Source organism: Pelophylax lessonae (genome assembly GCF_965119305.1).
Source record: "Pelophylax lessonae genome assembly, chromosome: 5".
NCBI lineage: Eukaryota > Metazoa > Chordata > Amphibia > Anura > Ranidae > Pelophylax > Pelophylax lessonae.
The window spans coordinates 513,838,113-514,991,545 of record NC_138772.1 but is presented as its reverse complement, the minus strand read 5'-3'; the positions used below and the strand labels follow the sequence as shown (position 1 = coordinate 514,991,545).

General features: G+C 44.1%; 5 protein-coding genes across 5 annotated transcripts in view; 2 read left to right on the top strand and 3 right to left on the bottom strand.

Moving 5' to 3' along the window:
- COL14A1 (collagen type XIV alpha 1 chain) overlaps positions 1-190,341 on the top strand; it is a 278,477-nt gene extending 88,136 nt beyond the window's left edge. Inside the window, exons 7-49 of the mRNA XM_082259358.1 lie at positions 25,687-25,842; positions 29,074-29,193; positions 31,189-31,353; positions 45,224-45,385; positions 50,906-51,057; positions 54,072-54,201; positions 54,928-55,073; positions 58,123-58,252; positions 59,631-59,770; positions 62,941-63,067; positions 66,340-66,479; positions 66,607-66,739; positions 67,231-67,278; positions 68,272-68,411; positions 70,168-70,297; positions 71,229-71,351; positions 77,067-77,216; positions 81,986-82,102; positions 96,908-97,054; positions 97,143-97,211; positions 98,167-98,306; positions 100,457-100,580; positions 102,366-102,509; positions 108,198-108,362; positions 114,692-114,730; positions 117,297-117,435; positions 121,585-121,727; positions 128,540-128,649; positions 130,069-130,227; positions 132,110-132,187; positions 138,225-138,311; positions 143,998-144,051; positions 144,192-144,287; positions 146,995-147,048; positions 149,561-149,614; positions 164,211-164,264; positions 164,617-164,688; positions 177,483-177,518; positions 180,271-180,337; positions 181,343-181,531; positions 182,712-182,789; positions 183,642-183,788; positions 189,681-190,341. Of these exons, the coding sequence (XP_082115484.1) occupies positions 25,687-25,842; positions 29,074-29,193; positions 31,189-31,353; positions 45,224-45,385; positions 50,906-51,057; positions 54,072-54,201; positions 54,928-55,073; positions 58,123-58,252; positions 59,631-59,770; positions 62,941-63,067; positions 66,340-66,479; positions 66,607-66,739; positions 67,231-67,278; positions 68,272-68,411; positions 70,168-70,297; positions 71,229-71,351; positions 77,067-77,216; positions 81,986-82,102; positions 96,908-97,054; positions 97,143-97,211; positions 98,167-98,306; positions 100,457-100,580; positions 102,366-102,509; positions 108,198-108,362; positions 114,692-114,730; positions 117,297-117,435; positions 121,585-121,727; positions 128,540-128,649; positions 130,069-130,227; positions 132,110-132,187; positions 138,225-138,311; positions 143,998-144,051; positions 144,192-144,287; positions 146,995-147,048; positions 149,561-149,614; positions 164,211-164,264; positions 164,617-164,688; positions 177,483-177,518; positions 180,271-180,337; positions 181,343-181,531; positions 182,712-182,789; positions 183,642-183,788; positions 189,681-189,946 (5,120 nt within the window). The 3' untranslated portion in view covers positions 189,947-190,341. The remainder of the gene's footprint in view (positions 1-25,686; positions 25,843-29,073; positions 29,194-31,188; positions 31,354-45,223; positions 45,386-50,905; positions 51,058-54,071; positions 54,202-54,927; positions 55,074-58,122; positions 58,253-59,630; positions 59,771-62,940; positions 63,068-66,339; positions 66,480-66,606; positions 66,740-67,230; positions 67,279-68,271; positions 68,412-70,167; positions 70,298-71,228; positions 71,352-77,066; positions 77,217-81,985; positions 82,103-96,907; positions 97,055-97,142; positions 97,212-98,166; positions 98,307-100,456; positions 100,581-102,365; positions 102,510-108,197; positions 108,363-114,691; positions 114,731-117,296; positions 117,436-121,584; positions 121,728-128,539; positions 128,650-130,068; positions 130,228-132,109; positions 132,188-138,224; positions 138,312-143,997; positions 144,052-144,191; positions 144,288-146,994; positions 147,049-149,560; positions 149,615-164,210; positions 164,265-164,616; positions 164,689-177,482; positions 177,519-180,270; positions 180,338-181,342; positions 181,532-182,711; positions 182,790-183,641; positions 183,789-189,680) is intronic.
- A 29,537-nt stretch (positions 190,342-219,878) lies between these two features.
- On the bottom strand, positions 219,879-341,755 carry MRPL13 (mitochondrial ribosomal protein L13). The gene is made up of 7 exons (XM_082257932.1): positions 341,621-341,755; positions 336,245-336,368; positions 304,790-304,883; positions 301,769-301,829; positions 275,168-275,254; positions 267,116-267,237; positions 219,879-220,062 (listed from the first exon to the last, which is right to left on the bottom strand). Exons 1-7 carry the CDS (start codon positions 341,645-341,647, stop codon positions 220,038-220,040), a joined length of 540 nt encoding a protein of 179 aa, XP_082114058.1. The 5' UTR covers positions 341,648-341,755; the 3' UTR covers positions 219,879-220,037.
- A 473-nt stretch (positions 341,756-342,228) lies between these two features.
- MTBP (MDM2 binding protein) lies at positions 342,229-489,045 on the top strand. Its single transcript, XM_082257933.1, has 22 exons — positions 342,229-342,380; positions 345,223-345,294; positions 351,047-351,120; positions 354,648-354,799; positions 359,612-359,670; positions 360,984-361,122; positions 368,419-368,533; positions 369,446-369,568; positions 377,191-377,285; positions 383,892-383,964; positions 385,209-385,326; positions 391,728-391,901; positions 392,838-392,942; positions 393,034-393,198; positions 396,300-396,393; positions 398,770-398,925; positions 432,858-432,953; positions 440,057-440,308; positions 444,640-444,877; positions 470,593-470,706; positions 472,455-472,520; positions 488,930-489,045. The coding sequence occupies exons 1-22, from the start codon at positions 342,302-342,304 to the stop codon at positions 488,963-488,965; spliced, it is 2,595 nt and encodes an 864-aa protein (XP_082114059.1). The 5' UTR covers positions 342,229-342,301; the 3' UTR covers positions 488,966-489,045.
- Positions 489,046-507,580: 18,535 nt separating this feature from the next.
- Positions 507,581-794,388, bottom strand: SNTB1 (syntrophin beta 1). Its single transcript, XM_082257931.1, has 7 exons — positions 793,856-794,388; positions 652,475-652,691; positions 597,844-598,051; positions 535,055-535,194; positions 532,347-532,540; positions 517,604-517,794; positions 507,581-507,994 (listed from the first exon to the last, which is right to left on the bottom strand). Exons 1-7 carry the CDS (start codon positions 794,298-794,300, stop codon positions 507,902-507,904), a joined length of 1,488 nt encoding a protein of 495 aa, XP_082114057.1. The 5' UTR covers positions 794,301-794,388; the 3' UTR covers positions 507,581-507,901.
- An 85,699-nt stretch (positions 794,389-880,087) lies between these two features.
- Positions 880,088-882,358, bottom strand: LOC309556570 (uncharacterized protein; the record flags this gene model as incomplete). The annotated part of the gene is made up of 5 exons (XM_082259014.1): positions 880,088-880,243; positions 880,368-880,496; positions 880,618-881,172; positions 881,261-881,462; positions 882,285-882,358. The coding sequence occupies 5 exons, from the start codon at positions 882,356-882,358 to the stop codon at positions 880,088-880,090; spliced, it is 1,116 nt and encodes a 371-aa protein (XP_082115140.1).
- Between the last annotated feature and the right edge of the window lie 271,075 nt (positions 882,359-1,153,433).

Below are 1,153,433 nucleotides of genomic sequence, written 5' to 3'. Positions count from 1 at the left end.
TCAGCATAAATGGGACTGCATTCCAACAACACATGTATGGTGAGCTACTGTGCATTATGTCAGTTGATGGTAATGATGGGGCCCATACAGCTTGTTGGCTTTCGAGAGTAGAGAAACCTGTCCCCTGCTGACATTATTGAAAGGACTCTTATAACGTTGATTTTTAAACTAAAGTTGCAATTATCCTTTTAAGGTGACTTATACGTACAGGTAAGCCATATTTTATCTTCAGTACCTTCAGCATGAATACACTTTGCAGCTTTAATCACATAAAATTTGAGACTTTTTAAATACAGACAATTTTGACTTTCCACGTTGCTTGTAGAATTCTTTTTAAATGCGGAAATTCTTTGCAGTGAAATTTTGGATGTAATATCCGAGTGTTGCCAGTATTTCCAGTTTTGGCCGAGATGTTGATATAAACTCCATGTGGCACTCCCATTTCTCCTGATCCTAATGAGACTCACATCTGTCATCTGGCTGCCGATCATAGTGTGAAGCATGCCACTACCACTTTGAACTGGCTTACTAGTTTTACAGTAGTTCATTTTTGAGACTGTAGCCAAAATCTCAAATAGCTGACTTCATTCTATGGATGTTTTTTTCATTTAAAGTGAAGTTTTAAAGTTAGCCTGTTACCTTATATTTCTAATTTTAGTTTAATCAAATTTAAGATATTACAATTAAATACATTTGAAAAGAAAATACATTAGTCTGATCTGACTTTTGAGGTTTTATTTATTATCATTGACAAATATTCCCAAGTGCTATCTTCTATCTTTATGGCTTAAGCCAGCCATAGATGGCTCAAGTCTGGGCCGGTTCAGCAAGGACTGATTCAAACCAATTATGGGCATGCTGATTTTACCAAAATTGATCCATCGATCAACTTGGGTACAACCAGCATGTCAGATTTTAAGCATGCAATCATTGCCAGTAGCTATAGCCGCTAGCAATAATTATTGTATTCTCCTGGCAGGGACGACTCTCCACGCCCCTCTGCTGGGTGAACACAATAGCTCAGAGGAGAGAAATTCTTCCATCAACATGACTGCGTTGATTGGGCAATCAAGCGATTTTCTTTTGAAAATTGCATCATCTATGGCCTGCTTAGTTAGGGAAATAATATGAGGGGTGGTGAAAACCATGATTTTTTTAGGAGCTATTGGTAGTTCTTCTATATAGCCCAATTCACTGATATGGGTGTAGCGCTACCCCTGTAAGAGCCACTGGTAAATATGGTTATCTCCCACCCTGTATAGCAAGGCACATGAATTTTCCATTCACTCTCTAGACAAGAAACAGTCCTTGCAGCTTTGTTTTGTTTTGTTTTTTACTTAGGGGTATTAAACTTAGATGGGGGTAAGGGTTCTTATGAGATGCCCACTTGATCAGTAAGAAACTCTTAAGAGATGCAAACTATATACATCCAGTATATACACACTTTTCCTCTGCTACCTTCAGCTCAGACTTGCTTGTAGAACTACAACTCCCAGGACTAGCTAGCACTGACTGTTTGATCCAACACAATCTCAGTTAGATCCTTGTGAATGCCCTTTACAGGCCCCCTTTAGTGGTGCAGCAAAAATAGAGGTCTTTGGTGCTAGCTGTCCTTTTCTGTTGCTACTGCTTCCAGTACCACCTCTTCAGGCACTGCCAGCCCGCCTGGCTGCAGCTGCCTCTTTCACTAGCCCTCCTTGCTACTTCTCTACAGTCCTCCCAGACTGACTCTGCATCCATCCCAGACTGCTTTCACTCAGTCCCTTCAGGCATGCCTCTCAGTGTTCTTATTGTAACACTCACCAGCCCTCTTGGCTGTCTTCCTCCCTGGAGATTTGCCTGGCAGTGTTCTCCTGCTGTCCTCTCCTTGCTTCCATGGCTCCTGGTCAGGATCCCCCTGTGTGTCATGAAGAGAGGTCCCTTCTGCACCTGACCCAACTGAGCCAAGCCAGAGGTAAACCCCCAGACTAGGGGCTACTCTTTAAAGGCCTCCGACAGCCTAATACTCCATCTCCATCTTCCACCCGAACTCACACTGCCTCAGCTGGGCTGACCCTGAGTATTTGAGGGGGCCTGCCCCCTGCCAACCCATCTCTTGGGGATCGGTCAGGGGCCACAGAACACTCTAGCTAGCTCCTCCTAAACCCCTCCCAACTGCTTCTGGAATCTTCTACAAGTTTCCAGAAAGCAAGGAGGAGTCACCAGAGATGCTGCTGCTGAGTCATCCAGCCTACCTGACTCACTCAAACCCTGGCCCAGAAAAACACACAGGCTTGGCTGCGCGCCGAGCCTGACAATTTACCTACACTAAACAACAATCCCGTCCTTAGCACTCTAGCCATGTTAGGGGGTGCTACATGGGGTTGCCTCCAAGGAGCCAAAGCACTATGGTACAGTTGGAAATAAAACAAAGGACACGGTGAGAAAAATGGTGACCTTGCTGTTTTTTTTTTTCTGTACACTCATCCTCCCCACTGCCCATTTCGCCAGTCTTTATGCAGTTGATACATACATACCACCTAATGAATCTTCTGTATCTGACACTTCCAGGAGTGTCAGATGTCTGGTCTCCAGCTGCTTGCTGTGGTTTCTTTGGTTGGCCCCTCTGCCTCTACTATGTCCTCTAGTGATGTGGGGGTTGGCAGCCGACCATACAAGAGGAGGACCATGCAGTCAACACTTCTAGAAAGTTCAGATGCAGAAGATTCTTCAGGTTGCGCAATGTCTTCAACAGAGTTAAGATTGGCACCGATTTATTAATTTGTATAACACAGTTACAGAGTCACTTTAAGACCCTATAAAGAGATTTTGTCACCAACTGAAAAAAACCTGCAGGTAAAATCACAAAACAATCAACCTCAAATACCTGTGTGTTTTTTCACTTTCATAAATTGCTTTTTTTTTATTCACTTTGGATTGTGCCATTAAACTTGCTAGAAAATATGAATCCTTCAAGAGAGTAATCTCCCTAGTACAGCTTCCTACCTCCTCACATGTCATACGAGCCCCCTACCTCCTCACACGTTGTACGAGCCCCCTACCTCTTCACCCGTCTTACGTAGCCCTCTTCTCTTCTGTAAGAGTCTAATTACTGCCTGTGCTGGCCCAGCCCCTCCACCCCTCCCCTTACCTCCCTTTTATGCAGCTGCCAGGGGAGGAGCAAAGGGGAATTATAAAATGAGAAAGTGACACTTGAGTGACAGCTCTGACTCTGCTGGGGCCGCAGACATCACATCCAAGATGACAGAACCCAGCAGCAGTCGCAGGGCTTTTGGATGTCTACACAGATCTTATACAGATAAATACCAGGTATAAAATATAGTAAATGACCCTATAATCATATGAGGGAAGATTTTGGTTGAAATAAATGGTCTAGTGCCAGGTTCTGTAAAAGTTTTTACCACTGGGTCTCGCTTTATATGAAAGCTTGCTTCTCAGTGGTTTTAAAAAAGAAATCTCTGTTGTAATTACCAGTGTTCTTAAAGCACTATTAAACCCAAAACCAAAAATGTAATATATTGCGGCATGCCAATCATTAGATGTGATGGCTGCATTAGCTTACGTTTTTAGACTTTTTTCTCTTTGTTTTCACCTGGTGATCTGGCCAGTAACACACCTCCTGTATTAGAGTGCCCCTACTCTGGAGGAAGGAGCACAAGAGGCACCTTTGGATTGCAGCATTATCAGTCTAGGAGAGAGTGGAGTGTTAGACGTTACAGCACACTAGTCTCTGTTTCCATATCCTGGAGGAGAGGGGAGTCATAAGCGGGACTTGAAATGTGCCAAAAGGAGGACATACACTGACATTTTTCATTAAAACATCTTTATTACATAAGTAAAACATCATAAAAGTAAAAAAAATATATAGCTGCTTTATGTGATCATGATAATTTGGTTCATAGGTTAAGCTTCCAAAATGACGTAGTGGATCAACGCGTTTCACAGTATAATTGCTTCTACCGGATCCACGCCTTATGAATGCTACCGATTTTTATCTAAGAGAGTAACAGAAATACATCAATGTACAACATGACTTATGTAATGTAAGCAACAAACCATAATATTATACTACAATCAACATAATAGCAGCTAAGCAGCTGAGAAAAGGAGAGGAAAACAAAAAGGGGGGGGGGAGTGTTAGATGTACTAGCAGGTTTAGATACATTAACAAATTGAAACCAAACTCCAGCTAACACTGCAGTTACATAATCAATTACAGCAATTCATTGAGGTTTTTTAATGAATAAACAAAAGCTAATCATTGTAAGCACGCCTGTCAATGGAAAAAAGTTTGTCCCAACCCTCCAACTGCTACATTTGCAGTAGAGCTTCTTCTGTTGAAAAACAACAGACTTACTGGCCATATCACCAGGTAAAAATACAGGAAAGAAAGCCTAAAATGAAAATGAATGCAGCCATCACATCTAAGAATTGGTCAGCTGCAAAATGTTTGCTTTTGGATTTAATACTGCTATCAGTAAAACTAAAGGCAAAGCTTTTTTTTTTTTTTCTTTTTCAGTTTGGATAGAGTAAAGGAGGGTTATAACCTCTGTCGGGTTTTTTTTTTGCCATCTGTGGCCCATTGGGGAGATTTCCCTTTACTTCCTGTCTCAGAGCAAAAACAGGACGTTAGAGGAAATCCTTCCATGGGTGTCACCAGAACTAGTGCCCCCAGTGAAAGATTTCTTCTCTATCCCTGTTCTGGTGACAACACAAAATTTGGGATTTTCTTACACTTTTGGTCATTACAGTACACAGAAAATAGAAAGAGTGAATCTCGCAAAGGGGGGCACAGACAGGAATAAAAACCTGACAGGTGTACTCAGGATCGGTGCAAGGATTTTTGCCGCCCTATGCAAAATAAAAATTGCCGCCCCCCCATATGCTCTACCACCCCCCATCCCAAGTTGCTGAAGGAGTTAAAACCAGTGGCAGCTGGTGCTCCATCGGTCGGGGGGGGCAGCAGACGGACCTGGCCACGAACCCCCCTCACTCCACAGTCCAGTCCATACCATATCCCCCCCCCCTCAGGGGCCAGTTCACTTACCTTGTTCCTCCAGACTGACAGGCGGCGACGGTTTCCCCCTCAGTCTCCTCCATGTCCCCTCTCAGCGGCCGTCTACTCCCTCCTCCTCCTCCGCCAATAGGATGCCTTCTCCTTTGGCCAATTGGGAAACAGGTCTCATGACCCACTTCCTGTTTGGGCGGGAGGAGAATCAGTGTGGCGATAGCAAATATTCATTCGCTATTGTCACACAACTGGGTGGGCTCAGGGCGCAGTGCTCTGCTCCCCAAGCCCACCCTTTTTTGAAGCCTATTAGAGCATCTGGCTCTAATCACGTGCTTAAAAAAAAACCCTCATTGGAATCCATGCATCCGGCGCCCTGCATGTAGATTAGGGGGGCGGATGCATGGATAGGGGGGCGGCTTCCCTGCGCCCCCAATGGATGGGGCGCCACTGGACTTACCTCAGCGCAGGGTCAAGCTCCACCTGCGCTCCCTGCTAAGTTGCGCCCTAGGCGGCTGCCTAGGTCGCCTGACAGTTGGTGCCGGCCCTGGGTGTACTCATCCCTCTCCACTCTATCCAAAACTAATAAAAAGGTTTGTCCTTTAGTTATACTTTAAAGTAGAAGTTCACCCAAAACCTAACTGTCTCTAAACCTACTAGTGGCCACATTCTAAAGCTAATCTATCTAGCCCAGAGAAGAAGAATTTGTCAGACATACTTTTTTTGAAGCTGATCCGATCCGGTCTCCAGCGGCGGATGCTGTGTGCAGGAGAAAACCGACAACTGCTGGGAAATGCCTGGGAAGTGGCGTCATTCATAGAGTTACTATGGGGCTTCCATTGTTGGCTGTCTCTCCTGCACACTGAGAAGCCTCCACTGACAGCTCAGCGTGGAACCAGACCGGAGCAGCTTCAGAACAGGTAAGTATGGTGATTGTTTTATTACAGGGTTAGATAGATTAGGTTTAGAATGTGGTTGCCAGTAGGTTTAGAGTTAGTTCGGTGCTAACTGAACTTCTACTTTTTTTTTGCTGTAACTTCTTTTTATTGTTTTATACAAGTACAAAACAGAGAAACAGTCAACAATGTTCAGCACTACAATGCATCAGCACGAGTAAGCAATGCAGCTCCTAATTACATGTGCATCTCATATCTCATAAAATTAGAATAACATCAAAAAGTTCATTTATTTCAGTAATTCAATTCAAAAGGTGAAACTCAAATATTTTATATTGATGCGTTACACACAGAGTGGTATATTTCAAACATTTCTTTCTTTTAATTTTGATGATTAATGGCTTACAGCTAGTGACAACCCAAAATTCAGTATTTCAGAAAATTTGAATATTACATAAGACCAATAAAAAAAAAAGATTTTTAATACAGAAATATTGGCTTACTGAAACGTATGTCCATGTACAGTATATAATGCACTCAATACTTGGTCGGAGCTCCTTTTGCATGAATTACTGCATCAATGCTGCGTGGCATGGAGGCGATCAGCCTGTGGCAATGCTGAGGTGTTATGGAGCCCAGGTTTCTTTAGAAGCAGCTTTCAGCTCATCTGCATTGTTGGGTCTGGTGTCTCTCATCTTCCTCTTGACAATACCCCACAGATTCTCTATGGGGTTTAGGTCAGGCGAATCTGCGGTCCAATTAAGCAACATGATTCCATGATCATTAAACCAGGTATTGGTACTTTTGGCAGTGTGGGCAGGTGTCAAGTCCTGCTGGAAAATGAAATCAGCATCTCCATAAAGCTGGTCAGCTGGTCAGTTGTTTTGGATAGAGTAGTGAAGGATTAGAACCCCTGTCAAGTTCCCATTGCTGTCTGTGTTCCCACTGATGAGATTCAACCAGAACATGTCATGTTGCATCTGATGTGACAATAAGCAAATGAAAACCTTAAAAAAATTAACAAAAATAAAATTACATGTTTAAACCTTCCTTACACTTTCAAAAAAAAAAACATATATACATATATATATATATATATACACAGGGCTTTTTTTAACCACCCCCCAATACTGCCCTTTAAGGCAATGCAGATCAAAGTATCATTTTGTGGTGTTAAGTAACTTGTATAGAATTTGGGAATGATAACAAGAAAAGCAGTGAAATAAATCCCCTGCAGTCAGCAACAATAGATCCCTCTAACAACAATGGACCACCCGCAACAAAATTTCCACCTCAGCAACAATAGACTCCAGCAGCAACAACAACAGATCTCCCTATAGCCAGCATCAATAGGCCCCTCCCTCTACAGTGGATCTCTCCCAGCAACAACTGACCCCCCCTGCAACATAAGACCCACCCCCAATAGATTCCCAACCAGCAACAATAGACCTCAGTAACAACAGACCCCCCTGCAAAAATATATCCCCTCCAGTTAGAATAGATCCCCCAGCAGAGTATCAATAGACCCAGCAGCATACCCCAGCACCCTTTGCCATTACATACAGTCAGTCCTAGAGGTGCCGGAACTGCGTTCCCCCGCGTTCCCGCTAAAAAAAAGCCCTGTATATACAGGTGCATCTCATAAAATTAGAATAAATAAATAAAGCTGGTAAGCAGTGTTAATTTCGTCGACTAAAACCGACTAAAACGTTTTAGTCGACTAACACAATTCAGATGACTAAAATACGACTAAAACTAAAATGGCATTTTAGTCTTAAGACTAAAATACGACTAAAACTAAAATGGCATTTTAGTCAAAAGACTATAACTAAAACGAAATCGAAATTTGCTGCCAAAAATTAACACTGGTGCATGCTCAAAGCATAAATAATAACATATTAGATTTTTCACTCCAGGACCAGCAGTATTATATAATGAGTTTGGAAATTGTAGAGAAATGCTTAAATAATGCATTACAAATTACAATTGAACTACACCCATTTGATTATAGATGACTAAAATGAGTTTTAGTCGACTAAAATGTAGGGCGTTTTAGTCGACTAAAATATACTGGAGTTTTAGTCGACTAAATACGACTAAAACGCTTGCAGAAGACTAAAATAGGACTAAAACTAAAATGCCATTTTAGTCCTAAGACTAAGACTAAAACTAAATTGAAATTTGCTGCCAAAATTAACACTGCTGGTAAGCAGAGAGAAGCAAGTACTCTAGAATTTCCTGGTAGAGGGCTGCGCTGACTTTGGACTTGACAAAACACAGTGGACCAACACTAGCAGATGGCATGGCTCCCCAAATCATCACGCACTGTGGAAAACCTTGCATTTCATTTGGAAATCAAGGTCCCAGAGTCTGAAGGAAGAGTGGAGAGGCACAGAATCCAAGTTGCATTAGGTCCAGTGTGAAGTTTCCAAAGTTGGTGATGATTTGGGGAGCCATGTCGTCTGCTGGTGTTGGTCAATCAAGCCCAAAGTCAGCGCAGTACCTATAAATACAGGGACATACCGGTTCAAGAAAACAACACAATATGTTATAGACTGCTGTAACTCCAATAGACGATCATATTCAAGGACGGAGCACAATATGGCCACGTGGTTCCTTAGAAGCCAGTATATGCCCCCTCTGAGTGATCAAAACAGTATACAGATTTTCAATCAGATATAGGGGGTTTATCATTTATCCAGCCTCCCCACACCTTCTCAAATTTAGCTGGTACTCCTCTTTTGGCATATTTAGCCTTTTACAAAGGTAACGCTTTATTTATCAATGGCTTCCAGGCCAGTACAGGCATGGACTACAGGATTTTTCCATGAAAGAATAATAATTTTGTGTGCATAGTAAAAAAGTAAGTAGCCTGCGGTTCACCTTTGTAGGGGCTAACAGGTCAATCGGGACCAATAAACAGGTTTCAACTGAAGGACTAATACTGATAGTCGTGAACAACCTTAAACATTGTACAACCTCTAACCAGAATTGTTGAATGGCCAGTCAATGTCAGAATATATGCATAAAATCCACATCCCCAACAGTTTGATGATTGTGTGAGAAAAATTCTCACCAATTTAGCAGGGGTAAAATAAATTCTATGGAGAAATGTGTTTTGTATGAGGTGATCTCGTGCTAACACAAATTTCAAAAAGGGGCTCCCCAAAGGTCATCCCAGTCATCAACGTCTAATTATGGCAAATCAGTCAACCATGCACTGCGGCAAGATGAAAAAACCTTAAGTGTATCTATAAACAACTGTTTATAAATAGTGGATAGGACTTTAGTTAGATCACCTTCTCTGAGTAAAGATTCCAGGTTACTAACCTTCACGTTTAGACTATAGGAGCCAAACTGGGTATAAAAGGCATGTTTAAACTGGAGTTATCTAATTAAGTGAGAATTAGGGAGCTAATATTGAAGTTTTAATACATCAAATGGTAGGAGCGCCACATTCTCCACTACTGATCCAACTGTCTAGATCCCAAACTTTATCCAGATGATGGGGATGATGGGGATTTCTAACAATAGAAATGGGGCAGCTGGGGATTTTTCCAAAGTGGCATGTAGGGGGACCCCACCCTGTCATTTTTAATTTTAGCCCCCCCCCCCCCGGTCACTTCCCATGCCCTGACAGCAGATCGCATAGACACTGTGGGGGAGTAAGGTGCTCTGCACCCACGAAATACCAAGTGAATGCCTCATAGGATCCCACAACTGCTGCCTCCAGCAATACAGCTGCATCATCCTCTGGCTGTGTTAGCCACCTGTGTACAAAGACCAAACTATCCCACTAAAAAGTAGCCAGAAAAGTTGGATACTGCTAGCCCCCTTCCATCCAAGGTTGTTGCAGCCCCTGTAATCTGATACGAGGTGCAGCCCACGCCAGAGAAAATCAGATACCAGTCTATCTCTAGTCTGAAATCCAGATGGGTGAGTATCTAAAAATGTATAAAAAGACAAGGAGAACTTTCATTTTTAGCAAATAATTGTTCCGATCAAAGAAAGTGGAATCCGAGACAGAATTTGATAAGGTTAAATCCAGGTTTTTCACCCTATCAACCCACTGTAGTGGGCAGGCATCTGGGGATCTTGTAGTCAGGGAGGGAATCCACAGTGGTAAAATTTGAGACTTACCCCAATTACCTTTGAGGCCAGAGAATTTGGCAAATGTATCTAGTATGGACAAAACCGTAGACAATGTAGAGTCAGAATCATGAAAAAAAAAGGACCTTGTCTTCGGCATACAAAGCCGTCTTTTCCTCCAACGCGCCCACCTGGATTCCCTTCACCCCAGAGGATGCTCGCAAAACCACAGCCAGCTGTTCTGTTGCTTGGGCAAATAGACTTGGTGATATAGGACATCCCTAAAGGGTAACCCTAGCTACCTAAGAAACATTTCCATTAAGTTTAACCATGGCTACAGGAGTTCTATAGAGTAACTAAATCCATTTTTGGAAAATTGGGCCAAAGCCAAACCCAGGCCTCCTACATGTACTGCCAATCAACCGAATCAAAGGTCTTTTTTAGGTCTAAAAGCACAAGGATTCCCCCATTTGAAATCTCTGAGCCCAGTTGTATATGGATGTAAACCCTCCTAAGAATAATATCAGTGGCCTTACCAGGCATAAAACCTGTTAAATCTGGAGAGATTAGGTGATACAGGACCGGCATAAGCCTGTTAGCTAATACTTTGGTATATACATTGAAGAGGGCCTTTGTCTGACTTAGCTATGAGAACAATGTGGGCCTTGTAAAAGGAGGGTGGAGAGATAGCCCAGGCTAAAACAATCCTGATATAGTGTCAGAAGACATGGGGAGAGTATTTCTACATGGTGTCTATACCAGTCAATTGGAAGCTCCTCAGGACCAGGTGCTTTCCAATTCGGGAATGAGCTAATCGCTGTAGCAATCTCCTCTACTTAAAAAGGGGCATCTAACAGGTCATGGGTCACCACAGGCAGTAGGGAGAGGTGGAGTGGCTCTAGCAACGCTACCAGATCCCCTTTAAATAGGATGGTATAGGAGAATACAAGGCAGTGTAAAAGAATTAAGGATCTCCTTGCAGGAGGTTACTAATGAACCAGAAAGAGAGGAAATATAGGGAATAACAGTTAAGGGTCAAGCGCCAGTGGGCAGGCAATCATTTTTGTCTTCTTTTTCAAACATTTGCTCTACCATATGGGTCATAGATTGGTGTGTAAAATCTTTATAATGCAAATATAGATCCCTTCTTGGAGAAGGTGAATCAGCATAGGCCTGGACACAAGCTTTCTCCTTGTTCTGTAACAAAACCGTGGTATTATTTTGCTGAGTCCTAGTTGCCCTAATGTCCAGGTACTCTTCTTTTGTGGTTGCCTTAAAGGCATCTCAGGTCATCTGTGGGCTGGAAGAGCCCTCATTTAGATGCCAGTAAATTGCATATAGGGTTGGATGACCCCATCAACCAACAACTCACTTACCCACCCATGTGAAAGACGCCAAGACCCAGGAGGTCTATGGTCCACTAAATGGAGGACAACTTAGAGAGGAGATTGGTCGAACAAGCCCCCTGAGAGATATGAGACATCCTTTACTATTGGTAACAAAGTAGGAGGAAAAAAAAGCTAAATCAATTCTGGAGGAGGAAGCATGTACTAAAGATAGGTGAGAGTAGCTTTAAAAAAAATGAATGCTTCCAGCACCAGATTTCAGTCAAGTCGATAGGACCCACTGGACCAACTCAAGATTATGTGTGTGTTGCAGATTAGATATATCTAATGTATAATCCAGGATATTGCTGAAATCCCCTGGAAATAGCACTTTCAGGAGAATATTGTGCCAATTTGACTAACTCATACAAAATAGCACTGGAAAACGGAGAGAAGATATACACGTTAACTAGTGCTATACAATCAGAATGAAAAACCCCAGGATCCGTAAGGCCCACTTCTATATTACAAGGTATGAATTTGTGCAATAGGATAACTACCCCTCTGGAATTTGAGGAATAGGTAGCATGTATGGCTCTTTGAATCCAACTGAATTTCTACTTTAACAGTTTTAAAATCTTCAGTATTTATATTCTGAGGAAAGACACTGACTCAGGAGAAGTAAACTTTCTAGAATTTAGCAAATATTTCTTTCTGGCCAAGATATAAAGAATCAGAGCCGTGCTTCTCTCAGCTTCACCTTTTTTTAAGTGTACATTTGTTAGCTTTGCCTGGAAAGTCATGAAGGGAATTCTGTTGATCTACTAAGGATTGACATCTGTGCCTTCTGAGTGAGAACATCACGAGAGGGGATTATTGTAGAAGATTCAGAGCTAATGGATATTGTACAGCCCAGACTAGAGGTTCATAACCCCTGTAGAAGGACATCAAAGGAGGGGCACAATAGGAGTATTTTATGAAAGACTAGGCAAAAAAAGGAATAAAGAAGGTGGAAGGTCTACTTTTCTCTCTGCAGCTTCCATTTGCTTCTAAGCAGCTTTTTAGGATTACAGTGAAGCTGTGACAGCAAAATTCCACTGTATTATTGTATTGTTCTATTGTCTTCTGGTAATAAATGACTATGAATGCCCAATACGCTGCCCTGTGCATCCAGTCAACCCTAATATATATAAAAAAAACAATGTCATTATTCTCCAAAAAATAATCTATACACTTCCAGTGGTTCTAAAGCCAGGACATTTTTTTTTTTACCTTAACGACTTAAGCCCCGGAAGATTTTACCCCCTTCCTGACTTTAACAGACAATTGCGCGGTCGTGTGACGCTGTACCCAAACAACGTCTTTTTTCCCCACAAACAGAGCTTTCTTTTGGTGGTATTTGATCACCTGTGCGATTTTTTTGATCATGCGCTATAAACAAAAAAAGAGCGACAATTTTGCAAAAATAACAATATTTTTCACATTTTTTTATATGAAATTCCCCCAAAAAAAATGTAAAAATCAAATTTTTTAAAATTTTTTGGCCAATTTGTTTTCTGCTACCTATGTTTGGTAAAAAAAAATCACAATAAGCGTATTTTGAATGGTTTGCGCAAAAGTTATTGCGTTTACTAACTAAGGGAAAGATTTCTGTCGTTTTTGGTGTTTTTTTTTTTTTAACGAGTAATGGCGGCGATCTGCTATTTTTTTGCGGGACTGCGACATTGTGGCGGACAGATCGGACCCTTGACTAACATTTTTGACACTTTTGGGGGTACCAGTGACATTACTACAGTAATCAGTGCTATAAATATGCACTGTTACTGTAAAAATGACACTGGCAAGGAAGGGGTTAATTTTATTGGAGAGGGAGGGGTTAATGTATGCCTGGTGCTTACTGACATGTGTGGGGGGAGGTGACTGAGTGACACAGGGACAGATCGCAGGTTCAGCTATGCTGAACCCTGCAATCTGTCACTGTCTGTCACTTAGGAGATCCGCCTGCTCTGTTTACACAAGCGGGCGGATCTCCACACTCGATTCCCCGACGATCGGGGAAGAGCGGCGGTGATTACTGACGCTCCTCCCCTGGCCCGACTCCCACTGTGACTGAATACAGCAGGAGCGAGCCTCCGGCGGCGCATGCGCGCTGCCGAGAGAAGGGAATGTCTGGCGACGTAGGTCTACGTCGCCAGACGTTATCGACCCACTTTGCCGCAGTAGAGCTCTAGTGAGCAGCGGTAAAATGGTTAAAGTAGAACGTTGGGCAAACTTTTTTTTTTTTTTTTTATTTTGGATAAAAGAAGGGAGGGTTATACCCCAGTCAGTTTTTTTTCCGCCATCTGTGTCCCATTGTAGAGATTTTCCTGTACTTCCTGTCCCATGGCCAAACAGGAAGAGAGGAAATCCCTGCAAATTAAGGAAATTTCTTGAGGACCCCCAGGTCACCAGAACTAGTGTCCCTTTTGGAAGATTTCCCCTCTATTACTTTCCTGGGGATAACCCAAAATTTGGCATTTTCTTTTACTTTTACTTTTACTTTTAATGATAATGGTAAACAGGACAAATAGAGAGGGAGAATCTCCCTAACGGGACCACAGACAGCATCAAAAACTGGCAGGTGTTCTAATCCTGCTCCACTCTTTCCGAAACTAAAAAAAAAGTTTTGCCTTTAGTTATACTTTAAAGCAGTATTTAACACAAAACCAAAAATGTGTAATATTGCAGCTTACCAATCATTAGATGTGGTGGCTGCATTCGTTTTCTTTTCTTTGGTGTTTTTCACTCTGTTTTTACCTGGTGATCTGACCAGTAAACACACTTCTTGTGAAACACAACTCTGGTTGAATGAGCACAGGAGACAGGGCAGGCAACAGCATTGTCAGTCTGGGGAGGGGGGGAGGTAGTGGGAGGTAGTGGTAAACGTATTAGCAGATTTAAATACACAAACAAATTGAAGCCAATTACCAACTTTCACTTTATAATTAGTTACAGCATAACCTTTTGGAATAAAGGTTTTACACAAATAATTAAGCTGATCATTGTAAGAACCCCTGCCAATGTTAAGTGGTTTTTCATATCCATGTAAACTGATACATTGTGCTGGAGAGCTTGAACTTGTGAAGAACAACAGACTTACTGGCTGGATCACCAGATGAAAACAAAAGAAATTAAGCCTAAAAGAGGAATGCAGCCATCACATCTAAGAATTGGTAGTATAATGTTTGCTTCGGGGTTTATTACTGCTTTAATGCTTTCCCTGCATTAAGATTAAAAATGCACCAGTGTGTGTATCGCCCCCTCACCTCCCTTTACACTTACCTGAATCTTATCTCGATCCAGCGCTGTGTCCGTCTGCAGAGGCTGCATTCCCAGTTATGCCACTTGTCTCTAGTAAATGGATAGGCTGCATTCCCAATTTTGTTGCTGGCCTCTAGTCAATGGATAGCATTCCCAGTTATGTCACTGGTAACTGGTGAATGGATAGACTGCATTCTCAGTTTTGCCACTGGTCTCTAGTGAATGGATAGACTGCTTTCCCAGTTATGTCGCTGGTTTCTAGTGAATGGATAGACTGCTTTCCCAGTTATGTTGCTGGTCTCTAGTGAATGTATATGCTGCATTCCCAGTTATGTCGCTGGTCTCTAGTGAATGGATAGACTGCTTTCCCGGTTATATTGCTTGTCTCTAGTGAATGTATGGGCTACATTCCCAATTATGTTGCTGGTCTCTAGTGAATGGATAGACTGCTTTCCCGGTTATATTGCTTGTCTCAAGTGAATGCATGGGATACATTCCCAATTATGTTGCTGGTCTCTAGTGAATGGATAGACTGCTTTCCCGGTTATATTGCTTGTCTCAAGTGAATGTATGGGATACATTCCCAATTATGTTGCTGGTCTCTAGTGAATGTATGGGCTACATTCCCAGTTATGTTGCTGGTCTCTAGTGAATGGATAGACTGCTTTCCCGGTTATATTGCTTGTCTCAAGTGAATGTATGGGATACATTCCCAATTATGTTGCTGGTCTCTAGTGAATGGATAGACTGCTTTCCCGGTTATATTGCTTGTCTCTAGTGAATGTATGGGCTACATTTCCCAGTTACGTCGCTGATCTCTAAGGAATGGATAGACTGCATTCCCAGTTATGTCTCTGGTCTCTAGTGAATGGATAGACTGCTTTCCCGGTTATATTGCTTGTCTCTAGTGAATGTATGGGCTACATTCCCAGTTATGTCGCTGGTCTCTAGTGAATGGATAGACTGCATTCCCAGTTATGTCGCTGGTCTCTCGTGAATGGATAGACTGCTTTCCCGGTTATAATGCTTGTCTCAAGTGAATGTATGGGATACATTCCAAATTATGTCGCTGGTCTCTAGTGAATGGATAGACTGCATTCCCAGTTATGTCGCTGGTCTCTAGTGAATGGATAGACTGCATTCCCAGTTATGTCTCTGGTCTCTAGTGAATGGATAGATGGCTTTCCCAGTTATGTTGCTTGTCTCTAGTGAATGGAAATGCTGCATTCCCAGGTAAAGAGGAGCTCCAGTCTCCAGTAAAAAAATAAAAGTCAGCAGCTATGAAAACTGTAGCTGCTGACTTTTAAAAAACAGCCACTAGCCTGCTGATCAAATACCACCAAAATAAAACTCTATTTGTGGGGAAAAAAGGACATCAATTTTATGTGGGTACAGTGTTGCACGACCGCTTAACTGTCAGTTAAAGTACCGCAGTGCTGAATCACAAAAAATGGCCTGGCCATTAAGGGGTAAAACCTTCTTGTCCTTAAGTGATTATAGTGAAATAATAATTATATATCATTGTGAGGTTGATGTCCGGTTTATGGGAGAAATGGCCTCAAGTATCCGTTTTGTAGTTTGTATAATCTTTCTAGACCAATAAATATTCCATGGGCAGTCTACATGGAAGTAACTGTTTCTGGTTGTAGTTATGGGACTAAAGCCAAGGCAAGTTAATGACAGATTTCCTGCTAGTGGACTGTAATCAGCAGAATCTCAGCCCAGTGCATACTGGGACAATGCTTCCCACCCAGTAATGTGAAATTGTATCACACTTCAGTCATTTCCACTTTGTAGGCTGACCAGGAAACCCCATAGAATATAAAGTTTGTGATATTATTTGACTTTGTGTACTGTCTGGGAATTTGCATTATCAGTCATTATAGCCAATTGTTGACCATCTTTCCTATACATTACGATAATGCATTGCATTCCTAGTATCATCCTTATGAATAATGTCCAGACTGGACTGCATTTCTAAAGCTGGCGATTTAATCAGCCAGCAGGCTAATTAAAAAAAGATGAACGGATTTCCCCATCCACACAAGTGAGGTGGATGGAGGTAACCCCCTTGCTGAGACATTGTACTCTGACAGCGGGACTCCTCCACTGTCAGTATAGGCTGTTTAGCAGATGCAGCCACTGATGGAGGAAAAGTTTTCCAGCATTAGTTTTTCGCTCTAATGATTAATTTCCTTTGAACAGGGATGGCCACACATGGATCAAAATTCAGGAGTCCCAGGTGAATTTTCGATCCATTGATGGCCAGCTTTACAGTGGTCAGTTAAATATGCTCTCTGTTTTCAGAGATGTCATCAATATCTAGCGAATGGATAGGCTCCATTCTCAGTGATATCACTGGTCTTTAGTAAATCGATAGGCTGCATTTCCAATTATGTTACTGGTCTCTAGTGAATGGATAGGGTGCATTCCCAGTTATGCCACTTGTCTCTAGTAAATGGATAGGCTGTATTCTCAGCGATATCACTGGTCTCTAGTAAATAGATAGGCTTCATTCTCAATTATGTTACTGGTCTCTAGTGAATGGATAGGCTGCATTCCCAGTTATGTCACTGGTATCTGGTGAACTGATAGACTGCGTTCTCAGTTATGTCGCTGGTCTCTAGTGAATGGATAGGCTGCATTCCCAGTTATGTCACTTGTCTCTAGTAAATGGAAAGGCTGCATTCCCAATTATGTCACTGGTATCTGGTGAATGAATAGATTGCGTTCTCAGTTATGTCACTGGTCTCTAGTGAATGAATAGGCTGCTTTCCCAATTATGTTGCTGGTCACTAGTGAATGAATAGGCTGCTTTCCCAATTATGTCACTGGTCTGTAGTGAATGAATAGGCTGCATTCATAGTTATGCCACTTGTCTCTAGTAAATGGATAGACTGCATTTCCAATCATGTCGCTAGTCTCTAGTCAATGGATAGCATTCCCAGTTATGTCACTGGTATCTGGTGAATAGATAGACTGCATTCTCAGTTTTGTCACTGGTCTCTAGTGAATGGATAGACCACTTTCCCAGTTATGTTGCTTGTCTCTAGTGAATGGATAGACTACTTTCCCAGTTATGTCGCTGGTCTCTAGTGAATGGATATGCTGCATTCCCAGTTAAAGAGGAGCTCCAGTCTCCTGTGAAAAAAAATAAAAGTCAGCAGCTACAAAAACTGTAGCTGCTGACTTTTAAAAAACAGCTCCTAGCAACAGAGCGGAAATGCGAGCGGTCGGTATCCAGTGACGTGGGTGGATGGGCGGTTACATGTTTCAGAGCATGCGCGGCTCCTTTGCATGCTCCGAAACATGCAACTGCTCTGTTGCTAGGAGCTCGACGCCTCACACATTTCAGAGGATGCCCATACATGAAGCGGAGCTCCGGATGTCCGCACCATAGTGCAGTGGCCCCCAAGATACCGGACAGATCTTGGACTACTACAGCTCTGTGTTGCACATGTCTCATCTTGCTTATTGTGAGTGCTTTTAACCCTTTATTTTAATACTACTGAAGTTACTGCACTTAGAGGTGCCTTGCTCTTTTTTCAAATTATAGGTCCCCTCTGCCCATTTACACAATGTGATGTATAATGGGATTGTAGTAAGATGAGTTCTGTAAATGGCAGAAGAGGGTAGAAGGATGGTGGGCAGCACAACCTTTCAGTGTAGCTAAGGCTGCCACTGAGGACAGTATCTGGTGGCTGTGGTAAGGCACAGTTGGGAAGATTTGTTGTAGAAGCAGAGACCTGCAGATAATGGGATACACACCATTAGACATAACTAATGTATGATTCTGTGTCTCAAAATCGATTTATTGATTACACTAGACTACACTATATAAAACTATACACTATATTGTCCAAAATAGTGGAACGCCTTTACACGCACATGAACTTTAATGGCATCCCAGTCTTAGTCATAGGGTTCAATATTGAGTTGGCCCACCCTTTGCAGCGATAACAGCTTCAACTCTTCTGGGACGGCTGTTCACAAAGTTTAGGAGTGTATCTATGGAAATGTTTGACCATTCTTCCAGAAGTGCATTTGTGAGGTCAGACACTGATGGTGAACAAGAAGGCCTGGCTTGAGTCTCCACTCTAATTCCTCCCAAAGGGGTTCTATCAGGTTGAGGTCAGGACTCGGTGCAGGCCAGTCAAGTTCCTCCACCCCAAACTGGCTCATCTATGTTTTCATGGACCTTGCTTTGTGCACTGGTGCGCAGTCATGTTGGAACACGAAGGGGCCAACCCCAAACTGTTCCCATAAAGTTGGGAGCATGAAATTGTCTTAAATGTCTTGGTATGCCAACGCCTTAAGAGTTCCCTTCACTGGAACTAAGGGGCCAAGCCCAACCCCTAAAAAACATCCCCACACCATAATCCCTCCTCCACCAAATGATTTGGACCAGTGCACAAAGCAAGGCCTATAAAGACATGGTTGAGCGAGTTTGGGATGTTTTTCAGGGGTTTGGATTGCCCCCCTAGTTCCAGTGAAGGGAACTCTTAAGGCGTCAGCATACCAAGACATTTTGGACAATTTCATGCTCTCAACTTTGTGAGAACATGTTTTGGAGATGGTCCCTTCCTATTCCAATATGACTGCACTCCAGTGCACAAAGCAAGTTCCATAAAGACATGGATGAGTGAGCTTGGGGTAAAGAAACTTGACTGGCCTGCATCTCAACCTGATAGAACACCTTTGGGATGAATTAGACCGGAAACTGTGAGCCAGGCCTTCTTATCCAACATCAGTGCCTGACCTCACAAACGCCCTTCAGGAAGAATGGTCAAGCATTCCCATAGACACACTCCTAAACCAACTCAATATTGAACCCTATGGACCAAGACTGGGATGCCATTAAAGTTCATGTGTATGTAAAGGCAGGCGTCCCAACACTTTTGACAATATAGTGTATGTAACCACTTACACGTATGTTCTCTTTAGCTATCTGTAAGGAGGGCATTTTTCCCTTTGATCACTAAGACAAGGAGCATCTTTCCAACTTACCACCACACTAAGGTAAGATGGACTGTAGATATAGTTATTATTAGTAGGTGTTCCCTGAGACTGGAAAGTATTTAAAGGGTTCCTCCAGGTTAAAAAGTTTGAGAAAGGTTGCTCTGGATGTTCTACCAGTCTTTTGCCCATATTCCAGCAGGTTGAAAACAATGGGTTTATGGAGCCTTAATAACAATACTTTCTGTCTTTTCTAGTATGATCTTTCCACTGCGGAGCTTCAGCCTAATCCATATACTAGACATGGATTTCCCTCTAGACATTTAAAAAAAATAGACGTTTCCAGGCTGTCTCGATGGAAATCACTTCTTAAAATCATAAAAGTCATACAACAGATGGATGTGCTTAGAGATGAAATGGATGAATATGAGAAATCATATTGCCATTTTATTCCACTAGTTTTCCCTATTGAATTTTGAATAATTGTATTTCTGTGGATCAGAAGTAGCTGTTATTAAAGTGTTTGTATATATATATATATAGAGTATATATAGAGAGTAGTGAAGGATTAGAACCCCTGTCAAGTTCCCATTGCTGTCTGTCTTCCCACTGGTGAGATTCAACCAGAACAGGAAACAACTGAGAATCCAGAATTTTGAGCAGTCAGCAGAACAGGAATAGAGGGAAAATCTTTGGGGACACTTGTTTCAGTTACAACTGTCTAAGTGGGAAATTCTCCTTAGGACTCTTTCACACGGAGCGGACAGCATTGCGATCCGCTCCGGCACTTTTTTTTTTTCACGGACACGGATGACACTTGTGTCATCCGGTCCGTATGTCCGCATATCATCCCATCCGTTTGCGGATGATATACGGACATAATGTAAGTCTATGGCATTGCAGATGTCAGCGGATGACACCGCTGACATCCGATTTTGCTTCCTTTCCGTTTTTTGAACGGAGGAAAAATAGGGTTCTGTTCCATTCCAAAAAACGAAACAGAACTGAAAGGAAGAAAATCGGATGTCAGCGGATGGTATTCCGCTGACATTCGCAATGCCATAGACTTACATTATGTCCGTAAATCATCCGCAAAAAAATAGGATGATTTGCGGACATACGGAGCGCCCGTGAAAGGGCCCTTACTGTGTAGAATTTTTCTCTCATGTCATGTTGCATCTGATGTGACAATAAGCAAATGAAAACCTTACAAAAATTAACAAAAATAAAATGACATGTTTAAACCTTCCTTACACTTTCCAAAAACAAAAAAAAAACACACACACACACACACATATAGGCTGCATTCACAAGTCAGCGTATTGATCGCGGGCAGAATCGCCGCGATTCCTCCCGCGATTCGGAAATCATTGCAAATCGTGGGACGCCTGTGCGTTGCCCGTGATTTGCAATAGCACCCCAAATGCTGTGCGATGTTGCAGCGATTTCCGCCTGCCGAATCGCGGTAACATCGCGCAAAAATAATCGCGGGACGCATTACGCTCCAAAGAAGCTCTTGTACATGCAGCCTTATATATATATATATATATATATATATATATATACATAGGTGCATCTCATAAAATTAGAATAATTAAATAAAGCTGGTCAGCAGAGGGAAGCATGAAGTGCTCTAGAATTTCCTGGTAGAGGGCTGCACTGACTTTGGACTTGATAAAACACAGTGGACCAACACCATTCATGGCCATGGCTCCCCAAATCATCATGGACTATGGAAAATTTTGCATTTCATTTGGAAATCAAAGTCCCAGAGTCTGGAGGAAGAGTGGAGAGACACAGAATCCAAATTGAATGAGCTCCAGTGTAACGTTTCCACAGTTCATGATAATTTGGAGAGCCGCGTCATCTGCTGGTGTTGGTCCACTGTGTTTTATCAAGATGCTCAACTACACTGCAGCATGCATAAGCATCATGGGAAATGTAGTTCCAAAACATCTGGGGTGCCAAGGTTCGCCATCACTGCCATAGAGAATCTGTGAGGTATTGTCAAGAGGAAGATGAGAGACACCAGACCCAAAAATGCAGACAACCTGAAGGCTGCTATCAAAGCAGCCTGGGCTTCCATAACATCTCAGCAGTGCCACAGGGTGATCGCCTCCATGCCACGCCGCATTGCTGCAGTAATTCATGCAAAAGGAGCCCCGACCAAGTATTGAGTGCATACTATACAGTACATGGACAGACTTTTCAGTAAGCCACAATTTCTGTATTAAAAATCCTTTATTTTATTGGTTTTATGTAATATTCTAATTTTCTGAGATACTGAATGTTGGGTTTTCACTAGCTGTAAGCCTAAATTATCAAAATTAAAAGAATGAAATTCTTAAAATATATCACTCTGTGTGTAACGCATCTACATAAAATATGTGTTTCACTTTTTGAATATACCGGTAATTACTGAAATAAATTAACTTTTTGATGATATTCTAATTTTATGAGATGCACCTGTGTGTATATACAGTGTATATATATATATATATATATATATATATATATATATATATATATATATATATATATATAACCCCTACTGTTCTGTTGGGATGCGACTTTGTAAAATGTATGTAAAGCCAATATTTTTTTCTGTTTTGGATAGAGTAGGGAATGGTTAGAATTTTTTACATTTGACTGCCTTTTGTGTCCCTTATGGAAAGTTGAACCCTCTCTGGTGATCCTATATTTATCAGCGCACACGAACAGAGTGCATGGGTGTGAACTGAAGCAAAAAAACATAAGGCAAATTGCCTTGTTCTTGCTTTGGAATGGCTTTAGGTAATGCTACCCATTGCAGCCCAACAGCACTGGTGCGAACAAGTCCTTAGACAGTTGTCACTGGGACAAGTTTATCCTTTACAAGATTTTCCCTCACCTTCTGTTCCCATGACAGCTCAACATTTTGGGATTTTCCATCACTTTCCGAGTGACTGATGTAGATAGTTTACGTTTTGACATGTCTGCAATGCATAGAATTAACATCAGGCATGTTTATGTGAATATCTGTGGAAGGAACTTAGCAAAGTTTGGTCTGTGTGACTGCATATTTGACCATTCTGTGGCATATAGTATTACTTTTAAAATGTAAACTAAATTGAACAGAGTTCTCTTCTCTTCCTGGGCCATATTTCTTCAGGTTTTTTAGGTTTTTTTGAACTGCAACAATTTACTCTAATAGAATTAAGTACAGACTTAGAAGCTGTCAGCTATAGTCCCTGACCAAATGAATACAAAAAAACCTGCATCACTACAGTCCTTATGACTATATATCAAAATACTAAACGCTACTGTGTTTAAAACAGAAACTGTTACCCAATGTGCATATTTTTCCAACATTAAAAATATGCAAATAAATTATTAAATAAAATGCTGTGTTTTCACAGTGCTAAAGATGTCTCCTATACACATATAAATAATTAAATAAAATATCAACAAGTATAATGCAATCATTTTGCAAAAAGGTGTTTGAAAACAGTCTTACGCAGAGACGGTAATACCCAATGTGCATATTTTTCCAAAATTAAAAATATGCAAATAAATGAATATATAATTTGTAAACAAATATTAACAAATAAAGTGCAATAGTTTCACAATTTAAACTGTCATCCCCATACATACACCTGGAAGAGACAAGTTAAACCCGGCAGTCCTGGGAAAAAAGCTGAGCTGGCACCTAAGTAGGTGGGGGTCAGTGTCTTATACAGTTTATACGTGTCATTGCTTTAATTTTTTTTTTTATCAGAAATAAAAGTTTATTAAGATTAACATCCACTACAAATCAAAAATAACAGGTGGTACATGCACCACCCTTCAACAGTGTGCATACATACCTTAGATTGTAAGCTCCTTGAGGACAGGGACTGATGTGAATGTGCAATGTATATGTAAAGCGCTGCATAAATTGACAGCGCTATATAAGTACCTGAAATAAAAATAAATAAATACAGAGACAAGCAACAGTGCAAAGCGAGTAACATTTACCGTGTATAATGCCACCATTCCAACCAGGCTGATATCACTTTTACTGTACATCTGAGCATCAAGTTAAATTGCAGATACACAGAGCGCATAGTGGAAGGAGGGTACACTTATTTATTTTTCTAAGTTGTCAGAATACGGTTCAGGACTAGTTCTGTTGGAGACAGACCCAGGGTATCTAACCAAGGGTGCCATCGTTTCTCAAATGTGGCAGCCGTTGCTGCCAAATATGTTTTTCTAGCCGCAGAGTGCCACCCATCTGTTTTATCCATTCCTGCACCGTAGGAGGATTAGAGGAGATCCAGTGTCTTAGGATCAATTTGCGAGCCTGAAACAGTGCTCTCCCCACTGCCTTCACTATGCATTACTTAGGGTCTTCTTTTAGAGATATCTGGAAAACTCTGTTAACGGTGTCTATAACTGCCCGCCAGTATAGGTGGAGCTTCGGGCATCTCCACACCATGTGAAAGAGGGCCCCGTGATCCCGGCAACACCTAGAGCACATGGGGGTATCCCTTATGCCCATTTTAAACAGTTTGGCAGGGGTATAGTGCACACTAAGGAGCAGATACAGTTGGGACAAACGTGGTGCTACGCTAAGTGAACTTCGTTGAACAGTCAGCAGGGCTTCCTCCCACTGTTCGTCCTCAAAGGAGCCCACATCTCTCTCCCACCGGGTAGCAGCCGTATTCAGATGACCCCCAAGAAACACCATCAGTAGCATGTGATAGCATTCGGAGATAAATCCTTTATATGAAGTAACTTCGCTAACATAATTAAAGATGGGGGTAGGAGAAACGTGCCACAAGTCCGTCCCCTGCTGTGCCCTTACAGCATGTTGCAACTGGTAGTAGTAAAATTGCATAGAGTCTGGCAGGCGGAACAGCGAGCTAAGCTCCTCTCCTGTGTTTGCGTCCTCCATCCATATGATTGTCCAAGGCCGCAATGATGTCACTCCATTCCTTCAGAGCGCATACGCCAGTGATGTCACTGGCTGCATGCAAAGTAAATATCTCCTAAATGGTGCATGTTTAGGAGATATTTACCGTACATATAGGTAAGCCTTATCGTAGGGTACAAGTTACAGACCAAGCTTTACTTCCTCTTTAAGGACCGGTATCTATTCAGGTCCATTGTTTTCTTTGGTCCATTGTTTTCTTCTCTGGTTGACTGCTTTCTCGTATCCAAAACCTTCAGGATTATCTCATCTATTATCCATTTTCAGAAATGCAATGGGAAAAATCTAGATACATTTCTAAAAATATTTATTACACCGTTGACCGTTGACCTATTATAACGTTGACCTTTGTTTCACAGCTTTTTACACTGATGTTAATGTATTTTGTTTATTCCATTTTAGGCTGACCTGAAATGCTGCTTAAAATCAACTAAAAGAAGCAATCTAAAGCACATTAATATGAATTATCAATATATTTAACACCCACAAAGATACTGACCACAACAGATGCTTCGAATGGAGAACTGCCTAAATTATCACTTATTTATATGAATAATGTATATGTATATTTTTTTTTGAAGCACTAAACATAAAATCATTTTTTACAGTTTTCTCACTTCATACAGCAATGCACCCTGTTGCTTTTTTTTTTATATACAAGATTTCATTGTAAAATGTCTATTTAACTTCTATACATATATATTCAAAAACATGATTGCATGTCAGTTTAATAAATGGAGTACAAAATGTAGGTTTGAGTTAAAAACTTTAGAATGCTTTTAATTTAGTTTTGCCGTCAGATATTTGTTTCTAAATTATGTACATTTTACTAATTGTCAGAAACATTTACCATTTGCGAATATTCATTTACTAAATTTCTAAATTCGTGCTAAATAATACGTAGAAAAAGTTAATGAAAATCTACATTTTGACCAAAAATACTCTTTTATAGTGTAACATTGTCATTTATGAAAATAACAACTTTACACTTATTATTTTAAGCCTTTTAACTTAACTAATTTTTATTTCATCTGCACACCAGATAATATTAGGAAATGCCTTGTACTGATTATGTCATTGTCTTCTAACGTCAAACATCCAAATTTTTTCTTAATGCTGAACAACTAATCCTGATGAAATTCTCTGCCTTTCAATTTGTAGACTCAAAGTTTGCATGCAAGTCCCCAGCCAACGCAGATATTGTAATCCTGGTCGATGGATCCTGGAGTATTGGAAGAGTTAATTTTAGACTTGTGAGAAGCTTCATAGAGAATTTAGTTGGAGCTTTTAATGTTGGTACAGATAAAACAAGAATAGGTAAAGTTGTGTGCCTTTTTTAATCTAAATATTGCATTATTAATATTAATTTATTGTATGAAATATATGATGTTTTAGGGAAAATTATACTATTTCCCCAAGGACATATTGTGTATTCACCAACTAAACTAGAATTATTAGGGTAAGACTAATTTTTTGTTTTTGGTAAGCAGAATTTTTACCAAAAAAAGGAACACATATCCCCATATTTCACCATGCTGCACCATGCTGCTATTAATACCTTTTTTTCATTTAATACACATGCCATTTTCAACCTTCAATTAAATTGATGAAATAAAATTGAACGCTAAATCAATAAAAATGTATAAACCCATAAAGTAATTAAATTAAGATTTAATGGAAAAATACATTTTGCAGAAAGCCCTTTGCTTCTATGATTAGAAATGACTGGATCTCACCCAGTTTATCCAATTGGTGGATCCAATGCAAAGGTCTAGTGCAATGACATGCATTGTGTATAATGCCTTGTAATGTCATACTATATGTAACAACACTTTCAATATGCATTGTTTGCTTGTCCTATCATGCCTTCTTTGTGAGGTATTTTTATGTCCTTTTTATCTTTCATTATGTTACCTGTCTTCTCTTTTCTTTGACATCTTTCTACTTGTTAGTTCTTTTCTTCAAACTATTTCTTTCATTGTGCATTGTCTCTCTTTTGCATGTCTTCTTTAAACTACGGTTACAATGTGTCGCTCTTTGTCTTTTTCTGTTTTTTGTCCTCAGTCTTGCGCTTTTTTTTTCTCATTTTTACATTGTCTTTTTTTATTTCTTTTCCTTTTCACCAAAATACATTTCTATTTCCCCTTATCATCTTTATCATATGGGTTTTTCTTTTAGTCTGTTTTATTTCTCTTCCTCCAACTTTTTTACTGTATTTCTTATTGCATTCATCATATCCTACCAAAGAAATTCTTTTCTCTGTTCAAAAAAGTTAAAATGTACATATCATAAAAACTTTATTTTTCTTTTTAAGTTTTGGATAGAGTAGGGAAGGTTTAAATAGGAATTAGTATAGTAATTCTATACTATTCTTTTCCAATGATTTTCTTTAAGGTTATAAACAGCACAAATATAAGACCGTACAATACAAAATAGAAACGTATCGGTACATTAAACCATTAGTAATATACACCAGTGGTCGCTAAAGAACTGGAATTGCGATATTTTGGGCTATGACCAGGATTCTTAAGAGCAGAGAAGACATCCTTCAAAGAGGAGCTGCATGAACGGAGGACCCCCTCATCGTAGACAAGGGGTCACCACCACAGCCATGAAGTCTATCACAGTAGGCTGATACTAGTGGCCTTTGTGTTTGCATACACAGCCCTCAAACTAGGAGTGGGACCATTGGCGACTGACCAGCGACCCCACACCGCTTCCCAAACTATTCAAAGGGGTAGTAAGTTGGAAGAAAAGTAATAGGGAAGAAAAGGATGAGGAGTGAAGAAAGGGGGAAAAAAAGGGGGGGGTGAGTTTTTCCTAAGGCACTATGATGCTAGCCTCAGATCTGATGAGGCCATCCCCGTCAGATAGGTGATCCAGGGGTCCCAAGTTTTTTTTAATCGGGAAGCTTGTCCTGCAGATTGGCAGAGAGGTGTTTGTTTACCATTTTCCAGGACAATTAGTAATTCTATACTATTCTTTTACCTATATAGTAATTGCCATTGTAATTTGTTTCTCTATTCAAAAAGTTAAAATTTAAAAGTTTTGGATAGAGTGGGGAAGGGTTAAATACCATATGAATTTATTATTTGTTGTCCTACCAGGGAGAGTTACCTTCATATTTTGTCCCAGAGATAGGGAAGGAAGTAAAAGGAAATTTCTACAAGGTGAAGAGTATTCCCCTCTTAGATGTCATTGGAACTGATTTTCCCATTATAGAATTCCCCTTCCCACCCACTTCTAGCCTCTTGTACTGACAACTATAAAATGTTGGCATATCTATCACTTTCTGACTCAGTGAAAATGGTATCCAGAACATATAAGGAGGGTTAATCTACCTAGACTCAGACAGCAACAAAAGTTTACCATATAACTGAAGGCAACTTTTTTTTAAATTTGGATAGAGTGGAAAGGGAATAGAACACCTGTCAGGTTTTTATTGCTGTCTGTGCCCCTGTTAGGGAGATTCACCCTCTCTATTTGTCTGGTGACCATTATCACCAAAAGTGAAAGTAAAAGAAAATCCCAAATTTGGGGCTGTCACCAGAACAGTAATAGAGAGGAAATCTTCCAATGTGGACCCTGGGGTCAACCAAGGATTTCCTCTCACTTCCTGTTGAGCTATAGGACAGGAAGTGAAGGGAAATCTCCCCACTGGGGCACAGATAGCAAAAAGAAAACTGACAGGGGTTAAAACCTTCCCTAACTATCTAAAATGAAAAAAAAAAAAAAAAAAAAAAAAGTTTTTCCGTTAGTTTTACTTCAACAAGGGTTCTAACAGTCCCGGCCCCTCGATTGGGGGCGCAGGGGCGCCTCCCCCCTATCCATGCCTCCGGCCCCCTAATCTACATGCAGGGCGCTGGACGCATGGATTCCAATTTTTTTTTTTTTGAAACACGTGATTAGAGCCAGAGGCTCTAATAGGCTTAAAAAAAAGGGTGGGCTCGGGGCGCAGAGCACTGCGCCCTGAGCCAACCCAGTTGTGTGACAATAGCGAATGAATATTTGCTATTATCACCCTGATTCTCCTCCCAGCCAATCAGGAAGCGGGTCCTGAGACCCATTTCCCGATTGGCCGAAAGGAGAAGCCATGCTATTGGCCAAGGAGGAGGGAGGAGATGCAGGGGAAGCTGCCACCGCTGCTGGGGGAAGCCGCCATCGCCATTTCTGCCTGCCCTCCACGTCAGTCCAGGGTGAGTGAGCCAGTGACAGGGGGGTTGGGACGTGGTATGGCGTTCGGGCTGGAGCTGGTGTGCTCCGGGAGGGGGGGTATGGTGTGGTCTGTCTGCCACCCCCCCCCCCGACCAGTGGAGCACCAGCCGCCACTGGGTTCTAACTCTTTATTACTCTATCCAAAGCAAAATAAAATCATTCTTTAGATCACAATGATAAACGTGTACATATTTTAAGTTGTGATATTTTATTGTTTAAGAACAGTGGATTCGTCTTTTTAAGATTTATATATTGGCAAATGCTATCTAGACTACCTACATCCCCAAGATGTGTTTTAGCAGCTGGTTTACTATGTTTCTGTTATTCCCTAAGGTTTGGCACAGTACAGTGGTGACCCAAGAATAGAATGGAATCTAAATACATATGACACCAAGGATACCGTGCTTGATGCTGTCCGAAACCTGCCTTACAAAGGTGGAAACACGCTTACAGGTATGTTCTTTGTCATATCTATTTTAATATACCAAATTATTATTTGCCAGAGGTAAAAAAAAAAAAATGGATACTACTCCAAAATCCCGTGATTATTTTGTGAGTCGCCTTCTCATACACTTTTCAAACCCTGCTGCCCTAGCAATGGCCAATGAGTGCAAGCGTAGTAAAGGAAGCCTTGCTGACAATTTTTACAATTGATCCATTTATAAGTGGCCATTGAAATACAAAGTATGTCTACACAAAGTATCTTGGAAATTCGACAAACATAAACACTTCACTCTGCTGAGCATTTAAGTGTGCGGGCAGAAGCTTCGGGAACTGGTTTATCTCTGGGGCACCAATATTGATCTAAGTTGCCCCAATAACGAATGAATGTTTCACAGTCAATCACACCTTCAGTTTTGTAACGCCACTGAAACTTGCATCATGTGCATAACATAGTGGTCACTGAATTACTTAGGAGTTTAAATGCTGGGGAATTTACTGAAGTCAGTTGAACTGAAGAAGCCAATTGGATGAGTGGTAACATGTTTTCAGTCCTAAGAGATCTTGCCTGATCTATGAAGAAAAAAATAATAAAGGGATGTACTGAAAGTGGAAAGTTTCATTGAACTAAAGATGAACACCAGGTAAACCGCAAAAAACGCAAATATACAGTAACCCCTAAATGAAAGCTATGTAATATGCCAAAGGATTTGTATTTTTGTCTATCCTGAGATTTACACAGCCCTACCTAGCAGAGGAGGGAATCTACTCTTGCTCTGCTGCAGATTGACTTTTACTTACAGGTCCCCTTGAATCTCTATCCTGCTACTGTACAGTGGAAAAAGAAGCAGCACGCTGATGAGCTTATCTTTCTGTCACTCTGCTCTCTTCTCCTGTCAGCAAGCTCTTTCCACTGCAGCACACCTGACTTGTGGCTTTGTGTGCTGTTTCTCCTTCCCCTTCTCTGGACTCTTCTGTACAGACTAGTTAACTGTAAATGCTGATACTGTTTAAAATTCAAGTACTTATACTCAGGGCCACTGATAAGGCAGTACAGCCAGCCCTCCTGTACTGTGCCCAGACCCCATCAGTTCAAAAGGGGGTCCGGGCACCTGCTGAGCAGGAGGTCCAACTGTACTGTCTTATTGCAGACACTGATCCTCTTCTGCCTCCCCTTGCAGCGCTGCCAGCTTATCCTCTTCTTACTCCTTCCAGCTTCACCAAAGGGGGATTGGTTCTAGCACATGCACCCCCTCCATCTTTCCCCCTGTAGTGCTGCCGACTTTCCACCTCTCCGCTCTGCTGTGGGCACACAGGGGGATGTTTCAGGATAGAGAGCTGAAAAAGGGGCAGGTAAATATGTAATTTACTGGTTCCTTCTATTCCTGAATGAACACAGTGACCAATCGGTACCAGTCACTGCTGTGTCCATTTGTCACTGATGCATAGTAAACTGTGTTTACTATGCTTCGGTTAGTAATGGAGCAGAGAACCTCAGAGCACTTCCTATTCATTCATCTGTCCAGCTGAGGCTACAGAGAAAGGGACTGATAAATCTGTCACTTTTGGCCGGGGAAGGGGGGGGGAGGCCCTGTCAGGTAAGCTGTATGGGGGCCCCGTGATTTCTAACAGCAGCCCTGCTTATACTGCTTGCATTTAAAAAAAAAAAGTTACATGCATACTACAGCTCTTGAAGTGAGATTCCCTAATACCAAAACCAATAAACATATCTACAGTGTCCTAAAACAACATCATCAATTAAAAAAATACAGTTAATGATTACAGAGTCTTGTATATCTGTTTGCAGTTCAGCTTTCAGTTTAATGCCAGACTGCCCCGCTAGTCTTACCTTTCCCTGACACAAGTTAGTTTCCTTTACAAATAGCACTGATATCTTACATTTCACATTGAAAGATCAGCAGGTATATTATCTATGGCTATGATGTACTTTTTTTATTAATACCATAGTAGTTCTATTGACATGACGTGACCCTATATTTATTGTAGGTCTTGCCTTGACATTCATTCTGGAAAACAGTTTTAAACCAGAAGCAGGAGCCAGGCCAGATCTTCCAAAGATCGGTATCTTGATTACAGATGGAAAATCCCAAGATGATGTTATCCCACCTGCCAAAAGTCTGAAGGATGCTGGGATTGAACTTTTTGCTATTGGTAAACTATGTTATTTTTATATTTATTCTTTTTATCATTTATATAATCAAAAAGTGATGAGAAAACACATTTTGGCACGTTTAACCACTTAAGCCCCGGAAGATTTTACCCCCTTCCTGACCAGGGCCTATTTTGCGATTCGGCACTGCGTGACTTTAACGGACAATTGCGCGGTCGTGCGACGCTGTACCTAAACGAATTTGACATCCTTTTTTTCCTACAAACAGAGCTTTCTTTTGGTGGTATTTGATCACCTGTGCGATTTTTTGATCATTCGCTATAAACAAAAAAATAGCGTAAATTTTGCAAAAATAACAATATTTTTCACATTTTTTCATATGAAATTCCCCAAAAAAATTTAAAAATCTAAATTGTTTAACATTTTCGGCCAATTTGTTTTATGCTACATAGGTTTGGTAAAAAAAAATCGCAAAAAGCGTATTTTGATTGGTTTGCGCAAAAGTTATCGTGTTTACTAACAAAGGGAAAGATTTTTGTCATTTTTGATTTTTTTTTAACGCGTAATGGCGGCGATCTGCGATTTTTTTGCGGTACTGCGACATTGCGGCGGACAGATCGGACCCTTGACTGACATTTTTGACACTTTTGGGGTTACCAGTGACATTACTACAGTAATCAGTGCTATACATATGCACTGTTAATGTAAAATTACACTGGCAGTGAAGAGGTTAACTTTTTTTGAGAGGGAGGGGTTATGTGTGTCCCTAGGGGCGTGATTCTAACTGTGATTGGCTGAGGCTTGAGGTGTAGGAACAGTGATCAACGGTCCTACATAGTAGAACCGTATGATCACTATTCCTACACAGGGGAGACTGACAGGTGGCTTGTTTACATTAGCCGACTGCCTTTCTCCCTCTCCACCCGACGATTGCGAGTGACCAGCGGACGATCGGGTCCGCCGGTCACACGCGCGGGGGGGGGCCGTGACCGCGTGGGAGTGGGAGCGCGCCTCCGGCGGCGCGCGCTCGTCCCGAGGCCCTCACAGGCTAGCGACGTAGTACTACGTCGCTTTGCCTGTGAGGGGCTGACCGCCGCAGTAATTAGTCGTGCGGCGGTCGGCAAGCGGTTAAAGAATGTATTTTAGGTATCGTTGCCTTAGTCTTCCAAGGTTTACTTCCCCTCCCAGTGAATGAACCCAGATCCCAAGTTTAGTACAGTATTTTACAGTATGCAGCTACCATTCTCCACTTAACCACCCTGATAATGGCCATACTACCCAGACTAAAGCTGGTCATAAACATATAGATTTTTATTTTTTTTTCAATTGAAAATATTTTATTAGAGAAATAAACAGAGGTACACAAGATGAGTAACATCATAACATAAAAAGCGTTTACATACATCAGAGTATTAACAATGTGCAATAGCACAGCAAATATATTATCAACAGTAAATTCAAAACAAAGTTAAAAGGATGAAGGAATCATAGGTACTAAAGGAGAAGGAGAATGGTCTTGGTACAGATTGATCAGAAAATGGCCAGAGCAAGTGTTATTAGGGACGCCATGAGAAAGGACTAGTGAAAGGTGTAGTGCAACCCAGATCCTGGATACATTGAGTTAGTGACCAATTGGGATTAAGATATGGAATAACGGAAAACCAACCAGGGAGACCATAACTTATTGAACTTGTCAATGGAATCTCTGGAGATAGCCGCTAACTATTCCATGTTATAAATTTCCTCGACTACGGCGAGCCATTCAACTATGGTAGGAGAGTGCGTGGATTTCCAATGTCTAAGGATGAGGAGTTTGGCCGAAGTTAAAAGGTGGCCAATGAGAGAACGTTTGGGCAATCTTGTTTGGCATTTAGAAACATGCAGTAGGCAAAAGGCTGCTGAGAAAGTCTTATCAGTTCCAGTAATGCTCAACATATAGATTTTTCCTGTTCAGCCTACAGGCTGAAAGTAAAATCTAACAGATTCCCCCATCTAGTCTAAATAACGTGGGTGGACAAATCTGAAACTGCGGCTTTTATATTTTGACAGCTGGCCCTGTCAACTGTCAAAACACCCAACCAATGCCTGCATCTTATTGTATGCAGGTGCTGTTTGGTCAACGATTTTTCACCTAGATACTTTGATTTTTCACTGGGAAACATTGAGCGGGAGGCAGCCAACAGGGACACCCACTGGGTGAATATCAGCTGGTCCATCAGGACAGCTTTGGAGAGAGTGCTGACCCACCAAATTCATCATCAGTTACAAATAAAAGAAAATCTTTGTACTAGTATAACTCAAATCATTGCCACTTCAGTAGCTTACTATTGGGGTGATATAGACATAAGAACCCCAAAGGAAGGGATAATCTGAGTCAAATTAATGTGTAATGCTGGTAAAACAACAATATCTCAGCACTTGCTAAATACAACTTAGTCATGAAAATTGGGTCGAATGGAAAGTTCACTTAGCTAAGGGGAAAGGGAAATTTTACTAAGCTAAGGGGAAATTCTTTAGAAAAATGCAAAATTTCCAGTTTATTTGGCTTTGATTAGTCAATCAACTGTATAGTCTCTTGTGACTAAACAATACACTCATGTGCCTGGTTTGCTGACAGTACTAGCAGTCTACTAGTAGCATTTCAGCCCAGCCATTCCCAACCAGGGTCATCTGGAACCCTAGGTATCCTCCAGAGGTTGCTAGGGGTTCCTTGAGCTTTTCACCTGATGATGCCTATATAAGTCCCAGTCCAGTGCCACTTGGCAGAGTCAGCAGAATGACACCAATGCTCTTTTTAGCTGTCTGTAAGGGTTGCATTCTAATCCTCACTGCGGGGGGAATATTTTTCCCACTGATCAGGGACATTCTTTCCTATGATCCCCATTAACCACTTAAGCCCCAGAAGATTTTACCCCCTTCCTAACCAGGGCCTAATTTGCGATTCGGCACTGCGTGAGTTTAACGGACAATTGCGCGGTCGTGCGACGCTGTACCCAAATGAAATTGACGTCCTTTTTTCCCACAAACAGAGCTTTCTTTTGGTGGTATTTGATCACCTGTGCGATTTTTTGATCATGCGCTATAAACAAAAAATTAGCGACAATTTAGCAAAAATAACAATATTTTTCACATTTTTTTATATGAAATTCCCCCCCCCCCCCCCCAAAAAAATGAAAAAATCTAAATTTTTTAACATTTTTGGCCAATTTGTTTTCTGCTACATATGTTTGGTAAAAAAAATCGCAAAAAGCGTATTTTGATTGGTTTGCGCAAAAGTTATTGGGTTTACTAACTAAGGGAAAGATTTCTGTCATTTTTATTGTTTTTTTTTTTTAACGAGTAATGGCGGCGATCTGCAATTTTGTTTGCGGTACTGCTACATTGTGGCGGACAGATCGGACCCTTGACTGACATTTTTGACACTTTTGGGGGTACCAGTGACATTACTACAGTAATCAGTGCTATAAATATGCACTGTTACTGTAAAAATGACACTGGCAGGGAAGGGGTTAACTTTATTGGAGAGGGAGGGGTTAAGTGTGTACCTAGGGGCGTGTTTCTTACTGTGATTGGATGTGGCTTTGTGTGTAACAGCACAGATCAACGGTCCTACATAGCAGGACCGAGTGATCTGTGCTTTTACACAGGGGAGAGTGACAGGCGGCTTTGTTTACATTAGCCTCCTGCCTTTTTCCCTCTCTACCCGACGATCGCGAGTGACCTGCGGACATCAGGTCCGCTGGTCACACTCGCCAGCTTCTTCGGGTACGAGCGGAGGAGGGAGCGCGCCTCCAGCGGTGCGCGCTCGTCCCCTATTCGCTCCCAGGCTAGTGACGTACCGGTACGTCACTTTGCCGGGGAGGGGCTGACCGCCGCCGTATATAGTCGGGCGGCGGTCGGCAAGTGGTTAAGGAGTTCTAGCTGAGGTATCCTAAAAAGGGTTCCCCTGGGATAAAATAGTTGAGAAACGCTGGCCCAAATATTTAGTCACTACTAAGGCCTAGACTTGGAGAACATCTGGCTCCTAGGACAAGCCATTCTTGGTATAGTGGTAGTATGTTATTTTATGTTGCACTGTCATTTACACTGTCATTTTAGTTTTTTTATAGTAAGAAAATAATGTGAGTAAATTCCAGTTTAACATGGCAGGTCTGTTTGGTGACTGCCTCATCCATTGGACTTTAAAGTATTACATGGCCTTTATTTGAAGCAGAAAACTGTCCCATGGATGGCGCTTTTTCAGTCTCTGGGCCTCCTCTAAGGGGCTGGGTCTTCTTTAAGCACACGAAATGTCCCAAAAATGACTTGTCTGAAGTACAGGGGCTTCAAACAATGATTTTTGGGAAATCTATGCAAACAATCTTATTGAAGAGGAAAACAGGATTAGGAAAATGCTGTTTATACATTGGTAATTAAAACATCACAAGGACTTTGCTAAACCTTTTCTCAAGAGCTATGTGCAATAATAAATATGTACAAAAAAAGGGAGGATTGCCTGAAGTCTCCTTACCTGCCCTTTACACTCCAGTAAAGATATGCACAATGAAAGAAGCGTAGTGTTTTTAATATACGTAAAGCAATAACCTATGCAGACTTTAAGACATACAGTAATAAAATACAACAAAGGCTTAAACTTTGAAAAGTCAGGGTTGAGTTCATTGTCATTAAATGACTCGTGTTATTAGGGGCTTTGAAGAGGCACGCAACAAATTTCCTGCCTGGAGTAGTTGCTTTGAAGTGTGACACCTTTCAGGCACTGAAAAAGTAATACAATTTTCCAGTGAACACACCAGTTAAGATGATGATATAGCCACAAAAGACCAATGACAGTCAAAACACATCAACACAAAGTGCTGAAAATTTATTTAGTAGTACAGACATACTGAATACAGTAGAATGCAGGCTTTGTACATTGGCTGCAATTCAATGGCATTTAATTACGACAAAATTGTTGCAATGCTGCTTTAATGAAAAATATCAACATACCTATACAAACACCTTGGGACAATCTGTGTGAGAGCCAATTCACAGTTAAATATTAAAAAAATCAGCACAAGGGGAGGTAATTACATTTAATGAGAAGTGACTCTTGTTCTGGTGGCTGCTGTCTTAGTTAGAAAATTCTGTCACTTGCTCCCTCATAACCCCCCAGCTGTAATCTGCTGGTGCTGCAGGGGTTAATATAGCTGCTGAATTGGTCCAAGGCACTTGTCATTACTGTTAACTATGCCCACCCTTTGCTGTCCCCGTCTTCCATTCGTAGAAGCAGTACCATAGCTTCCTTCAATGAAAACCACTCAATGACTGGAGGACGGGCAGATAAATGAAAGGTCACTTTTTATTAAAGGAGAAGTATAGCCAAAGCTAGTTTAGCTGTGCTTCTCCTATGGATCACAGGAGTGCAAGCTGCTGAGAGCCTGAGCCAGCCTCTCCCCCGTCCATCCACAGCCCAGCGCTCCAATGAATGAGGAGGGGGCAGAGCAGAGAGCTGTGACTGACAGTCAGCAGCTCTCTGCTCGGGAAGCTGTCAGAACCAACTAATCAGCGGTGTTCAATTGCTCAGTTCTCAGTGCAGAGGTGCAGGAGGACAGACGCAGCATCGGACCAATGCTGCATCGACCAAGGTAAGTATAAATGCGGGAAAACATTAAAACCCGTACTTCTCTTTTAAAAAAATAGTTTCTCTAGCGCTCATCGACAGACGTAGTCCTCGGTGATACACCACCTTCGGGTTATGTTACCTCCGCAGGAGCAGGACTAGACAGGAAATTAAAAAGCTCTGGCCACACCCTAGGGGCAGTCCCAGAGGGTATATCCTCTCTCTCTCTGCCTCAGCAAATCAGTTATTTTCTGTCTAGTTAGGAGTAAGGACCTAGACACCTTGCTGGGATCTTAGGTCCTGGCAAGAATTTTTTCTTAAAGGATTTTTTTAGACAGCTTTTTCTCCAGTGTTCCTGTGAGATCTTCAAGCAAGAAAGCTGAACTGGGCGACGGGCTGGATGTTGAGATCCGGTGGTCACCCCAGTTCAGCCTACGAGCACGTGCAGGCCATAGCTCCGCGCTGGGTCGGCCGCGACAAAGTCCCATTAAAAGGACTGAACCCGCGAGTTAAACGTCTCGCTGAAACGCCAAAGACCATGAGTCACGGCGTTCGTATCGGTCGACAGCCCTCCCGCCCCGGTGGAGAGGGGTACTGTCAGGAGTTGGTGCCCGCCTGGTTCCGGTATGGTGAGTAGTATGTTCCCCCTTTCCCTCTGACGGGTTTTGTGGTGAACGCGGGCCCCTCTCGGTATGGTAAGAAAGAGTCCTTTCTATCCTATAACATGTCACAGATCCTCCTACTTTGAGTGTGATTTTTTGTGTACAAAAAGCCAGGAGGCTTGGTTTGGGAGCTAACAATCTATTGTATACATGTTTAAAAGATGTAATCTGTGGCATTCTGGGAATCTTATGGGTTAAGTATAAGCTACCTACCAGTCAGAAGCCACGGACATGTAGACTGCCTTCCAAATCAGATCTCCAGCTATTAGCAGGCCTCCCGAACGGCCATGCGGTGCGCCAGGGGCCGATACCGCCAACCACGCCATATCCCCAGGCAGAGACAGTGTTGTGTGCAGCACACCGACATTCAGCAGGCCGCCGCCATTTTTTCTTGCAGGATCGCACGAGTCGCCATTTTGGCGTAGCCTCGTGTCTCCAGCATGGGGGCGGCCATGTTTGAGGTGATCCTACACCTCGTGGAGCTTGGGGGAGGCGCCGGAAGGCGTGCAGAGGGGCGGAGCCGCCTCCTTTCTTCCTGGGCAGCCAGCCAAAAGACTTCCTGTTTGTCAAGACAGCGCTGTAAGCTGTTGCAGTTTAACTCTGAGCATCAAGGGTGAGCCTGGGGGTCTATCTCTCTCTCTCTCGATCGATAGGGATCCCTAAGCAGGTAACACTAAGGGGCTTTTTTGTGGCGCTGGGGGTCAGAAAAGAAAAAAAAAAAAAAAAAAAGTTTTTTTCTTTACTTTTGAATTATATTATCCAGGAAGTAACTGGAGTTATTATGGACCCTGCCACACATATTCCCCCACCTGTTTCCCTCGAGGGGTCCTCGGGACCCGCCGGTGCACAGAGTATAGAGTCATTTACAGCAATTTTGGAGTCTATGGTGGCTCGGGTGGAGGCGGCCTGTCAGGGACGGGGGTCAAGGAAGCGACCCCCGCCTACCCCTATATTATCTGACACCTCTGACTCAGATTCAGAGATGGTCACGGCAGTTGCAGGTTCCTCTGCAAGGGCTGTTATCCCAGGTAAAGCCCCCTCAGACAGTGAGGAGGACGCTTCTTCTCTTGCTATAATTCAGGAAGAAGCATTGGTGGACGCACTAGTTGTGGCAGTGCAAGAAACCTTAAAACTTGAGGCTTTACCGGCAGAGGCAACTGAAACAGAGAGGCCTTTTGGGACTAATAAGCCCATCAAGACGGCGAAGGCTTTTCCTGTACCTAAATGTTTTGGTAATCAGATTAAAGGAGAATGGGAGCATTCTAAACGTACCTTTACTATTTCCAAGCGTATTGCTAGACGCTATCCGTTTGAGGAATCCATCATTAAGAAATGGACGGTACCACCAGTCGTGGATCCGCCTATTTCCAGGCTGAATAAAGCCACGGTTATTCCAGTGGAGGACACTTCGTCCTTTAAGGATCCGGTGGATCGAAAGATAGAAGCAGAGTCCCGCACTATCTTTTCTCTGATAGGGTCAGCATTTAGACCAGTAATCGTTATTGGTCTAGTTTCCCAGACACTTACGGAATGGGCGAAGATGGTACGCCAAGATCTTAGGGGAAAAGATATTCCCCAGGAGACATCTGATTTGATGGAACAAATCATACAAGGGCTACGGTTTATCTGTGACGCAGCCTTGGACACTACTCCCCTATTAGGGCATGCATCTAAGTTAGCAGTGATCCTCAGACGTGTGCTGTGGTTAAAATGCTGGTCAGCTGACCTAGGTTCCAAAAAGACCTTGACCAATCTCCCCTTTCAGGGGAATCGTCTATTTGGAGCCAACCTAGATGAAATCATTAAGGATGCCACTGGGGGCAAGAGCACCTTTTTGCCACAGGCTGCAAAAGCTAAGGGACCTCGCAACAAGCGAGGACCTTTCTTTACCGCCCATAAAGGGCGCCCGGCTGGTACTAGCGGGAAAGGCAAGACTCCTCCAGGAGGGTTCAAGAAGGGGACCAACCCAGCCAAACCCGAAGCAAAGGAGTACACAGCCTGAAGGTGCGCCCCCACCCGGTTTCAGGGTGGGGGGACGTTTTCACCGGTATTCAGGACATTAGATCGAGCATCAACCACTACTACCGGTGCGATTCTTCCCTTCCAACATTTAAGTACCACAGGAAGCGGTAGTTACCGTTCCCTGAAAAGATCTTTTCCTTTACCTTTTCCTAAGATTAGTCCCGATACCTCACAGGAATCGGATCTGGTTGACCAGATAGGCCAAGCAGCCTCTAGTCGGGTGACTTCGGTCCCTGAGGTTCAACCAGAAAAGATCACTTTTCCTGATAACTATCAGGTATCTGATAAATGTGTGGGAACAGAAAACGACCAGACTTTCTCGGATGGTCGGGGCCAGATAGCTCTAGGGACGCCTGGTTCAGATCCAATCAGCGCCAGTGGTCCTAGAAATTCTAGGCTGGCCTCCTCAAGCCGGCCTGGCCGACTTGGACATGTTAGTCGCAGACGTTCCGTGGGAACTTCGTCTCAGGGAGTGTCTGTGGTCTCAAGGACCAATTTACCTTCGTGCTTTACAGTCGCTGGTTTTAATGGCCTGGCCATTGAGACCCAAGTACTGAAGGACAGAGGTTTGTCTACTTCAGTCATTCCTACCCTTATTAAAGCAAGGAAAGCGACTTCCAGCAAAGTCTATTATCACACATGGAAGACTTATATTGCGTGGTGCGAATCTTTAGGATTTCCTCCACGTACCTATTCGGTGACTCGAATATTGGCTTTTTTGCAACAAGGGGTTGAGCAGAAGCTAGCCTTGAGCACCATCAAGGGTCAAGTTTCAGCATTAGCAATCTTCTTTCAGAAGCCTTTAGCTACCAAATCCTTGGTGCGGAATTTCATCCAGGGGGTGCGGCACCTGGCTCCTCCAGTCCGCGCGCCCTTACCGCCCTGGGATCTTAATTTGGTTTTGTCGGTTCTACAGAAACCTCCTTTTGAAAACATCAGGGAGATTCCCTTGCTTACTCTATCCCAGAAGGTGGCCTTCTTGGTGGCTATTACTTCTGCTCGCAGGGTGTCAGAACTGGCTGCATTATCATGCCAGTCACCATACCTAGTGATTCATAGGGATAAGGTAGTACTTCATCCTAAGCCATCTTTTCTTCCCAAGGTGGTTTCAGATTTTCATCTGAATGAAGATATTGTACTACCTTCCTTGTGTCCTCAGCCCAAGCATCATCGGGAACATGCGTTGCATTCCTTAGATGTGGTTCGGGCAATCAGGGTATACCTGAAAGCTACGGAATCATTCCGTAAGACGGATTCACTTTTTGTGATCACGGATGGCCCCAGAAAGGGTTTGCCTGCATCTGCCGCGACCATTGCCAAATGGATTAGACAAACGGTGGTACAGGCTTATTCTATTAAGGGTCAGAGTCCTCCGTTCCCTGTTAGGGCGCACTCCACTCGAGCGCTCAGTACTTCCTGGGCCTTTCGCCATCAGGCGTCAGTGGTCCAGGTATGTAAGGCGGCCACCTGGTCGTCGGTACATACCTTTACAAAATTCTATAAAATTGATGTGACGGCATCGGCGGATGCCTCATTTGGCCGCAAGGTTTTGCAGGCCGCAATTTGAGGAGACCGGTGGTCTACCTCGAGGGTTTTTTTCTGTTTGAAAAAAAAAAAAAAAATTGTTTTCTCTTTTTTTTGGTTGAGTCTCATCATTAAGGATGAGCATTGTAAACTTCTAGTTGGCACCGGTTGGGCCTTCTAGATTGGGATTTGATTTCCATTTTCCCACCCCTCAGTTGTGATACTGCTCTGGGACGTCCCGAAGGTGGTGTATCACCGAGGACTACGTCTGTCGATGAGCGCTAGAGAAAAATGGATTTTTGTAAAATCTTACCGTAAAATCCTTTTCTCTTAGCTCATCGACAGACGTAGTCCCCGCCCCTCTGTTTTGGAGTTGGGTTGGGTTAAATTCTCTAAGCACTGCTTTTTCACATAACTGATTTGCTGAGGCAGAGAGAGAGAGGATATACCCTCTGGGACTGCCCCTAGGGTGTGGCCAGAGCTTTTTAATTTCCTGTCTAGTCCTGCTCCTGCGGAGGTAACATAACCCGAAGGTGGTGTATCACCGAGGACTACGTCTGTCGATGAGCTAAGAGAAAAGGATTTTACGGTAAGATTTTACAAAAATCCATTTTTTCCCATGCAGTGGGGCTGTGCTGCACACGTCAATTGCTCATTTTTTCTCACCTAATCCTTTGTTCCACTGGAAAATGTCACTCTCCCCCGCGGTCCAGTGGTGGACTGTTTCTAGTCTAGGAAGCCTGCTCTGGGCTTGATCATGTCAGGAACATTCCACAACTCAAGACCGCTGGAGCGTGGGGGCGCCAGACCACTCTTGTGCTGGGAGGATAGGAGGGTTAGGTAAGTAAATCTCCTTTTTTCTCTCCACAAGACAAAGACAAGGAGATAACCCGTGTAGTGCAGGCACAGTTCTACTACATGGGAAAACTTTTTTGTTGCCCCGAGATGAACTTTAAACAAATGGAAAATGAAACAATTAGGCACTTTGTGCAAAATGTGTCAAGGTTATGTTGTTGTGTTGTTTACTTGTGCAAAAGTTTTTTTTTTTTATAATAAACCTTCAGTTGACCAACAGAATGAATTGGTTTTATTATACCAACATTTTGGTGGAGAAGTCAGGACCAAGTAAGGTCTGAAAGCTGCAATTCCTTAGGTGCTGCGGAATATGGAGCTGGCTTCATTGTGGCAGAAAAATTTCAAAGTGGAAATGTAAAAGTTAAAGGTCAACTTCAGCCATTTTTTCATTTGTTTTGGCAAAAGCAGCCATTCTTAACCTAGGGCTCCTCCAGAGGTTGATAGGGGTTCCTTGAGCTGTGGCTGATTGACCTCCCATTTGTTGGTGCCTGGTTAGTTCTTTGTTCAGCAATACTTGGAAATGCCAGCAGCATGATGGCAACACTTTTTCTAGCGAAGGATGGGGGGAGAAATTGGGACTTTAAATTAGGTGTTTGACACACAGATTGTAAAATTGCCACATTTATTCATTCATAAAGGTACACATGAAAAAAATAGTAGATACAGAAATGAGAGCAAACCATGAGAGACCATCGTCTTCACCAAGAGTGCTATATATACCCCAATGGCTGGCACGCAAGACACTCCCAGGATCATCCTGGCGTGCTTAGGAAGGGAGGCATCCTCCCCTGGGCGGTTGATGCCACACGGCAAACAGCGCTCAAGAGAATACCTCAAACATGCTAATGAAGAAAAAAGTGCAGCTGGCGTTTTGGCGCCAAAAAAAAAAAATATTTTCATTCACACTATCACGTGTTTATATCCAGATTATATATGATTTTTATGGAATTTTGGTTAATTGCGAATTTACAATTTAATGTCAATGTATGCATTAGCTCTCATTTAATACTTTTTTATTTCTGTACCTACTATGTTTTTTTTTTGTGTACCTTCATGAATGAATAAATGTGCCATTGTGCATCAATTTCACCATCTGTATGTCACACGCCTCATTTAAAGTCCCAATTTCTCCCCCTTTCTTTTAATATAACAGGGATGGAGGCACATGTTCTGGTTGATCATGTGCTTTATATAAAGTCCCACAAAATCTCTTTTTTACTTTTACAATTTTTCTAGCAGTTTGTAAGAGTGGCATCCTGATCGCCCCAGTAAAAAAGTAATTTTATCAGAGAATCCCTGAGACCTAAAAATTATTTCAAGGGTTCCTCTGGGGTAAAAAGGTTGAAAAAGGCTGGGTTAGAGTATGAAGGTGTTAAAACCGCTGTCAAAATTTCTCCTTACTACCTGTCTGTTTGAGAAGTGTCAGACAGAACAAGAAGTGATTGAAAATTTTCCCAGTTCCTGTCTATTTCATGAGTGTTAGACAGAATAAGAAGTGAATGAGAATTCCGCTCTTCCTGTCTATTTGATGGGTGTTAGGCAGAACAGGAAATGAAGGAGAATTTTCCCAATTCTTGTCTATTTGATGGGTGTCAGGCAGAACAGGAAGTGAGGGGAAATCTCAGGATGAACACGTGAAGCAACAAGGACAACTTTTCTATCACAATGAGGAAGGTTTAGCACCTCTTTCACCCCTGCAAGGGTTAGTTTCCTTCACCTACTATCCAGGTGGTTAGAGTCAGAACAGGAAGAGAAGAAAAATTTCCCCCATGGCAAAACAGATGATATTTAAACCTTGACAGTAATTCTAGCCCTTTCCAGCTCCATATGAAACCTAAAAAAAAACATTTTGGATGAAGACGGGCTTTTGAAAGTCAGAATTAGGCAATGCCATTGTTTATATAGGAATCTCCCTCATCTGAAACCAAATCTCTCTGTCCCTCTTTCCTCCCCAGTTGTCTCTCTTTCTGGTCTGATGTACAGACCTCCAATAAAAAATGTATTATTAAGCTACCAAATGTGTTATGCTACATTAACCTTTTTAAGCAATACCAAATTACATTAATTGTTATTTTAAAAAGCCAGTATAAAGGAAATTAAGTGGTCAAAAAAAAAGTCAAGAGTGTTTAGGCAAGGCCTACTCGCTTTGCATGTGGGGGTATCTTCTCCCGAGTGCGAGTTCACCAATGCCTGGGACCAGGTGGTTGATGTGAAGTTAAACATTATGGTACTACTCCAGGCTTAGAAATAAACCATACACTATGTGCAGTAATTATTTTACAGCGTCCCGCTGTAAAATGTGTTTTCCTATGTTACTACACTGCTTCCTTGTGTATGTTGCATTTAGAAGGGATACTGCTGAGCCTGTACCATTTCCACCAGTCCAGCGTACCTCTGCCACCTCACTCCCAGTGACAGAATGTGGTCCTGCTGAGCACCAGGGCAGACCTCATGTGTGCTCAATAGTAACTCCTTCGCTCTCCCATATAATGCAGCTAGGTCCATGGGGTCTCCACACCAAGGTTTTGGGGGAACTGACCTCTAGGGAGGGAGCCAGATCTCCGACCTCTTCACTGCCGGAGGACCTGTTACCCATGCCAGGCACCATACTTTATGACTGGCTGCTATACCTTTCCCACCAGTTCTTGTGGCAACTTCTCTCTGACTCCAACTCTTCTGCCGAGTTAACCTTTTGTAGTGGCCTCGCTCCATACCTCCTGTGTGCTTTACAGGCCCTGTTCCTTTAATATGCCATGTACCACCATGCACCTCTTCGAATAACTTCAGACCAGGCTTAGAACAGTTAACAGCTTTACTGAAGATTCAGCAAATCAGTTCAACAGCACACTGTACATGTAACAGTGTCAAGCCCCAAATAACGAATGTAAGCTGCCAGGTTCATACCTTCCGGAGAAGCAAACTCCATTCAGCAAAAGTCCAAGCATGGTAGGTTCCTAGTCCAGGGAGAATCCCAGCAGGGTTACCCGGAAGGGGGGGGGGCACATGCTGCAGCAGGTCTAAAACTAAGCATCATATCCATTCATACACCATGTCTTTATCAGGAAGGACTATGGTCAGTGCAGACCTGGTCTTATGCATGTTGAACCACATGGAACACAATTAGGCTTCCATAGTTTTAGGTGGATTTGCCCTTTAAATATTTTGTTAACATAATGTTGGAGTGTTTTTCTTTATTTGTATTGATTATAACAAACTCACTACTGACATTCTAAATGATTGACATTTAAGGTGTGAAAAACGCTGACCTTAATGAATTGAAGGAGATAGCCTCAGAACCACACACTGACCATGTTTACAACGTAGCTGACTTCAACATCATGGACTCCATTGTTGGATCACTTACAAAAACCGTGTGCGAGAGAGTGGAAGATATCGATATTAATATTAAAGGTACATTAACTTAAAAAATACTCTTTTATTTATTTTAATTTTATTGTGGACTTCCCGGCAGAAAATAAAATGTGAAAGTAAATGCAGTTATACATTTATATAAAGTGTACGAGTAAATGCAGTTCCCAAAATCTTGAAATCTGTTTCCTATAATTCACTGCAGCACTCTGACTGGGAGAAGGAAGGGACAACACCGTGAGCCAATCAGGTTCTGCTGCAGTCCACATGTACTGACAGAGACTATAGTGAGGAGAAAATAGAATGAGAATATTTACAACTCTGTGATACTCCTTTATTGCCCAATTATCAAGATTGGGGCATGGCTTTGACTAAACTGTGCTTCTGCTGCTCCATAAGTGGTCAAAGGACTAGGCTGTGATGTCTACCCGGGAAGTTTGGACCACAAGATTAGATATGCAGAATTACACATTTTTTAGTAGGTTAAAATCTTCATATATGTTTATGGTATCTGTGAACTGTGCTGTATGCCTTGAGTTTAGATTTAAGACATACTGTAAGTGTTGTAAGGGTCTATGGCCAAATTTACTCATATCAACTATATAACAGGCTTCTTTCAATGTAATTTCAAAGCCCGAAGGCTTTAGATAGTCTATATATACAGTATGTGTAATTCTGAAAACTTTCCAAAAAAAGTTAAATATCACTCTGTAAGTCGCTGTAATACTTAAGACCATGTTTTTTAAATCCAAAAAGAACTTTATTAAAGAATTGCGCAACATTACATTGCCAGACATTACCATACGACACATTACCTATTGTGAATACATTCGATAGGAGGGATATAGACATTTAAGAAAAACTAAAAGCATTTATCCTTTTAGACATTAACCCCAAATACCTAACATTTGGCCAGAGCTGATACAAAGACAAGGAAATAACAAATACAGCACCAACAGGCATTGAATATGCAACCTCAGCCGGCATTAAGTATACGTAATCTGTTCATGATCAGATCCACCAGGGCAAGCCCAGGAACATCCAACTAGGGAATCCACAATTTTTCATATTTAAGCATGCATCCCCGGTGCTGGTATATACATTTCTCCATCCTCAGCATGTCACCTACATTCTTAATCCATTCCCCAACCATAGGAGGATCCTCAGACTTCCAGTGCAGCATAAATAATTTATGCCCCTGAAACGGGGCTCTTCCTATGGCCTTTCTAGTATGGGTAGAACAGTCAAATTCCTCCAGTATGCCTAGTAGGCAGAATTTTGGGTCAACTGGAAAAGACACTTGGAGTTTAATTTATGCACCACTCCTGCCCAATAAGGGTGGAGTTTTGGACACCTCCACAAAAGATGGATAGATGGATAAGGTCACCATGGTCACACCTACTTAAGACCATGTTTAGACATCATACTGCTCCAATCTGATCATGCTGCCTTTACTACAATCTCCAAAGTGACTTTTGTGGTGAAAACTGTCATAATATACTGTATACTTTACAGGTGTGTTATTGCAAAGGCAATGAGAAGAGAAATCAGAGATGGTTTGTTGAACTATAGGGATTTCCCTGACTTCTCTCAACATTCCTCGTACAAGCTTCCCCCTACAGTTCTCTTGCTGAGTTTGGCTATTCATTTCCTAGGGGTGACAGAAGAAGAAGCAAAATAATGATAAATAACTCCGTTTGTTAATATTGAAGCTTGTTTTTTCCCCCTCTAGCCTTGCCATCCTAGGTATCAGTCTGAGAGTGCCTTTGTGGTAAATAAAGCCCCTGTAAAAATGCCAGTTTTCAGGTTGGAACTTTTATGCCCTTTGTTGCATGTCTTTATTTCTCCTGTCCTTTATCTCCAGTTAGACTGGGAGGCAGTCTCTGTCATAACCTGTTTCCACCCAGGTATGAATATGTGTGGTGGCAAAGAGGGTGGGTGTCATGGTCAGTGGTCTGGCTCAGAGACCAGTAGTTATAGCAACAGAGAAGCTCCAACCTACCAGCAGAATAGGTATACAAGCAGGTCACTCTTGTGGATGACGCAGGCTCATCCGAAGTGATGGGGTCTAAGTTCTAGCTGGTATTCACCAGAGCTCCTGATGGTGGGGATGAGTTTTGCTGCATTTTATTACCAGGTTGTGGTCCTCAGGATCACTCCACCAGTAGGTGAGCAAACTGGAGTCCAGTAGCAGATATAACAGGTAGGGATCAAGCAATAGTGTAGTCAGTAAACAACCTAAAGGTTGGTAACAAGTGGGTGCAGATTAGGATCAAGCAGAAGCATAGTCGAGGAACAAGTCAAAGATCGGTAATGAATGGTAGCAAAAATACAGATGGCAACAGCAGTGACCAGAGTGAAATATTGGGTGGAGAGAGTGCAATAATCTGGCAAGCAGGAAGTGAAAATGCAGGCTTAAATAGAAAGTTAATGGGGAAAGCAAAGGGTTCAAGTTTGAACAGAAGCAAGACACAAGGTAAGGTTGTCTAAGGCAGTGGTCCTCAACTCCGGTCCTCAGGGCCCACTAACAGGCCAGATTTTAAGTATTACCTTGGGGAGATGAAGACTAGAGTACTGCAATCACTGAGCAGCAAATTATATCACCTGTGATGTATTTCAGTTATCTTGCAAACCTGGCCTGTTAGTGGGCCCCCGAGGACCAGGGTTCAGGACCACTGGTCTAAGGAATCAGGCAGGGAGCTGTCCAGCATCTCAGGTGGCTCAGCAAGAAAAGATACTGCCAGACACAGCAGAGATTGCAGGTACAGATGTAGGTCCTGATGGTTGGCTCCACATACTGAGCACATATGTGTTCAAGTGTGGCAGGCACTCACTGCGCACTCCCACCACAGTGACAAGCTGTCATAGACAGTTCCTGGTCTGTAGCGAGCAATGATCAGGATGCAGCAGGATAGGCTCCCTATCATGTGACCACTTTGACAGCCAGTCACAGTGTCATGTGATTGGGCAGACCTTCCTGTCCTCCGGGATAAGGACCCTGTTAAGGAGATGCTGGGGCTAGGTGGAAAGGGGTTAAGCTAGACACTACTCATTATAAGCCAGGACAACAAATTGAATGCCAGCCTGTTTCCCAACTGCAGAGGAGGAACCAGCTCTGGAACAAAATCCAGCGACCATGTGGTGTACATGATACAGCAAAGACGTGCAGATGAGCTGGCTCAAAAACTGATGCTTGCTGAGATGAGATTTTTGAGCTTTTTTCTTTTGCATACAGGTAGTAACTTTTTGAAGCCTTGAACTGTACTTATCATTTGAACCCGAAGTTGACTTTCACTTTTAATCAACTAAATGCATTCCGGTGTATCGAAAAAATCAATTTACAACATCCTAAAGTTCAATTTCTTTAGAAAACAGCCACGGCTTGAGTAGAAAAGCATGTCCCTTGCCAGCATGCTGCAGTGAAGGATCCTTGGTCCCTGTGTGGAAGCAGTGGTCCCTCTGCAGAGGTCAGGCATACCAACTGCTGCATTAGACTTCTAGCTCTCTAATTAGTTCTAGCTCTGACTCAGCTGGGGGTTTGTCCTACCTCCGCAGAGAGATCACTGCTTCCAGTTTCCTTTTTTACTCTGTAATACTTTGCACAACTTTTCTTTTGATGCAACTGGGATTTATTTAGCTGATTTAAACTAAAACATTAATTGGGCTTGAAAAGGGTCAAATATGGTTTGCATTTAAAGACAACATGATAATGTAATATGGTGCAGGTTACATTTGAGAAATACTTTATATAGCTTTGAGGTGTGATACCTTGAGACTGAAGGGTTTCTGTGCGCACATGTCAGAGATCCCCAGGCAATAAGACATCCTTTAAATATCTTTGTTTATTTGATGGTCATAATATGACATGCCACCGAAAAAGGTTGTCATTATTTTTTATTAAAGATTAGTGGCAAAGAACATATTTTCTAGCTATAAATCAGCATTAACCAGCGTGGTGACTCATTAGTCAGTGGGTTTAGAAAATACATCATGGCTTCTACTACCCCTCAGGATAATAAATATATAGGAAATGCAATTACTGAGTTTGAAGGACACTAATTGTTATTATATGGCTATAATTACATGGACAAGGTCAAGGTTTAATTACTGTGCCCTATAAGTCACTGTTTTCTCCCCTATGACCACAGATATTTATGACCACACAGTTTGTATGCCTTAAATAACATTCCTTATTTTAAAAAAATTGAAATATTAATTTGCGATTATTATTTTGTTGATGGTTTAGCAAAGAAAGCATTAAAAAAAAAAAAGTTTTTATGCTCTTAAATATAAAACAAGAGTTTTCTTGCTCTTAAAATTGTTGAGGTTGTCCTGAGCACTTAAGATTTGGTGCAATAATTTGGCCATACACGTTTTTAGAATCAATAACTATTACTTAACAGCTAAATACACATTTGAAATCCACTGTATATAGGTGGACTGTCCTGTCTGAGGAAGGTTTTGTAATTCTTTCCAGCCATTTTTTATGTTTCATACACCTCTGCCAGTCAGCGCATTCAAGAATTGGACACCGCTTTTTCTGTGAAAGCAAAGTTGGCCTAGCACTGATTTAAATTTGGCCGGTCCTTACTGGACTGGACAAATGTCAAACAATGTGTGGCATTTTAACATCAGTAGATTTTTGTAATCGTCTTCTGTCAAAGGGACACGTTGGAAAATTTTTGGATGATCAGCTCAAACTAAAAAAAAACACAAAGGCATTTTAAAACCATGAAGAAAGTTGATGCTGGTAGTCTTCCTACTGCAAGAGGCTGTAAGTCTGAACAGGAAGTGAGTAGCCATATTATAACCAGCATGTATCATTGATTTTGGGTCCTGCTATGATTGAGAGATCTAAATGGCGGTGTATATCCACTCATAGCAATCAGCCCAGCATATATTATGAGGTTCTGGGAGTAATGCCTCGTACACACGCAACGATTATCGGCCGACCGATCGGCTGGCTTTTGTCCAGTGTTGTTGTGTTGGTTGAAATGTGCTCTAGACTGCACACGAATTTTCTCGGCCAACAAAAACCAACTTCAGAAGTGATGTCATGTGCTGGTCTACTTTTCGTGTGTTTTTTCTTCTCTGAGCATGCCCAGTCTTGCTCATAAGATTTTTGTCTGCCGAAATCTGTACTGACTGATGGAAAATCGGCCGTTGTGTTGACAGCCAACAAAAATTTTATAGCCTGCACACCAGATTTTGTTCGGCCGAAAAGTCAGAGTCGGTTGTCGAAAGCATCATACTAACAAGCCGAAAATCGGCCGATCGGACGTTGGCCGAAAATTCACGGCCAACTATCAATGCGTGTGTACGAGGCTTAAGGCAGTGACCTGTTCCTTGGTCATCATGGTCACCATGTACGCCCATTCGTTTTATCACTGATGGCTCAAGAATGTATTTACACTAAAATGTCCTTGTTATTTGAGGGCCTCCAACAGAAGCCTGTCCTGGAAAAATTAACTAAATACATTTGAGGGAAACTTACGACATAGCAGAAGAAATCCAATGTAGACAGTCCAATACAGAATAAACTCTGGAATGTTCCATTTACAGGGGAGGGAGCTGAAGTGGTTGGATCTCCCTCTGAATTGGTCACATCGGAAGTAACGGCCAGAAGTTTCCGAGTTAGCTGGACACATGCACCAGGAAATGTGGAAAAATACAGAGTGGTCTATTATCCCACCAAAGGCGGACAACCGGAAGAGGTAAGAGGCGGGAGCATTAAGACCAGTTGTTCATAGTAGTATTATCATCATCAGGGCCTATTTATATCTCATACCCAGTGGCGTATTTAGGTTTTGTGCTGCCCTAGGCCTGACTAAACTTGTGCACCCCCTAATTTAAATATGACCCACCCCTTCTTGTAAAGACCACACCCCTTCCTGTTTCTGACCCGTTCTGTCATCTGTAAACCACAGACCACAACCACAGTGTATCAGTGCCGTAGCCTCTCCAGTGCAGCCTTATCATTGCCGCCTCATTACTGCCCATCAGTGCAGCCTCATCAGTGCAGCATATCAGTGTAGCCTCATTAGTGGCCATCAGTACAGCCCCATCAGTGGCCACCAGTGCAGCCTATCAGTGCCCATTAGTGCAGCCTAAGATATTTGGACTTGTGTTTGCTGCCACTGATTGTAATTATAGGAATATTTCACTTATTTGTATAATGACTAGGACGTCCATAGTCATTATACAAATAAGTGAAATAATCAGTGGCAGCAAACACAAGTCCAAATATCTTATAAGATTGGAGTAACCTTACTAATCCAGTGACATATTGCGATAGGACATATGAGGTAAGCAGGTCCAAAATATTATTGCTATCATATACAATTAAAAGTCTTAATTGTATATGTCAAGGACAAGGATGTTTAAAGAAATGAAATTATATTATTGACAGGATGCCTGCCCTACCTGGGGGCAGAGGATGGTAGGCGGAGCATTAGGCTGCAGCGCCACACTTATTAGCATGTTTTTTTTTTTGTGCGGGGTGCAGCTTTTATGCTGCCCCCCTGCAAAGTGCCGCCCTAGGCCTGGGCCTTGTTGGACCATGGTACACAACATCTTTTGATGGCCTAAAGCAATTATGTAAACAATGTAATTGAGGCAACTCAAATATCCAAAATCACATAGAGTTGAATGAAAGAAAACTGACAGCTCAGGTTGTAGCCACTATACTAACTCTCTGATATTTGTATAGTGATCTCCCCTGCTGTGCTATAGTGTTCTGACCGGGGGGCGGCCCCCCTGTCAGAAAACTTCTGTCAGACCAGCTACCGTATACACAGGCCGAATGTTGGCCAGTTTCTATTTAACTGGCCGATGCCGCCCGACATTCGGCTCATTTGTACTATGCTTAAGTGCTTGATGCATGCAGGTGAAGTGTCTTTTACCCTTTGAAAAATTCTCCTGATCTTCTGCATGTGATTTTATGAACCAGTCTTCCTTAATCAATATCGAAAGCATTATTTTTTTAAAGTGAATCTGTAGGTAGGTTTTTATGTTCCCATAATGTGGCCAAAGCTGGTCACCAAAATGTACGTATCTTCCATCAACAGCTAGAGTGGTGGGACAATGAGAAGTGTGCAGGGCCGGATTAAGAGCATCATGGGCTTGGTGCTGAGGATTTTGAAGGGCCTTAAGGGCCGTGCCTTGGCATGCACCCAGAGGAGGAAGGGTGCAGCCATGCATGCCTAATTCCACATGGGATGCTGTCTCTGAAGCCCATAAACACATCCATGCATCGGCAACTGTCCCTCCTTGTCCGGCCTTCGTGCTGTGTGGGGAGGTTCTGAGGGAGCTGCCTGGGGAAGCGAGCATAGAAGCCAGACTTCTGTGTTTACAAGTGACAGAAGAGCGGTAACAGTGAATATGGCCAACCCGGGCCTATATAAAGGTAGGGGCCTGGAGCTGCAGCTCCAATAGCCCCTACGTTAATCTGGCCCTGGAAGTGTGGACCTACTTGTTCAGCCTGCTTTTAATGTGGTTTGTACATAGTAACATAATATTGATTTTTCAGCAGAACTTCACTCTCTCAATCAACATTGACTACTTTTAATCATTGTGCAGCTAGCAATAGTAAATAGATAGGAAAGTATATAATATTTACTTGATTTAAACCTATTTTTACATTTTTTTCAGTTACTTCCTGGTTTCTAGGCCTAGGCAAATGGTGCCATCCATCCTAGGAGTCTTCAAGAGGGGAAGAGGGGTTAGTTCAACTAAGCACGCCATTCTGCCTGCATGCATGAGCTAAGGGCAGATGGATCCATGAAGTAAATGCTACAGGAATCATCAGCCCTTACTTAAAGTGGAGTTCCACCCATTTTTAATAAATTGGATTACATAGATGTATGTAATCCCCTTTAAAACGACTTTTACCAATGGGAAGTTTTTTATTTATTTTTTGTTGCTAGTAAATACCTCATTTTCTGCTTTATTTATCCTCTTCTCACTTCCGGGTCCGGTCGGCGATTACGTCATTCGGCGATTCGCAGTGTGTGCTGGGATGTATATCAGGGCATGAAATCTCGCATTATTACACAGGAGATGAGCTGCACTGCGTGCTCTGCCCCGCCTCCGCCCCACCTCCTCTCAGTGAGCTGCATGTATGTATTGTATTGAGGCCGTGCTCCGCCCCGCCTCCTCTCAGTGAGCTCAGTGAGGATATAATGCTTTCAGTCCTCGCTCACTGAGAGGAGGCGGGGCGGAGCACGTCCTCAATACAATACATACAAACAGCTCACTGAGAGGAGGCGGGGCGGAGGCGGGGCAGAGCACGCAGTACAGCTCATCTCCTGTGTAATAATGGGAGATTTCATGCCCTGAGATACATCCCAGCACACACTGCGAATCGCCGACCGAACTCGGATGTGAGAAGAGGATAGATAAAGCAGAAAATAAGGTATTTACTAGCAACAAAAAAAAAAAACTTTCCATTGGTAAAAGTCATTTTAAAGGGGATTACATACATCTAAAGTCACTAAAATGGGTGGAACTCCACTTTAAGTTGGCCATGGCCAGAAATGCTAGGGGGTGCTTTTTGAAGTATTTTCTCTGTAAAATAAAGCACGGAGACTTGGATGGATGTGCGAGTTTGCTTTTCATAATAAAATTGAATTAAATCGTTTTTTTAGTTTGTCGTGCTGAGACGGAGTGTAGTTCTGCTTTAATTACGTTTTTGTTTGTGGTTGAGCTTAGAACTTGTCTTTTGTTGTAGGTGATAGTGGATGGCAGTGTGTCCACTACAGTGCTGAAGAACCTAATGTCTCTAACAGAATACCAGATAGCAGTGTTTGCTGTTTACTCCAGGTCTACAACAGAAGGACTGCGGGGCAGTGAAACCACCTGTAAGTCATGGAAATATGTTTTAAATTAACTATCTTCTCACTATACTTAAACCATCTACATCAGCCAGGCTCAGCCAGCATAGAGCCCCCCCCCCCATAAAAATCTATGTTCTGCATGTGTACAGCCCATTGAAGCACAGGCAATATGATGGATCAGTACATAAAGTGCATGAATATTCCAAACATTTTTCAGTTTTGTGATAAACTAGGGTAGTTCTGGTAAGAAGGTAGGGTAAAAAATATTTTTTGACCTCTAGCACTATTAAGATATTCTGCCCCCGTTTTGGTGCCCCAATGGGGACGTACGTGCTTGTACACTTGTAATTAAACTACCTAATTAGTCGAAGGGTACATTTTGCAACCTTACTACATATCGCATCGTTGTTATGTTCGTATACGAAATGTTATTTTTTCATGTTTCCACTGATGTGTTATCTCAAACATGTAATATTGTTATTGCCATGAACATTCGTATTTGTACACGGTTTGGCATACGAGTACTACTTGTTTTATTTGATTGAAAAACCAATAAAAATTATCTTTAAAAAAAAAAAAAAACAAAAAAAAAGAAATTGTGCACTGGGTACTTTTTAAGCATATGGAAAAGAAGCTGTGACTTCTTTTGTTTAATTAAGTTGTAGAATAAATATTGAGAGCTCTATAATGTTGGTTTTTAAGTCCACTATATATAACTCACAATACTTCTTGCTTTGTGTCATTTCTCAGTGGCATTACCAATGGCCACCGATCTTGAATTGTATGATGTCACCCACCGAAGCATGAGAGCACAATGGGGTGGAGTTGCAGGAGCCACTGGTTACATGATCCTGTATGCACCCCTCACTGAGGGATTAGCTGCAGATGAGAAAGAGGTAAGTTTCAATACACAGAAATTAGGTTGACCATAAACTGGGTAATTTTCTTAAAATGTGCCAAAATTTGAAGTAAACATTCTAGGTACCAAACCAATTGCTATCCACCAGCAGGTAGGAAAAAATAACACAATGATATTGTAACGTGTTGGAAAACGGCCATGTGCTGGCTATTGTTATCATAGAATGTTTTAATTGATAATGTGTGCGTCATTTTGCATCTGTGCTCACATAGTAGCACTTGTTTATAATGCCCTTCACTGCATGCATTTTTACATGCACATGCATGTCTCTTCATCAAGATGCAAGTTCGATTTTCTTTTGGTGGGATGCTCCTAAAGGGAAATCTCATTTAAGGTGATGCAGTCCCTGCCACTTTCCTCATTTGAGCCATGCAGGTGCAGCAGCTGATTTATAATTATAAAACCTCTCCCATACAGATTGCATACACATGGACACAGACAAACAAACAGCTATACCTTTAGATTAACAAAAGGTAGGATTCTGAAACAAAGTTTGTTAAAATCCTTGCAATGTACATTGATCACCCAGAGAGAAATGTTTTTTTCTCTTTAAGGCAAATGTAAATTGGATAAAAAAAAAAAAAAAAAACTCCTGGTGTAAAACCTGTTACTGATGAGTCTAGAAGGACCAACAAATTGCTGACAGTGAGAGATTTTTAAGGGTCAGTCCACTCCGAACTAATATTCCAGCTTTTAGTACATGCTAAATAGTTAAACCACTTGGCATGTTCTTATGCTATAGCCCTCAATTTGTAAGGTTTCTATGCTAAGTTCCCAGGTCTGCAGACCTGTTGTGGCCATTATAATGGGCTCCCACCCTCCCCGTATATCTTTATTTCATTTGATAACATGTCGTATTATGGGAAACAAAAAAAGAAGCTGAAACACAAAGTTTGGGTGAAAACTCCCAAATCTCCCAGATGGACTGCATCAGAAGTGGGAATTAGTAGAGATCTCACTGCTGAAGAATCCAAGGCAAAAAATAAGCCATGGGCTGAATCAATCCACAAGGCTGCATATGTAACTAAAATATTACTTCTAAACAGATTGGATCTTTAATTATTTGTTCATGTCTATATGCTAAATGAATTACTTATATGAAGTCTAAATTAGATTATAAGTGACTTTACATGCATCTGACATCTACACTAAATGTTGTAGGTCAGCATTTTGTGGACTAGGACATTGCAACTTCACCAGCGACTTACCATAAAGATCTGCCAAATTTGGGTTAACCCCTTGAAATTGTTACATACTTGTATCTGTACTTCGAAGCCTCCGTATCAATTGCAAGAAATTCCCCTGAATTTAATTTGAATCTAGGAACCTGGATTTATTTTATAAGCTCCCTGTTGCTAATTATTTTTTGAGGGACATTATTATTTTCCTCTGGTTTGTCTTAGAACAGTGATGGAACAGACTGCTGAATGAGAGCGCAAAACAACCGTCCCCGCTTTGTGTAGTGACATACTCTGAACTGATATTCCAGCTTTTAGTACATGCAAGATAGTTAAACCACTTGGAATTTTCTTATGCTATAGCCCTCAATTTGTAAGGTTTCTATGCTAAGTTCCCAGGTCTACAGACCTGTTGTGGCCATTATAATGGGCTCCCACCCTCCCCGTATATCTTTATTTCATTTGATAACATGTCGTATTATGGGAAACAAAAAAAGAAGCTGAAACACAAAGTTTGGGTGAAAACTCCCAAATCTCCCAGATGGACTGCATCAGAAGTGGGAATTAGTAGAGATCTCACTGCTGAAGAATCCAAGGCAAAAAATAAGCCATGGGCTGAATCAATCCACAAGGCTGCATATGTAACTAAAATATTACTTCTAAACAGATTGGATCTTTAATTATTTGTTCATGTCTATATGCTAAATGAATTACTTATATGAAGTCTAAATTAGATTATAAGTGGCTTTACATGCATCTGACATCTACACTAAATGTTGTAGGTCAGCATTTTGTGGACTAGGACATTGCAACTTCACCAGCGACTTACCATAAAGATCTGCCAAATTTGGGTTAACCCCTTGAAATTGTTACATACTTGTATCTGTACTTCGAAGCCTCCGTATCAATTGCAAGAAATTCCCCTGAATTTAATTTGAATCTAGGAACCTGGATTTATTTTATAAGCTCCCTGTTGCTAATTATTTTTTGAGGGACATTATTATTTTCCTCTGGTTTGTCTTAGAACAGTGATGGAACAGAATGCTGGATGAGAGCGCAAAACAACCGTCCCCGCTTTGTGTAGTGACATACTCTGAACTGATATTCCAGCTTTTAGTACATGCAAGATAGTTAAACCACTTGGAATTTTCTTATGCTATAGCCCTCAATTTGTAAGGTTTCTATGCTAAGTTCCCAGGTCTACAGACCTGTTGTGGCCATTATAAGGGGCTCCCACTCTCCCTGTATATCTTTATTTCATTATAATTTGTCTGGTTTGTCTTAGAACAGTGATGGAACAGACTGCTGGATGAAAGTGCAAAACAACGTTCTCCGCTTTGTGTAGTGACATATATTTAGCACTGGCAGCTATTAAATTGATTGTATCTCTTTGACTCTTCTGTTCATATCTTTCCATATTGCGGTTGTTACCATTACTCATGACACCCACTAAGCTTATGTGTTCATATGGGGATTCGCTGGGGGGACGTTTGTACCCTGGGGGTGCCTGGGGTGGGGCCGGGGGTTGCGGGGGGCGGGTCCGGGCACAGTGTTGTCCCCAGTGGGGTGGCTGGGCTTGCGGTCCCGTTTCTCCGGCACCGCCTGGGCGCCCTCATTGGTTGGGTGCGGACTGTCCCTTGGGCAAATCGCCACTTGTAGTTGGGTGTATTGTGTGTGTATTGTGTGTGGGTGTATTGTGTGTTTGTGCATTGATGTATGCTTTATCACTTCTAATGTACAGCCTCTTTGTGGTTGCTGTAAACGTTAACTTTGTTTACTGTTATCTTAAAAAATTCTTAATAAAAACTATTGAAAAGTAAATTGAATGTATCTCATACTTTTTTTCAGATGAAGGTTCCTGCATCCATTACTGATGTTCAATTGGACGAACTGACTCCCAGTACAGAATACACAGTGACAGTCTATGCAATGTTTGGAGAAGAGGCCAGTGATCCACTCACAGGACAGGAAACAACATGTATGTAAGAGGCAGATGCCATTAACTTACTAGAAGGGGCTTCAAGGGTACAAAGCAAAGCTTTTTCCCTCTATTTTTGTATATAACTATTCTATCTTAACCCACAGGGTTATATTTTTAATGGATCAAGTATCAGACTCATTCAAGATTAGCTCTACACCCACCAACAAATTATAGCACATTCAGTATCGTTATTCACCCACTTCAAAAAACAATATCTTGGGCAAAAATGTTTGCAGGTTTAGTTGTTTGAGCAGCAAAAAGCAACTAATAAACCAGTGACTGGAGCAGGCTTCAAGCTTTCTGCAGAAATATTTGCTTAGGAGATATCTTTTTTAATGTTCAGATCTTCTCTATTTCAAATTTTTCAAGACCTGATGAAGGAAGACCTTTAGCACTCATGAAATGCATTGGCTGCTTTACAGACACTACCAAAATCTAAATTAGGACTTCCAAAATCTGTGTGGCACTCTTTTTTCTGCATATCCAATATATTTTCCTAAGAGCTTCAAGTGGCGCTGGTATACCAGAGAGCAGTCTACCCACTCCTGTAACAGCAGAAAATACACCTGACCAGAAAACAAATTAATATTAGGAAATATAGCACTACCAAAACCCACTTCCCTAGGCAATAGAAACATGACAAATGATGTAAACCTTCCTTATTCTAAAGAAAAACAAAAAGATTTGGCATGAGTTGGACTTTGAAGTATATGTGTAGCCCCGATTTTTTATTTATTTATTTTTTTTAAATCTCCCAAAGTGAGAGGAATTCCATATTAGACAGATGTCCTTATTGAAAATTTCCCCATTTCCACCTACCTCTTGTTTTGGGGACAACACTAAAGTTTTTGACTTCCCCTCACTTTTTTTCCATGTGGCATTGGTCGACAGCACAAGATTAATTTCACCAATGGTGACTTACACATTACAGGGTCCAACCCTTCTCCACTCTATCCAAATCTAAAAAAAATTTGGCCTAGCGATACCCTTTAAACGACCTATATTCATGGGATGACAACTGCCTAGATGTATTGTTCCTTCCAGATTGGGTGAAATTTTACATCTACTGCAGGCCCCAGACCCTTCCAGCCAGTTGCTGTCTGTGGCAATAGTAAATTGGGCAGGTTACAAAATTTGTTCTGATCTCTTTTGCATCCCCTATAATAAGCAGCTCTGGTAGTGTCAACCAGCTACACACTTCTAATGCTTTCCACATTAACATAAACATCAATGTTCAGTCGAATGCTCTTATTTATGTACCTGCCTGTCAATGTGGATGAGCAGTGGTAAGATTGCGCATGGATTTCCAACCATACTTCCATCCACCCATTCATCAGTCATCATGTTCCAGTCACTGCCTTCTCTTTGTCTACAGTGCCGTTAACTCCTCCCAGAGACCTCAGATTTTCAAACATTGAGCACAGCTCAGCCACCGTCTCCTGGGACCACTCGCACAAGAATGTTAATGGTTACCGGATTATGTACGTGAAAACAGGAGATTCAGACATCAACGATGTGAGTAACCCAAACATTTTTATTATTATACAGGATTTATATAGTGCCAAAAGTTTACGAGAACTTTACAATATAAAGGGGGACAGCACCATTACAATAGAGTTCAAATACAGAAGGAATAGGAGGGCCGTGCTCATGGAGCTTACAATCCAAAGGGAAGGGAAGGTGGTACAAAAGGTAATAGCTGAGGAGGAGGATCTGGTGGAGGTGACTCAGGTAGAGTTCCTAGGTGGAGGTGGGGTAGGCTCCCCTGAATAAATGAGTTTTCAAGAAATGCCTAAAGGCGGATAGGGTAGTAGCTAGCCGGACATACTGGGGAAGGGAGTTCCAGAGGATAGGAGAGGCTCTGGAGAAGTCCTGGAGGAGAGCTTGGGAGGAGGTAACAAGGGAGCTAGAGAGCAAGAGGTCTTCGGAGGAGCAAAGAGGACAATTTGGGTGATATCTGCAGATGAGGTTGGTGATGTAGCTGGGGGTGATGTAGCTGGAGGTTGTGTTGTGGATGGCCTTGTATGTTGTGGTTAGTATTTTAAATTTTATACGATGGGGTAGGGGAAGCCAGTGAAGGGATTGGCAGGGAGAAGCAGCAGTCACAGATCAGTTAGTAAGGTGTTTTAGTCTAACAGCAGCATTCATAATAGACTGAAGGGGGATAGCCTGTGTACAGGTAGCCCAGTAAGGAGGGAGTTGCAGTAGTCAATTTGGGAAATAACCAAGGAGTGAATAAGTTGTTTTGTGGTGTTGTTAGTCAGGAAGGGGCGAATTCTGGAAATATTGCGAAGGTTAAGACGGCAAGATTTAATCAGTGATTGGATGTGGGGGCTGAAGGAGAGGTCAGAGTCTAGGATTACACCCACCACCCTGGCATGTATGGAGGGACCAATGGTTGTGGCGCTGATCTGAAAACTATTTCCACTGTCCTATTATAATGATTTATTTTCCCTCTGAATAATACTAAACCTACCTACAGGCTCATCTTGAATATTATTGTTCTTCATTGTGTTTGTTTTAATACCAGTGACACTCTTTCTTAGCATTTTTTCTATGGTTTTTTTGCTTCCTATTTTTTAAGACAATACGGACAACATGTGGGGGTTTGCTATCAATGACCCTGAAAATATTTGTTGCCTAGGCATTGCTATGCTGGCTCACTGGCTTCATCACTTTCAGTATAAAATATCCAGCCTGATAGTGGGAGTGCCTGCATTAGCTGCTAAAATGCACATTCCTTTACCTGCAGATGTAACTGGATTTCAAGCACAGAGCTGGGAAGGTGCATAGTGAGCTTAAAGTTCAGACAAAGGTTAGAATGTTTCATAAGGTCTACTTACAACCTCAAAGAAAAATAATTGTATATATATATATATATATATATATATATATATACAATCAGTTAGGTGTCATTTTCCAACAGCCTCAGTTCATTTTTAATCCCATAAGCATCTACTGTATATAAATCAAGGGTACCTACCACCAAAGAATATCTATCAACACAATCAGAGCTGTTGGTTGGCTTGATTAGATCTTCTTTGTAATTAGAAAGTGGTTGGTTAAATGTGGGTGAAAAGCTTTATGTTTAGTATTAACATTACAATCTGACTGTACAATAGATCTACCAACAACTATGTAGTACAAGGGTCCGTCTAATGGGATACAAGTTGATTGAATGTTTTAGGTAGGCCCATATATTACAAAGTTTTGGTAAATAAAAGGTAGGTCATATAAAGATCGGAGATTATGAAAAGTTTTTGTGAAGAGAAAAATATCTCACTACCCATAGCTTTAAGCAGCCACACAAAAAAAAACTACGGATTGCCCATAGGAAAAGATTTTTCTATACTTGTAGTGTTTTAAAAGGGAACAAAATCCATTGATTTAGGGTTTCAAAAAACAGTTAAGGCCCGTACACACGATAAGAAAATCTGAAGGGAAATTTCGTCCGACGAACGATCTGCCGATTTTCGGATTGTTAGTACGGTGCTTTCGACAGCCGACTCCGACTTTTCGGCCGACAAAATCCTGATGTGCAGGCTATAAAATTTTTCGTCCGTCAACATAATGTCCGATTTTCGTCTCATTAGTACAGTTTTTGATGGAAATAAATCTTAAGAGCAAGACTAGGCATGCTCAGAGATGAAAGAACACATACAAATCAATCCACACATGACATCACTTCTGAAGTAGAATTCTGTCGTACGGGAAAATTCGTATGAAAATAACTTCTTCACTTTCCACATCAGACTAGCATGCCACAAAAAACGGACGACAGATCATTCGATAATCTGATCGTGTGTACGGGGCTTAACATTCCCAGCATGCCAGGAATGCTAACTGGCACATCTGCTTGTGCTCTCAACCAAACTGTAAAACCATTAAAGGGCTGATGTCATAATTGATCACATGGGCAGCACCATGGCTGTTGCAGATCAAACAGAGGCTAAGATGGCAGCTTCCTTGGCTGAAAAGGATAGGAGGGTTTAGTTCCACTTTACCTAGACAGAACATAAGGAAATGTACATGTAATGCAGAGATTTACTGGATATGTTTTCTTGTTCTGAATTTAACCCCTTGATGCCGGCTGCATGCATATATGTGGGCACTTGGCGGATGGGCCTTAACGCAGAGAGGCCACTTATATATGGCCCTGTTAAAACAATGTACTGCGCTCACCAGCGAATACTGGAAAGCTTCCGATGCATACTAGCGATTGGGAGCTTTCCGATCATTTGATCGCTGTGACTGCCAATCACAGCGGTCACATGATCCGAACACCCACCTCCGCCTCCCAGCTTTTAGAACCCTTAAAGGGCCGAGAGGTGGTTGATGGGAAAGGGTTATTTAATGACTGTTATAACCATCAGAAAAATAGGTTTTCCACTAACAGCACTTTGTTTCTTTAAATATTATTTTAAATTGATACGTTCTGTATTTTTTGCCTGCATAACAAATTCACCTTTTTAGTATTAACCCCTCTGACTATGCTATCTTCCTCTTTCTCTCTGTTCTCTATGTTAATAGCACCTTTATGAACCCATTAACATTACTGGTACCATCTTGGCCTGTGCATGATGTTGAGTGGTTATCTAAACAAGGTATTGGCTGAGCTCTTCACCTTAGTTTCATAGTAATCCTACAGAAGGTAATATAACATTGGTAATGTCTTCATTTTACAGGTGGAAGTTGGTCGAATTTCATCCTACAATTTAAAGAAACTGGCATCTCTCACAGAGTACACGGTGGCCATTTTCTCTGTTTTTGACGAGGGACAATCTGAGGCCCTCACAGGCACTTTTACTACAAGTAAGTCAGAGTCATTAGGTAAATGTGGGCAGCTTAAACCTCCTTTACTCTCGGGCTAATGGGCATTTTTTAAATTTAGATACTCAGTATCCTGTAGTGTAAAGGCTTCCATAGGCATTAAAGGTCAGTCAAACATATGACCATGTTCCATCAGCCTTAAGGAATTAATGCTGACCCCAGGTCCCAAAGACTTGTGGTGTTTAGTAGATGGTTAGCCTATGAAGAGAGGTAGAAAAGGTGTATTGCAAACACATCTATTACCAGATTACTTGCCTACAAAAACTTGAATCTGTCAGGGAGGACATGGGTAGAGTTTTCTCTGTTGCTGCTGACAGTTTATACATTTTTTGTACATAAGGGTCCTGCAGTGTATGGATCAACTACTTTTGCATGCAGACAGTGAGGTGAAATTATTGATTCTGGAGGTTGTCACCACCCGCTGTTGGTGGGAGAGAAGCACAGGAACTTAGAGTACATTCATGGATATATCCAAGGAGCAAGGTTTTCCAGCAAATTCAATTACTTCTCCCTCCAAGAAGCTTCAGGCTGTGTTATCTGCTAGTGCCCTATAAACATGATGCTGTCTCTTGTTCAAACCGTTTTACACTGTTATCCAATGTCAGTAGGACATTGCTGGGTGATTGTTAGGAGATCTTGTGAGATGAACCCTTCAGACATATGATCAGTGGTGTATTTAGGTTTTGTGCTGCCCTAGGCCTGACTAAACTTGTGCACCCCCTAATTTAAATATGACCCACCCCTTCCTGTAAAGGCTACACCCCTTCCTGTTTATGACCCACCCTGTCATCTGTAAACCACAGACCACAACCACAGTCTATCAGTGCCCATCAGCATAACTTCATCAGTTCCCATAAGTTCAGCCTCATCGTTGCAGCCTTATCAGTGCCACCTCTTTACTGCCCATCAGTGCAGCATATCAGTGTGGCCTCATCAGTGGTCACCAGTGCAGCCCCATCAGTGCCCATTAGTACAGCCTTATGTCATGGGATTAGTAACATTACTCTTTTAAGATATTTGGACTTGTGTTTGCTGCCACTGATTGTAATTATAGGATTATTTCACTTATTTGTATAATAAATAGGAAGTCCATAGTCATTATACAAATAATTAAATATTTTTTCTGCTGCCCCCCTGCAAAGTGCCGCCCTGGGCCTGGGCCTTGTTGGCCTAGACCAGGATACAGCACTGCATATGATTGAATAGGAGAAATAGTCCATTAGTGGCCACCTATTATGCAATTGCAGCTCAATTTATAAAGCACTGGACATGAAAACAAAAACATCATTCATGTATGAAGTATAATGAAGTGTTTTACAAATGTGCACTCAGGATTCCAATGCAGGTGGAGCGCAATTCAAAGGAATGGAAAGAAGCAGATGAGGGGAGGAGAGCCCAGTTGCCTCCTTCATCCCTTAACTCCACTGTGTGCAGACCATATTGGAAGGTCCCAATTTCCTGAAACAACATCAATAACTGAATCTCTCATTGCTTCAATCATATGTAATTCGGTCTCAGCTAAAGGGGAAAGTAATTGCTTGACTGATAGGAAGAGGGAACTATAAAAAACACCTAAAAACAAGTAAATGGAAAATAAAATTATTATTGCTTAAAAGCAATATTTAAATATAATATAAAAGTTGTATTAGCTCTTGTACACACATGCGTTGAGTTATGCAACAGCAGTGTGTACAGTAAGGCTGGCCATACACTATACAATTTTCTTATTCAATTTCCTTTAGATTTACCTTAAACTATGTAGTGCAAGGGCCTGCCTGACTGCATATAAATTGAAAGTGTTTAGGTTTGACCCTATATTACATGGTTTTGGTAAATCTAAAGGAAAGTTGAACAAGAAAATTGTATAGTGTATGGCCAGCCTAAGCTTCAAACAACTTCAAAGAGCTTTTTAAAGCCTTCAAACTTCAACTTCATTTTGGAAATTTTTAAAGTGTATGTATAGCCTGTTTTTTTAGTTTTTGATAGAGTGGATAAGGGTTAAAACTTCTGTCCATTTTTTTTTTTGTTGTCTATGTACAATTGAGGGAAATTCCCCTTCACTTCCCATCTACAGATACAACAGATAGTCTCCCAAAGTGTGGGAAATTCCCTACTTAGTTGTCCCTGGAACACCTGTCTTCATAGGAGAAAATCCTGACCTAAGAACAGCCCTGAAACTTTAAATTTTCTGGATCTTTCTCCAAATAGAGGGGTGAATCTTTCCAATGAGGACACAGACATGAATAAAAACGTGACTATCCCTTCTCAACTCTGTCCGAAACTAAAGAAAATGTTTTTGTCTGGAGATACACTTTGACAAAGATCATAACTTGACTTTTAGCAAACTTCAGAAACTTGGTAAAAGCCTACTGAAACTTTCTAGCCGCTTAACATTGCCAGTGGTGCACAGAAACTGAAAATTCAGGATGCACTTGGCTAAAAACTAAAACCAAAATAGACAATTCTTAAAAAAAATATATATATATATTTTTTTTATATATATATATATATAAATGATATATATTTGACTTTTTAATTAATATCATGAATTTAAATTAATATGAATCTATTTTTGACCATCAGCAGCACCTTTTCGGCCGATAGGCTGCCTTCATATTTTGCGTAAAAAAAAGTGCAAGAAAAGCTCAAGTAAAATGCATCCCTTTAAATTCTATGTATGTTTTCACACTGGTTCTTTGCGCTTCTGTTGCAGTGTTAAAAATCCTGCTTGATACATTTGTGGTGCATATTTGGTCAGTTAAAAAAAAACTCACCACAAACGCACCTCCCCATTGAAATGCATTGAAAATGCAGCAAAACATAAAAAACATACCTGTGTTGCGTTTTTTATGCTATTTTTGAGTCACGTGACCTATGAATAATGCACTGTAAATACAATAAAATCATGGCAAAATCACATGCTTTTTTTCAGCTGACATTATTGCATCTTTTTTTCTATCTGCAAAACACTGATAACCCTATTTTTGGCCGTTAAGTTTTGGCGCCCAATATATCACTGCATCCCTAGTGCTTACCATCCCCAAACTGGAGCTATAGGTAGGGCTCTCATCTATTGTATCTTGTTATGGCTTTCTATTACTGTACACCTGTGTACACCTGGAGCTTTCAGCAATATAATAATTGTACTACTCACAACTGTGATATCTATCACTTTGTAGAGGGCCTTGGAAGATATAGGTGCCATAGAGTTCAATAATAATAAAAGCTTCCATTTTAATGTTGTTCTTTCACAGAGCCGGTACCATCTCCTCGTGATCTGAAAGTCAGGGATATCACCTCGCACAGTTTTGTGGCTTATTGGACACATTTTGCGCCAGATATAACTATGTACAAACTGCAGTGGACACCCCGGAGAGGCGGCACAACCCAAGAGGTAAACTAGCTACTGATTTGTTGTTATAGGCATCTTTAGAGACAAGGTTAAACTCTACAACTACTCTATGTTAAGCAAATGGGACTAAATGTGTAGATTGATACTACAATATGTTTGTTTTGTCTAGGCTATAATTAAAGGGAACATCAACTCTTATCTTATTGACGGATTGACACATAGCACAGAGTATGAAGTCTCTCTGTCAGCCATCTTTGAGGATGAATCTGAAAGCGATGCCCTATCAGCCTTGGCTACTACATGTAAGAAGTATATCTATCTATCTATCTATCTATCTATCTATCTATCTATCTATCTATCTATCTATCTATCTATCTATCTATCTATCTCTAAATTTTAGCGCCAAATTAGTTTCCATGCCTCCCCTCTGAATGTTGTAAGAATTTAGTGCAAATTTATTTTGCTAAATCCTAACTGACATATCAATTGTTGGGGTACCTTTTAGGGCTTAGTGTAAAGATCTCAAGAGTAATCCAGCCGTAACTATTCAATCTTTATGCTGGCTTTTTATGGTCAAATATTTAAAGTATGAGATCTGCTGTGTATACTAACACATTGCAATTGTTAACTGGGTGTGTTATGTAAATGAAACACATAAGCTGTCCAGAATGGACCTTAAAATGTTGGAATTTGAATAAATAATTTAGATATAAGGGGGTGTGCTAGGGCTTTTGGTAATAATAATCAACTGTTGATACATCACAATGCATTTATGTATTTCTTATGTTTACAGTGATGCGGACCACTCAGGCTCCAACTACTGCCAGACCGACAACAGCAGGTAACAATCTTTTTTATGATGACCGTGTCATACTATGACCTCCAGGAACATTCCACTGTTGTGTAAATGGTAAATTTGCACGGGTAGAGTTTTTGTTCTTATTGACATTTTTTAACATTTTTCCAAAATTAAAGTTAACTGAGCTTTTGAGGTTTATAAATGGGGAATTAAGTTGATGTAGCCATGCAGGAGGGAGCGGCATGATAGTGCGAATTAGCAGTTAGGGGGTCCCTTTTCAGAAAAACTGTCACTTTTCCCTGCAATAGCAAGATGATAGTATCTCTTTAATAAGGGTCTGTTTGTGTCATCCATTTGTTTCCGTTGTTGCTCTAGCTAATGGCTAGACACCAGCCTAGAACTAGATAAGTGTGCTCTTGGGTTATTGAAAAAAAATTACAAAATGTAAAAGTAAGCAGTCATGATGTTTCAGCAGCCTTCATCCTCCTGCTAGGTAGTCATGCGACCACATAGGGACAGCTTCTTGTTTGTATTATAGGTAATTATAAGAAAAGGTACAGAGCTAACTGCATTTTTTCGCTTGCCATGTCATGTCACTACACAGTCTCAGCCTCAAGTTTTCTTAAAACAGGAAATTACTAGAAAGAATGTGGGAATAACAGTCATTATGGTTCGGAAGGTTTTATAGTCTTACAGAATGTTGATGCCACTATACAGCTATGACTTCCTGCCTATAGGAGCCAGAAGATCTGTTCTTAAAAAAATAAATTGTAGGCAATGTTATGAAATGGCCTAAATTTCCCACAATACCAATTAGGCATTATATACAGTATATGTAAGTAGTATAGAAGCCTAATTATTGTCACTTGCCAATTATTGATATCTTTACCAAAGTGCAGAATGAAATGGAGCGCTCTCATTCTTTTAGTTCCAGTCTTTCTTTGTAAAACTAAGAGAGGCCTGATAAGATGATTGTTCCGTTGACCAGAAGATTAAAGAATCATGTTAAATCCATGTTCTCATGTGTCTTTGCAGTTGTCCGTTTCGGAATCAGAAACCTCATAATAGATGATGAAACGACATCTAGTCTTCATGTATCATGGCTTATGAGTGATGCTAACATTCGTCAGTACATTGTATCCTACATCACTGCTTATGGAGATCGGGAAGAAGTGGTAAGCTTGAAATTAAAAAGATAAAAATAGTGTAACAATAAAAGTGTATGGTGTCAATTGCCACAATGAAATGTCCTCCTATCAACCCAAATAATTTGCATTTAGCCTCATGTATGAAAGAGTTGGATCTTGAAACTTGGACATGCAGCAGGCAGAAGCAAATGAATAGGGCCTTATGACATCCTTTATACAATACCATTGCACAACACCTCTACAGCACCCTCATCTGTCATAATGGACCGGGCAGTAATAGGAGGATTTCTGACCTTTCATAAGTGTGTTTAATGTTAAGTCCTGACTTCTTGGTACTGCTTAACACACCCATACCAGTTATATTATGGCTGGTTTAGAACGTTGCATCTTCCCTCCAAACAGCAAGTGCATGTGTTTAGATTGAATGTGTATGGATCTTCTCAGAAGACCATGACCAAATGACCAGAATTAAATGACCAGCCCAAATTAAAAGGGGACCTGTATTATAAGGATATGGAGACTGCCTTTTAAATCTCTTCTTTTGAAATTACGAGTTGAATGACTGTCTATATCAGGGATCCTCAAACTACGGCCCTCCATGTGTTGTGGAACTATGCATCCCATGAGGCATTGTAAAACTCTGACATTCACAGACATGACTAGGCATGATGGAAATTGTAGTTCCTGAACAACTGGAGGGCCAGAGTTTGGAGACCCCTGGTCTATAATAGTATAATCTATACTTTCTATACTCTATACCAGTGATGGCAAAACCTGGCACCCCAGATGTTTTGGAACTACATTTCCCATGATGCTCATCCACTCTGCAGTGTAGTTGAGCATCATGGGAAATATAGTTCCAAAACATCTGGGGTGCCAAGGTTCGCCATCACTGCTCTATACCTTCTGGGAGACTGTCCGGGGACAAGTATGTAGGTTATGAATTCTGACCTTTGACTAGCATTCTTTTAAGCAGGTATAATGATTGCAATGATAGCCCACATAGTTACCTTCATAAATTTTTCCTTTAACTAAACTTGTAGTTAGCAGCCTGGGAAGATACAAGAATAATTTGGTGTGTACACTCCCTTTCAATGATAGTGTACTGTGCCCTTCGACTTAATGATTGGTGAAGGGTGGCAAGGACTTGTCAAATTAGTGGCAACATTTTGATGTTTGTTGGCAGTCAGTGGTTGGCTGCGTATATTAGCCCTAACTAAACTAAGGTACCATACACAAATTCTGTCACCAGCATTGGCAAACTTTCCCTGAAAGGGGGAACAGGTCTCATCCATTCGGCTCACTTTTCAACTTCCTTCAAGACCACTTGTCTGCTGGCATAAGGGTGACACGGAACCATAAACTGCCTAAAGATTTCAGACAGCAGATAGGATGCCATGTACTGTAGGTTTTATGACTGTTTATGGGAAAGATTGTCTTCCATTTACATTCACATTTTATAAGAATCTATATGCGGCCCTTGAGGTTGGGAAAAGGGAGCATTTGGATATTGCTTTATTTTGGATTGGAAAAAATGTCAGCCAGCTGGGAAAAATTTAGCCTAGCCAATGGATGTCTGCCAGCGTTCTGGTAGGCCTACTGATATGGGATAATTTTCTGATCTATCTGTAGCTGAAGGGAACTAGGGAATGTTCCCCTTTTAGCAAAGGGAAAGGGGGTAATAGGGTCCGTGAAACAGGGGTTGTGTCAATTGTCAATACACCATGTCCACTTCTTGCTGTAATCCTAATATTCTACTTCTTTCCATTGTATCTTTCACCAGAAAGTCGTAGCAGGTCGAGAAAATGACATTGTGCTGCAATCTCTGCTGTCTGATACCGAATACAAAGTTACTGTGACTCCTGTTTACTTCAATGGAGAAGGGAACCCTGTGTCTGCCTCTGGAAGAACACGTATGTATGGGTTGTGTCTGTGGGTCAAAGTGCAAAGACATAAACTTTTATTACCTCCTGTGCAATCCAATACAGGTCAGATCTAGCTACCAGCCTTTACTTACTAAATAAAGAGCAGTTTACCAACTGCCTAAGCATCAAACATCCCCAATTTTTTACTTTAATTTACTTGAGTTGTAGATCTGAAATGTGGTTGGTTACTGCATGCTAATATACATAGCTCTTTGCACTCCTACCACGTTTGTTAACATTCCAGAAACAGAAATTGTGATGCTGAGCACCTTGCTCCTGCGCTCAGAACTAGGTCCTCAGGCTGCCTCTATCCCGGAACTCACACTTGGCATCCACTATGGCTAAGCTTTGCTGCCCTCTACGACTGGGGTGGTCAACAAAACACTGCAAATAAAAACAAAGAAAGGGCGCACCAGCCTAGCGCATTATCCTCAGTGGGCTTTTTATGTTTGCAGTGCATCATGGGGAATGGAAAAGAGAAGCTGCAATAGAAGCTTCCCTTTCTTAATCTTTTTCCTCCAATTTCCCTTCTTTATCTGCTTTTTAATCCTTTTTTTTAATTCTTGTAAATTATTATTATCTGTGTCAGCTGTACCACCAGGCACAGTAGGCATGGTGCCTATAGGCAGCAGAGGCAAAGTGGCAGTTTTGTAAAATACAGTTATTGTCTGCGAATTTTTTTTTAATCACCAGAATAGTAATTTATTATAAATGTATTAATACAATATTAATATTTAATATTACATTATTACAATAGTTTAAGCCATGATAAGACTAGAAAAAGAAGGAAATGTTTTGTGCATATATGTTTTTTCTAGTAGAGCGGTGTGCTACCAATCACTGACAATTATTCAATCATTTGTAATATTTGGTACATGTTACAGCTTTTGTGATCTGGTTTCCGATTATATTCCCACAGTGCCGCTCTCTGCACCAAGGAACCTGCGAGTTTCTGATGAATGGTATAACAAACTGAGGATAACATGGGACCCTCCTCCTTCACCAACCATGGGCTACAGGATAGTGTACAGGCCTACAAGCGGTGAGGGACATTCATTCTGTGGATGACATATACATATGTATTAAGTTTCTGACATAGCCATCTGCCACAGGCAGGAGAAAGGGAACAAGGTACCTGTGACAGGGCTGCTGTTCGAAATCATGGAGCCCCATACAGCCTAGCTGACAGGAACAGTGAACCAAGCCTAACAGGTGGCTCCAGCTGCATGAAAAAAACACTCCTTCGTGCAACCAGAATACCTCTAAGAACAAGCCCTTAACTATGTTTTTTTAGTATTTTTTACATTCTTTTTTTTTTTTTTACGTATTTTGAACAGCCCTGTGGGGTTGGTGAAATATCAGGGGACTAAACAGACAACCAACAGAAAGAGAAAGAGATTTAGGACACAGATTTCTCAATTGTTTCTCTGCAGCCTCAGCTGCAGAGTAATTGAACAGGAAGCGCACTGTGCAGAGGTTCCCTGTTCATTCATGTAGCACTACCCTGGTAGGAGTCGCTAGTGTCCCGGGTCCCCACTGCTGCATAGCCAGTCACATAGCATTTCCTTCACACACTCCAAGGCAGAAAACAAGTGTTTGGCTTGTTTTTGATGTTTTATTAGGGGTTGATAAATTGGATCGGGTAGGGAATTATGGGATGCCCAACTTGAAAATGTCCAGAACTATGAACAAAGGGACACTTCCTCCCTATTTACAAAAGGTCCTCTTGCTTCCTCCTGCACAAACTTGGTTTTCTCAGCACAGCACCTGCTGCTCACTCTTGTGGGAACTAGTAGAATATAGCTAATTTAGCTAAGGCCCATTAAAAGCAGGAACTCTTAGTCCCTTGACAAAGTAGTGCAATGTGAGTGAACAGCATGACATTCTTCCTTTTGCTTCTCTGTGGCCACTGATCCCAGCTCCACTTGTTTGCAGAAAATGCTAGCCCACCTAGCTATCACCAGCCATGCCTGGCTGATCTTCCTCCCAGTTCTCCTGACAGACTTTCTACCCCAGTCTTGCCCAAATGGCACACTTCCCCGGTCCTGTCTGACTGACACACTTCCCCAGTTCTCCTCAACTGGAACACTTCCATGGAGATCCCCCAGGGCAAGAATGAAGACTAAGCCCACTGCTGTCTTCAGAGAGCACTGTTACAGCTAAGAGTCTCTACCCTTGTGTCGTCCTTCACAGTGCTGATCTCTACTCACTGTCTGCCTTAGCTCGGTCCCTCTGCCTCTCCTGAAGATTCTCCTCCAACTGCCTCCTGTAGGGGGATTCTTCTAGGGCAGCTATCCCGAGCCTCTGGCCTGAGGTACCACCCCTCCCCAATAGGGGTTTCCTCAAGGGCAACCGACAGCCTTTGCCAATCACTCCATCTCCATCTTCCACCCGACTACCATTCTGGATTGGACCATGTCTAATTATGGGGTTGTCTAATTTCCCTGCCAGCCAACTTCTGGGGATTGGCTTAGTCCCCATAAATATTCTCGACAGCTCCTTCTAACCCCCGCCATCTAGTTCTAGAAGATTATCCAACCTTCCAGACACCAGTGAGAGACACCAGAGACTGCCCTGGCCTCTAGTAACCCTGACCCAATTCAATGACTCCTGGCCAGAAATATGTTTTACCTACACTCAACTCTAGTAGCACACACTAGAGGATGCTACACTTACAAACGGCAGCATTGTAAACACAGGGGGATTGGCTCCAGTAACTGTGCCCACTCCTGCTGCTCTAGGCCTCCCTGTTGAACTGATGGGACTTGGGCCCCGTACAGGAGTGCAAGTGTTACCCCCTTATCAGCTGACCTGGCTTCCGAGCTGGCCACATCTACTAATCAGGTGTCACCTCTGAGTTATGATGTGTTAAAAAGTAAATCTCAGGGTCCTTCCACACCAGCAGTATTGGGCTGCATTGTCATAGCCTCCAACAAGGAGAACAATCAGTTTCACAGTACTGACATCACCAAATCTTTATCCAAACCTCCTAAGACTAGCAGTCAAAATTAACAGTGCCTTAGATTTCACATTGTAGCTGATGTAGGGGTGCCTCGGCATGGGCTCACATATCAGTAAGTACACTTTACTTTAGGAGGAATTTCAGATAGATCTTTCAAGGCTCTGCTTAGGCAAAATTAACATTTCTAGATATTCACTTTATTACCAGTTTTATTCTCTTTTATTAGTTGCTAAAACCCTAAAAAGTTCTTCATCTTAGTCAGAAATTTCCCTTGTCAGTGTCTATGGGGCACATGTACCACATGCTGAGAGAAAGTGTACGGGAAATATGACAAATGTTTTTCCTTGGAGATGCTTAGCATACACTGACAGTATGAAGGACGTTATTTAATCTATTCTAATGTTTTCCTGGACAGCAAGGCCACATTTTTCTTGTTAGAAATGTCACTGGAAAGCATAAGATCCTGAATATTCACATTTTAACACTGTATGAAAAGAAAAGTGTGACTTAAGGCCCTGGCACAAAAAAAAAAAATCATGTTAAGTGTGGCTATCCAGTATTGCGTCCAATAAATTCCATATCCACCAGCCAACTGTTAGAAGCTTGGACTTCAGTTCCCGGAGAGTTGACTGGAAAAGGTTCTTGGACAAAACAACATAATCCATTTAACTGTCTGCAAAAGAACCAGCAGTAAAATCACTTATAGAGCTCAAAGGGCCAATCTACAAAAAAAGTGATATTTGAGTATTGGGTTCAAATTGGTTGCTTGCCTCTAACTGGTTGATTTCAAAATCAAGATCTCTCGTTTATAGTTCCTGCCTGTCTTCTCACCCATTTTCACATATTCCTTCCCCTCCTGCTACATTTGGGGAGTCTGCAGATGTTTCCACCCTCATTTTTAAGAGTAATATAGATACATTATAAATTCAAAATTAGGAATAGGAACTTCTTCTTGTTGTCATGGTAGGTGTGCAGACTTGGAAATCAAGGACAAGGATCTCCATGATACACTTAAAGCTGGATACACACTATACAACTTTTGTGGTTAGATTTCCTTTAGATTTACCTTCAACTATGTAGTGCAGGGGCCTGTCTGGTTGCATACACATTGAAAGTGTTTAGATCTGACCTCATATTATATGGTTTTGGTAAATCTAAAGGAAAAAATCTAAAAACAATTGTATAGTGTGTATGGCCCATTAGAAACCATTTAGTGATTAAACACCTAAAACCATAATACACCAAACACTGAATTCAGATTCATAATATTTTATTAATCTCAAAGGGAAATTATTAAGATACAGTTATATTCAACAAAGACAACACAAAATCACAAAATAACATATGGAAACAAGACAGAATAACCACAATAAAATTACCAATAACAGCAATTATTGGCAAATAAAACTAAATGAATACTATACTGTAATAAACCATACCATCCTATTAAAATACTACATTGAATAAATAACAATGAAATAAATAGCAGAAAATCAAGCTACCAAAACCAAAAAATCATTACACATAGAAAACCTAATACCAACTTAATAAAAAAAACTACATACTAATCTGGATCATAAACCAGATTCAAATATCAGTTTTAAAGTGGAGTTCCGGCCACAAAAAAAAATTTCAATGAACATACCCCTGGGACAGTCAGGGCTAGTACATTCCACAATGGCTAACCTCTGATCTGTCCCGGTTCGCACTTACCTGCAAGAAGAAATACTTACTTATAACATTTCTTCCACAGCGTTAGCATCTCTCTTGTGGGCAGCTGAAGCCAGCGCGATCCTCTTCTGCGTCCTCTTCCGTGTCTTCTTCTCCCAGAATGCGCCTGCACCGGCCCCTCTCGTCACTTCCGGTGCGGCACCGCATTCCTCCACAGCTTCTGGGCATGCCCAGAAGCTGTTTAGCAGGGAATGCGGCGTCGCACCGGAAGTGACGAGCAGGACCGGTGCCGTCGCATTGATTCCTGGGAACGATGACGTTCAGCTCCCAGGAATCATTGCAAACCGGAAGTGACGGCGCGGGCCGCGGCCGCCGAGGGAGGAAGTGGAAGAAAGGTGAGTATTTCTTTCTACAATAACAAGGTAAGTAAAAAAAATCCTAGCTATCCATTTCCTTTTCAGGTAAAAAAGCAAGCGGATGGCCACAAAATCGATTATGTCGATTTTGGGGCCGGAACTACGCTTTAAGTGAGCTTGTCCTGTAAATGCACTACTTGAAATGGGATTGATAAAGCTGATCAGTGGAAAATTATAAAATGTGTACCCAGTTGGCAAAAATTTATGGTGTACAATATTCCTTATTAACAAATCAGCTTTCAACTTTCCTCAGTAACAACCAAGATGCTTTTTTTCTTCTCAAATTAAATCCAGAAAGATGCAAATATGGGAAAACATTAGAAAAGTTTTAAAAACATTTGAAAATATTCTTACCTTACCCCTGGCTTACACCGGTGGCACCTAGGCGAGCGTAACATCACAATCCTTCCGGTAGGATCCTGGGATTTGCAAAGATCACATATCTCACAAGAAGAGTATTTTGCATTTATCGCTGGAAGGATCATGATGTGATGCTCTTCAGTGCAGAAGGTGGTTAAAGATAAGGGCTGATGTGATAAGCAGACCTTGCTTTTAGGTGCAAAGTCTGCTTTAACCCAGTAACCAAGCCATTTAGAGTGAACTTGTAATTAGAGAAATATGAAGGCTGCCATATTCTTCTGAAAGGGCTACTTCCCTGCTTGTCTCCGACTTTATTAATTTCAGAGTCAGAGAAAATTTGATCTGCAGAAAGTACTGAAACCCCTTGATCAGCATGATAGCCAGGAAACCAACTATGTTTAGAAAGAAGAGACAGCCTCCATATCATTCACAATGAATAGCACCATAGCACACCAACCCACGTACGTTAGTGTAACAGGATTGATGTGAATGGGCCCTGGTTGAATTTCAAATCTTAATGCAGGACAACAAGTTAGCCCAAACCCACAAGGATTCAGTGAATACAACACCCTGATGGCTTGCTCTGTAATACGTTTATTGGTATTCAGCATCCTAATTGCATTTTTTTTATGTAAAGGCATACATTAGAAGGAAAATCTACTAGTGCACAAATGCCTATATGAAAAAGTAGCACAACAGCTTATGAAGAAGTGAATGTAGTATGGAAGAATTTATAACAGTGAAATATTATGGCAAGCTTAACAAAAATGGCAAGCAACCCAATTTATAAATAGTGCACATAGACAGGCCTTGGATAGAGCAAACAAAACATATTTTTTCCCAGCACACCTACTAGCTAGCCAGCAAATCTTTTTTTACAGTAACTGAATATTTAATGACTGAGGCTACATTGTGGTTTCCTTTAACTGCGTCTTTTAATCTATATTAAACTCCCCATAGGCTACCTATAGAATTTAGACCTTACCAACATAAATACAAATTCACATAAACTCTGATCCTTTCATGTTTTATAGGTTACTTAACCTTTCAAGAAACCTTGAGATTCATTAGATGTGTGTGTGATTTGGAACAGGTCTGTTTAGGAACACTTGACTATAGCAGCAAGCTATATTTCCCCAGTTTTACAATGTAAAAATATTTGCAAGCCAACATAATCCAAGACTAACACATGGGCACTCCAGGAATACGCAGCACCGGTGAATAGTATGTGTTGTATGTGTTATGACATTGCCATAGGCAGGTTCTAAAATTAAATATATGTTTTCCAACAGAAGCAAAGGCTCTGCCATAGTCTGGTGTTAATTTTGGTCTCTGGGCTTTGTTTCAGGCACGGGTCCAGCTCTGGAGACATTTGTGGGCGATGATGTGAACACCATATTGATTCTCAATCTTCTCAGTGGTACGGAATACAATCTGAAGGTTTTAGCATCATATTCCACCGGATTCAGTGATGCATTGACTGGAGTGGGCAAAACATGTAAGTAGCTCCGTTCCTCTTTCTATAGTGAGCTTTGCTCTGCTCAGGGGGGCTTTTCTTTTCTCAGAAAATAGGTGAAGGAACTCAACCACGACCTTCCAACCCCCACACATACACACACTCACACACAAACTCTACAGACCACATCAAATAATGGGTGTGGTCAAATTTCACTAACAGTAGGAGGGTCTTAAAGGGGCAAAAATACCAGGGGTGAACTTCGTACATAGTGCAGTGTTCAGGGGTGCGCTGCATACAGAGTGCAGAGTTCAGCCTTCTTCCAGAGTTGCTTACCCCTGCATCCCCATCCACATTTCATTTTTACATCTTTTTAGTTCTGACTTCTGCATGCAACTCCCCCCCCCCCCTCCTCACTGCCCCTATCTCCCTCCCCCTCCTTAAAAGCTATGCCATCTTCCACATCTCTTACTTTTATTGCTGTATTAAGCTGAAGCACCCAGCCAGCTCTAGTACCTCCCTGCACACTATAGGTGGCTCCAACTCTCTGCAGAGAGATCATCCAGTGGGGTGTCGGCATCTGCACAGCACCTGCATCCCCCTTGTCCCCATCCTGCACTCAGTAAGATCCGTTAAGGAGATCGGATCTATGGGAGCCATTGGGAACAAGGTGTCACTTGTAAACCCAGACACCAGACTTATGTGTTTACAAGTGATAGTGGTGAGCAGAGAGCATAGGGCCTGAACCAGAGGTGGTGGAACTACCTATGGAGTTCTACCAAGTTCCAGCTGAAAAAAGCCCTGACTCTGCTTAAGAAAAATCCCCAAAAATATTGCTTGAACATGCAGCTGTGTATTAAAGTGGATGTAAACTCTCACATATACCCAGTGAAGTGAACAGCCTCAGATGATACACAGAGATGAAGCCAATCTCCCTACATAGGTTTTTCATGCATATCTGCTGTCTTCAGCTTCCTATATTCTTTAGAATTCTAATATCAGGTTAGAGTTTTTACTTTCTCATTCGGAAGTAGGAGACAGCTGAGGAAAGGCACTGCCCCCCCCCCCCCTCCACATAGGTAGAGGAAGGAAGGAATGTGCAGAGCTGTGCTGTGATAAGACAAGCTCTCTGCTAATCTGTATATAGCAACCTCCCACGACACAAATTTCAGGCTGGTTTTATCTTGGTTGACGGAGAACTTGTCAGAATTTATTATGCTAATAATAGAGCAGCCAAACAGCAGAAAGACAGGGGACTTAGTGCTTTCGAGGGAGATAAGAAAACACTTCAGATATATGTGCCCAGGTCAAATTTCATGAATTGGGTTTACATCCACCTTAATTTAATGCTGTAACATTTTTCCCCATGTCTGTCAATGTTCAGGTTATTGTTACAATTAGAGATGACCTTAGACGGGTTTGGACATCTATCCCACCAGGAAGATATCAATGTCGACAGCCAATCATAGGTAGTGGAGCCACTCCCCACCTCGCAACTGCACATATATATGCCCCTTGCATTTGTACAGCTGCAAGGAGGGGAATGCCTCCATATCCTAACTCTCTTGAGCTCATTCCTATTACAATTTTATACAAACTTTTTTTGGATGGTATAATTCTGGGAAATTATGAGTAACTTTTTTCATTGCCACATAAGTCTATGGGAATGCAAAACCCACTTAAAGCAAGTCAAATGCAGGTCAGGAGGAGATCATCTTCAGGTCAAGTGCCCCTGTCATTGGAATCGGAATGTTCTCAGAAGTATCCCAGACTGCTATCATCAACATAGGCCTAGAACAACGGCCCTTAATCTTCCAATATAGACAACTGTTCTGGTGACAGTTCTCTAGGATGGGGATTCCTCTGATTTCCCGTTGTGTGCCCAGGACAAGAAATTAGTGTAGATCTTAACATTGGCACATAGACAGCAAAACATATCCTTTTGGGGACCTAAACCCTTCTGTTATATCCAAAGCTAAACAAATGTGTTTTTGCAGATTGCAAAAGTTTGGATTTGTTTTGATGTGATCTGCAGAAAATACTGAAGCTGCTGGATCAGCATGATCAGTATGATAGCCATGCAACTACCTTTTTAGGTTTTAGGAGGGGCAGGCCTCCAAACTCTCTCAGTATTTTCTTCATATTCATACTTTGCTTGAGTGTTCTAAACAGAGCGTATTGTATTTTTTATGTAAATACAAAGGAATTGAGCCTTTCAACCTTTCACCACAATATAGTTTTGCTAGTGATTGCTTTTAGCCTCTTTACAGCAGTGGATATATGCTCATAATACAGCGGTGGGTGGATGGACCCCAATGCCCAGCCACCGCATATATGCATTGCTGTGTTGTTCTGGGGAATGCTCCATTGACATGCCCAGAACTGTAACCAAACTGTCACTGATAGCTCAAGGTCAACAATCAGGAACTTGTAAGTTGGGCTCCCAATGACATCAGCAGCACTGACCATAAGCCACACGATTGAGAGCCCTGCTGGCCTCAGGTATCATGGCCTATTTAAAGCACAGACAAAAAAGGTTTAAACAAGCGTTCTGTTATGAGGTTTCTCAATGGACACTAGATAATATGTGTATGACACACAACACACACCTAGCGTCACCCTGTACAGAGATTTTTCTGCTCTTCGACAATGTTCCAAGCTCCAGGAGATTAAGAGTGATCATCACAAGAACAGCTTAAAGGAGCAGTTAACTTATTTACACATACAGTACGCACACAGCAACTGTCATTACAGAGACACGCACCATCCACTGTTGCAAATTTTACCTATCGCTCACTGCCATGCCCAGACATGAATGTAACAGAAATTAACAAAGAGACAAAGTCTCTTTACTTTTATTACAAATAAAGAATTCAGAGATTCGTTTTAATGATTAATGATAATTTTTATATATTTTTTTTTTTTTGTGAAAAAAAAGAAAGAAAAATTATGCTAGAACTGTCTGTGGAAAAGATATTACAGAAACCAGATAAAGCAACTGTAAAATAAAAGAGTTATAAAGTAAAAAAATACTTAAAGTGGAGTTCCACCCATTTTTAATAAATTGGATTACATAGATGTATGTAATCCCCTTTAAAACGACTTTTACCAATGGAAAGTTTTTTTTTTTTTTTTTTGCTAGTAAATACCTTATTTTCTGCTTTATTTATCCTCTTCTCACTTCCGGGTCCGGTCGGCGATTTCGTCATTCGGCGATTAGCAGTGTGTGCTGGGATGTATATCAGGGCATGAAATCTTGCATTATTACACAGGAGATGAGCTGCACTGTGTGCTCTGCCCAGCCTCCGCCCGCCTCCTCTCAGTGAGCTGTATGTATGTATGTATTGTATTGAGGCCGTGCTCCGCCCCGCCTCCTCTCAGTGAGCTCAGTGAGTATATAATGCTTTCAGTCCTCGCTCACTGAGAGGAGGCGGGGCGGAGCACGGCCTCAATACAATACATACATACATACAGCTCACTGAGAGGAGGCGGGGCGGAGGCGGGGCAGAGCACGCAGTACAGCTCATCTACTGTGTAATAATGCAAGATTTCATGCCCTGAGATACATCCCAGCACACACTGCGAATCGCCGAATGACGAAATCGCTGACCGGAACCGGAAGTGAGAAGAGGATAAATAAAGCAGAAAATAAGGTATTTACTAGCAAAAAAAAAAACTTTCCATTGGTAAAAGTCGTTTTAAAGGGGATTACATACATCTAAAGTCACTAAAATGGGTGGAACTCCACTTTAAGTAGTATCCTCCTAAACTTTGTTCAGTACATAATTCGGAATGCTTGCAGAGTAAAGCTTACCATATAAGGCTTACATTTTGCCCAATTCCTGTGAATCTGCTCAAATGTGAACCTTGGATGGCCCTGCTGACACCAACCGGCTTGATGGAAAAAAGCGAAGGAGCTGTGCTGAAAACAGTTGGGCAAACAGTGACTGCAGCCAATTAGCTCCAGTCACTGTTCTAATATTCTGTCAGGATACAAGGGCCCGCAGCAGAGATTCATTCACACAGTCTAATTCAGATGGGGGAATCTGTAGATTTATCTTATTCAGGTCATTGCAGCAGCTTTTTGTCATCCTCGGAGAGAGTGCCGCAGATCAAATTTTACACAATATAAGGGTCATAGGGGTAGATGGTAAGTGTGCCAGAGATAATTTTTGTTTTTTTTATATATAATCTGACAACATATTGTATAGCATAATGTAATTATGATTTGTTAGACACCAAACATGATATACATTGGATGCATCATTCTCCTAGGAGGTCTAATGTGTCTTTATTAGCCTTCTAGACCTTTAGTGTAACCTCTGTTTATGACGGTAACTCAATTACAGTAGGAATTATGGAGATTGTAGGAAACCTAATCTTTGTACAGTATAGCTATAGATCTGCACAGGTCACTACACCCAATCAGACAGATGAGTATTCTGTAAACTGCTCTCAAACTGTTTTTACCGCTACCATTTACTCATTAGAAAGTCTTTTACAGACTCTCGCTAGTGGAGGTTTATGATACCTTTGCGTTTTGTTAAATGTATTTAGGCTGGACTGTGGTTTGTCAATTGTGCCAGCTTCCCTGGATGACTAGCACAGACATGAGATATACATCTGACCATTTTTGTTACCAACTTGTGCATTCTAGAAAAAATGAGAGTGGCACAGTGTTCTTTACTACGCCCCTATCTTATCCACACAGTTTAGGATTTATCAGACCTCCCTATCATTACAGTGTACAGGCTGCTTTCAGCATTATAGCATGAGCCACGGACTAATCGCTTGTGTTTGTTCTCTTACAGTATATCTCGGAGTGTCAAATCTGAGTGCTTATCAAGTGAAGATGACCAGTATCTGCTCCCAATGGCAGCTTCACAGACATGCAACCTCATACAGGATCATCATCGAGTCACTGCAGGGTATGTTGGAAAATTCCTCCTCTGTTATTCGGTAAAATCTGTTTCCATGAGCTACAGTATATCAACTGAAAAACTCTGGACCTCCCACAATTAATGTTATCTAAATCAGCTGCTTCCTCAGGCAGAATAGATATGACACCAACACTAAAACATTTTGTAGAATGTAATGTGAACCTGTGGCCAGGATATGGTCATTCAAGCAGTAAATGAGATTTAAAACAAGTCTTCACTGACTTAAAAAAAATGGTGCCCACGAAGTCGTGCACACAGACACCGACTTCCTGTTACATAAATATGAATATGATGAGAAAAAGATGACTTTAGCTCCTATTTTCCACCTGTAGAGAATTCCTCAGATATCTTTCGCCTTTTTTGGGGCTTAATCATAGAGTTTTAACTGACCTCTGTAGCTGTAGCCACAGTGAAGCAATTTATCCTCAAATTTCACACCAGAAACACTAAAATCCTTATCTGAGCTAATTCAGCCCCCGTTGCTTCTCCTCTCAGTAGTGACTGAGCAGTCCTCCAAACTTCTAATCTCTAATGTACACATTGAAATGGAAATCTGGGAGAGGGGAGCAGGATGAGCTGCTGTGCCAAGTTACTGCTGGGAGTGGTGCAGTGGATGTTGATCTGCTGAGGTACTGCTGGGAGAGGGGAGCAAGATGAGCTAAACTGTGGGGCCCCTGCTGGGAGGGGATGGCAGGGGGAGCCGTGTTACTGCTTGAAAGTCATCACAATGAGCTAAACTGACAAGTCACTAGTGGGAGGAGGAGCTGGGCTGCTGAGTGATAGCTGAGATAAGAAAGCAGGATGAACTGAGCTATCATTTCATTGCCGGCAGGGGCAACTATTCCCTTGACATCTCAAGCATTTAGAATTTCCCTTCATTTTCTGTATTAGTTACAATGGTCACCAGGACCAATAGAGTGGGTGAATTTCCCCAGCAGGGACACAGAAAGAAGCAAACCTTACGGGTGTACCAACCATTTAATCTTGTATCCAAAACTTAAATATTGTTTTGGCCCTAAGATACACGAATATCTTGAGCCTGGTTCTCATAACAAGGGAATAAAATACCTCCATGTGTTAAACAATCACAACAGTAAAGAAAAAAAAGGTTCAAAGAGTCTAAAGTATTAAATCAAAGTCCTTCTGTGGGATTACTTTCCAATTGTTTACGAAAAAAAAAAAAAGAACGTGATTTAAATCAGAAAATATTTGGGTTTCTAAATGGGGCATGACAGTGCTGGAAAATTAATTTTCTTTCTCTATAGACAAAATATTTTTGATGCTGATGTGTCTGCAGTGGTCAGTCCTTCCAATTCGTACAGATGTTCACTGTTGTATTTTTATGATAGATTTTCAGTATCCTTGTGGCTTTGGCTTCTGTATTGTGCACTGGATTAATAAGTAAATGCATATTAAATACCTAATGGGCATTCGAAAAAAAAATACTAATAATAATACATTGCAAATCATGGTAGATATTCACAATAACATAAACACATTAAATTATACGTTTAATATCCTGGGACTTCATTGGCAAAATATCTCTTGAATCTCAGCTTTACCCAAGTGTCATGACAAATGCAAAGCCAAAAAATAAATATTTTCCTAAAGGATCTGAGCAAGGAGAGCCTGACCCCATCATTGTTGCACTACAGGGTGAAATAAATCATGAATGCCTATCCAAGCTGAGATATTAGTTTTGTGTGTAGTTGACCTTGAATTATAATGTTTTAAGTGAATCTGTCAGAAAATTATATTGCCCAAAGAAGTGGACTCTGGAAGGTAAAAGGGGTAGAGGGGGAGCATGGGGAAAGGAAAACGGCTACAGTACAAGGGGAGGTCTACCAGGAGAACCTGTTAAAGCATGGGTGTCCAACCTTTTGGCTTCTCTGGGCCACATTGGGTGTAGAGAAATTTTCTCGGGCCACATATTAAATATATACTATAGTTAAAGTATATAAGTAATAAAATGCTGCTGCGCCCCCCGCACTAATTTAACACAACTAGAGGATGATCAAATGAAATGGAATCAGTATACAGAGGTTTACTTCTATTGAGTGATAATAAAGGAACACTCTAACCACCATGACCACTTCAGTGATTTGAAGTGGTCATGGTGGTAGGAGTCAGAAACACTGCACATGTTCCCCTCCCCCCTCTGAGGCAGCCTCTGCCTACCGTTAGTTGGAAGCTGCTGTGGCCATGCCCCTGACCTGACTTCCTTCCTCCCCAGAAAAAAAAAATTGTCAGGGGGCAGTGGGCCACATTGCCTGAGGTTCTGGGGCGCATGCGGCCCTCGGGCCGCAAGTTGGACATGCCTGTGTTAAAGGATAAAAGGGAGGTACAGTTATGAACATAAACATGCATTTGGTGCAAGTGAAAAGGGTAAAGGGAGAGCATTAGGTAAGGAAGTGTTTGTGGGGTGGTTGCCCCTAAGGTATGCACCAGAAAAAAATAAGAGGCAGGAGAGCCATTATAATTTAGTAATTAGACAGTGTTACTTGTTAAATCGATTGTTTAGGAAGATTTAAAAGGATCAAGTGCACTTGTGAAGAATACACCAGTCTCCATGCAGGAAGAGGTCGGTTGCTCCATGCTTCGGGAATCCCACTCCTAGGTCCTCAAAGGGGACATCGGGAGGAAATTAATTTGTTTGTAGAGAAGAAAAAGCCCATTGAGTGCTCAAGTGGCAGAAAAGCCAGTTGTGGCATATACTACTGTTTTGGAATAGGTCAAACTTGTTGTATTTTATACAGACCTGATGTCTCTATGATAACTGATATTCCTAGATGGTAGCATACGCTACAATGGGTGCCTCTGGCATTCATGCACTTGAGGAGCTTTTTCTTCTCTACAAACAAATTGGGGAAGAAAACTGCCTACAGTGCAAGTGGAGGTCTAGGTCTACAAGAGAACCTGTTACTTTACCCAGAAATCACAATTTACAAGTTTGTGCAAAGGTAGGGGAGGTATAACTCATTATAACCAGTCAACAAGGTTAAAAAAGAAACATGCATTTGGTTGGTAAGAACAACACCATGAATCGTCCTTGCTGTATCCTTATTAATAATACAACTAAATTATAACCCAGATCTAAAAAATATAAATAAAATTATTTTCTAATCAGGTTTATATAGGAATGAGAGTATCTGTACTGGCTTCTGAGATGGGAAAGGAAGCAGAGAGCAGGGTGACACATTCTCTGAGGGTGTTCTGCACAACTCTAATTCAGAGATTAAAGGCCACACCCAAGGTTAAGAATCCAGAATGAAGTTTATTCAAAGTATTAAATTAGGTAAAGCAGCCAAACCAGCAACTGCACAGCACTACCGGGCACAAACACACTAGCTAACTAAATTTTCTTGATTCCCAGATTGTCAACCCCCTGATGAAGCGGGTGATGTCAACCCCAGAAATGCATTGCCTGCTATACCCCATTACCCCATTAATTCCTAGAATAAACTTAATTCTGGATTCTTTTTTTTTTTTTGTATAATCTTTATTTATGTATGCATAACATGTAAGTAAGACAAACAAGTATACAGATATAAGAGTAGCATGAAAATGGGTTGATCGCGTTGCAAAATACGGGGTCTGATTGACCGCCCAACATAAGAGGAGCAAGAGCATAGAAAAAACAGGTCCTTCATTAAGTAAAACAGATGAAACAACATTGCATGGCCCAAGGTCTCCCTATGCATCACTGGCTCCACAGAAATCAGATATCAAGTACCCAACTGTGGACACAAGTAGGGACAAGGAAACTTATCCTAAGAACTGAGGGGGAGGGGGAGGGGCAAAAAGGAAAATATGCAAACATTTACAAATATGTTTGTAAGTAAAAGAAAAGAGGGAAAAACAATATGGCACTATAAAGCTTTCAAGCGTTTTGCGTTGTTGCTGGCTGTGAGTCTGGTAGGGACCCACCAATATAATAAATCCATATTGCCCATATAGCATAGAGCTTATCATGTCGACCCTTACAGATCGCCATCCATTCCTCCTCAGCCGTAATTTCATTCACCAGGTGGATCCAGTCTGTGCGGTCTTGCACTTGGGTCTTTTACCAGTAAATAGGGATCAATCGCCTGGCAGCATTTAACCACTTAAGGACCGGGCCTATTTCTGACACTTGTTGTTTACAAGTTAAAATTATTATTTTTTTTCTATAAAATTACTTAGAACCCCCAACAGAGACCCTAGAGATTAAAATGGAGATCGTTGCAATATTTTTTATCACACCGTATTTGCACAGTGGTCTTCCAATTTTTTGGGAAAAAAATTCCCTTTTTTTTAAATTAAAAAATAAGAAAACAGTAAAGTTAGCCCATTTTTTTTCTATAATGTGAAAGATAATGTTACGCCGAGTAAATAGATACCCAACATGTCATGCTTCAAAATTGCGCACGCACGTGGAATGGCGACAAACATTGGTACTTAAAAATCACCATAGGCGACACTTTAAAAATTTCTACAGGTTACCAGCTTAGAGTTACTGAGGAGGTCTAGGGCTTAAATTATTGCTCTCTCTCTAACGATTGCGGCGATACCTCACATGTGTGGTTTGAACACTGTTTACATATGTGGGCGGGACTTGCGTATGCGTTCGCTTCTGCGCGCAAGCTAACGGGGACAGGGCACTTTAAATTTTTTTCCTATTTATTTTATCTATTATTTTTTATTTTTACACAGTTTTTTTTTTTATCATTTTTATTCCTATTACAAGGAATGTAAACATCGCTTGTAATAGAAATAAGCATAACAGGACCTCCTTTATTGTGAGATCTGGGGTCAGAAAGACCTAAGACCTCACATCTACACTAAAAAAATTCAAGCCATGATGTTAGGGAGCGATATCAAGGGGTCCACTACATAGAACAAAAACATCATCTTCGTAAGCAGATAACTTATGTTCCCTCGTTCCTACACAGAGACCACAAATGTCAGCATTCAGTCGTATCCTGTTGAGCAGTGGTTTAAGAGAGAAAATGAGGAGGGATAGCGGGCATCCCTGTCTGGTTGCAATACAAATTGGAAACGTGTCTGAAAGGGTACAGTTTACATTTACTCAAGCTTCCAAAGAGTCATATAATGACGCTATCCAGGAAAGTATGTTAGGGCCAAGGCCTAGATTTGTCAGCACCATTCGAAGATACAATCAGTCCACCCTGTCGAATGCCTCTTTGGCATCTGTGGAAAGAAGGAGACAGGGCGGGTGGTTAGTCTGCGACTGTGCCCAGTAAATTAACTGGATCGCCCGATTGGAATTGTCCCGGGCTTCTCTCCCAGCTATAAACCCTGCTTGGTTAGGATGAATCACTGTTGGCAGGATGGATTTGAGGCAGATGGCCAGGACCTTTGCTAATATTTTTATATCTGTGTTTAATAGCAAAATCGGTCTAAAGGCTGCTAGGGATGGTGTGATCTTTCCTGTCTTTAGGGATAACTGTGACGTGGGCGAGCAGAAGGAAGGCCGAGGTTCTTCAAGAACTGGGGTAGATCATCTTTGTTCCGTAGGGTAAATTGTTTACCATCCTTGGTGACCGAGAGGTTAAAGGGAAAACCCCACCGGTAAATCAACTTTGCATCCTGCAGGGCCTCAAGTAGTGGTTTGAGAGCACGGCATTGCATCAGGGATAATTTAACTCCATCAAAGTCCACATAGCGAACCTCCCTGATGTGGAACATAATGCATTCTTTCAGTGAATATTTGTGCAATTTACATATGTCTCATGGCTTATCTGGATCTTCAGAAGGTGGGTGAAGCTCTCTATGAGCGCGGTCTATCTCAATGTGGTCAGGTGCCTCGCGACCGAGAATGCAGCAGGAGGTTGCTCACCCGGCTCCATCTTGAAATTGCCTGCTGAGCCTGAAGGGCCGCGGTGTGTGTCTGAGAAGAAGACATCCAGGAATCCGGATCGGCTCTGAGGGACCTCTGTGGCTGCGGGGATGTCTGCCGTTTGGGAGGCATGATGTGGGGCAGAACACTTAAATTTTTTTTTGTGTTTCGATGTCTTTAAATACATGTTCCTCCTAAGTGAGAACGTCAAACACCCCTATATTTACCCCTAAGTTGCTGACAGGAGTGTGTTGTCTATTTCCCACAATGCTGAGCTGCTCCAAGGTTCAGAAGGCATATTATGAGGTTCAAAAGAAGACAAGCAACATTGGAGTACCAAGTAGCTTTGGTGCTATTTGGCTGTTTTTTGAGTCAGGTCTATGAGTAGGACAAGGGGGGCCCCTTTAATTTAAATTTAAATTATTATTAATGTCCCCATTAAAATGACTGTACACATAGAGGGGGTAGAATGCCAATATCAAGAGTGCCTGGCACACTGCACATTACAGCTGTTCAGCAGTTATACCAATCATTTTTATTTATGGGGCTCAGCTGGAATATTTGTGGTTATTGTTGGCAAACCCCTAGCTATTAGAGTTCCATGTAAAGCAAGTCTCTATTTTTGCGGTAAAACATTGTAAAATATACCCTGCCCACAAAGTGAGAAGGCTTAAAGATAATAGTAGGCTCAATAGTCTGGGGTGGGACATCGAAACGGTATAATGAAGCACAACTTCAGTAAATTAATGAGCACCATTATAACTTAAAAAAAAAAAATAATGATTGGATTATTAAAAGAAGCATCAGGGAATTGCTAATGCTTTCCAGGAAAGATCGGAATTGTGCTTTACAGTATATTATCCTTTGTGACCATATTAAGTAGACTTTCTGGTTAAATCTAGCTTCACATAATCCTCTTCTCAGAGAACTGCAGAACCAGTGAACATTCAGGTTTTGAGTTTTACAGTCTGAAGGCTATAGCCATGGGTGTTCAAACTACAGCCTATGGGCCAAATATGGGCTGTTGCAAGATTGGATCTGATGTAAGGGAGAACTCTGATGGGGACCCTTGTATTAGGGGGGGCTGTAATGGGGATTGTTATGTAAGAGGGACACTGAAGTAAAGGGAACTTTGATGGGGACTTAGATGTAAGGGGGACCACATTTTTATTGGATTTTTCTTGGCTTTGGTAAACTGAAAACCCTCGTACTGAAAGGTTTGGAGACCCCTGCTGTAAACTAAAACCTAAATTTGCAGGCAAGTCTAAAAAAACATGCATATTGGGTTTGAGTGGAAAAACCCTCCAAGAGACCTCCAACTTCCCATAAAGTCAACAAAGTCAGGAGATAATCAGCAACTGTTTGCCTGTGTTTTCCACTCAAACACAGCCCATGTACATTGGTATTCCTACTATTCCTTCATTTTTTTTTATTAGACTAGCACATATTTTTTGTTTCTCACCTAGTCCAAAAGGTTAGGGTGAGGGTTTAATTGGTCCGATTTGAAAATTAAATGAAATAAACAATGAAAATCCACCATCCACAAGCCCAGCATCCTAAACCAACCTAGTTGATTGTATCCTTTGGTAGAATTGCCATGATAGAGTTAAAAGTGTATCTAAACCAAAAAACAAAAAGGTAACATATTGCATTATTTCAGTACTTGGATGTGGTGGCTGCAATAATTGTTTTAGGCTTTCTTTCTTTTTTTTATGTGGTGATCTTGTCATTAAACAACTTCCTACCATAGGTTTATAACTCCATCTACTTTAATTGTATCTGGAGTGTTCTCACCTTAGGCTGCATTCCTGATTTTGACTAGAAACACTATCCCCAGTCCTAATTTCCAGAACATAGAGGGTAGTTGTTTTGCAGGTCACAGAAGATAGACAGGAAAGCTGATAATTGTATTTCAGATTTTAGTTCATAGCACAGGAAGCTGTGTTGTACAATGGCACTGGATTTTTGACAGGATCAACAGGTGTTTTCTGTACTTGTAGAAAACATAGTCTAAAAAAAGTGAATGCAACCATCAGATCTAAGGGATTGTTTGCTGCAACAATGTATATTTTTATTTTGGGGTTCGGATACACCTTGCAGATTAATAGAGGCTCTGTTTTCTGTATCTCCTCATCATTGTAGTATTTTGTTGTTGGCTAGTATGACTACCTATTTTGACTTTAAAGTGGTTGTAAAGGCAATTTTTTAAAATTAAAATAATAAACATCTTATTGTACAGAGCATTCCCTTACCTCCTCTTCTGGGGTCCCCCCACCACGTCTATCTGCTCCTCCTCTTGTGCGTGTGCCTCCTAAGCAAGCAGTGTGCCTTAAGGGCACATGTAAGGGCATGCTTCTGAGTTGAGATGTGTGCGTCCATAGACACACACAGCGTGTTTCGCCTCCATACCCTGCTCCCTTCTCACAAGATTTGACTGAGAGCAGCAGTAGCCAATGGCTCCTGGGTGCTTTCAGAGCCTCCTGTGAAAGCAAGAAGTGAATAGAGAAGAGCTTCAGCTGGTCACAGCAGAGGATCGATAGAGTAATAAGGTTAGTGTTTAGGGAGGGGGACTCAGCAAATGGTAAAATATTTTTTACCTCAATGCGAGGAATGCAATAAGGTAAAAAATATTTTAACTTTAGAACCACTTTAATGCTGGCTGTATCTCCCATGTCTGGCATTGGCTAATCTTTGGATTATGAGTTCGGACTTAAATAGAATTATTGGATGGACACAGATCTATATAATTCAGGTGTCATTCTTCCAGGTTAATTTCCTAGGGGGCATCTAGGAGCAAGTGACAGCATTACATCTATGGGAAAGGTGGCTGTTGTAGGTGAAGCCACAATTGGAGTTAAACAAATACCCAAGTCAACAGGCTTCCTGATTTCCATCTGTATGGAAACCTTTAGAGCACAAGCTCAAAAGAACTAAAAGCTTTCATTACACTGAGAAGAAAAAAGTTGGAACAAGGTCCAACGTTATCATCTGGAGGTTATCTATATTCTCAATATGTAATTCTTCTGAGCTATGCTGGCTTGAACCAATCTAAATTTCCTTCTAATCTGGAGCAATATGGTGCTCCATTGTTAGCTTTCCCTGACAAAGAATATTTAAAAGGATGTTCTATTTAAAGCTGAACTCCATCAATTCAGCCAATTTGGCAAATGTTCTGGATTACTAGGGGTTAAACTTCACCCGCCTCTACTATATTTGGAACATATTTCTTTTTTTTTTTATGGGGGGGGGGGGGGGGTACCTAGTTTTGATCGGGCTTGGATAGTGCTGAATCCCTAGACTGGTAAGAGTGTGTTTATTAAAAGTCAGCAAGGACAGTTTTTGGATCTGCTGACTTTTTATTTTTGCAGAACTGACTGAAGAACCGCTTTAAGTCCAACGAGTTGTATGCCACCTGGTGGACTTATCCCTTTGATTTACAATTTACATTTTTATGGAGTGCTGGGAGCACAGCTATAGCTATACTTCTGGCGCTCTGACACTGGACCTTCAGGTCTCAGATCCAGCAACTGCAGAGTTGCATGCAGCCAATGTGCCCTCTCCTCCCCTCCTCCTCCCCGATCACAGAGCACTTTGTGTTATGTGAACTCATTCCCAAATTAGAAAAGCTCCTGTGAATAAGCAGCTGATAGGAGAGATGGGCAGAGATGCTGTGTGCGAGAAGACAGCATCTTTTCTGTGAAAATTTCGGATTTGTAGCCATAACCGTACTCCCGGAACGCCATAAAACCATCAGATGTGAATTAACGAGATAAGTTCACAAGGTGTCATGCAGTAGTATGCCAGCATGTTTTACAGACTGGATAATCCCTCAAGTTCAACTTTCATCAGAGATGTATAGTAACTAAGTAGAACTACTTCACTACTGTACTTAAGTACTGAAAGGGTATCTGTACTTTCCTAGAGTAGAATTTTTTTCTCCTACTTCCACTTTTACTTCATTACATTTTTTCGATGATTTTAATACTTCTACTCCGATATTTTTTTTTTGTGCTGCATAGTTACTCGTTACTATTATAAAAATGACCACTGCCAGAACAGTAGATGGCAGGTTTCATGAAGCTCAAAACGTGTGTATTATCAGCGCATACGAAAATAAATGCTACTGTATGTATAAATAAAAGCTGCATTTGAAATAATAAAAAACAATATGATGTTCAAACTTTTGACTTCTTTTTTTAATAACTACATAACACAGTACTTGTACTTTTACTTTCAGTACTTGAGTAGCAATTCTTTTTTCAAAACTACTGGTACTTTTACTTTCAGTACTTGAGTAGCAAAATTAAAAAAAAAAAACTACTTACAATACTTAAGTACAAAAAATGTTGAATACTTTAGTACTTCTACTCAAGTCACTTTTTGATCGAGCACTTCCACTTCTACTCAAGTCACTTTTTGATCGAGCACTTGTACTTTTACTCAAGTATGGGTTTCGAGTACTTTATACAACTCTGACTTTAATTATTGTCATTATTTACTGTATACAGATGTGTTTTCATAGTAATTTACAGGAGACACTGAACCATTTACAAAAGTCCTTCAGAACTTCTATTGGAGTGCTGACATCATCTATTTTCCCCACAGTGCTGCAAAACAAGAGTACTAAACTCTCAGCTTTCATGATACCAATTTTCTAAAGGAACTTTGAAGCAAAACTATTGGATATGTTCTTTTAATTTTAGAGTAAATAAATGATAATTTGCTTTTAAATGTAGCTTTCAGAGGCCCAGGCAAAGCCATTCCTATCACGAGGCAAGTGAGAATCTTCCATAGAGGCAATGTGATGCAAAATGGTAAAAGCACCCTCTGTCCATGGGCTTCAGTTCTTAATCCTTATGCCCCATACACACGTGCAGATTATCTGCAGACTTTTGTCTGCAGACTTACCTTTTCTATGTAGTGCAAGGGCCTGCCGGATTGCATACAAATTGAAAGTGTTTAGGTTTGACCTCATATTATATGGTTTTGGTAAGTCTGCAGACAAAAGTCTTCAGATAATCTGCACGTGTGTATGGGGCATTAGAGAAGCCATTCTCAACCTTTTTAACATGGAAGAACCCTTCAAATATTATTTTTCTGGTCTTAGGGAACTCCTACTAATTATTATTATTTTTCATAGCTTACGGTATATCAGCATGATGGTCATTGGGAAGAATGCTCCTAAGGGTTTTTAGACAGGCCTTATCCACTCTGTTCACCCGAGGATCCATGAACAGCTCTGATGCTGAGTAGAATGGGATGGATGTCACTTTTACGACACCTGGGCTCATTCAGTTCTTGTCCGCATTTGACAACGGACCTTTTGAGGAACCTTGTTGGATCCATGGGCAGCCAGATGAGAACTGTACTGAACCCAGACCCGGAGATGAAAACGGGTTTGCCTTACATCAAGCTACCTTTGATCTGTCATATCTGGACAAAAATAGAAAAGGATGAAGTACTTTTCCATTTTTTTTCTTGGACCATTTAAACCTGCCTACATATAGATTTGCATGAATCTTCTGATCGGGTCCGCCTTAAAAACTAACAGGCAGACCTGGGCAGAAAGCGTGTGTGTAAGAAACCCCACATTTGTGGCCAGTGGGAAGAAATCCCCCTTACAAATAGCTTTGAAAAAATAGCTTTCAGCATGTGGGTTAGGTGCAGCATTGTGCAGCAGGCAGAAAATACACAAGTCCAAGTTCGGCAGTAGCAGGATATTGTAGAACAGATCAGCAAGAGCAACAGACCCAGCAGGGAGCACACCCTGAGACAGCGGTGTTCCCATAAGATGCAGAATGAAGATGCCGACAGTGTCTGCTACGGAGAAGCCAAATGCGGCCTGGCTGGTCCACACCCAAAGGGCAAGGCTTCCTGGAGGGTAGACACTGTCCCTTCTCCTGTGGAACCTTTCACAATCTCTAGTACTGTCCCTGACAGATGGGGTTTCTTTCCTTATGCTAGCGACTTGCAAAATAAAGTGTGCCAAGCCCAGGATCCAGAGTCTTAAAGTGGAAGTAAACCCAAGGATCTAATAGTTTAAAAAAAACAGTTACATTCCCGGCATGCCGGAAATGCTAACTGTCACATTGGATGTGCTCTCAACCAAACTGTCAAACCATCCAATGGTCGGTGTCATAACTGATCACATGTGGAGCATCATGGCAGTTGAAAATTAAACGGAGGCAAAGATGGCAGCTCCCTTTGCTGAAAATGATAGAAGGGTTTACTTCCACTTTAAATAGACACTGCCTGACCCAAGATGGCCACCAGAGTCACATGGGGTATTGGCATCCAATTGGATAGCTGCCTCCCTATGACCAAGGAAATCATATAGGAATCAAGTTCCTACCAACTTGCAGTGGGGAATACAGACTGCACCTGGCTATAAGCGGTTACTTATCTGAAAGGCAGAAACTGTTCATTGATCAAGGAACTTCTAACAGCTTCTAGAGGAACCCTAGGGTTCCATGGATCCCTGGTTTGAGGGGGTCAGCTGACTAGCATATTATTATCCTTTTGAATTTCACAAATTTTGGCAAAATTGTTTTATAGAGGAATTTAAAGGGCAACTATGGTCAATCATCTATTCATTTTGACATTATATGCCAATTATTTCTAGCCTGCTTCACATTTCATAGAGCTTGCCTTCTGAACTACAAAGGCGTCGAGAGGAGGAGTATCAGGGGGCATAGTCGGTACAGGAATCATAGCTTGTAGGCCGCCAGGTGCCATGGGATATGTATTCCTTAGAAATTTAGGAGAAGCTACTAAGCATGCAGGGAATCCAGGAAGTTGTGAAAAAACAATGGTCTGGGGACAGGCAGCACTCACAACATGAAAGGATATTCCTTAAGTAAGCTTACTTTGTTTTTTCGAAAAGAACTATTGTTTGTAATGTTATTACAATGTTGATGTTATAAAATAAAAGTGTATGCTGTCACTATAGATTTTATATAAAGCCTAATTCCAGGCAGATTTTTTTTTAAAAAAAAAAGATACGCATTAATGCAGCTCAGTATTAATAAATACACCATTTAATGATAGCATTTTATGTACCTGAATCCGACTTGTCATTCTTTTCCAATTTATGGTACAGCAGAGTTCCCACTGGGAGTGGTATGTAGCACTAACCCCACAGGGGCTGTTGGTAACTGGCTCCCCTATTCCTGCACAGCCAGGCAACAAGTATTTTTCACTCACATCCAGACACAAGAAATCAGTCTCTGAACTTGGTTTTGTTGTTTTAATTGGGGTAACAACGTGGATAGGGTAGAGGGGCTATGGGATGCCCAACTTGACTGAAACAATGAAAGGGGACAGCTTCCTATGTACAAAGAAAAGATCCCAGACTGTTCTTTTTCCTTGACACCATCAGTCTTTAAGGATCAACAGCAAAGGTCTAGGAGCTCTTAGTCCCCTTAGAAAAATAGCACAGTGTGCAGTAGACTACATGCAGGAGTATCTCCTTTGTAGAACTGCTCCTCGCTCCACTACCTGCAGGAACTACCAGCCCTTCTGGCAGCTTGTCTGCCAGCCCACCTGACTGCTCTGAAGATCTCCCAGGGCAAGGGATAGGAAGGGTTAAAGGGATTGTAAAAGGCATTAAGATATAAAAAAGAACCTTCTGTGTGCAGCAGTTCCCTTCAGCCCCCCTAATACTTACCTGAGACCCATTTTTATCCAGCGATGTTGCAGGAGTTTCTCAGCTGTCTGGGACTTCCCTCCTCATTGGCTGAGGCAGCAGCGTGCCGCGATTGGCTTCCGCTGCTGTCAATCAAAGTCAGTCAGCCACTCAGGAGAGAGAGAGAGAGGGGGTGGGGCCAAGTCACGGCTCTGTGTCTGAATGGACACAGGTAGCTGTGACTCAGCTCGGGTGTCCCCATAGCAAGCTGCTTGCTGTGGGGGCACCCAACAGGAGGCAGGGGCCAGGAGCACAGAAGAGAGACCTGAGAAGAGGAGGATCTGGGCTGCTCTGTGCTCTGTGCAAAACCAGTGCACAGAGCAGGTAAGTATAACATGTTTGTTATTTAAAAAAAAAAAAGATTTTACAATCACTTTAAGCACAGCGCTGCCCCCCTAAAAGCTTGCAACATGTGGCAATCTTATGAATCCCTGGGTGTGCTGATGTCCTCTGTGCTCCCTGCTGCTCTTTAGGCAAGATTCCTCCTCAAATCGTAATGCTGATAGGATCTTCCTAAGGCAGCCCGAGACCAGCCTGGAGGCAGAACCCCCTCCCCCCCAACCCAGGGGTCCCTCCTAGGCCACCGACAGCCTCCTCTGCAATCTTGCACCTGACTCCCCTGCTGGCATAGCTCCACCATATTTAGGAGATGACCTAGCCACCCTGCCAGGGCATTCAGCCTGGGGATTGGCCAAGTTCCCTCAAGTATGCTGATCAGTACCTCCTCGCCTCTGCCCACTAACTTTTGGAATTTTGTCCAAACTTCTAGTTCTGGGGGGGGGGGGGGGGGTATCAGATACCTGCCTCTGTGGAGCCATCCAGTCTGACCTGCAGTAACCCTGACCCAATTTCTGACAAACTTACCATGAGTCATAAACTTAAATTTGTCTGCAATAACACTATTAGCACACTAGAGGGTGCTACAGGTAGCAGCAGTACAGGTAGCCAATCACTTGTGCTGCAGTGCACGGAACATGCTGACAGGAGGAGAGTGCAGAATGACAAAAAGATAAGCATGTTAGTCTGCTGCTTGTACTGTGCTTTCCAATGAAATGCTGGGGGAGGGACAAGACCTAGCTGTATTATGCAACTTCAGCAGAGAAGGTCCTCTGCTAGCCAGGGATAGGCTGAGTGGTAGATCTGTGTAATCTCAGAACTGGAGAACTGGATGGACATAAATACTACTACTTTGGCAGGTACAATAGCTACCATATATGTATCTGGGTATATAGCTGATTGTCTAGAGTTCAACTTTATTATTTCATTGCAGATGGCTCCAAGCAAGAAGCTGTCCTGGCTAGTGGAACATCTCGTCACTGTTTCAACGAACTTATGCCCAACTCCAGATACAGGATCACCCTCTATGCACAGATGCAGGAGGCCGAAGGACCCGGCGTCAGCATTGTGGAAACAACCTGTGAGTTAATGTCTTGTATCACAGTATGATACATGTTCTGAAAATTATTTTTTCAGAGTAAATAACTTCATTATTTCTTTTTCCTCAGTGCCAGTTCCAACAGCAGCACCAACCAGACCTCCAACTCCACCACCAACCATTCCTGCAGCTCGAGAAGGTAACAAACACCTCCATCAGCAGCATTTGTTGTGTTGCCAATTAGGGATCAGCAGAGTGGTTTTGGCAGATTGGTTATAGGCAAAAAGTAACTGAACTGGGAACTCTTGGCTTGGCTCACACCTACAGATGCGACCATGCTTAGGCATGTTCCTTCGCGTCTTGTGTAGGGAGACCATTCATTTTAGTGGGGCTTCCTGACACGTGAGAAACACGGAAAAGAAGTCCCACACTTTTTTCCGAAAATGTGCACCGCAGGGTCTGGCATGCACAAAAATGCAGCACATTTGCAGATGCTTGAGGGTGCTTGGGGAATTCCTCCAGTGACTTTGTCTGTGTGGATGGAGATTACAAAAAAAAAAAGATCCATCAATAGATTTAGTGTTTAGCTTTAGTGTTTTTTTGTGTTATTTTTTGTGTATTTGATTATTTTTGTTTTTATTTTGTTTTCTTTATTGTTTTTCTCTAAAAAAAAAATATATATATATATATATATATATATATATACAAGAATAAGTCCAAGGTAGTTGAAAGGAATGCCTGTAACCCTCCGGAGCCATTTAAAGCCCTTTGCATCCTTACAAAACCACCATAATTTTACCGTCCTCATGGACTCCAATGTATTTTACCATACTTTTGACACAATTGGGGAAAATTGAAACTTTTAATTTTGATACTCCTTGTTGTCAAAATATGATAGGGCTTAATATAGTGTATATTTGAACCAAATTAAGAATATGTTATCCAAAGCAGATTGCCAGATTAGTAAACATAATTTTGAGCTGCCTGTCTGGGATGTGTAGGGAAGGGTACGGGGGATGTATGTACTATGGTGTCTGCTCTGATGCTCTGCCTGATGTTGGAACATAGGAGTGCAAGTTAGCTTTGTAAATTTGCTCACATCATTTGTCAGTCATCAGAAATATTTCAGCTTCTCTGTGTTCTCCAAATGTCAGTGTGTAAATCTGCCAGAGCGGACCTTGTATTCCTGGTGGATGGATCCTGGAGTATCGGAGATGACAACTTTCACAAAGTCACCCGCTTTCTGTACAGCACAGCTGGAGCCATGGCCGAGATTGGCCCTGAGGGGACACAGGTAAGACTAGTCCAACATTTAAATGAACCTGTCAGCCTTGTGAAAGTATCTCTACATCCTTTACAGGGACCTGGCACACTAATGAAATGTCACTTATTTCATATGTGCTTAGGTTTGCAGCTTTATTACATAGCCAAGAGTTGCCTCAGTGAAATTGACATTAGCATCTATTTTTTCATGCTAGATGCATGTATGTAATGTGTATGTGTAATCACTAGGGAAGCAGAGATTGAGGTAATGCTTCCTTCTCCCCTCAGCCTAGACCAAGTCTCTAACCGGAGCTGAAGGAGTGCTTCAAAAACTATACCGATGCTGTATTTCGTAACATGTCTGAACTATATTCATGAAGACTAAAGCTAATGAAAATTTACATTTAAAGCCCAGCTGAACTAAAATAAAAAGTGTGCAAATTACTATACCTTTTTTTTCTTTAGAAAGCAGCTACATCCTAAGTAAAATAGCCTCTTCTCTACCAGCATGCTGCAGAAAAGCATTAAGCTGAAGATATAGTCAGCAATCCGGTGTGCAAACAGCATAAGAATCTGTTGTTGGGTACTTCGGGGGTTTCCATTGTGTAATCCTGGAACAGGAGTAATTTAATGTTGTCTTCCACTCAAACATCCCTCTGGACCCGGCATAGGTGGCACACGGTGAGCCTGCTCCACCGTGATGTATGGGGAGAGCTGGGCCGCATGCACCAGGGATGGCATCAGTTCTTCAGTAAATACAGTGGTTGAGGTTCTTACCCTCTAGGCCTTTGGGAAACCCCACGATCTGAAGAATTTTTCTGCAGCTGCGATTCTCTGGGTCCTCCAGTCTAACCTCTGATCTTTGTTTGCAGGGCACGAATGTTCCATTACAGTATCCTCTACATGGCCAACTCGCTGCTTAGTGGTGGTAAGCCTTGAGGGGATCTTGTTCAGATCCTGGCAAATCAGACTGATGTCCAGTTGGACTGCATCTATCTTGGACGCTAGCTTAGTCTGGCAGGTGGTGATAGCTGCCATCACCTTAGGAATGCCTGGTGGCGAAGGGCCACCATCTTGGTCATGCCCAGAGTACTTTGGGTAATAAGTTCCAGGATATATAGAAAACACTATTGCGTTTCTGTCCCAGGGGGCTTTAGTCACTTGACTAAGACCCCCAGGGGCAAAAAGAAATCAGTGTTTTCTATGTATCTTGGAACTTTGTAACTCTGAAGTACTCAATAAAGGATTCTGTTTGCACACAGGATTGCCAACTATATCTTCAGTTTAATGGTACTTATAAGCAGCTGGTGGAGTTTGAAGTCGGACAACAGATATATATTTACCTCTTTGGTTTTGGACTTAAGGTAGTAGCACCTTACATGTTGCAATGTTTTCTCTCATGCCACAGAGAAAGACCACTGATCTCTGTTTAGAAGCAGAGGTCCGACACCCCGCCACCCCCTTCCCACCCCGTTGAGTCAGAGCTGGACATACCCAATCTGCTGCTTGCAGAGACACCACTGCTTCCACAACAAGAAACTACTGCTTTCACACAAAGATCAAAGAAACTTCTATGCTGCATGTTGGCTTCCAAGTTATAGGCTTTTTTACTCAGGCTGTGGCTGCTTTTTGAAGAATGCACTTAAAATGTATTTAGCCTATTTAATGAAAGTTCTGTTTCAATATATTTATTGAAAGTTTTTTTTCCAAAGAGGATACAAATTGTAGGCAAAGAATGACATCAGAAATAAGGTCCACAACGCAGGTGGAACATATCAAAACATTAAGAACAAATATAAAAAGGATCCAAATAGTATACCACCAGTCATTTTCAACATAAAGGGTTCCCATATAAAGTAGAAGTTCAACGTAAAGATAAAAGTTCTTGTAAAGCATACAACAATCCTACTCAGAAAACCCCCTAGGGGAAACATTAGAACCTATACTTCGCCACCACCCACTGGCTAGCCAGTATGGGCCATGAGTATAATAATTGCAATTTAAAAAAAGCTTAATTGGCTTTAAGGCTTTCCTATTTTAAGTGAAGTATATCTGAAGTTCAGTCTAAAAATTATTAATTCAGAACAGTTGGGTAAGCTGCATGTCCTTCTCTCTGCTAAGCTGCATACTACATTTATTAAATTAAATCAAGGCTTTACCATTGTACCTCTTCCCATTCAGGTTGGAGTCGCTCAGTACAGTGATGATGCAAGGACAGAATTTAAGCTGAACTCACATAAAGATAAAAAATCTCTTCTGGCTGGCATAAATGCCATTTCTTACAAAGGCGGGAACACGAAAACAGGTACGTGGGGTCTGTTGCAACTTCCAACATCCCCCCTTTAGTACTGTCTACTGCTGATAGGGAAATCTTGTGAGGTCCGATAAATTTATCCTGGCACTTAATAAAATAGATTGCTGTTTGTTTTATTTCCCCACCCCGAGTAGTGTGTACATTGGCTCAAGCTGCATTGTCACAGATTTACTGTATTTTTAATAATAATATCAAATTAACAGTGTTCAGTGGATATTGTATCAACACTTGCTGAGCTGTTTATTTAAACTGATATGTGAAATCTGTTCACCGGTAATGTAACAAGCACTGATAGGTCTATTGTGATGAAATAGACATTAAAGTAATAATAAACCCTTAATGTTTTTTTAGCTCAGCACATTAAACACAATAAAATTAACATTTCCCAGTAAACTATTTGTTAAAATTCTTAACCCAGCACTTGCAGTTTACAACTTTCAATGCATCTGGCTCCTGCTCAGTGCTGCTTTCCTGAAAGTCCAGTTTAACCATGAAAGTGTTAACAGTGGACAGTGCAGTCTCCAGCCTGAAGTAGGGAAAGGAGAGGGGAGGGAGGAGTAGGGGAGGGCCTTGCCATTCTAGACTATGAGGCTGTGTCCTTCTATTGATGCACACAGTGTTTGGAGATGCAGACAGTTCTGATCCTTTCATGCAAGGGGGGCTGCATAGAATGCTGCATGAGAAAGGAAAGTATCATACTTAATCCCTATGGGACTTTTAAAGCAAATAAGACAAATTTGTATATTTCCATAAAAGGCTAGTATGCCAAATTTACTGCAAAAGATCCACAAAGTATACAGTTACATTACTGTACATGCAACAAAAAAAAAAAAAAAACGATATCCTTGTTATTGTGTGAACATGGCTAAAAAGTTTTTCAAAACCCCAAAAAATCATAGAATGCCCATATCATGGCTTAAATTTTATAAGAGACATCAGGACAGAACCCGTGCATTTTGGAAAGACACCTTATACAGGGATAGAGCAGGGGAATGTAATGTATACTACAAATGATAGTTAAGTAGAGATGGTTGCAGAAACAGGGCTGCCAGCACCCTGCCTGTCTACCCTGGACCCAGGGGCGTAACTACAGGGGTTGCAGGGGTTGCAATTGCAACCGGGCCCCATGCGCCGGGGGGCCTGTGTGGCTCCCCTGTACACCTGGATAGGATGGGCGGTGGGGGCAGCATGTAGAGAAATCACTGTCCTCCTTTTTCCTCCTGTAGCTGCAGGAGGAAAATGGAGGAGATTGGTTTCTCTGTATGCTGCCCCCGCCACTCCTCCTATCCAGTTCACTTGTGTTCTGCTGTCTCTGGGCCCCTGTGTGCTCCCCTGGTCCCCCCCCCCCCACTGTGCTCCCCCCAGGCTTGAAGGGAAGGGCCCCAGCCAGGGATCTGGGGGGCCCCTCATGGTTTCTTGCACCGGGGCCCTGAAGGTTCTAGTTACGCGTCAGCCTGGACCTGGGCGGGAATGCATCCCAAGGGTCAACGCACATCCACTGGGGCCACCATGTGTAAAAAATAGCAGCCATCTGCTCCCACCTTGATGTCAGCCAAGAGAAAGGAGCCATCCTGAAACAGGAAACCTGGAGCAGTGGTTGTGGTACTAACTTATACTGCAACATAGGCAAGGAATAAAAGGTAAAAAAGCTGCATGCTCAGTAAGTGATTAAATCAGCTGCTGACACTGCTTAGAAAACGAAGGCCAGCTTTAGTAGACTAGTCATTCTGGTTAAAGGTTTTCCAGAAGTAATAATTTTTTTCCCTTGTTATGCAGGAAGAGCAATTAAGCACGTTCGAGAAGATATTTTTACTGCGGAATCTGGCATGAGAAAAGGTGTGCCCAGGGTTTTGGTGGTGATTACCGACGGGCGCTCTCAAGATGAAACTGTAACGTTTGCCAGCCAGATGCATTTGGAAGGTATGGTCATAGATGGATATAGAAGTTTCTTGCCTTCTATCTTTCTGCATTGTCATTTGGAATTAGGCTTGGTTCACACCTACAGATGCAATCAAGTGGCAGCCTTGTGTTTTTTTCATGTTCCTGCATGTCGGTTTGTAGGGCATTACATGTAGTTCAATGGGCTGCTGCTTACACAAGAAACTCGAAAAAGAAGTCCCTGATTCTTTTCCAAAAACCACCACACCGAACCACATGGTTTGCAGATGCATGGGGTTGCCACTAACAATTTAGTTAACTGTCGTGCGTCTGCTAAAGGGCATCACGTTTCTGTGTGTTTCTGGAAAGCATGTGATTTTAGGTGCCTTTTTGACATGCATAGATGTGAGCGCTGTGCAGCGCTTTACAAAATAAAGGTTGACGGTACAGTTACAATACAATTCATGACAAGAGGATCAGGAGGGCCTGCTTGCAAGAGCTTACAATCAAAAGTGAAGGGCAAGTGATACAACAATGTAATAACTCTGTAGGGCTAAGCCAATAGAGAAAGTAAAATTCAATTGTTAGTTGGACTAGGCTTCCATGAAGTATTGAGTTTTTAGGGATCACCTAAAGGTGGACAGAGTAAGAGATAGCCGAGCAGATTGGAGTAGGGAGTTCCACAAGGAAAGGCTTTGGGGAAGTATTGGAAGTGAGCATGGGTGAAGATGATAAGGGAGCTAGAGAGCAGGAAGTCTTAGGTACAGCAAAGAGGATGGTTTGATTTGGTTTACATCTTGAGAAAAAATTGGTAGCTGGGGGGCAGATTTGTGGAAGGATTTTCAGTTGCAATATTTTGACTTTTATATGCTGGGCAAATGGATTCCTGTGGAGAGATTGGCAGAGAAGGGCAGTTGGTAAAGTGGATTAGTCTGCCAGTAGCGTTCATGATAGACTAAAGTGGGGATAGCCTGTGTGGAGGCCAATGAATAGAGAGTTGCAGTAGTCAAGGTGAGAGACAGCCTGGGAATTTTGGTGGTTTCGGTGGTTAAAAAGGGACATCATGTTTCAAAGGTGAAGTCTACAAGATTTGGACAGTGATTGAATGTGGGGCTCAAAGAACAGGTCAGGGTCCAGGATTACACCTATCTTTGTGCTATGAGAAGAGAGATTGATAGTTGCTCTAATAATCTTGGCCGAAAATGATTAGCACAATTACTAGTCCCTCCCCTCATGGGGCACAGGGGGAATTGGAAATGATATGAGCTCAATTTTTAAATGTAGCACCCTCCTAGATAGGTGCTACAAAGAGAGAGTAGTTTGCTCTGCTTGCTTAACAGGAGAGTAGCAGGTAAAACTTAGTCTGCTCCATCTGCTTAACAGGGCAGCCTGTTTAATAGTTAGGTCTGTTGAATGTGTCCAGTGTGTGATTCATCTGGGCTGAGGGAGTGTCCCCACTGTATCCAATAGGGGAGCCTGTTGGACAGTGGAGGAAACCCAGCCAGTGACACACAGGCTTTGTAACTATCCCAGTGGGTTGGCACAAACAGTGGTGCATCCTGGGATATGTTATAAAAGCCAAGGGCACATGTGGCAGGGTGTCTTTGGGCGCGAAGCCAGGTCCCAGGAGGAGGGTGACGGCTGTCTCTCCTCCTGTCTGTTGTGGAAGGTGGTCACAGGCGATCGGCCTAGTGAGCCAAGAGTGTGGTGCTGAACCAGGAGGTCAAGGAGACTGACAAGTGGACTTGGAGGCAGAGCAACCTTGGGAAAAACAGTGTCCGTGAGTACCGGGAAGCTTGCCAGGGGTCTGCCAAGGAAGGGGACTGCTCCAGTGGAGAGTCAGTGGACAGGAGTCAGTGCACACAGCAAGTGAGAAAGGAGGCCAAGCTAGAACCCTGAAGAATCATTCAAATAGGAGCACATTATCTATCTTCACTTCTGTGGCAAGGTGAAGCAGCGGCCTTGCCGCATACTACAGCTAGTTGTCCTCAGAATTGTGTATAGTTCATAGTTGGAGTATCCCACTCATCCCTTCTCCTATCCCAGTTCCAAATAAAACACAAAAAACAAATCCCCTGGACTGTTCATTGTCTGAGCCAAGCATTTAAAGTGATACGTTTCCACAGACTAGTGCTATGGGTAACCCAGGGGAATCTAGAAAGTGCAATTCTCAGCAGTCCTCTAGGGGGCAGTGCTACATGAAAGATTGAGATTTAGGAAGTGGTTTGACACGCATACTGATATTTGTCCCACATGAACGGACTAGTGACTTGTAGATCACAGAAAGTGTTTTTTTGAGAGTGTCATCCCGGAGGAGAACCTCCAAATCGTCTTGCTCCAATCTAAACAAAGAGCCAAATTGCGCTGCATAGGCATGTCGGAGTTGCAGGAATCAGAAGAAGAACGCATTAGGCAGTGTAAATTTATCTTTCAACCTATCAAACGTAAAAAGTGCACTCTCATCACAAATATCTGAAAGGTATCTGATTCCTTTAGCAGCCCAAAGACTGGGGTCTGGTAAGGAATGAAATTCTGGTAGCATGGGATTAAACCAAAGCGGAGTTGATGGGGACCTTTTACCAGTGCTTTAAGTGGGCCGGTATGCACTGGTACTCAGTATCGCCACTTTCAAATATGGCTCTTGAGCATACCGCCACCTCTCTGTGCGCATTAGTGTACCAGTACGCTCATTTTGGACATCTGCACCCTCAATTGCCCCCCCCCCCCAAGAATATTTCCCACTCCAGAGCCAGACCAGTCACCACCAGTGAGTCCCCCTGCTCCGGAGTCCCAGCCCAGGCCAGGGGGGGTGCTCTGTGGGGACCCTGGTGTGGGGTGGGGGGGGGGTGAAAACATTTATAGGCTATAATAGAGTACCGGCACCTCTTTTGGGCCACTTAAAGCACTGCCTTTTACCCCTCATTATATTGGGTTTAGTAATGACAGCATGCTAGGCCTTAAAGCGGTAGTATCCCGCTTTTTTCACTTTTAACTACAGGTAAGCCTATAATAAGGCTTACCTGTAGTTACAATTAATATCTCCTAAACCGGCACGGTTTAGGAGATATTACCACTGCATGAAGCCGCTGATGAGTGCGGCGCATGCGATCTGAAGGTCCCCCCGGACCTTCAGAGTTCCTTGCCGGGAATTGCCGGAATATCACTCACGCATGCGCGGGAGTGACGTCATCGCGGCTCCGGCCAATCACAGCGCCGGAGCCGCCGAACCCGGAAGAGACGTCGAGGGATCATGTCAGCGCCCACAGCGATGTCCGGGGGTCCGTGTCGGGGCTTCGTTCTAAGGTAAGTGTTTCATAATGAGCTAGTATGCGATGCATACTAGCTCATTATGCCTTTGTCTTGCAGGTTTTTGGTTTTTTTTCTTGGATGAGTTTACTACCGCTTTAATAACTAACCTCATAGCGACTGTAAGGGGCGGTTAAGAGACTCTCAGACCCCTGTAGGAGGATCCTGAATGCGCAGCTTCCTATACTACTGAGGCATTTGTGTCATCAGAGATACAGTAAACCATATATGAGCGTGGGTAAGCATGGCCGCCAAAAAGTAGGTATGAAAGTCTGGGATAGTCAAGCCCCCTTGCGTCCAAGGTCTGCATAAAACTTTCCTGCTAAATCTAGCTGGTTGGGATTGCCATAAGAAGGAGCCTATAAGTGAATCTAATTGTTTAAATTAGGATTTTGGTAGCCACTCTGGGGCGTGCCTAAAGCTGTATAATAGAACTGGAAGGATTTTCATTGTAATTAAATTAATTCTAAAACATGCAATTATTATTATAATTCATGGACTGAGGATGGAGTGTGGAATGGACACGCTGGTGTCAGTGATGCCAACCCCACCGCAGGAGGTTCATGTACCTGTAACCAATATTTGTTATGTGGAGAAGTCCTGAAGTTCTGCAGAGTATCTACAAGACTTTATGAATTTCACTGAACTTGTCTGCCTGTCTATCTATGCCTCCCTCCTTCCCTTCCTTGTTGCCAATCTCTCTTAGCAAATTATCTCTGTATTAGTTAACAGCTTAGGTTAGGAATGACATTGGCTTCTATTAAAGCGGTCAGGCCCTGTGCTTCTGATGAATGGCAGTATTATGAGGCTTAGAATCAACAGACACTGGGACCTCAGAAGAAATTGTACATTCCAAAGTGAGAAGGGTTTTAATAAAATTCAGACTACACTGGCAGATTATGATTGATAGTCCCGAGGAGGTCTAATAACCCTAGATGAAATGACTTAGCGGTAAATGGCTGCTCTGTATGAGCCGTGAAAGTGCATTATTGAACAATAACACATGTTAAAAGCCAAGAGTTTCTTTACACATGCAGCAGTCTTGCTGCCCCTCTGAGAAGGGATACGAGCTGGATCCTCTTCTTGTTGGGTTCCTGGCTGGAGCTCCTGGCCCCTCCCTCCTGTTGAGTGCCCCCACAGCAAGCAGCTTGATATGGGGGCACCCGAGCTGAGCTGCAGCTCCAGGTATCTATTTAGACATAATTCTGCCCCCACCCCCTACCTCACCTCTCTCTTCTGATTGATTAACGGAGTTTGATTGACAGCAGCGAGAGCCAATAGCGCCACAGCTGTGTCTCAGCCAATCAGGAGGGAGAGTCCCGGACAGCAGAGGCGCTTGTGGACATAACTGGATAGAGAGGGGGCTCAGATAAGTTTGAGGGGGGCTACTGCAACACAGAGAGTTTTTTTATCTCAATGCATAGAATGCATTAAGATAAAAAAATCTTTGGACTTTACATCTCCTTTAAGGAGCGGGTGGCTGCCCCGTCCTTAACAACTGATAAATCATTAGCTGTCAGCGGGGTTCCCCATTGATAGCTGAATGTTAAAAAAAGAATTGTCAGAAATAAAAAAAATCGGGACAGAAATGGCGTGGGGTCCCCCTCTATTCCGTAACACACCTTTCGGGTCTGGTATGAATTTTGGGGGTACCCCACGCCAAAATGTTTAAAAAATATTGTGGGGTTCCCCCCAAAATCCATACCAGACCCGAAGGGCCTGTTATGGATTGGAGGGGGACCCCACGCCATTTTTTTCCCAAATTTTTGTATTGCCAGTAATTATTTTTTTTACATTTAGCTGTCACCCTGCTGAAACCCCACTGACAGCTGATGACTCATTGGTTATGGAGGACGTGGCGGCCATCTGCTCCTTAACAACCAGCTATTCCCAGTTATGTTATGGAGAAAAAAAAATGCAAAATGTCTGTAAAAACGCATTTAAACACAACACTTGCTTTTTTAGTGTGGGTCCATTGAAGTCTCTTACACGCAAAAAGCAATCTGCTGCGCAAAAAAAAGTCCCTCCCCCTTCCAAAAATGCATAGCTGTGAACGTGTACCATAGGAAACCATGGTAAATGGATTATAGTGCATTTTGCAGTTTGCATGGGTGTGAACCGTGCCTAAATGTAGACTAAAAACCATGGATGTTAGAAAATGTCACAATTACACCAAATTGCTTGGTGGATAACATATTTCTAAAGGGAGAAGTCCTTAGAGGTTTAAATGGACAGCAGTGTCCTCTTTGATACATGTCCAGTCAATGGTCCTATAATTAGATAGTAAAATAAACTCGATGGTTCTCCTCCCTGCTGCACCTATAATACCCAGCAGGGGATTGGCTGATGCTATTAGCAGACATCAATCTCACTAGAGATGAAAGTTGGATTACTTACCCGATGTTTGTTTTTTCCTCCTTCCAGGCTTCAACATTTTTGCGATTGGCGTGGCGGATGCAGACTACAACGAGTTAGTGAACATTGGCAGCAAGCCCAGCGAGAGACACGTCTTCTTCGTCGATGACTTTGATGGGTTCAAGAAAATAGAAGATGAGCTGGTCACTTTTATTTGCGAGACGGCATCAGCAAGTTGGTGCCAATTTATGTCTTCTGTTTTATATCCAGAGCGAATCCTAGATTGTTTGTGAATACATTTATAGCTTAACCCCCAACTGATTCATTATGTCTGACAGATTTCATATGGTCAGGCAGGAAAAAAAATAAGGATTGTGGGAAAATGAATGGAGCAGCTCTGAATGATACAAGTGTCATAGAGCAGTGGTCTCCAAACTGCGGCCCATGAGACAGATGTGGCCCTTTGCTTGCCTTAATGTGGCCCCTGGGGCACTGTTCCTCCCACTGAAAACAGTGATGAGGCACCATTCCTTCCACTGACACCCACAGTGGGGCATAATACTTCTCACTGACACCAATGCTGAGAAACGATTCCTTCCACTGACACCCACAGTGGGGCATAATACTTCTCACTGACACCATTGCTGAGAAACGATTCCTTCCACTGACACCCACAGTGGGGCATAATACTTCTCACTGACACCATTGCTGAGAAACGATTCCTTCCACTGACACCCACAGTGGGGCATGATACCTCCCACTGACACCAATTACCATTCCTTCCACTGACACCCACAGTGGGGCATAATACCTCCCACTGACAACAATTACCATTCCTTCCACTGACACACACAGTGGGGCATGATATCTCCCACTGACACCAATTACCATTCCTTCCACTGACACCCACAGTGGGGCATAATACCTCCCACTGACACCAATTACCATTCCTTCCACTGACACCCACAGTGGGGCATGATATCTCCCACTGACACCAATTACCATTCCTTCCACTGACACCCACAGTGGGGCATAATACCTCCCACTGACACCAATTACCATTCCTTCCACTGACACCCACAGTGGGGCATGATATCTCCCACTGACACCAATTACCATTCCTTCCACTGACACCCACAGTGGGGGATAATACCACTTACTGACACCAATGCTGAGAAACCATTCCTTCCACTGACACCCACAGTGGGGCATGATATCTCCCACTGACACCAATTACCATTCCTTCCACTGACACCCACATTGAGGCATAATATCACTTACTGACACCAATGCTGAGAAACCATTCCTTCTACTGACACCCACAGTGGGGCATAATACCTCTCACTGACACCAATTATGAGGAACCATTCCTTCCACTGACACACACAGTGGGGCATAATACCTCCCACTGACACCAATTACCATTCCTTCCACTGACACACACAGTGGGGCATAATACCTCCCACTGACACCAATTACCATTCCTTCCACTGACACCCACAGTGGGGCATAATACCTCCCACTGACACCAATTACCATTCCTTCCACTGACACACACAGTGGGGCATAATACCTCCCACTGACACCATTACCATTCCTTCCACTGACACCCACAGTGGGGGATAATACCACTTACTGACACCAATGCTGAGAAACCATTCCTTCCACTGACACCCACAGTGGGGCATGATATCTCCCACTGACACCAATTACCATTCCTTCCACTGACACCCACAGTGGGGGATAATACCACTTACTGACACCAATGCTGAGAAACCATTCCTTCTACTGACACCCACAGTGGGGCATAATACCTCTCACTGACACCAATTATGAGGAACCATTCCTTCCACTGACACTTACAGTGGGGCATAATACCTCTCACCATGGGTGTCTGCAGAACCTTTTTCAGGGAGGGGCAGTATTTATTTTTAAGGGGGAAATGGCAGAATTTATTTTTACAGCGTTTGTTAACCCAAAAAAAAAAATATATATTGATCCTGTTCCCTTAACCACTTAAGCCCCGGAGGATTTGGCTGCTAAAGGACCAGGGGTTTTTTTGCGCTTTTTTACTGCGTGACTTTAACGGACAATTGCGCGGTCGTGCGACGCTGTACCTAAACGAATTTGACGTCCTTTTTTTCCCACAAACAGAGCTTTCTTTTGGTGGTATTTGATCACCTGTGCGATTTTTTGATCACGCGCTATAAACAAAAAAAGAGCGTAAATTTTGCAAAAATAACAATATTTTTCACATTTTTTTATATGAAATTCCCCAAAAAAAAAGTAAAAATCAAAATTTTTTAACATTTTTTGGCCAATTTGTTTTATGCTACCTATGTTTGGTAAAAAAAATCGCAAAAAGCGTATTTTGATTGGTTTGCGCAAAAGTTATCGCGTTTACTAACAAAGGGAAAGATTTTGTCATTTTTGTTTTTTTTTTTTTTAACGCGTAATGGCGGCGATCTGCGATTTTTTTTTCGGTACTGCGACATTGCGGCGGACAGATCGGACCCTTGACTGACATTTTTGACACTTTTGGGGTTACCAGTGACATTACTGCAGTAATCAGTGCTATACATATGCACTGTTACTGCAAAAATGACACTGGCAGGGAAGGGGTTAACTTTATTGGACAGGGAGGGGTTAAGTGTGTCCTAGGGGCGTGATTCTAACTGTGTAGGGACATTCCTATTGGTGTAAAAGCAAAGATCAACCGTTCTACATAGTAGAACGGACAGATCTTCACTTTTACACAGGGAGAACTGACAGGCAGCTTGTTTACACAAGCTGCTCTGTCTTTCTCCCTTCACAGGAGCGATCGCAGTGTGACTGGCGGACATCGAGTCCGCCGGTCACACGCACTGACTTGCCTGTGAACGAGCCGCGGCGGGCGCGCGCCTCGGCGGGCGCGCGCCCGCCCGCGATAGGCTCGCAAGTCAGTGACAGGCGAGTGACGTACCGATACGTCACTCTGCCTGGCCGGGGCTGACCGCCGCAGTATATAGTCGTGCGGCGGTCGGCAACCGGTTAAAGCATGTTATACAGCACAGTGCTTGTGCTGTGTAATTTGCCCCCCCCCCCCCCCGTATCACCTGAAATACCTGGCTGATCTTGGCTGACTATGTCCTCCCCTCTGTAAACTGACCACGGTATACCATGACTGCTGAGCCCTGACACCGTGGTCAGTCTATGTGTCTCCATCATCCACAGCTCTCCTGTCCTCTCTCCCCCCTCCCTCCCTGCCTGTCTGCTCCTATATCAGTGCCCCGCCTCCTCCCCTCCTCCCCTCCTGCTGCTGTAGTTTCATTGAAAGTTTCACATCCTGTCTACAGTCTGTTTAATAATCCTGTGTGTCCCTGTGTCTGTGTTTTATAAAAATAAGTTGTTCTTTACCAGTTTTCAGAGTGCCAATCGCCGCTTACGTGACCCGTCACCTCTCTCCTCCTCCCCTCCTTACTGATGTCAGTGGGGGAATCCTTGGCCCCGCCCACTGCAGGCAGCTGTCAGTTGGGGATAGGAGAGACCCAGTGGGTCACGTGAGTGGCAATCGGCACCCTGAAAACTGGTAAAGAAAGGCAAATTTTTTTAAAACACATACACAGACACAGGGACACGGACACAGGATTATTAAATACACCAGACAGGATGGTATTAAGTGGCTTAACAACCACTTTAAAGGAGAAGTTGAGATTCTGGGGGGGGGGGACTTGCCCCCCCTTGCGGATGCCCATGCCTCCCACTGACACCAATTATGAGGAACCATTCCTTTCACTGACACCCACAGTGGGGCATAATACCTCTCACTGACACCAATGATGAGGAACTATTGCTTCCACCGTCACCCTCAGTGGAGCATAATACCTCCTACTGACACCAATGACAGGGCACTGTTTTCTCATTGATACTAACAAAGTGGAACCATTCCTTCCCCTGACACCACCAATAGGGCACTATTCCTACCACTGATACCAACAGTGGGGCACTATTTCTTCCACTGACACCAACAATGTGGCATTATTTCTTCCACTGAAACTCACAATGGGGCCCTTTGCAGGTCAGAAAAAAAAAAAATGGCGCTTTGCTTCCTCTTTAAGCTTAAATATGGATATATTTGCATAGTGACATTGGATCAGCTTGTACCAATGTAAGTATGTAGATGCCACACCTGGTCGATCCCCATGAAAGCTGGAAATCACTATAGTGGGCACTGCTTGTTTCCTCAGTACTGGCACCGTTCAGAGACCACTTTGCATTCCAAAACATAAACAAAAAAGGGCACACCAGCCTTGTGCAATATCCCATGATAACGCTTTATTAAGGAATAATCATAAAATATACTCCCAAATGTATCAAGAGAAAAACGCTCCTCGATCTACTCCTCCGTAGCTGAACAGTTATGGGCCTACTGCACTCCAGAATACAGGGGGACCCTATCAGGGGCCTATCTGGCTGACACATTTGGAAGGTTGCACCTTTTTCATCAAAGCCAAACCACGGTGATGATTTTGCTCTGATGAGGAAGGTGTGACCTTTGAAACGCGTCAGCCAGATTGGACCCTGGTAGGGTCCCCCTGTCTCTGGAGTGCACTGTGTCCATAACTGTTCGGTTTGGCTCTGATGAGGAAGGCGTAACCTTTGAAACGCATCAGCCAGATTGGACCCCGGTAGGGTCTCCCTGTACTCTGGAGTGCACTGTGTCCATAACTGTTCAGCTATGGAGGAGTAGCTTGGTGAGCATGTTTTTATCCATACATTTTTGAGTATATTTTATGACTATCCCTTAATAAAGCGTTATTGTGGAATATTGAACTAGGCTGGTGCACCCTTTTCTGTTTATCTATTGTAGAGACTTCAGGACACCCCAGTCCTAAAGGACAGCAAAGCTTGAAGTGTATCCCTGTGAAGTGAATTTATCTCCAATACATGTACCAGGCTACCACATTCATGCACAGGAGGCATTTTCTTTGACTGTTTGAATACTTTGCATTCTCTCAATGAATGCAAAGCATTCTCTGATTGGACTAGATGGAGTGGTAGGGCAGTGATGTCATGCTTTGTATCCATTATGAAAAAGTGAAAATTGGCCGTTGTTGCAGCCCACTAATGGTGCGAAATTTGAACAAAAAAAACTCTTTCAAAATTCGTCCAATGCAGTGTTAATTTTGGCAGCAAATTTCAATTTAGTTTTAGTCTTAGTCTTAGGACTAAAATGGCATTTTAGTTTTAGTCCCATTTTAGGCTTCTGCAAGTGTGTTAGTTTTAGTCGTATTTAGTCGACTAAAACTCCAGTACATTTTAGTCGACTAAAACATCTTACATTTTAGTCGACTAAAACTAATTTTAGTCATCTATAATCGAATGGGTGTAGTTCAATTGTAATTTGTAATGCATTATTTAAGCATTTCTCTACAATTTCCAAACTCATTATATACTACTGCTGGTCCTGGAGTGAAAAATCGAATATGTTATTATTTATGGTATTAGGCTTTGAGCATGCACTAGCACAGCACTACACCAGTGTTAATTTTGGCAGCAAATTTCAATTTAGTTTTAGTTATAGTCTTATGACTAAAATGCCATTTTAGTTTTAGTCGTATTTTAGTCTTAAGGCTAAAATGCCATTTTAGTTTTAGTCGTATTTTAGTCATCTGAATTGTTTTAGTTTTAGTCTTATTTTAGTCGACTAAAATTTTGTTCATTTAGTCGACGAAAATGTTTTAGTCAGTTTTAGTCGACGAAATTAACACTGGTCCAATGTATGGTCAGCCTTAGGAGATATTTACAGAACCTAAAGGTAATGTGGGGTACACAATATAAGAAAATTGGGCGAACGATCGCCCAATTTTCCTCGTTTTACAGCAAATCAGAACCGATGAACCAAAATTCTCGTTCGACAAAGGTTTTTTTTTTTGTTGTTTATTGTTTCTGATCATGCGCAGTCTTCCTTTTCCGCTTTCTCTTGGATGAAAATCAGACAAAAGTGGTACACACTAAAAGAAAATCATTCGTTCTGTTCCCGTACCAGAAACATTTTGGAGTTTGTCCCTTCAGGAATTTTCGTAGGAAAAGTCGGAATTGGCTATCAAATGTTGTGTACACACTATTCGAAAGTAGTGCCAAAGTTCTTTGGGCGAAAATTCTCACCCAATTTTCTTATAGTGTGTACGTGCCTTAATATAGGCTTACCTATAGGCATAAACAATGAATGGAAGTTTAATTCCACTTTAAGCTTTTTATATCCATCTCTGTTGATCATTTTGATACAAGGGTATCACTAAAGGTAACGTTTGCTTATGTATGTTTTCATCACTTTGAATTGCTCAGGTTTATTCCACCTCAATACCTTGTGCTCCTATAAAACAGACCGCAAAGGTCCAAAGTTGGCAGTAGTGGCACCACAGAATTATTATGGCTCCGCCATTCTGTGAAAAAATTGGTCACATGCAAAAATTCAGTGTTTTTATATATTAGAGTCCTGCTTCGATTTTCCTTGAATTTCACATTATTTCAGCGTATGCATACATACAGTTGGTAATTTTTAAACATCTTTCTTTTTATAGCTTGTCCATGGGCCTACATCCAAGGTACCAGCGTGTCAGGTAAAATATATATATCTGCTTCCATTATATCTCATGTATTGACCAATCACAAGTCAGTGTTCAGGATTACTTCACTTTGCTTTTTATTTTTGTGTAAAACGAGGCAAAAGTTGTTGTGTCATTGCTGTGACAACGTATTTGTCCCTCATTTGCCTTTTTAGATGCTTTATTCGTCATTGGTAAGATAAATCCAGTGTGCTCATTGACAAACATAAAAATAATTAATCATGCTAATCTAAGTTGTAATTTACTATTACATACTTACTAAAATATTACTAAATTTAAAACACTTGGACACAGATCAATTAATACAGTAATGGATGGTACAATCTGGCACTTGCGTCTCAGTGGTAGATATACTGATATAGAGGCAGGCAGAGGAGGTAGACGCTGTACTATAGACATGTCCAGCAATTAAGATTTTGTCAGCGCAAACAAATTGGGCTATGGATTTTTTAAAATGTAATGTTTATGACAGTTTCCTCTTTGGGGACTCAGCATTAAGTACCAGTTCACACCGGTGCCGCTTGTCATGCGACAGGTCCAAATTAGGGATCGACCGATTATGGGCAAAGCCGATATATCGAGGGCCAATATGCACTTTCCCCGATATATCGGAATCGGCCCCTGAGGTTACCGATATTGCCGATATTTCGGGAAAGTGTTTGGCCGGTACCGGCGTCCATAGCCAACGGTCGGCTGTCTTGTAATGACAACGGCTGTGGCTGAGAAGCCGCTCGGCTGTCATTACTAGGAGCGGGAGGAGATATCCCCCCCCTCCTGCCTCCTTCTGCGGCTCGCCCGGCTCTCCCGTCCCACCGGGAGACCCGGGCAAGCAGCCTGCACGGCCGCTGAAGACCCGAATTCGGCATTGATCGGGTCTCCATGTAAAACCCAGAAAAGATGTCATGACATAATTTCTGGGTAGTCGGCGCCAGGTTAAAAAAAATGACAGCATTCAAAACATGAATGCTTTTAAGTGCAAAGGAGGGGTTTGGGGTCTTTTAGACCCCCAGATCCCTCCACAACAGTACCTGTCAAGTGCTAAAAATAAAAAATAATTTTATTTTTAAATGTACGAAAATATCAGCCAATATCGGCCGATACCAATATTCAATGGCCAAAATATCGGTATTGGTATCGGCAACGAAAAACCGATATCGGTCGATCACTAGTCCAAATCACATGACAGGTTGCACCATATTGTCGACAATGGAACTGTTCAAATCAGTGCAATGTCGACTTTGTGGTACTGCACCAATTTGAAAAAAAAAAAGTTCCTGCACTATTTTTGGCAATTTCAGGTGTGACTTGCATAGACATCTGTGCATGAAGTCACACTGACATGTGGCTTTGAAATTGTGCGATTTTAGGTGAAGATGCACGATTTAAAAGTCGGATTCTGCAGTGTGAATGGGGGCTTATTTGCAATTGGGGTGGCCATTTTAGGCACACTCAATAGAATATCACCAATGACCAATTAACCTACCAGCATGTCTTTTGATTGTGGAAGGAAATCCACACAGTCATTGGAGCAATATGCAAACTCTATGCAGACACTGTCCTTGTTGGGAATCAAACCAAGGGCCACTGGGTTGCAAGGCAGAAGTACTAACCACTAAGCCATTGTACTGATAAGGTCAACTGTCATCTTGAAAATTCTTTCTGACCTAATCCCACAAAGCTACCAAGGCAAGCGGCTAGGCCACACAAGCATGGGTCCAAGTTGATGTGGAGATGAGATGTAATGTCAAAGCTCCCAGCTGTCCCCGATGGTCGATCCACTGGACAAGAGCACTTGTACTTACGTATTCACCATTTGTATTATTATATCCCTCTTGTCTGTGGCCGAAATGTAGGGTACACACATACAACATTGTAATAGGGAGGACATTCCTTTCCTTTTGTTTTTCCCCTTTGGATTGGGTCAGGCTTTGGCCATAGGACCCACCCTTTTAACATTTCATGTTTTATATTAATTGTTCTAATATATTTAAATTTTATTGAAACCATTTTTGTACATATGTCTCATGTTGTGCCTTTAAAGTACACTCTATGCATAGGTGCCTCTATATGAGAACACCTATTCTTTTCTTTTTGTACATTTTTATCAACTTTTGAACCCGGTCCCAAAATGTAACCATATTTAATTATGGTTAAATACAACTAGCCTATGTCTAGTTGTATTTAACCATAATTTTGAAAATACATGTTGCTGCAAAAGTTGGCATGGATTCCTTTGTCACTCCAAAACTGCAAAGGAAGCCTGTAACCTTTGATTAGAGGAAAAAGATGGTGGCTGTAGATGATGCATGTAGCCAGATGCAATCAACCAAGAGGGGAGCATAGTTGGGTTTGGCATGAGGGATGGATTACCCAAGGAGTGTCTGAAATGTACTGGTAAACAATGTATTGATAATAAGCCCAACTTGTTTTTAATGTAACATCTGAATGCCTTGGTTTGGCTTAAATTCTTAAAAATATTTAAATATTAACTGAATGGTTTAATTCTATAGGTTTATTAGATAAAATAAGGAAATAATACTTTTTCTATGTTTGTGTCTAGGTTTTAAAATGATGGAAATGTTTGGGTTGGTGCAGAAGGAATATGCCACCTTGGATGGTGTCTCCATGGAGCCTGGAACTTTTAATAACTTTCCTTGCTACAGGATACACAAAGACGCTCTGGTCTCCCAGCCCACCAAGTAAATGCAAATCTAAGACTTTTATTTAAAAGATAAGTACTGTATAAAGAGAAAAAAAAAACATTTCCTGACAGACTCCATGGCAGCATACGTATGGATTATAAAAAGAATTGCAGCGCTCATATAAAGTGAATCATAAGATAAAGTCCAATAAAATATTAGTCCTAGAAATCCAAGTTAGTATCTGTAAAACCTGGCATGTAGGATATATCAAAGTTCATACAGTTCCTCAATACTGGATACATAAAAATAGAAGAATATATATCTCATGGTGAAGTACTTTAGAGGGGTGGAGAAACGCGATGGATTTGGTGCCATGTGGAGTCTCTAGCAGTCCCCAGCTATTAGCGGGGTGGAGAAGGGCGATGGATGTGGTGTCATGAAGAACTTAAGCTTGACCATTGGCAGGCAAAGCAGCAGTACAGCCTATGAGCCTTGCTATTGGCAGGTGGCCATAAATGCCCTGGGCCTGTGCAGCAGCATCTTCTGGATCCAGGCATGGTTGTGGGGGATGCCGTGTGCGGTGATGTATACTTTTATATTGCATATTCCATGGCAGCAGTTTCTTCAGGTCCTGGTCATCCTGGGGTTTCTACGAAAACTCTGAACAGAAGTTGTGGAGGTAGTGGGAGTGATGCCTTATTGGCCAACTAAGCCATGGTTCCCCTTGCTAGCACTGTTCAGCTACCAGAACCCAGTGCCCCTTCTCATCAGGCCAGACCTTCTGTCACCGGGTGCTTTTCTACATCCTTGTCCAGCACGGTTATGTCTGACGGTCAGGTTCTTGAGATTGGAGGTCCTCGGGTGCTGGGAAGTCATCGCCTCTCTTGAATGCTAAGAGAGTGAACACAATAAAATGTATGGGAGAATCTGGTCAAAGTCTGTGCAATACATGTCTGCTGCTTATGGATCATGTTCTAATCTAGAAATTCTAAATATTCTGGGCTTCCTCCAGTGGGATTTAGATCTGGCTATATCGATCAGCTCCCTCAAATTACAAGTGTCAGCTTTATTGAGGTTCACAGGTGTTTCCAGGTCTAGGCATCTTTTGCTGTCCAACAATTTTTCAAGGGAACAACTAGGCTCAGACCTCAGAGTAAGCGGAGGCTTTCCAAATGGAGTCTTCCTCTTGTTCTCAACTCCCTCTCGGGAGTTGGAGCAGTTTGTTCTAGGGCTGTCTCCGTTAAAGGCCTCTCTGTCATGTTCGCCTTTCTCCTGGCTTTCACATCGACATAAAAGCATCAGAGATTGATTCACCGTTCATGGAGAACTTTTCTTAACGTTCTTCCAATTCAAGCGGTACTTTTACCTATGCTTTACTCAATTCCCAAGGGTACATCAGTCTTTTATGGGAACCAAGTAATTGTTCCGTCAAACTTCGGAGTACTAACTTGCATCCTTTAGACGTGGGAGAGGTCGCGATGTGGCTTAGTTGGTTAAGCGCATGCCTAGTAAACAGGGAATCCTAGGTTTGACTCTCAGCAGTGCCTTCCTCTGGTTCTAGGAATCTCGCAGACATTGTGAAATTATATATCTATGAGCTACAGCTTCCTTCAGGCTTCAGAACGCCTGTTAATTATTTTTGCCAGAAAGGACAAAGGAAAACTTGACTCATCTAGGAGGATTGTGGCATGGATTGTCTGGGCCATCCGACAGGCTCACAGAGCAGGGGGCTTGGCTCCTTCGGGGATAGTGACAGCTCACTCGACCAGGAGTGCGTCTACATCCTGGGCGGCTTTGCAGCATGTGGTTCCCAAAGTAATCAGTAGGGCGGCCTTGTGGTCCCCGATCAATACATTTATGGCTCATTATTGTGTAGAACCGGCCTCTTTATCTCCTGTTAATTTTTGGTTTACAAATCCTGTCAGTTGACGGTGTCAATTAAACCTTTTTCTTTTGTTTTTCAATTGCCCCCCTGGGTGTGTATGGCTAGGTATTTCCCATACATATGCTGCCATGGAGTTCGTCAGGAAAACTGAAAATTTCCTTTCAAATAATTACCGTCATTTTCCTTTCCTGATGGACTCTATGGCAGCAGGAGTTCCCACCCAGTGTCATGAGTATGCTAGTTACGGAACACGGCCTCTGGCTCAGAGAAAAGATTTATGGGAGTGGGATCCTATAGGGGAGGAGTGGAGGCAGGGTTAACTCATACGTATGCTGCCATGGAGTCCATTAGGAAAGGAAAATTACTGTAAGTATTTGATTGGAAATTTTCAGTTTTATGCTCACCTAGGTAAAGGCTGCATTGATCCGATGCTGCATCTGTCCCCTGCCGACTCTGCACTGAAAGCTGAGCGATCAACGACCGCTGATTACTCAGTTCTAAGCATTCTGTGAGCAGAGAGCGGGGGACTGTTAGTCTCCAGCTCTCTGCTCTGCTACAAATGGATGACAGGAGTGCAGAACAAACTATGATACTTCTCCTTTAAAAATAGACCACATTGAGATTCAGTAATTATTGATAGTATTGTTTAGTCCTCTAAGAATATAGAAGTGCAAACCTAAAAACTCATAATATCTTGAATCCTAGTAGAAGAAATAAAGGTTTAAATGGTTCACATGAAATATACTCCAAAATTATCAGTTTAAAAATAGCAAATTTTCTTTAAAATTTCTGTATCAAAAATATATACTGTATACACAGCCTTAAGCTTGATGTACATCACATTCCAAAACCAAGAGCAGTATTTGCCAGTGGTCCTCCCCTTTGTTACCATAACAGGTGCTAATCTTCTTGTAAGACTTTCCACAAGATTATGGACTGTGTCTGCGGGAATAAGTGCCCATTGGGCTAAAAGAGAATTTGAAAAGGCAGGTACTGATGTTGAGCTACACAAAATGGCCACCATTATGTGGACAGTTTTCCAAAACATTGAGTTAAGATGTTTCCAGTGAAGGATATTGTTAATATAAGGAGATTATAGACAATTGCATGCTTCCATCTTTGTGGCGACAGTCTTGGGGAAGGCTCCTTTCTGTTTTAGCTGGGTTGTGCACAAAGCCAGGCCCATAAAAGAATGGATTGATGCGTATGGATGGGCGCAAATTCCCACAAAAACACTCCAAAAAATGCCATCCAAGATTGGAGGCTGGTAAAGCCACAAATATGGGGCAACTTTATATTTATCAATATAAAAGACAGTGTTGTCCATTAAAAACACATACACACAATTTCACATCCACATGAATCAGACTCCAAACTTATCTGATATAATATACAATGTAGTGCACTCTGTAATACCCAAAAGATATCAACCAGACCACTAGATTCCATGGTGTGCATCTGTTTAATAAAAGAGCCAATGGTGATGAGTATGTAGGAGGTAATTCACATAAGCCAAGGTGACATTTAAACAACCTGGCTGCCCTCTTTAATTATATTTCACAACAACCTATAGGAGAGAACCCTAGATGACACATATACACAATCCAAACTCTGTCAACCAATGACATTTTCTATTGTTGTATTTTTGGTGTTAGATCCACAGCCTGGATATACTGAATATAAAATAATACGCTACCTTATTTTTAAAGTAGCCAGTTCTTGTAATTCACATGTGTGTGTTTTACAAAACGTTATCACATTTTCATATTTACTTGTATTTTATTAAAAATTATCACATTATCAATTTGAAGAACAAGCTCTCCTCACTTTCAGCTTGGGCATAGCATAGACTAAAATTCATAAATAATATAAGCAAGGTTAGGAGGTGTTTGTATATCAAACAACCATATTTAAAATCTTAGTTTCAGATTTTATATGTTACTGTTGGCAAGTTAACTTCCCTGGGTGTAGTCTGCTACCGATCTCAGGTAACCCATATAAAGCAATATTTTTTGGTGCTTGCTGAGTTATCTTGAATCTTACTCAAGATTACTCAGCAAGTCCAATTGCTTTTGACTTGTTACTACTAGCTATGCTGAGAATTGGATGACTGTCCCTTCATTTTAGGTGTTATACATGAGCTGTCTAGTGCCCTCCAGCAATGGAAGAAGGACATTCTCTGCCAGCTGGCTTGCAGGATATTCTGGGATTTAGCATTCTTCACCACCTGGTTATATCGACTGCCAACTCTGCAAAAAGAGCTAGAAGTTCCATCTACAGTAAAAAGTAAAATTTTTAATATTGTCCTTTTTTGTTATCAGACATATCCATCCAGAGGGCCTCCCTTCAGATTATACCATTACCTTCCTTTTCCGAATACTTCCCGATACACCGAAGGAACCATTTGCACTGTGGGAAATCTTAAACAAAGACTACGAGCCATTGGTTGGCGTAATACTTGACAGTATGTTCATTTATTTGAAGATATTTATATAATGCTTTATTAAGATGATCTTGTTCCAAAAGACAACAGTGTCAATGTCATGTTATATTAATGTATAATTCAATGCTGCACTCATCTCAAATTCTTCCACAGCTAGGACCTTTTTCCTGCTTCATCTGCTTTAACCACTTAAGCCCCGGAAGATTTTACCCCCTTCCTGACCAGGGCTTTTTTTGCGATTCGGCACTGCGTGACTTTAACGGACAATTGCGCGGTCGTGCGACGCTGTACCTAAACAAATTTGATGTCCTTTTTTTCCCACAAACAGAGCTTTCTTTTGGTGGTATTTGATCACCTGCGCGATTTTTACTTTTTGCGCTATAAACAAAAAAAGAGCGTACATTTTGCAAAAATAACTATTTTTCACATTTTTTTATATGAAATTCCCCCCAAAAAAAATGTAAAAATCAAAATGTTTTTAACGTTTTTGGCCAATTTGTTTTCTGCTACCTATGTTTGGTAAAAAAAATTGCAAAAAGCGTATTTTGATTGGTTTGCGCAAAAGTTATCGCGTTTACTAACTAAGGGAAAGATTTTTGTCATTTTTGGTGTTTTTTTTTTAACGCGTAATGGCGGTGATCTGCGATTTTTTTTTTTTTGCGGTACTGCGACATTGCGGCGGACAGATCGGACCCTTGACTGACATTTTTGACACTTTTGGGGTTACCAGTGACATTACTGCAGTAATCAGTGCTATACATATGCACTGTTACTGCAAAATGGCACAGGCAGGGAAGGGGTTAACTTTGGGGAAGGAGGGGTTAAGTGTGTCTCTAGGGGCGTGCTTTTTACTGTGAATTGACATGGCTACTAGTGTAGGAACAGTGATCAACGGTCCTACATAGTAGAACCGTATGATCACCATTCCTACACAGGGGAGAATGACAGGCGGCTTGTTTACATCAGCCGCCTGCATTTCTCCCTCCACGGAGGACGATCGCGAGTGACCGGCGGACATCGGGTCCGCCGGTCACACGCACGCACTTCCCAGGGAACGAGCCGGGGCGGGCGCGCGCCTCTGCCCGCTTTTGGCTCACAAGGAAGTGACAGGCTAGTGACGTATATATATGTCACTTTGCCTGGCCGGGGCTGACCGCCGCCGTATATAGTCGTGCGGCGGTCGGCAACCGGTTAAAGTATCCTTGTGAAATGATATAAGTGCAGTAGTACAAGCATTGTTTTCATTGCTCTGTTAACCAGCTTGCATCATATTTTCTTCAATTTGTTCCCCTATCTTCTTTGTTGTGCTGTTGGAAGCCGAAGACATTTCCTGAGCCAACTGAGTCATAGGTAAAGCCGGCCATACATGGATGGAAATTTGGCCGGCTCAGCAAGGCCAGCCAAATGTATATCCATGTATGGGCAGGGTGGTTATACAGAAGTCAATCTACCAGTAATACTGATGAGTGCATTCTGATGGCAGGGGAATGTTCCCGCTGTCAGAATACAATAGCACAGCTGTGAGGATTCCTCCATCTACCTTCCACTCAATTACTATTGAGTCATTTCTTTCATTCAACCTGCTGGTTGAACAAAAAAAAAAAAAGATTTGCCAGCCTTAATCAGGGCTATGTGACAGCACTGACTGTTGTTTAACTGTCACAAAAAGCAAGTCACATGCTCCTCCATATTCGTAAATACCGTGTATTGCCTTCAGCTCTTGGTGACTATGTCATAGGGGAGAAAATATAAGCCACCACATATAAGAATGTGGTTGGCTATACACTTTATGCTGGGCATGGGTGGATTAAGATTATCTAAACACATACTATATACAGTATATCTGTATCACATATAGAACAGGTTTCTGGAGAGACTCAGGCAAATCTAGTCTTTTTTTGGCTCCTCTGTAAACATTGGAGCAGTGTGGGATTATTTTTACTGTTCTGGGTCTCACAGGCTGCAGTCTCAAATGTTTCTCCCAGCCTTTTAGTGGATTCTAGAATGTAGTTGGCTTAAAGAGGCTGACCCTTGGCCTGAATATTTATGCAGTCTCAGCCAGTCCTTGGGAGGGAAGAGTGCCCAGTATGTAGCTGAGGAGGACATAAAAAGTTTGGGGTCTTAAACAGCAGGGTTCATGCGTGGAAGGAGAAGATTGCAGCCTGAAGGGCTGTATAGCTGAAGCTTGCAGGAGTTCATTGTGGTCCCAGCTCAGTGAGAGCTGGGGGGGTCCTGTTGTCAGGAGTCCATCAAGGTCCCAGCTCAGTGGGACCTGGGGGGCCTATTGTCCAGAATCATTGAGGGCAGTGGGAGCTGGGGGCCTATTTTCTGGAAGCATTTGGAGCCAAATCAAGGGGGTTTACTGAGGATTTAGCCTGGAGGTTCACAAGAGAAGTGTCTTCACGATACTGGACAGGAGGCATAGGCGTGTGCACAGCGTGCGCGGGATGTGCCTGGGCACACCCTAATCACCCCATGAGCATTAGCAATATCGCTCTGTGTGCTGGCAGGAAGATGGGAAAGATCTCACTCTTACCGGTTCTGCCATAAGAGAAGTGTTTACGCACTTCTCTTTCACTGTGCCTGGTAGGGAGATCATTGTGCCGTGGTCATATATACAGTATGTAGACACACACACACGTGTTTTAGCTTTAGGGTGCACACCCTAATGCTATAGGCTGCGCACACCTATGACTGGAGATATCCAAGTATCCGGGGTTCGGGGACTCCGTGAGTAGAGTCCTGGAAGTAGGATCCTTTTAACTGTCTGCTGTTTAAGCCCTTGGTGTGACTGCATCATGTTGCTGAATTGGGACTTGCCCTGTTGAGAGTCCCAGGATTGCTTGTGTTTCTAGTCTCTGCCAAGAGGGAGATTTCCCTGAAGAGAGTAGACAGAACAGAGAGTTTCCTTTAGTTACTTTGTGCACTAAATTTGGAGTATCCCAATGCTTCCCTGCACCCCAACCAAATTCAATAATATTAAAACATAAAAAGATACTCCTTGCCTAATCATTGAGTAGTGAGATTTTCCGTGTGGTTGTGTGCCTGGCTGTCTGTACACCTGAACAGAAAGAGAACCTGGGACAAATCAGCGAGACCTGTCAGGGGTTTGTGCTACATATGGATGAGCAATGTTGTCACTCCTGGATAGGAAGCTAGGACTAAAAAACACCTCCATTACTCTTCCCTAAATCATAACGAGGAGGCATTCTATAGTCCACAGAGATAGATGAAAACAGTGCTAACTGATAATAATGCAGCATGGGCATAGAGTACAGGAAGGTATTGACTTACAAGAACTCTAGTGGAATCAGCAGGTCATTTTTTGCACTTATTTAACATAAATAACAATGTTGAGGGGTTTATTTAACCACTTCCGCACTGCTCACTAGAGCTGTACAGCGGCAAAGTGGCTCGATAACGTCTGGCGACATAGACCTACGTCACCAGACATTCCCCCTTCTCGGCGGCGCGCGCGTGCCGCCGGAGGCTCGCTCCCGCTGTATTCAGTCACAGCGGGAGTCGGGCCAGGGGAGGAGCGGCGGCGATCGCCGCTGCTCTTCCCCGATCGTCGGGGAATCGAGTGTGGAGATCCGCCCGCCTGTGTAAACAAAGCGGGCGGATCTCCTAAGTGACAGGCAGGGTCAGATTGCAGGGTTCAGCATAGCTGAACCTGCGATCTGTCCTTCTGTCACATAGTCCCCTCCCCCCACACACGTCAGTAAGCACCAGGCATACATTAACCCCTTGATCACCAATAAAAATTAACCCCTTCCCTGCCAGTGTCATTTTTACAGTAACAGTGCATATTTATAGCACTGATTACTGTAGTAATGTCACTGGTACCCCCAAAAGTGTCAAAAATGTCAGTCAAGGGTCCGATCTGTCCGCCGCAATGTCGCAGTCCCGCAAAACAAAATCGCAGATCGCCACCATTACTCGTTAAAAAAAAAAAAACACCAAAAATGACATAAATCTTTCCCTTAGTTAGTAAACGGAATAACTTTTGCGCAAACCAATCAAAATACGCTTATTGCGATTTTTTTTACCAAACATAGGTAGCAGAAAACAAATTGGCCAAAAATGTAAAAAAATTTAGATTTTTTCATTTTTTTGGGGGGGGATTTCATATAAAAAATTTGAAAAATATTGTTATTTTTTCAAAATGTAAGCTCTTTTTTTGTTTATAGCGCAAAAAGTAAAAATCGCACAGGTGATCAAATACCACCAAAAGAAAGCTCTGTTTGTGGGAAAAAAAGAACATAACTTTTGTTTGGGTACGGCATCGCACGTCCGCGCAATTGGCAGTTAAAGCAGCACAGTGCCGAATTGCAAAAAGTGGCCCAGACGTAAGACAGCAAAATCCTACGGTGGTAAAGTGGTTAACAGACCAAAATTTGGGAAATAAGAAAAGTTAATTGTTAGGGTATACATATACTTTAAATTTGCCCTGAGTGGGCAAAGCCTCCTTTTGTTTTAGGCAAACAATGCAGTAGACAATTGTTGTCCATATCAGGTCTTGTATTTTTAATCTAAATATTCAATTATGATGTACAGTATATGTCAAATACACACATTGCCTGAGATGCAAAGAAGATTGCTGGAATGTATTTGAGGACTGGCTGATCTTATTCCCATCTTGGTGTGATGTATATTTCTGTAGTGACTCCATATCTTGAATTTGTTATCCACTTGAATAGTGATTGAGGGTAATGGAAACCATGGACATCCAGTCATGTCACCTACAAATACGTATATGCAATCCTTCTGTGGTTTTTCATTGTCCATGCTCAATCCTGAAGATGTAAGAATAGTCTGAATCTCTTATATTTGCTATATGGACAAACCTTTTCAGATCACACGGTCAGCTTCCTAAAGGTTTTCGGTACGTGGTGTCTTCTGGGTTGCTTTTTATGGGGCAGAAGCAAACAGAAGCACCAGAGGTGTAACTAGAACCTTCAGGGCCCTGGTGCAAGAAACCATGAAAGGACCCCTGGCCAGGACCCTTCCCTTCAAGCCTGGGGCTCTTCCCACTGACCCTGGGGCCCTTTACTCTCATTGCAGGGCCCTTTAGTACAATGCCACAGCGGGACACTTTCACAAGTTCTGCAGTGAGCCCCCTTCCTGCCATCTTGGGGCCTCCCCACGGTGGTGGAATGCCAGGGCCCGGTTGCAAGTGTGGCCTTTGCGATCCTGGAAGTTCACCCACTGGTGTCAGTAGTTTTTATTTTTTGGTGTTTTATTGTATTATTTTTTATCATTTTATTTTATTTTTTACAATGTCACTGACTATGACTGTCCATTCAGAAAAGGAAGGAGCTGGTAAATTACATATTTACCGACCCCTTCCTGGTTCTCTATTGTGACACATCCCGTACAGCAGCCGGCAGGAGAGGGGAGGGAACACAGAGGGGGGGGGCAGCACAGTGGGGGGGGACCAGGGGAGCACAATGGGGGGGACCAGGGGAGCACACAGGGGCCCAGAGACAGCAGAACACAAGTGAACTGGATAAGAGGAATGGCGGGGGTAGCATTTAGAGGAACCAATCTCCTCCATTTTCCTCCTGCAGCTACAGGAGGAAAAAGGAGGACAGTGATTTCTCTACATGCTGCCCCCGCCGCCCCTCCTATCCAGGTGTACATTGGAGCAGCACAAGCCCCCTGGAGCATGGGGCCTGGTTGCAATTGCAACCCCTGCAACCCCTGTAGTTACACCCCTGAGAAGCACAAATCAATTACACTGGGTTGCACAACTGCTAAATCTACAGCCACGTTTATAAAGATTGTCAGAGACAGGTTTGAGTGTGGCTAATATTGACTAATGGCTAATATTACAGTGTTCATGTGACTAAACCAAAAGAAAGCTCATTAGAGCAAGTTTACTGGTCTTGCCTGTGTAGAACAGAGCTTGTAGCCAACAATTAACTGATCATAAAACAAATCTTTTTTAGCCTGAATTCTGATCTGTTGATATGGTCAGTTGGCTTAATCTTTCCTGTCTTTTGATAAGCCTGTTTTTAAGGGGATGTTCTTAATACATTGGTATTTAATTTAGGAGTGCAAAGAGTTAGTCTGCTTCAACAGTTTGCTAAGACTTTGTAGGTCCTGGTATGGAAATGATTTTGTCCTTTTGAGGGTATTGCCATCAGTGGGTTTCCCTATACATTACAAGGAACAGATTTATCTGTTATATACAGCACCTAGATGAAAATGAGATTCCGTAATGGCTGACAGCATGGGTGTTAAAGCTGTTGCCCTCCAGCTCTTGCGAAACTACAAGTCCCATCATGCCTCTGCCTTTGTGAGTCATGCTTCTAACTGTCAACCCTGCAATGCCTCATTGGATTTGTAGTCCTGCAACAAATGGGGGGCCACAGTTTGAGCACCCATGGCTTACAGATTGATCTTCTTCTTCTGTCGTGTCTGAACATATCTTTGGTAGCCTCCAAAACCATGCTACTACAGCCATTCTGATGGACCCAATGGTTTTGATTAGCAAAGATCTGGCACATGAGTTTCTTGGCCATTGAGCCAACCCATATTAGCAAAGGCCAGTAAGAATATGTGTGGCTTGTGCGAGGAAGCAGCAAGCTCCAGCAGTGCCAGAATTTTGCTAATAAGAATGTGTTTTGGCTGGGTCATAGAACTGCTGAAAGTATTTGCAGGCAGAGTCACTTTAAGGTGCTTAAAGAAGTGACAGCTGGACAGCAGCATATAGTTTTATACACTAAACCTGACAGCTGAATTTTACATCACCTTAGCCTCTTGTATGTCTTATATAGTTTTATATAAAGTGTTATCTCCTAAAACATATATATTTTTTTTCCACACAGATAACGGTAAAACACTAACTTATTTCAATTATGACAATAAGGCACAGTTTCAGACTATTACCTTTGAAGGACCTGAGGTCATAAAAATATTCCATGGCAGCTTTCATAAGGTGAGTTATGTAATGTTCATAGCCATGCAAATCAATGAATTTCACACTATAAATTATTACTGGTTGTGGGGGTAGAAGTAAAACTTGGGAGTGCAGTGTTATCACTGTTTAGCGTGAACCCTATTGGTCTCTTCTGGCCGTGTAGAGATATACATTGCTCTACCTATGTAGAACAATGGTGGGAGTACCAAGCGTTCACATCATGTCAAGGGAGTTGGTGAGCATCTTATCATTTAGAAACATTTTTTATAATATATGCACTGCAGTAATGGCTACATGGTATGTCTCAGGTCTGGTCTCCTGATGTGACAACTGTAGGCCATGCTGTACAATGCACAAAGGTACATCCGCTTATATTCTCTATTCTATATACTGTATATATAATTTATTTATTATAATTATATAATAAAAAATAAATATAATTATAAACAGTATAAAATATATTTATGATATATACTGTATAAATTATATTGTGACAGTGCGAAGCCCTGCCACTGTGTAAATGTAGGGAAAAGGGACACAGGGTTCACATGAATGCAAAGTGCGGGACACTAGAATATCAGTTTTGAGTGGAGATAACTGTTTTTACAGCTTTCCTGGGGTTTTGTTATTCTGGATTTAAGTTTCGGAGTTTGGGGATTTCTAAGAGTTTTGGGAGTGAAGAAATCTCCAGCATAGTGTCCAGGTCTTGCAGAAGTACGACAGGCTGTGAGTTCAGGTGCACACAGCTCTTATAATGAAGGACTAGGCTAGGGCATAGTTCAGAGCTCCCGTTAGGAGACAGGTGTGCTTCAATCAAGAGACAGCACTCCATGCTGGAGAAGAGATTCCATGTCCATCGGCTGCGAGGGTTGAGGCAGCTAACCGGGTCTGGGAGACTAAGAGAGCCGGGATGACTAGGTGAGTCCAGGGGACTAGGGGAATTTGGAGGTCTCAGAGTGAGAGAGCCTGGGGTGTCAGGAGAATCATTATCAAGAGGCCAAGGAGTGGGCCTGTGCAGCAGTATTTTGTATCTGAATTACCTGGGGAATCCAGTTGTGTTAAGAGAGCTGGAAGAGCTGGGAAGGCTGAACAAACACAAAGGTACTGTGTAAGACGGTCTCTGAGTGACCATTCAAAAGCTAAGGTTAAGTCCTGAAGAGGGAAACAGGTGGCTCAGTATTTTCTTTACCTGTTTTGATTATGGAAATCCCCTGCGTGGGCTACTGTTTTTTTGGAACTTTAATTTTGTTCAATAAAAGTGGACCAACAAGCCCTAAAACCACAGTTTTGACTAGCATGGACTCACCAGAATTGCTTGTACCATTGAGCTAAACAACCCCCAATATCACAATATATACTGTTAGTGTCTACCTATTTAAGTAACATAAACCTAGTTTAATATCTCTTTAAATTATGTTTTTCTTTTCTCTGTGCCAGATGCATATTATAGTTACCAAAACTAATGCTAAGCTAATCATCGACTGCAAACAAGTTGGGGAAAAGCCAATAAACACTGCCGGAAATATCACAGTAGATGGTCTAGAAGTCCTAGGGCGGATGGTGAGATCCCGAGGACCCAGAGACAATTCTGCTCCAGTAAGTACAAAACAGGGCCCTACTTTGTTAATGCTTCCCAAAAAGTAGATATACCCAGTAACTAACTGGGAGTACAATCGGCCATTCATTGGTGAACCCACTCAGCACATTCCTGCGGTACGACTTACCCCGTTAGGCAATAAATTTACATTTATTACATTTTCTATTATCCTACCACAGAATGGAGAGCAAGTGTTAATGCAAATACTCCTTACATATATGGGTGGATAAAAATAATTGATTATCGGAGGCCCAGGAACAAAAAGAGCTTTCTACATATATTGTAATAAGGACAAGGAAAGGGGTTATAGAGACAAAGTGTGTGGCGTCTGTCCAATAACAGTCAACAGAATCAACACAATGAAGAATTTGTATTAAAGGGTTCTATTGTTTGTAGTGGGAAAGGAAGTTTTGTGTTTGTGTGACAGTCTTACAAGAATTATTGGTTTACTAAGTTGCCTACGTACTGAAAAATGCTCTTCAAGTGAAACTAACTGAAGGATTGATGTTAGGAGCCGTGTAATAAATGTTTATTAAAGCAGCAAATCATATAATTGGTTTTATTGCACGAGAGGAAATTACATTACAGGGGCTCTTGAGTTGATTTTTTTTTTTTCGAGGCTAAACATATTTTGTTATCATGTGACTACAGTTACGTGATAAATTCTTAAAGCAGGATTAAATGTAAAAAAACAAAACTTGTCAACAGGCAGGCTTTTTATTGCAGAAGAGAAATGCAATATCTCTTTAGCAAATAAATACATTTACCCACCTATTCGCAATTCTCTGCAAACATACACTGTACTGCACAGCTCAGTTTACATTCCAGCACACAGCAAGTGTACCGGTGGAGACGTCATCCGGCGCTGGCCAATCAAATCAGCTGAAGACTGGAACCCAGAAGGACCAGGGGAGAGGATGCTGGCACCAGCGAGGGAACTCGCAGGCTTTGGACCATTGGAACTAGGGCAAATATTTGGGCCTTTAGTTCCGCTTTAACTTTTTCAGGACCATAGGTCACTGAAGCCTAAATGCTCTGGATAAATTTACAGTATATGCTTAGATTTGAGTTATGCTGGTTTCACGGTGGCCACATTTGTGCCTGCACAGCAGCCTATTCATTTGAGTCTGTAAATCGCTACAGGACATGGTAGTTACAGGGTTGGCAGAAGTATCCGTAGCTTTTTTTTTTAGGTGACCTACTATGTATTTCAAGTAGAGAATGGAGTGGTAGGGGAGTGCTGGGAATGTATAAATAGGGTGGGTAGTGGGCTTCAAGAGACTTCATCACTTTCCCCCGAATGAGCAAAGAGAGAGTCCTTTTTTTAAGTTGATCAGTTAGGCCCTCACACCTCTCCTGCAGCTGCAGAAGAGCTCTAGCCCCCCTCTGGTCCTCCTCTAGATCCTGTACATTCTGCTTTCCAGCATTGCCTCCAGCTTCTTCCCAGCAGCAGCACAAGGCAATGGGGGTGCACTGTGATGTAAGGGAGGGTGGGGGACTCAACTTCTGATGGTGGAGAGGCTCTTGATGTCTTATGTAAGGGTAGGGAATGCTCTGGACATCTAGTCCTATAGATACAACTGGCCCTTTTCAGGGCAATCATAATGCGTGTTAGGCTATACATTTAAATTTATTGATAAATGTTCACATTTGTCTCAAGTGTACTTTTAAATAATGAAATCCTGTTATTGTAAGTATTTTCCCGCTGTTAGCTTGCTGCATACAATACCTCTACTATCCAGAGAATCCTGGGAGCTATGATAACATCCCTAAGAATTCCATTAAGCCTAAAGGCAGTTCAACTGAGCAACCTTCAACCTGTATTTCTCAGGTACTAACCGATATTTAATTTCTAATTTGCATTTCCTGTTTTTATCTTAGTTCCAGCTGCAGATGTTTGACATTGTGTGTACATCAACCTGGGCCAATCGTGACAAGTGCTGCGAACTTCCGGCATTGGTAAGCATATATAACCTCTTCTTTTCCTCTAAATATGGGCAGATTGTACTGTCCATCCCTGCTTACTATTGTTAGGTGGTTTACCTTTTCCATTCTGGTAGATCAATATCAATACCTCTATTTATTGGCCTCACGTGTCATGGGTAGACAGTATACAGGTGGATTTCCAGCAGACAAGGTCTACAATGATGTTGATTTTCTGTCATCCAGTTCATGTATTGGGCGCCACCAACAAAGGTCTAGGTATTCACTGACATTCAAGATGTTCCCCAGAATCTGAATTCAGTAATAAACTGTATTTGTTTGTGAAGCTCCTTCGGCCAATACGTTTTTGTCATAACTGTTGGGTGTGTTCACGTGGTTTTCTGGCATTTAGGGTTAGCTCACATGGCTGTAAATATAGGAAACCATCCATCATCCATGTTGCTTCAACCATTACGTACCAAATTATAATTGTCAAAGCTATGGATGGTGCTGTTGAGGGGTTCCAGCAGAGATGGTCTACAATGATCTTGAGATGGTCTACAATGATCTTGATTTGCCATCGTCCAGTACACATATGGGCACCACCAACAGTTCTAGGTATTAAGTAAAATTCAGGATTTTCTCCAGAATCAGAATTCAGTAATAAATTGTATTGTGTATAAAGCCCCTTTAGTCAAAAAGTTTTTTTATATGTCGGGTGTGAACACGTGGTTTTCTGGCATTTATGGTTAGCTCACATATGCTGTAAATACAGGAAATCATCCAGCATCAATGTTCCTTTAACCATGACATGAAAAATAGTAATTGTCGAAGATATGGAGGTTGCTGTTCAGGGCCCTTGGGAGAGCTTGAAAACACCCACCAAGCTCCTGTTTTGATACTTCTGTGTGCTAGGCCTTACCAGAAAGCTTCTGATGCATTAATTTCACAGAGAATGATGTGGAGATAGGTAGTTGCTTTTTACCAATCTCTCCATCCAACGCTAGTGTGCTTGTGAATTATGTGGCTTTTTGCCTTCTCCTTAGGCTTCCCTGTCTGCTGCTGCTGCCAGGATAAATGATTTGTTTCTTTTAGTTTGGCTGTCAACCAGCTTGGGGGATTGCCAAAAAGTGCAGAGACAAAGCTGCTGGTGCTCTCCAAAGAGCTGAATTAGCATTAAGCAAGTATACTAATTGTGAGCTAGCGTGTTAAATCACCTAATCTATAGTTAGTGGGTCATTAGTTAAAGCTGAACCTCAGTTAAGTATACAAAAAAAAAACAAACAAACAATGAATGCAATTCTGCATGTAACATACACATTTTTATTTTAAATACCACTAATGTAAACGCTCACATTTGTCTTGGTATCAGCCTCTTGTAATTCCCTGTTCAACAGTATTTGGACTGGGAAATTGAAGGACAGCAATAGGAGCCAATCAGGTGCCCCATATCTACATGTGCTGATAAGGAACATGCTGACAGATAGAGGGAGCAGAGAGATGACCTCATCAATCTGTTGCTGGTCCTTCTTTATGCAATCACAGGCAGCGACAGAGAGCTGCCCTAGCAGTGTTGCTAAACTGTAGCAGAGATTCCATTAAGCTGGCTAGGCTGTCTATCAGAGCTGTGTAAAGTTTCAGGGCTGGATGGAGGAAAGTACAAATTCTGTGGCAGGTAAAACATGTCCCATATACAGTATGTACAGCATGTCAATGGTGTATTTAGCTGCCCTGCTAAAGTTTGTCTTTATACATACTTGTACCAGCTGGGTGCAATACTAGGTGGTGTAAACCCCACCTTGCAATGGGGCCATAGGTTTTGTAAAAGTTGGATCAAGGTATTTCCAGATCCCGGGGTGCCTTCATTGTCCACTGCTTTACAGAGTTCTCACTCTCAAGTGTAATGGATACTGGAACTCTGCCTTCCTTCCCCAGCCACAATTCCAAAGATCCAAGCTGGAAATTCACTATTTGCATATTCTTACCTTTTGCTTTTTGCAGAAATTAATTTAATTTTTTTAACATGGGTTCCCATGGAACACACATTTTTCGAAAGGGTCAGGGATTTTTTTCCCTGCAAAATGCAACGTTTTTCATGTAATAGACTTCAATGGATCTGCATCCAAAATGCAAGTACTGCTTTTTTACCACAATTTTGCCAAGATTTGCGTTTTGCGATTTGTGTGTTTATTTTTTTGGGGCTTTACATTGACTGTACATAACTGGTTACTAAGGAGCGGGCCAGGAAGCTGGCAACCGTGTCCCTACCAATCGATGAGTCATCAGCTGCCAGCGGGTTCCCACTGACAGCTAAACGTAAAAAAAAAAATGATTGAAAAACATTTAAAAAAAAAAAACAAGTTTGGACTCGTCCCCAGGTCCTTCAGGTCTGGTATGGATTTGGAGGGGACATCCCCCACGCCGAAATAAAAAAAAACCCAAGCACCTTGTTGATGGGGACAAGGGCCTCTTCCCAACAACCAAGCCCCCCCTATGTGAATGAGTATGGGGGTACATTGTACCCCTACCCATTCACCAAAAAAGTAGTGTAGTGTGACAAAAGACAATAGACAGTTTTTGACAAGTCCTTTATTAAAATTGTCTTCTTCCTCCTGCTTCTTTTTCTGGTCTTCTTCTTCTTCTTTCTCTGGTCTTCTTCTTCTTTCTCCAGTCTTCTTCTTCCTCCACCACCGCCGTTCTCGCCACCGACCCGCTAAAAATAAAAAAAGACACTGCGCCCGCCGGTCTGACCACATCGGTGTCACCCATGTCATATATAACAATGGGACGTGGCCATCAGATTGCATCATCCAGAGACCCCACCCCTTGTGACATCACAGACCCATCATGACCTGGGCAGGGATGTTCACAAGGGGGCAGGGTATAGGAATTACATTGTCTGCAGCATCAGAGGAGGTTCGTTTTTTAATTTTTTTGGCTGCGGGAGCGGCGGCGGAGGAAGAAGAACACCACAGAAAGAAGAAGAATGGAGGAAAAAGTAGGGGGAAAAGAAAAAGGAGGAAAAAGAAGAGGACCGGAGGAAGAAGAAGACTGGAGGAAGAAGTAGACATTTTTAAATTTAAAAACTGTCTATTGTCTTTTGTCGCACTACACTATTTTTTTGGTGAATGGGTAGGGGTACCCCATACTCATTCACATAAGCGGGGGGGGCCCAGATCTTTCCCAGATAAGCCCCCCACCCACAGATCCCGAAAACCACCAGCCAGATCCCCTTCAACATTGGGTCAAGGTGCTTCGGGGTGGGGGGGAAAGCACCGCACCCCCCCATGTTGAGGGTATTTGGCCTGGTATGATTCACAAGGGGGGGCGCTCACTCGTACCCTCCCTTTCCTGACCTGCCAGGCTGTATGCTCGGATAAGGGTCTGGCATGGATTTTGGGGGGGACCCCACACCATTTATTTATTTATTTTTTGGCGTGGGGGTGTCCCCTTCAAATCCATACCAGGCCCAAAGGGGAGGACTCTACGCCATTTTTTTTTTTTTCAAAATTTTTTTTTTCCTGCAATTCTTTTTTTTTTACATTCAGCTGTCAGTGGAGACCCGCTGACAGCTGATGACTCATCAGTTGTTAGGGACATGGCGGCCAGCTTCCTGGCCCACTTCTTAGCAACCGGGTATATACAGTGAATGTAAAAAAAAAGAGCAAAATGCAATTCGCTGCAAAATTGCGGTAAAAACGCAGAAAGCACAGCAAAAAGCACTGCTGAATTACTCAAAAGCAACATGCATAGATGTGAATCGAGCCCAAGTGAAGGCTTGTTTATTCTGGGGCAAGAAGACATTAAAATATGTGAATGGCAGTGAAGGTGCTAGCATCTGGTCTGCTGCACTGCTCAGGTTTATGTGTGCGTGTCAGTTCGTATATCCAAGCCATGAGAAATTCCATCTGACAGAATGGAAATTTTCTACGCATAGTCGACACTTGATGCATTCTCAGTGTACACCCATTCCTAAATGTATTTTCACCTTTGCTACAGTCACAATTATATCGGAGCTCCCTCATCCCCACTCCTACTCTTGGACTGCAAATACACCAGTAGAATTTATTTCATATAGAAATCCAGAAAAATAAGTTGTCAGAGCATTCAATTGTACCATTATGAATTTGACAAACTTTGAAAGCCCTGAAACATGTTGTTCCATTGCCATGCCAATCTTTTAAACTCGACATTTAATTTCAAGATACACATTCATATTACAATATCGTAAGTACAATTGTTCCCAAATAAAAGCTACATTTACAGTTACAATTTTTGTTACTTCAAGGAAAAATTTCCAGCCTACTCCTTTGATTTTCATTGCACTACCTTGAAAATGATCATCAATCCAATCCTCAGTTCGACCCCTTTAATTAAAAAAATGTAAATGTTCCAAAAACGAATTTTTCCAAATGAAATTCTCCTGGTTTATGGCTAGCTTCAATACTCTCCTGTCTAATATAAAACTACATAGTGCTGGCTAGATCGTCCAGCCGCTTGTCTTCCTGGCCATTTCCATGCATGCTCTTTGCAATCCTATTCATTCCTATAGAGAATAATGGGCCATACACACTATAAGATTTTCTGAAGACTTTTTCCTTTAGACTTACCAAAACCATATAATAAGAGGTCAAACCTAAACACTTTCAATTTGTATGCAATCTGGCAGGCCCTTGCACTACATAGAAAAGGTAAATGTGAAGGAAAAAGTCTTCAGAAAATCTTATGGTGTGTATGGCCCTTTAGTCTGGAGTTTGAACTCTGCCAGAAAGACTTCTGACACCTGAGCAATCTATTCGTTCAGGGATCAGGGACAAGTGAGTACTGGGAGGGTTGGGATGCTCAAATATAAGTGTAACTGTACTCAAGGTTACAATTTGTAGGGCATTGGCCTGTGCTGTGGGAAATGTGGGTGCTACCATTGTTTACCTTCTGAAAATAGAAGTTGCCTGGTTGTGTCTGGATTTGATACTTACTGAAGTGCTGACCTGGAACAAACATGCAGATCAGGAAAGTCAAAGTTTCAGAACTCCATATTTGAATACTTGTCCAAAGTGACTCCGAAAGTGTTTAGGCCATTGGGTTAGTATAAGAGCTAGACAACTAGAAGTTTTAGATTATTCCCTAATCCTAGTCATAGGGCTTGCTATGAGTGGAGAAGGTCACCCCTCCTGTAACTAGATTATACCACTAATGCTAGTCGAAGGGCTTGGTCTGAAGGGAGAGCTCAACCCTCCTGTAAATAGACCATACCACTAATGCTAGTCAGAGGGCTTGGTGTGAGTTTGGGAGCTCAACACTCCTTTAAATAGACATTACTGCTTAGTCACAGGAGCTTGGCATGAGTGAAGAAGCTTACCCTACCTGTCAATGAAATGTACCACTAACATATATTAATAGGGCTTGGTCCGAAAGAACTCGCCTATCTGTGACTGGACTATACCATCAACAATGTTGAGGAGGGGTGTTTTAGGGCAAGAAGGTGGGGCTAGTCACAGGCTTTTGTCTTAGTAAGGGTGCCCAACCAATCGGTGTCTAGATTGTACCACCAACATTACAGGTGTCATAGGGCAGGTCAAGAACATAGAGCTAGTCAAAGAACTTAGTCTGAACAAGATTCACAGAAAGGTAACATTGGGCAGATTTGCCTAGGTGAGTTTTTCTGTGATTGGATTGCACCATCAGTGGTAGCCAAAAGGTTTGGTCTCAGTGAGGGAGCTCACTATACCTTTGAAAAGGCTATACTACCAACACTAATCACAAGACTTGAGAGGAAGAGTTCACCCATCCGTGGCTGGACTATAGTATCCACAATTAGGGGGTGAGTTGTTTAAGACCAAGAAAATGGGGCTAGTTACCAGGCCTAGTCTAAAGGTGGGAGCTTACTTGTCAATGGACTTTATGTAGGAGAAGAGTGTTGTTGGTCTTGGGATACATCACAGGACAGAGAAATACCATAGTCATCTTTTGTATATTACCTACAATATTATGTAATTTAGCTGTTTCTATATTACAATTTCCCAATTGTATCTATGTACATGCTTACGGGTTCGTTTTCTGTTTTCTCTTACAGCGAGATGAAGCCACCTGTCCCCCACTTCCAAATTCCTGCTCCTGCGCCCAAGAGAACAAAGGATTACCCGGGCCCCCAGGACCTCCGGTATGATGTGTCACTGACTGTGCTCAGACATGCAAATGCTTGTAGCGCTGGGACTTGTTCTAGTGCTTCAGTTACAATTCAATATATATAAGACATGGCAGGTTCCATTGTCTATGTAACACTGTGTAGCCGGCTGTGTTTAATACACCTGGACTCTAGACTTGCTACATGTTTAGAATCTGCCTCTACTCTTGTCTGTATATTGACTTGCCAAACTAAATAACAGATGATGAGGAACTTGGAAACTCTTCTGACATCTTTACTGTGTTACAAATGCAAATACACAACTTTCACAAAATAAACCAAGCAAGCAGGGAACAGATCCAACCATTACTAGGCCTGAGTGATCTTTGAAGTGAGGGCCAGAACTGAAAGTGGAAGGTTCTGTAAAGCGGTCCACAGACACACAAGTGAGGCTGCATAGTGCAATTTGTGCAGAAAGATCTGCAGCAGATTTGTCCCTTCATAGTGATAACCAAAAAAGTGCTGTACCTACCTTATCACTTGGGTGTTAAGCAGCCAGAGAACCACATATATAAAGGCTTTTCATGTCTTCTGGTTGAACTTGATGGACATTCCTTTATCAGCCTGACTAACCGACCATAAGCCAGTGATGCCTTTATATGACTGCATTTTACATCCTGCCTTTCGATTCACAGGCAGATATCTGTTGGATATGAAAGTCTACACACCAGCAGATTATTAGAAGAGATGTCTGTATATTAGTACATTATAGTGCCACAGGACATTATACAGGCATACCCTGTTTTAAGTACACTCACTTTACATACACTCGCGAGTATAGACACAGCCTGGTCAGCTTGGCATGGCACTACTCCCGGTTTTTAACTTTGGCGTCTATGGGAAATCTTGGTCAGCTTGACATTGCACTGCTCCCAAACCATAAGTGACAGGGATACCAAACTTAGGGAGCATCGAGAGGGGGCCCAGGACTACAACATATCCTATTTGTGGCCGGCCAGCTTGCCAATGTAATCTACCATGTCATAGTCCTGTATCCCCTTAACATACTCCCCAAGCTTGGTGTCCTTGTCACTTATGGTTTGGGAGTCAAGCTGACCAAGATTTCCTATGGAGCTAGTGTATTTACATGTATTGAGAAATGAAAAAAGGTATTGCTTCACTTTAAGTACATTTTCGTTTTACATACATGCTCTGGTCCCATTGTGTATTTAAAAGTAGTGTATGCCTGTAAGTAGATACTGTTAGATTTGACCTTTCTGGCGGGAGACTAAATTTGGGGAAATATCTAATAGGCTGGTCACCAGCTAAGCAAAAAAAAATGTAGGTACCTCAAGCTACCAAATGTTCAAAAAATAAAGTAAGGCACTGTACATACAATGCAAAAAAGTAAAACAAAAAGCACTTACAACTCAACAAAAGCAATACCTTTACATTGAGCCCCCCCCTGCTCTTCAGGATAAATGGTCAATAAAGTGATTGTAAAGTTTTTTTTATTAAAATAAATGTTATACTTACCTGCTCTGTGCAATGGTATTGCACAAAGTCATCCCTTACCAGCTCTTCTGGAGTCCCCCACTGGTGCTGTCTACTCCTTCCATCTCGAGTCGGCTGCTAGGGGAGCCCCCCTGCACGCCTGCTGAGCCGCCTGTGCACATCCATTAACACGCATGGCTTGGCCACGCCCCCCGCTCCCACTTAACAGGATTTGGAGTTTGAAGTGGACCACTCCACTTCTAAGGGTGCATGTAGAAGTTGGAATATTTACCTTAATCCTCCCTCCAGTAGGGACCCATCAGCTGTACGACCAGTCCTACGAAGCGTCCTCTGTTAGTGCTTCCAGCTGTAGCCAGACTCCTTCCTCCTCTATATACAATATACTGTAGGCTTTCCAAATGTTGAGCAACAAACTCATTGAGCCTCTTCCACTAGACTGTTAGTATTTGCTTGGCTTAAGTGCACCTGGGCAGTCCTTGTTCCTATGTGAGTGTGGTGTCTACCTTTGGACTATCTACACTGCAGAGACAATAGCCTGCACTGTATGTAATGATGAAGGAACTACCCACAGAATACAGTTTTGGGAGAAGAGGACATCACCAGAGCCTGCCAGATTGGGTGTTAGGGTAAGTAATTCTGCCTGTTCCTCTACCCCTTAGACCAGTGATGGTGAACCTTGGCACCCCAGATGTTTTGGAACTACATTTCCCATGATGCTCATGCAGTCTGCAGTGTAGTTTAGCATCATGGGGAATGTAATTCCAAAACATCTGGGGTGCCAAGGTTCGCCGTCACTGCCCTAGACAAAACAAACATTTACTCATTGCAGTGCAGAAAGGGGCCCACTACAATGATACATTGCTGGAATTGGGGATGGCCTATAAACTTTGTTGTCTTTACTCTTCGCAACCAAATTTCATCATGTTTTGTTATACTGTATATAGTTGAAAATTGGAAACAAGCTGCTGCTAATTCTTCTCCCTTTCCCTGCTGCTTAAACCGGGACCTGGGCTTTTGAGGCTATGGATGGGCACATAGTTACATAGTTAATCAAGTTGAAAAAAGACACAAGTCCATCTGGCTCAACCAATAAAAAAAAAAACAGTAATGAAATCCCAACCATATAATCCCATATACACAATCCTTTACCCGCAGTTGATCCAGAGGAAGGCGAAAAAACCCCAGCAAAGCATGATCCAATTTACTACAGCAAGATAAAATAAATTCCTTCCTGATCCCCAGGAAGCAATCTGATATTCCCTGGATCAACTTTACCTATAAATATTAGTACCCAGTTATATTAAGTCCACCCAGGAAAGAATCCAGGCCTTTTTTAATGCAATCTAGTGAGCTAGCCAGAACCATCTCTGGAGGGAGTCTATTCCACATTTTCACAGCTCTTATGGTGAAGAAAGCTTTCCGTATTTGGAGACAAAATCTGTTTTCCTCTAGACGTAAAGAGTTCCCCCTTGTCCTCTGTGTTGACCTTATAGTGAACAACTCAACACCAAGTTCACTATATGGACCCCTTATGTATTTATACATGTTGTTCATATTCCCCCTTAATCTCCTCTTCTCAAGAGAGAATAAATTCAGTTCCTCTAATCTTTCCTCATAGCTGAGCTCCTCCATGCCTCTTATCAGTTTGGTTGCTCTTCTCTGCACTTTCTCCAATTCCCCCATATGCTTTTTAAGAACTGGTGCCTAAAACTGAACTGCATATTCCAGATGGGGTCTTACTAATGATTTGTACAGGGGTAAAATTATATATCTCTCTGGAGTCTATGCCTCTGTTAATACAAGAAAGGACTTTGCTTGCTTTGGAAACCACAGCTTGGCATTGCATGCTATTATTAAGCTTATGATTTACCAGAACACCCAGTTCCTTCTCCACTATGGATTCCCCCAGTTTTACTCCCCCTAGTATGTATGCTGCATGCATATTCTTAGCCCCCAAGTGCATAACTTTACATTTATCAACATTAAACTTCATGATAATCACTGTACTAACACTTGGTTTTGGTGAGGGAGCCTTGATTAATGGATTAAAAAAAAAAGGACAGGACTGGTCTTTAAAACGAGGGATTGCTAAGAGAAGGCTATGATCAGGACGCTCAGGGTAGTCTTTAAAGGGTTAAGGAAGAGCTCAAAGTATATCTAAAGCCATTTTTTTGAATTTCGAAAAGAATGGGGAAGAGTTTGAAGCTTTGTCAGGTTTTTATTGCATTCTGTGCCCCCATTAAAGAGATTCAACCTTTCTCTTTGTCCTGGTGACCACTTTCCTCACAGAATATGAAGGAAAATCCAAAATGTTGTCACCGGATCAATAATAGAGGGGAATCTTCTAATGTGGACACTTGTTCTGGCAACAGCTGGCTGGAAAGAATTTCCTTACTATGCATAGGTTTATTTACCTGAGACAGAAAGTGAAGGAAAATATCCCCCCAATTAGACACAGAGAGGGCCGCTGATAGGGGGGGGGGGGACCACCAGCCCTCTTGTAGGGGGCCTGAGCACACAGGGGGGCCCACACAGAGAGGGGGATTAGTGATGGACAACAAATACAGAAATCTTCCTCCAGCACCTGAATCTGATCTGTCCCTCTCCCTGCTATCAGCTTTTATATGCTGAGAAAGAGACAGTCGTCCCTCATTAATCCCCCTCCCTGTGTGGGCCCCCCTCCCAGCACTGGCTCTAATGTTATCTCTGCTCAGGGGTTTATTTGTAACTTTGTTTCTCTCTCTCTGTCTCTCTGATCACTGAGCTCCAACTGTCCAGCCTGTATATTTTCTCATCTCATCTTCTTTTTTATTTAACATAGTTTTTTTTTTTTTTTTTTTTTTTAGATTTAGCAGGAATTATGTGAGTTATGCTATATTTGTCAATTTTGTTGTAATTTTAGATAATTATATCTTTAATATTTTCTTGGGGGGGGCCCTGCCAGGTAGTCTGTACGGGGCCCCACGATTTCTAACAGCAGCCCTGGACACAGAAAGCAAAACAAAAAATGTTCCATACCATCTCCAAAAAAAATATTAATTTAACCACTTTACCACCGGAGGATTTTCCTGCTAAAAGACCAGGGGTTATTTTGCGATTTTTTACTGCGTGACTTTAACGGACAATCGCGCGGTCGTGCGACGCTGTACCTAAACGAATTTCACGTCCTTTTTTTCCCACAAACAGAGCTTTCTTTTGGTGGTATTTGATCACCTGTGCGATTTTTTGATCACGCGCTATAAACAAAAAAAGAGCGTAATTTTTGCAAAAACAACAATATTTTTCACTTTTTTTTATATGAAATTCCCCCAAAAAAAAATGTAAAAATCAAAATTTTTTAAAATTTTCGGCCAATTTGTTTTACGCTACCTATGTTTGGTAAAAAAAATCGCAAAAAGCGTATTTTGATTGGTTTGCGCAAAAGTTATCGCGTTTACTAACAAAGGGAAAGATTTTTGTCATTTTTGGTGTTTTTTTTTTTAACGAGTAATGGCGGCGATCTGCGATTTTTTTTGCGGTACTGCGACATTGCGGCGGACAGATCGGACCCTTGACTGACATTTTTGACACTTTTGGGGGTACCAGTGACATTACTGCAGTAATCAGTGCTATATATATGCACTGTTACTGCAAAAATGACACTGGCAGGGAAGGGGTTAACAGTATTGGACAGGGAGGGGTTAAGTGTGTCCTAGGGGCGTGATTCTAACTGTGCAGGGACAGGTCTACTAGTGTAAAAACAAAGATCAACAGTTCTACATAGTAGAACTGTTTGATCTTCACTTTTACACAGGGAGAACTGACAGGTGGCTTGTTTACACAAGCCGCTCTGTCTTTCTCCCGCTGTAGCGGCGATCGTAGTGTGACCGGCGGACATCGGGTCCGCCAGTCACACTCCCGCACTCCTCCGTGAACGAGCCGAGGCGGGCGCGCGCCTCGGCGGGCGCGCGCCCGCCCGCTATTGGCTCTGGAAGGAGTGACAGGCGAGCGACGTAGACCTACGTCACTCTGCCTGGCCGGGGCCGACTGCCGCAGTAAATATACTGTGCGCAGTCGGCAAGCGGTTAAAGGTTTGCCTGTTTGACTTTTACAGTGTTGGAAGAGGTAGACTTCTTCAATTAGAGAAACCAGTGAATGAGCTTAATGATATTTCACCTTTATCTATTTCTTCTGGTAACTCTCTTTTATTGTTTCTAACTCTTTTTAGGGTGGTTCTGGTATGAGGGGACCCAAAGGATCACAGGGGGAAAAAGGGCCACAGGTAAGTGTTTTTTTTTTTTTTTTTTTTAGGTTCATTTAAAGTCCTATGATAACAGTAATTCATATTTCTATGATTATTTTTCCTCCTTAAGTTATTCTTGTAGAAAATGAAAAAATTTTAATATTTATTATATTTTTTAGGGGTCAGATGGCCTGCAAGGCCCATCAGGCCCACCAGGAGTTCAAGGACCACCCGGACCACAGGGACCAAGTGGACATTCTATTCAGGGACCACCTGTAAGATTATTTCTGTCTTCTTTATTGAGCTAAGCTTCTGTTGAATGTTAATGAGCATGTGCACAAAGAACCAGCGAAGTCCTGTGTTGCAGAGGACAGAGTCTTGTAGTTGGGTTTGTTACGGAATAGAGCAAAAATCAGTCAAATACGATTACTATCTTAACACAATGTGTTACTGGCCTTCTGAAATTGACCCTGTCACTAAAGTACATATTTTAACATACCTGAAATAGAAGTCAGCAAGTACTACCTTTTCTGCTGCCTGTGCTGCAGATTTCTGAACATTTTTATCTGAAGTGCAAAGGGAAACCAACACTTCCAGGGACATTGATCCCCCAGGTTCACCCACAGTTCTCACTGGTTCCTCCTGCTGACATCCACCTCACTGTTGAGTCTTATTTAATGTTTAAGGGTCACATGGAGAAACTAGCAAGAACTGGGACAACTAGGGGACCCAGAAGACTGGCAAAAGTGAAGATTTCTCAGCATTGGAGCAGAGTTTAGCCATGAGAGCAGTAGAAACATTGTGTATTTACTGGCTTAAACAAGCATGCCTTCATTTAAAATCTGTACTAAAATAACAGGGGTGCTTTAGAAAGACCAATAATACTGTATTTTATTATAGCAATGTCAATGGTTGTGGCTGGGCCCTCTGGACATCCACCAAGCCCTAGGTTCATGCCTGCCAGATTTTATTTCCTGCCGTTTATGTCTCACTGGGATGATTTTCCTTCACTTTTTCTGTCCCACTGCAAGTTTTCTCTTCTATTGCTGTTCTTAAGAGACCTCAAAATGCTGTATTTCTTGTCCCTTTCTGCCCAAGTGACAGTGCTCACAAGGACAAATAGCGAGAGTATATCTCCCTAGTGGGGACATAGATAGCAATAAAACATGACATGTAATCTATTCCTCGTCATGGTCTTTACTGTTATGTATGTTGCCTAGTATGAAGTATTTCTAACCTAAGGCTTAAAAGAGTGTAGCATGGTAGAGCCTTCTTAGAATAGGTTTTCACATATCTAATTTCATCCCAAAAATATTAGGATTATTCTTCATTTCAGGATAGTGAGCTAATCATGCAAATCATACCTTTATGCCCAAGTAGACAATTGCATATCCATTACTGCTGGCATATAGCATGGATACAGCCTATTATAGAACCATTTGTTTCAAACTGCGTATTTCAGTATTTTTGGGCATCATCAGTATAGTTTATGGAAAATCATTCCTTCTATGGAGCAGGGCTTGGGATGGGAAAGTATAACCCTATGGTAGGAAGGGACTAAAGGAATAAAATAGCCCTAAAAATGAATCGGTGTGTAGCCTTCCTAAAAACCCAGTAGTCTTCCTAAAACAAAAGGTATTCACAAGCCTCAATTCATTACATATTCCAGAAATAGGAGGAATATTCCCCATTTCAGGATAGTGAGTGGAGCCAGGCCAATCATTTCTTTATGTCCTAATGCCCAACTGCTCTTTAACCACTTTACCACCGGAGGATTTTGCTGTCTTACGTCCAGGCCACTTTTTGCGATTCGGCACTGTGCGAATTTAACTGACAATTGCGCGGTCGTGCGACGCCGTACCCAAACAAAATTTACGTCCTTTTTTTCCCACAAACAGAGCTTTCTTTTGGTGGTATTTGATCACCTGTGCGATTTTTTGATCATGCGCTATAAACAAAAAAAGAGCGTTTATTTTGAAAAAATAACAATATTTTTAACATTTTTTTATATGAAATTCCCCCCCAAAAAAATGTAAAAATCAATTTTTTTTTGTAATTTTTGGCCAATTTGTTTTCTGCTACCTATGTTTGGTAAAAAAAAATCACGATAAGCATATTTTGATTGGTTTGCGCAAAAGTTATTGCGTTTACTAACAAAGGGAAAGATTTCTGTCATTTTTGGTGTTTTTTTTTTTAACGCGTAATGGCGGCGATCTGCGATTTTTTTTGCGGGACTGCGACATTGCGGCGGACAGATTGGACCCTTGACTGACATTTTTGACACTTTTGGGGGTACCAGTGACATTACTGCAGTAATCAGTGCTATATATATGCACTGTTACTGTAAAAATGACACTGGCAGGGAAGGGGTTAATTTTATTGGAGAGGGAGGGGTTAATGTATGCTGGTGCTTACTAACGTGTGGGGGGGGAGGTGACTGTGTGACACAGGGACAGATCGCAGGTTCAGCTATGCTGAACACTCCGATCTGTCCCTGCCTGTCACTTAGGAGATCCGCCCGCTCTGTTTACACAAGCGGGCAGATCTCCTCACTCGATTCCCCAACGATCGGGGAAGAGCGGCGGCGATCGCCGCCGCTCCTCCCCTGGCCTGACTCCCGCTGTGACTGAAAACAGCGGGAGCGCGCCTCCGGCGGCGCGCGAGCGCCGCCTACAGGGGGAGTAGTCCAGCGACGTAGGTCTACATCGCTGGACGATAACGAGCCACATTGCTGCAGTAGCAGCAATGTGAGCAGTGGGAAAGTGGTTACATTTATTCTGAGCCATCATATTGAAATTATTGTAAAAGAAGCAGAGTGTGAGTTAAATTCATAAGAAAACAAATTCCTATTTAGATGTGCTGGATCACTAAAGTTCCTCAGCACAGTGTCACCAATGAACTTAGAGGTTTACCATACTGTTATAACCCCTTTGAATTTAATGCTTTATAACCACTAACAAAATTCTCTCTATTTTTTTTTAGGGTCCTACTGGTTCAAAAGGAGATAAAGGAGAGGCTGGGCTTCAAGGAAATCAGGTAACCTGCTATGATCATTTACAGTGGGTACGGAAAGTATTCAGACCCCCTTAAATTTTTCACTCTTTGTTATATTGCAGCCATTTGCTTAAATCATTTAAGTTCATTCTTCTTCCTCATGAATGTACACACAGCTCCCCATATTGATGGAAAAACACAGAATTGTTGACATTGTTGCAGATTTATTAAAAAAGAAAAACTGAAATATCACATGGTCCTAAGTATTCAGACCCTTTGCTGTGACATTCATATATTTAACTCAGGTGCTTTCCATTTCTTCTGATCATCCTTGAGATGGTTCTACGCCTTCATTTGAGTCCAGCTGTGTTTGATTATACTGATTGGACTTGATTAGGAAAGCCACACACCTGTCTATATAAGACCTTTCAGATCACAATGCATGTCAGAGCAAATGAGAATCATGAGGTCAAAGGAACTGCCTGAAGAGCTCAGAGACAGAATTGTGGCAAGGCACAGATCTGGCCAAGGTTACAAAAAGATTTCTGCTGCACTTAAGGTTCCTAAGAGCACAGTGGCCTCCATAATCCTCAAATGGAAGACGTTTGGGACGACCAGAACCCTTCCTAGAGCTGGCCGTCCGGCCAAACTGAGCTATCGGGGGAGAAGAGCCTTGGTGAGAGAGGTAAAGAAGAACCCAAAGATCACTGTGGCTGAGCTCCAGAGATGCAGTCAGGAGATGGGAGAAAGTTGTAGAAAGTCAACCATCACTGCAGCCCTCCACCAGTCGGGGCTTTATGGCAGAGTGGCCAGACGGAAGCCTCTCCTCAGTGTAAGACACATGAAAACCCGCATGGAGTTTGCTAAAAAACACCTGAAGGACTCCAAGATGGTGAGAAATGAGATTCTCTGGTCTGATGAGACCAAAATAGAACTTTTTGGCCTTAATTCTAAGCGGTATGTGTGGAGAAAACCAGGCACTGCTCATCACCTGTCCAATACAGTCCCAACAGTGAAGCATGGTGGTGGCAGCATCATGCTGTGGGGGTGTTTTTCAGCTGCAGGGACAGGACGACTGGTTGCAATCGAGGGAAAGATGAATGCGGCCAAGTACAGGGATATCCTGGACAAAAACCTTCTCCAGAGTGCTCTGGACCTCAGACTGGGCCAAAGGTTTACCTTCCAACAAGACAATAACCCTAAGCACACAGCTAAAATAACGAAGGAGTGGCTTCACAACAACTCCGTGACTGTTCTTGAATGGCCCAGCCAGAGCCCTGACTTAAACCCAATTGAGCATCCCTGGAGAGACCTAAAAATGGCTCTCCACCAACATTTACCATCCAACCTGACAGAACTGGAGAGGATCTGCAAGGAGGAATGGCAGAGGATCCCCAAATCCAGGTGTGAAAGACTTGTTGCATCTTTCCCAAAAAGACTCCTGGCTGTATTAGATCAAAAGGGGGCTTCTACTAAATACTGAGCAAAGGGTCTGAATACTTAGGACCATGTGATATTTCAGTTTTTCTTTTTTAATAAATCTGCAACAATGTCAACAATTCTGTGTTTTTCTGTCAGTATGGGGTGCTATGTGTACATTCATGAGGAAGAAGAATGAACCTAAATGATTTTAGCAAATGGCTGCAATATAACAAAGAGTGAAAAATGTAAGGGGGTCTGAATACTTTCTGTACCCACTGTATAATATAAATGCATTATTACTCTTAGTTCTTTTGGTTCCAGTGAATGGTACTGTTAAATGCTACAATATAGAAAGACATTTTAGACAATAATGCTCTTCCACCCTTGGGGCAACAGTTTGGGGAAGGCCCTGTTCTGTTCCATCGTGTCCCTGTGTACCAAATCAACTTTATGAAGACATGGTTTGTTGGGTTTGGTGTGGAGGAACTCAAGTGGCCTACCCAGAGCCCTGGCCTCAACCCTACTCAACTTTGGCATGAACTGGTACGCTGATTGAGAACTAGGTCTTTTCATCCAACATCAGTACCTGACCTCCCAAATTGCCATAGGCACACTCCAAAATCTTGTGGAAAGCCTCCGCAGAAGCGTGCACGCTAATATAGTGCCAAAAGAAGAAGGTTGGGGCAACTCCACATTAATACCTATGGTTTTAGAATGAGGTGTCCAGAAAGCTCATGAAGATGTGATGGTCAGCTGTCCACAAACTGCTGTCCATATAACATAAGTAATAATAGTGCAGCTAACTCCTTCTCTTCCCCATGCACTTGGCAGAATCTGTCAAGGCATGCTGGGGACTTTTAATTTTGCTAAGGTTGAAAGCAGGGCTGTTTAACAAAGCTGCATATTGATAGAGTAATCATACTGAAGAGGATGTAACGTTCGCTCAAAATGTAAGTGATAGTGACTTGGTATGAAGTAATCTTGTGATTTTAACTGTGACAAGCTGGGGTGCTGTTAGGGCTTGCTGTTTGGATTTTCTAAGCATTCATTGATATCAGTTTATTGCCTAACAAGCTTAAAATTGTATGTATAAATGTCAAAACATTCACCTATTATGTTTTATTTTTTGTAGGGAGTTCCTGGCCCAACAGGGGCTCCTGGAATGGAAGGACCTGCGGGACAAAGGGTGAGCTATTGCATGAACAAACATGAATACTTTATTAATTACAGTGTAGTGAATTTATCACATGTAAAGTAATATAATAGATGTAAAATTGTAAAAAGGGAGACAATGTAGATACTGTTTTACTTTTTGTAAATTCATAATGATGTTGCAGAGCAAACTAGCAGTTTCGTCACCTTCTATTGAAGTCTGCTGTCCTGATTTTTCTGTTTCTGTATGCCAAGATAAAGTGTGTCTCTATTTTTTTTTTGCCTTGCAGAGAGTGAAAAAAAGGTTAGAACATATCAGTTTTTAGGCCTCAATCACACAAGCTTACCTATCCGTACACCAGCACAAAGGGCTATCTTTGCCCACACAGGATGCACAGGTGTTCCATGCATCCACATGCAGGCAGTCCCATTCATATCTAATAAGATTCAGCAGCTACACGGACACCTTTCCTAGTTTGACAGCTTTGCTGGTGCAGATGCTTGTCCCCGAGCACACATTCCCCCCCCCCCTCCCCCTCCACGGTTGTCAATTTGGGACCCTCGGCTATGTCTGTGGAGCCATTGCATCCCAACAGATATAGACACCAGTCCATCCAGATCAACCTGTGTGGGTGTGGATGTGTGCATGTGTTTATGTCAATAATAATTCCCATATCCCTGTATACTGCATTCTCTAAGATGCCCATCTAACAGTTTTTTAAAACTATCAACATTCCCTACTTTCACCACTGCTTGTGGAAGAGAGTTCCACATCCTTACCTCTGAGAGTAAAGAACTCTCTACACAGTTTAAGGTTAAACCGCTTCTCCTCCAATTTTAATGAGTGGCCACTTGTATTTTTTAAGCTCCCTGAAACAAAATAGTTTCCTCCCTATTCTAGAATCACCAGTGAGGTAATTGTATATACAATATTTATTTTCCTCCATATACCTACTTGACCATCACGGAATGATTATGAGGAATTGACCTTTCCCCTTGGAGCTATTGAGGTTCATGTGAAACATCCCTTTGCTTGGTGAGGCTTTCTCATTCATTTGAGTATCCATGGCGCTTTGGTAAGCTGCTCCCCATACTTGTGCACTGTGGTGTCCCCATTCTACACACTTCCCTAGGTGTCACAAGAAGGATCGTTTTTCATGTTATTTCAGCTTGGATTTTCTTTGGACTTTCATTATTTTCATTTGCTCTTTGGGACTTTATTCACTATATTTTCCTTTGGCATTTTTTTCATCCCTTGGATGATGATTTATTGCATTGTATTATTCACTCATGTTTATGATTAGCGCTACACTTTTTTATTACTATTGCATTATTGATCACTGTCTGTAGATCTTGTGTTAGCTGCTTTTCGTTTGAAAAAAAACCCCTATTTTTTTCCATCATACATTGATTATCACTTTATAGCGCAGATACACCCCTTTTTTATTTCAATTGTATATCTCTATCATATCTCCTCTCAAGCGTCTCTTCTCCAGGGTGAATATGTTTAAAGTTTGTAATAGTTTCTTGTTACTGAGGTAGTTCGGCCCACTTACTAGCTTTGTTGCTCTTCCCTGGACACTCTTCAGTTCCAACCCATCCTTCCTGAGGAGTGGTGACCAGAACTGGATGGCAAACTCAAGATACGACCGGACCAGAGTTTTGTAAATTGGTAGAATTATAGATTTATCCCTGGAGTAAATACCCTTTTTAATGCATGCTAATAGTCTGCTTGCATTGCTTGGCATTGCATGATATTGCTGGATTTGTGATCTACTAAGACCCCCGATCTTTTTTCCATCCTGGAGTTCCCCAGAGTTTCTCCCCCTAGCAAGTAACTTACGTTCATATTTTTAGCCACCAAATGCATTACATTTTTTAATTTGCCATGTAGTTGTCCACCCCTTTATTTTATTGAGATCTTCTTGCAAGGTTTCTATATCCTGCTGTGAAGATCAATTATTTCCCTGCTTAGCTTTGTATTTTCAGCAAACACTGAGAGAGTAGTGGATGCATGGAATAACCTTCCTGCAGAAGTGGTAGCTGCAAACACAGTGAAGGAGTTTAAGCATGCATGGGATAGGCATAAGGCTATCCTTCATATAAGATAGGGCCAGGGACTATTCATAGGATTCAGATATATTGGGCAGACTAGATGGGCCAAATGGTTCTTATCTGCCGACACATTCTATGTTTCTATGAACGGGACAGCTTGCAAAGTTCACTTTGTGTCCCTGTTCCAGAAAATGCCCAATTTAGTTTCCCTTTATTTCCTTGTTAACATTGTTACCTGGACAGGAAGTCAAGGTAAATCCCCAACAGGGACACAGATGGTAGTAGAAGCACCTTTTTTCTGTTTACAAACTTTTACTAAGGTGAGATACAAATTTCATCACAAGTAAAATAGATAACATCCGTAGCAAAATAAAGATTCAAAACGGATCTGTAAAAAGAAACATTGAAAATTATCGTATAAACGTATAGGACATAAAGGTATCCATCATATAGGCAAGAAAAGTAACAAAACAAAGAAAAAAAAAAGTGTACCAATGAGACAGGGCACTTTTAGGGTATGAATAAAAGTACAGTTTCAGCATCTCAAAGTACATTCATTTCAAGGAAAAAGCGTACAGTCACTAAACTCTTATAAATAGCTAAGGTTATTGGATCAATTTAGGCTATTGATCATAGGAAAGCTGAGATAGGCAATATAAAAACCAAGGATCCCATTTGCCATCAAACCGAGTTTTAGAGTCATAAGTTGTGTGTAATATCTGTTCCATAAGCATAATGGCATCCATTCTAGAGACTATCTGAGTGAAAGGCACTGTTGTAGATTTCCTATGAAATGCAATTGTCCAGTGCATGGATACACACAGGGTATGGAGCAATCTCTCTAGAGGGTGGGGAAGGTCTGGGATGGAGAAGATTTTCACTTTCTGTACTGGTAATGAGAAATCTCCCCAACAAGGTATACAATACAGTAAAAGCCTTTTAGGCATTTCAATGTTTAAATTCAAAAATTGCATTGTTACCCAAATTCTGCTCAAAGTAATAGATGTGACTAATGTGCACTTTATATATATATATATATATATATATATATATATATATATATATATATATATTAGGGATCGACCGATTATCGGGCAAAGCTGATATATCAAGGGCCGATCTGCACTTTCCCCGATATATCGGAATCGGCCCCGGAGGTTACCGATATTGCCAATATTTCAGGAAAGTGCTGTACCGGAGTGATGCCTTCAGCTAGAGGCATCACCCCGGGTACCGGCGTTTATAGCCGACGGTTGGCTGTCTTGTAATGTAGCAGCTGAGAAGCCGCTCGGCTGTCATTACAAGGAGCGGAAGGGGACGTTCCCCCCCCCCTCCCGCCACCTTCCGCGGCTCTCCCAGGTCTCCCGTCCCACCAGGAGACCCGGGCATCCTACCTGCACGGCCGCCGAAGAGAAGACCCGATCAATGCCGCTTTCGGCTCTGATCGGGTCTCCATGTAAAAACCCACTTCCGGGTACTTGGCGCCAAATTTTAAAAAATGACAGCATTCAAAACAGCCAAACTTGGCGTTTTGAATGCTTTTAAGTTCAAAGGAGGGGTTTGGGGGTCTTTTAGACCCCCAGATCCCTCCACAAGAGTACCTGTAAAAAAAATAAAATAAATAAAAAAACTATTTTTTTTTAAATGTCCGAAAATATCGGCAGATATCGGCCGATACCGATATGCGATGACCAAAATATCGGTATCGGCAATAAAAAACCGATATCGGTCGATCACTAATATATATATATATATATATATACAGTATTTACACAGTATATAGTATTTACATCTCTGTTGGTGCGAAAACACAGCACAATAGGCAATAGCTATATGTCACCCAATGCAGTACAGCATCAATTGTGTTTTCTCACCATCACCTGTGCACCTCAAAATGTTTCATTATATGGATAAGCCAATTACTTCATCAGTCTTATTTAGAATATATGTGATATCAGAGGGTTAATATTTGTTTATTTAAAAAAAAAACTGAAAAGCCTTAGGAATTGCTTAGTTATTTTGTTTAGGGAGTTTTCTAAACACTTCTAGTTCAGCATTTCAGATTACTAAACCCGTGCCAAGCTGACATCGGGGCCAAGCCAGAATATGTACTCATAATGTAAATGTTGCTTTCTACATTATAAATGCTGTGATAGGAAAAATGACTTAAAGCTGAACTCCCGGCAGATAAAAAAGAAACACGTTATTGCAGCTCTATTCATTAATAAATCATGGGGATATGAAGTCAAGTTCTGGTACTTAATCAGTTCGCATTAAAAAAAGTATATAAAATATATATACATACAGTGCTTTGAGAAAGTATTCGGCCCCCTTGAACTTTTCGCCCTTTTGCCACATTTCAGGCTTCAAACATAAAGATATAAAACTGTAATTTTTTTGTGAAGAATCAACAACAAGTGGGACACAGTCATGAAGTGGAACGAAATTTATTGAATATTTCAAACTTTTTTTAACAAATAAAAAACTGAAAAATTGGGCGTGCAAAATTATTCAGCCCCCTTAAGTTAATACTTTGTAGCGCCACCTTTTGCTGTGATTATAGCTGTAAGTCGCTTGGGGTATGTCTCTATCAGTTTTGCACATCGAGAGACTGAAATCTTTGCCCATTCCTCCTTGCAAAACAGCTCGAGCTCAGTGAGGTTGGATGGAGAACGTTTGTGAACAGCAGTTTTCAGTTCTTTCCACAGATTCTCGATTGGATTCAGGTCTGGACTTTGACTTGACCATTCTAACACCTGGATATGTTTATCTTGTTGGAAGACAAATCTCCGTCCCAGTCTCAGGTTTTTTGAAGGCTCCATCCATCTTCCATCAATTTTAACCATCTTCCCTGTCCCTGCTGAAGAAAAGCAGGCCCAAACCATGATGCTGCCACCACCATGTTTGACAGTGGGGATGGTGTGTTCAGGGTGATGAGCTGTGTTGCTTTTACGCCAAACATAACGTTTGCATTGTTGCCAAAAAGTTTGATTTTGGTTTCATCTGACCAGAGCACCTTCTTCCACATGTTTGGTGTGTCTCCCAGGTGGCTTGTGGCAAACTTTAAACGATACTTTTTATGGATATCTTTAAGAAATGGCTTTCTTATTGCCACTCTTCCATAAAGATCAGATTTGTGCAGTATACGACTGATTGTTGTCCTATGGACCGAGTCTCCCACCTCAGCTGTAGATCTCTGCAGTTCATCCAGAGTGATCATGGGCCTCTTGGCTGCATCTCTGATCAGTCTTCTCCTTGTATGAGCTGAAAGTTTAGAGGGACGGCCAGGTCTTCGTAGATTTGCAGTGGTCTGATACTCCTTCCATTTCAATATTATCGCTTGTGCAGTGCTCCTTGGGATGTTTAAAGCTTGGGAAATCTTTTTGTATCCAAATCCGGCTTTAAACTTCTTTACAACAGTATCTCGGACCTGCCTGGTGTGTTCCTTGTTCTTCATGATGCTCTCTGCGCTTTAAACGGACCTCTGAGACTATCACAGTGCAGGTGCATTTATACGGAGACTTGATTACACACAGGTGGATTCTATTTATCATCATTAGTCATTTAGGTCAACATTGGATCATTCAGAGATCCTCACTGAACTTCTGGAAAGAGTTTGCTGCACTGAAAGTAAAGGGGCTGAATAATTTTGCACGCCCAATTTTTCAGTTTTTTATTTGTTAACAAAGTTTGAAATATCCAATAAATTTCGTTCCACTTCATGATTGTGTCCCACTTGTTGTTGATTCTTCACAAAAAATTACAGTTTTATATCTTTATGTTTGAAGCCTGAAATGTGGCAAAAGGTCGCAAAGTTCAAGGGGGCCGAATACTTTTGCAAGGCACTGTATATATATGTACATCTCAAAAAAAATTGAATATCATCAAAAAGGTCATTTATTTTAGTAATTTAGTTCAAAAAGTAAAACTCAGTTATTATGTAGATTCATTACACACAGAGTGATATATTTCTGGCATTTCTTTCTTTTCATTTTGATGATTATGGCTTACAGCTAGAGACAACCCAAAATTCTGTATCTCACAAAATTAGAATATTACATAAGACCAATATAAATAAAGAATTTTTAAAACAGAAAAGTTGTCGTACTGAAAAGTATGTCCATGTACAGTTTAGTATGCACTCAAAACTTGGTCAAGACTCCTTTTGCATGAATTACTGCATCAATACGGCGTGGCACGGAGGCGATCAGCCTGTGGCACTGCTGAGGTGTTATGGAAGCCCCGGTTTCTTTTATAGCGACCTTCAGCTTGTCTGCATTGTTGGGTCTGGTGTCTCTCATCTTCCTCCTGGCAAGACCCCACAGATTCTCTATGGGGTTTAGGTCAAGCAAGCTTGCTGGCCAATCAAGCACAGTGATACCTTGTTCATGAAACCAGGTATTGGTACATTTGGCAGTGTGGACGGTGCCAAGTCCTGCTGGAAAATGAAATTAGCATCTCCATAAAGCTGGTCAGCAGAGGGAAGCATGAAGTACTCTAGAATTTCCTGGCAGAGGGCTGCACTGACTTTGGACTTGATAAAACACAGTGGACCAACACCAGCAGATGACATGGCTCCCCAAATCATCACTGACTGTGGAAACTTCACACTGGACCTCATGGGTCCATGACTTGGATTCTGTACCTCTCCACTCTTCCTCCAGACTCTGGGACCTTGATTTCCAAATGAAATTCAAAATTTTCTTTCATCCAAAAAGAGGACTTTGGAACACTGAGCAACAATCCAGTCCTTTTTCTCCTTGCCCAGGTAAGACGCTTCTGACTCTGTTTTTGGTTCAGGAGTAGCTTGATACAAGGAATGCGACAGTTCTAGCCCAAGTCCTAGAAAAGTCTTTGTGTGGTCATAGAAATCAAAAGCCGGCACACGATCGCTCCTTCTTATGAAATTTTATTATGCACTGAAGCAGTTACAACATCTTGGAAATTCTAACGCATTTTGGCCTAAGCCTTCCTATCATGCTATTTCCAAGATGTTGTAACTGCTTCAGTGCAAAATAAAATTTCATAAGAAGTAGCAATCGTGTGCCAGCTTTTGATTTCTATAGATTCATGTTGGTCGGGATAGCCAGAGTACCGACACACAGCCCATCATCCTTTTATTGTGGTAGAGCTTGGGTCAGTTCTTATACGTCTTTGGGTGGTGGCTCTTGAAGCACTGAAACCAGCCATAGTCCACTCCTTGTGAATCTCCCCCACATTCTTGAATGGTCTTTGCTTCACAATTCTCTCAAGGATGCGGTTATTCCTATTGCTTGTGCACATTATCTACCACACTTTTTCCTTCCACTCAACTTTCCATTAATATGCTTGGATACGGCACTCTGTGAACAGCCAGCTTCGTTAGCAATTACCTTTTGTGACTTACCCTCCTTGTGGAGGGTATTAATGACTGTCTTCTGGACAACTATTAGGTCAGCAGTCATTCCCATTATTGTGTAACCTACTGAACCAGACTGAGAGACTATTTAAAGGCACAGGAATCCTTTATAGGTGTTTTGAGTTATTTAGCTGATTAAAGTGTGACAGCACGAGTCTACAATATTGAACTTTATCACAATGTTCTAATTTTCTGAGATACTGAATTTTGGGTTTTCACTAGCTGTAAGTCATAATCATCAAAATTAACCACTTCTGGACCAGAAGGATTTGCCCCCTTAATGAGCAGGCCATTGCGTTTTAGCACTGCATTACTTTAACGGACAATTGCACGGTCGTGCGACGCAGTATCCAAATAAAATTTATGTCCTTTTTTTTCCACAAATAGAGTTTCTTTTGGTAGTATTTGATCACCTGTTTTTTTTTTTTTTTTGCGCTATAAACAAAAAACAAGCGACAATTCTGAAAAAAAAAAAAAAAAACTATATTTTTCACATTCTGCTATATAACATTCCTAAAAATAAAATGTAAAAATCAAAAATTTTCATCCTTTTAGGCCAAATTTTTATTCTGCTACATATTTTTGGTAAAAAGAAAAACGCAAAAAGCGTATTTTGATTGGTTTGCGCAAAAGTTATTGCGTCTACAAACTAGGGGAAATATTAATGTAATTTTTTTTTTTTTTTTTGCTAGTAATGGTGGCGATTTGCGATTTTTAGCAGGACTGTGACATTGCGGTGGACAGATTGGACCCCTAGCTGACATTTTTTACACTTTTGGGGGGACAAGTGACATTACTACAGTAATCAGTGCTAAAAATATGCACTGTCACTGTAATAATGACACTGGCAGGAGACATTCCGGACTTGACTGAGGATGACTGGGAGGACTGTGTTAGTACATATATCCCTTCTATGATATCGGCCAGGGATAGGTTCATACAACTGAAATTCTTGCACAGAGTATACTATATGCCCCAAAGACTTGCTAGCATATACCCCCCCGAGTGATCCTAGCTGCACCCGTTGTGGTCGTGACATCGGCACCTTTCTTCATGTGGTCTGGTCCTGTCCTACGCTCGCCTCCTTTTGGCGGGCGGTGACCGACGCGCTGGGCGAAGTCCTCGACACCACTGTTCCTCTGGAACTGGCAGTGACTCTACTCAATAACCTGGAGGAAGTGGTGGGCGATAAATATGCTAAATTGTGTATTACATATGCCTTGTTTTATGCCAGGAGGGAAATACATTTGAAATGGAAGTTGCCTGACTCCCCGACTCCCTGGATAGCTGCCATCGCTAGGACCCTTCCACTCTATCTGCTTACCTATGAGAGCAGGAACTGTCCTAGGAAATTTGATAAAATCTGGTCTGCATGGATTGATGCTGTGGGTGTGCCAGTGCCCCCAGTTCTTGCTGCTGTGGGTTAGGATTGGCATCAGGGTTGAGATTGCTATCTCCAATGGTATTACTTTTCCCTTCTTCTTTCCCTTCCCCCCTCTCCCTTCCTTCCCCCCTTAATGCTGCCTCCTTCCCCCCCCCCCCCCCCACTTACCCTGTCTCCAAGAGAACATCTTGTCTCAATTTGTACAACATGTGTCTGGGTTGATTGCACATACAGACTAGTCATGTTTAATTGTGACGTATTCCTTTTTAGTTCTCTTGTTTCTTTTATGTATTTTCTCTGCAACTGGAACCCTCTGCGTAGGGTGTTTGTGCCTTAATATTTGTTGCTTTGTTGTGGTTAATAAAGTTTACTGTTAAAAATAATGACACTGGCAGGGAAGGGAATCACACACAGTGGTGATCAAAGGGTTAAGTATGAGCCTAGGGGAGTGTTTTCTAACTGTATGGGGGATGGAATTGTGAAATGACCACAGAGAACTGTGATCCTATATAGAAGGATCACAGGCGCTCTGTGATCATTTCAGAGAGAACAACCGTCAGTTTTGTTTACAACAGCTGACCATCCTTCTCTCTCAGCGGGGAGCAATCGCGGGTGCCTGGCGGCCCACGCTCGCCCCCAGCACTGCTCCCACTAACCAACATACCCATATGTCGATTCGCGCAGCCGAGCCAGCTTGCCGCAGTATATATGCAGCGGGTGGTCAGCAAGCGGTTAAAAGAAAGAATTGCTTGAAATGTATCTCTCTTTGTGTAATTAATCTATATAATATATGAGTTACACTTTTTGAATTTAATTACTGAAATAAATTAACTTTTTGATGATATTCTAATTTTTTGAGAGGCACCTGTATATAATGATGTATTTGGTATCAGCCTTTTGTACAGCAGAGCTCAGAGAGGGGGAATCATTTGTCCTGTATTGCTCATGTTCTAGAGCAGTGATGGCGAACCTTGGCACCCCAGATGTTTTAGGACTACATTTCCCATGATGCTAAACTACACTGCAGATTGCAGGAGCATCATGGGAAATGTAGTTCTAAAACATCTGGAGTGCCAAGGTTCGCCATCACTGTTCTAGAGCATAGGTGTCCAACCTTTTGGCTTCTCTGGGCCACACTGAGTGTAGAGAAATTTTCTCGGGCCGCATATAAAATATATACTATAGTTAAGGTATATAAGTAATAAAATGCTGCCGCACCCCCTGTACTAATTTAACACAGTTAGAGGATGATCAAATGAAATGGAATCAGTATACAGAGGTTTACTTCTTCTGAGAGATATTAAAGGAACACTCTAACCACCATGATCACTTCAGTGATTTGAAGTGGTCATGGTGGTAGGAGTCAGAAACACTGCACATGCTCACTCCCCCCCCCCCCCCTCCCCTTCGAGGCAGCCTCTGCCTACCCTTAGTTGTAAGCTGCTGTGGCCATGACCCCGACCCGACTTCCTTCCTCCCTAGCAAAAAAAAAAATTGTCAGGGGGCAATGGGCCGCATAGCCTGGGGTTCCGGGCCGCATGTGGCCCCCGGGCCGCAGGTTGGACATGCCTGTTCTAGAGCAAAGGTCTTCAAACTATGACCCTCCAGTTGTTCGGGAACTACAATTCCCATCATGCCTAGTCATGTCTGTGAATGTCAGAGTTTTACAACGCCTCATGGGATGTGTAATTCCGCAACAGCTGGAGGGCCGTAGTTTGAGGATCCCTGTTATAGAGAGTGAGCAAAGCAATGGACAGATGAGCTTACAAGTGTGTTGCTTCTCCTTTCACTCCTCCTGAATTTACTTTTAAGTCCAACTGCTACAGACATTACAAAGTCAAATGAAGGTGTCACGCTCTGGCGATGGAATCCGAATAATGCATACTAAACAAATAATTGGGAGAATTAGAAGTGAGGCAAAGAGAGCAGCACCTATTACTACAAAATATCTTTATTGGAATTATACAAGAATCAAATGGTTGATTAATACCACTTGCTTGCAGTATCAGTTTTCAGCTGAGTTTATATATAAAGAGAACTGGTCACAATCGAGTGTAGGCACACATATCAACTTTGTTTAATTATTATAATTGTTGGCGTTCATGAATAATTAGTATGTCCCCTTATTTACCTTATTTACCTGATTCTTGGTTTTGGGGGGGGCTCCATCTAAAGTCTAACAATTGCTGCCTGACCAGATGCTTTACCTTTCGTACTGCAAACTCACAGGCTGGCAGACAGTATGTACGGTAAGGCAGTTAACAGACAGCAGCTGTCAAACTTCCACTGACCTTTTACCCCTTGAAACAGGCAGAAGCATCAGACTCCTTCATAAGTAAGTTTGCAGTGATGTAATCCAGAGGCGTAACTAGAACCTTCAGTACCCTAGTGCAAGAAACCATGAAGGGCCCCCCCGGGCGCCTGGCCGGGGCCATTCCCTTCAAGCCTGGGGCTCGTCCCACTGATTCTGGGGCCCTTTACTCTCGTTGCGGGGCCCTTTATTACGCTCCCGCAGTGGGACCCTCTCACAAGTTCTGCAGTGGGCCCCCTTCCTGCCATGCGGCTTTCCCATGGTGGTGGAATGCCAGGGCCCCAGTCACAAGTGTGACCTTTGCGATCCTGGAAGTTCACCCACTGGTGTCAGTAGTTTTTATTTTTGGTATTTTAATTGTATTATTTTTTTACAATGTCACTGACTATGACTCTGTCCATTCAGAATAGGAAGGAGCTAGTAAATTACATATTTACCGACCCCTTCCTGGTTCTCTATTGTGACACATCCCCTGCAACAGCTGGCAGGAGAGGGAACGGAGCACAGAGTGGGGGGGGGGGAGCAGCACAGTAGGGGGGGACCAGTGGAGCACACAGGGGCCCAGAGACGGCAGAACACAAGTGAACTGGATAGGCGGAGTGGCGGGGGCAGCATACAGATGAACCAATTTCTTCCATTTTCCTCCTGCAGCTACAGGAGGAAAAAGGAGGACAGTGATTTCTCTACATGCTGCCCCCGCCCCCTCCCTCCTATCCAGGTGTACAGGGTAGCCGCACAGGCCCTCTGGAGCATGGGGCCCGGTTGCAGTTGTAGTTACACCCCTCATGTAATCGAAGACAGAATAGTCAGATAGTTGCAATAGTCCAGATTTGACTGGTTCTCTTTAAATAGGATTACATTAGCCAGTTTAGTAACATACCCATTATCTGCATCCAGTTGAGATTCACATATGTCTGTGATTAAAAAGAATGCTTTTGAATTATAAGAATATGAATTTTGATCACGTTTAATGAATTGCATATTATGTCCTCAGTCCACCTCAATGCAAACCTGCTTTTTTGTAAACAAAATCAGCAACCACATCCCAGTGATTCCTTACTGGAAGACAGTCCCAATATCCAAAAAACAAATCCAATGCAAAAAATCAAATGGAAAAATCACATACAAAAAAAGTCAGTACATATGGTCACCCTGGAATTTGGGATTTCACCACTAGGAGGCCACACAGGTGAGATCTGTGACAAAACATGCAGTTTCCTCAGGAGTTTACATTTCCAAGGTACTTTTACAAAGGGATTCCTTTTAAAGCAAGTCTAATAGTGATCTCTTTTGTTTTCAAAATTCATTGGCAGTATCTAATGATTGAAATTCGGTAGATTTGGAGATTTTTTTATTTTATAATCTTCAATTATACCTGAAGCTGCATAGAGACAAGATTTCACAGCACTGCTCACTGCCTGGACACTGCAGATAATTTGATGATGTGGCTGCGGCCATAGTGAATTTAGTATTACATTCCCACATTCCGCACTTTGACAGAAATATATTACATTATGTCACATCACACATACTGTATGTTACATCATATGTTACTTCATTCCCAGCAGCCAATACTGGGAATAATAATTTGCAATGATTAGCTCTCGTGCATAGCTATTTTAAAACTATATGTATGTTACCTTTGTATTATTTTTGGGTATTTTTTTCACCAAAAAGTTTTATCAAAAATATATTTTAGTAGGTTTTTATATTGCCCTTATAGTGTTTAGCCGCTATATTTTTAAATGGTTATATTTTATAGCCATTATACTTTGTATAACGATTACATTTCTAGTTCTAAAAATAATGTTTTTATCAAATATTACCCTAGGTTAGCAATGGTTCACAGATTTCACTGATGATAGTGACCTCTAAGCTATAAAATGTTTATATATACCTAGGTATATAGTTTATTGATGCTGATAATGATACATTGGTATCTTTTATTATTTTTCCCTGAAGAAAAAGGGACCCCACCAAAATGCATTGACTTTTTTTTTTAATCTAATTAAAGAACTACTGTAACATACCTGATCGTCTTCTTGATACAAGGGCTGTACCGAAAGTAATGAAAAAATGGGCAAAGATTTTTAATAAAGTGATTGTAAAATCTTGTTTTTCCAGTGTGGCCCGGATCCTCCTCTTCTCGGGTCCCTCTTCTGTGCTCTAGGCCCCTTCCTCCTGTTTAGTGCCCCCACAGCAAGCAGCTTGCTATGGGGGCATCTGAGCCGAGTCACAGCTTCCTGTGTCCATTCAGACATAGAGCCGTGACCCGGCCCCACCCCCTCCTTCTCCTGATTGGCTGACCTACTTTGATTGACAGCAGCAGCGGGAGCTGTCTCAGCCAGTCAGGAGGGGAGTCCCGGACAGCTGAGAAACTCCTGCAACATTGCTGGATAGAGATGGACTTAGGTAAGTATTGGGGGGCTGAGGGGGGGCTGCTGCACACAGAAGGTTTTATTATCTTAATGCTAGAATGCATCCCTTTAACTTAGATCATTCAAATTTCATATGTTGGTAGAGTAATTTTTCCTCCATAGTAACTCTTATTATTCTTCTTTTTCATTGCATGTAAATATTGGATTCCAAGCAGAAGTAATGTATGTCAATGAGGTCTTGACAGAGGAGGGGTGCAGGCTGTCTGGCATCCACAGAAAACGACAGAATGTTTACTGAGATTACACCATTGACAAGAATAATGGTGTTAGTGGTGTACTCCCTGTAAACATTCTGTAGCCTTCTGTGTATGTCAGACAACCTGTATCTCCCTTCATCAAGAACTCAATGGCAGCAATTTGCTTCTGCGTGGAATCTAATATTTACCTGCCAACATACCCTATGAAATTTGAATGACCTATGTAAGTTATTAAAAAAGATATGCAATACTTTCGGCACAGCCCTTGTACATTGTGTTGGTGCTCCATTGCCTATTGAACTTCGTTTTCATTCAGAGTGTTTCAGTAGTTGGCAGTTACCTATGGTCCAAGGAACAGTCTAATAACGTCTCTACAGGGAGAACTGGCATCAAAGTTGCTTCAGATTCAGCACCATTTCCAACCCAATTTTCTGAATATTGGGAATAGTAGCATTGATATGTATAGGGAATGTAAAAGCTGTTGTCTCTAGCAATCTCATGTAACATGTCCCCAGTCTCGAAATATCTCCTGCAGAATGCCCCCAGTCTACATCTCTTGAATTTCCCCAGACTTTGACCATTTGTTTAGGCGTTTCATATAAAAATGATAGATATGTGCACCCCCTGAGGATATAAGGGGCTGCAATTTAGGCCCTTTATATTGAGTAAATTGGCCACCACTGGTTTAAAAAAATATGTTCGGTAACTGTTTAAATGAGCTCCTAGCAGTCGTCCAATTTCATTTGCAATCATAGAAATCCTAATTCCCTATAAACTTTTATTACTTAGCCTATGTGGCGATGAAAGAATTGGTATTGTTTATCCTCCAACCTACTTTTTTTTTCAGGGAGTGCCAGGAAAAGATGGCTCATCCGGACCCGCTGGACCCCCCGGACCAATGGTAACATTTCCTCTTTTCCAATACTCAGGAATTTCATTATACAAAGTGAATTATGTTATGTTTGCAATTCGATACTCTGGATTGGGCCATATTTGACCTTCAGTTAAAATAAAAATATATTTTCTGAAACTGGCATGGTGTACTCTACTACACTCTTCTACATTTAACCCCATAGAGGTTCCACTTTGTTTCCTTATTTTCAGCTTTCTACATTTTCAATTAACATCTAACATTCTTTATACTTAGTTTATCTAGTATTTACTTAAAATGTGTATACATCTAAGTAATGTATTTGGAAGCAAAGAAGTTGAAATCCCCTTTTGTATATAACTTGCACTGTCTCCTATCACAGGGTGGCCCAGGTAATCCAGGATCTCCAGGCTCTCCAGGAGGCCCAGGACGTCAGGGTGAGAGCGGACCACCGGTAAGTAGAGTAATCAGTGAACTGATTCATGTGCTGATATATGTAGTATTGATAAGGTACAGAACTATTTATTCAGTAGGTAGGAGACACAGCCCTTGACTTTTTTGCAGTTCAACTTATTGGTTATGTAAGATTGCATGTGCACTTCTAAGTAACGCATATCAGTGTAAAAATCCCAATACTATAAAATATATGGCTGAAATATGTTGACTTATGCAGATGAAAGGGAACATATATCTCCTAATGAAGCTTCCTGGAATTTTTATCTTAGAAAATATTAGTGATGGCATGGCAAGGTGTAGCATTAAAGTATATGTAACTAACAAAAAAAAGTATATCCTAAGCCGGAGTCTAAGCAAACCATTTTAGTGAATCTGTAAAAGGGTGTATACTATGTGTTAGAACATATAGCTCCCACTATACCGACACACTAGCAGCGCTAAAAAAGTCCACAGCATATATGAACTGCAAATCAATAAATATATATAAACAGAGTTGTATAAAGTACTCGAAACCCATACTTGAGTAAAAGTACAAGTGCTCGATCAAAAAGTGACTTGAGTAGAAGTGGAAGTTCTCAATCAAAAAGTGACTTGAGTAGAAGTACTAAAGTATTCAACATTTTTTGTACTTAAGTATTGCAAGTCGTTTTTTTTTTAAATTTTGCTACTCAAGTACTGAAAGTAAAAGTACCAGTAGTTTTGAAAAAAAAATTGCTACTCAAGTACTGAAAGTAAAAGTACAAGTACTGTGTTATGTAGTTATTAAAGAAAGAAGTCAAAAGTTTGAACATCATATTGTTTTTTATTATTTCAAATGCAGCTTTTATTTATACATACAGTAGCTTTTATTTTCGTATGCGCTGATAATACACATGTTTTGAGCTTCATGAAACCTGCCATCTACTGTTCTGGCAGTGGTAATTTTTATAATAGTAATGAGTAAACTATGCAGCACAAAAAAAAATATTGGAGTAGAAGTATTGAAATCATTGAAAAAATGTAGTGAAGTAAAAGTGGAAGTAGGAGAAAAAAATTCTACTCAAGGAAAGTACAGATACCGCCTTTCGGTACTTAAGTACAGTAGTGAAGTAGTTCTACTTAGTTACTATACATCTCTGTATATAAATATATGTATGTGCAGGAGAAACCATAAAGTTCATGAATAAAGTCCCAGTGTTATCCAAAGGATGCAGATCCCAAGACTGTGAATCCTCAAAAACTCGTCACCAACCGAGTGTACAGGAGACCTCCACCTCACCACCGTGTGCACCCTTAAGATTGGGAACTCACCAGATACAAACTGTAAATGCGCCAAATCAAATGGTACATTAGACCTCCCGACCTCCTCCAAAAGCAGGATAGTTCACCAGGGTCAGGACAAGTTAGGTATCTGCCAACCGATGATCTCCTCAGCATAGCACCCGTAATGCTTGTAAAGTAACGAGGTCACATAGCGTAATCCTGTATAACGAACTTTATTTCCCCACACATAAAGATCCCTCACACATTGCACTTACAAACGTATATACATATCAGCGTAGAACGCACAGCGCGGAGACAGAGCTGCCATCCTCTTGCTTAGCGTGGGATCGGCGGATCGATCCCCGCTGAGAAAAATGGAGTCTGCCTGACGGACTCTCTGTGTGAAAGGGGCCTTATACTTGCTTGTTGGGATCCAAGCCCTACTCCGTAGAAGCCACGGTTTCCATACACTGCAGTGATGATGGATAAAAATCCTGAAACAGCTGTATGCAGTCTGAAATAAATGACACTATATTTTTTAAATATATTTGCACTATACAGCAGCAGTTCTGGCTATGAGTTTGCCCGTTGGGGCGTTAAGGAATAATTTGTTAGAATTCATCCACTCTCCTAAAATGAGGAATAATCTTCTTATTTTTGGGATATGGAATGAGATATGTGAATACAATATTTTCCTTGGAAGGCTCTATTGTGCTACACTATAAAAAATATCACATACACAGACATTCAGTTGACATATCACTTTTCAAGGGTAGAAAAAGCCAAACAAAAAATTTCAAATTGTGCTTCTTACATTTCACACTTTTTAGGGAGCTTTTTCTATTAATATAATACTGATTTATAGAAATGGGATTATAGCAAAATGACTTTTTCCCTTTAGGACCCTCTCACATCCTTTATTTCAATTTCTACTCTGTATTAGAAAAATTACATTTGGAATGTAACTGCTATTATGAAAAACACAACTTCTTTCACTCAATTGTATTTATTTTTTAAAGTAGCCCCACTGTACAAAGGAGATAGGTATGGGCCAGCTCAACACACCAATTAGAAATTTAAATTTTTCCATTTTTACAAATTAAAGGTTTTGATTTGGCTGTGTAGTCTTTGTGAAGGAAAGCTGATATAGGACTGGTGAGTCAGGAAGCAATGATGCAATTCGGCCCATTTATAGAGAGTGATTCCGTAGTTTGGGACCATCAATTCAGTGACTTACAAGGCAGCCCTGGACCTTGCACCTTCAAAATCAAAAGAAGATTGGCAGCTCAGCAAGGGCCACTAACCAATGCCAATGCTTTTTAAAATGTAACCTTATGTTTGATGAGAAAAAACAAAAAAAAAAAAAAAAAACAATTTCCGCTGAGTGTTCTACATTTATTGCAAAGGTTTTAATAAACTTTGTGGCAGATTCCTAGCTTTTCTGTTATTCAGTCTGATTCTTGATTAGGAGGGTCTTTGTTCGTTTTACCCATAAACAAAAAAGAAGTCCAAACCGCAGCAGCAGTCCCCACTATATAGGTAAGACCAAAAGGAGAACTGCCCATTGGACTTTTCTGAGTGGTGCTTAAGACGCGTTCAAAACATAGTATTTTAAGCGTACAAAACGTATTACAATATATTAAAAAACTATAGTATCATTCAATCAGATGATAACACTAATACCTACACCTCAGACATGCATATAAATCATATTACCCATCAATACTGAGACATGTAATTATTCAATTCATGAAGGCTTACCAGCTTTCTACGCGTTTCATGGGGCAACGTCCACTTCTTCAGGAGACAACCTGTATATATGTGGAGAAACCATGTCATAAAAAAACAACAAATTTATTAATTTAGTAATTTAAACTGGTGCATTTAAATTGAAGACAAACAGAAAAAAATATATATACTGTATATCTATATCTATATATATATATCTATATATATATATAGATATATATATATAACGGTTCCAAAATGGTAACTTCCACCTTTGCAATGTCGGTGTGAGTTTACTCCATATATATTTTGGAACCATTATACATATGTTTTTATGTATTTTTTTTATTTAAATGCACCAATTTAAATGATTAAATTCATTGTTTTTTATGACATGGTTTTAGACACTTCTTAAGCACCACTCATGAACGTCCCATGAGCATTTCTCCTTTTGGTCTTGGTTCGTTTTACCTACCTGGCGCACTTTAAGTGTTCTCATGGGGGAAGTTGCAGGGTCTGCATATTTTAGAATTAGTTAACCCTTAGGGAATATTTTACTAAAAATGTAATTCCTATTTCAAGGGATGTCTACAATTTTGTAGGTTTTTCAGTGCAGACATCTGAGAAAATCAGTGAACTAATCTCACAAGCCAGAAATTAAATTTCAAAGAGAATTCTGTACGTTAACAGTTATACAGAATGGCCCCAGGATGCCATATTGCATTACATTATTTTAAACAATTTTGGAAAATTACAGCAGCTACTGACTGAAATGTAAAGGTCATTTTTTTTATAACAATAAAGAAGAATTCCAGATATGGATATTTTATACATATTAACATTGGTCCAGCTTGTAACCATTTATATACCCTACCCTGTAAATGCTCCTGCAAAATCACTGAAGTAGACACTGATACTGCTTCTGGGTCCGGTGCCAATTGGCTGCCCTGCTGTATGCTGAACACAGGAGGTTATTCACTAAGCACCAGCACTATTCTGAGAATGCATTGCATTTTTTGAGGGAATGCAAAGCATTCTCTGATTGGATGAGGTGGAGAGTATGATGTTACCACCCTGCCACTCCACCTCATCCAATCTGAGAATTCTTTGCATTTGTTCAGAAAACAAAAATCATTCTCTGAATGGTTCCCATGCAAGTGGAGCTCACTGGAGTAGTGGTGTCTACTTCAGTGATTCACAGCTTCCAGGGGCATAGGCCAGGTATTATCTAAGCTGGACCAATATAACTACTGTATGTATAAAATATCTACTGTATACCTGTAATTCCTCTTTAACTAGTTAAACACTTTGGACATACTACATATGTCCTAAAAGTGAGGGGTTAAAGTGGTGGTAAAGGTAAAAAAAAAACCTTCAGTGTGCAACAACCCCCCCCCCCCACACCACCCCCTTAATACTTACCTGAACCCAAATGCAATCCAGTGATGTGCACGAGAGCAGTGGCTTTCCCAGGTCTCTCCCTCTTCATTGGCTGAGACACAGCAGCGGGCGACATTGGCTCCCACTGCTGTCAATCACAGCAAGTTAAGGGGAAGCGGGGGGAGCAGAACTCCACCCCGTTCTGTGTGTACTCAGAGCAAGCAGCTTGCTATGCGAGACCTTGGTAAGAAGGAGAGGCCAGAAGTGCCAACGGGGACCCAACAAGTGGAGGATACCGGCTGCTCCGTGCAAAACTCTGTGCAAAACACAGAGCAGGTAAGTATGATGTGTTTATTATTTAAAGACAAAGAAATCAAACCTTTAGGACCCGTTCACATCTATGTGTTTTTGGGCAATTTTTTGCTGTAAGCCTCAGCTCTGAAAACTCCCAACTCCCATTAGTTTCAATGACCCCTGTTCACATCTGAGCATCCTGTCACCTTAAGCAAAAGGCCTGTCACTCAAAAAAGTACATGAGCTACTTTTTTGGCAGATTACAGGCATTTTACTGCTTTTCATTCGTCACTTGTCAACTCAAAACGCCTGCACAAAACCGTTGCAAAAACGCCCTAAAAACCACCTAAAAATCGCCTGTGAAAATAGCAATGTCTAGATGTGAATGAAGCCTAGGAACCACTTTAAGCACAAGCTGATGGACACAATAGCAGCCATCAGCTTGTGCTTGTTTTTCAGCTAGCGCCTAGCTTTAATGTGAAAGTGATCCTGCGGCTTTATATAAAGTGATTTTAAACCCGTGCTTAACTAAAAAAGGTGTAGTGATAAATAAATAAGTGAATGTTGCAGCTGCTGCTCACCAAGAAAAAAACTTAGAAAACATCTATAACCAAATTAACACAGCCCTTGCAGAAAAACATGATAAATCTACTCGGAATAAAGGGTTGACTGTCTATGATAACACCCAAGTGGGAGGGCGAAGCGCGTCAACGTATTTCTGGTACGGCACCTTGGATTCGTCACTTCCGGTTCACTTCCTGGCTGGCCGTGGAACGCACGCTGATAGCGGCGTTCCCGGAAGCATCTGCAGATTGTCTCGTGTTTTATTATACCACGTTTGTGAGTATATCTTTTTGGCTTATATAATTAAATCTTTTCAAACGGGCTTCACTATTCCTGGTCTCTTTTTGGTATTTATCCTCTGGAGCTATTCAGGACCACCATTTGTCAAGAATATCCATCTAGCCTTTCTCTTAAGGAGAAGATCTGGTGCATAATAACATCCACTTTTACACAGGCTTTCTTGCCCCTAGTTAGGGTCCATTCGTTTTGGTGAGTAGGGTTCCTGGATGGGTCACAGTCACCTGGAGCACAAATGTTTTATGTCTGCACTGGAGCACCTTGCACTTTACTGATTGATTACTTATTTGGACACTATAATGAAATATATTTTGCTGAACTTTTTGGACACTAATTTATTTTATATATATTTTCTGCGGCTTTATAACCACTGATCCATTTCACAGTGCTTGACACAACCTTATCTGTTAAATTTTACCAAAAAAAAAAATGGGTATTATATTGTATGTGTTTGCACTAAAAATCAAAAATTTGTTCTACAGGTCCTCTGCTTTCAGAAAATATATCATGTTCTGGGGGTTTTAGATCATTTTATATCCGTAATTAGCCACAGATTTTTACACGTATGCAAAAAAATGAAAAGAAATTGCTCTAGTGCTGAATCGGCAAATGGCACTTGTAGCAGGTTTACATGCTCTATTATTTTTTTTCAGCCAATGTGGAGTTTCCCTTCAAGTCCTTTATTGGATTTATATAGAAAAGTTATACAAGTTATTCTTAATTGCAATCAATTTTTATTAGGTTTTTCAGAAATGAACAACAGAGAAATAAAAAAAGAAGAAAACAAACAGTAGCAAAGATATACTCAACAGTTCAACATTTGGTCATTGGATAAGCTAATTTGTTGCCATTATATATAAATTATTCTTATTCGTTACCTTTTTACCTTTGTTAGAATCCATTTTTTTTAAATAATGGACACAGCTGTGGTATGGGCACAGAATCCCCTTTATATTAATTCAATCTAGCCCTTACAGGAAAAAAAAGCTAAATAAATAGAAGTGTGTTTTACCAGCTTTCCCAGGACTTATGCAAAGCCTGTAAAAATATGAAATACCTGGAGCAATGCAAGGGGGCAGGAAGTGGCCCCAGACTGGGAAGCTGGGGGGTTGTACAGGGAGCCCATACATTGGAGGGGGGGGGATCTGTACAATGTCCCACCACTCAGCTGTCAGAGCAACGCTCACAATCTTCCATTGTTTCAGCGGCACCTGGTGCAGCGCCTGTAATGGGTGCCTTGCAGGATAATTACACCACGATATTTTTTTTTCAAAGTGAAGTAACAAAATGTAGAATTCTATGGCATCCTGTATGTTGGTTATTGTTAGTTTGGGTGGGTTAGTTTCAGTAATAACAGCAAAGGATTAATTATTTGACAATGACTTTGACAAGCCATAAAATACGTCGCGTGCAAAGAGTGTTAGGAATTCATAGACTCTCTCTATAGGGAGCGACCTGTCATTTAAACTGCAAACATGTTAAGGATGCTAACAAGCAAATGCAGCACCTATTCCCTGCGCTCTGAGTTGTGCAATCCTCTTATCCAACCTGACTGTAGGCTTGTAGATGAGAACAGATGACAAGGCAACTTGATAATACTTCAGCCTTGCAGCCCCTCGCTGGACCAGGCTGGTCCGGAAAACACTATAAACGACAACAAACACAAGGGCGCACCGGCCTAGTGCATTATCTCTTAGACAGGTTTATTAAAATAATAGATTAAAAATACTCACAAATGAGTTTCTTGATAAAAAGCACATCAAATAGATATAAAATCCTCAGCAACAAGATCGGGTTTGAATCGTCCCCTGAAGCTGTGCAGGCTTACGCGTTTCGAGGCAGCGCCTCTTCAGAGCCCTTAAGAACTTGATGTTAAGGATGCTGTCTGGCTTTACAGTTATACAATCCCTTCTTAAATCTTAAACAATTAAAACATAAAATTTCCATTTTTCAAATAGCTAGGTCGCAAAATCTAAAAATAATAAAGATAAAAAGGGGGATATCTATCCCTGGAGAGACAACATAGCTCCCAACTGTCCCTGATTTCGAGGCACTGTGCCTGATTTTGAGCAAAGTCCCTCTGTCCCTCTTTCTTCCTTATTTGTCCCTCATTTTTGTCTGATCTTATATACCGTATTTTCCGGCGTATAAGACGACTGGGCGTATATGAAGACCCCCCTAATTTTCAAGTTAAAACATAGGTTTTGGGCTGTACTCGCCGTATAAGACTACCCCCCTTCTGAAGCAAGGCAACACCATTGAAAAACATCAGATTTCTCATAGATCTCCAAGGTACCCCAAGTACTGTAATACATGTAATCTCTCATAATATCTCCAAGGTGCCCTAAGTATAAGTGTTACCGGTAGATTTAATCTCAAGGCGCTGGCTGAGTGGGAATCCTGTACTGCTATACCGTATGTACCATAGCTTCGGCTACATACAGTATACCGCGCTGAGCCAATCACAGTGAGCGATTGCCAATCCGAGCAGGCTTTGCATTCAATAATAGGATACAATCGCTCTCCCTGATTGGCTCAGCGCGGTACACTTATGTAGCCGAAGCTACGGTACATCCGGTATACCGGTACAGGATTCCCGCACAGCCAGCGTCTTGAGATTACATCTAGTGGTAATACTTTATACTTAGGTTACCTTGGAGATATTATACTCGGCGTATAAGACGACCCCCCTTTTTTGGGGATTTTTTTGAGGTTCAAAAAGTAGTCTTATACGCCAGAAAATACAGTAGGTGTATATAAAATGCATTATAGATTTTCCAAAAATTGCTTGCCAGTGCTAAACCTTATATCCAATTTCCAAATTGCTGAATTGGTAAATTTTAAAAGCCATGATAATGTAACAGTAATGATTAAAAAAATAAAATAAAAAAAGGACTTGTGGGTTTAGCTAATCATTTTATTTTTTATATAAATCTTCTTTGAGGGGGTGTGGCAAGTGGTGTGTCCTATAGCTACATAATTTTGCTAATAGGCGTCCCTCGTTCCCATCTTATAAAGTTGGGAGGTATGAGACAATGGAAAGTCCAAAAAGGGACAGAGGGGAATTGGGACTATGCAATACCAAGTGAAGAAAAATGTAATGAAAAATAAAAATATATAATTTTTTAGGTGATATTCTAAAAAATAATTTTATTGATACAGAAAACAGTAAAATACCTTTGTTTGGTAGGTAGTAAAAAACCATGAAAGCTTACAGATAGACATAAATATACATATACGGGGAAACCCCTGATGTACATACAAATATAGATGTCGAAAGTAGTGGACACAGAAGCCCTGGGACACAGAAGCCCTAACGTTCCTAGGAATATTTGTATGAACGTTTGTACGAAAATTCTCCTCAGTACATTTGATGATGTGATAAATGTCATCTCCTAATATTTTACCTTCTTTGGTTCTTCTGTTCCCTCCTCATCAACATTCTAATGACATTTTTAAATAAAACCTTTCCATGTTCTTTATATACTTTATTTTAGGCCCATCACGAGGTCTCTGTGCATTTCTATGCATTGCAGTCAGATAATAGTTGGGGGGGAGGGGCTGGCAGACTGCTGTATATAACTGCCTGGAAACAGGTGGTTGTGGAAAAAATGTAGTAGGAATGGGCCCAATTTCCATCCATATATGGCCACGCCGGGTTCAACCGAAGTCATCTGCCGCTGATCAGTGTTTTCTGACAGTGGAGAGTCCCTCTGTCAGAATATAAGGTCCCGGTGGGGATGATTCCTCTACCCACCTTGTTTGTGTGGACAGAAGCCTCAGTTTTTCTTTTTGGGCTGAACGGAAAAAACAAATCATCTACAGCAGGGGTGTCAAACTCATTTTCATTGTGGGCCATATCTGTAAGCCTATATACATTTATCCAGGATTTTTTTCTTATAGAATAAGTGCAGGAAAGAGCCCAACCATGCCCCCCTCCGCCGTCCAACAAATCCCATTGAAGGGTGGGTGTGGGGAGGATCTTAAAGGGGCAATAAATATCAAGATTGCATTATGTGTGGAGTTCAGGGTTGCAATACACACAGAGTACAGAGTTCAGGGGGGCACTATGTACATGGTGCAGAGTTCTGGGTGTGCTACATACTGAGTACAGGGTTCAGGGTTGCACTATGTACAGAGTGTAGAGGTCAGAAGTGTACAGAGTGCAGGATTGAGGAGTTCGCTTCATACAGAATACAGGGTTTAGGGTTGTGTACAGTGTGCAGATTCAGCCCTCTATCACAATCTGTCCACATCTCACTTCCACCCCATCTGGGCTCTGACCTCTGGACCACTCTTCCCCATCCCCCACCTCTGCCCTCATCTCCCTCCACAGTCCGCACCCCCCAAAAAAAGCTTCCTTGCATCTCACCTGCCCATCCCAACTCTAGTACCTCATTTAATTTAATTCATGTTAGTTATTTAATTCCTATCTGGCTGGTTCACATCTACAGTATGTGGGGAGGTGTAGCGTGGTACGGCGGCAGTAAACAAACAGAGTCCAATTGCAGAGAAATTAATTTGTATTAATACAGAATTCCGTGATTCACAACAAACCTAGCGGGAAGGCACCCGACCGGGAACACTCACACCCTGTAACAACAATGTGATGCACAGCAGGTTTTAGATGTACCGACAGCATCTATCTTGAGGGGTAGAATGTGGCCTGGCCAGTCCGTACCCCAAATGGGGAGATCTCCAGAAGGATGGCTTTCTCTTCTTGTATGGAACCTCTCCCTGCCACTAATCACTGTCCCTATCAGATAGGTGACCTGTCCCTACACTACCCACATGTTAAATGAGTGCCAAGACTAGGAGCCAAATAGGCTCTGTCTAACCCAAGATGGCTGCTAGGGTCACATGAGGCAGCAGCATCCAGTCGGATAGCTTCCCCAGTGACCCTGGAAATCATAGGGGAACCATGTTGCTCTTGATTTCCTCTCCACCTGCAGCGCAGTTGTGTTTGAGCACCACCTGCAGTGGAGAAAGTGGACTGCACCTGCCTGCAAGTATATGCCACAAATAAGTGTCTTTGTAAAGGGAAATGCTTTGGGTTTCACTCATAATTTCCATGAATTATGCAATGCTACACATAGATGTTAGTTGGTTCTTGCTGTTTGCTGTGGGCTATGACACTTTCTGTGTGTCTTTGCACTACATACTGAGTAATACAAATGACCACATATTCTCCTGTAATTGTGGTTCCCAAGTTTACAGGTTGATCATCAAACCGGGCTGCTTTTTAAGGGCTTTTCACTCAAACACTTCATAGATTTGAATGCAGCATACCTGTACTGCTGAAACAGAGTCCCATTTAAAGTCTAAGCATTGTACTCAATTAGTTGTTAAATGCAGTCAACAACTGGGTGGGAGAATTCAGGCTTGGGATAGCTTAGGGAGATAGGGAAGGGGGCTTATGTACATTAAAATCGTAGTTATAAAACAAATTTAGGGCTATTGCTTACTTCTCTTTATCATTCTAAAAAAAAAAAATCAGAAGATTGATCCTTTTTAACCTGTATGGTTTACCCCGATTACCCTGTGTAGTACAAACCCTAGCTCCTTATGATATGATGAGATGACCTCAGATATTCCTGTGTACTTCACATAAAATACATATTTGCCATAACAGACTTGAGAAAAAACAGCTGCCCCACTTGTGTTATTTGTGGCAAATGGAAAACTCCATTGGTCCTTCCAATAACATCTTGTCAGTGTAATTTATTCTAATGCACACATTCCAGAAAATGATAACCGTGACGTGAAGCAACTGCTGGGGGAGCCATGATGTTTGGATATAAAATTGAGACAAAGACATATTTCATGATTGAGAAGACACATACCCCGGGTCCTGATTAATCATCGTTGGCAACACTGGTATTTTAGGAGAATCCTTTGAGGATGCCGTCACTGAGCATCATTATCAAGTCAAAACTAGTTTTACTTCATATTAAAAAACATATACAGGAATAACCTTGTTTTTAAGTCTTGTATTTTGTCTGGTATTGTTATTGTTACTTATATGGCACTAGGATAATAGGTAACACTGAAAAGTGACAACCTGCAGTGCAATTTTTTTATAATGCAAACACAGCAAATACAAGAATCAACACTTATGAACAAAAGAGCTTACAATGCAAAATAAACTGACGCGGAGGGGATTAAGGTTATACACCCTTCCCCCTTCCTGTTCCATATGTCCATCTTGGCCATGATCGCACTTTATGTTCATCAGCAAAATACCTTGGAAAAACTCAGTACATCTAAGTATGGCGGAACATGTGACCATCCCTTCTTCCACTCAGGATACAGTGCTTAGGCATGAGTGCCCAAACACTGCCATATGGGGGGAAAGAAACCCTGTGTAAGCTCCAACACTGACAGCGTGCACATTTGCAGAATTTCAAAAAGCATATCATTGCAGTACTAGCAGTATTACTACTAGTAGTAAAAAGTTCAAAGTAAAAAAAGTCAAACAGCTCATTAACTTATTGTTGCTGTATAACCGCCATTCTCAAGTAGGGTTCCTCCAGAGGTTGCTAGGGATTCCTTGAGCTTTGGATCAACCTCCCATCTGATGGTACCTCTATAGTTTCAGGTTCAATGCCACTTGGTAGAGCCAGCTAAGTGGTGTTGTCTCCATCAACGATCCTTTGAGCTGACTCTAAAGTTGGCATTCTATTTACGCACACCAAGGCTGTCCTACAAAATATAATAAGATCTGGGATAGGTGGGTCCAGGCCCCAGAGACGTGTGTCTAAATTGCCTAAGATATGTGTTCTATGTGTTTTGGATCCACTGCCGCTTGTCATCTGTTACTTTACCTTGGGACCCCTGTTATCACGGACTATCTATGGCCCTGTGCTGGAGACGGTCCCTGTTCATGGACATTTGGAGCTCGAATCTTCTGCCTACATGCTGCGGACATGTCGTTATGCCGTGCCCCACTGCTGCAGTTGCCGGTTTCATTTTGATGTATTCTAGAGATATGTTGTATTTTGTACAGTATTTTTCTATAAGCACTCACGTTCCTTGTACAGGTGTTCAATACTTTTTTTTAATAGAGACTACTGTTTAATTGAAAAAAAAGTTGGCATTCTGAACATCACTGTAATGGGTTTCCGAATGTTTTCCCAATGACCCCTGATGGACTAAACTCAGAAGGGGTTCGCTGAGATCTGAGAATTATTTCAAGCATTACTTTGGGATAAAAATAGTGAGAAAGATTGGTGTATAATGTCCGTGGTGATGATTCTGGTGATTATAATAATGTCTTTGGCCTTTCAGGGTCCTCCTGGTATAAAAGGAGAAAGAGGAGAAAGAGTAAGTATTTTATTGATACAATACCCAAGAGAAGCTTTACCTTACCTTGATGTGTTGTTAATAGTAAATGACTGTTCCTAGCCTATGTGGTATAGGACCCATAGCTTCTGGTTACCAATCATTACTGTCAAGATTTTGTTGTTTTCAATGAGTTGGAATAAATAGACCTAAAAAGGGTTGCCTCTATGTACACTGATCATTACAAACAATACATTGAAACAAGTTTTTTTTTAAAAAAACGACTCCATCATTTAAAAAAAAAAAAAAAATGTACCCTTGCATTGGGTGCTTACTTTATGCACTTAAGCCTAGGGCAGTGGTCCCCAAACTGTGGCCTGCGGGCCGGACTTGGCCCTTTGCTAACCTTTATTTGGCCCCTGGGGCACTATTCTTCTAAATGACACAAACAATGAGGCATAGTTCCTATCCCCTGATGCCAATAATAGGGCAGTAATCCTCCTACTGATTGCAACTATGAGGCACTATTTCACTAATACCAATGATTAGGTACAATTTATCCCACTAATACCAATGATGGGGTACAATTCAACCCACTGATACCCATGATGGGGGACTATTTCTCCCACTGTCTGATACCAATAATGGGGCACTATTCCTCCTATTGATAGAAATGATGGGGCAATATTCCTCCCCCACTGATGCCAATTATGAGACATTATCCTCCTCCTACTGACCAAAGGCACTATGTAATATTTTTACTCCCACCAAGCCTGAGGCATTGTTTATTCCTACTGGCTACAATCCAGCCCCCCTAAAGTCTGAGGGACAGTAAACTGGCCCTTTGTTTAGAAAATTTGGAGACCCCTGGTCTCTTCTTACCCTATTCCTAACTGCGGCAGGTCTCCACCATGCTGTGTGACCCATCCTCTTAGAGTCTTTTCTTCAGTGCTTTGGCCAGTGGTTGAACACTGACATCATCAAGTACAATGCAGGAGCAAGAGTTCTGCACTGTACATGAGGCCGGTGAGAGCCAATCCACAACTCAGAGCATCAATAAGGTAAATATTACTTCTTGTTCCTCTACTCCTAGACATGAATATTTACCCTTGCAATGTATGGGGACCCCACTGTAAGGTTGTTTTATTTTTATTTTTTTCACAAATCCCTGAGTTCAAACTTAACACATTAACACAGATAAAAAAGATTGTTTTGGTTAGCCTACTGTGTTCACATGTATGTCTAAAAAAACGAAATAGTTTATAGATCCCCTTTAAGTAATAAGCTGCCATAAGGACAGATGTAGGATAGAAGTATAGAGGGTACAGATGAGATGACTGCACTGGTCCTATGAGAGTCAGGGGGCCAGGCCACTGCTTCTACCCTTTATTTACCATCCATGTGTTCACATTATTTTCTATGTGGAACAAACTTGAATTCCCATTTCCTCCACATTTTTCCATTCTTTCTTCTGATATATGACCCAATAAAATGCTTATAAGCAAATTGGAAAAAGCTGTAGCTTGCTTGGTTTTATAAAAGAGCCACAAGGCTTTTAACAAACCTTCCTGGTTTAGATGTGACTATAGAATCTGTAGACACATCTAGAGGGGAGGTGTGAAGACCTATGAGCTTGGGCAACACTGCTCTGCTGGTGCACCCAACTTGTTTTTAGGGCTTCCAGATTGTCCTATTTGTATAGGAAGTTATACTGTGAATTGCATGTTAAATAATTTTAGAACAATGTAAAACAACTTCATACATACAGGATTTTACATTAATGAAAATTAGAAAGGACTTCAATATTGGAAGGTTGGAATATCACTGTAATTGATATAGTCTCCCCAAAGCTGATTAATCTTACACTGAATATTGTACAGAATTAGGGTGATGTTCCACTTTCATTATAGCAGGTGGAGTCTCCCTCCAATCCTTCACTCCAATGACCAACCTTAAGTCTCGTACACACTATAAGAAAATTGGATGAAAATATCTGTTAATTGGAACAATCGTTCGATTTTCTGTTCTTTAGTAGACTTCTTTTGAGAGTCGATGCAATGCCGACTGTTCAGTTAAAAAATTTCTGAAGCAACATGTTGGAAAATGTTCCTGTATCTTTCTAAAATTAGTACAGTATTCGTATTAAAAATCAAATCAGCAAGACTATGCTTGATAGGAAACAAAGTTCAAACCGGAAGAAGGTGCAAGGAAAATAAATTTTGTGAACATGAAAGTATTATCGTTTACAGGACAGAAATATCTGTGATCGTGACAATTGAATAGAAGTATGCAGCTACTGGTATATAGATTACTTCCGATTCCACGCTAGAATGTAGCTATGTACACGGGAAGTTGTACTTTATCCTATGAGAATTTTCCATATAATGGCATTCTCATTTTTATTATGGAACTAGCAAAAAAACAGACGATTGTTTGTCCGATTTTCTTGTAGTGTGTACTCCGCTTTATATGAATTTTATCAAGGAAGGACTGTAAAACACCGGACACAGTGTGAAAACAGCTGGAAAGTTTCCTAGGGACTCATTGTTGACTGATGATACTATATGAGATGTACAAGTAAGATATAAGGTACAACCCCACAGGCAGTGCAAGGGGTGCCTGCTTAATAGGCTGGAGATGAAACCCCCCTTAACACACAGTGATCAAGTTCTAGCAATTCTTTCTTCCATTATTTAATATGGTCCTTTCTACATTATTATTATTATTATACATTATTAGATATATATTATTATATATATCTACATCAAAGTGATTTTGTTCCCTTTAATTGCAGGGGGACACCCAGTCACAGAACATGGTGCGTGCAATCGCTCGCCAAGTGTGTGAACAAATCATACAGAGTAAGTATATCACACATATTCGCATCCTTTACTTATCAACAGGGAAGAATTAAAGCCTCATTCAGGTTTTTCTTGCTGGGGAGATTTTTTCCTAAGCGCTGGAAATTGACATTTTTAGGATTAGAACTTCTGACAAGGTTTTTGTGGTTGTCTTTAGCTTTCTGTCATGATGACAACCCCTATTACTTTTCCTGATATCAAAGGTGCAGGAAGTGATGTCCCTAATTGGGTCACATACAGAAATAAAACCCTGGCAGGTATTTGAACTCTTCCCTTCTCTATCCAAACCTGAAAAAAAAAACATTGGCAAGAAATAGTCTTGTACAAGGTGTTTGGCTGTAGGAGATCTACCAAGGCTATGCCTGCAGAACCTTGGGTGAAGTATGGTGAACCTATCACAACACATAGTCAGAACTTCAATTCCTAACTTCCAATACCACATTGGTGTACACAATTAGGTAGTGCCCTAACTTTGTCTATATTGCTGTGTTTTGTTTTGCTTTGTTTTTATAAACGGTTGGGTCAACAGAGACCAGGCCCCCCTGTGGATATCTAGGGATGTCTTTTTCTCCTATTCCTCTTGGGGTACTTACCCATGGCTCTTTGGTAGCACCACTGGAACACATGAAACTGTCACCTGCTCCGGAAGTTTTACTGAAATTCCTAAAACAGGGATACATCATGATATGTGGATCAAGCTTGTAGTTAACAGTGGCAACTTATTTTTTTTTTTTATGACTGTTTCTTTTTAAAGCAATGTTGGTTCTGCTGTATTTCATAGATCTCTAGCACTTAGCATTGGTTTAGGAAAAACTAATGAACCCATGTTGTTTTTATTTTGAAAGATTTCAGCTAAGGCACAGGTGCATGCTCAGTATGTGAAGAACAAAAAGCAATAGAATTGAGCTGCAAAGCTTGCTCACATCCTTGCAATCCATAGCTGACTTGCAAATACTTTTTTTTATCAAGTCTGATTGCTTTTGATGTCATTATTTTTTTTTCTAGGTCATATGGCCAGGTTTAATTCACTCCTGAACCAAGTACCAAGTCAGGCTATATCAGTCAGAAGTATCCCTGGGCCCCCGGGACAGCCAGGTTCACAGGGCCCACAAGGTCCACCTGGAGAACAAGGATCTTCTGGAAGACCAGGATTCCCTGGCAACCCTGGCTCACCAGGAACACCTGGAGAAAGAGGTAAGTGATGGTCTGACATTTTTTTGTAAAGTGGAGAGATAACTAAACTCCAGTGTTGAATAAATTACATTGCCTCATGTAAAAATGAAGTACCATTTATACTTTATAGTATCCTGAGACTCCTAGCGTGCCTATAGGCATTAGAAGGTTGTACATGATGGCACCATTTGACCTCATGCAGAGCCTTGTAGAGCCCCCCATAAACTTGCAAGGTCATCTCTGCTGACCAATATATTGTATTGTATTGTTAGAGCGGAGGAAGAAGAAACAGAGAGGTAGAAACTTATCTTGGGTTTTCTATACATGGCTGTTCAGTGTTACTACTGCAATCTCTCAGCTAGTGGGCATCTACCTGGTCTGTCCAAAAATGGCCTAAAGATACCCAATATAAATATACCCAATCATCTCTGTCTCAAAGTGACAAAGTCTGTTTAAGGCCTACCAACTAAACACCTTAGCTCGCCCTCATAACATTTTCCCACTGCTTCTTCTGTCACCATAAAATACTTTGTGCTTCTGGCTATCGGGGAGCATGTGATCTTCTTTTTTGATACAGCACTTGGTCTAGCAGCCAAAGGCTGGACATGAACATGTTACATGATGCACAAAGTGACATCACTGCTCTTTATAGACTCCAATAGGCAGGGAAATACTGTGAAAGCGACTATAAATCAGGGGGTGGGCAAGGTGACAGTGTCTCTTTAAATGGGTGACTGTCATGTTGCCTACTGGCTGCCGGCACCATTGCATGTGTAGACGCCAATATTCTCTCTTAGAAAATGGAAAACCCAAATTGTGAACAGTGTATGGAAAGATGTCTATAAATGCCAGTCCTGTTGGCCATTTTATTCAGAGTCGTCATCCTAAGCTGATGCCATTGTTTCTTTGATATAGGCTGTGGGCAAATATGTGCGTGGTGGGTAACGTATCACTTTTGACATATGACAACTAGAGAACTGTTGGCCAATGTCATGAAAAAGCAATAAACAGGGTCAGGTTGGTCCTATAAAGAACTACCACCCCTTTTGCTCTGCAAAGAAATAAATCTGACTCGATGCATGAATGACTCAATAATTGGAATGAATGAGCCAATATTTTAATAAATGAACCAATAATTGACTGAATTAACCAATAACAAATGAATGGTCAGTTGTTCAAATAACATCTTCTTATATAACAGGTTTACCTGGTGAAAAGGGAGAGAGAGGAAACTCTGGAGTAGGAACACAAGGACCCAGGGGTCCCCCGGGACCTCCAGGTAAGAAAACAATATGGAGCAAACTCCTTATACAGGGAGCATGAATACATTCAGGTGATGCCAAATTCTCATAAAGCCAGGGGCAAAATAATATACAGGTTCCATTTAACTGATCCTAGCAGAGGTTAAAAATCCCCTTTGTTTGCTTTAGACCTCTGAGCCTTCAAAAGATCAAACGATATATAAAGCTTATGATTAATTCATTTTTTTTGGAATGTCATGTTTAAAAAAGACTTTTGAAAAATACCTACATACATAAAAAACCACAATATAACGAAAAGAACTGAATAAAAATGGCACATCAAAAAGCCAGAAAAAAAAGTATTAGTAATAAAAATATATATATTTTATTTTAAAATGCAAAACGGTATAGCCAGTGATTTCACAATTACTGCAATGTAAGGTTTTCACATTTAACATTCTGTACTATATTTCCATCGTTGTATTATGTATATTAAATTACCCCCCTCTAATGGCAAGATGTACGTCATACAAAGCAATCAGCATTCTTGCTGGATGCCATTTCTAATAAAGTAATTGATGTGCCCTTTTTTGTAGTTGTAAATAAAGCGGTGAGAGGTTAGAACCCCTGTCGACCTTTTATTTTTGTGAACTTTATTCTCTCAATTTGTCCTGATCATCATTGTCACTTAATATGGGAGTTGAGGGTAAATTCAAAATTTTGAATTGCCCCCAAAAGAGGATTTTTTTTTCTGACAAGAGGAGCATTTCCTCCCCCATTTGAAAATACCCTGTCACTTCCTGTTGTGTCCACAGGACAGGAAGTGAAGGAAAATCTCCCCAATGAGATACATTGGCTTTAGATAAACTTTAACATGTTTTTATGTCCAGGATCCCCGGGTGAAGGTCGTACTGGAAGCCAAGGTCCAGTTGGGGTTCCTGGCCAGCGTGGCCTCCCAGGTCCACCAGGAAATTCTGGTTCTATGGGGCCTCCTGGTCCTCAAGGTTATTGTGATGCTGCCTCATGTGCTGGATATGGTAAGTGCTGGTCCTTTGTTATTAATATTGGTTGTTTCTTAGCTCCCTATGTAAGCACGGATTGACTGTGACAGTAGGCAGTAAGATTCCGTTTTCCCATATCTTGTTTACATTCAGTCATCACACTTTATTTCTCATGCTGACATTTTTGTCATATTTTCTCACATTCACTTCTCACACCCCTTTATATTTAGTTATTGTAAGTGCCTTTTTCATACCTATTTATGGCACACGCCCTTCATCTTGATTGACTGCTTCAAACCTCCTCTAGTGTAGCTTCTCTATCATTTGACCACTGTGATTGGATCTCGAAGCAGTCACATGATCAGGAGTCTGTCCTTCTGGCTCACAATCTTCAAGAGCTGTCAAGCACAGCTTGGTCAGTGTGCTGGGTGAGTTGGCACACAGCCTGAAGCCACCATTGGTGCATATGTGTGGCAGCTGGAAGTTAAAGCCTGTTTTTCCTACCGCCTCATATTTCCATTGAATGGTTGGCAAGAGGTTATTCATAAGTCCCTTGATTCTCTACAGCACCCTGTCTGCAAAAACCTTTTTTAATAAGGGCCTTCAGTTTATTTATTAAGGTCATATTTGGACTCCATGGGCATGGATATTTACAAGCTCTTGAGTCTTGCAACGCAAAATATCCGTCACTTTCCGGCACCCGGGGAGCCACAGTGATGCATACAGCCACTAATACAAGTGAATGGGGCTGTACAGGCCTGACTGCATGTAGATGCAATGGCTTCTGAATCACCTTTTACTGTACATGTGTACTTTTGCCTGCTGTACTTCCCTGGATGCCCCACTTTTTGAGTTTTTGACTATATACACTTATGTTAAATACTGATGCAAAAGCCATCGGCGTTGACAAGCAACCAGCCATGTACGGCTATTGGCTTTTACTGGCAACTCTACGCATCTCCTTGGCTCCTCAGGTGCAGGAATGTGCCGGACATTTTATGCTTTAAGACTCAGAAGCGTGTAAATGTCTGTGTGCACGAGACCCTAAAAAGTAGCTTTTTGCACATAAATGTCATACCAACCAAAGGGCCCTTGTGCAAGAACAATTTTTGGGCCCCCCATTTGTTGGGGAAATTTCTCCTCTTTGTTTTTCCCTGGTGATTATCGTCACCGGGAGTTAAAATGACGGAAAATCCAGATTTTTGAGTTGCTAGAACAGGAATAGAGAGGAAGAGCTTTCTTCCCTCATTTTGGAAAGATCTCCTCTCACATCCGAAGAGGAAAAGAAGTGGAGGAAAATCTTCTCAATTGGACATAGACAGCAATAAGACAGACAGGGCTTTTATCCCTTTAGGTCTCATGCACATGGCCACTGGGAACGGGGGCTGTATAATGTGAGCGTATTTCCCTGCCCAGAAGCTCCAGGTGCTGCCTACAGCCATACGTAGAAATTAGTGTCTGTATGCGGATATATGCTGGTACTTGCATAAACACACATGCATACATATGTGCAACCCTGAACGTAGACAGTCTGACTAGAGTTGCATTTCTGTACGCATACACATATTACTGCAAGAATTGTTGCATACTTGCGTACAATTGTGTACAGCCATTGCTTAATATATGGGTGGTAAAATATGGGTGCATTTTACATCTTATGGACTTAAGTGGCCATGTGCATGATGCCTTACTCAATTCAAGACTAAAACAAAATGCTTGGCTTTAGATCCACTTTAGGGTATCAAGAAGAATGCTTTCTGCTTCTCACCTGTAGTAAATTATAGGTTTGAACCTAATCAAAATTTTTGGCTTACATTTTGAAATTTACAGAGCAATTATGTTTAAAATGAAAATCCCCACATTCTCTATTGATATTCATCTGTGACTCATTAACACTATAGGACACTGCAAACGTGGTTTGCATGTCGGTGTGTTTGTGTGTGTTTTGTCTACATGGTTTGCAATGTTGGTGAATGTTTTGCTGTTTTTCCACATCAGTGAGATTCTTATTTTTTAAAATAGGGTTTGGAGCAGTGACATTTGCCTTTTTTTTTACAAAATGCTTTCAATGGTATATTTAACAGAACAAAAGAAAGCAAATAAGAGACAATCATTGTTAGTGTTTACTTTCAGGAAGAATTCCAGACATGGGAATTTTATACAAAGTTACATTGGACGAGGTGGGGCTGTGGCATCTTTCTTTCTACCTTGTTCAATCCGAGAATGCTTTGCATTGAAAGCTTTCTCTGAATGGCACCCATGCCAAGTGTCTGACCTCCTGTGTTCAGAATGCAGCAGGGCAGCCACTTAGCGTGGGACTGGCAAGCAAGTGGAGATCACAGGAGTAGTGGTGTCTACTTCAGTGATTTCCAGCTTCCAGGGGGATTGGCCAGGTATGGTTTATACATAGTAACATTGATCCAAGCTGGAGCAAAGTAGTTATATATAATATATATATATACATACCTGGAATTCTTCTTTGAAGGTTACTGAATTCCTTCCTGGATGTTTCTATATTGATTACCTCTTCTTACTAAGGAAACACACAGCAATAGGCTGAAAGAGAATAAGGGACATGATGCTCAAGTTTCCAACAACATCTGAGGATATCACTACCGGGGAAAACAATCTATTGCACTATACAAATAGTAGGCAGACACTGATAGTATAAAAGATGGGGCTGAAAATGAATATTTTAGGAAAAAAAATATTCGGGCTGACTTGGTTTGACAGGTGCAAATTCCAGGGTTGTCAACCTTTCTGATTTCATCAATTTTGTTGGTGACAGACTCTAGGGTCCAAGCTCACAAACCAATGTTGAATGTTTGGATTTGGGACAGTGACCCATTAGGTAGATGCAGCATGCCAACCCTGGAACTTGTAAAAATAAGTCACCAGTGGCAGCCCTAATATTTCTGTTTTCAATTGTTTTCATTAAGTTTTTCTTTCCAAAATTTAAAAGGAATACAAAATATAGCAACAACAGTAAGTTTCTAAGGTAACATACACAGCAGTATTGGTACACATAATGCAACAAGGAACAAAGGTATACTGCTCGACATTTCAATTAAAAGTCTAGGTAGTTCTTGTGGGCTGACTCACAGCTGTTCTATGATGTGAATGTCTCTGATTGGAAGGAAAACAGTGCCTTTCCAAGTAGGAAACGCAAAAGCCGTTATAACCTAGGGTATCATAAAAACCAATCAGCTATGAAAACTATATAACGACAATACTTCCATCTTATAACCAGTATTCTCCAAGGGCCAGGTCCAAACATCTGTTTGACCATGTATTTGGATCCAAGAACCCCTCTACCAATGCCAAGAGGGCCACATACTGTACATATTAAAAGAAATTGAGAAATAAAAGAGAAGAGATGTACTGAGGGAGTATAGAAGAAAGAATAGTAGGTCTTAGAGGAGAAAGCAAATAAAGAAAGTGGTTTCGCCTGGGGGGGTCAAGCTCTCTCGAGCCTGGGGGTCAATGCCACGTGTCCGGTACCTGCAAATAGGTTAGCCAGGGAGACCACGTCTTTTCAAAGCACGATTGCTTGTCCTGTAAGACACTTATAATCTTTTTGTTCAGCATGATCCAGGTGGCAGCCCCTAATATTTCAGCCCACTCAGACTTCCTTTAAAGCGACCATATTGGTCACTTGAGAAAATCCTAAATTATTAGATTTACCTCTCTAGAGTCCTGTGTCTCCTACCATTGCTCCTTTTCAATGCTTCATCCTGGATCACACTCTTGAACATTCAGCACTTCCAGGAGTGTGGGATGCCCATGTTCCCCACTGCCTGCTCTGGTTTTATCCCCTCATGCCTACTTCACTGCTGGACACAACAAGGATGTGGAGTTTGGAGGATAGAACCACAATGCATGGCCAGGGGTACAGGCACCCAACCCTCCCAGAATTGCTGAGGAGAGCGACTGAAGCTGCAGAGTTGCAATGGCACATTGGTGGCATACATGGGCTGCTGGAGAGGCGAGTATATTACCTTATCGCATCATTATTTGAAAACATCCTAAAGCATTAATATTCAAGGCCTACTCACCCTACTGTGGAGCATATTGTTTGCTCCATCACTACAGGTGCACCTAAACAGGACTTTTGATTTGAAAATTTGTAAAAGGCACTCCGATTGACATCTGGCATTGGCTGTAGCAAAGTCTTTTATTTGGTTGTTCGTTTGTGTGTGCTCAACTATATAATGTGTAACCTGAAGACACATTAATGTTGAATATTTATGAAAAGTGCTGCCTAGGTAACTGTGCAAAGGTTTTTTTCTCAAGATAAAATTTTCTGAATTTTATTTTGTGGTATACAGCAACATATCACGCCCAGTTACTTCTGCACCAGCTTTCATAAATGGATAGATTGTTATTCTAGCGTACAATTTCTGTAAGTTTTGTGTTTTTATTCTTCTGTTGGTGCCATGGTATTTTTGTACTGACTTTTGTGTTTTTTCTTTCTCGTCCATCATCCTTCTGATCGTCTCATCCCATTCACTTTCTGTTCATTTCCAATGAGAAGGCTTAATACCTTACAATGACTACGAACGTTGAAGAGCAAGACCAGTTTTGATACAATCTACTTTGCCTTATTGGCTCAAACCCACCAATGGAAAATAGGTTGACCAATACATTAAAGACTGTAAAGAGACTTTGCTATGTGACTTTAGTTGAGGATTTCCAATGAAAGGATCTTGTTTTCCGCTACTCCCATTATTCTGTATATTAAAACAGGCTGATCATTTTCACTTAGGAAGTGGAAAAACCCATTGCCACCCATTTCTGTTGACTAATGTCTTCTTCATATCCCCCCACCAACTGTCTGTTTAAAAGGCATCGCTATACCATAGTATACAATTGTAGCCACTTGACTTTTTCCAAGGGCTGGTCTCAAAAACCCTTTGACTTTCAGTTTGTTTCCATGGCTAAATCTCTTTGTGTTGAGAAAAATCAAGAAGGTCAAGTAGGTGTAACTTCAGGATTGCTCAGTGGTGCTTCTTAAGCAGTTGATTGGCAGGGGGTGAATGATGCAATAGCGAGGCATGGCAATGGGATTTTCTCCTTCTAAATAAAGTACATTTAGGGACAACTCCAAAATGTATATTGTTAAGCATTTATAACAATCACTACTTACATGTAGCATCTTTTCCTTTTTTGGTGCAGCTAGTCTTTGGTTCTCTTAATGTCCCCAGTGGCTGCTTTACTCTAAAAAGTACAACCAGTTTTCTTGGAAGGCATTTATTACTCATCACGATTCTAAAACCTGACACACCTCCAACTTGCTCAGTGCCTAAAATGTTCATAGCTGCAGATGGCGGAATCTGTGGTTGCTTTTATTGTAGTAAGTCAGTGATTTTGGCAGCCACATTAGCTCACAATCTCCTTTCCTAATTCAAAAACCATTACTGGCAAACCCAATTTCAAATTTTCACTTGGTGAGCAGTTAATGATGGGTATTTAATCAGCAGAAGCATAAATAGGTGATTACAAATTGTCAAAATGTAATTACCATAGCAATTTGGAGTTCCTTTTTAAAACAGAGAACATTATACAGTTTATTCTGGAAAGATATGGAAAGGCATATAAGTACCTAAGCCAATGACCATTTATTTGGGAAACCTGATTAACTTAACTTGGCAGGTTGGCGTAGAGCTGAGAGAAACCAAGACACTGTGACCCATCAGTCATTTTCCGATGTAAATGTCCTTGAATTTCATGTCCTGGTGACGGTTGTCTAGTCTTCGACTATGTTTTTGTTGACCTGTCTTATTTGTATTAATCGTTGAGTGTTGTAAATTAAAGTACATTATTTAAAAATATGTACATTATTTAGAAGTTGTTTTCATGTTTTAGTATTTTTTATATGCTCTGCCATGTATGTATTTAATCCTTTATACGTGGTGGTGGGGGGTGAAGGTGGATATGGGGGACAACCTGATCAAGGTTCTCCTGAAAGCTATGGCCCAGCAAGCCCTTACGATGATGATGATGACGAAGAACCAGATCCCTATGGACAATACCATAATGCCTACCCTGAGTCCTATGGACATGGTGGTTACATGCAACCAGAGTTCACCCAAGTACATGAGGAGGACGACTCTATGGAGGTGAGGTCACCTGGAATCAGTCGCATGTCCCGTAGCATTGGAAAAAGATCATCCAAGTCTCTGAAACAAGCTTAAGAGGGCTGAACAGACTCTTTAAAGTAGCTACACTTCCTTCCATTGTGGGACTGCCACCACGCATTGTATACAGTACATTGTACATAAGTAACTTTTTTATGTTTTTGGAAATTGTTTACATAAATTAGAGTCTCAAAGTAGATATAGATCTTCAAAAACATGTACTGTGTGGACAGAACAAATACTGATTTAATGCTGGGGGTTTGCATGAGCCCTGTAGAACTTCACAATTATTCCTAATAACAATTTGGTTGCATCTGTGATAGTTAATTAGATTTATCACTGACTGTAGACAAATTATGCCTCTAGTGGTAAAGAATGGTTGATCACACCTTCTGCCAAATGGTATTTTCTGTATCAGTTCTTTACCTTATAACTTTCATTTAAAATTAGATGAATAAAGACTAAAAAGAGAAACCCTACAGCGTCAAAAACTGAATCATATTTATAAGAAACACCACGTCTTACATAAAAAGTCCAATTACCTCTAGATAATTTTAATTGTGCTACCCTACAGTTCTTTCACCTTCACTGGGTATAAAATGGTTGTTAACTTGGCGCATGCACTGAACACTCCCTCATTTGGCTATGCAAGAGTTGCTGCTTTTCTTGGCTTCATAAGATTGCCTACGAAAGTCAGTGGAGTTGATTTACTAAAGGCAAAATCGACTGTGCACTTTGCAAAATGCAGTTGCACTCTGCAAAGTGCAGTTGCTCCAGAGCTTAGTTAATGAGATAAAGCATTACTTTGCAAAATGTACCCAATCACATGCAAGGAAAAATAAATAAATTTTTCAAGCATTTTTTGATTGCACCTGATTGAATGATGGTAGCCAGCAGAGCTTCTGATCGTTTACTAAACTCTGGAGCAACTCTACTTTGCAAAGTGTACAGTTTATTTGCCTTTAGTAAATCAACCCTGATGTGTCCAACTTCAAATTTTGAGATGCAGCAGTTGTACCAATCAGCTAGAGGAGGAGATCAACAGAAGGTCACAGGAATCGCCAATGCCAACCTCTTTCAAAGGTTGCTATGCTCTCGTACTTATGGTGGGATTCCAGTGCATGCTTGCAAGCTTTTGGAACTTTAGACCTGCATGCTTTCTTGGCTCATTAACTGTCTGTGGCATCAGTGAATATTAAAGGTTTGTACACGCTATAAGAAAACCGGGCGAACATTTTCGTCCAAAGAATTTTCGTACGATTTTCGTATAGTGTGTACAGAACTTTCTACAGACGATTCGGAATTTACGTACGAAAATTCTCCAAGAGACAAACTCCAAAATTTTTCTCGTACGGGAAAAAACAAACGATTTTCGTTTTAATGTGTACCATTTTCGTAGAAGAAAAATCAGAAAAGAAAGACTGTGTATGATCAGAAACAGTAAACAACAAAAAAAAGCCTTTGTTGTACGAGAATTTTCGTACGGAAATTCGTATGAAAATTCTTTAATCGGTTCTGATTTGCTGTGAAACAATGAGGAAAATCGCACAATCGTTTGCCCGATTTTCCTATAGTGTGTACCCCACTTTAGTCATGAGGGCTAGGGAGCTAGTGAAAGCTAAAAGAAGATAGCATTGTTTGTCTTTTCCTTTTGACAGGATCATTTAGATCTTGATTGCAAAGATAAGCATTCTTTGACAGCTAGACTACTCCCTTCATCCAAAATACAGTATATACGTTAAAGTGAGACTTTCTTTAACCTCCCTGGCAATATTCCTGTGTGTGGCTCGGGGTTAATTTTCAGTACCAAAAGCGGTAACCCCGAGCCACACTCAGGATTACCCCGCAATGTTACTCCCCTTCCCTGCGATGCCCCGCCGTCCTCCCCGGCATCCTCACACTCTCTCCCCGCTCTGTGCACGGCTGATTGCCGGCACTTGCCTTCCGGTTCCCTCCCTGCGAGCGTTGCGACTCATGGGGGGTGGAACCGGTGGCAAATTCAAAAGTTTAAATACACTAAATGACATGATACAAAGCTGTGATCCTAACGGATTACACTGTATCATGCCATTTCACCACAGGATTTCACCTGGTGACATTTCTAGTGTCCTGCCTGTGCTTTTCCAGTTCTTTGTGCCTGGAAAATTGAGAACGACCATGGCGTCCAAAAAGCGTTTTTTTTGCACAAAAAGGACAAACTGGAAAACAGCGACAATGAAGAACTTGAAGAACTGAGCGATAGCGATTCGTGGGAAAATTCGACATCAAGTACGGAAAGTGACGACAGCGACGATTTTGATGTCTCTTTCTGGCACATCGTTTGTGGAATTTGGGAATTATATCAAATGATTCTTCAGAATATCCAACGGAGCGATGTGCCAGAAAGAGACATCAGAATCGTCACGGTCGTCACTTTCCGTACCTAATGACGAATTTTCCCATGAATCGCTATCGCTCAGTTCTTCAAGTAACTCAGTTTCGCTGTCGCTGGTTTCCAGTTCGTCTAAAAGCGATTTTGCGAGAAAAGAACGCTTTTTGGACGCCATGGTCGTTCTTAATTTTCCAGGAACAAAGAACTGGAAAAGCACAGGCAGGGCACTGGAAATGTCACCAGGTGAAATCCTGTGGTGAAATGGCATGATACAGTGTAATCCGTTAGGATCACAGCTTTGTATCATGTCATTTGGTTTATTTACATTTTTTAAATTGCCGCCGGTTCTACCACCCTGCGTCACAACGCTCGCAGGGAAGGGAACCCGAAGACAGGTGCTGGCATCGGCCGAGCACAGAGGGGAGAACAGTGGGTGGACGGCGGGGGATCGCAGGGGAAGGTGAGTTTTAAAATGTAAAACAACAGATTTCCGTGCAAAACAATGTACCGCTTTTAGCACAGAAATCCTGACATAATCAGACCAAGGAGGTTAGGAAAACCTTTCCTAAGACAAACGTGGTTGCTAGTTGCCTGGTTGACATGCTGACCATCTTGCGTCAGCACTTTGAGTCACTAACCTTGAACAAGTATACATATAAGGACTTTTGTCTTAATTCTGTTTTTCCTGATCTGTATACTTTTTCCAGGTAAATATAACACTGAGGCCCCGTTCACATACAGGCGATGCTACTTCCAGGGGCGACCTCCGAGGTCGCGGTGCGAGCAGCGCGCCGCGACCTCGGAGCGGCCGGCACGGACGTCATAACATTGAAGTCTATGGCGGTCGCCTCCTGGTTGCCCCCAAAGAAGCTCCGGACCCTTTTTCTAAGTCGGAGCGACTTGTGTCGCTCCTATTAGAACGGGTCCTCAGGTTCCCTATGGAAGGCGACCAGGTCGCCTCACAGGTCGCCTTAGTGTGAACGGGGACTGAAGCAAGTGATCAACATAATTACAGGTAACTAGCATTTTTGGAAAGAGGGCAGCTCCCATATTTTACCTAGGCCAAATTAACTTTAATTCACAAGTGCGTCTTCCCACATAATGCATAGTTTAATTCAGGTTTAGCTTTAGTAAGTTTATTGGCAGTCAGTTCTATATCAGGCTTATTCACTAGATTAAGAAAGAAACATTTTAATCTAAAAGTTAATCTCTGTATTAATTAAAAAAAATGTTTTACATCCTTCTGCTGCAATGGCATTTTGTAAAAAATTAAAAAAATTAAAAGGTTGAGGACAGCAGTCCAGTCTTTAACCTTAGAATCTTGGTGCAAGAGGTAAAATCAGTATGTGTCTCTTCTATTTGATGAACTGAACATTCTCTGTGATCTCATATAATATGTACATTTTATTTTTATCTTTGAAAAGAAGCAAAATTGACTATTAGAATTAAACATGCGGGTAATTTATTGTAAACAAATTTCCACTGTTTTTTGTAAAGACAAATAAAGATTGTTTAATGTTTTATACTGTTTGTTGCTCCATTTATTTAACCCCCAAATCCTGCCAATATATATATTTTTTTCAGTTTTGCATAGAGTGGAGTGGGAACTTCTGTTGGGATTTCAGGGTTGTATTGCTGTCTTTGTCTCTGTTGTGTAGATTTTTAAAATTTGAAGTGGAATTTTATTATTCTTGTACTTTTATACCCTTCTTCCATTGTGTTTAAATTTTTTTTTTAAAAATGTCAAGTTCCACTTACCTACTCAGTCATGCTATTCTGCCCATTTCCATCATCATGCAGGCTTAGCTCATAGTAAATACTTCAGTACTGAGTGCCGCTCACTACAAAAAAAAGAGGAAGACGCTACTGTGACATCACCAGACTGGTTAGAAAAGGTTAAAATGTTTTTTTTTTTTTAATGAAAAAAAAATTGATGGGATGGGCAGAGGCAGTTCCACTTGAAATTTGTATTATTTAACAACATATTAAAAATACAAATGAAAAACATTGTGGCATTAAACAATAAAAATGTAAATTGAATGTTGCTACAAATATTGAGAGAATAAAGTATAATATAAAATGGGAAGGGGGTTGAGGAATAAATAACTAATACGTAGCAATCCAAGGGAAAGGGGTAAATTAAAAATGGAAAGTGATCTAAAAGAATTTCATCCATAATTGGAAGATGGGAATTTGTTTTAGAAACTGGATTTATTTGTAAGATTTGAAATAATCATAGAAGATTTTTACTTACTTTTTGTTCTTTAGGACACACAGGAAGTAAAAAGAATATTCTCTCATGGGAACACAGATAGCACAAAAAAAAAAAAAAAATCAAACTGGTTCTAGACATTCTTCATTTTTTTTACATTAAATTTTTATTGAAATTTTCAAGAACAAAGTTATACAGGGAACAATGCAGAACATGGAGATGACATTGACAGTGAGTGAGAAAGCACATCACTCTAATATGTTTGATACATTGGTGCAGAAAATAAGTAATGGGACATCAACAAACTTACATTCATTATCAAAGCTGGCAGACTTCAAGGGGAGGGGGGGGGTAAGAGAGAGAGGGGGGGAAAGGTAGAGGAGGGTCAGGGGGAAAAGAGGGGGGATAGAAGAGAGTGAAGGTAGATGAAAGGGAGGAAGAGGTATTGAAGAGAAAAGGAGAAGTGGTGAAAGCGGGGTAGGGGAAGAGGGAGGGAGGAAGGAGATTGAATGGTGAGAGGTAGGGGGGGGGGGGGGAGAAGTGAGAGAGGGAAGAAGATGAAGGAGGAGGAGGAGGAAGGAGATGAGGTATAGGAGGATGTGGGGGGGAGTAGTTGGACAGGTAAGTAGGAAGAGAGAGAGGTGGGGGGGGGAGAGGGACGGGAGAGGAGGGGGGGTGGAGGGGAGGGGGAATGGAAGCAGATGAGGGGAAGAAGGGGGAGGGCTAAGACTGGTCGAGGCAGGACAGGAAGAGGTGAAAGGGAGGAAGGAAGGGGGGGGGGAAGGGACTTTTAGCCATGCTATTCAAATATCTTCAGTAAACATGTTTCACATATCATTCAACTTTGAGTCTGCAACTTTTATAACAAACTTAGTACAACAGAGGTATTCATTTAGAAACCAGAATAGAAGGGTAGTAGGGGGGTGGTCAGCTCAAATTGAGCTTTAGATACACATTTCAATTTGTAGAAATCCAAGAGTGCCACAACTTCCATTTTTCATCAAACTCTTTCCCTCAGCCCGCCTTATGTGCCAGTATACTTTCATACATCTGGTTGGTCTTGACCATGTCTAAGACCGCAGATACGCTAGGCGTCTCAACCTCTTTCCATTTACGAGCAATTAAGCCTCTAGCAGCTAAGAGGATATGTGAAACTACACACCTACAATCTTTGGGGAAACTGTCTATGCCCACGTTTAGAATAGCTAGTGCTGGGGAAGGTCGGGTGAGGACACCTGTTATATCCGAGATAATTGAAAATAGCGTGTTCCAAAAGCTGGTTAAGTTCTTGCAAGACCAAAATACATGTTTAAGGGGAGCCACCTCCCCACATTCCCGCCAGCATAGAGGAGAGTGGTCTGGTATGAACTTGGAGAGTCGGTAAGGTGTGAGGTACCAACGTAGGTTGATTTTTTGCGAAAGCTCCCAATGGTTTACACAAGAAGAAGCGGATCTGATGGAGCGAAACGCACTACGCCATTGTTCTGCAGTAAATTCCTCTCCCAGATCAACTTCCCATTTAACCAGCGGTGTTGTCTTGCGAAACACCGTTTTCTGTTGCAGACAATTATAAAAGAGAGATGTGCCCTTTGCCGCACGTGAGGTGCCCAGCAAAAACATCCAGCCTGCAGACGGGAGATATAAATGTGGGGATGATAGAGATTGGAGCAAATGGGATATGCTCATATATGTGAAGAAGTCATTGTGGGGGAGGCCATATGTGGTCTGCAGTTGGGAAAACGGCTTCAAGGCGTCGCCGTTCAGTAAGTTATCAACCGTGGAAATACCCCTCGCAACCCAATGTCTAAGAGATATGTGGGGCATAACTAGTTCCAAGCCATGCATGGGCACGGGCACTTTTACAAGCATAGAGGGGTCTGATGTGGACGAGGCAAACTCTCTCCAAGCTAGGAGAGAAGCCTGAATCGATAACGGCATATCCTTCAGTGACATAGGGCGCCATCTGTCGGCCAGGAGCACCGACCGCAGGGAAGAAGAGGCACAGAACTCAGTTTCCATAGCACTCCAAGTGGTCCCATGCGCAGGTGAAACCCATGCGCGCAGTTGGGCCAAGTGTGATGCCAGTAAATAGTCCTTAACGTCTACCATGCCCATTCCTCCCGCCGACCAATGCTTGACCAGGAGAGTATGCCTACTCCTAGGACGTTTTCCCCCCCACACCAGCCCCCTCAGGGCAGCTTGCAATTGTATAAGAAACTTACGTGGGATAGGGACCACTAACGTTCTAAATATGTAAAGGATTTGTGGCAGGAGGATCATCTTAAATTAAGCAAGACGGCCCGACCACGTAAGTTCTGTTTTGGAGATGCGAGTACATTCGGCAGCTATTCTAGCTATTAGAGGGGGTAGATTGGCCTCTACCAATTGGGAGGGCTTCGGGGTTAGTTGGATACCCAAGTAGGGAATGCTATGTGTTTTCCACGTATAAGGGTATTGTGCGTTCAGGGAGCGACACTGCTGCGGGGGGATGGCTATCGGGAGAATCAACGACTTTGTAAAGTTCACCTTATAGTATGACACCAGATGAAATCTTTGCAATATGTCATGGGTTGCGGCCAGGGATCGAACAGGATCCGTCAGGAATATGATAACGTCATCCGCGAATAAATTCACCACATGATGTCTAGATCCTATACGGATGCCGCTGATGTCTCCCGAGGACCGGACTGCCTCCGCTAGTGGCTCAATTAACAAATTAAAAATAGAAGGGGACAGCGGGCAGCCCTGTCTGGTGCCATGCATAATGGAAAAAGGTTGAGAAAGCATATTGGAGGTATAGACCCTAGCAGACGGGTTCGAATACAATGCAAGGATTGCCGAAATGATGGGGCCTCTGAAACCAAACTTCAACAATACTTGAGACATATATGCCCAATGTACCCGGTCGAATGCCTTCTCCGCATCCAAGGACAGCAGCAGAGAAGGCATCCGACCAGAGTTCGCTTTTTCAATAAGGCCAATCACCCTTCTCGTTGCGTCTGAGGTCTGACGACCCCGCACGAACCCAGCCTGGTCCGCTTGGACCAGGTCAGGCAAGACAGGATGCAGCCGCAGCGCAATGACCTTAGCGTACAGTTTCACATCGGTATTTAATAAGGATATCGGCCTAAAATTCAGGGGAGACATAGGGTCTTTCCCCGGTTTAGGCAATGTCACAATGTAGGCCTGTAGCATTTCTCGCGGTAATGAGGCAGAGGATACAGCATTCTCGAATACCAAAGATAGGTGTGGGCTGAGCGTATCACTAAATGTCTTATAATAGAGGTTGGGCAAGCCATCAGGGCCAGGTGATTTCCCACTCGGCAACGTGCGGATAGCCTTTGCTATTTCTAGGGGTGATATGGGAGCATTTAGAGCCTGTAGTTGCTCAGGAGAAAGGCGAGGCAGGTTTATGGAGGACAGAAAGTCCGAAATGGATTGATCTGTAGGTTGCGGGGTAGAGGGATCATCCTTCAGATTGTACAAAGAGCTGTAATAGCTTGCGAAGGAATCAGCAATCGCCTGAGGATCCATGAGCTTCGCTTTGGTAGCGGGATCTAGCAAATATGCGATTCTATTTTTAACCTGCCTCGCTTTTAGTCGATTGGCTAATACCTTGCCCGCCTTGTTTCCCTGTGAATAGTGGGAAAGTTTTAGAGCTCTGAAGAGTCTATCCTGGTTCGCAACCAGCAATTGTCGGAGATCCATCCTAAGCCGGGAGAAATTTTGGGCTAATGTTTGTGAGGGGGAAGCCTTATTCAAAGATTCTAGCGTTTGATCTCGTCTAGAATGTGGTCGAGTTGCTGACTCCTCTGCCTCTTAAGTTTAGAACAAAGCTGTATCAGGATGCCCAGTATGAAGGCTTTGTGTGCGCACCATACAGTTGCAGGATCCGCCACAGAGCCAGCATTATCACAAAAATACTCATTTAAACATTTAGCAATATATTGGGCATGATGAGGAGATTCCAGAACCTGGCTATTGGCTCTCCACAGATATGCAGGGCCAGGCGCCCCGGACTCACGTATTACTACGGAGACCGGGGGGTGGTCCCACCAGGTAATGGCGTGTATCTTTGCAGACACCGTCATCTGAAGCAAGTATTTGTCAACTAAGATCATGTCTATTCGTGAATAGGAATTATGGCATTGGGAGTGGTAAGAGTAGTCTCTTTCACCCGGGTGCAAACATCTCCACGAGTCAAACATTTCCATAGAGTGTAATAAAGGCTGCAAGGCTGGAGGAGCACGCCGGGGAGATGAGGTAGTATCAATTTGTGGGTCGGCTGTGATGTTGAAGTCCCCACAGATTACAACAGAACCGCGTTTCAGGTTAGTGGCCATACGCAGAATCTTCCTCCAGAAACGGAGTTGATGTGTATTGGGGGAGTATGCATTAATCAGCGTGAGCGGCATGTTGTTCACTTCACAAATAACTATGGCATACCGCCCATTAGGATCCGTTATAAGGTCCACTTTTGAAAACGCCACAGAGTCCCTGACCGCAATCAGTACTCCTTTTCTCTTTTGGGGAGCAGATGCCTGAAAGATATGCGGAAAGTTCTTGTGGGCTATGGTGGGAGCAGAGGTCTGCTGCAGGTGGGTTTCCTGTATACACAGTACATCGCTCTGGAGCTTCATCGCCTCAGACCACAAAGATGACCTCTTGGCCGGATGGTTCAGGCCCCGGACATTAAAGGATGTTCTTTTAATGGGCATATAATAAAAGCAATAGAGGGGCGAGAGTACCTGTTGCTAGTTGCATCAGAGGAACTTCAGAGTGGAGACCAACAGTGTTGCTGAGATACACATCGAGACCACGGCTGACGATTGATTCTAGAGGCGTAGACGATCCAGGTTTCCATTCGGTGAGCTGACCATGCAGGTGTACTGTAGGGGTGCACTTATAGGGAGAGAAAACAGAAGGAATAAACACAAAAACAGTCAATAAAAAGGTGAGAGTGTTCTCGAATGCAGTCTTGCTGCACAACATAGCGGAGGGGAAGAATACTAGTGGCCTGAGCAGCCGTATGCCCAGGGACAGTTAGGTGCGGGTATTTTGAGGCGGCGTTCCCTTGGAGGATTTTTTCCCCTTCTTCCCATATGTGACCGTCTGCCAATCTTCCGGGAGAGGAGACACTCTATTGGAGGGTGCAGGGGGATCCGTTCCATGAGTAGGGAGAATTCCCCATGATTGCAATAAATCCAGGCCAGCTTGCAGAGATGTAATAGTGTGGGCTTTGTTATTGTATGTCACAGTCAGTTTGACCGAAAACCCCCATTTATAAATGATCGCATGATTTCTTAACGCTTTGGTAAGCGGTTGGAGGTTTCTCCTTTTCTGGAGAGTATGTTGGGATAAGTCAGCAAACAGCTGAATCCTGGCATATTTATGTGGAACAGGAGTCATTTTGCGGAATTCTGACATTAGGCGGTCTTTTATATGAAAAAAGTGAATCCTCATGATGACATCCCTAGGAATGTCCTCAGAGATATGGGAAGGTTTATGGAGACGATGTATGCGGTCGATCACCAGTTCAGAAGAGGGTGTGGATGGAAGGACTGCATGTATCAGATCCCTGGCATATCGCTCCAGATCGCTGGGCTTCACTGATTCGGGGACCCCCCAGATCTTGACGTTGTTACGCCGTGATCTGTCCTCCATATCTGCAATTTTACTTTTTAGCTTGTCTATTTCTTCCTCATGACTGTAGTGGGAGTCTATTAACTCGTTATGGGATGCAGCAAATTCCCCCATCTTGTCCTCTACTTTGTCCATGCGTCCCCCTAAGGCCTTGACCTCCCCCTTGAACGATTTAACACAGTCCATCAAGTCAGCATGCATTGAAGCTCTGAGAGACATCATCAGGTCTCTCAGTTTCACCTCCGAGACCGGCTGGTCACTGACAGGGAAGGAGTCTATATTGGAAGCAAGCTCTCTTGTAGAGTTCAAGGGGGAGACCTCCCCTTGGCTTACCTCCCCAGATGGCGACTCGGCGAGTCCTCTAGCAGCCTTGACCTGCTCTTTGCCGGGCTCCCGGTGAGCGGCGTCGAGGCCGATGGGGATCGAGGCTGCCCTGCTTTCTGGCATTGCGGAGGTGTAGGGCTGGGATGTGCCGGAGAGGTCCCGCTCGAGGAGGCCGGGGAGCTGCTGCCGGCGCCATCTTGGCTCCGTTGTTGGCTCTGTGGCATGAAGAAGTGTTGAAGTTGGCGGGGTTGCCCACCGTCCTTCTTCTTCCTGGCCATATCGACAGCTGCGGGAGGCTCTGGGGATGTCGATGAGGGTTTGGACAAGGCGATTGGTGATGTATGGGCGCCGATGTTGCTGGATTTTGTCCCTGTGCCGGCGGAGCAGCGAACTCACACATCCATACGGCTACGCGGCGGCCACACCCCCCGACATTCTTAATTTTAACAAAAAAATATTTTGTTGCCGCTTTGTCTCCTCACTTCCTCTTCCATCTTTTCATGTATTCAATAAGAATAACAATAGATGTAATGGTGTCCTGTGGAAAAGTAAGTACACCCTCTGCATAAAAATATATATGGGAATCAAATTAGGGCTTTGACTAGGGCAGTCCATAACCCTCCATTTCATGTTTTAAGCCATAATTTGGTGAATTTGCTAGTGTGCTTTGGATCATTATCATGTTGAAGTACCAATTTATATTTTAACTTCACATTTTAGACAGAAGGCTTCACATTCCAATAAAGCACACTTGAAATTAAGCAGAATGTGAAGTTGATGACTGTGAGCTGCCCAGGCTGTGGGGCATCAAAGCAACCCCAAGCTTAAACCGCATACCAACTGTGTACAATGGTGGTGGAAATGTTAATCTCCCTAAAATTCTGTCTTTTGTTTGACACAAACATGTCTACTGTTCTGTGGCCATCAACTCTGTGATTAATCAGTCTTCAGCACATTGCTCCACAAGGCGTGGCCTTCGCCTATATGGCAAACGGTAATCTTGCTATAATATTATTTTTGGACAGCAAGTGATTTTCCTTATTATTAATATTATACAGGATTTATATAGCGCCAATGGTTAACAAAATGAAAGCAGACATTACAGTTACAATACAATTTGGTACAAAAGGAATCAGAGGGCCCTGCTCATTAGAGCTTACAATCTAAAAAGGAGGGTCAATTGATATAAAAGGCAATAGCTGTGGGGGATGAGCTGATGGGGAAAGTGAAACAGTGTATTAGTTAGTTAGCTGGATAGGCTTCTTTAAAGAGAAGGGTTTTCAGGGATCGTCCAAAGATGGATAGATTAGGGGACAGATTGGGGTAGAGAGTTCCAAAGAATGTCAGAAGCTCTGGAGGCGCGCATTGGAGGAGGTGACAAGGGAGCCCAAAGAGCAGGAGGTCTTGGGAGGACCGAAGAGAGCGGCTTGGTTGATATTTTGAGATCAGGTTAGTGATGTAGCTGGGGGCAGAGTTGTGGATGGCTTTGTAATCTATTGTTAGCACTTTGAAGTTTATTCGTTGGGTGAGTGGAAGCCAGTGAAGGGATTGGCAGAGAGGAGTGGAGGACACTGAACGGTTGGTAAGATGGATGAGTCTTGCAGCAGCATTCATTATGGACTGAAGTGGGGATAGTCTATGTAAAGGTGAACACCTTAAAACACCTTTGATGCAGATTGAATTATTGCAATCTCTTTCTGATTGTAGATGCTTGCACTTTTATCCCAGCTGTGGAAAGGATTACCTAACCACTTCCAGCTCGCATGATGTCATATGATGTCGCAGACTTTGAGTGTGGATATCTGAATCATGCCTGCAGTTACAGACATCATTCAGATACCTTCTTTTAGAGCCGCTGATTTCCTGCACTGTAAAAATAATCGAAGCAGGTGTTCAGACAACCCCCCTCCCACCGCCCTCCAATGCTTCTACTAGCTCGCCCGTGCGATCTGCGAGCCGGAGAAGGAATCCACTGCCCCTGGAAGTTGATCATAGAGAATACCGTGGCCCAGATGGTCCTCGGCAGTCTCTATGACCTTTCACAGGCCAGGCGCGATATTATGATGTCACGCCCGGCCTCTGCAGTTACTATCACTGCCGTTGCCTCGGCTGGAAAGCAGAGATCATTTTCTTTGTTTTGTTTTGATCTCAGGCTTTCCAGCCTAGACGCGAGATCTTGGGACTTATAGACCCCAGATCTCGCTGTAAAGAGGACCTGTCTGTCCTATTCCTACTACAAGGGATGTTTACATTACTTGTAATAGGAATAAAAGTGATTAAAAAAAAATGTAAACGGAAAGTGTAAAAAAAACAATAAAAAAAAGAAATGCAAGTGCCCTCGTCCCCACTCGCGGAAGCGAAATTTAGGTTCACACTTGTATGGCTTGTGCAGAACACATTTGCATGTGCTGTACCTGTGTGACTGGCAGAAAAATGTCCCTAACCCTTTTTTTTTTGTTAAAAACAAGGCTGCATGGAGCTGCATGCAAATTGAAGACTTCAGATGAGTTTCTGCACCAAATCCAACAAGCAAAAAACCACAAATCAGATTACAACTACTTTTTACCACTTGCCTACAGGGCACTTTTACCCCCTTCCTGCCCAGGACAATTTTCAGCTTTCAGCGCTGTCACACTTTGAATGACAATTGTGCAGTCATGCAACATTTCACCCATATGACATTTTAATCACTTTTGGTGGTATTTATTAACCACTGGGTTTTTATTTTTTGCTAAACAAACAAAAAAAGACCGAAATTTTTTGAAAGAAAAAACGTTTTTTCATAGTTTGTTAAAAAATTTTGCAAACAGGTAATTTTTCTCCTTCACTGATGTGCGCTGATGAGGCTGCACTGAAGAGCACTGATAGGTGGTAATGATAGGCAGCACTGATAGGTGACACTGATGGGCACCAATTGGCAGCACTGGTGGGCACTGTCGGGACTGCACTGATAATCAGGACACTAATAATTAATGCCCTGATTATCAGTGTAGAGGTCCCTTTAACACAAGCCGGTTATTGGCTCTCTTCTCTCCTCACGCTGTCAAAGCAAGGAAACGAATGCCAATAACCAACTTGTGTTTATAACGTGATCACCTGTCATTGGACACAGCTTATCACATGGTAAAGGGCTGCTGTGATTGGCCCTTTACCCCGATCTGTGATCAGCTGTGTCTGAAAGATGCAGCAATCACAGAGTACACCGCCTGCTCGCGACATGGGGTGCTCGGGCAGCATGATCACGGAAGGATGTCCATGGACGCCCTCCCGGCAAATAAGCCTGTGCTGTAGCCGTATTTCGGCTATAGTGCAGGCGGGAGCTGGTTAAAGTAAAGTGCACATGGGCAAGGATGATTACAAAAAAAAAAATCAACATCAAAAACAAAAAATCCCAGCAATCTTACCAACTAGCCAGATAAAAAAAATCAAAGTCTAAACTACTTAAACAATTTAGGGCTTATTTCACATAGCTAACACCACCAGGATAGGAATCCTTATCTTAACCACTTTACCACCGGAGGATTTTGCTGTCTTACGACCAGGCCACTTTTTGCGATTCGGCACTGTGCGACTTTAACTGACAATTGCGCGGTCGTGCGACGCTATACCCAAATGACATTTACGTCCTTTTTTTCCCACAAACAGAGCTTTCTTTTGGTGGTATTTGATCACCTGTGCGATTTTTACTTTTTGCACTACAAACAAAAAAAGAGAGCGTAAATTTTGAAAAAATAACAATATTTTTCACATTTTTTTATATGAAATCCCCCCCCCCAAAAATGTAAAAATCTAAATTTTTTTAAATTTTTGGCAAATTTGTTTTCTGCTACCTATGTTTGGTGAAAAAAAATCACAATAAGCGTATTTTGATTGGTTTGCGCAAAAGTTATTGCGTTTACTAACTAAGGGAAAGATTTCTGTAATTTTTGGTGTTTTTTTTTGTAACGAGTAATGGCGGCGATCTGCGATTTTTTTTAGCGGGACTGCGACATTGCGGCGGACAGATCGGACCCTTGACTGACATTTTTGACACTTTTGGGGGTACCAGTGACATTACTACAGTAATCAGTGCTTTAAATATGCACTGTTACTGTAAAAATGACACTGGCAGGGAAGGGGTTAACCCTGTGGGTGATCAAGGGGTTAAATGTGAGCCTAGGGAAGTGATTCTAACTGTGGGGGGGTGGCTTGTGGAATGACCATAGAGACCCGTGATCCTATATAGAAGGATCAAATGAGCTCTGTGATCATTCCAGGGAGAAGAATGGTCAGCTGTGTTTACAACTGACCGTCCTCTCTCAACGGGGAACGATCGCGGGTGTCAGGCGGCAATCGGAGCCACCTGACCCGTGCATCGGCTTCCCCGCTGCCGAGTGAGGCAGGAGCGCGCCGGTGCACACACGCCCCCTAGCTTCCCGCGCACGCCCGACGTAGGTCTACGTCGGTTTGTGCAGGAGAGCCACCCTGCCGCAGTAAAAAGGCGGCGGGTGGTCGGGAAGTGGGTAATGCCTGTCTAAAATAGCAATTTAAAGCGGTTGTAAACTCAATTAAAAAAAAAAAAAAAAAAACCTGCAAGACAAAGGCATAATGGGCTAGTATGCATCGCATACTAGCCCATTATGTGTAACTTACCTTAAAACGAAGCCCCAACACGGACCCCCGGACATCGCTGCGGGCGCTGCCATGGTCCCTCGTCGTCTCTTCCGGGTTCGGCTGCTCCGGCGCGCTGATTGGCCCGAAGAGACGGCTCCGGCGCGCTGATTGGCCGGAAGAGACGGCTCCGGCGCGATGATTGGCCGGAGCCGCGATGACGTCACTCCCGCGCATGCGCGCGGGAGCGATTTTTCCGGCAAACTCCGGCAAACTAATTGAAGGTCCCCCCCGGACCTTCAGAGCGCATGCGCCGCTCGCGCGAGCGGCTGCATGCACTGTAAATATCTCCTAAACCATGCCGGTTTAGGAGATATTATTTGTACCTACAGGTAAGCCTTATTATAGGCTTACCTGTAGGTCAAAGTGTCAAAAAGCGGGATACTACCGCTTTAACAGCCACCCTGATGAAAATTGTACCGAATCTCAAGTCCTAAGCTCATAGTTTTACTGCTTGGAATAGCAGAGATTTTACAAAGGTAAAAATTCCTTTTGCAGAAAGCCAATATGTAGTATAGAACAGAAGAGGAGATCCCTCCATCATGTGTATATATATATATATAGTTATGTGTTTGAATTACAGTTTATGGAATGTAAAGATTTGCCAAGACAAGTATGAAGACAGCTGTTAGGAATATAAAATACTAGAAACTAGGTTAATGCTTTCCCCTCTCCCCTCAGTATAAAACTTGCCATGACTTCTGTTACTTTTTTAAGTTTGCTAGTGCTGATCTCTATCTGAAAATGCTAGTTGCCTGGCTTCAGCACCTTGAGATGCTGACCTGAAGCAAGCAATCAGATAAAAAAAAAAAAAAAAAAGCTCAAACTTGATCTGTATAGTTGGTCTGAGTTAATGATTTTGAAAGCAATAAAGCTCCAGGCAGATTAAAAAAAAAAAAAAAAAACACATTATTGCCTCTCTCTATACATATACAGGTGCATCCCAGAAAAAAAAAATTGAATATCATTAAAATGTTAATTTATTTCAGTAATTCAATTCAAAAAGTGAGACTCCTATAATTTATATAGATGTGTTACACACAGAGTGATATATTTCATGTATTTCTTTCTTTTAATTTTGATGACTATGACTTACAGCTAGTGACAACCCAAAATTCAGTATCTCAGAAATATATATAATATTGCATAAGACTGTGGAAAATTTTGCATTTCGTTTGGAAATCAAAGTCCCAGAGTTTGAGGACAAGTGGAGAATTTAATTTCTGAAATAAATTAACTTTTTGCTGATATTCTAATTTTATGAGATGCACCCGTATATACAGTATCTCACAAAAGTGAGTACACCCTTCACAAATATTAAATAAATATTTTATTCTATCTTTTCATGTGACAACACTAAAGAAATAACACTTTGCTACAATGTAAAGTAGTGAGTGTACAGCTTGTATAACAGTGTAAATTTGCTGTCCCCTCAAAATAACTCAACACAGCCATTAATGTCTAAACCGCTGGCAACAAAAGTACACCCCTAATCGACAATTTTCAAATTGGGCCCAAAGTGTCAAAATTTTGTGTGGCCACCATTATTTTCCATATATATATATATATATATATATTCCATATTACATCATTAAATGTATTTTTAAAAGACAAGCAATGCCCTGGTGTTTTCAGTCTCTGTACAGCAGAGTTCAGATTAGGAGGACAGCAGCACAAGGAGCCAGTCAAATGTGCTACAACAAAGACAAGAAAGACTCACTGCTCCAGGTGAATCAAGAAGCCTGATGATGTACAGGTGCACGCCTTGGCTCGCCTCCGCAGACAATCCATATAGAAGAAATGGCTGCACTCCAGGTATCATCAAAATTCTGATTTATTAACCGAACATCCCAATGTGGCAAACAACAGGTAGACGCGTTTCACACACTAGCAAGTGTGCTTAATCATTACAAAAAATTACATCTTTTTGTAATGATGAAGCACACTTGCTAGTGTGTGAAACGCGTCTACCTGTTGTTTGCTACATTGGGATGTACGGTTAATAAACCAGAATTTTGATGATACCTGGAGTGCAGCCTTTTCTTCTATATTAATTGTGCTACATCGCTCAAGATCTAACAAGGCGCATGCTGATAAGAGGAGCGTACAAAATGACAGGGCGATGAGCTTATTAGTCTGCTGCTTCTTTTTTCACCATCCAGTTACAGGCAGGGGGAGGGACAAGACCTGGAAGCACTATTGAATTGCAGCAGAGAAAAAATAGGTCTCCTCCCTTGCTCCCTCCCCTACATACATTTCCTGACTGGTAAAAAAAAAAAAAAAGTCTCCTGTGTATTTTATCTGTTTATTTAACGGTTTGCCCAATTCAGCACTTGGATCAACTAGGGAGGTAGTATTTTAAAGCAAAGATCAGCAAAAAATGTTTTTATCTTTTTTGTATCTATTTGGCTGATTACATGAGCTCAATTTAATATTATTTATAATATTAAATAAGGCTCGTGTGATCTGCCAAACAGATACAAATAAAGAGTCTAAAATATACACTGCTCAAAAAAAATAAAAGTAACGCTTTGAAAACACATCAGATCTCAATGGGGTAAAATATCATGCTGGATATCTATACTGATATGGACTGGGTAATGTGTTAGAAATGAAAGGATGCCACATTGTTTGATGGAAATGAAAATTATCACCCTACAGAGGGCTGAATTCAAAGACCCCCCCGAAAATCAAAGTGAAAAAATGATGCAGCAGGCTAGTCCATTTTGCTGAAATTTCATTGCAGCAACTCAAAATGGTACTCAGTAGTTTGTATGGCCCCCATGTGCTTGTATGCATGCCTGGCAACGTCGGGGCATGTTCCTAATGAGACGATGGATGGTGTCCTGGGGTACTTCCTCCCAGATCTGGACCAGGGCATCACTGAGCTCCTGAACACACTGAGGTGAGGTGTAATCTGGCAGTGTCGGATGGACCGAAACATAATGTCCCAGAGGTGTCCTACTGGATTTAGGTCAGGCGAGCGTGGGGGCCATTCAATGTTATCAACTTCTTCATCCTCCAGGAACTGGCTACATACTCTCGCCACACGAGGCCGGGCATTGTCAAGCACCAGGAGGAACCTAGCACCAGCATAGGGTCTGTCAATGGGTCCTAGGATTTCATCCCGATACCGAATGGCAGTCAGGGAGCCATTATCTAGCCTGTAGAGGTCTTTGCGTCCGTTCATGGATAGGACTCTTCAAACCATCACTGACCCACCACCAAACCGATCATGCTGAACTAAGTTAAAGGCAGCATAACGTTCTCTGCAGCTTCACCAGACCCTTTTATTTCTGTCACATGTGCTCAGGGTGAACCTGCTCTCTCATCTGTGAAAAGCACAGGGCGCCAGTGGTGAGCCTCCCAATTCTGGTGTTCAAAGTCAAATGCCAATCGAGCTCCACGGTGCCGGGCAGTGAGCACAGGGCCCACTAGAGGATGTCGGACCCTCAGGCCACCCTCATGAATTCCATTTGATTGTTTGGTCAGAGACATTCACACCAGCGGTCAGCTGGAGGTCATTTTGTAGCACTATGGCAGTGCTCATCCTGTTCCACCTTGCACAAAAGAGCAGATGCCAGTCCTGCTGATGGGTTAAGGACCTTCTACAGCCCTGTCCAGCTCTCCATAGGACTCCGTGGATGTGTGGCACCAAGGATCTTTCCGCTCTTCTTTCCTGTGCCGAGCGGCTGGCCTGCTGGCATTGTGAAAACAAGAAAATTAGCCACTCCGCACTGGCACCAATCAGAGAATGCCTTGCATTGCCTAAATGAATACAAAGCATTCTGGGATTGGATGCAGTGGAGAGGCGAGGAGGTGACATCATGATCTCTCCACCTTGTCCAATCAAGGAATGCTTTGAACAAGGTTCATCAAGTATAATTGTTCCCTGGCGTTGTTTAATGCAGATCAACTCAGCTTAATGACCTGGTATGAATAAGACCTTACAGCTCTGCAATCAGCACAAATCCTGAGCTTTGCCGCTTACAAACATGACCCCAGATGCCCTCATACAGTAGTAATTACAGCTACTTGCAAGTGCCAAGCTATCTACTAAAGAATGTCACATCATTAGCACATACATCCGTGAATTGGAAAAATACTTTCCCAGAGCAGGAATAATTCCTACAACATTCCTTTAAACTGTTATAAAAACCTTGTCTGGTCTTGTCATTTAAGAAAGTTAGTGACTTGAAAAGCACCGCTTGGCTGTGTTGCTTCTGTACCATACACTCACAGTGTAAATGTGGAGAGATATAAAAATATCTTAGTTTAATCTAGTTATGATTTATTTAAATACTATTTCTCTGTCGCTCATTGACAGACGCAGTCCTCTTGATTAATATCAAATTGGGTTATACTGCCCTCTACAGGAGTAGGACTAGGCAGAAGGAAAATGTTCTGGCCACACCCTAGGGGCAGTCCCAGAGGGTATAGCCTCTCCCTCTCTGCTACAGTTGTTTTTTCTGTCTAGTCAGGAGTAAGGACCTAAGTTCCTTGCTGGGATCTTTGGTCCTGGCAAGATTTTTTAGAAAAATTTTTTTAGGCAGCTTTTTTCTCCAGTTGTTCCTGTGAGATCTTCAAGCAAGTATGCTGAAACTGGGCTACGGGCTGGATGTTGAGATCCAGTGGTCACCCCAGTCAGCCTACGAGCGCGTGCAGGCCCTAGCTCCGCGTTGGGTCGGCCGCGACATAGTCCCACTGGACGGGGACTGACCCTGCGAGTTAAATGTCTCGCCGGGACGCCGACGACCAGTTGGAAACTGAGTCACGGCATCCGTATTGGTCGACAGCCCCCCCACCTCGGTGGAGAGGGGTTCTGTCAGGAGTTGGCGCCCGCCTGTTCCGGTATGGTGAGTAAAATGTTCCCCCTCTCCCCCTGACGGGTTTGTGGGTGGACGCGGGCCCCTCCCTGGGATGATCGGACCCTCATGATCCTGGATCCCCCCTCTATCCTATAACAGGTGTCACAGATCCCCCTCTTAAGGGTGATTTAGTAAATAAGAACCAGAAGGCTTGGTTTGGGAGCTGACTATCGGAAGTCACTGTATGAGGGGCACTATAAAGGGACCATGACTGAAGTCAGTGGCTGGCAATGTAAGAAGGTGATAGCATCCTACCTTACACATAGGGTTGCAATACAGGCCGTTGCCTGTGCCTGGACTACCTCCATCCGCAGGCCGCCATCCTCCCGCAGGCCGCCATCCTCCCGCAGGCCGCCATCCTCCCACAGGCCGCACACCTCCCGCAGGCCGCACACCTCCTGCAGGCCGCACACCTCCTGCAGGCCGCACAGACCGATAAACTACCTTCCGCAGGCCGCTGCCATCTTTCCACAGGAGCCGCAGGTCGCGCGGGCTGCCATCTTGGCGTAGCCTCGTGTCTCCAGCATGGGGGCGGCCATTTTGGAAGTGACCAGCTACCTTGAGGAGTAGCATGGGAGGCGCCGGAAAAAGGATCCAAAGGACTTCCTGTCTGTAAGAGACAGCGCTGAGAGCAGGTTGATAGAAACTTCTGTGCATCAGGTGGTGAGCCTTGGGGTCTCTCTCTCTCTCTGTGGGGTCCAAAGCAGGTAACACTGAGGGGCGCTGTTGTGCTGGGGGATTACAAAAGGTAAAAAAAAAAAAAAGTTTTTTTCTTTACAATTATTTTTTGTTTGCTGGCAAGTGTCTGGGATTAATCGCGGACCCTGCCACACATGTATCCCCACCTGATCCCCTCGAGGTGGCCGCAGGACCCTCCAGTGCCCCACTTGTGATTGATGCATTATCAGCAGTTTTGGAGTCTTTGGTATCCCGGGTGGACGTAGCCTGTCAGGGACGGGGGGCAAGAAAGCGACCCCCGCCTACCCCTATTTCATCCGACACTTCAGATACAGATTCTGAGCTTGTCACTGCAGCTGCAGGCCCCTCTTCTGGCGCTGCTGTCTCGTGTACGGTCTCCTCAGATAGTGAGGAGGACGTTTCTGCCTCCGCCATAGCGCAAGAAAAAGCGTTGGTGGACGCACTGGTCATGTCTGTCCGGGAAACCTTAAGCCTTGAGGTTACACCGACAGAGGTAGCTGACACTGAAATTCCTTTTGGTACCAGCAAGCCTACCAAAATGGCGAAGGTTTTTCCCTTGCCCAAATGTTTTGGTAATCTAATTAAAGAAGAATGGGATCGTCCGAAACGAACCCCTGCTATTTCCAAACGCTTTGCTAGGCGCTATCCGTTTGAGGAATCCCTCCTTAAAAAATGGACGGTACCACCAGTGGTGGACCCACCGATTTCCAGACTAAACAAAGCCACTGTTATCCCATTGGAGGACACTCTGTCCTTTAGGGATCTGGTGGATCGAAAAGTGGAAGCGGAATCCCGCTCCATTTTTTCCCTGATAGGGTCAACAGTTAGGCCAGTGGTGGCCATTGGTTTCGTCTCACAAACATTGACAGAATGGACCAAATTGTTATGCCGTGACATAAAGGGGAGAAGTATCCCCCCGGCAGTATCAGATTTGCTGGAGCAGATTATACAAGGGCTACAGTTCATCTGTGACGCCGCCCTGGACGCCACTCCCTTGCTAGGGCGTGCATCTGTTTCAGCAGTGGTCCTCAGATGCGTGTTGTGGTTAAAGTGCTGGTCGGCGGATCAAGGTTCCAAAAAAGCTTTGGCAAATCTCCCTTTTCAAGGGGTTCGCCTGTTTGGGGCCACCTTGGATGAGATTATAAAGGATCTCACTGGGGGCAAGAGCACTTTTTTTACCACAGACTGCTAAGGGTAAAAGGACCTCGTAACAGGCGAGGACCTTCCTTTTCCGCTCATAAAAAGTTTGTTTGTTCCGCTGGTGCGGGCGATAAGGCAAAGCCCTCCAAAGCCCCTGCAGGGGGTTTCAAAGGGCGCTGGTCGGGTAAACAAGGGTCCGGCTCAGCCAAACCTGAAGATAAGACCAATATAGCCTGAAGGTGCGCCCCCACCCATCTCTGGGGTGGGGGGACGTCTTCACCGGTTTCCGGATCCATGGCTTTCCAGAATCCCGGAGGGGTTCGCGAGGTCATAAGGTCGGGATACAAGATCGAGTTTCGATCACTTCCACCGGTGCGATTCTTCCCTTCAAACATTCGACTATCCCCGGATCGCTTAAAAGCTTTGCAGGGGGCAGTAATGGAGTTGATGCAACAGGGAGCGGTAGTTCCCGTTCCTTGAGCAGAACGTTTTCTTCACTTTTCCCACAGATCATTCCTAGTTCCTACCAGGAGCTGGAAGATTCAGTGAACGATTCGGATGTTACTATCTGTCAACTGGTCTTCCCTTCAGACTTGCATGAGGATCCTGGGACTGATGGTGGCCTTCTTAGAAGCAGCACCGAATGCCCAGTCTCATGCCCGAACTCTCCGAAAGGAGATTCTTTTCTAATGGAATCGGAATCCCGATTCTCTGGACAATAAGATCCGGTTGAGCGAGCGGACCAGGGAGTCTCTGGTCTGGTGGCTTCGGGCTCCGATACTCAACTAGGGGAAATCATTTCTTCTGATAGAATCCAGGTTACAGACAAATGTATTGGAACTGAGAACGATCAGACTTTGTCTGATTTTCTGGACCGAGCAGCTTCAGGGCAGCCCGGTTTGGATCCAGTCAGACAAGGCCACAGCCGTGGCTCATGTCAATCACCAAGGGGACACCAAGAGTGGCCTTCATTGGGGCACCCCGGAGGCGGATCTGTTGTCAGCTCGGCTCAACAGGAAGGTGCGGAGGTTTGTAGCCCGCTCCCGAGATCCTCGAGCGGACGCAGCAGACGCGCTGGTCGCCCCGTGGGGACAGTATCAGCTACTGTATGTCTTCCCTCCTCTCAAGTTGCTGCCGAAACTTCTGCGCAGGATAGAGGTGGAGGGAATTCCAGTTATCCTGGTAGCTCCGGAATGACCTAGTCGACCCGGATACGCCAAATTGGTCAGGCTGGTCGCGGACGCTCCTTGGAGACTTCCTCTCAGGGAGGATCTGCGGTCTCAGGGACCGATCATCCATCTTGCTTTACAATCGCTGGCTTTAACGGCCTGGCTATTGAGACTCAGGTGCTGAAGGACAAGGGATTGTCAACTTCAGTTATTCCTACTTTAATTAAAGCAAGGAAAGCGACTTCCAGAAAAGTCTATCATCGCACATGGAGGTCTTATATTGCGTGGTGTGAATCCTTTGGATTTCCTCCACGTACCTATTCGGTGACCCGAATCTTGGCTTTTCTGCAACAGGGGGTTGAGCAGAAGCTGGCCTTGAGTACTGTCAAGGGTCAGGTTTCAGCGTTAGCAATTTTCTTTCAGAAACCTTTGGCTACCCATTCCTTGGTGCGGAATTTCATCCAGGGGGTGCAGCGTCTGGCTCCGCCAGTGCGCACGCCCTTACCGCCCTGGGATCTTAATTTGGTGTTGTGGGTTCTTCAGAAACCTCCCTTTGAAAATATCAGGGAGATTCCCTTGCTTACATTATCCCAGAAGGTGGCCTTCTTGGTGGCCATTACTTCTGCACGCAGGGTGTCAGAACTGGCCGCATTATCCTGTCGTTCCCCATATCTGGTGGTTCATAGGGATAAGGTAGTTCTTCGTCCGAATCCATCCTTCCTTCCTAAGGTGGTTTCAGAGTTTCATCTGAATGAAGATATTGTGCTACCTTCCTTGTGTCCTAGGCCCAGTCATCCTCGGGAGTGTGCGTTACACTCCTTGGATGTGGTTCGGGCAATCAGGGTATACCTGAAGACTACGGACTCGTTTCGTATAACGGATTCACTTTTTGTGATCACGGATGGCTGGGTTGCCTGCATCTGCCACGACTATCTCCAAATGGATCAGACAGACGGTGGTACAGGCTTATTCTATTAAGGGTAGGGTTCCTCCGTTCCCTGTTAAGGCGCACTCCACTCGGGCGCTTAGTGCTTCCTGGGCCTTCCGCCATCAGGCGTCAGTGGTCCAGGTTTGCAAGGCGGCTACCTGGTCGTCGGTTCATACCTTTACAAAATTTTATAAAGTTGATGTGATGGCATCGTCGGATGCCTCTTTTGGCCACAAGGTTTTGCAGGCCGCAATTTGAGGAGACCGTTGGTCCACCTCGAGGGTTTTTTTCTGTTGGATTTTCGGTTGAGTCTCATCCTTTTGTCTGATGAGCCTTTAAAACTTCTAGTTGGCACCGGTTGGGCTTTCTAGATTGGATTTTGATTTCTGTTATCCCACCCCTCATTTGTGGCACTGCTTTGGGACGTCACAATTTGATATTAATCAAGAGGACTGCGTCTGTCAATGAGCGACAGAGAAAAATTGATTTTTGTAAAATCTTACCGTAAAATCCTTTTCTCTTAAGCTCATTGACAGACGCAGTACCCGCCCCTCTACTTTTGAGTTGGGTTGGGTTAAATTCTCTGACACTGCTTTGTGACATAACTAACATTCTGTAGCAGAGAGAGAGAGGATATACCCTCTGGGACTGCCCCTAGGGTGTGGCCAGAACGTTTTCCTTCTGCCTAGTCCTACTCCTGTAGAGGGCAGTATAACCCAATTTGATATTAATCAAGAGGACTGCGTCTGTCAATGAGCTTAAGAGAAAAGGATTCTACGGTAAGATTTTACAAAAATCCATTTATATTTAAATAGGACCTTAGTTTATCCTTGTACTTGCCTCCTCTAACCTCACATGCATACAGACACAGAGAAAAACGGGAAACATAGTAAACCAGTTGGCTTTGCTAGATTCACAGCACTGTGCTGCAAATGAAGCTTACCAATTGGTGGAGAGAACATATTGCTAGTATTGGTGAGCTTTTTCTGTACTATACTCCTAGGGGTCTACGTATAAAAGATTTGCCATGTGGATCGCACAGGCACAGCAAATGATCATCACATTGTTTTTTATATTATTATCTCCTATGACCATCAGCTCTATCTAGTGGCCATAATGTGGTATTTTATAATTGAGGCATTTCAGAAAAAAAAAATGCATTATGGCCACCAGGTGGAGCTGACAATCATAGGAAATATTACAAGCAATATGGCGATCATTTGATGTGCTTGTACAAATGCTCAAGACATCGCACTGCAAATTTTTTTATACATAGTCCCCTTAGAGTCTTGGTCAAGCTGTACTGCTTCAAGGGCACTTAAAGTGGTTGTAAACCCACCTTTATAACTTGTACCTATAGGTAAGCCTATAATAAGGCTTACCTATAGGTACTGTAAATATCTGTTAAACTTGCACCGTTTAGGAGATATTAACATTGCATGCAGCTGATGACGTCATCGGCGCATGCGCTCTGATGGAATGGCTGCCCGTGAAGTTTCTTCAGAGCCCAGTGCCGTGATCAGCTGCTCCCGCGCGGGAGTGACGTCATGCGGCTCTGGCCAGTAATACAGTCGGAAATCCACAGACCCAGAAGGAAGACGGGCGAAGATGGATGCGGCCACCTAGCGGGGACAACGCGGGCTTCGTTTGCAGGTAAGTGTCACATAATGTGCTAGTATGCATTGCATACAAGCAAAAAAAAAAAAAAAAAAAACGGAAGACTTTGCTGTCTCTTTAAGAAAGGTAAATGGTCAGGACATACCAGGATCGGGATTAGAAAACTGGCTGAAAAGAATCACAATTTTAAACCAGTTCACTCATATGAGGTGTATGAAAAAAGTTTGGTGAATGGTAAACAAAACAGAAGATACAAACAAATTACCTTTATTGGCCTTCAAAATAATCGCCATCCTTCGCAACACACTTTTGGCAACATTCATAAAGTTTCTGGAAACTTTCAGCAAAGGCCTCTTAAGGAACCGATCGCAGAACCACTGTCATGCATTTCTTGGATTCCCTTATGGATGATGCCATCATTGTCGAAGAAGGCGATCCACATTCTCTTGACCTTGGACTTTTGCAGGCAACTCTTTTTGGGTCGCGGGGAAGATGATGAACGCCATTCCATCAATTGTTGTTTGAATTCCGGATCAAACTGGTAGCACCAGGTCTCATCCCCTGTGACAATGGTTCACAAAAAGGATAGATCGTGGTCATACATGGTAATAAAATGTCCAGAGGTTTCCATCAGTTTTGCTTTCTGTTCCTCTGTCAGCTTGTGCGGCACATACCGGGAACAGATCTTCTGCTTACGCAAATTTTCATGGATGATGGTGCGCACCATGTCCTTGCCAATGCCCAATTCCTCTGCCATCAATCATACAGTCAGTCATCGATCTCGTGCCAGCATTAGTCGAAATCGCTCGATCATGTCTGGGATTCTGCTTGTTGATGGCCAACCTGAACGTGGCTCATCCTACTTCGTTTCCTTCTCGTCGCGAAAGCATTGGAACCAGTCGTAAACAGATTTTCTGCTCACAGTTTCCGTCCTGTACACTTGCACCAACATTTCATGGGTCTCCTCTGTTTTCCCCAATTTGAAGCCAAACTTGATGTCCACTCGTTGTGAACCTACCTCTCATGCTGACTACGTTTGACTGCCCATAGTGGGTTTATCCTGACGGTCACATATACTCTATGCTAGGTGGCGCTTCTTGACTTGTATCGGGATAACCATATGCATACGCACGCACCTGGCCCATGTTGCCGTTGAGCTAAAGGACCATTCACCAAACTTTTTAGACACAACTAGTAGGTGTATGTATTTTAGATGTTTATTTAAACCTACACTTTAAACATTTTCTCTCAATAAGCTATTAAACTGCACCATCAGGATAAGGGCATCAAAAGGTGGCTGATGGAACCTTTAGGTCTCTTGATTCACCTGTCATAATTGTGAGTTGCAGTAGTTGCTATGCAAATACTTAATGTTTCTGTTGGTTGGCATTTGCATAGGTTTAGGCATGCCTCTACCCCTTTACCTATAGCACACTACTCAGAACTTGCGATAGGTCACTTGGGAACAGGCACTTGGGAACAGGCAGAGGTCATGCCTTCTTCCCCAGAAGCCTGGGATTTTTAGTCGACTTCTGCAATGCTAGAAGGAGGAAGACACAGAACGGCCCTGTGACAGACCCAACCGGGACAGGGGGTTTTGGAGGGGACTAGGGGCTTTACAAATACTCTATTGTCCATAAACAGGGCACAGGTGCATTTAAAAAAAATCTAATAATATTTTGTCAATTGCAGAAACCCAGTTGCCGTCTACTAACATCATAATCATAATAACCTTTATATCCACTCAACCATCAATAATACTAAAGCTGTCTGTATTGCCTATAATATTGTTTCTCATCGTGATCTTCAAACCCTACCGAGAGGCATATTTAGCAGGTCTCCTTATACACTGCTCAAAAAAATTAAAGGAACACTTTTTAATCAGAGTATAGCATCAAGTCAATTAGACTCCTTGGATATTGATCTGGTCAGTTAAGTAGCAGAGGGATTGTTAATCAGTTTCAGCTGCTTTGGTCTTAATGAAATGAACAACAGGGTCACTAGATGGGCAACAATTCGAACACCTCCAAAACAGAATGGTTTTACAGGTGGAGGCCACTGAAATTGTTTTCCCCTACTCATCTTTTCTGATTGTTTTTCACTAGTTTTGCATTTGGCTAGGGTCAGTGTCACTACTGATACTATGAGGCGATACCTGGACTCTATAGAGGTTGCACAGGCAGTCCAACTCCTCCAGGATGGCACATCAACACGTGCCATTGCCAGGTTTGCGGTGTCTCCCAGCACAGTCTCAATAGCATAGAGGAGTATCCAGGAGACAGGCAGTTACTCTAGGATAGCCAGACAGGGCCGTAGAAAGTTCTTATGCCATCAGCGGGACCGGTATCTGCTCCTCTGTGCAAGGAGGAACAGGATGAGCACTGCCAGAGCCCTACACAATGATCTCCAGCAGGCCACTGGTGTGAATGTCTCTGACTAAACAAATCAGACTCATGAGGGCCCCACTAGAGACATCCTCTAGTGGGCCCTGTACTCACTGCCGGATACTATGGAACTCAATTGGCATTTGCCATTGAACACCAGAACTGGCAGGTCCACCACTGGTGCCCAATGCTTTTCATAGATGAGAACAGGTTCACCCTGAGCACGTGATAGACGTGAAAGGGTCTGGAGAAGCTGTGGAGAACGTTATGCTGCCTGTAACATCTTTCAGCATGACCAGCTTGGTGGTGGGTCAGTGATGATCTGAGGGGGCATATCCATGGAGGGACGCACAAACCTCTACAGGCTGGACAATGGCACCCTGACTGCCATTAGGTATCAGGATGAAATCCTTGGACCTTTTGTCAAACCTTCCGCTGGTGCAGGGGGTCCTGGGTTCCTCCTGGTGCCCGACAATGCCTGGCCTCAGAGTATGCAGCCAGTTCCTGGAGGATGAAGAAATTGATACCATTGAATGACTCCGACACTCGCCTGACCTAAACTCAAGAGAATACCTCTGGGACGTTATGTTTTGGTCCATCTGATGCCACCAGGTTGCACCAGTCTGTTCAGGAGCTCAGTGATGCCCTGGTCCAGATCTGGGAGGAAATACCCCAGGACACTATCCATCATCTCAAAAGGAGAATGCCCCAATGTTGTCAGGTATGCATACAAGCACGTGGGGGCCATACAAATTAATGAGTACCATTTTGAGTTGCTGCAAATAAATTTCAGCAAATGGACTAGCCTGCTGCATCATTTTTTCATTCTGATTTTCGGGGTGTCTTTGAATTGAGCCCTCTGTAGGGGGATAATTTTAATTTCCACTAAACGAGATTTTTCCCTATTGAGAGCTGTTGTGTTTTCAAAATGCTCCTTTCATTTTTTTTTACGAGCAGTATATATACAGTATATGCACAAGTGGAGTTATTACCATCACGTATTTTAACTACCTGGGTGGATAGCGCTTAAAAACGAAATGATGATGTGGCCAAACCGATTCTGTCTTGCAATTACAATGTATATAATAGTAAAAAGGAGTGCTGGGGCATGTATAAGACAAGAAGGCTAAAGTGTAGGATGGTTTCCTCTCCTGCTACTGTCTGATTGGTCTGTCACTTGCTTGCAATAGACTCCAGATGCCTCTTTCCAAAGTTTCAATTTAATAGGGAGGTTGAAAAGAGAAACTATCCTTTATAAAACATCCTTTACATCAACAGTGGTTGAAGGAGAAAAAAGTAAATGTCCTTGCATGGCCTAATCAGAGCCCAGACTTAAACCCCATTGAAAATCTGTGGAATGACTTTTGAGTAACCATCAAATTGGTGAGTGAGCAAATATTGCAAAGTCTAGATGTGAAAAGTTATTAGAGACATATCCCAACAGACTACAGGCTGTAATTAAAGCAAAAGGTGGTTAAACAAAATACTGATACAGGGAGGTGATCCTTTTTCCAACTCAGTTCTGTTTTTGAATTTTTTTTTTCTGACATGTTGATGTATTTTTAACTTGGATGTTATAAGTTGCAAGAGTAAATACAGCTGGATAAAACAAAAACTTTGTCTGTCTTCATTTCAGGCTGCAAAGCAACACAATGTGATTATTCTAAAGGGGGCAATTCTTTTCTATAGCCACTGTATGCTGCACCTGTGTGTGTGTGTTAGGAAGCTCTTTCTCTCCAGCTGTGTTCCCAAATCATGATCGCTAGTGCAGAAGAAAGCAATAAGAACAGTGCCTCTATTGTGAACCTGAAGAGGAATTTCTCCACAATGCCTAAAGTTACAGAGAGAAATATTGCTTTTACTGGCTGGTCAGAATATGTAACTACATTATTGTGCAAAGTCTGGGCACAGGTTCACTTTAAATGGAATTCTAGGAGCATCACTATCTTATGCTGTGATATCAGAAACACAAACAGGAAGAGAAAACAGTAACTGAAACGTATTTATTGAAAACAAAGACATATTAACATAAAAAAGAATATATTTCCATTTCTGGCCTCTGTGTTACACCAATTGATCTCTGCCATTGCAATTAAACAGAAATAAATCCAAGATAGTGGTGACGATGGCAGTGATGTCCAAGTTATTTTGGTAAGTAGTCGGGACTCCTGCAAATAAAGAATAAAATATAATCTTCAATAAATAAAAGAGGTAAATATATACAGTATAACTGAAGAACAACAGACAGGCAATAATGCAATAAAGAACAACTCTGCCCAGCACTATTCCTTAAGGGCTCGTTTACACTTGCTTCAACTTTAACACACATTAAACTACTTACTGCTTCAACATGCTTTTTTTTTAATGTGTTTTTGTTGCTTCAGCGATGCTTCAAGAATGCTTTTTTTTTTTAAAGAAGCTTGGCAAAGCCCTCTGTGTTGATTTTCTGTTTGTGTTAAGTGGTTGTAACCCCAAAAAAAAAAAAAAAACGAAGATCCTTTTCCTTTAAGGCATGCTGTATAACACTGTGCTTGTGCCATGTCATTTTTCCCTTCCTATCCTGTAAAAATCTGGTCGATCCTGCCAGTTCCTGTGTCCCCCTGTCTGTGCTGACCACGGTAATCATAGTTGCTGATCCATGATTACCGTGGTCAGGTTACGTGCCTTCATCAACCACTGCTCTGTTCCGACAGTCTCTACCCCTCCCTTCCGGTCAGCATGAGAGTGGCTCTCCTGCCTGCCCCTCCCACTGCTATTCAGCTGCATAATGCAGCAAATATACAAGTATCAACTTCCGATTATTCTGATATTCACAACATTGTATTTGTTTTTTTTTTTAAATTAAAAGGCTAAATACCTTTTCTAACTGCCGTTGTGTGGTCAGGTGATCCCACTGTGCTGGCCGACTGATGTCACAGAGGAATCTCAGCTCCTCCCACTTCTCTCCATAGATTGGGACCGGCCAGCACAGGGGGATCACCTGACCACACTGCTGCGGTGTGAGAAAAGGCATTTAGCCTTTTCATTTAAAAAAAAAATAAAAAATACACTGCGGTAATGGCAGGATACCTGGAGGAAATACATGTAAAGTCTTTACAGTCCCTTTAAAGGGCTCAGTAGAAGCCCATTTCATTAGTACTCCCATTCAGCAGATTCCCCATCTCTTTAGCTGCCCTGTTCAGCAAGTCCCCCAGCTTACTAGTATCCTCATGCAGCAGATCTCCAGCTTATTAGTACCCTCGTTCAGCAGATCCCCTGCTTATTAGTAGCCCTGTTCAGCAAGTCCCCCAGCTTATTAGAATCTTCATTCAGCAAATCCCCACCTTATAAGTACCCTCATTAGGCAGATCCCCAGGTCATTAGTAGCCCTGTTCAGCAAGTCCCCAGCTTATTAGTGTTTTTATTCAGCAGATCCCCAGCTTATTCGTACCCTTGTTCAGCAGATCACCTGCTCATTAGTAGCCCTGTACAGAAAGTCCCCCAGTGTATTAGTATCTTCAATCATCAGATCCTCAGCTTATAAGTACCCTCATTCAGCAGATCTCCAGCTCATCAGTAGCCCTGTTCAGCAAGCTACCCAGCTTATTAGTCATTTTCATTCAGCAGATCCCCAGCTTATTAGAACCCTCTTTCAGCAGATACCCTGCTCATTAGTAGCCCTGTTCAGCAAGTCCCCCACCTTATTAGTATCTTCATTCAGCAGATCCCCTGCTCATTAGTAGCCCTGTTCAGCAAGTCCCCCACCTTATTAGTATCTTTATTCAGCAGATCCCCAGCTTATTAGTACCCCTGTTCAGCAGAACCCCAGCTCACTAGTAGCCCTGTTCAGCACGTCCCCCAGCTTATTTGGATCTTCATTCAGCAGATCCCCAGCTTATAAGTACCCTCGTTCAGCAGATCCCCAGCTCATCAGTAGCTTTGTAAAGCAAGTCCCCCAGCTTGGTAGTATTTCCATTCAGCAGATCCCCTGCTCATTAGAACCCTCTTTCAGCAGATCCCCTGCTCATTAGTAGCCCTGTTCAGCAAGTCCCGTGCCCTATTAGTATCTTCATTCAGAACATCCCCAGCTTATTAGTACCCTCGTTCAGCAGAACCCCAGCTCATTAGTAGCCCTGTTCAGCAAATCCCCCAGCATATTAGTATCTTGATTCAGCAGATCCCCAGCTTATAAGCACCCTTGTTTAGCAGATCCCAAACTCATTAGTAGCCCTGTTCTGCAAGTCCCACAGCATATTAGTATCTTCATTTAGCAGATTCCCAGCTTATTAGTACCCTCGTTCAGCAGGTCCCCAGCTCATTAGTAGCCCTGTTCAGCAGGTCACCCAGCTTATTAGTATGATTTTTCAGAAGATCCCCTGCTCAGTAGTACCCCAAGCTTTGCTGATGCCCCACTCAGTAGTAACCCCAAGCACTGCTGATCCTCTGGTTTTCAGATCCTCCTCTCTCTCTGGTTCTGCTCACCTCACGCTATATTGCTCCTGAACTGCTCACCATCTATGACAACTGCTAGTTTCTCCTGCTCTGGTCCCCGAGCTCTGCTGATCCTCTGCCGCTCAGCCTTCTCTCTCTGGTCCCTTCTCACCTTCTACTATAGCATTCCCATGTCGCACACTGGTGTTTGGTAGTTGCTCCACTCCAGTTAGGACCCTGCTTACCTTCCTGCTGCTCTACGCTGCACAATAGATGAGACATCGGCACCAGACACTTCCAGATTATATACACATGTACCGGAAGTGACTGGTGAGGACGACTTTCTGATTCGCTTTTTGGTTTCCCAGTGCATCCTGGAATATCTCATACCTACAATACCTCCAAAACAAATTGAAGCTAAATCTGAATAAAAGCCTCTCAAAAGCCGCAGGTGCTGTAAGCAAGCATTGTCATAGATGTCTATGGAGGCTTTGGAGATGCTTCAAAGCACTAAGAAAGTCACATGGGGTATATTTTTGAAGCAAAGCGAAGCAAACACCACGTGTGGACAGGACTGTAAGGTAACCATTTTATTTAGTGACAGGTGCTTTGATTGGCATTCAGAGTCCTTTAAAAAAAAAAAAAAAAAAAGCGTCTCCAATGCCACATTTTGAAGCAAGTGTAAACAAGCCCAAAATCTTGTCCCAGAGTGTGGTCACTGCTCCTCAGAATGAAAACTTCCCATTATGCAACAGTAGCTAGAGATGATTTCTGAGTGACCACCCATATGTGCGCCAGCAGTTTGTGAAGCAATTTATAAAATAAAGGAGGACAGAGCAGTTACAATACAAAACAATACCAAAGGTTTAGAAGGCCCTGCTCAAAAGTGTATTTCATTTGTGTATTTAGCAGTTTGCCTGGAGTTCAGTTTTCAATTCAGAAGAGTAAGCTATTCCAGAATCAGTCATGGTATGCCAACTTCTACGTACACACTTCTGCACACACCTTCTGACATCTTTGGTAAATCCCGTTAAAGTCAACTGATCAAGAACACCAGTTCTGCTACATTTCAGGGGGTATTTAAACTGGAGTGACAGCTCTCTGTCAACAGCAGCCAACGTGTAACAATAACCACATGGAAAAGCTTTCCATTGCCTTATTGACATATCATATGAGATGGCTTAGGTCTGCTACTTCTCTGCAGGAAGCAGAACCAAGTACTTTACACTAATAATGCAAGGAATTCTCCACGATTCTGCATAATGACTACCTGATGTTTGGGATATTATGTCCTCCCAGGCTCCTGCTGTGACCATCTGTATACAACTTATATGTGCAAGCCAGGTGGTCAGCATGACCATCTTTTCGAACATAAAGGGAATATACCTATAGGTAAAATCCCATATCAGTCAGTGCCAGAAGTGCGTATAATTCAATCTAAGAAAATGTATGTAAAGGTATTCTTCACCTATCCCTCTTTCTTGAAGGCCCTGTAAACACCTGTGCATTTTGTCCGTCTTAGGTTCAGTGCTTCAACAAAATGGTGGCCTTCTGCACACAGACACTGACTCGCTGTTGCATAAATGTAAATTAAGTGGATAAAATATGGCTTTAGCTCCTGTTCTCAACCTGTAGAGAGCTCCTCAGACGTGTTTCCCCCTATAGGGGGCTTAATTGTGGAGGGATCCACGATTAAGCCCCCAAAAGGGGGAAAACGCTTCTGAAGAGTTCTCTACAGGTGGAGAACAGAAGCTGAAGCCATACTTTTTCTACTTCATTCATATTTATGCAACAGGGAGTTTGTTGGTGTCTGCATGCAGAAGGCCACCATTTTGTTGAAGTCCACTAGAATCTGACAAGTCGATCCTGTCTGTCTTGCACCAGTCTTTTCACATCCTGATCCAAATGATACAAGTTTGGGGGGCATTAGAGCAGCACTACAAATAAATATAAAAAATAGAGGGCTGCTAGGGCAGCGGTGGGAGTCCATATTTATAGCTAAACAGCCCTATTACTGGGAGGTCACCAACCCACAAAGACAAAACAGCAACAAGGGGAAGGAAAAAGGGTGATCTAGCATTAGAAAAAAATTAACCGAACACTAATAAAGATCTTAAAAACTTGACATATAAAGTTTTATTACAAAGATTAAAAACAAAGGTGCATAGAGTCAAGCATTACATATATATGAAAACAAAGAATTTTTACAGTCAGTGATGAGTTTCACAGTTATTGTGACTTCTTAGGGTCCATTCACACTAGCGTGACTTGTCAGGCGACTTGGTCGCCTGACAAGTCGCCTGCCATTGATTAACACAGGACCCGTTCTAATAGGAGCGACACAAGTCGCTCCGACTTGAAAAAGGGTCCTGTACTACTTTGGGGCGACCTGGAGGCGACTTGCATTGACTTCAATGATATGAAGTCCGTGCATGTCGCGCCGAGGTCGCGGTGCACGCTGTGCACCGCGACTTCACAGGTCGCCCCAGCAAGTCGTGTCGCCCCTGTCTGAATGGGCTCTTAAAGACATTATATTATTGTATATGACAGATATCCAAAATAGAGAGCCTTTTATATAAAAACCACCAAATATGTGCCGAGAGGTGATCACATCTTCCCAGGCTAAAGGGAAGTTTAGAAAGGGACCAACAATGGGGGGGTTAAGTGGGCCCAACCACACTGTCCTATATGATATGAAAGAGCCCCTGGTATGTATGATTGTAAAGGATGATAGCACGGAGGACAATAGGGATTAAAGAATCTTGGTTCCGCTTCCGTGTTCTTAGACAATATATCTGCAAGATATGAGGGACTAGTGTGAGTCAAAGTAACCAAGTCTCTTCTCACGACGACAGACAAAACAGGGTTTTGAACTTTTTGGATTGGATCTCGCCGACTGGTCATTTTGGGTTGGATACTAAGGATTTACACTAACTCCTGGGACCTCTTCTTGGTTACTTTCACTCCCTGGGAAAATTTCAGATTTGCAACATTGATTTTTCACTGGTAGCAAAAATGGGAGGTTCTAACCCTTCAACACTACATCCAAAAAAAAAAAACCCAAAAAACTTTTTTTTGATTTACATGCCCTTTAAACTACAGATAGAACAATAGATTTTACAGGAATAGTACAACTGGTAAAAAAATATTTATTTGAATAAATTTTGCACATATCTTTAAAAGAAAAACTTGAATGCTCCAGGATTTTTTAGCGCACTGAAAATAAGAAAACTCCCTTAATATTTCTCTCCAACAAGAACAATTGGAGCTACAATTACCAAAGGAAATGTGTTTTCTGCCAAGGTAAATCCACTAGCTACTTAATACACTTCAGATTAAATCATGTTAATTATTTTTGGAATTTAGAAAACCTCTCTGGGGGAATGAGATATGAAAAAGCCAAATTTATTGCCGGGGTTGGTGTTAGTAACAAAAGGGTGATTGAAAGGTAAAATTATCTGCTTCCATCTTCTGTACCAGAACAGCGCTTGATGTTTATTACATATGAAAATTTATTTGAACTGCTTCTGGAAATGTATGAATGCCACTGTAATTCAAGTTATATATATTAGGAAAAACTTCCCCAAGCAGTGTTCATCCAAATTTGGTTTTGCTCTATTAGGCTTGCATAGGACAGGGTTTTGAAACTTTGTAGACAAAGGGCCAGTTCATGGTCCTAAAAAGGGTTTGGGGCCAGACTATGGCGAGCGGTCAGTGGGAGTCAAAAATGCCCTGGCATCTGTGGGAGTTAAAAAATTCACTGTACTGGTGCTCAACGTAAGGAAAAAGGCCCAACTTTGCTGGTCAGTGGGAAGAGGAACAGCACGCCATCAGTGAGATTTGGAAAGCTACCTAGCATTAGCTTTCAGTGGCAATTACCTATGTGTAGGCTCCGTGCCCCATGCTGCTGTTTCTCTGCTGGTGGGATGACATCATGGCAAAACTATGCAGGTACTGTGTAGTTTACTTTTCCTTGAGAGAAGGATTTTAAGGGGGAATATAATCATTGTGTATAAATAATAAACAGTACATCTAGTGACTTGGTACAAAGTCATTTATTTTAACATAATTTCAAAGGCCAAAAGATATAAGCTTTGCATCTGAAGGAATGAATATGTTAAGGCTTCTTCACAGCAAGAGCTGTGAAAATGAGGAATGGACTCCCTAAGGAACTAGCTCAACTATTTGTTTTAAAAAAAGATGAATGCATTTGCAAATGCACAGAATACTGGCTACTAAAGCTGAACTCCGGGCATTTTTTCCCCCATGCAAGAGTTAACTGCTCATTTTTGTTCTAGGGGAGAGCAGATATATACTAATGTAATCCTCCTATCCTCCCAGCACAAGACTGGTCCAGTATCCCTGCCCTCCAGCATTCTTGAATAGTGGACTGTCCCTGACGTCATCATGCCCAAAGCAGGCTCCAAAGACCAGGAACAGTCCACTGCTGAACCAATGGGGAGTGCTATTTTCTGGAGGATTGAAGAATTGGGCAAAGATAAGCTTTCTGCTCACCCCTAAACAAAACGAGCAGTTATTCTGTGCAGTGCTGGCACAGCCCCACTACATGGGAAAAACTGAATTTTTGTAAAATCTTACCTGTAAAATTCCTTTCTCTGAGTCCTCCGATAGTCGCCGCCTCTCCATATTCGTCACAATGGGGTAATTGACCTTTGCTCCGTAGGAGTAGCTAGGCAACAGAATATGTCAATATTAAAGCTTTTAGCATATCCCACCCCCAGGGGGTGGTCCCCTCAGTCAATACCCTCCTGCTTCCTGTATCCATACCTCAGTTTCAGTAGAATAGCAGTAGAGTACATAAACAAACCCCAAAAGAGGGGCGGGGGCGGCGACTGTCGGAGGACTCAGAGAAAGGAATTTTACAGGTAAGATTTTACAAAAATTCAGTTTTCTCTTACGTCCTCCGACAGTCGCCGCCTCTCCATATTCGTCACTCACAATGGGGACGTCCCAAAGCAGTGCATACATGAGGGGTGGGAAACGCAGCCGCGCCTAAGGCAACACCGGACCCACATCAGAGAAAGTAACCTTACCAAAGGAAGGAAACCAGCTGGGCAGCAAGAAAAAAACTTTGCTCAACAGGAGCAACAACCCAGGAAGAACAAATAACCCAGGGATAAAAACATCCCAAACAGCCAAGGGCCCAAAAACAAAGGGACCCTAAGGTACTGCCGCACTAAGAACCTTGCGGCCAAAGGAAGCATCTGCCGATGCCTGAACATCCACTTTGTAGAACTTTGAGAAGGTGTGAACGGACGACCAAGTCGCCGCCTTACACACCTGGGCCACAGAAGCCCGATGATGACAGGCCCAAGACGTACTCAGAGATCTGGTAGAGTGCGCCTTCACAGGCATAGGGGGAACTTTTCCCTTCAAAGCATAGGCCTGCTCAATGGTCTGTCTGATCCATTTGGCGATGGTAGAAGCCGACGCCGCCATGCCCTTCCGAGGTCCCTCAGGAAGGACAAAGAGAGAATCCGTCTTGCGAAAGGATTTTGTCAATGACAGGTAAACCCTGATCGCCCGAACAACATCCAAGGAATGTAAGGCCACCTCCTTCGGATGCTTAGGCTTCGCGCAAAGTGAAGGCAAGGCAATGTCCTCATTGAGGTGAAATTCCGAGATCCTTTTCGGAAGAAAAGAAGGATTAGGTCGCAAGACCACCTTATCTAAGTGAAGCACCAGATACGGAGACCTGCAGGACAAAGCTGCCAGCTCCGACACTCTGCGAGCCGAAGTGATCGCCACCAAAAAGGCGACCTTCTTAGACAACAGAGGCAATGAGATCTCCCTGATCTTCTCAAAGGGAGCATATTGTAAAACGGACAGAACAAGGTTCAAGTCCCACGGAGGCAAAGGCTCCCTCCGAGGAGGGACCAGGTGTCGCACCCCTTGGACAACCAGAGAATTAGACGCCACAGGGCGTTGAAAGAGAACGGCCAGTGCAGAAATCTGACCCTTAATCGTGGCCAACGCCAAACGCTGGTCCACACCCGTTTGAAGGAAAGACAACACCCGAGACACCGAGTATGAGCGGGGGGAAAACCCCCTGGACTCACACCAGGCAAAATAGGCCTTCCAAGTACGGTAGTAAATCTTCCCCGAAGAGGCCTTTCTAGCATTGATCAAAGTATGAATGACCTCCGGGGAGAGACCCCTATCCTTCAGGACCTCGGTTTCAACAGCCAGGCCGTCAAAGCCAGCGACTGTAAAGCAGGATGGAATATCGGTCCTTGAGACAGAAGATCTTCCCGAAGAGGCAGCCGCCATGGAGCGTCGACCGCCAGATTCACGAGGTCTGCGTACCAAGACCGGCGGGGCCAGTCTGGCGCCACCAGAATCACCGTGAGCGGTTCCGAGGACAACCTGCGAAGGAACCGGGATAGCAACTGAATCGGTGGGAATGCATACATCAGTCGATACTGATGCCACGGAGCCACTAACGCGTCTGACGCGTCTGCCCGAGGATTGCGCGTCCTTGCCACGAACCTTTCCACCTTGTGGTTCAGACGAGACGCGAACAGGTCCACATCTGGGAGACCCCACTTCGCGCACAACATCTGGAAGACATCCGGGTGGAGCGACCATTCCCCCTGGTCCAGAGACTGGCGACTCAGATAATCCGCTTGCCAGTTCTCCACCCCCGGAATGTGAACCGTCGTGATCGCCGGGACGTGCGTCTCGGCCCAGGACAGAATATCGGCCACTTCCCGAGCCGCTCGGGCACTCCTGGTGCCCCCTTGGTGGTTGATGTAGGCCACCGCTGTGGCATTGTCCGTCTGCACCCGAACCGGACGGCCCTGAAGCCTGTCCGTCCAACGTCGAAGGCAGAGAGTTATCGCCCGCAATTCCAGAATGTTGATCGGAAGGGAGGATTCCCCTTCCGACCAAGTACCCTGGGCGGACAGAACGCCCAGAACACCACCCCAGCCTGACAGGCTGGTATCCGTGGTGATCACCGTCCATGAAAGCGGACGAAAAGACTTGCCCCCCGACACCGCCGGGGACTGGAGCCACCACAGAAGATCCCTTCTGGTGCGAGGACTCAACGAGATCTGAAGATCCAGAGATTGTGGTCGCCCGTCCCACCTGGACAGGATCTCCGCCTGGAGACCCCTCGTGTGAAACTGGGCAAAGGGAATCGCCTCGAAAGCCGAGACCATCAAACCTAGACACCGCATGCCCGTCCGGAGGGATGAGCACGGAACGTCCCGAAGGGACCTGACTTCGTCCTGAAGTGTCCTGAGCTTGTCCTCCGGAAGGAAGACCTTCGCCTGAACAGAGTCCAGGATCATTCCCAGATAGGGAAGACGAACCGACGGGCACAGCGTCGATTTTGGGAAGTTTATCGTCCAACCAAACTCCTGCAGAGTCTGCATCGTGACGGACAGGTCCTTCACCAGACCCTGACTGGTCGCAGACCGAACCAGAATGTCGTCCAGATTCCCTGGGCTCTCAATAAGGCCAGAACCGGTGCAAGCACCTTGGTGAACACCCGCGGAGCCGAAGCGAGACCGAAGGGTAATGCCACGAATTGGTAATGATCCTCCGCAATGGCGAATCGAAGGTACCTCTGGTGACCCTCGAAAATGGGGATGTGAAGATACGCATCCTTCAAGTCGATGGATGCCATGAATTCTCCCGGAACTAGAGCAGCCACCACCGAGCGCAGGGATTCCATGCGGAACTTGCGAACCCGCACAAAGCGGTTCAGAGCTTTCAAGTCCAGAATCGGACGTACCTTGCCCTCCTTCCTGGGCACAGTGAACAGATTTGAATAAAACCCCCGAAATCTGTCCCGATGAGGCACCGGAACCACCACTCCCTGAGTCCGCAGGTCCCGCACCGCCAGGTGCAGATCCCGCAAACGCTCCAGAGACAGTTGAAGATTTGAGGGAAAAAACCTGTTCCCCGGCCGAGACAGGAACTCGATCTTGTACCCGGACCGAACGATCTCCTGAACCCACCTGTCCCGAATGCAGGCCAGCCAGGGTTGAAGAAAACCGAGCAAACGTCCCCCCACCCCAGAACTGGGTGAGAGCGCCCCTTCAGGCCACGTTGTTATGGTCAGCGGACCCGGACTGGCCAGACTTCTGCTTACCTGCCCACGGTTTCTTTTGGGAGCCTTGACCCTTGAAGGGCTTGCCCTTATAGTGCGACCGAAAGGCACGAAAGGACCCCTGAGAGGGCCTAAACGAAGCATGCTTCTTACCTTGAGCACCCTTAGCCTTGTGAGATTGGGGCAAGAGCGTGCTCTTACCCCCAGAGATCCCCTTAATCAGCGTATCCAGTGAGTCGCCAAAAAGGCGAGATCCCGTATAGGGCAAATTAGCCAAAGTCTTGCGAGAAGATTGGTCCACAGACCAACATTTCAGCCAAATCAAATGGCGTGTCAACACCGCCACGCTGTGCACACGTGCAGCCAAAGGAATTACATCTAATTCCGCATCACACAAATACATGACACCCTGATGAATTTGATCCACCATAGCCAATGTTGTCGGCGGGGCAGAATCAGCCACCAGGACGCGCCTGAGTACCTGCGTCCAATCCGCAACAGCCTGAGCTGCCATAAGGGAAGCAAAAATAGCTTTCAGCATGGAACCGGTAACCGAGTAAGTATGGCGGGCAAGAGACTCCAGTCTCCTGTCCGTAGGGTCCCGGAACACCGGGGTATCCTCTGCCGGAATCGCAGTGGATTTATGCAAAACCGCCACCGCGTGATCCACCGGAGGTGGTACACACCAGCGTTCATCAGTGGTGGGCGTGAAAGGATAACGCAGCTTGAACCTACTTGGCACAGCAAAAGGCTTTTTTAGATTGCGCCATTGTTCACTAACAGCGCGCTGAAAATCCTCAGTGCAAGGAAAAACCTGCGATGTTTTGCGTCTCTGCTGTGTCCCATAAGAAGCCAGAACGGCAGGCGGACACGGTTCATCCTGTAAATGCAGCGTTTGTTTGCTAGAAGCAACCAATTCATCCATGATTGCAAGCTCTTCAGACGAGCCAGGGGGGCGAATCATCAACCCCTTCAACCTCTGCCTCCCCTGCAAAGTCCAGGGATGAACGGGACCCCGATAAGGGGACCCCAGCCATAGCAGCCCCATCACCATCGCCCTCTGAATCAGAGGAGATTGAAACTCTGGGCCGTTTTGTGGACTGAGCAGCCACAAGCATCTGTACCTGAGCAGCCAGGTTAGCCACAACGGTGGCCAAATCGCCCCCCTCAGGGGAAACAGCAGCAGCCCCTTGGCCTCCCAGTAAAGTGGGAGGAAATTTGCTTTCCTGAGAATCCATGCCCCCCAAAAGATTGCAGGATAAAAAAGGGTAACTGCCCCTTTAAACGCGCGGTGAGCGCAGCCCACCGCACACACACACCAGCACAAGCCGACCCCCACAGGGAAAAGTACAAATTCAGGCAAGGAATACAGGAATAAAGAGGGTAAAAACCTGGAGAGATCACTGCTGCTGCTGTATCGATCGGTGTGCCCAGGGAAAAGGAAGTGATGCAATCAAGGCCGCTCCTATAAAGCCTATGGAAGGCTACAAAAAAAATGGCCGCCGGAGGAGAAAGTAAAGGCAGAGATCCTGCAGTGCTTATCATGAGGCTGGAGCGATCGCCGCCAAAATGGCGGCGCTTGGCGCCAAAAACGCCGCTTCCCGCACACAGTAAAACACCATCACACGCCTGCAGTATAATAAAAAATGGCGGACCGCAGCAGCGGCCGCCGCATGTATGCACAAACACGATCAAATCATGCCCCGCAGCATACAGCCTGTCACACAGTAATAAAAGCACACAGTCTTAACACAGAAACAGTGCAGTATGGCCCCCCTCCTTGCAGTCCACAGAATGCAGCCAAAACAGATAGGGAGTCCAATAGTGTGTACAGAAACAGGGTTACACAGTCCCAGACTGACACCCTCTAAACAGACAGGTCCCCACACAGATACACTTACCTTCTAAATGGCGTGGGGAGCCCGCCCAAGCGATCAAGCCGCTGCACAGAAGACAGGGAGAGTCGCAGCCAGGACGCAGCAAAACTGCGGTGCGAAACCGCATGGCGTCCAGTGAGGTAGCCACCTCACCGCAGCGAACAGGGATGGGTCGTTCACACATGCCAGGAAAAAACCTGACTGAACGCTCGATGGCCGGCTGGGAAGCCACTGACCCACAACCTGCGACCAGGGGGGCCAGCCCGAGACCCAGCCCGCATGATCCTCTTCATCAGAAGAACTAACTAAAGCTGAAGAAATAAACAGCTAAGTAAAGAGAGAGAAAAAACACTCAAATAAAATCAAAAAGAAGATAAAGGCCGAGACAAGAAGCCCCAGCACAGAAACAGCCTGCTAACTCCTGAAAGCTAGACAATGAAACTGAGGTATGGATACAGGAAGCAGGAGGGTATTGACTGAGGGGACCACCCCCTGGGGGTGGGATATGCTAAAAGCTTTAATATTGACATATTCTGTTGCCTAGCTACTCCTACGGAGCAAAGGTCAATTACCCCATTGTGACGAATATGGAGAGGCGGCGACTGTCGGAGGACGTAAGAGAAACATTTTTTGACCCGGAGTTCAACTTTAACATTTATATGCAATAATACCAAAGATTGTTGATCCAGGGAATATCCCATTGGTTAAAGGGTTTAGGAAATATTTTTTTCCTCTGCTGGAGCAAATTGAACCACTTTCAATGATTTTTTATTGCCTTCCTCTGGATTAACTGTGGGTAAACAGTTCTGTATATGCAAGTTTTCATTGTATGTCTTAATGATTTTTTTCTTTTAGTCAAGATCGATGTATTTGTTTTCAGCACTATAACTAACTGTAACTAGGTAGGTCAGTAACAGTAACAGTAGTATAACAGTAGGTCATGCCACCAACAACAGCTGTCTATAGCAATAACCTAGAATTCAGTTCCTTTGGCATTAAAAATACTGACTTTAGCATAAAAAATTAATCTGTACCGTCCCCCCCCCCCCTAAACTTGTATGAAATTAGCAGAATTTTCAAGAGACAGAGGGGTGGGGGAGAAAGCAGTGCTGAATTATCAGCCGGAGGAACAGCAGTGATTGGGAAGAGTAAAACAGATTATTCTTAGTGTTTTCATTTTTTTGCTTTTCTGAAAGAGGCACTTCCAAGTGCCTGCATTTAACAGCCAGATCTTACATATAGCTCTGTGAGTTGCCCAAACAAAAGGTCCTCTGGTATGCAATTTTGTCTTTGCTACTAGCCACCCATCATAGAGGTGGGCCAATAGCAAACAACAGGAGTTGGAAGGGGACAGGGCCATATTTTTAAACCGGAAACCCGTTTGAAAATTAGATGTCAGAGTAACCTTGGAATTAGTGAACCTGGAACACGCTATGAGAAATAGGGAAAGTGCAGGATGGGGCAGGCCACAGCTTGACCTTCTAGGCCGAAGCTCATTCACTTGTGGGGAGTCCTAATTTTTCTTAATATCTGGATGTAATCTGAGAAATCCATACCAAGTGTTAGCTAATTCTGAGCCCTTCTTTCTGTAGATCTCAGAGAAGGACTGCACGGCACAGAATTTTGTGACATGAGAAGTTCACAAACATTCAACTTTTCAGATGGATGGAAATCCATGGAGATGGATTTCAGGTGGATGCTGCTTCGGTCTCTAAGACTGAGAACCAAGCAATCGAACACAGCAGATCGCTCTGGTATTAGGGCTCCCTGAGCAGAGAGCTGGTGACTGTCAGTCAGCGGCTCTCTGCTCTGCCCCCCCCCCCCTCGCTCACTGGAGCGCTGGGCTATGAAAGAGGTAGACAGGTCAGGCTCTCAGCGACTCACTGAGAGGCTGATTTAGGTGGCAGGCCAGACATGTGAGGGGATCCAAACTTCATTGTCGCAATCTTGCAAGGGCCTGGACCGGCTCTTTGATGTCAGCCGACAACTTCTGCCCACTGTCTGCTGAAAACGGGTTACAGGCATGCAGAACGAACTGTACTCCTGTAATCCACTGAAAAATTACAGCCAAAGGAGCTTTGGCTGTACTTCTCCTTCAAAACCAAGCGGCTAGTGCGGGTACTAAAGCTTTAATGCATTAAGGCATCTGGACTTTCAAAGTCTGCTAAACAATAGTTACAGTGAAAAAGTGCATCACAGCTGGATCATCAAAGCACACATGATAAAGTCTATAAGGGGAAGGACAGACAAATATGACCAAACACCTTTGGAAATCAAGAACTGGGCAAGAAATCCAAACTCCTAATCATTAATTATCCCAAGAATGCTCATCCATGGAATAGACTGGATTTGTCAAGGATCATCTTATGTTTAAAGGTCCCTTAGGTTTCTGCCCTAAAGATCCCTCTATGAATCCTTTAATGAAGGGCATGACATTCCATCATCACATTCATTCAACTGCTGAAAAAGCCTACAGCGGGAAAAAAAAGAAGGAATACAAAGGCACCAAAAACAAACAAAACACTAATCAAATAATCAACTTCATCAATGGTGAAGACATTGGGACCACCTAACCACTTGTACTTAGAGTAAACACACCTGATATAAAAACAAACGCAGTGCTGCCAAGTAGAGCCAGCTTCCGCCTAAGTACTTCTATACCTAAAGAGTACTACTTTGCAGGGTGAAGCAGACTGCTGATAGATCCATATTCTATACAAAGACCAGCCACAATGGATACGTGCCTAATGCTGCAAATCCCACAAGGTGCTTAAGGCGAGTTCTGGTTGTCAGGCTCCCTAATTGCAATGCACACACACCTTATTTATAGCAGACTGACAAACTAATCCCTGAGATGGAACTTTAGATTTAGAAGTTTTAAAATTAGTCTTCAGTTGCAGAAATTTTAGATGTTTAAATTAAAAGACAAAATTTCTCTTCCACTAAAGTGAACAATATTCTACGAGTGGGTCCATGCTGGAATATTTAGTACCAATTTTTTCTCAAGTGCACAATAGACAAAACTAACCCAGCAGATCTTTTTCCAGCTAGAGGTCTATGGGTGTTCATTGCTATGCAACTGACCCTCATACCTCTAAACTTGGTGTGATGTTCAAAAAAGCATCTGCAAATGCTAGCTGACCATTGCCCTGGGAAATAATCTGCTCTATTACAGCATGATGGAAACCACTTAGCTATCCACTAACCATTAAGTATTCCAAAGGAGAAAAAAGTCTAAATTTCCCCAGCTGACTAATATGCTGTCCAGACACCAAGATGGCAATGTTAAAACGGAGTTCCGGCCAAATTTTTTTTTTTTTTAACCTAAAAATACCCCTAGAATAGTCAGGGCTAGGGTATTTAAACAAGGATATCCTCTAAACTGTCCCCTGTTTAGTGTACCTGCAAGATGAATTACTTACCTTGTGAAGTTCTTGTCCAGAGCGGCCATATGCGGTGTGGGCAGCTGTGTCCCTCTTCCTGGATTTTGAGAGTCCCAGAATGCTATACCCTCGTCACTTCCGCAAGCGCATCATCCCACACCTCATTGCGCATGCCCAGAAGCTGTTCTCCATTCATCGGCAGAGAAGGACACGCCTGCACCGGAAGTGACGAGGGACACCGATGCAGGCGCATTGACTCCTGGGATTGATGACACTCATCTCCCAGGAGTCAATGCAAAGTAGGAAATGATGCCGGCGGCCGCATAAGAGGGAAGTTGGAAGAAATTATGTTATTTTTAATTAAAAATAAGGTAAGGGAACCAAAAAAAACAATAGCCAAATTGAATTTAGAAAGGTATATAGCTATGCACAAAGTAAAGTTTAAAATTAGGGTGGAACTCCGCTTTAAGGACATTTTCCACCATATCAAGCAAAAAAATCTACATTGTAAAAGTTTAAAGTGCTGGGGATAGCCTATTTCATTCATTTCATGGGGTTTTTATTTTGTTATTGAAAGCGGATTGAAATTGCTTGTATGTTGCTATTGTGTGGGCAGCAGTATTGTTCTCTTTATTTAAGTGTGGTGTGGTGTGCACAAAAGTATGTTTATCTGAAGAAAAAAAAAAAAACAGTTTGGCAATCAGAAAGCAAAATCAGAATTAACTACCATCTTACAGGTACAGCCAACTTAAACTATATGCATAATTTCATTAAAAAAAAATTGTATTACTGAAAAAGGCAGACAACGCACTCAACTGTTACCCCTTCCTGTCTGCCTTCCTTAACGTTTCCCAGCGTGATACCTTGTGCTGGGGATATATTTTAGCAGTTATAAACTGCCCTGTTTTCTGAGGTGTTTTGTGGCTGGTGGCTCTCAATCCTGGCTGATGGTGACATCTCTAGTCCACAACGACAATCAGAAACCAGTCAAAATCATTCCAGAACATGTGATCACTATGCCAGCTATGACAGTGATTACACATAAAATAAAGTATTCAGCCTGCACATGTCACTGAAGCATAAAAGGAGCAGTGTTCATTTTTTTTTTTACGGTAATTGCCAGATACAATTACAGTTTTAAAAATTAATATAACAATTTAAAATTAGAAAATAAAATGCAAATTAGTTTTAGAGGCATGAATGCAAAAGCTTTCTCCTCTGTTTCAATAATCGTTATAGGTTTTCCACCCAGGGCTTGTACCCACGTTTTGATAAACATTTACACAGCACGTCCCTCATTTTTTTTGTTACTTCAAAGTATAGGTTGTGATGTTCTATGCTCTCTACGCATGTACGATAAATCCACATTTAATTTGATTACATTTAACGCTGGTAAAATTGCAAAACAGGTCCTATTTATCAATGTTTTCACCCAAGATTAATCTACCTTTTTGCAATTAAAACTTGTGTGAATAATGTGTGAATCTTGGGAGAAAACTTTGATGAACAGATCCCAAACAGTTATTGTCAAGTTAACTGTTGAATGTTGAAGCTACTTCATTTAGCCTGAGCAACTTGTCTTAAATTATGACTGATTGGGAAAGTGTTCAAAATATAACAGATTTTTTTTTTTTTTTAAGAAAGTATGGTTTGAATTGATTGGTGTGTCTGGGTGTGATGCCGTTTTTAAATATTCCAGATCTCTGTGTATAGTTGGTGGAGGTTAAGCTAGCCATACACTAGCAGGATTTAATTGGAATTTTTTCATTTTACGAACATTTGTTTGATTTTCTAATCAAATGGACATTTGCTTTTGACAGCAGTGATGGGAAAATTCAAAGGAGCAGGATTAAAAAAAATTCTTGAAGGAACAAATTTCTAACAGTGTATGTGGTATTTGTTCTGGAAAGTCTATTTTCTACAAAATTGAATGTTAAAGTCAAATGACATTTTAAAGTACTTCTGATCAAAATTAGTCAGTCACATGAACTGAGAATTTTTGTACAAACATTCGTTAGAAAATCTACTGATGGCCAAATTTAGAGTAAGATGGGAGGAGGAGGATCTGTGTCAGGCTGGATATTTAATTATTTACCATCAGATAGCTGAAGTTCTTCACACTTCAAAAGTTTTTGTCCAAATTTTTATTTGCAAGGGGTATTAAGAGAAATCTTTGGAAGAATCTCACCCAAACTAACAGGCCAGGTTGGCAAGAAAACTGAAATACATCCCAGGTGATACCATTTGTTGCTCAGTGATTGCAGTATTCTAGTCTGCATCTCCCCAAGGTAATACTTAAAATATGGCCTGTTAGTGTGTGAGGACCGGAGTTGAGAAACACTGTTGTAGGGAATGCCTAAAATCTGCCTTCTATCTTAATATAGATTTCTTGGAAAATCAGTAAGCCAATCATACAAGCAGGAAAATTACAATTCTGGGGGTTGCCATATTGCATTTAATTTTACAGAAAACTACAGCGCTGCAGACTGAAAAGGAAAGGTCATTATTTTTAATAACGTTCTATTACAATATAGCGTGTGTTGCAATTGTATATGCTATTTTTTTAATGTAAATTATATATTTTTTTCCCCCATGAGAGTGGAGTAACTCTTAAAAGAACAGGAGCTACCTAAAATTAATATTTCAGTTTTGAAAAACTGATGGATATTCATATCTAAATATGCTCCAGGCCTGATCAGTCCTTTCATCCTATAATGCCTTAGCGATTGAGTTTCTCTCCTTCACTAGACAATCTCCCAGATGGGGAGCACAGTGCAGTCGAGCTGTTGGCAGCTACTGAATTTCAGCCAAGGCTTATTTAGGTATTATGTTCCAGTCTCCAAATGAAAGAACGGAGAGCACTCTACTTCAATAATAAAAAGCATATGGTTTATAGATTTAGGAATTTTCGCAGAGGAGATGGAGATGGCTTCACTTCTAGTAGTCGTAACACCTGGCCCGCATATAAATGTGGTAACACAATTAGGCTGAAAACAAAAAGATGACCAACTTAAAGGGAATGTATAGTATTTTTTCAGTTACATTTTGAGCCATTATGCAATATTTACCTAAAAGAGACTCCATCACTGGGGGAAAGGAGTAATAACTGTTGTAGGTATAAAGTGCAGGCATCCAGAGGTGCACATAACTGCAGCAACCTCCCAAACCCTCCTGTTATGGCCCAATGACAGACAAAGCTCCAACAATTCCAGATAGTGTTAAGGACTGTAGCTAAGCCTTGTTCTCATACACTATAACTGGCTAAAATGTAGATGGGCAACCTCATTGGCTACTGGGCAGTGCTGACATCTGGCTATGATAGAAGGGTTTAGGGGGCTACTGCAGTAATGTGCATCTTTAGGAATCTGCACTGTATACCCATAGCATTTTGGGTCCCTTCCCAAGTGACATGGGCTTTCCTTCCTCATGTCTAAGCATCCAGCAAGGAAAACAGTGAGAAGGAAAGTAGTGACATAAATCTCACCACAAATCTCCTGAGGCAGCTTTTAAGTTCAGTTTTACTTTAACCACTTGCCGACCGGTCACGTTGACCGTACTGCGGCAAAGTGGCTCGATATCGTCCAGCGACGTACACCTACGTCGCTGGACTCCCCCCCCCCCCCTTGTGGGTGGTGCGCGCGCGCCGCCGGAGGCTCGCTCCTGCTGTATTCGCTCTTCCCCGATCGTCGGGGATCGAGTGTGGAGATCCGCCCGCTTGTGTAAACAAAGCGGGCGGATCTCCTAAGTGACAGTGACAGATTGCAGGATTCAGCATAGCTGAACCTGCGATCTGTGCCTGTGTCACACAATTCCCCTCCCCCCACACACGTTAGTAAGCACCAGGCATACATTAACCCCTCCCTCTCCAAGTTAACCCCTTCCCTGCCAGTGTCATTTTTACAGTAACAGTGCATATTTATAGCACTGATTACTGTAGTAATGTCACTGGTACCCCCAAAAGTGTCAAAAATGTCAGTCAAGGGTCCGATCTGTCCGCCGCAATGTCTCAGGCCCGCAAAAAAAAAAAAAAAAAAAAAAATCACAGATCGCCACCATTATTAGTTAAAAAAACAATAAAAATAACATAAATTTCCCGTAGTTAGTAGCTGCGATAACTTTTGCGCAAACCAATCAAAATTATTGCGATTTTTTTTACCAAAAATATGTAGCAGAAAACAAATTGGCCTACAATGTTAAAAAATTTAGATTTTTACATTTGGGGGGGGGGGGGGGGGGGGATTTCATATAAAAAAATTTGAAAAATATTGTTATTTTTTCAAAATTGTCGCTCTTTTTTTGTTTATAGCGCAAAAAGTAAAAATCGCACAGGGGATCAAATACCGCCAAAAGAAAGCTCTATTTGTGGGGAAAAAAAGACATAAATGTAATTTGGGTACAGCATCGTACGACCGTGCAATTGTGCGTTAAAGTAACGCAGTGCCGAATCGCAAAATATGGCCTGGTCAGGAATGGGGTAAAATCTTCCGGTCTTAAAGCGATTAAAAATATGCTCATTGAGAATTTTTTTGTCAAAGACATGTAGCTAAATACATTTTGGCCTAAATATATGACAAAAATTGAATATATTGGATATTTTTTAACTGTCAAAGTAGAAAAATATTGTTATTTTTTTAAAATTTTCGCATTTTTTTATTAATATCGCAAAAAATGAAAAATCGCACAAGTGATCAAATACCACCAAAAGAAAGCTCTGTTTGTGGAAAAAAAAAGGACATCAATTTCGTTTGGGTACGGCGTTGCATGACCAAGCAATTGTCAGTTAAAGTCGCACAGTGCCGAATCGCAAAAAGTGGCCTGGACGTAGGACAGAGTTACCCAAGCCATGCTACAGTACATGCTAAAACGGAAGCAATTTTGTTGGATAAACTGACCCCCTATGAACGGCTCTGGCAGCCCTGGATTGACCATTGCCTACCACCAGGCCTTGACGACAGCCTTGTACTCACCTGATTGGGAAGTCCTCCTTACCGGCCCTCTTTCCCCACTTGGGCCCCTGGGGGGTTCGAGGCTTCCTCCGGTTACCTGCTGTTACTTCCCCCCCCATGACCCTCTCCTACCTACCCTGATTTCATCCCAACCCTGCCTACCCAGCCCCCCCTCCCCACTCGGCCCCTGGCATATCTCATTAAGTGTTATACCTTTGTTTTGGTCGAGACCCCTTCTATGAGGGGGCCCATCCACGCATCGTGACCTCGGCCACACCTACAGTTTGTACGTGCCCTTACTGCTTCTCAGTCGGGACGCCGGGTCGATCCCTTATGTGCATCACATTGTTACCTGTTACTTGAATGTTATATGCTGTAGTTTTATATTTTACTGTGACTTGTTATATCACGGCATGTACCTAATCTTTCTACTGCATGTTAATGTACCATGTTTCTTTTGCCTTCAATAAAAACCGTTTAAAAAGAAAAAGAACAGTTTCTCAAAGGTCCTAGCCACTGGACTGATACACAGATGTGCCTTGAAACAAAAATGTATTCCCCGTGACTGATCAAGCCAATTGACCAACAATGTGTTTATAGAACTCATAAACCATACCGTCTAAGTGGGAGCTTTTCCAAAACACACAAAAACTGGGATGAAGTTTAGAGAACTAAAGTGTGATTTTCAAGATCGCAAATGTTATTTGGAAACTTCCTCAACCCGACAGTAAAGAATTTAGTTTATTGTTATTCAAACTATAAGACTACTGGAAGAAACAAAGAACATGTCAGGAATAAGGTGTCATTAACCTTTCCTTGGCTGGAACCCAGTTAACATAATATAGCGTAAAAATCCTTAATAACAATTTTACATCTGGTTAAAGTGTCAGTCCACCAAGAACTGGTAATTCAGTCTCTGGTAGATGCTGGAGTGATAAACCACCTAACAGCTTCTTAGTGTTCTGCAGCAATCATTTATTAACCGCTTGCCGACCGCCGCAGACTATTTACTGCGGCGGACAGCCCCTCACAGGCAAAGCGACGTAGTACTACGTCGCTAGCCTGTGAGGGTCTCGGAAGCGAGCGCGCGCCGCCGGAGGCGCGCTCCCGCGCGGTCGCGGTCTCCCCCGCGCGTGTGACCGGCGGACCCGATGTCCGCCGGTAACTCGCGATCGTTGGGTGGACAGGGAGAAAGGCAGGCGGCTAATGTAAACAAGCCGCCTGTCATTCTCCCCTGTGTAGGAATAGTGATCACACGGTTCTACTATGTAGGACCGTTGATCACTGTTCCTACACCTCAAGCCACAGCCAATCACAGTTAGAATCACGCCCCTAGGGACACACATAACCCCACCCTCTCAAAAAAAGTTAACCCCTTCCCTGCCAGTGTAATTTTACAGTAACCGTGCATATGTATAGCACTGATTACTGTAGTAATGTCACTGGTAACCCCAAAAGTGTCAAAAATGTCAGTCAAGGGTCCGATCTGTCCGCCGCAATGTCGCAGTACCGCAAAAAAAAAAAATCACAGATCGCCGCCATTACGCGTTAAAAAAAAAATAGACAAAAATCTTTCCCTTTGTTAATAAACGCAATAACTTTTGCGCAAACCAATCAAAATACGATTTTTGCGATTTTTTTTTACCAAACATATGTAGCATAAAACAAATTGGCCGAAAATGTTAAAAAATTTTGATTTTTACATTTTTTGGGGGGGGGGGGGGGAATTTCATATAAAAAAATGTGAAAAATATTGTTATTTTTGCAAAATTGACGCTTTTTTTTGTTTATAGCGCATGATCAAAAAAATCGCAAAGGTGATCAAATACCACCAAAAGAAAGATCTGTTTGTGGGAAAAAAAGGATGTCAAATTCGTTTAGGTACAGCGTTGCACGACCGCGCAATTGTCCGTTACATTCACGCAGTGCCGAATCGCAAAATAGGCCCTGGTCAGGAAGGGGGTAAAATCTTCCGGGGCTTAAGTGGTTAAAACATTTGCTCTTGAATCTTTGGATCTGCACAAATGTTGTGGTCATAGAGAGGGACTCCTGTTCTCCCTGCTGGATTATTTCATCAATATTTATAGTGTGGAGAATATAATGGGAGGTCCATGACCATGCAAAGGTGGACAGGAAACCCCCAAAATGAATCAGGAATTCGGACAGGGAGGTCTATTGCACTGAGCATTTCACGCTAGGTGAGATCTTTCACTGTATGCTGGGGGATTTTTCATGTAATTACAGTATGGTATGAAGACCCTCAACATACAAAGCTCAGCTTTGCAGGTGTACTGGAAGGGCCTATGTTACTATATACAAAACAAAAGAATCTGCAATGAAGTATACTAAGCGCCGGTTCACATAGGAGCGACGCTACTTTCAGGGGCGACCTCCGAGATCGCGGTGCGAGCAGCGCGCCGCGACCTCGGAGCGGCCGCCACGGACTTCATAACATTGAAGTCTATGGCGGTCGCCTCCTGGTCGCCCCAAAGAAGCTCCGGACCCTTTTTCTAGGTCGGAGCGACTTGTGTCGCTCCTATTAGAACGGGTCTGCAGCTTTCCTATGGGAGGCGACCTGCGGCGACCTGTGAGGCGACCAGGTCGCCTCACAGGTCGCCCTAGTGTGAACCGGGGCTAATGACGTGGAGCTAATGTTTTATTGCCAAACAAAACTACAATTTACCATGTATAGTCAATAAAATGTTCTGGAGATGTGTTCCTCTGTCCCTTTTGATGCCTGTAGTGTTTTACTTATCTGGCCCCAGGGATATCATAGAAGCACAGAAAAACGACAGCAGAAAAAAGACCAAGTGGCCCAATAAGTCTGCCTTTTATTTTTTTTTTAATTTATACATGTTTATTTTTTTATTTTTTGTTCAATTTTTATAGAAAAAGTAAATTGGATACATTTAGGTTTATTGCAAGCATGTTGCTTCCACTGCTGGAAGTTTATTCCAAGCATCAACTACCCTTTCCTCCAGTCAGTTTGAGGTCATGTCCTTGTGTTCTTGATTCTGGTTTCATATTGAACATCCTGCCCTCCTGAACCTTATTCACCCGCTTGATATATTTAAAGGTTTCAATCATGTCTTCCTTTTTTTCCTCCAGACTGTACATATTAAGTTCCTGAAGTCTCTCTAGAGACTTTTTTTTATCCCCCCCAGACCTTTCAGCATTAGTGTTATCCGTCTCTGGACTTCTATCTTATCAGTTTCTTTTTGTGAGGTCTCCAGAACTGGACACAGTATTCTAAATGTGGTCTCACTAAAGTTCTAAATAGGGGAATCAGCACCTCCTCCCTCCTGCTGGTGATCCCTCCAGTGATATCAAAATATCTATATAGAGGAATCAGGATCTCCTTCCTTCTGCTGGAGACCCCTCTAGCGATATAAAGATCTATATACAGGAATCAGGACCTCCTTCCTCCTGCTTGTGATCTGTCTAGTGATATAAAGATCTACAGTGCATTGCAAAAGTATTCAGCCCCCTTGAACTTTTGGACCCTTTGCCACATTTCAGGCTTCAACATAAAGATATAAAACTGTTATTTTTTTTTGAAGAATCAACAACAAGTGGGACACAATCATGAAGTGGAATGAAATTTATTGGATATTTCAAACTTTGTTAACAAATAAAAAAACTGAAAAATTGGGCGTGCAAAATTATTCAGGCCCTTTACTTTCAGTGCAGCACACTCTCTCCAGAAGTTCAGTGAGGATCTCTGAACGATCCAATGTTGACCTAAATGACTAATGATGATAAATAGAACCCACCTGTGTGTAATCAAGTCTCTGTATAAATGCACCTGCACTGTGATAGTCTCAGAGGTCCGTTTAAAGCGCAGAGAGCATCATGAAGAACAAGGAACACACCAGGCAGGTCCGAGATACTGTTGTGGAGAAGTTTAAAGCCGGATTTGGATACAAAAAGATTTCCCAAGCTTTAAACATCCCAAGGAGCACTGTGCAAGCGATAATATTGAAATAGAAGGAGTATCAGACCACTGCAAATCTACGAAGACCTGGCCGTCCCTCTAAACTTTCAGCTCATACAAGGAGAAGACTGATCAGAGATGCAGCCAAGAGGCCCATGATCACTCTGGATGAACTGCAGAGATCTACAGCTGAGGTGGGAGACTCTGTCCATAGGACAACAATCAGTCGTATACTGCACAAATCTGGCCTTTATGGAAGAGGGTCAAGAAGAAAGACATTTCTTAAAGATATCCATAAAAAGTGTTGTTTAAAGTTTGCCACAAGCCACCTGGGAGACACACCAAACATGTGGAAGAAGGTGCTCTGGTCAGATGAAACCAAAATCGAACTTTTTGGCAACAATGCAAAACGTTATGTTTGGCGAAAAAGCAACACAGCTCATCACCCTGAACACACCATCCCCACTGTAAAAACATGGTGGTGGCAGCATCATGGTTTGGGCCTGCTTTTCTTCAGCAGGGACAGGGAAGATGGTTAAAATTGATGGGAAGATGGATGGAGCCAAATACAGGACCATTCTGGAAGAAAACCTGATGGAGTCTGCAAAAGACCTGAGACTGGGACGGAGATTTGTCTTCCAACAAGACAATGATCCAAAACATAAAGCAAGATCTACAATGGAATGGTTCACAAATAAACATATCCAGGTGTTAGAATGGCCAAATCAAAGTCCAGACCTGAATCAAATCGAGAATCTGTGGAAAGAACTGAAAACTGCTGTTCACAAACGCTCTCCATCCAACCTCACTGAGCTCGAGCTGTTTTGCAAGGAGGAATGGGCAAAATTTTCAGTCTCTCGATGTGCAAAACTGATAGAGACATACCCCAAGCGACTTACAGCTGTAATCGCAGCCATGGGTGGCGCTAAAAAGTATTAACTTAAGGGGGCTGAATAATTTTGCACGCCCAATTTTTCAGTTTTTTATTTGTTAAAAAAGTTTGAAATATCCAATAAATTTCGTTCCACTTCATGATTGTGTCTCACTTGTTGATTTTTCAAAAAAAATTACAGTTTTATATCTTTATGTTTGAAGCCTGAAATGTGGCAAAAGGTCGAAAAGTTCAAGGGGCCGAATACTTTCGCAATGCACTGTACAGCTGATGAAAAAAAAGTATTTATCAGTTTATAATTACTAAAATAATTTCACTTCCATGTTCTGTGTACTGTAGGAGACCAGATACAGTGAATACAGGCTCCTGGGTTTAGGAACACTTTAAGCTTTAAGAAAAAACCTAGAAGCGGTTTGGTTTCTATGCAGAGCTGCACCAGAATTTGCACTCTCCAGTCTTAGTAAATCAACACCATTACAAACCATCTTCAAGACAAAAGTAAACGCCAATTTTTTTAACTTCACAGGATAAGCCGGAAGATACCAAGTGCTGCTGAGAAGAAATACGGCTTGTCAGAGTGACACAGAGCTGCCGCTACTCAACTGTGACAAGAAAAAAAAAAAAAAAGAGGATGGTGTTTCACTGCTTTTTTCATCAAAGGTTCCATTAGAAAGTTCTGTCAAAACACGGACCTTTGTGTTTCTTGGAATGTAAATTAATAATTAGCGGAAAGCACACATTTCAGATTATAGTTACAGTGTTGTTATTAAGGCTGACTATATACTGTACTAGAAGTATTTCGTTTAATTTCAAGAATGCTTGTTTGATTTTTGAATCATTACTTGGGGTCAAACCGACCTTCTAACAATGATGGTGGTGAACTCAAGTGGCCTGACCTCAACCCTACTGAACACCTTTGGGATGAAGTGAGTCAGGTCTTCTCATTTAACATCTGACCTGATAAATGCTCTTTGAGTTGAATGGACACAAATTTCCAAAGACGCACTCCAAGATCTCTTGGACAGCCGTCCCAGAAGAGTGGAGGCTGTTCTAGCCAATTCCATAACAATGCCCATAGTTTTGTAATGGGATATCCAACAACCTATATAGTAAATATAAAAATTGACTGCAAACGATTACAGTTTTCTGTTAAAGGGAAATACAGTAGAAGGCATTAAAAGAGAATTTGAGAGTTTTTGGTTGAGAAATCATACTTACCTAGGTCCGATGCTGCATCTGTCCCTCACCGGCTCTAACACTGAGAACCGAGCAATCAAACACAGCAGATTGCTCAGTTCCCAGTGCTCTGTGAGCAGAGAGCTGGGGACTGTCAGTCACTGGCCTTCCCCCCCCCCCCCCCCTCCTCGCTTGCTGGAGCACAGGGCTGTGGAGCAGGTGGAAGAGACTCGCTGAGAGGCTGAACCAGGTGCCGATTCAGGGTTGTGGGCAGATTCTGACAATATGGTTGCAATCTTTCCCCAATCTGTACCGGCTTTGTGATGTCAGCCGACAGTGGGCTTCAGTCCGCTGTCTGCTGAAAACAGGTCACAGGAGTGCAGAACAAACTGCACCCCTGTGATCCACAGGAGAAGTGCACCCAAACGAGCTTTGGCTGTCCTTCTCCTTTAACCACTTCAGCTCCGGAAAGTTTTACCCCCTTAAAGCAGAGTTCCGGGCACAGAAACATTTTTTTAATAAACATACCCCCGGGACAGTCAGGGCTAGTACATTCCACAATGGCTAGCCTCTGATCTGTCCCGGTTCGCACTTACCTGCAAGAAGAAATACTCACTTATAAAATTTCTTCTCCAGCGTTGCCATCTCTCTTGTGGGCCGCTGAAGCCGGCGCGATCCTCTTCCGCGTCCTCTTCCGTGTCTTCTTCTCCCAGAATGCACCTGCACCGGCCCCTCTCGTCACTTCCGGTGCGGCGCCGCATTCCTCCACAGCTTCTGGGCATGCCCAGAAGCTGTTTAGCAGGGGATGCGGCGTCGCCCCGGAAGTGACGAGCGGGGTCGGTGCCGTCGCATTGATTCCTGGGAGCGATGACGTTCAGCTCCCAGGAATCATCGCAAGACAGGAAGTGACGGCGGAGCCGCGGCGCAGAGGGAGGAAGTGAAGAATAGGTGAGTATATTCTATCTAAAATTACAAGGTGAGTGTAAAAAAAAAAAAAAAAAAACCTAACTATCCAATTCCTTTTCAGGTTATGAAGACCAAGCGGACGGGCACAAAAAAAAAAAGGTTGTTTTTGTGCCCGGAACTCCGCTTTAATGACCAGACCATTTTTTGCGCTTCGGCGCTTCGGTACTTTAACAAATAATTGCGTGGTTGTGCGACGCTGTACCCAAATACAATTGATGTCCTTTTTTCCCCACAAATAGAGCTTTCTTTTGGTGATATTTGATTGCCTCTGCGGCTTTTAGATTTTACGCTATAAACAAAAAAAGAGCGACAATTTTGAAAAAAAAAAAAATTTTTTTCCCTTTTTGCTATAAAACATTCCCAATAAAAAAAAATGTAAAAAAATCTAAATGTTTTTATCAGTTTAGGCCAATTTGTATTCTGCTACATAGTTTTGGTAAAAAAAATCCCAAAAAGCGTATTTTAAATTGGTTTGCGCAAAAGTTATCGCGTTTACAAACTATAGAATCGATTTTTGAAATTTTTATTTTTATTAGTAATGGCGGCGATCTGCGATTTTTAGCGGGACTGTGACATTGCGGCGGACAGATCGGACTTCTAACTGACATTTTAGACACTTTTTGGGGACCAGTGACATTACTACAGTAATCAGTGCTAAATAATATGCACTGTTACTGTCTAAATGACACTGACAGGGAAGGGGTTAACACTGGGGGTGATCAAAGGGGTTAATGTATGCCTAAATATGCTTACTGTGTGGGGGAAAGGTTCTGTGACAGATACAGAGAGATCGGGGTTTCAGCTTAGCTGATATTTTCAAATGGAGGCTTCTGTAGAGCTGAAAGCACCAAATTAAGATCCCAAGGAGGCAATGAAGCACTGAAGGAACCAAATGTTGGACACCCTGAAGAAAGGTACGCACCAGAGAGTGTGTGGCCAAAAGGTCATTGGAAGAAGACTGCCAAAGCTGACACCTGGCCATTGACAGTACTCAAGGCCAATTTTCTGTTCAACTCCATCCCCATTCAAGAAAGGTCAAGATCTGAGAAGGAGCGAGGAAGAACCCCCAAGAGACTCACACCACACAATGTACATCTTCCTCGTACAAATGTAGATCTTCCTAGAGGTAGATTTCCTAGCTTTCAACAGTGTAGAAATCACCAACTCAGATAAACCCCTATCCTTCAGCAACTGGTGTTCAACAACAGCAAAGCCGTCAAAGCCAGTGACTGTAAAGCAGGATGGAAAATCAGTCCTTGGGACAGCAGATCCTACCTGAGAGGAAGCTGCAAAGGAACGCCGGAGACCAGGTGCACCAGGTTAACGTACCAAGCCTGGCGAGGCCAGTCCGGAGCCACTAGGATGAATAAAACCCTTCTGCCTCGATCCTGCGTAAAAGTCTTGGCAGAAGCTTGAGAGGAGGGAAGACATAAATCAGATGATACTGACCCCATGGGGCAACCAGCTCGTCTGATCCCTTGACCGAGCTCCAAACCTCTGCACCTTCTGTTGAGCCAAGACATCGACAGATCCACCTCAGGAGTGCCCCACTGGAGACCCAGATGATGAAAAAGCACTGGATGAAGGGACCACTCCCCTTGGTCCAACACCTGCCCACTAGGTAATCTGCCTGCCAATTTTCCACCCCTGGAATGTGTACGGCAGAGAGGGCTGGAACGAACCGATCTGCCTACCTTAGAATGCCGGCTACCTCCAGAGCTGCCAGGACACTAATTGTGCCCCCTAGGTGATTGACATGAGTCACGGCCGTGGCATTGTCCAATTGAATGCGCACTGGACAACCCTGAAGACAATCCGTCCAATGATCCATTCCAGACACAGTCTGATCGCTCGGTGTTCAGGAGTCTGGACTCTTCCAGCGTCCAGATCCCCCTGAGAAGAATGCTTGCCGAGGACGCCTCCCCAGCCGGACAGGCTGGCATACGTAGTGACCACTATCCAAGAGGAGGAAGGAATTTCCCAGCCAAAGCATACAGAGAATGAAGCAACCATATCAGGGACTCCTTCATGTCCCGACTCAGCTGGATCTGATTGTCCAGAGACTGAGGAGTCTTGTCCCATTTTGTCAGAGTTTCCCTTTACAGGAACCTCGTATGGAACTGTGCAAACGGAACCGCCTCAAAAGGTAGACATCATCAGGCCCAGCACCATTTGCTGGACAGCAGGAGGCGAGTCCAGAGTCAGGCCCAGATAGTCAAGCTTTGTGGAGGGAACCAGAGCAGACTTCTGAAAATTCAGAACCCAGCCGAACTCCCGCAGAGTTCGTATTGTGATCTCCAGGTTCTCCACCAGAGCAGAGGGAGACTCCACTCGCAGAAAAAGATCGTCCAAGTAGCCCAGTACAGGGATCCCCCGTTGGCGTAACAAAGCTAGCACTGGTGCTAACACTTTTGTGAAGACCCGAGGAGCAGATGCGACACTAGGGCAATGGTGAACACCGGCCTCATTGCCGAACCAGCAAGAGTGTACATAAGTGCAGGCCACAGCCTCCGCCTTTCGGTCAGCCGGATCCTTAAATGCCGGGGACTCTTCAACCGGAATCATGGTTGCCTTGTTTAATATGGAAATCCAGGGGGTCCACCACTGGTGGCACAGTCCACTTCTTAAGGAGAGAATCCTTCTAGGGGTAACGCCTAGTAAAGCGCTTAGGGACCCCACTGGGACGCTTTGGTCGTCCCCACTTTTTAGTGACAATTCTCAAAATAGGCAGGGAAAGGAAACACCTTTGCTGCTTTGGATGGCTTGTGAGTGACAAGGGGCACCTGCGCCTCTGTCGTTGTCTCATGCACAGATACAATCAGTGCATCCACCAATGCCTTTTCATGAGCAGTCGCAGATGTGGAGGAATCATCCTCACCATCAGAGGATTCCAGGCGCGTGGTTGCAGACCCAGCAGGGTGACCCAAGTCCACAGCGGCCAAATCAGATTCAGGATCTCAGGAGATAGATGAGGCAGAAGAAGGCAGGGGGTGCTTTTGTTAGCCCGTTGCCTGCAAGCCATCTCCACCCAGGACACAAGGGACTCCAGGACACAAGGGACTCCAGGACCGCCGTCAGAGAGGAGATCAGTTGGGGAAAAGTGCTCCAAAGACTCCATGAGTCACCAGGGGGACCCCACAAAAAGTGTAAAACACTAAGGGACAACCCCCACCGTGCTGGCAGCACCACCCGGTCGCCAGGCACAAAGCACCAAGCAATCCTCAGCAAAAAGGAGAGGACCCCACCAAACTCACCACACACGGAAAACAGCCACCTACAGCCACCACGAGAATCTGCACTACACGTGCGGCGATCAGGAAGTAAAATGATCCAGAAGTACCAGAGGATGAGGAGGGGCTCCCACCGCCAAAATAACGGCCCACAGGGCTCCACTGTCATGGCCTTCACTATTTCCAATGCCAAACCACAAGAAAATGGCCACCGGACTACACAAACATGGCCGCCTTGTAAAGAAACACACAGGTTACAACAAACTAGTGGCCCTGCAAGGCACCACCAGGCTTATAGGGACCCAGGAGGGAGACCTGGCCTCATGGACAGATCCAGGCAGGACGGGGGGCCCTGGCAGGAGCCCCCACCAGGTACAACCCCCCATCCACAAAATCGATCGTCCAGTCGCCGGCGCACCCCCCAGCCCCTGTCGGCAGTTAGCGCTTTTCCCCCATCCCAGGAAAGTGGCCAGACCACCCAAATAGCACCAGCGTGGAGGGGGGGCAGGATGAGGGTATTGGCAAGGGGTGGGTGCCTGAGGGAAGGAGGAGAACCCAGGGGTCCGACCGTTCCAAGGAGGGGCCCCCGTTCAGCCTAAAACCCTCAAGAGGGAGAGGGAGGGCAGCTACTCATCATACCAGGAAGCAGGCGGGCACTGCTCTAGACAGAACCCCTCTCTCCATCGAAATGGGGGAGCTGTCAGATAGGAGGAACATTCCGATTTGGGCTGAGACCCAGTCATATGCAACCTTGCAAGGCGTAACTCGCAGACCAGCCCCCGTCCAGTGGGGCTATGTCGCAGCCGACAGAGCAGAGCTGAGGTCTGCGCATGCTCCCAGGCCAGGCTGGGGTGACCACTGGATCTAGATTATCCAGCCAGTCGCCCAGTCCGGCAGCGAATTGTAGATCTCACAGGAAAAAATCCAGGAGAAAAAAATGTTCTATCTAAAAAATTTTGCTAGGACCAAAGATCCCAGCAAGGAAATTGGTCCTTACTCCTGACTAGGCAGAAAAAAACTGAGTGGCTATAGCAGAGAGAGGGAGTATACAATCTGGGACTGCCCATGGGTGTAGCCAGAATTTTTTTCTGCCTAGTGTCCTACTCCTGTAGGGGGCAGTATAACCCAATGGTTATGAATATCAGGAGCGGTGTCCGTCAATGAACGAAAGAGAAAAGGAAAGAAAACCTAAAAAAGAAAACAAATGCAGTGATCACATCTAAGAATTGGTAAGCTTTAGTATAATAAAGATTTTCTTTTAGGGTAAATACCACTTTAACCTTAGCTTTAAAGAACATTTATAACACAACGTAACAGACTTGTATCCAAGTGTGATTACTAATTATTAGGTATAATATTATTACAAAGTCACAAGTTTGTACATTAATTCAATTAACCACTTCCAGTCCAGTCTATTGTCAATTGACAACTGGGCGGGACATTCATCGTTCCGGGTGGATGTCATATGATGTCCTTATGGAACGCGACACCCTGCGGCGCAATCTGTCATCCAGCTGTGTCCATCAGACACAGACAATGACTGATTAGTGTACCGGCTCGCTGCCAGTAACACGTGATCGCTGTAACCAATCACAGCAGATCGCATGACAATTGTAAACAATGGATGGCTTCCTTTCATGTCATCTTTTGTGTACAATTGTGTAGCTGTGTTTGGTCATAGTGATCACATGGCATAGACAGGGCCAATCACAGCCCATCTGTACCGTGTGATTAGCTGTGGCCAATTACAGCTAATCACAACAAACACTGACTGAATCAGTTTCATTTCAGTAAACAAGGTTGCTTATACCGATGAAATTCACTGGTATAAGCAATCGTAATGTGTAAAGAAAAAAAATCCTAATCACTTCCCCAGAATAGTACAGTGTTACACTGTATTGCTCTGGTCTCAGTGTGTTTTTTATTTTATTTTTTTACATACTGTCACCAGTCAGTGACCCAGATCACCACCACACCAGTTATACAATGGCGCTGTACTGCACTGATGATAGTATAAAAAAAAAAAAAAAAATTGTGAAAATACAATTTTTTTTAAATTTCTTTTTTTCCAAAAAATTGTGACAAAAATGTAACAAAAAATTACAACTTCAAAAGACTTGCCATGGCTCTTACTAAATACCTTAGACTGTCTACTTTCTTAAAGGGGTAATTTGGGGAATGATTGTACTGTCCTCACGTTTTCGGGCCTCAAGAACTGAGAGGCAATAAGTATATCAGAAACAATCAATTTTTAGATTTATATCATAGTTTGTGGACTCTATAACTTTCCTACAGACTAAATAATAAACACTGATTCGGGTTATTTTCCCCAAAGAAATTGTAGCAGAATTTTTTTTGGATCTTTTTTCTTTAGTTTAGCAAAATAAAAAAAAAAAACAGTAGTGATTAAAAATACACCAAAAGAAAGCTCTCTTTGTGTGAAAAATAAAATGATAAAAATTCCATATAGGTAGTTTCATAGCGTTGCATGACCGCGCAACTGTCAATCAAAGAGCGACAGCCCTGAAAGCTGAAAATCGGACTGATCAGGAAGGGGGTGAAAGTCCCCGGTATTGAAGTGGTTAAATCCTTCGATCCTTGGACGAGGTCAAAAGTAGACTTTATTTATTTGGAACATGACAGCCACGCAGCTATCACTTTTCATTAGCAGATCAGCAGTGCAATTTACTTTCATTACAAGTTTCCGTTAATGGCAATTAAGAAACCGAAGAATGCACAGAAGTTATGTCACAGGTAACGGTGAAAAGGGTGAAGTAGCTGCTTTGAAAGGCTGCATGTGTTGGCTTGCCCTGTGGTTTTTGGGCTTCCAAACAATGGCTGGTACTAGAAGACAGCTGTAAAAGCTCAAAGCTTAAGTAGTTGAGGATTATTACCTAGAAGCCTTACAGGAAATATTCAGAGTTTACTCAGACTACTGACCCATCATCAACTTTCGGCTTATAAGTAAGAGAGTTGTGGCTTACCCTATAATCAAGAGCTGTAAAAACATTTGTGAGTGGAAATAAGATAATTAGAGGTGGTTTCTCCAAAGATTTACAAATTACAGACGAGGAACATAACTGGGAACCCCTCTACACTCTCCCACATGCCTTTCGTTCTTACCACATATTTTACGTACATGGTTATTACCCATCCTTTAATCCAGCCTCATTATCCAGGTAAGAAGCTTGGCTGACCTAAGAACACGTAACGGATTAGACACAGAAGCCAATTAGGACATGTGAAGAAATACTAAAAAGAAAAGTTGAAAGCAGATGGCTGGAACATGAAATCGCTTTATTAGAGGGGCTAAATGCCCTCCAGGAATATCATGTTCAGGGTCAAAACAAGGGTGGAATGCGTCAGTAGTTTCAGACCTACCTCAGTATTATCTGTAATCACTTTTATATGTGCACATATAATATATTTATCTGCTGCTTTAAAGATGAATTCCAGGCATGGTGTATTTTTATAGAGTTACAGTACTCCATCTTGGACCACTGTAACTACTGTGACAATGAGAGGCCTTGCCACTATATAAATGGGTTTAAAAAGGACACAGGCCTCTCAAAGAGTCAGGTTGAGAAGTACTAGCAGATCTTTAGTGAGCAGAGAAAACGGTCTTACATTTTCTCTGGATTTGGTCACTCTAGATCGGGGCTGAACGTTTAAAGGTTCCAAAGTGTGTTGGGGAGGGAAGGAGCCTTCAGTCTTGTTTCAGGGTTTAGGCTAGTTGCCTACAGCCTGTGTCACACAGGTGGCCAGACTGTTCTAAGTAGAGATCGACCGATTATCGGCAACACCAATATATCGGGGGCCGATATATCGGAATGGGCCCCTGAGGTTACCGATATTGCCGATACTTAGGCAAAGTGCACGTCCTGGGGTGATGCCTGCAGCTAGAGGCATCACCCCGGTACCGGTGTCCATAGCCGACGGTCAGCTGACTTGTAATGACAACCGATGCGGCTGAGAAGCCGCACGGCTGTCATTACAAGCGGGAGGGGACGCTGCCACACCCTTAAACCAAAGTGCTGACTGCCATGAACTCGCTGTCAAAATGCATCTACCACTAAGATAAACATCCCTCATATCACACTATGTACATACTATATCTGGCCGATGCCCCAGAATATGGAAATCACTGAAGTGGCATCACACATTGAATTCCTCTAGAAAAGTGTTTTACAACCTTTTTTTCTGTCAAGGCACCCTTAAAAACTCTGCACAATCTTGAGGCACCCAGTTATAAAAAAAAGTAAAAGACGAAACTACTAGTTTTGCATAACACAGCAACATCCACATATGTGGGACAACCAAAGTTAGGGGTGATTTATTCTTCCAAGCAAATACACCTTTGTACATTGATACTGACTAGTATTCCAATGTTTCTCCTCTCCTTCAGTTTCTCTCCCTCCCTCAGCTAATGTGACCATAGTGCTGATGGAGAGGTGCAGGGAAAGGGGCAAAAAAGGATGCTGTGTAAGTGCCCAATGTCATCCTTATCAACTAATGACCCCATTGGTTGTTACAATGCCAGCGACTAGAAGGTTGTAATGGTGCACAATGAAAACCTGAGGATTGTGTACCTATAAGAGGCAGGCTTTATCCACCTGCTGGCTTGTATACAATTTTTGGGCAATTTTTAGGCATTGTGCCAAGGCACCCCTTAATACACATGGAGGCACCCTGATTAATAACCACTTTACCACCGGAGGATTTTGCTGTCTTACGTCTGAGCCACTTTTTGCGATTCGGCACTGTGCGACTTTAACTGACAATTGCGGGGTCATGCAACGCCGTACCCAAACAAAATTTACGTCCTTTTTTTCCCACAAACAGAGCTTTCTTTTGGTGGTATTTGATCACCTGTGCGATTTTTACTTTTTGTGCGATAAACAAAAAAAAAAAGAGCATAAATTTTGAAAAAATAATATTTTTCACATTTTTTTATATGAAATTCCCACCGAAAAAAAATGTAAAAATCAATTTTTTTTTTAATTTTTGGCCAATTTGTTTTCTGCTACCTATGTTTGGTAAAAAAAATCCCAATAAGTGTATTTTGATTGGTTTGCGCAAAAGTTATTGCGTTTACTAACTAAGGGAAAGATTTCTGTCATTTTTGGTATTTTTTTTTTTTTAACGAGTAATGGCGGCGATCTACGATTTTTTATGCGGGACTGCGACATTGCGGCGGACAGATCGGATCCTTGACTGACATTTTTGACACTTTTGGTGGTACCAGTGACATTACTGCAGTAATCAGTGCTATAAATATGCACTGTTACTGTAAAAATGACACTGGCAGGGAAGGGTTTTAATTTTATTGGAGAGGGAGGGGTTAATGTATGCCTGGTGCTTACTAACGTGTGTGGGGGGAGGTGACTGAGTGACACAGGGACAGATCCAGGGTTCAGCTATGCTGAACCCTGCAATCTGACCCTGCCTGTCACTTAGCGGGCGGATCTCCACACTAGATTCCCTGACGATCAGGGAAGAGCAGCGGCCATCGCCACTGCTCCTCCCCTGGCCCGACTCCCGCTGTGACTGAAAGGGGAAAGAGCGCCGCAGAGAAAGGGGAATGTCTGCTGACATAGTACTACGTCGCCAGACGTTATCGAGCCACTTTGCCGCAGTACTGCTCTAGTGAGCAGTCGGCAAGTGGTTAAAAAAAGGCTGCTCTAGCAAATGTTCTCTGAATTGCGCCCATGCTGAGTGGCCAAACCTTATATTCACAATGCAGCCACTCATCATAGAACCTGGAAGAAAGTGGAGATTACTGGAGTAGCAGTGTCTATTTCAGTGATTTCCAGCTTCCAGGAGCATGGGCCAGGTATGGTATATATATTGTTACATTGGTCCAAGCTAGACTATATAAAAATATACCATACCTGGAATTCTTCCTTAAAGCCCAATTGAACGTTCAGTTAAAAGCAACTAAACACATTGCAGATGTAAGAAAAAAAAAAAAAAAAAAAAGTGTGCAAATGCTGTGTTCTTTAAAAAAGCTTGTCCCTGGCAAGTATGCTGCAGAAGAACCTTTGCTCTCTGCATGGAAGCAACAGCCCATCGGCAGAGATCTTACACCCCTGCCAAGTCAGAGTGAGAGCTCTACAATCAGCCAAAACATGTGTGCTAATTGCAGAGCTATAGGTCCGGCTCAGCAGTGGTTGGGTCAGACTTCTGCAGATAGACCATTGCTTCCACAGGGAGCAAGGATCTTTCTCTGCAGCATGCTGACAGAGGACAGGCATTTCTACTGAAGTTGCAGCTGCTTGAGAAAAAAAAACAAATATGGAATACATTTAGCGGATTCAAAATGAAAGTTTAAATGGTCTTTAACCACTTAAGCCCCGGAAGATTTTATCCCCTTCCTGACCAGGAGGTATTTTGCGATTCGGCACTGCGTGACTTTAACGGACAATTGCGCGGTCATGCGACGCTGTACCTAAACGAATTTGACGTCCTTTTTTTCCCACAAACAGAGCTTTCTTTTGGTGGTAATTGATCACCTGTGCGATTTTTTGATCATGCGCTATAAACAAAAAAAGAGCGTCAATTTTGCAAAAATAACAATATTTTTCACATTTTTTATATGAAATTCCCAAAAAAAATGTAAAAATCAAAATTTTTTAACATTTTCGTCCAATTTGTTTTATGCTACATATGTTTGGTAAAAAAAAAAAAAAATCGCAAATCACTGTTTCTACACAGGGGAGAATGACAGGCGGCTTGTTTACATCAGCCACCTACCTTTCTCCCGCTGTCACGGACGATCGTGAGTGAGCGGCGGACATTGGGGGGGGGGGGGTCCGTGACCGCGCGGGAGCGCGCCTCCGGTGGCGCACGCTCGCTCCCCAGAGCCTCACAGGCTAGTGACGTACCGGTACGTCACTTTGCCTGTGAGGGGCTGACCGCCGCAGTATATGTACTTGCGGCGGTTGGCAAGTGGTTAAAGTGTATTGAATGTATAGGAGGATAGAGTGGGAAATGGTTGATACCCCTGTCAAGTGGTCTTTCCTTTGTCTTGTTAGCAAGAACCCCCTTTTCACTTCCTATACTGGAGACACAACAGGAAGTAAGGGGAAACCTCTTGAAAGTCTTGGATCTCTGTGGAATCAGCTGAAATTTGCTCAATGGGTGGCCCTGTTCAAGAGCCAAAGGAGCCAGGAAGAAAATTGTTGGTTAAAAAGCATTTGCAGCCACTGTTCAGGTATTCTGACAGCTGACAGAGCCAGCTGTCAAATTACAATAGACAAATCATGGGGACTCCATCAGCGCTGTACATTATGGATGGAGGAATAGGTCAGTGCATGCTCAGCTTTAGATAGCTGCCACAATACCGAGTATCTGCTGATAATTGAACCACTCTCCAGCCCTTTGTGAACAAATTGCCTTTTGTCACAGCAAAGTTTTCGATTTTGACCAGCTGCCATTTTTCTGCACCCCAGTTCCTATGTTTTTTGTGCTTAGGACATGGAAACCAGGCTAAGAGATTCAACTACACATGGAAAACACAGGAACTGGGATGCAGAAAAATATCAGCAGGTGCTCTGGGCTGGTGAGTCAAAATCTGAAACATTTGGCTGTAGCAGGAGGCAGTTTGCTGGTGAAGGGTTGGAGAGCGATATTGTAATGAGTGTCTGCAGGCAACAGTGAAGCATGGTGGAGGTTCCTTGCAAGTTTGGGGCTGCATTTTGGCAAATGGAGTTGGGGATTTGGTCAGGATCAATGGTGTCCTCAATGCTGAGAAATACAGGCAGGTACGTATCCATCATGCCATACCATCAGGGAGGTGTGTGATTGGCCCCAAGTTTATTCTACATTAGGACAACAACCCCAAAAATACATCCAATGTCATTAGGAACTATCTTCAATGTAAAGAAGAAAAAGGAGTCCTGGAAGTGATGATTTGACCCCCCCAGACCCCTGATCTCAACATCATCAAGTCTGTCTGGGAAGAGACAGAAGGATTTGAGGCAGCTTATATCCACAGAAGATCTGTGATTAGTTCTCCAAGATGTTTGGAACAACCTACCTGCCGAGTTCCTTCAAAAACCTATACCCAGAAGAATTGTTGCCATTTTGAAGGCAAAGGGTGGTCACACCAAATATTGATTTGATTTTCTCTTCTGTTCATTTACTTGCCATTTTGTTATTTGATAAAAAAACTATCAACACGCCAATTTCTGAAAATATTCTTCATTAACAGCATTTTTTTTCCACACCTGCCTAAGACTTTTGCACAGTACTGTGCACTTGAATAAAGTCTGGTCTCATACTGTCTTTTCAATAAAACAAAAATTAGGAAATTAAACCACTTGCCGACCAGTCACTGGGACTGTACTGCGGCAAAGTGGCTCGATTCCGTCCAGCGACGTAGACCTATGTCGCTGGACTCCTCCCCCTGTAGGCCGCGCTCGCGCGCCCCCGGAGGCGCGCTCCCGCTGTTTTCAGTCACAGCGGGAGTCGGGCCAGGGGAGGAGCGGCGGCGATCGCCGCTGCTCTTCCGCGATCGTCGGGGAATCGAGTTTGGAGATCCGCCCGCTTGTGTAAACAGAGCGGGCGGATCTCCTAAGTGACAAACAGTGACAGATTGCAGGGTTCAGCATAGCTGAACCTGCGATCTGTCCCTGTGTCACTCAGTCACCTCCCCTCACACACGTTAGTAAGCACCAGGCATACATTAACCCCTCCCTCTCCAATAAAATTAACCCCTTCCCTGCCAGTGTCATTTTTACAGTAACAGTGCATATTTATAGCACTGATTACTGTAGTAATGTCACTAGTACACCCAAAAGTATCAAAAATGTCAGTCAAGGGTCCGATCTGTCCGCCGCAATGTCGCAGTCCCACAAAAAAAAAAAAAAAAAAAAAAAAAAAAAAAAAAAAAATCGCAGATCGCCGCCATTACTAGTTAAAAAACAAAAACACCAAAAATGACAGAAATCTTTCCCTTAGTTAGTAAACGCAATAACTTTTGCGCAAACCAATCAAAATACGCTTATTGTGATTTTTTTACCAAACATAGGTAGCAGAAAACAAATTGGCCAAAAATTTAAAAAAGTTTTGATTTTTACATTTTTGGGGGGGGGGGGGAATTTCATATAAAAAAATGTTAAAAATAGTTATTTTTTCAAAATAAACGCTATTTTTTTGTTTATAGTGCAAAAAGTAAAAATCACACAGGTGATCAAATACCACCAAAAGAAAGCTCTGTTTGTGGGAAAAAAAGGATGTAAATTTTGTTTGGGTACGGCGTCGCACGACCGCGCAATTGTCAGTTAAAGTCGCACAGCGCCGAATCGCAAAAAGTGGCCTGGACATAAGACAGCAAAATCCTCCGGTGGTAAAGTGGTTAAAAAATAAAATGTAATTTTTTTTTTTATATATAAAATTTCACATACGTTTACGTTCACATAAAAAATAAAATTGCACATCTGTTTTTTGAATAACGTTTTTGACCAATATCACACAGACAAGTAGGACTCTCACAATACGTGCTAGCCCAGCTTCAGCGACAAATTAAAGACCTAATTGCATTTTCTTTCTTGTAGTTTCAAAAAACTAGGATTATTACAGTAGAATCTCATTGCAAAGAAATGTGGTTTGTTAATGCAAAAATGTAAAAAACTCACAAATTGAAAAAGGACTTCTTTTAGGCCAAGACTACGTAAAACAAACAAAGATAGAATTTTATTCACTAATAAACTATTGTGTGCATTTCTGGTAGATCTGAATACATGTCAAGCTTGGCTGCCCGTCACCAACAGACAGACAATAGTTTCTACTTATAAAAGGACCGACCAGCGTGCCTTCAGCCGTCGAGTCTAGAGAAGGCGTGACCGAGCGTCCAACTAAATACGAAGACTCCCGGTCAGTTCCATCACACATCAAAGCATTCTTTCACCATTGCTTAGCCCCTTCTGAGTAAACTGAAGGTTCTGGAAATGAATCAAGCAATCCATTTCTATAGATCGAATAAAGTCTTGTGCGCAACATTCTCTTTTTATACTAGGACAGCTGACTTAAAACAAAATAGCTGGTAGGAACACATGGGGAACAATCTAAAGAGATCTTTACACCATGAGCACATTTAAGAGAGGAAAGTGTCGGCAAGAAGGCACAATAGGAGTTTAGTATGCGATAAGAGGGAGAAAAAGGCATAAAAAGCATTAAATACAGCGGATTAACTTCACAATGTGATCCTTGCTCAGCTCTCAGAGAGGCAGCGTTTCAAATGTCAGAGATTTTTCATACTAGGAGGGTTTAATACCTTGGAGATCATTAGCAGCGTGCAGGCACAAAACATAAAAGAGAGGGGCTTAGAGAAGAAAATTTGGATTCACTCATCTGGAGCTGTATGCATATTCTGAATGCCAGAGCTACTAAAAAAGTTTGATTACAAAATGTTAGCGAGAGGAGGGATGCAGTCAGTGTACTCCTTTACATGCTTTACTGCCAACACAAACTGTTAAAAAGCAACTCCATCCAAAGATATCTTCTGTGTTGCAGGTGCAGTAGAGGCAACATTGGTTTCCCCAATTTGTTTTTTCTTGTGTTTCTGGAACACAAGGGAATATCTGCCCCTACCCCTTGCACAACCATAACAACTGAGCATGGAATTTTGGAGAAGCTACTGCTGGCACCGATAACTTTGGTGCATAATCTTAAAAAAAGAACTCCAGGTATGGATATTTTTAGACAGATACATTGGTCCAGCTTTGACCAATGTAACTATGCAGATACCATACCTGCAGGATCCTTCTTGAATTGGGAAATCACCGTAGTAGACAGCACTACTCCAGTGGTTCTCCACTAGCTCCTGGGTCACACTCCACTGGGCACAGGCAGGTGCCATTCAGAGAATGCTTTGCATTTTCTCAATTAATACAGAGCATTCTCTGAATGGACGAGGTGGAGAGCATGAGGTCATCGCACAGCCTTACCACCTCATCCAAACAAAAAAGAAACAGGCGAATCGCCTCTAAGTGCAGTACGTTTATTACGATAAAAGGCACACAAGTAGTGGCAACTCACATAATAGTGAATGAAAATAGGCTCAATCTGGAGTCAGTCGGTGAACATGCAGTCCAAATCCCAAGTCCGGGAGAGAAGGAGAGATGACCTTGCCGGTAGATGGAGGTGGAGGACAGGATAAGCCGGCTGCTGTCTTCCGGGACCGGCTAATCTCCTTGTATCGGGCTGGAGCGCAGCGTCTGCCGCGTGACGTCAACAGGGAAATGATAAACACTTGAAAAAAGAGCGCGCATGCTCCCCACGAGCTTGGCGCATGCTCTGAAACGCGTTGTGTACCCTCCTTAACCCTGTTGACATCACGCGGCAGATGCTGCGCTCCAGCCCGATACGAGGAGATTAGCCGGTCCCAGAAGACAGCAGCCGGCTTATCCTTTCCTCCACCTCCATCTACCAGCAAGGTCATCTCTCCTTCTCTCCTGGACTTGGGATTTGGACTGCACGTTCACCGACTTGACTCCAGATTGAGCCTACTTTCATTCACTATTATGTGAGTTGCCACTACTTGTGTGCCTTTTATCGTAATAAACGTACTGCACTTAGAGGCGCTTCGTTTCTTTTTTTGTATTGTCCACAGAATGGTTCTTCCTGTGTGGTGGAGCTGGCCCTTTGTTTGCAGATCAAGACTCATCTTTCATTCCTATTATCTTCAGTGTCCCCTCACCTGATGGACTCACATATGCCCTTTTTCTATGCATTTTAGGTTATCTGTGTCTATCTTGTTTATTCCCTGTACCCTTAATTTGTTATACCCTCACATCGACTCTACTACACCAGACCACATCCATTTTTACCTCATCCAAAACAAGAGAATGCTTTGCAATTATTGAGATAGTGAAAAGCATTCTATGAATGATGCCCAAGCGGAGGGGCTGACCTTCAGTGTTCAGAATGCAGCAGGGCAGCCGTTTAGCACAAGACCCAGAAGCTTGAGGTATCACTGGAGTAGCGGTGTCTACTACAGTGGTTTCCAGTTTTTATAGGGATCCCACAGGTATGGTATATACATAGCTATACTGTTTAAAGAAAAAAGTAAAGCTAAAGCTCCTTTGACGCTACTTCTCCTGTGGGTCACAGGAGTTCACTTTGCTCTGCACTCCTGTGACCCAAATTCAGATGACAGCGGGCTAAATTCAGCTGTGGGCTGATATCAACAGCCAACCGTTCCTGTCCCCCTGCACAGCCTGACACTTCACTGAGCTTACTGGAGGGGAAGAGCAGAGTGCTGGTGACTTAAAGTCACATGGTACAGACAGGGCTAATCACAGCCCATCTTTACCATGTGATTAGCTATGACCAATCACAGCTAATCACAATAGATCACAGATAAACTGCAGCCCCTGGACCAGCTGGTCCACCATCACTATCAGAGGATTCCAGGAGCGTGGTTGCAGACCCAGCCAGGTGACCCACATTCGCGGTGGCCAAATAAAATTTAGGACCTGATGAGGCAGAGGAAGGCGGGGGGCGCTTTTGCTAGCCCGTCACCTGCAAGCCACCTCCACCCAGGACACAAGGGACTCCAGGACCGCCGTCAGTGCATGAATGGATGTTTGGGACATGGAGGACTCCACAGCCTCAGAGAGGGGATCAGGCGGGGAAATGTGCTCCAAAACTCCATTAGTCACCACAAAAAGTGTAAAACACTGCCAAGGGACAACCCCAACACGCTGGCAGCACCACCCAGTCACCAGGCACAAAGCACCAAGCGATCCTCAGCAGAGAGGGAGAGGACCAGACTCACCACCCACAGAAAACAGGCACCTACAGACACCACGAGAATCTGCACTACACGTGCGGCGATCTGGAAGTAAAATGATCCAAGAATCAGCACCAGGGGATGAGGAAGGGCTCCCACCGCCGAAATCCCCGCCCACAGGGCTCCACTGTCATGGCCGCCGCTATTTCCAATGGCAAACCACAAAAAATGGATGCCGGACTACACAAACATGGCCGCCGTTGAAAACGACCCAAGGAGGAGACCAGGCCTCCTGGACAGGGGGCCCAGGCAGGAGCCCCCACCAGGTACAATCCCCCCTCCGCACAATAGATTGTCCGGTCACCGGTGGCGCTCCCCCCCCCCAGCCCCCATCGTCTGCATAGCTCCCTGCCCCCATCCAAGGAGGTGGACCAGACCACCAAAAAAGTCCCAACATATTTGGAGGGGGGGTAGGATGGGGGACAGATGAAAAAGAGGGGGGGGCCTGACGGGAAGGAGGTGAACACTAGGGTCCAACAGTCCTAAGGAGGGGCCCACGTCCACCCCAAAACCCTCCAGGGAGAGAGGGGGGACGGCTCCTCACCATACCAGGAACCAAGTGGGCACTGCTCCAGACAGAACCCCTCTCCATCGAAATGGGGGGCTGTCAGCCAGGAGGAACGCTGCGACTCGGGCCGAGATCCGGTCGTATGCGACCTCGCGAGGCGTTTAACTCGCAGGCCAGCCCCCGTTCAGTGGGACTATGTTGTGGTCGACCTAGAGCGGAGCTGAGGTCCGCGCACGCTCGCTGGCCAGGCTGGGATGACCACTGAATCTAGATTATCCAGCCCATCGCCCAGTCGAGCAGTTGATTGTAGATCTCACAGTAAAAAAAAAAAAAAAAAACAGAAAAAATATGCCAGGGCCAGAAATCCCAGCAAGGAACTAGGTCCTTACTCCTGTCTAGGCAGAAAAAAAAAAACTGAGTGCCTATAGCAGAGAGAGCGAGAGAGCAAGAGAGCGAGCGAGAATATACCCCCTGGGACTGCCCATGGGCTTAGCCAGCCTTTTATCTTCCTAGTGTCCTAGGAGGCAGTATAACCCAGCGGTTATGGAGATCAGAAGCTGTGTCCGTCAATGAACGAAAGAAAACACTTTTTTTTTTCAAACTTTTTGGGCTTTTTTTTGTTAATTTTGCAAAGGGAAAAAAAAAAACAGCAGTAATTTAACACCACTGAAAGAAAGCTCTATTAATGTGAAGGAAATGATAAAAAAAAAATGTCATATGGGTACAGTGTTGCATGACCGCGCAATTGTCATTCAAAATGTTACAGCGCTGAAAGATGAAAATTAGCTGGGGGCAGGAGGGGGGGGGGGGGTGTCCTGTATTGAAGCACTTAAACTATTGAATTCTGCCCATTTGCTTTATCATCACAGCATAGGGACTAATTGTTTTGTAGCCCAAGAAAAGAACTGTGAAGACTCCATGAGATAACGAAGGACATTTCTGGTCAATAGGTTTTTTTATGGCACTTAATGAACATATGTTAGAAAATAGTTTTAATTATATATTTAAGAGACCAAAAGGGAGCAAATTAGAGGTTCATATTCAGGGTAATGTACACTTGTACAAATGTACAGGATAAGTTCACCTTTTATAAAAAAAAAAAAAAAAATTATATTATATATATATATATATATATATATATATATATATATATATTAATAATAATAATTGCACATCTTTTTGATGGTAAAAAAATGTGAATTATTTATTTATTTATTTTTACAGTGGAGCTTGTAAAGCATTGCATCTGTGATCAGCTGATCGTGGGTGCAAAGCCAGGATCCTGCAGACTCTCAGTACACTCACTGCCTTATACAGGTAGGCAGTTACTGAATTGCAGGAAGAATCAATGAACTACGAGAGCACTCATCAGCGCCCTCACAGTTCACTGAGAACTACAATCCATTGGTCGTAGTGGATGATGGTACTTGTAGCTCATTCATTCACAGAACTCTGCATGGCTGCCATGTTTTTAAATTGGGACATCGGGTGCGGGGAAAAGATCCCCCACATGCGGTCACAAGGACATGTCACATGTTCCACCCTAAATACGGATGGAACATGTAGCATGTTTTAAAAGTGAACTAAGCTTTTAGGGATCAACATGTTTTACAAAATATATACACTAGATTACCAAAAGTATTGGGACGCCTGCCTTTACACATGAACTTTAATGGCATCCCAGTCTTAGTCCGTAGGGTTCAATATTGAGTTGGCCCACCCTGTGCAGCTATAACAGCTTCAACTCTTCTGGGAAGGCTGTCCACAAGGATTAGGAGTGTGTCTATGGGAATGTTTGACCATTCTTCCAGAAGCGCATTAGTGAGGTCAGGCACTGATCCAAAAAAGACATGGGTGAGTGAGTTTGGGGTGGAGGAACTTGACTAGCCTGCACAGAGTCCTGATCTTAACCCGGTAGAACACCTTTGGGATGAATTAAAGCGGAGACTGCAAGCCAGGCCTTCCCATCCAACATAAGTGCCTGACCTCACAAATGCGCTTTTGGAAGAATGGTCAAAAATTCCCATAGACACACTCCTAAACCTTGTGGACAGCCTTCCCAGAAGAGTTGAAGCTGTTATAGATGCAAAGAGTGGGCCAACTCAATATTGAACCCTACAGACTAAGACTGGGATTCCATTAAAGTTCATATGTATGTAAAAGTAGGCGTCACAATACTCTATATTACCAAAAGTATTTCTTTGCCAGGTCAGAATTAAGTGTTTTATAGGAAGATTTTATTATGTATCACTTTCTAAAGACTTAATTTTGTTGAGAAAAAAATTCTCAGAGGAGGGACACTCTGCTCCACTCCTAGCAGAGATAGAAGGTATTCCTCAGAGGAGGGACACTCTGCTCCACTCCTAGCAGAGATAGAAGGTATTCCTCAGAGGAGGGACACTCTGCTCCACTCCTAGCAGAGATAGAAGGTATTCCTCAGAGGAGGGACACTCTGCTCCACTCCTAGCAGAGATAGAAGGTATTCCTCAGAGAAGGGACACTCTGCTCCACTCCTAGCAGAGATAGAAGGTATTCCTCAGAGGAGGGACACTCTGCTCCACTCCTAGCAGAGATAGAAGGTATTCCTCAGAAGAGGGACACTCTGCTCTACTCCTAGCAGCGATAGAAGGTATTCCTCAGAGGAGGGACACTCTGCTCCACTCCTAGCAGAGATAGAAGGTTTTCCTCAGAGGGACACTCTGCTCCACTCCTAGCAGAGATAGAAGGTATTCCTCAGAGGAGGGACACTCTGCTCCACTCCTAGCAGAGATGGAAGGTATTCCTCAGAGGAGGGACACTCTGCTCCACTCCTAGCAGGGATAGAATGTGTTTATGAATCAGTTACTCACAGCCTAACAACAAGTGGTCTGGCAGTGCTGGGCTTTCCTACAAGAAAGCTCAGCATCTTTTACATGCTATAAAATGTTTGTGTTTTATTTCACCGCCCTACTTAACATTTGATAAAAGGCGCAGGTTTTGCATTTGAAACCAAAAGGAAAATCATGAAAACGAAATATACATACGGAATCCAGAGCTTTGGATAGGCTTCAATCTCCTCCTCGGTGTACTCATCCAGCCTTCGGGGAATGGCTCTGGGTTGCTTCATTTCACCAACGAGATTCCTCAAGATGTCTTCAGGAATATCCTACAATAACGGCACAAAATCACCAAGACATACCTTCTCTGTACATGGAAATAATTCAGCAAAAGAAGAATTTAGGCAATCTTGATTCTTAGAGCAAAACTTTATTTTTATTTAGTGCAAAAATGTAAAACACCCCTTAGAGATAATGGGAACAAATAACACACTTGACATAGCAGACACTGCTTTCAAAAAGCAGTTCAGATACCGCCGCCAAAAACTGTTCACGTCACAATAGCGGTGGACTGAACGCAAGTAAAGCCATGTCGCACCCAACCACACTTAATGTCCCCGGATCGTCACTTCCGGTATTGCGTAATATAACACTTCCGGTTGCCGTACAGCCACGTTCCGACGCGTTTCGTCATACCGACTTCATCCTGGGATTGGCAACACAGCACGGCAGCCTCCTATATATGCAATTTAATATGCTAATGCGTTACCATCAGCCAATGAGATCTCCTGTGTCTCCGCAACCACGATATGCACAGTTAACACTCCGCATACCAAAACAACACAGGTTAAAAATTCATAATAAAAAAAAATTCATATGTATAAACATCACTATGTAAATGATACATGCAGAAGCTGTTTAAACCTGTCATCACCCAACCATGATCAACCCTGTATTAAGCCTCAAATAGAGTGTCAGATATTAAAAATTGTTATCTACAAAAGGTGACTATCATGTCATTTAAATATAATAATTGAAAATTAATAATGACTGATAAAACAATTAAGATCTGGTTCAATATTTAACCCCCTTGGCACTAAACTTTTTAATAGAAAAATCCACTTTGTTTCTCTTTGCGATACATCTCTAACCTTATTTGAACCCCTCCAAAAGGGATATACACAGTCATAGTTACATAGTAGGTGAGGTTGAATAAAGACAATAGTCCATCCAGTTCAACCTGTGTAGGTGTGTGTGGCTGTAATCATCTCACATAGCCCTTAACGTCCTGATCCTTGAGATGTAAGTCTAAGAGTCTTTTGAAAGCCACCATACTTCCCGCAGAAACCACCTCTTGTGGTAGAGAATTCCACAATCTTGTAGCCCTAACAGTAAAGAACCCCCCACGTTGCCTGAGGTTAAAACGCTTCTCCTCTAATCGCATTGTATGCCCTCTTGTCCTCATGTAATCCCTTCGAATGAACAGCTTTTTTTCTAAGCGGAGATCCCCATTGAGATATTTATAAATTGCTATTATGTCCCCCCTCAGGCGTCTCTTCTCCAGGGAGAATAAATCGAGCAATTGCAGCCGCTCTTCATAGTTAAGGTCCTCCAATCCCCTAATCAGTTTAGTTGCCCTTCTCTGGACTCTCTGAGGACTGGCGACCAGAACTGGACAGAATACTCCAGATGCGGTCGGACCAGAGTTTTATAAAGTGGAATGATTATAGTCTTATCTCTGGAATACATCCCTTTCTTTATGCATGATAATATTCTGCTGGCTTTGGCAGCTGCCGCTTGACATTGCATGCTGTTGCCTAGTCTATCTTCAACCAAGACTCCCAGATCCTTCTCCATTTTTGATTCCCCCAAGGGTTCCCCTCCTAACGTGTATTGTGTTTTTATGTCAATGCCACAAAACTGCAAGAGTGTGGGATCTCTGTCGTGTTTTTCTCTAAAATGATAGACACTGTGCTTCTTAAAACCTTTTTTTTAATACTGGCTATATTTTCAGCTATACAAATTCAAAGAAGTCTTTTTGTTCTCCCCACATAGTAAAAGACCACATGGACACCATAATAAATAAACCATGTTGTATTACATGTGACAAATTCATCTATGGTAAAAGAATTTGTTATTTACATTAGTAATTGATGTTCTACCCCTATTGCTAATCTGTACCTAAAACCTTTTTTTTATCAAAATGAGTTTTTTGTTGGCCAGGTAGATGCAACATTTTTTTTTTTTACTACCAGGTCTCCATAATTCAGGCCTTTCCTATAGATGAACCCGGGACTGTCCGGAAGAACTGGTACCAAATCATTATCCATGCCAAAAATGTACCAATGTTTTTTAAAAATATTATATTGATAATGTTATTTAGAGATAAAGCTCCACTGATGTTGGTCTGATTTTGATTTTAATTTCTGGTCCCTATTCACCAGACATTGAGTCCTGGGTAACTTTGCTACCTCATTGTCTTATCTAAAAACTCCTCATTATAAAACTTTTTGCGAAAATGAATCCTTTAAGACCATCGCTTGTCTAAGGTAATTCTCAGGTTTTCTGAAATTCCGTTTAACTTGCAGCATGTCCCTTTGGGACATTCCTAATCCATGCTGGATAACGTCTACTCTTAATCGACAGGTAGCTACTTCTGTCTGTTGGCTTAACCACTTTACCACTGGAGGATTTTGCTGTCTTACGTCCAGGCCACTTTTTGCGATTCGGCACTGTGCAACTTTAACTGACAATTGCGCGGTCATGCAACGCCGTACCCAAACGAAATTTATGTCCTTTTTTTCCCACAAACAGAGCTTTCTTTTGGTGGTATTTGATCCCCTGTGCGATTTTTACTTTTTCCGCTATAAACAAAAAAATAGCGAAAACTTTGATGAAAACACAACAATATTATTCACATTTTTTTATATGAAATTTCCCCCCCCAAAAAAATGTAAAAATCAAAAATTTTTATCATTTTTGGCCAACTTGTTTTCTGCTACATATTTTTGGTAAAAAAAAAAAAAAATTGGTGTTTTTTTTTTAAACGAGTAATGGCGGCGATCTGCGATTTTTGTGCAGGACTGCGACATTGCGTCGGACAGATCGGACCCCTGACTGACATTTTTGACACTTTTGGGGGTACCAGTGACATTACTACAGTAATCAGTGCTATAAATATGCACTGTTACTGTAAAAATGACACTGGCAGGGAAGGGGTTAATTTTATTGGAGAGGGAGGGGTTAATGTATGCCTGGTGCTTACCGAAATGTGTGGGGGGAGGTGACTGAGTGACACAGGGACAGATCGCATGTTCAGCTATGCTGAACCCTGCAATCTGTCACTGTCTGTCACTTAGGAGATCTCCACACTCGATTCCCCGACGATCGGGGAAGAGCAGCGGTCCTGCCCCTGGCCCGACTCCTGCTGTGACTGAAAACAGCGGGAGCGAGCCTCCGGCGGCACGCGCGCGCCGCCCACAGGCGGAGGAGTCCAGCGACCTACGTCGCTGAACGATGACGAGCCCCATTGCCGCAGTAGCAGCAATGTGAGCGGTCGTTATGTGGTTAAAATAGACCTTAGTGGACAATTCATTACCACTCCTCTCAATCATAACATCCAAAAAATGGAAAGCAGATTTGCTTACTTGCTAATCTAATTTGAGGTAATTCTCATTATGATTCAAGTGGGATAAAAACTCATACACATATTGCTCCTATCCCTCCCAAATTATCAGGAGGTCATGTATATATCTCCGATAGAATTTTGTTAAACACATGCCTATCCTCGCATTCAGCCATAAACAGGTTGGCGAGGCTGGGCATGAATTTCGCTCCCATAGCCACGCCAACCTGTTGAGAATAGAAATGGCCATGGTACCAGAAATAATGTGAAATACAAAGTCCAACACGTTACCCAAAAAACATTTTTGGGGGTGTGGGATATCATCGTGTCTGCTCAAGGCCAAGTTCAATGCAAAGCATCTTCATGCTGGATGATAGTATAAAGTGAAGAGACATCTGCAGTCACCAGAAAGGTAGACACATCAGAATTTAAACATATCCCCTCCAGTGACTGCAGTAATTCAGTGGTGTCCTTCAAATACACTCTAGTTACATGAACACTGGATTGAAGGAAATTGTCCAAATATTCACTCAACCTGGATGTGACAGATCCGATTCCATTAACAATTGGTCGTGCAGGCGGTCAACGCGTCAGGACTTGGCTGTACGGAAGTGACATATTAAGCCAGACCCAAAATGACGATCTGGGGGACATCGAGTGTGTTTGGGTGAGACACGGCTTTACATGAGTTTGGTCCGCCGGGACCAAGATATGCCAGTTGTTCTGAGTTGACATATGAAGGGGAGTGGTGTCACCTATGCACATGGTGTGGTGGGCAGTTGCTGGAGGAAACTGAATTATCATGGACACTTTCTAAGTTTTTGATTAAGGATTTTTAATTTTATTATCATTTTTACTGGACTTTTATGCACTTGCTCTATTCACGGGTGTTAAATTTGTAGCACCACTATCTACTATATCTATATATCTGCACTCTGGTAGATATTTCATTATTTCTTTCATGTTAAAGAGGCAGCTGCTCACAGACATATATTTATAAGACCATATTGCATGGCACAGTGGTAGGATCTTTTTATAGGAGTGCTTTGATCTTGGATCCTGTGGTTGTATACATTTTATTTTTTTGTACGTAGAGTTGGGCTTCAGCACAAAGATAAGAATCTTTATTTTAACATGTGACTGTAATTTTTGAGTCGAATTAGATTGTTAGCTTTTATAAATTGCCCCAGCATTCAGTTAATTTATATTGAGTGGAATGTTAACACTTCAAGCCACTCCAACAGGAAAAGAGCTTTGAACTGCAATTAAGTGCCATCAGGAAAATTAAACACAGACTCCGTTTATACGACCAGGAAATGAAATAATTTCTGAGAAGCATACAGTCAGCATTACAGATGTTTTATAGGGGGGAGTCAATTTTCCTGTTTCCTAAGTCACCTAATTAGAGAGTTTCAGCCAGTTATTTAAAATGGGAACTTCCTCCTAAAGTTAGGACGGGGACACGTGTTCATATTTGTACCAGAGGGTCAAACGATGAAAAAAAAGGAAGGCCAATATTCCTTGCATGGGATCCTTAAAGCTGATCTCCAGGATAAACAAATATCTTATAAATATAAATATGTTCATCATATTCTCCCTTGAATCTCGGTGTGCGTTGTGTATTTCTCTCAGATCTGTGCAGTAATCCGGTGTGAGACTTATCCTTTGTGCAGGAGCTTCCTGTAATAAAGACCGGTCAATGCTGCTCTCTCTCCTTGTGCAGGATGACTGGTCTGGTCTCCACCCCCTCCTGTGATTTTCTGCAGGCAGCCTGTGTGGGTGGAGCCTGCTGAGTTCCTCCCACAGCTCTGCTCTCTGCACAAGTTATGAATAGCACAGTGACAATTTCACTACTACTATTATATAGTAATATCTGGGTTTGAAAAGGTGTTCTTTGGCACACATCAGATTTATATCTTCTCTGGCTATTGAGGAATATATTTAGCTGAATGTTTTTGTGCCCAGCAGTCAGCTTTGCTTAAGCAAGTAAAGCAACAGGTTTGCTTTAAGTTTTTGTTTCACATTACATTTTTGCATCATGTAGTAAGTGGATATAGGACATGTTATATCTGTCATACTGGAGCCTTTAGATGTAATTTAACAGGAAAAAAAATATATATTTGATGCAAGGTTTAATTTATCCAGTTACAGAGGTCACATGCTATACACCCATGTGTTATTAAATTATTTATGTTCTAATTTCATGTTCAGATTTACACCCTCTAAAAGTCTTTTGGTACAAGCCTTGCCTCTTGTGTTGTGTGACTATTTTAGTAAAAAGCAATGCTACAATGTGCTTTTGGAAGTACTGTTGGTCTACCTTATATATAGGTCTAATTTTTAACTGTGCATCAAAGAAGAGAAATTCGAGATGCCTTCAGATCTCCTGAACTATAGGAGCCTTTTGACTCCTCTCAAGATGCCATGTAAGCCCTACAGTTCTCTTGCTGAATTTAGCCACAAATGCCAGGAGATGGCCAGAAGAGGAAAACAAAACTAAGAAAAAAAAGTGACTACAAAATGTATATTTTGAGGCTTGGTGCTGCTCCATCTAATCCTGCTGTCCTAAGCACTGACTCATGAATGCTATCATGGTAAATATAGCCTGGTCCTAGCGATACTCACCAGAGATAATGACCCTCAAATTAATGAGTTGGTATTTGCTCAATCATTTCACAGATCCGTCTCTGAAGACATTATGACGAAAAGCGTAGGGTGGGACTTGCTCAGCGTCATTGCAGCCAGTGTGGAGGCTGGAGTCGGCACAGTTTAAAGAGATGTGATTATCCTGTTTCGCGTATGACTTTTAATACACGTGAGTGCGTTACTTTGTTTTGTATGAGTTTTAATAAATAAGCAGTTTCATGCTGAGGGTCATTATCCCTGTGATATAGTTACATAGTTAGATTTAAAAAAAAAGACACAAGTCCATCTGGCTCAACCAATAAAAAACAAAAAAACAAAAAACTAACAGTTACATAGTTACATAGTAGGTGAGGTTGAATAAAGACAATAGTCCATCCAGTTCAACCTGTGTAGGTGTGTGTGGCTGTAATCATCTCACATAGCCCTTAATGTCCTGATCCTTGAGATGTACGTCTAAGAGTCTTTTGAAAGCCACCATACTTCCCACAGAAACCACCTCTTGTGGTAGACAATTCCACAATCTTGTAGCCCTAACAGTAAAGAACCCCCTGCATTGCCTGAGGTTAAAACGCTTCTCCTCTAATCGCATTGTATGCCTTCTTGTCCTCATGCAATCCCTTCGAATGAACAGCTTTTTTTCTAAGCTGGGATCCCCATTGAGATATTTATAAATTGCTATCATGTCCCCCCTCAGGCGTCTCTTCTCCAGGGAGAATAAATCGAGCGATTGCAGCTGCTCTTCATAGTTAAGGTCCTCCAATCCCCTAATCAGTTTAGTTGCCCTTCTCTGGACTCTCTCCAGCTCAAACACATCCCTCCTGAGGACTGGCGACCAGAACTGGACAGAATACTCCTGATGCGGTCGGACCAGAGTTTTATAAAGTGGAAGGATTATAGTCTTATCTCTGGAATACATCCCTTTATTTATGCATGCTAATATTCTGCTGGCTTTGGCAGCTGCCGCTTGACATTGCATGCTGTTGCCTAATCTATCATCAACCAAGACTCCCAGATCCTTCTCCATTTTTGATTCCCCCAAGGGGTCCCCTCCGAACGTGTATTGTGTTTTTACAAACAGTAATGAAAACCCAACCATACAATCCCATATACACAATCCTATACCCACAGTTGATCCAGAGGAAGACATAAAAACAGAAAAGCATGATCCAATGTGCAACAGCAGAGGAAAAAAATGATTTCCTGATCCCCGAGAGGCAATCGGATATTCCCTGGATAAACTTTACAAATAAATATTAGTACCCACTTATACCAATCACTTAAGGACCCGGCCTATTTCTGACACTTGTTGTATACAAGTTAAAATCAGTTTTTATATAGTATTAGTGGAGGTTTCACTGCTGGAATTTTCATGTTGGAACCAATACATACAGGAAAGATTTTGTGATATATAAAGATTTTATTTTTATTTTTGAATATTGTACATTCTCTTAGTTTTTGCACTGGGCACTTTGGAGCACTGAACATTTTGTTTAAACAAGAGCTACACAAATAATCTGAGAAATGTATTACACTTCGGCACTCTTACATTGCATGTTATTCATTGATATGGTTCAGATTTTATTGCATATTTATTATTTACGATATTTTTTGTTGCCGTGCAGATTTTATTATGTATGAAATTTATGAATTATTGCACTGAATTTTAGATATTAATTTGGTAATTTAACAGGGCATTTTTGAGTCACTTTACTTTTTGGCTAGCACTGTTCTACATCTCAATCATATCATTATTGAGTGACTGTTGTAACATCATGGTGGTCAGTGGCACTCCCACAGCTTTCATAGTAATCTCTCCATGCAGAAGGCTAAAACCAACTTGGCAATGAATCAGAAGCAGTCAGGTACCTCTGCTGTACAGTGTGGCACAACATGGATATAGACTTGGCAAGTATAGCAATAACGGTTTACATAGAGTGATAAAGAAAACACAGATCTGATGTTCTGTCTACTGTATGTGCAGCACTTACCTCTTCAGAGAATAAGTGCAGTCTCTGCATCAAGGTCCTCCTGTGCAGGTTTTTCGGCAACATCCCATAAACTGCCAGTTTAATAATCTGCAAAACAAAAAACAGGAGTTAAAGGGAAACTATAATGGTTTTTGGTAAGCTTTTCTTAATTTATAAAATATATGTTTTGAAGTTGCATTCATTTTATCTTTGTTATAGATTTTTTTTTTTTATGACAAAAGGTTTTCTAGAGCAGTATGGGTTAGCAAAGAAGAAGACACATCAATAGAGATTTCCTTTGATCCACAGCTAACTTGCACTGAAACCTCAGAATTTTTCAGTTCTGCCAATGTACTTGTAGATGTGTCTTTTTATGAAATGGACATACTGTAGGAAGGCTTATCGTAAAAGTGCTTTCTCTGTATACCGATGTGTGGTGGTGGGGGCGGGTTGGAGCACACAAAGAGAGCTCAAAATGGGAGTCATAAATACAGTACTGACAGGCCAGTGGGGGTGTGCAAGCGAAAAAGTCAAGTGTGAAGCTGTCTGGAATATTGATGAGGTTGAAAAGGGTGGTCATCTTCTTTATAGAGCCATTGGTTCAAATCCCAACCATGGCACTACCTGCCTGGAGTTTGCATGTCCTCCATGTGCCTACATGGGTTTCCTCTAGGTACTCCAGTTTCCTCCCACACTCCAAAAACATGCTGGTACGTTAATTGGCTCCTGTCTAAATTGGCTTTAGTCTGTGTATGTATGAATGTAAGTTAGAAGTTAGGGACATAGGCTTGTATGTCCTCATTCCTTTTCTCAAAAGTGAGACATCAAGGATCTGCTTAGACCTTTAGGATTTCACCAAAGCCCCCCAACGGGGCTCCAAATAATTGTAAAAAAAAAAAAAAAAATTATTATTATAGTAAACAAATAGTTAAAAAAACAAAAAAAAAAAACCTACTGACATCAATCTCTGCTGTACTGACACCTCCCACTGCTCTGGGGTACACACCCTAATGCAATAGGTTGTGAACACCAATGGTTAGGGACCTTAGATTGTAAGCTCCTTCGCTCCTTAAGGGCAGGGACTGATGTGAATATGCAACATAGTGTATGCAAAGGGTTGCATAAATTGACGGCGCTATACAAGTACCTGTAACAATTTATACTCTGCAGCTAATCTGCACAGCTACTTGCTGGGAGCTGTCCATTACCTACTTAACCTCCCTGGCGGTATGATTCTTTTGGATTTTAGGTGCTGAAAGCGGTACCATTATTTTGCATGTAATTCTTGTGAATGAGCAGCCCAAACCAACTGTATATATATGTATACAGTTGGTTTGGGCTGCTCATTCAGAAGAATTACACATATATATATATATATATATATATATATATATATATATATATATATATATATATATATATATATATATATATATACACACACACACACACACACATATACACACACATACATAAAAAGTACAGTAAAACTGCAGGAAAGGGCACTGGGGGGGAAAACTAATGTGATTTTTTTTATTTTGAATGGTATCAGTGTGTTTGGTGTGTTTTTACATTTGAATTTGCCGCAGGTTCCACCCCCCAGCGAACGTCACGTCGCAGGAGACGGAAGCCGGGGCACGGAGACGATCGGAAGGAAGATCGGCCGCTAGACACCGCCGGGATACATCGCTGGATCCCGGTGACAAGGTAAGTAACCTCTTTTACAGGATCCAGCAATGCTTCTGGCGGTACCCCGAGTGTGGCTCGCGGTTACCGCTTTTGGCTCTGAAATTTAACCCCGAGCCACGTTCGGGAATACCGCTAAGAAGGTTAAACAAGCAATGACTCCACAAATTACAATCTCCTGCCATTTAAACGTAGCGTGCAGACCAAGCCTGACATTTTCAAGATTGAGAAAAGTCCCTTGTTTATGAATGCTGGCTCACTACACAACAAAATCCCCTATTATTCCAGAACTCCATGATTTGTGGGTTGGATCTAGGCAAGTGTATTGATAGTAATTATATTTTGTTTTTGAACTCCAGATCTGCAGATGTTTGGCTGCCAACAGCTGGTCCTGGCACACTTCCAGCCGCCGAATCTTTTCCTGCAATCTCCCCGGGCTTCAGGGAAACCCCCACTGACGTCTATGGCTTGACAGCTAGTACAGGGTTTAATAAAGCAGCCCAAAGTGTATCAGCAACCTCAACAAAACTTTCTATATTTACCCCACAGAACACGGCCCAATATAAGGCCATCAGCTGCCATTTCAGGCTTCACAATTGGTTCTTTATTAAAGTGGGAGCAAACTCTCTTGGTTGATTTTTACCTATAGGTAAGCTTTATTATACACTTACCTATAGGTACAGTAAATATCTTTTAAACATGCACCGTTTAGGAAATATTTACTTGTGAAGCTGCCGGTGATGACACAGGTACATGTGCTCTGAAGGTACAGGAAAACCCGTGCCGTTCCTTCAGAGCCCTGTGCCGTGAACACGTGACATCATTGCGGGTCGTCTAATCAAAGGACCAGAGCTTACCGACCCAGAAGGAAGACCGGGTGAAGATGGAAGCCATGTCAGCGGTGACAGCGCGCTGCTGGAAGGCTTCGTTTTAAGGCAAGTTTCACATATGCGATACATAATAGCACATTATAACATTGCCTGAAAGGAGGACATTTTTTTTTCTTTACCGAGTTTACCACCGCTTTAATAACCGGGACCAGTGAACCCCTTCTGATCTGGGTCCTTCTGAGAGGACTCCAGATTTGGTCATTCTTCTAGGTATGGGTGGCCCTACACACAGCTATGCTTCTTCTCATGTAGCGTTGATGATCATGGGACCACGCAAGATTTTCCTGAGGTTGGGTTCACACTGATGCGAATTGGATGCCAGTTTACCCACATCCAATTCACATGACAGGAGAGTGTGACCGGCTCTCAATGGAGCCGGTTCACACAGTTCCAGGGTGGACTCGGAGCACACTGGAAAAGGGTCCTGTGCGTCTTTAGCTCAGTTTCAGGTCCGAATACAGGCAAAAATTCGGACCTGACTAGCACCTGAAAGGCTGAACAGGGATGCACTGAACCCCAGGCACGAACCAGTGGCCGCAACAGTGTGAACCCAGCCTTATACCTGCATGTGTTTGCAGACAGTTTCCTATTTTAATTAACTAACTTATCTCATTTTCACACCTGAAGCAGAAAAAAAACCTTAGAGCCAGTTCACACTAGAACGCAATGTGGGAAACCGGCGTTTCATGCAGGTTTCCCGGACCATGTTAAAAATGCACTGCCAATTGCACAGGAATTCAGGGTGTGAACAGGCCCTAAGTCTAAATAAACTACTTCTTAAAAATAAATAAAAGGGAGCAAGAAAAGGAAACGTGGACAAAGGAGGGACTAAAACCTTGCTCACCCGATGCTTAATCCATAAATATCATAAAACTGACATAATTAAATACCATCAATAAATGTAAAAGCAGCTGCTATAAAATGAACAGAATGTATATAGGTGCATACACTAGTTGAACAAGTTAAAACCACAACATAAATGACGCACTAGCAGCGCTAAATCGTATGTCCCAACATACAATTAAAAATCAGTATATGGGAAATAAAGTCAATAAGTAAAGTTCATGCACTGTGCCCGAATATCCTCTAGAGATGACAGTCCAAATAAAGGTCGAGATCCTCACACACAGGATACAAGGACCCTTCACCTCACCACGGTGCACACCCCTATAGTAATGAAGTCACCAAATATAGGTAAATGTAAGCTCAGAAACCTTGCCGTTAGCAGGCCGATATCGGACCATCCGACCACCACAGAATCCTGGATGATAACCCAGACTCCACCAGAAAGAACCCTGGTTTGACTCAGACAGCCTAACGACCGTTGCATAGGAAGATCTCACAAGGGGGCAATCAATAAATCGGAGTGCATGCAAAAATAACAAGGTCTCATAGCGTAATATTGTTAAGTGAAACCTCTTTATTTTCCCAACCAAACAATACCCCTGAAGCAATTGCACTTACAAAGAAAATCTATAAATCAAGCATATCAAGCATGAATTATGAAAGGAGGGTCAACCTGCGTGCTGCAGCCGGTCCCCGTGCTGTTTGTTCGGCGCTTGGTACCTAGCTGACACGAACATCCGGGTCCGGCGTCTGACGTAGGCGTCCCTCGTGACCGCGTGTCACGAGGGACGCCTACGTCAGACGCCGGACCCGGATATCGATTGGCCCCTTGTGAGATCTTCCTATGCAACGGTCGTTAGGCTGTCTGAGTCAAACCAGGGTTCTTTCTGGTGGAGTCTGGGTCCTCATCCAGGATTCTGTGGTGGTCGGATGGTCCGATATCGGCCTGCTAACGGCAAGGTTTCTGAGCTTATATTTACCTATATTTGGTGAGTTCATTACTATAGGGGTGTGCACGGTGGTGAGGTGAAGGGTCCTTGTATCCTGTGTGTGACGATCTTGTGAGGATCTCGACCTTTATTTGGACTGTCATCTCTAGAGGATATTCGGGCACAGTGCATGAACTTTACTTATTGACTTTATTTCCCATATACTGATTTTTAATTGTATGTTGGGACATACGATTTAGCGCTGCTAGTGCGTCATTTATGTTGTGGTTTTAACTTGTTCAACTAGTGTATGCACCTATATACATACTTCTTAAAAATGTTCCCTCTCTCCTTTTACATATTCTGACTAACCCGTAAATAGTAAAAAAAAAAAAAAAAAACAGTCTAGTCAAGTGATCCTGCAGTTCTGGTTTTGGGAGCTCTTGACAATGGCTGGGAATATTAAAAACCCTAATGTCAGCCACAGGTTTCTATAGCTCAACTGTTGTTGGCACTCCCTCCTCTCCCCTGCAGCAGCCAATGACTGACACAGAGAAGCTGTAGCTGCAAGGTGACATGACCAGACTGGAGTGGATTAAAAATAGGTAACAGACTTAGGCTGGCCAAAGATGGTTCGAATCTCAGCTTGTTCCTGGTGAACCAGCCGAGATTTAAACTGTGTGTGTGGGTAGGCTGAATGTACCAAATTGATCGATCGATCAATTAACCTGGGTACAAGCAGCCTGCCGATTCCCTTGTGACATTACTCACAGTCTTCTCCCGGGCCGGGGGGGGGGGGGGGGGGACGGCTTTCCCTGCTGGGAGTAGACAATGTCTTGGCAGAAGGAATTCCCCTGTCAGCACTGTCTGTGTTGATGGGGATATCGTGGAAATTTGTTTACTGCAACCAATGCGCACAGTCTATGGCCTGCTTTAGGCCGGCGGCAATCATTGTATTCTGATGGCGGGGAAACCTCCCGCTGTCAGAACAAATTAGCGAAGCGGAAAGGATTCCCCCAGCAACACTGACAGTGCTGATGCAGAAATCAAGCAATTTTCTTTTTTCCGTGGTCTAGGCTTGCTTCACACTGATGCGGTGCGAATCGATGCAATTTCACAGTGCGATTTGTGTTTTGACAGGTGGAAATTTAATGTGATTTCTGAGGGGACTGGGCATAGCTAGAGATTATATTTGCACCGCAACCACACTTAACTCGCACAGGACCCTTCTTTAACTGGATCAAAATCGCACTGCATCAATGTGAATGGCCTTCAAAGAATGCCTTCGAAGACAATGCATTTTCAAATAACAAGCGAACCTAAAATCATTTTGGATTACATCAGATTCGCATCAATGGGAACCGGCTTTGTAAGTAAGAAAATGGTATAATGTATGGCTTGCTTTAGGGTCCTTTCATACAGGTGGTCCAATCAGATCCGCCTGTCAGTTTTTTGGGTGGACCTGATCTGACCCTCCATTCACCCCTATGGAGTGGCGGATGCCAGCTGTGACATATCCTCTGATACCCGCCACTATCCGATCCTGTTTGCCAAATCCAGATGGATTGTGACCCTATTTTCTGGCAGATCAGATGAAAACGGACAGGCCAACTGTTTTCATGTGATATCCCCATGGGGAGAGCAGGACTTTGTCCGCCTCTGCTCTGCACAGCACAGTGATCGGAGATGAACCCGTAATCTGCCTGCCCAGCGGGGATCAGCTGAGCAATACCTTGCTGAGCAAAGCGGAGTCCGCTGAGCAGACCTGCCCGTGTGAAGGGACCCTTAGGCTTTTCTTTCACTTTGAGTAGTAGTGTGTTGGCAAACATTTGAATTCCCTGACAGCTTTCATGCAAGTTCTGAAAATGTATTACCCATTAGAAGTTCAGCTTACCTTTCCAGAAACGTGTATGTGGCAGTCAGAGAATAGTATTTTTAATTAGAGGTTTTAAGACAAGCATTTTCATTATTAAAATAATTACATTTCCATTTATAGCTAATTTAAAGTGAAACTGCAGTGAGGAATTTATACATTATATAATAATACATATATTTGTTGTCCTTCCATTTACACATACATACATATATATTTCATACAGGCTGCACCCATTACACTGTATTTGTGAAGTATGCTGTATTCTTTACACAGAGCACATCAGGAGCCAAAGTCACAGCTGCCAAGACTTACTCAGCTGTGTGTGCATTCTGAGCTTTAGCCATTCAGCACCAGAAACACCTTTGTTTGCATCAAACAGTTGTAGCACCCTACAAGGTAGGTGCTAGGTAAAGCATAATGGGCCTTGGCTGCCCAACAGCAGGGCCATGATTTTCAGCTGGACAGTCATGTCTCCCAGGTGTGGCTGCTGAGAGGGAAGTCTCCCCACTGGCTCCATGAGAGGATTCTCATTGGGCAGTGGAGGAACATTCAGGCCTGTCTCTACCCCCAGAAGGCAGATTCTGCCGCAGAGGATTCTGGGAGCGGGTATAAGTTTGAGGGGAGTGCATGACACAGAGTCTTTGGCGGGAAGCAGAGTCCCAGGAGGAAGAGTACGGCTGTCTCTCCTCCTGTCAGAAGGATCGGGTGGCTGCCTGAGAGTACAGAGCGAGCTGAGCTGAGCTGCAGAGAGGATCCGGTGTGCCGAGGACCAGCGGAGAAAGAGGGTTTCAGTTCCAGGAAAGCATTCCAAGTTCGTGAGTACTGTGAACTACCACTGGGGGTCTGCCTAGCTTAAAAGGGGACCACTCCGGAAAAGGTCCCTGGAATCCAGGAGCTAGCTAGCGGTAAAGGGGTTGCCTAGTCAGAGAACCCTGAAGTGTAGAGGGGGTGCCTAGTCAGAGGACCCTGAAGTGCAGAGGGGGCGCCAGTGGTTGGGCCCTGAAGAGTTAAGTGTACAGCGTGCAGTGTGCAGGAGCACAAGCGGTTACAAGGAGCTACCTCAGTCAGTGAAGGGCTGGAGGGAGCTGTTCACCGGACTTTTGAGCTAAACAGAGTGTCAAGAGTCAAGTGTTATTACAGTCCTGGATCTTCTGAGTTAACCAGAGTGTTAAAGTCAAAGTTCTAGCACAGTTCAGCAAAGCAGTATCTTCAAGCGCCAGGAAGCATTGGTCGGCATTCAGCTGGCTTCAAGACAGCGCTAACAGGCTAAGAGTCCCAGTTAAACCTAGTTGAGCCAGAGGAGTATCCCACTCATTCCCTTCTCCCATCCCCATTACAAAATAAACAAAACAAACCAAAGATGCCGGAATGGTCATTGTCTCCAATCTCACACTTGGGTATTCAACTTAAATGTGTTGGAAGTATTACCGGTAACAATGGCAGACCCACATCAGGCCCAATGCCTGGAAATATTGCTACACAGTTAAAGTGATATATACTTTTTTTTAAATTAAAATAACAAACCTATTATACTTACTATACTTTTGCACAGAGCAGCCTTGATCCTCTTCTTCTGGGGTCCCCCACCAGCGCTCTAAGCCCCTTCTCTTCAGCGAGTGCCCCCACAGAAACTGGCTATCCATGGGGGCACCCATGCGTTGCTCGCTTCCGAGCCACTCTGTCTGTGTCATTGACACAGAGCGGTCGGCTCAGCCCCACCCCCTTCCTCACAACATTTGATTGACAGCAGACTGCTATCAATCTGCCCAATGAGGAGGGAGACAGCAACGAGAACTGCTGTTCTCATGCACATCACTGGATCAAAGTGGGCTCAAGCAAGAAAAAGAGGGGGAGCTGGGGTAGATTCTGCAGAACAGAAGCTTTTTTACCTTAATGCATAGAATGCACCTATGTCTTTATAACCACTAGAACTACCTCCAGCCCGTCATTTTACTATACTATACTCTCGTTCTGGGACAATATTATATGATGTCGCCCCAGTGTCACCGTTCTTGTGTGCCCACGGAGGGTGGGGGCACAGCGTGGCAATGATGGGCGTGCCGTGTCCCTGGGACAGGCTGCATTCCCGATCTCAGTAAAGAGCTGATGACGTGGCTCTTTACCTGCTGTGTGACCGTTCACATGTAAACACGGAAGAGCCATTTATTGGCTCTCCTTGCCTCACACTGACAGAGCCGATCAGCAGCATCTCCTCGCAGGGGAGACATGTACAGGTAATCAGGGCACTAATCATCAGGGCCCTGATTACAGTGGAACCCCCCAACAGTGCCCCGCAAGTGATGCCAGTCTGTGCCCATCAGTGACACCAATCAGTGCTTGCTCATCAGTGCCGCTTACCAGTACAACCTATCAGTGCCGCATATTAGTGCCTCCATATCAGCGCAGCCTATCAGTCCCGCCTCATCAGTGAAGGAGAAAAATTACTTCTTTACAAAATTTTCTGACAAAAACTAAGAAAAACTTTTTTTTTTTTAGCAAAAAAATAAAAAAACCAGCAGTGATTAAATACCATCAAAATAAAGCTCTAATTGTGTGAAAAAAAATTATAAACATTTCATTTGGGTACAGCCTTGCTTAACAAGCAATTGTCATTCAAAGTGTGACAGTGGTGAAAGCTGAAAATTGGCCTGGGCAGGAAGGGGGTGAAAGCGCCCGGTATTGAAGCGGTTATTAAGGTACTAAAGGCTCAAACTTTCTAATAAAAGCAAGTTGCTAGAGACACATGCATAACCAATCAAAGCTTTTCTTTTACAAAAGGACATAAAGGCACACACTGCTACCTATTTATAATCACATCTTCTCTTTGTCACTTACCAAATCTCCGGCTGGGAGATCACCGAGTCATTGTGCTACCGCCAATGCGTGCCTCTCTGGACAGGTGGCTAATAAGACAACACAAAGTTCACCTCCCAAAAAAAAAGGTAACAGCTTTGGGATGGAGCTGCTGTCAATTACTTTCTCATGGAGGTGAAGCCTGTAGCGGGGATCCTGTATGATTAGATCTCAGGCTGTCTGTGCATTATGGTGCAGGCAGCGTCCTTATGAAGGGATGTAGTCCTAATGCAGGAGCGACACATCATAGGGTGGCTCCATAGGTCACTATAAGAGAAAGGAGCCACCCTCTAACAGAGGACGCCGTTACTGGACGGCGAAACGCGCCTAGCGATTGGCTGAGCGGACCCGACGTCATTTCCGGCCGGTGAGGCGCATGCTGCGGTAGCAGCAACCACCGAGCCGAGACCCATATGCCGATTGATTTTTAAAAGTTTGTAAGTAGTTTATTTTATGGATACAATAAATTTCATTTAACATACTTCACTATGGATGACCTTTTCTTTCCCACGAGGGGACTCTGGATGTGAAAAGACCACCATTAAGGAGCTCTCCACACGATTGAGGATACCAGGCCAGCAGAAAGGTGGTGACCGCACTGCAGAAATATCTCCTGAATGCTTGATACCGAGTGTGTTGTGGTAAGTAGACAGTCACTAGGGGGTCATCCCCACATTTGCACACAGCGAAGCACAGAAGCACCTTGTCTTGCACTTGATGGACACTATATGGACTTTTAATTTATGATTTTTTATTTATGAATTTATGAAGATTGATTGATTAATTATTTATTGTGTGATTTTGCGAGATTTTGCACAGTTTGCACAAGGACACATAGTGATTTTTTTTTTTAAAGCCCGTGGTGTGTGAAACACACTCAAAAGACTTAACACCCGGTGCATAAAAAAGTGCACACACGCAAACGTGGACACACAAAAAAGTGCACAAGGCGTACACACATGGCCCTCCTCCGAAGAGGAAGGGCCCTGACCCTGATCCCCCGGGGCGCGAAGCTCCTGACAGGGACTGAGGTACTCACTTAGGTCCACCCAGCCGAAACCGGGCGGACCCCATTCTTCAGGGGGACTGCCGAAACAGCCCACCCCGAGTACTAGGTAGGGCTCCCCCGAAGGGAGACCCCATGGGAGAGGGCGAACTAAGCCAAAAGGCCATATCCGCCCCCTCCCAAGACTTACAGGGCAGGCCCGAGGACCTACGCCATCAAAGTCGTGCAAGTGCTCAACCAACAAAAAAAGGGACAAACGTGACACACAACAAAGAAAAACAGAGTGGGGAAAGGGAAAGTGGAGAAGTGCAGGGTAGTGCCAAAGTGAAAAACCTTGGCAGGCCCCCCGGCCAGGAATAAAAAATTCCTCTGGTGTTGGCCAAAAGGCCCACCCCAAGAGGCAGGTGCTTGAAAAAGTGTGATGGTGCAGTGACCAAGGTGCCACAAAACTCAGGTGAGCTGCCCCTCACCAGTGAGATTGAGGCACCCCTGGGCTGCCACCCCAGGGGCACGTACACCACGGGCTTTTTCGGTCTCAGCCCCCGGCCAGACCCAGTGTAGCCCTATCCCATCAGGAGGCATCAGAATTTTAGACAGCTTAGGGAGAACCTGCCTTCAACTGGGGACAAGCCTTTTGCAAGGCCAGATTCAACCCAGGAGGAAAGGTTCCCCCACCACCATCCGCCATTCCTTACCAATCACATCCAGGAGCAGTACTAACCGGAAAATTGGCGAAACCGGCTTTCCCGCTCCCTTCAAACTGACAGGGGCGGACCCATTCAAATCAGAAGGCAACAGACCCATCCGGCTTTCTCTGACAGTGCCTACTTCCCGGTCCCCCAGTGACGTCTGGAGCGCCCCGGTTCATTTCAGCCCCTGCCGATACTAACCCTCAGGGTCCATACCAACTGATAAGAACAGATACTACACTTGATCTTAGCCAAAAGGCCGAGAAGCGATAGTGATATTGATGTTTTATTTATTTATATGCCTATTTATGTATTAGCAGCGCTGCAATATTTGGTTTATTATGATTTAAAGGCACTAGCACTTTAACTTGCAGCAAGCAGCTTATTAATGCACAGTCACTTTTTTCTATATATATATATAATTTTTTGCACTATACCATAAGCGCGAGGTTATACTGCTATAAACCCTCTAACAGGAAACAGGGGTCAGTACTGGGTGTACAGTATAGACAAAATTTGACTTTGTATAAAGGAGTGCTGCTCTGATCGCTTTTATGTGTTTTTTATGTCTTGTATTGAATTGCATGAGGTTATCAGTTTTTTGTAGTATGCTAATATCTAGTGGTGGTTTTGGGTCACTGAAACTTGTTTACCAATGTGATTGTTATTTTCCTCTGTCCTCCCCTATTTAGTGCCAGTTAGTTTAGTCTCACCTAGACCTTCCCCACTTCTTGAGTAGGGCCACATTTGCAAAGAAATAGAGACAGGGTCCAGGAAAGTCATTTGGGAAGAGTTACTAAAACTGGTACACCCAGAATCCGGTACAGCTGTGCATAGTAGCCAACTAGGGGTGCGCTGAAAAATATAGGGCGAAAATGGCTTTACGCTGAGAGCTTATTTCCTCATTATGAGCTAATAACCTACATAGAATACTTTTCCTGAGTGATCTCTGGAATCTGTAGATTGCCATTTCTAGACTCGTGTGCACTGATTTATAATCAACATTGAGCTCTGGTGAGTTACCTAGTACTCACAGTAGTGGAGAGAACCTTTGGTGGATATTTAAGAATTTAAGAAGCACTTATTCACAATGGATATTGTGGGACATATTAATATGAACTTTGCATAATCCTTATGAAATTTATATTTTTATTAGAGAATCATACAGGTGGATTTATTGATTTAGGCACGATTCTTGCATATTCACTTATTAATGATTTTTTTTGGTTTTTGAAAAATTTGTATTTATGATTCTTGTAGTGCACTTTGCACTTTTTGTTTACACTGCCAGCGTTTGTGTGCACATTGATATTTGTTGGTTTAGTAGGAGATGGAGGTTAACCACTTTACCACCGGAGGATTTTGCTGTCTTACGTCCAGGCCACTTTTTGCAATTCGGCACTCTGCGACTTTAACTGACAATTGCGCGGTCATGCAAAGCCATACCCAAACAAAATTTACGTCCTTTTTTCCCCACAAACAGAGCTTTCTTTTGGTGGTATTTGATCACCTGTGCGATTTTTACTTTTTGCGCTATAAACATAAAAAGAGCGACAATTTTGAAAAAATAACAATATTTTTCACATTTTTTTTATATGAAATCCCCCCCCCCCCCCCAAAAAATGTAAAGATCAACATTTTTTATCATTTAAGGCCAATTTGTTTTCTGCTACATATTTTTGGTAAAAAAAAACAAAAAAACGCAATAAGCGTATTTTGATTGGGTTGCGCAAAAGTTATTGCGTTTACTAACTAAGGGAAAGATTTCTGTCGTTTTTGGTGTTTTTTTTTTACGAGTAATGGCGGCGGTCTGCGATTTGATTGCGGGACTGCGACATTGCGGCGGACAGATCTGACCCTTGACTGACATTTTTGACACTTGACATTACTACAGTAATCAGTGCTATAAATATGCACTGTTACTGTAAAAATGACACTGGCAGGGAAGGGGTTAATTGTTATTGGTGATCAAGGGGTTAATGTATGCCTGGTGCTTACTAACGTGTGTGGGGGGAGGGGACTGAGTGACACAGGGACAGATCGCAGGTTCAGCTATGCTGAATCCTGCAATCTGACCCTGCCTGTCACACTCGATTCCCCGACGATCGGGGAAGAGCAGCGGTGATCGCTGCCGCTCCTCCCCTGGCCCGACTCCCGCTGTAACTGAATACAGCGGGAGCGAGGGGGGGGGGGGGTTTCTGGCGACGTAGGTCTACGTCGCCAGACGTTATTGAGCCACTTTGCCGCTGTAGAGCTCTAGTGAGCAGCAGTAAAGTGGTTAATCAACGTCATTTTGCACTTTAGTATATATTTTTCTTTAATAGCACTGTCCCATTAAAGTGTTACTAAACCCACAGCAGTAAAATCAGTCTGTATATGCAGTAAAGCATGCTTGTTATACTCACTGTGGAACTGGGTTAATCCTTTACATTGTGTATAAAGGCTGTTTGATCCTCCTCTTCTTTCACGGTCTCCAAAAAATAACCTGATATTTACAGAGCTAGGGGACGGAATGCACATGCTCAGTTTGGGGTGTACTGCTAGAAAGTTTTTTTTTTTTTTCTTGGGAGTGTGCATGTGATCAGCACAGGACCAATCAGCACTATCCAGACAGAGGATCAGGGGAGAATGACAACTGATACAAGTCACAAGACTGCTAAATATTGCTGATGAGAAAAGATATTTATCCATTTATATTTAATAAAATAATTGCATTTCCATGTTCGGTGTACTGTGGGAGACCAGATATAGTGAATGCAGGATCTGGGTTTAGGAACACTTTAAAACTTATATACTTTAGTTATATACTGTATATATCATTTGAATAGTTGCTGATTCCTGCTTTAGAGACTGTGGCGCAGTTGAAATATATTCTCTTAATATACACCATGTCACATCACAAGCCCCGCCCTACGCGTTTTATTACCTGACGTCCTTCAGGGGCAAGTCCGTGTTCACCTGCCAGTGCATAGAGATACATGGACCATCCAATCAGGTCTGCCTAAAAAAATGACAGGTGGATCTGATCGAATTGCCCGTATAAAAGGGGCCTAACTAAAGCAATGCAAATACTGTAAATAAATTAAAAACACTACACGTTGCCTTTAATCCCATTGGCTGTCTGCGACAATGCTGAAACTGTAATTAACAAAATAGAGCAACGTCAGAACCCTCTGAAGTCCTACTAATCCTGATAACAAGTGTCATAGGTGAGCCCTGGCTAACACCCTGAGAGTGAGGAGAACAGAGTTTACATGGATAAATCCTGAAGAGCTGAGGACAGTCTGTCAGGAGAATCAATAAACCTACCTGGAAGGCAGGAACGTGAGCTGTAACCAAGACAGATCTCACCGATACTGGGAGCTTTAGGTGGTTCTTAAAGGAATGTGTGCCCCGGGCAATGGATTCTCTCTCATACCTCATAGAGGAATGCCAGGCGTCTTCTCATCTTTGTAAACAGAGATAGTTCCACAGTCTACGAGTTAGAGTTTACCATCTCCAGCCTCTTCCTATACTGCAAACCTCAGCAAATTGTACTGAAGGACAAAAAAAACGAATGGCAATGGTAGCTCTAAAAACATATAGATTAAGCACGTCATAAAGGCCAAATAAACTTTAGTTTTCTTAGTCAAAGTCTCAGAGCTCATTCACACCAAAAGGCTTGATTCATATCTGCAGGTGTGATCAAGCGTGGGCTACCCGAAATGTGAGAAATGCAAAAAAAAGTCCCAGATTCTTCTCCAAAAACACGATGCATAAACCGCATGGTGCTATGCAACGCGGTTTGGCGAGAGTGAAAACGCAGCCCATTTGCAGATTGGTAGAGGTGCCATTACAATGAATGTCACTGCTGCACGTCTGCTAAATGGAAGAGTTTCTCTGCGTGTCGGGACAGCGTGAACTTATGTGTGCTTTTCTGACAAGTAAAGGTCTGAACCTAGGCTAAGGTGCATCCAAGCACAGGCTTATTTTGAGCGTTTCAGTGTGAGGTGTTAAGGTAGCCCATTCATTTTAACCACTTAAGCCCCGGAAGATTTTACCCCCTTCCTGACCAGGGCCTATTTTGCGATTCGGCACTGCATGACTTTAACGGACAATTGCGCGGTCGTGCGACGCTGTACCTAAACAAATTTGACGTCCTTTTTTTCCCACAAACAGAGCTTTCTTTTGGTGGTATTTGATCACCTGTGCGATTTTTTGATCATGAGCTATAAACAAAAAAAGAGCGTAAATTTTGCAAAAATAACAATATTTTTCAGATTTTTTTATATGAAATTCCCCCAAAAAAATAATGTAAAAATCAAAATTCTTTAACATTTTCGGCCAATTTGTTTTATGCTACATAAAAAAAAAAATCGCAAAAAGCGTATTTTGATTGGTTTGCGCAAAAGTTATTGCGTTTACTAACTAAGGGAAAGATTTTTGTCATTTTTGTTGTTTTTTTTTTTTAACGCGTAATGGCGGCGATCTGCGATTTTTTTTGCGGTACTGCGACATTGCGGCGGACAGATCGGACCCTTGACTGACATTTTTGACACTTTTGGGGTTACCAGTGACATTTCTACAGTAATCAGTGCTATACATATGCACTGTTACTGTAAAATTACACAGGCAGTGAAGGGGTTAACTTTTTTTGAGAGGGAGGGGTTATGTGTGTCCCTAGGGGCGTGATTCTAACTGTCATTGGCTGTGGCTTGAGGTGTAGGAACAGTGATCAACGGTCCTACATAGTGATCAACCGTTCCTGTACCACACAATGGACCGCAACGATGCGCGACTTGTCAGGCTGACCAAGTCGCCTGAAAAGTCGTACTAGTGTGAACCGGCACCAAGTGTGTAAAAAGCACAAAAAGCATGCAGGAACAGTTCTTAAAAACGCGCCGAACAAAGTGCATGGTACTGCGGTAACATGCATTTTGGTGAGTGCAAACGCACGCGTGTTTGCTAGATGCGTAGGGGTGCCATTAAGAATTGATGGCAACAGTGCATGTCTGCAGAATGCAGCACTTTTTCATGCGGCGTGGGGAAATGCACAATTTCATACGCGTTCCTGCACTGCACCTGGTGTAAACAAGCCCTTACAGTTTTCTCATTTTAGAAAACGTTTTATAAAAAAAAAAACAAGAAGGAGAGATCATGGCTTCCAGACCTTGCCTGTTCCTGGTATATTCAACTAAATTCCAGAAAAAAAATTGCTTTGTCCTGTTTATCTTGCTTGATTGTAAGATATATTGTAATGATATACAGACATGCACAAATAGACACTAGAGAAGAAACCCTAATGCGTTTTGCCTAAAGTACCTCATTGTAGAGAATTAACATCTTATGCCAAACGCATCAAGGTTTACTTTTTGGTTTCTGTTTATCTGTGCGTGTCGGTTCATAGTTACAATGAATCTTAGGCTTCTTTTGCATTAGCAGTACTGCTTACCGCCCACTGAAAAGTGGTATGCGGTGGATATCTTTCTTTTCAGAGGGTCGTTTAGCAGCTGCAGACAGTTCAGGACTTCTTGAATGGCCCCTCCATTTTTTTTTTTTATTTCTATTTTTAAATTGGGGAATTTAACATTGCGGGGTTGCATCACAATTGCGAGTCAAGCCTTTGACTCGTGGTGTAGCCCCACTGAACTCAATGGGCAAATGCTGCCTGTCAAACTCTGCAACCAGAGATTAAAAAATGCCGCTAAACATGGTATCATGACCAGGGCATGGCTTTATAATTAGGTGGGTGGCTAGAGGGGCAATAAAACTGTGGCTTAGCCGCCTATTTCTTACTGCTTCCCAGCCACCTGCTTGCAAGAGCCCTTAAGTTCAAGCAAGACAAGAGAATTTTAGAGTTTTTTATTTTAATGGAATTTTGTTGAATATACTAGAAACAAGCAAGGTCTGGAAGTTGTGACCCTGGAAGCGTGTGGTACTGTAAAGCTGGCACCCATTTGCCAGCAAAGTTTATAAATATATAAAACCAGAGGTCTCAGTTGCATATATGGAAGTAGCATTAAAGGGTTGCCATGGGAAGTTTAGATCTATTCTAATCTATGAAACAGACATATGACCACCCACCATAATGTGTTGAAGCATGGACTCTACTAGACCTCTGAAGGTATGCTGTGCTGGGTCCTCAATGTATTGGACTTGTTTTTCCAGCACATCCCACAGAACCTCAATTGGACGAAGATCTGGAGAATTTGGGAGGTCCCGTCAACACCTCAAACTCGTTGTGTTCCCCAAACCACCATTCTTGAATTCATCAGATCAGGCCACCTTCTTCCATTGCTCTGTAGTCCAGTTCTGATGCTCATGTGCCCATTGTAGGCGCATTTGACCGTGGACAGGGGTCAGCATGGGCAGGACCAGTCTGTGGCTACGCAGCCTCATAGAACACACAGTGCATAGCAGTTTGTTGTGTGACACTTTTCTATCAGAACCAGCATTACCTTTTTCAGCAATTTTAACTCCAGTAGCTTTTCTATTGGATTGGACTACACAGGTCAGACTTTGTTCCTCACGTGCATCAATGTGCCTTGGCTGCCCATGACCCCCCTCAACAGTTTTCCTTCCTTGGACTACTTTTGGGAGGTCCTGACCTATGCAGACCAGGAACATCCCACAAAAGCTGCAATTTTGCAGTTGCTATAACCCAGTTGTCTAGACATTACAATTTGGCCCTTGTCAAAGTCACGCAAATCGTTACACTTGCTATTTTTTCTTCTTTTAACACATCAACTTCAGGGATGACATGTCCACTTGCTGCCCAATATATCCTCCCTACTTTGTAATGAGAAAATCAATGTTATTCACTTTGTCAGTGGTCACAATGTTATGGCTGGCCAGTGTATACATCCCCATATTGTGGCTGCTTTAGATACCTTTTATTTTGATGCCCCCGGAACTCACTTAGCAATTTTAAACTGCAAGTTAAATTGGGTTTTATGATCTACCATTGAAATTTTGTTGTATACCTTTGGGTTGGAATCACATCCCCTCGCAGAGGTTGGAATCGCATCCCCTCGCAGAGGTTGGGATCACATCCCCTCGCAGAGGTTGGGATCACATCCCCTCGCAGAGGTTGGGATCACATCCCCTCGCAGAGGTTGGGATCACATCCCCTCGCAGAGGTTGGGATCACATCCCCTCGCAGAGGTTGGGATCACATCCCCTCGCAGAGGTTGGGATCACATCCCCTCGCAGAGGTTGGAATCCCATCCCTTTGCCGAGGCTGGAATCGCATCCCCTCGCCGAGGTTGGAATCGCATCCCCTCGGGTTGGAATCGCATCCCCTCGCCGAGGTTGGAATCACATCCCCTCGCCGAGGTTGGAATCCCATCCCCTCGCAGAGGTTGGAATCCCATCCCCTCGCAGAGGTTGGAATCCCATCCCCTCGCAGAGGTTGGAATCCCATCCCCTCGCAGAGGTTGGAATCCCATCCCCTCTCAGAGGTTGGAATCCCATCCCCTCTCAGAGGTTGGAATCACATCCCCCCGCAGAGGTTGGAATCACATCCCCCCGCAGAGGTTGGGATCACATCCCCTCGCCGAGGTTGGAATCACATCCCCTCGCCGAGGTTGGAATCACATCCCCTCGCCGAGGTTGGAATCACATCCCCTCGCCGAGGTTGGAATCACATCCCCTCGCCGAGGTTGGAATCACATCCCCTCGCCGAGGTTGGAATCACATCCCCTCGCCGAGGTTGGAATCACATCCCCTCGCAGAGGTTGGAATCCCATCCCCTCGCAGAGGTTGGAATCCCATCCCCTCGCAGAGGTTGGAATCCCATCCCCTCGCAGAGGTTGGAATCCCATCCCCTCGCAGAGGTTGGAATCCCATCCCCTCGCAGAGGTTGGAATCCCATCCCCTCTCAGAGGTTGGAATCCCATCCCCTCTCAGAGGTTGGAATCACATCCCCCCGCAGAGGTTGGAATCACATCCCCCCGCAGAGGTTGGAATCACATCCCCTCGCAGAGGTTGGGATCACATCCCCTCGCCGAGGTTGGAATCACATCCCCTCGCAGAGGTTGGAATCACATCCCCTCGCAGAGGTTGGAATCACATCCCCTCGCCGAGGTTGGAATCACATCCCCTTTTTCTGGCCAGCAGGCCTGAGCTCTGATGAAATTTGTTCTGAGCACTCACTACAGTCCTTAAAGAAGCGATGTGCACAAGTGCCTCCTGATTAGTTGAGACACAGCAGCGGCGCCATTGGCTCCCGCTGCTGTCAAAGTCAATTAGCCAAACAAGAGAGAGAGGGGGCAGGGCCGAACCGCGGCTCCATGTCTGAATGGACACACAGAGCATCGGCTCAGGTCGGGTGCCCCCATAGCAAGCTGCTTGTATGGGGGCACTCAGGAGGGAGGGGCCAGGAGCGCCAACGGGGTCCTGAGAAGAGGATGATCGGGACTGCTTTCTACTAAACCACTGCACAGAGCAGGTAAGTATACAGTAAACCCCCCTCCATCGCGGGGGTTACGTTCCAGACCCACCCGCAATAAGTGAAAATCCACGAAATAGAAAGACCCTATTTAAATATACCCTAGGCATGTTTTTATAACTTTCACTGTACTTTTAAAAGCATTTTAATGTCTTTAAACACACTTTTAAAACAATAGAAACACATTTAAACACAAACGATACTGAGAGACAGAGCAAGAGCAATGGAAAACACAAAAATAATTAACAATGACCTTAGATTGTAAGCATCTGGAGGGTAGGGACTGATGTGAATGTGCAATGTATATGTAAAGCGCTGCGTAAATTGACAGCGCTATATAAGTACCGGAAATAATAATAATAATTTAATAAAACAATATTAAAAGGTCTTACAGAAAATAAAACGCAAAATACCGGGACCGCGAAAAATGAACCGCGATATAACGGGGGTTTACTGTAATATGTTTCTTAAATTTAAAAAAAAGAGACTTTACAATAACTTTAACTCTGCTCCCCCTAAGAATGTGTGCATTCACCTCCATTATTATTAACCATCACCTTTCATGACAATCAAAAAAAAAAATATTGCGGCAGATCTGAATAAATAAAAAAAATAAAAAAATAATAATCGTAATAATAACAAAAAAAGGAAGTAGAAAAGAAAATTATGTACTTATATAAATATAAAATCAGCGAGGCTTTACCATTTTCAAGTAATCTTCAACGTTAAACTACAGTATATGGATAATTTTATTCTTTTATTACTATGCAGTGTGTTTCACATTAGATAAGTTGCTACAGTGGGTTAAACTGCTAAGCAGTTTGAGATTGCAATCACTGAATATAGTTTAGGGCTAAAAGTAAGAATAATTAACAGATGTCAAACACATCAAGTACAGCCAGAGACCTTCTAAAATGTTAAATTCTGCTGCCACCTAGTGTTTACATTCTAAACAACCAAGAAAAAAAAGTGCCTTCCGGGGCAACCTTGACATCTTTCATATACATGTTAAAATTACCATTTTTTGCTAAAAAAATTACTTAGATTCCACAAAGATTATATATTTTCTGAAAGCAATAAAATGGTCATTGCTGAAATGTTTTACGTTGCATGATATCTGCGCAGCTGTTTATCAAATGCAAATTATCATGAAAAATACACTTAAAGCGGAGTTCCACCCTGGGAAAGCTTTTTTTAATAAAAATACCCCTGGGACAGTCAGGGCTAGTACAATCCACAATGGATAGCCTCTGATCTGTCCCGGGTTGCACTTACCTGCAAGAAGAAATACTTACCTTGAAAATGTCTTGTCCAGCGCTGCCATCTCAGGTGTGGGCAGCTTGAAGCCAGCGCGATCCTCTTCTGCGTCTTCCGTCTTCTTCGGTCCCACGATGCACTGCGCCGGCCCCGCCGTCACTTCCGGTCCCGCAGCGTCATCCCTGCACAGCTTCTGGGCATGCCCAGAAGCTGTTTAGCAAGGTATGACGGCGCCTGCACCGGAACTGACGTCGGGGCCAGTGCAGGCGCATTGATTCCTGGGAGCGATGACATTCAGCTCCCAGGAATTATTGCAAGCCAGGAAGTGACGAATCGCCGTGGCCGCCGAGGGGAGGAAGAGGAAGTAAGGTAAGTATATTATCTTCTAAACCAGGTAAGTAAAAAAAAAAAATGCGATTATCCGTTTGTTTTTCAGGTGACCCCCGGGCATGAAGATGGAGGTAAGTTTAATTTTAGGGTGGAATTCCACTTTAAATTCCTTTTAGTGCACACAAAAATAATACCAGATTTTTGGTATAATATAAAAGATGATGTTGCGCCAAGTAAAAGGATGCCAAACGCGTCGAGATTAAAAATTGCGCATGCCTCTAAAAATAGTGAAAAACTAGAGGTGCACCGAATGGAAATTTTGGAGGTCACAGCGACCTGGAGGTCACAGCGATGTGTTCAGTCACAGCGGGAGTCGGGCCAGGGGAGGAGCGGCGGCGATCGCCGCTGCTCTTCCCCGATCGTCGGGGAATCAAGTGTGGAGATCCGCCCGCTTGTGTAAACAAAGCAGGCGGATCTCCTAAGTGACAGATTGCAGGGTTCAGCATAGCTGAACATGCGATCTGTCCCTGTGTCACATAGTCCCCTCCCCCCACACATGTCAGTAAGCACCAGGCATACATTAACCCCTCCCTCTCCAATAAAATTAACCCCTTCCCTGCCAGTGTCATTTTTACTGTAACAGTGCACATTTATAGCACTGATTACTGCAGTAATGTCACTGGTAACCCCAAAAGTGTCAAAAATGTCAGTCAAGGGTCCGATCTGTCCGCCGCAATCCCGCAAAAAAAAAATTGCAGATCGCCGCCATTACTCGTTAAAAAAAAAAAAAAAAAAAAAAAAAAAACACACACCAAAAATGACAGAAATCTTTCCCTTAGTTAGTAAACGCAATAACTTTTGCGCAAACCAATCAAAATACACTTACTGCGATTTTTTTTACCAAAAATATGTAGCAGAAAACAAATTGGCCAAAAATGTTAAAAAAAATTTTGATTTTTACATTTTTTTGGGGGGGAATTTCATATAAAAAAAAAAAAAACGTGAAAAATATTGTTATTTTTTTTCAAAATTTACACTCTTTTTTTGTTTATAGCGCAAAAAGTAAAAAAAAATCGCACAGGTGATCAAATACCACCAAAAGAAAGCTCTGTTTGTGCGGAAAAAAAAGGACGTAAATTTCGTTTGGGTACGGCGTTGCATGACCGCGCAATTGTCAGTTAAATTCGCACAGTGCCGAATCGCAAAAAGGGGCCTGGACGTAAGACAGCAAAATCCTCCGGTGGTAAAGTGGTTAAAGGGGCTGGGTTTGTTTGCTCGTTTTGGTTTCTTCCTAAAGAATGGCTGTAAATATCAATCAGTGCTTTTAAAAATATTTAAAATTATTAAAAATAGATAAATAAAAAATTCCCCCAACTCTAGTGGAATGTCTAGTCTGCCATCATGTGCTTTGGCTTGACGTTTCTCAGAAAGAAGCCTCTACTAGACTTCTATTTCAGAGTGTGAAAAGCCCAATAAAAGGCATTTATTTCACTGAGCCGCAGCAGGTGAAATCTTAACTGTTAAGATCTTAACATCTTCTCCCTCTGGCTGCAGAAGGAAAAAAATATTACCATCCCTAAATGATTTATTGAACTTGTGGATGTAGCCCGGGGTACGAGGCTGTGTGGAAAAAAAACCTCTACAATGTGGAACAAGAGTGACAGGTAGACAGAGTGTGCCTCTAGACTTTGATCAACGAGGCTCTGCGCAAAACACACGTGTCCTATCTCGACCATCGCTCGTGAGGGTTGCAGCATACTCAAAATTTTTTTTGCGTGAAAAAATTACCTTCAGACGCGAAGATATGAAATAAATGTTAATGCCTTTAAAGTTAGACTGTCACCAGTAATAGATTTACAAGCTCTTTTCAGTCATTGTATCCTCCAACAGGCTATAGTAGATGACAGGTAGTTTTTGATATATTTATCATATCTGTCTGTCTGACTGTCTTAGATGCTTATCCCTTTAAAACGACGATTCGGAAACCGCGGCCTGTGAACAGGGGTCCCCCTTATCTATACTTCTTTGCCATGTCAAAATAATTCTCCCCAGCAGGAACTTCAAAAACCCCATTAATGAACCAATACATGGTCACAGCTGATTTTTTAGGTATAGGAATGGTCTCTCATGGGCACACAGGCTGTGACTATGCTTTTTATTCATAAAGATGACTTTAAGTGCCGGTTCACACTAGGTCGCTCCCACTTAGGGGGCGACCTGTGAAGTCGCGTGCATCGCGACTTCGGCGCGACTTGCACGGACTTCATAAAATTAATGTCAATGCAAGTCGCCTCCAGGTCGTCCCGAAGTAGTACAGGACCCTTTTTCTAAGTCGGAGCGGCTTAAGTCGCTCCTATTATAACAGGTCCTGTACTACTCAATGACCGTGACGGTGCGCGACTTGCCAGGCTGACCAAGTCGCCTGACAAGTCATATTAGTGTGAACCGGCACTTAGCCCCTTGGTGATTGTCAGATTTTGCATCATCTTCTGCTTTCACACAATCACCCGAAACCGGATTGAGAACATTATCAAGTGTCTCTTCCACACCGCTACTGACTCAATGGCTTTACTGCCAGCAGTCAAATAAGAGGATTTCAATGCTGCACAGCAATTCTGTAATATCTGGAGAATCAGATTACAAACTCTAGCTTAGTCAAGACCTGACCATCTCCCATCCTCTGTCATTCCACACAACTACTTAGAGCTGAACCCCCGGGCAGAAATATTATACAATTTATTAAAACTTCAATTCTTACCTTTGTGCATCATGCTTACATTTTCAAAAAAAAAAAAAAAAAAATGGAGGCCTTTGTGATTAAGACCTGAAAAGGAGAAAATGCATCTGAAGCATTCTCTACAGGTTGAGAACGGGGGCTGAAGTCATCTTTTACTCACTTTCACGCAACGGAGTTGGTGTCTGTGTGCAGACAGCCGCCATTTTGTTGAAGTCTACGACAGCCAGAAAAGTTGATCCTGTCTGTCTTGCACCAGTCTATTCACATTCTGATCCAACTGATACAGGTTGGAGGGGAATTCAAGCAAGACCATGATTATTGTTTTGATGAGGTAAGCACCAATAGAGTAATTCCAAAGTGAATGTTTAGTGATCAGGTACCAGTCCCCTCTATTTCTTTTTAGTATGACCGGAGAAGTGTGACAGCCTGTGACTGGCAGAAATCCGCCCACACCATGTTATTGTCAAAAGTAAGAAGGATCTGATTTCGAATATACAGTAAAACCTTGGATTGCGAGCATAATTCGTTCCGGAAGCATGCTTGTAATCCAAAGCACTCTTATATCAAAGCAAATTTCCCCATAAGAAATCATGGAAACTCAGATGATTCGTTCCACAACCATTTATTCACAAATCCTTCAATTTATAGTCCATATAAAAAGATTATGGACACAGCGATAGGTTGTGTTACCATACAATGTCCATCCACAAATAGCCGCTTCCACAAGGGGATTGGAAGCAAAATCCAGCAGGAGCTACAGGGTAGCAATATGGTTCCATTTAATGAAGGTACAACATTTAGCAACTCACATGGTTGATGAATAAAACAGGCACATCTAAGTATGCAGGCATCCGGGGTAAAGCTGTTCACATAGACTATCTTCTGCACCGCCGGCTGCCAGTCTGTAATCCTGCCCGGGAAGACCACCCTGCAGTAAAGCGATCTGAAAGCGAGGGGCAGCATGGAAAGGATGACGTAGATGATGGTGCGGAGGATAGTCCTATGTGGACAGCTTTACCCCTGATGCCTACATCCTTAGATGTGCCTGTTCCAATCATCAGCTGTGACTTGAGGCTACTTGTATATCAAGACATCGCTTGTATATCAAGTCAAAATTTATTTGAATATTTTGCTTGTCTTGCAAAGCGCTCTTAAACCAAGTTAATCTCAAACCAAGGTTTTACTGTATATTTTTAGGACAAGTTTATTAATATTATTTATTTTTCTGTTTTTTTTTTTGCACATGTTGCCAGCAGCAGAGGACCAGAAACTAGTGATCGACCAATTACCGGCAAAGCCGATATATCGAGGGCTGATATGCACTTTCCCCAATATATAGGAATCGGCCCCGGAGGTTACCGATATTTCGGAAAGTGCTGTACCGGAGTGATGCCTGCAGCTAGAGGCATCACCCCGGGACCGGCGTTCATAGCCGACGGTCGGCTGTCTTGTAATGACAACCGACGCGGCTGAGAAGCCGCTCAGCTGTCATTACAAGGAGCAGGAGGGGATGTCCCCCCCCATCCCGCCGCCTTCCGCGGCTCGTCCGGGTCTCCCGTCCCACCGGGAGACCCGGGCAACCAGCCTGCATGGCCACCGAAGACCCGATCAAAGCCGCATTCGGGTCTCCATTCAAAAACCCAGAAGTGATGTCATGACATCACTTCCGGGTACTGGTGCCAGAATTAAAAAAATGACAGCATTCAAAACAGCCAAACTTGGAGTTTTGAAGGCTTTTAAGTGCAGAGGAGGGGTTTGGGGGGTCTTTTGGACCCCCAGATCCATCGACAAGATTACCTGTGAAGTAAAAAAAGAAAACATTTTTAAATGTATGAAAATATCGGCCCATATCAACCGATACCGATACGCGATGACCAAAATATTGGTATCAGCAATGAAAAAAAGATAATCGGTCCACAACTACCAGAAACTCCTCCTGCTTATGTTTCCCTTCAGACAGGCTGGGGAAGAGGTAGGTCATGTGACAGCTATATATTGATTAGGATAAAGGTACTTACATCATCCACATACAGAAGGAGAAGGGACAATGAAAATTGAACATTGTGTATTTAATATCACTTTAATATCATGCATTTTAAAAGTACAGACATCCTTTATTGTTGATTGCACAGGAAATGTCACATTTTTTGAGATGCTTGCAAAGAGTCCAATATGTCTAAAGGGAGTGTGAAGGTGTAATGTTTCCTACTAGAGTACCAAACCAGATTATATGATTATATTAAAGTTGGAGCCATTTTGCATCCATTCTGGAATATTCCGCCAAGCTCACTGGAACTGGCTCTCATTTCTTCATGTACATTAGATATTTTATGGCTGGTTTAGCAGACTGATTTTAAAGGGATTGTAAAAGCAGGTTTTTTTTTTTTTTTTTTCTTATCTTAATGCATTAAGATAAAAAAAAAAAACCTGTGTGCAGCAGCCCCCCTAATACTTACCTGAGCCCCAGCAATGTTGCAAGAGTGTCTAAGCTGCCAGGGACTTCTCATTGGCTGAGACAGCAGTGAGGCGCGATTTGCTCCCTCTGCAGTCATTTAAAAATCATTTAGCCAATCAGGAGAGAGAGAGGGGATGGGGCCGGGCCACGGCTCTGTGTCTGAATGGACAGAGGGAGCTGTAAATCAGCTCAGGTGCCCCCATAGCAAGCTGCTTGCAGTGGGGGCACTCAACAGGAGGGAGGAGCCAGGATCACAGAAGAGGGAGCCGAGAAGAGGAGGATTCGGGTTGCTCCGTGCAAAACCAACTGCACAGAGCAGGTAAGCATAACATGTTTGTTGTTATAAAAAAAAAAAAAAGAGACTTTACAATCACTTTAATAAAAGGATACAAACAAATGGGGTTTATTTACTAAAGCTGGAGAGTGCAAAATCAGGCTCACTTCTGCATAGAAACCAATTTGCTTCCAGGGTTTATTGCCAAAGCTTAATTGGAACAAGCTGAGGTTAGAAGCTGATTGACTACCATGCACAATTGCACCAGATTGAGTGCACCAGCTTTAGTAAATCGACCTCAGAGTGTGCATTCTTGTGTGTGATCAGTGCAATTTGCAATCAATGTAACGTCCAGTTTATACTCACAGCGGTCGGGTCCTTCTGATGAAGTGCAGCTGCAGTGACTTGTTTGAAACCTCCAGGATAACTGGATAGAAAAAAGAATGTTATAAATGTGTCCCCTGCAAGCATTCCATTTCTAGGCAGGAATGGATCACATTTACATAAATAACATACTTTCTTTATGGCTGGATATTTTTGCAATTGCATGTTTTATTATATGTTTTCACATTGCTAAAGCACGAGTAGTTAAAGTGTTACTAAACCCAGGACTCTGCAGTCACTATATCTGGTCTCATACAGTACACAGAACATAGAAATGCAATTGTTTTAGTAAATATAAACTGCTAAATAAGAGAAGGATCCGCGCTCAGGATAAGAATCTTAATCAAGAATTTCAAAGATTGGCTGCAGCCTACCTCTTAACTGTTCACAAATGTGTTCAGTAGAGATAAAGGGGTGGCAAGGAGGTAAGTGGCGCTGGCAAAAATAGGTATAAAGGGACAGAAGAAAATATGTGCCTATGTGTCCACAGTGTAAGAACATATTCACAGATATGTGTACAAATAATAGGTAAACATCAGGTGAAATATGATGGTAAATACATCAGAAAATTGACATAAATAAATAATCAACTGAATTAATATTCAAATAAGTGACTGGTATCAACAAAAGATACACTTGTGGAAATAAAGTGCATATAGATAAGGGGACTAAGATAAAGTGTATTTTTTTGGAATTTTCCACCTCTTCTGCCACATATGCGATTTGGAATCGCATTTTATTTCACCATTAACTGTCATTTTCATTAAACACAGTTATTTTTCCTTGGGTACTGATTAGTATACATTTGTACCTGCAACTTCTTTGTGGGGCTTGCCCTGTATGGAGTATACGCACATATAGTCACTGTAGCACTTTACATTTGCACCTTTCTTTGGCTTATCAATTATTTTTTATATACTGAATTATTTATATCACTGTGGCACTTAGGCTCCATGTACACGGGACGTTGTTAAAAGTCCCTTTGAATGCTGGAATTTTTAGGACGTTTGAAACGTCCGTTCGGTCGCGTTTGTACCCGCGTTTAGCAGCGTTTGCGGGCGTTTGCGTTTAGAAGCGTTCCTAGAGGTCAAAAAAATTATTCCCCTTTAAAATGGAAAAACGCGAACGCTAAACGCGGGTCATCGCGTTCAGACGCGTTCGGACGCGTTTGTGCGCTTGAAACGCCGGGAAACACACGTTCGAACGCAAATAATTGCGTTCTAAAAACAGTCCCTGAACGTAACTGCCTGCAAATGACTGTAAACGACCTGGTGTACATGGACAGATAAGATAACATGGAGGTGGGTTCAGGGGCTTCTGAAAAAAACGCCCAACTGCTCCTAAACGGCCATTTACAGCGTCCCGTGTACATGGAGCCTTAGTCACCTTATCTATATGCACTTTATTTCAACAAGTGTTTCTTTTGTTGGTACCAGTCACTTAGTGTGAACCGGCACTTAACCATCATATTTCACCTGATGTTTACCTATTATTTGTACACATATCTGTGAATAAGTTCTTACACTGTGGACACATAGGCACATATTTTCTTCTGTCCCTTTAAACCTAAGCGCCACTTACCTCCTTGCCACCCCTTCATAAACTGCTAAATACCGTTTCTCATCAGCAGTATATGATAGTCTTGTGACTTCTATCAGTTTCTGGTTATATCTTGTAGGAGGAGTTTTTATCCTCCTCTGACTGTCCTATGAGGCTGCATGACCCTTGATCCTCTGTCTGGACAGTGCTGATTGGCCCTCAGCTTATCACCGGCACCCTCCCAAGAAAAAAAAAAAAACTCTAGCAATACACATCAAACTGAGCATGTGCAGAGTGCCCTCAAGGCTCTGTCCTATGAGGAGATGGATTGGGGAAAGTGGAAGTGGAGGATAAAAAAAAAAAAAACAGGATCACACAGCCTTTTACAGAATGCAGAGGATTAACCCCTTAGGTTCCACAGTGAGTATAACAAGCATGCTTTACTGCATATACAGGCTGATTTCACTGTTGTAGGTTTAGTAACCGTTTAGGTAGCCTCTTGAAAAAGCTACAGTTGTACCCTGATCTCTTTTGTTTGCCCGCTGAAAAAGGCATCTGCTTCTTAAGTTGGCCATACACAGTTAGATTTTTTTTGTTCAGCCTGCGGGCCAAAAAACAATCGAACAGATTCCTCCATTCATGCAATACAGCAAAGATGAATGATTTGTCATTGTAGCTGTTGTATTCTAAGGATGGCCATACACAAGTCATTTTTTTTCATTCAACCAGCGAGCTGAATAAAATAAAAAGGACTTAAATTCCCCCATCCACACACACCATGTGGATGGGGGAATCCCTCCTACGTAGTTATGGCATTCTGGCAGCAGAGAGGCTTCCCCCACCGTCAGAATACACTGATCAGCACCACCGGCTATAGCTGGCGGTCCTGATTGAGAGAAAAATTTCCAACAGGCTGGTTGTACACAAGTCAATCAAAAGATCAACTTGTGTACAACCAGCCTGCCCATACATGGACTGAAATTCAACCGGTCCCTGCTGAACCCCCTGAATTTAGATCAATGTATGGCCGGCTTTACGGCTGAAGGTGGCAGCTGTCAGAATACCCAAACAACGTCTGCATCCAATTGGGTTACAATTTTCCATTCAGCTCCTTTCATTTTTCAGTCGAGGGTTGTTGTGCGTAAAGGTGGCATCAAGGTTGCCCATTTGACAAACTTTGGTCAAGCAGTCAAAATTTGTATAGTGTACGATCAGCTTTTCTGATTTGTGACCAACTATCAACAGAAACAGCCAATCACAAAACAACGAGGAGAGGATTGTCTTTTACTGTTGTCTAAGGATTGGCAAGGCTGGATTTTGGACAGCCAACCAAATGTCTGGTCCTGTGTGACAGGTACCCTTTAATTACTACATCCTATCCCATAATAATTCTACAACTGAAACTTTAATATACTGTTGTAGGTGGTCTTGGAAAGGCATGTTGATTGAAATGGTGACACGTACCCTGTGTGTGAGGAGTAAACTTTCTGTTCCCACTTGTTTCCAGAGAAGGCGATATGCCGGGTGTTCTTCACTACCACATGGTCTCCGCAGTCACCTGCACAAAACACAAATCACAAAAACTGTTACAATAAATAGAAGGCCAATGAGAATATATATTTTTTTTTTTTCAGAAAGTTTTGACTTTAAAAACTTTATTGGTCAAACTCTGGATGCTTTGCTCCCCCCTCCCCTTTCCCTCCAGTAGCCTCCTTGAGACCCCCTCTGGCAGGGTTTACTGCTCCTATTTTGTAATAGTTACATTTTCCAGACATCTTCTGAGCAATCACATAACTCCCGGGGTCCTCTTCCTCCTTAGTCTTAAGCAAGGTATGCATGCAGTTTAACCAACGGCTTGATTGGAAAAAAAACAGGATTCTGGGGATTCTCGGAGGGGGAACTCCCGCAGAGCTAATGTACTGTGACAGCAGAGACCCCCTCCCCATGAGAATACACAGATCAGTGTCGCAGCCATTGAAGAAGCACTGATTTAATGCTGGTTTTCCAGTGAGACCATTGAAGAAGCACTGATTTAATGCTGGTTTTCCAGTGAGACCATTGAAGAAGCACTGATCGAATGCTGGTTTTCCAGTGAAACCATTGAAGAAGCACTGATCGAATGCTGGTTTTCCAGTGAAACCATTGAAGAAGCACTGATCGAATGCTGGTTTTCCAGTGAAACCATTGAAGAAGCACTGATCGAATGCTGGTTTTCCAGTGAAACCATTGAAGAAGCACTGAACGAATGCTGGTTTTCCAGTGAAACCATTGAAGAAGCACTGAACGAATGCTGGTTTTCCAGTGAGACCATTGAAGAAGCACTGATCAAATGCTGGTTTTCCAGTGAGACCATTGAAGAAGCACTGATCGAATGCTGGTTTTCCAGTAGGACCATTCAACAGAAGCCTTTTGTTGAACAGAGAGGAGAACACACATCAAAATCCATCCGATTCCTGTTGAACTGACCAAATTTCTGTGCGCATATACCCTTCTTTATTCCTGCGGTGGGTGGTCTTTGGTGATGCACAGAATGGCGTTGATGTAATGAAGTCACGCTCTGCATCAATACACTGAGCATAGCGTGCCATGATCAGGAGTGACCTGTGATACCGCACACTCAGGGCCCATTCACACTTCACCATTTGGAATTAAAATGGCAATCGCAGCACAACTTGTGGTGGACATTTAGGTGCCATTATCCTTCAATAATACCCCAAACATGATGCCATTCTGACGCGATTGTAGTGCGACAGGATCCTACGGCAAACCGTCAGCCATCTGCCTTTCTCCCTCTCCAGCGGGTGATCGCAAGTGACCGGCGGACATCGGAGCCGCCGGTCAGTAGCGCGGGGATGTCGGGAAACGAGCGGGGGCGGGAGCACCCCCTAGAGGCTCATGAGCAAGTGACATACCGGTACGTCACTTTGCCCAGGAGGGGCTGACCGCCGCCGTATATAGTCGTGTGGCGGTCGGCAAGTGGTTAATGGCATCCCAGTCTTAGTCCGTAGGGTATATCCAATATTGAGTTGCCCCACCCTTTGCAGCTATAACAGCTTCAACTCATCTGGAAAGGCTGTCTGCAAGGTTTAGGATTGTGTCTATGGGAATGTTTGACCATTCTTCCAAAAGCAAAAAAACATTTGTGAGGTCAGGCGCTGATGTTGGACAAAAAGGCCTGGCTCACAGTCTCCGCTCTAATTCATCCCAAAGGTGTTCTATCGTGTTGAGATCAGGACTCTGTGCAGGCCAGTCAAGTTCCTCCACACCAAACTCGCTCATCCATGTCTTTATGGACCTTGCTTTGGGGTGCAGGAACTTGACTAACCTGCATTGGTCAAGTAAAAAGAATGGAAAGGTAAGCAGCCACTTAACCAACTAGGATACCAGCTGTAAAGGATCAATTAAAAATAAGAAGCGGCACTTAATCCTAATAGTGCAACCATGAATATGTATGTATGTATGTATGCATCTGACCTGCCCCTGGGAAGACGTCACTAATGAAGAAACGCATTGGGGTTGGCTGTTACTGAAGACATCACACTTAGGGCTCTTTCACACGGTCCGCCTCCGTAGGCGGATCCATGCTGCTCAGCGGGGATCGATCCGCGATCCCCGCTGAGCCGGCGGATGACAGCTCTGTCTCCGCTTGCAGTGCGGAGAGGGAGGTGTCAAAGCCCCCGCTGCTCTCTATGGGGGATCGGATGAGAGCGGACCGCCTGTCTGCTCTCATCCGATCCGATCCCCAGGACGGATGGAAAATAGGGTTTCCATCCGTCCAGATTTCACGGACAGGATCAGATGCGGATGGCAGCGGGTGTCAGCGGAGACACCTCCGCGGACATCCGCTGCTCCATAGGGCTGAATGGGGCATCCGATCAGATCCACCTAAAAAACTGACAGGTGGATCTGATCGGACCGCCCGTGTGAAAGAACCCTTACTTAGTCGTTACTCATGGCATTCCTTTCTCATGAGCTGACAGTCTACTAGTTTTTACCTCCTTTGTGCCTGTTCACAACTTATTGAAGGTACTTCTTATATATTTTAAATAAAAGGACTTAAATGTTAGCAGGCTTCACTAGGCTTGATCATTCTTTTTTATTCCCCATCCATTTGGAGCTGCTGCTGAGCAGCCACCGCCTATCTCGGATGCCGGGTTAGCAATCCTATCGGGTTTGGTCCAATGGCGGGTATACCAGGTTCGGCTGAAGCTTTTGTGATTAATGCTAATCGTTTGATTATCCATTTGTCTTGCATGTTGAAATAAATTCATCAATGGTAAAGCACGAGGGGCTTGCGCCCTCCTGTGTTTTTTTTTTTTTTTCTTACACACGGCTCATGTATTTAGACAATATTTGATTATTCAGAGTTCAGCTTTAAACCCCTTTGGCAGTGAGCAGAGTACAAGAACTAGAAAGCATAAAACATGACGAACGGCGATTTGTATTACCCCGAGACAAGCTGAACAGATCTGCCTGATAGCGATCTCCATTCTTATCATACCAGTAACAAGACCGGGGAGGACTCCGAGTTTAACCCTCCGCCGTACAAATTGGCCAATATTCTGATCCCACCACCCAACGCAGTCCTGTGTACCTGCAAAACTCCCAGGCGCAGACCACATAGGGCGAGAGATGTGTATCTATGGAAGATGAGCACCTACTAAATACCTATTATGTTCCTGGAGTGAGAACACACATCACTTGCTGCAGGGAAAATAGAAATGGTTTAAAAGGGAACCTGTCCTGGGAGCAACATACAGGCTGTTACTGCTGAATGTTTCTTTAAAAGTGCTGTCTGCAGGATTGTCACTTTAACCCTCTGGCCTTATTATACAGACAATATGCAAATAGGGATTCTGATTTTACCTGCATTCTCCTTATCTGTACACTTGCTCTGTGACTATTGAAGCCAGAAACAGTCAGGCAAGGAGCATCTTCAGAAAAAAAGGCCAGTAATGTAACAACTCAAGCCTAAACCTTTTTGGTTTTATACAGAGTGAGAAAAGCGGTGTCAGTTTTTTATTGCCATTTGTGTCTCAGTTGAGGAGCTTTACCCTTTATAATGGTGTCACAATAGGAAGTGATAAGATATTGCTCTAAAGGAGACAACCACTCCTCCTCAATGCTTGTCCTGGTGTCACCAGGGCAGGAAGTCAGAGGAAATCTTTTCATGAAGGCACATACTTAAAACTTGACAAACTATCAGGGGTCAGACTGAAATTGGTTAATCCTCATCTACAGATAACTTTTTGGCATTTATTAACCACTTGCCGACTGCCTAATGACGATTTACGTCGGCAGTCAGCCCCTCACAGGCAAAGTGACGTAGTACTACGTCGCTAGCCTGTGAGGCTCTAGGGAGCAAGCGTGCGCCGCTGGAAACGCGTTCCCGCTCGCTCACTGACCCCCCCCCCCCCGCCCGAGTGACCGGCAGACCCGATGTCCGCCGGTCACTCGCGATCGCCGGTTACACCGGGAGAAAGGAAGGCGGCTAATGTAAACAAAGCCGCCTGTCTTTCTCCCATGTAACAGCAGAGATCACACGGTCCTGCTATGTAGGACCGTAGATCTCTGCTGTTACACACACACCCACATCCATTACATTTGGGTACAGCGTCGCACGACCGCGCAATTGTCCGTTAAAGTCACGCAGTGCCGAATCGCAAAATAGGCCCTAGTCAGGAAGGGGGTAAAATCTTCCGGGGCTTAAGTGGTTAAAGTCATTCATGTCTAATCAATAAAACAATGCAAAGAGTAAAGCCCTTAAACTGGCCTTACAGGTAAAGATTTCTCTATCCACATTACCAGTACAGTTTGATGAATCCCCCCTGCTGGGTTATTGTATTCTGACAGCCAGCACCACCAGCTGTCAGAATACCTTAACAGTGCCTGCCTCTGATTGGTTGCAGGTGGTGTTAGGCCGAAACATTTTCTGACTGGTTCTATCCACAAAAAAGTTGATTAAGGGCTCTTTCACACGGGCGATCCGATCAGATCCGCCTGTCAGTTTTTTAGGCGGATCTGATCGGATCCTCCATGCAGCTCTATGGGGCAGCGGATGTTAGCGGAGACACCTCCGCTGACACCCGCTGCCATCCACATCCGATCCGGTCCGTGAAATCCGGACGGATGGAAACCCTATTTTTCCATCCGTCCAGGGATCGGATCGGATGAGAGCGGACAGGTGGTCCGCTCTCATCCGATCCCCCATAGAGAGCAGCGGGGGCTGTGACACCTCCCTCTCCGCACTGCAAGCGGAGACGGAGCTGTCATCCGCCGGCTCAGCGGGGATCGGCGGATCGATCCCCGCTGAGCAGCACGGATCCGCCTACGGAGGCGGACCGTGTGAAAGAGCCCTACAGAGGTTGTAAACCCCTTTTGTTTACATTTACCTATAGGTGCTATAAATATCTCCTAAACTTGCACCGTCTAGGAGATATTTACAGTGCATGCAGCCGATGACATAATCGGCGCATGCGCTCTGAAGGAACGGCCACCCGTGCCGTTCCTTCAGATCCCAGTGCCGTGAATGGCGGCTCCTGCGTGCATGCGCAGGAGTGATGTAATCGCCCCCCCCCCCAGCCAATCAGATGGCCGGAGGAAGAGATCCAGGAAGCAGGACCGCCGGACATGTCGGCCGTCCTGTCGGCACTGAGGGGGGCTTCGTTTTTAGGTAAGTACTTCATAATGAGCTAGTATGCGATGCAGGGGATGCCAGAAATCTGACTTGTATCTTAGTGCAGACGTCTAGGAAAATCAGTGAGCCAATCACACAAGCAGGAAATGATGTTTCTGGGGTGTGGTCAGTATACATTCTGTATACAGAACAGCTCCAGGTAGCCATATTGCATTTTCAGAAAATTAAAACCACTGAAGATTGAAAAGGAAAGGTCATTTTCAAAAACATTCAATTACTAATGACTTGTGTCGCAATTGTATACGCTATATTGTTTTTTTATTTGCTATTTTTTTCCCCCACGAAAGTGGAGTTACCCTTTAAGGCTCCATTCATATCTGGTGTCTTGGGATCTCGGGCAGAATAGTTGGGATTCTGACTGCGATCTCAAATCAGACTGCAAATGCAAAATCCAGGCTCGGGTGCCATTCATTTCTAATGGCACCTAAAACGTGGTGTGGTTTTGCCGTGCTGAAATGTTCTACAATTGCGGCAAACTGCAACACGCAAAGCTCGTCACCCAAAAGAATCTTGTGCTCCTTTTTAGGTGACAAGCTGTGCGCGTTGCGGTTTGTTTATGCTTTATCGCGCAATAATTACGGCAAAATCGCACCAAAAACCTCATTGCAAAACACAGGTTTGGGTGCTACTCAGTTTCAATGACACCTAAATAGTTTTAGGTGCCATTAAAAGTGAGTAGCACCCAAATCTGTGTTTTGCGGTGCAATTTGAGATTGTGGGCTGATTCCAAAATGCCAAATTTGAATGCAGCCTAAAAGTGTACGATCACGGTTTCACAAATAATGAAAAGATGAACTAACATTGTAGTACACTTTCCTTAGAACCCGGTTCTGGCTGTTCTTTCCTCCGGGGCTGATGAGCTGTCACTACCCACACAGCTGGTGCAGTCATCTGTGGATTTGAAAGCCCCAGGACAGATCAGAGTGATTCTGATTGGTTAATGTGGTCATGTGCCATCACATGACCAACGAGAATTGCTCTGATCTTTCCTGAAAGCCCCATGGAAGGAAGGGGGAATAAGAATGAGGCTTTCAAATCCCAGGGCCGCTGCACTGGCTGCGTAAACTTATCACTCACGATGGTTGGTGCAGCAGGGACTGGGGGGGGGGGGGGGTCAGAAAGGTGTAGGGCATGGGTGTCCAACCTGCAGCCCCCCAGCTGTTGTGGAACTACAAGTCCCATCATGCCTTTGCGAGCCAAGTCCCTTCATGCCTTTGCCTTTGGGAGCCAAGTTCCATCATGCCTCTGCCTTTGGGAGTCGTGCTTGCAACTGTGAGCCTTGCATTGCCTCATGGGACTTTCCTTGCAATGCCTCATGGTTCCTGTAGTTTTGCAAATGCTTGAGGGCTGCATGTTGGACACACATGGTGTAGGGCAGGCGTCTTCAAACTTTGGCCCTCCAGTTGTTCAGGAACTACAATTCCCATCATGCCTAGCCATGTCTGTGAATGTCGGAGTTTTACAATGCCTCATGGGATGTGTAGTTCTGCAACAGCTGGAGGGCCGTAGTTTGGAGACCCCTTGTGTAGGGTGTTCGTTCACTTTTTCTTTTTTGTGAAAAGGTAAGCTTACATTTTAAGGCGCAGTGCCCTTAGTACCCAATCAAAATTCATTTAATGATGATCTGACATTAGTAAAGTCAATGCTTATCAGATGCATCAATCACATCAGCACTTGTACTGCCCATGCAAGTGACAGGTTTTAGGCAAATTTCAACCATGATATAATTGCAGAACACTTTAATAGATCAAGGAAAATTTAAGGTTTGCTCCTTGCACTATTAAAGCAAAATTCCAGACAAACATTTGTTTAAAATCTGCTTTGAAAAAAGTTATGGACAATAAAAGCTTGGAAAAAAAAACACCAAGTGTGGATTACCTCATAACTTGTGTCTTCAAAACCATATATGTTCTTAGCAATGTGGTGTGCCTTGTAGGATAAAAGGATATAATGTGGAACGTACTACAGATCCAAGTAGTGATTCAACAAGACATGTATACCCAGGAACCAGTATGCAAAGGTACAGGGAACCCTTGCGTCAAGAACCTGGATTCTTGCAGATTCCAGGCTTCACCCATCATGGTTGGCATACCCCCCAAAGCCACAGACTTGGACCTGTGTAGCACTCCCTGGCTAACTCATTTGTTGCACCATGTGCCAAGGTGAACGTCTAATGAAGGATGTAGCGGAGTTCCGGCCACTAAATCTTTTTTTCAATGAAAATACCCCCGGGACAGTCAGGGCTAGTACATTCCACAATGGATAGCCTCTGTACTGTCCCAGGTCGCACTTACCTTTTAGAAGAAATACTTACCTTGAAAATTTCTTCTCCAGCGCTGCCATCTCAGGTGTGGACAGCTGAAGCCAGCGCGTCCTCTTCTGCATCCTCTTCCGTGTCCTCTTCTCCCAGAATGCGCCTGCACCAGTCCCTCTCGTCACTTCCGGTGCCAGCGCGTCATCCCTGCACAGCTTCTGGGCATGCCCAGAAGCTGTTTAGCAGGGAATGAGGCGCCGCACCGGAAGTGGCGAGCGGGGCCGGTGCCGGCGCATTGATTCCTGGGAGTGATGACGTTCAGCTCCCAGGAATCAATGCAAAGAGGAACTGACGTCGGGGCCGGTGCAGGTGCATTGATTCCTGGGAGCGATGACGTTCAGCTCCCAGGAGTCAATGCAAAGAGGAAGTGACGGCGCGGGCTGCGGCCGCAGAGGGAGGAAGTGGAAGAAAGGGGAGTATATTTTTCTTCAATAACAAGGTAAGTAAACAAAAAAAAAAAAAAATCTTAACCATCCATTTCTTTTTCAGGTGACCAATAGCGGATGGCCCAAAATCGATTATGTCGATTTTGTGGCTGGAACTCCGCTTTAAGTTCCTGAAGTAGATATTACAGGTAGGCCTAGCTGCTGTTGGGTCCAGGTAGGGTTCAGAGAGAACTGATCTGGAACCTGCTAGTGAGTCATAAGGCAATAGGCAGTCATATCTTGATAAAAGTGTAAGTTGAGAGAAGAAAACTGGTGAAAACCAGAAGTTTTTCCCCAACAGGAGAAGGGGTCCATCACTTAAACCCTTACATATACCCAGTGAAATGACTGGCCTCAGGTAATACACGGAGATGAAACAAATCCTACATAAGTCTGGCCATATATTGTACAATTTTCTTATTCAATTTCCTTTAGATTTACCTTCAACTATGTAGTGCAAGGGCCTGCCTGATTCCATACAAATAAAAAGTGTTTAGGTTTGACCTCAAATTATATGGTTTTGGTAAATCTAAAGGAAAGTTGTACAAGAACATTGTATAATGTATGGGCAGCCTAAGTTGTACCTGTATAACTGCAGTCTTCTCTTCAACTGTTCAAAGTGCTGCATTTTAAAGCTCGTCTAAGAGTTCATAAAAAAGGGGGTGGAGAGTTGAAGTTACACTCTGCAGAACTCAGTGAGGCGAGCTCTGAGAGCTGATTGGAGGGAAGGGACAGTCCCCCCTTCACACAGCACACAGAGCTGAGGCTGTCAATCATCTGGAGATTCCACCTGTCACCTTTTTTTCTCTTGGTGTCAGGAAAACTTGTCAGAAGTGACTCCAAGAAAGGACGCTGCGGCTTCATGCACATTGGGCTTAAAAAAAATTGCCAGTTCCCTTGGCAGAAAAAAAAAACCGCTCATATAGAGTGTTATTGTACGCAGTTTGGGAGAGTTTAGAATTTTTTCTGCCAGAAAGCTCTAATCAGAAAACGCAAACCAGAAGGGTTTTTTTTTTTTTTTCCTGCCTCAAAATATGCCTGTATTTCTCCTAATGTGCATGGACACAAAGGATAACATTGAGCTGCTTCTACAGGCAAAACCCCAAACTCCTGTAGAAGCAGCGATTTTTAAGCCAGTGTGCATGGACCCTAAGTGCTCTGAATTGAGACAAGAACACACTATAGAGCACATGTGTAAAACACAAGACCCGTGGGCCAAATCCACCCCTCAAGTCCATCTCATGTGGCCCTTGCACCTCTCCTGCTGTACCCCCCTTATGCAGCTGTGATGAGGTTCATCTCTGCCCTCTTGTCTCAGCAGTCAGCAGCAGAGAGGACAGAACTCCTCCTACAGATCCTGTGCCTCTCTGTGCAGCCACAGCACCCCTTGGTCTCCGTCTCCCCTGGTCTCAGCATTCAGCAGACTTCAGTCCTCTTCTGGTCCTCCTCCAAACCCTGCACTTTCTGCTTCCCAGATTTCACTCAACTTCTTCCCAGCAGCAGCACAAGGTAAGGGGGGTGCACTGTGCTGTAAGGGAGGGTTGGGACTCTTGACTTCTGATGGTGGGGGGCTCTTGATATCTGATGTAGGGTGAAGTGCTCTGAACATCTAGTCTTACAAACACAACCGGACCTTTGAAGGCATCCATAATATGGATGTGGCCCACAGAGCAATTGAGTTTGACACCCCTGCTATAGAGGGATATGCTTTATTCATATTTCATGTCTGAGGTGTACAACTACTTTAAAGGACACTAGCAAAAAACTGGAGCCTCATGGAGTGAGTGAGGTTTTATGACTACACTGGGGGTGGGAGGGGGGTATCCTCCCAGGAAAGGTTTTGCCAGTGTCCAATCACCTGAAGGAAAAAACAACCAAAATATTGGTATCGGCGTTAAAAAAAAAAATCGATATCGGTCGATCAATAGTATGGTCTACAAGATGAAAATCAAGTTAAAACATTCATCATCAGCCATGAGTTGGAGGACACCAAGTACCGCATAGAAACCCACTCTGCCGTAGGAGTTGCTTATATATACTATAGATAGATGTTTAAACTTAATTTTCATCTTGTAGACCACATGTGTCAAACACAAGGCCCGTGGGCCGAATCTGGCCCTCCAGGCCATTTCATATGGCCGTTTCACCTCTCTTGCAGCTGCTGCACCTCCCTCATCTCTGCCCCAACCTTCAATCAGCAGATGACAGCAAAGAGGACAGAATTCGTCTGCCAGATACTGTGCAGCCACAGAGAGGCCCGTCTCTGCCACCCCCCCCCCCCCCATCTCAGCAGCTGGCAGCAGAGAGGACAAAACTCCTCCTACAGATCCTGCACTTCTCTGTGCAGCTGTAGCACCCCCCGTCTCTGCCTCCCCTGGTCCAAGCATTCAGCAGACTCCAGCCCTCCTCTGGTCCACCTCCAAACTCTGCAGTTTCTGCTTCCCAGCTCCACCCCCAGCAGCAGCATATGGTAAGGGGGATGCACTGTGATATAAGGGAAGGTGGGGGACTCTTGACTTCTGATGGTGGTGGGCTACAGAAAGAACTGGCCCTCTAAGGGTGACCATAATGCTGATGTGGCCCGCAATGAAATGGAGTTTGACACCCCAGTTGTAGACCATACCTACACGAGCTGCAAAACTTTCACCGAGGAAGGAGCCAAGTTATTCCGAAACACGTCGGATATGTTCATGCAACTCTTCCTATAGATATCAGACAGTTTTTCTATGCAAAATTCATGGTGTGGTAATATGTACCTCATGTGTACTATATATTTCATAACCATATATTTTTCTATTTTTTTGTAAACCTACCTGGATAATAACATTTCAAATTTTAAACGAAAACACTGTATACTCTCTTATACCTTTAAAGTACTATTATAGAGGGGGGATTTTGTTTTGCCATATATCCTAGGAATTTGGCTATATAAGGCAGATATTCGAACCTCAACTTTTTTCTAATCGCCTAAAGGAAGTGGCGAGTAATCCATGGTCTAAGAATCAGCGGTTTTCGATCATTGCGTTCTCGGTCTTAGAGGCGGCGGGGGCCAGCTGCAGCTGGAAATCGGTGCTGCAGTCGGGAATCGGTGCTGCAGCCGGGAATCGGTGCTGCAGCTGGAAATTGGTGCTGCAGCCGGGAATCGGCACTGCAGCCGGGAATCGGCGCTGCAGCCGGGAAATCGGCGCTGCAGCCGGGAAATCGGCGCTGCAGCCGGGAAATCGGCGCTGCAGCCGGGAAATCGGCGCTGCAGCCGGGAAATCGGCGCTGCAGCCGGGAAATCGGCGCTGCAGCCATCTATGCGAGTATAATATTTTTTTAAAAGCCATACTTCTATTTTAACTGAATGTTTCCTTTGCAGAAATGGTGGAGGGGAAGGAGACAACCATTTTTGGGCCACCAGCCTGCATGCTAAAAATAGTAAATGTAGCACTTATAATTTTGGCACTTTTCCACTGCAAGTACCGGCTCGGCTCTACTCGGCCCGGTTTGCTTTTCCACTGCTGGTACCGCATGGTACGGTGTCGGAACGGTTCGGTACGGTACGGTATAGGTTTGCTTTTCCACTAAAGTAGTACTAAAGTTAAGTGGGTGGGATAACAACGGGGTGAGTGGGATTCTCTGACCAATCAGTGGCTAGTAGTGACTGCATGCAAAGGATTGTGGGATATGGTACCAGTTTGGTACCTGTTGGAACCACAATCGAGTAGGTACTGTTTTTTGAGAGCCATACCGTACCGTTCGGTTCCATGCAGTGGAAAAGCAAACCTATACCGTACCGTACCGAACCGTTCCGACCCTATACCATGCGGTACCGGCAGTGGAAAAGCACAAAAGCGCGCCGTTCCATGCAGTGGAAAAGCGCCATTTGAGTGTCAGAGGTAAATAACCCTTCTGTGATGATCCACAAAAATGCAATTTTAGGATCCATTGACAGACTGGAAGGACAGAGAGCATTGTCTGAAAAATAGATGACCAATACCTAAAAAGTTTAGGACACAAAAACTTTTAAATCAAAGTACCAGTAATGCCCACACCTAGGACAGTTAGAGGATATTTTCCACCCACATGAACACAATTTGTGTGGGATATGATGGGTCCAGTAAATGATAAACAATTGTGTAAGTTTTTGAGTTAGAAATTGAGAAACTATGGAAATAGTTTCCAGGCCTCAGTCCACTGCTCAACACCAATGTGTCACAGTGTAGATATTTGCCAGTACACCACGGATCTTCAGGTTGAAGAAGGGATCATGCATGACTTGGAAAGGTTACACTTTTGTTTGTGATGTGATCATACTTAAAAAAAAAAAAAAAAAGTTTCTTCAAATATCGACACTGTGTCATGCACGATCCAGTATCCAGCTGGTAGTCGCTGCAGCACCCAATATCCTAGAGCTGCACGATTCTGGATGAAATTAGACTTTTTTGCTTAGAATAAAGATCACGATTCTCCACGTAACATCATCTTTCACATAGTACAAAAAAATTGGGCAAACTTTACTGTTTTGTTTTTTTAAATTCAATAAAGTGTATTTTTTCCCCAAGAAACTGTTTGAAAGACCACTGCACAAATACATAAAAGATTGCAACGATCGCCATTTTTTTCTCTATGGTCTCTGCTAAAAAAAACAAACAAAAAAAAAAAAAAAAAAAACATTCATTATATTAATTATATTAATATATATATATATATATATATATATATATATATATATATAATGTTTGGGGGGTTCTAAGTAATTTTCTAGCAAAAATACTGATTTTAACTTGTAAGCAACAAATGTCAGAAAAAGGCTTAGGCCCCTTTCCACACAGGGGAGCCCGTCGGCGGAGTCCATTTTTCTCAGTGGGGGATCGATTTCGCTGATCCCCCCGCTGAGCAGGCGGATGGCAGACGTCTCTGCGCTGTGTGCAGAGACAGAGCTGTCAGGTCCCTGCTGTTCTCTATGGGGGAATCGGATGAGAACGGACCGTCTGTCTGTTCTCATCCGATCCCATTCGATCCGCTGGACGGATGGAAAATAGGGTTTCCATCCGTCCGGATTTGACGGACCGGATCGGATGTCAGCAGACATCTGATGCCCCACAGAGATGCATGGGGCATCCGTTCAGATCTGCCAAAAAAAACTGACAGGCGGATCTGAACAGTCCGCAAGTGTGAAAGGGGCCTTAGTCTTTAAGAGATTAAACTGTCCTCCTTTAGCTCAAAGGAATGAACTTCCATCTGTAAAGAACAAAATGATACATTGTAAAACATCTGGTTTATAGTTATCTCGCAGCCTTAATGTTGATAAACATTTGAGGCTCTTTTTTTTTTTTTTGACAGCTGTGAGTGAGCAGAGAACAGGTCTGTATGAATCAAGAAAATGTTGTTTTAAGATCGTGAGGGGGGTTATTCGAGATCGCAATTTTTTAACAATTATTAGTGCACTTCTACTAGAGCCTTTTCCAGTAGCGTGTATGATGGGAATATTGATGGTCAGGCTCGGAGACTAGTAGCTATAGCAGAAGAGAGGCTCACACCAACTAGCAGGATAGGTATACAAGTAGGTCATCCTGGCAGATAACATGGGCTCACCAGAGCACCTGATGGTGGAGATGGGTTTTGATACATGTTAGTACCAGGTCATGGCCCCAGGAACACCCCTCCTGGAGGTAAGTAAGCCGGGGCACAGTAGCAGATATAACAGGTAGGGATCAAGCAGAAGCATAGCCCAGGAACAAGCCAAAGGTTGGTAGTGAGTGTTCGCGAAGATACAGTCAACAGCAGGAGTGACAAGAGCGAGATACTGGCCGGAGAGAGCACAATAATCTGGCAAACAGGAAGTGCAAAGGCATGGCTTAAATAGGAAGTTCATGGGAGTTTATGGTTCACCAAAAACAAGGTTCAAGGTAAGACTGTCTAAGGAATTATCCAGGGAGCTGTCCAGCATTTTAAGTGGCTCAGCAAGAGGACGTACTGGAAGAAACAGCAGAGGTCACAGGTTCAGACCTGGGTTCTGACACAATGTCTTCTAGATTTTTGTCTCCAACTCTTGCCACAACACAGTTGAATCTTAGAACAGGATGTTATTGGTAGAGTAAAGATCACCTGTCAATCCCTTTTTTGGCAGGTTTGCAGAGGCCACCATGGTTAAAATGCATAATGAATAACACATTAAATGGGGCAGTACAAGATTGTATCTACAAGGCATGTCAGAGTTGCAAGTACTGGAAAAAAAGAGTGTTTAGACAAGTGATTTTGCTCCAACAAGGATTGTAAAGGTAGAACGTTATTATGATATAAAGGTTGAAAGATATGTAATTTTTATTAGATGTTTTTCCGCATACAAATACACTTTAATTCAACCCCAATGATTCTCCCTTGAAGGATTCATTCAACCTTGAACAAAAAATTGCAGAGTTGCAGATGGTGTACAGTAAGGGCAACTCAGACAGAGATCTGCGGCGGTGACCCTGACCCCAGGAATACGGAGTCACGCTACACCTCAAGCACCGCACTTCATAAGTTTCAGCAGCTGCCACTCAAATATTCAGCACTGACAGCTACACCGCAGAGGTCAGCCAGTCTTTCAGAATACAAGTCCAAACTCTTTCTACCAATCCTTCAAACTCCAAGACCCGAAGCATCAAACACATACATAGTGTGAGCATTTCCACACTTCTACATAGAAACGCAACACAGAATTGTACGTCAATGATTCACCTGCGCAATCCATCAGCAGCAAAAATGTCAGTTGTTTATAGACGCTGTAACAAGTACCCTACCGCCCAGGCCTTGCGGTTAGTCATCGCCTTATATAGGCGACCACAAATTAAAGCCGACATTAGCTTGGAGATTTTTAAAATAACTGCATGTTGTATCCTCTTATCGCGGTTGTCATCGGAAGCGATGTCTACAAACGATGTAGTGATGATTAATGCTGGTCTTTTGGTAATCTGTCATATATACTATGATGGAAGGGGGGGCCACCAGTCTAAAGTGTGACCCCCTGCTGCAAGTTTGAATAGAAAATAAAACTTTAAGGGCCATTTTGCTTATTACGATGCATTAAAGTGTGTTATGTTGCGTGTTAAACGCTGTTGCGTTAAGACAACCCATTGAAATGAATGCACTACCCACACATTAAGACGTCCCGATAAGTCAGGGGTGGGGAACCTACTGTCCGAGGGCCGTATGCGGCCCGCAAAGTTATCTGGTCTGGCCCCCCATGCAGCTGAGTCTGTGTCTCAGCTGATCTGTCAGAATGGAGCCGATGCTTTCTGTATAGTTCCGGCTCCGTTCTGACAGCCTGAGTGAGTCACAGGCGGAGTGATATCAAATGCATTCCACTTGTGACCAATACAGGAAACATCGCCTCTTCCTCCAGCGCGACGCCGCTGCACGCTACACTTCTCCTAGCCAGTATTTCCCGCCAGCAGCACACACACAGCAGTACCAGCCAGAGCCAGCTGTACCCACCAGCAGTACCAGCCAGCTGTACCTACCAGCAGTACCAGCCAGCTGTACCCACCAGCAGTACCTACCGGCAGTACCAGCCAGCTGTACCCACCAGCAGTACCAGCCAGCAGTACCCATCAGCAGTACCAACCAGCAGTACCCATCAGCAGTACCAACCAGCAGTACCCATCAGCAGTTCTTTTCAAAACTTACCACCACAAAGAGTCGACTGCGCTCCAGACTGACCGACGCAAACCTGGAAAACCAGTTGCACGTAGCAACATCATCAATACCGGCACATCTCACACCTCACCAAACAGAAGCAGTTGCAGCCATCACATTAGGGGTGAGTTAATTAAATGTTTGACCAAATATAACAGGCACATTTTAAAGTCGATAATTTTGTACGGCCCCCGAAGGATTTTATAAATACCCAAATGGCCCTTGGCAGAAAAAAGTTTCCCCACGACTGCGATAAGTGGACCCTATGGTGCATTGCGGTGCACTGCAAAGTATGTGTTGCTTTAGTGTGTTGGATGCCATTCACAATGAATGGCACTCTAGTGAACGTAATGCGTATTGCCACGTGCTGTGCCAACGCACACATTAGTACAACAAAGATATACATCAGCCCCAAAGGAAACCTGCAATGAGTACGTATGGTTGCTGGCTCTTATTCTGGGAATGTCAATTCCTTGCCTGGCAGATCTACATTACAGCGAATCTACACTCTGTTTACAGAAAACTATATTCCAAGTAACAAACTGAAAAAAACTTTACCCACACTCGACTGGTCTGTTACCACATAGATTGCTGAGGGCCGGTGCTCATAGCTGGAGATCCCAGTCTTAGTCTATAGGGTTCAATATTGAGTTGGCCCACTCTTTGCAGCTATAACAACTTCAACTCTTCTGGGAAGGCTGTCCACAAGGTTTAGGAGTGTGTCTACCCACGGCGTGCTGACGTCACCCACGTGACCCAAAAGGACGGGCGGACATACTAGCCGGCCGGCTTGTTTTGCTTTTAGCGCATTAACTCTGCTCAAATGTAAGGGTCTCGCTTAATTTTAATAAAAGGTTATATACGGTTTTACACTATGGAGCCCCCATTGTTTCGCTTTCCATGATGGCTGCTTCATTCATCCGTGGATATTGAGTTTGGGATAAGTGCTGTCACAGTGGTGACACATACGGCCTGCTCCTCTCCTGTTGCGGACACCCCTCCAGGTTATTCTTGGCCCATTGAAGTCCTGCTGTCTCTGGATATCCATTTGCCTTTGTTTTTTTTTCAGGCCTCATTACACGTGCTTTCTGGTAAGCAGACTTGCATGTGGTGGTGGATCCAAGCACTTGCAGTGGAGGAATCTTTCAGCACCCCATTTAATATCAGTATTATTTAATTTCACTGTGTCACATCATCTTATTTGGGACTTTTGGATTATCACTATTGACACTATCATTCATTTATTTGCACAAACTTTGTTATTCAACTGGCAATGATAGGCAGCACTGACTTGCATTCATTGATAGGCCCAGAATGGCCTCACTGATGGGCACAAATTAGCATCACTGATGGGCACAGATTGGGCTCACTGAAGGGCACAGACTGGTAGCACTGGCGAGTACTGTAGGGGCTGCACTCTATCAGTGTAAAGCAAAGAGAGCCGATTAACGGCACTTCTGTGTTTACATATGATGCTGTAATTTGACACAGCCGATCACATGGGTTAACCGAGAGCGGGGTTGTGGCAAGAACCAGGGACACAGCATGTCCGCTGAGCGCCCCTGGGGGCACACGATCACGGTTAGATTGGGTGACGTCATATGATGTCAGCCCATAAAGAGAGTGCATCCTTTCCGCCCGTTGTCATTTGTCTATACAGCGGGTGGGAGGCGGTTAAAGCGGAGTTCCACCCTGGGAAAGTTTTTTTTTTAATAAAAATACCCCCGGGACAGTCAGGGCTAGTTCATTCCACAATGGATAGCCTCTGATCTGTCCCGGGTTGCACTTACCTGCAAGAAGAAATACTTACCTTGAAAATGTCTTGTCCAGCGCTGCCATCTCAGGTGTGGGCAGCTTGAAGCCAGCGCGATCCTCTTCTGCGTCCTCTTCCGTCTTCTTCGGTCCCACGATGCACTGCGCCGGCCCCGCCGTCACTTCCGGGGCTGCAGCTTCATCCCTGCACAGCTTCTGGACATGCCCAGAAGCGGTTTAGCAAGGTATGACGGCGCCTACACCGGAACTGACGTCGGGGCCGGTGCAGGCGCATTGATTCCTGGGATCGATGACGTTCAGCTCCCAGGAATCATTGCAAGCCAGGAAGTGACGAATCGCCGTGGCCGCCGAGGGGAGGAAGAGGAAGTAAGGTAAGTATATTTTCGTCTAAACCAGGTAAGTAAAAAAAAAAAAAAAAAAAAATTGCGATTATCCATTTGTTTTTCAGGTGACCCCGGGCATGAAGATGGAGGTAAGTTTAATTTTAGGGTGGAACTCCACTTTAACATCATCTTGGAAAGCACCCAAACCCTAGGACCAACAACACCAGCAAAATACAATGGGGTTGATTGACTAAAGGCAAATAGACTGTGCACTTTCATCATCCAATCACGTGCAAGCAAAAATTTGCTTTTTTTTTTCCTTTGCATTGGATTAGGTATTCTATGCAATGTGCAGCTTCACCTCATTTACTAAGCGCTGGAGCAAATGAACTTGCAAAGTACACAGTCTATTTGCCTTTAGTAAATTAACCCCAATATGTCCACATTAAAAAAAAAAAACCGGCAAACGGCCCCAGAAGCCTCGAAACTCAGGGCGATTTGTTATGCTATGACTAAGGCTCTCGCTGAAACGCGTCAGCTTTGTGTTTTATTATCACTCCTATGTAGAAATTAAAAATGCACTACTTGGAATATAGAGTTGTAAAAGTCCTGATCGCCTTCTTTGTGCAAGAGCCGAGACTACACACAAGCAGTACAATCTGCCAGACACAATGCTGTTACAGTGGGTATAGAAAAGAATCAGCACACTTCAACCACTCACTGCCCAGGCCAATTTTCAGCTTTTAGCGCTGTCATACTTTGAATGACAATTAGGCGGTCATACAGCACTGTACCCATATTAAATTTTCATCTTTTTTTCACACAGATAGAGCTTACTTCCGGTGGTATTTATTCACAGTGGGTTTTTTTTTTTTAAACAAATAAAAAAATACAGAAAATAAAAAAAAAAAAATACAAAAATATTTTTCATAGTTTGTTGTAAAATTTTTCAAATATGTAATTTTCTCCTTCGTTGATGTGCGCTGATGAGGCTGCACTGATGGGCACTGATCAGTAAAACTGATGAGGAGGCTCTGAAGGGCACTGATAGGTGGCACTGGTGGGCATTTATTAGCAGCACTGGTGGGCAAATGTCGGGACCGATGTCCCTTTTACAGAAGCCGGTTATCGGCTTTAAACTTTTCTATCCACGCTGTCAAGTGAGAAAAAAAAAAAAAAGATAATTGGCTCATGTTTACATTGTGTGATCAGCTGTCATTGGCTGACAGCTGATCATGTGGTAAAGGGTAGCCGTGATTGGCTCTTAACCCAGATCTGTGATTAGCTAAGTCCGAGCAAGGGAGGACATCAATGGACACCCTCCTGGTCTTTCGGCTATAGCACGGGCGGGAACAGGTTAAATCAATCACATTTTGTTGCTTTGCGGACTAAAATGAAGACAGACACAGTTTTTGTCTTATCCAGCTGTATTTACTCATATTATTTACTCAACATATAACATCCAAATGAAAACAGAAATCACTGAGTTGGAAAAAAGGATCATCGCCTCCGAAAAAGGACTTGTAAACTCAATCATCTCTAGCTAACCACCTTTTTAATGGCAAACAAAGGCATTTGACTTTCAACTGTGATCAGCTGTGGTCTTTTTGATTAGCTCAGCATGAAAAGAGCTTTCCTGGAGCATTTCAATCACTGATAGTGCAACTGAAGCAAACAAGTAACTATGGGTGGCAAGGCACTGTCATTGGGTTCTCCAGGCTAAAGTTGAGGCCAGGTACAAGTCAGGAGATGGATACAAAAAAGTTAAAGGCTTTGTTATTGCCTAGATCAGTGATGGCAAACCTTGGCAACCCCAGATGTTTTGGAACTACATTTCCCATGATGCTCCACTACATTGCAGAGTGCATGAGCATCATGGGAAATTTAGTTTTAAAACATCTGGGGTGCCAAGGTTCACCATCACTGGCCTAGAAGCCCAGTGAAGTCTATTATCAAGAAATGGAAGGTATTTAGTACAACACCAACCCTCCCTGGATCAGGACGTTGCTCCAAACTGGATGAAAGAGCCAGGAGGAAACTGGTCAGAGAGACCTGTGTTCAGACGTGGTCATTTTGACGCACGAAAAGAGCTTTCCTGAAACATTTCAGTCCCTGGTAGTGCAACCGAAGAAAACAATCAACCAATGGTGGCAAGGCACTGTCAAAAAAATCTCTGAGATAAAGTCAGGAGATGTATACAAACATTGACAGTGAAGTCACAGTCACCAAATTTAACTGAACTTGAGCAGTTCTGCAAAGAAGAGTGGGCAAATACTGCAAAATATAGATGTGCAAAGTTAGTAGAGACAAATCCCAACAGAACTAAGGCTACGTTCACATGTGGGCGTAGAGGATCACGGGCAGAATCACCGCGATTCTGCCCGCCATCCGGAATCATAGCAAATCGCGGGACGCCTGTGCGATTCCGTGATTTGCAATGGCACCCCAAACGCTGTGCGATGTTGCCGCAATTTCTGCCTGCCGAATCGCAGTAACATCGCGCAAACAGAATCGCGGGACGTACGACGCCCAAAAGAAGCTCTTGTACCTTTTTTGGCATCATGCGTCCCGCGATTCTGTTTGCGCGATGTTACCGCGATTCGGCAGGCGGAAATTGCGGCAACATCGCACAGCATTTGGGGTGCCATTGCAAATCACGGGCATCGCACAAGCGTTACACGATTTGCAATGATTCCAGATTGCGGGCAGAATTGCGGCGATTCTGCCGGTGATCCGCTACGCCCACATGTGAACGTAGCCTTAAGCAAAAGGTGGTTCAACAAAATATTGACACAAGGGGGTGATCCTTTTTCCAACTCAGAGATTCCGTTTAACCACTTGCCGACCACTCATTGGAGCTCTACTGCGGCAAAATGGTTAGTTCCCATCCAGCGACGTAGACCTACGTCGCTGGACTCCTCCCCTTGTGGCCGGAGGCTCGCTCCCGCTGTATTCATTCACAGCAGGAGTCGGGCCAGGGGAGGAGCGGCGGCGATCGCCGCTGCTCTTCCCCCGATCGTCGGGGAATCGAGTCTGGAGATCCGCCCGCTTGTGTAAACAAAGCGGGCGGACCTCCCAAGTGACAGACAGTGACAGATTGCAGGGTTCAGCATAGCTGAACCTGCGATCTGTGCCTGTGTCCCTCAGTCACCTCCCCCCACACACGTTAGTAAGCACCAGGCATACATTAACCCCTTCCCTGCCAGTGTAATTTTTACAGTAACAGTGCATATATATAGCACTGATTACTGTAGTTATGTCACTGGTACCCAAAAGTGTCAAAAATGTCAGTCAGGGTTCCGATCTGTCTGCCGCAATGTCGCAGTCCCGCAAAAAAAAAAAAACGCAGATCGCCGCCATTACTCGTTAAAAAAAAAAAAAAAAAAAAAACAGCAAAAATGACAGAAATCTTTCCCTTAGTTAGTAAACGCAATACTTTTACGCAAACCAATCAAAAAACGCTTATTGTGATTTTTTTACCAAACATATGTAGCAGAAAACAAATTGGCCAAAAATTTAAAAAAAATTTGATTTTTACATTTTTTTGGGGGGGGGGGGGGGGGAATTTCATATAAAAAAATGTGAAAAATATTGTTATTTTTTCAAAATTTACGCTCTTTTTTTGTTTATAGCGCAAAAAGTAAAAATCGCACAGGTGATCAAATACCACCAAAAGAAAGCTCTGTTTATAAGAAAAAAAGGACGTAAATTTTGTTTGGGAACGGCGTTGCACGACCGCGCAATTGTCAGTTAAAGTCGCACAGTGCCGAATCGCAAAAAGTGGCCTGGATGTAAGACAGCAAAATCCTCCGGTGGTAAAGTGGTTAAAAAAATAAAAATAAATAAATTCTGACATGTTGATGTTATATCTTTCACTTGGATGTTATAAATTGCACAGCCGGAGAAAACAAAAACTGTCTGTCTTCATTTCAAGCTGCAAAGTGTGATTATTTTAAAGGGAGGAGTGATTCTTTTCTATACCCACTGTATATTGCTTGAAGACAACAGGGTGCAAGCTGCAACTCCCATGGACAACTTCAGGTCTGGATGGCCTCATTATTTTACCACATCTGACCAATCAGGTCAATGAGCAGAGCTCACACACACACTGATCAGTCAACCCAGATCTAGATTTAAGGCTTTGTCCATGGAAAACCGGTTTGCTGCCTCCTTAAAACTGATTTGTAATGCTGCTATGTAACTGCGGGGCATGTGGCGCCTGTCCAGGAACGATGATGAGGTTCTGCCATTATCCAGCAGGCCAGGTGGAGGCTCCTGGCTCACAGAGGCATTATTAACATCTCCTGTATGTCCTTACATGTTTCAGACGTAACTGTAAAATCTTCTGTTTAAAAATTAAAGATCCCAGACATTCCAGAGCAAAGGCCGATCAGTAACTATGTTACCTGCAGTGATTGTGATGAGGGATCAGCCTCAGCATACAGTGCGGCAACTGGTAAGCGGATGGGACTTGGTATAGGACATGTCCATCAGAGACGCTGGACAAATGATAGGAGACGGGCACACAATGCACCTAATAAACACAGCTGCCACCTTTATCTATGGCTGTCACAGCTTTATAATGGGGATTTCCAGAGAAACTGGGATGGTATGTGCAAGGACTGATATGTGTATTAGTAATGTGGAGGAGCCCTCCCAGGGACCATGATCACATAGGGATTAATAGGACAATACTACGGAGCGGACAAGAAAAAAAAAAACATCACATTGAGATGGTGCCGAGTGTGGGACAGTTAGGGGCTCCAGCGCACGGGTGCCAAAAATGGAACTTATTTAGGCGGTCAGGCATTTATTATTTTTTTTACTGATCTCATTGTTTTCATTGGACCATATTTAGAATTGAAAAAAAATAAAAAAAAAAATCTGCATTACTGGTCAGTATTTTACATGCAGAGTATGCATCTACATCACACCTCGCCCTAGATCTAAAGAGTAACTCCACTTTCATGGAAAAAAATTGCAAATACAAAAACAAAATAAATATAGCATATACAATTGCTGCAAAAGTCATGTTGTAACTGAGGCTGCATTCACATGTCAGCGTATGGATTGCGGGCAGAATCGCCGCGATTCCGCCCGCGATCCAGAAATCATTGCAAATCGCGGGACGCCTGTGCGTTGCCCGTTGATTTGCAATAGCACCCCAAATGCTGAGCGATGTTGCCGCGATTTCCACCTGCCGAATCACGGTAACATCGCGCAAAAAAAAAAAAACCGCGGGACGCATAACGCCCAAAAAAGTACAAGAGCTTCTTTAGAGCGTATTGCGTCCCGCGATTTTTTTTGCGCGATGTTACCGCGATTCGGCAGGTGGAAATCGCGGCAACATCGCTCAGCGTTTGGGGTGCTATTGCAAATCACGGGAAACGCACAGGACGTCCCGCGATTTGCAATGATTTCTGGATCACAGGCGGAATCGCGGCGATTCTGCCCGCGATCCATACGCTGACATGTGAATGCAGCCTTAATGTTATTAAAAATTACCTTTCCTTTTCAATCTGTAATTTTCTGTAAAATGGCAATGGGGCAGAGATTACACTGCAATGGTTAATTGCTTGTCTAGGGGACACAGAAAGGAAGATTTACCCAATCCTCTGCACTGCAGCCTCTTCTCCACCATCCTCCAGCAGTCTTAAGGTCCTTTTAAGATCAATGCAGCGCCCATAGCCCTGCACTGGACGTGAGGATACTGAGGCACAGTCCACTGTTAAACCATAAGGGAATGCCACCTGTCTGGGAGTAAAAGCGCTTCTCTTCTCCTCTAGACCAGGGGTATCCAAACTACAGCCCTCCAGCTGTTGAACTGCAAGTTCCATTAGGCATTACAAGACTCAGAGAGCCACAGGCATGACTCCTAGATGCAGAGCAATGATGGGACTTGTAGTTCACCAACAGCTGGAGGGCAATAGTTTGGAGACCCCTGCCCTAGACAAAGCAAGCACTTAACCCTTCCAGTAAAGGCACAACTTTACTGCAAGGGACAATTTTAACATTTCCCAGGGCTGGGCTTTAAATAAATGCATACCTAGTCATCCTTCTATGAAGGTCATTCTGCAGTCACTTCCTGTAATAGGGTGACAACACTGTCTTCTTGTCTACAAACTGTTCTCTTGCGTTGTCACCATATCACACATTCTCCTAATAGAGTCTATATGTGGCTGCTCCAACATTCATTGTGCAGGCATGCCCCACTGTTGTCACCATTAGGAAAACAACCTGAGAAGTGCCATGCAGCAATTGCTGGAGTGCATGCACACAGAAAGTGGCTGCAAAGAAGCTGCAAGAGTTTAGCAGCACCGAAATGCAAAAAATAATGAAAAAAGGTGACAGCTATTTGATGAAAATAGTAATTCTTTATAATAAACAGTGCTTTAGCTTACTAAATGTTATTCAGTTAGAGTTGACATCGACATTTGAGTGTAGACTTTGTAATTCACCAGTATGGCCCCCTTGTCCCATAGCAAATGTACTTGGTGAGAATGTAACTACTAGAGGAAAATTTCCGGATTCCTGAGACAGCAGTGCCCTCTGCTGGTAAAATATGGTACAACATAAAATCAATCCGGATGGGATCACAGTGTTCGAAGTACTGGTCTTGAACCCTTAAACGAGCGGAAAGTTGTATACAATAGTATTTAGTGTTACAGATCATATCATCACATCTTCATGTTGCAATTTAGCTACGGTTTCCCCCATGCGCATCTTCAACAGAAATAATGGTATTGTATATTACTTGCAAAAAGGGACATCCATCACCTAATGTTCAGCCCACTTACCAGATGACCCCTTGGGGTCTAGTGTGGGTAAATGGTCCCTTTTGTGTGGCTCCCGGTATTCCTCAATAGGAACTGTATCCTCTCACTGGGATGGGGATGTTGCCTGGGAGTTCGCTCCACTGTATAGGGAAGGGCTGTAAAGGATTCCACTGTGTGTCTCGTCGGTGTGGTGGTCTCAATATGCGGCAAGGGAAGTGGGAAAACTCATAGTGTAGTATGTATAGGTATTATTTATTGAATAAAGTAGTCACTTACATTGAAATTCCATAAGAACAGCCAGATCATGGAGCCGCAATGGTGGTGCCGGTTTGCGCTCCAGATGCGTTCCAAATAACCGGAAGTAACGTAGGCAGTGTATGCCCTTTTTTTTTTCTTTTTTAACTTTGCTACAACATCAAATTGTAATTTCACACAGCTCTATTTGTGGTGACATCGGGTGAGCTCTGGTGGGTGGCAGAAAAATGCATCTGAACTGCATTTTTCCACAACGCACTGCAACCCGTCTGATGGCAGCGTTGCAGGGTGAACGGGGCACATAGGAATGTTTTCTATGCACCTCTGCAGTGACTGGCATCTATCCAATGCACAAAGACACAATGGCGTTGGTCTACTAAAACTGGAGAGCACAAAATCTGGTGCAGCTCTGCATAGAAACCAATCAGCTTCCAGGTTTTTGTCAAAGCTTAATTGAACAAAATTAAGTCAGAATCTGATTGGCTACCATACACAGATGCACCAGATTTTGCACTCTCCAGTTTCAGTAAGGCTTATTTCACACGGCCGCTCAATTTCGTCCGCTGCGGCACTTTTTTTTTTTTTTTTTTACGGACATGGATGACACTTGTGTCATCCGGTCCGTATGTCCGCATATCATCCCATCCGTTTGCGGATGATATACGGACATAATGTAGGTCTATGGGATTGCGGATGTCAGCGGATGACACCGCTGACATCAGATTTTGCGCCCTTTCCGTTTTTTTAAAACGGAAGAAAAATAGAGTTCTGTTCCGTTCCAAAAAACGGAACAGAACTGAAAGGACGCAAATCGGATGTCAGTGGATGGTCATCCGCTGACATCAGCAATCCCATTGACAAGCATTATGTCCGTATATCACCCGCAAACGGATATGGTTATATACGGACATACGGAACGCCCGTGTGAAAGAGGCCAAAAACAGCCAGATCGCTATTTACAGTACACATAGTTCTCTGTGTTTGTAATACACAGAACTCTGTGGGTGATTGGCCACAGCCGATCAACTGACTTCAGCTGTCAAATTTGTGCTGTGTTTAATCACAGCATGGGTCGGCAGAGGCCGCACGCAAGCCCCTAACCTAGAAGCAAGCCGGCAACGTACCAATTTGTTGTCTAACCTGCCTGTACCGCTTGCCCATAATAAATCTATCGTGAGCGGGCAGTAAGCAGTTTAAAATAAGGTGTTCAAAGTTCCACAGTTGGCTTTCTTTGGAAAGCAGCCACATCTTGGGTAGAAAAGCCTGTCCCCTGCCAGCAGCTGCAGGGCAGGACACTTGCTCTCTGTAGGAAAGCAGTGGGCTCTCTGCAGAGCTCAAACACACCCCCTGCGGAATGAAAGCTACAGCTATCTAATCATACAGAGTTACATTGATCCAGCCTGAATACAGTGTAGGACATAGATAGATAGAATAGAGAATAGGAAAGAGAAGAGAAGAGGAAAAAGAAAAGAGAAGAGAAGAGAAAAGAGAAGAGGAAAGAGAAAAGAGAACAGAGAATAAAATAGACAAGAAAATAAAATAAGATAGAGAAGAGAAGAGGATAAAGAGAAGAGAAGAGGATAAAGAGAAGAGAAGAGGATAAAGAGAAGAGAAGAGGATAAAGAGAAGAGAAGAGGATAAAGAGAAGAGAAGAGGATAAAGAGAAGAGAAGAGGATAAAGAGAAGAGAAGAGGATAAAGAGAAGAGAAGAGGATAAAGAGAAGAGAAGAGGATAAAGAGAAGAGAAGAGGATAAAGAGAAGAGAATAGAATAGGATAGAGAATAGGAATAAGATAGATAGATAGATAGATAGATAGATAGATAGATAGATAGATAGATAGATAGATAGATAGATAGATAGATAGATAGATAGATAGATAGATAGATAGATAGATAGATAGATAGATAGATAGATAGATAGATAGATAGATAGATAGATAGAAAATAATTGGAAAAAGGATCTCTCCCTTGTGCCAGTATTTTGTTGAGCCACATTTGGCTTTAATTACAGCCTTTAGTCTGTTGGGATATGTCTCTACTAACATTGCACATCTAGACTTTGCAATATTTGCCCACTCTTCTTTGCAGAACTGCTCAAGTTTTAGTTAAATTTGATGATGGCCGTTTGTAGACTGCAGTCTTCAAGTAATTCCACAGATTTTCAGTTGGGTTTAGGTCTGGGCTCTTACTAGGCCATGCAAGGACGACATTCACCCTTTTTCTCCTTCAAGTACTGTGTGGTAATTTTTGCTGTGTGCTTTGGGTCATCGTCATGTTGGAAGGAAAACTTGCTTCCCATTGACAACTTTCTGGCAGAGGGCAGCAGAGTTTCCTAAGAGAATTTAATGATATTTTACCCCATCCATTTTTCCTTCTATCCTGACAAGTGCTCCAGTCCCTGCTGGTGGATGGTGAGCTGTATTGGATTTCTGCCAGACATATCGTTTGGTGTTGAGGCAAAATGATTAAATTTTAGTCTCATTCAACCATAACATCCTTTTTCCATGTGTCCTCAGAATCTTCAAGGTGCATTTTGGCTCAGTCGTGACTGTATGTGGTCTTTTTGCGGAATGGCTTTTTTCTTGCACCCCTCCCATACAAGACACATTTGTGGAGAATTTATAATATTGTAGTAACATGCACACAATGACCATTCTTTTCCATAAATTCCTACAACTGCTTCAGAATTGCTGTAGGCCTCTTGGTAGCCTCTCTGACCAGTTTCCTCCTGGCTCCTTCATGCAGTTTGGAGCAACATCCTGATCCAAAAGGTACCAAATACCTTCGACTTCTTAATATTATAGACTTCACTGTGCTTCTAGGCATTAAAAAGGCTTTGACATTTTTTTGTATCCATGTCCTGACTTGTGCCTGGTCACAACTTTAACCCAGAGATCCTGGGGACAGTGCCTTGCCACTCATAGTTAATTGTTTGCTTCAGTTGCACTATCAGGGACTGAAATGCTCCAGGAAAGCTTTTGTCATGCTGAGCTAATCAAAATGACCACAGCTGATCACAATTTAACCACGTTAAGACCGGAAGATTTTGCTGCTCAATGACCAGGCCACTTTTTTCAACTTGGCACTGCGCGACTTTAACTGACAATTGCACGGTCATGCAATGCTATACCCAAACTAAATTTATGTCCTTTATTTCCCACAAACAGAGCTTTCTTTTGGTGGTATTTGATCACCTCTGTGCTTTTTATTTTTTGCGATATTAATAAAAAAAAAAACAAAAAAAATGATATTTTCTACTTTGACTGTTAAAAAATATCCAATATATTCAATTTTTGTCATATATTTAGGCCAAAATGTATTTAGCTACATGTCTTTGCCAAAAAAATTCTCAATGAGCGTATTTTTATCCACTTTAAGATCGGAAGATTTTACCCCCTTCCAGGGTAGGCCATATTTTGCAATTCGGCACTGCGTTATTTTAACGGACAATTGCATGGTCATGCGACGCTGTACCCAAACGAAATGTAGGTCCTTTTTTTCCCACAAATAGAGCTTTCTTTTGGTGGTATTTGATCACCTGTGCGATTTTTAATTTTTGAAAAAAAGAACAATATTTTTCACATTCTGATATATAACATTCCCCCCCCCCCCCCAAAAAAAAGTAAACATTTTTTTTTTAACATTCTAGGCCAATTTGTTTTCTGCTACATATTTTTGAAAAAAAAATTTGCAATAAGCGTATTTTGATTGGTTTGCGCAAAAGTGATCGCATCTACAAACTAGGGGAAAAATTTCTGTCATTTTTATTGGTTTTTTTTTTTTACTAGTAATGGCGGCGATCTGCGATTTTTTGCGGGACTGTGACATTGCGGCGGACAGAGCGGACCCCTAACTGACATTTTTGACACTTTTGGGGGTACCAGTGATATTACTACAGTAATCAGTGCTATAAATATGCACTGTTACTGTAAAAATGACACTGGCAGGGAAGGGGTTAACACTGTTGGTGATCAAGGGGTTAAATGTATGCCTCATGCTTACTGACGTGTGTGGGGGGAGGGGGTTCTGTGACACAGACACAGATCGCAGGTTCAGCTATGCTGAATCCTGTGATCTCTCCCTGTGTGTCACAGAGAAGATCCGCCTGCTCTGTCCTCTTCTCAAAAGCTCACACAACTATTTATTCTACACCGCACGTATAGGACCCCACAGCGCTTGCATAGCTGTACAGAGGAGGGACTCTCCCCTCTGCCCCCGTTGCAAGGTTCACACGGGCACTCTCCTGCACATGCTTTGGAGGTGCCCGAAACTGCATCGCTATTGGCACACAGTTCTACAATCCGTTAACACGATCTGGAAATTAACTTTACCCTTGGACCCGAAGTTGTGCGCCCTGGGTTGGTTGGATGAGGAACAGTACCCCTCTGAGGTTCACACGGCGGTCCTTAGGGTCCTGTTTCTAGCCAGGAAATGGATCTTCCCACTTGCACCTACTCACACTGAACGGACGGAGGAAGTTAAAGCGCTACTGGTCAGAGAAAATCTCACCTATAGACATAGAGGGACTGCTCTGTTTGACCGTATATAGGGCCCATGGCTGGATGTTCCCGGCCTGGCTCCCCTTCATTTAGTCACAAACAGGATTATGGGTGGGGTCTCCACATCAACATAGCGCTGCTCCATCGGTTGGGTTATGCTCTACAGTTACCTGGGCGGGCAGGGGTTAACCTCGCTTACTAGACAGTTATTAGTATTGGCTTCACCAGGCTGGCACCTCTCTTGAGGCGCTGCTGCTGGGCAGTTCACCAGATTTCCCTCTCCCCACTCCCCCATTTCCCCCGTTTTTTTTTTCCTTCTTTGAGCGATAGACTTCTCTCATGTTTGCTAGGACTCGGGGAGGCTTCCCCTGAGTGTGGAATCCCGATTTATCTTCTATTCTGGGGCACTCTGGTGACACCTCAGGGTTTTTTTTAATTCTTCCTATGGCACAGGGATACTACCAGCAGCCGTTGAGCACTAGCATTGTTAACGTTGTTGCTTATATTCGATTCATGTATTTTAACAGCTGTGCATACATATATATTGGTATACTGGTACATGTATTATGGGGATGATGCTCTATCGCTAGTTTATTGTTCAGTGTTGTCTTGTAATGTGAAAAAATAATTCAATAAAAAATTATCTGATTAAAAAAAAAAAAGTCAAATATCTTTGTGTGCCATTAAAAAGGCATTTAGCTACACCTGATTGAGTTTACAAGTCATTTTTAGGAGGGGGGAGAACCTTTTTCTAACCCAATGATTCTGTTTTTGATTTTTTATGACATGTTGATGTTATATCTTTCATTTGGACTTTACAAGTAGCACTGAGTAAACACAGCTGGATAAAACAAATACCGTATCTGTCTTCATTTCAGGCTGCAAAAGCAACAAAATGTGATTATTTTAAAGAGGGTGATTCTTTTCTATACCCGCTGTAGAGATTTACACACACGCGCATGCATGCACGCACGCACGCACACACGCACGCACACCATTCCTAGCCTATCCCCCTTGAAGCTGGAAATCACTGAAATACACGCTGCTACTCCAGTGGTTTCCACTTGCTTTGGGGTTCCTCGCTGAGCAGTCGGCCTGCTGCTTTCTAAACACAGGTGGTCAGCCGCCATTCGAAAACAGCTGTCAGGTCCCGCTGTTCTCTATGGGGGAATCGATAGGAACAGACTAGTGATTGGCCGATACCGATTTTTTTGGTCATCGGAATCGGCTGATATTTTCGGACATTACAATTTTTTTTTTTTTTTTTAATATCTACAGGTACTGTGGTGGAGGGATCTGGGGGTCTAAAAGACCCCAAACCCCTCCTCTGCACTTGAAGCATTTAAAACACCAAGTTTGGCTGTTTTGAATGCTGTAAGTTTTTGAATTTGGCCCCGCCAGTACCCGGACGTGAGGTCATGTCATGGAAGGCAGTTGGGGGGGGACATCCCCTCCCGCTCCTTGGAATGACAGCCGAGCGGCTTCTCAGCCGCATCGGTTGTCATTACAAGACAGCCGACCGTCGGCTATGGACACCGGTACCGGGGTGATGCCTGCAGCTAGAGGTACAGCACTTTCCCCAAATATCTGCAATATCGGTAAATCAAAAGGCCGATTCCGATATATCAGGGAAAGTGCATATCGGCCCTCGATATATTGGCTTTGCCGATAATCGGTCGATCTCCAGAACAGACCGTCGGTCCGTTCTCATCCGATCCCATCCGCTGGACGGATGGAAAATAGGGTTTCCATCCGTCCAGATTTGACGGATCGGATCGGATGTCAGAGGACATGTCTCCGCTGACATCCGATGCCCCATAGAGATGCATGGGGCATCCGTTCAGATCCCCAAAAAAAACTGACAGGTGGATCTGAACGTTCCGCCTGTGTGAAAGGGGCCTTATAGTTTGTGGAATGCTTACATATTGATTACATTACATACACCTTCATTCTAACAGCGCAGCGCCAACACTGTACTATAGACATAGTTATATTGGTCCAAGCTGCACCAATGTACTGTAAAATTATACTATCCTAGGATTTTATCTTCAAGAGTCCACAGGGAATAAATGGTCTGCAGCACAAAGCCCAGCAATGCCCCCCTAGACGCTGAAAGAACAATGTGATTGGGCCCACATCCAGGTCACATTACTGATGACAACATCCACTATTTTATATTGCAGTAGACTCACTCAGAGAATGGTAGACCGGCTTGTGTATCCCCTGCAGGTGGGTGGAGCACAGTGATGCGATCTTCCCTGGCGGCTGCATCCTGGCATCAATAATATGCCATACCCGGGAGAATGTGGCCCATTGCTAGACACAAGAGAAACAATATATTAAAATACAGCTCCAGGAAACAAATCGATTAGTGACTTCATATTACAATCCATGACAATGGGCTAAAATCAGAGAGATCAAGTTTAAATGTGACACTAAACTCTGGATTAAAAAAAAAAAATCTAATCAAGCATGTATTCTTAAAGTGGTTGTAAACTCTTCCAAATACCCAGTGAAGTGACTGGCCTCAGCTGATACACAGAGACAAAAAACCTCCTATATAAGTTGTACCTGTTTATCTGACGTCTTCTCTCCTCTACATCCTCTGTATGGTGATAATTTTCATTTCCATCAAACACTGTGGCATCCTTTCCTTCCTACCATATTACCCAGTTCATAGCAGTATAGATCCTAACGCATTACCCAGTCCATACCAGTATAGATCCTAACGCATTACCCAGTCCATACCAGTATAGATCCTAACACATTACCCAGTCCATATCAGTATAGATCCTAACACATTACCCAGTCCATACCAGTATAGCTTCTAACACATTACCCAGTCCATACCAGTATAGATCCTAACGCATTACCCAGTCCATACCAGCACAGATCCTAACGCATTACCCAGTCCATACCAGCACAGATCCTACCACATTACCCAGTCCATACCAGTATAGATCCTACGCATTACCCAGTCCATACCAGTATAGATCCTAACACATTACCCAGTCCATACCAGTATAGATCCTACGCATTACCCAGTCCATTCCAGTATAGATCCTAACGCATTACCCAGTCCATACCAGTATAGATCCTACGCATTACCCAGTCCATTCCAGTATAGATCCTAACGCATTACCCAGTCCATACCAGTATAGATCCTACGCATTACCCAGTCCATTCCAGTATAGATCCTAACGCATTACCCAGTCCATACCAGTATAGATCCTACGCATTACCCAGTCCATTCCAGTATAGATCCTAACGCATTACCCAGTCCATACCAGTATAGATCCTACGCATTACCCAGTCCATTCCAGTATAGATCCTAACGCATTACCCAGTCCATACCAGTATAGATCCTACGCATTACCCAGTCCATTCCAGTATAGATCCTAACGCATTACCCAGTCCATACCAGTATAGATCCTACGCATTACCCAGTCCATTCCAGTATAGATCCTAACGCATTACCCAGTCCATACCAGTATAGATCCTACGCATTACCCAGTTCATACCAGTATAGATATCCAGCATGAGATTTTTCCCTATTGAGATTTGATGTGTTTTCAAAGTGTTCCTTTAATTTTTATTGAGCAGTTTATTTTGGATAGGGGGATGTTACAGCTTCTGTGGGGTTTGTATTTTCCTTCTGTGTCCCATTGGGAAAATTTCCAAAACAGGAAGTGAGAGAAAATCCCTCCAAAGTGAGGGAATAACATGTCATCACCAGAACGAATGTCTCCATTGGAAGATTTCTCCTCTATTTCTGTTCTGGCGACAACCGAATATTCATCATTTTCTTTTGCTTTCAGTGATAATGGTAAGCAGGACAAATAGAGAGGGGGAATCTCCCTAAAGGGACACAAACAACAATACAAACTGACCAATGTTCTAATCCCTCTCCACTCTATTCAAAACCAGGGTGGATAAAAATTGATGACTTTTTTTTTTCTTTTTAATTAAAAAAAAATCTGATTTTTTTTTTTTTTTTAATTTAAATCTGATTTTTTTTTTTCTTTTTGTCAAATTTATTTGAATAAAATGCTTTTGGAGCAAAAATGTCTCTAAAGATAGTTTTCTATTTAAGATACATTAATAATTTAGTTTATTCAGCATGAAATGGCGCTTAGTTATGTAGCATGAGGCTGTTTATTCTGCAATATTTACAGTATTGGTAAACTCATTCAATGAATCTAAGCTCTGGAAGCTGAGATAACATGCACTGCATTGATGCAGTCACACAATTACACACTAACTACCAGCAAGAACGAGTCTTTACATTTAAAGAGCACCTGTTATTTCATATCCATCATGGCAGCGGCTGTCAGCGGGCATCCACTCACCTGCTGCCACCATGTCCCTCACCTTGTTGTTGAATGTTAGGGATGCACCGAATAATCGGCGGCCGAATTATTATTCGGCCGAAAATAGAAAAAATAGCACTTTCGGTGTTCCGCCGAATAAGTCAAAAGGCCGAATAATTTGTTGCCGAATAATAGGGCTGAACGATAGTCGATATGATATTGACTATCGTTCTGTGGCCGTAGGCGATATTTACAGGGGGAAGGGACTCGGAGGAGGACAGGAGGACTCACAGACTTCCGTGTTAGGCAGGGGAAGCCGGGACACTTCAGCGGTGAGCATACATACATTACTCACTCGTGCACTGCAGCCCGCCCCACACATTCAGTGAGTCTTAAGGCCCGTACACACGTACCGATCGTCGTCATACAAACGTCGGCGGACGAAAGATCTGCCGATTGTATGCGTGTTAGTATGGTGCCTCCGACAGATGTCTGCACACAATCCGCGGACAAAAGTCTTTCTTGCAAACATGAAAATTTTTGTCTGCGGACACCAGAACGGACGATTGTTCGCCTGTCAGTACAGAATTCGGCCGACAGACCGCAGATTTGCAAGACTGGGCATGCTCAGAAAATAAAAAACACAGGGAAAGTTAACCATTACATGACATCACTTCTGCAGTCAGCTGAAGTCTGCAGACAAAATTCTTGTGCTGTCCTTGTGCTGTCTTTGCACTTTTCAACAGACACCGACATCCCGGGGAGAAAAGAGGAACATTTGTATGACGACGATCTGCGTGTGTGTACGGGGCTTTACTCTCCTCCCTAGTTTTTTCAATGGCACATTCAGGAAGCCAATCACGCCGTGATTAGCTGCACAGCGAACAAATCACACGTGCCTGCACACCTGATTGGTTCCGCTGTGCCGAGTAATGTATGTATGCGGCTGTGCTCCTTTCCAGGCTACTACTAGTCCACCTCCAGCCTCCTACTACCACCACTATGAGAGACTGTCTGTCACGGTATAATCTGATCGAGTCCACACTGACACTGACTGACTGTCACTGAGTAATTGATGTTACCACATTAACCCTGACCTGCCCAGTGCCCTGTATCTGCAATTAAAATTTACAAGGCTGCCTGCATGCTTCCTGATTTCCATTCCCAGCATCCTTCCCAATCCCTACAGTGTCACTAACATTAACCCTATGGTACAAGGCTGCAGTGTGCACTGAATCCCATTCCCTACAGTAACATTTAGCGAGAGAGAGAGACATGAGAGGACAAGAGAGAGAGAGAGTGAGAGAGAGAGACATGAGAGGACAAGAGAGAGAGAGAGAGAGAGAGAGAGAGACATGAGAGGACAAGAGAGAGAGAGAGAGAGACACGAGAGGACAAGAGAGAGGACAAAAAATTGGCAAAATAAATGGAAAAAATGCAAAACACCGCGTTCGGTATTCGGCCAAACATTTTATTATTATTCGGCTTCGGCTTCGGCCAAGAATTTCATTTCGGTGCATCCCTATTGAATGTGATTATGGTAAGTCAACAGCGGGTCAGAGGAAGAGCCGCTGCGGGTCAGAGGAAGAGCCGCTGCGGGACAGAGGAAGAGCCGCTGCGGGACAGAGGAAGAGCCGCTGCGGGACAGAGGAAGAGCCGCTGCGGGACAGAGGAAGAGCCGCTGCGGGACAGAGGAAGAGCCGCTGCGGGACAGAGAAGGAGCCGCTGCGGGACAGAAGAGGAGCCGCTGCGGGACAGAAGAGGAGCCGCTGCGGGACAGAAGAGGAGCCGCTGCGGGACAGAAGAGGAGCCGCTGCGGGACAGAGGAGGAGCCGCTGCGGGACAGAGGAGGAGCCGCTGCGGGACAGAGGAGGAGCCGCTGCGGGACAGAAGAGGAGCCGCTGCGGGACAGAAGAGGAGCCGCTGCGGGACAGAAGAGGAGCCGCTGCGGGAAAGAAGAGGAGCCGCTGCGGGACAGAAGAGGAGCCGCTGCGGGAAAGAAGAGGAGCCGCTGCGGGAAAGAAGAGGAGCCGCTGCGGGAAAGAAGAGGAGCCGCTGCGGGACAGAAGAGGAGCCGCTGCGGGACAGAAGAGGAGCCGCTGCGGGACAGAAGAGGAGCCGCTGCGGGAAAGAGGAGGAGCCGCTGCGGGACAGAGGAGGAGCCGCTGCGGGACAGAGGAGGAGCCGCTGCGGGACAGAGAAGCCGCTGCGGGACAGAGGAGAAGCCGCTGCTGGACAGAGAAGGGGCCGCTGCGGGACAGAAGAGAAGCCGCTGCGGGACAGAAGAGAAGCCGCTGCGGGACAGAAGAGAAGCCGTTGCGGGACAGAGGAAGAGCCGCTGCGGGACAGGAGAGAAGCCGCTGCGGGAAAGAGGAAGAGCCGCTGCGGGACAGAGGAGAAGCCGCTGCGGGACAGAGGAGAAGCCGCTGCGGGACAGAGGAGAAGCCGCTGCGGGACAGAGGAGAAGCCGCTGCGGGACAGAAGAAGAGGCGCTGCGAGACAGAGGAGGACCCGCTGCGGGACAGAAGAGAAGCCGCTGCGGGACAGAAGAGAAGCCGCTGCGGGACAGAGGAGGAGCTGCTGCGGGACAGAATAAGAGCCGCTGCGGGACAGAATAAGAGCCGCTGCGAGACAGAAGAGGACCCGCTGCGGGACAGAGGAGCCACTGTGGGGCAGAAGAGAAGCCGCCGCTGCGGGACAGAGATGACAGTTGCTCTTAAAAAAATGATGGTTTAAATGAAGCCTTTTTCCTAGTGATTTAAATGAAATCCCCCCCGGTCCAAAACTTGGTCCCTGTGCACACACATATGCGCACTGCGGCAGATATGTCCCGGTCGTCAGCGACCAGCAGGGCCCACTCAGGCCTCATGGCCATAGCTGGGGTCGTAGAACATAACATTCAGTGTATTTCCCCTTGGTGGAGACACCCCTCCCCCCCCCCCCCCCCATAGAAATCATGGGCTGCCTCCCCCCAGGGCCGCACATAGTGGGTTTACACACGACCTGCATCCAGCCATTGCTTCCTATTGTATGCAGGGCCTGTGGCTCGCAGGGAGGGGAATACACCCCCATTTTTTATACAGTCTGTTTGGTGGATCTAAAGGAGATTGTACAATCAGATTGTATGATGTATGGGACAGACTTAGCCCATTGCTTTGGCCTAATTGTGGCTGGAAATCCGGCCTTGTGTATGTCCAGCATTATGCAGCCATGAGAGAACGCCTTTCCGGGGCTCCGATCTCTGACAGACATCATTACCTGGGCAGCTCTGCTGTAACTCGCCATCACATGGAGGTCACCATGACACACACAGCCAGACAGAATACTGTATTCACCAGAGGTCCACCCCTAGTATTTTATGTCTCCTTCTTCGCAGCCATGTTTGGTAAGTCTATTTCCTAGACGTCGGTACCATACGGTCTACGACAAAATGGTTCCCGCCATTCGTTAAAACACGCATAACACGAGACCTGTCAGGAGTATTTTCTCGCTGATGTATTTGTGTATCCAGTAGCGGAGACATTTTTCCTGCGTTTATTGCTTAACATTCAACAGTATTTGGTCTTTGACAAAATGGCGTTCACTGTTAATTTCAACGAGAGAATAACGGGACACTTTATGTGAAGCTTAGTAATGCATTTTTCCTCAAATCGAACTCCCAGCTACCAGTCTGTTTTGACTGAAAAAAAGTATTTGCTACATTGTATTAGGTAGGGGAACATTGTAACCTTCAACTAAATTCTAGTGACTACATTGCTGTGACAGTGTGCTGCAGGAACCTTCTGTCCGGGAACATGTTTCCGGGGGAAAGTCTTAGGTGGTGACAGCCGGGCGGAAGTACGTAACTGGCGCGGCGATTTGATTCTGGGCTGTGTGTGCGTACCATAAAGGGGGAAGTTCCGGTTCCCGGTGTGGTGAAGAGGAGCTGTCCGGGTGTATATGGAGCGCTATGTGCTGCTCGTCAGCTGGCAGAGAAAGCCGGAGGGAGCTCGGGACCAGCAGCAGGCCCTCCCCGCAGGTACCACAAACCTCATTGCTTTTATATGGGGGTGCTGCTACTGCAAGCATCTTCTACTGAAAATGCCAGCTGCCTGGCTGCTAAGCTAAGTCAGCCTGAACACACTGGTGCAGAGTCCTGACTTCAATTGCTGCATGCTTGTTCCTCTGCAGCCAGGCAACCTGCATTTTCAGGGGGGTGTAAACCCCTGCAACCTACACTTCATTGGTGGCCCCTGCAGTGCCGACCGCTCAGCGATAGAACGGACGACATGTCCGGCCGTCCTGCTTCCTCATTCGCATCCTCCGGCCATCTGATTGGCTGGGGGCGCAATTACATCATATGCATGCGCGCGGGAGATGCTGTTCACGGCATAGGGCTCTGTAGGAACGGCGCGGGTGGTCCTTCCTTCAGAGTGCATTCGCTGATGACATCATCGGCTGCATGCACTGTAAATATCTCCTAAAAAGTGCAAGTTTAGGAGATATTTATAGCACCTATTGGTAAACCTTATCATAGGCTTATCTATAGGTTAAGGACTTTAAGGTGAGTTTACAACCTCTTTAACCACCTCCTACCCGGGCCATTGTACATATACGGCCGGGTGGGAGTCTCGTCCTTCTGATCGGACGTTCCGGAACGTCCTTCAGAAGGAGAGAGATCGCGCCGCCGCGGGCACGCGCAGCGGCGCGATCTCGATGTGCCTGTGTCCCTAGGACACAGAGCAACAAAACTCGGCAGGAGGGCCCTGTGATTGGCCCTCCTGATCACATGACGGCTGTGTCCAATCACAGCCGTCATGTAATGTAAATAGAGCCGTTGTAATGGCTTTGATCTCTTCTCCTCCTGACAGATCCTGTCAGTGAGGAGAAGATCAGAGGATCGGTGCTGCTGCGGGGGTGATCAGTGAGTATTTCCAATTACTCACTGATCACAGGGGGGGTCTGTGCTGGTAATCAGATGATTGATTACCAGTGCAGCCCTGGGGGGGGGGGGGGTGCTACTAGAGCCACCAGGGATGCCCACCCATGACCACCAGGGATGCCCACCAGGGATGGCAAACAGGGCTCAGAGAGCCTGCCAGTGGTGCCCCCTATCAGTGCTGCCCACCAATGCCATCTATCAGTGCTGCCCACCAGTGCCCGTTATTGCCATCTATCAGTGCCACCTGTCAGTCCCCATCAGTGCTGCCGATCAGTCCCCATCAGCGCTGCCTATCAGTGCCCACCAATGCTCCCCATCAGTGCCACCTGCCAGTCCCCATCAGTGCCACCTGTCAGTCCCCATCAGTGCCGCCGATCAGTCCCCATCAGCGCTGCCTATCAGTGCCCACCAATGCTGCATATCAGTGCCACCTGTCAGTCCCCATCAGTGCCACCTGTCAGTCCCCATCAGTGCCGCCGATCAGTCCCCATCAGCGCTCCCTATCAGTGCCCACCAATGCTGCATATCAGTGCCACCCCATCAGTGTCACCCCATCAGTGCTCATCAGTGCAGGAAAAAACGTATCTATTTACAAAATTTTATAACCTAAACAAAAAAACTTTTTCTTTTTTTTTTTTTTTCAAACTTTTCGGTATTTTTTTATTTGTGCACCAAAAAAGAAAAAACCTGGCGATGATCAAATACCACCAAAAGAAAGCTCTATTTGTGGGGAAAAAAATGACACAAATTTGGTTTAGGTGCAGTGTTGCATGACCGCGCAATTGTCATTCAAAATGCACCAGCGCTAAAAGCTGAAAATTGGTCTGGGAAGGAAGGGGGTTTAAGTGCCCAGTATTGAGGTGGTTAAACAAATCCCAATAAGCGTATATTGATTGGCTTGTGCAAAAGTTATCGCGTCTACAAACTATGGGATAGATATTTTTTTTTTTTTTTTTTTTTTTTTTTTTTTACTAGTTTGGATGGCGATCAGCAATTTTTAGTGGGACTGCGACATTGCAGCGGACAAATGTGACACTCTTTGGACACCAGTGACACCAATACAGTCATTAGTGCAAAAAAAAAAAATGCACTGTTACTGTATAAACTACACTGGCAGGGAAGGGGTTAACATCAGAGGTGATCAATGGGTTAAGTGTACTCCTCCTAGGGAGTGATTTCTAACTGTGGGGGGGAGGGTGCTTTGGCTGGAGGCAAGCAGAGATCCGGACACGGCAGCGGAGTCATTGGCTGCTGTCAATCAAAATCAGCTACCCAATCAGGAGAGGGAGTGAGGATCCATGTCTGAATGGACACAGGAAGCCGTGACTCGGCTTGGGTGCTCCTATAGTAAGCTGATTGCTGTGGGGGCCCTCAAAAAGAGGGAGGAGCACCGAAGAGGGACCCAAGAAGAGGAGGATCGGGGCTGCTCTGTGCAAAACCAACTGCACAGAGCAGGTAAGTATAACATGTTTGTTATTTTTATAGGAAAAGAAAAACAAGACTTTACAATCACTTGAAGATCAGTTTCAAAGGTAACTTGGCTTTGATGACCCCTGCTATTACCGTGTGCCTGGCTGCTCTATGCTTGTAGTACTTTCTAAAGGCACTGATGAAACCAGTAAAGGGAAACCCTCGAGCTTTACACTTCTCTCAGCTACTCAGAAATGAGTGAAGCAATGGGTCTCCCTGACAACCCATAATTCCGGGTGATGAGATTAGTAACCATAGTCTACATCAGGGATCTCCAAACTACGGCCCTCCAGCTGTTGTGGAACTACATGTCCCATGAGGCATTGTAAAACTCTGACATTCACAGACATGACTAGGCATGATGGGAATTGTAGTTCCTGAACTACTGGAGGGCCGTAGTTTGGAGAACCCTGGTATAAATGTTCCTCTGATTTCTAGTTTTATTCTCATTCTATTTCCTCCTTTGCAGGGTTATCAGACGTTCAGGATGTTTATAGTCAGCTGAAGGATTACTCCACCAAACACACAGACACCTTCCCAGGTAAGTCGCTTTCCTTCACACCTCTTCAACGTTTTTTAGTATTGTTTAGTGTTCTTGATGTGCATTCAACAGAAAACACTTCTTGTTACTTCTTGAAGCAGGTAAGTTGTCCCTGTGCTGGCTTTTCTGAAGATTCCATGGATGTCTCCCCTACTTTCTGTGGCTGGTTCAGGTGTTAAGTGCATGACATAAAGAGTCACAGATCGGTCTCATTAGGACATGTGGCGCAGTTTTTGACAGACAAGGAGGAGGTAATATACTGCCTCCTCACTGCTTGATTTAACCCTTTAAAGTATAACTAAAGACCAAACTTTTTTTTAGTTTTGGATAGAGTGGAGAGGATTAGAACCCATATTAGATCCAAGCTCAACAATACCACGGCGACCAGAAACCGCGTCCCGATACTTAGGCTCCAGCCAGTCCACCCACCCGATCTTCTCCCCCAATCCCTGCACTCTGGGTGAGGGCAAGGGTCAGGGGAAAGGAGAAGTGTCAGCGGCAGAGAGGAGAGAGTTGGGAGGAGGTGCGGGCTCTCTGTGCTCTTTCCCATCCTGTCAGTGGAACGCTCCTTCGTACAGCGGATTACACAGGCTCGCTCGCTTGGTCTTGGCTTAAACTGTACATGGTTTAATTACCCGCCCCCACCCACATTTCTGGGAGATGAGCAGTCTTCGGAGGAGATTGAGGGAGGGTAATCAAGCCGTGTACCGTCCAATGTAAGAGCGATCCTGTGTAATTTGGAGGGCTGTTATGACAGCAGGGGGGAAAGCACAGAGTGTCTGTCTGCACCTTTTTTTTTTTAACAGAAACGTTTTATTGATTTAAAACAAATAATAAAGTAACAGTGCCAACAAGGTATGGATACACAGGAAATAAAAAAGAAACCCAATCAATCCAAAGAGAGCAAATGCACATCAGCGATAAATAAAGCAAGTAAACAGACATAAGGAATGGCTTTCATCTCAATATACAGAAGTAACATCAGGGCCGCAATAGCCCACAGTCCCCCCAGACCCCTGGTCCCCTGGGAGGGGGAGGCGCCGAGGGGAGCTCCAGGAGGCCGAACCGCAGGGGAGCAGAGACACAGAAGCGCCTCCACAGCACCCCACGGCCCATAACCACACAGCAGCAGCCTTGCCACCAGGGCCCCAAAAGCAATAAACAACACAACGTGATCAGATCTGCAGAGGTCTAGCTGCGATCCAGGCATCCCACACCTTCCCAAATTTTTGGGGGCATTGACGCCCCATATAGGTCAGCTTGTAGAGGGGCAGAGCAGCATCCACCAACGCCCTCCATTGTGCAACCGTGGGGGGGTCAGCACCCTTCCACTTCATCAATAATGCCTTTCGGGCATAGAAGCAGAGAAAGAATAAGAGGAGCTTAGAGTACTTCGCCTGAGTCACCAGTTCCCCCATCCCCAAGAGGAGGACCCTAGGGTCCAAGGGCACCGGCACCTGCAGCACTGCGCTGAGCTCACATACAACGCCCCTCCAGTAGTCCTGGAGGAGCCGGCATTCCCAGGTAACATGGAGAAAAGTACCTACCGCCTGCTGGCATTTAGTGCATACGTCAGAGTGGGTGCTGTATATTCTAGCCAATCGTTGCGGGGTGTAGTATGCCCTATGCAAAAATTTCAATTGAATAAATCTATCTCTGGCCGAGATTACCGTGGGGATATAATGAGGGATACAATGATCCCAATCATCCTCGACCAGCGCAGGGATATCTTGCCGCCACAGCTGGAGCAGATGAGGTTCTTGTGCCTGCCGACCACACGTAAGTCTAAGATAGATAGAAGACAGAAGTTTGTCAGCATTGCGTGTGGTCAAAAATCGCTCCACCCCATGGGGAGCAAGCGTAGGGGGTGTTGGAAACTGAGCCTGGGCTGCATGGCGAAGTTGCAAAAACCGAAACAACATACGCGACGGGAGGTGAAATTTATCCCGCAGGGCCTGGAAGGTCAGCAGAGAGCCCGAGGGCATTATATGTTGTATCATAGTCACTCCATGCCGCGCCCATATGGCTGGATCAGGAATGGAGCGAAAATGAGGCAACCGAGGGTTACCCCACAGAGGAGTATAAGGTGAGACCGTGCCAGCCTCCCCCGTGGCACCCAGCATCTGCTCCCACACCCGTACCACCGTCCGCATAGGAGTAGTCACCTGAGGGGCAGCCCCCGCCCCCCTGTACACTAGGTTAGTCAACGCCGCATAGGAGCCCAGAATCGCCGCTTCGAGATTGACCGCCGGATTGGACCTGGATTGAGCGAACCACCAGCGGACAGAGACCAACACCGCCGCCCAGTAGTACTTCCGAAAACAAGGCAGGGCCAGTCCCCCGGAGGAAAGGGGCATCTGCAATTTCCGCAGAGAAATACGCGGAGCCGACCCCGCCCAGATGAAGGAGGAGACAACACTGTCCAGGCGACGAAAAAAGGACGCCGGGATGGGTACAGGGGTGTTTCTAAAAACATACAAAAATTTGGGGAGAAATGTCATTTTCAATAGGTTGATACGTCCCACAGGGGTCAAGGGGAGCGACCGCCACACCTGACACCTAGCGACCAGCTGTCGAAACACCGGCTCCAGATTGTCCGCCAGGTAGCAAGAGAGGTCAAGCCTCACGACGACCCCCAAGTAACGGAAATGAGAGACCCATTCCAGCGGAGCCACAGGGGGGGAAGGAGGAAGCGCCGCAGCATCAATAGGGAGCAGGCTCGACTTGGACCAGTTGATCCGCACTCCAGAGTAGTCGCCATGGCGATCAATTATACCCAATGCCGCCACCAGTCTGTCTGCACCTTCTCACTACTCCTGAAGTTCCCGCCTGTGTGATCGGAATGGGGGGGGGGGGGGGCTTTTGTTCTGGGAAGGGTAAAGGTGGGCTTGTGGAGGAGGGGGGAATTTCTGCCGGAAAGTGTAATTTGAAGAGGATTGTGCTTAAAAGGGGATTTGTATTAGGATTGGGGGGGGGGGGGAATTTGTGCTGGGATTGGGGATTTGGGAGGAGGATTTTTACTAGAAGGGGGAATGAGGAAGATTTGTACTAGGAGGGGGATTTGTTGGAGAGGATTTGTGCTTGGAGGAGAGACTTGTACTTGAATGGGGGATGGGGGGATTTATGATAGATGGGGGGGGGGGGGGGGGGATTTGAGAGCTGGGGGGTTTGCACTGGAAGGGAGGATTTGTGGAAGTGGATTTGCGCTGTAAGGGGGGATTTGAGGGGGATAGAGGATTTGCGCTGGAAGGGGGGATTTGAGGGGGATAGAGGATTTGCGCTGGAAGGGGGGATTTGAGGGGGGTAGAGGATTTGCGCTGGAAGGGGGGATTTGAGGGGGGTAGAGGATTTGCGCTGGGAGGGGGGGTAGAGGATTTGCGCTGGGAGGGGGGATTGGGGGGGGGGGGAGAGGATTTGCGCTGGGAGGGGGGATTTGGGGGGGGGGGGAGAGGATTTGCGCTGGGAGGGGGGATTTGGGGGGGGGAGAGGATTTGCGCTGGGAGGGGGGGTAGAGGATTTGCGCTGGGAGGGGGGATTTAGGGGGGAGAGGATTTGCGCTGGGAGGGGGGATTTGGGGGAGAGAGGATTTGCGCTGGGAGGGGGGATTTTGGGGGGGGATTTGCGCTGGGAGGGGGGATTTTGGGGGGGGGGAGGATTTGCGCTGGGAGGGGGGATTGGGGGGGGGATTTGCGTTGGGGGGGGGGGGGAGAGGATTTGCGCTGGGAGGGGGGATTTGGGGGGGGGGAGAGGATTTGCGCTGGGAGGGGGGATTTGGGGGGGGAGAGGATTTGCGCTGGGAGGGGGGATTTGGGGGGAGAGGATTTGCGCTGGGAGGGGGGATTTGGGGGGGGGGTGAGGATTTGCGCTGGGAGGGGGGATTTGGGGGGGGTGAGGATTTGCGCTGGGAGGGGGGATTTGGGGGGGTGAGGATTTGCGCTGGGAGGGGGGATTTGGGGGGGGAGAGGATTTGCACTGGGAGGGGGGATTTGGGGGGGAGGATTTGCACTGGGAGGGGGGATTTGGGGGGGGGGGGGAGGATTTGCGCTGGGAGGAGGGATTTGGGGGGGAGGATTTGCGCTGGGAGGGGGGATTTTGGGGGGGGGGAGAGGATTTGCGCTGGGAGGGGGGATTCGGGGGGGAGAGGATTTGCACTTGGAATGGGGGGGGGGAGAGGATTTGCGCTGGGAGGGGGGATTTGGGGGGGGGGGGAGAGGATTTGCATTGGGGGGGGGGAGGATTTGCGCTTGGAGGGGGGATTTGGGGGGGGAGGATTTGCACTGGGAGGGGGGATTTGGGGGGGGGGAAAGGATATGCGCTGGGAGGGGGGATTCGGGGGGGAGAGGATTTGCGATGGGAGGGGGGATTTGGGGTGGGGGAGAGGATTTGCGCTGGGAGGGGGGATTTGGGGGGGGGGGTGAGAGGATTTGCGCTGGGAGGGGGGATTTGGGGGGGGAGGATTTGCGCTGGGAGGGGGGATTTGGGGGGGAGAGGATTTGCGCTGGGAGGGGGGATTTGGGGGGGAGAGGATTTGCGCTGGGAGGGGGGATTGGGGGGGGGGGAGAGGATTTGCGCTGGGAGGGGGGATTTGGGGGGGGGGGGGAGAGGATTTGCGCTGGGAGGGGGGATTTGGGGGGGGGGGAGAGGATTTGCGCTGGGAGGGGGGATTTGGGGGGGGGGGGAGAGGATTTGCGCTGGGAGGGGGGATTTGGGGGGGGGGGGAGAGGATTTGCGCTGGGAGGGGGGATTTGGGGGGGGGGGGAGGATTTGCGCTGGGAGGGGGGATTTGGGGGGGGGGGAGAGGATTTGCGCTGGGAGGGGGGATTTGGGGGGGGGAGAGGATTTGCGCTGGGAGGGGGGATTTGGGGGGGGGGAGAGGATTTGCGCTGGGAGGGGGGATTTGGGGGGGAAAGTAATAGAGGGGAAAAGTAATAGAGGGGAAATCTTCCAATGGAGACACTATTTCCGGTGACTCGGGGTTCCCTAAGGAATACCATTAATTTTTAATTTTCAGGGATTTCCTCATACTTCCTGTTTGGCTATGGTACAGGAAGTGAAGGAAAATCTCTGCAATGGGAAACAGATGTAAAAAAAATAGGTTAAATGACAGAGCTATCGCAGTTGCAGCCAGTGAGGAGGGGGCAGGGCTCTGGAGCGACCACGCACAAGTGACTCCAGAGCAAGCGGCCTGCAATGGGAGGACCCTGCAGGAGGGAAGAGCCAGGAGCACCACCAGGGGACCTGAGAAGAGGAGGATCAGGGCTGATCTGTTAACCATCACACAGTGCAGGTAAGTATAACAGGTTTGTGAATTGTGATTATTCATTTTTTTATTTTTTTTTATTTGAATGTTTATTTTAAGACGCACACTCTAAGCGGGGTGGCAAAATTGCCAACGCTTCTTGCAGCACCGACACTACAGCCCAGAGAGATGGAGATTCTGTTTACAGAAGTATAGCACATATTGGTTAGGTGTGAGGGAACAAAAACCAATCTGCTGAGCCCTCCACTTATCTGAATTGTATTTATTGTGATTGGACGCTGTACAAACTGTGATTGTGTAGTGGAATTGTATGTGATTGTGGCCTTTACAATGTAAAACCAAATATTGAATTGTAGATTCTGCCATTTTTCACACCCAAATATAATTCACCATTTCTACCTGCAGTGAGGATTTATATCCCCAATGATTGGAACAGATACAATATATTTACAGTAAGCTTGGACTTTTCCAACCTCTCATTGTACTTTTCAGCTTGTTCCCTTTCCGGAGATCCAGGAATAAGAAAATGGTTCTTTGCTCTCCAGGTTGCCTTTGGATCCTTCCAGGTAAGAAATGTCTGTGTTATCGACTCTATAAAAGTAGAATACAGTTGACCTTATGGATGAAAGATCCTAGGAGAACATGGGGGGAAAGCGAACTCCAGCTAAATACAAATCTCCCCTGAGGTTGCCGGAGTTTACATGTTGTGGGGAAGCATTAGGTACTTCTCTCCATATGTTCTAGGGATGTCCAGGAGTGGCCGGCTTCTGGAGAGAGGTGGTTGAACTCCTAAGTCATCGTCTTCAGCTGGATCTCCTAATCACTCCTGAGCTGCCATTGCTAGGTATCCAGGATGAGGAGCAGAGGCCTAGATGCACAAAGATACTAATTTCTTACCTGTTCTATTATGCTAAAAGAGAAAATATTCCTATAGTTAAGTGGAATTCCTGTTCCCCTCCCTCCGTAGCTTCCTGGGAAAAATCGATTAACGCTGCTCTTCCATATATAAATTAACCTATATCTGCAGGAACTGTCCTAAAAAGTTAGAGAGGGTATGGAAGCCATGGACTGCATAGGCGTAATCTACTCCTCCCCACATCCCTTTACGTTTCTGTCAACAGATGTTGTTTTTGACTTCTTACTACATTGTATCTAGTTATTCCTGTTTTGTGGAATATGCTTATTTTCCCATTGTCAAAGTATATCCTGCTCTGCTTTTTTCCATGTTATTGAATGGGAACCATGCCTTGATTCATTAAAGTTGCACGATTTAATCGTTATAAAAATTGCCATCTCTATTCAACCCCCCCCTCACAATCTTAATCCGGCATTTCCATGACTGATGTTAAACAAGTGCAGAGCCTTTGTCTGCTCAGAGCTGTCGAAAATAAAATAGAAGCCAACAAATGTTTATCAACATTGCTCAACACTGAGCGGTAAAGAGAAACCTTGTATCATTTGGTTCTTTCGGATCAAAAGAATGAACTTCTGTCATGAGGTCAATTTAACCGCTTAACCACTTGCCTACAGTGCACTTAAACCCCCTTCCCATCCAGACCAATTTTTAGCTTTCAGCGCTGTCACAGTTTGAATGACAATGTCATGCTACACTGTACCCATATGAATTTTTTTTCACACAAATGGAGCTTTCTTTTGGTGGTATTTAATCATCTCTGGGTTTTTTTTTTTTTTTTTACAAAAAAAAAAAGAAAAAAGACAGAAAATTTTGAAAAAAAAAAAAAAGTTTTTCTTATTTTCTGCAAGTAAATTTTGAAAATAAATAAATTTTTCTCCTTCACTGATGTGCGCTGATGAGGCGGCACTGATGGGCACTGATGAGGTGGCACTGATGAGGAGGTACTAATATGCCGCACTGAGGTGGCACTGCTGGGGACTGAGAGGTGGCACTGATGGGCAGCACCATCAGTGTCCACACTCAGTGCCCATAGTGCTGCCAGTCAGTGCTCATCATTGCCTAGATGAGCAGGCACTGATGGGCACTGACTGGCAGCACTATGGGCAATGATGGCGGGCACTGTGGGCACTGATGGTGGGCACTTTGTGTATGTTTTTTACCTTGTGTAATCAGGGCACTGGTGATCAGTGCCCTGATTACATTCTTCTGTGTCCCCGGCGGCTGATCGGCTCTCCTCCTTCCTCACACTGCAGTCTCCGTGTGAGGAAGGAGCGTTGGCGATGAGAGATGATCTCATATGTTTACATATGAGATCATCTCTCATTGGACGGTCCGATCACGTGGTAAATGGCCGCTGTGATTGGCCATTTACCACGATTTGTGATTGGCTGTGTCCAAGGGACACGGCCGACACAGATTTTCCCTGATGCGCGCTCGCGGGAGCGCGCGGGGAGCCTGTCTCTGGGAGGCCGTTTAAAGACGGCCTCCCGAAAATTAGAGTCCGCGCTGCAGCCGTCTTTCGGCTATAGCGTGGACCGGAAGTAGTTAAAGACCAGACCTTTTTCTGACACTTGTTGCTTTACAAGTTTAACCACTTCAGCCCCGTAAGATTTGGCTGCTCAAAGACCAGGCCCTATTTTGCGATTCGGCACTGCGTGACTGTAACGGACAATTGCGCGGTAGTGCGACGCTGTACCCAAATGAAATTGTCGTCCTTTTTTCCCCACAAACAGAGCTTTCTTTTGGTGGCATTTGATCACCTGTGCAATTTTTTTTTTTTTTGATGGACGGCAGCGGACGATTGGACCCCTGACTGACATTTTTGACACTTTTGGAGGTACCAGTGACATTACTACAGTAATCAGTGCTATAAATATGCACTGTTACTGTAATGACACTGGCAGGGAAGGGGTTAACTTTATTGGTGATCATGGGGTTAAGTGTGTCCCTAGGGGTGTGATTCTAACTGTGAGGGGGCGTGGCTAGTGAAGTAACCACAGAGACATACAGTCCTATATAGCGGGATCGCATAGCCTCTGTGCCTACTTCAGTGAGAATGACAGACGGCTGTGTTTACATCAGAGCCGCCGGTCACACGCGCTGGCTAGGCAGGGAACAAGCGGGGGCGTGGCGGCGCACGCTCTCGCCCCCTACAGGCTCTTTAGCAAGCGACGTAGGTCTATGTCACTTTGCCTGTAAGCGGCTGAGTGCTGCATTAAATATTTAGTCGTTAGGCGGTCGGGAAGTGGTTAAAATCAGTAATTTTTGCTAGAAAATTACTTAGAACCCCAAACATATAATTTTTAGCAGAGATCCTAGGGAATAAAATCGCAGTCTTTTGCAATATTTTATGTCACATTGTATTTGCGCAGCGGTCTTTCAAGCACAACGTTTTGGGGAAAAAATACACTTCAATGAATTAGAAAACAAACCGTGAAGTTAGCCCAATTTTTTTGTATAATGTTAAAGATGTTACGCCGAGAATTGTGATCTTTATTGTAAGAAAAAAAACTGTGATTCTCATTTTATCCAGTAGAGACAAAAGCGATGACCACCTACATCTAGGTATTGCATGATGGTGGTAAACCTTGTTCTCATTTTATCCAGAATTGTGCAATTGTCCTAGAAATGGGCCCCTGCAGCCTTATGCCATAATGTGCTATTATGCCTCTCATACCCATACATTATGACACTTATTTGTCGAAGGATGACCTTCAGTGGTGCGCTCCCAGTGCTTGGGCACTTCTGTCTTCTGGGTGGGTTAGCTTCACTGGCCAGGCTATGATGATGTCACTCCCAAGTATGTCACTTCATCGCGGCACAGAGCAGGGCTGCGAAGCTTGGTGTATATTACTGCTGACAGGCAACAGGATGCATTCACGACCAAAGAGCCGGTTAGGGGTGATTATAGCAGGTTCACTAAATTCTCATTTCAAAGCTGAATTCTAAGAGTGTTTGAAAACTACCCTTGCTGTGGGCCTAACCATCCCTTTCCTCCCCCCCCCCCCCCCTCCAAAACTGCAAGGTTTTTTTTTTTTTAAACAAAGGCAATGTTTAGTGCTTTGTGTATATCATTTCTTATATTATTGTCAGGACTAGTGTCAAATATATATATATATATATATATATATATATATTTTTTTTTTTTTTATCCTCATGTTGTAAAAATCTCTTCAGTTCTCAAGTTCGGATTGGGAAGATCTGAGCCTGGTGACATCCCCTGATGATGGATCACAACCTCCTCCATGCGCTCTTGATGAATGTGTTTGCGCTCTGCAAAACTCAGAGGAAGATGATGAAGACAGCAGGGACTCTGTGTCCCAAACCAGGTATGTTATCTCACCACATGTGGAAGGTAATAAAATTGCTCAATTCCTCCATCACAATCCAATGTTGATGGGGAAATTCCTCCCGTTGCACTATTGTATTCTGCCAGTGGGGATCGCAGAGAGCCTTCCTGCCAGCATAACGCAATGTAGACTTGGGGAAGCAGTAAGGAAATAGCATCAGATTTGAAAGCCGGTTAAAAGGTAGTTTTTTTTTTTTTTTTTTGTTTTAATTTTTCATCAAAGCATGTACATACTATTTCATGATGAGAATTCCATGTTCTTCTTGCATACACCATTCACTAAAACTTAATACAGTTACCAATGCTTCTCAGAGGTTAAGTCCCATCTATCCTTTATTTCCTTCTAAATATTAAATTTATCGTTCCTGTTCTATCGAAAGTCAAGGGAATGGACGCCACCTATCCCATATTTTATAATCCTTTCTGGGTACTCCTCTGTGTTCATACAAAATGTTCTCATAGGGTATTACCTGATTAACGGCTTTAAGCCATTGATTTCTAGTTGATACCAGTGGATGCATCCATCTCCAATGATATTTGTTTACGTGCCAGAAAAAATGTTTCTTATAACATAATTTTATTATATTCCGACCACTCCTCCACCTCCATTAATCCCATGAAACAAACTCCCGCTGTATAGGGTACTTTTCTACCAGTAATATTGGATAATATTCTTTCTACCAGTAATATTGGATAATATTCCTATCACTTGTTTACAATAATCAATAATTTTCATTGCATGACCACATCAGATGTATAAAATCTGCCTCGGGATAATGACACCTAAAGTGGGGTATACACTAGTAGAGAATCTGCTGAAAATTCCCATCCGGGATAAAATCCTACGATTTTCGGCTAGTGTGTACACAACTTTCAGCAGCCGATGCCGACATTTTCAACGAAGAAAAAACGGAGGGACAAACGCCAACATTTTTTATCGTCCGTCCCCAGACGACCAATTTTCGTTCAATGTGTATGCAATACATCCGTGAAAAATCAGATATGAAAGACCGCGCATGATCTGAAGTTGCTGATGACCCGGAAGTCTAGGAACAAATGTCCCAAAAAAAATTGGACGAGAAATTTTGTGAACATTATGCACTGTCAACTAAAAACGGTTAGGACCGCTGAGCATGAGAGCGAAAAATCTGAGGATTTTTTGTCCAATTTTTGTCAAGTGTGTACGAACCTTTACACATTCCGATGAGGTCATTTGTCCCCATTTTATACAGTCTCTTTGAGGAGTAAGCTATGTTTGGTGTATGATATATAGCTGAATCAGCCTATTAATAATGGTGGGAGAGGCTCTCAGATGTGAGGTAAAGATTTTACACAATTTCTCCTCTGTCATATCCGGGATAGCATCTCGCCATTTATCATTAATTGAGCACCACATATCTTAGCCCTCAATAACTGGGAATAAAGTACAGATTTTAAACCTTTTCGGTGATCGTAATATTCCTATTAATGGATACTTAGATATTTTTGGATCCTGTCTCCCAAACCGAGCATGGGCCATATATCTTGACTGCAAATATTTATAAAAACAACTTATGGGATAGATCGTATTTGTCTTAAATAATCAAATGTTTGCAGTGTCCCATGGTCATATATCTGACTCAATGGAATTATCCCTCTTGCTTTCAAAAACTTGCTATCAGGGGATATCTTCATGTGTTGGAAGGATGGATTATTCCACATTGGGATCTCTGGGAGGATATCTCTGAAGCTCATTCATTCATTTTTTTTTTTTTTTTTTACCTGCTCTCCATACTGCTCTAGCTAATGTCACCATAGGTAGATATTTACCCTTCGCTTCTAGTCCGCTCATTGGGTCCTCCACCTGCAATATTCACACTTTTTCCCATATTTGAACTTGGGGATCCATATAGTATTTTTATCCATTTCCTAAACACCTCTCCAAATCTCCTCCAAAACAGTCTGCAAGAATGGCCACTCTACTGAGTCAAATGCCCAGTGATGCCAGGGCACTCGACCCAGGAACAAACTCCCTCAGTTGTACCATTTTAACGATGGTCTTCTGATTGTTAATTTAAGTTGATTTCCCTGGCATAAAGCCAGTCTGGTCATTGGGTATAATAGATAATATTGTCTTCAGTCTTTCTGTTAAGATTTTTCCCAAAATTTTAAAAGCAAGATGGGCCTGTATGACCACTCCTTGCGATCTTTTCCTGGTTTTAAAATTACGACTATTGTTGCTTCATCTATGGATTTTGGCATCTCCCCTTGTACAAAGTCACTGGAATACACCGCTGTGAACACCGGTTCTATTATATCAAGATATATTTTTTTAAACATCCAGTGTATTCCATCCAGGCCGGGGGATTTGCCTTTCGCCAAGGATGATATTGCATTGCTAACCTCCCCTTCTGTTATCTCCCTGTCCATCCTCATTCGTTCATCTGTGATTTCTGGACACTCAAGTCCCGCAGATATTCCTCTATTTCTAGATCTGTACTATTAAGCGAAGAGGTGTACATTTTCACATAATTTTATATAAAAGCAAGCCATTATCTCTTCTATACCACTCCACCATTTCTCCCTCCTCATTCCTCACTTTTTGGATTGTTAAGGTGGATAGTTTTTTGGCTATAAAAGCCAACAACTCCCTTGGTGTTGGTTACCCTGCTCATAGTGCTGCTGACTACGGATTACATTTTTGCGCTTTGCATTTCGCTGCTCTTTACATGAACCGCGGACAACCTTCCCATACCTTCTGTGTATTAGTTGTGGGATTTTCTATATATTCCTTTTTCTGCCTGGGCACATTTTCTCGTCATCATTATCATCATCCCTATCATCATCATCATCATCATCATCATCATCATCATCCCTATCATCATCATCATCATCATCCCTATCATCATCATCATCATCATCCCTATCATCATCATCATCATCATCATCATCCCTATCATCATCATCATCATCATCATCATCCCTATCATCATCATCATCATCATCATCCCTATCATCATCATCATCCCTATCATCATCATCATCCCTATCATCATTATCATCCCTATCATCATTATCATCCCTATCATCATCATCATTCATCAATCATCATTCTTCATCATCCAATCATCATTCTTCATCATCCAATCATCATCCATTCATCATCCCTCCTGGCTATTCTCATGTGCTCCCAAAAACATTTCTAATTGGTCAGGGATATGATCATTGCAGCCAAAAGGACTGTATCCTCCCAACCTGTCGCCTTCCCCTCGGGTAGAGTAAAATTCCATACAGCAGTGGTGAATAGTCCGAAATTCCATGTGCTAAATATTCTCCTATATTAATTAGTGGAACTACTTTGTCATTACCCAGAAGATCTATGCATGATAAGAACCCTCTTCCGTTCACAGACCAGGAATAAATTCTTGTAAATGGGTTTCTAATTCTCCAGATATCTATTCAACCAATCGTTTTAATGTGCCTTTCCCCATTATCCGCGTCTGGGCAAACATCCCATGTCTGTCCAGAGTGTGTCCAGTAGCCACAATATCCCTTCTGAGTCCCTTTTTGACCCGGATACATTCCCATTGAATGGATTATTGTATTAGAAGCAAGAGACCTCTCAAATATGAAGTATAGCATGAGTGAGCTTCCCACTGAACCCAGGTTGTCTTTAGATACCCAAAATGATCCCTAGTTAAATGGGTTTATTGTAGATGTCTTATTTGTTGTAGAAAATACTTGAATGTTTTACTACGGTTCCTAGGCCTCTAACATTCCTTTTCTTCTAAACTCATTAGCTTTTATGTACTCGTCAGTATTATGAATAAATACTTTTTAACCTACTTTTAAATCTGTATTCTTTTGGACACCAGGCGCTACTTCCTTCCTACTTCTCCGAGTCTACAGGTGGAAACTACCATAAGGCTGTACCATCAAGGCAGCAGCCCAAACCCTAAGAGGTTTCATTACCATCCCTTAAAACTGGGAATGACCTACAGGAGGAATTCCCTTCTATTTTGCCCACACAGCCACCCACTTATGACTAGTGACTGATCCAGTCAGTCCAGTGTCTCCAGCACAAACAAGGCAGAACACATTGGTCACTGCTGGCACCTATATCCGCTGGCAGTGATTGCATGAAAAAAAAATCCAACATGCTGGTTGTACTGAAGTCCATCGATGCATTAACCAGCCTGCACATTGATTGAATCTTGGCCGGTACAGAAAGGAGCGGCAGAGGTTTGATCCAACTATGGCTGGCTTTAGATTTACCAGCAGCTATGTAGTTATCTACATAATCTAAAAATCTATCATTACCTTATCAGTTGGCAAATCTAAAGGTGAGTGTACAATCAGATGTGTGCACACAACCTTTCCATAAATTTAATGCAACTCTGTTATTCATGAATAAACTTGTATTCATTTTCAAAATGCAACTATTGCGTGTCCCTGATTTTGGTTTGCAATTCCCTGTACAGCAGAGCTTCGACTGTTAAAGTTAGCTCAAACTGGTTTCGGAGCATGCTTGAGGGGGTCTGAAGGAGTGGTTCACGCATGCTCCGAAACCGGTTACATTGTAGATCCATAGATGCAATTTCCTTTTGATACCTGTATTCACATATCTCTTAGATATATGGTGCTGTCCCAGGGTTGGGGGGGCTCATTTGATGGAATGGCAGATCTGGTAGCTGTGTCCAATCCTTTTTCATAGCTAATTAAATGTGTGGGGATTTTCACAAAATTGTAGCATCTTGCATAAATGTTCTTGCTGTTCTACCCCTCTCAACCTATTCCCTCTTATTTCTGTCAGCTTGTATGAAGAATGTGCCGAGTTACTCCACCAGTTGGCTGACAAGCTTCCAGCACCAGGTAATGTTTTTACCTCTTCACCCTTTTTATTTATATGCAAGCTAGACTTCTGATTTGGAGGTAGTTTTTTTCATGATGAATTGGGATGGTGGATCCCAACATTTAAAGGATAAGTTCAGTTTTAAAAAAAAAAAAAAAAAAAAAAAAAAAAAAAAAATGTGTAAATTTTTTTTTTTTAAATTTTTTTTTTATTTTTTTTATTCTTTGGAGCCTGGAAAGCAATGCACTCATGAGCAGCATATTGTGGGTGATATGTGGAGATCTTGCAGACTGTGTAAGCTGTATGCTTGTACCTCGTACGAACATTCAGTAACACTGACAAACTTTCAATAAACTACCACAGCGTTTAAGAGTGCCATGGTGGTTAATTGAGAACTGCACCCAGACAGCCAAATGCAGTCAGTAGTTGTATTTCCCCATTCACAAAACTCTGACTTTTTTGAATTGTGGAAGCAGACATGGGGTGAAGATCCCTGGTCTGCTGTCACATCAGGGATCTGTGGTGGCAGCTGTAGCCCAACATGTTACACCCTGAATACTGGTGAACATGTTACAAAAGGTTACATAGTTGCATAGTTACATAGTTGGTGAGGTTGAAAAAAAGACATCAGTCCATCCAGGTGATGGACTGGTGAACATATCTTTTAAATCTCTCCAGAGCCTGCACTGGCTGAGTTGGCTGAAAACTGGTCACAGGAGTGCTGAACGAACTGGGTCACTTTTATGACGCACTGGAGAAGCAGCGCCAAAAGCGATTTGTCCCTACTTTTTTCCTTTTTTAGATAGCTGTGAAAACCAATCTCCAGAATCCAACATCCTCCTTGAGTGCCAGTTCACATTTGTGCAATCACAGAGATTGCATGTAATTCGGAGCGCACTGCTCCTAAAATGACATGTGATCTCTGTGCGGTGCAAATTCAGCCATACAGTTTGTATGGCTGAATTTGCACCGAAATCACACTGAAACACGCACAGGACCCTTTTTTTGGTCCGCAGCAGAATCGGATAGCATGGTGGTTTACACTATTGCGATCCGATTCTGTGCGAACTTTCAGATCGCAATGCAATCTGATCTGGGGGTGTCGTTAACTTTTAATTGACACCCCCAGCGCATCGCATATGGCAGTGTGAACTGCCAGGGGTGCGGATGCGATGCGGAAATACGCTGTATATTCGCAGCGTTCCTGCATCGCAGAAACGTGTACCGGCACTAAATCGGTCTGGTGGCCCCCCATTGGCTGTCGCTTCACTACAGCATAAACAAATGAATGTTTGTTTATCTTTAAAGTTGTGTTGTATATTCTGGTTTACAGGGAAAGCATTGGTGGACATCCTACTGATCTCCCCGGATGTTCCAAAGTTGAAGGAGTGTTTACTTGCACTGGGGGCAATCAAACACCTGAGAGAATGGCATGCGGCGAAGATAACTATTGTGACAAGAGAAAATAAAGGGTAAGGCTGAAACTAGGATCCGATCTTTTTCCCTTTTTGGCGGTACTTCCCTTATCTTCACTATATAAAAATGCTGCATAACAGCATTCACACCATTTATGGAAAACACAATGGTTTTTGATCAGGTTCACTTTAGTTTTAGGGCTCGTGTACACTACAGCTTGTAAATTTTTTTTTTTTTTAGGAGCTTTTGCCTTGGTTTTTTTGTTTTGTTTATTTTTTTGGCAAAGCTTCTAAACTCCACTCCTTAAAACTGTGTGTCCATGTACACGTAGGCTTTTATAAGATTTTAGGAGCTGCTGCAGTTAGGCATTCAGGATAGGAACATTTTGACCGCCGGCTGCAAAATGCAATAAACGCTGCGCGATTTAGCATTTTCCCATGGGCAGTGGTCAACCTAGTGGATGTGTACATTAGCTGTTGGGTGTGTAGGTGTGTGTGTGTGTGTGTGTGTGTGTGTGTGTGTGTGTGTGTGTGGGGGGGGGCGGTTCACACCAGTGCGGCTTTAAAATCCCGCTACTTCAGTGTACTTTCAAAGCTGCAGATCAGTGCGATTTGGATGTACGATGTAATTGTTGCTTGCAACTTCATTTAGCAGATGTCAATGCAAGTTGCAGTGAAATTGCAGAAAAGTATTGCAGGAACATTTTTACAGTCGCAACGATTTGAACGGTTCAATTACTGCAAACAGGTTGCGACTTGTGTGTGTGTGTGTGTGTGTGTGGTGTTTTTTTTTTTTCCTCTCTCTATCTCTCTCTCTCTCTCTCTCTCTCTCTCTCTCCTGGGAAGGCTGTCCACAAGGTTTAGTAGTGTGTCAATGGGAATGTTTGACCTTTCTTCCAGAACATAATTTTGTGAGGTCAGGCACTGATGTTGGATGAGTAGGCCTGGCTTGCAGTCTCCGCTCTAATTCATTCCAAAGGTGTTCTATCAGGTTTAGGTCCGGACTCTGTGTAGGCCAGTCAAGTTCCTCCACCCCAAACTCGCTCATCCATGTCTTTATGGACCTTGCTTTGTGGCACTGGTTCGCAATCATGTTGGAAAAGTAATGGGCCATCCCCAAACTGTTCCCACAAATTTGGGAGCATGAAACTGTCCAAAATGTCTTGGTATGCTGACACTTTAAGGGGGCCAACCCCTGAAAAACAACCCCACACCATATCCCCCCCCCTCCCCCCCCACCAAATGATTTGGACCTGTGCACAAAGCAAGGTCCATAATGACATTAATGAGCGAGTCTGGTGTGGAGGAACTTGATTGGCCTGCACACAGTCCTGACCTCATCCTGATAGAACACCTTTGGAATGAATTAGAGCGGAGACTGTGAGTCAGGCCTTCTCGTCCCAACATCAGCGCTCACAAATGCGCTTCTGGAACAATGGTCAAACATTCCCAGAGACACACTCTTAAACCTTGTGGACAGCCTTCCCAGAGGAGTATTAAAGGAAAAGGGGGGGGGGGGGGGGGAATTGGCGCTGCCTCAGTAATTCTGTCTGTAATAGTGTGTGGACAATATATAAGATATTAACGTCGGATACACACAGGTGCTGTAGTGCAATAAGTGTCTACAGTAATAAATGTAACCACAAACAATAATGGGTTGCCAAAATAAATAACAGCAATGGTAAATATATACATATAATTATAAGTTATAAGGTGTCACAGTGCAATAAGTGCTAAAGTGAGGTGTGCAGCAACTGTAATAAATGATAAAAAAGAAAAGGTGACCCAATGTGCACCAATAAATGTATAAGTAAATTAAACCTCAGTGTGTGAATCTTTGTAGAAAATGAGAATTCATCAAGTGAACAATGATAATATCAATCAACTTTAAATTGACAAAAAATAAGTGAAAAATGGTGAATAAATTATCTAGTAACTCTGTAAATATGATGAATAAAGTGTTACTTATTTTTTTGTCCACTTTAGCACTTATTGCCCTGTGACGCCTTATAACTTATAATTATATGTATACATTTACCATTGCTGTTATTTATTTTGGCAACCCATTATTATTTGTGGTTACATTTTATTACTGTTGACACTTATTTGACTACAGCTCCTGTGTGTATCTGACGTTAATATCTTCTCTATTGTCCACACACTATTACGGACATAATTACCCAGGCAGCGCTAGTTCACCAGAGCTTCAAAGGTTGCCACTGGAGTCCTCTTCCACTCCTCCTTGACGACATCATGAAGCTGGTGGATGTTCGAGACCTTGTGCTCCTCCACCTTCCATTTGCTGATGCCCCACAGATGCTCAATAGGGTTTTAGGTCTGTCGAAATGCTTGGCCAGTCCATCAATTTTACCCTCAGCTTCTTTAGCAAAGCAGTGGTCATCTTGGAGGTGTGTTTTGGGTCGGTATCATGTTGACATATTGCCCGGTGTACAAAGGGAGGGGATCATGCTCTGCTTCAGTATGTCACAGTACATGTTGGCATTCATGGTTCCCTCGATAAACTGTACCTCCTGAGTGCCGGCAACACTCATGCAGCCCCAGACCATGACGCTCCCACCACCATGCTTGACTGTAAGCAAGACACACTTGTCTTTTGTACTCCTCACCTGGTTGCTGCCACACACGCTTGACCCCCATCTGAACCATCTTGGTTTCATCAGACTACAGGCCATGGTTCCTCTAATCCATGTCCTTAGTCTGATTGTCTTCAGAAAACTGTTTGTGGGCTATCTTGTGCATTATCTTTAGAAGAGGCTTCCTTCTGGGATGACAGCCATGCAGACCAATTTGATGCAGTGTATGGCGTATGGTCTGAGCACTTGACAGGCTGACCCCCACCCCTTCAACCTCTGCAGCAATGCTGGCCAGCACTCATACGTCTGTTCCCTAAAGACAACCTCTGGATATGACGCTGAGCACGTGCACCCAACTTCTTTGGTTGACCATGGGGAGGCCTGTTCTGAGTGGAACCTGTCCTGTTAAACAGCTGTATGGTCTTGGCCACCATGCTGCAGCCCAGTTTCAGGGTCTTGTAAATCTTCTTATACCCAAGGTCATCTTTATGTAGAGCAACAATTCTTCTTTTTTTTTTTTTTTTTTTTTGGATCCTCAGAGTTCTTTGCTATGAGGTGCCATGTTGAACTTCCAGTAACCAGTATAAGAGTGAGAGTGATAACACCAAATTTAACATACCTGCTCCCCATTCACACCTGACACACCTGAGACCTTGTAACACTAACTAGTCACATGACAAAGGGGGGGGAATTGGTAATTGGGCCCAATTCTATCTAAACTTGTCCCACCTCTTCCGATGAAGGTACCATCTCTTCAGGGGGAGGGAGGTGAGAGGGGGCTCCCCCCCCCAATAATACAGTGGGAGGTTCTTCCATTCCCCCCCCCCAATGAAAACACCAGGTCCTCACCTTCCCATAGCCAGCCGGGTCCTTTTTTCCAGCTATGTGTATTCATGCTGCTGCGGCATGATCACAGGCTGGGGCTCTGACCTGTTTTGCCAATTTACTTCTGGGATTGGAGGCTGTGGTGGGTACCTCTGGCGGGTGTCACCCAGGTGTGGTCTGCACCCACCGTAGCGACACCAAGGCTCTTAGTGTCCTTTCTGCTTTTGTGGCGGCGCCACCTCCCTTAAAATTGGCACCCAGGGCAAACACATTGTTTGCCTCATGGTAGATATAAACACCCCTGGTATAGCTGATCCTGTGACTCCTTTTGTACGTTTGGGTTCAATGACCTGAAACATGCATGTAACCATTAAGTCAGAGCAAACCTAGAACCCTCAATTTGCATACTGGTTTCATGTCCGTGTCTCATGAGACCATTGGATCAGTATGCCAAATGGGCAATTAGCATTTTTAGGAGCATTTGTGATGGTGCAGGATTCTGTAATCACCAAGTATTTCTTTTACAAAAGTTTTTATTGGATAACAAGCATAGGCATACAATAAGTCCATGCAAATGAATACAATGAAAAATGGAACACGTGAACAGAGAACATTATGAGAAACAAGTACAAAGGCATAACTGTACAGAAGATACCATGAATAGGCGTATACTTATACGGAAGGCGTTAGAGTGGAGATGACTAGCCTCCCAGATTCAGGTAGCAAAAATATATCTATTACCTTCTGAAAACGAGACGAGCATTAGAAAACAAGATGAACCATATCAAAATAAGTTCCACTGATTATGAATAGACATGTTCATTTGGTATAAAGCACAGAGGCGTGCCAGTACAGACGAGACACAGAGAAGAAAGAAGTGACAGGGGAAAAGCGAGCGCAGGAGAGAGAGGGAAGAAAGGGGGGGAAAGTGGAGGGGAAGGGTAGGTCCTGCGGGGTAAATGCCCGGGGAGCAATTAAATGGGAGAGGAGTGTCGCATGGAATCTGGATGGGTTAATGTACGAAATCCAGGGGTCCCACACTTTATCGTGGGAATCAGTGGCTATAGCAGTCAATTTTTCATTGGTCCGAACATCATTCATGCGATTTTTGCCTGCCTCGAAGCTAAGCAGTGGAGTCTTCCAGGACCAAGCTATAGTCCATTTTGTAGCTGTAAACAGATGCTGGGCAAGTTGGCGTTGTCGACAAGAGTTCAATTAAAGGTTTACGTAAAAGTGGCTCATATGGGTCTCTTTTCAGATTAATATGGAAAATATTGCAAAGCATAGATCCATAGTCTGCACACCTTGGGGCATGTCCACCAGATATGGGCCATGGTTCCCTCATGAGAGCATCCCGGAAAACACAAGGGTGAGTATTTTGGGTTTAAATCTGGCCAGTCTAGCAGGGGTATAATACTATCTGTAAAACACCTTGTAGGCATTTTCCAAAATGAATACTTTACGAGAGCATTTCAAGAGAGCAGCTGTTATATTCTGCCGGTCTTGCTTGTCCAGCCGTCTCCCCAGTTCTGATTCCCATTGCGAATGGTAAATGGAAAGCGGAGGCTTGTCACGAGAGATAATCATATAGGAGCGATATGAGCCCTGGTGAGTGGGGCCTCGTCCTGCAAATGCTTTCGAAAGGGGTTAGCGTATAGAGCAAAGGTTTGGATTTAATAGGTTGCTGGAGAAAATGGTGAAGTTGAAGATATCTGTAATGTTCATGTAAGATCTAAGGGCTCCAAAAGGAAGTATTTTAGTGGGGGTGAATAGCAAGTGAACATCCACAAAACCATGGTCCGTCCACCAGGAAAACTATTGAGGGTTGACATAGCCAGGTGGAAACATAGGACATGGAAAAAGATGTAGTAATGGCAAATGGGGGGAGATTAGGTTGGCCGAATTAGAGTCCCACAGGCAAAGAGAGTGAAGTAAACACGGCCTCGGGTTGGGCGAACAGTGTTTTGGAGGAAGCCAAGGTATAGAAGAGAGAGGGATTGGATGGGAATCTACAAAATCAATCGTCGCCCATAGTGTCATTTGAAAGATGTCATGCAAATGGGATAGCTATAGATGCCGCAGTATAGTAAGCGTGTAATTTGGGGGCCGAGAAACCGGCTGATATCCTACGGGCATACAGAACTCTCTTGTTGATACGGGGTCGAGAAGTACCCCAAATAAACTTCAGGAGTTTGCGCTGGTGGATACGCAAAATGTGTGAGGGGATTGAAACCGGCAGTACACGAAAGTATTACAATAGCTTTGGGAGGTAAGTCATGCGAACAGCAGTAATTCTGCCAAGACAGTGACAAAGAGGAGAGCAGATCAGTCAATGGTCGAAAAAGGGGTGGATAGTTGACGGTGTATAGGTCACCATACTCTGGGGAAAGCTTAACCCCCAAATAAGGCAGGGTGGGATGCCACTGAAAAGGGAAGGCCGATTTTAAGTTCTTCTGGGGCAGGGTGACTGACATCGCTTTAGACTTGGTAGGGTTTATGTGCAGCCCAGAAAAGACAGCAAACGAATCCAAGAGAGCTAAAAGGTTGGGCAAGGAAATTCTAGGAGACCTGAGGGACAATAAAATGTCATCCGCGAACAGGGATATTTTATGTATCGAGCCTGCGACCTCAATACCTGAAATATCATGGTGTGAACGGATTGCTTTGGCTAACTGTTCCAAGGCCAAGATAAATGAGAGAGGGGATGATGGGCATCCCTGTCGGGTTCCCCCGTCCGATAGGAAAAGGAGGGGATTCAAACCCATAGTATTTAATCTTGGCCTGGGGGCAGTCATAGAGAGCCGTCAGCCAGGCCAAAAAAGATGAACCAAAGCCATAATGGTGGAGGTACAGTCATAAGATAAGGTGTCAAAGGCTTTAGTTACGTCTAATGATAGCAGCATAGCAGGTATCGAACGTTGGTGGGCGACATGTTGTAGTTGTATGATCCTCCTAATAGCGTCGCCTTCCCGTCACCGGTGTACAAAACGGACCTCATCTTTCTTGATCAGGCAGGGGAGAAAGGAGTTTAAATGGTTGGCTAGGATTTTAGTGAGGAGTTTCATATCTCTATTGATGAGGGATATGGGACGAAAGTTAGCCCAAGAAGAATGATCCCGATCTGGTTTTCGGTAGCATAACAATATTGGCAGTTAAAAGATTCGGGGTCAGAGATTGTCTGTCTGTGTTTAACCGCATCATACATTGCTGTCAGATGTATAGTAACTAAGTAGAACTACTGTACTTACCGAAAGGCGGTATCTGTACTTTCCTGGAGTAGAATATTTTCTTCTACTTCCACTTTTACTTCACTACATTTTTTCAATGATTTCAATACCTCTACTCCAATATATATATATTTTTTTTTGTGCTGCATAGTTACTCGTTACAATTATAAAAATTACCACTGCCAGAACAGTAGATGGCAGGTTTCATGAAGCTCAAAACATGTGTATTATCAGCGCATACGAAAATAAATGCTACTGTATGTATAAATAAAAGCTGCATTTGAAATAATAAAAAACAATATGATGTTCAAACTTTTGACTTCTTTCTTTAATAACTACATAGCACAGTACTTGTACTTTTACTTTCAGTACTTGAGTAGCAAAATTAAAAAAAAAATACTTGCAATACTTAAGTACAAAAAATGTTAAATACTTTAGTACTTCTACTCAAGTCACTTTTTGATCGAGCACTTGTACTTTTACTCAAGTATGGGTTTCGAGTACTTTATACAACTCTGATTGCTGTTAAGGGGGGGGGGGGGGGGGGTCAGAACTGCAGCAAATTTCTTATAGTACAATGCAGTAAAGCCGTCCGGACCCGGTCTCTTGCCCACCTTCAGTTCTTTAACGCATTGCAAAACCTCAGACTCCTAATCACCGTGTATTTTATTTTCAAAGTACCTTTTTTAAAGTATGTTTTCTTGCAGGTGGCACAAGATATCGAACTACCTCTCTGCTTCTATAGTTGCTCCCGAATGTCTAAGGAATTCAGTTGACCCCCATGAGTTATGGAGAGGCTCTACTGAAATATATGAGCGCAAGGTAAACTTTTTTTTTTTTTTTTTTTTGCAATCAGCCTTTAGGTTTAAATTTCAGTCACCCTTCCTAACCATCCCAGGGACCCCAAATTCAAGGCTCTAATATGTAAAGAAATATGAGAGGTAGCACACGTCCCAACCTTTAGCATATCTTCTGTATCTCTTTATTGGTGCTTCAGCATAATCAGGAGCCGTTAGAACTAATAGAAAGTTGCAGGAAGGAGTGGGCTAGCTCTTAACCTTTTTTGAAGTCAAAATGTGCCCATGTTTTGGGTTTGACCTAAAATTGTGAACCCTACCCCTGTAAAACAACCAGCTGGGTTTATTTACTAAAGACAAATAGACTGTAAATGTGAAGCTTTATTTTGTAAAGAATACCCAATCGGGTGCAAGGAAAATGTTTAAAAAAGCATTTTTTTTTTCTTGCACATGATTGGATGATGGCAGTCAGCAGAGCTTTACCACATTTACTAAGCTCAGTAGAAAATTAGTGCAACTGCATTTGCAAAGTGCACCATCCATTTGCACTTTGTAAATCGACCCGATTCAGTTTAAAATAGAAATAAAAGGCGAAACTTTGTGTGTGTAAAAAAAAATTACTCCCTCCCCCCTCCTCTATCTCTATTCTAAGCTGCATAGGGAGTTTAGAGAGCTGGGGGAGGAGAAACAGAGAACTACACTGATCTGAGCACTGGGCGACAGGCGGGCTGGGTTCCCAGCGAGAAAACATACCATGCTGTGCTCTCATGCCTAGCATGGCAAGTTTTTTTTTTTTATAGTTAGAGGGAGTGACAGGAACACCAGGAAGTCATACAATGAGAACAGGATAACTTTTTTTTTTTTTTTTTTTTTTTTTTTTTTTTTTTCATACAAGCTTGGCTTATCTTGCCTTATCATGTAAATGCTTTATTTTCAGCTTAGCTCAGAAGTGGAGTTTCCAGATTTTTGTTTGAGATCTTCTGGCGATGTTACCCCATCACAGTTTCTGAGACACAGCAGTGTGCATAATCACAATGACAAGAATTCTTTACTACCAGAGGTATGTATACTCCATTATGGCACATATGATACATTGTACCATGTAATTTGTGTTCTTTCCAAGCTAGTATCTTTAAATCTAGCCACAGCTGTTTTTAGCATGCATTTTCCCACTCCCCGAGTGTGTACACCTAGTGTGGTCCCTTCAAATCCATCAGCTGATTCAGACCCACTCCCCCTGCTATGCAAACGTGTTTGTGTGTTTTTTGTCAGGTCAGCAGCTGAGCTCTCATTTCCACACCTATCAACTCTTCTCAGATTGCTTAATGCCTGTATACACAATCAGAAAATCGTGAAAAATACAGCTTTAGATGGGATCGTACAATAATCTGTTCGTTGGCACAATGCTTTCAAGACATGATAATGACCGTTCATCCGATTTTCTTATCTGATTGGACAAGCATGACAATTTTTTCTTGTACGTTGCCAGATCATAGGATTTAATCAGCACGGTTGTCATTCGAAATTACAACACAACACACTACAGTATATCACTTCCGATATTTTTTTTTTTTTTTTTTTTATCTGTCTGAGAATTTTCATCACTTTCTTTTCTATGAGAATAGTATGGAGAAAATAAAGACGCTCAATAGCCCAATAATCCTAGTCACTCACACAACAAACAGCTTTTTCTTCAGAGCAGAAACAGGTAGGACTCTGCTATAAAGTTTGTTAAAATTCCTGCAATGTACATCACAAAGGGGATTGTATTTTTTATTTTCTCTGCAAAAGTGGAGTTACTCTTTAAACCTGCCTGATGCATATACTGACTTGTTATATCAGCTAGGCATAAGTCTCAGAGGTTCCAGTTCTTCCTTCCTTCTTCTGTGATGGTTTTAGTGGGGCCTCTTTCCTTATTTGTTGGGACAGTTTTTTTTTTTTTTTATTACATATTCTTTATTTTGCAAAGAAATTGGGTAGTTTAAAGTAAAAAAGGGAACAATTATACAGTATACAAAGCCTGGAAGTGGTGGATACAATGGGAATTTAATACATACCATAGGTATATACAAGGCATGGTCACCTAACCATGCTCCAGCATTGTTACCCCCCCATCATGTACAACCTTTATGAAAAATCTAGGTGGACCTCCTGACACACGGTATGCAGCCATGCTCCATTGTTGTCATTGTCACTGTCGCAAAACCAGTCCAGAGTGCTGCCAGTGCTGGAGCGAGTACATGTAGAAAGGAAGTGACTGCAGTGAAAGTAGTGAGATGTAAGAAAAAAAACGAAATAATGTGTGTGTGTGTGTGTATGGGTATATGTGTGTGTGTGTGTGTGTGTGTGTGTGTATATGTATGTATGTATATGTATGTGTGTGTATATGTAGGTATATATATATATATATATATTTCTCTTACGTCCTCCGACAGTCGCCGCCTCTTCATATTCGTCACATATGGGGTATTAGACTTTGCTCCGAAGGAGTAGCTAGGCAACAGAATATGTTAACAATAAAGCTTTAACATATCCCACCCTCAAGGGGTGGTCCCCTCAGTCAATACCCTCCTACTTCCTGCAACCATATCTCAGTTTTAATGTCTAGCTTGTCAGGAGTGGCTGGCTCTCTCTGTGCTGGGACTTTTTGTCCCAGACTCTTTCTTCTTTTTGATATTTTGTTTGATTTTTCTCTCTACCTTTACTTAGATTTTTCTCTCTACCTTTACTTAGCTGTTATTTTTGTCAGCATTAGTTAGTTCTTCGGACGAAGAGGATCATGCGGACTGGGTCTCGGGCTGATCCCCCTGGTCGCAGGTCGTGGGTCAGTGGCTTCCCAGTCTGCCATCGAGCGTTCAGCCAGGTAACGCTCCTGGCACGGTGAACGACCCATCCCTGTTCGGTGCAGGGATGATTGGTGAGGTGGCTACCTCACCGGACGCTGTGCGGTTTCTGAACCGCCATTGTGTGCGTCTTGAATTGCGACTCTCCCTGCCTCATGTGCAGCGGCTTGTTCGCCTGTGCGGGTTCCCCACGCCATGTGAGGTAAGTGTATCTATGTGGGGACCTGTCTGTCTGGGGGGGGTCTCAGTCTGGGACTGTGTAACCTGCCTTTAATCACACTGCTTGTCTCCCTATATCTCGGCTGCATGCTGTGGGCTGCAAGGGGGGGGGGAGTTGTATGACACTGAGTATGTCAGGCTGGGCAGTGTGAGGAGCTGTGGGGCATGTTTTTAATGGCATGTTGGGGCATATACAGCGATCGCTGCGGCGATCTAACATGTATCCATATAATGGGATAATATTGTGTGTGATTTTATGCACTGTGGAGCGGCGATTTCGGCGCCAAACGGCGCCATTTTACCGGCGCCCGCTCCGGCCGCATGGTTTACATGCACGGCGGCCATTTTCTTGTAGCCTCCATAGGCTTACATAGAGCGCCCTGGCAGCATCACTTCCTCTCTCCTGGAAGCACCGATCGAGGCAGCAGCAGCAGCGGAGTCTCCTCAGGTTTTATCCTTCTATTCCTGTGTTCCATTGCCTGTATTCAGTCTGTATATTCCCTGTGGGGGTCTCATTGTGCCTGAGTGTGGTGCGGTGGGCTGCGCTTGCCGCGCTTGCTGTAAGGGGGCAGTTAACCCTTGGTTGTCTGGCATACAGGGGCAATGGATTCTCAGGAGGGCAAGTTTCCCACAGTATTGGTGGAAAGCCAGGGGACCGCTGTTTCCCCCCCAGGGGGGGATTTGGCCACTATTGTGGCTGGCCTTGCTGCACAGGTGCAAATGCTGGTGGCTGCTCAATCTACTAAACGGCCCAGAGTTGCTCTGTCCTCTGATTCTGAGGGTGAAGGTGATGGGGCTGTTCTGGCGGGGACCCCCCTATCGGGGTCCCGCTCCTCTCTTGATCTAGTGGGGTCTGAGGTAGAGGCTGAAGTTGAGGGGGTTGATAATTCTCCCCCTGGCTCGCCTGAAGAGCTTGCAATCATGGATGAGTTGATTGCTTCCATTAAGCAGACGCTACGTTTGCAGGACGAGGTGTGTCCCCCAGCTGCCTTGGCGGCTTATGGGACGCAGAGAAAACGCAGGACGCCGCAGGTTTTTCCCTGCAATGCTGATTTTCAGCGCGCTGTTAAGGACCAATGGCGCGATTTGCGCAAGCCTTTTGCGGTACCAAGTAAATTTAAGCTGCGTTATCCTTTCTCGCCTGCCACTGATGAACGGTGGTGTGTGCCTCCGCCAGTGGATCATGCTATTGCGGTTTTGAACAAAGCCACTGCGATCCCTGCAGAGGGATCCCCTGTTTTCCGTGATGCCACGGATAGGAGACTGGAGTCTCTTGCCCATCATACTTATTCTGTTACGGGTTCTATGCTTAAGGCTCTGTTTGCTTCTCTCATGGCGGCCCAGGCGATCGCAAGTTGGACGCAGATGCTTAGGCGCGTCCTAGTGGCCGATTCGGCCTCGGCGGCGACCCTGGATATGGTGGATCAGATCCACCAGGGTGTCATGTATCTGTGTGATGCGGACCTGGACCTGATTCCGTTGGCCGCGCGTGTGCACAGCGTGGCGGTGTTGTCTCGCCGCCTGGTTTGGTTGAAATGTTGGTCGGTGGACCAATCTTCACGTAAAACCTTAGCCAATCTGCCTTATGATGGGTCTCGCTTTTTTGGGGAGTCCCTGGATGTGTTGATTAAGGGGATTACCGGGGGTAAGAGCACTCTCTTGCCCCATTTCCCCAAGGCTAAGGGGGCTTCTGGGAAGAAGCATGCTCATTTTCGGCCCCCTCAGGGGTCCTTTCGTGCCTTTCGGCCGCACTACAAGGGCAAACCGTTCAAGGGCCAGGGCTCTCAGAAGAAACCCTGGTCTGGGAAACAGAAGTCCGGCCAATCCGGACCTGCGGCCCATAACAGTTCGGCCTGAAGGGGCGCCCTCACCCAGTTTTGGGGTGGGGGGACGCTTGCTCGGTTTTCTTCAGCCCTGGTTGGCCCGTGTGCGGGACAGATGGGTTCTGGAAATCGTTCGATCTGGTTACAAGATCGAGTTTCTCTCTCGGCCAGAGAGCAGATTTTTTTCCCTCAAATCTACAACTGTCTCCAGAGCGCCTGCGGGATCTGCACCTGGCGGTGCGGGACCTGAGGGCTCAGGGAGTGGTGGTTCCGGTGCCTCATCGGGACAGATTTCGGGGGTTTTATTCCAATCTGTTCACCGTGCCCAGAAAGGAGGGCAAGGTTCGTCCAATTCTGGACTTGAAAGCTCTGAACCGCTCTGTGCGGGTTCGCAAGTTCCGCATGGAATCCCTGCGCTCGGTGGTGGCTGCCCTGGTTCCGGGGGAATTCATGGCCTCCATCGATTTGAAGGATGCGTATCTTCACATCCCCATATTCGAGGGTCATCAGAGATACCTTCGATTTGCCATTGCGGAGGATCACTACCAGTTCGTGGCGTTGCCCTTTGGGCTCGCCTCGGCTCCGCGGGTCTTCACCAAGGTGCTTGCACCGGTTCTGGCATTATTGAGAGCCCAGGGCATTTCTGTCCTGGGGTATCTGGACGACATTCTGATTCGGTCTGCGACCAGTCAGGGTCTGGAGAAGGACCTGTCTGTCACGATACAAACTCTGCAGGAGTTCGGTTGGACGATAAATGTTCCAAAGTCGACACTGAGTCCGTCGGTTCGTCTTCCCTATCTGGGAATGATACTGGACTCGGTGCAGGCGAAGGTCTTCCTGCCGGAAGACAAACTCAGGACTCTTCAGGAGGAAGTCAGGTCCCTCAGGGACGTTCCGAACTCGTCTCTGCGGACGTGTATGTGATGTCTGGGATTAATGGTCTCGGCTTTCGAGGCGATTCCTTTCGCGCAGTTTCACACGCGGGGTCTCCAGGCGGAGATCTTGTCCAAGTGGGACGGGCGACCTCAATCTCTGGATCTTCAGATCTCGTTGAGTCATCGCACCAGGGAAAACCTTCTGTGGTGGCTCCAGTCCCCGTTGGTGTCCGGGGGCAAGTCGTTTCGTCCGATCTCGTGGACGATAATCACCACGGATGCCAGCCTGTCGGGCTGGGGTGGTGTTCTGGGCGTTCTGTCCGCCCAGGGGACCTGGTCGGAGGGGGAGTCTTCCCTCCCGATCAACATTCTGGAATTGCGTGCGATAAGGCTCTGTCTTCATCGCTGGACGGACCGGCTGCAGGGCTGCCCGGTTCGGGTGCAGACGGACAATGCCACGGCGGTGGCCTACATCAGCCACCAAGGGGGCACCAGGAGTGCCCGAGCGGCTCGAGAAGTGGCCGACATTCTGTCTTGGGCCGAGACTCATGTCCCGGCGATAACGGCGGTTCACATTCCGGGAGTGGAGAACTGGCAGGCGGACTATCTGAGTCGCCAGACCCTGGATCAGGGGGAATGGTCTCTCCACCCGGCTGTCTTCCAGATGTTGTGCGCGAAGTGGGGTCTTCCAGATGTGGACCTGTTCGCGTCTCGCCTCAACTACAAGGTGAAGAGGTTCGTGGCAAGGACGCGCGACCCTCGGGCAGACGCGTCGGACGCGTTAGTGGCCCCGTGGCATCAGTACAGGCTGATGTACGCGTTTCCACCGATTCAGTTGCTGTCCCGGTTCCTTCGCAGGTTACACTCGGAACGCAGCACGGTGATTCTTGTGGCACCGGACTGGCCTCGCCGGTCCTGGTACGCAGACCTCGTGAATCTGGCGGTCGACGCCCCCTGGCGTCTGCCTCTTCGGGACGATCTACTGTCTCAAGGACCGATTTACCATCCTGCTTTACAGTCGCTGGCTTTGACGGCCTGGCTGTTGAGACCGAGGTCCTGAAGGAGAAGGGTCTCTCTCCAGAGGTTGTTCATACCTTGATCAACGCGAGGAAGTCTTCCTCGGGAAAGGTTTATTACCGTACTTGGAAGGCCTATTTTGCCTGGTGTGAGTCCAGGGGGTTTTCACCCCGCACGTACTCGGTTTCCCGTGTGCTGTCTTTCCTTCAGACGGGTGTCGATCAGCGTTTGGCGCTGGCTACGATAAAGGGTCGGGTGTCTGCGCTGGCCGTTCTGTTTCAACGTCCCGTGGCTTCCAACTCCTTGGTTGGCGCTTTTATTCAGGGTGTGCGGCATCTGGTTCCTCCTAGGAGGGATCCTTTGCCCCTTTGGGACTTGAATCTAGTCCTGTCTGTGTTACAACGTGCTCCTTTTGAACAGATCAGGGAGATCTCGTTGTCTATGTTGTCCAAAAAGGTCGCCTTTTTGGTGGCGATCACTTCGGCTCGCAGAGTGTCGGAACTGGCGGCTTTGTCCTGCAAGTCTCCGTACCTGGTTGTTCATTTGGATAAGGTGGTCTTGCGACCTAATCCTTCTTTTCTGCCGAAACGAGTTTCGGAATTCCATCTTAACGAGGATATTGTTTTGCCTTCGTTGTGCACGAAGCCTAAACATCCAAAGGAGGTGAGATTGCATTCTCTGGATGTTGTTCGGGCGATTAGGGTTTACCTTAAATCGACTGAGTCTTTTCGAAAGACGGACTCCTTGTTTGTTCTTCCAGAGGGTCCTCGGAAGGGCATGGCGGCTTCCGCCTCTACCATTGCCAAATGGATCAGGCAGACCATTGAACAGGCCTATGCCTTGCAGGGGAAGGTTCCCCCTGTGCCTGTGAAGGCGCACTCTACTAGATCTCTGAGTACGTCTTGGGCCTGTCGTCATGGGGCTTCTGTAGCCCAGGTGTGTAAGGCGGCGACTTGGTCGACCGTACACACTTTCACAAAATTCTACAAAGTAGATGTTCAGGCATCGGCGGATGCTTCCTTTGGCCGCAAGGTTCTTAGTGCGGCTGTTCCCTAGGGTCCCTTGTTGGGGACTCCTGGCTGTTGGGATAAGTTTTGTATCCCCTGGTTTTTTGTCTTTTCCTGGGTTGTTGCTCCTGTTGAGCACTTATTTTTGCTGTTGCCCAGCTGGTTTCCTTCCTTTGGTAAGGTTCCTTTCTTTGATGTGGAGACTGCGTTGCCTTTCGGCGCGGATGCGTTTCCCACCCCTCATGTTTGCACTGCTTTGGGACGTCCCCATATGTGACGAATATGAAGAGGCGACGACTGTCGGAGGACGTAAGAGAAAACGGAATTTTTGTAAAATCTTACCTGTAAAATTCCTTTCTCTGAGTCCTCCGACAGTCGCCGCCCCCGCCCCTCTTTTGGGGTTTGAATGTATACTCTACTGCTATTCCACTAAAACTGAGATATGGTTGCAGGAAGTAGGAGGGTATTGACTGAGGGGACCACCCCTTGAGGGTGGGATATGTTAAAGCTTTATTGTTAACATATTCTGTTGCCTAGCTACTCCTTCGGAGCAAAGTCTAATACCCCATATGTGACGAATATGAAGAGGCGGCGACTGTCGGAGGACTCAGAGAAAGGAATTTTACAGGTAAGATTTTACAAAAATTCCGTTATATATATATATATATTTAGTGCAATTTCCAATGTGGATGCAGAAATCTGTCTGGTACTGGAGAGGGATCTAGGAAACCAGGCAGTGACTGATCTCACACATCCTCCTACAAATAGAAGTATAAGGTTTGATTTAACCCTTCAAGCATCTGATTTTATTTCAGGCTAGGTTGTAACACTGTGGCTGTTTTTGTTTAAAACTTAAACTATTGAAACTAACACTGTGGCTACTTTCATGTTTCACCAGGTCTTCCATTACTTTGGCTCATCGTTGCAGTTTGTACAAATGGTGGAGCTGTCAGAACTTCCAAAATATTTCATGTCGGACCACGTATTTGAACTGTATCCTTGGTTTTCCAAGCTCTGTTTTTTTCTTAGAACTTTTGCCTTTCTGCTCCTTCTTGTGGTGAAGATGAGGGTAACAGTGTATGTAGTGCCGTTAGCTCATTTTTAAATTGTATTTAAAGCCAAAAAATTTTTCCCAAATCGCCTTTCAGGACAGCACTCGAAGAGAGCGCAGCTCCATCCAATTTTCCCAGGAAACACTGCAGCCTTTAAAATCCCTCCTCCTTCCACCATGCCTTCAGTTATTGTTTCCTCCGCCATGGTGGAAGCTATACAGGGAACCAGTAAGGGGGCTGCGCTCTCTCCAGGTGGAGAAAGGGTAGGCTTACCTCCTAGGATTCTGCATTGTATTGACCATCCCAGCACCCCTCCCCATCCACCTCCAAAGTCGGCCGAGGCTAGCAACTCGGAGGGAGAAGGGGCAAGGACACTTCTTTCCCTCAGGGATATGGATGAGGAGGAAGAAATCAGTAGAACATCCAGATACAAGTTGTCTTTAGAGGAAGTAGATGATTTGCTCAAAGCATCTATACTACTCTTGAGATCAAGGAAGGTTCAACTCTTCGTACATGACTGGATGAATCCAAACACGGGGTATTACCGGTTCACAGGGTTCTGTCGGCGACAATTAAAAAAATGGAAAGATCCTGAAAGTGCCCTTTCCTTCTCTAAGACCTTTTAGAAGAATGTTCCCTTTGGAAGATGAAACCCATGTTTGGAATAAAAGGCCCAGGGTAGACTCAACCTTTTCTCAAGTTTCTCGTCACACCGATTTGGCGTTTGATAATATGGGTGTCTTTAAAGGATGCAATGGACAAGAGGGCGGATTCACTCCTTTAAAAAGGCATTGGATTCCACCTCTTCCAGCCTTAAGTCGGCTATGGCATCCACAGTGATTTCCAGGAATTTTTAATACTGGTTAGAACAGCTTAAAAGGCTCGTGAAGTTGGGGACATTCAGGAAAGATTTACTCGAGTCCTTCCCAGTACTGTTAACGGCAGTCAAAAAATATGGCTGATGCCTCTGCAGAATCAATCAAAATGTCTGCAAGATCCATAGCTCTGGTCAACTCGGCCAGACATGCAATTTGGCTTAACACATGGTCAGGTGAATCTGCTTCTAAGATCCAAGTTGTGCGGATTTCCTTTTTCTGGGGATTTCCTGTTCGCTCCAGATCTGGAAACAGTCCTAGATAGAACAGCTGATAGGAAGAAAGCGTTTCCTTCTAAAAAGAAACAGCCTCTCAAGAAGTATTTTCGTCCTGTTCCTCAGTCCCAGAGAGGTAGGGAACAGGACCAGAAGACCAGGTGGTCCTCACAGATGGGCAAAGGAAGAGGTGGGGTGCTTTTCAGACCCCCCGGATAAATCCGCCAAAAGCAAATGACAGCCACCTCCCGGTGGGAGGAAGGTCATCGGTTTTTCTCCCACAATGGAAGCAAGTAACTTCAAGCAGGTTCTTTGTCACCCCTCTCCCAAGTGACAAAGAAAAAACTTCCGCAATGATGTCTCTTTTACAGGAGCTGATGCAGCAGGAAGTTTGTAATCGAAGTCCCCAAGGAACAGGAAGGCCGGGGCTTCTATTCACACCTTTTTAGTAAAGAAACTCTCTGGCAAATATCAGATTATCCTAAACCTAAAGATTCCAAACAAATCAATACGGTACAAACCAATTGAGATGGATACAATCTTCTCTGTGACAAAGCTTCTGTCCCCGGGGTGTTTCATGATGTTGTTGGATCTGAGGGATGCTTATTTACACATTCTAATAGCCGAGTCTTGTCAAAAGTTTCTCCGGCTCGCTGTCAACTTGGGGTAATCGATATGGCATATTCAATTCAGCGCTCTTCCCTTCGGTCTGTCATCTAGCCCCAGAGTGTTTACAAAAGTAATGGCAGAATCGCTGGAACCGCTGAGATTGAGGGGGATTTCCATTGTTCCTTATCTGGATGACATCTTGCTCTTCGCAGGTTCCAGAAGTCAGTTGTTAGCAAACCTACAGAAGACCCAGTCCCACCTCAAATGCCTTGGGTGGCTCCTAACTAAAAAGTCCAACTTTATTCCAGCACAGGAGGTTCGCTTTTTGGGTTACACTATAAATTCAGTACTTCAGAAGGGTTTTCTCCCTCAAGAAAAAATAGTAAAGGTCCAGTCTGCGGTGGGTCAGATTCAGACCAACCTCATGGTGACGGTTCGGGTAGCTATGGCAGCACTAGGGCTTCTTACAGCACTCATACCAGCTGTCCAGTGGGCGAAGCTACATTTTCGCCCCCTCTAGATGGACATTCTATAGAAATGGTCACATCTAGAGCCCCTAGAGAAGCCAATCGGGGATGCCACAAGGGTGAAGAGGGCTCGCTCTGGTGGTGGGAAAACACGGTCAATCTGACAAAGGGCCTGTCTTGGTCTTTTCCTCCAAACAAATAGCTGACCACGGATGCAAGTGCGTGGGGATGGCGGGCCGATCTAGATGCCCGTGCTGTTCAAGGGTCGTGGGCCAAGATGGGGGGCCAGGAAGTTGTTGAACTGGCAAGAGCTGAAGGCCATCTTTCTGGGCCACTGTCTTTTCAGCAAGGATCAACAGTGGCCTATGTGTCGAAACAAGGAGCAGGAGTCTCTTGGATCTGGCCATCCAGCTACATACCTGGGCAGAACAAAGTGTGGCTTCTCTAACAGCAATTTACCTAAAAAAGGTAAAAAAAATTCTCCTGGCAGATCTCCTAAGCAGAAAAAAAGATAGTTGAAGCAGAATGGAGCCTCAACCACGAAGTCTTCCTGATGGTTGTGGGAGTCTGGGGCCATCCTCAGGTTCATCTATTTGCGAAACAGCAAAACACAAAAGCGCCAATATGCTTTTCTCTTCACAAAGGGAATCAGGCCTGGGGTCTAGACGCTCTTGCTCATCCATGGGATTTCCCCTTGTGCTACACGTCCCATTCCCCCCCCTTCCAGCTGATACCTCTAGTCCTCAGGAAGTTCAAGGAAGAATCCAAAGATTTATTTCACTCCCTGTTGGCCAAAGGGGGCCGTGGTTTGCGACGCTTCTAAATCTAGCCTTGAAACCCCCCTGGAAACTTCCGCTCAGGAGGGATCTACTAACGCAGGGAACCCTGAACCATCCGGAGTCAGATCATCTACAATTGACAGCTTGGTTTCTGAAGAAGAACTCTTAAGGGCCAGGGGTCTTTAGGAGAAGCTTATTACCACCTTTTTTTCTAGTAGAAAAAAGGTGACCAGGGCTCATTACATGAAGGTCTGGAAGGAATACGATTCCTGGTGTTCTTTCAAGGGACTTTAAGCTAAAAATATAGTTTCAGTTTTGGAATTCCTCCATGAAGGAATGGAGAAGGGAGCTGTTATCACGAGAAGCTTTGATTTTATTAGGTTGTTCAGGGCTTTAGCACGAAATAGGCCAGTAGCCCTTAAAGTTTTTTTCCCAAATGGGCTTTGTCTCTGGTCTTACAAGGATTTACCAAAACTCTGCTTGAACCTTGTCGGCCCAAAGAATGTGAAATTTGGGTCTTCGCAGTTGCAGATCCTTTTTTGGTAATTTTTTCGGACCTAGTAATTCTCAGAATGGATCCGATCCGGCCTTTCTTCCTACTAAGATTTCTACCTTTTTTTTTTTTTTTTTTTTTTCTTCGTACTCAAGAAAATTCTACCTACTTTTTCTTTAGCTCCAGCTAACGAGGAGGCCTTCCATACTTTTAGATGTGAGAAGATGCCTAATACAATAGCTATCCTTTTAACCAAAGAATTCAGGCAATCAATGCTCTCTTCATAATCTTCACAGGATCCTGCAAAGAAGAAAAGGCCTCCAAGAGTACTTTAGGAAGGTGGCTTAAATGGGCAATCAAAGAAACCTACAAAGCCTGGGGGGGGGGGGGAACCTCCTGAGGGTATTGCTGCCCACTCTACAAGGTCAGTGGCAGCTTCCTGGGCTGAGTGCCGGTGCTTCACCTGAACAAATCTGCAAGGCAGCTACCTGGTCCAGCTCTTCTACTTTCCTTAGGCATTATAGGCTAGACCTGCTGTCAGCTGCAGGTCAGGCCTTCGGTAGGAAGGTGCTGCAGGCAGTGGTCCCGCCCTAGGGTAAGTTTCTCGGTTATCCTCTCCAGGTGCTGTCCTGAAAGGCGATTTGGGAAAACCTTAGTTAGACTTACTGGTGACGGTATTTCTAAGATCCTTTCAGGACAGCAGCTGCTACCCTTCCTAGGTTTTTTTCCTAAAATATGACTTTGTGGTCTGTTATGGTTATGTGCTCTGTTTTCCAGCATGTCAGAGGCTACTCTATAACTGAAAGGCATGGTGGAAGAGGAGGGATTTTAAAGGCTGCAGTGTTTCCTGGGAAAATTAGGTGGAGCTGCGCTCTCCCCATGTGCTGTTCTGAAAGACTCTTAGAAATACCATCACCGGTAAGTCTAACTTTTTTTTTCTTTCGTTCTTATGTCTGTTCTTCACTTCCTATCCTGTAGACTCAACAGAAGTGTGTGGATATCTTTCTGCTGTGACGTATAATCCCCTCCACCTTTAAAATGGCAGTAGAGGTTCTAGCATTTCGCAGTGAGTGTTATTAAACTCGCAAATGAAAAAAATTATAGTCCTGCGGACTCAACCATATTTGCTGCGTGGCTTTCTTGGGACCTGTTCTTGGGTGGCTCCCTCGCGTTAAGGCCCCTTTCACACTTGTGCAACTTGTCATGCGATTTGGGACTGCAAAATCGCATGCCAAGTCGTTCTCCATGATTTTCAATGAGCCCCATTCATATCTGTGCGACTTGAAGTCACACCGACTTCAAAGTAGTCCCTGCACTACTTTTGGCATGATTTTGCTGCGTTTTGAGTAAAAGACATTATAAGCCCAGTCAAACTTGCATGAAAATCGCGTGACTTTGAAGTCGCACAAGTGTGAAAGGGGCCTAAAGGATGCCATGAAGCCTCCTTTGCATGTATGCACCTGGCTGACACTCGCATATATGTCCATAGAGAGAAAAAAACCTGGCCTCAAGCTACTCCCCTGCTTCCTCCTTCTCCTCCCTGCTCTGCCCTTTCCATACAGTGCTTGTGAGTTAGGCTTGTTTCACATGGGCTTTAGCTTGTATAAGCGCAGTATGAACAGCAAGCTTTTATGAAACTTTTGACAAGCTTTATTCAGCTTACTGTATAAGGCTTTAAGACGCCCTCTGGCTCCTTTTGAAAATGTTATACACAGATCTTAATGGGAGCGCTGATTGCCGCTTTAAATAAAGCTTCAGCACTTCCTGAAGCTTGTTGAAAGCCTGCATGCAGCTTGTTTAAAGTGGCAATCGGTACTCCCCATTAGGATCTCTGTTGAACACTTACAAACTGGAGCTGAATGGTACTTTAAAGCCGGTTTCCCAAGGGCTTTAGCTTGTATGAGAGCAATGTGAACAGCAAGCTTTGACAAAGTATATGCAGAACTTTCAGAAAGCTTTGTTGAAGTTTTTAAAGTACCAATTAACTCAGGTTAGTAAATGAGGAACATGAATCCAAATGGGAGTGCTGGTTGCCACTTAAAGCAAGCTGCTAGCAGGCTTCAGATGGGTTTCAACAGGCTTCAAGAAGTGCTGAAGCCTGCTAACAGCTTGCTTAAAGTGGCAATCAGCGCTCCCATTAGGATCAGTGTTCAACATTTTCAAACTGGAAATGGAGCTGAATGGTTCTTTAGAAGCTTCAACAAATCTTGCAAAGCTCTGCAAATGCTTTGTAAAAGCTTGCTGTTCACTCTTCTACAAACTGAAGTAAAACTGGCCTTGCACAAGGGATGAGCTTCACCACCAAAAGGTCAGATGAGCATTGCTCTGCGTCTTCGAGCTGGGTGTGGTGTAAAGGAGTCTGGCCATACATTATTCAATTTCCTTTAGATTTAGCTTCAACTATGTAGTGCAAGGGCCTGCCTGATTGCGTGCAGATTGATAGTGCTTAGGATTGACCTCCTGTTATATGGTTTTGGTGAATCTAAAGGAAAATTGTTCAATAAAATTGTTTACATTTTAAGGTTAGTAGATGGTTTCTTTTAGATCTTTGTCAAAACCCTGACCATGTCTTGAATTACTACCTGCTTAGATTACCTTTTTGTAAAATCAGCTGAGATTTGACTACTATTTTAAAGGTCAGAGAGGGGGCTTAGTACGGAAAGGCAGGGCTTATTACCCTCTTGGACAGAATCCAGTCCCCTTACAGCATGAAAAATGAACACCGGTTTTTGGCACCTGCAGTTTATCACTTTGACCTTGGAAGTCATGTGGGTCAGCCCAGGTTCACACTGAGGCAGTTTTGAAATTGTGTGTAAGTTCAGCTGAACTCGCACAATTTTAAGCCGGCATTTCAGTCCGACTTTGGGGGAGATGTCACAGACATCTGTGCGGGTTCCTGCACAGATGTCTATGGAAATCGCCCCTCGAAGTCACCAAAAGTAGTACAGGAACTGCTTTTGTGAATCTGTGCGGCGCCGTACCGATTCGTACAGTGCAATTGGATGCGATTTGACATTTCCAACTCTCATGTCAAACCGGACCAATGTGAACTTGGGCTAAATATCTATGAAAAATGTTATCTGGTCTTTTTTTCTTTAACTACCATCAGGTGTTTGACAAGAAATTCACTGCAAGGAAAATCTAGACTGATGTTGGATCAGTTGTGCTCATTGAATGACAAGGTACCTGGCTGAATACGTTTTACACAATATTTTAATGTTGTTGTTGTTTGTTTTTTATTTTGCACTTTTGCACTATCAAGTTGACAAATCTGGACTGGCAGTTAAACTTTTTTTTTTTATGTGGGAATGGGGAGCATGGAGTGAATCTCTCAAATACATGCACATTTCCACATATTTTGCCTCTTTAACCGCTTGCCGACCGCCGCACGACTATTTACTGCGGCGATCAGCCCTTCACAGGCAAAGCGACGTAGGGCTACGTCGCTAGCCTGTGAGGCTCTAGGGAGCGAGTGCGCTCCACCGGAGGCGCGCTCCCACGCGGTCACGGACCTCCCCCGGCGCGTGTTCCTGGCGGACCCGATGTAAACAAAACCGCCTGTCATTCTCCCCTGTGTAAGAATGGAGATCAGACGGTTCTACTATGTAGGACCGTTGATCTCTGTTCTTACACTAGTAGCCACAGCCAATCAGTTAGAAACACGCCCCTAGGACACACTTAACCCCTCCCTCTCCAATACAGTTAACTCCTTCACTGCCAGTGTCATTTTTACAGTAACAGTGTGTATGTATGTGTGTGTGTGTATGTGTGTGTGTGTGTGTATATATATATATATATATATATATATATATATATATATATATATATATATATATATATATATATATATATATATATATATATAATCTCGTGTATATATAGCACTGATTACTGCAGTAATGTCACTGGTAACCCCAAAAATGTCAGTCAAGGCTCCGATCTGTCCGCCGCAATGTCGCAGTCCCGCAAAAAAAAATCGCAGATCGCCGCCATTACTCGTTAAAAAAAAAAAAAAAAAAAAAATAATAATAATCTTAAGGCTTCAGAACCATAATGTTACTCTTGCAGTGTGATCTCACGCCAAACCGCATCTTCATTGGCTCTTCCAAAGAGTTCTTCCAGCCATTTGAGAATCCTCACTTCTCACCCAGTATGTAGCTCTATGGAAAGTACGATTCAAAACCTGAGAGTGGAGTTCACAGGTCATAGTGCTGCTGGGACAATGGTATTAAGAGACCTTGATAGAAAAGCCAGACAAGGTAGACAGCTTTAACAAGGTCTCAGATCCAGGCAGTTACTGCAAATTCTGCTTTAACAGGCTGTACATTACCGTGAAACCTCTTTTTGGAGGGATAACCTTTCTTCCCTCTGTGCTAGGATTCATAGTTTGGTAAGGCAAGTAAAGCCGTGCTTTTGTTTCCTCCAGGTTGGGGCAGTGTTTCTGCTGTCGTGTAATGTGTGTAGTCTTCCTCTACCCCCTGAGTCCCAGCGTAGTTCTAAGAAATGGAAGGAGTACATGTCCAGGAAGCCGAAAGACATCAAAGGTGGGCATTCTATTTTGTGATCTCTGTGTGCAGCTCAGCTATTTGTCAAAGCTAGAATTCAGGTTAAAAAAAACAAATCACAAAAATGCATATAAACTATTTTTAATGGCAAATATTTTAAGGCGTTGTAAACTTTCAAATGTTGGGGTGTGTTGACATAATGTGTCTCAGCCCCTGTATAGTATACTAGTATTCAAAACAATGCCTTTGAGAAACACATTGAAATTAATAACAATTACAAATTTTATTAAAAAAAAAGTGCTAAAAAGTACAAATCTCTTGGTGAGATGTTCTATATTTTAGGCCTGTGCTTTTTAGGACTTATTTTTTTATTTTAATTTCAATGTGTCTCTCAAAGGCCCTTGAGCATTGTTTTGTATACTTAAAAAAAAAAAAAAAAAAAAAAAAAAAACAGTGCCCCCTTGGGACATATTTGATTTATCTAAAAAGATTATATATTGATGATTATGAAAGATACAGTGGATATAAAAAGCCTACACACCCCTATTAAAATGTCAGGTTTCTGTGATGTAAAAAAATGAGACAAAGCTAAGGCTGCATTCACATGTCAGCGTATGATCGCGGGCAGAACCGCCGCGGTTCCGCCCGCGATTCGGAGATTTATTGCAAATCGCGGGACGCCTAGCGTTGCCCGTTGATTTGCAATAGCCCCCCAAACGCCGAGCGATGTTGCCGCGATTTACGCCCGCCGAATCGTGGCAACATCGCGCAAACAAAATCGCGGGACGCAATACGTTCCAAAGAAGCTCTTGTACTTTTTTGGAGCGTATTGCGTCCCGCGATTTTGTTTGCGCGATGTTGCCGCGATTCGGCGGGTGTAAATCGCGGCAACATCGCTCGGCGTTTGGGGGGCTATTGCAAATCAACGGGCAACGCTAGGCGTCCCGCGATTTGCAATAAATCTCCGAATCGCGGGCGGAACCGCGGCGGTTCTGCCTGCGATCATACGCTGACATGTGAATGCAGCCTAAATCATTCCAGAACTTTTTTCCATTTTTTTTTTTTTTGTGACCTGTAAATTGTACAACTCAGTTAAACAACAAACTGAAATATTTTAGGTACAAATAAACTAAAAAAGGGTTGCATAAGTGTGCACACCCTTAAACTAATACTCTGTCAAAGCACTTTTTGATTTTATTGCAGCACTCACTTTTTGGGTATGAGTCTATCGGGATGGCACATCTTAACTTGGAAATATTTGCCCACTCTTTGCAAAAACACTCCAAATCTGTTAGATTGTGAGCGTATCTTCTGTGCACAACCCTCTGCAGATCACCCCATTTTCAACATTTACAACAGATTTTCAATTGAATTTAGGTCTGGGCTCTGGGGGGGGGCATTCCAAAACTTAATCTTCTTCTGGTGCAGCCATTTCTTTAATTGATTTGGATGCAATCTTTGGGTCATTGTGATGCTGAAAGATGAAGTTCCTCTTCATGTTCAGCTTTCTAGCAGAAGCCTGAAGGTTTTGTGCCAATATTGACTTCTACTTGGAACTGTTCATAATCTATTGACTTCTACTTGGAACTGTTCATAATTCCCCCCCCCCTCCACCTTGACTAAGGCCCCTGTTCCAGCTGAAGGAAAAGAGCCCCAAAACGTGATGCTGCCACCACCATGCTTCACTGTGGGTATGGTGTTCTTTTGGTGATGTGAATTGTTATATTTGCACCAAATATTCCTTGTCAAATTATGGCCAAAAAGCTCAACCTTGGTTTCATCAGACCAGAACGCATTTTCCCACATGCTTTTGGGAGACTTCAGATGTGTTTTTGCAAAATTTAGCTGGGCTTGTATATTTTTCTTTCTGAGAAAAGGCTTCCGTCTGCCACTCTACCCCATAGCCCAGACATATGAAGAATACGGGAGATTGTTGTCACATGTACCACACAGCCAGTACTCGCCAGATATTCCTGCAGCTCCTTTAATGTTGCTGTAGGCCTCTTGGCAGCCTCCCTGACCAGTTTTCATCTCGTCTTTTCATTTTTCAATTATGGAGGGACGTCCAGTTCTAGATACTGTCATGGTTGTTGTGCCATATTTTCTCCACTTGATGAGGACTGTCTTCACTGTGTTCCATGGTATATCTAATGGCTTGGAAACTCTTTTGTACCCTTCTCCTGACTGATAACTTTTACAATGAGATCCCTCTGATGCTTTGGAAGCTCTCTGTGGACCATGGCTTTTGCTGTAGGATGCGACTAAGAAAATGTCAGGAAAGACCTACTAGAACAGCTGAACTTTATTTGGGGTTAATCAGAGGCACTTTAAATGATGGCAGGTGTGTACTGACTCCTATTTAACATGTGTTGGAATGTAATTGCTTAATTCTTAACACAGCTACATCCCCAGTTATAAGAGGGTGTGCACACTTATGCAGCCACATTATTTTAGTTTTTTACTCCCCCCCCCCCCCCCCCCCCTTAAAATGTTTCAGTTTTGCTTTTCAGTTGAGTTGTACACTTTATAGGTCACATTAAAGGTGGAAAAATTTTGTAAAAAAAGACACAGGTATATCATTTCATTTTAGAAACCTGACATTTTACCAGGGGTGTGTAGACTTTTTATATCCTTTGTACATATAACAGCTGTTGATATGTTTTATCTTTCATTATCATGTTTTTTGAATGAATGAATTATTCTAATATGGCAGATGTGTATGGGTTTTTGTCAGGGCTATAATCTATTTTTAACACTTGTATGATTTTTTTTTTTTTTTTTTGTGTACAAAAAAAATATGTAACAAAAATGTGTGGTATTATATCTGCGTTAGTCCCAAGGGGGCGCTCTTCTTTTTCTTTAGCTCATTGATTTTAGGGACGTCAGTTTATACACTCATTAGTTCTATTTTGTACCTAGGTATTCGTTTAGTTTATAATTCATGTGGTCTTTGCGTTCCCTTGTAATGATGTGTTCATTTGTAGTGTCATGGCTGAGCGATTTTTCTATGTCCATTTATCCATTCACCAAACTTGTCCTTATTCACCAGCGAGACCAGCAACTTCTCATTCCAGGTCACAGGCATGCCTAGTCTTTTCTGTTGTATCACAAATGCGTACTAATTTTATGAAACAAACCTCTCTTCCAGCATTGTAAGCTCGGTTATTTGCTTTCACCTGCACTAGTCTCAAAGACCCGGAGATTGTGGGGATTTGTGTCCCCCCCCCCCCCCCCCCCCACACACAAATTGCTCTTGGGGCTCTTTCACACTGCAACATGGTGCAGAAAACTTGTGTTCCGTGCGTGTTTCCTGCACTGCATTCCAAATGCTTTGGGTGTTCGATCTATTGTGGGTGTCAATAAAATCCTAAGGGCTCCCCAAATGCAGTTTACAACCACAGTGCACTTGCCTGCAACAGAACGCATGGTACCGCAGCAGCGTGTGATTCAGTTGCAGTGCTTTTTTTTTTTTAAAAGTAGTGTTTGCACTAAACTTGGTGCGATCCACTGCAATTTCAACCCATTCAATTGAATAGGCTGAAAATTTGCATCGCACTAAATCGCACCAGAATCTCATAGTGTCTGCGATTCCATTGTGAACCGACACTTAGACTATAGACCAAGGTCCTACATTTAACCTGTGCCTCATGTTTCAAACAAACAGAAATTTCTGACACATAAATGTGATGGTTTACTCTACTATAGATTCTGTATACAGAGCAACCAATGACACCTGAATCTACATGATCAATGCAGGTGAAAAACACAAGGTGTAGGTTGGAAGGTTTATAATGCCTTTTAAAATTCAACTTGTACAAATGCCAAACTAATGCCCCGTACACACGTGCAGATTATCTGCAGACTTTTGTCTGCAGACTTACCAAAACCATATAATATGAGGTCAAACCTAAACACTTTAAATTTGTATGCAATCCGGCAGGCCCTTGCACTACATAGAAAAGGTAAGTCTGCAGATAATCTGCACGTGTGTACGGGGCATAAAGCCTCGTACACACGCAACAATTGTTGGCCGACCGATCGGCCGTCTTTTGTCCAGTGTTGTTGTGTTGGTTGAAATGTGCTCTAGACTGCACACGAATTTTATCGGCCAACAAAAACCAACTTCAGAAGTGATGTCATGTTCTGGTTTTACTTTTCGTGTGTTTTTTTTTCTTCTCTGAGCATGCCCAGTCTTGCTCATCAGATTTTTGTCTGCCAAAATCTGTACTGACTGACAACTGACGAACAATCGGCTGTTCTGTTGACGGCCAACAAAAATTTTATAGCCTGCACACCAGATTTTGTTCGGCCAAAAAGTCGCAGTCGGTCGTCGGAAGCATCATACTAACAAGCCGACAATCGGCCGATCGGACGTTGGCCGAAAATTCACGGCCAACAATTGTTGCGTGTGTACGAGGCTTTAGGCTTGGCCATACATGCTCAATTTCCTTGTACAATTTTCTGTTAGATTTACCAAAAACCATATAATAGAAGATCAAAACTTAAACACTTTCAATTGTATTCAATTAGGCAGGCCTTTGTACAACATAGTTGAAGGTAAATCTAAAGAAAATTGTACGGCCAGCCTAAAGCTGGCCATACATGTTCAATTTTCTTGTACAATTTTCCTTTTAGATTTACCTTACCTTTTTTTAAACTATGTAGTGCAAAGGCCTGCCTACCTGGATACAACTGAAAGTTGTTTAGTTTGTTTGACCTCCTATTGTAACCTAATTGGTTTTTGCTGAATTTAAAGGAAAATTGTACAAGAGAATTGAACATGTATCAGCTGCTTCATTTTTAAAGGTGGAGAAGCCTCTGGCCTCTACAATAACATATGAGTACTGCACACAGTTTATTAGCTGGAGAATGGCCTGGAAGTTTTTATTCCCACTGTCAACTGTCTGTGATATAACGAAGCCTTGGAGTGGTTTGGCTTAGTTCTGTGACTTGGTCACCAGCCCTGGGCCATCACAGTTCATAAATAAGATTTCTACAATTGAAATTGCTATGGAAATGCCAATAATGGCTCTGTGACTTCATTCATGCTTGCTTTTGAGTTGAGCGAAAAAAAAAAAAAAAAGCAAGGGGCAGGAAAACTTACCCAGCAGCACATAACCCCGGAGGGATAGTTGTAAAGCCCACGGCAAAGCCAAGTATTGCATAAAATGTGGAAATGTTAAAACCGGCCACACAACATCCCCTCAATCCCTTTCATCTGTCCTCTGAAGAGTGATCCACTGCAGAGTGCTCTTCACAGGGCGAAATCTGTAATATGTGCCTATTGTGGTGGCGATTAACTTATTAGTGGGAACCAAAGGGTCTCAAGGAAGTGTATCAATGTAACAAACCATAAAAGTAGCAAAGTTAAAATTGAGTTACAAAATATAAAAACAATGAGGCGGGTAGCCCTATGGACTATACACACTGCCACTGATTACTAGCTAGAAGGTGCAGCTTGAAGCAGCCATAGGTGATTGCTGGGACTCTGAAAACGAAAAAGGGGAAAAGAACAAGCGCAACCTCCATAGTGTGGTAAAAAAGGTGAGCAATATTTATTAATTATAAACACACTTTCCCAAAGGGGGAAGCAGTGAAAGTCAAAGCTGCTGCCTCTGGAACCGCTGTGGAATTCCCCTGCTTCAGCCGCGAGTGGGGGGGGGGGGGTGTATGGGTGCACAGGCAGGAGGGGGGTGCTGCTGCAGGGATACAACGGACCAGGGATAGAAGTGGAGCCCAGATTGAGAGGTTGCCTGACACGGCTGCGAGTGTGCTGGGAGATGGGGACGGGTTTCAAAGCATGAAGAAGCGACATGCTTTGAAACGCGTCCCTATCTCTGTGCAACATTTGCACAGATCCAAAAAATTACCACGGTGCAACTATTTGTGATCTGGGTTTTGTGCAAATTATTGAGGTTTCAGCCACAACATGGCAAATACACTGAATGGTAACCAGACCCCCCCGGCTTCTTCCCTCTAAACAGTACAAAACTCAGTTCTTTCCAACAAATCTTATTGCAAAGGCATGAGTGAAAGATCATAATAAAGTCAAGCTTGACTCTTTCCAACAACTGTGTGCTGGTGTACTACGTTTCTGCACGCTTAAGATTTGCTGAAGGGGTCTTCTCCTGAAGTACAAGTACCCCCATTCTACTTTTAGCCTTTTTGTGTAAGCTGACAGGTCACTGTTCTAGCAAATCACAGTGAGTTTAGCAAGTAGGAAAAAAAAATGTATTCTAGCCAATCGAAAAAAGGAGAGCTAAAATCATTGTATCTGGACTTACTTGCTGCACTTGGACACGAGGGAAACTTTGAACATCTGACTTACAAGGTTATTTAAGTGTTTGGCCTCTAAGTTTTTTTCTTTTATTGATCCAATATGAAAGCTCTGTGTTGCACTACTCTGTTCTGTATTTGTAATCACCACTTTTGTTCTCTAGTTCCAGGGATTAAACTTAAAGGGGAGTATTGCAGTTACTACTACTTAGTCCAAGGTTTAAAAAATGGAGCATGCAAGGCAACCATGCTTCACTCTGCCAATCAGATCAACGGAGCTGCCTCACTTATTTTGCTGCATCAACGACTGCATGATGGGCCTCAAACCGACAATCCAGGTAAGTACGAGGAGTGGCTCTGTCACCCACCCATGCCATTCGAGATAAACCTCCTTTAAAGTGGTTGTAAAGGCTGAAGGTAATAAAAAACCTTGTGTGCTTTCCCCCCCCCCCCCTCCTCCCATATTCACCTGAGCCCCCTCTCGATCCAGTGATGTGCACGAGAGACTCGGCTGTCCTGGGACTTGCTCTCCTTCTTGGCTCCCACTGCTGTTATTTATATATATATATATATATATATATATATATATATATATAATATATATATCAGTTTTGAATGAATTGACGCCCTGGGCGGAGTCAGACCCATACCTCTGCAATAAACTAATATCCTGCTGCCTGATCGTTACAGAGCTCTGGGTCTGACTTAGTAGGATTTGTCGTATATATCTGCAGAGAGACCACTTCTTTGACACACAGAGCCAAGGGCCTTACTATGCAGCATGCTGACAGGGGACCGTTTTTTTTTCTACTCGAGACTGTGGTTGCTTTCTAATGAACCGTAAGACTTTGCTAAATACATTCCATGTGCATCAAAACAAAAAGGTGTGCAAATTTAAAGTGGTTCTAAGGGTACAAGTTTTGTTGTTTTTTTTTTTTACCTTGAAACATTGTATACATTAAGATAGAAAACTTTCTGGATGCAGTTTCACCCCCATACTTATTTGAGCCTGATCCTAATCCTGCAATTGTGCACGAGAACTCACTGAACAGAGAGGCAGCAGCGGGAGCTATTGGCACCTGCTGCTGACATTCACAGCCGGGGAGCAGGGGACAGAGCTAAGTCATGCTGTGCCTGGGAGTGAGCAAGTACAAGTGCCCCCAGAGCCAAACGGCTTGCGATTGGGGTATTATGCAAGGTGATTAGCCGGGGGGGGGGGGGGCACTGTGTTTACAATTATCCCACAATTAATTGGGAAACTTTCTGTTTTTCAGATTGCAGTGTACTGAACAATCTACCTCTTTTGGATGCTGATCAGGTTCTGAGGAGGGAGAGGGCTCTGGCCCATGCTCGGGCCTTAGCAGTGGAGGAATTTTTCAGTAAGTACTGGATGCCACATTTTCTGCTTGAATATTCTCATCGGTTCAAGGAACTTTACCTTCCTATTCTGAAAAAACATTTATTTTCCAGAAAGAAAAGGTGGTGCTCAATCACTTACCCCTGCCAATGTTGACTCATTGAAGACTTTATTTAAACTGACTCGAGATGCAGTTTTCAGGATTTATGATAGCAAACTGCCCCATGACATGGACAAGCGGGATGAAAAACCCAACCGCTCTGGAGCTCCCCCTGCTGGTAAGTGTCCAATATTGACAACTTACACATTCATTCCTGCCCAAAGTTGTTTATGACTTCCATTTGAATGAAGACGTTATGTTGCCTGCCTTGTGTGCCAAGCCGTCTCATCCCAAGGAATTTGCTTTGCATACCTTTTTGGATGTTTTGTGCGATTCAGATGCATCTGGCTTCTACTGAGTCCCTTCGGAGGTCAGACTCGCTTTTTGTGCTTACGGATGGACCAAGAAAAGGGCTGGCTGCTTCTTCGGCTACTATCTCCAGATGGATCAGACAAACGGTGACTCAGGCCTATTCCATTAAAGGTCAGGTTCCACCTTTCCCTGTAATGGCGCATTCTACTTGGGCGCTTAAGTGCTTCTTGGGCCTTCCGTCATCAGGCATCATTATTGCAAGTTTGCAAGGCGGCCACTTGGTCGTCAGTGCATACCTTCACAAAATTCTATAAGGTAGATACTTTGGCATCTGCAGATGCTTCTTTTGTCCGCATAGTTTTGCAGGCTGCTGTATAAGAGGGGCTGTTTCCTCTTGAGGGGTCTTTTTCTTTAAACTTTTATTTTTCAGACGGGGCTCCTGTGACCCGGTTAAGGGCTCTTTTATGTTTAGTCCTTGTTATTTTCCCCACCCCTCCTTTACATCCCAGTAGTTATGATTTAAGGGGCGCTGTGTCCGTCGATTAACGAAAGAAAATGGGATTTTTGTACTTGCCATAATATCCATTTCTCGGAGTTTGACAGACACAGCACCCACCCCTCTATGGAGTTTGAATACTTCTAATACTGCTTGCTACAAAACTGATTACCTAGAGCAGATAGGGGGAGTTATATACCAAGCTGAGAACAGCCCATGGGCGTAGCCAGGTAAATTTTGTTCTGCCTAGTCCTACTCCTGGAGGAGGCAATATAACCCAGTATTTGATTTATGGAGTGCTGTGTCTGCCAAACTTTTACGGTAAATACAAAAATCCCATTATCCATGTCGAAAAAAAAAAGGGGGAACCATGCCAGTCTATGCGTAATAAGTGAGAGCATAGCATAAAAAAGGAAATAAGTATTGAAAAGATTTGAAGTGTTGCTGTAACAGGTGAGGAGCCACCCCAGGACTTGCTAGTTTGATAGATATCCTCTCTCTAATTTTAACAGCACTCTGCTGCTTTGTGTTTTACCACTAGGCTTTAGAAGTGTGTGGTGCTTGTGTGTGGTGCTTGTGTGTGGTGCTTGTGTGTGGTGCTTGTGTGTGGTGCTTGTGTGTGGTGCTTGTGGTGTGTTTTTTTTCTTTTTTTTTTTTTCTCCCCAAGCAAGGGTATGACTGTGGTAAGGGAATGCTGCAACTTTATGAACAGATCCTAATGTCATTCAGTTAGTTTGCATCTTATTTACAAAAGGCGTTGTTTTATTGATTGTACACAGACGCATATGTTTTGCTTCAAGAACAAATACATATTGGTCTCACGGTGGAGGCATATGCAGTTCTCCCTCACTGAAATGAATTTAGTACTTGTATGATATCAATGAAACTGGTGCCACACAGTAAAATACTTTTGGAAAATGTGAGTGCGCGCTAATTAAATGTGAGTGAGCTGCAACCAAAGATCCAATGTTCTGGAATGTAAATAAAATGAAAATAGTCTTGTGCGCTAAAGGTGAATTATCCTAAACAAATGAATATGATGAAAACCATACCTATTTATAAATCAATAATATACATATACACTAAGAGTGTATATATTAGTGGTGAATATATAGAATCTCAACTGGGAGCGATACAATTAGTCCCAAAAAGTTCAACTCAAAGTCCAAATGTGAGGGATACAGTTGGTCCCAAAAAGTTCAACTCAAAGTCCAAATGTGCTGGGTGTAATGAATGTGAAAAACGATGAAGTAAACTGGTGCTGAAAAAAGCAAAGGGTGATCCAACGTAGGATGTGACAGTCTCCCACCACCTCACAGGTTTGCTTCTTACCAGCAAATGCAGTATAAAGGGCATATAGAAAGGCAGAAATCAATCCAGGGAGAACCTCTTGTGACAAGCCAAAATAGGAGTGATCAAATCCCACACCTTTTTATACAAAGGGGCTTCTTACCAGATCCCAAATGTCTAAGGCTTTGAGATATATTCTTTCCGTCTCTCCTGAAACTTTTGGTTGTATGAAAAGGTCTCCTAGCTCACACGCTCGGTTCGATGTCCAATTATTCACATATCAAACATCATCCTCCATAGTGCAGGGTGCGGCCTTGTGAAGGGACCATTAGGAAAAGCTAAGACACTGATGATTAGAAAGAAGAAAATGACTGAAAGGATTCCTTTCCAAATATTGTCTTCTTGGCTTGTGTTCTCCCTGGTAAAGGCAAAGTACATGAGGCTGATGGTGTGCGGCTTGTAGAAGACGTCAATGGTGATGTCCTCCCACTTGCTGCTCGTTGATCATCAGGCAGAAGATAATGTCTATCGAACAGAGCGTGTGAGCTAGGAGATCTTCTTTTCATACAACCAAAAGTTTCAGGAGAGACGGAAAGAATATATCTAGAAGCCTTAGACATTTGGGATCTGGTAAGAAGCCCCTTTGTATAAAGGTGTGGGATTTGATCACTCCTATTTTGGCTTGTCACAAGAGGTTCTCCCTGGATTGATTTCTGCCTTTCTATATGCCCTTTATACTGCATTTGCTGGTAAGAAGCAAACCTGAGAGGTGGTGGGAGACTGTCACATCCTACGTTGGATCACCCTTTGCTTTTTTCAGCACCAGTTTACTTCATCGTTTTTCACATTCATTACATCCAGCACATTTGGACTTTGAGTTGAACTTTTTGGGACTAACTGTATCCCTCACATTTGGGATTCTATATATTCACCACTAATATATACACTCTTGTTTTAGTGTATATGCATAATATTGATTTATAAATAGGTGTGGTTTTCATCATATTCATTTGTTTATGATTCACCTTTAGCGTACCAGACTATTTTCATTTTAGTAAAATGCTTTTGCCACAACACTTTCAGCTCTTTGGTCAGCTCAGAACTCTTTGGATTTCCAGAGCTTTTGAGAAGAGTATAAATGTCATTTGTTATAAACTCTGCCTGTCACGATTTCGTTTCAGAATCTCAAACAGCCATATTAAATCCATCAGAATGGCCAGAGCGAAATGTACTACAGAATCTGGAAAACTTTGAGAAAATCCAGCAGAGAATCCGGTGAGGATATCATTCATTAGTCATATATTGTAAAAGTGCCAATGTTCTTTAGAGAGTAATGTCCCTTTGCTCCCAGAGAATGGGAAGTATATGCACAAAAGGTCCTCATCTATTCATACATTCTTAACCCTTTACCAAAGATCGAGGCCTAGTCAGCAGTCAGTCAGTCATTGCCTCCTGCTGCTAACACACAGAGGTGATCTGAAATAAGTTATTTATCTGCATCATTTTAAACAAGCGTTTACACTGTACACATACCTTGGTATAACAGAAGGTCTGGCAGTAATCCTACACTGACTTTACAGACACTTTAAATACATAGATTGTGGGTGGGATGAGATTAAAGTGGTTCTAAAGGCTGGACATGTTTTAGCTTTAATGCATTCCCTGTCCTGTATTTGTATTGCCCCCTCACCCCCCTGTATACTTACCTGAGCCAGATCTCGATCTAGCGATGTACCCATTTGCAGGTTCTTTCCTCCTTTTTGCTCATGGCAGCAGGAGCCAATGACTCCCACTGCTGACTAACAATCAAATCCTGTGAGCAGAGAGCGGGGGGTGGTGCTGAGCCATGCTGTGTGTCTCAATAGATGTGCGCAGCCTAGTTTGGATGCGAGCCAGCAGGTGCACCCCCATAGGAAGCAGTTTGCAATGGTGGTGCACGGAGAAGAGAAGGAGCTGAGAAGAGGAGGTTCAGGTAGATATAACCTTTTTTATTTAAATTAAAAAAATTAAGCTTTACAATCACTTTACGCATCAGTGTACCAGTTTTTAAAACTTCAGCTGTGGGTGTGTCGACACTTGTTTAAATCCTCTAAATATGTTTAAATCCTCTAAATATGTTAATCAGTTTCATCTAATTGCATGAATCTGGTACCTGACAAATGTGTTGCTGGACCTCACTTTGATTCCTGGCCCCTAAGGTTTTTCACATAGTCCTAAATTATTTATTTCTAATTTTACACTTTAAAGTCTGTACAGTATTGGGCAATATCACACTGGTATATATGTTGAAGAGTCCCAAACGTGCAATACCTCATTAGTATCATTCTATTCATATAGGTGGATCATATGGGGGGTAAGATCGGTGTCTATGGAAAAAGGGAAAACTGAAATAAGTTGAATTCCCACATTATTAAAGGGAGACTCAGTCCCCACTTCAGAAATGCAAGGATAGGGGAGTGATCAGAATGCAGCCTGGGCAGGAAAGCAACCCCATGAAGAAGGGTGCGAAGATAGTGTTACAAAAAGGCATAATCAATCCCGGATAAGGTAGAATAAAAAAAGAATTGACGAGGTTGCAGGTGAAGCCATCTCCAAGCATTCAGTAAGCCTAGTGAGTACATAGTTAGAGTGAAGAAAATATTTTTATATACAGGGTGGGGGTGCTTGGGTTTGAAGGGAGGACACGGAGCAATATGGTCCTATACCAGGTAGCATACATTATTAAAAGGACTATAAGGAGGGATGGCTCATAGAGGTGGTGTATAAAACTGGACTCCACAGGATAGGAAAACTGTCAATGGGATAGAACAGTTAAAAGTTTATTAAAGTTTCCAGATAAGAGTGAACCAACAACCGGTCATCAAGTCTTGGGGACAAGGAGTGGACCCTGATGGGAAGGAGGAGCGGGACTGGCCTTACCATCAGGGTCCACTCCTTGTCCCCAAGAGGATCTGGCTATGCGGCCATCTCATTTCCATCTGACCGATTGGGACCCCCACAACGCCTTCATGTGACACCCAGGACTTGATGACCGGTTGTTGGTTCACTCTTATCTGGTAACTTTAATAAACTTTTAACTGTTCTATCCCATTGACAGTTTTCCTATCCTGTGGAGTCCAGTTTTATACACCACCTCTATGCGCCGTCCCTCCTTCTAGTTCTTTCACTGTTTGCATCTACATCCTGTGCTAGGGACTGGCTGCACTGTGTGTGGAGTTAATCACAAGATTAATTTCTCATCATTGCCTCCATCACGACATGAGTGTGGTTTATGGTTCAAGTACCCCTAGAGGCTGTTGTCCGGAGGTCTAGCACCAGGATTATTTTTTAGCATACATTATTAAAATCCCCAACCCAAATAAGAAGGAATAGAAGGAAACTTGGCAGCTCCTCCTTGAAGCACCTGAGATGTAAAGTGAGGGAACATATACAACTCAATTCAAGAAAAAACAGAGGATGATCGCCCACAATGCAGTGCGTAAAACAAATTTTCTGTTGGGGTCCAGTTTGGGACCCCCAAATGGAAAGAGATAATGTTTCACCAGCAGAGTGTTTTTTTTTTTTTTTTTCCCCTTATTTATGTGAAAGGTGCTGTCAGTAGTGTATGGCTACAACAACCTTTTTATTATGTCCTGATTGAATTTCTTACAGGGCATCTATGCTGTCCAGCTCAGCAGAGCATTTACTGGGCCGGAAGGACAATCAGAAGGAAGGACTGACGCTGCTGGATGCCAAGGAATTACTGAAATACTTCACTCCGCAAGGGCTAGCGATCGGAGAGCTTCAGCCCTTACAGGTCCAAAGAGGGTAAACGTCAATTTTATTATATCTGTAAAGTATTAGACAGCAGGCATATTGTAACACTTTATCTTATGAAGTCCTATTCTTGGGAAGTCATGTTATCCAAGGTGGGATAAGTCTTTAGGATTAAAAAAATATTACTAGTTGGTTACTAGTGAAACCAATCCCTACATCTCACTTGTGCAGTCAACAAAGATTACAATGTAGGACACAACTTTTAAAGCAGAACTTCAATCTCTCCATCAACTTTGACTATTTTTAATCCTTATGATGGTAGCATTAGTAAATGGATAGGAAGGCATATCATATTTACTTGAAAACAGTGTTGGTGTTGCACTGTTGTGAAATCATTGTGATCAATAGTTAACATAGAAGACTTGTGTGAATACTCAAATGCAAATGAAATCCCAATAAAAACCAATAATTCCGATCAAACAAAAAATAATCAGTGCCAACAAACAAATAAGCTGAACCACTAATACATGCTTGTAACAATATAGTGGCTGGTATCCAAAAGCCCATGTGACCTAAAAAAACAGTGGTAATAAATATTACCAATCAATTAAGTCCTAATTGTAAATGTCATGACCTGTGCATCCCTTCACCAATAAAATATATTCTAATGTCTCTTCTGCCCAGTGGTGTGACATCATTGTGTTCCTTAGCCTCTCACCTTACTGCTGATGTAGCTAAATTTCGCTGTTGCTTGGTCTGCCCCCTCCGTCTGTCCTCTAGGAGTACTCTTAGGATCTAACAAGTTTGTGGATTTCTGTGGTAACTGTTATTTTCTCTGTTGTACTTCTGGTGGGCCCTCCCAATGTGCTCTGTTAAATTAGAAATGTAAAAGACTCTCCATGATGTAATAACATTTATAAAGGTTGAATAAGCTAAAACAGCTGTATTACTCACTTTTTTAGAAACTGTACAGTGCATGTACTCCACTAGCAGAGAGCTTGTATGATTGCGTCACTTCCGGTATGCCTCCTCCTCTGTTCAGGCCCTACGCGTTGCGTCACGCACAGGGGACTTCATCAGTTGTTCTGGGGGAAAGTGATAGTCTAAACTGTGTGCTCCCGCGCTATCATATTTACTAGGTCATACATCCCAGGAGTCCATCGGAGAGGGGGGGCGGGGCCTTGGGGGAGGTTTTCTCAGCTAAGCACAAGCCTGCCTGCATAAAGGTAGACTGATTCCAGAAAGTAAATGCTAAATTATTTATTTGTCCTTACTCCAGATGGCCATGGCCAGAAATGCTAGTGGGTGGATTTCAAAGTGATTTCTCAGCAAAATAAAGCGTGGAGACATGGATGGGTGGGGGAGTTTGCTTTGAATAAGAACACATTTTAATTAAGTAGTACTTTTTCACTTTGGAGTTGGATGGAGATTTGAACTTGGCCATAGACCACATACTAGATAAAGCCCACACTGTGGCCTATAAACACCCATCTAAACAGAGTAATAAATTGGGGGATAATGGAATAATAAAATGATCTGATGATCTGATCAACACCTAGAGAGGGGCTAACCCAATGGAAAGAGATATTCTTATTACTCTAAAGCCTGTAGAGAAAAATCTAGAATAACCTATGTGTTTATTTCCTTGACTTTAAAGGATAAGTTCACCGTAAAACAAAAACAAATGCTAATTTTTTTGCAGGTAAAAAAAATGTGCATTTATTTTTTGTTTGTGGAGCCTATAAAGCATTGCACCATGGATCAGCAGATTGCTGGTGCCATGCAGGTCTCCTGCAGATCTGTCAGGGAATCTTGGTGTAGTCGTTAGCACTTTCACCTAGCAGCAAGAGGGTCGCTGGTTCGAATCCCAACCACGACACTACCTGCCTGGAGTTTGCATGTTCTCCCTGTGCCTGCGTGGGTTTCCTCCGTGTACTCCGGTTTCCTCCAACACTCCAAAGACATGCTGGTAGGTTAATTGGATCCTGTATAAAATTGGCCCTACTATGTATGAATGGGAGTTAGGGACCTTAGATTGTAAGCTCCTTGAGGGCAGGGACTGATGTGAATGTGCAATGTATATGTAAAGCGCTGCGTAAATTGACAGCGCTATATAAGAACCTGAAATAAATAAAAAATAAATCTGTGTATCTGTACGGGCAAGCAGAGACCATCTGACCGGAAAAGAGTATGAACTACCACAGCGCTCCACAGCACTGTAGTAATTCATTGAAAACGACAGGCCGACAGCTGCAAAGGCTGGTGGACTTTGTAGTTTACCATTCACAGAACACTATGAATGAGTGTCGGGAGCAGGCGGAGCCCCACTCGTCAAAAAAAAAAAAAAAATTTGAATTGTGACAGCTGAGGGAGGGAAATAATCTTTTCAGGTCAGGGAATCTGAGATATGCAGGGGCTGGTTAGTTCCTGTAAGAATATTTAATAATAAATATCTTGCGCTCGTACTTATGTCAGAATATTTATACTGCTCTGAATATAGCAGTGTATTTATTTATGGTTAATAAGCAAAGATCTGTGAAAAAGGAGAGTCTTCACCTATTGCCATAAATCAATGTCGTGAATTCTTTTTAATTGATTAATTTCTTTTTAAAAGCATATACCAATCTTAGTGAGTACAGTCTACAGTGTGGAATATATATAAAAATATTTATTCGCCAGACATGTAAACACAATATATGATCAAACAAGAAATGACACAAAAAGATAACTTCTACAGAAAAATACTAACTTCAAATAATCAATGCAATGTGATGTTTAGCTCAATAATGAAAGTGAAACTGAAACAAAGTGAAACCAAAACGAAAGCAAGATTACCATTTCTTCCCAGGTATAGTATAAGCCATAAATTAATGTTCTATATAAACAGACTACAATGGTCTGCGTAATCACATAGCCAAAGTCATTCCACTGCAGATGAAATGAGAATAAGCCATGCAAAACGGAAGACTTAAAATTGCAATTAATGCATTTAATCTGATATTAATAAAAATGTATAAAAACAAAAATCAGCCTTTTAGAGAAAAATATACCATGGCTTATACGGCTGGGATTGTAATCTCATTACCCTTAAATATGCAATATAAAACATATAAGGAAAGAATAAACAATTGTTGAATAAAATCAAATAATATAGCAAGGCATAATTACCACACTTATGATGGTGTTACCAGAGTCCTAAGATGGATGCCAGTGAGGGAGGAGTTTCCTCCAAGTTTCAGATGAATGGTGGACCAGGGAGTATGTCTGCATGAGTCTATTGAAAAATGTAATAGCGTGTGTGGTGTAAGTGTGAGGTGTGTTGTCAGTAGTGTAAAGTGTGTTGCTCTCTCTCATCTGGGTTGGTCTTTTATATGGTAAGAACAAAGAGCTATAAAAATTACCATAAGTTAAACCCAGAGGGATGAAACATTATCCCTATTGGATGGGATATTCTATACCTAAACTGATGAGGTCAGAGACACACCTCTTTTGATAATTAACCCAAAACTTCGTTAATATAGTTAAATGATTTCTCTATATGTGAGATTAATCATATAACACAACATAAAACTTTGTCTAGACTCCCAGTACATACATAAATGTCCACCTGTATCTCCATAATTCACCTGTGCAAGTAATGCCATTCCAATAATTATATTATTTAACACAATATAATATTTTTATATTGGAATATCTAAAATTATCTCAAGACTGCACCTGGTATTTCGCCTCCAGAGGGCAGTATCGTACCGTTCATTAGATTTTGTATTTAACATACTTATTAGAACAATTACCACTCTTCTTATCTGATGACCTCTTGACCTCTGGCTAGTAAGAAGCCATTACTTATTTGGATTGTGACATAGGGCTGTCAGACATAGTCTAGGTTTGGGAATATTTACGACACCTTGAGCACTAAACCAGTCCAAAGTGATTCTTATATAAACACTCCTACCACATGCCTTAACATGAAGTAATTTGTTTTTAAGATGCACAAGTCCTTACACATCATAGAAAAGTATACTTATATATATTATATATCTAATATTATATAAGTATCAAGTTCACACTTCTATATTAATAAGAATACAATGTATTATCGTTAATATACATCTTACATATGATGATGTTTCCTATAAAAACTTATATGGTTCATCTTTAAATGTCTGCTAGAATATACTGGGGTATTGTCCATTGTTATATACAGATAAGATTACAGGCCAGACTAGCCATGAGTGACTAGTACGATGTCTCGCCAATTGATTCTTATCTGATGAAATGTATGTATTACCTTATTTACGATCACATAGATACAAAGATCTCTGTTGAAACCATAGACCCTTTGTAAGCCTGTGAGAGACATTTTGTTTAACAAGTATATATGAACTTTGTTTCACCTTAAAAACAAGATGGACGCCATCCTGTTCAAAATCTCTTATGCATAATACGAAATATACATGGCTTTTAAAATCATTTTTCTTTTTACCTATTATTATTTTAATAACCCCCAACAGGCCCGACATATCCCCCCCCTTTCTTCCCAGTAGACAAGTGAGCAACTTAGGCCTATCTGGAAAGAAAGCTTTTTAAGGAGTAGTGGAAAAAAAAATGTCTTGTTCTCTTTTTGTAAGAGAATAGTTCATATTGGGAATTGTTCATAACTTTTAAGTAAAGCGGTAAAAATGAGAAAAAAAAAAATCAGTTCAAAATGTCAGTTCGTAGCGACTTTGCTTAGCGTTAGCTATGTCACAAACTGTTCCTTGTTAGTCTCTTTGAATTCTGATCTCCTGGTAAAGAAACGCAAATGTTCCTTGAAATCTGCATCTCCAGCTTGCAAAGTGTTAATGGAGACAGAAATTAACTGCTGCAATGGCATTAGCACTACCATTCAAAGCGCAGTAAAACAATGTTGGCAATCAGGAATCAGAGAAATCTGTTTGGACGTTCAACCTTGGATGTTGGTTGGATAATGAATGGTTTCAGCATGGCCTAGAGTGTCATACACCTCGACTGAGGTTTTCTCACATGTGCAATGCACCATTTTCACATCTCCTTCAACTGAAAACAGGAGGTAGTGTGATTCCTCTCAATGGATTTCCTCGGATCAAATGCACAAAGATCTGTTGAAACAAATCTTCCTCTCCGTCAACAAGAATCTGGAGCGTCTCGCAGCTTGATTCCTGAAGAGGGATCCAATTCAACGAGGTGTTCCATCCAGAGCTGGGCTTTAAGGAGAGATGACCCATCCGATCGCTGTGTCTTTGGCAAACATCATCGTCTGTACCAATCAACGACCTGCCATGGAAGGTTAATCTCTTCCTATTGGATGAAACATACAGTATGAATATACATTCTTATCAATTAACATTTCAATGCGATGTTGGTACCCTAAGCTTTCTCAGAGTTCTCCTTTACTCCACCGTGCGATCAGCCTTTTATATGAGCACCACGGAAGGTGAAACTATATATGCGACCTTTCCTAGGGCGACTGACTTCTGGGGCTTATTAACATGGAGATGTATCCATCGCCATGGATACTACACATTGGACAATTGTATAGTAATACAAAACTTTGTTTAAAGTTTACCTACTACTTAGGGAAAAAATATAATATCTCCCCCTTTGGGGCATCAATGCAATTTATTGTAGGCAACAAACTACCTGGCATTGAGGATTCCTTCTTGGTTACCGTATACAACCTTTAACTTCTTGACTGCATTACGTCATTAGGGTTTGATCCTCCTTGGTATCACCATCATAGGCGATTGTTTTGAAATGTGTCCGCTTTAAGCGACCTGTTTGAGTCAGAGGGATGAAGTGACCACTGAAAAATAGGAGGGTAGTTAGTATATAACAACCAAGATTCCCTGGCAGGAATTCAGGATCCTCAATGCTGTTACCTGGGGATAAAATGGTGTTAGAACCTCTGTTTCCTATGCCTTTATTCAGTGTATCCTCTGATTCCTTACCACTTGGGCATTTAAGGATTTTGTGGCCTTTGGCTGGCCACAGGATTTGTTCCTGAAAAGGAATTATTTTAGTTCTGGGCTGTAGTACCCAGAGTGAACCAAGTGATCAGCTGTTCCAACTTGGCTTCTATTCTGCTGAAAACTTTACAGAGTTAAATTATTGGCTCCGCCTCCTGCGGCGCCTATGTCTCTCTGGTTCAGACAGATGGGACAGATCCCCATCAGAACCAGTTACGCGGTTCTGGCATGAGGTCTGGGCCTTAATGTCTCTTGATTTTCCCAAGGATTTTGGGGAACCCTAGGATGGGGAAAATCCCTATTTATTTGAGGGTGCCCCCCCCCTTGTTAATGGAATGTCCGGTGTCCTCCTTAAGGTATCCGGTGTCCCCTTGGGGCCTAGGTGGCATATCTTGCTCCTTTGCCAAACTTAATATTATTATGTACATGGGCAATGCATCAAAGCACAGGGATTTAAATTCCAGGTGGTTGTACTCAGACCTTCATTGAAGGGTGTTAGGCACTTTTGAGTACAGCAAAAAAAAAAAAATTCAATGGGGCTTTGATGCTGTGTACATTTTAAATTGTAGATAACAGCTCTAGCAGCAGTGAGGTTTTATATTGGCTGCATTTTAAATTACATCCTGCAGGCACAACACAGAAAGTTGTTTTTATAGGCCTCAGGGTAATCAATAATGTTTAAGGATCTTTTTCATGACAAAAATCAGGACAGTACTCTTTTTAAAACCTTTACATCTTGTAGGTGCATGGTATCTTTTTAGGGGTGCTAGTCTTTTTGCAGTGACCTGATATGACTCATACCTATTTATGCATGGCTGCCCAATTTCTGCCCTCCTATATTAGGAATACGGCTGGGGTAGGACATGGACTCTATGCCTGACTCCCCCCCTTGTCTGGGTCATAACCAACAGACTGGGAGTTATATCTGGGTCTATGAATAATTATTTCATATTTATAATGCAGGACTAAATTAAGCATTGCCCTTATGCATGGACACCATGACCTTATGGAACTCTGCTACGTATTTACTTATGAGTTCCTGTCATAACTTGAACTGTTACATTTTTATTATATTTTTTTTTTTTTTTCAAAATTTTCCACTGCTGGTTACTCTGCAACTTTTTGCTAGAAAACATTTTTCCTTGCTCAAAACTTCCTAATTATTGCATTAATCATTTACATTTCACTTTCACATAGTTACTTTCATTACAGCTTTCTTGATAAGACTTCTGCCACAGTTCTACTTTATTTTTACAGTTTCATGCTACATTCTCTTAACTTATGTGTCCCAATAGAGGTTACTTTCACCTGCTCAAGGAGGTTCCTAATCTCATTCTCTCATTTATTTGGAGTTGAGATTGAAACTTTACTAAACTCCTTTTTGCTGAGCCTTCTGGTGCAGTTCCTCACAAAGATACAGTAAGATTAGCCATGACTAAAAAGTATGTGATCACACTTTCTGACGTCTTTTGGTGTTAGATAAGCTATTGGTGAGTTCATACATACAGGTTGTCCTCTACCCATGTCAGATGCCCTTTATTGGCCCGACGTTCTGAGGATTTTGATATATGACTCTAACCAGCATTTACATTTTCCACCATTACAGACTCAGAGAGGTGTTTCCACACATTTATGATCTGTGCCTAATGTACTGGAGTTGTGGCATTACCACTAGGGACTCACACCTTGCCAGAGTTGGCAGCGTGAACATTACCTGCTGTAGACATTTTTAAGGCATTTCTATCACATTCAAAATTAATAAAAAAAAATTCCAAAAAAAAACATTTTTTTTTTTTTTCAAAGTTATTGATTATGTCACCTGATCAATATTATGATTGGCATATGTAAGAAATCAATAATTATCTCACTAGGGCCTCCATTATATGTAAGAATATTTAATAATAAATATCTTGCGCTCGTACTTATGTCAGAATATTTATACTGCTCTGAATATAGCAGTGTATTTATTTATGGTTAATAAGCAAAGATCTGTGAAAAAGGAGAGTCTTCACCTATTGCCATAAATCAATGTCGTGAATTCTTTTTAATTGATTAATTTCTTTTTAAAAGCATATACCAATCTTAGTGAGTACAGTCTACAGTGTGGAATATATATAAAAATATTTATTCGCCAGACATGTAAACACAATATATGATCAAACAAGAAATGACACAAAAAGATAACTTCTACAGAAAAATACTAACTTCAAATAATCAATGCAATGTGATGTTTAGCTCAATAATGAAAGTGAAACTGAAACAAAGTGAAACCAAAACGAAAGCAAGATTACCATTTCTTCCCAGGTATAGTATAAGCCATAAATTAATGTTCTATATAAACAGACTACAATGGTCTGCGTAATCACATAGCCAAAGTCATTCCACTGCAGATGAAATGAGAATAAGCCATGCAAAACGGAAGACTTAAAATTGCAATTAATGCATTTAATCTGATATTAATAAAAATGTATAAAAACAAAAATCAGCCTTTTAGAGAAAAATATACCATGGCTTATACGGCTGGGATTGTAATCTCATTACCCTTAAATATGCAATATAAAACATATAAGGAAAGAATAAACAATTGTTGAATAAAATCAAATAATATAGCAAGGCATAATTACCACACTTATGATGGTGTTACCAGAGTCCTAAGATGGATGCCAGTGAGGGAGGAGTTTCCTCCAAGTTTCAGATGAATGGTGGACCAGGGAGTATGTCTGCATGAGTCTATTGAAAAATGTAATAGCGTGTGTGGTGTAAGTGTGAGGTGTGTTGTCAGTAGTGTAAAGTGTGTTGCTCTCTCTCATCTGGGTTGGTCTTTTATATGGTAAGAACAAAGAGCTATAAAAATTACCATAAGTTAAACCCAGAGGGATGAAACATTATCCCTATTGGATGGGATATTCTATACCTAAACTGATGAGGTCAGAGACACACCTCTTTTGATAATTAACCCAAAACTTCGTTAATATAGTTAAATGATTTCTCTATATGTGAGATTAATCATATAACACAACATAAAACTTTGTCTAGACTCCCAGTACATACATAAATGTCCACCTGTATCTCCATAATTCACCTGTGCAAGTAATGCCATTCCAATAATTATATTATTTAACACAATATAATATTTTTATATTGGAATATCTAAAATTATCTCAAGACTGCACCTGGTATTTCGCCTCCAGAGGGCAGTATCGTACCGTTCATTAGATTTTGTATTTAACATACTTATTAGAACAATTACCACTCTTCTTATCTGATGACCTCTTGACCTCTGGCTAGTAAGAAGCCATTACTTATTTGGATTGTGACATAGGGCTGTCAGACATAGTCTAGGTTTGGGAATATTTACGACACCTTGAGCACTAAACCAGTCCAAAGTGATTCTTATATAAACACTCCTACCACATGCCTTAACATGAAGTAATTTGTTTTTAAGATGCACAAGTCCTTACACATCATAGAAAAGTATACTTATATATATTATATATCTAATATTATATAAGTATCAAGTTCACACTTCTATATTAATAAGAATACAATGTATTATCGTTAATATACATCTTACATATGATGATGTTTCCTATAAAAACTTATATGGTTCATCTTTAAATGTCTGCTAGAATATACTGGGGTATTGTCCATTGTTATATACAGATAAGATTACAGGCCAGACTAGCCATGAGTGACTAGTACGATGTCTCGCCAATTGATTCTTATCTGATGAAATGTATGTATTACCTTATTTACGATCACATAGATACAAAGATCTCTGTTGAAACCATAGACCCTTTGTAAGCCTGTGAGAGACATTTTGTTTAACAAGTATATATGAACTTTGTTTCACCTTAAAAACAAGATGGACGCCATCCTGTTCAAAATCTCTTATGCATAATACGAAATATACATGGCTTTTAAAATCATTTTTCTTTTTACCTATTATTATTTTAATAACCCCCAACAGGCCCGACATTCCTAACATGTTAAGCCCTGAATATGGGTGTGAAATGTTGCCAAAGGTGAACTTCTCCTTTTTAGTTCCCAAAATATTATGAACACAGGTTTCGTTGGCAACTTGGTCTGATCATGACAGATAAGAGCAGAACATCCCAGGAGCCGGACATCAGAACAAGACCTGCTATGTGTAGACAAGTGGCAGTCTCAGCCTGGACCTCCGCCAGGCCACACCTCCCATGCGTTTCACTCCGCCTTCTGGAGCTTACTCATGGGGATGGTCTGGCAATGACCCAGTCAAGCTATTCTTTTTCAACATGAAAACTACACCGTTGGTGTTTCAGTGGTATTTGAAGTGGAACTTTAGGCCAGGAATAAAAATGGATGGACCGGCGCATGTGTTCTGAAGGAACAGCATACCCTGAACAGTGGCTCCTGTGTCTTGCAGAAGAAAGACCGATTGAAGGTGGAAGTGCCTTCAGTGGTGACAACTGGATGGCTTCGTTCTAATGGAAGTTTCACTTAATGTGCTAGTATGCACTGCATACTAGCACATTATAGCTTTACCTTGCAGGATTCAAAAACCAAACAAAAAACATTGGTTTACTTCCAATTTAATAAAGACCCTTGTGGAGTCTAATTACAAAGAGTTACTACGGTGGTACATGGTGCCCACCAGGATGGTCCAAATGTGCCCAAAAACACCCTCCCAATTCTACAGAAGTTGTGGCTGGACAGATACCATGTTCCATATCTGGTTGCAATTTCTTAAATTGTTTCTAAAGGCAGATTTTGTACCATAATGCATTCTCTGCATTAAATGCTAAATTCACCTTTGGAACATGTTACATTTTCCACTCTTGGGTTGGAACATGTAAACTGTTCCAGCTCCTGCCCCTCCCTGACAGCAGATGGGGGATCCTCTCCCTGCACCTGCTCTCATAATTTAAAAACGGTGCGACTGTGCGGAGCATCGCCCACACGGCTGCATCATTTATTCAGAGTTCTGTGAATGAATGGACTACAAGCACCGTCGGCTGCAGCAGCCAGTCAATGACCTGCTAGGGAACTGGTGTGTGCTCTCCTAGTTTTGACTCTTCCTTTATTCAGTAACTGTCAGAAAGCTGTACTGATTGTCTGCAGAATCCTGGCATTGAACCTGCCATCTGCTGATCGTTGGTGCAATGCCTGCCAGGCTCTGGACTAGACAAAAAAGTAAATGCACATATTATTTTTTTTTTTTTCCAGCAAAAAAATTTTGCATTTTTTTTAAAATGTATTTATTTTTTATAAAAGGTGATCTTGGCCTTTTTTAAGGTTAAAAAAGAAGCTTTACTGAGAGCAGCAAGAGCCATTGCATCCTGCTGCTGTCAGGCAAATCCTGTGGTGGAGGGGGAGAGGTGAGCCACGCCACGCAGCCTAACTCGGGATTTCACTCGCATGAGCCCCCCCATTAGCACCTGTAGCAGGCGGCTTACTATGGTGTCACTTGGGGGAGTGGGTTGTGCTGGCGGGGGACCTCAGGAGAGGAGGTTGGGGTACCACAATGGTGTTGCGCAGCTTAAGTATAGCATATGTTATTTTAAATTAAAAAAAAAAAAAAAAAAGCTTTACAATCACAAAGTAGACCGTGAAATCCCTAAACATCAAAAGAGATTGGTGTCCTATGCTAGAATCATGATTGCGAAGAGTTAGACATGTTATGTGTGTTTGATCATCGCTGGCCGGAGTTTTTTGAAGGGCGGTGAGAGACGCACAGGCTGTTATCCTTTAAACTTGCTACTTTTGTAAGTGCAACTGTATAAGGGTCCTTTCACACGAACGATCCGATCAGATCCGCCTGTCAGTTTTTCAGGCGGACCTGATCGGATCCTCTATGTATCTGTATGGGGCAGCAGATGTCAGTGGAGACATCCGATTCCGACCCTGTCCGTGAAATCCGGATGGATAGGAACCCTATTTTCCATCCTTCCAGCTGATCGGCTTAGAACGGACAGGCGGTCTGTTCTCATCCGATTCCCCCATAGAGGACAGTGGGGATCTGACAGCTCTGTCTCTGCACACAGAGTTGAGACGGAGCTGTCACCTGCCTGCTCAGTGGGGATCAACGGATCGATCCCCGCTGAGCAGAGAACTGACTGCACTGGACGGCGCATCATAAGGGTCCTTTCACATGATCCGCCTCCGCCGGCGGACTCCGTGCTGCTCTGTGGGGATTGATCCGTTGATCCCCGCTGAGCAGGCAGATGACAGCTCCGTCTCAACTCTGTGTGCAGAGACAGCTGTCATATCCCCACTGTCCTCTATGGGGGAATCGGATGAGAACGGACCACCTGTCCGTTCTCATCCGATCCGCTGGACGGATGGAAAATATGGTTTCCATCCGTCTGGATTTCACGGACAGGATCGGAATCGGATAGCAGCGAGTGTCAGCGGACATGTCTCCGCTGACATCCGCTGCCCCATAGGGATGCATGGAGGATCCGATCAGGTCCAGGCGGATCTGATCGGATCGTTCGTGTGAAAGGACCCTAAGGGGATTTTTTTTAACAATAAAGTATTGATACAGAGTTAAGCTATGAGAGTTCCCCTTATGACATGATTCACTGTCAAGGAGAGGAGATAATTAGAGGGAGATCCTTAGAGACAGGGTATCTTAGTTGCAGGCACTGGAAAATGAATGCCATTGACAGTGATTGCCTCTATAAAAAAAAAAATTATTTTCCTTCAGACTTTCTTTACAGTGTACTTTTCTTCCTTCATGTGCCATGGCTTTTTTTTTTTTTTTTTTTTTAAACATTCTTTCTTTTACCTTCTGTCACTATATCCATTTTTGCAGGAGTTGCACTGCTTTGAACTGAAAAAATTAGGTAGGGTATATCTATGTCCTGATGTAGTAATGCACATACATCAGAACATTAACCACTTCTGGACTGGAAGGATTTACCCCCTTAATGACAGGTCATCTTTTGCAATTTGGCACTTTAACTGACAATTGTGCAGTCATGCAATGCTGTACCCAAAATACATTTACATCCTTTTTTTCCCCACAAATGGAGCTTTCTTTTGGTGGTATTTGATCACCTCTACGGTTTTTAAATTTTTTGCGATCTAAACAAAAAAAGACCAAAAATTCTGAGAAAAAAATTAAATTTTCTACTTTTTCTTATAAAAAATATCCAATAAACTAAATTTTTGTCATACATGAAGGCCAAAATGTATTTAGCTACATGTCTTTTGATAAAAAAAAATTATTTATTTATTGGTTTGTGCAAAAGTTATAGCGTCTACAAACTATGGTGTATATACTGGAATTTACGCAGCTTTCACTTTGACTGCCTATCTCATCCCTCAAAGTGCTAAAATGTCAGGGCAGTACAAACCCCCCAAATTACCCCTTTTTTTGGAAAGTAGACACCCCAAGGAATTTTCTGGGAGGCATGTTGAGCCCATTGAATATTTCATTTTTTGTCTCAGGTGTTTGAAAAATGACAACAAAAAAAACAATTTCTCTTACGTCCTCCGACAGTCGCCGCCTCTTCATATTCGTCACATATGGGGTATTAGACTTTGCTCCGAAGGAGTAGCTAGGCAACAGAATATGTTAACAATAAAGCTTTAACATATCCCACCCTCAAGGGGTGGTCCCCTCAGTCAATACCCTCCTACTTCCTGCAACCATATCTCAGTTTTAATGTCTAGCTTGTCAGGAGTGGCTGGCTCTCTCTGTGCTGGGACTTTTTGTCCCAGACTCTTTCTTCTTTTTGATATTTTGTTTGAGTTTTCTCTCTACCTTTACTTAGCTGTTATTTTTGTCAGCATTAGTTAGTTCTTCGGACGAAGAGGATCATGCGGACTGGGTCTCGGGCTGATCCCCCTGGTCGCAGGTCGTGGGTCAGTGGCTTCCCAGTCTGCCATCGAGCGTTCAGCCAGGTAACGCTCCTGGCACAGTGAACGACCCATCCCTGTTCGGTGCAGGGATGATTGGTGAGGTGGCTACCTCACCGGACGCTGTGCGGTTTCTGAACCGCCATTGTGTGCGTCTTGAATTGCGACTCTCCCTGCCTCATGTGCAGCGGCTTGTTCACCTGTGCGGATTCCCCACGCCATGTGAGGTAAGTGTATCTATGTGGGGACCTGTCTGTCTGGGGGGGGTCTCAGTCTGGGACTGTGTAACCTGCCTTTAATCACACTGCTTGTCTCCCTATCTCTCGGCTGCATGCTGTGGGCTGCAAGGGGGGGGGGGAGCTGTATGACACTGAGTATGTCAGGCTGGGCAGTGTGAGGAGCTGTGTGCTGTGGGGCATGTTTTTAATGGCATGTTGGGGCATATACAGCGCTCGCTGCGGCGATCTAACATGTATCCATATAATGGGATAATATTGTGTGTGATTTTATGCACTGTGGAGCGGCGATTTCGGCGCCAAACGACGCCATTTTACCGGCGCCCGCTCCGGCCGCATGGTTTACATGCACGGCGGCCATTTTCTTGTAGCCTCCATAGGCTTACATAGAGCGCCCTGGCAGCATCACTTCCTCTCTCCTGGAAGCACCGATCGAGGCAGCAGCAGCAGCGGAGTCTCCTCAGGTTTTATCCTTCTATTCCTGTGTTCCATTGCCTGTATTCAGTCTGTATATTCCCTGTGGGGGTCTCATTGTGCCTGAGTGTGGTGCGGTGGGCTGCGCTTGCCGCGCTTGCTGTAAGGGGGCAGTTAACCCTTGGTTGTCTGGCATACAGGGGCAATGGATTCTCAGGAGGGCAAGTTTCCCACAGTATTGGTGGAAAGCCAGGGGACCGCTGTTTCCCCCCCAGGGGGGGATTTAGCCACTATTGTGGCTGGCCTTGCTGCACAGGTGCAAATGCTGGTGGCTGCTCAATCTACTAAACGGCCCAGAGTTGCTCTGTCCTCTGATTCTGAGGGTGAAGGTGATGGGGCTGTTCTGGCGGGGACCCCCCTATCGGGGTCCCGCTCCTCTCTTGATCTAGTGGGGTCTGAGGTAGAGGCTGAAGTTGAGGGGGTTGATAATTCTCCCCCTGGCTCGCCTGAAGAGCTTGCAATCATGGATGAGTTGATTGCTTCCATTAAGCAGACGCTACGTTTGCAGGACGAGGTGTGTCCCCCAGCTGCCTTGGCGGCTTATGGGACGCAGAGAAAACGCAGGACGCCGCAGGTTTTTCCCTGCAATGCTGATTTTCAGCGCGCTGTTAAGGACCAATGGCGCGATTTGCGCAAGCCTTTTGCGGTACCAAGTAAATTTAAGCTGCGTTATCCTTTCTCGCCTGCCACTGATGAACGGTGGTGTGTGCCTCCGCCAGTGGATCATGCTATTGCGGTTTTGAACAAAGCCACTGCGATCCCTGCAGAGGGATCCCCTGTTTTCCGTGATGCCACGGATAGGAGACTGGAGTCTCTTGCCCGTCATACTTATTCTGTTACGGGTTCTATGCTTAAGGCTCTGTTTGCTTCTCTCATGGCGGCCCAGGCGATCGCAAGTTGGACGCAGATGCTTAGGCGCGTCCTAGTGGCCGATTCGGCCTCGGCGGCGACCCTGGATATGGTGGATCAGATCCACCAGGGTGTCATGTATCTGTGTGATGCGGACCTGGACCTGATTCCGTTGGCCGCGCGTGTGCACAGCGTGGCGGTGTTGTCTCGCCGCCTGGTTTGGTTGAAATGTTGGTCGGTGGACCAATCTTCACGTAAAACCTTAGCCAATCTGCCTTATGATGGGTCTCGCCTTTTTGGGGAGTCCCTGGATGTGTTGATTAAGGGGATTACCGGGGGTAAGAGCACTCTCTTGCCCCATTTCCCCAAGGCTAAGGGGGCTTCTGGGAAGAAGCATGCTCATTTTCGGCCCCCTCAGGGGTCCTTTCGTGCCTTTCGGCCGCACTACAAGGGCAAACCGTTCAAGGGCCAAGGCTCTCAGAAGAAGCCCTGGTCTGGGAAACAGAAGTCCGGTCAATCCGGACCTGCGGCCCATAACAGTTCGGCCTGAAGGGGCGCCCTCACCCAGTTTTGGGGTGGGGGGACGCTTGCTCGGTTTTCTTCAGCCCTGGTTGGCCCGTGTGAGGGACAGATGGGTTCTGGAAATCGTTCGATCTGGTTACAAGATCGAGTTTCTCTCTCGGCCGGAGAGCAGATTTTTTCCCTCAAATCTTCAACTGTCTCCAGAGCGCCTGCGGGATCTGCACCTGGCGGTGCGGGACCTGAGGGCTCAGGGAGTGGTGGTTCCGGTGCCTCATCGGGACAGATTTCGGGGGTTTTATTCCAATCTGTTCACCGTGCCCAGGAAGGAGGGCAAGGTTCGTCCGATTCTGGACTTGAAAGCTCTGAACCGCTCTGTGCGAGTTCGCAAGTTCCGCATGGAATCCCTGCGCTCGGTGGTGGCTGCCCTGGTTCCGGGGGAATTCATGGCCTCCATCGATTTTGAAGGATGCGTACCTTCACATCCCCATATTCGAGGGTCATCAGAAGTACCTTCGATTTGCCATTGCGGAGGATCACTACCAGTTTGTGGCGTTGCCCTTTGGGCTCGCCTCGGCTCCGCGGGTCTTCACCAAGGTGCTTGCACCGGTTCTGGCATTATTGAGAGCCCAGGGCATTTCTGTCCTGGGGTATCTGGACGACATTCTGGTTCGGTCTGCGACCAGACAGGGTCTGGAGAAGGACCTGTCTGTCACAATGCAAACTCTGCAGGAGTTCGGTTGGACGATAAATGTTCCAAAGTCGACACTGAGTCCGTCGGTTCGTCTCCCCTATCTGGGAATGATACTGGACTCGGTGCAGGCGAAGGTCTTCCTGCCGGAAGACAAACTCAGGACTCTTCAGGAGGAAGTCAGGTCCCTCAGGGACGTTCCACACTCGTCTCTGCGGACGGGTATGAGATGTCTGGGATTGATGGTCTCGGCCTTCGAGGCGATTCCTTTCGCGCAGTTTCACACGCGGGGTCTCCAAGCGGAGATCCTGTACAGGTGGGACGGGCGACCTCAATCTCTGGATCTTCAGATCTCGTTGAGTCATCGCACCAGGGAAAACCTTCTGTGGTGGCTCCAGTCCCCGTTGGTGTCCGGGGGCAAGTCGTTTCGTCCGATCTCGTGGACGATAATCACCACGGATGCCAGCCTGTCGGGCTGGGGTGGTGTTCTGGGCGTTCTGTCCGCCCAGGGGACCTGGTCGGAGGGGGAGTCTTCCCTTCCGATCAACATTCTGGAATTGCGTGCGATAAGGCTCTGTCTTCATCGCTGGACGGACCGGCTGCAGGGCTGCCCGGTTCGGGTGCAGACGGACAATGCCACGGCGGTGGCCTACATCAACCACCAAGGGGGCACCAGGAGTGCCCGAGCGGCTCGAGAAGTGGCCGACATTCTGTCTTGGGCCGAGACTCATGTCCCGGCGATAACGGCGGTTCACATTCCGGGAGTGGAGAACTGGCAGGCGGACTATCTAAGTCGCCAGACCCTGGATCAGGGGGAATGGTCTCTCCACCCGGCTGTCTTCCAGATGTTGTGCGCGAAGTGGGGTCTTCCAGATGTGGACCTGTTCGCGTCTCGCCTCAACTACAAGGTGAAGAGGTTCGTGGCAAGGACGCGCGACCCTCGGGCAGACGCGTCGGACGCGTTAGTGGCCCCGTGGCATCAGTACAGGCTGATGTACGCGTTTCCACCGATTCAGTTGCTGTCCAGGTTCCTTCGCAGGCTGCACTCGGAACGCAGCACGGTGATTCTTGTGGCACCGGACTGGCCTCGCCGGTCCTGGTACGCAGACCTCGTGAATCTGGCGGTCGACGCTCCTTGGCGTCTGCCTCTTCGAGACGATCTACTGTCTCAAGGACCGATTTACCATCCTGCTTTACAGTCGCTGGCTTTGACGGCCTGGCTGTTGAGACCGAGGTCCTGAAGGAGAAGGGTCTCTCTCCAGAGGTCGTTCATACTTTGAACAACGCGAGGAAGTCTTCCTCGGGGAAGGTTTATTACCGTACTTGGAAGGCCTATTTTGCCTGGTGTGAGTCCAGGGGGTTTTCACCCCGCACGTACTCGGTTTCCCGTGTGCTGTCTTTCCTTCAGACGGGTGTCGATCAGCGTTTGGCGCTGGCTACGATTAAGGGTCAGGTGTCGGCGCTGGCCGTTCTGTTTCAACGTCCCGTGGCTTCCAACTCCTTGGTTGGCACTTTTATTCAGGGTGTGCGGCATCTGGTTCCTCCTAGGAGGGATCCTTTGCCCCCTTGGGACTTGAATCTAGTTCTATCTGTGTTACAACGTGCTCCTTTTGAACAGATCAGGGAGATCTCGTTGTCTATGTTGTCCAAAAAGGTCGCCTTTTTGGTGGCGATCACTTCGGCTCGCAGAGTGTCGGAACTGGCGGCTTTGTCCTGCAAGTCTCCGTACCTGGTTGTTCATTTGGATAAGGTGGTCTTGCGACCTAATCCTTCTTTTCTACCGAAACGAGTTTCGGAATTCCATCTTAACGAGGATATTGTTTTGCCTTCGTTGTGCACGAAGCCTAAACATCCGAAGGAGGTGAGATTGCACTCTCTGGGTGTTGTTCGGGCGATAAGGGTTTACCTTAAATCGACTGAGTCTTTTCGTAAGACTGACTCCTTGTTTGTTCTTCCAGAGGGTCCTCGGAAGGGCATGGCGGCTTCCGCCTCTACCATTGCCAAATGGATCAGGCAGACCATTGAACAGGCCTATGCCTTGCAGGGGAAGGTTCCCCCTGTGCCTGTGAAGGCGCACTCTACTAGATCACTGAGTACGTCTTGGGCCTGCCGTCATGGGGCTTCTGTAGCCCAGGTGTGTAAGGCGGCGACTTGGTCGACCGTACACACTTTCACAAAATTCTACAAAGTAGATGTTCAGGCATCGGCGGATGCTTCCTTTGGCCGCAAGGTTCTTAGTGCGGCTGTTCCATAGGGTCCCTTGTTGGGGACTCCTGGCTGTTGGGATAGTTTTTTGTATCCCCTGGTTTTTTTGTCTTTTCCTGGGTTGTTGCTCCTGTTGAGCACTTATTTTTGCTGTTGCCCAGCTGGTTTCCTTCCTTTGGTAAGGTTCCTTCCTTTGATGTGGAGACTGCGTTGCCTTTCGGCGCGGATGCGTTTCCCACCCCTCATGTTTGCACTGCTTTGGGACGTCCCCATATGTGACGAATATGAAGAGGCGGCGACTGTCGGAGGACGTAAGAGAAAACGGAATTTTTGTAAAATCTTACCTGTAAAATTCCTTTCTCTGAGTCCTCCGACAGTCGCCGCCCCCGCCCCTCTTTTGGGGTTTGAATGTATACTCTACTGCTATTCCACTAAAACTGAGATATGGTTGCAGGAAGTAGGAGGGTATTGACTGAGGGGACCACCCCTTGAGGGTGGGATATGTTAAAGCTTTATTGTTAACATATTCTGTTGCCTAGCTACTCCTTCGGAGCAAAGTCTAATACCCCATATGTGACGAATATGAAGAGGCGGCGACTGTCGGAGGACTCAGAGAAAGGAATTTTACAGGTAAGATTTTACAAAAATTCCGTTTTTTTTACACTAAGTTGTCATTGAAATGATTGCTCACACATAACGGGTAAATTATACCCCAAAATACATTCTGCTGCTTCTCCGGAGTACAGGGTTACCCCATGTGTGGGACTTTGGCAGTCTAGCCGTGTACAGGACCCCGAAAAACCAATCACCGCCTTTAGGCTTTCTAAGGACATAAATTGTTGTGGTTACTCCTCACTACCTATCACTGTTTTAGAGGCCATGAAATACCAAGATGGCACAACCCCCCTCCTCCAAATGACCCTTTTTCAAAAAGTAAACACCCTAAGCTATTTTCTGAGAGGCATGTTAAGTCTATGGAATATTTTATAGTTTGCCACAGTATCGGGAAAATGACAATTTTGCTTTTACATAAAAGCTGACTTCTGGCTGTAAAAAAAAAAACGATACCATTAGACCTCCCAGCATCCACCCACTTCTAATGATGGACATTTTTACCTTCAGCCCATGGGCCTGACTCTGCGGTTTAGTGTACTGTGTATTGGAAGTGACAGTAATCTGCTGATTCTGCACTTCTTGGGGAGGTGGAGGGGCTAAACGCAGGTACTGGCAGGTTTTGGGGCTGATCCTGCTAACACTGTGTTTTGGGAACACTAAACTATTGGACGCTAGTATAGTTCTAATTGGATTAAAGATATTGATCCGTTCAGACACTATACTAGTAATGGAGGTGTTTGTGTGTCGCTGGCAATCAAAAGGCTAAAATGTATTACTAAATATGTGGCGGGCAATCTGACGCTGTCCTGAATTGACGCTAACCAACTGATGTCACCTGTGACACTGATGCAGTGCTCAGAAAAAATATCTGTACACTATAACAGTGACACTGTGACAGGGCAATGAAGGGGTTAACTGAGGGTGATTAGTGGGTTAAATCTTATTAGGTTTAGGGTACCCGCTATATATCCCCTAATAAAAATGTTACCCCATGACTTGATGGGGACTTTCTTACTTTTGTATGCTTCTTCTGGGTCAGTGATTTAGAAAATGAGGAAGCCGGCAATGCAACTTGTATTTTAGAGGGAGGTTGGCTATGGCCACCTCCTTATTTCTATCTGAATTGGCTTTTTTGAAAGCCAAACTCCAGGCTTATCCCTAGGATACTTTTGCTTTTAGTTATTTAATTATTACTTACCTTTTTTTCATAAATCTTCAGGGTGCTCACAAGATGCCCTTGGGGTCATCTTCCCCTTGCTTGTTCTCCTGCCAGTGGGTGGTTTTCTGATAATGGATAGGGTGCTGACCTGATGACATCCGTGCCGCTGTCTACATTATTACATTGTGAATGAAAGGTTGTGTGGTACGCACCCTGCAGGAAGCATTTCAGTGATGCGCTGCATTTACAGTGTCAGTTTCCAGGTTGGTTGATGATTGGTGTCATTCAGCACAGGAGTCTGAGGACATCTGGTGGCAACAAGTAAGTACTGCGGGTGACCACTCCAGATTGAGGGTGAGTATTTCCACGTGCACTGTTAATTCATAAGCTGTTGCAGCGGTACCATTTTATTAAAAAATTGGGTTTCAGCCACTAAAGCAGCCCTCAAGCTAGAAGACAATTATAATTTTACAATCCCCAAATGCCATTTTAAATCTAAAACTGTTGTTGCAGAGCTGCTGTCAGCTAAATGCAATACAGTTCCATTATTGTGACATGTCAGATATTAGTTGTTCAAGTTAATAGACAAAATCTTTTTATCTTTTTTTATTTCAATGCATCTTTCCTGTCTTTCACTCGGCTGATTGTTTTCGCTTTCTTTACAAGTTCTTCTCTGGCAGTGTCTTGATCACAGGTTCATGGTTTCATTTACACTTGGTTAAACTTGTTACAGTTCACGTGAGAAAGATTCCCAACTATGAAATGTACTCTGACCTTTGTATGAACTCCCAGGCACCAAATTGCCAGCTTGTGTTAAAGTTAGGAAGAAAGCATCGCTCAAGGAAAGAGGGTGAAGAAAAACCTGTCAAGCAGCACAGACCCCTCGATTCAGCTGTGCACTGCAAGTAGCTGAAATAATAGAGCACGTTATTCTGTATTGAGGGTAGCCTATGATAGATTACCTGACATTCTTGCAGACAGAGGGCAAAATTAAGCTTTCAATAGAAAAAGATTTCCTAGCGGCAAAACGCTTTGCACGATTGAAATTGTTTTTCCATTACCACGTGTCGGTTAAAGCTGTGGTTTTCAACCTTGAGACCAGGGCCCACTAAATTTTTCCAAAACCTTCCATGTCCCAGTGATTAGTTTTTTTTCTTTTTTTTAATTCTTTATATAAAAGAATAAGGCCCTTTGCACACAGGCGATCTGATCCACCTGTCAAGTTTTTTCAGGCGGAACTGATCGGATGCTCCATGCATCCCTATGGGGCAGCGGGTGTCAGCGAAGACCTCTCTGCTGACACCCGCTGATATCTGATCCGGTCCGTGAAATCTGGACGCACATATTTTCCATCCGTCTGGAAGATCGGTTGAGAATGGACAGGCGGTCCATTCTCATCCGATCTCCCTATAGAGGACAGCGGGGATCTGACAACTCCTTCTTCTCTGCACACAGAGCGGAGACGGAACTGTCATCCGCCTGCTCAGTGGGGATCGACGGATCGATCCCTCGCTGAGCAGAACGGACTTTGTTGGGCGGTGCGCCCGTGTGAAAGGAGCCTAAAGAATCCAGCAGAGCAATGCACTACAGAATAGGTACAATATCTCACATAATACAAAGACGATTCAAAGAAACATGGTAATAAAATGCGAGATACAGAAAATGCAAGGTATTCTGACATCAAGAAAACACAAATTAAAATCTTACTGCCAAAAACAAGAAGTTAACTGTTTAAAAAAAAAAAAAAATTGCAGTTTGTTCGGGTGAACGCTTCAAATTTTTAAAGGAAAATAAGCGGAACAGGGAAAAGAAAGGATGCCTATAGGTGTCAGAAAGAATAGGACTAAGGAAAGGGAGGGAGATGGGGAGGGAGACCCAGGGTGATGGGGTGCACATGTGCATTAGCAAAAAGGGCAGGATCGACTTCATTCTCCAGAGTAGCTCTCCAAGAGGGCCTTTCTTTTCATCCCAATATACAAACCTGTTCCAATATGACCATGTTTTAGTATATTATTCTCTCCTGTTTTGGGCGGTAAGCACGACTAGGTCATCCCAGATAGTTTTTATATTCACACAATAAAAGTATAGGAAATCAAAATTTGTATTGACATGCTGGAAGGCTCTGGTTAGTGTCACTGTGGGGAAATGGGAGGTTCTGGAGGAGGTTAGGGGCCTTCGCGGCAGACTTGGTGGCCCTGTAGGAGATGAGGTATCTGCATGGAGCTGAGGGCAACTGTGGGAGATGGGGATCATTGGAGGGTCTGGGAGCTTTGCAAGGGCACTGTGGGACACGGTTGGGGGGCTCTATGATACTGAGGGCTTTTTGGAGGCCTGAGGGTACTGAGAGGTACTAGTGGACCACTAATATAGTTTAGTTGGCACTATGGGAAAGGGGAGGCACTTTGAGAGATTAATGGTCTACAGCTAACTGGAGGCCTGGGAGGAGGGAAGGCTGTGACCTGGAAGTGGGCCATGGCCTAGTGGTTGAGGACCTCTGGGTTGAAGAGTCAGTCGCCTGTACCCAGAATATGGCAAGAACACGGTTTTACATATTTTTAACAAGCAGTAAATAAAGCAAAAGCAAGCCGCCATGACCTCTCTAGCTGCTTGTAATTTGAAGTATTTCATTTTTAAAGATCGCAGAAAAAGACTGTCCTTACACATGGTGCTGACGTAGGAGTGCTGGATCTTCCTAGCAGAAAGTTCCTGTAAAAAGTATAAAGTATGGTGCACATGTATACGCTCATAAATATTTTGGCTCTAAGAATGTCAAATACTCAAATCATGTCATCTACAATTCAAGGGGAGGTGGGATTTAGATGTGTATTTGCAACCAGTAATGTAGATTGTATTTTTTTTTTTTTTTTACTGATCTAAAGGCAGCACTAGTTTACGAATATTTCTGCGTCTGTGTGTGTATAAGTTCATTTGAAGCAATGGGCTTCTTTCCGATCAGGAAAGAAAAAAACATTCAAGAAAGGAGTGTTTTTGGTGCCCGTGTGCAAGAGCTCTAAAGTTGGGCCCCTTTCACACAGGTCCGATCAGGTGCGTCTGTCTGTTTTTCCGGGGGACCTATTTGTGTAAACGGAACTGTGTCCATTTACTCCCGCCTACTTCCAATCTGTTCCGCAAAAAAAAAAAAAAAAAAAAAAAGGAATGGTATCTATCCCCCTTTGTCTAGGTGAATCGGAGGACAGTCAGATATAAATGGACACCTAAGTCAGTTTACACCTGACCATCCATAGAGCAGAGTGGGCTGTGTCTGCTTTGCAGAAACTGACGAACACGGACCTGTCATCCGCCCGCTCTGCTCAGATCAGCAGGCTATTGGTGCACAGATCCCCGGCTAATCTAATCTGAGTTCGCCCTGTGTGAAATGGGCCTTTGTTTCAGTTAATTCTGTTTTTCCATCGTTTTTATTAAATTTAAAGTAAGTACAAGACTCAATAACAAAACGCACTTGTAGTACTACACATGCAGTGTAGCAGGTGCAGATTAACTATCATATCATAACAGGAAGGTTCTGTAGACCCAGTCTGAGTGCAGGGGACAATACAGTACACAAAAAATAAGAAGCAACCGATAAACCGAAGTCTATTATTATAGTAGAAGACAGTCCAATCTCTGATGAAAATCTGCACGCTGATAAGATATCGTATTAGATTTCAAGCAGTGGAGTTTACACCAGCCCAACAATGCAACAAATCCACATAGGAGGACTATAATCCAGGTAATTTTAGTTCTATAATAGACACATGATGTGTGTTTATACACTGCTCAAAAAATTTTAAAAGAAACACTTCTAGTAGAGCTGCATGATTCTGGATAAAATGAGAATCACGATTGTTTTGCTTAGAATAAAAGATTACAATTCTAAAGAAATGTTTTATTTTAACCACTTTGCCGCAGTAGTACTCCGGTACATAGCGGTAAAGTGGCACGATCCCGTCTGACGACATAGACCTACGTCGCCAGACTCCTCCCCCTGTAGGCGACGCTCGCGCTCCGCCGGAGGCTCGCTCCCGCTGTTTTTATTCACAGCGGGAGTCGGGCCAGGGGAGGAGCGGCGGCGATCGCCGCTGCTCTGCCCCGATCGTCGGGGAATCCAGTTTGGAGATCCGCCCGCCTGTGTAAAAAGAGCGGGCGGATCTCCTCAGTGACAGATCGGAGTGTTCAGCATAGCTGGACATCCGATCTGTCCCTGTCTCACACAGTCACCTCCCCCCCCCCCACACGTCAGTAAGCACCAGGCATACATTAACCCCTCCCTCTCCAATAAAATTAACCCCTTCCCTGCCAGTGGCATTTTTACAGTAACAGTGCATATTTATAGCACTGATTACTGCAGTAATGTCACTGGTCCCCCAATGTCAGTCAAGGGTCCGATCTGTCCGCCGCAATGTCGCAGCCCCGCAAAAAAAATCGCAGATCGCCGCCATTACTCGTTAAAAAAAAAAAACACCAAAAATGACATAAATCTTTCCCTTTGTTAGTAAACGCAATAACTTTTGCGCAAACCAATCAAAATACGCTTATTGCGATTTTTTTTTTTTTTTTTTTTTTTTTTTTTTTTTTTACCAAACATGGGTAGCAGAAAACAAATTGGCCAAAAATTTTAAAAAAAATTGGTTTTTACATCTTTTTTGGGGGGAATTTCATATAAAAAAATGTTAAAAATATTGTTATTTTTTCAAAATAAACGCTTTTTTTTGTTTATAGCACAAAAAGTAAAAATCGCACAGGTGATCAAATACCACCAAAAGAAAGCTCTGTTTGTGGGAAAAACAGGACGTAAATTTTGTTTGGGTACGGCGTCACATGACCGCGCAATTGTCAGTTAAAGTCGCACACCGCCGAATCACAAAAAGTGGCCCAGACGTAAGACAGCAAAATGCTCCGGTGGTAAAGTGGTTAAAGATTTACAACTCCTAATCAGGCTATCAAACAAGATGGCAATAAAATAAGACCTAATACTCTGTTTCAATCAAATTTGAAATGTAATGTGTACAAAGAAATAAAAAAAATTACCATTTAAGTTATGTTAGGGTTTATTTTTTTTACTCACGGATACCAATGAATGATACCTACTGAAATTGTTTTGTTTACACTAAAGCTGTTTGGTACAAAGCATTGAAAAGTTATTTTTACAAATGAAACTAATTTTTTAAATTTGGGATTTTTTTCAATGTGAAAATGTGTTAAAGGTGTAAAAATGAACAAAGCAAACAGAAAAAAAAAAGTTTTAGTAGTTTTTTATAAACTGGTAAATAAAAAAAAATAATAAATCCGTAAAAAAAACTTAATGGAGAAGAATAGGGAGTTAATAAGGCTAATTAGAGTAAGTGGAGGGTTAATAAGGGGTTAAACAAACAATTTTTTATTTTTTTTTCTTATCAAAACTTTTTACTCGGCAAGGTTGCTTTAAACTGACTTCATTTGCAGACCGCAGTTCACCCCTTCGATCTGTAATCGAGCAGAAAGATGTTTCTTTTTATCAGTGCTGAGCAATGTTGTTGATACGTTTCCGACTTTTTTTCTTTTTTTTTTTTTTGGCAACTGTGAGCAGGAAACTGCTCTGCACTTGTTACATGAATCGTGGAAATGCTGTATTAAGATCGTGTGGTGGGGTTAAATCAAGATTGCGATCTTTTAACGATTATTTGTGCAGCTCTAATTTATAGCATTAATTCAATGAAACTCCTGGTATTTTGATCTGGTCAGCTAAGTAGCAAAGGGGGTTGTTCAGTTTCAGCTGCTTTTAGTGTTAATGAAATTAATAGGTGCACTAGATGAGCAACAATGAGACAACCTCCAAAACGGGAATGGTTATACATGTGGCATTTTTTTTCCCCTACTCTTTTTTTTTTTTTTTTTTTTTGTGACTGTTTTTCACTAGTTTTGTGTTTGGCTAGGGTCAGTGTCACTACTGGTAGCATGAGGCTATACCTGGGCCCTATAGAGATTGCACAGGCAGTCCAACTCCTCCAGGATGGCACATCAATGCGTGCCATAGCCAGAAGGTTTGCTGTCTCCCAGCACAGTCTCAAGAGCATGGAGGAGATTCCAGGAGATAGCTAGTTACTCTAAGAGAGCTGATCAGAGCTGTAGAAGGTCCTTAACCCATCAGCAGGACAGGTGTCTGCTCCTTTTGTGCAAGGAGGAACAGGATGAGCACTGCCAGAGCCCTACAAAATGACCTCCAGAAGGCCACTGCTGTGAATGTCTCTGACCAAACAGTCAGAAATTGACTTCATGAGGGTGTCCTGAGGGCCCGATGTACTCTAGTGGACCCTGTACTCCTTGCCCGGCACGGTGGAGCTTGATTGGCAATTGCCATTGAACGTCAGAATTGGCAGGTCCACCACTGGCTGCCTCTTTAACATGAAATAAATAATGACGTATCTACCAGAGTGCAGATATATAGATATAGCAGATAGTGGCGCTACAAATAAAACACCCGTGAATAGAGCAAGTGCACAAAAGTCCAGTAAAAAATTATAATAACATTAAAAATCCTTAAGCAAAAACTTAGAAAGCATAAGTGACCACGATAATTCAGTTTCCTCCAGCAACTGCCCACCACACCACGTGCATAGGTGACACCACTACCCTTCAGAACTCACCAAAAAAGATTGACAAATATTCTCATATTGGCAAAGTAAGCAAACACCCACAATAGGGTTGATGATAATTCACAGCTGGTGTCCTCCTCAGTGATTGATCCATAACAATGGCATGTGTATAAGAAAAAGAAAATACAGATAGTGCAAAAAAACGTATGCGTATGACATGCTTTATTTAAAACCAAACTAATCCACATACAATGCAGTCACATTATGCATAGTAGCAGAACAACTGGCATATCTTGGTCACGGAAGACCGAACGCATGTAAGCCGTGTCTCACCCAACCACACTCTATGTCCCCGGGTATTGCGTAATATATCACTTCCGGTTGCCGTACAGCCACGTCCTGGACGCGTTGACCGCCTGCACGACCAATTGTTAATGGCCATTGTCAAACCCTACGCTGATGCAGTGGGTCCTGGGTTCCTCCTGGTGTATGATAATGCCCGGCCTCATGTGGTGAGATTATGCAGTCAGTTCCTGGAGGATGAAGGAATATATACCTTAGAATGGCTCCCATGCTTGCCTGACCTAAATCCAATAGAAGACCTTTTGGGACAATGTTCACCGCCAGGTTGCACCTCAGTCTGTTCAGGAGCTCAGTGATGCCCTGATCCAGATCTGGGAGGAAATGCCCCAGGACACCACCCGTTGTCTCATTAGGAGTATACCCAGATTACGTCAGGCATGCATATAAGCACATGGGGGGCCATACATACTACTGAGTACCATTTTTTTTTTTTGTTTTTTTTTTTAAGTTGCTGCAATGAAATTTTGGAAAAATGGACTAGCCTGCAGCATTATTTTTTCACTTTGAATTCAGTGGGTTGATCATTTTAATTTCCATCCGACACCCTGAAAATGTGGCATCCTTTCGTTCCTAACACATTACCCAGTCCATATCAGTATAGATATCCAGCATGATATTTTTCCCCATTGAGATCTGATGTGTTCCTTAAAGCGGAGTTCCTGCCACGAAAACATTTTTAAAAAAAATACCCCCGGGACAGTCAGGGCTAGTACATTCCACAATGGATAGCCTCTGTACTGTCCCGGGTCACACTTACTGGTCGATCTAATGATTTGTCTTCTGTCAAATGGGACTGTCGGAAAATGTTCATTTGATCAGCCACTGCAGCGCTGATTTGTGTGTTCTGACAGAAGAGGAACCTCTGCTGTCAGAATGCAATAGCATGGCAAGGAGGATTCCTCCATCCACCTCGCTTGTTTATTTTTGATCAGCCATCTACTGTATAGCCAGCTGAAGGTCCCTATCCTACTTGCATACTAGGGCAAATTTAGACAGGAATCAATTAAATTAGTAAGGTCACCTTAGCAACTTTTACCTTTTTTAGGTAAGCTTATATTGAAGCTTACCTGTGGGTAAAATGAATATCTCCTAAAAGTGCACTATTTCGGAGATAATCCAGTGAGCAGTAGCCGGTGACATCACCGGTGCATGCACTCTGAAGAGACGGCATACTCATGTGCTGCAGCCCTGACTTCTGTTAGCATGCGTGGAAGTGACGGCTCAGCCATTCAAATATCCCGGAGCCTGTGAACCCAGAAGGAAAACAGGGTGATGACTGAATCTGTCAGCGGTGACTGCACGCTCCTGGAGGAATCTGTTCTGTAGGCAAGTCTGACATATTGTGCGGTGCATACTAGCACATTATGGCTTAAATCTGCAGGGGGGGCCTTTTTTTATTTTATTTAGTACGTTTACAACCCCTTTAACCTAGTGTCCTGGCTTGCATTTTTGAACCGAGGACCCTTGTAATGCAAGACAGAAGTGCTTACCACTATGCACTGTGCTGTTATCCTCCTTTTACTGTTGTCATTTTGACACACAGATGTACTAGAACTGTTCTAGTATTACCAGTTTAAAGGTTTTAGTTGAAAGAGTATTGCATATGTCTCTGAAAAGAATAAAAGTAACTGCGTTTTTTCTGTAATTGTTTCTGCTGATGTGATGGGTTCTCTTTAAAGATTTTCTCAGGATTATTTTTGTTGCTATATCTGGCTCTCATGTTCTTTGGAGATTGGTTGTTACATCTGTCTCAGGGAAGTTGTGACACTGCAGCAGACATGGATCATCCTTGTACAAGTGTTAAAAAAAAATCTTGCAGTTTGGGCCATGCTTGGCACTAAGCACACCATATGTGTGATAAACTGTCTCTTCCCATTAGTCTCCAGGAGACTGTCCATCCTTGGAGATTTCCGAATACCAGAAGTTCTGCTTTCCCTGTGAAGTTACAAATGTTGGAAGATGCTGTGGTGATACCATACAACAGATTAATCTTGGCTGCTGATTTGGGGTACTTTAAAGTGTATCTAAACCACAAAATGAAACCTGTATTATATCCTAGCTTGCTGGTTCAATATTTACTAAACCCACAACCCTAAAATCAGTCTGTATAAGCAGTAAAAGCATGCTTGTGATTACTCCACTGTGGAACCTAAGGAGTTAATCCTCTGCATTGTTAAAAAAAAAGCGGCTTGATCTGGCCTTCTCTGATCCTCCTCTTATTTTTCTGTCCCCAATCCATCTGATTGAACAGAGCCTTTGGGGGGGGGGGGGGGCACTCTGCACATGCTTGGTTTGGTGTATATTGCTTGAGAGGTTTTTTCTTTTTTTTTCTTGGGAGGATGCATGTGACTAGCACAGGGTCAATCCGCACTGTCCGGACAGAGGGTCAGGGGTCATGCAGCATCGTAGGACAAGCTGGGGAGAATGAACCCTCCCCCTACAAGCATTGACTAGACACTGAAAGAAGTCACAAGACTGCTATATACTGCTGATGGAAAAAAAGGTGTTTAGCAGTTTATATTTACTAAAATAATGTAATTTCCATGTTGTGAACTGCGGGAAACCAGGAATAGCCAATGCAGGCTCCTGGGGTTAGTAACCCTTTACGTTGTAGTGCTAGTTCGTTTTTTTTTTTTTTTTAACTTTTCCTTTTTTCACCTGATGATCCTGCCAGCAACACATTTCTAGCCATAGGATGACCGCATACACTCACTGTACTGTATCTATAAGGAAGCAGTGTTGTCGCATACACACTTGATGAAAATCGGACGAAATATCCTCCGATTTTTCACTCTCATGCTCAGCGGTCATAAGTTTTTAGTTGACAGTTCATAAATGTTCACAAAATTTCTCGTCTTTTTTTTTTTTTGGGACATTTGTTTCTAGACTTCCGGGTCGTCAGCAACTGCAGATCATGCGCGGTCTTTCGCATCCGATTTTTCACGGACGCACTGCATACACATTAAACGAAAATTGGTTGTCTGGGGACGGACGATAAAAATTTTGGTGTTTGTCCCTCGGTTTTTTTTCGTTGAAAATGTTCGCGTCGGCTGCTGAAAGTTGTGTACACACTAGGCGAAAATCGTATGATTTTACCTCGGACGGGAATTTTTGGCAGATTTTCTACTAGTGTATACCCCACTTAAGCTTCTCTCTCCTGATTTGAACTGCAAACATCACCCAATCTCCTTATCTCTATAACCTAGGGAGGCGGTCTTATGTAGTTCACAAAGGAAAGCTGCGAATAGTGATAACATTGTTTTAAGATTTCGGTTAAGTGCGCTAAAGTTACAAGTACACTAGATTTCTGGCTGGATCACCCTCTCTATATATCCTGTTTTTACTGTTTTCGTAAGTGAAAGTACAAGAAAATCTTAAATGTTGGGTTTACATCAGAACAGGAATAGTAGAGTAAAATCTTCCTGTGGGGGATACTAGTTCTGTTGACACTCCAGGATTCCCTCACTTTGGAGGGATTTCCTCTCCCTTTCTGTTTTGGGAATGCGACAGGAAGTAAAGGGAAATCTCCCCAGTGGGACGCAGATGTCAAAAAAGGGATAGAACCTTCCCTTACTCTTTGCCTTCGATACTTTTTTTTTTTTTTTTTTTTCGGGCTTTATTGAGGATTAGTCTTTCTTGAGGAAAATGGCATGACAAATAATGACCGTAACAAATAGGCAAAATCTCTACATGGCGTACACAACAGGTAAAAGTACACAGGTAACTATTGAGAAATATGAAACATTTGAATAAGGGGGACCCGTACTGTAAACAGTATGACTCAAATACTGGGTTGATCCAGCCAAGAACTTGTGCAAGAGAAGTATATATTGCATCGTTCATGGCTGCCAAACCTTATGTTTCCTAGGGCACCCCCAGTTGATATGTCAGTTAGTACATGGGTAATGCAGCGTTATTGGAAGACTCCCATGAGGTCACCAAAAGTGGGGTGGGGGCAGTTTGGTGACACTTTAATCCTGCCAGAAGACTAGTGAGATGACAATGCTGCCTTTGCCCCTCTGAGCTTCAAAGCAGTGTTGTCAGCCCTTCCTTGGCTCTCCTCCTGCATTACTACAGAATACCTTTCCATTATATTATAGGGTTGAGAAGAGGGGGCAGTGTTGTCATCTCACTACAAGAAGGTAGGAAATGGGGAAATGTGCATCTGATAGTATAACTGCATGCGCGTGTATGTATGTAATATATACACTTTTTTATATAAATATTTATTTGCCAAGACCTAAAGGGAGAACTGATCACCACAGGACTTCAAAATTCTTAAGATTATGAATTTTTAGTTGTCTTAGTTTTCTAAGCAAACATGGATCTCTCCTTCTGAAACTGCTACTGCCCTGGCTGTCATGCAAGACTGTCTTTAGTATTGATACCAGAGGGTCAGCATAGAAGCCAGGTTGTATCATTTAGCTACTTCCTATAGCATATTTCTGTCATGTCAGTTTTCCTTTGAATTATCATGCAGGCTTACCTGCTTTTTATAGATTTGGCTTTATAATAATCTGCAGGCTTTTACAGTGCATTTGCAAAGTTTTCACAGCGCATCGCTTTTTCCACATTTTGTTGTGTTGCAGCCTTATGCCAAAATGGTTTAAATTCATTATTTTCCTCAAAAGTCTACAAAAAATACCCTATAATGACAACGTGAAAGAAGTTTGTTTGAAATCTTTGCAAATGTAATAAAAATAAAAAATGAAACCATTCCATGTTCATAAGTATTCACAGCCTTTGCTCAATACTTTTGGTGAAGCACCTTTTGACACAAATTACAGCCTCAAGCCTTTTTGAGTATGATGCTGCAAGCTTGGCACACCTATTTTTGGGCAGTGTCTCCTGTTCTTCTTTGCAGCCCCTCTCCAGCTTCTTCAGGTTGAATGGGGAGCGTCAGCCATTTTCAGATCTCGCCAGAGATGTTCAATCTGGTTCAAGTCTGGGCTCTGGCTGTGCCACTCAAGGACCTTCACAGAGTTGTCTTGTAGCCTCGTCTTTGTTATCTTGGCTGTGTGCTTACGGTCATTGCCCTGTTGGATGATGAACCTTTGCCCAGTCTGAGATCCTCTGGAGCAGGTTTTCCTAAAGGATGTCTGTACATTGCTGCATTCATCTTTCCCTCAATCCTGACTAGCCTCCCAGTTGCTGGCGTTGAAAATCATCCCCACAGCATGATGCTACCACCACTATGCTTCATTGTATGGATGGTATTGGCCAGATGAGCAGTGCCTGGTTTCCTCCAGACATGGCCAAAGAGTTTAAAATTTGTTTCATCAGACCAAAATGTTTGTTTCTCATGGTCTGGGAATCCTTCAGGTTCATTTTGGCAAACTCCAGGCGGGCTGTCATGTGCCTTTTTACTGAGTGGCTTCTGTCTGGCCACTTTACCATACAGGCCTGATTGGTGGAGTGCTGCAGAGATGGTGGTTCTTCTGGAGGTTCTCCACAGAAAAATGCTGGAGCTCTGTCAGAGTGACCATCGGTTCTTGGTCACCTCCCTGACTAAGGCCCTTCTCCCTGATTGCTCAGTTTGGCTGGGCAGCCTGCTCTAGGAAGAGTCTTGGTGGTTCCAAGCGTCTCCCATTTATGGATGATGGAGGCCACTGTGCTATGCTGCAGAAATATTTCTGTACCCTTCCCCAGATCTGAGGAGGCTAGCCTTATCCCTTTTAATGAGGTTGTAAACCTCCCAAAAAATTAAAAAAAATAAAAACCTGAAAGGCAACGGCATAATGAGGTAATATGCATCACATACTAGCTCATTATGAAATACTTACCTTAAAATGAAGCCCCCGCAACGCTGACCACACAACACATACACGGCTGACCATGTTAACCCGTCTTTATTCTGGGTTTGCATCCTCTGGCTATCTGATTGACCGGAGCCGTGATGTCACTCCCACGCATGCGCACGGGAGCCGCTGTGCACGGTACAGGGCTCTGAAGGAACGGCATGGGCGGTCATTCCTTCAAAGTGCACATGCCAGTGATGTCACTGGCTGTATGTACAGTAAATATCTCCTGCTTGTTTAGGAGATGTACCTACAGGTAAGCCTTATCATAGGCTTACCTATAGGTACAAGTTAGAGGACGCTTTACTTCCTCTTTATCATGGGCAGGTGTCTAGTGGGCTTTTCTAAACAAACACACATGACAATGTGTAGAATGTGACAGAGACCATTCCGTGTCCTCTCCAGAATTTTTATGCTTTTCAGCTAAGTGGAATGAAGGCATAGCTTGGGTAGTCAGAAATACACTGCAGTATTAAATTATTATACAAACGGCATACAGTATAAAAGATAGCTACATAGCTGTCTGTCTCTGGAAACACCGGTATTAAATGGTATTCATAGGAGGGTAGGAAATCAAGGTATCAACCAGTAAAAGACTGAAGAAAATCTTTAATAATCACTATAATAATGTAAGAATTTATTTTTTTTATTTTTTTTTTTCTTGCAGCGATAATGTCTTTCTTCTAACACCCCAACTTACCCCACGAAAGTTGAGTGGCCTACCTTTTGCTAAAGCCTCTGAATGTCACTACCACAACCTTGAGTAAGTTTTGTATGTTTCTCAATTTTTTTTATTGCCTTTGTTTTTTTTATTACCAGAAAAAGTGTGTAGGATTTAGCTGAGCTGTCTGGGAAGGGGTTGTGTGGAGCGCAGTACAAAAAGGGCAGAATTACAGATTCTTCCACAGATAATACAGTTTGAGAAGTATGTATGCATTTGCCTGTTGGTATAGAACAGTGGTTTCCAAGCTGTGGCCCTTTGCTTGCATTTATCCAGCCTTTGGGGGACGATTTCATTCACTGACCCCAACAAAGGGGTAAAATTCCTACCAATGACCAACAATGGGGCACATTTCCTCCCACTAACCCCAGTGATGGGGCACAGTTCCTCCCACTGACTCCAACTATGGGGCCGAACGACACCAGTTATGGGGCACAATTCCTACCATTGAAAAAAATGATGGGGTACACTTTCTCTCTGACCCCAAACATGGGGCATGGTTAATGCCAACTAATGCTGGAACATACAATTTCAATTAGAGGCACAGTTACTAGAGTAGCTACTACTGTGCTCTTGAGGAAAAACAAATCTCTGTGCATCAGCTGCCCCTTTTGTGTCCAGAGGTCATTGATGCCTAGATACCCAAGCCAAAATCAGCAGCCTCGACATGCCTCAGTTAACTTGACAATAGCAATAACTTACTTGTAATCCTACATTTCTCTTTGTTCATTGACAGACACACCTGATCTTCATAACCGTTGGGTTATACTGCCCCCTACGGGAGTAGGACACTAGGCAGAAAAAGAATCTGGCTATGCCTATGGGCAGTACCAGGGGGAATACTCCCTCTCTCTGCTATTGGTACTCAGATTTTTTTTTTCTGCCTAGTCATGAGAAAGGACATTGTTCCTTGCTGGGATCTCTGGTCCTGGAAACATTTTCCTGGATCTTTCCTGTGAGATCTACAATCAACTGCCGGACCGGGCAACGGGCTGGATAATCTAGATCCAGTGGTCACCCCAGTCTAGCCAGTGAGCATCCGCAGGCCTCAGCCTCTCGCTAGGTCGGCTGTGACATAGCCCCACTGGACGGGGCCTGGCCTGCGAATTAAACACCTTGGGAGGTCTTATACGACCGGGTCTTGGCCCGAGTTGCAGCGTTCCTCCTGGCCGACAGCCCCCCATTTAGATGGAGAGGGGTTCTGTCTGGAGCGGTGCCCACCTTGTTCCTGGTATGGTGAGCAGCTATCCCCGTTCTCTGGTAAGAAAATTGATGGTACTATCATATTGGGCATAGACCGTTTCTCTGCACATTGGAGAGGGAGTAATGTCTGACCTGCGATCTCGACTTGAGACCCGTTGGATTCATGACCTCCAAAAGGTATACTCCCTTTGATTTGAATATTGAATGGGACGTCAATTGTTTTGTGACTTAACAGTAGACGTCTGTATTGCATTGGAATTTTTTATTTTTATTTTTGTTATTTTTAATGATATTCTTTGCTTAAATTTTTTATGTTCATTCAATGTCACTTTGCTTGAATTTTAATTGTAATATTGTTCAATGATCACCAGATGGTGCATCACTATGTGCCTGGTTAGGGTTTATTTGGATTTAAATCCTTTTTTTTTTTTTTCCTTCGTTTGGAACGCATCCGAGATATGATTGAGTAGCATATGTCCGCTTCTTTAAGGTGAAGTGCTAGCTAGGAGGTTTTTTTCCGGTTCCGGTCAATTCCGAATTATGCATTATTTAGAGCGTGCTTGCGATGGGTTGACACGCCTCTGATGACCTCTATTGACAACGAAATACATAAGGCAGGAAGGACATGACGCAAGCACGCTACACCGCGGCCATTTTTTTTTACAAATAGACACGCTTTTATCGGTTTATATACATTTGAGTGTACATCTTTGTTATCTAAATTGTTTAGAACTACTACATCATGTCAGTATTTTCACATTTCTGAGGTGTGATCGTTTGCCTCCCGGCTGAGAGTGTAATAAGGATTTAGAGAGGAGGTGAACTGTTGCTTCAATTCAGATGACACGGTGGATTTCTGGTCCAGCCATAGATTGATATATATATATATATATATATATATATATATATATATATATATATATATATATATATATATATATATATATATATATATATATATATATATATATATTATATATGAACATTCCTTTATTGGACTGATCATTAATAGTGGAGCTGCACCCTGCTGTTTTACTCAAACCGGTTTACAGTTCCCAGGAAGGAAGGCAAGGTGCGTCCAATCCTGGACCTCAAGACGCTAAACTGCTTTGTACGGGTGCAAAAGTTCAGAATAGAGACCATTTGCATGGTGGTGGCATCCCTGCGTCAGGGGGATTTTCTTGCCTCTGTCGACATCAAGGATGTTTACTTTCACATTCCAAATGTGTCGGTCACCAGCACTTCCTCTGCTTTGCCCTGGGAGAGGAGCATTATCAGTTTGTGGCATTACCCTTTGGTCTTGCCTCTGCTCCTCCGGTCTTCACAAAAGTGTGAGCACCGCTGCTAGCATTGTTATGCTAATGGAGATCGCGGTACTGGGCTACTTGGATTACCTCCTTCTGCAGGTGGAGTCTTCTGCTCTGGTGGAAAACCTGGAGATCACCATACGTACTCTGAAGGAGTTTGGCTGGATTCTGATTTTTCAGAAGTCTGCTGTGGTTCCGTCCACAAAGCTGGACTATCTGGGCCTGACTCTGGACTTGGCCTTAGCCAGAATGCGCCTTCCTCTGGACAAACTCCAGAAATTGCAAGCTACAGTTTGTCTCCTGCTGTCCAGCAGATGGTCATCCCTCTGGTCTTGCATGCGGGTGCTGGGCCTGATGGTGTCTACCTAGGAGGCGGTTCCGTTTGCACAGTTCCATACGAGGTCCCTGCAAAGGGAGATTCTGGCCAAAAGGGACAAGACACTACAGTCTCAGGAAAATCCAATCCGGCTGAGTTGGGGAATGAAGGAGTCCCTGATATGGTGCCTTCATTCCCCGGCACTTCGGCTGGGCAAATTCTCCCTCCCCTTGTATTGGACAGTGATCACCATGGATGTCAGCCTCTCCGGCTGGGGAGGCGTCCTCGGTAAACATTCTGCTCAGGGGATCTGAACACTGAAACAGTCCAGACTACCGATCAATGTCTTGAAACTGAGCGATCAGGCTGTGTCTGGACCATTGGACTGGCCATTAGACGGATTGTCTTCAGGGATGCCCAGTGTGCATTAAATCGGACAATGCCATGGCTGTGGCTTATGTCAATTGCCAGGGGGGCAAAAGAAGTTTCCTGGCGGCTCTGGAGGTAGCTGGCATTCTAAGGTGGGCAAAACAGTTAGTTCTAGCCCTCTTTACCGTACGCATTCCGGGGTGAAAAACTGGCATGTGGATTACCTCAGGGTGCAGGTGTTGGCCAAGGGGAATGGTCCCTTCATCCAGGGGTGTTTCATCAGTTTTGTCTCCTGTGGGGCATCCCCGAGGTGGATCTGTTGGCGTCTCGGCTCAATGGAAAGGTGCAGAGATTTGTGGCTCAGTCAAGGGATCCTCTGGCGGATGCCACAGACGCGCTAGTGTCCCCATGGGGTGTGTTTTTTGTCTGATTTGCGCCTCCTCCTTCTGCCAAGACTTCTATGCAGGATCGAGGCAGAAGGGATTCCGGTCATCTTAGTGACTCCGGACTGGCCTCACCAGGTTTGGTGCCACGATCTGGTGCAGCTGGTCGCCGATGTTCCTTAAAAGCTTCCTCTCAGGATGGTCCTTGCAACAGCAGATCCTATCTTCCATCCGGCTTTACAGTCGCTGGCTTTGAAGACTTGGCTGTTGAACGCCAGGTGCTGAAGGATAGTGGTTTATCTGAGTCACTGATTCCTACGCTGTTAAAAGCTAAGAAATCAATTTCTAGGAAGAGTTGCATTGCGAGGGGAGTCTCTTGAGGTTCATACTCGTTCCTTCTCGTGGCTCGGATCTTGAACTTCCTTCAACGAGGTGTAACAGAAATTGGTACTCAAGGGCCAGGTGTCTGCTTTGGCAGTCTTCTTCCAAAAACCCTTGGTCACACACTCCCTGGTGTGTATGTTTCTTCAGGGTGTCTGACATTTGGTTTAGGGATGCACCGAATAATCGGCGGCCGAACATTATTCGGCCGAAAATAGGGAAAATGGCACTTTCGGTGTTCGGCCGAATAAATCAAAAGGCCGAATAATTTAAGCCGAACAATGTCTCTCACCTCATTGCGGCTCGCGGTCCTCTATTATGTCCTCTGCAGTAACCCTCTGATATGTATGCATTCTCTGTAGCTTCCGCCCTGACCGCGGCTCGCGGCTCCCTTCCCGCTGGTGTCCTGTCCGGCCGCGTAGGGGGGTGTGACGTCACGCGCGCGTCCCGCCTCCTGCTCCTGACTGGCGGCTCCTTCACACTTGGTCCACGCCCCGCCCCCCCTGTTCGCGGCATTTGGCTCTGGCTGCAGTTATAGAGGTATGTGATGTGCAGCTGAGCACATTTGGGAGAGAAGAATACAGTTGCTGGCAGCTGCACAAGCATTAGTGTGCAGACTGCCATATGTTGTTGCCACAGTGCCCTATAAAGTGCCCCTTGACATAAAAATGTGGCCATCAGCGTGCCCCTTATTTTATGCTAAGGGACATGCTGATGAGCATATTTTATGTTAAGGGGCACTCTGATGGGCATATTTCATTTTAAGGGGCACGCTAATGGGCATATTTTATGTTAAGAGCAATGCTGATTTAAATGTTTTGTTTTGCCCATCAGAGTGCCCCCTAACATAAAATGTGCCCATCAGCGTGCCCCCTGACATAAAATGTGCCCATCAGCGTGCCCCCTGACATAAAATGTGCCCATCAGAGTGCCCCCTAACATAAAATGTGCCCATCAGAGTGCCCCCTAACATAAAATGAGCCCATCAGCGTGCCCCTTATTTTATGCTAAGGGGCACTCTGATGAGCATATTTTATGTTAAGGGGCACTCTGATGGGCATATTTTATGTTAAGGGGCACGCTAATGGGCATATTTTATGTTAAAAAATGCGAAACACCGCGTTCGGTATTCGGCCTTCGGCCAAGCATTTTATTATTATTCGGCTTCGGCTTCGGCCAAGAATTTCATTTCGGTGCATCCCTAATTTGGTTCCTCCAGTGCAGTCTCTGTTGCCGCCTTGGGACCTCAATTTAGTGCTTTCAGTCCTCTAGAAGCCTCCCTTTGAGAATCTTCAGGAGATTCCCTTGCTTACTCTCAGAAGGTGGCTTTTTTGGTGGATATTACCTCTGCGCGCAGGGTGTCTGAACTGGCGGCGTTATCCTGTTGTTCACCTTACCTGGTGATTCACAGAGATAAGGTGGATCTTTGCCTCTGTCCATCTTTCCTTCCAATGGTTGTCTCTGATTTTTCATTTTGAATGAAGACATTGTGTTGCCTTCCCTGTCTCCCAGGCCTAAACATCCGAAGGCAATTGCTTTGCATGCCTTGGACGTGGTCCGGGCAATTAGGGTGTACCTGGCAATTATGGAGTCTTTCAGAAAGTCAGACTCAGGAAGTCAGGCTCACTATTTTGTGCTCACAGATGGGCCTCGGAAAGGGTTGTCTGCTTCCTCTGCGACCATTTCATGATGGATCAGAAAGACAGCAATTCAGACCTATTTAATCAGGGGACAGGTTCCTCCTTTCCCTGTCAAGGCGCACTCCACTCTGCTCAGTGCCTCCTGGGTCTTCCGTCATCAGGCATCGGTGATGCAGGTGTGCAAGGCGGCCACCTGGTCGTTGGTGCACACTTTCACAAAGTTTTATAAAGTGGATGTGCTGGCATCTGCAGATGCTTCTTTTGGCTGCAAGGTTTTGCAGGCTGCTGTTTAAGAGGACCTAATCCTCTTTGAGTGTGTATTTTTTGTTTTCCAGTGGGCTCTAGTTCTTTTGGTGGAGCTCCAGTTGCCTGGTTGGCTACTGTTTTTAGTCTTGGGGATTTATTTTTTTGCTGTTCCCACCCCTCATGTTTAACATTGCTTTGGGACATCCCAATGGTTATGAAGATCAGGAGCTGTGTCCTGTCGATGAACGGAGGAGAAAATAGGATTTTTGACTTACCGTAAAATCCATTTTTCTGATGTTCATTGACGGACACGGCACCCGCCCCTCTGTGGAGCTCTAATTCTTCTGACACTGCTTGTAACTAAATTGAGTACCTATAGCAGAGAGAGGGAGTATACCCCCTGGGACTGCCCATAGGCATAGCCAGATTCTTTTTCTGCCTAGTGTCCTACTTCTGTAGGGGGCAGTATAACCCAATGGTTAGGAATATCAGGAGCTGTGTCTGTCAATGAACATTTGGAGAAATGGATTTTACGGTAAGTCAAAAATCCCATTTTTTTTTTTTCCGCCTACCCTCATGTATAAAAAAAAATGTATTTTTAAAAAAAGTGTATATGTTCCAGAACCAGAGGTCCTCTTCAGGGCAGAATGAAACTGTCATTTTGCCCAGTTCCTGTAAGCCTAACCTGTATTTTGCACGCTAGGCATAAAGTAGTCCAGGACTGGTATTAACATCCTTACCTGAGTGCTGCTCAGTACAAGCAGCACTCATGTAAGGATGAAAACCAGGACTAAAATATTCTTAGTTAAATGTTTTAAAAACAACTGTTAGTGTAAAACGTCTTTTTTTTTTTTTTTTTTTTTTTTTTTAATACATACTGTGTTTTGTTAAAACTTTGAGCACTGTGTCCCAGCAGACCTAGTGATCTCATTGTTAGGAAACACTCTTGTGCCTTATATTGGTCGTCACCCACGATCATATCAGTGACATTTGGGTTTGAGAGCGAGCAGCCACACAAATTGTTTGGCTGCTAGCTGTCGAAAGTTTTTTTAACATATCTTCCGCAAACAGTATCTGTGCTTGAGTTCTTTGATATAGTAATTGTGGACAGAAAGGGGTCCATAAAATAAAGATTTTGCACAAAAAGGACAAAAGAAATTTTGTTTTAAAAAGTTTAACTAAAATATACCATTATTGTATCCCTATTTATTAAAGTAGAAGCAAAAGCCCAGTTTTTCCTATTCTAGATAACTGATCCTGTACATCTATGTGAGATCACTTTTTTTCTTCTTTAATTTAGGTATTGCCTTGATCAAAGGAAAGCGTTGGATCGTGATGTGGCCTTCTCAGAGCTGCAGTCTCGATTAATTCGCTATGAAACTCAGACCACTTGTACCAGAGAGTGCTGCCCTCTACCCTTCGCTCTGAGTCCCCTTCCATCTCCTGCTGTCCTGTCTGAGCCTGGCAGTGTTCCAGATGGAGAATCTCTGCAAGACCCCCTGAGGCTGAAACGACGATCTAGGGACCTGGATGGATTAATTGCCAGCAAGAGGTAAATGACTTGTCTCATGTGTAGATTCTCTGTTCTGGTTGGACAGATGATCACTGACTAGATATAAGGATCTGCTGTTGGAATGTTTGAGTTTGGTTCCTGACATCTTTATGGTGAATGAAACTCAAGGTAGCAGCCCAGTCACAAGGGTAGTCGGGTCTTGCTTGCACTTATGCCATTGAGGCACACCGTGAGCCCCATATGGTTCCCTGGGTATTGAGTTATTCGGTTCCACTGCTCCAAAACCAGCTTTTGAGCCTGTCACTTCCTGAAGTTGGCCTTGTTTGCATATTAAAGTGGAGTTCCGGCCACGAAAAAGGTTTTTTCAATAAAAATACCCCAGGGACAGTCAGGGCTAGTACATTCCACAATGGATAGCCTCTGTACTGTCCCAGGTCTCACTTACCTTTTTAGAAGAAATACTTGCCTTGAAAATTTCTTCTCCAGCGCTGACATCTCTGATGTGGGCAGCTGAAGCCAGCACGTCCTCTTCTGCGTCCTCTTCCATGTCCTCTTCTCCCAGAATGCGCTTACACCGGCCCCGCTCGTCACTTCCGGTGCAGGTGCGTCATCCCTTCACAGCTTCTGGGTATGCCCGGAACTGTTTAGCAGGGAATGAGGCGCCGCACCGGAAGTGACGAGCGGGGCCGGTGCAAGCGCATTGACTCCTGGGAGCGATGCCGTTCAGGTCCCAGGAATCAATGCAAAGAGGAAGTGACGGCGCGGGCCGCAGAGGGAGGAAGTGGAAGAAAGGTGAGTATATTCTTCTTCAATAACAAGGTAAGTAAACAAAGAAATGGATAGTTACGATTTTTTTTTTTTTTTTTTCAGGTGACCAAAAGCAAGCGGATGGCCCAAAATAGATTATGTCGATTTTTGTGGCCGGAACTCCACTTTAATGGACAGGCCTCCTTCAGATCTTTGCAGGATGATCCAGTGCAGTACGGTCTTGTTTGCATTATTATTATTATACAGAATTTTATATAGCGCCAACAGTTTGTGCAGCGCTTTACAATATGAGGGAAGAACATACAGTTACACTACATTTCAATACATTATTGGATTGTAAGCTCTTCTGAGCAGTGCCCTTTTAACCCTCTTGAATTTTATTGTATTGTAACTGTATTGCCTCCCTTTTATATTGTAAAGTGCTGCATAAACTGTTGGTGCTATATAAATCCTGTATAGTAATGACCGCACATTCATTTTTAGTGAGCTGCCAGGTTATGGCAATGACCATAAAAAATAAATGACCTTCCCTTTTTTTTTTTTTTGGTTTTTTTTTTTTTTTTTTTGCTTTAAGAGAAAGTAAACGCCTGTGTATAATTTGTACCTATAGGTAAGCTTATAAAGGCTTACCCATAGGTACTGTAAATATACGCAGGAGTTGCGTCAACACGGCTCCGGCCTGTCACACACCCTGGAGTCCACAGACCCGGAAGGAAGACCAGGTGAAGATGGACGCTGCCTGGAGGGCTGTATTTTCAGGGAAGTTTTACATATTGTGCTAGTATGCGATGCATACTTGCACATTATGCCTTTTACCTTGCAGGTCCTAAAATAAGAGATGAGATTTATACTTTCTCTTAACAAGATCCTGGGGAGTGCTGAGTAGCCCAAATTTCACTGGAAAAATGACCCTGCACTATGCTTCAGCTTCTTCTCATGACTTATGGAGTACAGTATATGTCACCCCTGCACTAAATCTAGAACGTAAAGTATATGGTCTGAGGTCCTTCAGTTTTTTTTTTTTGTCTTAATACAGGGTTTTAGCAAGGGGAGTATGGACCACAGTAAATACACAGTTATTAAAGGTCTGTTTTAAGGTTTCTAATGGGTTTGCTCAGGTAATCTGCTGCAGGGGATGTTTGTAGTTGATTGCTAATGTGATCAGCATCGGAGCAGCATTTTTTTTTTAGGAAAGGTAAATATACTGTAGAACTGTAATCCTAGAATTCAGTTAACCTTTTTTATAAGTCTAATTTAACCACGTGACCTCCGAAAGATTGACCCCCTTTCATGACCAGGCCATGGTTTGTCATACGGCACCACGTTACCTTAACTGACAATTGCGCAGCCGTGCGACACTGTACCCAAAAATGTTACCGTATATACTTGAGTATAAGCCGACTTTTTCAGTGTGTTTTTTTAGAGTCACGGTCTCGCTTACCTTTTCCCCGGTCAGTGCACATGCGCCGCCGCTGCTCAGGAAAGCCCGTACACGTTTGGCTATTCCTGGGCAGATAGCGCATGCGCAATGATGTGTTGGCGCCATTTTTGAATGTAAGGCGGAAAGTTAAGTGAGACTCCTCCGCGCCCCCTACTTCTCCTCAGGAGATGCAGTGCTGCGGGCATGGTACAGGAGAGTCTCCTGTACCATGTCCGCAGCACTGATCTCCTGTGCCATGCCTGTACCATCTGTGCCATGTCCGCAGCTCCTGCACCATGCCCAGAGCCCCTGTTTTGGGTCTCGTGGTGGTCCAGTAGCTGCTGCATTTCCCACCCTAGGCTTATACTCGAGTCAATACGTTTTCCCAGTTTTTTGTGGTAAAATGAGGTGCCTCTGCTTATATTCGGGTTGACTTTTTTTCCCCCCACAAATAGAGCTTTCTTTTGGTGGTATTTGATCACCTCGTCCTTGTATCGGGCACATATTACAAATGGAACGATAGCCGAGTATGGCCCCTCAGTATTTGATCACCTCTGCATTTGTTATTTTTTTTGTGCTATAAACCAAAAAGTACCAACAATTTTGAAAAAAAAAAAAGCAACATTTTTTTACTTTTCTGCCATAAAGCATATCCAATAAAAGTATTTATGGAATTATTTATTTATTTTTTTTACTAGTAATGGTAGCAATCAGCAACTTCTAGTGGGGCTGCAATATTTGACAAGTCAGACACTAGCTGACCCTTTTGACACTTTGGGGGACCGTTGTTAGTTGTATTTGCAGATCCTTCTGGTTGTGCTGGATAACTGGTCCCTACTGTTAAATGATGTAGCAGAAAGAAAAAATAGCCACTGTGCAGAGTGGGCCAGGTGTGCAACATTCCCAAAGTGTCAGAGGCAAGAGATTTAGGGACAGCACAGCTTGTCACAAGAGTGAAGGTCTCCATTCACACTTGTGCGACTCCTGTGACTTTGTAGTGGGACTTTGGTGCAACTTGGATGTGACTTGTCCCTCTGCAAAATTTGACCCACTGTTACACATAAAACCCCATAGGTTCGACTTTCATGCATCTTTTGTGGGTTAACATGAAGTCTGTGGCCCTCAAGTTGCAGAAGTCAGATCAAAGTAGTGCATGAACTACTTTGAAGTTGCTGCGACTTTAAGTCACACATTAGACTATATTGTCAAAAGTATTGGGACGCCTGCTTTTGCACGCACATGAATTTTTAATGGCATCCCAGGCTTAGTCTGTTGGATCCAATATTGAGTTGGCCCACCCTTTGCAGCTATAACCGCTTCAACTCTTCTGGGAAGGTTGTCCACAAGGTTTAGGAGTGTTTCTATGGGAATGTTTGGCCATTCTTCCAGCAGCGTATTTGTGTGGTCAGGCACTGATGTTGGACAAGAAGGCCTGGCTCTCTGTCTCCACTCTAATTCATTCCAAAGGTGTTCGATCAGGTTGGGGTCAGGACTCTGTGCAGGCCAGTCAAGTTCCTCCATGCCAGTCTCGCTCATCCATGTCTTTATGGACCTTGGTTTGTGCACTGGTGCGCAGTCATGTTGGAACATCCCCAAACTGTTCCCACAAAGTTGGGAGCATGAAATTGTCCAAAATGTTCTTGGTATGCTGACACCTTAAGAGTTCCCTTCACTGGAATTAAGGGGCCAAGCCCAACCCCTGAAAAACAACCCCACACCATAACCCCCCCCCCCCAACAAATGATTTGGACCAGTGCACTAAGCAAGCTCCATAGGTCCAAGCTCTTATAGCTGCAAAGGGTGGGTCAACGCTGTTTTGAACCCTACGGGCTAAGACTGGGATGCCATTAAAGTTCATGTGCATGTAAAGGCAGGCGTCCCAATACTTTTGGCAATATAGTGTATATGAATGGTTATCCTTGGAAAACATGGGTTGTGACTTGTTGGGCGACTTTGATGTCCAAAGTCGCATGACAAGTCGCACAAGTGTGAATGGGGTGTAAGGATGGGTAAGTACGGATCCTTTTCTTTGCATGCTGGTCTTTATAATTTCATCTAGTGACAGTCCCTTTTGGGAAGCCTGATGGTAAGCTGACATCTTTGTTTTTGATTATTCAGATCACCCTACTGTTACAGCTTTAGAAATGCAGTCAAAGCATTTTATTTATTTTTTTGTCTCTAGACTTGCGAAATCTGAAAGTTCCGACTCTCTGATGTCTCTGGCGAGTGAGGGCAGTGGTCCTCGTCAACCATCCAGAGTGACCAGGCCACGGTCTGAGAGGACGGCTCTAGCGCCATCCTTGGTTGCACAGACTCCTGCCGTCCGGGGAATGTCCTCAATCAGCAAACCTGTTCAGCCAAAGCAAACTGCCAATCCTGAGCCCGAGAACAAGGAATCTAGATCTCAGAAACACAACAGGGTAACGTGTTCTGTCACGTCTTATGTCATGTTTGTGCTGCTTTGTGTAATGAGGCCTCTGCATGCCTTTGTTGATTCTTTGCAGAGCAAGTTAAGTATAGATCATTTCCCAGTGCTCTGCAGCGTTCCAAACTAGAACTTAAAGGAGCTTTCTAGTTTCTCTTGCAGATGATCTAATCCAGATCGGAACTTCCTGAGAAGTAAAATAAACATGTCTAATAACTGGGCAATTCAAAATGAGCATATGATAAAAATGCATGAGAAGATGATGGTTATAGTGCAATCTACATTAAAAACAAAAATGCTTATTTGGCCTAATTTTTGTTTAGTGTCTACTTTTCCTGTAAAAGTTAAGCTCCCCCTTGCCCTTTTCCCAGTCATAAGGCGCACTTCATAAAACTTAAAACATCAGGGTAAAGATCCTTATTTTTAAGAAATTGACAGTTCTTTTTTCCTGGATCAAAGGTGATTAGAGAATTAGTCATGTGCAGACTTGTATAAAGTACTCGAAATTTCTACTTGAGTAAAAGTACAAGTGCTCGATCAAAAAGTGACTTGAGTAGAAGTGGAAGTGCTCGCAGAAAAAGTTACTTAAGTAGAAGTACTAAAGTATTCAACATTTTTTTTACTTAAGTATTGCAAGTAGTTTTTTCAAAAAATTTGCTACTTAAGTACTAAAAGTAAAAAGTACCAGTAGTTTTGAAAAAAAAAATTCTACTCAAGTACTGAAAGTAAAAGTACAAGTACTGTGTTATGTAGTTATTAAAGAAAGAAGTCAAAAGTTTGAACATCATATTGTTTTTTATTATTTCAAATGATTTATTCAAATGATTAACCTGTGTTTGTTAGTAGTTTCTTGATGCACTTTAAGCGCTGTAGCACCATTTATTTGTTTGTTTCATATTTTCTTTTTATTGGAAAGATTTGGTATAGCAGCTTTTATTATACACAGCCTTTATTTTCGTATGCGCTGATTTACAAATGACATTATACACATTTTTTTGAGCTTTATGCAACCTGCCATCTACTGTTCTGGCAGTGGTAATTTTTTTAAAAGTAACGAGCAACTATGCAGCACAAAAAAAAAATATCGGAGTAGAAGTATCGAAATCATCGAAAAAATGTAGTGAAGTAAAAGTGGAAGTAGGAGAAAAAAATTCTACTCTAGGAAAGTACAGATACCGCATTTCGGTACTTAAGTACAGTACTTAAGTAGTTCTACTTCGTTACTATACATCTCTGGTCATGTGGCTGAAATCAAGATAGTTCTCCTTGTGTTAAAGTGTTTTGCATTGAGTCTAAAAGTGCTGCAATAAGCAAGTGAACTTGTCTCTTAACCACTTAAGCCCCGAAAGATTTTACCCCCTTCCTGACCAGGGGGTATTTTGAGATTCGGCACTGCGTGACTTTAACGGACAATTGCGTGGTCGTGCGACGCTGTACCTAAACTAATTTGACGTCCTTTTTTTCCCACAAACAGAGCTTTCTTTTGGTGGTATTTGATCATGCGCTATAAACAAAATTTTGCAAAAATAACAATATTTTTCACATTTTTTAATATGAAATTCCCCCCAAAAAAATGTAAAAATCAACATTTTTTAACATTTTCGGTCAATTTGTTTTATGATAAAAAAAAAATCGCAAAAAGCGTATTTTGATTGGTTTGCGCAAAAGTTATTGCGTTTACTAACCAAGGGAAAGATTTTTGTCATTTTTGTTTTTTTGTTTTTTTACGCGTAATGGCGGCGATTTTTTTTTTTTTGTGGTACTGTGACATTGCGGCGGACAGATCGACCCTTGACTGACATTTTTGACACTTTTGGGGTTACCAGTGACATTACTGCAGTAATCAGTGCTATACATATGCACTGTTACTGCAAAATGACACTGGTAGTGAAGGGGTTAACTTTATTTGAGAGGGAGGGGTTATGTGTGTCCCTAGGGGCGTGATTCTAACTGTGATTGGCTGTGGCTTGAGCTGTATAAACAGTGATCAACGGTCCCACATAGTAGAACCGTGTGATCACTGTTTCTACACGGGAGAATGACAGGCGGCTTGTTTACACTAGCCGCCTGACTTTCTCCCTCTGCAGCGACGATCGCAGAGTGACCGGCGGACATCGGGTCCGCCGGTCACATGCGCGGGGGAGGGTCCGTGACCACGCGGGAGCGCGTGCTCGCTCCCTAGACCCTCACAGGCTAGCGACGTAGATCTACGTCACTCTGCCTGTGAGGGGCTGACTGCCGCAGTAAATATACCGTGAGCAGTCGGCAAGTGGTTAAGGAGGATACACGCTATGAGAATATCAGAAGAAACATTTTTTTTTTGTCTTTTTTTTTTTTTTTTTCATAGTGTGTACCCAGCTTTTAGAGTGGAACTAAACCTGCAATTAAGATAATTGTGAGCAAAAGAGACCTGCAATGGGGAAGATTTACTGAAACTGGAGCACACAGGATCTGGTGCAGCTGTGCATAGTAACCAATCAGCTTCAAACTTCAGCTTATTCAGATAGGCCCCTTTCACACGGTCCGCCTCCGTTGGCGGACTCCGTGCTGCTCAAGGGGGGATCGATCCGCCGATCCCTGCTGAGCAGGCAGGTGACTGCTCCCTCTCCGCTCTGTGTGTGGAGAGGGAGGTGTCAGAGCCCCGCTGCTCTCTGTGGGGGGAATCTGATCAGAGCGGAACCGCCTGTCCGCTCTCATCCGATTCCCTGGACGGATGGAAAATAGGGTTTCCATCCGTCCAACTTTCACGGACAGGATCGGAATTGTGTAGCAGCGGGTATGTCTCCGCTGACATCTGCTACATCATAGGGATGCATGGAGCATCCGATCAGATCCACCTAAAAAACTGACAGGCGGATCTGATTGGATCGTTAGTGTGAAAGGGGCCTTAAAGTGGTTGTAAAGGTTTAAGGTTTTTTTACTTTCATGCATTCAGCCACCCCCAATACTTGAGCACATTCTCGATTCAAAGATGTGCATGAGAGCAGTGGCTCTCCCGGTTCTCATGCCTCATTGCTTGAGGCGGCGGCAGCAGCAGCAACCAATCACAGCAAGTGAGCCAATGAGGAGGAGGGGGGGTCGAGACATTCTCCAATGGACTCACAGAGCAGCAGCTTGGGAGTGAACCTGCTTGGGTGCCCCATAGCAAGCTGCGTGCTGTGGGGGCAGGAGGGGTAAGCCAGGAGCATTTGCGGGGGACCTGAGAAAAGGGAGGATCAGGACTGCTCTGTGTAAAACCACTGCACAGAGCAGGTAGGTATAACATGTTTAAAGAAAAAAATCTGCCTTAATTTTGCTTTAAGATTTAACACTAAAACCTGGAAACCAATTGGTTACTGTGCACAGCTGCACTGAACTCTGTGTGCACCAGTTTTAGTAAATCTCCCCCTCTTTTGTAATAAGACACACCTGCCTGCTCACAGAATCTACACTAAGCTGCTGCAGCGCACCTTGCATTCCCAGTACACTGTGGCTGTGGCACAGTGACTGACTCCATGCACATGCATGGGTCATGTCAACTCCCTACCGGCCAATCAAGACCCTGAAAACCTAGAAGTTGCCAAGACAGATGTTGACAGCAGCTGGCATGGGTTTTTGTTACCAGGGCCACCAGTTCAGCAAGGGCCCTGGGGGGGCAAATAAGGGACGTTTGAGCACATGCACAGTAATCCCACAGGCTGTGGAACCCATCACTTAAAGTGATTTTAAATGTAAACGTTCACATTGTAAAATAACACATTCAGTTAAAACTGAAATGACAGGCAAGAAGACATTTTTGTACAGAAGGTAAAAAAAAAAAAACCTAAATACCCTTTTCCCCTTTTTTATAAGTGATTATATTCCCTACTGTTCTCAGCTGCATTAGAGCTGGGTGGAGAAGGAGCAGCACACTAAGCTTCCCAGTCAATGGCTGTGCAGCGGGGGGGGGGGGGGGGGTTGTCAGGACAAGTCTGATCATTGGAGGAGAGCAGGCTGAGTTCCCAGCATAGCTAGATAACTGACCACAGTTTGTTCTCCTGCTTAGTGTGGTCAGTTAATAGAAAAGCAGAGGAACTGGCAGGAACACCAGAGATTTCACACAAAGGAAACCATACAGAAAGAACAGGCTACTTTTATCATACAAGTACATGGTACAGCAGGCACCTATCAAAAATATGAAGTGGGGTAACCAACGCTTTAAATCTTTCATGGGCCCCATCGTGTAGGCAGCAGGATGGGGGGTGGGGACTATTTATTTTTGGGAGCAGAGCCAGTCAAAGAGTTCTGGGGGAGTTTTTCATACAAACTAAACCCAGAAGTATCAACTCCACACCGACAAAGACATACAAAACATCCAATTTACTTTGTCCTATAGTGGGGAATAAATGTTTTGCCTATACATCTATTTGATGGTGTTGCTGGACTTGCTATTTGATGGGGCCATCCATCATTTCACTGCAGATCCTGGCTTTTAGGTGTATGGCTGTAAGGAGTGCGCTGGATTTCCCAGTTACAGTGCATCCAGAAAGTATTCACAGCGCTTCACTTTTTCCACATTTTGTCATGTTACAGCCTTATTCCAAAATGGACTACATTGATTATTTTCCTCAAAGTTCTACAAACAATAACCCGTGGTGACAACAAGAGAGAATTTTGTTTAAAATCTTTGCAAATTTATCGTAAATAAAAAAGGAAAACCAAACCCATGTACATAAGTATTCACAGCCTGTGCTCAATACTTTGTTGAACATTTGGCACCAATTACAGACTCAAGTCTATTTGAGTATGATGCTACAAGCTTGGCACACCTATTTATGGGCAGTTTTTCCCATTCTTCTTTGCAGGACCTCTCAAGCTCCATCAGGTTGGATGGGGAGCGTTGGTGCACAGCCATTATCGGATCTCTCCAGAGATGTTCAATCAGGTTCCAGTCTGGGCTTTGGCTGGGCCACTTAAAGACATTCACAGAGTTATTCTGTAGCCACTCTTTTGTTATCTTGGCTGTGTGCTTAGGATTGCTGTCCTGTTAGAAGATTAACCTTCACCCCAGTCTGAGGTCCAGAGCGCTCTGAAGCAGGTTTTCATCAAGGATGTCTCTGTACATTGCTGCATTTATCTTTCCCTCACTCCTGACTAGTCTCCCAGTTCCTGCCACTGAAAATCATCCCCACAGCAGGATGCTGCCACCACCATGCTTCACTATAGGGATGTTATTGGCCAGGTGATGAGTGATGCCTGGTTTCCTCCAGGCATGATGCTTTGCCATTCAGGCTAAAGAGTTTAATCTTTGTTTCATCAGACCAGAGAATTTTGTTTCTCATGATCTTAAGAGTCCTTCAGGTGCCTTTTGGTAAAATGCAGGTGGACATTCATGTGCCTTTTACTGAGGGGCTTCGGTCTGTCCACTCTACCATAAAGTCCTGATTGTGGAGAGAGGAGAACCTTCCAGAAGAACTGCAGCACTCCACCAGAGTTCTCTGCAGCACTTCATCAGAGAAACGCTGGAGCAGTCAGAATGACCATTGGAATATGTATTTATGCAGTGTCTCCACAAGATGGCCATTGTGGACACTTTTTTATAAACACGTGCCACGTCCTATTATATATGAAATTATATATTTATATATATATATAGATATATATAGATATAGATATATATAGATATAGATATATAGATATATATATAGATATATGAAATAAAGAAAATTGCTAATGCATAGAGGATGGACTTTCCTGGCACCGCAACATGACAATAGGCCGTAAAAAATATATTTTTATTATAGCATAAAGTTAAAAGATTAATCCAACATCACAAACAAATATAGAAATCACTGTTAAAAATTAGATCGACAGCACAATGTCATTATACTGAGACAGAAGAGAATCCTCACCCAACCACCTGGCATACATATAAGATGAAAACCTTACCCAACCACCTGGTATACATATAAGATGAAAACCTTATCTACCATAAAGTCCTGATTGTGGAGAGAGGAGAACCTTCCAGAAGAACTGCAGCACTCCACCAGAGTTCTCTGCAGCACTTTTCCAGAGAAATGCTGGAGCTGTCAGAATGACCATTGGGTTCTTAGTCACCTCCCTGACTAAGACCCTTGTCCCCCGATTGCTCAGTTTGACCAGGCATTCTGCTCTAGGAAGAGTCTTGGTGGTTCCAAACTTCTTCCATTTACAGATGATGGAGGCCACTGTGCTCTTTGGGACCTTCAATGCTGCAGAATTTTTTTCTGTACCCTTCCCCAGATCTCTGCCTAGATACAATCCTGTTTCGGAGCTCTACAGACAATCCCTTGGACTACATTTTGATTTTTGCTCTGACATGCACTGGTAACTGTGGGACCTTTTTATATAGGTGTGCACCTTTCCAAATCCTGTCAAATCAACTGAATTTACCACAGGTGGACTCCAAGTTGTAGAAACCTCTCAAGGATGATCAGTGGAAACAGGATGCACCTGAGCTCAATTTTGAGTGTTATGGCAAACGCTGTGAATACTTATGAACATATGATCTTTTCTCTCTGCGTCGGTTATTGACGGACGCAGTCCTCTGATTCATATCAGTAGGGTAATACCGTCCCCTACAGGAGTAGGACACTAGGCAGAATTTCTGGCTATGCCTATGGGCAGTCCCTGGGGGTATACCCTCTCTCTTCCTGCATAGGATGTCAGTTTTTTTGCCTAGTAAGGAGTAAGGACCTAGTTCCTTGCTGGGATCTTTGGTACTGGCATGGGAGTATTTTATTTTATTTTTTTTTAGCTAGTCTTTTTTTTTTTTTCTCCGGAACGATTTTTCTGTGAGATCTTCAAGCAATTATGCCGGGCTGGGGCGAAAGACTGGACCCCCATATCCAGTGGTCACCCCAGTCTGGCCAGTGTGCGCGTGCAGGCCTTAGCTCCGCTAAGATTTCAAACAACTTTCACATTGTCATTATGCAGTATTGTTTGTAGAATTTTGAGGAAAATAATGAATGTAATCCATTTTGGAAAAAGGGTGTAACATGAAATGTGGAAAAGGTGAAGCGCTGTAAATACTTTCCGGATGCACTGTGAACCGATTGTATACACACACTGAACCGTACACTCCCAGTTTGTCCTCACAGCAAGAAGGTAATGTTTGCATATTTTGTCTGGTTTTGCAAATTATCCTTGTATGCTCATTGAAAGACACATAACTTTAAATTTAGTAAATGGTTTTGTGAAGAAATAATATCTTATGTAACATAATTATATATGGAATATTCATCCAATTATGTGTTTGTTCAAAATTATTTTACATACTGCAAGAATTGGTGTATCGGTGTTAAGTCAAAACCTCTAATCCCCTGTACAGCACTGATCAGATCAAGGATGGGTAGGACCCAATCAGGACCCTTACTGTGTGCAGTACTTTCAGCCCACCTATGCTTTTTTGGAGAAGGTGACCTACTTAGTGTTCTGCTGCTCCTTCCTGATCCAGTCTGTATTGTTAAACAGCAGAGGACCTGACACAGAGAAGTAGGACCTGTCTGGGCAGTTTATTCAGCCAGCTTAAAGACACCATTGGCGGAGATACAAAATCCTTTGCCAGGTAAAAAGGTTTACTTTTATACAGTGCACCAGAGAACTGATTTTAGCTCTTTTACTGCCACTGCTGTAACAATTACAACAAGGTAGCGAAGAGCTGAAAATAAGTTTGTGGGTGCAAGATCACTCGTGAGCATGTTTTAAGATTAATCAGCCAGGCTTTACCTATATTGCTGTGAAAGTAAAAGTAAGTGATTGTAAACTCAGTTTGTACAGAGCGGCCCTGTAACTCCTATTCTCAGGGGACCCCCTCCCCCGGTGCATCTGTTGCTTCTCAGCATGGCACACCTGTGGGCTCGATCCCGTGCTGCGTTGCCTGTGTCTATAGACCCAGACAGCGAGGCTCAGCCCTGATCTATTGTCGCCAGATTTCAGACAGCCACAGGAGCCAGTGGCTCACCCTGCCTCATCAAAGCCTGTGAGACCAGGAAGTGAGAGGAGATAGCCGCTGCAGAAAGGCAGAGTGCAGGATCGAGGGAGGACTCGGAAGTATAAGGGGGGTGAGGGAGCATTATTTAAACAATTTTTATCCTAATGCATTCCTTGCTTTAAGGTAACAAATATTAAGCTTTACAACCATTGTAAGATTCCCACACATATACAGAGGGAGAGATTTACTAAAACTGGTGTACACAGAATTTGGTGCAGCTGTACATCAGCTTCTAACTTCAGCTTTGCTACTAAAATCTAGAAGCTGATTAGCTACTTATGCACAGCTGCACCACATTCTGTGTGCACCAGTTTTACTAAATTTCTCCCAATATATTATGAGAGGATTTATAGAGTGCCAACAGTTTGCGCACTGCTTTACAATATAAAGGTAGACAGTACAGTCACAATACAATTCAGTACAGGAGGAATCAGGTGGCCCTGCTCATTAGAACTTACAGTCTAGGAGGGAGGGTCAAGTGATACAAAAGGTAATAACTGTGGGGGATGATTTAAAGGAGAAAATAAAAGTTGTTAGGTAGGTGCAGAATTGGCTTCTCTGAAGAGAAGGATTTTCAGGGATCAGCTATAAGCCTCTTGCGATTTGGGAGCTTTCTGATCATGTGACAGCCAATCATGCCGGTCACATGATCTTAAACACTGCCCCGCCTCCCGGCATCTTAGAGTCTCTTATGGCACTTTTGCACTAGAAGTACCAGCTCGGCTCTACTCGTCCTGCTTGGCCCGGTTTGGTTTTCCACTGCATGGTACGGTGTTGGAACGGTTCGGTACGGTTTGGTTTGCTTTTCCACTAAAGTAGTACTAAAGTAAGTGGGTGGGATAACAATGATTCTCTGACCAATCAGTGGCTAGTAGTGACAAACAGTCAAGGCTGCATGCAAAGGATTGTGGGATATGGTACCGATACGGCCCTGTTGGAACCACAACTGAGGTGGTACTGTTTAAGCGAGCCGTACCGTTCGGTTCCATGTAGTGGAAAAGCGCCGCCGCACCGTACCGAACCGTTCCTACACCATACCATGCGGTACCAGCAGTGGAAAAGCACAAAAGCAAGCCGAACCGTTCGGTTCCATGCAGTGGAGAAGCACAATTAAAGGGCTGGGAGGTGCCAGTGAAAAGGGGTTAAAGGAATGCTGGAGTGGGAGGAAGCTGTCAAGACGGCTCTCAGCCCAGACTAACTATTGGAAGCAGGGCTGGCTTCCAATCATGTGACCCCCCCTTGTTACAACCAGTCAGTGGTTACATCGCCGATCCTTCCCACTTCTGCATATTCAGGACATTTTAAAGGGGCACTGGGGTGGCTGGAAGGGGTTAAACAGATGTTAAGCCAATTCAGTGGGGGCATTTACACATTTTTAAGCCTTAAAATGCAGATAAGCAAGCAAGTAAAATGTGAAAAGTCCATCAGAAGTTTCAAGTAATATAATATAAAAGCAAAATGTGTTCTCTGTGGAAATGCACTATATCTGGGCTGAATTTTAATGTGCGGACAGGGAAAGGGTGTTTATATCATAGGAGCTGTAATGTGTTTAGGAAGAGATTTAACCTTTAGGTCTAAAAATAGAAGTAATTTCTGTCAGAAAATCGGTTCCCTTTGTGAGTTCCTGCAGCCGGTGAGGAAGGAAGAGTCTGAGATGAAGATGAGGAAGGTTGTGCTGAACCGTACTGTAATTATCACAGTGTGGTGTCCCCATATGATGAGAGCTATTGTTTTCATCTAAACATGCTGCTTCTAGCCCTGCTACATACATCATTCATTCATAGGAACACGCAGACCTGGATTTATATACTCAGGTTGGGAATGAAGTGTATTATACTGATTCGGTTTAGGGTCACATTAACCACCTGAGCAATTATGGTGTGGGGGTTCTTTCAGGGGTTGGGCTTGACCCCTTAGTTCCGGTGAAGGGATCTCTTAAGGCGTCAGCATACCAAGACATTTTTTGACAATTTTTCATGTTCCCAACTTTGTGGGGATGGCCTCTTCCTGTTCCAACATGACTGCGCACCAGTGCACAAAGCAGGGTCCTAAAAACATGGATGAGGGAGTTTGTGCAGGCCCGCCAAGTTCCTCCACCCGAGAGTCCTGACCTCAACCCGATAGAACACCTTTGGGATGAATTAGAGAGGAGACTGCGAGCCAGGCCTTCTCGCCCACATTAGTTTGGGAAAGAAATAGGGCTGCACACCTCTGCCGGTCCAATAGATTTATTGAAACCTGTATAAAACGGCCACCAGGACAAGGACACAGACCATGAAAAGGTTGACTCGTTTCACACTGACAATGTGCTTCTTCAAAACCTAGGGGAATACTGAATTCACACTTGGCTAAGTTAAGGAATCTATCAAGCATTTACCTCCTTTAAAATATTGGCATAAGTCTCATCCATAGTCAAAAGGAAGTGGTTAACCTAGTACCCAGGAGAGCTCCCGCTTTGTTTGGGTCAATCTCTGTTCCCAGTATTTTTTTTTTTTTTTTAACAGGGTGTAACAAACTGCAGTCACTTACCTGGCTGCACTTTAAAGGTAATTTTAAATGTTGGACACCAGGATGTCCATCTTTTAGTCACATCTTAGGGGGGCAATAAGTTTCGATTTTCTGCCAACCAAAAAGAGTTTGACATTCAATTGTTCTAGATTTGTACAGTTATGTTATATATATTTTATTTTTTGTAGCCTATGCCTCATGTAATACATGGGTAGGCCTACGAGACATCTTAGAGACTGTTTCTATGAACATGTGTACAGCGTGGAGAAAAACCTAGCCAAACATTTTAAAGGATGTCCTTCTGGGGACATTTCTACTACGAAAGACCAGGTTATTGAAAAAATATGTGCCCCTTAAGAGAGCAGGTGATATCTTTTCTCTACTTTGTCGGAGAGAGGCATTATGGATATTTCGACTCCAGACTCGCATTCATAGGCGTGCGCAGCCTATTGCATTAGGGTGTGCACCCCAAAGCTCAAACACACATGCGTGTGTATATGTATATGTGTATATATATATATATATATATACACACACACACACACACACACACACACACACTTGTCAAAAGTATTGGGACACTAAAAGGTTTTTGCACTTAAGTTAAATTGTATGGCAAATATCTGTAGAGGGGTTCCACCATCACTGCTAAGTTTTGAAAAAGATGTATGCCTTATTTTCCTTTTGATGTGTATTACAGGTGAAATTACATGTGAGGCACTGATATGGACTGTTAGGCAGCACTAATAGGCACTTGTTCTCAGCACTGACTGGCACTGATGAGGCTGCACTGATGGGCACTGATTGGCAGCACTGAGAGGTGGCACTTATTGGCAGCACTGATGGGTACTGATAGGCAGCACTGCTGGGCACTAATAGGCATCACTGATGGCTACTGATAGGCGGCATTGGTGGGCACTGATTGGTGACACTGATAGGTGACACTGATAGGCACTGATAGGTGGCACTGGTGGGCACTGATAGGTGGCACTACTGGGCACTGATAGGTGGCACTACTGGGCACCACTTATGGACACTAACAGGGGAGAGGGGGGAGTTTCACATTCAGCAGACAGTGAGACTTGCAAGAGCCGCTCAGTGTGTGTGCAGTGGCGTACCTAGAGCATTTGGCACCCGGGGCGGATCCTATATCTGGCACCCCCCCCCATCTTTAAAATGTAAAAACACCCACAAAAATTTGTAACGTTTTCAGGAATATTTATTGCACAAAATTCACAGCCCCCCCCCATCACAGTGCCCCTTGCAGTCTGCCCCCTGTCTCTCTAATCACAGTTCCCCCTTTTGCACTCTCTGCCTCCCCTGCACAGTCCTACCTTCAGCATAAATAGATAGCTAACATTATTAGCAATGTGTTTAAGTTTGAGTAAGAGATTGGAGACTTGCTAAAGGAGATGGTCGGAGACTTGCTAAAGGAGATGGTCAGAGACTGCAGACGTGATACAGGAGATGGTCAGAGACTGCAGACGTGATACAGGAGATGGTCAGAGACTGCAGACGTGATACAGGAGATGGTCAGAGACTGCAGACGTGATACAGGAGATGGTCAGAGACTGCAGACGTGATACAGGAGATGGTCAGAGACTGCAGACGTGATACAGGAGATGGTCAGAGACTGCAGACGTGATACAGGAGATGGTCAGAGACTGCAGACGTGATACAGGAGATGGTCAGAGACTGCAGACGTGATACAGGAGATGGTCAGAGACTGCAGACGTGATACAGGAGATGGTCAGAGACTGCAGACGTGATACAGGAGATGGTCAGAGACTGCAGACGTGATACAGGAGATGGTCAGAGACTGCAGACGTGATACAGGAGATGGTCAGAGACTGCAGACGTGATACAGGAGATGGTCAGAGACTGCAGACGTGATACAGGAGATGGTCAGAGACTGCAGACGTGATACAGGAGATGGTCAGAGACTGCAGACGTGATACAGGAGATGGTCAGAGACTGCAGACGTGATACAGGAGATGGTCAGAGACTGCAGACGTGATACAGGAGATGGTCAGAGACTGCAGACGTGATACAGGAGATGGTCAGAGACTGCAGACGTGATACAGGAGATGGTCAGAGACTGCAGACGTGATACAGGAGATGGTCAGAGACTGCAGACGTGATACAGGAGATGGTCAGAGACTGCAGACGTGATACAGGAGATGGTCAGAGACTGCAGACGTGATACAGGAGATGGTCAGAGACTGCAGACGTGATACAGGAGATGGTCAGAGACTGCAGACGTGATACAGGAGATGGTCAGAGACTGCAGACGTGATACAGGAGATGGTCAGAGACTGCAGACGTGATACAGGAGATGGTCAGAGACTGCAGACGTGATACAGGAGATGGTCAGAGACTGCAGACGTGATACAGGAGATGGTCAGAGACTGCAGACGTGATACAGGAGATGGTCAGAGACTGCAGACGTGATACAGGAGATGGTCAGAGACTGCAGACGTGATACAGGAGATGGTCAGAGACTGCAGACGTGATACAGGAGATGGTCAGAGACTGCAGACGTGATACAGGAGATGGTCAGAGACTGCAGACGTGATACAGGAGATGGTCAGAGACTGCAGACGTGATACAGGAGATGGTCCGAGACTGCAGACGTGATACAGGAGATGGTCCGAGACTGCAGACGTGATACAGGAGATGGTCCGAGACTGCAGACGTGATACAGGAGATGGTCAGAGACTGCAGACGTGATACAGGAGATGGTCAGAGACTGCAGACGTGATACAGGAGATGGTCAGAGACTGCAGACGTGATACAGGAGATGGTCAGAGACTGCAGACGTGATACAGGAGATGGTCAGAGACTGCAGACGTGATACAGGAGATGGTCAGAGACTGCAGACGTGATACAGGAGATGGTCAGAGACTGCAGACGTGATACAGGAGATGGTCAGAGACTGCAGACGTGATACAGGAGATGGTCAGAGACTGAAGACGTGATACAGGAGATGGTCAGAGACTGAAGACGTGATACAGGAGATGGTCAGAGACTGCAGACGTGATACAGGAGATGGTCAGAGACTGAAGACGTGATACAGGAGATGGTCAGAGACTGAAGACATGATAGAAGAGCACTAGGGGGGCCGGAGAGCACAGGGCAAGCAGAGAGCACTGGAGGAGCTGAAGGGCACGGGGGGGGGGCTGGAGAGAATAAAGAGGGGATTTGGAAAGCATTGTAGGGGGGTTGGAAGGCGCAGGGGGTGTAGAGCACTGGGGGGGGCGAGCAGGGAAAACCAGGAGGGTGGAGAGCACTGGGAGGGACAGCGAGCACTTGGGCGGGCAGGAAAAACCAGGGGGGTGGAGAGCACTTGGGGGGCGGCAGGGAAAACCAGGGGGGTGGCGAGCACTGGGTGGGGGACAGGGAGCACTTAGGGGGAAGGAGATGAAAAGCACTGTGGGGGGCTAAAGAGCATGGGGGGTGCTAAAGAACAGGGGGGTCTAGTGCCTTTGGGGGGGCTAAGAGCAGAGGGGGGGATTACGAGCATTGGGGGGCTAGCAAAAGAAGTAGTATAGGAGGGGGATGGGGCAGCTGCATATAGATGAGTTGATCTTTCCCTATTCTTCCTGCTGGAGGGAAAGGAGGAGAATCATTTATTCAGCAGCTGCAGAAAGAATAGGGAAAGATGAATCCCTCTATATGCAGCTTCCCCATCCCCCTCCTATCCAGCACACACACTTGAGCAATGGGAACGCACTCACCTTCTTCCCGCCGAGGCCCCGCCCCCTTCTTCCCATCCCAGCTCCGCCCCCCGCTAGCAGCACGGATTGAAGGAGCTGCCACTGCAGCTGCCTTCACCCTGCAATGTGGGATCTCAGAACGCCGGCTGACACCCCAATGCGTGGCCCCCCGCCCCCCCCCCCCCCCATTGGTACCCCACTGTGTGTGTGACACTGTCATGTAATGTAGCTGCTTTCAGGGAGAAAGACCAGCTGTAAAAAAAAAAAAAGCGGTGATGTCGGGGGTGGGTGGGATCAAGCAGCTGTCAAACACCAGCCAATGATTGGGTTGCTTAAGAAAGGGGCGGAGCCACATAAACGAAGCGGCCGCCCAGACCCCATCCCATTGGCTGGTGTTTGATCGCTGTTCGGTCCCGCCCACCCCCGACATCACCCCTGAGTTTTGACAGCTCGTCTTTCTCCCTGCAAGCATTAACATTACCTAACAGTGTCACACACACACACTGAGCGGCTCTGACAAGCCTCACTATCTGCTGGAGCCAACAGCACAGCCGCCTCTCCACCAAGTATCTCACTACCCTCAGTGGCAGAGATGGAGAAGCCGGCCCAACACTAACAGACACAGGGTGATTAGGGTGCGCCCAGGCACACCCGGCACACCCCGTGAGCACGCCTATGCTCGCATTTCATCCGGAATTTCGAATGGGGTGTGAGTCATTATCATAATTAGCATAAAAAGTGGGGGGGAGTTTGGGACTTTGAATGAGGCGTGTGGTTATGACCATAAACTATACAAAGATATATATATATATATATATATATATATATATATATATAATTTTTTTTTTTTTTTTTTATGTATATATAAGAAATATGTACATGTACACTGGGATAATGAACATGAAGATCTTAACATATAGGTAGGTTAATTAATATGCACAGATAATAACATAAAAACAGTGGGTACCATACATGTAATTCCAATGACCAAAACATGTCGGGAGATGTACACTTGCATATCAAAATTGATGTAAAAAATGATTGTAATAACAAGAAACAATGTGTGACAATATAGATGCATAATCCATAGAGTTGCATCATAAATGCTCTACGCGTTTCATGTATGTAACACTTCCTCAGGAGCTGGTGCAACTGATTAACTATAGAAAGGGAAATGTAATGAGAGTCACAATGTATGTAAAAATATAAACACCCATCTAGGGCAAACTGGTTAATATATGGTATTACTTACAATAAAATTGGAGCTGTTACCTCTGGTGACTCGCTGTGAAGGTACCTCTATACCATCCACTGAGGGAACAATGCAAGGCACGCATGGGGGTGAACAGTAAAAGTAACATGGAGAAGTCATTTTGGCTGGGAGAAAGATTATCATCTCAATAGTCCATTCGATATGGTTTCTAAAAGTAGATGGGAATGGGTATATTGTAATGGAGTATATTGAAAAATGGTGAAATAATTCAATGGTGGGAAAAGGAATTTGGTGGACTCCCAAAGCCAAGAAAAGAACCAGATTGAAAAAATCAACAAGAAGTGCCCCGTAAGAATGTGCATACTGTGTACGAATAGGAGTGCAAGTGAGGCAGATATGAATTGGTGAAATAGTAAAGGTGAATATGAAAAAAGTGTGAGCAAACCAGTGGGTTGCCAAGTAAAAGATGTAAAAACAAGTTAAGTGGGAAAAGATGATAATAAGGACTGCATAGTGAAGGAGGCCACTAATGCAGAAGGTGGAATAGGGAGGAAAGAAGGTAGCCAGAGACCCTAGTATATTTACCAAGTGTAGGTGAATGGCTTCCAATGCCAACTGTGGCCAGAGAAGGATGAAGAGGAGTAACAGGTTACAATAGTGCACTGAAAAAGTAAGAGTTCCACCCGAGCGCGCACAGGAAAGGTTCCCAGCGCCACGCACACTGTTCCAAAGGGGAAGCCCCAGAAACTGCTGGCGGCTTGCCAAGCAGGAGTGGGCGCCAAGCCAACCTCGTGCAGGAACGTGGATGGTATGTCAGCGTGCCGGCCAGAACACCAGGGAATTGGCGTCTAGTGCAGCACGGAAGGGGTGTGGCGCTGATGCGCTGCGGCCCGGCCCACCCCCACCTCCGCTTCAGAAGGACGAAGGAGGAGGGGGAGGGCGGCAGGAGCGCATCGCAGCTCCCGGAGCAGAGGGGAAAAAGAGGATATCAACCCATCAGCAAGCACCGAAGAAAGAAAGAGGGGCATGACAGCAATGTGTATTGCTCACGACAAGACCACTGTCCAAGCACGATAATGTATATAATTATATATAACGTCAAGTAATATTTGTGTTGCCGACCCCATGGTAGAAAGGGCCAGCTCTTTATATGCAAGTGTATATCTCCCGACATGTTTTGGTCATTGGAATCACATGTATGGTACCCACTGTTTTTATGTTATCTGTGCATATTAATTAACCTACCTATATGTTAAGATCTTTTTCATGTTCATTATGCCAATGTACATGTAAATATTGCTTTGTTAGTTATATAATCTTTGTATAGTTTATGGTCATGACCAAACGCCTCATTCAAAGTCCCAAACTCCCCCCCCCCCCCCCCCCCACTTTTTATGCTAATATTAGGGATGGAGATGCAAACAATCCTTGTAACCATTCAAAGTCCCGCTTCCCCTTTCTTTATCATTATCATAATTAGGTTATCCATGGTGATTGTCTATATTGGGTAGTATCCATAATCCTATCCTTGCCACTCTCCGACACACATATACTCCCTCTTCTGCTTATCTATTTCTCCTTTTTGCCCCAGTACCACTGTTTTTGAGGTGCATGTTTGGCCAGGAGGTTCATCCACATTCAGATTTTTTGGTATTCATTCATGTTTTACATGTGGATTAAATATTGGCCCTCTTGCCATTCATGCACACGTTTTGATTTTTCTCATCCAATGTGGTTTTGATATTTTTGACTTTTACAAAGTGTATTTATTAGTATTGTTTTAACACTTTCTAGTCTACCTCCAAGTAGACAGATTCTGTTTTTATATAGAATTTAAAAACAAAAACCTTTCGATATGCTTTTTTTTTTTTTTTTTTTTTTTTATTTCTATTTTTTCCTTCGAGGGTCATGAGCTTGGACCCATCCTTTTTGTTTTCCCAATTTGAATTTTTTTATTTTTCTTCTGCTTTCACTCGCATTATATGTGGTTTGTTTAATTTTTCATTGGTATTTTATATTGTAAATATTTGTATTTGTGTTCATTTATTTTCATAGGTGATTCACTTTTGTATGTGAAACACTTTTTTTTGCTCATCAAGACACATGGGGAACTGATCACATCACCCAGCACCTGTGATAGGTGGGGGTGGCTACTATTTAGGAAGTGTGGATTCAGTATCCCCCTAGGTTATGACGAAGCATGTTGTCAGTGTGAAACACGTCAACCTTTTCATGGTCTGTGTCCTTGTCCTGGTGGCAGTTTTATACATATTTCAATAAATCTATTGGACTGGCGGAGGTGTGCAGCCAATTTATTTCCCAAGTTGTGTACACGTATGTGAGCCGAGGCTAGCACCCACTCCCACCTGTCCTCAGGATTACACCTCTCACCTGGAGCAGTGAATTGGCCTCTCTGTTTTCCCTCGTCCACATAAGTGCCTGACGTCACAAATGCGCTTCTGGTCAAATATTCCCATAGACACACTCCTAAATCTTGTGGACAGCCTTCCCAGAAGAGTTGAAGCTGTTATAACTGCAGACGAAGACTGGGATGCCATTAAAGTTCATGCGCATGTCAAGACAGGTGTCCCAATACTTTTGACAATAGTGTACACTGTATGCACAATTATTAGACAAGTGAGTATTTTGACCAAATCATGATTTTTATATATATATTGTCCCAACTCAGAGCTGCATAAACGTGAATATTTTATTGGATTTAGGCATATCAGGTGATGTCTGTTTAATAAGGGAGGGTGTGGCCTAAGGAGATCAACACCCTATAGCAAGGTGTGCATGATTATTAGGCAGCTTCTTTTCCTCAGGCAAAATGGGCCAAAAAAGTGATTTAACTGACTCTGAAAAGTCAAAAATTGTAAGAAGTCTTTTAGAGGGATGCAGCACTCTTGAAATTGCTAAGAAATTGGGGCGTGATCACAGAACCATCAAACGTTTTGTTACAAATGGTTAACGGTGTCACAAGAAATGTGTTGAGAAAAAGACGCAAATTATGGTATTTATCAACGTATACCATGCACCTTAATTTTAAGAGGGACGTTTCTGGAGAAAAACTTAAATTTTAAATAAAGAACTTTGAAGCAAAATAGGGGTCAGTGCCCTTCAATGCAGCCTCACTATTGCCTATCAATGCAGCTTCACCATTGCCCATCTCCAGCCTCCCCATTGGCCATCCTTGCAGCCTAATTTAAAGCGGGTATGAGGAAAAATGGGGAGGATAGGGAAAAAGGACAAATCAGGAAAATAGAGGGAAATGGGACTTTATATGAGACCTGTGCAACGGGGTCTCCATCCCTGAATGTATAAACATAAAATATGGGGGAACACATTAGTGTCCCTCACTAAGAGCGTGGGACTTTAGATGAGATGTGGCCGGTGTGTACATGATGATCATTTGGTGATGCATATACAACCTGGTAAGCATAAAGGAGCATATGATAAATCATCATGTGTTTATTAACATATTTCATAGCACTTAAACATTTGTACAGCGAGTATTCATAAATTGAGACGGGGAATGAATAAATATACACAATGGTAACATAATACAATCATAATAAATAATACATAAGTTGAAGAAAATACCAACATGTATACAATATAAAAGATAATTTGGTTGGATGCCTGTTGTATATAAGCTATCAATTGAAAAGGCCTCTTGAGCTCTACGCGTTTCGTGAAACAAAGTTCACTTCCTCAGGAGCAGGCTCATTTCGATCTCTAAAAAATATATATAAAACACATTGGATAGCCTCCAAGAAAAAGGCTGATTTATGGAGCAATTCTGTAAATTTGAACTTACAAAAAGGTGAACACTGCAAAGAAGGGGGGGCTGGAGGCCACCCGAGTATACGTCCATAAAGGGAACTGAGGGAGTAGAGATTCCGCATACGACCTGGGCGCAAGGTCCATGTAAAAAAGTGAATTAAAAAAGTGAACCATTATCATAGTTTATCCTACTATCTATTATGTCCTTAAATTTCATTTATTTTTCCATGTAACCCATTCTATGCCAGATTATCCTTGCCTGTGGGCTTAGTTTTGTACCTTCTTACCATTACATGGATTTACCCTATTACTAATTATTTTCTCATATACATCTTATTCCAGCCCTATATGACCTCTATTGGAAATTCACTTTTTTACATGGACCTTGCGCCCAGGTCGTGTGCGGAATCTCTACTCCCTCAGTTCCCTTTATGGACGTATACTCGGGTGGCCTCCAGCCCCCCCTTCTTTGCAGTGTTCACCTTTTTGTAAGTTCAAATTTACAGAATTGCTCCATAAATCAGCCTTTTTCTTGGAGGCTATCCAATGTGTTTTATATATATTTTTTAGAGATCGAAATGAGCCTGCTCCTGAGGAAGTGAACTTTGTTTCACGAAACACGTAGAGCTCAAGAGGCCTTTTCAATTGATAGCTTATATACAACAGGCATCCAACCAAATTATCTTTTATATTGTATACATGTTGGTATTTTCTTCAACTTATGTATTATTTATTATGATTGTATTATGTTACCATTGTGTATATTTATTCATTCCCCGTCTCAATTTATGAATACTCGCTGTACAAATGTTTAAGTGCTATGAAATATGTTAATAAACACATGATGATTTATCATATGCTCCTTTATGCTTACCAGCAGTTGTATATGCATCACCAAATGATCATCATGTACACACCGGCCACATCTCATCTAAAGTCCCACGCTCTTAGTGAGGGACACTAATGTGTTCCCCCCATATTTTATGTTCATCCTTGCAGCCTGATTACTGCCCATCAATGCAGCCTCCCCATTGCCCATGTGCAGCCTCCCCATTGCCCATCCTTGCAGCCTAATTAGTGCCCATCCTTGCAGCCTCTCCATTGGCCATCCTTGCACCCTGATTAGTGCCCATCAATGCAGCCTCACCATTGCCCATGTGCAGCCTCCCCATTGCCCATCCTTGCAGCCTGATTAGTGCCCATCAATGCAGCCTCCCCATTGCCCATCCTTGCAGCCTGATTAGTGCCCATCAATGTAGCCTCCCCATTGCTCATCCTTGCAGCCTGGTCAGTGCCCATCCTTGCAACCCGATCAGTGCCCATCAGCAGCCACGCCATTGCATGGAGATTGGAGCCGCCGGATTACATAAAGCGGGGATCTCCCGCCTACTAGGCTGCCGCTGTTATACGAAGTCCCACCTCCAGGACCGGCTCCAATGATAGACGTCACATGTCCTGGCATTGGACCAGTGTACTGTCTCACAGGTCCAGGTGGTGGGACTTCGTATAGCTGCAGCCGCCGAGTAAGCTGGAGATTCCCTGCTCTGTGTAATCCAGCGGTGTTTGAATTTTTTGAAATGACGGAAATTTTTATTTGTTATTTTGAGGAGTTTGTTATACTCATTTTAACATAAATAAAATACAATGGAAACCTAAAATAAACAAGTGATTTTTCATTTAGACCCCGTTCATACTGGGGCGACCTGTCAGGCGACCTGGTCGCCTGACAGGTTGCCTGCCATAGAGAAGCTGTGGACCCATTCTAATAGGAGCGACACAAGTCGCTCCGACTTAGAAAAAGGGTCCGGAGCTTCTTTGGGGCGACCTGGAGCGACCTGCATTGACTTCAATGATATGAAGTACGTGCCGGCCGCACTGTGAGGTCGCCCCGGCAAGTCGGATCGCCCCAGTGTGAACGGGGGTCTTAGTTACTCAATAATTTTGCACACCAATAGTTTCCCAATAATTGTGTATATAGATATTCTCCTAAGAAAGCCAAAACCTCACTTTTACTATCTCTAAAATATTCAGGTTTGAGGTTTATTAACATTTTGGATTGACCGAGAGAACTGTGGTGGTTCGATATCTAAATTAACCCTCAAAAATACAGCTTGCCTAATTGTGTAGATTAGAAAATGTATCAATTCCAAGGCACTGATGGCCTATTTAATTTGTTGAGGCCCTTAACCACTTAAGCCCCGGAAGATTTTACCCCCTTCCTGACCAGGGGGTATTTTGCGATTCGGCACTGCGTGATTTTAACGGACAATTGCGCGGTCGTGCGACGCTGTACCTAAACGAATTTGACGTCCTTTTTTTCCCACAAACAGAGCTTTCTTTCGGTGGTATTTGATCACCTGTGCGATTTTTTTTTTTTTTTTTTTTATCACGCGCTATAAACAAAAAAAGAGCGTCAATTTTGCAAAAATAACAATATTTTTCACATTTTTTTATATGAAATTCCCCCCAAAAAAAAGTAAAAATCAAAATTTTTTTAAATTTTCGGCCAATTTGTTTTATGCTACCTATGTTTGGTAAAAAAAATCGCAAAAAGCGTATTTTGATTGGTTTGCGCAAAAGTTATCGCGTTTACTAACAAAGGGAAAGATTTTTGTCATTTTTGTTTTTTTTTTTTTAGCGCGTAATGGCGGCGATCTGCGATTTTTTTTTTTTTTTTTTTTTTTTTTTTTTTTTTTTTTTTTTTTTTTTTTTTTTTTTGCGGTACTGCGACATTGGGGCGGACAGATCGGACCCTTGACTGACATTTGTGACACTTTTGGGGTTACCAGTGACATTTCTACAGTAATCAGTGCTATACATATGCACTGTTACTGTAAAAATACACTGGTTGTGAAGGGGTTAACTTTATTTGGAAGGGAGGGGCTGTGTGTATCCCTAGGGGCGTGCTTTCTACTGTGATTGGCTGTGGCTTGAGCTGTAAGGACACTGATCAACGGATCTACATACTAGATCCGTTTATCAGTGTCTTTACAGCGAGGAGAATGACAGGCAGCTTGTTTACACAAGCTGCCTGACATTCTCCCTCTCCCCCGCCGATCGCCGAGTGACCGGCGGACATCGGGTCCGCTGGTCACACGCGCGGGGGGGTCCGTGACCCCGCGGGAGCGGGAGCGCGCCTCCGGCGGCGCGCGCTCGCTCCCTAGACCCTCACAAGCTAGTGACGTAGCCCTACGTCACTTTGCCTGTGAGGGGCTGACTGCCGACGTAGATCGGCGTTAGGCAGTCGGCAAGTGGTTAAAATGCCAGGACAGGGGAAATGCCACCCCCCAATGACCCATTTTTGGACGGTAGACACCCCAAGGCATTTGGTTAAGAGGGAAAGTGAGTTTTTTTTTTAAATTGCAATTTTTTGTCACAATTGTTATGTATATTTTATGTATATTTTATATTTTTTTTTTTCACTTTTTTTTTTTTTTTTTTTTTTTTTTTACTTTCATCAGAGTGGTAATTGTCACTATAGTGACGTGACACTGTGCTACTCTGGGTTCAGGGATCAGGGTTTTTTTTTTTTTTTTTTTGATGATCATTGTAACCGCAAAATGTTATGGCTGGAATACACGATAAGAAAATCGGCCGAAAATTTCTGTTCAGTGAAGGATCGGCCGATATTCTACTCCTTAATGCCCAGCCATCAGTGACCGATATCGATATGGTGAACGAAAAATCCCGTTTGAAAAAAACGAAAATATTCTGTCTCGTTTGCGAACGAACAATATTCTATGCGTTGGTGTTTAAGGTCGTTCATTTAAAATCTGTAGAACATCACGCATGCACTGTTTTGATGGTTGGCGGTCAAACAGTCGGGCGATATTCGGCCTGTGTATGTTTGCAACGATTTCGACCAATGAACACTTTCATAAGTCGGTGGTCGAATGATCGGGCGATATTCGGCCCGTGTATTCCATCCATTAGACTTACTATGGGGCTTCCATTGTCTAGTGCCTCTCCTGCACCCGCCTCCACGCTGAAGCCGCCACTGACAGCTCGTCGTGGGACCGGACCGGATCGGCTGCAGAATAGGTAAGCGCAGTGATTTTTTGCTTTACAGGATTAGATAGATTAGGTTAAGAATGTGGTGCAGAGCAAGTTTAGCCTTAGCTCTACTGTACATTATACAATTTTCTTCTTGAATTATGTAGTGCAAGGGCCTGCCTGATTGCATACAAATTGAAAGTGTTTAGGTATGACCTCATATTATATAGTTTTGGTAAATCTAAGGGAAAATTGTATTGTGTATGGCCAGCCTTAGTTAGGTTTTGCCTGTGAATGTAAAATGTAAAACCGTTGAACAGTCCTGCTGGAAAACCAGTATTTGATCCGCCATTCTGATGAGGAAAGTCCCTGCTGGAATGAATACAATAGCACGGAGGGACAGTTTCCTGCTTCTACCTTGCTTGTATGGATGGTGGGATCTGTAAGGTTTGTGTGTTTGTTGGGTTTGTGTGTGTGTTTGTTGGGTTTGTTTGTGTGTTGGGTTTGTGTGTTTGTTGGGTTTGGGTTTGTGTGTTTGTTGGGTTTGGGTTTGTGTGTTTGTTGGGTTTGTGTGTTTGTTGGGTTTGTGTGTTTGTTGGGTTTGTGTGTTTGTTGGGTTTGTGTGTTTGTTGGGTTTGTGTGTTTGTTGGGTTTGTGTGTTTGTTGGGTTTGTGTGTTTGTTGGGTTTGTGTGTGTGTTTGTTGGGTTTGTTTGTGTGTTGGGTTTGTGTGTGTGTGTTTGTTGGGTTTGTGTGTTTGTTGGGTTTGTGTGTTTGTTGGGTTTGTGTGTTTGTTGGGTTTGTGTGTTTGTTGGGTTTGTGTGTTTGTTGGGTTTGTGTGTTTGTTGGGTTTGTGTGTTTGTTGGGTTTGTGTGTGTGTGTGTGTGTGTTGGGTTTGTGTGTGTGTGTTGGGTTTGTGTGTGTGTGTTGGGTTTGTGTGTGTGTGTTGGGTTTGTGTGTGTGTGTTGGGTTTGTGTGTGTGGGTTTGTGTGTGTGTGTTTGTTGGGTTTGTGTGTGTGGGTTTGTGTGTGTGTGTGTGTTTGTTGGGTTTGTGTGTTTGTTGGGTGTGTGTGTGTTTGTTGGGTGTGTGTGTTTGTTGGGTGTGTGTGTTTGTTGGGTGTGTGTGTTTGTTGGGTGTGTGTGTTTGGGTGTGTGTGTTTGTTGGGTGTGTGTGTTTGTTGGGTTTGTGTGTGTGTGTTTGTTGAATTTGTGTGTGTGTTTGTTGGGTTTGTGTGTGTGTTTGTTGGGTTTGTGTGTGTGTTTGTTGGGTTTGTGTGTGTGTGTGTTTGTTGGGTTTGTGTGTGTGTGTGTGTTGGGTTTGTGTGTGTGTGTGTTGGGTTTGTGTGTGTGTTTGTTTGGGTTTGTGTGTGTGTTTGTTTGGGTTTGTGTGTGTGTTTGTTTGGGTTTGTGTTTGGGTTTGTTTGTGTGTTTGTTTGGGTTTGTGTGTGTGTTTGTTTGGGTTTGTGTGTGTGTTTGTTTGGGTTTGTGTGTGTGTTTGTTGGGTTTGTGTGTGTGTTTGTTGGGTTTGTGTGTGTGTTTGTTGGGTTTGTGTGTGTGTGTTTGTTGGGTTTGTGTGTGTGGGTTTGTGTGTGTGTGTTTGTTGGGTGTGTGTGTTTGTTGGGTGTGTGTGTTTGTTGGGTGTGTGTGTTTGTTGGGTGTGTGTGTTTGTTGGGTGTGTGTGTTTGTTGGGTGTGTGTGTTTGTTGGGTGTGTGTGTTTGTTGGGTGTGTGTGTTTGTTGGGTGTGTGTGTTTGTTGGGTGTGTGTGTTTGTTGAATTTGTGTGTGTGTTTGTTGGGTTTGTGTGTGTGTGTTTGTTGGGTTTGTGTGTGTGTGTTTGTTGGGTTTGTTTGTGTGTGTGTTTGTTTGGGTTTGTGTTTGGGTTTGTTTGTGTGTTTGTTTGGGTTTGTGTGTGTGTTTGTTTGGGTTTGTGTGTGTGTTTGTTTGGGTTTGTGTGTGTGTTTGTTGGGTTTGTGTGTGTGTTTGTTGGGTTTGTGTGTGTTTGTTGGGTTTGTGTGTGTGTTTGGTTTTTTTTCTTCTTCTTCATTCAGCCAGCTGGTTGAATGAAAAAACTCGTTGTGTTTGCAGTTTTACTCCTTACCACTCTTTAAAAAACTATAAAGTTTTGCCTTGCGATAAACTTTGGAGCTGCACTTCAAAGCCATATTTGCTTACTTAGTAACTTGAGATTACCCATTTTTCTTAGCTGGCTGAAGGAATGGCTCTTTATGGTTAGTATTGTGTGGTAGCAACCGTTGTGTATTATTGTGAAATACTACAATTGAGCAATCATTCACTCCTGTATGTGAAATCTTAGCAATCAGGTTGTCTGTGGTTTGCCGCACATCACTAGATTAAGTTCTGTTTGTATTTTTTGTTCTCTCTCTCCTAAATAAATCTGTTTAATCCAAAATGTACATCCGCTGTCAGATGTGATTGTCTCCAGAAACGTCTAAACACAGCAATATCATCATCATAACAGCTGAATTCCTGTTTATGTTTTCTTCAGATGCTGAGGGAGGTGGTGTCTAAAACACTACACAAGCACGGCATCCAAGAGGGTCACCCCTGCTTCACAGCCTGCAGTCAGCGCCTCTTCGATATCTCCAAATTCTTCTTAAAGGTGCCGTATATGTCCAAACCTGTGACTGTAAAGAGATTTTGTTCATCTAAAATTGGTTTTCAAAATAGTTTTGTGTCGCTTTCCTGTGTCCGACCTACGGCTATAAAGTAAATGTTGTGTTTTGATCCTTTTGGCCTCCACTTTTGTTTTGTTTTACTTTTAGTCGAACAGCAATAGTTTTTTTTTCCTTTTTTATTTTTTTACTTACACGCATTTTGGGGGGAAAATTAGGCATGTTCGCCCAGGGCTCTAGAAGACCTTTTCCTGGCACTAATTCTGCTACATATTTGTAATAAAAAAATCCCAATAAGCGTATGATTGGTTTACAGGAACATTATAGCGTCTACAAACCATATAATAGATTTATGTAATTTTTATTAATGTATTTATTTTATTAATTATGGCAGGGATTAGCATCTTATAGGGACTGCAATATTGCTAAAGACATTCGCAGGGCAGTCTTTAACACAGGGCAAAAGGGGCAGCTGCCCTGGGCCCAGTCATTGTTGTGGGGCCCAAGGCAGCTTCCCCTTGAGATTGCACTGCCTATAAATAGTTGATAATAGTTGATAAGTGGATTTGGGAGGGCCCATGAAAATGTTTGCCCAGGGTCCAATCAATATTAAAGACAGCCCTGGACATTCGGACACTGACAATTTTGACGCTTTGTGGGAACCAGTGATGCTAACACAGTGATCAGTGCAATAAATATGCACTGTCACTGTACGAATGACACTGGCTGGGAAGGGGTTAAACATCTAGGGTGATCAAAGGGTTAACTGTATGCCCCGACAGTGTTTTTGTGTACAGTGTGACGCTTTTACTAGGGGAAGAGATTAATTCTAGTACCTGCTTTGCAGAGAGTCAGAATCTATTCTGATTACCCCCCCGTCCCCCGTCAGAACTGAGCGATGCCTTGTTAACATCAGCATATCTCATCAGTTCTGTGTTTTGCCGTCAATCGGTGAACATCCATTGCCCGGCACCAGCAGATTGGCTTCTGCTGTGAATTAGGACAGCAGAAGCGGCCTGCCGACTGCGTGTGTGCACCCCCTTCAAGCGGAAGTGCAGAATCGCGTTTATATGTGATTCAGCACAGGAGAACCGCCCTGCAGCAGTAAAACTGCTATGGGGCAGACGTTAAATGGTTGAAGTTGCAAAGGTTTCTATAGGTAATCGCTTGCTGCTTGGAGGAATAATTGGTTGAAGACCCTGTCAAACTGACAGTTTTCTGACGGTTGCAGGGAGTGCATAGATTGGAGAATACACAGTTAAGGGTGTTGCTTGCCATTAGAGTGAGTCTTATGTTAACAGGCTTGTGGTGATGGAGGAAAATACAGTGTGCTTTTGTCTACAGTTTGCGTTGCCACTGAGATCATTCAGAATTCATTGATGGGTGCATTTGGCCTGCAGTGGACCTCCTTGATGTGCCTTTGACCTATTTCAAGCTGCTTTGGTGTTCCAATAAACTTGTATAGGGAGAAAGCCAGTCCTGATATTATGTACTAAAGCTTGTTAACACTGGCCCTAAGTAAATGGTCTTAAGACTCTTCTGCTCCAATCACTGATTGGTTACTGTAGGTTATTGCACATCAGTGGTGTCCTGTGCAGCGTCTTGCTGAATAAAGTTGTGTAACTGATATGTGGCAGCAGGTACCCGATAAAGTGAGTGCTAGCAATAGAGACAGTTCTACTTTTCCCTTGTATGCTTTTCTTTTTTATTAATCAGTACAACACTTTGCATATAGGACTTGAAGACTTCAAGGGGCCTGCACGACGAGATGAAGAAGGCAGCTACTAATAATGTTAAACAGGTGAGCGCTGTGTAATGGGAAGGTTTACTCAGGGGAAATGTGATGTTCTATTTAAATAGGACTTCAAATGTCAGTCGTATAAATATTTAGAGAAGAGAAGATGGCTGACCTTAAACCTCTCTGAGCTACTACTTTACACTTCATCATGCTACAGAATTCCATCGCACTTTACTTTGTATGGGAGAAGTTCAAGGGGTTTGATCTAACAGAGAAGTGCTGCAGGAGAAATGTGCCATTACAGCGCCTAGTTTCATGTATAAAGGGATCTGCCTGTTTTATATGAAGCATCAAATCTGGTACTTCAGTTGTATCTCCCCCCTCTCAGCTCTGGCTTGAGTTTTAGTTGAGGGGAGGAAAAAACAAGACATTTCCGATAGGTCAACTTTATGCATTGCAGGAGTTATCAGCTCTCATCGCAAAGTTTTAGAACCCCCCCCCCCCCCCTGCTTTTTTCCCCACAGTGGAATTAAATTTGAGTTATTACTCCAGGCTGACTTTAGCTACACATGCAAGGCGCAATATTCCAACTGTATCCATCCACTCCCCAATATCAATTCAGCGCATCATTCCCTTGTTCCTCTCATCAAAAACCTTTATTGACTTATGATGTTTCACCCCTTTTCAGGGCTTAATCATGAAGACTTTATGGTTCAGCCACAGAGTCAACAGAGTCTGGTCAAAGATTATATACTTTTTGAACAACAGATTTTTCCTAAGGGAGGAACTGTTGCTGTTTCAACCAGTTTTACCCTTAGCTGTGGGCAATTATGTGGCATATGTGAGCTAAGTTTACCATTTCCTAATGTTCTGCTATTCACTGTTTGCGGCAGTTTTCCTATATGGGAGATGGATTTCATGGCCTGATCATACCCCTGTTCTTTTTTGTTTTTTTTATTTTTTGACATGTTCATTTTTCTCCATGGCGATCCAGCCTGGGAGCCCTATACTGATAGCGTGTTAGTTGAAAAGCATACATATCCTTTTATATGGTACAGACTCAGACGTTCTACAGTTCTTTGAAACTACTTCCCTCCCCTCAGCCTTTACACTGCTGTCGATGGACTGTCAAGGCCTTGTTGGGAGAAGAGGACCTGTTGGTAACTATTAGGTTGCCCATCGACTGTACTGCAGAACTTTGGTTATGTTTTGGGAATTAAATTGCCTTAGCCAGGTAGTGTTGGGGTTTTGGCTAGGCCATAGGGCGTCAAATTGTTATACTAGTTATGCACCTGCTCAGCTGCTCTTTTCTTATGGTACAAGGTCTTTATATGGCTATGGTGGATACACCACTGGTAATGACATGATGGCGCCTCCTCTGTCATTATTTGGGCAGGCAGGGCCTACTGGGTTTATATTCTATCCCACCCAAACCTAAATACCTGATTTCCATTGTACAGCTCAAACTTATTTCATGGAATATCCGTGGCCTCAATGATAAATTCAAAAGATCTTTACTCTTCCAAATAAGTACATTTCCATAAACCACATATTTTATTTTTTTTAGGAGACCCATTTAATGGGTAATAAGACCTTGGCTCTCAGACGATCCTGGGTACGTCAGGCATTTCATGCTACATACATCCTTGCCTGCTACAGTGGAGCGGGTTATCATAGATCTAGGGGGTAGATTCATTATTTTAAAGTTGAACATACGTGCCACCCTATAGGCTTTTGTGAATGTAAACTTACCTCCTCCTTTTGATTACACCATTCTTTATGCTATATGTGAAAAACTTGCTCAGTTACAGGCTGCCAAACTGGTGATAGGGGGCGATTTTAATACCATCCTAGATTGTACACTTGATACTTCCTGCCCGCTCTCCTCATCCTGCTTTGTCGTCCTGGGCTGCTGGCATGGGCCTTACCGAGACCTGGTGATGGAAACATCCAGTGGATAAAGCATTTTTTCATCTCTCAGCCACTCATCATTCCGGGTCCCACATAGATTTTTTTGTTTTGTGATGCTCCGGTCTTACCGAATGTTACAACCGTGCAGTATCTCCCAGCTGGCTTTTCCAACCATGCTGGTCTAGAGCTAAATTTGTGCATCCATCCTGGGAGGCAGCCAGACTGTTGGCGACTAGCACCACGTTGGATCCTTGACACCATGGTGGAGGAGACCGTTTCTCCCAAGTTAACCAATACTGGGAGAAGTATGAAGTTCCTGCCCCCCCCCTTGATGATCTGGGAAGCATTTAAAGCCACCGTGAGAGGGGAATACATTCCAGCTATTAGGGCACCCAAGAGGGATCTTTCTTCCCTTACTACATCTTTGGAGCAACAGTAGGCCAAGGCAGTAGACTCCTCCCCTGCGTTGTTCTCCCTACTTGCTCAGGCCAGGAGTGATTTTTCTCTTCATTACACTACTTTAACTCAGTCTGATGCCAAAATTATGGCTGGTAAATTGTTAAAATTTGGAGATAAAAATGGGAGGCTTTTGGCCAACCTGGTGGTGGAACCACATCTGCTAACTTATTCCTGCTATATTGTCTACTAATGAAGATAGACTTGCCAATTTGAAAGATATTTTGGCAGTTTCACTCTTATTACAGGGCGCTATATAGTCAGAGATCCTCCTCATTGAAGAAATTCACACGATATCTCTACCATCCCTAGCTTTAGAAGATGTGGAAAGCTTAGAAGCACCAATCTCAGTGCTCGAAATTGCGCCAGCTATTGGATCCCTTAACAATAATAATAACAATAACAATAATAAAGACACTGGGGGCTGATGGTCTCCCAGGGGAATTTTATAAAACGTATGCTTCCACAATAGCCCCCAAGTTGCAAGCACTTTACTCCACATGTGCACTACCCCAAACTATGTATTAAGCACATATTGTGTTGTTGCCAAAGCCAGGGAAGGACCTACTACATTCTTATAGACCAATACCCCTATTAAATTTATGACCTTAAAATGCTAGCCAATGTTGTTGTGACCACCAGGTTTCTCAAGGTGCTCCTCATCCTCTTTGACGTTGATCAAACTGGATTTATGCCAGTCAAGTCCAATTACCTAAACTTACAAAGGGTTTTCATAGGTTGAACTGGATGGACTGATGTCTTTTTTCAACCTCACTAACTATATAACTATGTTTTTTTACCCATCTTCAAATTTCCCCAGGGGATAAGGCAACCAGGATACTTATGGCTTTAGTTATAGAAAAAGCCTTTGACACAGTTAATTGGACATATATGGCCAAGGTCTTGGAGATCTTCGAATTTGGACCGAAATTCCTTAGGTGGGTTTATATTTTATACCAGTCCCCCACGGCACAAATCAAATCGACTGGTGATCTCTCCCCTGCATTCGCTGTGGAGAGAGGCACGATGCAGGGTTGTCCTCTGTCGCCAGCCCTATTCTCCCTGGCAATTGAACCTTTGGCCTTTACCTTGAGACAGTTTAATGGAGTTGGGGGACTATCGGTGAGTTCAATAATTGAAAACGGGCACTATATGCCGACGACCTAATTCTCTTCCTACATGATCCTGGGCCCTCCTTGCATGCAGCACTGCAAATTTTAGATAGGTATGCTAATTTATCAGGCTTAAGGGTAAACTGGGGGAAATCTTTATTTCTCTTGCGTCCTCCGACAGTCGCCGCCTCCTCTAAGTCATCACAATTGGGTATTGTCCACCTATCCGTAGGAATAGCTAGGCATATAGACTTAGTCAAAAGACAAAAGGCAATAGCATGTACTCACCCACGGGGGCTGTCCCATCTGGTCAATACCCCCCCTGCATCACCACTCCCAACTCCGTTTTAGTTTGCCTAGCAATCAGGAATAGTCAGGCTCCCTTGTGCTGGGGCTTCAGTCTCAGCCTTCCTATATCTTTCATTTGATTTTCTTTGAAAAATGTCAGTTTTTTTTCTCTCACTTTACTAGCTGTTTATTTTGTCAGCTTTAGTGTTAGTTTATTCTTCGGATGAAGATGGATCATGCGGTGCTGGGATTCGGACTGGCCGCCCTGGTTCTCCAGGGCACTGAGGGTCAGATGGACCCCCAGCCCGCCATCGAGCGTTCAGCTATGGGTTCGCCCTGGCATTATGAACGACCCATCCCTGTTCGCTGCAGGGATGCAGCCGTGAGGTGGCTACCTCACAGGACTCGTCTGCGCTGCTGCAGCGTCATGTCCCTGGCTCACGGCACTCCCTGTCAGGAGAGGACAGAGGTTTATCCGTGCATGGAGGCTCCCCACGCCATCGGGTACAGGTAAGTACTTTTCTGTGTGGGGCCTCTGTCTGGGGTGGCAGTCTGTGTTGCTGTGTGTCCCCATGTCTGTGCCTGTGTGACTCCCTGTGCGATCCCTGCGGGGTTCGTTTTGTACAAATTTGTATGTTTTTTATTGGGGGTCCCTGTCCCTGTGTCCCCTTAGGTGCATGTTGGGGGTACAGACGTGAGTGTTGTGCTGCGACCGCTGCGGGGGTATGTTCGCGCGGTCCGCCATGTTTTTTAATGCACATGGATATGGCCCCTCTGGGGCGAGTATGCAGATCGTTTTGGCGCCCTCCGCCGCCATTTTGTGGGCTGTAGAACGATCGGTTCGGCCGCATGTCGGCGGCCATCTTAGTGAAGCCTCCAATGCATTTCCTATGGGCAGCCATTTTCTCTGAGGTCTTTCTTATAGCCAGCCCCTTCCAGCAGCATTTCCTTTTCCTCTCAGGCAGCAAAGGACACAGGTAGCAACGATCTGTGGGCTCTGCACTGCATCTCTCTCGGTCTTCTTCTGTATACTGCTTCTGGCTCAGTTTTTCTTTCTCCTTTTGGGGGTCTTCATTACTGTGACAGTAGCAGTGGGCTGCGCACTCCGCAGCGCTAATTAAGGGGACAGTACATAATTTTTTTGCACTGTAATTTTTTCTTGTCTTGAGCCATGGATTCTCAGGAAAGCAAGTTTCCTACAGCTTTAGTGGGGGGCCCCAGTTCTCCTGTGGCTCCGCTGCAACCTGATTTGGCTGCTGTAGTTGCGACTTTAGTGGCAAATATGGAAATGCTGATGTCTGAACGGGCTGCGAGAAAGCGGCCCAGGCTGTCTCTCTCTTCTGATTCAGATGGGGATATGGCTGCTGCTGCTGCAAGCGTGCCCTTTTCAGGGTCCTGCTCATCCTTGGACCCCCCGGGGGACTGAGGGGGAGGCTGAAATTGAGGGTGTTGACACATCCTCCTCTGGGTCGCCTGAAGAACGGGCGGCCATGGATGAGTTGATTGTTTCTGTAAAAGAAACCTTGCATTTAGAGGATGAGCCCAATCCTCCGGGCGTTGTGTCCTCCTTTGGGACGCACAGGACCCGCAAGTCTGCGCAGGTTTTTCCCTGCCCAGCTGAATTTCATTACACTGTTAATGAAATGTGGCACACATTGAAACGTCCATTCGTGGTGCCTGGTCGGTTCAAATTGCTTTATCCTTTTGCGCCGGCTACGGAATCGCGATGGTTTGTGCCTCCATAGGTAGATCACACTGTGGCTGTGCTGAACAAGGCTACCTTGGTTCCTACTGAGGATACTCCGGTTTTCCGGGATCCCACGGACCGGCGGTTGGAGTCTCTAGCCCGCCATTCCTATATGGTGGCGGGTTCGTTGCTCAAACCCGTTTTCGCGTCCGTTATGGTGGCTCAGGCGGTAGCTGATTGGATCAAGGCGCTTAGAAGCAACCTCGTGTCTGATGACGTGCCGCCTGCCCGACTGGAAACGGTGGACCAGATCCACCAAGAAGTCATGTATTTGTGTGATGCAGCCTTAAATGAGGCCCCCTTGGTGGCTTGCCTCTCGAGTGTCGCGGTGCTTAACCCGGCGACTGATATGGCTGAAGAGCTGGTCGGCCGACCAGTCCTCACGGAAAACAGTTGCTGATTTTCCCTATGCTGGCTCTCGCCTTTTTGGCGAGGCGTTGGATACCCTGGTGAAAGGCGTCACGGGGGGCAAGAGCACTATGCTCCCCCAGAACCCGAAGAACAAGTCTTTCCGAGGCAAGCGGGGATCTGCGCCTAGATCCATTTAGGGGTCCTTTCGTGCCTTTCGGAACCAATCCAAGGTCAAGCCCCAGAGCAACCATAAGAAGCCCTGGGCGGGTAAGCAGAAGACCGGCAACGCCGGCTCGGCGGGACAATCCGCCTCTGCCTAAAGGGGCGCCCTCACCCATTTCAGGGGTGGAGGGACGTTTACGCGGTTTCCTTCAACCTTGGCTGCTCAGGTTATCGGACAGGTGGGTCCAGGAAATCGTTCGATCAGGTTACAAGATCGAATTCCTTTCCAGGCCAGTGGACAGATTCTTTCCCTCCAATCTTCATCTGCTTCCAGGGCGTCTGCAGGATTTGCATCAGGCGGTGCAGGCCCTGCTTGCTCAGGGAGTGATTGTCCCGCTGCCTCATCGGGACAGGTTTCGGGGGTTTTATTCGAATCTGTTCACTGTGCCCAGGAAGGAGGGCAAAGTGCGTCCTATTCTGGACCTGAAAGCACTGAACCGCTTCGTGCGTGTTCGAAAGTTTCGAATGGAGTCTCTCCGTTCGGTTGTGGCCTCCTTGAGTCCGGGAGAATTCCTGGCTTCGATGGATCTGAAGGATGCGTACCTGCACATCCCCATTTTCGAGGGTCATCAGCGGTACCTTCGGTTTGCTATCGCAGAGGACCACTACCAGTTTGTGGCGTTACCTTTCGGTCTCGCTTCGGCTCCAAGGGTCTTCACCAAGGTGTTGGCACCGGTCCTGGGCCTGCTACGGGCCCAGGGCATTGCGGTTCTGGGGTACCTGGACAATCTGCTTCTGAGATCAAGGGCAAGCCAGGACCTTGTGCGCGACCTGTCCATCACGGTACAGACGCTCCAGGAGTTCGGATGGACCATCAACGTTCAGAAATCAGCGTTGTCTCTGTCGCTTCGCCTTCCCTATCTGGGAATGGTTCTGGACTTTGCTCAGGCAAAGGTGTTCTTGCCGGAGGACAAGCTCCGGACTTTGTGGGACGAACTCAGGTCCCTCAGGGACAATCCGTCCTCGTCACTCAGGACCTGCATGCGGGGCCTGGGGTTGATGATGTCGGCCTTCGAGGCGATTCCCTTTGCCCAGTTCCACACGCGGGCTCTCCAGACGGAGATCCAGATGGGACAGACTTCCTCAGTCCTTGGATCTGGATGTCTCCTTGAGTCGCCAGACCAGATTGGCTCTTCTGTGGTGGATCCAGTCCCCGGTGGTGGCGGAAGGCAAGTCCTTCCACCCGGTGGTGTGGACAGTGGTTACCACGGACGCCAGCCTGTCGGGCTGGGGTGGAGTCCTGGGCAACCTGTCTGCCCAGGGCACTTGGTCGGAGGAGGAATCCTCCCTCCCGATAAATGTGCTGGAACTAAGAGCGATAAAACTCTGTCTCTGCCAGTGGTCGGACCGTCTCCAGGGCCTGCCTGTTCGTGTACAGACAGACAATGTTTCCGCGGTGGCTTACATCAACCACCAAGGGGGCACCAGGAGTGTTCGAGCGGCCCGGGAGGTGACCGAAATTCTGTCTTGGGCCAAGACTCATGTCCCGGCGATCTCGGCAGTTCACATTCCGGGTGTGGAAAATTGGCAGGCCGACTATCTGAGCCGCCAGACCCTGGACCAGGGGGAATGGTCCCTGCACCCGGAGGTCTTTCAGATGCTGTGTGCGAAGTGGGGATCCCCAGATGTGGATCTGTTCGCATCCCGGCTAAACCAAAAGGTGGAAAGATTCTTGGCAAGAACGCGAGATCCGTTGGCGGACGCCTCGGATGCATTGGTGGCCCCTTGGCATCAGTATCGTCTGATGTACGCCTTTCCTCCGATTCAGTTGCTATCTCGGTTCCTTCGCAGATTGGCCTCGGAACCGCACATGGTGATTCTGGTGGCACCGGACTGGCCGCGCCGGTCCTGGTACGCCGACATTGTTCACCTGGCAGTGGCACCTTCGTGGCGACTGCCTCTACGGGAAGATCTTCTGTCTCACGGTCCGATCTTCCACCCTGCTTTACGGTCGCTGGCTTTAACGGCCTGGCTGTTGAGACCCAGGTCTTGAAGGACAAGGGTCTATCTCCTGAGGTTATTCCTACCCTGATCAAGGCTAGGAAATCTTCCTCTGGTAAGATCTATTACCATACCTGGAAGGCCTACTTCACCTGGTGTGAGTCCAGGGGGTTTTCCCCTCGTTCTTACTCGGTGTCGAGAATCTTGGCTTTCCTCCAGTCTGGGGTGGATCAGTGCCTGGCGCTGGCCACGATTAAGGGCCAGGTGTCGGCACTGGCGGTCCTTTTCCAACGCCCTGTGGCGTCTCATTCCTTGGTGCGCACATTCATTCAAGGTGTGCGACATTTGGCTCCTCCCAGAAAGGAGCCTTTACCTCCATGGGACTTGAATTTGGTCCTGTCCGCATTGCAGCGTGCTCCCTTCGAGAATATCAGGGAGATGTCGTTGCCTCTGCTGTCGAAAAAGGTTGCTTTTCTTGTAGCGATCACTTCGGCTCGCAGAGTATCGGAGCTGGCGGCGTTGTCTTGCCGCTCCCCTTACTTGATAATTCACAGGGATAAGGTGGTTTTGCGACCACCCCCATCTTTCCTTCCCAAGGTGATCTCTGATTATCACCTTAATGAGGACATTGTCCTGCCTTCGCTTTGTACGAAGCCTAAACATCCAAAAGAGATTGCCTTGCATTCTTTGGATGTTGTTAGGGCGATCAGGGTTTACCTGAAGTCTACGGGAATCCTTTCGGAAGACGGATTCCCTCTTTGTCCTTCCTGAGGGACCTCGGAAGGGCATGGCTGCGTCCGCAGCGACTATTGCCGAATGGATCAGACAGACCATTGAGCAGGCTTACGCCTTGAAGGAACAGGTTCCGCCCTTCCCTGTCAAGGCGCACTCTACCAGGTCTTTGAGTACTTCCTGGGCCTATTGGCATCAGGCCTCGGTGGCCCAGGTGTGCAAGGCGGCGACTTGGTCGTCGGTGCACACCTTTTCCAAGTTCTACAAAGTAGACGTTCTGGCATCAGCTGATGCTTCCTTTGGCCGCAAAGTTCTGTGCCATGATGGACCCTTGTTTTTTTTTTCTGGGTCCCTGGCTGTTGGCATTTGCTTTCCTGGGCTGTTGCTCCTGTTGAGCATTGTTTGTTGCTGTTGCCCAGTTGGTTCTTACAGTGCATGTAAGATTCCTTTCTCTGATGTGGGTACTGCGTTGCCTTTTCTACGGTTGCGTCTCCCACCCCTCATGTCTATACTGCTTTGGGACATTCCAATTGTGATGACTTGGAGGCGGCGACTGTCGGAGGACTCAGAGAAAGGAATTTTACAGGTAAGATTTTACAAAAATTCAGTTTTTACCCATCGATGAGGAGGTGCAAGCAGTAACTGACCCCACTTTACCTCTTACATGGGCAACGTCCTTTAAAATACCTAGGGATTAACATTACATCCAATGTCATGGATTTTTCCCATCTGAACTTATACACCCCATTACTACCAAGCAGGGACTGAAGGCATAGGACAATCTCCCACTTTCTCTCATTGGAAGAAATAATTTAATCAAAATGAAAATCCTCCCGGTTTTCCTGTATATTCTAAGACCCTCCCCGGTGTGGATCCCTAAAAAATAGATTTTTTAAACCATTTGATTCCCTACTCTCCTCTCTTCTCTGGAAATCCACTCTTCCCCGGTTTAGCAAGAAAACATTTAGGCCCTGCACCCTGGGTGGACTAGCCTGTCCTGATTTGTACTTGTACTTCCTGGCGGCATTTCTTACACATGCCCACACCTGGGCTATTTCGGATGACACCAATTCATCTGTTGTCCTGGACGCTTCTTACCTGGGCTCCTCCCATATGGTGGACAGCAGGTATCGCTCCCAATATCACTCTCAATGCTCATGGTGCACAGGGCATGGCGGTTGAAAGTGCAAAAGCGTGTTGTTGGCACTCGCCTTTTGGTCTCCCAACACTTCCTTGTAGGTCAATCCAACCCTCTCCGAACTTCAGTCTATTCCAGATCCGACTTTCTGGGCATCTAGGGATATCGGGACACTTGGCCATGTATGTCCTGATGGTAAGCTGTTACCATTTTGACGATTTGAAAGCAAAATTTAATCTCTCTAATTTTTTATTCTTCAGGTACCTGCAGCTCGGCAATGCTTATTCTTTTCAATTTTCGCATATCCCCATTTGACCCGTACACTTCAGACATTGAAAGTGTGTTACATGATGACACGTTAGCTAAACCTCTTCCAAATTATATAAGGCTCTTCTGCCATCGGTTTATGTTGGCATGGAGACTCTAGGGGCTAGATGGCAGGCGGATGCTCCAGATATCGATAATGACGCTTGGGAAGACTTATGGGAGTATCCCTTCTCTTTTGATTAGCAGTAGAGACAAACTGATTTTATTCAAGTTGGTACACCGAATATATCTGACACCCAACATGTTAAATAAAATGTGTGGAGGTGTTCAGAGGAACTTGCAGATTTCAAATCAAACCTATATTCTGGACATGTACAAAAATACAAATGTTTTGGGCTGAAGTTACTCAGTTCATTGTTGCATTAACTACGGTGGGGGTCCTTCTCACCATAGAAGTTTGCTTACTTGGTCTGGTGACCCCTCTAGCTCCTCGTAGGGCGCTTATAACCCTCCTTAGTTTACATGTTTTCTACGCCCGCAAACCCACGTTGCGGCCACTTGGTCGTCGGTGCATACCTTTAGATACTTTTGCATCTGCAGATGCTTCTATTGGCTGCAAAGTTTTGCAGGCTGCTGTTTGGGAGGGGCTGTTCCCTCTTGAGGGGTTTTTTTTTTTTTTTTGTTTTTTCTCAGACTGGGCTCCTGTGACCCGGTAAGGCTCCTGTGTCCTGTATAAGGGGTCTTATTTTTAGCCTTGGGTTATTTTCCCCACCCTCATTTTCCTTTTGGCACTGCTTTTGGATGTCCCAATAGTTTTGAATTATGGAGCGATGTGTCCGTCGATGTACGGAAAAGAGAAAATGGGATTTTTGTACTTACCATAAAATCCATTTCTGAGTTTGACGGACACAGCACTCACCCCTCTGGAGTGATGATACTTCTAATACTGCTTGCTATTAAACTGTTTCAAGCTGAGGACGGCCATGGGCGTAGCCAGGTGTTTTTTGTTCTGCCTACTCCTGGAGGAAGCAACATAACCCAGTAATTATGGCTTATGGAGCGCTGTGTCCGTCAAACTCAGAGAAATGGTTTAAGTACAAAAATCCCATTTTACGTATTTGGTTGTAACATGACAAAATGTGGAAAATTTCAAGGGGTATGAATACTTTTTTCAAGTCACTGTTGCTTGGCTTTGGGGTCATTATTGGGCTTGCTGCATTTGCACACTCTGAGAAGAAACCTGTTGATATAACAAAGAACAGTAAACAGAGTTGGTGACTTAAGCTGGATTTTTTTGCTGCTGGAGAGTTCAACAGAAGCCGTTCCAACAACCTGTTTCTATTGAAGAGAGACACACATTGAATTGTGGCCAATTCCTGCTGAACCAACCAAATTTCAATACATGTATACTCCTACTTTAGTGTGATGCTGATTTTTTTTTTTTTTCTACCTGTCAAAGTTGCAGGCGACGCAACACATAAGGTAATACTACTGTATTGTGTAACCATGCTGTCTGCGCTGTCTGGCAGTAGCATATGGATCATAGTAGCTGAACAGAATTGCATATCAGTCAGATAAGGCAGTTCACAAATGTGTATTTAAACTGTGCATTTAGGTGCTCGCCTGCAAGACTACCTTTTTAGGGCTCATTTTTAACACACATTAAAGCACCTACCGCCCATTAACATGCTTTTTTGATGTGTTTTTGATGCTTTGGTGAAGCTTATATGGAGCTTAGCAAATGCCCTGTGTGTGTTAAGTTTTCTATTTGTTTTAAAGGGGCCCAGCAGAACACCGGCTCGTTAGTACCCCCACTCAACAGATCCCCAGGTTATTAGTACCCCCCACTCAGCAGATCCCCAGCTTATTAGTACCCCTGTTCAGCAGATCCCCTGCTCAGTAGTACCCCAGCTCTGCTGCCCCCCCCCCACTCAGTAACCCCCAGTTCTGGTGATCCTCTGGTTTGCTGATCTTCCCCTCTCTCTCTCTGGTTCCTGCTCACCTCCCGCTATATTGCTCCCATGCTGCTCACCATGTTTAACACCTGCTAGTTTCTCCTACTCTGGTCCCCCAGCTCTGCTGATCCTCTGCTGCTCAGCCATCTCTCTCCGATCCCATCTCAACTTCTACTATAGTGTTTCCATGTTGCTCCCACTCTAGTCCAGACCCTGCTCACCTTCCTGCTGCTCTATGCTGTACACCAGATGAAACATTGGCACCAGACACTTCCAGAATATATACACATGTACTGGAAGTTATTGCTGATGACGTCTTTCTGTTTCAGGTGTTGGTATCCCAGCGCATCCTGGGATACCTCATACCTGAAATCAGGGCTGCTGTTAGAAATCACGGGGCCCCGTATAGCCTACCTGGCAGAATAACTATCAAGACAATATTTTCACTAAATGAAAATTAAAAAAATAGTAATGTTTTAAAATTTTTAAGACCCCCGTTCACACTGGGGCGACCCGACTTGCCGGGGCGACCTCGGAGCGGCTGGCATGGACTTCATATCATTGAAGTCAATGCAGGTCGCTCCAGGTCACCCCAAAGAAGCTCCGCACCCTTTTTCTAAGTCGGAGCGACTTGTGTCGCTCCTATTAGAACGGGTCCTGTGCTACTCTATGGCAGGCGACCAGGTCGCCTGACAAGTCGCCCCAGTGTGAACGGGGTCTAAGAATCATTTATTACAATGTTTATTTTTTTTACAATTTATTTTTTTACAGGACAGGGAAGCCTGCTGGGGAGGGGGGAGGGGGGGGGGGGGTGATCAGAAGCAGGCAGAACAGGGAGTGGTTAGAGAAGCAATTACAGGAATGATGCCCTGTGTCTGTGTCTCTCCTCATAGCAGCTCAAAGCTGGCAAGAGGGGTAGAAACTTTCAGCTGCTGCAGAGAGCCGAACAGGGCTTCCTTCTGTAATTGCCCCTCTGCCCATATGCACAAATTCCCCATGCTGTTGGGCCCTCCTCTGTGCCCGGGCCCCCTACAGGACTGGTGGTCCCCTCCCCCTATAAGCTGCCCTGCCTGCAATACCACCAAAACAAAGCAAAGCTGACACTGAATAGAAGCCCCTCAAAAGCTGCAGGTGCTGTAAACGAGCGTTGTCATAGATGAGAAAGCGACAGTGTAGAATTGATGTGAAGCAAAGCAAACTCAATATGTGAACAGAACTGTAAGGTAACCATTTTATTTAGTGACAGGTGCATTGATTGGCATTCAGAATGCGTTAAAATAACGTGTCCAATGCCACATTTAGAAGCAAGTGTAAACGAGCCCTTAATTGTCAGCTTGACTGGTTTTTGGTTTTCTTTTTGACCCCAGTCTGACATATCCATAGCGGCTCTGTCATATCTTATTTCAGGCTTTTCAACATATTAATTTCTGAGCCAATCCAATTTTCAAACACATTCCTGAAATGCCGCTTCTCTCCCTGACTTCCCTTTTAATACAAAAGAATGCATAATTGATCTTTTGAGTTAATATTGGTGATCTGTTGGAACACATTCCCTTTATTCATTGCCTTGTGCACAGCACAGTGTGTCAATGTCTGATTCTCCGGCTTGTCATGTTACATTGTCCCCTCTGCTCAGTCACACAGATCAGCTTTGTGAACCTGTCAATGATCCATCTAGGATAGCCGGTGGGGGGAAATGGACCAGAACATTCTCATTTTCCTCATTCGGCTGAAAAGTAAACACCTTGTCACTTATTTATAGCCGTGTAGTGAATACGCTGCATATATTTATTAAGACGCCATTGTATTATACTGAGCTGTGTCCTAATACTCTTACTGTCATGGCAATCAAATGCAAATCACTTGGGCTGTCTGCTTACTGTCCTGAATATCTTAATGTTTTTTTCACAGCTTTTAGGAGAGTTAAATGGACAACACAACAGCTGAAATATTTCTACCCTTTCCTTGTATCCTTGGGATTCTTCATTTCCCCACCTAGCCAAAAGTTTTACTAATTGGCTTCTACACTAACTGGTTCTGTGCCTTGTGATTGCTGTGGACTAGTCAGTGATCACCAGTGTGTCCCCTCTGATGTGATTGCTTCTTCCTATGTAGGCAACATTTTCTTATGCTGACCACCAGTAAAAGGGGGGTACACTGACCAACAAGGATACACAGAGCTGCCGGGGGAGTATGTTTAAATTAAATGGGCAAACTGACCAGCAACATGGGGGGGGGGGGGGGAATACTCATCACCCTCAGTTATGGGGCATTTGTAATTGACCATCGAAAAAGGGGGTACTCGCCAATAACCACCACCTTAAGCTGGTACCAGCTGCTGACTGCTAAGGCCTCGTGTACACAGGTGATTTTTCCCTCTTCTGAATGCCTTTGCGTTAAATAAGCAGCTTAAAGCGGAACTTCACCCTAAAGGTAAAGTTCCACTTTATGCTCTCCTCAGCCCCTCTCCCCCCTCTTCTGTTTTTTCCCACTTTTTTTTTTTTTTTTGGAGGGGGTACCAGCTTTTGTAAGGTACCAACTCCCACTTCCAGTCGGATTGCTGCAGTCCACCAGAAGTCGCCCCCCCCCCCCCCCCACAACCTTTTAGAAAAGGTCACAGGGGACCATTTACAAATCGTGGCTTGCACATGCGTAGTGGCCAGCCTGCTGCTAAAGGAATCCCAGCTGGTGCCCACAGTAAATGTGGCGGTGCCAGGGACCTGAAGAGCATGGCGCTGGACCCCTGGACAGGGGAGTACCCTTTTAATAAGTCAGCAGCTACAGTATTTGTAGCTGCTGACTTTTACATTAATTATTTTTTTTTTTTAAATACAGGGCGGAGATCCACTTTTAAATGCACCGAAGCCATGTTTTGCATGCGCGTTTAGGTTTATCGAGCCAAGCATCATGGATTACATAGGCCAGAGGCCTCATGTACACAGGTGTGTTTTCCCTCTTCTGAACACCTTTGCATTAAATAAGCAGCTTAAAGCGGGACTTCACCCTAAAGGGAAAGTTCCACTTTATGCTCTCCACAGCCCCCCCCCCCCCCTCTTCTGTTTTTTCCCACTTTTTTTTTGGACGGGGTACCAGCTTTTGTAAGGTACCAACTTCCACTTCCAGTCGGATTGCTGCAGTCCACCAGAAGTCGCCCCCCCCCCCCCCCCCCAACAACCTTTTAGAAAAGGTCACAGGGACCATTCACAAATCGTGGCCAGCCTGCTGCTAAAGGAATCCCAGCTGGTTGCCCACAGTAAATGTGGCGGTGCCAGGGACCTGAAGACCTATGAAGAAGAGCATGGCGCTGGACCCCTGGACAGGGGAGTACCTTTTTAATAAGTCAGCAGCTACAGTATTTGTAGCTGCTGACTTTTACATTAATTATTATATTTTTTTTATTTAATACAGGGCGGAGATCCTCTTTTAAATGCACCGAAAGCCATGTTTTGCATGCGCGTTTAGGTTTGTCGAGCCAAGCATTTGCACTTTCATGGATTACATAGGCCAGAGTATTCATTTAATGTGGCTATTGAAATAAATGAATCCTCAAGTTCTAAACACCTAGCAATTAAATACGTTTACACGTGTTGTGTGGTTTTGTTTTTTTGGGGGGGGTTTTTCCACCTAAAAGCTCCTCCTGAACACACTGGTAGTACCTTTTTTTTTTTTTTGCAGCCAGTAGACGCTACTTTTCTAATACACCAGGTTTGCATGGCGTTTACAGGATGAAAAAGAATCTCGCGCTCCTAAAAAGGGCTTTTTTTTTTTTTTTTTAACATCTTGTGCATTAGGCCTAAAAATTTGCAAGCTGTTCTGTGTATTAGTCCCTAACTACCACATTGTATATGCCATTTTAGGGCCTCAAGAAATGTAATAGACAGAACATAAGGGTGTGGTGTGTTTGCTTTACTATTAAAAAAAAACAAAAAAAAAAAAAAACAAAAGGAATCGGCCTTGGTAATGAAGGGGTTTATACAGACTAGAATTTCAGTGGTTAACGAACTACAATCCCAATACTTGCCTCTCCAGTGTCCGAAGTCTGCCTTAGTTGGCCAGCGCGGGATGACGTCACTTGTGTGCATGCTTAGGAGTGCAGTCACCCTGGCACGCAGGATCTGTGCGGAAATGTATACTGAACTGTGCATGCGCAGCTCAGTGTACAATCTAAAGACTGCAAGCAGGCAGGTAGGTTTATTTTATTTCAGTAGGGACATTGCATGTCTCTTCTACAATAGTCTGCCTGCTCACAGCTTTTTAATTTACTTTGGTTCCATTTTAAATGCACCTCAGTCTATTTTGCGTATCTGTATTAAGCAATGTCTCATCAATCCTTTTCCCTTTTTCTATTTTAGGTCATTCAGTGGGAACTGGACAAGCTAAAGAAGTAAAAATATGAAATGTGAAATATTTTTTTTTCTTTTTGTAGATAAAAAGAGGCTTGTACTGTACAGTAAATATAATTTATACAGGTGTTGTTTTTTTTTTTAATATGTATAACATTTGTAATTTCTTTTCTCATTCCTTTAATAAACAGTTTACCTATTGTTCACCTCCCGGCCTCTGTATGAGGATGGTAATATATCATTCTCCAAGAGTGTTCCTCCAGCCTAACAATTCCTGCATTGTGTGCTTCCACTGAGCTCTGTGTTGTGTTAACAGATATCATCAGTTTGCTTTGGAGCGAGCCAGGGCTTAACCCTCTGTGGGTCACAGCGGCTCTAGCTGTGGTTTTCGGTACTTCAAAGGTGGCTGCACTGTATAAATAAAAACCTCTCTGTATAAAAAAAAAAAAAAAAAACACTATAAAGTGAAGCAATAACACAATCAGTAAAAAGGGTTTTGCAAAGCAACAAACAAACGTGTACAACATATCCAATTAGTCTCGAAGAGACCGGTATTACAGCAAGATCCCTCAACATATGTATCAATGGACTCTCCCTTTATATTAATCTTATGTGCAAACTAGAATCTCCAGAACTGTCGCACAGAAGCTTAATTGATGACTCAGGTTGTCGCCAAGCATCTAACTGAGAGGAGAAAAAAAAAAGGGGGGGGGGGTGTTGTCCATAAGCGGTCATAATAGGAGGGGAGCGGGGAGTAAAAAAAAAAAAAAAAAAAAAAAAAAAACAGGGGAGGAGGGGCATTATCGTATATAATCACTAATACAATGGTAAACTCACCCTAATGAGCGTGACCATCTGCATCTATCCAACTAGACCATATTTTATCATACCTCTTGGGACAGTTTCTACTCATGTTTTATATAATGGTAATGCTGATTTTAACTGCCTTACACCAGGAAGAACAGGTAGGAGGGTCAGCTGACTTCCATCTCAGCAGGATTTCTCGTCTTGCATAAAACCGTGCAAATGTAATACACAACTTTGTATACTTATCCCCCACAATATCTTCCATTTTATTGAGTATAATGTCATGTGATAATATGGTCCCATTAGATCCACTTATGGTGAGTGTTAGTCACCGACTTCCAGTAGGAAATTAGTTTTGGGACAGGACCAGACCATATGACAAGTTACCACACTCTTTACCACACTTAGTGCGCTTTGGAGTCTCTCTGTAGGTATTTGCTAGCCAGTCTCTGAGGCGTATAATACACATGATAAAGAAACTTCAGCTGTGTATATCTATCTCTAGCTTGGATCATGGATGGGACATATGAAGTTACACAGTCGTCCTCCGTAAGGTCAGGGATGTCACTCTCCCACTTCTCAAAAGTTCAGATGAATCTTGGCCCACATGCCACAGACAACCGCAGATAAAGGTAGGACAGAGGCTTTCCCATCGTCTTGGAAGACAACAGGCGCTCTATAGGGTCTGACTCAAGGACAATTGGTTCAGGGAATTGAGCCCTTTATAGCATGTCGGAGTTGCCAATACCAGAATTCCAGGGAAAGAGGCAGGGAAAATGTACCCTTTAGGGTTGCAAAAGGGAGGAAACTCTAACACAATATGCTTTAAAGTTGTTATACCCCTCTGAGCCCATACTTGCCGGTCTGGTATTGTGTACAAATGTGTAAGTGATGGGTTCCCCCCAAAGGGGTGTGTGTGAGGAAGTATGTGATGGAGTGTTATAGATCGCCCAAGTTTGCGTCCATACCTTAAGCACAGTTTTCATAGGGCCCATCACTAGTGGGTGTGCCCGTACACCAGATTACTCAGTGCCACGTATGAACCTAGAATAGCTGCCTCTAGGGTCACTGCAGGGTTCTATCTAGGCTGGGAAAACCACCACCGAACAGTGACCAATATTGCAGCCTAAAAGTACAATTGAAAGTTGGGGATCGCCAAGGCACCATCAGATAAAGGTAAGTATAGGGTCTTTTTGGCTATCCAAGGGGTGCGCCCAGCCCAGACAAAAGATACCACCACACCATTCAATCTTATAAAAAATGATTTGGGGATAAGGAAATAACTGGTCACCATTGTACAAAACTATACAGTGCGGATCAAGAATATTTTTGTTCTCTGCATGTGAAATCAAGCTGTAGGTCTTCAGTGTTGAAAAAGACAGTACATTGACTTCAGTAGCTTTCAATTCTTTATAAATCTGTCACCGTATACAGCAATACAATATCAATTTTTTTAAAAGCTCTACCTGTTCTCTTTAAAAAGCTGCCCTTGAGCTTCAGTCCAGTTTTGCTGCCTAGGCTGAGATGTCATCAGTCTGCTGCAGGCAGGTGGAAGTCTCCTCCCCAAGCCCCGCCCCATTGATCTTGATCCTGCTTTGTAGCAAGTCACAAAGTGAGAGGCTGAAGCAGGGGCTGATATTTGTATTGAAAATAGATATTGAAAAAAAAATATATATATTCAGCGCTGAACTAAAAACCTCAAAAAGCTAATAAGATTGCCAGCTAAGCACTAAAGGACAATCCCATAAAGCCTCTATCAAGTATATAAAAGAGGGGCCTGAAAATGGGGAGAGAGCAAAGAAATCTTGCCACAATTTCTAAACTGCTGCCACTCCCTAATTTTTAAGGCCACCCACACAAATGTTAAATCAAAACGTTCGCCTATCCCTGCTGCCACTTAACATGTCCACATTTAAGTCATAGGCCTAATAGTTTTTGCACTATGACGGTTTGTTTCCATCTCACGCCGCTTATTAACATTCATTGAAACTGCACTCAAACCATTTCAAATTTCAAGGTTGTTTTCTAACCTGTGACCGTGCCTTCAGTTTTAATGTTTCATAGACATACTATACAACAAAATGTCGGCCAGGGTCTTGTGATCCCTACAGTATAAGTCTCTAAGCTGTGAGATTTAGAGTTTTTACACTAGAGCCATATGAAGAGGAGCACCTCCAACTTTGGTAAGTTACCCCATAGGAATAAATGGTGGAATGTTCAAAACTAGAACGTTAGTTTCCAACTGCCAACATTTCTTACCTGCTGCCACTCCCCCGCACGCACACCACACACCGCACCACACTTACACAACACACACACCACACTTAAACGCTTCACACTTACACACATCACACAAGCTTCTGCCACTCCCACACACCTAGTTACTCCGCCCACTCCAGCTGGAGACTACCGGTGGCGGCAAGAACACTTCGCACAATTTCCCTGGAAATGTGTACGTTTTCTAGTTCTTTATATGCTAATATTAAGCAGCACCATGCGTTGGAGGCAGTTAAATGGGCCCTAGATAAGATGGGAATTTTACTGGAACAAAGAGAATTTATCCTTCAAGCATTGGATTTAGCTATGAGTCAGACTTTTTCTGGCATGAGAAAAAATTTTAGACAAAGGTGAGTGGCAATAGGAGCCAAATATGTACCATCTGGGGCTAATATTTTCATGAACAAGTGGGAAAATGAGATTATTTTTCGTAGTAATTTTCCTGAACTTAAGATGTACAGAAGGTACATAGACGATATTTTTATTGTATGGGGAGGTTTCCAGAAATCATTCCTGAGGTTTCTGAAGGGAATTGGTCAAAACCGGTATGGGATCTCTTTTTCAGAGTCCTACAGATTTGAACTAGTAAATTATTTAGATTTGGTTATATACGAAGACCATGGTAAATGATCTAATCCGACATATTTCAAGAAGGTTGATAGGAATGGCTACATTCCACTAGGGAGTTGTCATTATCCCAGATGGCTAAGTTCAATCCCCAAAAGCCAGATGCTGAGAGTAAGGAGAAATTGTGACTCAGAAGAAGACTATGATATACAGGCTAATATGCTTATGGAAAGATTTAAAGAAAAGAGTTATAAGGCCAAAGATCTATTTACTACCAAAGAGAATGTAAAAAAATACTGATAGGGTGAGTTTGTTCAATGTGAAAAAGACCAATAATAGTGATTATGGGATAGCTTTTTGACAGGCTTTACACGACAGTACAAACAATTTGAAAAGCTTCTGAAAAAACATCAGTCCTTATTGAAAGATGAAATACTAAAATGTAGGTTTCATCAGTAAAATATTTTTATTTACACTAAACCGCTCACATTAAGAACTAGGCTGGCACATAATGTCATTAATCCCCCAGTAAAGACATGTACTTTTCTTGATCAGCTTGGGTATTTTAGCTGTGGTAAATGTATGATTTGCAAAACCTCGTATCATAGAAAAAGGAAATGTCAGAACTTTTGGGGCTAAAAGGAATCGTATAAGGCCCATACATATTATTTTATACATATGACAAAATGGCTGCCAGGCTGCCCAATATAACAATGAGGTGAATGTAAGTTCATTGTCCTTGGGTAAAGATTCTTACAGAAAATCTTAGTCTCAGCATAGACTTTCTCAAGCCATAAATTAAAGGGGCCCCCCTGACAACATATCAAGATAAGGTCTAACCCTGGTGCCAAGCTGGGTTATAATGAGTGATGTCATTCTTGTCTGGATTTAAAAAATGAAACATTCTGATCTCTTGTTCATTGTTATTTTTTAGGGCTCATTTAAAAATCTGCTTGAGGAAAGCTTATTATTATTTGTAGTAATTGTATTTGCAACAATATTATATGAAGCATATACATAGGCCTACTTAAAGCGCAGTTCCGGCCACAAAATCGACATAATCGATTTTGGGCCATCCGCTTGCTTTTGGTCACCTGAAAAAGAAATGGATAGTTATGTTTTTTTTTTTTTTTTTGTTTACTTACCTTGTTATTGAAGAAAAATATACTCCCCTTTCTTCCACTTCCTCCCTCTGCGGCCGCGGCACCACTTCCTCCTTGCATTGATTCCTGGGAGCTGAATGTCATCGCTCCCAGGAATCAATGCGCCTGCACCGGCCCGCTCGTCACTTCCGGTGCGGGCGCTCATTCCCTGCGAAACAGCTTCTGGGCATGCCCCCTGACTGTCCTGGGGGTATTTTTATTGAAAAAACATTTTCGTGGCCGGAACTCTGCTTTTGATTGAATAAGTTCTAGGAATGTTTTATATATACTTTTATAATATTCAATAGATATTCATTATATATTGGGGGGAGGTTCTCCTTGAATTATAGGTGTATTATCATTGATATAGTAGGTATAAGCTTCAAATATATAGGATGGGGATAGATATACCATTATTTATTATTTATTTTTTTTAAGAGCTAATCCCACTTAAGTTACTTCACTCACTCACTCACTTATAAGGAATGTAAATTGCAGTGGTCAAATCCTATACATGTAAAATATATATATCTTGTGAGAGTCTGTATTCTTGCCAGTAAAGAGAGAAAAACTTAAATCTTATGAATGTTTACCCCCCCCCCCCATGTCAAAGGCTGAGGTCAGAAGGTTATCTTTGGGTTATTGAATTTAATTCAACTATTTTCTCAAACTTTTATACAGGCAAAGAGTGCCCCCTCTTTGGGTGATGGTCAGATGAGGTATTTATTTTATATATCCCTATCTGACATGTTTTCACATGGAAAACAAAATCCACGCCCGCATTCCCATAGGATAAGTTTTTAGTGTAAGTAAGCGGGAGAACTGAATAGATCAGAAAGAAAGTAGGATCCTCGGATGAGGTTCTGACACTGATGGGAGACATTTGAAGCTGAGGCAGGATACTCAAACTGGACCTCCCAGGCAACAGAAATAGAAGTTTTTTTGTAAAGTATACATTTCTATATTTTCTACAGGCAATTTGCTTGTCATATACATCGGACTGAACCATTATTATCCTTATACTGCAGTTAGAATGATCTAAATTCAAATCTCGATGCTATGACTGGTCTATTTTTTTAATCTTGGGACCTTGAGGCTGAATTCAGTCCATAGTAAATGGGGCAGTTATGATGTATTCTTAAAATGTATTAACTTAATAGAGGTTTTTATTTTACCAAAAACTATCTGGACTTCTAGCAAGTCTTGGTGCATGGTGTAACAATTTTTGTCCATACATTTTTTTTTTTTTTTTAAACATTAAGTTGTGAACATCTGTTGGCTGAGAGAGGTCACGTGTCAAATCTGTAAAATTCTGTTTCCATTTTTTGTGAGCTCATGAGAAGATATTAATCACATTCCAGAAGTTATGGGTTTTGGTTACTTTGATATTCTGTAATAATATCCTTTGATTGCATTTCTCGCATTACCTGTGTGATATATATTTAATTTTGTTTTGCATTTTGTGTTGATTACCAGTTATATTTTTTCCATTATTTTGCACTGGTTTTATTTAATAAATCTATATATATTCTATATATATTTGCACAAAATTGTATTCCTCCTTATCTTCCGGTTAGCGCCACTAAACGATCTCGAGTTTTTGTTGATTTAGGAAATGAGTTGAGAATCTCCTTATAGATCATTGCTTATTTGCATAAATAGACACTGTTTATCAGAGCAGTATAAACATTCTGACAGAAAATTACAGAATTTAGATCTCATTCCCATGGAGAATCCTACTCTATTAAGAAGTTTATCACTTATGGCTCTACAAATGTCACTTACCTGCTTTTTTGTCCCTGTGGGCTCCAATATGTGGGTACGGACCCCGAGACAATTGAGAGTAAGGTTAAGAGAGCATGTTCATAACCTAAAAGGATATCGATCCCACAGAAAGACAACTCCCCTTGATCTCTGTTATGCACCAGTCTGAAATGGTTGGATAAACTGTGATATCGATGGAGAAGAAGCTCACTGGAGGGGTAGTAATCTTAAAAACATTGATCTCCCAGAATGAAGCCCAATGGATTAATTGGTTGGGTACGCTTCACCCTTTAGGCTTGAACATAGACTTCATTCTTAATTGCTTTTTATCTAATTGGTGATTTGTAGGTAATTTTTAATAAAATAATATTTCTGTATGATTTTTATTCATCAATTTTTTTTTTTAAATCCCTATTTGATGTCTATTTTCATTACTCATTTTTTGTAACATAATATATATTATGTTTTTTATTATTTTACACATTTTTTATTTTTCTTTATTTCTATTTTCATATAATATTTTTTTCACATTTTAATTTTAATTTTTATTTTCATTTTTTTCTTTAGAAAAATACAAAATAAAAGAAAAAAATTTATAATTTTTCATTTTAATTTTGTCCATAGTCCATTTGTATTGCATATATTTTAATAGTTTTTGTGATAAATATATTCTGCACGTCATTATTAATTATGGTTTTTATGATTGAGATATTCTAATTGCTTGACTTTGTAAACAGGAAGTGACTGATTAATTATTATACCATTAGGAATCATTTAATTATTCCCCACATCTATTGCTAATTGGCGTTTTTGTTAACGGGAGGTCACTCTTGTGTGTGTGTGTGTATGTATGTATGTATGTATGTATGTATGTATGTGTGTGTATATGTATGTGTGTGTGTGTGTATGTGTGTGTATATATATATGTATATATATATATATATATATATATATATATATATATATATATACACACACACACACAACTAGCTGGGATTCCAGAAGTAATGTCCTTTGATGACGCCCTGGAAGGTGGGGTGAAACGCGTTAAAGTATTTCCGGTTACGCTGTAACCATTAACGTCACTTCCTGTCCTCTGTGGAATGCACGCCAGACAGCATTCCCGGAACAGTTGTACTCTCCAAAAAGCGGAATCTGTCTGATTTTCTGTAAGTAGCGTTGCATTGTGCGCAAATAAATATTGTTTTACGGACTTCACTAGGCCAGCCCTTTATTTTGTTTGAGCCTCAAAGATCGTATGTTAGCTGGTGGGCAACGGAGTGTGGTATCAACAAGGAAGACCACTGGCGTTCACTTCACCGATCTTAAGCTTTATTGACCCCAGACTGAAATAGCTGAGGGTCCAATATTTCCGGTGAGTGGGGACACAGGAGGGGAGTGAAGCACCCCGCGCCGGTTGAGGTTTTTCAAGCACATCTATGCACTTTGATGGACATACATTTTTAGGCAAGTGCTGTTTTATTGTTCTATATTTATTTAAATAGAGATATTTTATAGTGAATGCCTACCTGGCACCTCCCAGTAATGTGGATCTATTGTACCTGATTCCGAAAGAGAACGACCAGAATAACGGAATATATTTAAATGAACATTTGTTTGTCTGTCTGAAGTTCACCTTTAACGATCAATCAGTTCAAGGAATAAATCTACAATTAACACTGAAATAAGCCCAAATAAACGTTGCAGAGCAGATGGAAAGGCTGACCTCCCCCAGTTTTTAGATCATTGAATTCTAATGAACAATTTTCTCAGTCCTTCCCACAAATCTCAGAATTTTCCTTTTGTATGGTATGTAATGGAATGTGAGCACTCATTATCCCAGCCTTTCTAATGTACAATGTTTTCTCTTGCCGCTTGCTTGATGAAGGCGGTGTTTAAAGAATCAACATGAAAGAAATTCATATGTAAATTGATGCTGCCGTAGCCCGCTACAGTATTTTATACATCAAATAACAAAGCAGGCGTTCTACACCAGCATTTTACGATTCACACAGAAAGTAAACATCCTGTTGTTTTTTTTTTTTAGAAGGCAATAAAAGTTTCCAAAAATATATTTATACAAGGAGAAAATATTCAATACTAATTAGATGTCATATAACCTTTTAGTACAAAAGGCTTTGGTTTCATGTGGAACAGAGCCAAACAGCCATGTAAAAATAAGGAAGGTCCCTTGAAGCATTGTGGGTGGAAAATGGGTTTTAGCTGCATCTGCCTGAAGAAAGAGGACATGGATTGCGTGGTACAAGTGCACTATATAGGGCTAAAGGTTTTTGGACACCCCTTCAAGTTATTGATTTTAGGTGTATCCATTGAAGGGTAGTGTTAATGCTGCAGAGTACAAAGACATTTCATTTTAGACAACTGTGCTTGTGGCAACCTTTTTGGGAAGATCCTTTTCTGTCCCACCATGATGGGGCCCCCATGTACAAAGCCAGCTCTGTAAAGACATGGTTGAAGGAGTTTAGTATTAAGGGACTCAAGTCTAAAACCTAAACCCCCCCCCCATAAAACAGTGGTTCTCAAACTTGTTGAGACCAGGGCTCGATAAATTCTTCCAAAACTTTACATGCTCCAGCAGTAATAAATAATAAAATAAAACATATGGGAATGCAATTATGATTTGAAAAGCTCTGGATGGAGGTTAGGGAATGCTGTAGCAGACTTGGTGGCCTTGCAGAGGTTTACGAAGGAGGTTGTGGGAAACTGGGGGATGGGTGTCTATGCAGGGACTTGGGGTCTCTCTAGGAGGCTGGCCATTGTGCAGGGGTACTGTTGGACACTGGAGGGTGTTGCAGGGACACTAGGAAGTTGGGAGGCAGTTTGTGAAAACTGTTGGAGATTGGTGCAATGTGGGGTACTGGAGGACACTATTGGAGGTTAGGGGATCTTCACATGGCCTGGTGGTTGAGAATCACTGTTATTGAACACCTTAGGCATGCCAATTGTGAGCCAGATCATCTCATCCAGCATCACTACCTGACCTCACAAATGTTCTTTAGGCTGAATAGGTACAAATTCCCTCAATCATCCTCCAAAACCTTATAGAACATCTTCCAAGAAGAGTGGAGGCTGGTATACCCACAAAGGAACAAGGAGGGAGAAATTCCATAGTACTGCCCATGGTTTTAGAACGGAATGTCCAACAATTTCATATAGATGGGAGGGTCAGCTACACTATATTACCAAAAGTATTGGGGCGCCTGCCTTTAGACTTCCTAGCATTGCGGTCTTAGTCCGTAGGGTCCAGTATTGAGTTGGCCCACTCTTTGCGGCTATAACACCCTCAACTCTTCTGGGAAGGCTGTCTACAAGGTTTAGGAGCGTGTCTATGGGGATGTTTAACTATTCTTGCAGAAGCGTTGTTGTGAGGTCAGGCGCTGATGTGGGTGAGAAGGCCTGGTCTAGAAGTTTCTGCTCTAATTCATCCCAACGGTGTTCTATCGGGTGTAGGTCAGAACTCCATGCAGGCGAGTCAAGTTCCTCTGCCCCAAACACGCTTATCCATGTCTTTATAGACCTTGCTTTGTGTACTGTTCCAAATCATTTGGTGGGAGGGAGGATTATGGTGTGGGGTTGTTTCTCAGGGGTTGGGCTTTGGCCCATTGGTTCCAGTGAAGGGAACGCTTAAGGTGTCAGCATACCAAGACATTCTGAACAATTTCATGCTCCCAACTTTGTGGGAACAGTTTGGGGATGGCCTCTTCCTGTTCCAACATGACTGCACACCAGTGCACAAAGCAAGGTCCATAAAGGAAACATAATTTCCTATATGTGGTATGATTCCTCTATATAGATCTTTAGTTATCTCTGGAGGGATCACCAGCAGGAGGAAGGAGGTCCGGATTCCTCTAAATAGATCTTTAGTTATCACTGGAGGGATCACCAGCAGGAGGAAGGAGGTCCTGATTCCTCTACATAGATCTTTAGTTATCTCTGGAGGGTTGACCAGCAGGAGGAAGGAGGTCCTGATTCCTCTATATAGATCTTTAGTTATCTCTGGAGGATTTACCAGCAGGAGGAAGGAGGTCCTGATTCCTCTATATAGATCTTTAGTTATCTCTGGAGGATTTACCAGCAGGAGGAAGGAGGTCCTGATTCCTCTATATAGATTTGTAGCTCAACCTCATTTAGAATTGTGTGTCCAGTTCTGCAATAATGAAAATATATTGATAAGATAATCCAGAGAAAGGGAAATAACGGTGAACATAAGGTTCCGGTAGGAGCGTGGATAGGGTTCAGGAGGGCAGTATTTTCAGTATGAAGCCAAGAACAAGAACACAGGGACATGACCCAAAACTAGCAGGAGGCAAGCTCAACTCTATAGCCTTAGAAATGCATTTGTTTACCAAAATGTTAATGCTTGGAACAGACTTCCAGCAGTGGTAGTGAGTCAGTCAAAAGTACATTGAAACATGCTTGGAACAAATTTAGATCTATGCTTTGACAAAAAAAGAAAGAAGAAGACAAAAAAAGAAAGAAGACCAAAACAAACAAAAAAAAAACAAAAACGAGACAGACTTGATGGACCATTTGGTCTTTTTCTGCCTTCATTCTTCCTTGTTTCTATGAATATTTTTGTTGGGCATATTTATGCAAGTCATGATGGGCAGAATTAAGTAAATACAAGACATATGAACAACCACGGTTTTTAATTGTTTCAATTTTTTATTTACAATAATTGCCAAGAAAAATGTGTTTTATTTACGAATAAAATTACAAGGTTATAATCTCATAAAAAGTTTTCTTTAAAACAATCAAAATCTAGTAAAATAATCATTAGTTGCAATTTTCTTACAAGAGGTACCACTAGTAATTGAGAGAGCAGGACTTTGGCTGGAAGAAAATGAAACAAGTCCATGAAAGTGGAACTCCAGCTGGGAATTGATTTGTTCAGGACAGAGGGTGGAAAGGCTCTGACCACTGTCAGGATTTTACGGCTGTTGGCCCTACTGAGATTCCCCACGCTTTTAGGCTAAGTTCACACTTATGAGAATGGGATGCGGGTTTCCTTGCATCCAATTCGCATGACAGGAGTGTGTGACCGGCTCTCAATAGAGCTGGTTCACATGCCTCTGGGGGCGGTCGCAGTCCACACTGCAGAAGGGTCCTGTGCGTCTTTGGCTCAATTTCAGGTCCTAATTCAGGGAAAAATGTGGACCTGATTCGCACCGGAAATAGAGAACAGGGACGTATTGGACCCCCTGCTGTGAGCCGCGGCCGCAGTTAGTGTGAACCTGGCCTTACTCTCAGTAAGGCTGGCCATACATGTTCAATTTTCTTGTACAATTTTCTGTTAGATTTACCACAAACCACATAATATGAGGTCAAAGCTAAACAACACATTCACTTGTATCCAATTAGGCAGGCCTTTGTACTAGGGATCGACCGATATCGGTATCGGCAATGAAAAAACTATATTTTGGTCATCGTGTATTGGTTTCCGTCGATATTTTCGTACATTAAAAAAAAAAATAATTTATTATTTGACAGTTACTCTTGTGGAGGGATCTGGGGGTCTAAACCCCTCCCTCTCTACTTAAAAGCATTCAGAACGCCAAGTTTGGCTGTTTTGAATGCTGTCCTTTTTTTTTAATCTGGCGCCGAATACCCGGAAGTGAAGTCATGACATCACTTCCGGGTTTTTGCATGGAGACCCGATCAGAGCCGAATGCAGCTTTGATCGGGTCTTCGGCGGCCATGCAGGCTGGTTGCCCGGGTCTCCAGGTGGGATGGGAGATACGGGCGAGCCATGGAAGACGGCGGGAGGTGGGGGGACGTCCCCTCCTGCTCCTTGTAATGACAGCCGAGCGGCTTCTCAATAACAGGCTGACCGTTGGCTATGGACGCCGGTACCGGGGTGATGCCTCTAGCTGCAGGTATCACTCTGGTACAAAGCACTTTCCAAAATATCGGTAATAATATTGGTAATATCAGCCACCTTGGTGGCCGATTACGTTATATCGAGGAAAGTGCATATCGGCCCTCGATATATCCGTCTATCTCTACTTTATACGACATAGTTGAAGGTAAATTTCAAGAAAATTGTATAATGTATGGCCAGCTTAACACAACAGAAGAAAGATGGAATCCTTCCTGTAGAGACACAGACAGTAATAAGAACTTGATGAAGACTAACTTTTCCTTTGCTCCATCTAAAAGTTAAAAAAAAAAAAAAATAGTTGGAGTTCCATAAAAAAAAATTTCCTAAAACATAAAAAAATCAATACCATGGAAAATGATTAAGAGAGAGAATAATAATATTGAAAATAATTTTAAGCAGCAGTAGACAGGGGCTCCTAGCAGCTGAACATCAGCTTATTCTACTTGTACTAATCTGATGGAAAATGGTTTCTGATTGGCTGCCATGCGTTTCTGTATTAGCTTATCAGCAGGTCAGCGTGTCCAGACAAGATACCTCTGTTGTGGATGGATCTATCAGTAAGGACCCTTTCACATAGGTGATCCGATCAGTTTTTCAGGAGGTCCATGCATTCCTATAGACTGGTGGGTGGGCACAGACTTGTGTCATGGTTCTCCAGGGCAATGAGATGAACTGATGAAAATGAATAAAAATAATTTTTAATACAACCGGGGCAAGCTGGATTTGTAGCATGGCCACAAGTGCTCTATGAATTGGACTGTCGTACCGTACCACAGTAGAAAAAACCATTTCACTGATTTTTTTTTTAGTTCCAGTCTACAAAATGTCAATGTTCTCAAGCTGTTCTACATCTCTTTAAAGCAGTTAAGATTCTTTGCAAGAAGCATTCATTACCTAACCTTTTCTGTTACAGCTGTGCCCGCGAGGAATTGTTCAAATCTCCATTCTGATGCCATTTGGCATTTAGGACATTATTGGGTTATTTAAATGAGAGGTCTGCTTTAAATTAAATGACAGGGCTTCAATAGTAAATGTGTGTACTGAAAAATAGTAAGTTTAATCGTCTTTTATTTATCCAGTAACTCCTGCTCCAACCAGGCATCTATCTACACTGAGAGTGCCCAGGTAGCTGGATGATTTAACCATCAAATATGTTGGTACAGGTAAGCAGAATTAGAGCCGGTTCACACTGGGGCGACTTGTCAGGAGACCTGGTCGCCTGACAAGTCGCCTGCCATAGATTAGCACAGGACCCGTTCTAATAGGAGTGACACAAGTCGCTCCGACTTAGAAAAAGGGTCCTGAGCTACTTTGGGGCGACCTGGAGCGACCTGCATTGACTTCAATGATATAAAAAGCGTGCATGCCGCTCCGAGGTCGCGGTGCGAGCTGCGCACCGCGACTTCACAGGTCGCCCGGCAAAGTCGGGTCGCGCCTGTGTGAACCGGCACTTACTAGACAAAAATGTCTATAACTAAAATATTTTTTTTCTTATAGAGGATAGAAAACTATGTTGTAGGATCCCTTGGTAACTTTTACACCTTATTTGCAAAATAAACATTTAATGTCCCCAAGACACTGATTATACAAATCATTCTAGGCTTTCTATTAAAAAAGCCCAGCACTAGCTGCTTACTTTCTTATTGTCTCAGTATAACTAAACATCCTAAAGGCCCGTACATATAATAAGAAAATCTGTAGGAAAAATTCGTCCGACAACCGATCTGTCGATTTTCGGATTGTTAGTATGGTGCTTTCGACAGCCGACTCCGACTTTTCGGCTGACAAAATCCTGATGTGCAGGCTATAAAATTTTTGTCGTCCGTAATACAATGTCCGATTTTCGTCTCATTAGTACAGATTTCGATGGAAAAAAATCTTAAGAGCAAGACTAGGCATGCTCAGAGACGAAAGAACACATACAAAACAATCCAGCACATGACATCACTTCTGAAGTAGAATTCTGTCATACGGGAAAATTCATATGAAAATAACCTCTTCACTTTCCACATCAGACTAGCATGCCACAAAAAACGGACGACAGATCGTTCGATAATCCGATCGTGTGTACGGGGCTATAGAAGCCAAACACTCGCTACTTTATTAAGTACACCTGTTAAATTGTTTGGTAACACAAATTTCTAATCACAAAGCATTTAGGCATCTAGATGTGGTGAAGACAAGTTGCTGAAGTTGAAACGGAGCATCAGAATGGGGAAGAAAGGGGATTTAGGTGACTTTGAACGTGGCAAGGTTGTTGGTGCCAGACAAGCTGGTCTGAGCATTTCATAAACTGCTGATCTACTGGGATTTTCACACACAACCATCTCCCAGGTTTACAGAGAATGGTCTGAAAAGAGAAAATATCCAGCGAGCGGCAGTTGTGTGGAGGAAAATGCATTGTTGATGTCAGAGGAGAATGGGCAGATTAATTCAAGATGACAGAAAGGCAACAGTAACTCAAATAACCAATCGTTATAACCAAGGTATGCAGATTACCAGATAGGCTACAGCAGCAGAAGAATAGGCAAAGTCCAAGCAGGGTAGACCGCTCCAGGTGAGACTGGGATCAGGTGCTGGTCGGATCCGCAATCCAGGATAACTTCAAACAAAAAGGAATGACCGCACTTCCGATGAATTTTCAAAGAAAGGAGTATCTTTATTCCACATCAATCAAATGGCAGGTACAGGTACACACTGTGAATGCAGGACAATCGGTGGTCCACCGATTGTCCTGCATTCACAGTGTGTACCTGTACCTGCCATTTGATTGATGTGGAATAAAGATACTCCTTTCTTTGAAAATTCATCGGAAGTGCGGTCATTCCTTTTTGTTTGAAGTACAGCAGCAGAAGACCAAACCGGGTGCCACTTCTGTCAACTAAGAACAGGAAACTGAAGCTATGATTTGCACAGACTCACCAAAATTGGGACAACAGAAGATCGGAAAAACCTTGCCTGCTCTGAGGAGTCTTGATTTCAGCAGCAAAATTCAGATGGTAGGGTCAGAATTTGGCGTACACAACATGAAAGTATGGATCCATCCTGCCTTGCATCAACGGTTCAAGCTGGTGGTGGTGTAATGGTGTGAGGAATATTTTCCTGGCACACTTTGAGCCCCTTCGTACCAATTGAGCATTGTTTAAATGACACGGACTACCTCAGTATTGTTGGTGACCATGTCCATCCCTTTATGACTACAGTGTCCCCATCTTCTGATGGCTCCTTCCAGCAGGATAATGTCACAAAGCTCAAACCATCTCACCACTGGTTTCTTAAACATGACAATGAGGTCACTGTACTCCATTGACCTCCACAGTCACCACATCTCATCCAATAGAGCACCTTTGGGATGTGGTGGAACAGGAAATTTGCATCATTTATGTGCTGCCGAAAAAAAAGCAGCAACTGCGTGATGCTATCATTTCAATATGGACCAAAATCTCTGAGGAATGTTTCCAACACCTTGTTGAATTTATGCCATGAAGATTTAAGGTAGCTCTGAAGGCAAAAGGGAATCCAACCCGGTACAAGCAAGGTGTACCTAATAAAGTGGATGCAGGGCCGGTGCTAGACTATTTTATGCCCTAGGCAAGACCAGCTACTTGCACTCCCCCTCCCCACAAAAAAGGGAAGGGGTTAAAAACTCCTCTATGTGACCCTGATCTGATGGTTCCTTCATGTTATGCGGTCATACCCAGTGACCCCCATATTCCTCCATTTCACACCCGGGGACCCTAATGTCCCTCCATGTCACACCCAGGGACTTTGATGTTTTTCCATGTCACACCCTGGGACCCCAATATTACTCCATGTCATGCTGTCATACCGACTGACCCCGATGTACCTCTATGTCAGATCCTGATGTTTTTCCATGTCACATTTGGGGACCCTGATGTTCCTTCGTGTCACACCTGGGGACCCTGATGTTCCTCCGTGTCACACCTGGGGACCCCAATCCCCCATGGCACACCCAGGGACCCCAATTCCTCATGGCACACCTGGTGACCCCGAACCCCTGTAAAACTCGGTGGCTCCTGGTGGAGGGAAAAGCAGCAGTCAGAGAGCTCCACACGTCCTTCATCACCAACCTCCTCAGACCATTCTGGTGCCTCATCGCTTCTGCCCCCGTAAAGGTTCCGCCCTCCAGTGCCGAGCTCTGGCTCAGGTGCAGCTCTCCTCCGCTCCCTGCTTAATACTGACCCAGGGAAATAAACGGCTGCCCACCAGCTCAGTGCAGAGAGTCACTTGCCGCTCAGAAGAGCCTGAAGTGGATCATCATGCAGGCAGCACTCTGGGGGGGCTCCCTTCTTGCCTTTTGGGGCACCTCTAACAGTGGTGGAAAGCCAGGGCCTGGTAGTTCCACCACTGTCCAAGACACTTGGCATCTTCCGCTGTCCCTTCTCCCCCCCACCTCCGCCCCTCGCCTCAGCTCACAATAATCATTCATGATGGAGAATTCATGATGGAGAGAGAGTGCCGACTCCTGGCTGCGCCCCTAGGTGGCAATGCGCCCTAGGCAGCTGCCTAGTTTGCCTAGTGGAAGCACCGGCCCTGAGTGGAAGGTGAGTGTATATGCTCGGAAGAATGGGGCAGAGTATGACTCATTCAGCATCTCAGGCTATTTACATCAAAACTGTAGGGCTCTTTTGGGAAAGAGGGGGGGGGGGGAGAGAGAGAAGAGGCCCAAGGTTCCATCTGCCGGTTGCAAGTTTTGAATATGACATGTTCCATTGCTACACTGTGAATCCACCTGATTAAACATGTACTGATAATCCGTAATTTTTATTCCTCATTATTCAACAATAAAGTTTAAGATACTGTACATACTATTTCATAGTACACCCTTGAACTATTTCTGCCTTATCTTTTGATGGTACAATCCAGTCAAATATTTATATATGTACTCTCAGGAGTGTTGATCAGAAACTGGTACGTATTTAAACTTCAGAATAAGACTGAAAAAAATGAGGTTCCACCTTTCATATGAAACTGAGCAACAGCTCCACGTGTGCTCCAGCTTTTGCACTTTATTCCCATGCAGAATTGGGAGACCCCTGTAGAGGCTTCATGAGTGACGGGAAACATTGATCTGTTTTCTCCAAATAAACCACTCAGCTTTTCATGTGATTACAGCAATGTGCTGGTGGCAGAGGAGCTAGATGTGCCTGTCCTCTTATAGGTATTAACAGTGCCAACATTTAGGTAGTTACAGCAAAGGTGACAACACTACAGAGATTTCCCTGCAGAAGAAAGTCTTGTCATGCCACCAATAGAAGTGCATATCCAATGGTTCTACTGACAGGATCAATAGGTATCTACAAAAAGGGGGTACTTCGAAAAACCGAGAGAACTCATTCCTATATGGGCAGTCTACATCACACATGGTTCTATAGTATGACGATAGTTCTTTCTTGTAGAAGTGCAATTGAAGTATGCATCAAGCATGTCAAACTAAGCCCACACCTCCATGAGCCCTTACATGAAGCTGGCAGAGTGGTGATAGTGGTGTGATGATATTTGGCAAAACTCCGCTGACTCTCTGTCCATTCATCCTATAGAATAAAACTACCATCTGTGAACACATTGCCTTCTTTTGCCCAACATGGCAGCTGACATGTGCCAATAGGCTGCATAGCATAGTGGCAAAGCCAACTCCCTTAGCTCTGTCTGGGCTGGTGTGCTTTGACATAGAATGCTGAGTTTGTTACTAGGAGCTCTTTTATGTAATGCATATATAGTGAACGTCTTTTTTTTTTTTTTTGTTTTGGCTATAGTGGTCCTTAAAGGCCCTATGTTAAAGTGTATATATACAAAACTTTTTACTTTAGTGTAGGATAGATAAAGGAAGGGTTTAAACCCCTGTCAGTTTATTTTTTCCCTGTCTGCATCCCATTGGGGGTATTCCCCTTCACTTCCTGTGCCAATGACATGACAGGAAGAGTCAATCCCCAAAAAGTGAGGAAAATTCTGGTTTTAGACAGCTGTCACTGGAAGATTTATCCTTGCCACTTGTTTTGGTGAGATTCTGGATTTCTTATCACTTTCTCTCTCAGTGACACTTGTTGCTAAAGGTAAATAATCTACCAAGCAGGGAAACAGACAGTAATAAAATGATAGGGCTTCTAAACCTTTCCCACACTATGAAAATAAAAATTTAGAAAGTTTGAGTATACATACACTTTTATTTTCTCCCAAAACAGAAGATTTCATATAAAGATTAGCATTAGGATCACAAGAAATCCACGGGCTCTTCCCATAATCCAAAGAGATTGCTATATACTATGAACATTCTGTGCTTCTGCCAGACGTAAAGTGCATTAGAGTAACACAGATCTATCAATCGTAAAAAACAGATTTAGAGCAAGCCTCTTCTATCAGGATCATGAGACTGCTGGCATTGGCTTGTCTTTGAATAGAATGGCCTTCGTTAGCCCTGTCCCCTCCACTAGTACAGCACATGGTGCTAAGGTCCATGCCGTCAACAGTCTCTCATGTCCCTGTGTGTGTTCTCAGGCGCCGTCATGCCACCAGTCCAAGTCGTGTGATCTTGGCAGAGAGGAAGGAATGGATGATGAATACGATGGGTTTCGGGCAACACTGGAGATCCAACTGCTGTGGAGACATAAGAAATGTGGTTATGCAAAGCCAAATGATTGTGTGACTTCAGTTTATGTCAAAGATCCTGTGCAAGATATAAGCGGGGTGGGGGGGAGAAGAGCCCCAGCCTACTTTCTAGGAGTACCTGTCATCACTGTAAACTTTACCTGAAGGTAAACTTTGACATGGTAGTGTATTTTATTATTTATTACATTTACTTATACAGCGCTGTCAATTTATGCAAAGCTTTACATATACAGTATATATATTGCACATCGACATCAGTACCTGTCCTCAAGGAGTTTACAATCTAAGGTCCCTAACTCACATTCATACACATACTAGGGCCAATTTAGACTGGAGCCAATTACCTACCAGTATGTCTTTGAAATGTAGGACGGAAACCAGAGTAAACTGCCATATGTCTATTGGATGACTGGATTCAACATATACACCCATCTATAGAAAAAAAATGTGTGAACCTCTAGAACTCTCCAAACTTTCTAAACAAGCTGCCATTTTATTGTGCTTCAGACTTTAGGGGACATGAACTGTGGCCATTGGGAGTAAAAAAAAGTCCTGACATCAGTGGGAGTAAACAATGTCAGTAGGAGAATTAGTGCCCCATCGTTGGTGTCAGTGGGAGGAACAGTGCCCCGTCATTGGTGTCAGTGGGAGGAACAGTGCCCCGTCATTGGTGTCAGTGGGAGGAACAGTGCCCGACATTGGTGTCAGTGGGAGGAACAGTGCCCCGTCAGTGGGAGGAACAGTGCCCAGTCATTGGTGTCAGTGGGAGGAACAGTGCCCCGTCATTGGTGTCAGTGGGAGGAACGGTGCCCATCATTAGTGTCAGTGGGAGGAACAGCGCCCAGTCATTGGTGTCATTGGGAGGAATAGTGCCCCGTCATTGGTGTCAGTGGGAGGAACAGTGCCCATCATTAGTGTCAGTGGGAGGAACAGTGCCCATCATTAGTGTCAGTGGGAGGAACAGTGCCCCGTCATTGGTGTCAGCGGGAGGAACAGTGCCCCATCATTGGTGTCAGCAGGAGGAACAGTGCCCCATCATTAGTGTCAACAGGAGGAATAGTACCCCATCAATGGTATCAGCGGGAGGAACAGTGCCCCATCATTGGTGTCAATGGAAGGAATAGTACCCCATCAATGGTATCAGTGGGAGGAATAGTGCCTAATCATTAGGGCTGGTGGAAAGAATAGTGCCCTATAGTTGGTGTCAGTGGAAGGAATAGTACCCCAAGGGCCAGACAAAGGCAAGCAAAGGGTCGCAGTTTTGAGACCAGTGCTCTGGAGAAATTACATCTTAAAATATGAGCAACGGAGTCAGGCATTCCAATCAATAAATCAGGATTTCCAGTAAGTTCAGTTTTGGATTTTACTTGCCCTATAAATATATCACACAACTCTCGTCTAGTCTGGTCTTAAAAATGTTGAAGTGCAATGAGGCACAATTAAAAGAGGTGTAAAAGGACAAAAGAATTGTTGAAGCTCATAACTGCTCTTGACAATGAAGACGACTTCAGTATTTCTAAAATATACCCCCACCTTATGTTCCTAAACCATCTGTTTAGTAAATACTGTGTGTCGTGTGTGATGGTAAATAAGCCAGTCTTCACTATAATGATTTAGATAAAGATTTGATCACATTTCCATCATAAATACTATTTACATTAAACAGACTTTTGCGCCATTTTGCTCTGGAGACAAAGATTCTATGTGTGTACAGATCACGATGTCAAGCCGCAAAATAGGAAAATGGGGATGGGGCTGGGATAGAAGCCCAGAAAAGGAAAGAAAGACATTGAATATATAAAAAATAAGATAGAATATTACTATGCAGGCTTTATGTAGTGCAAACTGTTTTTGCAGTACTTTAAAACATAACAGGAGACAGTACAGTTACAATTACAATACTATTCAAGACAAGATAGTCAGGAAAGCCCTGTTCATGAAGGCTTACAATCTAAGTGGGAGGATTGAGTGATAAAAAAGGTTCTAGCTGATGTGAGCTGATGGACAAAGGAAACCTTCTGCTGGTAGGTACAGGCATGATATGCTTCCCTGAGTTTTCAGGGATCACCTAAAGGCAGACAGAGTGGAAGACACCCGTAATGGTTGGGGTAGGTTTTGGGAGAGGCTCAGGAGAAGTCCTGAAGGTTAGCATGGATGGAGGTGATGAGAGAACTAGAGAGCAGGAGGGCTTGGGAGGAGAGAAGAGGGCAGATTGGTGATGTTTTGAAATGAGGTCGGTGATGTAGCTGGGGGCAGATTTGTGGATCAAGTTGTAGTTTGCAAATTATTATTGAAAAGATAATCTTGTGTTTTAAAGTGAACCCAAACTCAACAGAAAACTGCCAATCCATAATCCAAACCATGACAAAAGCTTCTGTAATGTTCAGCTCATAACTGCCTTAGTGTTCTTCACAATACCCAAGAGCTCTTGGAAGACCGTGTGGGATTTGCTTGCAGGTAAAGACAGGGGGTTTTATTTACTAAAGACAAAAAGACTGTGCACTCTGCAAGAGCAGTTGCTCCAAAGCTTAGAAAATGAGGGGAAGCTCTGCTGACTTCCATTATCCAATCATGTGCAAGCAAAAAATAGGATTTTTGTACTTCTGTTAAAACAAATCTCTTGGGAGTTCATTGACAGACACATATTCAGAACCATAGGGTTATATTGCCCCCTACAGGAGTAGGACACTAGGCAGAAAAAAGACTTGGCTACACCTATAGGCAGCCCTAGCTGGTATACATCCCCTCTCTGCTATAAGCCTTCAGTTTAGTAACAAGCAGTGGCAGAAGTATTAAAACTACATAGAGGGGTGGGCGCTGTGTCCGTCAATGAACTCAGAGAAATTGATTTTACAGTAAGTACAACAATCCTATTTTTTTTTTCCTTCATTGATGTACACAGCGCTCTTCTGTATTCACATAAGGATGTCCCCAAGCAGTGCCAAACATGAGGGGTGGGACAACAAAAAATCCCAAGGCTAAACACAAGAGCCAACCAGGTAACAGGAGCTCAACAAAAAACAACTACAACTCAACCTGAACAATACACCCCCAAAGAGGAAACAGACCCTCTAAATAGCAGCCTGCAAAACCTTGCAGCCAAAGGAAGCATCCACAGATGCCAACACATCCACTTTGTAGAATGTAGTGAAATTGTGCACAGACGACCAAGTGGCCACCTTGCAAACCTGTGCCACTGACGCCTGAAGACAGAAGGCCCAAGAAGCACTAATCGCCCAAGTAGAGTGCGCTATTACACGGAAAGAAGGAACTGGACCCTTGATAGAATAGGCCTGAGTAACCGTCTGTCTGATCCATCTGGAAATGGTTGCAGAAGAAGCGGACAGCCATTTGGCCTGCTCATGATCACAAACATTAAGTCTGACCTCCGAAAAGATTATGTGGCTGCCAGGTACAATCAACTCGCTCAAACCACATCCAAGGCATGCAACGCAAATTCCTTGGGATGAGTAGGCCTGGGACATAGGGAAGGCAACACAATGTCTTCATTCAAATGGAAGTCAGAGACCATCTTAGGTAGAAATGACGTGTACAAAGAAGCACGTTATCCTTGTGGACCACCAAATAGGAGGTACAACGAGATAACACTATCAGTTCCGACACCCTGCGGGCAGAAGTGATAGCCACCAAAAAAGCTACCTTCTGAAACAGCGTAAGCAAGGAAATCTCCCGAATATTTTTAAAGGGAGGCTTTTGGAGAACACCAAATTCAAATCCCACAGTGGTAAAGGAGACAGCACCAGAGTCGTCAGGTGTTGAACCCCTTGAATAAAAGTACGCACCAATGAATGCGTGGCTAAGGGTCACTGAAGGAAGAAGACTATCAAGGCAGATACCAAGGCCAACTTCTGCTCAACACCTCATTGAAGGAAGGTTAAAATCTGAACCAATGAAAAGGAATGAGGGTGAACACAGATCTACTCACACCACGAAATGTACGCTTTCCACGTACGATGGTAAATCTTCCTACCCAGGCAAACCTCTATCCTTCAGCATCTGGATTTCAACAGCCAGGCCGTTAAAGCCAGCAACTGTAAAGCAGGATGGAAGATTGGCTCTTGGGACAGCAGGTCCTCCCTGAGAGGCAGTCTCCAAGGGACGTCAGCGACCAAGCGCACCAGGTCGGTGTACCAGGACCAGCGAGGCCAGTCCAGAGCCACCAGAATGACAGGAATCCCTTCGCCCTTGATCCTGCACAGAAGCCGGGGGGAAAAGCTTGAGAGAAGAAAAGGCATAAATCAGACAATACTGGCCCCAGGGGGCCACCAGAGCATCTGTGGTGTGCACAGAGGATCCTGGGACCTTGCCACAAACCTCAGTACCTTTCTGTTGAGCCGAAACGCCAACAGATCCACCTCAGGGGTGCCCCACCATAGACATTTCAGATGAAACACGTTGGTCTAACACCTGCTGACTGAGATAGTTTGCCTGCCAGTTTTCCACTCCTGGAATGTGTAAGGCAGAGAGGGCCAGAAAAAAAATGTTCTGCCCACCAGAGAACGCCGGCTACTTCCAGAGCCGCTAACACACTTTTTGTTCCGCCCTGGTTATTGACATAAGCCACTGCCGTGGCATTGTCCGACTGGATCCTTACCGGGAGCCCCCAGAGCCGATCCGTCCAGTGATCCAGGCACAGCCTGACCACTTGAAGTTCCAAGACATTGATCTATAGTCTGCATTTCTCCAGCATCCAACAACCCTGAGCGGAGTTCAGTCCCAGGACAACTCCCCACACGGACAGACTGGCATCCGTAATGACTACTGTCCAATACAAGGGAAAGATTTGCCCTGCCGAAGAGCAAAGCCATCAGACTAGGGAACCCCTGGTTTCTCGGCTTAGCCGAATCGGATTGTCCAGAGACTTTGGACACTTGTCCCATTTTACCAGGATCTCCCTTTAGTGGGACCTCATAGGGAACCGTGCAAACGGAACCGCCTCGAAGGTAGACACCTTCAGGCCCAGCACCCGCATGCAAGTGCGGAGGGAGGGCCACATGCTGGACAGCAATAGATGAAATGCAACATGCAACTTCTGGAGTTTGTCCAGAGTAAGGAACACTCTGGCTAGAGCTGAATCCAGAGTCAGACCCAGATAATCCAATTTTCTGGATGGAACCAGAGCAGGCTTCTGGTAGTTTAGAAGCCAACCAAACTCCTTTAGGATCTGTGTAGTGATCTCCACGTCATCAATCAAGGAAGGAGTGGACTCCGCTCACAAGAGGAGGTCGTACAAGTAGCCCAGTACTGCAATCCCCCACTGACGTAGCAACGCCAGAACCGGGGCCAACGCTTTTGTGAAGACCTGAGGAGTCAAGGCGAGACCAAATGGTAATGCCATGAACTGATAGTGTTTGTCTTGAACAGCAAAGCAGAGGAAATGCTGATGTTGGGCACAAATTGGAATGTGCAGGTAAGCACCCTTGATGTTAATAGAGGCTAGAAAATGCCCCTGATTTAGGGAGGCCACTACCGTGCGAGACCGGAATTGGGACAATCAATCCCTGAAGCAACAGGTCCTGCACCGCCCCCAAGCGGTCCGGGGATAGGCATACATTGGAAGGGAAGAATCTTTTCGGAGGGCAAAAACAAAATTCTATCTTGTAACCAGACAGAATCACTTTGTGGACCAATTTGTCGTTTACCAAGGAAGTCTACTGGCCTGGAAACCAACTAAAACATCCCCCCACCCCAGGCACGAGTGAGGGCACACCTTCATGCGGAGGAGCCTTGTCTGTGGGCCTAGAGAAACCCGCTCTCGGCTTGCCAGACCAGGGCCGTTTGGAACCTCTCGAGGGGGACTTGAAAGGTTTTGAACCCTTGTCAGTGGACCCTGAAGTACAAAAAACGTTTTGTGTGCCGAGAAAGAAGGACCGTGTCTGCAACAAGGTTCTTTCCCCTTTCCAGACTGCGGAAGAAAGGTGCTCTACCCCCGTGAGACTCTTAATGATGTCATCCAGGGTAGCCCCAAACTGGCAATCGCCCTGAAAGGGTAAACACGCCTAAGCACCACTGCAGAAACAGATAGCTTAGAAATCAAGGGAGCCGCGTCCAAAGAGGCATTGCAGACAAACTGCTGCCCCTGTACCAATTGGTCCGCCAGCTCAGCAAAGGCAGGAGGAATCTGCTCACCCCCAGATCATGGCGCAAACGTTTTGCCCACTCAGTGTTTGCGACACCAGAGCAATGGCCAGGACCGGCCTCAGTGCCGAACCAGCAGTAGTGAACATATTGTGGGCCACAGACGCCTTTCTATCAGATATCAGCCGGGTCCTTAAAGGCAGGAGATTCCTCTATCAGAATAATGGTTGCCCTGTTCAACCTGGAGACGGGGGTCCACCACTGCTGGGACAGTCCACTTCTTGAGTAGTGACTCTTCAAAGGGGTACCTCCCCGCAAAGCGTTTAGCCATTTGCCTACAGGGCACTTAAACCCCGTTCCTGCCCAGGCCAATTCTCAGCTTTCAGCACTGTCGCACTTTGAATGACAATTGCACGCTCATGCAACATTGTACCCAAATTACATTTTTATCTTTTTTCAAACAAATAAGAGTTTCCTTTTGGTGGTATTTAATCACTACTGGGGTTTTTATTTTTATTTTTTTCTGAACAAACAAAAAAGACCGAAAATCTTGAAACCGTTTTTAAAGTTTGATATAAAATTTAGCAAACAGATAATTTTTCTCCTTCATTGATGTGTGCTGATGAGGCAGCACTGATGGGCACTGATAAGGCAGCACTGATGGGTGGCACCGATTGGAGGCACTGAAGGGCATTGGTAGATGGCACTGAAGGGCACTAATAGGTGGTACTGATGGGCACTGATAGGTGAGACTAATGGGTGGCACAGATAGGCACTGGTAGGCACTGGTAGGTGACACTGATAGGCAGCACTGATGATGGGGCACTGATGGGCACTGGCAGGTGGCGCTCATGGGCACTGGGGCACAGATCCTCTCCTCTTCAGGACTGATGTCCTCTGACAGCAGCCGGCAATAGGCTTTTTTTTCTCCTCACGTGAGGAGAAAAGGAAAAATTGATCTCCAGCTGCTGTTTACATCGCGTGATCAGCTGTCATTGGCTGACAGCTGATCACGTGATAAGGGGCCGGGATCGGTTACTTACTCAGATCTGTGATCAGCCGAGTCTCATGGATTCGCTGATCACAGACCGAGCCACGCGCGCTTCACAGGGAGCACGCAGGCAGCTCATGCACAGGAGGATGTACATGGATGCCCTCCCGGCAATTGGTCCACACTGTACCTGTCTTTCGGCTATAGCGCAGATGGGAAGTGGTTAGGAACCAGAAAGGGGAGTTTTGGACGCTCCCGATCGTTAGGCAAACCTGTCAAAATAGGATTGATAAGGGAACACCTTTGCTGTTTGTCGGTGCCAAAGGGGGCGGCAACCTCTGCAGCAGCTTCAGCTGCATCCTTCATCTTCAAAGTTTCCCACACAGATGTAATCAGTCCAGAAACCAGCACCTTCTCGTGCGCAGCTACTCGCCACCCCACCAGAGTAGCACTGGTCTGCACCAGAGATAGCCTGTATCCACGTGCAGCGTCCAGGAGAAAATGAAATCCAGGAATCAGCACCAGGGGAAAAGGTGGAGCCCCCACAGTCATAATCGCTGCCCAGAGACTCCACTGTCATGGTCGCTGCTCCTAATGCACGCTGGACCAACCAAAAATGGCTACCGGACTACACAAACATAACCGCAGGCCATAGAGAATCACACAGGCCCCAATACAATGTCGTCAACCACGGCAAACTGGCCGCCACAGGCAATGTACATGAGGCTTCCAGTGACCCAGGAGGGACTCCAGGAGCCCAGGCCACATCCGAAAAGGAGGGGGGAATCTGAGTACAGAACCACCATAACAGCCAGCGAAGAAGACCGTTCCGCCAGCGGTATACCCACCTGCCCCCCCCCCCCACAGGTTCATAGCAGTACACTAGCCCCATACACCTGTCAGCCCACCGCACTACCCTGGAGGGGGGGGGGCAAAGATGGCCCACTTAAAGACCACCAACATAAAAGGAGGGACAAAGGTGAACCCGCAGGTCCGACTCCCCCAGGAGGGGGTGCACCACTTCAGACAGAACCTCCTCACCACCGAAATGGGGGAGCTGTCAGCCAGGCGTACAACTGCAACTCAAGCCAAGACCCGGTCCTATGCAACCCCACAAGGCATTTAGTGGAGCTATGTCGCAGCCGACCGAAAGAAGAGCTCTGATCTGCACGTGCTCGCTGGCAAGACTGGGGGGACCACTGGATCTATATATCCAGCGGTCACCCCAGTCTATATCTATATATCCAGCCCGTCACCCAGTCCGGCAGTGGATTGTAGATCTCACAGGAAAAAAAACACAAAAACACAAAAAAACAGGAGAAAAAAAGCCATTTAAAAGGAAAAAATTGCCAGGACACACTGGCTGTTCAGTGAGCCCGCCCGAAATGCCACTGATCGCTGGGATCCAGGACCCCAGCCTGAGGCATTCAGCCTTGAAGAGATCTGGCTGGGACTCAGGAGAGTTAGCCTTGAAGGGATGCAGTACCCAGGGGGAGTTAACCTCGAAGGGATATAGACCCCAAGATATCCACTACCTGGGGGGGGGGTCAGCTCTTTAGGAATCCGGTATCTGGTTGCAGGCTATGGGTGGCAAGTGGCACTGTATCTGGTGGCAGGCTGCGGGTGGCAAGTGGCACTGTATCTGGTGGCAGGCTGCGGGTGGCAAGTGGCACTGTATGTGGTGGCAGGCTGCAGATGGTAAGTGACACTGTATCTGGTGGCAGGCTGCCAGTGACAGGAGCCTTACAGGAAGCAGCGGCTTCCTTCAGCAGTCATCATGACCAGCAGTACCCGCATGACCAGCATTACCGGCGCAGGAAGGGCACGGCAGCATTTTATATCTTAACTATAGTATATATTTTATATGCAGCCAGAGAAAATTTTTCTACACTCAATGTGGCCCAGAGAAGCCAAAAGGTTGGACACCCATGGTCTATGGTGCCATCATATCCCATGGTACTGTATAAAGTAGTAGATATAACAAGGGAGGGTAGTACAGATAATACTATACATAAAATGTTCCAAACACAAGTACCTATGATGCTCAGCTAAACGTAATAACAAGAAACAACAGAATACAGCTGTGCTCATATGAACTTACAATCTAGAGACATAAGAATATGAAGCAAGCAATTAAAGAAGGTCAGAAAGATGTATAGTAGATAAGGTGACAGTGTGGGGTTGATTTACTTAAAAAATAAAATGCAAAATCTGGTGCAGCTCTCCACAGAAACCAATCCGCTTCCAAGTTTTCTTTTTTTGTTAAAAGTTATTTGAACAAGCTGATTGGCTACCATGAACAGTTGCACTCTCCAGTTTTAGAAAATCAACCCCAGTGTATGCCTTGTCAGAACAGAAGAACAGATCAGATTGCTGGTTTGAAGAGGTACGTGTTTCCAAAGTCTTCAAGGATTGGAGAGCGTTAAACATCATGTGAGGGGAAATTCCAGAGAAAAGGAGAAGCGAGTGGAGCCAGACAATAGATAATAAATTAAAATGTAACTTACAACATCTCCATCCTTGCCACCAAAGTCTAAAAATAGCATTTTGATTCCGTCATCTGAGGACATTTTTAGCTTTTCATACGAGTATTGTTCTAAGATATTAGTGAAAGTACCATCGGGAGCCTGGGCGACGATAGAGAATCCATGGTCGTAATTGATCACTAATCGACAGTCTTGGTTCTTGTAAGTACACGCTGAAAGGCAGAGAAACAAAGTATGAATTTGAGCTCACAGTTCAGACTTATGTCTGTTTATACCCGCCTACCTCCAGTCTGATCAGATCTGCCAAGAAACAGATGGAAGGGGATCCGTTCCCCTTTGTTTGGGTGGATCGGATATGAGGGCAGTAATTTGTAAAGACACAGCCGTTCTCCCTTTAAGCAGAGTGAGCTGTGTCTGCGCCCGCTCTGTATAAGCGGAGCGGACATTGATCTGTCATCCACCCGCTCTGCTCAGCAGGGGATCAGTGGGCAGATTCCCCTCTGACCAAGCAAAGTCTGCCCCATGTGAAAGGGGCCTAAGACTGCTATACCCCTTACATGTTTTTGCATGGAAACAGGAGTTCATGGTTCAAATATATTGCAATAAATATTAAAGCTTGCCAACTGTGTCAAAATGATCCCTCTCCGGCCAACTGCATTAAAGTCATCCCCCTTTGGCCAACTGTGTCAAAGTCATCCCTCTTTGGTCCTTTTATTATTCTACTCTGCAGAGTGCCCCATTTTGGTACTATATGTCCACCGTATGGTATGTAAGAAGTGCCCATTAAGTCAATCCAACTTGTGGGAGGTGCTTCAGGAAGCATGGGATGAAATTTCTTCAGATTACCTCAACAAATTGACAGCTAGAATGCTTAAGGTCTGCAAGGCAGTAATTGCTGCAAATTGAGAATTCTTTGATGAGAGCAAAGTTTGAAGGACAAAAATATTATTTCAAATAAAAATCATTATTTCCAACCTCATCAATGTCTTAACTATATTTTCTATTCCTTTTGCAACTCATTTAAAGAAAATAAGTGTGAGTTTTCACGGAAAACATGAAATTGTCTGGGTGACTCCAAAGTTTTTAATGGTAGTGTATATCAGTTTTTCCTAAGGTTTTCTATAAATATGTATGGGTGTACAGCAGTGTGCAAGGGTTGTTTCAGACGTTTCAGTGTTAACACGTGGTCATGTACCTTTAGCACCCAATGTGTTTATATATATATATATATATATATATATATATATATAGATATACACACACACACAGTCATGTCCATAGATATTGCGACATCGACACAATTCTAATCTTTTTAGCTCTATAATGGATTTGAAATGAAACAAACAAGATGTGCTTTAACTGCAGACTTTCAGCTTTAATGTGAGGGTATTTACATCCACATCAATGAAAGGTGTAGGAATTACAACAGTTTGTATATGTGCCTCCCACTTTTTAAGGGACCAAAAGTAATGGAACAATTGGCTGCTCAGCTGTTCCATGGCCAGGTGGGTGTTATTCCCTCGTTATCCCATTAACAGGGAGCAGATAAAAGGTCCAGAGTTAATTTCAAGTGTGCTATTTGCATTTGGAATCTGTTGCTGTCATTTCTCAATATGAGATCCAAAGAGCTGTCACTATCAGAGAAGCAAGCCATCATTAGGCTGAAAAAAAAACAAAACAAACCCATCAGAGAGCTAGCAAAAACATTAGGTGTGGCCAAATCAACTGTTTGGAACATCCTTAAAAAGAAAGAATGCATCGGTGAGCTCAGCAACACCAAAAAACCCGGAAGACCACGGAAAACAACTGTGGTGGATAACCGAAGAATTCTTTCCCTGGTGAAGAAAACACCCTTCACAACAGTTGGCCAGATCAAGAACACTCTCCAGGAGGTAGGTGTATGTGTGTCAAAGTCAACAATCAAGAGAAGACTTCACCAGAGTGAATACAGAGGGTTCGCCACAAGATGTAAACCATTGGTGAGCCTCAAAAACAGGAAGGCCAGATTAGAGTTTGCCAAACAACATCTAAAAAAGCCTTCACAGTTCTGGAACAACATCCTATGGACAGATGAGACCAAGATCAACTTGTACCAGAGTGATGGGAAGAGAAGAGTATGGAGAAGGAAAGGAACTGCTCATGATCCAAAGCATACCACCTCATCAGTGAAGCATGGTGGTGGTAGTGTCATGGCGTGGGCATGTATGGCTGCCAATGGAACTGGTTCTCTTGTATTTATTGATGATGTGACTGCTGACAAAAGCAGCAGGATGAATTCTGAAGTGTTTCGGGGAATATTATCTGCTCATATTCAGCCAAATCCTTCAGAACTCATTGGACGGCGCTTCACAGTGCAGATGGACAATGACCCGAAGCATACTGCGAAAGCAACCAAAGAGTTTTTTAAGGGAAAGAAGTGGAATGTTATGCAATGACCAAGTCAATCACCTGACCTGAATCCGATTGAGCATGCATTTCACTTGCTGAAGACAAAACTGAAGGGGAAATGCCCCAAGAACAAGCAGGAACTGAAGACAGTTGCAGTAGAGGCCTGGCAGAGCATCACAAGGGATGAAACCCAGAGTCTGGTGATGTCTATTGCATTCCAGACTTCAGGCTGTAATTGACTGCAAAGGATTTGAAACCAAGTATTAAAAAGTGAAAGTTTGATTTATGATTGTTAATCTGTCCCATTACTTTTGGTCCCTTAAAAAGTGGGAGGCACATATACAAACTGTTGTAATTCCTACATCGTTCACCTGATTTGGATGTAAATACCCTCAAATTAAAGCTGAAAGTCTGCAGTTAAAGCGCATCTTGTTTGTTTCATTTCAAATCAATTATGGTGGTGTATAGAGCCAAAAAGATTAGAATTGTGTCGATGTCCCAATACTTATGGGCCTGACTGTATATACATATATACACAGTATCTCACAAAAGTGAGTACACCCCTCACATTTTTGTAAATTTTGTTATTATATCTTATCATGTGACAACACTGAAGAAATGACACTTTGCTACAAAGTAAAGTAGTAAGTGTACAGCTTGTATAACAGTGTAAATTTGCTGTCCCCTCAAAATAACACACAGCCATTAATGTCTAAACCGCTGTCAACACAAGTGAGTACACCCTTAAGTGAACATGTCCAAATTAGGCCCAAAGTGTCAATATTTTGTGTGGCCACCATTATTTTCCAGCACTGCCTTAACCCTCTTGGGCATGGAGTTCACCAGAGCTTCACAGGTTGCCACTGGAGTCATCCTTCCTTTTTCCATGATGACATCACAAAGCTGGTGAATGTTAGAGACCTTGTGCTCCTCCACCTTCTGTTTGAGGATGCTCCACAGATGCTCAAAATGGTTAAGTCTGAAGACATGCTTGGCCAGTCCATCACCTTTATCTTCAGCTTCTTTAGCAAGGCAGTGGTTGTATTGGAAGTGTGTTTGGGGTCATTATCTTGTTTGAATACTGTCCTGCAGCCCAGTCTCCAAAGGGAGGGGATGATGGCCACCGTACTGCAGCTCAGTTTGAGGGTCTTGGCAATCTTCTTATAGCGTAGGCCATCTCTATGTAGAGCAACAATTCTTTTTTTCAGATCCTCAGAGAGTTCTTTGCCACGAGGTGCCATGTTGAACTTCCAACGACCAGTATGAGAGAGTGAGAGCGATAACACCAAATTTAACACACCAGCTCCCCATTCACACCTGAAACCTTGTAACACTAACAAGTCACATGACACCAGGGAGGGAAAATGGCTAATTGGGCCCAATTTGCACATTTTCACTTAGGGGTGTACTAACTTATGTTGCCAGCGGTTTAGCAAATTTACACTGTTATACAAGCTGTACACTCACTACTTTACATTATAGCAAAGTGTAATTTCTTGAGTGTTGTCAAAATATTAGGGTTGTACTCACTTTTGTGAGATAGATACTGTATATATGCAAACCTTTTGGATTTAAGCCCAAACCTCTCACTGACCTCACCTTTTCCCCTGCAGTTAAGCTGCACATCTTGGTCAAGGGTTTACCTCCACCTTTTGGGTTGGACAACGAGGATTCAGCAGCACACAGGTGAGTCGACACTATGAAATGTAAAGCCTGATTTGCTCCTTTTGCTGCTCCTAGTAATTTGTTTTTGAATATATAACTAGACTGAACGGTATTTTTATGTCAGTTCAGCATTAAGGATTGCAACACTATAGCAGTGATTCGTTAACTAGAGCATTGCAATTTCTCAAATTGTATCATTAATCTCTATTGTTTCCTCCTGACAAGGATGCAGTAACTGGTACATGGATTAATAGGCATACATTAGAGAGAGAATTGGACATTACAGCAATAAAGAACGATTACGTCCTTGTACACAAATTATGAATATGACCATCTTGATTGACTGGTGAGAGATAATGTCCCCCCCACAAATGTGCAAGAGTATTGCCTTTTGTGTCTCCGCAGATCATAAATTTGTGATCTGCAGGGACACACAAGGCATCACTGGGGTGTATTCTACAGAAGACCGAGAGCAGACAGGTAGCTTTATTTTACTGCATGTAACTAGAGTTTGCATGTTTGTTCTGCAATAAAGCGCCTGCCTGCTCAGATTTTTTATTATTAGACTGTAGTTCCACTTTAAAACAGAACTCCACTTTTTGTAATTTCCGGACGGGAAAGCACCGATATATTGGCCGCTAAAAATGATTGCCTGAAAATAGGTTATCTGTGTTTTGCCAATTAAAAAAAAAAAAAAAAAAGTGCCAATAATGGCCAAAAAGATTAGCTTACCTCACGTGTATTATGGCCAGTGCCGCGTAATATGCAGCCTCCGCTCTGGCTCCATGGCCATTACTCTGCTTCGGTGCCCGCCCTCAATAGCCTGGCGAATTTTTGTGCTAGGCGGCCGATCTGCAGGTGCCAGCCAATGGATAACCCTTTGATCGCCCTAGATGTTTAACCCTTTCCAGCCAGTGTCATTAGTACAGTGACCGTGCATAATTTTAGCACTGATTACTGTACTAGTGTGACTGGTTTCCACAAAGTGTCAAAAGTGTCAGTAAGTTTGTGTCCGATTGTGTATCGCAATATTGCGGTCCCGCTATAAGTCGCTGATTGCCGCCATTACTAGTATAAAAAAAATAAATAAATCAAAATTCCAGTATATATATATATATATATATATATATATATATATATCTGTGGTGTGGAAATATTTTACAGTTAGTTTATATACTATTTTATTTACTATTTTGCACAATAATTTTCAATTAAAGTTGAAATATGTTTACATGAAACGGAATATTGGCCTTCTGCCTTTCTGTTGGTTAGTTCTATTTATTACTGTTTTGCACAGTAACTTTGAAAAGGGAAAAAATTGGATTTTTGAGTTGCCGCAAAATCCAGTTCCCCGAGTTCATTGACGGACACAGTTCTCCATGATTCTGAACCATTGGGTTATATTGCCCCTACAGGAGTAGGAACCCTCGGCAGAAAAAAGAACTTGGCTATGCCTATGGAAAGTCCTAGGTGGTATACTCCCCCCTCTCTGCTATAGGTCTTCAGTTTTGTAACAAGCAGTGTCAGAAGTAATACAACTTCATAGAGGGGTGGGTGCTGTGTCCATCAATGAACTCAGGGAAATGGATTTTACTATAAGTTAAAAATCCCATTTACTCTTTCGTTTGTTGGCGGACACAGCACTTCATATTCAGAACCATAGGGATGTCCCCAAGCAGTGTTAAACATGAGGGGAGGGACAACAAACAAATCTCAAGGCTAACAATTGCCAACCAGGTAAACAGGAGCTCAACCAAAAACAACTGGAGCCCACCTGATCAATACACCCACAAAGAGGGAACAGGCCCTCTAAACAGCAGCCTGCAAAACCTTGTGGCCAAAGATGCATCCGCAGATGCGAACATATCCACTTTATATAAGTTCGTGAAAGTGTGCACTGACAACCAGATGGCTGCCTTGCAAACCTGTGCCACTGACGCCTGATGATGGAAGGCCCAAGAAGCACTAAGTGCCCAAGTAGAGAGCCCCGTGACAGGGAAAGGAGGAACCTAACCCCTGATCGAAAAGGCATGAGTCACCGTCTGTCTGATCCATCTGGATATTGTTGCAGAAGAAGCGTACAGACCTTTACTTGGCCCGTCCGTGATCACAGTGAGTCTGACCTCCGAAAATACTCTGTAGCTGCCAGATACACCTGAATTGCCCTAACCCCATCCAGGGTATGCAATGCTAATTCCTTAGGATGTTTGGGCCTGGGACACAAGGAAGGCAACACAATGTCCTTATTCAAATGGAAATCAGAGACTACCTTAGGAAGGAACGACGGACATGGACAAAGAACCCCCTTATCTTTGTGGACCAGCAAGTAAGGGGTATGACAAGATAACGCCCCCAGTTCCGATACCCTGCAAGCAGAGGTGATAGCCACCAAAGGAGCCACCTTCTGGACAGTGAAAGCAGGGTGATTGCCCAAATATTCTCAAAGGGAGACTTCTGGAGAACTGAAAGCTCCAAGTTTAGATTCCATGGCGGTAAGGAAGTCAGATGTCAGACCCCTTGAACAAAGGTACGCACCAGAGAGTGCATGGCCAGGGGTCGCTGAAAGAAATCCGCCAAGGCCAACACCTGGCCCTTGATGGTACTCAAGGCCAATTTGTGCTCAACACCCCGTTGAAGGAAGTTTTAAATCAGAGCCACCGAAAAAGAACGAGGGCGACCACCAATCTACTCACACCGCAAAATGTATGCCTCTATTCTTCAGTACCTGGCTTTCAACAGCCAGGCCATCAAAACCAGCGACTGTAAAGCGTGATGGAAGATTGGCCCTTGGGACAAGAGATCCTCCCGGAGAGGCAGTCTCTAAGGGACGTCGGCATTTTCATTTTATATATATTTCATTTTATTTTCTGCTCAATTTTGTGTGTTACTTTCAATAAAACTGAATTTTTGTAAAATCTTACCTGTAAAATTCCTTTCTCTGAGTCCTCCGACAGTCGCCGCCATCTTCATATTCGTCACAATGGGGGTATTAGACTTTGCTCCGTAGGAGTAGCTAGGCAACAGAATATGTCAATATTAAAGCTTTTAACATATCTCCACCCCAGGGGGTGGTCCCCTCAGTCTATACCCTCCTGCTTCCTGTTTCAGTTTCAGTGGAATAGCAGTAGAGTACCTAAACCCCAAAAGAGGGGCGGGGGCGGCGACTGTCGGAGGACTCAGAGAAAGGAATTTTACAGGTAAGATTTTACAAAAATTCCGTTTTCTCTTACGTCCTCCGACAGTCGCCGCCATCTTCATATTCGTCACAATGGGGACGTCCCAAAGCAGTGCAAACATGAGGGGTGGGAAACGCAGCCGCGCCTAAAGGCAACGCAGTCTCCACATCAAGAAAGTAACCTTACCAAAGGAAGGAAACCAGCTGGGCAACACGAGAAAAACTTTGCTCAACGGGAGCAATAACCCAGGAAAAAAACAAATAACCCAGGGATACAAAGAAATCCCAAACAGCCCAAAGGACCAACACCAGGGACCCTAAGGGACCGCCGCACTAAGAACCTTGCGGCCAAAGGAAACATCTGCCGATGCTTGAACATCCACTCTGTGGAACAGAGTGAAGGTGTGCACGGTCGACCAAGTCGCCGCCCTACACACCTGGGCCACAGAAGCCCCATGACGACAGGCCCAAGACGTACTCAGAGATCTGGTAGAGTGCGCCCTCACAGGCATAAGGGAAACTTTTCCCCGCAAAGCATAGGCCTGTTCAACGGCCTGTCTGAACCAATTGGCGACGGCAGAAGCCCACGCCGCCACGCCCTTCCGAGGACCCCCGGAAGGACAAACAAAGAATCCGACTTGTGAAAAGATTCAGACGATTTTAGGTAAACCCTAATCGCCATGAACAGCATCCAAGGAGTGCAACACCACCTCCTCCGAATGTTTAGACTTCGCGCAAGGCGAAGGCAAGACAATGTCCTCATTGAGGTGAAATTCCGAAACCCTCTTCGGAAAAAAAGAAGGGTTAGGTCGCAAGACCACCTTAACCAAGTGATTGACCAGATACGGACAATGGCAGGACAGGCTGCCAGCTCCGACACTCTGCGAGCCGAATTGATCGCCACCAAAAAAAGGTGACCTTCTAGGACAACATAGACAACGAGATCTACCCGATCCGTTCAAAAAAGAACCATGTTGTAACACGGACAGAACAAGATTCCAGTCCCAAGGAGGCAGAGACACCCTCCTAGGAGGGACCAGATGCCCCCGAACAAAAGTGCCAATCAAGGAGATAGATGCCATAGGACGTTGAAAAAAGAACGGCCATCGCAGACACCTGACCCTTGATCACAGCCAGCGCCAAACGCTGTCAACACCCTTTCGAAGGAAGGACAACACCCCAGACACCGACCACGGGCGAGGTGAAGACCCCCTAAACTCACACCAGGCAAAATAGGCCTCCGAAATACGGCAAAAGACCTACCCCGAGGAAAAAATTCCTCGCGTCGATCAAAGTGTGAATGACCTCAGGGGAGAGACCCCTATCCCTCAGGGCCTCGGTTTCAACAGCCAGGCCGGCAAAGCCAGCGACTGCAAGGCAGGATGAAATATCAGCCCTTGAGACCGGAGATCTTCCCGAAGAGGCAGATGCCACGGGGCGTCGACCGCCAAATGCACGAGGTCTGCGTACCAGGACCGGCGAGGCCAGTCCGGTGTCACAAGAATCACCGTGTTTTGGTTCCGAGACCAACCTGCGAAGGAACCTGGGCAGCAATTGAAACGGTGAAAACGCATACATCAGTCGGTACTGATGCCACGGAGCTACCAACGCGTCTGATGCTTCTGCCCGAGGATCGCGTGGCCTTGCCACAAACCTGTACACCTTGCTGTACAGACGAGACGCGAACAGGTCCACCTCCGGAAGACCCCACGTCGCGCACAACATCTGGAGAACACCCGGACGGAGGGGCCATTCCCCCTGGTCCAGGGACTGGCGGCATCAGATAATCCGCCCGCCAGTTCTCCAACCCCTGGAATGTGAACCGCCGATATCGCCGGGACATGCGTCTCGGCCCAAGACAGAATGTCGGCCACTTCCCGAGCCACCCGGGCCCTCTTGGTGTCCCCTTGGCGAATGACGTAAGCCACCGCCGTGGCAATGTCCGTCTGCACCCGAACCGGACAGCCCTGCAGCCTGTCCGGCCAACGTTGAAGGCAGAGAATCATCGCACGCGATTCCAGAATGCTGACCGGAAGGGAGGAATCCCCCTCCGACCAAGTTCCCTGGGCGGACAGAACGCCCAGAACACCACCCCAGCCCGACAGGCTGGCATCCGTGGTGACCACCGTCCATGAGAGAGGACGAAAAGACTTGCCCCCTGACACCGGCGGGGACAGGAGCCACCACAGAAGAACCCTTCTGGTGCGATGGCCCAACGAAATCCGGATCCAGAGATCGCGGTCGCCCGTCCCACCTGGACAGGATCTCCGCTTGGAGACCCCGCGTGTGAAACTGGGCGAAGGGAATCGCCTCGAAAGCCGAGACCATCAATCCCAGACATCTCATGCACGTCCGAGTGGACGAGGACGGAGCGTCCCTGAGGGACCTGACTTCCTTCCTGAAGAGTCCTGAGTTTGTCGTCCGGTAGGAAGACCTTCGCCTGGACAGAGTCCAGAACCATTCCCAGGTAAGGGAGACGAACCGATGGGCACAGTGCTGACTTTGGAAAAGTTATCGTCCAACCAAACTCCTGCAGAGACTGCATCGTAACGGACAGAGCCTTCTCCAGACCCTGGCTGGTCGCAGACCGAACCAGAATATCGTCCAGATACCCTAGGACAGAGACGCCCTGGGCTCTCAACAAAGCCAAAACCGGTGCCCGCACCTTGGTGAACACCCGTGGAGCCGAGGCGAGACCAAAGGGCAATGCCACAAATTGGTAGTGATCCTCCGCTATGGCGAATCGAAGGTACCTCTGGTGACCCTCGAAATTCGGGATGTGAAGATACGCATCCTTCAAGTCGATGGAAGCCCCCGGAACCAGGGCAGCCACCACCGACCGCAGAGATTCCATGCGGAACTTGCGCACCCGCACAAAGCGGTTCAGCGCCTTTAAGTCCAGAATCGGACGTACCTTGCCCTCCTTCCCGGGCACGGTGAACAGATTGGAATAGAACCCCCGAAACCTGTCCCGATGAGGCACCAGGACCACCACTCCCTGAGCCCTCAGGTCCTGCACCGCTAGATGCAGATCCCGCAAACGCTCCGGGGACAGTAGAAGATTTGAGGGAAAAAATCTGCGCTCCGGCCTATAGAGAAACTCGATCTCGTAGCCAGATCGAACGATTTCCTGAACCCACCTGTCCCGAACCCGGGACAGCCATGGCTGAAGGAAACCGAGCAAGCGTCCCCCCACCCCAGAGTCGGGTGAGGGCGCCCCTTCAGGCCGCACTGTTGTGGGCCGCTGAATCGGACTGGCCGGACTTTTGCTACCAGTCCACGGCTTCTTACCAGGAGCCGTCTTAGCCTTGTGGGATTAGGGTAAGAGCGTGCTCTTACCACCCGTGAGCCCCCTAATTAACGTATCTAGAGACTCACCAAAAAAGGCGAGAACCATCATAGGGCAGATTAGCCAAGGTCTTACGCGAAGATTGGTCCACCGACCAACACTTCAACCAAACCAAAACGGCGAGACAATACCGCCACACCATGTACACGTGCAGCCAACGGAACCATATCCAGGTCCGCATCACACAAATACATGACACCCTGGTGGATTTGATCCACCATATCCAAAGTCGCCTGGAGGGCAGAATCAGCCACCAGGACGCGATTAAGCACCTGCGTCCAGCTCGCGACAGCCTGGGCCGCCATAAGTGAAGCAAATAAAGCTTTCAGCATAGAACCCATAATAGAATAGGCATGACGGGCAAGGGACTCCGTCCGTTTGTCCGTGGCATCCCGGAACACCGGGATATCCTCAGCAGGAATCGCAGTGGGCTTATTCAGAACCGCTATCGCGTGATCCACCGGAGGTGGGACACACCAACGCCCATCAGTAGCGGGCGTAAAAGGATAGCGCAGCTTAAAGCTACTTGGTATAGCAAAAGGCTTGCGTATATTACGCCAATGTTCCTTTACAGCGCATTGAAAATCATCAGTGCAGGGAAATACCTGCGATGTTTTGCGTCTTTTCTGCGTCCCATAAGCCGCCAAGGCAGCAGGAGAACAAGGTTCATCCTGTAAACGCAGTGTTTGCTTGATAGAAGCAACCAATTCATCCATGAGTGCAAGCTCTTCAGACGAGCCAGGGGGAGAAATATCAACCCCCTCAACCTCAGCCTCCATTTCTGACCCTACAAGGTCCAGGGAGGAACGGGACCCCGACAAGGAGACCCCATCAACAGCAGCCCCATCACCAACACCCTCTGAATCAGAGGAAATTGAAAACTCTGGGCCTTTTTGAGGACTGAGCAGCCATCAGCAATTGCACCTGAGTCGCAAGGCTAGCCACAATCGCAGCCAAATCCCCCCCCCCCGAGGGGGAAAACCGCAGTCCCCTGGCTTCCCACCAATGTGACAGGAAATTTGCTTTCCTGAGAATCCATGCCCCAAAATGAGTAAAATAAAATGGGTGACCACCCCTTTAAATAAGGCGCTGCGAACGTAGCCCACCGCCACACAAGCACACCCACACCAGGGACCCCCACAGGGAGAAGTTATACTCAGGCAAGGAGACAGAGAATAGAGGGAAAAAACCTGGAGAGACCGCTGCTGCTGCTGGCCAGAGCGGTGCTCCTGTAGAAAAGGAATTGCTGATATTCAGGGCGCTCCATTAAAGCCTATGGGAGGCTACAAGAAAATGGCCGCCATGCATGTGTACCATGCGGCCGGAGCGAGTACAGCCAAAATGGCGCCGTTTGGCGCCGAAACCGCCTCTCCCCCACCTCATGAAGGTGGAATAAAAATACACCACATAGTTATAAAGAACATGGTGGACCGCCGCAGCGGCGCTGTAATGTGCCCCAAACATGATAGCATCAAGTTCCACAGCACACAGCCATTCACACACTCAGACTGACACAGAAGTGCAGCACAGCCCCCCCTCCTTGCAGCCCACAGCATGCAGTGTGAGAGATAGGGAAACATCAATAGTGTGAACACCGGGCAAGGTAACACAGTCCCAGACTGACACCCCCCAGACAGACAGGTCCCCACATGAATACACTTACCTCTTACATGGCGTGGGGGGACCCGCACAGGCGAACAAGCCGCTGTACATGAGACAGGGAGAGTCGCATCCAGGACGCAGCAGAAGGTGGGTAGAGAAACCGCACAGCGTCCAGTGAGGTAGCCACCTCACCCTAGCATCCCTGCACGGAACAGGGATGGGTCGTTCAGAAAACTCAGGAGCGGTACCTGACTGAACGCTCGATGGCGGGCTGAGAAGCCACTGACCCACAACCTGCGACCAGGGGAGTCAGCCCGAGACGCAGCCCGCATTATCCTCTTCATCCGAAGATCTAACTATTGCTGGTAAAAATAACAGCTAAATAAAGAAAGAGAGAAAAAACTCAAATAAAATCAAAAAAGAGAGAAGGCTGAGACAAAATGCCCCAGCATAGAGACATCCAGCTACTCCTGACAAGTTAGACATTGAAACTGAAGCAGGAAACAGGAAGCAGGAGGGTATAGACTGAGGGGACCACCCCCTGGGGTGGGGATATGTTAAAAGCTTTAATATTGACATATTCTCTTGCCTAGCTACTCCTACGGAGGAAAGTCTAATACCCCCATTGTGACGAATATGAAGATGGCGGCGACTGTCGGAGGACGTAAGAGAAAAGTTATTTTACATTACTGAATTGTATTTTTTTAATTTATATCCATATTTTCAGGTTCAGTCCAGAATTTTTATTTCAGTGCACCACTAATTTTTGATATGTGAAAAGTTACCTCTGCTCAGGTGTACACCATGTCTGGATTCTCACTGTGTTCTTTAAAAGAGAAGTGAAGGATTCAAAAATAACAAGTATTCATAGTCCCCTATGCCTTGAATTCCGAGGACCTGCAGTTTACTGGCAGGAGAAGACTGCCTCTTCTGTCCACTGTTCCTACACCTGTTTCATGCACTACTATTGAAGCAGTGATTTTAGATCTATTTGTTTATGGTTTAGATCAGGGGTGTCAAACTCAATTTCATCATGGGCCACATCAGCCTTATGGTTGCTCTCAGAGGGATGGTTGTATCTGTAAGACTATATAGATTTATCCAGGGTTCTTTTTCTCAGAGAATAGGTGCAGGAACTCAACCACAAAGCGTTCAGGGGTGTGCTAGGTATAGAGTTCAGGGGTGTGCTACGTACAGAATTCAGAGCCCGGGGGGGGGGGGGGGGGTGCTACGTACAGAGTGCAGAGCTCAGGGGGATGCTAAGTACAGAGTGTAGAGCTCAGGGGGATGCTACGTACAGAGTTTAGGGGTGTGCTACGTACAGAGTTTAGGGGTGTGCTACGTACAGAGTGCAGAATTCAGGGGGTGCTACGTACAGAGTGCAGAGTTCAGGGGGGTGCTACGTACAGAGTGCAGAGTTCAGGGGGATGCTACGTACAGAGTGTAGAGCTCAGGGGTGTGCTACGTACAGAGTTTAGGGGTGTGCTACGTACAGAGTTTAGGGGTGTGCTACGTACAGAGTGCAGAATTCAGGGGGTGCTACGTACAGAGTGCAGAGTTCAGGGGGGTGCTACGTACAGAGTGCAGAGTTCAGGGGGATGCTACGTACAGAGTGTAGAGCTCAGGGGTGTGCTACGTACAGAGTTTAGGGGTGTGCTACGTACAGAGTTTAGGGGTGTGCTACGTACAGAGTGCAGAATTCAGGGGGTGCTACGTACAGAGTGCAGAGTTCAGAGGGGTGCTACGTACAGAGTGCAGAGTTCAGGGGAGTGCTACGTACAGAGTGCAGAGTTCAGGGGGGTGCTACGTACAGAGTGCAGAGTTCAGGGGGGTGCTACATACAGAGTGCAGAGTTCAGGGGGGTGCTACGTGCAGAGGGGTGCTACGTACAGAGTTCAAGGGGGTGCTATGTACACAGTGCAGAGTTCAGGGGGGTGCTACATACAGAGTGCAGAGTTCAGGGGATGCTACATACAGAGTGCAGAGTTCAGGGGGGTGCTACGTACAGAGTGCAGAGTTCAGGGGGAGTGCTACGTACACAGTGCAGAGTTCAGCGGTGTGCTATGTACAGAGTGCAGAGTTCAGGGAGGTGCTACGCGCAGAGTTCAGGGGGGTGCTACTGAGCAGTGTGCTGCATACAGATTGCAGGGCTTAAGGATGTGCTATGCACAGTGAGCATAGCACAGTGTGCAGGGTTTAGGGATGTGCTATGCACAGTGTGCAGAGTTTAGGGATGTGCTATGCACAGTGTGTAGGGTTCAGCTCTCTTTCACAGGCTGTCCACATCTCCCTTCCACCCCTCCTTGGCTCTGACCTCTGCACCACTGTCCCCAAACCCCCACCTCTGCACACATCTTCCTCCACAGCCCTCAGTCCCCCCTACACGTAGTTGGCATTGTTGTGGGCGGAGAGTTCGTTGTGCGTTATTCACACACATCGATATACATTATTCTGTACTTGCAGCGATTTCAAAGGGATAAACCAGGGGGAATATGTGTGTATTGCAGAGATGTATTTACATTGGTCATACACTTTAAATAGGCCCCCGTTCCTCTTCCCTACAGAACAGGTTGCCTGCTACTTACGAGTGGTGATCTCTTTGATGCGCTCGGCAGAGTTATGGCAGCCCTGTACAATTTGTCTGGTCCACAGTGAGAGGTCTCTGCTGGTCTCCACTCTGAACAGATGGGTCTCGATCCCTTGCCTGGAGCCGGTACGTGTCGCAAAGGAAAACTCTGTAGCAAACGAAGACCCTTTCCCTGGTCCGGAGTGGACTAGCCTGCAACAGAATAGAGAGAGTTTTGAAGCATTAGTGAGAAACAAGGAGGCAGGCATCAAACTATATTTTATTTACTGATTTATAAATTGCTGAAAGTTTAGGATTCCTACAGCTGCCTACAGAGGACAATGCAACATTTACATCAGTCCCCCTTTCAGGCTAGGTGTAAAAAGAATCGGGGTGTAATTGTATAGCATCTGCAGTAATTTGCTCCCCAACTTCTTGTGATTAAAGCTGAACTCTGGCCTTCCCTCTGACCCTCATGTAAGAAGAAGGTGCATTTGTTTTTGGCTTTTGAAAACTGGCAGAGTTGTTCTGGCCGGCCAAATTACTTTTGGTGCTACCAGAAATTTGTTAAATCTGCTTATATTTTGCCTTTCTTTTAGCATGTGCTTCTCTATGCTCACAGTGTGCAGTGAAATCGGAGTAAGCGGTTTCAGCACAGGAGAGGAGCCTGTATAACTGTGCAAGACTGAAGGGAAGGCCAGAGTTCAGCTTTATTCACAAGAAGTTAGGGAGAAAATTACTGCAGATGCTTTACAATCACACCCCGATTCTTTTTACAACCAATGTAAGCGTGATTTAACCAATGTAAGCGTGATTTTTCCTAATGGCCACCAACAAATTTGTTTTAGCAGGGGTTCCCCAAGAGCTAAAAATTTAAATTTCAAGGGTAAAAAAAAGGTTGCGAAAGCTGCATTATGTCATCAGCTGGGAAAGCGTGGTTTAAAAATCTGTACTATACCCAGACTCTTGCATTAAATGTAAAATGAAATGGTGTTTTATCAGGGAGGTGCTCGTTTCCTTTCAAAAATGTTGGCACAGTGCATTATAACTGTTTCAGTGTGACATTAAATACACCCTTGTGTATCCTCAACCTGCAATTATACGTTTGTGCTTGTAACAGGAGACGTTCTCCATGATGATCCACCTGACACGTCTTTGTTTTATCAAGAAAACATTGCTCATTACGGTGGAGCATTCCTGCTTACGTTAAACGCCTTGAAGCAAATGACAGAGGGGGCGGCTAGAGAAAATATTCACCCCCCCTTTTCGTTGCTAAACTAGAAGTTTGGGATATTTTGTAAAGGTGACATTAAGCCACATTTTATGTCCAAATTAATCCCCATCACAGTCCAGCCTCACCCTCATATCAATAAGCCCCACTCATTTTTATTCATAGGTCACTGGTGGCGCTTTTCTACTGCATGGAACCGAACGGTTCGGCTCACTTTTAAGCTTTTCCACTGCATGGTACCGCATGGTACGGTGTTGGAACGGTTCGGTATGGTACGGTACGGCTGCGCTTTTCCACTACATGGAACCAAACGGTACAGCTCGCTTAAACAGTACAACCTCAGTTGTGCTTCCAAGAGGGCCGTACCGGTACCATAGCCCACAATCCTTTGCATGCAGCCTTGACTGTTTGCCACTACTAGCCACTGATTGGTCAGAGAATCGTTGTTATCCCACCCACTTTACTTTAGTGGAAAAGCAAACCGTACCAAACCGCACCGAACCGTTCCAACACCGTACCATGTGGTACCATGCAGTGGAAAACCAAACCGAGCCAAGCAGGGCCGAGTGGATCCGAGCCGGTACTTGCAGTGGAAAAGTGTCATTGGTGTGGGGTTTTCGAGACTGACAATATGGCAAGCTGGAACCAAAGCTTAAGCTGGCCATACATGGGTCAGTTTTTTTTATTGATCAACCAGCGGGCTGGCTGAAAAAAAAACTTAAAGGATTTCCCAATTCATGCAAGCAAAGTGGATAAAAGAATCCTTCCCACTGTGCTATTGTATGCTTGATGTGAGGACTTCTCTGCTGTCAGAGTACACTGATCAGTGTTGCAGCCAATTGGCTGCAGTGCTGAACAAACAAAAAATTATCCAACAAGCCTGTTCGTGAGAAATCCATCATTAGATTGGCTTCTCATAAATGGGGACACTTAAGAAATGGGCTGAAATTTGTTGAGCCACTGCAGAATGAGCCAAATTTGATTAATCTATGGCTGACTTTAGAATAACAGCTGAGCATACATGTTCAAATGTAAGGAAGTCCTGGCCAAGAACTGAACTTTTGTGACAATTATTAGAGGTAAGGAAGCTAAATAGATGAAAAGTAAACTGTCTTCAACATTATAGAACTGTGGTCTCCAAACTGTGGCCTGAAGGCCAGATGTGTCCCCCTTTGCTTGCCTTTATCTGGCCCTTGGGGTACTATTTCTCCCACGGACACCAATGATGGGGCACTATCCCTCCCAGTGACACCAGAAATGGGGCACTTTTCCTCCCAATGACACATCAATAGGCTTCTATTTCTCCCACTGACAACAATAATGTAATATTTTTTACTCCCATTGACCACCAAATCTATGCCATTTTCTACTCCAACTAGCTTCAGTCCAGCCCCAACTTGAATGTGACTACCATGACCTGGATTAGTGAGAACCTTCACAGATATAAAAGTACACCTGGAAATAACCGCTAAGTAAAAGAATCACCTGGGACATACCTGGTAGCTATTAGGGGGTAGGTGTGCAAAGGGCTATACCAGGCCTCCTTCATACGAGGCATACTGTCATACATCAGTAGGTCCTTTTCTGTGACAACCAGTAAAACTTGCTTCCACTGTTTCTCATTCTCTCCCGGGGCCTGAAAAAACAATGAAAGAAATCTTGCTGTAAGAAATGACTTATGGAACATTCTCATTTTCTGTATTCATTTTTCTTTTTTAGTAAAAAACTAAATTTTTCACATGATTTTTATACTTCTAAATATGCATTATGCTTGTTAATGTGATTTATAGGCAGGCTTGTGGACATTAGAGCAGTGCTTCTCAACTAGGGGTCCATGAAACCCAAGGGTTCCTCCAGAGGTTGCTAGGGGTTCCTTGAGCAATTTTTCCCTCTCAAATAAGTTCCCAATAACACCATTAAGTTTTTAGCGATCTGTAAGGGGGTAATTCTTCCCAATGACCACAAGTGTAAGGAGAATTCTTCTACTGACCATCGCACTAATGTATCAGGAGTTGTAGATCTAGACATTTTTAGCAGGAGTTCCCTGAGATCAAAAAGTTATTTCAAGGGTTGCTCTGGGCTGAAAAGGTAGAGAAAGGCTGCATAAGAGGGTGTTCTTATGAGTATGGATGGAAGACGGGACCCTGTGTTGGTTAGTCCTTGCTTTGCAACCACAAGACTCAGATTAACCCAACCATTGTTCAGTGACCCGAAATGAGAAAACACACAAACAAAATTTATTGTATAACTGGCTATTATGTAATTCGCACAAATGGAATTTGTGAATACCAATGGGTTATTAGTCCAAACTTTATGCATTGTCATTATACACTGTATGTTATACAAGTTGACAAGGGTCTTAACTGGGGTCTTAAAGAGAACCTATCCCCCAGGCCTGGATGACCATCACTCCCATGCGGCAACAACTTTATCATTAAATAGCGATCAGAACACAAGACAAAGTTGAAGTTAATGGCCATAGCCAGGGCTTTTTTTCTCAGAGAATAGGTGCAGGATTTCCCACTTTCGGAGTTACCCCTTGTATCTGCCCCCTACCTACCTCCGAGCACCGTTCCTAGGTTCTACCCCCTACCCACCTCACAGTACTTCCCCTTTTAGAGAATACAGAATCAAGTATCATTTGTGGTACTAAGTAATTTGTATGGGATTTGTTAATGATAACAAGAAAAGCAGTAAAATAACAACAAAGGACCCCCCAGAAACAGTAGATCCCACCAGCAACAATGGACCAGCCACAACAAAATACCCACCAGACAACAATAGACCCTCAGCAGCAACAGCAGATATCCCAACAGATAGCATCAATAGACCCTCCAGCAGCCATTTACAATAGACGGTTCCCTCAACAGTAGATTCCGCTCAGCAACAACTGACCCCCCCCCCCCCAATCAACATAAGACCAACCCCAGCAACAATAGACCCCCTCTGTAAAAATAGATCCCTTCCGGAGACAATAGGTCCCCCAGGAGCAACAGTAGACCTCCCCAGCAACAATACCCCCCCCCCCCCCGCAAAAATATATCACCTCCAGCAACAATAGATCCCGCACCAGCTAGCATCAAAAGACACTCATAGCAAAGCCCAGCACCCCTTGCCATTACATACATTCAGTGCTGGAGGTGCCAGAACTGCGTTCCCGCTGAAAAGAAGCCCTGGCCATAGCAGACTTTTATGAACAAAACAAATAACAGTTACAGGTCAAAACCCAATCTGAAAAATGTCTAAGGTCCTTTTAGGGCATTTTCCCCAACATGTCTGTATCTGTGTAATTTGTAAAGATAGGCTTCCAGTTGCAACACACTAACTTGTGAACAACAGTAATAAACGCAGATTTAAACAGAGGAATAAAACAACCAGGTGACTGGCATTTACCCACACATAGTAAGTGGTGCCATATACAGGTCCCTACCTAATATCGATATTTGACCCACCAAAAGAAAACGGTCTCAAAAAAATTATATAAAAATTTAATTTGGGTACAGTATTGTGAAACTGAGTAATTGTCATTCAAAGTGCGACAGCGTTGAAAGCTGAAAAATTGGCTGGGCAGGAAGGGGGTGAAAGTGCCCAGTATTGAGGTGGTTACAGACCTTGTAACCCTGCCAGTTGCTTTGACTCTCATAAATTCACACCCTTACTAATATAAAGGTCTCTGAAAAGAGACAGAAGGAACCTCTGCTACAAATTAAATTACAATTCACTCCCTTTAATTTCTCCATGGTTTTGGAATGGGAAATCCAGCAAGTTTATAAAGGTGTGATGTTCAGTTCACCACAAACTTTGACCATATAGTTACTAGTATATACTCTTTAACATGTTAAAGTATTTCAACAGTTGTTCACAATCTATTTAATATGTAATGCTTGGTGATCCTGCCACAAAGGTCATTGTTTTAATATTTCCTGTTATTGGGCGACAACTGACTCCCAACTGTGTTTCTTTGTTGTCATCCTGTCACACATGGCCATAATGAAGAATACAAGTGGCTGGTACAAGCATGGTCCAATGTTGTCATTATCAGGAAACCCATCCTGAGAAATGCCATCCCTGGAGAGCATGTAGACTGGAAGTGGCTAAAAAAGGCTCCCGGAGAATGCAAAAATTTGGGAATTGGAAAAAAGGTTTAGGATACAACCAAACAATAATGAAACGTGTGCTATATTTGTGCTAGGTATAAGTTAATTAATCACACCAATACAACAATTTGCCCTTGGGACTTTGAGAGCCCCATTCACACTAGCGCGACTTGTGAGGCAACTTGTGTTGCCCCAGGTAGCTTGACATAACAAAAGCAATGTTAATCAATCAGTGCCGTCTTAATTGGCACTACTGAAGTCGCTCCGACTTCAGAAAAGGGTCCTGTACTACTTTGAGGCGACCTGTGATCCGACTGTCCCATATACTTCAATGGGAGTTGCCTCCTTATCTTAATTGACACGACTTGTTATCAGACTTTCCAGGAAGAAGAAAGATTAGCCAGGCATTCCCCACAGACAAAGTCGCCTGTCTCTTCAAAGTAGTGCACAAGTCTCTTCCAAGTCTCTAAACAAGTCTCTAAACAAGTCTCTAAACAAGTCTCTAAACAAGTCTCTTCAAGTCACGGGGCGACTTTCTGGTAGTGGTAGTACCAGCTCTAAATGAGGTGCAACTATCCTATTGATGAAATATAAAATACAAATTTATTGATACATACAAGGTCAACAGTAGCCACGGGCAGATGCCGTATTGTCAAACAGATTTGTGATATTGTACATAATATATTACAGTCAGGTACAGTTTTTCATCGAATAATCTACAGTAGATACAAGAATGCATCCTAGTGGCCCGACACAGCTCGTAAACAAACGTTCACTTCCTCAGGGGTTGATGCAAACTTAGTATAAAACGGTTGAAAGAGAAATCGCATGCTCATGTTCACTTGGCTACCACTTGGAATGTCTATCCTGGGAGCTGTGGGCATGGGATCCAACGAAAACCCGGTAGGACAAATAGCGAGCCAAAACCAACATAGTGTGGTATCCACGGTGACGGCACAAAATGCTTGTTACTTCACTGATCGACTCAGAGCCGCTGAAGGGAAGTGCACTGCTAAAACCCCATTAGTACCCACCGGAAGCCCCCGTGGGTGCAGCCAAAGGGGGGGAGGGGAGCGTCCCCCTCCCTATCCGTCATCATATGGTCACATAAGAAACACAATAAAAAAGTGCATTAAACATATGATTAGCTCATCCTACACTGAAATATCTGTGCAAGTAAAGTCCATATAAATTGTGCAATCACAGTTTATAATACACTGGGTTTGATTTACTGAAACTAGAGAGTGCAAAATCTAGTGCAGCTCTGCATAGAAACCAATCAGCTTCCAGGTTTTTTTTTTTTTTCAAAGCTTATTTGAACAAGCTAAAGTTAGAAGCTGATTGGCTACCATGCACAGCTGCACCAGATTTTGCACTCTCCAGTTTTAGTAAATCAACTCCACTGTGCTTTAGCAAGCTAAATATCATCCACTTAGAGTTTAGTTCTGCTTTAAATACACTCATCTCAATAAATGTGTTTGGGCAAAGTGCAGGTTCGCTTTAAGTTCTGATTTAGAAAAACTATGCATGCATACATACTCATCACTGAGAAACTGTGCAATCCAGATTATGTTGAGCCTGTTCATCTGTACAAGGGGTTTGAATGTGAACACTGCTTGCAGGCATGTACTGAACGCTCACGGTAATGTAGAACAGGCCTCAGCCTTCTGGTTTTAATAGTAAATTACAGTGCGGGTACACACTACTGTGATTACCCACCCAGAGAACCTGCCAAATTCTCCCACACAGCAAGAAGAACATCATACAACCAGCACACAGTCCACTGCGGCCTCACCATGCTGAATCATACACAGAGGTTCTACTGTTTAGCCTTCCCAAACCACAAGCTGCATAGTGCTTTAACCACAGGCCTGAAATAAACGGAATAAAGCCTTTGTGAAAGCATACGGCTAAAATAGATTTATTTTTTTTTTAATTTCTGGGTCCACGTTAATTCAGCTGTTGGTAGTAACAAGTTAGTCTGGCAATATTTACCAGATGAAGACATCAGTAGTAGAATTGAAAAGACCAGAATACCTTTGCAGTGAGCCCATTAAAAATTGAATAGGCTCAAATCATACTGCAAAGATGCACAGGTATCAGAGTATTTGCATGAGTACAAATACTCATTTAAAGGCTTACATAGTTACATAGTTAGTGAGGTTGAAAAAAGACACCAGTCCATCCAGTTCAACCTATGATGTGTGTGTTTGCTGCTAACCATACATTGTATACCCCTGTATGTTGTGATCTTTAAGGTGCCCATCTAATAGTTTTTTGAAACTATCAATGCTCCCTGCTGATACCACTGCTTGTGGAAGAGAATTCCACATCCTTACTGCTCTTACAGTGAAGAACCCCCTGCGTATTTTAAGGTTAAACCGCCTTTCCTCTAGTCTTAGTGAATGGTCACGTGTCTTATTGTATTCCCTTTCTCTGAATAGGTTTTTCCATATGCTAGGTTTGCTAGTACAATATTTGTACATTGATATCATATCCCCCCTCAATCGTCTCTTCTCCAGAGAGAATAGGTTCAGTGCTTGTAGTCTTTCCTCATAGCTGATGTCCTCCATTCCCCTAATTATTTTTGTTGCCCTTCTCTGGACTTTCTCCAGTTCCAGCACATCCTTCCTGAGGACCGCTGCCTCAGGCTTAGTTGCGGCACTGATATCAGTATCGGTGCAAGTCCAGCATTTACCCATTGTGATAGCCTGAGACTCTGCCATTCTCAAAGCTGCAGTTTGAGAAGCTCTGTCAGGTTTATTGTGAACGGAGAAAGTGATGTTGTATGTTTTCTTCGGATTTGGTTGTTCTGTATCAGGGCTGGGAGCTTGCAGGTTTCCAAAGAGTATTGGGTGGGATGGAATCTTCAATCCGGGGGCCAAGGTTTTGCTTGACTCTTGCAGCCTGTGTAAGTGCACAGGTGTGCTGGGTAGAGTATAGTTTAGATGAGGTGAAGTTGGAGTTGTTGCATTTGCTGCAGCCAGGAGGAAGATGTGCTCCTGTATGGAGACCAAGGCAATGTCCTCAAGACAGCACTCCATGTTGGAAAGGATCCAGGCCATTATATCAAGAGAGTTGGGCTGGTTGAGAGAATCTGGGAGACTGCAAGAGTCTGAGAGACTGGAGCTGAGGCACGTGACAGACTGCCCAGGGGGTCAAAGGAATCTGAGAGTCTCAGAGGAGTAAGAGGGTACTGGGGTATCAGGAGAACCTCTAGCTAGGGGCTAAGAGTGGGCCTGTGCAGCGAGATATTGGAATTAAAGCTGAATGAGCATAAGAACCAGGTGGCTCTGCATTTTCATTTGTGCGAAGCTGAGACCCCCTGCGTGGGAAACCTTATGTTGTAAAAACAAAAAAGTGGGCTACCAGGCCCTTAACCATAGTTCCTGTCTGCCATGGACTGTACAAGCACATCTATCATGAGAGTCAACATCCCGCATATCACACCATCTATAACTGTGGACTTGGGAGATCACGGCATCCCAACAGAAGAACAGAGCGGGAGATCTTTCAGAGTAATGTAGACTCCTCTTACTCTATGAAGCATAGTGGAAAAAATGGTCAATAAGCTCCAGACCTTCATCAACAGATGACTTTTGTCAATTGCGGATATCTGATGGACAGATTTAATCTTTACTGTAACGGTAAGAAAAAAACGTGGCATGGTAAGAGCCATCATTTCTAAAGGAGCAAATATGAGCCCACAAAACAAGCACTTGATTTGAAACTCCAGGGGAAAAAAAAGGCAGAGGTCTAGTGAGACACCATCAACAGAGACATCAAAGTAAAGAAAGACCTGGAAAGTTGTGAATCTACATAAAACGGATTACATTGTAGAAGCGTTGTAGTTATCTTAAGTTCCATCATGGAGTAAAAAGTAGTTTGTTATACTGGTCATGCCACTGCTCCAAAGGATTCTGCAGAAAATATATGAAGGATTCATGAATGCTGTTGAAAACAGAGGCTCATCTCGAAAGGTTATTGTGCTTGTCTGCCGCAATTATAACCCTAGACTTGGAAGATCATGCAACCCCCAACAGAAGAACAAAGCAGGAGATCTTGCAGAGTAATGTCAAATGCTTTTACTGTATGGGTACGAGACATGAGGAATAATAGAAAAAATGTCCATCAAACTGCAGGCCTTCACCAAAAGATGCATTTGGCTCTTTATTGCCAAATTATGGGCATTACAAATCAGAAAACAATGAGAAAAAGAAGCATGGTAAAAGTCATTATCTCTCTGGAAGAGCCAATATGACCCCACATGGTAAACATTTGATTTGAAACCTCATTTAAAAAAAAAAAGAAGCAGGTCCTCGTTTCGGCAGGACATATACTAAAATTGGAACAATACAGAAAAGATTAGCATGGCCCCTGCGCAAGGATGACACGCACATTCGTGAAGCGTTCCATATTTTTTGATGTTCGCTTCCTCTATTAACAAGGCTGATTTAGCCCAATTGAAATGGTCACCTTGGCTGACCTGGTATTTAACACTAGGCCAGAACTTTAATTGACATTGTTTGACCTCCATTCCTTGCTCTTCCACTCCGGATTGATGAAAATGTGACAAGTTGACCTTTATGTTGTTTTCCTTTTCATTTCTGTTCCTGATGTTCTCCACTATGCCTTCTGGAATGTAGATTTGAATGTGGCCGGGAAGGGGTGGCAGACGTTGGGTCGGCCCGGGAAGGGGGGGGGGGGCTTGCTCGGGGTGAGCTCTGGCGGCAGTCGCTCCTGGACCATGCATGAAGGTTGGCGTTGGGCCCTCTTCCTCCTCTCCTAGGCACTCCGAATCTGAACACCGATAAGCTGTGACTAAGTGTAAATTAACCTTAATATAAGATTACCTATAGCGCTTGCTTAATGATAAAGTGCAAATATATGTTATAAACGATACACAATCCTGTAATCTTACAGAAAAATTATTAAAGTGCGTATAGTTGTGCAAAATGCCTGGTGAACAGGTATAAGTGATATACAAAAAAAAAAAAAAATCGCTCATTCAAGGAATATCACACTAAAAATATTTAAATACTCTAAAAATGATGAACGGAAAAATCAAGTTCATGAGTAGTGTATGAGATGTAGGATAATCTCAAAATCAAATCAAAAGGGACAGTTTACAGGGTCCAAATGCAGGTAAAATCGTAAAAAAACGGCGTCACTCAAACGAGCTGTGGGGTGTGTCCGGCTTGCGTTCCACCCAGCTCATGTGACATCACGACGTGCGTTCTATCTAACGCGTTTCATCATTGGCTGACGTCTTGCATACTGTAAAGTTCAGTAGGAAATTAATCAATATCAGGCAAATTTTTCTTTCTGGAAGTAAACACTGTTGAATGTCTCTTTTACGTGTACAGTGGGTATAGAAAATAATTACCCCCCTTTAAAATAATCACATTTTGTTGCTTTACAGCTTGAAATGAAGACAGTTTATGTTTTACCCAGCTGCATTTACTTAGTGCATCTTAGAACATCCAAGTAAATATAACAGAATGTCGTAAAAAAAAAAAAAAATCAAACACAAAATCACAGAGTTGGAAAAAGGATCACCTCCTTATGTCAGTATTTTGTTGAACCACCTTTTGCTTTAATTACAGCCTGTAGTCTGTTGGGATTTGTCTTTACTACCTCACTACTAAGTCTTGGCTCTGACTAGGCCATGCAAGAACATTCACCTTTTTTTCCTTCAATCACTGTGTGGTCATTTTTGCTGTGTGCTTTGGGTCATTGTCATGTTGGTAGGTAAACCTTCTTCCCATTAACGACTTTCTAAGGGAGGGCAGCAGATTTCCCTTAATAATTTGACGGTATTTTGCTCCATCCATTTTTCCTTCTATCCTGACAAGTGCTCTAGTCCCTGCTGCAGAGAAGCACCCCCATAACAGGATATTACCACCTCCATGCTTTACTGTAGGATTGGTGCTATTTGGATGGTGAGCTGTATTGGATTTCTGCCAGATATTGTTTGGTGTTGAGGCCAAATAATTCAATTTTAGTCTCATCTGACCATAACTTTTTCCATGTTGCCTCAAAATCTTCAAGGTTCATTTTGGCAAAACTCAGTCATGACTGCAATGTGGCCTTTTTTGAGGAGTGGCTTTTTTCTTGCAACCCTACCATACAAGCCACATTTGTGGATAATTTGTGATATTGTTGTCACATGCACACAATGGCCACTCTTTCTCCTAAATTTCTGCAACTGCTTCAGAGTTGCTGTAGGCCTCTTGGTAGCCTCTTTGACCAGTTTCCTCCCTGCTCTTTCATCCAGTTTGGGGCAATGTCCTGATCCAGGGAGGGTCTGTGTTGTACCAAATGCCTTCCACTTCCTAATAATAGACTTCACTGTGCTTCTAGGCATTGATAAAGCCTTTGAACTTTTTTGTATCCATCTCCTGAGTTGTGCCTGTCCACAATTTTATCCTGGAGATCTTTTGACAGTGCCTTGGCACCTATAGTTGATTGTTTGCTTCCGTTGCAATACCAGGGACTGAAATGCTCCAGGAAAGCTCTTTTCATGCTCAGCTAACCAAAATGACCACAGCTGATCACAGCTAGAAGCCAAATGGCTTTGTGTGCCATTGAGAAGGTGATTAGCTACACCTAATTGGGTTTACAAGTTAATTTGAGGAAGGAGGTGATCCTTTTTCCAACTCAGTGATTCTGTTTTTGAATTGGTTTCATTTTCTCTGACATGGTGGTGTTATATCTTTCACTTGGATGTTATAAGTTGTAAATACAGCTGGATAAAACAAAAACTTGTCATCATTTTAAACTGAAAAGCAACAAAATGTGATTTTAAAGGGGGTGATTCTGTATAAATGACCGGATAAGGATCAGACTGGTACAGTCTCTGGTTTTCAGCGTCCCATCTATTTAAAAGGAAACATCCAGGGCTGTATTCTCCTTTGACTTCAGCCTTGCTACTACCAGTACACCAATTTTATAGCTATAATCAGCAGGCAGGTACTAATTATATTTGTTTTATTACACATGTAAGTGAGAGTAATTGCATGCTTTGGGAAGAAAAGAGACAAATCATGTGTATTATCGGTAGATAGCGTCTGTACGGTGGAGGGAACGTATTTGCAGGTATTCACATGCTGGGCACAGCTCAGCCTTTTTAAGGGGGGCTTAGTTTTGCAAAACATGCTCTCTGATTATAATTTAAGCTGTGATTATATATTATTTAGCGGTCGCATAGCTGGAGTAGAATGGGTTGCCTTGGAAAAAGGTGAAAACAACAACCAGCAAAATGCTGAAATAAACTCCTAAATGGTCAGATGGGCACTTGTATGCTAGGCGATTGATGTGATCAGCAGGAGGGGAGGGTCAAATCACTGTTATTATCAAACTCCTTAGGAAATGGCTGGGATGAAGGCACTAAAATTTCAGGTAACACAAGGACCCTAAAGTAACCGATGTGGAGTCCGCCGCTGCTGAATTTTGCAAAAAGAAGTATTTTCACTTCGCTGTAAAATCCATATCTTGGTGTACAGTACAGAACACAAGCTGCCTATTCATTGACCCTGGGTAATGGGCTGGTACCTTCTGGTGATTGGACACTGGCAAGCTTCTGAGGACACCCCGATAGGCAATACAGATAAGACCCCCCCATATGATAGGCATCCCCCCTAAAACCCTACCCCACTCTTTAGATCCTTAGTTTTGTAGCAAGCATTGCAGGGTAACCCAGAATAGAAGTAAGGGTGGCCTGTATCTTGTCCAGTACTCCAAGATTTAGAATTTACAGGTCAAAATTCCTCTCATCTTAAAGCTGAATTCCAGGAATTCAGTAACTCTGTAAAAAGTGAAGGCACTCTATGAGTTAAGTCCAAAGAGGTGCCTGCCACCTCCTAGGCTTTTTTCTATTTTTTAGATCTGACAGGTTGTTTGTGCTCTGGAAGCTTGAGCTCCGAACTGACTCAGCCCCTTCAAGTGTAGAGTTGGTGCAGCTACTATGCCCATCCCACACCTCCTCCTGCCCAGTCACAGAAGCCTTTGTATTGTGTGAACTCAATAAATTCTGTTATTCTGTTATTTTGAAAGTGTAAATGATGGAAATAAAATCTAACTTTTATTGACATATTATAAGAATGTCTAATCTGTAATTTGATGCCTTTTGGAGATTTTTCCATCTTTCCTTGGCTTCTTTATGCACATTAATACAAATTTTTACCTGGGGTGCCCAAACTTTCAATCCCCACTGTATGTATGTGTGTGTGTGTGTGTGTGTATATATATATATATATATATATATATATATATATATATATATATATATATATATTTAGTTTATATTTTACTGTGTGTGTGTGTGTGTATATATATATATATATATATATATATATATATATATATATAAACTGTGTGTGTATGTATATATAATTTTCTCAAGTAGAAGTTTCAATTTACTTAGCTTTTTTAAAGGAGGGACAAAAACTCTTAGTAAAAGCAGTGTGAGTTTTTATAATCTAGAAGAGGAGTGTGGTTACAGTGGTGGGAGTTAGGAGGCAGCGCCAGGGCTAGCTGGGTAAACCTCTTCTCTCAATTACAGACTGAAAAACCGCTAATTGAAAATCTGTTTAAAACCCAACAGGCAAATTCTGGCACTGTGTATGGTAAGCAGAGCCTTGATGAAGAAGGGACACTTTTAAAGTCCTCCACTGCTATGAGAGCTACCAGTAGTAATGGGCAGATATGTCTGGGTTCCACAAATCTTTTTTGAAATTTGTTGAACAAATAGTTAAAGGCAAATCCTACTGAAATCTGTTTGGGGCAAAACGTTTTACTGAGTTTTGCCCATTTTTAGGGCTAATAGACTACTGTAAAAAAGACATGGGAAGCTGGGCACTGCCATTGGTGATATGCAGTGCCAGGGCGAGGTCATTTAGAGCCTTGGGCCAACATGCCATATGGCAGTGGTTCTCAATTCCGGTCCTCGGGACCCACTAACAGGCCAGATTTTAAGTATTACCTTGGGGGATGCAGACTAGAATACTGCAATCACTGAGCAGCAAATGAGATCACCTGTGATGTAATTTAGTTATCTTGCAAACCTGGCCTGTTGGTGGGTCCCGAGGACCGGAGTTGAGAACCACTGCCATATGGCACCCCTTCCCCCCTCGAGATGTAGGAGCATTGTGTGTCAGCACAAATTTTCCTCTCTCCCAAAAACATTGCACACTAATCTATAGAAATTAAAAGCACGGTATGCTATGAGGAAGGCTTAGGCCGAAACGCATTAGCATTTCCAAGATGTTCTATATGCTTCAGTGCCGGCATTTGATTTCTATGGATTCATGTTGGACGGAATAGACAGAGCACCGACACACAGCCCATCATCCTTTTATTGCGGTCGAGCTTGGGCATAAATTCCCCGTCATCCTAGTACAAATCCACCCCCTGCTGAAACCAATGCCCCCCCCCCCCCCAAGCAGAAATCCTTTCCGCCCCATCACCCACCCAGTTCAAATTCTTTCTCTCCTTAAATCCCCCCAACACAAATCCCCCCACCCCAAAAATGAAAACAATTACCCCTCCTAGCACAACTCCCCCCCCCCCCTAGGACAAATCCTCCGCCTTTACATTTTTTTTTCTTCTAGCACAAATACCCCCAATTATCCTTACCAGCACAATCCCCCTCACCCTCCCAAAAAAAAAAAAAAAATCACCTAGCACAAATCCCCTTCCCCTCTACCATTTGACCTCTTCTGGGACAAAACTCCTAAATTCCTCCTCCTAGCACAAACCCTCATCCCCCCCCCCCCCCCCAAATTTCCCCTCCTAAAACAATTCTTATCCCCTGCCCCCAAATTCCCCTTCACATGATACTACAGTGCCTACCTGCCCCCCCCCCCTTGTCCCAGCCCTGGGGATATGTACCAATGCCAGTTTTTTTTTTTCCCTGACAATAGCGTAAAGCATGGAGAGGATCTTTTCATGCAGCTTCAAGAACAATACTCAAAATACACGTCATTTAACCCCTTCCCGCCTGCCATGGCATCCCTTCAAATAGTTCAGAATGCCCAGGAGGCATGAAGGATTATCGATCATGTGATCACCATCACATTGGTCACATGATGGAAGCCGGGCCCACCCGATACCGATATGTAGACCAGATCGAGTGTTGTCTGTGACAGCTCAGTCTTTTTGCTGAGAATGCACAGTGCATGGTCAAGATTATTGCTGGGCCGTGTCCTTCAATGGATTCGAAGAAAGGGATTTTACAGTGAGTAGAGAAAATTCCAGTTTTTTTCCAGAACTTGGAACGACCATGTAAAAGTACAAAAACCACATTATTACTAAAAATAACATTCAGAAATGTGTTACAATAATAAAATAATAAGTCCTGACTGGAAATTGCATTTTTACCAAAAATCCTCCTTGGACTACATTCATGCATTTTTCATGTCGCTCATATAAGGCACATTGTAAGCTCATTCTTTACACGTGCTACCATTCCTATTCCTATGCTTGAAATTGCACCGTTTCAGCAAGCAGGATTCTTAATTTTTTCTTTTTTTTTTCTTTAGCACAGCGCAGTAAAAAAATGGCGTAAAATAGGAATTTTGGTGGATATGGAATTACTTAAGTGGTGCGGCTCCTGCAAGGGTTTATCACTGTGCACTTATCTATGTTATATGTGTTCTGTTTTGTTTTGTTCTCTGAATTAATAAAAAGATAAAAAAAAAAAAAAATTGTCATTTCGGGAAGCTGTATCTAAACCAGGCATGTCCAACCTGCGGCCCGGGGGCCGCATGCGGCCCAGAACCGCAGGCAATGCGGCCCACTGCCCCCTGACAATTTTTTATTTTTTTGCTGGGGAGGAAGGAAGTCAAGTTGGGGGCACAGCCACAGAGGCAGCCTCAGAGGGGATCATCCACTAGTTGTGTTAAATTAGTGCTGGGGGGGGCGCGGCAGCACGGGAAGGGCGAGGCGGCGTTTTATTACTTATATACCTTAACTAATAGTATATATTTTATATGCGGCCCGAGAAAATTTCTCTACACTCAATGTGGCCCAGAGAAGCCAAAAGGTTGGACACCCATGGTCTAAAGTGTTCCCTTAAACATCAGCATCCCTTAAATGATGCTGTGATGCTTACTGGTACTCCCTCCCACCCCAGACTTGCTAGTCCCCTCAAAAATGTCAGTTAGGGGTCCGATCTGTCCACCGCAGTGTCGCAGTCCAGCTAAAAATCACAGATCGCCGCCATTACTAGTAAAAAATAAATACAATTAATACAAATGACAAATCTTTCCCCTAGTTTGCAGACGCGATAACTTTTGCACAAACCAATCCATATCCACTTACTAGGATTTTTTTTTTACCAAAAATTTGTGGCAGAATTCATGTTGGCCTAAATAATGAAAAAATGTGATTGTACATTTTTTTTTTATTGGCTGTGTTTTATAGCAAAAAGTAAAAAATATTGTTTTTTTTTTTTTCCAGAATTGTTGCTATTTTTTTTTTATTGCGCAAAAAATAAAAAAACTGCAGAGCTGATCAAATACCACCAAAAGAAAGCTCTATTTGTGGGAAAAAAAAGGTCAGAAATTTTATTTGCGCACAGCGTTGAATGACCGCACAATTGTCAGTTAACGTAATGCAGTGTCGTATCACAAAAAAGTGTTAACCGCTTCCCAGCCAGTGTCAGTCATACAGTAACAGTGAATATTATTTAGCACTGATTACTGTATTAATATCACTGGTCCCCAAAAAGTGTCAAAAATGTCAGTTAGGGGCCCGATCTGTCCGCTGAAATGTCGCAGTCCCGCTAAAAAATAGCAGATCACCATCATTACGAATAAAAACAAAAATAAAAAGTCCAAGAATCTATCCCGTAGTTTGTAAACGCTATAACTTTTGCGCAAACCAATTAAAATACGCTTTTTGGGATTACTTTTAGCAAAAATATGTAGCAAAATACAAATTGGCCTAAACTGATAAAAAAATTAGATTTTTAAAAAAATTTTTATTGGGAATGTTTTATAGCAGAAAGTAAAAAATATTGTGTTTTTCTTTTTTTTTTAAATTGTCGCTCTATTTATGTTTATAGCGCAAAATCTAAAAATCGCAGAGGTGATCAAATACCACCAAAAGAAAGCTCTATTTGTGGGGAACAGTGTTAATTTTGGCAGCAAATTTCAATTTAGTTTTAGTCTTAGTCTTAGGACTAAAATGGCATTTTAGTTTTAGTCCTATTTTAGTCTTCTGCAAGTGTTTTAGTTTTAGTCGTATTTAGTCGACTAAAACTCCAGTATATTTTAGTCGACTAAAACGCCCTACATTTTAGTCGACTAAAACTCATTTTAGTCATCTATAATCAAATGGGTGTAGTTCAATTGTAATTTGTAATGCATTATTTAAGCATTTCTCTACAATTTCCAAACTCATTATATACTACTGCTGGTCCTGGAGTGAAAAATCTAATATGTTATTATTTATGCTTTGAGCATGCACCAGTGTTAATTTTTGGCAGCAAATTTCGATTTAGTTTTAGTTATAGTCTTTTGACTAAAATGCCATTTTAGTTTTAGTCGTATTTTAGTCTTAAGACTAAAATGCCATTTTAGTTTTAGTCGTATTTTAGTCATCTGAATTGTGTTAGTCGACGAAAACGTTTTAGTCTGTTTTAGTCGACGAAATTAACACTGGTGGGGAAAAATGGACATCAATTGTATTTTGGTACAGCGTCGCATGACTGCGCAATTTTTCGTTAAAGTAACGCAGTGCCGAATTGCAAAAAATGGCCTGGTCATTAAGGGGATAAAACCTTCCGGTCCAGATGTGGTTAAACTAACCTAGAAGTGTCTAATCCTGGATTTTAAAGAGATTTTTAAGAGACAACAGAATGAGATAGGTAAATATACAGCATTTCTTTTAAGTTGATTAAAGTTCATTTTGGACCCCATAGTGACAAGATCTCATTACCCAGTTGGAATGTCCATTATGTACACTAAAGCAGTTTTTGCTGGTGTTTTATCAATAGAGATAAAAGAAATTGTTCTGGAATGGATGTATAATGTATACATATAGAAAACACCTGCCCACTCTTATATATATATATACACACACACAATATAGCCACGGCCAAAAGAATATTCCGCCATCTAAAAAAAATCCTGCCCTATGAAAAGTTATTGGGATTCTGGATTCCAGGGTCTGTGAGTTTCAGTGTGTTCCCTCCTTCAATGACAGGCCTCATTTTTCATGGTGTCTAGTTGCTAAGGGACTTCAAATATTTAGAGAAATTGGGCCAAAGCCATCATTTTTTTTAATCCAGATTGAAAAACAATGAGTGACATGTCATACTTGTAAAAACAGTTGTGTCTAGCTGGGGTCAATTCACGAAACCGCTACGCATGCAGTATCTTCATTATCCTGTAACATTTGCAGTTTTTTTACAATTCAAAAGTATATTTTTTGGAAAAATCAGCTAAAGTCATGGTGGCCTAGAACGTGCAGCACTGGGTTCCCTGGTTGAATCCTGGTCAGGGGATTATCTGCATGGAGTTTGCATGTTCTACCTGGAGCTTGCATGGGTTCCCTCCCACATTCCATAGACATGCTGGTGGGTTAATCAGTTCCTGTCTAAATTGGCCCTAGTATGTGTATATAGATAGAGACCTTAGACTGCAAGTTCCTTAACCACTTAAGCCCCGGAAGATTTTACCCCCTTCCTGACCAGGGGTTTTTTTTTTGCGATTTTTTTTACTGCGTGACTTTAATGGACAATTGCGCGGTCGTGCGACGCTGTACCTAAACGAATTTCACGTCCTTTTTTTCCCACAAACAGAGCTTTCTTTTGGTGGTATTTGATCACCTGTGCGATTTTTTGATCATGCGCTATAAACAAAAAAAGAGTGTAAATTTTGCAAAAAAATTATATGAATTCCCGCCCAAAAAAAAGTAAAAATCAAAATTTTTTAACATTTTCAGCCAATTTGTTTTATGCTACCTATGTTTGGTAAAAAAAAAAAATCGCAAAAAGCGTATTTTGATTGGTTTGCGCAAAAGTTATCGCATTTACTAACAAAGGGAAAGATTTTTGTCATTTTTGGTGTTTTTTTTTTTTAACGAGTAATGGCGGCGATCTGCGATTTTTTTTGTGGTACTGCGACATTGCGGCGGACAGATCGGACCCTTGACTGACATTTTTGACACTTTTGGGGGTACCAGTGACATTACTGCAGTAATCAGTGCTATATATATGCACTGTTACTGCAAAAATGACACTGGCAGGGAAGGGGTTAACTTTATTGGACAGGGAGGGGTTAAGCGTGTCCTAGGGGCGTGCTTCTAACTGTGATGGGACAGGTCTCCTAGTGTAAAAACAGACATCAACGGTTCTACATAGTAGAACCGTCCGATCTGCATTTTTACACAGGGAGAATGACAGGCGGCTTGTTTACATAAGCCGCTCTGCATTTCTCCCGTTCTACCGACGATCGTAGTGTGACCGGCGGACATCGGGTCCGTCGGTCACACTCCCGCACTCCTCCGTGAACGAGCCGAGGCGGGCGCACGCCTCAGAGGACGCGCGCTCGCCCGCTATTGGCTCTAAAGCGGATGACAGGCGAGTGACGTAGATCTATGTCACTCTGCCTGGCCGGGGCTGACTGCCGCAGTAAATATACTGTGGGCAGTCGGCAACCGGTTAAAGCGGAGTTCTGGCCTATTTTGCAACTTTAGTGATTCCTGGAGTGCTCGCTATGCTGATCAACAATTGGGCATTTTCAATTTTTTTTGGGGGTCCCTTACCTTATTTTCAGGGCATTTTTGATTCTACTTCCTCCTTCTCCCCCCCTTTGTGGCCGCGGCCACCGACATCACTTTCGCCTTTGCATTGCATCCTGGGAGCTGTTTGTCATCACTCCCAGGAGGCTGGAATCAGGAAGAACTCCCAGAACACTTCCTGGAATCAGGAAGGACACAGCAGATTACACTGCGGCTTCAGATGCCCACATCCAAGATGGCCACGCCCAGACAGCGTTTTTAAAAGTACGATTTTGACTAAAATCCAATACTGTACACATTGTAAGTATGAGAATAGCGGTTCTGTAAAGAGCGATGGATTAGTATTATAGGGGTATTTGAGTCCATAACTCCGCTTTAACCACTTTAAGACCAGAAAGATTTTGCCCCCTTCCTGACCAGGCCCTATTTTGCGATTGCGCGGTCGTGCGACACTGTACCCAAATTAAATTGATGTCCTCAGCGGAGCACTTGGTGGCATCTGAACATAATCTGGACTGCACAGTTTTTCAGTGATGAGTATGTATGTATGCATAGTTTTTCTAAATCAGAACTTAAAGCGAACCTGCATTTGCCAAAACACATTTATTGAGATGAGTATCTAACCACTTCAGCCCCAGAAGATTTTACCCCCTTCCTGACCAGGCTCTATTTTGCGATTCGGTACTGCGTTATTTTAACGGACAATTGCGCGGTCCTGCGATGCTGTACCCAAATTAAATCAATGTCCTTTTTTTCCCCACAAATAGAGATTTCTTTTGGTGGTATTTCAGGGTTGAGAATTCAGCGCTTATGGACAAAGTGTAGGGCTACAGCCAACCTCAAAATATAGACTGGGATGACTATATCAATAAAGTATAAAGTGTGGTGAGGTAGGTGGCGCTGCCTAAAAGTGTGTTGATATGTTGGTGTAAATTTGATGGGGGGATGTCTATCACCACAGTAAATATAATAAATATAAAAACATAGCATAAAACATCAACAATGTAAAAAATATAAAAAAAATTATAATGCTAGTGTTGGTGATATAATAAACATATGAGTGAATAATATAAAGTGCTAAAGTGAGCAATAAATGTCTGGCTTGGGTGAAGAAATCCCAGACTTGAATAAGGTATAAATATATAAAAATATATTATATATAAAAATATATACTATAGAAAAAAAAAAAAATGTATATATATTATATATATATATATATATATATATATATATATATATATATAAATAAAAGGTGACTTAAGTGGACAAAAATACAAAGTGATGCGGTGTAGTTTATATCCAAATAATTGATAAGTGATACCGTATAAATAAATACTATAGGTGGTAAAGTGAAAACTAATAAAGATAATTTGTACCAATAGTGTGGTGACTATAATTAGCAATAAATAAATAATACAGAGTCCATAAAGTGATGAATAGTGGATCAAAAAAATGCTTCAACAATTTTGATGGGTGCCGGGTGAGGAAACAGTGCTCCCCTTCAATATATCCCGCACTCACTAGAGATGGACACCCTGCAGGGGTAACCAGCCTTTTGATATCAATATACCATATATACTCGAGTATAAGCCGACCCGAATATAAGCTGAGGCACCTAATTGTACCACAAAAAAGTGGGAAAACTTATTGACTCGAGTATAAGCCTAGGGTGGGAAATGCAGCAGCTACCGGACCCAACTGGACCACCACGAGACACAAAAACAGGGGCTGCGGGCATGATACAGGAGATGCAGGGCTGCGGGCATGGTACAGAAGATGCAGGGCTGCGGGCATGATACAGGAGATGCAGGGCTGCGGGCATGGTACAGGAGATGCAGGGCTGCGGGCATGGTACAGAAGATGCAGGGCTGCGGGCATGATACAGGAGATGGTTCAGGCGATTGTACAGGAGATGGTTCAGGCGATGGCACAGGAGATGGCTCAGGTGATGCAGTGCTGTGGGCATGGTACAGGAGAATGTCCTGTACCGTGCCCACAGCACTGCATGAGGAAATGCAGGGGCTGCGGAAGAGTCTCACTTATCCGTCGGTGAGGCACCTTACATTTGAAAATGGCGCCGCCCACACGTTACCGCGCATGCGCCGCCGATGTTTGGGAAAGCCCGGTACACGTTCGGCTATTCCTGGGCAGACGGTGCATGCGCGGTGACGTGTTGGCGCCATTTTTAAAAGCAAAGTGAGACCGTGACTCGAGTATAAGCCAAGGGGGGGCTTTCTCAGCATAAAAAAACATGCTGAAAAAAGTCGGCTTATACTCGAGTATATATGGTAATCCCTCTGTCAGGCAATTCCTGCGTGCTGATCTCATAGAAAGTAATCCCTGGATCGTCTCCCTCATATATGTAATGTATTCAGCAAGATTGATACAGCCTCATATATGGTTCCCATGCATCATAGGTTTATATATTTCCAAGATCATATGCAAGAAGAAAGCCTCATATAGTGATGTACCGTTTAAAAATGATGCTTTATTTGGATAAAATAATGTACTCCCATAAAATCGTAGGTAAATGAGCATACGAATGGATTAGGGATCACAAAACCCTCGTTGGTTGTTACTTCCGGGACGCTATGCGTGTCAGCGGCCGGATCTGCGCTCCAGTGGGGCGGAAATGGCGTAACCACCTGACACAGTTTGTTTTATCCCGCTGTACTTACCAGTGCAACTTATCACATCCAAGTAAAAGATAGAACACCAACATGTCAGGAAAAACAATGTAAAAAATTCAAAAACAGAATCACTGAGTTAGAAAACGGATCACCCCTCTTATGTCAGTGATTTGTTGGGCCACCTTTTGCTTTAATTACAGCCTTTAGTCTGTTGGGATATGTCTCTTCTAACTTTGCACATCTAGACTTTGCAATATTTGTCCATTCTTCTTTGCAGAACTGCTCAAGTTCAGTTCAATTTAATTGTGACCATTTGTGGACTGCAGTCTTCAAGTCATTCTACAGATTTTCAATGGGGTTAAAGTCTGGACTCTGACTAGGCCATGCAAGGACATTCACCTTTTTCTCCTTCAACCATTGTGTTGCTATGTGCTTTGTGTCATTGTCATGTTGAAAGGCAAACCGTCTTTGCATTGACAACTTTCTGGCAGAGGGCAGCATAGTTTCTCAAGAGTCTGGTTAAATTTTGCCCCATCCGTTTTTCTTTCTATCCTGACAAGTGCTCCAGTCCCTGCTGCAAAGAAACACCCCCATAACAGAATATTACCACCTCCATGCTTTACTGTAGGAATGGTGTTATTTGGATGGTGAGCTGTATTGGATTTCCGCCAGACATATCGTTTGGTGTTGAGGCCAAATAATTCAATTTTAGTCTCTCTTTAGTTTGTTAACCAGTTGGAGACAGGATAAATTACAGAATAATATGCACACTTTTTATGTGCAGGAAACACCATGCTTAGACTAACACTGTTCAAAGAAAGAAAAAATGCCTTTTGTTTAGTTTTATTACATTTAATTGTCTAAGGATTGTGAAAAAAAATGATTATTGCAGGACAATATTCACAAAAAGAAAGCCTTGTTTGTCCTTAAAAAAACAATGTATGTATTACTTTATATTAAAGCGGAGTTCCACCCAAAAGTGGAACTACAGCTTTAACCACTTTACCACCGGAGGATTTTGCTGTCTTACGTCCAGGCCACTTTTTGCGATTTGGCACTGTGCGACTGTGCCATTTTTTTGTTTTCTGTAATTTTGAAAGTGTCAATGATGGAAATAAAATCTAACTTTTGTTGACATATTATAAGAATGTCTAATCTGTAATTTTATGCCTTTTGGAGATTTTTCCATCTTTCCTTGGCTTCTTTATGCACATTAATACAAATTTTTACCTGGGGTGCCCAAACTTTCAATCCCCACTGTACACACACATTCACACACAGTAAAATATATACTACGGATATATATATATATATATATATATATATATATATATATATATATATATATATATACACACACACAGCAAAATATATATACATATTATATATATATATATACACACACACAGCAAAATATATATACAGTTGGGCAACAAAGTATTTATTCAGCCACCTATTGTGCAAGTTCTCCTACTTAAAAAGATGAGAGAGGCCTATAATTTTCATCATAGTTATACTTCAACTATGAGACAGAATGAGAAAAAAAAATCCAGAAAATCACATTGTCTGATTTTTAAAGAATTTATTTAAGTATTTGGTCAATAACAAAAGTTCATCTTAATACTTTGTTATATACCCTTTGTTGGCAATGACAGAGGTCAAACGTTTTCTGTAAGTCTTCACAAGGTTTTCACACACTGTTGCTGGTATTTTGGCCCATTCCTCCATGCAGATCTCCTCTAGAGCAGTGATGCTTTGGGGTTGTCGCTGGGCAACACAGACTTTCAACTCCCTCCAAAGGTTTTCAATGGGGTTGACATCTGGAGACTGGCTAGGCCACTCCAGGATCTTAAAATTCTTCTTACGAAGCCACTCCTTCGTTGCCCAGGCGGTGTGTTTGGGATCATTGTCATGTTGAAAGACCCAGCCACGTTTCATCCTCAATGCTCTTGCTGACGGAAGGAGGTTTTCCCTCAAAATCTCACGATACATGGCCCCATTCATCCTTTCCTTTGAACGGATCATTCGTCCTGGTCCCTTTGCAGAAAAACAGCCCCAAAGCATGATGTTTCCACCCCCATGCTTCACAGTAGGTATGGTGTTCTTTGGATGCAACTCAGCATTCTTTCTCCTCCAAACACGACGAGTTGAGTTTTTACCAAAAAGTTCTACTTTGGTTTCATCTGACCATATGACATTCTCCCAATCCTCTTCTGGATCATCCAAATGCTCGCTAGCAAACTTCAGACAGGCCTGGACGTGTACTGGCTTAAGCAAGGGGACATGTCTGGCACTGCAGGATTTGAGTCCCTGGCGGTGTAGTGTGTTACCGATGGTAGCCTTTGTTACTTTGGTCCCAGCTCTCTGCAGGTCATTCACTAGGTCCCCCCGTGTGGTTCTGGGATTTTTGCTCACCGTTCTTGTAATCATTTTGACCCCACGGGGTGAGATTTTGCGTGGAGCCCCAGATCGAGGGAGATTATCAGTGGTCTTATATGTCTTCCATTCTAATAATTGCTCCCACAGTTCATTTCTTCACACCAAGCTGCTTGCTTATTGCAGATTCAGTCTTCCCAGCCTGGTGCAGGTCTACAATTTAGTTTCTGGTGTCCTTCGACAGATCTTTGGTCTTGGCCATAGTGAAGTTTGGAATGTGACTGTTTGAGGTTGTGCACAGGTGTCTTTTAAACTCATAACGAGTTCAAACAGGTGCCATTAATACAGGTAACGAGTGGAGGACAGAGGAGTCTCTTAAGCCCCGTACACACAAACCAAATGTCGGCCGAACGATCGGCCGTCTTTTGTCCGTTGCTGTCCTGTCGGCTGAAAAGTGCTAAAGACTGCACACGAATTTTGTCGGCCAACAACAGCCGACTGCAGAAGTGATGCCATGTGATGGTTAACTTTCCGTGTGTTTTTTCTTTTCTGAGCATGCCCAGTCTTGCTCATCTGCTGTTAGTCGGCCGAATTCTGTACTGACTGGCGAACAATCGGCCGTTCTGGTGACGGCCAACAAAAATTTTATAGCCTGCACACCCGATTCTGTTCGGCCGAAAAGTCGGAGTCGGTTGTCGGAAGCATCATACTAACAAGCCGACAATAGGCCGATCGTTCGGCTGCCGAATATTTACGGCCGACAATCACTACGTGTGTACGGGCCTTTAAAGAAGAAGTTACAGGTCTGTGAGAGCCAGAAATCTTGCTTGTTTGTAGGTAACCAAATACTTATTTTACCGAGGAATTTACTAATTAATTCATTAGAAATCCTACAATGTGATTTCCTGGATTCTTTTCCCCCATTCTGTCTCTCATAGTTGAAGTATAACTATGATGAAAATTACAGGCCTCTCTTATCTTTTTAAGTGGGAGAACTTACACAATTGGTGGCTGACTAAATACTTTTTTGGCCAATTGTGTGTGTGTGTGTGTATATACATATATAATATATATATATATATATATATATATATATATATATATATTATATATATATATATATATATATATATATATATATATATATATATATATATATATATATATATATATATATATATATATATATATATATTTTTTTTTTTTTTTTTTAACCTTGATCTACATTTTAAACAATCTCAATCTTGCAGTAGTGAATAGGCACATGCCCTGATTAACACCATGCATACTGGTATCAGGATTGAGTTTAACTGTTTGGCCTGTTTCACACAGTTGAAGCTTTAAAAGCCCCATTCAACTCCAGTTTGTAAATGCTGAACACAGATCCTAATAGGAATGCTTATTGCAAGCTGCTAGCAGGCTTCAAACAAGCTATGAGAAGTGTTGAAGCCTGCTAGCAGCTTGTTTTAAGCGGCAATCAGCGATCCCATTAGGATCTGTGTTCAGCATTTACAAACTGGAGCTGTCAAAGCTTGCTATTCACGCTGATCTTATACAAGAACATGCAGCAATAAGTAGGTTTTTGGGCCAGTAAACATCAATCATTCCTGTCCAGGCCATACAGTGGCCATCCATCTACCTATGATGGAGGATGACATGTGCACTATTAACCACTTCTGGACCGGAAGGATTTGCCCCCTTAATGACAAGGCCATTTCTTGCGATTCGCCACTGCGTTATTTGAATGGACAATTGCGCAGTCGTGCAATGTTGTACCCAAACAAAATTGTCCTTTTTTCCCCCACACAGAGCTTTCTTTTGGTGGTATTTGATCACCTGTGCGATTTTTATTTTTTTGCTATAAACAAGAAAAGCGCGACACTTCTGAAAAAAAAAAAAAAAAAACAAACAATATTTTTCACTTTCTGCTATATAACATTCCCCAAAAAAAAATGTAAAAATCAAAGTTTAACATTTTAGGCCAATTTGTTTTCTGCTACATAATTTTTGGTAAAAAAAAAAAAAAAAAAAAATCGCAATAAGCGTATTTTGATTGATTTGCGCAAAAGTTATCACGTCTACTAACTACGGGAAATATTTATGTCATTTTTATTCTTTTTTTTTTTTTTTTTACGAGTAATGGCGGCGATCTGCGATTTTTTTTTGCGGGACTGCGACATTGTGGCGGACAGATCGGACCCCTAAGTGACATTTTTGACACTTTTGTGGGGACCAGTGACATTACTACAGTAATCAGTGCTAAACATATGCACTGGTACTGTAATAATAACACTGGCAGGGAAAGGGTTAACATTGTGGGTGATCAAGGGGTTAAATTTGAGCCTAGGGGAGTGTTTCTAACTGTGGGGGGGGGGCTTGTGAAATGATCACAGAGACCTATGATCCTAAATAGAAGGATCACAGGCGCTCTGTGATCATTCCAGAGAGAAGAACGGTCGGCTGTGTTTACAACAGCTGCCTGTCCTTCTCTCTCAGCGTGGAGCAATCGCGGGTGTCAGGTGGCAATCGGAGCCGCCTGCCCCGTGCATCAGAGTCCCTGCTGACGAGTGGGGGCAGGAGCTCGCCCCCTAGCTGCAGGCATGCGACCGACGTATACCTACGTCGGTTTGCATAGGAGGGGGTGCCTGCCGCAGTATAAGTGGTTAAAGTGCATTTATTATTATTATTATTATACAGGATTTATATAGCCCCAACAGTTTGCACAGCACTTTACAATATGAGGGAAGACAATACAGTTAGAATACAATTCAATACAGGAGGAATCAGAGGGCCCTGCTCGTTAGAGCTTACAATCTAGGAGAAAATTTACACTTTTAACCACCTCCCATCCGCGCTACAGCCTATATACGGCCGCAGCGCGGACTCACATTTTCGGGAGGCCGTCTTTAAACGGCCTCCCAGACACAGTCTCCCCGCGCGCTCCCGCGAGCGCGCATCGGGGAAAATCTGTGTCGGTTGTGTCCCTTGGACACAGCCAATCACAGATTGTGGTGAATGGCCAATCACAGCGGCCATTCACCACGTGATCGCACCGTCCAATGAGAGATGATCTCATATGTAAACATATAAGATCATCTCTCATTGCCAGCGCTCCTTCCTCACACGGAGACTGCAGTGTGAGGAAGGAGGAGAACCGATCGGCTGAAGGGGACACAGAAGAATGTAATCAGGGCACCGATCACCAGTGCCCCGATTACAAAAGGTAAAAAAACATACACTCAGTGCCCACAGTGCCCGCCATCAGTGCCCATAGTGCTGCCAGTCAGTGCCCATCAGTGCCTGCTCATCTAGGCACTGATGAGCACTGACTGGCAGCACTATGGGCACTGAGTGTGGGCACTGATGGTGCTGCCCATCAGTGCCGCCCATCAGTGCTCATCAGTGCCGCCCGTCAGTGTCCATCAGTGCCATCCGCCAGTGCCCATCAGTGCAGCCCGTCAGTGGCGCCTCTCAGTGCCCAGCAGTGCCACCTCTCAGTGCCACCTCTCAGTGCCCAGCAGTGCCACCTCTCAGTACCCATCAGTGCCGCCTATCAGTGCTCATCAGTGCCGCCTATCAGTGCTCATCAGTGCCGCCTATCAGTGCCGCCTATCAGTGCTAATCAGTGCGGCATATTAGTACCTCCTCATCAGTGCCCATAAGTGCCACCTCATCAGTGCCCATCAGTGCCCATCAGTGCCGCCTCATCAGCGCACATCAGTGAAGGAGAAAAATGTATTTATTTTCAAAATTTACTCGCAGAAAATAAGAAAAACTTTTTTTTTTTTCAAAATTTTCTGTCTTTTTTCTTTTTTTTTGTAAAAAATAAAAAACCCAGAGGTGATTAAATACCACCAAAAGTAAGCGATATTTGTGTGAAAAGAAATGATAAAAATTTAATATGGGTACAGTGTAGCATGACCGCGCAATTGTCATTCAAAGTGTGTGAGCGCTGAAAGCTGAAAATTGGCCTGGATGGGAAGGGGGTTTAAGTGCACTGTAGGCAAGTAGTTAAAGGCTTCAGAAGAATTATGAAGATAGGATAGCAGGGCTGGGAAGGAGTTAATCTTCCTTAAAGTCCAACGAGAAAAGTCTCAGCGCAGCAGCGATTTCCAAATATAGAAAATGACACAAACTTTTCTTCTACATATTTTTCTCTGCAAACCGCAGATATACCCCAAAATAAGGAATATTTTCTAACATCCCACATGCAGAGAAAAACACATGAGCCGCATTTTCTGTGGCTGGATTGTTTTCTTATATAAGAACGGGGATTGTTTGTGCTGGCAGGCAGTTTATCTTACGGGAATGCGCTGTGACAAGGCACAAAATACAAGTAAGCAATTCGGAGTCCTGCAACAGCAGATACTGCAGACCCATCGTTATGGGAAAGCTGTTGCCTAAACCTGAACTGAAAATAACTTCAGGTATTGTGGTTATGTTATCTTTAAAGAAAATGATAATAAATGTAACTAATGTAAGAACTACGATATGGCTTGTTATCAGCATCCTGGTGCAGCAGAACTAAAGCCTCGTACACACGCGTCGATAACTGGCCGTGAATTTTCGGCCAACGTCCGATCGGCCGATTTTCGGCTTGTTAGTATGATGCTTCCCGACAACCGACTCCGACTTTTCGGCCGAAAATAATCTGGTGTGCAGGCTATAAAATTTTTTTGGCCGTCAACACAACGGCCGATTTTCCGTCAGTCAGTACAGATTTCGGCAGACGAAAATCTGATGAGCAAGACTGGGCATGCTCAGAGAAGAAAAAACACACGGAAAGTAAACCAGCACATGACATCACTTCTGAAGTTGATTTTTGTTGGCTGAGAAAATTCGTGTGCAGTCTAGGCACATTCCAACCAACACTGGACAAAAGTCGGACGATCGGTCGGCCGATAATCGTTACGTGTGTACGAGGCTTTAGACTGGGAGAGGAAAAGTAGTGCTAGAACCAACTAAGTCAGCTGTATCATGCAGGCTGATTAGGAACTTGTTGATATGAGTCAGGGCAAAGGTGCAAGCTCATTAGTCTGCTGCTGATCCCTAATTACCCAATCACTGGCTGGGGCAGGAATGTGACCCAGCAATAGTGTACTAAGTGCAACAGAGACAATTCAGGTTACAAGCCAGGCTTTTTAAAAAACAGTACTTCTATGTTGCCAAGAATAAAGAAACTCTGCTCCCCAGGCTCCATTATGTAACCTAAACCCTAGGCAAAGATCACAGGCTGTCCGGCTATCATGCCATGCCATAGGGGGGATTTCTCTTAAATGGAGATAGCAGGGAGTCAAATTCTTTTAGTCAAATGCAGTGAGCACAGGACAAATATTAAACAGTAGGCAGAGCAGGGGACAAATATGGCTGCTCCTGTGTCTATATATAGATGAAAGCTAAAAATAGAGACAAGGTTTTAAAATACATGAGCACACACTGATATCCTTGTTTGGGCTGACATATTTTACATCCGTATCTAAAACAGTGGTCTACAATCTGTGGCCCGCAGACCGGACACGGCCCTTTGCTTGCATTTATCTGGCCCTTGGGGCACTATTCCCCCCATACAAATGATGGGGCACTATTCTTCTACAGACATGAGGAACCATTCTTCCCAGTGACACCAACAATGGGATGCTATTCCTCCTAGTGACACCAAAGATAGGGCGCTATTCCTCCCAATGACAAAGATGGGGTGCTATTCCTCCCAATGATAATAAAGATGGGGTGCTATTCCTCCCAATGACAAAAGAAATGGGGTGCTATACCCGCCAATGACAAAATAAATGGGGCTCTATTTCTCCCAATGACGACAAAAGTGGGGCTCTATTCTTCCCAATGAGAACAAAGATGGAGCGCTATTCCTCCCAATGATGGCAAAAATGGGGCGCTATTCCTCCCAATGATGACAAAAATGGGGCGCTATTCCTCTCAATGATGACAAAAATGGGGCTCTATTCCCCCCAATGATGACAAAAATGGGACTCTATTCCCCCTAATGACAACAAAGATGGGGCTCTATTGCTTCAAATGACAAAATAAATGGGGTGCTATTCCTCCCAATGATAATAAAGATGAGGTGCTATTCCTCCCAATGACAAAAGAAATGGGATGCTATACCTGCCAATGACGAAATAAATGGGGCTCTATTTCTCCCAATGACAACAAAAGTGAGGCTCTATTCCTCCCAATGACAACAAAGATGGGGTGCTATTCCTCCCAATGATGGCATAAATGGGGCGCTATTCCTCCCAATGATGACAAAAATGGGGCGCTATTCCTCCCAATGATGACAAAAATGGGGCTCTATTCCCCCCAATAACAAAAATGGGACTCTATTCTCCCCAATGACAACAAAAATGGGACTCTATTCCTCCCAATGACAACAAAAATGGGGCTTCATTCCCCCCAATGACAACAAAAATTGGGCTCTATTCCTCCCAATGATGACAAAAATGGGGCTCTATTCCTCCCAATGATGACAAAAATGGGGCTTTATTCGACCCAATGACAACAAAAATGGGGCTCTATTCCTCCCAATGACGGCAAAAATGGGGCTCTATTCCTCTCAATGACAACGAAAATGGGGCTCTATTCCCCCCCAATAACAAAAATGGGGCACTAATCCTCCCAATGACAAAGAGGGGGCTCTATTCCCCCCAATGTTGACAAAAATGGGGCTCTATTCCCCCCAATGTTGACAAAAATGGGGCTCTATTCCCCCAATGAGAACAAAAATGTGGCTCTATTCTCCGTAATGACGACAAAAATGGGGCGCTATTCCTCCCAATAACAACAATAATGGGGCTCTATTCCTCCCAATGACAACAAAAATGGGACTTTCTTCCTGCTCACACTCACCATCATGTCTGAGGAATCGTGTACTACCAATGCCTGGACATTTTCTACTTTCAATGACCACAGTTTGGCCCCCCTCAAGCCTGAAGCACAGTAAACTGGCCCTTTATTTGTAAAGTATGGAGACCCCTGATCAAAAAAAATCTGAAGACTGCATTTTCTGCTTAAAGCCCAACTCTGGGCAATTTTTTTCTTCCCCATGCAGTGGGGCTGTGCCTGCATTGCATGGGTTAACAGCTCATTTTCTCTAGGGGTGAACACAGGGCCTATACTCAACTGATCCTTGGATGGCCAGGAAAACGGTGCTCCCTTGCGTCCAGCGGTGGAATGTTCCTGACGTCCTCACATCCAGAGCCAGTCTATGGGTATGATGATGTCAGGAACAGTCCACTGCACAAGACCGCGGGGTGGGGTGAGTGTTCAGGAGCAGAAGGGACCGGTCTTGCGCAGGGAGGATCAGAGGATTAGGTGAGTATATCTTGGCTCTGCAATCCCCTAGACAAAAAACAAAGTTAACCCATGCAGTGCGTGCACAGCCCCACTGCACACTAAGAAAAAAAAGAAAAATTGCCTGGCATTCTGCTTTAAATCAGATTTTTGTGTGAAAAGTATTAAAAGTCCTGCAGGTGCTGATGGCACACTGCAAATATATTTCTCTATCACAAATACATTTTTCATATACTGGTAGTGGGTACATAAATTTTATATTTGTCATATTCCTTTGTACTGATAATGTTCTATTGAGCTGATTGGTGGGTTTTTTCTATCGTGACTGGAATTTAATATAATTTAATTTAATACAGTAGGAATCAGAGGGCCCTGCTCGTTAGAGCTTACAGTCTATAAGGGAGGGTCAAGTAATACAAGAGGTAATACCTGTGGGGGGTGGGCTGATGGAGAAAATAAATGTACTGTTGTTAGGTGGGGGCCAGATAGGCATCTCTGGAGAGAGAAGTTTTCAAGGATCGTCTGAAAGTGGACAGAGTAGGAGACAGTTGGACAGACTGGGGTAGAGAGTTCCAGAGGATGGGAGACACTTGGGAAAAGTCTACGAGGTGAGCGCGGGTCGAGGTGACAAGGTAGCAGATGGTCTTGTGAGGAATGAAGAGAACAATTTGGTTGGTATTTTGAGACTAGGTTAGTGATGCAGCTGGGGGCAGAGTTGTGGATGGCTTTATAAGTTATTGTTAGTATCTTGAATTTAATTTGTTGGGTGAGTGGCAGCCAATGGAGGGATTGGCAGAGAGGGGTAGCAGACGCTGAGCGGTTTGTAAGGTGGATGAGTCCGGCACGAGCGTTCATGATGGACTGGAGGTGGGATAGCCTATGTAGAGGTAAGCCAACAAGCTTGTCAGGCGTGAAGGATAGATGTCCACAACATTTGGCCAAGTGTACTTCACAGGTATTGTCACACAAATGACCATTATTGTATACTGCTTCTAATTCACTTCCTGGTCATCTTTCGCCTAGGGTTGTCACCTCATCCCTTTAAAACCGAACACATTAATTACACAGGTTCTATGGCTGATTAAGGTAGTAGATACACTCACTTTTGGCACTTTTCTACTGCAAGTACCGGCTCGGCCCTGCTTGGCCCGGTTTGCTTTTCCACTGCTGGTACCGCATGGTACGGTGTTGGAACGGTTCTGTACGGTACGGTTTGCTTTTCCACTAAAGTAGTACTAACGTTAAGTGGGTGGGATAATAACGGGGTGGGTGGGATTCTCTGACCAATCAGTGGCCAGTAGTGACTGCATGCAAAGGATTGTGGGATATGGTACCGGGTATGGTACCTGTTGGAACCACAATCGAGGTGGTACTGTTTTTGAGAGCCGTACCGTTCGGTTCCATGCAGTGGAAAAGCGCCGCCGTACCGTACCGAACCGTTCCTACACCATACCATGCGGTACCAGCAGTGGAAAAGCACAAAAGCGAGCCGAACTGTTCGGTTCCATGCAGTGGAAAAGCGCCTTATGTGCCTCTTCTGCAAAAAAAGTAGCCTCAGAACCTTGTAATTCATATGTGTTTGGCAACCCTAGGCGAGAGATGACCAGGGAGTGAATTAGAAGCAGTATACAATAATGGTCATTTGTGTGACAATACCTGTGAAGTACACTTGGCCAAATATTGTGGACATCTATCCTTCACGCCTGACAAGCTTGTTAGATAAGCTCATGTAACCATAGAGTTGCCCCACCCCACTTTGTGGCTATAAGTGTCTTTACCCTATTTGGGCCTTTTCAAATAAAAGAGCATTTGTCTAGTCAGGTGCTGGAGCTGAACAAGATCTGACTCAACCTGACAACCTACTACTACCATACTTAAAAGTCTCTCATATGTCCACTTCCCTCTCTTTTATTCTCCCCTCCATTCTTTTTTGAGTCACTGATACCTAAACATAGGCATTAGTATGGGGTTGCTCCCCATAACAGCCTCTACTCTTCTTTCCTCACGTTTTTGGAACCATTCGGCCAGAACAGTATTTGTGAAGTCAGATACCAATGTGGGATGAGAACGCCTGGCTCTCAATCGGCATGCCATTTCAATTCACCCAAAAGGTGTCCAGTAAAGTTGAGGTCAGGGCTCTATGCAGGTCACTCAAGCTCCTTCACACCAAACCACATGTTTATGGAGATGGCTTTGAGCACAGGGGCTAAAAAGATTAATGGTGTCATTGGGAAGTTATCTGAGAGGCTGAAATTGTGCATTGCTCAACGAACCCCTAGCAAACTCTGGAAGGAACCCTGGTTGAGAAACCCTGGTTTATTATGACACTTCCAAAATACCTGCCAGTACTTCCATCCCTACTCTCAGAATCCCTGCCAGTTCTTCTACTGGTACTTACAAAATTCCTGTTGGGACTTAAAGAATCTCTGCCAGCACTTCCAATGGTCTTTGCTGAATCCTTGACAGTACTTCCAAAGGTACTCATAGAATCACTACTATAACTTTCAGAGTTTCCTGAAATAATGCTAAGGGTGTCTGCTGATTAAAAAGGTGTTTCAGCTCTGGCTGTTGAACCGCCTGGTGCTGTATCTTTAAACCAGCTACCCCTTGTTGCAACAACTATAATACTTATCTGCACAATTCCCTGACCGTTGCTGATCCAGACTGACCCCGACTATTCTTCTGCCTGCCGCTTGCCAAGACTTCTGCCTGCACCTGAGTACTCTTCTGTCCACTGCCTGCCAATACCCCTACCTGGACCTGACTACTCTTCTGTCTGCTGCCTGCCAAGAGCCCTGTCTGGACCTGACTACTCCTCTGCCTGCCACATGCCAAGACTTCTACCTGTACCTGACTACTCCTATGCTGCCTGCCAAGACCCGTCTGGACCTGATTACTCCTCTACCTGCCACATGCCAAGATCCCTGCCTGGACCCGACTACTTCTCTGTCTGCTGCCTGCCAAGACCCCTGGCTGGACCTGACTACTCCTCTGCCTGCCACTTGCCAATACTTCTGCCTGCACCTGACTACTCCTATGCTGCCTGCCAAGACCCGTCTGGACCTGATTACTCCTCTACCTGCCACATGCCAAGATCCCTGCCTGGACCCGACTACTTCTCTGTCTGCTGCCTGCCAAGACCCCTGGCTGGACCTGACTACTCCTCTGCCTGCCACTTGCCAATACTTCTGCCTGCACCTGACTACTCCTCTGTTGCCTGCCAAGACCCGTCTGGACCTGATTACTCCTCTACCTGCCACATGCCAAGATCCCTGCCTGGACCCGACTACTTCTCTGTCTGCTGCCTGCTAAGACCCCTGGCTGGACCTGACTACTCCTCTGCCTGCCACTTGCCAATACTTCTGCCTGCACCTGACTACTCCTCTGTTGCCTGCCAAGACCCTGGCCTGGACCTGACTACTTCTCTGCTGCCTGCCAAGACCCGTCTGGACCCAACTACTCTTCTGCCTGTCACTTTCCAAGACTTCTGCCTACAGCTGACTACTCATCTGCCACCTACCAAGACTGCTGCCTGGACCTGACTACTCCTTTGCTTGCCACATGCCAAGACTTCTACCTGTATCTGACTACTCCTCTGCTGCCTGCCAAGACCCGTCTGGACCTAATTACTCCTCTACCTGCCACATGCCAAGACCCCTGCCTGGACCTGACTACTTCTCTGTCTGCTGCCTGTTAAGACCCCTGGCTGGACCTGACTACTCCTCTGCCTGCCACTTGCCAAGACTTCTGCCTACAGCTGACTACTCCTCTGTTGCCTGCCAAGACCCTTGCCTGGACCTGACTACTTCTCTGCTGCCTGCCAAGACCCCTGTCTGGACCCGACTACTCCTCTGCCTGCCACTTTCCAAGACTTCTGCCTACAGCTGACTACTCATCTGCCACTTGCCAAGACCGCTGCCTGGACCTGACTACTCCTCTGTCTGCCACCTGCCAAGACCCCTGCTTGGACCTGACCACTTTTCTGCCTGCTGCCTGGCAAAATCCCTGCCCACATGCTTTTATGCTCAACATCTTATACTACAGTCTACATATTGTAGCTATCCCTGTTCCTGCTACACCTTGGTGTTGCAATCCTAAGGGGCGCAACCTGGTGACAGTTGCAGTGAAGCAGACTGGGTGGGACCCAATAAAGACCAACTGTCACTTAGACCCTGCACCCTGGTGAGCCTGTGTCACCTGCCAGGGGGCCACCATAGCACAGTCACACCTGACTGATAGCTAAGCATAGTGAAAGAAGAACAAAACACAACTGCTGTGCAGCACCACTGAAAAGGAAGGAGAACCTGCCCTCATAATCAGAAAACATGCTTGTTCTCATACACATACATAATTATAAATTATACACAGTAGAAGTAACATTTCTAAAACATTAACACACATTAGGAACCTTGTTTAAGTAAGCCTGATTAGTTTCAGGTGTACATAAAAAACATTGAAAGGACCATAGTTTCTCTTTAAATGCTTTCATGTCAAGTGATGTATTCTGGAAAGCAGAGGTCAGCCTCTTGGCAGGAGATCTGCCATTCATTAAGGATGTAATAAGGCTAACGCTGGGCCTCATTAAAAAGTGGAAAACACTTAAATCCCTTTGAAAGTCTGAACTAGCGATTTATTTTCAGGCCTTTATTAATCCGCTGTATTGCTGTTTACGACAAAGGGAAGTTACAGCCAGAGTAGAATGAGTTATGAAGCATTATTAACCTTCTTGGAGCTTTTGTTTCCCTCATTAACGTATAAGAATAGTTGGAAAACTTCCTGAGTGGAATACTGAGTGGAGAGGAATTACAAAGATTAAAACTTATTTCCTTGAATTTTGATTAGTGAGAAGATACAGCAAGCTCATCCAATAACCATAGGGCTCATTTCACATTGTACACGGCATATGAATTGCTCAGGAACCGCGCCAAAATTGGGCGTGCAAAATTATTCAGCCCCCTTAAGTTAATACTTTGTAGCGCCACCTTTTGCTGCGATTACAGCTGTAAGTCGCTTGGGGTATGTCTCTATCAGTTTTGCACATCGAGAGACTGAAATTTTTGCCCATTCCTCCTTGCAAAACAGCTCAAGCTCAGTGAGGTTGGATGGAGAGCGTTTGTGAACAGCAGTTTTCAGTTCTTTCCACAGATTCTCGACTGGATTCAGGTCTGGACTTTGACTTGGCCATTCTAACACCTGGATATGTTTGTGAACCATTCCATTGTAGATTTTGCTTTATGTTTTGGATCATTGTCTTGTTGGAAGACAAATCTCAGTCCCAGTCTCAGGTCTTTTGCAGACTCCATCAGGTTTTCTTCCAGAATGGTCCTGTATTTGGCTCCATCCATCTTCCATCAATTTTAACCATCTTCCCTTTCCCTGCTGAGGAAAAGCAGGCCCAAACCATGATGCTGCCACCACCATGTTTGACAGTGGGGATGGTGTGTTCAGGGTGATGAGCTGTGTTGCTTTTACGCCAAACATAAAGTTTTGCATTGTTGCCAAAAAGTTCGATTTTGGTTTCATCTGACCAGAGCACCTTCTTCCACATGTTTGGTGTGTCTCCCAGGTGGCTTGTGGCAAACTTTAAATGACACTTTTTATGGATATCTTTAAGAAATGGCCACTCTTCCATAAAGGCCAGATTTGTGCAGTATACGACTGATTGTTGTCCTATGGACAGAGTCTCCCACCTCAGCTGTAGATCTCTGCAGTTCATCCAGAGTGATCATGGGCCTCTTGGCTGCATCTCTGATCAGTCTTCTCCTTGTATGAGCTGAAAGTTTAGAGGGACGGCCAGGTCTTTGTAGATTTGCAGTGGTCTGATACTCCTTCCATTTCAATATTATTGCTTGCACAGTGCTCCTTGGGATGTTTAAAGCTTGGGAAATCTTTTTATATCCAAATCCGGCTTTAAACTTCTCCACAACAGTATTTTGGACCTGCCTGGTGTGTTCTTTGTTCTTCATGATGCTCTCTGCGCTTTAAACGGACCTCTGAGACTATCACAGTGCAGGTGCATTTATACGGAGACTTGATTACACACAGGTGGATTCTATTTATCATCATTAGTCATTTATGTCAACATTGGATCATTCAGAGATCCTCACTGAACTTCTGGAGAGAGTTTTCTGCACTGAAAGTAAAGGGGCTGAATAATTTTGCACGCCCAATTTTTCAGTTTTTTATCTGTTAAAGTTTGAAATATCCAATACATTTTGTTCCACTTCATGATTGTGTCCCACTTGTTGTTGATTCTTCACAAAAAATTACAGTTTTATATCTTTATGTTTGAAGCCTGAAATGTGGCAAAAGGTTGAAAAGTTCAAGGGGGCTGAATACTTTCGCAATGCACTGTATATACATACATACATACATACATATATATATATATATATATACACACACTCACGCGCGCGCGTGCAAACACAGTATCTCACAATCGAATGAGATATTGGAGAACAATTGTACCTCCTGATATTTCTGATGTGATCCATAGAGTTAATTTCCATTTTACCTACAAGAAATTCCTTGCGTATTAACCAATACTTTAAGGCTTTTAGTGCTAAAGCTGGCCATAGATGGTTCGAATATCGGCCAGCTCAGGAGGGACCAGCTAAGATTTGATCCAACTATGGGCAGGCTGATTGTACCCATATTTATACCTAGGTTTTATAAAAACTATTCGAAAGAAAGGGTGCGTTGTGTTGGTGTTGTGCTGAGTGAAGGTTGTTAATCATTCAGACATTGGTCATATCAACAATCACACCCCAGTCAGTGACTCATACTGGGTATTATATAGCCACTTGCTCCCAGATCAGACCTGCAAACACAGCATTTGGCAGAGGCAAGCCTTCCAGAACCAACTTTCTTGCAGGTCCGAGACATCCTGTGACCAAATGCCAAAAGCCTCAAGGGCAGCTGATGCTAGCACACATTATTTACAATGCCCACCAATTAGTGTGGTACCATGGAGCAGTGTGGTAAACTTTCTTACAGTCACGTAAATCTGTCCCCACTATGAAAGGGCCAGCTCGTTGGGTTTGCTCCCTCCAGGCAAAATGATTCCAATGGTCTCCTGCTTGTAACACCCGGCACTTAACATACTAACAACTGAAAATTACAATGTTTATGTCCAGCCCTTAAAGTGGTTGTAAACCCTTACATATACCCAAAGAAGGGACTATCCTCATGTGATACACAGAAATTAAACAAATACTCCTACATAAGTATCTATTTATCTGCAGTCTCCTCTTCTCTACATGAGATCAAATTTCAGAATTTGTAAGCTTGCCTGAGCTGTCAGAAAAACAAAAAGTGTGCGGGGACCTTATGTTACACTCTACAGAGCTTATTGAGGAGAGCTCTGAGAGCTGATTGGAGGGAAGAGACACACCCTCCTCCACACAGCTCACAGGAACAGAGCTGAGGCGGTCAATCTGCTTGAGGTCCCCCCTTGTCACATTTTTTCCTCTTGGGGTCAGGAAAAATTTTCAGAAGGGATTCATGCTGATAGCAGAGGAACGAAGCAGCAGACAAAAATGACACTAAGGCCAGCCATACACAGAGCTAATAAATTTGCTTGATTCCTCCATCAACATCGACAGTGTTGATGCGGGAATACATCCTGCCGGGCGATGGTCTTCTCTCAGTGGGGTAAAACCCGGCATGCTAGTTGTACCCAAGTTGATCAATCGTACGTTCAGCCTGCCCATACACCATTCCAACCATGTATTAGTGCTCCTAATTAAACAAGTACACATCATAAAAGGATAGGCTTTGTTCATATTTCATGTCTGAGGTTTACAGCCACTTCAAGTAATGCAAAGGAAAATGATATAAGGGAAGAGTAGCCTTTAACAGGAGTACAACTGGGACCTAAATTAATCTAAAAATTCTTACACCACTGAGAACCGCTTGTGCTCCAAAAAGCACCAGTTGGACACATCCATCAGGTTTCTGTTTATTCTGCCCCCCCCCATCTATTTATACACATATTACAGATGAAGTTCTCTTTTATCTGTTGATAATAATAGTGTTCCTGAACACCATGGCACCATATTTGTTTGTATCCCACGTAAATACTCAAGATATCTAATTCTGCCTATCCAGAGCCTTGAAAACGTCCAGATAAACCAAAATTATAGGGAAATGTGTGTCTGGCTCCCTCAGGCATTTGCCTAATTTGCCCATTAGGAAATGTGATCTTGTTAATGCAGCATCCAATCAGCATTTTTGTGGCATGCGGAAGATGAGTGAGAGCACTATAAGGAAAACACAATGTTGGCCCCAAGAGCTGGGGAAATGTGCAATGATAGGAAGACTCTGCTTCTCCAGCACTATTACTTCAATTTATCAACTGTAACAACTCTATTTTCATTAAACTGTATACAATGGGGAAACCAGAATTTCCAACAAAGAACAAAAGATTGGGTATATACTATTGTCTCATGTCTAACTCAGCCTTTCTTAACCAGACTTTCCAGGATCCCTGAGGTTCCTTTAGAACAGGGGTGTCAAACTCAATTTAATTGGGGGTTGCATCAGCATTATGGTTGCCCTCGAAGGGCCGGTTGTATCTGTAAGACTATTTGAATGTATCTACTCTTTATCATAATAAATAATTGCCTCTGCATTCGATTATTACTGGTTTTAGTAATAACTTATGATACCAGTGGTGTGGGACCCTCCTTTTCAACTGGCATAGAATTGCATTTTTTATCGTATAATAATTATAAGCAGATTGCCAGAGCACCCCCCCCCCCCTTTACATCAGATGTCAGGAGTCCCTCACCATCAGTCAAGAGTCCTCCACCCTTCCTTACATCACAGCGCAGCCCCCTAAGCCTTCATGTACACTAGCATCTCCTAAACTTGAGTATAGGAGCTTAAAGCGGAGTTCCACCCTGGTTGTACTTTTTTTAATAAAAATCCCTCGGGACAGTCAGGGCTAGTACATTCCACAATGGCTAGCCTCTGATCTGTCCCGGGTTGCACTTACCTTTTAGGAGAAATACTTACCTTGAAAATGTCTTGTCCAGCGCTGCCATCTCAGGTGTGGGCAGCTTGAAGCCAGCGCGATCCTCTTCTGCGTCCTCTTCCTTCTTCTTCGGTCCCACGATGCACTGCGCTGGCCCCGACGTCACTTCCGGTGCGCGCGCGCCATGCCTCCACAGCTTCTGGGCATGCCCAGAAGCGGTTTAGAAGGGAATGACGCGCGAGCACCGGAACTGACGTCGGGGCCGGTGCAGGCGCAATGATTCCTGGGAGCGATGACGTTCAGCTCCCAGGAATCACTGCAAAACCCAGGAAGTGATGAATCGCCGTGGCCGCCGAGGAGAGGAAGAAGGAAGTAAGGTAAGTATATTTTCTCTACAAGGTAAGTAAAAAAAAATAAAAAATTGCGATTATCCATTTGTTTTTCAGGTGACCCGGAGCGAGAAGATGGAGGTAAGTATAAATTTAGGGAGGAACTCCGCTTTAACGTTTTTTTTGCCAAAGCTCCTCAACTCAGCTCCAATTTTTAGGCACGTTTTGCATTTTTTCCGCGGTCATACTAGGCTATGTGTACAGGAAGCCTAAGGACTAAAGCTTCCTGTACACTAGTAGCTTCTAAACTTGAGTTTAGGAGCTTTTGGCATTTTTTGCCAAAGTTCCTAAACTCTACTCTATAAAAGCCTGTGTCGATGTACACATAGGCTTTTAGGATTGTTTAGGAGCTGCTGCAGTTAGGGGAGGTTCAACCTCCCTTAGCCTCCCTCTTCTGAATGTGGAAGAATCGTATTCAGGTTAGGAACGTTTTGACCACCGGCCACGAGAAAACACAAAACACTGCAAAATCGTGCCAAAATTTTGCAGCCTTTGCCACGGTAAACGATGGCCAAGTGTACATGAAGCCCTACCTTGCGCTGCTGCTGGGAAGAAGCTGAGGGCGGAGCTGGGAAGCAGAAAGTGCAGGGTCTGTGCAGAAAGTGCAGGGCGATCAGGAAGTAAAATGATCCAAGAGTCAGCATCAGGGGATGAGGAGGGGCTCCCAACAGCCAAAATCGCTGCCCACAGGGCTCCACTGTCAAGGCTGCCGCTATTTCCAGTGGCAAGCCACAAGAAAATGGCCACCGGACTACACAAACATGGCCGCTGTGTATAGAAACACACAGGCTACAACAAAATGGCGGCACCACAAGGCTTACAGGGACCCAGGAGGGAGACCACGCCTCAAAGACAGATCCAGGCAGGAGGGGGGGGGGCCCTGATAGGTGCCCCCACCAAGTACAACCCCCCTCCACACAATCGACTGCCTGGTCGCCAGCGGCGCACCCCCCCGGCCTCTATCGCCACTTAGCACCCTACCCCATGCCAGGAAATTGGCCAGGCCACCCAAATAGCCCCAGCGTGAAGGGGGGCAGGATGAGGGACTAGGCAAGGGGGTTGCCTGCGGTAAGGAGGGGAACCCGGGGGTCCGACCGTCCCAAGGAGGGGCCCACGTCCACCCCAAAACCCTCCAGGGGGAGGGGGGGCAGCTACTCACCATACCAGGAAACAGGCAGGCACCGTTCCAGACAGAACCCCTCTCTATTGAAATGGGGGGACTGTCGACCAGGAGGAACACTCCGACCCGTGCCAAGACCCAGTCGGATGCGACCTCGCAAGGCATTTAACTCGCAGGCCAGCCCCCTTCCAGGGGGGCTATGTTGCGGCCGACCTAGCGAGGAGCTGAGCCAGACCGAGGTGACCACTGGACCTAGATTATCGCCAAGTCCGGCACTTGATTGTAGATCTCACAGGAAAGCATCCAGAAAAAAAAATGTTCTATCTATAAAAAAAATGTTTTGCCAGGACCAAAGATCCCAGCAAGGAAATAGGTCCTTTACTCCTGTCTAGGCAGAGAGAGGGAGTATACCCCCTGGGACTGCTCATGGGTGTAGCCAGAATTATTTTCTGCCTAGCGTCCTACTCCTGTAGGGGGCAGTATAACAATGTTTATGAATATAAGGAGATGTGCCCATTAATCAACAAAAGAGAAAAGGTTTATATGGCTACATATCCATGCAGGGTCCTGCAATAGTCAGGAGTTGGGGCTGCAGATGAGTGTGCATTGGGCCTGTTTAGTAGTGGGATGGGAGTTAGTTGCTGGATGGTGGATGGCAACCCCCAACTTCTGACGTTTGCAGGACCCTGCATGGATATGTAGCCACTAGACCCCCCCCCCCCCTAGAGCAGTGCATCTCCCCGTACTCCACACCGCAGCTCCATAGCATGAAAAACGATCTGCCTCCGCCCGCTGTAGTCATCTCCATAGTTTGCAGGACCCTCCATGGATATGTAGCTAGGCAGGTTCTGCCAGAGCATTGCATCTCCCCATCATCTCCGCCTCCGCAGCCATCTTCTCCGCCCCTCTGCAGTCATCATCTCATAATGGGTTAATCATATCAAGGTATATCAGGCTCGAGAGGCAGAGAGCACAGCGCGCCAGCCCCAGGAGGAGGATGGAGCCAGATGGACCCGGACAGTGTGCCAGTGCCTGCCAGGCCACACCACCTCCAGCAGCCAGCCCAGCACAGCAGGTACCAAAAAAAAAAACCTCACAGTCTGTCAGGACTCAGACCCACACCGCCACCACCAGTGTGCCACACCGCCACCACCACCAGTGTGCCACACCGCCGCCACCACCAGTGTGCCACACCGCCGCCACCACCAGTGTGCCACACCGCCACCACCAGTGTTTCACACCGCCACCACCACTGTGCCACACCGCCACCACCAGTGTGCCACACCGCCACCACCAGTGTGCCACACCGCCACCACCAGTGTACCACACCGCCACCACCAGTGTACCACACCGCCACCACCACCAGTGTGCCACACCACCACCAGTGTGCCACACTGCCACCACTCGTGTGCCACACCACCAACAGCCAGCCACTCCAGGCAGCAGGTACCAAAAAACAAAACAAAATACAGTTACTCACAGTCAGGAGGACTCAGGACTCAGACCCCCACAGTGTGCCACACCGCCACAACTATTAAAGATCTCATAGAACATAATTGCATTATAGAATAGTAAAAAAAGTTGCAGTTACTTTTCTGAGTAACAAATTACTTTTCCAATGCGGTAACTGAGTCAGTAACTCAATTACTTTTTGGGAGAAGTAATTTGTAACTGTAACTAATTACTTTTTTAAAGTAAGATGATCAACACTGGTCTTGCCTACAGTCAAGCATGGTGGTGGGAGTGTCATGGTCTGGGGCTGCATGAGTGCTGCCGGCACTGGGGAGCTACAGTTCATTGAGGGAACCATGAATGCCAACATGTACTGTGACATACTGAAGCAGAGCATGATCCCCTACCTTCGGAGACTGGGCCGCAGGGCAGTATTCCAACATGGTAACGACACCAAACACACCTCCAAGATGACCACTGCCTTGCTAAAGAAGCAGAGGGTAAAGGTGATGGACTGGCCAAGCATGTCTCCAGACCTAAACCCTATTGAGTATCTGTGGGGCATCCTCAAACCGGAGGTGGAGGAGCGCAAGGTGTCTAGCATCCACCAGCTCTGTGATGTCGTCATGGAGGAGTGGAAGAGGACTCCAGTGGCAACCTGTGAAGCTCTGGTGAACTCCATGCCCAAGAGGGTTAAGGCAGTGCTGGAAAATAATGGCCATACAAAATATTGAAACTTTGGGGCCAATTTGGACATTTTCACTTAGGGGTGTACTCACTTTTGTTGCCAGCAGTTTAGACATTAATGGCTGTGTGTTGAGTTATTTTGAGAGTAAAGCAAATTTACACTGTTATACAAGTTGTACACTCACTACCTTACATTGTAGCAAAGTGTAATTTCGTCAGTGTTATCAAATGAAAAGATATAATAAAATATTTACAAAAATGTGAGGGGTGTACTCAGTTTTTTGAGATACTGTATATAATAAAGCTTACCTGTAGGTACAGTGAATATCTCCTAAACCTGCACCATTTAGGAGATATTCACACGGGATGCAACCGGTGACCACACCGTCGCATGCACTCGGAAGGGACGGCATTTCCATGCCGTACCTTCAGAGCTCTGTGCCATGCGCAGGAGTGGTGTCATCGTGGCCCCGGTCATTCATACAGTCGGAGCCCATGAACTGGGAAGGAAGACTGGGTGAAGATGGAAGCGATGGGGAGCTGTGACAGCACTATATTGGAAGGCTCCATGTGCAGGTAAGTTTGTCATAATGTGCTAGTATAACGGTACATATTAATACATTATGACTTAAAGTGTTACTAAATCCACAACAGTAAAATCAGTCTGTATATGCAGTAAAGAATACTTGCTATACTCACTGTGGAACTTAAGGGGTTAATCCTTTGTGTAAAAAGGCTGTTTGATCCTGTCTTCTCTGATCCTCCCCTTCTTCCACAGTCCCCAATCAATCTCTTGATAGAACAGAGCATTAGCGGACAAGCTGCATATGCTCAGTATGGTGTGCATTGCTGGAGTTTTTTGTTATTTTTTTTTTTTCTTGGGAGAGTGCATGTGATCAGCACAGAGCCAATCAGCACTGTCCAGACAGAGGGCCAGGGGTCATGCAGCCTCAAAGGACAGTCAGGGAGAATAAAAACTCCTCCTACAAGCGTTAACCAGACACTGACAGAAGTTACTTTACAAGACTGCTATACACTGCTGATGAATAAGGGTATTTAGTGGTTTATATTTACTAAAATAATTGAATTTCCATGTTCTGTTTACTGTGGGAGACCAAATATAGTGAATTCAGGCTCCTGGGGTTAGTAACGCTTAAAACCTGCAAGAGGCCAGATTTTTATTTTTACTTTTGTGGTGGTTGACTACCGCTTTAACACTCTGCTTTACTCCCTTTACAACCACCTAATGGCACTTTTCCACTGCAAGTACCGGCTCGGCTCTACTCGGTCCTGCTTGGCCCGGTTTTGTTTTCCACTGCTGGTACCGCATGGTACGGTGTTGGAACGGTTCGGTACGGTTTGGTTTGCTTTTCCACTAAAAGTAGTACTAGTAGTAAGTGGGTGGGATAACAACGATTCTCTGACCAATCAGTGGCTAGTAGTGACAAACAGTCAGCTGCATGCAAAGGATTGTGGGATATGGTACCGGTATGGTACCTCTTGGAACCACAACCGTACCATACCGAACCGTTCCTACACCGTACCATGCGGTACCAGCAGTGGAAAAGCACAAAAGCGAGCTGAACCGTTCTGTTCCATGCAGTGGAAAAGCGCCATAACACATCTGTGCAATGGCAAAAGGGTTGGCTTTAATGCCCAAACCCCGCACATATGCATTGTTGGGCTGCCGATGTCTCTGTGCTGAGAGCATGCTCACTGCACGCTCCAAACACAGACATTGTGCTGTGAAAGACAACTCTTGGTGCCTGTTAATGACTGGCGGAACCGGCTCCCAATCATGTGACCATTGTGACAGTCAATCACAGTGATCGCATGACCACCTGATCTTTACCGCCCCCTGGTGTTCATAACTTTTTAAAAGGGATGCCGGGCAGGTGGGAAGGGGCTAAAGAGACTTTAAAAAACTCCACCCCCTGATCCACTTATCCTGACTTGTTGGCTACCATCGGCGCAAAGAGGTTGAAGCTCAACTCAAGGAAAAGCAAATATTTCTTCCAGATCTTTGCAGTAATCCAGTGTGAGACTTCCTGTAATAAAGACCGCTCACTCCTGCTCTCTCTCCTTTTGCAGGTTGACTGGTCTAGTCTCCGCCCACTCCTGTAGGGCATGCAGCCTGTAGTGGGTGGAGCCTGCTGGGCTCCTCCCAGTGCTCTGCTCTCTGCACAAGTTATGTATAGCACAGTGATGATGTCACTGCTACATCTACATAGTAATATCTATCTGAGTTTGCAAAAGCAATTGATGCACATAAAGTAGCTTTATATTCTTTGGGGCTTTTAAAGAATATATTTAAATGACAGTTGATGTGCCCACAGTCCAGCTTTAGGACAGTATACATAGAACAATATGGGCCTGTGAAAGCTGGGTTATAGCATTCAGTAGATAGGCAAGATAAATGAAAATTTCTATATGTGCATTTATTAAAAATCTCTGAACAGAAACAGTAAATTGTTAGAAAAGTTTATATAAACTTTGCGGTTATAGACAAATCCCGCAGGCTTTCATGATTTATGCCTTCTTTTTATTTACTGACCTAAAGTAAGTTTTCGGAAAGGAAGACTGCTGATCAAGTCCTTATGAATAATTATTCTCTGTAAAAAAGGCTCTCACTGTGTAGAAAAAGAAAACTCTACATATCCCCCAGGATGTTATTAGGTTGGTCACCATTCCTCAAAAATAAAATCCTATCTATATTTCCTAATAAAACAAAGGATGATGGGGGAGGGGAGGGGTGAGGCTGGGATTTTTTACATCATAACTGATCATGCCAAACAGATAAGACAACCCTAGTCTGCTGGTCATGTGATGTCAGTTGTCTCCCTCCTCTCAGGATCTGACTACATACCTGTCTCAATGAGCCAATGAGGACAACATGGATGAAGCATTTAGGAAAGGAAGCTTTCCCTGTCCGGTATACTGTCAGTAGGACCATGTACCTGGAAGGTGCTGTATACAGTCAGTATGGATATGTACCTGGAAGGGTGCCGTATACAGTCAGTATGGATATGTACCTGGAAGGGTGCCGTATACAGTCAGTATGGATATGTACCTGGAAGGGTGCCGTATACAGTCAGTATGGATATGTACCTGGAAGTGTGACATATACAGTCAGTATGGATATGTACTTGGAAGGGTGCTGTATACAGTCAGTATAGATATGCATCTGAAAGATTGCCGTATACAATAAGTGTAGCTATGAACCTATAAGGGTTCTATATACAGTCACCATGCACATGAACCTGGAAAGGTGTCATATACATTCAGCATAGCCATGAACCCAGAAGGGTTTTTCTGAGCTTGCTCTTTCTTGAGTTTGCCACCTTTTTGCTTTCTGGAACCTGACTACCGTAAGTGGTAAGTTAAAAACCAGAGTTTAAAAGGAGATTAGAACAGGATTTTTCAGACCTGTAAGTAACATCTGAATTTCTCTATTAGTTGTATTATTGTTGTAACCGGGAAAATGTGTGCTAGCAAAATTGAAGGTTTTGTGCAGTGCAGAGTGTACAGCATGTATGCAATAATGGAGCAACCGCTCCAGGATGGATACCGCTGCGACAGATGTGAGCGGGTTGTCCTTCTGGAAGCTCACATTAGAGATCTAGTGAAGCAAATTGCAACACTGGGCAGAACTGACAACCTTGAAAGGGGTCCTCTTCTCGCTGAGCAGGTGGCTAGTGGGGTTAATGGAGAGGGTGATGGGGTCAAGATTATCAGGTAGGAAGATGGGTAAATACAGTCTGAGGTAGAGGCTTACAGAAAAGGAAGGCTAGCACTGGGTTTGAGCACCCTAACAGATTTGCCAGGTTGGGTGGAGATGTGGGGGTGGCAAGCTCAGAGATGGCAGTCCTAGGAGTCACTGCTATTCCTAACAGCCAATTGGTGGTAATAGGAGATTATAGAATCAGAAGGACTGATAAGAATAATTTGTCGCCAGGATCGCCTCAACCGAATGGTTTGCGGTCTCCCTGGTGCCAGGGTTTTATATGTGGTGGACCGGGTTGATTAATTACTGGGAGGGGCTGTGCATTACCCAGCTGTGTAGGTCCACATTGGAACCAATGACAGAATATATGGAAGGTAGAGGCTCCTTAAGAACCATTTCATTAATTAGGCTGCAAGTTGAAGGGAAGGACCTCCAAGGTGATATTCTCTGAAATTTTGCCTGTCCCATGCGCAACACAGGAAAGACAGGGCAAGATGAGAGAGTTAAATGCATGGCTAAAGAGGAGGGATTTGGGTTTTTAGCACACTGGGCTCACTCTTCATTGGGGTGCAACCTATATGCTAAAGATGGTTTGCACCTAAATGGAAGGGGGTCTGTTGTGCTAGGGGAGAGGTTTATGGGAAGGCTGGAGGAGTATTTAAACTAGGATTGAGGTTGGGGGGGGGGGGGATTAGATTACAATGGGCCAGACAGGTCGGACAGGGGTCAGCCCCTATTGGTGGGTGGAATGGGGAAAGATAGGGGGAGAGCTATGGCAGAGGATAAGAGGATTCCCAGGTTAAAAACAACCATCGGAAATCGTACTATTTGTACCAAAATAAAAAAAATTGCAAAATAAGTGTGCAAAATGTGACAATGAATTAAAGTGTTTGTTCGCCAATGCCAGAAGTCTGCCAAGCAAAATAGGTGAGTTGGAAGCTCTGGTGCACGAGGAGAACTATGATTTAATTGGTAGTACTGAATCTTGGCTTCATTCTTCGCATGACTGGCCTATTAATATTCCTGGCTATGCTCTCATTTGGAAAGACAGGGTAAAACGGAGGGTGGTGGTGTCTGTCTCTATGAGAAGTGATCTCAAAGTGAGTGTGAAAGAGGACCTAGTTGATGGAGAGTGTGATGAGTCTGAAGCAGTATGGGTGGAAATGTAAATGGGTGAGCATAATACAAAGACTACCATTGGAGTTTGTTATAGACTTCCCAGTATTAATGAGGAGGTGGAGACTCAGCTCCTTGCACAGATAGAAAAGGGCTGCAAGGGCTGGGACAGTAATATTAATGGGGGTTTTAACTACCCAGACATTGACAGTAGTAATGGCACTGCTGGAACAGGTAAATAGCAAACATTTATAAACCTATTAGAAAATAATTTTATGGTGCAATTTATTGAGCCCCCGACTAGATGCTGTTCTGTTGGACCCGGTAATCTCAAACCATGCAGAGCTTATTACTAATGTTCATATAAAAGAACATCTGGGTAGCGGTGACCATAATATGATTTCATTTAATGTTAGCTGTAAGCAACAAACGCATACAGGAAATATAAAAACACTTAACTTTAAGAGAGCAAATTTTTCAAGGATGAGAGCTGCTCTCTAAGACTTAGACTGGAAGGGAATATTGGCATCGATGAACAGAAATGGGAATTCTTCAAAAAGACTTTATGCAAACTCACAGCAAAGTATATTCCCATGGGCAATACGTTTAAAAGGCTAAAAATAAAACCTATGTGGCTCATGGCCAAAGTTAAAAAAGCTATAAATAATAAGAAAAGAGCTTTTAAAAAATATAAAAAATGAAGGACCACTATCATTATATAATTGTTACAAAGAATATAACAGAATATTTAAAAACGAAGCGAAGGATGCAAAAATTCAAAATGAACAAGAGATTGCAAAAGATAGTAGGACAAACCCCCAAAAATTCTTCAAATATATTAATAGTAAAAAGGTTAGGTCTGAGCATGTAGGCCCTTTACAAAATGATCTGGAGTGGGTGACTGGGGACAAAGAGAAGGCAAATGTATTAAATCATTTCTTCACCTCTGTGTCTACAAAGGAGCATGGGGGAGCTCATGACTATAATGGGGATGGTATTGACACAGCCCCAAATGATCCACAATGGCTCAAAATTTATATGGTCCAGAAATATTTAGACAGAATAAGGGTGGATAAAGCGCCTGGACCAGATGGCATTCACCCATGGATCCTAAAAGAATTGCGCTCTGTCATTTCAAAGCCTTTGTTTCTAATTTTTAGGGACTCCTTAAGAACTGGAATAGAACCACTGGATTGGCATAGGGCCAATGTGGTGCCTATATTTAAAAAGGGATCAAAGTCTTTGCCAAGAAACTATAGACCTGTTAGTTTACATTCTATAATACGGAAGATACACATAGATGAGTTCTTGCTGGAAAAAAAATATTTTAAGCAACAGAGAGCATGGATTCATGAAAGACAGAAGTTGTCAAACAAACCTGATTTCTTTTTATGAGGAGGTAAGTAAAACCTTGGACAGAGAGGCGGCTGTGGATGTAGTATACTTGGATTTTACAAAACCATTAGACACGGTTCCCCACACAAGGCTAATGTGTAAAGCAGGGGCGTAACTACAGGGGATGCAGGGGTTGCAATCGCTACTGGGCCCCATGCTCCAGGGGGCCCGGTAGCAAACCAGTGGGTGAACTTCCAGGATCGCAAAGGTCACACTTGCGACCGGACCCTGGCATTGCACCACTGTGGGGAGGCCCCAAGATTGCAGGAAGGGGGCCCACTGCAGAACCTGTGAAAGAATCCTGCTGCGGGACCGTAATAAAAGGCCATGCAACGAGTGTAAAGAGCCCCAGGATTAGTGGGAAGAGCCCTGGGCTTGAAGGTAAGGGCCCTGGCCAGGGGTCTGGGGGGCCCTTCATGGTTTCTTGCATCAGGGCCCTGAAGGTTCTAGTTAAGCCTCTGGTGTAAAGTAAAGTCTACAGGCTTGGAAAGATCGGTTTGTAAATGGATAGAAAATTGGCTAAAAGATAGAATTCAGAGAGTAGTGGTTAATGATTCTTACTCTGAATTGTCTAGGGTTGTTAGTGGTGTACCCCAAGGTTCAGTGTTGGGACCCTTACCTTTTAATATCTTTATAAATGATATAAACTCTGGGATTAAAAGTAGCATTTCAGTTTTTGCAGATGACACCAAGCTTTGCAGTGGAATAACTTATTTACAGGATGACTCCAATTTACAAACTGACCTCAATGCACTGTTTCATTGGGCAACCGCCGCAATCCCGCAAAAAAATCACAGATCGCCACCATTGCTAGTAAAAATCGAAATCGGGATTGGATCGTCCCCCGAAGCCTGTACATCTTCGGGGGATGATTGAATCCCGATTTCGATGCTGAGGATTTTATATTTTGTTTGATGTGCCTTTTACCAAGATTTAGTTTGTGAGTATTTTTAATTCAGTATTTTAATAAACCTGTTTCAAGGATAATGCACTAGGCCGGTGCGCCCTTGTGTTTGTTTGTCGTTTCACAGTCAGATCACTCAGCCGCCAGAGAGCAGCTATCCAGAACTTCCTGAACATGCGACACGGTGCCGATAATGTACATGCGCCCGCAACAGAAGAAAAAGTCCCTGCATTGCTCCCATCTCCTGGGCATCTCTCTTGAAGGTACCTTGAAAATATTATACTCGGCGTATAAGACGACCAACGACTTTTGAGAAGATTTTCCTGGGGTAAAAAGTAGTCTTATACGCCGGAAAATACGGTAACTGGGTACTAATATTTATAGGTAAAGTTGATCGAGGGAATATCAGATTGCCTCTCGGGGGATCAGGAAGGATTTTTTTCCCCTGCTGTAGCAAATTGGATAATGCTTTGATGGGGGGTTTTTCGCCTTCCTCTGGATCAACTGCGGCTATAGGATTGTGTATATGGGATTGTATGGTTGGGTTTTCTTTACTGTTTTTTGTTCTTTATTGGTTGAGCCAGATGGTCATTTTTTTTCAACCTGACTAACTACTGTATGTAACTATGTATGCATTATATGCATGAAGGTAAAAAACCTTCAGTGTCCAATCCCCAAACCAGTGATGTGCATGAGACCCGAAGCTCTCCTGGGTCTCTCCCTCCTAATTGGCCGAGGTGCAGGAGCCAGTGTCACACACTGCTGTCAGCAAGCCAGTGAGGCAGGAGCAGAGGGTGGGGCTGAGCCTCGCTCTCTGTGTCTTATGGACACAGAGAGCCGGCTTGGAAGCGAGCACGTACGAGTGCCTATATAGCAACCGACTTGCTGTGAGGGGCACTTGGCAAGGGGGAGGAGCCTAGAGCACCAGCGGGGGACCCGAGAAGAGGAGGATTGGGACTACTCCATGCAAAACCATTGCACAGAGCAGGTAAGTATAACCTGTTTATTACGAATAAAAACAAAAAAAATCCTTTACAATCACTTCATCCCTCTGAGTCTAACACTAGTGAGCCATATGGACAGAACGTGGTTGTGGGACATGTTCAGCAGGTGCTACGCCTGCTAAAAGCAACAGGGGGTAGAATTCCTGCCGTGGTATGTGTACACCCCTGGATGTTGCAGCTAAAGGGGGCAGAGGATGGTAAAAGAGTGGCTCAACCAAAGGGTTTTCCTGCCTCCCGCCCAACTGCTAGTGTGAATAAGCCCTAAAACAGCTTCTTTATTTGTATATCATCTGTTATTTTAGCAGTCTGCCTGGAGTTCAGTAATATTCAGCTGGATAGACCCCAAAGAAAGAAGTCAAACTGACAAACTTCAAGCTAAATCTTTGTGTAGGTGTTGTACATAAACAGCGAGCGCGTCTTTCAAACAAGATTTCCTAAACCACAGAATCTCATTCCTGTTGTTGGCCCATCTGCGGGATGTTTGTAAGGGGAAGTTCAGTGGGGGCCAAAATAATATTCTGTACGATGACATCATTGTGATGTTTCTCATCCTGTTCATCTTCATTGATCTGCAATAGAAGAATGTCCTGTCCCAAACAACAAAGCATGGCATAAGAAACAAACTGCGTGCATGCTTCTTTCTGGAGATCAGGGAGCTCCAAACTTTTCAGGACGAGGGGTCATGTAGTATTATTTTCAGATATTGGTGGGCCAAAAAAAAAATCCATTTATTATTCATTGGATTATAAAACTGATAAGTTTTACTCTGATCTTTTTTTAGAACCAACATGATAGGATTCAAAACAAAAGATAAATAAATCAAAGCAAAGCCCCCCTTACATCAAGGTCCCCAGCAGAGCGCCCTTTACATCAGGGTCCCTAGCAGTCCCCTTTACATCAAGGTTTCCAGCAGAGCCCCCTTTAAATCAAGGTCTCCAGCAGAGCCCCCTTTACATCAAGGTCTCCAGCAGAGCCCCCTTTACGTCAAGGTCCCCAGCAGAGCCCCCTTTACGACAAGGTCCCCAGCAGAGCACCCTTTACGACAAGGTCCCCAGCAGAGCACCCTTTACATCAAGGTCCCCAGCAGAGCAGCCTTTACATCAGGGTTTCCTTTACATCAAGGTCTCCAGCAGAGCCCCCTTTACATCATGACAAGAATGTTCCTTAAACAGGTGGGCAGTGGGAAGAATGCCTCTTACATTGGTGGTCAGTGGGAAGAATGTTCCCTACATTGGTGTTCAGTGGGAAGAACGCTCCCTACATTGGTGTTCAGTGGGAAGAATGCTCCTTACATTGGTGGTCAGTGAGAAGAACGCCCCTTACCATTGGTGGTCAGTGGGAAGAATGCCTCTTACATTGGTGGTCAGTGGGAAGAATGCCCCTTACATTGGTGGTCAGTGGGAAGAAAGCTCCTTACTATGGTGGTCAGTGGAAAGAAAGCTCCTTACTATGGTGGTCAGTGGGACGAATGCTTCTTACTATGGTGGTCAGAGGGAAGAATGTCCCTTACATTGGTGGTCAGAGGGAATAATGCTCCTTACATTGGTGGTCAGAGGGAATAATGCCCCTTACATTGGTGGTTAGAGGGAATAATGCCCCTTACATTGGTGGTCAGTGGGAAGAATGCCCCTTACATTGGTGGTCAGTGGGAAGAATGCCCCTTACATTGGTAGTCAGTGGGAAGAAAACTCCTTACTATGGTGGTCAGTGGGAAGAAAGCTCCTTACTAGGGTGGTCAGTAGGAAGAATGCTCCCTTCTATGGTGGTCAGTAGGAAGAATGCCTTATACATCAGTGGTCAGTAGAGAGAATGCCCCTTACAAATCGCTAAAAAGATCAATGCTGCCAATGGTAACTTATCTAGGAGGCAAAAATTGCTCAATGCTCAAAGAACCCCTAGTAACCTCTTGGGGAACAATGGTTGAAAGGCTTTGATAGAGAAATTGATGTTGAGAGTCTGAGGACATGCTCTAAGTTTGGTTGGCATCTGAAGACATCCACTATCACCGCAGACTGCTGGGCTCTAAGGATATATATAGATATATATATATATATAAATATATATATATATATATATATATATATAATCCACAATAGCCAAAAAGGACATAAATTCACTCCTATGTGTGTACCAAAGGCCTTTACAAATCCAGATATTACCTTGTCAATGTAGCAATGACATCATCATAGCCTGTGCTGAGAGCAGAGCTGTGGGAGGTGCCCAGCAGGTTCTTCCCACTTCAGGCTACCTGCAAAAAACTACAGGAGGGGGCGGAGACAAGACCTGTCACCCTGCACAAGGAGAGAGAGCAGCAGTGAGTGGTCTGTATTACACAGAGGAAAAGTCTCACACTGGATTACTGCACAGATCTGGAAGACACACACAAAGCACACCGAGATTCCAGGAATAATACACATGATGAATGGTATTAGACAATATTTGATTATCCCGGAGTCCAGCTTTAAACCTTTCAAAATCTATCCAAAACCAACATAACACTTTCAGGTGGGCTGACGCTCTAAAATACAGAATATTATACAAATCTGTCTTAAAGAATAATATATTCTCCTCGACAGGCTTTGGGGGGGGGGGGGGGGAATAATTTGCTTTTGCAACAGGAAAAGCAGAACGCCCCCATGAGCAGACCAGACTCTTCACCCACCCCGTATTTATTAAACAAGGAAGACATGTTCAGAATGGCTCACCAGGCCTGGAATGTCATAAACACATAATAGAAGATGAAAGCACTGACCGATGCACATTATCCCTCACTTAATCACTTCTCTAACCACAAACACAACTTACCCTTCCATGACGGGACACACAGATTGTGTTTATATTAGATTCTACAAGATTCAAGGTGAACTTCGGCCCTCTCTTCAGTCTTGCAAAGTTGTACAGGCTCCTCTCCTGGACTAAAATTGCTTGATTTCACTGCTGCATGCTGTGAGCTTCTCACAGCCTGCTTCTGAAGCTACAGCATAACATATAGATCCTGCTTCATTTCCAGTTTGGAAGACCTCAAGCATCATCCATCCCCCTTGATCCCCATCTTGACTTCCCTGAACTGTCCTTCTCATTCACTGGCTGACCTGCTGCTTTGCGAACACAGGAGGTTGGTCACTCACAATGGGCACCGTTTAGAGAATGCTTTGCTTTTTCCTGAATGAAGGTAAAGTATTCTTTGACTGAATAAGGTGAAGAGTATGACGTCACATCACAGCCCACCTCTCCACCGTGTCCACTCAGAGAAGGCTTTGCATTAACATTAATTCAGACAATGCAAAGCATTCTTTGAATGGCCAAGCGGCCAACCTCCTGTGTCCAGAATGCAGCAGAGGAGCGCCTCGGCATAGGACCCAGAATCCACTGGCAATGACTAACAGTAGTGCCTAGTAAAGTGATTTCCCGCATCCAGTGGCTTGATAAAGTCACGTTAAGCTGTGACGCAACGCGTCGGGAGAAGCGTCTGACGTCACTTATGGTCTTCGGCCGAGACCGGAAGTCCCAGGATCTCATTGCATGACCGCTGCCACGCTACCTTTATGCTACAGATATGCTGTTTTACAACTGAATAAATGTGAGTGTATTACTTTTTATGCTACTAAATAAATGTTTTAAAAGTTACTACACTATGAAGTGCTCCCTTTCATTTGTGGTTTGAGTTTCAAGCCCTACCTAGGATATTCCCCCTTGATGCTTGAAGCTGGTTTTCCTAAGGATCCAAAAGAGCTTGCCTTAAAGGGACCATCACTGGACCTCTAGTGGAGACCCTGTTACCTACTTATTGGTACAAACACTCATTAAGAGTGTTTTGGAGGTGAGCGGCCATTTCACTCATTTATGGATTTATGCTCACCACCACAGTGCTACTAGTTTCCGGCACCATAGGAGTTTCCTGCACATCCGGCAATAGCTCATCACCAGCACTTTTTCTTATGAACTCTTGATGTACTTATGAACATTTTTTACGTCTTTTATCTCCATTCATTTTTATCTCTATTTTTCTGCTTTTTTACCATTTTTACCCGAAAATACTTTTTATGCCTTTTTTTGGGGTGTATTTATTTTTTGCCATTTTGGGCACGCTTTATCACTAAATATATTTATACTGTGCACTATTATCACTGGTACTGTGATCAGACCATTTTTTATTGGATCTGCGTTTTCTTTTCAAAACGGTGCACTTTATAGTCCATTTTCACTATTTCCTCCTCAGTGATTTTTTTTTCCCCTTTTTTTTTTTTTTTTCCCACCTCCTCAGTGATTTTTTATCACCATTACCATCCGTGGTTATATTATTTATGCACTTGTATGCACTGTGCATTTTACCACAGTTTTCTGTTATTATCCAGTTTATTCATTTATCTATCTATGATATTCAATCTCATTTACTTGCTCTCATAATTTGTTGATGTTTATTGTGGTTTTAATTGGCACTATTGTCACTGTGCACATCACCACATCACTGCTTATTTATTTAGATTGACTTTGCTTAGTTACTTCATTTTAGATGTTATTGTTATTTAAGTTTTTATGATGTCATTATTTATTGGGGTTGATTGAGCACCGGTTATTTTCATTGGCCAGGTATGGTATATACATAGTTGTATTGATCCAAGCTAGACAATGTAACCATATATAAAACATCCATACTTTCTTACAGGTAAAGTGAGTGAAACAATTCTTTTTAGCACAGCTGCAGCGTCTGCTGGTGTCATTAGGAGCTCATCGATTGCCGTCACTTTAAATAGTTTGTTCAAATGAACATATTTCAGTGCTGGACTCGACGTCAATGCTTCAAACTGAGATTGCTTCTGCAATGGGAATAGACCTGGGAACCTCAATACGTCAATGAAAAGCCTATTACTAGTCATTCTGCACATACCACCCTCAATAGGATAAACACCTTTCTGTATCCTCAGGTGCCTGACAACCAAAAAAAAAAAAAAAAAAACACAGTGGTAGATCTATTGTCTTCCCATCCCGACCCAACTAAGTGTGCTGCAAGACAGAGTCTCTCCGTATGACATTAGTAGGGTCATGAGCCTGAAAACTTCTATCTACTCTCTAAACCAATGTTTCCCAACCTGGGTGCCATGGAGGGGGGGGGGGGGTTTGGGGGGCTCTCTGATGTGTTTGGGTGACTCTTACATGATGGAGAGGTTTGATCGAGATATACAGAGGACTCTGATGTGATAGGGAGCTCTCATCTATAGGGGGAGGGGGGACCCTAATGTGATGGGGAAGCTCTGATGTGATGGGAGGACCCTGATGTGACGGGGAAGCTCTGATGTGATTGGAGGACCCTGATGTGATTGGAGGACCCTGATGTGATTGGAGGACCCTGATGTGATGGGAGGACCCTGATGTGATGGGGAAGCTTTGATATAATTGGAGGGCCCTGATGTAATGGGAGGACCCTGATGTGATGGGGAAGCTCTGATGTAATGGGAGGACCCTGATGTGATGGGGAAGCTTTGATATGATTGGAGGACCCTGATGTAATGGGAGGACCCTGAAGTAACAGGAGGACCCTGATGTGATGGGAGGACCCTGATGTGATGGGGAAGCTTTGATATAATTGGAGGACCCTGATGTAATGGAAGGACCCTGATGTAAATGGGGAAGCTTTGATATAATTGGAGGACCCTGATGTAATGGAAGGACCCTGATGTAAATGGGGAAGCTCTGATGTGATTGGAGGACCCTGATGTGATGGGGAAGCTTTGATATGATTGGAGGACCCTGATGTAATTGGAGGACCCTGATGTAATTGGAGGACCCTGAAGTAACAGGAGGACCCTGAAGTAACAGGAGGACCCTGATGTGATGGGAGGACCCTGATGTGATGGGAGGACCCTGATGTATAGGGCGCTTCTGATGTGATGGGGAGACTCTGATGTAATGGGGGCCTGTGATGTGATGGGGAGCTCTCTATCGGGAGGGGGGGGTAACTAATGTGATAGGAAGCTGTTAAGTAATTTGCGGACCCTGGTGTGATGAGCAGACTCTGATGCGATGGGCAGACTCTGAGGTATGGAGGGGACTATGATGCAATGGGGAGCTCTCCTATATAGCGGGGACTTTAATATGATGGGGAAGCTCTAATGTAATTGGAGGACCCTGATGTGATGGGGAGACTCTGGTGTACAGGGGGCCTCTGATGTGATGGGGAGCTCTCTAATCTTTAGGGGGGGGACACTAATTTGATGGGGAGACTCTGACTTGATGGGGGTGGGGGGGGGCCTTTGAGGTATGGAGGGGACTATGATGCGATGGGGAGCTCTCATCAATAGGGGGACTCTAATGTGATGGGGAAGCTCTGATGTAATTGGAGGACCCTGATATGATGGGGAGAATCTGGTGTATAGGGGGCTCTGATGTGATGGAAAGCTCTCATCTATAGGGTGGCACTAATGTGATGGGGAGACTGATTTATAGGGATGTTTCTGATGTAATGGGGAGATTCTGGTGTATAGGGGCCTCTGATGTCCTGGAGAGGTTCTGATGTGATGGGGGGGACTCTGATGTGATGGGGGGGGGGACTCGGATGTGATGGGGAGCTCTCATCTAAAGGGGGGGACTATAATGTGATGGGGAGACTCTGTTGTGAAGGAGGAACCTGTGATATGAAAGGGGCTTTTTATGTGAAATTACTTTCCTCAAGGTGGTTGTGTAAGTCCCCCCCCCCCCAGACTCAGGTTTCCCATTGATAAGTAACATTCACGTTTTGTACAGGTTAGACTGGGGTACCTCGAGATTTTGCAGACTTTTCAAGGGTGCGGCAACGGAAAAAAGGTTGAGAATGCTGCTCTAAAGTGCTACAAAATTACCACTGTGGAATATGTTTGTGAGATATAGATCTGTGTGTGTGTATGTATATATGTGTATGTGTATATATATATATATATCTATATCTATATATAGATATAGATATATATATATACATACATACATTTCTGAGTGCAGGGCACAGCGACGCTTCTATATTCATTACCACCTAAAGAGCCGGGCTCACTTGTCCACTAATTATCTGTGTACTGCACCAGCAAATAGAAGATCTCCTTCATTCTCAGATTAAATAAAAGCCATTTTCAGATGAGCGAAGCCTAACAGTGAAACCCCAATTCAAAGGATCCGACTAATTACACCTCCCGGGAGGCTGTGGTGTATTTGATGCGTTCTGAGCTTGCTGTGAAGTGGTGACATTCAATGAAAGCCGAGTACGATGTCCCCTCTTTAATCACATACATTGCACAGAAATGACAAATTCCAGTAGATGGCAGAGAAAGGCCACCGCCTAAGTAACTGATCATAGTATAAAGTGGACCTGTCATTTACAAACAGGCACACAGACAAGAAGTAGATTACACAGATACAGCAAGAACCTGATGAAGTCAAACTATCAAAATCTTAAAGTGGACGTTCAGTCCCAGTTATTTCTTTATTTTATCATAATTTACCATTTATTATGAATGGCACCCCGGTGCAGTAAGGCAATGCACATGTGTCATTTATTTTTGTTTTAGGGGAAACCTGCGCTTCGGTCTTTCTCCCTCCCATCTGAAGCCCCCTAGGATACCCACATCATGCATTCCAGGGGGTTTGTACTACACACTAAGGCCCCTTTCACACGGGCGATCCGATCCACCGGTCAGTTTTTCAGGCGGACTGGATCGGATGCTCCATGCATCTCTATGGGGCAGCGGATGTCAGTGGAGACATCTCCGCTGACACCCACTGCTATCCGATCCGATCCTGTCCGTGAAATCCGGATGGATGGAAACCCTACTTTCCATCCCTCTGGAGTACCGGATCAGATGGGATCGGATGAGAATGGACAGGCGGTCCGTTCTGATCCGATCTCCCCATAGAGGAGAGCGGGGATCTGACAGCTCCATCTCTGCACACAGAGAGGAGACAGACCTGTCATCCGCCTGCTCAGCGGGGATCGGCGGATTGATCTCCCACTGAGCAGAACAGACTCCGTCGGGCGGTGTGTCCGTGTGAAAGGAGCCTTAGTATGTGGAGCGTCATCGGGAGCTGGTTGTTAGGACCGGGAAGAGAAAGCTGGCTCCCAATGCTGGCAGCACAACACCTGCCATGTGCCGGCTTTCAGCAAATTACTGCAGGACAATGTGGGTGGGTGAGTACATTAAGCTGGCCCTGGATTATGCAATTCAACCACAGCTTGAAGGAAAGAAAATTGCTTGATTACCCCATCAACACAGGCAGTGTTAATGGGAGAATCCCTCCAGGCTGTGCGATTGTATGCTAACAGTGGGAGATTTCCACGCTGGCAGAATACAATGATCACTGCTGGCGACTATAGCTGCCAGCAGTGATCACAAAAAAAAAGTCAGACAGGCTGGCTGTACTAAAGTCAAATCAATAGATAAACTTTAGTACAACTAGCCTGCCCACAGATGGAAGATATATGGCCGGATTTATTTGAATTCAACACAGCAGATAAAGTACATAGGAGGAGGTTAAGAGTAAAATTAGACCTTGGGGTGGGGGGGGGGTGAAGTTCCAAATTTCCACTTTAACCTGTTGTCACCCTTGTAACACATGTGTGGCTGCAAAAGGGTAGGCTTTAAGGCCCACACGCCACACATACATGTTGCTGGGTGGTCGATGTTTCTGTGCTGAGAGAGAGCTCCCAGCACAAAGAGTAGGGATCGCCAGATTATCGGGGGGGTCGATATTCAAGTTTTTTAAGTATCGACCACAAACTTGCCGATAGGGCAGATATTGCTTCAAGTGGTTGTACTGGAGTGATGCCTGCCGCTACGGGCATCACCCAGTACCATTTTTTTTTTTTAGAGCAGACTGTCTGCTTTCTTGTAATAACCGCCGATGCGGCTAATCAGAGGCTCGGCTGTTATTACAAGCAGTGAGAGGGGACGTCTTATAGACCCCAGATCCCTCCATAAAGAGTACCTGTCACCCCAGACACCTTATGGACCCCAGATCCCTCCATAAAGAGTACCTGTCACCCCAGATGTTTTATAGTCCCCAGATCCCTTCATAAAGAGTATTTGTCATCTCAGACATTGTATAGACCCCAGATCCCTCCATAAAGAGTACCTGTCATCCCAGACTTCTTATAGATGCCAGATCCCTCCATAAAGAGTACCTGTCACCCCAGACACCTTATGGACCCCAGATCCCTCCATAAAGAGTACCTGTCACCCCAGATGTTTTATAGACCCCAAGTCCCTCCATAAAGAGTACCTGTCACCCCAGACTTCTTATAGACCCCAGATCCCTCCATAAAGAGTACCTGTCACCCCAGATACCTTATGGACCCCAGATCCCTCCATAAAGAGTACCTGTCACCCCAGACTTCTTATAGACCCCAGATCCCTCCATAAAGAGTACCTGTCACCCCAGACTTCTTATAGACCCCAGATCCCTCCATAAAGAGTACCTGTCACCCCAGATACCTTATGGACCCCAGATCCCTCCATAAAAAGAGTACCTGTCACCCCAGACGATTTATAGACCCCAAGTCCCTCCATAAAGAGTACCTGTCACCCCAGACTTCTTATAGACCCCAGATCCCTCCATAAAGAGTACCTGTCACCCCAGACTTCTTATAGACCCCAGATCCCTCCATAAAGAGTACCTGTCACCCCAGATACCTTATGGACCCCAGATCCCTCCATAAAGAGTACCTGTCACCCCAGACGTTTTATAGACCCCAAGTCCCTCCATAAAGAGTACCTGTCACCCCAGACTTCTTATAGACCACCAGATCCCTCCATAAAGAGTACCTGTCACCCCAGACTTCTTATAGACCCCAGATCCCTCCATAAAGAGTACCTGTCACCCCAGACATCTTATAGACCCCAGATCCCTCCATAGTGAGTACCTGCCACCCCAGACTTCTTATAGACCCCAGATCCCTCCATAAAGAGCACCTGTCACCCCAGACTTCTTATAGACCACCAGATCCCTCCATAAAGAGTACCTGTCACCCCAGACATCTTATAGACCCCAGATCCCTCCATAAAGAGTACCTGTCACCCCAGACACCTTATGGACCCCAGATCCGTCCATAAAGAGTACCTGTCACCCCAGATGTTTTATAGTCCCCAGATCCCTTCATAAAGAGTATTTGTCACCTCAGACATCTTACAGACCCCAGATCCCTCCATAAAGAGTACCTGTCATCCCAGACTTCTTATAGATGCCAGATCCCTCCATAAAGAGTACCTGTCACCCCAGATCCCTCTAAAGAGTACCTGTCACCCCAGACATCTTATAGATGCCAGATCCCTCCATAAAGAGTACCTGTCACCCCAGACACCTTATGGACCCCAGATCCCTCCATAAAGAGTACTTGTCACCCCAGATGTTTTATAGTCCCCAGATCCCTTCATAAAGAGTATTTGTCACCTCAGACATCTTATAGACCCCCAGATCCCTCCATAAAGAGTACCTGTCACCCCAGACACCTTATGGACCCCAGATCCCTCCATAAAGAGTACCTGTCACCCCAGACACCTTATGGACCCCAGATCCCTCCATAAAGAGTACCTGTCACCCCAGATGTTTTATAGTCCCCAGATCCCTTCATAAAGAGTATGTGTCACCTCAGACATCTTATAGACCCCAGATCCCTCCATAAAGAGTACCTGTCATCCCAGACTTCTTATAGATGCCAGATCCCTCCATAAAGAGTACCTGTCACCCCAGATCCCTCCGTAAAGAGTACCTGTCACCCCAGACATCTTATAGATGCCAGATCCCTCCATAAAGAGTACCTGTCACCCCAGACACCTTATGGACCCCAGATCCCTCCATAAAGAGTACTTGTCACCCCAGATGTTTTATAGTCCCCAGATCCCTTCATAAAGAGTATTTGTCACCTCAGACATCTTATAGACCCCAGATCCCTCCATAAAGAGTACCTGTCACCCCAGACACCTTATGGACCCCAGATCCCTCCATAAAGAGTACCTGTCACCCCAGATGTTTTATAGTCCCCAGATCCCTTCATAAAGAGTATTTGTCACCTCAGACATCTTATAGACCCCAGATCCCTCCATAAAGAGTACCTGTCATCCCAGACTTCTTATAGATGCCAGATCCCTCCATAAAGAGTACCTGTCACCCCAGATCCCTCCATAAAGAGTACCTGTCACCCCAGACATCTTATAGATGCCAGATATCTCCATAAAGAGTACCTGTCACCCCAGACACCTTATGGACCCCAGATCCCTCCATAAAGAGTACCTGTCACCCCAGATGTTTTATAGTCCCCAGATCCCTTCATAAAGAGTATTTGTCACCTCAGACATCTTATAGACCCCAGATCCCTCCATAAAGAGTACCTGTCACCCCCAGATACCTTATGGACCCCAGATCCCTCCATAAAGAGTACCTGTCACCCCAGACGTTTTATAGACCCCAAGTCCCTCCATAAAGAGTACCTGTCACCCCAGACTTCTTATAGACCACCAGATCCCTCCATAAAGAGTACCTGTCACCCCAGACTTCTTATAGACCCCAGATCCCTCCATAAAGAGTACCTGTCACCCCAGACATCTTATAGACCCCAGATCCCTCCATAGTGAGTACCTGCCACCCCAGACTTCTTATAGACCCCAGATCCCTCCATAAAGAGCACCTGTCACCCCAGACTTCTTATAGACCACCAGATCCCTCCATAAAGAGTACCTGTCACCCCAGACATCTTATAGACCCCAGATCCCTCCATAAAGAGTACCTGTCACCTCAGACGTCTTATAGGCCCCAGATCCCTCCATAAAGAGCACCTGTCACCCCAGAATTCTTATAGACCACCAGATCCCTCCATAAAGAGTACCTGTCACCCCAGACATCTTATAGATGCCAAATCCCTCCATAAAGAGTACCTGTCACCCCAGACATCTTATAAATCCGGCCCAGATCCCTCCATAAAGAGCACCTGTCACCCCAGACATCTTATAGACCCCAGATCCCTCCATAAAGAGTACCTGTCTCCTCAGACATCTTATAGACCCCAGATTCCTCCATAAAGAGTACCTGTCACCCCAGACATCTTATAGACCCCAGATTCCTCCATAAAGAGTACCTGTCACCCCAGAGTACCTGTCACCCCAGACATCTTATAGATGCCAAATCCCTCCATAAAGAGTACCTGTCACCCCAGACATCTTATAGACCCCAGATCATGTGATCACTGTGACAGCCAATCACAGTGATCACATGATCACTGATCTCCCCACCCCCAGAACTTTGTAAAGGGACGCCAGGGAGGGCAGGAAGGGGTTAAAGGGACTTCAGATGAGACATTTATGCGGTCATTTAGCTAAGGAGATAAGTATAAAGCCAACAGTAGACTGACCTTTTCTGCCAGCCAGCCTATGTGCCGAATTTCATGACTTCCGGAGATTCCATTTTTTCCCAGCTGACTTTGGACTTCGGCGATCACCTTGGGGAGAAGTTCCGTCGCCGCTCCATGAATGGTGCTGAACCAGGTCTGGGCTGCCGCAGGATCTTTTGCTCGCAGCACCACAGTATGCTTGGCATCAGGTGAATGCAGTTCTAGATGTCTGCAATACAGAAAACATGCATTTACAGCAGGAAATCCTGGGATCTGCACATAATCCGCTGTTCTTAGCTCTGGATTTTCTGATATTTTTACACAATCTTGCCACACACAGTTTAATAAAAACTGTACAACCTTCAACTAATCTCCAGGCAGATATCACAGACACAAATTACTGCAACCCTGTATAAATTAACCCCTTCCTGCCGTCCTTTTAGGAGATCGCAACACCGGAGGCATTGTCACCTGTTTGCTCAGCTTTCGGACCATGTGATCGATGGGATTGGCTGTTACAGTGATTAGTCAATGGGAAGGCCCATTTTCTACCAACTCCCAATGGGAAGGCCCATTTTCTACCAACTCCCAATCTAAGCTGTGTGACTAGCAGCTGTCAGTGACAGCGCCGTCACAGTGCGGAAGCCACACTCCCAGCACAAAACAGGTACACATATATGTGGAGGCACAGAACAGGACCAACCCGTGCTGACATACTATATTGTCAAAAGTATTGGGACCCCTGCCTTTACACGCACATGAACTTTGATGGCATCCCAGTCTTAGTCCGTAGGGTTCCATGTTGAGTTGGCCCACCCTTTGCAGCTATAACAGCTTCAACTCTTCTGGGAAGGCTGTCCACAAGGTTTAGGAGTGTGTCTATGGGAATGTTTGACCATTCTTCCAGAAGCACATTTGTGAGGTTGGTTCCTGATGTTGGACGAGAAGGCCTGGCTTGCAGTCTCCGCTCTAATTCATCCCAACGGAGTTCTGTCGGGTTGAGGTCAGGACTCTGTGCAGACCAGTCAAGTTCCTCAACCCCAAACTTGCTCATCCGTGTCTTTATGGACCTTGCTTTGTGCACTGGTGCGCAGTCATGTTGGAACAGGAAGGGGTCATCCCCAAACTGTTCCCACAAAGTTGGGAGCATGAAATTGTCCAAAACGTCTTAATATGAGGACGCCTTAAGAGTTCCCTTCACTGGAACTAAGGGGCCAAACCCAACCCCTGAAAACCAACCCCGCACTATAATCCCCCCTCCACCAAATGATTTGGACCAGTACACAAAGCAAGATCCATAAAGACATGGATGAGCAAGTTTGGGGTGGAGGAACTTGACTGCCCTGCACAGAGTCCTAACCTCAATCCAATAGAGCTGAGACTGCGAGCCAGGCCATCTCTCCAACATCAGTGCCTGACCTCATGAATGTGCTTCTGGAAGAACAGTCAAACATTCCCATAGACACACTCCTAAACCTTGTGGACAGTCTTCCCAGAAGAGTTGAAGCTGTTATAGCTGCAAAGGGTGGGCCAACTCAATATTGAACCCTACAGACTAAGAATGGGATGCCATTAACGTTCATGTGTGTGTAAAGGCAGGCGTCCCAATACTTTTGGCAATATAGTGACTGTCCACTGGGTAGGACAATCTTTGTGTACTTAGTAGCAGACCATGAATAATAATAACTATGAAATTGGTCTTAGTCCCCGTTCACACTAAGGCGACCTGTGAGGCGACCTGGTCACCTCACAGGTCGCCGTAGGTCGCCTTCCATAGGGAAGCTGCGGACCCGTTCTAATAGGAGCGACACAAGTCGCTCCGACTTAGAAAAAGGGTCCGGAGCTTCTTTGGGGCGACCCGGAGGCGACCGCCATAGACTTTAATGTTATGAAGTCCGTGGCGGCCGCTCCGAGGTCGCGGCGCGCTGCTCGCACTGCGACCTCGGAGGTCGCCCCTGGAAGTCAGTTCGCGGCAATGTGAACGGGGCCTCAGATGACGAAACTGTACTCATGTGTACATTATATACTGTACTTGTTACTCTACTAGGATGTTCCGGGTATGTAAGAGCTCTGGATTGAGACAAGTACACACTATAGAGGGATATGCTTTGTTTATATTTCATGTCTCAGGTTTACAACTAGTGATCCACCGATATAGTTTTTTTAGTGCCGATACCGATATTTTGATCATCGGATATCGGTATCGGCCGATATTTTCGGACATTTAATTTATTTTATTTTTAATTAAAAGGTACTGTGGTGGAGGGATCTGGGGGTCTAAAAGACCCCAAACCCCTCCTCTGCACTTAAAAGCATTCAAAACGCCAAGTTTGGCTGTTTTGAATGCTCGCATTTTTTTTTCATTTGCAGCCGAGTACCCGGAAGTGATGTCATAACATCACTTCCGTTTTTTTTTACATGGAGACCCGATCAGAGCCGAATGCAGCTTTGATCAGGTCTTCGGCGGTCATGCAGGTAGGATGCCTGGGTCCCCGGGTGGGGCGGGAGACCCGGGCGAGCTGCGGCAGGCGGCGGGAGACGTCTCCTACCGCTCCCTGTAATGACAGCCGAGCGGCTTCTCAGCCGCATTGGCTATAGACGCTGGTAACGGGGAGATGCCTCTAACTGCAGGTATTAGTCTGGTTCAGCACTTTGCGAAATATCGGCAATATCGGTAACATCAGGGGAAAGTGCATATCGGACCCCGATATATCGGCATTGCCGATAATCGGTTGATGTCTATTTACAACCACTTTAAAGAGTTTGTTACCCTAACACATCATATTCCTGATATGTGCCTGTTGTACCATGTACTTGTATGAGAAAGTATCCTGTTCTCTTTGTATTGTTTCCTTTACCTGAAATCTCTGGTGTTCCTGCCAGTCCCTCTGCTTTCCTATTACAAACTGAGCACACTAAGCAGGAGAGCACAGCATGGTCAGTTCTCTAGCTATGCTGGGAACTCAGCCTGCTCTCCTCCAATGATCAGACTTATCCTTACACGCCCTCACTGCACAGCCATTCACTGGGAAGCTCAGTGTACTGCTTCTTCTCCATCCAGCTCTTATGCTGCTGAGAACAGAGGGAATGTGATCACTTATTAAAAAAAAGGGGAAAGGGTATTTATAATGCTCATATTATATCTATACACAAAAGTTTTGTCTTTCATTTCTATTTTAGGCCCTTTTCACACGGGGCGGATATGTTTTGACGGACTCTGCTTGCTCAGTGGGGATCGCTCCACTGAGCAGATGGATGACAGGTCTGTCTCCGCTCACTGTGCAGAGATGGACCTGTCAGAGTCCAACTCTCCTCTATGGGGAGATCAGATAAAAAGGACCGCCTGTAAGTTTTCATCTGATCCCATCCAAACCGACCCGCTGGATGGATGGCGAACGTATTGCCATATGTCTGTTTTCAGCGGATCTTGTCATATCGGATGTCAGCAGACACATGTCCCCTGACACCTGCCTCCCCATAGAGGACAATGGGTGGCCCGATTGGGTCCGCCTGAAAAACAGACAGGCGGACCCGATCGTTCAATCAAGTGAAACGGGCCTTAAACTGAATGTGTTGTTTTACAAGGTAATCGTTTACAAATCAGAACGCCTGATCCACATAAAAGTTCTGAGTCCTGAAGGCAAAAGATCAATAGAACAAAACGGGTGACTTGCAATGTTAGAGGAACTCGCTACAACTTTCCTTTAATTATCAGGAAGGTGAAAAGGATAGAGTCTAAAATAAATAGCTTATTTCCCCAAATCCATTATTAGACTATTTCTCATTTATTTCCCCTCCACGTCCCTCTGACCCCTCCCTGCCTGCGATCTCTGAATTTTAGCGATATCATTTTCCCGCGTCTTCATATTAAAAAGAATTTGTCCAGGTAATCCCCGAGTTGTGTGCATTCCCAGACCTCATCTGCAAGATGTAATTACAGTCTATTGGAGTTTTTAATGTGTCCCGGGTAATAGCTGTGATCCCAGATAGCTGCTGCCGAGCGGCTCCCATCGCCGGCCTGGAGAGCTGAGAACCGCAGAGACTTTCTCCCAATTGATTGCTAGAGAGCAGGAATGAATCCGTATTTCGGGGATTCAGACATAACACCTATGGCCTCCTCTGATTAGTATGTTCGGTGCATCTGAGGACAGTTGCCTGGTAATGAGGAGACACAAGCGGACCGTCTCATTCTCGGCGTGTCATGCACTTGGCCAGGCAGAAAAAAAACCTGAAATGTTTTCCAGATCTTTCACCGAGGCGCTTCCACATAAGGGCAAGTCAAGGTTGTCCTTTAGTTTGGCACCGGTGACATGCTCACTTAATAGGAAAGTCAGATCATCTGCCAGGTTATTGTGTCTCATTGACTTAAAAGGAGACCGCGGTCCTGACGAACACTACCAACCTACAAAGGTGACGCTGAGTTCTCCGGCATGGTCCGCTCGGTGAGGTACAGAATATTCTGATACGAGGCTTCCATTTACAGTGGATCTTGCAGTAAAAATCCAACATTTGCTTAACCACTTAGGCTACATTCACATCTGAGCGTAGCGTTTTCACGCGTTTATTTTACCGCGATTTACAGGCGTTTTTTTGTGCAGGCGTTTTTAGATTGAATAGAAACCAATGGAAAACGCCTGTAATCTGCCCAAAAAGAAGCTCATGTACTTTTTTGAGCGTTGGGCGTTTTGCTCACAGCGTCAGAACGCTCAGATGTGAACAGGGGCCATTGAAATGAATAGGATTTGTCTTGTTGGGCGTTTTGAGAGCTGATCCTAGAGCAGAAAAACTCCCCAAAAATGCCCCAAAACGCCTACATGTGAAGCCCCAGCCCTATTTCGGACACTTTTTATTTACAAGTTAAAATCAGTATTTTTTCCTAGAAAACTACTTAGAACCCCCAAACATTATATATATTATTTTAGCAAAGACTTTGGAGAATCAAATGGCGGTCATTGCAATATTTTTTGTCACGCAGTATTTGCGCAGCGGTTTTTAAAACGCCATTTTTTTGGAAAATTTTTTGAAAAATCACATTTCACTGCATTTAAAAAATACTAAACAGTAAAGTTAGCCCATTGTTTTTGTATATTGTGAAAGATGATGTCACGCCGAGTAAATAGATACCCAACATATTACGGTTTAAAATTGCGCGCACCCATGGAATGGCGACAAACTACGGTCAATAGAAATCTCAATAGGCGACGCTTTAAATTTTTTTAACAGTTACCAGTTTAGAGTTAGAGTGTAGTTCTTTTTTTTTTTTAATTATTGCTCACGCTCTGGCGATCGCGGCGATACCTCACATGTGTGGTTTGAACAGCGATTTCATTCGCGGCTCGACTCCCATATACGTTTTTTTTTTGTGAGCGCGGTGACGGTGGCGGCTAAATTTTTTATTTTTTTTTCCTATTTATTTTTTAACTTTATTACAGTTTTTTAAAAAAAATTAAAATCTGATCACTTTTATTGCTGTCACAAGCAATGTAAACATCCCTTGTGACACCAATATGCAGTGACAGGTACTCTTTATGGAGGGATCGAGGGTCTAAAAGACCCTCGACCCCTCCACTACACTTCCATGTATGCAAAACGCCAAAAACAGCGTTTTTGCATACAGCCGTTTTTTAAATTTCCCGCCTTTTGCAGCACAGTAACCCGGAAGTGACATCATGGACGCCGCCTCCGGGTTACGTCATCGGAGACCCGATCAAAGCCGTTTCCGGCTTTGATCGGGACTCCATCCAGCCGGCGGACATGCCGGCTGGGTGCTCGGGGCTCCCGGTGGGACGGGAGCCCAGGTAAAAGTCACGGAAGGCGGTGGGAGGGACGCATCGGTCGTTACCGATGGAAAGCCTACCGTTGGCACTAAACCACGGTACCGGGATGATGCCTCTAGCTGGAGGCATCATCCTGGTAAACCCCCGCAAAGTTACCCGGCGTATATATACGTCAGTTTGCGGTAAGTAGTTAATCTATGTAGGCCCTCTGCCCCATCATTAACCCCTCCCAGCTGTGGGAGCTGGGCCTTTAACGCTTTTGCTGCCAAAGTCATTTTTGCATTTTTCTTCACATGTTTAACCAAGGGGATTCACTCCAGAGATAAAGCAATTATTCTCCCACTCTACAAAGACTTTGGTCCGGCCACATCTTGAATTGCTCCATTTCACTTGAAGGATAACGGGGATATCACACAGGCATCTACTTTCACTTAATTGGGATTTATATGGGTTGAAATTTACCCACAGTTATTATACTATGCATGCACTAGAACTGCCCCCCAGATGTCCCCTCGACTTGGATGGGTCTTTTTGCCACAGCCTCGGGTGAGGCTTGTGTCTTGCCGCCCCTTCACCCTTCTTTTTAAAAGCTGATTTTTAAATCGCTTTGCATTATACTCTTGAAGAAGCGGATAGGGTCCCGCGAAACGCGTCAGTATGCCAAGTGGTTTTACTCATCATGTCTATATCAAGCATGTATTCATTTCTTATATATATTATGTAATTGTATTATGTATTTACTGTATCTATCATGAATTGTTATATGTCAGTTCTCAAATACATATATATTTTTACTTCATTCAGGAATTAATTTTTATTTTATTTTTTTGCATTTATTTTCGCTGTGTTGTTCTATTTCTCTAACCAATTTGTTAACGTATGTACTCTATATATCTACTTTGGTAAAATAGTTGGCCTCACTCAAAGTCCCATGACCTCCTTTATATATTTCTTGTATACATATTTAGGGATGGGGCCCCCCACAAATTTATGATGATAAAATAAATTGCAAAGTCCCAAAAAATCACCCACGGTGAAGAAAATGTGTTTCAAGTAATTGCTGCAATCTGGACCTTCAGGTGTGTGCTCCAAAAAACACCCTGGGCAATCCACCACCAGATGGACTCACCAGAACTTATTACTGGTAAAATTATAAACTAGCAACCACACATTGCTCCTGGGATAAATAGTCTGCAGCCAAAATCTCCCAACCTTTACAACGTTTTTAATTTTATATACAGTGCCTTGCGAAAGTATTTGGCCCCCTTGAACTTTGCAACCATTTGCCACATTTCAGGCTTCAAACATAAAGATATAAAACTGTAATTTTTTGTGAAGAATCAACAGCAAGTGGGACACAATCATGAAGTGGAACGAAATTTATTGGATATTTCAAACTTTTTTAACAAATAAAAAACTGAAAAATTGGGCGTGCAAAATTATTCAGCCCCCTTAACCACTTAAGCCCCGGAGGATTTGGCTGCTAAACGACCAGAGGGTATTTTGCGATTCGGCACTGCGTGACTTTAACGGACAATTGCGCGGTCGTGTGACGCTGTACCTAAACGAATTTGGCGTCCTTTTTTTCCCACAAACAGAGCTTTCTTTTGGCGGTATTTGATCACCTGTGCGATTTTTTTATCACGCGCTATAAACAAAAAAAGAGCGTAAATTTTGCAAAAATAGCAATATTTTTCCCTTTTTTTTAATATGAAATTCCCCCCAAAAAAAATGTAAAAATCAAAATGTTTTAATATTTTCGGCCAATTTGTTTTATGCTACCTATGTTTGGTAAAAAAAAAATCGCAAAAAGCGTATTTTGATTGGTTTGCGCAAAAGTTATTGCGTTTACTAACAAAGGGAAAGATTTTTGTCATTTTTGTTGTTTTTTTTTTTTAACGCGTAATGGCGGCGATCTGCGATTTTTTTTGCGGTACTGCGACATTGCGGCGGACAGATCGGACCCTTGACTGACATTTTTGACACTTTTGGGGTTACCAGTGACATTTCTACAGTAATCAGTGCTATATATATGCACTGTTACTGTAAAAATACACTGGTAGTGAAGGGGTTAACTTTATTTGAGAGGGAGGGGCTGTGTGTGTCCCTAGGGGCGTGATTCTAACTGTGATTGGCTGTGGCTTCAACTGTATGCAGAGTGATCAATGGATCTACATAGTAGATCCATGTGATCATCTCTCATACAGAGAGGAGAATGACAGGCAGCTTGTTTACACAAGCTGCCTGACTTTCTCCCTCTCCCCCGCCGATCGCAGAGTGGCCGGCGGCGATCGGGTCCGCCGGTCACACGCGCGGGGGGGTCCGTGACCACGCGGGAGCGCGCCTCCGGCGGCGCGCGCTCGCTCCCTAAACCCTCACAGGTGAGCGACGTAGACCTACGTCACTTTGCCTGTGAGGGGCTGACCGCCGCCGTAGATAGTCGTGCGGCGGTCGGCAAGTGGTTAAGTTAATATTTGGCTCCATCCAAAAGGTCGCAAAGTTCAAGGGGGCCGAAAACTTTCGCAAGGCACTGTATTTGCATTCATATATATAGGGAACAAAAAGGAAAGAAAGGTGCTCCCATAGCGTATGGCTCCTCACCCAGTCTGGTTCTTCGCTAGTTTTCAGGTCCCTGGCACCAAAATGCTAACTGTGGTAAGCCGGCTGTGACTCCTTGTGGCTTCCCACTGCGCATGAGCAAGCCGAATTGGGCTTTGTAAAGGTCTTGCAGCCTTCTGGGGGGCCTTGGCAATCTGAGCTGAGTGGTAGAGGGTACCTGTCAAAACCAATTACCTCCCCCCCCCCCAAAACAAAATGAGTAAGTTAAGGTAGAGGGGGGGGGGGGGCAACATAAAGCAGAACTTCCCCTTTTTCATTTTAGGTTTAACGCACACAAATTAAATATATTATCTTATGTGACACAAACTCTTTATGACCGGTTCCCTTTAATGAGGCATCAGGGGCCTTTTAGACCCCTGATGTCTCACCTGTTTTCCACTGAAGCTAACACAATTTGAGCGTCACTGAAAGCGATCCGGTGGCTGTGCAGACACCAAACCCCTTTCATTAGCAAGCTGACAGTTGCCTTGTTAAGTATATACACCTTCGGTGGAAATAACCCCATCAACATATGACATACCACGGTTGCAGGAAAAGGGTTAAACGATAGGAACACCAGAGTTCGAACCTGGGCTTCTCAGTCATGTGATGTTTCTGATTGGCTGTCACAATGATCATGTGGTCTAGATACCACCCACCTGCTCCTTATCGCAAACAGTGACCGGGAGCTGTCAGTGATTTCATGTTCACGGTGCTGGGGGCACTCCCTGCACAAACAGATGCAAGCTGTAAGCAAATGTGTGGCTGGTGTTAAGGAATAATATTCTAAATATACATTTTATTTTTTTTAAGCGCAAACGCAGTCCCCCACTACCACAAATTATGGAGTCGAGTTTCCCGCATTTAACGGAAATCGCAGGGGTCAGCACACCCGGAGCGCAATGGATGAGCCTCGCCCTGGGAGAACCACCTTCATGATCATAGTATCTCCCCTGCCAGGTAAGTATTCTAAATATTCTTTTAATACGCTTCCTATTTTTACAGTTTCCATCGGTGGCGAGGGTGAAATAACACTACTTCCAGTGAAATCAAACAGCAATGCTGAATTGCCCAAATCTTTCAAAGAAGACAATGATACTGCATGGTGCTGTAACATCATTTTATGAGATTTGGACTATTCAAGATTCCCCAGGATCTTGTTGGAAGAATTCTGACTACCACGGGATGGTTAGCTTGGGAAATATAGAATAAAAAGCAGATTTTGTTGCAACATTTTTCAATCCAGAGCCCCATAAGACTTCTTTTCTGATACTCTCAGCCTGATGACCAGCATCATCCAACCCATATCTTTGGAGCCCTGACTGTTCTAGGAACCCACCCCCCATCCAACACGACATCCAATGCCCCCAAACATCTTTTTACCTTCCATAGCTGGACCCCCTAACCTTTTACCACCATCCCTGTACAACCTCTTACCCAACCTGTGCATGCTTCCTCAACCCTCACTCCATGCCCACCTTCACGGTCACCCTACAAACTACAGGAACCCCCTCGACATCCAATGCCCCCAAACCTCTTTTCTCCCTTCCATGGCTGGACCCCTTACCCTTTCATAACCGAAGCCTGAACCAACTCTGTCACCCAACTTATGCATGCTCCCTCCCACATTCACCGCCCTTCAGTGTTACCCTACAACTACAGGAACCCTCTTGACATCCAATGCCCCGACACTTCTATCTTCCTTTCAAGGCTAGACCCCCTATCCTTTCATTACCAATCCCTGCAACACTTCTCTCACCCAACCCGTGCATGCTTCCTCCACCCTCACTCCATGCCCACCTTCACTGTCGCCTTACAACTACAGGAACCCCCTCAACATCCAATGCCCCCAAACCTCTTTCTCCCTTCCATGGCTGGACCCCCTACTCTTTCACCACCATGCATGTACCATCTTTATCATCCAACCTGTGCATGCTCCCTCCCACACTCGCTCCAGGCCCCCCCTTCAGTGTCACCCTATAACTACAGGAACCCCCTCGACTTCCAATGTCCCCACACCTTTTTCTTCCTTCCATGGCTATACCCCCTACCCTTTCATTACCAATGCCTGCACCCCCTCTCTCACCCAACCTGTGCATGCTCCCTCCCACACTCGCTCCAAGCCGCCCTTTAGTGTCACCCTACAACTACAGGAACCTCCTCAACATCCAATGCCCCCACGCCTCTTTCTTCCTTCCATGGCTAGACCCCCTACCCTTTCATTACTAATGTCTGCACCACTTCTCTCACACAACCTTTGCATGCTTTGCCCACACTCGCTCCAGGCCACCCTTCACTGTCACCCTACAACTACAGGAACCCCCTCAACATCCAAAGCCCCTACACCTTTCTTTCTTTCTTCCATGGCTAGACCCCCTACCCTTTCATTACCAATGCCTGCACCCCCTCTCTCACCCAACCTGTGCATGCTCCCTCCCACACTCGCTCCAGGCCCCCCTTCACTGTCACCTTACAACTACAGAGACCCTCTCAACATATAATGCCCCCACAACCTCTTTCTCCCTCCCATGGCTGGACCCCCTACCCTTTCACCACAATGCATTCACCACCTCTCACACCCAACCTGTGCATGCTCCCTCCCCACACTCGCTCCAGGCCCCCCTTCACTGTCACCGTACAACTACAGAAACCCTCTCAACATCTAATGCCCACCCCTCTTTCTCCCATCCATGTCTGGACCCCCTACCCTTTCCCCACCATGCATGCACCACCTCTCTCACCCAACCTGTGCATGCCCCCCTTCAGTGTCACTCTACAACTACAGGAACCCCCTCGAGGACCAATGTCCCCACACCTCTTTCTTCCTTCCATGAATAGACCCCTACCCTTTCATTACCAGTGCCTGCACTATCTCTATCAACCAACCTGTGCATGCTTTGACCACCTTCACTCCAGGCCCCCTTCACTGTCACCCTACAACTACAGGAACCCCCTGACATCCAATGCCCCCATACCTCTTTCTTACTTTCATGGTTAGACCCCCCCTAACTTTTCATTACCAATGCCTGCACCACCTCTCTCACCCAACCTGCGCATGCTCCCTCCTCACACTCGCTCCATGCCCCCCTTTACTGTCATACCACAACTACAGGCCCCCCCTTCACTGTCATACCACAACTAAAGTCCCCCCCCCCCCCTCGTTATCCAATGCCCCAAAACCTTCTACCTTCCTGCTCTAAGCACCATGCCTGAATACTCCTTCCCCCTTTCCTATGCTCTCAGTACGCCAACCATTCCTTTTCTGGAACAGACACACTTCTGCTGGTTTACAGCTTTATAACCAGTCATTTTAGCTCCTCTAATTGTGTTTTTTAGCGGTCTTGTCATTTGATACGTGTCAATTTGGTTTACATACAATTAATCAGCCAGGAGGTGTAAAAAGACAATAAAACCAAGGAAACGGACAGGAGATGCCTCATAAAATCTTGGAAAATTCAAGATATTTTACCTGGGGTAAGCAGCATTTTGAACTCTGCCACAATTAAACCATTAGACTGTCACTTCATTGCAAGTCTAGCTAAAGGGTATATATATTACCCAACCAGTTCTATGCTTCCTGGTAGAAATGTAAAAAAATAAAGCAAGTTTTACTGCGTGAGCCCAAAGTCCATGGAATGATTGCTGATTGCTGCTTGTGTGGAAATGCCATGACGTGACGGTGAAGGAGTCGAGCAAGCAAACTAATCTGCAAAACTTTCAGTTCTTCTTTGCAGGAACCAGATAGATAGTGCTGGTAGTCACAATTTGCTGTGGTACCACTCAAAGCAGTGCCGCTGTTCACTTCCCAGCCTGCAGGTTCCGACTCCTCCGCAGTGTTGGGGGTAAATAGTTACAAAGTAACTGATTACAGTAACTACATTACTTTTTTTGGTAACTAAGTAATGTAACTAGTTACAATACTAATATTGGTAACTACACTACTTTACTAGGCTATAGGAACGCGCTTTCCTGCGTTACCCAAGCCGTTGCGATACAATCGTTATTTCGAAGAATAGAGAGGGATGAAGTTTATGACTTTTTGTTGCACTTTATGTTTTATTCTGTTTTTTCAGGTTTTGTTCTCATGTTTCCCAAAGCCTGTGTTTATACAATAAACTCTATGCAGAAAGAGTGTCATGTATCTTCTTCTACACGGTCAATTAAGAAAGAGGAAAGTAAAGTAATAAGTAGTGAAGTTACTTTTCAAATGCAGTAACTAGTAAAGTAATCTCATTACAATTTACAGAAGTAACTAGTTACATTTTTTAAGTAACTACCCCAACACTGCTCCTCCGCTAACACACCATTTCCGTAAAAAGGTAGAAAACCTTGTTTCCGCACACTTCAAAACCCACCCAGCTCCTCTCACTGACGCATTTCACCCCACAATGAGCCTTAAAGTGATATTAAACCCTCAGTTTTCTAAGCACTTTCAGCAGCTGATTTAATCACTTACTGAATGTGAAGCTTCTTTATCTTTTATTCCAGGGGTGTCAAACTCAATTTCATCACGGGCCGTATCAGCATTATGGTTGCCCTTACATCAGATGTCAAGAACCCCCCCACCATTAGAAGTCAAGAGTCCCCCACCCTCCCTTACCCCACACAGGGCCAGATTAACGTAGGGGCTATTGGAGCTGCAGCTCCAGGCCCCTACCTTTATATAGGCCCCGGGTTGGCCATATTCACTGTGACCGCTCTTCTGTCACTTGTAAACACAGAAGACTGGCTTCTATGCTCGCTTCCCCAGGCAGCACCCTCAGAACCTCCCCACACAGCACGAAGGCCGGACAAGGAGGGACAGTTGCCGAAGCATGGATGTGTTTATGGGCTTCAGAGACAGCATCCGATGTGGAATTAGGCATGCATGGCTGCACCCTTCCTCCTCTGGGTGCATGCCAAGGCACGGCCCTTAAGGCCCTTCAAAATCCTCAGCACCAAGCCCATGATGCTCTTAATCCAGCCCTGACCCCACAGTGCACTCCCCTTACCTTGTGCTGCTGCAAACCTATTTATCCTCCATCTTTGAGGAATCCTTATTGATGCCTTGGTGACGTATTTTTACATTTGAGCTTCTTGTATGTATATTAAACGCTTGAGGTCGCACATTACCCCGGGGATAATCTTTAACCACTTGCCGACCGCCCCACGCAGATTTGCTGCGGCAGGGCAGCTCGGCCGCGCAAAATTGTGTACATGTACGTGATTATGTGCACGCAGCCTCAGCCTGGTTTTGACAGGCACCTGCTCCTACTTCCTGGTAAGATTGCCGCACAGCGATCTACATCATGTCCAGCCCCTCCTGCTTCCATCTGCTGCCTGTACGTGTCCCCCATAAGATGGCGGGACCATTCAGAAAGTGCAGCGCAACTCGCGCATGCGCAATAGAAATCAGACTGAATCCTGAAGGCTTCACTGCCAGTTTCCCTTACTTACAATGCCGGCGGCCACCTCCAAAGTCGTTGGATGAATCAGCCTGGGGTGCCGACATCGCGGGATCCCAAAACAGGTAAGTGTCCTTATATTAACATTTAGAAGCTACAGTATTTGTAGCTGCTGACTTTTCATTTTTTTCCCCCCAGACTGGAAGTCCGCTTTAACTCCTAGTGTGCCTTCACTCTTTACAAAGGAGCTGCGTTTCTAGTAGAGATCGACCGATTATCGGCAAAGCCGATATATCGAGGGCTGATATGCACTTTCCCCGATATATCGGAATCGGCCACCAAGGTTACCGATATTGCTGATATTTTGGGAAAGTGTTGTACCGGAGTGATGCCTGCAGCTAGAGGCATCACCCCGGTACCGGCGTCCATAGCCGACGGTCGGCTGTCTTGTAAAGACAACCGATGCGGCTGAGAAGCCGCTCGGCTGTCATTACAAGGAGCGGGAGGGGATGTCCCCCCCCCTCCCGCCGCCTTCCGCGACTCGCCCGGGTCTCCCGTCCCACCGGGCATCCTACCTGCAGGGCCGCCGAAGACCCGATCAAAGCCGCATTTGGCTCTGATCGGGTCTCCATGTAAAAACCCGAAGTGATGTCATGACATCACTGCCGGGTACTCGGCGCCAAATTTAAAGAAATGACAGCATTCAAAACAGCCAATCTTGGCGTTTTGAATGCTTTTAAGTGCAGCGGAGGGGTTTGGGGTCTTTTAGACCCCCAGATCCCTCCACAAGAGTATCTGTAAAAAATAAATAAATAAATAAAAAAGAAAATAAGAATGTATTTATTTATTTATTTTAAATATCGGGCAATACCGATATGCGATGACCAAAATATCGGTATCGGCAATAAAAAAAAACTATATCGGTCAATCACTAGTTTCTAGATTCCGCTTTAAGTCCCGGTTTACAGGTATGCGATGTGGGAGCCCTGCGAATCCACTGCGGGGTCCCGCATCGCATTCAACTCGCAGGCAGTTCACACTGCCAATACAAAGTTAACGACACCCCAGATCAGTTTGCATATCGCAGTGCGAACTGTCAGTTCGGACATGAATCGGATCGCATAGGTGTGAACACCCATGCGATCCGATTCTGGTGCGGATCCAAAAAAGGGTCCTGTGCGAGTTGTGTCCGAATGTGATGAGAATTCAGCCATGCAATCTGTATGGCTGAATTTGCATCGCACAGACATCGCATGTGGTTTGCAGAGCAGTGCCCTACGAATCACACGCGATGTCTGTCATTGCATATATGTGAACCGGCTCTAAATCAATTCAATTCATTAGAATGTTGTTGAAATAAGGAAGGCAAATTATAAGCAGATTAAACTTCAGCTCTAATTTTTTCATTGCCATTCATCCATCGAGCGACATTCACAAAACATAACATGTACTGGTGTGAATGATTGAAACATTCCAACGCAGCAAAAGCAAACTTCCTAGATTCTGATAGGAGGGGGGGGGGGTGATCACATGCTTAGGGCCCCCAGTGACAGTATGTTATGTTTGTATTCCCACTACACCTCTTAAATGTAATTATTTCCAGTGATGGGGAGATTAGAATAACAGAGAGACATGATAAATTCCCATTAAGCCTTTAAAGTTCATACATCACTTAGAATCTCAACTAAACATTACTAAAGATGGAAAGTTGTTGGAGTCGAGGGACTCCTGGACATTCCCAGCCGTGCCGGTTTGTATAACCAGACTTGAAAGCTCACATGGAAGCGCAATTAACAAGACATTCACTTAATTCGGCTAAGCGCTATTTGTATCTGAAAAGTGACCACAATAATATAACCCCGGTCACTTGTCAATTTAACTGCTTTAGGACCAGCCCATAGCAGATTTACTGCTACAGAGGGGCTCTCCTGTGCAGAATTGTATATTTATATATATATATATCTATATCTACATATATACACACACACACTGTGTATATATATATACAGGTCCTTCTCAAAAAATTAGCATATTGTGATAAAGTTCATTATTTTCTGTAATGTACTGATAAACATTAGACTTTCATATATTTTAGATTCATTACACACAACTGAAGTAGTGCAAGCCTTTTATTGTTTTTAATATTGATGATTTTGGCAAACAGCTCATGAAAAACCAGAATTCCTATCTCAAAAAATTAGCATATTTCATCCGACCAATAAAAAAAAAAGTGTTTTTAATACAAAAAAGTCAACCTTCAAATTATGTTCAGTTATGCACTCAATCCTTTTGCAGAAATGACTGCTTCAATGCGGCGTGGCATGGAGGCAATCAGCCTGTGGCACTGCTGAGGTGTTATGGAGGCCCAGGATGCTTCGATAGCGGCCTTGAGCTCATCCAGAGTGTTGGGTCTTGCGTCTCTCAACTTTCTCTTCACAACATCCCACAGATTCTCTATGGGGTTTAGGTCAGGAGAGTTGGCAGGCCAATTGAGCACAGTAATACCATGGTCAGTAAACCATTTACCAGTGGTTTTGGCACTGTGAGCAGGTGCCAGGTCGTGCTGAAAAATGAAATCTTCATCTCCATAAAGCTTTTCAGCAGATGGAAGCATGAAGTGCTCCAAAATCTCCTGATAGCTAGCTGCATTGACCCTGCCCTTGATAAAACACAGTGGACCAACACCAACAGCTGACATGGCACCCCAGACCATCACTGACTGTGGGTACTTGACACTGGACTTCAGGCATTTTGGCATTTCCCTCTCCCCAGTCTTCCTCCAGACTCTGGCACCTTGATTTCCGAATGACATGCAAAATTTGCTTTCATCCGAAAAAAGTACTTTGGACCACTGAGCAACAGTCCAGTGCTGCTTCTCTGTAGCCCAGGTCAGGCGCTTCTGCCGCTGTTTCTGGTTCAAAAGTGGCTTGACCTGGGGAATGCGGCACCTGTAGCCCATTTCCTGCACACGCCTGTACACGGTGGCTCTAGATGTTTCTACTCCAGACTCAGTCCATTGCTTCCGCAGGTCCCCCAAGGTCTGGAATCGGTCCTTCTCCACAATCTTCCTCAGGGTCTGGTCACCTCTTCTCGTTGTGCAGCATTTTCTGCCACACTTTTTCCTTCCCACAGACTTCCCACTGAGGTGCCTTGATACAGCACTCTGGGAACAGCCTATTCGTTCAGAAATTTCTCTGTGTCTTACCCTCTTGCTTGAGGGTGTCAATGATGGCCTTCCGGACAGCAGTCAGGTCGGCAGTCTTACCCATGATTGCGGTTTTGAGTAATAAACCAGGCTGGGAGTTTTTAAAAGCCTCAGGAATCTTTTGCAGGTGTTTAGAGTTAATTAGTTGATTCAGATGATTAGGTTAATAGCTTGTTTAGAGAACCTTTTCATGATATGCTAATTTTTTGAAATAGGAATTTTGGTTTTTCATGAGCTGTATGCCAAAATCATCAATATTAAAACAATAAAAGGCTTGCACTACTTCAGTTGTGTGTAATGAATCTAAAATATATGAAAGTCTAATGTTTATCAGTACATTACAGAAAATAATGAACTTTATCACAATATGCTAATTTTTTGAGAAGGACCTGTATATATATATATATATATATATATATATATATATATATACATACATATACACACACACACACACACACACACACACACACACACACACACACACATATATATATATATATATATATATATATATCTAGATATATATATATATATATATACACAGTATATATATATATATATATATATATATATATATATATATATATGATAAATAGATAGATACACATGTGATTCTGCACTTCTGCCTGCAGGGGGATCAGAAGATCAGAAGCTGATGTTCGGGTGCCAGCCACTGGATGTCCACCGGCACCTGCCAATCTTCGCTGAAACACACAGAATGGAGATCTGCCTATGGAAACAAGGCAGATCTCAGTTCTGACGGGGGCTTGTGTGCTCCTGCAAAGGAAACATCCATCTCTTCCCCCAGTAAGAGCACCTAACACAGTACACAAAAACACTGGCTAGGCACACGGTTAACCCTTAAATCGCCCTAGATGTTAAACATCTTTCCAGCCAGTGTCATTAGCACAGTGACCGTGTATATCTTTTTTAACACTGATCACTGTACTGGTATCACTGGTTCCCACGACGTGTCAGTTAGTGCCAGATTGTCCGCCGCAAAATCACAGTCCTGCTATAAGTCGCTGATCTCCGCCATTACTGGTATTAAAAAAAAAAATCCATGAATATATCCCATATTGATTTTTTTTTTTTTACCAAAAATACATAGCAGAATACATATAGGCCTCAATTTATGAAAAATATTTTTTTATTGGATAGGTTTTATAGCAAAAAGTAAAAAAAAAAAAAAATATATATTTATTTATTTTTTTTCAGAATTGTTGATTTTGTGGGGTTTTTTAATATAAAAAAAAAAAACCGCAGAGGTGACCAAATGCCACCAAAAGAAAGCTTTATTTATGGGGGGGAAAAAAATGACAGTTTATTTGGGTACAGCGTCGCACGAGTAATTGTCAGTTAAATGAACGCAGTGTTGTATCGCAAAAAATGGCCTGGTCACTAAGGGGGGTAAACCTTCCGAGTGCAAGATTAAAGTGCCCCTGTCAGGCTCTTAAAGCTCGCTCAGTCTAGGGGTGCAGGAATAAGGAGCCCCTACAGTGGTGTGATTGGTGCAGAGCTGTCTTCTCTCTAAGACACTCCTGGCCATGGTCACACTCCTGCCTTAGCCACACACAAGGCTGGGTTCCTAGCTTTGCATTGTACCTGATAACGCCATGGGATCACCCACAATGCCAAAGGGAGAAGAGGAGCATATTGGAATCGACCAGAGGGTAACAGTCACTCCCCCTTCCTAGTGCATTACTCTTGCCGAGCCACGTTGTTGGATGGGCAAAGGGTTACCCTGTTCAACCACAAAGCTAGACTTGCAAAGCTTAAAAGGGTGGGGACATGGGACAAAGCACTACATCAGGGGTGCTCAACCTGTGGCCCTCAGAGCCCTATGATGTGGCCCTCGACCTCAAACTAGGGAAGAACCCATTAATTGCCATCTGGGCTTGCTGACCTGCCACCCAGAGCATCAGAATGCATCAAGCTGGCAGTGGAGGAAACAGGCGGCCGTGAAGAGAACAGGAGCTGCATAACTGATGGTTCTTCTGTAGCGCCGACTCCTGTCCCAGGCGGAGTGATACCAGCTTCTCCTCCTTTCCCTCCCGCCTGCATTCAGTGGCTGCAGGAGGAAAATGTTCATTCTGCTATACAAAATAAAAAAAGTTAGAAATTCTGAACCATTTAATTTCCTTATGGCCCGCAACTGGTTACCAAATCACTTAAGCAGCCCTTGCTCTTCGATCACCCCAGCACTACATGAACACTGAAAAACACTGAAGACTCCTTAACCTCTTGCAGCCCACATAATGCATATTTGGCAGCATAGAAGGTGGGCTCTAATGTCCACACGCCACACATACACTATATTGTCAAAAGTATTGGGACGCCTGCCTTTACACATACATGAATTTTAATGGCATCCCAGCCTTAGTCCATAAGGTTCAATATCGAGTTGGCCCACCCTTTGCAGCTATTACAGCTTCAACTCTTCTGGGAAGGCTGTCCACAAGAATTAGGAGTGTGTCTATGGGAATGTTTGACCATTCTTCCAGAAGCGCATTTGTGAGGTTAGGCACCGATGTTGGACGAGAAAACCTGGCTCGCAGTCTCCACTCTATATCATCCCAAAGGTGTTCTATTGGGTTGAGGTCAGGACTCTGTGCAGGCCAGCCAAGTTCCTCCACCCCAAACTCGCTCATCTATGTCTTTATGGACCTTGCTTTGTGCACTGGTCCAAATCATTTTGTGGAGGGGGGATTATGGTGTGGGGTTGTTCTTCAGGGGTTGGGCTTGGCCCCTTAGTTCCAGTGAAGGGAACTCTTAAGGCGTCAGCATACCAGGAGAATTTTAGACAATTTATTGCTCCCAACTTTAATGGGAACAGTTTGGGGATGGCCTTTCCTGTTCCAACATGACTGAGCACCAGTGCACAAACCAAGGTGTCTGACCTCTCAAATGCGCTTCTGGAAGAATGGTCAAACATTCCCATAGACACTCCTAAACCTTGTGGACAGCCTTCCCAGAAGAGTTGAAGCTGTTATAGCTGCAAAGGGTGGGCCAACTCAATATTGAACCCTACGGACTAAGACTGGGATGCCATTAAAGTTCATGTGCATGTAAATGCAGGCGTCCCAATACTTTTGGTAATATAGCGTATGTGTCTATGGACGGCAGAGGTATCTCTTTCTGTTAACCGCTTTACCACCGCCCACAGTAATATTACTGCGGCAGAGTGGCTCGTTATCGTCTGACGACGTAGTACTACGTCGTCAGACACTCCCCCTTCTGGGCGGCGCTTGCGCGCCGCCGGAGGCTCGCTCCCGCTGTTTTTATTCACAGCGGGAGTCGGGCCAGGGGAGGAGCAGCGGCGATCGCCGCTGCTCTTACCCGATCGTCGGGGATCGAGTCTGGAGATCCGCCCGCTGTGTGTAAACACAGCGGGCGGATCTCCATAGTGACAGGGAGTGACAGATCAGACTGTTCAGCATAGCTGGACATCCGATCTGTCCATGACTCACTCAGTCACCCCCCCCCCACACGTCAGTAAGCACCAGGCATACATTAACCCCTCCCTCTCCAATAAAATTAACCCCTTCCCTGCCAGTGTCATTTTTACAGTAATAGTGCATATATATATAGCACTGATTACTGCAGTAATGTCACTGGTACCCCCAAAAGTGTCAAAAATGTCAGTCAAGGGTCCGATCTGTCCGCCCCAATGTCGCAGTCCCGCAAAAAAAAATCGCAGATCGCCGCCATTACGCGTTAAAAAAAAAAACACCAAAAATGACAGAAATCTTTCCCTTTGTTAGTAAACGCAATAACTTTTGCGCAAACCAATCAAAATACGCTTATTGCGATTTTTTTTTACCAAACATAGGTAGCAGAAAACAAATTGGCCAAAAATTTTTAAAAAAAATTGGTTTTTACATCTTTTTTGGGGGGAATTTCATATAAAAAAAATGTTAAAAATATTGTTATTTTTTCAAAATAAACGCTCTTCTTTTGTTTATAGCGCAAAAAGTAAAAATCGCACAGGTGATCAAATACCACCAAAAGAAAGCTCTGTTTGTGGGAAAAAAAGGACGTAAATTTCGTTTGGATACGGCGTCGCACGACCGCGCAATTGTCAGTTGAAGTCGCACAGTGCCGAATCGCAAAAAGTGGCCTGGACGGAAGACAGCAAAATCCTCCGGTGGTAAAGTGGTTAAAGGCAGCTCCTGGTCTCTGCTAATGATCCATTAAAGCCCAACTACTTTAGAGTTCAGACAGAGGAAAAGTTAGACAGTTTAAAGCGGAGTTCCACCCTGGGAACGTTTTTTTTAATAAAAATACCCCCGGGACAGTCAGGGCTAGTGCATTCCACAATGGCTAGCCTCTGATCTGTCCCGGGTTGCACTCACCTGTAAGAAGAAATACTTACCTTGAAAATGTATTCTCCAGCACTGCCATCTCAGGTGTGGGCAGCTTGAAGCCAGCGCGATCCTCTTCTGTGTCCTCTTCCGTCTTCTTCGGTCCCACGATGCACTGCACCGGCCCCGCCATCACTTCCGGTGCGTCAGCGTCATCCCTGCGTATGACGCGCGCGCACCGGAACTGACGTCGGGGCCGGTGCAGGCGCATTGATTCCTGGGAGCGATGAGGTTCAGCTCCCAGGAATCATTGCAAAGCGAAAGTGACGGCGTGGGCCGCGGCCGAGGAAGTGGATGGTAAGGTAAGTATATTTTCTTCTAAACGAGGTAAGTAAAAAAAAAATAAAAAATTGCGATTATCCATTTGTTTTTCAGGTGACCCGGAGCGAGAAGATGGAGGTAAGTATAAATTTAGGGTGGAACTCCACTTTAACACTGTGTCTATTAGTTTCTCAGCTTGTCTTTTCTGCTGCTTTGCAAGTAAATTCTGCTACTTGAAATATCCACCATGTTTAGCCATCTCTATGCTATGTTCTATTGAACTGGACAGAACGGGGAACCTGTCCCCTTGTTTTGCTGTCTATGTCTTGGTCGAGACAGGAAAGACTGGGAAATCTTTGCAATGGATATACAAGACCCCAGCAGTGTAATTGGTGTCTTTTGTGTTTCCCTCGCCTCCTATTTGATGGGTGTTGGACAAACTGGACGTGACAGAAAATCTTCCCCATGGGGACACAGACAGCTAAAAAAGGTATTACCACTCTGGGGAAAGTTTATATTGCAGTCAGGTATTTTTCTGCTGTGCCACTCTTGGGAGATTTCCGCCACTTCCTGTAGCTATATCTATCAAGTGCCGACACACATCTCAGCAGAACATATTAAGTCCCTGTGGAGCCAGAGTTCTCCGGAAATGCAAATCTCAACATTCTCTGCAAAAATTAAGGCTCATCACCCTCCATTCTGCAAATCCCTGCTGATTTTTAGGAGTAATGGATGGTCTCAGTGTCCTATAGGTTTGGGCATCTGCTGATTAAGGCCAAAACATTTTTTACTTTAGAGCTAAACTCAAAGCAAATAGATAAATCCACAGATGAAATACATACAGTATACGAGAGCTTCTTTACCTTGCAATGGGGTGGTATTCCTGTCCATCCAGTCCTGAGATTTACACAGCTCTGCCACGCTACACAGACCTGTCTGGTGGGACAGGAGACCTGATTTTTGTCTATGGAAGTTCTGTAATATTTAGGGCTCCTTCAATTCCCTGTAGCACAGCCTCAGAGAAGCCAATGCATGCCCTGGCCCTGCGCTCCGGGTGACCCGGCCACAGCTTTGCTCCAGGGAATTGAATGAGGAACACCACTCACTCCTGTGATGCTGGGAGTGAGGCTCTAATGGCTGTAGTGTCCCTGAGCTTAGCCAGGACATGCCAACACTATCTGGGAGGTTTTTAGCCAGGCTTATTGGGGGGAGGAGGAGACGGAAATAACCTACAGGTGTGCACTTACACCACCATAACCTGCTGAGGCATGGACTCCACTAGACCTCTGAAGGTATGATGTGGTATTTGGTACCAAGCTGTCAGGAGGAAGTCCTATAAGTTGTGATGTGGGACCTCCAAGGATCGTACTTGTTTTTCCAGCACATCCTACAGATGCTCAATTAGATTGAGATCTGGAAAATTTGGAGGCCAAATCAACACCTCAAACTCAATGTTGTGTTCCTCAAATTATTCTTCAATTGATCAGACCAGGCCACCTTCTTCCATTGCACCGTGGTCTAGTTCTGATACTCGTGCCCATTGTAGGTGCTTTTGGCTATGGACACGGGTCATCATGTACACCCTGACAGGTCTACAGCTACATAGCCCCATACACAACAAACCTTGACACCCAGTGACTTCTGACTAGGGCTGCCACGACGCGTCGACTACAAAAAATCGTCGACGTGCGTGAAAGGCGTTGACGTGTCAACGCGTGACGTCACACGCCCCCTGGCCGGCCGCAGCGCCACTTGAAGCATTGCCGGCCGGGTGAAATCCCCCCCCCCCCCCCCGGCTCCATCCACACCGATGTCAGAGACAAGAGGTGAGCGCTGACCATCTCCAGCACCCCCGTACTCCGCCACAGCTTCTGCTGCAACACATTCGCCATCCTCCCCGATCACCCAGGAACTTAGAGATGTCACATGTGCGGCGCTACACCGGCTTGTACTGTACTGTGGCGGCTTGTAATGGTCTGTACTAGGTGGGAGGCCTTACTGAGGGGTCTGCACTGGGAGGGGGGGGGGGCTTACTAAGTGGTCTGTACTAGGTGGGAGGGCTTACTGGGGGGTCTGCACTGGGAGGGAGGGGGGGGCTTACTAAGTGGTCTGTACTAGGTGGGAGGGATTACTGAGGGGTCTGTACTGGGAGGGGGGCTTACTAAGTGGTCTGTACTAGGTGGGAGGGCTTACTGAGGGGTCTGCACTGGGAGGGGGGGCTTACTAAGTGGTCTGTACTAGGTGGGAGGGCTTACTGAGGGGTCTGCACTGGGAGGGGGGCTTACTAAGTGGTCTGTACTAGGTGGGAGGGATTACTGAGGGGTCTGTACTGGGAGGGGGGCTTACTAAGTGGTCTGTACTAGGTGGGAGGGATTACTGAGGGGTCTGTACTGGGAGGGGGGCTTACTAAGTGGTCTGTACTAGGTGGGAGGGATTACTGAGGGGTCTGTACTGGGAGGGGGGCTTACTAAGTGGTCTGTACTGGGTGGGAGGGCTTACTGAGGGGTCTGCACTGGGAGGGGGGGCTTACTAAGTGGTCTGTACTAGGTGGGAGGGATTACTGAGGGGTCTGTACTGGGAGGGGGGCTTACTAAGTGGTCTGTACTAGGTGGGAGGGATTACTGAGGGGTCTGTACTGGGAGGGGGGCTTACTAAGTGGTCTGTACTAGGTGGGAGGGCTTACTGAGGGGTCTGCACTGGGAGGGGGGGCTTACTAAGTGGTCTGTACTAGGTGGGAGGGATTACTGAGGGGTCTGTACTGGGAGGGGGGCTTACTAAGTGGTCTGTACTAGGTGGGAGGGCTTACTGAGGGGTCTGCACTGGGAGAAGGGGCTTACCAAGGGGTCTGTACTTGAAGGGGGGCTTACTAAGTGGTCTGTACAGTACAGACCACTTAGTAAGCCCCCCTTCCAGTACAGACCCCTCAGTAAGCCCTCCCACCTAGTACAGACCACTTAGTAAGCCCTCCTCCCAGTGCAGACCCCTCAGTAAGCCCTCCCACCTAGTACACTGTACTAGGTGGGAGGGCTTACTGAGGGGTCTGCACTGGGAGGGGGGGCTTACTAAGTGGTCTGTACTAGGTGGGAGGGCTTACTGAGGGGTCTGCACTGGGAGGGGGGCTTACTAAGTGGTCTGTACTAGGTGGGAGGGATTACTGAGGGGTCTGTATTAATTACAGGATTAATTAGCTAATCAAAAAAAAACACTCAATTAAGCAAAAAAAAATAAAATAAAAATAATCGTTAGATTAGTCAACTAATCGTAAAAATAATCGTTAGATTAGTCAACTAATCGTAAAAATAATCGTTAGATTAGTCAACTAATCGTAAAAATAATCGATAGATTAGTCGACAGACAAATTAATCGTTAGTTGCAGCCCTACTTCTGACACCATCCTATTGGAACCGGTAGGGCTTTTATTTCTCAGACAATAGGTGTAGGAACTCCCCCTTTTCAAGTCACTCTCCACCCCCTACCCACCTCTTGCACCATTTCCTGGTTCCACCCCAACCCACCTCCCAATAATGCCCCTTTTAGAGAATACAGAAGCTAGTAACAATTGTGGTAATGTACGTAATTTGTTAATAACAAGAAAAGCAGTCAAATAGACCCCCCCCCCCAGCAACAATGGACCACCTGAAACAAAATACCCCCTCTTCCAGCAACAAAAGATCCCCAGCAGCAATAACCGATCTCCCTGCAGCCAGCACCAATTGACTCTCCAAAAGCCAGCAACAACAGACCCCCCCCAGCAACAATGGATTATACACAAAACAACAATAGACCCCCAGCAGCAAAAACAGATTTCCCTCCAGCCCGCATCACTAGATCCCTCCCAGCAACATAAGACCCACCCCCAGCAACAGTAGATCCCCCTCCAGCAACAATAGACCTCTTTAGCAACAATAGACCTTCCGCCCCCCACAAATAGTTTCCCTCCAGCAACAATAGATCCCCCAGCAGCTAGCATCAATAGACCCGGAACCCCTTGCCATTACATACATTCAGTGCTGTAGGTGATGGAACTGCGTTCCCCCGCAAAAAAGCCCTGGGAACCGGCATTCACTTTTTCAGCAATTTGAGCTACAGTATCTTCTCTATCAAACTACACAGGCCAGCCTTCACTCCCAATGTGCATCAATGAGCCTTGGCCGCCCCTCACCTTCTCACCACTTCACCACTTTTGTTTCCTTGGAGTACTGTAGGTCGGTCCTGAGCACTGCGGACCGAGAACATCCCACAAGAGCTGCAGTTTTGGAGTTACTCCGACCCAGTGGTCTAGCTATTACAATTTGGCCATTGCCAAAATCACTTGAATCCTTATGTTTGCCCATTTTTCCTGCTTTCAACACATCAACTTCAAGGACAACATGTTCACCTGCTGCTTATAATATCCCACGCACAATCAAGGTTATAAACTTTACCTGTCAGTGGTCATAAAGTTAGGCTGGTCAATGTATAATAAACATTTTACAAACAATATATTCTAGATGAATAGAGCTACTTGTGTCCACAAGCAATTTTCTTGGAAAGGTGAACTTTGCCTTTAAGGAATACAGCGGAGTCACCTCCCCATGCACAGTCTGCTGATTGGACAATTTCGGAGCAGCAACTTGCCGATAGGTCATCAGCTCTACTCGTCCAATCTCTGCTCGTCAACACAGGTCTATGCAGCCGCGCCTGATTGGCTCCCATTGCTGCCCATTACTCTCCCAGTCTAAAGCCTGGTTCACCCCTATGCGTTTTTTTTTTTGGTGCTTTTTGCAGAAACGCACTACTGTCCATTTAACATGGTTTCCTATGAGACACGCTCACTATGCTTTTCTCAGCTAGTTCGTTTTTTTGGAATAGGTCAGGGACTTTAACAGCTTGCCGACCGCCCGCCGCAGATATACTGCGGCAGGCTGGATCGGCTGTGTGATCTGTGGGGCCGACGGCCGCGACTGCCCCCGGGGCACCCGCGATCACTCTGGGGAAGACAGAACGGCAGTTTGTCGTTGTAAACACAGCAGACCATTATTCTGTCAGTTATCATTACACATCTCCTGTATTCCTCCTATATAGGAACACAGGTCCCTGTGCTGATCCAATAAGACCACCCCCTCACAGTTATAAAACACCCCCTAGGCTCACATTTAACCCTTTGATTGCCCCTGGGTTAACCCCTTCCCTGCCAGTGTCATTATTACAGTAACAGTGCATATTTTTAGCACTGATTACTGTAGTAATGTCACTGATCCCCCCAAAACTGTCAAAAATGTCAGTCAGGGGTCCGATTTGTCCGCTGCAATGTTGCAGTCCCGCTAAAAATCGCAGATCGCCGCCATTACTAGTAAAAAATTAAAATGACAAATCTTTCCTCTAGTTTATAGACGCGATAACTTTTGCGCAAACCAATTAGGGATGCACCGAAATGAAAATTCTGGGCCGAAACCGAAAATGCAGGATGCCCTTGGCCAAAAACCGAAAATGACTTTTTCCCCCAAATGATATTAAAATAGATAGAACAGGTGCATACGCCAGAAACAGGCAGCGACGTACACCTGTAGCTGCCACTCTGTCACAGTATATGTACTGTGACGGGTTGGCAAGTGGTTAATTTAATTACCAATGGTATTTGTATTATGCAGCATGAAGGGGTTAATGTATTGCCACTGCTGGTCACTGATGCATTAGTGACCGACCAGTGGCAGTTAATTAACCCCTTTGTGCTGCATTAGTGCAACCAGTGTCAGTGTTAATTAACACTGGTTGCACTGATACTGGTTGCACTAAGGCAGCACAAAGGGGTTAATTAACCGCCACTGGTCAGTCACTAATGCATCAGTGACCAGCAGTGGCAATACATTAACCCCTTCATGCTGCATAATACTAATACCATTGGTAACCTCGCCTCAGCCCCCCCCCCCCCCCAACCCCCAACCTGCCTCAGCGCTCCCCCCCATAGCAATGATGCAATCTCCTTACTTGTCGGCACCTCCATGTCACAGGCAGGCAAACTCTCCGCTCCTGTGTCCTTCCTTTCAAAAGTCCCGCCTCTGGCCGGCAGCCCGCCTCCCAGTGATGTCACTACTACGACTATGTGTATGAATGAACTAACACACCGGGCGGGCGGCCGCTAATAGCTATAACTATGTGAGCCCTTCACTTCCTTGTCAGTGGAGATAACCGCCTGATAGGGAAGTGAAGGGCTCACCTAGTTATAGCTATTAGCATCCGCTCGCCCGCCCGGTGTGTTAGTTCATTCATACACTTAGTCATAGTAGTAACATCACTGGGAGGTGGGCTGCTGGCCAGAGGCGGGACTTTTGAAACCTGCGCTGCGCCCGCGGCGGCCATCAATAATATCGGCATCTTTAACCCATTTTCGGCCGAAATGGAATAGGCCCATTTTTGACTGAAAAATTTCGGTTGCCGAAATTTCGGTGCACCACTAAAACCAATCAAAATGCGCTTATTGAGATTTTTTTTTTTTTTTTACCAAAAATATATAGCAGAATACAAATTGGCCTAAAAGGATGAAAAATTTGATTTTTAAATTTTATTTGGGAATGTTATATAGGAGAATGTGAATAATATATTTTTTTTTCAGAATTGTCGCTCTTTTTTTGTTTATAGCGCAAAAAATTAAAATTGCACAGGTGATCAAATACCACCAAAAGAAAGCTCTATTTGTGGGGGGAAAAAGCCATCAATTTTTTTTGGGTGCAGCGTCACACGACCGCGCAATTGTCCATTAAAATAACGCAGTGCCGAATTGCAAAAAAATGGCCTGGTCATTAAGGGGTTATAAAACCTTCCGGTCCAGAAGTAGTTAAACGCAAAACATTGCTTTTTTGGTTCAATAGCCTTCAATGAAGAAGCTGCAGAAAAGTGACGTAATTGTGATTTTGCCGTGATTTGCCTTTTTAAAAATTTGTTTTTTAATCTGCCCAACAACAAATTGGTCAACAAAAAAAAAAAAAAAAGCATTATAAAAAAAGTAAAACGCAAAGTGCGGCAAAATCGTGTGTGCAACAATGCAAAACCCACAGCAAAAGGCACTGCAGAAACAGATCAAAGGCAAACTGCATAGGTGTGAACCGAGCCTAAATGCTGCTGTATATGAGATGACAGGAAGCTGATCTAAAGATTCAGCTACTTATTCTAGTTGTGCTGTTTTATTTAACCACTTTACCACCGGAGGATTTTGCTGTCTTACATCCAGGCCACTTTTTGCAATTCGGCACTGTGCAACTTTAACTGACAATTGCGCGGTCGTGCGACGCCGTACCCAAACAAAATTTACGTCCTTTTTTTCCCACAAACAGAGCTTTCTTTTGGTGGTATTTGATCACCTGTGCAATTTTTACTTTTTGCGCTATAAACAAAAAAAGAGCGTAAATTTTGAAAAAATAACAATATTTTTCACATTTTTTTATATGAAATTCCCCCCAAAAAAATTTAAAAATCAAAATTTTTTTAAATTTTTGGCCAATTTGTTTTCTGCTACCTATGTTTGGTAAAAAAAAAAAAATCACAATAAGCGTATTTTGATTGGTTTGCGCAAAAGTTATTGCGTTTACTAACTAAGGGAAAGATTTTTGTCATTTTTGGTGTTTTTTTTTTTTTTTAACGAGTAATGGCGGCGATCTGCGATTTATTTTTTTGCGGGACTGCAACATTGCGGCGGACAGATCGGACCCTTGACTGACATTTTTGACACTTTTGGGGGTACCAGTGACATTACTACAGTAATCAGTGCTATACATATGTACTGTTACTGTAAAAATGACACTGGCAGGGAAGGGGTTAATTTTATTGGAGACGGAGGGGTTAATGTATTCCTGGTGCTTACTGACGTGTGTGGGGGGAGGTGACTGAGTGACACAGGGACAGATTGCATGTTCAGCTATGCTGAACCCTGCAATCTGTCACTGTTTGTCACTTAGGAGATCCACCCGATTTGTTTACACAAGCGGGCGGATCTCCAGACTCGATTCCCCGACGATCGGGGAAGAGCGGCGGCGATCACTGCTGCTCCTCCCCTGGCCCGACTCCCACTGTGACTGAAAACAGCGGGAGCGAGCCTCCTGGACGGAATCTAGCCACTTTGCCGCAGTACAGTCAACGTGACTGGTCGGCAACTGGTTAAGATAAATTTTAGCTTTTAAAGTGGTTATAAAGCTCAGACATGAAATATGAATAAAACATATCCCTCTATCGTGTGTACTTGTCTCAATGCAGAGCACTATGGGGTTGATTTACTAAAGGCAAATAGACTGTGCTCTCTGCAAAGGGCAGTTGCACTCTGTAAATGCAGTCGCTCCAGAGCTTAGTAAATAAGGTAAAGCTTTATTTTGCAAAGAGTACCAAATCATATGCAAGGAAAAAAAATTAAAAATAGAATTTTTGTAAGAACTTACTGTAAAATTATTTTCTCCGAGTCCTTACAGTCGCCGCCCGTTCATTCAGCCTTCACTAGTGGGAATGTGGTCCTCGGTTATCTGGACGACCTCCTGTTATGGTCGAGCTCGCGTGCAACTTTGACGAGCGATCTGTCCGTAGCGGTTCAGACGCTCCAAGAGTTGGGGTGGACCATCAATTTTCGGAAGTCGGCACTAACTCCGCCAGTTCGCCTTCAGTACCTCGGGATGGTCCTGGACTCAGCTCCGGCACGAGTTTTCCTTCCAAGGGACAAACTCCTCAGGGACAACGATCTCTCCTCCTTGCGGGCCTGTATGCGGTCCCTGGGTCTGATGGTTTCGGCCTTCGAAGCCGTCCCATTTACTAAATTTCACACGAGAACTCTGCAAGCGGAGATCCTGGCCAGGTGGGACAGAACGCCTCAGTCTTTGGACAGGAGGATTTCTCTGAGCCACCTCGCAAGATCGGATCTTTTGTGGTGGCTCCGGTCACCAACTCTGACACAAGGCAAGTCCTTCCGGCCTCTGCTATGGATGGTGCTCACCACGGATGCCAGCCTATCAGGCTGGGGTGGAGTTCTGGGCACGCTTTGAACACGAGCTCGACCTTAACAGGAGGTCATCCAGATAACCAAGGACTGCAATCCCACTAGTGAAGGCAGAATGAACGGGTGGCGACTGTCAGAGGACGTAAGAGAAAACTGCATTTTTGCTTGCACTTGATTGGATACTAAGCTCTAGACTACAGCAAAGTGCACAGTCTATTGTATTAGTAAATCAACCCCTAAAAGCCTGTTCTAACTGCTGCCTCCTCCCTCTGCTATCAGCATTATTCATTTCTGACAAGTTTTCCTGACACCAACAGAAAAAAGGTGACAGGAAGGGAGCTCCAGCACACAGCCTGTGATTAACAGCCTAAGCTCTGTTCTTGGGTCCTGTGTGAAGGGGGTGTGTCCCTTACCTCCAATCAGCTGTCAGAGCTCTCCTCACTGAGCTCTGCAGAGTGTAACTTCAGCTCTCTGCCCCCTGTTTTCTGAAATATCAGACACACTGTATAAATTTTGTTCTTTAAACTGCGGTAGAGAAGACAAAAATGCAGACAAATCGGTACAACTTATACAGGAGGATTTAATTAAATTCTGTGTATCCAGTGCCATCTTAAGAGCGTTAAAGGGCCCCGGGCAATGCAGTGCACTGGGGCCCCACCTACACAATCACCCATGAGAATAAAAATGCAAATTATCGATAAGGTGATATTTATTGGTACAGCAGTGCCAGGCTAATGACAGCTTCCAAACTTGGGCGGCTGGGTCCGGTGACCACACACACGGATGGGAGTCAGACTCGACTGTCCTGTGTGTGCCTGTTCCCGTGGAGGCGGACAGGCATTCCTGCAGTTGTGGGATCCCCCTACACGGCCCAAGTGGCCTGACAGCAGCGCATGGCCAACAGGCGCTTGCCACCTGCTAAGTTCGGTGGTGGGATGCACACTGGAATCGGGATTAACCACTTAAGCCCCGGAAGATTTTACCCCCTTCCTGACCAGGGCCTATTTTGCGATTCGGCACTGCGTAACTTTAACGGACAATTGTGTGCGGTCGTGCTACGCTGTACCTAAACGAATTTGACGTCCTTTTTTTCCCACAAACAGAGCTTTCTTTTGGTGGTATTTGATCACCTGTGCGATTTTTTGATCATGCGCTATAAACAAAAAAAGAGCGTCAATTTTGCAAAAATAACAATATTTTTCACATTTTTTTTATATGAAATTCCCCCCCAAAAAAATGTAAAAAATCAAAATTTTTTAACATTTTAGGCCAATTTGTTTTATGCTTCATATGTTTGGTAAAAAAAAAAAAAATCTCAAAAAGCGTATTTTGATTGGCTTGCGCAAAAGTTATTGCGTTTACTAAGGGAAAGATTTCTGTTTTTTTATTTTTTTTTTTTAACGAGTAATGGCGGCGATCTGCGATTTTTTTTGCGGGACTGCGACATTGCGGCGGACAGATCGGACCCTTGACTGACATTTTTGACACTTTTGGGGTTACCAGTGACATTTCTACAGTAAATCAGTGCTATACATATGCACTGTTACTGTAAAATGACACTGGCAGTGAAGGGGTTAACTTTTTTTTGAGAGGGAGGGGTTAAGTGTGTCCCTAGGGGCGTGATTCTAACTGTGATTGGCTGTGGCTTGATGTGTAAGAACAGTGATCAACGGTCCTACATAGTAGAACCGTATGATCACCATTCTTACACAGGGGAGAATGACAGAGGGCTTTGTTTACATCAGCCGCCTGCCTTTCTCCTGGTGTAACGGACGATCGCGAGTGCCCGACGGACATGGGGCACACGCGCGGGAGGGTCCGTGACCGCGCGGGTGCGCGCGCTCGCTCCCTAGACCCTCACAGGCTAGAGACGTAGCCCTACGTCGCTTTGCCTGTGAGGGGCTGACCGCCGCAGTAAATAGTCGTGCGGCGGTCGGCAATCGGTTAATGCTTGGCTGGGGCTGGGTCGCTGGGGCCCCCCGGGCAACTGCCCAGCGTGCCCATTCAGTAAGATGGCCCTGTGTGTATCACCTGAAGCTATTCACTGCAGTGGGTATATATATATATATATATATATATATATATATATATATATATATATATATAAGGATCTACAATCACTTTAACTGTAACAGAGAAAGTGGTGTCACCTTCCTGGCTGTGTTGTCTGGCAGAGGTGTAAGAACTGGAAAAATGGCTATACAGAATTAGAAATCCTTTGGCAGATAAGACAGTTCACGAATGTGTATTTCAACTTTGTATTCAGCTGGAGTCCAGTCAAACAGATTACCTAATGATAATTGTTTCCAGGATTGTGAAGTAATAGTACAAATAAAAAAAATAAAAAAAGACTTCCTTGCTGCCATTCTCTGGTTTCTGGCCTGCAAGATGTTAAAGATGTGCACAAGAACCTGCATGCAACCAAGAAGTCGTCAGATCCCATCTGATGCTTTTCACACAGGTAGATTGCATTTTTTTAGCAGACTCCCTTTACGAGTTACAGGGAATGCAAAGAAGCAAATGCAGGCGTGTGTGGGACTGTCTATTGTTTGTTAGAAAGTGGAATCAAAAATAGATTTTTTTTTTCCCACAAACTTTCTTCCTAGAAAAACATTACGTTATTACATATTTTCCAGGACTGGGTCTCCAAGCAGATGTTTTCCATTCCCTCTAGGAAATGGTTACTAATTTTAATGTCCAAAGTCACACGAGTGCTGCGGGGAACACACCCTGTGGTCAGAGGTATTGTCAAAATATTCGGCTTAAGGCCCCTTTCACATTTGTGCGACTTGTCCTGCGATTTGGGACTGCAAAGTCTCATGACAAGTCGTACTCCATGATTTCCAATGAGTATCGTTTATATCTGTACGACTTCAAGTCGCAACAACTTCAAAGAAGTCTCTGCACTACTTAGGGATGATTTTAATGTGTAGCCAAAGGCATTGCTTCAAGTCCAGTCAAAATCGCGGCAAAATCGCAGTAAAATCACACAACTTTTAGGTCGCACAAGTTTGAAAGGGGCCCTAAGTAACTGCGTTGCTGGAAAAATAAAAAAGAAGCCTGCAAAAGGGAACTTACCTCTCTGGTGGGTGGTGAGTCCTTATTTTACTCTTTTCAAGGGCTACAGCCTACAGGAGTATCTTTATACTCCCAACACACCCAGATGCCTGGTCTCCTGCTGCATGCTGGGGTCCCTCTTGCCAGCCCCTACAGGAGATGGAAGATGGAACCATATTGCTCAGTGCGGGATGGCGGCATCCAACATACCCTGAAATGTCCAAGTCCTGACCAATCACATGGAGGCCTTTGCTCTCGAAGAGCACAAAGTGAGGACTTGCTGCCTGCTGTGGAGATCATTGAGTGCGGAGTCTTCTTCTTTTAGAATGTTATTTTCCAAGAAAAAGTGACTTAAACAACAGTCCTCTACAGCGGACAGCAAGTCCTCTTCGGGAGCTAAGTCCACCATGAGAATGGTCAGGATTTGGACACTTCGGGTTATGTTGGATGTCGGCGTCCTGCAATAAGCAATGTGGTTCCATAAGAAGAACATGGAATCAAAATAGTTGACCTTTGCTTCTAAAAATCCTAGTTCAAAGACTTGGGAATTCTCAGGTCCTGACCGAGAGACATTGGCTAATCCCTAAGATTGCAAGGTCTGTAGACCAATCCCTAAAGCTGGATACACACTATCCAACTTTTGTGGTTAGATTTCCTTCAGATTTACCTTTTCTATGCAGTGCAACGGCCTGCCAGATTGCATACAAATTGAAAGTGTTTAGGTTTGACCTCATATTATATGGTTTTGGTAAGTCTAATGGAAAACGTCTTCAGAAAATCTTATAGTGTGTATGGCCCTTAAGATTGCAAGGTCTGTAGACCAATCCCTAAGATTGCAAGGTCTGTAGACCAATACCTAGGATTACAAGGTCTGTAGACCAATCCCTAAGATTGCAAGGTCTGTAGACCAATCCCTAAGATTACAAGGTCTGTAGACCAATCCCTAAGATTACAAGGTCTGTAGACCAATCCCTAAGATTACAAGGTCTGTAGACCAATCCCTAAGATTGCATGGTCTGTAGACCAATCCCTAAGATTGCAAGGTCTGTAGACCAATCCCTAAGATTACAAGGTCTGTAGACCAATCCCTAAGATTGCATGGTCTGTAGACCAATCCCTAAGATTGCAAGGTCTGCAGACCAATCCCTAAGATTGCAAGGTCTGTAGACCAATCCCTAAGATTACAAGGTCTGTAGACCAATCCCTAAGATTGCATGGTCTGTAGACCAATCCCTAAGATTGCAAGGTCTGTAGACCAATCCCTAAGATTGCATGGTCTGTAGACCAATCCCTAAGATTACAAGGTCTGTAGACCAATCCCTAAGATTGCATGGTCTGTAGACCAATCCCTAAGATTGCATGGTCTGTAGACCAATCCCTAAGATTGCATGGTCTGTAGACCAATCCCTAAGATTGCATGGTCTGTAGACCAATCCCTAAGATTACAAGGACTGTAGACCAATACCTAAGAATAAAAGGTCTGTAGACTAATCCCTAGGATTACAAGGACTGTAGACCAATCCCTAAGAATAAAAGGTCTGTAGACTAATCCCTAGGATTACAAGGTCTGTAGACCAATCCCTTAAACCCTGGACACACGCACAGATTGTTGGCCGACCGATCGGCTGTCTTTTGTCGAGTTTTTTTTTTTTGGTTTAAATGTGCTCTAGACTTGCACTGGACTTTTGTTGGCCAACAAAAACCAACTTCAGAAGTGATGTCATGTGCTGGTTTACTTTCCGTGTGTTTTTTCTTCTCTGAGCATGCCCAGTCTTGCTCATCTGATTTTTGTCTGCCGAAATCTGTACTGACTGATGGAAAATCGGCCGTTCTGTTGTTGGCCAACAAAAATTTTATAGCCTGCACACCAGATTTTTTTAGGCCGAAAAGTCACAGTTGGTTGTCAGAAGCATCATACTAACAAGCCTACAATCGGCCGATCAGACGTTGGCCGACAATTTACGGCCAACAATCTGTGCGTGTGTACAGGGCTTAAGAATACAAGGTCTGTAGACCACCAAGAGTTCTTTCAAACCGGGTTGCCTATTGACTGACTGGAATAGTGAACCCAGCCACGGGGCTCTTGTTTTTACATGCGACTGTCATTGTCAATTTGATGCCCACACAACTGCCCATCTGTTGCCCTCTTGCTGCAAGGATTACTTTTTTGATAGTTACGTATTCATATAGTCAGGCTTAAAAAAGGCACATGTTTTAGTAGGAGTGCCCCTTTATTACCTATGTATTCTCAAAAATCTCAGTTTGCTGTCCACATACCATTATGACTGCCTGTTTGTTGCCTGTGTTCTATCATGCATGCCCTTTTATTACCTATGTATTGTTAAAATTCCCAGTTTACTGTCCACACATTATAATTGCCCATTTATTGTCCATGTTTTATCATGATTGCCCTTGTATTACCTAAAGATTGCCAGAATTCTCAATTTGCTGCCCACAAATCATTACGACTGCCCGTTTGTTGCCTGGGTTCTATCATGAATACCCTTTATTACCCAGGCATTGTCAAAATTCCCGGTTTTCTTCACACATCATTTTGACAGCCCGTTTGTTGCCCTTGTTCTATCACGAGTATGCTTTTATTACCCAAGTATTGTCAAAATTCCAAGTTTGCTGCCCACATGTCCTTATGGTTGTCCATTTGTTGCCCATGTTTTATCATGAGTGCCCCTTTATTGCCTAAGTATTGTCAAAATTCCCAGTTTTCTGTCCACATATCATTAGGATTGCCTATGTTTTATCATGATTGTGCCTTTATTACCCAAGCATTGTCAAAATTTTCAATTTGCTGCCTACATGTCATTATGACTGCCTGTTTGTTTGTTGCCCATGTTTTATCATGAATGCCCTTTACTACCTAAGTGATCACCGCCGCTCTTCCCCGATCGTCGGGGAACCGAGTCTGGAGATCCGCCTGCTTGTGTAAACAAAGCGGGCGGATCTCCTAAGTGACAGGCAAGGACAGATTGCAGGATTCAGCATAGCTGAACCTGCGATCTGTGCCTGTGTCACACATTCCCCTCCCCCCACACACGTCAGTAAGCACCAGGCATACATTAACCCCTTGATCACCAATAAAAATTAACCCCTTCCCTGCCAGTGTCATTTTTACAGTAACAGTGCATATGTATAGCACTGATTACTGTAGTAATGTCACTGGTACCCCCAAAAGTGTCAAAAATGTCAGTCAAGGGTCCGATCTGTCCGCCGCAATGTCGCAGTCCCACAAAAAAAAAAAAAAAAAAACGCAGATCGCCGCCATTACTCGTTAAAAAAAAAACACCAAAAATGACAAAAATCTTTCCCTTAGTTAGTAAACGCAATAACTTTTGCGCAAACCAATCAAAATACGCTTATTGCGATTTTTTTTACCAAAAATATGTAGCAGAAAACAAATTGGCCTAAAATGATAAAAAATTTAGATTTTTACATTTTTTGGGGGGGAATATCATATAAAAAAATGTGAAAAATATTGTTATTTTTTCAAAATTGTCACTCTTTTTTTGCTTATAGTGCAAAAAGTAAAAATCGCACAGGTGATCAAATACCACCAAAACAAAGTTCTGTTTGTGGAAAAAAAAGGACGTAAATTTCGTTTGGTTATGGTGTTGCATGACCGCGCAATTGTCAGTTAAATTCGCACAGTGCCGAATCGCAAAAAGTGGCCTGTACGTAAGACAGCAAAATCCTCCGGAGGTAAAGTGGTTAATTAGTACAGTTTTCGTCCAAAAAAAAATCGTAAGAGCAAGACTAGGCATGCTCAGAGATGAAAGAACACATACAAAACAATCCAACACATGACATCACTTCTGAAGTAGAATTCTGTCATACGGGAATTTTCGTATGAAAATAACCTCTTCACTTTCCATAGGAGACCAGAATGCAACAAAAAAATGGACGACAGATCGTTCGATAATCTGATCGTGTGTACGAGGCTTAAGATTAGCACATGGGGGAGTCAATCTTTCTATATCCACATAAAACTGAGATAATGGATTGGAAAACCGAGATACTTCGGCCCACCCAAATTTTCAGGAGCGGCGCTCCCTTTGCCCGGCGTAGTGTGTGGCGCTCATAACGTGGCGGTAAACATGGCTGCATTTGTAATTACCTTGACCTACTTAATCACAGCAGAGACTCCAGAGAGGGAAGCAGCATGAGTTAGATTAACATTGCTGAAATATTCAGCTCTCTCTGTGCGGCCGAGTCATTTTTTTTATTAAAATAGCGTCCGTCCCCACTGGGGCCATGCTGATTGACTTTGCATTCTTTCTCAACTGTTATTTTAATCCGAATGGCTGGAACCTGTAGAAATGATGTAAAGGACAGAGGAAGATGCGTGGGACCTCACCGCACAAATATCACATCTGCGACTTTATAAAGGAAGTCTAATACAATCAGTCTGCTGCTAATGCAGAGGGTTCAAGAAGATTCAAACCCAACCACCGCAATCTCCGGTAACCTTTTACCTGATGAACCCTTCCCAACCCTTCCAAGAGGTCCTTTAACTGGCTCTTAACCACTTTAAGTCCCGGTTCAAACTACCGCAGCTTGTCAGGCGACTGGTCGCGGTCCAGTCTACGGGAATCGTTCTAATAGGAGCGACTCAAGTTTAGAAAATAGTTCCTGTACTACTTCGGGGCGACATCGGAGCGACTTGCATTGACTTCCATTATGTGAAGTCTGTACAAGTCGCACCGAAGTCGCGGTGCACGCGACTTCACAGGTCGCCCCCCAAGTCGGATCGCCTTAGTGTGAACCGACACTTATTCTACGTTCACATGTGGGCATAGCGGATCGCGGGCAGAATCACGGTGATTCTGCCCGCGATCCAGAAATCATTGCAAATCGCGGGACGCCTGTGCGATGCCCGTGATTTGCAATGGCACCCCAAACGCTGTGCGATGTTCCGACTGCCGAATCGCGGTAACATCGCGCAAACAAAATCGCGGGACGCATGACGCCCCAAAGAAGCTCTTGTACCTTTTTTGGGCGTCATGCATCCCGTGATTTTGTTTGCGCAATGTTACCGCGATTTGGCAGGTGAAAATCGTGGCAACATCGCACAGCGTTTGGGGTGCCATTGCAAATCACAGGCATCACACAGGCGTCCTGCGATTTGCAATGATTCCAGAGCACGGGCAGAATCGTGGTGATTCTTCCCGCGATCCGCTATGCCCACATGTGAACGTAGCCTTAGACCAGAAGGATTTGCCCCCTTCCTTACCAGGCCCTATTTTGCGATTCGGCACTGCGTTATTTTAACGGACAATTGCGCGGTCGTGCGATGCTGTACCCAAACAAAATTGACGTCCTCCCCCCCCCCCCCCCCCACAAACAGAGCTTTCTTTTGGTGGTATTTGATCACCTGTGCGATTTTTATTTTTTGCGCTATAAACCAAAAAAAAAAGTGTCAATTTTGAAAAGATAACATTTTTCACATTTTTTTAATATGAAATTCTCAAAAAAAAAATGTAAAAATCTAAATGTTTTAACACAGTGGTTCTTAACCTTGTTGGAGGTACTGAACCCCACCAGTTTCATATGCGCATTCACCGAACCCTTCTTAATTGGAAAAATAAAATATGATTTTTTCAAATTCAAAACATAGGTATATATTATTTTAAGTATATATTTATACATAGGTGCACAAAATGAACAAAACCATTAAAACATGATTTTCACACAAAAACAAAAACATAATAATGAATATTTACTGCAAATTAGTGTGACTTCTGCTGTTGTCTTTCAGAGACCAGTTCAGAAATGAGCGGCTTTATCTTGGCCATGCCACTCTCATGTCATTATCATGTCTCATGTCACCTCACCCTGGCTTGCAGTAAGGGGGGATCTATATGGGGGATGGGACCTCACCTCACCCTGGCCTGCTGTAAGGGGGGAGATCTATATGGGGGACGGGACCTCACCTCACCCTGGCCTGCTGTAAGGGGGGATCTATATGGGGGACCTGGTCCCCCATATAGATCCCCCCTTACAGCAGGCCAGGGTGAGGTCCCCCATATAGATCCCAGGTCCCCCATATAGATGCCCCCTTACAGCAGGCCAGGGTGAGGTGAGGTCCCGTCCCCCCATATAGATCTCCCCCTTACAGCAGGACAGGGTGAGGTGAGGTGAGGTCCGGACCCTGGCCTGCTGTAGGGGGGGGATCTATATGGGGGACCCCAGAGTGACCTAACCTCACCCTGGCCTGCTGTAAGGGGGGATCTATATGGGGGACCCCAAAGTGACCTAACCTCACCCTGGCCTGCTGTAGGGGGGGGATCTATATGGGGGACCTCACCTCACCCTGGCCTACTGTAAGGGGGGATCTATATGGGGGATCATGTCCCCCATATAGATCCCCCCTTACAGCAGGCCAGGGTGAGGTGAGGTCCCGTCCCCCATTTAGATCTCCCCCTTACAGCAGGCCAGGTTCCCCATAAAATAGATCCCCTTTACATAGTCTTCTCAGCGTTCTCACACAGTCAGTCAGACAGTCACTAGACTAGTACAGCCAGTACTACTCCAGTCCTACCTTTTTTTCACCTGTGTCCCGACTCCCGATCACAGGCTAGGTTTTCCTCCTGCAGGCTGCAGCACCACTGGCTCACTGGTCTCTCACCTGCTGGCTTCTTCTGCTGCTGTGGCTGCCTGGCCTGGTGGTTCTCTCCCGTGCTGCACTGGGCGGCCGCTGCACGGGTTAGTTAGTCCCTCCCCCAGACAGTCCCTCTCCGCACCGCACGCCTGGCCTGTCTCCCCCGCCCCCACCACTCCACAGTGGGCGACACTGGCTCCGGCTGGATCGGATTCGGCAGGGAGCCGAGCTGCACAGCCAGCAGTAAGAGTGAGCCGGGGGCAGAGAGAGCTGCGTGTGCGAGCAGACTCAGCGGGCGGCGGCGGCCAGCCTATCATGACAGAGTGAGTGACATGACACTGCGGAGCGGATGCGCCCCCCCCAGATGTTGCGCCTGATGCGGCCGCCCCCCCTGCACCCCCACGATACGCCACTCGATGTTATGTAATTCCATGATGACGGCACGGAACGGGAGCGGAAGGACATGCCCGAAACTGGAGAAATAGTCCCTGACAGCGAAGTGGTACTTGCGGAGGGTGTGCCGAACCCTCGAGACTGACCCACCGAACCCCTGGGGTTCGATCGAACCCAGGTTAAGAACCACTGTTTTAACATTTTTAGGCCAATTTGTTGTCTGCTAAATATTTTTGTAAAAAAAAAAAAAATAGCAATAAGCGTATTTTGATTGGTTTGCGCAAAAGTTATTGTGTTTACTAACTAAGGGAAAGATTTGTCATTTTTATTGTTTTTTTTTTTTAAACTAGTAATGGCGGTGATCTGCGATTTTTTTTGCGGGACTGTGACATTGCGGTGGACAGATTGGACCCCTAACTGACATTTTTTACACTTTTGGGGGTACCAGTGATATTACTGCAGTAATCAGTGCTATAAATATGCACGGTTACTGTAAAAATGACACTGGCAAGGAAGGGGTTAACTTTATTGGTGATCAAGGGGTTAAGTGTGACCCTAGGGACTTCAGTGAGAATGACAGACGGCTGTGTTTACATCAGCCGTCTGTCTTTCTCCCTCTCCTGAGGGAGATCGAGAGTGGCCGGCGGACATCGGAGCCGCCGTTCACATGCGGGGGCTAGGCAGGGAACGAGCGGGGGCGGGAGTGCCCCCTACAGGCTCGTGGGCGAGCGACGTACCCATATGTCACTTTGTCTGTAGGGGGCTGACTGCCGCAGTATATAGTCGTGCAGCAGTCGGCAAGTGGTTAAGGACTCATGCCCCACTCCTATTGCATAATTGGCACTTTTGAGGAACGGGGGGAGCAGGTACCCGATTTTGACCGGTACCTGCTTCCTTCTTCTGCTATGAGCGACGCAATAGAAGTTCTCCTTCCTCCCACCCCCTGCATCCACCATTCACAATGCGCAGTGCAACTCGCGCATGCGCAGTGGGCACCCAGCTGTGAAACCACAAGCTGTAACAGCCAGATGCCCATAGTGAAGATGCCAGGGCCGCCAAGGGAGGAGAGAGGATGAAGACGGCTGGGGTGAGGGCACCGCTAGATCATGGGACAAGTGAGCGGCTGTTTTTTAAGCTGACTGACTTAAGCTGCTGATTTTTATTTTTTGGATAGGTGCCTGGAGCATTAACCACTTGCCGTCTGCTCACTAGAGCTGTACTGCGGCAAAGTGGCTCTTGTAGGTCTGACGACGTAGACCTACGTCGGCAGACCCTCCCCCTTCTAGGCGGCGCGCGCGCGCCGCCGAAGGCTCGCTCCCGCTGCATTCAGTCACAGCGGGAGTCAGGCCAGGGGAGGAGCAGCGGCGATCGCCGCTGCTCTTCCCCAATCGTCGGGGAATCGAGTGTGGAGATCCGCCTGCTTGTGTAAACAGAGCGGGCGGATCTCCTAAGTGACAGGCAGGGTCAGATTGCAGGGTTCAGCATAGCTGAACATGCGATCTGTCCCTGTGTCACATAGTCACCTCCCCCCACACATGTCAGTAAGCACCAGGCATACATTAACCCCTTCACTGCCAGTGTCATTTTTACAGTAACAGTGCATATGTATAGCACTGATTACTGTAGTAATGTCACTGGTACCCCCAAAAGTGTCAAAAATGTCAGTCAGGGGTCCGATCTGTCCGCCGCAATGTCGCAGTCCCGCAAAAAAAAAAAAAAAATCGCAGATTGCCGCCATTACTCGTTTAAAAAAAAAACACCAAAAATTACAGAAATCTTTCCCTTAGTTAGTAAACGCAATACCTTTTGCGCAAACCAATCAAAATACGCTTATTGCTATTTTTTTTACAAAACATAGGTAGCAGAAAACCAATTGGCCAAAAAATTTTAAAAAATTTGATTTTTACATTTTTTTGGGGGGAATTTCATATAAAAAAATGTGAAAAATAGTTATTTTTTCAGAATTGTCGCTCTTTTTTTGTTTATAGTGCAAAAAGTAAAAATCGCACAGGTGATCAAATACCACCAAAAGAAAGCTCTGTTTGTGGGAAAAAAGACGTCAATTTCGTTTGGGTACGGCGTCGCACGGCCGCGCAATTGTCAGTTAAAGTCGCACAGTGCCGAATCGCAAAAAGTGGCCAGGACGTAAGACAGCAAAATCCTCCAGTGGTAAAGTGGTTAATTAGCCTAAAAAAAAAAAAAAAAACATTTTCACCACTCTGTTTTTACCTGGTGATCTGGCCAGTAATACACCCCCTGTATTCGAGTGCCTCCACTCTGGATGAAGGAGAACAGGAGGCACAGCAGACAGCCGCATTGTCAGTCTGGGGGGAGGGGAGTTGTAAATGTATTAGTAGATTTAAATACACTATTGAAGCCAAACTCCAGCTCACACTTTATAATCAGTTACAGCAAACAGTTGTTTCCTTTTGGGAAAAAGGATTTACATGAATAAATAAAAGCTTTAAGCACCCCTTTCATTGCTAAATGGTTTGTCCCATCGGTGTAAACTGATGCAGTAAGTCCCGGTTCACATATGTGAGATGTCAGACATCGCATGCGATTTCCTCTGAAAATCACATGCGATGTCTGTGCGATGCAAATTCAGACATACAGATTGCATAGCTGAATTTGCATCGCATTCGGACACAACTTGCACAGGACTCTTTTTGGGTCCGCACCAGAATCGGACCCGATTCATGTCCGAACTGAGAGTTTGCACTGCGATATGCAAACTGATCTGGGGTGTCGTTAACTTTGTATTGACACCCCCCAGCGATTCTCATATGGCAGTGTGAACTACCTGTGAGTTGAATGCGATGCGGGAACCCGCAATGGATTTGCAGTGTTCCCGCATCGCATATATGTGAACCGGCACTAAAAACGTGTGCTTTCAAAAAACAAGAGGCTTTCATTGCAATTGTATTTTCCTCTTATGTGACATTTGCTGGATATGTTGGGCATTGTGCCATGTCACTCTATATGTCTTTATACTGTTCTAAAATGGTTTAAAATATAGCAATCCTATTTTGTTAAAAAAAAAAAACAACAGACGTATTGGCTAGATCACCAGATAATAATAGAAGAAACTTTAGGAAACAAAACTAATGCAGCCATTACATATAAGAATGTAGAAAGAAAGCACACTTGATAAAGGAGCGCTCATGCTCTGTGGGAGCTTGGCACATGCTCAGAAACGCGTTGTGTTCCCTTGCTCCGCGGTGACATCATACGCCAGCCCGCGCTGCGCCTCTATCAGTGGACCGCACACCTGAGAGCTGGAAGCAGCCTATCTGAAGACACCACGCTGTACGGAGATAGAGGATCCATTACAGAACTCTAATGCTGGTTTTCTCCCTGCCACTTTAGCAGTCTCACCCGCGAAGGGCTTCACTATATTCCTCCCACTTTAATGTGAGCTTTAAATGTGCTTTATACTTTGGATTTAATAAATACTACACTTAGAGGCGCTCTCCTATTTCTCTCTTTATTTCACATGGACCTTTGAGCTGGCTTCATTCTGGAGGAGATGCCTTAGCCCTAGTGTGGATTACTGACTCTTTACAGTCTGCCATTGACTCTGTGAACTATCCATGGTTTAATTATTTTTTGCATTTTAATTGTATTTTAATTAATTTCACCGGTTATCATCATTTGATTTACCTGTGCGCAGGGGCTGACTGGCAACTTTCGGCCCAGGGGGAAAGTGCAAACCAGAGGCCCATGGTGCCACTCTCCCTCTTCCCGGCCTCCTCCTGACCCCCATTCCAGGCTGAAGCTCCGCTCCAGGTACTCCCTACTCAAATTCGTGTTTCCGACCTGGCCAGCAGGGGGCAGTTGGGTGGAGCTGGGACAGCTCGGTCGGGGCTGGCCAAGGGAGAAGAGTCTCCAGTGGGGCATGGAACCGGCCTCTGCTCAGACACAGTTTACACCATCCGTGCTTGGGGGGGGGGGGAGGCCTGAGCTCTGTCCTTGTCTTCATCCCGCACTCAGTAGGTCAGCAGTGGGGACTTTTTACTTCTCTTCACCAGGAATCCTTTAGGCGTGTCTGTGGCAGAAGTAGTGTAGCCTTTTTACGGGGCATCAGAGCGGCCCAGGGGGCAATTTCCCCCCTGGCCTAGTCCTCCCCTGCCTGTGCGCCAGCTTTCTATGTATATATTCAGAGATGTATAGTAACTAAGTAGAACTACTTCACTACTGTACTTAAGTACCGAAAGGAGGTATCTGTACTTTCCTAGAGTAGAATTTTTTTCTCCTACTTCCACTTTTACTTCACTACATTTTTTCAATGATTTCAATACTTCTACTCCAATATTTTTTTTTTGTGCTGCATAGTTACTCGATACAATTATAAAAATTACCACTGCCAGAACAGTAGATGGCAGGTTTCATGAAGCTCCAAACATGTGTATTATCAGCGCATACGAAAATAAATGCTACTATATGTATAAATAAAAGCTGCATTTGAAATAATAAAAAACAATATGATGTTCAAACTTTTGACTTCTTTCTTTAATAACTACATAACACAGTACTTGTACTTTTACTTTCAGTACTTGAGTAGCAAAATTTAAAAAAAACTACTTGCAATACTTAAGTACAAAAAATGTTGAATACTTTAGTACTTCTACTCAAGTCACTTTTTGATTGAGCACTTGTACTTTTACTCAAGTACGGTTTTGAATACTTTATACAACTCTCAATATATATAATATCTAAGAATGGGTGAGCTGCAATAAAATAAAAGGTTTGCTTTTGGGTTTATTACTACGTTAATGTTTTTTTACATACGCGTGTTTATGATAGCACTGACACCATGTTAAGAGCCTTACATTTTTTTCCTAGTCCTGGAGTTCCTCCTTGTCCACCGCGAGGTTCTATCCTTGTGAAATTTACAAGGACCTCGAATTGAAAGCGGCACCTGCCCTGTACATAGACATCGTCCTGTATTTACCATCGGGCCGACTGTCACACACAGCTGTGAGAGAGAAGAGGACTTGACATGGGGCTGAGAGGCAGCTGTGCTCCAGATGTTGTGACCTTTGCATCAGTCAACAGAACCAGCATTGTGAGCCTGCTCGGCACTGAAGGAAGTCTAGAATGCCACAAATAGCTCCAGTGTCTGAATGCTGCACTGAACCCGGCGACTTTAACCCAACAGACGCCAAAAATAAATGTTCTCTCCAAAGTCTAAAACTATGGAGGCTTCATAAGCCTATATATGGGGAAAGGGACCGAGACAGGAAATACCGGACTCACTTACCATATTTTTCGCTTCATAAGACGCACCTGACCATAAGACGCACCTGACCATAAGACGCACCTGACCATAAGACGCACCTGACCATAAGACGCACCTGACCATAGGACGCACCTGACCATAGGACGCACCTGACCATAGGACGCACCTGACCATAGGACGCACCTGACCATAGGACGCACCTGACCATAGGACGCATCTGACCATAAGAGGCACCTGACCATAAGACGCGCCTGACCATAGGACGCACCTGACCATAGGACGCACCTGACCATAGGACGCATCTGACCATAAGAGGCACCTGACCATAAGACGCACCTGACCATAAGACGCGCCTGACCATAGGACGCACCTTATCACAGGAGGCACCTGACCATAAGACGCACCTGACCATAAGACGCACCTGACCATAGGACGCACCTGACCATAGGACGCACCTGACCATAGGACGCACCTGACCATAGGACGCATCTGACCATAAGAGGCACCTGACCATAAGACGCACCTGACCATAAGACGCGCCTGACCATAGGACGCACCTTATCACAGGAGGCACCTGACCATAAGACGCACCTGACCATAAGACGCACCTGACCATAAGACGCCCCTGACGATAGGACGCACCTGACCATAGGAGGCACCTGACCATAGGACGCACCTGACCATAGGACGCACCTGACCATAGGATGCACCTGACCATAGGACGCACCTGACCATAAGACGCACCTGACCATAGGACGTACCTGACCATAAGACGCACCTGACCATAGGACGCACCTGACCATAAGACGCACCTGACCATAAGACGCACCTGACCATAAGACGCACCTGACCATAAGACGCCCCTGACCATAAGACGCACCTGACCATAAGACGCACCTGACCATAAGACGCCCCTGACCATAAGACGCCCCTGACCATAGGACGTACCTGACCATAAGACGCACCTGACCATAGGACGCACCTGACCATAGGAGGCACCTGACCATAGGACACACCTAACCATAAGACGCACCTGACCATAAGACGCCCCTGACCATAGGACGCACCTGACCATAGGACGCACCTGACCATAGGATGCACCTGACCATAGGACGCACCTGACTATAAGACGCACCTGACCATAGGACGTACCTGACCATAAGACGCACCTGACCATAGGACGCACCTGACCATAGGACGCACCTGACCATAAGACGCACCTGACCATAAGACGCCCCTGACCATAGGACGCACCTGACCATAAGACGCACCTGACCATAGGACGCACCTGACCATAGGACGCACCTGACCATAGGAGGCACCTGACCATAAGAAGCACCTGACCATAGGACGCACCTGACCATAGGACGCACCTGACCATAGGACGCACCTGACCATAGGACGCACCTGACCATAGGACGCACCTGACCATAGGACGTACCTGACCATAGGACGTACCTGACCATAGGACGCACCTGACCATAGGACGCACCTGACCATAGGACGCACCTGACCATAGGACGCACCTGACCATAGGACGTACCTGACCATAGGACGTACCTGACCATAGGACGTACCTGACCATAGGACGCACCTGACCATAAGACGCACCTGACCATAGGACACACCTGACCATAGGACGCACCTGACCATAAGACACACCTGACCATAGGACGCACCTGACCATAGGACGCACCTGACCATAGGACACACCTGACCATAGGACACACCTGACCATAGGACGCACCTGACCATAGGACGCACCTGACCATAAGACGCACCTGACCATAGGACGCACCTGACCATAGGACGCACCTGACCATAGGAGGCACCTGACCATAAGAAGCACCTGACCATAGGACGCACCTGACCATAGGACGCACCTGACCATAGGACGCACCTGACCATAGGACGCACCTGACCATAGGACGTACCTGACCATAGGACGTACCTGACCATAGGACGTACCTGACCATAGGACGCACCTGACCATAGGACGCACCTGACCATAGGACGCACCTGACCATAGGACGCACCTGACCATAGGACGTACCTGACCATAGGACGTACCTGACCATAGGACGTACCTGACCATAGGACGCACCTGACCATAAGACGCACCTGACCATAGGACACACCTGACCATAGGACGCACCTGACCATAAGACACACCTGACCATAGGACGCACCTGACCATAGGACGCACCTGACCATAGGACACACCTGACCATAGGACACACCTGACCATAGGACGCACCTGACCATAGGACGCACCTGACCATAGCACGCACCTAGGTTTTAGAGGAGGAAAACAAGAGATTTGCTTGTAGGCACTCTGTGGCTGAGCCCTGGAAGCATGCAGCTGCAGTATAGAGCAAAGCTGCTGCTTCCTGTGTATGGCTCCTCCTCTTACAGGCGGAGTACATCTGATATCACTCCACCTGTGAGCCGGGCCTATACAGGAAGTAGCGGCTCCATTCTAGTAAATGACAGCTGAGCCGGGAGTCGGGACACCGCGGGGACACTTGGGATCAGTGTGCACGGACCACATGGTACCCAACATGTAGGGATTTAATCAGTATTCGCTACATAAGACGCACAGACATTTCGCCCCATTTGGGGGGGGGGGGGTGCGTCTTATGGAGAGAAAAATGCGTTACTTCAATATACATCCTTCTCTTTCTAAGGATGAATCAGTTACTAGAAGCGGATACTGACTTTTCAGTACATCTGATATGAAGGAGGACACTGGCAGTGCGTCTCTCTCTTCATTAGACAGAGGCAGCAGTGGGAGCCATTGGCCCCTGCCGCTGTCAATCACAGCCAGATAGGAGAGAGCGGGGGGTGGCCGAGCTCGGGAGCGAGCACACACGAGTGCCCCCAATGCAACAACCAAGCAAAGAAAGGTTTGGCTGCACATCTGAATGTCACAGCTGAAATCAAGACTCATCAGACCAAGCAACGTTTTTGAAATCTTCTATTGTGCCAATTGTAGCCTCCATTTCCTGTTCTTAGCTGACAGGAGTGGCACCCGGTGTGGTCTTCTGCTGCTGTAGCCCATCTGCTTCAAGGTTCGATGTATTGTGCGTTCGGAGATGGTATTCTGCATACCTTGGTTGTAAACTAGTTGATTATTTGAGTTACTGTTACCTTTCTATCATCTTGAACCAGTCTGCCCATTCTCCTCTGACCTCAACAAGGCATTTTCCTCCACACAACTGCCGCTCACTGGATATTTTCTCTTTTTCAGACCATTCTCTGTAAACCCTAGAGATGGTTGCGTGCCACGCTCAAAGTCACTTAAATCCCCTTCCTTTCCTATTCTGATGCTCGGTTTGAACTTCAGCAAGTCGTCTTCACCACATCTAGATGCCTAAATGCATTGAGTTGCTGCCATGTGATTGGCTGATTAGCAATTTGTGTTACCAAGCAATTGAACAGGTGTACGTAAATAAAGTCATATGGACATAGGAAAAAACAAGCGCTCTGAAGATTCGGCTTATAGGGGTGGAATCAGTGCTAGTGGGTCAAAAAGGACCAAAAAGGAACTATGGGCTATATAGTTGGTCAAAAATTGGTAGTTACGTGAAAAAATGAAAATAATCAGGTCCAAAAAAATTTTCTCCTGTTTCAGCCAGCAGCAGCTGCAGAGGAGAGGAGGGAGCTCCAACAACAGATGGGCCATAGGAGCGTATGGGTGACGTCTACCCTCCAGGCTTTACCAGCCATTGACGAGCTCTCTCTCATCTCCCCTGAAGCCGCTGCCGCAAAGGTGTTAGGAGGGGGGAGGGGAGGGGGTGTATCATTTTTAAGACTGGTTAGGTTTACTTTGGATTTTCACTTTAAAGCGGTTGTAAACCCTAAAACATAAAAAAAAAAAAAAATAAAAAACCTGCAAGACAAAGGCATAATGAGCTAGTATGCATCGCATACTAGCCCATTATGTGTAACTTACCTTAGAACGAAGCCCCGACACAGACCCCCGGACATCGCTGCGGGCGCTGCCATGATCCCTCGCCGTCTCTTCCGGGTTCGGCGGCTCCGGCGCGGTGATTGGCCAGAAGAGACGGCTCCGGCGCGATGATTGGCCGGAGCCGCGATGACGTCACTCCCGCGCATGCGCGCTGGAGTGATTTTTCCGGCAAGCTCCCGGCAAGTTAATTGAAGGTCCCCCCTCGCGCGAGCGGCTGCATGCACTGTAAATATCTCCTAAACCGTGCCGGTTTAGGAGATATTATTTGTACCTGCAGGTAAGCTTTATTATAGGCTTACCTGTAGGTTAAAGTGCCAAAAAGCGGGATACTACCGCTTTAAAGTGGTTGTAAACCCTCACATATACCCAGTGAAGTGACCGCCCTCCTACATATGTTGTACCTGCTTATCTGCAGCTTTCTCTTCTCTACATCCGTTAAAAGTGCAGAATGTATAAAGCTTGTCTGAGAGTTCAGAAAAAAGGCGGCGGGAAGCTGATGTTACATACTGCAGAGTTCAGTGGGGAGAGCTCTAGGAGCTGATTGGAGGGAAGGGACACACTTCCCTTCACACAGCACACAGAAACAGAGCTGAGGCTGTCAATCACAGGCTGTGTGCTGTAGGTCCCTCCCCTGTCACCTTTTTTTTTTTTTTTTTTGGTGTCAGGAAAATTTGTCAGAAGTGATTCATGCCGGTAGCAGAGGAAGGAAGCAGCAGACAAAAATGACACTTGGTGCTCTTGATTGAGACAAGTACACTCTATAGAGAGATATGCTTTGTTCATATTTCATGTCTGAGGTTTACATTCCCTTTAAACTCTGATGAAACCAGCGGCGCCTTGTTTAGATTTTCCCAGTAAGCATTGAGCATTATTCTGAGATTAGCATACTGATACCTTCTAAACATTACATGACCCACTTTTATGTTGTCTGTTGTTGCACCCAGCCTGTCCTGGAAATGCTAATTATCACCTTCCCGTGTCCTCTGTCTGAAGTGATGTACTATGTACAATCCCCGACATCTCCTGATCTCCAATACCGCACTGCCTAATTCACATATTCTTCATGGTAATTAAAGCTGAACTCCGGGCACAAACACTCTGATGAGAGAGAAGTCAGTAGCGTCTGGTCTGCTAGGCCGGAAATCAAAGGTAAAGAGCCAGCGAGGAGTGACATACATGAGGGATAAGAAGACAAGGAGGCTGCACTAAGTGAATAGGATAAAATACTCCATGTATCTTCCACACCTCCGAAAACAGATTCTGCCCGGATTGGGGCTTTAACCCTTTTGCTGCCAGAGCTGTTTTTATGTTTTGTTTTGCACACATGTGCAGAAAAGCATTTTAGGCCTGAAGATTAGGTAAAATCCCCAAACATTATATTAATTTCCAGTTGGAGGAATAAAAAATTAGAAACTACCACAATCTTTTTGTGTTACACAACATTTAAGCAATATACAGCGGGTAAAATAATCATTGAACACATCACCATTCTTCTTGTTAAATCGGTTTCTAAAGGTGCTATTGACATGAAATTTTCACCACAATTCTCACTAAAGATCAGAGTTCATAGAAGAGGCCCAAAGAACCTTCAAAATTTGAAGACTCATGCAACGATTATCGGCCGACCGATCGGCCGTCTTTTGTCCAGTGTTGTTGTGTTGGTTGGAATGTGCTCTAGACTGCACACAATTTTCACACACAAATTTTCTCGGCCAACAAAAATCTACTTCAGAAGTGATGTCATGTGCTGGTTTACTTTCCGTGTGTTTTTTCATCTCTGAGCATGCCCAGTCTTGCTCATCAGATTTTTGTCTGCCGAAATCTGTACTGACTGACCGAAAATCGGCCGTTGTGTTGACGGCCAACAAAAATTTTATAGCCTGCACACCAGATTTTATTCGGCCGAAAAAGTCAGAGTCGGTTGTCGGAAGCATCATACTAACAAGCCGAAAATCGGCCGATCGGACGTTGTCCAAAAATTCACGGCCAACTATCGACGCGTGTGTACGAGGCATCACACCTGAGCAATGCATGCGACTAGTTTCTCCATACAGGAGGTGTCTTGAAGCTGTCATTAAAAAACAAAGATTTTTTTACGAAGAATTAAATACATTTCAGTTAGTGCGTTCAATTTCAGCTGGTGTCTTCGCTTTCCAGATCTTTTTGCACCTCCCTTTCTTCATGTGTTCAATACTTTTTCCCTGTGTCATTTCATTTTATTACACATAACTTCATTTCTGACCCTATTTGTTTTGGTTTCTTTGTATGAATTACATGGGTTGTTACCGACAGGTGGGGAAAATTTCATGTAAATAGCCCCTTTAGAAATAGATTTACCTAGAAAAATGGCGATGTGTTCAATACTTATTTTACCGCTGTGTATTATATATACATATATACACATACACTTATACACAAACTGCTCCAAAAAAATTAAAAGAACACTTCAGTTCTCAATAGGGAAAAATCTCATGCTGGATATCTATACTGATATGGACTGGGTAATGTGTTAGGATCTATACTGGTATGGACTGGGTAATGTGTTAGGATCTATACTGATATGGACTGGGTAATGTGTTAGGATCTATATGGGATGGACTGGGTAATGTGTTAGGATCTATGCTGGTATGGACTGGGTAATGTGTTAGGATCTATACTGGCATGGACTGGGTAATGTGTTAGGATCTATACTGATATGGACTGGGTAATGTGTTAGGATCTATGCTGGTATGGACTGGGACTGGTAATGTGTTAGGATCTATGCTGGTATGGACTGGGTAATGTGTTAGGATCTATACTGGCATGGACTGGGTAATGTGTTAGGATCTATACTGATATGGACTGGGTAATGTGTTAGGATCTATGCTGGTATGGACTGGGACTGGTAATGGGTTAGGATCTATACTGGTATGGACTGGGTAATGTGTTAGGATCTATACTGGTATTGACTGGGTAATGTGTTAGGATCTATGCTGGTATGGACTGGGTAATGTGTTAGGATCTATGCTGGTATGGACTGGGTAATGTGTTAGGATCTATACTGGTATGGTCTATACTGGTATGGACTGGGTAATGTGTTAGGATCTATACTGGTATGGACTGGGTAATGTGTTAGGATCTATACTGGTATGGACTGGGTAATGTGTTAGGATCTATGCTGGTATGGACTGGGTAATGTGTTAGGATCTATACTGATATGGATTGGGTAATGTGTTAGGATCTATACTGGTATTGACTGGGTAATGTGTTAGGATCTATACTGGTATGGACTGGGTAATGTGTTAGGATCTATACTGGTATTGACTGGGTAATGCGTTAGGATCTATACTGGTATTGACTGGGTAATGTGTTAGGATCTATACTGGTATGGACTGGGTAATGTGTTAGGATCTATACTGGTATGGACTGGGTAATGTGTTAGGATCTATACTGGTATGGACTGGGTAATGTGTTAGGAAAAAAGGATACCAACCTACAGAGGGCTGAATTCAAAGACACCCTGAAAATCAAAGTGAAAAAATGATGCAGCAGGCTAGTCATTTTTGCTGAAATTTCAGCAATTCAGAATGGTCCTTAGTAGTTTGTATGGCCCCCACGTGCTTCTATGCATGCCTGAAAACATTGTGGCATGCTCCTAATGAGACGAGGGATGGTGTCCTGGGGTATTTCCTCCCAGATCTGGACCAGGGCATCACTGAGTTCCTGAACAGACTGAGGTGCAACCTGGTGGCATCAGATGGACCGAAACAATGTCCCAGAGGTGTTCTATTGGATTTAGGTCAGGAGCGTGGGGGCCATTCAATGGTATCAATTCCTTCATCCTCCAGGAACTGGCTGCATACTCTCGCCACATGAGGCCAGGCATTGTCGTGAACCAGGAGGAACCCAGGACCCACTGCACCAGCGTAGGGTCTGACAACGGGTCCAAGGATTTCATCCCAATATCTAATGGCAGTCAGGGTGCCATTGTCTAGCCTGTAGAGGTCTGTGCGTCCCTCCATGGCTATGCCTCCCAGACCATCACTGACCCACCACCAAACTGGTCATGCTGAACGATGTTACAGGCAGCATAACTTTCTCCACGGCTTCTCCAAGCCCTTCCACATCTGTCACATGTGCTCACAGTGAACCTGCTCTCATCTGTGAAAAGGACAGGGCGCCAGTGGCAGGCCTGCCAATTCTGGTGTTCAATGGCAAATGCCAATCAAGCTCCACGGTGCTGGGCAGTGAGCACAGAGCCCACTAGAGGACGTTGGGCCCTCAGGCCACCCTCATGAAGTCTGTTTCTGATTGTTTGGTCAGAGACATTCACACCAGTGGCTGCTGGAGGTCATTCAAAAGGGCTCTAGCAGCGCTCATCCTGTTCCTCTCCGTGCACAAAGAAGCAGATACCGGTCCTGCTGATGGGTTAAGGACCTTTTATGGCCCTGTCCAGCTCTCCTAGAGTAACTGCCTGTCTCCTAGAATCTCTCTTGAAAATGTTCTTGAGACTGTGCTGGGAGACACAGCAAACCTTCTGGCAATGACACGTATTGATGTGCCATCCAAAATGTCAGTGGCCTCCACCTGTAAAACAATTCTGTTTTGGAAGTCGTCTCATTGTTGCCCATCTAGTGCACCTGTTAATTTCAATAACACCAAAAGTAGCTGAAACTGATTAACAGCCCCCTCTGCTACCTGACCAGATCAATATACCAGGAGTTTACTTGACTTGATGCTATACTCTGATTAAAAGTGTTCCTTTATTTTTTGTTGAGAAGTGTATATATATATATATATTTTTTTTTTTTTTTTTAATCTATTTATACATTTTTTTTAGATGACCATACCTGTTTTCTGGGTCAGGGACTGTCAGGCTTCTTGTAACAAAGCACATCTTGAGTGGAATGATCTTCCTGTCTCCGAGTACAGGCGATGATACAGGTGACGGCGGACAGGTGGATGATTTTCCCAATCGCGGTGATTCCGGTGGAGGGGTTTCCCAGCCAATTTCTGATACAGGAGATCCTTTCTTCACATAAGGCGTGGCCTCCCGCATGTACTTTACTGCAAAAAATAGAGAACAGAACATCACCATCTGTATTTACCAACACAAATTACTCACTTCCACTTTGTTACTGTCCACTATTGATCTAGCACTGACATTCTAAGTGGCATTTAGGCCCCTGTCACACTGACCCTGTTGCTTGTAAGAAACCAGCAGTGGTCGGATACTAGGCAGGATCTGACGGATGGAGGAAAATACACACCTGCTTGCATGTGTAGCTCCAGTTAGATGTGGGAGGGAGCTTAATATTTCACTTGTCAGGAAGTTACATGAAAAATCCAACATGTTTCAGGGGCTCAATACCCCTTCATCAGGGTATGGATGTTGATAGTAACTAGGGAGAATACCAGACAACAAATTATAACATAAAATGATAGGATTTAGCTGGTACGGGTCACCAGTCAGGCAAGCTGCCTGACCAGCAACCCATACCAGCCCTGAAGAAGAGGGATCATTGATCCCCTGAAAGATGTTGGATCTTGAGACTTCCCATCGTGCAAAATAAAAATTTACTGGACTAATGCTGGCCATACCCAGTTAGAAAACAGTTTAAAAAAAAAGGTCGGGATAAAAAAGAAAAAATCTGTCGAAAGTGCATGCGATAACACCATCATTGTATCAATAGAGGTCACCCAGTTACCGACATATTATCGATCAATAACAACATAAACTGTAGATTTTTCGTTGATTGATTACATGATTCGGGGGTTACATTTTAACACACACATGCACTGTAAATTTGTTTGAACTGTTTTCAAACAATTCCACTACTAAAGTTTCAAAAATGGTCCATTTCGGTGCAAAAAATCCAACATTTTTCTTTGCATAAAAATTTGCATTTATTAGAATCAAAGTTAGCCCACTAACGTTTCGAAAGTTAAACGATCGAGTGTATCACATGCTTTTTCAAATGCTTAGCGAACTGTGTATGGTCAGCTTTATGCTACATTTGTGGTGCTCTCACTCATCACACGCTCATCTGGATTGCAAGGGAGCAACACATACAGCAGGTGGAAGTTTCTTTTGCACATTTTGGTGAAGCCATACACGGTTCAAATCTCAGCCGGTTCAGCTCAAACCGGCTGAGATTCAAACCGTGTATGGGCAGGCTGAATGTACCAAGCTGATCGATCAACTTGGGTACAACCAGCCTGTTGGGTTTTCCCTGCGATTATCGCTAGCGGCTAGAAAACAATGACTCAGCAGGAGGGATTTCCGCATCGGCACTGTTGGTGTTGATGGGGGAATCAAGCAAATTTCTCGGTATAAAGGCCAGCCTTAGGCCCTTTTCACACAGGTGGACCGTTCAGATCCGCCTGTCCGTTTTTTGTGGCGGATCTGAACGGTCCCCCCATGCATCTCTATGGGGGATCGGATGTCAGCGGAGACATGTCCGCTGACATACGATCCGATCCGTCAAATCTGGACGGATGGAAACCCTATTTTCCATCCGTCCAGCGGATCGGATGGGATCGGATGAAAACGGACCAACGGTCCGTTCCCATCCGATTTCCCCCATAGAGATGCATGGGGAACTGACAGCTCTGTCTCTGCACACAGCGCGGAGACACAGCTGTCATCCTCCTGCTCAGCGGGGGATCGGCGGTTTGATCCCCCGCTGAGAAAAACCGAGTCCGTCCGACGGACGGATAGTGTGAAAGGAGCCTCAGTCTTCAGGTTGATCTTAGGACCAGACTGTACATGACCAAGTCAAGAGTTACCCTGCCCCTCTGTGTACAAAACAACAACCCCTTTTTCATATATAAAATGTCTTCTGAAGGCAGTTTGGAACAAACATCATTGGATGGTCTACTAATTGGCAGTTGACTGGCACAGGTGGGGTTTAGCAGGAGAAAAGGGTTGGGGTTTAACCTTGACTTGGGCTTAAGTCAAGTCCCTATGTAAAACCTGGGCCTAATATCCCAAGGAACCCACAGAGATCAGTCTAAAGACTAAAGGCCCCTTTCACACACTCCATCCATCGGACGGAGTCTGTTTTTCTCAGTGGGGGATCGATCCGCCGATCCCCTGCTGAGCAGGAGGATGGCAGCTGTGTCTCCGCGCTGTGTGCGGAGACACAGCTGTCAGTTCCCCATGCATCTCTATGGGGGAAATCGGATGGGAACGGACCGTCGGTCCGTTCTCATCCGATCCGCTGGACAGATGGAAAATAGGGTTTCCATCGGTCCAGATTTGACGGATCGGATTTCAGCGGACATGTCTCCGCTGACATCCGATGCCCCATAGGAATGCATGGGGGGACAGTTCAGATCCGCCAAAAAAACTGACAGGCGGATCTGAAAGGTCCGCCTGTGTGAAAGGGGCCTTACCCCGAAAACCAGCAGGCTCTACACAGTTCCCTACTCCACAGCACAGTTATCTTTTCAAGGTCTGGTCAGGTTCACTTTAAATGCAGCTTCAACATATTCTTTTCACAAGAAATGATCAGGCCACCCAAAACTGAAATATCCTGGATTTTAACACATTCATTCACCAATAGATTCCAATACTTTTACTTCTGATGGAGGCACGTGATTGGACGTAACGCGTAAGGGGTGGAGATGGTGATGTTGTGACTTTGAAAGATGCAAGCAAGGTTCTTTTGATAGAAGCCTGGCCACATGGACATAGATCTTAAGGGGCCAGTGCATGCATTTACCTGTAGTGCACCAGTTTAGTGCACAGAGCAATGTGAGTGTGGTTTATTTGTTTTATCAAAGGCAGCAAGTGTTTTTAAATTGGAAAGCCCTATGAAGTGGCATTTATTTTCATATTTATTACAGGTACTTATATGGCACGTCAATTTACTCAGCGCTTCAAATATATACCGCATTTATCGGTGTACAACATGCACTTTTTCCTCCTAAAAATGGAGGGCAAAACAGCAGTGCGTGTTATATGCCGATATATTTTTTAAAAAAAAGCTAGGCAGCGCTGAGAGGCATAGAGGGGTGGGCCGGGCCGAGCAGAAGAAAGGACGAGCGGTCGCTGTCATAGGAAGTCCCGCCTCCTATGATAGAGAGCACAGTGGCCCAATGTCAGGACGTGTGACGTCTATCATAGGTGCCAGGACTTCAGATGACAGAGTTCAAAGCTGTTTATTTAAAATTTAAAAATTTTTCCTAAAATTTCCCTCCTAAAATTGAGGTGCGTGTTATACGGCGATAAATACGGTATATTGAACATTCACATCAGTCCCTGCCCTCAAGGAGCTTACAATCTAAGGTCCCCATCTCTCATTCATACATACACATTCTAGGGCCAAATTTCACTGGATCCAATTAACCTACCAGCATGTCTTTGGGGTGTGGGAGGAAACCCACGCAGGCACAGGGAGAACATGCAAACTCCAGGCAGTTGTGGTTGGGATTCGAACCGGCAACCAGAGTGCTGATAGGTGGAAGCGCTAACCACTTAGCCACTGTTCTTTTTTACTAAAACAAAAAAGCTGTAGTATATGCCATTCAATAATAACTGGGGGTGAGGAGGAAAATCTAGGAGACTGAGGACCAAGGAGGGGGAGGAAGGAAGTGAGAACTTACGAGGAGAATGGATACGTATACGGGCCCGATTTAAAATTAAAGGTGCAGTTAACCTTTTTAACTTATAGGTCAAATAAAGAAGGAGAGCATTTGGTGTGCAAGGTGGAGGACACAAGGGTGATGACGTGTGAAGTCTGGCAACGGAAGTGCACAAATAAAATTTAAAGAGGTTGTAAACCCTTACATATACACAGTGACGTGACTGACCTCAGGTGATACACAGAGATGAAACAAATCTTCCTACATAAGCTGTACCTGTTTATCTGCAGCTCTCTCTTCTCTACATCCGTTTAAAGTGCTGCATTTAAAAACGTGTCTGAGTTCAGAAAGAAGGGGGTGGGGAAGTTATACTCTGCAGCGCTTAGAGAGGAGAGCTCTGACAGCTGATTGGAGGGAAGTGACACACACCCCTTCACACAGCTTACAGGAACAGAGCTTAGATTGTCAAACTGCTGCAGGTCCCTCCCCTGTCACCCTTTTTCTCGGTCAGGCAGCAGACAGAAATGGCACTTAGTGCTCTGGATTGAGACAAGTACACACTATAGAGGGATGTGCTTTGTTCCTATTTCATGTCTAAGGACTGTCACGGAACATAGGTTAGAGACGCGAATGATGATTGGATAAAATGCCAAGGGGAAGGTCTGAAGCATTAAAAGCTGATCCCATACCAATCCTAAGGATAAATAGGAGCCGTTCACCATTGCCTTTTTGTGGGAGAACAGCAAAAAGATACAAAAAAAAAAATATATAACCTATAATAGATCTAGGAAAAATTGCATAAAAAATACATATATTATACTAGTAAAATGTACTATAGATCCCCTACGATCCATTGTGAGCTTGTTGGATTCACCTGGCCGGTTGAGGAGTCCCTATATATTGGCCAAAGTGATCAGTGCTGATCTCGTTATCCCATCTCCTGCCATGGAGTCTATCTCTACTGCCTAGTTGAGCGCATAATTGACCACGGGGTCACTGGCATTCTGGTAAGCCTCTGGTGAGGGTATTTGGTGTCACCTCAGCTATCCCTGGATTCCTTTACAACCTCATCACGGAGTTTTGAGACTTTACTTTTCTTATTTTTATTCTTGAGGTTTAAAATACGTTTTTCAAGATTCTTGTCCTATGGACCAGTGGTCCTCAACTCCGGTCCTCGGGGCCCACTAACAGGCCAGATTTTAAATATTACCTTGGGGAGATGCAGACTAGAATACTGCAATCACTGAGCAGCAAATGAGATCACCTGTGATGTAATTTAGTTATCTTGCAAACCTGGCCTGTTAGTGGGCCCGAGGACCGGAGTTGAGGACCACTGCTTTGGACTATTTATGGACACTATTGAATATGTATTTATCACTATTTTGCACTACTATCTTGTCACAATTTATTTCATTTATTCTGTGTATTAGATTTTACACTTTTCTTGGACTTCCCTGGTGGGATAATAATCCATATCAGTCATTACAAAATGCTCTTTTTGCAGGATTTTCAAATAATTTACATCACAGAGAATGAAGCAGGAGAAGTAAGACTCCTCTTCTTGAGATGGTATGAAGGAAAGTCATGAACTCTCTTCTGGAAACCCCAAGAATTACGATAAGACAAGTGATGATTAAAGACACTGGCAACCACCCAATGTGTAGAATGACTTTTGGGTGGCCTCGGCCTTTAATATCGGAGCTGTGCAAGCTGTGCCTCACTACGTTCAGAAAGTAGGTGGCTTCATACATCAGGTCTTGTTTTTTTTCATGGAGCTTACTTCAAAGCTCTCTTTTCATCTGGTGTGGGCTATGAAACTTTCATTTAATAAGAAGGAACTCTTGCAATATGATCAAAAGGAACAAGGAATTAGTGGAAAGGATGTGAGAGACAAAAATGACACCAAGAGAATAATATTTGGAGAAGGATTTATTTCATTCCTATCCTGGGTACAAATGCATGACATTCTCCCAGGGTGTCAATAAGAAATCACATCTGTGGATCAGAAAATGCAAGATAGGGAAAACTGAAATTCATTAAAAGAGAACTCAGTCTGGTGTCCCCGTTGGGGAGATTTTCTCTGATTTCCTCTCCCGGGGACCACAAAAATTCAGAGACATTCAGAGCAGAAGTTCTAATCCGGGGGTCAGCAACCCATCGTTTCCGATCTACCCGTTGATCTTGGGCAGATGATGGGTAGATCGCACCCCTTCCTTGCTGACCCCCGGAACCTGGAGAGGAGATGCGGCATTCACTGGAACCGATCCCCTGCATTTTCCTCCTGCAGCAGTCTACCTTCCACTGGCATTCGGCTGCCATAGGAGGAAAATACAGGGGATCAGTTCCAGTAAGTGCCGGTTCACACTTATGCGATGCGGGAAGGCTGCGAATTCGCAGCCTGTTTCCGCATCGCAAACGCACCCCTGGCAGTTCACACTGCCATATGCGATACGCTGGGGGTGTCAATGTAATCTTAACGACACCCCCAGTTTAATCGCATATCGCAGTGCGATCTTGCAGTTCGCACAGGATCGGATCGCACAAGTGTGAACCGCTGTGCGATCCGATCCTGATGCGGCTGCAAAAAAGGGTCCTGTGCGTCTTTGCTGCGGGTGCGGTGCGAATTTAGCCATACAAAGTGTATGGCTAAACTCGCACCGCACAGCCGATCGCATGTAATGAAGGAGCAGTGCGCTCCGACATTACATGCGATTGCCGCAGCCACATCAGTGTGAACCGGCACTAAATGCTACCCTGCCACCCCTTCTTTCTGCTACCTTTTACCCCCTGCATGCTCCCCTGCCCCCCCCCCCCCCACCTACCAGCACTGCCAGCTTCCCCTCCACTTCTGCCGGCTGCTGCGGGGGATCTTCAGGATGGAGAGCGGAGGAAGGGGTCAGTAAATATGTAATTTACCGGCCCCTTCCTTTTCTGAATGTATACAGTGGGTGATCAATACCGACCACTCACTGTGTCCATAACTGAAGCATAGTAAACAGTGTTTTATATGTGTATCCTCAATCTGCTTTCTTGGTCTCAAAAGGTAAGACATCAGGGGTCAGCATAGACCCCTGTTGTTTCACCAAAGCCCCCCAATAGGGCTGCTAAAAAAAAATAATTGTAAAAAACAAAAAATAAGGAAAAAAATTACTGACACCCTCCTCTGCCCTACTGACTGACATTGCCCACTGCCCTAATGACTGACGCCACCCACTGTTCTAGTGACACCAGCCTCTACCCTACTGACACCATCCACTGCTCTACTGGCTGGCACCACCCACTCCCGTAGTGACACCAACCTCTACCTTACTGACACCATCCATTGCTGGTCATCAGTTGGTGCTCTCATAAATCCCAGAGGTATGAAGGACTAGGTGACCTTCAAGCTGCAGGCATCACCCAGTTGGCTCTCTTGTAAAAGCAAACCCACTGGCTAACTAGCCGCTGGATAGCTTTTACAAGCAGCAGGAGGGGATGTTCCCTCCCTTTTGCCGCTTTCTGCGGCTCGCTTGAGCTCTAGCGTCCCACCGGGAGACCCAAGCAACCAGCCGGCGCATCCGCTGGCTTGTTGGAAAGCAGAACAAAGCTCAGATCAGCTTAGATTGGCTCTCAGCTATGGTAACCTGAAAGTGAGGACCTGACATCTCTTCCGGTTTACCCAGATGTCAATGGCACCATTTTTAAAAAAAATATATAAAGATTAACTGTCACATGCTTATTGTTGTTACTAGGATATTTACATTCCTTGTGACAGCAATAAAAGTAATCAAAAAGAAAAAATAAAGCAACAGTATAAAAATAAAAAAAAGAATAATTAAAAAAAATAATAATAATAATAAAGTGCCCCTGTCCCCCAATGGAAAGGTTGCACGCATGCAGACAGTGATCGTCCCACACATGTGAGGTATCATTGCGATCATAAGATCATGGCCAGTGTTTATAGCATCAGACTTTCTGAGTAATTCTAAAGTGGTAACCTGTACAATCTTTTAAAATGTAGCCTATGAATAGTAAAATTTAGGTCGTCCGTCGCAATTTTTAAGCGCGACATGTTTGGTATCTATTTACTCAGCGTAACATTATATTTTACACAAAAATTGGGTAATGTATTGTTTTTTTGCATTAAAATTTAAAAAAGTATTTTTCCTGCATTTTAAAAACCGCTGCGCAAATACCGTATGACATAAAAATTGCAAAACCCACCAAATTAATTTCTAGGGCCTTTGCTTTAAAAATATATATAATGTTTGTGGGTTCTGGGTAATTTTCTAGCAAGAAATACTAATTGTTACATGTAAACAAAAAGTGCCATAAAAGGCCTGGTCTGGATGTAAATATTAAACCAAATGCTGCAATTTTTTGTTGCGGTTGCGCAAACTTTTATCAAATTCGTACAGCAATTTGTTTTATACCTAGACCACCAAACTTACGCAGGATAATGTGGGACCATGGGAGCGCAGGGAAAGTGTCAGTGGTCAGGGGTACCCTATCAAGTCAGCCTGAATGGGCATAGTGACAGGTTCTCTTTATTATACATATGTGCTCAAAAAAACTTTCACTGACATAAATACAAAGCAGAGACTAAAGCCACGGAGAACGGCGGGGAAATGAAACAAGAGATCCGCCAAGTGTAGCAAATCTGGCGAGGTGGCAAAGTCGCTGGATGCTAATACGCAGGAGAACGTATAATTAGCCGGATGCAAAAAGATGAAAATATTACAAATGTACAGAAAATGTCATTGCAAAAAGTGCTAACAGTAGCAAAACCTGCTTTCCCCTCAACTACTTTTTTTTTTTTTTTTACTGAAAGCAGATGAAAGGACTTTATTATTCACTTATTGGTCAAAATATAAATCATTAACATTAAAAAAAAAGGTCCTACTAGTAAATATATCACCTGGTAAAGGAAATGCTTCAACAATTTGCTCATCTCTAGTTATCAGTAACCAATCAGAGCGAGCGATAGACCCAGCAAACCCATCCAGAAAGAAATATTTGAATGATGTCAATGTCTCCTGGGTGTAACAGAAAACGGTTATTTATGGCACGGAGGGCGGCTATGAATGACAAATGACCTTTACTATAAATCAGAAATATAAAGGAATGCCATTTGTGTAATAGGAATGGCAAGACTTATATGCGTACAATGCATTTCTTATTGTCCTTAAAGTGACCCTGTCACCACATCCCGTCCAAAACCATAACTGTAGAAAAATTGGATTTTGACTTACTGTAAAATCCATTTCTCTGATGTTCATTGATGGACACAGCTTCTGGTATTCTTAACCATTTGGTTATTATGCCCCCTACAGGAGTAGGACACTAGGAAGAAAAGAATTCTGGCTACACCCATGGGCAGTCCCAGGGGGGTATACTCCCTCTCTCTGCTATAGCCACTCAGTTTTGTTACAAGCAGTGTCAGAAGAATTATAACGCCACAGAGGGGTGGGTGCTGTGTCCGTCAATGAACATTAAGGGAATACAATAAGACACGTGGCCACGCACTAAAACTAGAGGAAAACGGTTTAAACTTAAAATACCTAAGGGGTTCTTTACTATCAGAGCAGTAAGGATGTGGAATTCTGTTCCACATGCAGTAGTATCAGCAGGGAGCATCGATAGTTTCAAAAAACTATTAGTTGGGCACCTTAACCACTTAAGCCCCGGAAGATTTTACCCCCATTCCGACCAGGGGGTATTTTGCGATTCGGCACTGCGTGATTTTAACGGACAATTGCGCGGTCGTGCGACGCTGTACCTAAACGAATTTGGCGTCCTTTTTTTCCCACAAACAGAGCTTTCTTTTGGTGGTATTTGATCACCTGTGCGATTTTTTGATCACGCGCTATAAACAAAAAAAGAGCGTCAATTTTGCAAAAATAGCAATATTTTTCACATTTTTTTATATGAAATTCCCCCCAAAAAAAATGTAAAAATCAAATTTTTTTAACATTTTCGGACAATTTGTTTTATGCTACCTATGTTTGGTAAAAAAAAAAAAAATCGCAAAAAGCGTATTTTGATTGGTTTGCGCAAAAGTTATCGCGTTTACTAACAAAGGGAAAGATTTTTGTCATTTTTGTTGTTTTTTTTTTTAACGCGTAATGGCGGCGATCTGCGATTTTTTTTGCGGTACTGCGACATTGCGGCGGACAGATCGGACCCTTGACTGACATTTTTGACACTTTTGGGGTTACCAGTGACATTTCTACAGTAATCAGTGCTATATATATGCACTGTTACTGTAAAAATACACTGGTAGTGAAGGGGTTAACTTTATTTGGGAGGGAGGGGCTGTGTGTGTCCCTAGGGGCGTGCTTTCTACTGTGATTGGCTGTGGCTTGAGCTGTAAGGACACTGATCAACGGATCTACATAGTAGATCCATGTGATCAGTGTCTTTACAGCGAGGAGAATGACAGGCAGCTTGTTTACACAAGCTGCCTGACATTCTCCCTCTCCCCCGCCGATCGCCGAGTGGCCGGCGGACATCGGGTCCGCTGGTCACACGCGTGGGGGGGTCCGTGACCACGCGGGAGCGGGGGCGCGCGCTCGCTCCCTAGACCCTCACAAGCAAGCAACGTAGCCCTACGTTAGTTTGCCTGTGAGGGGCTGACCTCCGACGTAGATAGTCGTGCGGCGGTCGGCAAGTGGTTAAAGACCACAACATACAGGGGTATACAATGTACGGTTAACAGCAAACACACACACACATCATGGGTTGAACTGGATGGACTGATGTCTTTTTTCAACCTCACAAACTATGTAACATCACAGAAATGGATTTAACGGCAAGTCAAAAATCCCATTTTCTCTTTCGTTCATTGATGGACACAGCTTCTGGTATTCTTAACTATTGGGACGTCACAAAGCAGTGTTAGGCATGAGGGGTGGGAAACATCAAAAAATTCCCAAGGCTAAACATTAGCCAACCAGGCAACAAGGGCTTAACCAAACAACTGGAGCCCACCTAAAAAAACAAAAAAAAAAAAAAAAACACACCCTCAAGAGGATCAGGTCCTCCTAAACAGCAGCCTGCAAAACCTTGGGAAGCATCAACAGATGGCAACACATTCACTTTCTAAAATTTTGTAAAAATGCGCACTGACAACCAGGTGGCCGCCTTGCAAACCTGCATCACTGACGTCTGATGACGGAAGGCCCAGGAGGCACTAAGCGCCCTAGTAGAGTGCACCTGGACAAGGAAAGGAGGAACCAGACACTTGATAAAATAGGCATGAACCACCGTCTCTCTGAGCCATCTAAAAATGGTCGCAAAGGAAGCGGACAACCCTTTACGAGGCCATTTGTGAGCACAAATAGAGAGTCTGACTTCCTGAAAGACTCCGTAGCTGCCAGGTACACCCTATTTGCCCGGGCCACATCCAAGGCATGCAACGCAATTTACTTTCGATATTTAGGCCAGTGTTTCTCAACTCTGGTCCTCAGGTCACACTAACAGGCCAGGTTTGCAAGAAAACTGAAATACATCACAGGTGATATCATTTGCTGCTCAGTGATTGCAGTATTCTAGTCTGCATCTCCCCAAGGTAATACTTAAAATCTGGCCTGTTAGTGTGCCCTGAGGACCAGAGTTGAGAAACACGGATTTAGGCCTAGGACACAGGGAAGGCAACACAATGTCTATATTTAAATGAAAATCAGAGACCACCTTATGAAGAAATGATGGACAGGAGCGAAGCACCGCCTTATCCCTGTGAATCGCCAGATAAGGTGGACGACAGGAAAATGCTGCCAGGTCCGACACCCTGCGCGCAGAGGTGATAGCCACCAAAAAGGCCATCATCTGGGACAGCATAAGCAGGGTAAACTCCAGAAGATTCTCAAAGGGAGACTTCTGGAGAACCAAAAGTACCAAATTGAGGTCCCAAGGCGGCAAAGGAGACCACACCAGAGGGACCAAGTGCCGAACATCCTAAAGAGAGGTACACACCAGAAGAAGAAAAAAATGCTAAGACCGACACCTGGCCCTTAATAGGCCAAAAGGCCAACTTCTGTTCAACCCCCCCGTTGAAGGAAGGTCAAGATCCGAGCCACCAAAAAAGAGCGAGGAGGAACCCCAAGGGATTCACACCACGCAATGTAGGTCTTCCACGTACAATGGTAGATGTTCCAAGATTTAGATTTCCTAGCTTTAAACAGCATAGGAATAATGGATTCAGACAATCCCCTATCCTTCAGCACCTGGCTTTCAACAGTCAAGCCGTTAAAACCAGTGACTGTAAAGCAGGCTGGAAGATTGGCCCTTGGGACAGCAGATCCTCCCTGAGAGGAAGCCTCCAAGGAAACGTCGGCGTACCAGGCCCAGTCCGGGGCCACTAAAATTATCAGAATGCCTTCTGTATCGATCCTGTAGAAGTCTTGGCAGAACCCACGGGGTCACCAGCGTGTCTGTGGCTTCCGACAGAGGATCCCGTTACCGAGCCACGAACCTATGTATCTTACTGTTGAGCCGAGACACCAACAGATCCAACTCGAGGATGCCCCACTGGAGACACAACTGATGAAACACTTCTGGATGAGGAGACCATTCCCCCTGGTCTAACCCCTGCCGAATGAGGTAATCCTCCTGCCAATGTTCCACTCCGAGAATGTGAACGACAAGGAATGCTTTAACAAAACGTTCTGCCCACCTGAGAATCCTGGCTACCTCCAGAGCCGCCAGGACACTTCTGTGCCCCCTTGGAGACTGACATAAGCCATGGCCGTGGCATTGTCTGATTAAATGCACACTGGACAGCCTTGTAGACCATCCATTCAATGTTCCAGGCACAGCCTGATCGCACCTAACTCAGGACATTGATCGGTAGTCTGGATTCTTCCAGGGTCCAGACCCCCTGAGCAGAACTGCTGCCGAGGATGCCTCCCCATCCGGACAGGCTGGCATCCATTGTGACCACTGTTCAATACAAGAGTAAGAAGAATTTTTCCCTGCCAGGGAGCCGAGTAACGAAGCCACCAAATCAGGGACTCTTATACCCCGGCTCAGCTGGATTTGGTTGTCCAGAGACTGCAGATTCTCGACCCATGTGATGAGAATCTCCCATTGCAGGGACCCAGTATGGAACTGCGCAAACCGGACTGCCTCCAAGGTTGAGACCATCAAGCCCAGTACCCGCATACAAGTCCGGAAGGAGGACCCTCTGCTGGTCAGCAGGAGACAAACTGCAACCTGCAGTGTCTTAAGTTTGTCCGAGGAAGAAATACTCTGGCTAAGGCCGAGTCCAGAGTCAGCCCCAGATAGTCTAGTCTCGAAGAAGGGACCAAGGCTGACTTCCGAAGATTCAGAATCCAGCCGAACTCCTTCCGAGTTCGTATGATCTCCAGGTTTTCTGCCAGCGCAGCAAAAGTCTCTGCTTGCAGAAGGAGATCGCATAAATAGCCCAGGACCACGAATGCCAGTACCAGGGTCAACACTGTAGTTAACAAGCAAAGAATTTGGGGGAGCATACCCATGTATTTCTAAAGCTGGTGCAGCTATGAACCAAAAGACATGTATATTAAAAAAGAAAAGCGCACACATGGAAAAGAAATTACTACCAAATTTGAAGACAATCCATAAATAAAAATGGGGATTTGGTCCCACCATATGGCCATATAGTGCTCAAGCCCACCACTACGTCAAAGTACCCCATTATCAGTGTAACATTAACACTGTAGTTAAGACCCAGGAAGCGGAGGCGAGACCAAATGGTAATGCCCCAAATTGATAATGTTCCTCTCCCACTGCAAAGTAGGGGAAGCGTTGGTGACCGACACATATTGGAATCTGAAAGTAGGCATCTTTGATGTCTATATAGGCAAGAAAATCCCCCTGATGCAGGGAAGCCACCACTGTGCAAATGGACTCTATCCTGAACTTCTGCACTTTGAGGTCCAGGATTGGACGCATCTTGCCCTCCTTCCTGGTACCTGTAAACAGGTTGAGCAAAAACCCCTGAAAACATTCCGCAATTGGACCCGGGACAATCACCCCTTGAAGCAAAAGATCGTGCACAGCCCCAGAGAGGGCCTGTAAGCGGACTGGGGACAGTCACATGTTGGAAGGAAAGGAGCTTTCTGGAGGGCGAGCACGAAACTCGATCTTGTATCCAGATCATATGACTTTGTGGACCCACTTGTCATGTACCAGGAAAGTCCATGGGTCCGTGAACCAGCGAAGACATCCCCCCAGATACGGGTGAGGGCGCACCTTCATGCGGAAGGAGCCTTATCTGTGGGTCTGGAGAAGCCCACTCTCGACTTACCAGATCAAGTTTGCTTGGATCCATCAGAGGAAGCCCTGAAATGCTTTGATTCCTATTCAGTCGATCCTGAAGGACAAAAAAACTCCTTATGAGCCAAGGAGGAGGGCCCACGTCTACGACGATGGTCCTTGCCCTTAGAAGCCTGCTGAAGAAAGGTATTCTTCCCACGTGAAACCCTTAATGATGTCATCCAGGGTAGCTCCAAATAAGAAGTTTGTTCCGCAGACCAGCATGTTAGCCAAGAATCACTGCCGAAACAGAGAGCCGAGCCACTAGGGGAGCCGCATCCAAACATGCAGCACATATAAACTACAGCCCCTGGACCAGCTGCTCTGCCAGCTCAGCAAAGGCAGGTGGGAGCTGTTCTCCCTCCAGGTCAGGGTGCAAAAGCTTAGCCCACTCATTCAGAGTTTACAACACCAGGGTAATGGTGAACAGAGTTGTATAAAGTACTCGAAACCCATACTTGAGTAAAAGTACAAGTGCTCGATCAAAAAGTGACTTGAGTAGAAGTGGAAGTGCTCATTCAAAAAGTTACTTGAGTAGAAGTACTAAAGTATTCAACATTTTTTGTACTTAAGTATTGCAAGTAGTTTTTTTAAAAATGTTGCTACTCAAGTACTGAAAGTAAAAGTACCAGTAGTTTTGAAAAAAAAAATTGCTACTCAATTACTGAAAGTAAAAGTACAAGTACTGTGTTATGTAGTTATTAAAGAAAGAAGTCAAAAGTTTGAACATCATATTGTTTTTTTATTATTTCAAATGCAGCTTTTATTCATACATACAGTAGCATTTATTTTTGTATGCGCTGATAATACACATGTTTTCAGCTTCGTGAAACCTGCCATCTACTGTTCTGGCAGTGGTCATTTTTATAATAGTAACAAGTAACTATGCAGCACAAAAAAAAAATATATAAGTAGGAGAAAAAAATTCTACTCTAGGAAAGTACAGATACCGCCTTTCGGTACTTAAGTACAGTAGTGAAGTAGTTCTACTTAGTTACTATACATCTCTGATGGTAAATACTGGCCTCAATGCTGAGCCGGGCCAGGGTAAACATATTGTGGGTCACAGCCTCAGCCTTTTTGGTCAGCCGGGTTCTTAAAGGCCAGAGACTCTTCAATCGGAATCATGGTTGCTTTGTTTAACCAGGGAACTGGAGGGTCCACCACCGGTAGAACAGACCACATTTTGAAAAGGGACTCTTCATAGGAGTACCGCCTAGGGACCCCAAGGAGACGCTCGGGTCGTCCTCACTCTTCTGCGACAATTCTGTCAAAATAGGGGGGAGGGGGAACACCTCTTGCTGCTCTGGGTGGTTTGGGAGTGCCAAGGGAACCTGCGCCTCTGTCGCAGTCACAGCTGCGTCCCTCATTTTTAGAGGCTCACGCACAAATACAATTCAGTGTGTCCACCAGCGCCTTTTCTGAGTATTCAGGGTACACGGTTGCAGATCCATCAGGGTGACCCAAATCTGCAGTGGCCGAACCAGATTCAGGATATGATGAGACAGCGGAAGGCAGGGGGCGCTTTTTGCTAGCCCGTCGCCCGAAAGTCACCTCCACCAGGGACACAAGGACTGCAGTCAGTGCATGGATGAAAAGTTGGGAATCGGAGGGCCCCGCATCCTCAGATCAGGGGATCAGGTGGGGAGAAATGTTCCAAAGACTCCATTAGCCACCAGGGGGACCCACAGAATAAGTGTAAAAACACTGCTAAGGGACATCCCCACTGCACTGGCAGAATCACCCGGTCGCCAGCTACAAGCACCAATCGAACCTCAGCAGAGAGGGAGAGGACCCCATCAGACTCACCACCCGAAGAACCAGGCACCGCTAGTCACCAGGAGAATCTGCACTGCACGTATGCGATCAGGAAGTGAAAAGTATCCAGGAGTCAGCACGTCGCTGTTTTAGATGGCAAACCACTGCAAAATTGCCGCCGTGCATTGTAGCCTATGGGCTACAAGAAAATAGTGGCACTATGAGGCTCTCGGGGACCCAGGCGGTATCCCTAACCACAGGAGAGGGGGCCCTGGCAGGAGCCCCCAACAGGTACAACCCCCCCCCCCCCCCCAACACACACAGCTGATTGTCTGGTCGCCGGTGAGAAGAAGCGGTGCCATTGGCTTCTGCAGCTGTCAAAGTCAGTTAGCCACACAGGAGAGAGAGGGGGTGGGGCCGAAACAGCAGCTCCATGTCTGAATGAACACACAGAGCTGTGACTCGGCTCAGGTACCCCCATAGCAAGCCACTTGCTGTGGGGGCACTCGTCAGGAGGAAGGGGCCAGGAGAAGCAAAGAGGGATCCGAGAAAAGGAGGATCCAGGCTGCTCTGTGCAAAACCACTGCACAGGGCAGGTTAAGTATAAGATGTTTGTTTTTTTTTTTAAACCGAGACTTTACAATCACTTTCAGTGACGGTTTCCCCAACAAGAAATGGCGGTGGCAGCACCCGAGAGCCGATTAAAAATATTGGCTCGGTTGCTGACATTGCGGGATCCCTGGACAGGTAAGTGTCCTAATATTAAAAGTCAGCGGACTTAATTTTTTGGTAGGGGGCCGGAGCTATGCTTTAAGAACTTGCTGTCTTGGGCAATTTAATTTTTCACAATCTGTATTTTTGCAACCCCCAAACATACAGTATATTTTCCGAAAGCAGAGGCCCTGAAGAATATACTGGTGACATTTATGTCACACGATAAATGCTCAGACTTAAAACTGCATGCGCCCACAACATGATGACAAACTACAGTACCTAAAATCTTTCATAAGTGATGCTTTACAAGTTATCAGCGTAGAGATAATCATGAATGACAAAAAAAGAGAAAAAAAGAACCAAGAAGAAAAAACCAAAAGACAAGAACAAATTATTGCTCTCAGACGTTTTGATATGTTACATATGTGGTGCAAGTGCTTTTTACATACACGTGCAAGACCTAGGTGTGCATTTGCGTGTATGCACGAGGAGGGGGGTGTTTTTGTATTTTTAATTATCTTATGCCTTTATTTATTTTTTCCATCGTTACATTTTTTTTTTTTGCCATCACAATGGGGTTAACAAGACCCCTAAATGATAGCATGAGCAAATGACAGATACTTGTAATGGAGACAGAAGGGATTGTAGAGCCCTAATTTCTCCACTGCCTTCCAGTGCAGCTAATCAAACACTTATTATGCTTGATCAGCTGCTTCCCAGTCAGGTAATGACATCTTTGAAAGTGACAAAATCTTCCAGGTTAATTAGTTCCAGAGGAGATTGGGGAATGGATAAGCTTGTTATAGCCACTTGAATCCAGGACGTTGGTATATGTCCTACGGACATCAGCAAGTGGTTAAAAAATAATAATAATAATTCACTCCCCCCATCTATTCTCTCCCCTCCTTACCTCTATAGCCGAGTTGTGGATAAAAAAAAAAAAAAAAAAAAAAAAAAAAAAAAAAAAAAAAGATGCGGCCCAACTGCATGGAACCGAACGGTTCGGCTCGCTTTTGTGCTTTTCCACTGCTGGTACCGCATAGTATGATGTAGGAACGGTTCGGTACGGTATGGCGGTGCTTTTCCACTGCATGGAACTGAACGGTACAGCTCTCAAAAACAGTACCTACTCGATTGTGGTTCCAAGAGGTACCATATCCCACAATCCTTTGCACGCAGTCACTACTAGCCACTGATTGGTCAGAGAATCGTTGTTATCCCACCCTCTTAACTTTAGTACTACTTTAGTGGAAAAGCAAACCATACCGTACCGAACCATTCCAACACCGTACCATGTGGTACCAGCAGTGGAAAAGCAAACTGGGCCAAGCAGGGCCAAGAAGGGCCAAGTAGAGCCGAGCCGGTACTTGCAGTGGAAAAGTGCCATAAGTACCCGCTACAGCACACCCGGCCCCACGCCCCCTCTTCTGCTGACAGCATCAGGAGGGCTGGTTGTCTCTTCTGGGTTCTTGTAGCCAGCCCCATGATGATGCCCACGTGCTGTCCCATCAGGGGACTGACCGCAAAAACCATAAAAAAGCAGCTGGCCCTCCTGATGATACGCTGTAGAGTACCCCCCAGCCTCCTGGGATGTGTGAAGTGGATATCCCAGGAGGCAGCGGGAAACAAATATACCATTCTTGTCTGGGCAAGAATTAATGAAATGTCCCCCCCCCCCCATTTTTTTTAAAATAAAAAATATTCTATTGTGTGAGAAGAAGGGGGCATGAGAATAATGGGAGAAGGTGGATGGACAGGGTGAAGATCTATCAAAAAGTAGTGAACTGAAGGCACATTTTATTTTTTCATTTGAGATCAGAGAGGGTTAAAGTCATTTTTTTACATCTCTGCCCAATTAGGGTCCAATACCAACAACCGGACATGAGGAAAATCCCTCCAAAATGAGAGAAATCGCTGATAGTCACCAGAACTAGTATCCTTATTGGAATATTCCCCCTTAATTGAAAAAACTTTTTTTGTGACAAAAAATAATAGAAGTCCGTTTTAAATGTGTAGAGATGAAAACAATTGTCCCATCATTGTCCCTGTGATGAGAAGTGTCAGAAAACGTATATGTTCACCACTTGGGCCATCACTAGTAGCTGAGTGGACTTGTGCCAGAATCCATGGACTCTATAAAGGCCCGTACACGATAAGAAAATCTGTAGGGAAAATTCGTCCAACGACCGATCTGCCGATTTTCGGATTGTTAGTATGGTGCATTCGACAGCCAACTCCGACTTTTCGGCTGACAAAATCCTGATGTGCAGGCTATAAAATTTTTGTCGTCCGTAATACATTGTCCGATTATCGTCTCATTAGTACAGATTTCGACGGAAAAAAATCTTAAGAGCAAGACTAGGCATGCTCAGAGATGAAAGAACACATACAAAGCAATCCAACACATGACATCACTTCTGAAGTAGAATTCTGTCGTACGGGAAAATTCGTATGAAAATAACCTCTTCACTTTCCACATCAGACTAGCATGCCACAAAAAACGGACGACAGATCGTTCGATAATCTGATCGTGTGTACGGGGCTATAGGGAGTCAGATAGGCCTGCAAACAGTATCCTTGTATTTGATGCTAAGACCCATGTGATTGCATCAGATCCTCATGGTTTCTCCGATTCTCCAATAGTATAAAGAATATTCACTAAATTACCAAAAGTATTGGGGCACTTGAATTTACACGCACATGAACTTTAATGGCATTCCAGTCTTAGTCCATAAGGTTCAATATTGAGTTGACCCACCCTTTGCAGCTATAACCGCTTCAACTCTTCTGGAAAGGCTGTCCACAAGGTTTAGGAGTGTGTCTATGGGAATGTTTGACCATTCTTCCAGAAGCGCATTTGTGAGGTCAGGCACTGACGTTGGACGAGAAGGCCTAGCTCCCAGTTATGTAATGTAATTTCAGCTCTCCACCCCCTTTTTTTCCTGAACGCTCAGACAAGCTTTATAATTTTAGTAGTTTGAGTGGACGTAGAGAAAACAGGACTGCAGATAGACAGGTACAACTTATGTAGGAGGATTGGTTTATTCTCTGTGTATCACTTGAGGAGAGTCTCTTCACCGGACATTCAAATTCTTTCCTAGGCCTAAAAGTTACATAGTTGGTAAGATTGAATAAAGACACCAGGTCATCCAGTTCTACCTGTGCAGAGTGCGTGTTCATAATAATTTCCCATATCCCTGCATACTGAGCTTGGCAAGATGCATGCTCAAGAGTTTTTTAAAACTATTAATACTTCCTGCTGACACCACCAATTGTGGAAGTGAATTCCACATCCTTATTTCCCAGGTCAGTGAAAACCCCCAAAAAGGTTAAACGGCCTCTCCTCCAGTTTTATTGAGTTGTCCAGTGTCTTCTTATATTTCCTGACACTGAATAGTTTATTCTCTATGCCAGAATCGCCATTGAGGTATTTTTATATCGCTATCATATCTCCTCTCAAGCGTCCCTTCTCCAGAGAGGATAAGTTTAGTGCTTGTAGTCCAGGGATCCTCAAACTACGGCACTCCAGCTGTTGTGGAACTACACATCTGTAACGCTCCTGCGTTTCTTATATGGTGTGGATTTTCAGCTGCAGAAATAGTTCCACGTCAGTAGTCATGTAAGAGATATGCTGAGATACCATTCCCAACCTCAATGACTCATCATGTGTGGAAGGTCTTATTTCAGCCAGTAAATACACACAATTAGCAAGCTGGTTCCTAGAATGACTTTATGTATGTGGTAACACAATGATGAAGGTCGAGGGATAGGTTGAGTGGAGGTGGTAGGTGATAGACACTTGAAGGTGAGACAGTAGCAGATGGATGCAGGAAGGTTTAGCAATGTTGTATGATAGCAGATGACAGAATAGCAGGTGGACATACAAAAGAGATCAACCCAGTGCAGAAAAGTAGCAGTAGTCTCAAGAGCTAGCAATCTAGTTATGCAGATGTAATAAACAGTCTTTACTATGCAGAGCTAGATAGTGTAAGCTTAGTATAAGTTTATAGAGAATTCCCCTGCGGGGTACTTAGCACTATTAGCGATACAGCCGAAGGGTGGTTCAGGAGAGGGGGATGATCCAGTAGCGGGATACAGGGATCAGCGCGGCGAGGTTCCGTCAGCGAGGTAAGCTTGCAAGCATGGAAGCTTCAAGCAAGGTTAGCATCCAGGTAAGGGTGTTTGAACGAACACATGTGAGTGAGAACCGGCGCTTTAAATAGCCATCTAGTCCGGCGCTGGGTGATGACAGCTCCAGTCTTAAAGGTGTATGCGCACCTTTTCCAAAAGTAAATGGTGGGGCGCATACACTTGTGGAAAGTGTAATTTAGGGTACCAAAGGTACCGGAACATTACAACATCCCATTGTAAAACTGACATTCACAAACATGACTAGGAATGATGGGAATTGTAGTTCCTGAATAACTGGAGGGCCATAGTTTGAAGACCCCTGTTGTAGTCGTTCCTTGTAATAGAGGTCCTCCAGCCCCCTTATTAACTTTGTTGCCCTTTTCTGGACTTTCCCCAGTTCCCTCCTGCGGATTGGTGACCAGGTGCCTTTTGTACACGTCGTAGTTGTGCTATTTGGGATCGAAGTTTATAGTCAGATAATCGATAAACTGTGTAACACATTGAGCTTCTCTGGTTTTGGAAATGTCATCCAAACACGGGACAAAGAGCCTATTGTTTAAGCCTGAGATAATACTGCACTCAGCATCTTGGCAAGAACAAGGCCCTAGCATGTCTCCAGAAGAACGAGAAACACACGGGTCTATTTACTTCAGCCCAGTGGTATCGGCAGTCAATCCACATTTTAATTGGGTAAAAAACTCAGAGTTTAGTCATCGAAAGAATAGGGGTCGTTGGCTCTGCCTGCAGAGTGGGCACGGTTGGATACATCGTAACACAAATTGAACGAGACAGCTTTTTGAAGAAAACCACGGGACAATAATGTAAGACGCAGATCATCACAGCAAAAAATGGGCCACTTCATTCACTATTTCCCTGACCCCCGGGGGGCCCCATGAGTGCTTTGCTTCGTACCCACTGATATACCGACCACAAGGGTCTGGAAGCAATTATGGTATAGCCTGTAAAAGCAAGATAATATCTATTGCACCATTGCTGTCATTTATTATTAACATGCGGACAAAAGCTCCTGAAGGGAATAGATTTTTGATTATCTTTCTTATATAGAACATGTGCAAAAGTGGCTTGTAAATGTGAAGTCGGTCAAAAAAATTAAAACACATCTAGCACCATCACTAAGTATTTAGTCCACATTAGAGGATCACCTCCTCTTCCGGTGACAACTGTACACATTTGTATGACAACGCAAAAAAATAGAAACAAACGACTCATTGGGGTTGATTTACTAAAACTGGAGCGCTCAGAAACTGGTGCAACTCTGCATGGTAGCCAATCAGCTTCTAAATTCAGTTTGTTCAATTAAAGCTTTGACAATAACCTGGAAGTTGATTGGTTTCTGTGCACATAGGCACCAAATATTGCATGCTCCAGTTTTAGTAAATCCCCCCATTGGGACTTTCCAGGTGCCACCTAAATAGGATTTAATGTGGTATTAAAGCTAAGTAGTTTTTTTTTTTTTTTTTAATAAACATGTCATATTTATTTGCTCTGTGCAGTGGTTTTGCACAGAGCAGCTCCAATCATCTTCTTTTCAGATCCCCCGCTGGCACTCCTGGATCAGAAAAAGATGATTGCCCTGGGGGCACCACTGCGTGCTCGCTCCCGAGCCGCTGCTTTCTGCGCCCCCTTAAGACAGAGCCACGACTCGGAACTGCCCCTCTTGCTCTCTTCTCATTGATCCTCACTGATCCAAATCATTTGGTGGAGGGGGGATTATGGTGTGGGGTTGTTTTTCAGGGGTTGGGCTTGGCCCCTTAGTTCCAGTTAAGGGATCTCTTAAGGCGTCAGAATACCAAGACATTTTGGACAATTTCACGCTCCCAACTTTGTGGGAACAGTTTGGGGATGGCCCCTCCCTGTCGCAACATGACTGCGCACCAGTGCACAAAACAAGGTCCATAAAGACATGGATGAGCGAATTTGGGGTGGAGGATCTTGACTGGCTTGCACTGAGTTTAACCCGATATAAATTCTTTGGGATGAATTTGAGCAGGAACTGCGGGCTCATTAACATTTAACAATGGGACAGGCAGACTTAACACAATCCACATTCCACCTCAATAAATAGACAATAGGACAAGACTGCCAATGACAGTCTGTCCGTTTCCTACATTGAAGCACATGGAATACACATCTACGTATTGCTATGATTATTTAGGAGTCAGACTTCATGGCAACAGGCTATAGGTCTCACGGTGTAAAGTGGGATCAAATCTTCATATTTTCTTGAGAGATATTGCTGACAAATATTACTGTCCCAATTGAAGCAATCCAAACCATTAAGTATCTGTCTTTCAATCCCAGTGAAGGTGAGTACCGTCACACACTCCCATAGACCCACTCAGCACAGAAGCCCAGAGGAACAAACAATGATTTCTTTAGAATAACAAAAAAGTAGGAAACTGCAACAAAGTTTGGTAAAATCCTTGCAATTTACAGGTCACCCAGAGGGGAATGTTTTTTTTCTCAACAAAAGTGGAGTTACGCTTTAAGCCCGCACAGGTAAGATCAGCCTCAGCCTAAAAATCAGAACTAATATCAGACCATGGATGGGTGGTAGATAGAACTAATATCAGACCATGGATGGGTGGTAGATAGAACTAATATCAGACAATGGATGGGTGGTAGATAGAACTAATATCAGACCATGGATGGATGGTAGATAGAACTAATATCAGACCATGGATGGGTGGTAGATAGAACTAATATCAGACAATGGATGGGTGGTAGATAGAACTAATATCAGACAATGGATGGGTGGTAGATAGAACTAATATCAGACCACGGATGGGTGGTAGATAGAACTAATATCAGACCACGGATGGGTGGTAGATAGAACTAATATCAGACCACGGATGGGTGGTAGATAGAACTAATATCAGACCACGGATGGGTGATAGATAGAACTAATATCAGACTATGGATGGATGGTAGATAGAACTAATATCAGACCATGGATGGGTTGTAGAAGTGTGAAGCTTCCACTTCCTCTGCTTGTATAGCACACGGGACTCTCCAACCTCAGAGATCTACAAGCAGCCAGTAAATATGACACTTCAACCATGCTTTTCACACGTTCAGTCTCACTCGTAAAACGATGAACAAAAACACCGGCTTTGATCTACCTCCGCTTTCCTCACCCATTCTGCACAATGTCTGAAATCACCCATTCCTAGACTCACCGCTCACAACGGCGGGGTGTCATTTCATTTAAAGGTCTTTACAGATCTAGATTTTTTTTTTTAAAGAAATCTACATACAGTAGCTCACAAAAGTGAGTACACCCCTCATATTCTTGTAAATATTTTATTATAGCTTCAGTGACAACACTGAAGAAATTACACTTTGCTACAATGTAAAGTAGTGAGTGTACAGCTTGTATAACAGTGTAAATTTGCTGTCCCCTCAAAATAACTCAACACAGTCATTAAAGCGGTAATATACTCCGCTTTTTCATTTTTACCTACAGGTAAACCTATAATAAGGCTTACCTGTAGGTAAAATTAATATCTCCTAAACCTGCACGGTTTAGGAGATATTCACCCTGCATGCAACCGCTGACACCAGCGGCGCATGCGCTCTGAGATGCGCTCCGCGCGTATCTTGCCGGACCTTCAGAGCTCCTTGCCGGAAAGTGAACTCCTGTGCGCATGACAACTGCATAAGACACAGCTGATTACATGGTAAAGGGCTGCTGTGATTGACCCTTTATCGCGATCTGTGATCGGCTGTGTCCAAAGAACACAACGGTCACAAATGTAGGAGGCATGTTCTGGGAGGACGTCCTTCCAGAACAAGAGAGAAGCACCGTAGCCATCTTTCGGCTTTGGCGCAGACATACTGGCCGGATCACAGGTGAAAATAAAGGAAAAAAAGCCTAAAAAAAGGTAAACTAATGCAGCCATAAGAATTGGTAAGCTGCAATATATTACATATTTTCTTTTGGGCCTAATACCACTTTAATAAAAGTCCCTGTTCCATGGGTTGTACTGAATATGAGGGCTTCTGTTGTATTTTTCCTCTCTAGTTTGTACTATTTCTTGTCCCGGCTGCTTTGTAGGCTATTTTTATAGATATGTTTTCCCATCAAAGAGAGGAAAGGAGGCCAGCTCTTCCACCTTTACGTTTGGCGTCTGGGCAAGCTGAGATGATTTAAAGTGGAGCTAGAAACCTGAAGCACATCAGAGGGGAAGGCCGAGGCTCGGGGTGTTGAAGACAAAATGTACAATTCTGTAAGCTTGGAAAATTCGGAGATTACCGTACACAATGGACCTGTCATTATTTAAAGGGAAAGTGCACCCAAAACTGATGTGTGACTTTTTTTGTACCCAGAGAAGTGATTTCCATCTCTTGAATGCCGGGGACTGTTTCTGTAGTGGTCATAACCATCTCAGTTAAGCTTTAGCCTCCATCTTGCACAGTTGTATAGGCTCCTCTCCTGTGCTGAAATATCTTACTCTGATATTTCTGAACACTGTGAGCTTCTCACAATGTGCATTCAAAGCTACAGCAAGTCAGGCAGAGCCTGCTTTGTTTCCTGGCTAGAGGATCTCCAACATCCCTGGCCCGTCCTTTTCATTCATTGGATTTCAGTTCATCCAATCATGTAGGCTCATTATCACATGTGGGTGATAACAAGGTCAGCCTGCATGCAAACACAGTCTGTTTAGGAACACCGACTCCTCCAGCCTGACATCCGCCCATCAAGACATTTTAAAGCGGAGTTCCACCCAAGAGTGGAACTTCCCGCTCATTTGCTTCCTCCCCCCCTGCGGTGCCACATTTGGCACCTTTCAGGGGGGGAGGGGGTACCTGTTTTTGACAGGTACCCTTCCCCACCTCCGGGAGACAGTGCCACGGCGACATCTTCCGGAAGTTTGGCCCCCTCCTCCTTCCCCCACCGCCAAGCCAATCCAAATGTGCAGCGTGCTTCGCGCATGTGCAGTAGGGACCTGCCCGGAAGCCACAAGGCTTCACTAACGGGTTCCCTTACCGGCAATGGCGGCGGCAGCACCCGACAGCCGATGGAAACATTCGCTGTGGTGCCGACATCGCTGGACTCCAGGACAGGTAAGTGTCCTAATATTAAAAGTCAGCAGCTACAGTATGTGACTTCATTTTTGGAGGGGGAGACTGGAACACCACTTTAATATTTGCATATCTCAAGAACCAACATGAGCACGGGAACATGACCTTATACTAACTGGAGGAAAGTGCAAAACGAATTTTAGAAAGCATTATTTTACTGAAAGGATAGTTGATGCATGGAATAAACTTCCAGCAGAGGTAGTGAGCCAGTCAACCGTGAAGCCCCGTACACACGTACCGATCGTCGTCATACAAACGTTCGTCTTTTCTTCCCGGGATGTCAATGTCTGTTGAAAAGTGCAAAGACAGCTCAAGAATTTTGTCCGCCGACTTCAGCTGACTGCAGAAGTGATGTCATGTAATGGTTAACTTTCCCTGTGTTTTTTCTTTTCTGAGCATGCCCAGTCTTGCAAATCTGCGGTCTGTCGGCTGATTTCTGTACTGACTGGCGAACAATCGTCCGTTCTGGTGTCGGCATACAAAAATTTTTATGTTTGCAAGAAAGACTCTTGTCCGCAGAATGTGCGCAGACAGCTGTCGGAGGCACCATACTAACAAGCGTACAATCGGCAGATCTTTCGTCCGCCGACGTTTGTATGACGACGATCGGTACGTGTGTACGGGCCTTAAGTCCCGGTTCTTATATGTGCGATGACAGACATAGCATGTGATTCGGAGCGCACTGCTCTGCAAATCACATGCAATGTCTGTCCGATGCGAATTCAGCCATACAGATTGTATGGCTGCATTCACATTGCATTCGGACACAACTCGCACAGGACCCTTTTTTGAGTCCGCACCAGAATCGGATCGCATGGGCGTTCACACCTATGCGATTGGATTCATGTCCGAACTGACAGTATGTGAACTGATCTGGGGGTGTCTTTAACTTTGTATTGACACCCCCAGTGATTCGCATATGGCAGTGTGAACTGCCTGTGAGTTGAATGAAATGCGGCAACCCGCAGTGGATTTGCAGGGTTCCCACATTGCATATATGTAAACCGCCAATAAACGGCTTCAAACATGCTTGGGAGTAACATAGATCTATAGTCAGACAAACTAAAGTTAAAAAAAAAACACACACAAACAAAAACACCCCCCTCCCAAAAAAACAAAAAACAAAAAAAAAATGGCAGACTCAATGGACGACTCTGTCTTTTTCTGCCATTGCTTTTTTCTGTTTCTATGATGTCACTCCCATGCATGCGCTGCTCTCTGTACAAGGTGGACAGGCAGGTAAGTACCTTTAATGCAGAAGAGACATGGCATGCCTCTTCTGCATTGGAAAAATCCTGTCCAGTTTTATTTTTTTCCATAAAGTTCCACTTTAAGACAATAAATTAAGGGTTGGGTAAAATTTTAGGGCCACCGTCCATGTTAGTGCACATTGCCTTTTAGATTGTAAGCTCTCAGGAGCAGGACCCTCTGGATCTCCTGTATTGAATTGTATGGTAGCTCTACTGTCTGCCTTCATGTTGTAAAGCGCTGTGCAAACTATTGGCGCTATATAAATCCTGTATAATAATAATACACAGGAGAAATTCTAAGGTGGACTCTGATGTAAGGAGTTACTCTGATGGGGATCCTAATGTAAGGGGGGCTTTGATGTAAAGGGAGCTGTAATAGGGACTCTGAGGTAGAGGGGAAGACTAATGTAGACTCATCTGAGTCTACATCTTATATCTATAAAGGGAGGCTCTGATGGGGACTCTGATGTAGAGGGTATTCTGATAGGAACCCCAATATAAGGGCTGTGCTTATTGGGACTCTGATAAAGAGGAGACTCCTAAAGGAGGACTCTGATATTAAGGGGAGCTCTAACTGGGACCCTGATTTAAAAAGGCTTTGATGGGGACTTTGATGTAAGGGGGGACTCCTAAAGGAGGATACTGATGTAAGGGGGGCTCCGATGAGAACCCTGATATAAGAGGGTGGTGATTGGGACTCTGATGTTAAGGTAAGTGAATGACCTGGCCAATCCGGTCAACACCCCATCCCAGTAAAGGATATAGACAGAAAAAGATTGGAAACAATGGGACTTTATAGGTATTGACCTCCCCCTTCAGTGCTACTAAGAATAGACATACATATAGTAAGTAACTCATGGTAGCACCACCCTCAAACTAAAGGAGTTCCTCCTCTTCCAAGTCTGCTGTATATCGCAGTGTATGAAGAGGACTCTCAGAGGGAGTTATGGATGCTCGCTTCAATATAGTCAGGTAGCCCCCAATAACCAAGAGGTCAATGCAAGGTGAGTCTAAGCCCAGAATGAGGGGACCCGCCCAAAGGGCATCCAACCGAGGCAGAAGAGGAGAACACGGATGGCTCAACCTTTCACTAGCAGTGATGGTGAATCTTGGCACCCCAGATGTTTCGTAACTACATTTCCCATGATGCTCAAGTACACTGCAGACTGCATGAGCATTATGGGAAATGTAGTTCCAAAACATCTGCGGTGCCAAGGTTCCCCATCACTGCACTAAAGCATAGTTAACCGGTTGCCGACCGCCGCACGACTATTTACTGCGGCGGTCAGCCCCGGCCAGGCAGAGTGACGTAGATCAACGTCACTTGCCTGTCACTTCCTTGTGAGCCAATAGCGGGCGGGCGCGCGCCCGCCGCGGCTCGTTCACAGGGAAGTCAGTGCGTGTGACCGGCGGACCCGATGTCCGCCGGTCACTCGCCGATCGTCGGTGGAGAGGGAGAAAGTCAGGCGGCTGATGTAAACAAGCCGCCTGTCATTCTCCCCTGTGTAGAAACAGTGATCATACGGTTCTTCTATGTAGGACCGTTGATCACTGTTCCTACACTAGTATCCACAGCCAATCACAGTACAAAGCACGCCCCTAGGGACACACTTAACCCCTCCCTCCCCAATAAAGTTAACCCCTTCCCTGCCAGTGTCATTTTGCAGTAACAGTGCATATGTATAGCACTGATTACTGCAGTAATGTCACTGGTCCCCCCAAAAGTGTCAAAAATGTCAGTCAAGGGTCCGATCTGTCCGCCGCAATGTCACAGTACCGCAAAAAAAATTGCAGATCGCCGCCATTACGCGTTAAAAAAAAACACAAAAAATAACAGAAATCTTTCCCTTAGTTAGTAAACGCAATAACTTTTGGGCAAACCAATCAAAATACACTTTTTGCAATTTTTTTTACCAAACATATGTAGCAGAAAACAAATTGGCCAAAAATGTTAAAAAAATTTTGATTTTTACATTTTTTTGGGGGGGAATTTCATATAAAAAAATTTGAAAAATATTGTTATTTTTGCAAAATTTAAGCTCTTTTTTTGTTTATAGCGCAAAAAGTAAAAATCGCACAGGTGATCAAATACCACCAAAAGAAAGCTCTGTTTGTGGGAAAAAAAGGAAGTCAAATTCATTTTAGGTACAGCGTCGCACGAACGCGCAGTTGTCCGTTAAATTCACGCAGTAAAAAATCGCAAAAAACCCCCTGGTCAGGAAGGGGGTAAAATCTTCCGGGGCTTAAGTGGTTAAAATGGTCCTCATCCCCAGCATAGGGGAGGAGAAGAGAGTAATCAAAGTCCGATTGTCTGCGATCACGGGGAACTGTATTGGGTCCAAACATGTACCTCCATGCACGATAACTTCCCTACTCTCCAAACACCGGGTCACAGTTCCCCTCGGCATGCTATCTGACTAGATTGAAGCGAGCATCCATTACTCCCTCTGGGAGTGTGATTCATCTTTTAACTCACCTGAACCCTCTCTATAAACACCCCTGAAGAAGCCATAAGGCGAAACGCATTGGGAGGAGTCCTGTCCTCTTCATACACTGTTATATACAGCGGACTTGGAAGGGGAGGAACTCCTTTAGTTTGAGGGTGGTGCTACCATGAGTTACTTACTGTGATATGCAATATCAATTTCTAGATTTGTTTTTAAGTCATTTTTCTATAACCTAAACTTTTTACCTATTAATGTTTGGATTTAAATAAAGTAATATTTTTCACAATATGTATGTCTATTCTTAGTAGCACTGAAGAGGGAGGTCAACATTCATAAAGTCCTGTTTCCAATCTTTTTATGACTCTGATGTTAAGGGGGTACTCTGATAGGGACACTAATGTAAGGAAGGACTGTTAAGGTAGACTCTGATAGGACCCTAATGTAAGGGAGCCCTCATGTAAAGGAGGCTGTAATAGAGATTAGGGAGGTACAAGGGGAAATCTTAGGTGGACTGCAATATAAGGGGGCTCTGATGGGGACCCTGATGTAAATAGGGGTGTGCCGATTGGGACTCTGATGTAAGGGGAGACTCCTACAGGGGGACTCTGATAAGTGGGACTCTAATTGGGACCCTCTTCTAGATTGCAAGCTCTAATGAGCAGGGCCCTCTAATTCCTCCTGTATTGAACTGTATTATAACTGTATTGTCTTCCCTCACATTGTAAAGCGTTGCGCAAACTGTTGGCGCTATATAAATCCTGTATAATAATAATAATGATGTAAGAAAGGCTCCAAATGGAGACTTTAATGTAAGAGGGGACTCCTAAAGGGGGACACTGATGTAAGGGGGGCTCTGATGGGGACTCTGATGTAAAGAGGGTTTCTGCTGGAACTCTGATATAAGGAGGTGGTGATTGGCACTCTGATGTAAGGGGAGACTTGGATGTTAGAGGGGGGGGGGCTCTAATGGGGACTCTGATATAAGAAAGGCTCCGATGGGAACTTTGATGTAAGGGGGGACCCTGATGTAAAGAAGAGCTCTGATGGGGACCCCGATGTACAGGGGAACTTCTAAGGGGGACTCTGATGGGGAGCACAATGTAAGAGGGTGTTAATTTTGACTGTGATGTAAGGGGGGATCCTGAAGGGGGCTTTGATGTTAGGTGGACCCTAATGTAGGGGTACCTCTGATAAGGATCTTGTTGTAAGAAGGGGGGGGGGTTCCTATAGGGGACCTTAATGTATAGGGGAGCTGTAATATAATGGGGGGGCTGATAACCAATCTTACCATCATCCTAAAAAGTTTGGGGACCCCTGATCTAAATGACCATTTCACAGAGATCTGGCCACAGCCAGTGAAGTCTGCACAGGGTATAGACAGGCATGCCTGGCTGGTGTGATGATGCATGTTTATTCTACGAATCACCCTCCTATGTCTATGTGTGCCTTCTGCTCTAATTGTGGAGGAGATATTGCAGCGCACGGGGCAGAATAATCAGAGCTCAGCAGGATTCCTCCATCCTGTAGAATAAACTGGCTGTGGTTATCCGGGCCCCACTAGCAGGTCACAGACACAATAGATCGCACTATTTGGCTCCCAGTGAATATATATGAGGACAATGGCTCATTCTTCCAGCAGTCACCTCATTATAAATGGCAGAGAGCCGGAATGACATTACACAGTCTCATGGAGAATAAACAAGGTATAATTGCCGGGGTGGGGGGGGGATTGTTACCCATGGCTTTGGATTGTATTACCAGTACTGGGACAAGGTCCTCTGGCACCCAAGGCAAGGATGCCCACCCAGCTCTTTAATGCGGCGTTAGGAAAACAAAAGCAAAATTGAAATGTTTATATACAAAGAGGAGGTGAGGGGTCACGTGGCCGGCGCAATATATGAAAGAAATAAGGTACAAAGGAACATTTGTGAAAGTTTAGAAGGATACAGATCCCTTTCTATTGCTCATTACATGTGAGTAATGAGTTTTAGGCTCCATTTCCACTAGTGCCAGTTGGACACAAAGTCACATGACAAGTCACAGCCCATTGATTTCAACGGCACCCATTCTTATCTATGCCACTTTGAAAATCAATGACTTTGAAAAGGTGCCAGCACTACTTTGATGTGACTTTGATCCAGAGAGTGAAAAGTTGGATCAAAACTGCACTACAAAGTCACACTCTAAATCGCACAACATAAGAGTAGCACTAGTGGAAACTTAGCCACTAGGCTGGAGTGTGACTTTGAAGTGCAACTTTGATCCAACTTTACACTCTATTGATCAAAGTCACATCAAAAGTTTCATCACAGTAGTGCAGGTACCTTTTCAATTTCGCCGATTTTCAATGTTGTATATATGGGAACTGGCGCTATTGATTAGTCGCACTAGTGTAAACAAAGACTAATGGTGGCCATACACGCACAGAATTTCGGCCGAAAATGGTTGTTTTAGCAAAGATCGTTCGAAAATCGGGCCGTTAGTGAACGCAAGTTTACCGACGATTTTGATCGTGTGCCCGGCTGATGTCGATGGATCCATAGCGAAAACTTTTATCGTTTCTACAAAAGTTGTTACGTATATGCTAAAATTGAAACAATCATATTCTGACTCCTATTGTGCATTTTATCGAACGATCATTATGATCCTGAAAAGGATTATGTAAAAGAGATTATTCTGTAGGTTAGTGGCCAATTTGCTTTCGACTGACGAATAATCGTTCAGTCTGCAAACGGCCGAAATTCTGTGCGTGTATGGCCAGCATTAGACCTGTATATGTGCCTCCATAGCTGCCACCCTAATCCCCCGGACCACATCCAAGGCATGCAAAGCAATTTCCTTCGGATGTTTTCACCAGGGATACAGGGAAGGCAACAAGGTCTTCATTCAAATGAAAATCAGAGACAACCTGAGGAAGGAACGACGGACAGGGGCGAAGAACCACCTTATCACTGTGAACCACCAAGTAAGGTGAACGACAGGGTAACGCCGCCAATTCCGATACCCTGCGCGCAGAGGTGAAAGCCCCCAAAAGGGCCACCTTCTGGGACAGCCTAAAGCAGGGGAATCTCCCGAAGATACTCAAAAGGAGGCTTCTGGAGGACTGAGAGCACCAAATTAAGGGCCCAAGGCGGCAACAAAGACCGCTCTGGAGGGGTCAAGTGCCTAACTCCCTGAAGAAAAGTACGCACCAAGGAGTATGTGGCCAAGGACCATTGAAAGAAGACCACTTAGGCCGACACCTGACCGTTGATAGCACTCAAGGCCAGTTTCTGCTCAACCCCCCATTGAAGGAAGGTCAACATCCAAGCAACCTTGTTATATATGGAAACCGGAGGGTTCACCATCGGTGGAACAATCCACTTCTTAAAGAGGAAGTAAACCCTCCTCTACAACTTGTACCTATAGGCAAGCCTATGATAAGGCTTACCTATAGGTACTGTAAATATCTCCTAAACATGTACCGTTTAGGAGATATTTACCTTACATGTCGCCAGTGACGTCACTGGCGCATGCGCTCTGAAGGAACGGCCGATCGTGCCGTTCCTTCAGAGCCCCGTGCCGTGACTGTCGGCTCCCGCGCGCGTGCGCGGGAGTGACGTCACCGCGGCTCCGGCCAATCAGATGGCCGGATGCCGCGATCCCGGAAGACGGGCGACTAGACATGTCGCCCGTCATAGAGGTGAGTGAGCGGCACGGCGGGGGCTCGTTCTGAGGTAAGTATTGCATAATGAGCTAATATGCGATGCATACTAGCTCATTATGTCTTTCTTTTGCAGGGTGTAAAAAAAAAAAAAAAACATTATACGAGTTTACAACCTCTTTAATAAGGACCTCCTCATATGGGTAACGCCTAGTAAATCGCTTAGGGACCCCAAGGGGACGCTTTGGTCGTCCCCACTCTTTAGCGACAATTCTGTCAAAAAGGAAACCTTTACCGCTGTAGATGGCTTGCGAGTGCCAAAGGGAACCTGCGCCTCCGTTGCAGATGCAGCTGCATCCTCCATCTTCAAGGTCGGACGTACAGATACACTCAGTGCTCCAACCAGGGTCTTTTCCTGCACGGTTGCAGATGTGGAGGAATCCTCATCACTATCTGAGGATTCTGGGTGCGTGGTCGCAGACCCAGCAGGGTGACCAACGTCCGTGGCGGCCGAATCAGATTCAGGATCTGAAGAGACAGATGAGGCAGGGCCCGAAATCCATCTCCACCCGGGACACAAAAGACTCCAGGACCGCCGTCAGTGCATCGATGGATGGTTGGGACACGGAGGTCCCCTGCAGCCTCAGAGAAGAGATCAGGTGGGGAGATGTGCTCCAAAGACTCCATGAGTCACCCCACAAAAAGTGTAAAAAACTGCAAAGGGACAACCCCAACCGCGCTGGCAGCACCACCCAGTCACCAGACACAAAGCACCAAGTGATCCTCAGCAGAGAGGGAGAGAACCCCACCAGACCCGGCAGAAACAGGCACCTCCAGCCACCAGGATAATCTGCACTCCATGTGCAGCGATCAGGAAGTGAAAAGATCCAGGAGTCAGCACCAGGGGATGAGGAGGGGCTCCCACCACCAAAATTACCGCCCACAGGGCTCCTCTTTTATGGTCGCCGCTATTTTCAATGGCAAACCACCACAAAATGGCGGCCAGACTACACAAACATGGCCACTGTGCATAGAAACACACAGGCTACAGCAAAATTGTGGCCCCACGTGTCACCTGGAGGGATCCATAGGCCTCAAGAACAGGCCTAGGCAGGATGGGGGGCCCTGGCAGGAGCCCCCATCAGGTACAACCCCCCCCCCCCACACACAGCCGGTCACCTGAGATGCATCCCCCCTGGCCCCCATCGCTTGCATAGAGCCCTGCCCCCACCCCAGGAGGTAGACAAGACCACCCACACAGCCCCCAGCATAAGTGAAGGGGGGTAGGATGGGGGACAGATGAAGGGAGGGTGCCTGACAGTAAGGAGGGGAACCCGGGGGTCTGACCATCCCAAGGAGGGGCCCATGTCCACCCCAAAACCCTCCAGGGGGAGAGGGAGGACAGCTACTCACCATACCAGGAACAAGACGGGCACCGCTCCAGACAGAACCCCTCGCCATGAAAATGGAAGGGGCGGTCGGCCAGGAGGAATGCTGCGACTCAGGCCAAAACCTGGTCGTATGCGACCTCGCAAGGCGTTTACCTCGCAGGTCAGCCCCCGTCCAGTGGGGCTATGTTGCGGCCAACCTAGTGCGGAGCTGAGGTCTACATGCACTCGCTGGCCAGACTGAGGTAGCCACTGGATCTAGATTATCCAGCCCGTCCCCCAGTCTGGTAGTTGATTGTAGATCTCACAGGGGAAAAAAAAACAGGAGAAAAAGTTATCTAAAAAGAAAAAAATTGCCAGGACCAGAGATCCTAGCAAGGAACTAGGTCTTTACTCCTGACTAGGCAGAAAAAGAAAAACCTATACCTATATAAATACCTATAGCACAGAAAGGGAGTATACCCCCTGGGACTGCCCATAGGCTTAGCCAGATTCTTTTTCTGCCTAGTGCCCTAATCCTGTAGGGGGCAGTATAACCCAATGGTTAAGATCAGGAGCTGTGTCCGTCAATGAATGAAAGAGAAAAGTCTAATTTATTCATAAATTTGGGCCAAAATGTATTCTGCTACATGTTTTTGTTGAAAAAAATAATCCCTATAAGTGCATATTAAAGTGTTACTAAACCCAGGAGCCTGCATTCATTATATCTGGTCTCCCGCAGTACATGGGGATGCAACTATTTTAGTAAATATAAACTGCTAAATACCATTTCTCATCAGCAGTATATAGCAGTCTTGTGACTTCTATCAGTGTCCGGATCAGCACTGGTTAAAGCTGGTAGAAGGAGTTTTCATTCCGCACTGACTGGTCCTATGATAATGCAGGCCCCCTGACCCTCTGTCTGGACAGTGCTGATTGGCCCTGTGTGGATCACATGCTAGGTTTGTTTGTTTTTTTGTTTTGGGAGAGTGCAAGACACACCAAACTGAGCATGTGCAGAGTGGCCCCAAGGCTCTGTACTATCAGGAGATGGATTGGGGACAGTAAGGCTTGGTTCTTACCTATGCATTTTTTAGTGCTTTTTCAGTATTTCTGAATCACACTACAGTCCATTTAACGTAGTTTCCTATGGGTCACATTCACATCTGTGCATTTTATGGAAAGGGCTAGGGACCAGCAGGTTGTGTTTTTGGTTCTATAGACTTCAATGGATTGAAAATGTGTACAGTAAACCCCCCTCCATTGCGGGGGTTACGTTCCGGACCCAGCCGCGAAAAGTGAAATTCCGCGAAATAGAAAAACCCTATTAAAATGCATTGTAGGCATGTTTTTTTACTGTCACTGTACGTGTAAAAGCATTTTAAGGTCTTTAAACACACTTTTAAAACAATAGAAACTCATTTAAACACATAAAAGATACTGAGAGACAGAGCAAGAGCTATGGAAAACACAAAAATATTTCATTTTTAATGATTTATATAGTAAAATAACATTACAAAAAAAACCGCGAATTACCGGGACCGCAAAAACTGAACCGCGATGTAGCGGGGGATTACTGTATATGAAAAACGCAAAATGCATCAACTGCAACCTGCATAGGTGTGAACCAGGTCTCAAAGAAAGGGAGGATCAGAGAAGGATTAAACAGTCTTTTTACACAATGCGGAGGATTAGCCCCTTAGATTCCACAGTGAGTATAACAAGCATGTTTTACTGCGTATACACACTGATTTTACTGTTGTGTTGTGGGTTTAATAACACTTTAATTGGTTTGTGTGAAAGTTCTAGCATCTACAAACTATGGTTTACATAATGGAATTTACGCAGCTATAAACGCTATACTGTAATAGCGGTGATCAGCGACTTCGTGTGCCTGTGATAGGGTGGCGGGCAATCTGGCGCAGACACAATCTGGAAGGGTCACTGACACTTATGTCCCTAATGACACTCAGTCCCGGTTCCCATATACGCGACGCGGGAATCCTGCGAATCCACTGCTGGCTTCAGAATCGCACTAAACTAGCAGGCAGTTCACACTGCAATATGCAAATCACTGGGGGTGTCAATACAAAGTTAATGACACCCCCAGATCAGTTTGCATGTCGCAGTGTGAACTGTCAGTTCGGACATGAGTCGGATCGCATAGGTGTGAACACCCATGCAATCAGATCCTGGTGTGGACCCAAAAAAAGGGCCCTGTGCGAGTTGTGTCCGAATTCGATGCAAATTCAGCCATACAATCTGCATCGCACAGACATCGCATGTGATTTGTAGAGCAGTGCGTTCCGAATCACATGAGTTGTCTGACATCGCCCATATGTGAACCGGGGATAATACAGTGATAATACTGTAATCCCAAACTGTACTAATGACACTGGCTCGGAAGGGGTTAACATCTAGGGGCAATAATAGGGTAACTGTGTGCATGTATTCTAATATGTGCTTCTTTTACTTTCTAATCGGGCTGTTTTTTTTCTCCCTGCGTTTCAGGGAGAAGAAACAGCCAGATCGCTGTTCACCGTGCACAGAGTTCTGTGTATGTTTGTAAACACAGAACTCTGTGCTGTAATTGGACATAGCCAATCAGCAGGTTTCAGCTAAAACCATTGGCTGAAATTTGCTGCCAAACTCGTGCTGTGTCCAATCACATGCGTGCACCCCAGACCAGAGGCGAGGCTGCACCTGCTCGGAGTATATTAATGGTCCTTTCACACGGCACGGTCCGTTTTTTCATCCGCTCAGGCACTTTTTTTTTTTTTTGCAAATCAGATGTCAGCAGATGGTCATCCGCTGACATCCACAATCCCATTTACATACATTATGTCCGTATATCATCCGCAAACAGATGGGATGAAAAACAGACATACAGACCGCCCATGTGAAAGGACCCTAAGGCTCCATTCTCACCTGAGCGTATTGTTTTCAGATTTTTTTGGGGCTTTTTTTGGGCTTTTTTCAGGCGTTTTTTTGCAGGTGTTAAGAGATAGGCATTGACATCTAACAAAAAACGCTTGTAATCTGCCAAAAAAGAAGCTCATGTACGTTGTCGAGCTTCAGGCGACAAAAACATTCATATGTGAACAGGGGCCTGTCGGGGATTTTGCTTGTTGGGCGCTTTGAGACTTTAGAGATGAGCGTTTTACGAGCTGAAAAACGCTCAGGTGTAAACAGGGCCTTACTGTGAACAAATGGCAGGAGGTTATATACTATCAAAATAAAGTTCTATTCATCTCTAAAACAGGATATAAAATTGATGAGGTTACAGATTTGCATGGCGGAGTAATTGTCAGTTAAACTATCACAGCACTGAAAAATGGCCTAGTGATGACAGAGTATTACAGGCTGGCACTCAAAATAGTTAAATGTCAGCTTTTTTTCCCTTCATCTGTCAACACACAAAGCGTTTTCTGCAAAAAAAAAAAAACCCCAAGTAAACCCAGTACATCGCCACACCTGTATCAGACAATGAAAGCGAGATTATATTTAATCTCCAGTGGAGCACTGGCAGTTGGCTAAAACATGCAGATTCGTCAAAAACATACGCAGCAAAGCCCTGCTGGCAACTGCAGAGCGACTCTGGGATGCTGAGCACAGTGCCGCGGCTGAGCAGGAGCCGTAATCAACTCCGACTGCTAAGAGAAACCTGCAAAACCAGCAGAGATCTCCAGCGAGTCTCCTATCCCTGTTATCCCCTAGCCTCATCCTGCGAGTCTCCTATCCTGTTATCCCCTAGCCTCATCCTGCGAGTCTCCTATCCCCCTGTCATTATAACAATGGAATATGTGTGAATTTGAAGAAATATTTGTCCATATCAATCTACTCCACCATGTGTAGGTCGCATGTCATGTGCCGGCTGTAGGGCCTTTTGGTGATTTTATATTACTGGCTTTTCAAATCCTTTCTTCTTAACATTCTACAAGGGATGTATAAGGATATAAGGAGCACTCCGAGGTAAAAAAATGTAACATGGAAATTATATATATATATATATACACACAGTGGGTACGGAAAGTATTCAGACCCCCTTAAATTTTTCACTCTTTGTTATATTGCAGCCATTTGCTAAAATTATTTAAGTTCATTCTTCTTCCTCATGAATGTACACATAGCACCCCATACTGACAGAAAAACACAGAATTGTTGACATTGTTGCAGATTTATTAAAAAAGAAAAACTGAAATATCACATGGTCCTAAGTATTCAGACCCTTTGCTCAGTATTTAGTAGAAGCCCCCTTTTGATCTAATACAGCCAGGAGTCTTTTTGGGAAAGATGCAACAAGTCTTTCACACCTGGATTTGGGGATCCTCTGCCATTCCTCCTTGCAGATCCTCTCCAGTTCAGTCAGGTTGGATGGTAAACGTTGGTGGACAGCCATTTTTAGGTCTCTCCAGAGATGCTCAATTGGGTTTAAGTCAGGGCTCTGGCTGGGCCATTCAAGAACAGTCACGGAGTTGTTGTGAAGCCACTCCTTCGTTATTTTAGCTGTGTGCTTAGGGTCATTGTCTTGTTGGAAGGTAAACCTTCGGCCCAGTCTGAGGTCCAGAGCACTCTGGAGAAGGTTTTTGTCCAGGATATCCCTGTACTTGGCCGCATTCATCTTTCCCTCGATTGCAACCAGTCGTCCTGTCCCTGCAGCTGAAAAACACCCCCACAGCATGATGCTGCCACCACCATGCTTCACTGTTGGGACTGTATTGGACAGGTGATGAGCAGTGCCTGGTTTTCTCCACACATACCGCTTAGAATTAAGGCCAAAAAGTTCTATTTTGGTCTCATCAGACCAGAGAATCTTATTTCTCACCATCTTGGAGTCCTTCAGGTGTTTTTTTAGCAAACTCTATGCAGGCTTTCATGTGTCTTACACTGAGGAGAGGCTTCCGTCGGGCCACTCTGCCATAAAGCCCCGACTGGTGGAGGGCTGCAGTGATGGTTGACTTTCTACAACTTTCTCCCATCTCCTGACTGCATCTCTGGAGCTCAGCCACAGTGATCTTTGGGTTCTTCTTTACCTCTCTCACCAAGGCTCTTCTCCCCCAATAGCTCAGTTTGGCCGGACAGCCAGCTCTAGGAAGGGTTCTGGTCGTCCCAAACGTCTTCCATTTGAGGATTATGGAGGCCACTGTGCTCTTAGGAAACTTAAGTGCAGCAGAAATCTTTTTGTAACCTTGGCCAGATCTGTGCCTTGCCACAATTCTGTCTCTGAGCTCTTCAGGCAGTTCCTTTGACCTCATGATTCTCATTTGCTCTGACATGCATTGTGATCTGGAAGGTCTTATATAGACAGGTGTGTGGCTTTCCTAATCAAGTCCAATCAGTATAATCAAACACAGCTGGACTCAAATGAAGGTGTAGAACCATCTCAAGGATGATCAGAAGAAATGAAAAGCACCTGAGTTAAATATATGAGTGTCACAGCAAAGGGTCTGAATACTTAGGACCATGTGATATTTCAGTTTTTCTTTTTTAATAAATCTGCAACAACTCTGTGTTTTTCTGTCAGTATGGGGTGCTATGTGTACATTCCTGAGGAAGAAGAATGAACTTAAATGATTTTAGCAAATGGCTGCAATATAACAAAGAGTGAAAAATTTAAGGGGGTCTGAATACTTTCCGTACCCACTGTATATATATATATATATATATATATATATATACACACACACACACACACACACACACACAGTATCTCACAAAAGTGAGTACACCCCTCACATTTTTGTAAATATTTTATTCTATCTTTTCATGTGACAACACTGAAGAAATGACACTTTGCTACAATGTAAAGTAGTGAGTGCACAGCTTGTATAACAGTGTATATTTTCTGTTCCCTCAAAATTACTCACCACACAACCATTAAGGTTTAAACCGCTGGCAGCAAAAAGTGAGTACACCCCTAAGTCAAATGGCACTTTTCCACTGCAAGTACCGGCTCGGCTCTACTCGGCCCTGCTTGCTTTTCCACTGCTGGTACCGCATGGTACGGTGTTGGAACGGTTCGGTACGGTTTGCTTTTCCACTAAAGTAGTACTAAAGTTAAGTGGGTGGGATAACAACGATTCTCTGACCAATCAGTGGCTAGTAGTGACTGCATGCAAAGGATTGTGGGATATGGTACCGGTATGGTACCTCTTGGAACCACAATCGAGGTGGTACTGTTTTGGCAATTTTCCACTGCAAGTACCGGCTCGTACCAGGTCGGCTCTACTCGGCCCTGCTTGGCCTGGTTTGCTTTTCCACTGCTGGTACTGCATGGTATAGTGTCGGAACGGTTCGGTACGGTATGGTATAGGTTTGCTTTTCCACTAAAGTAGTACTAAGTTAAGTGGGTGGGATAACAACGGGGTGGGTGGGATTCTCTGACCAATCAGTGGCTAGTAGTGACTGCATGCAAAGGATTGTGGGATATGGTACCAGTTTGGTACCTGTTGGAACCACAATCGAGTAGGTACTGTTTTTCAGGGCCGTACCGTACCGTACCGTTCGGTTCCATGCAGTGGAAAAGCAAACCTATACCGTACCGTACCGAACCGTTCCGACCCTATACCATGCGGTACCAGCAGTGGAAAAGCACAAAAGCAGGCCGAACCGGTACGGTTCCATGCAGTGGAAAAGCGCCATTTTAGAGATCTGTACCATTCGGTTCCATGCAGTGGAAAAGCGCCGCCGTACAGTACCGAACCGTTCCTACACCGTACCATGCAGTACCAGCAGTGGAAAAGCACAAAAACGAGCAGAACCGTTCGGTTCCATGCAGTGGAAAAGCGCCTAAAATGTCCAAACTGAGCTCAAAGTGTCAATATTTTGTGAGGCCATCATTATTTTCTAGCACTGTCTTAACCCTCTTGGGCATGGAGTTCACCAGAGCTTCACAGGTTGCCACTGTAGTCCTCTTCCACTCCTCCATGACCACATCACAGAGCTGTTGGATGTTAGAGACCTTGCGCTCCTCCACCTTCTGTTTGAGGATGCCCCACAGATGCTCAATAGGGTTTAGGTCTGGAGATATGCTTGGCCAGTCCATCACCTTTACCCTCAGCTTCTTTAGCAAGGCAGTGGTGGTCTTGGAGGTGTGTTTTGGGTCGTTATGTTGTAATACTGCCTGCGGCCCAGTCTCTGAAGAGAGGGTTAATGCTCTGCTTCAGTATGTCACAGTACATGTTGGTATTCATGGTTCCCTCAATGAACTGTAGCTCCCCAGTGCCGGTAGCACTCATGCAGCCCCAGACCATGACACTCCCACCACCATGCTTGACTGTAGGCAAGACACACTTGTCTTTGTACTCCTCACCTGGTTCCCACCACACATCTTTAACACCATCTGAACCAAATAAGTTTATCTTGGTCTCAGCAGACCACAGGACATGGTTCCAGTAATCCATGTCATTAGTCTGCTTGTCTTCAGCAAACTGTTTGCAGGCTTTTTTGTGCATTATCTTTAGTAGAGGCTTCCTTCCGGGACGACAGCCATGCAGACCAATTTGATGCAGTGTGCGGCGTATGGTCTGAGCACTGACAGTCTGATCCCCCACCCCCTCAACGTCTGCAGCATTGCTGGAAGCACTCATACTTTTATTTCCCAAAGATAACCTCTTGGTATGATGCTGAGCACATGCATTCAACTTCATTGGTCGACCATGGCGGGGCCTGTTCTGAGTGGAACCTGTCCTGTTAAACTGCTGTATGGTCTTGGCCACGGTGCTGCAGCTCAGTTTTAGGGTCTTTGCAATCTTCTTATAGCCTAGGCCATGTTTATGTAGAGCAACAATTCTTTTTTTCAGATCCTCAGCGAGTTCTTTGCCATGATGTGCCATGTTGAACTTTCAGTGACCAGTATGAGAGAGTGAGAGCGATAACACCAAATCTAACACACCTGCTCCCCATTTACACCTGAGACCTTGTAACACTAATGAGTCACATGACACCGGGGAGGGAAAATGGCTAATTAGGCCCAATTTGGACATTGTCACCTAGGGGTGTACCCACTTTTGTTGCCAGCGGTTTAGACAATAATAGCTGTGTGTTGAGTTATTTTGAATGGACAGCAAATTTACACTGTTATACAAGCTGTACACTCACTACTTTACATTTAGCAAAGTGTCATTTCTTCAGTGTTGTCACATGAAAGATATAATAAAATATTTACAATGTGAGGGGTGTACTCACTTTTGTGAGATACTGTATATAATATATATATATATATATATATATATATATATATATATATATATATATATATATATATATATATATACACATACATACACACTATATTACCAAAAGTATTGGGACACCTGCCTTTACACGCACATAAACTTGAATGGCATCTCAGTCTTACCCTGGCCATACACTATACGTAAAATCGTCCGAAATTTCGGTCATTTGGAAAGCTCTTTTGTTTTTCGGCCAATTAATGGGCACAAATCTGTAATCGGTTTTGATGTTTTCGAGCCGTAAACATGAAGTTTGGAAATTTTCTGCCGAACGAACAATACATTGAAAGGTTAATGTGTTTTTCATCCAAACAGTTTGCACTAGGTATATGTGAAAAAAAAACTGAATCATTTATGTCCTTTGAACGATCAGTCATTACATGATGGCACGATTGTTTGCTCTTGTTTAGTTTTTCGAAAATTAGTTTAAACGATTTGTCGTATAGTGCAATATTGAGTTGGCCCACCCTTCGCAGCTAGAACAGCTTCAACTCTTCTATGAAGGCTATTCACAAGGTTTAGGAGTGTGTCTATGGGAATGTTTGACCATTCTTCCAGAAATGTATTTCTGAGGTCAGGCACTGATGTGGACAAGAAGTCCTGGCTCACAGTCTGCACTGTAATTCATCCCAGGTGTTGAGGTCAGGACTTTGTGCAGGCCAGTCAAGTTCCTCCACCCCAAACTCACCGATCCACATCTTTATGGACCTTGCTTTGTGCACTGGTGCAAATAATGTGGTGGAGGGGAGGGGGGTTATGGTGTGGGGTTGTTTTTCAGGGGTTGGGGTTGGCCCCTTCATTTTAGTGAAAGGAACTCTTAAGGCGTCAGCATACCAAGACATTTTGGACAATTTCATGCTACCAACTTTGTGGGAACAGTTTGGGGATGACCTCTTCCTTGCACAAAGCAAGATCCCTGACCATCTCCTGTACCGTGTCCACTGTCTCTGATCATCTCTTGTATCATGTCTGCATGATAAAGAGATGGTCAGAGACTGCAGACAGAATACAAGAGACGGTCAGAGGCCGCAGACATGATACAAGAGACGGTCAAAGGCTGCAGGCATGATACAAGAGACGATCAGAGACTGCAGATATGATACACGAGAGGGTCAGAGACTGCAGATATGGTACACAAGAGGGTCAGAGACTGCAGATATGGTACACGAGCGGGTCAGAGACTGCAGATATGGTACACGAGCGGGTCAGAGACTGCAGATATGGTACACGAGAGGGTCAGAGACTGCAGATATGGTACACGAGAGGGTCAGAGACTGCAGATATGGTACACGAGAGGGTCAGAGACTGCAGATATGGTACACGAGAGGGTCAGAGACTGCAGATATGGTACACGAGAGGGTCAGAGACTGTAGGTATGGTACAAGAGACGGTCAGAGACTACATATATGGTACAAGAGACGGTCAGAGACTAAAGATATGGTACAAGAGACGGTCTGAAACTGCAGATATGGTACAAGAGATGGTCAGAGACTGAAGAAATTATACAAGGGATAGTCAGAGACTGCAATATGATACAAAAGATGGTTGAGGACTGTGATCATGCTACAGAGTTGTTCGGAAACTGAGGACATGCTTCAGGAGACTGTCATAGACTAGAGACATATAACACGAGGCACTATAACAGGGCAATAGAGAAACAGATTAGTGTCTGCAGAGGTCCCAAGGGCTATACAAAAAGAGCCAAATTGCCGCATGTGGCCCCTGGGGTACAGGTCGGACACTAGGGTACACAGTTCTTACTTTATGTATCTATGTGTAGCAGGGTCCGGAGGGGTGGACAGGATATTTGGAGTTAGTTCATGTTTTTGTTAAAAGGTTAACTTACTCTTTATGGTGCTGCCCTTAAAAAAAAAAAATTGGTTGGTGGTGTAGCTCAGGTGGTGTAGCTCAGCTTCAGAGGTGGATGGGGAATGAACGTGAATTGAGGATCAGGTGGTGCACAGAAAATGCAAACCAAGATAAGTGAGGGTTACTGGATATGTTTCCATTATATTTAGAGCTCCCTATAGAATTAGATGTACTGGTTCATTTATGGGAGCGAACAGCAAAGTGCTGTAACCCATAGCAACCAGAAGAACATCCATGTTCCCTTTCCTTCAGTTCAACACATCCAGCATAAGATGTGTACACAGGACCTGGCACAGGCGCTCGGTGACTCAGCTGCTCAACAAAACCACAAATTAGCTGCCAGGGAATATCTCCCTTCTCGCTCCCTTAGCAGAAGTCCGGGGTAATAAAACAAAAAATAACAAGCTCTCCAGGTTACATTTACAAGCAATTCCTATAATTACACCATTCTCACAAATGTAATCTTGGCTCTTATTTATTTTTATCCGTCTTTGATTAAATTTTTCCAAGTGTTATGTCAGCACTATGAGGCAGTGCGCACATAGACGGCCGGGAGTCCAACGCTTGACATGGCCGAGGTCATGTGACTGATAACATGTATAGGAATTAGCACTACTAATAAACCATACAGTGATATGATCAAAGCGGACTTCACTGCATGCAGTTGTTAAAGCGGAACTTTATTTAAAGTAGAACTATAGACAAACCTTTTTTTTTTCATTTATCATGGATAGAGTAAGGGAGGGTTATAACCCCTGTCGGATTATTTTTTCCACCATCTGTGTCCCATTGCGGAGATTTCCCTTAACTTCCTGTCCCCATAGCCAAACAGGAAGCGAGGGGAAATCCCTACAAGAGAATTCCTTGGGGACCCCCAGGTCACCAGAACTAGTGTCCCTATTTGAAGATTTCCCCTCTTACTTTTCTAGGGACAACCCAAAATTGGGGATTTTCTTTTACCTAATTTCCTGCTTGCCGTCTGCCCCACAGCAGTTTTACTGGTATGGGGCGGCAGCTGTGCACCAGATCATGTATATGTACATGATCCTGCACCGCCGCCAGTGAGCCGCTTCTGCTGTGATAGTTCACATCAGAAGCCGATCTGCGGGTGCCAGGCACTTATGTCCTCTGGCATCCTCCAATCATCAGTAAACTACACAGAACAGGGATCTGCCTATGTAAACAAGGCAGATCCCCATTCCGACAGGGAATGAGGGATGGAATCTGTGTTCCTGCAAAGCAGGGACAAGACTCCATCTCTGTTCCTAGTAAAAGCAGCATACATAGTAAACACAGGCTAGGCACACATTTAGGCTAGGCCCCTCGATCGCCCTAGATGTTTAACCCCTTCCCAGCCAGTGCCATTAGTACAGTGACAGTGCATATTTTTAGTGGCAACCTGTGAAGCTCTGGTGAACTCCATGCCCAAGAGGGTTAAGACAGTGCTGGAAAAAATGGTGGCCACACAAAAAATTGGGCCCAATTTGGACATTTTCACTTAGGGGTGTACTCACTTTTGTAGCCAGCAGTTTAGACATTAATGGCTGTGAGTTGAGTTATTTTGAGGGGACAGCAAACTTACACTGTACAAGCTGTACACTCACTACTTTACATTGTAGCAAAGTGTCATTTCTTCAGTGTTCTCACATTAAAAGATAATGTATAAAAAATAACTGCGCTGAGCACAAAAAATGAATAAAGCAATAAATGAGAAATGTGAAAAAAGCTGCAGCTGTAGTGGGAAACACCAAAAAGTAAATGTAAAAGGAAAGCTGCGCTAAATTGATATATTGATAATAAATCAAGTTATAAATAGTGATGAAATTATCTGTTAATAAGTAATGTCCAAAAAAGAACAGTAAAAGTCCAATTAAGTCTCCGTTCACACTAAGGCGACCTGTGAGGCGACCTGGTCGCCTCACAGGTCGCCTTTAATAGGGAAGCTGCGAACCCGTTCTAATAGGAGCGACACAAGTCGCTCCGACTTAGAAAAAGGGTCCGGAGCTTCTTTGGGGCGACCCGGAGGCGACCGCCATAGACTTCAAAGTTATGAAGTCCGTGGTGGCCGCTCCGAGGTCGCGGCGCACTGCTCGCACCGCGACCTCGGAGGTCGCCCCCCCCCCCCCAAGTCGGATCGCGGCAATGTGAACGGGGCCTTAGGGTGCCAAGTGCAAGAAAAGAATACACCACCAATTCCTGTGACTTCTTCCACAGTTAGTGCTGCATGCTATGAGCACACTAAACGCTTACCAGAATCAAGGCAAATACAGGCATCCAACATGTACTAGAAACTCCAATGGAATCCTGCAGATGGCGTGGTACCTCTCTCTGGGTGGTCTATGCAATCCAGCAGGGAGCCGCGGTAATATACCAGTCGACACACTAAATGGACAAGCCCAGCACTCCCAAGGGAATATGAAAGAAAAGTGGCCACAATAGTGTAGTATGTAGGGGACAATTTATTGTAAATAAGGTATACAACTCACATTTAGGTAGAAAACAATAGCGCTATTCTCGGCAGATTCAGCAGAACGCCGCCGCCCGACTTCCGGGTATCACGTGGTGATGTCAGCACACCTTACCGACGCGTTTCATCATAGAGGACGTCTTCCTGGGGAATCCCAGGAAGACGTCCTAAACGCATTCGGTCAATATTATTTTTAGCACAGTTCACTGTCATCACTATTTATAACTTGATTTATTATCAATATATCAATTTAGCGCGGCTTTCCTTTTACATTTACACATTAAAAGATAAAATAAAATATTTACAAAAGTGTGAGGGGTGTACTCACTTTTGTGAGATACTGTAAGTCAGCTAGTTGTTCTTTCCAGCTATCCTTTAGAACACCTCCCCCTGTGCTGTGGAGAAGAGGAGGGGTTCGTTTTGAAGTCCTATACTAGTGTGACAACACTGCTCCTCCAAAGATACAGTACAGTGAGCGTTGACACCCTAGGGCAGGAAGAGTATTATCGGCATGATCACCAAATGAAAATAAAAGAAAAAGGCCTGCAAAAAGAAAAAAAATGCAGCCACTGCATCCAAGGATAGGTAAGCTGCAATATAATACAATTGTTTTCTTGGGGTTAGGTACGCTTTAACCTCTTACAACTGTCTGTACGCATATATATGGCATCACCACGGTGGGCTTTACCTTTGAGCTGCCACATATGTGCGTACAGTCCCTTGTTTGTGCCGGGTGAGCACCCCCAGCACAGTGACCGCAGCTCCTGGTCACGGATTATGATCAGGAGTCGGTGGGGCAAGCTCTGATCATGTGATTACAGTGAATGAATGCAAAGCTCAGTGATCACATGATCAGGAAGTCCATGTATCACCTCCAGCCAGGGCCGCTGATAGGGGGGGACCACCAGCCCTCTTGTAGGGGGCCTGAGCACACAGGGGGGCCCACACAGAGAGGGGGATTTGTGATAGACAACAAATACAGAAATCTTCCTCCAGCACCTGAATCTGATCTGTCCCTCTCCCTGTGATCAGCTTTTATCTGCTTAGAAAGAGACAGTCATCCCTCACTAATCCCCCTCCCTGTGTGGGCCCCCCTCCCAGCACTGGCTCTAATGTTATCTCTCCTCAGGAGTTTTTTTGTAACTTTGTTTCTGTCTCTCTGATCACGGAGCTCCAACTGCACAGCCTGTATATTTTTCTCATCTCATCTTCATTTTTATTTAACATCGGGTTTTTTTTAGATTTTGCAGGAATTATGCGAGTTATGTTATATTTGTGTCTGATAATAGTGATTTTGTTGTAATTTTAGCTAAATATATCTTTAATATTTTCTTAAGGGGGCCCTGCCAGGTAGTCTGTACGGGGCCCCGCGATTTCTAGCAGCCCTGCCTCCAGCACCTCACATTTTTAAAAGGGCCAACTCCTGCCAGCTGGAAAAAGTTAAAGGAGTTACAACCAAAAGTTTATATTTAGTAGCAAAAAAGTAAAAGTGGTTTGCATCTCATTAGGAAACAAAAAAAAAAAATGAAAAAAACTTTTTGCTATTATTGCCTATTCTCACATATTCCTTTGCAGACCGAATTTATTAAGTACTCTCCAAACAATACTGTAGTTTAGGTCATAAAGATCGCAGAAGGAAGATCCAGTTGACTTCAGATGGTGTGTTGAAGAGAAAATGTTAACAGTGATATCTGAAGCTCCATAGCAGAGAGCAAATGTCAAGTACATTGTCAAGTACACTTCATTACAATTTAGAGGCTGTTAGCCAAGCAATGTTCTTTTCCACTGTATGGGAACAATTGATCCACGAGATCTATGGCCTTCTACAAGTCTGGGATACATAACTGGATAAGCAATTTGTGGAAAGTTTAAAAAAAATAAAAAATAAAAAAGTTTAACATTGTAATAATAAAAATATACAGAATAATATTTCCAATACATCAGCAGATACTATGAGAGCAGACAGGGGGGCTACAGCATCATTATTCATTGTGAGCCATTTCACCACAGACCCCCTAAATGAAGATATCTCCTTATTCAATACCTCACACACCTTTCTGAGATGACCTACAGCCCTAGTGGCCCTTTGGAACTTTTTCTGCGGACCTCGGGGCCCGGCAGACACCAATCTGTGTTTCCTTATTGCCCTGTTATAGCAGTGATATCTAGCAGCCTCATGTAATATGTCTCCAGTCAATGACGGTCTTCTGAAGCATATCCCCAGTCTCCAACAACTATTATAGCATGTTCATAGTCTGACAGTCTCCTGCAGCATGTTTGCAGTCTTCGACCATCTCTTGTATCATGTCGCGTCTCTGACCATCCCTTCTAATCACGCGCCCAGTCTCCCATCATCTCTTGCATCGTGTCTGCATTCTCTGACTATCTCTAGCATTGTGTCCCCAGTCTTTGACCATCTCTAGCATTGTGTCTCAAGTCTTTGACCATCTCTAGCATTGTGTCTGCAGTCATTGACCATCTCTAGCATTGTGTCTGCAGTCTTTGACCATCTCTAGCATTGTGTCTGCAGTCTTTGACCATCTCTAGCATTGTGTCCCCAGTCTTTGACCATCTCTAGCATTGTGTCTGCAGTCATTGACCATCTCTAGCATTGTGTCTGCAGTCTTTGACCATCTCTAGCATTGTGTCCCCAGTCTTTGACACATCTCTAGCATTGTGTCCGCAGTCATTGACCATCTCTAGCATTGTGTCTGCAGGCTTTGACCATCTCTAGCATTGTGCCCCCAGTCTTTGACCATCTCTAGCATTGTGCCCCCAGTCTTTGACCATCTCTAGCATTGTGTCCCCAGTCTTTGACCATCTCTAGCATTGTGTCTGCAGTCTTTGACCATCTCTAGCATTGTGTCCCCAGTCTTTGACCATCTCTAGCATTGTGTCTGCAGTCTTTGACCATCTCTAGCATTGTGTCTGCAGTCTTTGACCATCTCTAGCATTGTGTCTGCAGTCTTTGACCATCTCTAGCATTGTGTCCCCAGTCTTTGACCATCTCTAGCATTGTGTCTGCAGTCTTTGACCATCTCTAGCATTGTGTCTGCAGTCTTTGACCATCTCTAGCATTGTGTCTGCAGGCTTTGACCATCTCTAGCATTGTGCCCCCAGTCTTTGACCATCTCTAGCATTGTGTCCCCAGTCTTTGACCATCTCTAGCATTGTGTCCCCAGTCTTTGACCATCTCTAGCATTGTGTCTGCAGTCTTTGACCATCTCCCGTATCATGTCTGCAGTCTTTGACCATCTCCCGTATCATGTCTGCAGTCTTTGACCATCTCCCGTCTCATGTCTGCAGTCTTTGACCATCTCCCGTCTCATGTCTGCAGACATGAGACAGGAGATGGTCAAAGACTGCAGACATGATACGGGAGATGGTCGAAGACTGCAGTCTCTGACCATCGGTTTCATTTTCACAATCTCCGACCATCTCTTGCATCATGACCATAGTATTGAACTACATCCTGTTGTGTGTCTGCTGTCTCTGATAATTAATATTCCCTGAATTTTATGTGTGGCCCATTGGTGATGTTGGGGGCCACACTTGAGGCGCCCCATATCAAGAAAGTTGACCACCACTGACTTAGACAACCTTCAGCACGCAGTATTTATGCATGCCATAAAAAATAACATATGATATTATTCAGATGCCAGAAAAAAGGTTTAGGTATAACACTTTCAGTAGGTAATGCCCAGGCATTGCCCAAATGTACCTATAGTACTCCCTTGCCCCCTCTAGAGTGTCCTAGACTTATTTTACTTGACGTTCCTGTAGAGAACAGCAGCTTTCATTACCCCTAGTGACATCATCACTAGTAGGTTGCTAGGAGGTCAATTCTGAGTAGACATGCTTTTGGGATTCAAGACAGGAGCAATGTTCTGTTGGAAAATAAGTTAACGTATGCATGTGGATGGGACAGAGAGGAGTGGGAGACAGAGGAAGTTTCCATTTATGTCAGGTTCTGCTGTTCCATCTGCTGGCCAGAGACCAGCAAGGTGAAGGCCACTAGGTTGGGCAGAGGGAGCTCAGAGAACATCTATTCTGAACTCTTGGGACTAAATCATTTACCCTTGCAGCGGCTCCCTTTCTTCACTGCAAGAGTCAACTACTTGTTTTTTCCAGGGAATAATGAGTAAAGTGATATACTTACCTTATACCTTGCTCCTCTAGCAACCAGCGTTCGTCTTTGCTGCCTAATGCTCTACAAGAGCCTTTCTCGACCTTTTCAACACGGAGGAAACCTTAAAATCAAGTTTCCGATCTCAGGGAACCCCTGCCAAAAATGACTACAGATCTAAAACTCATGGTACATTAGTGTTGGTGGTCAGTGGAAAGAATGCTCCATACACTTGTGGTCATTGGGAAGAATTCCCCCCTTACAGATACCTAAACATATCAGTGGTGTCAGAGGGAACTTATCTGATATGCAGAAATTACTCCAGGAACCCCTAGCAACCTCTGGAGTGACCCCTAGGGTTCCATAGAACTCCTTTTGAGAAACCCTGCTTTAGAATGTGGGTGGGCCCCTGGCCCAGAAAGCAGCACCACCCAAAGCGATGATGAAAACTAGTGGTGTACCGATGCTGAAAATTCAGGAGGCACTTAGCTGAAAACCGAAATCGAATACCGAAAAACACGGTTTTTAAAATGTTTTAAATTGAATTAATGTGGCTGGTGTTTTTTGCATTGAAGTCAATGGGACGCAATTTTGCACTGTAGTAAATGGGACGCAATTTTGCCCTGAAGTAAATGGGATGCAATTCTGCAATGAAGTCAATAGGGGGCGTGTTTGCAATGAAGTAAATGGGACGAAATTTTGCATTAACCACTTAAGCCCCAGAAGATTTTACCCCCTTCCTGACCAGGGCCTATTTTGCGATTCGGCACTGTGTGACTTTAACGGACAATTGCACGGTCGTGCGACGCTGTACCCAAGTGAAATTGACGTCCTTTTTTCCCCCACAAACAGAGCTTTCTTTTGGTGGTATTTGATCACCTGTGCGATTTTTTGATCATGCGCTATAAACAAAAAAAAGAGCGACAATTTGGCAAAAATAACAATATTTTTTCACATATTTTCTATATGAAATTCCCCCAAAAAATGTAAAAAACAAAATTGTTTAACATTTTAGGCCAATTTTTTTTTTTACCATGTGTTTCAAAAAAAAAAAAAAAAATCGAAAAAAGCGTATTTTGATTGGTTTGCGCAAAAGTTTACTAAGGGAAAGATTTTTGTCATTTTTATTGTTTTTTTTTTTAACGAGTAATGGCGGCGAGCTGCGATTTTCTTTGCGGGACTGCGACATTGCGGCAGACAGATCGGACCCTTGACTGACATTTTTGACACTTTTGGGGGTACCAGTGACATTACCACAGTAATCAGTGCTATACATATGCACTGTTACTGTAAAAATGACACTGGCAGTGAAGGGGTTAACTTTGAGAGGGAGGGGTTAAGTGTGTCCCTAGGGGCGTGATTCTTACTGTGATTGGATGTGGATGTGTGTGTAACAGCAGAGATCTACGGTCCTACATAGCAGGACCGTATGATCTGTGCTGTTACACAGGGGAGAAAGACAGGCGGCTTTGTTTACATTAGCCGCCTGCCTTTCTCCCGCTGTACCAGAGGATCGCGAGTGAGCGGCGGACATCGGGTCCGACGCTCACTCGCGCGCGGGGGGGTCCGTGAGGCAGCGGGAGCATGCTCGCTCCCTAGAGCCTCAAAGGCTAGTGACGTACCCATACGTCACTTTGCCTGTGAGGGGCTGACTGCCGCCGTATATAGTCGGGCGGCAGTCGGCAAGTGGTTAAAGTCAACGGGATGCAATTTTGCATTGAAGTCAATAGGGGGCATTATTTTATTGAAGTCAATGGGATGCAGCGTACCATATCTGCACTTTTTAATTTTTTTATAGGCTAAAAGCCGATAACCCTATTTTCAAGCGACAATTTTTGGCGGCTGATATATTGGTGCATCCCTAATGAAAACTGAGGATTTCACTTGCCACCTGCTGGACAGGTAAATATTCAGCTTCTTCTATGACAGGGGACTGGTGGCTAGATCATTTTTCGAGAAGAGACAACATAGTGGTCAGATCAGCATTGGCCAACAGCTTCCCAGCACAATGCTATGAACATTGCCCGAACTGTCGCTTGGACTGGCATACAACAGGCAAACTTTTTTTTTTTTAACGGAACATATTTTTCTTCTTCTTTTTACAAAGCAATTGTTGACTGGAGTGTACAGACTAGATTAAATGATGTATCTTGTTTTCCCTTCCCTGTTCCGGTAGGACACTAATATTAATGGGAAATGCTAAGGCACTTTGTTTTAATCTCCTACATAATTACATGCCGAGTCATCATTAAACTGCAATACTTGGGCTTACAACACACATTCATCCATCAGGCCAGTCCGATAACGGCCGCGCAGACTGCAGTTAGCAACAAAATGGTTTTGCGTTATCTTTAGGAGACTGTGAGAGATTGACAAGAGTGAAACATTTATAGCAGGCAGCAGTCTCCTAGTAATTTATACCAGGCTGGGAGTTGTAGTTAAAGTTGATGTAAACCCTCACATATACCCAGTGAAGTTACTAGCTTTAGAGGATACACAGAGATTAAACAAATCTCCCTACATAAATTTTACATGTATTGTGATATAAATTTCTCCTCCTGTTCAGCACTGGGAGTGTAGTCTTGGCATACACTGTGTGACAGCTGATTGGAGGAAAGGCGCACACACCCCCACTCCACATAGGCAGAGGAAGGAATGTGCTGTAAATAGACCAGCTCTCTGCTAATCTATTTATAGCACCCACCCGACACAAATATTCAGTCTGCTTTTATCTCAGTTGACTGAGAACTTGCCAGAAGTTATCATGCTGCTAACAGAAGAAAAGAGTCTCAAGTCTTTTGCAAACTCTTAACAGGTTTTCTTCTAAGATTGCCCTGTATTTGGCTCCATCCATCTTCCCATTAACTCTGACCAGCTTCTCTGTACCTGCTGAAGAAAAGCATCCCCACAACATGATGCTGCCACCACCATGTTTCACGGTGGAGATGGTGCGTTCAGGGTGATGTATATTGCATTTTGCTTTTAGGCCAAAAAGTTCAATTTTGGTCTCATCTGACCATAGAATCTTCTTCCACGTTTGTTGTGTCCCCCCACATGGCTTCTCGCAAATTGCAAACTTTACTTCTTATGACTTTCTTTCAACAATTGCTTTCTTCTTGCCATTCTTCCATAAAGGCCAGATTAGTGGAGTGCACTACTAATAGTTATCCGATGGACAGATTCTCCCACCTGAGCTGTGGATCTCTATAAAAGGGAAGACAGTTGCATTCTGGAGACACAGAAGGAAGTGCCAGCAAATCTCCCCAGTTTGATGATACAATTGTCTTCGGAACAGGTGCAGCTATGCTGACATTGCGCTCACTTCCTGTTCCAGTGACAACTGAAAAATGTCATATTGACTTTTATTTCTTAGGGACAATGTTCAACATTGAAAACGTTGGGAGTGCCATCTCGTAAACGCGAACACAGACAACAAAAAAAACCTGGCAAACGTTCTAACGCCACTCTACCAAAAAAAAAAATGTAAACGACCACCTTGTAAAAAAAAAAAACACATTCAGTTTAAAATAGAAACGAAAGGCAACACATTTCTGTATAGATAAAAAATAAAAACAACACACAATATAAATGCCTTTTTTATAAGTGATCACATCCCCTCTGTTCTCAGCTGCATAAGAACTGGGGGAGGAGAAGCAGCAGCAAAGTGAGCTTCCCAGTGAAAGGCTGTGCAGCGGAGGTGTGTCAGGAAAAGTCTGATCATTGGAGGAGAGCAGGCTGAGTTCCCAACACAGCTGGAGAACTGACCACTCTGTGCTCTGCTGCTTAGTGTGGTCAGTTTTTAATAGGAAAGCAGAGGGACAGGCAGGAACACCAGGGATTTCACACAAAGGAAGCAATACAAAGAGAAGAGGATACTTTCTCATACATGGTACAGCAGCCACATATCAGAAATATGAAATGCTGAGGCAACAAACACTTCAAAGTGGCCAGGAGATAAAAGAACCCCCACACTCCTATCAGTACACACCCCATTTCCTAGCATCTTGGGATGTGTAGAAGGGTATAGGCGGAGTGGCCCACTTAGCCCATAATATAGCCCGGGCATGTTGGGAAAGGAACTGGTATGAGGGTGTGACACAACAAAGCAGAAATGACAGCATGGGAAAGCACGATCCATTATAAACATCTAGGAATATTGTGCAGTGGTGAGGATTGCAGGCAGGGAGGAGACACAGATAAGAGATTACAATAAATGAGAAAAGACAGGGAGACAAAGCTGGCCATACGTTAAAAGAAATGTATGGGATTCTGTTTTTTTCCCCCATTCATACTTACCTAGGTGGATGTAGCATTGGTCCGATGCTGCATGTGTCCCCCGGCGCCTCTGCACTGCTGAGAACCAATCGATCGATCAGTGGTGTTCGATCGCTCAATCCTTCCGACAGATTCCGGGGGAAAGAGAGCTGCTGACTGTCAGTCACAGCTCTCTACTCTGCTCCCTCCTCGCTCATTGGAGCTCTGGGCTGTGGAGGGGTGGGGAGAGGCCGGCTCAGGCTCACAGCGACTCGCTGAGAGCCTGAGCTGGGTGTTGGTCCAAGCACCTGGTGGATCCAGTGTCCTGCCGAAAACTCCAACCTGCCGAAATCTCCAACCACGTTATTTCTGGTGAGTGTATACTGGGAATAATTGAAGATTTCGAGCACTTGCTGTTTTCACACAACACCGGCAGCCTATACACCCGAGTACATGGTATAATTAGTGCAGATTCTTACACCGCCCGCTAGTAGCCAAAAACATGGCCGCCTCCAAGGCGGCGACAACTACCGGGCGGAGTAAGAATCTGCACTAATTATACCATGTACTCGGGTGTATAGGCTGCAGGTGTTGTGTGAAAACAGCAAGTGCTCGAAATCTTCAATTATTCCCAGTGTATACTCACCAGAAATAACGTGGTTGGAGATTTCGGCAGGTTGGAGTTTTCGTCAGGACACCAGACTTCCATTGACGTGATGACGCGGTGCCTGAACTAACTGCTGTGACATCAGCAGAGACAGACTTCTGCTATCTGCTGAAAACAGGTTACAGAGAGTGCAAAAGGAACTCATAGGAGATGTATAGCCAAACAAGATCTGGCTGTACATCCCCTTTAATTACCAGTTGAAGGCCAGGCATTTTTTGGCATGTTTTGTTGACATGAGAAAATCTGTTTTGGGGGTTTTTTTGCTAGAAAATTTGTTGAAACACCCAAACATTGTGTATATATTTTTTAAAGCGCAGGCCCTAGAGCAGTGATGGCAAACCTTGGCCCCCCCAGATGTTTTGGAACTACATTTCCCATGATGCTCAACTACACTGCAGAATGCATGAGCAAATGTAGGAAATGTAGTCCCAAAACATCTGGGGTGTCAGGGTTCGCCATCACTGCCCTAGAGAATAAATTGTTGGGTTTTGCAATTCTTTATGTCACACGGTATTTGGGCAGAGGTTTTTCAAATGCAGTTTTTGGGGGGTGGGGGGGAAATACACTTTTTAAATTTTAATGCAAAAAAAAAAAAAAAACACAATACATAAACTGATTTTTTTGTAAAATATAAAAAAAGATGATGTTACGGCGAGTAAATAGATACCAAACATGGCATGCTTTAAAATTGCGCATGCCCGCACAACAGCAACAAACAACTTATATTTTAATATCTGTAGGTGCTGCTATAAAAAGCCTTTACAGGTTACCACTTTAGAGCTATAGAGGAGGACGAATGCTAGAATTACTGCCCATGATCGGATGTTTGCGGTGACACATGTGGAACGAACGCAGGTTACGTGCGTTTGGAACCGACACACGCATTCGCCTTTGGGGAGGGGGGGAGGGGGTCGATGTCAGGGGAATTTTTTTTTCTTTTTTTTAATTATTCATTTAGAATATTTATTTATATTTATTTATAGATTTTTGATCACTTTTATTGTTGTCACAAGGAATGTAAACATCCCTTGTGACAGCAATAGGCATGTGACAGGTACGCTTTATGGAGGCATTGGGGGTCTAGATTGGCATTTTTGAATACTTTCGATTTTCAAAAACTGGTGCCTTTAGGATGGCAGTAAACCGGAAGTGATGTGATAACGTCGCTTTTGGGTTACTATGTCGGAGACCCGATCAAAGCCTATTGCGGCTTTGTTCGGGTCTCTGGCCAGCAGGCCTACGTGCTGGCGGTTCGTTTAGGTCTCTTGATGGGACAGGAGAGCCCGGGCGGGTGGCAGAAGGCAGCGGGAGAGGGGGGTCCCCTCACGCTGCTTGTAACAGTTGAGCGGCTGCTTAGTCGCATCAGTTGTTTTTACAAGAGAGCTTACTATAGGCTCTAAAAAATGGTACCGGGGTGATGCAGCTGCAGGTGTCACCCTGGTACAGCCACTTGAAGTCAAATGACGTAGGGTACGTGTACGTGATTTGGCAGTAAGTGGTTAAACATTTTTTTCATTTAGGCTCCTTTCACACGGTCCGCCTCCGTAGGCAGATCCATGCTGCTCAGCAGGGGATCGATACACTGATCCCCTGCTGAGCAGGCAGGTGACCGATCCCTCTGCACTCCCTCTGTGCAGAGAGGGAGGTGTCAGGGGGAGATCGGATGAGAGCGGACCGCCTGTCCGCTCCCATGCTATCCGATCCCCTGGACGGATGGAAAATAGGGTTTCCATCCGTCCGGATTTTATGGACAGGATCGGATGCGGATGGCAGCGGGTGTCAGCGGACATGTCACCGCTGACATCCGCTGCCCCATAGGGATGCATGGAGGATCCGATCAGATCCGCCTAAAAAAACTGACAGGTGGATCTGATCGGATCGTTCGTGTGAAAGGACCCTTAACCAGCAGGTAGAACAGAAAAAAAAAAATATGATCCAATTCACCCATTTGATATGGCTGGCGGAATCACTCTTGCTGTGCTAATATGTTCTGACAGAGGGGAGTCCTCTCCACCATCAGAACACAATGATCAGTGTTGCAGGCTAAAGCCGGCAGCACTGACCATTCAAGAAAAACCTGACAGGCTGGTTGCACAAAGGCCGATCGGTCAATTGGCTTGTGTACAACCAGCCTGCCAATACATGGGTTGAAATTTAGCTGGTTCAGCTGTTACTATTGTACACAAGTCCATTGACCGATCGGCTTATGTGCAACCAGCCTGTCGGGTTTTTCTTGAATGGTCAGTGCTGCCGGCTATAGCCGTGTATGGACGCCTTACGATTAATTCCACTAAACTTAGTCATAAAGATGAAGCTGAAAGTGAGCCGGCAATAAAAAAAGACGGGCTTTGATACAGCAAAGTAGTTTATAGCCAGTGAGTTGAACGCCCTTGTGGCTGTGGAGGGGTCGGGGAGCACTGACACTGGTCATGTCACCGCGTTATCAATATGTCATTATTACCTGCCATAACAGCCATAAACACCTTTCATCACAGTGCCAAAACATCAAGTATCAAGAACAAACCCAGGTTAAATATATCATTTAAATCTGAACTCCGGGTTACCAATTCCCCAATCTATGTCTTCTCCCGTACATCATTTCACCTTACATACTTTAACCACTTCAAGACCAGGACTATTTCTGACATTTGTTGTTTACAAGTTAAAAATCTGTATTGTTTGCTAGAAAATTACTTAGAACCCCAAACATTTTTTGTAATTAATATATATATATATAAATACACACACATATACACATGCACACACACAGTATCTCACAAAAGTGAGTACACCCCTCACATTTTTGTAAAATTATTTTAGTATTCAATAATTTTTATCAGGTTTTTCAGAACAGTGAGGAAAAAAAAAGGGGTTAACAAACAGAAAAGCAACACACAGTGGTGTGTTCATACATACAAAATAGTGTCTCATTTGTATCAAACATTGTAACACATATGATAGAAACATAGAATGTGTCGGCAGATAAGAACCATTTGGCCCATCTAGTCTGCCCAATATATCTGAATCCTATGAATAGTCCTTGGCCCTATCTTATATGAAGGATAGCCTTATGCCTATCCCATGCATGCTTAAACTCCTTCACTGTATTTGCAGCTACCACTTCTGCAGGAAGGTTATTCCATGCATCCACTACTCTCTCAGTAAAGTAATACTTCCTCATATTACTTTTAAACCTTTGCCCCTCTAATTTAAAACTGTGTCCTCTTGTGGTAGTTTTTCTTCTTTTAAATATGCTCTCCTCCTTTAACGAGTTGATTCCCTTTATGTATTTAAAAGTTTCTATCATATCCCCTCTGTCTCTGATGTCGTAATAGTAACATTTTTGTAATTTTTTTATTATATCTTTTCATGTGACAACACTGAAGAAATGACACTTTGCTACAATGTAAAGTAGTGAGTGTACAGCTTGTATAACAGTCTAAATTTGCTGTCCCCTCAAAATAACTCAACACACAGCCATTAATGTCTAAACTCCTGGCAACAAAAGTGAGTACACCCCTAAATGAAAATGTCCAAATTGGGCCCAAAGTGTCAATATCTTGTGTGGCCATCATTATTTTCCAGCACTGTCCTCACCCTCATGGGCATGGAGTTCACCAGAGTTTCACAGGTTGCCACTGGAGTCCTCTTCCATTCATCCACCAGCTCCGTGATGTCATCATGGAGGTTAGAGACCTTGCGTTCCTCCACTTTCCGTTTGAGGATGCCCCACTGATGCTCAATAGGGTCCATCACCTTTACCCTCAGCTTCTTTAGCAAGGCAGTGGTCATCCTGGAGGTGTTTTTGGGGTCATTATGTTGGAATACTGCCCTGCAGCCCAGTCTCCAAAGGGAGTGGATCATGCTCTGCTTCAGTACGTCACAGTACATTGGCATTCATGGTTCCCGTTCCCTCAATGAACTGTAGCTCTATTATATATATATATATATATATATATATATATATATATATATATATATATATATATATATATATAAAATAGAGTAGTATGTATATATATATATATATATATATATATATATATATATATATATATATATTTAGCAAAGACCCTAGAGAATAAAATGGCAGTCATTGCAATATTTTAGGTCACACTATATTTGTGAAGCAGGCTTTCAAACGCAATTTTTTTGGAAAAATACATTTCAATTAATTAAAAAAAAAAAAAAAAAAACTAAAAAACAGTAAAGTTAGCTAAATTTTGTTGTGTATTGTTAAAGATGATGTTACACAGAGTAAATAGATACCCAACATGTCACGCTTTAAAATTGCGCACGTTCCTGGAATGGCGACAAACTAAGGTACTTAAAAATCTCCATAGGCGATGCTTCAAACTTTTAATAGTTACCGGTTTCGAGTTACAGAGGAGTTCTTAGCTCTAGAGCTCTCGCTTTAACAAATGCGGCGATACCTCACATGCGTGGTTTACATTTGTGGACGCGACCAATTACGTATGCGTTTTCTTTTGCATGCTAGCATAGAGGGATGGGGTGCTTTAAAAAAAATTTTATGACAGCGCATGCACGGGTGGCCGGAGCGGATGCAAACTTGGCCCATGTCATCCCGGTCAGCGGGGAAGGCCTATGACAGTCCCCACCACACAACCTCGTGTATCCGGGAAGAGATCCAAGATGGCGACCGACGCCAGGTCCACACACACAGGAAGGGGCACCTGCAGTCACTGCCAAAGCCACAGAGGGATAAATTGAAGCCCTCTAGCTCAGGGGCACGTAACATGGATTCTGCCAAAGCCGCCCCATCTTCAGGTGAGCTGGCTGACCTTTCCTATGCTCATTCTACCCTTGCCAGGTCCCCCTCACAAGCCTCTATACAATCTCCAGGCCATTCTTCCCACACTTCCTCTGCTCTGTACAGGGACATGGCAGACATCTTCCTCAGCCAAAACAGTGGCCAGGATGCAGATGCTGACAGTTCTGATGGGTTTTTACCTGCCCCATTACCATACTCTCCTGACACTATCCTTCTTGCCCGCTCTGCTGACATGCTGCAGAGGGAATTAGAGAAAAATACCACTAAATTACCCTCTGATCTGAAACAAGATTTCCAGGCACTGGAATGTCGCCTGGACAGCATTGAATCTAGAGTAATAACACTTCCACAGAGTGGTGCAAAATTCCTCACTGATCTTCAAGATCGACTAGAGGAAGCAAATGCTAAAAATCGATGACCTTGAAAATCGTGCCAGGCGTTATAATTTCCATATACGGAGACTGCAAGAAACAGTTAAAGATCTCACTTCTTATACTCTAGTCAATGATTTTTCCCATCTATTTGTGGTAAAAGTAGGGCCTCGGCTTTTACTCGAGTATATACGGTATTTATACTGAGATTAAATACACACAGGTGGACTCTATTTATTAATTCGGTGACTTCTGAAGGCAATTGGCTCCACTAAATTTTAGTTAGGGGTATCAGAGTAAAGGGGCTGAATACAAATGCACGCCACACTTGTCACATATTTACTTGTAAAAAATGTTGAAAACCATTTATCATTTTTCTTCCACTTCACAATTATGTGCCATTTTGTGTTGGTCTATCACTCAAATCCCAATAAAATACATTTACATTTTTGGTTGTAACATGGCAAAACGTGGAACATTTCAAGGGGTATGAATACTTTTTCATACTTTTATGCCAGGTGTCTTTTTCCCATGGTCATGTGATGACTGCAGTCCTCTTCCTTTTCTCCAGCGTTGGCAGAGGGCAGTCTTCATTGATGCACAGAAAGGCACTCATGTTGTAATGTATGAGAGTCATTCTATGTAGCAGTACACGGAGTCCAGGCTGTGTAATTAAGCTAGAGCAGGGGGTGTGTCTAATTCTAGCAGCAGACCTCCCGTGCCGCTCCAAATTGGTAGCCTGTTAAGGCGTTTAAAGCATCGCCTATGGAGAATTTTAAGCACCGCTGTGAGACGGGAGCGGGGGGCGGGGCAGAGTCTCGCTGTCTGCATCAATGGATGATGCAGTGGGGCTCGGGAGCAGGGCCATCTTACCAAATGGGCAAGCTGGGAAGTTGCTCGGGGGCCCCACTTGCCCCGGGGGCCCCACCTGCCCAGCCCCAGCCAGGCATTAGTCCAGATTCCTGTGTGCATCCGCCACCAAACTTAGCAGGTGGCAAGCGCCTGTCAGCCCTGCGCTGCTGTCAGGCCACTTGAACAGCTGCAGAAAAGAGACAAACAGCGCACGACCGACCTTGCGTAATAACGTTTATTAAATCGCATACTACATATCTTGATCAATTGCACTCACATTTTCAAAGATCATGACAGGCGCATCAGCAAGAACCTTCATCCCCTCTCCCTCTCGGATGGCCCTCGGTCCGCCCTACGACGTGAATCAGCTAGGGACACCGCCACTCCATGCCCGTCCGTCTCCAGCCTCCCCGCCAGGTCCCTGCGTGCGGATCCTCAGTGCGCCTGCGCACACACCCGCCGGCTAATCCTGACTGCGCAAGTGCGCCACAGTCTAGGCCGAGGCAGCGCTGGAAGCAGAGCGAGGGTAGGAACACAGTGATGCCAAATGTTTGCCAAATGGTTGCCGAGGCAACGCGTTTCGGAGACAAAGCCTCCTGTCAGGCCACTTGGGCCGTGGAGGGGGAGCCAACAACTGCAGGAATGCCTGTCCACCTCCATGGTAACGGGCACACACAGGGCAGTCGATTCTGACTCCCGTCCGTGTGTGTGTTCACTGGACCCAGCCGCCCAACTTGGAAGCGGTCATTAGTCTGGCACTGCTATACCAATAAATATCGCCTTATCAATAATTTGCATTTTTATTTTCATTGTGTAGGTAGGGCCCCAGTGCACTGCATTGCCGGGTGCCCTTTAATGGTCTTAAGATGGCGCTGCTTGGGAGCGAGCATGCACAGGTGTCCCTATGGAAATCAGCTTTCTATGGGGGACACCCATGGAAGAGGAGGAGCCTGGAGCGCTGACAGGGGACCCCAGAAGAAGAGGACCGAGGCTGCTCTGTGCAAAAGCATTGCATGGAGCGACTAAGTATAGACGTTTGTTATTTTAATTAAAAAAAAAAAAAAAGGTTTATTATCACTTTAAAGCGGTTGTAAACCCACTGGAAAAAAAAAAAACCTGCAAGATAAAAAGGCATAATGTGCGAATATGCATCGCATACTAGCACATTATGAAATACTCACCTTGGAATGAAGCCCTCTCAGTGGCACCCAGTTACCACTGATAGGGCTGGCATCTTCTCCCGTCTTTTCTTCCGGGATTGCGGGCGCAGGCGCCGTCAATGTCAGCAGCTGCATGCAGGGTGAACATCTCCTAAACCAGTGATGGCGAACCCTGGCATCCCAGATGTTTTGGAACTACATTTCCTATGATGCTCATGCAATCTGCAGTGTACTTGAGCATCATGGGAAATGTAGTTTCAAACATCTGGGGTGCCAAGGTTCGCCATCACTGTCCTAAACTGTGCAGGTTTAGGAGATATTCATTTTACCTACAGGTAAATCTTATCATAGGCTTACATGTAGGTAAAAACAAGAAAGAGGGTTATACAACCACTTGAATTGAGACAAGTACACACTACAGAGGGATATGCTTTGTTCGTATTTCATGTCTGAGGTTTACAACCACTTTAAATAAAAATGGGCTTATGGATTTTAGTTGTAAGCTTGAGACCCCGTTCACATTGGGGCAATCCGACTTGCCAGGGCGACCTCACAAGTTGCGGCGCGCAGCTCGCACCGCGACCTCGGAGCGGCCGGCACGGACTTCATAACATTGAAGTCAATGCAGGTCGCTCCAAAGAAGCTCCGGACCCTTTTTCTAAGTCGGAGTGACTTGTGTCGCTCCTATTAGAACGGGTCCATAGCTTCTCTATGGCAGGGGACCTACGGTGACCTGTCAGGCGACCAGGTCGCCCCAGTGTGAACGGGGTCTCAAGGTCCCGGCTTCAGGAATAGGCAAAGCAGCCATTTATTAACATGTGACAGGACCGTGGAGGTCAACCTGGGAAAATGCCAATAAAGAGTTTCTGAAGACTTTTTTGTTTTGTTGTCAGGAGGCGGCAGTGAAATCTAGTAGTAGATAAGTAGTAGTAGTATCTAAAAGTAGATAAACTAGTATGAACAGACTTATTTATTGTGACTGAAAAAAAATAATAATTCAACCTTAAAAACTGCAAGTCTCACCAAGCACCAGGTAACACGCCAATGTAACGCACACAAGTTTTCAGTTTCAATATTTGTTTTTCCTACAAGTGATTTGTTCCATTGTCACTTCAGTTCCTGCCAAACACTCCTCATGTCGACGTACTCCTAACTTTCAACCTGCAGAACTGTGACAATTAGATTAAGACGTGAGAGCAAAAGTCAAGAAAACATCAAGGTGAACTTTAAACACACTAGCCCTGCATTTATGTTTGTGCTCAAGATAAAATTCAGATATCACGTTGGCCTTCACGCACCTAAACTATGGCGATCTTTTGTTCAAGCTCTATCCATTGTGTCAAGTGATCATTTTAGTAAAATCTGATGCTAGAATGGGATATTGGAGAAAGCACATGGTCTAGTTTAGGGTTTCTCAACCAGGGTTCCTCCTGAGGTTGGTAGGGGTTCCTTGAGCAAAAGGCAATTTCTGCCTCTCGGGTAAGTTTCAAAATGACACCATTGTTCCTTTTAGCTATCTCTAACCACTTGCCGACCGCCGCACGACTATTTACTGCGGCAGTCAGCCCCTCACAGGCAAAGTGACGTATGACTACGTTGCTAGCCTATGAGACTCTAAGGCGCGAGCGCGCGCCCCGCTCGGTCACGGACCGCCCCACGCGTGTGCCCGGCGGACCCGATGTCCACCGGTCACTCGCAATCGTCCGTTACACCGGGAGAAAGGCAGGCGGCTAATGTAAACAAAGCCGCCTGTCATTCTCCCCTGTGTAAGAATGGAGATCAAACGGTTCTGCTATGTAGGACCGTTGATCTCTGTTCTTACACATCAAGCCACATCCAATCACATGAAATAAGAGAATATATGTAAATACAAGCAATATGTAGATACAAAAAATTCTAGTAGCGCAAAAAAGAATGATAAGCTCACTCCCCAATCACATTCACTGAAAACTTGTAAAGACTGTAGACATAAATATAAAAATATCTATAAAAAATATATATAAAAATAGTCCCAGCATGAATCAGTCCACCAAAGCAGCGTTGAAAAACATATGACAAATAGCGATATTCACACTGATGTATCCCTTGAAAGATCCTAATCGGTGCAGAAATAAAGGATCACCTTGACCACCACCACTGTGCTCTGAAGGGGGGAAGGTAATGCACACTCACCGACTTCACTGGCCCAGTGATTCTCACCACTGAGCAAACAAGCCACAATACAGCCACTACCACTCGGGCTTCCGAATTGGGACCAATCAGACCAATGACAGGCTCTGCTGCATCCACTTGGAGTTCCGGGATGGGGCCGATAATGGGCTCAATCAAGTAAATGGACATGCAAGGGAAGGAAGGAATAGAGCTCCACTTCTCTCTCCAAGCTCCAGACAATTGTCTGGAGCTTGGAGAGAGAAGTGGAGCTCTATTCCTTCCTTCCCTTGCATGTCCATTTACTTGATTGAGCCCATTATCGGCCCCATCCCGGAACTCCAAGTGGATGCAGCAGAGCCTGTCATTGGTCTGATTGGTCCCAATTCGGAAGCCCGAGTGGTAGTGGCTGTATTGTGGCTTGTTTGCTCAGTGGTGAGAATCACTGGGCCAGTGAAGTCGGTGAGTGTGCATTACCTTCCCCCCTTCAGAGCACAGTGGTGGTGGTCAAGGTGATCCTTTATTTCTGCACCGATTAGGATCTTTCAAGGGATACATCAGTGTGAATATCGCTATTTGTCATATGTTTTTCAACGCTGCTTTGGTGGACTGATTCATGCTGGGACTATTTTTATATATATTTTTTATAGATATTTTTATATTTATGTCTACAGTCTTTACAAGTTTTCAGTGAATGTGATTGGGGAGTGAGCTTATCATTCTTTTTTGCGCTACTAGAATTTTTTGTATCTACATATTGCTTGTATTTACATATATTCTCTTATTTCATGTTATTTTATCAAGTAGCAGCATTTGTTATCACACTATATTAGAGGTAGTTATCCTCTCTAAGCGCTTGGTTGCTTGCAAACTAGTGTTGGTTCCGGGTTGTGTGTAAGCTATCTATACACATCCAATCACAGTTAGAATCACGCCCCTAAGGACACACTTAACCCCTCCCTCTCAAAAAAGTTAACCCTTTCACTGCCGGTGTCATTTTTACAGTAACAGTGCATATGTATAGCACTGATTACTGTAGTAATGTCACTGGTAACCCCAAAAGTGTAAAAAATGTCAATCAAGGGTCCAATCTGTCCGCCGCAATGTAGCAGTCCCGCAAAAAAAAAAAAAAAAAGAAATCGCAGATCGCCGCCATTACTCGTTAAAAAAAAAAAAAAAAAAAGACAATCTTTCCCTTAGTTAGTAAACGCAATAACTTTTGCGCAAACCAATCAAAATACGCTTTTTGCGATTTTTTTTTTACCAAACATATGTAGCATAAAACAAATTGGCCTAAAATGTTAAAAATTTTTGATTTTTACAATTTTTGGGGGGGAATTTCATATAAAAAAATGTGAAATATTGTTATTTTTGCAAAATTGTCACTCTTTTTTTGTTTATAGCGCATGATCAAAAAATCTCACAGGTGATCAAATACCACCAAAAGAAAGCTCTGTTTGTGGGGAAAAAAAGGACGTCAAATTCGTTTAGGTACAGCATCGCACGACCGCGCAATTGTCCGTTAAAAGTCACGCAGTGCCGAATCGCAAAATAGGCCCTAGTCAGGAAGGGGGGAAAATCTTCCGGGGCCTAAGTGGCTAAGGGGGTAATTCTTCCCAATGATGACAAGAGTAAGGAGTATTCTTCCCACTGACTGTCACACTAATGTGTCATGAGTTGTAGATTTTTTATTTTTAGCAGGGGTTCCCCGAGACCAGAAATTTATTTCAAGGATTCCTCTGTGTTGAAAAGGTTGAGAAAGGCTGGTCTAGTTCATTCACAACTACTTTTCGACGGTTTAGACTGGCCATTATCCACCAGGGTTCCTTAAGAGGTTGCTGGGGGCTGACCTCCCATCTGATAGTGCCTGCATAGTTCCAGGTCAATTGCCACTTAGCAGAGCCAGCTGGCTGGTAAGGGTGGCATTTTCCTAACGGTCTACCAATGTATTGGGCAATTTCACAATGACCCCTAATAAACTAATCTTAGCCTGGGTTCCCCGAGACCTGAAAGTGATTTCAGTGTTCCTCTTGGGTAAAAAGTTTGATAAAGGTTAGTCTTGACCAGGGGTGCTCAACCTTCTGGGCCACTTAAGTGATTGGGTAACTACCGTGAACTACGGGGTTTTACCACCCTCAAACCGCAAATGAGCCCTAATGGTCCTGAGCTCCCTATAAAGCTGCTTTCACACTGATGCCCTGCGTTTTTCCTGCATTGCAAGTGCTGCGCAGTGCACCTGCGGCTTTCCTACAGGTTAGCTGCAATGAGCCATAGACTTTTATTACATCTTGCGGGTGTGGCTCACTTTCTGAAAGCACACCAAACCCACAGGATGTAATAGAGGAATCTGTGGCTCAATGCCGCTGTTCTATCAGATCTCACTACCCCATCAGAAATACATACCCTCGTCATTTCCGGTTCAGAACAGCTGTGGATTCGTCATGAATCAGCTGTAGCCGCGTCACACGTCCTAGTGCGCATGCGCGCAATAGGTAGGGAAATATGATAATATCGCAACGGTTGGGCACACGTCCTAGTGCGCATGCGCGGCAATGGGTCGGGCAGCGGGCAGGGAGATCTCTTATAACAAATATCCATCCGATCTCCATGCCCCACACTGCACCGACCCGACAATGGGACAATATGCCCACTGTCCATTTGATGGCTATGTCCCATTGTCGGGTCGGTGCAGTGTGGGACATGGAGCTCAGATGGATATTTGTTATAAGAGATTTCCCACCCCGCTGCCCGACCCATTGCCGCGCATGCGCACTAGGACGTGCGCCCAACCGTTGCGATATTATCATATTTCCCTACCTATTGTGCACATGCGCACTAGGACGTGTGACACGGCTACAGCTGATTCATGACGAATCCACAGCTGTTCTGAGCCGGAAATGATGAGGGTATGTATTTCTGATGGGGTAGTGAGATCTGATAGAACAGCGGCATTGAGCCACAGATTCCTCTATTACATCCTGTGGGTTTGGTGTGCCGAATATCCTTTTATAAAAGTGCTAATATGCCTGTTGCAAAACTATGTGATGTTTAATAAACTGACCTGTTTCTCTTCCAGCTTCGGCTGGCATCGCTAAGGTGCTAGAAAGGTCCCAGGCAAAATGCACTTGGTATCACTCCGCCTGGGACAAGAACTGGCGCTACAGAGGAAGCATGGGCTTATGCGGGTCCTGCTCCCTCTGTGCCCACCTGCTTCCTTTTCTGCAGGTGACGGCTCCATGCACTCTGATGCTCTGCGATGGTGGGTTGGAAACCTGCAATCTGGGCTTGCCTGACCTGCCATCCCAGAGCATGAGGTCAGGGGCCACATCCGAGGGCTCCACCGGCCACATGTGGCCTTTGGGTCATGGGTTGAGCACCCCTGGTGTAGACCAACAAACAAAAGAAAGGGGGGTTTGGTTCATGTTTTCTTAACTATAGCATCTTCTGTCTATTCTCAGCATACCATTCACATATTTTCACTTTATGTAATTTTCTGTATTTGGCTACATATTTTCAGAGGTGACCAGAAGAAGACAACTAAATATGAAAACACCTAACAATTAAGTTTGTAAATTTTGAGTCTTGGCACTTACCCACAAGTACCTCACGGTAAATACAACCTTGACAAAGCCAACTTGTGTTGATATGCTAGGTTTAGCAAGAAGAAAAAAAAAAGTTAACTATCCTTGTTCCTCAGATGCATACCAACGTCTCAATGTTGCCAGTGGCCTCAGGTGTTCACATCCTCCTGACAGCTCTTCAGTGCACTGGCAGCATCTGCACAGTAGCTTTCTTACAGGGTTCTATAGGACAGTTTTCTGGCCTTGGGAGATGGCCCCACAGAACCCTATAGGAAGCTACTGCACTGGTGTGGCTAAGATCTATCACCAGGATCTAAACAGTGGAGGCCGTGGGCATGATTACAAGGTATGTGGCACTTTTCCACTGCAAGTACCGGCTTGGCTCTACTCGGCCCTGTTTGGTTTTCCACTGCATGGTACTGCATGGTACGGTGTTGAAATGGTTCGGTACGGTTTGCTTTTCCACAAAGTAGTACTAAAGTAAGTGGGTGGGATAACAACAATTCTCTGACCAATCAGTGGCTAGTAGTGACAAACAGTCAGCTGCATGCAAAGGATTGTGGGATATGGTACCGGTATGGTACCTCTTGGAATCACAATCGAGGTGGTACTGTTTTAGAGAGCCTTACCGTTCGGTTCCATGTAGTGGAAAAGCGCCGCCGTACCGTACCGAACCGTTCCTACACCGTACCATGCGGTACCAGCAGTGGAAAAGCACAAAAGCGAGCCGAACCGTTCGGTTCCATGCAGTGGAAAGCGCCATATGCATCTGGGGAGGGTGGACTGGTTTACACAGTGCACTTATTCTTTATATAGCTTACACAACTTTGCTACTCCTAATGGGCCACTATGGAAAGGGCATGGATACTTGGATCCGCAACAAGTACATGTGTAAGCTTCGCCGACGGAGAACTGAACTCATCCACTGACTGGGCTTGGATAAGCATGGATATATTGGTGAGACTGAACAAGAACCACTGCTCACTTGCAAATTATTGTGGTATTGTAAAGAAAAAAGCCAATGACGACACAGGCTCCATAAGTCGTTCGGGCTTGAAATTCCATTGCTGCACATAATCGAGACCAGGAACTAGCCTACTAAGCAATGACTATACAACATGACTACGTGAAATGGAACAAGTTGATAGCTGGTCTGTAAGAAATTATTTATGTAATGCTTTGGGCTCAGAAAACCAGGATACGCCCTTTGTGTCTCCTCGCTCAGTCCCAAAAAAGCCACCCCCTACTCAGTCTCCATTTTCAAGCACATTAACGCAATTATGGGATTCTACTCGGGCAATTTCTTCTAATCCGGCCTATCAGATGTCTGGGTAGCTGTAAAATAAGCCTTATAAGCAAAAAGTATTCCATCAGCAAAATCTGACTCTGTCTTTGGTAAAACATAAACACAGCAATCCGCCCAAACCCACACCTCCGCTAGGGCTTGATGCTTGTGGGTTATGGATGTTGTGAGAATATGCTTCAAATAATAGTGCTTTTAGGGACACCACTTTTCCTTTTCTTTTTTAAGCAGAGTTCCACCCAAAAGTGGAACTCCCAATTATCTAATTGCTCCCCCCTCTGTAGCCTTATTTGGCACCTTTCGGGGGGAGCGGGTACCTGTTTTTGACAGGTATCCATCCCCACTTCCAGCTGACTCGGCTGCGACGAAGTACATCACACGTCCAGCCCCCTCCTTCGCCGCACCATTCAGAATGTGCAGCACGCTTTGCGCTTGCGCAGTAGGGAACCAGCCGTGAAGCAAGGCTTCACTGCCAGGCTCCCTTAACGGCAATGGCGGTGGCAGCCCCTGACAGCCGATGAAAACGTTGGCTGGGGTGCAGAATTCCAGGACAGGTAAGTGTTCCAATATTAAAAGTCAGCAGCTACAGTACGTGTAGCTGCTAACTTTTATTTTTTTCCTGGGGGCAGAACTCCACTTTAAGGACTTTTCCTGCACAATTTTTTTAAAAAACAAACTTTTCCACTGCAAGTACCGGCTCGGCTCTACTCGGCCCTGCTTGGCCCGGTTTACTTTTCCACTGCTGGTACCGCATGGTACGGTGTTGGAACGGTTCGGTACAGTACGGTTTGCTTTTCTACTAAAGTAGTACTAAAGTTAGGGCCCTTTCACACGGGCGCTCCGTATGTCCGCAAATCATCCTATTTTTTTGCGGATGATTTGCGGACATAATGTAAGTCTATGGCATTGCGGATGTCAGCGGAATACCATCCGCTGACATCCGATTTTCTTCCTGTCAGTTCTGTTCCGTTTTTTGGAACTGAACAAAACCCTATTTTTGTTCCGTTCAAAAAACGGAAAGGAAGGAAAATCGGATGTCAGCGGTGTCATCCGCTGACATCCGCAAACCCCCATAGACTTACATTATGTCCGCATATCATCCGCAAACGGATGGGATGATATGCGGGCATACGGAGCGGATGACAGAAATGTCATCCACTCCGTGGAAAAAAAAAAAAAAGGACCGCAACGGAGCTCTCACACGGAGTGGCCATGTGAAAGAGCCCTTAAGTGGGTGGGATAACAACGATTCTCTGACCAATCAGTGGCTAGTAGTGACTGCATGCAAAGGATTGTGGGATATGGTACCTCTTGGAACCACAATCGAGGTGGTACTGTTTTTGAGAGCCGTACCGTTCGGTTCCATGCAGTGGAAAAGCGCCGCCGTACCGTACCGAACCGTTCCTACACCGTACCATGTGGTACCAGCAGTGGAAAAGCACAAAAGCGAGCCGAACCGTTCGGTTCCATGCAGTGGAAAAGCGCCAAAAGTTCAACCAACTTCCAGAAAACAAAATCAATGAGTTACCCTCACAGGGGTTTTCAGTATTTCCATCCAAAGAAATACATATTCAGCCTCCAGGCTCATACATGCAGCACTCCTGCTCTGGACATACCCTTTAGCCCCTTTGTCTGCTTCCTACACAGAGTCTTCATACACAAAACTCTGCTGCCCCTCGCTGCTCTGGCTCCCACCTGTCTCTCCTAGGAGGAGCCCTTCTTACTACTCGGCAGCAATCTCCTCTGTCTCTGCTGAGGTGGAGCCCAGAACCCTAATCAGGTCTCTCCTAAAAATCCAGCACACACCTGGTGTGTGTGTGCTAGTGGTTCTCAAAACAAGGACCCAGGATTGGAGATTTCACCCCTCCCAGATCTCTACGAAATCTCCGGGTTCCAGGTCCCGAACCATGTTTTACCAACCAGTGAGGAAACTGAAAAGTCAGTTATCTTTGAATGACAAGTTCCCTGGAGCCCCTCAACCTTCCTGGATGGGAATCCTGGGTCAGAACCTCTTTTTATACCATATACAGCTCCTACATGAAACTTCATATCTTGGGGACTGTTTCTCCCAGATGGAAAGCTGCAAGATGGACGAAGGAATGGTGGTCACTCTGTCTGACATTGCAGTCTATACATGACTATATTGGGCTGTAACTGCCACTTTGCAAAGTGCACAGTCTATTTGCCTTTAGTAAATCAACCCCTATGTGTCTATAGAAGGCCCAAACTTTTTTTTCAAACTTGTTTTCAGAAGATTGGGGAAGAATTAGAAACTCTGTTAAGGTGGTAAATTTACAGTAATGCAAGAAGACTGCATGACTAACTTCATGACAGGTCACAAATAGATATGGACTTGGATTCGGTACCAGGCATTGGTCATGTGGGGATACTAGGCCAATGATGTCATGAGCATCCCCATACCTTTGTGTATATGAAGCTGCAGGGCAGGGAATCCCCCAACTGTATCTCACTGGCTCAAACTCAAGCCCATCCCTAGTTATCATATACAGCAGAGGTCTCCAAACGTTCTAAACGAAGGGCCAGTTAATTTTCCTTTAGATTTTAGGAGGGCCAGACTGTGGCCATCGGGAGTACAAAAATGTCCCAGCATGAGTGGGATTAAACAATCCCCCATCATTGGTTTTAGTGGGAGGAATTGTGCTCTGTCATTGGTGTCATTGGGCCCCTTTGTTGGTGTCATTGGGCCCCTTTGTTGGTGTCATTGGGAGGAACTGTGCCCCATCTTTGGTGTTATTGGGAGGAATTGTGCCCTTCATTGGTGTCAGTGAATAATATAGCAACCCAAGGGCCAGATAAAAGCAAGTCAAGGGCCACATCTGGCCCCCGGGCCAAAGTTTGTAGACCACTGATATACAGTATACAAAAAAATCCACATTTTATCATTAGAAAACAGCTATTGACTCCGGACAAATGACTTTGCCTAGGCTAGGATGATGCCAGCAGCTTCCAGTAGGAAGGTGGATGCATTTTCGCACTCTTCTCTCCCCCCAATGGTCAGAGTGCAACAATATTAACTTTACTAGGATAGCTTTCCTTTCACTTACCATGAACAGGAAATGGGAGAAAATCTCCCAAAGGGGGACACAGACAGCAACAAAAAACCCAGAAAGGTTTCTAACCCTTTCCTACTCAATCCAAAACAAACAGGTACGGCCTGGGTTCCACTTTAAGCCTTGTTCCTTCCAGTCTATTTTAATGAACATTTCAATCAAACCGTTTCCTTTTGCAGGACACAGAAGCAAAAAAGAGAAAACTGGATGTTCTATAGTTTAAAACCCTGATCCAATCAGAATTGTTCCATAAAGGCAACTGCAACCTACAGCAGCCAAATCACAAGTCACCGTTTTCTCCAAACAGGGTCTAATAATATGCAATCTGTTTGGCTACTATGGGCAGTTCCAATTTATATATCACCTTTGCTCTTTGAACTGCATTATTGAAAAAGTCAAATACTGTATAAGTAAAAAAGGAAATGTTTAGCAATGCACGGATTTGGATTCCCATAATGCACGGCTTCCTTATCTTTAAAATAATAAAGATAAGGGGAGATAGTGTAAAGCGGGGCAGAGCCAGGCAAGTCTTTTAATGATCATTCATATACAATGTATATTGTATATCATAGAGTACAGGATAGGTAGAAACTATCTATTCATACAATAAATCAAGCATTTATGGAATACAGAGTAATATCTCCATGTGCTGCTGAACTGTATTCAATAAATATGTAAACCTAAAATGTCATATTCCAGATATGTGCCTGCCGTCCCATTTACTTGTATGAGAAAGTCTCCTTTTCTCTTTGTATTGCTTCCTTTGCGTGAAATCCCTGGTGTCCCTGCTGCTTTCCTATGAAAAACTGACCACACTGAGCAGGGGAACACACTGTGGTTCATACCCCTCCTGCACAGCCATTCACTGGGAAGGTCAGTATACTGCTGTTTCTCCTCTGAGCTCTTTATACAACTGAGAACAGAGAGTATGTGATCACTTACAAAAAGGAAAAAGGTTTAGAATGTTTTTTTGATATGTATACATGAATGTTTTGGCTTCCATTTCTATTTTAGGCCCCTTTCACCCATGTGTGACCTAAAAGTCACGCAATTTTACCGCAATTTCTTTTTTGCCACGATTTTGGCTGAATTTGAAGCAATGCCTAAGTCTATGGACCTCAAAACGCAACAAATTTGGACCAAAGTAGTGAAAGGACTACTTTGAAGTCACACAGATATGAATGGTACTCATTGGAAATCATGGGGTATGACTTGTCATGTGACTTTGCAGTCCCAAGTCGCAGGACAAGTCGCACAAGTGTAAACGGGGCCCTAAACTGAATGTGGTGTTTTACAAGGGGATCGTTTACATAGAATTTACCCTTGAACCTCCACAAGTATTTGCTGTATTTTTTGTTTCTATTTTACCAAATTAATGTGTATGTATCCTGATAGGAGAAAACGCTGCTCCAAGTGTGTGATGGTAGCTTATCCCATGGAATATCCCATAGAGTGCTAGCTCCAGCCCGCCTCCGTGGAAAACTTATAAGAAAAGAAACGGCCGCACATCTAGGAATTCCAATTGCCTTTAATTTCCAAAGTGATGACACCAACATAGGGTCACGTAGACGCGTTTCAATGATTAAGCACAAGATGTATGTGTGAAACGCGTCTACGTGACCCTATGTTGGTGTCTTTGGTGTCATCACTTTGGAAATTAAAGGCAATTTGAATTCCTGGATGTGCGACCGTTTCTTTTCTTACAATGTGTATCTATCACTCTGCCCATAGAGGGATGCTGGAGAGTTACAGGGTTGGGGTTAGGTGTGGTGGGGCAGTTATGACGGTAAGGGGATATTAGGTGATAGAAAATAAATAGTGGAGGGTGGGTTAGATGCACGAGAAATATAGGTTTAGGGGAGAAGATGGGGGTTATAATGGTAAAGGGCAATTGGGTGTTGGAGAGTATGAATGGGGTGTTAGGTGCAGGAGAATTATAGGATGGGGGAAAGGTGCAGATAAGGGGTTATGACGGTAAAAAGGTAAGAATTATGAATGGACAAAACTGAATACTATGGGGGCAGGCTTGTGTTAGATAAAGGAGCATTACAAGGACAGTGTATAGCCGCAGATGAAGGGTTATGATGGTAAAGGGGTATTAAGTGCTGGAAAAAACAAAAACTATAGCACAGAGGAAGCAAGTATATTATGTTTGTTATTTTATTAAAAAAAAATCATAACCTTTACAATCACTTTAAGGTATGGGTTATTATGTAATTCAGATCATAAATGGGATTTTTAAGAAATTTGGGAGAATTATAGGCGCTGGACTGATGGAGGCAGAGGGGAGGGGGAGAGAGTTATTATGGGGCCTTGGGAAGTAAAGATTATGACAGGTGTTTGGTCAGGGGCAGAGGGGGAATTCTTAAGGTATGGGGCATTAGGTACTAGAGATTGTAAATAGTGATGGTTAGTGGGAGAGTTATAGGCGCTGGATGGATAGAGGCAGTGCTGTCACACTTTGAATGACAATTGCGCGCTCATGCAACACTGTACCCAAACACATTTTTTATCATTTTTTTGAGACAGATAAAGCTTTCTTTTGGTGGAATTTGACCACCACTGTTTTTCTTTATTTTTTTGTAAATGAAAAAAAAAAAAGTTTTCTTAGTTTCGGTTATAAAATTTTGTAAATAAGCAATTTTTCTCCAGTGTTGTGCATTGATGGGCTGCATTGAGGCTGCACTGATTGGCAATGACAGGCCTCACTGATGGGCCAACAAGTAACCAGCAAACAAGTACTGAAAAATGTATTACAACACGACCCATTCAGACTGGCGCGACCCGACTTCGAGGGGCGACCTGTGAAGTCGCGGTGCACAGCGTGCACCGAGACTTCGGCGCGACTTGCAGAGACTTCACATAATGGAAGTCTATGCAAGACGCCCCCAGGTCGCCCCAAAGTAGTACAGGACACTTTTTCTAATTCGGAGCGACTTGTGTCGCTCCTATTAGAACGGGTCCTGTGCTAATCAATGGCGAGCGACTGAGCGCGACTTGTCAGGCTGACAAGTTGCGCTAGTCTGAATGGGGTCTTACAGTATGTAGACAGAGAACAAAACAAAACAAAAAAAAAAAACAAACCCACCACATAAAGTAATGATAAAAAGATCATTAGAGTATCCATGGACTATAAGCTACATAAACAGGACAGATATATGAAATGAACAGTACAGAATCAGTATAACCCGGTCCATAAATATCCCTTGACCTTCAGGTTAAATGGTTTGTTCAGATTCATTCTACCCATGGGTCCAGATTTTGTTAGATTTCTTAGGGCAATCCCTGGCTTCATGTTAGTTACTATAGTGGAATCACCAGATTGACTAAGGCCCCTTTCAAACTTGTGCAACATGTCCTGCGACTTAGGACTGCAAAGTCACATGATTTCCAATGAGTACCGTTCATATCTGTGCAACTTTCAAGTTGCAGCGACTTCATAGTAGTCTCTGCACTACTTTGGTCCAACTTTAATGGGGCTTGTGGTCCATAGACCTCAAGATTACACAGGCATTGCTTCAAGTCGCGTCAAAGTCGCTCAACTTTCAGGATGCACAAGTGTGAAAGGGGCCTAATTTGAGCCAAAAAGTTATAGTGGGGGGGGGGGGGGGGGGCTGTGATTTCCAATGCATCTAGATTGTAAGCTCTAACAAGCAGGACCCTCTGATTCCTTTTGTATTGAATTGTATTGTAACTCTACTGTCTGCCCTCATGTTGTAAAGTGCTGCACAAACTGTTGGCACTATATAAATCCTGTAATAATAATAATAATAATAATAATAGCTATACAGAGTACGTTCTTTACTTGGAAAAATAGAAGTGCATTGATAGATATAATTTTATGTTTTTTCAATGTCCTCTACTTTGTTCCCAAACAAGCTACTGTCTCCTGATTACGGGTGTCTGTATGCTTATGGAAGCTACTACTGGCTTTGTTTGGATTACTTATGTAGCTTTACTGCTAGAGGGCGGCTCGGCTGTGCAGAATAACTTAAATATACAGGATATGCATCTCCGGACAGGGGGTGCCCGCTAGGGATGGACCAATTATCGGCAAGGCCGATATATCGGGGGCCGTTATATTGGTATCGGCTCCGCAACTAACCGATATTTTTGTGACGTCATTCTGCCTTCTTAGGCCGCCTCCCTCGCCTTGGACAGCCTCGTCTGAAGTTGGGACTAGTCTCGCGGGAGTGTATCACAGCCATACACCCACCCACAGCGGCCCGGTGCCAGCCAGCCACCCACACCCACAGGCCCTGCACCAGCCAGCAGGCCACAGGCACTGTACCAGCGAGCCAGCCACCCACAGGCCCTGTACCAGCCACAGGTACTGTACAACCCAGCCAGCCAGCCACCCACAGCCCCTGTGCCAGCCAGCCACCCACAGACAGGGTGCCAGACAGCCAGCCACCCACAGACAGGGTGCCAGACAGCCAGCCACCGGCAGACAGGGTGCCAGACAGCCAGCCACCGGCAGACAGGGTGCCGGACAGCCAGCCACAGGCCCTGTACCAGCCAGCCACAGGCCCTGTACCAGCCAGCCACCCACAGGCCCTGTACCAGCCAGCCACCCACAGGCCCTTTACCAGCGACCCACCCACAGCCCCTGTGCCAGCCACCCACCACAGGGTGCCAGCAAGCCATTAAGCATTAAACAAAAATTAACATATTCAGTACCAGATTTGTGTCAAACATTTTCTTTATTTTTCAAAACTTTCAATGTACAAAATATCAGCCCGTATCGGCAGATACCGATGCGTTGTGACCAAAATATCGGTATCGGCCCTGAAAAAACCATATTGGTGTATCCCTTGTGCCTGCCCTAGCTGTGCTGTCATTTGTTACACACAAGCCAATCAGCGAGTCCTGGCCAATGATTTATGGCTGGAAAGCGCTTATTGGCTGAGTGAATGACATAAAAGAGTCCTGTGTTGTTAAAAAACACAGAGCTCACTACAGACAGCCGCCATGTGACTTTTTTCTTCCTTCAAAGCATAGAGTAAAAACAGCACATATCACACACACTAAACATTGTTAGGCACACAGTTAACCCCTTGACTGCCCCTAAATGTTAACCCCTTCCCATCCAGTTCCATTAGTACAGTGACAGTGTATAGTTTTAGCACTGATCACTGTATTAGTGTCACTGGTCATGTCAGTAATAGTTAGTTGGTTACCCCCCCCAATTAGAAGTTGCTGATTACCGCCATTAAAGTGGTTTTAAAGGCTGAAGGTTTTTTACCCTCATGCTTTGTGGCCTACTAGTAAGAAACAACGTGAGGCGGCCCCTGGGAGAGTGGCTGAAGCCACTGCCTCCCGCTTAGACATCCATCCTCCCCTCCGCTGCCCATGGTTAGTCGGCGCTCACGTCCTAGTGGCTGGGCCGAGTCGGGCGCCGCCATTCGGGGGGAGCCCCAGTGTGCGTAGCTGTGGCCCCCACTCTTCCTTTGGGCTTCTTCCAGGCTAAGGATCCGTGCAATTGTGGCTGGACCCCCACAAAAATGTAGGCCGCGGCTTGCGGACCACTGGGCCATATGGTCAACTTGGCACCTTCCTTGGACCGGGTGGCACTGTGGGGGGAGCTTCATTTTTAAGGACAGTGTGGGGCACCTGCTTTGTTTTAGCGATAGTACCGTGCCTACGTGTCTGCATCATGGCGGGCGGCCCCCTTTTAAGGAGGCTATGTCCTAATATGTCCTCTATGGAGGGATCGGAGGGCAAAGTGGTTCATTACAAACCCAAAAATATACATTTTTAAAGAACGTATAAACTGGAAAAGCTGTGGTCCACAGTATTTCCTCACAGACAGACTTTTTAGCGGCAAAGTTTTGCAGCTTTACCAGGAGGTAGAGTTTGTCGATGGATGACTAGGCCCGAATGTAAAATGTCAAGTGTTTAACATCTGTAGAAATTGAAAAGAAATCCCTTCTAAAAGCTTCGCATCTAAACCACGATGCTTATTATGTCTGACAAAAGCGTTCCTTTCTAAATCCAGCCAACATTATTCATGTCACTTTGGAGAAAAAAACAGGCCCGGTGTTGTAACATGTCTTGTATAAACATGTATATCATTCACTGCCATCTCCAGCCCTGAAATTACCAGTTTCCACATTTTTCAGGCTTCATTCACGGGAGTAGTTAGACACTAATTGCTCGGAGGCCAGGTACCTGCATAGATGCGTATTGTGAGGAGGCGGACAGCTGCGATACGGCACACCGCTGGTAGGAATAGCAGAGATCTCAGACATACAGGTTCATCAAACTCACAAACATCTCCAAAAGCCTACAGACGTCTGTTCCTGGGTCTGATAGTATCGTATTTCAGGGTAACTGGTACCTGGTACCAATAGGTGATGAACAATCCATATTACAGAACACATATTTCAGCGCCAAATCAACCGCAAAAAGCAGAGCCTCCCTGAAATACAGGGACAAGATGTGTAGTAGTATAAAAAGTCTCAGGGTTTTTTAGGTTATTGAGGAGAATGAAATTAAAAATCTTTAGTAAACTATTTGTTAAATTCTTTCCTCCGTTCTCTGCTCAGCGGGGGATCGTTTCACCGATCCCCCGAGTAGGCGGATGACCGCTTCGTCTCCGCCAGACGGATGGAAAATAAGGTTTCCATCCATCCGGATTTCACGGATAGGATCTGAATCAGATAGCAGCGGGTGTCAGCGGCGATGTCTCCGCTGACATCCGCTGCTCCATAGGGATGCATTGAGCATCCGATCCGCTCCGCCTGAAATACTGACAGGCGGATCAGATCGGATCGCCCGCGTGAAAGCGGCCTATAGCCCTGCACTCGGTATGTAGCGCACTCCTCAACCCTGCACTCTGTACACAATGCACCCTTGAACCATTCACTCAGTACATAACGCACTCCTGGTATTTATTGCCCCGTATAAATCTTACCACTATGCAATTTGGCCACACCCACTGATCAATGCGGTTAGGCAGGGGTTGGTTGAGTTTCTGCACCTATTCTCTGAGAAAAAAAAAAAATAATTTTTAAAAGGGAGAGTGTAAAAAAAAATAAGGTAAAATAAAGAAAGGGATGTATTCCAGAGAGAAGACTATAATCCTTCCACTTTATAAAACTCTGGTCCGACCTCATCTGGAGTATTCTGTCCAGTTCTGGTCGCCAGTCCTCGGGAGGGAGGTGTTGGAGCTGGAGAGAGTCCAGACAAGGGCAACTAAACTAATTAGTGGATTGGAGGACCTTAATTATGAAGAGCGTCTGCAATCGCTCGATTTATTCTCCCTGGAGAAGAGACGCCTGAGGGGGGACATGATAGCAATTTATAAATATCTTAATGGGGATCTCAGCTTAGAAAAAAAAGCTGTTCATTCGAAGGGATTGCATGAGGACTCGAGGACATACAATGCGATTAGAGGAGAAGCGTTTTAACCTCAGGCAACGTGGGGGGTTCTTTACTGTTAGGGCTACAAGATTGTGGAATTCTCTACCACAAGAGGTGGTTTCTGCGGGAAGTATGGTGGCTTTCAAAAGACTCTTAGACTTACATCTCAAGGATCAGGACATTCAGGGCTATGTGAGATGATTACGGCCACACACACCTACACAGGTTGAACTGGATGGACTATTGTCTTTATTCAACCTCACCTACTATGTAACTATGTAGCTATGTATGTAACTATGTAAAATAAATAAGAAAAAAAAATTAAAGTGCCCTGTCCCTCCAAGCTTGCACACAGGAGCGAACGCATACGCAAGTCGCGCCCACATATGTAAACGGTGTTCAAACCACACATATGAGGTATTGCCGCGATCGTTAGAGCAAGAACAATAATTCTAGCCCTAGACCTCCTCTGTAACTTTTCAAAAATTTCAAAGCGTCACCTATGGAGATTTTTTAAGTACCAATGTTTATTGCCATTCCACGAGTGTGCGCAATTTTGAAGCATGACATGTTGGCCATTTATTTTCTCAGCGTAACATTATCTTTCACATTATGGGAAAAATTGGGCTAACTCTACGGATTTGTTTTTTTTTTTTTTAAATGCAGTGAAATGTATTTTTCCCCCCCAAAAAAAAAGTTTGAAAGACCGCTGTGCCAATACCAAGTGACAAAAAATATTGCAATGACCGCCATTTTATTCTCCAGAGTCTTTGCTTGAAAAAAAAAAAAAAAACATATACATTATATATATATATATATATATATACACATATATATATATACACACACACACACACACACACACACACACACATACATACATACATATATACATATATATATATATATATATATACACACACACACAGTATGGGGGTTTTAAGTAATTTTCTAGCAAAAAATACTGATTTTAACTTGTAAACAACAAGTGTCAGAGATAGGCTCGGTCCTTAGGTGTTCAATAGGATACGTTGCAATTAAAGAACCCGCAAGGCAAAGCAGGTCAAACCTTGTGTGCTGTTCAATTAAAGTCAATAGGATTGTGCTGGACCATATTTTGGCGTGCGTAAAACGTGGGAAAACAACACCCAATGACATGAGCCGCAAGTTACATTCTTTGGCGTCAGACAGGAAAGTTTTGCCCTTTAACACTCAGATGTAGAATGCCATAACCCTCGGGATCAGGTAGCCCAGGATCAGAGGAGTTATCTTGTACAATCGTCTGTTAGTGTCCGCTATGAACAGGCATCCTCTGTGATCGATGTCTCCAGACAATGAGAAGCTTGTTCCTGAATCTCTGAGCCGGGGAACAAACACCTGAGACCTTGTATAGAGATTGGCTTGTGATCATGAAACTACTATTATCATCATTCGGGTCAAAAAGTTACTGAGAAAAGAAAAAAATCCAGGATTGGTAACAATAGGCACATCATGCAATGTACGAGGAAAATTCCCAGAATGCACCTCTACCAGTGCGAACGCCCGCTGGCGTCAGTCATATTTTACACTGCGCTGCAGCTGTTAGCGAACGCAGCGGACGCACACAGGGTCTATGTCAGCTAATCCTTAGGAAGTGGTCTCTACAAACATAATATCAAAGGGTAGAAATGGCACCATTGTTTAACCACTTTGCCCCCTTCCTGACCAGGCCCTATTTTGCGATTCGGCACTGCGTTATTTTAATGAACAATTGCGCGGTCGTGCGACGATGTACCCAAACAAAATTTATGTCCTTTTTTTCTCACAAATACAGCTTTCTTTTGGTGGGGTTTGATCACCTGTGCGATTTTTATTTTTTGCGCTATTAACAAAGAGCGACAATTTTGAAAAAAAAAAAAAAAAAAAAACAATATATTTTTCACATTCTGCTATAAAACATTCCCAAAAATAAAAAAATTAAAAATCAAAATTTACCATTTTAAGCCAATTTGTTTTCTGCTACATTTTTTTTGGTAAATAAAAAAGAAAAAAAAAAAGAAACGCAATAAGCGTATTTTGATTGGTTTGCGCAAAAGTTATCGCGTCTACTAACTACAGGAAAGATTTATGTCATTTTTGTTGTTTTTTTTTTTTTAACTAGTAATGGCGGCGATCTGCGATTTTTTGCGGGACTGCGACATTGCGGCGGACAGATCGGACCCCTAACTGACATTTTTTACACTTTTGGAGGTACCAGTGACATTACTATCATCAGTGCTATAAATATGCACTGTTACTGTAATAATGACATTGGCAGGGAAGATGTTAACCCTGTGGGTGATCAAGGGGTTAATGTGACCCTAGGGGAGTGATTCTAACTGTGGAGGGCGTGGCTTCTGAAATGTCCATAGAGACATGTGATCCTTTATAGCAGGATCACATGATCTCGATGATCATCCCAGGGGAAGGACGGTCGGCTGTGTTTACAACAGATGACCGTTCTTCTCTCTCAGCGGGGAACGATTGAGGGTGACAGGCGGCAATCGGAGCCCCCTGATACAGGCATCAGCCTCCCCGCTGACGCTGGGGGCGGGAGCGTGCCGCCGCCGGCGCGCTTGCCCCCTAGACTCCCGGGAGCGAGCGCCGTACATGTACAGGGTTTCGCCCAGGAGCAGCGGGCAGTCGTAAAGGAGATAAACAACAAGGAGAGGGCGCACCGACTTATGCATTACCCAAATGGAGTTTATTAAAATAAAAGGAGAAGAAATATACTCACAAACATAAAAATGTTAAAAGCATATCGATCAACAATGGACCCAAAGTAACCAGGTTATCAGGACAGTGTCCAGCACGCCGGAGGACCTTCCAAATAGCTGACGCGTTTCGAGGGGGGGATCCCCTCTTCTTGAGGGCAGAAAGATCTGTGCTTATACCCAGAGCCCTAGAGACCCACCGCTGCCACATCTCTTATGAGCGCAGGAGATTTTGTCTATTTTTTTACATTAGAAATGGCACCAACCTTGCTCTGCTGTCTGGCAGGGTAGTGTAAATCTCAGGACTGCCTGGACAGAATTACAAATCCTTTGGCAAGTTAACGCTGGCAATGGATTGCTCAAATTTTAGGAATGGGCTGAAAATGAAAGCCGTAAAATGGTGTGGCACAGCACGCACCATTTTAAATCGTCTTTTGTTGAGCCAGGTGGACAATTAGGAATCCTATCAGATGCAGTCAGTTTGGCAACAACACGGTATTCAGGCAGCCACAAGGGCAACAGCCGCTGAATGCCACAGCTGGTAGCGGAGATTCTTCCATCTATGCCGTTACGGCCAACTTAACCACTTCAGCTCAGGAAGATTTACCCCCTTGCGATACAGCACTGCGTTCCTTCAACTGACAAGTGCGCGGTCATGGAATGCTGTACCCAAATAAAATGTAGGTCTTTTTTTACCACAAATAAAGCTTTTTCTGGTGGTATTTGATCACCTCTGTGGTTTTTTTTTTTTTTTTGCGCTATATAAAAGAAAACAACAATTTTTTTTATTTTATTTTTTTTTACTTTCTGTTATTAAAAAAAAAAAAGTCAAATTTCTTCATTCATTTAGGCCAGTGATGGCAAACTTTGGCACCCCAGATTTTTTGGAACTACATTTCCCATGATGCTCAACTACACTGCAGAATGCATGAGCCTCATGGGAAATGTAGTTCCAAAACATCTGGGGCGCCAAGGTTCCCCATCACTGATTTACGCCAATATGTATTCTGCTACATAAATTTGGTAAAAAAAAAAAAAAATCCCAATACATGTATATTGATAGGTTTGCGCAAAAGTTGTAGCGACTACAAACTAGGTTATATTTTTTTTATTTTATTTACTAGTAATGGCGCCAATCAGAAGCTTATAACGGGACTGCGATATTGAGGCAGACAAATCGGACACCTGACACTTGACTCTTTTTGGGGACCAGTGACACCAATACAGTAATCAGTGCTAAAAATATGCACTGTTAATATCAGGCGCGATCAAACAATTAAATGTGTTCCCTGGGGGTGATTACTAACTGTAGGGTAGGTGCTTTGACTGGGGGAAGGTAAAGATCCGTGTCCCGGCTTAGCAGGAACACAGAATCAGCACATTCCTCTCTCACAGAACAGCGGTCTGCCTTTCTCCTGAACGATCAGCGGGTCCCGGCAGACATAGTGTCCACCGAACCCGCTGATTTGCTCCTGTGTCCAAGACCCCAGACCGGGAAGTGTCAGATCACATATTAGGTATGTGATCTGGGACAGCGCAGCCGCCCTGCTGCAGAATATCTGTGTGGGGCAGTCGCTAAACGATTAAACTGGAACTATAATTAAAAAAAAATAATATTGTGAACAGGCCAGTTCTTTATTGCACAGTAGACATACAATGTCTCTTCTGCAATAAAATACACTTACCTGCCTGCCTGCTTGCAGAGTCCTGTAAAACATACACTGATCTGCGTATACACAGATAAGTTTACATTCCGGCACCCTGCTCTTGTGCTAGGATGATTGCACTCATGCGCATGTGTGGAAGTGACGTCATCCCGCGCTAGTACACCAAGACAGCCGAAGACCGGCCCCTGAAAGAAGCTAGGGAGAAGATGCCGGCCCCGGCGAGGGACCTCATAGATGTTAGAACTAAGGGAAGTATTTTTTGCCTCTAGTTCAAGTTTTATTTTGAGCCTCTTTCACTCTTTGCGGTTTGGAATCAAGGGCGGAACGATTCTGCACATGGAAACCTAAATAACACGGGGGGGGGGGGGGGGACAGGAACAAAGAGGATGGTGTATTCAGATTTTCTCAGGGTCTCCGACATTGTCACTGGGCACACTGGCTCCGGTTCTGCAGCACTCTACATAACAGGGGCTCCCCTTAGGAACAGAGAAAGGGCCAAGTATAGCGAATCCACATACATACAGTCCAATGCTAGAACCAACAAATGTCCTGGGCCCTGATGAAGGGGGGAGTGTGTTTGGCCCCTGAAATGCGTTTTTCTGTTATGAATCAATTTTATCAATAAAAACCTTGGATTCGTACACTGAAAGCGTCTTGTGCATTTTAATACTGGAAACCGTTTGACTTGTCTTCTGTGATATGTGCTGCGCTATTATATTTGGCTTGCAGTACTTTTAATATACCTTCTTGTGAACATTCAATAAACGTTCGCTCTGTTAAAAAGGAAAAAAAAAAAAAAACCTTGCACGCCTGGAATAGTAATCCTTCCCTACTCTATCCAAAATAATACTCACTCACTGGCCACTTTATTTGGTACACCTTGCCAGTACTGGGTTGGACCCCCTTTTGCCTTCAGAACTACCTTCATTCTTCATGGCCTTAATTAACAAGGTGTTGGAAACATTCCTCAGAGATTTTGGTCCATAGTGACATGATAGCATCACACAGTTGCTGCACATCCATGATGTGAATCTCCGTTCCACCACATCCCAAAGCTGCTCTATTGGATGAGATGTGGTGAGTGTGGAGGCCATTAGAGGACAGTGACCTCATTGTCATGGTAAAGAAACCAGTGGTGAGATGATTGGAGCTTTGTGACATGGTGCATTATCCTGCTGGAAGGAGCCATCAGAAGATGGGGACACTGTAGTCATAAAGGGATGGACATGGTCACCAACAATTCTCAGGTAGGCCATGGCTTTTAAAGGATGCTCAATTGGTACTAAGGGGCCCAAAGTGTGCCAAGAAAATATCCCCCACACCATTACACCACCACCAGCCTGAACCGTTGATACAAGTCAGAATGGATCCATGCTTTCATCTTGTTTACGCCAAATTCTGACCCAACCATCCGAATGTCACAGCCGAAATCGAGACTAATCAGACCAGGCAACATTTTTCTAGTCTTCTATTGTCCAATTTTGGTGAGCCTGTGCCAATTTTAGCCTCAGTTTCCTGATCTTAGCTGACAGGAGTGGCACCCGGTGTGGTCTTCTGCTGCTGTAGCCCATCTGCTTCAAGGTTCGATGTGTTGTGCTTTCAGAGATGGTATTCTGCATACCTTGGTTGTAAAGAGTAGTTATTTGACTTACGGTTGCCTTTTTATCATCTGGAACCTCCTCCTCTGACCCCTGACATCAATAAGGCATTTTCCTCCACACAACTGCTGCTCACTGGATATTAGAGCTGCACGATTTATTGTTAAAAAAAAAAAAAAAAAAAAATTTGCAATCTCGATTCAACCAAGATCTTAATCCAGCATTTCTACGATTCATGTAACAGCGCAGAGCACTTCCGTACTCATAGCTGTCAAAGGAGAAAAAAAAAACAGCCAGCAAAGTTGATCACAACATTGCTCAGTGCTGAGAGATCAAGAGAACTATTGTATCATTTGGTTCTTTTAGATCAAAGGGATGAACTTAGTTCTGTAAATTAGGTCAGTTTAACCACTTAAAGCGGACCTTCAGTCAATTTTTCATCTTTCTATCTAATAAATCTTCTGCCCTTGTTGTTTTAACTTTGGATAGTAAAATATTTTTTTTTCTGCCAGTAAATTCCTTAAACAGCCCACTTCCTATTTCTTGTCTTGTAATTAGCCTAGGCTAATGACATCATGCACAGCTCTCTCTCCCACTCTGTGAGAGTTTGTCAGCAAGGGAGGGAAGGATTAGTCATAGGAGAGCTGGAGGGGGCTGGATGAGGGTGGCAATAACAGGAGACTGCAGAGATCCATGAGTATTCATCAAGAGAGGAGAAATGTGCACCCAAGCAGTGGTGTGTGTATATATATATATATATATATATATATATATATATATACATATACATATACATACATATATATATATATATATATATATATATATATACACACACACACACATACATACATACATACATACATACATACACGCACACACAGGACCTATAGGAGGAGTAATGACAGGCCCTATAGGACCATAGTCAGGAGTAAGGACAGGACCTATAGGACAATAGTCAGGAGTAATGACAGGCCCTATAGGACAATAGTCAGGAGTAATGACAGGCCCTATAGGACAATAATCAGGAGTAATGACAGGCCCTATAGGACAATAATCAGGAGTAATGACAGGACCTATAGGACAATAGTCAGGAGTAATGACAGGACCTATAGGACAATAGTCAGGAGTAATGACAGGACCTATAGGACAATAGTCAGGAGTAATGACAGGACCTATAGGACAATAGTCAGGAGTAATGACAGGCCCTATAGGACAATAGTCAGGAGTAATGACAGGCCCTATAGGACAATAATCAGGAGTAATGACAGGCCCTATAGGACAATAATCAGGAGTAATGACAGAACCTATAGGAGGAGTAATGACAGGCCCCATAGGACAATAATCAGGAGTAATGACAGGCCCTATAGGACAATAGTCAGGAGTAATGACAGGCCCTATAGGACAATAGTCAGGAGTAATGACAGGCCCTATAGGACAATAGTCAGGAGTAATGACAGGACCTATAGGACAATAGTCAGGAGTAATGACAGGCCCTATAGGACAATAGTCAGGAGTAATGACAGGCCCTATAGGACAATAGTCAGGAGTAATGACAGGCCCTATAGGACAATAGTTAGGAGTAATGACAGGACCTATAGGACAATAGTCAGGAGTAATGACAGGCCCTATAGGACAATAGTCAGGAGTAATGACAGGCCCTATAGGACAATAGTCAGGAGTAATGACAGGCCCTATAGGACAATAGTCAGGAGTAATGACAGGACCTATAGGACAATAGTCAGGAGTAATGACAGGACCTATAGGACAATAGTCAGGAGTAATGACAGGCCCTATAGGACAATAGTCAGGAGTAATGGCAGGCCCTATAGGACAATAGTCAGGAGTAATGACAGGCCCTATAGGACAATAGTCAGGAGTAATGACAGGCCCTATAGGACAATAGTCAGGAGTAATGACAGGACCTATAGGACAATAGTCAGGAGTAATGACAGGACCTATAGGACAATAGTCAGGAGTAGTGACAGGCCCTATAGGACAATAGTCAGGAGTAGTGACAGGCCCTATAGGACAATAGTCAGGAGTAAGGACAGGACCTATAGGACAATAGTCAGGAGTAATGACAGGACCTATAGGACAATAGTCAGGAGTAATGACAGGACCTATAGGACAATAGTCAGGAGTAGTGACAGGCCCTATAGGACAATAGTCAGGAGTAGTGACAGGCCCTATAGGACAATAGTCAGGAGTAAGGACAGGACCTATAGGACAATAGTCAGGAGTAAGGACAGGACCTATAGGACAATAGTCAGGAGTATTCTTCTACAAGATAATCCCAGCTAATGAAGGGAATGAGATCAGACAGAAATGGCGGGGTGGCTCTGATCAGACGCCGATCACTCTGAATACACGTCAATCGCTGTCACTCTGCTGATATTTATACAACCCGCTGCCAAGACAAAGCTGACGAACGACCTGTGAGCTCTGGGGTAATCGCTGTGAAATGTGGAGATGAGAAGAGTTCAGCGTTCCGTCCGGTCTTTCCACATTTTTTTTTAGAAATGTTTCACTAGAAATATTATTACATGTTTAAGCTTAACCACTTGCCTACAGGGCACTTAACCCCCCTCCCAAGGCCAATTTTCAGCTTTCAGCGCTGTCGCACTTTGAATGACAATTGCGTAGTCATGCAACACTGTACCCAAATTACATTTTTATCATTTTTTCCAAAGAAATAAAGCTTTCTTTTGGTCATATTTAATCACTACTGGGGTTTTTATTTTTTGCTGAACAATCAAAAAAAGATCGAAAATTCTGAAAAAAAAAAAACAAAAAAAACTGTTTTTATAGTTTGTTATAAAATTTTGCAAACAGGTAATTTTTCTCCTTCATTGAGGTGCACTGATGAGGCGGCACTGATGGGCCACGATAGGCACCGGTAGGCTGCACTGATGGGCACTGATAGGCTGCACTGTTGGGCACTGAGAGGCTGCACTAATAAGGCAGCACTGATGGGTGGCACTGATGGGCACTGGTAGGCAGCACTCATGGGCACTGATTGGCACTGATGGGCAATGATAGGCACTGGCAGGGGACACATAAGGCACTGATAGGTGGCACTGGTGAGCACTGATAGGTGACACTGGTAGGTAGCCCTGGTGGGCACTGGCAGATGGCGCTGGTGGGCACTGGCAGATGGCGCTGGTGGGTGACACTAGAGGCACAAATAATACCTCTCCTCTTCGGACCGATGTCCCTCTGACAGCAGCCGGCGATCAATGTTTTTTTTCTCCTCACACTGACAGTGTGAGGAGAAAAAAAACAAACAGCGGATTGCCAGCTGCGGTTTACTTTACATGATCAGCTGTCATTGGCTGACAGCTGAGCACGTGGTAAGGGGATGGGATCGCCCCCAATTTCCGCTCTGTGATCAGGCGAGTCTCATGGACTCGCCGATTACAGAGCGAGCCGGGCGCGCGCTGCCAGGAGCACGCAGGCCACTCATTGCCGAGAAGACCTCATTGTATGCCCTCCCGGCAATTCAGGTCCGCAGCTGTAGGCTATAGTCGGCTATAGTGGGGGCGTCAAGTATTAAAGTGTTTGTTCACCTTTACAGAAAAAATAAAAAAAGGTCAACACTGTACGACCCTCCCCCCACCCTATACCTGCAGTACTCCCCTCCGAGTGTGATGAGCGGTCACTGCCCCTGCAGCCAGTACAGTGGTATGGAATTAGAAACTCCCGCTCTTATCCCTCTTCTCTGTACAGTGCTTCCGGGACAGTTCAGAGCGCTGACTAATCAGAATCACTCGGGCCCGTCAACGGCACTGCTCAGAACAGGTGAGCATAACCTCTTTTTTTTTTTATTTGCCTTAAAAGAAGTAATTTAAGAATCATACTTACCTAGGTGGATGCAGCAGACAGAGAACGGAGCGATCAAACACCACTGATTGCTCCATTCTCAGCGCTCCCTAAGCAGACAGCTGGTGACCGTCAGTCACCGCTGTCTGCTCTCCTCCCTCCTTGCTCATTGATGCGTTGGCCTGAAAAAGAGTCAGGAGAAGAAGCGGCTGGCTCAGGCTCTCAGCGGCTCCCTGAGAGAGCCGCTGACCGCTGATCGCTTCATTCTCAGAGCTCCCTAAGCAGACAGCTGGTGACTGTCAGTCACTGCTGTCTGCTCTCCCCCCTCCTTGCTCATTGATGCATTGGCCTGAAGAGTCGGGAGCAGGAGCGGCTGGCTCATGCTCTCAGCAGTTTTCTGAGAGGCAGAGCTGGGTTCTGGTTCAGGTTTGTGAGCGGATCCAGACCATATTGTAACGATCTTGCCCTAGCCTGGGCCGGCCCGGTAACGTCAGCTGATAGTGGACTTCAGCCCGCTGTCTGCAGAAAGCAGGTCACAGGAGTGCAGAATGAACTACACTCCTGTGATCCATAGGATAAGTACAACCAAATTTATATTATATATATATATATATATATATATATATATATATATATATACACACACACACATACATACATATATATATATATATATATATATATATATATATATATATATATATATATACATACATACATACACACACACACACACACATATATATATATATATATATATATATATATATATATATATATATATATATATATATATATATATATATATATATATATATATATATATATATATATATATATATATATATATATATATTTTTTTTTTTTTTTTTTTTTTTTTTTTTTTTTTTCATTTGCACTGGTTTCGTAGCCTTCCCAGCAGGCATCTGTGTGGCCCTGGCTATGTCACCAGTGTCTTAATGTGACCAACAGGATGCCACATATATCTGGGATTTGCTTAGTTTGGGTGAAAAGGTTTGTTTCAAAAGCCAAAAAGCACATTGGAAGATAGGTGCAGGCCCGGCTCCCATTTCTATTACTGATTTACAAATGACATGAAATGAAAAGGAACATTTTTATGGTATTACTGAGGAGAGACGAAAATCAAATAGTTCCACATTCTGACACGGCTTCTAATATCATTCAAAAATATGAACATAAATCTTCCCGCACCTGCCGAGCCGGGAGTTGTTGTACGATTTATTGTCGCTTTAGGGAGAGAAGTGACGCTCCTCTCATTAGTCATAAAAGATTTTCCACTACAAATAGATCCAAAATTGTCAAGGCTGAGTGTAGAGAGGACACCGTCCTGCCGAAAAAGCCTGTCCGAGTGTTTCCTTTAACCACTTTAAGACCGGAAGGATTTGCCCCCTTAATGACCAGGACCTATTTTGCGATTCGGCACTAGGTTACTTTAGCGGACAATTGCACGGTCGTGCGATGCATTTTTAGGCACTGCTGAGTTTGTAGATGCTGATCTGCTGACAGATCTAAAGAAGAATAAACCCTTCTGTCCTTTACAGCCAAGGAAGCTGCTACTGTTTGATCTGCAATTGCCATGGTGCTGCCCATGTGATCAGTTATGACACCAGCCATTTGATGGTTTGACAGTTTGGTTGAGGACACAATCATATGTGACAGTTAGCAATCTTGGCATTCCAGGAATGTAACCGTTTTTTAAACCGTTAAAGAGGAGCTCCAGTCTGACTTTTTATATCAGCTGACTTTTAATATAAACGATACCTACCGGTCCAGGGAGCTCACAATATTAATTCTTCAGTTGGTTTCGGATGCAGGCCCTGGCATCTTCACTAAGGGAAACCAGGAGTGAAGCCTTCAGGCTTTACTGCCGGTTTCCTACTGAACATGCGTGAGTCGCACTGTGCTCTCTAAATGGTCCCACCTTCTTCTAAAACTTCTGTGTGTCCCAGAAGGCAGTGGGGGGGGGGGGGGGTAAGGAGGAGGGGCCAGATGTACTCACAGCGCCGTGGCGATCTTTCCCAGCTGTGGGAACCGGTACCTGTCTAAACCAGGTACCCGCTCCCCTCAAAAATTGCCAAAATGTGGCACTTTAAATCAATAGGTTTAGTACTGCTTTATGATTTACTGCTGCTCAGGGGGTCTGGGCTTCAGCAAAATGGCAGCCTCTGCAAGAAAAAACATTTCCACAGACAGTTGCTGGGACTGATAAAATCCTGTGTACGCCCGGATGTGGTCCATGAGTCATAGTTTGAAGAGCCCTGTTCTAGAGCGCAAGCAGCAGCAGATTCAGAGGGGGAGCGCCATGATTTAACCCCCCCACAACACCAGAAAGTTTCTTAATTTCCAATAAAACTGACACCTTGATAGGTCTACTTTTCAAAAAAAGGGATCATTTGAAGTGTTTTCGTGGTTTTAAAAAAAATAAAATAATACCAAAAGAAAGCTCTGTTAAATAAAGTTTTTTTTTTTTTGGTACAGTGTTGCATGAGCAAGTAATTGTCAGTCAATCTATCACAGAACTGAAAACGGAATACAATGCTATTATAAAAGGTAATGAAGAACTAATACAGCCTAGTACTCAAGTGATTAAAGTGATTGTAAAGTCTCGTTTTTTTTTTTTTAAATAACATGTTATATTTCCCTCCTCTGTGTAGTTGGTTTTGCACAGAGCAGCCCAGATCCTCCTTTTCTCGGGTCCCTCTTCTGTGATCCTGGCCCCTCCCTCCTGACGAGTGCCCCCACAGCAAGCAGCTTGCTATGGGGGCACTGGAGCAGAGCTGCAGCTCCGTATGTCCATTCAGACACAGAGCTACCATTTGGCCCTGCCCCCTCTCTCTCCTGATTGGCTAACTGACTTTGATTGACAGCAGCGGGAGCCAAAGGCACCACTGCTGTGTATCAGCCAATCAGGAGGGAGAATCACATATGGCCAAAAGACTCGTGGACTTCACTGGATAAAGATGAGGCTCAGGTAAGTATTAAGGGGTACTATATACAGAAGGCTTTTTATCTTAATGCATAGAATGCATTAGAATAAAAAATCTTCCTGCCTTTACAATCTATTTAACCCCATTAAGACAGCCCACCACACATTTACTGCAGCAGGTAGCCCCTCCTGCGCGAACCGACGTAGCCCTACGTCGGCCGCGCGTGTGGTGCTGGGGGGAGAGCACGCGGCGGCGGTGCGCATCCCCACAGGCAACGGGGATGCACCCACGATCGCTCCCCGCTGAGAGAGAAGGACCGTCTGCTGATGTATTCTTCTTCTCTCTGAAATGATCACAGAGCACCTGTGATCCTCCTATATAAGATCACAGGTCTCTATGGTCATTTCACAAGCCCATCCCCCATACAGTTGGAAAACACCCCCTATGCTCACAATTAACCCTTCGATCACCCCTAGGTTAACCCCTTCCCTGCCAGTGTCATTAATACAGTGACAGTGCATATTTTTAGCACCGATTACTGTAGTAATATCACTGGTCCCCCCCAAAAGTGTCAAAAATGTCAGTTAGGGGTCAGATCTGTCTGCCGCAATGTCGCAGTCCCGCTAAAAAATAAATAAATTAAAAAAAAAAAAAAAAAAAAAAAATCGCAGATCGCCACCAAAAAAAAAATAATAATATTTCCCTTAGTTTGTAGGCACAATAACTTTTGCACAAACCAATCAAAATACGCTTATTGAGATTTTCTTTTACCAAAAATATGTAGCAGAATACAAATTGGTCTAAAAGGATGACAATGTTTGATTTTTAATTTTTTTATTTTTGGGGGAATGTTCTATAATGTGAAAAATATTGTTTTTTTTTCCAGAATTGTCGCTCTTTTTTTGTTTATAGAACACAAAAAAAAAAATACAGGTAATCAAATACCACCAAAAGAAAGCTTTATTAGTGGGAAAAAAAAAAGACATCAATTATTTTTGGGTACACAGTCGCATGAATGGGCAATTGTCCGTTAAAATAACGCAGGTGCTGAATGGCAAAAAAAAGGCCTGGTCATTAAGGGCTCTTTCACACGGTCCGCCTCTGTAGGCGGATCCGTGCTGCTCAGTGGGGATCGATCCGTGATCCCCGCTGAGCTGGCGGATGACAGCTCCGTCTCCGCTTGCAGTGCGGAGAGGGAGGTCTCACAGCCCCCGCTGCCCTCTATGGGGGATCGGATGAGAGCTGACCGCCTGTGTGAAAGAGCCCTAAAAGGGGAAAATCCTTTCGGTCCAGAAATGGTTAAGGACAAGCTTTTCCAGAGACACAATACGGATCTCACAAAAGCTCACCTGTTTTCTTACAAATGCCATAATACAGCTACAATCACCTTCTACACCCAGATTATCTATGACAGGCTGCCGTGAGTGGACTGGCTGCTAATTGTACCTTTCTAATCACTGATGCTCACAATATTCACAAAAAGGATATCCGGGAACTGGAGAAAGTGCAGAGAAGGGCAACCAAACTGATAAGAGGCATGGAGGAGCTCAGCTATAAGGAAAGATTAGAAGAACTGAATTTATTCTCTCTTGAGAGGAGGAGATAAAGGGGGGGGATATGATCTACATGTATAAATACATAAGGAGTCCATATAGTGAACTTGGTGTTGAGTTATTCACTTTAAGGTCATCACAGGGGACAAGGGGGCACTCTATGTTCAGAGGAAAAGAGATTTGATCTCCAAATACAGAAAGGCTTCCTCACAGTAAGAGCTGTGAAAATGTGGAATAGACTCCCTCCAGAGGTGGTTCTGGCCAGCTCAGTAGATTGCTTTAAAAAAGGCCTGGATTCTTTCCTAGGTGTATATAATATAACCGGGTACTAATATTTTATAGGTAAAGTTGATCCAGGGAATTTCTGATTGCCTCTCGGGGGATCAGGAAGGAATTTTTTCCCCTGCTGTAGGAAATTGGATCATGCTTTGCTGGGGTTTTCGCCTTCCTCTGGATCAACTGTGGGTATAGGATTGTGTATATGGGATTGTATGGTACTTTTTTCCCCCTTTTATTGGTTGAACTAGATGGACTTGTGTGTTTTTTCAACCTAACTATAACTATGCTTTCTGAGCTCTTCACATTCTCGTAGGCTCAGTGGCGGGGGGGGGGGGGGGGGGTGACAGAACTTGCGGTGGGCGGCGCTGTGTCTCAGAAGTGGGGAAGGGTACCTGTTTTTCCCCTCTCACCCCTAAAAGGTGCTAAATGTGGGGTGGGGGGGGAAGCAGATGAGCAGAAGTTCCACTTTTGGGTGGAACTCTGTTTTAAACTGGCGTTATGGCAGTATTAGTCAGATAGCTGCCATATCCCCGGTATTTTCTTATGAAGCGGGGATCTGCTTTGACATAAAAGTGGCGGATTCAACATGGAATCCCTTTTATGGGCGGCGGGAGAGGTGCATTCCCCCCCCCCCCCCTGGTCGTTTTCCCCGCTTACCGGAGCCGTCGGTAGCTGGGAAACAGACCGATCCCCTCTCCTGATGGGCAGCAAGTCCAGTGAGGGCAAGGTGGCCCTCACATGACTCTATGCCCTTGGAGGACCGGAGCGACGTCAAACATCACTTCCGCCCAACAGCCTTAAAGGGACGAATTTTTTTTTTTTGGAAAACAAAATTACTTTTTTTTTTAACCACTTGCCGAACGCCGCACGACTATCTACGTCGGCGGTCAGCCCCTCACAGGCAAACTAACGTAGGGCTACATTGCTTGCTTGTGAGGGTCTAGGGAGCGAGCGCGCGCCGCCGGAGGCGCGCTCCCGCGTGGTCACGGACCCCCCCCCCGCGCGTGTGACCAGCGGACCCGATGTCCGCCGGCCACTCGGCGATCGGCGGGGGAGAGGGAGAATGTCAGGCAGCTTGTGTAAACAAGCGACCTGTCATTCTCCTCGCTGTAAAGACACTGATCACATGGATCTACTATGTAAATCCGTTGATCAGTGTCCTTACAGCTCAAGCCACAGCCAATCACAGTAGAAAGCACGCCCCTAGGGACACACACAGCCCCTCCCTCCCAAATAAAGTTAACCCCTTCACTACCAGTGTATTTTTACAGTAACAGTGCATATATATAGCACTGATTACTGTAGAAATGTCACTGGTAACCCCAAAAGTGTCAAAAATGTCAGTCAAGGGTCCGATCTGTCCGCCGCAATGTCGCAATACCGCAAAAAAAAAAAAAAAAATCGCAGATCGCCGCCATTACGCGTTAAAAAAAAAACAACAAAAATGACAAAAATCTTTCCCTTTGTTAGTAAACGCGATAACTTTTGCGCAAACCAATCAAAATACGCTTTTTGCGATTTTTTTTACCAAACATAGGTAGCATAAAACAAATTGGCCGAAAATGTTAAAAAATTTTGATTTTTACATTTTTTTTGGGGGAATTTCATATAAAAAAAATGTGAAAAATATTGCTATTTTTGCAAAATTGACGCTCTTTTTTTGTTTATAGCGCGTGATCAAAAAATCGCACAGGTGATCAAATACCACCAAATGAAAGCTCTGTTTGTGGGGAAAAAAGGACGCCAAATTCGTTTAGGTACAGCGTCGCACGACCGCGCAATTGTCCGTTAAAGTCACGCAGTGCCGAATCGCAAAATACCCCCTGGTCAGGAAGGGGGTAAAATCTTCCGGGGCTTAAGTGGTTAATAATTGGTTTTAAGTGTAAATGTGAGATCTGAGGTCTTTTTGACCCCAGATCTCACATTAAAGAGCTCCTGTCATGCTTATTTCTATTACAAGGGATGTTTACATTCCTTGTAAGGCCCCGTTCACACTGGGGCGATCCGACTTCCCGGGGTGACCTCACAGGTCGCGGCGCGCTGCTCGCACCGTGACCTCGGAACGGCCGGCACGGACTTCATAACATTGAAGTCTATGACGGTCGCTCCGGGTCGCCCCAAAGAAGCTCCGGACCCTTTTTCTAAGTCAGAACAACTTGTGTCGCTCCGATTAGAACGGGTCCGCAGCTTCTCTATGCCAGGCGACCTACGGCGACCTGTCAGGCGACCAAGTCGCCTGACAGGTCGCCCCAGTGTGAACGGGGTCTAATAGGATAAAAGTGATCACATTTTTTTTTTTTTTAAAAAGGGACATTGTAAATAGAAAAAAATAGAAAAAAATAAGGGAAAAAATAAAATAAAAAAAAATTAAAGCTGTCCATCCGAGCTCAAGCGCAGAAGCAAACGCAAGTCACGCCTACACTTTTAAAACGGGGTCAAAGCACACATGCGAGGTATCACCACAATCATTAGAGCGAGAGCAATCATTTGAGCCCTAGACCTCCTCTGTAACTCTAAACTGGTAAACTTCAGAAATGTTTGAAGCGTTGTCTATGGAGATTTTTAAGTGCCAATGTTTGTCGCCATTCCACAAGAGTGCACAATTTTGAAGCATGCCATGTTGGGTATCAATTTACTCAGCGTAACATTATCTTTCACATTATAGAAAAATTTAGCTAACTTTACTGTTTTCTCATGTTTTAATTTAAAAAAAGTGTATTTTTTTTTTTTTTTGTTCAAAACAATTGCGTTTGTAAGACCTCTGTGCAAATACGGTGTGACAAAGTAATGCAACCATCTTTATTTTATTCTCCAGTGTCTCTGCTTATATATATATATATATATATATATATATGTGTATATATTTATTATTGTTAGGGGGTAAAAAAAAAGTAATTTTCTAGCAAGAAATACTGATTTTAGTTTGTAAACAATAAATGTCAGAAATAGGCCTGGTCCTTAACAGCCCATTCAGACTGGTGCGATCCGACTTCGAGGGGCGACCTGTGAAGTCGTGGTGCACAGCGTCCACATAATGGAAGTCTATGCAACTCGCTCCCAAGTCGCCTTAAAGTAGTACAGGACCCTTTTTCTAAGTCGGAGCGACTTGTGTCCCTCCTATTAGAACAGGTCCTGTGCTAATCTATGGCGAGCGACCGAGTGCGACTTGTCAGGCTGACAAGTCGCACTAGTCTGAATGGACTCTAAAGCCCCGTACACACGTACCGAATGTCGGCCGAACGATTGGCCGTCTTTTGTCCGGTGCTGTCCTGTCGGTTGAAAAGTGATAAAGACTGCACACGAATTTTGTCGGCCAACAACAGCCGACTGCAGAAGTGATGTCATGTGATGGTTAACTTTCCCTGTGTTTTTTCTTTTCTGAGCATGCCCAGTCTTGCAAATCTGCTGTTTGTCGGCCGAATTCTGTACTGACTGACGAACAATCGTCCGTTCTGGTGTTGACTAACAAAAATTTTAAAGCCTGCACACCAGATTCTGTTCGGCCGAAAAGCCGCAGTCGGTTGTCGGAAGCATCATACTAACAAGCCGACAATCGGCCGATCGGTCGGTGGCCGAATATTTACGGCCGACAATCGCTACGTGTGTACGGGGCTTTAGTGGTTAAAGTGTACTAAACCCACAACAATAAAATCAGTGTGTATATGCAGTAAAGCATGCTTGTTATACTCACTGTGGAACCTAAGGGGTTCATCCTCTGCACTGTGGAAAAAGGCTGTTTGAGCCTGTCTACTCTGATCCTCCCTTTTTTTCCACTGTCCTCAACCCATCTCCAGAACAGAGCATTGGGGGCACTCTGCTCATGCTCAGTTTGGTGTCTATTGCTAGAGAGGTATTTTTTTTTTTTCCTTGGGAGAGTGCATGTGATCAGCCCAAGGCCAATCAGCACTGTCCAGACAGAAGATCAAGGGTCATGCAGCCTCATAGGATAGTCGGAGGAGAATATAAACTCCTCTTACAAGCTTTAAACTAGATACTGATAAAAGTCGCAAGACTGCTATATTCTTATAAGAAAAAGGTATTTAGCAGTTTATATTTACTAAAAATAATTGCATCTCCATGTTCTGTGTACTGTGAGAGACCAGATATAGTGAATGCAGCCTCCTGGGTTTAGTAAAACTTTAAAGCAGACCTATTCTGTCATCACAGCCAATACTTCTTTAACCCTTTGGCTGCCAGAGCTGTTTTTTGCATATGTTTAAAAAATAAATTTTTGGCCTCAAGATTATGTAAACCCCTCAAAATATGATATATTTTATCAAAGCAGCCACCCTAGAGAATAAAATAGTGGTTACATTTTTTATGCCACGCGATATAAGCTCAAAGCGGAACTTCACCTGAGCAGAAATTCGGGTGCACCGTTTTTTTTTTAAATCGCAGCCCGCACGAGAACCTCAGTTCCCAGTAGAATTGCGATTTCCAGTGCGGGCGGCGTGGCTCGCAGCTGCAAAGGCCGGGAAATGTCTCAATGCCTGTGATTAGTGGTGTGCAGTGTCGGCTTCCTGGTGGGATCGGGCAGGTGGGATGGGACTAGGATCCTGAAAATGCCTGAGCCCATCTCTACACATAAATTAAGATGAATGGCATCTACCAAAGGGCAGCGCATTTCTGTGAGTGACGGGAAAGTGCACAATTTTGCACCTTTCAAACCCCCAAAGTAAGTGAACCCCCCAAAGTAAGTGAACCTACCCCAAGTATATGTAGAGCAGCCCTCTAAGGGTCCATGTACACGGGACGTTGTTAAAAGTCCCTTTGAATGCTGGAATTTTTAGGACGTTTGAAACGTTCGTTCGGTCGCGTTTGTACCCGCGTTTAGCGGGCATTTGCGTTTAGAATCGTTCCTAGAGGTCAAAAAAATTATTCCCCTTTAAAATGGAAAAACGCGAATGCCAAACGCGGGTCATCGCGTTCGGTCGCGTTCGGACGCGTTTTTGCATTTGCAACGCCGGGAAACACACGTTCGAACGCAAATAATTGCGTTCTAAAAAAAGTCCCTGCCCGCAAACGACCTGGTGTACATGGACAGATAAGATAAAATGTAGGTGGGTTCAGGGGCTTCTAAAAAAAATGCCCAACTGCTCCTAAACGGCCATTTCCAGCGTCCCGTGTACATGGAGCCTAAGGATTTATTACAACCAGTTTGCCGCTAGAGGGGCGACTCTACCATTCCCCCCAGGTGAGAATTTAGGAGACCTATACACAGCAGATGAGTCCTGAGATATGTTTAATGACAAACTCCATCTCCAATGATTCATTGAAGAGAAGAGAGTGCAGAGTAAGGCTCTGACAGTTAGACTTCCGTGACCGCTATGCTCCGCTGAGCCCCCGCACTGCCCATACAATCCGAGAACAGCCTGGCAGGCTATGACATGATATAAAAAGACGGTGTGACTGCATACAAAGTCCTGTTTCACAATGCAGGGGGAAGCAGATGCTCCGCATACCATTCCTTTCATTATCAACCAGAGAGCAGATTAAACAGCATTGTGCAAGAGCCAACATGTACGTGCCTGAAAAGTGTATGGAGTGCGCTAAACTGCATGTTCCAGAGGGTTCCATCAATGTAGAACTGTGACACACAGGACCATCGCTGTTCAACCATGTCACCCGGATACACTGCAAAAATGCTGCACCCAGCCGTGCCTCGTGTCCTACAGTCTAGGGCCGGGTTTGGTATTCTACAGGGGATCCCAGTACAGGGGAGGGGAGCATGCAAACAAGGCAGGTAACAGGAGCCCCCCCCCCCCCCATGAATCCCCTATAACCTTTTGTGCACCCCCTAACCTTCCTTGTACCCCTAATGTTATCCCTTCTTGTAACCCTATCCTACCTGCCTTATTTATTTTATTTCAGGTACTTATATAGCGCTGTCAATTTACGCAGTGCTTTACATATACAATACACATTCACATCAGTCCCTGCCCTCAAGGAGCTTACAATCTAAGGTCCCTAACAGCAAGAGGGTCACTGGTTCGAGTCCCAACCATGATACTACCTGCCTGGAGTTTGCATGTTCTCCCTGTGCCTGTGTGGGTTTCCTCCGGGTACTCCAGTTTCCTCCCACACTCCAAAGACATGCTGGTAGGTTAATTGGATCCTGTATAAAATTGGCCATACTGTGTATGTATGCGAGTTAGGGACCTTAGATTGTAAGCTCCTTGAGGGCAGGGACTGATGTGAATGTACAATGTATATGTAGAGCTCTGCATACATTGACAGCGCTACATAAGTACCTGAAATAAAATAAATAAGGCAGGTAGGATAGGGTTACAAGAAGGGATAACATTAGGGGTACACAAAAGGCTCCGGTTATAGGGGAGTCACGGAGGGCTCCTGTTATAGGGGTGCACAGGGGGGCTCCTGTTATAGAGGGGCACTGAGGGCTCCTGTTATAGAGGTGCACAGGGGGGCTACTGTTATAGGGGCGCACGAGGGCTCCTGTTGTAGGGGTGCACAGGGGGGCTCCTGTTGTAGGGGTGCACAGGGGGGCTCCTGTTGTAGGGGTGCACAGGGGGGCTCCTGTTGTAGGGGTGCACAGGGGGGCTCCTGTTGTAGGGGTGCACAGGGGGGCTCCTGTTGTAGGGGTGCACAGGGGGGCTCCTGTTGTAGGGGTGCACAGGGGGGCTCCTGTTGTAGGGGTGCACAGGGGGGCTCCTGTTGTAGGGGTGCACAGGGGGGCTCCTGTTGTAGGGCCGCACCGAGGGCTCCTGTTGTAGGGCCGCACCGAGGGCTCCTGTTGTAGGGCCGCACCGAGGGCTCCTGTTGTAGGGCCGCACCGAGGGCTCCTGTTGTAGGGCCGCACCGAGGGCTCCTGTTGTAGGGCCGCACCGAGGGCTCCTGTTGTAGGGCCGCACCGAGGGCTCCTGTTGTAGGGCCGCACCGAGGGCTCCTGTTGTAGGGCCGCACCGAGGGCTCCTGTTGTAGGGCCGCACCGAGGGCTCCTGTTGTAGGGCCACACCGAGGGCTCCTGTTGTAGGGCCACACCGAGGGCTCCTGTTGTAGGGCCACACCGAGGGCTCCTGTTGTAGGGCCACACCGAGGGCTCCTGTTGTAGGGCCACACCGAGGGCTCCTGTTGTAGGGCCACACCGAGGGCTCCTGCTGTAGGGCCACACCGAGGGCTCCTGTTGTAGGGCCACACCGAGGGCTCCTGTTGTAGGGCCACACCGAGGGCTCCTGTTGTAGGGCCACACCGAGGGCTCCTGTTGTAGGGGCACACCGAGGGCTCCTGTTGTAGGGGCACACCGAGGGCTCCTGTTGTAGGGGCACACCGAGGGCTCCTGTTGTAGGGGCACACCGAGGGCTCCTGTTGTAGGGGCACACCGAGGGCTCCTGTTGTAGGGGAACACGGAGGGCTCCTGTTGTAGGGGTACACAGAGGGATTTTAATGAAGTGTTAGGGTTACAGGGAGAGTTACTGTTAAGGTTTCAGGAAGTGTTCAGGTCAAGAGGAAATTAGCGTTAGGGTTAGGTGTTACGGTTACAGAAAACATTGGAGTTACACATACAAGGCGGGCTCATGTTAGGGTTTTAAGGGAGGGTTAGAGTTAAAGGAGTTGTAAAGTCAGAAGTTTTTTTTATCTTAATGCATTCTTTGCATTAAGATAAAAAGCCTTCTGTGTGCAGCAGCCCCCCTCATATTTACTGAAGCCCATCTAACTCCAGCGATGTTGCAGGAGTGTCTCACTTGCTCGGGACTCCCCTCCTCACTGGCAGAGACAGCAGCATGGCGCCATTGGCTCCCGCTGCTGCCAATCAAAGTCAGTCAGCCAGCCAATGAGAAAAGAAAGGGGGCGGGGCTGGGCCACGGCTCCGTGTCTGAAGGGACACACAGAGCAGTGGCTCGGCTTGGGTGCCCCCATAGCAAGCTACTTGCTGTGGGGGCACTCAGCAGGAGGGAGGAGCCAGGAGCACAGAAGATCCTCCTCTTCTCGGGTCCCTCTTCCCTGCTCCTAGCCCCTCCCTCCTGTCCAGTGCCCCCACAGCAAGCAGCTTGCTATGGGGGCATCCGAGCCACAGCTCCATGTGTCCATTCAAGCACAGAGCTGCCATTCGCCTGCCCCTCTCTCTCCTGATGGGCTCACTAACTTTGATTAACAGCTGCAGGAGCCAATGGCACCGCAGGAGCCAATCTGGAGGGAGAGTCCCAGACAGCCGAGGGACAGAAAGGGGGCACAGGTAAGTATTAGGGGGACTGAGGGGGGGGGGGGGCTGCACACAGAAGGCTTTTTATCTTAATGCAATAAGATAAAAAGACCTTCTGACTTGTTACAACCCCTTTAACCACTTCTGGACAGGAAGGTTTTGCCCCCTTAATGACCAGACCATTTTTTGCGATTCGGCACTGCGTTATTTTAACAGACAAGTGCGCGGCAGTGCGACGCTGTTCCCAAATACAATTGATGTTCTTTTTTTTCCCACAAATAGAGCTTTCTTTTGGTGGTTTTTGATCACCTGTGCAATTTTAATTTTTTGAGCTATAAACAAAAAAAGAGCGACAATTCTGAAAAAAAAAAATTCACTTTCTGCTCTATAACATTCCCCCCCTCCCCCCCCCCAATGTAAAAATCAAAATCTTGTAACATTTTAGGCCAATTTGTTTTCTGCTACATATTTTTGGTAAAAAAAAAAAAATAAAAAAAAATCGCAATAAGCGTATTTTGATTGGTTTGCGCAAAAGTTATTGCGTCTACTAGCTACGGAAAGATTTATGCCATTTTTATTGTATTTTTTTTACTAGTAATGGCGGCGATCTGCGATTTCTTGCGGGACTGTGACATTGTGTCGGACAGATCGGACCCCTGACATTTTTAAAAACTTTTGGGGGGACCAGTGACATTACTACAGTAATCAGTGCTAAAAATATGCATTGTTACTGTAATAATGACACTGGCAGGGAAGGGGTTAACCCTGTGGGTAATGAAGGGGTTAAATGTGAGCCTAGGGGAGTGATTCTAACTGTATGGGGGTTGGGCTTGTGAAATGATCACAGAGGCCTGTGTTCCTATATAGAAGGATCACAGGGGCTCTGTGATCATTCCAGGGAGAAGAACAGTCAGCTGTGTTTACAACAGCTGACCGTTATTCTCTCTCAGCGGGGATCGATCGCGGGTGGCAGGCGGCAATTGGAGCCACCTGCCCCGTGCATCGGAGACCCCACTGCCGAGTGGGGGCTGCAGGCGCGCGACCGACATATACCTACGTCGGTTCACGCAGGAGGGGCTGCCTGCCGCAGTAAAACTGCGGCGGGTGGTCCTGAAGCAGTTAAAGACTAAGCCTTTTTCTGACACTTGTTGCTTACAAGTTAAAAATCTGTATTTTTTTTCTAGGAAATTACGTAGAACCCCGGAAAATAAAATGGCGGTTGTTGCAACATTTTATGTCACACTGTATTTGCGCAGCGGTCTTTCAAAGGCAGTTTTTTTGGGAAAAAATACACTTTAATGAATTTTAAAAATTAAACAAACAGCAAAGTTAGCCCAGTTTTTTTGTATAATGTAAAAGATGATGTTACGCCGATAATCGCAATCTTTATTCTAAGCAAAAAATCGTAATTCTCATATCCAGAATCCTGCAGCTCTAACAGCAGGTCAGTCCACACCCACATTCACTCGTCTTTTTTTTTTGCCCTTCAGACTTATGGTAGTTATAGAGTGACTCTGCGATGGATGCCAGCCAATGCAAATGAGCATTTTAGGATTATCTCCTAATTTGCAGAGCTCAGAATTTAAAGTAGATGTTTTTAGCAGCCCTTTATAGCAATCGATGGGGAATCAAATAAAAGATCAGCAATTCTCCAAGAGCAAACCAGTGTTACAGACTGCAGCTGGAGATGGTAACACTCACCAGATTATGAATATAGTGTGGCCTTAATAGGGATCTCCCCTTAAAGAATGTGTGGCAAATGTGACTCGACCCAGCAAATGTGTGGGAATGCAGCCAGAGAATCGCCAGCTTGTATTCTGCTACATATTTTTGGTTAAAAAAAATCTCAATAAGTGTATATTGATAGGTTTGCGCAAAAGTTTGTGTATACAAACTATGGGAAAGATGTAGATCATTTTTATTTATTTATTTTTTACTAGTAATGGCGGGGATCAGCGATTTTTATCTGGACTGCGACATTGCGGCGGACAGATTGGACCCCTAACTGACATTTTTGTCAGTTAGGGGTCCAATGACAGGGGGACCAGTGACATTACTACAGTAATCGGTGCTAAAAATATGCACTGCTACTGTAATAATGACACTGGCAGGGGAGGGGTTAACTCCAGGGGCAATCAAAGGGTTAGCTGTGTCCCTAGGGGGTGCTTTCTAACTGTGTGGGGGAAGGGCATGAACACAGAGACTTGTGCTCCTAAATAGGAGGAACACAGGATCCCTGTCTTTATTACTGACAGAACAGCGGTCTGCCACGTTTACAATGGCAGACCGCCGTTCTGTCTCCAGGGGGAGCGATCGCGGGTGCCCAGTGGACATCGCGGCCACCAGACCCGCTGATTGGCTCCCCCTGTAGCCAATCGGCGCATGAGGGCCCCCACAAAGCAACGTACATGTATGTCGTTTCGCGAGACAGAGCCGACCTGCCGCCGTCTATGGCAAGTGGTTAACTACAACAGAAGACTAGCAGAGACAGGACAGTAAATAAGTGCACAGCAATCAATGGATCAATCATCAGTCACATTATATATCTGCCTCTAATGCCCAGTACACACGATCCGAAAATCGGGCGACGTTCCATCCGTTATTTTTCGTATTCTAGCAGCTCTCAATAATATTCGCTAACGGGAGAGGTTACTCACGATACGAATTTTCTCGGATGATAATTCTTAGCTTCCGGTATGCGTAACCACGCTGTAGCGTGTGAGGGGAAAATGATGTCTACTGCTCATGCGCTGTCTACTGCTCACCATTTTTTTCGGACGAACAACATACTGATAATACGATTATCGTACGATGTGTTATAATACGATCAAAATTTTATGCTTGCACGACCGGATAATATCGGGTGAACGGTCGTGATCGCCTCTCGTAAGCTGTGTACTAACGATCCGATTATCGTCCGATCCTTTCACAAGCGTTAATTTTCGTCCGATTTTCGGATCGTGTGTACGGGCCATAACAGTGCAATGAGAAGGACCAGAGTGCAATCTTTATCTCCTTCTAGTGATAGTGCAATGATAATCTATTCTATATGATAAGATAGATGGGCTTCACATAGCTGTAAAATACTCCATGACAACGAAAAAACACAAGAATAGACACAATGGGGGAGACTAAGGGCTCTTTCACACGGGTGATCCGATCCGATCCGCCTGTCAGTTTTTTAGGCGGATCTGATCGGATGCCCCATTCAGCCCTATGGGGCAGTGGATGTCAGCGGAGACATGTCCGCTGACACCCGCTGCCATCTGCATCCGATCCTGTCCGTGAAATCCGGACGGATGGAAACCCTATTTTCCATCCGTCCTGGGGATTGGATCGGATGGGATCGGATGAGAGCAAACAGGCGGTCCGCTCTCATCCGATCCCCCATAGAGAGCAGCGGAAGCTGTGACACCTCCCTCTCTGCACTGCAAGCGGAGACGGAGCTGTCATCTGCCGGCTCAGCGGGGATCGCGGATCGATCCCCGCTGAGCAGCATGAAACCGCCTACGGAGGCGGACCGTGTGAAAGAGCCCTAAGGCCTCTTACACATGATACTCCTGTTTGAGCACCTCCTTTTTCCAGACGTAAATTTCAGGCATATTTGTCTTATTGAAATTTGTGCATTCGCGTGCATTTTCCCGCATATGCGTTCGCGCAAATTCGCATCTTTTCGCGCAAATGTATTCTCGCGTTCTTGTAAAATATGCAAAATTAGCATTTTTCAGATCAGTCTGTTCGTGTGCGTTCATTTGCTCGCAATTGCGCGTATTTGCATGCATTTGCGCGCATTAGGCGTAAATTACTATCCAAAAATGCAGATTTTTCTATTTTGCATGGGGCTCATTTACGCGCCTGTGTGCGTAGGAACAGTACAATGAATGGTCTGTATTTTAGCTCAGAAAAAAAAAAAAAAAAAAGCTTTTTTTTAAGGCCCCTTTCAGCTCCGCCTAGCCAGTGAAGCCACCGGTCACACGCGCTAGCTCCCTAGGGAACGAGCGAGGGCGGGAGCGTGCACGCTCGCCCCCTAGAGTCTCCTGAGCGAGCGACGTAGTACTAAGTCGCTTTGCCCAGGAGCGGCTGCCTGCGGCGGGCGGTCGTTATGTGGTTAAATGCACATTTTAGGCAGGGAGATTAGTTAACCCCTACCAAACAGTATATATTTTCTGAAAGCATAAAATGATGGTAGTTAGATGGTAGAGTAATTGGTTTCTGACATTAATGAAAGAGTGTCTAAGATGCTTGGGACTTCCCTCCTCATTGGCTGAGACAGCACTGCAGCCTGATTTGCCCCCACTGCTGTCAATCAAAATAATTTAGCCGAGAATCGCTGCATATAGAATGCAAATCCTCCCAAAGCTTTTGTACTACTTTAGAACCCTTCCAATTCCTATCCCACAAATCTTTTTCAATAAACTAGCCTCCTCCCTACGAAAGTTCATTTGGAACGGCAAACCACCTAGAATAGCCCTGTCTACGTTATACAAACCTCGACAGCTTGGTGGAGTAGGTCTTCCAAACGCTCAAGCCTACTACAATGCAGCATTAATATCCCAGACACGCTACTGGCTGACGGCACAAGAGGATAATTTATGGAACCACATAGAGCGTAAATTCACCCCAGGTCATGATCTATATGCCTTACTGTGCGCAGCTGCCATGCGCAATAATGTAAAAGTCCCTGACTCCCCTACTGTTCAGGCTACCATTTTGGCATGGACGGGACTTCTAAAAACTAACTTTTCTGAAGAAGATTGTGTGATTATTACCACTCCTCTAGCAGCATATGATCTCCTGATACATGGAGTTTCGACCCTTAATTGGAGGAAGCGTGGCTTCCACTTTAATAGCAGCTCCATCCACCCCAAATCAGCTAGTGACCTATTGACCAAGTACCAAATAGGTGCTTTTGACCGCTCCCACAAATCTCTGAATATCCTTATCCCGAAAAAACTGTGGCATTTTCTCCTCAATAAAGGTAGTTGTGGTACAAGAGGGATATCGATCTGCTATCGCTTTTGCAACTACCACCAACCCTTCTGTAAATCCCCTACTGTTCTGAAATGGGAGGATACCCTGCAACGATCCTTCTCGGTTGCACAGTGGCTGAGGGCTTTTAAAACCAATTATGCATCATCGGCATGTGTGGATCACTGGGACAACTCGCAGAAACTCCTACATAGGTACTACATGACACCTACAAGGCTACATGCCATTGACCCAAAGTGCTCTCCCCTTTGCTGGCGTGCATGCCAGGAAAGGGGAAACCTATTACATATTTTCTGGAGCTGCCCAGTGCTCCAACCATTTTGGAAAGAGGTCCTCCATTGGACATCTCAAATGTTGGGAATTACCCTTTCTCCCTCCCCGGCCCTGGCACTCTTCAGCCTCGGCCTAGAGGACTATCCTCCCAGCACCAGAAAAGTACTGGCACATATTTTATTCGCAACTAGAATTTCAATTGCTGCTAGCTGGCGCTCTACCACCCCTCCTCACTTAACAGCAATTAAAAACAGAGTGTCCACCCAATGTGAGATGGAAAAATTGTTGGCGTTTAAAAACGGCAGAGCAGCCACCTTCCTGAAACAATGGCAGGTATGGTTAAATCAATCCTCTAACATATTATAACATATTACAGCTATCCTGAAAAACTTGACATTCCTTTTTCAGGTAGTGATTTCTACCTAAACGTATTGGCAGTGAACCCCCCCCCCCCCACACCTTTACCCTCCCCTACCCTCCCCCCCTAGGCCCCCACCTAGGCTCCACTTATTAAATCCTTGGCCTGGGTCTCATGTATAGGTAGTGGCAACACCTGTACAGAATGAGTCTAGTCTAATCCCTCACAGTTTGCACCCGTTAGGGGTGAGGGCTTTGGACGGTTAAATGCACTCAGCTAGACCCTCTCTGAGGAAGTCATTATGAGCTGTAGTTCCTATATATGGAATACGGGTTTTATATGTTTTCCTATTTTATAAATCGCAGGGCAACATTTAATGCGTTTACTACGTTTCCATGTTAAGTGTTTATATGAAGTCGCATTGTACCCATCTATGTTATCAAAGTTATTGATAGAATCTTCTTGCATAAATGACGATGTTCTGTAAGGACGTCCTGCTCTACCTGTTATGCCAAACGCGACTTATTAGTATTCTATGTATACGGATCTACTGTTGTATGTTTATACCTGTTTTTTTTAATCTTCAATAAAAATCTATTGAAACGGAAAAAAAAAAAATGATTTAGCCAATCAAGAGAGAAAGGGGGTGGGGTCTCAGCTCCTTGTCGGAGCTGTGACTCGACTCGGGTGCCCCCATAGCAAGCTGCTTGCTGTGGGGGCACTCAACCGGAGAGAGGGGCTAGGAGAGCCGAAGAGGGACCTGAGAAGAGGAGGATCTGGGCTGCTCTATGCAAAACCAACTGCACAGAGGAGGCAAGTATAACATGTTTATAATTTAATTATTTTTTTTAAACGAGACTTTACAATCATTTTAAGCTGCGTAGGGGATTTTTCACTGTCAAGGCAATAAGGATGTGGAACTCTCTTCCACAATCGGTGGTATCAGCAGGGAGTATCGATAGTTTTAACCACTTCCGGAATGCCCGCCTCAGTTTTACATCACTACTTTGACGTTAAACAACGGGGTAATGGCAGCAGATAGCTGCCATAACCCCCGTATTTTTTTTTATAGGGCAAGCGGTCCTCTTTCAGATAAAAGTGGTTCCCAGCGGCGGATTCCCCGCTTACCGTAGCCGTTGGTAGCGGGGAAAATGATCCGGTCCTTTCCCCTCCTAGGCAGGAAGTCGAGTGAGGGCAATCTGGCCCCCACTCAACTCTATGGCCTTGGGATGACCGCAGTGATGTCGCTTCCCCCCACCGGCCTTAAGGGGACCATTTTTTATTTTTTTCATTTTTAGTGTAGATGTGAGATCGGAGGTCTTTTTCACCCCAGATCTCACATTAAAGAGGACCTGTCCTGCTTATTTCTAATATTACAAGGAATGTTAACATCCCTTGTAATAGGAATAAAAGTGATCAAAAAAATTTTTATTAAAAAAAAAAAAAAAGGGACAGTGTAAAAATAAAAAGGTAAAATAAATAAGAAAAAAAATTAAAGCGCCCCGTGCCTCCAAGCTCACGCGCAGAAACGAACGCATACGCAAGTCCTGCCCACATACGTAAACGGTGTTCAAACCACACATGCAAGTATCGCTGCGATTGTTAGAGCGAGAGCAATAATTCTAGCCCTAGACCTCCTTTGTAACTTCAAACTGGTAACCTGTAGAAATTTTTAAAGTGTCGCCTATGGAGATTTTTCAGTACCAAATTTTGTCGCCATTCCAAGAGTGTGTGCATTTTTGAAGCATGACATGTTGGATATCGATTTACTCAGCGTAACATTATCCTTCACATTATACAAAAAAAATTGGGCTAACTTTATGGTTTTCTTATTTTTTTAAATTAGAAATGTATTTTTTTTAAAAAAAATTGCGCTTGTAAGACCGCTGCACATATACAGTGTGACAAAGTATTGCAACGATCTACATTTTATTCTCTAGGGTCTCTGGTAAAAAACATATATATATGTTTGGGGGATCTAAGTAATTTTCTAGCAAAAAATACTGATTTTAACTTGTAAACAACAAGCGTCAGAAATAGGCCCGGTCCTTAAGTGGTAAAGGACTCTTGGACGTGCATCCTAATGAACACAATATACAGGGATATGGGAAATGATCATCAACATGAACACACAAACACCAATTACACAGGTGGGACTGGATGGACTGGTGTCTTTATTCAACCTTACCAACTATGTAACTATGAATAATGTCATTGCTATCTCCCACAATTCATTTTTTTTTTCTCTTTACTTTCAGTCTCAATTTGCGTTTTACAATTCCATATTTGTTTAGTTTCCCAAATGGATCAATTACAGCTATTTCTACCCCCATGAACGCTCTCCTGTGAATACAAAGAGCTGCAAATGAGATTCAGTGAATATAAAGACCCCCGTGGGATGCCCATCCTTCCAAATGTTTAATTAACCAGATAAGACAGCAGAAAGCACAATCAAACCAGTAGCAGCTGCAGCATGTCGAGTTCGGTTAGTGGGTTTATCACCATCAGATTTTGGAGTTTTTAATCTTAAGGTAATGCCTATGTGGGAAGGGGGGCACCCCAGAGTAGGGATTGACCGATTATTGGTAGGGCCGATATTCACTTTTTTTTTTTTTTTAAGTATCAAAATCGGTCAAAAATGTGCCAATATTGCTTTAAGTGGTTTTACTGGAGTGATGCCTGCAGCTACAGGCGTTATCCCTTTACTGTTTTTTTAGAGCCCACGGTCGGCTTTCCGGTAATAACAACCAAAGCGGCTGATCAGCCCCCCTCCAGCTTCCTTTCGCCGCTTCACCCGGATCTCCCATCCCACTGGGAGGCTCGAACAACCAGCAGGCATGTCCGCCAGCCGGCCAAAGACACGAACAAAGCCGGAATCAGCTCTGATGGGTCTCCAATTTAGTAATCCGGAAGCAGTCATAAAATCACTTCTGGGTACTGGAGTCTCAAAGGCTTGAGATTTTAAAAAAAAAAAGAAGGACAGCAATTAGAAATTGAATGCTTTTACGTGCAGAGGAAGGATTTGGGGTCTTATAGACCCCAGATCCCTCCATAAAGAGTACCTGCCACTGGCTATTACGGTCACAAGGGATGTTTACATTCCTTGTGACAGCAATAAAAGTGATCCTAAAAAAATTAAAAGGACAGTGTAAAATAAGAACTTTAAAATGTACAGCATATCGGCACCTAATATCAGGTCATGGCCTGAAGGGCAGGCAGAAAAACGGTATCGGCCCTGAAAAAATGATATCGCTCAATCCCTACCCCTGAGTGCCTGTACCTACTTCGATTTGCCTTTATTTGCACCTAAATGCCCTCTAATCTAAGGGAACAGGCTATGACTAAGGCCTTGACTGCTGACTACAGGGCTATAAACATGAAAGCTATAAAAATATATAATCTAATGGATATATAATATCTCCTCTAACCTATTGGCGCCGAGCGCATTCAAATATGAGGCCCTCTCTGCGTCTGGGCCTTGACGCCGAGTGGCCGCATATTTGTGTGCAATAGCGCTGACAGTGCTCCCGTCACAGTGACCTGAGGCTCACGGAAAGTTCCCGATCACCGTTTGCAATTGGAACTTTTCCTATCTTGTGATCGCCGTGACAGCCAATCATGGTGGTCTTGTGGCCATAAGCCTCGCCTCCTGGCATTGCAAACCCCTTAAAGGGCCGTCAGTAGCCGGCGCCAAGGGGTTAAAGTAAAACTGTTGCTGAGCTATGAACATTCAGAGATTTCCATTCTGTCCTCTTGCACACCATACACCTGTTTGAGCATCTACTTTTTCAGAAGTAGTTTCAGGCATTTTTTTTGTATGCATTTGTGCACATTTTTTGCGCTCTCTCATGTAAAATGATTCTCGTGTTGTGCAATATGCAAATTAGCGAATATTTGTTATTTAGAGCAAATGCATTCATGCATGTATGCATCCACCCGCATGGGACGTAAATTACTGACCAAAAATGCAGATTTTTCCATTTTATTTAAAAATTTTTTTTTTTTTTACTGAAGAATGTACGGCGCCTTGTGCACTGGTGCGCATTCATATTGGAACAGGAACTGGCCAATCCCAAACTGTTCCTACAAAGTTGGGAGCATGAAATCATCCAACATGTCTTGGTATGCTGACGCATGTTCGTGTTCCCTGCACTGGAACTAAGGGGCCAAGCCCAACCCCTGAAAAAACAACCCCACACCATAATTCCCCCTCCACCAAATGATTTGGACCAGTGCACAAAGCAAGGTCCATAAAGACATGGATTGGGGTGGAGGAACTTGACTGGCCTGCCCAGGTGTGAAAGGAGCGGAGCCCCATCCCTGCTCTACTACAAATTCTAAGAAAAATTATCTTTTTTTCTGCTTCTGGACCAGAACCAGAAAAAAAAAAAGATCATTTGTCTTAGAATTTTTAGTAGCACAGGGATGGGGCTCCGCTCCTTTCACACCTGGGCGTTTTTGTTGCAGGCGTTTATTGGGCATTTTTTGGTCGTCTTTGGAGGCAGGCATAACATCTGAACTTCTGTGTAGGGGTATATATACATACACACATATAGGTGTGAAAGTAGCGGAACCCCATCCCTGCAAATAATTTCATTAGCGCAGGGATGGGGTTCCGCTACTTTCACACCTATATGTGTGTATGTGTATATATACATATATGTGTGTATGTGTATATATACATATATGTGTGTGTGTGTGTGTGTGTGTGTGTGTGTGTATTAGGGCTGAACGATAGCCGATGTGATATCGACTATCGTTCTGCGGGCGTGGGCGATATTCATATCGCCGAAGACACGATATTTAGCATTAGCATTAGGTAGGGAGAAGTCGGGACTCGGGGGCAGGACTCACAGTGCTGGTAGCCGATCGGAACTCCGCCCCTCCAGCCCGATGCAATACAGCCCTCCCAGCTCTGCCTCTGGTCTCCAGCTGACCATTACTCCGCCCTGCTCCGCCCATTGTCTCTCCATTGAATCTATTTACAAAACATTACAGATCCCGCCCTCGATGCAGCCAGGAGAGACAATGGGCGGTGCAGGGCGGAGTAATGGTCGGCTGGAGACTAGAGTTCCAATCACAGCCAAAAGCAATATCGACACAACACCGCACACAGCGGAACACTAACACAAGCCGCACATTGTTGTGCACGTGCGGACAGCCCGGATCACGGAAGACACCGGACTGGGGGGCCCCGACCCTAGCGCACACGTTACCCAGGTGACCACTGTTTACATGGCAAAGGGGAGGAGCCGCACATAACATGCATATACTCAGTGGGCGTCATACCTTGTGCCTGCTTCGGGCCCACAGCTCCTCCCGTCTCCGCAGGTGAGGATCACAGGAGGTCACCGGCGGCTACTCCTACCACCACTGTGAGTCCCGACTGCACTGTCCGTGTCTTCTGCATTCCACCCAGTTCAATATCGCGATATATATCGTTTAAAACCAAATATCGCAATGTACTTTTTTCTCAATATCGTGCAGCCCTAGTGTGTATATATATCCCTATACAAGTTCAGATGTCATGCCTGCCTCCAAAGATGCCCAAAAAATGCCCAATAAATGCCTGCAGCAAAAACGCCCAGGTGTGAAAGGAGAGGAGCCCCATCCCTGCTCTACTACAAATTCTAAGAAAAATTATCTTTTTTTTTCTGGTTCTGGACATGCTACAGAGCTGAAACTTCACAGGTACACTTTTTAGACCCCCCAGATACTAAATCCAAAGAAATCTATTTTTTTTTTTCTCAATTTTTTTCAATAATTGGCTGTCGATCAAAAACGAAAATTTTTAAGAACTTTTTTTTGTGTGATTGAGCATGACCCAGAACCATCATATTCTGATTGGCCAAATACAAAGTCGTACAAAGTCGCCTATCATACAAGTCGCACTGAATACGCGCTAAGTCGCGCTAACAAGTCGCCCCTTATAAGGCGACTTTCTGGTCGCGGCAGTGTGAATGGAGTCTAAAATTATACATTTTCTCAGTTTAAACATTTGATATGTCATCTATGTTGTATTCTGAATAAAATATTGACATTTGAAACTTCCACATCATTGCATTCTGTTTTTATTCACAATTTGTACAGTGTCCCAACTTTTTTGGAATCGGGCTTGTATTACAAATTGTCTATCGGCCATCTATTAAGATTTTTTGGCAAGCCTAAGTAGAATAAAAAAAATAAAATATAATATAATACCTGTAATTATTCTTTCACCATTTATAAAGCAAAGATCTGGTATACAATTTTCCTTGATTGTTTATGTTGCTTTTATATGATATATCAGTGTTGGCACCCAGGGGCACCATTTGGGTTGCCCTGGGACACTATGAGCATGGGAACCAGTAATCCCTGGGTCAGGGTCATAAGTTGTCAGGGTGTGGATGAGCTGGCCACCAGCACAATAACAACCAATGACACTCTAGGGCCAGGATACATGCCATTATTCTCTGGCGTTGGCAGCCAACTTGCCCGTAAAGCATGACCCTGATCCTCAGAAGGCAGCAGGCAGCGCACCAACAATGGTGTGGTGAAGGGTGGGGGGGGGGGGAAATCACTGGTGTGATGGGGGGGGGGGGGGGGGGGACACTGGTGTGATGGGGGGGGGGGGGACTTCTGACAAGATGAGGGGGGTCTTTGATGTGGGATCTTCTGAAGTAATGGGGAAACACTAACGTAAATTGAAAAACTTCTGATATGATGGGGGACTCTGATGTGATGTGGGAGCACTGATGCGATTTGGGGGGGGGGGGGGTTGATGTAATGAGGGGTCTTTGATGTGACAGGGGGACTTCTGACATGTTAGAGGAACTCTGATGTGTTGGAGGGACCTCTGGTGTAATGGGGCCACTCTGACGTGATGGGGGGTGGCTTCATATGTGATGGGGGGTGACCCTGATGTGAAGAGAGACTTCTGACATGAAGCGAGGAATTGTGACATGATGGTGTGACGCTGATGTGGGGGGCGACTCTGATGTGATGAGGGGTCTTCATACTTGATGGGGGGGGGGGGAACACTGGAGTGATGAGGGACTATAAAGTGAAGGGGTGACTTTTGACATGAAGGAGGAACTCTGACGTGATGGGAGAACCTCTGACATGATTGGGGGGGGCGACTACTGACATGATTGGGGAGAACCCCGATGTGATGATGGGTATACTGACATGATGTGATGGGGGGAACCCTGATGTGATGATGGGTATACTGACATGATGTGATGGGGGAACCCTGATGTGATGATGGGTATACTGACATGATGTGATGGGGGAACCCTGATGTGATGATGGGTATACTGACGTGATGTGATGGGGGAACCCTGATGTGATGATGGGTATACTGACATGATGTGATGGGGGGACCCTGATGTGATGATGGGTATACTGACATGATGTGATGGGGGGAACCCTGATGTGATGATGGGTATACTGACATGATGTCATGGGGGAACCCTGATGTGATGATGGGTTTACTGACATGATGTGATGGGGGAACCCTGATGTGATGATGGGTATACTGACATGATGTGATGGGGGAACCCTGATGTGATGATGGGTATACTGACATGATGTGATGGGGGGAACCCTGATGTGATGATGGGTATACTGACATGATGTCATGGGGGAACCCTGATGTGATGATGGGTTTACTGACATGATGTGATGGGGGAACTCTGATGTGATGATGGGTATACTATAAGTAAACGTCACATGTGTATAAACAATCCCCTGAAGAAGCCACGTGACTGGAAGTGGCGTAACGCGTAGGGCGGTATACCGGAAGTGACGTTGGAAGCGGAGAGACAGTCTGCAGGATAGCTGTACTCGTTTGTATGCTCTTAAACCCCCGTTTTATGTGAGTGCATTATATATATTCTTTTCAATAAATGTTTTTACGAAAATACTGCACTATATAAGCACTTTTTTTCGAGATTGGCGGTATATCCAGAGATTATTTGCCCCGATCAAGAGAACAGGCTATCACCATCCCCCATATGTGAAGTGGGTTAGGAGAAGGATTGGAAAAGGAGAGCCATAATATCATAAGGCGCATTCCTGTTCAGTTTGAGGTGAGAGGCTAATAACCCCGTAGGGGGTTAAGGAGTAAGAAGCACCCCCAAAAATATTTGGTGTAAGGTGGAGGTGGAACAATGAAGATAAATAAGAAGAAACAATGCGTGTGCGGGTCAAGTGATTTGGACATTACTGGGAAACTTTAAGCACCTTTTTTCACTTATAAGCACTTTATAGACACTTACTTGTATCTGTTTGCAATCTATGAGCACCTGTCACTTTATTCACCGCTAATGTATTCTTTTAAAGTATAATTTATTGTCAATATAGCACTAGAACACTTTATTTATATATACAGTGGGTACGGAAAGTATTCAGACCCCCTTAAATTTTTCACTCTTTGTTATATTGCAGCCATTTGCTAAAATCATTTAAGTTCATTCTTCTTCCTCATGAATGTACACATAGCACCCCATACTGACAGAAAAACACAGAATTGTTGACATTGTTGCAGATTTATTAAAAAAGAAAAACTGAAATATCACATGGTCCTAAGTATTCAGACCCTTTGCTGTGACACTCATATATTTAACTCAGGTGCTTTCCATTTCTTCTGATCATCCTTGAGATGGTTCTACACCTTCATTTGAGTCCAGCTGTGTTTGATTATACTGATTGGACTTGATTAGGAAAGCCACACACCTGTCTATATAAGACCTTCCAGATCACAATGCATGTCAGAGCAAATGAGAATCGTGAGGTCAAAGGAACTGCCTGAAGAGCTCAGAGACAGAATTTTGGCTTGGCACAGATCTGGCCAAAAAAGATTTCTGCTGCACTTAAGGTTCCTAAGAGCACAGTGGCCTCCATAATCCTCAAATGGAAGACGTTTGGGAAGACCAGAACCCTTCCTAGAGCTGGCCGTCCGGCCAAACTGAGCTATCGGGGGAGAAGAGCCTTGGTGAGAGAGGTAAAGAAGAACCCAAAGATCACTGTGGCTGAGCTCCAGAGATGCAGTCAGGAGATGGGAGAAAGTTGTAGAAAGTCAACCATCACTGCAGCCCCCCACCAGTCGGGGCTTTATGGCAGAGTGGCCCGACGGAAGCCTCTCCTCAGTGTAAGACACATGAAAGCCCGCATGGAGTCCATCAGTGTAAGACACCTGAAGGACTCTAAGATGGTGAGAAATAAGATTCTCTGGTCTGATGAGACCAAAATAGACCATTTTGGCCTTAATTCTAAGCAGTATGTGTGGAGAAAACCAGGCACTGCTCATCACCTGTCCAATACAGTCCCAATAGTGAAGCATGGTGGTGGCAGCATCATGCTGTGGGGGTGTTTTTCAGCTGCAGGGAAAGGACGACTGGTTGCAATCGATGGAAAGATGAATACGGCCAAGCACAGGGATATCCTGGACAAAAACCTTCTCCAGAGTGCTCTGGACCTCAGACTGGGCCGAAGGTTTACCTTCCAACAAGACAATGACCCTAAGCACACAGCTAAAATAACGAAGGAGTGGCTTCACAACAACTCCGTGACTGTTCTTGAATGGCCCAGCCAGAGCCCTGACTTAAACCCAATTGAGGATCTCTGGAGAGACCTAAAAATGGCTGTCCACCAACGTTTACCATCCAACCTGACAGAACTGGAGAGGATCTGCAAGGAGGAATGGCAGAGGATCCCCAAATCCAGGTGTGAAAGACTTGTTGCATCTTTCCCAAAAAGACTCCTGGCTGTATTAGATCAAAAGGGGGCTTCTACAAAATACTGAGCAAAGGGTCTGAATACTTAGGACCATGTGATATTTCAGTTTTTCTTTTTTAATAAATCTGCAACAATGTCAACAATTCTGTGTTTTTCTGTCAGTATGGGGTGCTATGTGTACATTCATGAGGAAGAAGAATGAACTTAAATGATTTTAGCAAATGGCTGCAATATAACAAAGAGTGAAAAATTTAAGGGGGTCTGAATACTTTCCGTACCCACTGTAGATTTATTTTGGAAGTGCTGTCACCATTACTGTTTATTCATTCACATATCTAAGTACGTAATAATTATGGATTGATTTTGGATAATATCACAGAAGTTATATTATATTATTTTTATATGCACATTGATTTTTATTATCACTATTGAGTGAACACTATCTTTTAGTTTTCCCTGAAGCGCGATACCACCCCCCCCTTCATTTACTTGTTCATACACTGTCTGGTTCACAGGTATACGCAGCTTTAAGGGGTACATGGAATCCTCAAGACAGCGCGACACTCATACTATTATCTATTTTTAACCACTGACATGATGTGATGATGGGTATACTGACATGATGTGATGATGGGTATACTGACATGATGTGATGATGGGTATACTGACATGATGTGATGATGGGTATACTGACATGATGTGATGGGGGAACTCTGATGTGAAGGTGGCTGTATGCATCATCCCAGGCTTGGATATCCCATAGAAAAATAACATTTACATTTTAGACTGGGGTGCCTTGAGATTTTGCATAGTTTTAAAGGGTGCTGCAATGGAAGAAACTTTGAGAAACACACACACTAATTATTCTTGAAAATTGTAATTATCCTCACGGTGCAAAAAAACCTCCAATGCCCAATATAACTTCAGCTCTTTCCTCTTTTATTGCATTTCCTTTTTACTACTATGAAACATGTTCTGAGAAACTGACCAAATTCATAAAAGATTTGCATTATAAAAAAGGGAGATCAATCACAGAGTGGACAAGTGAGGAAAAGGTAACATTATAAACCCAAGTGACTGACATTAGGAAAAGCGGAGGAGGTCCCAGAACCCTGAATGGCTGCAGATAATGGACAGAACTGCATCTAGAGGAGCAAAAAAATAAGAGCGCCACTGCAGGGGAAGAGAGGGGGGGGGGGGGGAGGTTTTAGCACATATGGTTACGGGATTAAAATACAAGTTATGGATCAAAAAACTTTGAGCAAAAATATAGAAAGTGGTTTTCAAAAGTACAAAAATAACCTTCAGTGCCCCCAAATAACTTCTGCTTTTTCCTACTTTATTTCATTTCCTTTTTAGTTCTGAGAAATCGCTCAAGTTCATAAAATGTTTCCACTGTAAAAAAAAAAAATACTAAAAAGGTAAAAAAAAAAAAAAAGATAAAACCCAGCGATTGACATTTTGAGAAGTGGAGGTAGTTCATGAACCCTGAATGGTGGAAGGCGATGGACAAAACAGAACATTTTCATTTAAAGCGGAGTTCCGGGCACAGAATCGTGTCTGTAGAATTTACTGCATGTGCTTCCTTATCCTTTGCTGGGCCAGAATTGGATATCCCCGGCCTTTTTTTTTTTTTTTTTCCTTACCTTTTTAGAGAGCATTATATACTCACCTTTCCATCGACTTCCTCCCTCCTGAGCCGCGGCTCGCCCCGGCACTTCCTGTCCCGCAATGCGTCCTGGGAGCTCTTACTCGTCGCTCCCAGGATGCAATGTGCAATGACGTAGGCAGCCGGCCGCTCTTCTCATCGCGTTATTTCCAAACAGGAAATGACGCGATGTTAGGCGGTCTGCTCCTCTCTCTCCTCTCCTGCACGTTTTCTGAGCTTCCGGGAGGCGGAGGATGGCTTTATAGGGGCGGCAACTTCCTCAACATTGCCGTCCCTATGGAAACCAGTACTATGCCGATCGCATAGTACTGGGCATGCGCGAGATTTCGCGCTGGACTCACAGGCCTCCGCCCACTAGAACAAGGAAGAAGGGAAGACGTTTCCTCACAACGGACTCGGCCATCCAGAACAAAGATGGCGGCGCTCGTCATACATTTTATAAAGTAAGATTTTATACGTGCAAACCGATTATTTCATTGTGAGAAACAGAATTAGCGGATGTATAGAGGTCTAAGGGTCACTGTTTGGGGGACATTAAAAAAAAACGATTCTGTGCCTGGAACTCCGCTTTAAAGCTGAACTCCAGATATGCTTTTTTTAATGCATAGTTAAATTGGTTCAGTTTGGACCAGTGTAAGTGTACCCAACCAATCCCCGTGGAAGAGGAGAATCGTGGAAGTAGTTGCTACTACTACAGTAATTCTCGCTATTTTCTGGGTCCTATGCCAAATAGCTGCGCTGCTACACAGTAACCACAAGCCGTCACTCACTAAGCATTCAGAGAACACCTTGTGTTTTCTCAATGAATACAAAGCATTCTCTGAATGGACGAGGTGAGGAGTGTGAAGTCATCACCCCGCTTCTCCACCTCGTCCAATCACAGAACGTTTGGCATCTACTGCGGAAACATGCAAGGCATTCTATGAATGGCACCCATGCTGAGCAAGCACACCCCGTGGATCCCAAGCCACTTGGCACAGGTTCAGAAAAAAAAAAAAAAACGAGCATCACTGTAGTAGCCGCAGCTACCACAGCGATTCTCCACTTCCACAGGGATCAGCCAGGTATGGAATATGTACACTTACTTTGGTCTAAGTCAGACCAATGTAACTATGCTTTAAACCTATACCTGGAGCTCTAAAAACAGAACCTAAAAATGGAAGAAAAAAAACAGGGAAGATCTGTTCAATGGAGAAAGAACACATTTTTTATTTTACAAAATGTGAATTTTCCAATTAAAAGCTTATTTTCAAACCCAAAATTTCGAACACTATAATGCTGTATTATTCATGTTGTTTAACCACTTGCCGACCGCCGCACGACTATTTACGGCGGCGGTCAGCCCTTCACAGGCAAAGCGACGTAGGGCTACGTCGCTAGCCTGTGAGGCTCTAGGGAGCGGGCGCGCGCCGCCGGAGGCCCGCTCCCGCGCGGTCACGGACTCTCCCACGCGTGTGCCCAGCGGACCCGATGTCCGCCGTGCACTCGCGATCGTCTGTTACACCGGGAGAAAGGCAGGCGGCTAATGTAAACAAAGCTGCCTGTCATTCTTCCCTGTGTAAGAATGGAGATCATACGGTTCTGCTATGTAGGACCGTTGATCACTGTTCTTACACATCAAGCCACAGCCAATCACAGTTAGAAACACGCCCCTAGGGACACACTTAACCCCTCCCTCTCAAAAAAAAAAAAAAAAATTAACACCTTCCCTGCCAGTGTCATTATTACAGTAACAGTGCATATGTATAGCACTGATTACTGTAGTAATGTCACTGGTACCCCCAAAAGTGTCAAAAATGTCAGTCAAGGGTCCGATCTGTCCACCGCAATGTCGCAGTCCGGCAAAAAAAAAAAAAAAAAAAAAAAAAAAAAAAGGAGCTCGCCGCCATTACGCGTTAAAAAAAAAACCAACAAAATCTTTCCCTTTGTTAACGCAATAACTTTTGCGCAAACCAATCAAAATACGCTTTTTGGAATTTTTTTTACCAAACATATGGTAAAAAAAAAAAAAAAATTGGCCTAAAATGTTAAAAAATTTTGATTTTTTTGGGGGGGGAATTTCATATAAAAAAAAAAAATGTGAAAAATATTGTTATTTTTGCAAAATTGACGCTCTTTTTTTGTTTATAGCGCATGATCAAAAAAAAAAAAAAAAAATCGCACAGGTGATCAAATACCACCAAAAGAAAGCTCTGTTTGTGGGAAAAAAAGGATGTCAAATTTGTTTAGGTACAGCGTCGCACGACTGCGCAATTGTCCGTTAAAGTCATGCAGTGCCGAATAGTAAAATAGGCCCTGGTCAGGAAGGGGGTAAAATCTTCCGGGGCTTAAGTGGTTAACAAAATTATACTATAATGAGATTCAAGATGAATTGAGCCCATGTTCACATTGGTCCGAATTGACATTACAAATCAGAGCCAATAGCAGTCAATGGCACCGCCCAAATCGGTGCTGCGCCCAAAAGTAGTTTCTGCACTACTTTTGGGGACTTCGGGGGGCGATTTCAATAGCCATCTGTACAGGAACCCGCACAGATGTCTGTTAAAGCGATAGTATCCCGCTTTTTGACACTTTTACCTACAGGTAAGCCTATAATAAAGCTTACCTGTAGGTACAAATAATATCTCCTAAACCGGCATGGTTTAGGAGATATTTACAGTGCATGTAGCCGCTCTCGCGAGCGGCGCATGCGCTTTGAAGGTCCGGGGGGACCTTCAATTAATTTGCCGGGAGCTTGCCGGAAAATCACTCCCGTGCGCATGCCAATCATCGCGCCGGAGCTGTCTCTTCTGGCCAATCACCGCGCCGGAGCCGTCGAACCCGGAAGAGACGGCGAGGGATCATGGCAGCGCCCGCAGCGATGTCCGGGGGTCCGTGTCGGGGCTTCGTTCTAAGGTAAGTTACACATAATGGGCTAGTATGCGATGCATACTAGCCCATTATGCCTTTGTCTTGCAGGTTTTTTTTTTTTCTAGGGTTTACAACCGCTTTAAATCGCCTCCGAAGTGGGACTGAAAATGCCGGTTTGAAATAGTGCGATTTCAGCTGAACTCTCACAATTTCAAAATGGCCTCAGTGTGAACCTAGGCTCAAAGTACAGGAAACTAATTATATAACGATCTGCAGCTCTGCAACCCAACAAGATCTGTTCTCTTTCACCCACCACCTTTATCATAATAGTAGATCTTAGCCTATTAACGTCACTTCTGTAGACTAATTACTGGTCTGTAACAGTCTACAGACCTCAGACTAGCATACAATATATTACCAAAAGTATTGGGACGCCTACCTTTAGACACAATAAACTTTAATGGCATCCCAGTCTTAGTAGGTAGGGTTCAATATTGAGTTGGCCCACCCTTTGCAGCTATAACAGCTTCAACTCTTCTGGGAAGGCTGTCCACAAGGTTTAGGAGTGTGTCTATGGGAATGTTTGACCATTCTTCCAGAAGGGCATATGTGAGGTCAGGCACTTGGGCAATTAATCCCAAAAGTGTTCTATTACGTTGAGTGCAGGCCAGTCAAGTTCCTCCACCCCAAACTCGCTCATCCATGTCTTTATTGACTTTGCTTTGTGCACTGGTGCGCAGTCATGTTGGAACAGGAAGGGGCCATCCCAAACTGTTCCCACAAAGTTGGGAGTATGAAATTGTCCAAAATGTCTTGGTATGCCAACACCTTAAGAGATCCCTTAACTGGAACTAAGGGGCCAATCCCAGGCCCTGAAAAAACAACTTCACACCATAATCCCCCTCCACCAAATTATTTGGACCAGTGCACAAAGCAAGGTCCATAAAGACAAGGATGAGCGAGTTTGGGTGGAAGAACTTGACTGGCCTGCAAAGAATCCTCACCTCAACCCAATCGAACACATTTGGGGTGAAATAGAGCAGAGACTGCAAGCCAGGCCTTCTCATCCTACATCAGTGCCTGTCCTCACAAATGTGCTTCTGGAAGAATGGTCAAACATTCCCATAGACACACTCCTAAACCTTGTGGGCAGCCTTCCCAGAAGAGTTAAAGCTGTTATAGCTGCAAAGGATGGGCCAACTCAATATTGAACCCTACGGACTAAGACTGGGATACAATTAAGGTTCATATGTGTGTAAAGGCAGGCGTCCCAATACATTTGACAATATAGTGTATATATATTTAGGCTTAGCTCACAAGGATAGTGGATCTTCTATTTCACCCATGAGAGTGCAATTATTACATCTCATTGGACACAGAAAATAAATCACTTTTTTTTTCTTCTTTTTTTACAATAAAGGATACTTATCCAGGTGTGTTAGCTTTGTAAATTGAACCTATTGATTGTAAATTGAACCCATTGATTGTAAATTGAACCCATTGAATGCTATGTATAGCCTAAAGCTGGCCATACACTGATTAAAGTTAGGCCAGTCAAACTAATTTTGATCAGTGCGTAGTCTCCACCACTCGACTGAAGTTGATTATTTAATAGACATCTGTTCAGAGGATACATTGGAAGCTCCATTTCATGATTGGATGTGTAAATCCTTCACCCATTAGCTCAACTGAAGCCCCTGAAAGTCTTATCTTAAAGTAGAATTCCACCTTTATTATCACAGCTTGCCCAAACAAACCTTTTCCAATACATACAGCAAGCGGCGATATGGCTGGAATTAAAGAGACTTGGGTTGAGTGCTTCTCCACAGTTTAAGAAAAGCCATGAACACAAGGCTTCGGCTTATTGAAGTGGAGAGACTGATGGGTAACAAGCCTTGTAGCCATCCAACACTTGTAGAAGTTAGCATGTTTTCTGGAGTTCTCGTTAGCATAGCTCAAAAGACAGCAAAACCTGGCAGGGTGGAAGAGCCAAATATGGGCATGTTACAAGCGATGGTTGGAGGGCTATGGGCATGTTACAAGCGATGGTTGGAGGGCTATGGGCATGTTACAAGCTGATGGATAGGGACTATGGGCATGCTACAAGCTGATGGTCAGGGACTATGGGCATGCTACAAGTTGATGGTCAGGGACTATGGGCATGCTACAAGCTGATGGTCAGGGACTATGGGCATGCTACAAGCTGATGGTCAGGGACTATGGGCATGCTACAAGCTGATGGTTAGGGACTATGGGCATGCTACAAGCTGATGGTCAGGGACTATGGGCATGCTACAAGCTGATGGTCAGGGGCTATGGGCATGCTACAAGCTGATGGTCAGGGGCTATGGGCATGCTACAAGCTGATGGTCAGGGACTATGGGCATGCTACAAGCTGATGGTCAGGGACTATGGGCATGCTACAAGCTGATGGTCAGGGACTATGGGCATGCTACAAGCTGATGGTCAGGGACTATGGGCATGCTACAAGCTGATGGTCAGGGACTATGGGCATGCTACAAGCTGATGGTCAGGGACTATGGGCATGCTACAAGCTGATGGTCAGGGACTATGGGCATGCTACAAGCTGATGGTCAGAGACTATTAGTATGCTACAAGCTGATGGTCAGAGACTATTAGTATGCTACAAGCTGATGGTCAGAGACTATTAGTATGCTACAAGAGACAGCCAAGAAAACTGAACTAGTTATGCAGGATGATTGGAGACTAGGAGTTATGGGAGAATGGGGACGGTCAACGGTTTCATATTTGTGCTCCCTACAGCCCTCTAAAAGACTACTTGTACCATAGCCAATGTTTTTCTCAGTAAGATCACTTTTAAAAGAAAAAAAAAAATAAAAAATAAAAAAAGAAACATTGATAGACAGCACAGGAAAACAAGACTGTGGGCATGCTACAAGCTGATGGTCAGAGACTATAAACATGCTACAAGCTGATGGTCAGAGACTATAAACATGCTACAAGCTGATGATCAGAGACTATAAACATGCTACAAGCTGATGGTCAGAGACTATAGGCATGCTACAAGCGGATGGTCAGAGACTATAAACATGCTACAAGCTGATGGTCAGAGACTATAGGCATGCTACAAGCTGATGGTCAGAGACTACAAACATGCTACAAGTGATGATGGCAGACTACAGGCATGCTACAAGAGATAGCTAGAGACTGGACATGTTATGGGGGATGATCGCAGACTGTTAGACATGCTATAGACATTGTTGGAGACTGGGGATGGTCAACGGTTCCATATTTGTGCTTCCCACAGCCCCCTAACAGACTACTTGTACGTGTACCACATCGATATTTCTCTCAGGAAGATCAATTATCAAAGAAAAAAAAAAAAGTGATGGACAGCACAGAAAAAACATAATAGTGTAAAAGACATGAACTGAACCATTTACCTACTAGGATCTAGTTAAAAAATAGGTTTCCTTCTATGGCCCGGGTAAGCACCAAAACACATCCATTCTCCCACCCCCAGTGAGAAAACAGCGCATGTGTGCCCTGTATAGTTGCAGTACGCACAATGTATAGATTATATTATGGTCACACGACCGCCCTTATAGCAGCATGATAACAAGGAATGTTTGCGCTCTTTTTCCCCAGGCCGAAGTGTGCTTGTAAGGGTGGCTACTGTGGGCTTCAATGGACCCTGCAAGGTAGTGGTGTCACCCTCAAGCCAGGAAAGAAAGAGAAACATCTGATTCAGAATGTAAAGAAGTGACAGGCTGCAGACAGAAAGCAAATTGTGTACAGACTGTATTATGCTGCCATATATCACATTTAATAACACTTCACATAAAACACTGATTTAGACGAGCAATTCTCAACCTGGGTTCCACTAGAGGTTGCCAGGGATTATTTATGGAATATTTATCTATCTGGAGAGCATTCTTCCTCCTGACCACCAATGTAAGTGCGTTCTTTCTGAATGACCACCAATGTAAGGTGTACCTTCTCCTGCTGACCAGCGGTCTAATGGCACTTTTCCACTGCAAGTACCGGCTCGTACCAGGTCGGCTCTACTCGGCCCTGCTTGGCCTGGTTTGCTTTTCCACTGCTGGTACTGCATGGTACGGTGTCGGAACGGTTCGGTACGGTATGGTATAGGTTTGCTTTTCCACTAAAGTAGTACTAAGTTAAGTGGGTGGGATAACAACGGGGTGGGTGGGATTCTCTGACCAATCAGTGGCTAGTAGTGACTGCATGCAAAGGATTGTGGGATATGGTACCAGTTTGGTACCTGTTGGAACCACAATCGAGTAGGTACTGTTTTTCAGGGCCGTACCGTTCGGTTCCATGCAGTGGAAAAGCAAACCTATACCGTACCGTACCGAACCGTTCCGACCCTATACCATGCGGTACCAGCAGTGGAAAAGCACAAAAGCAGGCCGAACTGGTACGGTTCCATGCAGTGGAAAAGCGCCAATAGGGAGCCTTTCCTCCAATAGCCACCAATGGACCTTCTACTAACCACCAATCTAGGGAGGCCCTTTATAACTTATAACCAACGTAAGGTGGACCTTCTCTTACTGACCAATCTAAGTGGGTTCTTCTCCCAATGACCAACAATACAAGGTTGACCTTCTCTTACTAGTCACCAATCCAAGGGGGTTCTTCTCCCAATGACCACCATACAGGGTGGACCTTCTACTACTGACCACCAATCTAAGTGGGTTCTTCTCCCAATGATCAACAATGCTAGATAAACCTACTTCTGACCACCAATCTAAGTGGTCTCTTTCCCCAAAGACCACCAATATAAGGTGGACCTTCTCCTACTGAGCACCAATCTAAGAGTCCTCATTTCTCAATGTAAGGTGGACCTTCACCTACTAAAGCCAGCCATTGACAGATCAAAATTCAGCTAGTTCAGCAGGAAGCAGCAAATTTTCAATCCATCGATGGGCAGGCTGGTTGTACTGAAGCCGATCCATCAATTGACTTCAGTACAGCTAGCATGTTGGGTTTTGTTCATTTGTTCACTGCCAGGGACAATAGAAGCCAGCAGTGACCAATCTATTTTGCCGGTGGGGATTGCTCCCTACTGGCAGAACACAATAGTGCTGCGGGAGGGACAGTGCAGACTGTGTTCATGGGGGGGGGGGGGGGGGTTGACCACCAATGAAAGATGGACCTTCTCCTACAGATCACCAATGTAAGATGGACCTTCTCCTACAGATCACCAATGTAATGGGCCCTTCTCCTACAGATCACCAATGTAAGGGGCCCTTCTCCTACAGATCACCAATGTAAGATGGACCTTCTCCTACAGATCACCAATGTAAGATGGACCTTCTCCTACAGATCACCAATGTAATGGGCCCTTCTCCTACAGATCACCAATGTAAGATGGACCTTCTCCTACAGATCACCAATGTAAGATGGACCTTCTCCTACAGATCACCAATGTAAGATGGACCTTCTCCTACAGATCACCAATGTAATGGGCCCTTCTCCTACAGATCACCAATGTAATGGGCCCTTCTCCTACAGATCACCAATGTAAGATGGCCCTTCTCCTACAGACCACCAATGAAAGATGGCCCTTCTCCTACAGACCACCAATGAAAGATGGACCTTCTCCTACAGATCACCAATGTAAGATGGACCTTCTCCTACAGATCACCAATGAAAGATGGACCTTCTCCTACAGATCACCAATGTAAGATGGACCTTCTCCTACAGATCACCAATGTAAGATGGACCTTCTCCTACAGATCACCAATGTAAGATGGACCTTCTCCTACAGATCACCAATGTAAGATGGACCTTCTCCTACAGATCACCAATGTAAGATGGACCTTCTCCTACAGATCGCCAATGTAAGATGGACCTTCTCCTACAGATCGCCAATGTAAGATGGACCTTCTCCTACAGATCACCAATGTAAGATGGACCTTCTCCTACAGATCACCAATGTAAGATGGACCTTCTCCTACAGATCACCAATGTAATGGGCCCTTCTCCTACAGATCACCAATGTAAGATGGCCCTTCTCCTACAGACCACCAATGAAAGATGGACCTTCTCCTACAGACCACCAATGAAAGATGGACCTTCTCCTACAGACCACCAATGAAAGATGGACCTTCTCCTACAGATCACCAATGAAAGATGGACCTTCTCCTACAGATCACCAATGAAAGATGGACCTTCTCCTACAGATCACCAATGTAAGATGGACCTTCTCCTACAGATCACCAATGAAAGATGGACCTTCTCCTACAGATCACCAATGAAAGATGGACCTTCTCCTACAGATCACCAATGTAAGATGGACCTTCTCCTACAGACCACCAATGAAAGATGGACCTTCTCCTACAGATCACCAATGAAAGATGGACCTTCTCCTACAGACCACCAATGAAAGATGGACCTTCTCCTACAGACCACCAATGAAAGATGGACCTTCTCCTACAGACCACCAATGAAAGATGGACCTTCTCCTACAGACCACCAATGAAAGATGGACCTTCTCCTACAGATCACCAATGAAAGATGGACCTTCTCCTACAGATCACCAATGAAAGATGGACCTTCTCCTACAGACCACCAATGTAATGGGCCCTTCTCCTACAGATCACCAATGTAAGATGGCCCTTCTCCTACAGATCACCAATGTAAGATGGACCTTCTCCTACAGATCACCAATGAAAGATGGACCTTCTCCTACAGACCACCAATGAAAGATGGACCTTCTCCTACAGACCACCAATGAAAGATGGACCTTCTCCTACAGATCACCAATGAAAGATGGACCTTCTCCTACAGACCACCAATGAAAGATGGACCTTCTCCTACAGATCACCAATGAAAGATGGACCTTCTCCTACAGACCACCAATGAAAGATGGACCTTCTCCTACAGACCACCAATGAAAGATGGACCTTCTCCTACAGATCACCAATGTAAGATGGACCTTCTCCTACAGATCACCAATGAAAGATGGACCTTCTCCTACAGATCACCAATGTAAGATGGACCTTCTCCTACAGATCACCAATGTAATGGGCCCTTCTCCTACAGATCACCAATGTAATGGGCCCTTCTCCTACAGATCACCAATGTAAGATGGACCTTCTCCTACAGATCACCAATGTAATGGGCCCTTCTCCTACAGATCACCAATGTAATGGGCCCTTCTCCTACAGATCACCAATGAAAGATGGACCTTCTCCTACAGACCACCAATGTAAGATGGACCTTCTCCTACAGACCACCAATGAAAGATGGACCTTCTCCTACAGACCACCAATGAAAGATGGACCTTCTCCTACAGATCACCAATGTAAGATGGACCTTCTCCTACAGATCACCAATGAAAGATGGACCTTCTCCTACAGATCACCAATGAAAGATGGACCTTCTCCTACAGACCACCAATGTAATGGGCCCTTCTCCTACAGATCACCAATGTAAGATGGCCCTTCTCCTACAGATCACCAATGTAAGATGGACCTTCTCCTACAGATCACCAATGAAAGATGGACCTTCTCCTACAGACCACCAATGAAAGATGGACCTTCTCCTACAGACCACCAATGAAAGATGGACCTTCTCCTACAGATCACCAATGAAAGATGGACCTTCTCCTACAGACCACCAATGAAAGATGGACCTTCTCCTACAGATCACCAATGAAAGATGGACCTTCTCCTACAGACCACCAATGAAAGATGGACCTTCTCCTACAGACCACCAATGAAAGATGGACCTTCTCCTACAGATCACCAATGTAAGATGGACCTTCTCCTACAGATCACCAATGAAAGATGGACCTTCTCCTACAGATCACCAATGTAAGATGGACCTTCTCCTACAGATCACCAATGTAATGGGCCCTTCTCCTACAGATCACCAATGTAATGGGCCCTTCTCCTACAGATCACCAATGTAAGATGGACCTTCTCCTACAGACCACCAATGAAAGATGGACCTTCTCCTACAGATCACCAATGAAAGATGGACCTTCTCCTACAGACCACCAATGAAAGATGGACCTTCTCCTACAGATCACCAATGAAAGATGGACCTTCTCCTACAGACCACCAATGAAAGATGGACCTTCTCCTACAGATCACCAATGAAAGATGGACCTTCTCCTACAGACCACCAATGAAAGATGGACCTTCTCCTACAGACCACCAATGAAAGATGGACCTTCTCCTACAGACCACCAATGAAAGATGGACCTTCTCCTACAGATCACCAATGTAAGATGGACCTTCTCCTACAGATCACCAATGAAAGATGGACCTTCTCCTACAGATCACCAATGTAAGATGGACCTTCTCCTACAGATCACCAATGTAAGATGGACCTTCTCCTACAGATCACCAATGTAAGGGGCCCTTCTCCACTCTCCACAAATGTAAACGGAACCTATTTACTACCAACCTAACCAGGCCCTCCTATTGACCACCACTCCAAGTTGGCCCTTTTCTACTGACCACCAATGCAAGGACAAATTTACATTTGCGGCAGCCCTTGGTGGGTTGGTGGTGGATCACTTTTCATTCTATGGCTGACAGGCAGCTAGGATATATGTCACTTCCTTGGTCCCCGTTTTAACCCTTAAAGACCCACAGCATTGAGCTGCAACCATGTTCACTGTTTCCAATGCACCCCCATTCACTTTAATGGGTCGCCTTCGGGGGCAGTACTGCCCTGATAACGAGACAGGAAGCTTGTGTACAACTCCCTCCGACTGCTGTGTTTGGTTTGGGTTGGGTGATAAAAAAATCACACCTCAACCACCTATTTTTACCGTCCCTTGGCTGCAAGTGTAAGTGCCGGTTCACACTAGGTCGCTCCGACTTAGGGGGCGACCTGCGAAGTCACGTGCAGCGCGACTTCGGCGCAACTTGCACGGACTTCATAAAATGAATGTATATGCAAGTCGCTCCAGGTCGCCCCGAAGTAGTACAGGAACCTTTTTCTAAGTCGGAGCGACTTGTGTCGCTCCTATTAGAACCGGTCCTGTATTACTCAATGGACCGCGATGGTGCGCGACTTGCCAGGCTGACCAAGTCGCCTGACAAGTCGTATTAGTGTGAACCGGCACTAAATGAGCTGCACCGTTTGTCATTATTGTTACTGAGAAAAAAAAAAAAGTCATACGGTGAGGGTGTGATGTATGCAAAGTGTAACTTTATTGTTCTACAACTGATGACACTATTGTGGGTATAATAATTACTGGAGGATCCCGGAGACCGGGAAAGTATTTCTAGGGTTCCTCCGTGTTACAAAGGTTGAGAAACATTGAATCAGACAAATCTGTAGCTGAACAAGGCTGGAGTATGGAGGACTGAGGGACCTGGATCCGTGAAAGGGAAGGCAGGGAACATTGTTGCAGAGCAGGTTATTGGTATCAAATCCCGGAAACCTTATTGGTGGCTACAGACAACACCTCCACTTTCCTTTCCTTGTATGAGTCAACTCCACGTGCTCCGAGAGCAAGCGCCGCTGACACAGCCGGCCCCGGTGTCCCTATATTTGACATTTCACAATACACGTGAAGAGCGGTGACCCCGATAAAGGATCTCATCTACAATCCAGACAAAGCAATTGTGAAATCTTCATTCTGCTTTTATTATACCAATGACACTGCACACAATGGGGGAGATTTACTCAGCCCCCCCCTTCACATAGACTTCATCTGAAATCGCACAATTTCAAAGCAGCATGTCAGTACGACTTCGAAGACATCTCTGCAGCTTCATGCAGAGATGTCAATGCAAGTTGCACCTGAAATCGCCAAAAGTAGTGCAGGAACTACTTTTTATTTCTTAAAAATCGGTGCAGCACTGCAAAGTTGGCATTGCACTGATTTGAACAGTGCGATTGCCGTGAATAGGCTGCGACTTGCCCTGTCAAATCGCATGACAAGTCGCTCCAATGTGAACGGGGGCTCCAGCTGGGGCACACAGAATCTGGTGCAGCTATGCATAGAAACCAATCAGCTTCCAGGTTTTATTGTCAAAGCTTAATTAACCACTTGCCTACTGGGCACTTAAACCCCATTCCTGCCCAGGCCAATTCTCAGCTTTCAGCGCTGTCGCACTTTGAATGACAATTACGCGGTTATACAACGCTGTATCCAAATGAAATTTTTATCATTTTTTTCAAACAAAATGAGCTTTCTTTTGGTGGTATTTAATCACTACTGGGCTTTTATTTTTTGCTAAACAAAAAAAGACAGAAGATTAAAAAAAATAAAGTTTTTAGACCCCATTCACACTACTGCGACTTGTGAGGCGACTGGTCAGCCTGACAAGTCGCGGTCCATGCAGTGCTACGGGAACCGTTCTAATAGGAGCGACTCAAGTTGCTACGACTTAGAAAAAGGGTCCTGTATTACTTCGGGGTGACATCGGAGCGACTTGCATAGACATTCATTATATGAAGTCCATGCAGGTCGCGCCGAAGTCGGGGTGCATGCGACTTCACAGGTCGCCCCCGAAGTCGTGCCGCGTTAGTGTGAACAGACACTTATCGTTGGTTATAACATTTTGCAAACAGGTAATTTTTCTCCTTCATTGATGTGCGCTGATGAGGCGGCACTGATAGGCTGTACTGCTGGGCACTAATAGGCACTAAGGCGGCACTGGTGGGCACTGATAGGTGCCAAGGTGGCACTGATGAGGCAGCACTGGTGGGCACTGATAGGTGCCAAGGTGGCACTGATGAGGCGTCACTGGTGGGCACTAATAGGTGGCACTGATGGGAACTGATAGGCAGCACTGATTGTCACTGATAGGTGGCACTGGCCTGCACTGGTAGGTGGTGCTGGTGGGCACTGGTATGTGGAATTGATGGGCACAAATGCTCCTCCTCTTCAGGACCAATGTCCCTCTGACAGCAGCCGGCGATCAGCTTTTTTTTCCTCCCTCAAGCTGACAGTGTGAGGAGAAAAAATAAAAAAAAAAAAACAGCCCATCGCCGGTGTTCCGTGAGAATTACCTACCCGTGAGAAAAACCTACCCCTCGTCACTTCCGGCGCACGGCACTGTATGTAATGCAGCGGTTACATTAAAACAACTGTGCTGCAATACGAGTCATCTCCGCTCCTGTCCCTGTCACTTCCCTGCTCGCGGCAAGTAAATATTAAAGCGGCGGCGGGTGTATGAACACATAAAAGCCGAGAGCCGCTTTTATATTTACTTGCCAAGAGCAGGGAAGTGACCGGGACAGGAGCGGAGATGACTCATATTGCCGCACAGCTGTTTTATTTAACCGCCGCGTGGGTAGGTTTTTTTTCACGGTACACCGTGATATTTTCATACTAGTGCGCATGCGCACTAGTCCGCTCCTCAGTTGTTCCTTTAGGTATCCGGGGCTCTGAGCATGCGCACTGCTGCGCTGCTCAGCTGTTCCTGGCCGGAAGTGACGAGGGGTAGGTTTTTCTCACGGGGTAGGTAATTCTCACGTTACACCGGCTGCTGTTCACATGACGTGATCAGCTGTCATTGGCTGACAGCTGATCACATGGTAAGGGGCTGGGACTACAACCTGTGATCAGCCGAGTCTCATGGACTCGCTGATTGCACAGTGAGTCGTGTGCGTTCCACAGGGAGCGCGCAGGCAGCTCATGCGCAGAGGACGTACATGGACGCCCTCCCGGCAATTAAGGTCCGTGCTGTAGCCATCTTTCGGCTATAGCGCGGACGGGAAGAAGTTAAACAAGCTGAAGTTAGAAGCTGATTGGCTGCCATGTACAGCTACTCCAGTGCACCAGTCTGAGTAAATCAACCCCAATGTCTCCTATTAAAGCACCGTACACTAAACAATCTGATTGTACAATTTAAATCTACCAACTACAGTATGCAATGTGATTGGATAGAAATTGACTGGAATATTACAATCAGATTGCACACTAATGGTGGCCATACACTCTGATTTTCTTCCCCACTTGATATGCAAATCCATCAAAACAATTGAATCTGCGAACAATCGACCAGCCATAACTTCCCCTCTAATCGATTTCGATCGGACTCGACCAAACTGAGTCAGACAGGACCATCGATTGTAGGATCAAAAGTACATTTCACTTCTTGTCAATATTTCTACACATCTCCAGCCAGCTTTATTCAGGTGGGTGGGAGGAGGAAGAGGAGGAAGAGGAATAGGGCAGGGGGGGGGGGGGGGGGGGGTAGTAAAACTTTGGCTCAACCATATGCTTTTACTGCCCATTTAAAAATGGGCCTATTTATGCCATCATACGTGTTTTGAATTGGTTTCGAGTTTCTTTCTGAATTTCTTTTTTTCACACAACAGCATAACTATTCATTAGAATGAGCGTCCCTAGATAAATGTTTCAAAAGAAGCTCCTGGCGCTTTAAAGGTGTTCAACGGCATGGTTTGTTTTTTACCACGTTTGTTGTGCAACTAAATGCATGTTTGCTTGCCACGTTTAGGGTTCCATTAAAGTGTTTGTAAACCCTTAGGCCTCTTTCACACAGGCGATCCGATCTGATCCACCTTTCAGTTTTTCAGGCGGACTGGATCGGATGCTCCATGCATCCCTATGGGGCAGCAGGTGTCAGCAGAGACATCTCCACTGACCCCCCGCTGCCATCCGATCCGATCCTGTCTGGATCGGATGGTAACCCTATTTTCCATCCGTCTGGCAGATCGGATCGGATGAGAACGGATGAGAGCGGACAGGCGGTCCGTTCTCATCCGATCTCCCCAGAAAGGAGAGCGGGGATCTGACAGCTCTGTCTCCACACACAGAGCACAGATGGAGCTGTCATCCGCCTGCTCAGCGGGGATCGGCGGTTCGATCCCCCGCTGAGCAAAATGGTGGACTCCATTCTGTGTGAAAGGACCCTTACATATACCCAGTGAAGTGACTGGCCTCAGGGGATACACTGAGAGGAAAAAAAATCCTCCTATACAAGTTGTACCTGTTTATCTGCAATCTTCTCTTCTTTACATCTGTTCAAAGTGCAAAATGTATATACAGTAAAACCTTGGATTACAAGCATAATTCGTTCCGGAAACATGCTTGTAATCCAAAGCACTCTTATATCAAAGCGCATTTTCCCATAAGAAATAATGGAAACTCAGATGATTCGTTCCACAACCATTTATTCATAAGTCTTTTAGTTTATAGTCTATATACAAAGATTATAGCAATGTGATAGGTTGTGTCATCATAAAATGTCCATCCACAAATGGTGCCTCCACAAGGAGATTAGAAGCAAAATCCAGCAGGAGCTACAGATTATAAAAGAGAAGAGAGGCACCTCTAAGTGTAACAGTATGGGGACATTTAATGAAGGTTCAACATTAGCAACTCACATGGTTGATGATTAAAGAGGCACATCTAAGTATGCAGGCATCCGGGGTAAAGCTGTCCACATAGACCATCTTCTGAACCACTGGCTCTCACCGATGTCAGTCTGCAATTGTGATTGGGAAGACTACCCTGCAGTAGAGTGATCTGAAAGCGGGACTTTGAATCTCTCGTGGAGCGCAGCGTGGAAGGGTGTGATGAAGATGGCAGTGCGGAGGATGGTCTATGTGGACAGTTTTACCCCGAATGCCTGCATACTTAGATGTGCCTGTTTTAATCATCAACCTTGTGAGCTGCTAAATATTGAACCTTCATTAAATGTAACCATTTTGCTACACTTAGAGGCGCCTCTCTTCTCTTCTATACCCAGTTGTGACATGGCGCTACTTGTATATCAAGACATCGCTTGTACATCAAGTCAAAATTTATTTTAAAAATTTGCTTGTCTTGCAAAGCGCTCTCAAACAACTCTCAAACCAAGGTTTTACTGTAGTTTGTCTGAGCGTTCAGAAAAAAGCCTAGTAACTACCAAAGAGAAAGTAAAAAGTGGGCGCACACTGCTGATACCATCCAATGAAAGTCCACTTTTCACTTTCTCTTTGGTCTTACGTGGGGGTGGCGAGGTCAGCGCCTGTCTGATCCCTTGCGAGTATCTACACCTGGGCGGTATATTGCTTTCTACCAGGCAAGAAAATGCGCAGAAAATGTGCGTTACGTGCGTACTTTCAGATGCTCGCCGAAATGCGCAATTCTGCTCCAGTGCTTTTTGAGCAATGAACTTCAAGCTCAGATGTGATTGAGGTCTCAGAACTAGGAGCGCACACAGGTGCCCATTCTAATGCTGGCCATTCACTATATGAAAAATCGGTCATTTGGACAGTTCTTTCATTTTTCGCCCAGTTAATGGGCACGAATCAGTAATCAGTTGTGACGTTTTTGAGCCAAAAAAAAAAAAAGGACAAGTTTGGAAATTTTCTGCCGAATGAACAATAAATTGAAAGGTTAATGCGATTCTCGTCCAAACTGTTTGGACTAGGTATAGGTGACAAAACGAACAAAAAACTGATTCATTTATGTCCATTGAACGATTTATTGGTCATTACATGATGGCACGATCGTTTGCTCTCACGGCCGCGTGTTCGTTTTTCAAAAATGAAGCGATTTTCCGTATAGTGTATGGCCAGCATTAGTCCTCTGCTACACAGGTAATTACCGTTCTCACAGTAGGAGTTATAATGTCACAGTGCAGTCACTAAGGGGTTAACAATCCGTGTTCCCAGGACTCCAAGCCCCGTGTTTTCTACAAAGCATGCACTAGAGGTAACTTACGAAACTGCAGCTGCTGCAGAACCTCTTAGGGCTAATTCACACCAGACTCAATGGGCAGCAGCCGACCCACAATGCATAGGCAAAGCAATGCGCCCCCATCTCAGATCATTGCTGCAGGTGTCACCGTGTTGGTGTGCGCCGAAAAAAAACAAATAGGATGTGCCGCATTCTGGCTCTGTGTATGGTGAATGCTGGAAAATAAACACAGAGATGAGAACTTACAGCACCCGGCACTGACCATGTGACCTCCACCAGAGCGCCCGCTGGGAGGAGGAGCACACAGCTGTCACTCCCATGGTACAGGGTGACCACCTGTAGGCTTTCCATCCAATGATATACAGTATTCAAAGTAGGCTGCCATTGCAGGACTCCCAATAAGACTCCCCCCTCCAATGGTATACAGAACAAGCCTTTTCCTTGGCAGAACCTCTCAATCATAAGACTTTCCCATTACCATGGTAGGACCGCCACCTTCAATGATGTACAGACTTTGCCATGGCAGCACAACCAATGGTATGGTATGGCAGCCCCCCCCCAATGGTGTACATAATAGAGCTTTTCAATGGCAGGACCACTCCCATCCAATGGCATACAATCTTCAAAGTAGACTTTTGCCAGAACTTCCACCCTTATGGCACCAGAATATGACTTTGCCATGGCAATACCACCAATAAAAACTTTTCCAATGCCACCTCCCTACCCAAGGGCACCAGAACAAGACCTCCCCAATGATTCCCACAAGATGACTCTCCCATTGCCATGGCACGTCCCCAAATCCAATGGCATATGGTATGCACAGTAGACTTTGCCATGGCAGGACCACTCCAATAACACCCCCCCCCCCCAATGGCACCAGAATAAGACTTGCAGGACCCTCAATAAGACTCTCCTGTTACCATGGTAGGGCTCCCATCTCTATTGGAATACAGAATAAGACATGTGCCATGGCAGAGGCCCCCAAGAGACTCTTCCATAGGCATGGCATAATCCCTCCTCCCCAATGGTATACAGAATAAAACCTTGCCATGGCAGGGCCACCAATAAGACTCTCCCATTACCATGACAGGTCCTCCAACTCAATAGCATATGGTATTCATAGTAGACTTTGTCATGGCAGGACCCCCAATAAAACTTGCCAATTACACCAGACTTCCCCATGGTTCCCAAGGAAAGACCCCTGATAAGACTCTGTTACCATGGTAGATCCCCCATCCCAATAGCATATGGTATACACAGTGGACTTTGCCATGGCAGGACCTCCCCAATAGGACTCTGTCATTGCGATGGCACCCCCTCCAACCCGATCACACCAGAACAAGGCTTTCCCATGGCAAGACCTCAAATAAAACGTTGCCTTTGACATACAGAATAAGACTCTGCCATGGCACAGCCCCACAAAGAGACTCTCCCATTGGCATGACAGGATCTCTCCTACCCAATGGTATAAAGAATAGGACCTTGCCATGGCAGGACCACCAATAAAACTTTTTCCAATGCCACCCCCTCCAACCAAATGGCAACAGAGCAAGACTTCCCCATGGAAGAACTCCCACTAAGACTCTCCCGTTACCATGGCAGGTCCCCCAACCACAATGGCATATGGTATTCACAGTAAACTTTGCCATGGCAGGACCCCCAATAAAACTCCCATTGCCAATGGCACCAGACTTCCCCATGGTTTCTAAGGAAAGACCCCAATAAGACTCTCCCATTATCATGGTAAATCCTCCACCCCAATGGCATATGGTATTCACAGTAGAGTTTGCCATGGCAGGACCTCCCCAATAGGACTCCGTCATTGAAATGGCACCCCCTCCAACCCAATCACACTAGAACAAGGCTTTCCCATGGCAAGACCTCCAAAAAAAAAAAAAAAAACTTTCCCATTGACATACAGAATAAGACTCTGCCATGGCACAGCCCCACAAAGAGACTCTCCCATTGGCATGACAGGATCCTACCCAATGGTATACAGAATAGGACCTTGCCATGGCAGGACCACCAATAATACTTTTTCCAATGCCACCCCAGCAAGACTCCCAATAAGACTGTCCTGTTACCATGGCAGGTCCCCAACCACAATGGTAGACTTTGACATGGCAGGACCCCCAATAAAACTTTCCAATGGCACCAGACTTCCCCATAGTTCCTAAGGAAAGACCCCCGATAAGACTCTCCTGTTACCATGGTAGTTCCCCTCCCCAATGGCATATGGTGTACAGTAGACTTTGCCATGGCAGGACTACCAATAATAGTTTTTTCCAATGCCACCCCAGCAAGACTCCCAATAAGACTGTCCTGTTACCATGGCCGGTCCCCCAACCACAATGGTAGACTTTGCCATGGCAGGACCCCCATTAAAACTTTCCAATGGCACCAGACTTCCCCATGGTTCCTAAGGAAAGACCCCCGATAAGACTCTTCTGTTACCATGGTAGCTCCCCCCCCCCCCCCCCATGGCATATGGTGCACAGTAGACTTTGCCATGGCAGAACTACCAATAAAAAACTTTTTCCAATAAAAAAACTTTCCAATGGCACCAGACTTCCCAAGGAAAGACCCCCAATAAGACTCTCCTGTCACCATGGTAGATCCCCAATCCCATGGCATATTGTGCACAGTAGGCTTTGCCATGGCAGGACCCCCAATAAAACTTTTTCCAATGCCATCCCCTCCAACCAAATGGCACCAGAGCAAGACTTCCAATAAGACTCTCCTGTTACCATGGCCGGTCCCCCACCCATAATGGTAGACTTTGCCATGGCAGGACCCCCAATAAAAAAACTTCCCAAGGGGAAAGACCCCCGATAAGACTCTCCTGTTACCATGGTAGTTCCCCTCCCCAATGGCATTATGGTATTCACAGTAGACTTTGCCATGGAAGGACCCCCAATAACACCCCTCCATTGTAATGGTATGTCTCTACCCCCAATAACACCCCTCCATTGTAATGGTAGGTCTCTATCCCCAATAACACCCCTCCATTGTAATGGTAGGTCTCTATCCCCAATAACACCCCTCTATTGTAATGGTATGTCTCTACCCCCAATAACACCCCTCCATTGTAATGGTAGGTCTCTACCCCCAATAACACCCCTCCATTGTAATGGTAGGTCTCTACCCCCAATAACACCCCTCCATTGTAATGGTAGGTCTCTATCCCCAATAACAACCCTCCATTGTAATGGTAGGTCTCTATCCCCAATAACAACCCTCCATTGTAATGGTATGTCTCTACCCCCAATAACACCCCTCCATTGTAATGGTAGGTCTCTACCCCCAATAACACCCCTCCATTGTAATGGTATGTCTCTACCCCCAATAACACCCCTCCATTGTAATGGTATGTCTCTACCCCCAATAACACCCCTCCATTGTAATGGTATGTCTCTACCCCCATACACACAGGTGGTACTTACCCTCCAGGGTCACCTCCCGGCCCGCCCTCTTCAGCACCTGGACGGCCTGGTCATGTGTGGCGTCCCGTAGGTCGGTGCCATTGACGGAGAGGATGGCGTCCCCCACATAGAGGGAGTGGGTGAGATCGGCGGCCAGTCCCCGGAAGATCTTAGAGATGAGGACCGGCATTTTATTCTCCCGTCCGCCCTTAATGCTGATCCCCAGCCCGCCCGGCTCCGACTTCACCACCCGCACCGCCCGCTTCTGGTTGGCGATGGCCGCCTCCGGTACGGCGGGGTCCGGGGTGAGGGGGGGATCTCCCCGGAACGATCCATTGCTGACACCGTTGTCCCCGGAACGGTCCGCACTCAGCACCAGGGACACCTCCGATAACTTCCCCCAAACTTTATACCAACCGTCCCGGAGCAACACCTCCACCCCACCGCCACCTTCTACTACCGCCATCCCTCCTCCATACTGAGCTCCGACCGGGAGGAGACCGGGGACCACACCGCCGGGAGGGACCGGGGAGGAGACCCACACCCGACCGGCACCCCCCACCGGACACACACGGGTTAATGAGTACAGCCAGGGAACTGGGAACCTGCGGGGCTGAGCGGGGGCGCCATCTTGTGCTAGAAATTAGGTACTACAACTACCCGGCCTCAGCGCACACACCTGTCTACATATAGGGGAGGGGGGGGGGGGGCATGCTACACTGTACCCATATGACATTTTTATCATATTTTTCACACGAATAGAGCCTTCTTTTGGTGATATTTAATTACTGCTGGGTTTTTTATTTCTTACAAAAAAAAAAAAAAAAAAGACAGAACATTGTGAGTTTTTCTTATTTTCTTTGATTCAATTTTGAAAATAAATAATTTTTTTCCTTTAGGCTCCATTCACACCTGAGTGTTTTTCAGCTCCAAAAACGCTCAAAAGAAACGCTTCCAAAACGCCCAACAAGTAAAACCCCATTCATTTAAATGGCCCCTGTTCACATCTGAGCGTTTTGCAAAACGCCTGTAGCTGAAAAAAGTACATGAGCTTCTTTTTGGGCTGATTACCAGCGTTTTTGATAGATGTCAATGAAAAACGCCTGAAAAAATCGCGGGAACAAAATCGCGGTAAAAAACGCTACGCTCAAGTGTGAATGCAGCCTTACTGATGGGCACTAATGAGGTGGCACTTATGGGCACTGATAGGCTGCGCTGATGGGCACTGATGAGGTGGCACTGATAGGCTGCACTGATGGGCACTGATGAGGTGGCACTTATGGGCAGAGTTGTATAAATTCCTCGAAACCCATACTTGAGTAGAAGTGGAAGTGCTCGATCGAAAAGTGACTTGAGTAGAAGTACTAAAGTATTCAACATTTTTTGTACTTAAGTATTGCAAGTAGTTTTTTAAAAAAATGTTGGTACTCAAGTACTGAAAGTAAAAGTACTAGTACTGTGTTATGTAGTTATTAAAGAAAGAAGTCAAAAGTTTGAACATCATATTGTTTTTTATTATTTCAAATGCAGCTTTTATTTATACATACAGTAGCATACGTATGCGCTGATAATACACATGTTTTGAGCTTCATGAAACCTGCCATCTACTTTGGCAGTGGTAATTTTTATAATAGTTACGAGTAACTATGCAGCACAAAAAAAAAAAAAAATATCGGAGTAGAAGTATTGAAATCATTGAAAAAATGTAGTGAAGTAAAAGTGGAAGTAGGAGAAAAAAATTCTACTCCAGGAAAGTACAGATACCGCCTTTCGGTACTTAAGTATATTAGTGGAGTAGTTCTACTTAGTTACTATACATCTCTGCTTATGGACACTGATGAGCACTAATAGGCAGCACTGATGGACACTGAGAGGCGGCACTGATGGACATTGATGGGCAGCACCATCAGTGCCCATAGTGCTGCCAGTCAGTGCCCATCAGTGAGCAGGCACTGACTGGCAGCACTGTGGGCACTGATTGTCACTCTTATTTCACTTTTCTGTAATCAGGGCACTAGTAGTAGTACTACGTCACTTTGCCCAGGAGGGGCTGACTGCCGCAGTAAATATACTGTGGGTGGTCGGGAAGCAGTTACACGGACAATTGCGCAGTCGTGCGACGCTCTACCCAAATAAAATTGATGCCCTTTCTTTCCCACAAATAGAGATTTCTTTTGGTGGTATTTGATCACCTCTGCTATTTTTATATTTTTCGAGCTATAAACAAAAAAAGAGCGACAATTCTGAAAAAAAAAAAACAATATTTTTCACATTCTGCTATATAACATTCCCAAAAAAAATGAAAAAAAAATCATAATTTTTCAATATTTTAGACCAATTTGTTTTCTGCTACATATTTTTGGTAAAAAAATCGCAATAAGCGTATTTTGATTGGTTTGCGCAAAAGTTATTGTGTTTACTAACTACAGGTAAAATTTGTCATTTTTATTGTTTTTTTTACTAGTAATGGCGGCGATCTGCGATTTTAGCCGGACTGCGACATTGCCGCAGACAGATCGGACCCCTGACTGACATTTTTGACACTTTTGGGGTTACCAGTGACATTACTACAGTAATCAGTGCTATACATATGCACTGTTACTGTAATATTGACACTGGCAGGGAAGGGGTTAACATTGTGGGTATTCAAGGGGTTAAATGTGAGCCTAAGGGAGTGATTCTAATTGTATGGGGACGGGGCTTGTGGAATGACCATAGAGGCCTGTGATCCTATATAGAAGGATCACATGAGCTCTGTGATCATTCCAGAGAGAAGAACGGTCAGCTGTGTTTACAAGAGCTGACTGTTCTTCTCCCCCAGCGGGGAACGATCGCGGGTGTCAGGCAGAGCCGCCTGCCCCGTGCATTGACATCCCCCCTGATGAGTGGGGGCAGGAGCGTGCCGCTGGCAACGTGCGCTGGCCCCCTAGCTGCAGGCGCGTGACCGATGTATACCTACGTCGGTTCGCACAGGAGGGCCGCCCTGCCGCAGTATAACTGCGGCGGGCGGGCGGTCAGGAAGTGGTTAAAAATAATTGTCATTCCTTCTGTGTATTTCAGCACACAACTCTGAAATTGTATCCAACAAGAAGCGGGAAATCCACACTCGCCGGCGACTTTATTAGGTACAGCTGTTCAATTGTTTGGTAACACAAATTGCTAATCAGCCAATCACATGGCAGCAACTCAAAGCATTTAGGCATCTAGACATGGTGGAGACAACTTGCTGAAGTCCAAACCAAGCATCGGAATGGGGAAGAAAGGGGATTTAGGTGACTTTGAATCTGGCATGGCTGTTGGTGCCAAACAAACTGGTCTAAGTATTTCAGAAACTGCTGATCTACTGGGATTTTCACAGACATACTGGTTCCAGATGATAAAAAGGCAACATTAACTCAAATAACCAATCTTTACAACCAAGGTTTGCAGAATACCATCTCTGAATGCACAAAACATCAAACCTTGAAGCAGATGGGCTACAGCAGCTGAAGACCACTGAGGCTACAATTCGCACAAGCTCACCAAAATTGGACAATAGAAGATCGGAAAAACATTGCCTTTTCTGATGGGTCTCGATTTCGTCTGCGACATTCAGATGGTTGGGTCAGAATTTGGTATACAATACATGAAAGCATGGAACCATCCTGACTTGTATCAACAGGTCAGGCTGGTGGTGTAATGGTGTGGGGGAGGGGGTAAGGGTTCAGGCTGGTGGTGTAATGGTGTGGGGGAGGGGGGTAACGGTTCAGGCTGCTGGTGTTGGTGTAATGGTGTGCGGGGAGGGGGGGGGGGGGTAAAGGTTCATGCAGGTGTTGGTGGGGGGGGGGGGGGGGTAACGGTTCAGGCTGGTGGTGTAATGGTGTGGGGGAGGGGGGTGGTAACGGTTCAGGCTGGTGGTGTACTGGTGTGGGGGATGTTTTCTTGGCACACTTTGGGCCCCTTAGTACTAATTGAGCATTATTTAACCACTTGCCGACCGCTCACAGTAATATTACTGCAGCACAACGGCTCCCCTGGGTTCAGCGACATAGACCTATTTTTAATACTTGGTTGCAAGTCCTTTGCAGTCAATTACAGCCTGAAGTCTGGAACGCATAGACATCACCAGACGCTGGGTTTCATCCCTGGTGATGCTCTGCCAGGCCTCTACTGCAACTGTCTTCAGTTCCTGCTTCTTCTTGGGGCATTTTCCCTTCAGTTTTGTCTTTAGCAAGTGAAATGCATGCTCAGCCGGATTCAGGTCAGGTGATTGACTTGGCCATTGCATAACATTCCACTTCTTTCCCTTAAAAAACTCTTTGGTTGCTTTCGCAGTATGCTTCGGGTCATTGTCCATCTGCACTGTGAAGCGCCGTCCAATGAGTTCTGAAGCATTTGGCTGAATATGAGCAGATAATATTGCCCGAAACACTTCAGAATTCATCCTGCTGCTTTTGTCAGCAGTCACATCATCAATAAATACAAGAGAACCAGTTCCATTGGCAGCCATACATGCCCACGTATCACGTACCTGGTGCTAGAGGCCAATGGAGAGAGAGGGCTTCCCTTGCGGCTAAGTTCCAGACCCCCCTGAGGATGAGAACAGGAGAGGTCAGGCCCAAAGTAGCATGGGTCGCCTGCTGGACTGTGTGCAGGAGGATCCAGAGTACAGCTGGAGTGCTGGAGTGGAATCAGCAGACAGGTGGCGCCCGTGAGGTGTTTGCAGGACTTGGATAATGCTGAGACTGGAACGTGGTCGGGTGGATAGCCAAGATCAGGAGCCAGGTGGATATCAGAGCAAGCGTGGTCAGGTGGATAGCCGAGATCAGGAGCCAGGTGGATATCAGAGCAAGCGTGGTCAGGTGGATAGCCGAGGTCAAACACAGGAAGCAATCAGGAGACAGGTCAAGGACAAGCCGGGTTGGTAACAGGAGACAGGAACTGGAATATCACAGGGATAACACACTGGAGGAGCTGAAGATCAACCAGCAACTAAAATCACTGGCAGGTTTCCTTAAATAGGCCCAGGTAAATTGCTGGTAGTGCTGCTGGGTCCTAAAGTCCTTCTCCTGCCAAAGTGCTGATAGCGCTGCTGGGTCCTAGAGCCCTTCTCCTGGTGTTTGTGCCCTGACAGTGCCCCCCCCTGACGGGCAGCCTCCGGATGCCTATTTGAGAAATTTTCTCTGGGTATTTGTCCTTAAACTCTTGGAGGAGTCTGGGGGCATGTACATTGGCTTCGGGTTCCCATGAGCTTTCTTCGGGTGGATACCCTTTCCATTTAATTAAGAATTGGGTTTGTCTCCCTCTCTTCCTGCAGTCCAGGATTGCTTCCACCTCGAATTCTGTGTCCTCACCAATCGTCACTGGCGGTGGAGGTGGCTCCACTCTCCCTGGAAATGGATCTGGAACAGTTGGTTTAAGCAAGGAAGTGTGAAAAACCGGATGGATCCTATATGAGTCAGGCAAAGATAGTTCGTAAGCCACTGGGTTAATTTCCCGTTTGATCTGAAAAGGCCCAATATACCTTGGCCCTAGCTTCCGTGAAGGGCAGGCCAATTTCAGGTTGGCAGTAGACAGCCACACTTTGTCCCCAACCTTGAAGGAAGGATTTCCCCTCCGTTTCCGATCAAAGTGTTTTTTGTAATCCACTTGGGCTTTCTGTATGGACTCCCGGAGGACCTGATAATTGTTTTGAATGAAAACAAGTCTGTCCTGCAAGGTGGGTACAGAAGTTTCAGGCATAATTTCAGGCAGGGCAGCAGGGTGGAATCCATAATTAGCCCAGAATGGGGACTGATTTGTAGCTGAATGGACAGAGTTATTATAGGCAAATTCCGCCAGCGGAAGCAGGGATGCCCAGTCATCTTGGGAAAAAGCTGAAAAGCAGCGGAGGTATTGCTCGAGGGTTTGGTTAGTACGCTCCGTTTGCCCATTACTTTGGGGATGGTAGGCAGATGATAAGCAGAGTTCCACTTCCAATGCTTTACAAAGGGCTCTCCAAAACCTAGAGGTGAATTGCACCCCCCGATCTGAAACAATGTTCTTTGGTAGTCCATGAAGTCTTATGATCTCCTTGATAAACATGTGAGCGGTTTCCGCTGCAGAGGGAGTACCAATCATTGGTATGAAGTGGGCCATTTTTGATAATCGGTCTACCACAACAAGGATGGTCGTGAATCTTTCAGAGGGAGGAAGATCAACAATAAAATCCATAGAAATCATTTCCCAGGGGCGATTAGGGATAGGCAAGGGTCTTAATAAACCCCAGGCTTTGACTTTGTCACTTTTGCTACGTAGACATATGGTGCATGACTTGACGTAGGATCTACAGTCCCGACTGAGGTTAGGCCACCAAAAGGACCGCTGAATGAGCTCGTTAGTTTTACGGGCCCCAAAGTGCCCTGCAAGTCGGTGGTCGTGGAATGCCCTGAGAACCAGAGACCTAGCTTCTTGAGGTACAAAGATTTTGTCCTGGTGCCAAAGTAATCCACCCTGCCTCCTTAACGAGTCATGTTCGGATTCGGGGCACGATACAGAAGCTTGTTCAATGGATGCCTTTAGGTTAGGTTGAATCAGCAAAAAATTTTGGGCAGATAAGATAGTGCTTGGAGGAGCACATTCAGCAGATTCGGGGAACATCCTGGACAGGGCATCGGCTTTCCCATTTTTGGAACCTGGGCGGTATGTCAAGTGGAAATTAAATCTCGAAAAGAATAAGGCCCACCTGGCTTGTCGAGGTCTTAGGCGTTTTGCAGATCTTAAATATTCCAAATTTTTGTGATCTGTGAAGATCATAATTGGATGGTTAGCGCCCTCCAGGAGGTACCTCCATTCTTCGAGAGCAACTTTAATTGCCAGGAGTTCTCTGTCACCCACGTCATAGTTTCTTTCGGCCTGATTCAGCTTCCTGGAGCAATAGGCTACTGGGTGGAGCAGGGCCTTTGGGCCCTGACGCTGCGAGAGCACGGCTCCCGTAGCTACTTCGGATGCGTCCACCTCAAGGACAAAGGGAAGAGCTGGGTCAGGGTGTTGCAACACTGGAGCAGAGGTGAAGAGAGCCTTCAGTTTTTCGAAAGCTGCTTGAGAATCTTGGTTCCAGGAGAAGCGTGAGTGCAGGCGAGTGAGCTGGGTGATCGGGGCAATAATAGTTGAGAAATTCCGAATAAATTTCCTATAAAAATTAGCGAAGCCCACAAACCTCTGGACCCCTTTCTTGTCAGAAGGTGCAGGCCACTCCAAGATTGCTGATACCTTCTGAGGATCCATGGAAATCCCTTTCGTGGAGATTATGAGTCCTAAGAACTGGATAGATTGTTTCTCGAACTCACACTTTTCTGCTTTAGCATATAAGCCATGGGTTCTTAAGGTCTTTAACACTTTTCTGACGTGCTCTCGATGGAGTTCAAGCGAGGCTGAGAAAATTAGTATGTCGTCCAGATAGACGATTAAGAACAGGTCAAGGTATTCTCTGAAAATATCATTCACAAAATGTTGGAATGTGGCGGGGGCATTACATAGCCCGAAGGGCATCACAAGGTACTCAAAGTGACCAAAGCGTGTTCGGAAGGCGGTCTTCCACTCATCACCTTCCCTAATACGAACCAGGTTATAGGCCCCCCGCAAGTCCAACTTCGTGAAAACCTGGGCTGTTCGGAATCTTTGGAATAACTCAGGGACGAGAGGGAGTGGGTATCTGTTCTTGATAGTAATTTTATTAAGGTCCCTATAGTCAATGCATGGTCTGAGAGAACGATCCTTCTTCTCGACGAAGAAAATGCCAGCTCCAGCAGGTGACGATGAAGGGCGGATGAATCCTTTGGCAAGGTTTTCATCTATATATTGTCGGAGGGCCTCCAGCTCCACTTCGGATAACGGAAAGATGCGCCCAAAGGGGACTTCTGCTCCAGGTAGCAACTCAATTGGGCAGTCGTAGGACCGATGTGGGGGCAAGGCATCTGCACCTTTTTTGTCAAACACATCAAGGAAGTCAAGGTAGGCTGAAGGAACAGCATGACAGGGATCCGGTGTAGGTTGAACGGAGAGACACACTGAAGAGTTGACAGGCGTGGGGACACCACAGTGTTGCTGACAATAGGAAGATGAGAAGATGATTTCTCCCTTGGGCCAGTCAATTTGCGGGTTGTGGGCCTGTAGCCAGGGTATCCCTAGGATGGCTGGGAAAATAGGAGACCTGATGACATCAAAGCGGAGAAATTCCCGATGGCCTGCTTCTGTTGTGGCAAGGACAGGGATAGTCTCCTGAGTGACTGGTCCAGAGCTAGGAGCAGTGCCATCTGCTAAATGTACATCAAGTCTTTGTTCCTTCAGTTTCAGGGGTATGCGCAAGTTCTTGGCTAGGTTGATATCCAGGAAGCAACTACAGGCTCCAGAGTCAATGATCGCCTGCAGCTTTACTTCCTTTCCATCCACCTGCAGAGAGATGGGGAGAATTAAATGAGTGGATATAGTCCCAGACAACTGAAGGTAAGAGGGGCGTGGAAGGCTGGACTTCCTTGGGCGAACAGGACAACAGCAAAGGAAGTGGCCCGAAGTCCCACAGTAGAGACACAAGTTATCCTGTCGTCTGCGTGCTCTCTCTTCAGGGGTTAAAGCAGGGCGGAGTAGGCCAGTTTGCATGGGTTCCCCATCGGACATATTCATGGACTGGGGAATAGAGGCTGGGAGTGTTGGTCCTGGGACCTTTGGCATTATCCATGTGGGTCGAAGGGTCTGAGTGCGTTCGGACCTTCGCTCCCGCAGCCGTCGGTCTAGTTGGATAGAGACTTGGATGAGACTTTCTAGTGAGGCGGGAGCCTCAATCCTAGCCAACTCGTCCTTGAGAGACTCAGATAAGCCTTGCCGGAACTGGTATTTTAGGGCGGCATCATTCCACCCAGTATCAGCTGACCACTTGCGAAATTTCACAATGTAATCCTCCACAGGTCGTCTGCCTTGTACAAGAGCATGAAGGGCCAACTCTGCGGTGGCCGTCCGTTGTGGATCATCATATAAGGTAGCCATAGCTTCAAAGAAGGTGAAAACTGAATCCAGGACTGAGTTCTTTTGCTCAATGAGATTATGAGCCCAGGACTGTGGCTCATCAGATAAGAGTGAAATGATGAAACCCACCTTGACAGTCTCAAGAGAAAAAGTCCTTGGTTGCAGGGCAAAGTAAAGGTCACAAGCATTTTTGAAAGCTCTGAATTTCCGTCGGTCACCTGAAAAGCGATCGGGAGTGGGAACTCTGGGCTCGGGAGGGGGTAAACCCATAGCAGGTGCGGCTGTAGCAGAACAACTGAGAGGGTGAAGGCGTCCTTCCAGCTGAAAGTAGCCATCTTGTAAGCTCTGGACTGCTTGTGTAAGAACTGTAATCTGCTGACATAGGGCCTCTAATGCGGAAGCACCTCTCTCGGCCTCAGACATCTTGGCTGGTTGATACTATCACGTACCTGGTGCTAGAGGCCAATGGAGAGAGAGGGCTTCCCTTGCGGCTAAGTTCCAGACCCCCCTGAGGATGAGAACAGGAGAGGTCAGGCCCAAAGTAGCACGGGTCGCCTGCTGGACTGTGTGCAGGAGGATCCAGAGTACAGCTGGAGTGCTGGAGTGGAATCAGCAGACAGGTGGCGCCCGTGAGGTGTTTGCAGGACTTGGATAATGCTGAGACTGGAACGTGGTCGGGTGGATAGCCAAGATCAGGAGCCAGGTGGATATCAGAGCAAGCGTGGTCAGGTGGATAGCCGAGATCAGGAGCCAGGTGGATATCAGAGCAAGCGTGGTCAGGTGGATAGCCGAGATCAGGAGCCAGGTGGATATCAGAGCAAGCGTGGTCAGGTGGATAGCCGAGGTCAAACACAGGAAGCAATCAGGAGACAGGTCAAGGACAAGCCGGGTTGGTAACAGGAGACAGGAACTGGAATATCACAGGGATAACACACTGGAGGAGCTGAAGATCAACCAGCAACTAAAATCACTGGCAGGTTTCCTTAAATAGGCCCAGGTAAATTGCTGGTAGTGCTGCTGGGTCCTAAAGTCCTTCTCCTGCCAAAGTGCTGATAGCGCTGCTGGGTCCTAGAGCCCTTCTCCTGGTGTTTGTGCCCTGACACCACGCCATGACACTACCACCACCATGCTTCACTGATGAGGTGGTATGCTTTGGATCATGAGCAGTTCCTTTCCTTCTCCATACTCTTCTATTCCCATCACTCTGGTACAAGTTGATCTTGGTCTCATCTGTACATAGGACGTTGTTCCAGAACTGTGAAGGCTTTTTTAGATGTTGTTTGGCAAACTCTAATCTGGCCTTCCTGTTTTTGAGGCTCACCAATGGTTTACATCTTGTGGTGAACCCTCTGTATTCACTCTGGTGAAGTCTTCTCTTGATTGTTGAATTTGACACACATATACCTACCTCCTGGAGAGTGTTCTTGATCTGGCCAACTGTTGTAAAGGGTGTTTTCTTCACCAGGGAAAGAATTCTTCGGTCATCCACCACAGTTGTTTTCTTTTGGTGTTGCTGAGCTCACCGGTGCGTTCTTTCTTTTTAAGGATGTTCCAAACAGTTGATTTGGCCACACCTAATGTTTTTGCTCTCTCTGATGATGGGTTTGTTTTGTTTTTTTTCCTCATTAGAATTTATTTTGTAGTGTAAGTCTTGGTATGTATCTGCTATGTGTTAGAAACATGAAGGGCCTTCAAAAAAGGTTGTCAGGAAATTAGATGTGTATTTTATGCTCCTAGAACGCCTGGCAGTGCTACTTAGATTTTGGGTCTCTGTATGTGACTAGGCTGTGTAAAAGTCTCACACTTGTGGTATCGCCATACTCAGGAGGAATAGCAGAATACATTTTGGGGTGCAATTTTTGCTATGTGTTAGAAATATTGCATAAATGGATAACTTTGTGTAAAAAAATTAAAAAAAGATGTGTTTTTAATTTTCTTTCCACATTTTCCAAAAACCTGGGGAAAACATTGACATGTTCAAAAGACTTATTATGCCCTAAAGATTTTATGTTGGGTTGTTTGCTTTCCAAAATGGGGTAATTTTGTGGGGGTTTCCATTGTCCTGGTGCTCTAGGGCCTTCAAAAGTGTGATAGGGAGTCATGACATTAGATGTGTAATATATGTCCCTAGCAGTGGCGGCCCGTCCATTGGGGATGGGCCCTATCCATGCATCCGGCCCCCTAATCTACATGCAAGGCGCCGGACGCATGGATTCTAATAGGGGATTTTTTTCTTGATGCACGTGATTAGAGCCAGAGGCTCTAATAGGCTTCAAAAAGGGTGGTCTCCAGCACTGCACCCTGAGCCCACCCAGTTGTATGACAATAGCGAATGAATATTCGCTATTATCACAATGATTTGCCTCCCAGCCAATCAGGAAAGGGGTCGTGAGATTCCTTTCTTGATTGGCTGAAAAGAGAAGCGATTTTACTGGCCATTGGCCAGGAAGAGGGAGGAGATGTATGGCCGGAGGAGACTCACAGCCACCCGGGGAAGGAGCAGGTAAGGATGCTTGCGTGGGTGGGGGGGTTGGTTTTGCTGCCCCCCCCCCCCCCAAATTTTCCTTCACCAGCCGCCACTGGTCCCTAGAACACCTGGCGGTGCTACTTGGATGTTGGGTCTCTGTATGTGGCTAGGCTGTGAAAAAGTCTCACACATGTGGTATCGCCATACTCCATAGGAGGAGTAGCAGAATGTATTTTGGGGTGTAGTTGCACTAATGCATATGCTGTGTCAGAGAAATAACCTGTTAATACGACAATTTTGTAAAAAATAAATCTTTATTTTGTAAATAATTATTGGGAAAAAATTACAAATAAAAAAAACTCACCATGCAACTTACTAAATACCTTGCGATGTCTACTTTCCAAAAAGGGGTCATTTGGGGAGTATTTTTTACTTTCCGGGCTTGTTAGTGTCTCAAGAAATGAGATAGGTCGTCAGTATATCAGGTGTGATCAATTTGCTATGATTGGCACCATAGCTTGTAGATTCTATAACTTTCACAAAGACCAAATAATATACACTGATTTGGGCTATTTTTACCAAAAAAAATGTAGCCGTATAAATTTATTTATTTATTTTTTTAAGAAAAATTACTAATTTGCTAAATTTTATGACCGAAACAAAGCAAAAAAGTCGTTTTTTCACAAAATTGTCTGCCTTTTTTTATTTATAGCACAAATAAAAAAAAAACAAAACAGTAGTGATTAAATACTACCAAAAGAAAGTAAGTTGTCATTCAAAGTGTGAGAGCACTGGAAGCTGAAAATTGGTCTGGGCAGGAAGGGGTGAAATTGTATTGAAGTGGATAATTCTGTTTGTGATCCAATGGATCGTTGGTTTTACGCGTTTCATGGGAACCCCCACTTCCTGATGACCATATAAATTATGTAAATCATTCAATACACATAGCTCTGACTCTAAAAAGAAAACACACAAAAATGAAATCATATCTGTCGAACATATATGTATATATCACACAATAAAGTACCTATCTCCAATGGGGACAAAAACAAATAAAGTGGAGAAGCAAAAAAAAATAATTTTGATATATATTGAATATATCTATATGTGCATCGTACCTTAATCCACAAAAATGTTCGTTATATGGAACATTGATCATAAGACCAGAACCGTAAATTTCCAGAATTACCCTTGCTGGCCCATGAAAAAAACCCACATCTATATAAGCTAAAAAATAAGAAAGCCATTTATAAGGTGTAATAAAATGACCAAAGCTAAGAAATGCTATTTAGGTAGAGACATAAGATAATGATACTTAGGCTGCTGAATAAAACAGAATAGAAAATGAAAGAAAAGAATAAAAAATAAAAGAATAGAGTAAAATAGAACGAATATAACAGTCTTTCTAAATTCTAATTACAAAAGATGGCTTTAATAATATAAAGGAATAGATTAGAAAACAAATAGAGTAAAAAAGAACGAATATAAGTCTTTTGAAATTCCAATTACGAAAGATAGCTTTATTCATTCTTTTTTATTCTATTTTATTCTACTCTATTCTATTGTTTTTTTTTCTATTCCTTTATATTCTATTATATTCCTTTGTTTTCTGTTTTATTCTATTATTTTCTATTCCATTCTGTTCAGCACCTGAAGTAGGAATCATCATTTTATTTTATTTTTTTACCTTTACTGTATTTATCGTAATTTAATTTAATCATTTTGAATTAATTTTCGATTTCAGATAATTCGTTTCATTATAATTTATTTCGGATTCATTGAAATTTGATACAACCGAATAATGAAAATTGTATCCTAATTTCCATTTGGGGAGAGACCTACTGACCTGTGATACCAGTACAAGATATAGGGGGAGCTGTTGCTATCAAGAAAAATGAGCTGATTTGCTGAATATAACAAAAGATAATTTCTGATGTAAATATTGAGATATTTAAAAATCCATAGGCTGGCCACAGTTCTACTTTAACCCCTTTATGACCGCAATATGGCACCAGGGTAGGTGGGTCTTAATACTCAGCCACTCAATATATGCGTCTCTGTAATGCCTCTAGAACTGTCACCGAACTGACACCCAACAGCTCACGATCAACTACTGATTCCATTGTACTATGAATTAATTTCAGACTCCAAAGTATGGTAGAACCAGTGGCGTAGCGTGGGTTGTCAGCACCCAGGGCAAGGCAAGTAATTTGCGCCCCCTAACCCACGGGATTTTAGCACTCGAGTCTCTTCCACTAGATTAGTTAATCTTAGTTTCCTCGGACCCGCTTCCTGATTGGCCAGGAGGAGGATCCTTGTGACAATAGCGAATTTTCATTCGCTATTGTCACACAATGGGTGGGCTCGGGGCGCACTGCTCTGCGCCCCGGGTCCACCCTTTTTTGAAGCCTATTAGAGCCTCTGGCTCTAATCAGGTGATAAAAAAAAAACCCACTCTGTGACAGCGCCAGGCTGCTGACTCACTCGCTGCTAAACTGACTGAGCATTGAGGAGAGGCGGCACCCCACCCTATACTAATGGACAGGTGAGGCATAGTTCAGCCCCGCCCTGACCCACCATTTTCAGCCATAGGGTGGCCGCGCTGGACATCTCCCAGCCTAAAGATGGAGGCAGCCGCAGACAGTGTGTGAACTGTGTATCTCAGAGCCAGACAGACAGAGTCACACTGCGGATGCGCCCCCCCCCCCCAGATGTTGCGCCCAGTGCGGCCGGCCCCCCCTGCACCCCCCATGCTACGCCACTGGGTAGAACACAAAATATTAACCACTTGCCGCCCGCGTAATGTACATTTACTGCAACAGGTCGGCTCTATTGCGCAAAATCACGTACCTATACATCCTTTTGTACAAAAGCCCCTAGGGGGAGCGTGCGCCACCGGAGAGCCGCTTGCACGCTGATTGAAAAGAGAGGAAGCCGATCAGCGGGTCCGGCAGACCCTATGTCCTCCGGCCACTCACGATCTATACCGAGAGAGGGGAACGGCGATCTGCGTATGTTAACAAGGTATATCGCTCTTCTAACAGGGGAGAAGATGGAGACTTTGTGTTTCTGCTAAGCAGGAACACGGATCTTTCCCTATTTAGAGCAACCCCCACACAGTTAGCAAGCACCCCCTAGGGACAAATTTAACCCTTTGATCGCCACTGATGTTAACCCCTTCCCTGGCAGTGTCAGAAGTAAAGCAATAGTGCATATTTTTTGTATTATTTCACTTCATATTTCACTGTGTTGGTGTCAGTTGGTGTCCGATTTTGTCCGCTGCAATGTCGCAATTCTGCTATAAGTCGCTGATTGCTGCCATTACTAGTAAAATAAATAAATAAAAATATATCCTATCGTTTGTAGTTAACACTATAACTTTTGCGCAAACCAATCAATAAACGCTTACTGGGATTTTTTTTGTTACCAAAAATATGTAGTAGATTGCATATTGGCCAAAATTAATGAATGAGATTTTTAAAAAAAAATTTTATTGGTAATGTTTTATAGCAGAAAGTAAAAAATATTGTTCTTTTTTGCAAATTGTCGCTCTTTTTTTGTTTATAGCGCAAAAAATAAAAACCGCAGAGGTGATCAAATACCACCAAAAGAAAGCTTGATTTGTGAGAAAAAAAAGGACATCAATTTTATTTGGGTACAGCGTCACATGACCGTGTAATTGTCAGTTAAAGTAAGGCACTGCCATAAAGCAAAAAATAGCCTTGTCATTAAGGGGGTAAAACCTTCTGGGGCTGAAGTGGTTAAACAACTTCTAGCTTACTTTACAGCGTTATATATCGATCTGTCGCAGGAATTTCCCCTTTCCCCTTATAACTACACCTGAACTGGGGTATACCGTACTTATATGAATTATAGAGAGATGTAAATTAACATTGTTTTGATACCATCTGTGTGTTTTGATATATTGTATTGTTTTTCTATTCTTAAATAGCAATACATTTAGGCTCCATTCACACCTGGGCGTTTTCAGCTCCAAAAACGCTCAAAAGAAACGCTTCCAAAACGCCCAACAAGTAAAATCCCATTCATTTAAATGGCCCCTGTTCACATCTGAGCGTTTTGCAAAACGCCTGTAGCTGAAAAAAGTACATGAGCTTCTTTTTGGGCTGATTACCAGCGTTTTTGATAGATGAATAAAACCAAATTAATGCAGCGCTAGCAACAGATTAATGTCAAAAATTATAAATTATTTAAATTGAAACCAATCTATATCATGTGAATACAATATGTAATAATAAAAAATATATTAATCTCATTAAGGTGCATACATTTCTATAGAAATATTTTAAAGTGCATATTTAGACTAAAAAAATATATATAAACATTCAAAATGTGAGATTTAAAGTGCAAAAAATGGTGGAATAAAGTCCTTATTGATGATCCAAAAAAGGTGCCAAAGTGCCAAGTAAATAAAGGTGCTTGTGAGGTGAAGGTGCCCTCTTGGTTCCCCACTCACCGGAATTAGATAGTATGAAAGCCCTTGGTTTTATTGCACATTTGCCCAGGATCAGATATGGAATTCCTCCGATGTGTCCTCCGTATGGAAATCGTTCCCGATAATACCATTAAAAGAAAAGAGGGCCATACATCGTGAAGTACGTAGGTATAATTTTATTCCCCAAAAAACGATTGAATACTTACAAGATCAAAGAATAAAAATGGCATATAGCAAACAAAGGATCAAAGGATCCTTTGAAGACGCTGTGTGTGACGGCGAAACGCGTTGACGCACTTCCGGTTGCGGACGTAACGTCATTTCCGGGCCGGGAACTTCCTGTATGTGGAACGCACGCCAAGAGCGGCGCCACTTGCTTTGTTTGCTATATGCCATTTTTATTCTTTGATCTTGTAAGTATTCAATCGTTTTTTGGGGAATAAAATTATACCTACGTACTTCACGATGTATGGCCCTCTTTTCTTTTAATGGTATTATCGGGAACGATTTCCATACGGAGGACACATCGGAGGAATTCCATATCTGATCCTGGGCAAATGTGCAATAAAACCAAGGGCTTTCATACTATCTAATTCCGGTGAGTGGGGAACCAAGAGGGCACCTTCACCTCACAAGCACCTTTATTTACTTGGCACTTTGGCACCTTTTTTGGATCATCAATAAGGACTTTATTCCACCATTTTTTGCACTTTAAATCTCACATTTTGAATGTTTATATATATTTTTTTAGTCTAAATATGCACTTTAAAATATTTCTATAGAAATTTATGCACCTTAATGAGATTAATATATTTTTTATTATTACATATTGTATTCACATGATATAGATTGGTTTCAATTTAAATAATTTATAATTTTTGACATTAATCTGTCGCTAGCGCTGCATTAATTTGGTTTTATTCATTTATTCTAAGAATTTCTTAGTGTTGCAGCAGCTGCACACCTTCACAGTTTTCTCACAGTATAACCTATCACTATTGTGTAGCGCGGGTTTAAATTTGTTTTTTTCGTTTTTGATAGATGTCAATGAAAAACGCCTGAAAAAATCGCGGTAAAATCGCGGTAAAAAACGCTACGCTCAAGTGTGAATGCAGCCTTAAAAAAAAAAAACTACCGACAATCAGGAGATGAGATGATGTCAGAACTGTGCAACCAATCACAGTGCTGCATAATCTGGAGCTTTGGGCGCAACGGCCCTTTTACCCACTTCAATACCCAGGTCAATATTCAGCTTTCAGCACTGTTTCACTTTGGATGACAACTGCACAGTCATGCAACTCTGTTCCCATATTACATTTTTAGTATTTTTTTTTCCACACAAATAGAGCTTTCTTTTGGTGGTATTTCATCGCCACTGGGTTTTTTTTTATTTTTTTCCTATATAAATGGAAAAAAAAACAAAATATTGAAAAAAAAAAAAAACATGTTTTTTTTTTTTGTTTCGGTTATAAAATTTTGCAAATAAATAATCTTTTCTCATAGATTTAGGCAAAACTGTATTCTGCTATATTTTTTGGTGAAAATAAGCCAAATTCGTGTTCATTTAGTCTGTAGGAAAGTTATAGAGTCCACAAACTATGGTATATGTATAAAAATTGATAAATCCTGATGTACTCAAGGCCTATCTTACTTCTTGGGGTCCCAAAACACCAGGACAGTACAAATACTCCCCAAATGACCCATTTTTGGAAAGTAGACAGTCCAAGGCATTTAGTAAAAGTCGTGGCAGGTTTTTTGAAGTTATATTTTGTCACAATTTTTTGGAAAATTAAGAAATTGTTTTTTTTTTTTTCATATTTTTTTTTTGCAGTACAGCCTCATCATTTAACTAATGTGGCGGTAGTCAGGGACACATCAGATTTTGTTATGTTACAGCCTTATTCCAAACTGGATTCAATTCATTTGTTTCCTCTAAGTTCTACAAACAATCCCCAATAATGGCAATGTGAAAGCATTTTGTTTGAAATCTTTGCAAATGTATTAAAAAAAAACAAAATCACTTGCACATACTGAAAGTATTCACAGCCTTTACCATGGCACTCAAAATTGAGCTCAGGTGCATCCTGTCTCCACTGATCATCATTGAGATGTTTCTACAACTTGATTGGAGTCCACGTGTAGAATATTCAGCTGATTGGACGTGTTTTTAAAGGCACAAACCCCGTCTATATAAGGTCTCACCGTTAACAGTGCATTTTAGAGCACAAACCAAGCCATGAAGTCCACGGAATTGTCTGTAGACCTCTGAGACAAGATTTTATCGAGGCACAGATCTGGGGAAGGGTGCAGAAAAAATTCTGCAGCATTGAAGGTCCCAATGAACACAGTGGCCTTCATTATCCATAAATGGAAGAAGATTGGAGCCGCCAGGACTCTTCCTAGAGCGGGCCGCCCAGCCAAACTGAGCAATTGGGGGAGAAGGGTCTTAATCAGGGAGGTGACCAAGAACCCTAAGGTCACTCTGACAGAGCTCCAGCATTTCTTTGTGGAGAGAGGAGAACGTTCCAGAAGAAGAACCATCTCTGCAGCACTCCACCAATCAGGCCTGTATGGTAGAATGGCCAGATGGAAGCCACTCCTCAGTAAAAGGCACATGAAAGCCCATCTGGAGTTTGCCAAAAGGCACCTGAAGGACTCTCAGACCATGAGAAACCAAATTCTCTGGTCTGATGAAGCAAAGAATTAACTCTTTGGCCTGAATGGCAAGCGTCATGTCAGGAGGAAACCAGGCACTGCTCATCACCTGGCCAACACCATCCCTACAGTGAAGCATGGTGGTGGCAGCATCATGCTGTGGGGATGTTTTTCAGTGACAGGAACTGGGAGACTAGTCAGGATTGAGGGTAAGATGAATGCAGCAAAGTACAGAGACATCCTTGATGAAAACCTGCTCCAGAGTGCTGTGGACCTCAGACTGGGGCGAAGTTTTATCTTCCAACAGGACAAAGACCCTAAGCATACAGCCAAGATAACAAAGGAGCGGCTACTGGACAACTCTGTGAATGTCCTTGAGTGGCCCAGCCAGAGCCTAGACCTGAACCCAACTATACATCTCTGGAGAGATCTGAAAATGGCTGTGCACTGACACTCCCCATCCAACCTAATGGAGCTTGAAAGTTGAGAGGTCCTGCAAAGAAGAATGGCAGAAACTGCCCATAAATAGGTGTGCCAAGCTTGTAGCATCATACTCAAATAGACTTGAGGCTGTAATTGGTGCCAAAGGTGTTTCAACAAGGTATAGATCAAAGGCTGTGAATACCTATGTACCACATATGCCTCCAGCACAATTCCCCCCCCCCCAAAAAAATATCCCCCTCTCAGCACAAAGTCCCCTCCCCCCCATCCCAGCACAAATGCTCCCTAGCACAGATGCCCCCCCCATCATAACTACTAGCACAAATCCCCCCCATAAAAAAATATCCTCCTAGCACAAATCTCCCCCCCGTCATAACCATTTCTAGCATAACCCCCCCCCCAATCCCGCAACCTAACGCAAGTCCTCTTCCCCCATCTCCCCTCTTAACACAAATCCCCCCCCCCCCCCCCCCAAATTACCACTTCTATCACATCTCTCCAAATTTCCCCTTCTAGAGCAATTCTTACCTCATGCCGCCCTGCCCCCCTCCCCAAATTCCCCCTCCCAACAAAAATCCCCTCCCTCCAATCACCTTGTGGTGCCCCGGAACCTCACATGAAACCACAGTGCCCAGGGCAGCGGTCCCTCCTACCCACCCCTTGTCCCAGCCCTGCCTTTACCCACAGTTAATTCAGAGAAAGGGATAAAAAATAAAAATAAAAAAAAACATTTTAATGCATTGCCCAACTTGCTCCACCAAAAAAAAAAAAATCCTATATATAAACCCAAAGTGCCTGCAAGGTGGATGCATGAGATTAGCAGTGATGAAATGAAACAAAAATAAAAAAAGTTGCTAAATTAATTTTATTAAAAAAAAAAAAGGGGAATAATATTGATTACACAGCACTTAAACACAATGTCATCCATTTAGGTTCACATGTATGGTCATAATTAGGCAATGTGTGTGCTGGCTGTACGTCTGCCGTACTTTCCCTCCCGGGGAGTCTAATTTTTAGAGTGGATTTCATGGTCTATGATCGTTTTACAAACAGACTAACTTTGTAGAGTAACCACAAGCTGAACTATTTAACAAGCCTCTGTATTCTCTCCTGAACTGCAAGGAATGGCAAAAATAAATGTGGATGAAAGTCAACATTTACTTAGCGTGCCCTTTTCCCGCTGGAATTTCCTCTCTCGCTGGGGAATCGTTTTGTTGGCTTAAATAGATTTTTTTTTTTTACATTTAATTAATTTTAGTTCAGATCCAATGTAATAAAAACATAACATTTTACATTAATTTAAGTGAAATGAAAATTAAAGTTTATCACACCTACACCCTTCTCCTGGGCAATTTTTCTTTTTTAACATATGGTCCCCCAGGCAAATAAAATAAAAAAAGGAAAGCTGCTCAGGTTGCAATACTACAATTCAATACAGAATTGTCCTTACTGTATATTTACTGCGGCAGGCTGGCTCGTACAGGCAAATAGATCTACGTTGCTCGCCTGGGGGCAGCTAGGGGGCAACGCGCACCACCGGCGGCACGCTCCCGCACCCGATCGTCAGCGGGGAAGCCGATGCGTGTGTCAGGTGGCTCCAATTGGTGCCTGACACCCACGATCGTTCCCCGCTGAGAGAGAAGGACGGTCAGCTGTTGTAGACACAGCCAACCGTCCTTCTCCCTGGGATGATCATAGAGCTCATGTGATCCTTCTATATAAGATCGCTGCTATATAGGATCGTATGTCTCTGTGATAATTTCACAAGCCAAACCCCCCCCCCCCCACAGTTAGAATCACTCCCCTAGGCTCACACTTATCCCCTTGATCACCCACAGGGTTAACCCCTTCCCTTCCAATGGCATTATTACAGTAACAGTGCATATTTTTAGCACTGATTACTCTAGTAATGTCACTGGTACCCCCAAAAGTGTCAAAAATGTCAGTTAGGGGTCTGTTCTGTCTGCCGCAATGTCGCAGTCCCGCCAAAAATCGCAGATCGCCACCATTACTAGTAAAAAAACAATACAAATTACATAGATCTTTCCCTTAGTAGACGCGATAACTTTTGCACAAACCAATCAAAATGTGCTTATTGCGTTTTTTTTTTTTTTTACCAAAAATATGTAGCATAAAACAAATTGCCCTAAAATGTTAAAAAGATTTTGATATTTAATTTTTTTTTTTTTTGAGAATGTTATATAGCAGAATGTGAAAAATATTGTTTTTTTTTTTTTTCAAAATTGTTGCTCTTTTTTTGTTTTATAGTGCAAAAAAAAAAAAAAATCGCACAGGTGATCAAATTCAACCAAAAGAAAGCTCTATTTGTGGGGAATACATTTTGTTTGGGTACAGCGTAGAATGACCGCGCAATTGTCTATCAAAGTAACGCAGTTCCAAATCGCAAAATAGGGCCTGGTCATTAAGGGGGCAAATCCTCCCGGTCTTAAAGTGGTTAACCTTAAAGAGGAGTTCTGCCCCCCCAGAAAAAAATTAAAAGTTAGCAGCTACAAATACTGTAGCTGCTGACCTTTAAATATTAGAACTTGCCTGTCCAGGGTTCCCGCGATATTGGCACCCAAAGCCAATTTTCGTATCGGCTCTGGGGTGCTGCCACTGCCATTTAGGGTAAGGGAATACAGCTGGTTCCCTACTGCGCATGTAGGAAGTGCGCTTCACTTTCTAATTGGCCCGGCGGGGGGAGGAAGGAGGAGGGGGGCCGAACTTTTGAGGGACAGCGCTGTGGCGCTGCCTCCCGGAAGTGGGGAAGGGTACCTGTCAAAAACAGGTATCCATTTCTCCCTCCCCCTGAAAGGTGCCAAATGTGGCACCGGAGGGGGGGAGGAAGAATATAAGCAGAAGTTCCACATTAAGTTGGATTGCTGGGAGGGTGGTAAAACCCGTGGCTCAGCTGCCTGGTTTTACCGCTGCATGTGTGAAAGAGACCAAAGTATGAGCACCATGGGCTTCAACATGGAGCCTTTCATTCACAATATACTGATTAGGAGGGGAGCACTGACCATATAATGGATTTCCTGACCACCAATGGTCAGAGGAATTTGCCTTCTGGTCAGGTATACCTTAGAGCAGGGGTGTCAAACTAAAATTCTTCTTGGGCCGCATCAGCATTATGATTGCCTTCAAAGGGCCGGTTGAATCTGTAAGACTAGTTGTCCAGAGCACCCCACCCCGTCTTACATTAGATGTCAAGAGCCCCCCACCATCAGAAGTCAAGAGTTCCCCACCCTCTCTTACAGCACAGTACACCCAAACTTACCTTGTGCTGCTGCTGGGAAGAAGCTGGGGCATTGTGGGGGAAGCAGAGAGTGCAGGGTCTAGAGGAGGACCAAAGGAGGGCTGGAATTCTGCAGCTGCAGGAGAGGTGTGAGGGCCACATGAAATGGCCTGGAGGGCCGGATTCGGCCCGCGGGCCTTGTGTTTGACATCTGTGCCTTAGAGCTTGCAAAGACATCATACATCACCCTGGTGAAGGGGTAGAGGGGGAAGAAGGTGAACAGAAAACAAGAAATTAAAAGATGACACAGTACTCCTAAATGTATGAGCATCTGGAAAGGGGGTATATATACTCTAAAATAAAGTCTTGTTTTAGCGGTAGAATTTCTGGATTTTTTGCTCCTCTATGGATAAAAAAAAAAAGATTTCCTATGGGCTAAAAGTAATTGCATTTTCATCATAACTCTCAGAAGAAAATATCATATAATATCCGCAGGAAGTGACATCAATTGACTGCTGGCATCTAAATCACATTCATTCTTCTCTAATATGCCACCAGTATGGGAGGAATGCAATGTGCCTCATAAGGAAGCCTCATTCCTGGGTCTTATCATACAATTGGGAACCATGTGTTCAGACAAAGGATTTCCTGCTAGAACCGTGTGATGATCGGGTTCATTTGCCCTCTGGCCAGGTAGACTTCGAAGCTTGTAATGACACAATAGACCAGTATTTCTCAACCTTTTTCCAGTCAAGGCACCCTTTAAAATTATGGACAATCTCAAGGCACACCATTCTAAAATATAAAAAAACGATTCTAATAAGTTGAATTAATACATCAACATCCACACACGTAGATCACCCAATGTTAGAGGTGATTTATTCTTCCAAATCCACTACACTTTTGCACATTGGTTTATCTTCTCCATTGCTCAGCTAATGTGACCCCCCAACACTGACAGAGAGGAGCAGGGGAGGGTCAAATAAAGGATGCTGTGCAGATGACCAACATCCTCCTTATCAACTGATGATATCATTGGTTGTTAGGACACAGGTGGCTAGGCTATCAGGTCATGGTGCATAATGAAAACCTGTGGGTTTATGTAATAAAGACAGGCTTCATCCACCTGCTGGTTTGTATACATTTTAGGGGCAATTGTTAGGCATTTTGCCAAGGTACCCCTGAAGAAACCTCAAGGCACCCCAGACTAAGAACATGGATTACTGAAACCATGTCCTGTGGTCTGATGAGACCAAGATAAACTTATTTGGTTCAGATGGTGTTGTAACGCTCCTGCGTTTTATGTATGATGTGGATTTACAGCTGCAGAAATATTCCACTTCAGTAGTCATGTAGAGAAACGCTGAGACACCAATCCCAACTCCCAAAGACTCATCATGTGTGGATAGTCTCAATTCAGCAAGTAAATACACACACTCAATAAGAAGTTCCTGGAGTGATCTATGTATATAGAAGTATAGAGGTGATAGGCTGAAGAGACAGGTTGAGTAGAGACGATAGGTGACAGACACTTGAGAGAAATGTTCTTGAGAATGAGATAGTAACAGGTGGGATGCAGATAGGTTAGCAATCATGTATGGTAGTAGATGATAGGATAGCAGATGACATACAGGAGAGACTAACCCAGTGCAAGAGCAGATGATAGTAGGCTCAAGAGCTAGCAATCTAGATAGTGCAGATGTAGTAACAGTCCTTAGTATGCAGAGCTAGACAGTGTAAGCTTTAGTATGAAGGTTATAGAGGTTTCCCCTGTGGGGTACTTATCACTAGTAGCAATGTAGCAGAGGAGAGGTTCGACAAGAGCGGATGATCCGGTAGCGGGATACAGGGATCAGCGCAGCGTGGTTCCGACAGCGAGGTATGCTTGCAAGCATGAGAGCTTCAAGACAGGTTAGCATCAAGGCACAAAGCAGGTTGAACGAACACATGTGAGTGAGAGCTGGTGATTTAAATAGCTGTTCAGTCCGGCGCTCAGTGATGACAGCATCAGTCTTAAAGGTAAACACACCTATATGTGCTTCATCTATCTAGGTAGATGGAAAGCACCCGGAAATGATGTGATAGGAGGCACTGAGAGTGCCAGAACCTTACAGGTGTCAAGCTTGTGTGGCGGCAACCAGCTGAGGAGTACAAAGACAAGGGTGTCTTGCCTACGGTCATGTATGGTGGTGGGAGTGCCATGGTCTGGGGCTGCATGAGAGCTACAGTTCATTGAGGGAACCATGAATGCCAACATGTACTGTGACATACTGAAGCAGAGCATGATCCCCTCCCTTCGGAGACTGGGCGGCATGGCCGTATTCCAACATAACAACCCCCAAACACACCTCCAAGACGACGACTGCCTTGCTAAAGAAGCTGAGGGTAAAGGTGATGGACTGGCCAAGCATATCTCCAGACCTAAACCCTATTGAGCATCTATGGGGCATCCTCAAATGGAAGGTGGAGGAGCGCAAGGTCTCTAACATCCACCAGCTCAGTGATGTCATCATGGAGGAGTAGAAGAGGACTCCAGTGGCAACCTGTGAAGCTCTGGTGAACTCCATGCCCAAGAGGGCTAAAGCAGTGCTGGAAAATAATGGTGGCCACACAAAATATTGACACTTTGGGCCCAATTTGGACATTTTTACTTAGAGGTGTACTCGCTTTTGTAAGCAGCGGTTTAGACATTAATGGCTGTGTGTTGAGTTATTTTGAGGGGACAGCAAATTTACACTGTTATACAAGCTGTGCACTCACTACTTTACATTGTAGCAAAGTGTCATTTCTTCAGGGTTGTCTCATGAAAAGATATTATAAAATATTTGCAAAAATGTGAGGGGTGTACTCACTTTTGTGAGATACTGTATATAAAGAAAAAAAGTTGGGCTTTAGATTGCTTTCTGTGCTGTTATTGGACAAGGGCTCCTCATTGTGTAAATCGGTATGTCAATGCTTCTCAGCGTTCTCGCCAGCAGTCACGCCTACGTGTGTTCTTTTTTTTTTGTTAGGAAACATAGGTAGCAGCTGCTAACAATGTATCTTAATAAAAGTTAATTGGGATCATTTTCAACTGCCGTTACATTAACAACTGGCAACGACAGCGTTTAATACACTTTCAATTTAATCTGTAAAGAGAAAAGCACACAGCAGGTTGTGTAAGGTTTCACTGACAATGCTTACACAATGAATATTAAAAAAAGATAAATCAGCTTTAACAGCGGGAACTAAGAACGGAAGAATCTGTGAGCGGAACTTTCCATGCTGCTTTATCCTGTGCTAGGGAAAGATATAGCAGAGTGCCTGTGCTGTACTTGGCATACTCTGAGCTGTTTAAATCTGTACACTGTGCTATAAGGTAGACGGTCTAGACTGCCTCAATGTGTGTACACTGTGTTGTACTTGGCATACTCTGGGCTTCTCTACTCTGTACACTGTGCTGTAAATGATACATTCTCCACTGCCTCAATGTGTACACTGTTGTACTTGGCATACTTTGGGCTTCCCCACTCTGTACACTGTGCCACAAGTGATACAATCTAGACTGCTTAGTTTTTTATCCTGTGGCATGATTGATATACTCTGGGCTGCCTCTGTACACTGTGCTGTAAGTGATACACTCTAGACTGCCTCAGTTTGTAAACTGTGTTGTACTTGTCATACTCTGGGCTTCCCCACTCTGTACACTGTACAGAACTGCTGTAAGCTATACACCCTGGACTGGTTCATCGTTTGCTATGTGGTGTGCTTGATATACTCTGGGCTTCCTCTATACCAGGGGTGGGGAACCTTTTTTCTGCCAAGGGCCATTTGGATTTTTGTAACATCATTCGGGGGCCGTACAAAATAATCATCTTAAAAATTAGCCTGTTATATTTGACCACAGCGTGCCCCCTTTTAATGCAGAGAGACCACAGCGTGCCCCCTTTCAATACAGAGAGACCACAGCGTGCCTCCTTTCAATACAGAGAGACCACAGCGTGCCCCCTTTCAATGCAGAGAGACCACAGCGTGCCCCCTTTCAATGCAGAGAGACCACAGCGTGCCCCCTTTCAATGCAGAGAGACCACAGCGTGCCCCCTTTCAATACAGAGAGACCACAGCGTGCCCCCTTTCAATGCAGAGAGACCACAGCGTGCCCCCTTTCAATGCAGAGAGACCACAGCGTGCCCCCTTTCAATGCAGAGAGACCACAGCGTGCCCCCTTTCAATGCAGAGAGACCACAGCGTGCCCCCTTTCAATGGAGAGAGACCACAGCGTGCCCCTTTCAATGCAGACTGGCCACAGCATGCCCCCTTTCAATGCAGACTGGCCACAGCTTGCCCCCTTTCAATGCAGAGAGACCACAGCGTGCCCCCTTGCAATGCAGACTGACTACAGCGTGCCCCCTTACAATACAGACTGACCACAGCGTGCCCCCTTACAATGCAGACTGACCACAGCGTGCCCCCTTACAATGCAGACTGACCACAGCGTGCCCCCTTGCAATGCAGACTGACTACAGCGTGCCCCCTTACAATGCAGACTGACCACAGGGTGCCCCCTTACAAAGCAGACTGACCACAGCGTGCCCCCTTACAACGCAGACTGACCACAGCGTGCCCCCTTAAAACGCAGACTGACCAAAGCATGCCCCCTTCAATGCAGACTGACCACAATGCAGAGTGAACAGCGTGCCCCCTTACAATGCAGAGTGAACAGCGTGCCAAGCCCCCCAGACCAGTGCACTTGACTTACCTGTTGTAGCGGCGGCTTCCTCTCTTCAGTCCCCACGTCTCTTCGAGTACAATGCAGACTAACTACAGCGTGCCCCCTTACAATGCAGACTGACCACAGCGTGCCCCCTTACAATGCAGACTGACTGACCACTGCGTGCCCCCTTTCAATGCAGACTGACCACAGCGTGCCCTCTTTCAATGCAGACTGACCACAGCGTGCCCCCTTACAATGCAGACTGACCACAGCGTGCCCCCTTACAATGCAGACTGACCACAGCGTGCCCCCTTTCAATGCAGACTGACCACAGCGTGCCCCCTTTCAATGCAGACTGACCACAGCGTGCCCCCTTTCAATGCAGACTGACCACAGCGTGCCCCCTTACAATGCAGACTGACCACAGCGTGCCCCCTTTCAATGCAGACTGACCACTGCGTGCCCCCTTACAATGCAGACTGACCACTGCGTGCCCCCTTACAATGCAGACTGACCAAAGCGTGCCCCCTTACAATGCAGACTGACCAAAGCGCTCCCCCTTACAATGCAGACTGACCACTGCATGCCCCCTTACAATGCACACTGACCACAGGGTGCCCCCTTACAAAGCAGACTGACCACAGCGTGCCCCCTTACAACGCAGACTGACCACAGCGTGCCCCCTTAAAACGCAGACTGACCAAAGCATGCCCCCTTCAATGCAGACTGACCACAATGCAGAGTGAACAGCGTGCCCCCTTACAATGCAGAGTGAACAGCATGCCAAGCCCCCCAGACCAGTGCACTTGACTTACCTGTTGTAGCGGCGGCTTCCTCTCTTCAGTCCCCACGTCTCTTCGAGTCCTCCCGCGTCCCGCCTCCTCCTCGGCCAATGGCATTGGCCGAGGAGGAGGAGGATCTGTGAGACAATAGCGAATTTTCATTCGCTATTGTCACACAAATGGGCGGGCTCGAGGCGCACTGCTCTGCGCCTCGGGTCCACCCTTTTCGGAGACTCAGTGTCAGGACGGAGCCACTGGCTCCTTCTGACACAGCGGCATGGGGAGGGGGGGGGGCAGACGTTACGATCGTGTGGGCCGGACGTCGCGATCGTGCGGGCCGCAGGTTCCCCACCCCTGCTCTATACACTGTGATGTAAGTGATACACTCTAGACTCCAATCGATTGGCTGAGCGGATTGCCACGTCACAGGAGCAGCGAACCACCGTGCCGTGTTCTACATGCGTGTATTTTCGTTATGTTTGTGAGTACATCCCTGTTTATCTTAAATAAAAATTGTTTAAACGATCCTCACTATGGATAGCTCTTTTCTTTTATGAGGAAACTCTGGAGTACCAAGCACCAGCAAGGATCTTACCAGCAACATCAGAGAGTGTTATGCACAGAGTGTGATCAGCAATACATGCCTGTTTAAAACCACATTGTGGTAAGTAGATAACCATGAGGGGGAAACCCCTCTCTACAAGCACGGATTAAGCACTGAAGCACTTTATCTGCATTTTTCTGATGGACTTGATTATGGACATTTATTGATATACAGTGCCTTGCGAAAGTATTCGGCCCCCTTGAACTTTTCAACCTTTTGCCACATTTCAGGCTTCAAACATAAAGATATAAAACTGTAATTTTTTGTGAAGAATCAACAACAAGTGGGACACAACCATGAAGTGGAATGAAATTTGTTGGATATTTCAAACTTTTTTAACAAATAAAAAACTGAAAAATTGGGCGTGCAAAATTATTCAGCCCCCTTAAGTTAAAACTTTGTAGCGCCATCTTCTGCTGCGATTACAGCTGCAAGTCGCTTGGGGTATGTCTCTATCAGTTTTGCACATCGAGGGACTGAAATTTTTGCCCATTCCTCCTTGCAAAACAGCTCGAGCTCAGTGAGGTTGGATGGAGAGCGTTTGTGAACAGCAGTTTTCAGTTCTTTCCACAGATTCTCCATTGGATTCAGGTCTGGACTTTGACTTGGCCATTCTTACACCTGGATATGTTTATTTGTAAACATTCCATTGTAGATTTTGCTTTATGTTTTGGATCATTGTCTTGTTGGAAGACAAATCTCCGTCCCAGTCCCAGGTCTTTTGCAGACTCCATCAGGTTTTCTTCCAGAATGGTCCTGTATTTGGCTCCATCCATCTTCCCATCAATTTTAACCATCTTCCCTGTCCCTGCTGAAGAAAAGCAGGCCCAAACCATGATGTTGCCACCACCATGTTTGACAGTGGGGATGGTGTGTTCAGGGTGATGAGCTGTGTTGCATTTACGCCACACATAACGTTTTGCATTGTTGCCAAAAAGTTCGATTTTGGTTTCATCTGACCAGAGCACCTTCTTCCACATGTTTGGTGTGTCTCCCAGGTGGCTTGTGGCAAACTTTAAACGACACTTTTTATGGATATCCTTAAGAAATGGCTTTCTTCTTGCCACTCTTCCATAAAGGCCAGATTTGTGCAGTATACGACTGATTGTTTTCCTATGGACAGAGTCTCCCACCTCACCTGTAGATCTCTGCAGTTCATCCAGAGTGATCATGGGCCTCTTGGCTGCATCTCTGATCAGTCTTCTCCTTGTATGTGCTGAAAGTTTAGAGGGACGGCCAGGTCTTCGTAGATTTGCAGTGGTCTGATACTCCGTCCATTTTTAATATTATCGCTTGCACAGTGCTCCTTGGGATGTTTAAAGCTTGGGAAAATCTTTTTGTATCCAAATCCGGCTTTAAACTTCTCCACAACAGTATCTCGGACCTGCCTGGTGTGTTCCTTTTTCTTCATGATGTTCTTTGCGCTTTAAACGGACCTCTGAGACTATCACAGTGCAGGTGCATTTATACGGAGACTTGATTACACACAGGTGGATTCTATTTATCATCATTAGTCATTTAGGTCAACATTGGATCATTCAGAGATCCTCACTGAACTTCTGGAGAGAGTTTGCTGCACTGAAAGTAAAGGGGCTGAATAATTTTGCACGCCCAATTTTTCAGTTTTTTATTTGTTAATGAAGTTTGAAATATCCAATACATTTTGTTCCACTTCATGATTGTGTCCCACTTGTTGTTGATTCTTCACAAAAAGTTACAGTTTTATATCTTTATGTTTGAAGCCTGAAATGTGGCAAAAGGTCGCAAAGTTCAAGGGGGCCGAATACTTTCGCAAGGCACTGTATATTTTTTATTTTTTGAGTTTTTTGATATTTTCATATTTTACATTTGCCATTTATGAATTTTACTATTTGGATATTAGCACAGTATATATTTATACATGATACAGTAGATGATCAGACACTGCAGACGTGATACAAGAGATGGTCAGAGAGTGCAGATGTGATACAAGAGATGGTCAGAGACTGCGGACATGATACAAGAGATGGTCAGAGACTGAGGACATGATACAAGAGATGATCAGAGACTGCGGACATGATACAAGAGATGGTTAGAGACTGAGGACATGATTCAAGAGATGTTTAGAGACTGAGGACATGATACAAGAGAAGGTCAGAGACTGCAGACATGATAGAAGATAGAAGAGCACTATGGGGCCAGAGAGCACAGGGGAAACAGAGAGCACTGGAGGAGCTGAAGGGCATGGGGGGCTAGAAATCACTGAGGGGGGGCCAGGGAGCACAGGGGGGTGGAGAGCACTGGGGGAGCCAGAAAGCATAGAGCATGTGGGGGGGGGGGGGTGAAAAGCACTGTGGGGAGCTGAAGAGCAGCGGGGGGGGGGCAAGATCACTGGTGGGGGGCTAAGAGCACTGAGGGGGGCTAAGAGCACAGGGGGGGACTAAAGGCACGGGGGGGTTAGGAGCACTGGGGGGGGCTAAAGAGCACTGGGGGGGCAGTTAAGCGCACTGGTGGGGGTTAAGAGCACTGGGGGGCCTAAAGAGCACTGGTGGGCCAGCAAAAGAACTTGTATAGGAGGGGGATGGGGCAGCTGCATATTGGCATATTGATGAATTGATCTTTCCATATTCCTCCTGCAGCCGCTGAGAAGAGGAGAATCAGGCATTCAGCGACAGCAGGAGGAAAATGGAAAGATCAATTCATCTATATGCAGCTGCCACATCCCCCTCCTATCCAGCACACACACTAGCCTGCTCAGGCACCGGCACTCACCTTCTTTCCGCCCCCCCCCCGAGCAGCGCGGACTGAAGGACCTGCCACTGCAGCTGCCTTCACACGGAGATGCGGGAGGCTCATCGGCGCCGGGCAGGACACTGGCCTGACACCCCCCCCCCCCAGTGCGTGGCACCCGGGGCGGCCCGCCATTTATCCATTTATGTCCATTGAACGATTTATCATTCGAAATTCGGTCATTACATGATGGCACGATCGTCTGTTCTCACGGACGATTTTTCGTTTTTAGAAAATGAGTTTGCCTGATATTTTGGCTAGTGTATGGCCAGCTTAAGGCTCGATCTACACCTATGTGTTTTTTGGTGCTTTTTGCAGAAATGCACTACAGTCCATTTAACATGGTTCCCTATGGGACATGTTCACATCTATGCCTTTTTCAATTGCTGCATTTTTTAAAACGGTCAGGGACTTTTTTTAAACGCAAAACGGTGCATTTTTTTTTTTTTTTCAATATACTTCAATGGAGATGCTGTAGAAAAGCATGTAGTGTGTTTTTGATGTGTTTTCAACACGTTTTGCTTTTTTTAATCTGACCAACATTAAATTGGGCAAAAAAAAAAAGCATTACAATAAACGCATCAAAAAAATGTGTAAAAACCACATGTGCAAAAACGCGAAACACACCGCAAAGAGCACTGCAGAAACGGATCAAAAAGCAAAACTATATAGGTGTGAAGCGAGTCTTAGATCCTATTATTGTCAGAATCATTAATATCAGAAATGAGAACGTTCTGAAAATGGGTTTTCTGAATTGGCGTATGGCCCGCAGGATGAACACCCCCCCCCCCCTCCTCTCCCGCAGAGTATTGACGTGTCTATAGATCAGGGTTTGTACAGCCTGTCATTGTGTTACTGATCTGTCACTGAGGAATTCAATTGCTGGCCTGCTAAATGGACGACATCTGTAGACTTGGCGGTGTCAGGCTCTATTGCAATTATTATCTGACGTTTGTTATAAGTCGGCTCAGACAAGTGATTCCTCTTCATCTGGGAGAATTGCTCCGCTCTGTAGAATGAAAGGAAAGGTGAGAGGATTAAAGGGTTAATAATGTGTGTATTTGAAAGGAAGGTTCCCGTTAAATAACAGGGACTCCCAAACAGTGTATCTGGGTGAAGCGATAGTTCTCTTTTAGGCTCCTTTTACACAAGCGGACCTTTCAGATTCGCTTGTCCGTTTTCAGGCGGATCTGAACGGATGCCCCTTGCATCTCTATGGGACATCGGTTGTCAGCGGAGACATGTCCGCTGACATCCCATCCGATCCGTCAAATCCGGAGGGATGGAAACCCTATTTTCCATCCGTCTGGCTGATCGGATCAGATGAGAACGGACAGACGGTCCGTTCTCATCCGATTCCCCATAGAGAAGAATGAGGACCTGACAGCTCGGTCTCTGCACACAGCGTGGAGACAGAGCTGCCATCCGCTGCTCAGCGGACTCCCCGTGTGAAAGGGGCCTAACGGCTGGTTCACACTAAATGCGATGCAAATTCACTGCAAATTCAGATTGCATCAAAATCACAACCTGATCATGCAAACTGATTGTGAAGTGTATGTTAAGTTAATGACACCAATCAGTTTACAAAATGCAGCGCGATTTGCACAATCAGATCAAATGGATGTGAACAGGCATGCGTTTCGATTCTGGTGCGGACAAAAAAAGGGTCCTGCACAAGTTCGGTCCGAGTGCGATGCAAGTTCAGCCATACAGATTATATGGCTGAATTTGCATTGCACAGATATCGGATTTGATCTGAACAGCAATGCGATGTGAATCACATGCAATGTCTTACATCGCACTAGTGTGAACCGGCCCTTAAGGGATATACAGTGGATATAAAAAGTCTACACACCCCTGTTAAAATGTCAGGTGTAAAAAAATGAGACAAAGATAAATAATTTCAGAACTTTTTCCACTCAATTGAAAAACAAACTGAAATTTTTTTTGGGGGGGGGGGGGGGGAGTAAAAATAAAAAAAAACTAAAATAATGTGGTTGCATAAATGTGCACGTCCTCTTTTAACTGGGGATGTAGCTGTGTTCAAAATTAAGCAATCACATTCAAACTCATGTTTAGTCCCGGTTCACAATTATGCGATGCGGAAATCCTGCGAATCTACTGCGGGTTCCCACATCAAAATCTACTGTGGGTTCCTGCATCGCATTCCCAGCACAGTTCACTGCCATATGCGAATCGCTGGGAGTGTCAATTTTAAAGTTAACGACACCCCCAGATCAGTTCACATATCGCAGTGCGATCTGACATTCGGACATGAATCGGATCGCATAGGTGTGAACCACCATGCATTCTGATTCTGCTGCGGACCCAAAAAAGGGTCCTGTGCGTGTTTGTGCCGAATCAGATGCAAATTCAGCCATACTATCTGTATGGCTCAATTTGCATCGCGCAGACATCGCATGTGATTTTCAGAGCAGTTTGCTCCGAATCACATGCGATCTCTGCCATCGCAGATGTGTGAACCGAGCATAAATAGGAGTCAGTACACATCTGCCATCATTGAAAGTGCCTCTGATTAACCCCAAATGAAGTTCAGCTGTTTCTTACAAAGAAAATCATCCAAGTCCCGGTTTACACTGGGGTAACTTGTCAGGCGACTTATGCCCCGTACACACGTACCGATTGTCGGCCGAACGATCGGCGGTCTTTTGTCCAGTGCTGTCCTGTTGGTTGAAAAGTGCTCAAGACTGCACACGAATTTTGTCGGCCAACAACAACCAACTTCAGAAGTGATGTCATGTGATGGTTAAATTTCTGTGTGTTTTTTCTTCTCTGAGCATGCCCAGTCTTGCTCATCTGGCTTTTGTCGGCCGAAATCTGTACTGACTGACGAACAATCGGCCGTTCTGTTGTCGGCCCACAAAAATTTTGTTCGGCCGAAAAGTCGCAGTCGGTTGTCGGAAGCATCATACTAACAAGCCGACAATCGGCCGATCGGACGTTGGCCGAACATTTACGGCCGACAATCGGTACGTGTGTACGGGGCATAAGTCAGATTGACAAGACTTACTGTCAGACTTACTGACCGTCAGACTTACTCAGACTGACAAACAGGCAAAAAATTTGGGGGAGCATACCCATGTATTTCCAAAGCTGCTGCAGCTATGAACCAAAAGACATGTATATTAAAAAAGAATAGCGCGCAAATGCAAAAGAAATTACTACCAAATCTGAAGAGAGTCCATAAATAAAAATGGGGGTTTGGTCCCACCATATGGCCATATCGTGCTCAAGCCCACTACTGCGTCAAAGTACCCCATTATCAGTGGGTCCTACACTATCCATGAAAAAGAGATGAATCCAGCCCTTCTAACCCTTGGAGATAACACTCCTTGCTGGGGAAGATGTGCAAATGCACTACAGGGGACTCCTCCTATATCCACTTGATGGTGGACACTGATTACTAACGTGTAAGGGGGGGGTGACTGGTAACCCCAAAAGTGTCAAAAATGTCAGTCAAGGGTCCGATCTGTCCGCCGCAATGTCGCAGTCCCGCAAAAAAAATCGCAGATCGCCGCCATTACGCGTTAAAAAAAAAAAACACCAAAAATGACAGAAATCTTTCCCTTTGTTAGTAAACGCAATAACTTTTGCGCAAACCAATCAAAATACGCTTATTGCGATTTTTTTTTTACCAAACATTTTACCAAACATAGGTAGCAGAAAACAAATTGGCCAAAAATTTTTAAAAAAATTGATTTTTACATCTTTTTTGGGGGGAATTTCATATAAAAAAATGTTAAAAATATTGTTATTTTTTCAAAATAAACGCTCTTTTTTTTGTTTATAGCGCAAAAAGTAAAAATCGCACAGGTAATCAAATACCACCAAAAGAAAGCTCTGTTTGTGGGAAAAAAAGGACGTACATTTCGTTTGGGTACGGCGTCGCACAACCGCGCAATTGTCAGTTGAAGTCACACAGCGCCGAATCGCAAAAAGTGGCCTGGACGGAAGACAGCAAAATCCTCCGGTGGTAAAGTGGTTAAATAATAAAATAATAAAATCCGTATGTGCTTTTTGTGCAACTACGGTCATATCACAGTGAAATCATAATACATAAATATGCAATTGAAATATAGTGCAAAAAAACATAAGAAAGTAGATAATAATCCTAATATGTTGTAATAGTGCTGATATATGTGCCCTCACATTCCAAATAAATGATATACTCTGAAATATATTGGCCACTTCCACATGCAATTAAATCATGCCATAAAAAGTCTTTATAATGGATTTTAGTGCTGGGTTGATAGTGTCCGTAATTAAATAGTGCAAAATTGTGATCCTAGGGGGATAGGAGCGATCTCAATCACCAGTGCTGAAGATTTCCTGATAATGGAAAACAACTGTGCCACCTCATTCCTGTGATTCCCCCCTTCAGGTGGGTATCTCACCTTTAGGTATACGACCTTGCAACTAAGCTCGGTCAATTGTAGCTTTAGATATTCCCAATGGGTGCTGGGATGGCTGGATTCTTTCGTCTTTAACCACTTAAGCCCCGGAAGATTTTACCCCCTTCCTGACCAGGGGTTTTTTTTGCGATTTTTTTTTTTTTTTACTGTGTGACTTTAACGAACAATTGCACGGTCGTGCGACGCTGTACCTAAACTAATTTGACGTCCTTTTTTCCCCATAAACAGAGCTTTCTTTTGGTGGTATTTGATCACCTATATGATTTTTTGATCATGCGCTATAAACAAAAAAAGAGCGCCAATTTTGCAAAAATAACAATATTTTTCACATTTCTTTATATGAAATTCCCCCCAAAAAATGTAAAAATCTAAATTTTTTAACATTTTCGGCCAATTTGTTTTATGCTACATATGTTTGGTAAAAAATATCGCAAAAAGCGTATTTTGATTGGTTTGCGCAAAAGTTATCGCGTTTACTAACAAAGGGAAAGATTTTTGTCATTTTTGTTGTTTTTTTTTTTAACGCGTAATGGCGGCGATCTGCGATTTTTTTTTTTTTTTGCAGTACTGCGACATTGTGGAGGACAGATCGGAGCCTTGACTGACATTTTTGACACTTTTGGGGTTACCAGTGACATTTCTACAGTAATCAGTGCTATACATATGCACTGTTACTGTAAAATTACACTGGCAGTGAAGGGGTTAGCTTTTTTTGAGAGTTAGGGGTTATGTGTGTCCCTAGGGGTGTGATTCTAACTGTGATTGGCTGTGGCTTGAGGTGTAGGAACAGTGATCAACGGTCCAACATAGTAGAACCGTATGATCACTGTTTCTACACAGGGGAGAATGACAGGCGGCTTGTTTACATCAGCCGTCTGCCTTTCCCCCTCTGCAGCGACGATCGGCGAGTGACCAGCGGACATTGGGTCCAACGGTCACACGCACGGACTTGCTGGGGAACGAGCCGGGGCGGGAGCGCGCCTCCACGTGCTCGCCTGCTATTGGCTCCCAAGCAAGTGGCAGGCTAGTGACGTATATATAGGTCACTTTGCCTGGCCGGGGCTGACTGCCGACGTATATCGTGGTGCGGCGGTCGGCAACCGGTTAATGGTCCCGATGGATCCGTGTCACTTAAAAGTGACTCACATAGAAGGGAAAAAAGCTTTCCATAGTGCGAGTATTGTAGAATAAAATCAACTTTATTTAAAATAATGGTATTGCACTTACATTTGTTGGGTGCTTACAGCGCACCGCACTAAGACTGGTATATCAATGGGATGGACCCGGGTGTGCAGGCGGAAACCTCCAACTAACTGCTCGTGTTGAGACTGTATTCCTCTCACAGCTGCTCTCTCTCTCTGACATTTGGCCCCTCCCCTACACGTGTCGACACAAGGCACCCTCAGGGGGCATTGACATCCCCCTGAGGAAGACACGCAGTGCCTTGTGTCGACACGCTTTGGGGAGGGGCCATATGTCGGAGAGAGAGAGAGCGGCTGTGAGAGGAATACAGTCTCAACACGAGCAGTTAGTTGGAGGTTTCCAACTTTTGCACAAACCAATCAAAATACGCTTATTGCGATTTTTTTTTTTTTTTACCAAAAATATGTAGCAGAGAACAAATAGGCCTAAAATGTTAAAAAATTTTGATTTTTACTTTTTTTTTTTGGGAATGTCCTATAGCAGAATGTGAAAAATATATATATTTTTTTTTCTCTATTGTCGCTCTTTTTTTTTGTTTATAGCGCAAAAAATAAAAATTGCACAGGTAATCAAATAATGGAAAAAAAAAAAAAAAGACCTACTTATGGGAAAAAAAGGACGTAAATTTCCTTTGGGTACAGTGTGGCAAGACCGCGCAATTGTCCGTTAAAATAACGCAGTGCCGAATCACAAAATAGGGCCTGGTCAGGAAAGGGGTAAAACCTTCCGGGGCTGAAGTGGTTAAAATAAAAATATAAATAAAAAAGAAAAGATAGTTTCAGGGGAACTGGGTAACATAAATTCACAACGGTTATAAATTCTGGGGGAGACTCTTAACAGGTCCATACTTCCAGTAGATGAGATGGATTGTCTATATATTAAAATCGCCAAGGATTCATAAGAAGTCACCGCAAGAGCCTCAGCAATCCTTTGCAGCATTATTTAGTTGCGGGAACAGCCACCAATGTATATACAGCAGTTGGGAGGCTTAGCAATATAGACGCAACTTAGGTAGGGCTAGCCCTCTTCCTGATGCTGGCTGCTGGAGTGTGATTAGGAAGAGTCTGGACACCTTAGGGCAGTGGTCCTCAACTCCGGTCCTCGGGGCCCACTAACAGGCCAGGTTTGCAAGATAACTAAATTACATCACAGGTGATCTCCTTTGCTGCTCAGTGATTGCAGTACTCTAGTCTGCATCTCCCCAAGGAAATACTTAAAATCTGGCCTGTTAGTGAGCCCCGAGGACCGGAGTTGAGGACCACTGCCTTAGGGTACCAAAGAAATGAAGAAAGGAGAAAGTGTATTTCTTTAGAAACCTTATTGGGATTGAATACTGGGCTGTTGGATAGGATATATAAAAATGTAGGTATCAGAACCATTTTAAAAAAGTTTATCCTTCCTGACAAGGTTAAGGGTAGATTTTGCCAACTAGCAATCTTGGATTTGAATAAGAATATGCAGGGGAGAAGATTATTTGAGGTATACGTGGAAAAAGGTTGCTGTTATACTTCTAAATAGTGGTAAAAACCTGGAGTGGACATTCCAGAGGAAGGGAGATGGCGGAATCCCAAGTCTACCGACAATACACTCGACTTGGACCAATTACTTTGAAAGCAGAGAAAGTGCCAAAGTCTTGTATAATTTTTAACACCTTTAGACCCCGTTCACACAGGGGCGACACGACTTGCTGGGGCGACCTGTGAAGTCGCGGTGCACAGCGTGCACCGCGACCTCGGCGTGACATGCACAGACTTCATATCATTGAAGTCAATGCAAGTCGCCTCCAGGTCGCCCCAAAGAAGCTCCGGACCCTTTTTCTAAGTCGGAGCGACTTGTGTTGCTCCTATTAGAACGGCTCCTGTGTTAATCAATGGCAGGCGACCCACCATGACTTGTCAGGCGACCAAGTCGCGCTAGTGTGAACGGGGACTCATAATCGTATTTTGAGGATCTAAACATGTCCTCCACATAAAGGGAGACACGCTCTTCCAAAGTACCAATCCACATGCCTTGTCTATCTAGGGAATGCCTAAGAAGTTGCGCCAGGGGTTCTATAGCAATCAAATAAAATAATAACAGACAGCCCTGTCGTGTGCCTCTGTGAATATAAAATAGTTTAGAAACTCTGCTGTTAAAACGCAGACGAGCTAATGGTTGGTCGTAAAAAAATATGAATCCAAGTAAGGAAACGTTGCCAAAACCAAATCTCTCCAGTACATAAAACAAGTAGGGCCACCTGACGGAGTCAAAGGCTTTTTGTGTGTCGAGTGTCACTGCTGTCCTAGGCTGTGACAGAGTATTTGGAGCCTGGAGGTTAGTAAACAGCCTACGAATATTGTGTGTAGATCAACCCGGAATAAAACGAGTTTGGTCTGCACTAAGATGAAAAAAGCAAGGGGATTTCCAGTAACTACTTACCAACCAGCCAGCGACCAACCGAATTAACCTGTCTAACAGTATGCGTTAACCACTTTACCACTAGAGCATTTTGCTGTCTTACGTCTGGGCCACTTTTTGCGATTCGGCCCTGTGCGACTTTAACTGACAATTGCGCGGTTGTGCGACGCCATACCCAAACGAAATTGACGTCCTTTTTTTCCCACAAACAGAGCTTTCTTTTGGTGGTATTTGATCACCTGTGCGATTTTTACTTTTTGCGCTATAAACAAAAAAAAAGCGTTTATTTTGAAAAAATAACAATATTTTTAACATTTTTTTATATGAAATTCCCCCCAAAAAAAGATGTAAAAACCAATTTTTTTAAAAAATTTTTGGCCAATTTGTTTTCTGCTACCCATGTTTGGTAAAAAAAATCGCAATAAGCGTATTTTGATTGGTTTGCGTAAAAGTTATTGCGTTTACTAACAAAGGGAAAGATTTATGTAATTTTTGGTGTTTTTTTTTTAACGAGTAATGGCAGCGATCTGCGATTTTTTTTGCGGGACTGCGACATTGCGGCGGACAGATCGGACCCTTGACTGACATTTTTGACACTTTTGGGGGTACCAGTGACATTACTGCAGTAATCAGTGCTATAAATATGCACTGTTACTGTAAAAATGACACTGGCAGGGAAGGGGTTAATTTTATTGGAGAGGGAGGGGTTAATGTATGCCTGGTGCTTACTGACGTGTGGGGGGGAGGTGACTGTGTGAGACAGGGACAGATCGCATGTTCAGCTATGCTGAACACTCCGATCTGTCACTCCCTGTCACTGAGTAGATCCGCCCGCTCTGTTTACACAGGCGGGCGGATCTCCAAACTGGATTCCCCGACGATCGGGGCAGAGCAGCGGCGATCGCCGCCGCTCCTCCCCTGGCCCGACTCCCGCTGTGAATGAAAACAGCGGGAGCGCGCCTCCGGCGGCGCGCGAGCGCCGCCTACAGGGGGAGGAGTCTGGCGACGTAGGTCTACGTCGTCAGACGGGATCGTGCCACTTTGCCGCAGTAGTACTCCGGTACATAGCGGTAAAGTGGTTAAAAACAGGGATTTAGTTACACACATTTGAAAATACATGTGTAAGCTGCAGGCCATGGCAAGGAACCCTGATATCTGCAGACCCTAATGCCCCGTACACACGTTCAGATAATCGGACGACTTATCGTTCTCATTTTGTTGCATGATACTAACATCGAATTCAACAATGCGTACAAACCGTATGATTTTTGTCGTACGATTCTGGAAAAGCTTCCTGGTTGCTTAGCTATATATCAGATGGTGCAAAACAAAAACAATGGCAGCCAGGCTTTTTCAGGGCTATTTTAGTGTTTCTGAGCATGCGTGGTATTTGTCGATCGATTTTTAGCGGACGCATAGTGTACTGATGAAACGATTGTCGTTCGCGAGGCTGTCGTACGACAGAGGTTTTCCTGTTTGTACCTTCGGATTTTTTTGGACCAACTGTCGTGATCGGCTGTCGAAAGCTGTGTACTAACGATCAGATTATCGTGAGATCAGGTCGAAAGCGAGTTTTGTCGTCCGATTATCTGAACGTGTGTACGGGGCATAACTCTACCTTTAAAAAGTCTCCACAGTGAGAGCACATGTGTTCTGATGGATAGATGGAGGACAGGTGACTGGAGGGAGCCCACCCCTCCTTAACCACTTAAGCCCCGGAAGATTTTACCCCCTTCCTGACTAGGGCCTATTTTGCGATTCGGCACTGCGTGACTTTAACGGACAATTGCGCGATCGTGTGACGCTGTACCCAAATAAATTTGACGTCCTTTTTTTCCCACAAACAGAGCTTTCTTTTGGTGGTATTTGATCACCTGTGCGATTTTTTTTTTTTTTGATCATGCGCTATAAACAAAAAAAGGGCGACAATTTTGCAAAAATAACAATATTTTGATCACCTGTGCGATCAATGGGAAAAAAAGGACGTAAATTTCCTTTGGAGTACAGTGTCGCAAGACCGCGCAATTGTCCGTTAAATTGACTCAGTGCCGAATCACAAAATAGGGCCTGGTCAGGAAGGGGTAAAACCTTCCGGGGCTGAAGTGGTTAAAATAAAAATAGAATTAAAAAAAAAGAAAAGATAGTTTCAGGGGAACTGGGTAACATAAATTCACAACGGTTATAAATTCTGTGGGAGACTCTTAACCACTTAAGCCCCGGAAGATTTTACTCCCTTCCTGACCAAGGCCTATTTTGCGATTCGGCACTGCGTGAATTTAACGGACAATTGCACGGTCGTGCAACGCTGTACCTAAACGAATTTGACATCCTTTTTTTCCCACAAACAGAGCTTTCTTTTGGTGGTATTTGATCACCTGTGCGATTTTTTGATCATGCGCTATAAACAAAAAAAGAGCGTCAATTTTGCAAAAATAACAATATTTTTCAAATTTTTTTATATGAAATTCCGCCCCAAAAAAATGTAAAAATCAAAATTTTTTAACATTTTCGGCCAATTTGTTTTATGCTACATATGTTTGGTAAAAAAATCGCAAAAAACGTATTTTGATTGGTTTGCGCAAAAGTTATCGTGTTTACTAACAAAGGGAAAGATTTTTGTAATTTTTGTTGTTTTTTTTAACGCATAATGGCGGCGATCTGCGATTTTTTTTTTTTTGCGGGACTGCGACATTGTGGCGGACAGATCGGACCCTTGACTGACATTTTTGACACTTTTGGGGTTACCAGTGACATTACTACAGTAATCAGTGCTATACATATGCACTGTTACTGTAAAATTACACTGGCAGTGAAGGGGTTAACTTTTTTTGAGAGGGAGGGGTGGTGTGTGTCCCTAGGGGCGTGATTCTAACTGTGATTGGCTGTGGCTTGAGCTGTAGGAACAATGATCAACGGTCCTACATAGTAGAACCGTATGATCAGTGTTTCTACACAGGGGAGAATGACAGGCGGCTTGTTTACACTAGCCACCTGCCTTTCTCCCTCTGCAGCGACGATCGCAGAGTGACCAGCTGACATCGGGTCCGCCGGCCACCCGCCGGGGGGCGGTCCGTGACCGCGCAGGAGCAGGAGCGCGCCCGCTCCCCAGAGCATCACAGGCTAGTGACGTTTATATACATCACTTTGCTTGTGAGGGGCTGACCGCCGCAGTATATCTACTTGCGGCGGTCGGCAAGTAGTTAACAGGTCCATACTTCCAGTAGATGAGATGGATCGTCTATATATTAGAATCGTCAAGGTTTCATAAGAAGTCACCGCAAGAGCCTCAGCATCCGTGGCAGCATTATTTAGTTGCGGGAACAGCCACCAATGTATATACAGCAGTTGGGAGGCTTAGCAATATAGACGCAACTTAGGTAGGGCTAGCCCTCTTCCTGATGCTGGCTGCTGGAGTGTGATTAGGAAGAGTCTGGACACCTTAGGGCAGTGGTCCTCAACTCCGGTCCTCGGGGCCCACTAACAGGCCAGGTTTGCAAGATAACTAAATTACATCACAGGTGATCTCCTTTGCTGCTCAGTGATTGCAGTACTCTAGTCTGCATCTCCCCAAGGAAATACTTAAAATCTGGCCTGTCAGTGGGCCCCAAGGACCGGAGTTGAGGACCACTGCCTTAGGGTACCAAAGAAATGAAGAAAGGAGAAAGTGTATTTTTTTAGAAACCTTATTGGGATTGAATACTGGGCTGTTGGATAGGATATATAAAAAGTTTATCCTTCCTGACAAGGTTAAGGGTAGATTTTGCCAACTAGCAATCTTGGATTTGAATAAGAATATGCAGGGGAGAAGATTATTTGAGGTATTCGTGGATAAAGGTTTGCTGTGATATTCCTAAATAGTGGTAAAAACCTGCAGTGGACATTCCAGAGGAAGGGAGATGTCGGAATCCCAAGTCTACCGGAAATACACTCGACTTGGACCAATTACTTTGAAAGCAGAGAAAGTGCCAAAGTCTTGTATAATTTTTAACACCTTTATAATCGTATTTTGAGGATCTAAACACGTCCTCCACGTAAAGGGAGACACGCTCTTCCAAAGTACCAATCCACATGCATTGTCTATCTAGGGAATGCCTAGGAAGTTGCACCAGGAGTTCTATAGCAATCAAATAAAATAATGGAGATAACAGACAGCCCTGTCATGTGCCTCTGTGAATATAAAATAGTTTAGAAACTCTGCTGTTAAAACGCAGACGAGCTAATGGTTGGTCGTAAAAAATATGAATCCAAGTAAGGAAACTTTGCCAAAACCAAATCTCTCCAGTACATAAAACAAGTAGGGCCACTTGACAAAGTCAAAGGCTTTTTGTGTGTCGAGTGTCACTGCTGCCCTAGGCTGTGACAGAGTATTTGGAGCCTGAAGGTTAGTAAATAGCCTACGAATATTGTGTGTAGATCAACCCGGAATAAAACGAGTTGGGTCTGCACTAACATCAAAAAATCAAGGGGATTTCCAGTCACTTCTTACCAACCAGCCAGCGACCAACCGAATCAACCTGTCTAACAGTATGCGTTAAAAACATGGAATTAAGTTACACACATTTGAAAATACATGTGTAAAGCCCCGTACACACGTACCGATCGTCGGCCGACAGAACGTCCTACAAATGTTCGCGGCTGGTGTGTTTGTTGTTTGTCTGTTGAAAAGTGCTCAAAACTTGCCCAGGACATTTGTCTGCCGACAGAAAATGACGTCACTACGTTCCACGCACGTTCGCCGCTACAAAAGAGGAAGTGAGTGTTTGGCCGTGACCCTTCTGGGCATCTCGCGCTGATTTCGGTAGCATTTGTTTGGTTGATGACATTTCGCTATTTTCCGAGACATCGTTCGAGAATTTATTATGGCGACCGTGAATTCGTCCGTTGCTGTCGTTAGTGTTGGAGTTTTGGCTCTGAGACGACGTACGAGCAATAGGAAGAAGAAGCGGACCTCCTGGACGAAAAATTGGTTGCTTAACCGTGATCAATTTTCTCATATGTCCTTGCTGAGGGAGCTCCAGGAAAATAATCCTGATGACTTCAGGAATTATTTGAGGATGACGGATCCCATCTTTTACCGTCTTCTTGCCCTGGTGTCCCCCTATATTCTGAAGCAGGATACTTGTATGCGGCTTGCAATTACTCCTGAGCAAAGGTTAATTGCGACGTTGAGGTATCTTGCAACAGGGAGAAGCCTGCAGGATCTGAAGTTCACCACAGGCATCTCCCCCCAAGCTCTTGGTATCATCATCCCTGAGACCTGCTCTGCCATCATCAAGGTCTTGCAGAAGGACTATATCAAGGTATGTTTGATTTTTTACATTACATTACATGTATTAGTCGTTTCACCCGAATTATGATGTTTTTGGATGTACAGCAATTGACACAGGCCATTATTTGTAAACTACCCTCTGTCCGCATGCACATAGTAGTAAAGATGTAGATTATCTTTAACCATTTGTAAAATTACCCACTAACCACCCCACCATTCTCTCCTATGTGTCCCTAAACGCATTGCCTGTTAACAGTATGTCGAATTTATCTAATTTTATTGCTTTCCCTCAAACAATTATTCCTTGGCCAATGTTTTAGTACCTAGTTAATGATTTATCTAAAATACATCAGTCCATCCATTCCCACCTATGATTCTGTATGTTTATGTAATGATGTTAAAACCTTCACTGACCACAAGCCCTTATTGATGTATAAATGCCCAGTTTTACTTACCCATCCCCCACCCACATGCTAAATCTCAAAGTCAGCATATACCAAAGCTCAAGTTCAGAGGTCTTCAAACTATGGCCCACCAGTTGTTCACGAACTTCAATTTCCATCATGCCTAGTCATGTCTGTGAATGTCAGAGAATTACAAGGCCTCATGGGATGTGTAGTTCTGCAACAGCTGGATGGCCGTAGTTTGTAAATCTCAGCTCTAGCTGGTGAGTATAATGGGCCATACACACTAGAAGATTGTCAGAACAATTTATCCTTCCGATTTACCAAAACCAAATAATATGAGGTCCAACAAACACTTTCAAATCCTATGCAATCTGGTAGGCCCTTGCACTACATAGAAAAGGTAAATCTGCACGAAAAAGTCTTCAGAGAATCTTCTAGTGTGTATGGCCCTTTACAATATAAGAACAATAGGAGGTTGAAAATAAATGTATGTAGATGTTACATCCCCATATCCAAACTTTTGCCTTCCTGTTGTATATTTTTTTAGCAAGTTGCATAAGCATTTAACAGACAACTGTGTGTGTAATTAATAATGTGATGTGCTCAAGCACTAATTTTATTTTTTTTATTTTTTCCCCACAGTTTCCTTCAAACGCAGAGCAATGGCTGGAGATTTCTGATCAATTTCTGGAGAAGTGGAATTTTCCCAATTGTGGGGGTGCTATTGATGGGAAGCACGTCCGCATTGTCCCCCCTCCGAATTCCGGCACATTTTTTTATAATTATAAAGGTTTTTTTAGTATAGTCATGCTAGCCATAGTTATTGCAAACTATGAGTTTATTTTTTTGGATATTGGCAAAAATGACCGCAATTCGGATGGGGGAGTTATTGATCAGACGGAGTTCGCTCGTCGTCTAAAGAACGGCACTCTGAACCTGCCATCCAGGGAGCAAACTGTTGAGGGTATGAGCTTTGTGTTTATCGCAGATGAGGCTTTTGCGCTTGGGGAGCATCTCATGAAGCCCTACCCTCAGAGGAACCTCACCCCAGACCAAAGGATTTACAACTACCGGTTGTCCAGAGCTCGCAGAGTTGTGGAGAATGCCTTCGGGATAATGGCCAACCGGTTCCGGATATTCCTGACGTCCATAAACCTGGCACTGTACAAAGTGGATAATGTGGTCTTGTGTTGCTGCATTTTGCACAACTTCCTACGCAGGAATGCACAAAATTATGTATTGCAGCAACTGGATACTGACCCTGCTATGCCAGGTACAAGTGGAGAGGCCCAACCTTCTAACCAAGTGGAGTCCATGACGTCAATGGAAGTTGGACGGTCAGCATTGGCATCACACAGGGCCCGTCAGATCCGCCAGGAATATCTGGACTATTTCGTGGGGAGAGGAGCTGTGTCCTGGCAGCAATCACTGTCACACACCCATTAATCTTGTTAAAGATTGGACACACAAGATAAATGTCAGAGATATATTATTTTTCAACACATTAAACAAAAATTGCAATGATTCTGTATTGTGGATTATAATCATTTGGGCACATATGCCAAACACAATTATTTGGGTTAATCATGTGTTATATATGTGTGACTTTGGAAGGGTTAATACATTCATCAGTGTGTTTCTTGACTGTAGTCTCTCACCAGCTGATCCAAAGTGATGATGGCCATGTGTTATTTTTTAGCCAGTGGTGTAAATACAAGGGCCTTCTGCACCCCACAAAATGTACACAAACCCTGTCACATTGAGAACTAGGTCACACCCAAGGTTCATCTAATGTCACCTTACATTGGTGTTCATTGTCCAGAAGTTGCCCATACTATATATTTCATATAATACATTAGGGTGTTAACAAAGTCAGTGTTATGTGAAACTTGATCATTGTTCATCTCAAAGTGTTATATATATAGGTAATGGAAAGTGAACTAGAGCAACGAACAAGCAATACACTATAGATTACACTGATCTCCCTACACTGATTGCTACTGGCAATATCAATGCCATATTGAATCCTAGGACTGCTAGTACCTTGAGTGTTGAGTCACACTTATGCGATGCGGGAAGTCTGCGACTTTGCAGCCTTCCAGCATTGCATAAGGGTGACCCGCCACTTACTTTTTGCACAGGATTGTATTCCACAAGTGTTAAGCACTGTGCGATCCAATCCAGATACATCAGAAATAAAGGGTCATGTGCGACTTGTATGCGTGTTCAGTGCGAATGTAGCCATACAAAGTGTATGTCTCAATTCACACTGCACATCTGATGGCATGTAATATCGTAGCGCACTGCTCCTTTATTACATGCGATCAGATGTTCATGCGAAAATCAGCTATACAGTTTGTATGGCTCAATTCGCACTGCACTCGCACAAAAGTCGCACATGATGCATTTATTCAGCCGCATCAGGATAGGATCGCACAGTCGTTCAAACTTGTGTGATCCGATCCTGTGTGAAATGTCAGATCGCACTGTGATATGCGTTAAAACTGGGGGTATCTTTAACATTTCATTGACACCTCCAGCAACTCGCATATGGCAGTGTCCAAAATGCTTTCATTAACATGTAAATATGGGAATAGGACAGCCATCATACATTTAGTGCTTCTTTACACAGCTTTAGACCTCGACCCCCCAACGAAAGTCTAATAAAGAATTGAACACACATTGTTGAATGTAAAAACGTTTTAGTATCAAACATTCACAGGGTTAGGGTTAGGGTTAGGGTTAGGGTTAGGGTGTTGTAAAGTGCTTTTCCCAAACTTGGGTACACTCTTTAACATCTGAGTGTAATTAAAATGCCATAAAACATTATCAAAAATTTGTAACATCAGGAACATCCCAATACAAACATTAAAAACGTAGTAAAATTGTGGCTTAAAATTTGCCAATCATGTCCACAAAATTGCGCATTTTGATTTGTAATGCCGTTGCAGTCTCCTTTATTTGTTCCAGGTCTGCGCAGCATTGGAGAGCCTCACGGGTCAATTTGGCTAATGTGCAACTATGTAAAACATGGTCTGTAAAAAATAAAAAAAAATGAGTCAATGTGAATCACCTACATGAGGTCATAATAATAGAGAAACATTTGGTGTCCAGGTAATCTTAAATTCCTCTCGAGTTAATACCTACCCTGTTCTTATGCTCTTTTGCCCTAGGCTCTTCTTCTTCCTCCTGTCCTCCTCCGATGCTGTTGCTGATGATTCTGCCGGTCTCCTGAGCTTACTATAGATTTATTAGGGGTGTGAACGCATGATGACGTCATTGTGAGGGCATGGTCGTAATGTATATATATTAAGATGCAGAGACCAGAGACGGGCAGAATGCACGGCAACAGCATCGGAGGAGGACAGGAGGAAGAAGAAGAGCCTAGGGCAAAAGAGCAGACAACATAAGAGCAGAAGATTGGACAGCAGAAGAGTGGAGAGGAGAAGATCCAAAGAGCAGAGTGGAGAAGACCGGATGAAGATATTTAAGAACATTTCATAAACGTCTCCTGTCGTTATTCACATACACTTCCATTTATGTGGTTAATGTGTAGGGGTACTATGTACCCCATACCCATTCACATAGGGATTGGGGTCTGGGATCTGGGGGCCACCCTTTGTTAAAGGTTGCTTCCAAAGTCCTAGGAACCCCCTGGCCGCATGACCCCCCAAAACCACCAGACAGGGTTGTGGGGATGAGGCCCTTGTCCTCCTCTACATGGGAGCAAGGTGCTTTTGTGTGTGCGGTGCAGAGGCCCCCTGGCCCAAAGCAACAAAACCCCCCCATGTTGAGGGCATGTGTCCTGCTGTGGTCCAGGGGGTGTTTGGTCCGCTTGCTCGTTCTCTTTCCTGGCCTGACAAGCTGCATGCTTGGATAAGGGTCTGGTAGGGGTTTTGGGGGTAACCCACGCTGTCTTTTTGTTGTGGGCATACCCTTAAACTCAATACCACACACAAAAGGCCTGGTTGTAAACTTGGGGGGGACACCCACGGTGGGTTATTCAATTTGTCTGTGTACTTCCCCCTCAAAAATCTTCACAGCGCAAGTGGCCCCGCAAGTCAGAGCATCCTGATCCGACTTACGGTGCCACTTCCATTCAAATAAAGAGGCTCCCATAGGGAACTAGTGTTGACAATTGGAGGCTAAAAAAACACTGATAAAAATCATTCTGAAAAAACCTACGTGGGCACACAATTGGCTCTCTGACACTTGGTCCTGGATCCTCCACATTTTCGGAAGTGGCTTCCACGCTGCTTGCCAAGTTGCCAGGAGATCGGGGTTCTGACATGGCTGGGGATGCCACATCCTGGCATGATGCAACATCTGCAATGTAAATTTGTAAGGGAATACAAGAATATAAGGTTAAACAATCATTGCAAATACACATATTTCTATGATCCCACTACACAAAAATCTGTGCCTACAAACCTTCATGTTGCTCTGGTGTCTCATCACTTGTTGGCTCCACCAGAATAAGTTCAGGAATAATGTCTTCATCTACATAATACAAAACATTGGCCGTATCATAAAAGTCACAAGAGGTACATTTGTTAGGACATGGTGCCCTGCTTGATAGCTCTTTTAGTAACAAATATGAAGACATGTACATGGTTATCTACGAAAAATATGGTACATTAATGTTTGACAGTGCATAGGAACCAATTACCTTTAGTGGAATCTGTGCCACCATCTGGGCCCATGTCCTCCTCTTCTTCCACAACTGCCGATGGAGCTGCCAAACCTCTCCTCCTCCTTTCCCATTGTTTGGCACGGAGTTTACGTTTTTCTCCTATTTAAAGGTTTGAAGAATAATCTGTGATTAATAGGAATGTTTGCTGAGAAGATTCGTGCAGGAAAGAACGTTCGTTGCAACACAATACATATATTTTTAACTATGGCTTCCTGACTTTTAATGTCATATACTAAAACATCAACAATAGATCGATCAAATCACGACATGACAACTAAAATGAGTAATCTAACTTTTTACATAGACATTATAATCTAGACATGTTAATACAACATACACAAAATTATAAAAAACATATTGCATGATTAAACAAAAAATTAATAAATAAAACTTACTTTTTTTCAAAATCCTATGGATTTGGGAAAGCTGATCCTGCTCACGGTGTTTCAGGTCAGACCACCGTTTCCTAATCTGATCTTTCGATCGCTCCACACCGAATTTTTTTACCAAACAGGCCACCACCTTATCCATGATGCCATCTTTCCTGGCATTGGGCCGATCGTAATTTGCCAACTTGCCATCATAATCCATTTTTTCTAAAATGGAGACCATCTCCACCATTTCTGGCTTTGACATGGGTGTAGCCCTTGATTTTCGGGTGGCCCAATCACTTCGGCCCACACTAATTGAGCTCCCAGATTGTTGAGACATTATTCTTGATTACAAGATTTTTCCACTGCTTCAGGTGTGAGTGTCGCATGTAGGCCTGATCTTCGGCACGTACACACCCCTGCACAAGCCCGCCACTGGAGGAGGAGTTGACGCCTGCGCTGTATTTAAAGGACGCCAGATCGTTCGGCCGACGATTCGCTAGCGGACATATCGAGAGTTGGAGCACGATCGAGCGGCGAATCACGACTTTTCCCCACAAACAAAGGTACGACTCTTTTAATAGAAAGTGTGTGTTTTGGGCCCTATACAGCTTTTATTAGGAATATCTTTATTATGTGCCAAAATACATGCTATTTTAATATGTTTTGTGTTGTTTTGTGTCTTGCAGGCATATACTGTCCTGCAATATGGTGGACAATTACACCACCCACAACTTTCTCATCAGTTTCATTGATGAGTTCAGGCAACTGCCGTGTTTGTGGCAAGTGAAGTCCGCAGATTATAAAAATAGAAAACTCAGAAAACAGGCCATGGAACATTTGGTGGCCTTCTACAAGCCCGTCTGTCCTGGGGCAAATTTTGAGTATATACGCAAAAAAATAAACAGTATTCGCACTGCCTACAGGCGGGAGTTAAAAAAAATAGAAGATTCCACCCAGTCTGGAGCAGGGGCACGGAATGTATATGTACCACGGCTGTGGTACTATGATAACATGCGATTCCTGGCAGACACCATGGAATCCAGGCCGTCAATTTCTACACTGCCTTCTACTTCGGCAGAGGGCTCAGTGTCGGTAGATCCAAGCCAGGATGAGGATTTCCTGGAGGAGAGTTTTACTCAGGTATGGCATTTCACAATATATTGTCTGCTAAAATGTAATCATGTAACAAAATTATAAGCTAAACCATAATTGACCCTTTATGTAAACGGGCATAGCAAGGGGTTGGCATGACAGGCAACCGCCAGGGGCGCAGGCCAAGGGGGGTGGGTCACAAAAACATTGGCATTGTTTTATTGTTTATTTTAACAATCCACTCAGCCTGCACACCCCAGAACCCCCAGTTTGCAGGCGGATTCATGCAGGTGTAAAACATTGAGAGCTGCTTCATGCAGGTGTAAAACATTGAGAGCAGCTGAGCCAAAAGACCAGGAGACTGAGACTGCCTCTCACTGCATCCCCAGCACACCTCCGGTCTTACAAACACTGCTGCATCCCCAGCACACCTCTGGTCCTAACAAACACTGCTGTAGCCTCAGCATTCCTCTGGCTCAACCTTTTTTAATACAAAACTAACAGCTCCTGCAAATGATACATCCATCCTTGCTTCCATGTCTCTGGTCTCTCACTCTGGGTCAGCAAGGCAGGTGGCTTCCTTATTCCTGTTTCCCTGCACTGCTTCACCCTCAATGCCCTACATCAAGCCCTCTGCAAGTTCAGGCCCCTCTCTCTCTCTGCAACCCCCCTCCTCTCTCTCTCACACCCCCTCTTTCTCTCCCTCTCTCTAGCTCTCAACCCTCTCTTTCTTTTTCACACCTGAGACAATGATTGCCCACTAGAGAGCTCTACACTGGGCAAACAAGGGGCAAATTAGAAACTTTTAATGCCCTTTAATTTTTTTTTGGGGGGGTGGGTTACAGTTTTACATTGATCTTGGGGGGGGGGGGGTTGTTGCCAAATACAGCTCCTCAACAAGGGCACTGGAGACCCTAGATACGCCACTGTATGTAAAGTCTGCTATTTGTTCACAATAATATAACAAACATGCATTTTTATATACACTATAACATTCTAATCAATTGTTCATTTCATCAACAGGGAAGTGTCACTGAGGAGGAGCCAGGTTGCAGCCAGGAGCCTGGGGAGCCTGCGGAGCCTGAGGAGCCTGTGGAACTATTTCCACCACCACCTCCTCCTGCCAAACGGAGGCAAAAGAGGAAGCACGTCGATGATATCACTGACGAATTTATCCAGGAGGCCACCATAGCCCTACGTCGGAAACCGGAGGCCAATGAGTCCTTCGGCAACATGACGGCAAAAATTTTGGATAAGGTGGACCTCAGGCAGTGTCAGTATGCCAGAAAAATTATTCTGGATGTGCTGCAAAAGGCTGAAAACGGCATACTTACTGAGCACAGCCATGCATGCCAGGAGCACCCGTGCCCTCCACCTCCACCTCCACAACACCCACCACCTCGCCAAATGCCACATGGCCAGTGGCAATATGGCCAGCAGGATCCAAACCTGCCCTCATGGCAACCTGATTACAGTTACCAGCAACTTTAATTTTTGTAACCCCCTATTATTTATTTTACCCCTGTTTGCCAGTTTCTAGTTTAATTTTGTCCAAATGGACCTTTTTTATGTTTAGTTTATTATACGGAAAGTATTGATGTTTGCTTTGGTTTTTTTTGCTGAGATCCAAAAAATAAAGAAAATGAAAATAAAAAATGGCCTATCTGAATTTGTTAACATGTTTAATATTGTGCATAACCTGAAAAATATGTTTTAAGCCCCGTACACACGTACCGATCGTCGGCCGACGGAACGTCCTACAAATGTTCGCGGCTGGTGTGTTTGTTGTTTGTCTGTTGAAAAGTGCTCCAAACTTGCCCAGGACATTTGTCTTCCGACAGAAAATGACGTCACTACGTTCCACGCACGTTCGCCGCTACAAAAGAGGAAGTGAGTGTTTGGCCGTGACCCTTCTGGGCATCTCGCGCTGATTTCGGTAGCATTTGTTTGGTTGACGACATTTCGCTATTTTCCGAGACATCGTTCGAGAATTTATTATGGCGACCGTGAATTCGTCCGTTGCTGTCGTTAGTGTTGGAGTTTTGGCTCTGAGACGACGTACGAGCAATAGGAAGAAGAAGCGGACCTCCTGGACGAAAAATTGGTTGCTTAACCGTGATCAATTTTCTCATATGTCCTTGCTGAGGGAGCTCCAGGAAAATAATCCTGATGACTTCAGGAATTATTTGAGGATGACGGATCCCATCTTTTACCGTCTTCTTGCCCTGGTGTCCCCCTATATTCTGAAGCAGGATACTTGTATGCGGCTTGCAATTACTCCTGAGCAAAGGTTAATTGCGACGTTGAGGTATCTTGCAACAGGGAGAAGCCTGCAGGATCTGAAGTTCACCACAGGCATCTCCCCCCAAGCTCTTGGTATCATCATCCCTGAGACCTGCTCTGCCATCATCAAGGTCTTGCAGAAGGACTATATCAAGGTATGTTTGATTTTTTACATTACATTACATGTATTACTAGTTTCACCCGAATTATGATGTTTTTGGATGTACAGCAATTGACACAGGCCATTATTTGTAAACTACCCTCTGTCCGCATGCACATAGTAGTAAAGATGTAGATTATCTTTAACCATTTGTAAAATTACCCACTAACCACCCCACCATTCTCTCCTATGTGTCCCTAAACGCATTGCCTGTTAACAGTATTTTGAATTTGGGTCATTTTATTGCTTTCCCTCAAACAATTATTCCTTGGCCAATGTTTTAGTACCTAGTTAATGATTTATCTAAAATACATCAGTCCATCCATTCCCACCTATGATTCTGTATGTTTATGTAATGATGTTAAAACCTTCACTGACCACAAGCCCTAATTGATGTATAAATGCCCAGTTTTACTTACCCATCCCCCACCCACATGCTAAATCTCAAAGTCAGCATATACCAAAGCTCAAGTTCAGAGGTCTTCAAACTATGGCCCACCAGTTGTTCACGAACTTCAATTTCCATCATGCCTAGTCATGTCTGTGAATGTCAGAGAATTACAAGGCCTCATGGGATGTGTAGTTCTGCAACAGCTGGAGGGCCGTAGTTTGTAAATCTCAGCTCTAGCTGGTGAGTATAATGGGCCATACACACTAGAAGATTGTCAGAACAATTTATCCTTCCGATTTACCAAAACCAAATAATATGAGGTCCAACAAACACTTTCAAATCCTATGCAATCTGGTAGGCCCTTGCACTACATAGAAAAGTTAAATCTGCACGAAAAAGTCTTCAGAGAATCTTCTAGTGTGTATGGCCCTTTACAATATAAGAACAATAGGAGGTTGAAAAGAAATGTATGTAGATGTTACATCCCCATATCCAAACCTTTGCCTTCCTGTTGTATATTTTTTTAGCAAGTTGCATAAGCATTTAACAGACAACTGTGTGTGTAATTAATAATGTGATGTGCTCAAGCACTAATTTTATTTTTTTTATTTTTTTTTATTTTTTCCCCACAGTTTCCTTCAAACGCAGAGCAATGGCTGGAGATTTCTGATCAATTTCTGGAGAAGTGGAATTTTCCCAATTGTGGGGGTGCTATTGATGGGAAGCACGTCCGCATTGTCCCCCCTCCGAATTCCGGCACATTTTATTATAATTATAAAGGTTTTTTTAGTATAGTCATGCTAGCCATAGTTAATGCAAACTATGAGTTTATTTTTTTGGATATTGGCAAAAATGGCCGCAATTCGGATGGGGGAGTTATTGATCAGACGGAGTTCGCTCGTCGTCTAAAGAACGGCACTCTGAACCTGCCATCCAGGGAGCAAACTGTTGAGGGTATGAGCTTTGTGTTTATCGCAGATGAGGCTTTTGCGCTTGGGGAGCATCTCATGAAGCCCTACCCTCAGAGGAACCTCACCCCAGACCAAAGGATTTACAACTACCGGTTGTCCAGAGCTCGCAGAGTTGTGGAGAATGCCTTCGGGATAATGGCCAACCGGTTCCGGATATTCCTGACGTCCATAAACCTGGCACTGTACAAAGTGGATAATGTGGTCTTGTGTTGCTGCATTTTGCACAACTTCCTACGCAGGAATGCACAAAATTATGTATTGCAGCAACTGGATACTGACCCTGCTATGCCAGGTACAAGTGGAGAGGCCCAACCTTCTAACCAAGTGGAGTCCATGACGTCAATGGAAGTTGGACGGTCAGCATTGGCATCACACAGGGCCCGTCAGATCCGCCAGGAATATCTGGACTATTTCGTGGGGAGAGGAGCTGTGTCCTGGCAGCAATCACTGTCACACACCCATTAATCTTGTTAAAGATTGGACACACAAGATAAATGTCAGAGATATATTATTTTTCAACACATTAAACAAAAATTGCAATGATTCTGTATTGTGGATTATAATCATTTGGGCACATATGCCAAACACAATTATTTGGGTTAATCATGTGTTATATATGTGTGACTTTGGAAGGGTTAATACATTCATCAGTGTGTTTCTTGACTGTAGTCTCTCACCAGCTGATCCAAAGTGATGATGGCCATGTGTTATTTTTTAGCCAGTGGTGTAAATACAAGGGCCTTCTGCACCCCACAAAATGTACACAAACCCTGTCACATTGAGAACTAGGTCACACCCAAGGTTCATCTAATGTCACCTTACATTGGTGTTCATTGTCCAGAAGTTGCCCATACTATATATTTCATATAATACATTAGGGTATTAACAAAGTACCTACACCTGTTATGTTGTGTTCATTTATGACATCCTTCTCACTGCCCACCAATGTTAGGATATGTCAGTGTTATGTGAAACTTGATCATTGTTCATCTCAAAGTGTTATATATATAGGTAATGGAAAGTGAACTAGAGCAACGAACAAGCAATACACTATAGATTACACTGATCTCCCTACACTGATTGCTACTGGCAATATCAATGCCATATTGAATCCTAGGACTGCTAGTACCTTGAGTGTTGAGTCACACTTATGCGATGCGGGAAGTCTGCGACTTTGCAGCCTTCCAGCATTGCATAAGGGTGACCCGCCACTTACTTTTTCCACAGGATTGTATTCCACAAGTGTTAAGCACTGTGCGATCCAATCCAGATACATCAGAAATAAAGGGTCATGTGCGACTTGTATGCGTGTTCAGTGCGAATGTAGCCATACAAAGTGTATGTCTCAATTCACACTGCACATCTGATGGCATGTAATATCGTAGCGCACTGCTCCTTTATTACATGCGATCAGATGTTCATGCGAAAATCAGCTATACAGTTTGTATGGCTCAATTCGCACTGCACTCGCACAAAAGTCGCACATGATGCATTTATTCAGCCGCATCAGGATAGGATCGCACAATCGTTCAAACTTGTGTGATCCGATCCTGTGTGAAATGTCAGATCGCACTGTGATATGCGTTAAAACTGGGGGTATCTTTAACATTTCATTGACACCTCCAGCAACTCGCATATGGCAGTGACCAAAATGCTTTCATTAACATGTAAATATGGGAATAGGACAGCCATCATACATTTAGTGCTTCTTTACACAGCTTTAGACCTCGACCCCCCAACGAAAGTCTAATAAAGAATTGAACACACATATGTTGAATGTAAAAACGTTTTAGTATCAAACATTCACAGGGTTAGGGTTAGGGTTAGGGTTAGGGTTAGGGTTAGGGTGTTGTAAAGTGCTTTTCCCAAACTTGGGTACACTCTTTAACATCTGAGTGTAATTAAAATGCCCTAAAACATTATAAAAAATTTGTAACATCAGGAACATCCCAATACAAACATTAAAAACCTAGTAAAATTGTGGCTTAAAATTTGCCAATCATGTCCACAAAATTGCGCATTTTGATTTGTAATGCCGTTGCAGTCTCCTTTATTTGTTCCAGGTCTGCGCAGCATTGGAGAGCCTCACGGGTCAATTTGGCTAATGTGCAACTATGTAAAACATGGTCTGTAAAAATTAAAAAAAAATGAGTCAATGTGAATCACCTACATGAGGTCATAATAATAGAGAAACATTTGGTGTCCAGGTAATCTTAAATTCCTCTCGAGTTAATACCTACCCTGTTCTTATGCTCTTTTGCCCTAGGCTCTTCTTCTTCCTCCTGTCCTCCTCCGATGCTGTTGCTGATGATTCTGCCGGTCTCCTGAGCTTACTATATATTCATTAGGGGTGTGAACGCATGATGACGTCATTGTGAGGGCATGGTTGTAATGTATATATATTAAGATGCAGAGACCAGAGACGGGCAGAATGCACGGCAACAGCATTGGAGGAGGACAGGAGGAAGAAGAAGAGCCTAGGGCAAAAGAGCAGACAACATAAGAGCAGAAGATTGGACAGCAGAAGAGTGGAGAGGAGAAGATCCAAAGAGCAGAGTGGAGAAGACCGGATGAAGATATTTAAGAACATTTCATAAACGTCTCCTGTCGTTATTCACATACACTTCCATTTATGTGGTTAATGTGTAGGGGTACTATGTACCCCATACCCATTCACATAGTGATTGGGGTCTGGGATCTGGGGGCCACCCTTTGTTAAAGGTTGCTTCCAAAGTCCTAGGAACCCCCTGGCCGCATGACCCCCCAAAACCACCAGACAGGGTTGTGGGGATGAGGCTCTTGTCCTCCTCTACATGGGAGTAAGGTGCTTTTGGGTGTGCGGTGCAGAGGCCCCCTGGCCCAAAGCAACAAAACCCCCCCATGTTGAGGGCATGTGTCCTGCTGTGGTCCAGGGGGTGTTTGGTCCGCTTGCTCGTTCTCTTTCCTGGCCTGACAAGCTGCATGCTTGTATAAGGGTCTGGTAGGGGTTTTGGGGGTAACCCACGCTGTCTTTTTGTTGTGGGCATACCCTCAAACTCAATACCACACACAAAAGGCCTGGTTGTGAACTTGGGGGGACACCCACGGTGGGTTGTTCAATTTTTGGGTGTAGTTCCCCCTCAAAAATCTTCACAACGCAAGTGGCCCCGCAAGTCAGAGCATCCTGATCCGACTTACGGTGCGACTTCCATTCAAATAAAGAGGCTCCCATAGGGAACTAGTGTTGTAAATTGGAGGCTAAAAATAACACTGATAAAAATCATTCTGAAAAAACCTACGTGGGCACACAATTGGCTCTTGGACACTTGGTCCTGGTTCCTCCACAGTTTCGGAACTGGCTTCCATGCTGCTTGGCAAGTTGCCAGGAGATCGGGCTTCTGACCTGGCTGGGGATGCCACATCCTGGCATGATGCAACATCTGCAATGTAAATTTGTAAGGGAATACAAGAATATAAGGTTAAACAATCATTGCAAATACACATATTTCTATGATACCACTACACAAAAATCTGTGACTACCAACCTTCTTGTTGCTCTGGTGTCTCATCACTTGTTGGCTCCACCAGGATTATTTCCGGAATAATGTCTTCATCTACATAATACAAAACATTGGCCATATCATAAAAGTCACAAGAGGTACATTTGTTAGGACATGGTGCCCTGCTTGATAGCTCTTTTAGTAACAAATATGAAGACATGTACATGGTTATCTACGAAAAATATGGTACATTAATGTTTGACAGTGCATAGGAACCAATTACCTTTAGTGGAATCTGTGCCACCTTCTGTGCCCATGTCCTCATCTTGTTCGGCAACTGCCGATGGAGCTGCCAGACCTCTCCTCCTCCTTTCCCATAGTTTGGCACGGAGTTTACGTTTTTCTCCTATTTAAAGGTTTGAATAATAATCTGTGATTAATAGGAATGTTTGCTGAGAAGATTCGTGCAGGAAAGAACGTTCGTTGCAACACAATACATATATTTTTAACTATGGCTTCCTGACTTTTAATGTCATATACTAAAACATCAACAATAGATCGATCAAATCACGACATGACAACTAAAATGAGTAATCTAACTTTTTACATAGACATTATAATCTAGACATGTTAATACAACATACACAAAATTATAAAAAACATATTGCATGATTAAAAAAATAAAGAAAAAATAAAACTTACTTTTTTTCAAAATCCGATGGATTTGGGAAAGCTGATCCTGCTCACGGTGTTTGAGGTCAGACCACCGTTTCCGAATCTGATCTTTCGATCGCTCGACACCGAATTTTTTGACCAAACAGGCCACCACCTTGTCCATGATGCCATCTTTCCTGGCATTGGGCCGATCGTAATTTGCCAACTTTCCATCGTAATCCATTTTTTCTAAAATGGAGACCATCTCCACCATTTCTGGCTTTGACATGGGTGTAGCCCTTGATTTTCGGGTGGCCCAATCACTTCGGCCCCCACTAATTGAGCTCCCAGATTGTTGAGACATGGTTCCTAATTAAACAATGATTATTCCACTGCCTCAGGTGTGAGTGTCGCATGTAGGCCTGATCTTCGGCACGTACACACCCCTGCACAAGCCCGCCACTGGAGGAGGAGTTGACGCCTGCGCTGTATTTAAAGGACGCCAGATCGTTCGGCCGACGATTCGCTAGCGGACATATCGAGAGTTGGAGCACGATCGAGCGGCGAATCACGACTTTTCCCCACAAACAAAGGTACGACTCTTTTAATAGAAAGTGTGTGTTTTGGGCCCTATACAGCTTTTATTAGGAATATCTTTATTATGTGCCAAAATACATGCTATTTTAATATGTTTTGTGTTGTTTTGTGTCTTGCAGGCATATACTGTCCTGCAATATGGTGGACAATTTCACCACCCACAACTTTTTAATAAGTTTTATTGATGAGTTCAGGCAACTGCCCTGTTTGTGGCAAGTCAAGTCCGCAGATTATAAAAATAGAAAACTCAGAAAACAGGCCATGGAACATTTGGTGGCCTTCTACAAGCCCGTCTGTCCTGGGGCAAATTTTGAGTATATCCGCAAAAAAATAAACAGTATTCGCACTGCCTACAGGCGGGAGTTAAAAAAAATAGAAGATTCCACCCAGTCTGGAGCAGGGGCACGGAATGTACATGTACCACGGCTGTGGTACTTTGATAACATGCGGTTCCTGGCAGACACCATGGAATCCAGGCCGTCAATTTCTACACTGCCTTCTACTTCGGCAGAGGGCTCAGTGTCGGTAGATCCAAGCCAGGATGAGGATTTCCTGGAGGAGAGTTTTACTCAGGTATGGCATTTCACAATATATTGTCTGCTAAAATGTTATCATGTAACAAAATTATAAGCTAAACCATAATTGACCCTTTATGTAAACGGGCATAGCAAGGGGTTGGCATGACAGGCAACCGCCAGGGGCGCAGGCCAAGGGGGGTGGGTCACAAAAACATTGGCATTGTTTTATTGTTTATTTTAACAATCCACTCAGCCTGCACACCCCAGAACCCCCAGTTTGCAGGCGGATTCATGCAGGTGTAAAACATTGAGAGCTGCTTCATGCAGGTGTAAAACATTGAGAGCTGCTTCATGCAGGTGTAAAACATTGAGAGCTGCTTCATGCAGGTGTAAAACATTGAGAGCAGCTGAGCCAAAAGACCAGGAGACTGAGACTGCCTCTCACTGCATCCCCAGCACACCTCTGGTCTTACAAACACTGCTGCATCCCCAGCACACCTCTGGTCCTAACAAACACTGCTGTAGCCTCAGCATTCCTCTGGCTCAACCTTTTTTAATACAAAACTAACAGCTCCTGCAAATGATCCATCCATCCTTGCTTCCATGTCTCTGGTCTCTCACTCTGGGTCAGCAAGGCAGGTGGCTTCCTTATTCATGTTTCCCTGCACTGCTTCACCCTCAATGCCCTACATCAAGTCCTCTGCAAGTTCAGGCCCCTCTCTCTCTGCAACCCCCTCCTCTCTCTCTCACACCCCCTCTTTCTCTCCCTCTCTCTAGCTCTCAACCCTCTCTTTCTTTTTCACACCTGAGACAATGATTGCCCACTAGAGAGCTCTACACTGGGCAAACAAGGGGCAAATTAGAAACTTTTAATGCCCTTTAATTTTTTTTTGGGGGGGGTGGGTTACAGTTTTACATTGATCTTGGGGGGGGGGGGGGGGTTGTTGCCAAATACAGCTCCTCAACAAGGGCACTGGAGACCCTAGATATGCCACTGTATGTAAAGTCTGCTATTTGTTCACAATAATATAACAAACATGCATTTTTATATACACTATAACATTCTAATCAATTGTTCATTTCATCAACAGGGAAGTGTCACTGAGGAGGAGCCAGGTTGCAGCCAGGAGCCTGGGGAGCCTGCGGAGCCTGGGGAGCCTGTGGAACTCTTTCCACCACCACCTCCTCCTGCCAAACGGAGGCAAAAGAGGAAGCACGTGGATGATATCACAGACGAGTTTATCCAGGAGGCCACCATAGCCCTACGTCGGAAACCGGAGGCCAATGAGTCCTTCGGCAACATGACGGCAAAAATTTTAGATAAGGTGGACCTCAGGCAGTGTCAGTATGCCAGAAAAATTATTCTGGATGTGCTGCAAAACGCAGAAAACGGCATACTTACTGAGCACAGCCATGCATGCCAGGAGCACCCGTGCCCTCCACCTCCACCTCCACCTCCACCTCCACAACACCCACCACCTCGCCAAATGCCACATGGCCAGTGGCAATATGGCCAGCATGATCCAAACCTGCCCTCATGGCAACCTGATTTCAGTTACCAGCAACTTTAATTTTTGTAACCCCCTATTATTTATTTTACCCCTGTTTGCCAGTTTCTAGTTTAATTTTGTCCAAATGGACCTTTTTTATGTTTAGTTTATTATACGGAAAGTATTAATGTTTGCTTTGTTTTTTTTTTGGTGAGATCCAAAAAATAAAGAAAATTGAAAATAAAAAATGGCCTATCTGAATTTGTTAACATGTTTAATATTGTGCATAACCTGAAAAATATGTTTTAGACATTAATTCATACAAGAATAAAGGGTCATATCAATAGTTAGATCTTTGGTGTGAAAATACAAAAATAATGGTGAAGAGTTCAAATTATTTAATTATAAAATTTGATAGAACAGATAGAATAGACAAACATTATATTCATCATAACAGAACACATGCCTTTTTATTAGAAAAGTATGGCATTATGAGCAGCATCTTCCTTCTTCTCACATTTATCAAGATGAGCATGTGCTCCGCATTTCACCTATTTCTTGGACTTCCGCGAGCCGAAAGTTCTTTCTGAATAAAATGTTGAGTTTACTAGAGAAAATTCTTCCGGGAACTCATTTGGTTTGATCATGCGTGTTGGGATTTGTAGCTGTGTGTCGGCAGAATTGTGTACTGACAGGCGAACAATCGTCCGTTCTGGTGTCGGCATACAAAAATTTTCATGTTTGCAAGAAAGACTTTTGTCCGCGGATTGTGCGCAGACATCTGTCGGAGGCACCATACTAACACGCGTACAATCGGCAGATCCTTCGTCCACCGACGTTTGTATGCCGACGATCGGTACGTGTGTACGGGCCTTTAGCTGCAGGCCATGGCAAGGAACCCTGATATCTGCAGACCCTAATGCACCGCACACACGTTCAGATAATCGGACGACTTATCATTCGCATTTTGTTGCATGATACTAACATTGAATTCAACAATGCGTGCAAACCTTATGATTTATGTCGTACGATTCTGGAAAAGCCTCCTGGTTGCTTAGCTACCTATCAGATGGTGCAAAACAAAAACAATGGCAGCCAGGCTTTTTCGGGGCTATTTTAGTGTTTCTGAGCATGCGTGGTCTTTGTCGATCGATTTTTAGCGGACGCATAGTGTACTGATGAAACGATTGTCGTTCGCGAGGCTGTCGTACGACAGAGGTTTTCCTGTTTGTCCCTTCGGATTTTGTTGGACCAACTGTCGTGATCGGCTGTCAAAAGATTATCGTGAGATCAGGTTGAAAGCGAGTTTTGTCGTCCGATTATCTGAACGTGTGTACGGGGCATAACTCTACCTTTAAAAAGTCTCCACAGTGAGAGCTCATGTGTACTGATGGATAGATGGAGGACAGGTGACTGGAAGGAGCCCACCCTTCCTTAACCACTTAAGCCCCGGAAGATTTTACCCCCTTCCTGACCAGGGCCTATTTTGCGATTCGGCACTGCGTGACTTTAACGGACAATTGCGCGGTCGTGTGGCGCTGTACCCAAACTAATTTGATGTCCTTTTTTCCCACAAACAGAGCTTTCTTTTGGTGGTATTTGATCACCTGTGCGATTTTTTGATCATGCGCTATAAACAAAAAAAGAGCGTCAATTTTGCAAAAATAACAATATTTTTCACATTTTTTTATATGAAATTCCCCCCCAAAAAATGTAAAAATCAAAATGTTTTAACATTTTAGGCCAATTTGTTTTCTGCTACATATGTTTGGTAAAAAAAATTGCAAAAAGCGTATTTTGATTGGTTTGCGCAAAAGTTATTGCGTTTACTAACTAAGGGAAAGATTTATGTAATTTTTATTGTTTTTTTTTTTTAAACTAGTAATGGCGGCGATCTGCAATTTTTTTTTTGCGGGACTTCGACATTGCGGCGGACAGATCGGACCCTTGACTGACATTTTTGACACTTTTGGGGGTACCAGTGACATTACTACAGTAATCAGTGCTATACATAAGCACTGTTACTGTAAAAATGACACTGGCAGGGAAGGGGTTAACTTTATTTGAGAAGGAGGGGTTATGTGTGTCCCTAGGGGCGTGTTTCTAACTGTGATTGGATGTGGCTGTGTGTGAAACAGCACAGATCTACAGTCCTACATAGCAGGACCGTATGATCTGTGCTGTTGCACAAGGGAGAAAGACAGGCGGCTTTGTTTACATTAGCCGCCTGCCTTTCTCCCGGTGTAACTGACGATCGCGAGTGAGCGGCGGACATCGGGTCCGCCGATCACTCGCGCGGGGGGGTCGGTGAGCGAGCTCGAGCGGGAGCGCGCCTCCGGCGGTGCGCGCTCGCTCCCTAGAGCCTCACAGGCTAGCGACGTAAACAGTCGTTAGGCAGTCGGCAAGTGGTTAAAGGCGCAGGGTCACACTGAACACCCAGCACATTGCACAATGGCAGCAAAGGTGTCAGTGCGTTGCCTGACCAATATAAACAATACAAAAAGTGGTCACCTCCCCCACCTATAATTGGTCTTGACAGTAAGGAGCACTGGAAGGGCAAATACAGATCAAAAAAAGTAAGGGGATTTCCAGTCACAACCTCCAACCAGCCAGCGACCAACCGAATTAACCTGTCTAACAGTATGCATTAAAAACATGCCTTGTCTATCTAAGGAATGCCTAAGAAGTTGCACCAGGGGTTCTATAGCAATCAAATAAAATAATAACAGACAGCCCTGTCGTGTGCCTCTGTGAATATAAAATAGTTTAGAAACTCTGCTGTTAAAACGCAGACGAGCTAATGGTTGGTCGTAAAAAAATATGAATCCAAGTAAGGAAACTTTGCCAAAACCAAATCTCTCCAGTACATAAAACAAGTAGGGCCACTTGACAGAGTCAAAGGCTTTTTGTGTGTCGAGTGTCACTGCTGTCCTAGGCTGTGACAGAGTATTTGGAGCCTGGAGGTTATTAAACAGCCTACGAATATTGTGTGTAGATCAACCCGGAATAAAACGAGTTGGGTCTGCACTAACTATGGCAGTAATTACCTTATTCAGCCTTAATGCTAAAATTTTAGAAGGGATTTTAAAGTCTACGTTAATTCATGATATCAGCCTGTATGAGTCACAGTACAATAGATCTTTATTTTGTTTGGGAATTAAGACTACCGTATTTTCCGGCATATAAGACGACTGGGTGTATAAGACGACCCCCCTAACTTTCAAGTTAAAACATAGGTTTTGGGCTATACTCGCCGTATAAGACTACCTCCCTTCCGAAGCAAGGCAACACCATTGAAAAACATCAGATTTCTCATAGATCTCCAAGGTACCCCAAGTACTGTAATACATGTAATCTCTCATAATATCTCCAAGGTACCCTAAGTATAAGTATTAACCACTTTACCACCGGAGGATTTTGCTGTCTTCCGTCTGGGCCACTTTTTGCGATTCGGCGCTGTGGGACTTTAACTGACAATTGCGCGGTCGTGCGACGCCGTACCCAAACTAAATTTACGTCCTTTTTTTCCCACAAACAGAGCTTTCTTTTGGTGGTATTTGATCACCTGTGCGATTTTTTTACTTTTTGCGCTATAAACAAAAAAAGAGCGTTTATTTTGAAAAAATAACAATATTTTCCACATTTTTTTATATGAAATTCCCCCCCAAAAAAATGTAAAAATCAAATTTTTTTTAAATTTTTGGCCAATTTGTTTTCTGCTACCTATGTTTAGTAAAAAAAATCGCAATAAGCGTATTTTGATTGGTTTGCGCAAAAGTTATCGCGTTTACTAACTAAGGGAAAGATTTCTGTCATTTTTGGTGTTTTTTTTTTAACGCATAATGGCGGTGATCTGCGATTTTTTTTTTTTTTGCGGGACTGCGACATTGCGGCGGACAGATCGGACCCTTGACTGACATTTTTTACACTTTTGGGGGTACCAGTGACATTTCTACAGTAATCAGTGCTATATATATGCACTGTTACTGTAAAAATGACACTGGCAGGGAAGGGGTTAATTTTATTGGAGAGGGAGGGGTTAATGTATGCCTGGTGCTTACTGACGTGTGGGGGGGGGAGGTGACTGTGTGACAGAAGGACAGATCGGATGTCCAGCTATGCTGAACACTCCGATCTGTCAGTCCCTGTCACTATGGAGATCCGCCCGCTGTGTTTACACACAGCGGGCGGATCTCCAGACTCGATCCCCGACGATCGGGGCAGAGCAGCGGCAATCGCCGCTGCTCCTCCCTTGGCCCGACTCCCGCTGTGAATGAACACAGCGGGAGCGAGCCTCCGGCGGCGCGCGAGCGCCGCCCACAAGGGGCGGAGTCCAGCGACGTAGGTCTACGTCGCTGGACGGGATCGCGGCACTTTGCCGCAGTAGCCTCCATGTGAGCGGGGCTAAAGTGGTTAATGTTAGATGTAATCTCAAGACGCTGGCTGTGCGGGAATACCATATGTACCGTAGCTTCGGCTACATACAGTATACCGCGCTGAGCCAATCACGGAGAGCGATGTATTCGATTATTTAATGCAAAACCTGCTCAGATTGGCTAAGTCGGAGAGGCGGGCTGATGTTACTCCGCCAATCCGAGCAGGCTTTGCATTCAATACTACGGTTCATGCGGTATTCCGGTACAGGATTCCCACACAGCCAGCGTCTTGAGAGATTACATCTACCGGTAATACTTCTAGTTAGGGTACCTTGGAGATATTATACTCGGCGTATAAGATGACTCCCTATTTCTGGAGGATTTATTTGCGGTTCAAAAGTAGTCTTATACGCCAGAAAATACAGTATATGGACCTCTCACAGTGAGTCAGGCAATGTTTGAGCTTTAAAAAAAATGGCCTTATACAGAGCTAGTAAACGAGGTAACAAAAAGTCCCGGTGCGCTAACTACCATTCTACTGGCAAGCCGTCTGGGCCCGGAGTTTTATGTTTGGCAAAAGTTTTATTCACTAGCTCAATTTCTTCTACCGTAATTGGTTCCTCTAGTGAGGAGCTCTGAGCCTGTGTGAGCGTACGAAAAGGAATAGAATCTACATATTCATACAGCTCGGGGGGAAAATAATGAGCTTGAGATGTATAAATACTGCTGTAAAAATGCAAAAATGAATTCATTATCCCTTCCTGAGATGAATGAAGGATAGCATTATGATCGTAAATGCTGGCAATAGTTAAGGGGATCTCTAATGGGGACCCTAATGTAAGGGGGGACTGTGATGGGGATTCTTATGTAAGGGGGGGTTATTGGAGACTCTGATGTAAGGGGGGTCATGATTAGGGACTTCGATGTAAGGGGTGCTCAGATGAGGAATCTGTTGTAAAGGTTTTTTGATGGGGATCCTGATGTACAGTATCTCACAAAAGTGAGTACACCCCTCACATTTTTGTAAATATTTTATCATATCTTTTCATGTGGCAACATTGAAGAATTAACACTTTGCTACAATGTAAAGTAGTGAGTGTACAGCTTGTATAACAGTGTAAATTTGCTGTCCCCTCAAAATAACTCAACACCCAGACATGTCTAAACTGCTCGCAACAAAAGTGAGTACACCCCTAAGTTAAAATGTCCAAATTGGTCCCAAAGTGTCAATATTTTGTGTGGCCACCATTATTTTTCAGGACTGCTTAACCCTCTTGGGCATGGAGTTCACCAGAGTTTCACAGGTTTCCTCTAGAGTCCTCTTTCACTGATTCATGATGACATCACAGAGCTGGTGGATGTTAGAGACCTTGCACTCTTCCACCTTCCATTTAAGGATGTCCCACAGATGCTCAATAGGGTTTAGGTCTGGAGACATGCTTGGCCAGTCCATCACGTTTACCCTCAGCTTCTTTAGCAAGGCAGTGGTCATCTTGAAAGTGTGTTCGGGGTCGTTATGTTGGAATATTGCCCTACGGCCCAGTCGCCGAGGGGATGGGATCATGCTCTGCTTCAGTATGTCACAGTACATGTTGGCATTCATGGTTCCCTCAATGAACTGTAGCTCCCCAGTGGCGGCAGCATTCATGCAGCCCCAGATCATGACAGTCCCACCACTATGCTTGACTGTAGGCAAGACACACTTGTCTTTTTACTCCTCACCTGGTTGCCACCACACATGTGTGACACCATCTGAACCAAATATGCTTATCTTGGTCTCATCAGACAACAGGACGTGGTTCCAGTAATCCATGTCCTTAGTCTGCTTGTCTTCAGCAAGCTGTTTGCGGGCTTTCTTGTGCATCATCTTTAGAAGAGCCTTTCTTCTGGGACGACAGCCATGCAGACCAATTTGATGCAGTGTGCGGTGTATGGTCTGAGCACTGACAGGCTGACCCCCCAACCCCTTCAACCTCTGCAGCAATGCTGGCAGCACTCATATATCTATTTCCCAAAGACAACCTCTGGATATGACGCTGAGCACGTGCACTCAACTTCTTTGGTCATCCATGGCAAGGCCTGTTCTGAGTGGAACCTGTCATGGTAAACCGCTGTATGGTCTTGGCCACCGTGCTGAAGCTCAGTTTCAGGGTCTTGCCAATCTTCTTATAGCCTAGGCCATCTTCACGTGGAGCAACAATTCTTTTTTTCAGATCCTCAGAGAGTTCTTTGCCATGAGGTACCATGTTGAACTTCCAGTGACCGGTATGAGAGAGTGAGAGCGATAACACCAAATTTAACACACCTGATCCCCATTCACATCTGAGACTTTGTAAAACTAACGAGTCACATGACACCGGGGAGGGAAAATTGCTAATTGGGCCCAATTTGGACATTTTCATCTAGGGGTGTACTCACTTTTCTTGCCAGCGGTTTCGACATTAATGGCTCTGTTTTGAGTTATTTTGAGGGGACAGCAAATGTACACTGTTATACAAGCTGTACACTCACTACTTTACATTGTAGAAAAGTGTCATTTCTTCAGTGTTACCACATGAAAAGACACAATAAAATATTTACAAAAATGTGAGGGGCGTACTCACTTTTGTGAGATACTGTAATGGAGGTTTCTGATGGGGACTCTCATGTAGGGGGGCAGGACTTTGGTGGGGGACCTGATGTAAGGGGAGTCTTATGGGTACCATGATGCAAGGGTGGACCCTGATGAAAGGGGGAACTCTGATTGGGAATTCTTTTGTGAGGGGACCCTGATGAAAGGGGGGGGGCTCTGATGTGGACTCTCTTGTAAGAGGGCAAGACTTTGATGGGGACTCTGATGCAAGGAGGAGATTGATAGGGACTTCAATGTAAGGGGGGCTCCGATAGGGACTCAATTTTATTTAGAATGCCTTTGCTTTGTTTTACTGAAGTTTGTTTTCTTCTGTTCTAAATCATATCATGGTGATTACAAAAAAACAAAACAAAACAAAACAAAAAAAATCCAAAAAAAAAACCCTCCAGGTAAAATGTATGCATTCATTTAATTTTGATCAGTTCGATGTGATCCTGGTACCGAACAGTTTTTAACATCCTGATCTAAATTACAGTCTCCAGCAGCTCTCTTCTGCACTCTTGTGTCAGAGAGGAGTACTGCTGTATTCACTTTTGAAGGATAGAATTCATATTTATTAAAGTATTTGGTTACATAGAACTCTACATGCACGTTTACCATCCTGAAAATATCTCTCCCGTCTAACATCTTTTCCCATTCCTTTGTCTGTCTTATTTATTACAGGTACTTATAACACGCTGACAATTTACACAGTGCTTTACACATATATTGTACATTCACGTCAGTCCCTGCCCTCAAGGACTGTCCCTGCCCTCAATCTAAAGTTCCCAACTCACATTCATACACTCACATACTAGGGCAAATTTAGACAGGAGCCAATTAACCTCCCAGCCAGGGCCCTGCAGAGACCTTTGGAGGGGCAGGGGTTAAAGTATAAAGGGGGCACATGGAACAGGGCTTTAAATAGGGCTGTGCTCAAAATATCAATACAGCAATGTATCGTGACACATTCCTTCCTGATAAGCGTATCGATTTGGATGATTCTGTATTGATAGGGCAGAAAAATGCTGTGATGCAGCTTTGAAAAAGAAGCAGAACTTCTGGCTGGTACTGTTGGTGGGTACTGATGGTGGGTACTAGGGATTGACTGAATATCGGAAAAGCCAATAACAACTTTTCCCGATATATCGGTATCAGCCAGCCAGCCACAGGCAGTGTACCAGCGAGCCAGCAATCTACAGGCCCTGTACCAGCCAGCCACAGGCACTGTACCAGCCAGTCAGCCACCCACAGGCCCTGTACTAGCCAGCCACCCACAGCCCCTGTGCCAGCCAGCTACCCACCACAGGGTGCCAGCCATCCAGCCACACACCACAGGGTGCCAGCCAGCCACCCACAGGCCCTGTACTAGCCAGCCACCCACAGGCCCTGTACCAGCCAGCCACAGGCACTGTACCAGCCAGCCGCCCACAGGCCTGTGCCAGCCAGCCGGCCACCCACAGCCCCTTTGCCAGCCACCCACCCACCACAGGGTGCCAGCCAGCCACCCACCCACCACAGAGTGCCAGCCACCCACCATAAGGTGCCACCCAGCCGGCCACCCACAGCCCCTTTGCCAGCCACCCACCCACCACAGCGTGCCAGCAAGCCAGTCACCCACCACAGGGTGCCAGACAGCCAGTCACCCACCACAGAATGCCAGACAGCCACCCACCACAGGGTGCCAGACAGCCAGCCACCCACAGGCCCTGTACCTGCCAGCTACCGACAGGCCCTGTACCAGCCAGCCACAGGCACTGTACCAGCCAGCCGCCCACACGCCCTGTACCAGCCAGCCACCCACCACCACAGGGCATCAGCCAGCCAGTCACCCACCACCACATGGTGCCAGCCAGCCACCCACCACAGGGTGCCAGCCAGCCAGCCATCCACCACAAGGTGCCAGCCAGCCACCCACCACAGGGTGCCGGCCAGCCAGCTACCCACCACAGGGTGCTAGCAAGCCAGCCATCAAACATTAAACAAAAATTAACATGTTCAGTACCAGATTTGAGTCAAAAATTGTCTTTATTTTTCAGAACTTTAAATGTACAAAATATCGGCCCATATCAGCCGATACCGATACGTTGTGACCAAAATAGTGGTATCGGCCCTGAAAAAAAAATATCGGTCTATCCCTAGCGGGTACTGCTGGCTGGTACTGCTGGTTGGTGATGCTGGCTGGTATTGCTGGCCGGTACTGCTGGCGGGCACTGCTGGCCGGTACTGTTGGTGGGTATATCTGGCTGGTGCTGCTGGCTGATACTGCTGGCGGGGCTGGTACTGTTGTGGGTACTGCTGGCGGGTACTGCTGGCTCCTCTGAGACACATCAATGCCGGAGTATGAGGAGCAGTGTTGGAGGAAGCATGCAGAGCCGATGCTTCCTGTATCTCTCCTCTCACAGGCGAGTACATTTGATATCACCCTGCCTGTGACAGGAGCTAGAACTATACAGGAAGCATCGGCTCCGTTCTGACTCGGAGATACGCTGACAGCCGGGACATCGCGCAGCACTTGCGGGTGTCAGGGAGCCACTGCCCAAATGCGGCAATTCCCCCACCTTGCAGGAGACTTGGGATGTCTGCCTTGACAAAAGGGCACTTTAGGCATCAAGGGGCAAAGGGGCAGGCACAGGGAGAACATGCAAACTCCAGGCTGGTAAGTGTCATCGTTGGGATTCAAACTGACGAGCGATGTATTGCTAGGGGGAAGTGCTAACCACTTAGCTATTATGCTGCCCGTATGAACATCTATAGCATGCATATTTATGTTTAGATGTAATACCTATTTGCAGAAATTATGTCACTGTTACAGCTTTGTATTGAAATATTGCATTGTACATTTTACTGCCTGTGTCCCATTGGGGAGATCTAGACACAGGAAGTGAAAAGAAATCTCCCAAAGTAAAGTGGTGACAGTTGTAAAATCTTGAATTATGCATCATTTTCTGTCTCAGTAACAATGGTCACCAGGTACAAATACAGATGGGGAATCTACCTAGCTGGGATACAGATAGCATTAACCACTTTAAGACCGGAAGGATTTGCCCCCTTAACCACTTTACGTCTGCTCACAGTAATATTACTGCGGCAGAGTGGCTCGATATCGTCTGACGACGTAGTACTACGTCGTCAGACACTCCCCCTTCTGGGCGGCGCTTGCGCGCCGCCGGAGGCTCGCTCCCGCTGTTTTCATTCACAGCGGGAGTCGGGCCAGGGGAGGAGCAGCGGCGATCGCCGCTGCTCTTACCCGATCGTCGGGGATCAAGTCTGGAGATCCGCCCGCTGTGTGTAAACAGAGCGGGCGGATCTCCATAGTGACAGGGAGTGACAGATCGGACTGTTCAGCATAGCTGGACATCCGATCTGTCCATGACTCACTCAGTCACCTCCCCCCACACACGTCAGTAAGCACCAGGCATACATTAACCCCTCCCTCTCCAATAAAATTAACCCCTTCCCTGCCAGTGTCATTTTTACAGTAACAGTGCATATATATAGCACTGATTACTGCAGTAATGTCACTGGTAACCCCAAAAGTGTCAAAAATGTCAGTCAAGGGTCCGATCTTTTCGCCGCAATGTCGCAGTCCCGCAAAAAAAATCGCAGATCGCCGCCATTACGCGTTAAAAAAAAAAACACCAAAAATGACAGAAATCTTTCCCTTTGTTAGTAAACGCAATAACTTTTGCGCAAACCAATCAAAATACGCTTATTGCGATTTTTTTTACCAAACATATGTAGCATAAAACAAATTGGCCAAAAATTTTTTAAAAAATTGGTTTTTACATCTTTTTTGGGGGGAATTTCATATAAAAAAATGTTAAAAATATTGTTATTTTTTCAAAATAAACGCTCTTTCTCTTACGTCCTCCGACAGTCCCCGCCTCTTCATATTCGTCACATATGGGGTATTAGACTTTGCTCCGAAGGAGTAGCTAGGCAACAGAATATGTTAACATTAAAGCTTTTAACATATCCCACCCTCAAGGGGTGGTCCCCTCAGTCAATACCCTCCTACTTCCTGCAACCATATCTCAGTTTCAATGTCTAGCTTGTCAGGAGTGGCTGGCTCTCTCTGTGCTGGGGCTTTGTGCCCCAGACTCTTTCTTCTTTTTTGATTTTTTGTTTGAGTTTTCTCTCTACCTTTACTTAGCTGTTCTTTTTGTCAGCGTTAGTTAGTTCTTCGGATGAAGAGGATCATGCGGGCTGGGTCTCGGGCTGATCCCCCTGGTCGCAGGTCGTGGGTCAGTGGCTTCCCAGCCTACCATCGAGCGTTCAGCCAGGTAACGCTCCTGGCACAGTGAACGACCCATCCCTGTTCGGTGCAGGGATGATTGGTGAGGTGGCTACCTCACTGGACGCTGTGCGGTTTCTTAACCCCCATTCTGTGCGTCTTGTATGCGACTCTCCCTGCCTCATGTGCAGCGGCTTGTTCGCCTGTGCGGGTCCCCCACGCCATTGTGAGGTAAGTGTATCTATGTGGGGACCTGTCTGTCTGGGGGGGTGTCACTCTGGGACTGTGTAACCTGCCTCTGTTCACACTGTTTGTCTCCCTATCACTCGGCTGCATGCTGTGGGCTGCAGGGGGGGGGGGGGGGGGAGCTGTGTGACACTGTGTTTGTCAGCCTTGTCAGTGTGAGAAGCTGTGTGCTGTGGGGCATGTTTTGGGCATGTTTGGGCACTATACAGCGATCGCTGCGGCGATCTGACATGTTTTTTTATACATGGATGACATGTGTGCATTACTGTACTGTGGAGCGGCGGTTTCGGCGCCAAACGGCGCCATTTTGCCTACATTCGCTCCGGCCGCATGTTCTACATGCATGGCGGCCATTTTCTTGTAGCCTCCCATAGGCTTTCATAGAGCGCCCTGGCAGCATCACTTCCTCTTCTCCAGGAACACCGATCGAGGCAGCAGCAGCGGCGAGGGTCTCCTCAGGTTATATCCTTCTTATCCATTGCCTGTGTCAGTTTTATTGTCCCTGTGGGGGTCTCATTGTGCTTGTGTGTGGTGCGGTGGGCTGCGCTCGCCGCGCTTGTTAAAGGGGCAGTTAACCCTTAATTATCCGGCATTTGTAATAGGGGCAATGGATTCTCAGGAGGGCAAATTTCCTACCGCCTTGGTGGAAAGCCAGGGGACCGCTGTTTCCCCCCCCAGGGGGGGATTTAGCCACTATTGTGGCTGGCCTTGCTGCTCAGGTGCAGATGCTGGTGGCTGCTCAATCTACTAAAAGACCCAGAGTTTCTCTTTCCTCTGATTCTGAGGGTGAAGGTGATGGGGCTGTTATGGCGGGGGCCTCCTTATCGGGGTCCCGCTCCTCCCTGGATCTAGTGGGGTCTGAGGTGGAGGCTGAAGTTGAAGGGGTTGATAATTCTCCCCCTGGCTCGCCTGAAGAGCTTGCAATCATGGATGAATTGATTGCTTCCATAAAACAAACGCTGCGTTTGCAGGATGAAGTGTGTCCCCCCGCTGCCTTGGCGGCTTATGGGACGCAGAGAAAACGCAGGACGCCGCAGGTTTTTCCCTGCAATGATGATTTTCAGCGCGCTGTTAAGGAACAATGGCGCAATCTGCGCAAACCTTTTGCTGTACCAAGTAGGTTCAAGCTGCGTTATCCTTTCTCGCCTTCCACTGACGAAAGGTGGTGTGTGCCACCCCCAGTGTATCACACAATTGCGGTTTTAAACAAATCCACTGCGATTCCTGCAGAGGATTCCCCTGTGTTCCGTGATGCCACGGATAGGAGATTGGAGTCTCTTGCCCGTCATACTTATTCTGTTACGGGTTCTATGCTTAAGGCTCTGTTTGCCTCTCTCATGGCGGCCCAGGCGGTCGCAAGTTGGACGCAGATGCTTAGGCGCGTCCTGGTGGCCGATTCGGCCTCGCCGGCGACCCTGGATATGGTGGATCAAATCCACCAGGGTGTCATGTATCTGTGTGATGCGGACTTGGACCTAGTCCCGTTGGCTGCACGTGTGCACAGCGTGGCGGTGTTGTCTCGCCGCCTGGTTTGGTTGAAATGTTGGTCGGTGGACCAGTCTTCACGTAAGACCTTAGCCAATCTACCTTATGATGGGTCTCGCCTTTTTGGGGAGTCCTTGGATGTGTTGATTAAGGGGATCACCGGAGGTAAGAGCACTCTCTTGCCCCATTTCCCCAAGGCTAAGGGGGCTTCTGGGAAGAAGCATGCTAATTTTCGGCCCCCTCAGGGGTCCTTTCGTGCCTTTCGGTCGCACTACAAGGGCAAACCGTTCAAAGGTCAAGGCTCTCAGAAGAAGCCCTGGTCTGGAAAACAGAAGTCCGGTCAATCCGGATCCGCAGCCCATAACAGTGCGGCCTGAAGGGGCGCCTTCACCCAGTTTTGGGGTGGGGGGACGCTTGCTCGGTTTTCTTCAGCCCTGGTTGGCCCGCGTGCGGGACAGATGGGTTCAGGAGATCGTTCGATCTGGTTACAAGATCGAGTTTCTCTCTCGGCCGGAGAGCAGATTTTTTCCCTCAAATCTTCAACTGTCTCCAGAGCGTTTACGGGACCTGCACCTGGCGGTGCGGGACCTGAGGGCTCAGGGAGTGGTAGTTCCGGTGCCTCATCGGGACAGATTTCGGGGGTTTTATTCCAATCTGTTCACCGTACCCAGAAAGGAGGGCAAGGTTCGTCCAATTCTGGACTTGAAGGCTCTGAACCGCTCTGTGCGGGTTCGCAAGTTCCGCATGGAATCCCTGCGGTCGGTGGTGGCTGCCCTGGTTCCGGGGGAATTCATGGCCTCCATCGATTTGAAGGATGCGTATCTTCACATCCCCATTTTCGAAGGTCACCAGAGGTACCTTCGATTTGCCATTGCGGAGGATCACTACCAGTTCGTGGCGTTGCCCTTTGGTCTCGCCTCGGCTCCGCGGGTCTTCACCAAGGTGCTTGCACCGGTTCTGGCATTATTGAGGGCCCAGGGCATTTCTGTCCTGGGGTATCTGGACGACATTCTGGTTCGGTCTGCGACCAGCCAGGGTCTGGAGAAGGACCTGTCTGTCACGATGCAAACTCTGCAGGAGTTTGGTTGGACGATAAATTTTCCAAAGTCGACACTGAGTCCGTCGGTTCGTCTTACCTACCTGGGAATGATTCTGGACTCGGTGCAGGCGAAGGTCTTCCTGCCAGAAGACAAACTCAGAACTCTTCAGGAGGAAGTCAGGTCCCTCAGGGACGTTCCGCACTCGTCTCTGCGGACGTGCATGAGATGTCTGGGATTGATGGTCTCGGCCTTCGAGGCGATGCCCTTCGCCCAGTTTCACACGCGGGGTCTCCAAGCGGAGATCCTGTCCATGTGGGACGGGCGACCTCAATCTCTGGATCTTCAAATCTCGTTGAGTCATCGCACCAGAAGAGACCTTCTGTGGTGGCTCCAGTCCCCGATGGTGTCCGGGGGCAAGTCGTTTCGTCCTATCTCGTGGACGGTAATCACCACGGATGCCAGCCTGTCGGGCTGGGGTGGTGTTCTGGGCGTTCTGTCCGCCCAGGGGACTTGGTCAGAGGGGGAGTCCTCCCTTCCGATCAACATTCTGGAATTGCGTGCGATAAGTCTCTGTCTTCATCGCTGGACGGACCGGCTGCAGGGCTGCCCGGTTCGGGTGCAGACGGACAATGCCACGGCGGTGGCCTACATCAACCACCAAGGGGGCACCAGGAGTGCCCGAGCGGCTCGAGAAGTGGCCGACATTCTGTCTTGGGCCGAGACTCATGTCCCGGCGATAACGGCGGTTCACATTCCGGGGGTGGAGAACTGGCAGGCGGACTATCTGAGTCGCCAGACCCGGGATCAGGGGGAATGGTCTCTCCACCCGGCTGTCTTCCAGATGTTGTGCGCGAAGTGGGGTCTTCCAGATGTGGACCTGTTCGCGTCTCGTCTCAACAACAAGGCGAGAAGGTTCGTGGCAAGGACGCGCGACCCTCGGGCAGACGCGTCGGACGCGTTAGTGGCCCCGTGGCATCAGTACAGGCTGATGTACGCGTTTCCACCGATTCAGTTGCTGTCCAGGTTCCTTCGCAGGTTACACTCGGAACGCAGCACGGTGATTCTTGTGGCACCGGACTGGCCTCGCCGGTCCTGGTACGCAGACCTCGTGAATCTGGCGGTCGACGCCCCGTGGCGTCTGCCTCTTCGAGACGATCTCATGTCTCAAGGACCGATATACCATCCTGCTTTACAGTCGCTGGCTTTGACGGCCTGGCTGTTGAGACCGAGGTCCTGAAGGAGAAGGGTCTCTCCCCAGAGGTCGTTCATACCTTGATCAACGCGAGGAAGTCTTCCTCGGGGAAGGTTTATTACCGTACTTGGAAGGCCTATTTTGCCTGGTGTGAGTCCAGGGGGTTTTCTCCCCGCACGTACTCGGTTTCCCGAGTGCTGTCCTTCCTTCAAACGGGTGTCGATCAGCGTTTGGCGCTGGCTACGATAAAGGGTCAGGTGTCTGCGCTGGCCGTTCTGTTTCAACGTCCCGTGGCTTCCAACTCCTTGGTTGGCACTTTTGTTCAGGGTGTGTGGCATCTGGTTCCTCCTAGGAGGGATCCTCTGCCCCCTTGGGACTTGAATCTCGTTCTATCTGTGTTACAACGTGCTCCTTTTGAACAGATCAGGGAGATCTCGTTGTCTATGTTGTCCAAAAAGGTCGCCTTTTTGGTTGCGATCACTTCGGCTCGCAGAGTGTCGGAGCTGGCGGCTTTGTCCTGCAAGTCTCCGTATCTGGTTGTTCATTTGGATAAGGTGGTCTTGCGACCTAATCCTTCTTTTCTTCCGAAACGAGTTTCGGAATTCCATCTTAATGAGGATATTGTCTTGCCTTCGCTGTGCGCGAAGCCTACACATCCAAAGGAGGTGAGATTACATTCTTTGGATGTTGTTCGGGCGATAAGGGTTTACCTTAAATCGACTGAGTCTTTTCGAAAGACGGACTCCTTGTTTGTTCTTCCAGAGGGTCCTCGGAAGGGCATGGCGGCGTCGGCCTCTACCATCGCCAAATGGATCAGGCAGACCATTGAACAGGCGTATGCCTTGCAGGGGAAGGTTCCCCCTGTGCCTGTGAAGGCGCACTCTACTAGATCTCTGAGTACGTCTTGGGCCTGTCGTCATGGGGCTTCTGTAGCCCAGGTGTGTAAGGCGGCGACCTGGTCGACCGTGCATACTTTCACAAAATTCTACAAAGTAGATGTTCAGGCATCGGCGGATGCTTCCTTTGGCCGCAAGGTTCTTAGTGCGGCAATTCCCTAGGGTCCCTTGTTGGGGACCTCTGGCTGTTGGGATAAGTTTTTTATCCCCTGGTTATTTGTCTTTTCCTGGGTTGTTGCTCCTGTTGAGCACTTGTTTTTCCTGTAGCCCAGCTGGTTTCCTTCCTTTGGTAAGGTTCCTTTCTTTGATGCAGAGACTGCGTTGCCTTTCGGCGCGGATGCGTTTCCCACCCCTCATGTTTGCACTGCTTTGGGACGTCCCCATATGTGACGAATATGAAGAGGCGGCGACTGTCGGAGGACGTAAGAGAAAACGTGAATTTTTGTAAAATCTTACCTGTAAAATTCCTTTCTCTGAGTCCTCCGACAGTCGCCGCCCCCGCCCCTCTTTTGGGGTTTGGTTGTATACTCTACTGCTATTCCACTGAAACTGAGATATGGTTGCAGGAAGTAGGAGGGTTTTGACTGAGGGGACCACCCTTTGAGGGTGGGATATGTTAAAAGCTTTAATGTTAACATATTCTGTTGCCTAGCTACTCCTTCGGAGCAAAGTCTAATACTCCATATGTGACAAATATGAAGAGGCGGCGACTGTCGGAGGACTCAGAGAAAGGAATTTTACAGGTAAGATTTTACAAAAATTCTGTTTTTTTTGTTTATAGCGCAAAAAGTAAAAATCGCACATGTGATCAAATACCACCAAAAGAAAGCTCTGTTTGTGGGAAAAAAAGGACGTAAATTTCGTTTGGGTACGGCGTCGCACGACCGCGCAATTGTCAGTTGAAGTCGCACAGCGCCGAATCGCAAAAAGTGGCCTGGACGGAAGACAGCAAAATCCTCCGGTGGTAAAGTGGTTAATGACCAGGCCACTTTTTTCAACTTGGCACTGCGTGACTTTAACTGACAATTGCGTGGATGTGCGATGCTGTACCCAAACAAAATTTAAGTTGTTTTTCCCCCAAAAATAGAGCTTTCTTTTGGTTGTACAGTATTTGATTTTTATTTTTTTGCGCTATACACAAATAAAGAGCAACAATTCTGAACATATAACATTCCCCCCAAAAACATTTAAAAATCTAAATTTTTTAACATTTTAGGCCAATTTGTTTTTTGCTACATATTTTTGGTAAAAAAAAATCGCAATAAGCCTATTTTGATTGGTTTGCCTCTACTAACTACGGGAAAGATTACTATCATTTTTATTTATATGGCGGCAAACTGTGATTTTTTTTTTGCGGGAGTGCGACTTTGCGGCAGACAGATCGGACCCCTAACTGACATTTTTTACACTTTTGGGGGTACCAGTGACATTACTACAGTAATCAGTGGGGGGCGTGGCTTCTGAAATCACCATAGAGACATGTGATCCTATATAGAAGGATCACAGGGGCTCTATGATCATTACAGGGAGAAGAACAGTGTGTTTACAACAGCCGACCATCCTTCTCTCTCAGCGGGGAATTGATCGCGGATGTCAGGCAACAATCGGAGCCACCTGACCCGCGCATCGGCTTCCCCGCTCGCCCCCTAGCTCCCTGCTCGCGACCGCCGTATAGTTATGGCGATTCGCGCAGGAGTGACTGCCTGCCGCAATACATCTGCTGTGTGCAGTCGTAAAGAGGTTAAAAACTGACAGGGGTTCCATTCCTTCCCTACTCTGTCCAAAAAAAAGTTTACCTCTGCAACGGGGGGGGGGGGGGCTGTTTTGCCTGCCAAAGCATTTCTATTTCTGTAAATCCAGTTCTGAAATTTACACAGTTCTGTCACCCAGCACAAGGGAGGAGACCTGATTTTTGCTGCGTTTTCACTTTTTCTCACAGATGGCCTTTCCACCCTAACCCCGTGACTGGACAGGCAAAGGAGAAGAAGCAAAGGAGAAGAAGAACAGGGATGAGCTCATCTCTCAGTCATTCTGCTCTCTCCTCCTACCAGCATGCTTCATGCACTCCAGCACTCCTGACTGGCTTCTTGTGCTGCTTCTCCGTTGCCCCATTTGTACTCTGCTGTACAGGGTGCAAGAGGTTGATACCAGGTCCACTTCAGCTACACTGCCTACTTTTAATGATGTATTATTAAATACAGAGCTGCATTACTTTGTGCATGTTATATTTGTCCAGAGCTCGGCTTCTATGTCATTCTTTTTTATGTTTTTATTGTCTCTTGCAGAACAGCACCTTCTCCTCCTATATTATCTTTTTCGACCTTTTGGTGTGCAGTGTCCTCTGTCCTTATTGTGCTTCACTCTGCTCCCTCAATCCAGAAATGGCTTTCACCGATATTGGCTCTTTATAGGGTAGGTTAGTGGTGAATTAGAATGTAAGCAGGAATGAGAATATGAATAATTTTGGATACTCTTTAGAGAGCTGTTCTGTTTCAAATGCTGCTTTATGCATTGTCATACCTCCTAAGACCCAGTTTTTCTGGACAGTATGGTCACCTGCTGACTTTACACAATTCACAGGCAGTTTAACTCTATAATAGGACACAGAAGTGGAATCCAACACAATTTAACTTCTGTTGCACCCTCCTAGATAGGTGTGTAGCACTGATGGAATGATATTATTATCAAACCTGTCGACAAGGGCGGTAATATAGTTGTAATGAACGATTCACAATATATTGAAATGTTTTAAAGAATTTTAAACAATAAGTCTTAGTACATGAAGGTAGACAGCTTCCACCTTGATAAAAATCAATGTGAATTCCATCAATTGATTGATTATCATTACAGTAAAGGTACAATAACTAAAGAGATGGTAGAATTTCTGAAAATTAAAGAACCCTAGACCCCCACATTTTATGTACTTCCAAAAGTGCATAAAGGTCAGGACAACCCCCCATTGTGTCTGACACAGAGCGCCAGTTCATTTGTGGTGTCGAGACGCAGATTTGAACCTGGGACTTCCACTGTGTTTGGCAATGACTCTACTAGCTGAGCCATGTGGAATGCTGGACAAATCCTTGAATGATCCTTTGGTGAATCCTAATTACCTTGAACCCTTTGCTCCTCCCATAAACTTCCTGATTTAAGTCATGTCTCTGCACTTCCTGGTTGCCAGAATATTGTGCCTTCACCAGCCAATATCTCGCTTGTCCCTCCTGCTGCCGCCCGTATCTTCATTATTATCCGTTATTGACATTTGGCTTGTTCCTCGACTACGCTTCTGCTCAATCCCAACCTGCAACTAGTTGTTACCGACCTTTGGCTACTCCTTGACTACGCTTCTGCTTGATCCCTATCTGCTACTGGACCCTGGCTTGCTCACCTCCTGGTGGGGTGATCCTGAGGACCACGACCTGGTGCTAACACGCAGCTAAATCCATCTCCACCATCAGGAGCGCTGGTAAAGACCGGTTAGTACTTAGATTCCGCACCTCAGATAAGCCTGCATCATTTGCCAGGGTAAACTACCTGTGTTCCTATCCTGCTGGTTCTTGTGTTAGCTTCCACTGCTATGGTTTGTGATTTTGGTGCCTCGGGTCAGGTTTGGGATTTTATGGGCAGGAGTAAAAGGATTTTGGTAGTAGGTAAAAAATTATTTATTGAAGAAGTAATAAATATATGTACAAACATTGAAGAGTGAATGGGTAAAGGCCCATTGGGTGAGGTGAAAGAAAAGAGTTAAAGGTGAGTTTACAGGTGAGTATTGGTGACATTGATTTTAGGACATTCCTGCTCTGCTGTTCCTTGTGTCAACAACAGGAACTAGTTCAGAGGGGATGTCCGATCAGTTATCCGACGCGTTTCAGCCGTATCTGGCCTTTTTCAAGGATATATCACCAGTTCTAGGGGTGAAGAGAATGTAATATAAATAATATATCTGTTGCACAAATTCATTATAGAATTTATGCAATGTGTAAGTATATTTTACATACATGTTGAGTATCCACTTTGTGTGATTGTACCTTCCCAGTATTTCCTTCAGATGCTGCAGGAACGTTATGCTGTTGTGGGGTGAGGATAAGTGGATTAGTAATTATCCAGGACTTTCTTACCGATTATGAATGAGTAAGTGGTATTTTATATTTACTTGGCTGGACTCAGCAATTAGGTACCAGGGGTCCGGTGTGATTCCTAATGGTATGAGGTTTGCACAGGAATTTTGAGCATCTTTAAGATAATTATGTATAGTATGTAACATCTCAAGAATGCCTGTAAAGCTATAAAGTTGGTGAGCATTTTTCAGGTGTTTAGGCATAGATGAAGTGACTGTTTAAAGTAAAGTGGCAAAAGTGGGCCGCTGTCTGTTTGGTGAGAGATTGGTAGGAATCTCTTCCAAACAACTTAGTTTGTTCAGGTTTCAGGGTAAGGTAGGATCCAACAGCATAGGAACTCCGGCGTGTCTCCTCCCTCGGTTGGAGAGAGACTGAATGCCTAGGAGCGTTCCCCGGCCTTATAAAGGCAGTCGCGCATGCGCAGATCTGCGCTGCATGACGCCGTGTGACGTGGTCCATGACTCGTTCGCATGGTGCGCCTGCATCTTAGACTATGCGCATCCCTTGGGACCGTACGGACGTGCCACATAGGCCGCCGACACAGGTAGAGAGGCCGAGTAATCCCGAGGGTGGGATTTGTGGGAGGTGCGAGCACCTACCATCGGCTCTATTTGCCCAGATCTTTGGGCAGAGTCGGGGCTTTCTGTGCCGGGAGCTTCTGAGGTAGTGGGAAGTTAAAACTATTGGAAGTGGATTTACATAGATAATTCAATGTGGTCAAAACAATACAATAATAATCCTAGTAGGAAAATAATAAATAGTAATTTGAGTGGCAATACACACCGTTATTTGTGTGATTGCCTAGTATATATCACATAATTTAATTAGCAATTATTAACAGCAGTTTAGTTTAAAGGATGGAAAGAGGCATGTTAGATGCCGGGGAGGTTTGGTTGGGTTGGCGGGGGGGGGGGGGGGAGAAGGGCAAGTTTGAGGATTTTGGCTGGGCCTGATTTTGAAAAGGATAGAAGGATATTAGGGCAATCTCATTGGTATCACCGTGTTATGAGTGAATGGATCGGGGAGATGACAAGAATTCTTGGGTGAGTTTATTTTGGGGGGCTGTTTTATCAAGTCGTGTGGGGATGAAATTGTTTTTGGTTTTCTTAGTCCGTTTTCCCCGATGAGAAGCCTTCGAGGAAAGGGCGGAAGCTTTGTGCTTCATTTAAGCCTGGTGGATTAGTGGCTTTGAGCAAAGTGATCCATCGCATTTCTATTTTCCAAAAACCTTCTGCCTTTAAGTACAGTATGGCAGTTCACAGAACAATACAATACAAAATTCCCTAGCATACTTACCAGCTGGCCAGCAAACTAAAATAAGACTTAACTGTTTCAACAATTTGTATTAGGTTTACATTGTATGTATATATGCAAATATATGTGAAGCCGCACTGCCACGTCAAGGCCACTCTGCAAAGTGCGGTCCCTAACTCTATTCTAACGTAATATTCAAATTGAGACATTTATGGCAATAAATATATTTAGCAGCTAAACTAGTGCAAACATTTTGATAAAACAGAGGTTTTTGTTGCATATATTTGCAAACATATGTGAACTTACACAGCGCTCCCACAGCAGAGTGTGTGGATCTACTTTATGGCTTGCACTTGATTACAGTGACCCCTCGCATAATCTATTCTAAGTCGTGGGTGCTCGTAGTGATACAACGGATGGTGTTAATAAAGTTTGCAAAGTCACTAGCACTTGAGGATTATTTTTACCATTTATTGTGAGAGTAATGTCATATTATTCCTGTCAATATATGATTGCTGGTTTGCAGACATCTAGTGCCAAATGGCAAAAAGAGAAAAAAAAATACTGGCCTCCAACCTCCCCTTATAGCCAGTCCAACACACGCCTAAAAAAAGTACCATCCTCCAACCTCCCCTGTAGCTGATTCAACACACATCTGAAAAAAACACTAGCCTCCAACCACACATTATAGCCAGTCCAGCACATGCTTAAAAAAGTGCAAGCCTTCGACCTCCCCTTTTAACTGGTCCAACACACACCTGAAAAAAATACTGGCCTCCAACCTCCCCTTATAGCCAGTCCAACACGCTCCTAAAAAAAGTACCAGCCTCCAATCTCTCCCTATAGCTGTTCCAACACACTGACTATCCTATAACTACACACTACTCACCGACTACCATATCACTACATACTGCACACTGACTACCCTATCACTATACACTACTCACCGAATGCCTTATCACTACATACTGCACACTTACTACCCTATCACTACACACTGCAAACTGACTGCCCTATCACTACACACTGCACACTGACTGACCTATCACCACACACTGACTAGCCTATTACCACACACTGCACACTGCCTACCCTATCACTACACACTGGATACCCTATCACTACACACTGTCTACCCTATTACTACACACTGACTACCTTATCACTACACACTGACTACCTTATCACTACACACTGCACACTGACTACCCTACCACTACACACTGCACACTAACTGTCCTATCACTACACACTGCACACTGACTGTCCTATCACTACACACCACACACTGACTACCCTATCACTACATACTGACTACCCTATCACTACACACTGACTACCTTATCACTACACACTGCACACTGACTACCCTACCACTACACACTGCACACTAACTGTCCTATCACTACACACTGACTGCCTTATCTACATACTGCACACTGACTACCCTATCACTACACACTACACACCACACACTGACTATCCTATCACTACACACTACTCCCCGACTTCCTTATCACACACACCTGAAAAAAAAAATACTGGCCTCCAACCTCCCCTTACAGCCAGTCCAACACGCTCCTAAAAAAGTACCAGCCTCCAATCTCTCCCTATAGCTGTTCCAACACACTGACTATCCTATAACTACACACTACTCACCGACTACCATATCACTACATACTGCACACTGACTACCCTATCACTATACACTACTCACTGAATGCCTTATCACTACATACTGCACACTTACTACCCTATCACTACACACTGCAAACTGACTGCCCTATCACTACACACTGCACACTGACTGCCCTATCACTACACACTGACTAGCCTATTACCACACACTGCACACTGCCTACCCTATCACTACACACTGGCTACCCTATCACTACACACTGTCTACCCTATTACTACACACTGACTACCTTATCACTGCACACTGACTACCCTACCACTACACACTGACTACCCTATCACTACACATTGACTACCCTATTACTACACACTGACTACCCTTTCACTGCACACTGACTACCCTATCACTATACACTACTCACTGAATGCCTTATCACTACATACTGCACACTTACTACCCTATCACTACACACTGCAAACTGACTGCCCTATCACTACACACTGCACACTGACCGCCCTATCACTACACACTGACTAGCCTATTACCACACACTGCACACTGCCTACCCTATCACTACACACTGGCTACCCTATCACTACACACTGTCTACCCTATTACTACACACTGACTACCTTATCACTGCACACTGACTACCCTACCACTACACACTGACTACCCTATCACTACACACTGACTACCTTATCACTGCACACTGACTACCCTACCACTACACACTGCACACTAACTGTCCTATCACTACACACTGCACACTGACTGTCCTATCACTACACACCACACACTGACTACCCTATCAATACACACTACTCACCGACTGCCTTATCCCTACATACTGCACACTGACTACCCTATCACTACACACTACACACTGCACACTGACTACCCTATCACTACAAACTGCACACTGACTGCCCCTTCCCTACATGCCACGCACTGACTACCCTATCTCTACACACTACTCACTGACTGCCTTATCACTACATACTGCACACAGACTACCCTATCACTATACACTGCACACTGACTGCCCTATCACTACACACCACACACTGACTGCCTTATCACTACACACTGCACACTGACTACCCTATCACTACACACTGCACACTGCCTACCCTATAACTACACACTGCACACTGCCTACCCTATAACTACACACTGCACACTGACTGCCCTATCCCTACACACCACACACTGACTACCCTATCACTACTCACTGACTGCCTTATCTACATACTGCACACTGACTACCCTATCACTACACACCACACACTGACTATCCTATCACTACACACTACTTACCGACTTCCTTATCACTACATACTGCACACTGATTACCCTATTACTACACACTATACACTGACTACCCTATCCCTACACACTGAATACCCTATCACTACACACTGACTACCCTATCACTACACACTGACTGCCCTATCACTACATACTGCACACTGACTGAAATGTTCCAGCCTCCAACCTCCCCCTATAGCTGTTCGAACACCCCAGGGGTATAGATAAAGGGGGTAGGGGGCAAAAAAAACCCCCAGGATGTCCTTGGTGTCAGGCTAGTCACATGCCTTGCATCTTTTCCATAGTGTGAAAAGAAAAATCTACGGTCCTGCAACTTTTGCAGGGGGAGCTGATGGCACCTATGGCCTTTGTATCTCTCCCCATCTGCTGCTGGTAAAAGAGAAGCCACAATAAAGCTCCTGGTCCTCTTCTGATAATTCAGGCTTCAGTTCTTCTTCGTTGGGATCTATGATTTCCTCTATCATCATCTCTGTCGTCGGGTCCATCAGTGGTAACTGTGAAGAGAAGAAACATTATTTTGAAGAATATGTACATTGATAGCCTTTCCATTTGAAATGGTTATGCACACTCAGGTGCTGGGAGAATATAGAAAGACCAATGTGTGGTTCATATACTTACTGTCTCCATGTCAAATGGTGGGCTTACTTCCCCAGCCTTCAGTTTCACCCAGTCTACGCCGTTAAAAAATGGGTGGCTTTGCAGATCTTTAACATGCATCTCTCTTGCGTTTGGGCATTTGCATAGAAGCTGTAATAATATACAAAACAAAGGTTAAAATTGGTACAAAGGCAATAACTATGCAATTCTTCTTTAATAAATATTAATAAAATAGCCATTTTCTGGCTGGCTACAGATGGTGTTCACTTACTTTGTTCGCTATGAGGTCCTTAAGATCTGTATTGAAATCCTCGGGGAAGCTTGGAAAATCGTTGCAGATCGAGTCTAAGAGTACCTTGTCGATGTCTGAGTCGGTGTCTGAGTCAGTGTCTGAGTCGGTGTCTGAGTCGGTGTCTGAGTCAGTGTCTGAGTCGGTATCTGATTCGGTGCCTGAGTCGGTGTCTGATTCGTTGCCTGAGACAGTGTCTGCTTCATTGCTTGAGCCTGTCTCTGAGACGGTGTCTGAGCCTGTCTCTGAGACGGTGTCTGAGCCTGTCTCTGAGACGGTGTCTGAGCCTGTCTCTGAGACGGTGTCTGAGCCTGTCTCTGAGACGGTGTCTGAGCCTGTCTCTGAGACGGTGTCTGAGCCTGTCTCTGAGATGGTGTCTGAGCCTGTCTCTGAGACGGTGTCTGAGTTGGTGTCCGAGTCGGTGTCTGAGACGGTTACCGAGAAAGCGAATGGATATTTTCCAGTTGCCATCTCATATACTATAACTCCTAGGGAGAAATAGTCAGCAGGAAATCCATATGGAATATCTGAATGGACCTGTAGGAATATAAAAAAGATTAGAATGGTCATTACTCATTGCTTTACTGACAAGAAGAAGGCAAAAACAAAATGATCCAATACTCACTTCTGGTGCCATGTAGTGTGGAGTTCCGGCATAGGATGTCATGGCATGAGAGGAATGCACATCCGTTTTTGATACGCCAAAATCAGCGATCCTGACATGTCCGGTGCTATCCAGCAGAATGTTTTCTGGTTTGATATCCCGATGTACAATCCCCCGGTTATGAAAGGACTGCAGGCCGCAAATGATCTCGGCAGTGAGGAATCTGATTAAGAGATAGAAAAGATTGATATAAGCATTTTTTTTATGGTAATCTAAGCCAGAAAATAACAAATCGTTGATTCTAACTCTCCAATTATCAGCTATAGTCATGTACACCCGCAAAAACGAAATTGTGTGGAAACAAAATATTATGATAATGGAAAAATTTAGCACAATACATAGATGTGTTTTATATGGTTATTTGACATCTCTGATGAATATTTAACAAAAATGCTTTGTGAATTCTCACAAATTGTTTTTTTTTTTTTGATGGTAAAAGTTTTCAGATATGATTGAATTAAATTGTACAGTCTCTCTTAAAGTGTATGTAAGGCCTAAACAGAAAGCAATAAAAAATGCTCCCCCGCTTCATCCAAAACTACAAAAAAGTTTTACATTTACAGACCAACTTTATTGTCTGGAATCATTTTCACTAGAAGTTTGCTATGAAATGTCTGGTGCCTGGGAGGTTCTGCTCAGTGTGTGAATTGAACATGTATGGGCAAAGCTTTGGAAAGTCAGACCACCCTGCCACAATCTCGTATCTAGGACAAGCCTACACTTTGATGTTACTATGTACAGTACTATGTTCTGCCTCCATCCCTATTATGATGGTACCCTATTGTCTTACCTAACTTATATCTTGGAAAATCCTGTATGTCATTTGATTTGTGTACAGTACTATATTCTACCTCCATCCCTAGTATCATGGTACCCCATTGTCTTATCTATCTCATATCTAGAACAAGGCTAAACATTGATGTGCTCTATACACAGTACTATGTTATACCCCAATTCATATTATTATAGTACCCCACTGCCTTACCTTATCATCTCAATAGTTAATGGTGCCCTTTTCTTTAAGAAGTTCTCCAGGTCTCCACCACTCAGGTATTCCATGACGAAGAATAAGAGATCCTGTGCAGAGGAAAGAAAGATCCAGGTTATAGAAATGATTTGCTATTTGAATCAGTATACAGCTTTGGGTAGATTGTGAGAAATGTAGGTGTCACTTACAGTGGTATTCTGAGAGGATAACCATTTAACACCAACCTCTTCCACAAAACACATAGAAGGTAGAGTCACTTACCTTTGTCTGGAAGGTACCATATGCACGAATGCAGAATGGGCTGGTAGAAACTTCCTTCAGTATGTGGCTCTCGTTGAGGGCATCTTTGTAGTCTTCGCTGTTCTTGATCATGATTTTGACAGCCAGCGGTTCATCAGTGGAGATGTGTGATGCCAAAACCACCTGTAGGGAACAAAGGGAGCAACATTATAGCTGACAATTACAGAAGTTCATTTCCATTTAATACTTTATTTTTGGGTCCACAGTCAAGGTAGAATCACTATATTGGTATTTTTCCCATCACAGGGTCTACAATGGTAAAACAGCTGAAATTTTGAGACCTTCTCTCACTGCTGGCTGGAGATATAAGTCAATGAAGAATCCACCAAGAAAGGTGAGATCATTCCATTTCCCTACAACTCATCCATTCATAAAGAAGTTGTTCTTGAAACTAAGTTTCACCACCCTGATTCCTTCTCTGTTATTAAAAGTTAAGGCCCCATGCACACAGGGTGCTTTTGCAGCTGCTGTTAGGAGCGTCAGACGTTTTTTTTTTTTTTGCAGCTTAAAAAATCCCCTCCATGTTATTCTATGGCCTCATACACATACAGGCTGTTAGGAGCTCCAAGTGGCATAGGTGTTTTTAAGCTGCAAAAAAACCCAGGGCCTGTACGTTCTGGAGCAGCAGCTTTAGGCTGTAAAAACGTCTGACGCTGCTAAAGGCTGATTAACGTTGCTTATACAGCGTTAAGCCACGTTTATAAGTTTTTTTTTTTTTTTGAAGATTAATGGTTCCCTACGGGAGCCCATTGATTTGAATGGAGGTCACATCACAAGTTGGATCAGGATGATCTGACTTGTGGCGCGACTTGCGCTCTAAGAATCTTGAGGGGAACTTCACACCAAACTGGGAAAAAAACGGCGTGGGGGTCCCCCCAGGTTCCATACCAGGCCCTTCGGGGTCTGGTATGGATTTTGAGGGGAGCCCCACGCCCCAAAAAAATGGCGTGGGGTCCCCTCCAAAATCCATACCAAACCCTTATCCGAGCATGCAGCCCGGCAGGCCAGGAAAGGGGACGAGCGAGCGGCCCCACCCCCCTAGACCATACCAGGCCCCACGCCCTCAACATATGCCCCCCACCCCAAAGCACCTTGCCCCATGTTGATGAGGACAAGGGCCTCTTCACGACAACCCTGGCCGGGGGTTGTGGGGGTCTGCGGGCAGGGGGCTTATCGAAATCTGAAAGCCCCCTTTAACAAGGTACCGGACCCCCTCCCTATGTGAATGGGTATGGGGTACATTGTACCCCTACCCATTCACCCCATAAAAGGCAGTGTATGTAAATAATGACAGGAGACGTTTTGAGAAGTTTATTAAAAATCTTCATCCGGTCTTCTCCCCTCCGCTCTAGTCTTCTACCCTCCGCTCTGGTCTTCTCCCCTCCGCTACAATGTACCCCATACCCATTCACATAGGGAGGGGGCCCAGGATCTGGGGGGCCCCCTTGTTAAAGGGGGCTTCCAGATTCCGATAAGCCCCCCTGCCCGCAGACCCCCACAACCACCGGCCAGGGTTGTCAGGAAGAGGCCCTTGTCCTCATCAACATGGGGGCAAGGTGCTTTTAGGTGGGGGGTGCAGAGCTCCTCCTGCCCCAAAGCACCCCCCCCCATGTTGAGGGCGTGTGGCCTGATATGGTCCAGGGGGGTGGGGCCGCTCGCTCGTCCCCTCCCCTTTCCTTGCCTGCCAGGCTGCATGCTCGGATAAGTCTTTGGTATGGATTTTTGGGCGTGGGGCTCCCCTCAAAATCTATACCAGACCCGAAGGGCCTGGTTTGGAACCCGGAGGGGACCCCCACGCCGTCCCCCTTCAAGATTCTCAGAGTGCAAGTCGCACCACAAGTCGGATCATCCTGATCCGACTTGTGATGCGACTTCCATTCAAATCAATGGGCTGAAAGCCGTATCAATGACGGCTCCTAGGCAACCATTAATTTTGAATAAAGGCAAAAAAAACGCTGCTAAAAGCCAACGTGGCCAAACGTGCAATAACACCAATGGAAAAGGCAACTAAAAGCACGTTTTTACAGCTGCTTTTTCCTGGCGTTAGAAGTGGCTCTGCACCTCGTTTTTTCTGACGCCCTGTGTGCAAGGGGCCTAAACGCCTATTTAAACGTTGAGATGAAATAAGCTAAATACACTGCAGATGCATCAAAACAAAATATGTTTAATATGTTAAATATAAGTCTTACAATTTGTTTTAATTAGGAAGCAGCAACATAGAATAGAAAAGCCTGTCCCCTGCCCCCCTGAAGCAGTGGTCCCTCTACAGAGCTTTGGCATGTCTTTCTGAATCAGAGCCCAGAGCTCTCCAATCAGCTTGGAATCTGAGCTTTGATGATTGAAGAGTTCTAGCTCTGATGCATCAGGGAGCATGCTGAACCAATGTAGAGAGACCACTGCTTCCCAACAGGCTCTGCTCTGTAACATGCTGGCAAGCGACAGACTTTTCTACTTAGCTGCTAAAGAAGAAAATAACTCTAAACGCCTTTTGTGTTAATGCACCTGGAATGGATTTATCTGAAAAAAATGAAAAGATTATTTTGGGCTTTAAAGTGTATGTCCAGCTTTGCAACAGCCAGACAGACAGAAATTCAAATATTTTTCTTTAGTAGAGTAGGGGGGGGGATATCTGTCTGTGTCCTTGTTGCAGATATTCCATCACTTCCTGTCTGGTGAAACCATTGTCAGCAGGGTAAGGAAGTGAGGGGACATCTCTCATGTAGCCCTGGATAGCGATAAACCCAGACAACAGTTTAGATCTATATCTGAACATTTTAAATCAGAGAAAATATCTGACCACTTACCTTTCCGAAACTCCCCTCTCCGAGAAGGCTATGGAATCTGAAGCCATCAAATGTCATTGGGATGATCTCCTTAGTGCTGGGGCACTGACTGTCACTTTTTGGTGGCATCTCAATATGGACTTGACATGTTGGTGGCGTCTCAATGTGGACTTCACATGTTGGTAAAGTCTCAATGTGTATTTCACATGTTGGTAAAGTCTCAATGTGGACTTCACATGTTGGTAAAGTCTCAGTGTGGACTTCACATGTTGGTAAAGTCTCGGAGTGGACTTCACATGTTGGTAAAGTCTCTTCGTGGACTTCACGTGTTGGTAAAGTCTCAGTGTGGACTTCACGTGTTGGTAAAGTCTCGGTGTGGACTTCACATGTTGGTAAAGTCTCAATGTGGACTTCACATGTTGGTAAAGTCTCGGTGTGGACTTCACATGTTGGTAAAGTCTCATCGTGGACTTCACATGTTGGTAAAGTCTCATCGTGGACTTCACATGTTGGTAAAGTCTCATCGTGGACTTCACATGTTGGTAAAGTCTCATCGTGGACTTCACATGTTGGTAAAGTCTCAATGTGGACTTCACATGTTGGTAAAGTCTCAGTGTGGACTTCACATGTTGGTGAGGTCTCAATGTGGACTTCACATGTTGGTGAGGTCTCAATGTGGACTTCACATGGTGGTGCTGTCTCAATGTGGACTTCACATGTTGGTGGAGTCTCAATGTGGATTTCATGTTGAGTCTCGCTCACTGGGGCAGGCCTGCCACGTGAGCTGCATCTACGGTTAATACTGTGTACATCTGCAATAAAAAAATAATTGGATTTAGAACCTTCACCTGCATTTGTTACATTTTTCTTTGTAGAACATCAATTTATAGGGAGTAAAGTTTAAAACTCCATTGCCAGGGACAATAAAGAAACCCACCATGACAGGAACGACTATTTTTGCACCTTCTTATAAAAATGCTGGTTGCCTGGCACTTATCCTGACCCACTGAATGCGATACTTTCTACAAGTCAGTGAGCCAAGAAGCCTGCAGCAAGTATTTTAAGTGTTGTGATGATTTAGGGCTCTTTCACACAGGCGGACCATTCAGATCCGCCTGTCCGTTTTTTTGGCGGATCTGAACGGTCCCCCTATGCATCCCTATGGGGCATCGGATGTCAGCGGAGACATGTCCGCTGACATCCAATCCGACCCGTCAAATCTGGACGGATGGAAACCCTATTTTCCATCCGTCCAGTGGATGGGATCAGATGGGATCGGATGAGAACGGACCGACGGTCCGTTCCTATCCGATTTCCCCCATAGAAATGTATGGGGAACTGACAGCTGTGTCTCCGCACACAGCGCGGAGACACAGCTGTCATCCTCCTGCTCAGCGGGGGATTGGCGGATCAATCCCCCGCTGAGAAAAACAGAGTCCGTCTGACGGACGGAGTGTGTGAAAGGGGCCTTAGAGTTAAATGGGAGGCAGGTCACATATTAAGTTGCAAGGCTGCAACAGACAGTAGTTGTGGCACCTTCCTGGCCGCGCATTGTGGCAGGAGTTGGTAAATCATTAGACCAGCTAAGAAAAATGACAAATGTATTGTAAAAGAAAAGGAAAGTTTTTGTTAACTGGCAATATTGCTCAGAAAGTGTGTATGTTATCCCTAAGATCAGACAGGAGATTGGTCACAGTAACTGTTTAACCACTTCCGGATCGCCCACCGTCGATTTACGTTGGTATTTTGACGTTAAATACCGGGGTTATGGCAGCTGATAGCTGCCATAACCTCTGTATTTTTTTAAACGGTGAATGGTCCTCTTTCACATACGGGTGGTCCCAGTGGCGGATTCGCCATGGGATAACCCTTACGGTGCGGCAGGAGAGGTGCCCCCCCTCCTGCCGCTTGCCGGTCATTTTCCCCGCTTACCAGACCCGCCGGCAGCGGGGGAAAATGATCCGGTCTGCGCTCCTCACAGGCAGGAAGTCGAGTGAGGGCAAGGTGGCCCCCACTCGACTCTATGGTCTTGGAGGACTGGAGTGACGTCAAATGTCGTCTCCTAGCAACGCATTTAAAGAGACAATTTTTTTCATCATGAAAACAATGACTGTTTTTTTTTTTTCTTCTTTTTTAGTGTAGATGAAAAAAAAAAAAGACTTTTTGTTTTTTAGTGTAGATGTGAGATCGGAGGTCTTTTTAACCCCAGATCTCACATTAAAGTGGTCCTGTCATGATTATTCTATTACAAGGGATGTTTATATTCCTTGTAATAGGAATAAAAGTAATCAAACATTTTTTTTTATATAAAAAACAGTGTAAAAATAAAAGATAAAATAAATAGGAAAAAAATAATTAAAGCTCCCCGTTAGCTCGCGCGCATAAATAAACGCATACGCAAGTCGCGCCCACATATGTAAATGGTGTTCAAACCACACATGTGAGGTAACTCCGCGATCGTTCGAGTAAGGGCAATAATTTGAGCCCTAGACCTCCTCTAAACTCTAAACTGGTAACCTGTAGAAATCTTTAAAGTGTCGCCTATGGGGATTTTTAAGTACCAATGTTTGTCGCCATCCCAGAAACGCAATTTTGAAGCATTACATGTTGGGTATCTATTTATTCGGCGTAACATTATCTTTCACATTATAGAAAACAATTGGGATAACTTTACTGTTTTCTTATTTTTTAATTAAAAAAAGTGATTTTTTCCCCCCAAAAAATTGCGTTTTCTGTGTAATTAAAAGTGTTAGTCCATCCTGAGTCTGGGCATCTGAAGCCCACTAGGAGTCTCTTCCGGGATAAGGTGCTGCTGGCTACCCAGCAAGCACCTCCCAATCTTGCGCATGTGCAGTGGGAGTATCACGACCGTTGCAATGGCGGCTAGCATGGCGTCATTTCTGGTTTAGAAGTAACGCGATGCTAGCCGCGGAGGATGCTAATTGGCTCCTGGGATTGCTTTTACTGGTATCCCAGGAGCCATTGTGAAAGAGGATAAGACGTACTTCGCGGCGGCCGGGTTTGGACGGAAGTGGATCTTTTTTAGAAGAAAAGGTACTATATATTACATCACATTTTTGGTTATGGTTGTAATACCGCTTGAATTATTCTTAACCACTAGCTGACTGCTCACAGTAATCCTACTGCGGCAGTGCGGCTCTCCTGGGTCCAGCGACGTTGCATGGGATTCCAGCGGCGCGCACGCCCACTGCCGGAGGCTCACTCCCACTCTGTTTAGACACAGCGGGAGTCGGGCCGGAGGAGGAGAGGTGGCGATTGCTGCCGCCCTCCCCCGATCGTCATGGAAACGGTGAGAAGACCGTATGTAAACAAAGCAGGCGGATTTTCTCAGTGACAGGCAGGAGGAGATCACAGGATTCAGCATAGCTGAACCTGCGATCTCTGTCTGTGTCACAGAACCCCCTCCCCCCACACACGTCAGTAAGCATGAGGCATACATTTAACCCCTTGATCACCAACAGTGTTAACCCCTTCCCTGCCAGTGGCATTATTACAGTAACAGTGCATATTTTTTAGCACTGATTACTGTATTAATGCCACTGGTCCCCCCAAAAGTGTCAAAAATGTCAGTTAGGGGTCCGATCTCTCCACCGCAATGTCGCAGTCCCGCAAAAAAACGCAGATCGCCGCCATTACTAGTAAAAAAAAAAAAAAAACAATAAAAATGACATAAATCTTTCCCGTAGTTAGTAAACGCGATAACTTTTGAGCAAACCAACCAAAATACGCTTATTATGTTTTTTTTTTACCAAAAATATGTAGCAGAAAACAAATTGGCCTAATATGTTAAAAAATTTAGATTTTTAAATATTTTTTTTGGGGAATGTTATATAGCAGAATGTGAAAAAATATTGTTTTTTTTTTTCCAAAACTGTCGCTCTTTTTTTGTTTATAGTGCAAAAAAAAAAAAAAAAATTGCACAGGTGATCAAATACCACCAAAAGAAAGCTCTGTTTGTTTGGGAAAAAAGGACATACATTTAATTTGGATACAGCGTCGCACGACCGCACAATTGTCCGTTAAAATAACGCAGTGCCGAATCGCAAAATAGGGCCCTGGCCAGGAAGGGGGTAAAATCTTCCGGTCTTAAAAGTGGTTAAACATTGACATGTATGTGGGTTTTTTTTTTTTTTTATGCCCATGCTGCATGTTTTTGGTGGCTGGTTGGCACCGCCATCTTGTTGGTTGGCACTGAGGTCTTCAGCCCAGCCTGTAGTAAGGGGCATGCAAAGCTTGTTAAAAAACAAAGTCAGTTGGCAGAGAGGTGGGGTGAGGGGAGGGATGAGACTTTGCTCCCCTTATACAGCTCTGCGCCATATCGCACACACACTGTCATCGCTGAGGATATAGAAATCACGGAGGACACAAATCTCCACCAATGAGATTCCAGTTACTGAGCTACTTAACCGCTTGCCGACCGCCGCAAGTAGATATACTGCGGCGGTCAGCCCCTCACAGGCAAAGTGACGTATATATACGTCACTAGCCTGTGAGGCTCTGGGGAGCGAGCGCGCGCCACCGGCGGCGCGCTCCCGCGCGGTCACGGACCCCCCCCCGCGCGTGTGAACGGCGGACCCCATGTCCACCGGTCACTCTGCGATCGTCGGGGGAGAGGGAGAAAGGCAGGCAGCTTGTGTGAACAAGCTGCCTGTCATTCTCCCCTGTGTAGAAACACTGATCATACGGTTCTACTATGTAGGACCGTTGATCAGTGTTCCTACAGCTCAAGCCACAGCCAATCACAGTTAGAATCACGCCCCTAGGGACACACACAGCCCCTCCCTTGCAAATAAAGTTAACCCCTTCACTGCCAGTGTAATTTTACAGTAACAGTGCATATATATAGCACTGATTACTGTAGAAATGTCACTGGTAACCCCAAAAGTGTCAAAAATGTCAGTCAAGGGTCCGATCTGTCCGCCCCAATGTCGCAGTACCACAGAAAAAAATCGCAGATCGCCGCCATTACGTGTTAAAAAAAAAAAAAACAACAAAAATGACAAAAATCTTTCCCTTTGTTAGTAAACGCGATAACTTTTGCGCTTTTTGCGATTTTTTTTTTACCAAACATATGTAGCATAAAACAAATTGTCCGAAAATGTTAAAAAAAATTAATTTTTAATTTTACTTTTTTTTTTGGGGAATTTCATATAAAAAAATGTGAAAAACATTGTTTTTTTTGCAAAATCGACGCTCTTTTTTTGTTTATAGCGCATGATCAAAAAATCGCACAGGTGATCAAATACCACCAAAAGAAAGCTCTGTTTGTGGGAAAAAAAGGACGCCAAATTCATTTAGGTACAGCGTCGCACGACCGCGCAATTGTCTGTTAAAGTCACGCAGTGCCGAATCGTAAAATACCCCCTGGTCTTTTAGCAGCCAAATCCTCCGGGGCTTAAGTGGTTAACTGACACCCCCCCTCCCTTCCCAACTGACAACCCCCCCTCCCCCACTTCCCTCCCCAACTGACAGTGACTGTTGGTGATCTGTGGAAGAGGCTTTCATTGGTAGAAATGAGTAGAGACATCATTCTACAGTCCAAGGAGACCGGAGAGCTGCTAACAGTTCTAAACCGGTCCAAATGAAGAGGGATTTGTAAGATTTACTATTCGCTTCACTTCATTTTTAAAAAATCCACAGATTGGTGTTTACAAGACACGATGCAGCAATTCTAATGTAAACCAGGCTTGTCTTCTGCCCATCCACTATTATGTGATTTACTCCCCACACTGCTTGTTACAATGCATGTCCATCCAGGACCATGTGTGCCAGTCACTGTGCCCTGTCCATGCCCATCCCTATACATATGGGATATGTCACCCATCATCCATAGGGAAAAGTAGAAAATAAATCTATCAATATTCACAATACTCACCAGTCCAATCCTCGGTCTCCCGGGTTTGGTCATAGACTTTACAGTCGACACAAAAGCATCCAGCGGCCGCTCTAAAGCATCCGCGCAGAAAAGCTCGAGCCCTCTTCATTTTATTGGGCTTCTTTGTTTTGGTATCTGGAGGTTGTGCAATGATACCTTCTTCCATAGGTGGTCTTCCAGTCATCTGTTTATCTTTGGTGTTATTGTGATAAACAGCCTTTTTACACTGAAAAAATCTCATTCTGAACAATAGGCTTTCTTGAAGCGTAAGAGAATGAAATTGCAATAGATATAATCAAATCAAATCGCTAGATTGAAATCGCAAGCAAAATATCACCAGAGAAAAATAACACGTCTGCACTGTGTAATGAGCACTCTGGGACTGGCAGGATCCTGCTGAGAGCTTCCTTTATATAGGGGCAGTTGATGACATCACAGGTCATGTGACCTAGCTTTTTTTTTTTTTTTTTTCAAAATCTCTGGCACTCAGCCAAGGATAACTGACATGTTTCCTATAGCAACCTTTCCCCTGGTGTGTTAGCTTTGTGAATTCAGCCTCTAGGCTCAGTATACAGATCTCACATACCAAACAATTCTTTTTTTTATTGAAGTAACAGTTATTTTGATTGATATTTAAAATTTACAGTCCTATTGCTTAACCTCCCTGGCGGTATGATTCTTTTGGATTTTAGGTGCTGAAAGCGGTACCATTATTTTGCATGTAATTCTTGTGAATGAGCAGCCCAAACCAACTGTATACATTCATTATATTATATATATATATGTATACAGTTGGTTTGGGCTGCTCATTCACAAGAATTACGTATATATATATATATATATATATATATATATATATATATATATATGTATACATATGTGTATATATATATATATATATATATGTATGTATTTATATATATATATGTGTGTGTATATATATATATATATATATATATATACATAAAAAGTACAGTAAAACTGCAGGAAAGGGCACTGGGGGGCAATGTAATGTGATTTTATTTTATTTTGATTTTATTTTTACGTATATATACGTAATTCTTGTGAATGAGCAGCCCAAACCAACTGTATACATTATATATATATATATATATATATATATATATATATATATATACATAATATATGTATACATATATATATATATATATATATATATATATATATATATATATATATATACATATATATATATATATATAATAAATGTATACAGTTGGTTTGGGCTGCTCATTCACAAGAATTACATATATATATATATATGTATATACGTATATACATATATTTACATAAAAAGTACAGTAAAACTGCAGGAAAGGGCAATGGGGGGCAATGTAAAAGTGATTTTATTTTATTTTGAATGGTATCAGTGTGTTTGGTGTGTTTTACATTAGAATTTGCCGCCGGTTCCACCCCCCGGCGGACGTCACGTCGCCGGAGACGGAAACCGGGGCTCGCAGACGATCGGGAGGAAGCTCCGCCGTCGCATACCGCCCGCAATCTTCCCTGGATCCCGGAGAAAAGGTAAGTAAAACCTCTACCAGGATCCAGCGATCTTCCTAGTGGTACCCCGAGTGTGGCTCGGGGTTACCGCTTTTGGCTCTAAAATCTAACCCCGAGTCACGCTCGGGAATACCGCTAGGAAGGTTAAATAAAGATCTTTATTCCTATGTTTAGCACTGTGAATTTAGTCTTATCACTTCATATAAAGCTTTCCTGTAGGTAAGATATTTTAATTTCTGTCCTGCCTTTATTTACATTTTTTTTAATCCTCTTCTAATTAATTTCCGGACTGTCCGCCGCAGTTATAGGTCGGTACTTTGACGTTAAATACCGGGTTTATGACAGCAGATAACTGCCATAACCCCGGTATTTTTTTAAACTGCAGGTGGTCCGCTTTAACATAAGGGTGGTCCCAGCAGCGAATTCACCCTTATGGGCAGCGCCCCCCCTCCCGCCGCTTCCTAGTTGTTTTACCCGATAGCGGGGAAAAATATCCGGTCTGCTGTCCCCTAAGGCAGGAAGTTGAGTGAGGGCAAAATGCCCCTCACTCGACTCTATGGCCATGGAGGACCTGAGCGACGTCATACGGCGCTTCCTAGCAACCGATTTGAAAAGCCCATTTTTTTCAAGATAAAAAAAAAATGACTTTTGTATTTTTTTTTTTTTTTTTAGTGTAGATGTGAGATGTGAGGTCTTTTTGACCCCAGATCTCACAATAAAGAGCTCCTGTCATGCTTATTTCTATTACAAGGGATGTTTATATTCCTTGTAATAGGAATGAAAGTGATCAAAAAATTGTTTTTAAAAAAAAAAAACAGCATAATAATAAAAAACAAAAGATAAAATAAATGGGAAAACAAAGTTAGCGGCCCATCCCCGTTAGCTCGCGTGCAGAAGCGAACGCATGCGTAAGTCGCGCCCACATATGTAAACGGTGTTCAAACCACACATGGTAACGTCGCGATCGTTAGAGCGAGAGCAATAATTTGACCCTTGACCTCCTCTGTAACTTTAAACTGGTAACCTGTTGTGCTATTGGCCAGGTTTCCTCCACTGTCCAACAAGATCCCTCATTGGATACAATGGGTAGACTCCCCAGACTCAACAGTCCACACCTGGGAACCCATGACAGCCTAACCGACTGATCAGGCCCCCCTGATAGGCAGACAGGGCCACACATATGCTTTTCCTAGCACCTACCTAGGAGGGTGCTACATAATGTTTGGGGGTTCTAAGCAATTTTATAGCAAAAGAAAACTGATTTTAACTTGTACACAACAAGTGTCAGAAAGAGGCCGGATCCAGAAGTGGTTAATTTATCATTATTACCCCAGAAAGTTTACTTTTTTACTTTTTTTGTGATCCTTCCTAGTAGTCTCAAAATCCCGCCTCCTGACATCAGTCTGAGCTCTTTTTGAACTCTGTGTGCACTAAAATCCTACGTTCACACTGCTCTGTAGCATAATCGTGTTTGTGCCGCATTTTAGATGCGTTTCCAGTGCATTTTCTGGTTGCCTGCATCTATGAAAAATGGACATGTAACACCAAAAATGCAAACGCAGTGCATTTTTGTTGCATTTATGCTGCGTTTTCCATTCATTTCAGTGGGGAGCTGCGTTTTTGGTGCAGTTTTTTTGAAAACCGCACCAAAGATGCATCATGCAGAACTTTTCAAAACGCACCGCACCCAATGGTGTGAAACTACATTTGTCTTGCAAGGTAAAATTGCTGAAAAAATGCATCAGTGTGAAAGGGCCCTAAAACCAAAACGAACTGGTAATAATTAACCAACAGTGCCTGTAATATGACACTATCAGAGCTGCAGACAGGAAAGGCTGATGATATATAAATTATTTTTCTTTGTTCTTTCTCCCTCTTGTTGGCAGCTCGGTGTGGTTATTTCCAGTCTTCCTGATTTTAACTTTCAGCTGGTATGTAGGGGATGATGGGGACTTAGGCCCCTTTCACATTTGTCCTGTGATTTGGGACTGCAAAGTTTCATGACAAGTCCTACTCCATGTGTCCCTGCACTACTTTGGTCCGACTTTGATGCGTTTTGAAATCCATAGACCTGAAGATTACACAGGCATTGCTTCAAGTTCTGTCAAAATCGTGGCAAAAATTCACGCGACTTTTAGGTTGCCCAAGTGTGAAAGGGGCCCCGTACACACGTACCGATTGTCGGCCGTAAATATTCGGCCGCCGAACGATCGGCCGATTGTCGGCTTGTTAGTATGATGCTTCCGGCAGCCGACAGCGCATTTTCGGCCGAACAGAATCTGTCCTGCAGGCATTAAAATTTTTGTACGCCGACACCAGAACGGACGATTGTTCGCCAGTCAGTACAGATTTCGGCCGACAATCAGCAGATTTGCAAGACTGGGCATGCTCAAAGAAGAAAAAACACACGGAAAGTTAACCATCACATGACATCACTTCTGCAGTAGGCTGTTGTTGGCCGACAAAATTTTCGACGATCGGTACGTGTGTACGGGGCTTTAATCTTAAAGGGTCTGCAGCTGATTACACATAGAGCTCAGTGATGTCCGCAGACATGAGGAACTGCTACTGCCAGAGAGATGGAGGTGTGAGCGCTCAGACCAATGCTGCTCTATTTTACTTGTTTTAACCACCTCAATACCGGGCACTTTTACCCCCTTCCTGCCCAGACCAATTTTCAGATTTCAGCGCTGTTTTTTTTTTTTGGCGATAGTTAGGCTTCTTTCACACGGGCGTTCCGTATGTCCGTATATCACCCCATCCTTTTGCGGGTGATATACAGACATAATGCATGTCAATGGGATTGCTGATGTCTGCGGATGACCATCCGCTGACATCCGATTTGCGTCCTTTCAGTTCTGTTCCGTTTTTTTTTGGAACGGAAGAGAACCCTATTTTTCTTCTGTTTAAAAAACGGAAAGGACCCAAACTCGGATGTCAGCGGTGTCATCCGCTGACATCCGCAATCCCATAGACATACATTATGTCCGTATATCATCCGCAAACGGATGGGATGATATGCGGACATACGGACTGGATGACACAAGTGTCATCAGTGTCCGTAAAAAAAAAAAAAAGTGCCGGAGCAGATCGAAATACGGTCCGCTCCGTGTGAAAGAGGCCATAATCCCCACTGAGTTTATTTTTTGCTAAATAAACAAAAAAATGCCAAACATTTTGAAAAAACAAAAACAAAACGTTTTTCTTCGTTTCTGTTATAAAATTTTGCAAATAAATAATCTTTCTTCATAAGCCCCGGTTCACACTTATGCGATGCGGGAAGGCTGCGAATCCGCAGCCTGTTCCCGCATCGCAAACGCACCCCCGGCAGTTCACACTGCCATATGCGATACGCTGGGGGTGTCGATGTAATCTTAACGACACCCCCAGTTTGATCGCATATCGCAGTGCTATCTTGCAGTTCGCACAGGATCGGATCGCACAAGTGTGAACCGCTGTGCGATCCAATCCTGATGCGGCTGCCAAAAAGGATCCTGTGCGTGTTTGCTGCGGGTGCGGTGCGAATTTAGCCATACAAAGTGTATGGCTAAACTCGCACCGCACAGCCGATCGCAGTGCGCTCCGACATTACATGCGAACGCCGCAGCCGCAGTAATGTGAACCGAGGCTGAATTTATATATATATATATATATATATATATAGTTATTGTGCTATAAACAAAAAAAGAGTGTCAATTATGAAAAAACACCAATATTTTCTACTTTCTGCTATGAAAGATTCCCAATAAAACTTTTTTTAAAATCAAAATTTTTTTATCAGTTTAGGCCAATTTGTATTCTGGTACATTTTTTTGGTAAAAAAAAAATCCAAAAAAGCTTATAATATTTGATTTGCGCAAAAGTTAAAGCGTTTACAAACTATTGGATAGATTTATGGACTTTTCATTTTTTTAATTTTTTTATTAGTAATGGCGACGATCAGCGATTTTTATCAGGACTGCAACATTGCGGCGGACAAATCTGACACTAAAGCCCTGTACACACGTACCGATCGTCAGCCGAACGATCGGCCGTCTTTTGTCCAGGGCTGTCGTGTCTGTTGAAAACTGCAAAAGACTGCACACGAATTTTGTCGGCCAACAACAGTCGACTGCAGAAGTGATGTCATGTGATGGTTAACTTTCCTTGTCTTTTTTTCTTTTCTGAGCATGCCCAGTCTTGCTAATCGGCTGTCTGTCGGCCGAAATCTGTACTGACTGGCGAACAATCGGCCGTTCTGGTGTTGGCCAACAAAAATTTTAAAGTCTGCACGTCAGATTCTGTTCGGCCGAAAATGCGCTGTCGGCTGTCGGAAGCATCATACTAACAAGCCTACAATCGGCCGATCGGCCGTCGGCCAAATATTTACGGCCGACAATCGGTATGTGTGTACGGGGCTTAACTGACACATTTTGGGGACCAGTGACATTAATAAAGTGATCAGTGCTAAATAATATGCACTGTTACTGTATAAATGACACTGGCAGGAAAGGGGTTAACACTGGGGGTGATCAAGGGGTTAAATGTGTTCCCTATTTGTGCTTGGTAACTGTTTTGGAGATGGATTGAACATAGGCAGAGAGAGATCAGTGATTCAGCTTAGTTGAACAATATGATCTTTCCCTGCCTCTCTGACAGGAGAGCCGTCTTACATTGTTTACATACCAGACGGCTCTCCTGTCAGTTTTGCCATAGACCGCGGGAGGCCGGGGGCGATCGAGCCCGCTCCTCCCGTGGTCTGCCTCCCGCTGCGTCTAATCACAGCGGGAGCGTGAGTCCGGCGGGCGCACATAATCACGTAGATCTACGTGATTATGCGCAGCCGAGCCGCCCCCTGCCAACCCTGCCGCAGTAAATCTGGGTGGGGCGTTCTGTAAGTGGTTAAATACCTCAAATGTGTCCCTTGAAAAAGAAAAAAGTTTGTGTGGCTGCAGACAATTAAAATTGTGTTCCCACAGTCCCGAACAATACTGATAAATATTTGCGTGCCTCCCCCTATAGGTGTGTATAAGTGATAATATCTTCCAGTGTATAAAAATAAAACATTCAATATAAATTCATATGATATTTACATACAGTAATAACCGGTTGCCGACCGCCGCACGACTATATACTGCGGCGGTCAGCCCCGGCCAGGCAGAGTGACGTAGGGGTACGTCACTCGCCTGTCACTGACTTGCGAGCCAATTGCGGGCGGGCGCGCGCCCGCCCCGGCTCGTTCACTGACAGGTCAGTGCATGTGACCGGCGGACCCGATCGTCCGCCGGTCACTCACGATCGCTCCGGTGAAGGGAGAAAGGCAGAGCGGCTTGTCATTCTTCCATGTGTAAAAATGGAGATCAGACGGTTCTTCTATGTAGGACCGTTGATCTTTGTTTTTACACCTATAGCCATGTCCCTTTACAGTTAGAAACACGCCCCTAGGACACACTTAACCCCTCCCTCTCCAATACAGTTAACCCCTTCCCTGCCAGTGTCATTTTTGCAGTAACAGTGCATATGTATAGCACTGATTACTGCAGTAATGTCACTGGTAACCCCAAAAGTGTCAAAAATGTCAGTCAAGGGTCCGATCTGTCCGCCGCAATGTCGCAGTACCGCAAAAAAAATCGCAGATCGCCGCCATTACGCGTTAAAAAAAAAAACCACGAAAAATGACAAAAATCTTTCCCTTTGTTAGTAAACGCGATAACTTTTGCGCAAACCAATCAAAATACGCTTTTTGCGTTTTTTTTTTTTTTTTTAACAAACATATGTAGCATAAAACAAATTGGCCGAAAATGTTAAAGAATTTTGATTTTTACATTTTTTTTTTGGGGAATTTCATATAAAAAAATGTGAAAAATATTGTTATTTTTGCAAAATTGACGCTCTTTTTTTGTTTATAGCGCATGATCAAAAAATCGCACAGGTGATCAAATACCACCAAAAGAAAGCTCTATTTGTGGGAAAAAAAGGACGTCAAATTCGTTTAGGTACAGCTTCGCACAACCGCGCAATTGTCCGTTAAAGTCACGCAGTAAAAAATCGCAAAAAAAACCCCTGGTCTTTTAGCAGCCAAATCCTCCGGGGCTTAAGTGGATAAACTGATATAAAATGCTTCAAGTGCATTCACAATCCACCTCTGTGCCTCTGTATGAATAGTGATATCTTCCAGTGTATGAAAATAAATATTCATTATAAATTCATATTATTATTATTTATATACAATGATAAATTGATGTAAAGTGCTTTAAGTGCATTCACAGTCCACGTTTGTGCCTTTCCTATATGACAGGGGTATTGAATTAAAATTCATGAAGGTCCAGTCAGTAAAATTTTCTTCCAGCCGAGGTCCGAATAAGATGTTTGACTCTCACTGGCAACAAATCATTTTTTTTCACATTTTATTTTTTATATACTTTATATCACCAGTCATCATATACAAAGTGTGTCAAGGACCAGGGACACTGACTGGTGACAGTATGTAAAAATAATTAATAAAAAAATAAAGTTTAACCACTTCCCGTCCGCCCTATAGGCAAAGGATGGCGGGAAGGTGATTGTATTATCCTGACACGCCGTCATATGGGGGCGCACAGAGCGGCGATTGGTGACATTCTGACACACCACATCTCTGATCTCTTTACCATGTGACCAGCTGTGTCCAATCATAGCTGGTCACATAGTAAAAAGGAAGTGCCGTTGATCGGCTTTCCTCAGTTCGCGCCTGACAGGGGGGGCGGCTCTCCTGACGGGGGGGGGGGGGTCTGTGCTGATAATCAGAGCATTGATTACCAGTGCAGACCCTTCGGGGGGGTGCCACTAGAACCACCAGGGATGCCCACCCATGACCCCAGGGATGCCCACAATGGCCACCAGGGAAGGCAATCAGGGCTCAGGGAGCCCGCCAGTGCCCTTCCCATCAGTGCTGCCCACCAGTGCCCTCCCCATCAGTGCTGCCCACCAGTGCCCATCATTGCCGCCCATCAGTCCCGCCTATGAGTCACCAGTGCCACCTATCAGTGCCCATCAGTGCCACCTATCAATGCCCATCAGTGCCGCCTATCAGTGCCCACCAATGCTGCATATCAGTGCTACCTATCAGTGCCTCATATCAGTGCCACCCCATCAGTGCCACCCCATCAGTGCCTCCTCATCAGTGCCTGTCAGTGCAGCCTCATCAGTGCATACAGTGCAGGAAAAACGTATCTATTTACAAAATTTTATAACATAAACAAAAAACTTTTTTATTTTTTTCAAGCTTTTCGGTCTCTTTTTATTTGTTTGGCAAAAAAGAAAAAAACATGCGGTGATCAAATACCACCAAAAGAAAGCTTTATTTATGGGAAAAAAATGACATAAATTTGGTTTAGGTACAGGGTTGCATGACTGCGCAATTTTCATTCAAAATGCAACAGCGCTAAAAGCTATAAATTGGGCTGGGCAGGAAGGGGTTAATAATTACTTTTTCAATTTTTTTAAAATATTTTTTCTTTTCTTTCTTTTTTTTAACATTTTTTTAACCACTTCTGGACCGAGTACATTTTTGACACATGTTGTTTACAAGTTAAAATTTGTATTTTTTGTATATTCTGAAAGATGATGTCATGCCGAGTAAATAGATACCTAACATGTTCCCGTTTAAAATTGCGCATACCCGTGGAATGGCGACAAACTACAGTACATGAAAATTACCATACCAAATTTACATTTTTTTAAGGGTTACCAGTTTAGAGTTACAGAGTAGCTCTTTTTTTTTAGAATTATTTCTCTCGCTCTGGCGTTTGCGGCGATACCTCACATGTGTGGATTGAACAGTGCTTCCATTTGCGGGTGCGACTTACGTATGCGTTTTCTTTTGTGCGCAAGCTCATGGCGACAAGGGCGCTTTAAAAAATTTTTTTACTATTTATTTTATTTAATTTTTTAATTTTAGCACAGTTTTTTTTTTAAAAAAAATCTCACACTTTTATTGCTGTCACAAGCAATGTAAACATCCCTTGTGACAATAATAGACAGTGACAGGTACTCTTTATGGAGGAATCAGGGGTCTAAAAGACCCCAGACCCCTCCACTGCACTTCAATGTATTCAAAATGCCGAAATCTGCATTTTTGAATAGTGACAGTTTTTTAAATTTGGTGCCTTTAGCCGCCGAGTAACCCGGATGTGACGTCATCATGCTGCTTCCAGGTTGAAATTCAGCTTTGATTGGGACTCCAACCAGCCAGTGGACGTGCTTGGCTGGTTGCTCGGGTCTCCCAGTGGGACAGGAGTCCCATGCAGAGCCACGGAGGTGGGAGGGGGGACGTCCCCTCCCGCTCGCTGGGATAACCGCCAAGTGGCTCCCGAGCCGCTTCGGCTGCTATCACCTGGAATCCATCCGCTGGCTCTAAAAAATGGTACCAGGATGATGCCTCTAGCTGCAGGCATCACCCCAGTACAGCCACTTCTCTGAGCTGACGTAGGACTACGTCGATTCACGGGAAGTGGTTAACATACTGTGACCAGAGCAATACAGTGTTACCATAGTAACACTGCTCCACTCCATTTTTTGTAAATAATATGTTTTCTTATAGCAGAAGCAAATATTTTTTCTGAATGACAGTGTGTAGACACCATCTATTGTTGTGACTAGCTGTGTCACATGGGTACACATGGGCTGTGATTGACCCTGTTTGTACCATGTGATCACTGTGACCAATCAAAGCTAGCAACACAATTGTAAACAATGAATGGCATAAAAGAGAGCCATTTGTTTACAACTGTCAAGTGGTCTGCTGTGATTGGTCACAGCGATCACATGACACTGGCAGTGGGCCATTATAGTGATCGGTCATCCGCTGTCTCTTGTGGCCGCAGCCGGTGACAGATCGCAGCCGGGGAATGGCCCTGAGCGGCCGCACAAGTCACATTCGCAGGAGGACGCAATATGACCTTGGCCCAGAACAATCGGGTTCCTGCCCATCCATCATTTTACAATGACGCGGACAGGAAGCAGTTAATAGTTGTTTTAACCCTCTCATTGTTGAACCAATTTTCTTTGTATGTTTTTCACAAAAGTTAAGTAATAAGTAAGTAATATTTGTGAGTCACAGTTTTATGTATGGGAAAATATGTTTTTTGAAGTGCGGAGGCTATTATTTGATATTTGTGATTTTTCAGGTTTGGGTGGTGTAGCACACAGGATAGAAGAGAATTATGGCTTGAATGTGGAGTGTGGACACTATCATTGGACATTTATAATTATATACGCTGTACATTGGTTATTGTGATATATAGGTTACTAGTAGGGGGTGTATTGGCATTACAGCCAGTGGTGTATTTCGGTTTTGTGCTGCCCTAGGCCTGACTAAACGTGTGTACCCCCTAGTTTAAATATGACCCACCCCTTCCTGTAAAGGCCACACCCCTTCCTGTTTATGACCTGCCCTATCATCTGTAAACCACAGACCACAACCACAGTGTATCAGTGCCCATCAGCGTAGCCTCATCAGTTCCCATGAGTTCAGCCTCATCAGTGCCCATCAGTGCAGCCTTATCAGTGTAGCCTCATCAGTTCCCATGAGTTCAGCCTCATCAGTGCCCATCAGTGCAGCCTTATCAGTGTAGCCTGATCAGTTCCCATGAGTTCAGCCTCATCAGTGCCCATCAGTGCAGCCTTATCAGTGTAGCCTCATCAGTTCCCATGAGTTCAGCCTCATCAGTGCCCATCAGTGCAGCCTTATCGGTGTAGCTTCATTAGTTCCCATGAGTTCAGCCTCATCAGTGCCCATCAGTGCAGCCTTATCAGTGTAGCCTCATCAGTTCCCATGAGTTCAGCCTCATCAGTGCCCATCAGTGCAGCCTTATCGGTGTAGCTTCATTAGTTCCCATGAGTTCAGCCTCATCAGTGCCCATCAGTGCAGCCTTATCAGTGTAGCCTCATCAGTGGCTACCAGTACAGCCTATTAGTGCCCATTAGTGCAGCCTAAGATATTTGGACTTGTGTTTGCTGCCACTGATTGTAATCATAGGATTATTTCACTTATCTGTATAATGACTAGGAAGTCCAGAGTCATTATACTAAAAGTGTATCGCAAGCCGGCGGGGACCCTTTTCTTGCGGGAGTCGAGAGGAGGCTGTTTTTTTTTTTTTTTTTTCCGGGGTGCAGCTTCTTTGCTGCCCCCCACGCCAAGTGCCGCCCTAGGCCTGGGCCTTTTCGGCCTAGGCCAAGATACAGCACTGATTACAGCACCACACTTTATAATCATTTTTGATGGAGTGTACTAGGTGCAGGCTGGACACATTGTGAGGAAGGATTTATTGCAGAGCAGGAGTAAAAACAAACTGTAATTTCCATTTTTCTTCATTCAGGGCTGTGTGCTCCTGTGTGACTCCTGTTCCCATGTGCGGGGGTGACATCATCACAGCTCGGCCATTCAAAAGGCTGGAACCTGCGAACCCGGAAGGAAGCCCAGGTGAAGATGGAAGCCCTGATAGCGGGGACTGCACACTGCTAGAGGTCTTCATTTTAAGGTAAATCTGTAAAAATTTGTTAGTATGCATATATATCTTTTTTTTTTTTTTTTTGTAGGTTTACTGCCACTTTAACCACTTCTGGACCCGAGCCCATTTCTAGCACATGTTGTTTACAAGTTAAAAATCTGTATTTTTATCTAGAAAATTACTTAGAATCTCCAAACATTATACAGTATATATTTTTTTAGCAAAGACTCTGAAAAATAAAATGGCGGTTATTGCAATATTTTTTGTCACGCGGTAATTGCGCAGTGGTCTTTCAAACGCCATTTTTTTGGGGGAAAAAATGCATTTCACTGCATTTAAAAAAAAGTTAAAAAGTTAGCCCATTTTTTTGTATATTGTGAAAGATGATGTCACATTAAGTAAATAGATACCTAACATGTTATGGTTTAAAATTGCGCACACCCACGGAATGGCGACAAACTACGGTACATAAAAATCTCCATAGGGGACGCTTTAAAAATTTTTTTAACGGTTACCAGTTTAGAGTTACAGAGTAGCTCTTTTTTTAGAATTATTGCTCTCACTCTGGCGATCATGGCAATAACATGTGTGCTTTGAACACCGTTTTCATTTGCGGGCACAACTTATGTATGCGTTTTATTTCATGCGCAAGCTCTTGGCGACAGGGGCGCTTTAACATTTTTTTTTCCTATTTATTTTAGAAATTTTTAAAAATTTTAGCACAGTTTAAAAAAAACTGATCACTTGTATTGCTGTCACAAGCAATGTAAACATCCCTTGTGATAGTAATAGGCAGTGACAGGTACTCTTTATGGAAGGATTGGGGGTCTCGTGGGACTGCAGACCCGGACAGAGCCGCGGAAGGTGGCGGGACGGGGGCGTCCCCTCCCACTCGCTGGGATAACCGCTGAGTGGCTCCCGAGCCGCATCGGCTGCTATCACCTGGAAGCCATCCGCTGGCTCTAAAAAATGGTACCAGGATGATGCCTCAAGCTGCAGGCTAGAAAAAAAAATAATTCTTTATTTTCTTGCCAACAATAAATCTATATTGGTAACAAGCATAACTTCAGATGTAGGCGAATAAGGAGGTATACATTTTACATTAAAGTGATGTATCGTATATACTTGAGTATAAGCCGAGTTTTTCAGCATGTTTTTTCATGCTGTAAAAGCGCCCCTAGGCTTATACTCGAGTCAGTCTCACTTACCTTTTCCCCGGTCAGTGCGCATGCGCCGTCGCTGCGCGGGAATGCCCGTACACATTTAGCTATTCCTGGGCAGATGGCGCATGCGCAGTGACGTGTTGGCGCTGGGCGGCACCATTTTTAAATGTAAAGAGGAAAGGTAAGTGAGACTCCTCCGCAGCACTGCAGGTAAAGGTAAGTGAGACTCCTGTACCATGCCCGCAGCACTGCATCTCCTGTACCATCAGTGCCATATCTGTGCCATGCCTGTACCATGCCTGTACCATCTGTGTCATGCCTGGTACCATGCATGTACCATATCTGTGCCATGCCCGTACCATCTTTGCCATGCCTGTACCATATCTGTGCCATGCCTGTACCATCTGTGCCATGCCTGTACCATATCTGTGCCATGCCTGTACCCTCTGTGCCATATCTGTACCATCTCCTGTGCCATGCCTGTACCATCTCCTGTGCCATGCCTGTATCATGACCTGTACCATCTCCTGTACCATCTCCTGTACCATGCCTGTACCATCTCCTGTACCATGCCCACAACCCTGCATCTTTTTACCATGTCCGCAGTCCCTGCACCATGCCGCAGCCCATCTTGTGGTGGTCCAGTTGGGTCAAGTAGCTGCGGCATTTTCCTCCCTAGGCTTATACTTGAGTCAATAAGTTTTCCCAGTTTTTTGTGGTACAATTACCGTATTTTTCGCCGTATAAGACGCACTTTTTCTTCCCCAAAACTGGGGGGGAAAAGTTGGTGCGTCTTATACGGCAAATACAAATTTTTCCTGCTGCCTGTGCTGAGTCCTGACGTCCAATGGGGGCAGTACCGGTGCGTGCGTCAGTCACGCACCGTCACTGCCCGATCTCCTTCCCGCCGGACCGAGAGAGCCGCCGTCAAAGAACGAAGACAGAAGAGGACGAGAGGAGCAGCGCCGTGGACGGTTCCAGGAATCCCGCCGCCGTCAGAAGAAGAGGACGAGAGGAGCAGCGCCGTGGACGTCTCGCAGGCAGCCCAGGAGAGCAGGTAAGTGAGCCGACCTGTGCCATGCCTGTACCACCACCTGTGCCATGCCTGTGCCATGCCTAAACCACCACCTGTGCCATGCCTAAACCACCACCTGTGCCATGCCTAAACCACCACCTGTGCCAAGCCTAAACCACCACCTGTGCCATGCCTAAACCACCACCTGTGCCATGCCTGTACCCTCACCTGTGCCATGCCTGTACCCTCACCTGTGCCATGCCTGTATCCTCACCTGTGCCATGCCTATGCCATGCCTATACCATCACCTGTTGATATAAAATATTTTACTGCAGTATTTGGTTCAGAATCTTTTTTTTCTAGATTTTCCTCCTTTAAAATTGGGTGCGTCTTATATGCCGAAAAATACGGTAGGTGCCTCAGCTTATATTCGGGTCGGCTTATACTCGAGTATTAATGGTAATAGTTTTTTGTGTGGAATTCCTATTAATTGTACGAAGCACATTGGACCTTTTTTCTTTTTTTTTTTCTGTTCAGGTTTTCTATGGAAATATTTGTAGTGGAATAAGTATTTTTATTGCTTTTTCACTTATTACTATTATTTGATAACTTACTTTTAGTGCTGCACTTTAGGTTTTATATTTATTGTATGAAAACAATTATATATACATCTAATCAGCCATACCTTTATGACCCCCCCCCCCCCCCCAATGCTCAGTAGGTCCCCATTTTGCTGCCAAAATAGCCCTAACCCTTGAGGCATGGACACCACTAGACCTCTGAAGGTATGCTGTGTTATCTGGCACCAAGCCGTCAGTAGCAGATCTTTTAAAGTGGTTGTAAACTCTTACATATACCCAGTGAAGTGACTGGCCTGAAGTGATGCACAGAGATAAAACAAATCCTCCTACAGCTGGAGGTCCCTCCCCTGTCACCTTTTTTCTCTTGCTGTCAAGAAAACTTGTCAGAAGTGACTCCTGCAGATAGTAGAGGAACAAAGCAGCAGACAGAAATGACACTAATGTCTCGTACACACGTACCAATCGTCGGCCGACCGATCGGCCGTCTTTTGTCCCAGGGCTGTCCTGTCCGCTGAAAAGTGCAAAAGACTGCACACGAATTTTGTCCGCCGACTGCAGAAGTGATGTCATGTTATGGTTAACTTTCCCTGTGTTTTTTCTTCTCTGAGCATGCCCAGTCTTGCAAATCTGCTGATTGTCGGCCGAATTCTATACTGACTGGCGTTCTGGTGTTGGCCAACAAAAATTTTAATGCTTGCACGACAGATTATGTTCGGCCGAAAATGCGCTGTCGGCTGTCGGAAGCATCATACTAACAAGCCTACGAATATTTACGGCCGACAATCGGTACGTGTGTACGGGGCTTTAGTGCTTTTATTTCAGACAAATACACACTATAGAGGGATATGCTTTGTTCATATTTTATGTTTACAACCACTTTGTGTTGTGAGGTGGGGACTCCATGGTTAGGACTTGTTTTTCCAACATATGCTCGATTGGCTTGAGATCTGGAGAAATTGGAGGCCAAGTCAACACCTCCAACTCGTTATTTTGTTTCTCAAGCCATTTTTGAACCATTTTTGCAGTGTGGCAGGCAGGGCCGCTGATAGAAATCATGGGGCCCCGTACAGCCTAGCTGATGGGGCCCCCTAAGCCCCACCCATGGCCCCACCCCAACCCCGCCCCTGGTCACATCCCAGCCCCACCCCCGGCCCCTCCCTAGGCCCCGCCTTTAAACAAAGTGCAGTTTTGTCTTCAAGTGATATTTACCTTCCTCCAGACAGTTTTAAGTTTAATTATCCAAAAGGAATACTGATTTCAGGATGAGAACATACCTCTTTAATATCTATATGTAATAAAAACCTTTAATGAATAAATTAAACAGTATTTTGAAAAAATTAGGGAGATTAAACAAATGAAAAAGGTGGGGAAAAAAAACAACAAGCCAGGTCTCGTTAAAGATAGTTTACTGTACCAAAATCCCATAAAAGTGCCATAGTACATAAAATGTATGAAAAATGTATGAAAAACATTTTCCCACCCAAATCACCAGATGAGGTGGGAGAGCTCTGCTAGACCACATGTAATATTCAAACTTCTTTAAGACACTCTGGTGCAAAACTCTACCATATAATACTTGAAATACAGGTCAAGCAAATGTTCAAAAGCAGTTTCCTGTTCAAAAAACAAAGATGCTTGAAGTGGGTATTAACAGAGATGTATAGTAACGAAGTAGAACTACTTAAGTACTGTACTTAAGTACCGAAATGCGGTATCTGTACTTTCCTAGAGTAGAATTTTTTTCTCCTACTTCTACTTTTACTTCACTACATTTTTTCGATGATTTCGATACTTCTACTCAAGTATTTTTTTTTTGTGCTGCATAGTTACTCGTTACTTTTAAAAAAAATACCAGTGCCAGAACAGTAGATGGCAGGTTGCATAAAGCTCAAAAAAATGTGTATAATGTCATTTGTAAATCAGCGCATATGAAAATAAAGGCTGTGTATAATAAAAGCTGCTATACCAAATCTTTCCAATAAAAAGAAAATATGAAACAAACAAATAAATGGTGCTACAGCGCTTAAAGTGCATCAAGAAACTACTAACAAACACAGGTTAATCATTTGAATAAATCATTTGAAATAATAAAAACAATATGATGTTCAAACTTTTGACTTATTTCTTTAATAACTACATAACACAGTACTTGTACTTCTACTTTCAGTACTTGAGTAGAAATTTTTTTTCAAAACTACTGGTACTTTTTACTTTTAGTACTTAAGTAGCAAATTTTTTGAAAAAACTACTTGCAATACTTAAGTAAAAAAAATGTTGAATACTTTAGTACTTCTACTTAAGTAACTTTTTCTGCGAGCACTTCCACTTCTACTCAAGTAATTTTTTGATCGAGCACTTGTACTTTTACTCAAGTAGAAATTTCGAGTACTTTATACAAGTCTGGGTATTAAACCCAAATACAAACATTATACTGCAGCTTACCATTTCTTAGATGTGTGGCTGCATTAGTTGTTTCCCTCTTTCTTTACCTGGTGGCCATAAAGCCTGCATTCATACCTGAGCAGAGGGTGTTACTGGTGACTTTGAAGTGTTTTTTTTTCAGATGTTTTTCAAGGTAGGCAACAACTAAACATACATGTGCCAACGGGCCCAAAAACAACAGGGGTCAAACAACCCAAGTTCAGAGTGCTGTTGAATAATCTTGAAGCAAAAAGCTGGATCAGCAAAAGATTAAACATGTTAAAACTGAAAGAAAGTTTGACCAGTCACTTCCATTTGGTGGTAATGTCGGCCTCCCTGGAAATAAAATATACAAATTCACAGCCTGCATATATACACATATTTATGGCATTACCCAAAAAATAATGTGAATGTGATAAGGAAGTATCCAAACTTGATAATGTTAACACTGTCCCAAAACAGCAAAATCCCTCTCCGAAATAGATGCAACAGGGTCAAAAAGAAACACTGACCAGTTTCACTAGTCCTTTATCACTTTGCCAAAGATGTTACAGATTTGTAACAGACATCCTTCGTACTTTTGCTTCAGCAAATTCATTTATAAGGTCTCCAAAATTCAGCTGGCTTGCAAGTTCATGCTCAATAGACAAAAGTGCCAGACTGTTCAGACATTGCTCGCCCATGGTTGAACGGAGATAGTTTTTTATTAAGGCCAACTTGCTGAACGCTCTCTCTCCTTCTGCAACGGAGAGTGGAAGGGTAGCAAAAATTCTAAGGGCAATACAGACCTCACCAAAAATCCCTTCAAGCTGAAGCTCATAAATTGAATTTAATAATTCCAAGGGACCCAGTTGATTGGCAAATGTTTCTTCATATATTTTCTGAAGGTGTTGTAGCTCCGTTAGTAGGGAATCAGTAAAGTCATCACAGTATGTGGAGATCAGCATTTCTGTTGAAGTTTTTAGTTCTTCTTCTGAAAGAGTCCTCAGATTCAAGATGGGAGCAAAGAGCTTGCAGACTTTTTCCATTGATTTAAACCTTTGATCCAGTTCTGAAATTATGACATCCATTGCTGGGAAGAACATACTGACTTTGAAAAAATGTTCGACATCCAGATCTTTAATATTTTTATCAGCCTTCTTTTTACGAAGCTGGTGAGCATTCAGTAGCTCCTTGGGAATCTCCATGGAGTCAGCAACAACCTTAGCCTCAGATAGTAGAGCTGGCCACTTATCCCGTAGCATCCTCATCTCCTCAGACAAAGCCCTGATGTTGGCTGCACCTAGGTCAATAGATACAGACCTTGACTGAAGGATTTTATTTCGTTCCTCAAAACTTTGCAGGACCTTAACCCAGACTGTAGCAAGAAGAATTGCACGGAAAGAGGAGAAATAATCCAGCAGCCCTTCTGCTTCAGAGTGTGCAGCACTTGTCAGTTTTTTACTTTCCATAACTCTTTCCAAAGCTTTCAGAATACTTGGAAGCTTTTGTGCAATTGGCCTTACTGCTTCAATCCTGGAACTCCATCTCGTGTCACTAAGGCCATGTAAAGAACCACCAACTTCATCTAATAAAGAGCTCCATCTCTCAGGACTGCTGCTGAATAGAACATACAGCCTATTTACACTCCCAAAGAAGGTCTTCATTTCAGGGGAACTTGAAGCTGCATGTACACCAACAAGATTTAATGAGTGTGCTGCACATGGACAAAACAAGGCTGCTGGATACTTTTGTTGGATTCTGGATTTTACACCTTTAATTTTTCCAGACATGTTGGCTCCGTTATCATAGCCTTGACCTCTACAGTCTTTGACATCGATGCCATGTTCACACAATCTTGATAGCATCATTTCAGCAATTTCTTCACCAGTCTTCTCAAAGAATTCCAGGAACCTTTCTTGAATGCCCCATTTTCTTTTCACGAGATCTCTGTGCACATATCGTATAATAATAACATTCTGTTCCATATGGGATATATCTGGTGTTGCATCACAAATCACTGAGAAATAAATTGATTGTCGCCTTTCAGAAAGTATGACATTCAAAACACGTCTTCCGCATACATCGATTAATTCGTTTTGCGTGGCTGATGATAAATAATGTGCAGGTAGACGCTTCCCTGTTTCCTGGCTATGTTTCACTTTTTCCAAATGTTCCCTAAGTACACTATCATATTTTGCAACAAGTTCGAGAATTCCAAGGAAATTACCATTATTAATGTCTCCAATTCTTTGAGAACATCCTCTAAAAGCTAAATTCCGTGAGGCCAGAAATAAGGTAACATGAAGAAGCCTTTCCAACAGAGCTGCAAACTTTTCTGCTTCTCTTGCCAAATTTCTTTGCATCTCAAAGTCCACACCTTGTCCGCCTGTGGACCTCTGTAAAGTTCGCCAACTTAAGTAGTTCTTTCGGTGTTGAGCAGAACGTTCATGCTCTGGCAATCTTGTATAAAGTCGATGCCATGTGTTTTTGGAAGGGTCAAAGCCTTCTCTCCTACATAGTATACTTCCATCCTTCCTATGGTAATAATTCAAAGAAAAAGCTCTGCAAGTGATGCAGTATAATACATGTTTGGAATCACTCCAACGAAGCCAGTCCCTCAAAATCTTCTCGCGTCCATTTGAGGATTTTGAAAATAAAAGATACTCTGTAAATGAACGTCCATCACTGTCCAAAGTCATACGACATGCCATCTTTTTTAGCTCCTCTTCAGTCATCAATCCAGAAAGCACAATTTGCGCTCTTTCTTTGTCTTGAAGAATTTCTGGCCACAGTGCTGGATCTTTCCAATCTATTTCACACAAATCTATAGGAACAGGACCTGTAGAATTTGAGGCAAAAGAGGAGCTGCATGAAGTTTCTAAATCGCTCAAAATTTCCAAGGGATATGAAGTGGAGGAGGCATCTTCTATACTTGCAGCAGACTGGGTGCATGAGGACACACTTTCCTCAGGTAAAACACTCTCAGTGGAGCAGCTTGGAATTTCAGGCATACCCTCTTCTTGCACATCTTCAGATATAGCGAGCATCTCACAATGTTCCATATCTTGTTTTGAGGATGTTTCTGGTTCAACATTATGTTCCTGGGTGGTTTCTGGCTTCCTAAAATAGTGAAAGATTAGATTTTTCTTCTTTATATTTTCTTGTTCTTCCTCTCGCTCTTTCCTCTCCTTGCGCTTCTGAAATCCAGACTTGTGTGGATACATTTTTGGATCGACCTGAAACAGGGAGAAATGATTCTGGTTCTCAATATCCACAGCCAGAATCCTAAATTTGGGTCATATCTATCTGATCCGCTAAACAATTCAGAAATGGATTTGTTCCCCTTTGTCCAGCAGATCAGATTGGAGGGCAGTCGGGTATAAACAGATAACCAGTTTGTTTACACCAGCCTCCCTTAAAGCAGAGTGGGCTGTGTCGTGTCCGCTCTGCATAAGCTGAGTGGAGACGGACCTGTCATCTGCCCACTTCGCTCAGTGGGGGATCAGTGGACAGATCCCTCATTGAACAAGCAGATTCCACCCCATGTGAAAGCAGCCTTGATAACAAAACAGCAACACAGGCAGGCCACTTGCCCTCTGGAAGATTTACCCCCCTTCATGACCAGGCCATTTTTAGCAATACGGCACTGTGTTACTTTAAAGCGGAGTTCCACCCTGGAATTTTTTTTTTTTTTAAATACCCCCGGGACAGTCAGGGCTAGTGAATTCCACAATGGCTAGCCTCTGATCTGTCCCGGGTTGCACTTACCTGTTAGGACAAATACTTACCTTGAAAACGTCTTGTCCAGCGCTGCCATCTCAGATGTGGGCAGCTTGAAGCCAGCGAGATCCTCTTCCGCGTCTTCTTCCGCCTTCTTCGGTCCCACGATGCCCTGCGCCGGCCCCGCCGTCACTTCCGGGGTGCGCGCATCATCCCTTCACAGCTTCTGGGCATGCCCAGAAGCTGTTTAGAAGGGGATGACGCGCGACCCGGAAGTGACGTCGGGGCCGGTGCAGGCGCAATGATTCCTGGGAGCGATGACCTTCAGCTCCCAGGAATCATTGCAGAGCCAGGAAGTGACGATGGGCCGCGGCCGAGGAAGGAGGAAGAAGGAAGTAAGGTAAGTATATTTTCTTCGCTACGAGGAAAGTAAAAAAAAAAAAAAAAATATGCGATTATCCATTTCTTTTTCAGGTGACCCGGAGCGAGAAGATGGAGGTAAGTATAAAATTAGGGTGGAACTGGAACTCCACTTTAACTGACAACTGCGCGGCTGTACGATGCTGTACCCAGATAAAATGTATGTCCTTTTTTCCCCACAAATAGAGCTTTCATTTGGTGGTGCTATAAACAATAATAAAAAAAAAATATATATTTTATTTCCTCCCATAAAACACATCTAATAAAAAAAAAAAATAATAAAAAAAAAAATTTCTTCATCAATTTAGGCCAATATGTATTTAGCTACATATTTTTGGTAACAAAAATTCCAATAAGCGTATATAGATTGGTTTTGCGTAAAAGTTATAGCATCTACAAACTAGGGGATATATGTATGAATTTTTTATTTATTTTTACTAGTAATGACCACAATCAGTGACTTATAGCAGGACTGTGATATTGCAGCAGACAAATCGGACACCTAACTGACACTTTTTTTTGGAAACCAGTGACACTAATACAATGATCAGTACTAAACATAAGCACGGTCACTACTAATGACACTGGCTGGGAAGAAGGTACCATCAGGGCAATCAAAGGGTTAAATGTGTGCCTGACAAGTGTTTTCTTGTGGGGGAAGTGCTTTTACTAATGGAAGGCATAGATCCCAGGAACACAGAATCAATGTCTTCCACACAAACAGAAGAGCGATCTACCTTGCTTACATAGGCACACTGCCGTTCTGCCTCTGTACAGAACGATCGAGTCCGCCGGACCCGCTGATCGCAGACATCCCAACCTGCAAAAACGAATTTCAGGGAGGTGGCAAACTCATTTCAAAGGGGGGTGGCACTGCGCGCCGCGACCCCCCACCCCCACGCGCCGCCGCGCCCTTACCGCGCCGCGACTCCCCCGCACTAATTTAACACAACTAGAGGATGATGAAATGAAATTGAATCAGTATATAGAGGGTTACTTCAAATGAAATTGAACCAGTATACAGAGGTTTACTTTTTCTGAGAGATATTAAAGGAACACTCTAACCACCATGACCACTTCAGTGATTTGAAGTGGTGATGGTGGTAGGAGTCAGATACACTGCACATGCTGGGATATTTACAGTTATGTGCTGGGGGATAGTTGCACCCCTAGTACCCGTGACTTAGGTAGCTAGAAAATGTCATGTCGTCCTTATTCATACGTGTATGAACAAGGACATGACATATTATGACAAAACACAACTAGTTATTAAAAAACATATTGTAACAATTTACACACGCTAATGCACATACCTTTTCTAAGACTGCTGGCGGTTACAGCAGGCGGGTACTGCTGGTGCGGTTTCTGCTGGCGGGTAATGCTGGTGGTTACTGCTTGCGGGTAATGCTGGTCATGCGGGTACTCTGGAAGAAGCAGTGGCTGCAGTAGAGAGCAGAGCTGCTGCTTCCTGTATCTAAAACCCATAAAAAGAGACTAAGCGCTGTGATAATCATGTGCCTATAGCTGCCAGAGAGGATCAACCTCGGGACCGCGAGGATGCTAGGAAAATACACATAACAGAGAGTCGCTTGGGAGTCTCACCAGGAGACGCTTGGGGCTGTGATGAAAAATACTAATGCCATTGCAAATAAAGTTAAACAACTTACTGTTTATTAAGATGAACAAGGGAAACAGTTAAAATAATAATACTGTCATGTGCTTTCTGCTTCACTGACCCTTTAAGACAAGCCGAGTGTTCTGGTCAGTGGATAGAGCCGAACAGGAGCCAATCCTGCAACTGTCTAAAAAAAGGCTGGGAGTGCTGGGAGAAAAAGGATAACCTGTACCTTGTAATGCTAACCCCAGTGGACTGTGTAACATACCGTGGGGGACTTCTAGCGGTCCGCTTGTAGACACACAAAGGGCTCTGTCCAGGCAAAGAGGTGGAGGGGAGATCAACGGCGATGGAGCCGATCGCTGCAGCTGGAGGATGACGTCACCGCTGTGAGCCGACCGACAATCCGATGGTATGGGACGGGCCGCACTCGGCTACTGAAGGCCGTGTGATGCTTGGACCAAGCCATCCCATACCATCAGAGTGTTGGTCGGCTCACAGCGGTGACGTCATCCTCCGGCTGCAGTGTTCGGCTCCATCGTCATTGGTCTCTCCTTCGGCAGACATCCTAAGTCTCCTGCGGCAGCCGGGAGATCGCACGGCAGTTGCGGGTGTCCGTGAGCCGCCAGCCAAAGGTGGGAGACTCCCGCAAGTCGCGGGAGACTTGGGATGTCTGTGATCGGCTCCAATACCCGGAAATGTAGAATCTCATATATATATATATATATATATATATGATCCTGTGCAGCGCGAAGGCCCTGAAGCAGTAAATCTGCTACGGAGCAGTCAGCAACTGGTTAAGATCATCAGCATTATGATAACTCTGTCGTGTGTATGGTAACATCCATGCCATATTGTGCTTCAGAGACAGTGCCATCCATGCCATTGATGCAATGCCATAATGCATGTGCTGCAGAGATGGTGCCATCCATGTCGATGCAATGTATGTGCTGCAGAGACCGTGCCATCCATGCCAATCCAATGTATGTGCTGCAGAGACAGTGCCATCCATGCCGATGGCATGTAGGTGCGCTGTAGAGCACCTACATGGCATTGGCATGAATGACACTGTCTCTGCAGCACATACATGGCATCGGCATGGATGACACGGTCTCTGCAGCACTTACATTGCATCGGCATGAATGCCACTGTCTCTGCAGCAGACAGTGGCATTCATGCCGATGCAATGTAACTGCTGCAGAGACAGTGCCCTTCCAATGCCATGTATATGCTGCAGAGACAGTCCCCCCATGCTAATGCCATGTATGCACCGCAGAAACAGTGCCCCCCTTCCAATGCCATGTATCATACATGGAATTGGCATGGGGGGGCACTGTCTCTGCGGCACATACATGATATATGTGCTGCAGAGACAGTGCCCCCCCATGCAAATGTCATGTATGTGCATCAGAGACAGTGCCCCCTCCCCATGCCATGTATGAGCTGCAGTCAGAGACAGTGCCCCCCCCCCCCCCGATGCCATGTATGTGCTTCAGTCAGAGACAGTGCCCCCCCATGTGGGGGGGGGCACTGTCTCTGACTGCAGTGCAGAACATACATGGCATGGGGGGAGGGCACTGTCTCTGACTGCAGCACATACATGGCATCGGGGGGGGGGGGGGGGCACTGTCTCTGTCAGAGACAGTGCCCCCCCCCCCCATGCCATGTATGTGCTGGCGCTGCGGCTAGAGACAGTGTCCTCCTGCTCCCCCCTCATGCCAAAGCCATCCCTCAAGCACACACCTGTTGTAAAACACTTGTGTCCTCCTCCTGTCTGGACTGCTAAACTAACACTTTAAAAACCAGCTGCCTCCTCCTCTCCTCTGACAGCCTACTACAGTCTACACCGCTGTAGCTGCTAAGCTGAGCTTGGCTGTCACTCACTGAGTAACTCACAATGACGAGTCTCACACAGCACAGGCAGCCTCTGTCTCTCGTCGCAGGATGAGTGGAGCAGAGCTGAGTGCCGGCCGTGGGCGGAGCCGCGGAGGATAAGAGATCCCTCCGCCAGAGAAGGCATAGGCAATGGCATTCAAGGCAAAGTGAAAGTGCAGACAGGCGGCCGGGACTTGAGCCGGACGGACGGCGCCCTGCCCTCAGTCAGCGTAGAAGAACGCGGCGCGGGGCTGATGACATGATGCGCCGGCGCCCGAAATAGAAAAAATAGTCCCAGACTCCCCCCAGCACACAACATCGCAGAGGGGCCATTATGGCCATAGAAAGAAAAAAAAAAACACACACACACACAGGCGCAGCCTAAGATGCATGCAGTAAGGCTTTTTTTTTTTTGCGAGATTTCGCCGGGCCCCCCTACTGAGCTGAGGACTCCGGGCCCGGTACAACAGGGCCGGTTGTACTGGCCTATCAGCGGCCCTGTCTGCATCCATATATCAACACCTTCTATGTAACCATTTACTAAATGATCTGGCAGTAGTAAACTCCCTTTTTTATCTTGTATCTACAGGTAAGCCTATAATAGGGTTTTCATGTAGGTACAATGAATATCTCCTAAAACGTAACCGCCGGTGATAGCACCAGCACATATGCACTGGGCTCTCAATAGATGACATACCATCCATTGAGATAGCTGTGCCGTGACCGTGACACCCGCGTGCGCATGCGTGTGAGTTACATCATCGCAGTTTGGCCAAACGACTAGAGCCCAAGAACCCAAAGAGAAAACCTGATAAAGATGGAATGCCTCTTAGTAGTGACAGCACACCGCTGGAGAGATCTGTTTTTTAGGTTGGAAAAATATAATTAGGGGCTCATTCATACAGTTACTCTGGCTGTGTGAAGGAGGGGTTAGGCTGGAGCCGCCTGTCATTCTATAGGGATGCAGGGCCTGTATGAACACAGCCGCAGGCCCTACCTGGACAGGTGTAAAGGTGAGTGCCCCCCAAATGCACACTGTCTGTGTTCTGGCTGTACACCTGCACCCCACACCTGTCAGATTAGGACCTCTCAGCTGTGTTCTTACAGATCTAGGTGGCTCAAGCCACATAAATGAACCACTGATTCACACTGTACAGACCACAGCACCCATGTGCATGAGACCAACACCTCCCCCACACACACAGATTTATTTATCAACTCAGTTTCATCTTCTAGATTTAGCAGGAATTCTGTGAGTTATGTTGTATTTTTATCTGCTAATAATGATTTTATTGTATTTTTAGTGAAATATAGCTATAATATTTTCTTGGGGGGCTCTGTCAGGTAGTCTGGTTGGGGCCCCATGATTTCAGCAGCCCTGCTAATGATATTCATAGTTGCTCTATCCCCCCCCCCTTTTTCTTTTTTTTTCTGGGGTTGTGGGGCATCGGTTAGACATGATCATCGTCCTCTCTCTTCGGTTATTTGGAACTCCGATTTACCTATTTGGACTATATTATTTATTGCGATATATATGACAGATAGGTGACTCTATTGCATTCTATATATGTGATAAATGGTACAGTAAGGCCATTTCCAGTGTTGGTGGCAATGATCTGTGCGCTGTTCTTGGCAGGGGTGTCTACAATGCCAATGTGTTGTTTTGCTCTGATGTGCAGTCTTTCTTTTTGCTTTTCTGATGGTCTTTCCCGTGTCTCCAGCATGAGTAATCTCTTATGTGGCCGCCGGAGGGTGTATTCTGGTCATGTCATTTGTAAACATGCACGTCACTTCCGGGTATCGGGACCGGAACTTCTAACCAGGAGATGAGGAACGTCTCCCCGCATGCACGCTGTCTGTTGGAAGCAAACACGGGTGGAGGTGGGGGTGTGGGAGTTGTTCGGAAGGGGAGGCATTTCCGCCTATATATAGGGATTAGGGATAGATATCGGCCGATATTTTGTACATTTAAAGTTTTGAAAAATAAAGACAATTTTTGACACAAATCTGGTACTGAACATGTTAATTTTTGTTTAATGCTTAATGGCTGGCTTGGTGGCACCCTGTGGTGGGTGGCTGTCTGGCACCCTGTGGTGGGTGGCTGGCTGTCTGGCACCCTGTGGTGGGTGGCTGGCTGGCACCCTGTGGTGGGTGGCTGGCTTGCTGGCACCCTGTGGTGGGTGGCTTGCTGTCACCCTGTGGTGGGTGGCTGGCTGGCACCCTGTGGTGGGTGGCTGGCTTGCTGGCACCCTGTGGTGGATGGCTGGCTGGCACCCTGTGGTGGATGGCTGGCTGGCACCCTGTGGTGGGTGGCTGGCTGGCACCATGTGGTGGATGGCTGGCTGCTATCACCCTGTGGTGGATGGCTGGCTGGCACCCTGGGGTGGGTGGCTGGCTGGCACCCTGTGGTGGGTGGCTGGCTGGCATTCTGTGGTAGGTGGGTGGCTGGCACCCTGTGGTGGGTGGCTGGCTGTCTGGCACCCTGTGGTGGCTGGCTGGCTGACACCCTGTGGTGGGTGGGTGGCTGGCACAGGGGCTGTGGGTGGCTGACTGGTACAGGACCTGTGGGTGGCTGGGTGGCTCTTACAGTGCCTGTGGGTGGCTGGATGGCAGGTACAGTGCCTGTGGCTGGCAGGTACAGGGCCTGTGGGTGGCTGGCTGGTACAGGGCCTGTGGGTGGCTGGCTGGCTCGCTGGTACAGTGCCTGTGGCTGGCTGGTACAGGGCCTGTGGATGTGGGTGGCTGGCTGGCACCGGGCTGCTGTGGGTGGGTGTATGGCTGTGATACACTCCCGCGAGACTAGTCCCGACTCCAGACGAGGCTGTCCAAGGCGAGGGAGGCGACCTAAGGAGGCAGAATGATGTACAAAAATATTGGCAATATCGGCCAGTTACGGGGCCGATACCGATATATCGGTCCCGCCGATAATAGGTCTATCCCTAATATAGATACCTGGTGAGGTTTGTCTGGGTATCATATGTTGTACTGGGACTTTTGCTGAGTTTGCAGAGGATATTCTAGCGGCCTCCATTGTGTGGTATGCACTGTACATACAATTTTTTGCTGGAAGGACTTGCGTATGGACGATTGATGTTACAAGCTATTTACTGTATATGAGGAATTTTTTTTCTCTCACTTTTTCCTGTTTTTGTTTGGATATATATGCAGATTTTTCTATCTTTCGATTGGTCCATTTGGGCGTCATTGGATTCAGAGGATTTACATGTGGGTTAGACCCCCTCCCCTGTACCCTTTCCCCCTTACGCTCGTTGCATATTACAATTCCGGCTTGGCCCCCAATATATGGCCAGTTCTTCTCCCCCCCCCCCCCCCATTTTTTTTGAGATCTGGTTGGTGAGTTTTATATTCTTTGATTGAATTCTCTTTTTCACTGCCACATTATTTTTCCCTTTTTCATTTTGGGTGGATGTTTGGCATATTGGTTCTCATTCAGTAAAGTGCACTCTGCTTTATATGCACTCCCTTTTGACTATGCTTTATTGCATATTAATTTATCAATTCTTCTTATCACTTTTATCACTTTAGATATTCCGTTTTCTTTTTCTTGTCCTTGCACTTTTTGCACTTATATTTGCATTTTATATACATTTTTTTTTTCACATATTGTAATACGCAACTGGGTCCTTCAATACTTATAGGTTTTATTTTTCATTTTTGCTCATCTGCCTCACTTGTTTTTTCTCCCTCTCCCTTCACTCCTTTTCTATTCCCTTGCATTTTCTTATCCCCCCCCCCTTTCCTTCTTTCCACTCCTACCATACCTGGTTACATTTACCCATTTTTACCTATGTCTACAAAGCCCACAAACTCTCTAAAGGGAGGAAAAGGTACATTGTGTTTTCGTTTGTAGTTACAGCCATGAGTGATCCATCTTTCATGCAACTCATAAGGAAGTTTTTGTGCTAAGGAGTTAATACCTCTAGCTGAGTCAAGATAAGAAAGGCCAGGTAAGTCTCCTTCTGCTTTAGCAACTTGTAACTCCATACAAAGGCCACTGAGTCTTTGGTAACCTCTGCTAGGTGTTTTTGGGTCCTCTATCCTCTTAAATATTGGGGGCCAAGCCGGAATTGTAATATGGTGAGCCATAACATCTATCCAGCCTGCTCCAGATGTTTGTAAGGCCTATCTCAGGGGGGTTTATATTAATGTCTCCCATCCTTTTGGCATGCAAGGCAGAATCATTGCTAAGCCATTTTAAGCGGAGATCTCTCTGTTCCCTGCAGGATTGATCTAGACCTTTGATGGCACTCTGGAAATAAGATCGCCATGCCCTGTAATGCCGGGGGTGATCACTAAATTTGACAAGTCCTTGGGTAACTAACTCACGTTTTGCAAGGAACTTGGCAAGGTCTACATTAGCCTGATTAGTATTGGGGTAGGCTGCTGGTGTATTGGTGTGGTGTGGTGTGGTGTATAGGCATACCTGGTAGAAGTCTCTTCTTTAGTCAGGCTGGGTTCATACTTGCATAAGGTTGGCAGCTCGTACCGGCTTATTTCATACTCCCTTGGAGTGAAAGCAGGTGCTTAATGCTTGTATGAAGTCTAAGTACCTTTTTATTATCATTATACAGGATTTATATAGCGCCAACAGTTTGCGCAGCGCTTAACAAAATAAAGGCAGACATTACAGTTACACTACAATTTGGAACAAAAGGAATCAGAAGGCCCTGCTCGTTAGAGCTTACCTTGCTAAGTAGAAGGTTTGGTTGGAGCTGGATAGCCTGGATCCTGGTCAGATTTTTCTTGCATGTAGCACTGAGGTTCAAGGTTGGCTTCTTTCTGCTTTATTTGATGTGACTCACTGACGTCATGTTTGATTTCTTGCTGTGGAGTACTGCTTGGGTAGAGAGCTGGTAGACATAATCTGAAGTGCGCTGCATGGAATCTTGATGGTCCGCCTCTAGACCCAGTATGCTGCTCCCTTCTCTTGGCTTATCGTAGACATGCTGCTTCTAATGGTTCTGCAATGGCGGCAGCAGCGTCTCAGCCCACTGCCATCCTCTCCATGTTAGCTTCTAGGATAGCCTGCTGCATTTTCAGAGATGCTTCTTGCTGAGCTAGTTCAGCCTCCAGGCGTACTCTCTCTTGCTCCGTGCATACTCTCTCTTGCTCCGTGCATACTCTCTCTTGCTCTCTCTTTTGCTCCTGTCTCACCTTTTCTGCTTCAAGGTGAGCCTTTTCTTTTTTTATCTGTAACTCTTGGTCTGCAAATGCGGCCTTGGCCCTCGCTGCTTCGACTGTCGAACGGGCGAAGAACATGCTCCACTGTGAGACATGGCTGGGGGGGAGAAGCTGTCCTGCTGTGTAGAGACCACTGTAGTGTCGATGCTGTGTGACAGAGCGCATCTCTGTGTAGCCTGGCTGCTTGCTTCACCTGCTGAAGGCCTGTTTCATCCAAGGCTTCTGACTGTATGGATACTGCGTAGCCCCGGGCTGTACAGTCTTCGGAAGTCAGCTTATCTTCACCTCAGAGGTCAGCAAAAATGTCACTGTTCTATCTCTAGGACAGAGAGCTAAACATTTCTGCTCCATAAACTTAAGATACCATATTTCTTTGATCTCAAATTTATTAGAACAAGCCAGGTGAAACTACAAATTGATAAAAATAAACATCAATCAGTACAACATTGCATAAATATAGAAAAAATGCTCTACAGTATAATACAGGATATGATAACAAGAACTCACTTTTTAAGCTCTCTCAGGGGTGATGGCACGAGATTGAAAAAACATGTCTTGCTGCCCTGCTGTATCTTCTCAAAATGGTGGCTGATTCACTTCCTGTGTAAATCCTACCCAGAATGCCCTGGTTCCTAACAACTTTATTTAATACATTCTGAGAGTTTACAATATGTAATTATGCAAAACAACTAAGCTATACCAGAAAAGAACAGTAGATGGCGGCCTGCGCTCTGCAAATAACTAACTTGTGTGAATCAAGAAAAGCCGAAATGTTATTTTAAACAACATAAACACAAGTATACTGTATAGAAGTCTGGTGAACAGAACACTGATTACAGACCATCCGCTGCCCCACTGATTACTGACCATCCACCGCTCCCCACTGCTTACTGACCATCCACTGCCCCACTGCTTACTGTACGTCCACTGCTTAGTGACCATCCCCCGCCCCACTGCTTACTGACCATCCACTGCTTAGTGATCATCCACCACCCCAATTTTTACTGATCATCCACTCCTTACTGACCATCCACCACCCCACTTCTTGCTGACCATCCACCACCCTACTGCTTACTGACCATTCACCTCCCCACTGCTTACTGACCATCCACCGCCCCGCATCTTACTGACCATCCACCGCCCCGCATCCTACTGACCATCCACTGCTTACTGACCATCCACCGCCCACTTCATATTGACCATCCACTGCTTACTGACCATCCACCGCCCTACTGCTTACTCACCATCCACCGCCCCACTGCTTACTCACCATCCACCGCCCCACTGCTTACTGACCATCCACCGTCCCACTGCTTACTGACCATCCACCACCCCATTTCTTACTGACCATCCATCACCTCACCCTTTTTACTGACCATCCAGTGCTTACTGACCATCCACTGCCCCAATTCTTACTGACCATCCACCGCCCCGCATCTTACTGACCATCCACTGCTTACTGACCATCCACCGCCCACTTCATATTGACCATCCACTGCTTACTGACCATCCACCGCCCTACTGCTTACTCACCATCCACCGCCCCACTGCTTACTCACCATCCACCGCCCCACTGCTTACTGACCATCCACCGTCCCACTGCTTACTGACCATCCACCACCCCATTTCTTACTGACCATCCATCACCTCACCCTTTTTACTGACCATCCAGTGCTTACTGACCATCCACTGCCCCAATTCTTGCTGACCATCCACTGCCACACTTCCTGACCATCCGTCGCCCCACTGCTTACTGACCATCCACTGCCCTACTGCTTACTGATCATCCACTGCTTACTGACCATCCACCACCCCACTGCTTACTGACCATCCACTGCTTACTGACCGTCCACTGCCCTATTGACACCATCCACTGCCCTACTGACACCATCCACTGCCCTACTGACACCATCCACTGCCCTACTGACACCATGCACTGCCCTAAGGACACCATCTACTGCTCTGACACCATCCACTGCCCTACTGACACTGTCCACTGCCCTACTGACACTGTCCATTGCCCTGTTGACACAACCCACTGCTCTACTGACCATTCACTGCCCTACTGACACCATCCACTGTCTTACTGAGACAGTGTCCATTGGTCTACTGAGACACTGTCCACACAACATCCACTGCCCTTCTGACACTGTCCATACACCAACCACTTCCCTACTGACACTGTCCACACACCATCCACTGCCCCACTGACACTGTCCACACACTGTCCACTGCCCCACTGACGTGTCCACTGCCATACGGACACCATCCACTGTCTTACTGAGACAGTGTCCATTGGTCTACTGAGACACTGTCCACACGCCAACCACTGCCCTACTGACACTGTCCACACACCATCCACTGACCCACTGACACTGTCTACACACCATCCACTGCTCCACTGACGTGTCTACTGCCCTACTGACACTGTCCACAGTAGTGATCGACCGATATCATTTTTTTGTTGCCGATACCAACATTTTGGTCAATGTATATCGGTATTGGCCTATATGGGCCGATATTTTCATACATTTAAAAAACATTTTTTTTTTCTTTGACAGGTACTCTTGTGGAGGGATCTGGGGGTCTTAAAGACCCCAAACTCCTCCTCTGCACTTAGAAGCATTCAAAACGCCAAGTTTGGCTGCCTTACTGAGACAGTGTCCGTTGCTCTACTGAGACACTGCCCTCATACCGTCCACTGCCCCACTGACACTAGCCACACACCAATCACTGCCCTACTGACACTGTCCACACACCAACTACTGCCCTACTGACACATCCACTGCCCTGCTGACATGTGCACTGCCCTACCGACACTGTCCACCCACCGTTCACTGCGCTACTGACACATGCACTGCCCTACTGAAACTGTCCACACACTGTCCACTGTCCAATTGAGACATTGTCCACTGCCCTACTAACACATCCATTCCACTGCCCTACTGACACATCCACCCCACTGCCCTAGCGACACGTCCACTGCTCTACTGACACTGTCCACACACCATTCACTGCCCTACTGAAACTGTCCATCCACTGTCCACTGCTCTACTGACACTGTCTACTGCCCTACTGACACTGTCCACACATTGTCCACTGCCCTACTGACACTGTCCTCACACTCTCCACTGCCCTACTGACACATCCACCCTACTGCCCTACTGACACATCCACCCTACTGCCCTGCTGACACGTCCACTGCTCTACTGATGCTGTTCACTGCCCTACTGACACTGTCCATACACCGTCCACTGCTCTACTGACACTTTCCACACACCAATCACTGCTCTACTGACACTGTTCACACACCGTCCACTGCTCTACTGACACTGTCCACACACCGTCTACTGCCCTACTGACACTGTCCACTGCCTTACTGACCCTGTCCACACACCATCCACTGCTCTACTGATACTGTCCACACCGTGCACTTCCGTACTGACACTGTCCACACACTGTCCCTGCTCTACTGACGCTGTCCACACACCATCCACTTCCCTACTGACACTGTCCACACACCGTCCACTTCCCTTTTGACACTGTCCACACACCGTCCACTTCCCTACTGACACTGTCCACACACCGTCCACTTCCCTACTGACACTGTCCACACACCGTCCACTTCCCTACTGACACTGTCCACACACCGTCCACTGCTCTACTGACCCTGTCCACACACCGTCCACTGCTCTACTGACCCTATCCACACACCGTCCACTTCCCTACTGACACTGTCCACACACCGTCCACTTCCCTACTGACACTGTCCACACACTGTCCACTTCCCTACTGACACTGTCCACACACCGTCCACTTCCCTACTGACACTGTCCAAACACCGTCAACTGACTTACTGACACCGTCCACTTCCCTACTGACACTGTCCACACACCATCCACTTCCCTACTGACACTGTCCACTGCTCTACTGACACTGTCCACACACCATCCACTGCTCTACTGACACTATCCACACACCGTCCACTTCCCTACTGACACTGTTCACACGCCGTCCGCGTCCCTACTGACACTGTCCACACACCGTCCACTTCCCTACTGACACTGTCCACACACCGTCCACTTCCCTACTGACACTGTCCACACACTGTCAACTGACTTACTGACACCGTCCACTTCCCTACTGACACTGTCCACTTCCCTACTGACACTGTCCACACACTGTCCACTGCTCTACTGACACTGTCCACACACCGTCTACTGCCCTACTGACACTATCCACTGCCCTACTGACCCTGTCCACACACCGTCCACTGCTCTACTGACACTATCCACACACCGTCCACTTTCCTACTGACACTGTTCACACGCCGTCCGTGTCCCTACTGACACTGTCCACACACCGTCCACTGCTCTACTAACACTGTCCACACACCGTCCACTGCCCGACTGACACTGTCCACACACTTTCCATTGCTCTACTAACACTGTCCACACATCGTCCCCTTCCCTACTGACACTGTCCACACACCGTCTACTGCCCTACTGACACTGTCCACTGCCTTACTGACCCTGTCCACACACCGTCCACTGCTCTACTGATACTGTCCACACACCGTGCACTTCTGTACTGACACTGTCCACACACTGTCCACTGCTCTACTGACGCTGTCCACACACCATCCACTTCCCTACTGACACTGTCCACACACCGTCCACTTCCCTATTGACACTGTCCACGCACCGTCCACTTCCCTACTGACACTGTCCACACACCGTCCACTTCCCTACTGACACTGTCCACACACCGTCCACTGCTCTACTGACCCTGTCCACACACCGTCCACTGCTCTACTGACCCTATCCACACACCGTCCACTTCCCTACTGACACTGTCCACACACCGTCCACTTCCCTACTGACACTGTCCACACACCGTCCACTTCCCTACTGACACTGTCCAAACACCGTCAACTGACTTACTGACGCCGTCCACTTCCCTACTGACACTGTCCACACACCGTCCACTTCCCTTCTGACACTGTCCACTGCTCTACTGACACTGTCCACACACCATCCACTGCTCTACTGACACTATCCACACACCGTCCGCGTCCCTACTGACACTGTTCACACGCCGTCCGCGTCCCTACTGACACTGTCCACACACCGTCCACTTCCCTACTGACACTGTCCACACACCGTCCACTTCCCTACTGACACTGTCCACACACTGTCAACTGACTTACTGACACCGTCCACTTCCCTACTGACACTGTCCACTTCCCTACTGACACTGTCCACACACTGTCCACTGCTCTACTGACACTGTCCACACACCGTCTACTGCCCTACTGACACTATCCACTGCCCTATTGACCCTGTCCACACACCGTCCACTGCTCTACTGACACTATCCACACACCATCCACTTTCCTACTGACACTGTTCACACGCCGTCCGCGTCCCTACTGACACTGTCCACACACCGTCCACTTCCCTACTGACACTGTCCACACACCGTCCACTGCTCTACTAACACTGTCCACACACCGTCCACTGCCCGACTGACACTGTCCACACACTTTCCATTGCTCTACTAACACTGTCCACACATCGTCCCCTTCCCTACTGACACTGTCCACACACTGTCCACTGCTCTACTGAAACTGTCCACAAACTGTCCCCTTCCCTACTGACACTGTCCACACATCGTCCACTTCTGTACTGACACTATCCACACACCGTCCACTGCCCTACTGACACTGTCCACACACCGTCCATTGCTCTACTAACACTGTCCACACACCGTCCCCTTCCCTACTGACACTGGCCACACACTGTCCACTGCTCTACTGACACTATCCACACACTGTCCCCTTCCCTACTGACACTGTCCACACACCGTCCACTGCTCTACTGACACCCTCCTCTTCCCTACTGACACTGTCCACACACCGGCCACTTCCCTACTGATACTGTCCACACACCGTGCACTTCCGTACTGACACTGTCCACACACTGTCCACTGCTCTACTGACGCTGTCCACACACCATCCACTGCTCTACTGACACTATCCACACACCGTCCACTTCCCTACTGACACTGTCCACACACCGTCCACTTCCCTACTGACACTGTCCACACACCGTTCACTGCCCTACTGACACTGTCCACACACCGTCCATTGCTCTACTAACACTGTCCACACATCGTCCCCTTCCCTACTGACACTGTCCACACACCGTCCACTGCTCTACTGACACTGTCCACACACTGTCCCCTTCCCTACTGACACTGTCCACACACCGTCCACTGCCCTACTGACACCATCCACACACCGTCCACTTCCCTACTGACACTGTCCACACACCGTCCACCTCCGTACTGACACTGTCCACACACTGTCCACTGCTCTACTGACCCTATCCACACACCATCCACTTCCCTACTGATGCTGTCCACACACCGTCCACTTCCCTACTGACACTGTCCACCCACCGTCCACCTCCGTACTGACACTGTCCACACACCGTCCACCTCCGTACTGACACTGTCCACACACTGTGCACTGCTCTACTGACCCTATCCACACACCATCCACTTCCCTACTGATGCTGTCTAAACACCGTCCACTTCCCTACTGACACTGTCCACACACTGTCCACTGCTCTACTGACACTATCCACACACCGTCCACTTCCCTACTGACACTGTCCACACACCGTCCACTGCTCTACTGACACTATCCACACACCGTCCACTTCCCTACTGACACTGTCCACCCACCGTTCACTTCCCTACTGACACTGTCCACACACCGTCCACTGCTCTACTAACACTGTCCACACACCGTCCACTTCCCTACTGACACTGTCCACACACCGTCCACTGCTCCACTGACACTATCCACACACCGTTCACTTCCCTACTGACACTGTCCACACACCGTTCACTTCCCTACTGACACTGTCCACACACCGTCCACTGCTCTACTAACACTGTCCACACACCGTCCACTTCCCTACTGACACTGTCCACACACCGTTCACTTCCCTACTGACACTGTCCACTCACCGTTCACTGCTCTACTAACAATGTCCACACACCGTCCACTTCCCTACTGACACTGTGCACACACCGTTCACTTCCCTAATGACACTGTCCACACACCGTTCACTGCTCTACTAACAATGTCCACACACCGTCCACTTCCCTACTGACACTGCCCACACACCGTCCACTTCCCTACTGACACTGTCCACACAATGTTCACTGCCCTACTGACCTAATGCCGAGTTTCTCACTGAAGCTAAATTTGAAGGTAGGCAAAGTTTATATTTTTACAGAGACGTTTGTTGGTTTTTTATATTTCTATAAGTTTTCTTCATGCCATCCTTACTATTTATTGGGGGCTTGCTAGTTCATTTATTTTTCTAAAAAAAAAAAGTATATATATATATTGTGGGGATTAGCTCGGTGGTAGGCGTGGATGACCCCTTGGGGGGTTTGTTGCACAGGGAGATAGCCGAGAAGTGGTTGAAAACAACAGTGTAAGGTTTTATTCTTGCAATTTTCTTCACACAAGTGCAAGCTCCAAAAACAGCATCATTCAAAATAAACATAAATAAAATAAATCCTTGCCACTGTGGGCGGCTACCTTCTCACATACAGGAACCTATCTACGGAGTCTGTCTCCAACCTACTGTTGGGCAAACTTTGCTGATCCTACAGCAGACACTCAATAGTCCATGTTTTTTCTTCACACAACAAATGTCCATTGAACATGTCCCTTTTCCTCTTCACATTGAACATGTCCCTTTGCTTGTGTCTTCACATAGCAAACAGTTCATTTATTTCTTCCACATAGAAATAATTCATTTTCTCACCTTGAGAAGTCTTCACACTTTTTACCCTCCTCAGCGCACATCGCTCCAGGAGGTCTTCCCCATGCCCACACAGCTTCAGGGGGCATTCATCTGACTGTCCTCCTCTCCCCAGCTTCACACAGCGTCAGGAGGCAGCAGTCCTTCTCCCATGCTCACTCAGCGTCGGGAGGCACACATCTGACTGTCCTCCTCTACCCACACGGCGTCAGGAGGCAGCAATCAATAGACTTCCTTTGGACAAATTATAGAGGCCTTAACTTCCTCATTCCGAACAGCTGAAGGCCTTTCAACTTCCTTAAGCCGTCCTGGCTACCTTTTCTGCTGCCTTTGCAGCCGACACCCTATAGTAATTGGTGAATATTCTAAACCAGGTGGAAATGTATCTCCTGTCTGTGACTACATCCACAGATTTACCTGACTTCCTGTCACTATATATATATATATATATATATATATATATATTTATATATAAAAAGGCACAGAACTCTTCCATATTCTTCAGGTAGATCTCCACCACTCAAAGGTTGCCTATTCCTGCTGTATGTATACACAACGTATATGTATATACAATGTATCTTGTTCTCCATTTAAGAGGAGAAAACACATGGGTTGTTCGGACAGTGACTGATCACTGTGAAAGCCAATTAGAGACTATCACAGTGATCAGGTGATTGGGTACTGACCTTCCCAGTTCCCGATAATTCATACAAGACCTGGAGGTTTTTATGACAGTTCAGATCCTGTTCTGAGAGCTCGTTGTGCAGCACGCTTTCAGCCCAAACATATTGGAGCATATATGTGATCCCAGTCCACGTATAAAGACCCACTTCTGTGAGGCTGCATATATGTGTATACTTGTCAGGGAGGTGTTAAGGGGGAGTGGTCAGGGGTGTAAAAACGCAGCTCAACAGTGTGCTTTTACTACCCCCAACCACAAGTGTAAAAAAGGACTTCTAGCTGCTAACAACTATGTAATGGTGGTCATATACTATACAATCTGATTGTACAATCTCTTTTAACTGTGTAATAGGAGGGCACACCTAAGCACCCCATTTAATCCACATCCAATCAGGCAGGCCCTTGCACTACATAGTTGATGGTAGATCTAAAGAAGATTGTACAATCAGATTGTATAGTACAGTATATGGTAACCTTAACGTGAGGACTTACCTGATTGGTTACAGATTGATTGTGGAGCTTGGGTGTTCATATTACATAGTTTTGGTAATCTAAAATGGATTATATGGAGATTGTATTATTATCATCATATCACATGTCATATGTTTCTTCTGAAAAATCTGCTTTCTTATAGTAACTAGCTAGACATCTGTAATCTGGACCAAATCCATATATCACTAAATGAAATAATAAACGGCGACAATTTAATAAACAGCAAAGACGCTTTGTTTTTGGTGGAGGAGGATGTTCAGTCTTATAAAGGTCACAATATGAGGTACATCCCTTTTATAAGTACGTCTCGGTCATCTTTGATCAGCGGACCTCCTACGTCGATAAAACGGTTTGGTGGACGTCTGTGTGAAAATCTTACAATAAGCTCCCTGGAGGGACTTCCATCCACAGCTTCCATTTTCACAGGGAGCATTAACAGGGATCATAGGGACAGCTGATAGAATTGGCCCAGCCAGCCATGTCGTCTGGAGGGACCTACCCTTCCTTAGTGGTCAGAGACCACCTGCTCCAGGCAAGCTAATGATCCAGCTGCAAGGCCTGGACAGGACATCTTCCTGTGTTGCTCCCCTCTTTTCCAATGTTGGATGATCAGATGTTCTGCTCCCCGGGTAGTCTGGGATTCCTGCAATGTAATGAGATAACGGTCACAGAGCTATGCTCAATGTATAAAAATGTATATGTTAATGAAAGTAAAGGGTTTTACCATCACCACATCCCGAAAAACAATAAAGAGATAAACATTGATTTTAAAGATGCTGCATTGATAAACCAAGCTTAGCAGATAAAATAAATAACATTTATTACAAATTAAAGTTAAAATCCACTACAAATCAAAGTTAAAATCCTTAATGAATAACATGAAGAACATATTTATTGCCATCCTCAATTTAATAAGGTTCTGTATCCTACTAGTATATATTTGTATTTTTGCTAGCATCCCAAATGCATACTATCTGAAAGCAGTTGTAAACGCTGCACTTTCTTTTTTTTCTTACCTGCAAGGCAAAAGCATAATGTGCTAGTATGCATCGCATACTAGTACATTATGTTAAACTTACCTGAAAACAAAGCGTTCCAGCATTGCGATGCCATCGATGAAGGCAGTGTCTGTCTCTACCTGGTCTTGCTTCCGGGTTCGTGCCACGGCAGGGGCGGCCGTTCCTTCAGAGCACATGCGCCAGTCACGTAACTTACTGCTACCTATAGGTAAGCCCTTATATAGGCTTACCTAAAGGTAAAACTTAAAGATGGACGTTTACTTCCTCTTAAGAAGCCATATGGCCAAACATGTAGAAGAAAATGCATAGAGGACCATCATACCAACTACAGAGGATGACAATAAATATGTTCTTAATGTAATTCATTATGGCTTTTACCATGGATTTGTAATAAATGTTATGATTTTATCTACTAAGCTTTGTTTATCGATGCAGCACCTTCAAAATCCCCATCCTATTCAATGTTTAGGCCACGCTTTGGCTTGGGGGAGGTAAAAATAGGCAATTGAGCTGTGTTTTTACTGTCTACCTCAAAGCTGCAAAGGCTGTCGTATTTGGGCACACACATATAGCGTTAACCCCAAAGGAGCTGCTGGTTTTTAACTGGTTCTATCCACTACAGTGCAGTGCAGAGGTCACCAGTCACATAGTCAACAGTCTATTCACTCTGGCTCCAATAAACAGTCTAGGGCAGGGTTTCCCAACCAGGGTTCCTTGGAAGCCTGGGGTTCCTCCATAGGTTGCTAGGGGTTCCTTGAAAAATGAGCAACGTCTGCCTATCAGTTAAGTTCCCACTGACACCATTGATCTTTTTAGCTATCCGTAAGGGGGTAATTATTCCCAATGACAACAAGTGTAAGTAACATTCTTCCCACTGACCATCACACTAATCCGTCATGAGATGTAGATATAGTCATTTTTAGCAGGGGTTCCCTGAGGGCAGAAAGTTAATTCAAGGTTTCCTCTGTGTTGAAAAGGTTTAGAAAGGCTGGTCCAGGGGTTGTCTTTTTGTAGTTTCTTGCTTGTAGAAGTTAGGATGGGAGAGGGGTGAGGGTGTTATGGAATATTCAAGGCACGCTGAATAGTAACAGTGGGACACTTTTCACTAGGGTAGTGTAGCCTTTGTTAATACACTACAGGTAGGCTTCTCTGAACAGTGTTTATGCCAAAGGTTAATAGGAATGGCCAGAACTGAGACCCTGTAAGAGCTGTCTCAATAAAGAGCTACTGCTGGCACTTATCCTTCAAAACAGCATGTAGGCAGGTGCCATTTGTACTCCTTACTGCAGGTGGCGCTCAGCTGAACCGGCAATGCAGAAGGAGGAGGAAGTTGTAAGGAACTTAGTTTCTCTATGATTTCCTGCGGTAACAGGGAAATAGCTGTCTGATTAGATGCTGGCCCCCTTTGTGTCCCTAATGGCCATCTTGGGTCAGGCACAGTGTATTTAGGACTCCCAGGTTTGGTGAGCTTTATGTGAGAGGCTAGCGTAGGGACAGGATCCCTGTCTGACAGGGACAGTGCTTAGAGGTAGGGAAAGGTTCCAGTGGAGCAGGGACAATGCAAGGATTACATCTACCTCTCTTCAGGAAACTTTTGGGTGTGGACCTGCTAGGCCGCATTTGGCTCCTCGTTGCAGATGCTGTCGGCATCTTCAAGTCTTCGTTACGCAAATGTGGAATTCATTAAAAAACAAATATATGAAATTAAATTAATTTCAACTAAATTAGTTTCTATTTCATTCTGAGATTCAGATGCATCCAAATCTCTGAATAACCTAAAAAATTTATATTCGGACCGAAACTAATTGCACATGTCTAGTCTGAGGCAATTCTGCAACAGATGGGTATACATCTTACCAACAGCTACATGTGTTGGAAGAATTAAGTGTTTACCCCCGTCTTTATGAATTCCAGGGATAGAGGTCCTGATGGTGGTGGCATGACCATACCTTCCAACTTTGAGCTAACAAGAGGGACGCCTTTTAGCGCAATGTATGGCATGCCACCCATTGGCGCAGGAATGATCAAACATTCCCATAGACACACTAAACCTTGTGGACAGCCTTCCCAGAAGAGTTGAAGCTGTTATAGCTGCAATGGATGCGCCAACTCAATATTGAACCCTATGGACTAAGACTGGGATGCCATTAAAGTTTATTGCATGTAAAGGCAGGGGTCTTTTGGTAATATATTGTATTACTCCATATGGGACACGAGCCAGCACTACAGAGGAGGTAACGGCTTATGCGGCTCTTGCTCCCTACTACAGCTCCAACTTTACAAGAAGCCCATCTGCATTGCATGCCATTAAAGTTCATGTGCATGTAAAGGCAAGGTGTCCCAATACTTTTGACAATATAGTGTATATTTAGCATTTCATCTGACTGCAGGTTTGCTCAGACAGGGCCACAAAGAAGACATTGGCCCTCGTTTCACACAATGTTTAATTATTGTTTTCCTTGTATAATTATGCAAAAACATTTTTGACTGTCTGATTGGATAACAATGCGTCTTCCGAAAGAAAAAACCCCCAAAACCACGGCAATGGGATAACAAGCCGAGACAGGGAGTGCGTGTCCTCATCTAACCCTGGGAACTTAATGTAAAGGAAACGTCGGAGAAAAACATTGGAAGATCAGCGGCCAAAACTCCGACAGAGCATCTTGCGTCGCCTGGCAACCCTCCTCCAAATAACATAAAACTGGACTCCGTTCTATAATGAATGTTCATATAAAATATGCACTCAATGGCCTGCAGACGCAGTGCGTAAGCCTGATGGTGGCTGGAGGAAGTATTACTTACTTTCTAGGGTCATGTCTGTCTGTCAGATGTCACGTCAAGCACTAGGCGTCGTCTTGGCAACAGCCGGGCTCAGAATAAATCTCTGACAATCCAGTTTAAGTTGAAACAGACGGGAACCGACCACACCTTCCCTACACGTTGTCCTTTTTTAAAGAAAATTTTGGTGTTTTTAGAATGAAATGTTTCTTACTCATAAGATTTATAACGTCATTAATTTGTCTGAGTCTGCAAAGGTCACGTTCAAGTAGAGGATAATTAATGGCTCTCTTCAGACTTCCAAAGCATCCTCTTTGATCACTGAAAGATGTCAGATTTGAAGCAGAAAATGCACTGTTCCTGGCCCGCCACTTGGTGGTGCAAGCAGTACGTTACGTTTGTGGAAGGCCTGCATTTCGTTAATAGGTTATATACAAAGGGACCTAGCCCATTGTATTTCAGTTTTAGTGGTAAACGTAAAAGCAATATTTGGAATAATTTTTGCCATATTTTCATTAATATATATTATAGACATAGCTGAAATTGCTCCCTCTAGTGGTCTTACCTTAGACCAGGGATCCTCAAACTACGTCCCTCCAGCTGTTGCGGAACTACACATCCCATGAGGCATTGTAAAACTCTGAGATTCACAGACATGACTAGGCATGATGGGAATTGTAGTTCCTGAACAACTGGAGGGCCATAGTTTGAAGACCATGCAGCTGGCATATTCAAAAAAGTGCGGCAGGAAAATAAATTACAGAAAAAAATCAATAGCCAATAGTATCAATTTTTAAGTGTTTTTTCATTTTTTAAAAACTATTTTAATTGAATTTGAAATAGCGTAGTAGTATTCCCGCTTCAGAAAACTAGAGGTGCATCTTTAGGCCGGGTTCAAACTAGCTGCAGGCGTGGCTCACAGCAGGGAATCCGGTGCACCCCTGTTCTCCGTTTCAGGTGTGAATCAAATCCGAATTCAGGTAAAAATGGAACAGACCAGAAGACACACAGGACCATTTTTCAGTACGAACTGCGGCCGCCCCAGAGATGTGTGAACTGGCTCCATTGACAGCCCGTCACATTCTCCTGTCATGCAAATTGGATGTGGGGAAACCCACATCCAATTTGCATAAGTGTGAACCCAGCCTATGTCCCAATCCGGTGGCACTCACTGTGGGTACTGAGCCCATCTCTGACGTGTTTCGCCATGCCCATGGGGCTAGTCATGGAGGCGACACGCGTGGGTGAGTGTGGCCTGGACAGAACTGAGCTGAGGCTGCTTCTACTCAAGCAACTGTTGGGCATGTTGGTATATGGCGTTCAGGACATCTCTTTTGCTGAACTTAGCATAATAGTATAGTCATATCCATATATGGTCAATGACATCACCTAGGAGACCCCGCTCCATTGTATGTAACAGTTGTCAACCATTGGACCTGTCATTCGATAGGAGGCAAGCGAGCAAACTAGGCGTTCTGTTTTTTTTATCAGGTCAATGGGCGTCATGATTGAGGTGGATCTGCTAAATTATGTGACTGTTGGTGGATGTACATCACAGGAATTTTTTTTTTTAACCACTTAAGCCCCGGAAGATTTTACCCCCTTCCTGACCAGGGGGTATTTTGCGATTCGGCACTGCGTGACTTTAACGGACAATTGCGCGGTCGTGCGACGCTGTACCTAAACGAATTTGGAGTCCTTTTTTTCCCACAAACAGAGCTTTCTTTTGGCGGTATTTGATCACCTGTGCGATTTTTTGATCACGCGCTATAAACAAAAAAAGAGAGTAAATTTTGCAAAAATAGCAATATTTTTCCCTTTTTTTTTATATGAAATTCCCCCCCAAAAAAATGTAAAAATCAAAATTTTTTAATATTTTCGGCCAATTTGTTTTATGCTACCTATGTTTGGTAAAAAAAATCGCAAAAAGCGTATTTTGATTGGTTTGCGAAAAAGTTATTGCGTTTACTAACTAAGGGAAAGATTTTTGTCATTTTTGTTGTTTTTTTTTTTAACGCGTAATGGCGGCGATCTGCGATTTTTTTGCGGTACTGCGACATTGCGGCGGACAGATCGGACCCTTGACTGACATTTTTGACACTTTTGGGGTTACCAGTGACATTTCTACAGTAATCAGTGCTATATATATGCACTGTTACTGTAAAAATACACTGGTAGTGAAGGGGTTAACTTTATTTGAGAGGGAGGGGCTGTGTGTGTCCCTAGGGGCGTGATTCTAACTGTGATTGGCTGTGGCTTCAGCTGTATGCAGAGTGATCAACGGATCTACATAGTAGATCCATATGATCATCTCTCATACAGAGGGGAGAATGACAGGCAGCTTGTTTACACAAGCTGCCTGACTTTCTCCCTCTCCCCCGCCGATCGCAGAGTGGCCGGCGGACATCGGGTCCGCCGGTCACACGCGCGGGGGGGTCCGTGACCACGCGGGAGCGGGAGCGCGCCTCCGGCGGCGCGCGCTCGCTCCCTAGACCCTCACAAGCTAGTGACGTAGCCCTACGTCACTTTGCCTGTGAGGGGCTGACCGCCGCCGTAGATAGTCGTGCGGCGGTCGGCAAGTGGTTAAAGGTATATATTTTTTTACTGTTTCCTTTTTTTGCGAATGAATACCATATACTCATTCATAATGGGGGGGAGGCAGTATTTGGGTGCCCCCTTATTGTTAAAGGGGGCTTTCAGATTCTGATAAGTCCCCCTGCCAGACCCCTACAAACACTAGACAAGGGTTTATGAGATAGTCCCTTGTCTTCACCAGCATTGGACCAAGGTGCTTTGCCAGGAAAGGTACCCCTTCCTCATATTGAGGGCATTTAGCCTGGTATGGTTCAAGAAGGGGGGGGGGCAGGCTTGTCCAACCTTCTCAGACTGCACGCTCATATTAGGGGTCTGGTATGGATTTTTAGGGGGACCTTATGCATTTTTTTATTTTCTTGTGTGGAGTCCCTCAAAAAATCTGTATTAGGCCCCAAGGGTCTGGTAGAGACCTGGGGGACCTCATGCATTTTTTGTGTTGTTATTTTATAGGGTACCTTTAAAATCCATACCAGACTTGAAAGGGTCTGTTATGCATTTTTTTGGGAATGCAATTTATTATTTTTTATTTCCATAGGATGAGCTAAAGCAAAAGTGACATTTACAAGGAAAATTTTTAAAATGCCAACAAATTACATCTCATTGCCAGAAAAAAAAAAAAACAGCACATAGACTCCTCTAAATGTCCTTCAGAATACACAGCAGACCCTTAGACCCTGTTTATTTATTTTTTTGCTTGTGCTTTCAATTATCAAATATCTGGTGTCATAACTGATCACATGTGCAGCACCATGGCAGTTGCAGATCAAACATAGGCCAAGATGGCAGCTTCCTTGGCTGAAAAGGATACAAGGGTTTAGTTCTGCTTGAAATATGTTAAAAATGTTCTACAATGTAGAACATTGTAAATGTCAGGGCTGCTGCAGCACTTTCTGTACATCACAAAAATGTGTGCTTCACAGGCAGGATTAGGACATGCATCTTCCACTCCCTACGTCCCTGACCCCCCCTTCCCAGGCACGCTATATAAAGGAACTGGCCATTTTTAATGTTTCACTCAAAAAATGCAAAAAATGTATAAATGCATTTTTTTCTGTTTAATATAGGTGCATTTTTGTAAAGTCAGGATTTTTGTTTTTTTTTTATCTTAAAGCATTCTATGTGTAGCAGCCTTCTGTGTGTAGCAGCCCCCCCCCCCTCCTCTGCACCCCTTAATACCTACCTGTGCCCCCTCTCTGTCAAGCGATGTCCACGAATGTCTCGGCCGTCCGGTACTCTCCTTCTTGATTGGCTGAGATACAGCCGCAGCGCCATTGGTTCCTGCGGCTGTCAATCAAAGTAGTGAGCCAATCAGTAGAGAGAGGGGCGGAGCCGAACAGCCACTCCTTGTCTGACTGGATACACAGAGCCGCAGCTCGGCTTGGGTGCCCCCATAGCAAGCTGCTTGCTGTGGGGGCACTCGACTGAAGGGAGGGGCCAGGAGAGCAGAAGAAGGACCCGAGAAGAGGAAGATCTGGGCTGCTCTATGCAAAACCACTTCACAGAGAAGGTAAGTATAACATTTATTTTATTTTTTTTTAAGAGAGACTTTATAATCACTTTAATTTTTAACAAATAGTAGAGGATTCCTTTGAATAATTCACACTCCTTTTTTCTGATTAATTGCAAAAGAAAGTTTATGGTTCAGAACTGGCGTTTCTATAGACTTACAATGAGATGAGAGCAACAGTAAAACCCAATCAGAAAAATAAGCAACTATGGCTATCACAAAGTACTTACCAAATTACACAGAAATGGGGCTCATTGGGACTGTGTGAAACAGCAAACTTTGGTAATGTGATTTACATTAAACTGATATAATTAATATATATATATATATATATATATATATATTAAAAAAAAAAAATATATATATATATATATATATATATATATATATATATATATATATATATATATATATATATATATATATATATATTAATACAGTATATATTTATTTAATATAATATATTTAAAAATAACAATAATACATTTTAAAAATACATAAAATAAAATACATACTCTAATACATTATATGTTAGAACATTATTATATTAGAATATTAGAATATAATTGAATATATATAGATATAATATATTCTAATATTCATACATAAATATATACAGTACATATACTTGTAGCACCCCCTCCAATGTAGGTGCTAGGTAAAGTATAGTGGGGCCTTGTCTGCTTATCAACAGGGCCATGTTTTCAGCTAGGCTGGCATATGTTCCCGGGTGTGCCTGTTGTGTTGGGGAGTCTCCCCACTGTGTCCCAATGAGGGCTATCATTGGGCAGTGGAGGAAACCTGACTAATAGCACACCAGGGCTTGTATCCATCCTGGAAGGGCAGATTCTGCCGCACAGCATTCTGGGAGAGGGTATAAGTCCGTGGGGCACGCATGTCAGATTGTCTTTGGCGGGAAGCAGAGTCCCAGGAGGGAGGTGACGGCTGTTTCTCCTCCTGTCAGGAAGAATCGGGTGTCCCAGGCGGCTGGCCTGAGTGGACACAGGGCTGAGCTGCAGAGAGGATCCGTATGCTGAGGACCAGCGGAGCAATTGGGGTCGAGTTTCAGGAAAACATTCTGAGTCCTGAGTACTGCAAACTGCCCCTGGGGGATCTGCCTAGCAGAGGGGACCACTCCGGAGAAGGTCAGAGGGATCCAGGAGCTAGCTAGCCGGTGCAGAAATAAGAGTAAAGGGGGTGCCAGTGATAACCCTGAAGAGTAAAGGGGGTGCCAGCGGTTGGGCCCTGAAGTGTTAAGTTTTGCAGCAGCATTGCAAGTAGCTACCTCAGTCAGTGAAGACTACAGGGGGCAGTGTAAAGGACTTTTGAGCTGTGAGGAAGTAGCAAAAGTCAAGTTTCGGTTCACAGACCGCAAGTCAGATTCACAAGCGCCAGTAAGCATTGGTCGGCCTTCAGCTGGCGCCAAGACAGCGCTAGGCCGCATTTTTCTCATGTGTCCCAAATTTGTGCCTAGTTGAGCCAGAGGAGTATCCCACTCATTTCTTTCTCCCATCCAAGTTCCCACAATAAAACTAAAAACCAAAGATGCCGGACTGTTCATTGTCTCAGATCTCACACTTGGGCAACAAGTTTAAATGTGCCGTTGGTGTTAATGGTAACCATGACAGACCCACATCAGGCCCAATGCCTGCAAATACTGCTACATACTGTATATACAGGTGCATTTAAAAAAATGTAACATCATCAAATCATTAATTTATTTCAGTAATTCAATTCAAAAAGTGAAACTCGTATATTATATACACTGCTCAAAAAAATTAAAGGAACACTTTGAAAACACATCAGATCTCAATGGGAAAAAATATCATGCTGTATATCCATACTGATATGGACTGGGTAATGTGTTAGGAAAGAAATGCCACATAGTTTGATGGAAATTAAAATTATCACCCTACAGAGGGCTGAATTCAAAGACACTCCGAGAATCAAAGTAAAAAAATGATGCAGCAGACTGATCCATTTTTCTGAAATTTCATTGCAGCAACTCAAAATGGTACTCAGTAGTTTGTATGGCCCCCACGTGCTTGTATGCATGCCTGACAACATCAGGGCATGCTCCTTTTGAGACGCTGGATGGTGTCCTGGGGTATTTCCTCCCCGATCAGGACCAGGGCATCAATGAGCTAATGAACAGACTGAGGTGCAACCTGGTGGTGTCATATGGACTGAAACATAATGTCCCAGAGGTGTTCTATTGGATTTAGGTCAGGTAAGCATGGGGGCCATTCAATGTTATCAATTCCTTCATCCTCCAGGAACTGGCTACATACTCTCACCACATGGGGCCGGGCATTGTCGTGAACCAGGAGGAACCCAGGACCCACTGTACCAGCGTAGGGTCTGACAATGGGTCCAAGGATTTCACCCTGATACCCAATGGCAGTCGGGGTGCCATTGTCTAGTCTATAGAGGTCTGTGCATCCCTCCATGGATATGCCTCCCCAGACCATCAATGACCCACCACCAAACCGATCATGCTGAACAATGTTACAGGCAGCATAACGTTCTTTATGGCTTTTCCAGACCCTTTCACGTCTGTCACATGTGCTCAGGGTGAACCTGCTCTCATCTGTGAAAAGCACAGGGCGCCAGTGGTGAGCCTGCCAATTCTGGTGTTCAATGGCAAATGCCAATTGGGCTCCATGGTGCCGGGCAGTAAGCACAGAGCCCACTAGAGGACCTCAGGCCACCCTCATTAGGTCTGTTTTTGATTGTTTGGTCTGCTAGAGGTCATTTTGTAGGGCTCTGGCAGTGCTCATTCTGTTCCTCCTTGTACAAAGGAGCAGATACCGGTCCTGCTGATGAGTTAAGGACCTTCTACAACCCTGTCCAGCTCTCCTAGAGTAGCTGTCTGTCTCCTGGAATCTCCTCCATGCTCTTGAGACTGTGGTGGGAGACACAGTAAGCCTTCTGGCAATGGCACGTATTGATGTGCCATCCTAGAGGAGTTGGACTGCCTTTGTAATCTCTATAGGGTGCAGGTATGGCCTCATGCTACCAGTAGTGACACTGACCTTAGCCAAATGCAAAACTAGTGAGAAACAGTCAGAAAAGAGTAGGGGAAAAATATTCAGTGACCTCCACCTGTAAAACGATTCTGTTTTAGAGGTAGTCTCAATGTTGCCCATCTATTGCCCCTGTTGTTAATTTCATTAACACCAAAGCAGCTGAAACTGATTAACAACCCCCTCTGCTACTTAACTGACCACACTGATATACCAGGAGTTTATTTGACTTGATGCTATACTCTGAGTAAAACGTGTTCTTATAAATTTTTGCACCAGTGTAGATTCATTATACACAGAGTGATATATTTCAAGCATTATTTTTGATGATTATGGTTTACAGCTAGTAAAAACCCAAAATGAAGTATCTCAGAAAATTAGAATATTATGAAAAAGTTCAATATTGTAGACTCATGGTGTCACACTTTAATCAGCTAATTATCTCCTGAGCCATTAAATGGTCTCTGTCTGGTTCAGTAGGTTACACAATCATGAGGAAGACTGCTCATTTGACAGTTGTCCAGAAGACAGTCATTGACACCCTCCACAAGGAGGGTAAGTCACAAAATGTCATTGCTAAAAAAGCTGGCTGATCACAGAGTGCTGTATCCAAGCATATTAATAGAAAGTTGAGTGGAAGGAAAAAGTGTGGTAGAAAAAGGTGCACAAGCAACAGGGATAGCCACAGCCTTGAGACGATCGTTAAGCTAAGGTCATTTAAGAATTTGGGGGCGATTCACAAGGAGTGAACTATGGCTGGTGTCAGTGCTTCAAGAGCCACCACACACAGACGTATCCAGGACATGGGTTACAACTGTTGCATTCCTTGTGTCAAGCCACTCCTGAACCGCAGACAACGTCAGAAGCGCTTTACCTGGGCTAAGGAGAAAAAGGACTAGACTGTTGCTCATCGGTCCAAAGTCCTCTTTTCGACTGAAAGTGAATTTTGCATTTCATTTGGAAATCAAGGTCCCAGAGTCTGCAGGAAGAGTGGAGAGGATAATAATCCAAGTTGCATGAGGTCCAGCGTGAAGTTTCCACAGTCGAGGATTTGGGGAGCCATGTCATCTGCTGGTGTTGGTCCACTGTGTTTTATCGAGTCCAAACTCAGTGCAGCCCTCTACCAGGAAATTCTAGAGCACTTCATGCTCCTGTCTGCTGACCAGCTTTATAGAGATGCTGATTTCATTTTCCAGCAGGACTTGGCACCTGCCCACACTGCCAAAAGTACCAATACCTGGTTTAATGATCATGTTATCATTGTGCTTGATTGGCCAGCAAACTCGCCTGACCTAAACCCCATAGAGAATCTGTGGGGTATTGTCAAGAGGAAGGTGAGAGAAACCAGACCCAACAATATAGATGAGCTGAAAGCCGCTAACAAAGCAACCTGGGCTTCCATAACACAGCAGTGCTACAGGCTTATCGCCTCCATGCTACGGCACATTGATGCAGTAATTCATGCAAAAGGAGCCCCAACCAAGTATTGAGTGCATACTATACTGTACATGGACATACTTTTCTGTAAGCCAACATTTCTGTATTTTAAATCTTTTTTTTAATTGGTCTTATGTAATATTCTAATTTTCTGAGATACTGAATTTTGGGTTTTCACTAGCTGTAAGCCATAATCATTAAAATTTAAAAGAAAGAAATGCATGAAATGTATCACTCTGTATGTAATGAATCTATATAAATGAATTGAACTAGAAATATAATTGAACTGAAATAACTTTTTGATGATATTCACATTTTTTGAGATGCACCTATATATACTGTGTATGTATATATATATATATATACAAACCCGATTCCAAAAAAGTTGGGACACTGTACAAATTGTGAGTAAAAAAGCAATAGACTAATTTACAAATCTCATAATCTTATATTTTATTCACAATATAATATAGATAACATATCAAATGTTGAAAGTGAGACATTTTGAAATGACATGCCAAATATTGGTTCATTTTGGATTTCATGAGAGCTACACATTCCAAAAAAGTTGGGACGGGTAGCAATAAGAGGCCAGAAAAGTTAAATGTACATATAAGGAACAGCTGGAGGACCAATTTGCAACCTATTCTGTCAATTGGCAACATGATTGGGTATAAAAAGAGCCTCTCAGAGTGGCAGTGTCTCTCAGAAGTCAAGATGGGCAGAGGATCACCAATTCCCCCAATGCTGCGGAGAAAAATAATGGAGCAATATTAGAAAGGAGTTTTTCAGAGAAAAATTGCAAGGAGTTTGAAGTTATCATCATCTACAGAGCATAATATAATCCAAAGATTCAGAGAATCCGGAACAATCTCTGTGCGTAAGGGTCAAGGCCGGAAAACCATACTGGATGGCGGTGATCTTCAGGCTCTTAGACGGCACTGCATCACATACAGGAATGCTACTGTAATGGAAATCACAACATGGGCTCAGGAATACTTCCAGAAAATATTGTCGGGGAACACAATCCACCGTGCCATTCGCCATTGCTGGCTAAAACTCTATAGGCCAAAAAAGAAGCCATATCTAAACATGATCCAGAAGCGCAGGCGTTTTTTCTGGGCCAAGGCTCATTTAAATGGACTGTGGCAAAGTGGAAAACTGTTCTGTGGTCTGACAAATCAAAATTTGAAGTTCTTTTTGGAAAACTGGGACGCCATGTCATCCGGACTAAAGAGGACAAGGACAACCCAAGTTGTTATCAGCGCTCAGTTCAGAAGCCTGCATCTCTGATGGTATGGGGTTGCATGAGTGCGTGTGGCATGGGCAGCTTACACATCTGGAAAGGCACCATCAATGCTGAAAGGTATATCCAAGTTCTAGAACAACATATGCTCCCATCCAGACGTCGTCTCTTTCAGGGAAGACCTTGCATTTTCCAACATGACAATGCCAGACCACATACTGCATCAATTACAGCATCATGGCTGCGTAGAGGAAGGATCCGGGTACTGAAATGGCCAGCCTGCAGTCCAGATCTTTCACCCATAGAAAACATTTGGTGCATCATAAAGAGGAAGATGCGACAAAGAAGACCTAAGAGAGTTGAGCAACTGGAAGCCTGTATTAGACAAGAATGGGACAACATTCCTATTCCTAAACTTGAGCAACTTGTCTCCTCAGTCCCCAGACATTTGCAGTCTGTTCTAAAAAGAAAAGGGGATGCCACACAGTAGTAAACATGGCCTTGTCCCAACTTATTTTAGATGTGTTGATGCCATGAAATTTAAAATCAACTTATTTTTCCCTTAAAATGATACATTTTCTCAGTTTAACATGTGATATGTCATCTATGTTGTATTCTGAATAAAATATTGAAATTTGAAACTTCCACATCATTGCATTCTGTTTTTATTCACAATTTGTACAGTGTCCCAACTTTTTTGGAATCGAGTTTGTATATATATATATATATATATATATATATATATATATATATATATATATATATATATATATATGTACATACACACTCAATATTAAGGTGGGACACCTCTGCCGTGTAATCGTGTTCCTTATTACAGGATTACATCTGATGTAGCTCTCCTTCGCTTTCACCAGACATGTATGAAAAAACTGAAGATGCAATCTCAGTCTTGGTTGAATTTCTTTTTACTTCAAATCTTCATGCATATAACAAGCTTACAAGTACAAGCGACTGCACAGTTTCGGACAAGCACTCGTCCTTCATCACATGCAGCTCGACGAATGACTTGCTTGTCCGAAACTGTGCAGTCGCTTGTACTTGTGAGCTTGTTATATGCATGAAGATTTGAAGTAAAAAGAAATTCAACCAAGACTGAGATTACATCTCCAATTTATATATATATAGTATGTTTGGTCTGGAAAGCAAGTAATTCATAACTATGACTAATGAAGTGTAAAAAGTGAGACAATTGGACCCTCTAAAGCTGTTATTAAGACAGGTATATTCCAGATAGATATAACCTGATGATATGTTAGATTACTGATTTTTTGTATCATGAGTAAATTGCTAAAACGATTATATATATTTTGTAAAGAGCTGTACAAACTGTTGGTGATATACAAATCTTGTATAATAATAATGCTAATAATGTATAGTGTCATACTGTCCGCAACCACTAGGTGGTATGTGCAGCACATCTATCACTAAATTCATGCTTTCAGAAGGTATCTTGTCTGTTAAACAATAATAATAATGAAAAAAAAAAAAATGTTGGTAACCTATGTAGTACAAAGGCTGACGGCCAGCTGGAGGTTCCAGTGTTTTGCATTCATCTCCAACCTCTTTGGAAGATTTGTAGTGTAAAATGTATGGCAATTCTTGCAAGAATGAGACAAATGATATGTAGTAAGAACACAATATTGGATAAAGACTTTCTTGGGTTTGGGATGGTGAGCTTTACAAATCATTCTTCTTGTGATATTGACTTGTTCTCTGCTGCTCAACAATTAGGGTGTCCTATCTGTGCAATGTATGGGGCTGCCGCTTTAAGATCGGCGTCACATTACGGCATGTGTTGCTATGCGCTTTACGGCAAAGTGTGGTAATTTACACAACAAATGCTGCTGCATTAATTTTCTAGCACACTGCAATGCATGGCAATGGACTGTAGTGCGTTGTGTATCAAAGTCAGAAGCCCATCCTCATTTTTCCCACTGGTAAAAAAAAATAAAGAGAGAAATGATGTATAACTTAAATCCAGCATTTTTCTGGATGGTCCAGTGACATCACAAGTCCTCCTCTTGTTGTCCGGTGGTGGGTGATCCATACTGCTGCACTGAAGGACAATCGCATATTGACATCTGTGCGCAGTATAATGCAGCAGTACTGTGAGCCCAGGTCAACATTAAGACCCACCTTCAGGAAGGTCGGACCGCAGCAGCAACAAAAAATAATTTTGGAAATTTGGAAGAGGCTGAGAGTAATAGAAGGGATGTTGTTTAGTTATAGTGGTTGTAAATCCTTTCATATACCCAGTGAAGGAACTGGCCTCCTGTGATGCACAGATGAAACAAAGCCTCCTACATAAGTTGTACCTTTTTATCTGCAGTCTTCTCGTCTCTACATCCATTTAAAGTCCAGAATTTATAAAGCTTGTCTGAGCTGTCAGAAAAAGGGGATGGGGAGCTGTAGTTACCTACAGAGCTCAGAGATGAGAGTTCTGAGAGATGATTGGAGGGAAGGGACACACCCCCATAGCTCCCAACTGTCCCTGATTTGGAACAAAGTCCCTATGTCCCTCTTTCCTCCTCATTTGTCCCTCATTTTAGTCTAGTCTTTATCTATATATATATATATATATATATATATATATATATATATATATATATAAAATGCACATTTTTATCTTTCAAAAAGTGTTTCCAAGTGCTAAACCTTTCATCCGATTTCTAAATTGCTGACTTTGAAAATGTCAAAAGCCAGTATAAAGGAATAGTAGTAGTGAAAAAAAATAAACTTGTAGATTTAACTAATCATTTTTTTAAAATAAGTCTTCTTTAAAAGGGGGGGGGGGGGTGTCCTATGCCTACATACTTTTGCTAACAGGTGTCCCTCATTCCCATCTCAAAAAGTTGGGAGGTGTGCACCCCCTTCACACAGGAACAGAGCTGAGGTTGCCAATCAGCTGGAGGTCCCTCCCCTGTCACCATTTTTCTCTTGGTGTCAGGAAAACTTGTCAGAAGGGATTCATGGAATCATGGAATTCAGAGGAACAAAACAGCAGACAGAAATGACACGTAGTGCTCTTAATTGAGAAAAGTACATACTATACTATATTATACTATACTATATGTTTTCTTCATATTTCATGTCTGAGTTTTACAACCAATTTAATATTAAATAATACTTTCATGTGTATTTGATTTTATTTCCAGAGTTCAGGGTCATTTTAACCCCTCCTTTCCTCTGTGTGTGTGTGTATGTATGTATATGTTTATTTCTCTGTCGCTCATTGACAGACGTAGTCCTCGTTGATTAATAACAACTCGGGTTATGCTGCCCTCTACAGGAGTATGACTAGACAGGAAAGAAAACGTTCTGGCCACACCCTAGGGGCAGTCCCAGAGGGTATATCCTCTCACTTCCTGCTACAGCAAATCAGTTTTTTTCTGTCTAGTTAGGAGTAAGGACCTAGATACCTTGCTGGGATCTTCGGTCCTGGCAGGATTTTTTTCTTAGAAGATTTTTAGACAGCTTTTTTTCTCCAGTGTTCCTGTGAGATCTTCAAGCAAGAAAGCTGGAACTGGGCGACGGGCTGGATGTTGAGATCCAGTGGTCACCTCAGTTCAGCCTATGAGCGCGTGCAGGCCATAGCTCCGCGCTGGGTCGGCCGCGACATAGTCCCACTGGACGGGGACTGACCCTGCGAGTTAAACGTCTCGCTGAAACGCCAATGACCATGAGTCACGGCGTCCGTATTGGTCGACAGCCCTCCCACCCCGGTGGAGAGGGGTACTGTCAGGAGTTGGCGCCCGCCTGGTTCCGGTATGGTGAGTAGTATGTTCCCCCTTTTCCCCCTGAAGGGTTTTGTGGTGCATGCGGGCTCCTCTCTGAAATGGTAAGGATGGGTCTCCCCTCTATCCTATAACATGTCACAGATCCCCCTATTTGAGTGTGATTTTTGTGAACAAGTAACCAGGAGGCTTGGTTTGGGAGCTGACAATCTAATGTCATTTCAAAACTGTAAAGATGACTGAAGTCAGTGGCAGTACTAGAATATTACTGTGGTAGCATAAGGTATCCTACCTGTCAGAGGTGTTCACAGGGCGAAGTCTATGCATGTATAACTGCAGTCCAGATCGCATTCCTCCAGCAAGGGCAGGCACGGACCGCATGCGGCCCACCAGAGTCCGGTACCGCCGGCCAGGCTGATCACCATCCAGGGTGAAGTTTGGGGGGCCGATGCACTCCCACAGGCCGCTAGGCCGTATACAGCATCCCGCAGGCCACTGCTAAGCCGCCGCTATCCTAACAGGCCGCCGCCATTTTCTTGCAGAGCACACGAGGCCGCCATATTGGCGTAGCCTCGTGTCTCCAACATGGGGGCAGCCATGTTTGAGGTGACCAAACACCTCATGGAGCCAGGGGGAGGCACCGGTAGGCGTGTTAAGGGGCGGAGCCGCCTCCTTTACCCAGGAAATAGGGCCAAAGACTTCCTGTCTGTAACAGGACAGCACTGAGCAAGCTGATGAAAACTTATGTGCATCAGGGATGAGCCTTGTGGTCTCTCTCTCTCTCTCTCTTTGGGGTCCAAAAAGGCAGGTAACACTGAGGGGCGCTGTTGCGACTGGGGGACACACAAAGTAAAAAACTTTTTTTTTTTTTTCATTTTTTTGTCGCTGGCAAGTGTCTTGTATATTCATTGACCCTGCCGCATAGGTATCCCCACCTGATCCCCTCAAGGTGGCCGCAGGACCCTCCAGTACCCCACTTGTTTTTAATGCATTATCGGCAGTTTTGGAGTCTTTGGTATCCCGGGTGGAGGTGGCCTGTCAGGGACGGGGTTCAAGAAGCGACCCCCGCCTACCCCTATTGTTTATCTGATACTTCAGATACGGATTCGGGGCTGGTCAATGCAGCTGCAGGTCCCTCTTATGGGGCTGTTGTCTCAGGTAATGTCTCCTCAGCAGTGAGGAGAACGTTTCTGCCTCCGCCATAGCACAAGAGTGGTGGATGCACTAGTTGTGTCCGTCCGGGAAACCTTTGGTCTTGAGGTTATACCGGCAGAGGTAGCTGAGACTGAAATTCCTTTTTGGTACTTGTTAGAAACCCTCCAAAGCCCCTTTAGAGGGGTTTCAAAGGGCACTGGTCGGCTAAACAAAAAGTCCGGCTCAGCCAAGCCTGAAAAATACAGCCTGATGCGCCCCTACCCATCTCTGGAGTTGGGGGATGTCTTCACCGGTTTCCGGATCCATGGCTTGCTGGAAACCCAGACTAAGGGGTTCGCGAGGTCATACGGTCAGGATACAGGATCGAGTTCCGATCACTTCCACCGGTGCGATTCCTCCCTGCTAACACTTAACGGTTTTAGGGGTTCTATTCAAACCTGTTCACAATGCCCAGAAAAGAGGGCAAGGTGCGTCCAATTTCTGGACTTGGGGAAAAATAGAGTCCATCCGAACAGTGGTGGCCTCCCTGCATCAGGGGGATTCCTGGCGTCCATAGACATTTAGGATGCCTATCTTTATATCCCCATCATCGCAGGACATCAGCGTTTTTCTTCGCTTTCCCACATCCCTGGTTCCCACCAGGAGACTGAACTATCTGGGCCTAAGGTTGGATACATCCTGGGCAAGAGGTTTTCTCCTTGCGGAGAAACTCCAGAAGGTTCAGTCAACGATTCGGATGTTGCTGTCCGTCAATTGGCTGGGACGGATGGTGGCCTTCTTAGAGGCAGTACCGTATACCCAGTCTCATACCCGAATTCTCCTGAAAGAGATTCTTTTCTTATGGAATCAGAATTCTGATTTCCTGGACAATCGGATCCGGTTGGGCGAGCGGACCAGGGAGCCTCCGATGCTCAACCAGGGACTCGGAACTGAGAGCGATCAGATTTTGTCTGATTTACTGGACCGAGCAGCTCTAGATTCGGATCCAATCGCACAATGCCACGGTCGTGACTTATGTCAAGAAAGGGGCACTTGGAATGTCCTGGTGGCCATCGAAACGACTAGCATCTTTCGTTGGACGGAACGGTTTGTTCCGGATCTCCCCGCATTGTTCACTCCGGGGGTGGGAAATCGGCAGGCAGATTATTTCAGCCGTCAGATTCTGGATCAAGGGGTATGGCCTCTTCATCCAGAGGTATCTCACTAGCTGTCCCTTCATTGGGGCACCCCGGATGCGGATCTGTTGGCACCTTGGCTCAACAGGAAATGCGGAGGTTTGTAGCTCGCACCCGCGATCTTCTAGCGGACGCAGCAGAAACGCTGATCGCCTCGTGGGGGCAGTATCTGCCTTCCATCCTCTCAAGTTACTGCGGGAACTTCTTCGCAGGATAGAGGTGGAGGGAATTCCAGTTATTCTGGAAATTCCGGACTGACCTCGTCGAGCCTGGTACGCCGACTTGGTGAGGCTAGTCGCGGACGCTCCTTGGAGACTTCCTCTCAGGGACCGATCTTCCATCTTGCTTTACAATCGCTGGCTTAATAGCCTGGCCATTGAGACCCAGGTACTTAAGGACAAGGGAGTGTCAGCTTCAGTTATTCCTACCTCTAGTTAAAGCAAGGAAAGCGACTTCCAGCACATGGAAGTCTTATATTTGCGTGGTGTGAATCTCTTGGATTTCCCCCACATACCTAATCGGTGATCCGAATTTTGGTCTTTCTGCAACAAGGGGTTGAGCAGAAATTGTCCTTGAGCACTATCAAGGGTCAGGTTTCAGCGTTAGCAATCTTCTTTCAGAAACCTTTGGCTAATCATTCCTTGGTGCGGAATTTCATCCAAGGGGTGCGACATCTGGCTCCGCCAGTGCGTGCACCCTTACCGCCTGGGATCTTAATTTAGTGTTGTCAGTTCTTCAGAAACTTCTCTTTGAAGATATTAGGGAGATTCCCTTGCTTACATTATCCCAGAAGGTGGCCTTCTTGGTGGCCATTACTTCTGCACGCAGGGTGTCAGAACTGGCCGCATTATCTTGTCGTTCCCCATTTCTGGTGGTTCATAGGGATAAGGTGGTTCTTCTTCCGAATCCATCCTTCCTTCCTAAAGTGGTTTTCAGAGTTTTCATCTGAATAAAAATATTGTGTTACCTTCCCCGTGTCCTAAGACTAGCCATCCTTGGGAGTTGCATTACACTCCTTGGATGGGGTTCAGAAGGATACACTTGACTACTACGAACTTGTGCTCGTAAGACGGACTCACTTTTTGTGATCACGGATAGCCCTTGAAGGGGGTTGCCTGTGTCTGCCGCGACCATATCTAGATGGATCAGTCAGACAGTGGTACAGGCTTATTCTATTAAGGGTCGGAATCCTCCGTTCCCTGTTAAGGCGCACTCTACTCGGGCGCCTAGTGTCTCCTGGGTCTTCCGCCATCAGGCGTCAGCGATCCAGGTTTTCGAGGCGATGACTTGATCGTCGGTTCATACCTTTACAACATTTTATAAAGTTGATGTGATGGCATCGTCAGATGCCTTTTTTGGCCACAAGGTTCTGCAGGCCGCAATCTGAGGAGACTGTTGGTCTACCTCAAGGGTTTGTTGGGTGTTTCACTTAGGTCTCATCTTTTTGCTCGATGAGTCCTTGATGCTTCTGGTTGGCTCCGGTTGGGCCTTCTGGATTTTGATTTCTGTCATACCACCCCTCATTTGTGGTACTGCTTTGGGACGTCCCGAGTTGTTATTAATCAACGAGGACTACGTCTGTCAATGAGCGACAGAGAAAAATGGATTTTTGTAAAATCTTACCGTAAAATCCTTTTCTCTTAAGCTCATTGACAGACGTAGTACCCGCCCCTCTGTTTTGAGTTGGGTTGGGTTAAATTCTCTAAACACTGCTTTGTGACATAACTGATTTGCTGTAGCAGGAAGTGAGAGGATATACCCTCTGGGACTGCCCCTAGGGTGTGGCCAGAACGTTTTCTTTCCTGTCTAGTCCTACTCCTGTAGAGGGCAGCATAACCCGAGTTGTTATTAATCAACGAGGACTACGTCTGTCAATGAGCTTAAGAGAAAAGGATTTTACGGTAAGATTTTACAAAAATCCATATATATATATATATATATATATATATATATATATATATATATATATATATATATATATATATATATATATATATATATATATATATAGTGTGTGTGTATATATGTATGTGTATGTATATATATATATATATATTAGAATCTTTATTTGTATCTGTTTGGTTAACCACATAAGGCATCACTATTATTAAAATAAAGATTATTATTATTATAGAAATGCATATTATTATTATTATGCAAAAAATGAATTAATATTGCATTTTAACCACTTCTGGACTGGAAGGTTTTCCCCCTTAATTGTTTGCGATACGGCACTACATTGCTTTAACTGACAGTTGCGCGGTTGTGCGACGCTGTACCCAAATACAATTGATGTCCTTTTTTCCCACAAACAGAGCTTTCTTTTGGTTGTATTTGATCACCTGTGCGATTTTTACTTTTATGTGCTATAACACAAAAAGAGCAACAATTCTGAAAAAAAAGCAATATTTTTTACTTTCTGCTATATAACATTCCCAATAAAAAAAATGTAAAAATCAATTTTTTTCATCATTTTAGGCCAATTTGTAATCTGCCACATATTTTTGGTTAAAAAAATCCCAATAAGTGTATATTGAATGGTTTGTGCAAAAGATATTGCGTCTACAAATATTGCGTCATTTTTATTTATTGTTTTTAATAGTAATGGCGGCGATCAATGATTTTTAGCGGGACTGCGACATTGCGACGGACAGTTCGGACCCCTAACTGACATTTTTGACACTTTGCGGGGGGACCAATGACATTACTACAGTAATCAGTGCTAAAAGAATGCACTGTTACCGTACTAATGACACTGGTAGGGAAGGGGTTAACACCAGGGGCGATCAAAGGGTTAAATGTGTCCCTAGGGGGTGCTTACTAACTGTGTGGGGGATGTATTTACTGAATGAACACAGAGATCCGTGTTCCTAAATAAGTGGAACACAGGATCCCTGTGTTCATTACTGACAGAACAGCGGTCTGCCTTGTTTACAATGGCAGACCGCCGCTCTGTCTCCACGGGGAGCGATTGCGGGTGCCCAGCGGCAATCGCGGCAACCGGACTCGCCGATTGGCTCCCCCTGTGGCAATTGGGCTCATGCACGCCTCCACTCGCGATCCTGCAAAGGGACGTACAGTTACAGCTTTACGGGACAGAGCCAACTTGCCACAGTATATGTACTGCTGGCAGTCGGCAAGTGGTTAATTTTTATTTGTATCTGTTTGAATGATTACATGAGCTCAATCCAATATTATTAATAATATTAATTAGGGCTCATGAGATCAGCCAAACAGATACATATAAAAATGTAGAGACTTTTTTTTTCAGTAATAATTATATTTTGTCTCATCATAATAATAAGTATATAAGATCTGTACATTAATGATGTTCTGAATCTAGTGCACCACCACCAAGCTCCATATCTACACCACCTCAATATCAGCATGTTTCTACAGTTCCAAAAAACTGTGGCAAAAAATGACAGCACCTTGGAGTGTCTACTTTCTTAAAGCGGAGTTCCGGCCACAAAAAAAAAATTTAAATGAACATACCCCCGGGACAGTCAGGGCTAGTACATTCCACAATGGCTAGCCTCTGATCTGTCCCGGTTCGCACTTACCTGCAAGAAGAAATACTTACTTTTAAAATTTCTTCTCCAGCGTTGCCATCTCAGGTGTGGGCAGCTTGAAGCCAGCGCAATCCTCTTCCGCGTCCTCTTCGGTCCCACGATGCACTGCGCCGGCCCCGCCGTCACTTCCGGGTCTGCAGCGTCATCCCTGCACAGCTTCTGGGCATGCCCAGAAGCTGTTTAGCAAGGTATGATGCGCCTGCACCGGAACTGACGTCGGGGCCGGTACAGGCGCATTGATTCCTGGGAGCGATGAAGTTCAGCTCCAAGGAATCATTGCAAAGCGGAAGTGACGGCCGGGCCGTGCGGCCGAGGGAGGAAGTGGAAGAGAGGTGAGTATTTTTTTTCTGCAATTACAAGGTAAGTAAAAAAAAAAAAAAAAAAATCCTAACTACCCATTTCTGTTTCAGGTGACCTTTAGTAAGCGGATGGCCCAAAATCTACTATGTCGATTTTGTGGCCGGAACTCCGCTTTAAAAGAGGCAATTTTGGGGAATTTCTCATTTTTTTTTATGTTCTGTCTTCTTGCCCTCTATAATTAAAGATAAAACCCCCGTGGTAATCAAACAACACCAAAAAAAAGCTCCACCTGTCTCAAAAAAATGACATTAACTTTATTTAGATACGGCGTTGCATGAGCGAGTAATTGTCAGTCAAAGTATCATAACACAGAAAAATGAAATCTAGTTAGAGCAGTACTTTGGTATAAAAGGAGTTCCCCCTCAGTCATCCCTCTTGTTCTTTCATCCAACACCTGGAACAGTTCCAAACCATGTGGTTACTGTATGTGAGTCCCCGGACTTTCAGACCGTCTGCATTCGCTGTGTTCAGTTTCACTTCTCCTCCAAAAAGTGATGTTTTCAATCGTTGTTTCCAGTAACTACAGCAGAGGATGTCATTTAAAGCTGATTAAGCAGGGGAACATCAGTTGAGCAGACATAAAGCATCTTGGATACTGAATAAACAAATATGTTTCAGCTCTGAGAACCTAACAAAGACCATGTTTTCCAGATTTGTAGGACAGGATTATAGGAAAGCTAGACACTGCAAAATTCAATAAAATGGTATTTGCTGGATGGAAACGCTCTGTAATTTTCTATACAATGATTTCTATACAATGATTATTGAATTCAGAAATGTTTGCTGTACACTATATTGTCTAAAGTATTGTGACGCCTCCCTTTACACGCACATGAACTTTAATGGCATCCCAGTCTTAGTCCGTAGGGTTCATTATTGAGTTGGCCCACCCTTTGCAGCTGTAACAGCTTCAACTCTTCTGGGAAAGCTGTCCTCAAGGTTTAGGAGTGTGTCTATCAGGACATTCAAGTTCCTCCACCCCAAACTCGCTCATCCATGTCTTTATGGACCTTGCTTTGTGCATTGGTGCACAGTCATGTTGGAACAGAAGGGGGCCATCCCCAAACTGTTCCCACAAAGTTGGAAGCATGAAATTGCCCAAAATGTCTTGGTATGCAGATGCCTTAAGCGTTCCCTTCACTGGAACTAAGGGGCCAAGCCCAACCCCTAAAAAACCACCCCACACCATAATTCCCCCTCCACCAAAGCACAAAGCAAGGTCCATAAAAACATGGATGAGAGAGTTTGGGGTGGAGGAACTTGATTGGCCTGCACAGAGTCCTGAGCTCCTTTGGGATGAATTAGAGAGGAGACTGCGAGCCTCACCTTCTCATTCAACATCAGTGCCAATACTTTTGAAAATATATTGTATATATACACACATATACAGTATATATATATATATATATATATATATATATACACAGTGGTGGGATTCAAAAATTTTAGTTACCAGTTCCAACTTTCAATGCACAGTGACCAGCGTGCCCCCTTTCAATGCACAGCGACCAGCGTGCCCCCTTCAATGCAGTGACCAGCGTGCGTGCCCCCTTCAATGCAGTGACCAGCGTGCGTGCCCCCTTCAATGCAGTGACCAGCGTGCGTGCCCCCTTCAATGCAGTGACCAGCGTGCGTGCCCCCTTCAATGCACAGTGACCAATGTGCCCCCTTTCAATGCACAGTGACCAGCGTGCCCCTTTTCAATGCACAGTGACCAGCGTGCCCCCTTCAATGCAGTGACCAGCGTGCCCCCTTCAATGCAGTGTCCAGCGTGCCCCCTTCAATGCAGAGACCAGCTAGCCCCCTTTCAATGCAGTGACCAGCGTGCCCCCTTCAATGCAGTGACCAGCGTGCCCCCTTCAATGCTGAGACCAGCGTGCCCCCTTTCAATGCACAGTGACCAGCGTGCCACCTTCAATGCAGTGACCAGCGTGCGTGCCCCCTTCAATGCATGGACCAGCATGCCCCCTTTCAATGCACAGTGACCAGCGTGCCCCCTTTCAATGCACAGTGACCAGCGTGCCCCCTTCAAAACAGTGACCAGCATCCCCCTTCATTGCAGTGACCAGCGTGCCCCCTTCATTGCAGTGACCAGCGTGCCCCCTTCATTGCAGTGACCAGCGTGCCCCCTTCAATGCAGTGACCAGCGTTCCCCCTTCAATGCAGAGACCAGCGTGCCCCCTTCAATGCAGTGACCAGCGTGCCCCCTTCAATGCAGTGTCCAGAGTGCCCCCTTCAATGCAGAGACCAGCGTGCCCCCTTTCAATGCAGTGACCAGTGTGCCCCCTTCAATGCAGTGACCAGCATGCCCCCTTCAATGCAGAGACCAGCGTGCCCACTTTCAATGCACAGTGACCAGCGTGCCACCTTCAATGCAGTGACCAGCGTGCGTGCCCCCTTCAATGCAGTGACCAGCGTGCCCCCTTTCAATGCACAGTGACCAGCATGCCCCCTTTCAATGCACAGTGACCAGCGTGCCCCCTTCAAAACAGTGACCAGCGTGCCCCCTTCAATGCAGTGACCAGTGTGCCCCCTTCAATGCAGTGACCAGCGTGCCCCCTTCAATGCAGTGACCAGGGTGCCCCCTTCAATGCAGAGACCAGCGTGCCCCCTTTCAATGCAGTGACCAGCGTGCCCCCTTCAATGCAGTGACCAGCGTGCCCCCTTCAATGCAGAGACCAGCGTGCCCCCTTTCAATGCAGAATGACCAGTGTGCCCCCTTTCAATGCACAGTGACCAGCGTGCCCCCTTTCAATGCACAGTGTCCAGCGTGCCCCCTTTCAATGCACAGTGACCAGTGTCCCCCTTTCAATGCAGAGACCAGCATGCTGCATGCCCCCTTTCAATGCAGAGATCACCGTGCCCCCTTTCAATGCAGAGACCAGCCTGCCCCCTTTCAATGCAGAGACCAGCGTGCCCCCTTTCAATGCAGAGATCATTGTGCCCCTTTTAATGCAGAGACCAGCGTGCAGCATGCCCCCTTCAATGCAGAGACCAACGTGCGCCGTGCCCCCTTCAATGCAGAGATCATGATTCGTGCCCCCTTTCAATGCAGAGACCAGCGTGCCCCTTTCAATGCAGAGATCATCATTCGTGCCCCCTTTCAATGCAGAGACCAGCGTGCCCCCTTCAATGCAGAGATCATCATTCGTGCCCCCTTCAATGCAAAGATCATCATTCGTGCCCCCTTTCAATGCAGAGACCAGCGTGCCCCCTTCAATGCAGAGATCATCATTCGTGCCCCCTTCAATGCAAAGACCAGCGTGCCCCCTTCAATGCAGAGACCAACGTGCGGCGTGCCCCCTTCAATGCAGAGATCATCATTAGTGCCCCCTTTCAATGCAGAGACCAGCGTGCCCCCTTCAATGCAGAGACCAGTGTGCCCCCTTTCAATGTAGAATGACCAGTGTGCCCCCTTTCAATGCACAGTGACCAGCGTGCCCCCTTTCAATGCACAGTGACCAGCATCCCCCTTTCAATGCAGAGACCAGCATGCTGCATGCCCCCTTTCAATGCAGAGACCAGCGTGCCCCCTTTCAATGCAGAGACCAGCGTGCCCCCTTCAATGCAGAGATCATCATTTGTGCCCCTTCAATGCAGAGATCATCATTCGTGCCCCCTTCAATGCAGAGACCAGCTTGCCCCCTTCAATGCAGAGTGAACAGCGTGCCAACTTGCCAAGCCCCCCCCCCCCCCGAGACCAGTGCACTTGACTTACCTGTTGTAGCGTTACCTTCAGTCCCTGCGTCTCCTCGAGTTCTCCCACCTCCTCCTCGGCCAATGGCATGGGGTTTGCCTTTCGGCCAATCAGGAAGCGGGTCTTAGACCCGCTTCTTGATTGGCCAGGAGGAGGATCCGTGTGACAATAGCGAATTTTCATTCGCTATTGTCACACAATGGGTGGGCTCGGGGCGCTCTGCAGAGCGCCCCGGGTCCACCCTTTCCTGAAACCTACTAGAGCCAAATTGTAATAGGCGGGGACTGTCTGGGAGGCGGCAGCGCGGCGGCCTGGAGGAGAAAGGGGTGACGTCACTGGTTGCTAGATGCTAAGCGGCTCTAGCCTAGCAACCAGTGCAGTGTATGGGCTCCGGCCGCCTCCCTGCAGAGAGAGAGCTCCGCCACGGCCACACGCAGGGACAGAGGACAGAGAGAGCAGCAGAGCGGTCAGCAGATGATATACAGATGGTCACAAGGCAGTTCTGTGAACTTCCAAATATTTAGTAACCGGTTCTGTGGAACCGGTGTGAACCGGCTGAATCCCACCACTGGATATATATATATATATATATATATATATATATATATATATATACACACCAAAGGAGAACTGGCATCTTCACAGATGCAAAAATTGGAAGTTTTCATTGGTCAAGTGCAAGCCTTTGTCATGCTTGGAGATCCATGGTAATAAAACTCATTATTTTGTTGGTGGGCCCCCTAGCCAATTTCCAAAGCTTAAGGGGAGGCCTTTTGCTCAGTAACTTTATAGGGATGGTGTGCCGAAGCACCAACACATCTTACCGGTTTCCAATACCATCACCCATTAGTTCTTTTTTGCAGGCCATAAGCCTAGATAGGAGTATGTCACACTTTAACCCAGAAGCCTCAGCTTCTACAAGGGTCCAGATACAATTAAAGTGGTATTAAACCCAAAACCAAAAATGTAGTATACAGTATTGCAGCTTACCAATCATTAGATGTGGTGGCTGCATTTGTTTCCTTTTTTTTTTAGCCTTTTTTCTCTGTTTTCACCTCATCTGACCAGTAAAACACCTCCTCTATCAGAGTGCCCCCCACTCTGGATGAAGGAGCACAGGGAGCACCTTTGGACAGCAGCATTGTCAGTAGGGGGAGAGGAGTGTTAGATGGACTAGCAGATTTGGGTACACAAACAAATGAAAGCCAAACTCCAGCTAATGCTTTGTAAGCAGTTACAATAACAGTTTTTTTCCTTTTGAGGGTAAAAGGTTTTATATGAATAAATAAAAACTGATCATTGTAAGCACCACTGTCAGTAGTAAATGGTTTATCTCAGCCCTGTAACTGATACAAACAGCAAGAGAGCTTGTTCTTTTAAAAAAACAAGAGACTTACTGGCTAGGTCAGCAGATGAAAATAGAAAAAAGAAAGCATAAAAAAGAAAAAGAATGCAGCCGTCATATCTAAGAATAGATAAACTGCAATATAATAAATGTTTGCTTTTCGGTTTAATACTGTTTTAACATACACTCTGGGTTACAGCTGAGGCCAGTAAGCAGGGCCAGGACAAGAGGTGGGCAGGAGGAGCTGCTGCTCTGGGCGCGGTGGGGATTTGAGGGGTTGTGCTAGAAAGGGTGATTTTGGGGAGGGGGCGATTTGTACTAGTAGGGTGAATTTCTGTTAGGAAATGGGATTTGGGGGGTGGGGAGCTTTACTAGTAGGGATGATTGGTAGGAATTATTGCTAGGAGGGAAAATTGTGGGAGTAGGATTAGTAATAGGACAAGGGAATTGGGGAGGAATTTGTGCTGGGAGTTGGGGATTCAGGGGACTTGTACTAGGAGGGTAGATTTCTGTTAGGAAGAGGGGTTTGGGGGGGGTGCTAGGAGAAGGGATTTGGGGGAAATTTGTGCAGGGAGTTGGCGTTTTGGAGGGGGGAGTTGTACTAGGAGGGTGTTTTTTTGTTAGGAAGGGGGATTTGGGGGATTTGTGCTGGGGGGGGGGGGGGAATTATGGGGGAAGGATTAGTGCAAGGAGAAGGGATTATGGGGGGAAATGTGTGCTGGGAGTTGGGGATTTGCCGATAATCGGTCTATCCCTACTTCTAACATTGCGAAAGTTCAGAACAAATAACTAACCCCATTGAAGTCTTTGGGACCCGAACTGGAAAAATCAAAAGTACCCATTTTTAAGACTAATATGCAAGTCATTGGGCATACAGTGGTTATGGGGGTCCAGGTGCTGCCCTGGGGGACATGTATCAATAAAAAAAGTTTATACAAAACGCCATTTTTAAATGGGCAGTGATTTACTGTTGTTCAAAGTGAAAACATCAAAATGAGAAATAAGAGTAAAAATGAAAAATTCCTTTCAATATAGTGCCTGGAGGGGGGGGGGTCCCCTTAGTCTACCTGGGGGGGGGGGGTTCCCTTAGTCTACCTGTAAAGTGGCACATCTGTACTGTGTATAGAAGCTGCTGCAGAAATAATTGCTTTTATAAAGCCAAAATACAATTTTTCCCTGCAAGCTTTATTTATTTTGTAAACAACGGCTTAGGGAGCAAGTCTGTATGATGAGGCCACAATGTAGAGCACTGGGAACAACATTAGAGATTTTTTGGATAAATTGTGGTGTCTCTTCCGCAGACTTTGGATAGAAGTAACAGGTGTAAAATTGGTCACTGAAGACAACTTGGCAATATGCTGTGGCTGGGCGAACATGACTTCCAATTTATATACCAGTGTTCTCCCCTCACTGTAGGTTCATGTTCCTACCTTCCTCAACCTCAGAACCAACATCTGAATCAAGTAATGGATGTGCATCGTCAAGGAGCAAGTGGCTGACGCTGTGATGACATCACTTCTGGGTACTGGAGCATTAACCGGTTGCCGACCGCCGCACGACTATATACTGCGGCGGTCAGCCCCGGCCAGGCAAAGTGACGTACCGGTACGTCACTTTCCTGTCACTTCCTTGTGAGCCAATAGCGGGCGAGCGCGCCCCCGGAGGCGCGCGCCCGCCGCGGCTCGTTCACAGGGAAGTCAGTGCATGTGACCGGCGGACCCGATGTCCGACGGTCACTCGCCGATCGTCGGTGCAGAGGGAGAAAGTCAGGCGGCCTGTCATTCTCCCCTGTGTAGAAACAGTGATCATACGGTTCTACTATGTAGGACCGTTGATCACTGTTCCTACACTAGTAGCCACAGCCAATCACAGTAAAAAGCACGCCCCTAGGGACACACTTAACCCCTCCTTCCCCAATAAAGTTAACCCCTTCCCTGCCAGTGTCATTTTGCAGTAACAGTGCATAGGTATAGCACTGATTACTGCAGTAATGTCACTGGTAACCCCAAAAGTGTCAAAAATGTCAGTCAAGGGTCCGGTCTGTCCGCCGCAATGTCGCAGTACCGCAAAAAAATCGCAGATCGCCGCCATTACGCGTTAAAAAAAAAAACACCAAAAATGACAGAAATCTTTCCCTTAGTTAGTAAACGCAATAACTTTTGCGCAAACCAATCAAAATACGCTTTTTTTTTTACCAAACATATGTAGCAGAAAACAAATTGGCCAAAAATGTTAAAAAATTTTGATTTTTACTTTTTTTTTTTGGGGGAATTTCATATAAAAAAATGTGAAAAATATTGTTATTTTTGCAAAATTGCCGCTCTTTTTTTGTTTATAGCACAAAAAGTAAAAGTCGCACAGGTGATCAAATACCACCAAAAGAAAGCTCTGTTTGTGGGAAAAAAAGGACGTCAAATTCGTTTAGGTACAGCGTCGCACGACCGCGCAATTGTCTGTTAAAGTCACGCAGTAAAAAATCGCAAAGAACCCCCTGGTCAGGAAGGGGGTAAAATCTTCCGGGGCTTAAGTGGTTAATGACGCCAGATTTTAAATAAATGACAGCATTCAAAACAGCCAAACTTGGCGTTTTGAATGCTTTTAAGTGCAGAGGAGGGATTTGGGGTCTTTTAGACCCCAGATCCCTCCATAAAGAGTACCTGTCACTGCCTAAAAGTGATCAAAAAACTTTTTTAAAGGGACAGTGTAAAAATTAAAATGAAAAGAAAATAAATAAGAAAAAAAGAATTTAAAGCACCCCGTCCCTCCGTGCTCACATATGTAAGTCGCATCCGCATATTTAAACAGTGCTCAAACCACACATGTGAGGTATCACTGCGATCGTTAGAGCGAGAACAATAATTCTCGCACAAGACCTCCTGTGTAACTCTAAACAGGTGACTGTTACATTTTTTTTTAAAGCGTTACCTATGGAGATTTATAGGTACTGCGGTTTGTCGTCATTGCACAAGTGTGCCCAATTTTAACCACCTCCCACCCGGGCCATTGTAAATATACGGCCGGGTGGGAGTCTCGTCCTTCTGAATGGACGTTCCGGAACGTCCTTCAGAAGGAGAGAGATCGCGCCGCCGCGGGCACGCGCAGCGGCGCGATCTCGATGTGCCTGTGTCCCTCGGACACAGAGCAACATCATTCGGCAGGAGGGCCCTGTGATTGGCCCTCCTGATCACATGACGGCTGTGTCCAATCACAGCCGTCATGTAATGTAAATAGAGCCGTTGTAACGGCTTCGATCTCTTCTCCTCCTGACAGATCCTGTCAGTGAGGAGAAGAGAAGAGGATCGGTGCTGCTGCTGGGGTGATCAGTGAGTATTTCTAATTACTCACTGATCACAGGGGGGGTCTGTGCTGGTAATCAGATGATTGATTACCAGTACAGCCTTGGGGGGGGAGGGGTGCCACTAAGCCACCAGGGATGCCCACCCATGACCACCAGGGATGCCCACCATGGCCACCAGGGATGGCAAGCAGGGATCAGAGAGCCCCCCAGTGCCCTCCCTATCAGTGTTGCCCACCAATGCCATCTATCAGTGCTGCCCACCAGTGCCGTTATTGCCATCTATCAGTGCCGCCCACCAGTGCCCATTACTGCCCACCAGTGCCGCCTATCAGTGCCCCCCATCAGTGCCGATCAGTGCCCCCCATCAGTGCCGATCAGTGACGATCATTGCCGCCCAACAGTGCCACCTATCAGTGCCCATCAGTGCCGCCAATCAGTGCCTATCAGTGCCCATCAGCGCTGCCTATCAGTGCCCACCAATGCTGCATATCAGTGCTATCTATCAGTGCCACATATCAGTGCCCATCAGTGCTGCATATCAGTGCTACCTATCAGTGCTGCATATCAGTGCCACCCCATCAGTGCCACCCCATCAGTGTCTCCTCATCAGTGCCTGTCAGTGCGGCATCATCAGTGCTCATCAGTGCAGGAAAAAACATATCTATTTACAAAATGTTATAACCTAAACAAAAAAACTTTTTTTTTTTTTCAAACTTTTCAGTCTTTTTTTATTTGTGCACCAAAAAAGAAAAAACTGACGGTGATCAAATACCACCAAAAGAAAGCTCTATTTGTGGGGAAAAAATGACACAAATTTGGTTTAGGTACAGTGTTGCATGACCACGCAATTGTCATTCAAATTGCAATAGCGCTAAAAGCTGAAAATTGGTCTGGGAAGGAAGGGGGTTTAAGTGCCCAGTATTGAGGTGGTTAAAGCATGACATGTTAGGTATCTATTTATATGTCGTAACATCATCTTTCACATTATACAAAAAAATTGGGCTAACTTTACTGTTTTTTTTTTAATTAATGAAAGTGTAATTCTTCCAAGAAAAAAATGCATTTGAAAGACTGCTGCGCAAATACAGTGTGACATAAAATATTGCAACAATCGCCATTTTATTCTCTAGGGTCTCTGCTAAAAAAAAAAAAAAAAAAAGAAATATATATATATATAATGTTTGGAGGTTCTAAGTAATTATTTTGCAGGAAATACTGATTTTAACTTGTGATCAACAAGTGTCAGAAAAAGGCTTAGGCGTGAAAGGGTAATGATGACCACTTCAGGGCCTGCTAAAATTCAGACACCCGGGTAAATATAATCAGAATGTGTGCTCAGTGAAAGGAAATTACAATCCTTGAGACTGAATATTACACATTGAGCACAAGGAGATTTCTATTTATAAAGTCGAAGGCTCTTAAAGAATAATTTGCCGCCCTAAGTGATTTATTTAGCGTGACACCAGTGTCCGCTAATGACAAGGCTTGGTACTAATGAGGACAATCAGTCTACAAACATGGGAGAACTAGCATCAAACGAGACTTATGACTCCATACTCATGTTACACCATCTGTGGGCCGCTTCAAGTGATATCTAACGTGTTATTATTTTAGTTGTGTGTGTCTAAGGCAGACATTCGGTCAGAAGGAGAATTGTACATAATTAGTATGTATATGTACAATCTGAGTAAATGTGGCACTTACAGAAAAAGTCCTCTCCAAGTGAAATGTGGGATATTGTTTTAAAATGATTTGCTGAAATCCGTAGTACTTACATCATTACTTGTAGAGTACAAGAGGAGGAAACCAGAGAGCTCTTCGCTACATCTCTTTTCCCAACATCTGCACCGCCAATGAGATGCCTCATCCTTCTGTAGTTCATGCAGTGTCAAATACCTCTGTACTATTGGCAGTGCCTCATACCTCTCTATTGTTCACAGTGGGGTTGATTTACTAAAGGAAAATAGACGGTGCACTTTGCAAAGTGCAGTTGCTCCAGAGCTTAGTAAATGAGCAGAAGCTCTGCTAACTACCATCATCCAATTATGTGCAAGCAAAAATGCTGTTTTTTTTTTTTTTTTTTGCACGTGATTGGGTATTCTTTGAAAAGTGAAGCTTCATCTCATTTATTAGGTTCTGGAGCAACTGCACTTGCAGAGTGCACAATCTATTTGGCTTTAGTAAATCAACCCCACTGTGTTTTTACCTCTCTATTACACATAGAGCCTCATACTTTCCTATAAAATCAAGTGCCTCAGTCATACCTCTGTGTTATGGCCAGTGCCTCATACCTCTGTAGCGCCCCCACTAAGGAGCCTCAAGTAGAAAGGGATCCCCCACCCTGCATAGCCAGGCACACCTCATCTTCATAGTACAATTGAGTCAGAAGAACAGCCCAGTGCTTTGTTTTATGCTTTATTGAGGAGAATAAACGTGGATAGGGATATTATGAGATGCCAACCTGATCAAATCAGTAAAACTCTTCAGGGACACAACTAAATACAGTCCGTATATACACTTCTTCTCTGCCTCCTGCACACAGCTTGTTTTTCAGAACTACAACTCCCAGGGCCAGCTGACACTGTTGGATAGGTAGCAAATGCCCTTTACAGGCAGGGACTGCGGGAACCTTGGTTGGGTAGCAAAGTCCTATTGCCCAGATGTCCTCATATGGCTTCTGATCCCAGCACCACATTCTTCAGGCACTGCCAGCCCACCTGGCTGCAGCTGCCCCTCTTGGCTAAGACTCAACAGTCCTCCCAGACTGACTCTGCATCCATCCCAGACTGCACTCCCTAGTCCTCTCAGGCATGCCTCTTAGTCCTCTCCCAACTGTAACACTCACCAGCCCACCTGGCTGTCTTCCTCTCTGGAGATTTGCCTGACAGTGTTCCCCTGCTGTCCTTCTTCTGCTCCTCTGTGTGTCGTAAAGAAGGTCCCTTCCGCACCCGAGCCCAGTCCTGAGGTCCCCCCCCAGACTAGGGGGTTACCCTCAAGGGCCACGACAGCCTAGCACTGCATCTCTAGCTTCCACCCGATTTCCACCGCCCCAGCTGGGTTGACCATAAATATTTGAGGGGACCTGCCCCCTGGCAACCCATCTGTTGGGGATTGGTCAGGGCCCTCAGAATACTCCAGACAGCTCCTCCTCGCCTCCACTCCCATACTTCTTGAAATTTCAAGCAAGTTCCAGAAGTAGGGGGAAGTCTCAGAGTTGTTGCCTGTCATCCAGCCCTCTCTGAGTCACTCCCCTAACCCAGATTAACAAAACAACACAGGCTTGGCTGCCAACCAAGCCTAACAATTTTCCTACACTATCAAAACCTATTCTAGCACGCTAGAGGGTGCTACACCTCTATATTGTGTACATTGTGTTTTATCTCTGTTACACATAGAGCCTCATACTTCTACATAAAATCCAGTGGTTCATGCCTCTGTTTTATGTGAAGTACATCATCCTTCGTTGTTCCATGCATTGCCATATTCCTCTCCATTGTAATGGTAACCGGTGGGATGTGGGGGTGTTTGGCACACCATCCCAGTAAAGCTACTAATGTAGGATAGGTCCTGTATGTAAGTCTGGGAACTGGTTTAACCCAGGGGCTAGGGTTCCCCTTCACCAGTAGTGTTTGGCATGACCCTAAGTAGAGATTCTTCACTATTCAGATATTGTTTGAAGTGGGACCGCAGTCAGACACATGTTGGGCATTGTATACCTAGCTGCTCCCCGTTCACACCTACTGTCCCAGTGTCTGGCATAAGGAAGGTCTCCAGCACCAACTTCCTTTGTGGCTCTAAGATGTGACTGAATTGTTAGTCCAAAATTAGGTTTTATTCCAAATGTATACTACTGGCTAAAGCCAACATGTTTCGGGTCCACACATCATCCCTTCTATCAGGGCTTAAAACATACAGTATCCTCTGGTATAGACTAAAAACAATTACTTAAACTCTGTATTGTAAGCACTTGGCAATGTTCAGCAGTTCAAGTATTCTGTACCATCTCCACTGGGGTTAACAAACAAATGGAAATTGTTATAATGTGAAAAACATGTCAGTCGTCAGGCGGTTTTAATAGTGTTGTTATTGTATGATGTAAAAATAAAATATATAATTTTTTTACATTTTTTTATAAGATAACTACCTATAAAGTCAATGGAGAAGGTACCGAATATTTGACATATATAGGGATGTTGGCTAAAGAACATTTTTTGGTCCCCTTTTCTCCAAAGCATACAGCAATTACACTGTTCAGCAGCTGATGGAATCCTACTATGAAAAGGACAGTTCAGTTTGCCAACCAGGCTAAAGGTTTCCAGTTCTCCCCTGGATCACATTGTAGTATGTGTGGCCAGCTTCATACACTGTTCTTTTGGACTTTATTACAGGCAGGGCTGGATTTCCACAACTGGACCTGTAGGCACACAGCCAAAATAATACTCTTATATCAGGGCGCCTATTTACTTACCATGTACGGATGCAGGAACAGGCTTCCTTTTCCCACAACCTCCTGAAATCCTGGAAATGCCCACTGAAGGTACATTGCTTCCTTCCCTCAGCAGCTCAGATAGGCCACACCCGATACTGCAGATGTAGCCAGGTGCAGGCTACCGTAGCATGAATATAGCAGACGTTATCTTCTTCATTACAGCAGGCTGCTCCTGTTTTCCGCTAGTGCTGCACTCAGGCTGTCTTGGGTAGCTTGCCTGGATAGATATTTTTCTTTGTTAGATACCTCTAGCATACACTGGAGAATCCTGCAGGATGCTATGAACACAAGCTTTATCTTTACACTGACAAGTGTTGGAATTCTGGCCATCGGTTTTATTTAGGTGACTTTCACCATTGTCCTATGTTTTATTTATTGAGTCATAAGCCCTTAACCTCCCTGGCGGTATGATTCTGTCAGGAATTACATACCAAAAGCGGTACAATTCTTTTCATGGAAATTTGGCATTATGTATTATAGGCCCACAATTCTTAGTAATTACTGACTTAAACCTGACCAAAACAAGAGTCTAGTAGACATCCCAGATGTGATAAATTTGAAACACAAACGCATGAATTATAATCAAATCAATAATATAATTTTATTATTTAATATATAATATATATAATAAAATTATATTATTGATTAGATTATAATTCATGCATTATATATTATATATATATATATATGTGTGTGTGTATATATATATATATATATATATATATATATATATATATATATATATATATATATATATATATATATATATATATATATACACACACACACAAACACACATATATATATATATATATATATATATATATACACACACATATATATATATATATATAACGCATAAATTATAATTGAATCAATAATATAATTTTATATATATATATATATATATATATATATATATATATATATATATATATACGTGTGTGCATATATATATATACACATATATACATATATATATATATATATATATATATATATATATATATATATATATATATATATATACCAGTATGTATATATATATATATATATATATATATATATATATATATATATATATATATATCTCTACAGTGGGTACGGAAAGTATTCAGACCCCCTTAAATTTTTCACTCTTTGTTATATTGCAGCCATTTGCTAAAATCATTTAAGTTCATTCTTCTTCCTCATGAATGTACACATAGCACCCCATACTGACAGAAAAACACAGAATTGTTGACATTGTTGCAAATTTATTAAAAAAGAAAAACTGAAATATCACATGGTCCTAAGTATTCAGACCCTTTGCTCAGTATTTAGTAGAAGCCCCCTTTTGATCTAATACAGCCAGGAGTCTTTTTGGGAAAGATGCAACAAGTCTTTCACACCTGGATTTGGGGATCCTCTGCCATTCCTCCTTGCAGATCCTCTCCAGTTCTGTCAGGTTGGATGGTAAACGTTGGTGGACAGCCATTTTTAGGTCTCTCCAGAGATGCTCAATTGGGTTTAAGTCAGGGCTCTGGCTGGGCCATTCAAGAACACGGAGTTGTTGTGAAGCCACTCCTTCGTTATTTTAGCTGTGTGCTTAGGGTCATTGTCTTGTTGGAAGGTAAACCTTCGGCCCAGTCTGAGGTCCAGAGCACTCTGGAGAAGGTTTTTGTCGAGGATATCCCTGTACTTGGCCGCATTCATCTTTCCCTCGATTGCAACCAGTCGTCCTGTCCCTGCAGCTGAAAAACACCCCCACAGCATGATGCTGCCACCACCATGCTTCACTGTTGGGACTGTATTGGACAGGTGATGAGCAGTGCCTGGTTTTCTCCACACATACCGCTTAGAATTAAGGCCAAAAAGTTCTATTTTGGTCTCATCAGACCAGAGAATCTTATTTCTCACCATCTTGGAGTCCTTCAGGTGTTTTTTAGCAAACTCCATGCAGGCTTTCATGTGTCTTACACTGAGGAGAGGCTTCCGTCGGGCCACTCTGCCATAAAGCCCCGACTGGTGGAGGGCTGCAGTGATGGTTGACTTTCTACAACTTTCTCCCATCTCCTGACTGCATCTCTGGAGCTCAGCCATAGTGATCTTTGGGTTCTTCTTTACCTCTCTCACCAAGGCTCTTCTCCCCCGATAGCTCAGTTTGGCCGGACGGCCAGCTCTAGGAAGGGTTCTGGTCGTCCCAAACGTCTTCCATTTGAGGATTATGGAGGCCACTGTACTCTTAGGAACCTTAAGTGCAGCAGAAATCTTTTTGTAACCTTGGTCAGATCTGTGCCTTGCCACAATTCTGTCTCTGAGCTCTTCAGGCAGTTCCTTTGACCTCATGATTCTCATTTGCTCTGACATGCATTGTGATCTGGAAGGTCTTATATAGACAGGTGTGTGGCTTTCCTAATCAAGTCCAATCAGTATAATCAAACACAGCTGGACTCAAATGAAGGTGTAGAACCATCTCAAGGATGATCAGAAGAAATGGAAAGCACCTGAGTTAAATATATGAGTGTCACAGCAAAGGGTCTGAATACTTTGGACCATGTGATATTTCAGTTTTTCTTTTTTAATAAATCTGCAACAATGTCAACAATTCTGTGTTTTTCTGTCAGTATGGGGTGCTATGTGTACATTCATGAGGAAGAAGAATGAACTTAAATGATTTTAGCAAATGGCTGCAATATAACAAAGAGTGAAAAATGTAAGGGGGTCTGAATACTTTCCGTACCCACTGTATATGCATATACGCATATATACGCATATGCATATATATATATATATATATATATATATATATATATATATATATATATATGTATAAAATATAAAATGTGTTTTGTGCAACGTTTTTTTTTTTTTTTTTTGAATTTCCCTCCCTAGTTCCGCTCCCATGCAGCATTGTTGCTGCAGGGAACGGAACTAGGAAGTCATCACACCGACGGAGGACGGAGGAGCGGCGGGACTCTCGGCTGGCGGTCACAGCAATGAGAGATCATCGCTGGATCGCCAGGAGAAGGTAAGAGACACCGCTGCGCTCTCTGCACATCCACCCCGAGCGTGACTCGGGGTTACCGCTCCTGATAGAAAAAATCAACCCCGAGTCACGCTCGGGATCACCGCCAGGGAGGTTAAACCATGGGGGTAGCCTTCTTTCGCTCCTCCCCCCTCTCCCTTCTGGACCCTATTACACGGCTGTCTCCCCTGTTTCCCCAACCTTGGCATGCAAACAAGATCCTCAAGTCATAACAGTGCTTCAAAATGATAATACATGTATATGTATACCTTTTCTCTCTAGATCAATTTATCATACAGTAATAGACCGGCAGCAACTGAAGAAGTGGATTCATTCCATGAAACGCGTCGGGCCATAAAGACCAGCGGATATCCATATCACTATTACAAAACGTCGCGGTTAAACCAATGAATGAGATTGTATCATGGATTGTTTTTGTGAAATGTAAGGCATATTAGCTTGGTTTTATATTTAACTACAATAAAGAAATTACATAGTAATTACATAATAGTTGTGCCTCAAAAATCCCATCCTTTAGAATACGATACAAAGAAATTTACAATACATAGGGGTTGTGGCACTTATAACCAATTTAAGAAAATACAGGGAGTAGAGAGTATGATTAAAAGATACGATTTGAGAAACATGGATGTTATGCTGGCGATGGCCAGTGCTCAAAACCAAGGATATGTCAAGCAGCAAAATATTACCAGGGACAACCTTTAAAATCTAAAATGGTCCATGGAAACCAAGGAAACTCATTCTTCAGCTCTGTTGTCCCCTCTCCATTACCTGTTCCTGGGTGCGTCCATCTGTCATTCTGCATTAGCCTGTATTATTCTGTACTATTACGGTTAGTAGAGCCTGTATGGGTACATTTTACCAGCTTGCTAGCTGCAATGATTTATGAAGAACAGATGTGACACATAAAAGTGAAATGTAAATGCAATGTATTGCCGGTCATGGTTCTTAATGGTTTCCATATGTTTCTATGTAGTCGAAAGGAGAGATGACTTTCTCCATACTCACAGAGGCTCCACTCTTTTACTTTATGCTTTATGTTCCTCGAGATAAAGAGACAGTAATTTATGTATACTGCTTTGCCTTAAAAATAAAGACTGGAAGTAATGCAAAGAATACATTTCAAAGGAGGACGTTCATTAAATTTGTACTATTAGAAAAGCCGCACTATTAGATTGCCTGTAATTTATAGCCATGGTGGGCCTATACCCCTCTCTCCTATTTCGCTCTCTCTTTGTCTTGTTCGTTGGCCCATTCTCACTATCTAGACTTCCCATGCTTTTAGAACACAAATCTGGAGAGTCTATGCCACTATTTTGGCTACTATGGATTTAAAGTGGACTTTTCAGTCCACATTATTAAAATCCAGACAAAGCTGTCCTTGAGATCCAGTGATGTAACCTTGCTTAGTCTGAGATAATGTCATCAGTTTGCTGCAGGCAGAAAGAGGCATTTCCTCAGTCTCCTCTCCCCCCTGCGAGCAAGCTGCAACATTATAACTTTGTAGCAAGCTGCAATTTGTGTAAGGGCTTGTTCACACTATTGGTTGGGGAACGGTAAAAATTCCACAACTGGGCCACGATTTTACAGCCACCCCCCCAACCACTACCTCCTTTAGCTGCAGAGGCAGTGGCCAGTGGTGTGCTTACTCTTGGCCATGGCCACTATGCTTTGCTTCGCAACTGTGGCTGAAATTTTACCTTGTGATGCTTTTGGCAGGATTAGCGCCTGCTGGAGACCAGAAACAACACAGAACAGAAGATAAGTTGCCAGCACAGCAAGGATCTCCAAAAAAAACATCCAAGAGTTTTATTACTTGCTTCCCGACCACCGTATAGTAAAATGACGGAGGGGCAGGAGCACTCTTATTCTAGGAGGACATCATATGCACACCCAGGTAATCAGTGGTGCGCAGTGTCCCTCGGACACAGCACGTCAAAGATCATGTTAAAGAGCCTATGATGTAGGCTCTTTACCATGTGATCAGCTGTGTCCAATCACAGCTGATCACAGTGTAAAAAGGAAATGCAGATTATTGGCATTCCTCTTCTCACGCAGTGCTTGAGGAGAGAAGAGCCGGTAAGCGGCATTTCTCAGCGGGGGAATCTGCACTGACAATCAGGGCACTGATTATCAGTGTCGTGATTATGAGTGCAGCCCCAACAGTGTCCACCAGTGCTGCCAATCAGTGCCCATCAGTGATGCCTTTCCGTGCCCATCAGGGATGCCTGTCAGTGCCTCCTCATCAGTGCAATCTATCAGTACCCAACAGGGCCACCTATCAGTCCCACCTATCAGTGCCTTTCTTAGCCACTTATCTTTGCCGCCTATCAGTGCCCATAAGTACTGCCTATCAGTGCCGCTTATCATTGACCATCAGTGCCATCTATCAGTGCCCATCAGTGCTGCATATTAGTGCCTCCTATCAGTGCTGCATTTTAATGCCTCATCAGTGCCTATCAGTGCAGCCTCATCAGTGCCCATCAGTGCAGCCTCATCAGTGCCCATCAGTGCAGACTCATTAGCGCACATCAGTGAAGGAGAAAAATTACTTATTTACAAAGGTTTATAACAGAAACTAAGAAAAATTTTTTTTTAGCAAACAATAAAAAAACACAGTGGTGAATAAATACCACCAAAAGAAAGATCTGTCTATCTAAAAAAAAAAGAATAAAAATGTTGTCTGGGTACAGCGTTGCATGACCGCGCAATTGTCATTCAAAGTACGACAGCGCTGAAAGCTGAAAATTAGCCTGGGCAGGAAGGGAGAGAAAGTATTGAAGTGGTTAAATGAACGCATCACAGGATAAAACAGCAATGTTTAAGGGCCTTGCAGAATACACTTTAGGAAACAAGTTTCTTTTTTCTCTTCTTGAAGGTGGAGGCTTCTCATGACTTCCACTGTGAAATAAGCAGAAGCTTCCCAACAGTGCAGCATCCATGACCTTTCTTCAAGATGGATAGTTCTAACTATTTTGAATTTTTCTCTTGATACGTCAATATACAGTAGAAAGTGGCTAGAGCAGACTGTCTCAACCTTTTTAACATGGAGGAACCCTTGGAATAACTTTCAGGTCTCATGGACCCCCTGCTAATAATTACTATATCTACAGCTCATGGTACATTAGCTTGATGGTTAGTGGGAAGAATGTTCTTCTCTTAAAGATAGCAAAAAGATCATTGGTGTCAGTGGTTACATATCAGACGGGCAAAATTTGCTTGCAAGGGACCCATTGCAACCTCTGGAGGAATCTTAGGGTTTTACAGGATCCTGGTTGAAAGGCTGGGCTAGAGGGATCCTCAACCAATTTAGCCATTTAGAACTGCCTTGCTGATTATAATTAACATATAATGATATTCATATTTTACAAGTGAACCTTGATTCTAGAACTGCAAATCATAAAAGTCAAATCATAAAGCAAAAACTGGACTTTTTGTCATTACTCCATTATGGGAAAGGGCAGTGTATGGTGATATCTGCTAAATAGGCGAGGTGAGCCTCTGCAAAGAGATTGAGGGGATATGTTTAAATTAATTGTTAAAATATCTGTTTGTCCCTTTGCAGTTATTGGGGGAAAAAAAGCAGAACTTGACATCCTCAATTCTACTAAATAGGCGTGTTCTTAGAGCCTTGTGAATGTCCAGGGGGCCCAGTTGCAACCTTCTGCTTCTGCAGCAAACCAGGGGTATAGTGGAATTGGTCAGAACTGAGAGAGAAGACGGTGTATAATGATGTTTTCTGTGACGTCTGCTCATTAGATGAGCAAGGAGATGGAGAGAATATGATTTTATTTATTTTTTAGTTATTTATTACAGGTACTTATGTGACATATATATTGTACATTCACATCAGTCCCTGCCCTCAAGAAGCTTACAATCTAAGGTCCCTAACTCACATTTATACATACTAGGGCCAATTTAGATAGGAGCCAATTATCCAACCAGCGTGTCTTTGGAGTGTGGGAGGAACATGGAAACTCCAGGCAGATAGTGCCATGGTTGGGATTCGAACCGGCGACCCTAGTGCTTCAAGACAGAAGTGCTAATAAGTTATCCACTGTGCTTAAAATTAATTTTAAAAATGTTATGTGTCTCTCTGAAGTTAATAGGGAATAAAAAGCAAAATTGGATCATCCACAAGTCTACTACGAAGGCAGAAGCCCAGGGCCTGGTGGATGTCCAGTGGAGTCAGTTGAAACCCTCTACTCCTGCAGAACCCACAAAGCCACACTCTAGACTCTCACCATCCAGCCTCTTCTTCTCCTTCTCCTCTCTCCTCACAATTGTCCTCCACTCCACCTTCCATCATGCCGTCCTCACGTTGTTCTGGAAAAAGTCAGGCTTCCGTGGCCCAAATGTTGGAGCGTAAAAATATGATGACGCCGGATAACCCTCTTGCCAAACGGTTGACTGCTGGCTTGTCGGAACTGATAGCCCGCCAACTACTGCCATATGAACTGGTGGACTCGGAGGCCTTTCGGAAATTTGTGGCCATTGGAACACCACAATGGAATGTCCCAGGCAGGAAATATTTCTCGCAGAAGGGCATTCCAGAGCTGTATGGCCATGTTCAGCGGCAAGTGAATGTATCTGGCACACAGTGTCGGTGCCAAGATACATCTGACTACAGACACATGGTCTAGCAAACACGGGCAGGGAAGGTATATAACTTTTACTGCCCACTGGGTGAACCTTATGATGGCCGTCAAGCATGTAACCCGTGGCACCCGTGTAGATTTGGTTATACCGCCACGGATTGCATGCAGGCCTGCCTCTTCTCCTCCTCCTACTCCATCCTCCCTCTCCTCCTCAGGTGACTCCTCCTTTTCCGCTGTTACCGTCTCTTCCGCTGCGCCGCCCAAGATCCCCAGAACCTATTCCACATGCCAGGTGAGACGTTGCCATGCTGTGCTGCGTCTGTTGTGCATGAAAGCCAAGAGCCACACTGGTCCTGCACTCCTTTCAGCTTTGCGTTCACAGGCAAATCAGTGGCTGACACCGCTCAATTTGTCAGTTGGGAAAGCGGTGTGCGACAATGGTGCCAATCTGCTGAGCGCGCTGAAACAGGGCAAAATTACACACGTGCCATGCATGACACACGTCCTGAACTTGTTCGTGCAGCAATTCGTTGTCAAATACCCTGGGGTCCAGGACATCTTGCGGCAGGCCAGGAAAATCTCGGGCCATTTCCGAAGATCCTACCCAGCCATGGCTCGCCTTGCTGACATTCAGCGGCGACACAACCTGGCCATCAGGCGTCTTATTTGAGACTACCCGACGCGATGGAACTCGACGTTGTATATGCTTGATAGGCTGCTCCAGCAGAAGCGTGCAGTTAACGACTACCTGTACGAACTCTGCGGCAGGACAGGTTCTGGGGAGCTTGGGTTTTTTTCATCTCGCAAGTGGCTGCTCATGCGCGACGCTTGCAGACTTCTGCGGCCATTTGATTAGATCACCAAACTGGTCAGTCCCGGCCAGGACGCCATCAGTGACATTGTACCTTACGCCTTCTTTCTGAAGCGTGCATTGCGTCGTGTCATTGATCAAGCCGTCGAGGAGCAGCAGCAGGAAGATGAGGAAGTTGCAATATTGGATGAATTCCCAGGGGGTGCTACTCCATCTGAGACAAATCAACAACAGGAGTCTGAAGAGGAGTCAGAGGAGGATGGTGCCGGGGCGGATGAGGAGGAGCAAGAAGAGCATGCTTTAAACCAGGCATGTCCAACCTGCGGTCCGGAACCGCAGGCAATGCGGCCCACTGACCCCTGACAATTTTTTTTGCTGGGGAGGAAGGAAGTCGGGTCGGGGGCACGGCCACAGCAGCTTCCAACTAACGGTAGTGGTCATGGTCATGGTGGTTAGAGTGTTCCTATAATATCTCTCAGAACAAGTAAACCTCTGTATACTGATTCCATTTCATTTGATCATCCTCTAGTTGTGTTAAATTAGTGCGGGGGGGGGCGGCATTTTATTACTTGTATACCTTAACTATAGTATATATTTCATATGCGGCCCGAGGAAATTTCTCTACACTCAATGTGGCCCAGGGAAGCCAAAAGGTTGGACACCCATGCTTTAAACCTTTCTGGGATCCCTGGTATTGTCCGTGGCTGGGGGGGGGGGGGGGTAGAACGAGGATGACATTATCCTGGATGATGAGCTGGAGCCAGGCCACTACTCTGCGTCCAGTTTAGTGTGAATGGGGGCCTTCATGCTCCAGTGTTTTAAGGGGAACCCCCGTATAAAAAGCATAAAGGGCAAGGACCAGTACTGGGGGGCTACGTACTTAGACCCCCGGTACAAACAAAAAATGGCGGAAATGTTACCACCATCACAGAGGGCGGTCAGAACGCAGCACTTCCAGGCCTTGCTGTGAGAAATGCTGCATTCTGCTTTTGCGTGCGCTGGCAGAGGAATTTCCAGTCACAGAGAGACAGTTGCGGGTAGCAATCCAACAGCGCCTGCAAGAAGAGGGCGGTTTGAAGATGTGTTGGTCACTTCAGATATGAGATCCTTCTTTCAGCCGACCCATCGACAGCTATACTCCGGATCCAGCATCAGGGAACGCCTGGCCCGACAGGTGTCTGACTACATTGGGTTAACGGCCGATGTGGACGCTCTGAGGAGTGATGTACCCCTGGACTACTGGGTGGGCAGGCTTGACCTCTGGCCAGCCAGAGCTTGCACAATTTGCAATGGAACTGTTGGCTTGCCCCCCGTCCAGTGTCCTGTCCGAAAGGACGTTCAGCACAGCAGGGGGGATCATGACCGATAAGCGCAGTTGCCTAGCTCATGACAGTGTTGACTACCTCACATTTATAAAAATGAATGAGGCATGGATCTCTGAGGAATTCAACACATGTGATCAGTAGACCATCATGTTTGATTACAATTCCTCATGACAGGCCACAAATATCCGCCAGACTGCCATCCACCCACAACAATTCATGGTCCTTGTCTTCGGTAAATACAGCGGCATAAAAGGCATTTCATGTCCATTGAATGCCTAATTTTTGGGGCCTTTCAAGGCCGACAATTATTTTTTCTGTCAATGCCTAATGTACCTCCAGCCATAGAATACAACGTTCTTAGCTGTCAGGTAAACCCATGTGGGCTAATTTTTGGGGCCTATACTGGCCGACACCTATTTATTTATCCTGTGAATGCCTAATGTACCTTCAGCCACAGAATACAATGTTCTTAACTGTCAGGTAAACCCATGTGGGCTAATTTTTGGGGCCTTTACTGGCCGACACTTACTTCTGTATCCTGTGAATGCCTAATGTACCTTCAGCCACAGAATACAACGTTCTTAGCTGTCAGGTAAACCCATGTGGGCTAATTTTTGGGGCCTGTACTGGCCGACACTTACTTCTGTATCCTGTGAATGCCTAATGTACATTCAGCCACAGAATACAACATCCTTAGCTGTCAGGTAAATGCATGTGGGCTAATTTTTGGGGCCTGGAATGGGCGACACTTACTTCTGTATCCTGTGAATCCCTAATGTACCTTCAGCCACAGAATACAACGTTCTTGGCTGTCAGCTAAACGCATGTGGGCTAATTTTTGGGGCCTGTACTGGCCGACACTTACTTCTTTATCCTGTGAATGCCTAATTTTTCAGACTGGAATTGAAAATTTATGGGTCTGTAAATGTTCCGCCAAATTGTGGAATGGATGCGGACCCATTTTACAGACGTGTGAATGGACCCTATATCTATTTGACATGTATTTACCGGCTGCTGTCAGTTCTGGCTGATTTAGGAAAAAAGAAATACATTTTTTTGCTGTTAAAAAAAAAAAAAATTTAGGGCAACTTTTCCAATTGCAATACTTCTGTTGTGACAGTATCCATGTGGTGGGACTATTTGTGCACAGCTAGTAAGTATTTTGTGGCTGCAAATTTGACCTAAAGGTTTTTACTGTTCGCCTCCCATTAAAGTCAATGGGGCCCACCGCGAACTTACGGTTTGCGGACATTTGAGAAAATTTGCGGCTAACGTTCGCGAACCGCCCCGGCCGATGTTCGTCCATCACTAGTCCTCTGTCCCTGAATATTATATCTACACACCCATATCCAGTGTCATTAATTGTATCAGATTATCCTTGTATTACTCACATTCTCTGACAGTGTGTGACTCACCAACAAGGATGTATAGTCTGTCGTAACCAGAGGAACTGTTCATAGAATGCACTCACGGTGCCACTGTAACATGTCTGGAAAGAATTACCTTCCCAGAAGTGTGCATTCATGTACAACTCATGATTGTCAAGAGAAGTCAGGAGCGTCAGCTAGTCACTGAACTAAAGAGATCAAATCTCTCCAGATATCACAGATTATATGAGGTGACTCCATAACCCGAGCTTGTAGGTTTGCTTTCCCTGGAGACTCTTATCTGACATCTCACTAATGAGATTGCCTCATGCAATATCCTTCTTCTGGTAGTCTCAACAATGCCTTATCTATCTTTTCCTGGGCTGAGGGTTAAAAATGTTATCGCTAGGTTTGACACTGCGGATGACTGGTGTGCCTCACACATTGAATGCAAGCTGTAAGGCAGGCCATAGATTACTTGATTTTCTTTCCTTACACCTGAAAATTACTCCATTTCCCCATCAACACTAAATGTGTTGATGTGGGAATGCCTCCCGCAGTGCTATTGGATCGTGCAAGCTAACAGCCTTCCCATCCACCAGAAACTTATGTAGAAAAATCAGACAGGCTGGTTGTACCCAAGTAAATTCATGGATTGATTTGAGCATAATCAGCCTGCCTATACATGGATTTAAATTTGGCTGGTCCCTGCTGAACCGGCTTAAGTTTATAAGCTATATACTTGAAGAGACCCTGTTACCAGTCCATGCATTTCAACAGCAATATTTCCAAAAGATGATATGTACATTTAATGTATTTTAGGCATCTTATTTACCTGTAAAATCCTCCATTGTGCCTCTCAACAGCGGTGCCACCATCTTGTGGTGTCAGCAGCCCCAACAGACCCAGAGCTGTCACTGTAGTGACCAGAGCAATCTTTAATATTAATTGGACCCTGGGCAAACATTTTCTTGGGCCCTCTTAAATACACTTATCAACTATTTGCGGGCTCAAGGGGTAGCTGCTTTGGGCCCCATAATAATGACTGGACCCGGGGCAGTTACCCCTTTTGCCCTGTTTTAAGGACAGCCCTGGTAGTGACACTCAATAGTATTCCCCTACGCTTCTCCTCCAGCAGCTACATGAAAAGTTTTGTAGGCAGGTGAGGAGAGGGGCAGAGGAGCTAAGCCAGCACAGACAGTTAGGCATTCCCAAAGGGGGAGATGGCTATGACATGCAGGGAGGTTGTGCTAGAGAACTGACTTTTCAAATTTCAGTCAAATTTGTTAGCAAGTGTAAAGGCACAAGTGAATTAAAAAACCAAAAGACAAAAAAGCTATTTAATTCATTTTTAATATTTAAAGCATCCCCCCCCCTCATCTCCCTTATTGATCCAAAACGCCCTTTAGCATTTCTGGCCAGAGCCGTCTTGAGTGAAGGCAGATAATTCATCTAGCATTTAGTTCCTGGAATCCATCTGCCCATAGCTCAGACATGAAGGCAGGAGGGTGTGCTTATCTAAGAAAACCCCTCCTGAAGACTCCTGGGATGTATGACATCATTTGCCTAGGCATGGAAACCAGGAAGTAAGTCAAGAAATGTAAAAAAAAATTAAAACAAGGTAATATGATCCACTTTCCTATCTATTTACTAATGCTAGCAGCATAAGGATTAAAAATAGTATAGTGTTGATTGAAAAAGTGAAGTTCCGCTTTTATCTAAGTAAAAAAAAAAAGTAGGCATTTAAAATACTTGATTTTCTGTGCCTTTTGAATTCACTTTTTAAGTTGGTGAGCGAGTCTCTTTAAAATACTTTACATGGCTGTATACTGGAGAAGGTTTAATAAATACCTTCATTTTATCAATGAGCATCAAGAAGGAGGAATAATAGGTAATCACCAGGTACCACATCCCAAACTCGTGGTGGGTTCTAAGTATTTTGGGCAAGTTACTGCCATGTAGTATATCTTCCCGATGAAGGTCTTAGCGAAACACTTTGAAGATCTTTACACCAGCTGTAAACAATCTACTCTCTTATTAAGGGCTTATGTGACCTATATTTGTAGTATCTTATAGTATGTACATTAGAAATGTTTGGATGGCATTTTGTATAACATTGTGTCGGTGACCACCACTCCTCAATGTATTAATATCAATTTTAATCAATATATTTTGAATGTATTGTGCTTTTTGTATGGCACCTTAAAAGTCCTATTTATTCATATGCAAACCTCCTCCTATCTATCTATCTATCTATCTATCTATCTATCTATCTATCTATCTATCTATCTATCTATCTATCTATCTATCTATCTATCTATCTATCTATCTATCTATCTATCTATCTATCTATCTATCGTAACTATCTATCTATCATATCTAATCTATCTATCTATCTATCTAGATATGATTATCTATCTATCTATCTATCTATCTATCTATCTATCTATCTATCTATCTATCTATCTATCTATCTATCTATCTATCTATCTATCTATCTATCTATCTATCTATCTATCCAGATATGATTATCTATCTATCTATCTATCTATCTATCTATCTATCTATCTATCTATCTATCTATCTATCTATCTATCTATCTATCTATCTATCTATCTATCTATCTATCTATCGTAACTATCTATCTATCGTAACTATCTATCTATCATATCTAATCTATCTATCTATCTATCTAGATATGATTATCTATCTATCTATCTATCTATCTATCTATCTATCTATCTATCTATCTATCTATCTATCTATCTATCTATCTATCTATCTATCTATCTATCTATCTATCCAGATATGATTATCTATCTATCTATCTATCTATCTATCTATCTATCTATCTATCTATCTATCTATCTATCTATCTATCTATCTATCTATCTATCTATCTATCTATCTATCTATCTCTATCTATCTAGCAGTTTTCCACCATTTTCTAATTACAAACACCCAATGGATTGCTCAGTATGTCTCCATATCCCCTTTGCCAGATGTCAGTAGCTTGGTATTACTTTATACAGACAGCTAAGAACAGAACAGAGCAGCTGAAAGAAAATCAGATTGTATTATATTTATTTATATTAAATGGCAGATCACAAATGGACAGATTAACCACAACTAGAGAGAACATCAAGTCCGTTTCTCCACTTAAATTCAAGGTCGAAAAATGCCAATAATCTTGTTTCAATTTTTAAAGACTACTCTGAGATCCAGCCCCATAGCCTTGTAATCTTTTATGTCTATGTATGAAGATTAGTTACATCATTTTATATTAGCAATGACAGTGATTTCCTTTATCTGTACCTTTACCAACTACTATATAAAGGAAGTTGACATCACATGACCACCTGAGGACTGCCACCTGTCCACAGCGGATCTATCGCTCATTGTGTGGAAGCGCCGGATTACTAATTTGGCAGTGAAATATATTGATCTGTAAAGAAAACTGAAAAGCCTTTATGGATTTCTGAACATTTCTATAAATAAAAATTGTAAAATGAAATGTACATGTATATTGCCTTCTTGTCAATAAAAGTAGTAGAATCAGTCGGAGGGGTAAAAACTGTTTTGAGCAATGTATTATCTGGCACACGAATAAACTTAATTAACAATGAGGTAAATGTGGTTGACCAAAAAATGCAATAAAGTACAATTTTCAAACAATGGTGGAGTCATAACACAGTCGCTCCGCTAAATCACTGCTGGCACCGAAGTTTCAACAGAGACAGCTGGCCTTGACACAAAGTATCCATATCATTCCAAGGAGAAGACAGTTATTATGTTCTTTAGAGCAGATTTTGTCCAGCCAATGTGACTTGGCAGAGTGGTGCTGGATTTCACTTTCTCAGCCTTTACTGAGGCTATGCTTGCTCGAAAAGATGCAATCATGGCGTCTGTGACATACAGAAAATACCTTATATCTATTCTGACTTCATATAATTAAAACCTGCTATGGCAAGAATGTAGAAAGGTGACAGGACCTCTTTATGTGGATGTGGCTGGCAGGTTTGGAGAATTTCACTATTCTTTAGGAGATTATAAAATGGGCCTTTGGATGTCAAACCCCATGGGATACAAGGCATACCTATGTTATGTAGAAGGGGAGCTGTCTGCTCTTTAACCAGTTCCTAGGACCTAGGTAGTGACATGCCATAACAGCATACCATGGGGCCCTACAGAAACCATCCTACCCTCCTTGCCTGTGGGGACACCTGTAGGGTGCCCCATCCTGGCTTAACCGGTGCCTGTTAACAATCCATTGCACACCTACTTTATGCATTATACGAAAAGTTATGAAAGCGTTACAATTAGGGATGATCGAACGGTTCGGGTCGACCATCGGTTCAACCCGAACATTGACTGTTCGAAATTCGGCCGAATTCCGAACTTTTTGCGGAAAAAGTTCGGAATTCGGCAACCAGAACCGACCAAAATGCAATGGGACAGGGTCTGGGCTTTAAAAGCCTGTGATTGGACCAGGACCATCAGTAAAAGCCAATTGAGGGGGCAGGAGGATGTTAGGAATGTGATTGGAGTGACTAGGGGGTCCAGAGGCCAATCAGTAGTGAATACGCTCCCCAGTATATAACAGCCCCGCCAAATCTCTTGCACTGTAATACAGGGGCTGTGGAAGAGAGTGGAAGCAGTTCTGTTACTCCTGCTGCAAAAGTGTCATTTAGCAATTATTAGTGTGAGAAAAGGGATATCTAGTGTAGTTAGGGTATGATATACCACTATAGTTAGATTCAATAATCTAGTTTCTGTAGGGAAAGTGTTAAGTGTCAGGGTGACTGTAGTGTAGTTTAGGGTGAACTGACTCTGACTGCTATGGCAGGGTGACCGAACTCTTCCATGTCAGGGTGACCGCCATAGAAAAAAGATCGTTTGTATTAGAATTGCAGTAGAGCAGGGTAGTGGCTCCGCTCCAGAACCCTATGCCTGCGCTAATGAAATTATTTGCAGGCATAGGGCTCCGCTCCTATCACACCTTTATGTGTGTATGTGTATATATACATATATGTGTGTGTGTATATATACCCCTATTCAGAAGTTCAGATGTTATGCCTGCCTCCAAAGACGCCCAAAAAATGCCCAAAAAAACGTCTGCAACAAAAACGTCCAGGTGTGTTGTTGCAGGCGTTTTATGGGCATTTTTTTGGCGTCTTTGGAGGCAGGCATAACATCTGAACTTCTGTATAGGAGTATATATACACACACACATATATGTATTTATACACATACACACATATAGGTGTGATAGGAGCGGAGCCCTATGCCTGCAAATAATTTCATTAGCGCAGGCATAGGGTTCTGCTACTTTCACACCTATATGTGTGTATGTGTATATATACATATATGTGTGTGTGTATATATACCCCTACACAGAAGTTCAGATGTCATGCCTGCCTCCAAAGACGTCCACAAAAAAGCCCAATAAACGCCTGCAACAAAAACGGCCAGGTGTGAAAATAGCGGAGTCATATCCCTGCTCTACTGCAATTCTAAGACAAACAATCTTTTTTTTCTGGTTCTGGACATGCTACAGAGCTGAAACTTCACAGGTACACCTTTTAGACCCCCCAGACACTAAATCCAAAGAAATCTCATTTTTTTTTCAATAATTCTTTCAATAATTGGCTCTCTATCAAAAACGACAATTTTTAAGAACTTTTTTGTGTGATTAATAATCCCTGGGGCATGATCCAGAACCCTAGGCACTTTTTAGGGGCATTTATTGGGTTTTAGGGCTTCAAAATTGTGTTTTTTTTGATTGCCGAAGTTCGGGTCCCATTGATTTCAATGGGGTTCTGGAATCCAGACCCGAACTTTCGGGAAGTTCGGGTGTTCTGGTCGAACCAAACTTTTCAAAAGTTCGATCATCCCTAGTTACAATGAGGGTTAACGCTGGTTTTAGAGTTATAGGGAAGATTAGTATTAGGGTTACGGGGGGGGGGGGTAATGTTACAGGGAGGTTTAGAGTTAGTCTTAGAGTTACAGAAAGGGTTAGTATTAGGGTTACAAGGAGGACTAGTGTTGGTGTTAGAGTTACAGGAAAGATTAATGTTGGTGTTAGAGTTACAAGGAGGATTAGTGTTGGTGCTACAGCAGGCATCTCTAAATGGCAGACCACGGTCTGGATGCAGACCGATCTGCTGTTCCATCTGGACATGTGACCACACCATTTAGGCGCCACCAGTCTCCGTCACCGCCCCCCTCCACACACAGCCAGAGTAGTATCCTCTGCCCCCCTTTACTCCCCTATCTTAGATGAAGCGGAGAGCGGGAGGTAGAGCATCTTTGGACCAAGTGTTGGAGGCTTAGTACAGCATTGAACGGAGTATAGGAGGAGCGGGAGGCAGAGCATTAAGACCGCCCTGCAGCCAATCACCTTCTGGTTAACTCAAAAAGTTAACCCTGGCAGCTCCCGCTTCCGCACTCTGTTCAATGCTGTGTGTCCCATACTCAGTCCACAAATGCTCTACCTCCCGCTCCTCCCAAACTCCATTCAGTGCTGTACTAAGCCTTCCACACTTGGTCAAGAAATGCTCTGCCTCCCGCTCTCTGCTCTGTCTAAGATAGGAGAGTGAAGGGGGGGGAGGGTTAGTAATAGGGTAACGAGGAGGGTTAGTGTTAGTGCTAGAGTTAGAGGGAGGGTTCATGTTAGGGTTACAAGGAGGGTTAGTGTTGGTGCTAGAGTTACAGGGAGGGATAGGGCTACAGGGAGGATTAGTGTTGGTGCTAGAGTTACAGGGAGGGTTGGGCTCCACAGAGGGTGAGTGTTTGTGATAGAGTTACAAAGAGGGTTAGTGTTGGTGCTAGAGTTACAGGGAGGGTTAGTGTTAGGGGTTACAAGGAGGGTTATTGTTGGTGCTAGAGTTACAGGGAGGGTTAGTGTTAGGGTTACAAGGAGGGTTATTGATGGTGCGAGAGTTACAGGGAGGGTTAGTGATAGGGTTACAAGGAGGGTTATTGTTGGTGCTAGAGTTACAGGGAAGGGTATTTTTGGTGCTAGAGTTACAGGGAGGGTTAGTGTTACAAGCAGGGTTATTGTTGGTGCTAGAGTTACAGGGAGGGTTAGTGTTAGGGTTACAAGGAGGGTTAGTGTTGGTGCTAGGGTTACAGGGAGGGTTAGTGTTGGTGCTAGAGTTACAGGGAGGGTTAGTGTTAGGGTTATTGGTGCTACAGTTTCAGGGAGGGTTAGTGTTGGTGCTAGCGTTACAGGGAGGGGTAGTGGTAGGGTTACAAGGAGGGTTATTGTTGGTGCTAGAGTTACAGGGAAGGTTATCGTTGGTGCTAGAGTTACAGGGAGGGTTAGTGATAGGGTTACAAGGAGGGTTATTGTTGGTGCTAGAATTACAGGGAAGGGCATTTTTGGTGCTAGAGTTACAGGGAGGGTTAGTGTTAGGGTTACAAGCAGGGTTATTGTTGGTGCTAAAGTTACAGGGAGGGTTAGTGTTAGGGCTACAAGGAGGGTTAGTGTTGGTGCTAGAGTTACAGGGAGGGTTAGTGTTAGGGTTATTGGTGCTAGAGTTTCAGGGAGGGTTAGTGTTGGTGCTAGCGATACAGGGAGGGGTAGTGGTAGGGTTACAAGGAGGGTTATTGTTGGTGCTAGAGTTACAGGGAAGGTTATTGTTGGTGCTAGAGTTACAGGGAGAGTTAGTGTTAGGGTTACAAGGAGGGTTAGTGTTGGCGCTAGAGTTACAGGGAGGCTTAGTGTTGGTGCTATTGTTACGGGGAGTTTTAGTGTTAGGGTAACATTAGGGGGAAGGGTTAACACCTCTGTAATGTTTGTTTTTCAGTCTGTACCCCTGTTTAGAAGATTTAACCTCAATTTCTGTTCCTGTGACAACTGGATTTTGAAAATGTTGGGTTGTTGTGGAAACAAGGATTGGTGATAAAGCTTCAGTGGAGACATATTTTTCCCATGATAACACTCACAGGAGTGAATTTCCCTTCCTAGAGGTAGATTTCCTCTCCCTTCCTGTTGTCTCCCTCTGTTTGTAAGTATGAGCCATATGTAAGTCAGAGGTATGTAACTCAGGGAGTACCTGTACAGGTAGGGCTAGTGTAAACGTTACATGGGTGGTGACCGTGAGGGTTAGTGTAAGGGTTAGAGGGAGGATAAGTTATTGGCTGTAGGGAAGGTTAGTGCTACAGGTAATGTTACAGGAACCATGATTGGGACCTTTAACAGACATTGTCACCTTGCCCATGCAGGGAAAAGTGACCGTGTCCCCGCAAAAGGAACTTCCGATCCCCCTCGAAGACCATTTGCATCTAGCCATTGGGGTGCATTGTATTAATGTGCAATTCAACATGTGTAATACCACTGTTTTCATTAGCATGTTGCGCATCCATTCATGGCACCCCGAAGCTAAACAGCTCCAAAGTACCTTTGCAGCAGCGTACCACAAAGCATGGTATCCCACTACAGTGTGTTTTAGTGTGTTGCTTGTGATAAAATGCTGCACATCCATTATTTTGTCTGTTCTGGTGCTTTGGCAGCACATTCAAAGTGAACAGGCTGCCTTAATGCAACACGTTTACCGCTTGCCGACCACCGCACGGCTATTTACTGCGGCGGTCAGCCCCTCACAGGCAAAGCGACGTAGTACTACGTCGCTAGCCTGTGAGGGTCTAGGGAGGGAGCGCGCGACCCCGGAGGTGCGCTCCTGCGCGGCCACGGACCCCCCCGGGCGTGTGTCCGGCAGACCCGATGTCCGCCGGTCACTCGGCGATCGTCGGTGCAGAGGGAGAAAGGCAGGCGGCTAGTGTAAACAAGCCGCCTGTCATTCTCCCCTGTGTCCTACTATGTAGGACCATTGATCCCTGTTCCTACACCTCAAGCCACAGCCAATCACAGTTAGAATCACACCCCTAGGGACATACACCACCCCTCCCTCTCAAAACTTCACTGCCAGTGTAATTTTACAGTAACAGTGCATATGTATAGCACTGATTACTGTAGAAATGTCATTGGTAACCCCAAAAGTGTCAAAAATGTCAGTCAAGGGTCCGATCTGTCCGCCGCAATGTTGCAGTACCGTAAAAAAAATCGCAGATCGCCGCCATTACGCGTTAAAAAAAAAACCAACAAAAATGACAAAAATCTTTCCCTTTGTTAGTAAACGCGATAACTTTTGTGCAAAGCAATCAAAATACGCTTTTTGCGATTTTTTTTACCAAACATAGGTAGCATAAAACATGTTAAAATGTTAAAAAATTTTGATTTTTAATTTTTTTGGGGGGAATTTCATATAAAAAAATGTGAAAAATATTGTTATTTTTGCAAAATTGTCGCTCTTTTTTTGTTTATAGCGCATGATCAAAAAATCGCACAGGTGATCAAATACCACCAAAAGAAAGCTCTGTTTGTGGGAAAAAAAGGATGTCAAATTTGTTTAGGTACAGCGTCGCATGACCGCGCAATTGTCCGTTAAATCACGCAGTGCCGAATTGCAAAATAGGCCCTGGTCAGGAAGGGGGTAAAATCTTCCGGGGTTTAAATGGTTAAAGCACAACATAACAAGCATGCATCGGCCAACTATAGTGTATGGAATTGAGCTGTGATTTAGGAGTTTTATGCTAAGAATTACAGGCATTGATTTCTGACAGCTAAACCCAAATGTCCCAACCATTCAGAATTGCTACTTTTATATTTATGAATGGCCAATATGATCAGATTCATTTTCCACCAATATTCCAGCATATGGGTACACGTCAGATCTGTACATCCAAACAATACTTTATAATGTGCTTATACATTACTTTATACATTGCTCGGTAACTAGTAACAAACAACAGTCACTTTCTAGCAATCATGAACTTCAGAGCTGAGTCCCTTGACTTGTGAGTGCTGAAATTCTATACAACAATTCACATGTAAACTACAGAAACCTATCGCTTTCTCATCAAGGCTGAAACTATGACCCCAGAGACAATTCATCTTGGCCTGGGACACACAAGTTTACAGAACTCGAGGAAATGGTTTACCATAGTTCAGCCCTGTAACTGATACCCTTGCTGCAGTGAGCGCGGCCATAAGGTTAGGGAAAAGAATAGATGGGTTATTATTTTCAACATGTGTTTGCAGTTGAGGAAGTTAAAAGATCTCCCTTAATTAGCCTGGACGTACTGATGGCTGAGGGTACTCCATTTTTCATCCTAACTATCCTCCTTTATTAATGCAAAGCACATCCCAGGCACTTCTCCCTGGTGGAAGTCCTTGATGGGTTTTACAGATAATGGCCCCCTCGGTGGGCTTTTTTTGGGGGGTTCCTGGGAGGGCTTCGGTGTTCTGGGATCATAAAATAAGAATGAAGAATGCAACGTGTCCGGCCTTCAATGGGATTATCACTGTGAGTTGTTCATTCCCTGAAATCATTTAACCTCCTGTGTGTACTGCAATTCACAAAACCGCAGAGTTTCGGTGTGGCTTTTAATGAAAGTTAATTCATCTTTTGATTATGTGTAATACAAATCATGACAGTGCTAATGATTGTGCAGCATGTTACAGCTTCAAAATGAAATAGGACAAATGCTTAACATTCAACCGGGCCCCCCACATATATGGTTGTTCAGATACATGTTAAAATTAGTTTATGGCAGGTGGGTTAGGATTCTCTATTACTGTCAGGTCTTCTGATTTATTCTGTTATTGTTCTCCCTTTCCCATACCTCTTCACTCCTTTTCTCTCCACATCATCTTCCCTCTCCTCCTTACCCCTCACATCCTCTCTATTGTCTGCTTCCTTTCCCTGCTTACTCCTTTTCTATCCCCTTCCCACTCCTCTGTACCCTTCACATTCTCTCCCTTGCCCACTTCTCTTCTATCCTCAGCCTTTTCCTTTGCCCTCCTATTGTGCCCCATTCCTTTTCCCTTCCCACTCTTCTGCAACCCTTATATCCTTTCCCCTGCCCACTTTTTTTCTCTTCTCTCACTCCTTTCCTTTTCCCTTCCCATTTTTCTGCACCACTTTACATCCTTTCCCTTGCCCAATTTTCTTTTACCCACCACCCTTTCCTCACTCCTCCCATTATGCTCCTTTCCTATCCCCTTCGCACTCCTCTGCACCCCTCACATTCTCTCCCCTGCTTGCCTCCATTATACCCTGAACCCTTTCCTTTCCCCTCCCATCATGATTTAACTCCTATGCACATACGTACACTGAATTTATGCTAACCAAGAAGGAAGAAGATGCAGAACCTGGAATAAACCACGAGTGAGCTTGTGGACATCCCTTCAACCCTTTCCTCTCCCCTCCCATCATGCCCTCTTCCTATTCCATTCCCACTCTGCTGCACCCCTCACATCCTCTCCCCTGCTCAGCTCCCTTCTTTCTTGACTCCATTCTTTTCTTTTCCCCCACTCCTCTGCCCCCCTCTCATCCTCTTACCTGGCCGCTTCTCTTCTCTCCTCTCTCTTTTCCTCTCCCCTTCCCACTCCTCTGCACCCCTGACATCCTTTCCCTTGTCTGCTTTTCTTCTACCCCCAAACCTATCCTCTCCGCTCCTATCATGCTCCATTACTATCCCCTTCTTACTCTCCTGCACCCCTCACATCCTCTCCTCTGCCTGCTTCTCTTGTCCCCTCACTTTTTTCCTATCCCCTTCGCACTCCCGCTTACATCCTCTCCTCTGCCTGCTTCTCTTCTCTCCTCACTCCTTTCCTATCCCCTTCTCACTCCTTTGTACCCCTCACATCCTCTCCTCTGCCTGCTTCTCTTGTCTCCTCACTTCTTTCCTATCCCCTTCGCACTCCCACTTACATCCTCTCTTCTGCCTGCTTCTCTTCTCTCCTCACTCCTTTCCTATCTGCTTCTCACTCCTCTGTACCCCTCATACCCTCACCTCTGCCTGCGTCTCTTCTCTCCTCACTTCTTTCCTAACCCATTCTCACTCCTCTGCACCACTCACATCCTCACCTCTGCCTGCTTATCTTCTCTCCTCACTCCTTCCTCTCCCCTTCCTACTCCTCTGCACCCCTCACATTCTCTCCTCTGACCGCCTCTCTTCTCACTTCTTTCCTATCCCTTTCTCACCACCCCTCACATCCTCTCCTCTGTCTGCTTTTCTTCTCTCCTCACTCCTTTCCACTTCCCTTTCCACTCCTCTGCACCCTTGATATCCTATCCATTGTCCTGTTTTCTTCTACCCTCAACCCTATCCTCTTCCCTCCTATCATGCCCCATTCCTATCCCCTTCCCACTCATCTGCAACCCTACATCCTCTCCCTTTCCTGCCTCTCTTCTCACTCCTTTCCTATCCCCTTCCCACTCCTCTGCACACCGCACATCCTCTCCTCTGCCTGCTTCTCTTCTATCATCACTCCTTGCCTGTCCCTTTCCCACTCTTCTGCACCTCTCACATCTACTCCTTTCCCGCTTCTCTTCTGTCCTCAACCCTTTCCTCTGCCCTCCATTATGGTTTATTTTCTATGCACATGCCCTGGAGGTATGCTAACCGAGAAGGAAGAAATATATGTGAGATTAGTTGCTTTAACCCTTCAGCCCTAACCTTAAACCCCAACCACTGATCTTAACCCCCTAATTTACTGCTTAACCCTAACCTTAGCTCTAAGTTAGTAAAAAAAAAAAAATAAATTGTCTCTATTTGGCATGAATATGCAACATGATGCTGTTCCTTCATTTGACCTAAAGCCTAGGCAAAGATCACAAGATTTCTGGTTTCATGTCATCTTGACTACAGAGTTACATTTACAGTGAGATAAGAGGACCAACAAGTCGTAAGTATTGTGCATCATGACTAAACAGGAAACAGAGCCAGCATAATATGTAAATATGTAAGATATAAATATAAAATAGGGAATATATCTTTAGAATGTAAAAATACATTGAAAAAAGTATAAAATATAAATTATGCTTTGGGATTGTTAAACAAATTTATTTGAACTTCACTTTAGTCGGTGAAGTAAGTTCAGTTGGGATCAACTGAAGTTAAGTGTAGTTTAGTTTGCAGGCTCTGCAGACTGAGTCCCTTGAACCCCCCCCCCCCTGGCTTCTGAAAGCTTCTGGAAAGTTCCAGAATTTAGTGGGTGTGGAAATTGAGATGAGAAACTGAATATTCAGGGGATCTCTGCCAATCCCTTTGCAATCCAATTTCCAATGCTAATTCTCAACAACAGGCCAGAAGGTGGGGAGATGGTCCTTAAATATTGTAGAGCTTAGCCATGTGTGAAGAGATTCCAGGATCCAGAGGTCTGTAGAAGATCCCTGTGCTGGGGGGCTCGGCACCAGGCAGAAGACCAACAGTGACAGAGGAGAGAGAGAGAGGAAGGAACCAATGGGGTAATCCTCACTCCCTTCCGTATCAGCTAGGAGATATCCTGATTTGCAGAGTGGGACCTGATCAGCAGGAGGCCTGACCAGAATTCACCAGCTATGCTTTAGGATAAAGGGACTGAGTGAATAAACCTGCAAATTTTCCACCACCCCCCATAGCCTAAAAGGGAGTTTGCAGTCGAGGGCAATCTAGCTAGGGTAACCAAGGAACAGAGAACTGTGAACCTCATCATTTGCTTTGGGATTCTGCACCAGTGAGCTGGGTGCATTGGCATTTTTTGCCAGGGAAAGCTGCAGCACCTGCATGTAGTTTGGAATAGTTTTGTCTTGCCAGAGTGTGTCAGTATTCAGGAGGGAGTACAGATTGGGTCCTTTGTTGACAAGTCTGAGCGTTCAAGTTGAGCTCAGTGATCAAGTTCTGGGCATCCCATAACTTTCCATCCTCATCCACATAACCTCTAAATAAATTATCAAAACCAAGCTCATGGATTGAATTATTGACTGTGAAATGCTTGCTGAAAATGTGTGTTGCCTGACAATACAGGTGAAGGGGGACCCAAAATCCAGCAGGCCTTTAGGGGGTAACGCTACACTCTTCTCCAGTAATGTGATTTCTCTCTTTGTCGTATGGGCTTTTTCACACCTTACCTGCAGAAACATACAAACCTTTATCAGCGAAACTGCATTTCTGTAAAAAGATATCATTTATTTGTCTCTAGTTCACATCTATGCATTTCTAAAAAAATAGGACGTGAAGCATTTTTGTGTCTTTATGCATGATAAAACAACTCAGTTGCTAAAAAAATGATATATATGCAGTATATACATGTATATGTAAACACAGTATGCAGAAATATACTTTTCACTTACTTATTATACTATTAAATATATTTTTATTTGTTAAAATAATTATTTATTAATTTATATATGAAATAATTATTCATAATTGATCATATGTAATGCATAACAATATATATAATACAGTATATTGTATAATATATCATAACAATTTAATCATTATAATGTAATGTAGTATATTATAATTATTAATAATTAATCATATATCCATATGATTACTTCATTAATATGTTATAATTTATTAATCAGCCTTATAACTGCCTGTGGCCGCAATCCTTTTGCGGATCATCGAGGTCGAATTATCTGTATCAAAAAATTCTGGATGCCTACGCTGTGCATGAATAATAAAAAAAAATAATAATTGCACAAAAATGCACATTAATTCATGTTTAGACTCACAAATGCACAAAAACATATATATATAATGTGCTTCAAAAACATACATTTCTACAAGGCATGTAAATGTAAAAGGGTCCTAAGTGTTCCTAAGTAAAAAAATTCACAAACTCGCTCCTATCAGCCATCCTGTAGGTCTCTCAATCTCTCCTTTCCAATGCACACAGTACTGTACTTGCTGAAGGTGCAGACCAGGCTGGTTACCTGTAGATGTCACCATGTCACTGCCTGTGCATTCACTCCATTGCTCTATGTACTGGGAAAGCTGGTCTTGCATGGGGAGTCATTTAATTTACAAGTAGTATGTATGTTGTCTCTCTAATGGCTCAGTTACAGTGCATCCGGAAAGTATTCACAGCGCTTCACTTTTTCCACATTTTTGTTATGTTGCAGCCTTATTCCAAAATGGATTCGGGTCATAATTTTTTCTCAAAATGCTACAAACAATACCCCATAATGACAATGTGAAAGAAGTTTGTTGGAAATCTTTGCAAATTTATTAAAAAATAAAAAACAAAACAATCACATCTACATAGAGAAAGTATTCACAGCCTTTACTCAAGTGTATCCTGTTTCCACCTTGAGATGTTTCTACAACTTGATTGGAGTCCACCTGTGGTAAATTCAGTTGATTGGACATGATTTGGAAAGGCACACACCTGTCTATATAAGGTTCCACAGTTAACAGAGCATTTTAGAGCACAAGTCAAGCCATGAAGTCCAAGGAATTGTCTGTAGACCTCCGAGACAGGATTCATACAAAAAAGGAGAAAGGCTGGTGCCATGGACGTCGGCTAAAACATAGTTTTATTGTAGCATGTGAACAACAGTCAAATAAACCAACGCGTTTCAGCCATCAGGCCTTAATCATGGCTCTCAGACAGGGTTGTATCAAAGCACTGATCTTGGGAAGGGTACAGAAAAATGTCCGCAGCATTGAAGGTCCCAATGAGCACAGTGGCCTCCATGATCCGTAAATGAAAGATGCTTGGAACCACCAGGACTCTTCCTAGAGCAGGCCGCCTGGCCAAACTGAGCAATGTGGGGAGAAGGGCCTTAGTCAGAGAGGTGACCAAGAACCCGATGGTCACTCTAACAGAGCTCCAGCGTTTCTCTGTGGAGAGAGGAGAACCTTCCAGAAGAACAACCATCTCTGCAGCACTCCACCAATCAGGCCTCTATGGTAGAGTGGCCAGATGGAAGCCAATCCTCAGTAAAAGGCACATGACAGCCTGCCTGGAGTTTGCCAAAAGGCACCTGAAGGACTCTCAGAATATGAGAAACAATATCCTCTGGTCTGATGAAACAAAAATTGAACTCTTTTGCCTGAATTACAAGCGTCATGTCTGGAGGAAACCAGGCACCGCTCATCACCTGGCCAATACCATCCCTAAAATGAAGCATGGTGGTGGCTGCATAATGACATGGGGGTGTTTTTCAGTGGCAGGAACTGGGAGACTAGTCAGGATCGAGAGAAAGATGAATGCAGCAATGTACAGAGACATCCTTGATGAAAACCTCAGACTGGAGTTAAGGTTCCTCTTCCAACAGGACAATGATCCTAAGCACACAGTCAAGATAACAAAGGAGTGGCTACAGGACAACTCAGGGGATCGATCCGCCGATCCCCGGCTGAGCAGGCGGATGGCAGCTCTGTCTCCACGCTGTGTGCAGAGACAGAGCTGTCAGGTCCCTGCTCTTCTCTATGGGGGAATCGGACGAGAAAGGACCGCTTGTCCCTTCCCATCCGATCCCATCCGATTCGCCAGAAGGATGGAAAATAGGGTTTCCATCTGTCCGGATTTGATGGACAGGATCGGATCGGATGTCAGCGGACATGTCTCTGCTGACATCCGATGCCCCAGACAGGCGGATCTGAACGGTCCGCAAGTGTGAAAGGGGCCTAAAGATTAGTTAAAACCCTAAAACATTATACATTTTCTAAAAACGGAGACCCTGAAGATAAAAAAATAGTGGTATTTCTAAATGTTGTATAACACAATAATTAAGATATTTCCACAAGGGTTTAAAAAGTCCAAAATTTTAGTTTATAAAAACTAAATTTAATTTTAGGACACACAACTGCAATACTGTACATATCACTTCAAATATATGCTGGTAGGGTATTTGGCTCCTGTCTAAATTAACCCTTGTATGTGTATGTATGAATGTGAATTAGGGACCTTAGATTGTAAGCTCTTTGATGGCAGGGACTGATGTGCATACACAGTATTTATGTAAAGCTCTGCGTAAATTGACCTATAATAAATAAAATATGACCAAATTTTGGTAAAGTATAAAAGATGAGAAAAGATAAACAACATGGCAAGTTTTACATTTATGGGGGACACAATATGACAATAAATATCATTATCATCTTCCCTGGCGGCAAGGACCAGGGAAAGTTTTAGTATTATTATTATACAGGAGCTATATAGCGCCAACAGTTTGCACAGCACTTTACAATATAAGAGAAACAATACAGCAACAATACAATTCAATATAGGAGGGTTAGAATGGCCCTGCTCCTGGAAGCTTACAATCTAAAATGGAGGGGGTAAGTGGAACAAATGGTAATAACTGTGAGGGTAGAACTGATGGGAGAAATAAAAGATTCAGTCTTTAGCTGAAGGTAGAATAGGCCTCCCTGAAGAGGTGAGTTTTCAGGGATTGCCTAAAAGTAGAAAACAGTGAGACAGATTGGGGTAGGGTGTTCAAGAGAATTGGAGAGGCTCTGGAGAAGTCCTGGAGATGAGCATGAGAGGAAACAAGAGAACTAGAGAGCAGGAGGTCTTGAGAGAAGCAGAGAGGACAGTTTGGGTCACATTTGGAGACAAGATTGGTGATGTAGCTTGGGGCAACGTTGTAAATGACTTTGTATGATGTTATTAATATTTAGAATTTTTTTTAGTTGGACAACAAGAAGCCAGTGGAGGGATTGGCAGAAACTGAGTGATTGATAAGGTGGATGATTCTGGCAGCAGCATTCATGATTGACTGAAGAGAGGATAGCCTCTCTTCAGTCAAAAAGGAGTTACAATAGTCAAGGCGAGAGGTAACAAGGGAGTGAAAAGTTGCTTAGTGGTTTCAACGGTTAAAAAGGGCGAATTTTGGAGATGTTACGGAGGTAAAGTCTACAAGATTTGGGAAGTGATTGGATTTGGGGTTGAAAGGAGAGGACAGAGTCCATGATTACACCTAGTACCCTGGCATGAAAGGAAGGACTGATAGTTTTATTATTGATCTTGATGGAGATATCAGGGTAGGGGGGCATGGGCAGGAGGCAATATAAGCCTCAGTTTTAAAAAGATTGAGTTTGTGGAAATGGTGTGACATCCATGCTGATATGTCAGTTAATAACTTAACCGGTTGCCGACCGCCGCACGACTATATACTGCGGCGGTCAGCCCCGGCCAGGCAGAGTGACGTATCGATACGTCACTCGCCTGTCACTGACTTGCGAGCCTATTGCGGGCGGGCGTGCGCCCGCCGAGGCGCGCGCCCGTCGCGGCTCCTTCACAGACAAGTCAGTGCGTGTGTCCGGCGGACTCGATGTCCGCCGGTCACACTACGATCGCTCCTGTGAAGGAAGAAAGGCGGAGTGGCTTATGTAAACAAGCCGCCCGTCATTCTCCCTGGTGTAAAAATGAAGATCTGACAGTTCTACTATGTAGAACCGTTCTTTGCTTTTACACCAATAGCCATGTCCCTGCACAGTTAGAAACACGCCCCTAGGACACACTTAACCCCTCCCTGTCCAATAAAGTTAACCCCTTCCCTGCCAGTGTCATTTTTGCAGTAACAGTGCATATATATAGCACTGATTACTGCAGTAATGTCACTGGTACCCCCAAAAGTGTCAAAAATGTCAATCAAGGGTCCGATCTGTCCGCCGCAATGTCGCAGTACTGCAAAAAAAATCGCAGATCGCCGCCATTATGACAAAAATCTTTCCCTTTGTTAGTAAACGCAATAACTTTTGCGCAAACCAATCAAAATACGCTTTTTGCGATTTTTTTTACCAAACATATGTAGCGTAAAACAATTTGGCCGAAAATGTTAAAAAATTTTGATTTTTACATTTTTTTTGGGGGGAATTTCATATAAAAAAAAGTGAAAAATATTGTTATTTTTGCAAAAATTACGCTCTTTTTTTGTTTATAGCGCATGATCAAAAAATCGCACAGGTGATCAAATACCACCAAAAGAAAGCTCTGTTTGTGGGAAAAAAAGGACGTGAAATTCGTTTAGGTACAGCGTCGAGGACCGCGCAATTGTCCGTCAAAGTCACGCAGTAAAAAATCGCAAAAAACCCCCTGGTCTTTTAGCAGCTAAATCCTCCGGGGCTTAAGTGGTTAATAAGTTATTAATGCTAGAGGAGACTGAATGTGTGAGGTCGGGAGTAGAGAGACAGATTTGGGGGTCATCAGCATAGAGATGGTACTGGAAGCTGTTAGAGTTTATCAAGTGACCAAGGAAGGAAGGAGGTGTAGATGGAGGGGGGGGGGGGGGATTTGGGCAGAACCTTGGTGGACCTCTACAAAACGTGGAAGTGGAGAGGAGGAGACAGTTGTAGGTGAGACTGAAGGAACGCTGTGATAGGTAGGAGGAGAACCAGGAGAGAGCAGAGTCTTAAAGGCCAAGGGAGTGGAGTTTTTTTTTTTGGAGGAGGAGGACGGGACGGCCAACAGTGTCAAAGGCCTTAGAAATATCTAGTATTATGAGTATGGAATAGTGGTCATGGTTTTTAGCAGTTAGTAAATCACTAGTGAGTTTTAGTAGCACAGTTTCACTGAAGTGTAGTGAGTGAAAGCCAGACTGTAAGGGGTCAAGAAGGTTATACTAACAAAATTTGCAAGACACAGTCCTGCTATGATGGATTTTAATGGCACTAACATGAGACAGACATTATGTAAAAAATTGTCTTTTATTTAAACATGTAAAAAAAACACAATACACACTCGAAAGGGCAACTATTAAAAATACATATCGGACTTAAATGATATTGTTGGAGATATAACTATGAACACCTATACATTTGTAGCAATTGATTGCGATACTGTCTTAATTGCTGGGTCAAGAAGGTTGTTGTGAGGTAGGAGCTCAGATGATTGTAGACTAAGCGTTCTAAAAGTTTAGAGGTAAATGGGAGCAAGGAGATGGGATCAGTGCGTGGCAATGTCTCTTAAGATTTCTGGTGTTGTCAGTCTGCCAGGGTTGTAGTGGTCAAAGCCTGATATTGTATGTAGTGAGCAGGGGCGGACTGACCATTAGGGCACTCGGGCACTGCCCGAGGGCCCTGGGCTAGTAGGGGGCCCCATGAGAGGCTCCTGGCACCTACCTTCCAAAGCATCTGTGATGATCCCGGACCCCATTGCCAGAACAAGTTCCAGCACTGAGCTCCGGTAACTGGCCTGACAGAGACACACTAGCGTGGGCACTCAGGGCACATTCCCTGCATCTCTTTCAGGGTGCCTGGGCTCCCTCACGCAGCGATCGTCCTTCTGCAGCAGCCGACACTTGCATCTCTCCCCCAACTGATGCCTGCACAGTACACACAGAGCTCACCAAGGATCCTCCTGTACGGCTCTGAAGTACACAGACAGGAGGAGGAGTAGCCGGGGAGGAGGGACATTAACTTCAAGAGCTGCACTGATTATCTGAGGTATGTACTGTACATAGTTTATGGATACGGAAGGGGGACAGATAACAAGGATGCACATATGGAGAAGTGATGGGGACGGGGGCATATGCTAGGGGGATGCTTTTGGAGGGGGGATGACTTGTGCTAGAAGGTGAGGAGGTGGTGTGAGGGGATTTCAACTCTGACCTCTCCCCTCCAAATGCACCCCCAGCACATGTTCTCTTACTGCCCCTTCTCCCCAAATCAAAGAGGTGCAGATTGCCACTCATCCCAGGACCCCTCTCTGCTGTCATCCCAGGACCCCCTCTCTCCTCATCCCAGGACCCCTCTCTCCTCATCCCAGGGCCCCCTCTCTCCTCATCCCAAGACCCCCTCTCTCCTCATCCCAGGACCCCTCTCTGCTATCATCCCAGGACCCCCTCTCTCCTCATCCCAGGACCCCTCTCTCCTCATCCCAGGACCCCCTCTCTCCTCATCGCAGGGCCCCCTCTCTCCTCATCCCAGGACCCCTCTCTCCTCATCCCAGGACCCCCTCTCTCCTCATCGCAGGGCCCCCTCTCTCCTCATCCCAGGGACCCCTCTTTCCTCATCCCAAGACCCCCCTCTCTCCTCATCGCAGGACCCCCTCTCTCCTAATCCCAGGACCCCCTCTCTCCTCATCCCAAGACCCCCTCTCTCCTCATCCCAGGACCCCTCTCTGCTATCATCCCAGGACCCCCTCTCTCCTCATCCCAGGACCCCTCTCTCCTCATCCCAGGACCCCCTCTCTCCTCATCGCAGGGCCCCCTCTCTCCTCATCCCAGGGCCCCCTCTCTCCTCATCCCAGGACCCCCTCTCTCCTCATCCCAAGACCCCCTCTCTCCTCATCCCAGGAACCCTCTCTGCTATCATCCCAGGACCCCCTCTCTCCTCATCCCAGGACCCCTCTCTCCTCATCCCAGGACCCCCTCTCTCCTCATCGCAGGGCCCCCTCTCTCCTCATCCCAGGACCCCCTCTCTCCTCATCCCAAGACCCCCTCTCTCCTCATCCCAGGACCCCTCTCTGCTATCATCCCAGGACCCCCTCTCTCCTCATCCCAGGACCCCTCTTTCCTCATCCCAGGACCCCCTCTCTCCTCATCGCAGGGCACCCTCTCTCCTCATCCCAGGACCCCCTCTCTCCTCATCCCAGGACCCCTCTCTGCTGTCATCCCAGGACCCCCTCTCTCCTCATCCCAGGACCCCCTCTCTCCTCATCCCAGGACCCCTCTCTGCTGTCATCCCAGGACCCCCTCTCTCCTCATCCCAGGACCCCTCTCTGCTGTCATCCCAGGACCCCCTCTCTCCTCATCCCAGGACCCCTCTCTGCTGTCATCCCAGGACCCCCTCTCTCCTCATCCCAGGACCCCTCTCTGCTGTCATCCCAAGACCCCCTCTCTCCTCATCCCAGGACCCCTCTCTGCTGTCATCCCAGGACCCCCTCTCTCCTCATCCCAGGACCCCCTCTCTGCTCTCATCCCAGGGGTCTCTCTCAGCTCTCATCCCAGGGCCCCCTCTTTGCTCTCATCCCTGCACCCCCCTCTCTCCTTTCATCCCAGGGGTCTCTCTCTGCTCTCATCCCAGGGGTCTCTCTCTGCTCTCATCCCAGGGGTCCTTCTCTGCTCTCATCTCAGGGCCCTCTCTCTGCTCTCATCTCAGGGCCCTCTCTCTGCTCTCATCTCAGGGCCCTCTCTCTTCTCTCATCTCAGGGCCCTCTCTCTGCTCTCATCATAGGACCCACTCTCTGCTCTCATGCCAGGACCCCTCTTTGCTGTCATCACAGGGTCCCCCCCCTCTGCTCTCATCTGAGGACCCCCTCTCTGCTCGCATCCAAGGGTCCCCTCTCTGCTCTCATCCCAGGACCCCCTCTCTGCTCTCATCCCAGGATCCCTCTCTTCTCTTATCTTATGGGTCTCGCAATGCTCTCATCCCAGGACCCCCTCTCTGCCTTCATCCCAGGGCCCCCTCTCTGCTCTCATCCCAGGGGTCTCTCTCTGTTCTCATCCCAGGACCCCCTCTCTGCCTTCATCCCAGGGCCCCCTCTCTGCTCTCATCCCAGGGGTCTCTCTCTGTTCTCATCCCAGGACCCCCTCTCTGCTCTCATCCCAGGATCCCTCTCTTCTCTTATCCTATGGGTCTCGCAATGCTCTCATCCCAGGACCCCCTCTCTGCCTTCATCCCAGGACCCCCTCTCTGCCTTCATCCCAGGACCCCCTCTCTGCTCTCATCCCAGGACCCCTCTCTGCTCTCATCCCAGGACCCCCTCTCTACTCTCATCCCAGGACCCCCTCTCTGCTCTCATCCCAGGACCCCCTCTCTGCTCTCGTCACAGGGCCCCTTCTCTGCTCTTATCCTAGGGCCCCCTCTCTGCTCTCATCCCAGGACCCCCTCTCTGCTCTTATCCTATGGGTCTCGCAATGCTCTCATCCCAGGACCCCCTCTCTGCCTTCATCCCAGGCCCCCCCCGCTCTCATCTGAGGACCCCCTCTCCACTCTCATCCCCGGACCCCCTCTCTGCTCTCATCCCAGGGCCCCCTCTCTGCTCTCATCCCAGGGCCCCCTCTCTGCTCTCATCCCAGGGCCCCCTCTCTGCTCTCATCTCAGGACCCCCTCTCTGCTCTCATCCCTGGCCCCCCTCTCTGCTCTAATCCCTGGACCCTCTCTCTGTTCTCATTCCTGGACCCTCTCTGCTCTCATCCTAGGGCCCCCCTCTCTGCTCTCATCCCTGGGGCCCCTCTCTGTCCTTATCCCAGGGGTCCCTCTCTGTTCTTATCCCAGGGGCTACTCTCTGTCATTATCCCAAGGGTCACTCTCTGTCTTTATCTCAGGGGTCCCTCTCTGTCCTCATCCAAGGGGTCCCCTAAACACCAACTGTGATAGGGTGTTCAGGACAGCAAGGACCTGTTTAAATTTGCAGTTTGGGGTAGGAAAACCTCAGAATCAAGCCCTGTATTTACTCACCCCCACCACACCCCCTTTAACTGCAAGGGCCAGGGGTGTACACATGTTGCAGCCGCATCAGGAATTATATGTCCTGTCACGCTTGGCAGGTGTAGCACCTGCCAAGCATAACTCATTCAAGTGAATGGGGCTGCATTGCAAAGGCTGTGCAACCTTCTGCAGTACAGCAAAAAAAAAAAAGGGTTAAAGTAGGCAATGAGAAGGCGTTGTATTGCCTCCTCATCACCTGCTTCAACTCCTTGGATCACACACTAGCATGCTGAAACTATGTGCATTGCACATGGTTGCAGGGTGTTTGCCGAGTGGGCCTCATTCACTTGAATGGGTCACGATAACCCACCAAAAGCAACAGGGGGTTTAACTCCTGCTGCAACATGTGTACTCATGGACATGGACACAGGGGGGCCCCATGATCTCATATTGCCCGGGGGCCCCATGGGTTATCAGTCCGCCCCTGGTAGTGAGAGGAAAAAGTGAGTCGAGTGTGGATGATAGTGAACTGTTGTAGACAGAAGTGGCCAGGTCCTGGCAGAAAAGGGGTGAGAGTTTGTCATAGTAGTGGTCAGTTGCAGAGTAGAAAAAAAAAAAAAAGGATTAATGTGGCGAAGGTTTCTGCATGTAATTGTTTGCTGCTTGTAGAGATCGGTGGTTGAAGACAGGGACAAGTGAAAGTGATGAGGTTATGATCAGAGAGAGGAAAGGGGGTGTTGGTGAGGTTGTCAGGACTCAGGAGGTCAAAGATGGGAGAAAACAAAGTTAAGGGTGTTACTATCAGAGTGAGTGGAGGACTGTGTCCATTGTGTTAAGGCAAAAGACAAGAATAAGTTGAAAAGTTGAGATACAGCCAGGCTGTTAAAATTAGTGGGGATATTAAAGTCATCAAGAATGATAGTGACTATTTCAGAGGAGAGAAAGAAGGGTAGCCAGGCAGAGAAGTCTTAAAGGAAGCATTACATTAGTCCAGGAGGTCGATAGATCACTGCAATCCTTAGAGCAATGGTTCTCAACTCCAGTCCTCGGGACCCACCAACAGGCCATGTTTGCAGGATAACTAAATTACATCACAGGTGATCTCATTTGCTGCTCAGTGATTGCAGTATTCTAGTCTGCATCTCTCCAAGGTAATACTTAAACGATGGCCTGTTAGTGGGTCCCGAGGACCAGAGTTGAGAAGTAACCACTGCCTTAGAGAAATTGGAGAAAACAGATAAAGCCTCAAAACAAAAGGATAGAGAGGGAGGGGTAGGAAGGATTTAAAAGGTGCTCAGTGGGGATAGACGAGAACCAGCTCCACCTCCTTTCTGGTCACTGTGTCTGGGTGATTGAGTCCAGTGAAGGCTTCTATGGAAGAGGGCAGCAGGGGAGGCAGAGTCAGATGCCTAATACCAGGTTTCAGTAATTGCAAGTAGGTTAAGGGAATGGAAGACAAAAAGGTCATGGACATAGGCGAGCCTGTTACAGACATAGCAGGCATTCCAGAGGGCACATGAAAAGGGGGTGGTTTTTGGAAGCAGGGGGATCGTGATTAAACTGAGTGGATTGTGGCTAATGCCAAAGGAAGGAGGGTGCCAGGTATGGTAGAAGGATACTGGAAGACCAGGATTAGAGGAGATATCCCCAGAGATAATGAGAAGGAGGGTAAGGAAAGTAAGATGGGAGCAGGATGTATATGAGTGCACGTACCTCCCTGTCCTGGTGTTTGGGTCAGCATGTGGGTTAAGCATTTGCAAGAGGCGATCAGTGCAGTATTAGGGAAAGGGAAGAAGTGAGGATGTCGATAAAAGGCTTTGGGGTGGAGAAGAGGGGTGAAGAAATTAGAATTTGAGAACAGAAGATGCTAATATGAGAAAGATGAGTAGAGGGGACATACTAAAGGATAGAGGGAGTATGAATCAGAAGGGATGCTTCACAAAAAGTTTGTTTGCTTACAATCAGTCCAGAATGAAGCAGACATGTAGCACTACCCCCACAGGAGGGGCTGGTTACCTTGGGTCCTCTGCTCTTGTCCAGCCTTCTGTGGGGCCTCAATCTCACTGACACGACCAGTATATCTTTCTGTGAACTTTAGCAAGCACACACGAATTAGACTTACAACTCTATGAAGGAATAACATAATGTATTGACAAGTTTGGGTCAACCAGCATAAATATAATAATTAGTACACAATCAGCTACACAGGGTCCCTTGTAGAGATTTTAAACTCCAGCATATAATCTGACCCCAATAACAAAAACAGTAGCTCTCCTCAGGAGATAAACTGCCCCAAGTGACCACAGAAATAACAACAGAGATCAGGCTTTTCTGAAATGGGAATGAGGGAAACCTATTAGCAAAAGTATGTAGGCAAAGGACACACCCCCTGTCACGCCCCCCTTAACCACTTAAGCCCCGGAAGATTTTACCCCCTTCCTGACCAGGGGGTATTTTGAGACTCGGCACTGCGTGACTTTAACGGACAATTGCGCGGTCATGCGACGCCATACCTAAACAAATTTGACGTCCTTTTTTTTCCCACGAACAGAGCTTTCTTTTGGTGGTATTTGATCACCTGTGCGATTTATTGATCATGCACAATAAACAAAAAAAGAGCGTAAATTTTGCAAAAATAACAATATTTTTCAAATTTTTTTATATGAAATTCCCCCCAAAAAATGTAAAAATCTAAATTTTTTAACATTTTCGGCCAATTTGTTTTATGCTACATATGTTATATGTTTGGTAAAAAAAAAATCACAAAAAGCGTATTTTGATTGGTTTGCGGTACTGCGACATTGGGGCGGACAGATCGGACCCTTGACTGACATTTTTGACACTTTCGGGGTTACCAGTGACATTACTGCAGTAATCAGTGCTATAAATATGCACTGTTACTGTAAAAATACACTGGTAGTGAAGGGGTTAGCTTTATTTGAGAGGGAGGGGCTGTGTGTGTCCCTAGGGGCGTGATTCTAACTGTGATTGGCTGTGGCTTGAGCTGTAGGAACAATGATCAACGGTCCTACATAGTAGAACCGTATGATCAGTGTTTCTACACAGGGGAGAATGACAGGCGGCTTGTTTACACTAGCCGCCTGACTTTCTCCCTCTCCACCGACGATCACAGAGTGATCGGCGGACATCGGGTCCGCCGGTCACACGCGCGGGGGGGTCCGTGACCACGCTCGCTCCCCAGAGCCTCACAGGCTAGTGACGTATATATACGTCACTTTGCCTGTGAGGGGCTGACCGCCGCAGTATATATAGCGGCGGTCGGCAAGTGGTTAAAGAAGGATAGTACAAAAAAATTGATTGGTTAAACCTATAAGTGCCTTTTTTACCACTACTATTACTTTATATAGGCTTCTAGAATTTACAAATGCAGCAATTTAGAAATTGGATGAAAGGTTTAGCACTGAGAAACACATTTGATAGATAAGCAGTGCATTTTATATACAACTTTAATTGTATATTAAAATGGGACAAATGAGGGAGGAAAAAGGGACAGAGGGACTTTGTCCCAAATCAAGGACAGTCCCTCAAAATTAGGGACAGAGGGACAGTTGGGAGCTATGGGTTGAGGCCTTTAAAGACGTTGACATTTGTTGGGGGGGGGGCAGAAAGATATGTCTGTAGTCTGGGTGGCTACAGTACTGCACCTCAGATGCTATATTTGGATACGATTGATTACTTAGCAAAGAGTTGTGGCAGTTTGATGACAGGCCCTGCAGCCACTGTGAAAAATGTAGAAGAAAATGACACAGGATTCGCATTAAGGGTGGATGTGAATTTTCAGACTATAATTTCTGAGCGGAGAAAGCTGTGTGTTTGGTTTTCTTCAGATTCTGTAGTCCCGGATCAGGGCCTGAAGCTTGAAGGTTCCAAGGTGTATTGGGTGGAATGGAGACTCTAATGTTTGATCATATCGTTGCTTGCAACCACATCCTTATCCTAGCAAGTTCTATTTTAAGTATTCTGACATCTGTTTGACTCGTTGTATGCCCTAGGCATCTTTTCAGTACATTGCATAATACGCCATGGGGGTGTTTTAGTTATCAATATCCAGTTACCTTGTTTAAGTTCATGCTCTTTCCCCGCATCCATGATGGGACTGGTTTTGCCGTGGGGTCCTGCCCAGAAAAAGCCTATGATGTATACCCTTTTGCTATGCACTATAAAGCTTTCTGAAGAAGCAAACTTTTGCGAAACATGTTGAGCATATACAGTATGGTCAAGGTGATATCCTCACTAGTCTAAGAGTTTGGATACCTATATTTGTTGTGGTTGTATAGCACCCATGTAGCTCCTTAATACATTTTACTCTGGGGTATACACCATATTCCACACCTTATGTGTATATTTTTTATATAAATTTTAGTAATTGTACTTCTTCTATATTATTGTTAATGAAGAGTGTTTTTCTATCTTATAAGTTGTGTTAGAGTTTCTGTACCTAAAAAGTCCATATATTTTAGATTCTAAATATATGCTGCTTTGACTTTTAGGACGTGGCACTTTTTATCACCAGTTGTATCAATGGGCCCACCCGGAGGATACTATATAATTTAATGTCACATATTCTTTATGCCCTGTGAGTAGGCACTACTGTGTCACACATTTTACAGAACCAGGCTTCTGAACTTCTGAGAGGAGGAGTTTCAGGAGGCAGAGTCAGTACAGGAATCACTGCTTGTTGGTGGTAAGATACCATGGGATATGTAGTCCTTAGAAATTTAAAGCATGCAGCAGTGGAGAAGCTCCAAAGCATACATGGAATCCAGGAATTTGTGGGAAGAAATAGCCAGCAGTCAGGCAGCATGTGAAAGGATATTTTTCAAGTAAGCTAATATTGGATTGTAAAACATTTCTATTGGTTATATTGCCATTAAAATGCAAATGTTATAAAATTAAAGTGTATTATGTGACCATAGAACTCTTAAATTCTGAATCGTTGCTTCGGCAATTGGCACCTAGCATTTTGGTTCTTGCACCATTAATACAATAATGTCTCTATGGAGAAGAGTTTAAAGACCCCCTATACATCTAGACCCTATAGCTAGCTTTAGGCAGGGGGGAACCCAGTATGAAATCAATAAGAAGTCAAAGTCTCCTGGAAAATCTGGACACAATTGTTTGGAACTTCAAATCCGCTCAGATTCTATGCACGAAAAGACGATTCATGGAGCACTCCATAGGCATGAGCACAGGGTGGGCTAGGTGTAATCCCCCTGTGCAGCACAGATTCCCCCTACTGCCCTGGTTCCCTTCCCCCTGCAGCTCTGCTGGGTTCTCTCCTCTCCTCTCCAGCCAGCTGTTGATGCGGGGATGTTATAGGATGAGTGGGGAAAGGAGGCAGTAAATATATCATTTACCAGCCCCCTTCCCTTTCTGAATGAACATGGTGAGTGATCGGTAGCAGGGCCGCCATCAGGGGGGTACAGCCAGTACACCTGTATGGGGCCCCCGGCACATAGGGGGCCCGGACAGCAGGAAGATCGGTAGGATGACAGCATACCTCCCAACCTGGGCAGGACTGTCCCGCTGTCCCGCTGTACAGAGGCTTTGTTCCAGCATAATTCTGGTGATAAATGTTATCTTCTAGATCAGAAGGACCTGCAGCAGTGGGAACATTTAGAACAGCCAGGGATTGGCTAACAAACCAGCTGGGTGTGCACTATGCAGCCACAATGAGAGACTGCACCTGTCAAATTCATGCTGTGATGTCGGTAATGGGCGGGACTGCTACTCAGACCCGCCCCCTCTGTCAAGAAACACGTGCATAGGGAAGAAGGAGAAGGAAGATATGGCAGCCAGCAACAGAAAGGTATTTTAGAAAGGTAATCATGTGGAAGCTTGGAAACCTTTGGGGAAGATAAGGGGAGAGGAGAGGTGTGTGTGTTGCATAGGTTGTAGCAGCTGGGAAGAGGTGCAGTACAGAGGCATTTACGTACATTCACTACTATGTACAGCTTGGTACGGCACTACTCCCGATTTTTAACATTGGCCTCAATGGGAAATCTTGGTCACCTTGGTATAGCACTACTCCCGATTTTTAACCTTGTCCTCGATGGAGAATCTTGGTCACCTTGGTATGGCACTGCTCCCTGTCTAACATTTTCATCTATGGGAAATCTTGGTCAGCTTAGTAAGGCACTACTCCCTATCTAGCACTCTCCTGAACCCTGTGCATATTGAACTCCAGAACCCTGCATTCTGTATCTAGCATTCTCCTGAACGTATTCCTGACCCCTGCACTCTGTACGTAATGCATTCCTGACCCCCGCATTCTGTACGGGGATGGGGTTGTGAATTTGTGGAGGGATTTGGGGGGGGGGTTGCGCTGTGAGGGGTGATTGGGAGGGATTTCTGCTAGGAAGAGGGATTGGGAGAGGGGGTGATAATAGAATTTTGATATTTTCGGTGGAGGGGGGGGGGGCCCTGTCAGGTAGGCTGTATGGGGCCCCAGAATTTCTAGCGGCAGCCCTGATCGGTAGTGTGTTTGAGCTATTTTGTGTACACCCCAATGTAATATGCTGCACACACCCATGTGTGCAACTCCTTCACCACAGGGGAACTTTACACTTCTTATGAAACTGTTTCAGTATACAGATTGGTATCTGAAAGCTGACCTCACCCATACATTGAGCAAACTTGAGATCCGAGACTCTGGACAGCCCCTTGACCCTGCCCTTCCATCAGATCCAGGTGCTTAGCTACCCCCTGTGCTAAGGTTTGCTTTATGGTTTCTGCCTATTTTGTTATGATGATTTATTCAAATGTATTTTCTGGTAGGCTGTATATATCTACGCTTCCATTCCTGCAATGTTAGCCATCTATGCATTATATAATTCTGATGCTTACTGGGTATCTTTTCTTTCTATGATGATTCTTTCTGATGGCTAAGAGTACTCTGTTGTATAACAATACCAATTGTTTTGTACATTTTTAGTACTTACTATTATGTGAAGGCTGCTATGCCGTTTCTAGAAGGCCTTCGCAATATATTTGTCATCTGTTTGCACTTTCTAAAAATTAAAAAAAAATGATAAAAAAAAAAAAAAGAAGTGAAAGTTACATAAGTGAAAATAATGCTTTCATATGGTGAAAATATGGAGGTGTTGTTCTTAGTAGGTGTTTTCCGAAAATTTACTGGTGGAGTGCAGTGCAGAACACAGCAATATCCGCTGTGATTCTTAGCACAGCCTTTGATGGACTCATCCGTTGTTATTTCAGACTATTGCAGGTGGGCCCAACCCTAAATGAAAGATGAAAGGCTGAGATTACAGCCTCCTTTCTTCTCACAAATGAACAGATTTGAAGGGCTATCCTGCAAAGATATGTCAACTTGCAATAAAATTCAGCTTCAGAGAGATAATGAAAGGTTGTGACCCAACCACAGGCATTTCAATAATAAGAGGAACTCTTCAACCGTGCTGGATGGATCGATATAATTAAAGTTGACCGCTTTGTTGAGACAGATTTTATTAACCTGATTAGGGGTTCCAGCGTTGTTGTTAAAGGAAAACTTTCCAAAGAGAAACTGTCATGGTTGGCGAGGACCCTCCATGTTTCCACATGAATGTAGGCCACGGTGCAAAATCTAAGGAGCCACCTGGTATTTACCAGCATACCCTGCAAGGGAGAATGGACTTTGCTGCAGGTTGACTCCCAGGTTATGGCGCTTGGATACACCTGTACTGGAAACAGCTTACCACAACTAGATGAAGTACAGAATCCAGAGATGACAGTGTGTTCAGAGGAACAAGGTCACCGCTGGGGACAAACAGGTTTTGTTAAAAAATAGCAAGTAGTTGTTGGAAGGCTGAAAGATGCAAACTGAGTCCTCAACAGGAACAGGACCAGAAGACCAGCAATGAGGTCACACAAACAGCTACTGAGAAAGAACATTTTGCTCAGGCTTATTGCTGGAGCGGAGCAGTTCCTTATATAGCACCCATGGCACTCATTTATTATACAGGTGTCACTGGGAATATCTGAGGTAGTTCTGTAGTTTAGGGGCCTAGAAGTGCCCAGTGTAGCTCACCTCTTTGGCCACTAGGTATTGCCATAGTTAGCCTTGTACGGTGTGGCCATAGAAATTTCACGAAGTGCCAGCCCTGCCCATACCAGTGTGGGGCATTTTATCCTGGAGTTTAGCTTTAACCACTTAAGCCCCGGAAGATTTTACCCCCTTCCTGACCAGGGGGTATTTTGCGATTCGGCACTGCGTGACTTTAACGGACAATTGCGCGGTCGTGCGATGCTGTACCTAAACGAATTTGACGTCCTTTTTTTCCCACAAACAGAGCTTTCTTTTGGTGGTATTTGATCACCTGTGCGATTTTTTGATCACGCGCTATAAACAAAAAAAGAGCGTCAATTTTGCAAAAATAACAATATTTTTCACATTTTTTTATATGAAATTCCCCCCCAAAAAAAAGTAAAAATCAAAATTTTTTTAAATTTTCGGCCAATTTGTTTTATGCTACATATGTTTGGTAAAAAAAATCACAAAAAGCGTATTTTGATTGGTTTGCGCAAAAGTTATCGCGTTTACTAACAAAGGGAAAGATTTTTGTCATTTTTGTTGTTTTTTTTTTTAACGCGTAATGGCGGCGATCTGCGATTTTTTTTGCGGTACTGCGACATTGGGGCGGACAGATCGGACCCTTGACTGACATTTGTGACACTTTTGGGGTTACCAGTGACATTTCTACAGTAATCAGTGCTATACATATGCACTGTTACTGTAAAAATACACTGGTTGTGAAGGGGTTAACTTTATTTGGAAGGGAGGGGCTGTGTGTATCCCTAGGGGCGTGCTTTCTACTGTGATTGGCTGTGGCTTGAGCTGTAAGGACACTGATCAACGGATCTACATACTAGATCCGTTTTATCAGTGTCTTTACAGCGAGGAGAATGACAGGCAGCTTGTTTACACAAGCTGCCTGACATTCTCCCTCTCCCCCGCCGATCGCCGAGTGACCGGCGGACATCGGGTCCGCTGGTCACACGCGCGGGGGGGTCCGTGACCACGCGGGAGTGGGAGCGCGCCTCCGGGGGCGCACGCTCGCTCCCTAGACCCTCAAAAGCTAGTGACGTAGCCCTACGTCACTTTGCCTGTGAGGGGCTGACTGCCGACGTAGATCGGCGTTAGGCAGTCGGCAAGTGGTTAAGAGACCATGCACACTGGGCATAAAAATTCTGCTTATACAGTTTTTTGTCCCAAAGTTCACACTAACCCGGAGTGGGTGGTGATCCTGCCACTCTTGAATGCCTTTTTTTATTTTATTTTGGGGAACAATAATGTACAGTGATAATAATAACCTCACTTGCAGGTGCGGCATGGGCCAGCCCAGCTTACTTGAATAGCCGAGTTTGATAGGCAGTGCTGCATGTCAACTCGGCATGCTACCCTCCTGCTGAATTGTAGATTTTAGGTTGGCGATTTGGGCTCAACCAATGTTTTCACAAGCCGCCCAAGTGAAAAGGGCTTAAAGTGGTGGTAAAGGCAGAAGTGCATTCTATGCATTAAAATAAGAAAACCTTCTGTGTGCAGCAGCCCACCCTCAGCCTCCTCCAGGGATGTTCCAGGAGAGACTCGGGTGAACTGAACTATTGGCTCCTGCTGCTGTCAATAAAAGTCAGTGAGCCAATGAGGAGAGAGAGGGGGTGGGGCCTAGCCACGGCTCCATGTTTGAATGGACACAGGGAGCTGCGGCTCGGCTCGGGTGCCCCCATAGCAAGCTGCTTGCTGTGGGGGAACTCAACAGGAGGGAGGGGCCAGGCGAGCCAAAGAGGGACCTGAGAAGAGGAGGATCCGGGCTGCTCTGTGCAAATCCAACTGCACAGAGGAGGTAATTATAACATGTTTGTTATTTTTAAGCAAAAAAAAAAACATGAGACTTTAGTATCACTTTCAAGTAGAGAATAGAAGAGGGATTTAGACAGCTTTTCTTTTTTTTTTTTTTTTTTTAACCAAGCGATCAAAGAGAGGGGTGGGAGGGGGGCACTCTTATCCTGGAGTTAAGCTTTAGGGGTCCACGCACACTGGGCACAGATTTTTGGAGTTTTTTTCTTCAGCCTGTAGAAGCAGCTCTATGATAGCCTCTGTGTCCATGCACATGTCCAGTTTACAGGCATATTTACATAGTTCAAAGCGTTTTCAGGCAGAAAAAAACCCCATTAGAATCAAGTTTTTGATGGAAAATAATGATGGCAGACTTTGGGCCCAATTTGGACATTTTCACTTAGGGGTGTACTCACTTTTGTTGCCAGCAGTTTAGACATTAACCTCCCAGGCGGTATGATTCTTTCTGATTTTAGGTGCTGAAAGCGGTACAATTATTTTGCTAGTAATTCTTAAGGACGAGCAGCCCAAACCAACTATTTACATATGATTTTTTTTTTACTGTGTGTTCTTCTTTACAACATCTCGGGTATGATAAAGTTTGAAACACAAAATCAAAAATTATAATATAATAAATAAGTATAAATAAGTTAAAGAGTATATATATATATATATATATATATATATATATATACACACGTATACATATGTTATGTGTGTGTGTGAGGTTGGGTAAGGGAGCTGGACACAGAAGATTTTTTACCTTAATGCATAGAATAGGTTAATCTGTTCGGGACCGCCCCACGCAGATATACTGCGGCATAGCGGCCCTCCTGCATGAAATGAAGTACATCATTTTGTGCACTGGGTCTGGGGGGAAGCATGCATGCCACAGGTGACCCGCTCCTGCTGTGAATGGACACAGTGGGAGCATATCAGCGAGTCTGCCGGACCCGATGTTTGCCAACACCAGGCATTCGTTTGTTAGAGAGGCACTCTGCCCTGTGAGAGTGGAAGACGGAGATCTTGTGTTCCTACTAAGCAGGAACACGGATCTCTGTCTTCCCACAGTAAAAGCACCTCCCCCACACAGTTAGCAAGCACTCCCAGGGAATACATTTAACCCTTTGATCGCTCCTGATGTTAACCCCTTCCCTGCCAATGTCATTAGTACAGTGACAGTGCATTTTTTTTTAGCACTGATCACTGTATTAGTGTTACTGGCCATCCAAAAAGTGTCACTTAGTGTCAGATTTGTCCGCCTCAATGTCACAGTCCCGATAAAAATTTCTGATCGCCGCCATTACTAATAAAAAAAATAAAAATTCCATTAATCTATCCCATAGTTTGTAAACACAATAACTTTTACGCAAACCAATCAATATATGCTTATTACCAAAAATATGTAGCAGAATACATATTGGCCTAAACTGTTGAAGAAATTAGATTTTTTAAATTTTTTTTATTGGCTGTGTTTTAGTAAAAAATATAGTTTTTTTTTTTTTTTTTCAAAATTGTAGTTTTTTTGTTTATAGCACAAAAAATTTAAACTGCAGAGGTGATGAAATACCCCCAAAAGAAATCTCTACAGTGCCTTGCGAAAGTATTCGGCCCCCTTGAACTTTTCGACCTTTTGCCACATTTCAGGCTTCAAACATAAAGATATAAAACTGTAATTTTTTGTGAAGAATCAACAACAAGTGGGACACAATCATGAAGTGGAACTAAATTTGTTGGATATTTCAAACTTTTTTAACAAATAAAAAACTGAAAAATTGGGCGTGCAAAATTATTCAGCCCCCTTAAGTTAATACTTTGTAGCGCCACCTTTTGCTGCGATTACAGCTGTAAGTCGCTTGGGGTATGTCTCTATCAGTTTTGCACATCGAGAGACTGAAATTTTTGCCCATTCCTCCTTGCAAAACAGCTCGAGCTCAGTGAGGTTGGATGGAGAGCGTTTGTGAACAGCAGTTTTCAGTTCTTTCCACAGATTCTCGATTGGATTCAGGTCTGGACTTTGACTTGGCCATTCTAACACCTGGATATGTTTATTTGTGAACCATTCCATTGTAGATTTTGCTTTATGTTTTGGATCATTGTCTTGTTGGAAGACAAATCTCCGTCCCAGTCTCTTGCAGACTCCATCAGGTTTTCTTCCAGAATGGTCCTGTATTTGGCTCCATGCATCTTCCCATCAATTGTAACCATCTTCCATGTCCCTGCTGAAGAAAAGCAGGCCCAAACCATGATGTGCCACCACCATGTTTGACAGTGGGGATGGTGTGTTCAGGGTGATGAGCTGTGTTGCCAAAAAGTTTGATTTTGGTTACATCTGACCAGAGCACCTTCTTCCACATGTTTGGTGTGTCTCACAGGTGGCTTGTGGCAAAGTTTAAACAACACTTTTTATGGATATCTTTAAGAAATGGCTTTCTTCTTGCCACTCTTCCATAAAGGCCAGATTTGTGCAGTATACGACTGATTGTTGTCCTATGGACAGAGTCTCCCACCTCAGCTGTAGATCTTTGCAGTTCATCCAGAGTGATCACGGCCTCTTGGCTGCATCTCTGATCAGTCTTCTCCTTGTATAAGCTGAAAGTTTAGAGGGACGGCCAGGTCTTCGTACATTTGCAGTGGTCTGATACTCCTTCCATTTCAATATTATCACTTGCACAGTGCTCCTTGGGATGTTTAAAGCTTGGGAAAACTTTTTGTATCCAAATCCGGCTTTAAACTTCTCCACAACAGTATCTTGGACCTGCCTGGTGTGTTCCTTGTTCTTCGTGATGCTCTCTGCGCTTTAAACGGGCCTCTGAGACTATCACAGTGCAGGTGCATTTATACGGAGACTTGATTACACACAGGTGGATTTTATTTATCATCATTAGTCATTTAGGTCAACATTGGATCATTCAGAGATCCTCACTGAACTTCTGGAGAGAGTTTGCTGCACTGAAAGTAAAGGGGCTGAATAATTTTGCACGCAGTCTGGACTATTGGGGGTGATTCAAATAATAATAGGTAAAATAAAAATGATTTTAAAAGCCATGTTTTTCATATTATGCATAAGAGATTCTGAATGGTACAGCGTCCATCTTGTTTTTAAGGTCAAAGAAAGTTCATATATGTCTTGTTGCAAAATGTCTCTTACAAGTTTACAAAGGGTCTATGGTTTCAGCAGAGATCTTTGTATTTCTTTTAAAATCATAAATAAGGTGATACATTGACATCTCTATCAGATAAGACTCAGTTAGCCTGACGCTATACCAGATGTTAAGGGGATGGTAGTGCCAGTCTGTCTATAAGTATATAACAATGGACAATGGCTCAGTGTTCTTCATCAGACATTTAAAGATGAACTATATAAGTTTTAAAGATACATCATTAGGTGTGTGAAGATATTAGCCATAATTATGTCATTATATTATGTAAGGCATATACATATATATTTAGGAATGTTATATCACATTTTGGGTTTATATTCTTACAGTAGTAATCTTACTTAGACTTAAGACTAGAGTGAATACTAATTATTTCATTTTAAGGTATGTGGTAGGAGTGTTTATATAAGAATTGCTTTGGACTAGTTTAAGTGCTCAAGGTGTCGTAATTATTACAAACTAGACGCTCTGTCTGACAGCCTATGGCATGGTCAAATAATTAATGGATATTCACTAGCCAGAGGTCAAAGATCATCAGATAACAAAATGTTTTAATTATTGTTAACATACAAAATCTAATGAACGGTACGATACTGCCCTCTATAGACGAAATACCAAATGCAGTCTTGAGATAATTCTGATATTCCCATATAGAAATATTATATTGTATTAAAAATAATTATTATTGAGATGGTTTACCAGATCCAACAATTGCCAGAGAATGATGGAGATACAGATGGACATTTATGTATGTACTGGGAGTCTGGACAAAGTTTTATGTTGTGTTTTATGATTACTCTTACATGTAGAGAAATCATTCTTTAATTTTATTATACCAAGTATTGGGTTAATTATCAAAAGAGGTGTGTCTATGATCTCACCAGTTTAGGTATAGAATATCCCGGCCAATGGGGATAATGTTTCATCCCTCTGGGTTTTACTTATGGTAATTTTAATAGCCCTTTGTTCTTACTGTATAAAAGAACAGCCCAGATATGAGAGAGGACACATTACACTGACAACATACACTACACTTACATCACACACATACTACTACATAAATCTCTAGACTCATCCAGACATACTCCATCTTGTCCATCATTCATCTGAAACTTGAAGGGAAGCCACCATCTTAAGAAAGGCATCCATCTTAGGACTCTGGTAACGCCCATTTGAAGCTAGCGGCCATCTTAAGTGTGGTTAATATGCCTTGCTATGTTATTTGATTTTATTTAACAATTGTTTATTCCTTCCTTATATGTTTTATATTGCAAATATAGGGTAATGAGATTACAATCCCAGCCGTACAAACCATGGTAGATTTTTCTCTAAAAAGCTGATTTTTGTTTTTATACATTTTTATTAATATCAGATTAAGTGCATTATTTGCAATTTTAAGTCTTCCGTTTTGCATGGCTTATTCTCACTCATCTGCAGTGAAGTGACTTTCGGCTATGCATTGCGCAGACCATTGTAGTCTGTTTATATAGAACATTTATTTATATGGTTTATGCTACAACTGGAGAAATGGTAATCTTGCTTTCATTTTGCTTTTGTTTTGCTTTCACTTTGTTTCAGTTTCACTTTCATTATTGAGCTAAACATCAAATTGCATTATTTGTTTGAAGTTAGTATTTTATGTAGAGTTGTTTCTTTGTGTCACTTCCTGTTTGATCATATATTGTGATTATATGTCTTGAGAATAAATATTTTTATATATATTCCATACTGTAGACTGTACTCTCTAAGATTGGTATATGCTTTTAAAAAGAAATTAATCAATTAAAAAGAATTCTCGACATTGATTTGTGGCAATAGGTGAAGACTCTCCTTTCTTATAGATCTTTGCTTATTAACCATAAATACACTGCTATATTCAGAGCAGTATAAATATTCTGACATAATGAAGTACGAGCGCGATATTTATTATTAAATATTCTTACAACGCCCAATTTTTCAGTTATTTATTTGTTAAAAAAGTTTGAAATATCCAATAAATTTCGTTCCACTTCATGATTGTGTCCCACTTGTTGTTGATTCTTCACAAAAAATTACAGTTTTATATCTTTATGTTTGAAGCATGGAATGTGGCAAAAGGTCGAAAAGTTCAAGGGGGCCGAATACTTTCGCAAGGCACAGTATATATGGGAAAAAAAGGACATCAATTTTATTTGGGTAAATCGTCGCACGACCGCGCAATTGTTAGTTTAATTAGCGCAGTGCCGTATCGCAAAAAATGGACTGGTCATGAAGGGGGGTAAACCTTCCGAGGCTGAAATGGTTAGGGTAAAAAAAAAAAATAACTTTTGCCTATGCAATAACTTTCAATTTTAGTGAATTTCAACTGAAAAGCAAACTAAAAAAAAAAAAAAAAAAAAGAATAAAGTAATAAAGAGGGAGAGAAGAACAAAACCAGGAAGCCACGACTTTAGTCAGCGTGTCCTCTACCTAGAATTTGCTGCAGTGGCATCCTCATACTTTTCTATTTCATTGAATGAGCACATGGGAAGGCTTTGGCAATCCGTTTTTTTTTTCTGGGGTGTAAAACTGAAATTTTATTTTTCCTCACAAGTTGAACATGTCTAAAAACCAAAGCAAACTTTAGTAGTAGATATAGAAAAACCACAGTGCAAGCCGCAGTGTTTGTGTTCATGTAATGTACCATAATAGCATCATCTTTGTGGCTGGTGATTGACAAGATATGAAGCGCGGTTTACAGTGGCAGCTGAGGCCAGAACTCGCTAAGGGAGTGCCTAATCTCTACAACGCCATGGCATAATGTAACTGCATGTACAGAAAGGAACGTGCCTTTCTCTGTACAGAAATAATCCAGCCCCCAGCTTCTTAGGAGGCTTTTTTTTTTAATCCAAACTTTTTTATTGATATAAAAGAGAAAGGTATCTGAACAGAATGGTCAGTATAAATCACGTGTCAAACACAAGGCCCGAGGGTGGAATCCAGCCCTCCAGGCCATTTCATGTGGCCCTCACACCTCTCCGGCAGCTTCGGCACCCCCTTCTTCTCCACCCCCCACCTTGTTTCAGCAGTCGGCAGCAGAGAGGAGGGCAGAACTCCTCCACCAGATCCTGTATTTCTCCCTGCAGCCACAGAGAGGCTCATCTTGGCCTCCTCCCTTTCTCAGCAGTAGAGAGGAAGGCAGAACTCCTCCTACAGATTTGGACCTTTCTGTGTATCTCCCCCTCGTCTCTACCTCCCCTAATCTCAGCACTCAGCAGACTCCGGCAGCTGACTCCAGCCATCCTCTGGCTCTCTTCCAGACCCTGCACTTTCTGCTCCCCAGGTTTGCAGTAGCACAAGGTAAGGGGGTGCACTGTGGTGTAAAGGAGGGTGGAGGACTCTTAACTTCTGATGGTGGGGGGGTTCCTCACATCTGATGTAAGGAAGGATGGGCTGCTCTGGAAATCTAGTCCTACAGATACAACCGGCCCTTTGAGGGCAACCATAATGCTGATACAGCCCACGATGAAATTTAGTTTACCCCCCCTGGTAAAAATCATACATTATATACAGTTTATACAGAATGCAATGGTCAATCTGTGCGAGCAAGGTGCAAAACCGGGAGAAAAAACGAAATAACTAAGGAAAAATAAAGTAGAACAACCTTCTTAGGAGGCTTGATAAAGCTGGCCTCCAGGCTCAGTTTGGTTTGTCCTCTGGAACCAATTTCTTCTCTGTTACTGATTGGAACTCCAGCCAAAACTTTTTTTTTCTTCAGCTTTGGATAGAGTTAGAAAGGGTTAGAATTTCTGCTGAGTGTTTTTTGCTGCATTTTGCTATTATACTTTTATATTATTTTTTTTATTTTGGTTGCTCTGTATTTATTTACAGTAGAGCTATGGACACAAGTAAAAAGTCTGTCACTAGCATTAACATTCCACTGCTTAGTAGTCTACATAAACTTTTATTCCGGTAAGGCCCAGTTCATTTTAGGCGATATGGAATCGTGGTCAGAATCGTTGCAATTCTGCTTGTGACTCCGAATCGCAGCAACATGCACACCATGCATTATTCTTAAAGTGGTAGTATACCCCGCTTTTTAATTTTTACCTACAGGTAAGCCTATAATAAGGCTTACCTGTAGGTAGAATTAATATTTCCTAAATCTGCACCGTTTAGGAGATATTCACCCTGCATGCAGCTGCTGACACCAGGGGCGCATGCGCTCTGAAGGTCCGGCGTATCTTGCCAGACCTTCAGAGCTCCTTGCCCGTTCCTTTCCAGAAAGCATGCACGTGGGAGTGACGTCATCGCGGCTCCAGCCACTCACAGCGCCATAGCCACCGAAACCTCGAAGAGACGCAGAGGGAACATGTCAGCTCCCTCAGCGGTGTCCGGGCGACTGTACGGGCGCTTTGTTCTAAGGTACTTAGTTACATACTAGCACATTATGCCATTGTGCTGCAGGGTTTTGTTGTTTTTTTTGGGGGGGATACAACTGCTTTAACCTCCTTAGCGGTATTCCCGAGTGTGGCTCCGGCAGAAATGTCAGAGCCATTAGCGGTAACCCCGAGCCACACTCGGGGTACCGCCAGGGATCATCGCTGGATCCTGGTAGGGGTTACTTACCTTGTCCCCGAGATCCCTCGATGTGTCACTGCAGCATACGGCGGCTGGATCTTCCGCCCGATGCTGTGAGCCCCAGCTTCCATCTCCTGCGACGTGACGCTCGCAGGGGGGTGAAACCGGCAGCAAATCTGAAAAGTAAAACACACAAACACACTGATATATTGTAATCCTATTGGATTACATTACAAAATAAAATACATTTACATTAGTTTGCCCCCCAGTGGCCTTTCCTGCAGTTTTACTGTACTTCTTATATACAAATATATATATATATATATATATATACGTATATCTATATTTATATATATATATATATATATATATGTGTGTATACAGACACACATATATATATGTATATAATATATGTATACGTGTATATATATATATATATATATATACCGTATTTACACGCACCCCAATATTTGGAGAGAAATTTCAGGAAAAAAGCTTAAATTTAAAATAAACAGCTTTGAACTCAGAACATTTTTTTTTTTTTAAATCAAAAGGATATCTCACCAGTGCCCATGAATGCATCCTCATCAGCAGTGTCCATATATGCAGCCCACCAGCAGTGTCCATAATGCAGCCCACCAGCAGTGTCCATAATGCAGCCCACCAGCAGTGTCTATAATGCAGCCCACCAGCAGTGTCCATAATGCAGCCCACCAGCAGTGTCCATAATGCAGCCCACCAGCAGTGTCTATAATGCAGCCCACCAGCAGTGTCCATAATGCAGCCCACTAGCAGTGTCCATAATGCAGCCCACCAGCAGTGTCCATAATGCAGCCCACCAGCAGTGTCCATAATGCAGCCCACCAGCAGTGTCCATAATGCAGCCCACCAGCAGTGTCCATAATGCAGCCCACCAGCAGTGTCCATAATGCAGCCCATCAGCAGTGTCTATAATGCAGCCCACCAGCAGTGTCTATAATGCAGCCCACCAGCAGTGTCCATGCAGCCCACAAGCAGTGTCCATGCAGCCCACCAGCAGTGTCCATGCAGTCTCGCAAGCGCAATGTCCAAATATGCAGCCTCGCAAGCGTCATTGGAACTGACCATATTTGTTTTTAAAAAGGCCGGGAAGGAGCGCCGAGAGCAGAAGGGGCGGGCCGGGCCGAGGAGAAGGAAGGACTAGCTGTCTGTCATAAGAGTAGAAGGGGGCGGGCCAGGCCGAGGAGAAGGAAGAACGAGCGAGCGTAGTCATCGGAAGTCCCGCCTTCTCTGCCGAGATGTGTGACGTCTGTCATAGGCGGGACTTCCGATGACTGCGCTCGCTCGTTCTCCCTTCTCCTCGGCCCGGCCCGCCCCCTTCTGCTCTTATGACAGTTCGTCCTTCCTTCTCCTCGGCCCGGCCCGCCCCTTCTGCTCTCGGCAATGCTTCCTGGCCATTTTTTTTTTAAGATCGGCGTATAACACGCACTGCTGCCTCCATTTTTAGGAGGAAAAAGTGCGTGTTATACGCCGATAAATACGGTATATATATATACACACACATACACACACACACACACACACACATATATATGTATATACTTTAACATATTTATAGTTATTTATTATATTATAATTTATCATTTTGTGTTTCAAACTTTATCATACCCGAGATGTTATAAAGAAGAACACACAGTAAAAAAAAATCATATGTAAATAGTTGGCTTGGGCTGCTCCTCCTTAAGAATTACTAGCAAAATAATGGTACCACTTTCAGCACCTAAAATCGGAAACAATCATACCGCCAGGGAGGTTAATGACACGGATTCTGCTGCAATTGTTGCGTGACAGAATTAATCAGCAATCGTGGCAAATTGTGGGTTTAAATGTTTTGCTAAGCTTGTTGCGCAAAAAAGGAGCAATAGATGTGCGTAGGGCAGCCCATTGAAATGAATGGGCTGCCCTATATGTGACATGTGGAAATGCATGTAAATCACGCTTTCAGAATCGCACGCGAGAGCGATCGTTCCTACAATGTGATGTCTGAATGGGACCTAAGGGTCAAAGGGACAATCAAAGGAGTAACCAATGCATTTCATGGGCCTAAAACGTTATCAGAATGTGCAATAAAAAACTATTTTGGGGTTTATTTACTAAAACTGGAGAGTGCAGAATCTGGCACAGCTCTGTATAGAAACCAATCAGCTTTTAGGCTTTGTTGTCAAAGCATATTTGAAGAAGCTGAAGTTAGAAGCTGATTGGCTACCGTGCACAACTGCACCAGATTTTGTGTTGCACATATGCTGAAAGTATGGTCAATAATTCCAATGTGCGAAGGGAGCGGGTCGGGTGAAACCAGAAGTGGTTTTATTGAAAAGTTTCTGCAATGACATAAAGCATGACCTTCAGTCTGATAGACAGGATAGCAACTGCCATTCTGTTCCTACATAAAGATATACACATAAAGATATACTGTATATATATATATTATACATACACACATATATATATTATATATATTATATTTATACATATATATACATAAAGATATATATATATATATATATATATATATATTAACATTCTCATATACAGGAATAACGTCCTCATAGAAAATAACAAACAATTGAACATGTGCTGATATGTTATTACTCATTCTGCACCACCGTGGTCTAACAATACAATTGAATATGATATTAAAAAACATAACACTATTAAAATCACATTCCCGGTACACTGGTGCCATGTGACGCGTCAGTGTGATACACTAACATTTCTGCAATGTGTTATTTAAATACACAGTAGCGACAGCAGCCTTTACTGATCACAGGGATGTAAATTAAATCAATTTCGCTCTGTTTATAGCCCTAAGTATGCTCCCGCTTACCTGCAAAGACATAAAGCATGACCTTCATTCTGATAGACAAGATAGCAACTGCTACCAGAAACAAAGGTCTGTCTTTTTGGTTCCCCCTGTTATATTAGCAGCTTCCATTAAAATGTGCTCTCTGTCATTCAGGCTTTTATTCTATGGTGCCATCTACTGGTGCTTTAATAGAACTGCCATGAGTTTTTTTTACAATTCAAACGGTTCCTTTATGAAATAAATGGAATGACACATTCACAAATTGGACAGCATATACAAGAGAGTAAGAACAATCAACAGAATGCATTTACAACAGAAATCATACAGGTCAGCACAGCAGATCATATAGAAAACAAGCCCCTCCAGGCCCCCAGTCCCGGAAGCACCAGGAGTATCATTAGGCAGGCAACAGCGACTAGCTCGAAGGTGCCAGCCAAGGCTGCCATACCCTGTCAAACTTTTTAGGACAGTTTCTCAGCAAGTAGGTCAACTTATATAACGGCATAACTGCATCAATAGAGTGCTCCCAGGAAACCACCGAGGGTAGAGAAGGGGCAATCCATTTCAGAATAATTTCTCTTTTGGCATAGTACAGCAAGTAGTTAATTAACAGCTTGGTGGGTCTAGGTCTCTGATCATCATCCCTAATGCCCAACAGTGCCAAAGTTGGCGAGATCGAGAGAGCCATCCCCAACCTGTGGTTGATGACATCAAAAACTTGTAACCAAAACTGGGCCTCTCTGGGGCACTCCCAAAACATACAGTATGAAAGTAAGTTCCCACTGTGGCGAGGCAACGCGGGCAGTCCGGAGATCTCTGGGGGAAGATTCTATGTAACCTCTGAGGGGTATAGTAGATTCTATGCAAAAATCAAACGTTCTCTGGCAGAGATCATCAGTTTGGTACCATTCTCAAAGCAATCCTCCCAATCATCCTTATCAAGATCGGGTAAGTCACCCTTCCACATATCCCATAACTTATCCATTCTGGGAGAGTGGGAACACTGCAGGGTGAGGTAGAGAGAGGTGAGCGGCTTGGCCAAAATCTCATGAGCCAGCAGCTCCTCCACCGGGTCCATCTCCAGGGTCAAGCTGTCTGGAAACTGAGCTTGGAGCGCATGCCACAACTGAAGGTACCGAAAGTACATCCAACTAGGCAGACCCCGCGCCCTTTGGAGGTCAGGGAAGGGGATAATGGGGCGCCCGGGGCACACATCCCGGAGGGTCCTCACCCCATATCGCGCCCACAGCTGGGGATCCGAACTGCCATGAGTTTTACTTTCTCTATGAACAGAACTATAATCCTCAAATGTGATACTTATTCGTTTTTTTTTTTTTATGGGGTACCTGATTTTGACATCCCTTACATTTACACTCTCCAGTTATAGTAAATCAACCCCAATGCATCAGGACTGAATAATGGCTGGAACTTGAATAGTATTTCATCTAGTGTAATAATCTTTACAAATCCCATCAGTAGTTGATCTGGCAAACCCAATACGCTTTGGCTATGCTTTTAGGCTATGTTTACACTTACTCTTAGTGGGCGGTATAGAAACATGGTTGAGCCGTATTTTTACCACACCCAACCGCATTCCCTGGCTGCCAACACAGTACTCTCATACTTCTGGTTTCTCTCCAACGCCATTGCACATCTTAGCTTCAGGGTGTAATCCTTTAGTTGGGAGGTGCTGAGGAAGCATGAATAGTTGTGTATACCTTGCTGGATAGGCGGTCTATCAGCAGAAAATTAAGAGTTAAAGTGACAGTATCTCTTTAATTCATGAATCCCTTTGTGTCTTCCCCTCATTATAGTTACATAGTTACATAGTTACATAGTAGGTGAGGTTGAATAAAGATAATAGTCCATCCAATTCAACCTGTGTAGGTGTATGTGGCCGTAATCATCTCACATACCCCTTAATGTTCTGATCCTTGAGATGTAAGTCTAAAAGTCTTTTGAAAGCCACCATACTACCCACAGAAACCACCTCTTGTGGTAGAGAATTCCACAATCTTGTAGCCCTAACAGTAAAGAACCCCCCACGTTGCCTGAGGATAAAACTCTAATCGCATTGTATACCCTCGAGTCCTCATGCAATCCCTTCGACTGAATAGCTTTTTTTCTATGCCGAGATCACCATTGAGATATTTATAAATTGCTATCATGTCTCCTCTCAGGCGTCTCTTCTCCAGGGAGAATAAATCAATCGATTGCAGACACTCTTCATAATTAAGGTCCTCCAATCCCCTAATTAGTTTTGTTGCCCTTCTCTGGACTCTCTCCAGCTCCAACACATCCCTCCTGAGGACTGGCGACTAGAACTGGACAGAATACTCCAGATGTGGTCGGACCAGAGTTTTATAAAGTGGAAGCCCTTCTTCATAGCATGCTGATTTTCCTTAAAATTTACAAATGAGTTAAATGCATGTCATAATATTACAAAATGAATGTAGCAAAAACCTGAATTCTGTAGTAAAATGTAGCTGTTAAGCATGGGAAAATTAGACTTTGGAGATAGAAATTACCCAAAAATCACACCCTATGGGAGACCACGATACAAGCAAGTCAGGAAGTTTGTATGATTTTGTGGGATTTCAGCTGTTGCACCTAATAAATCTACTCATAGCTCAAATTCATTGTGGTAAGTTAAACATCAGCACAAAAAATAATACAGTTTGGCTTGAAGGAAGCTCCAGAATTGCTCTGATGAACGTCTCTGCAGATTTGACAGATGCATCGAAAACAGCGAACTCCAGGCGGTAATGAAGCCGTTCATGAATCCCATAATGGCCACTACAGAACAATCTATCTTAGAATTTGTCTTAGGCTGAAATGATATATTAGTAATGTTGTTCTGAGACTATATTTTATATTAAATGTACTGTGTTAGGTATTATTTTGCATTTTGGTTTTAAGAGACAGCTGCATGGTCACTTTAGATTTCCTAACTCATTAAATACTACATCATAATGATAAACACAGACGTGAAGGGGAGTCCGTTTAACCACCTAAGCTCCGGAAGGTTTTACCCCCTTAATGACTAGGCCATTTTTTGCGATTCGGCACTGCGTTATTTTAACTAACACTTGCGCAGTTGTGTGACGCTGCACCCAAATACAATTGATGTCCTTTTTTCCCCCACAAATTGAGCTTTCTTTTGGTGGTATCTGATCACCTCTGCAATTTTTAGATTTTGTTCTATAAACAAAAAAATAGCGAAAATTCTGAAAAAAACACAATATTTTTTACTTTCTGCTATAAAACATTCCCAATAAAACATTTTAAAAAAAAATCAAATTTTTTCATCACTTTAGGCCAATTTATATTCTGCTACATATTTTTGGTAGAAAAATCCCAAAAAGCATATTTTAATTGGTTTGCGCAAACGTTATAGCGTTTACAATCTAGGGGATACATTTTCGGACTTTTATTTATTTTTTGTTTTTATTAGTAATGGCGGTGATCAGTGATTTTTAGCGGGACTGCGACATTGCGACGGACAGATTGGAACCCTAACTGACACTTTTGACACTTTTTGGGGACCAGTGACGTTTAATACAGTAATCAGTGCTAAAAAATATGCACTGTTACTGTATAAATGACACTGGCAAGGAAGGGGTTAATGCTGAGGGTGATCAAGGGGTTAAATGTAAGCCTAAATGTGCTTGCTAACTGTGGGGGGGGGGGGGTGCTATGTGAAAGGCACACAGAGATCGGTGTTTCAGCTTAGCTGAGACACACAATCTCACTGTGCCTGTCTGACAGGAGAGCCGCCTGCTTGGTTTACATAGGCAGTCGGCTCTCCTGTCAGTTTCCCCAAAGATCGTTGGAGGCTGGTCTGGCTCCCGCGTGTCTTAGCAAGGCAGGAGTGTGTCGCCAAGACCGCGTGCACATACTTGCGTAGATCTACGTGATTATGCGCAGCCGAGCAGCCCTGCCGCAGTAAATCTGTGTGGGATGGTCGGCAAGTGGTTCATTTAATTGACAATAAGCAGTTACAGTAAGGTTACCAGATTTTCAAAATTAAATCCAGAGACATTTTACCACAGCCCCATGTCTAGCCACTCAAAACCAAGGACCCCATTTGTAGCCACACCTACAAAATCCGTCCAGATGTACTTTTACTAAATTATGCCCCCCCCCCTTTAACATAAATACAATGGGGAAAATATTTGATACCGTGCAGATTTTGTAAGTTTGCCCGCTTACAAAGAAGTGAAGGGTCTATAATTTTTATCATAAGTGTATTTTAAATCATGGAGACAAAAAATTAACCAAAAATCCAGAATAAAACACATGATACAAATGTTATATATTGAGTTGCAGTTTAGTGAGTAAAATAAGTATTTGATCCCCAAGCAAAACATGACTTCGTACTTGGTGGAGAAACCCTTGTTGGCAAGCACAGAGGTAACATATTTCTTGTAGTTGGTTACCAGGTTTTCACACATCTCAGAAGGGATTTTGGTCCACTCTTCTTTACAGAACTTCTCTTAATCCTGAAGGTTTCTTGGCTGTCTCTTGGCAACTTGAAGTTTCAGCTCCTTCTATAAATTTTCCATAGGATTAAAATGATTGTAAAGTCTTGTGTTTTTTTTTTTCTTTTTAAATAACAAACATGTTATACTTAACCCCTCTGTGAAGTGGTTTTGCACAGAGCAGCCCAGATCCTCCTCTTGTCGGGTCCCTCTTTGCTGCTCCTGTCCCTTCCCTCCTGTCAAGTGCCCCACAGCAAACAGCTCGCTTTTGGGGCAACCGAGCCGACCTGCAGCTCCGCATGTCCATTCAGACACAGAGCTGCCATTTGGCTCCGCCCTCTCTCACTCCTGATTGGATAACTTTGATTGACAGCAGCGGGAGCCAATGGCTCCACTGCTGTGTCTCAGCCAATCAGGAGGAAGAGTCCCGGAAGGCCGAGAGACTCGTGAACATCGCTGGACAGAGATGGGGCTCAGGTAATTATTAGAGGTTGCTGGGGCAGCTGCTACACACAGAAGGCTTTTTATCTTAATGCATAGAATGCATTAGGATGAAAAAACATCTGAATTTTCAACCCCTTTAAGGTCTGGAGACTGGCTAGGCCACTCCATGACCTTAATGTGCTTCTTCCTGAGCCACTCCTTTGTTGCCATGGTGGTATGTTTTGGGTCATGCTGGAAGACCCATCCACGACCCATCTTCAGTGTTCTGGCTGAGAGGAGAAGGTTCTCATCCAAGATTTTACAATACATGGCCCCCCCTCCATTGGCCTCTCAGTACAGAAAATTCAGCCTGTACCTTTAGCAGAGAAACAGCCCCAAAACATAAAGTTTCCTCCCCTGTTCTTGACTGTAGAAATTGTGCTCTTAGGGTCATAGACAGTACTTTTCATGCTCCAAACACGGCGAGTCAAGTTAATGCCAAAGTCCAAAATTCCAAATTACTTACCAATTACTTACCAATGTAGGCGTCCCTAAAATAGCCAATCATGAATACAAAATACTTTTAGACTACAATAAACAATATTAAAATGTGAAATAACACTGAGGCATTTTATTAAAAGATAGGATATTAGGACCAGTTTTGGTTGCGCCCCCAAATTTATATTTAAGCAAGGTCTATCACTAAGAGATAAGTTACCACCTGGGACCACTAATCTGCCACAGGATAAAACAATAAGAAAAAATCAGCACACCTCTATAACACACTAAAACAAGCAGCTGAACACCAAGGGCCAATAAATCAAATCCCAAACATAAATCATAAAATCACAGTGCAGCGCTAAAACACACACTAATAACATTTGGCCATAAATGGGATGCAAGAATCAATTAATACATGTAAGTAAAAGAGAGTCCCAAGGTGACAAAGTGCTCATGTAGAGGGAGTATCCATTAGGTGCCCTCCACTCTAGCATCTCATCTCCAGACAGGCCCCTGTGTTAACAGATGGGCAAATGTGCAGGGCCTTTGAGACCATTGGTAAGTAGCCTTCACTGCTGAAGCATTGTAAGAGACCTGTGATCCTCAATCAATTGCAGTCCAATCGATCACCATATAAAACATAAAGTACTGCACATAGTGTGTATTGTACTTAATAAATGCTTTATTGCAAACAAATGGTTAAAAAATTACCAGATCAGGCACTGTTCCCAGTGCGAGTTGTACAGCTGATCAACACAAAAGATCTCCGTGCTGGATGGCGGGTGACGTCATCAACTCCTCCTCCCTCCGAGGATATTTTCTAAATATAACATACTGTAAAAAACAGAAGGAAATAATCTCTAATACTGTAGTACTAACAAAAAGTATCAGATCCCAGATTTGCTGGACTTGTTCAACTGTAGGGGCAATATATATGTTAGAATGTGGATGTGGACTCCAATATATTGGATGAACTTCCAGGTCTGTACAGGTCAGGGTAGCTAAACACATTAATAAAATCAAAAAAGGTGATATTAATCATAATGTACCTAAACATTTTGTGCCACAACAAAGACCCTAGGTCTCTAAGATTCTGGGGGATAGAATTAGTTAAGAAACATTGGGGGGGGGGGGGGGGAAATTGTATAAGACAATTAAGTAGGAGGGAACCCTCCTGGATTATGAAATGAAGGTGCTCACTCCCAGGGGTCTCAACGTTGAATTTGACCTCAATTGTTTCATTAGTGATCTAGTTCTCTTTATATTATTTTTGAGTGTGGTGAAATCACTTTATTGTGGCAGCAGCAATTTCAGGAGTTGTAGAGTGCATAGAGGGAGGTTGCTTTGATTATTTTTTTGCTTTATTATTCTATAAAGCAGTCTAAGTAGGAATTATCATTATCAATTATTTTACTTTTATACTTTACTTTATTGCAATATGTTTCCATTTTGTATTTAAATTTGGATATTTTCTTTCCTTATAATTTATTTCGTATTTGTTGTAATTCCTTACTACTGTATTGTAATTCAGAAATTTGGGTACATCCGCATCACAAGATAACGAAAAATTCAAGCAATTGCAGATGTCTAGACTAGGGTGCACTCTCGAAAAGACTGTCTCCACTTACAATTGAAAGATATAGATGAAAAGGAGCTGCACACCAAAGACCTCTTCCTTCAATTGGTTCTTTTTTGGACCATCCATAATATGCTGTAGCTGCTTCCATGATGCCTCCACCCAAGGATTATCTTCACCAAAACGGCTTGATCAAAAAGATCTTCATGGTTGTTTGTGTTAAAGTCATTATGGATAAACATGTTAAGGCAAGGTGATCCTTAGGCAAGGACATCCCAGAAGTAGCTATAATTTGGATGTTCCAATAAAGAACACTTTATTGGTGTGCTCAACCTTTTGAAGAGCACGGGCCACTTAAGTGATTTGGTGAAATTAAATGAGATATTGGTGAACAATGAAACTGAATGGTTCAGAATTTCAATTATTTTATTTTGAATATCATAATGAAGATTTTAAAAAAGCAATCAGGATCATCATTTTCCATAAGACCAATCTCCGTTGGATGTTTACCCACAGTTTAAAACACAATCACAACGATCATATTTTTGTTTTACCAGATCACCAAAAATCCCACTTTTGCGCTCAGGTGTGACCAGCCAAAAAAGCTCTTAACCAGTGTTACACCCTTCACAATTTCAGGGTCTCTGCAGCCATTACTTAAATTGCCAAAACAAGGACTGTGGACAATCAAAACAAAAGACAACAGACCAGGGAAGCACATGCCTCAATGGTACAATAAACGTATTATTTAAGTGTAACACTGCCCCCGTAGGGGTCGCTGAGTATAGATCTATCTTGGGTTTCCCTCGGATTATCCTGTTGCCAGATACCAGACATTTTCACACACAGCTAGGCGCTCACACACTCTTATGCTCGTTGTCTCCAATGACTAGTCTAGGGGATTTGTTTTTGGTTGTTTATTTGGAGAACTTGGATAGGAGAAGGGATTAGTGGGATACTCCAAATTCAACTTTGTACAGATGAGGACAACTCTCACATGGCCTCACTTAGTGGAACTGAATAGCAGATCTTCTAGTAGACTCAATGAACTCTGTATCTTCAGGACACTATCAAGAATCCACTTTAGCTTACACCCAGCCTGCTGACTTTCTAGCACCAAGAGGGGGGATTTTAACTGTAACAGTCTCTAGGATCCCTTGAAAGGGGTCTGTACTCACAAGGCCCTGGTCACAGGTCACCTTCCTCCGTGATACCAGACAAATTCAATGGACATCCTCCCTCGGTCAGCTCTCAAAAGAATCCCTGGGTTTCAGCATCTCTGTTTTTGGCCCTCAGGTCGACCACCTGAGGCCGCATGGCAGCCTTTGCTGGGTTGAGGGGGGCGGTTGACATCATGATCTCAGCCCTCTTTCCACCTGGACCCTGCTCTCTAGCCGAAGACCAGGAGCGCCATGTACTCCCAAAAATAAGTACAGTCACCCAGCATGCAACGGGACACCTCCCTTGCCTGTTGGCCAGGCCTTTACAGATATCCCCTGCTCTCATCTGCATGATTTCCTCCCACTGTCCAAAACACTCTATCAATAATGGATCAGTGTGGAACATCAAGCCAGGATGAGCAGTATCAGAGCACACTGGGCAGGTTCTATCCAACAATCACAGCTCTCTGTTAAGCAGACAGCCCCTAGATTTACCTTGATGTCTCCCTGTTAGGCAGAGAAACCAAAAACTATTTACAGCTACACTAGCACCAATCTAGGAGGGTGCTACATAAGTAAAGATAAAATCACACATAATGCACTCACTTGCTCCCAGAATGACAGCAAGCTCATCACACAACTGTGAGGATCCACCTTATGAACTCTGTATGGATGCCACTAAATGAAATCCACTGGGCTAAAGGCTCCTCTCCCCGTGTCTGTATGTTAGGAAAGAAAGAGAAGAGCAGGGATGTGTCCGCAACAGCGGCTTGTGTATAACAGCCGCCGGGATTATGGAGGACTGCCAATCATTCAGTACAGAGGTATATACCTGAAGAAGACTGTGCGGGTTGCCATAGGTTTGAGGTCATTGGGAGCCACATCAGATGGCTCAGCGGGCCACGGGTTGAGCATGCCTGACATAGAAGGAATAGATCTTTGGTGTGTGGCTCCTATTTGTCTATATCACCTGATAGACAAATGTTATAAACCAATGCATCGATTCATTTTATTTAAGTAATTTACAATATTTACCAAGTTGATTTTTCAAAGTAGCATTATACTGCTTCACTTTTCACTAGTTAGTAGGAATGATGCCGGGAGTAAAACTGCTGATCCACTCCCAACAATTTTACAGGGGCTTAGACAGTGGCTGTTTAATCGTGTAAGACTTCAACCCATCTCATAAAACACATACAGACTCCAAGAGGTTACATTTTAGTCATTAAATGTAAAACTTTATTAAGTCATCCTCACTGTATATGAATTGTGCAGTCTTACAGAAGACATCCAGAGTGGTATTTTCCCACACTCACACTTGGTGCAGAAGCCGTATTTCATATCCATCTGTGTTGTGCATGTGGCACTTTGAGCTCTGAACAGACATATGTAATGCACATTTCATGCTCCAGGAAAATAAACATGCTTTTACATTAAATATACAAAAAATAAAAACAGGGCTCCAGATAAAGTCTTGCTTGGCCTTGATTATAAGGCACAACGCAGTTTTGTGAAAATAAATAACATGCAGAATGGAGACCACCCAAATGGATGAAGGATGCAACAGGATTCAAGAGGCAGTATGTCATGGACTCTGATCACTTTTTAATGGGAAGCTATGGGTATTTTATGTATATAATATTATCAGTATTTTACAAGATCCTGTTTCAATGCATGATTTGTATCTATTTATGTAAATGGGGCAATCACACTCTTGTTACACTTGTTACATAAACATTCTGTGCTCCCTGATTACAAGAACAGGGCCATGATTTGATGCGGATTTACTAAAGGACTTGAAAATATTCATAAAAAAATAAATAAAAATAGTGTAAATATTTACTCAAATTGCCCAGTCATGTGAAAAGCAGTTTACTTTGAATACCCAATCAAGTGAAGATGCTTTTTTAAATGATTGGATAATTGAATTGAATATTCATACGATTAACACATCTTAAGATTCTAAACCAGAGATGTGTATGGCGAAAAATTTTGTATAGTTTCGGATTCATTTGTTAAGTTAATCATTTCGTTTTGTCATATTCGTTATATTGGAATGATTTGTTTTCAGAATTAGTTTTGTATATTCATAATCATTTTGTATAGTCAAATCAATTTGTATTTTGGAACTTATTTTGGCAGATTCTGATTCATTCCTTAGATTTCCAGTGGCACTTTGCATTGACAATTGCTTTGCTTGACACTTTGATGTTTTGTGCCCTAGGCCAATCCTAGTGTGATACATATTGAACCTACAAAACCCTCTGAAGTCACAAATAAATGAAACAAATGAATACGAATGCATTCATTTATTTTGGATTTGTTGATATTATTATTATACAGGATTATATAGCACCACATTTTACAACGTTAGGGCAGATAGTACAGTTACAATACAATTAAATCCAGGAGGAATCAGAGGGCCCTGCTTGTTAGAGCTTACAATCTAAGAATATATTTGATATTTGTTACTATTGTGATCCAGAGATTCAGAATCTCCAAATAACAAAAATTTTGTCCAAATTTTGATTTTGAAGGAAGCAAATCACATTTGTTTATTCTCTAATCCTTTAGTAAATCAGCCCTACTGTTTCAGTTTATGAGTCTACGAGTCAACTAAGGTCAATAATAGGGTTGAACGTAATTGAGTCTTATTTTCCCAAACATTTTGGGTGATAATCGTAACATATCAGCAAAATGTTGCTATTTTAAATACCTGTAAATATTTTTCAGTCTTCTACTTGTAAGAAAACGATCTTTCAGTTGATGGGAAAGACAAAATTAAGGTGGATTTTTGGAGCTTTTAAAGGGTACAAAGGGCTTGAATGCCTTCTTGGGATGGACTTATTCCACTCCCGGTACAAAATTGATTTGGGCTGAGGGCTGCTCAGCCATTCACAGGAAGCTTTGTATTCTATGAATGAATACAAAGTTTCCTCTGATTGGCTGAGTTTAAGAGGGGGGGGGGGGGGGGCGGTTGACATCATGATCTCTTCCTCTGCCAGTCAGAGGAAGCTTTATATTCATTCATAGAATACAAAGCTTCATGTGAATGGCTGAGAATCTTTCAGCCTGAATCAATTTTGTTCTGGGAGAAGGATGCAGTGGGACACAGCTCTGTATACTTTATGTACTGAAGTCATGTATTGTAAAATCTTAGATGAGAACCTTCTTCCCTCAGCCCAAACACTGAAGATGGGTCGTGGATGGGTCTTCCAGCATGACAATGACCCAAAACATACTGCCAAGGAGTGGCTAAAGAAGAAGCACATCAAGGTCATGGAGTGGCCTAGTTAGCCTCCAGACCTTAATCATATAGAAAATTTATGGAGGAAGCTAAAATTTTGAGTTGCCAAGCGACAGCCAAGAAACCTTCAGAATTTAGAGAAGATCTGTAAAGAAGAGTGGACCAAAATCCCTCCTGAGATATGTGCAAACCTCGTAACCAACTACAAGAAATGTCTTACCTCCGTGCTTGCCAACAAGAGTTTCTCTATCAAGTACTAAGTCATGTTTTGCTTGGGGATCAAATATTTATTTTACTCACTGAACTGCAATTTAATTTATAGCATTTCTTTTATGTGTTTTTTCAGGGTTTTTGGTTGATATTCTGTCTCTATCATTTAAAATACACCTATGATAAAAATTATAGACCCTTCATTCTTTGCAAGTGGATCAAATATTTATTTCCCCCCCCTATATATATATATTTATATATTTATATATATATATATATATATAAAATATTTTTTTTCTCTCTTTCGTTGGTCACCTATACCTCAGGCCCCCCATTTGCTCAATCTTATTGATATCTAGGCTCTTGTTTACTTGCGTTATGCTCTACTGTTCTAAACTTGCCGCTACATGACCTTATTCCCTGTATTCGTCAACTGCCTTGATAATATATTCAATCAATTTTAGTAAAATAAGTGGTTAATGAATGAAAAGTCAAGCGTCATGAGTTTCTTAGTGCTTTTTAGTGCATTTTGTTGCATGGCATTGTAGGGCTCAGTTATTTGGCTGCATATATGAGATATTTTTAACTGGGCAAGTTTAATACAGCTTTTACAAAAGCTTTCTATTGAAGTGCTTGAACTAAGAGGGTACACAAGGTAAATAGATTGATATGATTGTCTTAGAAATAGTAACAATATGATGAAAGTTCTGGGTCAAGCTAATCTTGAATAGATACAGCGTGCTCCATTGTACATCTAATAAAAACTGACGCTAGGAACCATGACATCCAGCCAACTCTTTTACTCTTTTCCAGAGCAAACCAGGGATGATCAAAGGATTCAGTCCCAAATACATTTTCAAGCAACAAACAGAGGTATCTGCACTGGGAATACAAAAAAAAAATAATAATAATATATATATATATACAGTGGGTACGGAAAGTATTCAGACCCCCTTAAATTTTTCACTCTTTGTTATATTGCAGCCATTTGCTAAAATCATTTAAGTTCATTCTTCTTCCTCATGAATGTACACATAGCACCCCATACTGACAGAAAAACACAGAATTGTTGACATTGTTGCAGATTTATTAAAAAAGAAAAACTGAAATATCGCATGGTCCTAAGTATTCAGACCCTTTGCTCAGTATTTAGTAGAAGCCCCCTTTTGATCTAATACAGCCAGGAGTCTTTTTGGGAAAGATGCAACAAGTCTTTCACACCTGGATTTGGGGATCCTCTGCCATTCCTCCTTGCAGATCCTCTCCAGTTCTGTCAGGTTGGATGGTAAACGTTGGTGGACAGCCATTTTTAGGTCTCTCCAGAGATGCTCAATTGGGTTTAAGTCAGGGCTCTGGCTGGGCCATTCAAGAACAGTCACGGAGTTGTTGTGAAGCCACTCCTTCGTTATTTTAGCTGTGTGCTTAGGGTCATTGTCTTGTTGGAAGGTAAACCTTCGGCCCAGTCTGAGGTCCAGAGCACTCTGGAGAAGGTTTTTGGCCAGGATATCCCTGTACTTGGCCGCATTCATCTTTCCCTCGATTGCAACCAGTCGTCCTGTCCCTGCAGCTGAAAAACACCCCCACAGCATGATGCTGTCACCACCATGCTTCACTGTTGGGACTGTATTGGACAGGTGATGAGCAGTGCCTGGTTTTCTCCACACATACCGCTTAGAATTAAGGCCAAAAAGTTCTATTTTGGTCTCATCAGACCAGAGAATCTTATTTCTCACCATCTTGGAGTCCTTCGGGTGTTTTTTAGCAAACTCCATGCGGGCTTTCATGTGTCTTACACTGAGGAGAGGCTTCCGTCGGGCCACTCTGCCATAAAGCCCCGACTGGTGGAGGGCTGCAGTGATGGTTGACTTTCTACAACTTTCTCCCATCTCCTGACTGCATCTCTGGAGCTCAGCCACAGTGATCTTTGGGTTCTTCTTTACCTCTCTCACCAAGGCTCTTCTCCCCCAATAGCTCAGTTTGGCCGGACGGCCAGCTCTAGGAAGGGTTCTGGTCGTCCCAAACGTCTTCCATTTGAGGATTATGGAGGCCACTGTGCTCTTAGGAACCTTAAGTGCAGCAGAAATCTTTTTGTAACCTTGGCCAGATCTGTGCCTTGCCACAATTCTGTCTCTGAGCTCTTCAGGCAGTTCCTTTGACCTCATGATTCTCATTTGCTCTGGCATGCATTGTGATCTGGAAGGTCTTATATAGACAGGTGTGTGGCTTACCTAATCAAATCCAATCAGTATAATCAAACACAGCTGGACTCAAATGAAGGTGTAGAACCATCTCAAGGATGATCAGAAGAAATGGAAAGCACCTGAGTTAAATATGAGTGTCACAGCAAAGGGTCTGAATACTTAGGACCATGTGATATTTCAGTTTTTCTTTTTTAATAAATCTGCAACAATGTCAACAATTCTGTGTTTTTCTGTCAGTATGGGGTGCTATGTGTACATTCATGAGGAAGAAGAATGAACTTAAATGATTTTAGCAAATGGCTGCAATATAACAAAGAGTGAAAAATTTAAGGGGGTCTGAATACTTTCCGTACCCACTGTATATATATATATATATATATATATATATATATATATATATATATATACACAGTACATAAACATCACACATAACCCATTTATTACAAATTATTACATTACATGCTTTTGATTACAGCTAGTGTAAGTACCTTATTCAGGCTTTATGTTTGCTTCACACATACCCCTGTGCAGCAGGAATGAAAGAGGATAAACTAGAGCTGTGAGCCAGACCTGCTCTACTGCATTGCACAGTGCCATCAGTTTAGGGGTTTGTGTTGATGGGCAAATGCTGAGGTTTTTAAACCCTCATTTTTTTTTCTTAACTTTGTTTACCACACTGAGCATGATACAATAAACATCCCCCAGTCAACCTTTTGTTAAAATTTTTACCCTAGTACTTTCAGTTTCCAACTGTCAATGCCGCTGGCTCCTGCTGTCTTAGTGCAGCTTCCCTGAACTTCCAATCCAAAGGAAAGAGTTAACAGTTGATAGTGCAGTCTCAAACCAGCCTGCTGTTAGGAGAAAGAGAGAAGGGAGGAGCAGGGGAGTGCCTTTCCATCACAGGCTACAGGGCTGGGTGTTTCTATAGATGCACACGGTGTAAAGAGGCACAACTCTAGTGCCTGCATGCAAGGGTGATTCCATAGGATGCTGCAAGAGAAAGGAGCCACCCTGAAACAGGAAACCTGGGGCAGCGGTCAAGGCACTGACTTATACTAAAACATAGGCATGGATTAAAAAATAAAGAAGCTGCAAGCTCAGTAGGGATGGAACAGAATTGCGTCCCTTTTGTATGGCTTTCAGGTGCTCTTGCCAAAGGGCTAAGTGGTTGGAGGTTAAATGCCTTGTCAAGCATGTGGTACCCAGATGGTTAATACTTTTGCCACGCTTGATGTGCTTGAGACAAAGTTTGCAAATTGCAACAGTGTGGTTGGCTGCACATGTCCTAAAAAAGGCACAGACAGCTGAGATGTAGAAAGGGTGCCGGGAGATAATAGCTCCACAATGTAATGGAATAGGGTGACTGCTCTCTGCTCTTCCATGAAGGCTGCCTCATTGGGATTGTGCCTCTCCCTCACTTTCCTCCTCTGTTCAAGTCACGTCAGTGAGCCCATCATCTCCTCCATCCTCATTACCAGTGGAGACAACTTGGCAATACCTTGCGGCTGGGGGAACAGGACTGCCAATTTGTGTACCAGTGTTCTCCTCTCTGTAGGCTCATGTTCCAGTGTACCTTCTTCATCCTCAGAACCGACATTTTAATCAACAAGTAATGACTGTGCATCATCAAGAAGCAAGTGGCTGACACTGTGTTCAAATAACTCAGCTGACTCCTCCATGCCTGATGCTGGGGCTAAGGCAGAAATAGCTGTGGACAAGGAGACAGATTTACCCACTCTGGCAGCTGCAGTGGACTGCGCAGTAGTCTCTACTTGGGTGGTAGAGGATGAGGAGGATGGGGATGGTTTAGTAAGCCAGTCCACTACCTCCTCTGCATGCTATGGCTGGATAGCATGGGCAACGTCACTAAACAGAGGAAATGATGCCCTGCCCGAGGACTGATCACGTCCACCTTTGCCTTTGGACACATGCTGCTGGCCCCCCTCACAGTGCCATGGGAACGTCTGCCTCTCCTTGTTGGCCTCCCAGACATGATGGGACGTTGCCTATTAACAAAATATAATAATGATGAAAATATGTACGTGGATGCACTTTAATCAATGGAAAGTGCTGTTTGGTGCATTTTAACCTGAGTACTCTCTACACAGACACACTCCACCGACACACTACAATATACTGCACTAATGCACATAAATATACTGCATTAAATGTGCACTAATGCACAGAAATACACTGCATTAAACGTGCACTAATGCACTGAAACATACTGCGTTAACCGTGCAGTAACGCACAGAAATATACTGCATTAAATGTGCAGTAACGCACACAAATAAACTGCACTAAATGGCATGTAACGCACTGAAATATACTGCGTTAAATGTGAACGAACACAGAATATACTGTGTTAAACAGCACATAACGCACTGAAATATTCTGCGTTAAACAGCACGTAACGCACTGCGATCAATGTGCACTGAATTATTGTATACTGCATTAAACGTGCACTAACGCACAGACATATACTGCTTTAAACTTGCAATAACGCACAGAAATATACTGCGTTCAATGTGCAATAACGCACAGAAATTTACTGCGTTAAACGTGCAATAACGCACAGAAATATACTGCGTTAAATGTGCAGGAACACACAGAAATATACTGCGTTAAACAGCACATAACGCACTGAAATATACTGTGTTAAATGTGCACTAACGCACTGAAATCTACTGCATTAAGTGGTACGTAACACACAGAAATATACGTGCAGTAACGCACAGAAATATACTTTGTTAAACGTGCACAAACACACTGAACTATAATGCAGTAAATCTGCCCTGACAAAACAAACTGACACTAAACTAAAAATGAATGGTCAGGTCACTACACTCTCAACTATCACTGAACTATCACTAAATTCACATTAAACTGATATTCTACACAGACAATAGAATCAGAATAGCACACTAACTCTAGTAGCACTGAATAGAACCCTGTTCTGTCTCTCTCCACGCCGATATCCACCTCAAAATGGCCTCTTTTGAAAGAATAATTTTTTAGTGTGGGGAGGGACTAAGAGCAATGAGCCATGATTGGATAGAGTCATCATTACTTTCTCCAATCATGGCTTGGACAGTGCTCTGTGGACATTCGGCGGCCAAACAAATGATCGAACTCCCTGATAATTCGGGTGTTCGTTGAACGGGCAAACAGCCAATGTTTGGCCTGAACTCATGCTTAGGCTGAACCGTTCACCCATCCCAAATGCTCAGTAAGTGAATAAACTAGGTGCTGAAAGTATGTTAAAAAAACAAAGGTTTAATATCACTAAAGTATAACTAAAAACAAAACTTTTTTTTGTAGATTTGGATATAGTGGTGAAGGGTTAGAATTTTAGCAGAATAGGTAATTTAAAATCAGGGAGTAACTGCAACTTGCAGTTTTTTTTTTGTCAGAAGTAAACAACAAGTAAGTCAACTTTTATTATATTGTTCGTACAAACATACTTGTTCCAGAACTGGACGTACATCCAACTACCTCCATTGCATATGATTACAGCAATGCAAAACACTCTGCGATTATTCCATTCCAGTCCACAATGAATAAGGTTGATACCCATCAATCCAATTGGCACGCCACCACCAAAGTATAAAGCAACCAACTACAAAAATTGGCATACAAAATTCCATTGACTTGGTGTACACAAATTACAAATAATGTGCAGAAACAAGCAACACATTATCCCAGCAATCTATCCATGGGAGCCAGTCCCGGAATATCATCTAACCAATCACCCCATACTTTTTCAAATTCGAATGGGCATCCCCTATGTTAGATTATCCTCTCATATCTGAGGGTGGTACCCATATGTGTTACCAATTCTCTGTGGGTGGGAGAAGCACCTTTCCAGTGAAGCAAAATTACCCAATCGGTCTGAAAGAGGGCCCCGGAGACTGCTCCCTTAACCACTTACCACCTAGGCCAATTCTGACACTTCTCTCCTACATGTAAAAATCATCATTTTTTTGCTAGAAAATTACTCAGAACCCCTAAACATTATATATGTTTTTTTAACTGAGACCATAGGGAATAAAATGGTGGTTGTTGCAACTTTTTATGTCGCACGGTATTTGCACAGCAATTTTTCAAATGCATTTTTTTGGAAAAAAAACTTTTTCAGGAATTTAAAAAAAAACACTAAAGTTAGCCTAATTTTTTTTACATAGTTTGAAAGATGATGTTACGCAGAGTAAATAGATACCTAACATGTCACACTTTAAAATTGCGCACACTCGTGGAATAGCGCCAAACTTCAGTACTTAAAAATCTCCAAAGGGACATTTTAAAAGTTTTTACAGGTTACCTGTTTAGAGTTACCGAGGAGGTTGTGGGCTAGAATTATTGCTCTTGCACTAATGTTCACGGCGATATCTCACATGTGTGGTTTGAATGCCGTTTACATGCCTTCTGCGTGCGAGCACGCAGGTATGGGAGGCTTTAAATTTTTTGTTTTTGTTTTTATTTTTATTTTTATATTTTGACACTTTCCTTTAACATTTTTTCTTTCTGATCACTTTTTCCAATTACAAGTCTTCTACCTTGCCAGTTTAAGCATTGAAAGTGTGATCTCTGTAATTTACAGTTGTGATGAAATAGCGATAACCCTCAATCTTAGCTGAATTATCATACAGTGACTCGATCCAGACGACACCTTGAAGGTCTTGTGAAGTTTATTCCATAAACTGTGAGCATCGTACAACAATGAACATCGGATAGGTCAAAAGATCATAATGTGATCCACTCCATGAGACATAAGGCTGAGATGCATTACTGGGAAAAATGAACAAAGGGGTGGAGCAATCTATACAGGATAGACTGAGCTAAGGGGAAGGGGGAAACCAGGGGCAGGAGAATACATATAACATTTAAAGGCAAATCACAAAGCATGTGAAACATGACAACAGGGAATGTAAACATCCCTAGTAATAGTAAAAGGGCATGACAGGTCATCTTTACAGAGAGATCTGGGGTCTATAAGTCCCCACATCTCTCCTCAAGCCCGGAAAGCCTAAAAAAAACATCTTGGCTTCCTTGCTGAGGCAACGGCGGTGTTTACAACTGCCAATGCCGAACGTGACGTCATAACGTCGCACCCTGCCTACGAAGGTCATAGAGATGACCGGGGACCATCTCGTCCTCGATCAGCTCTATGGTAAACGGCCAATTTATTCTCCGGCTCGTCGGTTGCATGGGTTAGCCGGTAGAAGCACTGAAGGGTAGCGGGAGGGGAGGGGGGATGTCCCCTCCCACTGCCTGTAAAAACAGTCAAGCGGCTGAACAGCGGCTATGATTGTTTTTACAGTGCAGGGAATCGCCGGCTGAAAAAGAAGATATCTGAATGATGCCTGAAGCTGCACTCATCATTCAGATATCCCCACTCATTTAGAATACCCAGGAAACAGCATTTGGGTTCCAGGGGCACAGTACACTGAAATGCTTGATTGATGGTGGAAAGTGTTGATTCCCAGTATCTACGTAACTGTGGACAGCGCCAGAGCACATGAATGAGATCTCCATGATCACTGCTACATTTAGGACAAGCAGGGTCAGGGAGAAGTCCCATCTTGAACAATTTAGTAGGAGTACTCTCAGCAAGATGTAGATTTGGGAAAGGCGCTTAGAGGTATTTAAGGAACTATCATGCACCACCTCCAAAGCCATGTCCCATGGCTTGCTGGATAATTCCCCCAGATCAGACAGCCACTGTTCCATTGCCTTGCAGGGATACGCTTCTAAATAGATGGAGAGTAAGGATGCATAGCGGCTAGAAATAACACCTTTTTATACAGTACTACATTGCAACATACCAAAAATTGGGGGTAGGAGAAATAGAAAAGTCTATCAGTATGTTTTGAACTGCGACTGTGTGGTGCATCTGTGCATAGCAGAAATGCATAGACTGTGGTATATGATCAACTTGCAGTTTGTTTACCAGGTGCAAAGCAGAAGCACTGCTGTAAAACAAGTTCAGTATGGTAAAAACATGCACATACCGCAGAATAATGAAAGCTGCACAAACATATGAAAGCTGCACCAACATGCACTCTTCACAGCAATGTCTCTGTGACTCAATCAAGATAACATATGGCTGCATAGGACATGCCTCTATAAGATTCTATCACAGCAGTCTAGCTAATAATTACTACTTCAGTATAACAGTTGCGATTATCAATAGTGTCCCTCTCAGCAAAGTCCAGAGTAGCTTTGGTAACACAGGGGAACAGCTGGAGGGATTCAAGGCCACAGGGCCACCCCAATAAAGCTTTTTTTTTATTAATCGAGGTAAATTCTCCCTGAGAGTCTATGTTCTTTTTAGACTGCCTGCGCAAAGGTATTGACCGTGGAGGGATGCACCCCTGGCTGCAGATCACTTGCCCCATTACCTTTGCTTCGTCAGGTGTGGCCTCTTTGAGCTGCTATTGGAGGTAAGCAGAAAAACTTTTCTTTCCAGGATGTGTTTAGGAACCCAAGAAGTTGTAGGAAAAGGAGTTAAATGGACCTGCGCCTGTAACTGAGCATGGAGAGGAAATGGGGACTTTGCTACAGAACAAATTATTTTAAGGATGTCTGGGTCCCATTAGGGATATTTTCAATGGCATCGCTGCTGTCATGACGGCGCTGCTGTCATTCTCTCAGATGGGAGCCATCTGTGTGAGGAAGGACAGCTCAGGATAGAGGGTGGGGCTGCCTGAGTTAACAGCTGGTGATCGGTTGTTTGGATGCAGGGCAGTCCTAGCAACCAATCACCAGCTTGTAGCTCCAGCACTCTGTCTAGACCCTCTGTGTCTCCAGCCCTCCTGACTGTCTATGTAAGGTAAGACAGGAGGAGGAGCAATGAGGGGGCGATGTGGGGGGGGGGTTGCAGACAGTAATGGGGTGCTGGGCGGGGAAACCTGAGGGCAGTAAAGTTGCACTGGGGGGGGGGGACTGAAGACAGTAATGGGGCACTGGGGGGAGCTGAAGACAGTAATAATGGGGCAGGGGAGGGAGCTGAGGACAATAATTGGGTGCTGGGCGGGGAAACCTGAGGACAGTAATAAGGCGCTTGGGGGGGGGGGGCGGAAGACAGTAATAAGGCGCTGGGGGGAGCTGTAGACAGTAATGGGGGCAGGGGAAGGAGCTGGGGACAGTAATGGGGTGCTGGTGGAGGGAACCTGAGGACAGTAATGGGCCACTGGGGGGGAGCTGAAGACAGTAATAGGGGATGGGGGAGGAGCTGAGGACAGTGATAAGGGGTGGGGGAGCTGAGGACAGTAATGGGGAGATGGGGGGAGCTGAGGATAGTAACGGGGAGCTGGGGGGAGCTGGGGACAATAATGGGGCACTGTGAGTGGGTGCTAAGGACAGTAATAGGGCGCTGGGGGGAGCTGAGGACAGTAATGGGGTGCTGTGAGTGGGGCTGAGGACAGTAATGGGGTTCAGCAAGGGGGTCACCGGGGACAGTAATGGGGTCACTGAGGACATTAAGGGGTCACTGAGGACATTAGTGGGGGGAACTGAGGGCATTATTAGGTGAGAACGGGGACAGTAATAGGGCCCTGAGGACGGGAAATTAGAGGCCTGAGGTCTGTAATGGGGGCCTGAGGACAGTAATTGGGTTACTGAGGAATGGATGGTAATGGGGCGCTGAGGACATTATTGGGGGGGACTGAGGACAGTAATAGAGGACTGAGAACAGTAATTGGGTCACTGAGGACAATAATGGGGGGGGGGGGAGCCTTGCCGACGCGCTAGCCTGCTTAGTGCCCTACTGAGGGGGGGTGACACCATGCTTTACCGCACCTGGTGACCCCAACCCTAGTGACGCCACTGGATATCCTCCCTCTCTAATTGTCCTGATCACCAATGTCTACGGGAATGAAAGTGCGGGAGAATCCAAAATCTTTTGTTTCCACTAGAACAGTAATAAAGGTACATTTTTCCCATGGAGACATGTGTTCCCATGGCAATTGCTAAGAAGTGGTTTCCTTTACTTTGGATAGATCTCACTTCTTGTAGGGTCTGTAGGACAGGAAGTGATGGGAAACTCTCTAACGAGACATAAATTGCAGAAAAAAAATATTTCTCACCAGAATTAAAACATTTTTACCCTAAAGGTACATGGGGAGTCTGCTAAAGGCCTGTAATATCGTACCTACCATAAAGAGACTGACAGGCTTAAGGCCCGTACACACGTACCGATCGTCGGCATACAAACGTCGGTGGACGAAGGATCTGCCGATTGTACGCGTGTTAGTATGGTGCCTCCGACAGATGTCTGCGCACAATCCGCGGACAAAAGTCTTTCTTGCAAACATGAAAATATTTGTATGCCGACACCAGAACGGACGATTGTTCGCCTGTCAGTACACAATTCGGCCGACAGACCGCAGATTTGCAAGACTGGGCATGCTCAGAAAATAGAAAACACAGGGAAAGTTAACCATTACATGACATCACTTCTGCAGTCGGCGGACAAAATTCTTGTGCTGTCCTTGTGCTGTCTTTGCACTTTTCAGCAGACACCGACATCCCGGGGAGAAAAGAGGAACATTTGTATGCCGACCATCGGTACGTGTGTACGGGGCTTTACTTTAAAATAAGACAACAGACAACACAGGACAAGACAAATATTACAGTATTGAGAGGATATATGTGGAGGACCCCTCTGTCTGACAGTAAAAGAGGAATTCCGAGAACACTAGGACACATCCTTACTGCCTTGGTAATGTTTGTGTTTCTTTCATGTACTCTTCGTATCCCATAATGTTCAAAGCCATTTGCTCTATGGAGAGTTTATATAGATGTCCTACCATTATTTTACAATTTGTTTCAGAGTAATGAATTTATGGAGAAATTGCCCTTGATGTAGTTACCTGATTTTTTCAGGGTTATGTAAAGTTCACAACAGAAAAGGCAAAGTGAACCTCAGCTAAACAGCGAATGCAGGCAATAGGAACAATCCCTAAGTGGGTGGCCAGTGCTATCCCAGAAACATGGCCGTTATTCTAAATCTACTCAGTTTAGTCTGCATTTTGGAGAATTGTTGCAGTCAGGTTCAGCAGGCTTCTCCCAGTGTTTTTCTTTTCACAAAGCAATGTGCTGTGGAACTTTGCATTCATGAACCAATCAATGAGACTGGTGAGGAATCAGAAAGTGGGTAGTGATGAAACCAAGGAACACGCTGGCCTGCATTTGACAAATTAAACTCAGCATTCTGACTTTAAATCTCAGAGTTCTGACTTTGAAACTCATAATTCTGACTTTAAATCTAAGTTCTGATTTTAAATCTCAGAATTCTGACTTTAAATCTCAGAGTTTTGACTTTGAAACTCAGAATTCTGACGTTAAATCTCAGAGTTTTGACTTTGAAACTCAGAATTCTGACTTTAAATATCAGAGTTTTGATTTAGAATCACAGAATTCTGACTTTAAAAGTCAGACTTTTCTTTAATACATTTTAGGATAGCCCCAGGAATCTTCTGTAGGAGTCGAGATAGGCTTTTATGAAGAGGATCACCTAAAAGTGGACAGAATAGGGGATAGCCAGGCAGATTGGGCTAGGGAGTTCCAGAAGATGGGGGAGGCTCTGAAGAAGCCCTGGAAGCCCTGGAAGCAAGCAATGGAGGAGAGACGAGGGTGCTAAAAATCAGAAGGTTTGGTTGATATTTTGAAAAGAGGTTGGTAATATAGCCGGAGCCCGAGTTGTAGATGACTTTATTTATTTTATTGGTATTTTTTTAATTTTATGTGTTTGGTGAGCAGAAGCCCTTGGCAGAGAGGGATGGTGGCCTTTAGATGGTTGGTATGGTGGATGTATCTGGCAATGTTTTTGGAAGGGATTGCTCTCCCTTTTCACATAGCTGACAGATGCGCAACTTCAATGCAGTAGATCATTTTTTAGGTTTCCCCGGACAGAGGGGGGATTTAATCTGAAAGAAGAGGGATCACCACAAGAGGCACATCCTACTGTCTGTAAGTTATGTCCCTGGTGCTGATTTTCCTATTCTTTTATTTTGGCTCCCTTAGGCTTTAAATATACCATCAGTACAAACAAATGGTCACTGCCCCCACATATAACTGGCCTTTGCACCAAGAAGCACATAGAAGTGTGACACAGGTGAAACAAAACCAAATAAAATTCTCAGCTCAACTTAACCACTTTAAGACCAGAAGATTTTGCTGCTCAATGACCAGGCCACTTTTTTCAACTTGGCACTGCGTGAATTTAACTGACAATTGCGCGGTCATGCAATGCTATACCCAAACAAAATTTACATCCTTTTTTTCCCACAAACAGAGATTTATTTTGGTGGAACTTGATCACCTCTGCGCTTTTTATTTTTTGCGATGTTAATAAAAAAAATGTGAAAATTTTGCGAAAAATTGACATTTTCTACTTTGACAGTTAAAAAATATCCAATATATTAAATTTTTGTCATATATTTAGGCCAAAATGTATTTAGCTACATGTCTTTGAAAAAAAATTCTCAATGAGCGTTTTTTATCCACTTTAAGACCGGAAGATTTTACCCCTTCCTGACCAGGCAATATTTTGTGATTCGGCACTGCGTTATTTTAACGGACAATTGCGCGGTCGTGCGACTCTGTACCCAAACTAAATGTATTTCTTTTTTTTCCCCCCCACAAACAGAGCTTTCTTTTGGTGGGATTTGATCACCTGTGCGATTTTTATTTTTTGCGCTATAAACATAAAAATAGCGACAATTTTGAAAAAAAAAAAAAAAAGAATATACTTCACATTCTGATACTGTATATAACATTCCCAAAAAAAAATTAAAAAATCAAAATTTTGAACATTTTAGGCCAATTTGTTTTCTGCTTCATATTTTTGGTAAAAAAAAAATCGCAATAAGCGTATTTTGATTGGTTTGCACAAAAGTTATCGCGTTTACTAACTACGGGAAAGATTTATGTAATTTTTATTGTTTTTTTTTTTTTACTAGTAATGGCAGCGATCTGCAATTTTTTGCGGGACTGCGACATTGCAGCGGACAGATCGGACCCCTAACTGACATTTTTGACACTTTTGTGGGGACCAGTGACATTACTACAGTAAACAGTGCTAAAAATATGCACTGTTATTGTAATAATGACACTGGCAGGGAAATGTTTAACACTGTGGGAGATCAAGGTGTTGAATGTATGCCTCATGCTTACTGACATGTGTGTGTGTGTGTGTGGGGGGAGGGGGGTTGGGGGTTCTGTGACATAGACAGAGATTGCAGGTTCAGCTATGCTAGATCCTTTGATCTCTCACTGTCTGTCACTGAGAAGATCCGCCTGCTTTGTTTACAGCCGCCTCACCTCCTCCGGCCCGACTCCCGCTGTGTCTAAAAACAGCGAGAACCGAGCCTCCGACCACTAGGAGTCCAGTGACGTATGTCTACGTTGCTGGACCCAGGGGATTCAACCTGCCGCAGTAGTGGTACTGTGAGCGGTCGGCAAGTGGTTAATGACCAGCCTGCAACCAACCAAATTATCCTGTCTAATAGTACACTTTAAAAACAGGGGTTTAGTTTGCACATACAGTAAAACCTTGGATTGCGAGCATAATTAGTTCCGGAAACATACTTGTAATCCAAAGCACTCGTATATCAAAGCGAACTTCCCCATAAGAAATAATGGAAACTCAGATGATTCATTCCACAACGTTTATTCATAAGTCCTTCAGTTTATATTCCATATAAAAAGATTATAGCAATGTGATAGGTTGTGTTACCATAAAATGTCCATCCACAAATGGCACCTCCACAAGGGAATTAGAAACAAAATCCAGCAGGAGCTACAGAGTATAAAAGAGATGAGAGGCGCCTCTAAGTGTAGCAATATGGTTACATTTAATGAAGGTTCAAAATTTAGCAATTTACATGGTTGACGATTAAAAGAGGCACACCTAAGTATGCAGGCATCCGGGGTAAAGCTTTCCACATCTTCCCCACTGCCGACTCTCACCGCTGTCAGTCTGCAATTGTGACTGGGAAGACTACCCTGCAGTAGAACGATCTGAAAGCGAGGCTTGAAGCAATCGTGGAAGGGATGACGTCGATGGCGGTGAGGAGGACGGTCTATGTGGACAGCTTTACCCCAGATGTCTGCATACTTAGATGTGCCTGTTTCAATCATCACCCATGTGAGTTGCTAAATGTTGAACCTTCATTAAATGTAACCATCTTGCTACACTAACACTCCGTTCACACTATGTCGGATCCGACTTCGGGGCGACCTGTGAAGTCGCGTGCAGCGCGACTTGCACGGACTTCATAAATGAATGTCTATGCAAGTCGCTCCAGGTTGCCCTGAAGTAGTATAGGACCCTTTTTCTTAGTCGGAACGACTTGTGTCGCTCCTATTAGAACGGCTCCTGTACTACACAATGGACCGCAACGGTGCACGACTTGCCAGGCTGACCAAGTCACCTGACAAGTGGTACTAGTGTGAACCGGCACTTAGAGACGCCTCTCTTCTCTTTTATACTCTGTTGTGACATGATGCTACTTATATATCTAGACATCGCTTGTTTGTCAAGTCAAAATGTATTTAAAAATTTTGCTTGTCTTGCAAAGTGCTCTCAAACCAAGTTACTCTCAATCCAAGGTTTTACTGTATATACAAATACGTGTGTGTAAGCTTCAGAGCAACTTTATGGCAGCCTAGTATTATCTGCAGTCCTAGCTCTGAATTTTAAGAGCCTCCATAGTAGAAGCACATGTATTATAATAGATAGGCAGGGGGCAGGTGAGCCTGGAGGGAGCCCACCCCTCCTTAACCACTTCCTGACTGGAAGATTTTCCCCCTTAATGACCAGGCCATATTTAGCGATTCGGCACTGCGTTACTTTAACGGACAACTGCGCGGTCGTGCGACGCTGTACCCAATTGAAATTGATGAGCTTTCCTTTGGTGGTATTTGATCATCTCTCAGTTTTTATTTTTTGCGCTATAAACAAAAAAAGAGCGGCAATTCTGAAAAAAAAAAACAAAAACAATATTTTCACTTTCTGCTATATAACATTCTCAAAAATAAATAAAACAACTTTTTTTTTTTTTTTTTACTAGTAATGGCGGCGATCTGCAATTTTTAGCGGGACTGCGACATTGCGGCAGACAGATCGGACCCCTAACTGACATTTTTGACCAGTGACATTACTATAGTAATCAGTGCTAAACATATGCACTGTTATAGTAATAATGACACTGGCAGGGAAGGGGTTAACATTCTGGGTGATCAAGGGGTTAAATTTGAGCCTAGGAGAGTGATTCTAATTTTGGGGGGGGGGGCGTGGCTTGTGAAATGATCACAGAGACCTGTGATGCTATATAGAAGGATCACAGGAGCTCTGTGATCATTCCAGAGAGAAGAACGGTCAGCTGTGTTTACAACAGCCGACCGGTCTTTTCTCTCAGCGGGGAACGATCGTGGGTAGCAGGCGGCAATCGGAGTCACCTGCCCCATGCATCGGAGTCCCCTCTGCCGAGCAGGGGCGGGACCGTGCCCCCTAGCTGCAGGCGTGACTGACGTAGGTCTAAATCGTTTCGCGCAGGAGGGCCGCCCTGCCACAGTAAAACGGCAGCGGGCGGTCCGGAACCGGTTAAAGGCACAGGGGCGCACTGGACATCTGGCATATAGCACAATGGCAGCAAAAGTGTCCAGTGCATCCCCTCACCACTATTCCAACGGTACAAACAAATGGCCACTGTTCCCACCTTTAACTATCCCTTGCTTTTCTTTGGTTTTGTTTAAATATACCATACCTAGATGGCAAATTCCCATACGGTGGGCCATTTTTATTTTATGCCCCCCTCAGGGAAGCTAAGCTACTGAGTCACTGCTGAGGGAAGGGAGACAGAGCTGAGCTGCTGAGTTACTCCTGTAAAGGACAGCAGGGGGAGCTGAGCTATTTTCACTTGGATGACTTTAGTGCTTCTGCTGCTGTGAACTTTGAGGACAAATTGCTCCAGAATTCTTGTGGCTACAGGGGTCAGTGAAGGCTTGGATTCAACCTCGTGTGCTGCTTTTTAAGACAGTGCTAACGCCTGGATTCCCATTGCCTGGCAACAGCTTAGTTTTACTGACATAATATTACCGCTTCAGATTTATACAAAATCTTGTATTGTCATCTTGCATTAAAATCTAAAAAAGGAATTAAAAAAAACTCATCATCATCATTATGATTGTAACACTCTGCTGTACTGCCAGTCATTTTCACTAATCCTCTGCTCAGAGACAAATGGGTGTTTTCTTAGTTTCTCTCCTCTTGATAGACCTCATCCCCAGAACGGGGAAAGACAGGCTCTTTGTCTTGGGTGAGCACATTGGTGATAATTATACACCATTCTGTCAGATCTATTTCTTAATGTTCTTTTCCAACCTTTAAAAGCTTTCTTTCAGGATATTACGCTCCAAGGATTGTGCTGCTTCCAGAACAATCTCCTTCCAATAAGCTTTGTAATTGGCGTCAGGCTTTCAAAGGGCAAGCTGAACCTTGTGCAGTTTTGGTGACCCTCCAGTTTTTGGAGGGAAGAACTTGATGTGCCACTTTTGTGACCTTTACAATTTTCCAAGATGGTGCCAAAAAAGTCAGCACAGTTCCGCCTTATTAAGGTCTGGCTTATTACGCAGTCTCCTTTTTTTTTTAAGTATATTTATTATTCCTTAACCACTTGCCAACCATATACTGTATATATACGTCGACAGAGTGGCTCTCCCAGGCAAAACCTTGCATCGGAACGTCATTTTCCTGGGACAAGCTAGGGGGCGAGCGCGCGCTGCCGCCGGTGCACTCCTGCCGCCAGTGCGCTCCTGCCCCCGATAGTCAGCGGGGAAGCTGGCACGTGTGTCAGGCGGCTCTGATTGCCGCCTGACACTCTCGATCTCTCCCCGCTGAGAAAAAAGGACGGACGGCTAATGTAAACACATCCGTCTGCCCTTCTGCCTGCAATGATCACAGAGACTATATGATCCTGCTATATCGGATCGCATGTCTCTGTGATCATTTCAAAAGCCCAGCCCCCATACAGTTAGAATCACTCCCCTATGGTCACATTTAACCCCTTGATCACCAACAGTATTAACCCCTAAGCATTAAGCTGAATCACCGGTCTCTCCCTAGTTTTAACCCCTTCCCTGCCAGTGCCATTATTACAGTAACAGTGCATATTTTTAGCACTGATTACTGTAGTAATGTCACTGGTACCCCCAAAAGTGTAAAAAATGTCAGTTAGGGGTCCGATCTGTCGCAGGCCCGCAAAAAAACGCAGATCGCCGCCATTACTAGTAAAAGAAAAAAAAATAAAAATGACATAAATCTTTGCCATAGTTAGTAGACGCAATAACTTTTGCGCAAACCAATCAAAATACCCTTATTGCAATTTTTTTTTTACCAAAAATATGTAGCAGAAAACAAACTGTCCTAAAATGTTAAAAAATGTTGACTTTTACATTTGTTTTTTGGGAATGTCATATAGCAGAATGTGAAAAATATTGTTTTTTCTTTTTTTTCAAAACTGTCGCTCTTTTTTTGTTTATACCACCAAAGAAAGCTCCATTTGTGGGGAAAAAAAATGACGTTAAATTTATTTGGGTACAGCGTTGCATGACCGCACAATTGTCCATTAAATTCACGCAGTGCCGAATCGCAAAATAGGGCCTGGTCGTTAAGCAGGAAAATCTTCTGGTCTTAAAGTGGTTAAAGTAGCAATAACCCCTCAGTATTTTTTTTAGCTAAAAACATTGAGCAAAATGAAATAAGCATTCCCCAGGAAATTATGTGTTAAAATTTTTACCCCAGCGCTTTCAGTTTACAACTTTCAGTGCTGCTGGCTCCTGCTCTCTCAGTGCTGCATCCCTAAACTTCCAGTCTTCACAGGAAAGAGTTAGCAGTGGACAGCACAGTTTCAGGACAATCTATTAGCTGGGAGAAGGGAAGGAGGCGAGAGATGAAAATGTGAGTGTACTTTATTGTTTTTAATAAACATGTTGGTATACAATATCACACTATTTTATGTTCCACTACTGCAAGCGGAATCTGGACTGCAGAGCTCAGGGATCGCCACTATCTGTGTGGATAATTCAGGGGAAACACTCCCTAAGGCTTGTTTGGCTTTTCCATTAGTTTAGAAGCCAAATCATTCTGGTAAGCAGCCATTCCTTATAATTGCTCTTGTGAAGTCACTATTTGCACATACTTTGTTATTTATGTATTTGTCAGCTATTTGACCCCTGCATTCTGTGGGATACCCATTCCTGACCCCTGCACTCTGTAGGATACCCATTCCTGACCCCTGTACTCTGTAGGATACCCATTCCTGACCCCTGCACTCTGTAGGATACCCATTCCTGACCCCTGTACTCTGTAGGATACCCATTCCTGACCCCTGCACTCTGTAGGATACCCATTCCTGACACCTGTACTCTGTAGGATACCCATTCCTGACACCTGTACTCTGTAGGATACCCATTCCTGACCCCTGCACTCTGTAGGATACCCATTCCTGACCCCTGTACTCTGTAGGATACCCATTCCTGACCCCTGTACTCTGTAGGATACCCATTCCTGACACCTGTACTCTGTAGGATACCCATTCCTGACCTCTGCACTCTGTAGGATACCCATTCTTGACCCCTGCACTCTGTAGGATACCCATTATTGACCCCTGCACTCTGTGGGATACCCATTCCTGACCCCTGCACACTGTAGGATACCCATTCCTGACCCCTGAACTCTGTAGGATATCCATTCCTGACCCCTGCACCCTACACATTGGTATGAAGATACATGCACATAGGGCATGAGGAGGATGATTGGGCACACACATCATAGAGGAGGTGGGGGCAGTCTGGCTCTTCACCCTGGATGTTAGATGACCCTGTCCTGGAATTGCCCCCACATACACTGTGTTTTTCAGGAGAATCTCAAGACAAAATATACAATTTTCTAAATATTGCTTAGGCCCAATTCACAATTCTAAATGTTTTCTATAACATAGCAAATCTTTATTTTCTGAGTTTAGATTCACTTTAAAGGAACTGAATAGAAATGTACTTTAAGTGAGAGCAATGGTCTCCTTTTGCTTTACTCCTATTAAAGAAATAGAAAAGTTTCAGCTCAGTGGATGTTGGCTTGCGGCCAGTGATGAGGATATGGTACAGGAAACACCACAAATGTCAAAGACAACTTTTTGTTCTTGATGTCATCTGGAGAAACACTTTGTTTTACATCAATTGATATTTAGATTGTATCCAACTGTGCCTTTCCCCTGTGTGCTCCGGGGACTATAGCTTAGTAGGGACATCTTCCGAATCTGCAAAGGGTGGAGGTATAAAGTGGTTCTAAAGGCTGAAGTTTATTTTTATCTTAACCACTTGCCGACCAGCTGCCGTAGTTTTACTGCTGAAGGTCGGCTCTGTCCCACGAAATGACGTACCTGTACGTCGCTTCATGAGACAGCTAGTGGGGGCACGCGCAAGTGCCGATTGCCCACAGGGGGAGCCAATCAGCGAGTCACCTGCGCTCGCTCCCAATGGAAACAGAACAGAGGTCTGCCAAAGTAAACACGGCAGAACGCTGTTCTGTCAGTGATGAACACAGGGATCCTGTTTTCTCCTATTTAGGAACACAGGTCTCTGTGTTCATCCAGTGAGTCCATCCCCCACACAGTTAGAAAGCACCCCCCTAGGCACACATTTAACCCTTGCATCGCCCCTGGTGTTAACCCCTTCCCGCCAGTGTGAGTAGTAATGTCACTGGTCCCCTCAAAAGTGTCAGTTAGGTGTCAGATTTGTCCACCACAATGTTGCAGTCCCGCTAAAAATCGCTGATCGCCACCATTACGAGTAATAAATAAATAAAAATAACATAAATCTTTCCCCTAGTTTGTAGACGCAATAACTTTTGCGCAAATCAACTAGTATACACTTATTGGGATTTTTTTTTACCAACAATATGAAGCAGAATACATATTAGCCTAAATTGATGAAAACATTTTATTTTTTATTGGGAATGTTTAATAGCAGAAAGTAAAAAATATTGTTTTTTTTTTTTCAGAATTGTCACTCTTTTCTGTTTATACATTTGTTTATAGTGCAAAAAATAAAAACCACTGGGGAGATCAAATACCACTAAAAGAAAGCTCTACTTGTGGGGAGAAAAAAGACATCAATTTTGTTTGGGTATGGCGTCGCATGACTACGCAATTGTTAGTTAAAATAACGTAGTGCCGTATCTCAAAAAATGGCCTGGTTATTAAGCAGGTAAACACACAGAGAGACCTGGCGTTGAGAACTAACACGTGTAGAGATCAGGAAATAAAAGTTGATCCTGGCCCACACTCAGACCCAATGAGATAAGTGACACAAACAGCAAAGTGGGATAAAATGCGGAGCTCCCCCCAACCAAAGGAAAAACTTGCTTGCAGACTAAATATGTTTATATAAATAAAATTAAAACAAAAAAAAAAAAATTCCAAAGTACATGACATAATGTTAAAACAATTACATCATTGCATGTGTGTCTAGCTCCTCATTCAAGCCATGGGGAGATAGAGTATTAAGCTTGTATATCCAGAAGGTCTCTCTTTTACATAATAAGGAAAAACGCTCACTATCTGTGAGAGTCCCCCTGGGTATATAGACTCAATAGCCAAAACCGTCAAATCCACATCGTATTGGATTTTGCTTCTAATACCCTCGTGGAGGCGCCATTTATGGATAGACATTTTATAGTTACACGACCTATGACATCGCTATAATCTTTTTATATGGACTATAAACTGTAGGACTTATGAATAAATGGTTGTGGAACTTTTTTTGGAAATTCGCTTTGATACACTTTAGATATAAGTGCTTTAGATGGCAAGCATGTTTCCAGAACGAATTATACTCGCAGTCCAAGGTTTTACTGTATACCTATTAGGATTTTTTATTCCAATAAAGACATATGGCAGAATAAATTTTTGCCTAAATTTATGAAGAAATTTTATTTTATTGGATATGTTTTATAACAGAAAGTAGAAAATATCATTTTTGTTTTCAAAATTTTTGAAAATGTTTAATTTAAATAACAAACAAAGAAAATCACAGTGGTGATCAAATATCACCAAATAAAAGCTCTGTGAAAAAAAATTATGCAAATTTCATTTGTGTACAGCGTTGTGCAGTTGCCAGTTAAAGTAGCACAGTGCTGAATAGCAAAAAATTACCTGGCCATGAAGGGGATAAAACCTTCTGGAGGTCAAGCGGTTAAAACCTAAGGCTACGTTCACATCTTGGCGTTGCTATTTACCGGCGTTTTTTCAGGCTTTTTTTCAGGCGTTTTTTTTCAGGCGTTTTACAGGCGTTTTTGTGCAGGCGTTTTTAGGTTGACTAGTAACCAATGGAAAAAAATAAAAACACCTATAATCTGCCCAAAAAGAAGCTCATGTACTTTTTTGAGCAATGGCTGTTTTGCTTAAAACGTCAAAACGCTCAGATGTGAACAGGGGCTATTGAAATGAATAGGATTTGTCTTGTTGGGCGTTTTTTGAGCTGATCCTAGAGCAGAAAAACTCCCCAAAAATGCCCCAAAACGCCTACATGTGAACAAGAGACATAACTTACAGTGAGTAGGACGTGTCCCTTGTGTTCAATGTTACTAATCCCCCAAAGTGAAATTCACTGAAAGAATGCCCAACATTTACAAACATCAACAATTTTGTACACAACGGGAGCAAAGAAAGGAAGCCCAGGAACCAACAAATGTCTCTGCTCACCCGGCGCTAAAAGGCCCTAAAGCTCAGATGAATAAAAAAAAATATACAATTACATTGAATATAAGCTGCTGCTATAAAAGTGAATAACATCAATAAGGTGCATAAAAGATCCAAACAACCAACAGGCTCATAGACTCCTTCACACACTAGCAGCACTAAGGTCCATGAGTGAACATGAATCAATACATCATCTTGATCAATGAATGAAAAGAAAGTCCAGACATGCAGTCCCAAAAGGAAGTTGGCTGAGAAGGTGTATCCTTGTAGAGAGCCCAAAAAGAAACCGTCACCACACCGCTGTGTGCACCCTTAAGTGGGAACACTTACCAGATCAAATCTGCAAATGTGCCAAACAAGCAAGTGGGATCGCCATACTCTCCTTCAATCTCCCCAATAGGTTTCAAAGGGACCGCCGTCAGATGACAGTTGGAACGTCTCACCAGCATATGGACCATTCACATAGGGAGTAGTAATAAAGAAGCAACATAGCGTAATCCAGTATAAATAGGTACGCTTTTATTCCCAAAACAATCCCCTTCAACAGTTGCACTTACAAGAAAGCAAAATTCATATCAACCTTAATGCATGAAAGCCGCCAGTCCTACCGCTAACACCCGTCTTGTGTGCCCGGAGCCCGGTACCTGGCTACGAGCCTCGAAGGATCAGCGTGGCAAGGGCTTCTTGCGTGATTACGTGACCACGCTCTGACGTGTTTCGTCAGCAAGTGACTTCTACCGAGGGCCTACTGAGCGTACCTATTTATACTGGATTATGCTATGTTGCTTCTTTATTACTACTCCCTATGTGAATGGTCCATATGCTGGTGAGACGTTCCATCTGTCATCTGACGGCGGTCCCTTTGAAACCTATTCGGGAGATTGAAGGAGAGTATGGCGATCCCACTTGCCTGTTTGGCACATTTGCAGATTTGATCTGGTAAGTGTTCCCACTTAAGGGTGCACACAGCGGTGTGGTGAAGGTTTCTTTTTGGGCTCTCTACAAGGATACACCTTCTCAGCCAACTTCCTTTTGGGACTGCATGTCTGGACTTTCTTTTCATTCATTGATCAAGATGATGTATTGATTAATGTTCACTCATGGACCTTAGCGCTGCTAGTGTGTGAAGGAGTCTATGAGCCTGTTGGTTGTTTGGATCTTTTATGCACCTTATTGATATCAACAATTTTGTGTTGACAAAAATCATGAAATTTACTGACAGAGCCACATTTTTTATTGATACTTCAAAAAAGTACATAAAATGTCAATTTAAGTGCAAAACAGTGCAAATATTAATATTTAGGCTACAAATATGTAGCTAGTGCTATTAGAAATGTGTTTAAGTTATAATAAAAGTAAAAAAACATATTTCTCCAATTACATGAAGTTCATGTTAATTTAACCCAGTCAGAGTTCCCCTTTACATCAGAGGCTGCAGGATTCCCCCTTATGGTGCAGGGGAACTCATGATGTAAGGGGGGAATGCTGCAGACGTTGGTGAAAAGGGGAACTCTGATGTAAGGGGGGGCTCCACAGCATTCCCCTTTACATCAGAATTCCCCTACACATCAGGGTCTGCAGAGTTCTCCCTTGCACTGTAAGGGGGAATCCTGCAGACTCTGATTTAAAGGGGAATGCCAGGAACACTGATGTGGGGGGGAGGGGGAGGACTCTGGTGACCGCAGACCAACTTTTCGCAGAGTGAATCTCCTAAGGTGAGGGGGGGTACTAATATAAGGGGGAACCTTCATATCAATGTCCCCTCTTACCCTACTGTATTCACTCCCCCCTTACATCAGCCCCCCCCCCCCACCGACTGTCTTTGCAGCACTGTCACTGACCTCCTCCTAGGTGCACCGTGCAGGGCTCAGTCAGATGGTCCCCTCCAGGCTCCAGCTTGGTGGCTCTGATTTTATACTATTCTCTCATCTGTGCAGTCCATGCACATCTGACTCCTGATACAGGAGATGGTTAGAGGTTGTGGAGGACATGATATAGGAGATGATTGGAGGCTGCGGAGGACATGATACAGGAGATGGTTAGAGGCTGCAGAGGACATGATATAGGAGATGGTTAGAGGCTGTGGAGGACATGATATAGGAGATGGTTAGAGGCTGTGGAGGACATGATACAGGAGATGGTTAGAGGCTGCAGAGGACATGATATAGGATGATGGAGGACATGATATAGGAGATGGTTAGAGGCTGCGGAGGACATGATACAGGAAATGGTTAGAGGCTGTGGAAGACATGATGCAGGATATGGTTAGAGGCTGTGGAGGGCATGATACAGAAGATGGTTAGAGGCTGCAGAGGACATGATATAGGAGATGGTTAGAGGCTGTGGAGGACATGATACAGGAGATGGTTAGAGGCTGCGGAGGACATGATACAGGAGATGGTTAGAGGCTGTAGAAAACATGATGCAGGAGATGGTTAGAGGCTGTGGAGGGCATGATACAGAAGATGGTTAGAGGCTGCAGAGGACATGATATAGGAGATGGTTAGAGGCTGTTGAGGACATGATACAGGAGATGGTTAGAGGCTGCGGAGGACATGATATAGGAGATGGTTAGAGGGTGCAGAGGACATGATACAGGAGATGGTTAGAGGCTGCGGAGGACATGATACAGGAGATGGTTAGAGGCTGCAGAGGACATGATACAGGAGATGGTTAGAGGCTGCGGAGGACATGATATAGGAGATGGTTAGAGGGTGCAGAGGACATGATACAGGAGATGGTTAGAGGCTGCTGAGGACATGATACAGGAGATGGTTAGAGGCTGCAGAGGACATGATACAGGAGATGGTTTGAGGCTGTGGAGGACATGATACAGGAGATGGTTAGAGGCTGCGGAGGACATGATACAGGAGATGGTTAGAGGCTGCAGAGGACATGATACAGGAGATGGTTAGAGGCTGGGGAAGACATGATGCAGGAGATGGTTAGAGGCTGCGGAGGACATGATACAGGAGATGGTTAGAGGCTGCGTAGGACATGATACAGGAGATGGTTAGAGGCTGTGGAAGACATGATACAGGAGATGATTAGAGACTGTGGAGGACATGATACAGGAGATGGTTAGAGGCTGCGGAGGACATGATACAGGAGATGGTTAGAGGTCTTCTTCCTCTGTCCATGACCCCCCACTGCAGCTGCCATAATCTTCCAGTACAGCAGGGGTTAAAACCGCTATGGGGATGTCACAGGCTCTCATCAACAGAGCTCGACTATGCCAAGCTTCTTCATTAATAGAAGCCATATTACAGCTTCTATGAATGAAAAAGGATCTAAGAACGAAGAATGGGAGGATGATCGATGGCTCAGTCAGGTATTTATATAGTGCCAATATTTTAGGCAGTGCTTTACAAATTGTATTTTTACATGACTCCCTGTAGTCAAGGAGATTACAATCTAAGGTCCCTATCTCACATGCATACTTAAGCATCACATGCAATGGCCAATTTAGATTGGAGCCACTTAACCTTCCAGCCATTTGCTGCTGCTGTCAGTCAAATCCTGTAAGGAGGCAGTGGGGGGCATGTTTGAGTCGCACTGTGTGTGTCTATGGACATTAGGCTGAATGAAAAAAAGACCCGAAGAGCTTGGGATGAGCCGCTGTACTAACTACGTGATGTTAGTACGGTGATCTCCCCTGCTGAGCTAATGTGCTCTGACAGGGGGACAGCCCCCCGCCAGAACTCACAGGTCAGCACTCTCAGCCATTGGGTGAAAGCACTGATCAAATGCTGATCGTCAGACCTTTTTCTGTCATCCCCTTTGACAAAAAATGACTGAACAGCTGGCTTCTGTTGGACCGGCTGCTGTACACACAAGCCAAATATTTTCTATTGAACAGAGCAACTGGGGCCCGTGTGTATGGCCCTATACACAGCAACAAGATCCCGGATCCCAGGCAATAAGATCCCAGGCAAAATGTAATTTTAGACAGGATTCTGTAAAAAGGATGGGTGCCATTGACTTAAGTGAGCTCAACACATGGCAATATGGGAAGGAGGGCAAGGGTCAGGATACCCCAAAAAACAAGGATGTTCTCAAATATCAGATTAGGTTCTTGGGTCTTCCTAATCTCTCTCATAGGCAGTTCATACATCCAAGGTGGAGGGGGGAATTCTTCCCACTGTGGTATTTTATTCTGACCCTTCCCTGCTGGCAGAATACAATGTTACAAAATACAAAATACATTAGCAAAGCTGCACTAATCGTTCATGAAAAACCTGACAGGCTGGTTGTACAGAAGTCGATCGATAGATTCACTTGTGTACAACCAGCCTGCCCAAAAATAGATTTAAATTCAGCCATTCCCTGGTGAATTTCCATTCATTTATGGCCGGCTTTAGTCACTCTGTCCCTGGACACTATGTTGGCTGAATACAGAGCCTTGGCAATTGAGTTGCAAGTTGTATCTCAAGCTTTGTTTTCCAAAGCAGAATAAAATGCAAAAGTTCCTGTGTATACTTCCCACTCAACCCGCCACTTACCACATCTTCTTTTTGGAGGACAGTTGTAGTTTGTTTCCTTTAGGCTCGGCATTCTTGGACTCCAGCAGCCAGTATCTTTAAGAATACCAAGAAGGGAGATCCCAGCTCATTACGAATCCCTAGACCACAGAAACCTGAAGAGAGAAACATCCTCACAGGGCAAGAGCCCATTAAGGAACAGGCAGACTAGAAAGAGTCCCAAACGTTTAACAGCTCTTCCAGAATGCATCACCAGGCCCACCAAACCTGCTGGTAGGCTAGGTGATCAAACATTCATAACATATCTATATGTGTTCCCGCTGTGGTCCTGAAAAAATGTGCCACATCCCTTAATTAGAATTAAACAATTTTGGTTCCCCTAGGGGTGGGATTTTTTAGGCACAATGTGATAGTAGTACGAAAAGGGATTGGTGTTTTAAATTATTTATTTTATTAAACAGATACAAATACAAAGAAAGACAATAATATCTTGATAAAAACAGTTTAGCAAGCATTAGATGACATGTGCAAGATAAATTGACTCAACCTTCCAGTCCAGATAAAGTACCCGACGCGTTTCGAGGTTTGTCACCTTTTCATCAGGGATAGTTCTGGAATCTTTTCTGTAAGTGTTGAAAAAATACATATAACAAAATGTCTAAATAATGACGTTTATCTAGAGACGGCATAACATTCATAACATAGAATGATACCTCTCCAGCACACCCTACATGCGCAAGCTCATACAGCAACTGACGGAGAAAATGCATTGTATGCTTGGCCATCACTCCTGCTGAGATACAGATAGTCTGATTGTAGTCCACAGCAAACTACAGAATCCCACAATCACAAAAATGAACTTTGCAATAATACTACATCCCTGCAGCTGGACATACACTTTAAGATCTATGAAACAGACAAGACAAGCTTAAATAAACCTCAACAATCTCATTCAATAACACTGTGAAGGAAAGAAGCAACAATTTAGTCAGTGGAAGCCAAATCTTATATCCCAGATGTGTCCTTAGGAACGTTTCCGGAAGACATTGGCCCCGTGTGTCTTTTTGCTCCATCTGTACAAGCAGCTAAGTTTGTACCAACAGCAGAGCTCCCACCCTGCTTATGTCTCCAAGCTCCTCTCTCATAACCACATACTTCAGGTTTTAATGTCAAGCTGATTAACTTCTCTGTGCCAGAATCTGCAGCATTTCTCTCCTGGTCTGAAACTCAAATAACACAGGACAACGGCTCCAATACAAACACAGAGGAAACATGAAAAAAGTCAGAAAAGGTACTTCTATGAAACTGTGCCATCAATTCCTTTCACCATTCTTAAGAATCAAGCTTGTTTTGGCATAGGTTCAAAAGTAAAAATGATATTTCATAAGAGGAGAAGTCTTTGTTCTTGTAATAAACAGGATTTGTTCATGTGAATGGACGTTATTATTACAATCTGTTCATTATAGAAAGGGGGCAAAATGCAAGAAATACCCCAGCGTAAACTTTTTTTGTTTTCAGCAGAGAGGGCGACAGTTAGGGACTCTTGTTAGGTTTTGATTTCAGTCTATATACCTATTGGTGACAATTCCCCCCACTTACTCAGGGTTACAATAGACGTATTGATAGAGCACTGGACCCAACATTAGGAAGGATGGGGCTTGATATCCAAATAGATGTAAAATAAAATCCAAGTTGACATGTTGATAGGGCGCTGAACCCAAAAGAAGGAAGGATGGTTCCTGAAATCCAAACAGATTTTAAAGCAGAGTTCCACCCAAAAGTGAAACTTCCGCTTTAAATAGTCCTGACCCCCTGACATGCCCCATTTAGCATGTCATTTTCTTGGGGGGGGGGGGGAGTGGGTACCTAATTTTGACAGGTACCTGCTCCCACTTCCCCTTGGGCTGCCTAGGTGGCTTGAGTGGAACTTCTCCTTCTCCTTCTCCCCTCCCTCCTTGCAATCTTCTGGGACACGTCACAGGTCCCAGAAGATTGCCCGGCCATTCAGAATGCGCAGCACGACTCGCGCATTCGCAGTGTGCACCCGGCTGTGAAGCCGAAAGCTGTCATAGCTGGATGCCCACACTAATGATGCCAGCGCCGTGGAAAGGGAGAGGAGCAAGGCTTCGGGCGGCCACATCGCTGGACCGTGGGGCAGGGGAGTGTGCTTTTATTAAAAGTCAGCAGCTACACTTTTTGTAGCTGCTGACTTTTAATAAAGACAAAAACAGCTGGAATTCAATTAAATCCATATAGGGATGTTGATAGCACACTGGACCCAAAAGTAGGAAGGATGGGTATTGAATCCAAATTTAAGAGGCAGTTGTCTATTAACAGGGGTATCCTTGGTAGTCTCTAGAGTAGTTTAAAGCAGTATTTCTCAATGAGAAATTTTGAATTTTAAAATTCTGCACAATCCCGAGGCACCCCAATCTAAAATGTAAAAAACTAAACTAATAATTTTACATAATGCAGCGGCCTCTACGCATGAAGGACACCCAACATTTGAGATGAAAAATACATCTTTGCACACTGGTACTGACTACTATTCCAGCATTTCTCTTCCCCCTGTTTCTTTTCCTCACTCAAGTAAAGTGACCCTAGTGCTGATGGAGAGGGGCAGGGAAAGGGAAAACAAAGATGTCCTCAGGTGCCTAATGCCTTCCATATCAACCTGTGATGCTATTTTGTTGTCAGGAAGCCAGCAGATAGCCTACATGGTGCCCAAGGTTGTAATGCTGCACAATAAAAACCTGTGGCTTTGAGTAACACAACAGGCATGATCTACCTGCCAGCTTGTTGACAATTTTGGGCATTTTGCCAAGGCGTCTCTATTGGCCGCACTATATGAATGTTACACATCAGGCTCAAGGAGTATGTGGCTGGCAAACATTCTTAAAGGGTTTCCCAAACACAGCGTCTCTCGCCATTTTGACCAGTGTCATGGTAGAGACCCTACTGGCACGATATTTATGGGCATTGACAGGTATACGAGTAGCTGGAGGGGGAGCAATCAGACACGTGGTGTATCTCAACTTGAAACCCAGTGGATTTACAGGGTTAAATCCTATAATCCCCATGGGATGAATATAGATTGGGATATTAACTCCTTTATTAACAACTCTAGTTCCCTTTCTGCTGAAGAGTCTATCTGGTGTGCCTTGTTTTCTATATATATTTTTTTATTCATTACTTTTTACTGTTTATTGTATGTATAGTAATTTTTTTATAATGTATTTTCTTATGTTCTCATCCCTGGGAGTGCTTCTTGCAGTTAGTGTGGGTGTATTTTCAGCCTAATTTATTCATTTAAGTATTTGTTATTATATTAATTTATGGCAATCAAACATTAGTAGGGCTTTTCTAATTTTGACCAGGGGATTGGTTTCCCTTGGCTTCCATTACCTGCTCTGGACGATTTCCTTTTTGTTTTTAATTACTCTTCCTTGCTTATTTGTGAGGAGTCTCACTCATATCGCTCCATTCAGTTAGCCAGCAAGCCGGTGTTTTTCTCTCTTTTCACCTGTAGGGGGCTTTCTTTTGTATGATATGAAGCACTCAGGAAGTTTCTTTTTCTTTTTGAAGAGCTGATTGGCCATTTGTATTGGCTTGCAATAGGTTACTTTCAGCACTTCCTCTTCCTGTTTTGTGTGGATAGCAATTTTGGGTGGGGAGAAGTCGGCTGCAACGCATGCCGCTCCTCCCCTTCCGATGCACTGAGCCATTTAACTGGGATAGCTTGCGGCGAGTAGTCACGCCCCCTGATGACGTCAGTGTATGACGAAACCGGTAGGGGACCGGTATCGCTCGCAGTATACACATCTCCCCAGCGTCTTCCTCCCCAAGGACTGACACTGTTGGCTGCTGCATCCACACAACCTACCTGAATGCACCCCTGGAGGACCCTTGGTGGACTTTGTTCATTGATGCCTGTTTGACCTTTGCACAAATGTGAGTGTTGAATCTGCTTTTATTTATTAAAAGTTTCATGTTCATACCATACTACACCATGAGGATTTTTCCTTTCTTTGCACCTATGGCATTTCTGTGCTATCACCTATGAGGGTCTGTTATCCTGGAGGTCATTGAGGTCTGATCAGCAGGAGGGACTATCCATCCATCCACTTATCTGCAGTAGTGAGGATTTCTTATGAGAAGCGTTTGTGGATCCTTGTAATGGGGATCAACTTCAGCTGGTAAGAGGCCACACATACTGGTGTCTGGTGGAGGTTTCAACATCACTGCAATATCTGGTATATGGGACGCTTTTGGATGCCTCTCTGTCTTTGGACTCCTTTATATATATTTTAAATACATGACGCCATCTTTGTATGGGATGATTTTTATCATTACCTAATTTCTGATGATTGTTTGTTTGTATCAAGCGCTGCATACCTTGTTTTTGTCTCTAAAGAACCCAGAAGGCACCCCAGGATGCACAGCATCCTGGTTGAAAAAAGCTGGCCTAAAGATGTAAAAAGGATGAGAGAGCAAGAAACCTAATGTGGATCCAGTAAATCTCTATTGCACTTGACAAGAAGTCAGAAAATAAATCCAACATGTTTCAGGGATCAATACTCCTCCTTAATTAGGACTGGCAAAAAAATATAGTATAACAGTTTTCTTCACATACAATGCTCACCTCTGGCACTATTCCGAGGTTTGTGCCCTTCTGATGCTCACGGTTGTCACCTAAACAGAAAGATGCTACAGATAGCAATAAAAATATTGTGAATAAGCTCTAACCCTTCCCCACTCTACTAAAATTGTGCTTTTTTTTGTCTGTGCCCTCGGTGGGGAGATTTCTCATGTCTTCCTCTACTGACAGTAAAGGCTGTGGAATGGATGAGAGCATCAAAAATCTAACGTGAGTCAAGTAAATCTATATTGCACTTGACAAGAGGTCTAAAGAGAAATCCAACATGTTTCCGGGTTCAATATTCCCCCTACATCAGAGCTGGGAAATAAGATAACTCTTTTCATTTCATACAATGTTCACCTCTGGTACCATTCTGTGGTGTGTGTTGATCTGATGCAAGTGGAGGGTATGGTCGTCATTAGGATAGCAAGATGCCACAGTTAGCAATAAAAGTGTTTTGAGAAGATCTAACCTTTCCCCACGTTATGAAAAACAGGCTTTTTGATTTCTCAAGTTTTCCAATACTGATAGTAAAGAATGTAGAAAGGATGAGAGTGCCAGAATACAAAAAAATCTTTACTACACATGTCTACATGTCAGAAGAGAATGCCAATGCGTTTCAGGGGCTCAATACTCCTCCCTCATCAGAAATAAGATACGATACGTCTGAGAAGATAGTAAATAACATCTCAAATATCTATAAAATTATGATCGCAGGGATGAAGCTGACAGGCCCCCCACTCGTAGAAAAATGGGAAAGTGAATTGGGTTTACGCAGTGAGGGATTTCAATGGGAAAAAAGTATAAAATTAGTGCACAGCTCAGCAATAGATATAAATACGACAGAAATGAATTACTAACTCATCTCCAGATGGTATAATACCCCGGATAAAGTGGGGAGATACCAACTGGAGAGCTCGAAATATTGCTGGAGGGGATGTACGGTAATTGGTACAATAACACATATATGGTGGGATTGCCCGAAAATTAAAACACATTGGAGAGAAGTATTATTCTTGATTAAAAAAATTACAAATATAGTAATTCCTGAAGACCCCTGGATATGTTTGTTCCATGGTACAAAAATGTTGATAAAACAATATAAAAAATCACGAATTCCTCATCTATTAAACTCGGCAAAAAGTTTGATTCCCTTAAATTGGCAAAAGGAAGGACCTCCTTTGTGTAAAGAGTGGCTTAAACGGGTGGAAAAAATGAGAAAATTAGAATCATTAAGAAGCTGGAGGGAAGAGGAACAAGGGGATTGGGAAGAGATTTAGGAGAAATGGCGAGAATTTAAAGAAACAAGGGACTATTTAATGATACAGGGAAATGGGGCGGGGTAGGGGAGGGAAGAGGGAGGGGGGGAGAGAGGGGGAGAACTGTATAAATCTTAGTTTTGAGAAAGAAAAAGTGAAAAATGGTAGGGTGGATTTTTGATAAAAAGTTTCAAGATGAAATGTTTGTAATAAATTTTTATATGTGAAAATTTTTTAATAAAGAAATATAAAAAGAAATAAGATACGATATTCCATATAAAAAAAAAAGTATATTCATGTATATATGATATACAACATTGGCACTATAAAATGATAATATTATGTTCACGATGAGTAGTAAAATAATGAAAAGTCATGAAATATAAAGAAATAGACAGCATGAAATATTAGTGAAATAATGGTATGATTATTTTATCTTTACTATTTTATTATATTTGTGACTACTCATGATTTAACAACTAATGTACTACTACTGTCAGGGCCATCTTTAAAATTGATTGGACATTTACTTGCCCCCCTCCCAACTCTCAGACATACAATAAATTAGCAGCGATTGCGATTGGTTGCCAGAGGTTACAGCTTATCATTACTGCTCACTGATTGGTTGCTAGAGGTTACAGCACATAATTTCTGCTTGCCGATTGGTTAAATCCAAAATCCGAAAATTAAATCTGAAATGTTTCAGGGATCAATACTCCTCCTAATCAGGACTGGCAAAAAAGATAGCATAACAGTTTTCTTCACATACAATGCTCACCTCTGGCGCTATTCTGAGGTTTGTGCCCTTCTGATGCTCACGGTTGTCACCTAAACAGGAAGATGCCAAAGATAGCAATAAAAATATTGTGAGTAAGCGCCTCTAACCCTTCCCCACTCTACTAAAATTGTGCTTTTTTTTTGTCTGTGCCCTCGGTGGGGATATTTCTCATGTCTTCCTCTACTGACAGTAAAGGCTGTGGAATGGATGAGAGCATCAAAAATCTAACGTGAGTCAAGTAAATCTATATTGCACTTGACAAGAGGTCAAAAGAGAAATCCAACATGTTTCCAGGTTCAATATTCCCCCTACATCAGAGCTGGGAAATAAGATAACTCTTTTCATTGCATACAACGTTCACCTCTGGCACCATTCGGTGGTTTGTGTTGATCTGATGCAAGTGGAGGGTATGGTTGTCATCAGAATAGCAAGATGCCACAGTTAGCAATAAAAGTGCTGTGAGAAGTTCTAACCTTTCCCCACGTTATGAAAAACAGGCTTTTGATTTCTCAAGTTTTCCTCTACTGATAGTAAAGAATGTAGAAAGGATGAGAGTGCCAGAGTACAAAAAAATCTTTACTACACATGTCTACATGTCAGAAGAGAATGCCAATGCGTTTCAGGGGCTCAATACTCCTCCCTAATCAGAAATAATATACGATATTCCATATAAAACAAAAAAAAGTATATTCATGTATATATGATATACAACATTGGCAGTATAAAATATTAATATTATGTTCACAATGAGTAGTAAAATAATGAAAAGTCATGAAATATAAAGAAATAGACAGCAATAAATATTAGTGAAATAATGGTATGATTATTTTATCTTTACTATTTTATTATATTTGTGTCGACTCATGATTTAACTACTGTACTACTACTGTCAGGGCCGTCTTTAATATTGACTGGACATTTACTTGCTCCCCCACCCCACTCTAAGACATTCAATAAATTAGTAGCGATTGTGATTGGTTGCCAGAGGTTACAGCTTATCATTACTGCTCACTGATTGGTTGCTAGAGGTTACAGCACATCATTTCTGCTTGCCGATTGGTTGATAGAGGTTATTGCACATCATTACTGCTCACTGGTTGCTAGGGGTTACTGCACATCATTACCGCTGACTGGTTTCTAGAGGTTACTGCACATCATTACTGCTCACTGATTGGTTGTTAGAGGTTACAGAACATCATTACCACTGATTGGTAACTGGTTTCTAGAAGTTACTGCAAATCATTTTTGCTCACTGATTGATTGCTAAAGATTACAGCAGATCATTACTATACACTGATTGTTTGCTAGACGTTACTGCACATCATTACCTCTGCATCAAATTGTGGATGTGGCCTAACTGCACTAATATTGGGGCATTGAACTATATACAGAAGAGTGCGCTACGTACAGAGTGCAGGGTGCGCTACATGCAAAGTGCAGGGTTTAAGGGTGCGATACATGCAGAGTGCAGGGTTGAACGGTGCGCTTTGTGCAGAGTGCAGGGTTGAGGGGTGCACTTTGTACATAGTGCAGAGTCGAGGGGTGCGCTATGTGCAGAGTGCAGGATCGATGGGTGCGCTATGTGCAGAGTGCAGGGTTGAGGGGTGCATCCAACTTCGATCACTGTGTGTCCTTTCATGTTTGACATAAGTCTATCGTTAAATTGACTAATCAGTATTACAAAATCAGCTGTTTTGGTGCCTTCTGATCAAATATTCAACTGTAAGTTTTACCTAGAACTAAAGACAAAGCTCTTTTTTTTTCATTTTGGATAGAGCAAGGGAGGGTTATAAACCCTGTCAGACTTTTTTTCACCATCTGTGTCTCATTGCGGAGATTTCCCTTCAGTTTCTGTCCCATAGCCAAACAGGAAGTGAGAGGAAATCCCTGCAAATTAAGGGAATCCATTGGGGACCCCTAGGTCACCAGAACATGTTTTCCTATTGGAAGATTTCCCCTCCTACCCGCATCCAATTTGCAAAAGTGTGAACACAGCCTGAGAGTGTAGCTGAAGCAAAGAAAACTTTAAGGGAGAACTTTACATTTATAACAAATATAAAATGGAGTCTGTAAAGCATAACTCTGAGTGAGGCCCACCAGGTCAGAATTATCTCAGTTTTTTTTGGTATGGGGTAGTATGTGACCTCATTATAAGGTGCAGTGCTCAGGCCAAGCCTGGATACTGTCACGTGGGGGAGAGAAGGAAGTCATTAGCCCTGGGTAAGTTCTGACTATCTGGCACAGAGCTTACATAGGGGTTAGACTTCAGGCTATGATGGAGGAAGGAAGTGTAGGGAAAGGTGTGCACCAGTCTAGGAGGGTAAGGTTTTACTTTCAAGAGAACTTTTCATTTTATTCATTCCTCCAAACTCCCAAGACTGCTTGCATTGGATTGGTAGCTGGGAGAAATTTCCTAGTACTAAAGTGTATTTTTGCCTATGTAGCAAACTCTAGTGTGCTAGATGAAAAATAGGTTGGTAGTGTATGAAAATTTGGCCTGGTTAAGAGCCAGGCCTGGGTTGAATCTGGGTCAGGGTTGAGTGACTTAGGAAGGCTGGAAGACTCGATGAGCAGCATCTCTGCTGCCTCCTTCTGCCTTCTGGAGAAGCTTCCAGATGTAGTGGGTGGAAGCTAGAAGGACCTGCGTGGAGTATTGTTGAGGGCCTTAGCCAATCCCCAGCAAATGTGCTGGCAGGGGGCAGTCTTTTCATAAATAGGCATGAGTCATGCCAGCAGGGGCAGTTGGGTGGAAAATAGAGATGGAGTGCTGAGGAGGCTGTTGTGGCCCTTGAGGGTGCACCTTAGTCTGTGGGGGGGGGTGACCTTGGGGCTGAGGCTCGGGTGCTAGAAGGACCCTGTACAACACATGAAGAAATACTTCCTGGAGGCACAGGAGCAAGGAAAGGACAGTGGGAGCAGGTCAACACATCTGGGAGATCTCAATCAGCCGGGTGAGCTGGTGAGTGATCAGTCTGGGAGGACTGTGGAGAGAGAGTTTCAGTCTGGAGGACTATGAGGAGAAGTTAGCCTGGAGGGCTAGGAAAGGGGGAGCTGCCGCCAGGCAGGCTGGCAGTGCCTAAAGAGGTGGTGCTGGGATTAGTAGCCACAGGGATGAAAGCTGGACACTGACTTTTTTTTGCTACACACTTGAATGGTCTTCAGGTTCCTGCCTATAGCAAGCTTTTGCTCTAAATCTGACTTTTGTGCTTTTGTCAGATCCAAAAGCAGTATGCTAGCTGGAGCACTGCAAGCAACTGTACTGGAGGAAGTGAGGAGTGTATATAGACTCTATATAGAAGAAGTTGTCCCTGAAGTTGTTTGAAGTCAAGTGGGCTTCCCATAATTTCCCAATCCCTATCCAAGTTATTTTCTCTCAATAAAACAAAAAAAAAAAAAAAACCAAAGCACTAGATTACAGTAGACTGTTATCTGGCTCTGAAGTGACTGAGAAAATTTGGTGTGCCTGGCTGTGCAGGATGGGGGATCCCATTCTACTTGCGGCTCCTTAGGGGGTGCGCTACACCTATAGAGTTTCTGTATATGGGGAAACAGCAATGAACCTGGAATGGGTGTGTTTGAGAATTTCCACCCTGCATCACAAGCGGGGGTTCTCAGATCACCTGATTAGCAATACAAGGCCGCAGGATGGATTGCAGACATGTGTATGATCTAAAAAATTGTTTAGTTTAGATTAATTAATCTAGTTATTTAGTTTTGTTAAATCTGGTTGATTCATTGGATTCAAATTAGGGGTTCGTATTCGGAATTTGTTCTATATATTTTTCGAATTTTCGATTTTTCTTCCGAATATACCGATTTTTTTTCTCGATTCAAAAGATTGAATTGAAAATTTTAGATTTTTATTTATACACATTGATCTTGTTTGTATTCATATTATGTTTATTCAAAATATGCGACGTGTTCTAATTAATAAAAGTCGTATTTTACTATCAGCATTTTACTATGTACAATACTGTGCAGAAGTTTTAGCCAGCTGAGAAAAAATGATGTTAAGTACAAATGCTTTAAATATTTATATTTTACTGATTTCTTTTTATCAGTTTTACACTTGCAAAGTGAATGAACAAAAGAAAAATCTTTATCAAATGATTACAATGACTATTAAATCCCCCATCGGCTAAACAAAAACAGCATTGTTTCGAAATGGTACACTAATAACGCACGCAGTTTTTTTTTTTATTGTTTTTTTTTTTTTGTTTTATTGTGGGAAAATAACTTGGATAGGGATTGGGAGTTTGAATTCGAATAGAATTCAATATAAAATTCGAACATTCGAGATTTGCACGTCTTGTGGATTGATACTTGATAAAATCTGAACAGGTAGGCTTTGGTCTCTGTATCCATTTCAAGGCTTATTTTTCTATTTTGACTGGCACGGACAGTACGTTTAATGCCTGAGCTTCTTTGCCGCCACGGAATACCATAATGCCAGCTTCATTCCCACCACGGCCCAGGTCAGCAATATCTATGGTGGAAAAAGGCTGTTTTTGCGTATGTTTTTAACATCCCTGTAAGTATAGATTTGGTATCCGGCATCCTGCAGGACGTGGATTGTATTATTTCCAATCACACAGCTTGTTTTCGCTCCACAATTTTCAGCCTAACATATTAAAATAAATGACTCTGGACAGGTTTGGAAGCCTAGTGCGGGGAACTGTGTATAGTTTTAGACAGCGCTGGCAGAGCCCCATGTAGAAACTTGGCCAACAATTTTACATTTGTTTTAAAAAATATTAAATGACATTAAAATGCAGCTTCTGCTGTATCAGTCTCCATGCTAATCGAAACAGCCTACGTTTATTTAATGAAATAGACTGCTATGAAAAGCTCCAACATGAACTAAAGGCAGCCTGTAAATGAAGAACCTCTATGGTTACATTTTCAGCATCCTGTGTCTATGTATTGATGGTTGGTCACTAACCAGGGCAGGTATCTTACATTGCTGCGTGTGTCAAATACCCGCCTACCCACCATGTGCTGTGGTTCCTCTTGCAGGCCCCTATGGAACTACAAGACTATCCATTGTTCTACTTCACTAGACCTTTTATGCAAGCTCTAATTGATTTATTTTGAAAAGCCAGTAAAAAGGAAAAGCAGAGGGGGAAAAAGCACTTGTGGGTCCAACCAAAAATTATTTGTGAACTCATTCGTCCATGTTAAGTAGGCATGGCATAGGCTTTGCCTACTTGGGTGCAAGGGTGCGGAGTTGGACTAAACTCTATGGAGGCCCCTAGGCAGTGGAAACCTTGGGGCCCCCTCACAGGTTTCTGGAGGTTTCTCATGCACATGCTCTAGTGGAATGACGTTAAACTAATGCCTCGTACACACGCACCGATTGTTGGCTGACCAATCGGCCGTCTTTTGTCCAGTGTTGTTGCGTTGGTTGAAATGTGCTCTAGACTGCACACTAATTTTTTCGGCCAACAACAACCAACTTCAGAAGTGATGTCATGTACTGGTTTACTTTCCGTGTGTTTTTTCTTCTCTGAGCATGCCCAGTCTTGCTCATCTGATTTTTGTCTGCCGAAATCTGTAATGACTGACGAACAATCGGCCGTTCTGTTGACGGCCAACAAAAATTTTATAGCATGCACACCAGATTTTGTTCGGCCGAAAAGTCGCAGTCGGTTGTCGGAAGCATTATACTAACAAGCTGACAATCGGCCGATCGGACGTTGGCCGAAAATTCACGGCCAACAATCGGTGCGTGTGTACGAGGCTTAAGTAGTTGGCTGCTAGACCGAGATGACCATAACTACTGTACATTACACGTACGTACAGTAGGTGCACCAAAATGTTTTAAGAACTGACAGCTGAAAGAAGATGAGCTTTTATGAGACACACTGTAATGTGAACCTGGTGTCTATGGTTTACGTGTTACATTGTATATGTTACGTTGTTATTGGGTGCATTACATTACCACAGTATTTTTTCTTTAGAGTCTTTCAAAAGTTTTCATTTCTTTGAGTTGATTTATTGTTTCTATCTTTTATAAACAATTTTAAAAAGCTTCATTGTAATTTTCTTTCAAGATCAAATCAATATTATTTTGGTCCATGGTCAGGGGGCACTTAAATGGCATGGGCTTATTGGCCAGTGCCTACTCTGCCGATTTGGTTATCTGGCACTGTATGGGTGCCTTCTGTACACGCAGTGCTGGGACAGGCCCTTTAACACCCAAGGCAAAAAAGGAAAGCATGCCCATGAGCTGTGAGCTCCTTCAGCAGCATATATTGCAAGCTCTGCCCTTTTTTACACCACCTTCATGCAGAAAGGTCCAAGGCAAGCCACCTTTTCTACCTACCCTTTGGCACGGCCCTGTGTACATACAATAGTGGAGGGCTGCATGTCCTCCAAGTGTACAGCTAACCAAGTGGTGGTGAGGGGAACATGCATTCTTTAACCCATTTCTGCCCGAACACAGGTGGGTTCTCTAGACCTTCCAGGGTACTATGGAAAAAAGAGCCTCCCTTGGGTACCCATTGGATCCTGCCATTATGCAATTAGACCCTGGAAGACCTCCGGCCTGGCCTAACAAGCACCCTCAAAGTAGTCTGTCCTATACCTTCTTCAGGCCTTACAGCAATGGGCCTTAATAGCAGCCTCACCCAGCACCATCTATTTCCAGTGGATGTCCCCATTCTGAGGTTAGGAGAAGGAAGAGTCCAGACAAAAAAGCCTTTTAACTATATATTGAATATAATAAATGGCATATATACAGTACATCCTTCAGTCATCCCAGCAGTAATGGCACATTTATTAAAGCGGTAATCAACCAAAAGGCAAACGTTTATAATATTGCAGCTTAACCAATTCTTAAATGTGGTGGCTCCATTTATTTTCTTTTTTAGGCTTTTTTTTATTTTCACCTGGTGACCCACCTAGAAAGTCTATTTACTAATGTAACCCGCTATGTGATATAAAAATCCAGCAGAAGAATCGGTGGTCCAGACCTACTCTGTCAGTACAGAAAATGGTTTGTCTCACCCCTCTGACCGCTACATCTCTAGTACATCTTGTTTGCAACAGAACAAGATGTATTACAGATGTAACAGTCAGAGGGGTGAAACAAACCGTTTTCTACTGACAGAATAGACCTGGACCACGGATTCTTCTGCTGGATTTTTATATCACATAGCGGGTTACATTAGTAAGATCTCCCTACCATAGCACCTGGCACTGTTCTAGGACAAATGGCAGTTCTAGATGTTCCCACCTACCTGGGGATATTCCAGCTCCTCCAGTTACACTCTCTGTAATATAAAACAAATCCAACAGAAAGAATAATAGCAGCAGGTGTGGAGATTCAGAAATTCAGTTTCAGATATCTCACCTACAGAATCTCGGAGATATAAGAATCTGCTATGTGGGTTGACTCTTTGGTATCTACCTAACACTATATATAACATAAATTGTGCAGCGCTCAAATGTTAAAGTGAGTACAATGGGATACACACTAAAATGCAAAAATAAAGTCCAATATTCAAAATTAGACAAAAAAGGAAGGTGACCAGTCCCACATAGAAGAGTGAATACTTGTGGTAAATCCCACACCAAAAAGAGAATATAATTCGCTCACCAGATGGCATGGACCCAAAGTACCTTACAGCTATTGGGTCATGCAGGCTGAAAGTGATGATCTCCTTTGAACAGATGGCAGAGGCTTCCACGAATTCTCCTCCAAATGGTGGATATAGGACGGTCACTCAAGGATGGTACACGTATGGATATCTGGAAATCCCCACTCAGAAAGGTGTATGTGGGATAAATCGAAAAGACACCATAGCGTGATACCGTTTAAATGGTTTATTAAAGCAAAGAAAGTAATGCACTTACAATGGGTCGGATAGTAAGAAGCATTCAATACAATTCGGCACTCTCGGCAGAATCCCGGAGATATAAGAATCTGCTATGTGGGTTGACTCTCTGGTATCTACCTAACACTGAAATACAAGTTTTGTATGGACTGACCCTTAAATAGGCATAATAATACCCCATATACATGAACAGCAGGCAGCTTTGAATTGTTTGGGTACCCATACATAAGTAGATGTCTCATGCAGAATACCAGACATCTGAATATTATCTGAAACTATTAGAGCATTGAGATACTATACCAGTCATAGATGGAGGTGGGTTTGGGGAAGTTTGGGCTGCTCCCTCCCACCTGCCTCCTATCCACCCATTAGCAGCCATGTGCTCCCAGAGTGGAGACACTCAAATTTAAAAGTGTTAGGGACTGCAGATAAAACAGGGTGCCGTGTCGTGGCTCTGCAGCTTACACATGCGTTTGCAAATGCGTGTCAACTAAACCCCTGTTCTTTATTTATATCGAGACAGGTCTACTTGGTTGGTGGCAGACTGGAGGGTGAGTACATCAGACTGGGGGCTGGCTGGCTTCCATGCACCTATTTTAATCCTTTTCAATTTGTTTTTTCCAATACAGGGATGGAGACGCTGGGCATACCTGCCGGTGTCTCACTTAAAGTCTCACATAGCCCACATTGTCTATTATCTGAAAATGGGCCAAGGTTGATTACTCTAGGTTCAAGCTACAGCGTTGACTGACCAAAAAGCTGCAGCGTTGACTGGCTAAGATAAGCAGCGCATGTAGTAAACACCTTCCCTGAAATTTCCATATAGCAATTAGACGGACTGACATCTATCGCACAAGTTGTCTTTGTGTACTCTAATAAGCAATTCTTTAACTTTCGGACCCTCAAACAGTTGCTGCATTTGGCTGGGGTGGATTCAGGCAATGTATGGCAACTTTTAGATTCGGCATTGCCTAGCAGTTAGAAGTCAGGAAACACACACATTCCAGGGTCAACATCTGCTACTGCAGGAAAGTCATCAGCACTCACAGCAAATCCCGCTGCTTCCTTAAGATAGAAACCACAGAGTCAGAGCAAATGCAGGACACCTCTCTGCAAGCAGAGCAGGCATTTGTGGTCAGGTCTCTCCAGCGCATAAGAAAATCACTCAAGATATTTTACACACACAGGAGCAGACTAAATATACAGTGAACATATGAAAATTGAATTTCACGTTAAGCCAATATACTTTGCTCTAAAGTGTAACGTTAAACAATACAATAACCGGTACGTTTTCATAATACTGCTTTAATGCACCGTAGTTCTGTTGCAAATCACTTCTCAGTAGCTTAGAGTAGCCTATATCAACCTTTTTAACACAAAAGAACCTTTGAAATAACTTCCAGGAACCCCTGCTAATAATACCTATATTTACAGCTCATGGTACATTAGTATGATGGTCAATAGGAAGAATGCTTCTCACATTTGTGATCAGTAGGAATAATTCCCATTATTTCAGATTACTTATCTGTGAGGCAGAAATTGCTCATTGTTCAAGGAACCCCTACTATCCTCTAGAGAAGGGGTCTCCAAACTTTCCAAACAAAGGGCCAGTTTAATGTCCTTTAGATTTGGGGGGCCTAGATGTGGTCAGTGGAAGTAGGAAAAGCCCCAGCATCAGTGGGAGTAAATAATTCTTCAGGCTTGGTGATAAGTGAAAGAAAAACAATTAAATAGCACCTGTGGTCGGTAGGAGGAGGAATAGGGCCCCATCATTGGTAATAATAGGAGGAATTGTGCCTTATCTTTGGTGTCAGTGAAAGAGTGGAAGGAATGGTCTCATCATTGGTGTCAGTGGCAGGAATAGTGCCCCATCATTGGTGTCAGTAGGAGTGTAGCCAAGTGCCGCCAATCATAGCGGCTCCTATGTGGGTAAGTGCTGCCGTATGCCCCACTGTTGGTGTCAGTGGAAGCAATGTGGCCTCATTGTTGGTGTCAGTGGAAGGATAAGTGCCTCATATCAGAGTAAAGAATAGTCCCCCAAGGGCTGGAAAAGGACAAGCAAAGGGCCGCATTCATCCCCGGGCCACAGTTTGGAGACCACTGCTCTAGAGGAACCCAAAGGTTCTAAGGAATTATGGTTGAGAAAGGATTGCTTAGGGCAACATAGGCAAGTTGATGGGGAAGGAGTCACCATTAGATCGATTTTCATGGTACAAAATGGCTACTATGTTGTCTGGAACTAGAAAAAAAGCAAGATGCTATCTTCATTTTAACATGCAACAGATATTGTTTATTCTAAGCTTCTGAAAACTATTTTCAGATAGCATAGCTTATCTTTTTGACGCATACATTGCTCAGTTTGTGGTTCATTTGAAGTTCTGCTTTAAAAGTACACTCTACTCTACCTTTTACTGAGTATTTGAAAAGGACCCATTTCATTATCAGCATAGAAGGGACTTTTGGCAGTACAGAGTGGTCAGACTTTGGAATTTTCTACCAAAATGGCCTCTCCATTTACTATACTTAGTGGAATTCTTGGTAGAAGCAGAACTTCTTGCTTCCTCATGTCAGAGTTGCCCCTCTAATGATTATTGTTCTGATGCATTTAAAGAGGACCTGATTAACTGATTAAGAAATACTGAAGAAGCAGAGGAACCAGTGGAGGAAGCACAGATCCTCGGGAAACAGCTCCTCTCCATCAGGGAGAACAGGGAGCAACATAGCAGAAACACCACCAAATCACACTTCAAATGTGACGAGTCATTGTCTTTGATGATCTCTGTCAGGAAGGTCCTGCCAGGAGACAAGTTGGCAACCGCAGGCAAGGTCCTGCCCCTTGAATTTCCCAAAGCTAATTGGCTAATTGGCAAATGTGAAAGCCCCAGCATGTAAATTTGAGTGTGCTGCGCACCTGAAGACAGTTAAGCATCAAAAGGCCTATTTAAGCTGGATCTGCTCCCAGGATCAGTGCTGTCTCGTCTACAGCGCTCCGTGCCAGTCCTGCTTCCTGTTACCTGTGTTGTTCCTGAGATCTTGACCTGGCTTGCCTTTGTCTACTCCAGTTCTCTGCCTGCACCGACCCCAGCTTGTTCTTTGACCATTCTCCAGTCTCTCCACTTGTACCTGATCTGACCTCTCTGTGTATGACCCGGCTTGTCTGACTCTGCTTACCTTCCAGTATTCCCAGAGGCTCCCTAGTTGCTGCATTGATCCAACTACTCCCAGGACACCTGCCTCCATCTGGAACTCTACGCTACCAGCAGTCCTGCAGCCTGCACGTCCACCAGAACTCGTGCGACTCTGCACTCTGCGCTTCCTGTTTACTCTATCAGGGGCTCTAAATCAGAGGTGTAAGAAAGGCCTTCCTCCGCACATTCAGGCTCTACCTACCAGGTACGTGACAATCTCACACTGCAGATATACAGTTATGAGGTTACAGAACAGGAGTGCCTAAGCAATTTCAAGGTAATTGTTGCCATATTATCAACATAACAGTAGCAGATTATTTGTGATAATAAAGCAACCCATGTAGGTTTTGTCTTAAAAGATGGATTTTGTTAAACCCAGAGGCAGAGAAAGAATTTTATATGTTGAAGCAAGCTCTTTGTGCACAACCTGTGCTTGTGACTCCAGATTTCATAAAGGAGTTTGTGGTACAGACAGATGTGGGACTGGGTGCTGCACTGTCCTAAATCAGAGATGGAGAGGAGCACCCTGTAGTCTACCCTGACAGAAAGCTTGAGAAAAATAATGCCATTGTCGAGAAGGAATGCTTGGCTATCAAATGGACCTTGGATGGCCTCAAATATTACTTGTTTGGGAGACAATTCAAACTAGTCACTGATCATGCCCCTCTCAAGTGGATGTGTGATAACAAGGAGAAAAAGAGTTGTGTGACAAGATGGTTCCTTGCTTTACAACAGTGTTAATTTTGGCAGCAAATTTCAATTTAGTTTTAGTTTTAGTCTTAGGACTAAAATGGCATTTTAGTTTTAGTCCTATTTTAGTCTTCTGTAAGTGTTTTAGTTTTAGTCGTATTTAGTCGACTAAAACTCCTGTATATTTTAGTCGACTAAAAGGCCCTACATTTTAGTCGACTAAAACTCATTTTAGTCATCTATAATCAAATGGGTGTAGTTCAATTGTAATTTGTAATGTATTATTTAAGCATTTCTCTACAATTTCCAAACTCATTATATACTACTGCTGGTCCTGGAGTGAAAAATCTAATATGTTATTATTTATGGTTTGAGCATGCGCCAGTGTTAATTTTTGGCAGCAAATTTCGATTTAGTTTTAGTTATAGTCTTTTGACTAAAATGCCATTTTAGTTTTAGTCGTATTTTAGTCTTAAGACTAAAATGCCATTTTAGTTTTAGTCGTATTTTAGTCATCTGAATTGTGTTAGTCGACGAAAACGTTTTAGTCGGTTTTAGTCGACGAAATTAACACTGCTTTACAAGCATTTAAATTCATAGTGGAGCATAGAGCTGGCGAACTTCAGAATAATGTTGATGCCCTTTCCTGTATCCATTGTCTTGTTGGGACAGTTGCTCAGCCACAGAGGCTGAGCAGGGGGGGGGGGGGGGGGGGATTTGACATTATGAAAGGCGAGGTGATTGATGGACATCATGTATTGCAGGAAAGAAATTTACTCCGTGTATGGCCGACCTACAAAACTATTTAGGGGAATCGGGCCCTGCTTCCTCCTGCTGGAATGCCCTCTAGTGATAACTTAAAGCGGAGTTCCACACTAAAATTATACTTACCTCCATCTTCTTGCTCCGGGTCACCTGAAAAACAAATGGATAATCGCAATTTTTTTTTTTTTTACTTACCTCGTTTAGAAGAAAATATACTTACCTTACTTCCTCTTCCTCCCATCGGCAGCCACGGCGATTCGTCACTTCCTGGCTTGCAATGATTCCTGGGAGCTGAATGTCATCGCTCCCAGGAATCAATGCTCCTGCACTGGCCCCGACGTCAGTTCTGGTGCAGGCGACATCATACCTTGCTAAACAGCTTCTGGGCATGCCCAGAAGCTGTGCAGGGATGACGCTGTGGCAACGGAAGTGACGGCGGGGCCGGTGCAGTGCATCGTGGGACCGAAGAAGACGGAAGAGGACACAGAAGAGGATTGCGCTGGCTTCAAGCTGCCCACACCTGAGATGGCAGCGCTGGACAATACATTTTCAAGGTAAGTATTTCTTCTAAAAGGTAAGAGCAACCCGGGACAGATCAGAGGCTAGCCATTGTGGAATGCACTAGCCCTGACTGTCCCGGGGGTATTTTTATTAAAAAAAACTTTCCCAGGGTGGAACTCCGCTTTAAGATCTACTGTATATCTGGGAATCAGAACCTCCTTCCTCCTGCTGGTATCCTATCTAGTGATGCATCTAAGAAATCTATTCGCCTTTCCCACTGCCTGGCCACACGGTTTGCTCATTTTGCAATCATCTGAAATAAGTTCCCCCCAATTATTTTTCCCTATGTGCATTATTATACATTTAGAACCATTGAACTCCAGTTTTCACTGCTTTTACCAATCTTCCAGCAATGCCAAATCATGTTCCATGTTAAAGACATCTCTAGGAATATCAACCGTGTTGCACAACTATGTGTTGTCAGCAAAAAAACATACTTTACGCACCAAACTTTTCGTTTTAACAAATACAAATAAATTAAATGGAGCAGGACCTAGTACAAAGATCGGTGGTACACCGCTAGTGGCTGGACTTTGTTCAGAATGAATCCCATTTACAACCACACTCTGGTATCCTTCCTTTAGGCAACTGCAGATCTGCAGAATCACCTACTTTTACAACATTTTTATTAGCTCATTATGTGGAACTATGTCAAATGCTTTGCTAAAATCAGGTATGTCCACAGCACCACCCTGGTCCAAAACATTAGTGATATAGTAAACAAAATTCAGATTAGTCTGACATGATTTGCCCTCAGAAAAGAGATGCTGCTTTGGGTCCAGCAAGTTGTGTGCTTTCAAAGTGGAAGTTAGGCAAAAACTAACTGTAATCCTACTCTATGCCACATTCTAAGACTAATCTATCTAGCCCTGTAAAGCAAAAATTGCTGTACTTACCTGTTCCGCAGCTGATCCTATAAGGTCTCCAGCGGCGGATTCTTTGTGCAGGAGAGTACCGACAACGGCTGGGAAGTGACGTCGCCCATAGACTTATTATAGGGCTTTTGTTGTCAGCTGTCTCTCCTGCACACACCTGACGCTGACAGCTCAGCATGGGACTGGTCCAGAATGTCTGCAAAACAGGTAAGTACAGTGATTCTTTTTGCTTTAGAGGCCTAGATAGATTTGTCTTAGAATGTGGCATAGAGTAGGATTACAGTTAGCTCTTTTTTGCCTAAACATCCACTTTAAGTGATCGATGGTGCTTTTATTTTGGGAGTGATTCCATTACCTCTTCCATTAGGCAAGTTAATGGAATCACCCCCTTTTTTTGGCACAGCTTTCACAATGCAGGTCCTCTTTAAATGCATCAGAACAATATATAAAGAGAGAACATGGGAGGGGCGCATAGAAGGGACTTTCTAATAGGGTGCCGTCATTAGACAAATATAGAAAAATATTGTATAAAAGGTATGAATATTTTTATTGAAACAAAAAGCATAAAATGTATACTGTATTCAACAAGACACAACAGTATTACAACATAGATTTAAAAACAAAGAAATACAGGCCATATTGTAATAAATTGAATATAGATGGTAATGTCGTATCTTACACAGGGGCTAATAGAAACAACTATAGACCCTTGACCAGCCAGAAGTGGGATCCCCTGGTTGGTATCTGTGAGAAGATCGATGATGCCCAAAACTTTAGCCCGACATGTTTCACGGCAACCGTCGCTTCCTCAGGTGCAGTTGAGGGTTTATACAAACATCAGTTATGATTACTAGAAGGAGAATGTACAACATATATATGAGAAATAATGCATATAAATATTATAGATATTATAGGCATACATCATGTTACATAATATAATCATTGGTCAAAGGTAAATTGTAGCCACATAGATATCCATATAAAAATCCATATAGGAATTACATGGGTATCCATATCCACAGACCAACAATTGGATATTAGAAAAAAGCAGCCGAAGGTTGGTCAAAACCAAATTTTCATTTCATTGCATCAGAACAATGCTTGTTTTTTACTGCAGGAAAATAGAGAGGTTTAAATGAGCCCTTAGTGTTTTGGTAGACCCATAAGGGCAGTTTGTTTTCTATATGTATATTATTGCCTTAGCTGACTTACACTCCATACCGCAAAGATCAAATAAAACAAATAGTTGCTCTAACCCCAGCACATCTTAGAAAAAAAAAAACTATTTTGTTAGTAAAATAAAAACATCCGAGGCTAAATTATTGTGAACTATAACAAAACTATGTTTCATTGAATATCAGTGGGCCCAGGACATACAGCTTCTGTGACCTCATCCCATTAACTGTAATTCTTCATAGAGTTGACTCTTTTGGAAAGCCCGATGACTTGGTTCAGTTAAGGATATGTGTTTTTTCAGCAGGAAAATTCCCTAATCATTGTGTTGTTGGAATTTGATAATGGATTTTGCTAATGAAATACAAATCTCGAAGGGAATATCGACTTCTATGGTTCAGTGTTCTCTTTCTCTGCGTTTTGTCTGCAGTCATGAGCCGTCATATATTAGGACACTTTCCATATGGTACACTGACGTCTAGTCCAGACAGGGGCAAGCTGCGGGCTGCTGACTTTTGAACTATAAGTGCAAAAAACCCCCACCAATTGGGGAGTACTGGGCTGGGGGGTGGGCATTTGTGGCCATATGCTGATGTGGTGGCCCTGGGTGGTTACTTCATCATTTAGACAGTAGGAAAGGGTGTATCTTGTAGGGTGATGGGTGTTATTTAGTGATCTGCTCACTGTTTAGATCTGTGATCCCAAAAAAAGGCTCCCAGCAACCTTTGTTTCTCTGAGATGTCATGTGACCTAATGCCAAGAGTTGCAAAAGGAAGCTGCTGTTGGAAAATGTGAAAAGGTGCATTAAAGCGAAACCATGTCCTTTAGGAACTTCCAGTTCTCATCTCGTCCAACAATAAATAAGGCGCTATGGATCACTTTGCATGGTACGTTTTTTTTTAACCTATGACTAATGGCCTAGTTGGTTGTACTGGCCCCAGGCCAAAGGTTCCAAGCCCTCCCCTGCTAACCAACAATCTTTATTGCCACTCAAGGTCTCCATACCCAGCATGGGTACCCAGCAATTGGCTTCAATATGTGATGGAAACCCACCTAGAACTAGCTTCAGGACACAGGTTTGTTACATTTCTCTGCAGAATACAGGAAGCTAGGAGCACAAGGAGGAAAAGCTCACACTTAATCAGAATTTGCTTTACTGGGATCAGACCAGTACACATAGGCGTGCACACTGGGTGTGCCGAGGCGAGCCTGGGACACCCTAATCACCCTGTGTGGTGTTGAGTCCCCCTGCTGCCCACCCCCCTATGTCCCCCCCCCGCAGAGCTATTAGTTTCCCCCTCTCCTCTCCCACCAGCTGCTGCGGGGGATGTTTCGGGATGTTTCAGGGTGGAGAGCAGAGGAAATGGCCAGTATACAGTATATATGTAATTTTCCAGCCCCTTCCTTCTCTGAATATACACAGTGGGTGATTGGTACCGATCACTCACTTTGTTCATTAATAACTGAAGCATTCATTGACTGTCCAGTGCAACTGAGGCTGCAGAGAAGGGACTGGGGAATCTCTTTCCTCAGTCCCCTTTTCTGTTTTAAAAGTAAGACATCAGGGGTCTGTTTAGACCCCTGATATTTCACCAAAGCCCCTCAAAAATTGAAAAACATAAAGAAATAAAATAAAAGTAAAAAAAACTGACCCCATCCACTGCCCTATTGACACCAATCTCTGCCCTACTGACATCGTCCACTGCTCTACTGACACCATCCTCTGAGCTACTGACAAAGTTCACTGTTCTACTGGTTGACACCCCCCACTGTCCCACTAACACCAACCTCTGCCCTACTGACATTTCCATTACTCTCCTGACTGACACCATCCACTATTCTACTGACACCAACCTCTGCCCTACTGACACCGTCCACTGCTCTACTGACACCATCCATTGTCTTACCAACGCTGTCCGTTTAATACATTTTAAAATATTTGTTTCCTTTTATTTAAAGGGAGTGTATGTGTGTGCAAGTGTGTGTGTGTCTGGAAATAGCTTCAAGAGCTTAGGGCAGGGGATTCAAATCGACCAGCCTGAGTATTTCGTGTTTGGCCAATCCCTGGAGGGGAATGCATGAAGGTAAAAAACCTTCTGCCTTTACAACAATTTTAAGTTAATTTATGCACAATGTGCAATCATATTCAGAATTTTGGAGAAAGGCTTTTCAGGGGAAGATCTTGGAGGAGTGAGTTTACAGATAAGTAGAAGGCCACATGCACACTGGACATTATCAAAACGCCAGTAGAAAGCTGTAACTGTAGAAGCGCTTCATTTATAAAATAAGGTCTGCAGGCATCGACCACAAGGTTTGCTCTTGGATACGGAACTGGCTAAAAGGGCGTGTCCAAAGGGTGGTAATAAATAGCGCATACTCAGACTGGTCTGGGGTGGTAAGCGGGGTCCCCCAAGGCTCAGTCCTAGGACCAACCTTGTTCAATTTATTCATAAACAGCATTGAGGACGGGATCAGTAGTTCTATATCAGTTTTTGCAGATGACACAAAATTGGGCAGGGCAATAACTGCACAGCACGAGGCAAATATCTTACAGAATGACCTGGAAAAAATAACAGAGTGGGCAACGACATGGAAAATGAGGTTTAATGTGGAGAAGTGTAAGGTTTTGCACTTGTGGACTAAACACATAAAAGCACAATACACTTTAGGGGGGGAACCTTTGGGGGAATCAAAAATGGAGAAAGAAGATCTACAAATTTCCACCCTTGTGGACAAGAAATGGGCTGCAGCCTACCTCAAAATATAGTCCAAAGGGCTATATCATTAAATGTAGGGTAGGGTGAGGAAAATTGGCGCTGCCTTACTGGATGGGAAAAAAATTATATATATACGGAAGGGGTTAAATTTGCATTCACTGGATAAAGTGCTATTGTGCGTATATAAATAAATACCAAGAGTACAATAGACACTGTAAGTAAAAGCAAAAAAAAGTGTCAAAATGACAAAAAATATTCTGATTTAAAAATCACAGTGAGTGTGAACACAAAGTGATATGTGCAATCAATAAATAAAGATAAATAACCGTAGTTCGTGTGCCAGTGAAATAAAGTATGAAGTAATGGTGAACTAGAGTAAAAAAACCAGACTACAATAAAATAAAACATCAAAAAAATCAAAAATGTGTAATAAACAGTCCATAAAGTGCTACAAAGTGAAAACAGTGCTTCAGTAATTTTGATAGGTGATATTCCGAGTGATCCGGGTGTTGGGTACTGGGTGAAAGAACAGTGCACCCCTCCAGTATATCCCGCACTCACCAGAGATATGCACCCCTACAGGGGTAATAAGCCTTAGGGTAATAGCCTCTATCCAACGATTCCTGTGTACTGGACTCGTAGGTGAAGATATCCCTGGATCATTCCTCTCAGCAGGGCAGTGTATGATCAATATGCTGGATAAAACCTGGTATTCCCTTTCCTCTTACTTTAGATGTATTCCGAGGTGATATGCAAAAGGAAGGCCTCATATAGTGATGTACCGTTTAAAATGTAACTTTTATTGTTCAAAACAAGTAATGTACTCACATGTAGACAATGGCAAAGGCACATTCAGGGCAGTAGGGGCCGCGAGTCCCTCGTTGGCGGCTGCTTCTGGGACGCTATGCGAACCAGCGTCCGGATCTGCGTTCCAGTGGGGCGGAAATTACGTAACCACGCATGTACCTTTGTAAATGCAGAAAACATGGGGATTATTTTCTTTTTTTTTTTTTTACCATGAATAACACTGAAATTGACAAAGGCTACTGCTGGACTTTCTTATTAGAAATGTTGTCATGACTGCACTCTGCATTAAATATTTGCTTGTGAAATTAAGCTTTTATTCAAATATATTTAAAAAAAATAGCATTTACATTGAAATTAACACAGGCTACTGCTGGACTTTGTTAGAAAGCCTAGCGTGGTTTTTCAAACATTGTCATGGCTGCACCCTGCATGAAATATTTGCTTGAAAACTTAGGTTTTTATTCAAACATCTAAAAGAAATGAACATTTACATTGAAATTAACACAGGCTATTGCTGGACTTTCTTATTAGAAAGCCTAGCATGCTTTTTCAAACATTGTCATGGCTGCACCATACATAAAATATATGCTTGTAAAAATAAGATTTTATTTAAAAATGTAAAAGAAAAATAGCAATTACGTTAAAATTAACACAGGTTACTGATGAACTTTCTTATTAGAAAGCCTAGCATGCTTTTTTAAAAAAAATTATGGTTGCATCCTACATGAAATATTTGCTTGTGAAATTAGGATTTTATTCAAACATTTAAAAAAAATTAGCGTTTGCATTGAAATTGACACAGGCTATTGCTGGACTTTCTTATTAGAAAGCCTAGCATGCCTTTTCAAACATTGTTATGGCTGCACCCTGCAAAAAATATATGCTTGTAAAATTAGAATTCTATAAAAATTTAGCATTTACGTTGAAATTAACACAGGTTACTGCTGGACTTTCTTATTAGAAAGCCTAGCATGCTTTTTCAAACATTTTCATGGTTGCACCCTACATGAAATATTTTCTTGTGAAATGAGGATTTTATTAAAACATTTAAAAAATAAATTAGCGTTTGCATTGAAATTGACTTGGCTATTGCTGGACTTTCTTATTAGAAAGCCTAGCATGCTTTTTCAAACATTGTAAATGTAGAAAACATGGGGATTATTTTCTTTTTTTTTTTTTTTTTACCATGAATAACACTGAAATGAACAAAGGCTACTGCTGGACTTTCTTATTAGAAAGTCTAGCATGCGTTTTAAAATGTTGTCATGACTGCACTCTGCACCCTGCATGAAATATTTGCTTGTGAAATTAAGCTTTTATTCAAATATATTTAAAAAAAAATAGCATTTAGATTGAAATTAACACAGGCTACTGCTGGATTTTGTAAGAAAGCCTAGCATGGTTTTTCAAACATTGTTGTGGCTGCACCCTGCATGAAATAATTGCTTGTAAACTTCGTTTTTTTTTCAAACATCTAAAATAAATGAGCATTTACATTGAAATTAACACAGGCTATTGCTGGACTTTCTTATTAGAAAGCCTAGCATGCTTTTTCAAACATTGTCATGGCTGCACCCGGAATAAAATATATGCTTGTAAAAATAAGATTTTATTTAAAAATGTAAAAGAAAAATAGCAATTACGTTAAAATTAACACAGGTTACTGATGAACTTTCTTATTAGAAAGCCTAGCATGCTTTTTTAAAAAAATTTATGGTTGCATCCTACATGAAATATTTGCTTGTGAAATTAGGATTTTATTCAAACATTTAAAAAAAATTAGCGTTTGCATTGAAATTGACACAGGCTACTGCTGGACTTTCTTATTAGAAAGCCTAGCATGCTTTTTCAAACATTGTTATGGCTGCACCCTGCAAAAAATATATGCTTGTAAAATTAGAATTCTATAAAAATGTAGCATTTACGTTGAAATTAACACAGGTTACTGCTGGACTTTCTTATTAGAAAGCCTAGCATGCTTTTTCAAACATTTTCATGTTTGCATCCTACATGAAATATTTTCTTGTGAAATGAGGATTTTATTAAAACATTTAAAAAATAAATTAGCGTTTGCATTGAAATTGACACAGGCTATTGCTGGACTTTGTTAGAAAGCCTAGCGTGGTTTTTCAAACATTGTCATGGCTGCACCCTGCATGAAATATTTGCTTGAAAACTTAGGTTTTTATTCAAACATCTAAAAGAAATGAACATTTACATTGAAATTAACACAGGCTATTGCTGGACTTTCTTATTAGAAAGCCTAGCATGCTTTTTCAAACATTGTCATGGCTGCACCATGCATAAAATATATGCTTGTAAAAATAAGATTTTATTTAAAAATGTAAAAGAAAAATAGCAATTACGTTAAAATTAACACAGGTTACTGATGAACTTTCTTATTAGAAAGCCTAGCATGCTTTTTTAAAAAAATTTATGGTTGCATCCTACATGAAATATTTGCTTGTGAAATTAGGATTTTATTCAAACATTTAAAAAAATTAGCGTTTGCATTGAAATTGACACAGGCTATTGCTGGACTTTCTTATTAGAAAGCCTAGCATGCCTTTTCAAACATTGTTATGGCTGCACCCTGCAAAAAATATATGCTTGTAAAATTAGAATTCTATAAAAATTTAGCATTTACGTTGAAATTAACACAGGTTACTGCTGGACTTTCTTATTAGAAAGCCTAGCATGCTTTTTCAAACATTTTCATGGTTGCACCCTACATGAAATATTTTCTTGTGAAATGAGGATTTTATTAAAACATTTAAAAAATAAATTAGCGTTTGCATTGAAATTGACTTGGCTATTGCTGGACTTTCTTATTAGAAAGCCTAGCATGCTTTTTCAAACATTGTAAATGTAGAAAACATGGGGATTATTTTCTTTTTTTTTTTTTACCATGAATAACACTGAAATGAACAAAGGCTACTGCTGGACTTTCTTATTAGAAAGTCTAGCATGCGTTTTAAAATGTTGTCATGACTGCACTCTGCACCCTGCATGAAATATTTGCTTGTGAAATTAAGCTTTTATTCAAATATATTTTAAAAAAAATAGCATTTAGATTGAAATTAACACAGGCTACTGCTGGATTTTGTAAGAAAGCCTAGCATGGTTTTTCAAACATTGTTGTGGCTGCACCCTGCATGAAATAATTGCTTGTAAACTTCGTTTTTTTTTCAAACATCTAAAATAAATGAGCATTTACATTGAAATTAACACAGGCTATTGCTGGACTTTCTTATTAGAAAGCCTAGCATGCTTTTTCAAACATTGTCATGGCTGCACCCGGAATAAAATATATGCTTGTAAAAATAAGATTTTATTTAAAAATGTAAAAAAAAAAATAGCAATTACATTAAAATTAACACAGGTTACTGCTGAACTCTCTTATTAGAAAGCCTAGCATGCTTTTTCCAAAAATGTTATGGTTGCATCCTACATGAAATATTTGCTTGTGAAATTAGGATTTTATTCAAACATTTCAAAAAAAATAGCGTTTGCATTGAAATTGACACAGGCTATTGCTGGACTTTCTTATTAGAAAGCCTAGCATGCTTTTTCAAACATTGTTATGGCTGCACCCTGCAAAAAATATATGCTTGTAAAATTAGAATTCTATAAAAATGTAGCATTTACGTTGAAATTAACACAGGTTACTGCTGGACTTTCTTATTAGAAAGCCTAGCATGCTTTTTCAAACATTTTCATGTTTGCATCCTACATGAAATATTTTCTTGTGAAATGAGGATTTTATTAAAACATTTAAAAAATAAATTAGCGTTTGCATTGAAATTGACACAGGCTATTGCTGGACTTTCTTATTAGAAAACCTAGCATGCTTTTTCAAACATTGTCATGGCTGCACCCTGCATAAAATATATGCTTGTAAAATTAGAATTGTATTTAAACATTTGAAAAAAAAATTGCATTTATGTTGAAATTAACACAGGTTACTGCTGGACTTTCTTATTAGAAAACCTAGCATGCTTTTTCAAACATTTTCATGGTTGCACCCTACATGAAATATTTTCTTGTGAAATGAGGATTTTATTAAAACATTTAAATAATAAATTAGCGTTTGCATTGAAATTGACACAGACTATTGCTGGACTTTTTTTTATTAGAAAGCCTAGCATGCTTTTTCAAACATTGTCATGGCTGCACCCTGCATAAAATATATGCTTGTAAAGTTAGAATTTTATTTAAAAATTTGAAAAAAAATTTGCATTTACGTTGAAATTAACACAGGTTACTGCTGGACTTTCTTATTAGAAAGCCTATCATGGTTTTTCAAACATTTTCATGGTTGCACTCTACATGAAATATTTGCATGTGAAATTAGATTTTTATTCATTTAAAATAATTTGAGCATTTACATTGAAATGAACACAGGCTATTGCTGGACTTTCTTTTTAGAAAGCCTAGCATGCTTTTTCAAACCTTTTCATGGTTGCACTCTACACGAAATATTTGCATGTGAAATTAGGTTTTTATTCATTTAAAATAATTTGAACATTTACATTGAAATGAACACAGGCTATTGCTGGACTTTCTTTTTAGAAAGCCTAGCATGCTTTTTCAAGCGTTGTCATGGCTGCGCCCTGCATGCTTGTGAAATTAAGATTTTATTCTAACATTTAAAAAAAATGGAGCAAAAAAAAACCCCCCATAAGTTTCCCTTTATAATTAAAGTCATAGATGAGCAGTGTTTTCTTCATGCAGTGTTTTCTTCATTTATCTCCAAGTAGTTCTGTTATCCATTATGAAACGCCTGGTGACATTTTCTAGGAAACAATAACAGACCTCATAATACATTACACACCACGCTGCATTGGTGTTAGACATAATAATCATTTTACGCCCCTTGTCTCCTATCTGTAGCAGCGTATGTGTGAACCCCAGCAGCTCCTTAAAGCCATGTTTACGACAACCCACTTTTTCTTCCTCCAGCTCCTAATGCTTTCTTACCCATGATTAATGATTTATTTTCGAGCAGACACCCAAAAAAATTGGCTTTGCCATCAGCAGAGAACCTTGTCTCAATTATTATTACAACTTCCCTTTCTCTTTGTTTTTTTCTCTGCAGAATGTCTTACATGATCGATAATGGACAACAGATTTGGTGAAACAATTGCTTCACTCTTATTAAAAGGTCATAGATTTTTGTAGAGAGGTTTCGTAACTAAATATTAAGTGGATGGTTCGAAATCAAGTGAAAAAGTCTCTAGTTTTGTATAAATCACACTGAACATTCTGAAGATTTAGACAAGCATATGAAAAAATCTGCTTTTTTGAAGCTTATTCCCCCGTTGCCCATATTTATTGGGACTCCACCTCTCCCAGCAGATTGTATATAGAGTCACTGGGTGTGTGCCTTAGAAGTGTAGACATGAATGAGTGCATGCATACGCACATCTCAATCTTACAAAAACAAGGCAGTTGTTATGTGACCTCTTGTTTTCTTAGATCAGTCCCTGTCTCTGTGGGCTTGGCTAATGGGAATTAATATAAAGCTTTTAATGGATAAAAATAATCGCCTTGGCTCCCAGCGTAGATCTTTACAGCTACTGTATGCTGCCTTTCATAATATACTTAGTTTAACACTAACATTTTTATGTATCTTATTACAAGCTAAAGATCAACCAAAATCTCAGAGTATTCGTAAATAGGTTGAAAAAAAGACACACATCCTTTAAAAAAAAAAAAAAACATACATCCTAAGACCCTAAACTCGTACTTCAGCTGTTCTCAATTTTTTCTCAAACCCTTAAAATCATTTTCACATCATGGGGAGCTCCTGCTTAACCACTTTACCACTAGAGGATTTTGCTGTCTTACGTCTGGGCCACTTTTTGCGATTTGGCGCTGTGCAAATTTAACTGACAATTGCGCAGTCGTGCGATGCCATACCCAAACGAAATTTAAGCCCTTTTTTTCCCCACAAACAGAGCTTTCTTTTGGTGGTATTTGATCACCTGTGCGATTTTTACTTTTTGCGCTATAAACAAAAAAAGAGCGTAAATTTTTAAAAAACAACAATATTTTTCTTATTTTTTTATATGAAATTCCCCCCAAAAAAATGTAAAAATCAAATTTTTTTAAAATTTTTGGCCAATTTGTTTTCTGCTACCTATGTTTGGTAAAAAAAATTACAATAAGAGTATTTTGATTGGTTTGCGCAAAAGTTATTGCGTTTACTAACTAAGGGAAAGATTTCTGTCATTTTTGGTGTTTTTTTTTTAACGAGTAATGGCGGCGATCTGCGATTTCTTTTGTGGGACTGCGACATTGCGCCGGACAGATCGGACCCTTGACTGACATTTTTGACACGTTTGGGGTTACCAGTGACATTACTGCAGTAATCAGTGCTATATATATGCACTGTTACTGTAAAAATGACACTGGCAGGGAAGGGGTTAATTTTATTGGAGAGGGAGGGGTTAATGTATGCCTGGTGCTTACTGACATGTGTGGGGGGAGGTGACTGAGTGACACAAGGACAGATCCAGGGTTCAGCTATGCTGAACCCTGCAATCTGACCCTGCCTGTCACTTAGGAGATCCGCCCGCTTGTGTTGGGAATCTGTGGGAAAATGGCACTTGCATTGGTGGCCAGTAGGAAAAATAAACCACTTATGGACGGTTAAAATGCCACTCTTACAGGCAGCTAAAAAGATGTCATGCTGCTCCATTGGTCCCAGATCTATGCAGGCACCATCTAATGGGAGGCAAATTAGCCACAGCCTGAGGAAACCACCACCAACTTCTGGAAGAACCCTAGTTGAGAATAAGGATGAGACAACAGTTTGGTCAAAACCTAGGTTTGGCTGTTTGGGCATTCGGATGAATGATCAAACTTTTGTTGTTCAGCCCCCTGTTTTACGTGAGCCGAGCCGAACATAATACATGAAAGTGGTATTTCTACTGCTTCTATATATGACAGCTTCCCGCTGTCAATGGTTCCTAAGGAAGCAGCAGATGTGGACACTGGCTGAATCCCTAGCAACTGCCATTATCACTGCCACATTAACTTACATGTCCAGGAATCCCTGGCCACATAAGCAAAGGGGCAGGGATGACATCATTGTGGTGACATCACTGATTAGATATGGCCACTGGCAAATTACATAACTATATATTTGAGAAAGGCGGAGGGGGGGGGGGGGTCAAGAATCTATGCAATGTATTTTTTTTAGCCAATTTTGCTGTAGCATGTGCTATGCATTTTGAGGATCCTTTGAAGGGGTCTGTGCGCCTTTTTTTTTTTTTTCTTTTTTTTTTTTTTAAAGAAGCTAGCAGGGAAATGTCATTTAACTTCTAGACTATTTAGACTATTTACTTAGTAAATGTTCAAAGTACACTGCACTTTCTATACATCACAGAGATGCACCCACTCACAGGCATGGGCAGGGCACCCTCCAGGCATGGTATTTAAGGCTAGGTTCACACTTGTGTGGGTGGTTGCTGCTGCGGGTCTGCACCTGTTCCCACAGCCACAACTACCCACACAGAAAAATGTGCTGGCCCTCAGCAGAAGCGTGGGGGTACTATTATTTCCTACATGGCTGTGTTTTTAGAAAAGGTGCAGGGACCTTTTCCCTGTAATCTCCTGTGTTTTCCGGGGGCACGGCAGCCCATTCAAATTAATGGCCAGCCGTTATCACGCTAAACACGGCTCGCAGAGCTGCATTAGGGTGAACCTAACCTAAAGGAGTTGGGTATTTTTAATAATTCACTTTGAGCATTTCCAAAACTGCTGATCCTGGCTAAATTGGATTTTTTGCTAATTTATTTTGCTTCTTTGTTCCCCAGGGTAGTGCCCTTGACTATTGGTCCAGAAAATGGGCATTTTTAAAAAAACAGGTTAGGATCCTATTGATTTCAATGGGGGTTCAGGCATAGGTTCAGTGAATTCTGCTTGATATGAACCCAGAACAGTATAGCTCAACCCTGCTTGGGAATGGCTGCCATAGTTGATCCAGAAGGCAAACAAACCTTTAAAACAGCCTTTCTCAACTTTTTTACCCCAGAGGAACACTTAAGATATCAGGTCTTGGTTAAGTAAATCCTTAGTAAGTCCAATTAATAAGAGAGTCAATGGGAAAAATGCCTGAATACCTCTCCTAACAGTGGTGGTTGAAATGCCACCCTTACAAACATCTAGAAAGATAATTGGTGACATGCTGTGGGCATGCTGTGCTGCAAAGTGGTATTGGACATGGAACTATCCAGAAACCATCATTTGGGAGGTCATGTAGCCACAGCTGTAAGGGGGCTAACGAATGGGGGTATGTTGGCAACAAATTGTACATTCCCCTCCCTGTTTCTTCTTGGATAGGACAACCACTCACCTGTGATTGAGAAACTCTCTGCCATATTGTGTCATACTTCTGGCCTGAGGCCCACTCACAACAATGCTGGCCAGAGGCTCTAATATTTAAAAATAAAGGAGCGTCCATACTTATATGCACTTTCAGCACTTTACTGCAACTTCACTTCTTCACAAAACTTCCCATGACATATCACATTTGACATGCTATTAGAATCATTGGCGCAGAACGCCACATATACAAGGTTAACATCCTGTAGCAGTCACTTCAGCGCAGAGTGCAAGCACACATCTTTTAAGCCAACTTCCCTCTACTTCTCCATTAGTGGAGATGGGACCACTTTTGAATTTATAAGTCCACAGCATTTAGCTTCCATCACCAAGTCACAGGACCCACAGCTGAGAGTCAGGGGGGATCAAGGTGCTCTCATTAGTATACCAGTCTCATTCCAGTGCCCCTTTTATATCTCTGCCCAGTTGGGCATGCTCCCAGATGGCACACTCATTCCCAGGCTTTCATGATTACTCACATTGGAGGACTCTGTCCAGGCCTCCAAGGCCTTAACCTGCAGAAGAAGGTAAGGGGAGACAGGGCGACTACAGCTCTTCCTCCCATGTTCTGTAACACCTCACCTGGGACCTCAGCCCCACAAAGGGCCCTTTGAATCAGCTCTGCAGGAGGCTACATGTTAACAGTTCTGGGATGTTTGGCTCCAATGCCCTGTCTACCCTGGGCTCCACTTACCACTGGCATTTATGTGGGCACTAACCCGACCCATAACATCACTTGAGAAGGGGTTTCTCTAAAAGGGGAGCTAACACCTAATTACAACTTTCCCTTTACCATACTATAACAGAGCCATCTAGTGGCAGGCAAGCTAACTGCATCTGCCAAAACAGCTTAAGGAACCCTTAGCAACCCCTAAAGGAATTCTTGGGTCCAATGGAACCCTGGTTGAGAATGGCTGCTTAAAATGATAGCTCAATTTTCTCTAGTAAAAAACATTTCCCGTTTCATCTTTAAAGACAATCAGATAACCACCCTAAATCAACATTCTATGATGTTATTGTTTTATAAATTTTAATAGCCATTTAGAATATCTGCTTTTAGAAACACATCCAACCCTTTTTTAAAGGAATCAACTAAGTTGGCTAGAACCAGTTTGCTTTGGAAGACCGTTTTCCAATTTCACAGCTCTCACTGTAAAGATTCCTTTGATTGTGTGTTGATTAAACTGGACATAACATCTGATATAGTTTTCTGGTACAATAGCTTTTATTTTTTATTGCACAAAAAGATAACAATACAACGAGTCACCCGTGTAGGGGTTACACAATGCAAAACATGGTGTATAAACATGGGTGAAGTCTTGTGCAACATCTATTTAAATGAGAAAGGATATCCATTAGATGACCATATGGTGGGGGCTGTGGGTCCACATAAGTTACCTAAGCCAGAGCTCAGGGTTATATCCATAGGTGTGCGCAGTCTATTGCATTAAGGTGTGCACCCCAAATGTATTAAAACATGGATGGTGTTAGTAGGGCAGTGGATGGTGTCAGCAGTGGACTTGTCAGTAGGGCAGAGGTTGGCATCAGTGGGGCAGTGGACTTGTCAGTAGGGCAGAGGTTGGTGTCAGTAGGGCAGAGGTTGATGTCAGCAGGGCAGTGGACTTGTCAGTAGGGCAGATGTTGGTATCAGTAGGGCAGTGGACTTGACAGTAGGGCAGAGGTTGGCATCAGTAGGGCAGTGGACTTGTCAGTAGGGCAGAGGATGGAGTCAGTAGGGCAGAGGTTAGTGTCAGTAGGGCTGTGGACAGTTAGTAGTTTTTTATTTTCGTACAATTTTTTTTGGAGTCCTGTTGGGTGGTTTTGGTGAAATATCAGCAGGGGAAATCTGCACTGCACAGGGTGATTAGGGTGTGCCCAGGTAAAACGGCACACCCCCTGCGCACGCCTATGGTTATACCATAGAGAAACCTAAGGGCAGGGCCGTTTGAAGGAATTTGGGGGCCCCAAGCAGAATGGACATGGAGGCCCCCCGACCCCCCGCACACACGCAAGGCCTACAGGAACCACAGCATAGCCATACAGTTTAAGTATCTATCTATATATATATATATATATTTACATATATGATATAGATAGATAGATATAGATATAATAAAGAAAGAAAGGAGAGAGAGAGAGAGAGAGAGAGGAGGGGGACAGATAAACAAAAAGAGACATAGGAAGACTAAGATTAGAAGGGAGATAGAAAAAAAAAAGAAAGAAGTTTTCAGACCTGTCAGCACTTGGCAGATGTAGAAGCAGAGGGTCCTAGCAGCTACTCACCCTGATGCTATCTGCTCCTCACTCATCCACACTGGCTGCAGGAATTGTAATTGCATTTAGAGCCCTGCTATCTGTATACAGTAGGAGCTGTCAGTCTGCACTGTCCATGCTCTGCATAAAGTCTAGCTGGTAGGCCAGGGATCTCTCTTGTGTCTGCAGATCTTATCAGACTTTTTACAAACCTGTTGAGGCAGAGAGGGGCCCCTTGAGGGAGATCCCGATAACAGTGTCATTGCACTTTACTGCATTGACGATCAAAGGGGCGCTCACAGCCTTGCACAGTGTCCTTGCATTTATTCCTAACCAGTCGTTGTCTTGGGGCCCCAGGCCAGCTCGGGGCCCCAAGCAATTGCTTGGTTTGCCTGCCTTGTAGCAACGGGCCTGCCTAAGGGGTAGACGAGTCGGTCAAGAGAGATAGAAAGAGAAAAAGGGAGGCGGAGAGAATACACAAGAAGAGAAATTAAAAAAAAATTAAAAAAGGGGGGGGGTTTGGGGAGGTCCTGCAGACTTGGACCATAGCTGAAAAAATTATAAAGTGCCCAGGCTAGTCGGATACAGGGTGGGGAGATCATTTGACCACCAAGGGGCCCATACTTTCAGAAACGTAGCATGGGAGGCATGTAAGATACTGGACATTTGATTGATCATCAATGTGGTCAGGTTGCGTTTCACCACTGCAAACAGCACCAAAGATGACTTCCAGGCCCTGACAATGACACATTTAGTGGCGACTAATAGGTGAGTTGCAAGCTTCTGTTGATATGAGAATAGGCCCTGAATCGGGCAATGTAATATTGCCATTTCTGCATCCCTCCAGATAGGTATGTGAAACAGTGAATAAAGCTAAATTCACGCTATACAATTTCTTTGGATTTTTTACTGTAGATTTACCAAAACCATATAATATGAGGTCAAACCTAAACACTTTTAATTTGTATGCAATCAGGCAGGCCCTTGCACTACATGGTTGAAGGTAAATCTAAAGAAAATCAAACAACAAATTTAGTATAGCGTGTACCCAGCTTAAAAATCCAAACAACAGGGACCAGAATCTCCTTAAGCGTGGGCATGACCACCAAATGCGGACCGTATCATCTCGTTGGCCACAACCTCTAAAGCATCTATCACTGTGAGAAAGGTTCAAGCCTCGAACCTTGTAGGCTGCTTCCAGCGTGGATGTGTTGAAAGAGCATTGTGCTCTGGCGGACCAGGCCTTGCTTCAATCCTCAGGGTCAATAGAGGTGCTGAGATCCAAATCCCAGCTAGAATGATAGAAATCAGAACAGGAGGGACCAGTAGCATTTAGAGAAGAGTAGATCAAGTAGATGGTACCTTGGGCCCAACCAAGTGTCGGCAGAAATGTTCGAAACCTGATATAGTTTTTATGTTAAGTTCCTGACAACTCCTTTATTTGCTTTTCTCACCACAAGGATGGAATCATTTTTTTCAAGATCATTCAGGAACAGTGCCTATTTTTTGGACATGATTGCTGATTTACAGATGACTCCATCAAGTTAATCTTGGTCCTTGTATTCACAAAGGTCTGACTCAGATCAGCCCCCGCTGCAGCCTCTCACCTTGGGACAGGGGCGTAACTACAGGGGTTGCAGGGGTTACAATTGCAATCGGGCCCCATGCTCCCCTCCCCCACTGAGCTGCCCCCCCCCCCCACTGTGCTTTTCCCCCTCTCCTGCTGGCTGCTGCAGGGGATGTGTCACAATAGAGAACCAGGAAGGGGTCGGTAAATATTTAATTTGCCAGCTTCTTCCTTTTCTGAATGGACAGAGTCATAGTCAGTGACATTGTAAAAAAAGGGCCCCGCAACGAGAGTAAAGGGCCCCAGGATCAGTGGGAAGAGCCCCAGGCTTGAAGGGAAGGACCCCGGCCAGGGGTCCGGGGGGCCCTTCATGGTTTCTTGCACCAGGGCCCTGAAGGTTCTAGTTACGCCTCTGCCTTGGGACTTGCAACAGGGTTACAATGTTGCAATCTATTCACTGTGGTAGAGATAACAAAGGCTAAATTCACATCCTTGGAGGTGCGGGAGAGTGTGGTTTTTCCTGTGTGCAGCAGACTGACAGCGATATCTTAGTTGAATTAGTAGAATTTTTATAAAAAGTTTTACTGTTGCTTTAAATTGTGACATGCCAGAAATATATTTATTTGTAAAGTTAGCGAGAGGTCCACTTTAAATCTATTTACCTTTGGTTGTGATGAGAGCACTTTGCTGTGATCTTAAATTGAACAGTTTTCCAGTGAATTTACTCTACGAGCCATTTATGTATTTATACAAGGGGATCATATCTTCTTAATTACTTCTTATCTAGTGTAAACAGTTCTGGTTTGAATACTTTACAAACTGATGTTTTATTTGATTTTTATTCTGTGGAGAACACATTGATCTGTAAACTGTTTTTTTAATAGTTTTTTTTATTAGAATGAGGAATGATTAGAACCTTGCTCAAGAGTTTGGTTAATGTCTGTGTCCCGGTTAGTGAGTGTCGCCAGGAATGTGGCTAGAGAGACCCAGCAACAATAAAGACAATGTGCTTCAGCTGCTTTTTTGTGTCTATACAAGACTCTTAAGCTGGCTTTCAATGCCGTTCAGCCTCCACTCACCAGGGGGAGCCAGTGGAACTTGATAAACTGAAAGGACTCGATGATGGCTGCATTGAACTGTGGGAAATGTAGGCTGGGGAAGGACTTTTCCATGAGAGTAAATGGAGTAATTTACTACAACTCCCTGATATAAACTCCTAAGGAGCAGTTTTTCTCCTGGGCTTTAGAGAGGGAACTTGCTTAAAGGGACTGCAGAGCTCTCATCTCCTAAGTGTGTACTCATTGTCTATAGCCCGAGGCATAAAGTGCTGAGGACCCAAAGTTACCCTGAGTGCAGAGCGAAAAGGATTGGTGACATCTAAGCGTGCAGATTGGAGAGTCTGGGACTGGAGAGCAGTCGCTTGCAGTGTTTGATTTTGTTGAGTAGGAAATGGATTGACCATCCATCTAGTAGCCTTAAATCACCACATGCAGAGCTTTAAAGGGATTTTATTTATGTGTGCCACCTTAAAGACTGGGCCCCACCGTTTAGATAGCTAAAGGTTGCAATTCAGGAGCCATATGCTTACCAATTGCTCCATAGGGAGACAGAACTAAGCTACTAATAGTTAGAGGTACCTTTCTGGTGTTATATACTGTATATATAAATATACTGTATATATATGTACTTGAAAAAGTATTCACACCCCTTAAAATTTTTCACAGTTTGGCATGTTACAACCAAAACCGTAAATGTATTTTATTGAGATTTTATGTGATAGAAATGCTGAATACAAATGCACGCCACACTTTTCACATATGTATTTGTAAAACATTTTGAAAACGAGAGAGAGAGAGAGAGAGAATTCAGTTAATGTTTAAAAAAACCTCTGTTCTATGTATAGTTTATATTAATATATGTACATGGCATAAATCTTTCCAAGGGGGGAAAGGCAGCAAATATCTGACAAAGGTTCTACCCCTTTTATACTCTTCCAGTAAGTTCTTCTGTTTGTGTCTGTATTCCTGTTGTAAAAGTTTTAATGTTTCTCTATTCTATCCAAGACTTAAAGGGTAACTCCACTTTAGTGGGGGAAAAAAATAGCAAATAAAGAAAAACCAGTACAGCGTATACAATTGCTACACAAATCATATTGTAATTGAATGTTATTAAAAAATTACCTTTCATTTTCTATCTGCAGCTGTTGTAATTTTCTGAAATTGCAATGCATTATGGCTGCCTTGAGCTGTTCTGTACACAGAATGTATACTGACCACACCCCCAAAAACATAATTTCCTGCTTGTGTGATTAGCTCACCAATTTTCCCAGCCTAAGATACAAGTCAGATTTCTGGCATCCCCTGCAACAAAAATGTCATTTTCCTTGAGATATTCCCAATAGGAGCACATCTAAAGGGATGCAGGCCCAGCAGATTTCCTCATTAGTGCCCTGCAGCTGCCACAGCTGATAGATGTATATGAAACCACTCCCATTTGACCCACTCAGCACAGAGGAACAAACAATGGTTTCTTCAGAATAACAAAAGGTAGGAATCTGCAACAAAGTTTGTTAAAAGCCTTGCAATCACCAAGATCACCAAGAGGGGAATCTTTTTTTCTCAGCAAAAGTGGGGTTATGCTTTAATAAAAGCATGGCATTCCAATGTAAAGCTGAACCCCAGGCGAATACAGGTATGTCATTTTTATTTATTTATTTTTTTACTAGTAATGGTGGCGATCAGCAATTTTTAGCAGGACTGCAACATTGCGGCGGACAGATCGGACCCCTAACTGACATTTTTGAGGGGGCCAGTGACACTAATACAGTAATCAGTGCTATAAATATGCACTGTTACTGTACTAATGACACTGGAAGGAAAGGGGTTAACACAGGGGCGATCGAAGGGTTAAGTGTGGTCCTAGGGAGTTCTTTCTGTGTTGGGGTTGTACTCACTGCATGAACTGAACACGGAGACCTGTGTTCCTAAATAGGAGGAACATGGGATCCCTGTGTTCATCACTGACAGAACAGCGGTCTGCCTTGTTCTATTTCCATGGGGAGCGATCGCAGGTGGCCAGGTGGACATCGCGTCCGCCTGACCTGCTGATTGGCTCCCTCTCTGGCCAATTAGCGCACGCTCCCCCCCCCCCCCACTATCTGTTACACGAAGCGACGCACAGGCACTTTGTTTTGCACTATAGAGCAGACCTGCCGCTGTAAAACTACGGCGGCTGGTCGGCAAGTGGTTAAGTATGGCAAAAATGATCAGCAATAGTGCAAGGGTACTTGATATGACTAATGACAGGTCCTCTTGACAATCCAAATCTGTAGTTTCTGTATATAGTGTTCAAAGTGATGTACTAATGGCTGGCAATAAGGCTTTGGGCATTGCCTCACCAATTCTGATGACACAGCGATTATACTGCAAACTATGTGAATCGGCTCTCCAGGTTGATGCAGATACTTGGTTGGCTGAATCGACAGTCTGTCTGGCACCTCTGCTGTCAGCAAGATCACTAAGAGTTCTCCTGATGTAGCAGATTAAGCAAGTACCTGGATTTGACTTGGTATCAGTCTTTTGCAGTCCCTGTACAGCAGAGCTCACCTGGGAGATGGAAAAGCAGCACAATGAACTAACTAGCTGAGTTGCAGCTCACGTGCTCACAAGAAGCATGAGGATAGGAAGAGACAGCAGAGGCTTAACCACTTCCCGCCCGCCCTATAACAGATTGACGGCAGGAATGTGGTTGTATTATCCTGACCGGACGTCATATGACGGCGGCAGGATAATGCAGCTCTGCGCGCCCCCTGGGGGCACGCAGAGCGGCGATCGGTGATGCGAGGTGTCAGCCTGACACCCTGCATCTCCGATCTCGGTAAAGAGCCTCTGACGTAGGCTCTTTACCATGTGATCAGCCGTGTCCAATCACGGCTGGTCACATAGTAAACAGGAACAGTCGTTGATCGGCTTTCCTTAGTAAAGGAGCGCCGATCGGCGGCTACCCTGACGGGGGGGGGTCGACACTGGTAATCAGATCATTGATTACCAGTGCAGACCCTCGGGGGGGGGATGCCACTAGAACCACCAGGGATGCCCACCCATGACCCCAGGGATGCCCACCTATGACCCCAGGGATGCCCACTATGGCCACCAGGGATGGCAATCAGGGCTCAGGGAGCCCCCCATTGCCCTCCCCATCAGTGCTGCCCACCAGTGCCCTTCCTATAAGTGCGGCCCACAAGTGCCCATCATTGCCAGATTTCAGTGTCGCCCACCAGTGCCCATTATTGCCCACCAGTGCCGCCTATCAGTGCCCATTAGTGCCCATCAGTGCCGCCCGTCAGTGCTGCCCGTCAGTGGTGATCAGTGCTGCCCATCAGTGCCCATCAGTGCTGCCTATCAGTGCCCATTAGTGCTCATCAGTGCCACCTATCAGTGCCCGTCAGTGCCACCTATCAGTGCCCATCAATGCCGCCTATCAGTGCCTAGCAGTGCCGCCTATCAGTGCCCACCAATGCTGCATATCTGTGCCGCCTATCAGTGCCTATCAGTGCCGCCTATCAGTGCCGCCTATCAGTGCCACCCCATCAGTGCCTCCTCATCAGTGCTCATCAGTGCAGGAAAAAACTTATTTATTTACAAAATATTTATTTACAAAATTGTATAACAAAAACAAAAAAACTTTTTTTTTTTTTTCAAATTTTTAGGTATTTTCTTATTTGTTTAGCAAAAAGGAAAAAACCCAGAGGTGATCAAATACCACCAAAAGAAAGCTCTATTTGTGGGGGGGAAATGACATAAATTTGATGTAGGTACAGTGTTGCATGACCGCGCAATTGTCATTCAAAATGCAACAGCGCTAAAAGGGGAAAATTGGCCTGGGCAGGAAGGGAGGAAAGTGCCCTGTATTGAAGTGGTTAAATAGAAAAGCTCATCAGTCTGCTGCTTCTCCTTTCACTGCCCAGTCACAGCCTGGAGGAGGCACAAGAACACCATGCTATCATGCAAAAGTTTTAGGCAGGTATGAAAAAATGCTGTAAATTTTGAAAGCTTTCAGAAATAGAAGTGTTAATAGTTTATTTTTTTTTATCAATCAACAAAATGGAAAGTAAATGAACAGAAGATAAATCCGAATCAAATCAATATTTGGTGTGACCACCCTTTGCCTTCAAACCAGCACCAATTCTAGGTACACTCACAGAAAGTTTTTTTAAGGAACTCGGCAGGTAGGTTATTCCAAACATCTTGGAGAACTAACCACAGATCTTCTGTGGATGTAGACTACTTTTATTTTTGTATTTTTTATTGGTTGAACTAGATGGACTTATGTCTTTTTTCAACCTGACTAACTATGTCACTATGTAAATCCTTCTGTCTCTTCATGTTATCTCAGACAGACTCAATTATATTGAGATCAGGGCTCTGTGGAGGCCAGGCTATCACTTCCAGGACTCCTTGTTGTTCTTTACACTAAAGATAGTTCTTAATGACATTGGGTGCATGTTTGGGGTTGTTGTCCTGCTGCAGAATAAGTGTGGGGCCAATCACAGGCCTCCCTGATGGTATGGCATGATGGATAAGTATCTGCCTGTATTTGTGAGCATTGAGGACACCATTGATCCTGACGAAATCTCCAACTCCATTTGTAGAAGTGCAGCCCCAAACTTGCAAGGAACCTCCACCATGCTTCACTGTTGCCTGCAGACATTCATTATTGTACCAATCTCCAGCCCTTCAACAAACTGCCTCCTGCTACAGCCAAACATTTCACATTCTGACTCATCGGTCCAGAGCACCTCCTGCCATTTTCTGCACCCCAGTTCCTATGTTTTTGTGCAAAGTTGAGCCGCTTAACCGTGTTTCTAAGTTAGAGGTATGGCTTTTTGGCTGCAATTCTTCCATGAGGACTACTTCTGGCCGATTTCTCCGGACAGTAGACGGGTGTACCTGGGTCCCACTGGTTTCCTCCAATTCTGTGCGGATGACACTGCTGGACATCTTCATACTGTATGTCAAAGGGAAGTAAGCATGATGTGTCTTTTATCTGCTGCATTAAGTTTCTTTGGCCAACCACTGCATCTACAGTTCTCAACATTGCCCATTTCTTTGTGATTCTTGAAAAGAGCTTGAACAGCGGATCGTGAAACCCCGGTTGGCTTTGAAATCTATGCCTGGGAGCAGGTCCGCCTTTAGGGGGGTACAGCCCATACAGATGTAGGGGGCCCGGGTGTCCCAAGTGGCCCAGTCCCTCAGGATGCCCGGGCTCCAAGTTGACACCTCCCCTTTTTTTCCTTTCCTCCCCTACACTGGCAACTAGTCCTGACTCTCGCTGGTGCCACCCGCTGCACTGGCCCCTGACTCCCAGCCCCCCGCTGGCCGTCGCTGTCAAAATGATTGGTTGCTAGGACCATCCTAGTGTTCAATCATATGCATTCACAGGCCCGGGCAGAGGACGAGGATGTAAGTTGGTGGTCAGGCCCGGGGGGGGGGGGGGGCAGGCCTAAAGCTGTGTGAGGGGCCCCAAAATTTCTGATGGCTGCCCGGCCTGGGAGAGGCCTTGTGGATGCAATATAACTACCTTGTGTCTTGCTGCTGTGCTCAGTCTTGCCACGTGTGACCTGTGATATGAAACTGTCTTCCACAACCTCACTTTAGTAGCAGAGTTTGGCTGTTCCTCACCCAATTTTTAAGTGATTGTAAAGGTAAAATTAAAAAAAAAAAAATAAATAACAAACATGTCTATACTTACCTGCTCTGTGCAATTGAATTGCATAGAGTGACCGCAAACGTCTTTTTTTTTGGGTCCCCCGCCGGCGCACCTGGCCCCTCCCCTCTGTCCAGTGCCCCTTCCATGGGAAGCTGCTTCCCATGGGCGCACTCATGCGTGCTTGTACCCGAGCCCCGCTACTGTGTCACTGACACAGACAGCAGGACCCAGCACCCGCCCCTGCTCCCTTGCAACTGGCATTGATTGACAGCACTGGGAGCCAATGGCTCCCAGTGCCGCAGCAAAGCCAGCGAGACCTGGAGATGAGGGGAGAGAAGAGCTGCAGACGTGCACGGCGCTGGATTGAATGAGGGCTCAGGTAAGTAAAGGGGGGGGGAGAGGTGATGCTGACACCTAAACATTTTTTACCATTTATAAAATAATAATTTAACGTTATTTTTTTTGCATTAAGGTAAAAAATGTTTAGGCTTTACAACCACTTTTAGCCTCCTACACAGCTGTTTCTGTTTCAGTTAAAGTGGTTGTAAACCCACCTTTAGAACTTTTACCTATAGGTAAGCCTTTAATAAGGCTTATCTATAGGTATTGTAAATATCTCCTAAACTTGCACCGTTTCGGAGATGTTTACATTGCATGCAGCCGATGACGTCATCGGCACTTGCGCTCTGAAGAAACGGCCGCTTCTTCAGAGCCCTGTGCCGTGACCGTCGGCTCCCGCGTACATACGTGGGAGTGACGTCACGCGGCTCCGGCCAGTAATACAGTCGGAGTCCGCAAACCCGGAAAAAAAAAAGACGGGCGAAGATGGATGCGGCCGCCAGTGGGGACAACGCAGGCTTCGTTTGCAGGTAAGTGTCCCATAATGTGTTTGTTTGCAATCCATTCTAGCACAATATGCATTTACTTTGCAGGGAAGAAAAAAAAAAAAAAAAACAAAGAAAAAAGGAAGAGTTTACTTCCTTTTTAATGACTGTGATCCAACTGACATCTAAATTTGATGATTAGCAACCGCTTGGTATAATTGGTTAATCATATATCTGACTCTAATCCTACTAAATTTATGACTTTGTGCAAGTGTACAAAGTGTGCAAGTGTAAGAAATGATGTTGGTTTGAAGCCAAAAGGTAGTCACACCAAATATTGATTGGATTTATATTTTTCTTCTGTTCGCTCACTTTGCATTTTGTAAATTGATGAAAATAAACAATTCAATTATATATTAATTAATTAATTATAATATAATATATATTATTTTATATAAAATTAATTATATAATATTTATAATTATATAATTATATATAATATATAATATAATATATAATTATAATTAATTTATTAATAGTAATAATAAATTTTTGAAAGCATTCTTACTTTCCGTGCCGGTTCACACTGATGCGGCTGCGGCGATCGCATGTAATGTCGGAGCGCACTGCTCCTTCATTACATGCGATCGGCTGTGCGGTGCGAGTTTAGCCATACACTTTGTATGGCTAAATTCGCACCACACCCGCAGCAAAGACGCACAGGACCCTTTTTGGCAGCCGCATCAGGATCGGATCGCACAGCAGTTCACACTTGTGCGATCCGATCCTGTGCGAACTGCAAGATCGCACTGCGATATGCGATCAAACTGGGGGTGTTGTTAAGATTACATTGACACCCTCAGCGTATCGCATATGGCAGTGTGAACTGCCGGGGGTGCGTTTGCGATGCGGGAACAGGCTGCGAATTCGCAGCCTTCCCGCTTCGCATAAGTGTGAACCGAGCCTCCAGCATTTCTTCACACCTGCCTAAAACTTTTGTACAGTACTGTATATACAGACAAAGTAACGTCTTTTGTTAAAATATATATTTTAAATATTGAAAGAAAATACGTTTTAAGACCCAATTTAATCCTTTTAGCACATCACACTGCTTGCTGTAATATTCTACTGCCATCCTTTAAAGTGTAACCCTATCCGACCATCCCATCCCTGAATGACCCAACACCACTGACTACTGAGACTTTGCACATCCCCTCATTGTGTGAGCTGCAGACAGCGGTAAATCAGATGGGCTCTATGAAGATCACACTAAACTCCCACTGTTTCCCAGTCATTGGGTTTCAATGCCCCAGAACGGTGACAGATTCAGCGGAACTCCGAAATATAATCAGACTATAAAATGACCAGCTGTGATTCTTCCTTGGCATAAATCTGGACAAGTCACAAAAGCTATCTAAGGCTATGTGAAAGAAAGAAGTATAGGGAAAGAAATATAAGACACATTAACCTCGTTATTATTTAAATAAATCGAGTAATAAAAAAAAAAAAACGAATATATCACATAGAGCAAAGTATAAGCTGGCAGTCGTATTAGAAACTATTTTCAAATAAACCTTACTATGATATATTACAGTGTATGCTTAGCCTACACTTTTTTGTTTTATATACTGTATAGTAGGGAAGGGTTAAAACCCCATATCATATTATTTTAGGCTGTCTGTGTACCAATCAGGAAATTTCCCTTTATTTCCTGTCCCAGAGATGCAACAAGACGTTAGATAAAATCTCACTAAGTGAGTGGGATTTTTTTTCAGATGTTAGAACAGATGTCACCATTGGAAGATTTTTCGTTATCTCCTGTTGTGGGGACAGCTGTAAAATTTAGGAATTTCCCTCATTTAATTTCTTGTTGACAGTGGTCACAGTAAAATTAGAGGGGTAAGGATTCTCAATGGGGGACACAGACAGCAATAAAAACAGGCAAACGTTAGAAAAAGTCTGACTCACAATTTTTTATAATAATAAAAATTGGCTCACAGCAGCTAAACACAAACAGCCAACGCATTTCAGGGGGTTAAACAAACTCCGCCTTCGTCAGGGCTCTTGTTAAAAAACATGGTGGGCCTATTAAGATGGCAAATACAACAGGGTTAATGATTTGATGGATTGAAAATAAGAGAATACCTTAACCACTTGCCAACTACTCACAGTAATATTACTGCGGCAGGTCGGCTCCCCTGGGTACAGCGACGTTGCTGGACTGCTAGTGGTCTCACCGCCGAGGGCTCATTCCTGCTGTGTTTAGACACAGCGGGAGTCGGGCCAGAGGAGGATTGTTGGGGAAAGTGTGAGAAGATCCGCCCGCTTGTGTAAACAAAGCAGGCGGATCTTCTCTGTGACAGACAGGGAGAGATCACAGGATTCAGCATAGCTGAACCTGCGATCTCTGTCTGTGTCACAGAACCCCCTCCCCCCACACATGTCAGTAAGCATGAGGCATACATTTAACCACTTGATCACCAACAGTGTTAACCCCTTCCCTGCCAGTGTCATTATTACAGTAACAGTGCATATTTTTAGCACTGATTAATGTAGTAATGTCACTGGTACCCCCAATCGTATCAAAAATGTCAGTTAGGGGTCCGATCTGTCTGCCGCAATGTCACAGTCCTGCAAAAAATCGCAGATCCCCACCATTACTAGTAAAAAAAAAAAAAAACAATAAAAATGACATAAATCTTACCCGTAGTTAGTAAACGCGATAACTTTTGCGCAAACCAATCAAAATACGCTTATTGCGATCTTTTTTTACCAAAAATATGTAGCAGAAAACAAATTGGCCTAAAATGTTAAAACATTTTGATTTTTACATTTTTTATTTGGGAATGTTATATATCAGAATGTGAAAAAAATATTGTTTTTTTTTTCAAAATTGTCGCTCTTTTTTTCAAAACCTAAAAATCGCACAGGTGATCAAATACCACCAAAAGAAAGCTCTATTTGTGGGGAAAAAAAAACAGTGAATTTTGTTTGGGTACAGGGTCGCACGACCGCGCAATTGTCCGTTAAAGAAAAGCAGTGCCGAATCGCAAAATATGGCCTGATTAGGAAGGGGGTAAAATCTTCTGGTCTTAAAGTGGTTAATCTTGAGTAGCATACGGCCTTGTTCACATCAGCATACAACAATGTGAGGGCTGTTCTGTGCATCCCCGTTGTCACATACCTGGTGGAGAACGAGCTGTAGAGGGGGCTTCTCTTGCACCTCTTGTCACACACCCCTGGTAGTGATGACAGAAGGTGTGAGGACACAGAGTGGCATGAGGGACGGTATAACAGGCAGTGCCAGCTGAGATTTGCAGGAAATAGACCGTGGATCACCAGGCATGAACCAGGAACTGGAACACGGTGAAGCTTGATCAGCAGGCAGGAGTGTAGCCAGGACATAAGCCGAAAGGTCATCAACAGCATCGACAGTGAAGGTACAGGAACATAGGACAGAAGCAGAGTCAGGATACAGGCTGGAGTCGGTAAACAGTTGGGCAGCAGGGCACAGAAGCACAAGACAGAAGCAGAGTTAGAGTACAAGCTGAGGTCACAAGAGGCAGGCAGGAATCCAGAGATTGGTCAATGGCAAGCTCGGTCAAGCACGGATAGGCAGATATAGCAGGTCAAGGCACGGTTAAACAAAAACTAGCTGAAGACGACTCAGCAATCGGTTCATGCCATAGTTCAACTAAAATAGGCAGTTTGGCGCCAGTATGTGCACATGTGTGCACGCGCATGTGCATATGCCTATTTCTTCTTGTACACACGATAATAAGTTTGCGCATGCGCATTAATGCCCATTCTGTATTGAGCATTTGCTCATAGTTATGAGCATGAACACGTAATGGCCTTCTGGTTCCAACTGAGCTTCTCTTACCCCCGTGCAGGCAGTCCTATTCATGTCAGTTGGGGATGCAGCGGCTGCTCCCAATTTGACGGCCAAGCAAATGCTTGGCCCTGAATGTACACTGTCTGTATCAGAGCCCTGCACCCACATGGCTGTCAAATTGGGAGCAGCGGCTGTGTCCATGCAGCCATTGCATCCTAATTGACATGAATGCAACTACCTGCACAGGGATTATTAATATTCAGGATTTATATAGCGCCAATGGTTTATGCAGCACAAAATAAGGGTAGATGGTACAATACAAGAGGAATCATAGGGCCCTGCTCATTAGAGCTTACAATCAAAAAGATGTACAGAACACCTGTGTATCCCCGTGTGGGCAAACACGGCCAAATATGAGAGTATGCGTACTGAAAAACGAGACCTAACTCTGCAGTTTTATAGTACTCAGAATTAGGGTGTAATGTGACTTTTACAGTATCCAATACCTTTCATAGGTGATTAGGTCTCCTAGAAGTTCCACTATTTTTTAACCAGAGTCCTGAAGAAGTGGGAGATTGACTTTCCGAATTGTGTTGACTGGTTAAAAATATTTTGGATTCTTTGATGCTTGTTTGGTGCTTTTATTAGAGCATGTGAATTCTGGGTTACCTCCCATTGCAAGGGGTGCCACTGCTCCCATGTTATGGAGAGCTGCTGAAAAGGGAGCTATTGTGCCCAATGATCATTTAACTGTCACACCGAAGATTTGTTTCCCCTTTTTCACCGTTCTTTAGCAATCAAAACTTGAGAGAGAGTTTGAGAGTTTACCATTTGCCCACTCTATTTAAAACTATAAAAAAATATATTTTTCTCCCAAGAAATATAATCTAAAGGGTTTGTTCAGCTTTACAGAAATGAACTACAACCCCCCCCCCCCAACTGCTCCTCGCTGTACAGTACTTAACGCCAGAGTTCCCGAGTGATCAGTGCCCCCGCAGCCAGCCCAGCGGGCAGGGGTTTTTAATTCCTTGCTCTTCTTCCTCTTCTCCGTCAGCGCTTTTGCGACAGACAAAACCGTTTATGATTGGTAAGCTCCGTCACTGGAGCTGGAGGCAGTAGAAAGGGTATCCGGTATTAGTTGAAATATAAAATACAGCGCTGAAAATGAAATCCTATGCATATATGGAAAAGTAAATACAATCGAAAATAACGATAAAATTCTGGAACAGTCCAATCCACCCATGCATCATGGCAAGTGAAGAGATCCGTCTAATAGGTGCTTGGAAAAAGTGAGAACCTCCACCACATGTATAGTGACCAATTGGCCTCTTACCGAATACAGGTGACCAATGCTCTCACAAAGGTCAACAACGCTTTTGCTCAAGGCAGGACGACCAGATTCCCAAAATGATGACAGAAGCTCCTAGATTTCATGGATCTCCTTCCAAGGATAGGATCTATCATGCAGTGTCCCTCTCAAACATGGAATAGAGACAGGGAAAGACCATGGTGCAGTATGTTCCAAGTAAAAGCGTTTATTTAAAATAAAATGCACTCACCACACGTAAGAACATGAGGGACCTTAAGAATAAATTTCAATGATCGCTGGCGGGCGATGCATTCAAACCGGCTTGTGACGTCGACGCTGACAGCTCCGCCTACATGTTTCGCAGGCAACTGCGTCATCAGGGGGGGGAGGGAGCAGCGTAATAGACGTCTTATATAGGTCGATGGAAACCGGAAGTGCAAGCGGTCAATCGGCACGCCCTCCGAGGTCACACAGGAAGTGAAACCACGTATGGACCGCATTGCGACACCGGAAGTGGTTCTCAGACCTTAGAGCTAGAGGCTGATGAACCGGAAGTGTACCTTCGTTCCGGAAACAAAACAAATGGTAATCTCCCGGAGAGATACATCCACCTACCCCGGGAAAAATCATTAGGCAATAGCTCATTAAACATGAATAAAAAAGGGTATATGTCCACAAATGGGAAATATTACCAAAAGTATATCAAAAATTAATTGTTGTAAACAGCCCCATAGACCCTCCAAGGACCCATGGGAGCTAATATGTAAAACCGGAAGTAGATCTCCAAACCCAAAAACGGGGAAGAGATACAAGATTTAAAATCAAAAAGAGTCGAGGTCACAAGCCAGAAGAATTATCAATATAATAAACATGGTGATATAAAAATCCAAAAAGTATACAATAACTCAAAACATACAAGTTAAAAGGATGTGTACAGTCTAACACAACTTGATATAAAATTCAGAATCAGAAAATGATTCTATACCAGCATGTTAATCCATAACAACATAGAACACAATGTCCAAGGTTAACTGTTATTAATAAATGAATTAAGATCCAGGTCTACATTCAAACCAGATGGCCTAAGGCATTTGAGGAGATAAATCCATCGGGTTTCTAACTGTGAGATGCCTCTACGTAGGTGGCCACCCCGCCAGTTAGATTGGAAAAGATCAATGACCATAAATGAGGTCCCTGTAGGGTCCCTCCCATGGTATTTGTCATAATGTTTGGATAGGTTGTGCTTCGGAAAACCCCTGCGAATATTGCCGATGTGCTCATTCATTCTCACCCGAAACTCCCTAATGGTACGCCCTACATAGTGTAGCCCACAGGGACAGGTGATTAGGTACACTACATTTTTAGTGCTGCATGTTGCAAAACATTTGATGTCATAGGTTAAACCCGTCGCATTGCACAAAAATTGAGTGTACTTCCGCTGTTTCAAATGATTAATTAAACAGACGGCACAACGTCTGCAAGGGTAAAATCCATCTCTGTCAAAAAAGAATTTAGGTCTAGTGGGAGGATCAATGATGTTCGGTGCTAGCCTTAACCTTAGTGGGGGGGCACCCCTAAAGACAACCGGGGGCTGGTCTGGAATTAAAGAACCCAGAACCCTATCACTCTTCAAAATGCCCCAATGTTTGGTCAAAATTCTTTTCACCAAAAAATGGTGAGAAGAATAGGACGTAAAAAAGGAAAAACGAGGTGAAAACCTAGTAGTCTCCCCCACTGGCCCATTAATAGGTAAAACCTCCCTCTCAGGGTACAAGATTAGATTCCTATCCATCTCTGCAGTGGCACGAATGGCGGAGTCCAGTTCATCTGATCCATAACCTCTGTCCAAGAATCGTTCTTTTAGTATCTTGGCCTCCTCAAGGAAGTCCTGCAACAAAGTACAGTTTCTCCTGAGTCTCCGAAACTGACTTTTAGGGACACCTTTTAGCCATGGTCTATGATGACAACTCTCTAGGCTGATGAACCCATTACGGTCCGTTTCTTTAAAAAACGTAGATGTGATTAGTTTATTGTCCTGGACCCGAATCCTCAAATCCAGAAAACTAATCTCCTCACTACTGATGTCATGTTTCAGGGCTATGCCGCGATCATTGTTGTTCAGAGTGGAAAAAAAGGACTCTAGAGAGTCCCTATCTCCACCCCAAATCAACAATATATCGTCGATATAGCGCCCCCAATATAGAAGTTCAGGGATGTTCTGTCCATAAATGACTTCACCTTCCCACCTGGCCATGAAGAGGTTAGCCATTGAGGGGGCAAATTTCGCCCCCATGGCTACACCTCTGCACTGCACATAGTGGGTACCACCAAACCAGAAAAAATTATGCCCCATCGCATAATCCATAAGGTTAAGTATGAACTCCTGTTGTTTTCTAGGAAGAGACGCATCCTCCCGAAGAAAATATTGTACAGCCTCTCGTCCATGATGGTGAGAGATAATCGTGTAGAGAGAATTCACATCCGCTGTTGCCAGCAGAAGGCCCTCTCTCCACTCAAAAGAATCCAGAGATCTAACCACCTGGGTGGTATCCCTGATGTATGATGGCATAGTGGTGACAATGGGTTGGAGATAATGATCTATATAGCGCCCTACTTTAGATGTGATAGAGTTTATGCCACTAATGATAGGTCTTCCTGGGGGGTGGAGAGGGTCCTTGTGGACTTTGGGCAAGTAGTACATGATGGGTATACGAGGTGCCACAGGAATCAAGAACTCCTTCTCCTTTTTATTCAAAATTTGTTGCTTATAACCCTCCTCCACCAGTGAGACCAAATCCTTCTTATAAGAAGCAGTGGGATTCTTGGGCAAAGGGCGATAGGTGTCCTGATCGGACAATATCCTGTGCATTTCTGCACAGTAGTCCACCTTATTCAAGATCACTACCCCTCCGCCCTTATCCGCCGGGCGTACCACAATGTCATTACGTTTTTTAAGGGAATCCATACCCACTTTAAATTTGGGATCCATGTACACCCTCTTGCAATTCACCTTTTCTAAATCCGCCAGTACCACATCCCTGAACACATTCAGAGTGGGTGGAAGATTCACTGGCGGATTGAAAAGTGATGCATTGGCTAGAGATGAATGTCTAAAGCCATCTGAATTAGGGATGGTACTTCTAATAGGGTTGGAAGTTAAGTATCTCTGGACATGCAACTTCCTGACGTATTTATGTACATCTATAAATACATTAAACTTGTTCAGGCTGCGAGGAGGTACAAACTTCATACCCGCGCCAAGAACAAGCTTCTCCTCCTCACTCAATGTTGAATTACTCAGATTGAAAAGACCTTGGTCCCTTAGGCCCGCCTTGTTCTTTTTTGCCCTGAGTCTTCTACCCCCCCTGGACCCTCGTTTTGGTCTAACCTTCTTTTGAATTTGTTCTTTCCCTCGGGAAAAAACTGTTGACCATGGCCCGAGGGGGCATGTGACCTTACATCCTGTTGGGGCCATTCTTCTCTATAATCATATTGGTAAGGTCTCCTCAAATCCGGGGTACCTCTATAAGGGGGGGTTTCGGGAGGACCATAATCACCCTGACCCCTTTGGAAATCACCCTGTCTGTTCCAACCCTCATTGGGATGTTGAGTGATATAGCGATCACCAGGTGACTGTTCAAATCCTCTAAGGACCTCAAAACGGTTTGAGGGGACAGAATGATTTCTATTAGGTGCCCTCCCTCTACCTCTCCTGCCCCTTCCCGATCTTCCACGACGTGGGAGAGCGGGGAGGGGGACATGTTGAACCATAGGCGAGGCGGTCCGAGGAGGGACCAGTCCGCGATTAGGTAGTGGTGGCACAGAGGGGGGTTCAGCAGAAGCAGTCTCAAGCTTAGCCTGCCACTTGAAAGTTTTGTTGTTCCTATAATCGTCAGTATCTCTCAGGTACTTTTTCCTCTTTTTATTCCTCTGATCGGCCTCCTCTTTCTCCAAATATTTCTGGAGGTCATCAGAACATTTTTTATACTCATCCTGAGTTTTGAGGGGCTCTAATTGGCCCTTGATCTTAGTGACCTCCTCATCCAGTTTGGTCAATTTTCTCCTCTTTTTAGTAATCAAAAAATTGAGAAGAGAGATCCCAGCTTGGTTAAAGAACTGGAACCACTCTTCAATATCGGTATCCCCATTATAGGGGGCTAATTCCCATCTCAAATGCCTCGGCACTATCTTGTCGGAGATACACTTCTCCAGCAAGACAATGTCCCAGTTGAGATGTAATTCGCTAGTCAAAACATTCTTTAACCTCAAAAAGATACCATTGATATTATCGTTGCTATCAGCAGGGGGGCTAGACCCATTAAACAGATCATCTGTAATAATGGTATGCGAAGCCCTAAACTCAAAGATATCCATATTAAAATTAATGTGGGAAGCAGCAGAATAAACCATACAAAAGAATACAAACAAACTGAATATCCGCGCTACCAGTGTAAGCAGCTGTCATAAACCACGGTGTGATCAGAAAAATTAAATATAAAATACAGCGCTGAAAATGAAATCCTATGCATATATGGAAAAGTAAATACAATCGAAAATAACGATAAAATTCTGGAACAGTCCAATCCACCCATGCATCATGGCAAGTGAAGAGATCCGTCTAATAGGTGCTTGGAAAAAGTGAGAACCTCCACCACATGTATAGTGACCAATTGGCCTCTTACCGAATACAGGTGACCAATGCTCTCACAAAGGTCAACAACGCTTTTGCTCAAGGCAGGACGACCAGATTCCCAAAATGATGACAGAAGCTCCTAGATTTCATGGATCTCCTTCCAAGGATAGGATCTATCATGCAGTGTCCCTCTCAAACATGGAATAGAGACAGGGAAAGACCATGGTGCAGTATGTTCCAAGTAAAAGCGTTTATTTAAAATAAAATGCACTCACCACACGTAAGAACATGAGGGACCTTAAGAATAAATTTCAATGATCGCTGGCGGGCGATGCATTCAAACCGGCTTGTGACGTCGACGCTGACAGCTCCGCCTACATGTTTCGCAGGCAACTGCGTCATCAGGGGGGGGAGGGAGCAGCGTAATAGACGTCTTATATAGGTCGATGGAAACCGGAAGTGCAAGCGGTCAATCGGCACGCCCTCCGAGGTCACACAGGAAGTGAAACCACGTATGGACCGCATTGCGACACCGGAAGTGGTTCTCAGACCTTAGAGCTAGAGGCTGATGAACCGGAAGTGTACCTTCGTTCCGGAAACAAAACAAATGGTAATCTCCCGGAGAGATACATCCACCTACCCCGGGAAAAATCATTAGGCAATAGCTCATTAAACATGAATAAAAAAGGGTATATGTCCACAAATGGGAAATATTACCAAAAGTATATCAAAAATTAATTGTTGTAAACAGCCCCATAGACCCTCCAAGGACCCATGGGAGCTAATATGTAAAACCGGAAGTAGATCTCCAAACCCAAAAACGGGGAAGAGATACAAGATTTAAAATCAAAAAGAGTCGAGGTCACAAGCCAGAAGAATTATCAATATAATAAACATGGTGATATAAAAATCCAAAAAGTATACAATAACTCAAAACATACAAGTTAAAAGGATGTGTACAGTCTAACACAACTTGATATAAAATTCAGAATCAGAAAATGATTCTATACCAGCATGTTAATCCATAACAACATAGAACACAATGTCCAAGGTTAACTGTTATTAATAAATGAATTAAGATCCAGGTCTACATTCAAACCAGATGGCCTAAGGCATTTGAGGAGATAAATCCATCGGGTTTCTAACTGTGAGATGCCTCTACGTAGGTGGCCACCCCGCCAGTTAGATTGGAAAAGATCAATGACCATAAATGAGGTCCCTGTAGGGTCCCTCCCATGGTATTTGTCATAATGTTTGGATAGGTTGTGCTTCGGAAAACCCCTGCGAATATTGCCGATGTGCTCATTCATTCTCACCCGAAACTCCCTAATGGTACGCCCTACATAGTGTAGCCCACAGGGACAGGTGATTAGGTACACTACATTTTTAGTGCTGCATGTTGCAAAACATTTGATGTCATAGGTTAAACCCGTCGCATTGCACAAAAATTGAGTGTACTTCCGCTGTTTCAAATGATTAATTAAACAGACGGCACAACGTCTGCAAGGGTAAAATCCATCTCTGTCAAAAAAGAATTTAGGTCTAGTGGGAGGATCAATGATGTTCGGTGCTAGCCTTAACCTTAGTGGGGGGGCACCCCTAAAGACAACCGGGGGCTGGTCTGGAATTAAAGAACCCAGAACCCTATCACTCTTCAAAATGCCCCAATGTTTGGTCAAAATTCTTTTCACCAAAAAATGGTGAGAAGAATAGGACGTAAAAAAGGAAAAACGAGGTGAAAACCTAGTAGTCTCCCCCACTGGCCCATTAATAGGTAAAACCTCCCTCTCAGGGTACAAGATTAGATTCCTATCCATCTCTGCAGTGGCACGAATGGCGGAGTCCAGTTCATCTGATCCATAACCTCTGTCCAAGAATCGTTCTTTTAGTATCTTGGCCTCCTCAAGGAAGTCCTGCAACAAAGTACAGTTTCTCCTGAGTCTCCGAAACTGACTTTTAGGGACACCTTTTAGCCATGGTCTATGATGACAACTCTCTAGGCTGATGAACCCATTACGGTCCGTTTCTTTAAAAAACGTAGATGTGATTAGTTTATTGTCCTGGACCCGAATCCTCAAATCCAGAAAACTAATCTCCTCACTACTGATGTCATGTTTCAGGGCTATGCCGCGATCATTGTTGTTCAGAGTGGAAAAAAAGGACTCTAGAGAGTCCCTATCTCCACCCCAAATCAACAATATATCGTCGATATAGCGCCCCCAATAGAGCCCCTCAAAACCCGGCCAATTAGAGCCCCTCAAAACTCAGGATGAGTATAAAAAATGTTCTGATGACCTCCAGAAATATTTGGAGAAAGAGGAGGCCGATCAGAGGAATAAAAAGAGGAAAAAGTACCTGAGAGATACTGACGATTATAGGAACAACAAAACTTTCAAGTGGCAGGCTAAGCTTGAGACTGCTTCTGCTGAACCCCCCTCTGTGCCACCACTACCTAATCGCGGACTGGTCCCTCCTCGGACCGCCTCGCCTATGGTTCAACATGTCCCCCTCCCCGCTCTCCCACGTCGTGGAAGATCGGGAAGGGGCAGGAGAGGTAGAGGGAGGGCACCTAATAGAAATCATTCTGTCCCCTCAAACCGTTTTGAGGTCCTTAGAGGATTTGAACAGTCACCTGGTGATCGCTATATCACTCAACATCCCAATGAGGGTTGGAACAGACAGGGTGATTTCCAAAGGGGTCAGGGTGATTATGGTCCTCCCGAAACCCCCCCTTATAGAGGTACCCCGGATTTGAGGAGACCTTACCAATATGATTATAGAGAAGAATGGCCCCAACAGGATGTAAGGTCACATGCCCCCTCGGGCCATGGTCAACAGTTTTTTCCCGAGGGAAAGAACAAATTCAAAAGAAGGTTAGACCAAAACGAGGGTCCAGGGGGGGTAGAAGACTCAGGGCAAAAAAGAACAAGGCGGGCCTAAGGGACCAAGGTCTTTTCAATCTGAGTAATTCAACATTGAGTGAGGAGGAGAAGCTTGTTCTTGGCGCGGGTATGAAGTTTGTACCTCCTCGCAGCCTGAACAAGTTTAATGTATTTATAGATGTACATAAATACGTCAGGAAGTTGCATGTCCAGAGATACTTAACTTCCAACCCTATTAGAAGTACCATCCCTAATTCAGATGGCTTTAGACATTCATCTCTAGCCAATGCATCACTTTTCAATCCGCCAGTGAATCTTCCACCCACTCTGAATGTGTTCAGGGATGTGGTACTGGCGGATTTAGAAAAGGTGAATTGCAAGAGGGTGTACATGGATCCCAAATTTAAAGTGGGTATGGATTCCCTTAAAAAACGTAATGACATTGTGGTACGCCCGGCGGATAAGGGCGGAGGGGTAGTGATCTTGAATAAGGTGGACTACTGTGCAGAAATGCACAGGATATTGTCCGATCAGGACACCTATCGCCCTTTGCCCAAGAATCCCACTGCTTCTTATAAGAAGGATTTGGTCTCACTGGTGGAGGAGGGTTATAAGCAACAAATTTTGAATAAAAAGGAGAAGGAGTTCTTGATTCCTGTGGCACCTCGTATACCCATCATGTACTACTTGCCCAAAGTCCACAAGGACCCTCTCCACCCCCCAGGAAGACCTATCATTAGTGGCATAAACTCTATCACATCTAAAGTAGGGCGCTATATAGATCATTATCTCCAACCCATTGTCACCACTATGCCATCATACATCAGGGATACCACCCAGGTGGTTAGATCTCTGGATTCTTTTGAGTGGAGAGAGGGCCTTCTGCTGGCAACAGCGGATGTGAATTCTCTCTACACGATTATCTCTCACCATCATGGACGAGAGGCTGTACAATATTTTCTTCGGGAGGATGCGTCTCTTCCTAGAAAACAACAGGAGTTCATACTTAACCTTATGGATTATGCGATGGGGCATAATTTTTTCTGGTTTGGTGGTACCCACTATGTGCAGTGCAGAGGTGTAGCCATGGGGGCGAAATTTGCCCCCTCAATGGCTAACCTCTTCATGGCCAGGTGGGAAGGTGAAGTCATTTATGGACAGAACATCCCTGAACTTCTATATTGGGGGCGCTATATCGACGATATATTGTTGATTTGGGGTGGAGATAGGGACTCTCTAGAGTCCTTTTTTTCCACTCTGAACAACAATGATCGCGGCATAGCCCTGAAACATGACATCAGTAGTGAGGAGATTAGTTTTCTGGATTTGAGGATTCGGGTCCAGGACAATAAACTAATCACATCTACGTTTTTTAAAGAAACGGACCGTAATGGGTTCATCAGCCTAGAGAGTTGTCATCATAGACCATGGCTAAAAGGTGTCCCTAAAAGTCAGTTTCGGAGACTCAGGAGAAACTGTACTTTGTTGCAGGACTTCCTTGAGGAGGCCAAGATACTAAAAGAACGATTCTTGGACAGAGGTTATGGATCAGATGAACTGGACTCCGCCATTCGTGCCACTGCAGAGATGGATAGGAATCTAATCTTGTACCCTGAGAGGGAGGTTTTACCTATTAATGGGCCAGTGGGGGAGACTACTAGGTTTTCACCTCGTTTTTCCTTTTTTACGTCCTATTCTTCTCACCATTTTTTGGTGAAAAGAATTTTGACCAAACATTGGGGCATTTTGAAGAGTGATAGGGTTCTGGGTTCTTTAATTCCAGACCAGCCCCCGGTTGTCTTTAGGGGTGCCCCCCCACTAAGGTTAAGGCTAGCACCGAACATCATTGATCCTCCCACTAGACCTAAATTCTTTTTTGACAGAGATGGATTTTACCCTTGCAGACGTTGTGCCGTCTGTTTAATTAATCATTTGAAACAGCGGAAGTACACTCAATTTTTGTGCAATGCGACGGGTTTAACCTATGACATCAAATGTTTTGCAACATGCAGCACTAAAAATGTAGTGTACCTAATCACCTGTCCCTGTGGGCTACACTATGTAGGGCGTACCATTAGGGAGTTTCGGGTGAGAATGAATGAGCACATCGGCAATATTCGCAGGGGTTTTCCGAAGCACAACCTATCCAAACATTATGACAAATACCATGGGAGGGACCCTACAGGGACCTCATTTATGGTCATTGATCTTTTCCAATCTAACTGGCGGGGTGGCCACCTACGTAGAGGCATCTCACAGTTAGAAACCCGATGGATTTATCTCCTCAAATGCCTTAGGCCATCTGGTTTGAATGTAGACCTGGATCTTAATTCATTTATTAATAACAGTTAACCTTGGACATTGTGTTCTATGTTGTTATGGATTAACATGCTGGTATAGAATCATTTTCTGATTCTGAATTTTATATCAAGTTGTGTTAGACTGTACACATCCTTTTAACTTGTATGTTTTGAGTTATTGTATACTTTTTGGATTTTTATATCACCATGTTTATTATATTGATAATTCTTCTGGCTTGTGACCTCGACTCTTTTTGATTTTAAATCTTGTATCTCTTCCCCGTTTTTGGGTTTGGAGATCTACTTCCGGTTTTACATATTAGCTCCCATGGGTCCTTGGAGGGTCTATGGGGCTGTTTACAACAATTAATTTTTGATATACTTTTGGTAATATTTCCCATTTGTGGACATATACCCTTTTTTATTCATGTTTAATGAGCTATTGCCTAATGATTTTTCCCGGGGTAGGTGGATGTATCTCTCCGGGAGATTACCATTTGTTTTGTTTCCGGAACGAAGGTACACTTCCGGTTCATCAGCCTCTAGCTCTAAGGTCTGAGAACCACTTCCGGTGTCGCAATGCGGTCCATACGTGGTTTCACTTCCTGTGTGACCTCGGAGGGCGTGCCGATTGACCGCTTGCACTTCCGGTTTCCATCGACCTATATAAGACGTCTATTACGCTGCTCCCTCCCCCCCCTGATGACGCAGTTGCCTGCGAAACATGTAGGCGGAGCTGTCAGCGTCGACGTCACAAGCCGGTTTGAATGCATCGCCCGCCAGCGATCATTGAAATTTATTCTTAAGGTCCCTCATGTTCTTACGTGTGGTGAGTGCATTTTATTTTAAATAAACGCTTTTACTTGGAACATACTGCACCATGGTCTTTCCCTGTCTCTATTCCATGTTTGAGAGGGACACTGCATGATAGATCCTATCCTTGGAAGGAGATCCATGAAATCTAGGAGCTTCTGTCATCATTTTGGGAATCTGGTCGTCCTGCCTTGAGCAAAAGCGTTGTTGACCTTTGTGAGAGCATTGGTCACCTGTATTCGGTAAGAGGCCAATTGGTCACTATACATGTGGTGGAGGTTCTCACTTTTTCCAAGCACCTATTAGACGGATCTCTTCACTTGCCATGATGCATGGGTGGATTGGACTGTTCCAGAATTTTATCGTTATTTTCGATTGTATTTACTTTTCCATATATGCATAGGATTTCATTTTCAGCGCTGTATTTTATATTTCATTTTTCTGATCACACCGTGGTTTATGACAGCTGCTTACACTGGTAGCGCGGATATTCAGTTTGTTTGTATCTGGTATTAGTTCACATTTACATTTTTTCTGTAAAATAAGGTAAAAAAACAATTTAACCACTTCTGGACCGGAAGATTTGCCCCCTTAATGACCAGGCCATATTTTGCGATTCGGGACTGCATTACTTTAACGAGCAATTGTGCGGTCGTGCGATGATGTACCTAAATAAAATTGATGTCCTTTTTTCTCACAAATAGAGTTTTCTTTTGGTGGCATTTGATCACCTCTGCGATTTTTATTTTTTGCACTATAAACGAAAAAAAGCGACAATTCTGAAAAAATAACAATATTTTTCACATTCTGCTATATAACATTCCAAAAAAAAAAAAGTAAAAATCTAAATTTTTTAACATTTTAGGCCAATTTGTTTTCTGCTACATATTTTTGGTAAAAAAAAATCGCAATAAGGGTATTTTGATTGGTTTGCATAAAAGTTATCGTGTTTACTAACTATGGGAAAGATTTATTTCATTTTTATTGTTTTTTTTGTTTACCAGTAATGTCCACGATCTGCGATTTTTAGCGGGACTGCGACATTGTGGCGCACAGATCGGACCCCTAACTGACATTTTTGACACTTTTGGGGGGACCAGTGACATTACTACAGTAATCAGTGCTAAAAATATGCACTGTTACAATAATAATGACACTAGCAGGGAAGGGTTTAACACAGTGGGTGATCAAGGGGTTAAATGTAAGCCTAGGGGAGTGTTTCTAACTTTATGGGGGTTGGGCTTTTGAAATGATCACAGAGACCTGTGATCCTATATAGAAGGATCACAGGCGCTCTGTGATCATTTCAGCCCAGTCCAGTTTACAACAGCTGACTGTCCTTCTCTCTCATCGGGGAGCGATTGCGGGGTGGCAGGCGGCAATCGGTGCACGCTCGTCCACTAGCTGCAGGCGCGTGACCGACGTAGAGCTACAGTGGTTCGCGCAAGAGGGCCAGCCTGCCGCAGTAAATCTGCGGCGGGCGGTCCTTAAGTGGTTAAAGCTGAATTTCAGACCAATCTAAAAGACACAAATAAATTCAGCTCTGTATTCATTGATCCAACTTTAAATTAGAAGTTCAGCCAAAAATGAACTAACTCTAAATCTTCTGGAAGCCTCATTGTAAGACTCATCTTTCTAACTCTGTAAAGCAAAAATCGCTATACATACCTTTCTGCAGCCAATCGGGTCCGGTCCGACACTGAGCTGTCAGCGAAGGTTTCTCAGTATGCAGGAGAGACACCCGACAATGGAAGCCCCATAGTAACTCCATGGGAGACGTCACTTTCCAGGCATTTCCCAGCCCAGCATCCGCCGCTGGAGACTGGACCGGAGCGGCTTCAATAAAAGGTATGTATAGCGATATTTGCTTTACAGGCTTAGCGAAAGTTGGTGATAAACATGCTGTAGCCACAATGCTCTACTTCGCAGCAAAACCTTTACCACATGTCACAATTGGCAGGTAGTACTGTCAACTAATGTGGCCAATTCAAGTAAATGGGACCACGGCATATTTGCTCTGCAAATGAATGCAGATACATTGTGCTGCAGCAAGCTTTTAATGGTTAAAACAGGCATCCAAGAGGCAACACGACTCCTCTGAGCTGCCTGTCAACTGGAAATAGGCTTTAAATGAATGAGTATCTAAACTGAGTATCTAAATATAACTCTTATCCTAACGGCACACATATATATCAATACCTTTAAAATAAACCCAAAACTTTGTTTTTATATTATTAAAACAAGAAAAGATATAATCAATATACACATAACTCACTAGGGTTGATTTAGGCTGCATTCACATGTCAGCGTATGATCGCGGGCAGAACCGCTTCGATTCGGAGATTTATTGCAAATCGCGGGACGCCTAGCGTTGCCCATTGATTTGCAATAGCCCCCCAAACGCCGAGCGATGTTGCCGCGATTTACGCCCGCCGAATAGCGGCAACATCGCGCAAACAAAATCGCGGGACGCAATACGCTCCAAAAAAGTACAAGAGCTTCTTTGGAGCGTATTGCGTCCCGCGATTTTGTTTGCGCGATGTTGCCGCGATTCGGCGGGCGTAAATCGCGGCAACATCGCTCGGCGTTTGGGGGGCTATTGCAAATCAACGGGCAACGCTAGGCGTCCCGCGATTTGCAATAAATCTCCGAATCGCGGGCGGAACCGCGGCGGATCTGCCCGCGATCATACGCTGACATGTGAATGCAGCCTTACTAAAACTGGAGCACACAGAGTCTGATGCAGCTATGCAAAGTAGCCAATCTGTTTCTAATTTCAGCTTGTTCAATTAGGCTTTGAAAATAAAACCTAGAAGCTGATTAGTTACTATGCACAGGGGCACTTTGATAATGTTGAAGATATAGAAGATGGCCAAATGTATGTGGACACCTGATCATCACGCCTATATGAGTTGTCACATCCCATTCCTAAATAATGGGCATAACACCAAGAAAAAAAAATATTATCAAGATACACATTAAACTAATTCATTGATAATATTGAAGATACAGTGTCCAAATGTTTGTAGACACCTGACCTTCACACTTAAATTAACTGGTTGGAGAACCCATTCTGAAATCATGGGCATTAATATGGAGCCATCCCCACTTTGTGTCTTTGACAGCGTGCACTCTTTCTGAAGAGGCGGTCCACAATATTTTTAGGTGTCTGTGGGTACCAATGTTGGAGAAAAAGACCTGGCACTCAGTTGGTATTGCAGTTCTGTGCTTCAGTTCTGTATTGTAGTTCTGTATTGTAAAGCAGGCTGGTGCTTCATTTAAAGTCCCACCGTGCGATTTTCGTGTGTTTTTGGTGGATGCAGTCTAATTTGACCCCAGTTTTTTTCATATACAGGGATGAAGACCATAGCATGACCTGCTTGTCTCATGTAAAGTCCCAAATATTTTATGAAATTAGGGATGGAGGTACTGTGCTATACAGGCAAATTGCCTCATATAAAGTCCCAATCTGTGTTTTACACTGCATCCACCAAGGGGTTGGAGGTGTATGCTTCTCAGCTGGTCGTTTTCAATTTGTACCATCTGAAGAAAATTGCTATTAGAGTTTTGAGATACTAGACCAGTCATGGATGGAGGTGGGTTGGGGGAAGTTTGGGCTGCTCCCTCTCACCTGCCTCCTATCCATCCATTAGCAGCCATGTGCTCCCAGAGTGGAGACACTCAAATTTAAAAGTGTTAGGACTGCAGATAAAACAGGGTGCCGTGTCGTGGCTCTGCAGCTTACACATGCGTTTGTAAATGCGTGTCAACTAAACCCCTGTTCTTTATTTATATCATGAGACAGGTCTACTTGGTTGGTGGCAGACTGGAGGGTGAGTACATCAGACTGGGGGCCGTCTGGCTTCCATGCACCTCTTTTAATCCTTTTCAATTCGTTTTTTCCAATACAGGGATGGAGACACTGGGCATACCTGCTGGTGTCTCACTTAAAGTCCCACATAGCCCACATTGTCTATGGTATTGCAGTTCATCCCAAAAATGTTCAGGAGCATTGAGGCCAAGGCTTTGAACAGACCAGTAAAGTTCTCCACTCCAAACTCATCTAATCATGTCTTTATGGAGCTGGCTGGAGTTGGAAGTGCACAATTGTCTAAATGTCTTGTATGCATAATTTAGTATTTTAAAGTTTCTTTGCTGAAAACATTTAAACTGAATATTTAGGAGGGATGTCTGTATACTTGGCCATTTAGTGTAGATGTGATGTTTAGGTGTCCACAAATTTTGGCCATATACTGTACATCACCCTAAAGCCCATTGCTGCCTTAGTCTACCATGGCAATTAGCACTGGCGCATGGCGGTTGGAAACATATTCCCATCTATGACCACCTTAGATCCTTCAGAGGAACAAAGAAAAGTCCAACAGAAAGAAAATTATTTTGAGCTTTTACACTTATTCCAGTAAAATGGAGAAATAAAATATTCCCTTTAAAGAGGAATATATTAGTTTGTGGCATGGAGCGGAGGTGTAGAACTCTGGCAGGAAAAAGATGAAGAATATGGGGTAGAGGAGAAACAAAGGAGGCCACATCACTGCTTTGTCGCACTTCCTGCTGAAACAGCATAAAAGAATTTCAAGCTTTGTGGTAATTTAACAAACAATTTTGATCTGCTGCCACCGCAAAAGCCGTTATTTTCTGACCACTTGTTTTATTTTGCTTCTTCAATGATGGTAAATGAAGTCTGATTATTTTTCTTCTGATTTCCTCATAGGGTAATTGAAAAGCCAACATTGCTTTGAAGAAAATTACTGATATCCTGGTAGAGGTTTGCGTGCAGTGACTTACTTCCAGGTGAGTTTGTTTTTCCATGACGGTTTGAGGGATGGATTTGTAACTTTTCTTAGAGGAAGCTTTAATGTCGCATGAAATCATTTTTAAACAGATGGGTTGACTTTAGGGGCTCTAAGAGCACAGAACAATGATAAAGCTATCCTCATCTTTTTACCTACATTTCCTTTTACTTTTCCTATAAGGTCATGTATGCAAACATTTTGGTCCAAGTATAAAGTGATGATGAGCTTAACCTCTAGCAGCTGCCTTTCCTTAGTGTGCATTCCGGTACTCTAAATGCTCTCAGGTCTTAAACTATGTATTCTGGCTGTGGGGGTTGCTTATGAGCCCACAGAAAAAACATTGTAAGGCAGTGGTAGGTGGCAGTTCAGGTGTGGAGACAGCTCCAAGCGAAATAAGTAGGTATCAGGATGAGCAGCAGATAAGAGAGTAAACGTTAGCCAAGGGTCAGGAGGGGCAGCAGATAAGTGAGTAATCAAGTAAATGTTAGTGAAGGGACTAGATGAGCAGCAGACAAAAGAGTAATCCATTATTGTTAGTCAAGGGTAAGCACAGGCAGCAGACAAGAGAATAATCTAGTAAAAGTTAGCCAAGGGTCAGGACAGGCAGCAGACAAGAGAGTAATCTAGTAAAAGTTAGCCAAGGGTAAGCACAGGCAGCAGACAAGAGAGTAATCTAGTAAAAGTTAGCCAAGGGTCAGGACAGGCAGCAGACAAAAGAGTAATTTATGAACATAAGGCAAGGGTATGGATAGTTACTGGGTAGGCAGGCATTACTCCCCGGGAGTCACCAAAGTTTCCTTGATTTGTAGTGCAATACAACGAAAATAACAATTGAAGCGCAACACCACTATTCAAAAGTCCAGATACAATTTTATTCCTGTATGTCACAATTATCTCTTCATCAGGATTTATTCAGTGCGATAATCTGCACAAATCTCATCAGCAGCTGAACTGGTTTATTGTTGACAGTGTTCCAGTTTGAGGGGTTTAGGCAGGCCATACACATTTTGAATCGTACCGTGTATAGGCAGACTCCTGAGGATGTTGCAGCTGAATGACAAAACGTGTTGGGTGGCATCAGTTTTGCCTACCGAAACATGTTGGGTGGGACTTCCGTTTACATAAATTTTAGTCTGGAGGAACGAACACTGGAATTCCACCAGTGCTTCCTGGTACATTAGGTTGAATGCCTGGTCCATTTTAATGTATTGCAAGTGCAATTGTATCTTATTTTATGCTTTAAATAAACCGTATTTCACTTTGTGAGGCTTCCCCTTTCCTCTTTAATGTTTCTTATACCAATACCCAATGGCTTTTGGAGGACCTTTGAGACAAGTAAAGTTTTTGACCAGTGGCTCCCTTGGCTATTTTCCTGATCAATTGCATAGGGTTCCTGCAAAAAGTGGAAACTGTTCCCATCTTTGGAGGTATATACTTTAACCATCATGTTTTGACTTTCTTCTGAAAGCAAGGAGTCAATTAAATCTGGTGAATGCAGCATATATTGGCATGTGGTGAAGTGAAGCACAATTTTTTGCAAGTTTGTCACGTCTATGAGAGATATGGAGCACTTAGATATACAATTTATTATGGGTCTTTAAATTGACTTTTGCTTTATTAAAGCGGAGTTCCGGGCACAAAATCGACCTAATCGATTTTGTGGCCATCCGCTTGCTTTGCTTCACCTGAAAAGGAATTGGATAGTTAGGATTATTTTTTTTTTTACTTACCTTGTAATTGTAGAAAGAAATACTCACCTATTTTCCACTTCCTCCCTCTGTGGCCGCGGCCCGCGCCGTCACTTCCGGTTTGCAATGATTCCTGGGAGCTGAACGTCATCGCTCCCAGGAATCAATGCAACGGCACTGGCCCCGCTCGTCACTTCCGGTGCGACGCCGCATTCCCTGCTAAACAGCTTCTGGGCATGCCCAGAAGCTGTGTAGGAATGCGGCGCCGCACCGGAAGTGAAGAGGGGCCGGTGAAGGCGCATTCTGGGAGAAGAAGACGCGGAAGAGGACGCAGAAGAGGATCGCCCTGGCTTCAGCTGCCCACAACAGAGATGGCAACGCTGTAGAAGAAATTTTATAAGTAAGTATTTCTTCTTGCAGGTAAGTGCGGACCGGGACAGATCAGAGGCTATCCATTGTGGAATGTACTAGCCCTGACTGTTCCGGGGGTATGTTCATTGAAAAAATGTTTCTGTGCCCGGAACTCCGCTTTAATATTGCATATCTTGGTGTGAGCGCTGTTTATATTTGTTTGTTTTTGGTTTCAACATACAGTTGTTTGTGAAAGTGGCTGCACCACAGCAGATTCACACTCACACAAATTTATAAGCGCGGGTGTCGTTTGTTTTCTTACAGGAAGTACATTGCTATTTTCATGAGCAAAACATGGCAAAGGTAAATCTTTCAGGGGAACTGCTTTGCACATTTAACCCACTATATTCCAATCCCTATAGGTTAGAAAGTCTTCACTTTCTGAGTTCAGGTCCACTTTTGGGGCGGGCTACTTTGGCACTTATGTCTTACCGCTGTGCGATTCTGGGTCACCAGCGGTTGCTCTAAGTGAGTGGATTTTACCTTTTGTTTTTGTTTTATGTCATTTTACCAATGGAACAATAAATTACTACACCATGAATATTCATCCATGGCTCCTGGTGAGCTTTTTGTTGTTAGTTGGACTCCAGTGAGAGCTGCTCGTGGGAGTTGCAGGCTGCAATACCTCCAGAGGGATGTTCATCTATGCATTAAGGCGTACTTGCTGCTGTAATGGCAGCCATTCTCTCTGGTGAGTAGGCATTTCAGTTGATGGTGGAGGCTCTATCACTTGGACAGTGTTTGACCCCCTTTTTTCACTGGAGTGGTGGCTATACATACAGTATCTCACAAAAGTGAGTACACCCCTCCCATTTTTGTAAATATTTTATTATACCTTTTCATGTGACAACACTGAAGAAATGACACTTTGCTACAATGTAAAGTAGTGAGTGTACAGCTTGTATAACAGTGTAAATTTGCTGTCCCCTCAAATAACTCAACACACAGCCATTAATGTTTAAACCGCTGGCAATCAGAAGTGAGTACACCCTTAAGTGAAAATGTCCAAATTGGGTGCAAAGTGTTAATATTTTGTGTGGCCACCATTATTTTGCAGCACTGCCTTAACCCTCTTGGGCATGGAGTTAACCAGAGCTTCACAGATTGCCCCTGGACTCCTCTTCCACTCCTCCATGACGACATCACGGAGCTGGTGGATGTTAGAGACCTTGCGCTCCTCCACCTTCCATTTGAGGATGCCCCACAGATGCTCAATAGGGTTTAGGTCTGGAGACATGCTTGGCCAGTCCATCACCTTAGAGTCTTTAGCAAGACAGTGGTCGTCTTGGAGGTGTGTTGGGGGTCGCTATCATGTTGGAATACTGCCCTGCGGCCCAGTCTCCGAAGGGAGGGGATCATGCTCTGCTTCAGTATGTCATAGTACATGTTGGCATTTATGGTTCCCTCAATGAACTGTAGCTCCCCTGTGCCGGCAGCACTCATGCAGCCGCACACTATGACACTCCCACCACCATGCTTGACTGTAGGCAAGAGCCGCAAGACACACTTGTCTTTGTACTACTCACCTGGTTGCTGCCACACATGCTTGACACCATCTGAACCAAATACGTTTATCTTGATCTCTTGCCCCCACACACGCTTGACAACCAAATAAGTTTATCTTGGTCTCATCAGACCACAGGACATGGTTCCAGTAATCCATGTCCTTAGTCTGCTTGTCTTCAGCAAACTGTTTGCGAGCTTTCTTATGCATCATCTTTAGAAGAGGCTTCCTTCTGGGACGAAAGCCATGCAGACCAATTTGATGCAGTGTGCGGCGTATGGTCTGAGCACTGACAGGCTGACCCCCACCCCTCCAATCTCTGCAGCAAGACAACCTCTGGATGTGACGCTGAGCACGTGCACTCAACCTCTTTAGTCGACCATGACGAGGCCTGTTCTGAGTGGAACCTCTCCTGTTAAACCACTGTATGGTCTTTGCCACCGTGTTGCAGCTCATTTTCAGGGACTTGGCAATCTTCTTATTGCCTAGGCCATCTTTATGTAGAGCAACAATTCCTTTTTTCAGATCCTCAGAGAGTTATTTGCCATGAGATGCCATGTTGAACTTCCAGTGACCAGTATGAGAGAGTGATAACACCAAATTTACCACACATGCTCCCCATTCACACCTGAGACCTTGTAGTAACACTAACAAGTCACATGACACCAGGGAGGGAAAATGGCCCATTTTGGACATTTTCACTTAGGGGCGTACTAAACTTTTCTTGTCAGCGGTTTAGACATTAACCTTCCTGGCGGTCTGATTATGTCAGTATTTTTGAATGTCAAAGCGGTACATTGTTTTGCAGGAAATCTGTTGTTTTATATTGTAGGCCTGTAATTCTTAGGAATAACTCACTTAAAATGTAGTATTGCAAACAAGAGTCTAGTAGACATACTGGGTATGATAAAGTTTGAAACACAAAATCATAAATTATAATATAATAATAAGAATAATAAATGTAATTCAATAATGTAATCAAACCAAAAACACTGAAATTTGTCCAAACAAGGGTGCAATATTACTTGTCTCTGTAATACTAGACACTGCATATTGGTTTAGTAAACATCCCAGGTATGAAAAATTTTGAAACATGGGACTGCACAAAGTCCGACGTCACAATCGGGACAATGGAATCTGGTTTCCTTTCTGACTTTCCTTCCACTGTCATCTTGCTTCGAGCAACAAACCACGCACATCCTTATAGGTGCTGACTTTTCCTCGGTTGATGGGATGTAGTCCATGAAGTGACGACCAGTCAGGCGTTCCTAGTTGACAACACCAATAGCACGACGTCCAGCTCTATTCACAGCCATTGATGGTGTTTGGTGGTTCACAAAGATATGTTTGGCAACTTTCCAAATTAAGTCAGATTGAATCTCAGGCTTGTCACCCTTTTTTTTTTAGCAGAATGTAGGCATTCTACAAGCATTGCTCAAGAATATGTCTGAAGATCTTCTTGTAGTACTTATTTTGCTGTTTCCTCGATGCAGGGTAGAATGTCATTGCTTGGTCGGCTCTGTTGACACCTCCCATGGTGTTATTGTAGTCTATCACTACTTGTGGCTTCCTGATTTCTTTTGATTTCTTTGCCATTTTTCGTGCGTACCATAACAGTGGAGGTATTATGAACTGTACTCATTAGGCACACATCTTTCTTGTCACACCATCGCAGTGCCATCATTTTGCCTTTCTGCCAGGCAACCATTTCTCCAGTCTTCAGCTTCTTATTGCCAAACATTGGCAGCATGTTGCGCCGGTTAGCCCTAACGGTTCCAAAGGCATCGGTTTTGTTTTGCAGAAGAAACTCATAAAGTTCAGGAGACGTATAATAGTTGTCGGTTGCGCAATAACCCTGATTTAGCAATGCCTCAATGAATGAAAGAACGAAAGATGTTGCAATTCCATAGTTCCATGTATTTTGGATTGAATTTTGTTCCTTTTCCAGTGTATATGGCTGAATTCCGAATGTAGCCAGTTGACGATTCGCATAGCATGTAGGATTTTATGCCAAATCTCTTTGATGCAATTTATTGTACCCAGCTGAGCCTTCCCTTGTAGGCTATCAGACTTTCAACTATGCTGATGTCTCTTTCTGGCACAAAGCTCTTTGGAAATTCTTTAGAATCATTTGAGATACTTCCCAAATTTTCTTTAGTTTTTTTGCAGGATGAGTAGTTTCATCAAATTCTTAGTTGTTTTTGAAGTTTAAATATTTAACCACTTTAAGACCGGAAGGATTTGCCCCCTTCCTGACCAGCCCTATTTTACGATTCGGCACTGCGTTACTTTAACGGACAATTGCGCGGTTGTACAATGCTGTACCCAAACAAAATTTACGTCCTTTTTTTCCCCCAAATAGAGTATATGGTATTTGATCACCTCTGCAATTTTTATTTTTTGCGCTGTAAAAGAAAAAAGAGCGACAATTTAAAAAAAAAAAAACAATATTTTTCACATTCTGCTATATGACATTCCCAAAAAAAAAAATTTAAAAATCAAAATTTTTTTTAACATTCTAGGCCAATTTGTTTTCTGCTACATATTTTTGGTTAAAAAAATAGCAATAAGCGTATTTTTATTAGTTTGCGCAAAAGTTATCGCGTCCAGGCCCGGACTGGGGCAAAAAGTAGGCCCGGGCATTTTAGACTTAGCAGCCTTTTTTTTTTTTTATTTAAACCAAATTACAAATAATGACAGCTACCAGTTTCTCAATGTCTTTTAGTTCTATTTAGCCTGCTACAGTCACTGCTCACTGATTGCTAGAGGTTACTGCACATTTTTAGCACTAACCCATTGGTGGCTGGGGAGGGGGGTGGTGTAATCAGTGGCAGTACTGGGGGGGAGGGGGTGAATTGAGTGGTAGTGCAGGGGGAAGGGGGTGTGTGTAAATTGAGTGGCAGTGCTGGGGGGGAGGAATGAGTGGCAGTTCTGAGGGAGGGGGGGTATGAAATAAGTTGCAGTGCTGGGGAGGGGGTGTGAATTGAGTGGCAGTGTTGGGGAGGGGGAGTGTGAATTGAGTGCTGGGGGGATGAAGTCAGTGGCAATGCTGGGGGGATGGAGTCAGTGGCAGTGCTGGGGGGATGGAGTCAGTGGCAGTGCTGGGGGGATGGAATCAGTGGCAGTACTGGGGGGGGGGGGTGGAATCAGTGGCAGTACTGGGGGGGAGGGGGGTGTAATGAATGTCGGGGGGATTGGATGTGATCAGTGTGGAGGGAGGATGGAATAAGTGGCAGTGTGGGGGGGGGATAGGATGAGTGACAGTACGAGAGGAGGGTGAGATGACTGGTAGTGCTGGTGAGTTTTTGGGATGAGTGGCAGTGCTGAGGGGGATGAGATGAGTGGCAGTACTGGGGGGATGGAATTAGTGGCAGTGTTGGGGGGGGGATGGAATTAATGGCAGTGCTGGGGGGGATTGGATGGGATCAGTGGCAGTGTGGAGGGATGGTGGGATCAGTGGCAGTGCAAGGGGGGGATAGGATGAGTGACAGTGGAAGGTGGAATCACTGGCTGTGTGGGGGGACGAGATGAGTGGCAGTGCTTGGGGGAATTGAATGGGATGAGTGGCAGTGCTTGGGGAGTGGGATGAGTGGCAGCGTGGAGGGAGGGAATGGGATGAGTGGCAGCATGGAGGGAGGGGATGGGAGGAGTGGCAGCGTGGAGGGAGGGGATGGGAGGAAAGGCAGCGTGGAGGGAGGGGATGGGAAAAGTGGGAATGTAGAGGGGTGATATAGGAGAAGTGGCAGCGTGGAGGGAGGGGATGGGAGGCATGGCAGCGTGGAGCGAGGGGATGGGAGGCATGGCAGCTTGGAGTGAGGGGATGGAAGGAGTGGCAGCATGGAGCAAGGGATGGGAGGAGTGGCAGCGTGGAGGGTGGGGAGGAGTGGCAGCATGGAGGGAGGGGAGGAGTGGCAGCATAGAGGGGAGGGGAGGCAGTGTGGAGGGAGGCAGCATAGAGGGAGGAAAGGGGAGTAGTGTCAGTGTGGAGGGGAGGCAGTGTGGAGGCAGGCAGCATGGAGGGAGGGAGGGAGGAAAGGGGAGTATAGTGTCAGTGTGGAGGGAGGGGAGGAATGGCAGCATGGAGGGAGGGGAGGAGTGGCAGCATGGAGGGGATGGGATGAGTGGCAGTGCTGGTGGTGGGTGGCATCAGTGGCCATGCTGGGTGGAGGGATGGGATCAGTGACAGTGTTGGGGGGGGTCAGTGGCTGTGCTGGGGGGGGATCAGTGACAGTGGTGGGGGGGGATCAATGACAGTGCTGGGGGGGATCACTGGCAGGGCTGGGGGGAATCGGATCAGTGACAGGGCTGGGGGGGGGGTCGGATCAGTGACAGAGCTGGGGGGGATCGGATCAGGGACAGGGCTGGGGGGGGATTGGATCAGTGACAGGGCTGGGGGGGATCGAATCAGTGACAGGGCTGGGGGGGGGGGAATCGGAGAAGTGACAGGTCTGGGAGGGAGGGATCGGATCAGTGACAGGGCTGGGATTGGATCGGATCAGTGACAGGGCTGGGGGGGTTCGGATGAGTGACAGGGCTGGGGTAGGTGGATCAGATCAGTGACAAGGCTGGGGGGGATCGAATCAGTGACAGGGCTGGGGGGGGATTGGATTAGTAAAAGGGCAGGGGGGAAATCGGTGACAGGGCTGGGGGGGATCGGATCAGTGACAGGGCTGGGGGGGGATTGGATCAGTGATAGGGCTGGGGAGGGATTGGATTAGTGCTGGGGGGATCAATGACATTACTGGGTGGATCAGTGGCAGTGCTGGGGGGGGGGGTCAATGACAGTGCTGGGGGGATCAGTGGCAGTGCTGGGGTGATCGGATCAGTGACAGGGTTGGGAGATGGGATCAGTGAAAGGACTGGTGGGGGGGGTTGGGATCAGTGACAGCGACAGGGCTGGGAGGGGGGGATTGGATCCGTGACAGGGCTGGGGGGGATCGGATCTGTGGCAGGGCTGGGGGGGGTCAGATCAGTGACAGGGCTGGGGGGGGGAATCGGATCAGTGTCAGTGCTGGGGGGGAGGGGTCAGTGAGAGGGCTGGGGGGGGGGGAATCAGATCAGTGACAGGGCTGGGGGGGATTGGATCAGTGACAGGACTGGGGGAGGGAAATCAGATCAATGACAGCCTGTGGGAGGAGGAGATCGGATCAGTGACAGGGCTGGGGATCAGATCAGTGACAGGGCTCGGGGGGGGGGGGGGTAATCAGATCAGTGACAGGGCTGGGGGGGGGGGAATTGGATCAGTGGCAGTGCTGGGGGGAAACGGATCAGTGTCAGTGCTGAGGGGGGAGGGGTCAGTGGCATTGCTGTGGGGTGGGGGTTAGTGGCAGTGCTGAGGGGGGGTCAGTAGCAGTGCTGAGGGGGGTGGTCAGTGGCAGTGCTGAGGGGGGGGGAGTCAGTGGCATTGCTGTTGGGGGGGCTTAGTGACAGTGCTGGGGGGGGGGTCAGTGGAAGTGCTGTGGGGGGGGGTCAGTGGCAGTGCAGAGGGGGCGCAGTGGCAGTGCTGTGGGGGTGCCAGTACACACTGTGTCTCTGGTTCCGTGGTATCTGGCAGTGGTGACAACTAGGCTTAAAGATTTATGTAATTTTTATTGTTTTTTTTTTTTTTTTTTTACTAGTAATGGAGGCGATCTACATTTTTTTTGCAGGACTTCAACATTGCGGCAGACAGATTGGTCCCCTGACTGACATTTTTTACACTTTTGGGGAGACCAGTGACATTACTACAGTAATCAGTGCTAAAAATATGCACTGTTACTGTAATAATGACACTGGCAGGGAAGGGGTTAACCATGTGGGTCATCAAGGGGTTAAATGTGAGCCTAGGGGAGTGATTCTAACTGTGGGGGAGGGCGTAGCTTCTGAAATAACTATAGAGACATGTGTTCCTATATAGAAGGATCACATGGGCTCTATGATCACCCCTGGGAGGACGGTCAGCTGTGTTTACAACAGCTGACCGTCCTTCTCTCTCAGCGGGGAACGACCGTGGGTATCAGACAGCAATCAAAGCCACCTGCCCGCTGCATTGGCTTCCCCGCTGACGATCGGGAGCTGGAGTGTGCCACCAGCGGTGCACGCTCGCCCCCAAGCTGGCACCAGGCGTCCGACATATACCTACATCGGTTTGCCTGGGAGAGCCACACTGCCGCAGTATCTATATGGTAAGTGGTCGGCAAGTGGTTAATGATTAGGGAAAATCTGTACTCTGACATGACTGTGCCAAAGAATGGAGTGGCAAGTAATGTATTAGTTGTCCAATAACACTTCTGCAAGGGGTTTTCCCACCACTCCCTGAAGTATTATAAGGCCCAGAAATTTCCAAATGTCCTCTTTGGTCACTGGTTCCCAATTTCTGCTTCTTGGAAACTTCTGATGCAGAGTAGCTAATTGTTGCTCTTTGTACCGACTTGTCTCAGTAACTATTTTTTCAATAACCTCATCGGTCAGAAATAATAGTAGGTATGCCAAGGGGTTGTCGTGTTCAACGTCTATTTTCATACCAGATACTCCAGTAAATGGGAATCTTGGGGACGCTGTCGTATCGCAGTCAATAGAGCACCAAGTTCGCACATGACTGAGCTCAGTCACAGAATCGTCGCTGTCGTCACTTTCAGTGTCTGATGACGAATTTCCCCACGAATCACTATCAATTAATTCTCTATCGCTGTTTTACAGAGTTGTATAAAGTACTCAAAACCCATACTTGAGTAAAAGTACAAGTGCTCGATCAAAAAGTGACTTGAGTAGAAGTACTAAAGTATTCAACATTTTTTGTACTTAAGTATTGCAAGTAGTTTTTTAAAAATTTTGCTACTCAAGTACTGAAAGTAAAAGTACAAGTACTGTGTTATGTAGTTATTAAAGAAAGAAGTCAAAAGTTTGAACATCATATTGTTTTTTATTTCAAATGCAGCTTTTATTTATTCATACAGTAGGTTTTATTTTCGTATGCGCTGATAATACACATGTTTTGAGCTTCATGAAACCTGCCATCTACTGTTTTGGCAGTGGTAATTTTTATAATAGTAACGAGTAACTATGCAGCACAAAAAAAAAATATCGGAGTAGAAGTATTGAAATCATCGAAAAAATGTAGTGAAGTAAAAGTGGAAGTAGGAGAAAAAAATTCTACTCTAGGAAAGTACAGATACCGCCTTTCCGTACTTAAGTACAGTAATGAAGTAGTTCTACTTAGTTACTATACATCTCTGCTGTTTTCTAGCTGGTCTAAAACCGCTTTTGACCCGAAGGAACGCTTTTTGGACGCCATGGTCGTTCTCAAGTTTCCAGTCAGAAAGAACACTAAAAGTGTAGGCAGGGCACTGGACAAATCATTAGGCACAAAACGGAGGTGAAATGGTTTCACACAGTAATGTAATCCCAACAGATTACAATGTGTATGTCATTTTGTGTTTACTTTTTTAAATTTCCCGCCCAGTTCCGCCCCCCCCCCCCCCCCTTGCATCGCGGTGCTCGCAGGGAAGGAAACCCGGCATTGGCCGGAGGACACAGCGGGAGGACATCAGGGGATCGTAGGGACAAGGTAAGTTTCACTACAGGGTAACCCCGAGTGTGGCTTGGAGTTACCGCTTTTGCTACTGAAAACTAACCCTGAGCCACACTCGGGAATACCGCCAGGGAGGTTAATGGCTGTGTGTTGAGTTATTTTGAGGGGACAGCAAATTTACACTGTTATACAAGCTGTACAGTCACTACTTTACATTGTAACAAAGTGTCATTTCTTCAGTGTTGTCACATGAAACGATAGAATAAAATATTTACAAAAATGTGAGGGGTGTACTCACTTTTGTGAGATACTTTACACATTTCCCACATACTTACTCACCTGGACAATGTTATGGCACTGTTTGTACCTATATTGGGACTATCTGCATATATGAATGCCACTTTTTTACTGTATATAGCTAATGCACTGATTGTGTTTCATTTTATACGCATTTGTCTTCAGCTGATTTATCTATATACATATTTCTATTTTGGTTTGCATAACAATCCGGGCGCCACACTTTTTTGAGTTATATGTATTTGAGGTTTTTATACTGCCTTCTTAGCTCCCTTCATTATTATTTATAGCACTTTATTAGGTCCACTATAACTGTCACTGAAAATACACTATATTACCAAAAGTATTGGGTCGCCTGCCTTTACACACACGTGAACTTTAATTGCATCCCAGTCTAAGGCTGGATACACACTATCCAACTTTTGTGGTTAGATTTCCTTCAGATTTACCTTTTCTATGTAGTGCAAGGGCCTGCCAGATTGCATACAAATTGAAAGTGTTTAGGTTTGACCTCATATTATATGGTTTTGGTAAGTCAAAAGCCCCGTACACACGTACTGATCGTCGTCATACAAACGTCGGCGGACGAAAGATCTGCCGATTGTACGCTTGTTAGTATGGTGCCTCCGACAGCTGTCTGCGCACATTCTGCGGACAAGAGTCTTTCTTGCAAACATAAAAATTTTTGTATGCCGACACCAGAACGGACGATTGTTTGCCTGTCAGTACAGAAATCAGCCGACAGACCGCAGATTTGCAAGACTGGGCATGCTCAGAAAAGAAAAAACACAGGGAAAGTTAACCATTACATGACATCACTTCTGCAGTCAGCTGAAGTCGGCGGACAAAATTCTTGTGCTGTCTTTGCACTTTTCAACAGACATCGACATTCCGGGGAGAAAAGACGAACGTTTGTATGACGACGATCGGTACGTGTGTACGGGGCTTAAAGGAAAAAGTCTTCAGAAAATCTTATAGTGTGTATGTCCCTTTACTCCGTAGGGTTTAATGGTGAGTTGGCCCACTCTTTGCAGCTATAACAGCTTCAACTCTTCTGGGAAGGCTGTCCACAAGGTTTAGGAGTGTGTCTATGGGTATGTTTGACCTTTCTTCCAGAAGCACATTTGTGAGGTCAGGCATGATGTTGGACAAGAAGGCCTGGCTTGCAGTCTACACTCTAATTCATCCCAAAGGTGTTCTATCAGGTTGAGGTCAAGGCTCCTCCACCCCAAACTCGCTTATCCATGTCTTTATGGACCTTGCTTTGTGCACTGGTGCGCAGTCATGTTGGAACAGGAAGGAGTCATCCCCAAACTGTTCCCACAAAGTTGGGAGCAGAAAATTGTCCAAAATGTCTTGATATGCTGACGCCTTAAGAGTTCCCTTCACTGGAACTAAGGGGCCAAGCCCAACCCCTGAAAAACAACCCCACACCATAATCCTCCCTCCACCAAATGATTTGGACCAGTGATCAAAGCAAGATCCATACAGATATGAATGAGTGAGTTTGGGGTGGAGAAACTTGACTGGCCTGCACAGAGTCCTGCCCTCAACCCAATAGAACACCTTTGGGATGAATTAGAGTGGAGACTGCGAGACAGGGTTTTTCGGCCAAATCAGTGGCTGACCTCACAAATGCACTTCTGGAAGAATGGTCAAACATTCCCATAGACACACTCCTAAACCTTGTGGACAGCCTTCCCAGAAGAGTTGAAGCTGTTATAGCTGCAAAGGGTGGGCCAGCTCAATATTGAACCCTACGGACTAAGACTGGGATGCCATTAAAGTTCATATACGTGTAAAGGCAGGCGTCCCAATACTTTTGGTAATATAGTGTAAGTACACTTGGCAGTTACAGAACTAATTTTTGGAAGCACATAATGCATTTTTAATAATTTAGTGGTAGAATTGACCTTTAACACACCTTACAGAAAAGGTAGGAGAACTTTTTTTTAGATACTGGAATCTTTCAGCAATCTTATTTTGAAAGCTGTGGGAGGCAATACATGGAAAACAAGATTATAAGTGGAGTTTTCCTTTATAGTAGGATGTTTACCTATTCACCATTCGATAAATCTGGACTAATGGTGCTGGAGTTTAAAGCACATCTGTTTTAAAATAAAAGGTTAGACAAGCAGTCCAGGATCTTGTTAAACGCACTTCTCTTTGCCAGTAAACTTTGGCTCCGTTCATCTTCTCTTCAATTATGTGAACAACGACTCCCTGTAATCTGGCATAATATTTGTACAAATATGGCCAGAGAGGACTCTGGAGCAACACAGTACTGTGTTTTGTTGTTCTTCACTCCCCCGCTTTAGAGTTATCTGTTTTTCCTGTGTCGTTCCTTTGTTTTTTAAAGTAGAACCCCACTGGAAAGCCCATGCAAAGTGGTATTCCAACTTACTCTTAGTGCCGGGTCACACTTGTGCGATGCGGGAAGGCTGCGAATTCACAGCCTGTTCCCGCATCGCAAACGCACATCTGGCAGTTCACACTGCCATATGCGATACGCAGAGGGTGTCAATGAAATTTTAACGACACCCTCAGTTTGATCGCATATCGCAGTGCGATCTGACAGTTCGCACAGGATCGGATCGCACAAGTGTGAACCACTGTGCGATCCGATTCTGATGCGGCTGGAAAAAAGGGTCATGTGCGTGTTTGGTGCGGATACAGTGCGAATTCAGCCAAAGTGTATGGCTGAATTCGCATCCGCACCTCCGATCGCATGTAATTAGGAGCAGTGCGCCTCCGAATTACATGCGATCGGCGCACTCGCATAAATGTGAACCGGCCCTTAAGGCAGGTTGGGGAAGTGAGCATTTTTTTTCACCATTGTTCCCATTGGGGAGATTTACAATCACCAGTCACTTTATTATTAGGTACACCTTGCTAGTACCGGTTTGGACCCCCTTTTGCCTTCAGAACTGCCTTCATTGTTCATGGTATAGATTCAACAAGGTGTTGGAAACATTCCTTAGAAATTTTGGCCCATAGTGACATGATAGCATCACGCAGTTGCTGCAGATTTGTGGGCTGCACATCCATGATGCGAATCTCCCGTTCCATCACATCCCAAAGGTGCTACATTGGATTGAGAGCTGGTAACTGTGGAGGCCATTGGAGTAGAGTGACCTCATTGTCATGTTCAAGAAATCAGTGAGATGATTTGAGCTTTGTGACATGGTGCATTATCCTGCTGGAAGGAGCCATCAGAAGAATGGGTACAATTTAGTTACAAAGGGATGAACATAGAAAGCAACAACTCAATACCGTGATTCAATTGGTACTAAGGGGCCCAAAGTGTGCCAAGAAAATATCCCCCAAACCATCACACCACCACCACCAGACTGAACTGTTGATACAAAGCAGGATGGATCCATGCTTTCATGTTGTTTATGCCTAATTGTTACCCTACCATCCGAATGTCGCAGCTGAAATCAAACTCATCAGACAAGGCAACGTATTTCCAGTCTTCTATTGTCCAATTTTGGTGAGCCTGTGAGAATTGTAGCCTCATGCCTCGCACACACGCATCGATAGTTGGCCGTGAATTTTCGGCCAACGTCCGATGGGCCGATTTTTGGCTTGTTAGTATGATGCTTTCGACAACCGACTCCGACTTTTCGGCCGAATAAAATCTGGTGTGCAGGCTATAAAATTTTTGTTGGCCGTCAACACAACGGCCGATTTTCCGTCAGTCAGTACAGATTTCGGCAGACAAAAATCTGATGAGCAAGACTGGGCATGCTCAGAGAAGAAAATACACACGAAAAGTAAACCATCACATGACATCACTTCTGAAGTTGGTTTTTGTTGGCTGAGAAAATTTGTGTGCAGTCTAGAGCACATTTCAACCAACACAACAGCACTGGACAAAAGACGGCCGATCGGTCGGCCGATAATCGGTGCGTGTGTACGAGGCATCAGTTTCCTGTTTTTGGCTGACAGGAGTGGCACCCGGAGTGGTCTTCTGCTGCTGTAGCTTATCTGCTTCAAAGTTCAATCTGTTGTGCATTCAGAGATGGTATTCTGCATACCTTGGTTGTAAGGAGTGGTTATTTGAGTTACTGTTGACTTTCTATCCTCTCAAACCAGTCTGCCCATTCTCCTCTGACCTCTGACATCGACAAGGCAATTTCGTCCACACAACTGAACTGCGCCTCAGTGGATATTTTCTCTTTTAAGGACCATTCTCTGTAAACACGAGAGATGGTTGTGCATGAAAATCCCAGTAGATTAGCAGTTTTTTAAATACTCAGACCAGCCCGCCTGGAACCAACAACCATGCCACGTTCAAAGTCGCTTAAATCACGTTTCTTCCCCATTCTAATGCTTGATTTGAATTTCAGCAAGTCATCTTCACCGTGTCTAGATGCCCAAATGCATTGAGTTTCTGCCATCTGATTGGGTGATTAGCAATTTGTGGTACCAAGAAATTGAACAGGTGTACCTAATACAGTGGCCCGTGAGAGTATATTCATATCCGGTTTCATAGCCAAAACAAGAAGTGAGGGGAAATCCCTCCAAGGTGAGGGAATCTCGGGGTGTCACCAGAACTAGTGTCCCCAGTGGAAGATTTTCCTTCTATTAGTGTGTGGGAGGGTGCACCATTGTGCGGCAACAGTAACTCACACACAGTCCAGATGCAATGAAAAGAACTTGTATTGTAGTCAAAATATAACAGTTCACAAGCCCAGTGGAAGGCAGCCTGACTGAGAACACTCACAGAGGAACAGCAGAGGGCAGCATCTGTCTTGAGGGGCTGAATGCGGCCTGGCCAGTCCATGCCCAAGCAGGGAGGTTTCCAGGAGAAGTGGTGAATCCCTAGACTTTCTCTACTCATCTGGAACCTTTTCCTGCTGCTATTAGTGTCCCTGAAAGACGGGTGACCTGTCCCTACACTACTCACATGCTAAATGCGCCTCAAACTCAGGAGCCAGGGTCCTAAATAGATTCTACCTGACCCAAGATGGCCACCAGAGTCCCATGGAAAGTCAGCCTGCCCCAGCTACCCAGGAAACCATAGTTTCCTTGCTGTCCATGTCCCTTGTGGATTGATTTGCAAACTCCTGGCCCATCCTGATGAGTGTGGGTATCCCCATTCTTAGTATTAAAGTGGAACTAAACCCATCAATTTGCCAGTTTCCCAAAACAGTTACAGTCAAGGCATTCTTCTCCCTTTGCATTGCGCTGCGGTTGAGTGCCACCTGCAATAGAGAAAATATACTGCACCTGTCTACTTTTTTTTTCTTTGTAAAACCCTAAAATTTGGGATTTTCTTCTACTTTCACTCTTAGTAATAATAGTAACCAGGACAAATGGAGAGGGTGGTTTTCTCTAATGATGGGAACAGACCGCAATAAAAACCTGAACAGTGTTCTAATCCTTGTCCACTGTATCCAAAACCAAAAGAAAAGTTTTGCCTTTGGCCCCTTTCTCACTTGGAGTTCATCGGTGGACTCCGTTTTTCTCAGCGGGGGATCTCAGCGGGGGATGGCAGCTCTGTCCCCGCGCTGTGTGCAGAGATGGAGCTGTCAGGTCCCCGCTGTTCTCAATGGGGGAATCGGATGAGAACGGACCGCCTATCCGTTCTCATCCGATCCCATCCGATGGACGGATGGAAAATAGGGTTTCCATCCGTCCAGATTTGACGGATCGGATCAGATGTCAGCGCTCCGCTGACATCCGATGCCCCATAGAGATGCATGGGGCATCCATGCAGATCCGCCAAAAAAATGGACAGGCGGATCTGAACGGTCCGTCTGTGTGAAAGGGGCCTTAAGGTATACTTTAATAGAACCTGTCACTTTGTAGCCAACTGGCAACGTGATATGTTTCCTTGCTGTCCATTTCCCTTTTGGATTGATTTGGCCAATTCCAGGCCCATCCTGATGAGTGTGGGTATCCCCATTCTTAGTATTAAAGTGGAACTAAACCCATCAATTTGCCAGTTTCCCAAAACAGTTACACTCAAGGCATGATATGAATAATAACTGTCACATTTGCTTGTGCCTCCAACTGAACTGTCAATTCAATTGCTGTTGTCATAACTGAACATATGTGCAACATTGTTGCAACTGCAGATCAAATACAGGCTAAAGCCTGGTATAAACTATGAGTTTTTCAACCGCTGGGTTGAACAAAAAAAAAACTGTCAGCTCCGGTCGGAGCTGCTCTGTTAACTATGCAAATTTAGTACAGCAGATTGCTAAAACCTGACTTGAATGACGCCATTGCTGTTATTAACTTTGAGAATGAATTTCTCCACAGTTTCTGCAGCTATGAAGGTCAGTGTGGTAACTGATTTCTAAAGCCAGTGCTTGCATCAAGACTGAGTGCTTTGATGAGTACTGAAGCAGGGTGCTGTGATGTTTTCCGGAAGCTATGTTCAGCACCCTATTGGCCCCTTCCACCTGCCTGTATTGGCATAGCAGCCAGCAGTTGGAATAACAGCACACAATGTTTTATTCTAATTAGCTTTTGCTAAACAAGAAGTTAACTGGCGGTGGGTGGAAACCTCTTAGTATGATGGGTTGGGTTGGGTTAGGTGGGGGGTTTTTGCAATTGGAGTATGTCCCAGCTCACTGGCTGGAAATGATTTGCCAATTCAGAGCCAACCTTAGCCTTCAGAGAACTGTCTTGATTCATTGAGTTCTGAGTCATACAATAAAGTTTGTTTATTTCTAATTACATAAAGTTATGTGTCAATGGAGGAAGGGTGTGGGACAAGCCCTCAATCACAGGACTTGATGTTGTGGTGCATTCGTTTCATTTCCCAGGTTTTTTTTCCCTTTTATTTTTACTGGGTAAGCCTGCGAATAACACACTCCCTGTCCTAGGGTAGCTACCAGGGGGGCCAAATTGGACACATGGGATGGCAAAAAGGGAGTGGCATCAGGAGTGCCCATGGGACACATTATAGCAGGATCACCAGTACCATTCAAAAGCTGGTATGATCTCCGTTTCTTCTTCTTGTTTTGTGATTTGTGGGCCGGTTGCCTTGGAAAAGGAAACACCCGCCAGAAATTGTCTGACTTTTGAATCTTTCTGGGGGGAGAAGAAGTAGGGTTGGTGGGTGCAAAAAATGGGCACCCACCTAGGGACCCATCAGGCAGCAATTAACCTAGAGACACTCCTGGTGGCTATGCTCATTCACACCACTGTATCTACGGAGTGAGCCATGGCAGTCTCCCAGTCCCAGGCTGCTCTCCCGACTTAGACTACAAACCCCTTCTCCATGCCTCATCTCCATTGCATACTTTTGCAGTTTACAGAAGGTATCTGAAAAAACTTATATTGCATTAAGGAAAAAAAAAAACCTTCTGTATGCAGCTTTCCACCCTAGCCCCCCCCCCCCCCCCCCTAAACACTTACACTGTGGGTTCGTTAAAACCTGTGTTGTGCTGAGTGGGCAGACCATTTAGAATCTGTTATCGAGACCTTATTTTATACCTGCAGATACAAACAACAAATGTCTTCCTCTATTATGATCTGCTTAGAGCCTATTAGGACTTTTAAAACTCACATTCTTCTTTGTAATGCTCACACAGTTATCACCACTTACAGGATTTCAATGGGTTATTGTCAGTCTTTTCAGCTGCTTATATGTTTCTCGATTATGAAACCATCATCTCATGTCAGACTACTGAAAACCTTTTTATTTTTTTTCTCTGTAAAACAAGAACAAGAAAGAAATAATCTTCTTGCAAATAACCAAATACACAGTTTAAATACATATGTGTGATCAGCTCTGCATGCTAAAGGATTTGTTGTTCTGTTCAGCCAGTTTTGTTAGCCAGGCAAACTTGCCCGATACCATAACCAGATGACCTTCATTGTTCTCCTACTGTCCTCCACTATCCCACAGTGATTCTACTGCTCTCCACTACACTACAGTGACTCTACTGCTCTCCACTATACTACAGTGACTCTACTGCTCTCCACTATACTACAGTGACTCTGCTGCTCTCCACTATCCTACAGTGACTCTACTGCTCTCCACTATCCTACAGTGACTCTACTGCTCTCCACTATACTACAGTGACTCTACTGCTCTCCACTATCCTACAGTGACTCTACTGCTCTCCACTATACTACAGTGACTCTACTGCTCTCCACTATCCTACAGTGACTCTGCTGCTCTCCACTATCCTACAGTGACTCTACTGCTCTCCACTATCCTACAGTGACTCTACTGCTCTCCACTGTCCTACAGTGACTCTACTGTTCTCCACTGTCCTAAGGTGACTCTACTGTTGTACTAGTTTTCTCCACTATCCTATGGACACTACTGTCCTCCACTGTTCTATGGTGACTCTACTGTCATCCCCTGTCCTATGGTGACTCTACTGTCCTCCACTGTCCTATGGTGACTCGACTGTTCTCTCCTATCCTACGGTGACTCGACTGTTCTCTCCTATCCTACGGTGACTCTACTGTCCTCCACTGTCCTACGGTGACTCTGCTATTCTCCTACTGTACTCCCCTATCCTACGGTGACTTCGCTGTCCTCCACTGCCCTCCACTGCCCTATGGTGACTCTACTGTTCTCCTACTGTTCTTCCTTATCCTACGGTGACTCTACTGTCCTCCACTTTCCTACCAGCGCTGACTCTACTGTTCTCCTACTGTTTTCCAATATTCAATGTTGACTCTACTGTTCTCCACTGACCTACGGTGACTTTACTATTCTCCACTATCCTACAGTGACTCTACTGCTCTCCACCATCCTACAGTGACTCTATTGCTCTCCACTGTCCTATGGTGACTCTACTGTTCTCCACTGTCCTAAGGTGACTCTACTGTTGTCCTACTGTTTTCCACTATCCTACGGACACTCTACTGTTCTCCACTGTTCTATGGTGACTCTACTGTCCTCCCCTGTCCTATGGTGACTCTACTGTCCTCCACTGTCCTATGGTGACTCGACTGTTCTCTCCTATCCTATGGTGACTCTACTGTCCTCCACTGTCATACAGTGACTCTACTGTTCTCCTACTGTAATCCCCTATCCTATGGTGACTCCACTGTCCTCCACTGTCCTATGGTGACTCTACTGTTCTTCCCCATCCTACGGTGACTCTACTGTCCTCCACTTTCCTAGCAGCGCTGACTCTACTGTTCTCCTACTGTTTTCCAATATTCTATGTTGACTCTACTGTTCTCCACTGACCTTCGGTGACTCTACTGTTCTCCTACTGTCCTACGGTGATTCTACTTTTCTCCTACTGTTCTACACTATCCTACGGTGATTCTGCTATCCTCCACAGTCCAATGGTGACTCTACTGTTCTCCTACTATTCCCCAATATTCTACGGTGACTCTACTGTTCTCCACTGTCCTACAGTGACTCTATTGCTCTCCACTGTCCTACAGTGACTCTATTGCTCTCCACTGTCCTACAGTGACTCTATTGCTCTCCATTGTCCTGTGGTGACTCTGCTGTTCTGACATCACTGTTCATAGCAGTGGGATCTGGACTGGCTCAGTTCCCTTTTTTCTGTCTGAGTGTTTCTAGGCAGAGGACTAAGGGAAGCTATTTAAATGACATATTCAAGTGTTAATTAATGCAGAAAACCAGCCAAAAATAGCAGGATAAAAATGAATAGAAATGAAAAGATACATTACCGAACCAGCGTTTGTTGTAATATTTACCTTAAATCTGGAGATTTATCCCACAGTACTTTTTATGCTGTTAGATATTCTGATGGCCAGCATCATTCGCTTCTTCCTCTGAGCCCAGGTTGTTCTGCACCTGGCCCAGCCTGTGACTAGACAGTGAAATCAGTGCATCAGTACTGTGATGAGCTCATCTTTCTGTTACTCCGCTTTCTCCTCCTATCAGCATGCTTCTCATTAGCACATTGTCTCCCTGCACTGCTTCTTCCTTTTACACTTTAGTCCTGCTGTACAGGGACTGCAGGAGGCTGATAAATGTATGCTGCTTGCATTTGAAAAATACATTTTGTGATGTGTTACTGATTACACTGCTGCATTATTTTGTGCCTCATATCTGCCCAGAGTTTAGCGTTAAAGTGTATGTATGATGTATTTTTTCAGGCACGTTTGCGGTGCGTTTTGCATTTTTTAAACCCTTGTTTTTGATGCGTTTTTGCATGCAGTTTTCATGCATTTTGCATTTTATGTTATCTTTCTTTACTCCTAAAAAACACTGTATATAGCTGGTTGCTAAGGAGAGGGTCGGGAAACTGGTTGCTGCCTCCTTAACAACCAATGAGTCATCAGCTGTCAGCGGGGTTTCCCACTTTTTTTCACAAATTTATTTGTCAGCAATTCTTTTCTTATACATTCAGCTGTCGGTGAGGAACCCCGCTGACAGCTGATGACTCATCAGTTGTTAGGATGCGGCTGCTGGCTTCCTGGTCTGCTCTTTAGCAACCAGCTAAATACAATGTTTTTGAAGGGGGGAAAAAAAAAAACACGAAACGCATCAAAAAAATGCATCAAAATGCAAAACTTGCGTTTCTGGTGTGACTCTGTTGAAGTATATTACAAGCAAAATGCAATCTGCTGTGGGAAAAAATGTCTGACCCTTTCCAAAAGTGCACCAGCTGAAAAACGCATAGATATGAATGTGTACCACAGGAAACCATGTTAAATGGACTGTAGTGCGTTTCTGCAAAATGCAAAACGGACCAAAAAGTGCATAGGTGTGAACGTAGGGTAAATTTCATGTAGGGATCTACTGATGTCACAGATTGTGTTTCTTAATTTTTGTGTTTTGTAGGAATCAGTTAGGCTGCAGCCAGCTTTGTGTGTCTTTCCACTTTTGAAGTCAAATTTGGAAAAAAAAAACCCTATATGTTTGTTATGTGTTTCCATTCACATAATTTACCAAAAAAAAATAATATATATATACTGTATATATATATATATATATATATACAGTATTTCATGAAAGTGAGTACACCCCTCACATTTTTGTAAATATTTTATGATATATTTTCATGTGACAACACTGAAGAAATTACACTTTGCTACAATGTAAAGTAGTGAGTGTACATCTTGTATAACAGTGTAAATTTGCTGTTCCCTCAAAATAACTCACACAGCCATTAATGTCTAAACTGATGGCAACAAAAGTGAGTACACCCCTATGTGAAAATGTTCAAATTGGGCTCAATTAGCCATTTTCCCTCCCTGGTGTCATGTTAGTGTTACAAGGTCTCAGGTGTGAATGGGGAGCAGGTGTGTTAAATTTGGTGTTATCACTCTCACTCTCTCATACTGGTCACTGGAAGTTCAACATGGCACCTCATGGCAAAGAACTCTGAGGATATGAAAAAAAGAAATGTTGCCCTATATAAAGATGGCCTAGGCAATGAGAAGACCGCCAAGACCCTGAAACTGAGCTGCAGCATGACCATACAGACCATACAGCGGTTTAACCGGACAGGTTCCACTCAGAACAAGCCTCGCCATGGTTGACCAAAGAAGTTAAGTGCTCAGCGTCCTATCCAGAGGTTGTCTTTGGGAAATAAATGTATGAGTGCTGCCAGCATTGCTGCAGAGGTTGAAGGGGTGGGGGGGTCAATCTGTCAGTGCTCAGACCATACGCCGCACTGCACTGCATTACTGCATCAAATTGGCCTGCATGGCTGTCTTCCCAGAAGGAAGCTGGTGCACAAGAAAAGCCCACAAACAGTTTGCTGAAGACAAGCAGACTAAGCACATGGATTACTGGAACCACGTCCTGTGGTCTGATGAGACCAAGATACACTTATTTGGTTCAGATGGTGTCAAGCATGTGTGGTGGCAACCAGGTGAGGAGTACAAAGACAAGTGTGTCTTGCCTACAGTCAAGCATGGTGGTGGGAGTGTCATAGTCTGGGCTGCATGAGTGCTGCCAGCACTGGGGAGCTACAGTTCATTGAGGGAACCATTAATGGCAACATGTACTGTGACATACAGAAGCAGAGCATGATCCTCTCCCTTAGGAGACTGGGCCGCAGGGCAGTATTCCAACATGATAATGACCCCAAACACGCCTCCAAGACGACCACTGTCTTGCTAAAGTAGCTGAGGGTAAAGGTGATGGACTGGCCAAGCATGTCTCCAGATCTAAACCCTACTGAGCATCTGTGGGGCATCATCATACAGAAGGTAGAGGAGCGAAAAGTCTCTAACATCCACCAGCTTCCCAATGTCATCATGGAGGAGTGGAAGAGGACTCCAGTGGCAACCTGTAAAGCTCTGGTGAACTCCATGCCCAAGAGGGTTAAGGCAGTGCTGGAAAATAATGGTGGCCACACAAAATATTGACACTTTTGGCCCAATTTGGACATTTCCATTTAAGGGTGTACTCACTTTTGCTGCCAGCAGATTAGACGTTAATGGCTGTGTGTTGAGTTATTTTGAGGGGACAGCAAATTTACACTGTTATACAAGCTGTACACTCACTGCTTTACATTGGAGCAAAGTGTAATTTCTTCAGTGTTGTCACATGAAAAGATATAATAAAATATTTACAAAAATGTGAGGGGTGTACTCACTTTTGTGAGATACTGTATATATCTTACCTTTTTGAAGCAGAAGGCCTGATGACATCAAGCCGGCCAGTTCAACATCAAGATGGCTCGAATCTCAGCCAGTTCAGCAAGGCCTGGCCGAGATTCTATCCATGTATGGGCAGGCTGATTGGACCCAAGTCGATTAATCGATTGATCAACTTGGATACAATCATCATGTTGGATTTCTTGCAAGCGATTATTGCCAGGTGCTAATGCAGTAAGCAGTAATTACTGTGTTCTCCCGCCTGGGACGGCTCCCTGCGCCTCCCCGCCAGCAGAACACAATAGCTCTGACAGTGTTGGTGGGGGAGTCAAGCGATTTTCTTTCCTGCAACCTGTGGGTATAGGATGAATTTCCTCTCTTTAACATACAATAGAGAAGCCCAGCTTTAAACCTTTAACCCTTTATTAAGGCATATGCAGCACTTGCACGGATGTCAAATTGAGAGCAGTGTCTGTGTTCGTGCAGCCGCTGCATCCCAATTGATATGGGACTGTCTGCATGGGGATGCACAGAACACCTGTGCATCCCCGTGCGGGTAAATATGGCCCTTGCATGGGCGTACACCTAAGTACCCCCATGTGAATAAGGCTTAAATGCGCATTCATATCAAATATGCCTTCATATCCGAATGTAAAAAGAACTGCTTCTGCCAGCTGCTGTTGAGCAAAGAACCTTCCCAACCAAACCATCTCAGCATTCAACAAATGGGACTACCCCAAAATTTCAACAAAGTCCTGGGGGCCCGTGGGCCACTAAATGGCACTGTGGAGCATACTAATTTCGTATGATAGTCAGCACAATCTAGTGGCCATAATGCGGTGTTTTCTGCGTTCACACATTCGAATTGCAGAGAATATAACTGGAGAACATTCGATTTTGCTGCTTTTCGCACAAGCAGTTTTGATGGACGAACAGCTATACAATTTTTTTAGAAACACACACCCCTAAGTATCTCAAATGTTGAATAGAGTTGTGCAAGATTGTAGTATGAGATGAAAATCTTCAGGCTGTTCACACAATTCATGGCTTTTAGTTTCATCTTGGTAAATCTGCATGGGGAATATGTATAAATCTGCATGGGGAATATGTCACTGATCGCTGTATTCAGTTATTTCCTTGTGGAAGTTTTCGCATCAATGGAGAGGGCCAGCTGCACTTCTGTAAATATTATGATTTTCGAAAAAGTTACATGTCAAGCGGACTTGCCAGCAAGCTCCGTTTTGTAAAGGGACTCCAGATGGAAGGGTGCAGCTGCATTCGTACTGTGGCGGGAAGGAGTTAAGACTTCTGTGCGTCCAAATATCAGCTGACGTGACTCAGCCATTAGGAGTGGCAACTGGGCCCTGACACCTGCGTCTTCCACCCATGGTTTACGTCTTGCATCATCCACCAATGAGACAATCTGCAAGGAGTGAAAGATGTTCTACTTCATGCATATTGACATTGATAATAGAAACAAACATTTTGGAAGGAGATGGTCTGGGATTCCGCCCTCATCTGCTCAGTAGCAACCAAAAAGTAAACTATTTTCATTTAGATTAACTTTCAGGAACGAGTGAATTTCCCTATGGGGGCTGGAGAGGCTGCACAGCTATATGACTACTTACATGTCATAGCGGGAACATGGGACTGCTATTAAAACCCAACTCCAGCCAAAATCTTTTTTTTGTTAGTTCTGTAATCATAACATCAACATAGCATCCCTGGTGCCACTAGAGCCACCAGGGATGCCCACCCATAACCACCATGGATGCCCACCATGGCCACCAGGGATGGCAAACAGAGCTCAGAGAGCCTGCCAGTGGTGCCCTCCCTATCACTGCTGCCCACCAATGCCATCTATCAGTGCTGCCCACCAGTGCCCATTATTGCCATCTATCAGTGCTGCCCACCAGTGCCCATTATTGCCCACCAGTGCTGCCTATCAGTGCCCATCTGTGCTGATCAGGGCCACCCATCAGTGCCACCTATCAGTGCCCATCAGTGCCGCCGATCAGTGCCCATCAGTGCTGCCGATCAGTGCCCATCAGCGCTGCCTATCAGTGCCCACCAATGCTGCATATCGGTGCTATCTATCAGTGCCACATATCAGTGCTGCATATCAGTGCCACCCCATCAGTGCCACCCCATCAGTGTCTCCTCATCAGTGCCTGTCAGTGCGGCGTCATCAGTACAGGAAAAAACATATCTATTTACAAAATTTTATAACCTAAACAAAAAAACGTTTTTTTTTTTTCAAACTTTTCGGTATTTTTTTATTTGTGCACCAAAATATAAAAAACCTGGCGGTGATCAAATAACACCAAAAGAAAGCTCTATTTGTTGGGAAAAAATGACACAAATTTGGTTTAGGTACAGTGTTGCATGACCGCGCAATTGTCATTCAAATTGCACCAGCGCTAAAAGCTGAAAATTGGCCTGGGAAGGAAGGGGGTTTAGGTGCCCAGTATTGAGGTAGTTAACAAAGGGAAGGGTGGGAATATCTGTAAACATTTTATTGCTATTATTAGTGTTGATTGGCTCTAATTATTGTGCCATAATCCTTATACAAATTTTAGCAACATTAGAAAATGGCTGGACTTTTGGGGCACTACATATTCACAAATTATTTAGGAAAAATATACCATATTTTATTCGTAGTGCACACCATAAGGAGCCACTGGTGAATTTGGTTCTATCCCCCCCATAGCGCACACACAGCCAAACACACCACATTTTCTGCACTCTTCCACTGGCCCCAAAGAACAGTCTACAGTAATTTATTTTTTTTATTATTGGGAATTATGAAGTTGGATATGGATAGAGTGCAGTGGATACCCCAATAAACTGTACACCTGAACAACTTGAGGAGTCCTCAACTCCTGGCTGCCCTGCACAAAAATGAATGTCCCACAGGATCTCTATGCTGTTGGTGACCTGTACTCCTTCCAGAGTTAAACGCTACACACAGTCACTGTTCTTCTGTACTGGGGGTCATCTTCTCATTTAGGATGATCGATTGCCTACTATTCACCAGGCTCTTTCTAGTGAGGGGGATGTAGACTCACACCACCAAAGCACAGCTGGACTTCTTCCCACCAACTTTCTCTTGGCTCTCTCCAGTGAGCTTTTCCAGACCCGACTTGATCCCCAGACACGGATTTGCAAATATCCCCCCCACAGCTAAGCCTAGCTGGAACGTTGGTGTCTTCCTGAAGACCTCGTCTAGGATCCTGCACCGGGGAACTCCTCCTGCAGGACTAGACCCAGGAACACTGCAAACTGCTGCCCAGGCCACAGGGACTATTTATGGGCTCTCTCCCCACCTACTGGGCACCCCTCCCCAGGGATTGGCTAGTGTCCCGTAAATATTCAGGCTGCATGCCCCATCTTTCCACCCAAAAATCTAAAATCTTCTAGAAGACAGGGGGGAAATAGCAGATGAGCAGCCTGTGAAACACTGAGTAACCCTAAATAAGGAATCCATGCTCCACTGATTACAGGGGAACCAAACTAAATTTACCTAGCAGCATAATCTACACTTGGAGAGTGCTACATATTTACACAAATTAACTGTTAAAAAATGTACATTTTGTTAAAATAAATAAATGTAATGACCTGTTAATAAGTTATTGCTCTAGCGTCTGTTTACGGCAACTGACATACATTTCACCAGGGGCATGGTTGTCGAGGTTCTTTTGATGGTGTTCGATAGATATCCTTGAGCTCAACACATTTCCTGAACTGCCACAATCTGCTTCATCAGGAGTGACAAAAAATATCCATATATTTCAATGAGATGCTTCTTGTTCCATCAGGTGGATGGAAACTTCTGGACTCAAACCTCGACCTGAGCAGGGACCTAACAGTCCCCTTGAAAAACAGACCCATCTCCAGACTCAATGCAGGTATACTTTGTATGAGGTAGCTGAGGTGGCTCTATGGTAGAGTCTAAATAAGATTAAAGAGTATATACTGAGTATCACCTATATGTTTCATTAAGGCTTTTAATTACCCTATATTAGTTAATCATATGGCCATAATCCATGTTTTTTCCCCCCTTGGGGAATAATTGAAGGGGGCAGATAGAGGGAGGTTCCTGTCAATGTAAGACCGAGGTTTTCAGTGTTGGAGATCCTTAGCCCACACCACAGCACATGGTGAATATTTGTTCATGTTTGCACATCTAAATAATGATCTTTCCTAGACATTCATGTGGATTACTCGTCACCTAGTGTGTTGGTAACTTCTTATTAATACTTATGGCTCTATTGTGGTTTTTGTTATTTTCTTTTTTGGGATTTTTGCTTTCTCCTAGTGTTCTCTCTACTCCTGGTTATCTTTGGCTAAAGGAAAGTCCACAAACTATGATATACTGTATATTTGAAAATCAATCAATCCTGATGTACTGACAGCCAATCTCATTTT

What these genes read in the sequence shown, in the direction of transcription:
- MRPL13 (XM_082257932.1), bottom strand. Translation starts at nt 341,647, where the DNA reads ATGGCGAGTTACAGCAGAGCTGCCCAG. An exon ending in GTTACAGCAGAGCTGCCCAG is followed by an intron (nt 336,369 to 341,620) that starts GTAATGATGTCT and finishes TCTTGTGTCTAG; the next exon opens with CAATGGGCCACATTCTCCCG. An exon ending in GCCGGTCTACCATTCTCTGA is followed by an intron (nt 304,884 to 336,244) that starts GTGAGTCTACTG and finishes TGTTTTGTGCAG; the next exon opens with GTGACTGCGGAGACCATGTG.
- MTBP (XM_082257933.1), top strand. Translation starts at nt 342,302, where the DNA reads ATGGAGCGCTATGTGCTGCTCGTCAGCTGGCAGAGAAAGCCGGAGGGA. An exon ending in AGAATTCTTTACTACCAGAG is followed by an intron (nt 369,569 to 377,190) that starts GTATGTATACTC and finishes ATGTTTCACCAG; the next exon opens with GTCTTCCATTACTTTGGCTC. An exon ending in TGTCACTACCACAACCTTGA is followed by an intron (nt 432,954 to 440,056) that starts GTAAGTTTTGTA and finishes TCTTTAATTTAG; the next exon opens with GTATTGCCTTGATCAAAGGA.
- SNTB1 (XM_082257931.1), bottom strand. Translation starts at nt 794,300, where the DNA reads ATGGCGGTAGTAGAAGGTGGCGGTGGGGTGGAGGTGTTGCTCCGGGAC. An exon ending in GTCCCTGACCCAGAAAACAG is followed by an intron (nt 598,052 to 652,474) that starts GTATGGTCATCT and finishes TCTGTATTGCAG; the next exon opens with ACATCTAGAACTGCATTCAC. An exon ending in CATCAAAGAGATCACCACTC is followed by an intron (nt 517,795 to 532,346) that starts GTAAGTAGCAGG and finishes TCTGCCTTTCAG; the next exon opens with CGTGTACTTACAAGAACCAA.